At 32.6% G+C, this 1025732-nt stretch overlaps 9 protein-coding genes across 10 annotated transcripts; 8 read left to right on the forward strand and 1 right to left on the reverse strand.

Moving 5' to 3' along the window:
- Positions 1–14464: 14464 nt before the first annotated feature.
- On the reverse strand, positions 14465–896686 carry LOC114348778 (uncharacterized). Of its 2 annotated transcripts, none has more exons than XM_028299269.2 (6): positions 896577–896686; positions 676941–676970; positions 121859–121997; positions 41861–41971; positions 25021–25131; positions 14465–14754 (listed from the first exon to the last, which is right to left on the reverse strand). In XM_028299269.2, the coding sequence occupies exons 4-6, from the start codon at positions 41965–41967 to the stop codon at positions 14610–14612; spliced, it is 363 nt and encodes a 120-aa protein (XP_028155070.2). In that variant the 5' UTR covers positions 41968–41971; positions 121859–121997; positions 676941–676970; positions 896577–896686; the 3' UTR covers positions 14465–14609. The 2 variants fall into 2 exon arrangements, with proteins under 2 accessions (XP_028155070.2, XP_050513150.1); XM_050657193.1 differs by having other exon boundaries at positions 14468–14754; positions 41858–41971.
- On the forward strand, positions 213941–234668 carry LOC114348735 (uncharacterized). The gene is made up of 3 exons (XM_028299239.1): positions 213941–214082; positions 224818–225019; positions 234328–234668. Exons 1-3 carry the CDS (start codon positions 214022–214024, stop codon positions 234599–234601), a joined length of 537 nt encoding a protein of 178 aa, XP_028155040.1. The 5' UTR covers positions 213941–214021; the 3' UTR covers positions 234602–234668.
- Positions 241396–242167, forward strand: LOC126888716 (RNA-binding protein 25-like). Its single transcript, XM_050657099.1, has one exon. The coding sequence runs from the start codon at positions 241396–241398 to the stop codon at positions 242083–242085; it is 690 nt and encodes a 229-aa protein (XP_050513056.1). The 3' UTR covers positions 242086–242167.
- Positions 258744–259387, forward strand: LOC126888717 (uncharacterized). Its single transcript, XM_050657101.1, has 2 exons — positions 258744–259037; positions 259208–259387. The coding sequence occupies exons 1-2, from the start codon at positions 258885–258887 to the stop codon at positions 259385–259387; spliced, it is 333 nt and encodes a 110-aa protein (XP_050513058.1). The 5' UTR covers positions 258744–258884.
- Positions 313657–329393, forward strand: LOC114348703 (uncharacterized). Its single transcript, XM_028299212.2, has 3 exons — positions 313657–313825; positions 325357–325606; positions 329039–329393. The coding sequence occupies exons 1-3, from the start codon at positions 313768–313770 to the stop codon at positions 329310–329312; spliced, it is 582 nt and encodes a 193-aa protein (XP_028155013.1). The 5' UTR covers positions 313657–313767; the 3' UTR covers positions 329313–329393.
- LOC114348746 (uncharacterized) lies at positions 366112–393393 on the forward strand. The gene is made up of 3 exons (XM_028299247.2): positions 366112–366214; positions 376107–376311; positions 393072–393393. Exons 1-3 carry the CDS (start codon positions 366175–366177, stop codon positions 393358–393360), a joined length of 534 nt encoding a protein of 177 aa, XP_028155048.2. The 5' UTR covers positions 366112–366174; the 3' UTR covers positions 393361–393393.
- Positions 406513–452321, forward strand: LOC114348726 (uncharacterized). The gene is made up of 3 exons (XM_028299233.2): positions 406513–406656; positions 420520–420724; positions 451130–452321. The coding sequence occupies exons 1-3, from the start codon at positions 406605–406607 to the stop codon at positions 451416–451418; spliced, it is 546 nt and encodes a 181-aa protein (XP_028155034.2). The 5' UTR covers positions 406513–406604; the 3' UTR covers positions 451419–452321.
- Positions 466675–493599, forward strand: LOC126888806 (uncharacterized). The gene is made up of 3 exons (XM_050657192.1): positions 466675–466760; positions 472112–472322; positions 493311–493599. Exons 1-3 carry the CDS (start codon positions 466709–466711, stop codon positions 493546–493548), a joined length of 501 nt encoding a protein of 166 aa, XP_050513149.1. The 5' UTR covers positions 466675–466708; the 3' UTR covers positions 493549–493599.
- On the forward strand, positions 520993–544359 carry LOC114348756 (uncharacterized). Its single transcript, XM_028299254.2, has 3 exons — positions 520993–521135; positions 528621–528825; positions 544046–544359. The coding sequence occupies exons 1-3, from the start codon at positions 521084–521086 to the stop codon at positions 544290–544292; spliced, it is 504 nt and encodes a 167-aa protein (XP_028155055.2). The 5' UTR covers positions 520993–521083; the 3' UTR covers positions 544293–544359.
- Positions 896687–1025732: the final 129046 nt, after the last annotated feature.

Raw genomic sequence — 1025732 nt, forward strand, 5'->3', positions numbered from 1 at the left:
TTTTTCGAATTATGACATTTTTTCGAATTATGGATAGATGGCGCTATAATCTAAAAAAAACGATTGTTGGAAATGGAAAATTAAATTAAAAATGGAAAGTCCCCACTAAAATGGAAAACTTTACTTAACTTTTTTTGGTTTTAGGACCTACTCTTCACAACCCAATAGGTCCTCAAAGCGCTCGAGTGACTGCACAATTAGCATACTTTGCTCCCCTACGATAACTCAGACGAATCAGCATTTAAATTATTTTTATTAAAAAACAAACGACCCTTATAACCTAAGTTAGCCTTTTTTAATTCACCGGGGCATTGATTATAAACATTAATTCGAACAAAAAATTTTTCAGAACGATTCCTTTGAAAACGAACTGTCTATGATGCGCCAAATATAAAGGGTTTAAAACCGAAGCGATTTTACTATTTCAAAAACAGGATTAATAACTTCAAATTTATAGACATCGCAATATCTCCGGTTTTTAATTTCATTATACGGGAAAATTATGAAAAATACATGATTATTTCAGTTGTTAAATAGAAATAGAAATATGCGGTTTTCGCTGAAATGTTTTATTTTAGTAAAAGTTTTGTCTGAATGGATTTAATTTTTTATATCGCTTTCAAATACGAAAAAATAAATGGCGGATTTTTGAAAAAAACGTTGTTGACTTTTTTTTAAAGGAACACCCAGTATATTTTTTGTAAATTGAAAGAAAGGTCATTAACCTATCCAGAGATATAAATTTTTTCAAAATCGGTTGTCAAATCACTGAGTAATTAATTTTTAAAATGAGAGGTGCAACGTGGATATCACATACCCAAATAACATAACTAAGCACATTGACATTATTATGTTATGTGATTTCCACATTGCATCTCTCATATTAAAAATTAATTGCTCACTCATTTGACAACCGATTTTATAAAAATTTATATCGCTGGATAGGCAAATGACCGGTTTTTCAAGTTACAAAAAATATACTGGTGTTTTAATAAAAAAAGTCAACAAAGCTTTTTGTAAACAAGTCCGCCATTTTTTATTTAAAGGCGATATAAAAATTGGTCATTTACGTAAAAACTTGAAAACACGGCCATTTAACTATCCAGCGATTTAAATTTTTTTAAAATCGGTTGTCGAATGAGTGAGCAATTCATTTTTAAAATGAGAGATGCAATGTGGAAATCACATAACATAATATCAATTTACTTAGTTATGTTATTTAGGTATGTGATATCCACGTTGCACCTCTTATTTTAAAAATTAATTACTCAGTGATTTGACAACAAATTTTGAAAAACTTTATATCGCTGGATAGGTGAATGACCTTTCTTTCAATTTACAAAAAATATACTGGGTGTTCCATTAAAAAAAGTCAACAATGTTTTTTTCAAAAATCCGCCATTATCCGAAAGCGTTATAAAAAATTCAATCCATTTGGACAAAACTTTTACTAAAATAAAACATTTCAGCGAAAACCGCATATTACTATCTTGAGCCGTTTAGAAGTTATAGGCAGTTAAAATGGGGGAAAATGTAAGTGGAGACCTGGTATAACTCTGCGACGATTTTTGATCAAAAATAAACATTAAAAATTAACGTTCCGAGAATTTTACTGTAAATAAGGGACTAAAGGAAGGCTGCAGTCTATCTCCAACATTCTTCAAAATCTACCTGAATGAGGCACTGAAGAAATGCAGGACATCATGCTCTGGAATGGATATTCCATCAAACAAGGAAACAACTTGATATACGATTCATTTTGCGGACGATCGAGTAGTCATCATACAAGACCAGAAAGATCTGGAATTCATGGCAAATGTTATTTAGAGAAAAAAGAAACATATGTCCATAAGAGGAGTTTAGGGCAAAGATGGATCTGAAACAAAAATCGAAAAAACAATTATAAAAGAAACACATAATAGTTGCACTAAAACGCATTATTATAGTCAAAAACTATCTCTAAAGAGAAAAAGGTACGATTATCTAAAGTATTTTGACAATCGTTGTGCTTTATGGATATGAATCCTGGAAACTCACTAAGAGAACGAAAGATAAATCCCTTCTGGAAATAGATTTTGGCACAGATCAGCAGATATATTCAGAATGATTGATGCATGTAACGAATAATAGAACAAGAGAAATCATGGACAAAACAACGAGCATCATATAAGAAATGCAGAAATACTAGCATATTTGGTACATTCGTATGGTAATTCCTGTATTTCAGTAAAACAAAAAATCTTTATAATTCAGTAGACCCACACTAAAATTTAGCAAGCAAAAAAGCAGAATATTTAATTTATTCGTTTATGACATACTCATTACAATATACTATTTTTAGGTTATTTTAAATTAAAATAAAAGCTATTTTTGGTTAGCAGCAAATTAGGAAAAACATTAGAGCCTGCACACGCTATCAAAAAACTTACGTGTCCCGATCATCCGATATAGCTGGGTAGTCATTGCTGGAATAAATGTTTTCTATATTAGACATTTCCTAATTTCAGAAATAAAGGATTAAAGGAATCTAGTCAAAATATTACGGGTGATGCTAAAATATGCATTAAACTTGATTGATAAATATCTACAGTCGGAAAAATGAAAGAATACCCATGAACGGACATATAAAACACGCTGTATTTTCCTGTCACCGTGTCACAAAGAAAATTGCCCAGCGCAAGTACATATAATAATAATTATTACATGTACTTGCGCTGGCCAATTTTCTTTGTGAAAAGGTGACAGGAAAATACAGCGTGTTTTATATGTTCGTTCATGGGTATTCTTTCATTTTTCCTACTGTACATTGTTTTAACCATTAAGCGCAGACGTGCCATCTGACAGACTGTAGCATAAAAATATTAAAGCTAATTGTCAACAACTCCACCCATCGGCATCATGATTCATAATATCTTCCTAATACTATATTGGCTGTTTAGCAGTAGGCTGATATGGAAGAATAAATATTCACTCCATAGTTCAAAAGTTATCATAAAATTAAGTTTTTACTAGTCTGTTAGGCTGTCTCTCTTGGTGTGACGCTCGATTTCACCAACGATACCTAAACAGTTGCCTTATTAAGTAATTCTTATCGATAGGAACTTCCTAAGTCAATACTTAAATACAATAGCGTTTCATAACTAAAAGAACTGCTTATCTAGGAAATTATTTCCTAAGTATTAATTCGGGTACGTTTGAACTATTTTTGATAAATAAAAAGAAGAATAAGATGACATTTTCTTACTTTTTCGATTATTTGTGATTATTGTTTTTTTGACAATTTGGTTTTATTCAGGTTTTTACTGTTATAGTTATTTTATTTAGTAGTTATGTAGTTATTTGTGAATTAAGTTTGTATAATATAATAATAGTCTTGTATTTGTCTAGGTACAGTGAAATGGAGGAAAAGAAAAGAGTTGTAAATTTCACATATTTATGACGAAACATTAAAGTTAGTTGAATTGTCATAAATGAAATAATTGTAAAATAAATAATATGTTGAAAATTGCTTTTTACTACTAATTTTTAATGACACACTTTTAGTGATATTATGAATGGGTTTTTGAAACACAACACTAGTTTGTTAGGTAGTAGGTAGACTACATAATTTTGTCAATAAACCTGTAAAAAACTCCAAATGATTTTCTATATTTTCCAACACATATTACATTATTAATATAAAAAATAATACAAAATTACAACTAATATACCTATTATTACAGAATAACAGAAAAATTAAGGTAAGAAGCAAATTATTGACAAACGTTACAAGTACATTAGTCAAAATTGTAAAAATATAACCTGACTGTCAACGATAAGTAATACCTAAAGTTTAGGGAGATCGAAAACCGTATCCTAACGTAAGGTAATGCTTAAGCGGTTTAGGCAATTCTTATCGTACGGTGAAATCCGTTTTAGAGTTAGGAAGTATCTAAACTCACTTAGGTAATTCTTAAATATTTAGTTATCGTTGGTGAAATCGGGCATAAGTTGATTAAATCAAATGCGTGTACAGTACATTTTTTATAATATTATGAGTTTACGTTATTTTCTTCATTTCTATGTTGTACAATTTCTAGCGTTGTCACCTAAAAAATACATATTTGATTTATTTCTGTAACAATAAATGAAAAGCTACGCATTTCAAGCGCTTATATGAGTTACTGTCAATAATCCTTCCACTGTTACATATATTTTAAATGTATTTACCGTACCTTATAATCAACTTATGTGTACCTCAGAGATAAACTGTATTAACTCCATTTTTTTTAATTGTATTATTTCACTTTCTACGTAACACACTTCATATCTTTCAAATGCGATAAGATATTGTCCTATTTAATGTGGTTCCGAAGATAGGCAAAGTTAAAGTGTATTAAGTCCCTCCGTAGCTCCGACCTAAACAGTCGTTTACACTTAACACCCAGCAAAATAAAACTATTTACTCCATGGAACGATGTAAAACCGCGGCGTGCTACTGGTAGTCAGTATTCTGTGGAAAATAAACGGAAGAAAAACTAAATGACTTCAAGGATTTTAAGACTCTTTAAAACAACACTGTTTTAACTATTCACCTTTTATTATAAGAAAAAAACTCAGCAGAATACATACTTTCGTATGTCAGATGTTGTCCACTTGGAAGTATGTATGTAGCGATAATTTGGGATTACTTTTTCCAAAACTAATTTTAGTTCGGAAACATTCCAATCTGTTGATCTTAACAGAAATCCTAGGCGTGTTGATTTTTCTGCGGCTCAGCCTGTGATTCACGATAAGCCAAAGGAATTTCATAATTTTTATAAAAAATTTATCCCACTGCGATAAAGTAGAAAAGGATTTATAAAATTTTTCCAAAATAATTGTAAGTTAACAACACTCATGATCCTTTGAAATTCGTTTTTTGTTAGTTTTGTTTACTCATTTCTTTTATAGATATTGTTTATTTCATTTAATTTAAAAAAAGAAGTGTTCTTGACTAAATTCTGTTTCATGTATCCTCTTATCTCCAGATTATTAATTTATGTGTGTCAACTTACCATTAATTATCTCCCGAACATGGTAATTGTTTTCATGCCAAACAGTATTAACTCCATGTTTTTTCAAAAAATTAAAGAGGTATAAAATTAACAAATACAGTAATAATGGTATCATTTATACTTATCAAATATTGCTTCTTATATATTTGAAGAAAAGGAAATAAAAATTGTATTTAAAATTTACTCTTTATATTTGTTTTAAACTGCTCTCCTGTAAAATTTTAATTTTGTGAGTTTTTTTTTTAATTTAAAAAATTGATTTCCGCCGTTATTATCTCCTTAAAAAAACGCTAGTCTGTCAGACCGCATGTCTCCGTTCGTGTGCTAAAATGATGCCGCTCCAGATAAGGGTTTTGGCATATCTGGCATAGATAATCATAACCATCATAATCATAACCATTTTTTTATTGTTGAAATTTACGTATCTGATAGGTCACTACCACCCATATAATAATTACAATACACATTACATTACTAGAACGCACAGATTCTGAAACTCCTATTTTAAGACTCTGGAACTCCTATACCGAAAAGTCAAAGTAATAAAAATAAATCCAAAAGCAAAAAAGGAAAAAATCGGAAATGGATAAGAGAAGCTAAGTGCTCAGTATTGGCACAGCTGTAACAACATTTCCTTATTCATTTTGGTTATCAAAGTAAATTAAAGGGATAGATTATTCAATTGGTAGTTAATTGATTTTTCGTCAGTAGCCGCATAACCTTGAATTATATTAGGTGCGTACGCTTATTATAATATACACCGTTATTAGGCGTTACCGCCCTGCCAGTAGAGATCTATGGAGGAGTATCACTGAGCCGCAAGCTCTTATCCCTTGCCGTACTGCTCCTCCATAGGCCGATCAGACACTAGCTTATTCCAGACCAAGCAGTAGATTCCTTACAATTTTAGATTTCTGCGTTAGCCTATTTTCTTATTCACAGGGCCGGGGCTCGAACCTCGATCGCAAATTCACTAGATTTGTAGATCGATTGCCTCAGACCACCTTTACTCTGGGCTAATTAGCAAAATTCATGGAAAAGTTATTTACCAGCAATTTTATTGCTGGAATCGAATCTTAATATTGTATGTATTAATAATATAGGTATGCAAAGTCCGCAGATAGTGTGCTACTTTTTTTTATAAACAAAATGGCGCCGACAAATCGTATTTTTTTCAATTATTGCTCTATAACTCCGAAGATTTTAAATTTACAACAAAAACACTCAAATAAAAATTCACCGCAATTAAATTCTGTATACAGATATGTTTTTCACGATTTGCTCCGACGAAAATTTTTCTCGGAAAATGCGGGTTTTCCTAACAAAAACTATAATTTTCAAATAAAGTTTTAGGTAAGTAATTAATAATCGATAATTAAATAACTTAGTGAAATCAAAGATTTCTTGGTATAGATTGTAATTCCAGAAGCCGGTGAAAATTAAACGAATATTTTAGCAGCAATTCAATTGTTAATTAACAATTTACGATCGCAATAATAACCAAAATAATCATGATACATTGATCAAACTTATAAAGATTATAAAGATGAGATGCTTGTTTAATATTTTATCGACAAAATATAAATTTTTCTTTTTTTTTGCATAATCTTTAAATGTTGAAAAAAAATAATTATAATACGTTGGTCTAATTAGTAAAGTACAAATAAAGGTTATTTACCAGCAATTTTATTGCTTGAATCGAATTATAAGATACTATATATTATTAATATAGGTATGCAAGGTCCACAGATAGTGTGCTACTTTTTTTATAAACAAAATGGCGCCGACAAATCGTATTTTTTTCAATTATTGCTCTATAACTCCGAAGATTTTAACTTTACACCAAAAATACTCAAATAAAAATTCACCCCAATTTAATTCTACATACAGGCATGTTTTTCCCGATTTGCTCCGATGAAAATTTTCCTCGGAAAATGTGGGTTGTCCCAACAAAATCTCGAATTTTCAAATAAATTTTTTGGGCCAGTAATTATTTATCAATAATTATATAGCTTGCTGAAATAAAAACTTTCTTGGTATAGATTATAAATTCAGAAGCCGGTTAAAATGAAACTAATATTTTAGCAACAATTCAATTGTTAATTAACAATTTACAGTCGCAATAACAACCAAAATAATCGTGAGACATTGATCAAACTTAGAATGATTATAAAGGTGTGATGCCTATTTAATATTTTGTCGACAAAATATAAATTTTTCATTTTTTTGCATAATCTTTAAATGTTTAAAAAAAATTGTTATAAACAAATTAACATTTCTTAGAAATTGTTTATTATATTCTAATTTTAAAAAATACTTAAAATGCGTATTTCATAGGTCTTGAAAATGAATGCTTTAAAAAAATTTTCCAACCATTTGCAAAAAAGTTAGGAAACAGCAAAATAAATATACGATATCTCCATTCTTTATAATTTGTTTTAATTGTTTCAAAGCTTAAAAGTGAGTATATGGTACAATCTAATTACTCACAAAGAATGTCAAAATTAGTGCAATGATTATATTTTAATCAAATATTAAAAATAATTTTTTTGTAATTTTTAGCGCGAAAGTAGGCTTGATACAGAGCCGGAGATAAAATGTTCACTCGAAGCGACTGACACGCTTAAACTCGCGCGAGTTGTGTATGTGGGCGGGTAGCTACGGTACTGTATTATTCTACTTTCGCGCGTGTAAATTACAAAATAATATATTTATAATCTTTAATTAAAATATAACCATTAACCTGATAATCGATATTGTTTTATAAATAATTAGCTTGTACTTTAAACTCACTTCTACGCTTTGAAAGAATTAAAAAAAATTATTAACACCGTAGTAATCGTATGTTTATTTTGCTGTTTCATAACTTTTTTGCAAATGGTTGCAAAAAAGTTTTAAAGCATTCATTTTCAAGATATTTGAAATGCGCATTTTAGCTATTTTTTAAAATTATAATATAATAAAAACTTTCTGAGAAACGTTAATTTGTTTATAACTATTTTTTTAAACATTTCAAGATTATGCAAAAAAATAAAAAAATTATATTTTGTAGACAAAATGTTAAATAGGCATCTCATCTTTATAAGATTTCAAAGTTTGATCAGTGTATCTTAATTATTTTGGTTATTATTGCGACCGTAAATTATTAATTAGCAATTGAATTGTTGCTAAAATATTCGTTTAATTTTCACCAGCTTCTGGAACTATAATCTAAACCAAGAAGGCTTTTAAGTCACCAAATTATTTAATTATTGGTAAATAATTACTTATCTAAAACTTTATTTGAAAATTTTTTGCTCAATTAGAAATCCAATGAAATCAATTAATTTGTGGTCATCTGATTGAATACAACCAATAAAACCAACATTATACTGAAAACAGATCCCATGGGCTGTTTTCACTCAATCATGTAGCTATGGATACCTACATTTCGTTTCATTTCGATTTTGACATTTCAAATATTCAATATTTCAAAATGTCACGATTTGGTTGTAATACTGATGAGAATATTAATGAAATTATCGAATCAAATATACCAAAGAATACTGTTTACAGTAAAAAATTTGTATGGAAAGCGTTTATGGACTTTTGCAATGATAGAAAATATGAATTAGATGGAAATCGGACGGTGGAAGAATTGTTAATTGCACATTTAAATAAATTGCTTCTGCTCTGTATTTTTTTTTTCATATCCAGCAAAAAATTTTCTATCCGAATAACCCTCGAACATTGATAAATGCTCAAAAATTTTTTAACAACTTTCTCAAGCTTGTTGCTTACAGGCAACAGACCTCCGCCTACGGCGTCGGTCTGTTTCCAAGCAACAAGCTTTCGAAATCTGTTATAAAATTTTTTCGAACAATTATCAATGTCCTTGGGTTATTACTACTGAAAATTAAAGATTTTGTTGGGAAAACCCGCATTTTCCGAGGAAGATTTTCGTCGGAGCAGATCGGAAAAAACACGTCTCTATGCAGAATTTAATCACGGTGAATTTTTATTTGAGTGTTTTTGTTGTAAAGTTAAAATCTTCGGAGCTCTAGAGCAATAATTGAAAAAAACACGATTTTCGGGCGCCATTTTGTTTATAAAAAAAGTAACACACTATCTGAGGACTTTGCATACCTATATTATTAATACATAGGATCTTATAATTCGATTCCAGCAATAAAGCTGCTGGTAAATAACTTTTCCCAAAAATGGCCTATTCTCCGATAATCAGCCCAGACTACTTGGCCATCTGACCGACACGTACCCTTATTATGACGTTTATTAGATAAGCCTATTTGTAGTAAATCTGTTTGACAACGATACAGCGAGCAACTTACAGAGAAGTTAAGAATTCTTCTTGATTTACTACTAATTTTACCTGGTTGTATTATGTTACTAAACATTTCATTTAAAAAAATATATGTATGATATTATCTTGCCATATTTTGTATTTTCTGCAACATCGTCTATTCGTCGTTCATCATTTTAGTCCTGTCGCCAACAACCTCCTTAATTCAGATGGACTTACCCACGTTTTTTTTTAAGTATTTTGACCCATAGAACACGAATTTTTTGGGTAACAGTTGATCCGGATGTCGATAAGATTGTTAAAAAACAAAGAACTTGAGGAATTACATAACAGCGATGTTTCGCAAAACAAAACATTTTTTGTGTTTCTTGAATGATTCTCAGCAAAAAATGGTCTTACAAGTTTTTTCGTAGGATGCATAGTTTTCGAGATAAACGCGGTTGAACTTTCAAAAAATCGAAAAGTGCAATTTTTGAACCCGAATAACTTTTGATTAAAAAATAAAATAGCAATTCTCCTTACTGCATTTGAAAGTTCAAGTCAAATTCTATCGGTTTTGATTATTTGCATTGCTAAAAATTAAATTTTTATTTGTTAAACAAAGCCATAAACACATAGTGTTTCCCGAGCCCAATGAATGCGTTTTAATGTACGTAAACTACGTTGCAATTGTCTGTATGCGCGCCTACTCGTTGGATTTCAAATAGTGCGGCAGATTCGTGCAAATTTTATAAGAATTGTACATTTAATGATACAAGCGTATAATTTGGTCCACATATACTGCACATGTACAGCTTCAAATTAAGATATGAGGCCATCTCAGATTTTGCCTTTTACAAAAATGGCGGTCATTCAAAATGGGAGACTATACATATATGACTAATAGCACGATATCTTTTGAATGAAAAGTCCGATTTCAACCAAATTTGGTACGTAGGTTCGTTTTGTGATTTACAAGATCGGTGTCGTGAACTGGAAGAATCGGTTTACCAGAAGTTGTGTTTTTTCTGGTTTTTTATGTTAAACTATTTTATATTATGTAAATAATTTATTTTCAATTTTTTCACCCTTTATAAATTAATTTTTCAAAATGGTAATACCGCTATTGAAAAGAGCGTAAGAATATTTTTTAGGAAATATTTTGAACTTTTTAGTTATGTCAAATATAATTACCATTTAATAACTGCATAACGTATCTTCACATGCACTTATGTGTGGCAGATTCGTGCAAATATTATAAGAATTACATATTGTACATTTAATGGTAGAGTCATATAATTTGGACCACATATACTACACATACAAAAGTTCAAATTTAGATATGACGACATCTCAGATTTTGCCTTTTACAAAAATGGCGAGCATTCAAAATGGGCGACTATACATATATGACTAATAGCACGATATCTTTTGAATGAAAAGTCCGATTTCAACCAAATTTGGTACGTAGGTTCGTTTTGTGATTTACAAGATCGGTGTCGTGAACTGGAAGAATCGATTTACCAGAAGTTGTGTTTTTTCTGGTTTTTTATGTTAAACTATTTTATATTATGTAAATAATTTATTTTCAATTTTTTCACCCTCTATAAATTAATTTTTCAAAATGGTAATACCGCTATTGAATAGAGCGTAAGAATATTTTTTAGGAAATATTTTGAACTTTTTAGTCAAATATAATTACCATTTAATAACTGCATGACGTATCTTCACATGCACTTATGTGTGGCAGATTCGTGCAAATATTATAAGAATTACATATTGTACATTTAATGGTAGAGTCATATAATTTGGACCACATATACTACACATACAAAAGTTCAAATTTAGATATGACGACATCTCAGATTTTGCCTTTTACAAAAATGGCGAGCATTCAAAATGGGCGACTATACATATATGACTAATAGCACGATATCTTTTGAATGAAAAGTCCGATTTCAACCAAATTTGGTACGTAGGTTCGTTTTGTGATTTACAAGATCGGTGTCGTGAACTGGAAGAATCGGTTTACCAGAAGTTGTGTTTTTTCTGGTTTTTTATGTTAAACTATTTTATATTATGTAAATAATTTATTTTCAATTTTTTCACCCTTTATAAATTAATTTTTCAAAATGGTAATACCGCTATTGAAAAGAGCGTAAGAATATTTTTTAGGAAATATTTTGAACTTTTTAGTTATGTCAAATATAATTACCATTTAATAACTGCATAACGTATCTTCACATGCACTTATGTGTGGCAGATTCGTGCAAATATTATAAGAATTACATATTGTACATTTAATGGTAGAGTCATATAATTTGGACCACATATACTACACATACAAAAGTTCAAATTTAGATATGACGACATCTCAGATTTTGCCTTTTACAAAAATGGCGAGCATTCAAAATGGCGGCTATACATATGTGACTAATAGGACGATAACTTTTGAACGAAAAGTCTGATTTCAGCCAAATTTGGTATCAAGTTTCTTTTTTTAATGAGTAAGATCTAGGTCTTGAACCGGAAGAATCGGTTTACCAGAAGTTGTGATTTTACTGTTTTATATGTAAAAATATGTTGTTGTTTTTTTCAATTCTTTCACCCTGTATATACTAATTTTTCAAAAAGGTAATACCGCCATTGAAAATAATGTGAAAATATTTTTTTAGGAAAGATTTTGAACTTTTTAGTTATGTTAATTACCATTTAATAAATCCATAACGGATCTTCACATGTACCTATGTGCGGTAGATTCATTTTGAATGCCCGCCATTTTTGTATCAAGACAAAATCTGAGATGGCCTCATATCTAAATTTGAATATTTGTATGTGTAGTATGTGTGGTCGAAATTATATGCTTTTACCATTAAATGGACTATAATTCTTATATTATTTGCACGAATACGCCGCACATAGGTTCATAGGTACATGTTAAGATACGTTATGCATTTATTAATTGGTAATTAAAATAACTAAAGAGTTCAAAATATTTTCCAAAAAATATTTTTACGCACTTTTTGACGCAGGTATTAACTTTTTGAAAAGTTAATATATGCAGGGTGAAAGAATTGGTAAAGAAACAACATGTTTTTACATAAAAATCAGAAAAACAAAACATCTGGTAAATCGATTTTTCCGGTTATAGATTTTGGTCTTACACACCAAAAAAAGAATCTATATACCAAATTTAGTTTAAATCGGACTTTTCCTTCAAAAGTTATCGTGCTATAAGTCACATATGTATAATGGCCAATTTGCATGCCCGCCATTTTCGTAAAAGGTAAAATCTGAGATTTCCTTATACCTAAATTTGAACCTTTATGTGTATAGTATATGTGGTCCAAATTATATGCTTCTACCATTAAATGCACAATAATTCTTATAATGTTTGCACGAATTTGCCACACATAGGTACATGTGAAGATGCGTTATGCATTTATTAAATGGTAATTAACATAACTAAAAAGTTCAAATATTTTCTACAAAATATTTTTACGCTCTTTTCAACTGCGGTATTACCTTTTTGAAAAATTAATATATACAGAGGGAAAAAATTGAAAAAAAAAACATATTTTTATATAAACAACCAGTAAAAACACAACTTCTGGTAAACCGATTCTTCCGGTTCACCACATCTCTCTTGTAAATAAGAAAACCTATATACCAAATTTGGTTGAAATCGGACTTTTCGTTCAAAAGATGTGGTACTATTAAACACTAAGTATAGCCGCCATTTTGAACGCCCGCCATTTTTGTAAAAGGCAAAATCTGAGATGGCCTCATATCTAAATTTGAACCTTTATATGTGTAGTATATGTGGTAGAAATTATATGCTTGTATCATTAAATGTGCAATTGTTTCACATATCGGCCGCACTAAAATGGGAAATGCATTGAAAATATCATTCAATCACTATGTGTTTAAAGCTTTGTTTAACAATAAAAAAATTAATTCTTAGCAATGATAGTAATCAAAACCGATAGAAATTGTCTTGAACTTTCAAATGCGGTAAGCAGAGTTACTATTTTATTTTTCAATTAAAAGTTATTCGGATTCAAAAATTGCAATTTTTCGATTTTTTGAAAGTTCAACCGCGTTTATGTCGAAAACTATCCATCCTACGAAAAAACTTGTAAAAACATTTTTTGCTTAGAATGACCAAAAAAATACAAAAAAATGTTTTGTTTTGCCAAAAATCGATGTTATGTTATTCCTCAAGTTCTTTGTTTATAACAATCTTATCGAGATCCGGATCGACTGTTACCCAAAAAATTCGTGTTCTATGGGTCAAAATACAAAAAAAACTTAAGTAAGTCACGCTGAATTAAGGAGGCCATTGTATTCCCACTGGCGACAGGACTATTTCCAGCTATAATTTTTTCTAGCACTTTTAAGTTAATATAAACGAGAATATCTTGTTATCATTTACCAATTGGTTAATTTTTTATGAGTTTGACTCTGTCTGCCTCTCTTCAGGTGTTGTTATCTTAAAGTTAATTTTTTACTATTTTTTTGTTGATGTCGCAGAACGGATCTGTGCTCCGAAGCCTTCGCTCAAGCCTCGTTTTGCCTACGAATCTGTTAAAAATTAACTTGAACCCCTTTACAACCTGACACCCAAGTTATGTAGACCACTTTATTTCTTTCCGTATTAATATGGTGGTAGGTGCAAACCTCAAAGAAAATCAAATCGTTTAGCCTGTGAGTTATTGAGTATGAATGTGAATAACCTAAACATTATCAGTAGGCTACAAAAGACATATTGGTTTGGTTTATTAAGTTCTATAAATCAATTTTAATATGGATTATTGACACATCTCTAATAATGATCATCATCATAAGTGGCACATATTTTAGGTTTTTTTCCACATCACCAATCCATCTTCTTGGTGGTCGTCCTCTATTTCTTGTGCCATCTGGTTTTGAAAATGTTAATCTCTTTGTATATTCATGATCTGATATACTAGCAATGTGTCCAGCCCACCTAATCCTCTGCAATTTAACGAATTTCACAATATCTTGATCGGTGTATAACTGTAATATATAGTTAAAAGTTGTATCTTGGATGCCATAGTCCATTTTAATTGACGGTCCCAAAAATGGTTCTAAGAATTTTTGATAATAATAATTTTATTTATATAAAAAGATATGTATTTTAAACAATCGCTTTAAATCTTTATAAATAATAATATATACTATAAATACATTTTTGTTAATTACATATATTAAAAATTAATTAAGTGTAAAAAATCTTGTAAAAACCATCTATTATTTCAAAATGGTTTAAATTATCTTCCAATGGTGTTAAAAAGTCTCAATCTATTCTCAATAACTCCAGGCCTTGCCCGACCCGTGCCAAAATCTGCTGCAATTCTCTTTCTGTCATGTTCCAAATCCAGCCTGGCAGGATTATAGGACCGTTTTGAAGATATGCTAAAAATGTATAGACCAAGTTAGGACTACAAAGTATAATAGATGTTTCAATGACTGGACCTTTAAGCACATGAAATACTTACAGCGTTATTTCAAGCAGAGCAATTTTTATTTACAAAGTTTCTACTTACAGACATCTTCTTTCTTCATTATTAATTTTGTATACCTCTGTCGTATTGAATATTAAATATTATGAATCATTAGCAAATTAACAGCAGATAAATATAGAAATAGTTTAATTTGAGGACATAATCCTAAGACAATGCTGGTCGTTGCGTTGTTGCTAGCTGCTGAGTGAACGCGGCTTTAGTCCTATAGCAACACACTTTACAAACAAAAGAGTTGTGACGATAATATAATTTTATCGTGGAGAGTACGCTATGAAATAAGTAAAACACGTTTTTGTACTGTTTCGAACGCTATAAAAATCGGATCGAAAAGCCTATGTCCCTGCTCGGGCGCCAATGTAATGAGGTCGTTGCGTTGTTGTTGCTCCAGGTAACTATCAGTCGAAGAAAAAGAGTTCGCTTTAAAAAAAATATTTGCAATCAAAATAAACAGAAGGTTAGATAATTAGCCTTAATTACTCATTAATTTCGTTAATAAAATATATTTTTGCACGATTGATCATTTTTGACTGTTTACCGTGACAGATTTTACGTCAGTAGGTGACATTTACTAGCAACTCGACGATAAGTAATCCAACTAGACGGTAAGTACTCCAACTCGACGGTAAGTAATCACTTACCGTCGAGTTAAAAAATCTCTTAATTTTAATTTATTTTTTGAAAGAATAAAGAAAACTAACAATTATTTATTAATATTGAAACTTATGGTACAATTTGTTAAATTATTTAATGAAATCCCACTTGTTTGGGCTGTGGTTTCACTTCTAACAGAAACTCTTGCAGAATCGAATACATTAGTAGTATTACTAGTATTGCACAATATTTTTTCGGCAAAATCTATTTTATTTTGAAGAGAATCTTCTACATAGCTTTCTGCCACTGTCGATGAACGAAATATGCCAATAGAGTCTTTTCTTCGATTCTTAAATTCTTGCCTTCGCACCATTTTTTAAAACTTTGGTAGGTATTTTGATAACGGATTTTGGATTTTTCGGGAATAATTGCGGAACACCCTTCTTCCCAAGCCCGTTCAATTTCTTCAAATTCACTTTCGCTCATATTTTAATTTATAATAATCAAAATTGTACTTAAAATTATTGACAACTAAATAAAAACTCAATTCTCCATTGCTGTTATGCACCCTAGTTACTACCTAACAACCAAAGTATATATCTTGATAAAATGAATGAAACTAGTCAATATGACGAAAATGTATAATTTTATAATTTATAATGGTATCAATCGTGCAAAAAATATTATAGGCATGTCGAACGTTAAGGGTAACCGATCTCAGACAATAATTGTCTTCGATCGGTATAAAACCCTTACCGTTCTCCATACTTAATATACTATTATAATTCCTACGCATCGAGCTTACTGTTCGGGCCGATGTGAGGATATTTTTGTACATGAATAAATGATTTTGACGATCGCGCGAAATAGGAATTGCCTTAATTAATACGACATGAATGTATAAGGAAAGGGAGAAAGGAGATCCCGCTCACCTCGCCGGATTGAAAAGACATACAAAGGATATACGATCACCGCTCATATAAGGATAGGTAAAAGGATAGGTAAAAAGAAAACTGTCGGAATCGCTCAGCTCGCCAAAACGACAGCGGAAAATAATCGGGAAATACTACCTACATAAACTCACCTCTTGTACCTCGCTGTTGTCTATTATTCTTCGATCAACGCTCCAAGAATAATCAACTAGGCTTTTCGATCCCTTTTTTTATATCGTTCGAAACAGTACAAAAACGTGTTTTACTTAATTCATTGGCGTACTCTCGACGATAAAATTATATTATCGTTACACAGTATGGCAGACGCTGTAATATTTTTATGCTTGGCTTGTCATTAAACGGCATAATATTTAGCCAGTATTTTTAATCAACCTAAACGAGTAGATACCTACACAAAATAGTATAAATAGGTCTGCTCACTGTGAATGTTTCAACTCTGTAAAAAGTTACAGTACGGTCTTCACAGTGTGGGAAAATATTTCTACATTCTGGGAGTTCTGAATATCTAATGAAATTCTTCAATAGAATAGACTAGAGTCGTTTGCTACGCTGACGATGCTGTCCTTATCGCTTATTCTGAAGACCATATCCAAACGCTACTGCATGCATTTATTACTAAAGCTAAAGAACTAAATATGCTCATTAACAACAAGAAGATTAAGTGCCTAGTAGTTTTCAAAGAATCAATAAGATGCAAATTGGAAATTGACTCCAAAACTGTGAAAAAGTTGAATCACTTCAAATATCTTGGTGAGGAATTAAAAAGCTATGGTAATCTCTCAAAAGAGGTCAGAAAACAAACAATGAAAGCAGCTAGAATCTCGGAAAACAAATATCTAAATACTGAAAGCAAAGTCAAAATATATTATAAAACAACAGTAAGACCTATTACAACATATGCGACAGAAACAAGACCATAGACACAAATAGAACTTTACAAATGATGAGTGAGAACAGTTGAAATGAGAACACTAAGAAGTATGTAAGGCAAACCTCTACGGGACAGAACAAGAAGTGAAGATATCAGACAAAACTGTGGAACACAGGAAATAGGAAGGTGGGTCAGAGAGAGACGAAGATATTGGAACAAACATATAAAAAAATGGAGGACAGCAGACTCGTTAAAGCGCAAAAACTAATAACCCAGTAGGTAAAATGCCACAGGACCGACCACTAAAACTATGCCGATAATGCTGGACCTCATCGTCCGGGGAAAACTTGATGGCAATGAACTTAATGAACAGGCAGTAGCCTACTAACTTGATTGATCATGCTAGAAAGAAGAAGAAGAATAAGATAGCTAAGAACTCCCTTCAAATAGAAATACTTTGCTACTTTCTACTTTAAATAATGTAATAAAATAATGAAAAATAATATTATAAGAACATTGGTTTATGCGCATTTCGCAATTTTTACCTAGACCGATATAACTAACTTGCTAGTTTAGACCAAATGAAATATGGGCCATTCCACGAACATACGCCTGTTTTGGATTATTTCGACAACGAATATTTTACTGTGCAACATAAGAAGTACGAAAGTAAATGGCGCTAATAATTACTTCAATAAACAACAATGTAATTTGCAATTTACTTTCGTTCTTCTTATTTTGCACAGTAAAATATTCGTTGTCGAAGTAATCCAAAACAGGCGTATGTTCGTGGAATAGGGTATACACATATATTCGTATATAGGTAGTTAATAGACAGTCAACGACTATTTTACTATACTAGATTGTTTACAAGCAAATTTGCGAAATCATTTGTGGACATACGTTTAAATAGGGTGTCCCGAAAAGATTGGTCATAAATTATACCACAGATTCTGGAGTCAAACATAGGTTGATTGAACCTCACTTACCTATATACAATAGTGCACACAAAAAAAGTTACAGCCCTTTGAAGTTATATATATATATATATATATATATATATATATATATATATATATATATATATATATATATATATATATATAAGTAGTGGGGTTCCTACGGTCTCCTCCGCATCCCACATTTCGCCCGCCATCGTTTTCTATCCACCCATTCGTTTTCGTCAATAGCTCTATCTGACATAGACTGTTCTATGCCTTTCTTCCATGTTTCTGTAGGCCTTCCTCTTCTTCTTCTATTTATGGGTGTGTAATTTAATGCTCTTTTTGGCCATCTTTCCTCTGACATCCTCATAACATGACCATACCATAGCAATTTCTTTGTTTCTATATGGTCAACCGTGGAATATAAACTATTTGTCCGTCGTCTTATTTCTCATTTAGTACATGTTCTAATCTAGATACTCTGCATGCTCTACGTAAGTAATCCATTTCCGCTACTTCTATATTTTTTCTTTCCTTTCCTGTGAGTTGCCAACACTCTGCTCCATAAGTTATAATAGGTTCTACAATTGTTCTGTAGATTGTTAACTTTGTGTTCAGCTTCACCTTGTTAGACCATAGTAGACCATTTAAAATACGAGTTGCTTTCCTTCCTTGCTGTATCCTATGCTGTATGTCTCTTTTTGTAGTTCCTTCTTCTGATATTATGCTTCCTAAATATCTATATTCCTTACATTTCCTTATATTTCTTAACTCTAATTCCGGATCTTCGGTTTCCTCTCCTATTCTCAAATATTCCGTTTTCTCCATGTTCATACATAGGCCCCATTTTTCATATTCGATCTGTAACTTTCTTAGCATATAATCCATATCATGTTCATCGTTGGCAAGAATTACTTGGTCATCAGCAAAAAACAAAGTTGTTAAGCAGTTTTCTTCAATCATTATTCCCATCCCAGCAACTGTTTTCCTCCATTGCTCCAGAGCTTTCTGGATGTATATTTTAAATAGTGTTGGCGATAAGCAGCACCCTTGCCTTAAACCTTTTGTAACAGGGAATGGTTTCGACATAGATTTTCCCTGCTTAATACAGCTTTTCGGATTTTGATACATATTTTGAATTGCTCGCACATATGCTTCGCTTATGCCTATCGTGGTCAAAATGTCAAAGAGTTTCTTTAAAGGTACCGTGTCGTAGGCTTTTTCCAGATCAATAAATGTTAGGTGAGTAAACAGATTCCTTGCTCTTATTTTCTCTATTATTTGTTGCATCACGAATATGTTATCTGCGCACGATCTACCGGCTTTGAAGTTACAAAATAAAAATCGATTTTTTTCATATATCGAAAACCGTTAGAGATTTTTTATTGAAAATAAACATGGGAAATTTTTATAGCAGCAACATCTTTGTGCACCCCATACAAATTTTATGGGGGTTTTGTTCCCTTAAACCCCCTAAACTTTTGTGTACGTTCCAATTAAATTATTATTGTGGCACCATTAGTTAAACACAAAGCTTTTAAAATTTCTTTGCCTCCTAGTAATTTTTTGATAAGCAAGTGTTTAGCTTGATAACCCACATATAAAATTTGTATATTATGGTTATAGACACCTGTTAGTTAATAATATGAAAATTTATTTTTCTACGAGCGTGCAAAAATGTCTACTTTCGCGCACGCATTTTAGTTTAGAAAGTTTCACTTTTCCGCACACGTGTTACTTTTCCGCACGCGTGTTACTTTTCCGCACGCGTTTTTTACTTTTCCGCACGCGTGTTAATTTAGATATGTTAATATGGCCTTAAAGTAATTATATTACATGCAATAAACTAATATTTAGATATTATTTACTAATTTATTTCAAATATATCTTATTGTGTTCCTGCTTTAATGAAATTAACGCGACAATTCGATGAAATAAAATTATTTTGACATAATATTCCAAAGTCAAATCGGTAGACAATAACAGTCGTTTTGAATCATCGTCATGGAAACCAAGATCGTCGTCATGCTAACTAATTATATTGAAAGTTTGGTTTTGACAACCTTGTCAAAGAATTAATTTGTGTATGTATTTTCATATTAATTAAATTATTTGATTAAGATTTGGTAATTTTTTAAAGACTCTTAGAAAAAATATTGTTCCTAACTCTTGCAGAAAGTCTCCTTTCCGCACTCGACTGCTTGCCGAACTCCCGCTTCGCGGCGTTCGGCAAACTGCAGTCGCGTACGGAAAATAATGACTTTCTGCACTTGTTAGGAAAATAACTATTATAACTTACATTTTTGGGTATATTTTGAAAAAGAAGCCACATCTCATAAAAGGTAACATCAAAAAAAGACTAGGTGGCAAAAAAGTTTTAAAAACAGTGTGTTTAACTAATGGTACCACAATAATAGTTCAATTGGAATGTACACAAACATTTGGGGGGTTTAAAGGAACTAAACCCCTATAAAATTTTTATGTAAATATATTAAACAAGAAGTCGCATCTCGATAAAAACTATCTTATCAAAAAAATACTAAGAGGCAAAAAAGTTTTAAAAACTTTGTGTTTAACTAATGGTACCAAAATGATGAATTAATTAATTGGAAGGCACAAAAAAGTTGGGATGGGGGGTGGTATAAGGGAACAAAACCCCCATAAAATTTTATGGGGTGGACAAATTTGACTATAATTTTGTTTTAAGATGTACCTGCCATAAGAATGATACATGTCCATTTTTAATAAAAAATCTCTAATAGGTTTCGATATATTAAAAAAATCGATTTTCATTTTGTAACTTCAAAGGGCTGTAACTTTTTTTAAGAGGACATTTGTACTAAGCTAAGTTAAGTTCAATCGGACTATTTTTGGCCCCAGAATGTGTGGTATAATTTATGACCAATCTTTTCGGGACACCCTGTATAATGTAGCAAACTGTCATTATTTTTCATTTGTACGTATGTACCTGTGTAAAAGAGACACTCTCCAGTCGAACTTAAGAATTCAAAACTTCTAAACACGTCCAAAATTTTAAGGAAAATGTAAAATGCTTAAGGATATCAGCGACTAAAATATGTACCATAAGGAAAGCTTGTAGGATGCTAAATAAACCTACAAGAATGAGTCTCTGACAAATTCCGCTTAAAGATGTTTGTCCTCAAAATACTTGGATAGAAGATTTCGTAACTTTCGTCTATATGAGACATTTTTCAGTGTTTTTAGAAATTGATATATGTATGCGTCCTTCCGGTGTGAAAACCTAAAGAAAAATACTGAATTGTTTTTAGAAATTACACTATATTCTAAGGATTTCGCATAGAGTTTTAAAAATAATGACTTAAAAACGACTAAACCTAAAATGCATCAAAAAATAAGTCGTAAATCTAGCAAAATTCGTTCGTCTAACTTATTTGTATGACATATTATTATTATAAATTTTATTGTGTAATGTTAGTGTACTTCCTCTGTTTAAAATTTTTGAACATATCTAATATTTAACATAACATAATATCTAACATATCTAATATTTCTTGGCAAATTTATTCCTGTTTCATCGACTTCGAAAAAGCGTTCGACAGGGTCCGACATGAAAACTAATAGAATTATTGAAAAACAGAGATATAGACAGACGAGATTTACGAATTATCATCAATCTGTATTGGAATCAAAAGGCCAATATAAAGATAGAAGAACAAGAGTCCGAGAATATTGATATAAGAGAGGAGTAAGACAGGTTTTTGTTCTGTCACCGCTAGTGTTTTAACGTATAGAGTGATGCCATATTTCTGAAAGCGATAGCGGAACTAAGTGATGGAATCTCTATAAACGGAAATATAGTAAATAACATAAGATTCACTGATGATACCGTTATAATGGCAGACACCCTGGAACAGCTTCAAGAATTGTTAAATAGAATTAACGATTATTGCATTCGATATGGACTAAAAATAAACAAGAAAAAAACAAAATTTATGATTATCTTAAAAACACAACATGGAAATGAAAGGTTAATGATAGAGCAAACACAAATAGAAAAAGTAAAAACATACAAATATTTGGGAACCTGGATTGAAGATAAAAATGATCAAAGCAAAGAAATTTAAGTCCGAATAGAAACTGCAAGGCAAGCATTTATAAAAATGAAGACACTGCTTAAAAACAAAGACCCTCAATTGCCTCTCAGATTAAGGGATCTAAGATGCTACATATTTTCTATATTACTATACGGCATGGAAGTTTGGACATTAAAGAGACAACACATAAGAAAAGAAGAAGCGTTCGAAATGTGGTGTTACAGAAGAATATTAAATATTACCAATGTTGAAACGCTACGACGTTTAAATAAGAAGTTAGAATTTATGAACAGTATAAAAACAAGAAAACGGGAATATTTGGGTCAAATCAACAGAGGAGAAAAATATGAGTTGCTGGGAATTATTATGCAAGCAAGGATCCAAGGAAGAAGAAGCATAGGAAGAAGACGCATCTCCTGGCTCAGGAACCTTAGATAATGGCTTAACTGTAGTTCATTAGAACTGTTCAGAGCAGCAGCCAACAAAGTGACCATAGCCATTATGATATCCAACCACCGATAGGAAATGGAGCTTTAAGAAGAAGAAGAAGAAACGGTTGATACTTTTAAGTTTTTTTCGCGTTGTATTAAACCTAGATACAAAATTGGAATATGTTTGTAAAAGTACTTAACAAAATGTTAAAATGCTTTACTTTCAGCTGATGCATAAATCAATTTCAAGTTAGATGTCCCCTTTGATAGTAAAGTCAAAGTGTTTGGGGATTTTCCAGGACCACCCTTCCATTGAAGGTATTTTAAGTAGAGCGTATATGCACGCTCATGCTCATGAGTATGTACATATATATAAATGGTATAAAAATGTATAGGTCTGGATCCCGCGTATGAAAAAAAAAGTTGATTAATAGCAAGCTGAAAATTTTTTAATAGTTTAACGGTGTCTAGTCGGATAAACTTTGATATATGGGAACACTGGAACAGGGGCAATTTCAATTGTGGAACAGGTTAAAAATTTGGAATGGTCACACCACGAAAAAGGCACATTTATTTTGTCCGACAGAATAGACTTAAACTCTCCGAACAGAGATTAAACTCTCATGCAAAAATCAGACTGCTATTTATCACCTGTCATAATCCCTGTCATTTTACATATTCTACATGTTCCACTCATTAAAACGACCATTTGGTGATAAATAGCAGTTTGATTTTTGCATGAGAGTTTAATCTCCGTTCGGAGAGTTAAAGTCTATTCTGTCGGACAAAATAAATGTGCCGTTTTCGTGGTCTGACCGTTCGAAATTTTTAACCTGTTAAACAATTAAAACTGCCCCTGTTCCAGTGTTCCCATATATCAAAGTTTGTCCGACTAGACTAATTAAGCTATTAATTAAGCTATTAAAAAATTTTCAGCTTGCTATTAATCAACTTTTTTTTCATACGCGGGATCCAGACCTAGTATATTATACAGTGTATAACAAAATAGCAGGTCATAAATTAAATCACATATTTTGGAACCAAAAATAGTTTGATTGAACCTAACCTACTTTAGTAAAAATGTGCACATAAAAAAGTTACCGCCCTTTGAAGTTACAAAATGAATATCGAAAACTATTAAAGATTTTTTATTGAAAATGGACATGTGACATCCTTTAGCAGGAACACTTAAAAAAAAATAACAGTAAAATGTGTGCACCCCATAAAAATTTTATTAGGGGTTTTATTTCCTTAAACACCTCAAAATATTTGTGTAAGTTTTAATTAAATTATTATTGTGGCACCATTAGTTAAACACAATGCTTTTAAAAAATTTTTGTCTCTTAGTAATTTTTCGATAATCCAGTTTATGTCGAGGTATTGTGAATATTTGTAAAATCCACTACATATTTGTAAATGATTAAGATTCTAGAATATTATTTTCATAATATTACCAGGTCCCTATAGTCTTGCTTACTAAACGATTTAAAAATATGTGTTGGATTTAAAAAATGTTCAAAATGTCGCGATAAAAACTGGCTTATCGAAAAAGTACAAACAGGTAAAACAATTTTAAAAACATTGTGTTCAACTAATCTTACCACAATAATAATTTAATTGGAACGTACATAAATATTTGGGGGATTTAACGGAACAAAACTCCTTTAAAATTTTTATGGGGTACACAAATTTCATTGATATTATTTTACAGATGTTTCTCCCATAAAAATGCCACATGTCTATTTTCAATAAAAAATCTCTAACAGTTTTTCATTTTTTAGACGATTCAGTGGATTTTCATTTTGTAACTTCAAAGGGCTGTAACTTTTTTTATGTGCAAATTTTGTACTAAGGTAAGTTAGGTTCAACCGAAGAGTTTTGGTCCCAGAATATGTGATTTAATTTATGACCTGCCTTTTTGTTACACCTTGTATATCTATATAAAATACAAAATAATTTTATTTTGTTTTATTTTTGTTGTAAGTTGTATTTTTTGACTTAGCTTAAAAAATACTACTAAAAAGATTTAGTGCATAGTTTCGTATTATGAGCTTATTGTATAATCATGGGTGTAAAGTCTCTCGTTAGTCACTTGTGGCCGCATTTTTTTTACTTTGATAGAAATTATACATAGATTATTATAAACAGTTTTTAAAGACTATATACAGTGGTTGTTAGATGTATGTGAAAAAAATTTTTTACAATTAAATAACATAAATTAACATTTAATATGTGTAAAAGCGATTGTGTATTTATAGTGTTAATCTATTTAAATAATTATCTGACTTACTTTTCCATTTCCTCGTCATTCAATAGTGCTTGTCTTAATCTGGAAATCGTCTGAATGAGATATTTAGGACTTTGTCGTTCTAGGTAGAGCGGAGAATAGAGACCAGGATAACTGAAAACAAAATGTATTAGACTGCAATTCATTTTTAAATTATTGTGTTAATATTTAGTCCTGTCGCCAGGGGGGGTACAACGGCCTCCTGTATTCAGATGGACTTACCCAAGATTTTATTATGTATTTTGGCCCGTAGAATACGAATTTTTTGGGTAACAGTTGATCCGGATGTCGATAAGATTGTTATAAACAAAGAAGTTGAGGAATTACATAACAGTGATTTGTCGCAAAACAAAACATGTTTTTGTATTTTTTGGGCCATTCTAACCAAAAAATGTTCCTACAAGTTTTTTCGTAGGATGCATAGTTTTCGAGATAAACGCGGTTGAACTTTCAAAAAATCGAAAAATTGCAATTTTTGAACCCGAATAACTTTTGAGTAAAAAATAAAATAGCAATTCGGCTTACCGAATTTGAAAGTTCAAGTCAAATTCTATCGGTTTCGAATATATACATTGCTAAGAATTTATGTGTTTATGGCTAAAAAAAGCTATAAACACATAGTGTTTCCCGTGCCTAATACATACGTTTACATGCATGCTACGTAGAAATAGCCTCGCTTGCACTTGTACCTACTCTACCTACTCGTTCGATTCCAGCACTAGGTGTTTATACTTTTGTTTACCAATAAAATAATAAATTTTTAGCAATGCAAATAACTAAAACCGATATACTTTGACTTGAACTTTCAAATGCGGTAAGCAGAATTGCTATTTTATTTTTTAATCAAAAGTTATTCGGGTACAAAAATTGCAATTTTTCGATTTTTTGAAAGTTCCACCGCGTTTATCTCGAAAACTATGCATCCTACGAAAAAAATTGTAGGAACACTTTTTGGTTAGAATGGCCCAAAAAATACAAAAACATGTTTTGTTTTGCGAGAAATCGCTGTTATGTAATTCCTCAACTTCTTTGTTTATAACAATCTTATCGACATCCGGATCAACTGTTACCCAAAAAATTCGTATTCTACGGGTCAAAATACATAGAAAAAACTTGGGTAAGTCCATCTGAATACAGGAGGCCGTTGTACCCCCTGGCGACAGGACTAATTTACAGAACTACTTAAATATTTAATTTGCTGTTTTATTCGGGAAATAAAGCTAATAACAAATTAATAAATATTAATAATAAATAACAATATTACCACGTATAAAAAGGTCCCGAAAAAAAATTCTAATAAATAATTTCGATACTTCTTTGGTTAGTTACTTTGAAATGAAGTTATTGTAACAGAAAATTATAAATCGGGGGACCAAAGTTAAAATATGAATGAAGTCAATTTTCGTAGCAATTCCAAAAAAAAAACGTCAGTCGCTGCGAATATAATCACTTAATCAGCTTTGAGGCTCGCGTACTCAAAGTGCCTATACTCGTTTGTTTTCAATATGAATTTGTCTTATACTTATTTGTTTGATATTTGTTTTTTACATCAACTACGGAGTGATTCTTCACACTGCTGTAAGATAAAATACTGCCCCAAATAAAATAAACTTTAGTTACTTTTTCAGTTATTTTTGTTATTTAGTTATTTTCCAACAACTCCGTTAGTTGTATTTTTTTGTTACACTTTTTTGAAGATATTCTACTTTAGGCTCGATTCGATTGAGGGTAAAATTGTACATAAATCTGCGCGCCTGCGCACACAGACAGTATGTAGTTTCTTGCTAATCTTTCAAGATATGTATTTATGTAAGTGTATCCGTGCAAATAAGTCATTAAAAGAATATATTAGTGTTTTTAGTAAATGTATTATTTATTATAATTCTTGTATTTTGGATTTGTGTTTCTCTGTAGTAAAATAATAACATATTATGTAGGCATAACATTTTTACACTGTCTCGCCGTGTTGTGTAATTATATCCGAAACTTACATGTCAATTAGAAGGACCTCGCTGGTGTAGTTAGTAGGGCGTTAGCTCCGTGATTGGAATGACGCGGGTTCGAATTCTGGGCGATTCAATTTTTTTTGATTTTTGGTTGTTTTAATAAAAAATTTTTGATGTGGTTGATGAGAAAGTTAGTTTAATTTTTAAATAAAATACAAATAACCTGTTAAGTATATTTACTTCGTTGAAATTACCTATATAATAGAATAATATCTTCTTACGTGCGTACAAAGTACACACACATTCTTTTTTATTTACCTACAACAGGATAATTTATGTACTCAAAGACATATTATATCATGTATTATATTTTTTGTATATTTGTAAAAAACGTGCCCAAAGAACGTGTATTTGGGACTACACATGACAAGCAACGTAAATAAAATATAATTTAATTGTAAGTTCTTTGCCTCTATATACTTGATCCAAATGTTAATAAATTCTCAAAGCAAAGGAAATTAGGCATCCTGTGTTAATCAAGAGTGTAATTTTGTGAATAAGCCGCCTGCTTTGTGAAGTTTAGGCTACGACTAGTTACAATATTATTTGTTAGATTAACAAGAATTATTCAGATTAAGTTGAATTATTAAGCTTTCTTTATTTTTATGCTCTATAAACAAAAATTAGAAATTTAAATGTAAAACTTTGCTGTAATATTCATATATTTATTATAATTTTAGTCTGGGCTGATTATCGGAGAATAGGCCATTTTTGGGAAAAGTTATTTACCAGCAATTTTATTGCTGGAATCGAATCTTATGATTGAATGTATATATTAATAATATAGATATGCAAAGTCCGCAGATAGTGTGCTACTTTTTTTATAAACAAAATGGCGCCCGAAAATCGTGTTTTTTTCAATTTTTGCTCTATAACTCCAAAGATTTTAACTTTAGACCAAAAACAACCCAATAAAAATTTACCGCAATTAAATTATGCATAGAGACGTGTTTTCTCCGATTTACTTCGACGAAAACTTTCCCCGGAAAAAGCGGGTTTTTCCAACAAAATCTTTAATTTTCAACTAAACTTTTAGATAAGTAGTTGTTAATCAATAATTAAATAACTTGGTAACTTAAAAGCCCTTTCCATATATATTATAATTACAGAAGCCAATGGACATTGAATGAACAGTTTACAAACAATTAAAATGTTAATTAAAAATTTAGGGTCGCTATAATAACGACAATAATTATGATGCATAAGAATAACTATGATTTTTTCATAAAAAAACGCTTTCCTTTAGTTACGAGTGACTAAAATTAACAATATAAAAATATCAACTAAAAACAAAAAATAAAAAAATTTAAAAAATCTAACATTCGTCAAAGAAAAACGTGGCGCGTCTTCATCGAATAAACGGTTTTCGCCCCACGCTTTTCTTTAACGAATGTGTTAGATTTTTTCAATTTTTTTATTTTTTGCTTTTTAGTTGATTTTTTTGATATTGTTAATTTTAGTCACTCGTAACTAAAGAAAAGAGTTTCTTAAAAATTTTTTTTCATATTTTTTATTTTTTGCTTTTTAGTCTAACACTTTTCAAACATTAAAATATATCGTCATGTTTCTTAAAATATGTATAAAACATATGATGTACAAATATGAAAAGTAGTCGGAATCGGCAAAAAATTTGAAATTTTATTGTTTATTTATGAAGCATAACGTAAACAATTAACGTAAAAAGTTTACATTGTAAAAAACAAGAGAATTTAAGCATTTTCCATTAAAATCGTTTTTTTTTTATTTAAGCAATTAATAAACATAAAAAAACAATTTATATTGATTATTCGTTTATTGTTCCCGCGAATGCATATGTCTGCAAATATTCATTCATTTGGATTGGAGAAAAGGCACTCAAATTAACGTCTAAAGATTTGACGCAAACTATTGAACTAAATAAAAGCGTTTAAAAAAGTATACAACTGGAAAAAATATGTAATTTTCTGTTCTTATAAATAAATTAATCTATTATAACAAAACAAAAGCAAGTTTGACATTTAATAATGCGTTAGTTCGATGGCTCTACTCGAGTTATTAGGGAACAAAAAAAGAATGAAGGAAATTGCTCCATGGGAAGCCGAGAAAATGCATTTTGTTAACGTATACCGATTTTGAACTTTGAGGGTTACATTTTCTCCAACCTAATAGGCTATTGATTATGTACTATAGAAAGGAACTACAACGTTAACGGGATTTTATTATTTGATATGGTCAATGAATCTCTATATATGAAAAAACCGCTGAGTGCTACCATTTGAAGGGGTGCGTTTTTGAGAAATGGGTGAATTAGTCCCTGGGCACAGGTTACATTAGGGTGAGTTCTATGCACTTTTGGTACAAACATGTCTACATAAAAATTATTCCTAAATCCTACAGTTGTCTACATAAAAATTGTTCCTAAATCTAAATATAACTTTTTAAAGTCAAGGATACTTTTTTTTACAAAAATGTATTCAAAAGAAAAAGCACAAAGAAACCCAAAAGAAAGAAATTTTGTTGTTTGTCCCATAACTTTTGTCCACGGGGATATAGGTATAGCCATTGCTTCACAGAAAAAAAATCTTACATATTTTCTCTTTAAAATGGTGTATAGCAGAGGTCATTAGGATTTACAGTTTTCGAAATATGATTTTTCAAATTTCGCCACTCACAGCAATTTTGGGCAATTTTCCTTGTTATTTCGCAAATGTTGTTCTGTAACTTTTTTCTACGCAACTTTAGGCATGTAACGGTACATGTAAGAGCAGGGGTGGGCAAATACTTTTAAGCACGGGCCAAAATGAAATTTTCAAAATGTCTCCCGGGCCGGAAGACTACACCGCGTACGTACGCTCTGCACACGCGAATATTTCTGGTTTTTAAGTTTTTGAGTTTTTGAATGTTTTTGAGTTTTGTCCCTGCCCAAGAAACTTTTTGACAAAAATACTGTATTATCTTAAATCATTTGGACAAAGATTTTGTTTATAATAAATAATAGTAATAATAAATATCTTACTTATGTGGACATGTGAACAATTTGTGTCCAATTTAAATATGTCTCGTAATTTATGAAGAAACATGGTCCCTTATATTAAGTCATAACAAGGATCCAGAAAAAAAATAAAGACATTGAACAACTGAACAAAATCGTGTCTGGATTACGAAAGATCTAAATCCGAAATCAGAAATTCGATCAAGAATAGAGCAATCAAGATTTGAGCAATCTTGATGAGAAAAGAGCAATCTTTTTGATGATAAGGAAATTTCTGAGTAACCAAAGACTCAATCTGCAAATCCGATATCGAATGGTAAAATGTTATATCCACTCTATTCTTCTGTATGGTGCTGAAGCTTTGCCTGTTAATGTTGACCTAACGAGAAAACTGGAAGCTTTTGAGATGAGGCGTTTTAGGAGAACTTTGAGAATACCATGGACCGATCATATTACGAACGAAATGGTGTTGAACAGAATGGGAAGAGACAGAGAACTTTTGATCACTATTAAAAGGAGAAAGATAGTGTATTTGACACACATACTTACAAATGATAATTACGAATTGTTGCAGTTAATTATGAAGGGTGAACTCGAAGGAAAAAGGAACGGAAGGAAGGAAAAAGGGAACAAATATCCTAACTGAAAAACATTGGTGATTAGACCGAGTTACACACACAAACGCTTTTAAGAAAAGCAAAAGATAGAGACGAATTTGCATTGGTTATAGCCAGCCTTCGTTATTGGAGTCGGCAGCAGAAGAAAAAGAATAATATTAAATTAATGGTCATTAAATAAATCAGTTAATACAATATTTTCTTTTGTTATTTATTTATATCTTAACGACACAAATTAATTTATGTATATTGATATTATGCTGCTGATTTTAACAAAATCCCTTAAAAAAAATTAAAAAATTTGCTTGCGGGATTTTTCAACGGGCCGGATAAAATAAGCGAAAGGGCCGGATGCGGCCCGCGGGCCGGATTTTGCCCATCCCTGTGTAAGAGGAATAGAAATCAATTACCTTTAAAATGTTCCACTGTATAATGTTGTACAACTTCTTTAAAGGGGTTATCCTTTTCAAGATTTCTTTTAACGAGTTTTTATATTTTTTACGATTATTTTTTAAATTCCCCATTATAACTTATTTTCTCCATTTAGGTATATATTATATAATAAAAAAAGAAAGCTTATTCGGTTTACTTTAAAATGGTGTATTATAAAAAATTCTAAGGTTATTTTTTAATAAGATATGCTTTTTCGAAATGTAATAAGTACTTGCAACGATTTTTGATTTTAGGATTATTTTTTAAATTTCTCATTATAATTTTTTTTTGTGATTGTGTGTTATGATTGAATCTTATCACTTGACTTGGCCGGGCAAACTTCAAAATATGGATTAATTCCAATATTTACTGTCAAATCTCCTGCACCATAAGCTTTGCTTGAAAAAATAGCATGTAAATGTACAAAAGGATGTAAAAAACTGCGGTTGTAGGAAGATAGGAATTAGTTGTTCAATATTCTGCAAAGGGTGCATGTGCATGGGTACTAATTGTGGGAACTCTAAGATAACTGAGGTGTCAGAGGAAGATATTGAAGCTAATGCTAACGAAGAGATGGACTTGATTTTGAAAAATTTTTAAATGTCAACGTATAAATAATTTTAACTAAAGTGACTTTTTCTAAGACTAATGTTTATGTATTTTTTGTAAAAGAAATAATTTGAAATATTATAGGTAAAAAAATATCAAACAATCACTCGGTTTCCATTATTTAAATATAAATGATACACCATTTTAAAGAACAGAAAGTAAGTCGCTTTATTGAGCAATATAGTATATTCATGTATAAGAAAAAAAATTATAATGATAAATTTCAAAAATAATCGTAAAAAATGTAAAAAATAATATTTTTTTATATTAGGTATTATATAATAATATTATTTTATTTTTATATTATATTATAAAAAATCGTTAAAAGTATAAAACCTTGAAAAACCATAATCTCTTTAAAACAAAGTGGTACAACGTTATACAGTAGACCATTTTAAGGGTAATTGATTTCTATTTTTATTACGTGTACCATTGCATATTATACCTAAAGTTACGTAGAAAAAAGTTACAGAAGAATATTTGTGATATAACAAGGAAAATTGCCCAAAATTGCTGTGAGTGTCAAACTTTGAAAAATCATATTTCGAAAACTATAAATCGTAATTACCTCTACTAAACAACATTTTAAAGAAGAAATATGTAGGTTTTTTTTCTGTAAAGCAATGTCTATACCTATATCCTCGTGAACAAAAGTTATGGGACAAAAAACAAAATTTCTTTGTTTTGTGTTTCTTTGTGCTTTTTCTTTTGAATATATTTTTGTAAAAAGAAGTATGATTGACTTTAAACAGTGATATTTAGATAGGAAATTTAACCAGAAACAATTTTTATGTAGGTATGTTTGTACCAAAAGTGCATAGAACTCATCCTAATGTAACCTGTGCCCAGGGACTAATTCACCCATTTCTCAAAAACGCACCCCTTTAAATGGTAGCACTCCGCGGTTTTTTCATATATAGATGTCCATTGACCATATGAAATAATAAAACCCCGTTAACGTTGTAGTTCATTTTAGCTATCTTATTTTGAATATAATCAATAGCCTATAATTTTTGATTGGAATTTTGCTATTTTTGGCAGTTTTCACACGTATTATCGATAGTTTTTATTATAATAATATATGTTATGAGGATTTTAAAGATATGAAAATTGGTATGGAGAAAGAGGACAAAAAGAAGAAGGTGATAGTTTGAAAATTATGATCCTATTGTTTATATCTTTGCCGTAAATTCCGGTCAACTTTGACCGGTTGTATCTCAGGAACCACTCGTCATAATTAAACGTTTTTCTTTTAAAAGAAGCGTCCTGTCGCTGTCTTTCGAATACCGTTTTCACAATTTAATTTAGTTTAATATTTCCCGAGATATTAAACCAAAATTTTTTTTATAATTTTAAAATATTCCTGAGGCCGCTTAAATAGTCCAATTTCAATTCTGTAAAGTACATTAGATAGGTATAGTGTCTTTTTATGAAAAAATCGTAGTTATTCTTATACATCTTAATTATTGTCGTTATTATAGTGACCGCAAATTTTTATCTAACATTTTAATTGTTGCTAAACTGTTCATTCAATTTCCATAGACTTCTGGAATTATAATATATACGGAAAGGGCTCTTACGTTACCAAGTTATTTAATTATTGATTAACAACTACTTGTCTAAAAGTTTAGTTGAAAATTAAAGATTTTGTTGGAAAAACCCGCTTTTTCCGGGGAAAGTTTTCGTCGAAGTAAATCGAAAAAAACACGTCTCTATGCAGAATTTAATTGCGGTGAATATTTATTTGGGTGTTTTTGGTGTAAAGTTAAAATCTTTGGAGTTATAGAGCAACAATTGAAAAAAACACGATTTTCGAGTGCCATTTTGTTTATAAAAAAGTAGCACACTATCTGCGGACTTTGGATATCTATATTATTAATATATACAATCATAAGATTCGATTCCAGCAATAAAATTGCTGGTAAATAACTTTTCCTTGTATTTTGCTAATTAGGGCAGAGTATTTATGTAAAACCCCTTTTTCCAAATATTCTGCCTTTTATTGCCCTAGAAACTTTATTCAAACAACCTGTTAGGTATTAAAAACCGTTATATATTTTAAACAACTAAAATTGTTTAAAAACTACTCTACTGAGCGGTCCCATCTTTTGCAGTTGTAGTAACTACATAAGAACACACATTGCAAAATGTGTTTTAAACATTGTTAATGTTTAATTTAGTTATTATAAACAACTGAAAAAATACTTACTTTCTGATTGATTTGAAATACCAAAATCACATCAAAGAGTGTCAATATATATCGGAAAGAATTGTCACAGCAAAAATTAGAATGGAAAAGGAAAAGCTTAACATCATCGGAGTATACGGCCCGGAAAATAACAAGCCTCAAACAACAAGGGAAATCTTTTATGACGAATTCCAACAAGTAGTAGATCAAGTTAGAGGGAAGATGATAATACTGGGGGATTTTAACGATCGGATAGGTAAACAAGTAATACCCAGAATTAAGCAAAAACACAATGAAATTGCTAAAAACGAAAATTATTAATAGATTATGTTGTAACCAACAGAGATATACATCCATCAAAAATAATAATCGACGTAAGGCGCCTCAACTCAGCAGATGTAGGTAGCGACTATAGCCTAGTATTATGTAAAATACGAATCACTATGAAATAGTTCACACCTAAGAGGGCAGCACCAACTCAAACAAAAAACAAAGTCGATGGACTACACATGGAATCCACGGAATACTTATACAGGAAAAGAATATCAGAGAAGATTGCTGATAATGGAATATTAGAAAACGATAACATCGATGAAAGCTGGCAAAAGCTCAAAAATAACATAATCGACGCTGCAACAGAATCACTTGGAGAGAGAAAAGTAAGGAATACTCACATATTAAAGAAGAAAACCCCGCGGTTTAGAGAGGAAGTTAAGATAAAATGCGAAGAAAAGAAGAAAGCCTTTTTACAATACAGAACAAAACAAACACAATAGGCATACAACCACTACAAACGAATCAGAAACGAAACGAATACTTTAGTGAGGCAAATAAAAAGGGAGCACTGGTAGCGTTTCTCAAAACAGACGGAACACGACTTCTACGGAACACAAAAATAAGTATGGAGAATGATCAGAGGGCAAAGAAAGGAGATGAACGAGTTAATAAAAGCGAAACGCATTCAGAAGAAACATGGGCAGACTACTTCCGATCTCTATTTGCTAAAGGCGACGATAATGAACCACCAGCACCTGAAGTTCGACAAACGAAGAAATAAACATCGAGGAGGGAGAGGTAAAGGAAGCATTAAGAAAATTAAAAAATAGAAAATCTCCAGGAGACGATAGAATATCGAACGAACTCCTAAAGTACGGAGGACAAGATCTAACTAAACAACTATTTAAACTAATACAAAAAATAATATAACAAAACAGAATACCACAAGAATGGAGATCAAGCATCCTTATACCTCTCTTCAAAAAAGGAGACAAATCAGGCCCGGAGAATTACAGAGGGATTAACTTGTTAATCACAACATTAAAATTAACAACAAAAGTGATAACAAACAAATTGAATGAAATTATAACATAAGCAGAAGAACAACAAGGTTTTAGGTCGGGAAGGTCATATAATGAGGCAAGTTCAAGAAAAATCGTTGGAATACAACAAACCGGCATATTTATCTTTCGTGGACCTTAAGAAAGCATTTGACAGGGTCACATTAAAGGACGTTATTCACTTGTTATACTCGAGAGAGGTACCTCTGGTAATAATTAAAACGATAGAAAACATCTATTAAAAAAACACAATAAAAGTAAAAGTGGAAGATGAACTAATTAACCCAATTGAAGCCGGCAATGGGATAAGACAGGGGGATTCCTTGAGTCCTTTATTGTTCAACCTTATCATGGACGAAATAATAAAAAAAAGTAAGAAATAAAAAAGGATACCAAATGGGAGAAAAACAACTTAAAATAATCTGCTATGCGGACGATGCAATACATCTCTCAAACTGAAGAGATTAAGTTGAAGTTACAACGTATGCTGCACCAATTCAACATAATCGCCAGAAAATTTAACATGTTAATTTCCTCAAAAAAAGACAAAATGCATGGTTATAACAGCAGATCCAATAAGATGTAAATTGGAGCTGGAAGGTCAGATAATAGAACAAGTGATGGAGTTTAAATGCCTAGGCATCACACTATCTAGCTACGGAAGACTCGAAACAGAAGTGGAAGATCAAGTTAATAGAGCAAACAAAGCCGCAGGTTGCCTGAATGACACAATATGGAGAAATAAAAATATCGGAAAAGAAATGAAAGGCAGAATTTACAAAAGAGTCATCAGACCAATAATGACATACGCGGCAGAAACACGACCCGGCACAGAGAGGACAACAAGATTGCTCGAAACAGCGGAGATCAAAACCCTTCGAAAAATCAATGGTAAGACTCTATGGGACAGAGTTGGAAGTACAGATATACGACGGAGATGCAAGGTGGATAACATTCTGGGTAAGAAACAGAAGAATAGAATGGAATGACTACATAAGCCGAATGACAACAAATAGGGTAGTCAGGACAGCGAGAGACGGTTCCCAATAGGAAGACGATCAGTGGGAAGACCACGAAAAGGATGGAACGACAACTTACTAGAGGCACATTGAAAAACAGACAGAGTCATGTCTACACAAAAAGAAGAAGAAAGAAGAAGAGGATTTGATTTGCAATAACTTTTTTATTTATAAACATTTTTTATTTAGAAAATTTCATTTCAAAATGCCAGTATTTTCAAGAACGTTTCCTGTTGAACATTTTCATCTACAATGCATAGTGTTTTCATAATATTGAAAATAGTGAAAAACTTCGCCCAGTTGAAAGTAGTTCCCAGTAATTTTTTATTCTCCTAATGCTTTTTCGGTTTCATTTCCTGAGATAATTGCAATTAAACTAGAATAATTCTCGTTTCTAGATAGATTTAAGTAATTAATTGCTATGTCAGGTACACGGTTCTACTAATCAATTCTATTGCAAATGGTCGACTACAGTATCCAATTGTACTTAATTTCATTAAATAGGTATTTGTCCTATTTTTTTAATCAATTATGAAATTAAATGTTGATTTTGAATTACAGATGAAATAGATATCTTTCAAAAACATAAATTTGACCAGAATTTAGAAACTATAGAAATGACTTATTTTTGAATAATTTAATAGTAGGTTTACATATTCAAGTAATTTAAATATCTTAAATATTACCTGGTTATTGCCGAGGTAATACCTGGTCCTTACTCAGGTAATAACAAAAAACAGCAATGAAATGGTATCAGAATCATAATAAGCGAAGCTATAGAAAAAGCGTTACAAATGTTATCTATCATTTATTTCATATCGTATGCTACTTCTACGACCTCAAGAAAACTCAATCAACCTCAATAGTTTACATCAAGTCGATGCTCCAAAAACCGATAAATCTTATACTGAGATTGAACAATATAGAATAGTTCTGTTAGATATTAGATATATTATAATAATATTCATCCTTACACCTAAAGGTAGAAAGGCTTAGGACTAAGTAAGTAAGTATAATAATATTATTATTTATATAAAAATATTATGTTAAAATGACAATATGAAAATAATAATGGGAGATATCAGTGGAATAAAGGAAAAAAGCAAAGTTCAAAAAATATAATAATAGTCTCCCGTCTCTCGCTAACGTAGCCTTGGGAGTATAGCAGAGTAGTCTGATATCTCTAGGTCCCACGGTATACAACGAAGGTAACGGGGCCAACCGCCTATTATTACCCCTGGTTTTATACAAGGTACTCATTTTTATTTAGGCTAAATAGACCTGAGGCCTACAGAGATTTTTAAAAATGTCTAGATTGTCTCGCCGGCTCTGGGATTCAATCCTCGGCCAACCTGCGTAGAAGTCAGACATCGTACGACCTGAGCTATCCGGCCCAAAGTTAAAAAAAGGAAAAGTTCAAAAAATCGTTCGTGAAAATCAACTGGGAATAGGGGATGAAATAGACGACAGAATAGAACGAAATCGTAGCCCTGATAGACGACGAACAACCTGGCTGCGTAACATCAAGGAGTGGACAAGACTAAACCTCCAAACTTTAATAAGAAAAACAGAGAATAGAGAAAATTTGTAGAAGTCATCGCCAACCTCCAGTAATAACGAAACACAAAGTCGTACGTGGTTATGTATACTCACATACATATAAGTTTCGATTATAATATGTTGTTTTATATAAATATTTGGAATAATTTTTCATACAACATAATGCATCTGTTTACATAGCTAACCATACGAATTTATCATGGACAGTGTTTGACTTTTTGTTAATTTGGTTTTATTTGTATTAAATAGGCTGGGAGCGGATTTTGTGCGTGATTAGTAATATGGAAAAACTATACGGGGATATGTTGAATTAGTTGTGTACATGACTTTCACCAACAGCCGGAAACCAGAGTTGGGGCCGAGGGTAGTTATAAGGGGTCAAAGTCGCGGATTTTATTATTTTTTTTGTGACGCTCATGATCGAGATAGCGCGCCAAAATTTGGGAATAAGTAGGTCATGACGTAACTAAGTAAAATCTCTAGGAGTAGCACTCTGCGTGGTCGACAAAGGGGTGGGGCAGGGGTGAATATAAAAAAATGTAAGGAGTTTTTTGCGACGTTCGTGATTGAGAGAGTGCACCAAAATTTGGGAATAAGTAGATCATGACATTACTAAGTAAAATCTCCAGGGGCGTAACGCTGCGTGGGGGACAAATGTTGTGCCGGGTCACAAAAAAAATAATACACACTGTGACTTTGACCCCTTAAAACTACCCTCATCCCCAACTCTGGTTTCCAGCTCTGGGGATTTTACTTAGCTAAGTCATAGTCTACTTATTCCCAAATTTTGGTGCACTATATCAATCTAGCACGTCGCAAAAAACCACATATATTTTTTATATTCACACCTACCCCCACCCCTTTATCGGTCACGCAGCGTTCCATCCCTGGAGATTGTACTTAGTTACCTCATAGCCTACTTATTTCCAAATTTTGGTGCACTATCTCAATCATGAGCGTCCCAAAAAAATTAATAAAAACGGCGATTTTGACCCCTTATAACTACCCTCGTGCCCAACTCTGGTTTCCGGCTCAGAGGATTTTACTTAGTTATGTCATGGTCTACTTATTCCCAAATTTTGGTGCACTCTGTCAATCACGAAAGTCGCAAAAAAAACCCTTATATTTTTTGTTTTCACCCCTGCCCCACACCTTTGTCGGCCACGCAGAGTGCCACCCCTGGATATTTTACTTAGTTACGTCGTGACCTACTTATTTCCAAATTTTGGTGCACTCTCTCGATTATGAGCGTCACAAAAAAAATAATAAAAACGGCGACTTTGACCCATTATAACTACCCTCATCCCCAACTCTGGTTTCCGGTTCTGGGGATTTTACTTAGTAGTGTCATGATCTACTTATTCCCAAATTTTGGTCCACTATCTCAATCGCGAACGTCGCAAAAAACCCTTTATATTTTTTATATTCACCCCTACCCCCACCTCTTTGTCGGCCACGCAGCGTTCCGCCCCTAGAGATTTTACTTAGTTACGTCATGACCTACTTATTCCCAAATTTTGGTGCATTATATCGATCATGAGCGTCATAAGCGTCATAAAAAAAATAATAAAATCCGCGACTTTGACCCCCTATAACTACCCTCGGCCACAACTCTGGTTTCCGGCCGTTGGTGAAAGTCATGTACACAACTAATTCAACATATCCTCGTATAGTTTTTCCATATTACTTATCACGCACAAAATCCGCTTCTATCTCTCCGACTAATAGTCTAGGCGCCAAATAGAAGTCACCGTGTCCTTTTCAATTCTGATGGACAAACTCAACGGTTTCTTATGGATTTTTGGCTGCTGATTACGAATTTAGAGGGTGGATTTCGATCCAAGTGGGCGAAAAATTGTTATAAACAATTTAATTGTTTATAAGGCTCTGGCTCTAAAAAATATAAAAAATATGTAAAACTAAAACAGATGCAAAAAAATGTTTCAAATAAAATTTGTCCCCTAATAAAAAGCGAAGAAAAAATCGTTTACTGAACTCAAATCCAATAAAATAAAAATGTATACCATTTTTATTCAGTTGCAATGCGAAGGCAAAACAATCTTACTTTTCAATTAGAATACGGAGTGCAGTCCAGTCCCTTGAATCGCGATTTTCGGCTCTTATTGGAGCCTTCATCGGAAGGAACGTAGGCACTGTTCTCCATATTTTAACTGATTCGTATCGAGAGGTTTTCCCACCCATTGCAACTGAAGTGATGATAGTAGGTGGCTAGCGCCATCTGGCATTGAAAGACGAGGTAGTTTTCAATCCTAATAGTAATTTATTAATATTGAAAATATTAAAAATATTACTAAAATATTTTTAAAGATTTTTAAAAATCGATTAGTAATATTTTTAATACTTTCAATATTAACAATTTACTATTAGGATTGAAAACAACTTCGTCAAATCCAATAATTATTACTCAAGATATTGGAATATTAGTGCACAATGCAAATTGAAAATTGCGAAATAAGTATTTTTCGCATCTTTATCGATCGTACCTCAGCTTCTACGCATGCAAATCAGCCGTGGAAGGAATCATTTTAAAGCCTAATTAACAGGCTTCCAAATAAAGTTTGTTAAATTACTTTGTCTTTATTTGTTTTAAAGGTAGACACGTTTGTAGTTATAATTGTTAAAGTTATAATTTTCTTAATAAAATTGTACATTAATTTGTTTATACGGATTTCAAGCAAATTTGAGCCATAAACATTTATACTTTAATTAACAATAATGATAGAAGAACTCAAAAGGAACAATTTGAGCTTAGAAAATATTCATAAGTTTATTTTTGGCCAAGATATCGATATTTTAATGGCGCGCTATAAGGAGCAAGATCGGCTCATGCTCACACTGTAAAGGTTCACGTGCTAACTTCTCCATGCAAATTATAATTTCTATGTATATATACGCTATCTTCATTTTTCATTTTTGAAGATCCTAATAAAATTTTACATAATTATTATATTAAATCATCATACTGTACCTAGTATAACCTTTCATTCTATTTACTTTGTCTTCTATTTTTTGTACTAAGTGAGAAAAAAAAATATTAAAAACTAATCTTTCAGAAATAAAACTAAAAAATCAGCTGCTACTATTTATTAAGAATAGGCAAGGCCTCCTGAGCAAAATAATGTAACACGAGAGCTGTTGATCAGTGTTATTACCGCGATTTTACTTGACTGTGAGCCGATCTTTCACCTCACAGTGCCATTAAAATATAGATATCTTGTCCAAAAATAAACTAACGAACATTTTCATAAGCTCAAATTGTTCCTTTTGAGTTCTTCTATCATTATTGTTAATTAAAGTATAAATGTTTATGGCTCAAATTTGCTTGAAATCCGTATAAACAAATTAATGTATTAATCAATGTATGTAATTATAATGTAATGTATGTAATTTTTTAAACAAAAATTATAAATTTAAACGGGTATAACTTTAAAAGAAATGAAGACAAAATAATCGAAGAAACTATGTTTGGAAACCTATTAATTAAGCTTTAAAATGAAACCTTCTATTGCTCATTTGCATCCGTAGAAGCCGAGTTACAATCGATAAAGCTTTTGATAAAAATACTTATTTTGCAATTTGAAATTTGCATTGTGCGCTAATTTTACAATATCTTAAGTTCGAATTATTGGATTTACATTTAGTAAACGTTTTTTTCTTCGCTTTTTATTAAGAAACAAATTTTATTTGAAACAGTTTTTTGTATCTCTTTTAGTTTATGAGCCAGAGCCTTATATAGGCTCTGCAATTTTTTTACAATTTTCTACAACAATTTTTTGACCACTTGGATCGAAATCCACCCTCGAAATTCGTAATCAGCAGCCAAAAATCCTTAGGAAACGTTTGTCCATCAGAATTAAAAAGGACACGGTGACCCCTCTGGCGCCTAGACTATAATATGTTTTGCAACTTTCCAATCAATATTTATGATTGTGACACTTCTATAGAGAAATTCTCTATTATTATAAAAAAAACTATCTACTTTTTCTCTTTCGATGAGTTGGTGGTTTTTGCAACCAAAACTACTACTGTAAATTAAACTAGAAAATTATTTTGAATTGTATATAAAAGATATTGTACCACTACCTTGCCTGTTGTTGTGCGCTTATTGTAGCAGATTGTAGAATTATAGAGCTTGTTATGAGGAACAATAATGCAATGGCGCTGTTTCCGCTTACTCCAGATGTCCTCATATTGCTGAAACAAGAATATTTTAATTAGACAAATAATTTAGTACAGCGTGTCTTTGATTAATGGTTTCATTTAAGCTACCAGTACAATTTAGAAGACTACAAATAATCATTTTTTTCAAGAATTTTTTTCAGAACCTTGATTTAAAATTAACATAAAGCTTATTACATATTATTAGTATATAACTCTTAGAGAGTACAAAAAACACAGGGTGTAACAAAAATACAGGTCATAAATTAAATCACATATTCTGGGACCAAAAATAGTTTGATTGAACCTAACTTACCTTAGTTCAAATATGCACGCAAAAAAAGTTACAGCCCTTTGAAGTTACACGATAAAAATTGATTTTTTGCGATATATCGAGAACTACTAGAGATTTTTTAATGAAAATAGACACATGGCATTTTTATGGCAGGAACATTTTAAAAATAAACTATAGTTAAATTTGTGCACCCCATAAAAAATTTATGGGGGTTTTGTTCCCTTAAACCCCCCCAAACTTTTTTGTACGTTCCAATAAAATTATTATTGTGGGACCCTTAGTTAAACACATTGTTTTTAAAACTTTTTTTCCTCTTAATATTTTTTCGATAAACCAGTTTTAATCGAGATGCGGCATTTTTTTTAATATGTTTACATAAAAATTTTATGGGGGTTCTGTGCCTTTAAACCCCCCAAATGTTTGTGTACGTTCCAATTAAACTATTATTGCGGTACTGTTAGTTAAACAGGATGTTTTTAAAACTTTTTTGCCCCCTAGTATTTTTCCGATGAGGCACCTTTTATCGAGATGTGGCTTCTTTTCTAATATAGTTCAAAATATACCTCAAACTGTAATTTATAAAAAAAAATCATATTACCATGTCTTTATAATCGTACGTAACAGTATACAAATATGTGGTGGATTTGACAAATATTCAAAATATCTCGATAAAAACTAGCTTTTCCAAAAAGAACCAGGAGGCAAAAAGTTTTAAAAATATCCTGTTTAACTAATGGCGTAACAACAATAGTTTAATTTGAACGTACAAAAAAGTTTGGGGGGGTTAAAGGAACAAAACCCCATAAAATTTTTATGGGGTGCACAAATTTAACTATAATTTATTCTTAAAATGTTCCTGTCATAAGAATGCTACGTGTCCATTTTTATTAAAAAATCTCTAATAGTTTTCGGATATATTGGAAAAAATCGATTTTTATCTTGTAAATTCAAAGGGCTGTAACTTTTTTTGTATGCTCATTTGGACTAAGGTAAGTTAGGTTCAATCGAACTATTGTTGGTCCCAGAATATTTGATTTAATTTATGACCTGTATTTTTGTTACACCCTGTATATCTTTTTTCATTTATGCACGCACACTAATATTGTAGAGGGCGCAAAACTCGAGGACTCGAAAAATGATGGCGGACAGTTAATCTCAGGATATCTGAAACAAAGAAATCGTACGGCATTTGAAAAAGGAAGGTTTCTTACGTGACAATTTACCACAATTTGACCAAAAAATAAAAAATTAATATTATTTAACCATGAAAAACTAAAGGAAAACACGTCATTGTCTATGGTCATTTTAGAGTTGTTAGGTAATCAAGACATTCCGCAAGCACAAACGCACCAAACTCTTTGAACTTTTATTATAATAAATATCGGCTTATATTCTCACAGTGACCCTGGACAAATCATTGATACGCAAATTCTATTATTAGGTTTTATGGTTAACTATTTGGAACATTTAAAACAGAAATATAGTATTTTGTACTCTACCTTCTCTCTTACTTACTTACTTACTCCGTAGCGTTACAACCCGTCGTGGGTTTTAGCCGACTCGACAACATGCCTACCTTCTCTCTCCTCTTCTTATTTATAAACATAAGGGTAAAATTTTCTGTTCCGAGAAAGTTAATTATTGAATACCAAAAAGTTCACTGAATATCTCCTTCTTAACATCAAAATTGACGTATCCTTCCAATATTTAACAAATCTACAGGAATCAGGAATGAAGACATTACAATAATAGAAAGTCTTCAAATTGTCACCCTGTATGCACTGAATCGAAGGAGAAAGATTACGCTGCATATAAGCATCTAGTTAGAGACAAGAAAAAGCTTAAACAGAAATTTTGGAACAAAAGTATAAATAAATCTAGATATTAGAACATAAAGATGATTCGTTCGACCTCCACAGAAATACCAAAAAAGAAACCGGTTTCTATAAATTCAAAAAAATCCAATAGATGATACTGAAGAAATAAAACAACATGAACGAACTGACAAAATTTGAAGACAATAGGAATGCCACTATGTATCAAAATAAAAAAAGGATGATACCGAACCACCTATTCACAAAGTGGTAGTAGAAGCTGCTATACCCAGCATTAACGACGAAAAAGCCGCAGGTCTAGACGACTCCCACGCAGAACTTTTGAAAATTATGAACAAAGTCACAATAAAAAAGCTTACCAAGATCATTAACTATTAACAATATACACCAGTGGATAAACTGGAAAAATAGTCCTACAGTGGCTTGCTTACATCAACTTTCATTACAACACCTAAAAATCTTAATGTGAAAAAATGTTTATATAACTGACGAGTATTTATGTACAGATATCTAAAAATTAAAACTAATTTGAGATTTAATGTCATTTTTTCTAATTTTTTTTACTTAGCTTAATGCCTCGAAAACTAATGGCCATAAGCATGGTACAGTGGTTTTTTCAATCAGATACTTAGTGTAATTTGTAGTGTGTGTGTGTTGAGTAAATGTCTTGTTACTAAGCAAAGTCGACGTCATTGTCTGCAAAGAGAGGCTAATCGTATCCGAATGTCTGCGGTCCCTCCGGTGAGTACCGATTTCCATATTTAATTTGCGTAGAATTGTGTTATTTGTATGTATACCTATTGAACATGGGACAACAGAATTTTGGCCGCTACTATTGGCATGGACACGATTCGGAGAATCGTATTGTAACGTTACAAACGTCACATCTTTGATATTTTATTTTTAAATAATTACTTTACTTTATTTTCTTTAATATTTCATTAGTAACTATTTTCTTCTATTTGTTTTACCAGTTCTCTTCGTTAAAAATTCGTTGGCGCCCTCTTTGATTATTCTCTTTTATTATTCTCTTTTGTTATCCTCTTTTATTATCCTCTTTTATTACCCTCTTTTATTATCCTCTTTTATTACATACTGAATGAATTACATATAACATACTGAACATACTCCGTACATTGTTACTCTGTAAGTATCTGTTTTTCAATACGGAACATGCCTGTACTGAACTAGTACTTGGTTGTCATTTCAAAAGTCGCACTGTCATGAAAGTGTCACTTCATCCCTATCAGAAGACACAAAATGGAAAGGAAAAATTATTTCTTATAAAAGGCATGTAATTTGAAAATGAAATCATTTCTATTTCAACAATCAACTCTCTTGGGGTAAGAATATTACGTATCATATTTAATTACATTTCTACATGCATACCTAGCTTTTTATAACATTTTTTCTAATGTTTCTGTATATCTAACCTAACCCCAATGCCAAACCATGTTTTCTGATATTGTAGTTTTAAATATTTCTTTCTAATTTAGGTGTATGCACGTTTAGTTATCAAAATTTTAACTATTTTCCTCATCTAAATTCCATTTAATTTACCGTTGCCATCTACTAGTTTCTGAATACTATTTGGCAAAAGTACATTTTGGTTTTTCTTCTTTATCGTTGATATGTGTTTTACTGTTACAGTTTTTGGGATGAAGATGAACCTTTCTCCTTTCGGGAGCTTTAAGCCATCCTCATCACCGGTGATGGAACTACAAAGGCAGGACTTCATGGATAGACTACAGCACCCAACATCTTCAGCTGCAGGTACCCAGGCCGACCATCCGCCCAGGCCTACAAGAAGTCTACAGCAGTACCATTCAACATCAAGAAGTTACCATCAATACCAAAAGCCATACGTATAATCCAGAATTGTTAGTTTTTGGCAAGAATTTGAATAAATTTGTTAATGCAATTTTATAAGTAATATTTTTATTATATCTTTATTGAACAATAAACATAATTAGTTACAAAAACTCTTTTGTTTGTTTCCATTCTAAATTTTCAGAGTTCATTTCTAAGATTAGGACAAGACGACCACACACCTGAGTGACTGAGCTAAGCTAAGGGTGTAACGATGGCTATCTTGGATGATTGAGGTAATATTTTCGAATATTATTTCAATTAGCTGGGGTAGTCCATCGCGTATTTTGTTTCAGTATCACACACATTCACGTAGGTTTATCTTGAAAATTCCACACCTGTAATTTTGAACCAATCAAAATACGTTATTTTGACAGATCACCATGGCAACGGAGGTATTTTATCGGAAATTTTTTGCTCGTGGGGTACCCAACAGCGAATTATAGTGGAAATTTTTTGACGTTTACAATAACAGAACATTTTTGACAGACTGGTTTTTATTTGTTTACATAATTTAGTTTTGATTCATTTTCTATCACTTGTAGTTACTCAAAACTTATGTAAAATTGAAGAATATACTATTTTCTATCTTGAAATGGTATTCCCATGCAACTACAATGAGTAGAAATTACGAATTTGAAAGCCTAAATAATTGCTGACAAAGCTATGGCGCGCTATTAATCTGTTCATGCAGCTTTGGATTTTCAAATGCAAATTTGGTGTGGAATTTTCTTACCGAATACCACGCGAAGTCAAATTAATATCCGGAATTTTTTTTTTTGATCATGAATATTTTTAGAAAATTTCCCTCGTCTGCGACTCGGGAAATTTTCAAAATATTCATGATCTCAAAAAAATTTCCGGAAATAATTTGACCTCTAGTGGTATTACTAGTGAAAATTCCACACCTGTAATTTTGAACCAATCAAAATACGTTATTTTGACAGATCACCATGGCAACGGAGGTATTTTATCGGAAATTTTTTGCTCGTGTGGTACCCAACAGCGAATTATAGTGGAAATTTTTTGACGTTTACAATAATAGAACATTTTTGACAGACTGGTTTTTATTTGTTTACATAATTTAGTTTTGATTCATTTTCTATCACTTGTAGTTACTCAAAACTTATGTAAAATTGAAGAATATACTATTTTCTATCTTGAAATGGTATTCCCATGCAACTACAATGAGTAGAAATTACGAATTTGAAAGCCTAAATAATTGCTGACAAAGCTATGGCGCGCTATTAATCTGTTCATGCAGCTTTGGATTTTCAAATGAAAATTTGGTGTGGAATTTTCTTACCGAATACCACGCGAAGTCAAATTAATATCCGGAAATTTTTTTTTTTTGATCATGAATATTTTTAGAAAATATTTTCAAAATATTCATGATCTCAAAAAAATTTCCGGAAATAATTTGACCTCTAGTGGTATTACTAGTGAAAATTTTAGAAACAAAAAACACAATATTCAGTGACTTCCTACCTAGATCAGTCAATATTCAATGTACACTGAATACACAATATGCCATTCTGATTGTTTCTGCATATTATAGTTGTTTTAACAACTCTCTGCAATTATTCGCAATCATAGTTTGTATAACACAAACACGCATACCCTGGAGCAGGAGGGGTCAAGAGGTCGGCCACAACGATTTTGAAAGTAGCCATGACACTAAACTATTTGTTTTAACGCAAAATGACCCTACCGCTAAGAAGAATGTGGACATAATAATAAAAATGGTTGTAAAACATAATTGTGGAAAATGTTATCTAAGAATAGTAGCCCAGTTAGTACAGTTTACCACCTATTTATAATGGAATTAATGAATAAATAATACGTATTGAAAAAAAAACGAATAAAGGGTTTTTAGTGCTTACTTTTAGTGCTTTAGTGCTTAGTGGGAAATATGCAAAAAAAAAGACCCTTTTAGGGACTGTGAGAAATCCAGGTATCTGAATTTTTTAGTTGTTATACATAACAGGCTATTATACATTTTCTGATTTCGGTTTCTTTTTCAATTATGAATAATTAAGTGTCAAAAATTCCCTGTTTTCGATGTTTTGCTTACCATTACAAAGCTTAATATTTGGGGTGGGTACAATAAAATTACAAAACTTAATATTTCAAAATATAAACAAAAGGTTTCAATTAGCAATTGCTGTTATTGAAATTGTTTAATATGCATAAAAAATCATTTATCTACTCTATCTCATATTAGGTATAAGTTTTTACTTTTTGAAAACTGTCATTGTAAATAGCAGTGAGTGAAGGATTCAAAGTGTGCGTGAAGTAACAATGTATTTTAAATGGGATTTACTTTTTCGCACTGTTTTTTGGCACACTTTCATATAATCAAATATACTTAACTTTCGCGTTGTCATGGTGATGACATATGGTGAGCAATAAATTACAACAAACTTTTGACAGTTTTGTGGTTTGAAAGAAGTTAGAATTTTTAAATGACAAAGTTCTAAAAATTGTAGAATAGAAATGAATTCCAGTGACGAAGAGTTACAGTTTTTTTATTTGTTTATCGTAGATAAAATATAGTATGAAACTGTGCGTGAAGTACTTTTTGCGAACTTACGCGATGTATAGCACTCGCTCCGTTGTCGTTCGTGCTCTAAAAATCGCGTGCGTTCGCAAAAAGCATACTTCACGAACTGTTTCATAAATAACTATTATCTGCTCTATCTCATATGTATAAGTTTTTAGTTTGTGAAAACTCTCATTGTAGACAGTAGTACTTGAAGGGTTTAAAGTGTGCGTGAAGTAACAATGTATTTTAAATGGGTTTTAATTTTTCGCATTGTTTTTTGGCACACTTTCATATAATCAAATATCCTTAACATTCGCGTTGTCATGGTGATGACATGTGAGCAATAAATTACAACAAAATTTTGACAGTTTTTTGGTTTGAGATAAGTTTGAATTTTTAAATGTCAAAGTTCTAAAATTTGTAGAAGAGAAATGTCCCGAAAAGATTTGTCATTAATTATACCACACATTTTGAGGTCAAAAATAGTTCGATTGAACCTAACTTACTTTAGTATAAATGTGCTCACAAAAAAAGTTACAGCCCTTTGAAGAAATTACAAAATGAAAATCAATTTTTTTTTAATATGTCCCCTTAAACCCCCCCCTCCCACCAAACTTTTATGTACGCTCCAATTAATTCATTGTTGTGGTACCATTAGTTAAACGTAACGTTTTTAAAACTTTTTTTCTTCCTAGTATTTTTTCGATAAGTCAGTTTTTATCGAGATGCGGCTTCTTTTTTAATATATTTACATTAAAAATTTATGGGGATTTTGCTCCTTTAAACCCCCCAAATGTTTGTGTACGTTCCAATTAAAGTATTATTGTGGTACCATTAGTTAAAAACAGTGTTTTTAAAACTGTTTGCCTCTTAATCTTTTTTTTTTTTTGATAAGTCACCTTTAATCGAGATGTGGCTTCTTTTTCAGAATATACATAAAAGGGTAAATTATAAATACGTTCAGATTATTAACCTATAATCGTACTTAATTAACCATATACTAATACGTGGTGGATTCGACAAATATTCAAAATATCTCGATAAACACTGGCTTATCGAAAAAGTATTAAGAGGCGAAAAAGTTTTAAAAACATTTTATTTAACTAATGGTGCTACAATAATAATTTAATTGGAACGTACAAAAAAGTTTGGGGGGTTTAAGGGAACAAAACCCCCATAAATTTTCTATGGGGTGCACAAATGTCACTTCAGTTTTTTTTAAGATGTTGCTGCCATAATGATGCCTCATGTCCATTTTCAATAAAAAATATCTAAGAGTTTTCGATATATGAAAAAAAATTGATTTATTTTGTTACTTCAAAGGGCTGTAACTTTTTTTTTGTGCAATATTGTAAATAGGTAAGTGAGGTTCAATCAACCTATTTTTGATCCCAGAATCTGTGGTGTGATTTATGACCATTCTTTTTGGGACACCCCGTATATTCCAGTATCGAAAAGTTACAGTTTTTTTATTTGTTTATCGTAGATAAAATATTGTATGAAACTGTGCATGAAGTACTTTTTGCACACTTATGCAAGGTATAGAACTCGCTCCGCTCGTGTTCTAAATATCGCGTGCGTGCGCAAAAAGTATAGTTATTTATGAAACAGTTCGTGAAGTATGCTTTTTGCGAACGAACGCGATGTTTAGAGCACGAGCGACAGCGGAGCGAGTGCTATACATCGCGTAAGTTCGCAAAAACTACTTCACGCACAGTTTCATACAATATTTGATCTACGATAAACAAAAAAAAAAAACTCTAACTCTTCGTCACTGGAATTCATTTCTATTCTACAATTTTTAGACCTTTGACATTTAAAAATTCTAACTTCTTTCAAACCACAAAACTGTCAAAACTTTTGTTGTAATTTATTGCTCACATGTCATCACCATGACAACGCGAAAGTTAAGGATATTTGATTATATGAAAGTGTGTCAAAAAACAGTGCAAAAAAGACAGATTGTTACTTCATGCACACTTTAAATCCTTCACGCATTGTTATTTATAATGACAGTTTTCACAAATTAAAAACTTATACATAATATAAGATAGAGTAGATAAATAACTGTTTTATAACCAAGATCAACTCAGATTATAAAACTTACTACAGCTTCAATATCGTCATCTAATTTAACTGCGCCTGTTTTGTCTAGTTTATGCCTGCGTTAACTTTTTTGTATTTTAAATACTCAATAGTTCGGTCTGTGTTACGTCTGTTTTTAATTTTTAATATATTTCTGCTGCATCTTCCCTTCTATGAGCATAATGGTGAGGTCATCAGCGTCGGTATTGACTTTGGTGTATTGATTTATTAGTTAGGACATCAGCTCTTCATATTTTAACAGTATTATGACATTTTTGAGAGATAGGTTAAAATAGTGTTGGTGTCTACTCACTTTAATCGTTTGATTATTGAAAAGTTTCCAGTGAGCTTATTTTGTATTCTGACAGTTGCAGGTTACGAATCCATTGGTACTTTTTACTAGTCGTATGTATTTTTGGGGGACGTTAAATCTATACAATATTTGATATAACTGGTGATGTGTTGAAAAACATATAAAGATACCAATAACAATAACTAAAGAAAAGGGTACTCAACATTTGTGTTCTACCAGTTATGACCTATGGAATGGAGACCATACCACATACAGAGTTATCATCCAACAGATTGAGAACGAGGAAGAGAGTCATCGAACGAGTTATGCTAGGAGTATCTCAAAGAGAACATATACGAAAAGAGGACGTGCGAAGCAGGACGAAAGCAGTGGCGGCCCGTGAGGTAGTGCCATAGAGCCATGGCACTACCTTGCTAACTATGCAGAAACATATTTTTTATCTTAAAAACATTTTAATGCCTGTTTATTTTTTTTGTGAATATTTCTCTTTATTTTTATAAATTATATCAAATCTGGCAACTGTGTAGCGCAATGCAAATCTACCGACTCTGGCCACCCACAGCTGACCGGATAAAGGATGAAAATCATAAAAATCCCAGTGCCGAACGGCATAGTGGCTCGTGAGAAAAGAGAAAGATTGTATGAGCATCCTGTGTAAGTGACAGAGAGAGAGAGCGGTATTGCACTTTTAACATACGTTTAAATTGGAGTCTCCGTGCTAGGCTCGAAATCTCGAAAAGGAAGTTAGTGGATCTTAAGATACAATGTTTTAGATCTACATATTTCTAGTTTCTTTACGCGTTCGCTTGACGCTATTGTGTTTATTGTCTACTACTGTATTGTATATTTGTGTTTATACTCTACTATATTTTTTAATTTGTAATTATTAGTTAGTGCGTTGTGATCGTGGGTGTCGTAGGTATAAAAATAATATTTTGATTATTTTCTACGTTTAATTTATTTATTGACAATGAATCAAATTAGTATATTAAAAAACTCTTTTGGTGGTTTTTCGTTAGAAAAAAAAACTACAAATTAAAGAACTCGGTCGGCCTTTACCCGATTTAAAAATTGAAAAACAAAGTGGAAATGGACAAAAACTTCGCTGTCGTAAGTTTAATAAAATTATTTATGATAAAAATAGCTGGTTGTTTGGTTGCGAACAAACTAATAAACTCTTCTGTTTTGTATGCGTTTTGTTTGGAGGTGACGAGACTTGGTCAAACAAAGGCACCGATGATCTTGTACATATATGGGAGAAATTGAAATCCCATGAAAAATCTAAAGTGCACATGAATAACGTTTTTAGCTTTTCAATGCTTGGTAAGTTAAATATAAAATCCCAATTAAATTCAGCTTATCGTGATACTCTAATTAAACATAATGAACAGGTAGATAAGAATCGATATGTCTTGAATCAAATCATAAATTGTATAAGGTTTTGTGGAGCTTTTGAGTTAGCTCTAAGAGGTCACGACGAAACGAAAAATTCAGACAACAGAGGCATATTTAAGTAGCTGGTCAATTTTAGCGCTGAATTAGACAACGACTTAAAGGTTCACATTCAAAGTTCCAAATCTTTTAAAGGTACATCAAAAACAACACAAAATGAACTACTGGAGTGCATGTTAGATGTTTACCACGAGGAAATTAAGAAAGAAATTGAAAATTCTCCATATGTTGCAGTGATTGCCGATGAAACCACAGACGTTGCTGGTGAATTTCAATTAGTTATAGTCTTTCGATATTTGTGTAAAGACGACCAGTTGAGAGATTTTGGAGATTTTACGTGCCGGGCGGACATGATGCTAAGTCAATCGCTGAATGTATTTTAAATGTTTTAAATCCATTGTTAAAACATACTCCAAACAAATTAATCGCTCAAAGTTATGATGGCGCATCTGTTATGAGTGGTGGCTTAAATGGTGTGCAAAAAATTATTAAGGAGACATATCCTCTTGCAAATTACGTTCACTGCTATGCACACCAAATGAATTTAATTATGACAAGTGCATGTTCCATCAATAAGCAGGCTAGGATATTTTTTTCTAATTTATCTGGTTTGTGCTCATTCTTTTCAACGTCCCCTCAAAGAACAAAAATTTTGAATGAGGTTAATCGCAGGTTGCCAAAATCTTCCCAAACACGTTGAAATTTTCAATCACGAAGTGTTCATACTGTTCATGAAAATAGAAAAGACCTCATTGCAGTTATGGACATTATACAAAGTACTTCACGTGATTTGTCTTCCATTAATCAAGCAAATGGTTACAAATTAAAGCTCCAGGATAAAGATTTTGTATTTTGGCTATTTATTTTTAATAAAATTATGCCTCACGTAGAAATTATTTTTCATCAATTGCAAAAAGTATGCACTGATTCTGTCAAAGTGAAAAAAGATTTGGAGAATTTTGCAGCAGCAATTCAAGGTATAAGGGAGCAAATGGACGTCATTATGGATAGTATTCAAGAAGAAATAAACACGTCACAGAGACAAACCGATAATGATGAACCAATAAAAAAAAAGGCGCGAATTGAAGAGGACAGGCCCAGCAGAAAACGGGAAGCCTTAGAGATATGCGATGCAGTTTTGTTGCAAATAAAAACAAGGTTTACCTTCTCCGGACAATTAGTTGCTTCTCATTTATTTATGTCAGAGAAGTTTTCTGCTTATAAGGATAAGTTCCCCGAATCATTTCTTAATGAAACATGCACACAATTTTTATTTTTAAACAAAACTCGACTTAAAACTGAATTACAAGTATTGTATCAGCGAGACGAATTAAGTACTACCTCTGGGGCTGTTCCGTTATCTGTTTTATTAAATGATGAAGGTTTAAAATCTACATTTGAAGAAACCGTTAAACTTTTAAGTATATTAATAACCATTCCCATGTCAACATCTGAAGCAGAACGTTGTTTTTCAATGCTAAAACGAATTAAGACATTCCTCAGAAATACCATGAAGGAAGAACGACTAAGTGCTTTAGGTATGCTGTCTACAGAAAGACATTTTGTAAATGGCATTGACAATTTTAATAATAAAGTCATTGAAAACTTTGCCTCCAAAAAAGAAAGAAGGATGGACTTCACATATCGTAAACTTTAAAAGTGATATTAAATAACTTTGTGCGTGTGTGTAAATAATAGAATAGTGTTATTTTTATAATTTTCTAAATAGGCTCTAGAGACCATATCGTAACAACAAACTTCAAGTACATCAGCAGTGGTAGGAAGAATGAAACATTGACAGCATAGGATTAAAGGACGTGGTGGTCGGATGAGTGTGAGAGACGGAAGCTGATGCGTGATGACGAGCGACTGAGAATCGGGCAAAAGAAGGACATCGGGGAGAAGTCATGCCCTAACGGGCGATTCCACCCTGATGCCCTAGTATGAGAGGGGTGGGGTTTAGCTGGTCCCGGCCACATAGGAGTTACGGAGGGCAGGGAGGTCCGATTTAGGGCCAAACTGGTCGACGTGACACTGATGAGGTTTCAGCTCAGGAACCCAGCACTGTTGGAAATGTTTACCTCCGACGTCTGTTTGCAGATTCCCCACCTAGTGATGAAAAAAACAAAAAAAAAAGTACATCAGCAGTAAATACTGGTGGTAAGTTGAATTTATTTTATTGCTAATTACTTAATTTACGGAAATGTTTTTGAAAAATTTTGGTAAATTTTTTGGCATCCCAAAAATAGTAAATATATAGATATAAGATAAAAATATCTGCGCCAATTTTTTTTTATTTATATTTTATATCCTTTTTGACCATATCGTAAAACCGCCACAAAAAATTTAGGCAGCTGCCCGGATTCTGGCACTACCTTCCTAAAGTTATACGAGCCGCCACTGGACGAAAGAGAAAAATGTAATTGAAAGAATTGCAAAAATGAAATGGAACTAGGTAGGACATGTGGTAGGGACAAAACGAAGGTGCTCGGGAAACATTATACATTGGAGACTACGCAAAGACAGTTGTAGTAGAGGAAGACCACAAAAACGATGGCTAGACGACATCAAAGCAAAACTGTATCGTCAATGTCGCATTCCTAGAATTTGTTTGGAATTTGTTTCACTAATACTAGTTAGTAAGTTGTAAATCTTCCTTCATACGCACGCATATCCATATTTTCCATAGTTTTGATTAGACTATGTAGAATTTATCTATCATAGAGGAATATGATGTCTGCTTAGGATCCGAAAAACCTTATGTAAAATAAATTTAGTACGGTAAAATGCTGGTGCAAAATTTTATTAATCGTTCAGCACAATATTTATATAGTCCGTCCGCTATAACTTTTCCCATGCGGTACGAATCATTTTCAATCAAATTAAGTCAAAACATAAATTGAAACGAACGTCGATGTGTATATACATTTTGTACATTGTATAGTATAATATACTACACACATCGGCGTACGTTTCACTTTCTGTTTTGACTTAATGTGATTGAAAATGAATCGTACCGCATGGGAAAAGTTATAGCGGACGGATATATCTGCTTTTATTACATTATTTCACGGATTTTGCTGTAAATTTTAAAGAACGATTTGGATTGACATGAAATTTGGCACACGGATAGCTAACATGTCAAAGAAAAAAAGTAATATTGTGCCGATTTGTTGTTTTTGCCATGGGAGTGAATTTCACCCCCTATAGGGGGTGAAATAATATATGTCCAAATTAAGTCCGTAAATGGATAAAGTGACTAATTCTAAGCAACTTTTATTCTATAGAGTTTTTTCACCAAGTCACTACTTTTCGGGTTATTTGCGATAGAATATGTTCATTATTCAACAAAATAACCACGTTTTTAGATGGTTTTTCGCAAATAACTCAAAAAGTAAGTATTTTCTAGAAAAAAACATTCTTAGCAAAAATATAGCATATAAAACTGAAAAAATAGTGTATATGTTAGGGCTCTATACCTAGCAGAAGCAGAGTTCGAGCTAATGAAAAATAGGTTCATATTCGTCAAATTCCAAATCGAATATTTTATCGTAAAATATCCAAAAAATTAAGAACTTTTTGGGGAAAACTCATTACAACTTTTTTAAAGAGTTAAAAAAATCTTTAGTTCTATTTTATAAAAAAAATTTCTAGCATCAAAAGTAAATAAGTTACGCCCAAAATAAAGTTGGTCCCTTTTGTTTTGGCAAAAAAAGAATCAGGAAGATCACCCCCTAATTAGCAACTTAAATGAAATTAATCATTACCGCTTTACAACTTACTTTACTTATGTTGTATTTATATGATCTGCAAGTTTCATTAATTTGAAGTGATTATTTTTGAAAAAAATTGCTTTTAAAGTATAATTTAAAAACAATTTAATTTTGAAAAACATTCTTTGTTTCATAATAGGTCTGGATCCGTCGTATGAAAAAAAAGTTGATTAATATCAAGCTGAAAATTTGTTAATAGCTTAAGGGTGTCTAGTCGGATAAACTTTGATGCATGGGAACACTGGAACAGGGGTAGTTTTAATTGTGGAACAGGTTAAAAATTTGGAACGGTCAGACCACGAAAACGGCACATTTATTTTGTCCGACAGAATAGACTTAAACTCTCCGAACAGAGATTACACTCTCATGCAAAAATCAGACTGCTATTTATCATCTGTCATAATTCCTGTCATTTGACATATTGTACATGTTCCACTCATTAAAACGCCCATTTGGTGATAAATAGCAATCTGATTTTTGCATCAGAGTTTAATCTCTGTTCGGAGAGTTTAAGTCTGTTCTCTCGGACAAAATACATGTGCCGTTTTCGTTGTGTGACCGTTGCAAATTTTTAACCCCTTCCACAATAAAAACTTTCCCGGTTTCAGTGTTCCCATATATCAAAGTTTGTCCGACTAGACACCCTTAAGCCATTAACAAATTTTCAGCTTGCTATTAATCAATTTTTTTTTTCATACGCGGGATCCAGACCTATAATAACTTAAAAATTGTCAGAGATACCAAAAAGCTTAAGGAAAAAAAAGTCGGCTTTGCTTTTCTGAATATCTTGTATTTTTTTATTTTTTTGTAAGACAAAAACTGGTTTAGATTTGGTGTTTCTAAATTTGCATACACTCGTGATTAGTGACTCGTTCAAATCCTTTTAACTGCAGCCCTTTCAAAAATAAAAGCTTTGAACCGATGCGACCTACAAATCATATAAACAATACATATACGAGTAAAAAAACTTGTGAAGTGGTAACGATTAATTTCATTATATATGCTAATTAGGGGGTGATTTTCCCGATTTTTTATCAAAACAAAAGGCACCAACTTTATTTTCAGCGTAACTTGTTTAATTTTGATGCTAGAAATTTTTTTAAAAAGCAGAAATAAATCTTTTTTTAAACATTTTAAAAAAGTTAAAATGAGTTCCCCAAAAAGTGCTTCATTCTTTTATTATTTCTTATTGAAATATTCGAGTTCGAATTTGACGAATATGAACCTATTTTTCAGTAACTATAACTTTGCTTTTGCTAGTTATAGAGCCCTACCGTATACATATTTTTTTTCAATGTTTTACAGGCTATATTTTTGCTAGGAATTTTTGAAGTTATACTTCTTTAGGCGCGATTGAGATGGAGGGTGAATTTATATTGATCTGCGCGCATGCGCACACCGACAGTATGGTATTAGTCGTTATACGGGCTCTGATTGGGTGTTGAAATGATCTGTCAATAATAAATAATTGTTCAATATGAAGGTAAACAAATGTATAATATATTAGTTTTATTGTTGTGAGGACAGAAACAAAAAAGTTTATAATTGTAGTGACATTTAAATAGTTTTTAAAAGCAACAGGTACGTAATAATTGTAAATGTATCATAGGTACCTACCTATTTGAACCTACCAAAATACATAGTATGTAATACTTTTATTTACATAATTTGATTACCATCAAAATTTCTACCAATGTTCACCTAATATATTGTTTTCTTACTCTATGTTTTGTTGTATTTTTTCAACTCTAAATCATTTCAATTCAAAATCAAAATAATTTAATTTAATTCAAAAATGTCAAAAGCTTAATCCGTTTAGTTAGTCGATCTTCGCACATAATGACACATTGCCTCCGTGGCGAAGCGTTTAAGGCGAATGAACCCCAATATACCAACCGCGCTGATAGCTGGTTCGAATCCCAATAAAAACTTTTATTTTTTTATTTTTTTTTATACATTTTATGATTGTAAGTATATTTATTATATAATTTTATTTTCAGAAATTACGTATTTAGTTAAAAAATTTTCCGACAATTAATGTTCAGAAATCATTTGTGGCATTTTTAGTGTGTTTGTGTGTGTTTTATTCTTTTATTATTTTAATTTTTTTCACTGTTTTAATAAAAATGTTTGAGAAGTAGTAAGTATAAATTAGTTTAATATTTAAATAAAATATAAATAAAAAGTATATTAATTTCGTTTAAATCATATATAATAGAAGTATAACTTCTTACGTGCGTACAAAGTACACACACATCCTTTTTTTTTTTCTAGGAAATATTTACTTCTTGAGTTATTTGCGATAAACCGTCTAAAAACGTGGTTATTTTGTTGAAAAATGAACTTATTCACTCGCAAATAACTCGAAAAGTATTGACTTGGCGAAAAAACTATATGCAACACAAGTTGCTTAAAATTAGTCATTTTATCCATTTCCGGGCTCATTTTGGAAATTTTTTATTTATTTTTTCACCCCAATGGAGGTGAAACCATTCCCCAGAGTAAAGGCACACATCGTCACAATATCACTTTTTTTCTCTGACGTGTTAGCTATGTGTATGCGAAATTTCATGTCAATCCAAGCGGTTCTTTAAAATTTAGATGTTTTGCAATATTTCACCGTTAAAGAATGTACTATTTATAATATAAACAATTTATATATCTGCAGTGGAGTAAGTATGATAATTTTAAAAGCTTTTTATTCTCTGTCGCTTTACTTCATTGCTATAACGATGAATATTAAATTTATTCTGTAATTAAATGGAACTTAAGAAATTGCAATCACGTAGGGCGTCTCCCTTGGGATGAATTTGGTCTATTTGGATTCTGGACAACAGACAACCGGACGACCAATCCAAATTCGTGTGAATCACATTTCTAGTCGAAATCCAAACAGGAAATGCTTTACAATAATCCTCTGAGGATTCCCTTTGCCTGTAAAGTTTTGAACTGAACTTACCGAATATATCAAAAGGTATTTGATAAGGTGCATCCCACTAGGTAAATGCAATAAAATTGGATTAAACTATCGGCCCTTCATTAAAATGATGTTTTATACATTTATGTGGATTCATTTGAATTTATTTAAATTTCAAAAATATAAACGTTCAAAATTGAATAATGATAATGTAGGCTTTTGGGTATATCATACAAAAACAGAGATGAAAGGAACTTTTAGGAATTTTCTTGTGCTTTATAGTCAATGGATTTAAAATGAGATCCCTGAATATTGTGGAGGCCTTTGAAATGTGGTGATGAATTTGATTGTGGTTAGTTGAGGTTAGTCAGGCAATAGACTCTATGAAAACCAATAAATCTGCTGGTCCAGATGAATTACCTAGCGAGCTGATAAAGTTATTCGACTAGAAAACCCTGGACATAATAGTGGAACTGTTCAACGCTATCTATACTACGGGAATCATCCCTACAGAAATGTTGACATCAGCATTTGTGTGTTTGCCAAAGAAAATGAATGCCAAAGAATGCAGTGGCTACCGACCATAAGCTTAATGTCACATACCTTGAAAATTCTGGTGAAAATTATCCATGCCAGAATACACTCTAAACTGGAGCTGAATATTAGTGACACTCAATATGGGTTCCGCAATGGTATGGGTACCAGAGAGGCATTATTCTCCTTCAACGTGCTGACGCAGAGATGTTTGGATGTTAACCGTCCTCTTTACGTCTGTTTTATAGACTACAATAAAGCGTTTGATAAAGTAAAACATGATCGACTCATGGAAATTCTGAAAACTAAAAACCTAGATGAAAGAGATTTAAGACTAATAACACACCTTTATTACAATCAGCGGTCAATAGTAAGAATTGAAAAAGAAACATCTGAAGAAATGGAAATAAAGAGAGGAGTCAGGCAAGGCTGCATACTATCACCTTTATTATTTAACGCTTATTCTGAAGAGGTAATGCGAGAGACTCTGGAAGACGAAACAGTCGGCATAAGAGTAAATGGAGTCTTAGTTAACAACATCAGGCATGCAGATGATACAGTAATAATAGCCGATAGTTTACAAGAATTGCAAAGACACATGAATAAAATAGTAAGATATAGTAGGGAGTACGGACTCTCTCTTAATATCAAAAAGACGAAGTTTATGAAAATTAGTAAAAACAATCATAATACTAACGAAATCTTAATAGTAGAGGGCCAACAGATCGAAAGAGTAAAAAAGTACACTTACCTGGGAACCCTTATAACAGAAAAAATGACTACACTGCAGAAATCAAAGTCAGAATCTAAAAAGCACGTTCTAATTTTATGAAAATGAAAAAGGTCCTATGTAGCAAAGATCTAACGTTAGCTCTTAAAGTACGCCTAACAAAATATTACGTATACATAGTGTACTATACTATGGAGTGGAATCATGAACGTTAAATGTAGAGACAATGAGACGACTTAACGCCTTTGAAATGTGGACATATAGAAGAATTATAAGGGTTTCCTGGGTAGATAGAGTTATGAACAACGAAGTACTGAGAAGAATAGGTAAAGAGAAGGAAGTTGAACTTACAATTAAAGAAAAAAACTACAGTATCCCGGACATGTGATGCGGGGCGAGAAGTATGGCACCCTGCGACTCAAGCAAGGAAAGATAGATGGCAGAAGAAGCATCGGGAGAAGACGAATTTCATTGCTGAAGAACCTGAGAGAATGGTTTGGATGCAGCTCAAAACAACTATTTAGAGCTACTGCCTCAAAAATTAAAATAGCTATGATGATTGCCAACCTCCGTAGCGGAGATGGCACCTGAAGAAGAAGAACATGAATTTGATGAATGGAGCATGTAAAAATGATGAGGTCCAAAGAAGCGCTAATATTCAAAGGGAATAATTGTTAGATCTCGTTAAGTAGCGAAAGCTTTCATACTTGGGCCATATTCTACGAAATAATAAATTTAATCTCCTAATATCCAGTTGTGCCAACAAATAAACGATTGGTTTTTCGATTTAACTTGCCCGTTAATTTTAAAATATTATAATTATTGTCAAAAAACTGTCAATTAAAAACAAACTCCGTACTAAAAATGAATCAAAATACCGAATTTATTGTTTGATTTATAATATCTGGTATTGACTTTGCAGGGTCAGAAGGAGATATAGATATAATAATGGTAGGTATAGGTATAGACTGCAACAGAGAAAATTGGCAGCTTATTAAACCAAGTATTAAAATTATCCTGTCTGAAGTATATAACCGGAAGAGCTTTACCTTTCCGTTTCATAGAAACATTTATTGGCTTTATCCACGCTTTCAGTGGTTGTGATACTATATCTTTATTTTTTAACATTCGAAAGAAGAAATTTTAGATGTGTGTAAAAATGTGTAAAGTTTTAAGCCATGTAGTTTTCACTTCCTCTAAGGGAAAATTCATTCATCTTAGATAAGTAGAGTATCAGAAGGACTAATCTCTGGTTGATCTCTTTATTGGCAATAAAGAAGATGGTTAGTTTGGAGAAGTCCCAGTTTTTTTTTCAATTGTATTTGTCAGTGTAACCTGTTTTCCTAGTTGCGATATTATACTCTTTCTTTATATTCCTATTAATTCTTAGATACATTGCATGCATTCTTATTATTGATATTAGAAGACAAAAAAAGAATGTGTGTGTACTTTGTACGCACGTAAGAAGTTAGACTTCTATTATTATGATTTCAACGAAATTAATATACTTACCAGGTTATTTGTATTTTATTTAAATATTAAACTAATTTTCTTTACCTACCACTTTTAAAGAAATTTTATTAAAAGATACCAAAAATATAAAAAAAAATATGAATCGTCCGGAATTTGAACCCGGGACCTCTTGATCTCCGGTCACACGCTCTACCACTGAGCTATATACCTTTTGCTTTAACAGGTTACAATATTTCGGTAACCGGTCAATTGCTCGAATGCAATTGCTCGAATGCAATTGCGCGAAAATCAATTGCTCGACATGAAAATTGCTCGAAATACAAATTGCCCGAATAAAAAAGAAAATTATATATCTAAAATATTTATTCAAAATAATACAAAATATAGACATAAAAAAGATTCTTGAATTAGGACAAATTATGTGATATGTCACATATACAGGGAACAACAATACAGGTCATAAATTAAACCACATATTCTGGGACCAAAATAGTTCCAAAGAACCTAACTTACCTTAGTACAAATATGCACACAAAAGAAGTTACAGCCCTTTGAAGTTACAAAATGAAAATCGATTTTTTTGAATATATCAAAAACTATTAGAGATTTTTGGTTGAAAATGCACACGTGGCATTCTTATGGAAAGAACATCTTAAAGAAAAATTATAGTGAAATTTGTGCACCCCATAAAAATTTTATGGGTGTTTTGTTCCCTTAAACCCCCCAAAACTATTGTGTACGTTCCAAATATATTATTATTGTTGTGCCATTAGTTAAATTCAATGTTTTTAAAACTTTTTTGCCTCTCAGTATTTTTTCGATAAGGCAGTTTTTATCGAGTTGCGGCTTCTTTTTTAATATGTTTACATAAAAAATTTATGAGGGTTTTGTTCCTTTAAACCCCCCAAATGTTTGTGGACGTTCCAATTAAACTATTACTGCGGTACCATTAGTTAAACACAGTGTTTTTAAAACTTTTTTGTCTCTTTGTATTTTTTTGATAAAGCATCTTTTATCGAGATGTGGCTTCTTTTTTAATATGGTTCAAAATATACTTAAAAATGTAAATCATAAATAAATTTTCATATTATTACCAAGTCTCCATAATCGTACTTTACCATATACAAATATGTGGTGGATTTGACAAATATTGAACTATCTCGATAAAAACTGACTTTTGGAAAAAGTACTAAGAGACAAAAAAGTTTTAAAAAACGTGTGTTTAACTAATGGCGCTACAGTAATATTTAAATTGGAACGTACACAAAAGTTTGGGGGGGTTTAAAGGAACCAAACCCCCATAAAATTTTTATGGGGTGTTCAAATTTCATTATAATTTTTTCCTAAAATACTACTGCCATAAGAATACCACCAAAATCTCTAATAGTTTTCTATATATTGGAAAAATTCGATTTTCATTTTGTAACTTCAAAGGGCTGTAACTTTTTTTCCGTGCATATTTGTACTAAGGTAAGTTAGGTTCAATCGAACTATTTTTGGTCCCAAAATATGCGATTAAATTTATGACCTGTATTTTTGTTACACCCTGTATAATAGTATATTAATTTTTATGCTGAAAAAGTAGGTATTTATTACAAATCTAAACTATCTTTGAACTTTTAAAATAATAAGAAAAATAACGGTTTTGATTTTCTCTCATTATGATAATTAGGTATTATAATAATTTCCAGGTATTAGGGAAAGATTAAAATCATTATATACCCATTAACATGCTTATCCATTACCATTACCAATGTTTCTTTATTGGGTATGTATTGGATTTTTGTGGATATTTTGTGGATTATTGTGAATAAATATTTTAGATATATACTTCTCTTTTTTATTTTATTTTATTTTATTTTATTTTATTTTATTTTATTTTATTTTATTTTATTTTATTTTATTTTATTTTATTTTATTTTATTTTATTTTATTTTATTTTATTTTATTTTATTTTATTTTATTCGAGCAATTTGTATTTCGAGCAATTTTCATGTCGAGCAATTTATTTTCGAGCAATTGCATTCGAGCAATTGACCTAGAACCCAAGATTTCTCATACATACTGACAAATTTAATAGACCAAGTGAAGTGTACAAAAATACTTATATACTTACTATTATTATAAAATATCTTATTTCCGAGGAAGACAAAAGATTAGCAACGAAATACATACTGTCCGTGTGCGCATGCGCCCGGCATTATAAAATTTCACTCTCGATCGTAAAGAAGTATAACTTCAAAAAAATATGAAAAGACTTATTCTATTTTCCTGTTAGACTTTCATATATTGCTACGGATATTTCTATTACTAATACATATCCATATTATCAAAATTATACTGATTCCTAGAAATAATCTTATTACCTACTACTATTTTCACTAATATCTCAAGCGATTTCATTATTGGTAATAACATTTTTAGCGTTCCTAATATTATTATGTTTAACTTCTTTCAAAATGTGGCTTAGCTGTCGGTTAACCACATGTTATTCATAGAATTTCAGCCCAGTATCGGGCTACGTCGGTTCCTTTTTTGTTGGTGAGCCACAAATCTTCTGTATTTCTTCACAATCACAGTTCACATAATCTTGGTCTATTTTTCCCCATTTTATCATGTTCGACTTTACCATGTTTGCTGTCGGTTATAACAACAAATAAGACAGCGGTATTTATCTTTTTCTTCTGATGTTGTTTCCTCTCCATCCGTCCTTGTTCCTGATGATCCTTCTTCGTTGGTTTAGCCCGTTGATTCTTCAAACTTTTGACCCTCTTTCGGTCTTGTCATCTATTGAAGATCTTTTGCTACAGGTTCTTCTCTTGCCTTTTAGTAGTAATTCGTTATAAATTGTTACTTCCATGTTTTTCTCAATATGAATTGATATATTTATAATGTTCTTAAGATGTACCGTTTATAATGTGTTCCTCTCCATTAGTAAATAATTGCAGTATTTGCAGTATAATGCTTTAAGTATTTATATTTTCCCACCAAAGTTCTGCATTTGCATTATAACTGGTCTTTCTTTCTGAAAATTTGGTGCACCAAATGCATTTATAAGAAATGTTTTGCGAATTAACTATTTTTTTGTTTCATCTTACATAAAACACAATGCAGATATTTTATGTAACACGCTCTTAAACACTTTTCATCTCCCAATTTGATTTCAAGTAAAACACAATACAACCTAATAAAAATCTTTGTAAATTAGGAGAAAACGGATTTAGGAAGGCAATATCATAATATGCCCCAATCTCTTATTAAACGTTTCGTTAAAAATTTTCAGCGAAATATTTTCAGACTATTATTTAATTAATACTTTGATGCCTTTTATGAAACGCTAATTTAAAGATCAAGTCTTCTCTACTCGTATTATAATTTCTAATTTAAACAATATCTGTAAGATATCGATTTGGAGCTAACCTAGTTCTAAACAATAGTATCTAAAAAATACGATTCCTGGCTTCTTACAGACTATCTAAGAGAATTATCGCCTTATTATCAAGTATTTCCCGAAGGTATCTCCTTTGTAAAACAAAGAATAAGAATTCAATATATTTAAGGCTGATAAAGACGATTATAATGGATTTGCAAATTATTCCGGAACGCAGCTCCAGAGATTGTTTGCTCAGAGAATTAAGTAGTTCAGTCTACAGCTTAAGTTTTACGACTTCTTTTTAATAATTACAAAGATTCGAAACTGTGGAAAAATTGGAAACTGGGCTATATATAGCACATAAGAACAAGTAAGTATTTTCCCTTTTATTCGCTGTGTGCAAGTACTTGGAGGGGATACGAGAAACGATCGTGCGCTAATAGCGGAGAAATCTTACAACTTTCTTAAATATTTCATTGTCAATGAAAATTGCCAAATTAACGTATGTTTCATATCTACTGTCAATGAAGAAGAAAAATTATATGTTGCTCCACAATATTGATATGACATGCAATTATTATATAAAAGTAAATATAATTAAAAGTCAAAGTTTCAACCTAATAGAAATATTAAAAATATTGAAAAATATTAAAAATTATCATAAAATACATTTAATTGAAAACTTATTGGACCATTTTTTTGGTAACACCTCAATGGCTTCTAAAAATTGCAAGCCAGATAGATGCTGAAGCGAAGAAGACAAGAGGGAATTCAAAAACTTACAATTCACGACCCCGTCTGTTTAGCTGATAAATTCCAACGGAAAATGGACTAAGTTACTCAAATGAGTAAACTATTAGTAAAACTAATATAAAATTAAATAAAAATGTATATTATTTTTAGTTAGTTGCAACGCGAATGCAAAACTGTCTTATTTTCTCTTAGAAGAGAGAGCACAAACCATAACTCTAAATCGACGATTTTTGACTCTAGTTGGAGTCATCATCAGATAGGCGTAGGTTTCCTGCTCTCTGCCCCAAGTGACTAAACTCAGAGAGCTTATCCCCGCATTGCAACTGTCGTTTATCGAGTAGGTGTGTAGCGACATCTGCCAACTGAAATTCAAAGTTTTCAACTTAAAAAAAATTAAAAATATTGAAAAATATTCCTAAGAGATATTTAATTGAAAACTTATTAGACCATTTTCCTGGTCACACCTCCATGGCTTTTAAAAACAAGAGCGAATTCAAAAACTTACAATTCACGACCCCGTCTGAATTTTTGAATTCCCTCTTGTCTTCTTCGCTTCGGTATCCATCTGGCTTGCAATTTTTAGAAGCCATAGAGGTGTTACCATAAAAATGGCCCAATAAGTTTTCAATTAAATATCTTTTAGAAATATTTTTAATATTTTTCAATATTTTTAATATTTTTCAATATTTTTAATATTTCTATTAGGTTGAAAACTTTGACTTTCAGTTGCCAGATGTCGCTAGACACCTACTCCATAAACGTCAGTTGCAATGCGGGGGATAAGCTCTCGGAGTTTCGTCACTTGGGGCATAGAGCAGCAAACCTACGCCTCTCTGATGATGACTTTAACTAGAGGCGAAAATCGTCGATTTAAAATGCTAGTTTGCGTTCTCTGTTCTAAGTGAAAAATAAGTTTTTGTCTCTTTTGCCTTCGCATTGCAACAGAATAAAAATGGTATACAGTATTATTTCAATTTTATATTAGTTTTGCTCCTTTGAGTAACTAGGTACATTTTCCGTTGGAATTTACAAGCTGAACAGAAGGGGTCGTCAATTGTAAGTTTTTGAGTTCCCTCTTGTCTTCTTCGCTTCAGCATCCATCTGGCTTGCAATTTTTAGAACCGACGGAGGTGTTACCAGGAAAATGGTCCAATAAGTTTTCAATTAAATGTATTTTAGGAATATTTTGATTATTTTTTAATATTTTTAATATTTCTATTAGGTTGAAAACCTTGACTTTCAGCTGCAAGATGTCGCTAGACACCTACTCCATAAACATCAGTTGAAATGCGAGGATAAGCTTTTGGAGTTTCTTCACTTGGGGCAGAGAGCAGCAAACCTACGCCTCTCTGATGATGACTCCAACTAGTGTCGAAAATCGTCTATTTAGAGTGTTGGTTTGCGCTCTCCGTTCTAAGTGAAAAATAAGACAGTTTTGCCTTCGCATTGCAACTGAATAAAAATGGTATACATTTTTATTTCATTCTAAATATAATTAATGTATTTTAACATAACCTTAATAATACTTTTTCTTCTTATACAGTGCTAGTCAAAAGTCCGTACCCCCCTCGTATCTTTTGAGGAAATAAACGGATGTAGGCGTCTTAAATAGTCATAACAGGTGACGTAATAGTGACAGATGACGTTGCAGTGCCACCATGACAGATAATTTTAAATGGGACCTTATGGCAAGTGATATCTCGTTCAAAAGGTATTGAAAATACCTATTCAGTCATACTAATTGTGCTTGAGTTTAAGCTAATTTTGATGAATAAATGAAATAATATAAAATGGTAGTTTCGCATTTAATTAATAAAAATTAAAACCTCCGCCTATGATTACTTGTCAAAAGGGTTGACGTTGACGTAAAAACTATTAGAGAACTGAAAAAAGTGAACTTTTTTGACCAAAAAACCATAGGCGGGCATTTGAATTTTTATTAATTAAATGCGAAAATACAATTTTATATTTATTCCATTTATTCACCAAAATCAAAATCAATTTATATCCAAAAAAATTAGTATGACTGAAGAGGTATTTTGAATATCTTTCAAACGAGGTATTACTTGCCGTAAGGTCCCATTTAAAATTATCTGTCACAGTGGCGCTGTAAAGTCATCTGTCACTATTACGTCCCCTGTCATGACTAGTTAAGAAGCCTACGTCCGTTTATTTCCTCCCTCCAAATTTCACTATTATAAGTATAACCGTTCAAAAGATACGAGGGGGGGTACGGACTTTTGACTAGCACTGTATTTTTGGGCTATGGTCTTGACAATTGTCCAGCAACCAGGACTAATATAATTGGCCAATATAATTAAAAGTGCGAAAAATTTTTCCGAGCTATGAAATCAGGAGTCGCTTTTCCGAACTTGCACGGTCCCAATACAATCTGGCCTTACATGAGGTTGTTTATAACAGTTTTATCTTTAAATATAAAAATATAGACAGTACACAAATAGTTAGATCATCTTTTAGTAAAAAAATGATAATATATATAACACCGGTTTATAGCGTCCTGCGCCTTCCGGTTCCTATTCTCCAGCCGCGTCGATCTGTCCAATCTCCTGGTCGGAGATCTCTCTCAGACATGGCTTTCTGGATTCCACTTATCCAGGTTGTTTTCGGTCTGCCCCTTTTCCTTCTTTCCGGGGGTTGCCATTCCATTATTAGCTTTGGGAGTCAATGTTCCTCCATTCTTTGTACATGGCCATACCAACAAAGTTGTTTTTGTTGGACTTCTTCAATTATGTTTGTTTTTCTATTCATAACATCTCGTACCCGTTCATTCGTTATATGTGAGACTCTGGAGATGCAGGCCGATCTTCGCCAGAAGTCCATTTCCAGTGCAAGCAACTTCTGTTCTGTTCGCTTATTCAGTTGCCAGGTTTCACATCCATACAGTACCACGCTTTTAAAGATGCTATTATAAAGCTGTGTTTTCTTTTCTTTTGATATGGTTTTTGACCAAAGTAGCGAGTTCAAAGCTCCTATTACCTTCTTTCCTTTCATAATTCTTTCCTCTATTTCGAATTCTGTCCTTCCACTTTGTTGGATTCTCGTTCCAAGGTATACATAATCAGAGCTTGGCTCGATAACCATATCATCCTCTAGATGTAACTCACTTTTTTGTCCTCCTATACACATATATTTGGTTTTCTTCATATTAACGTATAGGCCCCATTTTTTGTATTCTCGAAACAGCCGGTTTGTCATAAATATTAGATCATCTTTATCCTGGGCAATCACCACCTGATCGTCAGCAAAATGCAGTGTGTATAATGTTGAGTCGTCGTTTAGCTGTATCCCCATTCCAGAACACGATTTGCGCCACTTATGCAAGACCTCATTTATATAGATTTTAAACAGTGTTGGCGATAAGCTGCATCCCTGTCGTAGTCCCTTATTCACCATGAAGCTATCGGATAATCTGCTGTTGATTTTTATGTTTGCTTGGATATTATTATAGAATTGTTGCACTGCTTTTATTAAAGTTATATTAATAGGGGATTTTTCCAGGACTTGCCATAATTTACAAAGTGGTACGGTATCATATGCCTTAGTTAGATCGACGAATAGTAGATGTATTTCTCTGTCTCTGGCTACTTTTTTTTCATTGAGTTGGTTGAGCGTGAAGATGTGGTCGATACAGGATCTTCCTGCTCGGAATCCTGCTTGTTGTTCGATCTCTATAGGTGCATATTCATTTTCTATTTGAGCTTTTAAAGTTTTCCCATATAATCTGCTAAAGGTGCTGGTTACAGTAATACAGCGATAGTTCTTGCAGTCTTCCTTGTTACACTTTTTGTGTATTGGGGTTATCCATCCTGTTTTCCAATTTTCTGGTATGTTTTCTCCATTTGTGTAGTTGTTGAAAATTAAGGTTATTAGTTTGATCAATTTTGCAGTTCCATTTTTTATAAGTTCCGCTGGTATTCCTTCTGGACCACATGCTTTTTTATTTTTTAGTGATTTAATCATTCTCTCAACGAATTCGTCATTTAATTCTACGACTTGACCATTTAAATTGTAGTGCTTTGGTGATGTATTTATGTATTCCTGTCTATTTTCTTGAAGTTCTTCTTTATAGTGGGTTTTCCATTTTTTTAAATCAATCATTTGAAGGTTTGTATTATTTCTGTTTTCATTTCTTAGATTTCGAATGAACCTCCAAGCTTCTGAGGATCTGCTTCCACCTAGATGGCATTCCACTTCCCTACATATCTGTTCCCAGGTATTGTTCTCATTTTTTGTTAACATTTTTTTATATTTGATTAATTCTTGGCGGTATTGGGTTTTATCATATGCGTTTTGTGATTTTAACCATTTATGATATTTCTGTTGTTTTATTTGTTTCTGTTGTTCAAGTTGATTGCTCCAGACTATGCTGTTATTTTTCCTGGTATTTGTTATCTCCTCCATGCCTAATGCTTCATTGGCTGCTTCCTTAATCGCAAGTGTTATTTTGTCGTAAATTATATTGGTGCTACATGTCAGGTCAATTTGATCAAGTTTTTGATCCAGTCTGTTCTGGTATAGGAACCTGGTGCTGTCGTCATATAGCCCAGTTAGTTTGTATTTGGGTTCTTTGATTATTTCTACTCTTTCTTCTTTCGATGTTTCATTTATTGCATATTTGAAGAGGATTTTGATTCGAGATATTAGTAGGTAATGGTCAGATCCGCATTCTACACCTCTATATAACTCTATATATTATGATCAGTTATATATTTTTTACATCTCCTAAAATGTTCCTAAAGATAATCCACAAGAGAATTTACAAGCTATGTGAAAGATTTCCACAACCAATTCAGATTTTATAAATACTGTTGGTAAGGAGAGTCTTTGTTCTCAATAGAAGTTATATTCCAGAGATGCAGAGACGTCAATTGCGATGTATACGGATGTATGGTTGATTACTGGAAAGCGATGATAGAGTACAGCACACCAAGATGATGCAAATAATACTAAAAGAAGCAGGATTTAATAAAAAAGATCTGAAAATAATTAGAAACCATTCATGGAACCATAGTGATAATCACAGAATGAAAGGTGAGCACTACAGATATGTAAAAATCATATATGGAGTGAGACAATGCTATATTTTGTCTCCTCTGATCTTCATTCTATATTCTGAAAGAATGTTTATCGATGCTTTGGACGAAGCTGAAAAAGATATTCTACTAAACGGGTATTGGCTAAATAACATCAGGCATGCAGATCATATTGTCATAGTATTTGCGGACAAACTAGAAGACCTACAGGTCTTCTAACAATGAACAAAATCACGTATTACAGTCACAAATATGGCCTCAATAAAAACGTAAAGAAGACAAAACCTATGATCATTAGCAAGAAAAAGGTAACAGAGGATCAACTCTACATCATCCAATCCCCTGTAGGAAGAGTGAAAGACTACAACTACCTCGACACCATAATAAACATAGAATAGACCAACAACCTAGAGATAAAAGCACGCATCAGAAAAGCTAGATACACCTTGAATTGGATAGAGACCTTCTTCAAAAGCTACAACCTCTCCCTTGGCATAAAAGTAAGAATGCTACGATGCTATGTCTTCTTTGTCCTTTTTTATGGAGTTGAATCGTTGACCTAGAACGAAGATATGCGCAGAAAATTGGAAGTATTTGAGATGTAGCTATATTGGACAATTCTTAAAATCCTGTGGATTGTCCGAGTCATAAGTGTGGAGGCCCTAGAAGAATGAAAAAAAAACAGAGGGGTACTGACCACCGTCAAATCTCGAAAGTTAGAACACTTACGACACATTATTGGAAATGAATCCAGATATGCCCTCCTACAAGCCATAATGCAAAGAAACATATTTGGAAAGCGAGGTCCAGAAAGAAGAAGAATATCCTGGTTAAAGAACCTCAAAATCTGGTTCAACACAACATCTGTGCAGAAATCAAACAAATGAAATAGAGAATGTGGAAAAATCCCCTTACGAATAATTCACACATCTGTGCAGATTTCTGTAAAGCGGTGGATAAGATAAATATTGCCAAGATAATCGCCAATATTCGTTACAGATAGGCACACAAAAAAGAATAGTTGGTCTTTCAAATTGCCTATAAATATAGGGAGCATAACACATGGTTATATACAGGGTGTAACAAAAATACAGGTCATAAATGACTTCGCATATTCTGGGACCAGAGATGGTTCGATTGAACCTAACTTACCTTAGTACAAATGTGCACACAAAAAAAGTTATAGCCCTTTAAAGTTATAAAATGAAATTCGATTTTTCAATATATCGAAAACTATTATAGATTTTTATTGAAAATAGACATGTGGCATTCTTATGGCAGGAACCATCTTAAAAATAAATTATAGTGAAATTTGTGCACCCCATAAACATTTTATGGGGTTTTGTTCCCTTAAACCCCCCAAACTTTTGTGTACGTTCCAAATAAATTATTATTTTAGTGCCATTAGTTAAACACAATGTTTTTAAAACTTTTTTGCCTCTTTGCACTTTTTCGATAAGATAGTATTTATCGAGATATTTTGAATATTTTTCGGATCCACCACATATTTGTATATTATGGTATAGAGACCTGTTAATAATCTGAAAGTTTATTTTTTATAACTTACATTTTTAGGTATACATACTTTGAACCATACATTAAAAAAGAAGCAACATCTCGATAATAGTGAAATATCGAAAAAATACGAAGAGGCAATAAAGTTTTAAAAACACTGTCTTTAACTAATGGTGCCACAATAACAGTTTAATTGGAACGTACACAAACATTTGGAGAGGAACAAGACACCCATAAAATTTTTATGTAAACATATTAAAAAAATAGCCGCATCTCGATAGAAATGGCTTATCGAAAAAATATGAAGAGCCAAAAAAGTTTTAAAAACATTGTTTAACTAATGGTAAAAAACAATTAATAAAAAATAATATTAAAAAAAATACAAAAAAAAAAATAAATATGTACAAAAAAATATTTATAACCAAAACAGTGTTAGTTTGTTATGTATTTAGAATTAGAAAAAATTCCTCTGATTGAAAAAACAAATTTGTTTGTTCTTAAAATACCAAAATGTCTGGCTAATTGGCTTAGCCAAGGCCATCAAATTCACAAAAAAAAAACTAATTGTACCACAATAATAATTTAATTGGAACGTACACAAATTTTGGGGGGGTTTAAGGGAACAAAACCCCATAAATTTTTTATGGACTGTACAAATTTTACTGTTATTATTTGTTAAGACGCTCCTGCCATAAGAAGGCCGAATGTCTATTTTCAATAAAAAATCTCTAATAGTTTTCGATATAATGAAAAAAGCTGATTTTCTTTTTGTAAATTTAAAGGGTTATAACTTTTTTTGTGTGCACATTTGTACCAAGATAAGTTAGGTTCAATAGAACTCTTCTTGGTCTCAGAATATGTGATTTAATTTATGACCTACATTTTTGTTACATAAATTTTTGTGTATAATAAAATCAGTGAAATATTATTTCCTTATACCAACTGTATACTTTCTCATGGAGAAAAAAATTATGATATCATCTGGTCATTACTGTTCACATAAGACAGATTTTTATTGCATTGGGAAATTTGTTCAGGCTTGTTTTGCTCTTGGCAATACTTATTTAAAACTATTATAATTATGGGATTCTCTTCATCACGATGTACAGATGTTATCAAAATGCACTCTTTTTTCTGATGAAGCAAACTTTTATTTACATGGGACATGAAACTGTAAATCGGCAAAACTGTACGTAGATATTAGATCCTTCCTCCAAGTGTTCCAGATCTTACTCCACTTGATTTTTTTCTATGGAGGTACTTTATTCGGAAGTTCTTTTGATACCCCTTATAAATAATTAAGTCATTGTTTATATTACTGGATAGAGAATCGAATTACATTTCAAATAAACTAACACACGATCAGTATTCTTATTTTAGAAAAATCCTCGATTACGTCATCAGGCCCAGATGGATAACGTCACTAGTATAATATGTATGCCAAAAAATAATAATGTTGTTCTGAAGCTATTTCCTTGTGGCATTTTTATAATTAATTATTTTCTATGGGAAATAAGCCACAATTTTACTAATAAATGAATTTATTAACGTTTCGAAGCCCAAATCGGGTTTCGTTGTCAAAATACAAAATACTATTAAAATAAACAAAAATGTTGTTGCTAAGTAAAAAAATTCTTCTAATAATTTATTTAATCTGACTCATTTATATTGGCAATTCAGACGTATATTATACATTTTAAAGTAGAAGACTTTAAAATGATATCGCCAATATTTGTGAGTTGCGTTCCTGGGACGACTTTACTAAAAGATAGTTCATTCAATTACATGAAATCAATCCCAACTCAAGAATATCCGTCGCAAAAAATCACAGCATGTGATCTGTCTTTAAAAAGACCACCAAATTCAACGATGACAGTAAAACTCTCGCGTTAGAGATTCCATAGTAAATCACGAGGGAAAACCAGGAAAAAACCTCATGATACTATCCCGACATCGTAAGTATTTGGTCTTACATTTAATTTACCTTCAAAAAACTAATACCAAATTCTGACTTTAATATGTTTGAATTATAAATAATATTAATACTACATAGATATATAATAAGAAACACTAAAATATAAAATTTGTACAAACTCGATATGTTATTGACTTACTAATCGTGGTATTTTCTTTCTATTGACTTCCTCTTTCAGTATGGGTAACCACATCCTACTGCATTCTACCGAGGAATTTGCGACACAATTGGTTTCATTTAGCATAATAATTAGAGCCGCTTCTTTGATTTTTCTCTTTTTACTATTAGTCCAGGGCGCATCTGTTTTGGGATGGACGTTGAGAGGTGACTAAAATTTTTTTGCAGAAATTGCTTGAAAATAAATCAAATAATAATATTTGAGTTATCCTCCCTCTCAAAAAGGTCCGGAACATTGTTTAAATAATCAAAATGTCAAAAATTGAAGGAAAAATTCAATTTTTTTCTTCGTTTTTTGATTATAACTTTAAAAGTATTCATTTACGAGAAAAGTTGTACTAACATAAAAGTTGCGTAATTAAATTTACTACAATATAGAATTGGTTAAAAGTTTAAAAAATAGTCACCCTAGTTGCAAAATAGCAATATTTGCGAAAAAAACATACAAAAACAAGTATTCGCATTTTACGTTTTTCAACCATTTTTGCTACACTTAGGACCTTCATATTTCACCCAGAAAAACTTTATGATACAGTAAAACAATAGTGTAAATTTCTTTAAGACCGGTTTAATAGATTTTGCAAAATAAATTTTGCAATCCAGCTTTCGCAAAAAAAATTCATTTTTTCAAAATATTACAGGATCGAAAATAAAGCAGATAGCAAGTTAAATTTTTTTTTGCTTATAGAAGTTTACTGTACCTTTCATTTGCAATTTTCAAAATCAAAAATCGATTAATTATCACGGCGTCAGAAAAATTTTGGAATAAAAAATAATTTTTGGTGCTACGCGCAGGACAGCGGTGTTCGATTCACACAAGTTGATTTCCACCAAAATTTCTTCCAATCTTTATATAATATATTATTTTCTTACTCTATATTTTATTGTATTTTAATATTTTAATTCCACAAAAATCAAACTAATTTTATTATTGTTTGTGAAATATTGTTTAAACAATTGCATATGTTTAAAAATAATAAACTTTTATTATTTAAGTTAAAATATATGAACAAAGAAAGTTTTTGCTAATAAAAGTGTTATTTCAAAGGATAGAATAGGTGTTTTTATTTTGCAATAAACAAATTTATTTATTTATATCGAAATGTAATAAAAATTAAAATGTATCAATCATTATCAAAGGCCATTGGAATGCCCAATCAGAGCAAACTATCCGCTGTCCTGCGCGTAGCACCAATAATTAATGTTTATTTAAAAAAATTTCTGACGCCGTGGTGTTAATCGATTTTAATTTTTCAAAATTGCAAATGAAAGGTACAGTACACTTCTATATGCAAAAAATTTTCAACTTGCTATCTGCTTTATTTTCAGTCCTGTAACATTTTGAAAAAATGATTTTTTTTTACGAAAGCCGGATTGCAAAATAATTTGAGTCACCTCTCAACGTCCAAATGTACTAATATTTTTACAAATGGGCCCTGGTCTACATCTGTTTCTTTCAGGACTATACTTGAATCTCTCCACTGAACTCTTAATAAAAAATAATAACTTAACTAAAAATCAACCTGTTTTGGTATTTATTTCCAAAATCGCAAATTCTCGAGAAAATAATATTTATTCCATATTTGCACCTCTCTGTATGTATGAGTATAATACGTATATATTGTAGAGTTAGGTATCTCCATAAGTAAATATCTTCATGGTATGTATGTTACGAGCCCTACAATTTTTCCATGCGACTTGGCATAATTGGTATGTAGGCCATAAAATAAAAGGGCTTCTAAATTAAATTTGGAACAGGGCTCCATGCTTGGCTTGATAACATTTTGTTACAAGATTTCTGTTTCATACGTTCATAAATAATTTACACTACGTTATCAAGTGTTTTATATAAAACAATGATAAGCCAAGCAGAAAATTAAGTGTCCAATAAAAGGAACGAATAATGAAGCTACTTTTTAAGCGAAATTTATTGCGTATTGGACTCGTTTTGTTGCTTTAATACGATTTTTTTAGTTAGTTGGTTTGGAAATTAGGTTTGGAATAACAAATCAATATCAGGTTAAAAGTTATGTTAATTTAAGCTGTACTAATTCTTCTTCTTCTTTTGTATAGACATGAATCTGTCTTTTTTTTTCAATGTGCCAACTTTTTAGTAAGTTGTGCTGCCATCGTTTTCGTGGTCTTTCCACTGATCGTTTTCCTATTGGGGAACCGTCTCTCGCTGTCCCTGCTACTATATTTGTTGTCATTCGGCTTATGTGGTCATCCCATTCTATTCTTCTGTTTCTTATCCAGTTATTAATGTTGTCCACCTTGCATCTCCGTCGTATATCTGTACTTCTAGCTCTCTCCCATAGAGTCTGACCCTCGATTTTTTTAAGGCTTTTCATCTAAGCTGTTTCCAGCAATCTTCCGCTGGTCGGAAGGGAGCACCAATCTTTCCTCGGGTCGTGTTTCTGACGCGTATGTCTTTATTGTTCTGATGACTGTTTTGTAAATTCTGCCTTTCATTTCTTTTCCGGTATTTTATTTCTCTCAATCTGCAGCTCTGTTTGTTCTATCCATTTGATCTTCCACTTCTGTCTCGAGTATTCCTTAGCTAGACAGTGTGACGCCTAGATATTTAAACTCCATCACTTGTTCTATTATCTGACCTTATAGCTCCAATTTACATCTTATTTGATTTGCTGTCATATTTTTGGGGAAATTAACATGTTAAATTTTCTGGCGGTTATATTCAATTGTTGTAGCATACGTTGTAAATCATCTTCACTTTGAGAGATTAATATTGCAGCGTCTGCATAGCAGATTGTTTTAAGTTGTTTTTCTCCCATGTGGTATCCATTTATAGTTCTTACTTTTTATTATTTTATCCTTAATCAGTTTGAACAATAAACGACTCAAGAAATACCCTTGTCTTATCCCATTGCCAACTTCAATTATGTCAGTTAGTTCATCTTCTACTTTTACTTTTTTTGTGTTTTTCTGGTAGATGTTTTCGATCGTTTTAATTTTTCTTAGAGGTACCTTTCTTGAGTATAACAAATGGATAACATCCTTTAATTTGACCCTTTTTAAATGCTTTCTTAGCCAAGCCGCACACCAAAGAAACATGAAACGAAAAACGTGAAACATGAAACGAAAAACATGTTTCATGAAAATAAAACACTGCTAAAAAAATCTCAAAGTCCGCCTACTAATGAAACGAGTGTGATTCATGCTCATGACACATTTTTATTTTCGGAGAGTCTCATAAATGGCCGGATATATATTTGTTTAGCAGTGGTTTATTTCCATGAAACGTAATTTACGTTTCATGTTTCTTTGATGTGCGGCCGGGCTTAAGGTCCACGAAACATAACTATGCCGGTTTGTTGTATTTTAACGATTTCTCTTGAACTTGCATCATTATAAATACAGCGTCAGTGGATGATCTTCTTGACCTAAAACGATTTTATTCAGTTTTTTTGTTATCCTTTTAGTTGATAATTTTATTGTTGCCTTAAATTATTTCTCTGCAATTCTCCGGATAAAATTTGTCTCCTTTTTTAAGAGAGGTATTAGGATTCATGATCTTCATATACAAATACGATGGAACAAACGTCATGGAACAAAGTTCATGAAAAAAAAAATAAAAAAGAAGAGAAAACTACATAAACAGAGGCAACAAAATTTTGTACCTTTCAAAGTACATATAAGCAATAGCTTTAAGAGAATCAGTATTTCTCATATTTGATTCAAGTACCATATTTTCATACTGGTTCAATATTCTTAGAGGGAAAAGTGGTTTATAATATTATAATCATCATCATTGTCTCTACAACCCATGGTGTGTCTTGGTCTGTTTTAGACTCAGCTTCCATTTCTATCTCTCCTTCGCCTTGATTTTCAAATTTCGTATTCTTAACAATCTTAAGCCGTCTTCCACCTAGTCCTTAAATCGTGCTCTGGATCTCCTTCTTCTCCTCACTCCAACCGGTCTTTGGTGATAAATGTGTATCGACGGCTCCATCTCGTTCATTCTCTCTAAGTGGCCTAGCCACCGCAGCCTGTTTATTTTAATAAACCTACCTATACCAGTCTCATTATAGAGGCAATAAGGCATTGTAGCGTCTACGCTATAGTCCGTTTTTCTGCATGCCTTTAATATATCTGTGGATTCTACGTTCAAAATAGCCTAAATATTCTTTATTACTTTTTATTATCGTCCACGTTTCTGACGCGTAAGTGAGTACGGTGTTGATTAAAGTTTTGTGTATCAATAATTTTGTTCTTTTTGTGACTATGATGTTAAAACATTCTTTAATTTATAGTACGCTTTATTTGCTAGATATACAGGGTGAGGCAGATAAAGGGCCTATTAGAAATATCTCGAGAACTAAAGGTAAGAAAATCATGAAAATTAGAATACAGGGGTTTTGAGGTGTGAACTATTTACTCAAAATATTTTGGTCTCTTTGCTACTTCCGATTATACCGGAAGTTGATTGTAACTTCGTTTTTTTAATAGGACACCCTATATATTTTACATTTTTGGATTCTCCTCGATTTCTTCTTCATTAAAATATAAGGTTTTGTAATATTATACAGGGTAGGTTAAAAGATAATTACGTTTTATTATTAATTTCGTAGCAATATTCGCACCCTGTAGGATTGTAAGTAGTAGTGTGACAGAATAAACTCTATTTAGGTTCAAATGATTTTTAATATATGACTGCTTTAATTTGTGAGTTATTGGTGATTCAAGCCAAACATTAATTGCAACACAAAATATGTGAAATTGTATTAGGTTGGCCATGAAAATATTCAATCACAAATAATTTTTTGAAAAAGAAAACTCAGAAAATACTCATTTCGAATTTCGGCCCACCCTGTATACTAAAATTAAAAATTTAGCTTGACTAATAATTGTTAACGATAGTAGACTATATTTAAAGTCATTTGAACATAAATAGAGTTTATTATGTCAAACTACTACAATCCTACAGGCTGTGAATATTGCTACGAAATTAATAAAAAAATGTAATTATCTTTTAACCTACCCTGTATAATATTACAAAACCTTATATTTTAATGAAGAAGAAATCGACTAGAATCCAAAAATGTAAAAATATACAGGGTGTCCTATTAAAAAAACGAAGTTATAAGCAACTTCCGTTATAGCCGGAAGTACCAAATAGATGAAAATATTTTCATTAAATAGATCAATCTTTAAAACCTGCGTATTACAATTTTCATAATTCAGTTGCCTTTAGTTCTCGAGATATTTCTAATGGCCCTTTATCTGCCTCACCTATACGTCTGTTAATACGTCACTATATACGTCTGTTAATTTCTGCAGGTCAACAGCGTAGCCAGGATGATCCTAAGGGGAGGGGATTACAACTTGATATTACAGTAACACCTTTGAGTGGTGTTGAGTTTATAGAGCTCACCATGACCCCCAAAATACCCCCTGGTTACTCCATGCAGTCAGTGTATTACTTTGGTTACAGGATAGGCTATCTACCTCACGGAGTCCGGTTTGTGTATCGAAAAGTGGTTTATAAACCTAATTTAAAGATAGAGGGCTTTTATATTAATTTGATTTAATTTTCCTATATTATACAAACAGCAAAGATCAGGTATATCAAAATACTGAATTGTGTAGAAGCAATATTCTCAATATGGTTCTAAAACTATTTGGCATGTTAACTTTTATTTGTATTGTAAGAATGATTTCTGATAAAAATAAAATAAAATAATTAACGTTAATAAAATCATTTTTTTGGTAAAATTGTGGCTTATTTCCCATTGAAAATAATTAATGATCTCTGAGATGGATAAATACAATAGTTATTTATAAAACAGTTCGTGAAGTATGATTTTTGCGAACGCACGCGATATTTAGACATCGCGTAAGTTCGCAAAATGTACTTCACGCATAGTTTCATACAATATTTTATCTACTCTACCATAAACAAATAAAAAAACTATAACTCTTCGTCACTAGAATTCATTTTAATTTTACAATTTTTAGAACTTTGACATTTAAAAGTTCTAACTTCTTTCAAACCAAAAAACTGTCAAAACTTTTGTCGTAATTTATTGCTCATTATGTCATCACCATGATAACGCGAAAGTTTACGATATTTGATTATATAAAAGTGTGTTAAAAACAGTGCGAAAAAGTAAATCTCATTTAAAATACATTGTTACTTCACGCACACTTTAAACACTTCACGCACTGCTATCTATAATGACAGTTTTCACATACTAAAAACTTACACATACTATGACATAGAGTAAATAAAATATATTTTCAATTTGTTGTTTATTTTAATAGAATAAAATGGATATTATTTTCAAGATTTGTAGTAAAAAGTTTGAAATTCTGGACTTGTATTTCTCAACACATCTGAAATATCTTTAACAGAACCGCAGGCTAAATGAATTATTAATCGCAACTTTATTTATTCGGGCAAAATAGGAAAACAGTGAAGTTCTTTCCAGACAGGTTCAGATAAAAATTGTAGCCTACGTTTAAGTATAACAATATTTATCAAAAAAACTAAGGGTTTTGCTTGAAAAATATCTATATATGTATTAATGTTACTAATTACTATTCTAGATCTTTGAACGAGGTAATAATTACTAAATAGAGCTTCTTCAGCTGTAGTGACTCTTTTATTTAGATGTATTTTGACCCGTAAAATACAAATTTTTTGGGTAATAGTCGATCCTGATGTAGAGATTGTCCGATTGTTATAAATAAAGAACTTACAGAATTACATACCAGCGATTTTTCGCAAAACAAAACATTTTTTTTGTACTTACTTTTTTGGTCATTCTAGCCAAAAAATGTTCGTACAAGTTTTTCGTAGGATGCATAGTTTTTGAGATATACCCGGTTGAACTTTCAAAAAATCAAAAAATTGCAATTTTTGAACCCGAACCACTTTGTAATTAAAAAATAAAATAGCAATTCTGCTTACCGCATTTGAAAGTTCAAGCCAAATTATATCGGTTTTGATTATTTAGACTGCTAAAAATTAATTTCTTTTATTGTTAAACAAAGCAGTAAATAAATAGTGTTTGAGCGTTTTGGCCCGTGCCCAAGGCATGCGTTTTAATTCATGCATGCTACGTAGAAATTGCCTGTTTGTAGGCGTTTGCACTTGTACCTGCTCGTTTGATTTTAAATAAGAGATGCATTGAAAACATCACTAAGTTTTTATAGTATTTGTTTAACAATAAAAAAAATAATTTTTAGCAATGCAAATAATCAAAATCAGTATAATTTGATTTTGATTTTCAATTGCTGCAAGCTGAATTGCTATTTTATTTTTTAATCAAAAGTTAATAGAGTTCAAAAATTGCAATTTTTCGATTTTTTTAAAGTTCAACCGCGTTTATCTCGAAAACTATGCATCCTGCGAAAAAATTTGTACGAAAATGTTTTAGTTAGAATGACCCAAATAATACAAATAATACAAAAAAATATTTTGTTTTGCGAAAAATCCCTGTTATGTAATTCTGCAAGTTCTTATCTTGTCGACATGCGGATCAACTGATACCCAAAAAATTCGTGTTCTACGCATTCTACGGGTCAAAATACATAAAAAGAACTTAAGTACATCTAAATAAAGGAGGCCGTTGTACCCCCTGGCGACAACACTACTTATTTTATTGTTAATAACTGCAAATAGATATTTAATTTGTTAAATATGGAAATGTAATACAGGGTGTATAAAAATCCTTGAAGAGCGAAAAGCACATAGTTCGATATGGATTATCGATCTGGGAAGAACTGCGCAGCTCGAGTAGTGATCAGAGTTCCCCGTCCTTTCCCGTTCCTGAGATAAAATGGATAAGTCTGTACCGCATTTCACCTTGGCTGAGTATTGATTGGCCGCTTCCTATCCATCCGAATGCCGTCATCACTTCAACAGGTAATTTTCTGTATTCCCGGCACCTCCACCAAAGCCACAGCCATTACTCAATACCCTTGGTTATTATTATTACTAAATTGTATAATTTAATTAATCAGGAGGTAGTTCAGATCATTTTAGTTATACAAATGATTATAATGGAGAAATGTGCATTAGGGGGAGAAAAATATCGAACCCTTACATCCTTATATAATACGGAGCCATCTCTTCAGATTTAGGAACGAATAATTTTGACGGGGCCAAATAATCAGAATAAGCCGAATGATATCAGCGTGAACTGATTGTTTTGGATAAACTTTTTTTCTTTTGCATATGAAGCCGTTTCTCACTTACTTCCTGCTGCAATTGGTCCAATATTGCACGATAATATTAGATATTGATAGTTTTTCCTTTTTCAAGATAGTCCATTGAAATTAGTGTTTGAAATCCCAAAATACACTGGCAATACATTTTTCGACCCATTGAGTCAGATTCTTTATTCATTGATGTTGCCTCTGCTAATTCTTGCTCCTTCATTTTATAATGAACTAAAACCGTTTCACGCATTTTGTTTACCATGTAACTGTATCAGAGGGCCGTTCAGTACCTACGTGGTAGGTATAAGATAGTATATCTCTGGGCCAAAATTAACCGACCACCTTAAAAATGGGGCATGTTTGATGTATTATATCAGTAGCTTGGAGGAGTAAGGGCGTATCTGCTATGATAATAGCATGGTAGGTTCGCCATCTCCTAAACCTGTTGTCCGATTTAAGTGATTGTTTTAATATGTTATAGCCTCATTCCTTGACAATATTGTTATAATAATATTGTTGCTGAACAGGTAAATTTTCATCGTGTATCGGGTGTACGAATCAAACTGTGTTTTTTTCTTGAAGTTTGCATCACCCTGTGGAATATTATTGCATTTATAAAATATTGAAATTAAAACCTAGCTATAGCCTCATGTTTTCTTAACAATTTGTTTTTTTATTCATTTGCTGATGTTGGATAGTAAAAAAGTTAGGTGCTTTAACAACTAGACATGTTTTTTATCAATACAGGGTGTTTTTAAAAAATTTTGGCAAAGTTTAAGGGGTAATTCTGCATGAAAAAATAATGACAGTTTGCTTTATAAACTTATGTCAGCAAATGCTTCGTTTCCGAGATAGGGGGTGTTGAACTTTTTCTGACAAACTAACGATTTATTTATTACTTTAAAACCGGTTGAGATATGCAAATGCAATTTAGAGGGTTTTATGACGTAGTTATTGCATTTTTTTGACATACGAATAAGAATTCAATATTCACCATTGGCTCGTATACGTTTAATTTGAGCAATCATATTACCCGTATGCGCGCCAATGGTGAATATAGAATGCTTAATTGCATGTCAAAAAATGTGCAATAACTTCGTCTTAGAACCCACCAAATTGCATGCCTCAACCGGTTTTAAAATAATAAATAAATTGTCAGTTTGTCAGAAAAATTTCAACACACTCTATCTCGGAAACGAAGCATTTGCGGACATAAGATTATAAAGCAAACTGTCATTATTTTTTCATGCATAATTACCCCTTATACTTAACCAAATTTTTTTAAAAACACCCTGTATTGATAACAAACATGTCTAGTTGTTAAAGCACCTAACTTTTTTATTATCCAACATAAGCGAATGAATAAAAAACAGAATGTTGAGAAAACATGAGGCTATAGTTAGGTTTTAATTTCAATATTTTATAAATGGTAGAATATTCCACAGGGTGAAGCAAATTTTAAGAAAAAAAAACACAGTTTGATTCGTATACCCGGTATAAAATGAAAGTTTACCTGTTTAGCAACAATATTATTACAACGATATTGTCAACGAATAAGGCTATAACATATTTAAAAAATCACTTAAATCGGACAACAGATTTAGGAGATATAAGACATCAAAAATGATCCATTTTTAAGGTGGCCGGTTAATTTTGGCCCAGAGTGTATAAGACCACTACCAAATTCACAAAATCAACATTCTGATAGTGTAGTCCTGTCGCCAGTGGGGGTACAACGGCCTCCTTAATTCAAATGGACTTACCCAAGTTTTTTTATGTATCTTGACCCGTAGAACACGAATTTTTTGGGTAACAGCCGATCCGGATGTCGATAAGATTGTTATAAACAAAGAACTTTAGGAATCACATAACAGCGATTTTTCGCAAACAAAAACATTGTTTTGTATTTTTTGTGTCATTTTAAGTAAAAAATGTCTTTACAAGTTTTTTTCATAGGATACATAGTTTTCGACGTAAACACGGTTGAACTTTCAAAAAATCGAAAAATTACAATTTTTGAACCCGAATAACTTTTGATTGGAAAATAAAATAGCAATTCTGCTTACCGCTTTTGAAAGCTCAAGTCAAATTCTATTGGTTTCGATTACTTTTATTGCTAAAAATTAATTTTATTTATTGATAATCAAAGCTATAAACACATAGTGATTGAATGATGTTTTCAATGCATTTCCCATTTGAAATCGAACGAGTAGGCGCGCAGACTGACAATTTCTACGTAGATTAAGTACATTTAAACGCATGCATTGGGCACGGGAAACACTATGTGTTTATGGCTTTGTTAAACAAATAAAAACTTAATTTTTAGCAATGCAAATAATTAAAACCGATAGAATTTGACTTGAACTTTCAAATGCAGTAAGCAGAATTGCTATTTTATTTTTTAATAAAAAGCTATTCGGGTTCAAAAATTGCACTTTTTCGATTTTTTGAAAGTTCAACCGCGTTTATCTCTAAAATTATGCATCCTACGAAAAAATTTGTAGGACCATTTTTTGCTGAGTATCACCCAAAAAATACAAAAAAATGTTTTGTTTTGCGAAAAATCGCTGTTACGTAATTCCTCAAGTTCTTTGTTTATAACAAACTTATCGACATCCGGATCAACTGTTACCCAAAAAAATCGTGCTCTAGGGGTCAAAATAAGAAGTTATACTTATATTATACAGGGTGTTTCATTGGGAAAGTAACATACGTTAACTGTAAAAAGAGGACACTTGGGCGATATCAAAAATACCATACTTAATGGATCTTACTCCATTAATAACAAAGATACCTATTTTGTCTTTGTAGTTTTAGCTATTTTGCCATTTTCTTAACTGGTTCATAACTTTTTAACCACACTATATATTTATTTTATATTTGACACGCAAATATCATTTAAGGTGTACAATAAATTAATTTATTTACAATTGCAAAAAATCCAAATCCGGATTAAAAAATATTGGAAACATGTTCCGACCCCAAAAACAACATCCTGTACATTAAATTTTTTTAAAATGGATTTTTCAGTTGAAAAGAGGATAAAAAACTAAATTCAGTGGTATACTTTGAATTTTCGGCAAAATGATTTTTCTGGTGAAATTTGGAATTTGAATTCTGAAATTAAGTGAATTGCGAGAGCTCTAAGTAGAAAAAAATTGAAATACAACTTACAACTTGTCAACCACACTGTATATTGATTTTATATTTAACAGGCGAATATTCTTTTATGTGTCCAGTAAAGTAATTTAATTACAATTATAAAAAAATCCAGGTCCGGATTAAAAAATATTGTATAAATGTTCCAACCCAAAAAACACCTTGTATATTAATTTTTTTTTAATGGATTTTGCATTTGAAAAGAGGATGAAAAACAAAATTAGTGGTATACTTTGAATTTTCGGCAAAATGATTTTTCTGGTAAAAATTTGACTTCTGAAATTATGTGAATTGCGAAGCTCAAAGTAAAATAAATTAAAATATGACTTAATTTTAATTAATACCATTATTTAATCTAAATTGGAAAATATTAACATTTGCACACATAAGAATAATTTTTGATGACCCCTCTGTGGCTCAGTGGTAAGAGCGCCTATCTTTGGATCGAAAGGTCCGAATGGTCGTGAGTTCGAATCTTACCAGGGTCAGAAATTTTTCGTTTATTATAAATTAATAAATGAAAAAAATAGTTTCTGTCCTTGTGGGATCGGTACTCACCGGAGGGACCGCAGACGTTCGGATACAATTAGCGTCTCTTTGCAAAGACAATGACGTCGACTTTGCAATGTAACAAGACACTTACTCAACACACACAGTACACAGTACACATGACGCTAGGTACCTAACTACAAAAATTTACCGTACCTACGTATAAAAGAAAATAATTTTTGATGATGGTAATTTTGAATAAGTACTTTAGTTTTGAATAGTGATTATGCTGCAAATTTTCGCCCTTTTGTTATTTTTTAGCTATTTTGTTGATTAAAGTGATGTATTCTTTATTGGCCCTTTTTTATTTATTCATTATTTAAAAATGAATATTCGTCAAAAACTATTTTTCACAAATAATAAAAAAGCACTAAAATATTAACATTTTACCAGTTTAGATTAAATAATGGTATTAATAAAAATTAAGTCGCATTTTAATTTTTTCTACAAGAGCTCTTGCAATTGACATAATTTCAGAATTGAAATTCAAAATTTTACCCGAAAAATCATTTTGTCGAAAATTCAAAGTATCACTAATTTTGTTTTTGATCCTCTTTTCAAATGCGAAATCCGTTTTAAAGAAAATTAATATACAAGGTGTTTTTTTGGGTCGGAATATTTACACAATATTTTTTAAACCGGACCTTGATTTTTTATAATTGTAAATAAATTAATTGATTGGACACCTAAAAGAATATTCGCGTGTTAATTATAAAATCAATATACAGCGAGGTGGACAAGTTGTAAGCTGTATTTCAACTTTTTCTACTTAGAGCTCTCGCAATTCACTTAATTTCCGAATTCAAATTCAAAATTTCACCAGAAAAATCAATTTGCCGAAAATTCAAATTATACCACTGAAGTTAGTTTTTCATCCTCTTTTCAACTGAAAAATCCATTTGAAAAAAATTTAATGTACAGGGTGTTGTTTTGGGGTTGGAACATGTTTCCAATATTTTTTAATCCGGATCTGGGTTTTTTACAATTGTAAATAAATTAATTTATTGTACACCTTAAATGATATCTGCGTGCCAAATATAAAATAAATATACAGTGTGGTTAAAAAGTTATGAACCAGTTAAAAAAATGGCAAAATAGATAAAACACCCAGTATCTTTGTTATTAATGGAGTAAGATCCATTAAGTATGGTATTTTTGATATCGCCCAAGTGTCCTCTTTTTACAGTTAACGTATGTTACTTTCCCAATGAAACACCCTGTATCATTTCAACGAGATAAAATATTTTAAACAGTTTATTTTTATTTTATTAAACTAATTTTAGAACTTACCTACCACTTTCTTAAAATCCAAAAATTAAAAAAAGACAGCAATTGTCCGCATTCGAACCCGAGACCTCTCGATCTCTAGTCGAATGCTATACCAATATTGCTAAGAAGGCATTGTTTTCACGGGTTCTCAGACATTATGACAAATCGCGGTAACAAATAGACGAACGGAAGTATTAAATATAAAAATGTTTTAATAATACGAATTATCTTACACCCGAGGAAGACATATCCAAAGACAAAAAAGTATAATAAATATATTTACTAAAATCACTAATATACTTTTTCCACAACTTTTTTAGACTGATCTGTGCGCATGCGCGCAAAATAATAAAAATTCACTCTCTATCGCGTCTAAAGAAGTATAACTTCAAAAAAAACTTGGGTAAGTCCATCTGAATTAAGGAGGCCGTTGTACCCCCCCTGGCGACCGGACTAGTGCAGGTTGAAGGGAAATATTTCCGTAACCGTTTAAGCATTTTTTTTGTTTCCTTCGCCATTTTATTTCTTAATTGATAATGTTTAATGAGACATCGAAAGTCTTTTTTCTTCATATGCGTAATTTTTCTTAGTCAGCCAAATTTATGCTGATGTCAAAAGTATACTAATGACTGCATCGCGCTAAAGTGTACTAGGTATGCTAAAAAAATGTTAGGGTTTCTAGAACTAAATATTTTTTTACTTTTTTACTATTTTTTACAGTAATTGGCGAAGGATTTTACTTAACTGACCACCCGCCAAAACAGCAGCAAATATTCTTCGGCAAAAATACAGATAATCTGACAGGAAAACAAAACGAGAAAACGTTTTTTGTTACGCCTATGAATCAAGAGCTAATGGTCACTAACGTAAATAATTGGAGAAGATCCTTTCTCCGAATAACATTTTTGGAAGTGAGCATCTTGGTTTAGTTATTTGTTTTTCGTTTAAGGTTTACACCATTTTTCTATCGACGATTTTTCTTGATATCGTAAGGTAAATATCTTTCATCTGGCCTAATATTTTTTTAATAAAGTAGTTTCAGTTATCCCATATGAAATATATTTAACAAAAATATATTTCAATTTTGATTGGTAATAGTTATACAACCAAGTAAAAATTTATGTTTATGATATTAATTCATTCATTCTTTAAGCATTGCACCTTCTTCTCCTTCTTCTCCTTCTTCTTCTTCTTCTTCTTCTTCTTCTTCTTCTTCTTCTTCTTCTTATGGCCATTCACGTCCACATCTGAACATAAGCCCCTTCAAGTCTTCTTTTCCATTATTTTTTATTGTACGCTATTTGTAGCCGATTTTTCCCGGCAGTTTAGGTATAATTTATGTTTAATTTTACTCCTTCAGGGAGTGAACACAATCCTACCCTTGAAAGTGTGTCAATGGAAACATTTTTTTATGTCAGTGTCGGAGACCCGATGTTAGCTTTAATGTTCAGAAAACCTATGTTAGTTGTGGAAAGTTAACCCTGATACGCTATGTTATACTTTTGGATTTTGTTAAGGTTGTCTGAACATTATTTGAGGCTAAGGCTGGATCGGTGTGAGATGGCAAGACCGCCGTGTCATCAGCAAATCTGGCTACAGTGGTGGTCCTTCTTCTTAGCAGGGCATCTTTATAAAGGAGTAACAATATAGGTCGCTTGAGGAACGCCAGAATATATTGGATGTAATTCAGTATGTATATACAACAAGCCAAAACAATAAAGCACCTGGACCAGATCAAATCCCTGTTGAGCTACTTAAAATTTTAGATGAGAAAAACAATATCTACTTGACTATTTTCTTCAACAAAATTTACAACGCAGGAAAAATACCAGATGATTGGTTGTAGTCACTGTTTATAACATTACCAAAGAAAAGCAGGCCCACCAAATATAGCGATTTTAGACTAACCAGTTTGATGAGTCACACACTTAAGATACTTTTACGTATTATACAAAACCGAGTATTCCTTCTGGGGTCTAGGACATTTCGCCGTCGCCGTTTCGCCGTCGCCATTTCGCCGTCGCCGTTTCGCCGTCGAGCCATTTTGCCGTCGCCATTTCGCCGTCGAGCCATTTCGCCGTCGTCATTTCGTTGTTAGCATTCGTACTGATAATTTCGGGATAATTATTACTTGTATATAAGTTTTGAATGGTTTTCGAACGATTATATACTATTACTTTTGCATAATGAAGTTTTTTTATTTTTGATACAGTAAAAACAATTGAAATTGAAATCCCTTTTCTCAATATTGTTCATCACATCAGCATTTTACTTACACTGACATTTAGTATCAAAAAAAGTTAGTATGTTATCACGTTCTTGCGACATTTAGTATAAAAAAAGTTACTATGTTATCACGTTCTTGTAAACTTAACCAATGCCTGGATAGCGACGGCGAAACGGCCGACGGCGAACTGGCTCGACGGTGAAACGGCCGACGGCGAAGTGGCTCGACGGCGAAACGGCGACGGCGAAATGGCGACGGCGAAATGGCGACGGCGAAACGGCGACGGCGAAACGTCCCAGTCCGTTCCTTCTGTGCGAAACTAGAATGGGTAATAAGCAATTTGGATTTAGAAATGGTCTAGAAACTAGAGAAACACTATTTTGTATACGCGTTCTCTTACAAAAAAGTTGTGAATTCCGAAAGAACGCTTATGTGTGTTTCATCGACTTTGAAAAGGCATTCGACAGAGTGCTGCATGATACACTTTTCGATTGCCTGCAGGCAGCAGGACTACGATATAAGACTACTGAAATACTTATATTAAAATCAAGTAGCCTCTATCCAAATTGGACACAGTCGTACTGAAAAACTACCGATAAAACGTGGAGTACAACAAGGTTGTGTTTTATCACCCACCCTTTTCATCTGTACTCTGAAGAAATCTTTAGGGAGGCTTTGGATGACAGACAAGAGGGAGTAAGGCTAGGCAGTGCAGTAATCAACAATATTAGATACGCTGACGATACAGCCATTCTCGCTGAAAATTTACAAGATCTTCAGACACTACTAAATCTAGTCAGTGAAGCAAGTTATCGAAGAGGCCTTAAAATCAACATTTCAAAAACAAAGTGGATGGTAGTTTGAAAGATTAATATAGATCAAGATCAGATTTCTCTTGATGAGAGGAGTTAGAACGGGTGAATCATTTCAAGTACCTTGGCAGCTGGTTAAATGTAAATTGTGACTCTGATGATGAGATAATAACTAGGATCGAAATATCACGGAAGGCTTTTATGACTTGAGAACCAGTTTTATGTAACAGAAACCTGGCGATAAATATTCGAAAGAAGATCCTAAAACGTTATGTGTGGTCTATCCTATTGTGTGGTTGTGAGACGTGGACGTTAAAAATCACAATGCTAAACAAAATAGAAGCATTCGAATTGTGGTGCTATCGACGAATCCTAAAGATATCGTGGGTTTCGGGCACTTCCAATGAAGATGTTCTTCAAATGATGAATTCAGAACGTCTGCTCATATAGTCCTGTCGCCAGGGGGGGTACAACGGCCTCGTTAATTCAGATGGACTTACCCAAATTTTTTTTATGTATTTTGACCCGTAGAACACGAATTTTTTGGGTAACAGTTGATCCGGATGTCGATAAGATTGTTATAGACCAAGAACTTGAGGAATCAAATAACAGCGATTTTTGGCAAAACAAAACAATATTTTGTATTTTTTGGGTCATTTTAAGCAAAAAATATTTCTACAAGTTTTTTAGTAGGATGCACAGTTTTCGAGATAAACGCGGTTGAACTTTCAAAAAATCGAAAAACTGCAATTTTTAAACCCGAATAACTTTTGATTAAAAAATAAAATAGCAATTCTGCTTAGCGCCTTTGAAAGTTCAAGTCAAATTATGTCGGTTTTGATTATTTGCATTGCTAAAAATTTATTGTGTTATTGCTAAACAAAGCTACAAACAACTAGTGCGTGAGTGATGTTTCTATGATTTCTCATTTAAAATCGAACGAGTAGGTAGAATAGGTACTAGTGCAATCAAGACTATTTCTACGTTACATGCGTTAAAACGCATGTAAAAGCACGGGAAACCCTACGTGTTTATAGCTTTGTTAAACAATAAAAAAATAAATTTTTACCAATGCAAATAATCAAAACCGATATAATTTGACTTAAACTTTCAAATGCGGTAAGCAGACTTGCTATTTTATTTTTTAATCAAAAGTTATTCGGGTTCAAAAATTGCAATTTTTCGATTTTTTTAAAGTTCAACCGCGTTTATCTCGAAAACTGTGCATCCTACGAAAAAACTTGTAGAAATATTTTTTACTTAAAATGGCCCAAAAAATACAAAATATTGTTTTGTTTTGCCAAAAATCGCTGTTATTTGATTCCTCAAGTTCTTGGTCTATAACAATCTTATCGACATCCGGATCAACTGTTACCCAAAAAATTCGTGTTCTACGGGTCAAAATACATAAAAAAAACTTGAGTAAGTCCATCTGAATTAACGAGGCCGTTGTACCCCCCTGGCGACAGGACTAATAAGTATCATAAAGAGGAGAACAACAGAATACTTCGGCCATATAATTCAAGGACCTAAATACCATCTGCTTCGCCTTATAATACAAGGAAAAGTGGAAGGAAAGAGATGGATTGGTCGAAAGAAACTTTCATGGCTGCGTAATATTAGATAATGGTGAAAACATATATACAGGGTGTTTCATTAATAATTGTCCATATAGTAACTGGAGAAACCTTAGCACAAAATACGAAGATTTAACCTAAAACACTTAAATAAAATGTTGTTCCTTACTGAGTTACAGGGTGTTTTATCTTAAAATTTAAAAACTATTTTTGCTCAGCATTTTAAAACTATTCGACGTATCCTTTTCATACTTGGCAGAAAGTATAGGTACTATACAAACTACTAAATTATGTTAAACAAACGTTTGTGGCTATTACCAGAGGCGTACGACGGGAGAAAGTGAATGGTTGACCCTTTCCAAATCCTACGCCACTGGCGAAATTGCTATTTTAGTTAAATTTTTGGATTCTCCAATATTTTCTATGAAAATAATATACTCTTCATTCGTAACGATAAAGTCATTAATTTTCGAGATCTTTGAAGTTAAAAATGAAACGACACGGTTATTTTGATTAATGTAATATGTCGCTTTATTTTTAATTTCAAATATCTCTAAAACTAATCATTTTATCGTTATGAATGAAGAGTATATTATTTAGATAAAAAGTATTGCAAAATCAAAAAATTACACTAAAATAGCAATTTCGTCAGTGGTGTAGAATTTGGGAAGAGTCAACCAGCCACTATCCCTTGTCGTACGCCTCTGGTAGCAGCTAGAAACGTTTATTTCTCTTAATTTAATAGGGTGTACAGTACCTACACTTTCTGCCAAGAATGATAAGGATACGCCAAATAGTTTTAAAGTAGTGGGTACAAATAATTTTTAAATTTTAATCATATGAATCATATCATAAATTAATAAAAAAATTACTGTTTCGTTTCATATTTAACTTCAAATATTTCTAAAACTAATGACTTTATCGTTACCAATGAAGAGTATGTTATTTACGTAGAAAGTATTGTAGAATCTAAAAATGGCACTAGAATACTAATTCCTCCAGTGGTGTAGAATTTGAGAAGGGTCAACCATTCACCATCCCCTGTCGTACGCCTCTGGTAGTAGCTAGAAACATTTGCTTTTCATAATTTAGTAGTGTGTCTACTAGTCGCACTTTTTGCCAAGTATGAAAAGGATACGTCGAATAGTTTTAAAATGATGAGCAAAAATAGTTTTTAATATTTTAGATAAAACACCCTGTAGCTCAGTAAGGAACCACATTTTATTTAAGTGTTTTAGGTTAAATCTTCGTATTTTGTGCTAAGGTTTCTCCAGTTACTATATGGACAATTATTAATGAAACACCCTGTAATGATAATGGACAGGTTTCAGAAAATTGTGAAAATGATGACGGCCAACGTCTGAATACAGACACGGCACCTAAAGGAGTAAAAGAATTCAGTATGTCCACTCCCTTGCTTCACGATTTTCTTTTGTCTGTCTAATAGGTATGATTTAAGTATTATGTAGATAGTGAAGTTAGAGTAAGAAGGTTTTCAATTGAAATTGTAGGCCACTATGCCACACTTTGTCAAAAGCCTGTGATATATCTAAGAAGGTTGCTGAGCGATATCTTTTATCGTTCAGCTCCCTTTAATTTTGGCTAACTAATGCTAGTTCTGTTGTTGTTAATGTTGTTCCGCGTTTTTTTCGAAATTGAAATTGGTGATCTGAAATAAGTTTTAATATCTTTATTATTATTTAGAGCCTCTTAGCGTATAACTTTTCAAATATTTTAGATAACGCTGGGAGCAGGCTTATTGGCCTGTATGAGGAGATGATCTCCGATTTTTTTCCGGGCTTGGGGATCATGATCAGTTGTGCAAGTTTCCAGGTGCAGGGAAAGTAACTCATTTGTAGCATTGCTTTGAATATAAAGGTTAAGAGCTTGTAAATTCCTCAGGTAAGTTTAGCAGGATTTTTTCAGAAATTCGATTGAACTAAGGTACCTTTTTACGTTGATTCCATGCTTTAAAATGTGTTTGACTTCTTTTACAGTACATTTATATATGGATAAGTTCAATTGAAATGGGGCATCTAGGTAGTCCATTTTTTTTTCTTCTGCGGTGAATATCTCGCAAGGAAATGGTTTAGATACATTTTTTAAGAACCATATTACTGATAATTATTACGTATAAATAAAGTTTTTAAATTTGAAAAAAAAAATTATTTGGGCCTTAATGGGTTAAGCATTTGCGATTATTATTTTTTTCAGTTTTTTTGAGTAGATATTTTTTACCCATTTCAATTTGTCCTTCGGATATTTTTAAAACATTTTACGGCATTAATTCTTTTATCCCCAAACAGACCAACACTGAGTTACACAAGGGATATTGTGCGATATCTATTTTCCACTGAATTATTAGAGGTGTTACAAAATTTATTTAGCTTCTGCTACTTCAACGGCAATAGCCACGAACGCACGTGAGGTAAATTAATAACTCAAATAATACGTTCCAAGTTTACGTTTATTAACAACCAGTTCTCTGCCGTCTTTTTGTTTATCGAAGTAAGATTGTTCAGAAATACAACGTTCTGGAGCAATTCAAATTAGTACATCTTTGTAGGTTCGGAGTTTACAAGTGTTTTGTTAACTCTGTTAGACCAAGGGCTTTGGAAAGGTTTATTTGATGTAAAAATATTTGTTTTAGGCACGGGAGAAGTAGTAATATGAAAGACAGAGCCTAAAAAGAAAATGTGTAAAACAGTATACTAAAAATTAATTAATTAAATAAAATATATAATTTACTAAATTCTACCAATCAAATAATGATAAATATCATTGCGGCCTTCCTCACGTATACGTTGATATAAAATATTATACAGTGCTAGCTAAAAGTTCCCTCCCCTCCTCGCAATTTTTGAAGGGCTATAATAATAATAGTGAAATTTGGAGAAAGGAAATAAATAAATGTAAGATGACACACAAAGGGTGTCGCGACGACTACCCAAGGCTTTCTCAAAAGTTAATTCGGTATAGACGTTGAACTATAAACCAAAACCTCTATGTAGGCTTCGTAGATTTTGAGAAGGGCTTTAATAAAATCCGACACAAAAACCTGTCTGAAATCCTAAGAAGAAAAAACACCGACAGTCGCGACAATAACATCATATCCATGTTGTGCTGGGGGCAAACTGCAAAAATCCAGCTTGGTAATGAATTAACCGAAGAAATTGAGATTCGTCGTGGTCTGCGTCAGGGTTGTATGCTTTCTCCACTACTATTAAATATATAGAGCGAAACAATATATCAGAAAACGCTCCTAGAGGAAAATATTGGTATAAACATTAACGGAGAGTTAATCAACAATATACGATACGCCGATGACATGCTAATAGTAACAGATAATCTAGCAAATTTACAGTATTTGCTGGAAAACATAAACACTTGTACCAACAAATATGTCCTAAAACTGAACATCAAAAACGTTAAATTTATTATTACAACAAAGAAGCTATACACCAATATGAATTTAACTATAAAAATAATAAGCAAGTTGAAAGAGTTACGTCCTACAAATATTTAGGGGTTTGGTTCACTGATACTAATGACCAGACAAGAGAAATCAAGAGGCGAATAGAGATAGCGAGACAATCATTTATCAAAATTAAAAATTTGATATGCTACCGGGACATAAATCTGAAATTGAGAACGAGAATGTTAAGGTGCTCTGATTTCTCCGTTCTGTTGTACGACATGGAAGCTTGAACACTGAAAAATGAGGCACTTGAGATGTGGTGCCAGAGCCGTGCCGTACATATTTTCAATATGATGCAAGTCTTCGAAATGCCGCCCCCTAAATATTATTAAAACTTAATACTAGTATTTATTTTTATTAAATCAAATTACACAAAATGAACGAAAACTTTTATTTTAAAAGCAAAACATACTTTAAATTAAATGAAATAATATGCATTAACATTAAATAACAAATTTATGAAAATTACAATTTTATCCTTTTGATTTTAATTTTTGCAAACTCGTCAATCAGATTGGTGTAGTATAAGTAGCAGCTAGTCAGGACTCTATTGAAATAAGCGCTAATTTTTTTTAGTTTTATTTATTACGAAGCTTCGTAAATAGTTTTTAATCATTTTTAATCTTAAAATACTTCTTTCGCCAAGCTACCAAGACAGAGAGTGTTAATAAAATTCTTAGGGCCGGTACTTTCTGCACCTCGCATGACAAAATTCCTCTAACCGGGTTTTGATCGGAACAGATAATACCGGTCCTTAGTGATAAAACTGTATTTCGGTATAAATAAATTAGGTTATTTTGGCACAAATAGTTCAAAACCTCTAAACGTTTCATGGAGTATGGTATCATTTGGGTTAAATTATGCAATAAATTTTCTAGAAAATCAGTTGCCTCTATATGCGATTCTTTTTCTATGAAAAGTATTGAATGAATATTTTCTAGTATTTTATCATCTTTCCCTTTTCTTGTATATTTCCCTCAATTTAATAATATCATATAAAAATTTAAAATTTTTATTATGAGCTTCTAACAGCGAAAATCGATCAATCAAAGAATTAAAGGCAATGTTTAAAATATAGATGAAAAAATTTGCTTTAAATTTATATTTCTCTGTTGAGAGCTAATCTACAGATCAAATTGACGCATTTTTTTCTTGCCTCAATAGTCGTTTTCAGCAGAAAATTCGGAACTTATTTACAAGATTTTCTGCAATTTCGTTATCAGTAATTTTCATTTGGTCATAGCCAAATAGTTTCTAACATTTTTACACAATCTGACAAATTTATAGTCACATGCTGCAACATCTTCGAGACTGAATATATATAAAATAAAATATGCCAAAAACTACACCGCATATAAATTTATAATTTTTAATATTTTTTACTAATTCTCGTGCTTTGACTTTAGTTTCTGAATTATTGTTGACGTCTTCTATTATTTCGAATAAAGCATTGTGTATTTCACAAAATTGAAATCTTAGAGGTTTCAATGCATCTATTCGACTTAACCATCTAGTAGTACTCAACGGTTTTAGTGTTAGTTGTGAAACATATTTTTTTCAGAACGCTTTGTAAAACCAGAAAAAAAGTGTAGAGTTTTTATATATGTAATTCAAAAAAAGTTTGCTGTTTCTGTAAAAGAAGACGCTGTGTCATTTATGACTAAGGTGGCATGCGCAGGGCACGTAAAACGCCCTCGGATATTTTTCGAATATTCTGTTTTGCACACCCTTTCTTATTCCTTTCATATTAACCCCGTTATCATAACCTTGTCCGTTTTAGCAGTTTTAAATCAAGAACTATTTTTTCCAAGTGTGTCAAAATAAGTTCTGTTAAACCTTCACCAGTTAAATATTTTCTGCTGACACTTGGTCCTATATATACTTTTAATTATTGAATGGCTCAATTTGTATTTTGATTTTACTGATTATGCCGCCCCCTTGTGATGCCGCCTGATGCGGCTCACTCACCGCATCATAGCACCGCACGGCCCTGTGTGGTGCTACAGGAGAATGTGGAAAATTTCATGGACAGAGAGAGTAACAAATCAGTATGTTTCGCTGAAAATGGGGAAGAAATGCGAAATTATAAAAACCATACAAACGAGAAAATTGGAATATCTAGACCACATAAAGAGAGGGGAAAAATACTCCCTGCTATGGCTCATAGTCCAAGAAAAATCTGGGGAAAGAGAAATGTGGGACTTAGGAGGACTTCCTGGTTGTGAAATTTAAGGGAGTGGTGCAGGTGAGGTGCAACATAATTATTCAGAGCTGCAGACAACAAAGTTAATATTGCTGTAATAGTAGCCAACCTCTGATAGGAGACGGTAGTGTAAGAAGAAGAAGATAAAGAAGGCATTGAATGATGACGGTGACATAACACATCCTTTTCTGACACCACGCTTAATAGAAAATTTAACTGAAACTTCTTGATCCAACTTGATACAAGCGGTATGATTGTAATAAAGATTTTTGAGCAATATAATGTCGTGCAGATCCAGAATAAATAAGTCCAAACATAGAAATAGTAATGTATGTGTTACTCTATCACAGACTTTTTCGAAATCTCAATAGCATAGGTAAATATCTTTCTTAAACTCAATGCTCTTTTGTAAGAGTATTCGCATGCAAGAAGGGCTTCCCGAGTACCTATATCGTTTCCGAAACCAAACTGTTCATCACCAGTTATCCCTTCACAAATATTATATGCGACAATACAATATTTTCCTAAAAATTTTACTCATTAAACAAGTCGAAACCATCACTAATAATTATGATTGATGTGGTATTCCTTACTGATAATAAAAATGAAATTATTTAAAACGTTTATAATAATTGTAAACCTTAAAAGTGGTTTAATTTACAACAAAATACAAAATACAATTTACTAATATCCGTGATATTTTTACTTTGTCTCGAAAGTTTCATTAGATACATTCTAGCAATACGTATCATAAGAAAAACCCTGTCAAGTAAGTTACCTTTATACCTTCCGACCCCTTAAGCCCAATACAAACTATTTAAGGTTTGTAAAAATATCGAAACGCCTGGCATAATCGAATTCGGCAACTTGAAATGTACCTAAATTGAAAATAATTGACAACCAGAACTGAATTGAAAGTTCCAGACCTTGTCTATTGGATTATTTATGTGACTTTCTGATTTCTCTTACGAAATCCGGTATAAGCCCAGTCTCAGGAACAATTTTGAATAACCTCTGAACCATCACTAATAGCCTTTTATGGTTGATTTGGTATTTTGTAAGGTACCAACCACGTGAGTTGAACCATATTGAAATCCACGATTGCCTTAGGATCGTGAGAAGGTAAATCTTAACTAAAGTATCTCCTCTTCAGCATTGAAACGGTAATCATGGGGATCTCACCCTGGCTAGCTCTTCTCGGGGGCAGAAGGCCCAAACAAGATATAAATGAATGAAGTTTTAAGGGTAAAAAGTCGCTAAATATTTTAGTAATAGAGAAAAATGTCAAGCATTGCCAAGTGCAATTAACTTGTTAAGTGATGTTTTCGATGTGGGGCTGCTCGATGAAAATCTGACGATATTGTTTTTTTTTCACTTCGATAGAAGGTCTCCTAATTATCAATCAGATGGTTGAGCCTAATTACTGTAGAAAACAATTGATTTTATAGTCCATTAAATTTGAAATGGAGCCTGGTGGTGAATTACCTATCAGCCCATTGATTTGGAATGGATTGCAGTGGTGGATTACCAGTCAATGGATTTCTCTTACGGGACGAAATTGAATATTTGTAAAACGTAGATCAGAAGACCTTGGTGCTCTAGTAATGGTTAGTGATGGAAAGGATCCTTTCTTTTCAGAACTAATTGATATACGGATATTGAAATATTGAGATACCAGCGTTATCAAAAATTTAGCAGATAAAACAGGAATTTAAAGGTAGAAGTTGAGCGCAAATTTTTTTAGATTTTAAGATAAAAATTAAACAAAAATAATGAATACAAGGAAAAAAGGATAACTTATAGAATATTACGAAAATTTAGCATAAGTAATCTGTTATTAAAAAACCATACTGAAGTAAAAACTTCTTTTGTATATTGGTATAAAAAGTTTTATTAAAAAACATAAAAGTCCTCCAAAAGGATTTGCAAAACGTTTTCAATCTGAATCAGATCATCCTCAGTGCGTTCTGCTTCACAAAAGAAACTAGCAACTTATTTAAAAAGGTTACATCGATATAAATGGTTTACATAACAATTAAGTGATATTTGTAGCGACTCCAAGTCGATGTTACAAGATGAAATGTGCTAGGAGTGCTCAAAGGGCAACATGGTTCCCTGCTCGTTAAGAACTCGTGGTTCTTGCCAGTTCAATGGACACAGACCAACTGTTGGTCTGTGTATCCAAAAAATTAAGCACTTTTTGGGGAAAACCCATTTTAATTTTATAAGTGTTTAAAAAAATATTTATTTCTGTTTTTACAAAAAGTTTCTAGCATTAAATTTAAGCAAGTCACGCTCAAAATAAAGTTGGTCCCTTTTGTTTTTCCAAAAAAAAAATCGGGAAGACCACCCTCTAATTAGCAACTTAAATGAAATTAATCGTTACCGCTCCACAAATTATTTTACTTATGTTGTGTTTATATGATCTGTAAGTTTCATCGGTTCAAAGTGCTTATTTTTTTAAAAATTTGGTTTCAAAGTAAAATTTTTAAAAATTTAAATTTTGAAAAATATGCTTCTTTTCAAAATAACTTAAAAATAGTTAGAGATACCAAAAATCTCGAAAAACAAAAAAGTCAGATTTGCTTTTCTGGATATCATGTATTTTTTTGTTTTTCTGTTAGACAAAAATTGATTAAGATTTGGTGTTTCTAAATTGGCATACATTCGTTATCAGTGACTCGTTCAACCCCTTTTAACTACAATCCTTTCAATAATAAGGACTTTAAACCGATGAAACTTACAGATCATATAAATAATATATATACGAGTCAAGAAACTTGTGAAGTCGTAACGATTAAGTTCATTTAAGATACTAATTAGGGGGTGAATTTCTAGATTTTCTTACCAAAAACAAAAGGGACTAACTTTATTTTGAGCGTAACTTGTTTAATTTTGATGCTAGAAATTTTTTTTATAAAACAAACATAAAGCTTTTTTGCTTTTTTTAAACACTTTAAATAAGTTGTAATGAGTTTTCTCCGAAATGTGCTTCATTTTTGGTTATTTCACGTTAAAGTATTCCATTTGGAATTTGACGAATATGAACCTATTTTTCATTAGCAATAACTCTGCTGCTACTAGGGTGTAGAGACGTGATATATACACCTTTTTTATCCATTTCCTGACTTTCTTTGGACGAATATTTTTTCACCCACAAGAGGGGGTGAAACCCCCCCCCCCCAGGGCAAAAGTACATATCGGCACAATATCACTTTTTTTCTTTGACTTGTTAGCTATGTGTCTGCCAAATTTCACGTCAATCCAAGCGGTTTTTTAAAATTTAGAGGTTTTGCAATATTTTACCGTTAAAGAACGGACTAATTTTATTTCGAAAGTTTTATTAGAAACATTCTAGCAATACGTATTATAAGAAAAGACGTATCAAGTAAGTTACCTTTATATCTTCCGACCCCTTAAGCTCAATACAAACTATTTAAGGTTTGGAAAAACATCGAAACGCCTGGCATAATCGAATTCCGCAGCTTGAAATGTACCTAAATTGAGAATAATTGACAACCAGAACTGAATTGAAAGTTCCGGACCTTGTCTATTGGATTATTTATGTGACTTTCGGGTTTCTCTTACGAAATCCGGGATAAGCCCAGTCTAAGGAACAACTTTGAATAAGCCTGCAACGGTTACCTGGAGCTGCATTAAAATTCATAGCTTCGTTTGACATTAAGCGAAAGTAGTTGTGATTGATGGACTCATAAAGAAAACTGTTCTGCCTAAATTGGAACTAGTTGTAGCTAACTGTGAAGTTTTCCTTGGTCGCTAATATTAAGAGATGTCATTTAGTTAAAACTGGTTGTCTTTTACTTCATACATTCTGAAACTAGGCGTTTTAACTCCGTCGAACTTTTTGAGCATAGAAATAATACTAAAGTAAAAATTAGTAATGTAAGGAAAACGATGTATTGCTACAGCTCACTTTTCTTAAAATATATCAACGGTTTATAAATTTAATATACTGACGTATCTGCAAAAAATCAATTTTTTTAATTTTTGGTATCAAATTTTTTTATAATTTTTTAGTCTATTTTTATATGTATAAAAACGACACTTCTGTTATTTTAAAAATATACCAATAGGAGGCGGTGAAATTTTAGGCTTGTTAAATTTTGGCACGGATCGTAATTTTTTATTGGTTCTTCTTCTCCACTGACCTTCTATTTTCACACCTCCACATATTGCTCTTTTTATGTCTCTCCACCATCTTTTTAAAAGGTCTGTTTCTGACTTTTTAGCACCCTCGTTTCGCATGCGTATGTTACTCACTGTAGGTCTGATAATAGTCCAGGGCCCATCTGTTTTGAGATAGACGTTGAGAGGTAACTCAATTTTTTTTGCAGAAATTGCTTGAAAATAACTCAAATAATAATATTTGAGTTATCCTCCCTCTCAAAAAGGTCCGGAACATTGTTTAAATAATCAAAATGTCAAAAAATGAAGAAAAAATTCGATATTTTTCTTAGTTTTTTGATTAAAACTTTAAAAGTATTTATTTCCGAGAAAAGATGTACTGACATAAAAGTTGCCTAATTAAATTTCTGACAATATAAAATTGGTTAAAAATTGAAAAAATAGTCACCCTTGTTGCAAAATAGCAATAATTGCGAAAAAAAACCATACAAAAACAAGTATTCGCATTTTACGTTTTTCAACCATTTATGCTACACTTTGTAAGTAAGTAATGTAAATTTCATTAAGATGGGTTTAATAGATTTTGCAAAATAAATTTTGCCATCCAGCTTCCGCAAAAACAATTCATTTTTTCAAAATGTTACAAGCTGAAAATAGAGCAGATAGTAAGTTTAAATTTTTTTTTGCGTATAGAAGTGTACTGTTCCTTTCATTTGCAATTTGCAAAATTAAAATCGATTAACTACCACGGCGTCAGGAATTTTTTTAAATAAACATTAATTATTGGTGCTACGCGCAGGACAGCGGTGTTCGATTCACATAAAGTTGATTTCCACCAAAATTTATTCCAATCTTTATCTAATACATTATTTTCTTACTCTATATTTTGTTGTATTTTAATATGTTAATACTACAAAAATCAAACTAAGTTTATTATTGTTTGTGAAATGTTGTTTAAACAATTGCATATGTTTAAAAATAATAAACTTTTATTCTCTAAGTTAAAATATATGAACAAAGAAAGTTTTTGCTAAAAAAAGTGTTATTTCAAAGGATAAAGTATGTGTTTTTATTTTGCAATAAACAAATTTATTTATTTATATCGAAATGTTATAAAAATTAAAATGTATCAATCATTATCAAAGGTCATTGGAATGCTCAATCAGAGCAAACTATCCGGTGTCCTGCGCGCAGCACCAATAATTAATGTTTATTTAAAAAAAATCCTGACGCCGTGGTGGTTAATCGATTTTAATTTTGCAAATTGCAAATGAAAGGTACAGTACACTTCTATAAGCAAAAAAAAATTTCAACTTGCTATCTGCTTTATTTTCAGTCCTGTAACAGTTGGAACAAATGATATTTTCTTTGCGAAAGCTGGATTGCAAAATTTATTTTGCACAATCTGTTGAACCGATCATAATGAAATTTACGGTATTGTTTTATTGTATCATAAACTTTTTGTGGGGGAAATATGAAGGTCGTATACTTAGTATAAATGGTTGAAAAACGTAAAATGCGAATACTTGTTTTTGTATGGTTTTTTCCCAATTATTGCTATTTTGCAACAAGGGTGACTATTTTTTAAATTTTTAACAAGTTATATATTGTAGGAAATTGAATTACACAACTTTTATGTTAATACAACTTTTTTTGGAAATGAATACTTTTAAAGTGACAATCAAAAAACAGAGAAAAAAACCGAATTTTCTTTCATTTTTTGACATTTTGATTATTTAAACAATGTTCCGGACATTTTTGAGAGGGAGAATAACTCAAATATTATTATTTGAGTTAGTTTCAAGCAACTTTTGCAAAAAAATTGAGTCACCTCTCAACGTCCAAATGTACTAATATTTTTACAGATGCGTCCTGGTCTGTAACAGTCTTATAAATTCTAATTTTTGTTTTTCTTGATACGTATTTGGATTTCAGTAATGTTCTTAATGCTCTATACTGTTTATTTCTTTTGGCTATTCATGTATTTATCTCCCCTGCCTCTTGACCATTTTTGTCTATTGTGGCTCCCAGGTAATTGATTTCTTTGGCTTTTTTGAACTAGTACATTTTTTTCTTCTATTTGTAACATGATGTTATCTTCTTTTTCTTTTTGGTTTTCTCCCATTGTCGTATAAGTTTTTTTCTTCATTTATTTTAAGTCCCAATGTTTTAGCTTCTGTTATGTTTTTTTATTAGCTTTTGTATTTATTTCTTGCTTGTTGATAAGAGTGTCAGATCATATGCAAACGCCATGCATTTGCATAGCGAAATATATGCATGAAAATATTTTTTGCATGTTTATTCTGCTTTTCCTGATAATTCTTTCCAATGTCAAATTGAATGCAGTTGTTGATAGTGTGTTTTCTTGACGTAATATTTCATTGGTTTCAAATTTTTTGGATGCCGTATCTATGCTATTTGGTTTGTTGTGATTTCCATCGTCATATTTACCATCCCAACAATTTTACTTGGTATTCCCAACTCTTTCATTAGTTCGTATATCTGCTGCCGGTTTACTGTGTCGCAGGCTTGCTCGAAGTCGACACATAAAGTATATAGGACTTTTTTATGTTCGTAACAGGTAGTCTGTGTTTCTTATAAGCCAAATGTTTGGTCCGGTTGATCAATTCTTTCTAAAACCTGCGTGGTATTATTCTCCCAGTATTTTTTCCGATTATTTATTTAGCCTTTTCTATACTTGTCCATTCTTTCACGGTTTTTGCTCTAAATTTTAAAGAACCGCTTGGATTGACATGAAATTTGGCATACGCATACCTTACATGTCAAAGAAAAAAAGTGATATTGTGCCGACGTGTGCTTTTGCCCTGGGGGTGACTTTCACCCCCACTTGAGGGTGAACAAATATATGTCCAAAACAACTCCGGAAATGGGTAAACTGACTAATTTTAAGTAACTTTTGTTCTATAGAGCTTTTTCGCCAAGTCAACACTTTTCGAGTTATTTGCGAGTGAATATGTTCATTTTTCAACAAAATAACCACATTTTTAGGCGGTTTTTCGCAAATAACTCAAAAAGTAAGTATTTTGTCGAAAAATCGTTCTCAGCAAAAATATAGCCTATAAAAAAGTAAAAAAAATGGTGTACGCGTTAGGTCTCTGGATCTCGTAGAACCAGAGTTATAGCCAATGAAATATAGATTCATATTCACCAAATTTCAAATAGAATATTTCGACGTGAAATATCCAAAAAATTAAGCACTTTTTGGGGAAAACCCATTTTAACTTTTTTAAAGTGTTTAAAAAAAGCTTTATTTTTGTTTTTACGAAAAGTTTCTAGCATTAAATTTAAGCAAGTTACGCTCAAAATAAAGTTGGTCCCTTTTGTTTTTGCAAAAAAAAATCGGGAAGACCGCCCCCTAATTAGCAACTTAAATGAAATTAATCGTTGGCGCTCCACAAATTATTTTACTTATATTGTGTTTATATGATCTGTAAGTTTCATCGATTCAAAGTGTTTATTTTTGAAAAAATTTGGTTTCAAAATAAAAATTTTAAAAATTTAAATTTTGAAAAATATGCTTTTTTTCAAAATAACTTAAAAATTGTTAGAGATACCAAATGTCCCGAAATACAAAAAAAGTCAGGTTTGCTTTTCTGAATATCATGTATTTTTTTGTTTTTCTGTTAGACAAAAATTGATCAAGATTTGGTGTTCCTAAATTTGCATACATTCGTGATCAGTGACTCGTTCAACCCCTTTTAACTACAGCCGTTTCAATAATAAGGACTTTGAACCGATGAAACTTACAGATCATATAAACAATATATACACGAGTCAAGAAACTTGTGAAGTCGTTACGATTAAGTTCATTTAAGATACTAATTAGGGGGTGATTTTCTCGATTTTTTTACCAAAACCAAAAGGGACTAACTTTATTTTGAGCGTAACTTGTTTAATTTTGATGCTAGAAATTTTTTTTACAAAACAAAAATGAAGCTTTTTTTAAACACTTTAAATAAGTTTAAATGAGTTTTCCCCGAAATGTGCTTCATTTTTGGTTATTTCACGTTAAAGTATTCCAGTTGGAATTTGACGAATATGAACCTATATTTCATTAGCTATAACTCTGCTTCTACTAAATAAAAAACGTGATATATTCACTATTTTTTAAAATTTTTTATAGGCTATATTTTTGCTAAGAATGCTTTATCTACAAAATACTTACAATTTGAGTTATTTGCGAAAAACCGTCTAAAAGCGTGGTGATTTTGTTGAAAAAATGAACATATTCACTGCCAAATAACTCGAAAAGTATTGACTAAGTAAAAAAACTCTATAGAACAAAAGTTACTTTAAATTAGCCAGTTTACCCATTTCCTGACTTTGTTTGGACGAATATTTTTTAACCCCCAAGTGGGGGTGAAAACCACCCCCAGGGCAAAAGTACATATCGGCACAATATCACTTTTTTTCTTTGACTTGTTAGCTGTGTGTATGCCAAATTTCATGTCAATCCAAGCGGTTCTTTAAAATTTAAAGGTTTTGCAATATTTTACCGTTAATGAATGGACTAACTTTGTAAATGTAAAGAATGAAATAGTTTTTATACACACTTATGACTACTGAAAGACAGGGAGAAGCGTACTTTTGAAGTGTGTAAAATACATAAATCCTAGCTGAGCGCTTTCGGCTTATAAAGCCATCATCACAGCTATGGTCAATAATTTCAAAATACCACTATGAAGAGACAGGGATAAGATGTAAGATTTAAAAAAAACTTATACTTCTTATGCAGTTTTATATTAGTAGAAAATACTTTGACTTTAAAAAAAATTGTCTAATGGTGTTGTCAGTTGTGGTTGGAACATTGAAAACATTAAATACGGGCACAAAAGCCTTTCACATAAAAAATAAATTACAGAGATCTATCATGGTAAGGTCAAAAAACCTTACCATCTGAAGCTTACGTTGGCAGCATGCAGAATTCTGTTTTCAATGTTTCAACCACAACCGACAACACCATTAGACAATTGTGTTCCAAAAGTCAGACAAAGTTTTTCCTACCAATAATAAACTGGACAAGAAGTAGAAGCTTTTTAAATCTTACATGGCCTATGAATACATGATCCCTCTCTCTTTCTCATCATAGTGGTATTTTGAAATTATTGATCATAGCTCTAAAGATGGCTTTATAAGCCGAAATCGCTCAGCTAGGATTTATATATTTTACACACTTCAAAAGTACGCTTCTCACTGACTTTCAGTACTTATACTTTGTGAAAATATTTTGTAAACTATTTCTACTAGTGCAATGCCTGTATTCTGTTCGCTTAGTATTCTATCATGTTTTTTATGTAGGTAGATGGCATATCCTTGCTTTGGTCCATTCTGATGCCTATTTTACTTCCCATATTTTATTTATTAGGTCATAATCTCTTTTTGTAGTCTCTTTCCTTTTGATTTTATTATTTCGGCCGACATTTCTGTTATTCCTGGGATTTTTGTTATTTTTCAGGCTCTTTATTTCGTTCTTTTGTTAAGTACACCAATACATAACTTTAGGTGAAACACCAAAGTTCTACGTCAGTTTTAATCAAGGTTAATAACAAATAACTAATTTCACTTATTTTTCACACTACAATGCAACAAATTTACTATTTAATTTTCAAAAATCAGCATTTTGAAGTTTTTGAATGTTCTATAAAATCAAATCTTGTAATTTTCTGTCAAATATTTGGTTTTTTAGCGCGCAAAAAATTGAGAAAATTGCGTTTTTTGTACTAAATTTTTAATAATGAAAAACGGCCACGAACTCTAGGCGGGAAACACGTAGGTTTTCTTTATACAGGTTTACAATAACTAAAAAGTTATCAGATATCTAGACATTTCAGTGTCCCGAACATGGTCTATTTGTTGCTTATTTTCCTTAAGTATTATTGTAGTTTTTATTAACAACTATCGATGATTTTGCTAAAATTATCATTCATTCACTTGTTTTAATTAGTTGGAATTAAAGAGACAAACCTGTCAGCGTCAGTTCAAAAAGTAGCGAAATATTTGCAAGTTGTTGTGTTGCACAAAATATTGCAAAAAATTCAATTTTGTTTTACATTTTCCGGAAGCTCTGTCTCTTGCCACTTATTTTTCTAATATCGCTCTCCAAAACGATCGGAGACACGTGTAATTCCTATACGCGCATCCAACAGCTGACAAAAAATTTCATTTTAACCGTGACGCGAACCTGTTGAGCCAATTCCGTTTGGCCAACGGATTTTCATTAACCGACCAGCTTGTTAACAATTAGGTTTTCATTGATAATTTTGGAACCAGTTATTGCCCCTGTTTTTGCCAGAAATTACGTACTTCAGTTTCATATAAAAGGCTTGTTTCGTTTAAACAGCTTAATAAGATGTAAGAAGAGAGTTATGCAAAGATTAGTAAAAAGATTATATTAACACGTGAATTATGATATAACGTATCTTTACCGTGTCAATAAAAAATCAGGTCGTCTGCGTATAAATTGTACTTCTTCTACTTTAAGTGTCATCTCCTCAACGGAGGTCGGTAATCATCATAGCTATTTGGACTTTACAGACGGCTGCTCTGAAAAGTTCATTTGATATACACCCATACCATTCTCTCAGGTTGCGCAGCCATGATATTCTGCGTCTCCATATGCTTCTTTTTCCTTGAATCTTTACGTACATAATGAGTTGGAGCAAGTTCTGTCTCTCTCCGTGTGTAATATGTCCGAGATATTCCAATTGTCTGGTTTTGATTGTCCTTAAGGCCGTCGGTACATAATTCGCAAATATTTTACGGCTATCTCTACTTTTTCTGTCTTTACACGGCAAATTACGTGTAGTAAAATTCACACTGGTATGGATATGTACACATTACTAGAATGTCATTCTCCTTGAAAATGTCATCATTAACTTAAAGAGATGGCTTTTGAATGTTCTTGGATAACTGTTATTTGTATAATTGCAAATTATTAATTCAGTTAATAAATGTGATTATTTCAATCATAGGAGATTCTGACCAATAGAAAGCTACAGAAATAAAAATTAAACTGATAATTTTTGATAATATCCCGTCGTCAAGTATATTACGTCAGATGCCCTTCGTTGCTACGAAAAAATACATTCAGTGACATTAATAACAATAATTATTGTTTTAAAAATTATAAAAGTGATGACTTTCAACCGTTAAATATTTATAACAACTGTGTGTTTAATTGTACTAATTTGTACTTAGATAAATAAATTACAATAAAATTTTGGTTTTAAACAGTTTTATTCATGAAACAATCGCAACAAATTGCACTCGATCTCTAAAATTATTATCGAATTTTTGCCCTCGTGACACTTTGACATAATTTGACTCCCCTTCGGGCCGTGAAATTAAAACTGCCAAAGTGTCACTCGGTAAAAATTCGATAATTTTAGAGCTCTTGTGCAATTACTACTGATAATTTTTTCACTAACTATGTATTCACTGATTGTAATAATTTATATGTACAATAAAAACTAATACTCAATCGAGAAAAGAGGAAAAGTGTTAAAGTGATTTTTTAATAATATATTGTTACTATGGAACGCTTACAATTTTGAACATCTTTAACTACAACATACTTGGATCACAGAATATATTATCCTGATGTATTCTCTGCTTGGATCTTCCACAAATAATCCACAATAAATAACTTTTTATTAAATTCAGGTCTTAAATCAATTATTATCAGTAGTAATTGCAGAAGAGCTCTAAAATTATTGAATTTTCCCGAGTGACACTTTGACAGTTTTAATTTCACGAGCCGAAGGCGAGTGAAATTATGTCAAAGTGTCACGAGTGCAAAAATTCTATATTAATTTTAGAGATCGAGTGCAATTTGTTGCGATTATTTCATGAATAAAACTGTTCAAAACCAAAATTTTATTGTAATTTATTTATGTAAGTACAAATTAGTACAATTAAACACACAGTTGTTATAAATATTTGACGGTTGAACGTCATCACTTTTATAATTTTTAAAACATTAAAATTGTCATTAACATCACTGAATGTATTTTTTCATAGCAACGAAGGGCATGTGACGTAATATACTTGACGACGGGAAATTATCAAAAATTATCGGGTATAATATCACAACAGAGTGAGAATAAATTGAAAATAATGCGAAAGTTTTTCGAAAATTTGTTGTCTGGCAATAGACAAGAGAGCCCGCAGGGTTCGAGTGGCTATTGCCCAATGACAACAAATTTGAGTAAAAATGAAGCATTATTTTCTTATTTATTCTTACTGTCGTGTGATATTCGTAAGAATATTTTTTAATACGTATATTATGGATATTTTCTTAAATGTGACAGTTGTCAAAACTAGGAAACTGGTTGCCATTAAACAGAAACAATCTACTTAAAAAAATTATATCGGTAATTTTCTGCAGTAGACAATTTTCAGTATAATTTCAATCTGATTTGACAGAATTAAACACGTGATCAAATATCTTACTATACGATTGTAAGTTAAAATCATTAAAAAATAATCAGTTTAATTTTTATTTCTGTAGCTTTCTATTGGTCAAAATCTCCTATGAATGAAATAATCTATCAAATACACTATAATATCAATAATATTTAATCAACAACTCAAAGTTATCCCGATGCCATGTCAAATATTTAAAATTGTCACTGATTGTCACTGTCTGACTGACAATATGCTGACAATATTCTATTCGACTGAGTGCGTTGTAAGACAAAGATAGATTTGGAAAATATTACCACGGACATTGTGTTCATTTTTTTCGAATCCTGAAAAAACCAATAAAAATGTTGGAAAAATTTAAACGCAGATTGAAAGACAAAATTATTACCGAGGGCCGATAGTCCCTTAGAATATATAAAAAGTTTATTTTGAATGAGATATTTGAAATTAAAAATCACACTAAATTTTCTCTTATGGTGTATTCCACGAATATACGTCTGTTTTGGATTATCGCGACAACGAATATTTTAGTGTGCAACATAAGAAATACGAAAGTATTTTGCGCTAATAATTACTCCAATAAACAACAATATAATTTGCAATTTACTTTAGTTCTTCATATTTTGCACAGTAAAATATTCGTTGTCGCGATAATCCAAAACAGACGTATATTCATTGAATGGGGTATAGTTTTACACCATATAGTTAGTACACCTGTAACTTATTAAAATAAACATTATAATATTTGTCAGGGATTTTCGGCCCTCGCTAATAACGTAATCATTCATTTTGCGTTTAAATTTTTTAAAAATACTTATTCGTTTTCTCAGGATTCGAAAAAAATAAATCCCCATTTGAATAGCATTGCAGCCGAAAATTCTTTCTGTAATTTCTGTAATTTCTCATAGCCTCTTTTAGGCTTGTCTGATAAACCAAGCAGAAAATGAGAAAATTTATGAAAAACATGGCTAGTTGTTAACGTACCTAACTTTTTTATTATCCAACGTAAGCAAATTAATAAAAACGACAATGTTAATAAAGCCTAGGGCTATAATCGAGTTATAATTTCAATATTTTATACGTGCTAGAATATTCCACAAGGAGTTAAATCTTAAATGGAAAAACACAGTATGATTTGTTACACCCGGTATAAAATTAAATTTATATGTCTAGTAATAATATTACATCGATTTTTTTAACTATTAAGACTATACCGTACTAAAAAAATTACACTTTTATAAAAATGTAATGTAAAATGTAAAATGCTGGTTAGTCTTAGGATTAGGTGCATTGTTAATTTAATAAATAATAAAAAAAACTTAAAAAAAAAGAACTTTTTTATAATAAAACGTTTCTATTATTAGTAGGAGAGAATATAAAATAATTTGACGATATAAAATGCCTCAAATTTCAAAAATTACACTATAATAAAAAAGTACTTTTTATAATAGCACGGTTTTGTTATATACAGGACACAACATGTTTCGAAAGAATAAAATATGCATTATTAGTAGGTGAATTAACTGTTAAAATTATAATTCCAAAAATTACACTAGTATAAAAAAGTACTTTTGGTTATTATACCACTGTTGTTTAAAATGGTATATATAATATTTATTATAATATATACCATATAATATTATATATAATATAATAATTAACTTATAAAATATGAATTTTAATTATATCAACTTTTAACTATGTATTAAAAAAATTAAAGAAAGATACGCAACCGATTTATCCATTCAGGGTGCTTGATTAGTGGGGAAAAGCTCCGTAGATCCATTATAGTAATAGATAGCAATAAAAGTTAATGACAAAAATTGTAGCCAACTTTCATTACATATTGATAATCAGTTATCGTAAATTGTCAGGTATAGACAATTCAGTCATGGCTTACCTAAAATTTGGAATGATTTAGACCCGTAATTAATAATTTGCTCTGAAAAATGAAAATATCTCAAAAACTAATAAATTTAGAGATAGGGAAAGTTATATATAAATTAAAGTAAGGTAGTAGTACTTTTCGATAGTGATATAAATTACAGGGTGTTTCTTTAAAATTACTGAGAAAATAATGTACTTGCTTTTTGACTCACCCTGTATTCAATATAAAGAAAATCAGGAATATCAATCATTTATGAAAATTTTGACAATAAGTAAAAAAATATGGCATCAATAAACTATTGCCGTTGTGCTTGTTTTTATTTATACAGGGAGCTGAACTTGTTACGGTTTTCATATAAAATTTGTTATAACTTTGTAAATACCCTGTATAACCTACCAAACATTTATATTTTTGTAATGGAGAAGTTAAGAAGATTTTGAATATAAAATAAAATACAGGGTGTTCCATTTAAAAAAAAATTAGTTTGATCTGCCACTATGTTATTGAACACCCTGTAAAATTCTAACTAATTTTGTAATGTGAAGCTCAAAGTTGGCTACAATTTTTGTTAGTAACTTTTATCGCTATCCATTACTATAACGGATCTACGGAGCTTTAACCTACTAATCAATCACTCTGTATAACCTCTTCAGTCCCAAGAAAAAAGTTTTTATTATTTTAACAATATTTTCTATTTTCTCTCCTTATTTGTGAAAAAAATAAACGAAAATCTATAAAAACTATAATAAACTTATTTGACAAACATAATATGACATGTCCAGCATAATGTACATTAGGACCTAGCTTTCATATAATTTAAGCATGAAACTGAAAAAACATTCTGGTTCAGGAGAAATACACATATATATTTTGCATTCTGTACCAAAGAATCTCGTCTTATTAGTTCATCCAAGAGGTTTAGGCAACGCGATAAGAATTTCTATTGCTGACACAGCATATTGGCAAATGGTCATGGCATCTATAGGCGGTAACTGAAAAACTGTAGAGCTTTTTACAGGAATTATGGGCACCTCATCTTCAGATGTCTCCGGTTTTCTTAAAATAGACGCACTAGCTTGTCTCCCACTTGCAGGCTTACCACCTAGAGCTAGTAATCTTCCAACATACAACTTAAATTCCTGAAAATCCATTTCTAGTCCATTCTTTCACGGTTTTTGCTCTAAATTTTAAAGAATCGCTTTGATTGACATGAAATTTGGCATATATATAGAATGTAGAATGTAGAATGTAGAAAATGGGGCGGCCAATAGAGCCTGATACACTGCGACCTTAGTAGATCTATTGTGTTTCCCCTTTCTTTTAAAGCACTTCATCTAGCTTGGTCCTCTTAATGAGACTTAACAGCCTTGATAGTGACCTTTTCATGTAGCCTGGTGCTTCCGGTTTTTCCTCACCGAGTTCTAGAAACCGCACTCGTGCGAGACCTTCGCAATGACACAGAACGTGTAGAGCGGTTTCCTCTTCTTCCAGACAGAACCGACAGGTGTCCTCTTCTGTCAGGCCTATGAGACTCAAGTGTCTATTGAGTCTACAGTGTTCAGTCAGCAGACCCACTATCATTCTGACAGTGCTTCGACTGCGCGAAAGTAAGTCTGTTGTAAATTTAGCCGAATGTCCTTTGATGAACTGTTTGGCCTGCCTCTGTCCTGGGGAGTTGTTCCACCATTCAAGAGACCTCTGTTGCGCCCATTTTTGTATAGCTGCTCTTTTTATCGTATTTGCGATTCCAAAGACGGGTTCCGGACCAACCAGTGGCGTAGATGCGCCTTCTCGGGCCAATTCATCGGCCTTCTCGTTGCCACGATAACCCTTATGTCCCGGCACCCAGGCAAGTGTCAATCTGTTTCGACTTCCCACCTGAGAGAGGACACTCAAACAGTTCCATACCAGCCATGAATCGACCTGTACCGAACTGAGAGCCTTCAGAGCCGCTTGACTATCCGAATAGATAACGATGGAGTCGTTATCTAGATTCCGACTGATTAGTTCCATAGCGCACCTTTGTATAGCAGCTACTTCGGCTTGAAATACGGTCGCATATGTCCCTAGACATACCCGGACTTCCGTCCTTGGTTTTAAGCCATATATTCCAGCCCCTGTACCTATATCGGTTTTGGAGCCGTCCGTATACCATATTGAGTTTGCCGTTATCGGCTGGCATATATATATAGCTTACATGTCAAAGAAAAAAGTGATATTTTGCCGATGTGTGCTTTTGCCCTGGGGGTGAAAAGATATATGTCCAAAATAAGTCCGGAAATGGGTAAACTGACTAATTTTAAGTAACTTTTGTTCTATAGAGCTTTTTCGCCAAGTCAACAGTTTTCGAGTTATTTGCAAGTAAATATGTTAATTTTTCAACAAAATAACCACATTTCAGACGGTTTTTCGCAAATACCTCAAAATTAAGTATTTTGTCGAAAAAACGTTCTTAGGAAAAATATAGCCTGTAAAAAAGTAAAAAAAATGGTGTACGCTTTAGGTCTCTGGATCTCGTAGAACCAGAGTTAAAGCCAATGAAAAATAGATTCATATTCACCAAATTTCAAATAGAATATTTCGACGTGAAATATCCAAAAAATTAAGTACTTCTTGGGGAAAACCTATTATAATTTTTTTAAAGTGTTTAAAAAGAGCTTTATTTCTGTTTTTACAAAAATTTCTAGCATTAAATTTAAGCCAGTTACGCTCAAAATAAAGTTGGTCCCTTTTGTTTTTGCAAAAAAAAATCGGGAAGACCACCCCCTAATTAGCAACTTAATTAGCAAATTAATCGTTACCGCTTCACAAATTATTTTATTTATGTTGTGTTTATATGATCTGTAAGTTTCATCGATTCAAAGTGCTTATTTTTTAAAAAATTTGGTTTCAAAGTACCTAAAATTTTTAAAAATTTAAATTTTGAAAAATATGTTTTTTTTTCAAAATAACTTAAAAATTGTTAGAGATACCAAAAATATCGAAAAACAAAAAAAGTTAGATTTGCTTTTCTGAATATCATGTATTTTTTTGTTTTTCTGTTGGACAAAAATTGATTAAGATTTGGTGTTTCTAAATTTGCATACATTCGTGATCAGTGACTGGTTTAAGCCCTTTTAACTACAACCCTTTCAATAATAAGGACTTTGAACCTATGAAACTTACAGATCATATAAACAATATATACAGGAGTCAAGAAACTTATGAAGTCGTAACGAAGTTCATTTAAGATACTAATTAGTGGGTGATTTTCTCGATTTTTTTACCAAAACCAAAAGGGACTAACTTTATTTTGAGCGCAACTTGTATAATTTTGATGCTAGAAATTTTTTTTATAAAACAAAATGAAGCTTTTTTTTAAACACTTTAAATAAGTTGTAATGAGTTTTCCCCGAAATGTGCTTCATTTTTGGTTATTTCACGTTAAAGTATTTCATTTGGAATTTGACGAATATGAACCTATTTTTCATTAGCTATAACTCTGCTTCTACTAGGTGTAGAGACGTGATGTATACACCATTGTTTTAAATTTTTTACAGGCTATATTTTTGCTACGAATTTCTTTTCGACAAAATACTTACTATTTGAGTTATTTGCGAAAAACCGTCTAAAAGCGTGGTTATTTTGTTGAAAAAATGAACATATTCACTGCCAAATAACTAGAAAAGTATTGACTTAATGAAAAAACTCTATAGAACAAAAGTTACTTAAAATTAGCCAGTTTATCCATTTCCTGACTTTCTTTGGACGAAAATTTTTTCACCCCCAAGAGGGGTGAAAACCACCCCCAGGGCAAAAGCACATATCGGCACAATATCACTTTGTTTCTTTGACTTGTTAGCTATGTGTATGCCAAATTTCATGTCAATCCAAGCGGTTCTTTACAATTTAGAGATTTTGCAATATTTTACCGTTAAAGAACGGACTATTCCTTTGATCATTATCGCTATCTTCACTGACGAAAAAATCGTTATCTGTCAAAATAGCCTCCAATGCACTTTCCATCAATATCCTTTTATTATCTGTAAATAAACTTAAAAAATGTGAGTATGGTAACATTTGGCTAACTAAGTCCCAATGTTCAAAATGCTGGACAAAAAGTTTAGAGGACAGCTAACGTGTCCAGTTGTAATTATTTTCAATTATATATTTACCACAAATACGTCCAATCATCAAGTAACATACAGTAAAAACAATCAATACTTTAAAGTACAGAAAAACACTACAACTTACTGTATTTTTGTGGAGCCGCCATCATAACTTAAAAAGTTTCATCACATGTAACAACAAACTACCGAGGTAGGCGCTGTTGTCGAATTTTTCAAATGAGTAAATTTGACTGATAAATAGGAAGTCCAATATGCTGCAATATAGGACGCAGCGATTCCCAACCCGAATAGTCACCGTCTAATAAATTAGTAAACATTGTCCAGCCGGCTGGACCTATGGACTGAGGAGGATAATAGCAGTTAAATATTGCATTGTTAGCTAGTTCAAAGCTATTCTGAAAATTCTTCAGGTACCTACGTAGCAGAACTATTTTTAAAATGGATTACAAAATTTGCGGAGTCCGTGACACCAACCAAGCCAAGTATATAAAACGTTTTAAAATAATTCAAATCGGACAACAGTTTTAGGAAATTCGAGACATCTAATATATCTCGTTTTTAAAGTGTTCCATTAATTTTTCTGCTTAGAGTATTAATACTAAACTGGGTATAATATAGTAAGTTATAGGCATAATCCATATTAAATAAAATTACATCTAATCGAATGGAATCGAATTGAATCGAATTGAATCGAACCAAATATAATCGAATCTATAAGAAGTATTCACATCTGTCGGCATTCTGAAAATGCCACGCTCTATTTAAAACCGGTGTGATATTTATTTAGTTTGGATCGACATTTAATATCGGATAAAAATAAAACAATACAATCATCATAAAGGTAACTTCCGAGGCTAATAATATAATACAAGAAAAGATTCATATTTCTCCACAAGTCTCGCATACACAGAACGTATAAAAATAGAGTGCATAATAAAATTCCAATTTAATTCTGCTTCCATCGCTTTACTCTAATCTCAAGGAATAGCGCCCTTACACGTATTGGTATAGGCGGAAAATTTTGGGCCAACGCTTTTTAAATGAATTAATTTTTTTCGAATCCTGAGAAAACTAATAAGTATATTTTTGAAAAATTTAAAAGCAGAATGAAAGATCATATTATTACCGAGGGCCCAAAAGTCCCTGAAAACTTCTATAATAGTAGGGGAGGAAAGTATGCTAAATTTGCAGTCACTCGAGCGCTTTGACGACCTATTGGGTTGTGATTATTAGGTCCTAAAACCAAAAAAAGTTAAGTAAAATTTTCCATTTTAGTGGGGACTTTCCATTTTTTCATTTAATTTTCCATTTCTAACAATGGTTTTGCTGATAAAAGTTGCTGATTTTTACATAAAGAATCCAAATCTGCACTAAAAATGTGGGGCTCCTGTTTAGTACCGTTCGATAGATTTTTCAAAAATATTGAATAAGTTTATTTTGCGAAATATCGTTTGATTTGTAATTAAAATTTTAAATTTACTCCCACCCCTCTCCCTGGAGGGTCATGTTTGGTGTCATTCGATAGATTTTTGAAAAATATTGAACATGTATTTTTTGTTTTTCAATATAACGTTCATTTCGCGAAATATTCGCTTTTTTTTGTAAAAATTTTTGACCCTCCCATTTCCTTACGCTCCCGCTTAATTAGTCAGATTTTGAAATATACACTCTTTTGCATGTACTTAACTTACCTTATCTTAATCTGATAATTTCGAGTATTTTTAGGGATATATTTTTTTGTTCGTGCTCCTCTTAACGAACGCCCCTGTGTTAAGGGCCAAATGGTAGAGGTATTCTTTTTCTCATGATCATCTTTCAGTGCGTCACAATTTTTCGATTTCATTCTAACGCATTAAATTGTATGTGACAGAAAAAACGGCACGTCCGTGATTACAGACATTTACAACATTTATTCTAGTTATTCTAGTTGTCGATAGATGGCGCCATAATAAAAAAAATATTTTTTTTTAATTAGATTTATTATAAATATAATCTGTATAATTTATAAGACTATACAAATCAAAGAAAATACTATTTTATAAATGCAAGAAACACATTTGATTTGTTTTTATCCCAAATTGAAAATAAAATATGACAACTGTCAGATTTAACTAAAATGTCATGTTAGAATAAATGTCATAAATGTGTATTATCACGGACTTACCCTTTTTCCTATCATTTGTTACGCACTGAAAAATGCTCATGAAAAGGACAATACGACTGCAGGATACCAGGTTTCTGCCCATATGATAATCTGACGCCCTCGAGTAACTGCAAAAATCCCCGCTGAGGCTCCTCTACCATAATGTTTAAATTAATAAGTTAGAGGGTGAAAAATGAGTAAATTTAGTGTGATTTTTAATTTCAAATATCTCATTCAAAAGAAACTTTTTGTTTATTCTAAGGGACTTTCGGCCCTTGATAACATTGTAGTCTTTCATTCTGCGTTTAAATTTTTCAAAAATATTTATCAGTTTTCTCAGGATAAAAAAAAATTAATGCATTTTAAAAGAGCGGGTCCGAAATTTCGCGCCTACGCTCTTAAGTTTCAAGTTTACGTTGAAAAATTTATTTTATATCGACAATTTATTTTTAGGGTAAGTAATATACATTTAATTTTGTTATAGGCCTGTATCCCGCGTACCAAAAAAAGGGTATTTACTCTTAGGGTAAGTAACATACATTTAATTTCGTTATAGGTCTGGATCCCGCGTACCAAAAAAAAGTTGATTAATAGCAAGCTGAAAATTTGTTAATAGCTTAACAGTGTCTAGTCGGACACACTTTGATGTATGGGAACACTGAAACAGGGGAAGTTTTAATTGTGGAATAGGTTAAAAATTTGGAACGTCATACTACGAAAACGTCGCATGTATTTTGTCGGACAGAACTTCTAATTGATTTGTTATACTTTCATTAAACTCTCATGCAAAAATCAGAGTGGTATTTGTCACCAACTGGGTATTTTAATAAGTCCGACAGGTGGAAGATGTCAAATATGACAGGAATTATGTTAGGTCAGGAATTAGGTTTGGGGTTGCCTGTCACCTAGGGTAATATACGATGAGTGACGTCATCAGCTGAGTACTATCGATATTAAACAACTGTATTTACCAACCAATAAAGTACTGATGGATAAATAAGTATATTCCTGCTGACCAACGCCATACCAAGGGCTAATACCACCCTACATCCTTGTAATAGGCGTGATATTTATTTAGTTTGGGTCAACGTTTAATATCAAATAAAAATTAAACAATAAAATTATCGTAAAGGTAATTTCCGAGGCTAATGTAATACAAGAAAAGATTCATTTCTCCACAAGTCTCAAAACATACACAGAACGTATAAAAATAGAGTGCGTAATAAAATTCCAATTTAATTCTGCTTCCAGCGCTTTACTCTAATCTCAAGGAATAGCGCCATTACACATACTGATGATAAAATGCATTTTTACGATATTGCACAAATACTCGCAACATCTTGCAACTGGCTATCAACTTTACTAGATTATTTTTACTTAATCACTTACGACTTTTTTATAAGAATCTTTTGACGTGTTATAAAAATGTGTTAAACGTTTTTAAGTTTATATCTGATCTTATTCAGTTAATAAAATAAATTGAGCCTCAAAATTGACAAATAAAAACATTATATGAAATGGCTCATTAAAAATTGATATTATGCTTAGACATCCATTCTTCTTCTTATAGTAATTAGGCAAGTACATGAAGTACTTAACCTACCGCAGTAAGATGGATGGCTTTGCAACTTTTTGCATTCGATTGGGGAAAGCGTCAGGAAAGTTTGTAAATAAAATTCATGGTGGTAAACTAAAATTGTATTTTGTGGAGAAGGAGAAAGCAGCTCGAAAGTACATAAAAACTGAAAAATTTGCAACTTGGAAAATATCGGCAGAAATTTTGATACTCGGTGTTTCCGAGGACGTTGATCACAATGATAATGAAGATGGTCCTTCAAGGTAGGTAAACACGAATGTGTTAAAGAAGATAGTCCTCGAGCTACCTGGTGTTCAGGTTGGACCTCGTCTCCTAGAGTTTGATGTTATTTTTATTCGAAATCAATTAACAGTCATTACTTGGGGGTTTCATTTAATCAAATATTCAGTTGGCTGAAACGTATCGGTGTAGGATGTATTTTACCTATCTCATGGCTATTTCCAAAAATGAAAATGTGTCGCTGATTTGAAAATTCTACTACCCTAGAGTTTGATGTTATTTTTATCCCTTTTACCCTCGTCTCCTAGAGTTTGATGTTATTTTTATTCGAAATCAATTAACAGTCATTACTTGGGGGGGTTCATTTAATCAAATATTCAGTTGGCTGAAACGTATCGGTGTAGGATGTATTTTACCTATCTCATGGCTATTTCCAAAAATGAAAATGTGTCGCCGATTTGAAAATTCTGCTACCGGTAGATGCGTTATCAGTAAGTGGATTCAAGCCGCACAAGACAGAGTTAGATGGAAAAGCTTAGGGAGACTTATGTTCAGCAGTAGACGGGTACAGATTGATGATGATTATGATGATCATGATGGCTGTGCTCCAAATAGCATAATTACCTACCTAGTTACATAATATTTATTATATAACCTATAAGTTATTGAGGCAGCGACTCTGACTAAAGTGAAGATGAAAAAAGTGCAAGTTTTTGATATGTTTCCAAATCAAAAGATAATGAATTTTGACTTCGAGTTGATGCAAATATTTATAAATTTGATTTGCCTCGCGTAACTAACATTCAAAATCACCGGCCGTTTCAGCGTTGTTTCTGAAAGAACGGTTCATTCTATATAAAAAGTGCTAATAAATATTTTTGTTTGACATTCTTTAGCTACATTTCTTGTTTGAAATATTTTTTTCTACGGCTTTCAGATCATTGGGAATTCGTTTTTATCTGTTTTCCACCTCCGTATAATGCCATCTAAGCACACAATTTTTGTTACAGGAATAAATAACTAACTAAAATCTTGAAAATCGGGGTACAAATAAGAAAGTTGTAGATTGTCAAACTTAATCAAAAATTTTGGGTGGCGTAATTTTGTGCCGGTGAGTGTATATTCCTACATATTATGATTATTTTTTCTTTTTTTTTGTAACTATACATTTAGGAATTTTTTCAAGTAAAATAAAATATAAACCAACTGATCAATCAAGTTAAAAAATAAAACAAGATTCGACTTACTTTTTTTAGAGATTGCTGTTCGTCAGTGTAGAGGTCCCGTTAAATTTGGACGTTGTTCTTCTTGGAAATACAAGGGTAGATTCTTGTTATTTTCTTAATAGAGTTCGTTTAAAGCAACTGGGCACGAAAAACCTATTTCCTGAAAGAAAAATGAGCTTTTTAAACGTGTATATTTCTTTTATTCTTTGATTAACAGCATTTTAAAGTAAAATAAATTGGGTTATTTCAGGAGCAATTGTGTATTACTTAAGAAGTAACTAGATATTTCGTTGTGATACTACTAAGCAGTAATTATGTCTTTAAAAAATTAGTAGTCACTAATCTGTATACTAATCTCTATGATACTATTTCTAACTATTTATTATTTTACTACTGAATTCTGTGAGGAAAAAGGCCTCCAAAATCAGGGAGGCCAAATAAAATGATACAGCTGCAAATAGATGAATTAAAGCAAAATAATGACACTTTAAATATGAACAAAATGTTGCAAAAAATAACTAGATCACATAGTGGTCTACTTGACCACTAGCAGTTGGCTCAAGAACAACAGGATATCATTTTGCCATGAACTTCTCAGTCGTCCTCTCCTTCTTTTTTCCCTTTATTCCTCTCCATTCTGCAACCTTGTTTATTCATGTACGGTATGCGGCAAAATAAACAGTACTGAAATTCGTATGCCTCTTTGTATGTGTCATGCGTCGAAAGGTATTGACTGGTTTTTGAATGTCGTTAAAGCGTATATGAATGTCGTGTTAATGTTAGGTACTTCAGGATGGTTCTGAGTTTTGCAGAAAAAAATTGTATCGTTGAGTACTATTTTCGGTCATACCAAAAAGGTCGCAAGGGTCGCAAGGGACGCAAGGAACAGGGCAACTTTTAACGTGACCGGGAAATCTCTTTGAATATTGTGCGAATATTTTTAGTCCAAGTAATGAAGCTTAAAATAGGACAAAATCTCGCAATTTTTACAGAATGGATCGATTTGCTTTGAAGCACGACAAATTAGATAAACATGTGATGTACATAAAACTTAAAAAAAAAAAAAAAAAAAAAAAAAAAAAAAAAAGACAGGCGAGTTTAGGTTTTGTTTTGATGGCAAGAATCTTAATGAAGTTACTCGTCATGACACATATCCTCTCCCCAATATTGACCGAATTTTGTCATTATTGCGTAACGCTAAATATATAAGTTCGATAGATTTGAAAAAAGCTTTTCGGCAGATCCCTCTTGATCCATCTTCGCGAGAAAAAACTGCTTTTGCTGTTGTTGGCCGTGGATCATTTCAATTTACTGTGATGCCTTTTGGTCTTTGTAATAGTGCTCAAACCCAGCAAAGATTAGTAGATCAAATTTTTGGACCAGAATTCGAACCTTTTATTTTTACTTACTTGGATGATATTATTGTTTGTTCTTCCACTGCTGAGGAACACGTTGCCTTGTTAGGACAAGTTCGAGATAAACTAAAGGATGCTAACCTTACGATAAATGTAGACAAATGTGAATTTTTCAAAACAACTTTGAAGTATTTAGGCTATATCGTTGGTGATAACTCTCTTCGGTCGGACCCCGACAAAATTTCCACTATGGTTAATTATCCCCGTCCAACTAACACAACGGAGATTAAACGTTTTATTGGTCTTTGTTCTTGGTATAGACGCATAGCCTAACGAGCTAAACGGCCTGTGGGATTTTTTAAATTTCTAAGCCATAACAACGAATAATGGTCAGTGATGAGGGTAAATTCAACACCATCTACGTAAGGACGAAATTTTTCAACAGCAAACAAAGCTGCAAGGGCCTCTTTCTCGGTGGTTCCATACGAACGTTCTGCTCTTGTCAAAGACCGACTAGCATAGGAAATCACCTTTTCTCCACCGTCTATTTCTTGAGTCAATACAGCTCCTAGACCGGTGTTACTTGCGTCACACTGAATAGTGAAGGGACGAGAATAATCGGGTTGTACTAGAACTGGGGAAGATACTAAAGCTTCCTTTATGGCGATAAAAGCATTCTCAGCTTCTGATGTCCAAACTATAGGTTCTTTCTTTTTCTTTCCTTTCAAAAGATCATTGATAGGGGAAACAAGGGTAGAAAAATCTTTGACGAAGCGTCTATACCAAGAACAAAGACCAATAAAACGTTTAATCTCCGTTGTGTTAGTTGGACGGGGATAATTAACCATAGTGGAAATTTTGTCGGGGTCCGACCGAAGAGAGTTATCACCAACGATATAGCCTAAATACTTCAAAGTTGTTTTGAAAAATTCACATTTGTCTACATTTATCGTAAGGTCAGCATCCTTTAGTTTATCTCGAACTTGTCCTAACAAGGCAACGTGTTCCTCAGCAGTGGAAGAACAAACAATAATATCATCCAAGTAAGTAAAAATAAAAGGTTCGAATTCTGGTCCAAAAATTTGATCTACTAATCTTTGCTGGGTTTGAGCACTATTACAAAAACCAAAAGGCATCACAGTAAATTGAAATGATCCACGGCCAACAACAGCAAAAGCAGTTTTTTCTCGCGAAGATGGATCAAGAGTGATCTGCCAAAAAGCTTTTGTCAAATCTATCGAACTTATATATTTAGCGTTACGCAATAATGACAAAATTCGGTCAATATTGGGGAGAGGATATGTGTCATGACGAGTAACTTCATTAAGATTCCTGCCATCAAAACAAAACCTAAACTCGCCTGTCTTTTTTTTTACAAGCAAGACTGGTCTACACCAAGGACTGTTACTCGGTTCTATAACTTTAAGTTTGAGCATCTCATCTAATTCGCGATTTAAAATATCTGACATGTATGGCGACATAGGAAAAGGACGTTGTCGAAAAGGCTTTGCGTCACCCGTATCGATAGTCATTTTGATCATATCTGTTCTTCCTATACCATTCTTTTTGTCTACCTCCTGAAAACTATGGATGACAGCACCCGCTAGAGGTCTTAACTCGGCGGCAAGAGAATCAATCGAACACAAAGATTGTGGGAACGAAACATCGCCTTTAGGTTTTGAAATTACTATCTCGCAACAAGGATTTCTGACAATCCATTTATTTTGTTCGAAATTTATCGCTAAAGAAAATTTTGAAATAAAGTTATTCCTAAAATAAAATTTATTGGTAGCGATGGCACTACAAGACAACTAATCACATGACAAATTCCATTCGCCACAAACGGCAAATCTACAATACCAGAAACCTTTTTACTCGATCCGTCGGCTAAAGACACATTCTGACTACACGGTAAATCGATCTCAATGTTGTTTCTCTCAAGAAAATCCAATCCCTTGGATCCGACTACAGTAGTGGAACACCCGGTATCTAATAAAAGCGTAAAGGGTTGCGAAAGAATTTGAACCTCCAAGTAAGGTCTGTTATCGAATGGCTTTGAAGCAATGACCGGAGATAATTTTGACGAATGTTTATAAAAATTTTTTACTGTACCTAGCCATTTGTACCAATCAGAGACATTAAAATTTTCTGGAAACTTATTATCGGCCGCAAAACATGAATGTTCGGGGTTTGAAATTTTATTGTGAACACTCTTACCGAACTTAAGGGTGTTGGTTATTCGTTTTTTGAAGGTTTGACACAGTTTGGGCATGTCCTTACCGTAACATTATCTGCGCCACATCGGAAACAAAAATATCTATCAAAACGCTGTTTACAGTCGTTGAAATTGTGCCCGCGTCTTCGGCAATTAAAACAAACGATCATCTTCGATTTATTCGAAGTACTTTTACTAGGGTTTTTCGCCTCAGAATTTCGCGGAGCCGAGCGATCGTCATTATTTTTAAAATTTGCTTTTCCGTTAGGAACATTGGCTTTTCTGGAGGGACCGGGGAACTCATGATTAACATAAGCGACGGACGTTTCCTTCTTGACACTAGGCACGACCACATTATTCTCTAGTTTACGAATAACAGCAGACAACTCCTCAACAGTATTGGTATCGACTAATGCAATCAACGGAATATATTCAGGGATAATATTTTGCCTCAAGTGTTTCACGATAGTTTTCTCTAAAGGCTGCACCGTCAGCCGTTTTGCCAAAGACATAACCTGTGCCTGAAATAAAGCGAACGACTCATTTCTCTTCTGCTTCCTGGATTTGATCTGGTTCCATAAATCCTCGTCGTAGTCTTGGGGAAGAAACGTAGCCTTCAAAAGACCAATCAATTCGTTCCATGAAGAAACGGTACTACGAACACTCCTGAACCACACAGCAGCGCTACCTGTAAATAACTCGACAGCTGATCTGAAAAGAACCTCTTGTCCTACATTACGGGATTCAGCCAGGTCTCTAACTTTTTCTAGGAAAGGGAAAACTCCTTTAGAATCTCCACTAAACTTAATGTTCCAATCAGCTAAATTAGTTGGATGCGACACCTGATCGACGGGAGCTGGAATATTAACGACCGGCTGTGAAGGAATTATATTCGAAGAAACTGATGGCCCAACAGGAACGACTTTGTCATCTAATTGCCCTTCTAAAAGTAAACAATCTGCAGAAGCCTCTGCCTTATACTCTTCTTCTTCCTCAAATTCTACGGGTAACCTAGCTATTCTAAAAGATAAATGCGTAAGATGAGCCTTTGCCCTACGATAGACCGAATCTCTAACGTCTCCTTCGAAATCTCCAATTAAACTACGGATGTCAACAGCAGTTTCGTCTATCTGCTTCTTCTCATCGTTGAATATTAACTTATTTTCCTCTAAATCAATAACGGCCTTTTTACTAAGTAATTTACGAAGTATTGTTTTTTTGTCACTAAGATTTTTCTTAGTCTTAACCCCTCGTATAAACAATTCATAATCAATTTCGTCATTTTTTAAATATTGAACCACGGAGGATTCCATTTTGAATTATATTCTTTCAAAAATTATGCAAAAAAATTCAACAAAAATATTTAAACTCAAAATTTACTGTAAACTTGGAATTGAAAACTAGCAGTTATTATTTTATTTACCTTTGGAATTTTCTCTTTTCGTATTTACATTACTATCTTATTTCTTATCTGCGCATCCATCGAAATTTTATAAACAGTATAAAATCTCTATTCAGACACCTTTAGACAACAAGGAGCCACATTTTAAATTAGTGCTGGGAAAAATACCATTTACGTGTAAAACAAAAAAAGGAATGCAATGACGTTGTTTTTAAGTACTCGTTAACACGGAGCAAAAAGAAACAAAAAAATGACAGAAACCTCTAGGTGCGGTTGCCGTTTTATGAATAAAACTTAGGTTGCGTTAAAAATAAAAAAGCCTTTTTGTGATATTACTAATTAAGAGTTAGATGAAAAACTTATTTTATGAATCAATAATGAGCAGAACAACGTGGACAAAATAAGAAAACAAACTAATAAGAATTAGACAAGAGATAGCCCCACGTTCTAGGGTGCCATTTTATGAAGCACGACAAATTAGATAAACATGTGATGTACATAAACTTAAAGTTATAGAACCGAGTAACAGTCCTTGGTGTAGTCCAGTCTTGCTTGTAAAAAAAAAGACAGGCGAGTTTAGGTTTTGTTTTGATGGCAGGAATCTTAATGAAGTTACTCGTCATGACACATATCCTCTCCCCAATATTGACCGAATTTTGTCATTATTGCGTAACGCTAAATATATAAGTTCGATAGATTTGAAAAAAGCTTTTTGGCAGATCCCTCTTGATCCATCTTCGCGAGAAAAAACTGCTTTTGCTGTTGTTGGCCGTGGATCATTTCAATTTACTGTGATGCCTTTTGGTCTTTGTAATAGTGCTCAAACCCAGCAAAGATTAGTAGATCAAATTTTTGGACCAGAATTCGAACCTTTTATTTTTACTTACTTGGATGATATTATTGTTTGTTCTTCCACTGCTGAGGAACACGTTGCCTTGTTAGGACAAGTTCGAGATAAACTAAAGGATGCTAACCTTACGATAAATGTAGACAAATGTGAATTTTTCAAAACAACTTTGAAGTATTTAGGCTATATCGTTGGTGATAACTCTCTTCGGTCGGACCCCGACAAAATTTCCACTATGGTTAATTATTATCCCCGTCCAACTAACACAACGGAGATTAAACGTTTTATTGGTCTTTGTTCTTGGTATAGACGCTTCGTCAAAAATTTTTCTACCCTTGTTTCCCCTATCAATGATCTTTTGAAAGGAAAGAAAAAGAAAGAACCTATAGTTTGGACATCAGAAGCTGAGAATGCTTTTATCGCCATAAAGGAAGCTTTAGTATCTTCCCCAGTTCTAGTACAACTCGATTATTCTCGTCCCTTCACTATTCAGTGTGACGCAAGTAACACCGGTCTAGGAGCTGTATTGACTCAAGAAATAGACGGTGGAGAAAAGGTGATTTCCTATGCTAGTCGGTCTTTGACAAGAGCAGAACGTTCGTATGGAACCACCGAGAAAGAGGCCCTTGCAGCTTTGTTTGCTGTTGAAAAATTTCGTCCTTACGTAGATGGTGTTGAATTTACCCTCATCACTGACCATTATTCGTTGTTATGGCTTAGAAATTTAAAAAATCCCACAGGCCGTTTAGCTCGTTGGGCTATGCGTCTCAAACAGTTTGATTTCCGAATCGTCCATCGTAAAGGAGCATGTCATAAGGTGCCTGATGCACTTAGTAGGATTCATGAGAATGATCAAATTGCTTATCTTGAAGTTGATACTGATCGCATCGATCCCTGGTACGATGATTTGCGTACAAAGATTTTGTCTAACCCAGAAAGTTTTCCACAGTGGAAAGTAGAGAACGACCTCATATACAAATTTATTCCGGCTTGTCTTCCTTTTAATTCAAATTTAATCGAGTGGAAAGTCCTTGTTCCCAAATCTCAACGTGAGGATGTTATTAAGTCGTGTCATGATCCTGCAACTTGTGCCCATCCTGGTGTTTATAAAACTCTTGCTCGAATCCAAGAAAATTATTACTGGCCAAAAATGCGAAGAGATGTTGTTAGATATGTCCGTGCCTGCAAAACGTGTGGAGCACAAAAAGCACCAAATATGGCGCAAATGGGTAAAATGGGTAAAGAGAAAAAAGCCGAATACCCATGGCAAATTATCGCCGTTGATTTAATAGGCCCTTTAACCAGAAGTAGAAACGGTTTTACGTGGTTGCTGGTGGTCTCAGATTGGTTTTCTAAGTACACTTTGTTACATCCTCTTCGCAAGGCTACTGCTTCAAATATCTGTAAATTTTTAGAATAACAGGTGTTTCTCATATTTGGAGTTCCACAACATCTTATGTGTGATAATGCCTCTAATTTAAATTGTAAAATAATGAAAGATCTTTGTGAGAGATATGCAGTCCAAAAAATCTGGTTCTCTGCAGTTCATTCTCCCCAAGTAAATTTTGTTGAAAGGAGCAATCGTACTATTGGTACGGCAATCAGAAGTTATATTGACGAACATCGCGATTGGGACAAACACATACATGAAATTCGGCAAGCCATGAACACAGCGAAACATGAAGTAACCAAATATTCACCGGCATTTTTAAATTTCGCTAGACACGTACCGTGGTCTGGAAATTATTACGGTCAAATACCCCATGATTTTGTTGATATAGAAATCCTACCGGGTGATCGCGATAATTACGCGTCCGAAGTAACGGGAATAAAAGAAGTTTTCACGGCCGTGCGTAAAAATTTGTCTCGTGCATATCAGAGAAATGCAAAAACATATAATTTGCGTAAACGCGACGTACAGTTTAACGTTGGCGATCAAGTTTGGAGAAAAAATATGGTTTTATCTAGCGCCCCGAAACATTTCATGGCAAAATTGGCTCCCAAATATATTTTATGTACCATAATTAAAAAACTATCCTCGTTAGTTTACGTTCTTAGGAATCCAGATGGTTCCAATGCTGGAAATTGGCATATTAAAGATTTAAAAGCTTATTCATCCGTCAATGTTTCGTCAGATGCTTCAGATCTGTCCGATAACGAATAGAAATGTATATTCCGTTATTTACAGGGCGATATGAAGCATCTGACGAAACACTGACGGATGAATAAGCTTTTAAATCTTTAATATGCCAATTTACAGCATTGGAACCATCTGGAACTCTGAGATTTCTATCACTCAAACACTTAGCAATCTTTCCTATTCTTCTTTTTATGAGGCATATCCTGTGCAAAGTAAATACTTTTAGGAAAGTTGTCTTCGAGCCCTAAAGTCTCTTTGTCATTTTACTGCCTGCAATAGCTAAATTATCAGCTTAGGCGTCTAGAATTTCTTAAAATATTAATCCTTCCGCTTTCTTGTGGGTGGCCCAAGAGAAACGCGTTGGGAAGTACATTTCGTCTTACTTCTATCTATAACGACAGAGACGGACTTTTGCGATATTTAGATTGTGATTCTTCCAGCCTGTTTCAGCTTAAAAATTTGACGAATAAGTAGTGGATAGTCCAAGGATCAAAATCTATATGATACCGAAAGGCATTTTTACCATGGGGGTGGAAATTTTGTATTATATTTTGACCACAAAAGTTGGTAAAAACATTCATTCTAAACAAAAAACGTTCTATATATTTTTGTGATGAAATTAATAGTTTTCGATTTATTCGCTATCGAAAGTGTTAGTTTTAAATCGAAAAAATCAATGTTTTTAATAAGCTTTCTACTAATAACTCCAAAAGTTTTCGTTTTATCAAAACTACTTTACTTAACAAAAATCTACCATTTGAAAAAATAAACAAAATTGTTTTTTTAAATTTTCTTTAAGACCAATAGTAATCGAGCTATACTTTATTAGGTATATGTTAGTTCTTCTTCGTCAAATGCTAAATATTGTAGTTTCAAAGTCAAAACACGGGAAACTATGCATTCTTCGAGGATAACTTGTTCAAACTAATTTAAAGTATTTAAAAATATCAATTTCCAGAAATAGAAAAAAGTCTTTAGCTCAAAAATTAAGTGACTTATAATATAATGAAAATAATGTCAGTCCCTATTTTTTTTCAGCGAAAAAGTGATCGGTAGCAACCGCTCTAATCACCAACCTAATTCAAATTAGTCATTGACCTTATTTGGTGTTCTTTATTTATGTATTATTAATAGGTTCTAGAAGTTTGACCTGCCTAGAATGATTGGTTTAAAAAAAATGGAGTTAAAAGCGAATAACAAATTTTTGTATTTTGGAAAAAATAAATTTTTCTTCAGAATAGAAAGAGTAGCATCAGAGATACGAAAAAATGTTTAATATTAAAATTATAGCTTATTTAACTCCCAAGAGCATGGTTTGCAAATATTTTTTGTACGGCAAAAATTCAGTGAACTATTGACAACTAAAACTTGTAATAACATGCAAAAACCATCTTTACCAATCCTTTCAAAGTCACCTCGTTTTGCGACAGAGGACTTTTAAAAGATTTCATAGTAATACACTTATAGATCTTGTAAAAACCTATAAAATTATTTTTTAACAAACTTTCTAAGATAAAAAATAAAAAAGTTACTGTTGAAAAATCAATATATTTTTTTGAAAAAAAAAAAAAGGAGAAATCCAATTGGAAGCATAATAATGTAAGTTAGCGGAGTCATTGGTCTTATTCATTCTTCTTTATTTATGTATTATTAATAGATTCTAGAGGTTTAAGTGGCTTAAAATTATTAGTTTTTAAAAAACTAGAGTTAAAACGAATAACGAATTTTTGTAGTTTGGTAAAAAATGCCATTTTCTTCATAATAGAAAGATTAGAATCAGAGATACGAAAAAATGTGTAAATGTGATATTGTATGTTATTTAATTCCCAAGAACATGGTTTGAAAACAGTTTTTCTACGGCAAAAATTGAGTGAATCTTAAATGAGTACAATAATTGGTAAAACATTGATTTTTTCGATATAAGACTAAAACTTTCGATAGCGAATAAATCGAAAACTATTAATTTTATCAAAAAAATATATAGAACACTTTTTGCTTAGAATGATCGTTTTTATCAAGTTTTGGATCCAAAATATAATAAAAAAATTTCCACTCCGAGATGGGGTGGCAACCACCCCATGATAAAAGCGCCTTTCGGCATCACCTTGCCGAAGGTGATGCTCTGCATCACCTTGATCCTTGGACTATCCACTACTAATTCTCAAATTTTTTAGCAAATCGATGCATTCTGTAAAAATTGCGAGGTGAAATGCTTCGGTTCCTGGGCTATTTGGGAGATCACCACTCACGAGATCTAACGCCACCTGATGCGTACTTATGAGGAATGCTGAAGGAGGCAGACCGATCCATCGTCTGATATTCCGGAATTGAGGACTAGAATTAAAGATTTTTTCTTACCAGAGGGCATCTTTAACTTGTGTTTTATCGGGAACGTGGTCATGAGTAATTTTGCAAGGCTATCATGTATGTAGGATTCTTTAAAGACAATCGTATTAAAAGTCCGTGTGATGTTTAACAGTTTCAATTGACAATTATAGATACCTACTATTAATGTTGTTCTGAAGCTATTTTCTTGTGGCATTTTTACAATTTTAACTATTTATAATGGGATATAAGCCACAATATTATTAAAAAGAGTATTTTGTATTTTGACAACGGCACCCGATTTGGGCGTCGAAACGTTAATAAAAATCATTTTTTAATAATATTGTGGCTTATTTCCCATTATAAATAGTTAAAACTTACTATTAAATTGACGAAATGTAAAATTATTGTGTAATCGCGACTAAAATTTTTCGAGTTCTCACAATAGAAAATGTCTTTGAAATAATCGCGTTTATCTACTTAATATATGACCGTCTTGTCAGTATATTAGTAAGTCTTAAACTCCGCGTCCTTTCGATTATCGCCAAATACAGCCTCTTTTATTCGAATCTCAAAATCGACTGACTCTCGCACCCCTACGCTAAATATAAATCTCTTACACCTAATCTCCCTTTTCCGTTTTCTCCTGAGAACCAACCTATTAAAATTGGTTTAAAGTATGTACCGACTTTTTCCAATAAACGAAAACTATTAAAATTAGTCAAAGCGGCTACTTGTTTATCTTGCGTCTTAGATAACTCAGATTCCAAATCCCCAAGCCGATTCGCACATGTGTTCGTATGCGTGAGACTCTTATTTCGTTTTCGTAATAATAATTAAGAAAAATTATATACAGGAGAATTAAAATTTAAGATAAAATATTTACAATTGTACATGTATATTAAATATTTAAATAATCCTAAACACTTCATACTGTATTTTTTGCTCTACGTATGGGGCCGTACCATTTTAGTCTTCTTTCATCCATATACTGCAGGGCATCTTTTTTCCACTTTCATTCTTCTCTCTATCTCTTCATTTGATATTCTGCCACTTCTGGTTAGGCCACAGCATTTTCTCCAGTATTCCATTCCGGTCTTTAGAATTATCCTTTTGCTTTTGTGTTTATGATCTAAATTTCTGCTGCATAAATGTCATGATACTTCATGCTATTGTTGGGTAGGTATATCATTTTTGTTTTTGTTTTTTCTTTGATGTTTTTATTCCAGATTACAATATGTAGTTGTGTTATACAAGATATTGTTTGTCTCAATCTATTTTTTATCTCTTCTTCTGTTGCGTTTTTCAACATTATAAAACACAAATATTTCAAATTTATTAGCAACAAAATATGCCACCGAAAGTGACCCTCTACCTACTTTCGTTCCTGAAACATAAGTGTTGGGTATTGTAGCTTAAGTATTAAACCGCAGTAGCCATTTTTCTCGTTAGGGGATGAAGCAAAAAATTTATTTTTGGCGTAGACCTGTAGCAATTAATTAGCAAAAAAATACCCACTTGGTTTTAGGTTTTTAAACTGGTTATTCTCACTATTTGTGGATTCCGGGGAATGATGATAACGGTAGGGGTTGAAGAGGGTGAGTTTGTAAATTCTTGTTTACGCAATCTTTCAGCAATTAATTAGGAATAAAATATGCCGCCGAAAGCGACCCTCTACCTGCTTTAATTACGGAAATATGAATGTTGGCTATTCTATCTTAATATTAAGCTGGAATAGCCACCTGTTTCTCTGAAGGGGATGAAGCAATACATTTTTAATTTGCGTAATAAATTAACAATAAAATAGCAAAAAAATATATGGTAAGTCTTATAGCTCCCTTATGAAATGGCTATTCTAGCTTAATAGACATGTAATTGGGGGCGGAGAAGCGGCGACAGCCGTAATCAATCCATTATACAGAGAGAGTCTGTAATTTGGAATAAATTCAATATCTTAAATACTAACTGTTTTTTTGAAAAATTCTCAGACCCGTCGATTAGTATTTAAGATTTTCCTTTTTGACATACAATAATAATTAATAATGTATACAGGGTGTCCCAATTTAGAGATATGACGTTATCGTTGATTTTCTTAAATGGCAACACTGTCATTTTGATAGCTATTTTGATAGGGTGTGTAAAGTTTAACACAACTGCAAAATATCAAATTTTTATTCTCTACCATTTACAAGATAATATAAAATAACAAAGTTATATCTGTAATTTGTAATAATTTCAATAATTAAAATACTAATGGTTTTTTTGAAAAATGCTCAGACCCGTCGATTAGTATTTCAAGTTGTCATTTTTGACATATAATTATAATGTATACAGGGTGTCCCAATTTAGAGATATGACATCATCGTTGATTTTCTTAAATGACAACACTGTCATTTTGATCGCTACTTTGATAGCGTGTGTAAAGTTATACACAACTGCAAAGATTCAAATTTTTATTCACTGCCATTTACAAGATAATAAAAAATAACAAAGTTATGAAAAACAAGTAATCAAATAATAATTAAATTTAATTATTTCAATTAAGCAAATGCTCATAACGTTGCCCATTGACAATTTGACAATAATTGAGGGCAACAACATTATGAGTATTTGTTTAAATGAAATAATTAAATTCAATTGTTATTTAATTACTTGTTTTTCATAACTTTGTTATATTTTATTATCTTGTAAATGGCAGGGAATAAAAATTTGAAATTTTGCAGTTGTGTATAACATTACACACGCTATCAAAATAGCTATCAAAATGACAGTGTTGCCTTTTAAGAAAATCAACGATGACGTCCTATCTCTAAATTGGGACACCCTGTATACATTATTATTGTATGTCAAAAATGACAATTTGAAATACTAATCGATGGGTCTGAGCATTTTTCAAAAAAACAATTATTATTTTAATTATTGAATTTATTCCAAATTACAGATATAACTTTGTTATTTTCTATTATCTTGTAAATGGTACAGAATAAAAATTTGATATTTTGCAGTTGTATATATCTTTACACACCCTATCAAAATAGCTATCAAAATGACAGTGTTGCCATTTAAGAAAATCAACGATGACGTCATATCTCTAAGTTGGGACACCCCGTATACATTATTATTGTATGTCAGAAAGGACAATTTGAAATACTAATCGACGGGTCTTAGCATTTTTCAAAAAAACAATTAGTATCTGAGATATTGAATTTATTCCAAATTACAGACTCTCTCTGTATATACCTATATTAAATCACAGATAACTTCACAAAATCCATATGTTATCGCATATTTTTTTTTAATTAGATTTTATTAGTAGAAAAATCAACAACCAAATCCTGCTAATAAATATTAATATAAATTGACAAATTTATTATATCAAAATATTACTTTTCGATTGGTATTTAATTGCTTGTCAACAATAATGAATTGATTATTGATAGCTGTAACACAGAATAATGTAATTTATATCATACGGTAATATAAAATCGTAATATTTATTGGAATCGTAAAGATGAACAATAGATAAGCTGTAAATAGATTAGGATTAGCAATTCGAGTATGTTGATTTTATTTAGTATATTGTAAATTTTGATAATACAGGATATAAAAAGTTTTTGATTAAATTTTCGCATATAATATATTATAAAAATTTTCCGTGCTTGTGTTTGTAGAAACTTCTTAGAGTTATGTTATAACTTTAAGCTTGTCACGCACAGGGAGCTATACATACTATAATATACGAGTATATACTTACGGACAAAAATATTGCATATGCATATGGAATTAAATATTTTGTGCTATTATCCTTAGCCCCCCCATGCATCATAACAATAGGATTTCATTTCCGAATTCGATGTTTTTGAATATAAATGCTATAATCGTATTTAAATCTAATGTGGATTCTATGCTGCCAGTATAATTTTTAAACAGAATCTCATCAAAGTATGTCTTCACTATGCTAGCGACAAGACGACGTGCATTAACACCAGTAAGTGATATGACTTTCAAATGGCAAAACATGATCTTCTTAAAAGTTTTCAATGTACGTATCAGTTGGTTTTCGCCTATAGTCCAGGGCGCATCTGTTTTGAGATGGACGTTGAGAGGTGACTCAAATTTTTTTGCAGAAATTACTTGAAAATAAATCAAATAATAATATTTGAGTTATCTTCCCTCTCAAAAAGGTCCGGAAAATTGTTTAAATAATCAAAATGTCAAAAAAATAAGGAAAAATTCGATTTTCTTCTTGGTTTTTTGATTATAACTTTAAAATTATTCATTTCCGAGAAAAGTTGTACTGACATAAAAGTTGCAAAATTAAATTTCCTACAATGCAGAATTGGTTAAAAATTTAAAAAATAGTCACCCTAGTTGCAAAATAGAAATAATTGTGAACAAACCATACAAAAACAAGTATTCGCATTTTACGTTTTTCAACCATTTATGCTACACTTAGGACCTTCATATTTCACCCAGAAAAACATTATGATACAGTAAAACAATACTGTAAATTTCATTAAGATCGGTTCAATAGATTTTGCAAAATAAATTTTGTAATCCAGCTTTCGCAAAAAAAAATTATTTTTTCAAAATGTTACAGGACTGAAAATAAAGCAGATAGCAAGTTGATTTTTTTTGTTTATAGAAGTGTACTGTACCTTTCATTTGCAATTTGCAAAATTAAAATCGATTAATTACCACGGCGTCAGAAAATTTTTTAAATAAACAATAATTTTTGGTGCTACGCGCAGGACAGCGGTGTTCGATTCACACAAGTTGATTTCCACCAATATTTCTTCCAATCTTTATCTAATATATTATTTTCTTATTCTATATTTTTTTGTATTTTAATATTTTAATTCCACAAAAATCAAACTTATTTTATTATTGTTTGTGAAATATTGTTTAAACAATTGCATATGTTTAAAAATAATAAACGTTTTTTTTTTAAGTTAAAATATATGAACAAGGAAAGTTTTTGCTAATAAAAGTGTTATTTCAAAGGATAGAGTATGTGTTTTTATTTTGCAATAAACAAATTTATTTATTTATATCGAAATTTAATAAAAATTAAAATGTATCAATCATTATCAAAGGTCATTGGAATGCCCAATCAGAGCAAACTATCCGCTGTCCTGCGCGTAGCAACAATAATTAATGTTTATTAAAAAAATTCCTGACGCCGTGGTGTTAATCGATTTTAATTTTACAAAATTGCAAATGAAAGGTACAGTAGAATTCTATACGCAAAAAAAATTTCAACTTGCTACCTGCTTTATTTTCAGTCCTGTAACATTTTGAAAAAATGAATTTTTTTACGAAAGCTGGATTGCAAAATTTATTTTGCACAATCTATTAAACCGATCTTAATTAAATTTACAGTATTATTTTTCTGTATCATAAAGTTTTTCTGGGTGAAATATGAAGGTCCTAAGTCTAGCACAAATGGTTGAAAAACGTAAAATGCAAATACTTGTTTCTGTATAGTTTTTTCGCAATTATTGCTATTTTGCAACAAGGGTGACTATTTTTTAAATTTTTAACCAATTCTATATGGTAGGAAATTTAATTACGCAACTTTTATATCAGTACAACTTTTCTCGGAAATGAATACTTTTAAAGTTATAATCAAAAAACGAAGAAAGAAATCGAATTTTTCCTTAATTTTTTGACATTTTAATTATTTAAACAATGTTCCGGACCTTTTTGAGAGGGGGATAACTCAATTATTATTATTTGATTTATTTTCAAGCAATTTCTGCAAAAAATTTGAGTCACCTCTCAACGTCCAAATGTACTAATATTTTTACAGATGCGCGTTGGTCTACTAATAATCTCCACGTGTTCGGTATGTTCTTTCAAAACAATACCGCTCCATAGCACTATAGTCCAGGGTAATAAGGTTTTTTCCATGATACTTAAACAGCCAGGGTACTGAAGCGTTTTTTCGACAGGTAATACCTATAAGAGCAGATTGTAACTATTTCCTGCGTAGGATCTGGCGGCCATTTTTATTTATAAACAATTAAGTGTCAAAAATTAGAGAGAGTTTGCACCTCTTATTTTGCAATTCCGTTATGGTTATCGTTATACTACGTCTGCGCATTAGCGAATATATGATCCGTTATCGTTATTAAACATAAGGGATTCCGTAATTTACGGAGGTTTAAAGTAGTGCTTATCGTTATCGTTATAGTAATGGTTAAATTGCTTTGTTGCCAGAATGTAAAAAAATCAGTAAAATTACATTTACATAGATTCTAATTTTGATGACCTATAAATTAAAATATCAAAAACTGTTTAGTAGTATGCTTAAGTACTGTTAAGTATATGCTTAAAATTACAATAACGTTGTGAAGTGAGGTTATGTTTAAATAACGATAACGATGACACGAAAAACCTACTTGACAGGCTGCAAAAACTCTGCTTTTTAACGTTGCCGTAATCGTTGTGCTTAATAAAGTTAATCATAGCGGAGCCAAAATCAGCGGTTATTTTAAGAGGTGCAAAATCTCTCTAATGACATTTTTTTTTTTTTTTTTTAATCATTGGAAAACAGGGAAACATGTTTTTTTTAGTACAAATATCTTCGACATTATGGAAAAAGCTTTAAAATGACGTATTACAAAGTTTGATATACTCATTTATTGTTAATATAATTGCGAAAAAATATTGGAATTGCAAAAAAAAATAATTTTCGTAATAACTGTTGTAAAAATTAGTGTACAGCTTTGAAATTTTTGTCACTTTCTTTGGTTCTTTGGTGCTTAATATGTGATAAAAATTTCAAAGCGATTCATTCAATTGTTTAAATTTTGTTCAAATTGTTTATCCCAGAGAGCATTTTTTTTTGCAATAACATAAGTCAGAAAAAAATGACGTTAGGAGCATTCTACAGATGTCAAATGGAAGAGCATAAGCTATGTTTTCAACTTGGTTTAAAAAACGTGAATAAAAATGCATTTATTAGTAATAAATAATTATGCAAAAGTATCGTAAATCTTTCCTTATAAATTTTTATTTTGTTATATAAGAAATTATATATATTTATTACAATTTTTTATCAATTATGGTATAAATAAAATTACTTGGTAGTTGTACACTTAAAACAGGGTAAAAAAGTTAATTTTTTTGAAAAAAGTTATTCAAAAAGTTTATAAAGAAAAATTTACGATACATTTGCGTAATTATTTATTACTAAAAAATGCATTTCTTATTCTCTTTTTTAAACCACTTTGAAAATGTAGCTCATGCTCTTTCATTTGACAACTGTAGAATGGTTCTAACGTCATTTTCTTCTGACTTATGTTATTGCAAAAAAAATGTTCTCTGGGATAAACAATTTGAATAAAATTTAAACAATTGAATGAATCGCTTTGAAATTTTTATCACATATTAAGCACCAAATAACCCTCATTTGACAAAAAGGTTAATGCTGTACACTAATTTTTACAATAGTTACTGCGAAAATACCTAATTTTTTTTGCAATTCTGATCTTTTTTCGCAATTATATTAACAATAAATAAGTATATCAAACTTTGAAATACGTCATTTTAAAGCTTTTCCATAATCTAGAAGATATTTGTACTAAAAAAAATCATAAGTTTCACTTTTTTCCGTTGATTTGAAAAAAGAAGACCAAAATGCCATTTTTTGACAGTTAATTGTTTATAAATAAAAATAGCCGCCAGATCCTACGCAGGAAATAGTTACAATTTGTTCCTATAGGTATTACCTGTCGAAAAAACGCTTCAGTATCCTGGCTGCTGAAGTGTCACGAACAGGGTATATTTTTGTCATATTACCCTGGCCTATTATGCCGCCATCACAAAAACTAACGCTCTGTATGAGATTACAACTGATATACTGTTCGCCAACTGTTCTGTAGACGAACTTTTGTAAATCTTGCATCCATATGATGAACGCTAAGCCAGAAGTAACCTCATACAGAGTGTTATTTTGATGGTGGAGGCATAGTGCTATGGAGTGGTATTTCTTGGAAAGGAGATACCGAACTTGTGGAGGTTATTGGGTGAATGACAGCTGATATGTACATGTACATTAAGAACATTTAAGAAGATTATGTTTTGCCATTTTTCAGCCATATTGGATAACAAATCCTTGTTAATGCACCACGTTGCAGGTCTTCATCTCGGTAGAATAGTGAGTACTTATCTTAATGAGATTCAATCTAAAAATTATATTGGCCACCATATAATAGCCAATATCAAATTTAAATCCGATTATACCTTTTATATAATAAAATCATTTTTTTAGTAAAATCGTGGTTTATTTCCCATTAAAACTAGTTAATTGAAATATACATACATTCAAAACTTTCGGAACAGAAATCCTATTCCTATGACACTGGGGGCAGCCCAAAAAGTTTTATTTCGGACGTTAATTTCAAAATATGCAATATTTTTGCCCGTGAGTGTATTATATCTCATATATTACAACTCATATATTTACATCTCATATCGCTCACGATAGTAATGAATGAGCAATAGATCCACCATTAACCTGATGGGAGCCTTCTTCAAAAGCCGGAACATCTATCTTGGTATAAAAGTATGAATGCTGCGATGGTACGTCTTCTCTCTGTCCTTTTTTATGATGTTAAGTCGTGGACCTTGAACGAAAATTGGTAAGCATTGGAGATGTGGGTATATCGGAGAATACTTATCTAACATTGCGTGGACTGACCGGCTCACAAATGAGAAGGTTCTCAGAAGAATTAAGAAGAACCAAAAGGTACTGACCACCCAAGTAGCACAATAAAAATTTTAGTTTTATTTAAGATTTATAGAGGTTTATTGTGGTAAATAAGAAGATAATGGTCTTAAAATTACTTTGTAGATATACTGCCAGAACTTTAAAACTGTTTGTCACTAGTTTTAAAGTATCTAATAAGAGTATCAAATAAGACTAATTAATCTTAATAGATAATTTCTCTTATTGTAGCTTTAAAATGGTTTATTCTCAGTTCACTTTAAAACTAAGTAGTTTAATGAAGAACTTCCGGACTGTTTGGTTTTATTCGATGCTAGTTTGTTACCTTTTAGTTTTACTGCAGTTTTAAAGATTCTCCTAATATGACTAACAAAACCTACTATTAAAACTACTTGATCTCAAGACTATTACGTCAGTAAAACATATGCCTTAAAACTATTTTTTTAGTTTTCTTTAAAGTTGCTTTCTTAAAAGCATCTAGTAGGCTATATTAAAACCAAACTCTCTTAACTGAATCAATTTGGTTATCATAAAGACTAAACTATGCTTCTTGTTAGAATCAATAAAACTATCACTCATCCTATCTCCTCTTTAATGTTCAAAATGGCCATTTGATTTAGAGCGAAGCAGTATTGTAGTTTGTTGTAAAAAGTAGAAGTACAGTTAGTATGGAAGAAATAAGGCGCAAGTACTTAAAGTATAAACGAACTGGTCATTTTAAAAGAAAAATGCAACACACACAACACTATGACGCCTCAATTTTAGGTTAGATTCACATTAAAACCGAGTGGCATTATTGACAGCAGCATTAAAACTATATTTATTAAGCGCAACAGGCCTTGTAGGCCTAGGGCTAAAATGTTTACATTTCTGATTACATAAATAATATAATAAATAACTTAGTATAACTTACATAAATTATAAAACTTGTAAATTTTATTTAAATACACTTCAGTCTTTTTATACACTCCTTCATCACCTCTCTCCATCTCCTTCTGTCCAATGCTAGTTCTTTCCATCTCTCAATGTTACTTTTCTTCAAGTCTTCATATACACTGTCCTTCCATCTTTTCCTTGGCCTGCCTTTCCTCCTCTTTTGTATTGGTCTTCGTGAGAGTACCATTTTTGGCATTCGCTTACTTCCCATTCTCTCTATGTGCCCCAAGTATCGTATTCTCTGTGCTTTGATCGTCGTCGTAATCGTTGGCTCTTGATATAGTTCTTCCAATTCTTTATTGGTTCTTCTTCTCCACTGACCTTCTATTTTCACACCTCCATATATTGCTCTTTGCATTTTTCTCTCCCATCTTTCTAACAGGTCTGTTTCTGACTTTTTGAGCACCCATGTTTCACTTGCGTATGTTACTGTAGGTCTGATAACAGTCTTATAAATTCTTATTTTTGTTTTTCTTGATACGTATTTGGATTTCAATAATGTGCGTAATGCTCCATATTTTTTATTTTCTTTAGCTATTCTTGCCTTTATCTCCCCTTCTTCATGACCATTTTCATCTATTTTGGCTCCCAGGTAAATAATTTCTTTGGCTCTTTTGAACGAGTATGTTTTTTCTCCATCTATTTGTCCTATGATGTTATTCTCTTTTTCTTTTTGGATCTCTCCCATTATCATATACTTTGTCTTTTCTTCATTTATTTTAAGTCCGAATTTTTTGGCTTCCATTATTATGTTTTTTATTAACTTTTGTAGTTCTTTTTTGCTTGTTGCTAATAGCGTCAGATCATCTGCAAATGCTATGCATTGGTGGCCGTTTTTAAATATCGTTTCTTGCATGTTTATTCTGCTATTCCTTATTATTCCTTCCAATGTTAGATTGAATGCCATTGTTGATAGTGGGTCTCCTTGTCGTAATCCTTCCTTGGTTTCAAACTTTTTGGATGTATACCCTTTCCAAGCTATTTCGTTTGTTGTGTTTTCCATCGTCATCTTTATCATCCTAACAATTTTACTTGGTATCCCCAGTTCTTTCATCAGTTCGTATATCTGCTGTCTATTTACTGTGTCGTAAGCCTGCTTAAAGTCTATGAACAAAACATATAGTACTGTTTTATGTTCGTAACAGGTAGTCTGTATTTCTTTTAAGGCAAATATTTGGTCAGTCGTTGATCTGTTGTTTCTAAAACCTGCCTGGTATTCCCTCAGTATTTTTTCCGAATAATTACTTAGCCTTTTTCTTATACTTTGTGCCAAAATTTTGTAAACTATTTCTAATAGTGCGATGCCTCTGTAGTTTTCGCATAGCATTCTATCACCTTTTTTATGTATAGGGCATATTCTTGCTATGGTCCACTCTTCTGGCATTTTTTCTACTTCCCATATTCTTTTTATCAGGTCATATATCTCTTTCTGTCAAAAAAACAACCCATATATGAGAGATGATAAAGGGATGCTAAATGAGCCGGAAAAAATAATGGAAAACTGGCAAAACTATTTCACACAATTGCTAAATAAGAGCGAAGTACAAAGGGAAACAAGCCATGAAATTGAAGATGATCAGATAGCAATAGAAATACCCACAGAACAAGAAATAAAGAACGAAATAAAGAGCTTGAAAAATAACAAAAGCCCAGGAATAACAGAAATATCGGCCGAAATGATAAAATCAGGAGGGAAAGCATTAAAACTAAACGGTTTTAATTGCAAGGCAACCTTGCTTTTATGTAGGATATATGCTCTTGGAAAGGTAGAAAATAAAACCATTTAATCTTAACAATTCTCTGTCGATAGACCAAATAGTTTTAGTTGGATTTCGGCAATATTGCTTTCTGGAGATACTGAAAGCCATGAAAGATTACAATATAAGGCTTATATAAAAATTATAAATAAGCAACTTAAAGACATAAATTCGATTTATTTTAAAATTAAAACATTAAAATTGTAGATAAAATAATTTTTCTTTATAACTAATATTTTTCGGATTTAAATTTTTTTATTATTTTTATTTTTTAATCTCCAAAAGTCAGAAATTTTAGGGCGCGTGAGTTATTTAGACTTATTTTTGTTAACATTATCAATAAAGTTGGGTGCGTAAGTGTTTTTCTACTTTGACAGTCCGAAATAACCAAGTACTTTTTACTATTTTATGGTTACAAATACGTATCTACCTCTTATAACACATGTAAAAATCTGTTGGCCTATATGAAGTATATGGGTTTAAAGAATCGTTTAATATGGTAAATTGTCTTTAAAAGTCTCCATTTAAGAAACCTTGTTAAGTTAGCTATAAAGCTGCCTGCACTTAAACTGTCTTTTAACATGGTTTTAAAAGCATCTTCACAGCAGCTTTAAAACCAGTTGCTTAAGAAAATAAAACCTTTAACACGGTTTTCATTTTTGGTTTTATTGACATCTTTCAGAGTGGGCCCTTTTATGCTGAAAGCGGTTAAATTGCAACCTTAAGGTTTACTTAAAAACTAAATCGTTTCAATTTTAGTTTTATTCTACAGTTTTAAAGCATACTTAAAAGACTTAATTAACCCGTTCGGCGCTACTTGGACACCGTCAAATCTCGAAAGTTCGAAATACTTGGAAAAAAGAAAAAATACTTGGAAAGCGAGGTCCAGCAAGAAGAAGAACATGAAGGTTAAAGAACCTCAGAACCTAGTTCAACACAACATCTGTGCAGTTTTTCCGCGTTGCTGCAGATAAAGTGAAAATTGCCATGATGATCGCCAACAGTCGACACTAATAGGCACATCAAGAAGAAGAATGGACTTCAAAAACAGTTCCACTCAAGAAACATCCGAAGAAGAAATAAAATTATTATACACAAAACAATGCGGCCAGTCCACACGTATGGGGCAGAAACGTAAACTTTCCGCAGAAATAATGTAAAGGACTTTTCGGAATACTCAAGCATAAAATACTCCACAAAATATTTGGAAATATAAACGACCCAAAGGCAGTGACGCAAAAGATATAACTTCGAAATATTCGAAATAATCTTTAATGAACCAGACGTCGTAAGGTTCATTAAAACACTTAGTAGACCAATCAAGTTAGTAAAAAATAAGCCGTTTTTCGACATAATTGAAAAGACGAGGTTTGACAGTCGAAATGTGTAGTATGAGATATTACAAAAAAGCTACCATCTTGGGATTCATCAATTTTTTAGTGGAACATTTTTTAAATAAACAATCAAAACGTCAAACTTAGTTTTTTGCTCATAACTTAAAAACTTGTTTATTTAGAAATTTGACGTCCACAGGTAACTTTTTCAGAAAAAAAAGATACATAGAATGAGATAAAACAAATTAAAATCGGTTAATAAACAAAAAAGTTATTGCAAAACGGACGACAAAATCACTGTTTTTGAATATTGTTAATAATAATTTTATTGTTTATTAAAATATGTTTAAATATACCTAAACTTGAGGGCATTATGGTGTTTGAATGGTGTGCAAAAAATAATCCAAATCTGTTAAATAGTTTTTGCAAAATTTAATTTGTTTAGATTTGTTTAATTTGTTTAATTAAATTTAATTTCATTTCCTTCGCTAAGATGTATACTAATACCCTATGAAAAAAAGTAAAAAAAAAATTACATGTACGTACACAAAATTATTTGTTAATAAATAGCAGTTTTTAAGCTTATAAACAATTACAATAATTTCGTAGAAATTAGATCAAATTAAATGGCAATAAAAAATACTGAAAGCTGGTTAAAATACACAACTTCTAAAAAAAATTTTTAGATCCTACGACCCTTGGGGTCTGAGATAGCCCCTTTTTTTGAAAAAATCACTGTTACGTTAATTAACAACACTAAGATCTGAAATTAACCAATCTTTTATAAGAAAAGTCAAAGTTTTTAACAAAGTTTTTGCAAGAAAAAATGTTAAAAATTGTTTAAACAGTATTGTTATAAAGAAAGAGTATTTTGCGTTCCGACTACAGTAAAAAAAAAATGATGGGCGCAGCCGAATGAGAATAAATTCGCGGACTAGCATTCGCTAGCGCTAGACCGTTGCAGCCCATTTTTAACATTGACAGTATACCGGATTTGAAGTTTAATATTATATTTATATATTTTGGTAGAAACTTGAATTTTATGAATATTATTATGTTGCACATTTATTTAGTTAAATTATATTTTAAATAAATAAATTAAAAAAATAACAATAAAAAGCCACAAAGTCAAAATATGCAACAGAAAAAAAGTTACGCGACCTTATAGACGAGTGGTACAGCTGGTTCCAAAAAAAACTGATACGACTCTTAGTAAGATTTGATCATTTTGAGCAGTGTATGATTGGTCTGACATTATATTATATTTATTATGACAGACAAATAATAAAATAAACAAACAAACAGCAATTTTTTGAGGTTGAAGTTATTTGACAAATTTTAAGATTTGGCAGTGACAGTTACAGTATTTAAATAATAAGTATTTATCCGTCAAAATATAATAAATTAAATATAATTAAACTCATATTCATTATATTACACCTCACCAAAAGCTTTTTACAAGAACATAGTCAGTGATTTTGATATGGCTTAGAGCCAGACTACATCAAGATAACCTATAAATCGTGCTGGTAATCGCTTTGTAGCGAGACCAAAAAAGAAGAAGAAGAAGAAGAAAATACACTGCTCAATTTTCTACAAAATGCACTTTAAGAGTCGTATCAGTTTTTTTTGGAACCAGCTGTACGTGGTACTCCCCCAAAAAAAAAACGCTCATTTCTCGAGATATCAACCACGGTGTGGTGAATGGCTAATTTTGGTCTTACTTTATACTTTTTATGGTGCTGAAAACGAAAATGAGTTTTATTTTGAATTTTAGATGGGGAAACATTGTCAAAATCGCAATTTTACCCTACAAATAAAAAAAAGATGAAATCACGTTTTTCTTAAAATTAAAAGTTACACCACTTTTTTTCTATAAAACATTTTGTTCTCTGTACTCTAGATTTTAACTTAAAATTAATTAAACAGCTAAATTTCAAATTTTGTTACTCAACTTTTGCGATTAAACTTTGCAATTCAAGAATCTGCACCTTTTACTTCAAACAATAACTTTCTTTATAGTCCAGAGAAATAAGGTTTTTCTCGTGACACATCCCCCTCCAGGCCGAAACCAAATTTTTTGAGTAGTATGAACATCTATATTATTAACTTATATGTTTCCTGCAGCCGATTTTGATGATACACATAGTTATAAACAAATGAAGATCGAAAAACGGTAAATTATCGCTTTTTTCGTGTATTACCAAAAAGTTAAGCACTTTAAACAAATTTGAGAGTAAGAAACTCATAAATCGTATAAAAAACTTCAATATGGCATTCGCTGAATATGTCCAACCTTATTGGTTGCTTAGAAAATTGCAAAATAAATCATAAATATTGAGTTTTTATAAATATTCGTAACTTAGGTAAAAATTAACTTAGAATCTTCTTATTACGCGGAATGCCGAGACTTCTTGTACTTAAATTATATTTTAAATTTCAAAGCAATTGGTCAAATAGTTTAAAAGTTATTTAATTTATTTTTCCCAAATTCATTTTTTTTGCAACACTATAAGTCAGAAAATTATGAGGTTACAATAATACTTCAATACTTCGGACAGTTTATGAAAGAAGAACATTTATACTATCACCTTAATTAAAAATAAATGACAAAAAATAATTTTAAACAGTGTAAAATTATTTTGCAAAAACATGTCCATTTTTTGCTTACTTATAAACAATTAGAATAACTTTTTAACCGTTACCCGTAGAAAAATTATTTTTTCATATTTAGAAAGACTGAATTTTTATACACATTTAGAAAGAAAAAACAACTGTTCTAGGACATTTAGGGACAAAGTTAGCCCCCCCATTTTTTTAATTCACATGTTTTTGCAAAATTATTTTGCAATATCTATAATTATTTTTTGTCATTTTTTTTAAATTAAATTAATACTGTAAATTTTCTTCTTTCATAAACTATCCAAAATATTACTGTAACTTCATCATTTTCTGACTTACAGTGTTGCAAAAAAAATTAATTTTGGATAAACACATTAAATAACTTTTAAACTATTTGACCAATTGCTTTGGAATTTAGGGTGTAATTTAAGCACCATAAGTCTCAGCATTCCATGTAATAAGAAGGTTCTAAGTTAATTTTTACATAAGTTATGAATATTTATAAAAACTCAAAATTTATGATTTATTTGGCAATTTTCTAAGTAACCAATAAGGATAGACATATTCAGCGAACGCCATATTGAATTTTTTTATACGGTTTATGAGTTTATTACTCTCAAATTTGTTTAAAATTCCCAATTTTTTAGTAAGAGACGAAAAAAGCGAAAATTTACCGTTTTTTGATTTTCATTTGTTTATAACTATGTATATCATCAAAATCGGCTGCAGGAAACATATAGGTTATTATTATAGATGACCATATTACTCGAAAAATCTGGTTTCAGCCTGGAGGGGGATGTGTCACCAACACGATATTTTTTTTCCTTATTTCTCTGAACTATTATGGCAAGACAGAAATATTGAACCAGGTCCCATTGTCTTCAGAAAGGTGAGAAATATATACTATAAAAATATCAGAAAATAATATTACAATGGAACAGAGTTGTAGCAAATTAAACTCAAAAAAACGTGATTTTTTTTTTATTTTTAGGGTAAAGTTGCGATTTTGATAATGTTCCCCACGTAAAATTCAAAACAACACTCATTTTAGTTTTGAGCACCATCAAAAATATAAAGTATGATCAAAATTAGTATCAGTATCTCGAGAAATAAGCTTTTTTGGGGTGTGCCGCTCGTTTATAAAGTCACATAACATTTTTCCTATTGCATATTTTAAATTAAATTTTTTTGGAAAACTTGTTCATAAATTATATTTTATTTCTGTGTTAATTAAAATTATAGACTAAAAAGTTTGTCACTCAACTTTTTTAAGTAAACATGAAACTAACGAAATCTGACGACAAAATGTTTAAAAATTAACAACTTCTCTTTTAACGTGTTGAGTCATTTTGGACAAATCTCATTGTTATCTAAATGCTTCAAAGATAACACAGTCAAATTTTCAAAAGGATATATTTACAGCGACCAAAAATACAGTGAGTTAAAATTGAAAAATCATCAAAATTGATTTTTCGCATTTTTGCATAAAATTTGATTTTTGAACATGTTCCACTAATTCTAGAAAAAAATTAACTCCATATTCGGATTCAGAGACCTCGAAAACATAAGGAATGACGAAAATTTGTCATTCACCTTAAAGTGGATTTTTGTGGTCGGGATAACGTAATTTTAATAGCTGCTGCCGCATGCCGGTCGCCAACCGCGCCCACTATTCAGTCAGTCGACTAGGCCCGCTATTTTTTACTTTAGTCGGAACGCAAAATACTCTGTGTTTATAACACTCCTATTTAAACAATTTTTAACATTTTTTCTTACTAAAAACTTTGTTAAAAACTTTGACTTTTCTTATAAAAGACTGGTTAATTTCAGCTCTTAGTGTTGTTAATTAACGTAACAGTGATTTTTTTCAAAAAAGGGGCTATCTCAGACCCCAAGGGTCGTAGGACCTAAAAGTTTTTTTGAAAGTTGTGTATTTTAACCAGTTTTCCGTATTTTTTATTGCCATTTAATTTGATCTAATTTCTACGAAATTATTGTAATTGTTTATAAGCTTAAAAACTGCTATTTATTAACAAATAATTTTGTGTACGTATATGTATTTTTTTTACTTTTTTTTTCATAAGCTGTTAGTATACATCTTGACGAAGGAAATGAGCCCCGGAATATTGAGATACATTCGGCCATATTAACTGGAGCAGCCTCAGAAATTAGCTCGTTTTCCAAAAAATTTTATAAACAAATTCAATTTTACGAAAACCAATTAACAGATCTGGACCATTTTTTGCACACCATTCAAACAGCATAGTGCCCTCAATTTTGGGTATATTAAAACGTATTTTAACAAACAATAAAATTGTTATTAACTATATTCAAAAACAGTGATTTTGTCATCCGTTTTGCAATAACTTTTTTGTTTATTAACCGATTTTTATTTAGCGTATCTCATTCGATGTATCTTTTTTTTTCTGAGAAAGTTATATGTGGACGTCAAATTTCTAAATAAACAAGTTTTTAAGTTATGAGTAAAAAACTAAGTTTGACGTTTTGATTGTTTATTTAAAAAATGTTCCACTAAAAAATTGATGAATCCAAAGATGGTAATCTTTTTGTAATATCTCATACTACACATTTCAACTGTCAAACCTCGTCTTTTCCGTTATGTCTAGTAAAAACCTAGCCTGATTGGCCTATAGATGGACTTACACTTAGATGGCCTATAGATGGAGACACTTACACTTAAATGGACCGGACACATAATAATATGAATACCAGACCACAAAATCGACCTCCTTTGAATATTCTCTCCTTTTTACGTTATAAACACATGATTGTTTGTATCCTCTGGGTACGTTACCTATGATTATAGGTCACCTGGTACAATCCAACGTCGCAGGGGATGATCTTATGTGTATTCTTTAAGTGTGATTTACAAAAACCAGTAGAAGAGATTATTTAAAATTTTACTATTAATGTTGTGCTAATGTATCAACACAGTAATAGAAATTTGCTATAAATACTCTATATGTATATACACACACCCAAACTTATATGAAATCACCATGTATTTCAAAACAATATTTATTTCTTTTGAAAAAACTTGTTATTGTTGCGAAGAATAAAGGTTTTTCTTGAAAATAAACAAATCGATGAGACAATCAGATAGTACAGCTCGGTACGGTATAGGTTATTTGCTTGAGTTGCAAATTGAACGAAAATAAATAAACTAACTTTTGCGTCAGGAAACGAAAATATGACTCATGTTGTGTTATAGTACTTACAACGGGGAAAGATTATTGGTCTTGTGGAGCAAGTAAGGTTCTCAGAGAGACAAAGCTGCAGAGCTTAACGGCGTAACACAAGGGCGTTCTGTGCAAAACCTTTGCTAGGTAACAGGAACTAGGAAAGCTCAAAAATAAAGCAAAATAAAGTCGCCAAAAAGAACAACGACAAACAATCTTATAATTGTCCAATCAGCTGAAAGATACCCAACCATTTCTCACCAGTAGCTTCAAAGGCAGCTTTTGAAAGCTACAGGTGTAATTGTTTCAGTTGAAACGATAAACAGAAGAGTTCGTGTCAAGAAGTATACAGCAGGAGACAGTTATGGGATCCCGAGTTATCCAGGCAGCACAAGATTGATCGCCTAAATTGGTGTCTTCACCACCAAAACTGGAACATTGGGAATTGACAAAATGTGCTATTTCCAGAAAAAGTCAGGATTTGTGTAAAATCAGATGACCCATGAAATCGTGTACTTAGACGTCGATGAAGACAAGCAAGAACGAAAACTGTCAGATCTGTTCACAAATATAAAAGGGGAAGTGTAATGTTCTGGAAAGGAATTGTGATCCGTAATGTAACAAAAAGAAGATGAAAACTTCTGTTGGAGTGAAAGTAAAAAGATAGATATACTCCAACAGAAGTAAGTAAAAAATAAAGAAAAAGACTTGGTAACTAAACAGTTAAATAGTTGGGGCTATTATGAAAATAAAAATGAAAAGAAGAGAGTGGGAGGTGTGTAAAGAAAAGGGTGAAGTGACTTCTACGTTGAGAAGCCGCAATAGGGAAAATAAAAAAAATACTACTAAAGTGCAGTAGTACTGAAGAAAGGGGAATTAGAAGGGATAGAAGTAGAAGTGGGAAGAGACAGAGGCAAACTGAATAGAGTTGGCTAGCAAGAGATGCAAGAAAACCACTTGACACTCAAGGATGGATACGGCTCGTTTGCATGCCTGTCGAAGAACAGGAGCTCTATGTAGATAGTAATGATGACTAAAAGGTGAAATAATAAAATAAGAATAATGTACTGAAAATGAATGAATATGAATAATTGTTAAAGACGAACAAAATAAATAAAACTAACTAATCATGGGCGCCATGAAAATGATCTTCGATCATTTTCCCAGGTATCTTACACTGCTGTCAAATATTAAATATATTAAATCTGTAATAATGAACATAAAGGAGTAATAAAATAATTGATATACAAAATAAATAAATATTTATTAAAAATAACTACTAGATATTGGACAATCTGTGAGTTACACAAAGTGCATATCATGTGACTCTAAAATGACATAAGTTATACAAAAAGTTATATTTGAGATAATAATAATGTTACCTGTTACAAAACTTAAAGGTATAAGTACCTCTTACTAATATATAGGGTACAACTCACATGAGTCTTCTACCAAATGGTTATAGTACGCCTGCTACGTACAACTAAATGAAACTGACAAAGATGAAAATACTACAAATAAATAGGCCCAAGCCTCACTAAGAGAAAATACCATAATGAATAAATAAAGTTAAATATACAAATGAATAAAGTGATAGTAATGAAGTAATTAATACCGAAACGATGACCTAAATTAACCGAGAAAATGCAATGAACTAAAGTAACGACGAATTAACCGAACAATCGAAATAAAGCGAATAACAAGAAAATATTTGGGAAACAAGCAAGTAATATTACAAAATAGATTTACCCGAATTACATAAACCAATATCAAAGCAATAATAAAGTATTAAAAACCTAATTTTCTCTAGGCTTATTCCTGTGCACAAGAAGTTACCGTAGATACAAAGTTTGGGAACCAAATACAATAATATACAAATATGTCATATTAAAGCAAACCAGAGGTAAACTAAATCTGGAAAAAAAATTTAATTAACATGGTGCATTAAATCAAATGTCTAAACTATAAAAACCAAAAGTTACTTAATGCACAACACTAAATGTTCCCAAACGACTCCTAAAGAGGCTGCTGCTGCATCCTCAGAAATGAGCATCAGGATGATGCGCCCCATGCCCTCCGTAGGCCCAGGTGGCAGGACGAAAAGGAGCTGGAATGCTCCCAAAAAGCTTGTCCCCAAAAAGATGTATTCCCTGGCGACTTATGGTTGGAGATTGGCCTCACGGTGTTTCGAGGTGTTAAGGTGTTAAGTTCTTACATGGGTGGCTACAAAAAACATAACTCCCGTTTATTTCAATTTCCCAAGTATACAATAAATCAAAGAAGAGAAAGAAAAACTAGGAAAGTGTTTTTTTTTGAATAGGTAGTAATGAAAAAAAACTCATTAGTTAGGCACAAGAAATTACTGAATACTTAACCTTGACAACTTTATGTGAGAATTTCTAATTATAGCCACGTGGATTTGGAATAAATATGATTTTTTTAAAGTAATTATTATAGGGTGCTTATAAATGATATTGGAAGTTACTTTAGTATAACCAAAAAAAATTAAAACTATTAGAACTTTCTCTGGATGAATATTATCTATAGATATGGGAATAATTAAAAGATATTACTTATAGATAGTAGAATAATTAAAAGAACAATTCACTGATTAAATTTACACATCACACACATCAGAAAGAATATATATTTTGTCACCTGGAACAAGAGTGACAGCAGGTGGTTATAAAAACTATCTATAAAAAACAGATATTGCTATTTACCGTGTGATACGATGATGTTGTGCAGAAATCCCATTGGATTAATTACTTATTCCGTCCCCAAATAAGTTTTTGGTGATCCAAACTCCAAAATTCACATATTGGAGGTCTAACCTCTAAATTTGACCTACTATTTGCACACGCCACCCATCCATGCTCGTTGAGTCCCCAACCACAAGTGCCACGTGCCACGGAATTTCTCTCTCCCCTTCCAAGAGGAGCATCTCAAACGACCACAGAACATGAATTAAATGTCACGGAACGATTCGACAATTGTTCCGTCGGCCCCGACTTGTGACGTCACGTAAGAAGTCCTTTACGAGAAATTGAAGAAATTAAATGAGAGACCGAGGGAAAATAATTATAAAAATAATTAAAGATCTAATCTCGTAACGTGAACCGTTACAGTAAGAAAACTCCTTTAATTTTCATCCAATCAACTTTAACTTCCCACAGGTATGTTGATAACCTGTAGTTAGGTTCTGGAGAGGTGAAACAGGAGAAAATTTAATTTTTATGCATGATAATGGACCTCGACATACCATTAGAGTGACTAGAAACATCATTGCAGCAGAGGGTATCCCTTATTTGGAGTGGACTGCTTGCTCACCCGAGCTTAACGCTATAGAGTATTTGTGGGATATGCTTAAAAGAAAAATTAGAGATCGCCGGGATAATCGACAAAACACCGCACGGCTAGTACAAGCTGCTCTTTTGAAGAATGGAGAAAACCACCACAACAAAATGTAAATAATTTGATAAGGAGCGTGCCCACGCAAACTGAAGCTTGCATAAGGACTAGGCTACCAAAAAAACAAAACAAAAATAAATAAAAACAATTTAAACATTATTGGTTTTACATTAAATTTTTTTATGCTATTGACTTTAAAACAACCAGTTTCAATTTGTGTTTTAAATACTATATTGTTTTATTTAATTTTTATGTATTTGTTATTTTTTTTTTTTTTTTTATTAATGGCTTTGACATAGCCAATTAGCCAGACTATTTGTTTTTTTTTTGTATGGTATTACAATAACAATTTTAAGTTAACATCTAAGCCTACTTATTATCTAAATTTACAGGTTGTTATAATATATTAATGAATACATTTTTCAATTTTGTGTGATATTTTTACAATTTTTAATTTTATTATCTAAGCCTATTTAAAATTTAAATTTACAGGACGTTACATATTCGTAAAGACATTTTAACGTCTGCTTATTTTTTGGAAAAAGAATTTCGTTTAAATTGACAGGTAAAGGACAATTTAGATCAATTAACTTTTCATACATCACTTTAATATTTTGTCTGTACTGTCCACACTCCAATATTAGGTGCTGTAGATCTCCCATTCCACCACAGGCGCAATATGGGTTATCACTGATACCTATGCTGTGTTTGTATGCTGGGGTGAGTGCGTGATTTGACCTCATTCTGTTTATTGTTTTTATAAATAGCCTATTTGATTCTTGTTTAAACCATCTCTCATTGGGAATTAGTGGTTGGCAATTTCTAAAATTTATTCCCGTCGTACTTTGGTTATATACACGTTGCCAATTTTGTTTGCAATGGTTTTTACTGATATTATCTATGTCGGTTACTGGTAGAAGTATGTTGTTTATGTTTCGTTTGGTTAAAGCTGCAGATTTAGCTATTTTGTCGACTTCTTCATTTCCAAATATTCCAGAATGTCCTTTAACCCAACAAATAATAATTGAACTACCCGAGGAAGTAATATCATAATATAGACTCTTAATTTCTATCTCAATGTGGTTTAGACTTTTTGTCGATTGGATAGAAGTGAGTTTGTCCACAATACTTCTACAATCGGTGAAAATGATATAATTGTCCATACCAACAGAGGCTATATATTTTAGCGCAAGTAATAAAGCTGATAATTCGGCAGTATATATTGAAGCTTCATTAGGCAATCGGCATGATTCTTTGTATTCAGAATTCCAGTGATATACTGCACTTCCGGTTCTATTTTGAATTTTGGAGCCGTCAGTAAAAATATATTGAAACATAGGCCACTTGTCTTTAATTATTTTGTTGATAATACTGCCTGGAAGGTTTGAATCCATGTAATTTGTTTGTATTATCTTGGAAAAGAGAGTTTCAGGAGGTTTAGTGTAAATTGGAGGTATTTTATTTTTGTATATTTGGTGTTCATACATTGTCAATTTTCTATAGCTTTCAACGTATATGGGGGTTTTTTTAGTACACCAATATTTGTGGCTTAAATCTAATATATTCAAGTTACGAATAGTCCTTAAGTAGCTGACGTTTTTTGAAATAGCTCTAGCTACAAACTTATCTGTACAAAACTGTCTACGTAGAGTAAGTGGTGGTTCCTTAGCTTCAATCTCAATAATAGAAATAGGAGTAGATTTTAAGTAACCGAGACAGAGTCTCAAACATTTATTCCTTTGGATTTCAACTTTATTAAGATATCCTGTTGACGCAGACCCATATAAATGACAACTATAGTCGAAAATTGGTCGAATCATTGAGCGATAGAATAGCAATGCAATATTCGGGTCAGCTCCCCAACCGGTTCTACAAAAAGCTCTAAGGATATTCATAGAATTTTCTGATTTCTTTATAATATAATGAATTTGATCCTTCCATAACAATTTACGATCCAAATACGTCCCAAGATATTTAACACAATTTTTTATCGGAAATTCTATTCTACCTAATTTGAAGGTGCCTTGAGGAATTTGGCGTTTTTTGGAGAAAAAACAAATTTCAGTCTTTGTCGTTGATATGGATAAACCTAGAGAATGGTAATCATTTTTTACACAATCTAATGTAAATTCAAGTTGACGTCTACAAATGTCTAGAGAAGAATGGGAGGTGTACAACACAACATCATCTGCAAATTGTAAAATATTAGAGTGTGGAGGTACTATGTGTTCTAAATCTATATTGTACAATGAAAAAAGAAGTGGACTTAAAATACTACCCTGTGGTATACCTATACTCGTTAACCTTGGTGGTAAAAGGTTCTCGTTTATTTTTAAATAAGTCCATCTATTCTTGTACAAGGATACAATGAAATTTGAAATTTTAACTGGCATTCCAAGATCTACTAATTTTTTATAAAGAATGTCTAAATTGATGTTATCAAACGCTGAAGTTACATCTATAAATGCTGCAGCTGTCGACGCCTGATTTGTAAAATTGACCTGTAAAGAAGAGACTAGGGAAGTGAGAGCATCTTGTGTAGATCTGGATTTTCGAAAGCCGTACTGAGATTTGGGAAGGATATCTTCGGACTCAAGCCAGTATTCAAGCCGAATTTTGATTAATCTCTCTAGAGTTTTTAGTATACAGGAACTTAAAGATATAGGTCTGTAAGATTCAACTTTGTTATCTGGCTTTCCTGGTTTTTTTATAGGTAATACAATATAGTCCTTCCATGCTTTGGGAATTAAATTTTTGTTTTGCCATATAGTGTTAAAAATTTGTAGTAATGATAGTTTGTATTCTGTAGGTAGAAAATATAGCATAGAATATGATATACAGTCCATCCCTGGAGATGAACTATTATTTTGCTTGAGTCCATGATTTAATTCCCATAATTCAAATGGTTTCTCTAGATTGAAGTTTTCTCTGGGTACGGTAACTGTAGCTTCATTTATTTGACTTGGAACCCAAGGAGGTGAAATCTTGAAATGGAAATCTTCTATCCATGCAGCTTCGGTGTTTATCGGAAGTTGATTGGACTGCTTTCGGTTTTTGTAGCGATTTACTTTCTTCCAGACGTCGCTGATTGGAGTGTTGGAGTTTAAGCTTTCGCAGTAATTTATCCAAGTTTGTTTTTTTCTAATTTTAAAAGTTTTCTTTGCTAAGGCATCTAATTTTTTGTATTCAATTAGATTGTGAAGATTAGGATTTGTTTTATAACGTCTATATGCTGTTTTGCGGTTATTTGCAGCTGATTCGCAGTTATTATCCCACCATGGTTTTGGTAGCTTGTTTGTAGGATATTTGTTATTGTTGTATGATTTTGGAATTGAAATGGTTGCGCATCGGTTTATTTCGGCAACTAATTCTTCATAAGTTTGTGGTTGTTTTCCCGAATAAAAGTTCGATGAATACAAATTCCAATCTGCTTTATGCAAATTCCATCTTTTGTGTGTATTGTCACCAGGTTGTATTGCTTGTTCCGAGTTTTCCAAGGCGATGATCAAGGGTAGATGATCAGAACCATGTGGATCTTGAATAACAGACCAAGTTAATTTAGATACAATGTCCTGGGTACATATTGTTATATCGATTGCTGATGGGCTGGAAGTTAGTGCAAGAGTTGGAGAACCATCATTTAAGTATAATAGATTACACTGTTCTATCGCCTCTAATAGAACTTTACCGTGAGTATCATTATTTTCGCAACCCCATGCCATGTTGTGAGCGTTGAAGTCTCCACCAATGATGAATGGAGAAGGAATGTGTTGAAAAAAATTGACCCATTCTTCAACCGTTACTCTAATACCTGGTTCTTTATATACGGATATTATATGTATAGGTTTCTTGATACACGAAAGTTTAACAGCTATGCAATTATAAGTAAAATTATAATTATCCAATAAATTTATCTCTTCTGTAATTATTTTATTTTTAATTAAAATTGCTGTGCCTCCGTACCCATCAGGGCGATCAGATCTAAAACAATTATATCCTGAGAAGTTATAAAATTTTTCTGGTTTAAACCATGTTTCTGATAACATGGCCACATATACATTTTTTTGAATAAGTAAGGCTTCTAAATTTGGTTTATTAGAAACTGCTGAGCGACAGTTCCATTGTAAAAAGTTTATAGGGTTAGTTGTGTCTGACATGATGTTTGAAATAGTAAGTCTTCTTGTGAGATCGCTGCCGTACTTAAGTATTTATTAATATGTTGTGTAATCTCTGTTTTTGATTTGTCTAAATTTTCAGTGAGTTTTAATGAACTAATTATATTAAGAACCAATTCTAAAATTACATTATTTAATTGTGATGGTACTCCTTGTGTTTGCAAGTTTGTTGTATTTGTATGCTCTGTATATTTAGACGTATTATAAATACCACCTTTTTGTCTAGGAATATTTTCTTGAGAAAGTATTTCTTTTCTAGCTGATTCCAAAGGATTGGGAGAATTTGGCCGGTGTCGCTTAAAATTTATTTTTTCTGGGTTATTACTGCTGAAGAACATTTGTGAGGAGAATTTCTTTGATGATGAAGCTGATTGATTTGGAATTACTTGATAAGATTGCTCATTCTGATTAGAATTGGTTGGTAAGGAAGAACTGCTATTTCTGGCAGCAATATTGGCATATGAAACTTTCGGAATTTGTTTACATGCATCAAAGAAATTTAGATTTAATGATGACATCGTATTCTTAATTTGTTTCTGTCTAGAAAATTCAGGACATGAACTTAGGTGTGTAGTCAAATGATTACCTTGACAGCTGAAACAGGTTGGAGTATATTCATTTACTGTACAATCTTTTGTATTATGGAAATCATGACATTTATTGCACCTGGGACGTGCTTTACAATTAAATCCAAGGTGTCCAAAACGGAGACAAGAGAAACATAATAGAACTTTTTGAACATAGGGTTCAACGTCTTTGATCACTTTATTAATTGTGATATATTTAGGAAGAGTTTGTGCTTTAAAATTAACAATACATGATTTTGTTGGAACTTTGTATATTATTGTTTTATCTTCGATATGTTTCTCTACCTTTCTATTTATTCTTCTAACCGAAACTACTTCGAACTTACAGTGCATATCATATTGTTTAATTTTATTTTTAATATATTCTTCTGAAAATTCTATATCTATGTCCCTAATTATACCCTGTCTATGGAGTATAAACTTCGGAACGTAAACATCTAAATTGTTGTTTGTAAACAATGAGCAAGCTTTTTGATTGATTAAAAAATTGGCTGATTGATAATCTTTAAATTTAATTCTAATTCTATTCTTGCCTATTGAATCAATACTAGTAATTTTGTTATCTAAATTCGAAAAATTAGACAGTATAATGTCGCCAATTTTGATAGCATTAAGCTGACCTTTAAAGTTCGGAGTATTATTTTCTATATATGCATGGAAAGGTCCTACGTCACTGCTTTGATATAAGAAATGTTCTCTTATATTGTCTGTAGAATTATCAGATTTACTACTTACAGTTTCTCCTTTATTTTTTGATTTACCGTCCCATGTGTTATTTATATTGATGTCACTTTTCTCTATATTATCATCTTGATCCATCCTGTTAATATCTGGAGGTTTATCTGGAGGTCTCCCTGCATAGTCCATATTAAATTTAAAAGTTTTTAAAAATTGAACACTTTGTCGCTTCCAATTGACGTCTCCAAACGGAAATCCCAAATGGGGTAAAATAGATTCAAATACAATTAACTTCTAGGTTTTTCTTGGTCACTGGCAATAAAAAACTATTAAGGATGTAATAGATCGAGTTTTACAAGCCCAAAATATGATATTTCGCTATTTAAATAGTAATTTTCAGGAGCTGTTTTTTAGATGACTGTATTTGACGTCTACAAACGTCAGAAGGGTATTTGTTATTAAATTGCTTTAAAATAAATATTGTTTGACTTCTTGTGTTCGTTTTTTAAATTCGCACGAAATAATAAGAAATATCAGATGATCCCATATAAGTTTAGGTGTGTGTAAATATAGTTTAAATATAGAAAAATACGAAAGGCTGACAGCCAAAGTGTGACGTCACGACTGTCATATTGTTATTATCACTTTTGTAAACAAAGGTTGAAAACCTAGGGTTTGTCCAATCTCAAGCCTTTTAAATTCCTATACAGTTCAAATTTTGTTTCTTCTGATGCTTTTCCTGCTTAAGTATAGTGTTTTTGATTATTTCATTCATAGGAGATTCTGACCAATAGAAAGCTACAGACATGCAAATTAAGGTGATAATTTTTGATAATCTCCCGTCGTTAAGCATATTACGTCAGATGCCCTTCGTTGCGACGAAAAAATACATTCAGTGACATTAATGACAAATGTTTTAAAAATTATAAAAGTGATGACTTTCAACCGTCAAATACATATTTATAACAACTGTGTGTGTAATTTCACTAATTGGTACTTACATATATAAATTACAATAAAATTTTGGTTTTGAACAGTTTTATTCATGAAATAATCGCAACAAATTGCACTCGAACTCTAAAATTAATATAGAATTTTAGAGCTCTTGTGCAATTACTACTGATAATACCACCTTAATTTGGTCTTATATTTTTATGAAATATAGTTTGTTAATGATATTCACCAAGCAAAGGTTAGGAACTTTTGTGAACCATTGTATTTTGTATAATAATAATGGTTATGTGCTTTGCCCCGGATTGAAAAAACTATACTGAATGTGGGATATATAGATTCTTTGTGTTTCCATACCACCTGGTTGAAAAAAAAGAGGTGGGTTTAATTACTAAGGTAAAAAAGTATAGTAAATAGAAAGAACTGACTTACCGCTCGTGGGGAACGGTTTACAAATTATGCCATCATGAGAAGCACTATCGACATATTTATGTCATATCCCCTCCATGTTAACCCTTTGAATGCTGCGGACGTCATTTGACGTCTTTGATTTGCCGTGCCTACAGTGCTATGGACGTCATTTAGTTATTTTGATTTGCCGTGAAGTGCTGTGGCCGACAATTGCAGTTTCCTGCGCACGTGTTCATTTGTGGGTAATTCAAGGCGGGGCTAGCGCTTGCTGAGTAGTGGGCGGTCTCTTTACGTCTGCGTTTAGATGTTGTTATTCACTCATTGCCGATGCTTGTCCCAACACGAAAACATTGCGATTTCTATCAGTTTTACTTTAGTATTGCATCATTTTTACATCAGTATCGTCCTATTAGTTTTTATAAATAATGGACGAGCAGCAACCGGGGCCTTCAAAAGCGTTACCAAGACCTAAGAAGGGGCAGTTTTATACTGAAAAAGAGTTACTTGAAATTCTTACTCGAAGCGACAGTGAAGACGAATACATAGAAAATACGCAAAATGCTTTAGATTCCGATGAAGAAATGGACGTTGCTCAAGAGCCCGAAGACCAAACATCGAATAATACCTACGATTTTCTCTGGAAAAAAAAAGACCTTCTACCAAAAACATTTGCATTTGACTCGTCAGAGGTTGGTTGCACAATTGATGGGCTGACTGCTGAAAATAAACCTTTGGATTTTTGTAAAGTATTTTTTACGGACAATATAGTAAATCATATAGTTACGGAAACAAACAAATTTTATATTTACGTTTGTGAACATGTGGAAGTATCCGCTAAGTCACGTTTGAAGAAATGGAAAGATACAGATTTCAATGAGATGTGGTTATTTTTTGGGATTACATATCTGATGCCTCGTGTAAAAAAATTGCGCCTCAGTGAATACTGGTCAACAAACACACTATTATCTACTCCAGCATTTTCTGAGCTTATGTCGCGTGACAGGTTTTTTCTGATTTTGCGAATGTTGCATTTCTCGGACAACAATCTGCCAAAAAACGGCGACAGTTTGGTCAAGATTAGAGCAGTAATAGACCACGTACGTGATGCTTTCCGAAACGCTGTCAAGCCGCATAAAGAATTGTGCATAGATGAAAGCCTTTTGCTTTTCAAAGGCCGACTCTTTTTCAAACAGTACATACCCTCGAAGAGACATCGATTTGGTGTAAAGTTTTTTGTTTTATGCGACGCAGTGACTGGGTACATTCTCGATTTTGTTGTCTATACTGGAGCAACAACTGACTTACAAACGAATAATTGTAATTTGGGTAAATCTGGCGATGTGGTGCTAACGCTTTTGGCACGCTATTTGGATAAAGGTCATACTTTGTATTGTGACAATTGGTATACAAGCCCCAGTCTGTTTGTATGGCTGTATAATAGAGCTACAAATGCGTGTGGAACTGTGCGGAAAAATAGAAAATATATGCCGCAAATGGCAGAAAAGCTTCAGAGAGGAGAATGGAGTTTCCGAAGTGATGACAAATTGTTGTCGCTAAAATATTGTGATAAACGAGAAGTATACATGCTTACGAGCTTACATAACAACACCGGTATGGAAACTGGTAAAAAAGATCGCCTCACTGGGAGGACAATTGTAAAACCCCAGTGTATTGTTGCATACAATAAGTTTATGGGTGCAGTAGACAAGACGGACATGCTACTGAGTTCAGTAGAGTGCGTCCGAAAAACTGCGAAATGGTACAAAAAAGTTTTCCTTCACCTTATGGATATGGTTCTGCTCAATGCAAACGTTTTGAATAATATAGTAGCAAAAACTAAAACTTCGTTGGCAGAATTTCAACTGACACTCATCCAACAGATAGTGGAAGAAAATCACAAGGGGAAAATGCGCACGTCAGCAGGTCGAAGATCAGTCGACGACAATCCATTGCGGCTTACTTGTAGGCATTTTCCGTCGCATGTACCTCCCACAACAAGTAGGAAAGTTGGACTAAGAAAATGTGTTGTGTGTGCCAAAAACAAAAAAAGAAAAGAAACAAGTTTTATGTGCCGTGAGTGCAATGTGCCTTTATGTGTTGTGAATTGTTTTGAAAGATTTCACACCATCAAACATTTTTAGAAAGTAAGTTCTACATAACAAATGACTATTTGGTTTTATTTTTTGTTTTGGATAATTTTGTTTTTCTTTTGTTATGGATAATTTTGTTGTTTTTTTGTTATGGATAATTTTTTTGTTTTTATTTGTTTTGTTAACATTTGTTTACATTGAATTTGAATGCAAAAATATGTGCAATAATTTTTTAATTTGTTTTATCTATCTTTCTATCCTAAGTTTTTCTAAACAATAGCGTTTTTGTATTTTTTTGTAAAATTTATTTTGTTTCAAAAAAAAAATAAAAAAAATTATAAATAATTACCCAATTATTTTGTTTATATAAAACAACGTTATAAAGAATCATTTAGTCGCATTATTTAGCGCGAAAGCGGCCGACCGTTTTGACGTCAGAAATAGCCGCACTGGGGCATGAGTATCGCCGGAGAGAGAGCCGCATCGAAAGGGTTAACCCTTCTAGCAAATAACATAATGTTTTCACGTCTGCATTGTTCATTTTATATCCTTTCCCTTTACGCATGTTCCTTATTCCCTCATCCATAATTATAAAAAATAGTTATCAGTTATCCAATGGGCCGGCGTAGCCGAGTGGTAGTGTGCTAGGCTAGCGTGCCGGTGGTCCGGAGTTCAAATCCTACCGCCGGCAAGAACAACTAGACATTTTTAAAATGTTTATAGGCCCCAGGTCGACTCAGCCTGAATAAAATGAGTACCTTGGGTAAAACCAGGGGTAATAATAGGCGGTTGAAGCGTAGCATTGGCTTGTTACCTTCCTTGTATACCGTAGGCCCTAGATATAGCAGACTACCCTGCTATACTCCCAAAGCCACGTGAGCGGTATAAAACGGGAGACTACTACTACTAATATCAGTTATCCGCTTAGTGAATTATTTTGTCTCATGCCCTCTATACTTTAATGCATTTCACTGTATATTTTAATAAACAGATTTTTATTTCATTACCAATATTTTAATATAATGCACATTACTCCTTACACCATATACATATTATAGCCGTAGCCGTAAAGAACCGTTAACATTTTATACGGATTCAAATTATCAGCTCAAATTCAGCACACGTAGAGATAGAAAATTGTCAAATGACTCTTTTATTGCTTCTATTGGAGTATATAAGTAACTGAAATATAAAATTGGAAACAAATTGAAAGTGCTGGCAGTGCAGAGTGCTATTTCTGTTCAATTACTTTGATTTTCAGGGACGTTCAGCTGATTCTGATTCCGTCCTGAGCCGGGTTGTAAAAGACTAGTTTGTAAATAGGATATTACATTTTTAGAATGAAAAGATTTAAAAAAAAAACAATGATTTTTGGGGGATAAATCAAGTCCGTAATTAATGCCAAATAAATTAACACAATTTATAATTCACACCCTAATTCAAACCCCGTCATCATCATCATTATCAATCAATCAGCCAATCGCGTCCACTGCTGAACATAGGCCTCCCTTAGTTCTTTCTTGCTACTCTTTTTATATCGTCGGTCCATGTAGTCGGTGGCCGTCCTCGGCTTCTTTTATAGTTTCTTTGTCACCATTCCATGATTCGTCTTCTCTAACGTCCATCTTGTTTTCGAGGTAAGTGTCCTATCTAGATCCACTTAAGCATCTTAGATTTTTCGATTACATCTTAAACTCCCGATCTTCTCCCGATTTGTTGGTTTGTTATGTGGTCCTGAAGGCTCACGTTCAGCATTTCACGTTCCATTGCTCGTTGTGTAACTCCAAGTTTATTCGCGGATTTTTGCGACAGTGTTAAAGCCTCTTATGGTGGCAAGTGAGAAAGAACTACCCTGGTAATGGGGTTGATTAACTGGAGGACACTATGTACTTATAACTACTTTATTTTGGTGAACTAATGCCATATAAATGTATTCAGTTGATAGGTGATTACATTATTCTGCTCTAAGGGTAGCAAACACCCAAACATAACTAACTAACTCGACTGATCCACGAATGACTCAAATCTGATCTCAATCTCAACGTTTTCCCAAATTTATTAAGTAATTCGTTACGTAAATATGTTTTTCTACGAGCGTGCAAAAATATCTACTTTCGCGCACGCATTTTAGTTTAGAAAATTTCACTTTTCCGCACGCGTGTTACTTTTCCGCACGCGGTTTTTACTTTTCCGCACGCGGTTTTTAACTTTTCCGCACTCGTGTTAATTTAGATATGTTAATATGGCCTTAAAGTAATTATAATACATGCAATAAACTAATATTTAGATATTATTTACTAATATATTTCAAATATACCTTATTGTGTTCCTGTTTTAATGAAATTAACGCGACAATTCGATGAAATAAAATTATGTTGACATAATATTCGAAAGTCAAATCGGTAGACAAAAACAGTCGTTTTGAATCATTGTCATGGAAACCAAGATCGTCGTCATGCTAACTAATTATATTGAAAGTTTGGTTTTGACAACCTTGTCAAAGAATTAATTTGTGTATGTATTTTCATATTAATTAAATTAATTGATTAAGATTTGGTAATTTTTTAAAGACTCTTAGAAAAAATATTGTTCCTAACTCTTGCAGAAAGTCTCTTTTCCGCACTCGACTGCTTGCCGAACTCCCGCTTCGCGTCGTTTGGCAAACTGGAGTCGCGTGCGGAAAAGAATGACTTTCTGCACTTTTTAGGAAAATAACTATTTTCTGCAGCCGTTCCGAAAATAAAACTTTCGGTAAGATTTATTAAATCGAAAGTACCATTTTACACAACTCGTACCGAAAGTAGCTACTTTCGGGACTAATTTTTTCACTTTCGCGACGCTTTTTTTACTTTTGGGGCAAGTTTGGGTAGCTAGGTAATTTTGACCATAACATTAACTTTGTATTTTATTATGACAACGCTTGTCATTTAAGATTCGTGTGTGTAGATGATGTATGGTTTTACTCGCTGATACTGGTGGTACAGTGGAACCTCGTTAACTCGGATTAATCGGGACTGCGGCCGATCCGGGTTATCGAAAATCCGGGTTAGCCTGATAAAATGGTAAAAATTAATAAAATACAGTATACTTACAAATAAACTCCGTTATAATTGAAATAACATGAAATATACAGGGTGTAACCAAAATACAGGTGATAAATAAAATCACCTATTTTGGGACCAAAAATAGTTCGAATGAACCTAACTTATTTTAGTACAAATATGCACATAAAAAAAGTTACAGCGCTTTGAAGTTACAAAATAAAAATCGATTTTTTCGAATAAATCAAAAACTATTATAGATTTTTTATTGAAAATGGACATGTGGCATTTTTATGGCAGTAATATCTTAAAGAAAAATTATAGTGAAATTTGTGTACCCCATAAAAAGTTTATGGGGGTTTTGTTCCCTTAAAGCCCCCCCCCCCAAACTTTTGTGTACGTTCAAATTAAATTATTATTGTTATACCATGAGGTAAATTCAATATTTCTAAAAATTTTTTGGCTCTTAGTATTTTTTCGACAAGGGAGTTTTTATCGAATTGCGGCTTCTTTTCTAATATGTTTACATAAAGATTTTATGGGGGTTTTGTTCCTTTAAACACCCCAAATGGTTCTGTACGTTCTAATTAAACTATTACTGCAATATCATTAGTTAAACACAGTGTTTTTAAAACTTTTTTGCTTCTTTGTATTTTTTAGATAAGGTACCTTTTATCGAGATGTGGCTTCTTGTTTAATATGGTTCAAAAGTAAAAGTAAAAGTATGGTTAAAATATAAATTATAAAGAAATTTTCCTACTATTATCAAAACGTCTCCATAATAATCATACTTAGCCATATATAAATATGTGGTGGATTTGACAAATATGCAAAATATCTCGATAAACACTGACTTTTCGAAAAAGTACTAAGTGGCAAAAAAAATTTAAAACATTGTTTTCAACTAATGGTACTACAATAATAATTAAATTGGAACGTACACAAAAGTTTGGGGGTGGTTTAAAGGAACAAAACACCATAAAATTTTTATGAGGTGTCTAAATTCACTATATTTTTTTCTTAAGATACTACTACCATAAGAATGCCACATGTTCATCTTGAATAAAAAATCTCCAATAGTTTTCGATAGATTGAAAAAAGTCGATTTTCATTTTGTAAATTCAAAGGGCTGTAACTTTTTTTATGTGCACATTTGTGCTATGGTAAGCTAGGTTCAATCAAACTATTTTTAGTCCCAAAATATGTGATTAAATTTATGACCTGTATTTTTATTACACCCTGTATATGTACAGTACACATCTAAATTACGTATCAATTACGCCATATCAATTCTACCTAATGCTTCTAGTTTCTTTTCCATTGTCACTACAAAATTTTTTCGTTTTGTTGCCATTACGTAGACAAAAAATCACGCAAACACAAAATCTGGATAGATTTATGAATGATTACATAACAAAAGCGAACAATACGACTGTACTATACACAATACGGTCTCAATCGCAACGATGTAATGTTATTTAATAACAGTGAAGACTAAGCCCATTGTTCAAAAAATATTTTTTTAATAGTCTTTTATTTTTTTTTAAACAATGCTAAGACAGTTTGAAATAAATAAAGGATACTACAGGTGCCTATTGTTTCCGATAACACGACAATAAACGTCGTGTGCCATGAGTCATTTTTACTATCGTATATGTAGTTCAAATTACTCAAATACCCATTTTCTCTCAATATTATATTACATACATTTTTATTGTTGAAATGTTTGTCTGATAAAAATCGGTCCGGGTTAGCCGGACCTCCGGGTTATCGGAGGCCCACTTATCGGGGTTCCACTGTACTACAGGGTGTCCAGAAACTCTACCGACAAACGAAGACAGGAGATTCTTCAGATACTTTTAAGATAATTTAACCCAATTCACTTAGTCCGAAAATGCTTCCTAAGGGAGCTAGAGCTCTTTGAAGATGGCGTCTTGTAATTAGTTTTTCTTAAATACCTCCAGAATGCTTCTATTTAGAAAACAGAAATTGGTACGCGTATTTATCTTCAAGATATAAATCTAATCCATCTATTGCAAATTTCTAGTACCGATCATAGGCGTCCGTTTTAGGTAGGGCAACGGTTATTTTATCGCATAACTTTTTTATCTTTAACTTTTATGCATTTCTGATACTGGATTATTAAATATTGAAGTATTCTAGTACTAAAAGGTACTCTTGTTTTAAATCGGTAGGACACACCGTTTTCTAGAAAAATCGATTTGAAAATTTTTCGCTTTATGAATTAAAAAAAAAATTTAAAAAAAAAACTGTTTAGAAAGACGAAAACTGGTACATTTATTTATATTCCAGAGATAAATCGATTTCATTAATTGCGAATTTCTAGTACTGGTCATAGGCGTCCGTTTTGGGTATGTCAACTGTTATTTTATAGCATACCTTTCTTGTCTTGAATTTTTGAGCATTTTTGACACTAGATTATTAAATTATGAGGTATTTGAGTACTAAAAGTTACTCTTACTTTATGTTGGTAAAATACTTCGTTTTTTGTTGAACAGTTCTTTCAATTTTTTTTCAAAATCCAAAAACGAAAAACTTTCAAATCGATTTTTCTAGAAAACGGTGTGTCCTACCGACTTAAAACAAGAGTACCTTTTAGTACTAGAATACCTCACAATTTAATAATCCGGTGTCAAAAATGCATAAAAGTTAAGGACAAAAAAGTTATGCGATAAAATACCCGTTGCTCTACCCAAAACGGACGCCTATGACCGGTACTAGAAATTTGCAATGGATGGAATCGATTCATCTCTGAAAAGTAAATAAGCATACCAATTTTCGTTTTTATAAATAGAAGCGTTCTAGAGGTATTTAAGAAAAACTAATTTCATGACGCCATCTTCAAAGAGCTCTAGCTCCCTTAAGAAGCATTTTCGGACTAGGTGAATTGGGCTGAATTATCTTAAAATTAGCTAGGGAATCTCCTGTCTTCGTTTGTCGGTAGAGTTTCTGGACACCCTGTATAACCACCTTAAAAAGACACGGAGGATGGAAATCAACTAATGTAGCAGAGGAATACGTAGAAAATTCTTGAAGAAATAAAATTCGCATAGCTTCACATATTACTGAAAATGGCCCAACCAAAGATGAGATAAATCTTATCACACTCTGCTTCATGCGTTTGGACAGACAAAAAACATATTGGTTATAAACCTTTCGCTTGAGACACATGGGAATTGAACTTTTAGGATACGGCTTAGTTTGCCAAATGCTGCCCATGTCAGACCTAATCCTTTTTCTACATAAACTAGAATACAGAGGCTTTTTCGCCTCTGTATTTTATGTGTTTGGTTATCTCTGCTTGTTTTGATCTCGTGTCCCAGATATTAATTTGTAAGTGTCTGTCTCAAATCCCAGTAGAAAATTTAAAATGCATGAATGATGAAACCTTATACATAATAGAAGACTTGTTTAACCTTCGGATGACCAAGAGGGTAAATTTGGACCCCAACGTATGTTTTTCTTTAATAAATTCAAAATTATTTTCAATTTTTAACTCACTATTTTTTTATTTCACTTTAATATCATTACAGGTATCCTCATATTTTGAAATAAAAAAAGTCCCTATATTTTACGAATAAAAAATTTATTCTGAAGTTGATGTTAGTAAAATACCGTCTATTATGTGGAATTCCAAGTAGTTTTACACTGCGCGTCATCAAAATCTATTTTTAGACTGTGGTGCCTGTTATGTACGAATCAAGACATTCCTGTCTGCTACAGTTAGTCATTATTATTATTTCCTGGCGCATATTATTATAGTTTCTTAGTATTTTATGTACATATAATATATGGCCCGCAAATATCTTATTGCGGCTAAGTTACAGGAAATTGTTACTGCTAGCGATTTTTATGATGATATAGAAGATGAAATAGTATCAGAAAACGAGGATGTATTGTTAGATGAAGATTTAAATGCTGAAAACATTAATTCCAGGTAATTTTTGACCTGGGGTCATTTTTTACCCCCGTTCGTCATCCGTGTACCAAAAAAAAAGGTTGGTCATCGGAAGGTTAACACAGTGTACAAAACAGGAAATATACCCAAACAGTGGCTGTGGCTACCCTCCACCTTTTGTGCTATCCCTAAAAATAAAAACACTAAAGATTGCTCTGAATACAGAACAATATCACGAATAAGTCATGTTCTCAAATTATTCTTGAAAATAATACGTGGTCGTATAAATAAAAAACTAGAAAAAGGAATAGATGATAGCCAGTTTGGGTTCAGAAACGGACTAGGAACCAGAGAAGCGTTAATTTGCTTTTAGTGTGATAGCTCAGAGATGCATGGACATAAATGTGGATGAGAATTTTTGTTAAGATGATTTTGAAAAAGCATTTGACAAAAACACATGAAAAAACACAAAAAAACACATGAAAAATTAGTCCAAATTCTAAAGACAGAAAACATAGAAAAAAAGGGACTTACGAATAATAACAAACCATTACTATAATCAAAAAGCACTAATTGTAATAGATAATGAACCCAGTCCAGAAATTGAAATTAGGAGAGGTGTTAGGCAGGGATGTATTATGTCTCCATTACTATTTAAGATATATAGTAAAGCTATAAAATACATTAAGTAACGTTTACACGTATCCGGTAACTGGCGCCAGTCTCACTGGAATGCGAGTGCTTGACCAAGACAGCGCTGGATATCTTCATTTACACGTATCCAGTTACTGGCGCCAATCTCACTGGCACTCTTATTAAAAATCCTAATACTGCCACTGAAACCACAGGTACGACAGCCCCAGCGACTGGAACGCTGTGTTTACACGTGTCTACAACCACTGGCACGGGATTAAAGGGGACGCGGACGAGGGCCATTAACATGAAAAATAGACCAGCTTTCTATTCGAGACAGCGCTGGCAGACAGCGCTGGACTGGAGCAAAAAAGCGTTTACATGATGCCACTACCATGCCAGCACTGTCGTTCCAGTGCGACTGGCGCCAGTTACTGGATACATGTAAACCTGCCTTTACTATCTCAAAGTGAAGAAATAATAATTATTGGAAGATCTATTAACAATATAAGAAATGCAGATGACACCGTGACTATGGCAAGCTCTGCTGAAGAACTCCAATTACTACTAAACAAAACAAACAGTTTCTGTGAGGAATATGGACCGAAAATGAATATAAAAAGGCCAAATACATGATAACAGCTAAGAAAACTAATATACAAACAAGCATACATTTGGGAAATGTACCGAGAGAAAAGGTTGATAAATACAAATACCTAGGAACCTGGATTTTAGACAATAATGATTAAACATCAGAAATAAGGGTCACGATAGAAATAGCAAGAAATGCGTTTGTAAAAATGAAAACAATTCTCTGCAACAAATACCTTAGATTAGAATTGAGAGTAAGAACTCTGAGATGCTACGTGTTTTCGTTCCTCCAATATGGACTTGAAAGTTAGATATTGAAGCAAGAACGCATAAAAAATAAGCTACAGTCATTTTAAATGTGGTGTTACAGGAGAATAGCATGGACACAAGAAAAAAACACGGAAGTATTGACACAGTATAAGACAGTTACAATACCTGAGACACATAATCAGGGGACAGCGATATGAAATGCTACGACTGGTAACACAGGGAAAGATGGGAGGCGGGAGTAGTATAGGAGAGTGTCATTGATGAAGAATTTAAGGGATTGATTTAAATGCCGTTCTATCGAACTCTTCAGAGCAGCCGTAGATGGAGTAAAAGTAGTTATGATGATATTCAACCTACGATTTGGAGACGGCACTTAAAGAAGAAGAAGAAGAAGAAGAAGAAGAAGAAGATGAAGAAGAAGAAGAAGAAGAAGAAGGATTGAGTGATAATTTAGGATTTGATACACTGAAAAATATACAAACACAAACTTTATAAAATTGTAAAACTAATTCATATACATTATTTTTGTTTAATATTTTTTGCTTTTTGCAAGGACTTAAAGACAACATTTTAATAAGCTTATTCACTATGGTTAATAGCTTCAGTAATAAATCTACAGAACCCTCAACACATACATCCTAAATAAACTAAATTTTTATGACTAGGCGTTAATTAAATTATTGTATAACCCGAGAAAAAAGATCCAATTTAGTTGGAATGTATATAAACCAGATTGTGTGAACAGAATGTTAAATTTTAGCTTAAGGAAAACTACAGCAATATGATTATTTTTCTCAGAGGGAATAAGAGGGAAGTTTGAACAGAGCAAGTTGTCCTTGGGGGATAAATGGTGAACTTTATTAACTATATTTACATGAAGTCATTTCTTTGTAACAGGAATATGAAATTGTATTTGTTAGTAGTCCAGGAAATGTGTGAATAATTTTGCATGTGTAGAGTGCTTTGCGATTTAGCGAATAACAAAATTGCCAGTTTTCTTACTATGTATTCTAATTTTTGGTTCTATGACCAAATTTAAATAACTGTAGTCTGCTATGAGAAAATAAAAAGAACAAAAAAAGCAGGAATTGGCCGATAACAATCTGATAACATCTTCTTCTTCTCGTACCATGTCCTTTTAGAACGTTGGTTGCTAGCTATCTAGTTTTTTTCACTTCCACTCTAAATAGCGCTTTTTTATCAATATCACACCAATATCGTACGATTGCAACCACGAAGTGCTTCTTCATCCTGGACTCTATTTATCTGCTATTTTTCCTTGCATAACATTTTGTTGTAGTGCGGCAGATTCGTGCAGTGCAAATATTGTAAGAATTGTGCATTTAATGAGAGAAGCATATAATTTGGGCCAAATACACTACACATATAAAGATTCAAAATTAGATATACACCAAATTTGGTATATGGGTTCTTTTTTATGTATAAGACCGAGCTCCTGAACCGGAAAAATCGGTTTACCAGAAATTGAGTTTTTCCTAATTTTTTATGTAAAAATATGTTGTTTATTTTTTTAAAATCTTTTATCCTGTATAAATTAATTTTAATTAATTTTTCAAAAAGGTAACACCAGCATTGAAAAGAGCGTAAATATATTTTTTAGGAAATATTTTGAACTTTTTAGTTATGTTAATTACCATGTAATAAAAGTATAACTTATCTTCACATGTACCTATGTGCGGCAGATTTGTGCAAATATTATAAGAATTATAGTGTATTTAATGGTAGAAGCATATAATTTGGACCACATATACTACACATACAAACGTTCACATTTAGATATGAGGCCATCTCAGATTTTGCCTTTTACAAAAAAGGCGGCCATCCAAAATGGCGACTTGTATAGTCGTGTGACTAATAGCACGATAACTTTTGAACGAAAAGTCCGAATTCAACCAAATTTGGTATATAGTTTCTTTTTTGATGTATAAGATCGAGCTCTTGAACCGGAAGAATCGGTTTACAAAAAGTTTTGTTTTTCCTAAATTTTTTGTAAAAATATGTTGTTTATTTTTTCAATTCTTTCACCCTGTATATGTTAATTTTTTAACAAGGTTATACACCGGCGTTGAAGAAAGCGTAAAAATATTTTTTAGGAAATATTTTGAACCCTTTAATTATATTTAATACCATTTAATAAATGCATAACGTATCTTCACATGTAGGTACACTATGTGCGGCAGATTCGTGCAAATATTAATATAAGAATTATTGTGAATTTAATGGTAGAAGCATACAATCTGGATCACAGATACTACACATACAAAGATTCAAATTTAGATATGAGGCCATCTCAGATTTTGTCTTTTACAAAAATGGCGGGCATTCAAGATGAATCTGCCGCACATAGCTACATGTGAAGATACGTTATGCATACGTTATGCTACGTTTGAAGATACGTTATGCATTTATTAAAAGGTAATTAACATAACTAAAAAGTTCAAAACCTTTCCTAAAAATATTTTTACACTCTTTTCAATGGCGGTATTAACTTTTTGAAAAAGTAATATATACAGGGTGGAAGAATTGAAAAAAAAAACAACATATTTTATATAAAAAACAGTAAAAACACAACTTCTGGTAAACCGATTCTTCCGGTTCAAAACCTAGATCTTACTAATCAAAAAACGAACCTTGCTGCCAAATTTGGCTGGCGTCGGACTTTTCGTTCAAAAGTTATCGTGCTATTAGTCACATATCTACAGCCGCCATTTTGAATGCTCGCCATTTTTGTAAAAGGCAAAATCTGAGATGACCTCATATCTAAATTTAAACTTTTATATGTTTAGTATATGTGGTCCAAATTATATGCTTCTACCATGAAATGCACAATAATTTTTATAATATTTACACGAATCTACCACACATAGGTACATGTGAACATAGGTTATGCATTTATTAAATGGTAATTTACATAACTAAAAAGTTTAAAATATTTCCTAAAAAAATTTTACACTCTTTTCAATGGCGGTATTACCTTTTTGAAAAATTTATATATACAGGGTGAAAGAATTGAAAAAGAAACAACATATTTTTACATAAAAAAAAACAGTAAAAACAAAACTTCTGGTAAACCTCAAGACCTCGAACTTCTTCATCAAAAAAAGAACCTATATAAAAAATTTGGTTGAAATCTGATGTCTGGTTTAAAAGTTATCGTGCTATTAGTCACATATGTATAGTCGCCATTTTGAATGCCAGCCATTTTTGTAAAAGAAACAATAACTGAGATGGCCTCATATCTAAGTTTGAACCTCTATATGTGTAGTATATGTGGTCTAAATTATATGCTTCTATCATTAAATGCACAATAATTCTTATTGCAATATTTGCACGAATCTGCCGCACATAGGTACATGTGAAGATACGTTATCCATTTATTAAATGGTAACTAACATAACTAAAAAGTTCAAAATATTTCCTAAAACAGCTATTTTCCTAACAAGTGCAGAAAGTCATTCTTTCCGCGCGCGACTGCAGTTTGCCGAACGACGTGAAGCGGGAGTTTGGCAAGCAGTCGAGTGCGGAAAAGAGACTTTCTGCAAGAGTTAGGAACAATATTTTTTCTAAGAGTCTTAAAAAAATTACCAAATCTTAATCAATTAATTTAATTAATATGAAAATACATACACAAAAATTAATTCTTTGACAAGGTTGTCAAAACCAAACTTTCAATATAATTAGTTAGCATGACGGCGATCTTGGTTTCCATAACGATGATTCAAAACGACTGTTATTGTCTACCGATTTGACTTTCGAATATTATGTCAAAATAATTTTATTTCATCGAATTGTCGCGTTAATTTCATTAAAACAGGAACACAATAAGATATATTTGAAATAAATTAGTATATAATATCTAAATATTAGTTTATTGGAGAGCATTGGAGAGAAGTATGGAGAGCATTGGGAGAGACAGGAACAAGGTGGCTAGCAGGTCTATTTAATGGAATTATGGTAGTTGGACAAATGCCAGACGAATGGAGAAGCAGTATACTGGTACCTGTTTACAAAAACAAGGGATATATACAACAATGTACAAACTACAGGGCTATAAAACTGCTTAGCCACACCATGAAAATATGGGAAAGAGTAATTGATAGACGGATACGTGAAGAGACCGAAATATACGAGAATCAATTTGGCTTTATACAGGGTATATCAACAACAGATGCAATTTTCATTATAAGGCAGTTGATGGAAAAATACAGGAGTAAAGAAACAAACGCTCATATGGTATTCATTGATCTTGAGAAAGCATATGATAGAGTTCCTCGAGAGATTCTGTGGTGGGCACTCAATAAGAAAGGAGTCCCTGGTGAATATGTAAAGATTGTGAGGGATATGTATGAGGGAGTAACGACTAGTGTTAGGACAGGTGTGGGAGAGACTGATAAATTTCATGTGAAAGTAGGATTGCATCAAGGTTCTGTGCTTAGTCCGTATTTATTCTCATTAGTTTTGGACCAGATATGGTGCTTAATGTATGCTGATGATGTCGTGTTAGTAGGAAATAGAACAAAAACTGGAACAGTGGTAGTCCTGTCGCCAGGGGGGGTACAACGGCCTCGTTAATTCAGATGGACTTACTCAAGTTTTTTTTATGTATTTTGACCCGTAGAACACGAATTTTTTGGGTAACAGTTGATCCGGATGTCGATAAGATTGTTATAGACCAAGAACTTGAGGAATCAAATAACAGCGATTTTTGGCAAAACAAAACAATATTTTGTATTTTTTGGGCCATTTTAAGTAAAAAATATTTCTACAAGTTTTTTCGTAGGATGCACAGTTTTCGAGATAAACGCGGTTGAACTTTAAAAAAATCGAAAAATTGCAATTTTTGAACCCGAATAACTTTTGATTAAAAAATAAAATAGCAAGTCTGCTTACCGCATTTGAAAGTTTAAGTCAAACTATATCGGTTTTGATTATTTGCATTGGTAAAAATTTATTTTTTTATTGTTTAACAAAGCTATAAACACGTAGGGTTTCCCGTGCTTTTACATGCGTTTTAACGCATGTAACGTAGAAATAGTCTTGATTGCACTAGTACCTATTCTACCTACTCGTTCGATTTTAAATGAGAAATCATAGAAACATCACTCACGCACTAGTTGTTTGTAGCTTTGTTTAACAATAACACAATAAATTTTTAGCAATGCAAATAATCAAAACCGACATAATTTGACTTGAACTTTCAAAGGCGCTAAGCAGAATTGCTGTTTTACTTTTTAATCAAAAGTTATTCGGGTTTAAAAATTGCAGTTTTTCGATTTTTTGAAAGTTCAACCGCGTTTATCTCGAAAACTGTGCATCCTACTAAAAAACTTGTAGAAATATTTTTTGCTTAAAATGACCCAAAAAATACAAAATATTGTTTTGTTTTGCCAAAAATCGCTGTTATTTGATTCCTCAAGTTCTTGGTCTATAACAATCTTATCGACATCCGGATCAACTGTTACCCAAAAAATTCGTGTTCTACGGGTCAAAATACATAAAAAAAACTTGGGTAAGTCCATCTGAATTAACGAGGCCGTTGTACCCCCCCTGGCGACAGGACTATGGAGACAAGCTCTGGAGGAAAAAGGTTTAAAACTTAGTAGGACAAAAACAGAGTATTTGGAATGTTCATTTAAAGATAGAGCTACTACAAATAAAATGGTATCTTTGGATGGTGAAATGATTGTAAAAAGCAACAGTTTTAAGTACCTAGGATCGGTATTACAGAGTAATGGAGAAATAGATGGAGATGCATGCAGTAGAATTAGGGCTGGATGGATGTAGTGGAAAGAAGCGAGTGATGTGTTGTGTGACACAAAAATTCCAATGAAGCTGAAGGGAAAATTTTATAAAACAGCCATAAGACCAGCCAGCTATGATGTACGGAACTGAATGTTGGGCAGTGAAAAAGAAAGAGGAACAGCGAATGCATGTGGCGGAAATGAGAATGCTTAGATGGATGAGTGGAGTGACAAAGAAAGATAAAATTAGAAATGAGTATATTAGGGGAAGTCTAGGTGTGGCACCAATTGATGCCAAAATGAGAGAGCATAGGTTAAGATGGTTTGGTCATGTTCAACGTCGAGACGTTAACCACCCAATACGAAGAATAGCTGAAGTGCAGATTCCTGGAAGGAGTAGGAGAGGAAGACCAAAGGAGACCTGGGGGGAGACGATAAGGCAGGACATGTTGGTAAAGGGGATTAGCATTGATATGGCCCAAGATAGAATTGTGTGGAGAAATGCAATTAGGGAAGCCGACCCCACATAGGGATAAGGCAAAGAGAGAATGAAAAAAAAATGAATCTAAATATTAGTTTTTTGCATGTATTATAATTACTTTAAGGACATATTAACATATCTAAATTAACACGCGTGCGGAAAAGTAACACGCGTGCGGAAAATTGAAACTTTCTAAACTAAAATGCGTGCGCGAAAGTAGACATTTTTGCACGCTCGTAGAAAAAATGTTTTTACGCTTTGTTCAATGGCCGTATTAACTTTTTGAAAAATTAATACATACATGGTGAAAGAAATGAAAAAAAATCAACATATTTTTACATAAAAACCGGTTTAAGACCTCGATCTTAAACAAACATCAAAAAAGGAACCTATATACCAAATTTGGTTGAAATCTGACGTCTCGTTCAAAAGTTATCGTGCTATTAGTCACATATGTATAGTCGCCAATTTGAATGACCTCCATTTTTGTAAAAGGCAAAATATGAGATAGCCTCATATCTAAATTTGAACCTTTGCATGTGTAGTATATGTGGTGCCAATTATATACTTCTATCATTAAATGCACAATTGTTTCACATATCGGCTGTACTATAGTAAGCTATATTAATTTAAGAGCTCTTATTCATCATCATCGCCAACGGTGCTACAGCCCTATGAAAGAACCTCAACCTTCCCAAGTCTATTACGCCAGTCAGTCCTATCCACTGCCAACCGTTGCCAGTTTGCCTCTTATTACATGTCCGAAATTCTGACGATTTCTCTTCTTGATACTTTTTATATTCTCAGTAGTGTTGCTGAGACATTCCAGTATTGGTAGTTTCTAATCTTCTCCACCCAAGAAACTTTTAAAATTCTTCTATAGCACCACATTTCGAAAGCCTTAAGGTGATTTAGATCAATTTTACTCACAGTCCAAGACTCGACACTATAAAGTAAAACCGAGAACACGTAGCAGCGAAATAGGAGGTTCCTCGATGTTAATTTTAAGTCTCTGTTGCAAAATTCCTTGGACATCCTTCTAAAAGCGGCTCTCCCTGCTCTATTCTGTATCTAACTTCACTGTGACTCTCTGCGTTACAATTTAATTGATATTCAGGTAAACAATTTTATCAATTCTTTTTAGTTTAACGGCCAATTCGGAAAAAAAAACGACGAACAAAAAGTGGTAATCGGAGATTTTGGATTAGCACTACACAACCTCAGTAGTTCAGTTGGACTGTATCACTCATAGCGATACGGTTGATCAATTTTTCAAGGAGGAACATTTAAGTTCCCTTCGGCCATCGACATAATATAATTTCAATTTTTAATTTTTAATGTTTATTACTATAATGATGTAACACTAAGAATCTAACAACCATTAAGTGAGCTAGTTTCGACTTCGAGTAGAATTTTTCGGTGATGATAGTCTGATATAGTTACTTAATCAAAAAAGTTATGAAGTGTTTGTAGTACATTTGAATGATTTTAAAATCTTTTAAATAAAATATATACCATTTAACTCACGAGGTAAAGATGTAATGTGTTGGTTAACAATTATAGACTAAGAGCCGCTATAGGTGAAAATTCTTAATCATTTTAGGCACGACGGGACCCTATAACTTAAATAGTAGAACCTAAAAGAAAACGTTTGAACACTGTGCCGTCACTTTTCAGTGGCACATGCGTCTACAGTGGCGCATCAAACTTTCCACTTATGGACGGGATACATAAATTAAAAAATACCCTCCCTAATTACCAGAATTTAATTTTTTTCATTTTTTTAAGTTTTATGTGATTAAGACATAAGATTCATTGTAATTTTAACCCACCACCCCCTTCTCCCTGCCCCCACCATCAAAAATTTTATTTTTCGATTTTATTTTTTTTTGGTGGGATGCAATCAATTTTAAAATTTCAAAAATTTACACGCATAGTTAAGGGTTTTATAAAACACGTCTATTTTTTATAGACCTGTAGGTTGAGTGTACATAACCTCAAAAAAAATTTAATTTTTTTTTTTTAAAGTATATAACTTTTTTTTGGGGATAGCTGCAGATCTAATTTTTTCTTAGTCTTGTGTATTTTAACAAACACTATATTTTTAATTTTTTTCAGATTTTTCTGTAACGTTGGTCACCTTCAAAAATCCAAAAAACTGTTTTTTAAGGGGGTTTTGGGGGGTTTGAACGTGTTTTTATGATTTTTAAATATTCTAAAGAACTCAGTTACTTCAAGTTACATATAACCTATAAAAACAAAATTGATTTGATATATTATGAAGTCTAGAAAATAGGGAAAATCCCCCAAAACCCCCCAAAAAACAGTTTTTGGGATTTTTGAAGGTGGGGAGACTTACGGAAAAATCTGAAAAAAATTTAAAATATAGTGTTTGGTAAAACACACAAGATTAAGAAAAAATTAGACCGGCAGCTCTTCCTCAAAAAAAGTTATACGCTTTTTTGAAAAAAAAAATCCCTTTTAATTTTTTGAGGTTATGTACACTCTACCTATGGGTCTATAAAAAATAGGCATATTTTATAAAGGCCTCAACTATGCGTGTGAATTTTTTGAAATTTTAAAATTGATTGCATCCCACCAAAAAAAAAAATAAAAACTAAAAATGAAGTTTTTGATGGTGGGGGCAGGGGGAAGGGGGTGGTGGGGCAAAATCACGATGTATCCTATGTGTTAATCACATAGAACTTAAAAAAATAAAAAAAATTTAATTCTATTAGTAAGTTCTGTTAACTTTTAATTTATTTATCCCGTCCATAAGTGGAAAGTTTGATGCGCCACTGTCGACGCATGTGCCACTGAAAAGTGACGGCACAGTGTTCAAACGTTTTCTTTTAGGTTCTAATATTTAAGTTATAGGGTCCCATCGTGCCTAAAATGATTAAGAAATTTCACCTATAGCGGCTCTTAGTTTATTACTCTTCTATTGAGGTGTTTATACCTATAAGAAGTTTTTTCTACATTTGTATTTTTTATGAATAAGTCTCTTTACTTAGTCTTCTTATAGGAAGCTCTGATGATGGCATTTTGATATGCTGAAAGTACTTAGATGATTTTTGTAATAAATGTTTCACACATTATCAGTTTTTTGAAAACATACATCTGTTGCCGTTTTAACCAAATGTAACTGTCCAAATTACCTTCTTTCATTTTGGAAGTAAATTTCCTATTTCTTTTATCTTATAAGTAAGCTTTAACTTTGGTTTATTTTTGTTTGTTCTTTTAGTTTTAAAATGTTGAATATAAAATATTAAAATTTTAGCAAATTTAATTTATATGCAAAAAGCGTCTTACCAATTTTTTTTACAATCAACTTCCCTTACAAAGCGATTACGTTTATCAGAATTGATCATGAAAAGAAAGGAAAAATCTGTAATATATCATCGTTCCGATAATCTTCTTGCCATCTTGAATTTTAAGTTAAAGCGTATAGGAACTTTATACTGAAACGATTTTTCTAAAGTTTAAGAAAAAATTGTATCATAAAACATTTTTTATAAAATTGGTTCTTATTTTTCCTTGTAGAAGAAGTAACATTTTAGTTGGTTTTCTTTTAGTTGGCCATTTTTCAAAACCTATCTATGTAGTTTGTTTGTATTGAAATAATAGTGAACATATCGTAATGGTAGGGGAGCCCAAGCAGGGATTTTGGCAGTAACTCGAGCGCGTCAGATTATCATATGGGAAGAAACCTGGTACCCTGTAGATGTACCTTGACCATATTTTGGCTCTAAATACAGGCGAGTTCGTTAAGGGGGGCAGAGAAAATATAAAAACTCGAAATCGTCAGATTAAGATAAGGTAAGTTAAGGACATGCAAAACAGTGTATATTTAAAAAATCTGACGATTTGGGCGGGGCGTGTGGAAATGGCTGAGTCAAAAAGTTTGCGGATATTTCGCGCAATGAATGATAGATCTAAAAACTAAAAAATATTTGGTTAATATTTGTCAAAAATCTATCGAATGATACCAAATACGACTCCCCACGAAGAGGGGTTAGGGGTAAATTTAAAATTTTAAATACGAATCCCGCGATATTTCGCGAAATGAACATCCGATCGAAAAACTGAAAAATACACTTAAATTCAATATGTTTAAAAAATCTATCGAATGGCACCAAAATCGACTCCCCACGGAGGTGGGGTGGGGATAAAATTTTAAATAGGAGCCCCCTTTTTTTATTGTAGATTCGGATTCCTTACGTAAAAATAAATAACATTTATTTGTAACATTTTTTCGAATTATGGATAAATGGCGCTATAATCGGAAAAAACGATTGTTGGAAATGGAAAATTAAATTAAGAATGGAAAGTCCCCACTAAAATGGAAAACTCTACTTAACTTTTTTTGGTTTTAGAATCTACTTTTCACAACCCAATAAGTCCCCAAAGCGCTCGATTGACTGCACATTAAGCGTACTTTCCTCCCCTACTAAAATATACACTGCGCGTGAAAGAAAACGGGCCAACCACAAAATGGGTCATTTTTGATGTCTCGAATTTCCTAAACCTGTTGTCCGATTTAAGTGTTTTCTTTTCCTTATTCTTTATGGCCTTATTCTTTAGCTATGTCGCTGTAATAATATTGTTTCTAGGCAAATAAATTATTATTCTATACCGGGCAGTGGCGGCTCGTGGCTTTAGGGACAGGGTCGGCAAGGTTTTGTCTCCTCAGATAGGTGTGACATCTAATTAAAAGGCTTCAATTCTATAAGAGATTCTTGGTTTTTGTTTATTTTTAATTTTTTTTTGTTTTTTTCTATAAATTTAGAAAAACCTGGTTATACATTAACTCTAGTCTCTGTTGTTTCGAAGTAGCAAAATGGGTTATAACGTCATTGTAAAATTTATTATTGTTTTGGAGAGATTTTAAAAGTTTTTTTCTATTGACATTTGAGACAAGCACATTATCTCTTGTTACATGGTGTTTCGACAATACGTTTTGACTCTTTTGAGACAAGAGAAATCCCGTTCATTTGAGGCAAAATTTGCCCACGTTTGACAACAACAATTTATTAATTTCGGGAACAGTTTGTTGTACCTAATGAATTGCAGTACCTATATAAATTTATACATATTTTGTAACTTATCACACCTTCCGAATATATTTGAATCAGCATATAAAATTTCAGTTTCTTATTTTATTTGAATAAAGAATGATGGATAATTTTTAATGAACTTGTCTAATAGATATTTAAAAATTCTTTGGTGTCACTTTTAAATTTTGAATCGCCAAAGAGGTAAATGACTTATGACAGTGAGTAAATAAAGCGGGGGTGTAATCGTTTTAACTTTTGCCTGGAGACCATTCAATTCACCGGACATGAAGGCAGCGCCGTCATAAGTTTGCCTTACCAATTTATTTTTGATATCAAAAAATTTTAATCTGTCCTTTAAATTAAAACACCAAAAATATATTCTGTCGTATGGCTTCTACTCACGTCTGAAAACCTAACAACCTCTCATAAATATTAGACGTAACGCGTATCGTAGAACAATTGATAATTGTGAATGACATGTTACCTCTATCAGTAGTTTCATCTATTTCTACCGAAATGGATCAAAATGTAACTACTAATTGATTCTTTCATTCTGTGCTGTTTTAGGTACGCCGCTAAACCTCTTCGATACAGAAAGTAAATTAGAAAATTCCGGATCGTATTTGTTAAACAATTTTATTAGTTTTCTATAATTAACTTGATTTACCGAATACTCCGATTCATCCTCTCCCCTAAATGGAAATTCCTGACAACTTAAAAAAAACTACAATGTCAATAATTTAACGACGTAAAACTACTTATTTCATAGTTTCATCTCGGGCGCGCTAGCGAGGTACGTGGCTAGGTACGTGCCTTGCCGCCGTTTGCAGATCACCGATCGGCAGCTTGGTATCGAACATCGAACACCGCTGTCCTGCGCGTAGCACCAAAAATTAATGTTTGTTTAAAAAAATCCTGACGCCGTGGTAGATAACCGGTTTTAATTTTGCAAATTGCAAATGAGATGTACAGTATTCTTCTATTCGCAAAAAAAGTTCAACTTGCTATCTGCTTTATTTTTATTTTATTTCCTCTATTAATTTTTAGTCCTGCAACATTTTGAAAAAATTAATTTATTTTGCGAAAGCTGGATTGCAAATTTTATTTTGCAAAATCTATTCAACCGATCTTAATTAAATTTACAGCATTGTTTTATTATACCATAAACTTTTTCTGGTTAAAATATGAAGGTCCTAAGTTTAGCATAAATTGTTGAAAAACGTATAAATGCGAATACTTGTTTTTGTATTGGTTTTTCGCAATTATTGCTATTTTGCAACAAGGGTGACAATTTTTTAAATTATTAACCAATCCTATATTTAATAAATTTAATTATGCAACTTTAATGTTAGTCTAACTTTTCTCGTAAGTGACTTTTTAAAGTTATAATCAAAAAACGAATAAAAAAATCGAATTTTTCCTTCATTTTTTGACATTTTGATTATTTAAACAATGTTCCGGACGTTTTTGAGTGGGAGGATAACTCAATTATTATTATATGAGTTAATTTCAAGCAATTTCTGCAAAAAAATATGTCACCTCGCAACGTCCATCTCAAAACAGATGCGTCCTGGACTAAAATGTTACAGAAATAATTAGTTAGAAACCAATATAACTAGATATAGGGCGATAATATTATACCGTGTTTAATAGAACATATCAGCGGCTTATACTTTGTAATTTATATTGGGATGATACGTCTTACGTGGGATGATTCCCTTTAAACTTCCTTTACCGAAATTCATTTTTAATATATTTTATCATCCCATATCTAAAACCAATATATTGCCACTGCCAAAAGCTGAGTTTCCAATGACGAACTTCCAAATCAATCACCTATAAACCTTTAGCTCGTATTAAGATTCGCCCTTCTGAAAAATTTGCTTCGACCTAACAATGCTTAATAATCTTTTATCAATAATCAGTGTTAACTGAAGTCTGAAAACCCTTTCCTTGGACTGTATTTAATGCTGCGAATCTTCGACCCTCTCAAATATTCTGAATGAAGTGGTTGTAGAACTACAATAACGAAAACGGTATCCCATTAATTTTTGCTTCGGGTTTTCAGTCGTGTGTTAAGTAATTGAACATTTTCGATTTTTCGACTATGTCGATTTAATTGGGCTTTATTTACTTCAATTCTCATTTTTATTTGGAAAAATGAGAAAAGATGGGAAGATTTATGTATATATAGGCCATGGACAAAGCCTTTTAAATTGTATAAAGTGAAAAAAAAATACAAAAAAAACTGGATGGTGAAAAATTTATTAAGAACTCAGGACTTCTTGTAGACCAGGGCGCATCTGTTTTGAGATGGACGTTGAGAGGTGACTCAAATTTTTTTGCAGAGATTGCTTGAAAATAAATCAAATAATAATATTTGAGTTATCCTCCCTCTCAAAAAGGTGCGGAACATTGTTTAAATAATCAAAATGTCAAAAATTAAAGGAAAAATTCGAATTTTTTCTTCGTTTTTTGATTATAACTTTAAAAGTATTTATTTCCGAGAAAAGTTGTACTGACATAAAAGTTGCGTAATTAAATTTCCTACAATATAGAATTGCTTAAAAATTTAAAAAATAGTCACCCTAGTTGCAAAATAGCAATAATTGCGAAAAAACCATACAAAAACAAGTATTCGCATTTTACGTTTTTCAACCATTTATGCTACACGTAGGACCTTCATATTTCACCCATAAAAACTTTATGATACAGTAATATAATACTGTAAATATCATTAAGATCGGTTCAATAAATTTGGCAAAATAAATTTTGCAATCCAGCTTTAGCAAACAAAATTCATTTTTTCAAAATGTTACAGGACTAAAAATAAAGCAGATAGCAAGTTGAAATTTTTTTTAATTATATAAGTATACTGTACCTTTCATTTGCAATTTTCAAAATTAAAATCGATTAATTACCACGGGGCGTCAGAAGATTTTTGAAATAAACAATAATTTTTGGTGCTGCGCGCAGGACAGCGGTGTTCGATTCACACAAGTTAATTTCCACCAAAATTTCTTCCAATCTTTATCTAATATATTATTTTCTTACTCTATATTTTGTTGTATTTTAATATTTTAATTCCACAAAAATCAAACTAATTTTAAATATTGTGAAATATTGTTTAAACAATTGCATATGTTTAAAAATAATAAACTTTTATTATTTAAGTTAAAATATATGAAAAAAGAAAGTTTTTGCTAATAAAAGTGTTATTTCAAAGGATAGAGTATGTGTTTTTATTTGCAATAAACAAATTTATTTATTTATATCGAAATGTGATATAAATTAAAATGTATCAATCATTATCAAAGGTCGTTGGAATGCCCAATCAGAGCAAACTATCCGCTGTCCTGCGCGTAGCACCAATAATTAATGTTTATTTAAAAAAATTCCTGACGCCGTGGTGTTAATTGATTTTAATTTTTCAAAATTGCAAATGAAAGGTACAGTACACTTCTATACGCAAAAAAAATTTTCAACTTGCTATCTGCTTTATTTTCAGTCCTGTAACATTTTGAAAAAATGAATTTTTTTTACGAAAGCTGCATTGCAAAATTTATTTTGCAAAATCTGTTGAACCGATCTTAATGAAATTTACAGTATTGTTTAACTGTATCACAAAGTTTTTCAGAGTGAAATATGAAGGTCCTAAGTGTAGCATAAATGATGGAAAAACGTAAAATGCGAATACTTGTTTTTGTATGATTTTTCACAATTATTGCTATTTTGCAACAAGGGTGACTATTTTTTAAATTTTTAACCAATTCTGTATTATAGGAAATTTAATTATGCAACTTTTATGTCAGCACAATTTTTCTCGGAAATGAATACTTTTAAAGTTATAATCAAAAAACCAAGAAAAAAATCGAATTTTTCCTTAATTTTTTGACATTTTGATTATTTAAACCATATTCCGGACCTTTTTGAGAGGGAGGATAACTCAAATATTATTATTTGATTTATTTTGAAGCAATTTCTACAAAAAAATTTGAGTCACCTCTCAACGTCCAAATGTACTAATATTTTTACAGATGCGCCCTGGTCTATTGGTTATTAGCTACACGTTATATATAAACAAGCTGTTATTTTTTTGTTATTTTTTTCTATGGCTATTTGGAACACAACAACATAAAAAATATTGAAAGTTTCGAGATGTGGTGCGGTGAATGCTGAAGATAATAGTCCAGAAAAATAAGGTTTTTGTCGGGACACTGGCCTAAAGACTTTCATATTGCACGAAAAGTTGAGTCAAACATTCCATATAATGTACAAAAAATTTTAAGGCGATTCGTCTATTAGTTTAAATTTTATTCAATTTGTTAATCGCAAATGTTTTTCGCAATGTTATTGTTCAGAAAATAATAATGACATAGCAGTTCTGTGGAAACCACGTGCAAGAATAATAGTTATATTTTTAAAGTATTAAAAAAAATCATTAAAAAATCGTTTTTATCATTCCGAAAAATGGTTAGTAAAATAGAGTCATTTTTGGCTTCTAAACAATTTGAATAACTTTGTTAATATTGACTATAGGGTAAATCTACTTTAGGATTTCAAAAGCTGGTATTTTTATACGAATTTTCAGAAAAAACTTTTTGCCTAGGTTAATTAGGTTCAAAGTTAGCCACTTTTATTATTTAATTCGTAATTACTTCTATATACATTAAATTCTCCTGAATCAGTGTTAGTAACCATACTACTCCGAAACGGCTTGGCCGATTTTTATAAAATTTTACACCTTTATCCTGTAGGACGTTGAAGAGGTTTTAATATATTTTTTATACCCATAAGTTATAAGGGGGTTGCCCCCCTCACTTTTTTTTATTTTTTTGGACAAAATTATCTACCTTAATTTTATATGATGTAGAATTAAAAAATACATACAGCCCTTAATTTTCACTCTTCTATCACCAACCCCTATTTGTTAATAGCCATCTATATATTTACATCTATAAAATTCTCCTGTCACAGTGTTAGTTTCCATACTCTTCCGAGACTGCTTGACCGATTTTTATGAAATTGTGTATGTATATTCGGTAGGTCTTAGAATCGGTCGTAATCTATTTTTCATATCCCTGAGTGATAAGGGGAGTTCCCCGTAACATTTTGTAATGTTAGGTGGGGTTGTGTGTACATAACGTACTCTATAAGACTACGAGTACATACAAATTAAAAAATTATGATCCAAATCCATCAACAAGTTCCAGCGATATTAATCGCAGCATATATTTGCAGAATTAGTTTCATTTTTTGAGTGTACGTATTTTAGTAATTACCCTCCACCGACCACGAATTAATTCCGTTCGGCTGTTATTTTTAAAGCTTTATTAACCACTCTGTTGAGGTTCAAAGTTTACTCAAACTTTTACACATAACCTATATATCTTCAACTTCAAAATGGCTCTAATTAGGTTGCTTAATTGTTATAAACAAAGTAGCCGTCAATGAAATAAAAATTGGCTAACTTTCACCGTAATTAACCTAGGCAAAAAGTTTTTCTTTAAACATCCGTATAAAAATATAAGTTTTTTAAATTCCATTGCAGTTTTAGCCTACAGTCAATATTAACGAAGTTATTCAAATTGTTTATAAGCCAAAAATGACTCCATTTTAGTAAAATGTTTTCTGAGTGATCAAAATAACTTTTTAATGATTTTTTTTATTGAGTTGAAAATATGGCTATTCTCCTTTCATGTTCTTTTCAAAGAATTGCTGTATCATTAATGTTTTCTGAACAATAACAATGCGAAAAAAACCTCTTTGGGATAAACAAATTGAATAAAATTTAAACTAATTGACGCATCGTCTCAAAATTTTTTGTGCATTGTATGGACTGTTTGACTTAACTTTTCACGCAATATTAAAGACCTAAATTCATTTTTGCGAAAGTTACAGCAAATTTTTAATTTTCGAAATTTTAGTTTTATTTTGCAATATCCGAAGCAACAAATAATCGGACCAAAATTCAACAAACGCTATTTTAAACCTAAATAGGACATTTAATTAACTTATTTTTAGCTGTAGCGATTTAAACGAAAAAACTCTCATTTTTGATCCTTATTTGTTAATAACTAAATTTCTCGTCCAAAATGTGACGGGCATTTTTGTATTTATAATGTATTAGGTATATAGTACCCAAAAAAACCCATTTGCAACCTGGCAGCTTAAGTGTGCCGAACATGGTATATTTTTGCCTTATTTCCCTGGTGTATAAGTTGGGTTGAACGAATCACAAACCTTGAAGTAATACGAAGGATAAAAAGAGACCCAGAAATTTTGTTAACGATAAAACGAAGAAAACTCGAATATTTGGGTCACCTGATGAGGGGTCATAAATACGCACTACTTTAAAATATAATGCAAGAAAAAAATTGAAGGAAAAGGAATCCAGGCCGTAGAAGAATATCATGGTAGCGGAATTTGAGAGTGTGGTTTGGCTGCACCACTAATGAACTTTTTAGGTCAGCTGTAAACAAGGTGAGGGTAGCCTTGATGATTTACAATCTCCGATAGGTGTCGCACAAGAAGACGAAGGGCTATTTTCTGGAGTCTATTCTCATACATTCGTCTTACATGTTTGTGCTGCATCCTGTTGAGATGTCTTCCACATCTTACAATATCTTAAATTTTGCATTGCTCGCTAATGTTTGTATTTCTCACACTGTCTCTTCTTGTTTTCCCCACTATTGTTCTTAGGGTTTTCATTTTGGCAACCTTTAGAATCTGTTTCGTTTTGTTGGTGTCTTCGCGCACTTATGTGCCATATGTCATGATCGGTATGGTCCAAGAGCTGTGAGACATTTTTGAGTAGGTATTTTAGGCAACCTGAAAATTTTTCAGGTGACTCTTCCATGATAGCCTAATACAAAAATGCCGGTCTGGCTGGAGGGTAGCGGTTATTTTCCCCAAAAATCCCCCCAAGATTAAACAAAAGGGTAAAAATTGTTATTACAAAAAATATCGTTGACGTGACTTTAAAGAAAATTTAAATATTCAAATATAAAGAAAATAAACAGGCCATGCGATTTGAGGGCGATTTTAACTCTGCAAGATACTTGCATGGGCGCCCCAGGATTATTTTCAGGGGGTGCATCTGAACTTCAGAATATTTCATCTGAATCTGTACATACTATTAACGAGTATAAAATATACAACTATACATGCATAGCTATGTACATTCCTTCCGGACAGGTAGGTGCAATTGTTATTTTGACAGGGTATTTTTTAATATTAAAAATAAATATTCTAAAAAAGACAGGTTTTTTTGGTGAAATTTTCCAACTGCCAGGTTAGCAAACAAATTACGCGTGCATATAAATGAAAAGCGCTGTAGCTAAGTAGCAGCGTGAGAAAGATCGTATACCGATAGCTGAGCGAGTCCGTTCGCTGGAGAAAAATCACGTGACCTGGCGATATCCATGTTGTTGTTTCTCGAAACGTTAGAGTAATTATTATATATTATAGTTTTTTTAAGTAACTTTTTCTTAATTAAAGAAAAATAATACGTGCATACAAGAGATTTTGCAAATATGATAGAAAAAGACAAATTTATTATTATAAATATATAGGTAGAAAAGTATAAAACTATAAACTAAATTAATTCTGTGTCCGAATCTTGTACTTTTTCTTCAAACTCCTCATCTGAGCTTAAATATTCATTCTCTTCTTCTTCGTCAGACTCCTCTCGAGACTCAGATTCCTCTTCTACATGATCTGTAAATAGTTGTAATATGTATTTAGAATTAATTAAAAATTAATTAGTGATTAATTAGTTAAGTTGCTACGTATTCTCCGTCCTTTTATACGGAGTCGAAGCCTGGACAACAATCACGTGTGCATCTGAAGAAAGACTTGCCGTTTTTGAGATGTGGAGTTATCGAATAATGTTAAATATATCATGGACACACGTAACAAATACCGAAACATTAAGAAATATGAAAAAGGCAAAAGAAATACTCAACACTATGAAGGAAAGAAACATGACCTACTTTGGTCATATACTAAAAAATAAAAAACGTGATGTGATTGGTTATAATATAAGATGTATTTTCCTTATATTATAAGGAAAAGTATTAATCATTGGTTATATAAGTAAGAATACCTAGCAGCTCAATCAATTAATCACTAATTAATTTTTCATTAATTCTAAATACATATTACAACTATTTACAGATCAGGAAGAAGAATCTGAGTCTCGAGGGGAGTCTGACGAAGAAGAAGAGAATGCATATTTATTTTTGCTCATTTTTCTTTCCTTCATAATGTTGAGTATTTCTTTTGCCTTTTTCATCTTTCTTAATGTTTCCCTGTTTGTTAAGTGTTGTGTCCATGATATTTTTCACATTTTTCGATAACACCACATCTCAAAAATGGCAAGTCTTTCTTCAGATGCGCCCGTGATTGTCCAGGCTTCGACTCCGTATAAAAGGACAGAAAATACGTAGCAACTCAATTAATTAATCATTGATTAATTTTTAATTAATTCTAAATACATATTACAACTATTTACAGATCATGAAGAAGAGGAATCTGAGTCTCGAGGGGAGTCTGACGAAGAAGAAGAAGAGAATGAACATTTAAGCTAAGATGAGGAGTTTGAAGAAGAAGTACAAGATTCGGACACAGAATCAATTTAGTTTATAGTTTTATACTTTTCTACCTATATATTTATAATAATAAATTTGTCTTTTTCTATCATATTTGCAAAATCTATTGTATAGTACGTATTATTTTCCTTTAATTAAAAAAAATTACTTAAAAAACTATAATATATATAATAATTACTCTAACGTTTCGAGGCACAACAACATGTATATTGCCAGGTCACGTGATTTTCTCGAGCGAAAGGACTCGCTCAGCTACAACAGAGGACGCAAACAGCTATCGGTATACGCTCTTTCTCACACTGCTGCTTACCTATAGCGGTTTCATTTATATACACGCGTAATTTATTTGATCACATGGCAATTGGATAATTTCACCAAAAAAGACCTGTCTTTTTTAGAATATTTATTTCTAAAATTAAAAAATAGCCTGTCAAAATAACAATTGCACCTCCCTGTCCGGAAGGAATGTTCATAGCTATGCATGTATAGATGTATATTTTATACTCGTTAATAGTATGTACAGATTCAGATGAAATATTCTGAAGTTCAGATGCACCCCCTGAAAATAATCCTGGGGCGCCCATGAAAGTATCTTGCAGAGTTAAAATCGGCCTCAAATCGCCTGGTCTGTTTATTTTCTTTATATTTGAATATTTAAATTTACTTTCAAGTCATATCAATGATATTTTTTGTAATAACAATTTTTACCCTTTTTTTAACTTTGGGGTGGGATTTTTGGGGAAAATAACCGCTACTCTCCAGCCAGACCGGCATTTTTGTATTAGGCTATCATAGAAGAGTCACCTGAAAAATTTTCAGGTTGCCTAAAATACCTACTCAAAAATGTCTCACAGCTCTTATACTAGTAGTATGCACGTCGTGTAGGTTATAATTTAACTATCTGTGCGCATATACGGATTTGACCAGACTATCTCCTGCAGTCTCCTGAGGAGATGGTTCTTCACAACAACGACTAATCTATTTAAAGCATTAGTTAATAAAATAATTATAACCAGAATGATCCTGACAATGCACATGATTTGTTAATCTGACTCCTCAAGGCTTTTACTGCGCCGTGGGTACTTGATATGTCTATGCAAAAATATCTTAATTGCATCACCTGTTCTATTAGTACATTCTTTCACTGTTTTTGCTCTAAATTTTAAAGAACCCCTTGGATTGACATGAAATTTGGCATACGCATAGCTTACATGTCAAAAAAAAGTGATATTGTGAAGATGTGTGCTTTTGTCCTGGGGTGACTTTCACCCCCTCTTGGGGGCGAAAAAATATGTGTCCAAAATAAGTCCGGAAATGGATAAACTGACTAATTTTAAGTAACTTTTGTTCTATAGAGCTTTTTCGCCAAGTCAACACTTTTCCAGTTATTTGCTAGTGAATATGTTCATTTTTCAACAAAATAAGCACATTTTTAGACGGTTTTTTGCATATAACTCAAAAAGTAAGTATTTTGTCGAAAAAACGTTCTTAGCAAAAATATAGCCTGTAAAAAAGTAAAAAAAAGCTTGTAGGCGTTAGATCACTGGACCTTGTAGAACCAGAGTTATAGCCAATGAAAAATACATTCATATTTCCCAAATTTCAAATAGAATATTTCGACGTGAAATATCCAACAAATTAAGCACTTTTTGTAGAAAACCCATTATAACTTTTTTAAAGTGTTTAAAAAAAGCTTTATTTCTATTTTTATAAAAAGTTTCTAGCATTAAATTTAAGCAAGTTACGCTCAAAATAAAGTTGGTCCCTTTTGTGTTGCCAAAAAAAATCGGGAAGACCACCCCATAATTAGCAACTTAAATGAAATTAATCGTTACCGCTCCACAAATTATTTTACTTATGCTGTAAGTTTCGTCGATTCAAAGTGGTTATTAAAAAAAATGGTTTTAAAATAAAGTTTTTAAAAATTTTAATTTTGAAAAATATGCTTTTTTTCAAAATAACTTAAAAATTGTTGAGATACCAAAAATCTCGAAAAACAAAAAAGTCAGCAATGCTTTTCTGAATCTCATGTATTTTTTTGTTTTTCTGTTAGACAAAAATTGATTTGGTGTTTCTAAATTTGCATACATTCGTGATCAGTGACTCGTTCAACCTCTTTTAACTAGAGCCCTTTCAAAAATAATGACTTTGAACCGATGAAACTTACAGATTATATAAACAATACATACACGAGTCAAAAAACTTGTGAAGTCGTAACAATTAAGTTCATTTGAGATACTAATTAGGGGGTGATTTTCCCGATTTTTTTACCAAAAAAAAAGGACTAACTTTATTTTGAGCGCAACTTGTTTACTTTTGATGCTAGAAATTTTTTAAGACAAAAATTAAGCTTTTTTTAAACACTTTAAATAAGTTAAAATAACTCTTCCCCGAAATGGGCTACATTTTTGATTATTTCACGTTAAATATTCCATTTGGAATTTGACGAATATGAACCAATTTTTCATTAGCGATAACTCTGCTTCTACTAGGTATAGAGACGTGATATATACACCATTTTTTTTTAATTTTTACAGACTATATTTTTGCTAAGAATGTTATTTCGACAAAATACTTACTATTTGAGTTATTTGCGAAAAACCTTTTAAAAGCGTGGTTATTTTGTTGAAAAAATGAACATACTTACTGCCAAATAACTCGAAAAGTATTGACTTAATAAAAAAACTCTATAGAACAAAATTTACTTAAAATTAGTCAATTTATCCATTTCCGTACTTACTTTGGACGAATATTTTTTTACCCCCAAAGGGGGTGAAAACCACCCCCCGGGGCAAAAGCACATATCGGCACAATATCACTTTTTTTCTTTGACTTGTTAGCTATGTGTATGCCAAATTTCATACCAATCCAAGCGGTTCTTTAAAATTTAGAGGTTTTGCAATATTTTGCCGTTAAAGAACGGACTATATGGGGTTGTTCTCAGCCACTAACTTACATCCGAACGGATCTTTTGCTATTGTTATACATTTAGTTTTGTTGATGGCTTATTTAAAAGAACTGAAAGAACTGTCTCTGAAAATCATCTTCTGATTCGGCAATGATTGCCGCATCATCTGAGTAACACACCATACCCATTCTTTTGTTGCACATTCTATATCCGAGATTAAGAGATGTTACTTTGTGTATAATTTTGCCCATGAGTAGTTTAAACAAACTGCTGCTCTAACTTTGGTTACGTTGTTGTTATTTAGGTTATGGACTATATTTTTTATGTTGGTCGGTGTTTTATATTCTATTAGTATATTAAGAATGTCTCCCAGGTGCACCCTGTCAAACTCCGTCGTCAGATCAATGAAGCAAATATACGCTGGCATGCCGAACACTATAGCTTTTTCTTTTATTTTATGTTATATTTGTTTTATTATAAACTGTTATAATCTGTTATACACCATCCCTTTGTAAAACCTTATTGTTCTTCATCATTAGTGATTTGCCTTTCCAATTTGTCCTTAACAATACCCGTGAAAAGTTTCGTAGTTTTATTTAAGTGATATTCCTCTGATGTTTCTGTTTCGTTTAATATTTTGTTAAATAGTTGCGACAGTTTACTTGCAAGTTCAGGGGCCCCATATTTTAAAATTTTCTTGGCTATACCATCCGTTCCAGGTATTTTTCTGTTTTTTAGCTTCTTGATCTGTGCTTTTACCTTTTCGTCATTGATTGTGCAAAATTAAATTTAAAAATAGACCTATTGCGTTGTTTTTCTTTGTTTAATAAGTGTGATAAGAAACAACACACATGACAGTAATTAAAGGGTTAAATGGATAATGAACATATTAGTAATTATTTTTGTTTTTATTTTAATACATGTAAAGGTCCCTACCTAATTGCTAGGTATACAAAATATAGGTAAAGGTAAATTTATATAATTACAAACTATGTATGGTTCAAATAAGTAGGTAGCACTATGGCAATTTTCAAAGAGTTTGAAGTAATTAGTATTTTGCATCTGGTATTGGGTATGTAATAATGATTATTATTAATAATTAACAGTTCGAACGGTGTTTGTTCGTGACACAATGTAGAATATTTGTTAACTATACTATACTTACTCTTCTCTTCAGCGCTCATCATCAGTTTGGACTTTTCCTAACTTTTGTTAAAAAAGTCATTTAAAAAAGTTCGCTTTTTTAATTTTTGTTCTATTATTTTTAGCCTTGCGGTATTTTCTTAAGGTATCGACCAAATGAGTTTGCCTATCCAAAAATGTGTTGCAGCCTTTTATTTTTTCCAGATCTTATATGAGAAAACTAAGACGTCTTCAAAAGGACATGAAGGTGTCTTCGACGCACACATTACGTGAAGGGGTTACTGCGTCTTAAAATTTTTGATTTATAGGATTTAGACGGAGTTTTACTTGGTATAATGTGTGGGAAGTATCTGTAGCTTTATTATAAGAGAAACGCCAGTGGTTCAAAAGAAGAACAAATCAATTTGGCATCTGAACCAATCTCATACAAATCTGTATACCCAAAAATACATTCTTCGGCAGTAATATCCTTCCAATGCCGAATCTAAGCTCAAAGTAAATGTCTTCTTTCTTCTTTCTAGTACCCTCATCGTCATCATTAATCAGCCGTGATCCATTGTTAAACATGAACCTCTATATATTTCCATCTACTTCTATTCTGCTCCTCTGCTATCAAATTGGTCTAAATTCTTTTGAGGTCGTCGGTACATCGCGTTGGGGTTCTTCCCCGGCTTCGCTTGTACCGCGTGTCCCAATAAGAATGGCTCTCGGCCATATCTCCTTGCCTACAGGCAACTTGTCTGTCACCTGTTGTAATATAATGACCTAGTGTTATCTATTGACCCACTTACCACGTGTGGGAGTCATATGTTGCCCTAGGGCCGTAGCCATAGGAATTATATCCATCCTTTGGATTTTGCCATGTTGGCATCTATATAAGACTTTTAGTCTGTTTTTGAAAGACTTTGACTTGTATTTTTGGTTGGCTCACCATGTTCTAGTAACACTGATGATGCTCTTGTTACAGAGCGAAAACGTTTTGTTTATATGTTTGTAGCCCTACAGGGGCTTTTTAAACTAATATACCTTTTACCAAGCCAAAAATTTTTTATTAAATTTTACTTCAAATACATCCAGACAGCAACAACCACCATCTGTATCAACACTCAACATCTTTCGCTGCACTGACCTAGGGCCACAACATCTGCCCAGGTCAAGAGAAGTCCACAGCAGTACCATTCGACGTCAAGAAGTTACCATCAGCTACCAAAAGCCATAAGTATAATCCAGAATTGTTAGTAGTCCAGAAAGTCACTGCGCATCCGCTAGGAAAAATATTCTAATTCGGATTTTTTGCACAATCTTACTCAAAAAGGACACCTTTTAACAAATTTGCATGTTGCCAGGACCAAAAGGTGGTCAAAAATTTTTTAAACGTTTTTTTTTTTGTTTTTTTACATGGAAAAAAGTTTTCTTAGGTTTTTTGGATCATTCCAAACAGAAAAGGTCTTTAGTGACTTTTCTCTAAAAATGATAGTTTTTGACATATAAGCGACTAAAAATTGAAAAATTGCGAAATCGGCCATTTTTAACCCTCAAAAACTATGTGAAAAACTGAAAATTTGAATGTTGCCAAGGCAGGTAGATATTCTTTAAACATCGATTGATGAAATCCCGAAGAGTTTTTTGCAATACAATATTCAAAACTCCTTTGTTTTTTAATTGCTAATCAAGCGTGCGCGACACTATTTTCCACCGACAGTATGGTGAAAATGAAAGGAATAAATTCGTGGTTTCATAAACCGGCGACTTTAAGGAAAAATCCCGAAACAGGTCGATTTTTATTTTTAAGTTATGATATTGTCGCATATATGGTATACTAGTGACGTCATCCATCTGGACGTGATGACGTAATCGAGGATTTTTTTAAATGAGAATAGGGGTCGTGTGCTAGCTCATTTGAAAGGTTCTTCAATTCTCTATTCAGTAATATAAACATTTACATAATTATTTATACAGGGTGTCCAAAATTTTTTTATTAATTAAATTATTTGACAAAAAAAGAAGTAGAAGGACACCCTGTATAAATAATTATGTAAATGTTTACATTACTGAATAGAGGATTGAAGAACATTTCAAATTAGCTGCCACACGACCCCTATTCTCATTTAAAAAATCATCGATTAGATGACGTCACTAGTATACCATATATGCCACAATATCATAACTTAAAAATAAAAATCGACCTGTTTCGGGATTTTTCCTTAAAGTCGCCGGTTTACGAAATAACGAATGTATTCCTTTCATTTGCACCATACTGTCGCGTCGCGTGGAAAATAGTGTCGCGCACGCTTGATTAGCAATTAAAAAACAAAGGAGTTTTGAAAATTATATTGCAAAAAACTCTTCGGGATTTCATCAATCGATGTTTAAAGAATATCTACCTACCTTGGCAACATTCAAATTTTCAGTTTTTCACATAGTTTTTGAGGGTTAAAAATGGTCGATTTCGCAATTTTTCAATTTTTAATCGTTTATATGTCAAAAACTATCATTTTTAGAGAAAAGTCACTATAGACCTTTTCTGTTTGGAATGATCCAAAAAACCTAAAAAAACTTTTTTCCATGCAAAAAAAATTATTTTAGGAGAAAAACAAAAAAAAACGTTTAAAAAATTTTTGACTACTTTTTGGTCCTGGCAACATGCAAATTTGTTAAAAGGAGTCCTTTTTAAGTAAGATTGTGCAAAAAATCCGAATTAGAATATTTTTCCTAGCGGATGCGCAGTGGCTTTCTGGACTTTTTGGCAAGAATTTGAATATATTTGTTAATGCAATTTACTAAGTCATATTTTTATTATATCTTTATGAACAATAAACATGATTAGTTAAAAATACTGTTTTGTTTGGTTCCATTCTAAATTTTCAGAGTTCATTTCTAAGATTAAGACAAGACGAACATACACCTGAGTGACTGAGCTAAGCTAAGGGTGTAACGATGGCTATCTTAGATGATTGAGGTAATATTTTCGAATATTATTTCAATTAGCTGGGGTGGTCCATCGCTATTTCGTTTCAGTGTATTAATTAAAACAACAATAGGATAAACTACACTATAAAATATAACACAGAAATAAAAACAAACTACTTAGTGACGACTTAATTTTCAAATTGTGGCCCATAATTTTCGATGCAATTATTTACTCTTTAAGATTATATTGAACAGCACTCTCAATTTCTGCCCTCGCAATGCTTTCCATGGCGTTTTCTACTCTCTGGATCTCGAATAGTGGGCCTAGCGGCAAAAACGAGGTCTCTAATCCGCCCCCATAAATAACAGTCTAAAACAGTTAAATGTGGTGATTGGGCTAGCCAAAAAATAGGCTTCCATGTCCTATCCATTTATCAGCGAATGACTGATCTAAAAAATCTCTACTACTCTGAAAAAATGCGCGGGAGAACCATCGTGCTGAAACAACATGCACCTACGAACTGCTAGCGGTACATCTTCCAGAAAAAAGGCAATTCATTCCTTAAAAAAATTAGATAACGTTCACCAATAATAGCATTATCGAAAAGGAAGGGTCCAATTATCTGACTTTAACACTTTAACCAGATTTAATTGTTTGGTGTGGGGACGGTTTGGTATTTTACTTTTATTTAGGTATGGGGACGGATTAAAGACCATGTTTTTGCAGCTAGGCCTACTCGAGAAAAAATGATCCAGGGAGTACGAAAGCTCATTCAAAGCATTTCGAGAGCAGGAATTAAGACTGCTGTTCAATCTACTCTTGAAAGAGTAAATGCTTGAATCAAAAATAATGTGCATTAATTTTAGCATTTAAGTCGTCACTAAGTAGTTGTTTTTATTTCTTTGATATAATTTATAGTGTTGTTTGTCTTATTTTTGTTGTCTATATATAGTGTTTATTGTCTTATATACATTTAGATAAGAAAATATTTCATTGTTTTTTCCACAGCACACTACCTTTCCCTAAGTTCGTTTACCGGTGACAGTAACGGTTAGGCTTAAAATTTACACGTTTCTTAAGATATCTCGAGACAGAAAAAAAGGTATCGACATGCGGTTTTAGCTATTCTGTTGTTAATTTGATCTTATTTTATAATACAAGATTAAAAATGCATACTTGTATTTAATATTTTCCAATGAAAACTAGATTTTTAAAAATAATTAAATAACGCCTCCTAGCTAGCGTACTACTTAATAGGGTGTTTCAAAATTATAACTCCTACATTGACGAAAAAGAGCTGTTTTCAACAAGACCAAGTTTGCAAAATTTGATTTAGCAGAACCGGACTTACAGTCATTTTTTTCATAACAAGGTTCCCACTCACCACCACCTCTTATTTGCAATGGTAGACTTAAACTTGTGAAATCAAATATGCGCAGAATTTTCTGAAGAATACGATGATCGTATTTCCAGTGCTCTTTCATTAGGCAAATTTTGTAAGATTTTGATTTTTTTAATTTTCGATATTAAATTACGCCCTCTAGCGGTGAACCTACAATTATGAAAATAATTTCCAGGCTTTTCCCGTGGCAACTTTTGTTATAAATATTTTTTTCTCAAAGCTGTACTATAAACGGTTCCTGAGATATGGCCGAGAGCCATTCTTATTGGGACACCCGGCACATAAGATTCGTGATATCGTTCATCAACAAACAGTAAAAAAGGAATGTGTGTATAATTTCAGTGCCGGCGCTAGGGTATAAGGTGCTCGCCTGCAATACTAGCACAGGCGCCCCCCATCCCACACACATACACACAGATACTCGTACAACCCAGCCTCGGGAACATTATGTGTGTTCAAATGGAACAGTGAGACCCACATGTCCGAAGATCAAACCGGTCGCACTGCGTAACCTGACCCCGTATCTATCTGACCACCCAAGCTGTACCACCACCACTCCCCATCGCAGTACATAACGAATAAGGGTAAAAACATGCCGAAGATACATGAATGAGCGCGGTGTAGGTCGCGATCGCGGTCGCTACATCGATATCAAAACAAACCTTCATTTTCTTATGAGATCACACATACCAAGGATGTGTCACCCTCGCCACCTTGCATCACGGTTTACAGCGATGTCGATGCCAAAATAGGATACGGAAAGTGTCTTCGGTATGTTCTGCCAGTCAACGATGTAAACCTTGACCGCGATCGCGACCTACACCGAGCTCATCTATGTATCTTCGGCATGTTTTTACCCTTACCGAAGATACTTTCCGTATCCTGTTTTGGCATCGACATCGCTGTACCCAGAGTGGGCGGCTGAATAAGAACTCACCAACCCGCATGGCAAGCGTGGTGTTTTAACTGCCATTACCCCCCTCTTTTTATCATGGCGAATAATAAAACAAACGGAAATGGTCCCCAGGTGGGTAAGGAAATTTCTGAATCCCACACCTCAAAGGTCTGCCTCACGGATTCTGGGGGAGACAATAATTCGCTCTTGATAGATAAAAACAAAAACCCACTAAGACGAACACAACAGAAACCAAGAAAATCTATCAATCTGTCAATAGGGACATACAATATTAAATCAATGTCCACAGATGAAAAAGTACATGAACTGGAGGAAGAACTAAAAAATATAAAATGGGATATCATAGGCCTATCGGAAACTCGAAGGAAAGAAGAAAACCGAATACAGCTAAACTCCGGGAATCTACTGTATTATAAAGGAAATGAAAAGAATAGTAATTTTGGAGTAGGATTTATAATAAATAAAACCATAAGTAAGCATGTTCAAATAATCAAAGGTATATCAGATCGTGTCGCCTATGTCATACTCAAAATAAGAAGAACAACAATTAAAATTATCCAGGTATATGCCCCCACGACAGCTTATGAGGACGAAGATATCGAACTATTTTATGAAGATATTTCAAAGGCTATGGAAGAACATAAAAATCGTCTCACACTAGTAATAGGAGATTTCAATGCTAAACTGGGTAAGAAACTAAACAAAGAAGAAACTAAAATAGGAAATTTCGGATACGGCCAGAGAAATGATAGAGGTGCTACTTTGATGAACTACCTAGAAGAAAAGCGTCTATACGCAATGAACTCCTTCTACAAAAAAAAGTCCCAAAGAAAATGGACATGGATCAGCCCTAATGGGTCCACAAAAAATGAGATCGACTACATACTGTCCACGGAACGATATATCATTAAAGATGTAACAGTTCTTAACAAATTCACAACAGGTAGCGATCACAGGATGGTCAGAGCAAAAATTAATATCGACGGTAACTATGAGATGAAAAGAAAAATAATAAGAAACTCGGATATAGTAGATAGAAACAAACTAGGGCAATATAAAGAGAAATGCAAAGACCTGTTAAAAGAACAATTCACCGAAAAATTAGACAGTGATGATAAATATATAGACGAAATAAACAACATACTTACAGCAACGATGGTTACATCAGGAAAAGAAATAGCAAAAAAGGATGTTAAAAAGGACAACTATGTATCAGAAGAAACAAAGAAGCTTATGGATAAAAGAAGAAAGCTTGTCGAAGAAGGCAAAAGGAAATCTATAGAATATGTAGAAATCAATAAGACAATAAGCAAAATGATAAAAGAAACTAAGAGAAAAGAACAAGAAATAAAAATAGAAGAAGTAATACAGAACAACAAGAATATGAAATGCTTAAGACCGAAACTCGGCAGATTTGAAATAAACAAAATAAAAGACGTAAACGGAGTAGAAACAAACATTAAAGACGACATCATAAATATAATCCAACATTTCTACTCAGAGTTATATAAAACAAAAAAGGAACCATCAGAAGAAATAAAAACCCAACTTAAGTCGAAAATAAAAAATGTCAATTCAGAATTACAGCCAGAAATAAGCAAATCAGAAATAAAGAAGGCATTGAAAGAAATGAAAAACAACAAATCGCCTGGAAAAGATGGAATAACTACAGAGATGCTGAAATATGGTGGAAAAGTGGTAATTGATACTCTCTATTCCCTTTTTAACAAAATATTAAAAGAAAAAAGAATCCCAAACAACTGGAAGGAATCCGTAACCATTATCTTACACAAGAAAGGGGACAAAGCAGATATAAAAAACTACCGTCCTATAACACTCCTCAATGTAATGTATAAACTCCTAACAAAAATTTTAACCAACAGATTGACGACAAAATTCGACGGATACCAATCGAAAGAACAAGCTGGTTTTAGAAAGGGATTTAGCACAAGTGATAATTTATTAAGTATGAAAATCCTTATAGAACGAGCAAATGAATACAACATCCCTCTATATGTAGCGTTCATAGATTTCGAAAAGGCTTTTGACAGTGTCGAACATTGGGCAGTGAAAAGTTCTTTGATTAACAGCAGAATTGACCACAGATATACAGACCTAATAGCCAATATATATAAAGATGCCACAACAACAATTAAAGTATACGAAGGAACACAATCAATTCAAATAAATAGAGGCGTAAGACAGGGTGACACAATATCACCGAAACTTTTCAATCAGGTTCTGGAAGATATCTTTAAAAGATTAGAATGGGAAGAAAAAGGTATAAAAATTTGTGGACAACGCTTGAACCATCTAAGGTACGCCGATGACATCGTATTGATAACCGATAAAAAAGAAGAATTGTTTGAAATGATGAAAGAACTGGACATAGAAGCCGGAAAGATAGGCCTTAATATGAATTACAGCAAGACCAAAATCATAACAAATACAGATGAGGACATCACAATGAGGATCGGACAAGATGAAATAGAACAAATTTACGATTATATATATCTGGGTCAAATTATAAAACTTAACAAGGAAAACCAAACAGCAGAGATCAAAAGACGAGTTAGACTGGCATGGGCGGCATTTGGAAAACTAAGCTACATCCTTAAAAACAAAAGATATCCACAACATCTTAAGACTAAGGTATACAATCAATGCGTACTCCCTGTTCTCACTTATGGTTCACAGACGTGGACGTTTACAAAAGCAAACATGGACAAGATCATAAAGACGCAAAGAGCAATGGAAAGGCAAATGTTGCACATAAAACTATTGGATAAAAAGAGAAACGAGTGGATAAGAGAGAAAACCAAAGTTAGGGATGTTAGACAAGAAGTTGCAAAGTTGAAATGGAGATTTGCCGGACACACTATAAGACAAAAGGAAGACCGATGGAACAAAATTCTCATAAATTGGAGACCGTGGCAATATAAACGAAGCAGAGGAACACCACAAATGAGATGGGCAGATAATGTCAAGAAGCACGTTGGTTCTAGGTGGATAACTGTAGCGACAGACAGAGAAGAATGGAAAAGGATTGGGGAGGCCTATGTTCAAAGATGGACCGAAGAAGGCTAATTAGATAGATAGATCGATCGCTGTAAACCGCGATAAAAGGTCGCGAGGGTAAACGGGTGACACATCCTTGGTATGTGCGATCTCATAAGAAAATGAAGGTTTGAAGAAATATTTCGAATGAAAGTTGCTTATTTTTACGTAAAGAATCCAAAGCTGCAATAAAGTTGTGCGCTCCTATTCAAGATTTTAATGTAATCCCTTCACCACCTCTGTAGAAGATCATGTTTGGTGCCATTCGATAGATTTTTCAAAAATATCGAATACGTGTATTTTGAGGTTTTCCGATCTGATATTCATTTCGCGAAATATCGCGGTGTTCTTATTTAAAATTTTAAATTTACCCCCATCCCTCTCCTATGGTGGTCGTATTTGGTACCATTCGATAGATTTTTGAAAAATATTGAAGACTTTTTTTTAGTTTTTCGATCTGACGTTCATTTCGCGAAATATTTGCTTTTTTTGTAAAACTTTGTGACTTACTCATCTCCTTAGCTCAAATCGTCAGATTTTTTAAATATACTTTTTTTGCATGTACTTGACTTAACTTATCTTGATCTGACGATTTTGAGTTCTTCTAATGATATATTTTTTTTCGGGCCCCCTTAACGAACTCCCCTGTATTAAGATCCAATATAAGGTAGAGGTACATTTATAGGGTACACGGTTTCTCCTATATGATAATCTGACACGCTCTAGTAACTGCAAAATCCCCGCTTGGGCTCCCCTACCATAAACATGAGACTTAAAATATTATTGCATAATTATTATGCACTGAACGAATATTAGGAAAATACCAGAACGGGTTCAGACCGGCAAGATCAACAATTAGTTCCATACATAGAGCGGAGCAAATAATAATTTAAATATCTAGAGAATACAACAGAGGAATCTACCTAATATTCATATATTTCAAAAGCGCTTTTGACTTTTGACACAATCAATCGGACGAAAATGATGAAGGAGCCAGAGGATCTTGGAATCCCAGGAAAATTAAGACATAATATGGTAACAGACAAGAACAATTTACATGGACATTAACAATATGGTACACCGGTCAAGAACAATTTGGCTCCAGAAAAGGTATGGGGACACGAGAAGCAATACTCTGTCTTCAAACTCTGGCACAAAGATGCAAAGATCAGCAAGCAGAGCTTTTTGTCTGTTTTATAGATTTTGAGAAAGCGTTCGATAGGGTGAAGCACAAGACCTTAATAGAAACATTGAACGATATCGGAGTCGACAAAAGAGATTCTAAAATTATAGAGGCTATTGATTGGAATCAGACAGCAATCATAAAGACCAATGGTAACACGTCGAGGCCAATTGAAATAAAAAGAGATGTTAGACAGGGTTGTGTGTTATCACCCATACTGTTTAACGTCTAATCTGAGGTAATATTTGCGAACGCTTTATCGCACTCTTTAGAAGGAATCAGGATAAACGGTCAAAGAGTAAATAATATCCGCTATGCAGATGACACGGTATTAATGACTGATTCGGACCATAGTCTGCAGATACTGTTGGATAGGGTTTCTGAGAGTTGTAAAAAAATGGGGATGAAGATGAATACTGCGAAAACCAAAGTTATGAAAATATCAAGGAACAAAAATTTACCCCTTCCAATATATGTGAAACACCATCAGCTTGAATACGTAAGCCGATACGGGATCTTGGTTGCTGGTTCAACAATCAACTTGATCATAAAGAAGAAGTAAGGGCGGGTAATATCAGCCTTAGATGTCGTTTTCTGCATTGCTATGTGTGGTCAATACTTTTGTATGGAACGGAGGCCTGGACACTCAACACAACACTGATGAACAAGTTAGAAGCCTTTGTACTCTGGCTTTATAGAAGAATCTTGAAAATACCTTGGACAACCCACACCACCAACGAAGACGTTCTGAGGAGAATAGGGACAGATAGGAAACAGCTGAAAATCATTAAAGTCAGAAAAATTAGCTACTTGGGACAAATAATGAGAAACGAAAAGTACCGCATCGCGCAACTGATCATCCAGTGTAGGATTGAAGGAAAACGGGGTCGCGGTAGGCGCCAGATTTCATGGCAAATATCAGAGACTGGACCGGCCTTGATTCAACATCTTTTTTAGAGCCGCATTGGACAGAGACAGATTTGCCAGTGTAGTCGCTAACCTCCACTAAAGCAAAAAGCACCACAAGAAGAAGATGGGAACAGTAAGGCTAAAAAACACCACAGCAAAGATCAATTTCAACGGAACAGCTTCTAAGGAGATCAATATAAACAAAGGCGTGAAACAAGGTTATGTACTCTAATCCGACACTATTTAACCTGTTGGAAATAATAAAAAAGAGGGAAAACTTTGCATACAAAACATTATTCCAGATCAATTTTAACTAATTAGTAGCATATTTATACAGATAATCTAGTTGTCGTAGCAAAAACCAACATGACACTTATAAAAGCAGTTGAAAAATTAGATAACGAAGCGAAGAGAACAGAGCTAGAGATAAACCAGGACAAAACAAAATACATGACGATAGAGGAGGACGACACCACAACTCAAAAATGTCTAATAATACAAAACCATAAATTTGAAACGGTATCCACATTTAGATACTTGGGAGTAACAATAGGGAAAACCATAAAAGAGAGAACAGAGGGAAGAATTCTGAAAGGCAAAAAATATATGGAATCAATGGAAATTTGGTGAGAAGCCAGACTTAAATAAGAGAATAAAGATCACATTATATGTCGTGAGATTGAAACAACGACGATTAACATTTAAAATCTAACTAAATATCCCGTTTTAAATTGATTTAAACTCCGTTCTTCTAGTTCCGATTTAGCTGACATTCAAATTATTTTCTGGAAGAAAATTTAACAGAAAACAGGATTTTGCCAGTTTGTTCTGCCAGTTCTTTTTAAATGGCACCGAATTGTTATTAATTACTATTAAATTCAAACTGGATTATAGGCCAATAATTCAGTTCTAGGATTATATAAAAAAGTACCATTATGAGATACAGTAAAACCTGTGTTAAGGGCCACCTGTCAAAACCGGCCACCTGAGCTAGCCGGCCAGTTTCAAAGCTTCCCAAACCAAAATTTGTGGACTACAAAACCTGGTATTAGCGGCCACCTTTTTATATCGGCCAATAGTTCTGTCATTTTTAGTGACCGTTATTGACAGGTTTTACTGTAGTTCAGACTTATTTCCAAGACGCCATATCCTTCGCGTCAAATTGCCGTTATTATAGTTGTGATTATCCAAAATAAAAGCAAAATAAAATTTGAAAATCGACCTCTTATGGTATTTTTTGTTTGTTGTTTTCACCTAATTTTGAAAAAATGTGAAAACGTTGAATTATCCACGTACGTCTGTCTTTTTCCACAGAACTCTTTCCTCATGATATATGATATATGATATACCATAAGGATGGTACTAAGGGTGAGAAATTTGGCCTAGGACTTCTGGTTTTAGAAATGCAAGCTGAAGCAGTGCTTTAAAGTCGCCGGAATAGTACAAGCGATATATTATTCAACGCGCCTTCGAAAGGCGAAAACAAATATATACTTCCGGTTTCATGACTTTCTGTCCGTTGGTCCACGAATATATCTCCTCCGTTATTAATACAGATGTAATGACCGGCTCACCACTGCTTTAAAGTCGCCGGAATAGTACAAGCAATATATTATTCGACGCGCCTTAGCAAGACGAAAGCAAATATATACTACGAGTTTCATGACTCTCTGTCCGTCGATCCACGAATATAACTCCTCCGTTATCAATACAGATATAATGACAAATGAGGTGTCGAATGAAAGGATATAACCTAAGGATACTGTAACGGGTACGAAGGTCATTGATATATCACCCTTTCTTTTTTTTTTGTAAAGATCGTAAGTACTCTCCTAGTATTATTTTTGTTCCGCCCTTTATGCGGAATCCGTTTCGTAAACTGTACTGTGAGTGTGTGGAATTGGATCACCTGATTCTCTTTCGTTTCTCACGATGTTAAAAATATTGTGTATTTTGTCGATTTTACGTTCTCAGGATTTTAGCGTGAATATCATATCTGTTTTCGTCTGAGGGGCCTTGTTAGGTTTATTTTATCTAATGCCGTCAAAATGATTTTGGTCATAATTCTTAAATAAGTAGATTATTTGTTTGTCTTCGGCTAAATATCAAAAGAGTTAAATGTTTTTTTTGAGACAGAATTCTGTCCACTTGAGTTGGAATGTTGATAAGTGCCTCTGAGTTGTGAGAATCAGGCTGTCCATGGGAACCTAGAAGAAACTGCTGACAGATAATGAGTATTTTCTTATTGGCTGAGAAATATGCATGGCGTCGAATTAGAGATTTGACGGAGAATGGTTTTGCTTTTCTATTGGCCAAGACTTTGATTGATGGAGTGAATTTAAGTCGGAAATGGATAAACTATCTGATGATTTCTGGAATGGGAGGATTGAATGATCTTTAGAAAGGGCGTTGCATTTTAGAAAGTTGGAGTTTTGGGGAGATCGGGACATTCAGTGAGGTGAGAGCCGTCAAGAGTTGAAGTTCCTAGAGCCTCGGAGGGCCGCTGAAAGCGGTTCCCATTGAGTTTAAGTATAGTGAAGTTCTTGTTCAATTTTGATGAGCAGTCTTTGTGTTAGTAGTCGAGTTAAGTGTTCTTCAACGATCTGAATACTAGACCATCATGGTCTAATCAAGTCGTGGACCATCGCGTTTTCGCCGCTTTTAGGCAAACGCGATATTTCATACCAGTCGGTATTCTTTGGGTCAAGATATAAGAAATCTGGCCTGGCGCTGGTGGGATGTCCCTACTGATTTAGTATCATAATAAATAGTTGACGTTACTAATCCCTCAATTGTCTTCGCGACGGGTGGCAATAGTTTTGGAACAGCTACTAGGGCCGTACTTTATATTATTTACAGAACTGACTCGTTACCTATCAATGCAAATTAATTATTAAAATTAAAATTTCTAGACAATGTATTAAAAATTTTGTTTACTGCAGACGAATTCGTTTAGTCATCTGAAATTAGCTTGCTTGGAATCAATTACAAATTATCACAAACAATTTTTATGTCCAATGCGTTCATTACGTGAATTTTATGGAGTTAGATTATAATGTGTTTTATATCGTTTTCACTTTAAACAAAATGGACTTCCGATAATGCAGCTTTCTATCTTTAAATAAAAAAATTTAAGAATAATTAGAAAGAGCATTAGTTAAAGATAAGATAAACCTTTACTTATTATTCTATAGCTTTACACATAATTCTCGTGCTTATAGGTATTTAGGTAAAATTAAATATCATTTATTTATCCAGAAAACATACATTATGGAACATTATGAAAGGGGGGCAAACATATTTAAGTTTGACATTTGCACATTCAGGCAGTTATTTTCTTGCATTTGGATAGAAGGTTAGGTCGCGAGTATTCAAGTAAAATGTCTGAAGTCGGTGAAGCTAGTGCTAAGTGTAAAACACGTGTACATTTATCTGATGATGCCATAAAATTATTAGGAATGTTTATCAAACTGTGAAAGAAGATAATCCAAATCCAGAAGACGGTAAATTCCTCATCAAGACAACATCTCGACTGACAAGGATGCCATATACAACAGTGTGGAAAATTGTTACGAATAGAATTCAACCTCGTAAAAAGCGGAGTGACTTTTCTACACATAAAGCAGTAAATGAGAAAGACGCTGAGGTAATTAGAAGAGCAATTTACAATTTCTATTCAAAGAACCTAGTTCCAACGCTTAGTATGATCTACGATCAACTTGTTAAAGACTATTCCATTACGTATTAGCCTTCAACTTTATCAAGTTTTTTGAATCACATTGGTTTTCGATACAAGAAAATTAATAAGCGATCATCAATAATGGATTCTCCTCGTCTAATTAAATGGAGAAATGAATACTTGGATGCTATATCTAAATTTAGAGATGAAGGAAGACCGATATTTTATCTAGATGAAACATGGTTCGATACCCACGATACTGCTCAAAAAGGTTGGACAGACGATTCTATTAAATGTGCACCCAATTATCCAATTAATAGAGGTCAGTGAATAATTATTCTGAACATTGGATCCAAAAATGGCTGGCTTGGAGGGGAAAGTTTTTTACTATCGGCAAAAAACATTAAAGATTCAAAGCTGGACTACCATGAAAATATGACGAGTAGCTTGTTTAAGGAATGGTTTGAAAAGAAGGTGTTGCCAAATTTGCCTCCAAAAAGTGTAATTGTAATGGATAACGCAACGTATCACAGCGAACAAATTAGAAAAATCCCCAGTGTAGGTTCGACAAAAAACAGATATCTGATTTTTTGTATGACAATGATTTGTACTTTGAAGAAACATATACAAAAAAAAATATTGGAAGTTCTTCACACAAAAGTGTTTGAGAAACAATTTGTTATAGACGAATTAGCCAAACGTGATGGTCATACTGTATTGCGATTACCTCCTTACTACTGTGTCTTCAACCCCATTGAATTAATCTGGAGCCAACTTAAGGAAAGTTTACGGCGAAACAACTCCTGTCCCAAATTTAGTAGCGAATCGGTGTCACATGTTGTAGAAGAAATAAAAAAGATTTCCCCGACACTGTGGCAAAATTGTGTTTCACATGTTATAAAAACGGAAGATCATTACAGAACATTAAGCTCACATATTAAACCAATAATTATAACATTAGATAACGATTCTAGTGAAGATGACAGCGATAGTGACATATAGTTGTAATTTGTATTTATTTCTTTCCGTCTAAACTTCAAATTTTATGATATTTTATGTTATGTTCTATGTTATTTTTTATTATGTTATCTTTATAATTCTGATTTTTGCTACCACTCTTTTAATCTTTTATTGTTATTATCATTAATTTCCTTAATTTCTTTAATTTGTTCATTTCTCTTATTTCATTGTACATAATAATATACCTATAACTACATAGATATAAATACGTAATAAATATAATGATATGATATTTAAATTTATATTTATTATTCCAACCCCATTAAAATATTATATCTACTTGAAGACTTGAATTTTTTTTTGTTAAGGGGATGGGTACGAACTTTCGGCTTTAAGCCGTTACGTTATTACCGAGGGTCGAAAGTCCCTGAAAACTTCTATAATGTTTATTTTAATTAGTTACAGGGTTGAAAAACTAAGAGAAAATTTAGTGTGATTTTTAATTTCAAATATCTCATTCAAAAGAAACTTTTAATTCATTCCAAGGGACTTTCGGCCCTCGGTAATAAAGTAATTTTTCATTCTGCGTTTAAATTTTTCAAAAATACTTACATATTAGTTTTCTCAGGATTCCAAAAAAATGATTACATTTAAAACACATTGAAAATTTTAGCGAATCCGCTCCTGGAGGGTTAGTTGTTTGTTATTATGATACTAAATCGGTAGGGACATCCCACCAGAGCCAGGCCAGATTTCTTATATCCTGACGCAAAGAATACACCTAATTACTTAGCACCCAGTCAGAAGTTATTTAGAGGTTTTTTTTGTTAGCAGTTTCTAACATTGCCGTAAAAGCCTGAAAAAATTTTGCCTTTTGTTTATCCAGTTTAATATACTGAAGAAATAATAAGTTTTTTCAATATTTTGGTCGAGCAGTGCCAATTTGTTTTAATGAAAATAATTGCTGAAAGTTTCATAAAAAAAACTATGGATAGCAGATGTACTTTCCATATATCAATTCATTTGTATAGTGACTTTTGTGAGTGAATAGTGCCTTGGACTTTGAAAATCAACCATAAGAAGATTCAGGACTATGTACAAGGTATTTTTTTTGTAAAATTTTTATTTTTTTTTTGGTAATCACGTAATCTGGTACATCTCTATTTGTAACAACGTAAGAGATAACAGATTCAATTTTTTGTCTTAAGAAATAATGTTTTATTTGCTAAATACAATCTTATTATTTTTCTTCCCTCTTGTTTCGTATTTCCAACAAAGATTTAGCTGAGTAAAGTACAACAAGGTAAGTCACGCTATATTTGTTTTCACACCATAAGTATTTTATACAGGGTGTTTCATTAATAATTGTCCATATAGTAACTGGAGAAACCTTAGCACAAAATACGAAGATTTAAAACACTTAAATAAAATGTGGTTCCTTACTGAGTTACAGGGTGTTTTATCTAAAAATTTAGAAACTATTTTTGCTCGGCATTTTAAAACTATTCGACGTATCAATTTCATACTTGTCAGGAGGTATAGGTACTGTACAAACTACTAAATTGTGTTAAACAAACGTTTCTGGCTATTACCAGAGGCGTACGACGGGGGAAAATGAATGGTTGACCCTTTCTAAATTCTACGCCACTGGCAAAATTGCTATTTTAGTTCAATTTTTGGATTCTCCAATACTTTCTATGAAAATAATATACTCTTCATTCGTAACGATAAAGTCATTCGTTTTCGAGATCTTTGTAGTTAAAAATGAAACGACACGGTTATTTTGATTAATGTATTGTGCCGTTTCGTTTTTAATTTCAAATATCTCGAAAACTAATCATTTTATCGTTACGAATGAAAGGCATATTATTTACATAAAAATTATTGCAAAATCAAAAAATTACACTAAATTAGCAATTTTGTCAGTGGCGTAGAATTTGGGAAGGGTCAACCAGCCACTATCTCCTGTCATACGCCTCTGGTAGTAGCTAGAAACGTTTATTTATCTTAATTTAGTAGGGTGTACAGTACCTACACTTTCTGCCAAGTATGATAAGGATACGCCAAATAGTTTTAAAGTACTGGGTACAAATAATTTTTAAATTTTAATCATATGAATCATAATCATAAATTAATCAAAATAACTGTACCGTTTCATATTTAACTTCAAGTATCTCGAAAACTAATGACTTTATCGTTACCAATGAAGAGTATACTATTTACGTAGAAAGTAGTGGAGAATCTAAAAATGGCACTAAAATAGTAATTCCTCCAGTGGCGTAGAATTCGAGAAGGGTGAACCATTCACCAACCCCTGTAGTACGCCTCTGGTAGTAGCTAGAAACGTTTGTTTATTATTATTTAGTAGGGTGTCTAGTAGTCGCACTTTCTGCAAAGTATGAAAAGGATACGGCGTATAGTATAAAAATTCTGAGCAAAAATAATTTTTTAATTTTTAGAAAAAACACCCTGTAACTCGGTAAGGAACCACATTTTATTTAAGTGTTTTAGGTTAAATCTTCGTATTTTGTGCTAAGGTTTCTCCAGTTACTATATGGAAAATTATTAATGAAACACCCTGTATATTTTATATTGACTGTTTTTTTTTGTTGTTCATTTTTGATCTAGCTATCTTTCTTTTAATGTTTCTATTTTTTTGTATATTTTTGGTTCCCATAATATAGCCAGTGGCGCCCAATATTTTATTTCTTTTTATTTGACATTCTTACTTTGATTTTCCTATTATTTTTATTTCTAATCTAATAAGAGTATATTAATAACATCTTGTAAAGAACCAACCCATATCTTTTCCGATTATGAGCAACCGAGGACTTGTTCTCCAATTTGTGTAACACGTCACATCTTTATATGACATATCAACATCGTGTCAAATTCTATTTCCCAATCTTGCTTTCATTGACGTTACAACACTACATACTAAAGATCAGAAATTTGACCTCGGACTTCCGGTTTTAGAGTTGCAACAGGAAGTACCGTTTTAATGTCTGAAATAGTACCTATAAGCGACATGTTATTCGACGTGCCCTAGCAAGATCAAAACAAATGTATACTTTTGGTTTTTATATTATTTCCGGTCAACAAGTTCTAACCGGAAGTGCCATATTGTGTGACAGTGTAAGTACATGTGACATATCAATCGAAGCGTATTGAATAATCGATGTTGAATCTTTATCCCGGTTTTAAAGCTATTTCCGTTTAAATAGTTATGACCTGAAATTTAGAAAAAATGAATAAAAATCAGTGAAATCGTATAACAATCAACGCAAGGTTACATGAAGAGTTCAATTATCAACTTCCGGTTCTACCTTCGGTCACTTTGGGTGAAAACCTCGGAGTTACGAAATCTAATTACTTGCTTGTTTGTTTATTTTGTATAATAATTATGATAAGAAACAACGCACATGACAATAATTAAAGGATTAAATGGATAATGAACATATTAATTATTTTTGTTTTCATTTTACTACGTGGAAAGGTACCTAATTGGTAGATATATAAAAGGTAAATCTATATAAATATGTCTGTTACAAACAATATTTTAAATAAGTAGCTAGGCACTATGGCAATTTTCAAAGTGTTTGGACTCATTGCAGTATTTAGCATTTTTGATCTGGTATTGGGTATGTAATAATTATTAACAGTTTGAAAGATATTTATTTGTAATACAAGGTAGATTATTTTTTGTCAACTATACTGTATATTTTCTCTTTAGCGTTCATCATCAATTTATACTTTTGTTAAAAATGTTCGTTAAAAAATTCGCCTTATTTAAATTTTTTTTACTGTTTTTGCCTTGCGATATCTTCTTAAAGTGCCGAGCAGATGATTTTGTTTGGACAGCAATTTGTGAGCAAGTTTATGTCTGGTTTAGGCCTTTGCAAATTTTTGTCAAAGCAAAATGTTTGTTTTGTGAAAACAATCGTTGTTATTATTATAAATACTATTTTTAAACATGCCAAAAATTCTCATAGGTGTCTGATAGAAGAAGCCTTGAACTCGAATTAAGTCACTTCGTATTTCCAAAACCTGTATTTTTTACGGGTTGTTGAGACTTGAAAATCGTCATTTTTCGGTTTTTCAGTTTTAAATTGTTTATAACTCAAAAACGATTAACTGTAAAGGAAACTTACAAAAAATATTTGTTTCCCAATGATCAAAAGAAGCTAAAATAATGTCTGCGCGGGCCGAAAAAATAGGTCTGGATCCCGCGTATGAAAAAAAAGTTGACTAATAGCAAGCTGAAAATTTGTTAATAGCTTAAAGGTGTATAGTCGGACAAAGTTTGATGTCTGGAAAGACTAAAACAGGGGAAGTTTTAATTGTGGAACAATTTAAAAATTTGGAACGTCAGACCACGAAAACGTCCCATATATTTTGTCGGACAGAACTTCCAATTGATTTGTTACCCTTTCATTAAACTCTTATGCAAAAATCAGACTACTATTTGTCACCTGTCATAATTCCTGTCATTTGACATATTCTACGTGTTTCACTCATTACAATGCCCAATTGCAGGACAGTTAAATGAAAGGGTAACAAATTAATTAGAAGTTCTGACCGACAAAATATATGGGACGTTTTCGTAGTCTGACGTTCCAAGTTTTTAACCTGTTCCACAATTAAGACTTCTCCCGTTCCAGTGTTCCCATATATAAAAGTTTGTCCGACATGACACCCTTAAGCTATTAAAAAATGTTCACCTTAGTATTAATCAACTTTTTTTTTCATACGTGGTATCCAGACCTAAAAGAGTTTTTATAATTTGCTTTAAAAATGTTCTAAAACAAAATGAAGGAATAACTCCCAAATTACGGCATTTAGGTATAGGAGATATTACATTAAAAATAATTAGTACTTCCTAAGGACTTCAAAACGCAAAAAATACAGAGGAGGTCCATTTGAAATAAGAAAGTTCATTATATTTCAAGAAGAACGGAAGATCTGACAACAATGTAGATATCACCATAAAATTATGAAAATCGTGTAAGGCGTTTCCGAGATAATTGGGACGTTCATAAAATTCACTCTCTATTTATTTATTTATTTATTTATTTATTTATTTATTTATTTATTTATTTATTTATTTATTTATTTATTTATTTATTTATTTATTTATTTATTTATTTATTTATTTATTTATTTATTTATTTACTTATTAAAACTTACAAACACCACCTAGGTAGTAATTACATGTAAGAGTGTTCATTACTTACTTGGTATAACATATACACACAAGAAATACAACAAAAATACAATATACACACAAGTCCAAAATAAAAACAAAGAACACATTAAAAAAAGACACAAATTAATAAAATTTTAAAATTGAGTCCATAACTTATCTATTCATAACATTTTTTAATATTCCTTACACTACAGTTAAAGAGGTCTATATCACAGGTCTTTATTAACGCATTACACTGATATTGCATGTTATAGTTTATTAATCAACTATTTTTAATGGGTAATAAGCCACAATTTTACCAAAAAATGATTTTGTTAACGTTTCGAAGCCCAAATCGGGTTATGTTGTCAAAATACAAAATACTATTGAAAATTATAAAAATCTATAGAAAACAAAATCTATAGAACTTTATTCAAATTTAAAAATGATCTAACGTACTATCAGAGAAAATTAATGACACCTCATTACAGTAAGACACCACATTTTTATGGACACCGAAAATTCATAAAGCGAATATTCCACTTAGACCCATTTGTAGTACCATCAATTCTCCTTGTAGTGAACTATCAAAATTTTTATTAAATATTATAAAACCGTTTGCAAATAATAATTACATATAAAAAATACACAACATTTTTTAAACAAAGTATCAAATATTGAATTTAATCCAAATAATATTTTAGTAAGTTTTGACATAAACAGTTTATTTACAAATGTACCATTAGATAAAACTTTAAACATAATTAAAACGAAATTAGAAAATGATAATACGTTGACAACTAGAACAAGACTAAATATATCAGCAATAATGGAGTTATTGACATTATGTACTAATAATACCTATTTTCAACTAAATAATGAATTCTATATACAAAATTTTGGTCTAGCAATGGCCTCTTCTTTATCTCCATTATTGGCTAATATATCTATGGAGCATTTCGAAACTAATATCATTTCTAAACAAAATTTAAAACCCACAGTATGGTGGAGATATGTAGATGATGTGGTTTTGAATATGCCCTCATAGATCAGAATTGTTAGCTACATTCTTGAATATTATAAACGATCAAGAAGAGACAATAAAATTTACAATGGAAAAGAAATACAATAACACTTTACCTTTCCTCGATGTTTTAGTCTCAAAGAAGGATACTGGATATGAGACTCAAGTGTATAGAAAACCAACACACATCAACAGATATCTTAATTACAAATAAAATCACATCAACGTTAAAAAGGGAATCATTAAATCATTATATGATAGAGCCAAAATTAATTGTTCTAACGAAAATTCATTTTTAGAAGAAAAACAATTGTTAACATCTGTTTTATTAAAAAATGTTTATCCTTATTCGTTTATAAATAAGGAATTGTCAAGATTGGATCGAATGGAACAGAACAACTTAGAACGGGATCCTACAACATTCACAAGAAATAATACGAGGAAAATATCAATACCATATATAAAAGGACTATCCGAGAAACTTAAAACAATAGGAAATAAATTCAACATTTTAACAACATTCAAAACGACAAACACATTGAGATCTTTCCTATCTAAAACTAAGCCTAACAATGAACAAGAAAGAACAAAGAATTGCATTTATAAAATACCTTGTGAATGCGAAAAATTTTATTTAGCTGAAACATCAAGACCATTAAACGTTAGAATAAGTGAACATCAGTCTTATATTAAAAATAGAGAATTTGATATATCTCAAATATGTCAACACGCATGGGACAATGAACATAGAGTTCAGTGGAGAGATTCAAGTATAATCCTGAAAGAATAAGATATTAAAAAGAGAAAAATCAAAGAAGCGGCTATAATTATGCTAAATGAAACCAATTGTGTCGCAAATTCCTCGATAGAATGCAGTAGGATGTGGTTACCCATACTGAAAGAGGAAGTCAATAGAAAGAAAATACCACGATTAGTAAGTCAATAACATATCGAGTTAGTACAAATTTTATATTTGAGTATTACTTATTGTATAGCTATATATATATTATTAATATTATTTATAATTTAAACATATTAATGTCAGAATTTGGTATTAGTTTTTTGAAAGTAAATTAAATATAAGACCAAATACTTACGATGTCGGGATAGTATCACGAGGTTTTTTCCTGGTTTTCCCTCGTAATTTACTGCGGAATCTCTAATGCGAGAATTTTACTGTCATCGTTGCATTTGGTTGTCTTTTTAAAGACAGATCACATGCTATGATTTTTTTTGTGATGGATATTCTTGAGTTGGGATTGATTTCTTGTAATCGAATGAACTATCTTTTAGTAAAGTCGTCCCATAAACGCAACTCATAAATATTGGCGATATCATTTTAAAGTCTTCTACTTTAAAATGTATAATATACGTCTGAATTGCCAATATAAATGAGTCAGATTAAATAAATTATTAGAAGAATTTTTTTACCTAGCAACAACATTTTTGTTTATTTTAGTAGTATTTTGTATTTAGACCACGAAACCCGATTTGGGCTTCGAAACGTTAATAAAATCATTTTTTTTTGTAAAATTGTGGTTTATTATCCATTAAAAATAGTTGATTATAAAAATGCCACAAGGAAATAGCTTCAGAACAACATTATAGTTTATTATTGCACAAGAATTATATGAACTACAAGAAAATAGGTCATTACTGTGTACCCTTAGGTTGACCTTTGGCATATGAAACCTAATAAAGTTGATCAAACCACATGTCTTATATTTAACATTGTTAATAATATTATAAATAAACACAACACAGTGCATATTTCTTCTTTGCTCTAATGACTGCAAGCCAAATATTTGAACCAACTCTTTTGTAGGCGTAAAATGACGTATACACATTGTATTTCTTAAGGTATAAATACCTTAGAAATCTTTTTTGTACCTTTTCTATATGATTAATATGAACTTTGGCTTCAGGAGCCCATACCACTGATGCATATTCCAAGTTTGGTCTGACTAAAGCGTTATAATATAGTCTAACGGTTGTGTTTTGGAATTTCTTATTACAAATCCCAATATTTTGTAAGCCTTATTAACAACATTTATATATTGTTCATTAAATTTCCTGTTAGCCTGTAGGTATATTCCCAAATCTTTACATTTGGTTTTCCTAGATACTACACAATTGTCAATTCTATAATTATTTTGAATGTAGTCGATTTTGCGAGTAAAAGATATGACTCCACACCTCTTAATATTCAAAATCATATTGTTGTCCCTAAACCATTCTACAACTGAGGTCAGGTCCTCCTGTAGTAACTGACACTCATTTGGGGTATGTATAGTCTTAAAAAGCTTAAAATCATCAGCATAGATCAAACTAGAAGAAAATTTAAGAGATTGTGGTAGTGAGTTGACAAAAATTAAGAAAAACAAAGGCCCTAAGTTGCTCCCTTGGGGGACACCAGAGACAGCCTGAAATTTATCTGAAAAACACCTACCAATTTTGACTCGTTGAAACCTTGATTTCACATACGATTTTATAAATGTACAAGCATCATACGAAAAACCAAACTCATTTAATCTCGATAAAAGAAAACCATGTTCAACCATATCAAATGCCTTTGAGCAGTCAGTCATTATTAAATCTAATTGGAGATTATTATTTATTGCCTCACTAGCAAAATTAGAGAGAATGCACAGATTACTAGTTGTGGATAACCCAGGCAAGAAAACATGTTGTTCTGGAGCAAATTCATTTTCAAAATTTTTCAGTATTTTCATATAGAGAATAGATTCAAATATTTTAGCCAGGGAATTAAGAATACTTATAGGACGATAGTCGTCTATATTGTTTTTATTACCTGATTTAAAAACTGGAGTAATGATAGCCTCTTTGAGTTTGTCTGGAAAGGTGTTAGTTTTAAGAGATAGATTAAATAAATGTAATAATGGTTTTTGAAATACATATATCAGAACGTCCTTTAAAGATATAGGCAGGAATATTATCACTACCCGTGGCCTTTTTTTGGCTTTAATTTTTTAATACTAACCTTCACATCTTCTTCACTAATAACTGAAAAGTTAAGAGATCCCTGTGAACTACCCTGATGTGTGGATGACACCTGATAAATTGAGCTAAAATGATGAGAGAAACCCATGGCAATATCCTGAGGGCCTGTATATGTATGATCATTTAAAGACATCTCGTGAGGAAAACCGCTGGTTTGTCTCCTACTTCTTATGAATGTCCAAAAACTATTTGGTTCATGCAAAATGTTATCTTCAATATTATTTTGATGCTGTATAAATTCATTTTGATTTGCCTTTTAATAGTATTTCTAACACTCTTGAATTTATTGTTATCGACAGCACTAGCTTTCCCTATTTTTATATGTTTGCTTAATTTGTTTTTTGTCTGATTTTTTTAATAAGGTCTATACTAAAATAAGCTGGATATTTCTGTTTTTGTCTATTTTTAATAATTTTCTTTAGGATGGCTTCATCAATGCAGTCATACAATTTATCGTAAAATTGATTAATACAATCTGTAGCAGTTATGCAATTATACATATCTGACCAGTCAGTGTCCGTTATTAATTGATACAAAAGATTAAAGTCCCCCCTGGCATAGTCATACCTATAAGACTGTTGTATATTACTCTCAGTGTATGAAGTATCTTTAAATTCTAGTAACATTTTTAGTGGAGGGTGATAGTAATCTTCAGAAACCAAAGGAGACCCAGACCTAGTTAGATTGGTTATGGATATGTTTGAGAGTATAAGATCACGCAGTTTATTTTTACAATTTGGAATTGTATTATATTGATTTAAATTATTTAGATTTTGAAATTCTTTAAGCAACTCTTTTCACAACTTAAGTTATAGATATAGATATAGATATAGATAGATATAGATAGTATTTATAGACTGTATAGATATAGATAGTATTTTTATCCACAGATGGTTAATATATTCTTCATTTTCTTCCTTAATTTATCTTTTGTTTGCTATCTAGGGAGCTGGAGCTCTTTGTTTTTTTAATATCTTCAGTACGCTTCTATTTAGAAAAACGAAAACTGGTACGCCTATAAGAGATAAATCCTAGTATCAAGTAAATCCTATTACCTTCTAGTATCAATTAATTATACAGGGGAAAATCCAGTGTAACAGAAGTGTAGGAAGGAGAAGAATCTAATGGTTGCGTAACTTGAGGAAATGGTACGGATGCACATCAACCGAACTATTCAAAACAGCAGCATCTAAAATCAGAATAGCGTTGATGATTGCCAACCTCCGTCGCGGAGATGGCACGTAAAGAAGAAGAGTATCGGTCATAGGTATCCGTTTTGAGTAGGGCAACTATTATTTTATCACATCACTTTGTTGCTTTTCATTTAAGCATTGTTGACATTAGATTATTAAATTGGAAAATATCATAGTACTAAAAGGTACTACATAGGTACTGCTTTAAGTCAGCAGGATGTATTGTTTTCTAGAAAAATCGATTTAAAAATTTTCGCTTTTTAAAATTACAATTTTGTTTTTAAATTTCAAAAAAAGGTGTATCTTGCCAACTTTAAACAAGTGTAACTTTTAGTAAAGCCAAAAAAATTGTGCCGTAAAATAACCAAAAAGGAACCGGTTAGAAATTCGTAATTGTGAATTCGATTCGTCTCTGGAAGAGAAATAAACGTACCGGTTTTCGTTTTGCTACATATTTTTTTATGATTTTTTTTCAAATTCAAAAAATTAAAATTTTCAAATTGATTTTTCTAAAAAACGGTATATCCTACCGACTTAGAACAAGAGTCCCTATACTATACTATAATATCTAGCTCCATTAGAAAGCATTTTCGAACTAGGTGATTTGGGTAAAATTATCTGAAGAATATCCGGTCTTCATTTGTAAGGAGAGTTTTTGGACAACCTGTATATTATGTGGTTTTTAATTAGTTTTGTTGTACATCCAACATTCTTCTTAAATGCCATCTCCGTAACGGAGGTCGGCAATCATCATAGCTATTAGGAATTTAGAGACGGTTGCTCTGAAAAGTTCATTTGATGTATATCCGTACCATTTTCTCAGGTTGCGCAGTCACGATATTCTGCGTCATCTTTCTAAAAACCTCTTTGTTTGTGACCTGTTCTGTTTACGATATTTTCAGAATTCTTTTATTCACAAACAGTTCGAATGATTCTAGTTTTTTTTATTGATGTCGCATTTAAGGTACAAGCTTCCGTTCTATAAAACAAAGCCGAGAAACGCAGCACCTAGCCAACCTAAGGCCCGGCGCAAATTGAACCTAAGCCAGACACAACCTGCGCCGGCGTTCATTTATTTTTCTAACGTGCCGCATATTTAACACAACCTAACCCAACGGTTGGCTATCGACGTGGCGAATAGAGACGGGCAAAATCAGTGCGGACATGTAACGATTACTTTTGATACCGGTTTTCAGTCGTACTGAGTACAAATACTGATTACAAAATACTGATGTATCTGATCCTTGTACTGGATTGAGAAGGCAACGTAAAATCGGTATTTCCGTACTTGTAACTAGTAACGTTTTAAAAATATCTTACACGTCCCTAGTAGTCGTAGCGGTATGACTTTGGAAAACATCGAATTTGATCATAAGCGGGTGCATAAAAAGATATTTTACAAAAAATATTACTAAAAGATTTTTAAATTGAAAACTTATTGGTACACTTTCCTGGTGACACCTCCAAGACTTCTACAATTTGCAAGTCAAATGGATGCTGCAGTGAAGACGAGAGGGAAGGAATTCTACACTATGCAATTCACATCTCCCGTCTGCAGCTGGTAAAGTTCCAACGGAAAAATGCACCTAGTTACTCTACGGAGTAATACGACTATAAAATAAAAATGTGTACCATTTTTATTCAGTTGCAATGCGAAGGCAAAACAATCTTACTTTTCAATTAGAATACGGAGTGCAGTCCAGTCCCTTAAATCGCGATTTTCGGCTCTTATTGGAGCCTTCATCGGAAGGAACGTAGGCACTGTTCTCCATATTTTAACTGATTCGCATCGAGAGGTTTTCCCACCCATTGCAACTGAAGTGATGATAGTAGGTGGCTAGCACCATCTGGCATTGAAAGACGAAGTAGTTTTCAATCCTAATAGTAAATTATTAATATTGAAAATATTAAATATATTACTAAAAGATTTTTAAATTGAAAACTTATTGATACACTTTCCTGGTGACACCTCTAAGACTTGTACAATTTGCAAGTCAAATGGATGCTGTAGTGAAGACGAGAGGGAAGGAATTCTACACTATGCAATTCACATCCCCCGTCTGCAGCTGGGTTGCAAAATTTTTATTTTATAGTCGTATTACTCCGTAGAGTAACTAGGTGCATTTTTCCGTTGGAACTTTACCAACTGCAGACGGGGGATGTGAATTGCATAGTGTAGAATTCCTTCCCTCTCGTCTTCACTGCAGCATCCATTTGACTTGCAAATTGTAGAAGTCTTGGAGGTGTCACCAGGAAAGTGTACCAATAAGTTTTCAATTTAAAAATCTTTTAGTAATATTTCTAATATTTTTAATATTAATAATTTACTATTAGGATTTAAAACTACTTCGTCTTTCAATGCCAGATGGCGCTAGCCACCTACTATCATCACTTCAGTTGCAATGGGTGGGAAAACCTCTCGATGCGAATCAGTTAAAATATGGAGAACAGTGCCTACGTTCCTTCCGATGAAGGCTCCAATAAGAGCCGAAAATCGCGATTCAAGGGACTGAACTGCACTCTGTATTCTAATTGAAAAGTAAGATTGTTTTGCCTTCGCATTGCAACTGAATAAAAATGGTATACATTTTTATTTTATAGTCGTGTTACTCCGTAGAGTAACTAGGTGCATTTTTCCGTTGGAACTTTACCAGCTGCAGACGGGGGATGTGAATTGCATAGTGTAGAATTCCTTCCCTCTCGTCTTCACTGCAGCATCCATTTGACTTGCAAATTGTAGAAGTCTTGTAGGTGTCACCAGGAAAGTGTACCAATAAGTTTTCAATTTAAAATTCTTTTAGTAATATTTTTAATATTTTCAATATTAATAATTTACTATTAGGATTGAAAACTACTTCGTCTTTCAATTCCAGATGGCGCTAGCCACCTACTATCATCACTTCAGTTGCAATGGGTGGGAAAACCTCTCGATGCGAATTAGTTAAAATATGGAGAACAGTGCCTACGTTCCTTCCGATGAAGGTTCCAATAAGAGCCGAAAATCGCGATTCAAGGGACTGGACTGCACTCCGTATTCTAATTGAAAAGTAAGATTGTTTTGCCTTCGCATTGCAACCGAATAAAAATGGTATACATTTTTATTTTAAAAATGTAATATGTCGACAAGTTGAATTTAAGGATAATACGATATTTTTATCGATCACGGTTTTAAGTAATATGAATAATTTTTCACCTTATTTTTCTAATAATGTGTTTTTGCAAAGGCAAAACCTTGATTATTAATTTCGTATCGCCGCTTATTTAGTCTACCAAAAGTTATTAGAATTTAATGACAAAGACAACGCAGTTTTTACTCGGGTGTTGACTATGCTAATATTTTTATTTATCATAATAAATTGTACGTTGGTACCATCCGTATTCATTTCATATAAGTCCATCTCGCAAACAAAAACAAGTAAAAATAAACATCTGGCCGTGAGTCACGCGTCCCACGGCCCAAGAAAACTGTACGCCGATGAGAAACGTTCCCAAGCGAGACCTGCGAACGAATACACTGATAGTAAGATGCGCAGAACTGTCTACGCAGTTAGCGGGTGCAGGTTGTGTCTCGCTTAGGTTCAATTTGCGCCGGGCCTAACGCTTAGCTCCAACTTCAAGAGCTTTCCACACCTTTTGTGCAGAGCTCTTTTCTCATTTTGTTAAAATTTGCTCTAGCCTTTTCTATTCTGATTTTGATTGCCTGAAAGTAAACACTTTTGGAGTTGATCATTGTTCCAAGATATGCATATTGGTCGACTCGTTCGATATTTGATCCATTTATGAAGAGTACATCCAATTTATGATGTAAAGCAGATAGAGATTAATATAAAAACCATGCCATTTTGGGTTCTACTTATGTTTATGTATGGTACATCTAGCATTTAGTATAAAGTATTGTGCATTATAAAACAGGTTTTTCTTTTAAACGAGCTACCGATATTTTATATTTTTAGGTGGGTCGCCTTTATCGGGTTATGTTGAAATAATATCTAGAAAAACTGGTAAGAAAGTAGGTGTCGAGAATATTGATGACGAAACGGTCTTCTTATATGCCAAAGACAACTTAACACTTACAACCTGGAAGGTTGTACCGACCTGTTTTTCCGGCGAATCCACTAGGGCTGGTTATTGGATAAGATTAAAGGATCATGAAAAGTGAGTATTCAGCCAACGTTTATTAGACAAGCCCCCAAAATGACCAGGTACTGACCACGGTGAGGTGAATGCCTAATTTTGGTCATACTTTATGTATTTGATGGTACTGAAAACGAAAACGAGGTTTATTTTAAATTTTATGTGGGGCAACATTGTCAAAATAGCAATTTTACCCAAAAAAATAAAAAAATGTAATTATGTTTTTTTTTGCTTTTAACTCGCTACAGCTCTGTTCTCTTTTATTATTTGTTTCTGAAATTTCCATGGAGATGAGGGTACAATCCATAATTATGTTAATGTTTATATTACTGAAAAGAAAATTGAATAATCTTTCAAATGAGCTAGCACACGAGCACTATTCTCATTTAAAAAATCATTGATTACGTCATCACGCCTAGATGGATGACGTCAATAGTATAATATTTACAGTATGTCTGCGCAACTTGGAACCATTTGGGAACCTTTTTTATTATCAATTTTACGAAAACTTGTTATTCTGCATAAACTGCTCTGCATTGTCCAAAAACCTAACATTCAATCATCATATAACAAATTTTATCAACTGTATACGAGGTATGTCAAAAAATATGAATTTCGCTCAAGAGTAAAGTATACCATAATTAGTCCAGGGTGCATCTGTTTTGAGATGGACGTTGAGAGGTGACTCATATTTTTTTGCATAAATTGCTTGGAATTAAATCATATAATAATAATTGAGTTATCCTCCCACTCAAAAAGGTCCGGAACATTGTTTAAATAATCAAATTGTCAAATAATGAAGGAAAAATTCGATTTTTTTATTCGTTTTTCGATTATAACTTTAAAAGTGCTCACTTGCTACAAAAGTTGTACTGACATAAAAGTTGCGTAATTAAATTTTCAACAATATAGGATTGGTTAAAAATTTTAAAAATTGTCACCCTTGTTGCAAAATAGCAATAATTGCGAAAAAAAACATGAAAAAACAATTATTCTCATTTTACGTTTTTCAACCATTTATGCTTAACTTAGGACCTTCATATTTCACCCAGAAAAACTTTATGATATATTAAAACAATACTGTAAATTTCATTAAGATCGATTCAAAGATTTTGCAAAATAAATTTTGCAATCCAGTTTTCGCAAAAATAAAGCAGATAGCAAGTTGATTTTTTTTTACCTATACCAGAATACCGTACCTTTCATCTAAAATTTGCAAAATTAAAATCGGGTAACTGCCACGGCGTCAGGAATTTTTTTAAATAAACATTAATTTTTGGTCCTACGCTCAGGACAGCGGTGTTCGATTCATACAAGTTGATTTCCATTAAAATTTCTTCCAATCTTTATTTAATTTATTATTTTTTTACTCTATACTTTGTTGTATTTTAATATTTTAATTCCACAAAAATCAAACTAATGTGATTATTGTTTGTGAACTATTGTTTAAACAATTGCATATGTTTAAAAATAATAAACTTTCATTCTCTAAGTTAAAATATATGAACAAAGAAAGTTTTTGCTGAAAAAGTGTTATTTCAAAGGACAGAGTATGTGTTTTTATTTTGCAATAAACAAATTTATTTATTTATATCGAAATGTACTAAAAATTAAAATTTATTAATCATTATCAAAGAACATTGAACTGCCCAATCAAAACAAACGTATGCTCTGTCCTGCGCGTAGCACCAAAAATTAATGTTTATTTAAAAAATTCTGACGTCGTGGTAATTAACCGATTTTAATTTTGCAAATTGAAAATAGAAGGTACAGTATTCTTATAAATATATGTAAAATAAATTCAACTTGCTGTCTGCTTTATTTTCAGTCCTGCAACATTTTGAAGAAATTAATTTTTTTTTTGCGAAAGCTCGATTGCAATAGGTAATTTCCTAACAAGTGCAGAAAGTCATTCTTTTCCGCACGCGACTGCAGTTTGCCGAACGACGCGAAGCGGGAGTTCGGCAAGCAGTCGAGTGCGGAAAAGTGACTTTCTGCAAGAGTTAGGAACAATATTTTTTTTAAGAGTCTTTAAAAAATTACCAAATCTTAATCAATTAATTTAATTAATATGAAAATACATACACAAATTAATTCTTTGACAAGGTTGTCAAAACCAAACTTTCAATATAATTAGTTAGCATGACGACGATTTTGGTTTCCATGACGATGATTCAAAACGACTATTATTGTCTACCGATTTGACTTTCGAATATTATGTCAAAATAATTTTTCATCGAATTGTCGCGTTAATTTCATTAAAACAGGAACACGATAAGATATATTTGAAATAAATCAGTAAATAATATCTAAATATTAGTTTATTGCATGTATTATAATTACTTTAAGACAATATTAACATATCTAAATTAACACGCGTGCGGAAAAGTAAAAACCGCGTGCTGAAAAGCAACACACGTGCGGAAAAGTAACACGCGTGCAGAAAAGTGAAACTTTCTAAACTAAAATGCGTGCGCGAAAGTAGACATTTTTGCACGCTCGTAGAAAAAATTTATTTTGCAGAATCTATTAAACCGATCGTAATGAGATTTACAGTATTGTTTTACTATATCATATAGTTTTTCTGGGTGAACTATGAAGGTCCTAAGTTTAGCATAAATGGTTAAAAACGTAAAATGCGAATACTGGTGTTTTATGGTTGTTTCGCAATTATTGCTATTTTGCAATAAGAGTGACAATTTTTAAAATTTTTAATTAGTCCTATATTGTAGGAAATTTAATTACGCAACCTTTATGTCAGTGCAACTTTTCTGGGAAATGAATAATTTTAAAGTTATAATCAAAAAACGAAGAAAAAAATCGGATTTTTCCTTCATTTTTTTGACATTTTGATTATTTAAACAATGTTCGGTTCTTTTTGAGTAGGAGGATAACTCAAATATTATTATATGAGTTACTTATTTTCAAGCAATTTCTACAAAAAAATATGGGTCACCTCTCAACATCCAAATACACTAATATTTTTACAGATGCGCCCTGGTCTAAATAGGTTTTAGACTATACAGAGCAGTTTATTAAGAATAATTTTTTTGTAAAATTAACAACAAAGGTGTTTCCTATATGGTTTCAAGTTACGCAGACACACTGTACCTATATGTCAATGAAAATATAATTTAAAAACAAACATTGACTTGTTGCGGGACTTATTTACAAAATGGGTCCTTCATGAAATAATGAATTTATTCTTTTTGGCTTTTACAAATTGTATATGTTACCGACAATGATATAACAGTGGCGGCTCGTGACCTCAGTATCCGGGTAGGCGACACATATAGTGTATAATAATATGTAAATACCTATATAGGTACAGGGTGTTTGGTAAAGAATGGGCCATAGCTTAACCTTACATTCCTGAGCTTAAAATTGGTCGATTTAAGCTAACTTACCTTAGTACCAAAGTTGATAATAACCGAAATACAGGGTGTCAAAGTTAAACTTTTTTTTTATTTATTATTGAATATTTCCTGACAGGCATGAGATATCAACACGAAATTTGGTAAGCGGGGGTTTTTGGGATGAGAAATCTAAATTTGCCACCAAAAATGATCTATTACCCAGAGGGCGCTACATACGTCTTTCAGCGCTCATTTAATACGTTCAATTTTTTTTATCTCCCACTCCACCTAGTTTTTGAATCAACATTTTTATTCTATTAATATTTTTACGTTAAAAAGGTATACTACATTCATCTCGCTAAGCTCAACTGTTTTCGAGATAAACGCATTTTATGTCTGCGATACAACATAATTTTTGCATATTATTATCATTGTAAATAGACCCGAAAAATAAACTTGAAGCCACAATAATTGTGCCAGTTCTCATATTTATGTCATTGCATCGCAAATTCCATTTGAAGAAATTTGAGATACATTTTTGTAAAATTTTATGATTTTATAGTATATTAAGTATGAAGAACGGTAAGGGTTTTATACCGATCGAAGACAATTGTTTGGAGGAGGAGCGGAGCGACGACTCCAATTATTGTCTGAGATCGGTTACCCTTAACGTTCGACATGCTTATAACGTTTTTTGTACGATTGATACCATTATAAATTATAAAATTAAACATTTTCGTCATATTGACTAGTTTCATTCATTTTATCAAGATAGATACTTTGGTTGTTAGGTAGTAACTAGGGTGCATAACAACAATGGAGAATTGAGTTTTTATTTACTTGTCAATAATTTTAAGTACAATTTCGATTATTATAAATTAAAATATAAGTGAAAGTGAATTTGAAGGAATTGAACGGGCTTGGGAAGAAGGGTGTTCCGCAATTATTCCCGAAAAATCCAAAATCCGTTATCAAAATACCTACCAAAGTTTTAAAAAATGGTGCGAAGGCAAGAATTTAAGAATCGAAGAAAAGACTCTATTGGCATATTTGGTTCAAAGACATATGCAGTTGAAAGCTCCTGGAAGCCTCTGGGCAGAATATTCAATGATTAAATCCACCGTTTTTCTTTATGATGGCATTGATATTTCCAGGTTTTCAACTTTGATCGCGTATTTGAAGAGAAAAAATGTTGGCTATAGGCCTAAGAAGTTTCAATATTAATAAATAATTCGTTAGTTTTCTTTATTCCTTCAAAAAATAAATTAAAATTAAGAGATTTTTTAACTCGACGGTTAGTGAATTACTTACCGTCGAGTTGGAGTACTTACCGTCGAGTTGGATTACTTACCGTCGAGTTGCTAGTAAATGTCACCTACTGACGTAAAATCTGTCACGGTAAACAGTCAAAAATGATCAATCGTGCAAAAAGTTATTTTTCGGGTGTATGGTTACCTAATTGTAACTACAATGATATGCAAAAAATTATGTTGCCTTGCAGATTTAAAATGCGTTTCGTTGAGTTTAGCGATGTGAATGTAGTATACCTTTTTTAAGTGAAAATATTAACAGAATAAAAATTTTTATTTAGAAAGTATGTAGAGTGGGTAATAAAAAAATTGAACCTATTAAATGAGCCCAAAAAGGCGTATGTGGCGCCCTCTGGACAATACATCATTTTTGGTGGCTAATTTAGATTTCTCGTCTCAAAAAATCCCCGCTTACCAAATTTTGTGTTATTATCCCGTGTCTGTTAGGAAATATTCAAGAATAAATAAAATAAAAGTTTTAACTTTGACACCCTGTATTTCGGTTATTATCAACTTTCGTACTAAGGTAAGGTAGCTCAAATCGACATATTTTAACCTCAGGAATCTAGTGTTAAGCTATACCCCATTCTTTACCAAACACACTGTATACAGTGTGTCGCATTTAAGACGAAGACACCCTTATATTTCGGCTATCAAAATAAATACAGATTTGAAATTTTGCAGTCATTCATTTTGATGGTTTACACTTTTTAAGATAGTCAACTAAAATTTAAATTTTAAACGCGGCCTACTGCGAATTCACAAATAGGACGAATTTTCAATATTTTGTTTCGCGTTAGAGATATCGTAAAAAGTTATATCGAAAAATTGTTAGAAATATTATTCTAACGCCACATATCAAATTTCATGACAAAATTCGAACTTTTCGTTTTTTTCAGAATTGGTAGTCAAGATACTAAAACATACAATGGGCAGTTCCGAGATGCAACTCGGCACAACCAATGTCAAAGGCTCAAAAAAATCTAGCCTACCTATAGCCCGAAAATACACGGCCAGGCAAGCGACAATACAGCCGCTGTGCTTAGCGTAAAGAGTGAGACAAATGCGAATTCTATTCGGCTACTTTTTAGAGAGCCTGCCCTAGGGTAAAGCCGTCGTCGTAGTAATGCTATGCTACGGGGAGCGTACAATAATTATTACAACTTCAGAGATGAATTAAAAAGTAGCTTTGTTTTATTTTAGATTTTTAGATACTTAAGTATTGTATCAGAATTTATAAATTACAGTTTTGAAATAAGTAATTTATATTAATAAATAATTTATTATTGTACATTTGAAGAGGTTAGGCGGCGCCTACCTTGCCTACCCTGACGGGCCGCCCCTGTGATATAAATCGGACCTTGAGGTTAAAGACCGGGCATTGTCGTGAATTCGTCGTCGTCGTCCATTTCCACTGGTTATTAGCGACAATGCCTGGCCTTTAACGACCATAACATTAGCTATTGGCCAATGTTCTAAAAAAAATCACTTAAAATTAGAGTTTTCATCAATAACCAGTCAATAACGAGAGTGGCCAATGTTGATAAATAAATAAAATTATGCATGATTTATTATTTTTTATTTAAAATAACTTCTGAAGGCTAATCATTTTTATTTTGACAAGATAGTAAACCACAGCATTTTGTAGCACTTTTTTTTACATAAATTTACTACGAATAATTTCAGCACGAGAACAGAAATGAAGCATACAATGCTTCGGGCAGCCAGCCCGAAGTTGTGAATCGAGGCTGGCCGCTCGAAATTTGGTTGTTCAGAGACAATCAAATATGCGCTCTCTAAGGAAATCCTAACAAAGGAAGGAAACCGGTCAGAGTGCTTTCGGCGCTCTCTGAATTAACCAAAACTAAGACGGCTCTTGTTTTCGTTTTGCAACGAAATAATTACAGTAAACTCTCTCTTAACGGACACCTCTCTTCGCCGGACAACTCCTCTATATGGACGTTTTTTAAAACAAAAATCGTTCGGCGATATATGAACCTGTACCCTTTAACTCCGTTAGACGGACACTCTCAACAACGGACGCGGACAGTAAATGAGGGTAAATGGGACAGTAAATGCGGACAGTAAATGAAGAAAATTAACATTTTTTTTTTCAAATATTTTGCAATATAAATGTGTATAATACATTTTAAAATCAACACAGATGTCTACAACGTGATATTTGATACTGTTCACGTAATAAAAATTTAATGTGTGTGTCCGTCGATGAAAGAAATGCGACATCAGGAACTAATTAAATTATTGTTTTGACTGGAACAAGGATTTAAGAATTTCATCCGAAATGTCTGATTAAGATTATTCAATTATTTTTATGAGTGTTTTTGCAACGTGAATAATATGGGGTCCGCCAAAACTACCAAAAGAAAGTTTTAAGTTTGAAAAAAAAAAGTCTATTAGGGTGCTGCATTAGACCTAGAAATAATTGTTTTCAATTAATTGTGTAAAATGCAGTCTAAAAATATGTAAGCGATACCATATATTTCCTTCAAATCTGTGTGACGAAACAGCTCCTGTAGATTTATTAGTGGTTTCTAACTGGAAGGAAAATCTGCTCACTTTAGTGAAAATATATATTTTTGGAGAAAGTATACTTTCCGCGAGACATTTTTAACGCAGATGAGAGGGGATTATTTTTTTAGAGCTTACAGCATTACCCAAGGAAACTTATACCCTGAAAGGAGAAAGGTGCACTGGAGGTAAGGCTTCTAAAGATAAAATCACAATTATATTTTGCACCAATATAATGGGGGACAAAGAAAGGACACTGGTAACAGGGAATACTAAAAGTCCACGTTGGTTCAAGGTTTCACACGCAGAACAATTACCTATCGAATGGTACAGCAATAAGAAGTCGTGGATAACAAGTGACGAGGGAAATCCTAACAGGCTGGCTAAATAAATTTGATAGAAAAATGCAGAGAGAAAATCGAAAAGTTCTTTTGTTCCTAGAGACAATGCTGCGTCTCATCCACAACTTGTGCTATGTAATGTTAAACTAATATTTCTATTTAGATATACAGCGTGTCTACTTAAGTTGGAAACATATGGGAAACTTTTTTGTTATTCATTTTACGAAAAAAAGTTATTCTTTATAAAAAGTTCTGCATGCTCTAAAACCTAAGATTCAATCATCAGATATCAAATTTTGTTAATATTATACGAGGTATGTCAAAAAATATGAACTTCGTTCAAGAGTAAAGTACCTTTATTTCTCTCAATATCGAAAATTCTTATTAAGAAAAGTTGTTTGGAAATAAAAACTAAGATCAAATATGCAATTACATGCTTCTAATTGGAAAACAATATTTTCCAAATTTTTCTCACATTTATTGATACTAACTTCGTTTTTATTTATTACACATACGATAACTCTTTTATTACTACTTCTACGAAAAAAAGGTATTCTTTATAAAAAGTCTGTATGTCCTAAGAATAAAGATGCAACCATCAGATATCACATTTTATTAATTTTATACGAGGTATGTCAAAAAATATGAATTTCACTTAAGAGGAAAGTACCTTTATTTTTCACAATATTGAAAACGGTTATTAAAAAAGTTGTTTAGAATTAAAAACTATGTTTCAATATCGTTTTTATTTATGGCAAATATGATAACTCTTTTATTATTCATTTTACGAAAAAAAGTTATTCTTCATAAAAAGCTCTGTATGGTCTAAAAACTAAGATACAACCATGATATATCAACTTTTTTAAATTTTATACGAGGTGTGTCAAAAAATATGAATTTCGCTCATGAGTATAGTATATACCTTTATATTTCACAATATTTCAATTAAAAGGATGCAATTATTGCACATTGAAACATTGTTTTTAATTCTAAACAACTTTTTGTAATAACTATTTTCAATATTGTGAAAAATAAACGTACTTTACTCCTGAGTGAAATTCATATTTTTTGACATACCTCGTATAAAATTAATAAAATGTGATATCTGATGGTTGCATCTTAGGGCCTAGGACATACAGAGATTTTTATAAAGTATACCTTTTTTTATTAAAAGTAAAAGTAAAAGAGTTATGCGATGTGTAATAAATAAAAAGTAAGTAAGTATCCATAAATTTGAGAACATTTAAAAAATATTTTCTTTAATTAAAAGCATATAATTGCATATTTCATCTTAGTTTTTAATTCCAAACAACTTTTCATAATAAGAATTTTCGATATTTAGAGAAATAAAGGTACTTTACCCTTGAACGAAATTCGTATTTTTTACATACCTCGTACAATATTGATAAAATTTGATATCTAATGATTGAATCTTAGGTTTTAGAGCATGCAGAACTTTTTATGAAGAATAACTTTTTTTCGTAAAATTAATAATAAAGAAGTTTCCCATATGTTTCCAACTTAAGTAGACACGCTGTATATGTCAAGTAATCATAATTAAAAAATCGAATAACTTTTGTATTTAACATTTTTCCTAATTCTGTAAATGAAGCAGTTTACAGGGGGGTCAAAATATAGTGAATAACCCTGTACATGCACTTATTTTAAAAAAATTTAAGTTAACATATTTTTTTCTTCAACGGACACCTCCTTTAAACGGACACTTTATACGGAACGACTAGTGTCCGTTCAAGGAAGAGTTCACTGTATTTACTAAAAACTTTACATTTTAGATGGCGTTGGAATCACAGGTGGGGATGTCGTTTTACAAATACTTCCATAATAGCTTACAAGGATGGAAAAGACACCAACGAAAATAATTACTTTTATTACGATATCACGACGGGAGAAATTGAAGTTTGTAAGAAGAATTTTCTATATGTGGATCCATCTGACTGTTCCATGAAATCTTTGGATGTCGACAAGGATAAGAAAGATGACAGAAAGTTTTCAGTAAGAGTAGTCAAGTTAATACCAGCTGCAGAGATTCCGGATTGTTGGAAATAATCACATGAATTTATTTCTTGTTACATAATTTTAAAATCAATAAAGCTTAACCGTTTCACCAGAGTAATATTCCGTTTTTTGTCACCTAACAATTCAGTCAATTTGTCCTCTACGAGCTCCCTAGTGGGAAAGTTTTGGGGTAGTTCTGATTTCTTTCATTATATATGGATTTTGGGCTGCTGAATCCGAATATGAGGTTTGCGGATAAAATTTCTTGCCGGAACATTGAAAAAATCGCGAGAAAATCGGAAAATTTCAGTTTTTTTTTGCTTTTTTGCTCAAACCTCCAAAACTATTAACTTTTAGTAAATGGTCTGTTAACAGAAATTAAACTACTTAACATTATCTACAAACGTCATTATTTACTTTTTTTTCAGACGGACCGTTCGGTCTAAAGTGCAAGTTGAAAATTGTCAATTTTTAACAGTCTCGGCAAAACCCACTTTTTACTAGGGATGGGAAAAACCTACCGGTTTAAACCTAAAACCGGTTTTTTTACTTCGCAATAACCGGTTTTACCGGTTGTTTTTTGTCCCGGTTATAACCGGTTTTTTCTTTTTAAAGTAAAAACCGGTTATTAGGTTTTCACGGTGATTAGGTTTAGGTTAGGTATTATTTTGGATCCCAATCCTAATTATTATTCTCAAGTAATTATTCCAAACAAAAGCATAATTCAAGTTTTATTTTATTTTATAAATACAGAAGCAAACTGAAAGTGCAATCTCACATCATCCAGAAACAATTTATAAGTTTTATTATAATATTTCCTTGAAAAGGTATTTGTAATCATATTTACATAAGAAGTGATCTGGTTGAATTAGACGCAAACATCATCTATTTTTCACACTTAACTCTTGACATTGAAAGTGGGTGAATGACTTTTTCTGATTACCAAAAATAATGCTCTGACTATGAATATCCAATTACTGATTACGAATACGAATCTTCAAGAATTTCCTTACGTTTTCAAAACGATACACCCATACACGAAGTATTAAATGAGTTAAAATATACCTATTCTACAAATATACAAACGTGTTAAAAGTAATACATGATAATTTTTTTGATGGTAATAAAAATAAAAGATAAATTGCATTATCCAATTTATTTTTAAGTAAAATATTTGTTGATATTATTTTTTTTTAAATCCCATTTCAAAGAGTCTGGGAAATTTTTTATAAGTTGAACTGGTTGGAGATTTTTTTGGGTTTGGGAGGAGAGGAAAATTGGTGGGTATTTTAAAAGATTATATTTTTAAATGGTAAATTAAATTTGCATCATTAATTGAATACAATAATTGCATATTATATTCTACTCTCATAATATATTCAATGACGATAGAACATGAATTATTTCAGGGCTCTCTGTTGAGCAGTAGTAAAATAATAATTTTGGTTGTTGGTCTGTGTCCATTGAACTGGCAAGAACCACGATTTTTTATCGAGCAGGGAACCATGCTGCCCTTTGAGCACTCCTAACACATAAATTAATCCTTTAACATCGACTTGGAGTCGCTATAAATATTATAGAATTAACATGTAAACCATATTTCTCGATGTTACCATTTTCATAAGGTTGCTAGTTCCATGTACTAGGCAGAACGCACTGAAGATGATCTGATCTAGATCGAAAACGTTTTGCAGATCCTTTTGGATGACTTTTAATAGTTATTAATAAACTTTTTATACCATTGTACAAATGAAGTTTTTTACTTCTGTATGATTTTTTAATTATGGTATACAGCTGGTCTGGGCATTTTCCCATTGATTTTGTTTTAATTTTGGTTTACTGTTCTCTACATCTGACTACTGAAATTCACAAATCTTTGGGATTCACACAAATCAAATTTTATTTCGATCCAATGTATATATTAATCTTACGCTATATTATAATAATATTTAATAATAATCAATAAATATATAATAATAAAAAAACAATAAATAAATATATTAATTAATAGAATAAAATGGTTTTATTAAAAATTGTGTTTTATTTATATTGATATTGATGTTCTTTCGATAGTACTAATTTTGATCATATTGATATCGAGTCGAATGAAGTATCGCAAACTAAAGTGCATTGTAAATGTAACTTTGTAACCTATTGGATTAAAAAAAAACGAAAACCGGTTTTTCCAAAAACCGGTTTTTTTGGCCGGTTATAACCGCCAGACTAAACCGTAAGCAAAAAAACCGGTTTAACCGAAAACCGGTGTTTTGTCAAAAACCGCCATCCCTACTTAAAAAAATTTAGGTTTTATTAGACTGCTGTCATTTCATAACTTTATCCTAGTTTTCTGTACAAATAATAAATGTCAGTTCATAATATGAATATAGTATGTCTCTTCTCACGGCTTCCATGAATCCATTCCATCTTAAAATACCGAGAAAATCTCTTTTTTTCTTTTAGAACCACAGAAGATAAGGCATAGATGGAGTCACAGTTTCAGTTGGTGTGAACATTCCCTTATGATCTTGATTTCCGATAAACCTTGAGGTTTTGTCCTTTCAAAATGTATTAGTTGAACAGCTCTCTGACTTCCCTAAACCTCAGGTGCGGGTTTAGTTATTAGCCGAAGAATGGATTGGTTAGGAGGTATTGCATGTTTTGGTGCAATACAAGAAATGCCACCCATGACGTAAAAAGTGTGGTATCCGTCGATTGTATGTACGTTAACCCTTTCTGTCCCAACGCTACCTATATATTATGTTTTTGAAAAAGTGGGTCTGCATTCCCAGCCGCCATATACAAGGTGTCCCAAAAGTAGTGGAACGGTCGAATATTTCGCGAACTAAACATCAGATCGAAAAACTGAAAAATACATGTTCAATCATTTTCAAAAATCTATCCAATGACACCAAACACCAACCTCCACTACACCCCCTGGAGGTGGGGTGGGGGGTAACTTTAAAATCTCAAATGGAAACCCCTATATTTTTTGCAGATTTGGATTCGTTACGTAAAAGTAAGCAACTTTTATTCAAGATATTTTTTCGAACTGTGGATAGATGGCGCTATAATTGGGAAAAACGATTTATCCTGATACCATGGGTAAGTTATAGAAACGGTCTAATATCTCGAGAAATACAATTCCAAATGAGAAACCAAACAAATTTTTTTAATACTTTTCGAAAACCTATCGAATAACACTTAACATAACCCTCCAACCCCTGGAGGTGGGGTGGGGGGGGTATCTTTAAAATATTAAATAGCAACCCCCACTTTTTATTACAGATTCGGATTTGTCATGAAAAACTAAGCAACATTTATTCGAAACATTTTTTAGAATTGTTGATAGATGGCGCTTTATTTGGAAAAATAGGATTTATCAGCGCCATCTATCAGCATTTTTAAAAAATGTTTCGAATAAATGTTGCTTAATTTTTCATGACCAATTCGAATCTGCAATAAAAAGTGGGGGTTGCTGTTTAAGATTTTAAAGTTACCCCACATCCCACCTCCAGGGGATGGGTTGGAGGGTTATGTTTAGTGTTTGTCGATAGGTTTTCGAAAAATATTAAAAACCTGTTTTTTGGTTTCTTATTTGTAAGTGTATTTCTCGAGATATTAGACCGCTTCTATAATTTACCTATGGTATCAGGATAAATCGTTTTTCCCAATTATAGCGCCATCTATCCACAGTTCGAAAAAATGTCTTGGATAAAAGTTGCTTACTTTTACGTAGCGAATGCAAATCTGCAAGAAAAACTAGGGGTTTCCATTTAAGATTTTAAAGTTACCCCCCACCCCACTTCCAGGGGGTGTAGTGGGAGTTGGTGTTTGGTGTCATTGGATAGATTTTTGAAAATGATTGAACACGTATTTTTCAGTTTTTCCACCCGATGTTTAGTTCGCGAAATATTCGACCGTTCCCCTACTTTTGGGACACCCTATATATACGTTCAAGGTGTTATGGTCTCAATTTACCAAAGCCGAAAATATGCGTTTCTTATAAAATGTTAGACTCATTGGTGTCCCAATGCCGTACAAATATGGCCGAAAATGTTAGATTATTGTTCCCAAAGCCTCAAAATGTTGGCACCTAAGACAGGTCATGCAGACCCATTGCAGTATATATTTGTTCACATATTTTAGATATATGCTATATTGTAGCACTGGTGGGAACGCTTATAGGTAGCTGCTAGAAGGTGAAACGTTTGTAGCCACAGAAAATACCAGAAAAAAAAAGAAGCGAGTCGAGACACATGTGTGCAAGAGTCGCGGAGTCGGCCTTTGCGTAGTGTCATGTTTTAAGGAGTACCTCACAAAAGAAAACTTTTAACGTTAATTTACATTAAGTACATTATTTTTTTAAGTTAGTTACATTTTTTCAAGTTGGTTTTGCTCTCTGACGAGTACTTTTGAAAAGAAAACGTTTAAGTTGGTTAAAAAAAACTCAATTAAAACATGTTTTGGTCATTTATTTGTTTATTTATATGCGACGTATATGAAGCATAAAAAAACCTTTGGGATTGACGGACCAACATGCAGATTAACGCCTGGCATAAAAAGGGTTAAAATCAGCGTTTTTGTACACATGTTGTGTAAAGCACGGCTGGTCAATTTTCTGCGGATCGCCTGCGATTGCTGACACTTCCATATAAGCAACGCGCTTGCTCAAAGTCTTGTAGCGGCAGTAAGGCTCAGATAGTTGGTCTCACCATTCCTTGCAGAGTTGGCCATTTTTTTTACAAAAATTAAGGCTCAAGAAAATAGGTTGATATAGTTTCCTCTTTGGGGTTTTGTTCATCCTATACAGATGTTCGCCTGGAAGTCTCAGCATTCGCAGGCGATCCGCAGAAAATTGACCTGCCGTGCTCTACACAGCAGGTGTACGATAACGCTTTTCACGTCATATGTGGCATTTCTTGTATTGCACCAAAACATGCAGTAGCTCCTAAGGAATCCATTCCTCGGATAAAAAAGAACCCCGCGCCTGAGGTTTATGGAAGTCAGGGAGCTGTTCAACTCATTCATTTTAAAAAGACAAAACCTCAAGGTTTATCAGAAATCAAGATAACAGATCCGAAGGAAATGTTCACACCAACTGAAACTGTGACTCCATATGTGCCTGATATTCTGTGGCTCTAAGGGAAAAGCAGATACTTTCCCGGCCTCTTAGGACGGAATGGACTCATGGAAGCTGTCACAAGAGACATAACATACCTATGAACTAACATTTATTATTTGTACAGAAAACTAGGAGATATTTATCAAATGACAGCATTCTAATAAAAAATAAAATTTTGGAATGCAAAAAGTGAGTTTTGCCGAGACCGTTAAAAATTGGCAATTTTCAACTTGTACTTTAGACCGAACGGTTCGTCTGAAAAAAAAAATTGTAGGATTACATTCGTTTAAGTTATTTTATTTTATCATAAACGCTAGCCGAAAGCCAGAAAAGTGGTATTTGCCTAATAATAAAAAAAAACGCAATAGATCTATAGGTTCAACATATCATGGCCAAGTGACGGTAGTCAAAAAGTCAGAGAAAAGTCGAGTTGACATTAAGACGCTGATGATAGGGGGCAGACGGCCTTTTTCATCAGAATAAAGACGAACGACGAAATAAGATAGCATATTTTTGATATAAAGCCGTTTTAGATGTTCAGTGTTAATTACCGTTCACATTAGTTGTTACATTATCCTTGTAATTTACGAGTAAAGTATTTGCTGTATCCTAAAATCGACCTGTGACCAAAGAATCAACCCTAGACACTAGACAAACAGAAGATAAAAGCCTACATTTTGGGGGCTCGTCCGGGATAGCAGATAGAAGACAGATATAATAAGGATAATCAGAGATATGGATTGAACGTGAGATCGACTGACGCTGACGTTTAGCCGCATATTGCCGTGCCGATATTGTTTTGAATGCTGATATGTTTTGAATGAAAACACAATGATGAACTCAAGCCGATGAAATGGTAATAACGAGTTAAACTATTAGAGACGATTTGCAAGGTAAGAGTTTTTTCTTGCAACATTCTACCAAGAGACTAAGACGATAAGAAGATTGAACGTTATATTTTCAATGACATTTCCCTTTTGTTGATGTGCTGATGTAACAGAAAATTCAGATGAACTTTGAAAACACGTTTTAAGAAAAAGTTTTTTATATGAATGAACGATTAATTGATCTTGATTTAATTTCGTGTCCATTATAAAAACATTCTCGTATATTTTTTGTTGACGATATATTTTCGTTTTAAGATTAGGAAAACGTTAATTTTTGTAGGTTTTATAGCACAAATATGCATTACTAAGGTTATTTCATTTTTGAAAAGATTTAATTTTTGCATGCTTTAGTTTTTTACGTAGTTATAAATATTTCTTTTAATATTGTTGAATATTTTTTGAAAATATTTTATTATGGCAACTTTAGGTTCTATTCGTAATATTGACTATAATATTACTCACGCTAAGTTGAGAGTTGTTAAAATTTTGCATTACATTTGTTTTTCCACTGAAGGTGAACCTCGAAAAACTAGAAAAGCTTTGCGTGCTTTTGCTGGTTTTCGGCTTGACGACACTTCCGAACAATTTTTGAGTAAATGTAACGATGTAAGTGAAAAATTTGATCTTGCTGATTTAATTGCGATATGCCAAATTCTTGATTTGAATTATAAAAATGAGAAGCATGACGTGGTTGTTCGCATTTGTTCCTTTTTGAATACCTTCATTAACGACGACGAAACTGAAGATGACGAAGAGGAGGATGACGTATCAGATATAGACGAAGACGACGAAAGACGAAAGGAAGAAAAAAGACAACTGGAAGACGAAAAAAACGAATGCAAGAAGAAAAACGACGATTGGAAGACGAAAGACGGGAAATTGATGAAATACGAGAAAAAGAAAAACGACGATTGGAAGACGAAAGACGGGAAAATGATGAAAGACGAGAAAAAGAGAAACGACGATTAGAAGAAGAAAGACGAAAAGACGATAAAAGACGCGCAAAAGACGATGAAAGACTTGAAGAAGAAGAAAGAAGAAGACGTGAGAGAAGAAACGACGAGGATCGACGAAGACGCGAAGGGCGAAATTATGACGAAGGACGACAAATATGTGATGAAAGACGTAGATATGAACGAAGTAATGACGAAGAAAGACGAAGATACGAAGACAGACGATATGACGAAGATATTCACGTACAAAAAGAAATTCGAGAAAGATGTAAAGAACAAATATGTAAGGTACAAGCTGAAAACAAAAAGGGGTATAATTCAAGAAGAAAACGAGCAAGAATCTATAAGGAGAAAGATTTAGTTGCAATAAAAAGAACCCAGTTCCGCCCAGGACTTAAACTTAAGATAAAGATCTTAGGTCCTTACGAGATTGTCAAGGTTAAAGATAACGATCGTTATGATGTTATAAAGATTGGTGAGCATGAGGGACCAGTGCGAACATCAACGTGTGCTGAATATCTTAAACCGTGGGTCGACAATGAAAGCGACGAATCCGAGTCGGATTCTGAATAGGATGGCCGAGTGTAGGATTACATTCGTTTAAGTTATTTTATTTTATCATAAACGCTAGCCGAAAGCCAGAAAAGTGGCATTTGCCTAATAATAAAAAAAAACGCAATAGATCTATAGGTTCAACATATCATGGCCAAGTGACGGTAGTCAAAAAGTCAGAGAAAAGTCGAGTTGACATTAAGACGCTGATGATAGGGGACAGACGGCCTTTTTCATCAGAATAAAGACGAACGACGAAATAAGATAGCATATTTTTGATATAAAGCCGTTTTAGATGTTCAGTGTTAATTACCGTTCACATTAGTTGTTACATTATCCTTGTAATTTACGAGTAAAGTATTTTCTGTATCCTAAAATCGACCTGTGACCAAAGAATCAACCCTAGACACTAGACAAACAGAAGATAAAAGCCTACAAAAGTAAATAGTGATATCTGTGGATAATTTTAAGTACTTTAATTTCTGTTAACAGACCATTTACTAAAAGTTATAGTTTTCGAGATTTGAGCAAAAAAGCGGAAAAAAGCTGAAATTTTTCGCTTCTTTCGCGATTTTTTTAATGTTCCGGCAGGAAATTTTGTCCGCAAACCTCATATTCGGATTCAGCAGCCCAAAATCCATATATAATAAAAGAAATCAGAACTACCCCAAAATTTTACTAGTCAAAACACAATTTTATGGAATCATAAATATTCATGGAATATTTAGTAAATAAAGCATCTGACAGAAATTGAAGTATATAAGGACAATTTTCTATAAGTCAATCCATCTTACAGTTCTGTTAAATATTTGAATGTTGACAAGGATCAGAAAGATGACAGAAAGTTTTCAGTAAAGGTCCTGAAGGTAATACCGCTTAAAGAGACTCCGAACTGTCAAGGGCGCCCATATAAAAATTTTTAGGGGGGGGCCAAACGTGAAGATGTTGCACATTACATTTTGTATATTTCGGATGACAATATATACAGTAGACTCTCTCTATAACGAACACGGATATAACGAGGTTTCGCTTATAACGAGGTACATTAGGTGTCCCATGAAATTCCTATTGAACTGTAACGCTCTATAACGAGGCATATTTGGTTATAACGAGGAAAATTTAAATCGAAGAATACTTGTCTTTACTTGTTGTTAGCGTTGTAATGGTCATAAATAAATAAATGCCCCAACTACCTGTACATAGAAGTGCCCAACATCTGTCTTATTATCGAGGCCAGTGCTGTAATAAACTCGGCCACCTGTAATAAACATCTGCCTGTTTATCGACCGATATTGAATACTATAGGAAATTTACAATTTATTTCGGCGAAGTCTCATATTGTTCACTGTTCAGGTTGACCATCGACACCTAATAAACTACGTAAGAGGCATCAAAACATTTCAATATTATTATTGTTTGATATAACGAGATCCGCTTATAACGAGATAATTAATCCACCATTTCAGTTCTCGTTATAGAGGGAGTCTACTGTAGTTTAAACCACCTAAAAAACCTAGTTTGAACTTGTGAGAAATTATTCATACATTTAAACACTAGACCAAGTTTTTAAATGGAAATGTCATGGGTACCATAAAAGTTGCGCCTCTCTTTAAAACCCGTTTGAAAAGAATACAATGCTTGCAAAGCCTTCCCTTCAACTTTGGCGAGCAGACTAACCATGAGTATGTGTCGAACCAAGTTTTTACTTTGAAATCTTAAAAGGGAGCCCCCTTTATTTTTGCAGATTTAGAATCCTTATGAAAAATAAGGCACACATATTCCAAACATTTTTAGAATCGTTGATAGATGGCGCAAATAAATCGCATTTTCCGAATATAGCGCCATCCGTCAACAATTCTAAAAAAGTTCGAATACATGTTACTTATTTTCTGAGGAGGAAACTCAAAAACGGGGGTTCCTATTTAAGATTTTAAAGTTAACTCTCACCCCACCTCCACCAGAGTGTGGAATGAAAAATCCTGTTTGGTGTCATTCTATAGATTTTTGAAAAATATTAAACACGTGTTTTTTAGTTTTTATTTGCAAGTATATTTCTCGAGATATTAGTATTAGACCGTTTCTATAATTTTGCTATGGTATCACGATATACCGTTTTTTTCGATTATAGCGCTATCTATCCACAATTCGCAAAATGGCTCGAATAAAATTTGCTTATTTTTACAAGGAAAATCCAAATTTGCAACAAAAATTAGGGGTTCCATTTCAAATTTTAAAGTTACCTACTCCCCGCTCCACACCCAGGGGTTGAAGTGGTGGACTTGTTTAGTGTCATAGCATAGATTTTTGAAAATTATTGAACACGTATTTTTCAGTTTTTCGATCCGATGTTCATTTCGCGAATTATTCGACCTTTCCGCTACTTTTGGGACACCCTGTATAACACTCATTCATCGTGAAAGATCACCTGTTTTTCATTTAAATAAAATTGTTCTGTTCATCATAATAATGCACACTTTAAAAATAATCTACTTACTAAAAAAATACTTTTGCAAACTAAAATTTGACTATGTTCAATAAATTTTAAAAATTATTTTTCAGTATGAATTTATTTCACAATATAAACTATAATTACTTTATACCAGTTCTCAAAGACAAATGCCTCATTAGTGATTATCGGTCAGAGATCGGATTTCTTGCTGATATGGTTTTTTTTGCAGTATTATAAATGATTCATTTAATTGATAATTTTGGGTGTCGATTACAGTGTATATGTTTCCCACGCCTCTAATCTCTTTCAATGTTTTCGTTAATAGCATACCGTGATTGTGGGAAATGTGTATTATGCACATTCCATATAGACCACTGTCGCAGACACAAAGATTTTCTGTTAAACTATTAATAACTACCCAATATGTGAATTTTTTTTATTAATAAATATGTTGTTTCCAATTTATCTCTCAAAATTATCCAATAATTTTTTGACAAAAATACGTTTATGTAATATAAATTTAATTTTTGTTCTTTCCCGAAAAGCTAGGGGGCCCCCCCCTGCCCGTGTGTATGGGCGCCTATGCGAACTGTTGTAGATAACCAGATAAATTTATTTTTTGTTACGTGTATTGGTTTTAAAATCTTGAAAGCGTATAACAGGTTTACTGCAGTAATATTACGTTTTCTATTGTACAGGGTGAGGCAGATAACTGGCCGATTAGAAATATCTCGAGAACTAAAGGCAACAGAATCATGAAAATTGGAATACAGGGGTTCTGAAGGATGATCTATTAAATGAAAATATTTTTATCTCTTTGCAATTTCCGGTTATACCGGAAGTTGCTTATAACTCCGTTTTTTTAAATGGGACACCCCGTATATTTTTACATTTTTGGATTCTCTTCGATGTCTTCTTTCTTAAAATATGAGGATTTTTAATGTTATACTGGGTATTTTAAAAGATAATTACGTTTTTTTATTAATTTCGTAGCAATATTCACACCCTGTAGAATTGTAGTAGTTTGACACCTAAAACTCTACTTACCTTAAAATGATTTTTAATATAGTGTACTATTGTTAAGAATCATTAGTATAGCTAAATTTTTAATTTTAGTATACAGGGTATGGTGGTAACTGGATATTTACTATACTGGAATGGGGTTGACTATCAGGAATACACTATGTACTCATAACTTCTTTATTTGGTTAAACTAATACCGTATAAATGCATTCAGTTGATAGGTGACATTATTCTGCTCTAACGGCAGCAACCTCTCAAACCTAACTAACTAATTCGACTCACTAATCACTCAAATCTGATCGTGTTCTCATATTTATCAAATACTTCGTTATGTAAATATGTTTGTATATATTCTCGTTAGTGTGTCAAATGAATAGTCACAACCTTGTTGAGTAAGCAAAACGTGCAATTCAGCTAAGGTGTTCTACTTTGCAATTATTATAACAAATATGCGTAATGTTTACTGTTTCATAAATAAATATCTGACGAATACTTTAGTTAATTTAAGGATTTCTAAAATATCTAAATAATGAGATAAATCCCATTATATCATCCCCCTTAGAAAAGAAAATTTTTTGAGCCATGTACCGTGCTTCCTTTTTCCTCCCCGAAGAGAAAAAAAATTTTCTTACTCTCATCATCAACTGTCTACGTTATATGTATAGATTTAAACAAATTTTTACAAAAAAAATATATAAACAAAATTTACAAATATATACAATTTATTTCACTAATTATCAAACATCGTCTATTCTTAGTTAATTCTTTTCTTATGACTCGCGAAAATCTATACTCAGAAATTGTATTTTATGCTTTACTTTGATTTCAGAATTTTAAAAAAATTACAACTCCTACATTTGAACTTGACTTGTTTACTAGACCCTTAAGACAAATCTTTTGATGTTCTCCAATTTTTAATATTCTTCTATTAGAAATTATCTCTTTTTTTTCTTCTTCTTCTTCTTGTCTGGTACTTCACAATAATTACATATTTCTTCATTTTCTTTATACTTAGTACTTTCTTCATCGTGTACTATTAAACAAAAATCTTCTTCTTCTTCATATTTCTTCATTATTTCTTTATCACTTACTTTATAAATTCTTCATTTTCTAGCCCTTACCTACTTTACGAATACTTTAGTTAATTTAAGGATTTCTAAAATATCTAAATAATGAGATAAATCCCATTATAAGGGTTGGTCGAAACTCGGAATGAGTATTTTCTGAGTTGTCTTAAATGGAACACCCTGTATTTTAGTATTGTAATGAAATGATATTTTTTGGTACTTTTTTATTTCTTAAGCATTCCCTATACCTAACTGCTTTAATTTGTGCTTAATTGTTAGTCGCACCAACAATCTTAACTACGTAGGTATTTTGATAGCTAACCCATTATTGGTAATTTTAAGGATCAGTCTGGATTAATATGTATTTATTTCTGAAAAATTATTTGTGATTGAATATTGTCACGGCCAACCTAAAATTTTACGTATTATTTGTTGCAATTAATGTTTAGATTGAATCACCAATAACTCACAAATTAAAGCAGTTAGGTATAGGGAATACTTATAAAATAAAAAAGTACTATGAAATATCATTTCATTACAATACTATGAACAAGAACTCCAAGAAGGTTGCAGTTCCATTAGTAGGGCACATCTTCATATGTATTACCAATTCAGGATTGTATTGAAAGTAAACTTGCTAATTTTGTGCACATAATAAATGTTATGAATGGATAAAAAATTGTATTGAGTTTTGAAACCTTTCTATGAACATTACTTGTAATATTTATGGGTTTTGATCTGTTAATATATGAGTATTTTTCAATAAGAAAGTGGTAGAGTATACAGTATGACAGAGCATCAATCAAATTATGACTCAAGGATCATTAACATACAACTTTACATCTTTCCTAACGTTTTAGTTAACAAAATAAAATGTCGTTGATTTTTCCTTTTCGAGAGGAATTGAAAACTATAATAAAGTTATTTGTAACCTAAGATTTTGATGCTTAAATGAGTCCCAAACGCCTATTTCAAAGTCTAATTTTCAAAAATTTTCCGGGGGTGGACCGCGGACCCCCCTTTTGCCTAGGGGTATTCCATACCCCCAGACCCCCGGTGGCCCCCCCCCAAAGCCAATTCCTGGCTACGCCACTGAATCGACGCCCGGAAATTAATAATAACAGACAAAGACGCAGACTCAGAAACAGGTGCCCCGACAGATACGTCGTGGATAAATCGCCTTTCTAAAGACAAATTACAACACCAGGCTGAAAAATTCGACTTAGCTTTCAAAGGAACCATCGACGAGTTAAGATCAAGACTCAGAACTATTTCTAATAATCGCGGGGAAGCGACATAGGCCTGGATCCAGCGTACCAAAGAAAAGTTTATTAATAGCAAGCTGAAAATTTGTTAATAACTTAACGGTGTTTGGTCGGACAAACTTTGATGTACGGGAACACTGGCACAGGGTAAGCTTTAATTGTGGAAGAGGTTACAGGTTTCGAACATCAGACTACGAAAACGTCCCATGTATTTTGTCGGAGAGAACGTCCAATTGATTTTTTACCCTCTCATTAAACTCTCGTACAAAAATCAGACTGCCGTTTACCACCAATGTAATTCCTGTCATTTGACGTGTTCTACCTGTCGCACCCGTTAAAATGCCCAACATTTTTGTCGGTCAAACGTTTTTTTATATATTATAAATATATCGTAGGCTATTGAATAGACTTAAAAACAACCTGCTAGTTTTCACAATCATAAACTTGTCAGGATGACACGTTGATCACGTTCCATGATTAAAGCCTCCCCTCTTCCAGTGTTCCCATACATCAATGTTTGTCTGATTAGACATCGGTAAGCTATGAACAAATTTTCAACTTGCTATTAATCAATTTTGTTTTGATATGCGGGATCCAGAACTATAAGATGCTACAAGAAAATAGTTTCAGATGTTAAGCAATTATGTGTACGCATGTTTATCCAAAGAAGGTTCTAAATATAAACAAAAATATAGTTTATATGTTTAAATAATAGTAAGATATAAATATCCCATTAATAATTCATTTTTCTTTAAATTGTTGTGATATATCGATCACATAATTTAAAACATATCACTATAAAATTAATAAATTAACTATCTTTGTGTTATTATTGTTTATTTGAATTCGTAAAATTATTATAAACTGTATAAAACTTATAGTTACTAACACATACCACTTAAAGATGGCTTTAAAATGTTATTTAATTTTTGTCGTAATTTTTATTTTAGAAAAAGTGTCAAGTAATATTCTAAGAGCTAGTGAACCCTCCGACTAACGGTCTTCGTGTAAGGCTAAAAATGTGTATAGTGATAATTCATAGCACACCAATGCTAAATCCATGACCTGGCAGGCATCTGACCTGTACGTGTATCTACCAGGTGAATCCAAAAGTGCATAGTTTAGGGGAAAAATAAACTTTCTCCTGTAAAGTTTAAATTTAAGTATGTGTTTGAGTAAATCATTTAGAAGAAATGTGTAAAATGACAGGCGATTCTGAACAGCATAAGACCTTACCAGGCGAGGGGAAGGATTAGGGTTTTTTCCTAAAATATTTTTTTTTGCATCGAACAATTTTATGTTTTTTTATGTTTTTTGAATCATTCCAAACAGAAAAGGTGTTTAGTGACTTTTCTCTTAGGTTAATAGTTTTTGATATACAGGGTGTCCCGAAAAGAATGGTCATAAATTATACCACAGATTCTGGGGTCAAAAATATGTTGATTGAACCTCACTTACCTATATACAATAGTGCACACAAAAAAAGTTACAGCCCTTTGAAGTTACAAAATGAAAATCGATTTTTTTTCATATATCGAAAACCCTTCGAGATTTTTCATTGAAAATGGAGATGTGGCATTATTATGGCAGCAACATCTTAAAAAAAAATTAAAGTGAAATTTGTGCACCCCATAAAAATTTTAAGGGGGTTTTGTTCCTTTAAACCCCCCCAAACTTTTGTGTACGTTCCAATTAGATTAATATTGTGACACAATTAGTTAAACAAAATGTTTTTAAAACTTTTTTGCCTCTTAGTACTTTTTTGATAAGTCAGTGTTTATCGACCTATTTTGAATATTTGTCGAATCCACCACATATTTGTATATGGTTAAATACGATTATAGAGACCTGTTAATAATCTGAAAAAGTATTTATAATTTACATTTTTAGGTATATTTTGAAAAATAAGCCATATCTCGATAAAAGGTGATTTCTAAAAAAAAAGACTAAGAGTCAAAAAAGTTTTAAAAACACTGTGTTTAACTAATGGTACCACAATAATAGTGTAATTGGAACGTACACAAACATTTGGGGGTTTAAAGGAACAAAACCCCCATAAAATTTTTATGTAAATATATTAAAAAAGAAGCCGCATCGCGATAAAAACTGGCTTATTGAAAAAATACTAAGAGTCAAAAAAGTTTTAAAAACGTTGTGTTTAACTAATGATACCACAATAATGAATTAATTGGAACGTATACAAAAGTATGGGGGGGTTTAAGGGAACAAAACCCCCATAAAATTTTTATGGGGTGGACAAACTTCACTATAATTTTGTTTTAAGATGTTACTGCCATAAGAATGATACATGTCAATTTTCAATAAAAAATATCTAATAGTTTTCGATATATTGAAAAAAATCGATTTTCATTTTGTAACTTCAAAGGGCTGTAACTTTTTTATGAGCACATTTGTACTAAGGTAAGTTAGGTTCAATCGAACTATTTTTGACCGCAGAATGTGTGGTATAATTTATGACCAATCTTTTCGGGACACCCTGTATAAGTGATTAAAAATTTAAAAATTGCGAAATCGGCATTTGCGAAAAATGTTTTGTTTTGCGAAAAGTCGCTGTTATGTAATTCCTCAAGTTCTTTGTTTATAACAATCTTATCGACAACCGGATCAACTGTTACCCAAAAAATTCGTGTTCTTCGGGTCAAAATACATAAAAAAAAACTTGGATAAGTCCATCTGAATTAAGGAGGCCGTTGTACCCCCCTGGTGACAGGACTATGAAAGCTTAACATTAGTCTCGAAACCGATTAGAGTGCTTATCTCACTCTCTGATCGAACTGACATATAAGACGGTCTTGTTTTACAACGAAATAATTATTTATTTCTATTTATTTTTACTCCTATCTGAGTATGCGGGACCATGTTTTCATTGAAATTTGGCCACACTGGACAGGCGAGATGTGAGATGCAATTTCTAGAGCTCCCTCGGCCTTCTTTGCTCCGGCATTCGTTTGGTTTCCAAATCTTAGAAGCCACGAAGGTGTTACCAGGAACTCCAATACCAGGTCCCAATAAAGTTTTATTTTAATATTGTTTTTAAAATAATTATAACGTAAAGCTTTCGCTCGTTTTTAGCAACTATCGCCACGATACCCGTATGACGTTGATTTGTTGTAATTTGATACTAGCAGCCCGATTTGCTTCAGTTTGTTCAGAGATAGTCATATTGTCAATTCCGGTTTATTGCGTAATTAACTTCTAAAATACTGTATACAGATGATACAAAAGCGACAGAACTGTAACTATGTGCTGAGCCACCACAGGGTAGTTGCGTCTTTATTGAAATATGCACCATTTATTACCTTGTTTCAGATGAAGAATGACGGAACTATAAATAAGGTTGAAAAGAGGGGGACTAAATTAAGATAATGAAATTCGGACCAATTGGGATGAAAATAAGAGCAATCGCTGTAAGAATAAACTGCATAATAATTATTAAAAAATAGTTTTCTTGTACAGAATGTACTTTTTATTTTGTACTACTCTCTTTGTACTCTTTATGTAATCACTATTTTAAATGTTTAAACATTTTTAGATGAAGAATGACGCAACCGTTAAAAGGGTTGGAATAGGGGGATTAAATTAAGATAACGAAATTCAAACCATTACGACTACTCCTCATTTAATCCGTATTTTAAATATTTAAAAATCGTTTTCTTGCTCTCCTTAGAAATTTGGCTTTTTGCAGTTAGGTCATTGTTATCCCGGACCGACGATATATCCACTCTCCGATGAGAGCTAAACAATGCTCTAAACCGGTTAGAGTACTTAAGGCACTCTCTGAACGAAATGAAATATAAGACGTCTCCTGTTTCATTTTACAACGAAATAATTGTTTATTAAAATTAAATTATTAGAAGAATTCTTTTACCAAGTGACAAAAACAAAAATTTTTAAATTTAGTAATATTTTATATTTTGAGAATGATTTTCGAAGTGTAAATCAAAACGTCGTCAAAATAAGCTTATTTTAAAGTAAACTTGTGGCTTATTCCCAATAAAACTAGTAAATTGCATTTATAGTCCAATCAACAGCCATTTTCTCGTCGAATTTTGAGAACCAAGGTCGATTTCCTTGATTATTTCATTCATAGGAGATTCTGTCCAATAGAAAGCTACAGAAATAAAAATTAAACTGATTATTTTTTAATGATTTTAACTTCCAATCGTATAGTAAGATATTTGATCACGTGTTTAATTCTGCCCAATCAGATTAAAATTATACTGAGAATTATCTACTGTAGAAAATTACCGATAGAATATTTTTAAGTAGATTGTTTCTGTTTAATGGCAACCAGTTTCCTAGTTTTGACAACTGTCACATTTAAGAAAATATCCATAATATACGTATTAAAAAATAATTTTACGAATATCACACGACCGTAAGAATAAATAAGAAAATAATGCTTCATTTTTACTCAAATTTGTTGTCATTGGGCAATAGCCACTCGAGCCCTGCGGGCTCTCTTGTCTATTGCCAGACAACAAATTTTCGAAAAACTTTCGCATTATTTTCAATTTATTCTCACTCTCTTGTGATACTATACCCGATAATTTTTGATTATTTCATTCATAGGAGATTCTGACCAATAGAAAGCTACAGAAATCTAAATTAAACTGATAATTTTTGATAATTTCCCGTCGTCAAGTATATTACGTCAGATGCCCTTCGTTGCTACGAAAAAATACATTCAGTGACGTTAATGACAATTATTAATGTTTTAAAAATTATAAAAGTGATGACTTTCAACCGTCTCAAATATTTATAACAACTGTGTGTTTAATTGTACTAATTTGTACTTACATAAATAAATTACAATAAAATTTTTGTTTTGAATAGTTTTATTCATGAAATAATCGCAACAAATTGCACTCGATCTCTAAAATTAATATAGAATTTTTGCCCTCGTGAAACTTTGACATAATTTCGCTCGCCTTCGGCTCATGAAATTAAAACTGTCAAAGTGTCACTCGGGAAAACTTCAATAATTTTAGAGCTCTTGTGCAATTACCACTGAAATTTTGGATTTAGGTAGTAATTATATTCTTTATCAAAACCTACCCTATGCCGAACTGCGCTTTTGCACTGGGGGTGAAAACGACCCCATCTAGGGGATGACAATTGTTTAATCAAAATAACTACGGAAAACAATAGAGTGACCAATCCTGAGTAAATTTTGTTCTATAATTTTTTTGCAGAATTGACAGTTTCCAAGATATTTGCGATTGAAACTATGTATTTTTCATTGAAAAAAACTCGCGATTTATAACGGTTTTTCACGAATAACTTACAAAAATTTACTTTATAGAAAAAATCGTTAAAAACAAAATTGTACCTAATAAAAAACAAAGAGATTCGCGTCAGAAAGACCTACATAAACTCAATAACGACTGAGTTATTGCTCTTTAAAGGATGGTTATTTTCGAAAAACATCTCAAATAACTCGAATGTGGTGCAATTTTTTGGGAAAACTTAACAGACATATAAGTTCTTTAAAAACCTTTAAAATAAGATCTTACAAAAGATTTTTGTATAAGACCTGACTGACTTATGACGAAAATAAAGTCGCTCTCTGCTTTTTTCTTTTTGAAATGTAAAAATTAAAGCCCCGTCGCTACAATGCTAATAGAAATGAATAGCTTCCCTCTTTAAATTAACTTTACGTAGATATAGTTGATACGATCTAGGTCTGGATCCCGCGTATGAAAAAAAAGTTGATTAATAGCAAGCTGAAAATTTGTTAATAGCTTAAGGGTGTCTAGTAGGATAAACTTTGATATATGGGAACACTGGAACAGGAGCAGTTTTAATTGTGGAACAGGTTGAAAATTTGGAACGGTCAGAACACGAAAACGGCACATTTATTTTGTCCGACAGAATAGACATAAACTCTTCGAACAGAGATTAAACTCTCATGCAAAAATCAGACTGCTATTTATCACCTGTCATAATTCCTGTCATATGATATATTCTACATGTTCCTCTCATTAAAACGCCCATTTGGTGATAAATAGCCGTCTGATTTTTGCACGAGAGTATAATCTCTGTTCGGAGAGTTTAAGTCTGTTCTGTCGGACAAAATACATGTGCCGTTTTCGTGGTCTGGCCGTTCCAAATTTTTAACCTGTTCCACAATTAAAACTTCCCCTGTTCCAGTGTTCCGATATATCAAAGTTTGTCCTACTAGACACCCTTAAGCTATTAACAAATTTTCAGCTTGCTATTAATCAACTTTTTTTTCATACGCGGGATCCAGACCTAATCCATGTGATTTGACCAGTATGGATTGCTTAGTGTAGAAAAAATAGTTGATTCAATCGAAAATGACATCTTTAAAATTAAAAAAAGTGCATTTTTTTAGTAAATCTAAAAGTATTCATAATATAAAAAAATGTTTCAAATATTAATAATAGAATTTCTTTTACTGAAAATACTATTTTTTTTTTGTTTTTGTATCATGACTCCTTTTAGGTTTATTTAAGAAAAATGCACTTTTTTTTAATTATAATAATGTCATTTTCGATTTCATCAACTATTTTTTCTAAACTAAGCATAAGCATTCCAAACCGGTCGAATCACATAGATCCTATCAATTATACCTAAATAAAGTTAATTTCAAGTGGGAAGCTATTCATTTCTAATAGGATTGTAACGACGAGGACTTAATTTTTACATTTCAAAAAGAAAAAAGCAGAGAGCCACTTTATTTTCGTCATAAGTCAGCCAGTTCTTATGCAAACAATTTTTGTTAGAGCTTGTTTGAAATATTTTTTAATGAACTTTAAAAGATGTCTCTTAAGTTTTTCCAAAAAATTGCACCACATTCGAGTTATTTGAGATTGAGTGTCCTCCATTTCGAGGTTCTTCGAAAATAACCATCTTAAAGAGGAACAAGTCCTTATTGGGTTTACCTAGGTTTTTCCGACGCGAATCTCTTTGTTTTTTTTTATTAGCCACAATTTTTTTTGTTATTCATGAAAAACGGTTATAAAACGTTTTTTCAAAAACGGTTAAAATTTCAATCAAAATGCACAATTTTAATCGCAAATAACTTGGAAAGTGTCAATTTTGCAAAAAAAAATTGTAGAACAAAATTTACTCAGAATTGGTCACTCTATCGATTTCCATAGTAATTATGATTAAAAAAATTTCATCCCCTAGATGAGGTTGTTTTCACCCCCAGGGCAAAAGCGCAGTTCGGCATAGGGTACATTTTGAAGAAAAATGTAAACAGAGCTTATACCCAGATTTTCATTAAAATCGGTTTTGATTGTCAAAAATAGCTTCAGATCTTAGCAATTATGTGTAAGCATTTTTGGCCAAAGAATGTTATAAATAAATAAGAAAAATAACCGTTGTTGCTATGCACTGATTCTAAATTTAGGTTAAAATGTATACATTATTAGTCCTGTCGCCAGGGGGGGTACAACGGCCTCGTTAATTCAGATGGACTTACTCAAGTTTTTTTTATGTATTTTGACCCGTAGAACACGAATTTTTTGGGTAACAGTTGATCCGGATGTCGATAAGATTGTTATAGACCAAGAACTTGAGGAATCAAATAACAGCGATTTTTGGCAAAACAAAACAATATTTTGTATTTTTTGGGCCATTTTAAGTAAAAAATATTTCTACAAGTTTTTTCGTAGGATGCACAGTTTTCGAGATAAACGCGGTTGAACTTTAAAAAAATCGAAAAATTGCAATTTTTGAACCCGAATAACTTTTGATTAAAAAATAAAATAGCAAGTCTGCTTACCGCATTTGAAAGTATAAGTCAAATTATATCGGTTTTGATTATTTGCGTTGGTAAAAATTTATTTTTTTATTGTTTAACAAAGCTATAAACACGTAGGGTTTCCCGTGCTTTTACATGCGTTTTAACGCATGTAACGTAGAAATAGTCTTGATTGCACTAGTACCTAATCTACCTACTCGTTCGATTTTAAATGAGAAATCATAGAAACATCACTCACGCACTAGTTGTTTGTAGCTTTGTTTAACAATAACACAATAAATTTTTAGCAATGCAAATAATCAAAACCGACATAATTTGACTTGAACTTTCAAAGGCGCTAAGCAGAATTGCTATTTTATTTTTTAATCAAAAGTTATTCGGGTTTAAAAATTGCAGTTTTTCGATTTTTTGAAAGTTCAACCGCGTTTATCTCGAAAACTGTGCATCCTACTAAAAAACTTGTAGAAATATTTTTTGCTTAAAATGACCCAAAAAATACAAAATATTGTTTTGTTTTGCCAAAAATCGCTGTTATTTGATTCCTCAAGTTCTTGGTCTATAACAATCTTATCGACATCCGGATCAACTGTTACCCAAAAAATTCGGGTTCTACGGGTCAAAATACATAAAAAAAACTTGGGTAAGTCCATCTGAATTAACGAGGCCGTTGTACCCCCCCTGGCGACAGGACTATATACATCAGATATATATCCAAATAAAGTTCAAATATAAACAAAAATATAGGATGATATGTTTAAATAATAGTAAGGTATAAATATCCCATTCCTAATTATTATTTTATTAAATTGTTTTGATATATCCATTACATAATTATTTTAGAACAGTTGTATATTACTATAAAATTAAAAAATAATAATAGTCCAGGAGGAATCTATCTCAAAAGCAGATCATTGGATATTTTCCATAGGAGTCCACTTTTTTGCTAGAATCATTTCTAGCCCTGGATCTCGCATACCAAAAAAAAGTTTATTAATAGCAAGCTGAAAATTCCTTATAAGTCGGTTCGCTAAACTCAGACAAAACTGGCTAATGCTTTTAGTGGGTAATTGTTTTGTTTTTTGCCAATTTTGCCAAAATTGGCAAAATTACTATTTGGTAATTGAATCGCTTCATGCTAAAAGGGCCTCAGTCTCAAAAATGACAATTTGAGTTAAACTCGTTTTTCGTATTTTGAAACATACATCTACAAATTCGTGTTAAAAAGGTCTCAGTTAGATACTCCTAATACATGGAAAAATACACTAAAAAAACTCATTTTATGTTAGAAGGGTCTCAGTCATTGACTGTGGTCCTTTTAGCATAAAAAGTTGGCACACCTGTCCATATACCTGTAGCATGAAGAGGAGCGGAAAAGGGCCCTAATAAGGTTTGTTCCTTCATACTAGACTTTTTACAATCTGTCCCTTCACAATACACTGAATTACATGTATATTCGGATAATTGCGGGAGACAAAACAAAAATCAAGCCATTGTTCGATTTTTAATGTATTTAACCCTTAAACGCCCAACCTTTTTTAGGTTCCATGTACGCTCAAGGGTGGGTAAAAAATGTCCACCTCGAAAATAGCTAATATATTTATTGAGAGTTGTTGGAAATGCATTAAACTTGAGAATCTTATGCTTCATAAACACAGCATCTTCTAAAATATTAATATAAACAATTTACAAACCTTACAATAAAATTACAATGTACATCAAAATTAACATACCAGTAAAATTCATTCATTACAGATTTGTCGATTTTCTACACATTCTTCCTTTCAGCCTCCTCATTGGCGGATAATTATGTCGATAATGTAATTATACATTGATAATTATATGGATTATGTTCCTACCAACGAGAAATTACAGACAAACCTTTAGTAACAAGTTTTACCAAGGGTGTAATTTTTATGCCCACCCATATTTAACTCAAGATATTACTTTTATTTTCAAAAATATCGGTAAAACCAAAATAACATTCGATAAAGGGCTGTATTTGTAACGATAAATAATTTTTGAAAAATTTTTAAACACGTAATAAATATGTTACAAGGGAATACGCATTAGGTGGACATTTTTTATCCACCCTTGGGCGTTTAAGGGTTAACAGAGATAAAACGCTTTCAAAAAATTGAGCAATTCTCTCCTATAAGAGCCCATTCATTTCTGCCTTGCGGCAGATATTTTAGCAGCATAAAACTAGAAATGAGAAAGCATGATAGGCTCCCCTTCTTATCTCCATTAATTTGTGTCTGTTCTGAGATTTCATCCATGTCCTGAAGTTCATCCATCTGGGACCGGCTTGCTTCTTGAAGTCATCAACCCATATCATCTGTGGTCTTCCTGTAGATTAATATATTAATATATGGACCTCATATTATTAAAAAAACTTCCCCATTTTCTCTCTGAATTTATTATTTATTCAAGAGGTAACTTATCCGGTTTTTCTCCGGTTAAAAAAACCGCTTATAACCGGAACAAAAAAAACAACCGAAAAAACCGATTATTGCGGAATTAATAAACCGGTTTTAGGTTTTAACCGGTAGGTTTTTCCAATCCCTAGTCAACATGTAGTACATCATAACATCATCATATGATTATTAGTTCAACCATCAAACGAATCGGTCAGTAAAGCGCCGTCATTAGGTCTAACCCGGAAGTTATTGTAGTTTACAGAAATAAATTATCATTTTTAATTTGGTGTTTCACTAAGGGCTATAGATCCTACAGCTGAGCCGAAGTTTTTATTCATGGTCCGACTAGACACCGTTAAGCTAATAACAAATTTTCAGCTTGCTATTAATCAACTTTTTTTGCCACGCGGCCATGGATCCAGACCTGTTCAAGATGTACCTTGTGTCAATAATCACAATATGCGACTTTCGAAAACCGTGTGCCTAATTTTGTATTTAACAAAATCTGTTAAATAATCGAAAATTTCCTTTTTGCATCCATATATTCGCATGTAACTCGAGAGATACTCTTACAAAAACAAATTATAGAAGGAAAAAGAAAAGTTTTTTAATCTTACAAATTTGACTAGTTAGAATTGAAGAGCTTATTGCAACATAATGGTAAGCCACAATTCTACAGAATTCTCTTTTATTGCATTATGTATTTAAAGAAACCTACGTTAAGCCATATAAAAATTATTTGGTGATTACTGCAATAGATGGCGGAGTTATTGCTGTATCGTGTTTATACAATCGCCCATTTCTGTTCACTTTTTCGCGTAAAACGTGGTAAGCCACATTAAAATGGCGTCGACATCAGGTGCACGTGCTGAATTAAGAGCGGTTTTAAGCGAAAATAGCAGTTTAAATGTCAATTTTATTGATGATAGGGATGACAGTGTAGCAGACAAAGACTATAAGCCCAGTGGCGATGATTTTCCGTCTCAATCTAGTGAGGTAAGCTTTATTTTCTGATTTTTTGGCTTACCATGTTTTTGCACAAAAATATTCATATATATTACATGGAACAATATGGTATGCCATGTGGCTTATCGAGTTATTGATATAAAATTTTTGAAATATTCGCAAATTCTAGAGTGTAATACAGTCTCTTTTTGTTGTTCTAGGATGAATTGCAGGAACCAATACCCAGGCTTTTTAAAGATAAGGAGGTTAATCCAGAGAAGAAAAAACCAACAAGATGGAGACAACTAAATGAGGAACACTATGATCGAAATGAAAGAAAAAGTTACAGTATACCCCAGGCAACCAAACGACGTTTTTATAACGTAGATAAAACGTCATAAACATGACCAATTGACGTGTTTTTATGACGTAGTACCGGCGTTGAAAATCACGTGTATTTGTCTCATCGATTTGACGTCAAAAAGGTGACGACTTTTATACGTCGGTAAAATCACGTCTTCAATACTTTCAAAAAGTGACCTCTTTCAGATGTTTCAAAATATTTAGTACAGTCGAACCCGCTTATTGAAATAGCCTTAGTGCTAAGCAGAAGTATTCCTATAACAGGGATATTCTAATAAACGATCACTGGTGACTAGTAGAAACGTTTCGGGATCCCAAATTTCTATTTCTTACACCGGGATATTCCTTTAGCCGGTATTCTAATAAGCGGGTTCGACTGTATAAAAAATAGGTAACATGAAACCCGTTCTACGTCCAATGTGTCGAAGATATTATACTACCATTTGTTTAAGATCGCTTGTGCATTAGAAGCAATCTAACATTGATTCTGCATGATTGTACCAGCCCTCGCATTATAGAATTTTCACTATTTATATAAGTATACCTACCTACTTACTGTGTCAAAACTGAAACAACATATATAAACTAATAAATAATTTATTAACACATTATCCAGCATACTTAATGCCTTAATTTAACTCTGTCCATTAAATCAAAAAGAATCATGAACAACTCATTTTGGAATACCTGTATACAGTATACTAGTACATGAGCGTCATTTTTCTTTGCCATCTCATAGCTAAATTTTGTAGGCTGCTGAAGCAATCTTAGAAGGCTAAACATTAATTTAATTAAACTCGATAACACATAATTAGTTCATTAACAGAAAATAAACATAACTTCAAACAGTTGTCAAGAAGCATATTGCATTAAACTAACTCACTGAACAAAAACGAATACAAATCTCTTAATTAACACGTTTCTTCAACTAAATATCTAAATGAAAAGTCTTATTTTATTACACAAGACACAAACCACGTAAACAATAAATGAGAAATTTCTTAGAAACATTATTTAACGAAATGTTTGGAGTAATACAAACAAGCTCCTCCCAATTTTGTGACGTCAGACTTAAACTGTCTTAAATGAAAACGTTTTTTAAATGTATTTTAGCGTCATTAATCTTACGTATTTAAAATTACTTACAAAAGACGTCTATATGACGTAATTTTCAAACACGTGTATATATTCGACCAAAACTGACGTTTCCTCGACGTTATGTGACGTCACTTGGTTGCCTGGGACTTCTAAGAAAACCAAGACGATTATTAGTTCACGTGAAATTGGCGAAGAAAATTCCGTTTTACGGAAAGGCAGACCTGCAATAATAGAGTTGTCAAACATTCCCAAGAAATATAACGAACCTCTGAAAATCGCGAAAAATAAACTGGACAATATAAAAAGTTTGTTACCTTATATCCCGCCAGTCTACCACACTTTTTATAATCAGTTAAACGCAGCTTCTGAAGTTAATGAAGAAGTGGAAATTGTAGAAACAGAACTTAGTTGATTTTTTTGTATTGCGATTTTTTAAATGTAAGAACATGTTAAGCCACATTTTTTTTTAATAAACTTATTTTTTTAATATAAATATGTGTTTTTTTTGTGAAATAATAAATGTACATGTATTTTAATAACTAATATAACTAACTAACAAGCGTTCAGGTTTTTACATTTAAACCAATATTTTTTAGATTTTTTTAAAACTTTAAACATTGATATCTCGGTTTTATTATTTTGTGGCTTACCATTATGTTGCAATAAGCTCTTCAATTTAAAAATTTAATGTCAAGGGTTTAAAAACATCAATAATTGGGAACAGTACTGCAAAATATATTTTCTCCAAATATTTTCGACCCCATAAGAATAACATAGAGCCTTCATGTTCCGGTTAGAAAAGCTTTTGGTATAATACGACTGAAACCTGTACTAAATTTTGTTAGGATCCGTTCACTAGTTTTTGCATAATAATGTTGCAATCCAAGAACACAAAAAAATTGCAAATTTGCAAAATTATGCAGGTCCAAAAAAGCACTTTAAAAAGTCTAAATTTTTAAAGGGCCCCTACTTTCAAACGCACTTTCCAAAATTGGAAATCGGTAGGAGAGCCTAGGAATTTTTTTAATAACATGGTGGTGGGGGTGGTTTTAATAATAGTCCCTTAGCGTGCCAAGCAAAAAGTAAATCGTTGAAGTTCAAAATCATGACGCGCTCCAAAAATTGCATGTTTTCGGCTTCCTGTCATGCGATTTTGATCGTTATTTTTTAATTCGATGCCAAAAAATTTTATGCCATTCAATCATCGCATTTTCTTTATATGCAGTTGTCGTTTCAAGTCTTGTAAATTATATAATAAAGTAAATTTTAACTTTAATAAACATATTGCATATCTGACCGTTTGCAAAAGGTCGAAAAAATTTAAAAGAGAAATTAAATTTTTTTGCACCCCGATTAATGATATTTTTTAAATAAGAAATTCTCGAGTTAGAGGCGAATATATAGGGTGTACCAAAAGTAGAGGAACGGTCGAATATTTCGCGAACTGAACATCGATTCGGATCGGAAAACTGAAAAATACGTTTTCAATATTTTTTAAAAATCTATCGAATGACACCAAACATGACCCACCACTCCACCCCCTGCAGGGGGTGGGAGGTAACTTTAAAATCTTAAATGGAAACTCCCAGTTTTTTATTGCAGATTTGGATTCCTCACGTAAAAGTAAATAACTTTTTTTCAAGACATTTTTTCGAATTATGGATAGATGGCGACTTCTAATCGAGCAGCGAAACAAAACGGACGTGTTTACACTCAGTTTTTCAGTTCTGTAATAATTAAAGGCTATTAATAAACAATTAGAAACAATTAAAAAGACATCTTTTCCGAACTGTTGAAGTGAAGGATGTTTTTTATCGTGTAATTAATAATATCGAAAGTGATTAGTGATAAACTGCGTAAGTAGTTAATTTTTATTTAATAAATATTTGTTAAATCATTATTTATTCTACTGAGAATGATAATCAGAATATTCAAATGGATGGGTACATGCAGCAGTCTACCTCGAACGAGGCGCTGCTAGTTCAACAAAACCAAGCTTTGTTCAGCGAGAATCAATCCCGCAGTCAAAATGAGCAGGCGTTGTATAATGCTTGAATGAGTGAAAACAATTAAGAGAAAAATTAGAAGTCACTATTAAACAGCTTCAAATACAAGTTGAGATAATTCAAAATAAAATAGAACCAGTTGAGGAGAACACTACAAAAGACCAAACTGAATATCATACAGATGAAGAAGAACTAAGCAAAGAGACAGAATGGATTAGGGTTAGAAACTCAAAAAAAAAAGAAAAGCTAGCAACTCGCCGCAGATACAATCCCCTGAAACGAATACCAAAAGCAACAAATTGCAACCGGTTAATATGAAACCTCCACCAATTATAATTAATAAAGTACAAAAATATGACGAATTATCAGATTATCTACATAAAAACAAGATACAATTCCAGGCAACCATGTTGGCTGGAGGGAATATGAAAATCAATGTCACTGACTCAGATGCATACAGGAGTCTAACTGAAGTCTTAAACAATACGGAAATGGAATGGTTTTCATTTGAATACAAACAGTCAAGACCTGTCAAGGTAGTTGCAAGAAACTTACACCAGTCATGCAAAGTTGAACAAATTTTAAAAGACCTAAAGAACAAAGGCTTCAATATACTGGAGGTAAATCAAATACTAACCGGGAAAGATAAAACGCCACTTCCGCTTTTTACTTTATCCTTTGATAAAGATGAAGATATAAAAAAAATCTATGCCATTGATGAAATACTAAATATGAGAGTACAAATAGAGGCTTTCAGAAAACCAAAATTGCTGCCCCAATGCAAGCGCTGCCAGGAATATGGGCACATACAGAATTAATGCAAAAGGGAACCAAGATGTGCCAAATGCATTGGAAAACATCTAACCCAAGACTGTAACAAACCCAAAAATATAGCTCCAAAATGTGTTCACTGCGGCAATGACCATCCAGCTAATTATAGAGGATGTAGCACTACAAAAGCTCTGCAAACACTAAGAAATAAAAATATAAATAACAAGGTTCCTGAGAGCAGATTAAATATAGAAAATATGGAAAATAGATACCGAACTTATTGGCTAAATGGGCATAGCTCCCAAGGGCCAAAAAAAAAGATTCCGAACTTTAAGAAGAGCTGGAGTATCTTATGCTCAAGTAACACAACCATAACCAGAAAATAATACAGACACAGTAACTGAAATGCTGCAAAAAATAATGGAGAAAATGAGTAAACAAGAAGAATTTAACAAAAAAGTACTTGAAACGCTGGACAGACTTGAAAATATCAGAAGCCGATCATAATCAGTCTATAATGCCCCTGAACCTTAGGATACTCCAATGGAATACAAATGGACTCTTACAACACCAGCAAGAGTTATTAGTAACCACACAAACAAAAAAAATAGACATATGCCTAATTGCAGAAACACATCTAACTAGACAATCATGTATTAAGCTGCAAGGTTATCAAATCTATCATGCCATACATCCACAAAATTCAGCCAGAGGCGGAGCTGCTGTCGCTGTTAAAAATAGTATTCTCCACTGGGAACGTGAAAAAATTGAAACTGAAGAAATACAATGTGCTCCTATCAGTGTTAAAACTAAGAAATACACACTTAACATTGCAGCCGCATATTTCCCTCCAAGACATAACCTCAAAAGAGAAGACTATGCTAACTTCTTGTCAACCTTGGGTGAAAAATACATAATTGGTGCATACTTTAATGCAAAAAATACCTGTTGGGGCTCCAGACTCTCAACACCTAAAGGTAAAGAATTGCAGCATGTTGTGACCGGACACAATTGTAGATGGCACTTTACTAGCCCAGTAAATGAACGGGAAATTCGGCTATACCGTGTAATTTTCAGGGGCAACTCCGAATTGCATGAAAATTTGGATTTAGGTTCTACTTATCCTCCACTTCAAAGTTGAAATTGTGCCGTTGGTTGCTTTTACTTGGGGGGTGACACTCACCCCTCCTAGGGGGTGAAAAAACATACGTTCAAGATAGGACCGGCAATGGATAAATTTACTGATTTTAAGCAACTTTTGTTTTATAGAGTTTTTTACGTAAGTAAATACTTTTCGAGTTATTTGCCATTGAAAATGTTGATTTTTCGACAAAAAAACTACGTTTTCAGACGGTTCTTCGCAAATAACTCAAAAAGTAAATATTTTATCGAAAAAAATATCCTTAGCAAAAGTGTAGCTTATAAAAAACCCAAAAAAATTTTGTATCAGTAAAGTCTATCAATCAAATAAAAACAAAGTTGAAGCTCATGAAAAATACGTTCTTATTCGTCTAATTCCAAATCGATAATTTCAAGGTTAAATCACCGAAAAATTAAGCACTTTTCGGGAAAAACCCATTTAAACTTTTTTAAAGTGTTTATAAAAAGCTTTGTTTTAATTATTAACAAAAGTTTTAGCATTAAACATAAGCGAGTTACGCTCAAAATAAAGTTGGCCCTCTTTTTTTTGTAAAAAATCATGAAAATCTCGCCGTGTTTAGCTCCCCAAATGAAATTAATCGCCACCGCTTTACAAACAATTTACTTACCTATCTATTTTTTATATGATCTGTCAGTCTCACCGGTTTAAAGTGTTTATTTTTGAAAGGGTTATAATTGAGAAGGCTTGAATGGGTCACTAATCACGAGTGTATGCAAATTTTGAAGAGCCATATCTTAACCAATTTTTGTCTTACGGAGAAACAAAATAAAACTAGCATATTTATAATAGCAAAACCTACATTTTTTTACTCTTTAAGATTTTTCTTATCACTAATAATTTTTAAGTTATTTTGAAAAAATGAAATTTTTCAAAAAAATTTTTTTAAAATAAAATCAAATGTTTTCAAAAATAAGCACTTCAAACCAATCAAACTTACAGATCATATAAACAATACACATACAGTTAAAATAGATGGTAAAGCCAAATGATTAATTTCATTTAGGGTGCTAAATAGAGGGAGGTTTTCACGATTTTTTTTACCAAAAAAAAGGGGCAACTTTTTTTCAGTGTAAATCGTTTAATTTTGATGCTGTAAACTTTTGTAAAAAACAAATATTAAGATTTTTTTCGATACTTTAAAAATGTTAATAAGATTTTCCCGAAAAACGCTTATTTCTTCGGTGATTTCGCGTTGAATTATTCGATTTGGAATTAGACGAATAAGAACGTATGTTTCATGAGCTACAACTTTATTTCTACTCAATTTGTAGACTTTACTGGTACACCATTTTTTTCGTTTTTTTATAGGCTACACTTTTGCTAAAAATATTTTTTTCGATAAAATTTTTCTTTTTGTGTTATTTGGGAAAAACGGTCTGAAAACGTAGTTTTTTTGTCGAAAAATCGACATTTTAAATTGCGAATAACTCGAAAAGTATTGACTTACGTAAAAAACTTTATAGAACAAAAGGTGCTTAAAATAAGTCAATTTATCCATTTTTGGCCTTATTTTAAACACATGTTTTTCACCCCGAGAAGGGGTAAATGTCACCCCCCAAGTAAAAGCAACCAACGGCACAAATTCAACTTTAAATTGGAGAGTAAGTAGAACCTAAATCCAAATTCTCATGCAATTCGGAGTTGACCCTGGAAATTACACTCCAAAACGGTCATTTATTGGGCTATACTGGGAAACCCACTTACTGGCCAAGTGATTCAAACAGAATCCCGGACCTCCTAGATTTTTTCATATGCAGAGGTGTAGCAACAAATTTTAAAAAAGTAGAGGATGTAGAGGAGCTTATATCTGACCACTCTCCAATCGTACTAACAATTAGTGAGCAAATTGTTACCACTGAAATGAAACCCGCGTTGACCAATAAGTTTACGGACTGGGTAAACTTCCAATCAGAAATGAATGAGAAAATTGAGTTCAGTGGATTTATTCAAACGATAGAACAATTGGAACAAGAAACCGAGCTATTTATGATAAACATCCAGCAGGCAGCGTGGAACAACACACCTATGATCCAAAGAGAAACAGTAGGAAACAATTACCCCAAAGAAATTAGAGACTTGATACAGGAAAAAAGAAAGGCTCGGAAGGTTAGAACTCAACAAAGAACTCGAATTAAAGAAAATAAAAATAAGCTAAATAGGCTCACACAACAGCTGCAAAGAGAAATCTCGAAAATTAAAAAAAAAACGAATCAATCAATAAGTACCTGAGAGATCTAACTGATGATGAATGCACCGATTATTCCCTCTGGAAGGCAGCCAAAAAGATAAATAAGCCAGTTCAGCATATACCTCCTTTACGAAAAAAAACAGAACATGTGCAAGAAATCCCAAAGAGAAAGTGGATGCGTTCGCTGATTATTTAGAAAACATATTTCAACCAAACCCTGGGGAAACTCATGTAGACGATGAACGAATAGCTATTGATTCTGTTAACATACAACTGACTACTACAAAAGAAGTTCAAAAATTAATCAAGAACATCAATACAAAAAAAGCGCCTGGGTTTGACCTGATCAATGGGGAGATACTAAAAAAATTACCTAGAAAAGCCATAGTAAAGCTTACTACACTAATAAATGCATCCTTTAAGCTTAGATATGTTCCCATCCTTTGGAAAACTGCAGAGGTTATAATGATACCCAAAGTAGGACAAGATAACCATGAATTAACATCAAACAGGCCAATCTCCTTACTATCCATAATCTCAAAGGTGTTTGAAAAATTACTACTACGAAGAATGAACCATATAATTGAACAAAAAAATATTATTCCAACACACCAATTTGGATTTCGTGATAAACACTCCACAATTGACCAGATCCATCGAATAATAATTCAAATAGAGAAAGCATTAGAAGGGGACAAAATTTGTTCAGCAGTATTCCTGGATATCGCAAAAGCATTTGACAAAGTGTGGCACGACGGTCTGTTAATGAAGCTAAAGAAAATATTTCCTATGCAACTCGTTGAAATATTGCAGTCATACCTACACCAGCGAACATTTAGAGTTAAAATGGAAAACGAGTACTCTGAGTTAAAGCAAATAAATGCAGGGGTTCCGCAAGGTAGCGTTCTTGGACCAATAGTATACCTTTTGTACACATCTGACATTCCGGAGAGGGAAAACATCCAACTGGCCACATTTGCTGATGATACAGCAGTCCTGACAATAGGAGCAACTATAGAGGAATCTACGATTAACTTACAAAATGCAATTAATGGCATAGAAGGCTGGTCCAAAAAATGGCGTATAAAGTTTAATGATCATAAGTCAGTTCATATTAACTTCACTAACAAGAAAATCAATAATCTTCCAATTATCCTAAACAACAACGTTGTTCCTAATAAAAAAAAACAGCGAAATACCTGGGTTTTAATCTCGACGTCAACTAAAGTGGAAGGAGCACGTTAAAAAGAAAACTGAACAGTTGAAGATAAAGTACAAAAATATGTATTGGCTAATAGGTAGGTACTCTGAACTTTCCATCCAGAACAAAGTACTAATTTACCAACAGATATTGAAGCCGGTGTGGACATATGGCCTACAATTATGGAGCTGTACCAAAAAAAGAATGTGTGTGTACTTTGTACGCACGTAAGAAGTTATACTTCTATTATATGATTATATGATTATAAACGAAATTAATATACTTTTTATTTATATTTTATTTAAATATTAAATTAATTTATACTTACTACTTCTCAAACATTTTTATTAAAACAGTGCCAAAAATTAAAATAATAAAAAAATAAAACACACACAAACAAATTAAAAATGCCACAAATGATTTCTGAACATTAATTGTCGGAAAATTTTTTAACTAAATACGTATTTTCTGAAAATAAAATTATATAATAAATATACTTACAATCATAAAATGTATAAAAAAAAATAAAAAAATAAAAGTTTCTATTGGGATTCGAACCAACTTACCACGCGGCTGGTATTTGCGTTTTCACTCGTATTAAAACTTCGCCACAGAGACAGCTTGTCATTACGTGCGAAGATCGTCTAACTAAACAGATTAACCTTTTGACATTTTTAACTTATGTAAATCAAATTATTTTGATTTTGAATTGAAATGATTTAGAATTGAAAAAATACAACAAAACATAGAGTAAGAAGAATCAAATTATGTAAATAAAAGTATTACATACTACTTATGTATTTTGGTAGGTTCAAGGTAGGTATCGGAGCCCGTATAACGACTAATAAATTTCGCAATCACTTGCGTCGTGCAAAGTGGCTATGCTCAAATATCATAACAAAATTTGATCAACTATTTATAAAACACTTACCAGTGAAAGATTCTTTAGCTTTGAATAAGCGAGATCTGCGGCACTCATACTAGGCACAGTTTGATGAGCTTCCACATTGGCATGCAACAATCATCTCTTCTATGTAAATAAGTCCAAAAATATAATATGAAAACTATTTAAAAAGGCAGTATAACCATTAACTAACTTTTTGTTTGTTGTTTCTCTTCCTACAAATTTTAAAACGCAACAAGCATACATTATAACCAAACACAGTCCCACAGCTGTGCCACAGCTGCCATATTGGATAATTTTTGTCATGTCATTTGAACATCCAATCAGAACAAAGTTATAATGCGCATGCGCCCGGTCGCTAGGTTTTCCCATATAAAATTTCACCGTCATTACGCCCGTAAAGAAGTATAACTTCAAAAAGCAATTACCGAAATTTAGAAACGCTCCAGAACCGAATATTAAGGAATATTGTATGTGCTCCTTGGTATGTTCGGAATGACGATTTGCGTAGAGATCTTAAAATCGAATCTATGCGAAAGTCGCCAGGAGACATTAAGAGAGGCTCCATAAGCATCCCAACCATGAAACACTTCAACTTCTTGTCAACGAACCCCAGATGCGAAGGCTCAAGAGGACTAAACCGTTCGAGCTCGTGTAATGTGTGAAGTTGTGCCGGGCTCAGTTAGTGTTGTGCATTGTATTGTAGCCACAACAAAGACGTGAGCAATTAGTGAAAAGCAGAGTCAGTGCTGTGCTGTGTAGCCACAACAAAGAAGTGGGCATTTCATGTAAAAAAAAAGCTAGGATGGACCAGGTGACTCTAGTTTACAAACATTTTTAAGGAAATTAGGTTAAAGAAAAAATACTGATTAATCTTGTAGATTAGGTGTATTTATATTGTTTAAATAAAAAAAAATGGATTGATGGAGCTATAATCGGAAATAACGATATATCGTGACACCATAGGTATATTATAGAAACGGTATAATATCTCTAGAAATACACTTCCAAATGAAAAACCAAAAAATGCGTGTTTATTATTTTTAAAAAGCTATCGAATCACAGCAAAAATGACTTTCCACCCCACCCCCTGAAGGTGGGGTGGGGGTAACCCTAAAATCTTAAATAGAAACCCCCGTTTTATATTGCAGTTTTGGATTATTCATAAACAGTGCTGTTTTTGTAACAATATAGGTTCCGGTACGCAAAGTTCTGGGGGACAAAATCCTAGTTTATATAATATGTTTTATTGCGTAATTTTCCAAATAAACGCATAATTTTGCAAATTTTCCAGATTTAGTATCTTCTCAGTCTTCTGTCAGTAAATAAATAAATGTTGTCCGATTAAATGCATAATTTTGCATATTTTCCAGATTTAGTATCTTCTCTGTCCCTTTCCTTACTGTTTGTGTCTAGTGCTGAATGCCGTCCCAGAAGCAGCCATGAAACCACGTATTTCGAGAGCTCAAAGCGAGTAAGAGGTGGGCAGTTTAAATTCACAAACATTAATGAAGAAACAGTTTTTGTGAGTTGGGAACCTCTGCCGTCAGTGATGATCAGGTTCATTGGGGAAAATCCCCTTTCACACTTACTGGAAAATATTGGAATTATCTTCAAAAGCTATTGTCAAAGGTAGCAATTTTTCTGGGTAGGGACTGTTCTCACAATTTCCCCACAAATCTGGACAATTGTCAAAAACATATTCTCTGAAGGATTTAATTGACTGTCGTTTGTTCACTTGTAGGCGAACTGCGAGCGTTTCAATGTCTTTTCCCCCAAAAGTATTGTCTTTAATGTTTTTGGGTCAAGTGCTTTTATCAACTATGCGGTCGGAATTGGCCAACACTGCATCTTCCCCATTGAGCATCCTCTTTTTGATTGATTGAGCAAAGTGGTCATAAAACACAACATTGATTGAGTTTTCTTTAGATTTCACATACAGTTCGATTCCCATAAAACTATTATTGTTGACAGCTGTCTCAGCTTGCGCATAAAATATTCCAGGACTGACTTTTCGAGAAACAAACGTGTTCATAAAAATATGAAGTGTTTCTTGTTAGCTCGAAATAGGTGAACGTCTTGATGTGAAAGTTCCTCACTAACGTCAGACAGTTTTTGCAGTGCCTCGCACATCAGTCCCAAATCCAAAACGAAACACGTTGATGTCAACTTCCTGCGCAGGCCTTCGTATTTGCATTTTTCCAAAGGATCACGCGTCTGATCTACTTTGGCTGCTAGAAAATGGTTGGCTAAAACCTCATAATTTTCCCAAACGGTCGAAACTGTGCGAAAACTTAATGTGACCCACCGCGTGTCCAACACTCTACCGATTTTTTCCTTGGAAAGTGGCCAATACCATCATGCTTTTGAAAAAAGGCAAACCCCCAACCGACGTGGGATCCTATAGACCAATCTCTTTAATCAACACTCTGGGTAAGGTTCTTGAGCTAATCCTAAAAGAGAGGCTCAATGACTTTCTCGAAAACCACAATATAATACCAAAATTCCAATACGGATTCCAGTCAGGTAGATCTACTAAACATGCATTAATAGATTTCACTACTAAAGTTACTCAAACCATCAACGATGGTTCATTCGCCATAGCCACATTCCTGGATGTGCAGAAGGCTTTCGATCAGGTCTGGCATGACGGACTTGTTCGGAAACTTCTGGACATCGGGCTACCATTACAATTTACCAAAATTGTACACTCATACCTCCACAACCGAACTGTCAGAGTGAAAATAGGCGATCAAAAGTCCACCCCCTTCACTCCACAAGCTGGATTTCCCCAGGGTTCAGTCCTAGCACCGCTGTTAAACATCATCTACAACAGCGACATCACTAACCAAAATATCCCAGGTACTCGGCTGTTTCTCTATGCAGACGACACGACTCTGCTCACAACAACCTCTCGATACAACCCAAGACTCCTCTTCAGAAGAGCCCAGGCTCTGTTGGACGGGGTCGGCGAATGGTGTTGTAAGTGGAGAGTCACGCTGAACGCGAACAAAACAACAACAATTGTGTTTCGCGCCCCTTCTGTGTCATATAGAATCATAATTAATGAAGACGACCAATATCCACTGAGACTGTTGGGAGAAAGGCTTGTTGTTAGACCGACTGCGAACTATTTGGGAGTACTGTTCACCAGGACTCTCAACTGGGACGCAGATCTAAAGGCAACTTTAGATAGGGTAAGGAACTGGGCCAGACTTCTCAACCCTCTCTCGGGAAAAATTGGCAAGACACACAAGAAGACTCTCATTCACACTTATAAGACCTTTATTCGACCCGTCATGGAGTACAAATCATGCATCTACTCTCTTTGTGCTAGATCAAAACAAGAGAGGTTGTTGGGGGCAGAACGTAGAATCTTGCGTAGATGCAACTATGAGCACTGGCGATACCCCTCAAACGAAATCCATAACATCTCAAACATCCCCAAAATCACCGAGAGAATAAACTCTTTGAACAGGAACTTCAAAATCAAAGTAATCAACGGCCCCCCCTCTGACACACAAGAATCTCTCAAATGTTCCTGTTCATCTTCCGGCCACGTACTCTGCCGAACGCCCAAACACAAAAAGATTCATTTACCGTCTGCTCTAATGCAAACATGCATTGACGAACTCCCGGCAGAGTACGAAAACATCCTTGAGGCTACTCCGTTAGCCTTCCGTACCCACCTATAACATATCCTCTTCCCTACCCCGAACAGGGAGAAGTTGGTTTTTTGCGGTTTTCCAACTTCATTGCACAATTATACCTGTTCGTCCCAAGAAATTAGCCGCAACTATTTTCTCCACTCGAACGCTCACTGTCCACGCTACGCTCAAAAGCCACCTCCTGACCGCCCACGAGGGACGCAGGTTCGCCTGTCGTTGTACAATGGTTTCTAGGGAGACTGGTCGAGAGCAAAGCACGGACAGTACACGTAAATGTCTATGGAACCAACAACAATCCAACAAAACTTTCTTCTCTGTTGACTTTTAGCCTTCTGGACACCACCGTCCGGCTTAACCAAGGAAAAACACCAGGATACGACACTTGCCCCAGTGTGTTTTTCGGACTGTTTGCTTTTACTGCCACACAATACATTCACGACAAACCTTGAAGAGGACAAAATCCTAAACGGGGACGCACATTGAACGCATTTCTTCTTAGCAATTATCTAGACAAGCAAATCAAACAATGTGGCTGGCTACCGATTTTTAACAGTTGTACACCAAGCTCATCGGCACACAAGTGCAGCTCCCGGCTGTTCTTGGTCGAGACGTGATACAGTACGTAAAGTTTATCTATGAATCCCTTGAACCGGTTTATATTTGCCATTTTCTTTACCACGTCACTCACACACAACTCAAGCCTATGATTAGAGCAATGCCAAATAACAATTGATGGAAACTTCGCTTTCAACAGTGCACCAACTAAAGACTTTCCTCCAAGCACCATCGCTGCTCCATCACATGCCAAACCAACAAGTCTATTTTTACAAACTTGTATAGTTGCCAAGTAGACACAGTTGCTAGTTCTATACCAAGTATATTGCCAAGTAGACTCACCCAAAAGTTACGAAATATTTTGTTGTTTTTTTTTTTGTCCCAAGAGGTACAGGTACGGCGTACCGGCGCGTACCGTCACAAATACAGCACTGCTCATAAAAGAATAAGTAACATTTATTCAGAACATTTTTAGAATTATTGATAGATGGCGCTAATAAATCGTATTTTTCCGATTATAGAGCCATCTATCAACAATTCTAAAAAATGTTTCGAATAAATTTTACTTATTTTTTCATGAGGAACCTACATTTGCAATATAAAATTAGGGTCCCTATTTAAGATTTTAAAGTTACCCCCCACCCCACCTCCAGGGGGTGGAGTGGGGGTCGTGTTTGACGTCATTCGATAGATTTTTTAAAATTACTTCACACATATTTTTCAGTTTTTCAATCCGATGTTCATTTCGCGAAATATTCGACCGTTCCTCTACTTTTGGGACACCTTGTATGTACGCAAACAGCAAAAAAATATTCGATATTTTTGAGATTTTCTTTAATGAAAAATTAAGCACAAGGTTTGCGTCTATCGAATATTATGATTATTGATATATATAGTACATGTCACTCATCCGGAAGAAAAGTGACACAACTCAAAAAATGCATAATTCTAGTTATATTGTTAAATTGACTCCAAATATCCTATACTTTTACCAGGAAAAATGTCACATAGATATGTACTACCAATTTCGAAAGATGGCGGTAGTGTCATTATTCCTTTGGTGGTAAAATGAATAGTTTTATTCCGGAAGAATAACACTTTTCAGTTGGGCTCTGACGTTCGAAGTGAACGTATCGATTTTTAGCAATAAAACCGTTATATTTTGAGAAGTGTCCTAGTATTTTTCGGCGTTTCGACGGAAAAGTGAGATATTTAGATTTGTGTCGCTTTTCTTGAAAAGGTGAGTAGGTTTCTTATTGCATTTTTAATAAAATATAGTCATATCTTGAGTTACGTAATTATTCATGAAGTATTTGATAAAATAAATTTTACGTTTTTGATTTTCTTTTCCACATGTGACATTGTTCTTAAAAAAATAGATTTACTATTTATCGTCACTGTTGAAATATTTAGAGAAATGACTTTTTTCTCGTATATTTATCTACTTTTTTGTAAATAAATGAACATTTTAGTAATCAGTGATGGACAGAATCAAATACCTACTTATAAGTTGATTTAAAAAATAAAATACTGTTTTAAATTTATCAATTATTCCTGATTTGTTTATTGTTTATATTCGTTAATGACTCCTACATTCACTGAAACATGTTTACAGAATTGGTCGTTTTGATGATATCGATGAGCTGCAGAGCATAACACATAAGTTTTTGATTACAGGACACAGTAAGAATGAGGGAGATAGTGCTCATTCAGTTATTGAACGCCAAATTAAAAGATCAAAAAGGTAAGGACCTGTATGTATCCCTGATCAGTATGTGACGCTTGTACGCAGTGCTAAAAAATCTGGAGAACCATACAAATTGGATGAAATTTGTCATCAAGACATTTATGATCTGAAGCAATTAGCAGCTAATATGAGTTTAAACTGTTTTTCCAAGAATGGCGAACCAGTAAAAATTTCTGATAAAAGTTTTGAAAATCACAAAAGATTTCCCTGGAATATTGTTTTATAAAACATCTTACCAGCAAGAACATTTTGATAGTGTGTTGCCATTGAATCAAAGAAAAAAAAATATCAAACCAAAATTGAAAAAGGTTTACAAAAATAAAGTAGGGATATCAGAAAAAAAAGAAGAAAGGTCTGATGTCATTATTTAAAAAAAATTGTATTCCCAAGTGCTATTTGCCATTTTATGAGTCTTTGTAGCTTACTATTTAGGTACCTGTTATATTCTAGTATTTTCGTTTTATCAAGTGTTAGACATAAAATGGTTTTTTTTTTATATATTATGTTTAATAATATTTTTTATACTAGTAAGATAATTTCCATATTATTATAAATAAAATTTCATTTCTCAAGTTAATACTTTCATTAATTTTCAAAAAAAAATGACCAACATTTTAAAAGAAAAGTGACATAAGTCAAAATTTTCATCTTTTTTTCTTTGTTAAATCAGATATCATATTTTTTTTTGGTTTTGCTTCTTTCACAATTAGAAACATTCACTTATCCACATTCTTTGTTTTTGATTTGAAAATTGTAGCAATTACCGTTTAAAACGGACAGTTAAATTAAGATCTAAAAAACCAATTTTTGTCTCTCCTGAAAAATGATGTTTTTTGACTTGTGACACAGTTCTTCCAGATGAGCGAGTTTGTCCTATAGTGATTCCAACAAAAAAAAACTCATAATATGAAAATTGTACAATTTGAAAGAGCTCCCGCCTGGACTATAAATTATTTTGGTGTTAATAATATTTATTTCGTTGAATATATTATATAACATAATTCGTGGAATTAGTATAAAATCCATAAGAATTCTAGTTGCTGAGACATACCACATAAAGATGGCTTTGAAAGTTTGTTTAATTTTTGTCGCAATTTTTATTGCAGGAAATGTGTCAGGTAAGGAATATTTTTTAATTTATTTCAGCATATATTAAATTAATTTTTTCTTTCACTGTTATGCATTTTCTCTTTTTTTGAGTTCGTATTTATTGCTATTCTCTGTATCACGATTCTCTTTTCCTTTATACCTCCGGCTTAACTAGTTAAGTTCCTCCATCTCGGAGCATACCAATATTATTTCACTTGATTTGGTCTCATTGTATGTTACCACTTTTTTTTATTCGTGTCCTCTACTAACTCCTTTCAGGCGTTTTACTCGTAGCAATTTTTGGGTTTTCTAAAATTTACAAAGAGATTTGAATTTAATAGAAAACATTGTTTTTTTTTGTCTTTAGACTGTAAAGTTTTATAAATTTTATTGGAACATAAAGTACATAGGATAGTGTTATGTATAGAATATCATCATAGAATATCATCCAAATAGCCTCTCATGATATGGTCATTTGTCGAACTTTTCCATACAGTCGAAAAAATGAAAGAATAGGGCTTTTCATTCACAGTCATTTGTTTCGAGCTTCTGTCATATGTTGTATAATCTGTATATAATATTTGTATACACAGATTATACAACATATGACAGAAGCTCGAAACAAATCACAATCGATGAAAAGCCCTATATACCCATGAACGATCACATCAATCACTTATTTTGTATTTGCTGTCTTTTTATATAAATAAACGTTTGCTATAGAAAAAGACAGCAAATACAAAACTGTTTTGCATACATGTAATGTTTTCTGCTTCTTGATCCATTTCACCTTTCGTGTAAAGACTCCGAATAAATATGTATTTATCTAAATACACTAAGCATCAAAATTAACGCACCACCTTAAAAATGGGACATTTTTGATGTCTCGTATTTCCTAAACTTGTTGTCCGATTTTCGAGATTTTTGAAGTTATACTTTTTTACGATCGAGAGTAAAATTTTATATTGCCGGGCGCATGCGCACACAAACAGTATGTATTTCGTTGCTAATCTTTCAAGATATGTATGTATCAGCGCTGTCAGCCCAAATAAGTCATATTATATCATATAAAAGGATATGTTAGTGTTCTTAGTAAATGTATTATTTATTTTAATTTTTGTGTCTTTGGATTTGTCTTCTTCGGGAATAAGATATTTTACAATAATAGTAAGTATGTTTAAAGTATTTTTGTATACTTCGCTTGGTCAAGGTGATGCGTTAATTTTGATACTTAGTGTATGTTCAATACCATTTTAGCACTAACTAAGGAAACACTTCACATGGTGGTGAAACTTAAAAATGTAGAAACTGATCAACTAGTCGGAGTTGATACAACAAATGAGGGAAGTAATGCAGTGTATGCAAAGGAGGGATTGAAATATTATGATTGGATACTGGAACCTGATTGTTTTCCAGGCACTAAAAAACCATCTTACCGTTTAAGTTTAGCAAACGATACAAAGTAAGTAGAACAATTTAATAAGCTAAAAACAATATTTTTATTTATTTACGACAATGCTGAGGCGATAATATATTATATCAGTAGTAATTACACTCTCTGAAATTATCGATTTGTATCAAGAGTGACACATTGACAGAATGTCAAAGTGTCACGTGGGCAGAACAAGTCGGTAATTTTAAGAGCTCTAGAGTAATTCGGTAAGATTAGTTCATGAATAAAACTATCTTTTTTAATCATTAATGTCAATTAATTGCCATTAATGTCACTGATTGTATTTTTGCGTAGCAACAAAGGGCATCTGACGTAAAATAATTGACGACTGGAAATTATCGCTGTAATTTTTAAACGCTTTTATTTAGTTCAATAGATTGCGTCAAATCTTTGGATGTTAATTTGACTACCTTTTCTTCCATGCAAATGAATGAAAATTTGCAGACATATGCATTCGCGGGAACAATACACGAATAGACAACAAAAAATTTTTGTTTATGTTTATTAATTGTTTAAATAAAAAAAACGATTTTAATGGAAAAAGGCCTAAATTCTCTTGTTTTTTACAATGTAGAAACTTGAAACTTTTACGGATTGTAGCTAATGATATAACCTATACATAATTTCACTTTTTACGTTAATTGTTTACGTTATGCGTCATAAATTAACAATAAAGTTTTAAATTTTGAACACCCATATATTTGTTTATACAGTACGATGCAAATGAAAGGAATAAATTCGTTATTTCGTAAAAAGGAGACTATAAGGAAAAATCCCGAAAGAGGTCGATTTTTATTTTTAAATTACGATATTTTGGCATACATGTCATACTAGTGACGTCATCCATCTGGGCGCGATGACGTAATCGATGATATTTTTAAATGAGAATAGGGGACACACGATAGCTCATTTGAAAGGCCATTCAATTCTTTATTCAGTAATATAAAAAGTTATATAATTATTTGTACAGGGTGTTCAAAAATAATTTTTTAATTAAATTATTTGACAAAAAAGAAGAATGTATGTAATTTATTTAACTCAGAATACATTTTACAGTTGCCCGTAAATAGAAAAAAATGTGTATTTTAGAAATAAACATTGCTTTTCGATCAAATTAAATATTCAAGCCAGCTCCCGCCAGCCACCTGCCTCTTGGAAGTTTTAACATTCAATTTAAACGAAAAGCAATGATTATTGGTGATATAAACATTTTTGTCTGGTTTCTGACAGCAGTAAAATGTATTTTAATTTAAATTTAATAAGTTACACACATTCTTCGTTTTTTTGCCAAATAACTTAATTTAAAAGGATGTTTCTGACACCCTGAATAAATAAGTATGTAAATGTTTATATTACTGAATATAGAATTTAATGTCCTTTCAAATGAGCTAGCACACGACACCTATAATAGGTATAGAATATTTCCCATTTAAAAAAATCATCGATTACGTCATCACGCCCAGATGGATGTCACTTATATGAGATATATGTCAAAATATCATAATTTAAAAATAAAAATCGACCTATTTCGGGATTTTTTCTTAAATGTGCCAGTTTAAATGATGAATTTATTCCTTTCATTTGCACCATACTGTATAAACATCGGCGCTTATTCGTCTCAAATTTCAATAGGATACGAAACAAAACTTCGACCAAAACTCGAATTCAAAAGATTCGTGTTTTTATGGTTGTCTTAGAAAAACCACCGGTAAAGACGTTTCGTGCTACAATTAACATTGGAATTCGTTTTGGCGTATAATTTAAAGTTTGTTACGAACTGTTAAACATATTCAACGGTGATTTATAAACAAGTGTGTTTGTGTAACCTATGTGCTGTGAATGTTGTCATGTGATATCGTGCAATTATTAAGGGTCCGGTGTGAAGGCATGTACTATACGCATAAATATTTCCTGCGACAATTTGCATTAACTAAATAACTGCTTTTGAGATTTTTTAACTAATACTTGAAATTTTAGTTTTTTACTAAAATAAAAAGAATACATTTTTTATCGAAATTTTAAATCTTTTCAAACACTTTTTTTTGAAAAGTCAAAGTTAACAAGTTTATGCGAATTACTATAAAGTCACACTTTCCAGATATAATATTTTTGATAACATAAAAATAATTTTATTGGTTTGTAAACAAATAATACTGTGACATTCGCTAACAATCAGACAAGTGCCAAAATTTTTAAAATCAAGTAATCTGACGGTACCTTTGCATTTTTAAACGCTTTTATTTTAGTTCAATAGTTTGCGTCAAATCTTTAGACGTTAATTTGAGTGCCCTTTCTCCAATGCAAATGAATAAAAATTTGCAGACATATGTATTCGCGGGAACAGTACACGAATAAGCAAAAAAAAATGTATGCTTATTAATTATTTTTTAAATAAAAAAACGATTTTAACGGAAATTGCTTAAATTCTCTTGTTTTTACAATGTAAAAACTTGAAACTTTTACGTGTTGTAGCTAATGATATGAACTGTACATAATTTCACTTTTTACGTTAATTGTTTACGTTATGCTTCATAAATAAACAATAAAGTTTCAAATTTTTTGCCGATTCCGACTACTTTTCATGTTAGTACATCATATGTTTTATACATATTTTAAGGAGGGGGTATGGTTTGAAATCAACATATCAAGCACATTTTTGTGAATTTTTTTTCGAAGCTATGGCAGAATTATTTTATTTTTAAATTAAATAAGCATATTAAGTATAATTCAAAGAATATGTTAGAAAATAATTAAATCCAAAATATTGAAAAATAATCCATTGGTGACAAATTTTGACAGGCAGCTCACAAAAAAATGGATTTTGCGGTGGACATCAGAACTCGACACTCGATCATACGAAACAAAAAATTCAAAAAGATTTTATTAGATTATGAGTTTCACGAGGTCACAAAGTCGAGTTTTTTTATTTTTAATGATTTTTGAATTTTTGGTATCACTCAGAAATCAAAAAAATTAAATTTTTGGTAAAAATTTTGTGAAAATCAACAGATTTATTATTGTTGAACAAAAAATAAGCAAAAAAAGAAAAATAACTCGACGTTGTTACCTCATAAAATGTCTAAAGAAAATCTGTGCAAAATATCAGGTAGATCAGCCTAGTAGTTTTTCAGTTACAATGTCCACCGCATTTTAAAAAGCAGTTTTGAGAAAAATGCGTTTAAAGTTTTGACAACTGCATCTTCATCTTCTTATTTGTCTGCCAAATCGTAAAGTGATGCACATTGGAATATGTTTTTTGAATCGAGGAATAATCTACAAAAGAGAAGGCGAACAGTTGTTTAACGTTTCTCACTACGCTCAAGCGTGCTAGCGCGAAGTCGCGGCAAAGCGAGTCGAAGGTAGGGATATTCAACACCCTGTATCACTGGTAATTTTACACCGATTATTTTGAAATTTTCAGAGTGTATTCTTGAAAGTATGCAATTTTATTTGAAATAATAAAAAAATTAAATATTTCAAACCATACCCCCCCCCCCCTTAAGAAACATATAATATATATTTTAAAGTTTGAAAAGTGTAAGACTAAAAAGTAAAAAATAAAAAAATATGAAAAAAAAATTTTAAGAAACGATTTTCTTTAGTTACGAGTGACTAAATTTAAAAATATTATAAAAAAAATCAACTAAAACGCAAAAAATAAAAAAAATTGAAAAAATCTAACACATTCGTTAAAGAAAAGCGTGGGGCGAAAACCGTTTATTTCAATTTTTTTTTATTTTTTGCGTTTTGGTTAATTTTTTTAATAATATTTTTAATTTTAGTTACTCGTAACTAAAGAAAAGCGTTTCTTAAAAAAATTTTTTTCATATTTTTTTATTATTCTTGTAGGTTTCTATTGGTCATAATCTCTGTGAATGAAATAATCCTTATTATCGTTAATCTAGTGGTTTAATTAGGTGAAAATAAATATATGTGGGAATGTTTTAAACCTGTTTATTGTTTATTCAATAGCTTTCCACATTTTAATGTTCAATTTGATGAGATCGCACTGTTACTGTAATGTTCGTCTTTCCAACCAGAGCTCGACAGGTCTTAAATTCCATATCTTCACCAAGAAAATAACATTTCCCATAGAAAATACTTAATTACAAGAAAATACAGTTGAAAGATTCTAAAAAATCCGGTTGGGGATAGCGTATATGCGCAGTAGTATAATCGGTGTGTGAGAGAGAAAGTATTTGAAATAATGAAATAACAAATAATATAAAATTTGTTATTTGTGTTGGTATCCGTCATATAAACTATAATAGCCATCATCAGATGCTTGTTACACAATATCGTTTTAAACAAAATAATTTTATTTTCAGCTTCAGGTGGAACCGTAGAGGTGGGTGCACTTCTAACGATACAGACTTGATTATTTACAATTTGGGAACCGAAACTAACTATAACAACTATAAATATAACTATAACTATAACTACGACTTCGTCTACAATCCCGATATTGATACTATTACAGTATGTGATAACAACTGTATTTATGTAGAGCCTACGACTAAGGAACTTAAATATGCAAACAAATGTGATGATAAAGATAACAGGTTTAATATTTTATTTAAAGAACTGAGAGTACATACATCGACTTCCAAAATAAATTTGGATTGCTTCAACTAGTACATCTAAGTAGATATAGCAACAACTGCTTCTTGATGTGTAATAACAACAAAATACAAAATATTACGAAAAGATAATAAAAATTATAAAATAAAATGAAAAGAAGTTTATTTTGATAATATCTGTTAAGAATTTCATTATCACTTCAGACTAACAGAAGAAATCAATAACAGGAACATACCAACAATATCCGAAAGAAGAACAGACCATTTAAAATCTCATACACAATACGACATATGCAACACAATCATAAACAAAAGTTTAATTTTCAATAACCACATCTACGATACTTATTACACCAACAAATTAATAAAAAATATCCCACAAAAACAGTCAATTTGGCACCCCTAGAGAACTAACATCCTTTTCAAACAATTTTTCAACCACACACATTGCTCTGGTCCAAAATATCTTCTTCTTCTGTCTAGCATGATCGATCATTGCCAATATTGCCATGCAGTAGGCTACTGCCTGTTCATTGCCATCAAGTGTTATCCCGACGATGAGGTCCAGCATGCTCGCCATCGTTATGGTGGTCTCCCTGTGGTCTTTTACCTACTGGGTTATTCGTTTTTGCTCTTTTAACGTGTCTGTTGTCCTTCATTTCCATTCTCTTTATGGGTTTGTTCCAATATCTTCGTCTCCCTCTGACCAATATCTTCCTATGATGTATTCACTTTTTATTCTGTCACGTGGTTTTGCCTTGTATACCTCTTAGTGTTCTCATATCAATAAATTGTTCTCATCATTGGTAACGATCTGTTTGTATCTGGTCTTGTTTCTGCACATGTTATAATAGGTCTTATTGTTGTTTTATATATTTTGACTTTGCTTTCAGTATTTAGATATTTGCTCTTCCATACAATTTGTCTCAGGCATCTCGAGATTCTAGCTGCTTTCATAGTTTCTACTCTGACCTCTTTTGGGAGATTTCCATAGCTTGTTATTTCCGCTCCAAGATATTTGAAGTGATTCACCTGTTCCACAGTTTTGGAGTCAATTTCTAATTTGGATCTTATTATTTTCTTGGAAATTACTAGGCACTTAGTCTTCTCGGTGTTGATGAGCATGTTTAGTCCTTTAGCTTTAGTATTAAATGCATGCAGTAGCGTTTAGAGATTGTCTTCAGAATCACCAATAAGGACAGCATCGTCAGCGTAGCAAACGACTCTAAAGAATATGTTATCCATCTTAAATTCAGCTGTTCTGTTTTCATACGGGAAGAACAACAAAGTTTCCGGTCCAAAACATCCAGACCAAATTTTTTGTTTAAAAAAGAATAGATAACCAAATAAAATCAAGTTATAAAATGTTCCCAAAATTTTTAAAAAATTTCCTTTTTTGAGAACGACTTGCGGAATGGAAATCAAGACGTCAAACAGTAGTTAATTAAGAAATGTAATTTTAATTATATCAATAATTGCGGCTGTCCCATACAAACTAATACTAAATCAAACATGCCACAAGAAAACAGTTTGAGAACCTTACTATAAAGTAATATTTCTTACGAATCTTTCACCAGTGAAGTAGTCTCGAATACCATAAACTCTCGAAAGAGTTTCATAACTGGAAATCTCCTAAACTAGACGGAATTCAATACTTATGGGGATAGGTACGTATTTTCGGCTGCAATGCTATGCAAATGGGGTTTAATTTTTTTTTTGACTCCTGAGAGAACTAATAAGTATTTTTGAAAAATTTAAACGCAGAATGAAAGATTACGTTATTAGCGAGGGCCGAGAAACTCCCTGAGAACTTCTATAATGTTTATTTTAATAAGTTACAGGAGCGAAAAACTAAGAGAAAATTTAGTGTGATTTTTAATTTCAAATATCTCATTCAAACTTTTTATTTTTCTGCGTTTAAATTTTTCAAAAATATTTATTGGTGTTTTCAGGTTCGAAAAAAATGAACACAATGTCCGTGTTAATATTTTCCAAATCTATCTTTGTCTTACAATGCACTCAGTCGAATAGAATATTGTCAGCATATTGTCAGTAAGACAGTGACAATCAGTGACAATTTTAAATATTTGACATGCCATCTGGAATATTTTGAGTTGTTGATTAAATAATATTGATATATAGTGTATTTGATAAATAATTGATTTAAGAAGTGAACTTAATAAAAAGTTATTTATTGTGTATTATTTGTGGAAGATCCAAGCAGAGAATACATCAGGATAATATATTCTGTGATCCACAAAGTATTTTGTTATTAAAGATGTTCAAAATTGTAAGCGTTCCATAGTAACAATATGTTATTAAAAAATCACTTTAACACTTTTCCTCTTTTCTCGATCGAGTATTAATTTTTGTTGTACATATAAATTATTACAATCACTGAGTACATAGTTAGTGAAAAAATTATCACATTGATTAACTGAATTAATATTGCAATTATACAAATAACAGTTAACCCAAGAACATTCAAAAGTCATCTCTTTAAGTTAATGATGACATTTTCAAGTAGAATGACATTCTAGTAATGTTTAGATATCCATACCAATGTGAATTTTACTACACGTAATTTGCCGTGTATAGACAGAAAAAGTAGGAATAGCCGTAAAATATTTGCGAATTATGTAGCGACTAGTTAGGCCGTACTAAATCCATAAAATAGTATAATTTTATAATGTACTATACTCTAATACTAATATACTATACTATAATACGGCACTTATGATTAGAAGTTTTTAACCAGAAATGATTTGCTAAGACACATCGAATAATATATCGCTTATGCTATTTCAGTGAATTCAAAACGGTACTTCCATTTACTACTCAAAAACCTTATTTTGGAGGTCAAAATTCTCACGTTTTCCGTACAAACTCGCACCTCTTAACAAATACGAAGGTACGCCACTGACAAGAGTCGTAATCGGTAAAAACAAATCGCAAAAAATTCAAAAAGCTCAAGTGAGCTCAAGCTCACCACAAACCTTATATTAATCTCCCATGCATATACAAAACTCGCACCCCTTAAAAATACGCAACTACGCCACTGACAGGGTCGAAATCGGCAAAATCGAATCGCAAAAAATCCATAAAGATTAAGTCCAAAATTGCAAACCTCATTTTGCCCTCCCATGCGTATCCAAAACTCGCAGCCCTTAAAAAATACGAAAGTACGCCACTGACAGTCAAAAATCCGCAAAAACAAATCGCAAAAAATTCAAAAAGCTCAAACCTGAAAATACGCCACTGACAGGGTCGAAATCGGCAAAATCAAATCACAAAAAATTCATAAAGATTAAGTCCAAAAGGGCAAACCTCATATTGCCCTCCCACGCGTATCCATAACACGCACCCCTTAAAAAATCCGAAACCACGCCACTGTCAGGATTAAAATCGACACAAAAAATTCACATAAAGTTCAAAAAGCCTAAGGCCAAAAGTACCAACCTCATATTGCCATCCCCACACCTATCCAAAACTCGCACCCCTTAAAAAATACGAAAGTACGCCCATGAAAGGGCTAAAATCGGCATAAAAAATTCTCAAAAAATTTTAAAAGCCTAAGTCGAGAAGCACCGACCTCACATTGCTACTTACACACCTATACAAAACCCGCGCTCCTTAAAAAATTCGAAACGACGTCACTGACAGGGTTAAAACGGTCACGAGAAATTCGCAAAACATTGAAAAAGTTTAAGTCCAAAAGCACAAATCTCATATTACCATCCCCATATATATTCAAAACTACGCACCCCTTAAAAAAACGATAGTACGCCCATAACATGGCTAAAATCGGCACAAAAAATTTTCGAATAATTTTAAAAGCCTAAGTCCAGAAGCACAAACCTCATATTGCTACTTACACATCTATACAAAACTCGCACCCCTTAAAAATCCGAAACGACGCCACTGACAGGGTTAAACCGGGCACGAAAAATTCGCAAAAAATCAAAAATCTTTTCCACAAGCACAAACACCATTTTTTATTTTGTTTTTAATCTCACGTCTATGCAAAACTCGCACCTATAAAAAATCCGTAACTACGCCACTGACAGAGAAAAAATTTTAAAAAAATTCAAAAAGCTTAAGTTTAGAAGCACATACCTCATATTGCCACTTACATACCTATACAAAAGTAGCTCTCCTAAAAAAATCCGAAACGACGCCACTGATAGAGTTTAAACCGGCACGAAAAATTCGCAAAAAATTCAAAAAGCTTGTCCGAAAGCACAAATCTCATTTTGTGTTTTTTTTTCTAAATTTCACGCCTATGTGAAATTCCCACCTCTAAAAAACCACAACCACGCCACTGACCGAGTTAAAATCGACACGAAACATTCGCAAAAAATTCAATCACCTTAAGTCCAAAAGCACCAATCTCATTTTGCGGTTTTTTTGAAAATATCGCCATTTCCCCCCTTTCTTCTCCCCATGGATGCGCCACTGATTGAAACTTGTTTTTTCGAATCCGCTCTGTCAAACCATTTACAATAATAAAAAATTGAGCAAAATTGAAGCCATAGGGGCGGAGCTATGTCATTTTTTTTATTTATATTTTAAATTTTTTTTGATATTTCCCACCAAAAATTGAAGATTTTAAAAAACGTATATTTTTCGTCTCATCGATGCGCAAATTTCAATACCTCGCGCAATTCGATACGTTTCGCCTTAAGGGCGCTACTGGGACGTGAAGTCAAAAAGTTGACACCACTTTGGTAGCCACCCCCACCCTTACTGCAGGGGTTGGAAAAAAATAGAAGTTTTCGTAAGTATGGAACCTGTGAAATCTTTGGGCTTTGGTGGAAATCTTACAAAAGTTTCAAAACTCTGGGCACACGAGGGACGACATCGTCATTTTTGGCCATTTCATCAAAATTTCCCCTTTACGAATTTTTTGTGCCGCCCCTGTTCGATCTAGCGGCACCAGTCGAAAATCACATTTACTCCTAACGCTTAGCGTCAAAGCGCGCTAAAATTATATCAAATACGACCAACCCACCTCCACCGCGTTATTCGCGTTCGACCAACCCGCTCCTCACCCCTATGAAAAACTCGCTCCCCTTAAAAAAAGAAAGTACGCCCCTGGGAGGGATAACCTCTGCACAACAAAATCTAAAAAAATTTAGAAAGCTTAAGTACAAACGCACAAACCTCCCCGGTCAAAAGCACCCGATTCACGTCCATCAATTTTTTTTCAATTTTTTTCTGCAACCCGCAAGTTTGCAAACTTTTTGCGACGCCCCTGGTCGAGCTAGCGCACCCCGGACAAAAGTGACATCCTATTCCTAACCCTCGGCTTTAAAACCCAATGAAATTTTTTCGCCTTCGGCAATCGCTCCCCACACCCCTAATCAAAACTCGTACCCCTTAAAAAATCCGAAAGCACGCCCCTGACCGATTCGAAATCCCCACCAAAAATCATCAAAGAATTCAAAAAGCTTAACTTGAAAAGCACAAATCTCCCCAAATCGTACTTCCAGAGCTACAAAATCGCCCCAATTTGAATTAGTATATACTATACTCCAATATACTATACGATACCATACTACGGCACTTTTGTTTAAAACTTTTTAACCAGAAATGATTTTTTAAGTCACGTCGAATAATATATCGCTTATACTATTTTAGTGAGTTTAAAACAGTACTTCTATTTACTACTCGAAAACCTTATTTTTGAGATCAAAATTCTCACGTTTTCAGTAAAAACTCGTACCTTTAAACAAATACGAAAGTACGCCACTGACACAGTCGAAATCGGCAAAAACAAATCGCAAAAAATTCAAAAAACTTCAACCTCATATTGCCCTCCCACGCCTATACCAAACTCGCTCCCCTTAAAAATACGAAAATACGCCACTGACAGGGTCGAGATCAGCAAAATTAAACCGCAAAAATTCATAAAGATTAAGTCCAAAAGTGCAAACCTCATATTGCCCTCCCAGGCGTATCCATAACTCGCACCCCTTAAAAAATCCGATACCACGCCACTGTCAAGGTTAAAATCGACACAAAAAATTCGCAAAAAATTCAAAAAGCCTAAGCCCACAAGTACAAACCTCATATTACCATCCCACACCTATTCAAAACTCGCACCCCTTGAAAAATACGAAAGTACGCCAATGAAAGGGCTAAAATCGGCATAAAAAATTCTCAAAAATTTTTAAAAGCCTAAGTCCAGAAGCACCGACCTCATATTGCCACTTACACGCCTATACAAAACCCGCGCCCCTTAAAAAATCTGAAACGACGTCACTGGCAGGGTTAAAACGGGCACGAAAAATTCGCAAAAAAATTGAAAAAGTTTAAGTCCAAAAGCACAAACCTCATATTAGCATCCCCATATCTATTCAAAACCCCGCACCCCTTAAAAAAACGAAAGTACGCCCATTACATGGCTAAAATCGGCACAAAAAATTCTCGAAGAATTTTAAAAGCCTAAGTCCAGAAGCACAAACCTCATATTGCTACTTACACACCAATACAAAACTCGCACCCCTTAAAAAATCCGAAACGACGCCACTGACAGGGTTAAACCGGGCACGAAAAATTCGCAAAAAAATCAAAAAGCTTTTCCACAAGCACAAATACCATTTTTTATTTTGTTTTAATCTCAATCCTATGCAAAACTCGCACCCCTAAAAAAATCCGTAACCACGCCACTGACAGAGTTAAAATTGACATGAAAAATTCTCAAAAAATTCAAAAAGCTTAAGTTCAGGAGCACATACCTCATATTGCTACTAACACACCTAAACAAAAGAAGCTCCCCTAAAAAAATCCGAAACGACGCCACTGACAGGGTTTTAACGAGCACGAAAAATTCGCAAAAAATTCAAAAAGCTTGTCCAAAAGCACAAATCTCATTTTGTGATTTTTTTTCTAAATTTCACGCCTATGCAAAATTCGCACCCCTAAAAAATCCGCAACCACGCCACTGACCGAGTTAAAATCGACACGAAAAATTCGCAAAAAATTCAATTTGCTTAAGTCCAAAAGCACCAATCTCATTTTGCATTTTTGTTGAAAATATCGCCATTTCCCCGCCTTCTTTCTCCCCATGGATGCGCCACTGATTGAAACTTGATTTTTCGAATCCACCACATCAAACCATTTACAACAATAAAAGTTTGGCCAAAATCGAAGCCATAGGAGCGGAGCTATGTAATTTTTTCTGTTTTTTTTTATTTTTTTTAATTTCCAATTTTTTTTGACATTTCCTGTCAAAAATCGAAAATTTCTAAGAACACACGTTTTTCGCCTCGTTGATGGGCAAATTTTGATGCCTCGCGCGACTCAATGCGTTTTGCCATAAGGGCGCTACTGGGGCGTGAAGTCAAAAAAATGACCCCCCTTTGGTAGCCACCCCCACCCTTACCGTAGGGGTGGGAAAAAAAATAGAAGTTTTCGTAAGTATGGGAACTGTGAAATATTTGGGCTATGGTGGAAATCTTACAAAAGCTTGAAAACTCTGGGCACACGAGGGACGACATCGTGATTTTTGGCCATTTCATCAAAATTTCCCTTTTACGAATTTTTTGTGCCGCCACTGTTCGATCTAGCGGCACCAGTCGAAAATCACATTTATTCCTAACGCTTAGCGTCAAAGCGCACTAAAATTATATCACATACGACCAACCCACCCCGCACCCCTATAAAAAACTCGCTCCCCTTAGAAAAAAAGAAAGTACGCCTCTGGGAGGGATAAACATTCCACCAAAAAATCGCAAAAAATTTAGAAAGCTTAAGTCCAAACACACAAACCTCCCCGGTCCAAAACACCCGATTTACGTCCATCTGAATTTTTTTTTCAACTTTTTTACCCTTTTTTTCTCCAACCCGCAAGTTTGATAATTTTGTGTGACGCCCCTGTTCGAGCTAGCGTCACCGGGTCAAAAGTGACACTTATTCCCAACCCTTGGCTTTAAGACCCAATGAAATTTTTTCGCCTTAGACAATCTCACCCCCAACCCCTAATCAAAACTCGTACCCCTTAAAAAATCCGAAAGCACGCCCCTGACCGAATCCAAATCCCCACCAAAAATCATCGAAAAATTCAAAAAGCTTAACCCAAAGAGCACAAATCTCCCCACCTCGTACTTCCGGAGCTACAAAAACGCCCACTTGTGAATTATGTATATAGATGGCCTTAAGGCTAAACAAGTTTTGGAGTGTTCATGAGAGATCAATATTAAACAATCATGTTATTTCTATTTCCATAGGAAATACCATCATTTATTACTCAGGAAACTACTAATTTAATAGAGAAGAATCAAATCAACACTCAAGATCCAGTCACGTACCACCTAATTGATTGTCTTCTAACTTTGTACAAATTGGTCACATCCTATGTAACTACCAACACAAATGCAACACACACTGTGCTCTAAACAATATCATAGAGCCTTAACAGAAAGGATGCAATAAGGGTTCCATGGGATGCAAAGAATAATTGAGGCGCTCAGAGCAACAGTGGCCTAAGCCACAAATTAAGCATTTTTAGATTAATATATCTGTTACCGGCCAAACCCGATTTCAGGACAAAGTAGTTTGGCCTAGGCCAAACTAGTTTGTCCTAAGCGCGTTAGGATAAACTAGTATAGCCTAGGCCAAACTAGTTTGTCCTATCGCGCGTAGGCTAAACTAGTTTGTCCTAGGCCAAACTAGTTTATCCTGATATAAATACACACACTTCAGGCAAAACTAGTTTATCCTGATATAAAGGCGCACACCAGGCCAAACTAGTTTATCCTGAATTGTATGTTTTTATGTCTTTTAGCGTAGTCTTAACCAATTTAATCAAGTCGAAAGTACATAATTATTGATTACAGATTGGTTGCTGATCTAAATGTGAGTTTAGAAGACACTATTAAAAAAGACTTTTAAGTATTTAGGGTAAATGATAAACCGAGATGATACTTGTATGAAAGATATAGAAATCCACGAAAGCACTCCATGGAGTGATATGGAAGAACACTCTAACTAAAGAAAACAAAAAAGGATTTTTCAGGGCATAGTGCTAAATATTATCCTACAAGAGCGGAAGAATGGCCACTGAAAACAATAATACGAAATAAAATACGAACAGTTGAATTGGAGTTTATGAGAAGGTGTCAACAAATTACCAGGTAGGATAGAATAAGAACAGAGGAAATATAAAACAGAATAGAAGTAGAATGCTCAATTACAAAAAAGTTGTGGTAGTAAAAGTAGAGCCCTGAAATAGTAAGGGCATGTACAAAGAATGCCGGAGCACAGGTGACCGAAAAGATTACTGGACTAGAGATTACTGGTATAGCAGTTGGATTTCCCGCTATAATGTTTTGTTAATAGCATTCATTAATTTTACATCCTAGTTCCCAAAAAGAACATCTATTTTTCCAATTTATTAATGCTATATCCCGTCCTAAATATTTTAAAGCCGTCCCTGTTTAGAGTGTTACAAAATATTGCGTAACATTGGAAAAGTACCCCAAATCCCCTTCAAAAAATGTTTGGACTCGTCCAAAATACGGTACTCCCCTTGAAAAGAATAATGGTTTTGTCCCAATCTTGCAACGTTGCAGCATTAAGGGCGAAAATCGCTTTTAAATGCGCAACAAGCTCTCGGTGTGAGTACTCCACCGCCGAGAAGAGTTCAGTTCTACAAGTACGTTTGAAATGTAAAGACATTTCCGTGGAACTCCAGGTGCCACACCTGCCGGTTTGAATTTGTCTGTTGTCGCTAAGTATTTAATCAAGAGAATGGTTTGGTCTATTGTTCTGTGACCATAGAAGAACCCCGTGCAAGGTTCCGCTCCATAATATTGGATTTTTACAGTGGAAATCGGGTATATACGCAGTAACATGTTGTGGCGACGTAGTTTTTAGCCGGTGTGGTGGTGGAAGTTTTTCTTCTAAAGCCCTAGTTATTAGCCATGGATGGTTAATATCCCCTATCGAAGTCCCGTAGAGATGATGGTTTAAGTTCCCGTTCCAGTATAAGTATATTTTCCTGTTTCGAAGTTGTGCATGTTGTCTCTCCTGCACCCCGTGTCAAGTACACCGAAGTATCTTTGTCTGATGAAGAACCCCTTTCCCCCGTGTAGTGATTGAAGTGTGACGATGGGATTTTGTTAAAATAAAAAGGTATGAGACGTTTTTCAATTTTGTAAAAATTCCAAATGGATATAAAGTTTGCTGGTAAAGAGTTTAAAAATAATAATAATTTGCTTTTGCTTTCATAATGGTAAATGACAGTGACTTTGACATTTGACAGCTACGTCACATCTTATGTTGACTTACACTGTCCAACAAGTTCTTTTGTAATGTAAAATCATGTGAAATAATAATTCATATTTGAGAGTATTTTAAGTCTAAACCAGGTTAAAACCTTTGTAATATCAAAGTCAAAAGTTTTGTAAATTAGTAATTGTAATAACTTCTTATTGAAGAAAGTATATTTTATAGTAGAAACAAAGTTTGAAGTTTTAAATAAATGTTTTTGAGGATATACCTTTTTCTTTCTGTAACCTTTTTGGAAAAATATTAACCAGATGTCTAATGCAACTGTGTAAGTTTTAGAGTAAAAGGAGAAGGAATTTGGCATAGAAGCCAGTGTTGAGAAAAAGTAGCCCAGTTTAACCCCAAAGAGGAATCAAAGATGAATGTCCCCCATTTGGTAACCGTAATCCAGTAAGTACCCATATGTGAACCAGGGGATTTATTTCGAACGGCGTCCTTTTTGTTAAATAGTAGAAAGATCCTCTAGTTTGAGTAAGTACCATTTTGTCTTCTGTTATGGTAGTTTAGTCTTCTTAACACCCTTCACCCTCCCTAACGAATCTGCGACCTAGCCACCGCACAACCATTGAGCTGCCGTTCGCATGAAGGTTTGCGTGTCTGCTTCTTCTTCTTTAGCCCCATTCTGACCCCCAGTATCTAAGTAGTTAGTTCTTTCCTTGTCCCCATATGAGCAGACATGTAAAACGCTTCACTGGAATGAGACCCGCGGGGAGGAAGACGGAGAGGAAGACCTGCCGTGAGATCGAAAACTCACATCGAAAATGCTATGATAGATAAAGACCTTAGAGATGGCGACTGGGAAAATAAAGTGCTATGGAAGACGAAAACGGCAAACTCATAATGTGAAATAGCCAAGAAGAAGAAAGTAATTCTGCGAACTAGTACGGCTTAATATAAATAATGAATTGAATAAAATACTTTGTTCTTGACAAAATAATAATTTTTATTAAAATTATAATTATTCGTAACAAACAAACAATAATATTGACTTATATTCGCGATCGGACGGACAGACAGCCTAGGTCATATTTATTTCTCACCTTTAGTACCATCCTTGGACTATAAGCTTTCATTTGACATATCATTTGTTCTACCTGGTATAATGACGGAGGAGTTGAGTTCACGGGCAAACAGACGGACGGATGGACGGACAGACGTTGGACGTGGATAATTCAACGTTTTCACATTTTTTCAAAATTGGTAAAAACAATATTAATTTGTACTTGATTTTATTCGTAAGTATATCTTTTCTTTTAATTTTTGGAGAAAACCTCATCCTTTTATTTATTATTTTTTATATTATTTAATTATACAAGAATATATTGATACATGTATATGTATAGCATGTATTAATATCTTAATTCGATGTATCAATATGATACAATATATCGATTTATAATTTTTTTTGCCATCCCTGTTGGGACGTGATTTGGGAATTCCCCGCATGTTTGTAAAAGTCCTTACATGTTCGCTAAATTACTTTCGACTCGGCTAAATTAGTTTAGACTAGGCCGTACTAGTTTATTCTGAAGTGTGAGTCTTTAGTATATCAGGATAAACTAGTTTGACCTAGACCAAACTAGTTTCGCCCGAAGTGTGTGTATTTATATCAGAATAAACTAGTTTGGCCTAGGACAAACTACTACCTGACAAACTAGTTTGGCCTACGCGCGATAGGACAAACTAGTTTGGCCTAGGCCATACTAGTTCATCCTAACGCGCTTAGGACATACCAAAGTAGTTTGGCCTAGGCCAAACTAGTTTGTCCTGAAATCAGGTTTGGCCGGTAACATATCAATAAAACAGAACCATTAAATCTTATGATTAAGAAAGGTCTACACAACCTACCTCTGTATTTTTCTAAATGGCGCTACATATACACTAAAAAAAGGGAACCTTTTTACTGCATTATTGACTACAAAAAGTCCTTTGGTTTGTGCCGCATCATTGGTTATAGATATATTAAAAAAGTAGAATGGCGATGATAATGTAGGGAATTAATTTTAATAAAAATAATTGTATTTTCAGCTTCAGGTGGAACCATAGTGGAGGGTGCACTTTTAATGATACGGACTTGATCATTTACAATTTGGGAGCCGAAACCAACTATAACAACTAATTCGTCTTCAATCCCCAAGGTGAAACTTTTACAGTATGTGATAACAACTGTGTTTATGTAGAACCTTCGAGCCAAGAACTTAAATCTACAAACAACTGTGATGAAAGAAATAACACGTTTGCTATTTTCTTTGAAGAACTGAGGCCATCGACTTCTAAAATAAATTTGGACTGTTTCAAATAGTTCATCTAAGTATAACAACTGCTTTCTAGTTTGCAATATCGACAAAATACAAAATGTTATGAAAAGATAATAAAAACTATAAAATCAAATGAAATGACTTTCATTTAGATAAGTTCTGTTAAAAAATTCATCGCCTTACATATAACAGCCCAGTAAATCAGCGTTTTGGAGTGTAATTTTCACGGTCATCTCCGAATTGCTTGAAAATCTGGATGTAAGTTCTACTTGTTTACGTACATTTATAATGATATCTGACAATACGAACCAGTACGCCAATGCGGCTAATATTAATACATATATGGTTCATTTTTTACTACCCCGCGCTCTCAAGCGGAGGGGACCAGAGGGGCCTGTTTCATAAAAGTGACAATTCCTGTCGGACAAGTGCCAATCAAGACTTTTGACAAGTTTTTGTTTCAAAAATTGACAAGAGTAGATTATCAGTGACAAGTAATAAATCTTATTTTTACAAGTTTGTTTTACAATTGTAGGTAGATTTTTGTTTCATAAAAAATAAATCAATGAAAAGTTGTCATTTTTTCCTAGCATTTATTAGTGTAAAGTGACAGGAACTTAATATCCTGTCACCGTCCTATTTTCCACATAAAAAATGTGGTCCAGCGACAGTGAGGACGAAGTCAACGTGGTAGTACAGCATCGACGACGAAAACGAGTATTTCGTCAAAGAGTAAATTTTACTTTTAATGCATTGATGGAGTTCAATGAAAGATTTCGAACGAATTCTATAAAAATGGAGGAAATAATAACAGCAACTGTGCCTTAGCGGGTTGAAGCTCCATTATTAAAAATTATGTGTAGATTTTCGTTTCGCTCCGGGCTATTGGTGGACACATTATCAAAATATTTTGCAGTTGGTGCCATTTCTGCCGTTGTTTCTTGAATTCCATTCAAAACCGGTGAATCTTTTCCCAAAATCTCGTACACTAACAGTTCTATCTCCGTTTTTTGGCAATCGCGCCTCTTCCTGTGCCTGTTTTTCTGACATTTTCCAGCTTCTCCACTGCACGCTTCCGTAAATTTTGCCAGAGTTCATCATGGCAATAGGAATATTGCTTGGTTTCATTGGAGAGACCCATTGCAAGTGCTATTTTTCTTACTTTACCCAATGTTTACTTTTCAATGTCTTTATTAAAGTTGGACTAAATTTTCCAAATAAAATATCTTTCCTCGCTCTAACCTCACGCAATAACTCTACCTTTCCTAACTCGCGAAACATGAAGTTTTGATATAGTTTTGACGTGAGTTTGATGTTAAATAATTGTTACACTTGTCGAAAACAAATGTCAAAAATATTTTTTGACTAGTGTCAACAATCATTTTATGAAACAAAATTTTTAAATACTTGTCAGACAACACTTGTAACTTGTAAACTTGTAACTTGTAAACTTGTCACTTTTATGAAACAGGCCCCAGGTTGAAGTTCACCAAAGGCAGATTCCAGAACCCCATTCGAGTCAAAACATTCAGAGAAACAACACACATAATAGCCCTTTTATTTCCATTTTCTGTTACATTATCAAGTTATACTCAATATACGTTTAAATTCAAAAATATTTACTTAAGTGCGAAGTTATTTACGACCACCCATCAACCTTTTTCTTCAACTTCGTATAAACAAACACTACTTACACTCCACTTAAAAGTTGAACTTGCGCCGTTGTTGCTTTTACTTGGGGGGTGACGTCTCCCCTTCTAGAGGGTTAAAAAACGCGCGTTCAAAATAAGTCCGGATATGGATAACTTGAAATATCAAGTAACAATACAACAGTTTCTAACGTTAGGGGGCATCCATAAATTACGTCGTAAAAAATTTGAACTTTTTAATACCCTCCCCCCTCCATCGTAATTCGTCGTTTACAGACGAACCCCCCCCCCATGTCGTCATTGCAGTTCACGACCCCCCTTTCAGTGATTTAAAAAAATTCAATGTTATTTCTGTTTTTTTAATCAATGTATCATAACAAGAACAATTAAGGGGGTAGGCACAAAATCTTGGTCCAATGCTATTTAAATGTATTCTTTTTCGAATCCTGAGAAAACTAATAAATATATTTGAAAAATATAAACGCAGAATAAAAGATTACATTATTACCGAGGGCTGAAAGTCCCTTAGAATAAACAAAAGGTTTCTTTTGAATGAAATTTTTGAACTTAAAAATCAGACTAAATATTCTCTTTTTTATCCCTGTAACTTATTAAAATAAACATTATAGATATTTTCAGAAACTTTTAGCCCTCGGTAATAATGTAATCTCTCAATCTGCGTTTAAATTTTTCAAAACTTTTTATTAGTTTTCTGATTATTCGAAAAAAATGAATGCATTTAAATAGCATTGGACCAAGATTTTGCGTATAAATCTTCTCTAAGTATAAATACGACTTACTAACTAAATATAACACAATATTCTATTTCCATTCATTCTTTCAGAACTATTTTTTCACACACAGTATGCAGCACATAAATGAATTAACAATTTAATATTGTTTGCTTCCAGACGTTGTTCTGTATAGAAGCGCTTGTTTAAACCTAAAGAACAATGTCTTATTGTTTGTTGTCCTGTACAAAAGTGCTACCTAATATTATTTTTTAAGGCTGTGACTGATAAAAACGAAATATATGCGATAAAAGTATCTATAAAAGAATTCTTTTTAATTTTAACAAAGGTGTATTTATTCGTAAACGTTTTGTTTTATTTTCAATTTAATTTCAAAAACTATTCGTTTTTATATGAATATCTGATACTTTAATGCTGGTAAAAGCTAGTAAAAAATTATATTTATAGACACTAACAACAAATTTAAATATACCAATATATTAAACGACGTCGAATATGCACTCATACCGCCCCCCCTCCTGTCGTGTTTCGTCGAAATAAGCAAGCCCCCCTCCCTCTTCTCAAGGACGTAGTTTATGGATGTCTCCATTAAATTCACAGTTGGTCTGTGACACAGGTACGGATTTAAAGGGTGGCAGGCTGGGCAGCTGCCCGGGGCCCCCACATTCCGGGGGCCCCACAAGACCACAAACGTAAAAAAATCAATACATTATGCACATAGAATAGAATAATGTTTGTCAATCAATTAACTATGATATTTCGTTACATGAAAGGCGTCACATTCCTTTCGAAAGGTTTCTTATATTTTTGCAGTCCTATTACACCACGAATATACAATGGTGTTCAGGCTAAAATTATAGAACACAATATATCTTGACGTTGTGGATTACGTGTGCGCCCACTCTCTAAATTTAGTTGCAAATCTGCAATTCTTTGATTTCTTGGAAGGACAATATGAACTATATATATTTTTTACTTCCTCTTCATATAGATACTTGTTAATCGAATGTTTAAAATATGCGTCTTTAATCGAGAGCAACGCCGACCATGGCAAAATATTATTGTTCCTAAAAAAATAAATACTACTAGACGGTCATCTAGAAGTGATGCCGCAAAAACACTAGTTAAAGGTGATAATCAGATTAAAGGAGGATTATCCAAAATTTCAAAAGACGATGAGCAATCGAATATATTTACTGGAAACAGGAATATTTGGAATATTTTGGAATGAAATCTCTAAGAGGACATACAGCACAAGCCGTATTCTCGAAGATCCAAATATTGACCTTAATTCAGAAGTTGCGCACTTAGATTACTTAAAGAATATGTATTTACATATATTCTTTTAACTAATATTCAACTGAATACACTGAATTATGGAACATATCTAGAGACTGATATGACAATATCAGAGAAATTTCGGACACAAAATTTTATCGCTCTTGTAGATCACTTAATTTTCTCTTAAATCTCTGCATATGAATCCATTCATTCCAATTTTGGATTTTCACATTATGTATTTGGAAAATTTAACTTCCAATGAAATTGAACTGACGCTTACCGACATTTATAGCAATGATTTGGATAAAAACCTAGGTATCGAACTGGTAAAATTTGTAGTATTTTTCAATTCATAAAGAGGAAATCGGTTCATCAAATATAAGTAAAGAACTTCAAATGTACAGACTGTTAAAATAAAAGAACGTGAATGATGCGTTTCCAAACGTTGAGGTGATACTTTGTTTATATTTAGTTCTGATGTTAACTAACTGTAGTGGAAAAGATCATTCTAAAAACTTAAGTTAATTAAAAATCGACGTCGGTCTATGATGAGCCAAGAGCGTTTGAATCATCTTTCTATAATCTATAATGAGCATTGGATTAAACACAATATCAAAGTAACTAGACAGGCACAATAACATAATCAAGGAATTTTCAATTGAAAAATCTCGAAATTACCCGGACTTATGTCCATCTTACTATAGTTTATTTTAATATTTTACTGTAACAAGATACATCTCTTGTATTTTTAGTATTTAAAAATATATTTATAAAAGTATAATATCAACATTTTTTTTATTTCTAAAAGGGAAAACCCTGTACGTGGCTGTATATCATAGTTATAACAACAATTTTTTTAATGGTAGGAGGTAGGGCCCCACACCAATTCTACCCAGGGGCCTCCACATCCTTAAATCCGGCTCTGTTGTGACATTCTTCTAAGTTTCTTTATACTTAATTGCGTTTAAACTCCAATATATGTGAGGTTTCGATCCTCCTTACATTTCAACCACGCGGGAAGAGTCCTGTGTTTCCCTGGGTAATATCCAGGAATATTTGCAACATCACAAAATATTGTAAACAATATGTAGTAAATTATAATACTATTTAACATTATTTAAATGATTTTTACCCAAAACATTTTGGTGGCTCCTACATACACACTATTGTAAGTATGACCTCTTGTATTTTTAACCTAAGTCAACATTTTAAATCACGGTTTTCTTAATTAATTAGGTCATACTCATTTTAGGGCTTTTTTAACACTGATGATGGATTTTTAATCCGAAAACGTTCTGTGATGTGATGTAACCCTTATGTAGGGACTTTTAAATATACCTTTTACAAAGGATCTAGTATTCTTTTGATTTATGGTATAAACCAGCTACAAGAATTTTATTTTCCTCGTGGATGTTTGAATAAAAAAAGTGTCATGAGGGACTTAATATTTTTGTAATGGTGGGCCCAAGGACTATTACCTTCTAGAATATTTACAAAACAAACCAAAACGACAAATCGTTTAATCTTACTTAAATTGATTAAATTAGATTAATTTAAGTAACCAATGTGAAAAGACATATATTATTCGATAACAATCAGATTTCCTGGACATAGGGACACAAATCTTATCTTGATTATTTGATTATTATCTGACATGTAGGTGGTTTTGTTTATCAAATAATAAGAACTTTTATAAACAAAAAAATGAAAGAATTAATTAATCGCTTTCTGTGTCTATTAAAAATATATTAGTGTGGAATATTTTACCCGTTTTCAACTAGTATTTAAGTTTACTACTGGAATTAAACGACTGAAACTAGTTCATGTCTTCATTTACTTTGCTACTGTGATACAGTAATTTACAAATCTATATATTACTGCTGAATATATTTTTAAGCTATTTTGATAAATTTATCAGAATTTTAAGATGTCTATGAAAACTGTTGTTTTATTTATAATAAGTGTTGGTGTTAGTGTCTCAGGTAAATAGTTTTTATTTTATTTAAAAATATTATTTTAATTTGTTGATTTTTGTTGATTTTTTTCTAAAGTTTGCTTTTGCCTTGTTGGAAATACAGCATGTCCAAAAACTCTACTGACAAACATCATCATCATCATCACCACGTAGCGCTACAACCCTGGATGGGTCCTGGCTGACTGTACAACTTTCTTCCAATTTGTTCGGTCTTCCATCAACCTAGGGTCAAATGGGATGTTCATTTGTCGAAAATCTGCTTGAATGTTATCTCTTTATCGCATTCTATGACGGCCGAGTGGACTTTTTGAGTCTGTGAAGTCTGTGCACGTGGCCTGCCCATCTTAATCTCTGTGATTTAATTTCTTGGACAATATCGGTGTCATTGTAGAGTTCTTTTAATTCGAAGTTGGTTCTGATCCTATACTGGTTTGTGTTAATGTCGTGGTGAGGTCCGAAAATTTTTACAAGTATTTTTCGTTCAAAACGTCTGATCTTTTCTTCGTTTGATTTGGTCATGGTCCACGTTTCGCAGCCATATGTTAGTACAGGTCTGACGATGTATTTATAGATTTTGATTTTGGAACTTCTTGTAAGATTTTTTGATTTTATAAGTTTATCTAGTGCGAATAGACAGCGATTTACTGATTGGATTCTGTCTTTTATTTCTTCAGTAGCATCGTTGTCAGCTGTCATTACGGCCCCCAGATACTTAAAACGTTGTACTCTTTCGAAATTGAAGGTGTTGACCGTCACATTTTGTCCTATCCTGTATATTCGTGTCGTTCTATTTATACACATATATTTCGTCTTCTCTTCATTAATCCTCAGTCCTACTTCGCTTGTTGCTCCTTCCACCTTGTTGAAAATGGCTTTTGTGGAGAGGATGGAGTTTCCAATGAGATCAATGTCATCTGCGTATGCTAGTCATAACTTGGGACCTTGAACCGATAGCAGTCTGTTTTTATTTCGGCCAACCTCATGGCTTTCTGGCTTACTGACAAACCGACACTGTAAATTCTTTAGATACTTTAAAAAAATTTAACCCAATTCACTTAAAAATTTTTTAGTCCGAAAATGCTTCTAAAAAAAGGGAGCTAGAGCTCTTTGAAGATGGCGATGAAGATGGTAAACCAATAACTTAGATCTTTTGATCACTGAGTGTGTTTCAAAGATTTACATCCCTTGTAATTAGTTTTTTTGAAGATATTCTTCTTTAGCGGCGAATCGATTGAGGGTAAAATTTGATTGATCCGCGCGCATGCGCACACCGACAGTATGGTATTAGTTGTTATACGGGCTCTGATTGGGTGTTGAAATTTTGAAATGATCTGTCAATAATTGTTCAATATGGAGGTTATCGGTAAACAAAAATATTGTATAATATTAGTTTTTATTGATGTGTGGACAGAAATAAAATCAAATTTATAATTATAGTGACTTTTTAAATAGTTTTGAAAAGCCGCAGGTATGTCATTCTAAATGTTTCAGTTGGAAATACCTAATAGTGTCAATACCTATCTATTTGAAAAATGTAAACAAAATAATGTAGTTACCTATTAGTAGGCAATGCTTTAATTTACATAATCTGATTACGAACAAACTTTCTACAAATCTTCATCTCATATATCGTTTTCTTACTCTATATTTTGTTGTATTTTATTTCGACAAAAATCAAACTAATAATTTTATTAAATTCATATAAATTTATGGTGTAAACGTTTAGTTTGTGTATAGTCCCACATGACGTATACGAGAGTTTGGTGCGGTTTGAAATGGCGTCAACTTTCGTACGGCGCGGTAGACGTGAAGTGGGTTCAAGCCCCAAGTAAGTTATTATTTTTTTATTTTTTTTTATAGATTTTATGATTGTAAGTATATTATTATATAATTTTTGAAGATATTCTTCTTTTTTGAAAGTGGTAGATAAGAAAGTTAGTTTGATTTTTAAATAAAATAAGTAGGTACAAATAACCCTTTAAGTATATTTACTTCGTTTAAATTACCTATTATATAATAGAAGAATATCTTCTTACGTGCGTACAAAGGACACACACATTCTTTTTTTGAATACATCGAGAACGCTTCTAAATTAGAAAAAAATTTACGCTCATCTATCTTCCAGAGATGAATCGATTCCATCAATTGCAAATTTCTATTTGGATTCTCAATACCGGTCATAGGCATCCGTGTTGGGTTGGTCAACGGTTATTAAATTTTATCTCATAACTTTTCAGTATTTGATTTTTAAATATTTTTGACTAGATTATTAAATTGTAAGGTATTCTAGTACTAAAATATACTCTTGCGTTAGATCATTGCTTTTTTTGAAATTTTTTTCAAATTATAAAGTCAACAAATTTTCAAATCGATTTTTCTAGAAAATCGTGTATACTACCGACTTAAAGCAAGAGTACTTTTTAGTACTAGGATACCTTTATTAATCTAGTTTCAAAAATGCTCAAACGTTAAAGACAAAAAAGTTATCTAATAAGACAACCGTTAACCTACTCAAAACGGACGCCTACAACCGGTACTAGAAATTCACCATCGATGGAATCGATTTATCTCTATAAAATAAACAAGAGTACCAGTTTTCATTTTTCTAAAATAAAAACGTTTTAGAGATATTTAAAAAACTAATTGCAAGACGCCATCCTCAAAGAGCTCTACATAGCTCCCTTAGGAAGCATTTTCGGGATAGATGAATTGGGTTAACTTATCTTAAAATTATCTGAGGATTCTCCGGCCTTCGTTTGTCAGGAGAGTTTCTAGACACCCTGTATTCCTCTTTGTTTTTAATTATTTTGTCATTTATGTGAATCTTTTATTTTGGTATAAAAGTCCTATTTCCTTATTGTCTTCTGTTTGGATTTTCTCTTAATTTTTTAAAACGGGTCGATTTTTATTTTTTAATAATGGGTTGTTTGCTAGCTCATTTAAAAGGTTATTCGATTCTCTATACACTATTATAAACATTAACATACTACTTTATATAGGGTGCCCAAAATATTTTTTTTTAATTAAAATATTTGCCACAAAAAGAAGAATGTATTATAATTTAATTAATTCAAAATATATTTTATCGCCAACCGCCACTTAAGTCATTACTAAAGTAACACTTTATTGTACTGAAAGAACAATTTCACTTTACCTGCCGCGATTAATCAAATTAACCGAGATTGAATGTAAGTGGTCGATGACAGTAATCGAATGGCGAGTATTTGAGTGGACTAAGTGGACTTACAATTAATTTACTTTAATTATTAAAAATATTGTAGGCAATTTGCAATATTATCAATTAAATTCATGTCAAAAAGTGAAATTCTGTATTATTTTGTAATAATATTCATATAAAATAAATTAAAACTTTACCGATTTAGTAATTATTCAATATTGATAACTATCGATTAAAAATCGAAAGCGACCATCTTGCAAGTTATCTGACATCACTGTCATGAAATTATTATGACATCTAAAATATGAAATCTAAAAGTTCTTAAATTGTAAATTCCAAGTAAGTGTTATAACCAATATCAAATTATATTGGCAAATATTATTTTATATCAATAAAACATATCTTAACCGATTTGTCAAATATACCAGCAAAGAGAAGTAAACTCAACCTTCCCAGGGACATATCTGAGCTTCTTAGAGACAATACAAATATCAACAATATACAGATTTTAACGGAAATAGGAATAAAAGACATTTAATTGTATCACAAATTTTTCAGATTTTTGTTAGTACATATCTACCTATTTAGTTAATATTACAATCTCTTTTTATTTTTAATATTATGTATTTTCCATTGTTGTCGTTTATAACACCAGTGGTTCGGACGACATTAAATTTTAAAAAATATATTTTGGCGATAAAATTTTGTATGCACCACGTCAGTAAAGACTCCTTATCGAACTTGTCTGTTACTCGCCTCGCTCGCTACGCTCGCTCTTCTCGTAATATCAGACTCGTTCGATAAAGAGTCACTTTACAGACTTGGTATATAAATAACTATTACTGCTGTCAGAAAACAAAAAAATGTTTATTTCACAAATCAACATAGTGCAGTCACTGAAGGTTTTCACCTCCGATTTCGTTGAACCTCCATTCATTTTCATGAAAATTGGTAAGTAATTAGACGATACCTCAAGGAACAAAGGTGACATGATGCAATCTTGCGCTTTTACCCTGGGCGTAGATGCCACCCCTCCTCGGGAGTGAAAATTATGTTATTAAAAATAATACCACAAATCGATAGACGGACAAATTATAAGCAAAATTTGTTATATAAAGTTATTAATATAAATCAACACTTTTTGAGTTTTTAAAGACCAAAGATTTTATTTTTTCGTAAAAAAAATGCATGTTTTAAAGCGGTTTTTCACGTATAACTCAAAAACTATAAGGTTTTACAAAGAATTTATTATTACTGAAATTGAAGATAATAAAAATCTGAATATATTGCTCACTTAAAGAACTAAACTATGTTAGTTCAAATTGGGTTATTGGCAATTGAATATATATTTTTTTCGACGAGTATTCAAATCTAAGTATTCAAGCTTAAATAACGGGAAAACGATGCAATGTATAAAATATACCTGCTAAACACTTGTCAAAGTACTTAAGAATACCTATCAAATAAGCTTCAGAACAAATTACTAGCATCAAAATTAAGCAAGTTATAATGAAAATAAGACAACCCTTTCGAATTTTTTAGGAAAAAGTATAAAATATACCTGCTAATCACTTGTCAAAGTACTTAAAAATACCCATCAAATAAGCTTCAGAACAAGTTAATAGCATCAAAATTAGGCAAGTTATGATGAAAATAAGACAACCGTTTCGAATTTTTTAGGAAAAATGAAAAATAAAACATACACCATTTCCACCAAAAATTAAAATTTATATTAATCCTTACAAAAGCTTCTTTATATTAGCATAAGTAATGATTTCAATAATTTTGACCCGTATAGAATGCACATTTTTGAAAAAAAAAATATAATTTAAAAAAATCATGATTTTTCAAATTACCCTAATTTTCATATTCTTTTGATAATAACTAAAAAAATACCCAATATACGTAAAACATGATATATAACCAAACTCTAGCTTTTTCTATGTTAAATATTATACCTGTTTACTGATTCCACATATATCGTAAAAAATGACCGAGATAAAAACGTTTAAATCTTAAATTTTGCTGTGAGAACCATGCAACCGGGGCCATTTAAACTTTTATTTTTAAAAAGTAAGGGGTTTAAAAGATTAAATTTAATGTTGTTAAATATCCCTTGGAATTAGCTTTCAAATAGTTTTTAGATAAACCTGATGTCGTAAAAGTGAACGGAGTTATTAAAAAAAATAACATTTTTTGGAAAAATTGTTAAAACATACATTTTGAAAAAAATTTGGATCAAAAATTTTAATGCTATCAACATGTGTGGGGGCTGATTTGATAGATATTTTTAAGTACTTTGACAAATTTTTAATAAGTTTATGTTATAAAATGCATCATTTTCCCGTTATTTAAGCTTGAATACTAAGATATTTTTACTCGCCGAAAAAAATATACATTCAACTACCTATAACTCACTTTAAGTTAGCATTAAAAGATTTTTCTAATAAGAGTTTTATTTGATTTTTTATTAGCTTCAATTTTGGTAATTATAACTTTTTTGTAAAAACTTACAGTTTTTGAGTTATTGATGAAAAATCGGTTAAAAACATGCATTTTTCTCAAGAAAAATTAAAATCTTTGATCTTTAATAACTCAAAAAGTTTTGATTTATTTTAATAACTTTATGTAAAAAGTTTTACTTATAATTTTTTCCTCTATCGGATTATGGGGTTATTTTCAATAAAATAATTTTCACCCCCGAGTAGGGGTGACATCCACCACCCGGTTAAAAGCGCAAGTTGGCACCATGTCACCTTTGTTCCTTGAGATATCCTCTAACCACTAACGAATTTTCTTGCAAATCGATGGAGGTTCAACGCAATCGGTGATAATAGCTCATAGCCACCTTCAGTGACTGCATTAACATTGATTCTCGCTTAAATTAAATATTCTGCCACTTGGCAGTTGGGTGACAGCTTAAACGTTGAATTTAAGCGAAATCAATAGTTATTTGTCAAATAAACATTTCACCTGTTTTACATTCTTCTTTTCGGAGCCCTGGGACCCCTATTCTCTTAAAAAAAACATCGAATATGTCATCACACCCAGATGGATGACGTCACCAGTATGCTATATGTATATATGCCATAAAATCATAATTTAAAAATAAAAATCGGCCTGCTTCGGGATTTATTTTCAAAATCGTCCATTCGTGACACAACGTCCTCACTGTATGTAGGTAGGTATTTATAATTTTATGAATGAATTGTATCCTTTTTTATAATATTTTAGCACAAACTGACGAAACACTGCACATGATGGTAAAAATTAGAAATTTAGAATCGGGACAACTGGTAGGTGTTGATACAACAAATGAGGGTAGTAATACGATATATGCAAGGGAAGATTTGCAGTCTTACGATTGGATACTTGAACCTGCCTGTTCCCCGAATACGAATGCTCCAGCCTATCTTCTTCGTATAGCAGATAATACGAAGTAAGTAATACTTATAACAAAATTAATAACCAATGTTAACCACATTTATACTACAGTAAAACCTGTCAATAATGAATAATGGCTACTAAAAATAAAATAGCTTTTGGCCGTTATAGAAAGGTGTCCTCTTTTGCCAGGTTTTTTGTTCCACAAATAGGTACCGAGTGTTCAGTTCACTTATATTTTTCCCCATTTTAACTGCCTATAACTTCTAAACGGCTTAAGATAGAAATATACGGTTTTCGCTAAAATGTTTTATTTTAGTAAAAGTTTTGTTTGAATGGATTAAATTTTTTATATCGCTTCCAATTACGAAACAAAAATGGCGGATTTTTGAAAAAAACGTTGTTGACTTTTTTTAATGGAACAGCCAGTATATTTTTTTGCAAAATTAAAAGAATGATCATTCATCTATCCAGCGATATAAAGTTTTTAAAATTCGTTGTCAAATGACTGAGTAATTAATTTTTAAAATGAGAGATGCATCTATCTGTTATGTGATTTCCACATTGCATCTCATTTTAAAAATGAACTACTCAGTCATTTGACAACCGATTTTAAAAAACTTTATATCGCTGAATAGGTAAATGAGCGTTCTTTCAATTTACAAAAAATATACTGGGTGTTTCAATAAAAAAACTTTTTTTCGAAAATCGGCCATTTTTTTTAAAGTGGTATCAAAAATTCAATCCATTCACACAAAACTTTTACTCAAATAAAACATTTCAGCGAAAACCGCATATTTCTATCTTGAGCCGTTTAGAAGTTATGGGCAGTTAAAATTTTGGGAAAATATAAGTGGACACCCGGTACATAAAAGATAATTGCAACTTTATTTGTTTTTATATTTTATTAACTAAAGTAAATATAATAAAGGCAGATTACTAAAACAATAATATACTATTAAACAAAACTACATACAATACAAACAAAAAAAAACAGATTTTAAGCATTTTTAAAGAATTTGTAACTGCACATTTTTAATTTTTTTTATGCAAATGTCGTGTTAGGCATGGCTTGGTAAAAAAGCCGTCTTTCGTCAGCATTGTCTACTTCTGGAGAATAATTTCTTGTTATGAATTGTAACTTGGTGTTCCGGTCCTCTATATTGTTCAAATTAACCTCATCACAAACTAATTTAAATTTTATATAATGATGCTTGCAGAAACTTTCCAACCATCGAGTTGATGCTGTAAAATTTTTCATCGTGAAACTACTTAATTCTTTGAGTCTTTCTTATTTAAGTAACGGCCCAGATATTGGACGTATTATTTCTGGCTTTGCAAAACCAATTATTGTCGACGACTTGATACACTGTCAATCCTTGTGACTTCGGAAACTTTCCTTGTATCTCTTAGCGACAAACGTTTCTTCTTTATGACATATTTATTATCATAGCAAATTTAAGAATATATGTCTCGTTTAAGTGTTGTTGACTATACAGTATAGTGCAAATGAAATGAATAAATTCGTTATTTTTAAGTCCCTGACATATTTTTGTGTGTGTAAAGTTTTCAGCATGAGAGTATTACATGTAAGCGTACGATAAAAATATACCCGTATGTATTTTGTTTCTTTGGCAAATAAAATCTCTATTCCTCGCACAACCAGTATTTTAAGGCTTGTAATGCTATCCTCTTTGAGAAATTGATGATTTGTGGTTTTTGAGCATTGATTATCGATCTCAATATTAGTCGATTATTTGAGCATTATAAGTGGTAAATTTTACCTATTATAATATTTATCAATAATATTATTATTTCGTTAAAGTAAAATTGTTAAAATTAAGTGAGATAAAATTTTAAACAATGATTACACAAGAGAATTAAAAATAGCAAATTATAGATAGGAGATTCAGATTAGATCACTTAGAAGCAGTGGCGGTTCCTCCATAAGTGCACATGTGCACGTGAACCCCCAAAATTATTTTCACACCAACATTCATATATGTAATATTTATCATTCTATAAATAACATTTTAATCTAACTATACAGTAATTGAAATTCGAAATAACAGATCCAAGGAGTTTATAAATATCTAATAGGTAACATTTAATTATTTTTATTCTATTTAAAAGGAGAAAGTTCACGGATGCGAGGCCTTAGACAGAACCCCGCGTTCACCGCTCTCACAGTGGTTCCTATACCAATGACTTTTCATACTATTAAATACAACTCACCACCCACCCCGCTACCCGCTATAGCCCAAAGTTTAGATGGCTTCAGGATCACAAGTTGGATGTGATCGTATGGCATATGGCATGATCTTTGGTGTTTTCAACGTGCACGGCACACGTATGTTTAAATTTTGCTTCCATGAAGTTCGAATTTCGGAACTATATTAACCCTGGAAGATCACACCTATTTTTTTTTAAATAAACCCCACACATAGGTGTCAGATACCCAATGATTTTTTGTGAAGAAATAAAAAGAAAAGTAAATATTTTATGATTTCCAAAGACTCTCTGATCACTATTGAATACATAAGAATAATTAAATCAATAATTTTATTTTCTCTCTCTTAATTGTAGTGACACAAAAGAAAAAAATATTAAAAATACCTAAAAATAATTAAAACATTTTCTAAAAAACCGGAAACATAATTCAAAATATTTTAATTTAATTTAACAACAAAATAGTCTTTCTAACTAAAATATAACACCTTTTGATTATATTCACTCATATTCATTCTTAGCCAGGTATTTCAGTTTCACTCATTTTAGTAACTACATTCATAAGGCAGTGTGGCTCTATGCTCCATGCATTATGCTTTATAGCCAGCCGAGCATGCACGCTTTGCTTTTCCATCTTTGCCTTTGCAGAAATAACACCTAGTTTGTTTTACTAAATTTGTGGGATGTTGTGTTGTTAAATCATTAACTTGAACGCACACTTGATCGCAAACCTCACACATGGGTGCTACATACCCTAGCCTGTATTCAATAAATTCTCGTGATTGGAAATATTGCTCAAATGAGACCGCAACTACACACCCGTCCTTGGCAGACTAGAGACCGAATTTACATAAAGCAGCATTACCATTGAAATGCAGCTGCACAAGCTACGTGCAGTTAAGTGTCGCGATGGGTATCTCACACCCAAGTGTGAGCTTCCAGGGTTAAGAATGGAAGGATTTGTGGACGTAAATGTTAGCGTGGAATATTTAAAATCAATTAAATTTTCTTCATTATATTTAGAAGAAAAATTAAAAATGCCGAAACCAAATTTGTTAATTAAGAATGTACCAAAGTGCAAACGTCGGGATTATAAATGATTATTTAAAGTGGAGATTTGTGTAAAAACTTACAAAGTGTGTAGGTGGGAAGCACATATTTGGAGAAGAGGAAGCATAATGAATAAAATAGAAGATACGATTTTAACTATCCAGTTGGAATTCCAGATTGGAATTCTCCAATTATGTACTTGTTACGATGCCAGTGACAACTGCAGAAACAGAACGATGTCTCTCTGCATTGAAACATATCAAAACTTTCCTTGGAATAGCTATGGGCCAGGATCGATTAGCTGCACTCGCAATGTTTTCAATAAAAAAAAAATGATTCAAGAAAGTCCAAATTTTACTGAATTTGTTTGTGAATAATTTATCTAAAAAATAACAGGCGACTGACTTTCGTTACAAAACTTTCTTGTAACATTTCAGTAAATTATAATTTTAATAAAATAAAATATAAATAAAATAAATTAATAATTAAATAAAATAATTATTTATTGTAATTTTTAATAAGGTCGTTTGATTTTTACAATGTGAAGACACTCAAAAACCTTTGCCTACGGAAATAGGGTCTCAATGTCTTTTTATATGTTAATATTATGTGTGCACCCCAATATTTTACACCAGGCGCCGCCACTGCTTAGAAGACAGTTTCCTATGAGGTTTAGTTTCACGCACTTAACCTTTTATTTGTGTGTATTCTTAAAAAACATTGAAATTTAAAAGAATACAAAAGTGCAAGTACAAATTTATTATAAATATACTCATAAGATATTTGGTGCTAAAATATTTAATATTAATATCTAATGATGTAATATATTGATAAGATAACAATATTACACCTATATTTAATTATATAACAGTGTAATACGTAAATACGTTTAAATTATTATTATTATATAAATTACGAATAAGTTATTAAAGATCATATTTTCCATATAAAAATATAAAAACTACAGCTGATATTTTTCAACTGAAATATCTGGGGAAGTTAATAGAAAAGGCGTGGGTATCGAAATTTGTATTGCCTCATGGTTTTTTATTAATATTTTAGAAAAAATGCCTATTTTTTCATTTACTTGAATATTGTCAAAACTGTTGATGAAAACGTTTAACAAATGACTGCTTTGAAAATGCTCTTTAAAATGATATTTTTAAATTAAAAAAATGTTTATAAACAAAAAAGTTATTGCAAACTAAACCCCAAATAAGTATTTTTTCATTTTTTTTATAATTATTAAAATAAGCAGTAAAATATTTAAAACACATACATTTCACAATGTGAGTTTTTTCGTAGTTACTACATGTGGAAAAAATGGGCCCTATCGGACGAGTAGTTGTAAAAAAATTCTATTTGCTTATCCCATTTGAGAAAAAAAAAGTAATTTTCAAATAGCTGTTGAAGTGCTTTTGTGGACATTTTTGGCCTCATGTTCCTCGTAGGGTCTCAAGTTTTCATGTTTTTAACAAAGTATATTCACTTTTATTTTTAATTTAGTACTTACAAGTAATTGATGCAGCATGAAGTACAATTTTTTGCCTCAAATAAATTTAATTATCTGCAACGTTTTAACTATTGCAAAAAAAAACAAAATACGCTACTTGAAACATTATGAAAATAGTTATTTATGAAACAGTAAGTAAAGTATGCTTTTTGCGAACGCCCGCGATGTTTAGAGCACGAGCGACAGCGGCGCGAGTGCTACACATCGCGTAAATTCGCAAAAAGTACTTCACGCACAGTTTGATACAATATTTTATCTACGATAAACAAAGAAAAAAAACTGTAACTCTTCGTCACTGGAATTCATTTATATTCTACAATTTTTAGAACTTTGACATTTAAAAATTCTAACTTCTTTCAAACCACAAAACTGTCAAAACTTTTGTCATAATTTATTGCTGACAATGTCATCAAGTCATCACCATGACAACGCGAAATTTAAGGATATTTGATTATATGAAAGTGTGCCAAAAACAGTGCGAAAAAGTAAATCCCATTTAAAATATATTTTTACTTCACGCACACTTTAAACGCACACTTTTTACTTCACGCACACTTTAAACGCACACTTTTTACTTCACGCACTGTCATCTATAATGACAGTTTTCACAAACTAAAAACTATGACACAGTTAAACATAATATGACATAGAGTAGATAATAGTATATTATGCAACGAGCATTTAATGATGGTCATTATAAAGCGAGTATGAGGGTTAAGAAACGAGCCGTATGCGAGTTTCGTATAGAGTACGAGCTTCATAATGATAATTAAATACAAGTTGTATACACTATTTTTTCTATGATCATTCACAACAAAAAATATATTGAAATTTATTAATTTTGTAACACAAATAAATTCAGTAGTTTGTCAGTTTGATGGTTTGTTTACATATTAAAAACTATCAAAGCGTATGTATTTGACTTGCCATTGGTCACTGCGCGTGTACCACCTTTATCGCGAATGCCATATCGCGATTCTATTGATTAAAAATCTGTATCTTAATGAAAATTTGTGTCATAATGAAGTTCATTATGATACTGGTAGTGACATCATAATTGATATATTATAGTATGAGAATAGAAAAAATACATAGCAACTATTTATTAAGATTGGTTTTTCTTAAATTTTTATGTTTAATAAATTACCGAAAATTTTTTATATTCAAGTATGATTTAATAATAATGTACATTATTTTATAGAAATGACTATTTTGGCTTCAAGATCTTGTAGTTTTTCGTAAATGCTTAATTTAAGCGTAAAATGAAAACAAACAATTAAAATGCCGAAAAAACTAAATTTTAGCTTTTCATTAGGCACTTTCTTAATGAATTCATCGAATTTAAGAAAAAAAAAACAAAAATATGAGATAAAATCTTAAATCAAGTACAGTGGAACCTCGATAAGTCGGATTAATCGGGAACGCTTCCGATCCGGGTTATCGAAAATCCGGGTTAGACGTAGAATATATTAAAAATTAATAAAATACGGTATCCTTAGAGATAAACTCCATTATAATTGCAAAAACATGAAATACATTATGCACAGTACATGTGAATTACGTACAGTTATATACAGTATTGTTCATTCCTTGGTAAAAATTTCAGTCAGTTTCGGTTGTCAATATTACGTTTTTATTGTTGAAATGTTTGTCTGATGAAAATCGGTCCGGGTTGGCCGGACTTCCGTGTTATCGGAGGCAGACTTAACCTGATTCCCCTGTAGTTTTAAAATTCATAACTCTATTTTGATTTTATCTTGCAAAAGCCAGTTTACAATATCCATAAACAAATTGATATATCACTGCGTTTCGGGATAAACAGACTTGACCGACGTCTGAACTATAACGCACGAAACACATTGCTTTCTTTTGTAACATTTTGGAAAAGTGGCCCCGAAATCCCTAAAATTGACATTATTCATTGTTGGTTTGCATATTATGATTAAATTAAGCCGGTTATGAAAAATCACGAGAATAACAGTCGTCTTTAAATGAAGCGGTTTTTAATTTAAAATAAAATACAAGTTTGTTCATTTAAAATAAAAAAAATATTTTTGATTAAATTGATTGTTAATATTGTGTTAATTGATTGTTATGTATATGTAAATAATTTTAAAATGTGAAGGTTACAGCTACCTCCTAATTTTTGGTGACTTTGTCACCAAAGTTAATCACCTTGTATACAAATTACTGTGATGTACATATTTTAGAATATCGCATTAACATTTAATGAACAAAAAGCAAACAAATATATCAGAAAGTGATTAATGTAGTACACATTACTATTTACACATTGCTATCATTAAGTGAGTCAATTTTAAAAAAGCATAATCTTGCTATCGGTAAGATTAAAATAGATACATTTTATTATAGTATAAATAGAGAAATAAATATACAAAAGTTGTAAGAATTATTGTTACAACCACTTGTAAGCATGTCTATTAAAGCATTTATAATTTTTGTTGGCCTTTCCCTAGCTAAAAGTGCATCTGGTAAGCTAAATTATTGTTTTATTAATTATTTTCCATTATACTCTTGTTTTTGGCGTTGTTTTTTATCTAGACTATTCTCAAGAAAAATACTATAGACCAGGCTTTATTGTCGCCCCCGTTAGGTAAATTATTCCGATTCGTTTTTTTGCACAAACTTACTCAAAAAAAGGTCCTTATAACAAATCTATAGGATGCCGGGAGGTGCCGCGGTCGGAAAATTGTTTAAACAATTTTTTTAGGCAAATTTAAAAAATAAATTTTTCACTAAGTACCGGGTGTCCCAATAAGAATGGCTCTCGGCCATATCTCAGGAACCGTTTATAGTAGAGCTTTGAAATAAAAAATTTTATAACAAAAGTTGCCTCAGGAAAAGCCTGGAAATTATTTTCATAATTGTGGGTCCACCGTTAGAGGGCGTAATTGAAAATCAAAAATAGAAAAATCTAAATTTTACAAAATTTTCCTAATGAAGGGGCACTGGAAATCCGATTATTGTATTCTTCATCAAATTCTGCGCATATTTGATTTAACAAGTTTAACTCTACCTTTGCAAATAAGAGGTGGGGTGAGTGGGAACCTTGTTATGAAAAAATGGCTGTAAGTCCGGTTCTGCTAAATCAAATTTTGAAAACTTGGTCTTGTTGAAGACAGATCTTTTTCTTCAATGTAAGCGTGATAATTTTGAACCATCCTAATAAGTAATAAGCCAGCTGGGAGGCGTTATTTAATTTTTTTCAGAAATCTAGTTTTCTTTGGAAAATATTAAATACAAGTATGCATTTTTAATCATACTTTATAAAATTAGATTAAATTAGCAATAGAATAGCGAAAACCGCATGTCGATACCCTTTTTCTATCTCAAGATATCTCGAGAAACGTGTAAATTTTATACATAACTGTTACTATCACCGGTAAACTAAGTTAATGAAAAGTAGTGTGCTGTGGAAAAAAACAAAATAACATTTTCCAGATGTCAACGTATAAAAATATAATTAATTAAAACAACAATGTAAAGAGAAACAACACTATTAAAATTAAATATAACACAGAACAAAAAGACCTACTTAGTGACGACCTAAATATTCAAATTGTTGCCCATCATACACTACTCTAGAATACATTATCCAGAGAATACTAAACGCCATTCAAAGCATATCGAGAGCAGAAATTGAGACTGTTGTTCAATCTACTCTTGAAAGAGTAAATGTTTGCAACGAAAATGATGGGCAAAAATTTGAACGTTTATGTCATCACTAAATAGTTGTTTTTATTTCTTTGTAATAGGGCTTTTCAACGCTTCTCATTTGTTTCGAGCCTCTGTCATATGCCGTATAATCCGTGTATAATATTAATATACGAGATATGAACGAGGCTCGAAACAAATGAGAAGCGTTGAAAAGACGTAATATACGTTGACAGCTGGAAAATGTTTCTTTGTTGTTTCCACAGCACACTACTTTTAATGAATTTCGTTTACCGGTGACAGTAACAGTTATGTTTTTAAATTTACACGTTTTGTAAGATATCTCGAGATAGAAAAAAGGTATTAACATGCGGTTTTCGCTATTCTGTTGCTAATTTTGTCTCATTTTGTAATATGGTATTAAAAATGCATGTTTGTATTTAATATTTTCCAAGGAACACTAGATTTCTGAAAAAAATTAAATAACGCCTTCTAGCTGGCATATTACTCAGTAAGTTGGTTCGAAATCATAACTTTTACATTGACGAAAAAGATCTGTCTTCAACAAGACCAAGTTTTCAAAATTTGATTTAGCAGAACCGGACTTACAGCCATTTTTTCATAACAAGGTTCCCACTCACCCCCACCTCTTATTTGCAAAGGTAGAGTTAAACTTGTTAAATCAAATATGCGCAGAATTTGATGAAGAATACAATAATCGGATTTCCAGTGCCCCTTCATTAGGAAAATTTTGTAAAATTTAGATTTTTTAATTTTTGATGTTCAATTACGCCCTCTAGCGGTGGTCCCACAATTATGAAAATAATTTCCAGGCTTTTCCTGAGGCAACTTTTGTTATAAAATTTTTTATTTCAAAGCTCTACTATAAACGGTTCCTGAGATATGGCCGAGAGCCATTCTTATTGGGACACCCGGTACAATTTTTTTTTAGAATTTTTGGGTCCTTGTGAGCAAAAAAGGTCTCCTGTGATTTTTCTCTAAAATTGGCTGTTGTCGAGTTATAAGCGATTTAAAATTTGAAAAACGCGAAAAAGGCTATTTTCAAGGCTTAATAACTCGATTAAAAATTATTATTATGAAAGTCAGAAATGACTAAATCATAGTTTAAAGCGACCACCCCCCTACATGATCCTGAAGAAATTTGTGTCATTAATTTATTACTAAGTTGTTATTTTTAATTAAGAGATGCACCATTCCGGCAGTCCAATGGTGAATCTTACTCGCACTCACATTGACGGCCGCCTTAATACGCTGTTAGCGCTTATTGTTATTAACATGTAGGGTGGGGGGGGGGGAGTGGGAGCTTTAAACTATGATTTAGTCATTTCTGACTTTCATAATAATAATTTTTAATAGAGTTATTAGGCCTTGAAATTGCCATTTTCGCGGTTATCAAATTTTTTCTACAACCGTGTTAAAAATGCAATTTTTAGCACTCCATACGAGCGTTAAAAATGCTATAGACTAAGAGCCGCTATAGGTGAAATTTCTTAATCATTTTAGGCACGATGGGACCCTACAACTTAAATAGTAGAACCTAAAAGAAAAGGTTTGAACACTGTGCCGTCACTTTTCAGTGGCACATGCGTCGACAGTGGCGCATCAAACTTTCCACTTATGGACGGGATACATAAATTAAAAAATACCTTCCCTCACTACCAGAATTCAATTTTTTTCATTGATTTAAGTTATATGTGATTAAGACATAAGATTCATCGTAATTTTAACCCACCACCCGCTTCCCCCTGCCCCCACCATCAAAAACTATATTTTTCGATTTTATTTTTTTTTTGGTGGGATGCAATCAATTTTAAAATTTCAAAAAATTCACACGCATAGTTAAGGCTTTTATAAAACACGTCTATTTTTTATAGACCTGTAGGTTGAGTTTACATAACCTCAAAAAATTTAAAAAAAATTTTTTTGGAAAAAAGTATATAACATTTTTTTGGGGATAGCTGTAGATCTAATTTTTTCTTAATCTTGTGTATTTTATCAAACACTATATTTTTAATTTTTTTTCACATTTTTCTGTAAATCTGGTCACCTTCAAAAATCCAAAAAACTGTTTTTTAAGGGGGTTTTGGGGGGTTTGAACGTGTTTCTCCCATTTTTAAATATTCTAAAGGACTTAGTTACTTCAAGTTACATATAACCTATAAAATCGAAATTGATTTGATATATTATGAAGTCTATAAAATAGGAAAAATCCCCCAAAACCCCCCAAAAAGCAGTTTTTCGGATTCTTGAAGGTGGCGAGCCTTACGGAAAAATCTGAAAAAAACTAGAAATATAGTGTTTGATAAAACACACAAGATCAAGAAAAAAATTAGATCTGCAGCTATCCCCAAAAAAAGTTAAATACTTTTTTCCAAAAAACAAAATTTAAAATATTTTGAGGTTATGTAAACTCAACCTACAGGTCTATAAAAGATAGACGTGTTTTACAAAAGCCTTAACTATGCGTGTGAATTTTTTGAAATTTTAAAATTGATTGCATCCCACCAAAAAAAAATAATATCGCTAAATAAATTTTTGATGGTGGGGCAGGGGGAAGTGGGTAGTGGGTTAAAATTACGCTGAATCTTATGTGTTGATCACATAGAAGTTAAAAAAATAAAAAAAAAATGAATTCTGTTAGTAAGGGAGGGTAACTTTTAATTTATTTATCCCGTCCATAAGTGGAAAGTTTGATGCGCCACTGTCGACGCATGTGCCACTGAAAAGTGACGGCACAGTGTTCAAACCTTTTCTTTTAGGTTCTACTATTTAAATTATACGGTCCCGTCGTGCCTAAAATGATTAAGAAATTTCCCCTATAGCGGCTCTTAGTCTACTACTTTAAGGCGCTAGTGCTTTAAAATATTTTTAAGGCACTGCAGTTCGTATTAACCGTATAGACAATTTTGATGTAATGTCAAAAAAATATAAAAATGGAATGTCAGTCACGTTCAAGTAAAAAATTTTGTAGATATTTTCCTGTAATTACGTTTGTAGAAAAAATATTGTATGATATGCGTGTTAAAAAGTACATTTTTAAGGCACTCATGTGAATTGCAGAACTCGCTATCGCTCATTCTGCAAACTTTCACATGCGTGCCTTAAACGTGTACTTTTAACACTTATATCATAAATAACTATTAAATTGCGTTTAACTCGACAACAATAAATTTTAGAGAAAAATCACAAGAGACGTGTTTTGCTCCTAATGACGCAAAGAATCCAGAAAAAGTATACTAAGTGAAGAACTTGATTTTTGAATTTGTTTAAAAAAATGGTTTAAACAATTTTCCGACCGCGGAACCTTCCGGCACTCGGTGAATTTGTTATAAGGACCTCTTTTTGAGTAAGTTTGTGCAAAAAACGAATCGGAATAATTTACCTAACGGAGTCGACGATATAGCCTGGTCTATTAATATTTTTGCTACTTCACACTATGAAAGAGGTGCTAAAAAAAGGAAGAAAAAAATGGTGTAGGAGAACGTTTTTGTAAAGAAATTTTATCGTTAACGGTCTGTCAAGAAAAAAGAGCAGCAGAGATAGAGAGAAGTAAAAATAAAAATAAAGCCCGAGGTTATTACTCTAGGCAAGTGGTCGGAAATGTGCAGCTCCGGAGCCGCATGTGACTTTTTGGGTCCTTAGGTGTGGCTCTGGCACAAATATCCACGGAAAGCGCAGTAATATTTTCATTTAAAAAAAACTTACCTACAGGTAGGAAAAACGTACCTACATCTTATTCTGATAAATTGGCTTTTATCAAACTTACAAACTTTAGCATTTATCAAAAATCCTCTTCACGCTACGAAAACCGAGTTGAAATTGTCTCCTTTTGAAATTGACATTAATAGCTTTGAAATACAATTTCTGGATTTAAGAACAAGGAGGTATGGCACTTTAAATTCGAACGTCTTTGTGTTGAATTGGAAATATTGGAGAAGAAAACAATGTTCACAACACAAGTGGTCTGCTTTGAATGACCTGGAGAAGGAAAACATGAGATCATTTTCAACGCTTGGAATAGTATTCCTGATTTTTATGATCAGCTGAAAAAGCTCACATTTGCTGTTTTTTCCCTTTTTGGTTCTACATATCAACAATTAAAAAAATTGATTTTGCGCCAAAAATTTTGTAAAAAATACAGTGTTGTAGGAAATAAAACCTTCCAAACCGAAAGAAAATAAAAGTTTCTACGATGATTAGAAACGAAGATAGCGCCAAAAAACGAAAAAACACGTTTTAATTTTTTGGGGGGTGTGGATGGGGCTAGTGGTTTTAAACATTTTTTGGTCGAATACTTTTTGATGTAGAACATATGTGGTATTTTTATTTTTGGAATATCGCTGGGAGCATTTTTCACTATATTAACCGACTAGACACTTTAGTTTTAATTAGTGTAATAAAAGTTTGTTGAACAAGCAGATCTGGCCCCCAATTTTTTTAAATTGTTGTAATGTTCATATTTTTTGGCTCTTTGGCTAAAAAGTTTGCCGACCACTGCACTAGGCACTAGGACATTTAGCACAAAATAAATCGATTTTTAAATACAGCACCTAGAAACTTGCAACTTTTTGCATTATGTTCAGGGTCATGTCAAGAAAAAAGTCTACTATAGAAAACTGGATGAAAATGAATAATTAAATTTTATGTGCGTAAAAGTGCGTAAAATGTATCCAAAACCACATAAACATGTCCAAAGAGGAGTATTAAGGAACAAATTTTGTATTGCGGGGATTTTTAGGCTCGCTTAAGATAAATACGCCATCAGAACCGACTTCCGGAGCACCTGGTGCATAGGTTCACTGCTAAGGCACCTCATCTGGAGTTTCGAGTGCTTTTAGCACTAAATTCATGCGAACATACCACTTGGGGGCTTTTTAAGGTTGCTGAACAAGAATACGCCATCCGAACCGACCTTTCGGTACACCTGGCGCCCAAAATTCTCCAACCCCCAGAAGGTAAAATGCCTTAGCAGTAAGCTTGGTCACCAGATGGTCCGGGAGGCAGTTCTGATGGCGTATTCGTATTAAACGTCAAAAACCGCATAATAATCTATTTGCAAAATAATAAAACGCAGAACAACAGATGTAAAAATCGATACAAGTAAACTAAGAAACCCACTCATAAAACAACGCCTGACAGATGAAATTAATAACCGTTTAATGAATGTTAAAGAACAAATCCAGCAAAATACTGAAACAGGGACAAAATGGTTATTAATAAAGACAGAAATAGATAAATGTCAAAAAGAAATTCTTACACCAACCAGATACAAAAAGAAACAATGGATGACGGAGGGAATCTTAGATTTAATGGAAGAAAGACGTCAGCATAAAAACAAAGATAATCAGATGTACAAAAATGTGGATAAACAAATAAAATCCAAAATTAAACAGGCTAAAGAACAGTGGTTAAAAGAACAAAACGCAGAAATAGAAGAACACCACAAAAGACATGATAATTTTAACACACATAAAAAAATTAAGGAATTAACGCAGATCAACAGAAAAAGAAAACCGGGAATACTAAAAGATACAGATGGGAAACTTGTGTTGAGTACTAACGAAAAATTAAAGAGATGGACAGAATACATAAATGAATTGTTCAAAGACAATAGAACAGAGCAGATGGAAGTCGAAGTAGAAGATGATACGGTTTTAAAGATATTAAAAGAAGAAATTAAATCGGCATTAAAAAACAGCAAAAATGGTAAAGCAGTAGGTCCAGACCAAATCCCAGTAGAAAGCTTAAAATGTATAAATGATGGAACCTTAGACATTATCGTAGACTTGTTTAACACAGTGTACAAAACAGGAAACATACCGAAACAATGGTTACTCTCAACCTTTTGTGCTATCCCTAAAAATACAAACGCTAAAGATTGCAGTGAATACAGAACAATATCATTAATAAGTCACATTCTCAAATTATTCTTGAAAATAATACATGGTCGTATAAACAAAAAACTAGAAGAAGGAATAGATGATAGTCAGTTTGGGTTCAGAAACGGACTAGGAACCAGAGAGGCGTTATTTGTTTTTAATGTGTTAGCTCAAAGATGCATGGACATGAATGTGGATGTGCATGTTTGTTACGTTGATTTTGAGAAGGCTTTTGACAAAGTAAGACATGAAAAATTAGTCCAAATTCTAAAGACAAAAAACATAGACAAAAGGGACTTACGAATAATAACAAACCTTTACTGGAATCAAAGAGCACAAATTGTAATAGATAATGAACCCAGTCCAGAAATTGAAATCAGGAGAGGAGTTCGGCAGGGATGTATTATGTCTCCATTACTCTTTAATGCATATAGTGGAGCCATTTTTGAAGAAGCATTGCTATCTCAAAGTGAAGGAATAATAATTAACGGAAGATCTATTAACAACATAAGATATGCAGATGACACCGTGATTATAGCAAGCTATGCTGAACAACTCCAACTACTACTGAAAAAAACAAACAATTTCTGTAAAGAATATGAACTAAAAATGAATATAAAAAAGACCAAATACATGATAATAACTAAGAAAACAAACATACAAACAAGCATACATTTGGGAAATGTACCGATAGAAAGGGTTGATAAATACAAATACCTAGGAACCTGGATTTCAGAGAAAAATGATCAAACAACAGAAATAAGGACCAGGATAGAAATAGCAAGAAATGCGTTTGTAAAAATGAAAACAGTTCTCTGCAACAAAGACCTTAGCTTAGAACTGAGAGCAAGAGCTTTGAGATGCTACGTGTTCTCGATACTACAATATGGACTTGAAAGCTGGACATTAAAGCAAGAACACATAAATAAGCTACAGTCATTTGAAATGTGGTGTTACAGAAGAATGCTTAGAATAGCATGGACACAGAGGAAAACGAACACGGAAGTACTGCGAGAAATGGGTAAAGAATGCGAAATAATAAACACAATAAAAATAAGAAAGTTACAATATCTGGGACACGTAATGAGGGGACCGCGATATGAAATGCTAAGACTGATAATACAGGGAAAGATAAGAGGCGGAAGGAGTATAGGAAGAAGGAGAGTGTCATGGTTAAAGAATTTAAGGGACTGGTTTAGATGCAGTTCTATAGAACTCTTTAGAGCAGCGGTGGATAGAGTAAAGATAGTGATGATGATATCCAACCTCCGATTAGGAGACGGCACTTGAAGAAGAAGAAGCATGCATTGAGTGCCGAGAAACTCCTAACCTCCAGAAGATAACGTCCTGATCGGGTTCTTGTTCAGTAACCCCAAAAACCGCCCATGTAATCTGTTTGCATTGATTTAGTGCCTAAATCACTCTAAACTCCAGAAGATGACGTGATCCTAGACACCAAGTGCTCCGGGTGTCGTTCTGATGGCATATTCGTTTTCAGCAACTCCAAAAACCCCTCGAGAAATCTGGTCGAATCAATTTATGGCTGAAGCGCTGGAAATTTTAGAAAATGACGTAGTTAGGAGTGACACTGAGCACCAGGTGCTCCGGGGTAGGTTCCGATGACGTATTCGTGTTCAGCGACTCCAAAAACCTCCAAGTAATATATTTGCATAAATTTAGTGCCCATAACCCTCAAACCTTTATATTACGTGCCTTAGCAGTAAGTCTGGACCACAGGTGCTTCAGGGGTCGGTTTTGATGGCGTAGTCGTGATCAGCGACCCCAAAACCCCCGAATAACAAAAACTGGCCCCCTTAATATGTTTACTGTGACATGTTTATGCATTTTTGGATGCATCTTATGCACTTTAAAATGCAATTATGCATTTCACACCCATTTTTCTATAGTAGACTTTTTTCCTGGCATCATCATGAATAAAAAAGAAAAAAAAGTTGCAAGTCTCTTGGTGCTGTATTTAAATATCGATTTATTTCGGTGTTTTTAGTGCTAAATGCCCAAGCGAATTTGGTGGTATATTCCCAACTAAAATAATAAACTGATATGACCAAGACAAAGTATTAATTTATAAAATTAGAATAATAATTCTTTTGATTTATGCGTTTTATTCACTTTGTAAAGATCTTTATAGTCCAGAAAGCCACTGCGCATCCGCTAAAAAAATATTCTAATTCGGATTTTTTGCACAATCTTACTCAAAAAGGACTCCTTTTAACAAATTTGCATGTTGCCAGGACCAAAAGGTGGTCAAAAATTTTTTAAGCGTTTTTTTTTTTTGTTTTTTTCCTAAAATAATTTTTTTTGCATGGGAAAAAGTTTTTTTTAGGTTTTTTGGATAATTCCAAAAAGAAAAGGTCTTTAGTGACTTTTCTCTAAAAATGATAGTTTTTGACATATAAGCGATTAAAAATTGAAAAATTGCGAAATTGGCCATTTTTAACCCTCAAAAACTATGTGAAAAACTAAAAATTTGAATGTTGCCAAGGTAGGTAGATATTCTGTAAACATCGATTGATGAAATCCCGAAGAGTTTTTTGCAATACAATTTTCAAAACTCCTTTCTTTTTTAATTACTAATCAAGCGTGCGCGACACTATTTTCCACCGACAGTATGGTGCAAATGAAAGGAATAAATTCGTTATTTCGTAAACCGGCAACTTTAAGGAAAAATTCCGAAACAGGTCGATTTTTATTTTTAAGTTATGATATTGTGGCATATATGGTATACTAGTGACGTCATCCGTCTGGGCGTGATGACGTAATAGGTGATTTTCTTAAATGAGAATAGGGGTAGTGTGGTAGCTCATTTAAAATGTTCTTCAATTCTCTATTCAGTAATGTAAACATTTACATAATTATTTATACAGGGTGTCCTTCTACTTCTTTTTTTGTCAAATAATTTAATTTAATAAAAAAATTTTGAACACCCTGTATAAATAATTATGTAAATGTTTATATTACTGAATAGAGAATTGAAGAACCTTTCAAATGAGCTAGCACACAACCCCTATTCTCATTTAAAAAAATTATCGATTACGTCATCACGTCCAGATGCATGACTTCACTAGTATACCATATATGCCACAATATCATAACTTAAAAATAAAAATCGACGTGTTTCGGGATTTTTCCTTAAAGTCGCCGGTTTACGAAATAACGAATTTATTCCTTTCATTTGCACCATACTGTCGGTGGAAAATAGTGTCGCGCACGCTTGATTAGCAATTAAAAAACAAAGGAGTTTTGAATATTGTATTGCAAAAAACTCTTCGGGATTTCATCAATTGATGTTCAAAGAAAATCTACCTGCCTTGGCAACATTCAAATTTTCAGTTTTTCACATAGTTTTTGAGGGTTAAAAATAGCCGATTTCGCAATTTTTCAATTTTTAATCGCTTATATGTCAAAAACTATCATTTTTAGAGAAAAGTCACTAAAGACCTTTTCTGTTTGGAATGATCCAAAAAACCTAAAAAAACTTTTTCCGATGCAAAAAAAATTATTTTAGGAAAAAAACAAAAAAAAAACGTTTAAAAAATTTTTGACCACCTTTTGGTCCTGGCAACATGCAAATTTGTTAAAAGGAGTCCGTTTTGAGTAAGATTGTGCAAAAAATCCGAATTAGAATATTTTTCCTAGCGGATGCGCAGTGGCTTTCTGACTATTATGACTGTGTGCAAACCCTTCTGAGAAAAGGTTCGTGCTGTTTAGCAGCAGAGGTATACATATAATATTGCCGCCAAAAAATCTTTATAAAGTAAATAAAACTGATAAATCAGAAGACTTATTATTATAAAGGACAAGGCACACATCTTATGGAAAATATAATGTCACTCATATTCAATAAAATTTATATGAATAGATTCATTTCAAATTAACGGTCAATTCTTATCGTTGCGCCAACTCTTAATTTTCAATAATAAGAGCGGAAATTGATATAAATCAATCTGAAATCAAATGGGTAAGTACATAATTTAGAGAGAGAAAAAATATTTTAAAATACCCAGATAATCAGTAACTTCATAAATCTTCTCGGGCTATTAAGCATCTTATTAGAATAGTTTCACTAATCCGCTTAGGCCCAGCGGGATTTAAGCTGTTTTGAATAGCACCCAGAGCAATAGTGATTATAACTGACACGTTTATAGACTCCAAAAATTTGATTTCGATAAACTTTAATTGCAATTTGCGCCGTAATTAATCATAATTAAGAGTTGGCACAATGAAAAGAATTGACCGTTAATTTAAAACGAATCTATTCGTATACATTTTATTGAATTTGAGTGATATTATATTTTCCATAAGATGTGTGCGATGTCCTTTACGAATTAATACTTTGTCATATCAAATAAAATGTTCTCAAATGTTCATTAGCTTTAAACAATTATTGCTCAATGCTCATCCATTAAAATTGTTAATTTTCATTTTAGCACAATATTATGATGAGATTGACTTTAGAATGATAGTACAAATTATGAATGTAGAAACAAATATTTTGATTGGAGTAGATACAGCACTTACAAATGGAACATTTGACAGTTTGTCCGCAAATCAACTTAACAATTTATACGCAAAACAAGGATTAAAATACTATGATTGGATACTTGTACCTGATTGTAATTTAACATATTCTGCATCACCAACACCGACTTATCGTATATATCTTGCAGACGAGACAATGTAAGTAACTTTTAAATAATAAATGATATTTTAAATATTACAGGAATTTGTCTAGTTTCAGCTCTTCTATTATTTCTGCATTTCTTATTTTGTCCAATCGTTGGACACATCCTTATGTTAATATTGTTCTGCATAAATATTAATGGCATTTCATTTTTTTTATTATTCTTTTTTATGAAAGCGTTCTGTAGTCATCATAATCATGGTGTTATAATGGCCTCCTAAGGGCCATAATGATGACCCTTAGAACGCCATGATCTTCTCAAGCGTTCTGCGCCATTCTGCAGCCCGTTTGAAGATAAAGTGATTGGGATGAATGAGTAATTAAATACAAGGTGGTTACCAAGAGATTCCTGTACTTTTTCCTTCTTAAATTTACTTAATTAAATCACTATTTATTAAAGATAACACAGACAATACAAAGACACTTAAATTAGGACATAGAGGATCTTCTTCTTCTTCTTGTAGTGCCTATCCGTTTCGGATGTTAGCGACCATCATGGCAATCTGTTCTTTGAAAACTGCTGCTCTGAAAAAAATTGTAGTGGTTATGTTGAACCACGTACATAAATTTTTCAGCCATGAAATCCTTCGCCTTCCTGGTCCTCGCTTTCCTTCTACTTTTTCCTGCAAGATTAGTTGCAGCAGTAGATATATTTCATTGTTCCTTATGATGTGACCAAGGTATTCGATTTTGGCTGTTTTTATTTTGATTAACAGCTCTTTTTCTTTTTGCATTCTCAGCAAAACATCCTCATTAATAATGTGGTCGGGATAAGATATCTTCAGGATTCGACGATAAAGCCACATTTCATAAGCCTCAATTTCCTTGTAGGTGGCGTCTGTGAGAGTCCACGACTCAACTCCGTACAACAGTATAGGAAAGATATAACATCGTAGTAACCTGACTTTTGTGGGTATCGACAAATCATGATATTTGAATAATTTTGTCATTTTTTGAAATGCAGATCTTGCTTTCTCTATCCTACATTTGATTTCTATGGAATGGTCCCAATTTCCATGGACGTTCGTACCAAGGTGAGTGTATGTTTTTACTCTTCCTATTTGTGGACCATTCACACTGATCCGTCCAAATTGCTGTCCATTCTTAGAGATCATCATACATTTTGTTTTCTTAGTGTTTAGTGAAAGTCCGTATCTTTGAAAAAAAAAAGAGGATCACTGTCAAAATATTTTGTTTTGCCCATTTTAAAATAAACTTCATGCAAATTTTCGAATTCTATTAGAATATTCTGGTATTGTTCAAGTTTTCTTCATTCGTCATCGATCTTTTGCAGCTAAGCAGCTAAAGATTCCAGAGCGTGGCGACTAATGAGTCGCCAGAGAAACACGTGTCTGCGGTTGCATTCCATCTTACACAATTTGAAATTTTTTACATCACTGTTGCGAGACATGCCGATATATACTTCCTGTCTTGAACTAAACTATTAACTCGCATTAACCTTTTCTTGTTTGATTGTTTGAAACGTACTAAACGTTTGGCATTCCTTTCTTTAGGTAGGTGTAGCTTCCTCCGTGGTTGTGTCAGTTGTTGCTCTGAAATCCTTATGGTCTTCTAACATTATTTCCACAAATTGGTTGCATTGCTCCTCTAGTGATCCTTTCCCAAGTTAACATAAGTATACCTATTCTAACTTGGCTATACCGTACTGATGACCACTACTGAGTCAGAAACACGTGTCTGCGGTTGCATTTCATCTTATACAAATTTTGTTTTTTTCCATCATTGTTGCGACACATGCCGATATATACTTCCTTCCTGCCTTCCTTGTATATATGTATATGTATATAGGGTGAGGCAGATAACTGGCCTATTAGAAATATCTCGAGAACTAAAGGCAACAGAATCATGAAAATTGGAATAAAGGGGTTTTGACGGATGATCTATTAAATGAAAATATTTTCATCTCTTTGCAACTTCCGGTTATACCGGAAATTGCTTATAACTTGGTTTTTTTAAATGGGACACCCTGTATATTTTTACATTTTTGGATTTTCCTCAATATCTTCTTTCTTAAAATATGAGATTTTGTAATATTATATAGGGTATTTTAAAAGATATTTACGTTTTTTTTATTAATTTCGTAACAATATTCACACCCTGTAGAATTGTAATAGTTTGACATTAAAAACTCTGCTTACGTTCAGGTGATTTTTAATATAGTCTATTATTGTTAAGAATCATTAGTATAGCTAATTTTGAAATATTAGTATACAGGGTTGGTCGAAACACGGAATGAATATTTTCTGAGTTTTCTTAAATAGAACACCCTGTATTTTAGTATTGTAATGAAATGATATTTTATGGTACTTTTTTATTTCTTAAGCATTCCCTATACCTAACTGCTTTAATTTGTGAGTTATTGGTGATTCAAACTAAACATTAATTGCAACAAAACATACGTAAAATTTTATTAGGTTGGCCATGAAAATATTCAATCACAAACAAATTTTCAGAAATAAATACATATTAATCCAGACCGATCCTTAAAATTACCAATAATGGTTTAACTATCAAAATAGCTACGCAGTTAAGATTGTTGGTGCGACTAACAATTAAGCACAAATTAAAGCAGTTAGGTATAGGGAATGCTTAAGAAATAAAAAAGTACCATAAAATATCATTTCATTACAATACTAAAATACAGGGTGTTCCTTTTAAGAAAACTCAGAAAATACTCATTCCGAGTTTCGACCAACCCTGTATACTAAAATTAAAAATTTAGCTATACTAATGATTCTTAACAATAGTAGACTATATTAAAAATCATTTGAACGTAAGTAGAGTTTTAGTTGTCAAACTACTACTATTCTACAGGGTGTGAATATTGCTACGAAATTAATAAACAAACGTAATTATCTTTTAAAATACCCTGTATAACATTACAAATCCTCATATTTTAAGAAAGAAGATATCGAAGAGAATCCAAAAATGTAAAAATATACAGGGTGTCCCATTTAAAAAAACGAAGTTATAAGCAACTTCCGGTATAACCGGAAGTTGCAAAGAGATGAAAATATTTTCATTTAATAGATCATCCTTCAAAACCCCTGTATTCCAATTTTCATGATTCTGTTGCTTTTAGTTCTCGAGATATTTCTAATAGGCCAGTTATCTGCCTCACCCTGTATATAATATTTGCGTTCGCGGGTACCTGAAATTGTCAGAAAATTGGATAGATTGTCAGAAAACACATGCGCACTTTAAAATGATATATGTAAATCGTATCGTTAATAGATAAATATACAAGGTATGTTTACCTAGTATAATTTAATAATTAGTTATTAATATTAATTAAATGTAAATATTCCTTGTATATTTATCTATTAACAGTATTATTTATATTAAGTGAGCCCTAATAGAGAACGCACCTAATATATTCATTGTTATCAAACAATTTTAATTTTTAGCTTAGTATGGGATCACAGTTGGGGCTGTTCAGATACTGATAGCGACATGATAGCTTACCAGTATGGAAAAACAAATAAGGACCAATTCTTACGCTATGATCCACTGCTGCAAACCATAAACGTATGTGATGATAAATGTGTTTTTGTCGACTCTACAACAAACAAACTTATAGCATCACGTGACTGTAATAACAAAAATAAAAGATTTCAAATTTTATTTAAAGAAATCTCTCCACTTTATTTGCCAGAAAGAGATACGCATTGCTTCTTCTAATTCAAATCGAAATAAACATTTATTTTCACTTCATTACCTACTTCATTCTTTTTGTTTGTAATTACATTAGAAATATGGAAACTTTGATTTATTATTTCCATCTCCAAAATACCAGGAACATTTCCTCCAAAGTCTTATAAATTTTCAGCATGGTTTGTTGAGGGGTTGGAAAATATGAAAAGGTCCCAATAATTTAGAAACAATAAAACTGAAATTGCTCAACTCATTACTGTATTGTCCAATACTGATATATGGATGTGAATCTTGGACAAGATGTCAATCAGAAAAGAGAAATATAGGACGCCACTGAATTCTACTGCTGGAAAAGAATTTAGCGATTTCCAGGTAGAACCAATAATTCCAATCTAAAAAAAAACTAAAGATCTGTAAGAGACTTTTAGTAAAAATCCAACCAGAGCAATATATAAATATTTTGGACATATCATGAGGCCAGACAGACAATATAGAGAGACTCATCATTAAACGGACTTAATACCACAAGGAAGACAGGCACGTAGCCAGGAAATGTGCTTGAGAGGGGTCCAAACACAACTCAAATTTTTTGTTAGATTAGACGATAAAATATTGAAAAAAATATTCAGAATAAATTTTAGATCTATCTGCAAAATTTGAAAAAAACTATTTTAAACCTAGGATACTAATACCTACTCGTAAAATATATCGTAAAATATACGACGCCGAATTATTTTCTGCCAAATTTCTCAGCAACGGAAAAGCCCAAGAATTTGGGTTCAACAGTTCTTTATTACTAGAGTAAACGTTGGTGTATAAACGTCATTTAAATTTTGCGCGGAAGTGTGTGAATTAGGTATCCTGTCGTAAATATTACGACGCTTTATATTAGTGTTAACCCGCGACTAGTCGCGCCGTTAGATAGAATCTCACATTTTATCCTTTTTCGCGATAACTTGATGAAAAATTTTGCAATTTTGAAAAAATTTCGTAAGTGCCTCGAGGAAGGGTGTAGTAATGCGTAGCTATTTTTTTTTTCTTCTTCTTCTCCTTTTTGTGGAATTTATGGCTTTTGGGAGAGCCAATTAGCATTAATAATTGTTAGAAATAATATTTCTAACATAGCAAGTAAATCAAAATACTATATAATAAAAATTTGTTGTAAATTCGTATTGTGAGATGAAATCTAACACGCGACTGTTCACGTTACAAAAGTGAGCGCGACTACTCCCGGGTTAACCACAGTAACATAAGCCGTCTATGTACGGGCATAAATATTGCTATGCTTTGCGATTCATTCTCCAAATATATGATTAATACCAGTCCCTATTTTGCAAAAAGTTCGATACCGGAGGATTATAGTCTAACAGCCAGTGAACCCTCCGACTAACGGTCGTCCTGTAAGGCTAGAAATTTTTCTAGTGATAATTCATAGTACACCAAGGCTAAAAACCACGACCTGGCAGGCATCAGCGGTGCACGTGTATCTACCAGGTGAATCGAAAAGTGCAAATTTAGGAGGTAAAATAAACTTTCTCCTGTAAGGTTTAAAATTAAGTATGTGTTTGAATAAGTAATTTAGAAGAAATGTGTACAATGCCAGGCGATTTTGAAGAGCATAAGACCTTGCCAGGCGAGGGGAAAGATTAGGGGTTTTTCCTAATCTATTTAGTTATTATTTCCTAAGTTAATAGTTTTTGTTATATAAGCGATTGAAAATCGGCCATTTTTAACCCTAAATCGGACATTTATCTAAAAATTTCAAAGTTGCCAAGGTAGGTAGATATTCTTTAAAGATTGATTGATGAAATCCCAAAAAGTTTTTTGCAATACGATATCGGAAACCCCTTTGTTTTTTAATTGCTAATCAAGCGGGCGCGACACTGTAGTATAAGTGAGGACGTTTGAGTTGGCATAAATTCATTATCTCGAGAACGGGCAAATTTCAAGAGAAATCCTCAGACAGGTCGATTTTTATTTTTAAATTAGGACTTCTTGGCATATATATAATACTAGTGACGTCATCCATCTGAATGTGATGACGTAATCGATGATTTTTTTAAATGAGAGTAGGGATTGTATGATAGCTCATTTGAAAGGGTATTTAATTCTCTATTCACTTATATAAACATTAACATAATTGTTTACACAGGGTGTAGGTACAAAAAAAATTTTTTATTAAATTAACTTTGATTAAATTTGACAAATAGAAGAAAAAATTTGTTTGTACACCCTGTATAAATAATTATGTTAATGTTTATATTACTGAATAGAGAATTAAATAACCTTTTAAATGAGCTATCACACAACCCCTACTCTTATTTAAAAAAATCATCGATTACGTCATCACGCCCAGATGGGTGACATCACTATTATTATATATATATATGCCAAAAAGTCCTAATTCGAAAATAAAAATCGACCTGTCTGAGGATTTCCCTTGAAATTTGTCCATTCTCGAGATAATGAATTTATGCAAACTCAAACGTCCTCACTTATACTGCAGTGTCGCGCCCACTTGATTAGCAATTAAACAAGAATGTGTGTGTACTTTGTACGCACGTAAGAAGTTATACTTCTACTACATATTATGTCATTTTTAAGACTATACCAAAAATTTAAAAAAATAAAAGAATAAAACGCACACAAACACATTGAAAAATGCCACAAAGAAAAAATGATTTCTGGACGATAATAATTGTTGGCAAAAATTTTAAATACGCATTTGCTGAAAAAAAAATTATATAACAAATATACTTACAATCATAATATGCATAAAAAAATAAAAAAATAAAACTTGCATCGGGAATTGAACCCTTGAATTTCGTGCCGCTTTGACTCGTAATCGAAGCGTAGACTCACTCGTCCAATCGCACATTATTTATCATGTGGAAACATACGGTACCTGAACGTTTTACTGTTTGACAATTGTTTTGAAAATTATGTAGTTTAAATTTTGTGGAAGAAAATATAAAAATATAACAAAACAGTAAGAAAACAATATATTAGATGAAGATTGGTAGAACTTTTGTTGGTAATCAAATTAAGTATATAAATCAAAGCATTACATACCTACTAGATAAATAAATCTACGCCAAAAAATCATAATTTAAAAATAAAAATCGAACCTAATTTGGGATTTCTCTCTAAAATCCGCATTCTTGAGAAAATAAATGTACCTATGTATTTCAACCTAATCCAAATGTATAATTACAATATGATTATAATAAAAACTAGGTACTTACCAAATTAGAATGAGTTTTCCTTGTCCAAAAGTCCAAAAATATAGGTATATGAAAACTATTTAAAAAGGCAGTATAACTATTAACTAACTTTTGTTTGTTGTTTCTTTTCACACAAATTTTAAAACGCAACAACCATAAATAATCTAACTACAGCTGTGCCACAGCCACCATATTGAATAATTTTTGACATGTCATTTGAACATCTAATCAGAACAAAGTTATAATGCGCATGCGCCCGGTCGCTAGGTTTTCCCATATAAAAATTTACCCTCTATCGCCGGTAAAGAAGTATAACTTCAAAAACAATGGACTTTCCGATATCGTATTGCAAAAAACTCTTTGGGATTCCATCAATCATTCTTTAAAGAATATCTACCTACCTTGGCAACTTTGAAATTTTTAGATAATTGTCCGATTTAGGGTTAAAATGGCCTATTTCGCAATTTTCAAAATTTTCAAACGCTTATATAACAAAAACCATTAACTTAAGAGAAAAATCACTAAAGACCTTTTTTGTTTGGAATGATTCAAAAAACCTAAAAAAAAATTTTTTCGATCCAAAAAGAATAATTTTAGGAAAAACCCCTAATCTTTCCCCTCGCCTGGCAAGGTCTTATGCTCTTCAGAATCGCCTGTCATTGTACACATTTCTTCTAAATGACTTACTCAAACACATACTTAAATTTAAACCTTACAGGAGAAAGTTTATTTTACCCCCTAAATTTGCACTTTTCGGTTAACCTGGTAGATACACGTGCACCGCTGAGGCCTTCCAGGTCATGGTTTTTACCCTTGGTGTGCTATGAATTATCACTAGACAAATTTCTAGCCTTACAGGACGACCGTTAGTCGGAGGGTTCACTAGCTCTTAGACTATTACCTCTTACAAATTTTTATGTGAAGGAATTGACAAAATCGGTCCATGGTAGGAACCGTAACATTATCATGGATACTGTGAGTTTTTTAAGAAATGATAAACATAAGTACTATCAATCGTATGTGGTATACTGCCATAATTCGCACAAAACAAATAGGAAGCCAGTTTTCCACTTTCAGTTCATGTTGGATTTGGGCAAAAGTTCTTGCTTAGTCATATATGTGCAAAATATTAAACATATCAAATTAACAGCATAATATTGGACAGGACATAAACGAAATCCTAAATATACAATCAGTTTCTCAACCGAATAATCCTATCGAAAGAAAACGGACAGTATGCTACTTTTGCCCTAGCCGTCTAAGAATGATAACAAACTTTTGAATACAGTGTAAACAAGCAATCTGCGGACAAATATTTTTAAATTTAAAATATTTTAACCATGTAAAACTAACATTTTTAAAATGTTTCATATTATTTTTACTAAGTGCACGAAATAACGGAATCCTAATTTTGTTAGTAGTCACTAACATCATCAGAGACGCTAAAATTATATTGAAATTACAATGGTGGAATTAGATATTAAAAACAATTTACTAGGGTAAGATATAACATCTACATATTATATGACAACAATCTCACCCTAGTAAGTTGTTGTTAATACCTAATTTCACTATCGTATCTTTAATATCATTTTAGCGTCCCATTCCATAGAAAAGAGTACACCTGGTCTTCTATAAAAACAAAAGGTAAAATAATTTGAAATGCTGATAGAATACTTTCGTTTTTGGTAAATCTGATGTTTAAATTGGATATAAGTTTAAATTTGATATAAATAATCTTAGTAAAAAGTACCTAATAATAATTTCATTCACTTTTTCAAAAAAAATAATAATAACTTGAGGATAAACTTGCTGCCTTGGTACCAAAGCCGAGACAGTTTCGGGAGGGGTCCGGACCCCATGGACCCCTCCCTTGGCTACGTGCCTGGAGGAAGATGTCCAACGAGATAGACTGATGGAAAAGACGTAATATGCATCATTGTAATAGAAGTGATCAGAGAGAAATGTATGGAGAACGACCATACACGACAATATCACGACGACGACTAAACTCCTTCCATGGGGTCAAGACTGAAAAAAGAGTATATTAATAGGCCTTGGGCCCAGACTTAACAAAAAAATAATTACATCCCTCATGAAACTTTTTTTATTTAATTATCCATGTCGAGTCGGACAACTTTTCTATTTCGGAAAATTTTCGAAATGGGAGCGTTTCGTATATTTCAATTCCATAAATTCCAATATTAGGTTGGTATCCGGCTGAGCCACCAAAGAAATACTAGAAAGACTAGGGTAAAAACTCTTTAAACATTACATAGTTGCATATAAGGTGCATGCTTAATTAAAACTCCACAGTATGGATATAGATAAAGCAGAATAGTGCCCTTTGGTAAGAGATGGAACTTCCCAACACGTGGGATGTAAATCGAGTTGGTTACATTACAACCAAAAGTTGCCATTAAATTGTTGTAATGTAACCAACTCAATTTACAATTGTTCTAAATATTAGTGCTGTTCATATTCGAAAGTATGGAATATTTTACTTGTTTTTAAACATTACTAATTAGTTTCGATATTGGAATCGTACCAGAAAAACTTATAATATACAACAATTTTCTTAATGACAGATAAAAAAACCTAGGGTTCAGAGCCATAGAACTGTTTTAATAGAATTATAATAACTGTATATTAGACGATAAGAAGCAAAATATTGTGGTCAGAATAATAGTGTATGTTTGTGTAAAAGTTACACTAGATCTGAACTTTTTTTTGTGTTTCAAAAGGGGGTCGAGGCCGATTCAGAACCTGTGTAGTTTGTAACTTTTGACCGCCCATAAGCCAGCTATTGGACTGGCTGGGTAGGTACAAAATGGCATATTTTTGAGGGTATATATCTTCGGTTTAAGGAGAAGCAGGAAAACCGCAAGTACACCAAATTAATATCGTTGAGTTAAGCTTTCAAATGGTGCCTAAGCGGTTAGGATCAGACATACACACGGCTGAGGGTAGCCTAAAAGTTGTAAAACCTGCCTCCTCGAAATCTGAATAGCAATCAGTACACATTGTTTTTTGGAACTCACAAGGAATTAATAGTGTTAATGACTTTTTAAGTGATTTCAATGATATACCCATTCTTTGTTTATCGGAAACATGGGTTATTACCGAAAATATAAAATTTTCAAATTATTTATCTACTTACTCATGTGCCAGTTCAGTTGCCATAAAAGAAAAATCCTTGGGTAGGGCTAGCGGTGGTCTATCAATTTTTTGTAATCCCAACCTTTCTTCTGTTTGTATTGATAAATCACCTTGGTGGATCTTTTGTTTAATATCTAGCAATAATTATAAATTTGTAGTCTGTAACGTTTATTTTAAACCTAGTCTAAGTATTGAATATTTATTGTCACTATTTCAGGAGGTGTTATCTAATATTTTAGAGAAATTTAATGATACACCTATAATTATTGGAGGAGACTTTAACTCCCGTGTTTCAGACAATGACGTATCCCCTCCTGAAATATTTGAAAACACAAATTTTTTTGACGAGAGACAAAGTTTAGATACTGTAATTAATGCAAAAGGTAGATGCCTTCTTGATTTCATGAATTTTAACGGGTTCTGTCTGTTAAATGGTAGGTGTATTTCTGATCGGCCTGCAAAATTTACTTTCGTCGGCCCTATGGGCAAGAGTACAATAGATTTAGTCTGGGTAAATAACTCACATTTGCACTTTGTTAATGATGTTTACGTAAATACAACGTGTACTTTATCAGACCACTTTCCTGTTTCATGCTTTATAACTCAAACGTATCTTTCACCTATGAAAGAAACTATAATAAAAAATAAAACTATTTTTAAGTTAAATGAATCTTTAGTTTTGTCTTATAAACTAAACATGCAAAATTCGGCGGGGGTGCACATAATTCATGATGTCGAAATGGCAAACAAAAACCTGTTGGATAATATTTATAAAACAGCTGATAATCTTGGGCTGTCAAAAAGTATAATCGCTCCTAACAGACCTAATAAACACAAACCGTGGTATGATTGTCAATGTAGAGATCTAAAGAAATCAGTTAAAAGTAAACTCAAAATTTGTCAACAAGACAATTTCTCAAATCAAACTAAAAACGAATACTTAATTATTAAAGCAGAGTATAAAAAATTATTAAAAGTAAAAAAAACTGAATTTCAACAAAATATTATTGGTAATATTTCCAACTCCACTGATTCAAAAACTTTTTGGTTTCATATTAAAAGAGCTCGAAATATTTCAAATAGTTACATATCTTTACCTGCTGCAACATGGGAAACATTCTACTCTGAAATTATGGGAGCCGGGATAGTGGACACAACCCTCTATTTCGATGCGAGGAATCCGTATTTTGATAATCCTATTACCACCAATGAAATTTACTTAGCTTTAAATTCCTGTCAAAACAACAAAGCTCCAGGATCTGATAATATTCCCTATGAGTTTTACAAATAACTAAATCGTTTAACATTTGTGAGGGCGTGTTACAGGGAGAAGTCCTCAGTCCCTTGTTATTTGCGTTATTTCTTGCAGACATCGAAGATTTTTTTAAAAGCCGCGGAGCAGAAGGCATCAATGTTAATAACGTAAATGAAATTCTTATGCTTTTATACGCTGACGATTTGGTAATATTAGGTCACTCGGAGATCGATATATCAAAAAAATTAAAAATGTTGGAGGATTACTGCAAACAAAACAAACTTACTGTCAATACTGCTAAAACTAAAATTATGTGTTTCTCTAGGGGTCCTTATAACTTAAAAAATAATATTAAATTCACTTTCAATCAATATCCCATTCTATTAACTAACACCTATAATTACCTTGGAGTGACTTTTGCCTCTTCGTCTCTATTCCGTGAAATGGCAGATGTGAGTAATGCGAAAGCTAAACAAGCAACTGGAGCACTTATACCTGTTCTAGCTAAACTTAAAATTGACTGCATGCAAACGAGGCTACAACTTTTTGATGCATTAGTAACAAGTACAATCTCCAATTGTATTTCTGTATGGGCACTCCGTTATGTAGATGTTCTCGAACAAGTTCAAGTACAATTCCTAAAACGAATTCTTATGCTTCCCATATCCACACCCGGTTACATAGTCAGAGTAGAATGCGGCAGAGTCAAACTCTTGTATAATATATTCAAGTGGACACTAAACTGGTTAAAGAAAATTTATATGATGGACGATTCCCGTTACCCCAAAATGTGCTTTTTTCGTCAACTACAACTGATGGAGACCGATAGCAGGTATAACTGGGCAGCGCAGGTAAAATCACTTTTTACTTTTATTGATGCTGAACCTATTTGGAATAATCTCTCCCTTCATTCCCTACAACTGAATAGAAAAGCCTTGTTAATCAAATTTAAAAATAAGCTCTCAGAATTAGATATTTCTCTTTGTCAGCAATCCAATTTTCTCCCCTTATATAAACACCTAGCTCTTTCCGAATTAAGTCAAAAATACTTATGCCTAAAAATGCCCATCCAGATTACAAGAACTATTGCACAGCTTCGATTATGTAATTCATTCTGCTTAACGTTCACTTATAAGGATTCTACATATAAAATTAATCCTAATGAAATCTGTACTATTTGTAACAATAAGGAGTTAGAAACAATTGAACATATACTTTTTGATTGTCCAATATATTCTTGTATGAAACAATCATCCATTAATTATATAGCCGATATTGATACTGTAACTCATACCTTAAATAACATTACAGTATATTCAGCTAAAATAATAGCTAGCTATATCTGGAATGTTCTAAAACTTAGGTCTTTCATCATAAATGAATAGTTAAATACGTAAATTATACTTTGTATCTTTAATTAATTCTTATATAACTCGTTGTTTTTTTTTTTTTTTTTTTTATTTATTTCTTTCTTTTGTTTATCCCTAAAATAAACATATTGTGTGTTTCTTGGGATGAAAAAAAGGAACGAAATATTTGTTCTCACCCTTTCCATAAAATTGTAAAATTTTAAAAGGAAATAAATGTATCTATCTATCTATCTATCTATCGGCTGAGGGTAGCCAAAAACTGAAAAATTAAATTTTTAAAATTTTGGTTTTTCGACAATTAATCAAAATTTCAACCTACGAATTTTGCTAATAACCAAGAGTTTGTAGGAGGTCTCTAGACGCGTCTAACGGTGTATACCTTATACATATCTAGAAAAATTCGAATTTTTAATTCATAGGCTTCATAAGTATGATCAAATCTATTTCCTATGGACTAAACGGTTTTTCAAGTTCAATAATTTCTGTAATAGCTTCAGTTATCATACTTGACCTTAGATGCATCAGATACTGCATATCAATACGTTTCAAACTCATGTTTAGTGACCAAAATCGGTTAAGCCGTTTAGAAGTTATTAAGCTACAAAGTATAATCCAATTATCGATTATTCTAGAAATGGTTTATGTAGTTGTAGTGGTTACGACGCTAAATTTGATCTGGCAACGGGCAATCCGAGTTCATTTACCGGCCATCCCAATATTTTTTCTACAATCTATTTCGAATAGAAAAAAAATCTAGTGTACTTACATTCAATGGACACTAGATCATTTCAGAATATATCAGATCAGAAACATTGCACTCAACTTCATACATTTAATTTATAAATAACTTTGAAAAACTCCTGATACAAGAATAAAAAACCGCTAAACGCCGTAAAAATGAATGGCGCATACAATATTCGGGCTACAAAAGATCTGATTTGAATATTACTTAACGCTAATGTATTTTCATCCTGATGCAAAACAAAATTCTACTTTTGTTTTGAAAGATTTTTTCATAATATTTGCTAAATTTGAAGTAAATTCAATATTAAATGCCAATAGTGTCAAAATTTCATAAATGCCGTTAGTGTCAAAATTTGATAACAGTGGATTAAACTTGCCTGAGGTTGGACCAATTACAAACAAGCTTTACACCGTGAGAAATTTGAAAATAACTTTCCTTGGTTTAAAAACAAAACATAGGAAACAGTTTTATCTCAAATAATAAATATAACATGCTATGTACTAGGAGTATTGAACAGTATGAGTCATAAAAAAGACCTTTGGATATTATTATAATATTATTTTGAATTTTATAGTTAATAAGGTATTAACAAAATAGAATAGAATGAAATAGTTAATTACTACAGTTATGTATTTCATCACCATTGTGATATTTAGTTGTAATAGTTATTTCAGCAGTGGTAATAAAACATTTGAAAAGTCGTAGTGAAAACTGTCAATTTTGACTTATACTACATAGCACGATAATAGTATATTATTCAACGAGCATGTAATGATATGGCTATTACTCACGTTGGTGAATGCTTCAATATAATTTTGGTAATTTAAAATTAAACTAACGAATTTACTTTCTTATAGATATTTACAGCGAGATTAACTTTTAATTTTCAATTATTCGATTTATTCGAAAAGTAAATATTTACTTGATAAATAAATAAAATAAGTCTTATTTGACGCTAGTAAAATGGAGAAATGCCAGTTTATTGGTCGAATAACTTTATTCATAGAATAAACTACTATAGTTGTGGTTGGTGAAACCGGCCATTAGTAATATTATTTGCAGTTTATATAAGACTAAAATTAAAACTGGCATTCGCCACTTGAACCTAACTTCAGCCTGTGAGTAATGACCTGTGAATAATGAATTATTACTCACTGATAAAGTAATGGGTGATATTATACACTCATCGGCAGAGAAAACGGGCACCCCAAAAAATGGGTCATTTTAATGTCTTGTATTTCCTAAACCTGATGTCCGATTTAAGTAATTTTTTTAATATGTTATAGCCTTATTCTTTATCAATATCGCTGTAATAATATTGTTGCTAGACAGGTACATTGTCATTGTATACAGGGTGTACGAATCAAACTGTGTTTTTTTCTCAAACTTTGGAACACCCTGTGGAATGGTCTAGCATTTATAAAATATTAAAATAAAACCCAACTATAGCCACAGATTTTCTTAACATTCTGTTTTTTTTTCATTCGCTTATGTTGGATAATAAAAAAGTTAGGCACTTTAACAACTACCCCTGTTTTTCGTCAATACAAGGTGTTTTTCAATAAGTACGGCAAGCTTTAAGGGGTAATTCTGCATGCTAAAATAATGGCAGTTTGCTTTATAAACTTATGCCCGCAAATACTTCGTTTCTGAGATAGGGGGTGTTGAAATTGTTCTTACAAACTGACGATTTATTTATTGCTCTAAAACGGTTTTGTGATATGCAAATGAAATTTGGTAGATTTTAAGGGCTAGTTATTGCGCATTTTTTGGCATACCATTGAGAATTTTATATTCACCATTGGCGTGCATACGGGATATATCTAAAATATTTATACCCGTACGCACGCCAATGGTGAATATAAAATTCTCAATTGTATGCCAAAAAATGCGCAATAACTACCTCTTAAAATCTACCAAATTTCACTTGCATATCACAAACCGTTTTAGAGAAATAAATAAATCGTCAGTTTGTAAGAACAATTTCAACACCCCCTATCTCGGAAACGAAGCATTTGCGGGCATACGTTTATAAAGCAAACTGTCATTATTTTATCATGCAGAATTACGCCTTAAAGTTTGCCGTACTTATTTAAAAACACCCTGTATTAACGAAAAACAGGGGTAGTTGTTAAAGTGCTTAACTTTTTATTATCCAACATAAGCGAATGAATCAAAAAACAGAATGTTAAGAAAACCTGAGGCTATAGTTTGGTTATAATGTAAGTATTTTATAAAAGCTAGAACATTCCACAGGGTGTTCCAAAGTTTGAGAAAAAAACACAGTTTGATTCGTACACCCTGTATACAATGACAATGTACCTGTCTAGCAACAATATTATTACAGCGATATTGATAAAGAATAAGGCTATAAAATATTAAAAAAATTACTTAAATCGGACATCAGGTTTAGGAAATACAAGACATTAAAAATGACCCATTTTTTGGGGTGCCCGTTTTCTCTGCCGGTGAGTGTATATTCAAAAATAATGAATAATGAGCATGTTATTAAACGGCCGTAGAAAAAAATAAATATTGTATTTTACCTACAATACTGTTTGTGGTTGAACTAACCTGAAATAAAAAAAGTAATTAAATAACTGATAGGCTCTACCTTTACTTAATAGAACTTCCAAACAATAAAACACTGAAAACTTTTGTTTTCACTATTTTCATAAAATATATTAAAAATTACTGTCACTTACAGCTGTTTCGACAGAGTGTCTTTTTCAAGTGATGGATCTTTATTATGTGTCTACACTTTAAAGTCTTTATGAATAAGAACAAGACTAAATAAGACAAGAAGAGGGGAGCTGTTTGTCTCAAGTTTGGCATTCAGATTTATGTCTGTGTATTTTAATTTATTAATTTCCATATATTCTAATAAAGATAGCTTAAGGCCTTTATTTTGAATATGGAGTATATTATACTGTCCATTAAAAGAATAATTATGATACGGAAGGTGAAGTGAGTACGTAGAATCAGTTTTTCCATTATTGAAAGCCTTTTTGTGTTCTGCTATGCGTTCCTTAAAAGTTCTGCTAGTTTGACCGATGTAAGTTCTTGAACAGTCACCATATGTCAGTTTGTATACACCACTCTGTAATTGCTTTCTCTTTTGACTCTTATTGTTCTTAATAGATTGGCGTAAGTTGTTCTTAGTTCTGAAAGCTGGTGTTAGTCATTTCTTTTTTATGTATTTGTCTATTTTTTTTATATTTTGCCTATATATGATATACCAGATGGTAATGGATTTTTCCTGTGTTAGTGGGAAAACTAATGTCAGGGCTTTCATAAATGTAGTTTTTGGTTTATTAGTCTGAAATTAGTCTTTCTACTACCACAGAAAAAATCCATTACCTTCTGCTTTATTACATATACAGATAAAGTATCAACCAAAATAGCCACAAAAACACATAAGAAGGAAAGGAATAACACGAGTTTTCAGTACTAATAACCACTTATTGATTTTTTGAAGTTATACTTCTTTAGGCGCGATTGAGATTGAGGGTGAATTTATATTGATCTGCGCGCATGCGCACACCGACAGTTTGGTATTAGTCTTTATACGGGCTCTGATTGGGTGTTGAAATGATCTGTCAATAATTGTTCAATATGGAGGTTATCGGTAAACAAAAATGTTGTATAATATATTAGATTTTATTGTTGTGAGGACAGAAATAAAATCAAATTTATAATTATAGTGACTTTTTAAATAGTTTTGAAAAGCCACAGGTACGTAATTCTAAATGTTTCAGTTGTATTCCAATAAAAAATTATCTTCATACCTATTTGGAAAATGTAAAAAAATAATGTACTTACCTAGTACTTGCTATGCTATACCCCTAGTAGGCAATGCTTTAATTTACATAATCTGATTACGAACAAACTTTCTACAAATTTTCATCTAATGTATCGTTTTCTTACTCTATATATTGTTGTATTTTAATTCGACAAAAATCAAACTAATAACAATTCATATAAACAAAATGTCAAAAAGTTGTTCAGTTTGTGTATATTCCCACATGACGTATACGCAAAGGTGGTGCAGTTTGAAATCGCTTCGACTCTCGTACGGTGGGATAAACGGGAAGTAGGTTCAAGCCCAATGCAAGTTATATCATTTTTTTTTTAGTTTTTTTATAGATTTTATGATTGTAAGTATATTATTGTATAATTTTTTTCAGAAAATACGTATTTAATTAAAATATTTGGCAACAATTATTGTTCAGAAATCATTTGTAGCATTTTTAAATGTGTTTGTGTGTGTTTTATTCTTTTATTTTTTTAATTTTTGGTATTGTTTTAATGGTATCTTAAGAATGATTTAACCCTGTGTTCTCTGGTAAGCAAGGGTTTTTTGGCCGGTTTCCTGTTGCTTAATTCTGCTTCATGTAAACGTCTTCCAACTGTTCGAGACGATATCGCGACATTTCGAACATCTGCTAGTTCATTTTTTAGCAAATTGCTGGTGACTCCTATCTCTAAGAGCACGTTGTCTCAAAAAACGATCATCAATTTGATTAGTGCAACGTTTTCGTCCTTGCCCTGGTCTTCAATGGTACGACCCTGTTTCATTATATCGCCTCACCTTGCGACTGATGCTGGAATGATGTCTTCCTAACAAACCTGCAACGTATCGCATTGAATATCCTTCGTTTAGGAGAGTCGATGCTCGCACTGCCTACTCCATTGACAAATTTCTTTGGCGGTTCATTTTTTTATTTGATTTTTATACAAATGGACTTCCAAACATGCATGTGATGAAAAATATCACAATAAATAGCTTGTTTAAACGAAGTTTAATACAAATTATTGTTAAAACAAGACTATTATTATACAAATTATTGTTAAAACAAGACTATTATTAGCTTACATAGCAACTGTCACTGTCAAACAAGGTCCATAGGCAACTTGTCGTACAGTAAATTATCAATAAATAAAGATTATTGAGAAAAATATGAGTGGTGCGTTAATTTTTTTCCAGGAGTTTATAAGCTTGTTTGAATTTTTCCGAACCAATGCATTTTTTCGCTCTATATTCAGCCGTGTGATGGATGACCGAAATTATCGTTAACGTAAAGTTATCCTGTAGTTATGTTATAATCCTCGAATTGGTGTGATGTACCATACTTAACTTAACTACTTGCGTTATTTCTTGACAGTTCTTGAGTTATCTGGTATATCAACTGTCACTTTTATAACGCGACGTTAAACCTCAAATTATGAGATAACTCTGTAGTTATGTAAGAATAATATTTATTATGTAAAGTTAGTTCATCTTTTAACTTGTTTTTAGATAGAATATTCAACGAAGAATGCTGCTTCATGTTGTCCTAGGATTTTGTGCGGAATGTTACTAATTTATTATCAAATATAAAGCAGTGCAAAATTAAAAATATCAAAAAAAATAGACTTCAAATAATAATTAAAAGCCCGTAGGTAATAAATACGATTAAAAGAATAATTAACAATAAAAAGTAAAGCTAATAATTTAAGAATAGAAAGGTAATACAATTTTAAAAATCATACAAAAATCAACTCGAGATAAAATTGTTGAATATAAGTTGAAATTTATAAACATATGCAGTGTTGCCAGAGAAATTTTTGTAAATGCACTGGAATGACTGAAGTAGTGACACGACACAAAATGTAATAAGCCAACACATTTTGTACAAAAACTTTAAAAAACGTCGTTTAATGTTATTTGAAGCAAATTTCTTATATCACAAAATTGGAGGTTTTTACTTTAAAATACTTCAGTATCAAAAGTTTGGTTGTTAATTGTATCAAATTGGTACAATTGTACCGATTCTGGCAACGCTGCTTTTATGGGTATCGTCCCATCCTCTCAAACCTGGGGCATGTTCCGATCAATCTCTCGCGCTTACTCCAACTTATACTATTTCTACATAAGGTTCTCTTTGTTACTCCACACTTTGTTAGTCAAATGTTATTTCTCTTTTTTAACGTTGAAGAAATAACTATCTCATAACGGCGACAGATACATCACACCGAATTTACGTAAATAGTTATGGGGCAGGTTATCCCTGAAAGTTATCTTAACTTTAACTCAAACGTTAAAGATAACTTCGGTCATCCATCACACGGCTGATTGACTCCTCTACAGTAATGTTTAAACTTTTGTAACACTCAGGTGTCTAAAACAAAAATGAAGGTCGCGATGCGGAATGGGAACAAATATTCTTTTTAATTGCAAAATCTCAGAAATTTTTAATCTCATGCAAAAGTCTCTGGATCAACTATGTCTACTTGTGCTTTATAGACTATGAAAAGGCTTTTGGCAAAGTCAAACAAGCGGCAGAGGCTGTAGGACGAACCTCGCTTACAGATAGATAGATAGATAGACAAAGTCAAACATGATCAGCTAATAGGATGCTTGCAAAAAAAGAACCTGGATCTAAACGACATTAATACAATACGTGAACTCTACTGGAATCAAAACCAACTTGTACTCGGAGGAAATTTTTGCACGAGCTCTAGATGAAGCACAAGAAGGAATAAAATTCAATGGAAAAATCATGAACAACATCAGGTACGCCGATGATACAGTACTGCTTGCTGGCAGTGAAGAAGAACTACAAATTCTGTTAACCAAAGTAGTGCGAGAAGAATAACTATATGACCTTAAGGTGAATGCGCACAAATTTAACTATAATTTTTTATTAAGATGTTCCTGCGATAAGAATGACAAAGGTCCATTCTCAATAAAAAATCGATAATAGTTTTCGATATAGTAGAAAAAATCGATTTTCATTTTGTAACTTCAAGGAGCTATAACTTTTTTTATGTGCACATTTGTACTAAGGTAAGTTAGGTTTAATCGGACTATTTGTGGTCCCAGAATATGTGATTTAATTTATGACCTGCATTTTTGTTACACTCTGTATAAATAGAGCACAAAATAATAGAAATATATATGACAAAAATATATATGTATATTACATTATTTATTATAAATCAATCCCGAAATTACTATGAGAGCTAAGGCGTAGAAAAAATACCATGGAAAGGACATTGTGGAAACTTTTGAGTGTTTTATATTAATGCACCAAACCACTACAGTATTAGTATACAACATTTGTTGACGGTTGAGAGAGCTTTTCATTTTTAATTAGTTTAGTTATCTGGTGAAATAGTAAAAATAGTTCTAATTGTCCATTATCATTAACAATTTGCGACAAAATTGGTTTTGTATCTTGGTGATTAAAAAAGCGCAATGTTGAAGTAAACAATTTACTATTAATTTCTTTATATTTGCCATCTTATTTTTCGTTGTTTACTTCAAAAACCCTTAAGCAACAAAATAAATTATTAAAAACTTTTCTTAATTAACCCGAATGATAGACATTGTATTAACCTGGAAATCTTATTAAAATAATTTAGTTATACTCAATATAAAGCATGCCTACTCAATATACAGTGATGACCGCGCTAATAATCGGCAAAATAAAGCAAACGATGCACAACATTGCGTTGTGAAATTAACAGAGATGAAACTAGTAGAGGTGGCAAATTATCGGTATTAACCTATAAAACATTACCACTTACGACAGTTTCCCACCTTTAGACGTTAGCTAAGTGCTAGTTGACTTTAACTAAATATTTATTGAACTGGCTTATTTACCTTTTTAGCTGGCTTCCAGAGGGAGTAACCGGTGTATTCATTTTTTGTTTAACAATAATATTTACGTTGATTTTCACCCTTTTGCAAAAAGAAATCATTGTTTTGACTTCTGAGTGATATCAAAAATCAAAATTGGATAAAACTAAAAAACTTGACAGCGTTACCTCGAGAAACTCATAAGCTAATAAAATATTTTTGAATTTTTTGTTTACCATGATCCAATAATGAGTTCTGATGTACACCGCAAAATTCATTATATTTTGAGGTGTCTTCAAAAATTTGCCACCGTTGGCTTATTTTTCAATATTTTTGCTTTAATTTTTTCTTAAATAATCTATGCAGTGTACAGAATATGCTTATTTAATTTAAAAATAAAATATTTCTACCATACTTAAAAAAATGTAATTAAAATATTGATTTCAACTCCTACGGCCCCCCTTAAGGATAGCTATGACACGATTTTGATAGGCAACCCATGCTAAAAATATTTGTCTATGTATGAAATTTAATAAAAAAAATGTTTCATCCGGCCAGCAGATGGAACCTCGAAATCTCCCTTCTTAAACTCGAAGCGCGCAAGTTATATATTTATGTATGCTTTAAATATAGTCCAGTGCGCATCTGTTTTGAGATGGACGTTTAGAGGTGACTCAATTTTTTTGCAGAAATTGCTTGAAAATAACTCAAATAATAATATTTAAGTTATTTTTCTACTCAAAATGGTCCGGAACATTGTTTAAATAATCAAAATGTCAAAATATTAAGGAAAAATTCGAATTTTTTATTGGTTTTTTGATTATAACTTTAAAACTGTTCATTTCTGAGAAAAGTTGTACTAACATAAAAGTTGCGTAATTAAATTTACTATAATATAGAATTGGCCAAAAATTTAAAAAATAGTCATCCTTGTTGTAAAATAGCAATAATTGCGAGAAAAACCATACAAAAACAAGTGTTGGCATTTTACGTTTTTCAACCATTTATGCTACACTTAGGACCTTCATATTTTACCCAGAAAAACTTTAGGATATAGTAAAACAACACTATAAATTTCATTAAGATCGTTTTAATGGATTTTGCAAAATAAATTTTGAAATACAGCTTTCGCAAAAAAAATTCATTTTTTTTTTAATGTTGCATGATTGATAATGAAGCAGATAGCAAGTTGAATTTTTTTTGTTATAGAAGTGTAATGTACCTTTCATTTGCAATTTGCAAAATTAAAATCAATTAATTACCACGGCGTCAGGAAGTTTTTAAATAAACATTCATTTTTGGTGGTACGCGCAGGACAGCGGTGTTCGATTCACACAAGTTGATTTCCACCAAAATTTCTTCCAATCTTTATCTAATATATTATTTTCTTACTCTATATTTTGTTGTATTTTAATATTTTAATTCCACAAAAATCAAACTAATTTTATTATTGTTTGTGAAATATTGTTTAAACAATTGCATATGTTTAAAAATAATAAACTTTTATTCTTAAGATATATGAAAAAAGAAAGTTTTTGCTAAAAATAGTGATATTTCAAAGGATAGAGTATGTGTTTTTATTTTGCAATAAACAAATTTATTTATTTATATCGAAATGTAATGAAAATTAAAATTTGTCAATCATTATCAAAGGTCATTGGAATGCAAAATCAGAGCAAACTATCCGCTGTCCTGCGCGTAGCACCAATAATTAATGTTTATTTAAAAAAATTCCTGACGCGGTCGTAGTTAATCGATTTTAATTTTGCAAATTGCAAATGAAAGGTACATTACTAGACTTAGGCAAATATGCAAATTGCATATTTTGCATATAATGCATAAAAAATGCAAAAATGTCAAATTTTGCATATTTTCATAAAAGTGAGCATAAAGTGCATATAATTTGAAAATTTGGTGTTAACTATATATTTTTATATTCTAACTTACAGATAGCATGAAATTGCAAATATTTAATTTTGTTTTATAATCACTTGATATTCAAATTCTTGGTATAGTAACTAATAAAAGACAGCGGCTTATAGTTTTGTCACGTTTTGTCCTGGAATTAAGGGTTTGTGTTTGCCAGTTTATGTCTCTAGGTAAAAATTTTTATTTTGACGGTCAGTTTCACTTGTTTTGTACAATTGGAGATACACTTGGTGTATTTCTAATTGTGAATAATTATTTTGCTTTGAAAATTCCGAAAATAAGCAATGTTTCAACTTGGATAAAACCTTACAAAGATCCTCTATGGATATGGATAAACGTTATTGCTCATGTTGTGGAAAAACCGTAAGTACATACGTATTATTTTTTATTTTATTTTAAAAATTTACACGGTGGTACCAACAAAGGTTTTAAAATTGGAGATTATGTTTAAGGAAAGTACCGACACAAGGCTAGTTCGCAATAAATCGATGTATTTTTGCTTTTTTCAGGCATTTTTTAAACTCCTTGCGATAAAAAATAGAATACTTATTTAAAATTCAAATCATTCAATAGTCTACTGAAAGGTCGCTAACATTTTTTTCTAACAATAGCATAGTTTGCTTTAATTTTGCTAAAAACACAAACATACCATATATCGGACTTAATTAATTAAGCGCTGTTAATTTAAGCTCACAGTATTTTTTCTTTAAATGTAAACAGAAAAGAGCAAGAGCCTCTTGTAAATATTTGGGGGTTCTTCCTTCTTGCACAGTCATTTCTTGACATTATAAGATTACTACACCGATTTTTATTTGATTTAATTTAAATATTTTAATTGGTATGCAAAAACGGTTCATTTTTAGTTTATTTCTACAATATTAGATTTTATAGATGGGAACAACTATAGAATATTTATATTTTTTTTGGATTCCATCTGAAAAAAAATTTCAGCAAATTTAAAATAGATCAGCATATCAGAACCGCCAAACATTTAGCTAAAAAAGTAAAAACCACATCCGGTGAAAAATATCAACTTTCAGTGTCCAAGTGCTTTAAGTCAAGTTCCAAAAAACAAACCGAACAAGAAACTTTTAAGGAAGACTTGTGTCGTGCATTAGTATCTTCCAATACACCGCTTTCAAAATTATCTAATGAAAACATTAGTTCTTTTTTAAAAACATTTTGCAAACAAAACATTTCCAGTGAACGAACTCTAAAGAGAAATAATGTCAATTTGTTATACTCCTCAGTTATCCACAACATAAAAGCCGAAATAGGTAATAATTACTTTTACATATGTGTGAACGAGACCACTGACTCGTCAGGAAGATACATTGTGCACTTATTGATTGATGTACTTAGCGATTAAACCTTTCCAAAATCGTATTTAATTTCCTGTAAGCAAGTGGAAAAAACCAACGCTCTAACAATATCACGGTTTCTACAAGAAGCATTAGCAAACTTTTTTCTTCCTGCTGCTGTGCCTAATGATGAATTATTGCTTATTTTATCTGATGCCGTACCATAATATGGTGAAAGCAGGACAAAATTTAAAAATATTTTATCCAAACTGAATACATGTCACTTGTTTAGCGCATGGAATAAACAGAGTTGCGGAGGAAGAAAGAAAAAAATTTCCACTAGTAAACAGCTTAACAGCGAGCGTCAAAAAGGTATTCCTGAAATCACCTGTAAGAATACAATGTTACAGAGATATGCTTCCTGCTATTCCACTGCCACCGCAACCCATTTTAACTCGTTGGGGAACATGGCTGGAAGCAGCTAATTTCTATTCTGATCATTTTGTTGATTTAAAAAAAATAATTAACCTTTTAACGGATGATAGTTGCCAATCTTTATTGGAAGCTAAGCAAGAGTTCCAAAATAACATCCTCCAACAGCAACTGTCATTCATAAAATTAAATTATAGTTTTGTCCAGAAAACTTTAACTCAATTAGAATCCTCCAAATTATCATTGTTAGAGAGTACAGTTTTAATAAAAAATTTGAGTCATTGTGTCAAAACGTTAAAGGGACTATTGCAAAGGAAATTTTTTAAAAATTTAAGGTAACCATGGAAGAAAATAGTGGTTACAAGGTTCTTTCTGAAGTGGTTCAAGTACTAGCTGGGACATTTTCCGAACCACTTAATTTGGAACCATCTATTATAGTAAATTTGAAAAATGCCCCAATTACATCAGTTGATGTCGAAAGAAGTTTTTCTCTTTACAAATATATATATTCAGATAGAAGCCATAAGTTTTTATTAGAAAATTTTGAACATCATTTGATAATCTATTGTTACCACAATTCAAAATAATATTTATATGGTAAATATTTGTATATGTTTCTTATATATATAAGTATTTATAATATTGTAAGAATTTTTGCAAATAAAAAAATATTGTAAATATTTTTTATTACATGCATATTTTCTAGATAAATAGCATATTTTACATAAAATACTGCATATTTTTGCATAAAATACTGCATATTTATGCGCATATTTCATACTTTTTTATTTGCATATTTGCCTAAGCCTATACATTACACTTCTATACGCAAAAAAAAGCACTCGCCCCGCTATCTCTCGTGCTCTAAACATTGAGTGCGTTCGCAAAAAGCATACTTCCCGGGCTGTTTTATAAATAACTACTTGTTTATACTAGTGCAAGTTTTGGAATTTGAATCATTTTATATTGTCAAATTATTTTATTTTCTCTCCTATAAATAATAAAAACGTGGTATTATAAAAAGTTATTTTTTTATAAATGTAATTATTTATTAATAATTGCTTATTTATTATTTACTATTTTTTCTAATTATGCAAATCAAGCCATAAAATATTTTAATAGGGTTTTTCATTCACAGTCATTTGTTTCGAGCTTCTGTCATAATATCTCGTAGAATACGTGTATATTAATATTATACACAGATTATACAACATATGACAGAGCTCGAAACAAATGACAATCGATGAAAAGCCCCATTTAAACATTTTAATAATTCTATTAGCTATTCCATACTTTTACTAACCTATAATTTTGCGTAAAATATAATACATAATACATAAAACCTTTAATACATAAAAGCTCCTGATACAGAATAAAAAACCTCCAGGCGCCGTAGAAATGGCGCAAACAATATTCTAGCTACAAAAAATCTGATATGACTATGACGTGGCGCGAAAATGTATTTTCATTTTAATGGAAAATAAAATTCTAATTTTTTTTTTCAAAGATTTTTCCATAATAATTGCTATATTTGAAGTAAAATGCGCACCACAAAAGAGGTTAAAAATGCAAACTGTATCAAGGTTACTCTTTTGTGGAGCGTTTTACTTCAAATTTAGCAAATATGGAAAAATCATTTTCAATAAAACTAGAATTTTATTTTCCATCAAAATGAAAATACATTTTTGCGCCACTTAAACATGAGCTCTTTTGTAGCTGAAATATTGTATGCGCCACTCATTTTTACGGCATTTAGCAGGTTTTTATTGTTGTCGTATATATAAATCGACTTATTTTTATGAATCACGGGGTTAAACATCAAACTCAGCACTGTCAACAACTTAATCCAGATCAAATCCATCTTCGGTAAATTATAAGTTTTGGTAAATTACAGACGTTCAAACAAATTTGCGACTGAGAACAAATTTTTATTGAGGTTCATTGGGCCGTATACATTATTAAGTTTATCCCCAAAGTCGGGATTTGATTCAAATTCTGGTTTAGAACGCTCGAATTGATTTGTGGAAAACGACAAATTGATTGCTCAGTTGAGAATTTCAATACTCGCTATTCTTTTATTATACTCACACTCTTTTGCTACGTTAAGTTAGGTTAGGTTCTCTTTTACTACCTTAGGGAAGTACATAACATAATATCTAAACTGAGGAATACGGGAATAGATAAAATATTGTTCAGCAATATTTAATTTTTACCCAACTATTTTTTTCGGTGAAATGTTAATATAAAGAATATATCGCCGGTCCGCAATAAGAATGACGTAACTGCAAATTTTGTCAATTCCTATTTATTGCGTAATTAACTTCTAAAATACTGTGTACAGATCATATAAAAGCAACAGAATTGTAACGATGTGCTGAGCCACTACAGGGTAGTTGCGTCGTTATTGAAATACGCACCATTTTAGACCTTGTTTCAGCAAGTAAGAATAAACAATTTTGTAAGAATAAACAGCATACTAAATATTTAAAAATAGTTTTTTTATACACAAACATTTTAACATCAAGAATAAGGCAACTGTATATAGGGTTGAAAATGGGTTGATTAAATTAAGATAATTAAATTAATTCATACGTCAAATAAACGTTAAACCTACAAGTCAAGTTTTCAGAGTTGTTCCGAATAATTATTAATTTTTATCGAATTTTGATAGAAAATAAAGTATTTCCATTCACATTCTGGTATTCACAGAGTGCAGATCGTTAGTCAATAGCGGAATAGTACGAGTTTTTACCATATTCGAAATGTTATAGTGAAAAGTACCATGATTTTACTGCTGACTGGAAGTTAGCAGATCATTTTGCCAAAGAAGCTACCAATACTCAATACCGGAATAACCACAATTCAACTAGCTAGCGATCTCAAACTCGTCTTCAAAAAGTCAGTAAATGATGCCTGGCAAAACTTATGGAAACAGAGTAAAACAACTCTACATGAACTTCAACCATATATTGGTCTTTTCTCCTTGGATTCTCTAACTAGAAGAGAAACATCGATTATTAGAAGACTCCGAATTAATCACACCAAACTTACTCATGATTTCTTGATGTCCTCAGAAACTCGTCCAACTTTCGACCATTGCAATGTTTTCCTGACTGTGAAACACATCCTCATCGAATGTAATTCATTCACCAACCTGAATACATCACTTGATATGAAACTTACTGTTAAAGAAATGCTCAACAACCCTACAGAGATCATGAAAACTATATCGTTTTTAAAAACCACTTATAGTCTAAGAGCTAGTGAACCCTCCGACTAACGGTCGTCCTGTAAGGCTAAAAATTTTTCTAGTGATAATTCATAGCACACCAAGGCTAAATACCATGACCTGGCAGGCCTCAGCGGTGCACGTGTATCTACCAGGTGAATCGAAAAGTGCAAATTTAGGGGGTAAAATAATTTTTCCCCTGTAAGGTTTAAATTTAAGTATGTGTTTGAGTAGGTCATTTAGAAGAAATGTGTACAATGACAGGCGATTCTGAAGAGCATAAGACCTTGCCAGGCGAGGGGAAAGATTAGGGGTTTTTCCTAAAATTATTCTTTTTGCATCGAACAATTTTTTTTATGTTATTTGAATCATTTCAAACAGAAAACGTCTTTAGTGATTTTTCTCTTAAGTTAATAGTTTTTGTTATATGAGCGATTGAAAATTTTGAAAATTGAGAAATCGACCATTTTTAACCCTAAACCGGACATTTATCTAAAAATTTCAATGTTGCCAAGGTACGCAGATATTCTTTAAACATTGATTGATGAAATCCCGAAGAGTTTTTGCAATAGAATATCGAAAACCCCTTTGTTTTTTTTAATTGCTTATCAAGCGTGTGCGACACTGTAGTATAAGTGAGGACGTTTGAGTTTACATAAATTACTATTTTAAATATTTAAAAATTTTTGGATGAAGAATGATGCAACTGTAAAAAGGGTTGAAAATGGGAGGATTAAATTAAGATAATGAAATTTGAACCAATAGAGATAAAAATAAAAGTCACCATTGTAAGAATAAACGCCATACCGATGCTCCTGGCTGGAAGATTACTCCTCAGTTAATTCCTATTTTAAATATTTAAAAATCGTTTTTTTGCTTTCCTGAGAAATTTGGCTTTTTGCAGTTACGTCATTATTATTCCGGACCGGCGATATGTAAATATCTTTACAAATTTTGAGGCGCTCAGAGCAACAGTGGCTGAACCCCAAAAACGAAGTTTTGAGATAAATGCAATCTTTGCATTCGTATTTCATTATGCTTATGGGATGGCACTACATAATTTATAGCCAAATATAGAGGTAGGTTATGTAGCTATTTGTTAATCTGAATATTTAATACTTCTGCTTTTATTGATATATTAATCTAAAAATGCACAAATTGTGGCTTAAGCCACTGTTGCACATAGATCAGTAAGAAAAGCAAATATAGTTTACTAAAGCTTTTGTAAAAGTTATTTATAAAGTAACTATCATCAGAAAAACATATAATATAAAAATATATATCTAAATATAAATATTGCTCACTTTCAAACAAAAAAGTGATACAGTAGATGGTATTATACAGTGATGAGCGCTAAGGACCAACACAACAACGCAAAGATGGAAAACATAATATTTTGTGAAATAAAAAGGGAAAAAACTAGTAGAGGTTGGAAATTATCAATATAATGTATAAATTTTTATATAGGTAGTTATATAGTTTTCCACCTTTAGACCTTAACTCAATGGCTAGTTGACTTCAGTCATAATTATGCGTATGACGTCGAACTTTAACATTTGTTTTAATTTCACATAAAGTAAAAACTTATTGAAGACAATAAAGCAAATGTGAATAAAAACAGTTTAATTTGTAGTAATTTTTTAATCCAAAATAAAATTATTGATCAAGTATAATCTAGATTTAGAAAATCTAAAAATATGCAAAAAAACGTGAAATTTATCATTGAGGGGGACATTTTGTAGACCACTTTTCAACTATACTACATCAAAGCGGGGTGGACGCATCCCCCAAAATCGTTAATGGAAAGGGGGGTTGACTAATACCTCATTTTAAAGGCCTTTTAACCACCTTTTCAAAAATACCATTTGGAGTATTGAACTCCAAATTGTGAAACTCCAAAGTACTGGAGTATTTGGTATGTGTATTTTGTGAAGTATTAAAAAAAAGAATGTGTGTACTTTGTACGCACGTAAGAAGTTATACTTCTGTTATATGATTTCAACGAAATGAATATACTTTAAACAGTTTCTCTACCACTTTCCAAAAATTTTTATTAAACCCTGCAAGGGTTTAAAGATTGAATTTTGCAAGATTGCATCAAAATTGGACCATCGATGATTGGAAACGAGTTCTTTCCTCCGATGAGACTAGAGTAAGCCTAAAAGCTCCAGATGGCCTTGAGCGTGTCTGGCGAAGGCGAGGAGAAAGGTTTGCCAGCTTTGCCAGAAGAAAGGTTTGCCAGGAAGACCAGGGCAAGGACAAGGACGTACGAGGTCTATGAATGCCCATTATTACTTATACAACATTATTATCGAACATGTAATACCTTTTGCTCCGCTTCTTGGACCTAATTTTTTATTCATACAAGACAACGCTCGTCCCCATGTGGCTCGACAGGTTATTGGCTACCTAAATGATGTTAATATTCAATTATTAGATTGGCCACCTAACACCACCTAAGATTCGAAGTCGTATACCCCCTATTGCCAATCACAACCAACTCATTGAGGCCGTTATTGAATAATGGGAGAATATTCCGCAAGCTTTTGTTGAACATTTGATATCAAGCATGCCTCGACGCATAAATGCAGTCATAAGAAGTACAGAAGGGCCTACACAGTATTAGTGTTGACCCAGATGCATTTTATTGTGTTATTTTACTGATTTTTTGCTTTTTGCAATTTGGAGTTATGCTAGCTTATTTACGCATTTCCGGCAAAAACAAATTTTTAAAGAAACAATAAGGCAAATAATTAAGGTCATGATAAAATCATGCTGGACTTATTTGTAGGTGATTATTATTATTTCAATGTAACGAAGTTTTATTTTGTGTTCATATTGTAAATATTTAGATTAATTTAAGTGGTGCGTTAATTTTGTCCAGGAGCTTATTCCTCTAAAACTTTTTTTATTAGTTTATATACATGTTAAAGTAAAAATTCTGCTCACAGATTTTGCCTCTAATTGTTTATTAATTGTTTAACCAATAGCAATTTTTTTGTGTAAATAATTTTAAAAATGTCGTTGAATTCATCATTTTACTTTGATCAAATATGTTTTTATTTTGTTTTTGATTATGCTGAATCTGAATATGGCTTTACAATTTGAAAATTTTTATACACAAGCTCGTATACAGTATGTCTGCGTAGTTGGGAATCATAATAATATAGGAAACCTTTTTGTTATCAGTTTTACGAAAAAAAGGGATTCTTCATAAAATACTCTGCATATTCTCAAATCTAAAACTCAACCATCAGATATCAAATTTGATCAATTTCATACGACGTATGTCAAAAATATGAAATTCGTTAACGAGTAAAGTAGGTACCTTTATATTCAAGAATATCAAAAATTCTTATTATGGAAAGTTGTTTGGAATTAAAAACTTTGTTTGAATATACAATTACAGCCTTCTTATTGAAAAAGTAAATTTTTAATTTTTTCTCAACTTTCGGATACGGTTACGGTTTTTTTTTAAACCTTCACAATTCATTTATATATGTTAAACTGATGTAATATTTAAATACTTTAAAACCCCCTGGTTACGCCTAGGTAGCTCCTATAAAACAGTTGTTGCGTTCGCAAAAAGGTTCTGGTCTGTTGATTTGTTTAGGAATGGGTTGAGATTCTAGAAATATGTTGTGTTTCTCTCGTTCACAAGTTGTGCATAGGTTCTTGTCATGTAACTGAATCAACCAGTGGCTCCGTGCTTGAATGGTTTGTCCGAGTTGGAATTCAGATCGAATGACATTAAGCAAAGACGGATGACATCCGGTCTGTCTTCGATTTTTCTGGAACGAGGTCGGATTGCAAGGGGTGCAACTTTAATCCCTTTCCATCGGCGAAAATAATACAGCCCAAGTTTATGGAAACTTATCGTCTCGAGGAGCTTGTGCCAGTGACGGATTTGGGGCTGTAAATTTTGTTGTGCCGATGGACATTTGGTTGGTTACGGGACATAACCACTTGTGACTTGTGAGGAAGGACACCGTGACAATTCTCGTGTGGCCAGCTAGCACCAACAGGTAAATATCTTTAAAGATGTTATTAGGCTTATAGCCACTCGTATTTCTACTGTCTCGTATAGTCTCTACTGATAGTTGTCTTTTCTCTCCTTGGTAGACCAATTTCCTGAGGACACAACTTTGGACTCGTGGCTGTCCTAACACCCAACACCACCAGAGTCATAACAGCTGGAAAACCCACCTACGATCCCGTGAGCAAGAAGAGGAAGCCTACTATAACCTCTATTTTTATATATAACATCTATAACTGTGCCTATACCTACTAATTTGTTCAGACCTAAGTCCTTCCTGTTACCCTCGTTGTACACCAGAACATAGTGCTATACGGAGGTATTAATTTTAACCGAGTAATTACAGGGTATGTATTTATTTCTACTTAGTTAATCCCACAGGTAAAATTATAGTCCAGAAAGCCACTGGGCATCCGCTAGGAAAAATATTCTAATTCGGATTTTTTGCACAATCTTACTCAAAAAGGACCCCTTTTAACAAATTTGCATGTTGCCAGGACCAAAAGTTGGTCAAAAATTTTTTAAACGTTTTTTTTTTTGTTTTTTTCCTTAAAATTGGTGTTCCAGGCTGAAGTTTTTGCTTTGGTGGCTTGTATTGATGAAATCATTGATGAAGACCCTAAAGCTACGAGAGTCAACATTTACACAGATAGCCAATCGGTTATTCTGGCTGTAAAGAACCTTCTCACCAAATTAAAACTGGTTGAGAAACTGCAAAGATCTCTTTAATAATCTGGCAACAGACAATAAAGTGTCTTTAATATGGGTGCCGTGACATGAAGGGGAAGTTCAGAAATGGCTGATAAAGAATCATCAAAATAAATGGAGAACCACTCAAGAGCAAATCCAGACTAAAAAATAATCAAGAATATAGATAAAAAACTCTCGAGCAGTTTGATGAACCTCAATAAACGAGAGATCAAAACGGTCACTGAAATAGTGATTGGACATTTCCGTTTAATAAATCACCTATACCTACTAGGTAAGGTAAATAAACCATGGTGCATAAAGTGCGAAATGAAAAAAGAGACTGCCATACACATACTATTCCATTGCAGTGTGCTAGGTGATGTAAGGCAGGACTTCACTGTTCAAATGAGGTTTGAAGCAGAAGAGATCCTAAAACTACAAATAAGAAAACTGTTGGCCTTCGTTGAGACCACAGGACTTAGTCCATTCTTTCACGGTTTTTGCTCTAAATTTTAAAAAACTGCTTGGATTGACCTGAAATTTGGCATATGTATAGCTTATATGTCAAAGAAAAAAAGTGATATTGTGCCGATGTGTGCTTTTGCCCTGGGGGGACTTTCACCCCCTCTTGGGGGTGAAAAAATATATGTCCAAAATAAGTCCGGAAATGGGTAAACTGACTAATTTTAAGTAACTTTTGATCTATAGAGCTTTTTCGCCAAGTCAACACTTTTCGAGTTATTTGCGAGTGAATATGTTCATTTTTCAACAAATTTCAAATTTCAAATTTATTCAAAAATATGTGTGTACAACACTTTACATTCAGATCTTATATTATTATTAGTATCGACTGACTCAGCACCATGCCTAGGCAAGAGTTGCCTGTTTTGCACTGTACTATGTCAATCGAAACTGTATCAATTGTACATAAAAGTAGTATTAAGGTTGGAACTAAGAAGTAACATACCTAACTATCGAAGAGATAATGCAACAGAACAAGACGGACGGTAAACCTCTCTAGCTGCTGAATACTTTGTTAATTATAATACCAATATACACCCAAATTCTACTGTGATTATGCTGTCGTTCATACATTAAGACATTGCGTCCAAAAATAATTGTAAGTGGGTTTTTAGATAGGTTTTTATGTATTTTTTAAATTTAAATAATAATTTAGGTTCTTGTTTGATATGTATAGGAATTATGTTATAAAATTTAGGTCCAAAGAACATTAGGGATCTTTGTGTTACTGATTTTTTGAACTGCTGAATACTAATATCCATATTTGTTACTGATCGAGTTAATCGGTTGCTTTGAAATTTAAATTTTTTTGAGTTTATATAAACATTTAAAACACAGTTGTAGATGTAGAGGGATTTAACACTAAATATCTCGGATTCATCATATAATTTTTTTGTTGGATGCAGTTTTCTTTTTTTAAAAATAATTTTTAATAGAGTATTTTGAACTGTTTCTAAAATGTTAAGAGTTTTGTTAAACGCGCCATCCCATGCTACAATACAATATCTTAAGACTGATTCTGCAAGCGAGTTATAAACCATGATTAATTTTTTCCTGGGTAGAATATCTCTTAAGATATAAAATTTATGCATTAGAGCCCTTATTCGTTTACTGACATGAGTGATATGGTCTGACCAACGTAAATGTTGATCTATGAAGACACCTAAATACTTTATAGAGAAAACTTTTTCTATTGAAGAACAGTCACAATTTTGTCCTTGACATTTTGCGTTATGCAATTTTATATGAAAATTTGTAGGTTGTTCAACAATTGTTGGGCTAAAGGCGATATATTTTGTTTTATTAATATTTAATGTCAGTTTGTTAAATTTTAGCCATAAGTTTAGCTGTTTTAGGTTCATTTCAGAGCTGGTTTTAACCTCCTCCCATGTTTTCCCCATAAATAATATTGCTGTGTCATCGGCATAACAAACAATGTGGCCGTTGAAACTATTAATTCTTGTGATATTGTTCAGATAAATATTAAATAAAAGTGGTCCTAATACTGTTCCTTGTGGTACTCCGAATTTTATTGTAGTTTCAGAACTCAATTCTGGGCCAATTTTTACTCGTTGAGCTCTTTCCGACAAATAATCTGCTCTTAGATTTAGTGCAATTCCCCTAACCCCATAATTACTTAGTTTATCTAAGAGAATTTTATGAGAGACCGTGTCAAACGCCTTAGCTAAATCAAGGAAAACCACTACGCATTTCAATGATTCATCCACAGCTCCTATCACTTTCTCCAGTAGGTCAACTACAGCCCTTTCTGTACTTGATTTTTTTACAAAACCAAATTGCTTATCTGAAATAACCTTATTTATATGAAAAAATTCAAGCAACCTGTCTTTTAGGGCCATTTCAAATATTTTAGCAAAATTATTTATTAAAGAAATGGGCCTATAGTTGTTCAGTTTACTCGAATTTTCGGATTTAAAAATGGGGGTGACTGTAGATTCTTTCCATTGTAGTGGTATTTTACCACTTTGAAAACACAAATTTATAATATGAGTTAAAGGCTGTGAGATTAGATCATGGATATTTTTTATTGTTTTAGCATACAATTTATCTGGTCCAGGAGCACAGTTATTTTTTAACTTTGATATTAGTATTGTTATTTCATTTTTAGTTACTGGTTTTAAGAATAAGCTAGATTCAACCTTATCATTAGCAAAAAATATATCAGGTATACTTGTCACCGGTATTCTATTTGCCATATCAGCACCAATATTAGAAAAGAAATTATTAAACATATCTGCTTTTTCTTTGTTATTACTTACAGTTATATTGTCATTAACAATTGATATGTGTTCAATGTTTTTAGATTTTTGATTCCGACCAGAGATATCATTTATAATATTCCACATTTTTTTTGTGTTTCCACCAGCTTCATGAATTTTATTTTGATAAAAGTCATTCTTGGTTTTTTTTAGTAGACTATTAAGTTTGTTTCTATAATTTTTATATTCAGCATTAAGTGCTGGTGAAAATTTGATTGACGATACCAGCCCCACCGTTATCCAGGGTTTTATTTTTGATATTTTTTTATTCATACATTTTACCTCCGTAGAGGTTTGTATGTAATTATTTAAGTTATTTATGCGCGGTTGCACCAACAGATCTTAAGCTTAAGTCGAGAATATCATAAGAATTAATATAATATAATTATAATATATTACAATAAGAATACCATAATATAATAATAGATATAATTGATAATAAGGTAAGAATCTAAAATTATGGTGCAACGTAAGTGATACTCAAGGAGGCCCTATCTATAAGTAGAGCTTAGCTAAGTGGAGCTTAAGATCTGTTGGTGCAACCAGGCATTATAAATGTATCATATGCAACTTGAGAATCTATTTTGTTTATATAAATATCATTCCAATGTTCATTTTTTAGAAGCTGTTGTAGTTTTCCGATATTAAGGTTTTTAATTATGACTGGAGATTCAGGTGTAGGGTTTTTTTTAGTTTGATTATTTACCAAAACGGCTGGAGTGAAGTGATCAGTCATATCAGTGTGAAAACCAACGGATCAATACTAATTTGCTGTTTTAGATTAGTTTGTGTTTTTATAAATATATGATCAATGATTGATTTTGTATTTATTGTTACTCTCGTTGGCTTGTTTATATAGGAAATAAAACCATTAGAATTTAATATATTCAAATAACTGTTTGTATAAACTTCATCTCTTTTTTTTAAATCAATATTAATATCACCTGCAAATATTTCAATATTTTGTTTTTGTATTGTTCCAAAATATTCACCCAAATCCCCTAAAAATTGTTTAATATCTGTTGATGGAAGCCTATAAAAAGCCGTTATACCTATTTTGCAAATTGTATTAGATAATTTTTTACTAGAGAAGGTAACCCTTAAAAATTTACTTTCATTGATGGGTAATATATTTACGGAGGCACCTAAATTATTCCTAATATAAACAACAACACCATCACATTTATTAGCTAATGATTCATTATAATGAATAGTAAAACCTGGTATTATATAGTTACTAAGATTAGTTATTTCTCTAGTTTCTGACAAAATTATAACATCGAACATGTTTTTGGACATTTCAATGTACACTAGAAGTTCCTGAAAATTTTTTTGTATACTTCTTATATTAAAGTGAACGATGCCCAAAGAGTATCTATCGCCGTCAGTCGTGTTCTGCATGCTATCCTCAAAATTGTTAAACACCATTGTGTTTATCTCATCATTATCTAAATTATCCAAATAATCAATCATCATTCAGATTTCTACGTCTGAACTCCCGAAATAACAAAAAGAGAGTAAAAGAAAAATTATCTTACAAGTGCTAAACTGGTTACTGCAATTATGTAGTACGTGAGAGAAAAGTAGGTATATAAAATAAAATCAACACAAAAGCAGTTAATACTGGACAGATAGAACACTTCATTCTGGTTCATATTTTGTAGAAATAAGTAGATAAGAACAAAAAAATATATATAAAAATATAAAAAGAAATAAAAACAATAAATTACCACAACCTAATTGAATCAAAATAAATACCTGAAAAATATGCAGAGATAACTAACTAACTAATTTTTCAAATTCGTCTTTATTTCTTGCAATCATCACTTTACTGTCCTTAGTAATATGAAGTTTACCATTATCAGGCCAAACATTTGTTAAACCAAATTTTTCTATAGCGTGGTTCAGCATCTTGACTCTTAAGGGGGTTAAATCTTCACGTATAACTATACCAGTGCCTTTCAATAACTTTTTTTTCCATAAATAAGTTTTTTAGTAGTAAAATAGTTTAATTTTAAGAAAATGCGTCTAACTTTATTCTGTTGCATCTTACCAATTCTATAGCACGACATAATGTCGTTATCTGACAGGGTAATAGACATTTTTTTGCTGAGTATATTTATAATTTCTTGGGACGTATTTTCGTGAGGTTTCTCTTTCATACCAAATATTCTCAGGCTAGTTGCTCGCATGGATTGGTCTATCTGGTCCATTTTCATTTCCATTTTGCTTTCTACTAAATCGGCGTTGGTAAATTTATCTTCCAATTTCAGCATTTTGTTTTCAAAGTTTTCAATTTTCAATTCATATATTCGCTTCAACTCCACCACTGATTCCTCAATCGTTTTTAGTTTCTGTTCAATTGTGTTTATAACTGACTGAGAAACTTGCTTTGAAATATCACTGATAAGAGTATCGCTTTTTATACACTTACTAATAGCTGAATTTATAGCTTGTTCTATTTCTTCTCGGATTTCTCTGGTAATCACCATTGTTTTTGTTTAAATCTTTCACTCACTAATAATATACGATGTGTTACTTAGTCTTTCAAATTTTAAATAATTAATTTGCTGCGGTTACCACTTTATTTTTAAATTTATCGAGAGCTCAAACAATTAGCGACTATTCAGAACCAACCATGAATGTACGAATGAATAACCACCATGAATGTACAAAATAACCACATTTTTAGACGGTTTTTCGCAAATAACTCAAAAAGTAAGTATTTTGTCGAAAAAAACGTTCTTAGCAAAAATATAGCCTATAAAAAAGTAAAAAAAAAAAAATGGTGTACGCGTTAGGTCTCTGGATCTCGTAGAACCAGAGTTAGAGCCAATGAAAAATAGAATCATATTCACCAAATTTCAAATAGAACATTTCGCTGTAAAATATCCAAAAAATTAAGCACTTTTTTGGGAAAACCCATTATAACTTTTTTAAAGTGTTTAAAAAAAGCTTTATTTCTGTTTTTACAAAAAGTTTCTAGCTTTAAATTTAAGCAAGTTACGCTCAAAAGAATGTTGGTCCTTTTGTTTTTGCAAAAAAAAAATCGGGAAGACCACCCCCTAATTAGCAACTTAAATGAAATTAATCGTTACCGCTCCACAAATTATTTTACTTATGTTGTGTTTATATGATCTGTAAGTTTCATCGATTTAAAGTGCTTATTTTTGAAAAAATTTGGTTTCAAAGTAAAATTTTTAAAAATTAAAATTTTGAAAAAGATGGTTTTTTCAAAATAACTTAAAAATTGTTAGAGATACCAAAAATCTCAAAAAACAAAAAAAGTCAGATTTGCTTTTCTGAATATCATGTATTTTTTTGTTTTTATGTTAGACAAAAATTGATTGAGATTTGGTGTTTCCAAATTTGCATACATTCGTGATCAGTGACTCGTTCAACCCCTTTTAAATACAGCCCTTTCAATAATAAGGACTTTGAACCGATGAAACTTACAGATCATATAAACAATATATACACGAGTCAATAAATTTGTGAAGTCGTAACGATTAAGTTCATTTAAGACACTAATTAGGGGGTGATTTTCTTGATTTTTTTAACAAAACCAAAAGGGACTAACTTTATTTTGAGCGTAACTTGTTTAATTTTGATGCTAGAATTTTTTTTTATAAAACAAAAATGAAACTTTTTTCAAAACACTTTAAATAAGTTGTAATGAGCTTTCCCCGAAATGTGCTTCATTTTTGCTTATTTCACGTTAAAGTATTCCATTTAGAATTTGACGAATATGAACCTATATTTCATTAGCTATAACTCTGCTTGTACTAGGTGTAAAGAAGTAATATATACACCATTTTTTAAAATTTTTTACAAGCTGTATTTTTGCTGAGAATGTTTTTTCGACAAAATACTTACTATTTGAGTTATTTGCGGAAAACCGTCTAAAAGCGTGGTTATTTTGTTGAAAAAATGAACATATTCACTGCCAAATAACTCGAAAAGTATTGACTTAGTCAAAAAACTCTATAAAACAAAAGTTACTTAAAATTAGCCAGTTTATCGATTTCCTGACTTTCTTTGGACGAATATTTTTTCACCCCCAAGAAGGGGTGAAAACCACCCCCAGGGCAAAAGCACATATCGGCACAATATCACTTTTTTTCTTTGACTTGTTAGCTTGGTGTATGCCAAATTTCATGTAAATCCAAGCGGTTCTTTAAAATTTAGAGGTTTTGCAATATTTGACCGTTAAAGAACGGACTAACTCATTAAAGTTCAAGGAGAAGAACAGGGTTTGGTTCAAAAGTCTTATGACCAAGTATCGGAGACTAACGGGTCTCGCCTGAGTTAAGAAGAAGAAGAAGAAAAGGAAAAGTACTAGCCCCCATCGGTCATCTCGCCAGGCGGAGGATAGTGGAATGTTTCCCAGATATGGATGATACCGGAAAATGAAAAACCCTGGGTGGACCAATACTAGAACACATGCAGCGACTGATTCATAGTGGCTGCTGACTACAAACAGAGAATAACTCGGAATGGGCAGCAGAAAACAAACTCAATAACATGCAAGGCAAGCGAGGTGTTTTAACTGCCATCAGTCCTATAATACAACCTATAAAACAGCCAAAATAGGACTAAAAAGAGGAATAAGAATAGATGTAGAAATGGATGAAAATGTTTGAAAAATATCTAATTTTCGTGGTGGTTATCGAAAATATCCATCCAATTGTACGTTAATTGGATGGATACAATACGCCTTGTTTTTTAATTGCTTATTAAAATTCTAATATAACGACTATTTGGCATAAACAACTTACACGGGATATTTTAACTAACTTATTACTTATTGTTGTTTGTTTATTTAAGTTTAGAAAACCCTTATCTATCAAATTATCGAAAATTATGTAAAGTATCCATCCAATTATACTTTAATTATGGTAAATTAGTTATTCAAAGGGCCTTGTTTTTTATTTGTTTATCAAACATTTTCATATAACGACTATTTGTTACTTATTTTTATTAGTTTATTTAATTTTTAAAAAACAATTAAAATTAATTAACAAAGTAAAAAAAAAATATAAATAGAAACTGTACTTAATATATTTGTATTCATTTCCAACACTGTCGTTACCAATGTATATGGTTTACGCCATTTTGCTGCTTTTCTTTGCAGGTAAAAATCACTTTTGTAATATATTTTTTTCCTTTCTATTCTTGAGGTTAAATCCTCATTAAATAGAGGAGAAGAGCAAAAAATAGTTGTTATCATTATATCTACACTAATACTCCTACTTGTCGGTCTATCTATAACGTTTTTCGCCGTTTTCTGATTTCCAATCGCCACTTCGTCCGGTTGTTCCATAGATCCTCTTCTATATTTCTTTCTCTCAGTTTTTTGTCTATTCCTTCGCTCCAACTTTTTCTCGGTCCATCTCGTTTTCTCTTTCCTTCTAGTTGCCATTTTAGTATTTCCTTTGATATTCGTTGTTCATCCACACTTTTGAATATGTCCGAATCATACAAGTTGTTTTGTTGATAAGTCATCTGTGATTGTTCGTTGGGTTCCCATTATTTCTCTAATGCGTTTGTTGGTAATCCTTTTAGACCAGGGCGCATCTGTAAAAATATTAGTACATTTGGATGTTGAGAGGTGACTCATATTTTTTTGTAGAAATTGCTTGAAAATAAATCATATAATAATATTTGAGTTATCCTCCCACTCAAAAAGGACCGGAACATTGTTTAAATAATCAAAAGGTCAAAAAATGAAGGAAAAATTTGATTTTTTTCTTCGTTTTTTGATTATAACTTTAAAAGTATTCACTTCCTAGAAAAGATCCACTGACATAAAAGTTGCCCAATTAAATTTCCTACAATATAAGATCAATCAAGGATTTTAAAAATTGTCACTCTTGTTGCAAAATAGCAATAATTGCGAAAAAACCATAAAAAAACAGGTATTTGCATTTTACCTTTTCAACCATGTATGCTACACGTGGGACCTTTATATTTCACCCAGAAAAACTATATGATATAATAAAATAATACTGTAAATTTCGTTAAGATCGGTTCAATAGATTTTGCAAAACAAATTTTGCAATCCAGCTTTCGCAAAAAAAATCATTTTTTCAAAATGTTGCAGGACTGAAAATAAAGCAGACAGCAAGTTGAGTTTTCTTTTACTTATATAAGAGCACTGTATCTTTCATTTGCAGTTTGCAAAATTATAATCGGTTAACTACCACGACGCCAGCAATTTTTTTAAATAAACATTAATTTTTGGTGCTACGCACAGGACAGCGGATACGTTTGCTCAGATTGGGCAGTCCAATGGCTTTTGATAATGATTGATAAATTTTAATTTTTAGCACATTTCGATGGAAATAAATAAATTTGTTTATTGCAATATAAAAACACATACTCTGTCTTTTGAAATACCAGTTTTTTTATCAAAAGCTTTCTTTGTTCATATATTTTAACTTAGAGAATGAAACTTTATCATTTTTAAATATATGCAATGGTTTAAACAATATTTCACAAACAATAATCAAATTAGTTTGATTTTTGTGGAACTAAAATATTCAAATACAACAAAGTATAGAGTAAAAAAATAATATATCAAATATAGATTGGAAGAAATTTTGTTGGAAATCAACTTGTGTGAATCGAACACCGCTGTCCTGCGCGTAGCACCAAAAATTATTGTTTATTTTAAGAAATTCCTGACGCCGTGGTAGTTAATCGATTTTAATTTTGCAAATTGTAAATCAAAGGTACGGTATTCTTTCATACGCAAAAAAAATTCAACTTGCTATCTGCTTTATTTTCAGTCCTGCAACATTTTGAAAAAGTGATTTTTTTTGCGAAAGCTGGATTGCAAAATTTATTTTGCAAAATCTATTAAACCGATCTTAATCAAAGTTGTTGTTTTACTATATCATAAAGTTTTTCTCTAAAAAATATAAAGGCCCTAAGTTTAGCATGAATGGTTGAAAAACGTAAAATGCGAATACTTGTTTTTTTATGATTTTTTCGCAATTATTGCTATTTTGCAACAATGTTGACAATTTTTAAAATTTGTAACGAATCCTATATTGTAGGAAATTTAATTACTCAAGTTTCAGGTTAGTGCAACTTTTCTCGAAAGTGAATACTTTTAAAGATATAATCAAAAAACGAAGAAAAATATCGAATTTTTCCTTAATTTTTTGACATTTTTATTATTTAAACAATGTTCCGGACCTTTATAAGTGGGAGGATAACTCAATTATTATTATGTGAGATAATTTCAATCCATTTCTGAAAAAATATATGAGTCACCTCTCAACGTCCATCTCAAATCAGATGCGCCCAGGACTATTTCTCTTCTAGATCTTCCTGTTGATTTTTTCCAAAAATCCATTTTCGTTGCTTCCAGCGTTGCCAGTATTCTTTTTTCAGTGGCCATACCTCACAGCTGTATAGAGTGATACTTTTCACTTTAGTCTCATATATCCTCTTTTTATTTTCTTTGCTGATGGATTGGTTCCATAAAATGTTGTTTAATATTGTGATGGTTTTTCTATCTGCCGTATTTGTCTCTTTTAGGCTTTCTATAATGTTCCATCGTGCAAAATATTGATACCTAGGTATTTTTAGTCATAACAGTGCTTTATCGTGGCATTGTCGTTTAATATGAGATCTTTAGTTCTCCTTCAATGCACAAAATATCCGGTTTTCTTTTATTTATTTCTAGACCCCGTATATCATACTCTTCAATTAATTTTCGCGCCATATAGCTTTAATCGTCGTAATCTTGAGTAATTATAACTTGATGGTCTGCAAAGTTGAGCGTATTTACCATACTATTGGTGAGTGGTATCTTTTTAAAGCATTTTCGATGTATGTTATAAGTAAATAAAGTGAGGGAGAGGCAACATCCGTGCTTTAATCCTTTCGATGTTACAAATCCTGTTGTTACTTGTGTCCATTTTTTTATTTTCTTGTGGGTTGTTTTTATAGCACTTTGACGGCTTTTACTAATTCTATATTAAAATTCGTGCTTTCCATTGATTGACACAGCTTCTTCAGTGGAACGCTATCGTAGGCTTTCCGTAGGTCGACGAACAACATATGAATTTCTTGGCTCCATCCATCTTTTTTCTATCAGCTGGGTTAATGAGACAATGTGGTCAATAGTGGATGGATCTATATGAAATCCTGCTTGTTCTTCTGCTTCATGAATCTAAGTATTCTCTCTTGATTCGATTCTTTAAAACCTTTCCATATATTCGACTCATAGATCCGGTTACAACTATTCATCGGTAATTTTCACAATTATTATTATCACCCTTTTTATGTATAAAAAGGGTGTAGACAAGATACTGAGGTATGATGTCTTTCATTCCATGGGGATTTTGTTTTTGTTTATGCATCCTTGAAATAGTTGCCGAAGATTTTCGTACAATTTGTTCGTTTCGTACTTGCACAATTCTCCGGATATATCCCCTGGTCCAGGTGCTTTGTTCCTCTTTAGCTGCTTACTCAGGCACATTTTTAATTTTTTCTTTCTTTGGCAAGCCGACTATTGCAATTCTATCTTGGTTTTGGTTTCCACGTTCCTGAAATTCGACTCTATTCTCTACCAAAAGTTCTTTGAAATACTCATCCCGGTCTTCACATTGCATGCCCTATGTTATGTTTTTATTCTTTTCTTAATTTTTTTATCAATTTCTAGCTTTCTGTGCTTTATTCTTTCACAAGACTCGTTCTTCTTCATAGAAATTTTCCACCGTACTTCTGCTTATTTTTCTTTATATTTGATTTTATCTTTTACTGATTTAAAGCTTAAATATTGCATCTACACTGGACCGGGCCGATCTTTTTTTAATTTGTCTACACAGCTAGTTTCCAAAGGTTGGAACTAGTATTTATATAATCCTATACCAAATTTGGACCGGTTTAAAAAATAATTGACCTGGCCCTTAAATATTTTTTTCTACAACCGTGTTAAAAATGCAATTTTTAGCACTCCATACTAGCGTTAAAAATGCTACTTTAAGACACTGCAGTTCGTATTGACCGTATATGCAATTTTGATGTAATGTCAAAAAAATATAAAATTGGAATGTCAGTCAAGTTCAAGTAAAAGTTTTTGTAGATATTGTCCTGTAATTACGTTTGTAGAAAAAATATTGTATGATATGCGTGTTAAAAGGTACATTTTTAAGGCACTCATGTGAATTGCAGAACTCGCTTTCGCTCATTCTGCAAACTTTCACATGCGTGCCTTAAACGTGTACTTTTAACACTTATATCGTAAATAACTATTATGAAATAGTTCGTGAAGTATGCTTCTTGCGAACTCACGCGATGTTTAGAGCACGAGCGACAACGGAGCGAGTGCTATACATCGCGAAAATTCGCAAAAAGTACTTCACGCACAGTTACATACAATATTTTATCTATGATGTACAAATAAAAAACTTTAACTCTTCGTGACTGGAATTTATTTCTACTCTAAAATTTTTGGAACTTTGACATTTAAACCACAAAACTGTCAAAACTTTTGTCGTAATTTATTGCTCATTTTGTCATCACCATGACAACGCGAAATTTAATGAAATTTGATTATATGAAAGTGTGTCAAAAACAGTGCGAAAAAGTAAGTCCCATTTAAAATACACTGTTACTTCACGCACACTTTAAACACTTCACGCACTGCTATCTATAATGATAGTTTTCACAAAGTAAAAACTTATACATAATATAAAATAGAGTAGATAAATAACTATTGTTTGGTCGAATTTTTTTTTAATTCTTGTACAAGGCTAGTTGCTAAAAGTTGAAACTAGTATTTATATATTCCTATACCAAATTTGGGCCGGTTTAAAAAATAATTAACCGGGCCCCATGGCCATTAAAGAATTTTTATTTTGTTAAAAAAATGCCTGGAGCTATTAAAAACGCTTTTGTTGTCCTATTCTATTGTTAAACGAAAGAAAGAATAATAATATTGTCGACAAGAAAAAATACTTAACTTTTAAAGGACGATATAGAAAATCTAAACTAAATTTTCAAAGATAATACAGCGCTGGTCATCGACAAAAATAAAATTCGGAGAGGAGTTAAGGAAAACATACGGCAACTCCAGCATGAGAATAAAAATTTAAACAAGTCAATTGAAGGGCTATACTTTGATGAAGGAAACGATCAAACCATGGTCTTCGGAAACACGAGACGAATTATGAAAACTGAAGACCATATAGCTTTAATTGAAGGACCTGGTAGTTTATATTTTGGGTGCTTAGCTCTTAGCCAGTCTCGTGTCATAGATATTGTCGAAGGAATATTAGACTACTTGCACAACCATATTATAGCTCTAAGCAAATTAAGTGTTATGGGATGTGATTGTACAAACCTCAGCAAACCACGTGACTGTAGAAAGAGTTGTAGAATTCGCTGCAGGCATGTTGTAGACAGCTTTTTTATTACAAGTTGGTGAAGAATAAAACCGTTTGTTGGAGAAGCTGTCCTCCAAAGTATGCTGACCATTTTTTTCACCTCATTTCAAAGGCATCGATTTTTTGACATTCTTTTACGCGAAGAGTCTAGGTTTCTACCCCAAATAGAAGTATTGAGAATACAAAAACATTCACCAATATCATCTTGATGTTTTGAGAGATAGATCTGCTCTTCTAAAACTTAAGTTAGGCGGCTCATATCATTTCTACTTCGTTGCTGCCATCGTTGGTCATACTAGACCCAAAATACACACACCCAAACTTATATGGAATCACAGTGTATTTCAAAGGAATATTTATTTCTTTTGAAAAGACTTATTATTGTTGCGAAGAATAAAGGATTTTATTGAAAATAAACAAATATATAAGACAATCGGATATCGGATAGTACAGCTCGGTACGGTATAGGTTTACTTGAATTGCAAATTGAACGAAAATAACTAACTTTTGTGTCCAAAAACGAAAATATGCCTCATATGGGATTATAGAACTTACAACGAGGAAATATTATTGGTATTGTGGAGAAAGTAATGTTCTCAGAGGGACATAGCTGAAGAGCTAGGCGTAATACAGGGCGTTCTGTCCAAAACTTATGCGAGGTAACAGGAACTATGAACGCTCAAAAATAAAGCAAGGGAAAGTCGCCACGAGTAATAACGGCTCTCCACAACCGTTTAGTTGTCCAATCAGCTGGAAGACACCCAACCATTTCTCACCTGCAGCTCCAAAGGCAGCTTTTAGAAGCTACAGGTGTTACTGTTTCAGTTGAAACGATAAGAAGAAGAGTTAGTACTAACAAGTATACAGCAAGAGACCGTTATGGGTTCCTGAGTTATCCAGGCAGCACAAGATTGATCGCCTAAATTGGTGTCTTCACCACCAAAACTGGAACATTTTGAATTGACAATTTATGCTATTTTCAAAAAAAGTCAGGATTTGTGAACAATCAGAGGACCCACGAAATCGTGTACTTAGAGGTCAAGGAAGACAAGCAAGAACGAAAACTGTCAGATCTGTTTACAAATATAAAAGGGAAAGTGTAATGTCCTGGAGAGGAATTGTGGTCCGTAAAAAAACTGATTTAACCCTTAAGTACTAATACCCCGTCTCTCAGACGGCATCGCTTGTCGAAAGTGGGATATTTTCCTTCGTAGAAAATTTTGAAGGTCACCCGTTTATGACTTTTCAAGTTGGGTTGTTCTTTAGTAATATTGAATTCGGCAATTTGCTGCAGGTTGTTATTCGAAAGATATTTACGCTCAAAGTGTGATTTCCGTCTAATAGACGGGGTGTTAGTGTTTGTGCCCAGTTTGTCATTACACATAATGTGTCCCAGTTCGTCAAAAAACATCAAATAAGTGAATAGAGACCCTGAGGAACCTCTTTTGAAATGGTTTGATGAAGTAGAAGACGACATAAGCGAAGTGGAATCAATTTGTGATGAAAATGTTGCCACTGACTACTATTGCTACACTGTACTAACTATAGTACCTGTCAATTTTTTTTTGTTTAAACATTTTTTAAAAACCTTTTTATTTTCATTTTTCTTACGCTTTGTTTAACTCGATTATAAATTTTTATTAAGATTCTTTAATTTGTTTAATTTTTATCACACTTTTTTTCAGGACTAAAAACGTACACGAACAATCCTTCCATTCTTGTTATAAATGTTTTTTATAATAATAAATACAGAAACACTAGATTAATTACTGTGTTTTTTAGATAATCAATACTTTCAGTAAGTCATCGAGATATTTTTTGCATTAAAATATTTAACAAAAACAAAAATTACCACTAAAATGTTCAACCCGTCTGTCAGGCGGTAAGTTAGTGTTTACGTCATTGATTTAAGATGTTAGTACTTAAGGGTTAATTTTCATCAAATCAACTTTAACTGCTCACAAGTATGTTGATTAACTGTAGTCAGGCTCTGGAGAGGTGCAACAGAAGAAAATGTAATTTTATTGCATGATAATGGACCTCTACATACCATTAGAATAACTACAGATATCATTGAAGCAGAAGTTATCCCTTGTTTGGAGTGGCCTGTTTGCTTAATCCTATAGAGTATTTGTGGGATATGCTTAAAAGAAAAATTAGAGCTCGCGGGATAATCCACAAAACACCGCACGGCTAGTACTAGCTGCTTTTAAGCCGATGCCGCACTGCAGGATGCTAGATGGTCACTAGGAGGATGGATTTTAAAGGTGGATGGTGGAGGGGCGCTGCATCCTGGACGCAGTGAAGCAGTGAAATGAAGTCAGAAGTCAGTATCTAACTGACTGCTGAGGAATTGTTTGTTTTTTTTTTGTTACGTTACATTTGGTTAGTTTTTTAGCATATCGTCCTATTAGCGGTAAAACTCACTAACTACACTTTTAAGAAAGTGGAGAAAAATCGACTTAAACGTACAAATTGTTTTTTAAGTTCACCTGAGTTAAATATTTAATTTTTTTAATGCAACTGCAAAGAATAAATTAAACGGATCTTTTAAGCCATCGTTTGTCACATAGTGGGTCTGCTGGGTCCCAAATTGCCCTTCTTTTATACACAGTACTTATTACGCTTTCCTCCATAGCCAGGCTACCCGGATGGAATATCAAACATGACTGATATGGGTGGATAGACGCCTGGCGAACCACCGGATGGTTAGATGGTAGTGGGAGGCCACTGCGGCTACCGTCGTTTTGTTATTCGTGGTATAAGTAGCTGGATGGTCGCCAGGCAGGTATCTACCATCCACCATCCTACCAAACTTCCTGCAGTGCGGCATCGGCCTTAAAGCATGGAGTAACCTACCACAACCAAATGTTGAGAATTTGATTAGGAGCGTGCCTACGCAAACTGGAGCTTGCACAAGGACTAGAGGTGATAACACTAACTACCACAGAATACAAAAAAAAAATAATAAAAACAATTTAAACATTTTTCGTTTTACATTGAAATTTTGTATGCCATTGACTTTACAACAATTACTTTCAATTTGTTTGTTAAATACTTTTTTGCACGATTGATCATTTTTGACTGTTTACCGTGACAGATTTTACGTCAGTAGGTGACATTTACTAGCAACTCGACGGTAAGTAATTCAACTCGACGGTAAGTACTCCTCCAACTCGACGGTAAGTAATTCACTTACCGTCGAGTTAAAAAATCTCTTAATTTTAATTTATTTTTTGAAAGAATAAAGAAAACTAACGAATTATTTATTAATATTGAAACTTATGGTACAATTTGTTAATTTTTCTCTTCAAATACGCGATCAAAGTTGAAAACTTGGAAATATCAATACCATCATAAAGAAAAACGGTGGATTTAATCATTGAATATTCTGCCCAGAGGCTTTCAGGAGCTTTCAACTGCATATGTCTTTGAACGAAATATGCCAATAGAGTCTTTTCTTCGATTCTTAAATTCTTGCCTTCGCACCATTTTTTAAAACTTTGGTAGGTATTTTGATAACGGATTTTGGATTTTTCGGGAATAATTGCGGAACACCCTTCTTCCCAAGCCCGTTCAATTTCTTCAAATTCACTTTCGCTCATATTTTAATTTATAATAATCAAAATTGTACTTAAAATTATTGACAACTAAATAAAAACTCAATTCTCCATTGTTGTTATGCACCCTAGTTACTACCTAACAACCAAAGTATCTATCTTGATAAAATGAATGAAACTAGTCAATATGACGAAAATGTTTAATTTTATAATTTATAATGGTATCAATCGTGCAAAAAACGTTATAAGCATGTCGAACGTTAAGGGTAACCGATCTCAGACAATACTTGGATTCGTCGCTCCGCTCCTCCTTCAAACAATTGTCTTCGATCGGTATAAAACCCTTACCGTTCTCCATACTTAATATACTATATAGTTTTGTTTAATTGTTAGGTATTTTTTATCAAAATGTTGTGATTTACACAATCAAAAGCTTTGGCGTAGTCACAAAAAACGGTGGCAGTGTGAACATTATTGTTGAGATGAGATGAGGGCGTGTGTTCATTATTTCCAGTACTTCTTCATTCGTAGTTTTGCTGGTCCAGCTTATTCCTAGCATTCGGTGGTACAACCTCATTTTGAATGAATTCAGTTTGTTTATACAAACGTCAGTATACATCAATTTATACAAACAGTATGACATTAACGTCATACTGTTAATCTCCGTGAGACCGTGAGCCATATAGTAATAGAGACCACACATAATCTCAAAATCTAATTGTGACTGATAGCTTGAAGTTAGAGAGCTTGCTATTTCAATGCGTCTTCTAATTTCTTTTGAGTGATCTAGCTGATTATTTAGCTCTCTGCCCAGGTATATGAAGCTTTGGAAACTCTGAAGAGTGACACCATTTATTTTTATGTTGGGTGTAATTTGTTTTTTAGGTTCTTGTGGAATACCATGATTTTGGTTTTGGAAAAGTTAATGTCCAAGCCCAGCCTGTGACTTACTTCCGATAATATGCTCATCAATATATTTTTAGTTGGTCTTTTGTTTCCGCTAAATTGTGAAGATCTAAATTTACCTAATTTATTACTAAATTGAAATCTTATACAATTTTAGGGCAAACTCAACAATCACTGAACTTGCTGGCAAAGATTAGAAACATAAGATCTGGAAAATTCTTAGGAGTTAATACAACAAAAAGTGGAAGTAATCTAGTGTATGCGGACGATGGATTACAATATTATGATTGGATACTTGAACCTAATTGTCATTCAGATTCCAAAAAGCCATCCTACCGTGTGCGCCTAGCAGACAAAGTAAAGTAAGTAGAATTACAGGTTGTAACAAAAAGGCAGATCGTAAATTAAATCAAATATTCTGGGACCAAAACTAGTTCGATTGAACCTAACTTACCTTAGTAGTACGAATGTACACATAAAAAAGTTATAGCCCTTTGAAGTTACAAAACGAAAATCGGTTTCTTTCCTATTTATCGGAAACTATTAGAGATTTTTATTGAAAATGAACACATGGTATTCTTATGGCAGGAACATATTAAAACAAGCTGAAAATGCGAGCATTGTCATAACGAAAACTTTGTATATTTATTTCTTATTTATTAGAGATTTTTATTGAAAATGAACACATGGTATCCTTATGGCAGGAACATATTAAAACAAGCTGAAAATGCGAGCATTGTCATAACGAAAACTTTGTATATTTATTTCTATTATGAAAAGTAGTTTAGAATTAATAATTATGTTTTAATGTGCAATTATATCATTCTAATTTAAATGTTTTGAACTATAAAGGTAGTTTACTCTTGATCGAAATTCATATTTTTTATATACCTCGTATAAAATTAACAAAATGTTATACAAGGTATCCCAAAAGTAGTGGAACGGTCGAATATTTCGCGAAGTGAACAGCGGATCGAAAAACTGAAAAATACGTTTTCAATCATTTTCAAAAATCTATCTAATGACACCAAACACCAACCTCCACTACACCCCCTGGTGGTGGGGTGGGGGGTAACTTTAAAATCTCAAATGGAAACCCCTAAATTTTCTTGAAGATTTGGATTCGTTACGTAAAAGTAAGCAACTTTTATTCAAGCCATTTTTTCGAACTGTGGATAGATGGCGCTATAATTGGAAAAAACGATTTATCCTGATACCATGGGTAAATTATAGAAACGGTCTAATATCTCGAGAAATACACTTCCAAATGAGAAACAAAACAAATTATTTTAATACTTTTCGAAAACCTATCGAATAGCACTAAACATGACCCTCCAACCCACACCCATGGAGGTGGGGTGGGGGGTAACTTTAAAATATTAAATAGCAACCCCCACTTTTTATTACAGATTCGGATTTGTCATGAAAAACTAAGCAACATTTATTCGAAACATTTTTTAGAATTGTTGATAGATGGCGCTTTAATTGGAAAAATACGATTTATTAGCGCCATCTATCAGCATTTTTAAAAAATGTTTCGAATAAATGTTACTTAATTTTTCATGACGAATTCGAATCTGCAATAAAAAGTGGGGGTTGCTATTTAAGATTTTAAAGTTACCCCCCACCCCACCTCCAGGGGGTGGGTTGGAGGGTCAGGTTTAGTGTTTATCGATAGGTTTTCGAAAAATATTAAAAACCTGTTTTTTGGTTTCTTATGTGGAAGTGTATTTCTCGAGATATTAGACCGTTTCTATAATTTACCTATGGTATCAGGATAAATCGTTTTTCCCAATTATAGCGCCATCTATCCACAGTTCGAAAAAATGTCTTGCATAAAAGTTGCTTACTTTTACGTAACGAATGCAAATCTGCAAGAAAAACTAGGGGTTTTCATTTAAGATTTTAAAGTTACCCCCCACCCCACCTCCAGGGGGTGTAGTGGAAGTTGGTGTTTGGTGTCATTGGATAGATTTTTGAAAATGATTGAACACGAATTTTTCAGTTTTTCCATCCGATGTTTAGTTCGCGAAATATTCGACCGTTCCCCTACTTTTGGGACACGGTTGCATCATAATTCTTAGAACAAGAAGAGCTTTTTATGAAGAATAACTTTTATTTGTCAAATTAAAAATAAAAGAGTTATAAATGAAAATGTTCTTGGTATCCATAATTTGCGAAAAATCTTCAAATATTTTTTTCCATTAGAAGGATGTACACAGACACAATACTGGCTAGTGATTTTAGTCAATAATTTTGCCAATTCGACAAAAAAATAATTTCTAAATAGTTAATAATTATTACTAAATAATTAGTAATTTTGCCAATTTCGGCAAAATTCTCAAAAAACAAAAAAATTACCTTCTACAATCACTAGCCAGTTGTGTCGAGTTTAGGGAACGACTAGGTATACATAATATTTTAATTTTATAGCAAATGGAACAATCCATTTATCATAAAGGGGAGGCCGTATTTATACTGGTATAAACCTTTTTAAAACTGTTAATAAATTATTGCTTTTAAAATATTTATACTCAAATTGTATTTTTGAACATCTTTTTTATTTTATATAATAATTAAATTCACTATCAAATGTCATTGATGTTTTTTTAATACTTAATTTAAAATTTAGTTTGACATTCACGAGTGTCAAACTCAAATGTAAATAACCTATGCTTGGCAAATCGAGATTTAAAAAAAAAGTAGCCTACTTCCTAATCAACCATTTGAGCTGACGTTTAGTGCGTCTGTAGGAGATAACCGGATTGTGACGTCACATTTTAGATTTTGAGGTCGATTATCTCGAAGACGGTTAGATATATCGAAATGTCGTTTTCAGATTTGGATTCAGAAGACAAAACTACATAAGAATCCATCGATACACCTGCTCTAAGTATTGCAGGAGTGGCAACGCAATAACACACAGACTTTTGCAAATTTATAAACGAAAAGTTTTCGTTGAAAATAACAGTGAAATTTGTACACCCCATAAAAATTTTATCGGTTTTGTTCCCTTAAACCTCCAAACTTTGGTGTACGTTTCAATTAAAGAACGTAGATTACATAAAGTACGTTGTGGTACTATTAGTTAAACACAATGTTTTTAAAACATTTTGCTTCTTAGTACTTTTTCGATAAGCCAGTTTTTATCGAGATGTGGCTTCTTTTCTAATGTTTCTAAATTGCAAAATGTAAATTAGGTCTGTATCTTAATTTAACCATTTACACCTATGTGGCGGATTTGACAAATGTTCAAAATATCTCGATAAAAACTGCCTTTCGAAAAATTACTCAAAGGCAAAAATGTTTGAAAAACCTTATGTTTGAGTAATGGTACCGAAATAATAATTTAATTGGAACGTATACAAAATTTTTGGGGGGTTTAAGTGAACAAAACCCCATAAAATTTTTATGGGGTGCACAAATTTCACTGTTATTTTTGTTTTAAAATGGTCCTACCATAAGAATGCCATATATGTCCATTTTCAATAAATATAATCTCTAATACAGAGAAATTACTTAAATTTCTAATACATAGAAATTACTGAAATCACTCACCGGCAGAGAAAACGGGCACCCCAAAAAATGGGTCATTTTTAATGTCTTGTATTTCCTAAACCTGATGTCCGATTTAAGTAATTTTTTTAATATGTTATAGCATTATTCTTTATCAATATCGGTGTAATAATATTGTTGCTATACAGGTACATTGTCATTGTATACAGGGTGTACGAATCAAACTGTGTTTTTTTCTCAAATTTTGGAACACCCTGTGGAATGTTCTAACTTTTATAAAATACTAAAATTAAAACCCAACTATAGCCACAGATTTTCTTAACATTCTGTTTTTTTTATGCATTCGCTTATGTTGGATAATAAAAAAGTTAGGCACTTTAACAACTACCCCTGTTTTTCGTCAATACAGGGTGTTTTTCAATAAGTACGGTAAGCTTTAAGGGGTAATTCTGCATGATAAAATAATGACAGTTTGCTTTATAAACTTATGCCCGCAAATACTTCGTTTCTGAGATAGGGGGTGTTGAAATTGTTCTTACAAACTGACCATTTATTTATTGCTCTAAAACGGTTTGTGATATGCAAATAACATTTGGTAGATTTTAAGAGCTAGTTATTGCGCATTTTTTGGCATACAATTGAGAATTTTTTTATTCACCATTGGCGTATATACGGGATATATCTAAAATATTTATACCCGTATGCACGCAAATGGTGAATATAAAATTCTTAGTTGTATGCCAAAAAATGCGCGATAACTACCTCTTAAAATCTACCAAATTTCATTTGCATATCACAAACCGTTTTAGAGAAATAAATAAATCGTCAGTTTGTAAGAACAATTTCAACACCCCCGTATCTCCAAAACGAAGCATTTGCGGGCATACGTTTATAAAGCAAACTGTCATTATTTTATCGTGCAGAATTACTCCTTAAAGTTTGCCGTACTTATTTAAAAACACCCTGTATTAACGAAAAACAGGGGTAGTTGTTAAAGTGCTTAACTTTTTTATTATCCAACATAAGCGAATGAATCAAAAAACAGAATGTTAAGAAAACCTGAAGCTATAGTTTGGTTATAATTTCAGTATTTTATAAAAGCTAGAACATTCCACAGGGTGTTCCAAAGTTTGAGAAAAAAACACAGTTTGATTCGTACACCCTGTATACAATGACAATGTACCTGTCTAGCAACAATATTATTACAGCGATATTGATAAAGAATAAGGCTATAACATATTAAAAAAATTACTTCTATCGGACATCAGGTTTAGGAAATACAAGACATTAAAAATGACCCATTTTTTGGGGTGCCCGTTTTCTCTGCCGGTGAGTGTAGTTTCCGATATATTGGAAAAAATCGATTTTAATTTTGTAACTTCAAAGGGCTGTAATTTTTTTATGTGCACATTTGTTCTAAGATAAATTAGGTTTAATCGAACTATTCTTAGTCCCATAATATTTTACCTAATTTATGACATGCCTTTTTGTTACACCCTATTTAAAGTTAAAAGCTACATGGTGTTTTTAAATAATTTGGACAAACCTTAAGGGGTAATTCCACATAAAAAAATAATGACAGTTTGAATGAAGTAAAAGACAGACGTAATCTCAATCATTTATTGTAACTTCCGACGACCAGTTTCGCTCTCTAAAGTATGCAGAGCATCTTCAGGTCAACGGTTACAAGTCACTAAATGAGTCACTAAACGAGTCACTAAATGAGTCACTAAATGATTCACAACTTAAAAAATTGATTCTTGAACTAAAAACCAATACAGTTAAATAAATTAAATGCAGTGCTCCTGACCAATCTTAAATTCCCACATTACTTGTTGTATCGTCTTGTGTCCTGTGTGTTTTGTTTTATTTTAATTTTGATGTGAATTTACTTATTTATTTATTGACGAATTTTAAAACACAATGTAGGTATACCCCCCAAATATAAATTATTACCATTCATTTCTTTTATCTGATTCAATAGTTTATTAATATTTCTTCACTGCTTATATCATTAAAACACAGAGTCAATTTACAATTAATTACTTTCAACTGAATTTTAATTCCTATCTTTTCGTTCTACTCTAATTCTCCACCCATTACTTTATATCTCAGTTTCATGTACCTACATTGTTGTCTATCAATTTACATTTATTACTGTTTTTATTATATGACAGCTAATTTAATATTTTAGCTACAACTTTTAAGCTTTCCGATTGGTCATCCCTTATACGATAACTACTCCTCTCATTAAAACATCAAGAAGTACTGACCTTAACAATTTAGGTTACAGCTGCACATCCATATCTAAAATACATATTAAACATTCGACCCGTTTTGATCCAAACATTGTCAATCTTACACTAACACATACACTAATAAATAGAAGTCTTTTAATAAATATAAATAATAACAAAATTTTCTTATAAATAGAAATAAAAATCTGTAAAACCATCACATTTAAAAAAATTATATATATGACATTCACTGTAGTTAACTTCACAAACATAATAACAGGCACAGATTTGTTGGTTGTCTTTCAACAACTATCTCTTCACCCACAAGAATTCCCAAATCTCATAAACTGGTTTACCTTTGCAACATTCTCCGTCTATTCCACCATATCCCGTTAGCATAACTTAAGCAAAAACATCATGTTAATGAATACTCAGGTAGTAGCTCCTAGTATCCGAATCATTTAGTGACTTGTAACCGTTGACCTGAAGACGCTCTGCATACTTTAGAGAGCGAAACCGGTCGTCGGAAGTTACAATAAATGATTGAGAGTACATCTGTCTTTTACTTCATTTAAAATGAACTCTCACATGCAACCCATTCAAAAATGACAGTTTGCTTGATAAACATACGTCAGCAAATGCTTCGTTTCCCAGATACAGGGTACTGAATTTTTTTTACAAACTGACGACCTATTTATTACTCTAAAACCGGTTGAGATATGCAAGTGAAATTTGGTGGGTTTTAAGAGGAAGTTATTCTGCATTTTTTGACATAAAACTAAGAATTTGATATTCACCATTGGATCGCATATGGAGAATAGTCTAAATTTTTTTAAAGGAAACAGTACGCCACTGAGATATTTCAAATTAAAAATCATTTTTGAATTTTCCGTTCGATTTGTGACAAAAAAATAACCTCTTTTTTGCATACGACACTCCGTTTTCATGAAAAAAATAAAACATTTTAAGTTTATATACTGTTATGATATGCTTCTTATTAATTTTTTATTAATTTTTACTTATTTGATTAATTATGTAATTGTCGCAAATCATACATAAAAATTGAATAAAAATCTCAGGGTGCCTTTTTATAATATTAAAAAAATGTCTAAATTATCTTACGTTATATTTATCTTCTCTCGTGGTTTCAGTATCTCTTAGTTGATCCTAATCGGGATAAAATAGAAAAAAAAATAAAGAAAAAATATAAAATAAACATACAGAATTGTCTTTTATTTATCAAAATCAATACTCTAAAATCTATCAAATCTAAAACCTGTGGACATAGATGTCCGAATTAAATTTTTACCACTTAAATTTATTCTAATAAAAAAAAACAATTTATCGGTTTGTTCCCGATGACTTTGGTACAACAAAATAAACAAAACCAAATTATGTATTCGCAAGATTAGCTATACTTCCTATTTACTTTTTGAAATATCGGAATTTTAATTCCTACGCTTTTTACTCAAAATTTTAGTTTCCGAACATAAAAATATCTTTCACATAAGTTGACTGACCTTTTGCTTTACTCACTCTGATGTCTTCTCGTGACCCAAAACAGCTCTCCCTCGTTGACTATGTTAAAGGCTACTCATCAAAGCCCTCTCCGTTCTCCAGCTTCAAAACTATCAGCATACCAGCAGAAATTCTCCAACAAGCCAGGCCTCTTTTGACCAGTACGCGATTCAAACAGAACTCCAAAAATTCTCTGCTCTCCTTCTCACAATAATACAAAATCAAAGAGGTATTTCGTCTCAATTTGATCTGTCTCGTTCCACTTTTCAGCACTATTCTCCACTATCAAACAGCCACTGGTACTTGCTAACTATCTATCCACGAAAACGTCGAACTGCTCCTCAGCGATGCCAATAACATACTGACATCTTTTTCAAACTCACTCAATCATTCCAACCACTTTTCCCCTTCCAAATTGCCAAGAATCAGAAACATTTCTCTTTTCCACTCGGTAAACAAACAGTCATTCTTTCAAAATTATTCCGACCATCCTAATTACTTTCCGGGAACTCTACAACATTTACTCGGGGTGAAACAAAGATATTAAAATTCCAAACATTCTTTTAAACCATTTTTCTAGAAAATGATAATTACCTTTACCTGTGGATTCTATAGTTCCCGTAATAAACAATCTTTTTCCATTTTAAACCTAAATACATCGTTCTTTTCACTTTAATTATTCAAAAAAGTCTTTAATGGTTCATCGGAAAGCTCATTAAAAAAGAAATCCACTTACATCCAAACTAAATTCTAATAAATATTTACAGATCAATATACAGGGTGTATCAAATTTATGTGCCCGCGTTATTTAAAAAAAAATTTAATGTAATTTTCATTTTGCCTTTGATTGATAAATTGAAAACACAATAACATCCCCGCCTTGTTTTGAGATAAAATCATTATTAATAAGTGCAACAAAAAATTGATTTTCTCTCGACAACAACACTTTTCTATTGTGTCAAAATATTGAGTCCCACCTGAAAAACAATTGCTTTCTTTTTCCCAGTGTCTGTACTTAGATGGGATAGGGTAAGTTTTCGATCGAAAATTTCCTAAGTCTTTAGTCTCAAATGAATTTTCATACTTTTTGGCTACTCTGTTTTCTTCATTTATTAAATTTTCATATTCCCTCAATATTACACGCAGTTTCTTTTCCACATATCAATTTTCTTTCTTTTTCCTCCGGTTCTCTACACATGTTTATTGTGTATTCTGTCTTCTCCATTTTGCATACTTCCTCCTTACATACCGCAGTCTCAATTGCATCTTTTCTGCCTTCTTTTTCTATTCTGATCTCTTCTTCTTCTGGGCTCATCTCATCTTTTGAGGAATCCCAAGCTTCATTTTCTTTTGTCAATCTTCTTTCTTCTTTTTCTTCTTCTGGGCTCATCCCTTTTTTCGAGGAATCCCAGGCTTCATTGTTTTTACTTATCTTCTGCTGCTTTCTCCTCTTTCTTCCCTGTCCTTGCTTCATTGCCACATTCATTTCCACCGTTTGTTTTTTGTCTACATTTTCCTTTTTCCGTTTCTCATGTTCCTTGTCCATTTTCAGAATGTTCGGTTCTTCTTCTTTTCCATCTGTGATTTTCATCGTGTTATTTTTGAAATCTATCACCACATATTTTTCTGACAATTCATCCACTCCTACGATCATATCATGCATCATGTTTGGCATTATAACACATTGTAGTGCATAATATTTCTTCCCCAATCGAACCTTTATTCGTATTCCTTCATTTATTGTTGCCAAAGTCCGTTTATTTGCGCCCACTAAATTTACCCTGGGAATTTTGTAAATCAAATTCGTCAAATCAACCTCTTCTATTAATTTCCTGTTAATCAAAGTATTTTCTGAACCAGTATCAATCATAATTTTAATCGGTTTCTCATTGATAAAACCATCTACAAATTTTAAATTAGATCCCCTTCCTTTATCATTATTTCCTGCTAATTTAATAAATTCCTTCGGGTGACAAAAAATTCCTGTTTGTTCTTTTGTTTTTCGTGAGCGCTTTCGTGAAAAGACGCTTGCTGTTCTTCTTCGCTTCTTCTTCCGTCGCTTTGTCTCTCATCCTCATATTCATATATTTGCGTGTTGTTTACCGCTCTTCTGTTTTCTCTTTGTCTGTCGGACCCATATCGGTTTCCACGATTTTCCTGTTCATTCCTTCTATTATCATTTCTGTCTTCTTGATTTGTGCGGGTGTTATTTCTATTCTGGTTTTCTCGATATCTGTCTTCGTTCCATTGCCGATTTCTTTGTTCATAGTTTCCTCTTCCGTTGTCTCTATTTTCGTTTTCTCTTCTTGTATAATCTCTCCTAAAGTTCTGTCTTCTATCTCGCTAAGGCAAAATTCCTCTAAGTGCTTTATTATGCAGGTAGTGAATGTCGATGATACAAGTTCGCCTTATGCTTCCTTCCAGCAGTAATTTACACAATTATGATCGTTTAAATTATAAATAGAGGGTAGAGGGGGCTCCTTAGCTGTGGTGAAAGCAACCTCTCTAAGAGAAGGAACTCTGAAATCAAACCCTGGTCCTCCAAGGTGGGGGTTAAGGCATCGGGCTAACTCCTCGGTACTTGTAAAAAAAATGACTGAAGTGGGGTAGAGAGGACTCCTTAGCTGTGGAGAAAGCAACCTCTCTAAGAGAAGGAACTCTGAAATCAAACCCTGGTCCTCCAAGTTGGGGGTTAAGGCATCGGGCTAACTCCTCGATACTTGTAAAAACAAGCAAATGTTAAACGACCCAATAATCAGACTCGGATGAATGGACGGATCACTCGGCAACGAAAAAAGCGACGAAAAAGGACTATGAATTTTGGAACATGGAACGTTCAAAGCCTCTCAAATAAAATGGATGAAGTTATATTAGAGCTAAAATACATGAAAATGGACATCGCAGTGGTGACAGAAACTAAGAGGAAAGGCCAAGGATCACAGAAATTGGGCTACTATGATCATTTTTATAGTGGAGTTCCAAAACACATAAGAGCTCAACAAGGAATATCGATCTTCATACGCAGAACATTAAGAAAGCACATAACATCGTGGGAAGGAATAAATGAAAGAATGATAAAAGTCAACATGAACATATATGGCTATAGAATAACTATTTTGGGAGTATATGGTGTAAACGAGGACGCACTGGTAGCTAACAAAGATGAGTTCTATGAACATCTCAACGATGAAATCGTCAAAATAGGAAATGCCAGAGAAATTATATTATTAGGAGACCTAAATGGCAGAACAGGCAATAAAAAACAGGATGACGTAGTAGGCAGATACGGCGAGGAAGTACTCAACAATAATGGAACAAGAATAATTAACATCTGTAAACAGAACAATTTAAGAATTATGAACGGCTTCTTCCAGCATAGATGCATTCATAAATATACTCGGACCCAACCTACTATGAACCAGAAAAGTATAATTGATTATCTTTTGATAAAACAACGGAGTCGAATGAAAATTAACGATGTAAGGGTTTATAGAGGAGCAACATGCGGCAGTGACCATCATCTTCTAAAAGCGGAAGTACTGTTCCCCGGAATGAAATCTCAAAAAAATCTAAATCCACGAGAACAAGGAGGAAACAAATTGGCACCAAAAAAGAAATACAACCTAGAAAGCTTACAACAAACAAGCATAAGAACGTTATACGAAAAGCGACTGGACGAGAAACTGAAAGGACAATATACATTTATAAATACGGAACATCTTCATACACATATAACACAATGTATACACGAAGCTGCATATGAGGCATTGGGGGAGTACAAAGACAACATAAGAAATAAACCATACTGGTGGGACTTAGAAATAGCAACCGAAATAGACGAAAAGAGAGAAAAGTACCGGAAATATATGAGTACACAGAAAGATTCAGATAAGGTTTTATACAAAGAAGCACAAGCAAGAGTGCGGAAAAAAATCACACAGAAGAAAAACGAAACGTGGACAAACAAATGCAATCAACTTAACGCCTATATAGGGGGGACAAGAAACACAGAGAGCTGGAAATTCCTTAAAACGTTGAGAACAGATACCAAAAGGGATATAATAACACCGATTACTCTGGAAAAGTGGGATGGCTATTTCAAGCAGTTACTAGTAGAAAATAGAGAAGATTTTATTAAAAACGAAGATCACGAAAGTTTCAATGTAATTGTCAGTGGCTCACCGATTCGGTTAAGACTGGAAGAAGTACGAAATGCATGCAAATCCCTAAAAAATAGAAAAGCGTCAGGGCCTGGCGACATAGCACCAGAACTGCTCAAATACGGTAGCAACACCCTGTATGAATACCTAAGAGATCTATTTAATAGATGTATGAATGGCGAAGTCATACCAAAAGAATGGCAATTGTCTGTAATTTCTACAATACACAAGAAAGGCAGTAAAAATATATGTGATAATTACCGGGGAATATCTGTCACAAGCACCATCAGCAGAGTTTACGGAAAAATTATCAAAAATAAAATAGAAGAAGAATACAAGGACTTAGAGGCCGAAGAGCAAGCCGGTTTCCGCGCTGGCAGATCCACCACTGACCACCTATATTTTGCAACACAGTTAATAGACAAACAAATAGCCTACAATCAAGAACTGCATTTAGTGTACATAGACTTAAAAAAAGCATACGATACTGTACCACAAAGTAAACTTTGGGAAGCCCTCGAAAAAACTAACATCAGTCTGAACCTTATTCGAGGTGTGCAAGTACTTGGAAGGGGAAACGAGAAACGACCCTGCGCGAGTCGCGGAGAAATATTGCAACTATCTGAAATAATTCATATTGTCAATTGAAATTGTCAAATTGACGTATATTTCATACCTTCTGTCAATGAAGGAGAAAAATTATATATTGCTCCACAATATTGATATGATATGCAATTATTATATAAAGGTAAATTTAATTAATTTTATTTTGCTTGCAGTACTGCATTTTAATAACTAATTTTATTTACTACATACAATTGTTGACGTTTTCATAACATAACCTGAATCTTATTTTTTCTTCTTTTTATTTTTTTGGACTATGGCCTTGACAATTATCCAGTAACCAGGACTAATATAATTGGCCAACATAATTAAAAGTGCGAATTTTAGTATAGAGCGTAGAAATAGGGGTCGCTTTGCCGAACTTGCACGGTCCCAATAGCAAAAGTTAAGCTAGGCAAGGAAATCTCGTCAGGATTTGAAGTGAATAAGGGTCTTAAACAGGGCTGCTGTCTATCGCCGACACTATTTAAAATATATTTAGAGCAAGTTTTGAAATCCTGGAAAAGGAAATGTAAGAATATGGGTATACCGCTAAATGATGATAACATGCTATACACTCTATGTTTTGCGGATGATCAGATTCTTATGGCCCAGGATTATCACGATATTGAATATATGACCCGAAAAATCATAGAAGAGTACCGGAACTGGGGTTTAGAAGTGAATACCAAGAAAACGGAATATATGTGCGTTGGAGGTATACAGCAGGATCTAGCGTTGGAAAATGAAATAACTATTAATCACTGTCAGGAATATAAATACTTGGGTCTTACAATTACACAAGATGGAACGTTGGACAAGAATATCCAAGAAAGGTGCACACAAGGAAGGAAAGCTATCGTATTATTGAACAAAATCCTATGGGACCAAAGTATCTCCAAAGAAAATAAACGTAACATCTATAACAGCATTGTTAAGAGCATTATAACATACAGCAGCGAAGTTTGGCCACTTAAAGTAAAATCCGAAAATATGCTCAGAACAACTGAAATGGACTTCTGGAGAAGATCTGCTGGTATATCAAGAATACAAAAAATCAGAAATACAAGAATATTGGAGATAATGGATGTAAAGCATACAATAATGGACGATATAAAAACAAAGCAACTAAGATGGTTTGGCCACGTACAACGTATGGAAGAAGACAGATTACCCAAGCAAGTGCTACGATGGGCACCAAAAGGACGGCGGAAGAGAGGAAGACCTAGGAAAAGCTGGATAGAAGGAATCCATAGGGAAATCGGAGAAAGAGGCTTGAACGAAGACATGTGCTACGATCGAGAGCAATGGCGATTGGGAATCGGAAGACGTCGTAGAACGTTATGAACCGATTATATGTATGTGTGTGTAAATTATAAATAGAAAAATTGTGAACTTGCAATTTGCTTTTGAAATAAAGTTTGCTGGCATACAACATTGGATACAGCTTAACTGCCTGCACATCCATCGTGAACACATAACATTCTTTTCGTGATGCAGCTTCCTTATCCTTTCCCTTCTCACTCCCGGCAAGTTCTTTTTTTTATGTGATGCCTGTACTCTCCTTCAGATATTTGCTCTACTTTGTAAGAACAACAAATATCGCACTGATCCTTTTTTGGTTGATGAATAGAAAATATTCATTTCAGTCAATGTTGCCATGAAGGCACAGATACACGCTGAACTTAGTTGTTCCTCACAGTGTTTTTTGTATAAATCGTAAACCTCCGTTTTATTTTTGAAAGATTCCTGCAAGTATAATTTTTTTGTATTTGCTCTGCAGTAATGTGATGGTAATTTTGGGATTGAGTTTATAAATTCTATCATCAAGTTTTTTCGTTCGTTGCTCTTTTGCTGTTCATTGGTTTGCTTTTTTTTATTTCTTTACATTTTGGCATCCCATGGATAGTTTCATTCATCACCCAATCTCTAACTGATCTTTCTTTTATTCCTAAAGTACTTAGAAATATTTTCTTGCAGACTTTCAATTTTACATTCTCCACTTGAAGATGATAATAAAATGTTCCTTGTCTTCTAGAATCAGTCTGAACATAGCATCTTTTTTCTCTTCATAATTTACAAGCGACCTTACATAACTTTTTTTTCTCCCAGTTCAATTTCCAAAACTTGTCAAATATTTCCCTCCTTACTTCTTCATCTATTTTATTACAAAACCTCGCGAACGTTTACTCACATACAACTCCTAATTTCCTAGCAGTCCTCTTCACTTCATTTCCTTGCTCATCTTTCATAGTAGATTTAGTAGATTTATATCCTTTCCCCTCCATTCTTACAACTAAAAATATCCTAAATATATCAAAGATATCCTAAAAATATCAAACAACTAATAAAAAATGTTTCCACATTATAACAATATACTAAAACGGTAATTTCACGATTAACGTCGCATTTAGTGCGAAACATAATAATTTAAAATTAGGTACTATTATAAAACTCTAGTCAAAGCATTGAAACACAAATTTCAAATTAATATAAAATAATGAAACAAAAAAATGTTTCAAAACTAGTAAAAAAAATATTACATTCGAAAAAATCAAAATACCTCTAGGTTTTGTGATATAATAATAATTACAAAATGTCGTAAGCCTAAAATATAGGTTATAAACAAGGAAGAGGTAAAATGTCGTATCCCACTAAACATGATTTCTCCACTTATTTTAAGGCCAAGGAAAAAAACCATTAAATATTTTATCAATAACTAGACATGACAAACTATTTTGCACTGTAAAATGCTATAATTAATACAAATTAGTTACCCAATAATGTTAAAAAACACTGCACTATATACCAAGACGCACTTGACTGTTGAAAACGCATTGACAAACTGAGGCTTACGACGTTTAACTAATCAATCAAAGCACTCCGTTGATACGACAATTTGTTTTGGCGCGCAAAATGTATTTTCTAGGCAGCTGTGGCTAACGATGATTTGTGACAATATGCAAGTAGGGCGGATGATTCGAATGGCGCTAAAATCGAATTTTTCAAAGTTTTGTGGGTTACGACGTTTTGCACTTAAGCAATCGATATTCTATAGACGACTTCATTTTGAATGAAGTAAAAGACAGACGTACTTGCAATCATTTATTCTTATAATCCGACGACTGGTTCATGCAAAAAAATATGCGGAGCATCATCAGGTAAACGGTTACAAGTAAACTAAATAAACTAAATAAACGAAATTAAACTATGGGCCATTCCACGAACATACGCCTGTTTTGGATTATTTCGACAACGAATATTTTACTGTACAACATAAGAAGTACGAAAGTAAATGGCGCTAATAATTATTCCAATAAACAACAATGTAATTTGCAATTTACTTTCGTTCTTCTTATTTTGCACAGTAAAATATTCGTTGTCGAAGTAATCCAAAACAGGAGTATGTTCGTGAAACAGGGTATAAACTAAAACTGTTACAACGATTACATCAGGGCAACGGTTACACTAAATGAAGCCACTACAAAGAGTGATTTCTAAAGTCTTCAATAAGATGATTCCTTGCTCAAATTAGGAAGCTAATAGAGAACTGATTGGATAAATTGATTGGATAAAGGGACAATGCTGCATAGGTTAACAAGTATATGGGCAAGTTCTTGAGGGTAGAGAGAAACGTGGCGAAAGACAACCAATAAATCACTGTTTGATATTTTGTTTGTATGATGAAATAAAAAATAAATAAAAAAATGACCGTTGACCTGATGATTCTCTCCATATTTTATATAACGAAACTGATCTTCGGAGTAAAACAATAAATGATTACGAGGACCTCTGATTTTTACTTCATACACTAATGCCTGGTTGTACTAACAGATATTAAGCTTAATACATACTTTAACCTTAACTATAAATGTAAATCCTTATGCTGGTTTATTTATTTAGCGTATGGCTTAAGTATATCACAGAATATATTTAGATTTATGCATTATACAATTCATCACAAACAGATGTCCAATTTTTTTATATATTCGATTGACCCTTCGGTTGCCATTACAAAGTCTATAGGGTCGCCGGTGTATGCTCTGCGTGGGCAGTCCTGAACAAGGTGACTGATCGTCTGTCTTGCAGCGCCGCAGTCACAAGAAGGCGAGGGGAGTTTACCCCATCTATGGGGGGAGTGGGCGCATCTTCCACAGTTTGTTCGAATTCGATTAAGGGCTGTCCAAATCTTACGGGGACGTTCAAATTCGCCAGGTTTCCCTATGATGTCCGGTAGACTATGGTAATGCGGATCTGTCCTACTTTCCCAATCTTCTCTCCATCGGGTATTTAAGTCAAAGTTGGATTGCTGCAGCGCTTGAGCAGATTGTAGAGGGGGTAACCTGGATCGGAGACGGTTTCCAAGAATATCGGGGATGTCGTTGTGGACTAGAAGCTGGCGACTGTCCATTATTTTGTTATATTCTTTAACCAATGCATGTTCGCGGCGTAGGTTGGGTGGTGCTATATTACTAAGGGTAGGTAGCCACATTGTAGGGGTGGGCTTAATTGTGCCTGTTATCATACGCATAGTACGGTTTAGTTGGGTGTCGACCAGGTGGGTATGCCTGCTATTTAGCCACACTGGAGCACAGTATTCTGCCACCGGATATATCAAGCCAAGAGCAGAGGATCTTAATGTAGATGCTGTGGACCTCCATGTAGTGCCGCAGAGTTTCTGTATTATATTGTTGCGTGTTTTCAATTTTGCTGCTGTTTTCGTCAGGTGTTCTCTGAATGTGAGCGTTCTGTCTAGAGTAACCCCAAGGTATTTCGGGTATTTATTGTGTTTTAACAGCTTGTTATTAAAATACACTCGTAATTCTCTGTTTGCCAACTTGTTGTTTAGATGAAAAGCTGATACTTCAGTTTTTATATTCTAATAATTCCCTTAGCTGATAATTCCGTTAATTAATACATTTTCAATGTAGATAATGCAATAATTAACGGTATTAGATGCTAGTGTGGCCCCAGTATTAAAGTATAAGCTGAGCTTAGCAAAGATGGAGCTTAAGATTTGTTGGTACAACCAGACATAAATAAAATTTACAATCAGCAAACTTTATTTAATAAAAAAAATATTTTTAGCTTCAGATGGGATCACAGAAGCGGCTGCAGCCATAAAGATACTGACTTGGTCATTTACAACCAAGGGTCGGGAACAGCCTTTAACAACTACTTTGTCTACGATTCAGAACTTCGCACTATCCAAGTCTGTAAAGACAACTGTATTTTTGTCGAACCCACTACCAAACAAGTTAAATCGTCCCAGGAATGTAGCACAAAAAAGTGCGCCCAAAACAAATTTGACATTTTATTTCAGGATCTTAAAGAACCTACATCGACTTCAAGCTTAAATTTAGATTGTTTCGAATAATATAATTACATAATATACAATGAAATAAGAGAACTATTCTTTTAATTTCCCTTACCAACTACACTACTCCAAGAAATGAACGCACCACCTTAAAAATTGGTCATTTTTGATATGGAATATTCTAGCATTTATCAAATACTGAAATTAACACTACACTATAGCCTTATATTTTCTTAACATTGTGTTCTTTGATTCAATTGCTTATGTTGGATAATAAAAAAGTTAGGTATTTTATAAAATAACCATGTTTTTCATCAATGCGGCAAACTTTAAGGGATAATTATTGTACCTGAAAAGAAAATGACAGCTTACTTTATAAATCTTCTTCTTTAAGTTCCATCTTCTATCTAAGGTTGGAAATCATCATGGCAATGCGGACCCTGTTGACTGCCGCTCTAAATATCTCTGCACTACTGCATTCGAACCATTCCCGTAAGTTCTTAAGCCAGGATGTTCTTCGTCTTCCCACATTTCGCTTTCCTCGGATTTTGCCTTGCATAATAAGTTGTAATAATGAGTATTTTTGCCCTCTCATCACATGTCCCAAGTACTCAAGTTTTCGTCTTTTGATAGTTAGTATTATTTCCGGTTGATTTCCTATCCTTCTAGTTACTTCCACGTTCGACATTCTTTGAATCCATGATATTCGTAGGATTCTTCTGTAACACCAAAATTCAAAGGCGGCCAACTTATTCAAATGGACTTGTTTCAACGTCCACGCTTCCAAGCCATAAAGAAGAGTAGAGAACACGTAACATCGAAGCATCCTTAGGCGTAGTTCTAACCTTATATCCCGACAACAAAGAAACTTTTTAAGTTTAATGAATGATGCACGTGCTATTTCAATACGTGTTTTAATTTCTTTGGTTTGGTCTACATTTGATGTTATCCATGTTCCTAAGTATTTGTAGTTATCCACACTCTCAATCACAGTATCTTCAATAGTTAATTGGAAGTTTACGTGTGCTGATTTAGTTATGATCATGCATTTAGTTTTCTTTAAATTCATCTTCAGTCCGTACTCATGACAGCGTTCATTAAGGCGTTGCATTACGTTCTGTAAATCATTGTTGTTATCTGTTATTATTACTGGATCGTCTGCAAAACGTAAGTTGTTCAAAACTTCTCCATTGATAGATATACCTTCTATTGAATTTGAGAGCGCTTCTTGAAATACCGCTTCACTGTAGACATTGAAAAATAGTGGAGACAGCACGCAACCCTGACGGACTCCTCTCTGTATTTTGATATCTTGGGTGCCCTGGTTGTCAACTCTTATCTTGGCAGTTTGATTCCAATATATATTAGATATAATTTTCATGTCACGACTGTCAATATTTTTGCTTTTTAATATATCTACAAGCTTTTTACGTTGAACTTTATCAAGTGCCTTTTCAAAGTCTACAAAACATAAGTACATATCCTGATTCATGTCCATGCATCTCTGGGCCAGCACATTCAAGCCGAACAAAGCATCTCGTGTGCTCATACCATTTCTAAAGCCAAATTGTGTGTCACTGATTTCATATTGGAGAGTTTTAACAATTCTACTGTGTATTATTTGCAAAAATATTTTAAGTGTGTGATTCATTAAAGATATTGTTCTGTGATCCGAGCAGGTTATTGCACTTGACTTTTTGGGAATTGCTACAAAGGTCGATTGCAGCCATTGTTTGGGAATTGTGGCAGTCTGATATATTAGATTAAAGAGTTCAACCATTACATCAATACAATCGTCATAAATAAGTTTTAATAATTCGATGGGCACATCATCTTTCGTGTTTTTAATGGCATAGATGACTTCGTCTCTTAATATTGGTGGTCCGGTATCCTCTGTGATTTCTAATGACAGTTCTCCTCTTTCATCATTAAAGAGTTGTTGGATGTAATTGGTCCATTGACACAATCTGTCCTTCACGTCAGTAATAATATCCCCTTTATCATTTTTAAGGGTATTCGTTCTTGTGCTTTTTCTAGAACCTGTCATTTCTTTGATTTTTTTGTGTAAATTAAAGCTGTCATACTTTTTATCCAGGTCTTCTATTTCTTTGCATCTGTCGGAGAGCCACTTCTCTTTTGCCTCTCGAATTTTATTTCTGATGTTTCTCTGAATTTCTTTGTATTTATTCGGGTCTTTTGTTTTATGTTTTCTTCGTTCTTCCATAAGTTCAAGAATTTCTACTGTCATCCAAGATTTTGTTTTTTCTCCAAGTGGTTTGAGTGTTTCTTTTCCAACTGATACTAAGGCATGTTGAATTTTTCCCCATTTTTGGTCAACAGTCAGAGCTTTCGCACTATCTTCTTTGACTTTCCTTAAGTTCTCGTTTATTTTAAAATTTTACTTTATAAATATATGGCCGCAAATGATTTATTTTGGAGATACGGGGTGTTGAAATTTGTTTTACAAACTGACGATTTATTTATTTGTCTAAAATCGGTTGAGATATGCAAATGAAATTTGGTGGAATTTAAGAGGTAGTTATTGCCATACATTTTTGACATACAATTAAGAATTTTATATTCACCATTGGCATCCAGCTGCTGGAAAGAATAACGATCAAGAAATCTACAATTTTCTACAGAACCAAACCCCGACAGGAGAAAACACACTACAAGTATCACCCAAAGAAGTTCAAAACATAATCAACAATAATCAAACAAAAAGAAAGCACCTGGCTGCGACATAATCACAGGTGAGTTAATTAAAAATCTACCTCCCAAAGCCATTAAAATGCTAACTCAAGTATGTAATGCGGTATTAAAGCTAAAACACTTCCCAATCAAATGGAAAATTGCGGAAATTATCGTATACAAAAATCAGGAAAACCTCCAAATGCGCCCACTTCATATCGACCAATTAGTTTATTGCCAGTAATGTCTAAAATCATGGAAAAATAATAGAAAAAGGGCCTCTAAAAAAACTAACAGATAGAAATATGATACGCACCCGACCACCAATTTGGCTTTAGGAAAGAGCATGGTACCCTCGAACAAGTTCACAGAGTGGTCAACGTTATAAATAAAACATTTGACGAAAAAAGTTAATGTTCAGCAACATTCCTCGATGTTAACCAGGCTTTTGATAAAGTTTGGCATTAAGGACTGTTGTATAAACTAAAAAAGGACTTACCAGAGGAACTATATATGTTATAGAAGTTCAAGTTGATTCTCAGTTAGAGTTGACTTTTCCTAGTTCGAGTCAACTCCAACTAAAACGAGCAGTAAAAGTTGATTTGAAAAATTTAATTCAACTTTTACTAGTTTGAGTTGACTATTCCTGGATCGATTCAGTAAATGTTGATTATACGAGTATAATCTCACGTGCTTTTTTGTTGACAGCGCGTCTCTTTGTTTCGACCGTTTTAACTACTTATCATGATTTGAACGTATAGGCCAGGAAATGAAGCTGAAAAAATTGCAAAATCTCGCAATTTTTTCGTCCAGCATCGATTTGAACAAAAAATAGATTAGGCTCATTTTACCCTCTAGTTAATTTTCTTTATTGAGCCGTTGTACGCTTTTGGTTTTTTAAGGGTGATAACTACCCCTAATTATTGTAAAAAATTATAACATAACATTTTAGATTTTAATATGGTCAACATTTCGTTTTTATTAGTTAAATAATGGGGCGTTGATTACTTTTAGGGGCGTAAACTAACCCTTATTGTCAAAAATTATATAAAAACATTGTAAACCTTAATATGGGTGGTTTGTTACTAACAGGGATATTTACAATGATCTGGAAACGAAAACCGTCAGTGAAGTGATAGTGGAGTGATAGTACAAAATACATCGTACGTCTTGAAAGCCACGCGAAAGTGCTTGCAGTTAATTTGTTAGATAACAGTCAGGAAACAAAACGGTTAAAGGGACAGACACCATTTGATTTACCGCACATACATTAATATTGTTACAATAGAGTTGTGTGGCGCTGGTCACAATCTCTTCATGTCATTATATCACAGATAAAATCTGCCTATTTTTATATATTATAACAGATTGCCTAATAAACATTGAATAAAAAAAACATTAGCATGCATACGGGTTTTTTTCCTTCCTGGAAGCCGTTTGTGCATGCACCCCGGTCGCACTGCAGCTTTTAAGCTTATTGTGCTTTCTTCCATTTGCTCTCATGACACCCAATCCAATATAGTAGTGCCCTTCACTATCCTGTAAAGGTCCATTGGGTTAGTGCCATATACTGTCGGAATTGGTCTGCAGTCTCCATATACTGGTTGTCTCTTGCGGTACAGAGCCTCGCAATCGCACAATAAATGTCTGACTGTCTCGGTGTCTCTATTGCGTAGCCTGAAACTGAGATCTACGTTATATATGTAGTCCCATCGTGTGTAGGTGCCCTTTTGCTAGAAAGTGTCCAGTTAAGAAACCTGTAGTCATTCTTAGCTGATTCCTGTTCATTTTGAACCGTTCTGCAGCTCTTTTTGCACATATCTGAGGTATAAATCTCTTCGCATGCTTTTGCGTGGGAATTTCTTCCCAGTATTCTTTGTTCTGTCTTCGTATCCAGCCTCTTAATCGGTCTCTGATTGTGCTTTTGGGCACTCCCATTGCCTGTTCTGGACCGAAGTATCTTGTTGCTGATCCTCGTCTAGCAAGTTCATCAGTTTCCTCATTACCAGCGATCCCTTGATATCCGGGCGGCACAAACGAGTTTTACCTCATTATGTTCCACCAGGGTGTCAAGTTCTTCGCGACATTCCCATACAAGCTTTGAGGTTATCCTTGGGTTCTTTAACGCCCTCAAGACCGCTTAGCTGTTTGAACAGATATTGATTTTCGTATTAGTATAAGTCCTCAATCTGTTTATCCGTGCACAGTGCAGGATTGCATAAAACTCTGCCTGAAATACAGAGGTGTATTCTCCTAGTGGGATGGAACCATTATATGTAGTTTCTATCCTCACTCTATACTCCCGATCCCGAACTATCTTCTGTATTGGACCCACCTGTATACCAGGTGTGGTCCTCATACTCCAGATGTCTGAAAGAATCTTCCCATACCTCTCTGGAGTGTATTTCCACCTGGAAAGGTATTTCTATTTCATATTTTCGGATAGAATGATCTGTTATCATCTTCCATATCGGATCCCCGCATAATATATCTTTGATGCTGCAGTGTCCTTTGCCCACTGCAGTTTTGCTTTAATTTCCCTGCAGTCTATGTAACCATATCCTTGCCTCGCCCTTCACTATGATGTGTAAGAGAGAATGGTCTAGTAAGGCTTTTATTGCTGCAGTTGGTGTGCCTCTCATTTCACCTGTTATGCTGAGACAGACAAGCCCTTGTATCTTACTCAACTTCTCTATAGTATTTCTCTGCTGCACCTCTGGCCACCAGACCAACGCTGCATACGTTATTGTGGGCTTTACCATCATGTTGTATATCCAATACATCATGTCCGGTTTAAGTCCCCACGTTCTGCCATGTGTGCGTCTGGTTACCATTAAAGTGGCCATCGTTCATTTGGTTATTTGTTCTAGGTGTTGATTCCACGTAAGCCTTGAGTCTTTATGACTCCGAGATATTTTACCTACTCACAGGCCGATTCCCTCTAACTTTCTTCTTCTCGTGAAGACTACTATTTGGGATTTGTGAGGGCTTACGGACAATCCTACCTCACTTGTCCATTTTGATACTCGTCAGGGTCTGTTGCATATTATCCCTGACCGTTGTATTGAACTTGTCCTGTGCCAGAATGGCAAAATCATCTGCATAGCCCAGGACATTATATGTTTTCCTGTTGAGCGTTCCAATCAGTCCGTTCATAACCAGATTCTACACTAACGGAGATAATACACATCCCTGTGGGCATCCTCCGGCAATCCGTGCTGACATGGTCTCGCCCATTAGTGTTGAATATACCACGCGGCTTTTAAGCATGCATTCTATGCACCTGCAGCTTATTTTTTCCACTCCTTTCAGACGGATGGCCTTTGTGATAGCATCGAATGAGGTGTTTGTTGTTGAAGGCTCCCTCTATGTCGAGAAAGGCTCCCAACATCACCTCTTTGTTTTCCTGAATATACAAATGAGATTTGAACCAGGAGAGATCCTAAAACTACCAATAAGAACACTGTTGGCCTTCGTTGAGGTCACAGGATACATTAAAGTTCAAAGAGAAGAACATGGTTTGGTACAAAGTTCCTATGACCAAGTGCCAGAAACTAACGAGTCTCGCCTGAGTTAAGAAGAAGAAGAAGAAGTCCGTTAGAAAAGGAAGAGTACTAGTCCCCCATCGGGCATCTCGCCAGGCGGAGGATAGGGGAATGATTCCTAGATATGGATGATACCAGGAAATGAAAAACCCTTGGTGGACTAATACTAGAACACATGCAGCGACTGATTCATAGTGGCTGCTGACTAGAAACAGAGAATAGGCAGCAAAAAACAAACTCAACAACATGCAAGGCAAGCGAGATGTTTTAACTGCCATCAACCCTATAATACAACCTATAAAACAGCCAAAATAGGACTAAAAAGAGGAATAACAATAGATATAGACATGGATGAAAATATTCTAAAAATATCTAGTTTTCGTGGTGGTTATCGAAAATATCCATCCACTTATACGTTAATTGGATGGATACAAAACGCCTTGTTTTTTAATTGCTTATTAAAATTCTTATACTTATAACTTAAGTTTATATAAAAAACTTATTACTTATTGTTTTTTGTTTATTTAAGTTTAGAAAACCCTTATCTATCAAATTATCGAATAGGTCTGGATCCCGCGTATGAAAAAAAAGTTGATTAATAGCAAGCTGAAAATTTGTTAATAGCTTAAGGGTGTCTGGTCGGATAAACTTTGATATATGGGAACACTGGAACAGGGGCAGTTTTAATTGTGGAACAGGTTAAAAATTTGGAACGGTCAGACCACGAAAACGGCACATTTATTCTGTCCGACAAAATAAACTTAAACTCTCCGAGCAGAGATTAAACTTTCATGCAAAAATCAGACTGCTATTTATCACCTGTCATAATTCCTGTCATTTGATATATTCTGCATGTTCCTCTCATTAAAACGCGCATTTGGTGATAAATAGCAGTCTGATTTTGGCATGAGAGTTTAATCTCTGTTCGGAGAGTTGGACTTCTGTATGAGCTTTCGTAACGTTCGGTTGTGTGACAGTTCAGTGTGGAAGTGATAATTCAAAAAAACGCAGGCGGCAAAAACAAAATAGGAACTACATAATAGAGGTAACTAACAAATTTCCTATCTGTTGAATTCCTAAATTTCCTGTACTTTCTTTGAATAAAATAAATTATACATTATCTAGTTAGGTAAAAAAGAGACAGCTTTGCATTACACGGTTAATTATGGGGGACTCTACGGGGGGGGCTAACCCCCCCGGTGATGAGGAGATGTTAGATAATATAGAAAACACTGAAAATAATAGTAGTTTAAATAATACACCATTACTTGATAGCAATGCTAATTCAATCACTAATAATAACAATGAAATAAAAAAAGGAAAAAAACATTTCTATTATCAGTACACTGATACTGGTCCCTTTGAGGTATTTATGGAGTCAAAAGGCGATAACGTCGGTAATTATAGTTTTTTGAAATTAGCAAAATACATAAATGACAAAAAAATCGAGAATGTACTTAAACTTAGCAAAAAAGGAAAAAACCGAATTAACGTTGCTTTCAAGAAATGGGAGGATGCTAATAAATTTGTTTTAAATGACGGGGTCAGAAATGATGGATATGAATTGTTTATTCCGGCAAATAACGTAACATGTAGGGGAGTCGTTAATAATGTAGATACTAGTATATCGGATGCAGATCTAATCAAATTTTCGGGATTGGCTTCGGTCAACATTAAAGTACTAGAAATAAGACGATTTAAACGGAAGTCTAAATATGACACGGAGAAATATATTGATACAGAAACGGTCGCATTTACCTTTTCGGGAAAAGTAATCCCGAAGGAAGTGAATATATATGGGATCCCTTTTAGGGTAAAACCATACATGATACCAGTGGTTCAATGTTATCGGTGTTTTCTTTTTGGACACACAAAAAATCTTTGTAGAGGGGGAGAAAAATGCAAAAACTGCGCGGAAAAAATACATGAAGGGGATTGTTCGATGAAATGTTTACATTGTAATAGCAGCTTTCATATAAGTACCTATGAGGAGTGTCCAGAGTATGTGAGACAGCGGAATATTAAGGCTGTCATGTCTCTGGACAATCTTTCATACTACGAGGCATGCGAGAGATTTCCTTATGTTTCTACTAGAAAATCGCAAGAGAATAATATATTCAGAATGAGCCAGGAGGAATTCCCAACATTACATAAAACTCAAACAAATAATTTAGAGACAATTCCCATCAATATGCGATGGATAGAAAATGTAAAGAGTAACCCGGAACACCTGTTTAGTAGAAAAATTGAGAATAACTCAAACAAAAATAAAAGAAAGGCTAATGAAACAAATAAGACATACAATAAAGAAGTACACAATCAATATTTATTATCTCCAAATGGGAGAAGCGAAGAGAGAGCTCGTGCAGTAAACAATGAGACTCCTGGATGTTCCCGTACAGAGCAACTAGAGAGGGACACAGAAAAAACACTGAATGCGATATTAAAAAAACTAGATTGGAAACATAAGGAACATATAATCAATTACTTGAACCAGCTATTTATACATGAAAGCTCATCGAACCAAAAGTTGCTAGATTTAGATGGATATCAAGAATCCACTTATTATCCAATGGAACATAAAAAGTTTAAGCAGTAACTATAACAGTCTGAAATATTTCATAAGCGAACATAGACCCAAATTAATTCTATTAAATGAAACTTGGCTAAAAAATAATCATCACTTCTATCTAAGAGGATATGAAATACATAGGTTGGATCGAGGGGATGGTTATGGTGGCCTAGCTACTGTGGTTCATAATAGTCTGGATCACAAAATAGTATATAGGTATAATAATAATGTTAGTAAAATTCAAATTTTAGCAACAAAAATAATAGATTGGGACATTACAGTTATTAACATTTATATCCATCCTAGGGCAAAAATAAATTTAAATAGTTGGGTTGGACGCATAAATAAAATCAGGGGAAATAAAATTTTAATGGGGGATATGAATGCACATAATGCACTTTGGGGAAGTCAAGTGTCTGTTAATGTTAATGGAAGAATAATTGCTGAATCCTTAGAGGATTTGGATCTAGTTTGCTGCAATGATGGGAGACCCACGCGGATTACCCTACCTGGACAGAATGCCTCAGCGGTAGACCTAACACTAATTTCCTCGGAAATTGCAAATATATGCCAATGGGATGTGTTAGAGGATTCTGGAGGCAGTGATCATTTTCCAACTTCTTGCAAAATCGCAATTGTAAATGAAAATATAGTAACACAAAAAAGTCATAAAAGAAATACAAAGAATGTCAATTGGGAGAATTATGCTTCAAAAATAGAAGACTTGATGAAGAATGGGTGTGAAGACTATAATTCATTTACACAAATTATGGAAATGGTGAGTGATGAGGAAATACCTCTCTCGAAAACAGAAAAATCTATAAGAAAAAAGAAAAGCCCTCCCTGGTGGGATAAGGAATGCTCTAATTTAATAAAAACAAGAAAAGAAAAAATTAAAAAATATAAGGAAGAAGCAAGCAATGAAAATTATATTGAAATCAAAAAAATATTTGCATACAGTAAAAAAATATTTAAAACAAAAAAAAGAAATAGCTTCAAAAGCTTTTGCAATGGATTGACAAGGGACACTCCTCTATCTGAAATATGGCGAACAGTTAAGCTATTCTCCACATCATATCAAAATGCTGTAATCCCTGCTAAACTTCCCAACAAAAACATAGCTCAGAACATATTAAATAATTTGGCAATTGACATAACAGATCCTGAGTTCACGGTTACCCTAACTAACGAGGATGTGGAGGACATTTCAAGGCAAGAAATAATAAGTGTCATAAATAAAAAGGATAAGGCTACTGGCTTAGATCTTGTAACATATAGCATGATAAACAGACTTCCCCTGGTGGCGCTAGATGTATTGTCAAAAATATTTAATCAAATAGTTAAAAGAAACACAGGTTTTCCACAAGAATGGAAAAACACCCTTGTCATTCCCTTTTTAAAACCCAATAGAGACCCTTTATGTGAGGATAATTATAGAAACATAGCTCTAGAGTCATGTGTAGGCAAAATTTTGCAAAATATAATTAAATTAAGAATAGAACAAATAACGGAAAAAAAATCGATACTAAGCCCTAAGCAGTTAGGTTTCAGAAGAAACAAAGGGTGCAACGATAACTTAGCTTTAACAATTAATTATATTAGAACTGGATTTAGTAAAAATTTAAATACAATTGGAATTTTTTTGGATATTAGTAGGGCATATGATAAAGTCAATATATATTTGCTATATAAATACTTATTAAAGTATGACATCCCAATAACTTATGCAAACTTGATCTTGCAATTTTTGCTCAACAGAAATATCTACGTTAAAGACAAATCAAATAATATATTAGGCCCAATGCAAGCATCCACTGGATTGCCTCAAGGGTCTCCACTCAGTCCAATATTATTCAATCTCTATACTAGATCCCTACATGATTTAATAAACCATGAGATGGAGTGTTTTCAATATGCAGATGATTTTGTAATTCTGGTGCAAGGATCTGATATATACAAGCTAATTAATTCCTTAAATACCCATATAATAAATTTACAGGAGTGGTTTGAGAAACACAACTTTAAAATTTCAGCACACAAATCAAAAGCAATAATATTTAGAAAAAGAAGTCAGGCTTATAACTTCCCACATTTGATATATCAAAATATGGAAATTCCATGGAAAAATGAAATAAAGTATCTGGGATTTCATTTACAGTGCAATTTGAATATGACAATTCAAATTAACGACATGATAACTAAAGCAAACAAAGGAATAAATGTCATGAGAGCAATTTGTGGTACAAAATGGGGAGCTGACCCGAACATTCTTTTGAGTTTATACAAAGGAATAGTTAGATCTCATTTAGATTACGCAGCCAATCTTTTAAACCCCTGCAGTAAAAGTTTGATGATGAGGTTGGAACAAGTACAGAATGTTGCCTTGAGAATCGTAACGGGTTGTCTACGTTCTACACCCATCTTAATATTGCAAGCAGAATGTTCAGTAACAACGTTACAAGTTAGAAAGGAGATACTAGCACATAAATATATACTCAAACAAATGCCGGGAAAAAACAATATCATAGTAAAGAGTCTAAATAAGCTAAACGAAGCAATAAATGCAAACAATAGATTCTGGAGGAACAAGGTCATACCAGATTACTCACTAGCATATACAAATATACTCAAAAAAACAAAAAACATAATTAGATATAAAATCAATCCTATATATGAGGTAGAAAGAAAAACTCTTCTATACCCCATTACAATTAAAAGTCTAGAATTTGAAAAATATGAAATTGAATCGAACGAAAGGTTCATAGCTAAATATGGTGGAATATATAATAATCATACCCACGTATATACAGATGGATCAATAGACCCACAAACAAATCAATCGGGATTTGGAATTTACATCCCAAGCATCAATTATAAATATTCGTCACGACTCCATAACTACACACAAATCTGCACAACTGAAATAATAGCGGTATACAAAGCCATGTCGGTATGTATTGAAAAGGAAATCATGAAAGCAGTGATCTTTGTAGATTCAAAAAGTGCCTTATCCAAAATATCTAGTCACAAATGGGACCAAATGGATTATGTAACTATAATGACCAAAAAACTACTGGTAGATGCAAATAATATGGGATTTTCAATAGGATTAGAATGGGTACCGGGACATCAGGGGATTAAAGGCAACGAGGTGGCAGATAGCTTGGCCAATATTGGGAGAGAATTAAGAGTACCATATGATGTAAAAAACATCAGCACAGATATCTTTTGTGTTACAAAAAAGAACATCTTGACTCAATTTTACAATAACTGGTATTCCCAAATTAAAGGTAAATATCCGGACTATTATGGACTGCAGGATAGTTTCCCTATAAAACCTTGGTATAACAAATGTGGATATTTGGGTAGGAACAATATTACTAACCTTAATCGTTTACGAAGTGGACATTGCAAAACTCCTTGTTATCTCCACAAAATAGGCAAAACGGAAACACCGATATGCGAATGCGGTACTATGGGAACATTGGTACACATCATCTTTGAGTGCCCCATAAATAAACATAAAGATATGGATTTGTATCTAGAACTAATAAAAGCTGGAATAGACAGTCCAATATCTTTACAGAGCATTTTATATAAACCCTCGAATAAAGTTATTAAGATAATCAATAAATTTATCAAATTTTTTCAAGTAGATCTATAGAATTTTCAAAAAATAATAATAATAACAATAACAATAAATAAATACTTCAGAAAATACAGGGAATCTCCTAAAATGTCAAAAATTATATTTGTATCCTTAAAATCCTTAATCCTAACCGAAGGTAGCCAGCCCTAAACCTATGTGAAAATGTTTGGAAGCTACCCCCAAACGAGAAAAGTCTTAAGTTAACCTTAAATGTTGTAACACTTTTCCCCCTCTATCTACAGAAAAACAAGAAGAAGGACAAGGAACACATAGGACCAAAAAAAAAATAGATCTGAAGTTGACAGGACACCTGGTTGTGCATTGCCTTGAGCAAGACGCGCATAACCAATAACATGTACTGGGTAAATGATTAAAAAAAAAATCGAAACCCAAAAAAAAAGGAAGAAGAAGAAGAAAGTTCGGAGAGTTTAAGTCTATTCTGTCGGACAAAATAAATGAGCCGTTTTCGTGGTCTGGCCGTTCCAAATTTTTAACCTGTTCCACAATTAAAACTGCCCCTGTTCCAGTGTTCCCATATATCAATGTTTATCCGACTAGACACCCTTAAGCTATTAACAAATTTTCAGCTTGCTATTAATCAACTTTTTTTTCATACACGGGATCCAGACCTAGAAAGTATCCATCCAATTATACGTTAATTATAGTTAATTAGTTATTCAAAGGGCCTTGTTTTTTAATTATTTATCAAACATTTTCATATAACGACTATTTGTTACTTATTTTTATTAGTTTATTTAATTTTTAAAAAACAATTAAAAATAATTAACAAAGTAAAAAATACTATAAATAGAAACTGTACTTAATATATTGGTATTCATTTCCAACAATGTCGTTACCAATGTATATGGTTTACGCCATTTTGCTGCTTTTCATTGCAGGTAAAAATCACTTTTGTAATATATTTTTTTCCTTTCTATTCTTGAGGTTAAATCCTCATTAAATAGAGGAGAAGAGCAAAAAATAGTTGTTATCATTATATCTACACTACTACTTCTACATGTCGGTATACAGGGTGTAACAAAAATACAGGTCATAAATTAAATCACATATTCTAGGACCAAAAATAGTTCGAATGAACCTAACTTACCTTAGTACAAATATGCACATAAAAAAAGTTATAGCCCTTTGAATTTACAAAATGAAAATCGATTTTTTCGAATATATCGAAAACTATTAGAGATTTTTTATTAAAAATGGATATGTTTCATTATTATGGCAGGAGAATCTTAAAGAAAAATTATAGTGAAATTTGTGCTTCCCATAACAATTTTATGGGGGTTTTGTGCCCTTAAACCTCCCCAAACTTTTCTGTACGTTCCAATTAAATTATTATTGTGGTACCATTAGTTAAATTCAATATTTTTAAAACTTTTTTGGCTCTTAGTATTTTTTCGATAATGCATTTTTTATCGAGTTGTGGCTTCTTTTTTAATATGTGTACATAAAAATTTTATGGGGGTTTTGTTCCTTTAAACCCCCCAAATGTTTGTGTACGCTTCAATACCATTAGTTAAACAAAATGTTTTTAAAACTTTTTGCCTCTTTGTATTTTTTCGAGAAGGCAACTTTTATCGAGATATGGCTTCTTTTTTAATATGGTTCAAAATATACCTAAAAATGTAAATCATACATAAGCTTTCATATTATTACCAAGTCTCCATAATCGTACTTAACCATATACAAATATGTGGTGGATTTGAAAAATATTCAAAATATCTCGATAAAAACTGAATTTTCGAAAAAGTACTAAGAGCCAAAAAAGTTTTAAAAATATTGTGTTTAAGTAATGGTACTACAATAATAATTTAATTGGAACGTACACAAAAGTTTGGGGGGGTTTAAAGGAACTAAACCCCCATAAAATTTATATAGGGTGTCCAAATTTGACTATAATTTTTTGTTAAGATGCTACTGTCATAAGAATGCCATATGTCCATTTTCAATAAAAAATCTTTAATAGTTTTCGATATATTGGAAAAAATCGATTTTTATTTTGTAACTTCAAAGGATTGTAACTTTTTTTATATGCACATTTGTACTAAGGCAAGTTAGGTTCAATCAAACTATTTTTGGTCCCAGAATATGCGATTAAATTTATGACCTGTATTTTCGTTACACCCAGTATAACGTTTTCCGCCGTTTTCCGATTTCCAATCGCCACTTCGTCCGGTTGTTCCATAGGTCCTCTTCTATGTCTCTTTCTCTCAGTTTTTTGTCCATTCCTTCGCTCCAACTTTTGCTCGGTCCACCTCGTTTTCTCTTTCCTTCTGGTTGCCATTTTAGTATTTCCTTTGATATTCGTTGTTCATCCACACTTTTGTATATGTCCGAATCATACAAGTTGTTTTGTTGATAAGTCATCTGTGATTGTTCGTTGTGTTCCCATTATTTCTCTAATGCGTTTGTTGGTAATCCTTTCCCTTCTAGATCTTCCTGTTGATTTTCTCCAAAAATCCATTTTCGTTGCTCTGAGCGTTGCCAGTATTCTTTTTTCAGTGGTCATAACTCACAGCTAGGTATTGCAATCCAGCAGCATTTTCAATCCAGCTGGATTTTTGCAAAATTGGTCTAAATCCAGCGTGTGTCCAGCAAAATGTCGAATTAAAATAATAAAAACACGATTTTAATGTTTAGTCCACTGAAATGTTACATTTAGTGTGCATTTCTTAGAGGAGTCAATTTTATTTTTTTAAAGTGTAGGGGGGTTCAATAGAAGCTTAAGTTCAAGTTTTTGGGGTTGGGGCCCTTGTCCCCCGGCCGCCATCTTGGAAAAAGTGGTGAAAAGGGCTTTCGCGCTGTATCTCGTAAACTAGCCACCCTACAGAAAATTTAATTTCACATAAAATGAAGCAAATTAAATTTTATATAATTTTGTGTCTATTACTTTTTATCGTAAAGTAACCAACAAAAAAGTTATAAACAAAAATAAGAGAAAATTTTGTAAGAAATTTATTTTGGAAGTTATAACTTTTTTTACGTTCATTTCACAATAAAATAACATCATAGCGATTTTGTAGAGGATTTTTCAATAAACAATTTTCACTATAAAGTTGTTTAATTTTATTTATTATCTAGGTTTTACAGCGCTTCAAACTTGACGAGATTCTCGAATTCTCGTAGAAAAATAATGCTTTTCTATCTATATATTAGACAAGTATATTCAAATGGGAAATAAGCCACAATTTTACCTAAAAATGATTTTATTAACGTTTCGACGCCCAAGTCGGGTGTCGTTGTCAAAATACAAAAAAATTTTATTATAAAAATATATAAAAAAAATATTTTTTTGTATTTTGACATCGACACCCGACTTGGGCGTCGAAACGTTAATAAAATCATTTTTAGGTAAAATTGTGGCTTATTTCCCATTTGAATATACTTGATTATAAAAATGCCACAAGAAAATAGCTTCAGAACTATATATTAGACGAGCGGCATTAACCGTTATGCCAACCACGAAAATAAAATTTAAGGTGAATGATCAATTTTGATCTATTTTTATGTTTTCGAGGTCGCTGAATCCGAATATGAAGTTTATTTTTATCTAGAGTTGGTGGAACATGTTAAAAAAATAAATTTTATACAAAAATGCCAAAAATCAATTTTGATGATTTTTCAAATTTACCTCGCTGTATCTTTGGTCGCTGTAAATATTTCCTTTTAAAAAATTTACTGTGTCATCTTTGAAGTATGTAGATAACAATGAAATTTGTCCAAAATGTTTGAACATATTAAAAAAGAAGTTGTTAATTTATTAACATTTTGTCATCATATTTAGTTAGTTTCATGTTTACTTAAAAAAGTTGAGTGACAAACTTTTTAGTTTATAATTTTAACCAACACAAGAATAAAATATAGTTCATGAAGAAGTTTTTTGGAAAATTTTAAATCAAAATATATAATAGGAAAAAAGTTATGTTACTTCACATACAAGCGGCACACCCCAAAAAACGCTTATATCTCGGGGTCCTGACCACGGTGTGGTAAATGGCTAATTTTTATCATACTCTATGATTTTGATATCAAAAATTGTTTTTTTGCTCTGCTTAAGAATTTTGCATTTTGCGGTTGCGTCATTCTTCTTCTGAAGCGACGAATTTGTCCTCAAACAACTTCTTGGGCCTTTTCTATATATGCTTAGAGTTATAAGTTTTATAGTGGGAAGAAAGGTCAAAAACAGATTAATAATAGCATAGAAATGTTAAAATCATAATAAATTGTATAAATAAAAAATATATATAGATAGAAAAGTAAGCCTAACTTTTGTTTTTATTGTATCCCTATGAGCATTCGAGAATCTGGTCAAGTTTGGAGCGCTGTAAAACCTATATAAATAAATAGAATTAAACAACTTTATAGTTGAAATTGTTCGCTGAAAAACCCTCTATAAAATTGCTAAAATGTTATTTTATTTTAAAATGAACTGAAAAAAAGTTATAACCTCCAAAACAAACTTGTTAAAAAAAATTTACATATTTTTGGTTATATCTTTTTTTGTTGGTCACTTGACGATAAAAAGTAATAGAAACAAAATTGTGAAAAATTTAATTTGCTACATTTTATATATAATTAGATTTTCCGTAGGGTTGGTAGTTTACGAGATATAGCGCGAAACCCCTTTGCACTCCATTTCCAAGATGGCGACCGGGGGACAAGGATGGCGACCCCAAAAACTTTTTTGTCTGTATTCTAAATTTCTAAATAACAGAAACATGAATTATTTAGTTTTTTGGAAGTGAGACCTTAAAAAACATATTTTATCTATCGTCTAACCTACTTCGCACAGAACTGCACATATAGCCGGTTGCGGACAAAAACCCTTTCAGCATCTATGCTGGTCGGTTTTAAGGTCATCAAATAGTCATAGACCATGGACAAATGATCGTCTTTGACTCTTTGTCTTATAAACGGCCATTTCCTTTTCCAAAATCTTTTCGTCATCTTTTAGAGAACCAGTTTTTTTTTTGATTATAAAATTTTTCTTTTTCTCGTTTTAATTAAATCTCAAGTTATTGTTCCAAATTAAAACTCACGGGCCCCGCATTAGTTAGCCCATCTTCTTTCAGTATGTCCTCTTGCATTGGTTCCACAATCACTTGTTTATTTATACGACAACAAATTTTTCATCTTTTTTCGCATTGCATTCTTTTTCGGCATGGGGAAATAACCAGGATTGTTTAGTCCTTCGTCATACTTTTTTGGATTTTGTAAGTACACTAATTAATGTGCCTATAATTTCAGAGAGGCGCCGTTCCGCAATTCCTCGCTAGAGGAATGCTCGAGTACTGGCTATTTAGTTTGTCTAAGACAAATTTCATGGTTGTGTCGGCCGTTATCAAAGTGGACTCTCTTCTCCAAAGAGCTTCTACAGCCAGTTTCACCTGTTAAAGAGCGGCGATCAAGTCATTGATTATTGTCCACTCGCCAGCAGAGAATATTAGCGCCGAATCAATGTCTATTAACGCTTTATATATGCAAACTTTTAGACTGTAGAAACTTTCCAGCATACTGAACTACATACTGCTAGCGCGATAGAATGGCAACTTACCGACTAACGGCGTGGAATAAAGAGGCTATTGAAGACATTAAGTAACTTTTTTTGAATTTGACACATTTGCGGATTCGCGTTGCTGGATGCAGCACGGTCCGCTGGATCCAGCATTTAAAAAAAGCGCTGGATCCAGCTGGATTGCAGGATGCTGGATCCAGTAATTGCAATCTCTACTCACAGCTGCATAGAGTGATACTTTTCACTATAATCTCATATATCCTCTTTTTATTTTCTTTGCTGATGGATTGGTTCCATAAAATGTTGTTTAATATTCTAAAGGTTTTTCTACCTGCCGTATTTGTCTCTCTTATGGCTTTCTGTAATGATCCATCGTGCGAAATATTGATACCTATTTATTTGTAATCATAGCAGTGCTTTATCGTGGCATTGTCGTTTAATATGAGATCTTTATGTTCTCCTTCAATGCACAAAATATCCGGTTTTCTTTTTATTTACTTCTAGACCACATACATCATAGTCTTCAATTAATTTTCGTGCCATACAGTTTTAATCGTCATAATCTTGAGTCATTATAACTTGATCATCAGCAAATAGGCGAGGCAACGAACACTAAGGAACATTAAGGAATTTTGTGAAGTAATATGAATCGTCATGCAACTTTTTGCATTCGATTCGAGAGAGTGTCAGGCAATTTTGTGAACTAAATTGATCTCCGGCAAAAAAATTTGTGCATGAGAAAATGCATTTTCAAAGTGCATCCCGAAGAGATGGAAAATGAGACATTTAGAACTCAGAAAACATTGACGGAAATGAGTTCAAATTTTATACTTGGAGGTCACTGAACACGAATTTCATGACGGCGGTGGTCTCGGAGGTACGTGGTGCCCAGGGTGGAACTCGTCGCCTGGGACGATTGAATAATTTGCGGGACGATCGAATAATTCGCGAAATTAAGATTGGATCGAAAAACTAAAAAGTACTTGTCCAATATTTTTCAAAAATCTAGAGAATGGCACTAAACACGACCCCCCCCCCACTCCACCCTCTGAAGTTGGGGTAGGGGTAACCTTAACATCTTAAATGGAAACCCCCATTTGTTATTGCAGAATTGGATTGCTTACGTAAAAAGAAGAAACTTTTATTGAAGACATTTTTTAGAATTCTGGGTATATGGCGGTATAATCGGAAAAAACGATTTATCGTGATACCATAGGTAAATTATAGAAAGGGTCTAATATCTCGAGAAATACACTTCCAAAAAAAAAACCAAAAAATACGTGTTTAATATTTTTCAAGAACCTATCGAGTAACGTCCCTCCACTTCACCCCCTGAAGGTGGGGTGGGGGTAGCTTTAAAATCAAATAGGGATCCCCATGTTTTATTGCAGATTTGGATTCCTCATGAAAAAATAGTAACATTTATTCGAAACATTTTTTAGAATTGTTGATAGATGACGCTAATAAATTGTGTTTTTCCGATTATAGCGCCATCTATCCATAATTCTAAAAAATGTCTCGAATAAAAGTTACTTATTTTTACGTAAGGAATCCAAATCTGCAATAAAAGATGGGATCTTCTATTTAAGATTTTAAATTTACCCTCACCCCACCTCCAGGTTGTGGAGTGGAGAGTCGTGTTTGATGTTATTCGATAGGTTCTTGAAACCATATTCTTCTATTTCATTGAATATTGAAGACTTTGCGGCATTGCCCACAGTAGAATAATTATTTCGCGCAACAACCGATAGAGAGAGGTCTCAGGAAATTGTAAACATGATGACGGCAACATCTGAATACAGATACGGCACCTAAAGAAGAAGAAGGCATCGCCTTCTAGTTTTTTTTCTCAACAATGCTCTGTATTTGTATTTGGTTCCAAATCAAGTCGAATTTCTGCGTTGAATCAAGATACAAGTGTCATAACTTATTTATCCCTGGCTTACGGTTTGTGAAAACCGGTATGTCGTATGATCTTCTGCAGTCTCAATTACTTTCTCTCTGAGATAAATCCAAGTTATTTCAAGATCGCCATCTACTTGATCTAAAGGAAGGTTTTCTTCTTGTTAGAATTCATTGATTTTTAAGGATATGATCTTTCTTAAGAGTATCCGTTTAAGGACTTTGCTCTAATTCTGTTCGTGATCAATAATTTTAGTGTCCAAACTTCTGCATCACACAAAAGTACAGACCAAACATAGCAAACATAGCAGCTAACCATTTCTTGTCGTAATTATATATTGAGATGACTGTTGTAAAGAAATTACTCCATTTTTGTAAAAGTAGTGTTAGTCATTCATTGCTAATCTGTGTTTTGTTTCTATGTATGGGTCTAGTTGGCCCATTATGATCGTCCCCAAATATGGAATTTTGTGAACTTTTTCAGGTTGGGCTCCACTTAATTGAAGACCTGCGGGATCTTCACATCTGAATGTGAGTTACGACTAAGAAATAAAAACTGGGTTTTGTTGGAATTCATTTTCATACCTATTTTCTTTATCGTCTGCGTATCCAATAATTACATTAAGTAGTTCCCCGTTGATTAATATTCCATGACTGACTCTCAAGTGCCTTTTTAAATAACTGGTAAATATATCATGTAAACATTGAACAATATTGGCGATAAAATCCAACCTTGTCTAACTCCTCGTTTTAGGAGATTTCGTCGGTGTAGTTATCTCCAATATTTACGACAGCAGTTTGATTCCAGTACAAATTTTTAATAACATAAAAATATCTTTGTCATTTATTCCTATATATTTAGCATCTGCATTATTTTAACATGCTTACTTTATCGTATGCCTTTTTGAAGTCCACGAAGAATGCAAATACATCTATTATTCGATTACTGCGTTTTGTAATAGGAAGTTTAGCGCAAAAAGTACCTCCTTGGACCTTATAACATTTCTAAAACCAAATTTTGTATCTTTGAGATCTTGTTTTTATTTGCGTCTAATTCTGTTGGGAAGTATTCTTAGGAAAATCTTAAAAGTGTAGCTCAGCTGGCCAACGAATAGACATCCTGAGCATTTTCTGGCATCGTAAAGATCTCATTCTCCTCCTAAGTTCCTTCTCTATTGAAGTTGGCGACCAATATGGCAAATTTTTCTCTGTTCTGGTCTTGCTGAATTAAGTAATTCCCTGTTGTGTGGGTCCAACCTCTGATGTTTCGGAGCCAGGATTTTTTCTTTCTTACTATACCCCTTTTACCTTCGATTTTGCCTTCTAATATTACCTGGAGCTGCTCAAATCGTTATGGCGCATTATGTGTCCTAGATATCACGATTTTCTAATTTTCACTGTATTAACCAGATGAGGGAGTGTGTTCATTGTTTCCAGTACTTCTTCATTCGTAGTTTTGCTGGTCGAGCTTATTCTTAGCATTCGGCAGTACAACCACATTTCCAATGAATTCAGTTTGTTGACGTCATACTGTTTTAATGTCCAGGTCTCACAGCCATATAATAATTGAGACCAACCGACTTAATCTCAATCTAATTGTGACTGATAGCTTGGTGTTAGAGAGCTTGCTATTTCAATGCGTCTTCTAATTTCTTTTGAGTGGTCTAGCTGACTATTTAGCTCTCTGTCCAGGTATATGAAGCTTTGGGAACTCCGAACAGTTGGTACCATTTATTTGTACGTTGGGTGTAATATGTGTCTGGGGGTTATTGTGGAATACCATGATTTTGGTTTTGGAGAAGTTAATGTCCAAGCCCAGCCCGTGACTTTCTTCGGATAATATGCTCATCAATATAATTTTAGTTGGTCTTCTAGACGGAGAGGCAGCGCTGAAAAATCTATTTGAATTTACTAAAGCTAGATTTTTCACAGTTGATTACTGTGAGTGTGTAGAGAAACATACTGCAGTCGGTCAAGCGAAACGTAGAACAGGGGTTACTGAGAGGGTATCAAATTTGCTTTCCCACGAATTTAATTATTTCCATTTACTAAGACTGAAAATCAGTACACACATTCTAAATTAAATATAAATAAAAGTTATTATAGTCGGTCAACTGTATGACGGGACAGAGCCGGTCGGTCGGCCCCAATAGTCGATTGAGGAAATAAATCATTTTGGCTCGCAATTTCGTCCAGCATGGATTTACTTGAAATTTTTACAGAATGTAGGGAATAGTCCAAGGATCATTTTCTATACCATGCCGCTATCATACGCTAAAACCTTGGGGGTGGTTGCCAGCCCATCTCGGGGGTGGGAATTTTTTATTACATTTTAATGATGTAGTTCGATGCAAAAAGTGATTCTAAGAAAAAAATGTTTTTTACATTTTATTCGTAAAACTAATATTTTTCGAGTTATTCGCGCTTGAAAATAACAGTTTTTCGACGAAAAAATCGACTTTTTTAGAGGGTTTTTTGAGAATACCTCGAAAAATATGCATTTAATCAAAAAAGCTGTCAATATCAAAATTATATCTTTTAGTAACACAAATCAAATTATTTCCCAATAATATCTTTAAGACCAATACATACCGAGATACAGCATGTTAAAGGTTAGCTTTTTTCGTCAAATGCATAATGAGAAATATTCAAAGCCAAATAATAGGACAAATTTGCATTTTCGAGAAAAACTTAAATAATCTTTTTTCAAGTATACAATTAGAACTTTCAAAAAAATAGTAAAAGTTTCTAGCATGAAAATTAAGCGACTTATAATCAAAAAAATGTCGGTACCTGTTCTCCTCTACGAAAAAATCACTGAAAACAACCCCCTAACTACCTTCCTAATTCAAAATTGGTCTTCACGTTTCTGTAGTTCCTTTTATATTTATATTATCGATACACTTAAGGAGTTTGACCCATTTAAAATGCCTAATTTTGAAAAAATATTATATCTCACTGTGTACTGATTTTCAGCCTTAGTAAATTGATTTAATTACCTTCGTAGGAAATCAACTTTGATTCCCTCTCAGTAATGAGACCCCTCAAAAATAATTTTGTAGGATTTTTAAAGAGCTATTAGACTGTGTAAATTAAATTCCGTAAGATGCCTTAGTTTTTAATTGGGGCGGGTTTAAAAGGCTCGAATAAGGGGGGTGTTTGCTGGTAAATAGAGGTTTGAAACAGCTGTATCTGGCTAACTGTTCACTGTAATGAAAATCTATGCATAGGGTAATTTTAGTCATTAAAAAAGCTACAATTTAGTAGTTAGTAATTTTTTTTATATCTTCAGTATTTTCGTAGGTATTTTGAAGTAAAAGGTGAAAAATACCAAATTGCAAAAAATCAATTTTTCCTTAAACTCCAATTTTTCCAAAATTAGGCATTTTAAATAGGTCAAACTCCTTGAGTGTATTGAAAATATAAATATAAAAGGAACTACAGAAAGGTGAAGACCAATTTTGAATTAGGAAGGTAGTTATGGGGTTGTTTTCACTGATTTTTTCATAGAGAAAAGTAGGTACCGTCATCTTAATCTTCTTAATAATTCTTAATAAGTCGCTTAATTTTCATACTACAAACTTTTTATTATTTTTTTTGGAAGGTCTAGTTATATACTTGAAAAAAGATTATTTAATTTTTCCTCGAAAAATGCAAATCTTTCCCATTATTTGGCTTTGAATATTTCAAATTATGCATTTGACGAAAAAAGCTAACTTTTAACATGCTGTATCTCGGTTTGTATTGGTCTTAAAGATATTATAGGAAAAGAATTTGGTTTTTGTTACTAAAAGATACAATTTGGATATCTACAATTTTTTTGATTAAATGAATATTTTTCGAGGTATTTTCGAAAAACTCTCTAAAAAAGTCGATTTTTTCGTTGAAAAACTCTTATTTTCAAGCGCGAATAACCCAAAAAAAAAATTTTAGTTTTACGAAGAAAATGAAAAAAACATTTTTTTCTTAGAATCACTTTTTCCATTGAATTACATGGTTAAAATGTAATAAAAAATTCCCACCCATGGGGTGGCAACCACCCCCAAGGTTTTAGCGTATGATAGCGGCATGATATAGGACATGATCCTTGGACTATTCCCTACCTTCTGTGAAAATTTCAAGTAAATCCATGCTGGACGAAAAAATTGCGAGCCAAAATGCTTTATTTCCTCAATCGACTATTGGGGCCGACCGACCGGTTCTGTCCCGTCATACAGCTGACCGACTATAATAACTTATTTATATTTAATTTAGAATGTGTGTACTGATTTTCAGCCTTAGTAAATGGAAATAATTACCTTCGTAGTAAAGCAACTTTGATACCCTCTCAGTAACTCCCGTTCTACGTTTCGCTTGACCGACCGCAGTATGTTTCTCTACACACCCACAGTAATCAACTGTGAAAAATCTAGCTTTAGTAAATTCAAATAGATTTTTCAGCGCTGCCTCTTGGTCTATTCTGTTTCCGCTAAGTTGTGAAGATCTAAATTTAATTAATTTATTACTAAAGACTGGATTATATGCAAAATGCATATACATATATATGCTGCATATTTCTCATGTTTTTCATAAATGCATATGCCTTGCATATTTGGAGATTTAAGAGCATATAAATGCATATTTTGATGGGAATTTACTCTACCCCATTTAAAAATAAGGTATATATTAGTAACATCAACATCCATTAAAATAAAATGTGAAAGTAAATATTTTGCTGTTAAGCTCCTTTGTTGTTGTACCCATAAACATAATGGGCGTTATTTATAGCTGCAGGTATCATTATCCGGATATTTAAGATTTATAGACTTCTCAGAATTTACAAATTACCTAAGTAAATACCGATTATATTTTGAATAACATTACAAATATTACCTGTACTTTCTGCTGGTGTCGGCCAACTATGAATTATTCTGGGAAAACCAACCAAAACGAAATTTTAAGCATTTTAAGGGTAGGATAGATTATTTTATTTTATGAATGGTTAGTCTTAAATCAATCGCCGATTATTCAACTTTTGTGATTGCAAGTTATTGACTATACTGTGTAAAAAAATCATTTTATTATTATTGTGAAAATGCCTAAAGTAGCAAGGGAAAAATCAAGTCTTCTCAGAAGTTGGATTGGAAGTAACAATCATCTAAAAGTTATCGACAGTGAAAGTATGTTTTGCACCATTTGTGATAAAAAGGTAAGTTCTCCACTTCAATAGATTTTTAAACTTATCAAACTTCTTTGCACATCTATGTGTCTGTCTATTCTAAAATGACAAACCGTCCCATTTCTTCAAAAACTGTTTTTTAAAGTTCGCAACGATTTGGCTTATACAGAGCGAGGTGTTGAGAGTGGCCCACCCTGTATACTACGGTACACTGACTGTACTTTATTGTTTGACGATTTCAATTTCACTTTGAGAAATAAAAAAAAATTGGGGGAGGTTTAAAAAGTTTGATCATTTTAATGTAGGTATCTATTTACGAAAACATCTAAAACATCATTATCATTATATTCCAGATTCCATGTCAAAAGAAATTCCAAGTAGTTCAACACATAAAAACTTCACTTCACCAAACTAAGCTATCAAAAAATGATAATAAACCTCGCCAGCAGATTCTACAGAACAGTTTGCAGATTCAGAATACGTCAGTTGGGCAAGAAACCTTTGCAAAGGATTTATGCCATTTTTTTTTGAACTGCAATATCCCTCTGCACAAGTTAGAACATAAATCGTGTCAAAACTTTTTAAAAACTTATTGCAAGATTAAAGATAAACCAGCTCAAATACCAAGTTCTTCAACTCTTCGGAAAAAATATGTCAGTGCATGTTACAAAGATGTGATGACGAGTATTAAAAATCAGTTAAAAGCCGAATATCTTTGGATTTCCGTCGACGAAACAACGGATACAAAGGGTCGACAAATTGCGAATCTAATTGTTGGAGTTCTTAACGACTCTGGCGATTTTAAAAACTCATACTTAATTAGTGTAAAATGTTTGGAAAAAACAAACTATGCTACAATAGCTAGATTTGTTAACGAATCCCTAACAAATTTTTTTTTACCTGATCAAGTACCATTTGAAAAAATATTATTAATGCTTAGTGATGCCGCCTCATATATGATGAAAGCTGCATCCAATCTTAAAATCTTTTTCCCTAATTTAATTCACTGTACATGTTTGGCGCACGGCCTAAACAGAGTTGCAGAGAAAGTTAGAATTGAATTTCCCAATGTAAACACCTTAATAAATAATGTAAAAAAAGTATTTCTGAAAGCACCACTACGTGTACAGGTATATAGGGAGATGCTTCCCGATATTCCTTTACCACCAGAACCAGTATTAACCAGATGGGGAACTTGGCTTAAAAGTGCTATATTTTTATCTGAACACTACGACGACATCAAAAGCGTTATTTCAAGTTTTGATCCGACTTGTACCGCTATTGATAACTGTCAAAATATTTTTAAAGAAAAGTCTATTAAAAATCAATTGTTGTATATAAAATCGAATTTCGATATCATTGAAAGTTCAATTACAAAATTAGAGGCTCAAAATTTATGTCTTCACAATAGTATGTCTATTGTTGATTCGGTTAAACAGAAAATAACAAATCTGAATGGGGAAATTGGAGTAAAAATTAAAGATAAACTTGATGACGTTTTAAACAAAAATGAGGGTTTCACTTTATTGCGTTCAATAAATAATATAATCAATTTTGGAAACTTCGATGAAAATATTAATATGGATCCGTCTCTAATAGCAAAGTTTAAATATGCCCCAATTACATCTTGTGACGTTGAGAGATCTTTTTCTGCCTATAAACAAATATTAACAGATAGAAGACATAATATTAGTTTAGAAAATATGAATCAATATATGATTATTTATTGTAACAATAAAAATATGTAAATTTGTTTTATTGTACTCTTTTTATAATATTAGTTTAGAAAATATGAATCAATATTGTAACAATAAAAATATGTACATTTATTTTATTGTACTCTTATTTATCTTGTGGTCAAAATAAAATATTTTGCCGTTTTATTTGTCACAAAACCTGAAGTTAAAAAATATATTAAGAAATAATAATACAATTTGGTTTAAATTCAAACCTATTTATTTATTTTTATTATTTTTTATTTATTTATGTATTTAACGTAAACCATAAAATTATTCATATAAAAATAAGTGCATATATAAATGCATATTTGCATGTTAATTGTGCATATTCAGCTTGTTTTAAAATGCATATTGCATGCATATTTTAGACATTTTTTAGTGCATATTTTCCAGTCTCTATTTATTACTAAATTAAAATCGTATACAATTTTAGGGCAAACTCAACAATCACTGAACATTCGAGTAAAGATTAAAGACATAATATCTGGAAAATCCTTAGGAGTTAATACAACAGAAGATGGAAGGAATGCAGTGTATGCGGACGACGGATTACAATATTATGATTGGATACTTGAACCTAATTGTCATTCAGATTCCGAAACGGCATCGTACCGTGTGCTCCTAGCCGACAATGTAGAGTAAGTAGAATTACAGGGGGTAACAAAAAGGCAGGTCACAAATTAACCCACATATTCTGGGATCAAAAATATTTCGATTGAACCTAACCAACCTTAGTGCGAATGAGCATATAAAAAATGTTACAGTCCTTTGAAGTTACAAAATCAAAATCAACTTTTCCCTGTAGCTATATCGGAAGATATTAGATATTTTTTTATTGAAAATGGACATAAGGCATTCTTATGGCAGGAACATCTTAAAAAAATAACAGTTATTACCTATTTTTCGATATACAACTAAGAATTTGATATTCACAATTGGCGCGCATACGGGTAATAGTCTGAAATTTTTAAAGAAAAAATAATACGCTACTCAGATAGGTACTTCAAATAAAGAATCATTTTTGAATTTCCCGTTCAATTTTTGACAGAAAATCTATATTGCCTTTTGTTTCATACGCCGCCCATTTTCATGCAAAAAATAAAACATTTTAACAGTTACACAGTATTTCGAATAAGTTTATATATTGTACATTTATACAATATGGTGCAAAAAAAGGAATAAATTCGTTATTTTCGTAAACCGGCTACTTTATCGAAAAATCCCAAAACAGATTGATTTTTGTTTATAAATTATTATTTTTTGGCATATATATCATATTAGCGACGTCATCCATTTGGGTGTGATGACGTAATCAATGATTTTAATAATAAGGATAGGGGTTGTGCTACCTCATTTGAAAGGTTTTATCGACTTCGAAATTACCTTTCGTGTAAATAGGGTACAAATATGGTAAATCTTAAGATTCTAATATGGTATACCACTAAAAATTTAAAACTTTATTAAACACTTTTACACAGTATACATACAAAATCAAACTGCATCATCCAGGTGAAGTAACAGAAGGAATGAGAGTAGAAAATTGATTCAAGCAGGATTGTGTACTATCACCTACCCTATTCCTTATTATGATAGATTCGGTAATAATTAAATTAACTGTCGATCAAACAGGCATCAGATGGAACCTATTCAAATAGTTAGAAGGCCTCAAATTCGTGGATGTCATCTGCCTGCTAACTATCCACCGAATATACAAACAAAAATTGACAACTTGTTCCGTTTCACTCCCATTAGAAATCTTCAGAGGGGTACCTATGAGGTAGCCATATATTCCCCGCTGAAAATCTCTAATGAGAGTGAAACATATGAAAGTACGTTTATGTTGCTCTCTGAATAAACTGAAATATAAGACGTCTCTTCCGCTTCCATTGAAATTTGACCACTAGTCCGTTCTTTAACGGTAAAATATTGCAAAATTTCTAAATTTTAAAGAACCGCTTAGATTGACATGAAATTTGGCATACACATAGCTAACAAGTCAAAGAAAAAAGTGATATTGTGCCGATATGTGCTTTTGCCCTGGGGGTGGTTTTCACCCTCTCTTGGGGGTGAAAAAATATTTGTCCAAAAAAGTCAGGAAATGGATAAACTGGCTAATTTTAAGTAACTTTTGTTCTATATAGTTTTTTCACTAAGTCAATACTTTTCGAGTTATTTGGCAGTGAATATGTTCATTTTTTCAACAAAATAACCACGATTTTAGACGGTTTTTCGCAAATAACTCAAATAGTAAGTATTTTGTCGAAAAAAAATTTTTAGCAAAAATATAGCCTGTAAAAATTTAAAAAAATAGTGTATATATGATGTCTCTACACCTAGTAGAAGCAGAGTTATAGCTAATGAAAAATAGGTTCATATTCGTCAAATTCCAAATGGAATACTTTAACGTGAAATAACCAAACATGAAGCACATTTCGGGGAAAACTCATTAAAACTTATTTAAAGTGTTTAAAAAAGCTTCATTTTTGTTTTATAAAAAAATTTCTAGCATCAAAATTAAACAAGTTACGCTCAAAATAAAGTTAGTCCCTTTTGGTTTTGGTAAACAAATCGAGAAAATCACCCCCTAATTATTATCTTGAATGAACGTAATCGTTACGACTTCACAAGTTTCTTGACTCGTGTATATATTGTTTATATGATCTGTAAGCTTCATCGGTTCAAAGTCCTTATTATTGAAAGGGCTGTAGTTAAAAGTATAACACATATAAACATTAACATATAAACACAACATAAGTAAAATAATTTGTGGAGCGGTAACGATTAATTTCATTTAAGTTGCTAATTAGGGGGTGGTCTTCCAGATTTTTTTTTCAAAAACAAAAGGGACCAACTTTATTTTGACCGTAACTTGCTTAAATTTAATGCTATAATCTTTTTGTAAAAACAGAAATAAAGCTTTTTTTAAACACTTTAAAAAAGTTATAATGGGTTTTCCCCAAAAAGTGCTTAATTTTTTGGATATTTCACGTCGAAATGTTCTATTTGAAATTTGGTGAATATGAATATGTTTTTCATTGGCTATAACTCTGGTTCTACGTCATCCAGAGACCTAACGCGTACACCATTTTTTTTTTACTTTTTTATAAGCTATATTTTGCTAAGAACGTTTTTTTCAACAAAATACTTACTTTTTGAGTTGTTTGCGAAAAACCGTCTAAAAATGTGGTTATTTTGTTGAAAAATGAACATATTCACTCGCAAATATCTCGAAAAGTGTTGACTTGGCGAAAAAGCTCTATAGAACAAGTTACTTAAAATTAGTCAGTTTACCCATTTCCGGACTTATTTTGGACATATATTTTTTCACCCCCAAGAGGGGGTAAAAGTCACCCCCACGGCAAAAGCACACATCGGCACAATATCACTTTTTTTCTTTGACATGTAAGCTATACGTATGCCAAATTTCATGTCAATCCAAGCGGTTCTTTAAAATTTAGAGCAAAAACCGTGAAAGAATGGACTACACGAGGAATAACGGGTAGTGAGATGCAACTTTTAGACTTCCCCGTTTCTTTTTTTATTCACCATTCGTTTGGTGTGCAAGTAATAGAAACCACGTATAGGCGTAACCCGAAACTTGGTCCCAATTGAGGTGTTATTTCTCCGGAAATAAAACGAATTATCTTTTTTTTTATTTAGTAAGTACAGCCGCATCCACCTTGATGGTGATTAGCGGCGGCTACAGAATACAATTCTAAATTCTATAAAATATTTCTGTGGATTTTAGAAATTTTATAATATTGTCCGTTGAACAATTAGTGCCCAATAAATTACTTATATAGTTAGGTATGTTGAACAGCGTCCAGAATGGACGGCTACGAACAGCGTCTGACCCAGAGTGGGCGGCTGATATAATACTCACCAACCCGTCTAGCCAGCGTGGTGTTTTAAGGCTACTCATCCTTCCAACTACTTAGAAATGGCGAATACTAAAACGAACGGATATGGTCCCCAGGTGGGTACGGTATGTTATGCCAAGTCCCACACCCAGAAAAAGGTCTGCCTCGTGGAATCTGGGGGAGGCAAAAATTCGCTTAGTACACACAAAATTCACATCGGAACATATAACATCAGAACGATGAGGACAAAAGATAACCTAGAAGAGTTGCAAGAAGAACTTAAGACCATAAAATGGGACGTAGTAGGCTTGTGCGAGACAAGGCTTAAAGGCGAAGAAACGACTCTACTAAAATCAGGGCACACTTTGTACCTATACAATTCAGGAAATAACCAAGGTATAGGAGGCGTAGGCTTTTTGGTACATAAAAGAATTGAAAACTTGGTAACTAAATTCCAAGCGATTTCTAACAGAGTTATCTATCTGGTAATAAAACTAAATTGTAGATACAGCATTCAAATAATCCATTGTTATGCGCCAACTTCTTCTGCAGATGATGAAGAGGTAGAACAACTTTATGAAGACATTACAAGAGCCAGAAACCTAGAGAAAACATATTACGTAATAATTACGGGAGATTTCAACGCAAAAATAGGAAAGAACGAAAATAATGACAACGAATATTATGGAAATTTTGGACTGGGAAGTAGAAATCACAGGGGAGATATGCTCGAAAATTTCCTCAGCAAAGAAAAGCTATTCTGCTTAAACATATTCTACAAGAAAAAGATGCAGAGAAAATGGACGTGGCACAGCCCAGACGGCAAAGTAAAAAATGAAATTGACTTTATACTCTCTAACTTCAAAAACATTGCTAAAAATGTTACTGTACTAAATTCTGTCGACACTGGTAGTGACCATCGATTAGTTAGGGTGCGAATAGAAGTAAATACGAAATTCGATAGAAGAAAATTATTAACACAGGATAAATTACCAAACATAGAAGCACTCGAAATGAATCAAGAGGAATATCAAAGTGAACTTAAAAAGAAACTAGGACCTTTACCAGTATTCAACACGAAAGATATAAATGAAATAACAGAAAAATTAACGAATGACATAACATCAACTACAAAAAATAACTGTGGTAAAAATAAAAATCCGAGAAAAACGAAACTTAAACAAACAACACTGAATTTAATGGAAGAAAGAAGAAGAACATCTAAAGAATTACCAGAATATAAGGCTATCAACAATAAAGTTAAAAAGAGCATAAGGTCAGACTTGCGGGCTTATAAAACAAAACAAATATTGCAAACCACAGAAGACAATAGAAACATGAGAGTATTGAAATCAAATTTAACTAAAGGAAAATCGAAGATAACTAAAATCAAAAACCAACAGGGGAATACGGTGACGGAAAAAACTCAAATAATCAAGGAAATACAAACGTTCTACAAGAATCTTTATACATCCACTATACAGAACCCCGGAACAGACCATAGAACAATTCTTAACGTCGGCTCGGAAACTCTCCCTACAACAACTTCTTCGGAAATTAGACATGCCGTACAGCAAATGAAGAATAAAAAAGCTCCGGTGAGGATCATATATCGTCTGAAATGTTAAAAAGGGTGGCAACACCGTTGTAGAGGTTGTGGAAGTCTTGCTGAATAGGTGTCTAATAGAGAAAAGAATACCCAATCTGTGAGAAAATGCCGAAATAATACTTTTACACAAGAAAGGAGACACTACTAATATTGAAAACTACAGGCTTATAAGTTTGTTGTCACATTTATACAAATTGCTAACAAGAATAATAACCAACCGCATAACACAAAAACTTGATTTATGTCAACCGGTTGAACAGGCGGGATTTCGAAAAGGGTTTGGTACTAACGATCACTTACAAACCATCAGAACACTGGTAGAAAAAACCACAGAATATAATGTACCCTTACATATGGCATTTATTGACTTTCACAAGGCTTTCGATAGTATTGAAACCTGGTCCTTTTTGTCAGCCCTCAGGGATGCTCGAATAGACTCACGGTACATTCCACATCAAAATCAATGATGACCAAAAAACCGAAAAAATACGCCTTGGTAAAGGTATTAGACAAGGTGATACTATTTCACCAAAACTTTTTACCTTAGCATTGGAAAATGTATTCAAACAGCTCGACTGGGAGGAAAAAGGTCTAAACATTGATGGTGTACGTTTGAGTCATTTGAGGTTTGCGGAAGACATAGTATTATTCAGTACAGATATCAAGGAACGGGAGCAAATGATGAAGGAACTAAACCAGCAGTCAAATAAAATAGGTCTCAAAATGAATCTTCAGAAAACAAAAATAATGAGTAATGTACAAACTAATCTTGTTATTGACAACGTCAGTCTTGAAAATGTAGACCACTTTATATATCTTGGACATACCATCAAAATCGGTAAAGAAAACCAAATAGCCGAAATAAAAAGACGCATACAATTGTCTTGGGTAGCTTTCGGCAAGTTAAGCTTTGTCTTGAAGAATAGAGATATACCAATGTGTTTAAAACGTAGAGTTTATGACAAATGTATCTTGCCTGTAACTACATATGGACTGGAGACCATGGCCTTTACAAAGAAAACCTTAGAGCAGCTCAGTACAACTCAAAGAGCGATGAAGAGGGCCATGCTAGGGATTAGTTTGAGAGACAAAATTCGAAATATCGACATTCGTGAAATAACAAAGATTACTGATGTCGCAGAACGCATAGCAAGGCTCAAGTGGCAATGGGTCGGACATGTTGCCCGAGATAATCCCGAAAAATGGACACAGAGACTAACAAACTGGAGACCAAGAGAGAACAGGCGAGGAGTAGGCAGACCGCAGAAGAGGTGGGCAGATGATATCAAACAAGTCGCGGGCAAACAGTGGATGAGAATTGCCAAGAGTAGAAATCGATGGAAGCAAATGGAAGAGGCCTATGTCCAGCAGTGGACGAACACAGGCTGAAGAAGAAGAAGAAGATGTTGAACATGGCGCGATAATTGGCAAAACGGGGTCATACAATTAACAAATGATTAAGAGTCATTTGTATATTACATATTTCACATCGTGACCAGACACCTCGTAACGCAACAGTTCGTAACCGGACAGTTGGTAACGGACAATTCGTAACAGCGACAGTTCGTAACGGCAACACTTGGTAACGGCGACAGTTCGTAACTATACAAATTCGTAACTATACAAATTCGTAACGGATAATTCGTAACGTCCAAATTGAATTATTCTGTTTATTTTTGTTAACGTGGAAACTAACTGTTACTACAGGTATAATTAAAATTATGTTTATCAATTTAACGAATCAGTACGGGGATAAACATGTTTAACACATTTTATATTTAGTGTGTTTCAGTGTATATTAAAAGTCTTTAAACACAAACAAATATTTAAATACATACAAACTTTTAACACTATTCTTAAAAGTTTATTCCTCTTATTGTTCCTTAAATTTGCATATGCCCAGACAAAGGTATAATGAACTACTTAATTCCTGAAATCTTTAATCTGACAACCGTCTTTAGACATTCCAAACTTTTTAAATAAAAATTTTGTAAAGAAAAGATTATAATTACCTGTTATTATAATAAACCTTGTGATTGGTAATAGCATTGTTTATATAGGGATAGTTGGTCAACCCAATAAGAAAATTTGTTTGATTCAAATTGAGACAGTCACCAGATGTCCCCACAATTTCTGTCAGGGTCGCAACGTCAAAATGCATAGACACCAAGTTGGATACGATCCTATTCATAACACCCTAACTCGCATACATATTAAGAAAAATAAATATATATGGAAGAATATATTTAGAAATTGAATTAATGATGTCATGCTATTATAATATATATAATGTATAGTATCATGACATCATTAATTCAATTTCTAAATATACTCTTCTATATATTTATTTTTCTTAACATGTATGCGACTTGGGGTGTTATGAATAGGATCGTATCCAACTTGGTGTCTATGCATTTTGACGTTGCGATCCTGACAGAAATTGTGAGGACATCTGGTGACTGTCTCAATTTGAATCAAACATATTTACCTATTAGGCTGACCAACTATCTCCCTATATAAACAATGGTAATAGCTTTGGGTCATTCAATCAACGGTTATAGTTGATAAGAGGGATGGCTTGTACTAATACTTTAATACTTGGTTTAAATACTTTTATTATATTCTGAAAGACGAAATATGACATGCCTTAAAAATGTTTATCCTGATACTGACTCGTTAAATTGATAAACATAATTCCGTTTATAACTGTAATAACAGTTAGTTTCCACGTTAACAACAATAAACAGAATACATAATTCAATTTGGACGTTACGAATTGTCCGTTACGAATTTGTATAGTTACAAACTGTCGCCGTTACGAAGTGTCGCCGTTACGAACTGTCGCTGTTACGAATTGTCCGTTACCAACAGTCCGGTTACGAACTGTCGCGTTACGAGATGTCATGGAACCATTTCACATACAGGTGGATCGCTTTTAGACAGCAAATATATGAATGAGTAAGTCTCGTGTGTCCAACTCTCAATCGAGTTATCACCAACTGTTCTCTTCTGTTACAAGTTGACGTTTCCTAGGCTATAATGTCATGTTTAATTAGTCTCAGTGACGTTTGAGACAATTGCCATTCATTTTTCCACTTGTACAAAACACGATTCTTGTCCATGTACGAATGTAATAGTCCAGAAAAATAAGGTTTTTCTCGTGACACATCCGACTACACGGCGAAACCAAATTTTTGAAGTAGCATGGACATCTATATTAATAACTAGAGCTCGGGAAATATGCAAAATGCATATTAAGTGGATATTTGCATATTTTGGATAAATTGTATGAGTGCATATGCATTTATTAAAAGTGCATATTTTCAGATATATCACGATATCACAAACATCTGAGGACATAAGTAATGCAATTTAGCGAGGTAGGTAAAAATGTCCTTATTGGTATTAAAATTGTCATAGTTGCCATATTATAGCATAATATGACAATATACCCTAATGGACAGTAATGCGACCTTGAGTATTAGATATTTATATCTTCTCATCACATGTTTCATGTATCTCTAGTTTTCTTCTATTTATTGTTAGAGGTACTCCTCATGTCAATTTTCTTCTGTATCCGCGCTTCCAAATTCTCCAAATTCTCCAAAGTCTCTACAGCAAATTTTCTTAAGGTACTAGTACACTTTAGAAGACCAAAAATAAGCATTTTCTCAAGATTTTTTTTCTCAGAATCTTTATTAAAAATTAACATAAAACTTTTTAATATCTAACTGTTAGAGAATACAAAAAACATATATATATATATATATATATATATGGCTCACAAATGATAGGAAGCCCGCTACAACCTGCCGATGAATGGAAGCCCGCGGTTTACGGGGTAAGGGGATTGTAGCACTGTCTTATTCCTACAGTCTTACGAAGCCCACTCGTATAAACGCGTTCACAGTGTATATGGATTACGCATTATACGAAGCCCGACGATGTTGCCATGTTTTAATTTACGTTTAAATAATACGACTGTTCTACGAGATCCTTATATGTGTATATAAGTCGTCATATTGCCTGTTATAAGAAGCCCAATTCTATTCAGCAATCTATACGAAGCATTTTAGAAGAGTCAAGATAGAACGAAAAGATGCATTGTTTCGGAGCAATTCAAACAAGATTATCTTTTTCTAAAACTTTTTTTGTTAGTTTATATACATGTTAAAGTAAAAAAGTTCTACTCACAGATTTTGCCGCTAATTGATTATTATTTGTTTAAACAATAACAATAATTGTTTTGTACAGTGTGTCCAATTAACACGTTGTCGGACACTGCGTCAAATGTATAAGCAAGTGTTGTGACACTATATGTATTTTGCAAAGTAGAATAGGGAAAAATTCAACGTATATAGACGTTGTGTCACATTACATCAATGGAAATTAGACGACTATAGACGTTCTGTTCGTCAACGTGAAAAGTTGTGCATGGTCTAAATTAAAAATAGAACCATCAGTTCATTTTTTTTAAGCCGTATACGAGATATTATGTCAAAAAATATGAATTTTACTCAAGAGTAAAGTAGCTTTATTATTCAAAATATTAAAAATTGTTGTAATGAAAAGTTGTTTGGAATTAAGAACTATATTCTAATGTTCCACTTCATCTTTCTAATTAAAAAAAAGTTGAATTTTTTTAATTATGGATATACAACATTATTTTCAGTTATTTCAATTATGATAACTATTTTATTATAGACCAGTAAGGATTTGTGAAAAAACGTCTATTTTTGGATGTGAAAGGTGGCATTCGAATTTTTGCAGATAAAGTAAGGTGATAACTTCGTTAATAATAATTTACTTATGCTCCTTCTCAAATATGGCCGGAACATTAATAAAAAAAAATAAAATATTTAAAAATTCGAAAAACGTCGATTTTTTTCTGTTTCTTTGCTTATAACTTTAAAACGATTCGTTTTGGAACAAAGTCGTAGAGAAATAAAATAAAGATAATTGAATTTTGTATGATATCCGACTGGTCAAAAATGTCTTAACTTATTACCTTTTCTGCAATATAGCAATAAATACAAAATAAGGGGGCAAAATATGCCTGTTGTTATTCAATGTTTTTAACCACTTCGGTGGTACTTAGAACCTTAGTAATTCGCTTAGGAAATTCTTTGTAACATACTTAAACTGTGTACCAAATTTCATTAAAATCGACCTAATAGATTTTGCATAATAAATTTGCAATTTAAATGTTTTTAAAAAAGTTCAAAATTTTTAAAATCTTTCTGAACAAAAAGTAGACCATTTAGAAGTTATCTAATTTTTTACATATAAAGAGGTGCTTTACCTATCTAATACACTTTACAGAATTAAAATCGGATTATTTAAGGGGCCTCAGCAATGTTTTAAACTTATAAATAATTTTTTGGCTTATAAACAAATAGCTTTGTTTAATAATAAAAAATTAATTTTTAGCAATGCAAATAATTAAAACCGGTATAATTTGATTTATACTTTCAAATTCTGTCAGCAGAATTGCTATTTTATTTTTTAATCAAAAGTTATTCGCGTTCAAAAATTGCACTTTTTCGATTTTTTGAAAGTTCCACTGCGTTTATCTCGAAAACTATGCATCCTACGAAAAAATTTGTAAGAACAATTTTGCTTGGACTTACCCAAGAAATATAAAAAAGTGTTTTATTTTGCGAAAAATCGATGTTATGTAATTCCTCAAGTTGTTTGTTTATAACAATTTTATTGATATCCGGATCAACTGTTACCCAAAAAAATCGTGTACACGGGTCAAAAAATACATAAAAATCTTGGGTAAGTGCATCTAAATAAAGGAGCCCGCAGCACCCCCTCCTGGCCACAGGACTAATTTGTTTATAAGCCAAAAAATTGTTTATAACTTTAAAACATTGCTGAGGCTGCAATCCGATTTTAATTCTGTAAAGTGCATTAGATAGGTGGAGTGCTTCTTTATATGTAAAAAAATTTACAAATCTTTGTATACACTAGTTTTTGTTGTGCAAGATTTTAAAAAAGTTTAATTTTTTAAAAAAAGTTTAGATTGCAAAATTATTATTCAAAATCTAGTAAGTCAATTTTAATGAAATTTGGTGTACGGTTTTAGCACATTACAAAAATTTTCTAAGCGAATTAGGAAGGTTCCAAGTTTAACCTAAGTGATGGAAAATAATTGAATAATAACAGGCTTGTTTTGCCCTCTTATTTTATATTTATTGCTATTTTGCAGCAAGGGTGATTAATTAAGAGACTTTTAACCAATCGCATCTGATAGAAAATTTAATTACCTTTGTTTTATTCCTATACGACTTTGTTCCAGAATGAATCGTTTTAAAGTTATAAGCAAAAAAATTAGAAAAAAAAAACGAAATTTTTTGAAATTTTTAAATATTTTATTTTTTTTATTAATGTTCCGGGCATATTTGAGACGGAGCATTAATCAATTATTAATAACGAAGTTATCACCTAACTTTATCCGCAAAAATCTGAATGCCACCTCTCACATCCATCTAAAAACAGATCCTTACTTGGTCTATTATTAATTATACGAAAAAAAAGTTATCCTTTGTAAAAAGTTCTGCATGGCCAAAGACCTTAAATACAACCATCTTATATCAATTTTGATTAATTTTATACGAGGTATGTCAAAAAAGATAAATTTCGATCAAGAATAAAGTACCTTTATAGTTCAGAATATTTCAATGAGAAGGATGGAATATTGGAAGATGGTTTTTAGTGTTGTTCTGAAGCTATTTTCTTGTGGCATTTTTATAATTATTTTGATTCGGAAATAAGCCACAATTAAATTGAAAAAATAATTTTATTAACGTTTCGACGCCCAAATCGGATGTCATTGTCAAAATACAAAATATTACCGAGTAAATATTAGTAATATTTTATATTTTGACAACGACATCCGATTTGGGCGTCCAAACGCGAATAAAATTATTTTTTCAATTTAATTGTGGCTTATTTCCCAACCAAAGATAGATTCCCAACCTAGCGACCCGGCATTGGTCGCTAGGTAGATTGTTACGCGAGTGGTCGCGCGTGAGATTTTCTCTCACATATCCAAATTTTACCTTTTTTTACAAAATAAAGTTTTTAAAACAGTTTTTAAACTTTTTTTCTTAACTAATAATAAGGAAAAAAAAATGTAACATAATATAGATAATAATATAATAAAATAAAAAGAAATAATCGGAATTAAACCAATATTAATCAATCTCCGTATCTTGATAATTTACGGCACAGCACACAAATATAACAAGAATGCTCTGGAAAAATTGATTGATGACAATTACAATTTTTTTACATTATTTTAGGTTTTAAGTGCCAAAATAAAATTAATTTTTATGTACAGTTCGTAACGCGGGTGGTCGCTTGATGAGAGAATGTCTCAGTTGAAGCGCGCTGACTCAACAATTGGGTGATATTAGGTCAACTGAGTCACTATCTAAGCGGACGATTCTATTAGATTGTCGAGGGAGGATAGTTAGGAGACTAGAAGGAACTACAGATCTTATAATTTCCCAGAAAAAAATTCTGTGCAATTTCCTGAAACCGTGAGAGAAAATCTCATATAGCGACCACTGGCGGGTTAATTATGGTTTTTAGTTCTAAACAACTTTACATAAGCACAATTTTCAATATTGTGAAAAATAAGGGTATATTATTTAAGTACTCTTGGGAAAATTCATATTTTTTTTATATACCTCGTATAAAATTGACAAAATTTGATATTAGACGGTTGTATTTTAGGTTTTAGACCCTGTAGAACATTTTATAAAGAATAACTGTTTTTTGTAAAATGAATAATAAAAGAGTTTTCCACCTACCTCTACCGAAAGTATACTTTTCCGGACCTGATTGTAGGGAGCAAAGTTGTACTTTTCCTCCCTAGGGAAGAAAAGTAAAAGTGACATCATGGTATTTCATTCATAAAAATATAACTTATTGACGCCCTGTACAATATCTATTTTCTATTACGTAAGTTTGTATACATTTCAACGTTTATTTATAAAACACTCTGTATTTCACAGAATGGTAAAAAACTGTAAATTGTTATTTTGATTTAACAATGTTTACATTTTTATTTTGACTTATATTTGACAGTTGACAGTTATATTGTACGTACTTATTAGTTTTAGTTCTAATAAATTTTGTTGGTTAGTTACACAAATAAATTAAGTAAAAATGAAAAAATGACTTGTTATTTGAGGAAGGTGGAAAAACCATATGTATAACATGGGAGTAAAGTGCCTTTTCCTCCCTTGAATGATTACTGCCCTCCGCTACGCGTCGGGCAGTAAACTTCATTCTCGGGAGGAAAAGAAGCACTTTCCTCCCTTGTTATACAAATATCTATATGTATCATAATTGAAATAAACAACTAAAAATAATGTTGATTAGAAAAATTTTCAAAATTTTTGTTTTCCATTAGAAGGATGAAATTGCATATCAGAATATAGTTCTTAATTCCAAACAATCATGTTAAATTATATAATTTAAAATAATTTTAAAAATATCGTTGAATTTTGTTTCTATTTTGTTTTTGATTATGCTGAATCCGAATATGGCATTACAATTTGAAAATGCTTATAAAGAAGCTCTTCTACACTATGTCTGCGTAGTAAGGAACCATATTTGAAACATTTTTATTACAAATTTTACGAAAAAAAGTTTATTCTTCATAAATTGCTCTGCATAGTCTAAAATCTAAAACCCAATCATCAGATATCAAGTTTTATCAATTTTATACGAGGTATGTCAAAAATACGAATTTTGTTAAAGAGTAAAGTACCTTTATATTCCAGAATATCAAAATATGGGTATTATAAAAAGTTGTTGGGAATTAAAAACTATGTTTTATTATAATTACATCATTATAATTGAAAAAAAAAATTCAATGTTTTCTCAAATTACGGATACCCATCATCATTATTTTATTTCAATTATTTCAACTATTTTATTATTAATTTTACGAAAAAAAGTTATTCTTCATAAAATACTCTATTCTGGTCTAAAGTCCAAAAAACAACCATCAGATATCAAACAAATATGACTTTTGCTTAACAGTTCAGTATGGTTTGTTCAACAGTAAATGGTTGAGTTCAATTAGTGCGGTCGTAAATATTATTAAATTTATCTGACCTGGCCCATTGTTAAGACCCACCCGGAGCGATAAGCAACCGAGGTAGACAGAGTTGGTCTTTTGACAATTAACACTGACTAGACGGTAATCCCATAATAAAGCAAAGAAATTGTACCAGAAAACATATTTAAATTTTACCTGAAACCGGACCTTTTATACTATTATCGGTTATTCCAGGATGTTTATAGTGGTAACTAATTGAACTCGACCATTTACTGTTAAACATACCATACCTTTATAGTTCACAATATCTCATTTAGAAGAATGTAATTAAACAGTGAAACATATTTTGTAATTCCAACCAACTTTTTTTAATAACAATTTTCGATATTGTGAAATCTAAAGGTACTTTACTCTTGAGTGAAATTCATATTTTTTTACATACCTCGTATGTCAAAATGTAAAATCGTATGTAAAACCTCGTATGTAAAATTAATAAAATTTGATATTTGATGGTTGCATCTGAGATCATATACGATGCAGAGTATTTTATAAAGAATAACTTTTTTCGTAAAACTGGTAATAAAAAAGTTATTAATAGGTTCGAAGTTACGCAGACATAATGTTTAAGAGCTAAAAATATTTTTTTGTTGAAAATTTATTATTGTTCAAGCTTATTATTAAATATATTTTAGGTAAGTTTTACAGAAAACATTTTTGATCACTTTTTATAAACAATTTTTTAGTTGGTAATTTTCGGTTTTTGTATTAGGTACATTTTTGTTATCTTTCTTAATTTTTGTCAAAAAGGAATAGTTTCATTCATAGTTTCATAGTTTCATTTCTAAAATAAAATTATTGAGTAAATTTTAAAAATACATCAAATGCTTTAAAAAATCACCTATAAAATTGTAAAAAATCTTTTCAAACTTGAGTAATACCGTTTTAAAGTGCTGGTAATTCTGTAAACTACGTTTTTCCTTAAAACTTACGTAAAAGTTTTCAAAAATTGCATTTTTGCGTCATATCATTTGAATTAAATTTTTGGCATTTTTTTGAATGAAACATTGTTTAGTAAGATGTTTGAAAGGTAAGTTGTGCAAATTTGAGAGCTTTATAAGAAAAATTTTATTAGTTACACATTTTTAAATAATGTTTAAACAAAATTCAGCCCACACCGTACTTATGCCCATACATTTTATTTCTTTTTATTATAACCATAAGATAGCTTAATTGTTCTTCTTTCCAATTAAGCTATTCTTTCTTGTTCCTTCTCTTAATTTCCTTCTTTCTTGTCCAATTTGTAAAATTTTATTTGATCCATTAATTAGAGAAATACACTGAAATAACTCAGCCGTGCACTTCGCTAGTTTACAGTGCGCCAATGTTTGTGAGAAGGGTGACTTTAGCGTTATAAATAAAAAATTATAGAAGCTACAGATTTAATTTTATAAAAATTTTAATCTTATATTTAGGTTTTTTTCAATTGTCTGAATTTTTCAAGTCAAGTCAGTTTTTTTCTAAAATTTATATTTTCGGGGTTACTTAAAGAAACATCTAATTTCGCAGTTCATTTGTTTAATAAAAAATTAAGTGCCCACTTCTAGAGTAGAACTTTTTAATATGTTGTTTATTAAACATTTCTTAGGGCCATCGGTACATAATTCGCAAATATTTTAAGGCTATCCCCACTCTTTCTGTCTTTACACCGCAAATTACGTGTAGTAAAATTGTCACTGGTATGGATATTTAAACTTTACTTGACAACTTCATCATTAACTGTAAAGATGGCTTTTGAATGTTCTTGGATAACTTTTACTAGTATAATTAATTGCCTTAATTGTTAATTCAGTTAATTAATATGATTATTTCATATATCCGACCAATAGAAAGCTACAGAAATACAAATTAAATTGATCATTTTTGATAATATCCCATCGTCAAGTATATTACGTCAGTTGCCCTTCGTTGCTGTGAAAAAATGCATTCAGTGACATTAATGACAATTACTGTTTTAAAACTTACAAAAGTGATGACTTTCAATCGTCAAATATTTATAACAACTGTGTGTTTAATTGTACTAATTTGTACTTACATAAATAAATTACAATAAAATTTTGGTTTTAAACAGTTTTATTCATGAAATAATCGCAGCAAATTGCAGCTCGATCTCTGAAATTATTATCGAATTGTTTCCCTCGTGCCACTTGACGTAATTTAACTCCCCTTCGGGTCGTGAAATTAATACTGTCAAAGTGTCACTCGGGAAAAATTCGATAATTTCAGAGCTCTTGTGCAATTACTACTGATAATTTTTTCACTACCTATGTATTCAGTAATAATTTATCTACTGTACAACAAAAGCTAATAATCAATCGAGAAAAGAGGAAAAGTGATAAAGTGATTTTTTAATAATATATTGTTACTATGAAACGCTTACAATTTTGAACATCTGTAACAACACAATACTTGGATCACTGAATATATCCTGGTGTATTCTCTGCTTTGGATCTTCCATAAATAATAAACAATAAATAACTTTTTATTAAGTTCACGTCTTAAATCAAGCATTTATTAAACACATTATCAATATTATTTAATCAACAACTGAAAATATTCCCAATGCCAGGTCAAATATTTAAAATTGTCACTGTCTGACTGACAATATGCTGGCAATATTCTATTTACTACTGACAAAGATTTGGAAAATATTACCACGGACATTGTGTTCATTTTTTTTCAAATCCTGAAAAAAAAAACAATAAATATTTTTGAAAAATTTAAACGCAAAATGAAAGACTAAATTATTACCGAGGGCCGAAAGTCTCTTACAATAAATAAAAAGTTTATTTTGAATGAGATATTTTGAAATTAAAAGTCACACTAAATTTTCTTTTAGTTTTTAGCCCTGTAACTTATTAAAATAAACATTATAGAAGTTCTCAGGGACTTTCGGCCCTCGCTAATAACGTAATCTCTTATTCTGAGTTTAAAATTTTCAAAAATAATTATTAGTTTTCTCAGAATTCGAAAAAAAAATGAATTCCATTTGAGTAGCATTTCAGCAGAAACTACGTGCCCATTCCCTTAATGAAATTAAAAAACATCTATATTGTTTGATTTTTTCCGAAGGGAAAATCTATATGCATTATTGTATTAAATATTTTGTATTTGTATTAAATGAGGCGCTCAGAGCAACAGTGGCACAGTCCACAAATTGAGCATTTTTAGATTAATACATCAATAAAAGCAGAAAAATTGGATATATGGTTCAACAGTGGTCTACACAATCTAGCTCTATATTTGGCAATATGGCACTACATAATGTATTGTTGCCTTGACAAATACTAAAAATACGAATGAAACAGTGGCCTAACCCTCAATTGTGTGGCTCAGACCCATCAAACAAGTGTTCATCGTATCAGAATCAGAATAATCCGCATAATTCATAAGAATGACTATTTTTAATTTTATAAAGTAATATTTAATAATAATAACTTTAACTCCGTCCTTGACTGAGTGGTAAGAGCGCCTACCTTTGGATCGAAAAATCCGAATGGTTGTGAGTTCGAATCTCACCAGGGTCAGAAATGTTTCATTTATTATAAATTAATAAATGAAAATAGTTTCTGTCCTTGTGGGATCGGTACTCACCGGAGGAACCGCAGACGTTCGGATACAGTTAGCGTCTCTTTGCAAAGACAATGACGTCAACTTTGCAAAGTAACAAGACACTTACTCAACACACACACACACACACACACTACACATTACACTAGGTACCTAACTGTTAAAAATTACCGTACCTACCATGCCAATGGCCATTAGTTGTCGAGGCATTAACCTTTTTTAAATAAAAAAAAACAATAATTTAATTTGTCATATTAATTTCCTATTTGGTAGCAAATTATGTGGCTTATTACAAACTAAAATAGTAAATTAATAATACAAAGTATTAATTTGTATTAATTGTATCAATTAAAATAAATAATTCTTTTGCGATTCAATTTTTAAATCTTTTTTCTGTCGGTATCTTACTGTGTACAGGTAATGCTAAGAATTACCATAATCTGTTCTCGGGAGTCTTAGTACACAAGATTAATGACGATGAACGACCCAAAAATACAAAAAATGTGCATTGCCAGGTAATAATAAAAATGTTTACAAGCTAATAGTACTTTGAGGAATATGCAAAAACGTTGCCAAACTTCAGGGCTTCTTATAATCGGTAGCTCAATGTGGGCTTCCTAACGCTGCTGAACTTCTACAGAGTATATACTTCTTTTCGCAGCGCAAACTGGTGGTAGATACCATGAACTACGAGTGTATGTTTTGATAATAATTCCAGGCATAAGCAGCCCGGGCTTCGTATTGTTAATCATGATTTCAGAGCTACCTATGGTACATTTCTAAAATTTGTCCGAATATATATGAAGCCCAAGCGTATTCACATGTTCTGAGCTTGGTTAAAATATCGAGAGATGGTGTAAAGTACGTTTTTTGGGGAAATAACATTAAAGAATTACGAAGCCCGAATCCGGGCTTCGTAAGGAGGTGTCGGGCTTCGTATGACCGGTGCGATATAGCGTTTTTGGCTTCCTAAAGTCGGAATCCATATATATATATATATATATATATATATTCATTTATGCACGAACACTAATATTGTAGAGGGCGCCAAAATCTAGGCCTGAAAAAAAAGTAGTTCCGATGGCGGACAGTTAATGTCAGGATTGGGATCTCTGAAACAAAAAAAATCATACGGCATTTGAAAAAGGAAGGTTTCTTACGTGACAGTTTACCACCGTTAGTGAAAAATTCCGCAGAAAAAAGTTTTTACGAAAATTTGAAAAATTTTGTGAAAAAATCGCACGTTTTCATTCAGTTTTTCATGGTTCAAAAATATTAATTTTTTATTTTTTGGCCAAATTGTGGTAAATTGTCACGTAAGAAACCTTCCTCTCTCAAATGCAGTACGATTTTTTTAATTCAGATATTCCAATCTTAAGATTAACTGTCCGCCATAATTTTTCGAGGTCTCGACTTTTGCGCCCTCTACAACATTAATGTACGTGCATAAATGAAAAAACATATATTTTTTTGTATTCTCTAAGAGTTAAATATTAATATGTAAAAAGTTTTATATGTTCATTCTTAATAACGATTCTGAGAAAAAACAAAAAAATCAAATAAATAATATTATTAAGATGGGGAATTGTGAAGATAATTTAATTTTACAGGTAGAACCCTCAATTACAGAACATTTTAAGGTTGGCTCCTTTAACTTGATGTGAAGAAAAACGCAGTTTTTCCGCGTAATCTGAAGAAGAAAGAAGTTTTTCCGCGTATAAATATTTATTATCAGATAGACGGCAAAGTATTTTTCTTGAAAATTTAGAAAAACATTAGTAGTATAATAAAAATAATGATGATGATGATGATGATGATGATGAATATAAAGAATAAATGAATATAATGATGTCGGTAATAGAAATTTCAATAAATATTTTTTGTGACGACTTTAGCATAAAATAAATTAAATACCTTCAATATAAGGATTACTGCGTTTTTTATTTATATGCATTAAATGCGTAAATGTATTTGCATGCATATTTTAGGGTTTTTTAAGTGCATATTTCCAGAGGTCCATGTCACCAGCCCCCCCTTTTTCGATTTGAGGGTAAAAAAAAAGCTCATTCGTTTGTATTGCGTTAGTACTGGATTGTATCACCCTTCATTCGTTTGTACTGCCCCCACCCTTTTAAATCTGCCTGGAGGGGCTGGTGACATGCCATCCCCCCCTTTTTCGATCTGGGGGTGCGGGATGGGTATGTTCGTTTGTACTGCGTTAGTATCGGATTGTATCGCCCTTATTTTGTTTGTACTGCCCCCACCCGTCTAGATTGGCCTGGGGGGGCCAGTGACATGCTACCCTCTACTCTGCACTGTTTGCCTTCTGAATGTCGAAAATAGGCTATTTCGTTTGTACTGCGTTAGTACTGGATTGTATCACCCTTCATTCGTTTGTACTGCCTCCACCCTTTTAAATCTGCCTGGAGGGGCTGGTGACATGCCACCCCCCCCCTTTTTCGATATGGGGGTCCGAAATGGGTATGTTCGTTTGTACTACGTTAGTATCGGATTGTATCGCCCTTATTTTGTTTGTACCGCCCCCACCCGTCTAGATTGGCCTGGGGGGCCAGTGACATGCTACCCCTCTACTATGCATTCTTTGCCATCTGAATGTCAAAAATAGGCTATTTCGTTTGTACTGCGTTAGTACTGGATTGTACCGCCCTTATTTTGTTTGTACTACCCCTACCGTTCTACATTTAAAACAGAGAAGGATTAGTGCTAGGAGTAAGGACACAAAATCAGCCAAACCTTGCGCATAGTAACACCGCGGGTGTAAAATTTGGTAAATTCGTCAAAAATGAAACGAATTAAATTTTGAAACTAAAAAACAGGCTTGCAAGCCACTCTCCACTCTCCATGGGGAATGGAAATTTACCCCCTCAGATGGATCTCGGAGTAGTAGCGATTTGAAAAATGGTACATGTATTTGTTGGAGATATTTTGAACACCATTTTCAATCAGAAATCAGAGCAGCGACCTTGCCTTTTCCTACTAGGAAGAAATTTATCCATCCCCTCAATAAATTTTACAGTTTTACACGCTATCGATATGAAAATCAAAGATCTCATGCGGCGCATTCCGAAATGCACTCTTCGATGTACAATTTCAGCCTCTCTGGATAACTGATTAACTGAAACATACATACGGCAGAATTCATTGGAATCGAAAATTATTAAAAGTATTTGGAACATTAAATGAAAAATTCCCACAATCAATATCTTTCCTACCATCTAATGCGAGAGACCAGATAACAATAATTGCCGTTGCTATGTTATGATAATTTGTTTTCTAGAAAGGTTTGTATTGTTCATTTATGACTGCAATGAGATTCAGAATTTCCGTATTCCATTTGCAAAATAAATATAGTGTCAAAAACCTGCTTATACATTTGACGCACTGTCCGTCAACGTGTTAATTGACTCTACAGATTCAGTGCCAAAACGAGACATTTTTATAGAAAAATATTTGCAAGTATATTAAATGCCAAACTGACCTATTAAATAAACAATGACATTGCAATTTTCGATTTCTACTATGGAATTATCGCTGTAAGGACCAGGGCGGATCTGTTTTGAGGTGGATGTGAGAGGTGGCATTCCGATTTTTGCAGATACAATTAGGTGAAAACTTCAGTAAATATAATGGACTTATGCTCCTTCTCAAATATGTTTGGAACATTATTAAAAAAATTTAAGTTTTTAAAAATTTCGAAAAACATCGATTTTTTTTCAAATTTCATTGCTTGTAACTTAAAAACGATTCATTTTGGAACAAAGTCATAGGGAAATAAAATAAAGATAATTGAATTTTGTATGATATACGACACGACTGGTATAAAATATCTTAAATGATTATCCTTTCTGACAAATAGCAATAAATACAAAATAAGAGGGCAAAATAAGCCTCTTTTTATTCAATGTTTTTCAACCACTTTGGTTGCACTTAGAACCTTCGTATTTTACTTAGAAAATTCTTACAACATACTCAATCCGTCCACCAAATTTCATTAAAATCGACATAATAGATTTTTCATAATAATTTTGCAATCTAAATTTTTTTAGAAAAAGTTCAAATTTTTTAAAAATTTCTGAACAAAAAGTAGACCTGTTAGAAGTTTGCTAATTTTTTTACGTATCGAGAGGTACTTTACCAATCCAATACACTTTACAAAATTAAAATCGGATTATTTAAGCGGTTTCAGCACTGTTTTAAGGATATAAACAATTTTTTTGCTTATAAACAAATATAGTGAGGACGTTTGAGTTGGAATAAATTCATTTTCTCGAGAATGGGCAACTCTGGAGATAAATTCCTAAACAGGTCGATTTTTATATTTAAATTATAATTTTTGGGATATCTATCATACTACTAACGTAATCCATCTGGGTGTGATGACGTAATCGATGATTTTTTTAAATGAAAATGTGGGTCGTGTGCTAGCTTATTTGAAAGATTATTCAATTCTCTATTTATTACATAATTATTTATACAGGGTGCCCAAATTTTTTTTAATTAATTGAGACAAACAGAAGAAAGAATTTACTTTAGTTAATTCGAGATACATTTAACTGTTGTCCTAAAACAGAAAAAATGTTTATTTGATAAATAACAGAAAAATGAATTTATTCGTATTTATTACCTCAAACGTCCTCATTGTATTTGTTTATAAGCCAAAAAATTGTGTATAAATTTAAAACATTGCTGAGGCCGATTAAATAAACCAACTTAAGTTCTGTAAACTGTATTAGATAGGTAGGGCGTGTCTTTATATGTAAAAAAATTAGCAAACTTCTAAATAATGGTCTACTTTTTGTTCAGAAAGTATATAAACAATTTTAACTTCTTTAAAAAAATTTAGATTGCAAAATTTTTATGCAAAATCTATTAAGTGTATTTTATAGTCTTATATCATAAAAAATTCAATTATCTTTATTTTATTTCCCTACGATTTTGTTCCAAAATGAATCGTTTTAAAAACGATTGAAAAGTTGAAAAAAATCGATGTTTTTGGAAATTTTTAAATATTTAAATGTTTTTATTAATGTTCCGGACATATTTGAGAAGGAGCATAAGCCAATTATAATTACCGAAGTTGTCACCTAATTTTATCTGCAAAAATCAAAATGCCACCTCTCACATCCACTTCAAAACAGATCCGCCCTGGTCTATACAGCGATAATTCCATAGTAAAAAAATCGAAAATTGCACCGTCATTGTTTCTTTAATAGGTCAGTTTGGCATTTCATATATTTGCAAATATTTTTCTATAAAAATGTCTCGTTTTGGCACTGAATCTGTAGAGTCAATTAACACGTTGACGGACAGTGCGTCAAATGTATAAGCAGGTTTTTGACACTATATTTATTTTGCAAATGGAATACGGAAATTCTGAATCTCATTGCAGTCATAAATGAACAATACAAACCTTTCTAGAAAACAAATTATCATAACATAGCAACGGCAATTATTGTTATCTGGTCTCTCGCATTAGATGGTAGGAAAGATATTGATTGTGGGAATTTTTCATTTAATGTTCCAAATACTTTTAATAATTTTCGATTCCAATGAATTCTGCCGTATGTATGTTTCAGTTAATCAGTTATCCAGAGAGGCTGAAATTGTACATCGAAGAGTGCATTTCGGAATGCGCCGCATGAGATCTTTGATTTTCATATCGATAGCGTGTAAAACTGTAAAATTTATTGAGGGGATGGATAAATTTCTTCCTAGTAGGAAAAGGCAAGGTCGCTGCTCTGATTTCTGATTGAAAATGGTGTTCAAAATATCTCCAACAAATACATGTACCATTTTTCAAATCGCTACTACTCCGAGATCCATCTGAGGGGGTAAATTTCCATTCCCCATGGAGAGTGGAGAGTGGCTTGCAAGCCTGTTTTTTAGTTTCAAAATTTAATTCGTTTCATTTTTGACGAATTTACCAAATTTTACACCCGCGGTGTCACTATGCGCAAGGTTTGGCTGATTTTGTGTCCTTACTCCTAGCACTAATCCTTCTCTGTTTTAAATGTAGAACGGTAGGGGTAGTACAAACAAAATAAGGGCGGTACAATCCAGTACTAACGCAGTACAAACGAAATAGCCTATTTTTGACATTCAGATGGCAAAGAATGCATAGTAGAGGGGTAGCATGTCACTGGCCCCCCAGGCCAATCTAGACGGGTGGGGGCGGTACAAACAAAATAAGGGCGATACAATCCGATACTAACGTAGTACAAACGAACATACCCATTTCGGACCCCCATATCGAAAAAGGGGGGGGGTGGCATGTCACCAGCCCCTCCAGGCAGATTTAAAAGGGTGGAGGCAGTACAAACGAATGAAGGGTGATACAATCCAGTACTAACGCAGTACAAACGAAATAGCCTATTTTCGACATTCAGAAGGCAAACAGTGCAGAGTAGAGGGTAGCATGTCACTGGCCCCCCCAGGCCAATCTAGACGGGTGGGGGCAGTACAAACAAAATAAGGGCGATACAATCCGATACTAACGCAGTACAAACGAACATACCCATCCCGCACCCCCAGATCGAAAAAGGGGGGGATGGCATGTCACCAGCCCCTCCAGGCAGATTTAAAAGGGTTGGGACAGTACAAACGAATGAAGGGTGATACAATCCAGTACTAACGCAATACAAACGAATGAGCTTTTTTTTGACCCTCAAATCGAAAAAGGGGGGGATGGCATGTCACCAGCCCCTCCAGGCAGATTTAAAAGGGTGGGGGCAGTACAAACGAATGAAGGGTGATACAATCCAGTACTAACGCAATACAAACGAATGAGCTTTTTTTTGACCCTCAAATTGAAAAAGGGGGGGCTGGTGACATGGACCTTATTTCCAGAGCTCTATTAATAACCTATATGTTTCCTGCAGCCGATTTTGATGACATACATAGTTATAAACAAATGAAGATCAAATAACGGTAAATTTTTGTTTTTTCGCCTATTACTAAAAAGTGAAGCATTTTTAACAAATTTGAGAATAGGTAACTCATAAACCATATAAAAAACTTCAATATGGCGTTCCCTGCATATGTCTATTCTTATTTGTTGCTTCGAAAATTGCAAAATAGTCATAAATTTTGAGATTTTATAAATGTTCATAACTTATGTAAAAATTAAGTTAAAACCTTCTTGTTACACGGAATGCTAAGACTTCTGGTGCTAAAATTATTTTCTAAATTTCAAAGCAATTGCTCAAATAGTTTAAAAGTTATTTAATTTGTTTATCCCAAATTAATTTTTTTGTAACACTATAAGTCAGAAAATGGTGAGGTTACAGTAATACTTCGGACATTTTATGAAAAAAGAATTATACTATTAACTGAATTTAAAAAAAAATGACCAAAAAATATTTTTAAATATGTAGTGTAAAATTATTTTGCAAAAACATGTCGATTTTTTGCTTATAAACAATTGAACTAACTTTTTAACCGTTACCCGTAGAAAAATTATTTTGTCATATCTAGAAAGACTGAATTTTTATACACATTCAGAAAGAAAAACAATTGTCCTATGTCAATTAGGGACGAAGTTAGCCCCCTTCTTTTTTCAATTCACAGCAGTTTTGTTTAAAACACTTAAGAAATAAAATCAGCCGCATTTGAAAAAAAATCCTTAAAAGTTTTAATGTACCAAATATAAAAAAGATTTCCTTTCTAGGAAATCGTCCACAAAGCTTAAAAATGTGGCCCTTAAAATCGGCCGGCCTTGAAACTTGGGATAGCGATGAGAAGGGTGAACGAGCTGTTAACTCTATATCTGGTTCTCGATTATTTATTTCGACGTTTCTTTTTTTAATTTGTATATACTTTTTACGTACATTACGAATATGCATTATTTATTTTGTCTGCTTTTTGTACCCTACGTTTAGTCCTATATATACATACTTAAAACGTTAGAAGGAGTTTCGATGTTATCCATGAGATATTTCACATCATATCTAGTGTCAACGTCTTTCACCGCACCTTTTATTTCTAATGCAGTCGGAAAAATGAAAGAATACCCATGAACGAACATATAAAACACGCTGTATTTTCCTGTCACCGTGTCACAAAGAAAATTGCCCAGCGCAAGTACATGTAATAATAATTATTACATGTACTTGCGCTGCCCAATTTTTTGTATGACACGGTGACAGGAAGAAACAGCGTGTTTTATATGTTCGTTCATGGGTATTCTTTCATTTTTCCTACTGTAAATGAGTAGGAATATAATATGCTTTCAAATTTTGTTCTTTAAGTGAGCTGTTACTGACGAGGTTATTTGCGTCTAACCGAGAAGTAAGCAAAACTTTTACACGGTTTCTACCTATACTTTTAATTTCTCGAACATTCGTAAATTTTAATTTTTTAAAAATAAGGTGACCAATTGTCATTGAATGTAATTTTCCCAAATTAAGATCATCACCAATCCTTTCAATATAAACCCAAATATTATCAAGATTATACTTATCTGAAAGCAAATTAAATTGTTTAACCTTTAACTTCCCGCGCCTCAAGTTATAACATAACTACACGCGTGGCGTACTTTGTACGCCACAAGAAAATACACTTAAAAACAGCGGATTTGTTTAATTTTTTTTGAAAAAATACACTTAGTTTTTTGTTATAAACCTTATTCGGCATCAGTGAATACTTGGAGTTCCTTTTCAGTAAGCCAATTGGGATTTATAACTGGAATCATGGAATAACTGGATTCCATGATAAATAAAATTACTAGTAAAAAATTTTTTTATATGTGATTTTTTACAGGAGAAAAACTATTGTTTACAAAGAAAAATATATTTTTTGCCATAATGACTAAAAAACAATTAAAATATGTACTTATATTACGACTTATAGTAATATACTCCTGGGGTATATTGTCCACCACCGGAAACAACAAATAGTAAAATGTAAATTACGATCTTTCCAGAACGCCGATTATAACGAAACTAAAACCAAATTGTAAAGCACATTCCAGTGATAGGTTAGAAAAATAAGCAAGGTCAAAAATTTAATTTTTAAATATATTTCCAGTAGAATTCTTATATCTGTCGTACAAAGTACGCCAGCGCGTGTAGTTAAAGGTTAATGTTCGATCTTGCGTTTTGACCATCATCTTTCACATTCAATTCCATTTCACTAATAATATCACCATTATCCGCAGTTACTCGCGTCAAAAGAGACGTCCCTGACTCACTTTTATCCCCCATTTAGGGGAAAATCAGTTTTGTTGTTTGTTTGGGTTTATATGACTGCGGACACTAAATCCATTCGCCAAAAATCAGTTTTAAACCACTACATACGTAAATGTTTTTGGTTTATAAACACTAAATTAATTATTAATCACTACTGTATTCTACAAAAAATTCCAAAACTTTTATCTTTTACCGGAGCAGATCAAAACATCAACATCAACTTTGACAGTTATTTTGACAATGTTCTTTAATTTAAAGCTTTAAAAAATATATAAAAGTTTTACAATAAATATTTTTTCCGCAAATCTCCAGGAAATTTTGACATTCCTGTCAAAATCTCTTGAAGAAAAAGTCAGGACTTCCTTACTGTAAGGAAATGTCATTTCCTTACTGTAAGGAAATGATATTTCCGTACAGTTGTTAGTGTTCTACATAAATGATAGAAAAGTTTGACAATTCAACCTCAATACGTTTCCATAGTAACTCAAGTAATTTTATTAGGAATTTCAAAGCACCATTTATTTGGGAATAAAATTATCGCGTTTTTTTTTAAATCAATCAATACCTGTCGAATTTTAAACGATTTGCGGAAAAATAGTATGTTTACCTCGTAGGAAAAGCCACATTCCTGGACTCTGTGTTGCTAAGTCTCGGCTTGCGCCTCGACTTAGCAATCTTCACAGTCGTCCAGGAATGTTAAGCTTTTCCTACCCGGTAAACAATGTACTATTTCCGCAAATCGCCAGGAAATTTTGACATTCCTGTCAAAATTTCTTGAGTCAGGACTTCCTTACTGTAAGGAAATGTCATTTCCTTACTGTAAGGAAATGATATTTCCGTACAGTTGTTAGTGTTCTACATAAATGATAATTCAACCTCAATACGTTTCCATAGTAACCCAAGTAATTTTATTAGGAATTTCAAAGCACCATTTATTTGGGAATAAAATTATCGCGTTTTTTTTAAATCAATCAATATCTGTCGAATTTTAAACGATTTGCGGAAAAATAGTATGTTTACCTCGTAGGAAAAGCCACATTCCTGGACTCTGTGTTGCTAAGTCTCGGCTTGCGCCTCGACTTAGCAATCTTCACAGTCGTCCAGGAATGTTAAGCTTTTAGGTCTGGATCCCGCGTATGAAAAAAAAGTTGATTAATAGCAAGCTGAAAATTTGTTAATAGCTTAAGGGTGTCTAGTCGAATAAACTTTGATATATGGGAACACTGAAACAGGGGTAGTTTTAATTGTGGAACAGGTTAAAAATTTGGAACGGTCACAGCACGAAAACGGCACATTTATTTTGTCCGACAGAACAGACTTAAACTCTCCGAACAGAGATTAAACTCTCATGAAAAAATCAGACTGCTATTTATTACCTGTCATAATTCCTGTCATTTGACATATTCCACATGTTCCACTCATTAAAACGCCCATTTGGTGATAAATAGCAGTCTGATTTTTGCATGAGAGTTTAATCTCTGTTCGAAGAGTTTAAGTCTGTTCTGTCGGACAAAATAAATGTGCCGTTTTCGTGCTGTGACCGTTCCAAATTTTTAACCTGTTCCACAATTAAAACTACCCCTGTTCCAGTGTTCACACATATCAAAGTTTATTCGACTAGACACCCTTAAGCTATTAACAAATTTTCAGCTTGCTATTAATCAACTTTTTTTTCATACGCGGGATCCAGACCTATTTTCCTACCCGGTAAACAATGTACTATAATTGTAAAAACGGCCATTTTGGATTTATCGCAGGCTGTTTTGCAATAACTTTAACACAATTAACGAAATTCAACTTGCCATAGCTCAGATTGTAGCTTTTTTAATTTACTACAATTTTTTATTTAAAAGTTTTTCTCTAAAATGAATATCCTAAGCTGCAAAATTAAAAATCTTTAAAAATTGCAAATTTAACAAATGAAAAACGTCATTAATAAAAAACCGCACAAAATTTTGTGTTACATTTTAGTAGAAGTTATTACTGTCATCGTCCTTTACAACACCTGGTAGGTTTCAAAAATTCCTGAATTATATCACGTTTTTTCACCCACAGCCTGGGGTATTTTTTTATGTATTAGCAAAATTTAGGTATTTATGTATTAAGAAAACCCAAAAAACGGGCATGAGGGGCCCTCATCCTCGAGCGGCGAGTCACCGAACTGGACATAGCCCAGAGCGGGGACTCGGCGCACGAGCAAGCAAAACAGATCGAAGATAAGTCACTAGAAATAGTTGGAATAGAGCGCCTCACGCTATCCTGCATTGATCGGGGTAGGATTTCATATGGGAGTCCGTGTACCCAAGACTCCCATATGATAAGCACTTTGATGATCGATAGCCCCTATAGCGCATCAGAGTGCTATCGGGGGGCAAGTGGATGGTCTGGAGCATTGAAGCGGGGTGGAGTGATTCCTACTTACGGGAGTTAATCCTTCTCGCCCCAATGAATTGTATCACCCGAATGTCATTCTCTAGGGGTGAGCAAGTCTCTCAGGTTGGGTTAAATCACTATGCATTTATGTATTAGGTTCTAGAAGTTTGACCGGCTTACAATGATTAGATTTTAAAACAATGGAGTTAAACGTGAATAACGAATTTTTGTAATTTGGGAAAAGTGGTCTGTTCCTGATACGAGAAAATGTTTAAATATGGAATTATAGCTTATTTAATTACCAGGAATCTGGTTTGCAAAATTTTTTTCTGCGGCAAAAGTTGAGTGAGCTATTAACAATTAAAACTTGTAATACCATGCAAAAAGCACCTTTACCAACCCTTTCAAAATAACATCTTTTTGCGACTGTGGAATTAAAAAAAAATTAATATTAATAGGCTTATATATCTTGTAAAAACCCACAAGATTCTTTTTTACCAAACTTTATAAAAAATAAAAAGTTACGGTTAAAAAATCGATATATTTTTTTGAAAAAGAAAAGGAGAAATCCAATTGGAAGCATAATAATGTAAGTTAGCGGTATTTGTAGTCATTGGCTTATATAGCCTTCTTTTTTTATGTATTATTAATAGATTCTAGAAGTTTGACTGGCCTAAAATGATTAGTTTTTAAAAAGCTGGAGTTAAAAGCGAATAACGAATTTTAGTTTTTTGGTAAAAATTGCTATTTTCTTCAGAATAGAAGGATTAGCATCAGAGATACGAAAAAATGTTTAAACATGAAATTGTAGGTTAGGTATTTAATTCCCAAGAACTTGGTATGAAAAAACTTTTCCTAAGGCAAAAATTGAGTGAATCGTAAATGAGTACCTATATCGAAAAACATTTTTTTTTTTTCGATATAAAACTAACATTTTCGATAGCGAATAAATCGAAAACTATTAATTTTATCAAAAAAAAAATGTATAAATTATTTTTTGCTTAGAATTAATGTTTTTATAAACTTTTGCGGTCAAAATATAATAAAAAATTTCCACCCCCGAGATGGGGTGGCAACCACCCCCATGGTAAATGAGCCTTTCGGCATCATATAGATTTTGATCCTTGGACTATCCACCACTTATTCTCAAATTTTCAAGCAAATCGATCCATTCTGTAAAAATTGCGAGGTGAAAAGCTTCGGTTCCTGGTCTAGATATGTTTTTACGGAACACTAAATAACATTTATAATCAGAAAATTGTATTTAATAAAATAATTCCTTTTAGCTTTAAATGGGATCACGAATACGGATGCCGCCGTAAAAATACTGACTTAGTCATTTACAACATAGGGTCGCTTACAAGCTTCCACAACTACTTTGTCTACTTTGAAGAACTTCGCACTATCCACGTCTGTGATGACAACTGTATTTTTGTCGACCCCACTACCAAACAAGTTAAATCATCCCAGGAATGTAGTACAAAAAAGTGCGCCCAAAACAAATTTGACATTTTATTTCAGGAACTTAAGGAACCCACATCGACTTCAAGCTTGAATTTAGATTGTTTCGATTAACCTTCGGAGTACGAAGACTGGGTCAAGCGTGACCCGAAATTCAGGTATTTCTTAATATTTTATGAAATAATTTTTTTACAAATCCGATTGATCGTAAGTTCTCCTTATTTGTTTCAATCTATTTTTTCGTATATAATTCGTGAACATGCAAATTGCAGTTTTTCCTCTACGTAACATCTATGATGCCGGGTCAGTCCTGACCCGGTCTTCGGATTTCGAAGAATATTTTCAATGTGTTTGTAGGTACACGTAAATCGCAGCCGTCTCTGTTTACGGGTAGACGTACAGTGGAACCCCGATAAGTCGGCCTCCGATAACCGGAAGTCCGGCTAACCCGAACCGATTTTCATCAGACAAAACAAAAATTTTTTCACTTTGAATAAGTTTTTTACCAAGAAATAAACAATACTGTATACAATTGTACGTAATTTAGATGTATTGTGCATATTTTATGTACTTCATGTTTTTGCAATTATAATGGAGTTTATCTGTAAGTATACCGTGTTTTATTAATTTTTACTATATTCTCCGGTTAACTCGGATTTTCGATAACTCGGAGTCTCGATTAATCCGACTTATCGAGGTTCCACTGTATTCAAATATATGGCCGGAGCAAATTTACCTATGCCCGTTTTCTGTAAGGTATTAAAATCTGGCCGCCGGAGCGAACTAGTATATGCCCATGAGTAAACATCTTAAAAAATTTAAATACAATAATTTAGGATTTTCTTTGTTTTTTGTTGAATTAAAGATACTGTTTAATAATACCGACTATTTAAAACATCCTTATAAATAAAATGAGAATGGGTCACGCTTGACCCATCTTCGTAATCTAAGTAAGTCAAATAATCTCCGTACTCCGAAGGTTAATATAATAACATAATAAAACATGAAATAAGAGAACTATTTTTTTAATTTCCCATACCAACTACACTACTCTAAGAAATTAACGCACCACCTTAAAAATGGGTCATTTTTGATGTCTCGAATTTACTAAACTACCACAGGTTTAGGAAGATTTAAATGATTACTTACTACACTTGTCCGATTTAAGTGATTTTTTTAATATGTTATAGTCTTATTATTTAGCAATGTCGCTGTAATAATATTGTTGCTAAACAGGTAAATTGTTATTGTATACCGGGTGCACCAATCAAATTGTGTTTTTCTCTCAAAGTTCACCACACCCTGTGGAATATTCTAGCATTTATAAAATACTGAAATTAACACCCAACTATATAAATATATAGTAGACCAGTAAGGATCTGCGAAAAAAACGTCTATTTTTGGATGTGAGAGATGGCATTCGGATTTTTGCAGATAAGGTTAGGTGACACCTTCAGTAATAATAATTGACTTATGCTCCTTCTCAAATATGCCCGGAACATTAATAAAAAAATTAAAATATTTAAAAATTTCGAAAAACATCGATTTTTTCTGTTTTCTTTGCTTATAACTTTAAAACGGTTCGTTTTGGAACAAATTCGTAGAGAAATAAAATAGAGATAATTGAATTTTGTATGATATACGACTGGTAAAAAATGTCTTAAGGTATTACCTTTTCTGCAATATAGCAATAAATACAAAATAAGGGGGCAAAATAAGTCTGTTGCTATTCAATATTTTTTAACCACTTTGGTGGCACTTAGAACCTTAGTAATTCACTTAGGAAATTATTTGTAACAAACTTAAACCGTGTACCAAATTTCATTAAAATCGACTTAATAAATTTTGCCTAATTAATTTGCAATCTAAATGTTTTTAAAAAAGTTCAAATTTTTTAAAATCTTTCTGAACAAAAAGTAGACCATTTAGAAGTTGGCTAATTTTTTTACATATTATGAAGAGGTGCTCTACCTATCTAATACACTTTACAGAATTAAAATCGGATTATTTAAGGGGCCCCAGCAATGTTTTAAAGTTATAAACAATTTTTTGGCTTATAAAAAAATCGCTTTGTTTAATAATAAAAAATTAATTTTTAGCAATGCAAATAATTAAAACCGGTATAATTTGACTTAAACTTTCAAATGTTGTCAGAGAATTGCTATTTTATTTTTTAATCAAACGTTATTCGCGTTCCACCTCGTTTATCTCAAAAACTATGCATCCTACGAAAAAACTTGTAAAAACATTTTTTGCTTAGCATTACCCAAGAAATACAAAAAAATGTTTTATTTTGCAAAAAATCGATTTTATGTAATTCCTCAAGTTCTTTGTTTATAACAATCTTATCGACATCCGGATCAACTGTTACCCAAAAAATTCGTGTTCTACGGGTCAAAATACATAAAAAAAACTTGGGTAAGTCCATCTAAATAAAGGAGCCCGTAGCACCCCCTCCTGGCCTCAGCACTAATTTGTTTATAAGCCAAAAAATTGTTTATAACTTTAAAAACATTGCTGAAGCTGCTTAAATAATCCAATTTCAATTCTGTAAAGTGCATTAGATAGGTGGAATACTTCTTTATATGTAAAAAATTGACAAATCTTTGTATGTTCTAGTTTTTGTTGTGCAAGATTTTAAAAAAATTTAATTTTTTAAAAAATGTTTATATTGCAAAATTATTATGCAAAATCTAGTAAGTCAATTTTAATGAACTTTGGTGTACAGTTTTAGTACATTACAAACATTTTCTAAGCGAATTAGGAAGGTTCCAAGTGTAACCTAAGTGATGGAAAATCATTGAATAAAGACAGGCTTGTTTTGCCCCCTTATGTTATATTGATTGCTATTTTGAAGCAAGGGTGATAAATTAAGACATTCTTAACCAATCGCATCTGATAGAAAATTAAATTATCTTTGTTTTATTCCTATACGACTTTGTTCTAAAATGAATAGTTTTTAAGTTATAAGCAAAAAACTAGAAAAAAAAAAACGAAATTTTTTGAAATTTTTAAATATTTCATTTTTTTTATTAATGTTCCGGGCATATTTGAGGAGCATAAATCAATTATTATTAACGATGTTATCACCTAACTTTATCCGCAAAAATCTGAATGCCACCTCTCACATCCACCTAAAAACAGATCCTTAGTGGTCTATAGCCTCAGATTTTATTAACGGTGTGTTCTGTGATTCAATCGTTAATTCTGGATAATAAATAAAAAAATATTAAAAAAAATTTTTTTAAGAAACACTTTTCTTTAGTTATGAATTACTAAAATTTAGAATATTATATAAAAATTAACTAAAAAGCAAAAAATTTAAAATCACACTCGAAACATTATTCGAAAAAAAAACGTTCGTTTTTTCATTCTTTTAATATCCTTATAACATCCTTATATGGTGGAAAGATTTGTGTACATCGCAGCCACTTATGCAAATTGCCTCCCGAATTTTAAATGGATCTCCATCTTCCTTCTCTTCAGAAAGAAACTGGTCTTTACACTGCCTCATACATACAAGCAAAATAAATATAATTATCACAGAATAAAATTCAGAAGTTGTTGCAATTCATGTACATTTGGTTATAAACGAAAAACAGATATTCATTTATGATGCAAGACCGGATCTACTTTTAGAAGAGACTGACAAAAATCATGTTGTTTTATCCGTCCAGGATGATGAGGCGGAGATCGAGTCTGAATCAGATGCTGGGTCTGAAGATTCAGACTCAGATGAAAATATACCACTGAGCGCTTTGGTTCAATAATGTGCTTTCTACGTTTGAAGTTTCGGCTTTCATACTTTGAATTATTAGATAATAATTATAATCTTTGACCCCATATACATGTTTGTACTTATATCTTAGATATCAGTATTACAAAATATATTTAAACGAGTTTAAAATTGATACTTTTTACGTTTCAAGTCTCTATGAAAAAATATTTAAATTTTCCCATTTTTTCCAATTTTTCCAATGGTCGGGAAAAAACGGAAAAAAACCTGTTTTTCCCATTTTTTTCCGTTTTTTTTTCGATATGTTAAATCTCTATTAGTGATGCCACATAAAGTCAACAGAGAATTCGTGAGATTATGAAAAATGAATGATGAGATTGATGAATGGGGATTGTTAAATGATAAATAATTATGCAATACGTAATATAATTACAATATATAATTTTAAATACGATATATTATCAGATAATTTTAATTACGTCTTCTGTTTTCTGATGTGAAAGAACATTAATATCATAGTCGAAATTTTATTGTCAATATATTCAAGTTGAATTAGAACACGTATCAAAGATAATTGAAGAACTGCCTATGTAAAAAGAGGAAAGATGCTATTGAATTGAAACTTCGTAATTGGGTATTCACCTAATTTTTTCCCATTAATCAGATTGTCAGATTTTTATATAAAGTTTTGAGATAAATGGGTTTAAAGATTTTTTTCTCCAATCGTGTTAAAAATGCAATTTTTAGCAATCTATAGGAGCGTTAAAAATGCTACTTTAAAGCACTAGTGCTTTAAAATTTTTAAGGCACTGCAGTTAAAATTGAATTGCCAAATTTTGAAACGTCAAAATATTTATATTACCAGAGAACAGCAGTTCTCGCCAGTGGCGCACACCTACACCCCCTACACGTGACACTATATACAGGGTGAGGCAGATAACTGGCCTATTAGAAATATCTCGAGAACTAAAAACAACAGAATCATGAAAATTGGAATACAGGGGTTTTGAAGGATGATCTATTAAATGAAAATATTTTAATCTCTTTGCAACTTTCGGTTATACCGGAAGTTGCTTATAACTTCGTTTTTTTAAACGGGACACCCTGTATATTTTTACATTTTTGGATTCTCTTCGATGTCTTCTTTCTTAGAATATGAGGATTTGTAATGTTATACAGGGTATTTTAAAAGATAATTACGTTTGTTTATTAATTTCGTAGCAATATTCACACCCTGTAGAATTGTAGTAGTTTGACAACTAAAACTCTACTTACGTTCAAATGATTTTTAATATAGTCTACTATTGTTAAGAATCATTAGTATAGCTAAATTTTTAATTTGAGTATACAGGGTTGGTCGAAACTCGGAATGAGTATTTTCTGAGTTTTCTTAAATGGAACACCCTGTATTTTAGTATTGTAATGAAATGATATTTTATGGTACTTTTTTATTTCTTAAGCATTCCCTATACCTAACTGCTTTAATTTGTGCTTAATTGTTAGTCGCACCAACAATCTTAACTACGTAGCTATTTTGATAGCTAAACCATTATTGATAATTTTAAGGATCGGTCTGGATTAATATGTATTTATTTCTGAAAAATTGTTTGTGATTGAATATTTTCATGGCCAACCTAATAAAATTTTACGTATTTTTTGTTGCAATTAATGTTTAGCTTGAATCACCAATAACTCACAAATTAAAGCAGTTAGGTATAGGGAATACTTATAAAATAAAAAAGTACTATGAAATATCATTTCATTACAATACTAAAATACAGGGTGTTCTATTTAAGAAAACTCAGAAAATATTCATTCCGAGTTTCGACCAACCCTTTATACTAATATTTCAAAATTAGCTATACTAATGATTCTTATCGATAATAGACTATATTAAAAATCACTTGAACGTAAGCAGAGTTTTTAATGTCAAACTATTACAATTCTACAGGGTGTGAATGTTGCTACGAAATTAATAAAAAAAATGTAACTCTTTTAAAATACCCTGTATAATATTACAAAATCTCATATTTTAAGAAAGAAGATATTGAGAAGAATCCAAAAATGTAAAAATATACAGGATGTCCCATTTAAAAAAACCAAGTTATAAGCAACTTCCGGTATAACCGGAAGTTGCAAAGAGATGAAAATATTTTCATTTAATAGATCATCCCTCAGAACTCCTTTATTCCAATTTTCATGATTCTGTTGCCTTTATTTCTCGAGATATTTCTAATAGGCCAGTTATCTGCCTCACCCTATATACACGAAATTTTCGATTTTCTAAATCTGACTGAATTGAAAATTGGGCCAACTCTCATCTTAAAGTTCAGGAAAAGACTCACCCATTCATATATCAAACATCCATTTTGGTCCAAAGGTGTGGATTTTACGGCCCTTCTTATTTAGGGTCTGTTTTTCGTTCTCGTCCCCAAAACTCCCAAAAACTTCGAAAATTTAACTCCGGTCTCTGCGGCTTTTAATAGTACTGATCATTACCTTTCCAACGCATGCCTAATTTTAAAAATCGGTTATACCGTTCAAAAGTTACCGAGCTCAGAAATATGACTCAATCTTTATTTAAAAAAGGGAAAATGTTTGTGGATATAATATATGTATGTATGTATGTGTGTTTAAAAGTTACACCCATCTGAATTATTTTTTCTGTGTTTTAAGAGGGGTGAGGGCCGATTTAGAACCGGTGTAGTTTGTGAGTTTTGACTACCCATAAGTCAGCTATAGGACTTGGTAGGTACAAAACGGCATATTTTTTGGCGATGTATATCTTTGGTTCAAGAAGAGACAGGAAAACAGTAAATACACTAAATCAATAACGTTGGGTCAAGCTTTCAAATGGTGTCTAAGCTGTCAGGATCAGACATACACACGGCCCAGTATAGCCGAAAAACTGAAAAACTAAACTTTGAAAATTTCGGTTTTTCGACAATTACTTAAAATTTCAACCTACGAATTACGCCAATAACTGAGCGTTTGTAGAGGAACTCTAGACGAATCTAACGGGTATACCTTATATCAGGGAAAATTCCAATTTTTAAGGTATAGGCTTCATAAGTATGATCAAATCTATTTCTTATGGAAAAAACGGTTTTTCAAGCTCAATAATTCCTGTAATAGCTTCAGTTATCATACTTGACCTTAGATGCATAAGATAATACTTGTAAATACGTTTCAAACTCATGTTTAGTGAACAAAATCGGTTAAGCCGTTTAGAAGTTATTAAGCTACAAAAGTATAATCCAATTATTCCCTAAATGGTTTATGTAGTTGTAGTGGTTACGACGCTAATTTGGTCCGGCAACGGGCAATCCAATGTATTTATTATTAATATCCAATATTATTTTCAATGTATTTCGAATATAAAAAAAATCTAGTGTACATTCGATGGACACTAGATCATTTGGGAGATAATGTGAAAAAGGCGACCATTTATAAAGCTTAACGTGTAATAGAGAAACATTGCATTCAGCTTTATACATTTAATTTATAAATAACTTTCAAAAACGCCTGATACAAGAATAAAAAAACCGCTAAGCGCCGTAAAACTGAGTGGCGCATACAATAGGGGAAAGGCGGGCAAAACGGGGTAGCTGCCTAAAACGGGGTACCCCCTGTTTTTTCAATATCACTCGCTCCATCTATACGACGTTAATGAAATTATATTATGGACGCCTGTTTACGCCTTCTGTCATAAGTAAGAAATCGCAATTGAATAAAACTAAAAAAGTAGAGTCAGATTCAGAAGACGAAGATAGTGACACTGACTGGTTCTGCGGAAACTTTTATTCAAGTTCCACAGAAGGATGGATAAGCTGATCCAGTTGCCTTAAATGGGCTAAAAATTCATGTGCAGGTGTAGAAGATGAGGATGATGAAATAGTACTTGTATGCAAATTTTGTCAATAGGCTTTTCTTGGTTTCAATTTGGTACATCATTTTAACCTATACGACGGGCATAATGAGGCAATTTACATCAGTTCCTGTTTTTTCATGTAATAAAAAAACTTTTACTTTTTTTAAATTTAAATTATATTAATAAATAGTTACTACTATAACAATGATATTTGTCTTATTTTAAGACCTTAAAAGTTCAGATTTTTTTTTAAATCCCAATTTAAACCTTAAGTACCCCATTTTGCCCGCATTTCCCCTATTCCAGCTACAAAAGATCTGATATGAATATTACGTGGCGCGAAAATGTATTTTCATTTTGATGAAAAACAAAATTCTAGTTTTATTTTAACCTTCGGATGACCAAGCGGGGGAAATTGTGACCCCAGCGTATGTTTTTCTTTCATAAATTGAAAAGTATTTTTAATTTTTAACTCATTATTTTTTTATTTGACTTTAATATCATTCTAGATATCCTCATATTTTGAAATAAAAAAAATTCCCTATATTTTACGAATAAAAAATATATTCTGAAGTTGAAGTTTAGTAAAATAGCGTCTATTATGTGTAATTACAAGTAGTTTTACGCTAATAACGTCGACTTTGCAAAGTAACAAGACACTTACTCAACATACACACTACACATGACACTAATACTCATTTTGTGACTGGCTAAATGACATAAAGTCCATGCCAAAAAAAAATTAAAACTTAAAAAAAAACTTTATTTTTTTGTTATTTGTCATTTTTGACATTTTTGACCTGGGGTCATTTTTCTCCCCCTTGGTCATCCGTGTAACAAAAAAAGGTTGGTCATCGGAAGGTTAAAAGATTTTTTCATAATATTTGCTAAATTTGAAGTAAACGCGCCACAAAAGAGTTTCAAAATTCAAACTGTATCAAAGTTACTCTTTTGTGGCGCGCTTTACTTCAAATTGGGCAAATATTATGAAAAAATCTTTTAAAAGAAAACTAGAATTTTGTTTTGCATCAAAATGAAAATACATTTTCGCGCCACGTAATATTCATATCAGATCTTTTGTAGCTGGAATATTGTATGCGTCACTCAGTTTTACGGCGTTTAGCGGTTTTTTATTCTTGTTTCATTTATTAACATTAATATTAATAGTACAACTTGCACAATTTGAAAAAGGTGGTTTAAGGCTATGGGTACATAATTCGCAAATATTTTACGTGTATCCCTACTTTTTCTGTCTTTACACGGCAAATTACGCGTAGTAAAATTCACACTGGTATGGATATGTAAACATTACTAGAATGTCATTCTACTTGAAAATGTCATTATTAATTTCAAGAGATGGGTTATGAATGTTCTTGGATAACTGTTATTTTTATAATTGGAAATTATTAATTCAGTTAATAAATGTGATAATTTTTTCACTAACTATGTATTCAGTGATTGTAATAATTTATTTGTACAACAAGGACTAATACTCAATCGAGAAAAGAGAAAAAGTGTTAAAGTGATTTTTTAATAATATATTGTTATGGAACGCTTACAATTTTGAACATCTTTAACAACAAAATACTTGGATCACAGAATATATTATCCTGATGTATTCTCTGCTTGGATCTTCCACAAATAATACACAATAAATAACTTTTTATTAAGTTCACGTCTTAAATCAATTATTTATCAAATACACTATATTTCAATAATATTTAATCAATAACTCAACATATTCCCGATGCAATGTCAAATATTTAAAATTGTCACTGATTGTCAGTGTCGGACTGACAATATATGCTGACAATATTATATTCGGCTGAGTGCGTTGTAAGACAAAGATAGATTTGGAAAATATTACCACGGCATTGTGTTTATTTTTTTCGAATCCTGAAAAAACCAATAAATATTTTTGAAAAATTTAAACGCATAATGAAAGACTAAATTATTACCTATGGCCGAAAGTCCCTTTTGAAATTAAAAATCACACTAAATTTTCTCTTAGTTTTTCACCCCTGTAACTTATTAAAATAAACATTATAGAAGTTTTCAGGGACTTTCGGCCCTCGCTAATAACGTGATCTTTCATTCTGCGTTTAAAATTTTCAAAAATACTTATTAGTTTTCTCAGGATTCGAAAAAAATGAATCCCCATTTGAATTGCATTGCAGCCGAAAATACGTACCGATCCTCTTAAAAGGTTTTTTAAAATTTAATTTTAACTGTATTATTGCAATTTTAACACGTTTGTAGAAAAAAACTATTAAAATTTGTTGGAATATACAACAGTAAAAGTAAGATGTTATTCTATAGTTGTTATGATTTACGTATTGACAGTATAGGCAGTTTTGATGTAATGTCAAGGAAAATATAAAAATGGAATGTCAGTCAAGTTCAAGTAAAAGCTTTTGTAGATATTTTCCTGTAATTGAGAATGAATAAATTATAATTGTTGATATGTAAGACGTTTGTAGAAAAAGTATTTTATGATATATGTATTAAAAAGTACATTTTTAAGGCACTCATGTGAATTGCAGAATTCAATTCGTTCATTCTGCAAACTTTCACATGCGCACGCATAAAATTGTCCTTTTAACACTTATATCATAAATTACTATAAATTTGTTTTAGGTGCTATAAAATATAGTACTGATATGTTCCATATTTGATATATTTATATTTTAAAAGTTATTCGATTAAATAATGCCGCTTAATTCGTTAATGATTTTTTAAGATATGCATGCGTTAAGATCAAAATACCGGATTAAAAGACTATTTGGCGCTTGATCTCATGTTTCAAAATAAAAAAATCGTGTTATAATAATGTTTTATTAAATTTTTCGTTTTAACACCTACGCATAAACACTTATATCGTATATATAGAAAATACACCAAAAACAATCCACTAAGATAGGTTTTCAATATCGAAATCCAATGATCTATTAAAGCCGTCAATGTCATCTTGAATGCCTTCATTCCCTACTAGGGCAGTCAATGAGGGTATTTGGCTCCGAATTCCATCCTACTACATCGATTTACTTGATATTTTCACAGTAACTAGGGAGTAGCTCAAGAAACAAAGTCTACCCTATGCCGATGTGTGCTTTTATCTTGGGGTGGTTCCCACCCCTTCTAGGGGGTGAAAAATGTTTTGGTTAAAATAGCCACGACACAGGCTAGAGAACCCAATTTTAAGCAAAAACTGTTCTATAATTTTTTTTGAAAACTCAATACTTTTTTAGTTATTCGTGGTTGAAAATTGGCCATTTTCATTGAAACATAATACCTTTTCGAACGGTTTTTTGCGAATACCTTAAAAACTATGCATCTAACTAAAAAATTATTTAAAACATTTTTATAGGTCATAAAAAACAAAGAGACACTTGCCTTCATAAATCTTCTAGTTATAAAACAAAAAGAGATGTGGTAAATGAAACTAGTTTGTTTTTTGGTACATTCTGAAATTGGTGTATTCAACTTGAAATAACAGAGAAACGGTCGATTTTAGGTGTATAATGCTACCAATGCCTTTTGTAGTTATTGAAAAGGCCTTTAAAATGAGCTATAGTAAAGGTCCATTACATTAAAACTAAGCAAGATAAATATGCTGCAAAATAATTGATAACGTATTTTAAGAAAAAATGAAATGAAATAAAAAGTAATTCTAACTCCCATTCACCAAAATGTAAATGCATCGTTTTCCTTTTGCAATACCTTTTATTATATTGTTATTTCTATGTTTAAAAAGCTGGACCGGTTTAAAATGCCTGGTTTTTGAAAAAAATAAGATAAAATTATAGAGCGCATTTTTAAATTTTCTTAAAAATCTTTTTTTTTTTTTTCATGTAACTCGAAAATGATAAGAGATACGAAAAAAGTATATCAAACAAAAATGTAGGGTTTCTTCAGGTAAAAATTTCCTTATTATTATTCATTACTGTATATTTTATCATTTTCAAGATACATGGAAAAAAGGAAGATTTTTAAGAAAATTTAAAAATGCGCTCTATAATTTGATCTTATTTGTTTTAGAAACCATGCATTTTACACCCGTACAACTTTTTAAACATAAAAAGAACACTATAATAAAAGGTATTGTAAAAGGAAAACGATGCATTTACATTGTGGTGGATGGGGGTTAAAATTAATTCTCATTTTTTCTTAAAAAACATTAGTTATCAATTTTGTTTGCAGCATATCTCACTTAGTTTTACTGTAATGGACCTTTACTACAGCTCATTTTAAAGGTCTTTTCAATCACTGTAAAAGGTATTAGTAGCATTATACACCTAAAATCGACCGTTTCTCTGTTATTTCAAGTTGAATATACCAATTTGAGAATGTACCAAAAACAAACTATTTTCACCTACCACATCTCTTTTTGTATTATAGCTAGAAGATTTATGAAGGCAAGTGTCTCTTTGTTTTTTTTTATAACCTACAAAAATGTTTAATATTTTTTTTAGTAGATGCATAATTTTTAAGTTATTCGCAAAAAACCGTTCGAAAAGGTATTATGTTTCAATGAAAATGGCCAATTTTCAACCTTTTCCTGCTGTGCCTTCAACCCAAACATAGCAATAGCCTCGCCCAGTTTTTCCTGAATGTATATCGCAGTTACAAAGCCACAGCTGCCTTTTGTAAAATACAGTGTTCGTTGGAATGCGTGGTAGAGGTAGGCTTTTTTCCAAATCAAAAGTCAGTACCTCCAGATTTTCTTCATTTTTAGCTTTTTGCAGATCTGAAATCATGAAATTTCTAGCCGCTTTTACTTCATCTGGATGAGTATCTCATCTCTCAGTCTCTCAAATTGTTTTTTTCTCTTGCTCAGATGTAGAACTTTGGATTTATTACATGTATCCTTTTTAAATCGTTTTCTTTGGAAACTAAAATTATCATAAAATATGCGTTTATAGATATTATAGAAAGGAAAAGACACTATCCTAATGTTCTTCTTTATGCAAGTGTAACATTATGTCTAAGGTTACATCACTATTTAAAAAAAGTCGTCCACTTTGATTTTTACAATAATGAGACCTATATTTTGGAAATTTGCTGATGTGATCAATAATTCTTTGTTTTTGATCTTGAAGCATTTTTCTATGGGTAGCTCATTTTTTCCTTTATGATCTTTAATGACTTGTGTTGAACCAAATTTATAATGCACAATTTTCCCACTTCCCACGTTTCTAATCTCTTTCAATGTTTTCGTTAATAGCACACCGTTACTGTGCGAAATGTGTATTATGCACATTCCATATAGACCGCTGTCGCAGACACACTGACACACAGATTTTCTGTTAAACTATTAATTACCCAATACAGTGGAACCTCGATTATCCGTCAAGGGTATGACGGATAATCGAAAAGACGGTTAACAGAACATAACATAAATTAAAAATTGATAATACAACTCTCAAATTTTATTTGTATGTTTTGTTTGATAATATAAGAGGAATTTGTGTTCGTGTTAATATTGTCGAATTTGGTTTAAAATATTCTGAAATCTTTGTTTGTTTTACTGATGCTTCACATTTTACAAGAGCTGAATTTCTTAATCGGCGTAAGATCATGCAATCTACTTTATTGGATTCTTCTTGTCGAGAATACCACTCTTTGAATGGTTACATGTGCGATGCACCTCCTCTAGCTTCTTTAGGCAAATCTTTGTCAGTTGCAAAATCATCATCGACATCGCCACCGTCAAATTCCAAGTTTGTGTCAGCTTCTGAACCTGTTTCGTCAGCCTCTGTTTTGCCATTTCAACGATTTCATCATCTGTCAGCAATCGATAGCCGCTTGCGTCTTAATCACAAATTAACCATTGCTGAAGGTCATCTTTAGGCAACGAAAACAACAGTTGATTCAGCCATAACTTCATTTGTTACCGCATTGTACATTTCAGCGAATTTCGTCTGGCTTATCGCCATGCTAAAAAAAAATGAATTGATGAGTCAAATTTTTTCTTATGTACTCAGTTCAACTTATGTACGGACCCTCACGGTTAACAGAGGTGACGGTTAACAGAGAGACGGATAATCGAGGTTCCACTGTATGTGAATTTTTTTATTAATAAATATGTTGTTTCCACTTTATCTCTTAAAATTATCCAATCATTTTTTTGACAAAAATACGTTTATGTAATTTAAATTTAATTTTTATTCTTTCCCGAAAAGCTAGGGGGGCACGCCCCCTCCCCTGCCCGTGTGTTTGGGCGCCTATGGCTGCAACAACTTACAACAACGTACTTATCATTCCTAAGTATGTGCCCTTTCTCCTTGCTGTCTTTCTTCTTTGAATGATTTCTCACCATTTCGTTCGTAATATGATCGGTCCATGGTATTTTCAAAATTCTCCTAAAAAGCCACACCTCAAAAGCTTCCAGCTTTCTTATTAAGTCAGCATTAACAATCCAATAAACGAGAATGGAGTGAACATACCATTTTTATTATTATCCCGGTTTTTTATAGGGTTCTCTGCCTTCCGGTTACCAGTTTTCAGCTTCGTTCGTCCGTCGTTGCGTTCGCTAGGTTGAACATTTTGACATTACCTTCTGAATGCCACAGAGCTAGGATTGTTTCGGCCCTGCTCTCTTCTTTCCCTTGGCGTCAATTTTAAAATTTGTTTTGGCAGCCTGTCGTCGTCCATTCTTTCTACATGACCATACCAGATCAGTTGTCTCCTTTTAATTTCGTGGATGATGGTTGACTTGACATAACGTTTGACCATTCGATATCAGATTTGCAGATTGAATCTTTGGTTACTCAGAAATTTCCTTATCTTCATAAAGGCTTCTCTTGAATTTCTGAATTTCATTTTTTATCTGGATCCTTGTTATGGCTTAATATAATGGACCACATTAAAAATTTCGTAATTTTACTGGGAACAAATGGTTCGCATATACACCCCCACCCAGCTATGACAATTTATTATTAGTACTATCTATTATTAACAGTCAAATCAATTGTCCAAATTCTTTAAAATGATTCTGATGGCGTATTCATGTTCAGCAACCCAAAAACTCCTAGTGTAATCTACTTGCATCACTTTAGTGTCGGAAAGTCTCAAAATTTAAGAAGATGGCGTGTATATCAGTCACCCCGAGCACTAGGTGCTCCGAAGATCGGTTCTAATGTGACATTCTTGTTCAGAAACCCCAAAAACCACCTGAGTAATCTGTTTGTATCACTTTGCTGCCGAAATTAATATATAAATATGGTATAGAAAATGCTTAACAAATAAAAAGGTACCATAAAATATCATTTTATTATAATACTAAAATACAGGGTGTCCCATTTAAGAAAACTCAGAAAATAGTCATTCCGAGTTTCAACCAACCCCGTATAGTAAAATTAAACATTTTGGTATACACCGTCTGGAATACCTTCCAGTATTGCAAAACGCAGGACTTAGAAAATCGTGGCTGAACTTCTGTATAATATCTCCCGGTTTATCTGTGGAACTCGTGTATCGATATGTTGATGAGGGAATATTTTATAAAAGAACAATGAAGAAGTTATCAGTCACAATGTAAATAGATTACAATATTATGTACGTACTAGAAAATATATTTTTTGTTATATTTATACCAATTATATTTTTTAGTTATCTAATTATTAAAAAGTGTGCCTTTTTAATTTGCCTGTTAGTGGCATAAATAACTCATTAACTCCTTTTAAATTATTTTTTGCTGCATACAGTGTTTTTATAAACACTTAAATAAAACAAACAAAAAAACAAGGAGTAGTATAAATAAAGCTCCGCTTCGGAAAAAAGTTAAATATTTTCAGAATGTGTTTCACCGTGTACATTATCTGTGCCATTGCATTGGCAGGTCTTGTAGGTAAGAATAATTTATTAAGTAGATTCTAATAATTATCTATAAAGTAATATTTTTCCTTACAAGTTTAAAGATCAAAATCTATAAATCCTTCTTCAGACCTGTACTAACAATATGAATGCGAAACGTGGACCATGACGGAAGCAAACGAAGAAAAGCTTAGAAGTTTGGAACGAAAAATACTGAGAAACATTTTCGGACCTCATCACGACATCACCACAAACCATTTAGGTCTGGATCCCGCGTATGAAAAAAAGTTGATTAATAGCAAGCTGAAAATTTGTTAATAGTTTAAGGGTGTGTAGTCGGATAAACTTTGATATATGGGAACACTGGAACAGGGGCAGTTTTAATTGTGGAACAGGTTAAAAATTTGGAACGGTCCGACCACGAAAACGGCACATTTATTTTGTCCGACATAATAGACTTAAACTCTCCTCTCCAGAATATACTAAAAACTACCGTCCCATAAGTCTCTTATCTGTGTTTTCAAAGATAATTGAAACTCTGGTTTATACTAGAATAAACGCATTCCTAAAAAAGCATAGTATCATGCATAATTTTCAACATGGTTTTACATCTTCTAAGTCTACAACTACAGCTCTTGCAAATTTCGTCAGCTTAGTATTGGATGCCTTGGACAGACGAGAGAAGGCATGTGGTTTATTTCTCGATTTGTCCAAGGCTTTTGATACTTTGGATCATAATTTGTTGCTAATAAAACTTGAGGGGATTGGTATTCGTGGTGTAGTTCTAAAATGGTTTACTTCCTACCTAGAAAATAGAAGACAAAAAGTAAAGATAACATCTAATGGACTTAAACGAATCAAACACATTGGATATCCATTATGGTGTCCCTCAGAGTAGTGTATTGGGTTCTCTACTTTTTATAGTATATATTAATGATATAGCTTTGGTAAGTAATTCACTGAGTGGAGTTAACATCATCAGTTATGCGGATGATACCAACATTCTAGTCACAGCAACATCCCATCAAAATTTGCAAAATAAAACTACACAGATACTATCCACCATCAACAGTTATTTCTTATCCAACAAACTAGTTTTGAATGAAGAGGAATCAAAGTATATGATTTTCACGTTAAATAATTTATTAAACCATCAAGCCACTATACAAGCAGCAATAGATAAAACAGACTGCACGAAGTTGCTGGGGGTCCTGTTAGACAGTAATTTTAAATGGTCAAACCATATTTCTAATTTGAAATCCAGATTAAGTAGCGCATGTTATGCATTGAGAATTCTTTCACTTCTCTTTAATACATCAATATTAAAAACAGTATACTTTGCCCATTTTTACTCAATAGCCAAATATGGCATTGAAGTCTGGGGTTGTACCTCTGAATTAGAGCAGATATTTGTACTTCAGAAAAGAGCTCTTAGGATAATGTATAAAATGAAATTTAGAGATTCTTGTAGAGGCATCTTTAGACAAAACAATATTCTTACAATTCCTGGTCTGTATATATTTTCGTGTTTAATGTATTTGCATGGCAAAATTTATGAATTCAATAAATTTCAGTTTAACCATGTTTATTCAACAAGATTCAGAGACCATCACTGTATGCTTCCACAACATCGTTCTGTTTTGTTGGAAGGTAGCACACATTATGCATCCATAAGTTTCTTTAACAAGTTGCCAATATATATACGAATGAATTTATATCAGCCAAACTTTCGGAGGTGTGTACATCAATACATTTGGGAGCTAGAGCCATATTCTAAAAATAACTTTTAAGTATGTTTTGTCTTATTTATTAATTTATATACTTTTGTATATACGTTTTGTATTTACAATTTATATACTTTTTGTATAAACTTTGACTTGTCTCATACATGTACTTTGTACAATGTCGCATGTGATGAATAAATTTGACTTGACTTGACTCTCCGAACAGAGATTAAACTCTCATGCAAAAATAAGACTGCTATTTATCACCAAATGGGCGTTTTAATGAGTGGAACATGTAGAAAATGTCAAATGACAGGAATTATGACAGGTGATAAATAGCAGTCTGATGTTTGCATGAGCGTTTAATCTCTGTTCGTAGAGTTTAAGTCAATTCTGTCGCACAAAATAAATCTGCCGTTTTCGTGGTCTGACTGTTCCAAATTTTTAACCTCATCCACAATTAAAACTGCCCCTGTTCCAGTGTTCCCACATATATAAGTTTGTCCGACTAGACACCCTTAAGCTATTAAGAAATTTTCAGCTTGCTATTAATCAACTTTTTTCTCATACACGAGATCCAGACCTAATTATAGGATCAGAATCAATATCGAATTTAAAGCACTCTACAATAACACCTATAACGTCCAAGAAATTCAATCATAGCCACTAAGATGAACAGGCCACATGCACCGACTTCATAACGAGAGACTTGTAATACTGGTATGGGAGGAGATTCCTACAGGCAAAAGACCACTCGGACGTCCCAGAATGCGATGGAGAGATAAGATCCAAGCAGATCTCCGAAAAATGACTCTCCATTTTATTTGACCCTAGGTTGATGGAAGAGCGAACAAATTGGAAAAAATTTGTAGTCAGCCAAGACCCACCCAGGGTTGTGGAGTAACGTGATAATGATGAATATTTTTCCTACATCCATTGACTTGCTGTACATTTTGCAGCTATCTGCAAAAAGGGGACTTCTACAACATAACATTAAAACGTGAATATTATACAATTATAATTAAAATTATTTACCACTTATTTACAGCATTGTAAATAAAGCTGTATTGAACATGTATACCAAGTTATCCAATCCTAAGTGATTTGGTTACATGATTATTTAGATTTTACCTTTTACCTGTAAAATTTACTTTTATGCAGATCTCCCCTTTTTGCAGTTAGCATAGTGTATTCGTGTATTCTCCCCTAGTTCGTGTATTCCCTGGATAACTGTGTACTTGTTCCTTCCATTCTTTTCTATCTCTTGCCTTATGTTTGACTTTACACCATTTTAGTCCAATATTTTTGTGTTCTTTCGTTGTAGTCCTTTTCCAACTGTAGTCTGGTCTTCCTATCTTTCTTTTCCGCTCTCGTTGGCATTCAATTACTTGTCTCGCTATATACGCCAGTCAATGGAAGCAAGAATAGGATATTACCTCCGAATTCTATCCTACTGCATGGATTTTAATGAAATTTTGGGAATAGCCTCGACTTATCTTCTAATTCAAAGTCTACCATATGCCGATGTGTGCTTTTATCTTGGGGGTGGTTCCCAAAAAAATTTTCGGTTAAATAACCACGGAAGTGGCTATAGAATCTAATTATAAGCAAAAACTATTCTATATATTTTTTTAAAACTCAATACTCCTTGAGTTATTCGTGGTTGAAAATTTGCAATTTTCATTTAAAAATGACACATTTTCGAACGGTTTTTTTGCAAATACCTTAAAAACTATGCATCTCACTAAAAAAACTATATAAAATATTCTTGTAGCTTATAAGAAAACAAAGAGATTCGTTTCATCATAAGTCTTCTAGTTATAATACAAAAAGGGTTATGGTAGGTGAGAAGAGCTTGTTTTTTTGGTTTATGCTCAAATCGGTGTATTCAACTTGAAATAACAGAGAAACGGTCGATTGTAGGTGTATAATGCTAACAATACCTTTTGTAGTGCTTAAAAATATGTACCTTTAAAATGAACAATATTAAATGTCGATTACATTCAAACTAAGCGAGATATGCTGCAAAAAAATTGATAACTAATGTATTTTAAGAAAAAATGAAAAGTATATTTTTAACCCCTCATCCACCAGAATTTAAATGAATCGTTTTCCTTCTACTATACCTTTTATTATAGTGTTATTTTTATGTTCAAAATGTTAAAAGGGTTTAAAATGAATGGTTTTTGAAAAAAAAATAAGATCAAATTATAGAGCGCTTTTTTAAATGTTCTTAAATAGCTTCCTTTTTCTCCCTGTAACTTGAAAACAATAAGAGATACAGTAATGAGAAACAAAAACAAAATTTTTATCTAAAAAAACCCTACATTTTTGTTTGGTATCTTTTTTTCATATATCTTATCATTTTCGAGTTACATGGAGAAAAAAACATTTTTAAGAAAATTTAAAAATGCGCTCTATAATTTGATCTAATTTTTTTCAAAAACCATTCATTTTAAACCCGTCCAATTTTTTGAACATAAAAATAACACTATAGTAAAGAGTATTGTAGAAGGAAAACGATGTATTTAAATACTGATGGATTAGGGGTTAAAATATACTTCCCATTTTTTCTTAAAATGCATTAATCATCAATATTTTGCAGCATATCTCGCTTAGGTTGAATGTAATCGACATTTAGTATTACTCATTTTAAAGTTCTTTTCAAGCACTCTAAAAGGTATTCTTAGTATTATACACCTTAAATCGACCGTTTCTCTGTTATTTCAAGTAGAATACACCGATTTGAGCATGCACCAAAAAACAAACTCTTCTCACCTACCATATCTCTTTTTGTGTTACAACTATAAGATGTGTGAAGGAACTAGTCTTTTGTTTTTTTATAAGCTACAAAAATATTTTTAATAGTTTTTTTGTTAGATGCATAGTTTTTAAGGTATTCGCAGAAAACCGTCCGAAAAGTGTCATTTTTCAATGAAAATGGCCAATTTTCAACCACGAATAACTCAAAAAGTATTATATTAAGTTTTAAAAAAAATTATAGAACAGTTTTTGCTTATAATTAGGTTCTCTAGCCACTTCCGTGGTTATTTTAACCAAAAAATTTTCCACCCCGAGAAGGGGTGGGAACCAGCCCCAAGATAAAAGCGCACATCGGCATGGGGTAGACTTTGTTTCCTGATCTATTCCCTACTTGCTCTGAAAATATCAAGTAAATCGATGTAGTAGGATGGAATTCGGAGTCAAATACCCTCATGGACTGCCCTAATATTGTATCGATCTTTCCTCAAAGTGTGAACAATCCAGTTCCTTTTTTCCTTAAATGTAATAGATATGCTGTTTGTAAAAGAGCTATCATATTTGTAATAAAGGAAAATGATGTTGGGTAACGGTAATTTGAGAAATATTTGCATTTGTTTTTATCAACCAGAAGGATTTATTTGCATATTAAAACATAATTTTTAATTCCAAACAACTTTTCATAATTAAAATTTTGTATATTATAAAATAAAAAAGTACTTTACTCTCGAGTAAATTCATAGTGTTTGACATACCTCGTATAAAAATTAATACGCAGAGCTTTTCATGACGAATATATTTTGTTCGTAAAATTCATAACAAAAAATTCCCCATATGGTTCCAAGTTACGTAGACGTATACACACTGTATATTATATATATGACGGTCAGTCTATTTCCAGATCCCAACTATGCTGCAAACGACGACCAAAAAAACGTTGAAATTAAATCTAAGAAAACAAGCAAATTGGTGGGTGTTGATGATCTTAAACCTGAACAAGTCTTGTCCGGAAAGGAAGGTATAGGTAATACTAAATGGATTCTAGTCAAAGTAGCTACATTTGGTAGTCAAAAACATCCTATATATGTAATCGAAGCGAAAGATAACCCAGAGTAAGTTATATAATTATTATTCATATAAAAGCATTATTTATACACTTAGCATCAAAATTAACGCACCATCTTAGAAGTGGGGCATATTTGATGTCTTTTATTTCCTAAACCTGTTGTCCGATTTTAGTGATTATTTTAATATGTGATAGCTTTATTCTTCCAGAATATCGATGTAATAATATTTTTGCTAAACAGATAAGTGTCATTAGGTTTGTTCCAACATGAACTTTTGGACGGTCCAGAAATCGTCACGAAACTACTTGTACCGTTTGTTGTGCGCATGTTCGTAATTGTATCGCCCAGTTATCGTCCCATGACGGTAATCATATATTTGTCATTTTTATTGGTGACAGCTTGTGTGCTTTTAGTCGATCAAAGGCTCAAAAACTTTAAAGAATTAAGTCCTAGTGCGCAAGTCAGTCCAAATGCATTTGCCCGATTACTGAAATGATCATCACGAAACCGTCACCGAAAGATCACAATTCTTGTTGGAACAGTGGGAAAGACGATCCGATGACGATCATATTTTTGTTGGAACGGATTTTGTTTACTGCGCAGGAGCATTACCGTTTCGTGACGGTTCTCGGTCGTGTTGGAACAAACCTATTGTATACCGGGCATTGGTGTCATGGTGCGGGAACGCGTGGGAACGCCGTTCCCGCACTGGTTAAGAAAAGAAAAAAAAATAATAGAGAATTTAGGTTTTGTAAACAAAAATTAGCAGTACGTTCCGGCACTGCTAATTTTGCCATGACACCACTGATACCGGGTGTAAAAATGGTAGTTTGTTTTTTTTCTCAAAGTTTGGAACACCCTGTTGAATATTCTAACGTATATAAAATATTGAAATTAAAACTCAACTGTAGCCTTAGGCTTTCTTAACATCATGCTTTTTGATTCTTTCACTTATGTTGGATAATAAAAAAGTTAGCTACTTTAACAACTAGCAACGTTCTTCATCAATACAGGGTGTTTCTAAATAAGTGCGACAAACTTTAAGGAGTAATTCTGCATGAAAAAATAATGACCGTTTGCTTTGTAAACATATGTCCGCAAATGCTTTGTTTCCGAGATACGGGATGTTAAATTTTTTCTTACAAACTGACGATTTATTTATTGCTCTAAGACCGGTTGAGATATGTAAATAAAATTTGGTAAGTTTTAAGAGGTAATTACGTATTTTTTATGGGAAATAAGCCACAATTTTACTAAAAAATGAATTTATTAACGTTTCGAAACCCAAATCGGGTTTCGTTGTCAAAATACAAAATACTATTAAAATAAAACAAACATGTTGTTGCTAAGTAAAAAAATTCTTCTAATAATTTATTTAATCTGACTCATTTATATTGGCAATTCAGACGTATATTATACATTTTAAAGTAGAAGACTTTAAAATGATATCGCCAATATTTATGAGTTGCGTTCCTGGGACGACTTTACCAAAAGATAGTTCATTCGATTACATGAAATCAATCCCAACTCAAGAATATCCGTCGCAAAAAAATCATAGCATGTGATCTGTCTTTAAAAAGACAACCAAATGCAACGATGACAGTAAAATTCTCGCGTTAGAGATTCCATAGTAAATCACGAGGGAAAACCAGGAAAAAACCTCGTGATACTATCCCGACATCGTAAGTATTTGGTCTTACATTTAATCTACCTTCAAAAAACTAATACCAAATTCTGACTTTAATATGTTTAAATTATAAATAATATTAATATTACATAGATATACAATAAGTAATACTAAAATATAAAATTTGTACTAACTCGATATGTTATTGACTTACTAATCGTGGTATTTTCTTTCTATTGACTTCCTCTTTCAGTATGGGTAACCACATCCTACTGCATTCTACCGAGGAATTTGCGACACAATTGGTTTCATTTAGCATAATTAGAGCCGCTTCTTTGATTTTTCTCTTTTTACTATCTGATTCTTTCAGGACTATACTTGAATCTCTCCACTGAACTCTATGTTCATTATCCCATGCGTGTTGACATATCTGAGATCTATCAAATTCTCTGTTTTTAATATAAGACTGATGTTCACTTATTCTAACGTTTAATGGTCTTGATGTTTCACCTAAATAAAATTGTTCGCATTCACAAGGTATTCTATAAATGCAATTCTTTGTTCTTTCTTGTTCATTGTTAGGTTTAGTTTTAGATAGAATAGATCTCAATGTGTTTGTTGTTTTGATTGTTGTTGAAATGTTGAATTTATTTCCTATCGTTTTAAGTTTCTCGGATAGTCCTTTTATATATGGTATTGTTATTTTCCTCGTATTATTTCTTGTGAATGTTGTATATTTATTTCCCATAAAAAATACGTAATTATAAAAATGCCACAAGGAAATAGCTTCAGAACAACATTTTAAGAGGTAGTTATTGCGCATTTTTTGGCATACAATTAAAAATTTTATATTCACCATTGGCGTGCATACGGGTAATATGATCGGGTGATATGGCCCGTATGCACGCCAATGGTAAATATAAAATTATTAATTCTATGTCAAAAAATGCGCAATAACTACCTCTTAAAACTTACCAAATTTGATTTGCATATTGCAACCGGTTTTAGAGCAATAAATAAATCGTCAATTTGTAAGAAAAAATTCAACATCCCGTATTTCGGAAACGAAGCATTTGCTGACATATGTTTATAAAGCAAATGGTCATTATTTTTTCATGCAGAATAACCAACTAAAGTTTGTCGCACTTATTTAGAAATACCCTGTATTGATGAATAACATGGCTAGTTGTTAAAGTACATAACTTTTTTATTATCACACATATAGTGGAGTCAATGAAGGTTTTCACCTCCGATTTCGTTGAACCTCCATCGATTTTCATGAAAATTGGTACGTATGTAGAGGATACCTCAAGAAACAAAGGTGACATGGTGCCAACTTGCGCTTTTACCCTGGGGGTGGATGCCACCCCTTCTCGGGGGTGGAAATTATTTTTAACAGAAAAAAAAATTAGTTTTAACTTTATTTAAGCTTTTTTTTTTTTTAATATTTTTTTACGACAAAAAATAACCGAGATAGAAACATTTAAAACGTAAATTTTACTGCGAAAACCATGTAACCGGGGCCATTTCACCTTGTATTAAAAAAAAATAAAGGATTTACAAAATTATGTTTTATACAGTGCTATAGACCTTTTACTTATCTTTGTAATGGTTTTTGGATAATTCTGATGTTTCAAAAATTAACGGAGTTATTTAAAAAAAACCAATAACATTTTCTTTGAAAAAAATTTATAGCGGAGATTTTGTATGTATACAGGTTGTGGGAAGTCCAATTAGTCGTTTGTTGTAGGAGATATGAAAAAAGTTTATTTAGGAGAGATTGGGGCATAGATAATATCAGAATTTAAATACATTTCCAAATATACAGGGCCACCCATATTGACAGGGTGAAACAAAATTATCTTTTGTTTAATGGAACAGCCTGTATATTTTTACATTTTTGGATTCTCCTCTATGTTTTATTTCTTAAAATATCAGGTTTTGTGATGTTATACGAAGTAGTTTAAAAGATAATTATGTTTTTTTTCAAATTTCATAGCAATATTCACCCCTTGTATAATTGTAGTGATTTGACATCAGAAAATCAATTTATGTTCAAGTGATTTTTAATATAGTCTATTATTGTTAAAAATTATTAATCTAGCAAAACGTTTAATTTTAGGTAATACAGGGTTGGTCGAAACTGAATGAGTGTTTTCTCAAAGTTTGAGAGTATGAGTTTTCTCAAACGGAGCAGCCTGTAATGCCTGTAATGAGCATTGTAATGAAATGCTATTGTATGGCACTTTATTATTTCCCACCCTGCCAGTGAGAACTGAATTTATTTTTGAAATTCCTAACTTTATATCATTAATTATTTTAAATATTGTAAACGATTAAAAAACAATCAAATTAAATTGAAATGAATAACCAGTGTATATCTTCCACATTTACTTCATATTTAACGTAGCCTGTACCATAACATTGCACAGATTATTATCCCTGTATAGCAACGATATACCATGAATGTGAATTCATACTTGAGAAATGTCCTATATCCAGTCTCACAAAAAAAGGGATTCCTCAAACATAATATATATGCAGACAAAATCAGCCAAAGTGATTTGCGATATCTAATGAAAGGTATGTTCCCTTTGTTTGTAGAAATATATTTAATTAGATTGGCTTTAATTACTAAAATAAATAAATTTTCAATTATATTTTATGTATTTGTGGAAAAGGAAACCACATTTCTATAACGGCCAATTTTTTCTATTCTTAGTGGCCGTTATTGACAGGTTTAACTGTACCAATAATATTTTATTAAATTATGAAACATTATTTAAATAAAAAATTTATAAACTTGATAAAAAGTTTGCTTAGAATTTACTCCTCTATCTAATTATGGGGTTATTTTTAATAAAATAGTGTTCACCCATGAGAAGGGGTAACATCAACCCCCAGGATAAAAGCGCAAGTTGGTACCACATCACTTTTGTTTCTTGAGGTATGCTCTAACTACTTACCAATTTTCATGAAAATTGATGGAGGTTCAACGAAATCAGGGGTGAAAACCTTCAGTGACTGTTTTTTTGGAAATATAAAAGAATAATTTTTTTCGTGATTGTCAATTTGCTAATTTTCTGATTTTTGGTTGCTAGAAGGTTTGAAAAATTAATAAAAATTATAAATCATGCACATAAGTGTAAAAAAATATTTATTTTACTTAATTAAACGAGATTGCTTGAGCCAGAATGCCGAAATCTGCATTTTTATCATTAAAAAAAGGTGGATTTTACCCCTAAAATGCAGAAAGCGCAGCTTGGTGCCATATCACTTTTATTTTTTGAGGTATCGGTTGAACTACTCAACAATTTTCATGAAAATCGATGAAGGTTCAAAGAAATCGTGGGTGAAAACATTCAGTGACTACACTTTCAGAAATATAGAAGAATAAGGTTTTCGTGATTTGCGACTAGTTAATTTTCGGATTTTTGGTTGCTATAAGGTTTGAAAAATAAAAAAAAATGTTATTCATGCACATAAATATAAAAAAAAATATTTATTTTTCTTAATTAAACGAGATTACTTGCGCCATATTGCGGAAATCTGCATTTTTTACAAGTTAAAAAGTAGGGGTGTATTGCACCCCTAAAAGGCAAAAGCGCAAGTTGATGCTATATAACTTTTATTTGTTGAGGTATCCTCTAACTACTTACCGATTTTCATGAAAATCGATGAAGGTTCAACGAAATAGGAAAAACTTACAGTGCAGTCACTTACAGTGACTGCACTTTCAGAAATCTAAAAAATAATTTTTAAAAAAGGGGTGTATTTCACCCCTAAAATGCAAAAAGCGCAAGTTGGCACTATGTCACCTTTGTTCCTTGAGGTATCCTTTAACCACTCACCAATTTTTATGAAAATCGATGGAGGTTCAACGAAATCTGTGGTAATAACTCATATCCACCTTCATTGACTCCACTAATAAGCGAATGAATTGAAAAGCAAAGTGTTAAGAAAGCCTAAGGGCCGGTTGTTCGAACGCTAATCAAAACTGATCATTATCAAATATTTAATTACAATTATATTTGATTAAGCGTACTTCTGACAGATGTCGCATTTTGAGGTTATGTTGACTGATTTATTTTATTATTTTGGTTTTAATTTAAAATAAAACATAACTAAACTCTTTCTGATGTTAATTTCTTGTTTTTGCTTACAAATCAATAATAATAATAAGCAATTTTTAATAATTTAAGAGCTGCGGCTATATTTTAATTACTGTTTTACCTACAATCAATAACTGATTAGTGTTTTACATGTATTTTTCATGTCGCGATTTGATTCCCATCAAGAAAATTGATTACAATAAATGATTGATTATAATCAACTTCTTGATTAGCGTTCGAACAACCGGCCCTAAGTCGAGTTTTAATTTCAATATTTTATATACGTTAGAATATTCCACAGGGTGTTCCAAACTTTGCGGAAAAAACACACTATTATTTTTAGGCCCGGTATAGAATGAAACTTACCTATTTAGCAACAATATTGTTATATCGATATTCTTAAAGAATAAAGCTATAATATACTAAAAAAGTCACTCTAATTGGACTACAGGTTTAGGAAATACGAGACATCAAAAATTTCCCATTTTTAAGGTGGTGCGTTAATTTTGATGCTTAGTGTAGTAATAAATAACCATTTCGTTGTGAACCGAAACAAGAGCCGTCTTACTTTAATTAGTTCAGAGAGTACCAAAAGCCATCTAACTAGTTTCTACCCTTATTGGGGTTTCCTCAGAGAGCGCATATTTGATTCTCTATGAAAAACTAAAATTTATGCCGGCAGCCTCGGTTCTCAAACGAAAGATCATGATAACATGGATGCCGTGGCGGCATCTGCTAAATACGAACAAAAGTTTTACTTTCAATATTAACAATATTGAAAATTAAACTATATTAGAACTAATCTTCTGGTAACACCATTCGTGGCTTCTAAAATTTGCAAGCCAACGAATTTTAAGAGCTAAGAATGACAAGGGAAATTTATCAGGTTACATCCCGCCTATCCAACACGGTAAAATTTCAACAAAAATTAGTTCAGAAAGTGGTAGTCTCGCTCAAACGAAGCAGTTAAAACCATTTTTAAGAGTGCTCCAGATATCCTACTTATTCTGGCTTTTTTAGTCCATTAAAAGGTTACATTTAGGTTGCATTTATTAGAGGAGTCAATTTTATTTTTTTAATGTGTAGGGGGTTCAGTAGAAGCTTAAGTTCAAGTTTTTGGGGTTTTGTCCCCCGGCCGCCATATTGGAAAAAGGGGTGCAAAGGGTTTTCGCGCTGTATCTTCTAAACTAGCAATCATACAAAAAATTGATTTACACATAAAATGTAGCAAATTAAATTTTCTACAATTTTCTATGTATTACTTTTTATCGTCAAGTGACCAACAAAAAAGTTAGACACAAAAATATGAGAAAATTTTGTAAGAAGTTTCTTTTTGGAGGTTATAACTTTTTTTCAGTTCATTTTAAAATACAATAGCAGTATATCAATTTTGTAGAGGATATTTCAATGAACAATTTTCGCTATAAAGTTGTTTAATTTTATTTATTATCTAGGTTTTACAACGCTCCAATCTTGACCAGATTCTCGAATTCTCATAGGAATACAATAAAAAAAATGCTTTTCTATCTTTACAGGGTGTCCCAGTCCAACATTGTTTGATTTGCTTGTCTAGATAATTGCTAAGAACAAATGCGTTCAATGTGCGTCCCCGTTTAGGATTTTGTCCTCTTCAGGGTTTGTCGTGAATGTATTGTGTGGCAGTAAAAGCAAACAGTCCGAAAAACACACTGGGGCAAGTGTCGTATCCTGGTGTTTTTCCTTGATTATGCCGGACGGTGGTGTCCAGAAGGCTAAAAGTCAACAGAGAAGAAAGTTTTGATGGATTGTTGTTGGTTCCATAGACATTTACGTGTACTGTCCGTGCTTTGCTCTCGACCAGTCTCCCTAGAAACCATTGTACAACGACAGGCGAACCTGCGTCCCTCGTGGGCGGTCAGGAGGTGGCTTTTGAGCGAAGCGTGGACAGTGAGCGTTCGAGTGGAGAAAATAGTTGCGGCTATTTTCTTGGGACGAACAGGTATAATTGTGCAATAAAGTTGGAAAACCGCAAAAAACCAACTTCTCCCTGTTCGGGGTAGGGAAGAGGATATGTTGTAGGTGGGTACGGAAGGCTAACGGAGTAGCCTTAAGGATGTTTTCGTACTCTGCCGGGAGTTCGTCAATGCATGTTTGCATTAGAACAGACGGTAAATGAATCTTTTTGTGTTTGGGCGTTCGGCAGAGTACGTGGCCGGAAGATGAACAGGAACATTTGAGAGATTCTTGTGTGTCGGAGGGGGGGCCGTTGATTACTTTGATTGTGAAGTTCCTGTTCAGAGAGTTTATTCTCTCGGTGATTTTGGGGATGTTTGAGATGTTATGGATTTCGTTTGAGGGGTATCGCCAGTGCTCATAGTTGCATCTACGCAAGATTCTACGTTCTGCCCCCAACAACCTCTCTTGTTTTGATCTAGCACAAAGAGAGTAGATGCATAATTTGTACTCCATAACGGGTCGAATAAAGGTCTTTTAAGTGTGAATGAGAGTCTTCTTGTGTGTCACAGGGTGTCCAGAAACTCTACCGACAAACGAAGACAGGAGATTCCTCAAATAATTTTATGACAATTTAACCCAATTCACCTAGTCCGAAAATGCTTCCTAAGGGAGCTAGAGCTCTTTGAAGATGGCGCCATGTAATTAGTTTTTCTTACATACCTCCAGAACGCTTCTAGTTAGAAAAACGAAAATTGGTATATTTATTTACTTTCCTGAAATGAATCGATTCTATCCATTGCGAATTTCTAGTACCGGTCATAGGCGTACGTTTTGGGTAGGGCAACGGTTATTTTATTGCATAACTTTTTTGTCTTCAACTTTTAAGCATTTTTGATACTGGATTATTAAATTGTGAGGTATTCTAGTACTAAAAGGTACTCTTACTTTAAGTCGATAGGATACACCGTTTTCTAGAAAAATCTATTTGAAAGTTTTTAGTTTTGGGAATTTGAAAAAAAAAGTTAAAAAAAATTAAAAAAAAAACGATGTATTTTACCAACTTAAAGCAAGAGTAACTTTTAGTACTCGAATATCTCATAATTGAATAATCTCGTGTCAAAAATACTTAAAAATTAAAGACAATAAAGGTATGCTATAAAATAACTGTTGACCTACCCAAAACGGACGCCTATGACCGGTACTAGAAATTCGCCATTAATGAAATCGATTAATCTCTGGAATATAAATAAATGTACCAGTTTTCATCTTTCTAAATAGTTTTTTTTTAATCTTTTTTTTTTTAAATTCAAGGAACGAAAAATTTTCAAATCGATTTTTCTAGAAAACGGTGTGTCCTATCGACTTAAACTAAAGAGTACCTTTTAGTACTAGAATAACTCACAATTAAATAATTCAGAGTCAAAAATGCTTAAAAATTAAAGACAAAAAAGTTAAGCGATAAAATAACCGTTGCCCTACCCAAAACGGACGCCTATGACCTGTACTAGAAATTAGCAATGGATGGAATCGATTCATTTCTGGAAAGTAAATATGTATACCAATTTTCGTTTTTCTTAATAGAAGCCTTCTGGAGGTATTTAAGAAAAACTAATTACATGACGCCATCTTCAAAGAGCTCTAGCTCCCTTAAGGTAGACTTCCGCACCAAGCGACCGAGACAGGAGACCGCGACAGGCGACAGATAGGTCGCGAATAGACGATAGTTTGTCGCTGGTCTCGGTCGCGGGCTGCAGAACTACCCTGATATAATTGCATTGAGAGCAGTCGTGGGGAGACCTCGCCTATCTGTCGCCTGTCGCGGTCTCCTGTCTCGGTCTCTTGGTGCGGAAGTCTACCTTTAGGAAGCATTTTCGGACTAGGTGAATTGGGTTAAATTATCTTAAAATTATCTGAGGAATCTCCTGTCTTCGTTTGTCGGTAGAGTTCCTGGACACCCTGTATATTAGTCGAGCGTCGGCAATCTTTATGCCGACCACGAAAATCAAATTTAAGGTGAAGGACTAATTTTGGTCTATTTTTATGTTTTCGAGGTCGCTGAATCCGAATATGAAGTTTATTTTTATCTAGATTTGGTGGAACATGTTCAAAAATCAAATTTTATACAAAAATGCCGAAAATCAATTTTGATGATTTTTCAAATTTACCTCGCTGTATCTTCGGTCGTTGTAAATATTTCCTTTTGAAAATTTTACTGTTTAATCTCTGAAGTATGTAGATAACAATGTGATTTGTTCTAAATATTTAAACACATTAAAAAAGGAGTTGTTAGTTTTTAAACATTTTGTCATCATATTTCGTTAGTTTCATGTTTACTTAAAAAAGTTGAGTGACAAACTTTTTAGTTTATAATTTTAATCAACACAACAATAAAATATAATTTATGAAGAAGTTTTTTGGAAAATTTTAAGTCTAAATATACAATAGGAAAAAAGTTATGTTACTTCATATACAAGCGGCACACCCCAAAAAACGCTTATATCTCGAGATCCTGACCACGGTGTGGTGAATGGCTAATTTTGATCATACTTTATGATTTTGATAACAAAAATTCGTTTTTTGCTCTTCTTAAGAATTTTGCAATATGCGGTTGCGTCATTCTTCTTCTAAACCGGCGAATTTGTCCTCAAACAACTTCTTGGGCCGTTTCTATATATGCTTCGGGTTATAAGTTTTATAGTGGGGAGAAAGGTCAAAAACAGATTAATAGTAGCATAGGAATGTTAAAATCATAATAAATTGTATAAATAAAAAATATATATAGATAGAAAAGTAAGCCTAACTTTTTTTTATTATATCCCTATGAGCATTCGAGAATCTGGTCAAGTTTGGAGCGCTGTAACACCTATATAAATAAATATAATTAAACAAATTTATAGTGTAAATTGTTCGCTGAAAAACCCTCTACAAAATTGCTATAATGTTATTTTATTTTAAAATGAACTGAAAAAAAGTTATAACCTCCAAAAGGAATCTTATTAAAATTTTTTTACATATTTTTGTTCATATCTTTTTTGTTGGTCACTTGACGATAAAAAATGATAGAAATAAAATTGTAGAAAATTTAATTTGCTACATTTTACATTTAATCAGATTTTCCGTAGGGTTGGTAGTTTACGAGATATAGCGCGAAACCCCTTCGCACACCATTTCCAAGATGGCGGCCGGGGGACAAGGGTGGCGGCCCCAAAAACTTGAACTTAAGCTCCTACTGATCCCCCCTACACAATTACACATTAAAGAAATAAAATTGACTCCTCTAACAAATGCAAGGTACGGCTTAAAACATGTAACATTTTAATGGAGTATTTGTAATTGTATCAGTTAAGTTTACTACACCAACGAGACCTGGGCCTAGATTCCGTGCACTATAGATATCTACACATAGGCGCCCATACACACGGGTAGGGGGGCCGTGGCCCCCCCCTAGCTTTTCGGGAAAGAAAAAAATTAAATTTATATTACATAAACGTATTTTTGTCAAAACAATATTGGATAATTTTGAGAGATAAATTGGAAACAACATATTTATTAATAAAAAAATTCACATATTGGGTAGTTATTAATAGTTTAACAGAAAATCTTTGTGTCTGCGACAGTGGTCTGTATGGAATGTGCATAATACACATTTCCCACAATCACGGTATGCTACTAACGAAAACATTGAAAGAGATTAGAGGCGTGGGAAACATATACACTGTAATTGACACCCAAAATTACAAATTAAATGAATCATTTATAATACTGCAAAAAAACCATATCAGCAAGAAATCCGATCTCTGATCGATAATCACTAATGAGCCATTTGTCTTTAACAACTGGTATAAAATAGTAATTATATTTTATATTTTGAAAAAATTCATACTGAAAAATAATTTTTAAAATTTATTGAGCGTAGGTAGTCAAAATTTAGTTTGCAAAAGTATTTTTTTAATAAGTAGATTATTTTTAAAGTGTTCATTATGATGAACAGAACAATTTTATTTAAATGAAAAACAGGCGATCTTTCATGATGAATGAGTGTTATATACAGGGTGTCCCAAAAGTAGCGGAAAGGCCGAATAATTCGCGAAATGAACATCGGATCGAAAAACTGAAAAATACATGTTCAATAATTTTCAAAAATCTATGCGATGACACTAAACAAGTCCACCACTTCAACCCCTGGGTGTGGAACGGGGGGTAACTTTAAAATCTTAAATGGAACCCCTAATTTTTGTTGCAGATTTGGATTTTCCTTGTAAAAATAAGCAAATTTTATTCGAGCCATTTTGCGAATTGTGGATAGATAGCGCTATAATCGGAAAAAAACGGTATATCGTGATACCACAGCAAAATTATAGAAACGGTCTAATATCTCGAGAAATATACTTCCAAATAAAAACTAAAAAACACGTGTTTTAATATTTTTCAAAAATCTATAGAATGACACCAAACAGGATTTTTCATTCCACACTCCGGAGGTGCGGTGAAAGTTAACTTTAAAATCTTAAATAGGAACCCCCGTTTTTTCTTGCAGATTGAGTTTCCTCCTCAAAAAATAAGTAACATTTATTCGAACTTTTTTAGAATTGTTGACTTGACGGATGGCGCTATATTCGGAAAATGCGATTTATTTGCGCCATCTATCAACAATTCTAAAAATGTTTGGAATATGTGTGCCTTATTTTTCATAAGGATTCTATATCGGCAAAAATAAAGGGGGCTCCTTTTTAAGATTTTAAAGTAAAAACTTGGTTCGACACATACTCATGGTTAGTCTGCTCGCCAAAGTTGAAGGGAAGGCTTTGCAAGCATTGTGTTCTTTTCAAACGGGTTTTAAAGAGAGGCCCAACTTTTGTGGTACCCATGACATTTCCATTTAAAAACTTGGTCTAGTGTTTAAATGTATGAATAATTCCTCACAACAGGGTTCAAACTAGGTTTTTTATGTGGTTTAAACTACAGTAGACTCCCTCTATAACGAGAACTGAAATGGTGAATTAATGATCTCGTTATAAGCGGATCTCGTTATATCAAACAATAATAATAATGAAATTTTTTGATGCCTCTTACGTAGTTTATTATGTGTCGATGGTCAACCTGAACAGTGAACAATGAGACTTCGCCGCCATAGATTGTAAATTTCCTATAGTATTCAATATCGGTCGATAAACAGGCAGATGTTTATTACAGGTGGCCGAGTTTATTATAGCACTGGCCTCGATAATAAGATAGACGTTGGGCATTTCTATGTACAGGTAGTTAAGGCATTTATTTATTTATGACCATTACAACGCTAAAAACAGGTAAAGACAAGTATTCTTCAATTTAAATTTTCCTCGTTATAACCAAATATGCCTCGTTATAGAGCGTTATAGTTCAATAGGGATTTCATGGGATACCTAATGTAGCTCGTTATAAGCGAAACCTCGTTATATCCGTGTTCGTTATAGAGAGAGTCTACTGTATATATTGTCATCCGAAATATACAAAATGTAATGTGCAACATCTTCACGTTTGGCCCCCCCTAAAAATTTTTATATGGGCGCCCTTGTATCTACATGTCGCTTTCTATCGATATTTGAATATCAAAATAAATGAATTTTTAGCTTTAATTGAATTATTTTCTAGTTTTGCTCTAGTTTATCAATTAGAGTATAACCTAGCAAAACTAGAAAATAATTCAATTAAAGCTAAAAATTCAAATATTTTGATATTCAAATATCGATAGAAAGCGACATGTAGATATCTACAGTGCACGGAATCTAGGCCCTGATAATACTTTGCATATTGTAAATGCGAACCGGTCATCTGGGGCACATAAAAGTGATTGTGAGTAAGTCTATTTGTTTGTTTCACTTACTATGGCCTCGATAGGCAACCTCTTCAAAAGTTGAATTATATTTTTGTCTATAGATTTTACGGGTCGACCCCAAAACCTCGGGAGCCGAAATCCCGACAGCCAAAATCCATACAAATCAAAAAGTCCGCCATATTTTCAAAACAGAAATATTCAATAAAATATCTAACGGAAGATCCATGAATTAAATTATTTTTAGTGTAGAATTCCTTCCCTCTCGTCTTCACTGCAGCATCCATTTGACTTGCAAATTGTAGAAGTCTTGGAGGTGTCACCAGGAAAGTGTACCAATAAGTTTTCAATTTAAAAGTCTTTTAGTAATATTTTTAATATTTTCAATATTAATCATTTACTATTAGGATTGAAAACTACTTCGTCTTTCAATGCCAGATATCGCTAGCCACCTACTATCATCACTTCAGTTGCAATGGGTGGGAAAACCTCTCGATACGAATCAGTTAAAATATGGAGAACAGTGCCTACGTTCCTTCCGATGAAGGCTCCAATAAGAGCCGAAAATCGCGATTCAAGGGACTGGACTGCACTCCGTATTCTAATTGAAAAGTAAGATTGTTTTGCCTCCGCATTGCAACTGAATAAAAATGGTATACATTTTTATTTTAAATTATTTTTCTTTTCTTGCCAATATATGTATAGTTCAGTATAATATATAGGGGAGTGCATATAGATTTTCACTTCGGAAAAAATCAAACAATATAGAACTTTTTAGAATTCTATTAAGCAATGTTTAATAAACAACATATCAAAAAGTTCTACTCGAGAAGTGGGTGCTTCATTTTTTATTAAACAAATGAACTGCGAAATTAGATGTTTTTTAAATGACTCCGAAAATATAAATTGTAGAAAAGAACTGACTTGACTGTTGAAAAATTCAGAAAATTTTACAAAAAAACCTTCTATAAAAATTTTTCTAAAATTAAATCTGTAGCTGCTATAATTTTTTAGTTATAACTCTAAAGTTACCCTTCTCACAAACATTGGCGCACTGTAAACTAGCGTACGGCAAAGTGCACGGTTGAGTTATTTTAATGTAATTCTTTAACTAATGGATCAAATGAAATTTTATAAATTGATCCTAAAAGAAGAATAATTTAGCTATCTTATGGTTATAATAAGAAGAAAATAAATGTATGGGCATAAGTATGCTGTGGGCGGAAATGAGACTTACATGAATTTGATTTAAAAATGATTTAAAAATGTGTTAAAAACAAATACAATTTTTCTTATAAAACTCTTAATTTTGCACAGCTGACCTTTAACAAACCTCAAAAATTTAATTCAAATAATACGACGTCTCAAAAAATGTAATTTTTGAAACTTCGTTATTTTACAGAATTGCCACCACTTTAAGACGGTATTACTCAAGTTTGAACATATTTATTACAGTTTTATAGGTACTGTTTTAAAGCCTAGGATGTCATCTTTAAAATGCACTAGATTATTTTACTTCAGAGATGAAATAAATTTTAAACGACTAGGAACCACATGGAAAACTTTTTTATTATCAATTTTACGAAAAAAACTTATTCTTCATAAAATACCTACTCTGGATAGTCAAAAATCTAAAACTCAACCATCAGATATTAAATTTTATCAATTTTATACGAGTTATGTCAAAAATATGAATTTCTTTAAAGAGTAAAGTAGGTGCATTTATATTCCAGAATATCAAAAAATGCTATTACGAAAAGTTGTTTGAAATTAAAAACTATATTTTAATATATAATTACATCATTCTAATCGAACAAAAAATCAATTTTTTCTCAAATTACGGATAGCCTTCATCATTTTATTTCAATTATTGTAACTATTTTATTATCAATTTTACGAAAAAAGTTATTCTTCATAAAATGCTCTACCTGGTCTAAAATCTAAGATATAACCATCAGATATCAAACTTTTTCAGTTTTATACGAGGTATGTAAAAAATATGAATTTTTCTTAAGAGTTAAGTGCGTTTATTATTCACAATATTTTAATTAGAAGGATGTAATTGAACACTGAAACATATTTTTTATTTCCAAACAACTTTTCTTAATATAAATTTTCAATATTGTAAATTATAGAGGTACTTTACTCTTGAGTGAAATTCATATTTTTTGACAAACCACGTATAAAATTAATAAAATTTTATATTTGATAGTTGCATCTTAGATCATATATGATGCAGAGTATTTTATAAAGAAAAACTTCTTTTCGTAAGACTGATAATAAAAAAAGTATGTGTGTGTACTTTGTACGCACGTAAGAAGATATTCTTCTATTATATAATAGGTAATTTAAACGAAGTAAATATACTTAAAAGGTTATTTGTATTTTATTTAAAAATCAAACTAACTTTCTTATCTACCACTTTCAAAAATTTTTTATTAAAACAACCAAAAATAAAAAAAAAATATGAATTGCCCAGGAATTGAACCCGCAACCTTCCAATCTCATTGCTAACGCATTTCTCACTACTCCACCGAGGCTCTAGAAATAGACATGTAAGTTTCGGATATAATTACACAACACGGCGACATATAGTGTAAAAATGTTATGCTTATATAATATTTTATTATTTTACTACAGGGAAACACAAATCCAAAAACACAAGAATTATAATAAATAATACATTTCCTAAAACCATTAATATATTCTTATAATGACTTATTTGCACGGTTACAGATACATACATACCTATCTTGAAAGATTAGCAATGAACTACATACTGTCAGAACTACATATTGTCAGTGTTCGCAGGCGTGCGGCTGATGTACAATTTTACCCTCAATCGATTCGCCGCTAAAGAAGAATATCTTCAAAAAATTATCAATAGGTTCAAAGTTACGCAGACATACTGTATAAGAGCTAAAAAAAATTTTTTTGTTGAACATTTATTATTGTTGAAGCTTATTATTAATTGTATTTTAGGTAATTTTTACAGAAAAAGTTTTGATCACTTTGTATAAACATTTTTTTAGCTGGTAATTTTCGGTTTTTGTATTACATTTTTGTTATCTTTCTTAATTTTCTCAAAAAGAAATAGTGTATTTCATTTCTAAAGTAAAATAATTTAGGGCATTTTAAATACTACATCCTAAGCTTTAAAAAACACCTATAAAGCTGTAATAGACCTGTTCAAACTTGAGTAATATCTCTCTCAACAACAACAACGGAGGAGGAGGAAAAGAGAGAGATTCTCTCTCTCAACAACAACAACGGAGGAGGAGGAAAAGAGAGAGAATCTCTCTCAACAACAACAACGGAGGAGGAGGAAAAGAGAGAGATTTAAGTTGTGCAAAATTGAGAGTTATATAAGAAAAATTGTATTAGTTACACATTTTTAAATAACTTTTAAACAGAATTCATGTAAGTCTCATTTTCAGCCCACACCGTACTTATGCCCATACATTTTATTTCTTTTTATTATAACCATAAGATAGCTTAATTATTCTTCTTTCATGTCCAATGTCTAAAATTTCATTTGATCGATCAGTTAAAGAATTACATTAAAATAACTCAACCTTGCACTTCGCCGTACGCTAGTTTAACAGTGCGCCAATGTTTGTGAGAGGGGTGACTTTAGCGTTATAAATAAAGAAAATATAGAAGCTACAGATTTAATTTTAGAAAAATCTTTATACAGGGTGTTTCATTGGGAAAGTAACATACGTTAACTGTAGAAAGAGGACACTTGGGCGGTGTCAAAAATACCATACTTAATGGGTCTTACCCCATTAATAACAAAGATACTGGGTGTTTTATCTATTTTGCCATTTTCTTAATTGGTTCATAACTTTTTAACCACACTGTATATTTATTTTATATTTGGCACGCAAATATCATTTAAGGTGTACAATAAACTAATTTATTTACAATTGTAAAAAATCCAGGTTAGGATTAAAAAATATTGGAAAAATTTTCCGACCCCAAAACAACACCCTGTACATTAAATTTTTTTAAAATGGATTTTTCAGTTGAAAACGGATAAAAAACTGAGTTCAGTGGTATACTTTGAATTTTCGGCAAAATGATTTTTCTGGTTAAATTTTGAATTTGAATTCTAAAATTAAGTGAAATGCGAGAGCTCTAAGTAGAAAAAATTGAAATACAGCATACAACTTGTCAACCACACTGTATATTGATTTTATTTTTAACACGCGAATATTTTTTTAGGTGACCAGTCAATTAATTTATTTACAATTATAAAAAATCCAGGTCAGGATTAAAAAATATTGTGTAAATATTCCGACCCAAAAAAACACCTTGTATATTAAATTTTTTTAAACTTGATTTTGCATTTGAAAAGAGGATGAAAAACAAAATTAATGGTATGCTTTGAATTTTCGGCAAAATGATTTTTCTGATAAAATTTTTAATTTGAATTCTGAAATTCTGTGAATTGCGAAGCTCAAAGTAAAATAAATTAAAATATGACTTAATTTTAATTAATACCATTATTTAATCTAAATTGGTAAAATATTAACATTTGCACACATAACAATAATTTTTGATGACCCCCTCTGTGGCTCAGTGGTAAGAGCGCCTACCTTTGGATCGAAAGATCCGAATGGTCGTGAGTTCGAATCTCACCAGGGTCAGAAATTTTTCGTTTATTATAAATTAATAAATGAAAATAGTTTATGTCCTTATGAGATCGGTACTCACCGGAGGGACCGCAAACGTTCGGATACAATTAGCGTCTCTTTGCAAAGACAATGACGTTGCCTTTGCAAAGTAACAAGACACTTACTCAACACACACAGTAAACATGACACTAGGTATCTAACTACCTACAAAAATTTACCGTACCTACGTATAAAAAAAAATAATTTTTGTTGGTGGTAATTTTGAATAAGTAGTTTAGTTTTGAATAGTTATTATGCTGCAAATTGTCGCTGTTTTGTTATAATTTTTAGCTATTTTGTTGATTAAAGTGATGTATTCTTCATTGACCCTTTATTATTTATTCATTATTGAAAGATGCATATTCGCCAAAACTATTTTTCACACATAATAAAAAACACTAAAATATTAACATTTTACCAATTTAGATTAAATAATGGTATTAATTAAAATTAAGTAACATTTTAATTTTTTCTACTTAGAGCTCTCGCAATTGCTTTAATCTCGCAATTTAGATTAAATAATGGTATTAATTAAAATTAAGTCACATTTTAATTTTTTCTACTTAGAGCTCTCGCAATTGACATAATTTCAGAATTCAAATTAAAAATTTTACCAGAAAAATCATTTTACCGAAAATTCAAAGTATACCACTAATTTTGTTTTTGATAATTTTTCAAATGCAAAATCCATTTTAAGAAAATTTAATATACAAGGTGTTTTTTGGGTCGTAATATTTACACAATATTTTTTAATCCGGACCTGGATTTTTTATAATTGTAAACAAATTAATTGATTGGACACGTAAAAGAATATTCGGCTGTTAAATATAAAATCAATATACAGTGTGTATGACAAGTTGTAAGTTGTATTTCAATTTTTTTCTACTTAGAGCTCTCGCAATTCACTTAATTTCAGAATTCAAATTCAAAATTTTTCTAGAAAAATCATTTTGCCGAAAATTCAAAGTACACTACTGAATTTAGTTTTTTATCCTCTTTTCAACTGAAAAATCCATTTTAAAAAAATTTAATGTACAGGGTTATTTTGGGGTCGGAAAATTTTTCCAATATTTTTTAATCCGGACCTGGATTTTTTACAATTGTAAATAAATTAATTTATTGTACACCTTAAATGATATTTGCTTGCCAAATATAAAATACACATACAGTGTGGTTAAAAAGTTATGAACCAATTAAGAAAATGGCAAAATAGATAAAACACCCAGTATCTTTGTTATTAATGGAGTAAGACCCATTAAGTATGGTATTTTTGAGACCGCCTAAGTGTTCTCTTTCTACAGTTAGCGTATGTTACTTTCCCAATGAAACACCCTGTATAATGTTTTCTTGTAAAATTTTCTGAATATTTCAATGGTCAAGTCAGTTTTGTTCTAAAATTTATATTTTCGGAGTTATTTAGAAAAAAACATCTAATTTCGCATTTCATTTATTTAATAAAAAATGAAGCACCCACTTCTCGAGTAGAACTTTTTGATATGTTGTTTATTAAACATTTCTTAATGAAATTACAAAAAGTTCTATCTTGTTTGATTTTTTCAGAAGTGAAAATCTATATGCACTCCCCTAACATATAAGCTTGTTTGAATTTTTCCGAAACAATGCATGTTTTCGTTCTAATTGCACTCCCCTAATAATCAAATCTTCAATTATTCAAGTTTACTTTCATATAATAGATATTATCAAGTCATAACCGTCCATTTTAGTAAGTACAGCTGTTACATTATAAAATGAAGTGTTTAATAGTTTTCTCTTTAAAAATACATAATAATTAGTACCCGTACTTATTAGTAAGTAAGTAATTAATTTTTTTGCACGATTGATCATTTTTGACTGTTTACCGTGACAGATTTTACGTCAGTAGGTGACATTTACTAGCAACTCGACGGTAAGTAATCCAACTCGACGGTAAATACTCCAACTCGACGGTAAATAATTCACTTACCGTCGAGTTAAAAAATCTCTTAATTTTAATTTATTTTTTGAAAGAATAAAGAAAACTAACGAATTATTTATTAATATTGAAACTTATGGTACAATTTGTTAATTTTTCTCTTCAAATACGCGATCAAAGTTGAAAACTTGGAAATATCAATGCCATTATAAAGAAAAACGGTGGATTTAATCATTGAATATTCTGCCCAGAGGCTTCCAGGAGCTTTCAACTGCATATGTCTTTGAACGAAATATGCCAATAGAGTCTTTTCTTCGATTCTTAAATTCTTGCCTTCGCACCATTTTTTAAAACTTTGGTAGGTATTTTGATAACGGATTTTGGAATTTTCGGGAATAATTGCGGAACACCCTTCTTCCCAAGCCCGTTCAATTTCTTCAAATTCACTTTCGCTCATATTTTAATTTATAATAATCAAAATTGTACTTAAAATTATTGACAACTAAATAAAAACTCAATTCTCCATTGTTGTTATGCACCCTAGTTACTACCCAACAACCAAAGTATCTATCTTGATAAAATGAATGAAACTAGTCAATATGACGAAAATGTTTAATTTTATAATTTATAATGGTATCAATCGTGCAAAAAACGTTATAGGCATGTCGAAGGTTAAGGGTAACCGATCTCAGACAATAATTGTCTAATAAACAATTGTCTTCGATCGGTATAAAACCATTACCGTTCTCCATACTTAATATACTATTACGGCATGTGAAAAAGAAAAAATAAATATTCAAAATGTAGTGGTCGGGATTTTTGCTTATGCGAGGATTGTGGCATTTCGGGATTTTGGCATGTCGAAATTTTGGTATATCGGGATTTTAGTTTATCGGGTTTCTGGCGTGTCGAGATTTTGGGTGCCACCGAGATTTTACATTTATACACTTTTTTAGATTAATTTGGGCCACCAAGTCAGAATCATGTGAAGACCCAGAAATAATGTTAGTTAATAAACCACAAGTAATACAAAAAAGTCAACGTTTTCCCATGATTACAAAGAATCAGACAAGCAAAATTTACTCCGAACAGTGTGGAAAAGATAACTGTGTTAGCATTGACGAAACATCGATGGAAATAAATTTGAACAGTGGTTGTTATGGAGATATAGAATTTAATGTAATTGAAAATTAAGTTTTTATTTTTGGAATGTGCTAATTATTAAAAATCATACAATATACAGAATGTGTTATTATATTATTAGACAACTTTTGTTGTAATTACCGTTGAACCTTACCTTTGAAATCGGCATTTGCTCTTTTTAACCTAGCTTCGTTGGTCTGAATCGCTGTCCAGTGTCCATAATATTCAAGGCATTCTTTTATATTCTATACGATTAAATTTCAAACGCCTCTAGGTAATTGATCGTATCAAATTTCACAGCCCAAGTCTGGGTAACAACATGTAATATCACTGACCAAATTACCATAGTAATATCCTAGTACAGTCCGTCCAATATTCTTACCGTTGCACGTCATTATCTACGTCAGAGTAAGTTGACATTGTTGCCCAATTACAAAAAATTCTTGAATTCATTTTAAATCAAATATATCACATAATTTTTGTGGAAGTGGATTATACAACAAAACAAATTAATATTTAATATAAATAAATATAAACTTTAGAAATAGAAAACAATAATTAACTTATTACCGCAACTGTCAAATAAATGTTACCAATTTATGCCAAAATGTCACCTTTTTTCGACCTCAGTTAGAGTGTAATCCGAACAAGTGTGCTTTATAAAAACGCTTTATATTCCACTTATACAAATTTAAAGAAACAGGTTAGGGTATGTTTCATTAAATGTACATTAATAGAAATCTTCCAATATTAGTTCTACGCGTATATAATAAAATATGTCTAGCGGCTGTAATTACCGTGTACTCAGCTAAATGATTCTAAAAAGGAACAGACCTACCGCCTAAATATTTCGTGTTGGTATCATGTGACGTCACGGGTTATGGCGCGGATGACGTGCAACGGTAAGTGTAATGGACGGACTGTAAGTAATTATCAGTGTGATTTCCCGTTGCCTTCACTCTATTGATAGGCGAGTGGCGCACCCCCAAAACGATGCAGAAAGAAACCAAATAACCCCCAAAATAAAAAACTACTGATCTATGTCGATCGATTGTACATTATACAGGCTGTCCCAAAAGTAGTGGAACGGTCGAATATTTCGCGAACTAAACATCGGATCGAAAAACATATCCAATAACACCAAACACCAACCCCCAGTACACCCCCTGGAAGTGGGGTGGAGGGTAACTTTAAAATATCAAATAGAAACCCCTAGTTTTTCTTGCAGATTTGGATTCGTTGCGTAAAAGTAAGCAACTTTTATTCAAGACATTTTTTCGAACTGTGGATAGATGGCGCTATAATTGAGAAAAACGATTTATCCTGATACCATAGGTAAATTATAGAAACGGTCTAATATCTCGAGAAATACACTTCCAAATGAGAAACCAAAAAAAAGGTTTTTAATATTTTTCGAAAACCTATCGAATAACACTAAACATGACCCTCCAACCCACCCCCTGGAGGTGGGATGGGGGGTAACTTTAAAATCTTAAATAGCAACCCCCACTTTTTATTACAGATTCGGATTCGTCATGAAAAATTAAGCAGCATTTATTCGAAACATTTTTTAGAATTGTTGATAGATGGCGCTTTAATTGGAAAAATACGATTTACTAGCGCCATCTATCAGCAATTTTAAAAAATGTTTCGAATAAATGTTGCTTATTTTCTCATGACGAATTCGAATCTGCAATAAAAAGTGGGGGTTGCTATTTAAGATTTTAAATTTACCCCCCTCCCCCCCCCCCCCGTCTCCAGGGGGTGGGTTGGAAGGTCATTTTTGGTGTTTATCGATAGGTTTTCGAAAATATTAAAAACCTGTTTTTTGGTTTCTCATTTGGAAGTGTATTTCTCGAGATATTAGACCGTTTCTATAATTTACCTATGGTATCAGGATAAATGGTTCTTCTCAATTATAGCGCCATCTATCCACAGTTCGAAAAAATGTCTTGAATAAAAGTTGCTTACTTTTACGTAACGAATCCAAATCTTCAAGAAAAACTAGGGGTTTCTATTTGAGATTTTAAAGTTACCCCCCACCCCACCTCCAGGGGGTGTACTGGGGGTTGGTGTTTGGTGTCATTGGATAGATTTTTGAAAATGATTGAAAATGTGTTTTACAGTTTTTCGATCAGATGTTTAGTTCGCGAAATATTCGACCGTTCCTCTACTTTTGGGACACCCTATATAATTAAATGTTTATATCATTTGGAACAAAAAACATTTTTTTTTTGTACGGGTGGCAGATAATTTGTTTTTACCAATTTACTTCAAAATAAAAAAAAGTTAAAAATAGTTAATACAAAAACTTTGCTTATGTAAATTTGGCAAAAATATACATTTTTTGCATACTGACAATTTTTTTTAAAAATCACCCTCTCTAAGTTCTTAGGTTCTACCAAAGAAATTGACATAGATGATGACATAGGTGAGAATAAAGTGTTGAACAAATTTTCTGCCATTAGTACAAAAATAATTATTTAGGTTTTGTAGCAGTAATGGCCATATAGACCACGGTAATAAGAAAAAAATATACCCTGTTCGTGACACTTCAACATCCAGAGTACTGAAGCGGTTTTTCGACAGGTCATACCTATAAGAACAAATTGTAACTATTTCCTGCGTAGGATCTGGCGGCCATTTTTATTTATAAACAATTTAGTGTCGCAAAACGGCCTTTTTTCTTTTTGTCCCAATTAATGGAAAACAGTAAGATTTATGGTTTTCTTAGTACAAACATATTCGAGAAAATGGAAAAAGCTTTAAAATGGCGTATTACAACGTTTGATATACTCATTTTTGTTAATATAATTGTATATCTATTGTAAAAATAAGTGTACAGCTTTGAAATGTTTGTCAAATGAGGGTTCTTTGGTGCTTAATAGGTGATAAAAATTTCAAAGTGATTCATTCAATTGTTAAAATTTTATTCAAGTTGTTTTTCTCAGAGAGCTTTCCTTTGCAATAACATGTCAGAAAAAAATGATTTTAGAACCATTCTACAGGTGTTAAATGAAAGAGCATGAGCTAAACTTTCAAATTGGTTAAAAACAAGTGAATAAAAAATGTATTTATAGTAATAAATAATTACGAAAAGTATCGTTAATTTTTCCTTATAAACATTTTCAATAACTTTTTTCAAAAAAATCATATTTTTATCGTGTTTTAGGTGCACAACTACCTACAATGTAGTAATGTTATGTATATGATAATTGATAAAAAATTATAATAAATATATATAATTTAATATATAAAAAAATAAAAAGTTTATAAGGAAAAACTGACCATACTTTTGCATAATTATTGAAGATATTCTTCTTTAGCGGCGAATCGATTGAGGGTAAAATTTGATTGATCCGCGCGCATGCGCACACCGACAGTATGGTATTAGTCGTTATACGGGCTCTGATTGGGTGTCGAAATTTTGAAATGATCTGTCAATAATTGTTCAATATGGAGGTTATCGGTAAACAAAAATATTGTATAATATTAGTTTTTATTGATGTGTGGACAGAAATAAAATCAAATTTATAATTACAGTGACTTTTTAAATAGTTTTGAAAAGCCGCAGGTACGTAATTCTAAATGTTTCAGTTGGAAATATCTAATACACATACCGGCAAAATTAGCCGAACACGTTAAAAATGGGACATGTTTGATGTCTCGTATTTCATAAACCAGTGGTCCGATTTGAGTAATTCTTTTAGTATGTTATAGCCTTATTATTTAAGAATATCGGTGTAATAATATTATTGCTAGACAGGTAAATACCATTTTATACTGGGTGTACCAATCATACTGTGTTTTATTCTTAAAGTTTGGAACACCCTGTGGAATATTCTAGCATATGTAAAATATTAGAATTAATACTTGATTGTAGACTTAGGCTTGCTTAACATTTTTCTTTTCGATTCATTTACTTATGTGAGATAATAAAAAAGTTATGTGCGTTAAGAACTATCCATGTTTTTCATCAATAAATCCTCATAGTAGGGGAGCAAAGTATACTAAATTTGTAGTTACTCGAGCGTTATGGGGACCTATTGGATTGTGAAGAGCATGTGCCAAAATCAGAAAAAGGTTAAGTTAAGTTTTCCATAAAGTGGGGGACTTTTCATTTTTTAATTTAATTTTCCATTTGAAACAATCATTTTTCTCCGATCTATCCATAATTCGAAAAAATATGTCGAATAAAAGTTGCTTATTTTTACGTAAAGAATCCAAATCTGCAATAAAAATTGGGGGCTCCTATTTAAGATTTTAAATTAAATCCCCCACCCCACCTCTGTGGGGGGCTCGTGACACCCCACGGAGAGGGGTGGGGGGTAAATTAAAAATTATAAATACGAACCCTGCGATATTTTGCGAAATGAACATCAGATCGTAAAACTGCAAAATATACCTATTCAATATTCCCCCACGGAGGTGGAGTGGGGGGTTACATTCAAATATTAAATAGGAGCCCCCAATTTTTATTGCAGATTTGGATCCTTGACGTAAAAATAAGCAACTTTTATTTCCAACATTTTTTCTTATTATGGATAAATAGCGCTATAATCGGAAAAAACGATTGGTGGAAATGGAAAATTAAATTGCAAAATGGAGAGTCCCACACTTTATGGAAAACTAACTTAACTTTTTTTGGTCGTAGCACCCACTCTTCACAATCCACTCCAGGTCACAAGAACGCTCGAGTAATTGCAAATTTAGCATACTTTTCTCCCCTACTATGAGGAGTTATTGATAAAAAACATGGCTAGTTGTTAAAGCACATAACTTTTTTATTTTTCAACATAAGAAAATGAATCAAAAAAGAAAATGTTAAGAAAGCATAATTCTGCAATCGAGTTTTAATTTTAATATTTTATATATGCTGGAATATTCCACAGGGTGTTCCGAACTTTAAGAAAAAAACACAGTATGCTTGTTAAACCCGGTATAAAATGACATTTACCTGTCTAGCAACAATATTATTACACCGATATTTTTAAATAATAAGGCTATAACATACTAATAGAACCACTCAAATCGGACCACTGGTTTATGAAATACGAGACATCAAACATGTCCCATTTTTAACGTGTTCGGCTAATTTTGCCGGTGTGTGTAGTTTCAATACCTATCTATTTGGAACATGTAAACAAAATAATGTAGTTACCTATTAGTAGACAATGCTTTAATTTACATAATCTGATTACGAACAAACTTTCTACAAATGTTCATCTTATATATCGTTTTCTTACTCTATATTTTGTTGTATTTTATTTCGACAAAAATCAAACTAATAATTTTATTAAATTTATATAAATTTATGGTGTACACGTTTAGTTTGTGTATATTCCCACATGACGTATACGCGAATGTGGTGCAGTTTGAAATGCCGTCAACTTTCGTACGGCGCGGTAGACGTGAATTGGGTTCAAGCCCCAAGCAAGTTATTATTTTTTTATTTTTTTTTATAGATTTTATGATTGTAAGTATATTATTATATAATTTTTGAAGATATTTTTCTTTTTTGAAAGTGGTAGATAAGAAAGTTAGTTTGATTTTTAAATAAAATAAGTACAAATAACCTTTTAAGTATATTAACTTCGTTTAAATTACCTATTATATAATAGAAGAATATCTTCTTACGTGCGTACAAAGTACACACACATTCTTTTTTTATTACTAATAATTGCATTTTTTATTAATTTTTTTTAAACCAATTTGAAAATCTGGCTCATGTTCTTTGATTTGACATCAGTAGAATATGGTTCTAACCAGTGGCGGCTTTTGGGGGTAGGCAGGATAGGCCGGGCCTACCCAATAATTTTAAGAGCTTTGAAATAGAAAAAGACATATTCAAAAATTATGTTAAAGCATGTAAATAACTTTTAAATGTACTAAATCACTCAATGCATTAGCGTCCGTTAAGACAACTTTGTAATTACCACATTCACAGAAAGCATCGAATCGTATTTTAAATATCATAGGCCCGCTCGGAGCTGGCCGACTCCGCTCACATAATAAGATCTCCGTACAAAAAGCGTTCGAAGTGAAGTAGCTTGCCGGACAACGATTTTTATATTGTCGTGTTATGCCTGGTGTATAGGCCCGATTCAAACTGGCCTTCGCTCACTTCACACTTCGCCGGGCCTCGTTGCCGATAACAGAATTATCGAATTGTTACTGACAAATTTGCACAAAGCAAAGAGAGAAGAATAAACCTGCTCTATAAATAAAAAAATATGTAAACTATTTGTATATTTTAGTTCATAATTTGATTTAGTTTTTAAAATATAATTAAATGTAAATCTATTACAGTTACCTTCTAAGTATTTTTATAGTGTGGGAAATAGAGGTTGAACCTCGCAAAATGGACACAAGTCCGGTTTTATTTTATTTCTGCTATATCAAGGGGAGCTTATTGTGAGGCTAACTTTTTCTTAAAAAATTTCGCCGCGGAACCCCCATTTCATCCCTATAAAGTTGGGGTATTTGCGAAACGTAGCCCTTCCTGTACGTTTTGCAAAAAATTTATTTTATAGTAAAATTGCCTGACTAAGAGATAATACAATAATGAGTTAAGCAAAGCTAAATATACAAATGAATGAAATAGACTGAAGTTACGATAAATACCTAAACAAACGACTTGAATTGCCCGAACAAATGAAGTAAAGCGAATAGGCAACAAAATATCTGGGAACAAGCAATTAATATTACAAAATAAATATCAAACCAATAATAAATTTCCTACCATTTATTTCCCGACAGCATATGTCTATAACCCACCGTTTAGCGGGGGTGGCGCCCCAAAGTTGACAAATTTTTAAAAAAGATATTTAAAAAAATTATGTTTCCCTAACTGTAATGAAAATTAAGAAGAAACCCTAGGGAAATTAATCACAAGTAAGTGGCTGATTTTTTGGTATAGGTTTCATTTAAGGGGAATTGCCCATTTTTTAATTACGGGGTGTTACATTTTAAAAAACCCCTTTTTCTCATTACCTATGCATTTTTTTAAAACAAGCTTATACAGAATTAAAGACCACTATTTTCTCAACAAATAAGGTCCTATGCATTTTTTTCGTATCAGCAACCGTTACGGCACAGCAAACGGCGCCGCAAACCTCAGAAATGCTTTGGCGTGCTCCAGTTTTTGTTTTTTTTTTTTGTCACCTATTCATTTTATGGATAAAGTACTTATGGAAAATAAAAGAACACACTGTCTGATACACATTATGACTTATGCATATTTTATTTTCTTTGCACCCTAAAACCACAGTGGTGGCCCAAAATCAATTTTTTATTATTTTCTTAATTAATTCTCCTTTTTTTTGGGTGGTTCCGGGGAAAATATGGGGGTGCATTATACACATTTTTAAATAACACTAGTACGTGGATAATCGCTGAAAGTTTTTTTTACTCTAGCATAGGCAGTTCAAATGGTATAAAAAGTGGTTTTTTAAAATTTAACACCCTGTAATTAAAAAATTTGCAATTGCCCTTAAATGAAACCTATATTAAAAAATCAGCCACTTATTTGTGACTAATTGCCGCAGGGTTTCTTCTTAATTTTCATTACAGTTAGGGAAAAATATTTTTTTAAAACATCTTTTTTAAAAATTTGTCAACGTTGGGGTGCCACCCCCGCTAAACGGTGGGTGATAGACATATGCTGTCGGAAAATAAATAGTAGGAAATATAGTCCTCTTTATTTTAATATTAAGTAATTTTTTTGCAAAACGTACAGGAAGGGCTACGTTTCGCAAAAACCACAAATTACCCCCTTTAAAGGGATGAAAAGGGAGGTTCCGGGGCGAAATTGTTTAAGAAAAAATTAGTTGCATAACGACACCCCTTGATATACCAGAAAAAAAACCGGACTTGTGTCCATTTTGCGAGGTTCAACCGCTGTTTCCTACACCTACACTATTATACATAAAAATAAATTTATATTTGCATATTATGTATTATTATTCATAGCTATATGTAATTTGCTGGCTTGGCCTACCCAAAATTTTACCCCACCAGCCGCCACTGGTTCTAACATTATTTTTTCTGACATGTTATTGCAAAAAAAAAGCTGTCTGGGATAAACCATTTGAATAAAATTTAAACAATTGAATGAATCGCTTTGAAATTTTTGTCACATATACCAAAGAACCCTCATTTGACAAAAATTTCAAAGCTGTACACTTATTTTTACAATAAGTGTACATGTATTTAAAAGTTATTGCAAAATATTTTTTTTTTGAAATTTTGAACTTTTTTCGCAACTATATTAACAACAAATGAGTAATACGCCATTTTAATGCTTTTTTCATTTTCTCGAATATGTTTGTACTAAGAAAACCATAAGTCTTACTGTGTTCCATTAATTTGAAAAAAAAAAGGGAAAAAGGCCGTTTTTTGAAGCTAAATTGTTTATAAATAAAAACGACCGCCTAATCCTACGCAGGAAATAGTTACAATTTGTTCTTTTAGTATAGATCAGGGGTCACCAATTAGCGGACCGCGGTCCGCATCCGGACCGTGAGCTAATTTTGTGCAAACCGCGATTAAATTCAGAATATAGTGTTTTGTAATTGAAAATGTTTGGCCATGAAATTGTGTACTATATTTGTCAACTTATATGTGCGTAGCCGCTTTTTCAAGAATGAACTTTATTAAAAATCGGTACGGATCTGAGCTAACAGATGAATCTCAACCCCTTACCTAATGAAAATTAGTTGAACTAAACTCATTCCAGACTTCAGACAGGTGTAACATTTTTTTACATAGAAAACAATTTTTTTAAATAAATTCAAAATTATCTTTTTGCCCGAAAATGTATTTTTGGGTTTTTTGGGCGATTTTAAACACAAAAGGTTTCTTGTCATTTTTCTTAAAAGTTGATAGTTTTCGAGTTATAAGCGATTTAAAATGTGAAAAATGCGAAAATACGCACACACATTTTCGAGGCTTGAAAACTCGATGTGTAAATTATTAGTTTTCCGGTTGACTAGTGCTTAAATTGAAGATTATACATTCAAATAAAATAAAAATTTTATTTTTAATTCAGTTGCAATGCGAAGGCAAAACAATCTTACTTTTCAATTAGAATACGGAGCGCAGTCCAGTCCCTTGAATCGCGATTTTCGGCTCTTATTGGAGCCTCATCGGAAAGAACGTAGGCTTGTTCTCCATACCCCAATTGATCAGCACTTAGAGGCTTTCCCACCCATTGCAACTGAAGTGAAAATATTAGGTGACTAGCGTCATCTGGCAATTAAAAGATGAAGTTTTCGATCCTAATAGCATTATTAATAATATTTAGAAAATATTAAAATATTACTAAAAGATTTTTAAATCGAAAACTTATTGGTCCATTTCCTTGGTAACACCTCCAAGGCTTCTAAAATTTGCAAGCCAAATGGATGCTGAAGCGAAGAAGACAAGAGGGAATTCAAAAACTTATAATTCACGACCCCGTCTGTTCAGCTGGTAAATTCCAACAGAAAATGGACCTGGTTACTCGAAGGAGTAAAGACCAATATAAAATAAAATAAAAATTTTATTTTTATTTTATTATATATTGGTTATAAAATTTTTATTTTATTTTATATTGTTCTTTACTCCTTCGAATAACTAGGTCCATTTTTTGTTGGAATTTACCAGCTGAACATACGGGGTCGTGAATTGTAAGTTTTTTGAATTCCCTCTTGTCTTCTTCGCTTCAGCATCCATTTGACTTGCAAATTTTAGAAGCCTTGGAGATGTTACCAAGGAAATGGACCAATAAGTTTTCGATTTAAAAATCTTTTAGTAATATTTTAATATTTTCTAAATATTATTAATATTGCTATTAGGATCGAAAACTTCATCTTATGCATTCAATTTCAAGATTCTAACGAGTAATCGGGGCTTATTTCAATATAGATCGTTGTTTTTTAATTGCTAATCGCCGGTCGCCGCACTTTATGATGCGTCTCTGTCGCATGTATACATATTATACGTACTTACGCCAAAAATTCCCAACAAATACTGGACATTTATTAAAATTTTATAATATATTATTAACATAGTTTTTTTAGATAATTTATTTATTTATTCAATTAATTATTGCCAATGTGCTAATTAAATACGCCAATCATATAGTGCGATACGCACCACATAGTGCGACTTGCCGCCGCGGCGGATTAAGTGTCGAGAGGACGCGTATAATTAACAATTAAAAATAACGGTTTAAATTAAATTATGTCCGATTACTTATAAGAAACTTGAAATTGAATGTTTAAGCTTCAATTTAGCAACTTGACAACCTCAAAAATAATTATTGACACATGAGTTTTAAAGCGTATTTTCGCATTTTTTAGATTTTGAATCGCTTAAAACTCGTAATCCATCAACTTTTGCGAAAAAATATCTTTTTTGTTTAAAATGACCCAAAAATGAAAAAACATTTTCGTGGGAAAAAACGTGATGTTTTGAATTTGTTAAAAAAAAGTGTTTCAACAATTTCTGCCTAAAAATTTCGCCCGGTACCCTTCTGATTTGTTGTTATGATGGATATATTTTTTACCAAGTATCAACAAAGAAACCGAATCAGAAAAAACCGGATATATAGGTAGCATTAGGTCCGGACCCCGGAAGTGTCACAGGTTTTCGAAACGGACCGTCAGGGAAACTAATTGGTGACCCCTGGTATAGATTATATTATTACCTGTCGAAAAAACGCATCAGTACCCTGGCTGTTCAATCGTAGTTGTGGGCAGTTACCATCCAAAAATACATACCCCTTATTTGATAGTACCTATCTAAAAAAAAAAAAGAATTATTGTTAAACTGGTTATTAAACAGATAAATAAATGTAGCTGAATACATTATTCTAAAGGTACGTTTTTACTGGCGCGGCTGGCTCCGTAATCGCTGAAAGATCGTCGCTGAACAGGGTTGCCCGAATGGGATATTTTCCACAATTTTTTTGGAATTTAAAAGCGTCTAGGGGAATTTTTCTAAGAAGAAATGGTTAGGAGATTTTTGGGGGAGGGGGAGTAATGGAGAATTTTAAGGTTTCATGGTAAATTAAATTTGCGAATGTACATAGAACTGTATGTTATACTCTCATATATAATCGAAGACGACAATATGACCTATAAATTATTTCCAGGGCCCTCTGTTGATAAGTAGTATAATTTTGGTTTACTGTTCTTTACATATGACTACTAATTTATTAAAATGCGGAAAAAATTTAAATTTCGGGGATTTGAGCTTCAATTTGAGGGAATTTCAGTTTTGAACCGGGGGAAGTATACATTTGCTCTCGTCTTGCTAAGGCGCGTCGAATAATATATCGCTTGTACTATTCCGGCGACTTTAAAACCGTACTTCCGGTTGCATTTCTAAAACCGGAAGTCCTATGTCAAATTTCTCACCTTAGTACCATCCTTGAATTATAAGCTTTCATTCGACATCTCATTTGCCATTATATCTAGTGCCATGACGAAGGAGCTATTTCCACGGACGACGAGCAGACGGACAGACAGTCATAAAACCGGAAGTATACATTTGCGCTCGTCTTGCTAAACGTCGAATAATATATTGCTTGTACTATTCCGGCGACTTTCAAACAGTAATTCCGGTTGTGTTTCTAAAACTGGAGGTCCTAGGTTAAATTTCTTAACTTTAATACCATCCTTCTATTATAAACTTTTATTCTACACCTCATTTGCCATTATACATAGTGCCATGACGGAGGAGATATTTTCACGGACGACGAACAAACGGACAGACAGTCATAAAATCGGAACATTTGCGCTCGTCTTGCTAAGGCGCGTCGAATAATATATTGCTTGTACTATTCCGTTGGCTTTCAAACAGTAATTCCGGTTGTGTTTCTAAAACCGGAGGTCATATAACAAATTTCTCACCTTTAGTACTATTATTAGATCATAAGCTTTCATTCGACACCTCATTTGTCATTCTACTTGGTATAATGACGGAGGAGTTGTGTTTAGGGACGGACGGATGGACAGACGGACAATATTAATATTGTTATTAAAAGAAAACAATTATTGTTAAAATACCTAAAATAAAAGAGGACGCAGAAATGTTAGAAACGTCAAGTGCTCTAAGATTAGAAAACCATGCAATATTTAAAAGAAGACAAGAAGAAGGATACTTCAAAATTGTGATAAACAACCATTTATTAGAAAATGATTAAATGAGACATACTTATAAAAACAAGCTTCACTTCACAAACTGCTAAAAAATCTCTCAAATAAAAAACCCCGAAACACAATACCGCCAACAAACTACACAAGCAGTACACCGCTTAGCTACAGAGTTGCCAGATGTGATTTTACAAATCTTCTACTTAGAAACTGAAATTCTCTCAAATTGAAGCTCAAATCTCCCAATTTTAAATGTTTGCATTTTAATAATGTAGTAGTCATATGCATGATACTATAAATAACGAGATAGTATCTTCCCATAGTGCAAATACGTCCGAGTTCGCGCATGATGACGTAACTAGAGACCGGAAGTTGAATTTGAATCCTTGTTAAAGTTAAATGGGATTTGTATGCATTATGTATGCATTTGTATGCATTATGTAAAGGTAAATGGGATTTGTATGGATTCAAAAACAAAAACATCGGAGAGGACCACAAAAAATCAAGTGGTGGATGCTAAAATATCAGAAAGAAGGTCTATTCAGGAAAAGAATAGCAGAAAAAATATGTTGGAACATGAAAGGAAGCCCTAACAAAATTTGGAGAAAAATGGCCAATATTATTAGAGAGACGGCTATTGAAATACTTGGGAAAAGCTCAGGAAAGAAGTTTAAGGATAAAGAAGCTTGGTGGTGGTCAAATGAAGTACAAGGAAAAATAAAAGAGAAGGAAAATTATATAAAAAGTGACAAGAAACCATATCGGACATAGATTTTCAAACCTATATGGACGCCAAAAAGGAAGCGAAAGTAGCAGTAGCAAAAGCTAAAGCAGAAGCGTATTCAAACCTATACGATCAACTTGATACCAGAGAAGGCGAAGCAAAGATATATAAAATAGCCAAACAGAGAGCAAAGAAAGCAAGAGATTTTAATCAGATTAGATGTATCCGAGATGAAAATAATAAAATACTTATTCACGAAAAGGATGTCAAAAAGAGATGGAGAAAGTATTTTGACAGTTTATTAAATGAAGAATTTGACAGACAGCCTGTGGAGTTAACGGAGACAGTAACAGCAATGGTTACCAGAATAACAAACGAAGAAGTGGCTCAAGCGCTTAAAAAAATAAAGAAAGGAAAAGCAGTCGGACCAGATGATATTCCTGGAGAAGTATGGAGAGCATTGGGAGAGACAGGAATAAGTTGGCTAGCAGGTCTATTTAATAGAATTATGGAAGTTGGACAAATGCCAGACGAATGGAGAAGCAGTATATTAGTACCTGTCTACAAAAACAAGGGAGACATACAACAATGTACAAACTACAGGGCTATAAAACTACTTAGCCACACCATGGAAATATGAGAGAGAGTAATTGATAGACGGATACGTGAAGAAACCGAAATATCCGATAATCAATTTGGCTTTATGTAGGGCAGATCAACAACAGATGCAATTTTCATTGTAAGGCAACTGATGGAAAAATACAGGAATAAAGAGACCAACGCTCATATGGTATTCATTGATCTTGAGAAAGCATATGATAGAGTTCCTCGAGAGATTCTCTGGTGGGCACTCAATAAGAAAGGAGTCCCTGGCGAATATGTAAAGATTGTGAGAGATATGTATGCGGCAGTAACGACTAGTATTAGGACAGGTGTGGGAGAGACTGATAAATTTCAGGTGAAAGTAGGATTGCACCAAGGCTCGGTGCTTAGTCCTTATTTATTCTCATTAGTTTTGGACCAGATAACAGCGAAACTACAGGGTAGCATTCCATGGTGTCTAATGTATGCTGATGATGTAGTGTTAATAGGAAATAGTGAAAGAGACTTAGAACAAAAACTGGAACAGTGGGGACAAGCTCTGGAGGAAAAAGGTTTAAAACTTAGTAGGACAAAAACAGAGTATTTGGAATGTTCATTTAAAGATGGAGTTACTACAAATAAAATGGTATCTTTGGATGTTGAAATGATTGTGAAAAGCAATAGTTTTATGTACCTAGGATCGGTATTACAGAGTAATGGATGAATAGATGGAGATGCATGCAGTACAATTAGGGCTGGATGGATGAAGTGGAAAGAAGCGAGTGGTGTGTTGTGTGACAGAAAAATTCCAATGAAGCTGAAGGGAAAATTCTATAAAACAGCCATAAGACCGGCTATGATGTACGAAACTGAATGCTGGGCAGTGAAAAAGAAAGAGGAACAACGAATGCATGTGGCGGAAATGAGAATGCTTAGATGGATTAGTGGAGTTGCAAAAAAGGATACAATTAAAAATGAGTATATTAGGGGAAGTCTAGGTGTGGCACCAATTGATGCCAAAATGAGAGAGCATAGGTTGAGATGGTTTGGTCATGTTCAACGTCGAGAGACGTTAATCACCCAATACGAAGAATAGCTGAAGTGCAGATTCCTGGAAGGAGTAGGAGAGGAAGACCAAAGAAGTCCTGGGGGAGACGATAAGGCAGGACATGTTGGTAAAGGGGATTAACATTGATATGACTCAAGATAGAATTGTGTGGAGAAATGCAATTAGGGAAGCCGACCCCGCATAGGCATAAGGCAAAGAGAATGATGATGGGATTTGTATGCATTCTGTGATGAAATTATTCAATTAGCAAATAAACTTTAAACTTCAATGTATTCGAAAAAAATTTAGTGTCGAGGTTCTCTGTAAAAATAACTGTCAAAAATAAAATAAACCGCCAACAATTCAAACTAATCAGACTTTACGAATGATTACGAACGATTACTAACTTGCAGGTCTCCACTTACGTCACGACATCAGGATGTGGAAATATATATTATCTTGTTATTTATAGTGTCATGGTCATACTTATCAACAGTAGGCCCTGGAAATAATTCATAAGCCCTATTATATGAAAGTATAATATACAGTTTCGCAAAGTATAATATACTATGTACATTCGCAATTGAAATTCTCCATGATTCCCACCCCCCTCAAAAAATCCCCTAACCATTCCTGCTTAGAAAAATTGCCCTAGACGCTTTCAAATTACCCCAAAATTGTGGAAAATATCCCATTCGGGCAACCCTGTTCAACGACGATCTTTCAGCGATTACGGAGCCAGCCGCGCCAGTAAAAACGTACCTTAAGACGTTCTTTTAAAAGTATGTAAATCACATACATACACACATCGGAAACGTCTAGGGGTATTTTTAAAAATAGACGTAATTTCTTCTCTAATAAGGCTTTTCATCGATTGTCATTTGTTTCGAGCTTCTGTCATATGTTGTATAATCTGTGTATAATATTAATAATATACACGGATTATACGACAATATGACAGAAGCTCGAAACGAATGACAATAGATGAAAAGTCCTATTGTTTTGAATAAATAATAATCGATTTGCAGTGATCAGTGATCGGTAGTATTTATCTAATATAAAACAAAATTTGTTGAAATGTCAAAAATAACGAGAATACCTTTAGAAAATGTCAAAAAATCGAGAAGTACAATTTAGAAAAACATTATAGGGGAGTGCATATAGATTTTCACTTCGGAAAAAATCAAACAAGATAGAACTTTTTGTAATTTGATTAATAGTACATTCTTCCACGGTTTTTGCTCTAAATTTTAAAGAACCGTCTGGATTGACATGAAATTTGGCATACGTATAGCTTACATGTCAAAGAAAAAAAGTGATATTGTGCGGATGTGTGCTTTTGCCCTAGGGGGTGACTTTCACCTCCTCCTGGGGGTGAAAAAATATATGTCCAAAATAAGTCCGGAAATGGGTAAACTGACTAATTTTAAGTAACTTTTGTTCTATAGAGCTTTTTCGCCAAGTCAACACTTTTCGAGTTATTTGCGAGTGAATATGTTCATTTTTCAACAGAATAACAACAATTTTAGACGGTTTTTCGCAAATAACTCAAAAAGTAAGTATTTTGTCGAAAATAACGTTCTTAGCAAAAATATAGCCTATAAAAAAGTAAAAAAAAAAGGTGTTTGCGTTAGGTCTCTGGATCTCGTACAACCAGAGTTATAGTCAATGAAAAATAGATTCATATTCACCAAATTTCAAATAGAATATTTCGACGTGAAATATCCAAAAAATTAAGCACTTTTTGGGGAAAACTCAGTGTAACTTTTTTAAAGTGTTTAAAAAAAGCTTTATTTCTGTTCTTACAAAAAGTTTCTAGCATTAAATTTAAGCAAGTTACGCTCAAAATAAGGTTGGTGCTTTTTATTTTACCAAAAAAAAAATCGGGAAGACCACCCCCTAATTAGCAACTTAAATAAAATTAATTGATTTGTAAGTTTCATTGATTCAAAGTGCTTATTTTTGAAAAAAATTTTAAACATTTTAATTTTGAAAAATATGCTTATTTTCACAATAACTTAAAAATTGTTAGAGATAGCAAAAATCTCGAAAAACAAAAAAAGTCAGCATTGCTTTTCTGAATATCATGTATTTTTCTGTTTTTCTGTTAGACAAAAATTGATTAAGATTTGGTGTTTCTAAATTTGCACACATTCGTGATCAGTGACTCGTTCAACCCCTTTTAACTACAGCCCTTTCAATAATAAGGACTTTGAACCGATGAAACTTACAGATCATATAAACAATATATACACGAGTCAAGAAACTTGTGAAGTCGTAACGATTAAGTTCATTTAAGATACTAATTAGGGGTGATTTTCTCGATTTTTTTATTAAAACACAAAGTGACCAACTTTATTTTTAGTGTAACTTGTTTACTTTTGACGCTAGAAATTTTTTTTATAAAACAAAAATGAAGCTTTTTTAAACAATTTAAATAAGTTGTAATGAGTTTTCCCCGAAATGTGCTAGATTTTTGGTTATTTCACGTTAAAATATTCCATTTGGAATTTGACGAATATGAACCTATTTTTCATTAGCTATAACTCTGCTTCTACTAGCTATAGAGACGTGGTATATACACCATTTTTTTTTAATTTTTTACAGGATATATTTTTGCTAAGAATGTTTTTTCGACAAAATACTTACTATTTGAGTTATTTGCGAAAAACCGTCTAAAAGCGTGGTTATTTTGTTGAAAAAATTAACATATTCACTGGCAAATAACTCGAAAAATATTGACTTTTGAAAATTTTGAAAAAACCCTATAGAACGAAAGTTCCTTAAAATTAGTCAGTTTATACATTTCCTGACTTACTTTGGACGAATATTTTTTCACCCCCAAAAGGGGGTGAAAACCACCCCCAGGGCAAAAGCACATATCGGCATAATATCACTTTTTTTTTCTTTGACTTCTTAGCTATGTGTATGCCAAATTTCATGTCAATCCAAGCGGTTCTTTAAAATTTAGAGGTTTTGCAATATTTTACCGTTAAAGAACGGACTATAAGAAATGTTTAATAAACAACATATCAAAAAGTTCTACTCGAGAAGTGGGTGCTTCATTTTTTATTAAACAAATGAACTACGAAATTAGATGTTTTTTTAAACAACTTCGAAAATGTACATTTTAGAAAAAAACTGACTTGGCCATTGAAAAATTCAGGAAATTTTACAAAAAAAAACCTTATATAAAGAATTTTCTAAAATTAAATCTGTATCTTCCATAATTTTTTATTTATAACGCTAAAGTCACCTTTCTCACAAACATTGGCACACTGTAAACTAGCGTACGGCGAAGTGCACGGTTGAGTTATTTTAATGTAATTCTTTAACTAATGGATCAAATGAAATTTTAGAAATTGACCATGAAAGAAGAATAATTAAGCTACCGTATGGTTATAATAAATAGGAATAAAATGTATGGGCATAAGTACGGTGGGGGTGGAAAATGAGCCTTACATGAATTTTTTTAAAAATGATTTAAAAATGTGTAACTAATACAATGTTTCTTATAGAACCCTCAATTTTGCAAAACTTACCTTTCAAGCATCTTGCTAAATGATGTTTCATTCAAAAAATACTTCAAAAATTTAATTCAAATGATATGACGTCTCAAAAAAATGTAATTTTTGAAATCTTCGTAGTTTTACAGAATTACCACCATTTTAAGACGGTATTACTTAAGTTTGAATAGATCTATTACAGTGTTATAAGTGCTTTTTTAAAGCTTAGGATGTAAACTTTAAAATACACTAAATTATTTTACTTTAGAAATGAAGTAGACTATTTCTTTTTGAGAAAATAAAGAAAGATAACAAAAATGTAATACAAAAACCAAAAATTACCATCTAAAAAATATTTATACAAAGTGATCAAAACTTTTTTCTGTAAAACTTACCTAAAATACATTTAATAATAAGCTTCAATAATAATAAATGTTCAGCAAAAAAAATCTTTTTTAGCTCTTACAGTATGTCTGCGTAACTTGGAACCTATTGATAACTTTTTTATTATCAGTTTTACGAAAAAAAGTTATTCGTTATAAAATACTTTTCATCGTATATACTCTAAGATGCAATCATCAAGATTCAAATTTAATTAATTTTATACGAGGTATGTCAAAAAATATGAATTTCACTCAAGAGTAAAGTACCGTTACATTTCACAATATCGAAAATTGTTATTAATAAAAGTTGTTTGGAATTAAGAAATTTGTATTAATGTTCAATTACATCCTTCTAATTAAAATATTGTGAATAATAAAGGCACTTAACTCTCAAAAAAATTCATATTTTTTACATACCTCGTATAAAATTAAAAAAGTTTGATATCTGATGGTTGTATCCTAGATTTTAGACCAGGGAGAGCATTTTATGAAGAATAACTTTTTTTTGTAAAAGTGATAATAAAATAGGTATCATAATTTTGTAATAAAATGATGATGAGTATCCGTAATTTGAGGAAAAATTGAAAAAAAAATGTTTCGATTAGAATGATATAATTGTATATAACTTATTCCATTGGATGCTAAACAATTATATGAAAATATCGTAGGGAATGAAGGCATTCAAGATGACATTGACGGCTTTAATAGATCTTTGAATTTCGATATTGAAAACCTATCTTATTGGATTGTTTTTGGTGTATTTTTAATATATTATACGATATAAGTTTTTATGCGTAGGTGTTAAAACGAAAAATTTAATAAAACGTTATTATAACACGAATTTTTTATTTTGAAACATGAGATTAAGCCCCAAATATGTCTTTTAATCCTGTATTTGGATCTTAACTTATGCATATCTTAAGAAATCATTAACGAATTAAGCGACATTATTTAATCGAATAACTTTTAAAATATAAATATATATCAAATATTATGGAACATATTAGTACTATATTTTATAGCACCTAAAACAAATTTAAAATCTTTAAACTCATTTATCTCAAAACTACATTTTGGCACTTAATCCGATATTGCATAACGCGGTCCAATTTTGTTGTAACTACCGCTGAATCAGCGGTATTAATTTGCTATTTTTAACACAGATTCCTTGGTCTGCACCGCTGTCCATAATATTCGGAGCATCCTTTTATATGATTCAATCTCAAACTCCTCTATGTAATTGATCTTATCAACTTTCACCATCCATGTCTCGGAAGTAACAAGTAATAACAATGATAAAATCAAGCATTTAATCATTCTTTAACATCATTTTCCATTCTTCCGAATAGAGACTCTCAACTCGTTATTGTGTTTGCGCCCTCATTCGTTTGTCACGCTGTCTCTGCAAGGGACATATACCATTCGAAGGATTTTACGTTTCCACACCAGGAATTTGTTTACTTCTTTTTTTTGTTAGTGTCCATGTTTCGCTTACATACGCGACTACTGGTCGTATTATGGTCTTATGTATCTGGATTTTTGCACCTCGTGCAAGAAGTTTTGACTTTATTTGATGTTGCATTGCAAAGAAAGATCTGTTTCCTGTCATTATACGCGTTTCAACTAACAATTCTAGATATTTAAATTCTTTAACCACTTCGAAGGTATGCTCGTTCATAGTAATGTTTTGCCTTATTCGCCGTCGTTCTTGTTTTGAGGCAACCATATATTTTGTTTTGTCATTTATTTATAGACCGATGTTTATTGCAGCTTCTTCAAAGCTCGAGAAAATATCCTTAACTTCTAATGTTAATTGTGCCACTGCATCTACGTCATCGGCAAAGGCGAGTATCATTTTTGCTCCCCGCGCAGTTATGTCTGGTATAATTTTTAGGTAAATTTTTCGCATGACATATGCTAAGGGCCAGGTTAAACAACAATGGGAACAACGGATTTAGTTTCTTGGGTACGCCAAGCTCGATCATTGTCTTCCATAGTGTTGCATGATTAATTGAATCATAAGTCTCTACAGAAGACTGCCATAAACAAATTACTTCTGATATTTTAGAAAAATATTCTTATCAAATGATATTATGCTTCTTACCGGTTAATGCAGTCGTAGTTGTGGGCAGTTGCCATTCAATAGTACATACCCACTTACCTGATAGTATCTGAAAAAAGAAAGGATTGTTAAACTGGTTAGTAACACAGAAATAAATAGAGATGGATGTGTTTTTAAAAATTTCTTTTACAACGATGTAAAACACATACAAATGTATGAGTCAAGGAGTTGAAGGTTTTCATATTGCAGTTTTTACAGAATAGGTCGATTTGCTTGAAAATTTGAGACTAAGTAGTGGAAAGTCCAAGGATCAAAATCTATATGATGCCGAAAGGCGCTTTTACCATGGATGTAGTTGCCACCCCATCTTGGGGCTGGAAATTTTTTATCCTATTTTGACCGCAAAGTTTATACAAAATTATTTCTAAGTAAAAAATGTTCTACACATTTTTTTAATAAAATTTACAGTTTTAGATTTCTTTGCTATCGAAAGTGTTTTATATCGAAAAAAACCAATGTTTTTTATCAGTTTTCTGCTAATAATTCAAAAATTATTCGTTTTATCACAACTCTAATGGACAAAAATTTACCTTTTGAATAAATAAACAAAATAGCTTTTTTATTTTATTTAATACTAATAGTAACCGAGTTGTAGTTTATTATAAGTTAGCTCTACTTCGTCAAATGCAAAATTTTGGAGTTTCAAAGTCAAAATACGGGAAAATTATCCATTTTAGAGGATAACTTATAGAAAATGATTTAAGGTATGTTAAAAGATCTGTCTTTAAAAATAAAAAAGTCTCCAGCTCAAAAATTGAGTGACTTGCGATGAAAAGAGAGTAAGTCCCTATTTTATCCAGCGAGAAAGCGAGCGAAAGCAACCCCCTAGTTATCAGCCTAATTAAACTTAGTCGTTGGCCTTGTTTAATCTTCTTTATTTATATATTATTAATATATTGTAGAAGTTTGCCTGGCTTATAATGATTAGTTAAAAAAAATGGAGTTAAGAGCGAATAACAAATATTTGTAGTTTGGTAAAAATTCCATTTTTCTTCAAAATAGAAAGATTAACATCAAAGGTCCGAAAAAAAATATTTACATAAAATTGTAGCTTTTTTGATTCCCAAGGAAAAGTATAATTCACGGACTCTGGATTAGCTGGCCCATCTTCTACTTCCATTATGTCCTCTTGCACTGGTTCCACAAGCAATTGTTTATTTATACGACCCAACAAATTTTTCATCTCGTCGCATTTTATTCTTTTTCGGCATGAGAAAATAACCAAGATTATTCAGTCCTTCGTCATATTTTTTGGATTTAGTAAGTACACTAATGTACCTATAATTTGAGAGAGACGCCGTTTCGTGATTCTGTTAGGTAGTGCTTCCGATAGCTCGGCACAAAGCTAGAGTCCTAGCTATTTAGTTTGTCTAAAACAAATTTTATGGTTGTGTCGGCCGTTATCAAACTAGGCTCTCTTCTGCAAAGAGCTTTTACAGCCAGTTTCACTGGTTGAAGCTGGCGACCAAGTCATTGATTATTGTCTACTCGCCAGCAGAGAATTTTATCGCATAATCAATGTCTATCAACGTTTTATCGATAAAAACTTTTAGGATGTAGAAACGTTCTAGCATACTGAGCAAACTGTTCCAACTGGTGCGGCAGTCAAGAATCAAGCTTAATTCTTGCCTTTTTCTTCCTTGACATATTTTTGCAAGAATATGGTGTCTTGAGTAGGTGATTTTTTGAACGTTTTAACAACTTTTCGTATTTTCATGAGCAGATCGCTGTAACGAGGAATCAATTCAACAGGTCTCGTCGATGTTGGTTCGATTGTTACTGCCCATCCATCATTAACATGTCTCCATATCTTTATTTTCGTCTTCATACTCATCATTCCATTGCTTCTTGTTCCACCTCTCTTTGACGTTTCTTTTTATACAGCACCTCTACTACAGCCAACTGAATTCCGTGTAAATCATACTAGAGCGGCCCGGTAAGTACTTAGCCTTAAAAGGAAAAACGAAAATTTATGAAAAGTGGCGATTTATTTCTGAACGTAGTCTCCTTTTAGCTCGATACACTTGACCCAGCGGTGCTCCACCTTCTTTCACCCGTCTGAAAATTATCTTTTCTCGAGGTCTGCAAGGTAGGCTTCCGTGGCGGTGATGAACTAGTTATTCGACTTAAATTTCTACCCGGTGAGTGACTTTTTCAAGTTTGGAAACAAAAAAAAAGTCGTACAGTCCCAAATCTGGAGAATACGTTGGATGGAACAGCAGTTTGTAGCCAAATTCGACCAATTTGACCATGGCTTTGCCGGAGGTGTGAGCCGGAGCATTGTCATGGTGAAAGAGTATTTTTTCTTCTCCAATTGGGGCTGTTTTTTTCTGAAATTCGGCGTCGAATTGGGCCAAGAATGCGGCATAGTATAGCCCTGTGATCGTTTTGCCCTTTTCCGGAAAGTGGATATAGAGCACACCTTGTGAATCCCAGAAAATGGTGGCCACTCAGGTGGACAGTCTTCGCCCTCCTCGGAGCACGTTCGCGGGGTTATGTCTCCTGTATCGACTGTTTCTTGGTCTGTGGTGTATACCAGTGGAACCATGGTTCGTCGATGGTTATCAAACAATGTAGAAACTCATTTGAGTTACGGTTAAAAAGCATCAAACACTGTTCTGAAATGGGCTCATGGTTGCGTTTGTTGCTCGGAGTTAAAAAAATGCGGCAGCCATCGCGCCGACAGATATTCTATGCCCAAAATTCAATGCAGAATATGACCTTCAGTCGATGGTCTACAACTACGAGATCGTGGATTTCTTTCACGTTTCCTCAGTGGTAGCCGTTTTCGGGAATTTTTCAAAAACCGACGTGCCACTACGTTGAAACTCGTTAAATTAATTTTGGATGGTTTCCATCGAAGGAGAAGTGTCACCGTTTACAGCATTTAGGCGCTTTTTGATTTCGTTGCGGGATTTCCCTTCTAAAAACAAGAGTTGAATTACCGACTGATATTGCTCTTTCTTCAGTTTTATAAAATTCCCAAACACGCCCGTGGTCAAAACAAAAATACGAGTTCGATTTGGCTAATATTTTGACATAGACCGTCTGAAAGAATGTATTATACGATGGTAGATTTCCCTTGCGACAGTGGCGCCTCCGGGCGGAGAGGCTAAGTACTTATCGGACCATCCCCCACGTACAGTTGTTGATAGCAAGGCATGAGCCTGCCAACTTTCACTGTAAAGGTTGCGTCTCGGTTGTGATACCAATGGTATCGGATTCAATCATTAAACAAAAAATTTCAACCGTTCTGCCACTAATTCAATGCAGTGTTCCGCGCCGCGCTAGCACGTGTTTGCAAAACATTTAATTGCGTATGCAAAACATTTAATGGCGCCCAAAAATACGCTTTTCTTGGACACACCGAATACGTGAACATCATGCGTGGAGTGAGGCAAGGCTGTATAGTGTACACTCTAATTTTCAACCTCTACTCTGAAAGAATATTTATCGAAGCTTTGAACGAAACTAAATAAATAATTCTACGAAACTGGTTCTTGCTAAATAACATCAGGTATGCAGATGACACCATAATATTTGCGGACAACCTAGAAGACCTACAAGTCCTTATGAACAAAATCACATATTACAGCCGATAATATGGACTCAATATAAACGTAATGAAGACAAATGTTATGATCATTAGCAAGAAAAAGATAACAGAAGGACAACTCTAAATCAACCAAACCACTGTAGAAAGAGTGACGCACACAACTACCTCGACACCATAATAAATGAAGAATGTACTAACAACCAAGAAATAAGAGCGCGCATTGGAAAAGCTAAATCCACCTTCAACCGTATGGGGGCTTTCTTCAAGGGTCACAACCTCTCTCTTGGTACTTTTAAAAGTAAGAAAGCTGCGATACTACGTCTTTTTTCTCCATTTTTATGGTGTTGAATCGTGGATTTTGAACGAAGATATGTTCAGAAAATTGAAAGCTTTGAGATGTGGCTTTACCGTAGAATTCTTAAAATCCCGTGGACTGAGCGGGTCACAAATTGAGAAGGTCCTCAGAAAAATGAAGAAGAACCGAAAGGTACTGACCACCATCAAACCTCGAAGTTAGGATACTTTGTACACATTATGCGAAATGAATCCAGACATGCCCCACTACAAGTCATCGTGCAAGGAAAAATATTTGGAAAGCGAGGTCCAGCAAGAAAAAACATCGTGGTTAAAATACTTCAGAACCTGGTTCAACACAACATCTATGCAGATTTTACGTTCTGCATATCGCAGATACAGCTAAGATAAAGATTGCCATGATAATCGAAAACATGGATAGCCACATCACGAAGAAAGAAACAGTTAATTACTTTAATAAGATATATTTTAAAATTTTGCAAATATCAATATTTAATTATTTAAAAAAAGGCTGAAGCTATATAATTCATACAGGGTGAGTCATGAGGAACTGTACATACTCCTACCTCGTATGGAGGCCCCTATGGGGAATAACAAATGTCCATTAAAAGTGCCTGCTCCCATTTTTTAATAATATACAGGGCGAGTTGTTAATTTTTGCAGAAATTTTATCCGTCATAATTTTTGAACGGTAAGATCGATGTATCTCTTATTTTGGTTAATTATTACACTATTACCACCCAATCAACTGATTTACTCAAACTAGAAAAAATCAGGTCCGGCTTTAAAAATTTAGTTCGTTTTGGTCTTAGAAAAAATTTCACCCTGTATATGGTTTTTGAAAACTCTAATAATAATTTTACAAATTAGACAAAGAGACAATTAAAATGGCATATTTATTTTTTCCCCACACGATTACTTAATTTTTTATAAAAAAATCAAATTTGACTATAAATTAAATGTTTGGTGAAGTGAACCATAGATTTAAAAAAAATAAGTTTTTTGGCAAAATCTATTTTTTTAACAAATATTTAATTTATACATATGTATTATTACTTCCGCAGCTTGTGTTATACGTTGTAAATAATAAAACCCTTTTAGCTAATTTCCAGAATTTCAAAAGGAAGAGGTTGTTTTGAATAATGTGTACTACAACATCGCCCTGTTTAGTATTTGTTTAGTGTTTCATAGGTAGTGTCGTTTTATTGAATTCTCAGAGTTTCAGAACATATTATGTAGAACATTGAACATAAACGGATTTATTTTCATGTTTAAGTAAATTTAACAATATGTATGTGTGAACAACAATTGTATACATAGATACATAAAAGAACTTTAAAAACAAATAATACAATAAAACAATTTTTTTTTGAGATTTATAGCAGATTTTTGAAAGTAAATCCATCTTTGTCGGACCATCAACTGTCTAATAGACCTTCTGAGAGTTAAGGGATCATTTTTCTAATAATGTTACAAGAATCAATAATTTTATCAATTACTTAGTTCTTGTCGCATATTAATATTTTCTCGATAAACAATTTTTTTAATCGACCCCATAGGGAATAGTTGACTGGGTTAAAATCAGGTGATCAAGGTGGTCATGCATGAGGCCCTCCGCGTCCTATCCACCTATTTCCATAAGTTACATGAAGATGTTGACGAACAGCAACTGGGAAATGTGGTAATGCCCCATCGTGCATAAAGTACATACCTCGGGCGGCTACATTGTCAAGTAGATTTGGCAAACTATTTTGTAAAATATGATAATGCAAAAAAGTACAAACAGTCTAAGAAATACAAATAAATAATAACGATGGCGAACAAAAAATCGAAAAATTACAATTTTTGAATCCGAATGACTTTTGATTAAAAATCAAATCGCGTTTGAATCTCAAGTCAAATTATATCGGTTGTGATTATTTGCATTGCTAAAAATTAATTTTTTTATTGTTAAACAAAGCTATAAACAAATAGTGTTTGAGCGTTTTGACGCGTGCCCAATGCATGCGTTTAATCATGCGACATAGAAATTGCCTGTTTGCTGGCGCTTGCACTTGTACCTACTCGTTCGATTTTAAATGAGAAATGCATTGAAAACATTACTTAAGCACTATGTGTTTATAGCTTTGTTTAAAAATTAAAAAAAAATTAGCAATGCAAATAATCAAAACCGATATTAGTCGGAGAGATAGAAGCGGATTTTGCTCGTGGTAAGTAATATGGGAAAACTATACGGGGATATGTTGAATTAGTTGTGTACATGACTTTCCTAAACAGGCGAAAACCAAAGTGGGGTACGAGGGTAGTTATAAGTAGTCAAAGTCGCGGTTTTTATTTTTTTGTGACGCTCATGATGGACACAGTGCACCAAAATTTGGGAATAAGTAGTTCATGACGTAACTAAGTAAAATCTTCAGGGGCGGAACGCTGCGTGGCCGACAAAGAGGTGGGGGCAGGGGAGAATATGAAAATTATAAGGGATTTTTTGTGACGTTCGTGATCGAAATAGTGAACCAAAATTTGGGAGTAAGTAGATGATAACCTAACTAAGCAGAATCTCCAGGGGCGGAAACCAGAGTTTGGGAAGAGGGTAGTTATAAGGGCCAAAGTCGCAGTTTTTATTATTTTTTTTTGTGACGCAGCATAAGATTTGTCCCCACGCAGCTTTCCGCCCCTGGAGATTTTACATTTGAGAGTTTCTCTAAACAGAAGGGTGAAAGAAATATTGGAAGGCCTAGGAAGAGATGAAGTAAAAAACGAAGCAGACCAAAGAGCCTAATCCGTTAAGACTAATGATGATGGGGGAGTATTTAAAACAACAATGAAATTGTTACTAGTCCTAATAGAATACAAATACGTTCTGGAAAGTATTAAGACCAATTACATATTTTAATTATCTAATCATTAAAAACTATCCCTTTTTAGTTTGCCTGTTATTGGTATAAAAAACTCATTAACTCAAATAAAAACAAAATAAACTCAAATAAACTAAAGACTAAAAACAAGTTACATTTTAAATTATCTAATTATTAAAAAGTATCCCTTTTTAATTTGCCTGTTAGTGGCACAAATAACTCATTAACTCTTTGTTAAACAATGTTTGCTTTATTAGGTGTTTTTTATAAACTTCTGTTTTTATAAATACTTAACTAAAAAAAATAGGAACTAGTATAAATATAAGCTCCACTTCGTAAAAGTACTATTTTCAAAATGGTTTTCACAATGTACACCATCTGTGTCATTGCATTGGCAAGTCTTGTAGGTAAGGATAATAATTTAGAATCTAGTAGTAATTATCAACATTCATATCACAATAAATTGACAATAATGCGGCAATTTTTCGTAATCTTGTTGCATGGCAATAGGCACCAGAGCCCGGAGGGCTCGAGAATTGCCGAATGGAAATATGTAAACCTAAAAACAAAATTGGAGCATTATTTGCTTATTTATTCTTACTATCGTGTGATATTCGATAGATGATTTGTTAATACTTCATGTATAAAATTATAAAAGTCAGGTATTTGTATAAAAACATTCAGTAACGTTTATCCAAATTATAGTCCAAGTAATGAAGCTTAAAATAGGAAAAAACCTCGCAATTTTTACAGAATGGATCTTCTTGAAAATTTGAGAATAAGTAGTGAATAGTCCAAGGATCCAAATCTGTATGAGGCCGAAAGGAGATTTTACCATGGGGGTAGTTGCCACCCCATGACGAGGGTGGAAAATTTGTATTTTACTTACTTACTTACTTAGTCCTAAGCCTTTCTACCTTTAGGTGTAGATGTAAGAGGTTGTGGGGTCGGTGTGTTTGGCGATAAGGTAAATTCGGAATCGAAACCTATCACAATAAAAACACCGGTTTTTAAAAGACCTATCGTTATCGATAATCGTTAAAGATAAAAAGTGTACTTGTGAGAAATAAAAAATAGACTTTAAAGTGTATATAATAATATTTATATTAGTGCTGACGATAACATCTACTAATTTTATTTTATATTGACCGCAAAAGTTGGTAAAAACATTCATTCTAAGCAAAAAACGTTCTATATATTTTTTTGATAAAATTAATAATTTTCGAAATATTCGCTATCGAAAGTCTTAGTTTTATATCGAAAAAATCAATATTTTTTATCAATTTTCTGCTAATAACTCAAAAAGTTTTCGTTTTATCAAAAGAACTTTACTTAACAAAAATGTAGATTTTGAAAGAATAAACAAAACCGTTTTTTTTATTTTCTTGAAGGCCAATAGTAATCGAGCTATACTTTATTATATGCTAGCTCTTCTTCGTCAAATGCTAAATATTGTAGTTTCAAAGTCAAAAGACGGGAAAACTAGGAATTTTTCGAGGATAACTTGTTCAAACCAATTTAAAGTATTTAAAATATCTATCTACTGAATTAAAAAAGTAGTCTCTAGCTCAAAAATTAAGTAACTTATAATAAAAAGAATCTCAGTCCCTATTTTTTTAGGCGAAAAAGTGATCGGAAACTTCCCTCTACTCACCTTATTTGGTCTTCTTTATTTTTGCATTATTAATAGGTTCTAGAGGTGTGACTGGCTTATAATGATTAATTTAAAAAAAATGGAGTTAAAAGCGAATAAGGAATTTTTTTAGTTTGGTAAAAAAATGCCCTTTTTTCAGTGTTGCCAATCGGCGGATAATTATCCGATTTGCGTATCTTTTTGAGAGTTGTCGTATCTTCTTCGTATATTTAAATAAATCGGATATTTGCGTATATTTTTCAGTGTATCGACCAATCTACTACAACAGACTAATAACAAAAATAAACTTACAAAAAATCCGCTTCTCATTCATATATTCCCAACAACACATTAATTTTCTTTGGTTCCACCCAAACTTCTATAAATAGCCTATATTATTGGATGAATGTTAGCGACGTCCGATACTTTTCATGGAAATTATCTAAGTAGGGATAGATAAGAAGGGACAAAAGGGACTTGTGCGAATTGTGTTGTTTAGAATTTGAATGCACAAATGTTTCCACTTAAGGCATACTGATCCAATTCAATTTTTAAAAACAGGGATTCTGCCGTCCGATTTTATTTATGGGTTTTTAGTCTTTAAACTGATGATAGCTACTGCACGATTTAGTTTTATTTTTATTTTATATAGTGCATTGCTTAAGTAAACGTCTGTTGAAATATGTTTTGGTTTGTGAAAATATTTTTTTATAATGGATAAACAGTAAAAAATAAATTTAATATAATATATTTGTACCCAATTTAAAAAAAAAAGTATTTTCATTGCTGTTCTTTCTACCATTTTCAAACGCTAATGTCAACAGTGTAACCAGGAAAATCCTAAGGGGTGGTTAAAACTACATACTGGACGGTCTCTAGGGGATATGGAATAGTAATAGTGTTATGCGTATAGAGCTCAAAGTACATCCCAATGGGGGGTTACAACCCCCAAAACCCTCCTGGTTACGCCACTGGCTAGTGTAGAAAATGTTTTCAGTAATGTATTCAATATAAAATCAGATAAAAGAAACCTCTTAAATACATTTACAATTATTAGGGCTTTATTGGCGACAAAAGATGGTGTCGGTAATACTGCTGTGTAAAATTTACACCTCCGTATGGCAAAATAAAAAATAAGAATTTTGTACTTTATTATATTATGTTTTTTTGTGTGTTTTGCATTACATACCTACATGTTAAGGTTTTTAATGTTTTAAGACTGTCAGTTATGTTTCTACTGTTTTAGTTGTAATAAATCTTTAGTTGCTGCTAAAAGAGCGTAAGAGCAAAATTTCGGACCAATAATTTTTAAACGCATTTATTTTTTTCGAATACTGAGAAAACTAACAAATATTTTTAAAAAATTTAAACGCAGAATGAAATATTACATTTTTAGGGCCAAAAGTCCCTTAGAAAAAACAAAATGGTTTTTTTGAATGAGATATTTGAAATTAAAAATCACACTCAATTTTATCTTTTTTTTTCACCGCTGTAACTTATTACAATAAAAATTATAGAAGTCTTCAGAGACTTTCGTCCCTCGGTAATAATGTAATCTGTCATTCTGCGTTTAAATTTTTCAAAAATACTTATTAGTTTTCTCAGGACTCGAAAAACCATTGACCAGAAATTTTGCTCCTACGCTCTTAATGTAGTTGTAGTTTTTTTGTATTGATTTATTTATTATTTATTTTTCTATTAGAACCTAGTTTTAGATAGTTATTACGTTTTAATAGAATAATATTTAAAAGTGGTTTGTTTACTTAAAAATAAATAAAAAGATCCAAATAATGAAATATTTAGATAATTTAACACTTCCAATAATACAAAATACGTACAATATAATAAGAGCAGGTAATTACATGAATTAATAAGGTAGGATTCGAGATTTCAATTCATACACGAAAATTTTTAAAATAAACGGTAAAACAGAAAATAATAAGTAGTCAGGTGAAAGAATAACATTGTCAAGATTGATTTTAATTACAGAATAATTTTTAACGTAGCGTATCCAACGTTGTAACCAGGATGATCCTAAGGGGGTGAGGGCTTACAAGTACTGGATGGTCTCTGGGAGGTATGGAATAGTAATTGTGTTAAGCGTAGAGAGCTCAAAGTACATCCAAATGGGGGGGTTATAACCCCCAACCTCCCCGGTTACGCCTATGAGCGTATCTTTTTGCGTGACAAATCGGATCTTTTTCGAGCGATCATCGGATAATCTAGAGAAATGTCATTGGCAACACTGCTTTTTTTCATAATAGAAAGATTAGCATCAGAGATAGGAAAAAAAATATTGAAATAAAAAATTGTAGGTTATTTAATTCCCAAGAACATGGTTTGAAAAACATTTTTTTACGGCAAGAATTGAGTGAGCTATTGACAATTAAAACTTGTAATAACATGCAAAAACCACCTTTACTAACCCTTTCAAAGTCACTTCTTTTTGCGACTGAGGATTTTAAAAGGATTTAGTATTAATAGCGTGATATATCTTATAAAAACTTACAAAATTTTTGTTTAACAAACTTTCTAGAATAAAAAATAAAAAAGTTACGGTTAAAAATCAATATATTTTTTTGAAAAAAAAAGGAAAAATCCAATTGAAAGCATAATAATTTAAGTTAGCGGTGTTTTTAGTCATTGGCCTTATTTTTTATTTATTCTTCTGTATTTATGCATTATTAATAGATTTCAGAAGTTTGGCTGGCTTACAATAATTAGTTTTAAAAAACTGGAGTTAACAACGAACAACGAATTTTTGTAGTTTAGTAAAAAATGCCATTGTCTTCAGAATAGAAAGATTAGCATCAGAGATACGAAAAAATGTTTAAATATGAAATTGTAGGTTATTTCATTCCCAAGAACTTGGTTTGAAAAAATTTTTTCTACGGCAAAAATTGAGTGAATCGTAAATGAGTATAATATCGAAAAACATTGATTTTTTCGATATAAAACTAACACTTTCGATAGCGAATAAATCGAAAACCAATAATTTTATCAAAAAAAATGTATAGATAATTTTTTTTCTTAAAATGAATGTGTGTATAAACTTTTGCGGTCAAAATATAATCAAAAATTTCAACCCTCGTGATGGGGTGGCAACCACCCCCATGGTAAAAGAGCCTTTCGGCATCATATATATTTTAATCCTTGGACTATCCACTACTTATTCTCAAATTTTCAAGCAAATCGATCCATTCTATAAAAATTTCGAGGTGAAAAGCTTCGGTTCCTGGACTATTAATGTGACAAACATATTTCAACTTGTCACAGTGAACAGCACAGTTTAGCAAATATTCATATGAAGATATCAATAAAATATTAGTTAAAATTATTTATAAATACAGTTTTATTTATAAAATAATTTTACACAAGTACATTCGAGCGCATAAAATTGCCGATTTTTATTACTCTCGTGATAATTTGACATTAGATGCAGAACTAAAAGTTTATTATGGTTTTAATTTTAATTTATGTTAAAACTAGGAAATTCGTTGTAAATAAACAGAAAAAATCTACCTAAAAATATTCTCAGTGTAATAATGTAGGTAGAAAATTCCCATCTGATAGCTCCCGCGAAAACCGCTCATCGATGAGCGCGTTAATAACCGGCAAAATAACGCAAAAGATGAAAAACATAGTACATTGTGAAGTAAAAAGAGATGAACCTAGTAGGGGTGGAAATTATCGATATAAACGTATCTTCTTCTTCTTTAAGTACCGTGCCCAAATTTTTAGGCGTGGGTAGCTTCCATAACAATTTGCCGATATCGTTCTCGATCTTGTGCGGCATGTAACAATTGATCTGCTGATAAGCCAGTCCATTGACGAAGGTTTCGGAGCCATGAATATTTCTTTCGACCAATTCCCCTTTTTCCGCCGATCTTTCCATTGAGTATTAACTGCAGCATCCTGTATCTGCTACCTCTCATTATATGCCCCAGATATTCAAGTTTTCTCTTTTTTATCATCTTCATTAAGTCGCCTTCGCCTTGACCTACTCTGTTTAAGACTTCTCTGTTTGAAATGCGTTGAACCCAAGATATTCTGAGCATTCTACGATACGACCACATCTCAAAGGCTTCTAATTTGTTCATCATGTTAACCTTCATGATCCAGGTTTCACATCCATATAGTAATACAGGATACACATAACATTTTAGGAACTTGATTCTTAGTTGTAAGTTCAGCTGAGAGTTGCTCAGAATAGATCTAAGTTTCATAAATGCTCCTCTTGCAATTTCTATACGAGTTTTAATTTCTTCATCCGGATTTAGTGTCTCGTTTATCCAACATCCTAGGTATTTAAAATGGTTAACTTTTGTTATTGATTCATCATTGACAATTAGTTGCATAGGGCCGACGTCTTGTTTACTAACCACAAGTAACTTTGTCTTTGTTGCATTTATGTTAAGTCCGTTATTGGAGCATTCTCTAGTGACTCGATCTATAAGGAATTGAAGATCTTCGATATTTTCAGCCATGATCGCGGTGTCGTCTGCATATCTGATGTTGTTAATAGTTTCTCCCCCGATTCGAACTCCACATTGTCCTTCCAAGGCTTCATTAAAAATTATTTCTGAGTATACGTTAAACAAAGTTGGGGATAACACACAACCTTGTCTGACACCTCTTTGAATGCAAAAAAATAAACCTATAAATTAACATTATATATTATATATCTATATAACGGATTGATTACGGCTGTCGCCGCGTCTCCGCCCCCAATTTCCATCTTTTTATGTCATATGCAGTTGCCTCTTCTAAGTCTCTAGCCGTCATTGCTTCATCAATATCGTTGCGCCAAATTCTCCGTGGTCGTCCTCTCTTTCTTCTTTCAGTAGGGATCCATTCCAGTATTCTTCTAGGCCATCTGTACTCTGGCATTCTTTTAACATGTCCGAACCAGATTAATTATTTTCTTTCTATGTCATCATTGATAGTTTGTTTCATTTTCATTTCGTTTCTTATTTGTTAGTTTCTAACTCTCTCCAGTTTGGATCTACCGCAGCTTCGTCTCAGATAATCCATTTCTGTCGTCATAAGTTTGTTTCTATTAGCTTTGGTGACGTCCCATACTTCCGAACCGTAAAGTGTAATACTTTGGACTATACTTCCGTAAATGTGTTTTTTGGTTTCTTGTAGAAATGTTTTTTGCCAGAGAAGAGAGTTTAAGGCACGGGTCGCTGCTCTACATTAACAGTACATTACATATTTTCCCACCTTTAGACGTATCGGAGTAGTATGACAACTGTCACTGTGACAGGAGAATTTTATAAAATTCTCCTGTCACAGACGCCTAAAGTCTAAAGGTGGGAAGCTAGGTAATGTAATGTTAATTTATATGTTTGTATCGATAATTTCCACCTCTACTAGCTTCATCTCTTTTTATTTCACAATGTATTATGTTTTCCATCTTTTGTAATCATCAGTAAAGGTCAGTCTATTTTGTAATGACATGAATGTATGGTTTGTGTATTAAATAACACATTGAAAATTGAGCTACACAATCACTATAAAAATTTCGTCAAACCTCAATCAATTTGTTACTGATAAATCATAATAGTTCATAAATAAATAAAATAAATTTGGAGACAAAAAGAAATAAGATTCCCATTTTTGTAACTGTTGTATTAAATAAAGATAGGAAGATAAGATATAAGAAATATTAAGCAGTTATTGCCATTTAGATACAATAAACGATTTTTATAATTCCTAATTGAAATCCGTATGTGTGTATTATTTTACTCTCTTTTATCTATCCCGATTAGGAATCCACTGAGAAATACTTTGAAGCCACGAAAGTAAGTAATTGATATTATAATTTAGCCCTGAGATTGACACTATATTGGTATTTGATCTGTTTGATTAATGAGATAATTATTGATTAATTAATTAAGATAAATTACATCTGAGAACATCATTAGATTTCAAAAGTAAGATCACAACAATATATATATTTGGGGTTTGCCTCAGCGTTGAATAATTTTGGTTTTTAGAAAAACCATTATTTTGACGACGTTCCGGCAAAATCACACTTGCCATTGTCAAGTCAGGTAGTTCCGCTTCTCTCTGCTGCAGTCTACTTCAAGCAACAGCAAGAAGCAGAACTACCAGACTTGACAATGGCAAGTGTGATCTTACCGAAATGCCGTCAAAATAATGGTTTTTCTAAAAACCAAAATTATTCAACGCTGAGGCAAACCAGGAAAACCACAGAAAGCATAATATATTAGGACGGTCAATCTATTTCCAGATCCCAGCTATGCTGAACATCAAGAATTTGAAGTGCAATTTCAAATTAGGGACACAGAAAAGAGAGTGGGTGTTAGTGACCTTCAACCTAATCAAGTCTTGTCTGCAAAGGAAGATGTAGGTAATACGAAATGGATTTTGGTCAAAGTAAGTGAAACTGATGAGGGACGAGAAGTATATATAATCCAACCGAAAGATAACCCAAAGTAAGTAATACAATTATTGTACAGTAAGTAAATCGTTCAGCTGGACATAGGGAACATACATTGTATATATTTAGATACATAAACACATACGTTATATTACATCGAGATAATTGTGGCAACTGAGCTCTCTCGACGACAATGACAATTAGGAGACATTAACCTCAAAATTGACAACTCATTTCTTCTTCTTCCTTAGTTTATTGGCATCCACCTACAAGATAGAAAAATTTCACTTAGGGAAAATGAGTGAAATTCAATGACACAAATAAACGTCAAAATATGACAATGTATAGGCTAAATATTTTTGGCCTAAGGTAACGGGAAAACTTTTTAGTTTTGAAATTAGTTTTTACATAACATAAAAGATATTTTAAAAGTTAAAGTAAAATTATTAACTTATTAATCATAAATTGTTTTTGATTTATTCATAGATAGCCTGGCTTCAAAACTCACTCATTCTATTCGATCTAACAGCTCTATTGCACCACACACTTGTACTCCAACAGAAGCTAAAACTAACATAGGTTAGCGCAGTTGCCACATTTCTCTCAATATATATTCCCTATGTCCAGCTGAACGATTTACGTACTGTATAAAAGCATTAGTTGTGTTTAACCTAATGTGTACCAGATTATTAACGAATTACTCTATCTCGTGTAATTCTTACAAAGTCACTTATGTTCCTTTCGAAAGCAGGGAACTATTATTATAGAAGCAACAAAAGCCTAATCAGTAGGAAAACCACAACACAGATTTATCTATCGACTGAAAAGTACTGTCACTTCTTGCGGCTAGAAGAGGTTTCTTCCAACAAGAAAGATTTTCTATATAATTTGAGAGCAACAAAATCGACTCAAAAGTAAAATAACTTTATATTTTTTGCAAACGCTGTTTTAGTCGAGGAAATTAAACTAAAAAAATTGCCAAACCTCGCAATTTTCTCGTCCAGCATCGACTTGTACAAAAATTTGGGATTAGGCTCATTTCAACTTCTAGTTCATTTTCTATATTGAGCCGTTGCACGCTTTTGGTTTTTTAAAACTACCCCCAATTTTTAAAATTATAAAATAACATTTTAAACTTTAATATTGTCAACATTTGGTTCTTATTAGTTACATAATGATTGTTTTATGCTTTAAGATACACTATTATAATATTTCAACCCTTAAAACCACCCTTGTTGGAGCTATATATAAAAAATTACTTATCCTAAAAGAATAATTTCGGCTTGCATCGATTTATATAAAAATTTGGGATTAGGATCATCTCACCCTGTACTTCATATTCTATAACATGCTAAAGGACGTCGATTATTTTTAGGGGTGTACACTACCCCTTATTGTCAAAAATTATATAAAAACATTTTAAACTTTAATATGGGTAAAATTTGGTTTTGATTGGCTAAAAATAATGATTGTTTTATGCTTTAGGACAGGGGCACCAATTAGCGGACCGCGGTCCGCATCCGGACCGTGAGCTAGTTTTGTGCGGACCGTCAATAAATTCAGAATATACCTAGTGTTTGGCAATTTTGAAAATGTTTGGCCATGACAGTGTGTACTATGTTTGGCTCAACTTATGTGTGCGAAGCCGCTTTATCAAGAATGAACTTTATTAAAAATCGGTAGAAATCTCACTTAACAGATGAATATCTCAACTCCCTAATGAGACTCAGTTGCACTAAACTCACTCCAAATTTCAGACAGGTTGTACATACAAAAATGTCATTTTTCTCTCTGATAATTTAATTTTGTAAAGAGTTTTCCCCCTTATTGTTATACTTATTAATCAATAATTTTGAAATTAAGTAAGCTGTAATATAAAATTGTCATGTGCATTTTTTCATATTCATTTCCTCTCTACTATATGTTAAGTAGGAGTACTTTTCAGATGTGCATTTAATTAAAATAATTTTCAGACTTACTAAGTTTGCAACAAACACCTTGCATTGAAACAAATGTAAAAAAGATAATATGTTAATTAGCATTTTGTACTATGATTATTTATTTTAAATTCCTCAGTTTCCTTTCCACAAAATTGAAGATTTCTAAAAACTTCATTAGCATTCAAAATATAAATTCCTAATTTTTAAAATATTCTCAGTAACAGTTTACAATAGGGCTTTTCATCGATTGTCATTTGTTTCGAGCTTCTGTCATGTGTCCCATAATATTAATATATCTACGCCATACGTCTTTGGTTTCTATCATTGTTATTACCAATAACGTATGACGTAGATATATTAATATTATGTGACACATGACAGAAGCTCGAAACAAATGACTGTGAATGAAAAGCCCTATACTGCTGTTTTCAAAATATACTGATAACATCAAACCAATACACAATGAATTTATATTTTATTTATTGTACCAGGAAAACTTACAGAAAAGTATACAGTAACCAAAAAACAATCAGACATTATTAGTTTTCCTTTCCATATTAGTCCATGTATGAGGCCACTTTCGTATGAAAAATGTTTCTGACTCGATTTCTTTGCGGATTCCTGTTCAAAAATGTCCCCTTTAAACAAATCAAAAGGGTGCCGGGTGAAACAATATTTTAAGCTAATTCAAAATTACTTTTTTGCCTCGAAAAATGTATGTTTAGGTTTCTTGGGTAATTATAAACAATAAAGGTTTCTTGTGGAGGCCGATCCTGACTGTATGTCGGAACGGTGTGTTTATTTTGGCTCTACAAAATAGTTCAAATTAAGTGAGAATAAGTTTTCAAAATTTAACCAAACTTGGTGAAGTTATTAGTGATCAATTGAATCTCAACTTTCCAAATTTGTAAGTACAGTTTTACTGTAATCTCCACAGAAAACATCTAATTAGCATTTAACATTATTGTAAATTTTTATATCGAAATCTGCTTGACGTTAAACAAAAACATTTAATTACCATCGACCTGTGTGTCTACTCGGCTTTTCTCCCAGCCGGGGACAGGTCCGTACTTAGAAATGTTTAAAAATCGATCAAGATGTCACAAAGCGGTGAAATAAATTTACCAGGAAATTCTCAAATGGATAATTCTACACCAAGAAGTTACTCTACCGCCCTTATTCAACAAAAACATCCCTCTAAGCGCCAGGCAATCATTTTTAATTCCATTGAAGATGCGAAAATACAAGATTACCTCCTCCCGCTGGGAAAAATCATCCATCCAAAAAATATACTATTCTGCTCTAGATTATCAAACAATAGAATATGTTTGTATTTATCATCTGAAAATATCGTAGAAAAATTCATGACTGAAAATAACGGCAACATTGTAGTTAACAATCAGATTATACAAGCTCTAAGGTATATAACTCCTTCCGAAAGAATTATTCTCTCTAATGTTTGTCCATCAATTCCTCATGATGTATTAATTAAAGAACTCGAATCCATGGGACTTGTTGTTCAATCTACAATGTCCTTTTTAAAAATTGGTGCACCGTTACCTGAATTTAGTCATATAATGAGCTTCAGAAGGCAAATCTTTATCAGCCCAACAGACCTCACAATTCCAGAATCGTTTTTAATAAACTACGATAATACTTCATACAGAATATTCTTATCGAGTGGCAACTTGACATGTTACAACTGTAAACAAAATGGTCATACGGCAACTAACTGCAAAAACCCTATCAATCCAAACTCAAATCCTATCGCTTCGACCTCAGTAGAAAACATCCCAACATTCACTCCTCCAGAAATATCAACCAGCATACCAGAACCTATCAATCCAAAACCAAATCCTATTGCTCCAACCACAGTAGAAAAAAACCCAATATTAAATCCTCCAGAAATATCAACCATCACACCAGCATCTGTTTCAATTCAATCAGCTACCCCAACTACAAACAATCAACTGAACCCCAAAGAAACTAAGAGCGAATTAACTACCTTACATATGAATATTGAGTCTTCACAAAATAGTTCAAAAAGAACGATTGACGATACCTTAAGTCCTCCCCCGCCCCCTTATGATACCACTGATAAACCGATGTTTACCAATCCAGCAGAAATAGCACTTAATCCCAAGAAAAAGAAAAAACAAAATAAAGGAAAATCTCTAGAAGCATTCATAAACCAGCAGTCGCCACCATTTGTTCTAAGCTATGTTCAGATAACAGACCTATTCGAAAACATAAAGAGTTCACCCGATCTACTTATTACCGTTGAAAATTATACAGATAACTTTACAGCTCTCATCGATATGTTAAACAAAATATATCCCTATACTCAAGACAGATCTACAAAGACCCGAAATACCAAATTAAGGAAAATTCTTCTAAAACACTTACAGATGCAAATCCCACAGGACCTAGTATCCGATACAGAAAGTGACTCCTCACAAACAAATCAATAAATAAATTTAATAAATTAAAATGGAGTTTAATAAATTAATACAGTGGAATATAAATGGCTATTTCAATAATTTACCTATGCTACAGATCATTCTTTCAGAATAAAATCCAGATTTTGTATGTTTACAAGAGACCAATTTTAAACCAAATCAAAATATAACCTTAAGAAACTATGTTTGTCATAATCAAATAAGACTTAACCAAAACATTGCTAGTGGCGGTGTATCAATTTTAATTAATAACTCATATGACTCGATAAGAATACCTCTAAATACTAACTTAGAGGCCATTGCTGTCACCGTTATTGGGAAAACAAATATAAACATTTGCAACATATATCTACCTCCTGGAGCAGTAATTTCCAGAAACGAACTAGAGGATCTTTTTAAACAAATTCCTACTCCTCGAATCATTTTGGGTGACCTAAACGCATATAATCACATCTGGGGATCAACATATAAAGATCAACGGGGTACCGCCATTGAAGAAATTATAGATCATCTTAATTTGTCTCTCTTAAATGACGGAAGCCCGACTAGATTTAATATAAGAACTGGAGAAGCTACACCACTTGATCTAACAATATGTGACAGTGATCTTTACCCACATTTGTCTTGGTATCCAATGCAGTATACATACAACAGTGACCATTATCCATTAATTATAGAAAACAATCAACATAAACGCACAACCCATTTCTCTCCCAAATGGAAAATAGATAAAGCCGATTGGAAGCATTTCGCCCAACAGATAGAATCATATATAAACAAGTGCTCGACAACAATAATTAATGTCGAAGAATGTCTAGACAATTTGACCCAAATAATTATTAAGGCAGCTGAAAACTCAATCGGTAAAACAGCTCCAACGAAACATTCAACACCAGTTCCATGGTGGAACGAGTCTTGTAAAAAGGTCATTAGAGAAAGTAAAACTGCCTTTAATAAATATAAAAGAAATAAATCACTTGAAAACCAACTAGAATATAAGAGAACTCGAGCCATAACTAGATTGACAATAAAGACAGCTAAACGTCAATCCTGGATTGATTATGTTTCTAAAATAAACAGCTCTACTCCTATGAGTGACATATGGAAGAAGATAAAACGAATATCGGGAAAAAGTTTAAATTTAAAAATCAACTCACTAAATATTCAAGATAAGGTTATTACCTCCGACAACGAAATCGCAGAAGAAATGGCTAACACTTATAAACACAGATCTAGTAATACCCAGTATAACCAGAGCTTTATTACACTTAAGCAACATGAAGAACGTAATCTAATTAACTTCGATGAGATAGATAAAAGTCCTATAAACTCTCCTTTTTTAATGGAAGAATACAACGAAGCCCTTATCTCATTTAAAGATTCGGCAGCGGGACCTGATGATATTCCGGTAAAATTTATAAAAAATTTACCTTCAAACGCTCACCAGTACTTACTAAGGTTATTTAATTTAATCTGGACTCAACATAAATTTCCACCAAAATGGTCAGAATCTATTATTATACCAATTTTAAAACCAAACAATCCAAAAAGTAATCCAAATTCATATAGACCAATATCTTTGACATGTGCTATGGGTAAATTAATTGAAAAAATTGTAAATAAAAGGCTTTTATGGACTCTTGAGAATCGAAACCTAATCATTCCAAATCAAAGTGGTTTTCGTAGAAATCGATCAACAATAGACAATATTTTAGCATTAGAAAATGACATACTTGAAGCTTTTGCTGTCAATCAAAAATGCGTCGCTATATTTTTTGACACCAGGGGAGCCTATGATGTCACTTGGAAACACCTAATAGTCAAGAAACTACATAATTTAAATATCAGGGGACACTGCCTAGCGTTCATTAACAATTTCCTTACCAATAGATCATTCCAACTTAAAACTAATGGTATGCTATCACCAAAAACAAAACTAGAGAATGGTATTTCACAAGGATCAGTGTTAAGCCCTACACTTTTTTTAGTAGCAATAAATGATGTCCTAACCAATATGAACTTACCACTGAAAGGTCTCTTATACGCAGACGACCTTGTTATCTATGCGAGAAGTCAAAATATGGAAAACATCACGAATATGCTACAAACGTTCTTACATCAACTAGAGAAATGGTCGCAAAGTTGTGGGTTTCAATTTTCTACAGAAAAAACACAATTTATATTATTCTCAAAGAAAAGCTGCCCTAATCACCCTTCACTCTCACTATATAACAATTCGTTAGTTCGGAAAAATACTGTAAAATTTTTAGGAATGACATTCGACCAACATCTAAATTGGAAAGAACATATTAAGAAACTGGCAATCGAATGCCAAGGAAGACTTAATATCATTAAATCATTGTCAAAAAAAGACTGGGGAGCAGATAGACAAACTATGCTCTCTCTCTACAGAACTCTAATCAGATCTAAATTAGACTATGGCGCGATAGCATATTCATCGGCTACTGAGTCTTCTCTTAAAATTTTAGATTCAATCCACAATACTGCACTCCGCATTGTCTTGGGAGCTTTCAGAACCACACCAATAGAAAGCCTGTATTCTGAAGCAGCTGAACCATCACTGTATTACAGAAGAATGTACTTAAAGTTAACCTATGCAATTAAATCAAATGCAAATCCTAATAACCACACCTTCAAATATGATCACCTTAACCGATTATCAACATTTTTCTCCAATAAACCACGCCTACACAAACCTTTCTACCACCGAATCAAAATGGATCTCTCATCTCTTAACACCACCTTACCTCCTTGCTATCCTGTTAGTTTTGAACCTGCTACGCCATGGAATTTGGGAGTACCAAAAATAATTACCACTTTAACTTCATTGGACAAACATACTACTAACCATAGTATAATACATCAAAATCTGCAAAACTTATTATCAAAGTATACAAACTTCTCTCAAATATATACAGATGCTTCAAGATCAACAGATGGCGTGGGAGCAGCAGTTATATCCTCGAATATGTGCCAAAAATATAAGTTGCCAATACACTGCAGTACTTTTAATGCAGAATTATATGCCATATACGGGGCACTGACATATATTATATCCTCACCAAATCAGAAATACATCATTTTGACTGATTCACTAAGCTCACTACAATCCATAGGAAAAATATACCCAGAGAATTACATTCTGGGAAAAATAAAACAAAATCTGATCGAGATACAAAATCGTAATAAGGAGGTAATCTTCATCTGGATCCCGTCACATATTGGTATAAGAGGCAATGAAGAAGCAGATAAGTGTGCGCGTGAAGCCGTCAACTCAGCTGACTCTACTATCGTGCAATATGTGACAACTAGTGATGTTTCGAGTGTTATCAAATCGCGTATCCTAAGTGAGTGGCAAAACCGGTGGCAATTTTCAGTGTCCAATCTTTGGAATATTAAACCGAACATTAAACCATGGACATGTTTCCCCACCAAAAGAAGGGATCAAGTGACAATAACCCGCCTTAGGTTAGGTCATACCAGTGCCACACACAAGTTCTTAATAACAAAAGAACCTGAACCGAAATGTGATCAGTGTAACGTTAAACTCTCGGTAAAACATATAATTGTAGACTGTCCAGTTTTCTCCACAGCAAGAAGAATTTACGGTATTCCAACAAACTTAGAGAAAGCACTTGGTGCAAATTGTTCGTTCACAAATATGTTAAACTATTTAAAAGCTATTAATTTTGTAAATATATAATATTTAATATTGTAAATCTGCTCCTCGCTAATAACCTTCGGGTTGATGCGAATTTCTCAATAAAAAAAAAAAGGTTTCTTGTCATATTTCCGAAAAGTTGATAGTTTTCGAGTTATAAGCGATTTAAAATCTGAAAAATGCGAAAATATGCATCTGCGATGCTTGAAAACTCTTAAGTTTTAATAAAATGAGAGATCTTTTTTATTTAAGATGACCCAAAAATGCTAAAAACATATTTCCGCGGGCAAAAAAAGGTGATGTTTTGAATTTGTTAAAAAAAATATTAAATAATTTCTGCCCAAAAATTTCGCCCGGCACCGTTCTGATTTGTTTATAGGGGATATTTTTTAACAAGAATCCACAAAGAAACCGAATCAGAACAGTCAGACACAGGCAGCATAAATCCGGACCCCGGAAGTGTCATAGGTTTTCGAAACGGACCCTCAGGGAAACTAATTGGTGACCCCTGCTTTAGGATATAATATTTCAACCCTTAAAAACCACCCTTAAAAACATTATAATTTTTATAAGTAGATAATTTAATAGATCTATACAGAGAAAAAGTAGAATTAAAAAATTACAAAAACATTGATTTACACAAAAATACGAATTTACAAATAGGTAGAAGTACAAATACAAATAGTTTTTAAGTCATCTTCCAGTATACGAACCAGTTCTCTGGTATTATACATGCATTAATAAATGCTCCATAAGCGGACTATTCGAATATTTCGAAAAAAAATCGATTTATAAACATATCTATTTCATTTTTGGCGATGAAAAGCTTTTTCAAACATGATCTGGTAGGATTTGTGAAGATCTATAAGACTGTGTAAATTAAATTCCGTTAGATCCCTTAGTTTTTAATTGGCGTGGGTTTAAAGGGCTCGAATAAGGGAGTGTTTGCTCGTAAATAGAGGTTTTAAACAGCTATATCTCGCTAACTTTTCACTGTAATGAAAAACTGTGTAAAATATAATTTTAGTTATTAAAGAAGATACAATTTAGTAGTTTATTATTTTTTTCTTATCTTCAGTATTTTCGGAGATATTTTGAAGTAAAAGGTAAAAAATACGAAATTGCAAAAAATCTTTTTTTGCTTTAAACTCCAATTTATCCGAAATTAGGCCTTTTAAATAGGTCAGTCTTCTTGGGTGTATTGACAATACAAATATACAAATAATTACAAAAAGGTGAAGACCAAGTTTTAATTAGGAGGGTAGTTAGGGGGTTATTTTCACTGATTTTTTTCGTAGAGAAAAGCAGGTACCGACGTTTTTTTGATCATAAGTCGCTCTATTTTTATGTTAGAAATTCTTTATTATTATTCTTTGAAAGGTTTAATTGTATAATTGAAAAAAGATAATTTAAGTTTTCCTCGAAAAATGCAAAGTTTCCCGTTATTTGGCTTTGAACATTTCAAATTATGCATTTGACAAGAAAAGCTAACTTTGTCTTACCGTATCTCGGTTTATATTAGTACTAAAGGTATTATAGAAAAAGATTTAATTTGTGTTACTAAAAGATACAATTTTTTTATCTACAGGTTTTTCGATTAAATGCATATTTTCGAGGTGCATATTTTCATTACAGTGAATAGTTAGCCAGATATAGCTGTTTAAAACCTCTATTTACCAGCAAACACCCCCTTATTCGAGCCCTTTAAACCCGCCCCAATTAAAAACTAAGGCATCTTACGGAATTTAATTTACACAGTCTTATAGCTCTTTAAAAATTATACAAAATCATTTTTGATGGGTCTCATTACTGAGAGGGTATCAAAGTTGCTTTCCTACGAAGGTAATTAAATCCATTTACTAAGGCTGAAAATCAGTACGCAGTGACATACTTATAATATTTTTCCAAAATTAGGCATTTCAAATAGTGATAGGAATACACTCCTTGAGTGTATTGATAATATAAATATAGAAGGAACTACAGAAAGGTGAAGACCAATTTTGAATAAGGAAGGTAGTTAGGGGGTTGGTTTCACTGATTTTTTCGTAGAGAAAAGCAGGTATCGACATTTTTTTTATTATAAGTCGCTTAAATTTCATGCTAGAAACTTTTTATTATTTTTTTTGAAAGGTCTAATTGTATACTTGAAAAAAGATATTGTAAGTTTTCGAAAAGTACTCGAAAAATGCAAATTTTTCCCATTATTTGGCTTTTAATAATGCAAATTATGCATTTGACGAAAAAAGCTAACTTTTAACATGCCGTATCTCGGTTTGTATTGGTCTTAAAGATATTATTGGAATAGACTTTGGTTTATGTTGCTAAAAGATACAATTTTAATATTCAAAGTTTTTTTGATTAAATGCATATTTTTCGAGATATTCTCAAAAAACCCGATTTTTTCGACGAAAAACTGTTACTTTCAAACACGAATAACTCGAAAAATATTAGTTTTACGAAGAAAATGTAAAAAACATTTTTTTCTTAGAATTAGTTTTTACATCGATTTACATGGTTAAAATGTAATCAAAAATTCCCACCCCCGAAAAATTAAAAATAATATATTCTGAACAGAACCTTGTACCCTGTAAATGTACCTCTACCATCTATTGGCTCTTAATACAGGGGAGTACATTAAGGGGGGTCCGAAAAAAATCTATCTTTATAAAAACTCAAAATCTTCAGATTAAGATAAGGTAAGTTAAGTACAGGCAAAACAGTGTATATTACAAAAATCTGACGTTTTGAGCGGGCTCAAATCGTCAGGAGGAAATGGGCGAGTCACAAAGTTTCACAAAAAAAAACAAATATTTCGCGAAATGAACGTCAGATCGAAAAACTGAAAAGTACACGTATTTAATATTTTTGAAAAATCAATCGAATGGCACCAAACACGACCCCCACGGAGGTGGGTGGGTGGTTACTTTACAATCTTAAGTAAGAGTCCCCACTTTTTATTGCAGATTTGGATTCCTTACGTAAAAATAAGTAACTTTTATTCGAGACATTTTTTCGAATTGCCAAATGTGTCACTCTTATACCGTTGTTGCTGGTAATATTTCATGTAAACTAGGCTTACCAAAGGATTCTGCATATATTGGCTCTTTCCCCAGCTTGGCGTTCGTATCACCCAGGATTATAACTGCACCTTTTGTACGTTTTCACATTCTACTTGTTGTTCGTCATAGAATTGATCGGTTACTAGTTCATTTGCTGCTTATTCTATGGTCAAATTTGCTGCTTATGCTATTCTATAATCACATTATATGCTTTCATTTACTAGAGTGAAACCCAATACCGACCTGCCGAATTTATGGTTTACCATAAAACCCACTTTAAAGTGTTTCTGCTCCGCAGTAGTTCATACTACTTCCTTTTTATTTATTTAACCATGCCCTTTAAATCTGATTTCTTGGAGAGCTGCTAGGTATGCCTACTTCGTACTTCCGTAGTTCCTGTGCAATACTTTGCATTTTGCCTGCCTGCAGCATGGTTTGGACATTCCAGGTTCCCAATCGTAAATCCATCATTAAGTCCTTATTCCGTAGCTTTGGTTGTTGTCCGTTGGTCCGTCCGGTTTGCTTATTGTATTGTATTTATACAGGGTGTCCAGAAAATCTCCAGACAAACGAAGACTGGAGATTCTTCAGATAATTTTAAGACAATTTAACCCAATTCATCTAGTACGAAAATGCTTCCTAACGGCCGGTTTCACAAAGTAAAGTTAACTTGTGGTTAAGAGATAACCAGAAGTTACGTCAAAATATGCGTTTTAGTTTCAGGTCAACGGCGAAGTATGGTTAACTCACAGAATTTTTAACCAGAGGTTGGAGTGGAACCCTTATCTGAATACCCAGAAGGGTAACAATTATGAAACTGAAACGCATATTTGGGGTAATTTTGAGGTTATCTCTTAACCACAAGTTAACTTTACTTTGTGAAACCGGCCGTAAGGGAGATAGAGCTCTTTGAAGATGGCGTCTTGGAATTAGTTTTTCTTAAATATCTCCAGAACGCGTCTATTTAGAAAAACGAAAACTGGTACACTTATTTACCTTCCAGAGATAAATCAATTACATCAATTACGAATTTCTAGTACCGGTTATAGGCGCCCGTTCTGGGTAGGGCAACGGTTATTTTATCGTATAATTTTTTTTATCTTTAACTTCTAAGCATTTTTTATACTGGATTATTAAATAGTAAGGCATTCTAGTACTAAAAGATACTCTTGCTTTAAGTCGGTAGGATACACTGTTTTATATAAAAATTGATTTGAAAATTTTTTGTTTGTTGAATTTGAAAAAAAAAGACCCCACACAAACCTTATGGAAAATAGGTCCCAGTGGATTTCGTTCATACTTTGGGAAAATACTCTTTGAAGCATCCTGATAAAAAGTTCTCATGGGCACAACTCCATCGTATGAAGGATTTTCAAGATATAGAGGTCTAAACTCGGAAAATTATAAGATTTACGGGGTATTCCAATCCCGTGAGTTACTGGTTATTTGGCAACATGTAGAAGTTTGGATCAAGGAAAAGTACTAGTAGTCTAGGATTTTTTCCTGGCTATCCAATGGCGACCTTTACTTTGACCTTGACCTTCAACGGACGTCATCTTCTAGAGTTTCGAGGGTTTTAGGCATTAAATTGATATAAACAGATTACTCATGGGTTTTTGGGATAGAAAAACACGAATATGCCATCAGAATTGCCCTCCGCATGACGTGGTGGCCAGGGCCACTGCAAGAGACGTCATCTTCTAGAGTTTCGATGGTTTTCGACATTTAATTGATGCAAATGAATTACTGGAGGGTTTTTGAGGTCGCTAAACACGAATATGCCTCTAGAACCGCCTCCTGGAGCACCTGGTTTCCAAGGTCAATGAAAGGGGCTCCTGGAGTTTCAAGGGTCTTTGGTAATACATTGATGCAAACGGATTAATTATAGGTTTTTGGGGTTGCTGAACACGAATACGTGATCACATTGTGCCTACGGCACGGATGTGATAGTGTATGCATGTTCAGCAACCCCAAAAACCCAAGAGTAATCCATTTGATTCCTCCGAAACTCCTGTGTCTGAAGATAACCTGTCTTAGGCACCAGGTGCTCCTGTGTCTGTGCTGATCACGTATTCGTGTTCAGCAACCCCAAAAACCTACAACTAATCCGTTTGCATTAATGTAGTACCAAAGACCCTCGAAACTCCAGGAGACCCTTTCATTGACCTTGGAAATCAGGTGCTCCGGGAGTCGGTTCTGCTGGCATATTCGTGTATAGCGGCCTCGAAAAACCCTGCAGTAATTCATTTGCATCAATTAAATGCCGAAGACCATCGAAACTCTAGAAGATAACGTCCCTTGCAGAGGCCCTGGCCACCACGTCATCCGGAGGGCAATTCTGATGGCATATTCGTGTTTAGCGATCCCAAAAACCCACGAGTAATCTGTTTATATCAATTGAATGCCGAAAACCCTCGAAACTCTAGAAGATGACGTCCGTTGAAGGTCAAGGTCAAAGTAAAGGTCGCCATTGGATAGTCAGGAAAAAAATCCTAGAATACTAGTATTTTTCTTTGATCCAAACTTCTACAGGTTTCCAAATAACCAGTAACTCACGGAATTGGAATACACGGTAAATCTTATAATTTTCCGAGTTTGGGCCTCTATATCTTGAAAATCCTTCATACGATTGACTTGTGCCCATGAGAACCTTTTATCAGGATGCTTCAAATAGTATTTTCCCAAAGTATGAACTAAATCCGCTGAGACCTATTTTCCATAAGGTTTGTGCGGGGTCCTTTCAAAAAAATCTATTTAGAAAAACGAAAACTGGTACGTTTATTTATCTTTCAGAGACAAATCGATTTCCTTAGTTGCAAAATTCTAGTACCGGTCATGTGCGTCAGTTTTGGGTATGTCAACGGTTATTTAATTGCATGACTTTTTGTCTTTAATTTTTAAGCATTTTTGACACTTAATGATTAAATTATGAGGTATTATAAATTATAATATTAACCCTCCGTTAGTCGCTAGGATAAACGGAGCATCAAGAGTGGCTACGGTGTCAGAGACCGACAATTTTAAAAAAATAGTTATTGCTATAAAATTCATACAAATATTTTATATTGTGTATAGGAATGACTGAAAAATATTTTTGAAAATGTTTTATTGAAAAACAAAAAATATAAAATGAAAAACCCTAGTATAACAATATACATATTGTTATTTGTGATATAAAAATATTCGCTAGGAACCATTTCCCATAATTCCAACAAACTTTTTTGTTCGGCTTCAAAGGACATCTATAAATAAGATTTGACCAAAACTTACCGATAAAATGCAATAATAAGATGCTAAATCTTTACCTGAACTGCAAGTTATGCCAATAAAGTAATAACCACACAATTAGTCGCTACGGAGTCTTGCACCGAAAATAGCTATAAAACTCGTACAACTGTGCCCAAGTGTGTAAGAATGTATACTAACACGAGGTTAGTTGATAGGAAGAGGTACAGAAAGTGGCGATAGAAAAAACCAGTTATTTTGTATATCCCGAATAAATAATTCTGTCGTCGGTGTGTGACACCGATAGCGACTAACGGGGGTTAAAAGTTACTATTGCTTTAAGTCGGTAAAATACACCCTCTTATATAAAAAAAATTCATTTAAAAAAAAAATTCAAATTCAATAAACGAAAAATTTTAAAATCGTTTTTTTCTAGAAAACGGTGCATCCTACCGCTTTGAAGCTGGAGTACCTTTTAGTACTCGAAAACCTCACAATCTAATAATCCAGTGTTAGATAAAAAAGTGAAGATAAAAAAGTTATGCGATAATATATCAGTTGCCCTACCCAAAACGGGCGCCTATGACCGGTACAAGAAATTTGTAATTGATGGATTCGGTTTATCTCTGGAATATAAATAAGCGTACCAGTTTTCGTTTTTCTATCTAACAGTCTTCTAAAGATATTTAAGAAAAACTAATTCCAAGACGCTATCTTCAAAGAGCTCTAGCTCCCTCAGGAAGCATTTTCTGACTAGGTGAATTTGGTTAAATTGTCTTAAAATTATCTGAATAATCTCCGGTCTTCGTTTGTCGGGAAAGTTTCTGGACACCCTGTACATATCTTTATTTATATTTTAAAAATGTATAATATGGTTGTCGATAGATTATACATTTATACACTTTTTTAGATTAATTTGGGACACCAAGACAAAATCATGTGATGATGAAACTGAAGTAGTATTAGTTGAAAAACCAGAATCAACAGAAAAATGTCAACATTTTTACTACGCAGGATTGGGTAAAATCGTAATTTATAACGAACAGTGTGGTAAGGCAAACTGTCTCTACGTTGACGAAACATCAATGGAAATAAAATTCAGCAAGGATTGTAAAGACCACAAAGAAAGAGAATTTGATTTAAATTGGACTTATTAAAATTTTTAATTTTTGGAATGTGCTAATAATTATTAAAAATCATACAATAAAGAGAGTATTATTATTAGTTAACTTTTGTTGTACCCGCTGAATCTTACCGTTGAAAATAGTGCCGGTTCATCCACTGGGCGCTGGGGTGGGCGCCCAGGAGCCATATTTTATTTAAGCGGTTTTCTTTAGTTAAATCATAATATTTTCATGTCTTCTATCACACATTAGCTAATGTCCAATTAATTTTGGGACATCCTGTAGACATAGGCAGCGGAATAAGACAGGGAGACTCATTGAGTCCTATGCTCTTTAATTTAATCATGGATGAAATCATCAAAATCGTCAACAAAAGAAGAGGATATAGAATGGGAAACAAAGAATTAAAAATATTCTGCTACGCAGACGACGCAATACTAATAGCCCAAGATGAAGATAGTCTGCAAAGATTAGTCCAGAGATTTAACATAAGAGCAAAAGAATTCAATATTTCAATTTCATCTCAGAAAACTAAACCAGAAGTGAGAAATCATGTACAAAAAGCAAATAGATGGGCAGGATGTCTTATTAACACTGTATGGTGAAACCGACATACAATAAGACAAAGTCAAGAATTTATAAAGCCAGTGTAAGTCCAACAATGACAAATGCATCAGAAACGTGACCCGATATTGATCGTCCGCTATAACTTTTCCCATGCGTCACGATTCATTTTCAAACAAATTAAGTCAAAACATAAAGTGGAACGAACGTGATGTGTATATTATTATGTTTCACTTTTTCAATCAAAGATAAAATAAAAATTTATTTTTTTTTAATTTAACGCGGGCACATAAATTTGATACACCCTGTATATTGATTTGTAACTAGTTATTAGAAGGTAGCTTTTACGCAGTGGGTTTCTCCTTAATGAGTTTTTCCCTGAAGAATTAAAGACATTTGTAAATAAGTGAAGTGAAAGACAATTTATTTCGAATTATAATTTTAAGAAGATTGTTTGTTACGGGAAAGGTAAAATCCACAGGTAAATTTAATTATTAGTTTTTAGAAAAATAAAGGTAGAGAGATTTGGAATTTTAAGGCTGTTTGTTTAAACACAAAAATTTTGTACAATTTCCGAAAAGTGATTAGTTGAGTAGAAGTATTTTTGAAAGAATAGCTGGGTTTTTCGAATGGAAAAGAGAAATATTTCTGATTGGCTTGGCAATTTGGAAGGGGAAAGACAGGTTTTGAATGTTCGGACAGTTTGGAAAGAAAAGATTATTGTGTGATCGGTATCCGAGAAAGGCAGTCGAAAGTTTTCGCATATAGTTCAGAAGCAAGTACTAGTGGTTTTGTTTGTTAGTGGAGAGTAGCTGAAAAGTGGAACGAGAGACAAATCAAATCGAGAGGAAATACCTCTTTGATTCTGTAAAGTCCAAGAGAGTAAGTTACAAGATTTATCGTTATTAAAATTATTTGTGACACCAAGTAAAAAAGATACTTGGGTCTCAAGAGATTATTATTGAGAGAAAGAGAGGAGAGAGTTTTGGAGTTTATTGAACGAGCACTGGTCAAAAGCGGCCTGGCTTGTGTTTTGGAGAAATAGTTGCTGGTATGCTGCTGGATTGATGCTGAGAACGGAGAGGGCTTTGATTGGTAGCCTAACATAATCAACAAGGAAGAGCTGTTTGGGTCAAGAGGAGACATCATTTTGTGTGAATCAAAAAGGTCAGTCAATAACTTATGTGATAGATGTTTTTTATAATCAGAAGTTAAAGTATTGGCGTAACAGCATATGAATTAAGGTTCCAACATTTCAATAATTTAATAGGAAGTATAAGTAGTTTTGCAAATACCTAAATTTGTTTTGTTTAGCTTATTTTATAAATGTTATCAGGAACAAAGCCATACATATTTGTTTAAATTAGATTAATTATATGGTAAAAGTTTCATTTGGACAATTATACCCACAGGATTTAATTGATAGATTTTCAGAGCATTGCTTTTGATAATAAATGTATTTGTATGTGCTTATGTATGATTTTTCTATTTATTTCCTTTCCTATTTTATCCTGATAAGGATCAACTAAGAGATACTGAAGCCACGAGAAAGGATAAGTGTAACCTAAGATAATTTTAGTTAATTTTTATGACAAAAAGGCACCCTGAGATTTTTTATTAATTGTTTATATATGATTTGCGTCAATTCAATAGTTAATTAAATAAATACTCAATTAAAATAAAAGTAATAGAAAGCATATCACAACAATATATATTTTGTATCTGTATACTACATACATATTTACTACACACATCGGCGTACGTTTCACTTTATGTTTTGGCTTAATTTTTTTGAAAATGAATCGTGACGCATGGGAAAATTATAACGGACGAACAATACAAGACAAAGTCTATTAGAATCAGCAAGAGATGAGAGTACTGAAAATAATTACAGGAAAGACGCTAAGATATCGAAAAAGGAGTGAAGACATTAGAAGACAATGTAACGAACGTTGTATAAACAAATGGACATGAAATAGAGAAAAGAATACCATATAAGCAGAGCGGGGGAGACACGTGTGGTCAAAATAGCAAGAAATAAATCACCAATCGCCAGAAGAACTATGGGTCGGCCGCGTAAGAGATAGAGTGACAACCTTTTATAGAGGTATCTATCCGCCAATTAATAAGCAGAATTGCTAATAAAAAGAAAGAAGAAGAAGAAAAACGAGACGTTAAAATTGGGAGTACACATTGATCAAAAACCTTCCTTTTCAAGCACATTGGAATATCTGATTTACAGAGTTCCCTCAGTTTTCTGTAAGCTGCCCATGTTAGTCCTATTCTCCTGTTTAATTTGTGTTTTCGAATAGTTACTTTTAAGAGCTCTGATTGTAGGTATTAAATTTAAAGAAGTTGGCAAGCATGATCTACTGGGGCTCAAATAAGGAATATGAAGTCTTCAAACATTGAAGGAAGAGCACATAAATAAGCTACAGTCATTTGAAATGTAGTGTTACAGAAGGATCATTAGAACAGCATGGACACAGAAGAAAATGGGCAAAAAAATAAGATAGTTACCATATCTGGGACACGTAATGAGGGGACAGCGATATGAAATGCTAAGACTGATAATACAGGAAAATATAAGAGGCGGAAGGAGTATAGGAAGGAGGAGAGTATCATGGTTGAAGAATTTAAGGGAGTTGTTTAAATACAGTTCTATATAACACTTCAGAGCAGCCGTAGATAGAGTAAAGATAGTGATGATGATATCCAACCTCCAATTAGGAGACGGCACTTAAAGAAGAAGAAGAAGTCTTCAAATCTTAAGTTGTTCAGACACTCCCCATTTATGTTGACTCCAATATTTTCTCAAATATTGTATCTCATAGCACTCTGTAACAAAATGGTGAATAGTTTAGGAAAGATTGTGTCTCCTTACCTAATACCCCTCTCCAAGGAAAATGTTTTTGTGTCACCGTAGTTCATTATCACTGCAGCTATTGGGGTATTATATTATACAGGTTGTTTCATTAATAATTGTCCATATAGTAACTGGAGAAACCTTAGCACAAAATACGAAGATTTAACCTAATACACTTAAATAAAATGTGGTTCCTTACTGAGTTACAGGGTGTTTTATCTAAAAATTTAAAAACTATTTTTGCTTAGCACTTTAAAACTGTTCGACGTATCCTTTTCATACTTGGCAGAAAGTGCGAATACTATACACCCTACTAAATTATGATAAACAAATGTTTCTAGCTACTACCAGAGGCGTACGACAGGGGATAGTGAAAGGTTGACCCTTCTCAAATTCTACGCCACTGGAGGAATTACTATTTTAGTGCTATTTTTAGATTCTCCAATACTTTCTACGTAAATAATATACTGTTCATTGGTAACGATAAAGTTATTATTTTTCGAGATATTTGAAGTTAAATATGAAACGGCACAGATATTTATGATATGATTCATATGATTAAAATTTAAAAATTATTTGTACCCAGTACTTTAAAACTATTTGGCGTATCCTTATCATACTTGGCAGAAAGTGTAGACACTGTACACCCTACTAAATTCAGATAAATAATCGTTTCTATCTACTACCAGAGGCGTACGACAGGGGAGAGTGGCTGGTTGACCCTTCCCAAATTCTACGCAACTGACGAAATTGCTATTTTAGTGTAATTTTTTGGTTTTCCAATACTTTTTATGTAAATAATATACTCTTCATTCGTAACGATAAAATGATTAGTTTTCGAGATATTTGAAATTAAAAATGAAGCGACACAATACATTAATCAAAATAACCGTGTAGTTTCAATTTTAACTTCAAAGATCTCGAAAACTAATGACTTTATCGTTACGAATGAAGAGTATATTATTTTCATAGAAAGTATTGGAGAATCCAAAAATTGAACTAAGATAGCAATTCCGCCAGTGGCGTAGAATTTGGAAAGGGTCAACCATACACTTTCCCCCGTCTTACGCCTCTGGTAATAGCCAGAAATATTTGTTTAACGTAATTTAGTACTTTGTAAAGGACCTATACTTTCTGCCAAGTATGAAAAAGATACGTCGAATAGTTTTAAAATTCTGAGCAAAAATTTTTTAAATTTTTAGATAAAACACCCTGTAACTCAGTAAGGAACCACATTTTATTTAAGTGTTTTAGGTTAAATCTTCGTATTTTGTGCTAAGGTTTCTCCAGTTACTATATGGACAATTATTAATGAAACACCCTGTATAGTGCTAGTCGAAAGTCCTTCCTCCCTCGTATTTTTTGAACAGTTTTACTTATAACAGTGAAATTTGGAGGGAGAAAATAAATCGAAGTAGACTTCTCATGTGATAAGAATGGGAGAGGATAGGCTACCAAAAAGAACACTGAATGCTAGAATTCAGGGGAAAAGACCGATTGGAGACAAGAAAGCGCTGGGAAGACACAGTAAACAGCGACGCACAAGCCCTTTTAGGAGTCCGTGTATGGAGAAGAGCAGCCACAGACAAACAAGGGTGGAGGCAAAAAATAAAGGAGGCCAAGGCTCAATTTGGACTGTAGTGTCGTAGAAGAAGAAGAATAAGAAGACTTCTCATCTAGTCGTATCAAGTGACGTAATAGTGACAGATGACGTTACAGCGCCACTGGGACCGATAATTTTAAATGGGACTATATGGCAAGTGATACCTCGCTTGAAAGCTATTGAAAATACCTATTCAATCATACTACTTTTACTTGAGTTTAAGCTCATTTTAATGAAATAATTAAAGAAATACTAAAATTGTAGTTTCGCTTTTTTGAAAAGTAGGGGAGAATGGGGGAATGGGAGCCATCGGGTAATGAGAGCCACCCAGTTTTATTTAAATTACGCGCTTTTAAATACTTGCTGACACTGGCGACACGTTACCGACAATGCAGAGATGCAGCGACATCGTTGCAGATGTTTATTCAGTGTTGTTTGAATGTTGTGTGAGCATAGTAGACTTTTTGCAGTAATCGTTATAATACACGTGGTTTACAAAATTCACGGTAAGTTAGTCCCAACATGTTTTTCTTAAAAACTATTTTATGCAAACTAAACTTAACTACCTAAAGAATAATTGCATGTGATTTGTTTTTTTAATCACCTGGTTTTGGTAATTTTTTTCATAGGTTAAAATTTTCTAAACAAAACGGGTAATGGGAACCATTATGAAGACTCATCAGATGGGACTCATCGGATGAAGAAAATGTCAGTGATAAAGACCTTTGTGATGATAACTCGGATAATGAAGATAAAACAGATTTATGTTTGATCTGCTATGACTCTGGGAAAAGTGGCAGAACTGTGGTATCGCTGTACAGCTTGTGGTCGATTGGTACATGCAGATTGTTCGGGGGTTGACACAGCTAAAGATAATCTCTGTGACTTTTGTTTAAACAAAATGAGTTAAAAACAATGTATTACTATTTTTGTTATGAAAATTAAAAATTTAATACAGATAAAACTTAAAATAAATTGTGGTTCTTATTACCCGACCTATTGGGGCAATTGGAGCCATTCACTATATTTAGTAATTTCATAATAACTTTAACATAACTAAATAAATTTACGCAATAATAATAGCGAAGGATAATTAACATTTTATAGTAGCTCTTAGCCTGGACCGATTTTTTATATACCCTAAAATTTATTTTTTATTAAAGAATATAGTTAAGTGGTTTCCATTCCCCCATTCTCCCCTAACCATAGGCGGACGTTTGAATATTTAAAGGGCGAAATTACGATTTTATTATTTATTTAACTTATTCATCAAAAGAAGCTTAAACTTAAACAAAATTAGTATGACTGAATAGGTATTTTCAATACCTTTCAAACGAGGTATCACTTGCCATATGGTCCCATTTAAAATTATCGGTTTTAGTGGCACTGTAAGGTCATAATATGTTACTATTACGTCACTTGTTATGACTAGATGAGAAGCCTACTTCAACTTCTTTTCTCCCTCCAAATTTCACTATTATAAAAGTATAACCGTTCAAAAGATACGAGGGGGTAAACGGACTTTTGACTAGCACTGTATATTACGACGAAGAGTGGTGTACCTATAATCAATAATGCACTCGTAAAGAGCTCTTAACAAGGAGATATAATGTTCTGAGTCAAACGCTTTCTCAAAGTTTACAAATATTAACAACAATGGCTTATAATCATCATCATACCAAGACTCCGCTGGTTGGGACATGTGGAAAGGATGTCAGTGGACCGATGGGCCAAGAGGTGAGTGCATAAGAAGGAGGGGTCGACCGCGGAGAAACTGGCTGGCAGCAGCCCAAGAAGATCTACAAAAGCAGGTGTTGTAAATTGGAAGGGAGTCCCTCGTATATGAAAATGAGTACGTATGATATTTTATAAAAAATTGACTGAAGTTGTTATCAGGTACAATATAAATACAATACAAATACGTTCTAAAACTTATTAAGACTAATTATAGATTTTAGTTATCTAATTATTATTAAGTATCCCCTTTTAATTTGCCTGTTAGTGGCATAAGTAACTCATTAACTCTTTTTTAGTAAATTTTTGCTTCATTAGGTATTTTTATAAACACTTACATAAAACAAAAAACAAACAAAGGGTAGTATAAATATAAGCCCCACTTAGGAATAAAAGTAAAATATTTTCACAATGTCTTTAACCGTTTACATTAGGTATCTATGGCAGCGGTTCTCAATCTTTTTTGGTGACGGAACCCTTTTGGAAAGCCAAATACTTAACGGAACCCTACAATTAAACATTACTTTTTAAAAGTGTATTTTTTATTAATAAGCATAATCAAATTCCAATGTAACAGTTACTTATTACTTACATAACAATAAAAAAATCTAACTAATGGGAGGTATGAAACTGTTTTTTATTTTTCATCAATTGGTTGATATCAGGTTTGATAGATGACATTAATTTGAAGTCTCATATCAGGTTCGGCGTCCAGTCTATTGCGGTATTTTGTTTTCGTGGCTGCATAATATGTTGAGAATCCTGTTTCGCATAACATATAATGTTGATATAATGTTGTTGGGAAGGGGAGAAGAATATTCAGAGCCATTTTGGCAATCATTGGATATTCGTCACGGATTCTGCACCAAAAATCTTTGAGAGGCGTCGTTTTAAAGAATGACTCCATAAATGTGCCTGATGATATTTCTAAAAGAGATTCGTATATTTCGTTTGACATATTTTCGGGCTTTGTAAGTTGAGTTTATGAATCCATGAATTCAGTTTCATTTTTGTGTTCTCTTCTTCGGGAAAATACATCAAAAGATGCACGCATGGAAGTGAGATATTTGACCAATTCTTCAAATACATCATCTTGGAACATTTCCGTATCGCTAACAAACTGAGTGATGTAAAGCTTTTTTAACAGTTATTTTGTTACAGGCCTGGAACACTGTTGTCTGTTTACCTTGCAATGATAAATTTAAATCGTTCAGTTTTTGAAAGATATCCGCCATAAAAGACAGTCGGAACAACCAAGTTTTATCATACAAACGGTCTTTCAAATTGAAATAAGTATATGAAAGAAACATTTGTAACTCGGCTTTAAGTTCAAATAGCCTTGTTAAAGTTTTACCCCGAGACAGCATCGCACTTCTCTATGGAACAGCAGTGTTTAGTATTTGCTGTCATAATCTTCACACAATAATGAGAACAATCGGGGATATGGTAGCGATTTGATAAAATTAATTTTTTTTACTGCTTCATCCATAACTAATTTTAGATTTGACGGCATTTGCTTTATCACAAGTGCTTGTCTATGCAGGATATAATGGCTGGAGCTATAATTAGGAGCTTTATTTTTTATTCGTAACACTAATCCTGCTGTTGTACCTGTCTGTCATCGCCTTGGCCCCATCTGTACAAATGTCAATGCAATCGTTCCAACTGAGATTATTTTCCTCAAAAAACATAACTATTTTATTAAAAATTTCCTTTCCGATTGTGTTTGTGGGCAGCGGTGAACACATAAGCATGTCTTCATCAAAAGAACTTTCATATGAGTATCTCACGATAACCAGCAAGATAGCCAGACCAGCGACATCAGTAGACTCATCTATTTGCAAGGCGAATCGTGTTTTTTGTAGACGTGTAACTAGGTAGTTCTTGTTTGACGTAGCTGGCCAGATCATGAATACTTTGATGCTTTGCAGATTTTTCATCGAGCATACATTTTGTTATGTCTAACATACATGGTTTTATTAAATTCTCAGCGATATTGTGCGCTTAACCTGCTTGTGCAATGCGATATTTAACTAAATATGATGCCTCTGTGGCCTTTTCATTGAAAGTTTTGGTTACATGCATTATAGTTTTTTGACTTTCCAATAATTGTTTTTTCCTTACGTATAAAAAATTCTTTAGTCTTGTTTTTAAACTCGGGGTGTACAGTTTCTAACTGTCGGTGCAACTTAGCAGGTGCCATTGGAACTATTAGGAAACAGTTTACTACATAAAATACAGATAGGTGAGCCGTTGGAATCAACAAATCCGAAACTGTGTCATCATACTTCCTATTTTTCGCTTTTGAAACCGTGGAACTTGACGTCGTTGCATAATCGTCTTGACCGGTAATTGCTGTATACCCCTCGCGTACTGCTTTCAAACATTCGGCTTCAGTAGATGTTGTTGCATCACGTTTAACGCCTTTAAGCCAAAGTTCCATTCTTCTTTATTAAAAACCACAAAATAACGTACGCACACAAACAACAAAAGTACTAAACTGATACGATCAGAATACAGCAGTCGGAAAATAAAGACTTTTTTCTAACAGGTAGGTACTCATCGCTCCGAACCCTAATTGTCGACTGACTACTGACAGTAATGACTAAGGACTAAGTCACCAAAGAATACCCCAACCAACCAAGTTGGTTGGGGTATTCTTTGGTCACACTAAGTCGTGTATCGGCGGTGACACGCTAGTAAAATTGTATGAGGCAACAGGAGGCAACTAAGTTCGACCTGTGGTTCGACCACGCCTCGTGAATAGTGCTATACTGCGTCAGAAAAGTCGAACAGAGAGAGGTGTTTTGAATTTTTTTTCTAAATTCTCGCGGAACCCCTACAGCGGTATCGCGGAACCCTGGGGTTCCGCGGAACACACTTTGAGTATCGCTGATCTATGCCATTGCATTGGCAGGTCTTGTAGGTAAGAATAATTTAATAGAATCTAATAGTTACGTATGCTAAAATAATATTGACCTACGTCCATTTTAGGCTATTGATTATGTTCAAAATAAGAGAGCTAAAAGGAACTACAACGTTAATGGGATTTTATTGTCTCGTATGATCAGTGGACCTCTAAATTAGAAAAAACCGCGGAGTGTTACCATTTAAATGGGTGCGTTTTTGAGAAAGGGGTTAATTAGTCCTAGGCACAGGGTGAATTCGGGTGAGTTCTATGCACTTTCAGTACAAATATGTCTACAGTAAAATTGTTCCAGGTTAAATTTACAATCGATATATCACATTTTAACGTCAAAAATATTTTTTTTACAAAAATATATTTAAAAGAAAAGCAAGAAAAAAACACGAAAGAAAGCAGTTTTGTTTTTTGTCCCATAACTTTTTTCCACAGGGATATAGGTATAGGCATTGCTTTAGCGAAAAATAACTTCCATCATTCCTTTTTAAAATGAAGTTTGGTAAAATTCTCTAAGATTTATAGTTTCCGAAATAGGATTTTTCAAAGTTCGCCGCTCATAGCATTTTTGGGCAATTTTCCCCATTATTTCGCAAACATTGTTCTGTAACGTTTTTCTACGCATTTCTAGGTATATGCAATGGTACATTTAGTGGAAAGAGAAGTTAATTACATACCTTTAAAATGATTTACAGTATAAGGTTATCTGGCTCTTTTTAAGCAAGTTATGCTTTTTGAAGTATTCATATTTTTAATGATTTTTAATATTTTTAATGATTATTTTCTAAATTTCTCATTATGACTTTTTTTCTTGTACATTTAAAAGTACAAGATTTCTTGTACAAAAAAAGCTTATTTTTTTACTTTAAAATGGTGTATTGCAAAAAATTCTAGGAATATTTTTAAACAAGATATCCGTAGGATATCCAAAAGTATCCGTAAATTTGAGAAAAATTTAATTTTTTTTATTTCTTTCAGTTTGAAAAATGTAATTACATATTATAACATAATTAATTCCAAATAACTTTTCTTAATAACACTTTTAGATATTGTGAAATATAAAGGTACTTTACTCTTGAGCGAAATTCATATTTTTTAACATACCTCGTACACTATTAATAAAATTTTATATCTGATGATTTCATCTTAGGTATTAGACTATGCAGAGCATTTTATAAAGAATAATTTTTTTCATAACGTTAATAATAAAAAAGTTTTCCATATGGTTCCAACTTAGTGGGACCTGTTGCATGTGTATGTCAAATTTTGAAAAAGCATATCTTGTTTAAAAATAGTCCCAGATTTCTTACGATGCGCCATTTTAAATGAAAGAAAATAATCGTTCTTTTTTATTAGACAATGTATATACCTACATATTATACAATAAAAAAAGTTATAATGAGAAATTTAAAAATAATCGTAAAATATATCAAAAATCATTAAAAGTATAACATTTTGAACAACCATATCTTGCTTAAAAATAGTCATACAGCCTTTTACAGTAGACCGTTTTAAAGGTAATTTACTTTTATCCCTACTAAATGTAACATTGCATATACCTAAAGCTACTTAGAAAAAAGTTACAGAACAATGTTTGGGAAGTAACAAGGAAAATGGGCCAAAATCGCTGTTGCGAACTTTGAAAAATCATATTTTGGAAACTATAAATTATAGAGACTTCTACTAAACGCCATTTTAAAGACTAAGATGGATTTTTTTTTTCTGTGAATCAATGCCATACCTATATCCCCGTGGAAAAAAGTTATGGGCCAAAAAGCAAAATTGCTTTTTTTTGTGTTTTTTTTTTCTTGCTTTTCTTTTGAAGATATTTTTGTTAAAAAAAATATTTTTTACTTTAAGATGTGATGTTTCAATGGTAAATTTAACCTGGAACAATTTTCCTGTAGATGTGTTTGTACCAAAAGTGCATAGAACTCACTCTAATTCGCCCTGTGCCTAGGGACTAATTCACCCCTTTCTCAAAAACGCACCCCCTTTAAATGGTAGCACTCCGCGGTTTTTTCATATTTAGATGTCCATTGACTATACGAAACAATAAAACCCCGTTAACGTTGTAGTTAAGTGCATAAAATGCATCCAAAATTGCATAAATATAAAAATAAAGTCAAAATCAGTATACTAAGGAACAAAATTTATAACTTGGGGGGGTTGTGGGGTCACTGAATACGATTACGCAATCAGAACAGACCTTCGGATCACCTGGTGCCCAAGGTCAGTGAAAGAGACGTCATCTTCTGGAGTTTCGATGGTTTTCGGCATTAAATCGATGCAAACGGATTACTCACGAATTTTAGGGGTCACTAAGTACTAATATGCGCAGAATTGACCTCCGGAGTACCTGGTGGCCAGGGTCGCTACTAAGACACGTCATCTTCGGGAGTTTCGAGTGTTTTCGGCATTAAATTGATGTAAAAATCTTCTGGGGTTTCGAGGGTTTTCGGCATTTAATTGATGCAAATGGATCACTGGAGGGTTTTTGGGTTCGCTAGACACGAATATGCTGTCAGAATTGACCTCCCGAGTACCTGGTGCCCAGAGACGCTACTAAGGCACGTCATCTTCTGGGGTTTCGAGGGTTTTCAATATTTAATTGATGAAAATGGATTACTGGAGGGTTTTTGAGGTTGCTTAACACGAATATGCCATCAGAACCGACCCCCTGTGCACCTGGAGCCCAAGGTCACTGCAAGGGACGTCCTCATATGGAGTTTTAAGGGATTTTGGCATTAAATTGATAAAAATGGATTATTCGGGGGTCTTTGAGGTGTTTGAGACACGAATATGCCATAAGAACAGACCTCCCGATCACCTGGTACCCAAGGTCACTTCAAGGGACGTCATCATCCGGAGTTTCGATGGATTTGGGTATTAAATTGATGCAAACGGATTACTTACGGGTTTTTGGGGTCGCTAAACACGAATATGCAATCATAATTAAACTTCTGAATACCTGGTGCCCAGGGTCGCTACTAGGGCACGTTATCTTCTGGGGTTTCGAGGGCTTTCGGCATTTAATTGATGCAAATGAATTACTGGCGGGTTTTTGAGGTCGCTAAACACAAATATGCCATAACAACCGACCTCCTGTACACCTGGTACCCAAGGTCACTATAAGAAACGTCATCTTTTGAAGTTTTAAGGAATATTGGCATTAAATTGATGAAAATAAACCCTAGAAACCCATGAGTAATTAGTTTTCATCAATTTAGTACCGAAAACACTCAAAACTCCAGAAGATGACCTGCGTTAAGAGGAAAACTGACAGAGCGTGTTGCGACATTATTAGTGAAATAAAAAAATGTAACAGAAAAAGATAAAAACTGAAGACGGAATTCAACCCAACGTGAAAAAGATTAAACGTAAGAAGAGATAGAGAAATTCCTGTCAAAATTTGGTATTTATGACCCTTAAAATAACACCAAATGCTAAAATTTATTAGCCTGTGGATAGTGTGGATGTCTCGTCAGCCGAGGGTATGATCAGTGGCGTGGTAATTTTATGGTCAAACTACGTTTTGTTCTAATTTTTATCATTGTGAGAATTAAAAAAAACCAACTAATATTTTTATCTCCACCACTGAGAGCGGTCAACTTTTTGGTTGCCTGTATTCTTCGGGACATATTCGGGACATTTTATCACAAAGTGTAAATATTACTAATTTTACCGTCTTGTAGGGTATCTGCGTTCTCTTTCTTTTCCACTATTATATACATTATATCTCTCTTTGCCGACGTTTAAATTAGGACCCACTTGAATCTCGCTTCAACACGCGCCTCGACCTCGTCGTGAGAATTCTCCATTAGGTACCAGATGCTGCGAGGGTTGGGTCTGATGGCATATTCATGTTCAGCAAGCCCAAAAACTCAAGAGTAATCCGTTTGCACTAATTTAGTACCGAAAACTATCGAAACTACAGAAGATAACGTGCCTTAGGCGCAAAGAGTAAATTACCTTTATATTTCAGAAAATCAAAAAATCCTATTATGAAAAGTTGTTTGAAATTAAAAACTATGTTTAAATATAGAATTACATTATTCTAATCGAAATTTTTGTTTTTATTTTCTCTCAAATTACGGATACTCAACATCATTTTATTACAATTATGATAACTATTTTATTATCACTTTTACGAAAAAAAGTTATTCTTCATAAAATGCTCCCCATAATGAGACCTCTCAATGTCAATCTCAAAACAGATGCGCCCTGGACTAATATTAGAACTAATCTTCAGGTAACACTATTCGTGGCTTCTAAAATTTGCAATCCAACGAATTTCCGGAGCTAAGAAGGCCGAGGGAGATTTATCAGGTTATATCTCACTACCCGCCTGTCCAGCACGGTTAAATTTCAACAGTTAGTTCAAAAAGTGGTAATCTAGCTCAAACGAAGCAGTTAAAACCATTTTTAAGACTGTTCCAGATATCCTAGTAATTCTGGTTTTTTGTAATTGTATCATTTAAGTTTACTATACCGACGAGACCTATAATGCTTTGCATATTGTAAAAAGCGAAACCGATCATCTGGGGTAAATAAAAGTGATTGTAAGTCTATTTGTGTATTTCACTTACTATGGACTCGATAGGCAACTTCTTCAAAAGTTGAATTATATTTCTGTCAAAAAAAGTCAGCCATATTTTCAAAACTAATAAAATTTCTAAGATAAATACATGAATTAAATTATTTTTATTTTTCTTTTGCCAATATTTATAGTCGAGGAAATGAAACTGAAAAAATGGCAAAACCTTGCAATTTTCTTGTCCAGCATCGATTTGTACAAAAATTTGGGATCAGGCTCACTACACCCTCTAGTTCATTTTCTATATTGAGCCGTTTTACGCTTTTGGTTTTTTAAGGGTGAAAACTACCCCTTATTGTAAGAAATTATAAAATAACATTTTAAACTTTAATATTGTCAACATTTGGTTCTTATTAGGTACATAATGTTGTTCTGAAGCTACTTATAGGTTATACATTATAGGTACATAATGATTGTTTTATGCTTTAAGATATACTATCATATTATTTTAACCCTTAAAACCACCCTTGTTGGAGCTATATATAAAAAATTTACTTATCCTAAAAGAATAATTTCGGCTTGCATCGATTTACATAAAAATTTGGGATCAGGATCATTTCACCCTGTACTTTATATTCTATATCATGCATAAGGGCGTTGATTATTTTTAGGGGTGTAACCTACCCCTTATGGTCAAAAATGATATAAAAACATTGTAAATTTTAATATGGGTAAAATTTGGTTTTGATTGGTTAAATAATGATTGTTTTATACTTTGGGATATAATATCACAATATTTCAACCCTTAAAAACCACCCTTAATAACATTACAATTTTTATAAGTAGATAATTTAATAGATCTATAGAGAAAAAAAGTAGAATTAAAGAATTACAAAAACATTTATTTACACAAAAATACGAGTTTACAAATATGTACAAATACAAATACAAATAGTTTTTTAGTCATCTTCCAGTATACGAATCGTTTCTGTGGTATTATACATACATTGAAAATAATCCATAAGCGGACTATTCGAATTTTTTGAAAAAAAAAAATTTGTTTTATAAACATAACTCCTTCATTTTTGGCGATAAAAAGTTGTTTCAGAAATGATTTTGTAGTATTTTTGAAGATTTATAAGACTATGGAAACTAAATTCCGTACGATCCCTTAGTTTTTATTTGGGGTGGGTTTAAAAGGCTCGAATAAGGTGGTGTTTGCTCGGAAATAGAGGTTTTAAACAGCTATATCTCGCTAACTGTTTATTTTAATGAAAATATATGCCAAAGAAAATTTTACTTATTAAAAAACTACAATTTAGTGGTGTATGGTTTTTTTCGTATCTCCAGTATTTTCGGAGATATTTTGAAGTAAAAGGTAAAAAATGGGAAATTGCAAAAAATAAGTTTTTCTTTAAACTTCAATTTTTAGAAAATTAGGCCTTTTAAATAGGTCAAACTTCTTGGGTATATTGACAATACAAATATAAAAGGAATTACAGAAAGGCAAAGAGCAATTTTTAATTAGGAGGGTAGTTACGGGGTTGTTTTCACTGATTTTTTTCATAGAGAAAAGCAAGTACCGACCTTTTTTTGATTATAAGTCGCTTAATTTTTATGCAAAAAGCTTTACATTGTTATTTTTTAAAAGGTCTAACTGTATAATTAAAAAAAGAGTATATAAGTTTGTATTGGTCCTAAAGATATTACAGAAAAATAATTTGGTTTGTGTTTCTAAAAGATACAATTTTGATATCTACAGTTTTTTTTGATTAAATGCATATTTTTCGAGGTATTCTCAAAAAAACCTCTAAAAAAGTCGATCTTTTCGTCGAAAACCTTACTTTCAAGCGCGAATAACTCGAAAAATATTAGTTTTACGAAGAAAATGTAAAAAACATTTTTTTCTTAGAATAATAAAAAATTCCCACACCCGAGACGGGATGGCAACCACCCCCAAGGTTTTAGCGTACAGCGGCATGATATAGAAAATGATCCTTGAACTATTCCCTACCTTTTGTGAAAATTCCAAGTAAATCCATGCTGGACGAAAAAATTGCGAGCCAAAATGCTTCATTTCCTCGACTATTATAAAATATGTATACGCTCTGAGCTTCGCTGGTGTCGCTCCTAGCGGTTACTAATTCAACTTTCACCGGTAATTTTTAAATTTATTATTTAATTGTTATCGCTTAATATTTACAACGCTAAAAAGTAATTAAAGTGTAATAGATTTTTTTAAGGTTTTGCTAATCATTTTGACGTTCTATTGATGAAATATTAATTTCTTACTTCGGATACTTTCACAATTATCATGTAGATGGCGCCAAGATTAATTTATAATTACTAGAGAGCGGAATATATGCAACACAACATTACCAAAATATGCGCATATATATGCATTACTTTTACTACAAATATGCAGGTATTTTTTCTAAATCTGTCTAAATATGCAAATGCATATTAAAAATACTCAAAAATAAAACAGTATATTAAATATAAACATTTATGTTTAAAAAATTCAACCTACATTTATGTTTAATACCTACATATTTATTTTTCACATAAAAACAAATGAAATGACACACAAAAACTGATATTATAATTAAATTAAGAATCTAAATTATAGTATGAATTTATAATCAAATATTTTTCAAAATTTTCAACTAGCAACTTTTGCCTTCTATCACTAAAAACGTGTTTGGACACAGAAATTCGTTCTACATCTACTGATGTTATAGGACAATATTTTAATTTAGGCAGTAAACTAATTTGCCAAGTCGTAAGATCTTCAGAAAAGTTGCCTTCAACAAAAGCGGAATTGTCTACAATTTGATGGATTTTTGTATTTTGATGCTTCTCTCTATGTCCGTCTCGTCTTTATAGAAGTAAAAGCGAATTTGTCGAATAAAAACACTCTTTCCAGAAAAATTTACGTAAAAATGAATGTAACTTACGATTTTGGAACAGGCCTTGCAAAATACTTTGTCTCCACTTAGCTTTAACTCGGGAAAACACTTTATCTAAGCACTTTTTTGAATGGTAGACATATTTAAATTTAATATATACCAATCATTTCAAAAACACTAAATACGATACAACGTTTACTTTAAACAAATGTTGGCCGGAAACTGACAAAATAAATATTAGACCCTTAAAAGCAGGTAGGTACCTACGACTTGCTACGCTAATAAAATAATATTTTTCTGGGAACACCCATAATTGTTAAATTCAGGTAGTAATGGGAAAGTGCAGATAGATAATAATGAGCGATAGATAGATAAATAACGAGCTCGTTCATATCGAAGTTATAAAATTCCAACTAAGAGAGGAAAATTTTAAACTTTTATATAATTTATTTTTAAAATATGCAAAATAAATCGTGTTTAGCTTAAATATGCAATGTTGTGTTTGTTGTCTGAAAATATGCAATATATGCATCTATATGCACTTTGCATATATTCCGCTCTCTAATAATTACATATTACAGAACATTAAAAAACGCAACTTCAGTGTTTAAAACGTAAGTATATTTAAGGTAAAAATATAAACCACAGCTTTGATCAACTAATATTTTTTATAATTAATGTTTTTAATTTTAATTTAAAATTAATCACTTTGACATTTATGTCAAATTTCCGGTAAACGTTTACAGACTTGTCACTACTGGCGCTCACGAATTTATAAATATCCCCTCTACGTACGAGCTCACAGCGTATATAATATAATCAAATCCTCAATAATTATTCAAGTTTACTTTCATATAATAGGTATTATCAAGTCACAACGGTCCATTTCAGTAAGTATACCTGTTACATTTCAATATATGGACCAGACATATTGCACGAAATAATGACGGAACTCTTCAACAAATGCATGTTGCAGGGAGAAAAAATACCAGAAGATTGGAATTGTGCATACATTAGCTCGATTTGCAAAAAAGTAGACAAAACGTTGTGCAAAAACTACAGAGGTATAAGTATGACCAGTGCAATGGGGAGGTTGTATGACCGAGTACTAAAGAAAAGGGTTGAATTATAAATTCAGGACATGAAAGAACAAAGTGGTTCTTGCGCCGGTAGATCATGCGCAGATAATATATTTGTGATGCAACAGGTAATAGAGAAAAGAAGAGCAAGGAATCTGTCCTAACTCACCTAACCTTTATTGATCTGGAAAAAGCCTACCACACGGTACCTTTAAAGAAACTCTTTGAAATTTTGACCACGATAGGCATAAGTAAAGCATATTTGTGAGCAATTCAAAATATGTATCAAAACCCGAAAAGCTACATATACTGGACAGGAAAAATATATGTCGAAATCATTCCCTGTTAAAAAAGGTTTAACGCAAGGGTGCTGCTTATCGCCAACACTCTTTAAAATATACATCCAGCCAACCAATATATAATGCTCCAACCAAAGCTCTGGAGCAATGGAGGAAAGCAGTTGCTGGGATGGGAATAATGATTGAAGAAAACTGCTTAACAACATTGTTTTTTGCTGATGACCAAGCAATTCTTACCAACGATGAACATGATATGGATTATATGCTAAGAAAGTTACAGATCGAATATGAAAAATGAGGCCTATGTATGAACAAGGAAAAATCGGAATATTTGAGAATGGGAGAGGAAACCGAAGATCCGGAAATAGAGTTAAGAAGTATAAGAAAATGTAAGGAATAAAGATATTTAGGAAGCATAATATCAGAATAAGGAATTACAAAAAGAGACATACAGCACAGGATACAGCAAGGAAGGAAAGCAACTCGTATTTTAAATGGTTTACTATGATCTAGCAAGGTGAAGATGAACACAAAATTAACAATCTACAGAACAATTGTGGAACCTATTACGAGTATAACTTATGGAGCAGAATGTTGGCAGCTCACAGGAAAGGAAAGAAAAAATATAGAACTAGCGGAAATGTATTACGTACGTAGAGCATGCAGGATATCTAGATTAGAACACGTACCAAATGATAAGTGTATATTCCACGATTGACCATATAGAAACAAAGAAATTGCTATGGTATGGTCATGTTATGAGGATGTCAGAGGAAAAATGGCCAAAAAGAGCATTAAATTACACACCTATGAATAGAAGAAGAGGAAGGAATTATTAAGTAAGTAATAAATTTTTCAATTTCAATACTTCAATATAATATGATTTGGTATTGCATGTGAAAAGGACACAAGAAATATTCAAAATGTAGTGGTCGGGATTTTTACTTATGCGAGGATTGTGTGTCGGGATTCTGGCGTACCGGAATTTTGGTTGTCGGGATTTTAGCTGTCTGGATTTTGGCTGCCACCGAGATTTTACATTTATACACTTTTTTAGATTAATTTGGACCATCAAGTCAAAATCATGTAAGGACCAGGAAATACGCTTAGTTAATAAACCACAAGAAACACAAAAAACAGTTTTGCATCCTTACAAAGAATCGTATGAGCAAATTTTTCTCCGAACAGTGTCGTAACACATGTGTTAGTATTGACGAAAAATCAATGGAATTAAAATTGATCGATTGTTATGGAAGTTATGGATATAAAGAATTTTGGTATAATCGACTTTAAGTCTTTAATTTTTGGAATGTGCTAATAATTAAAAATTATGCAATATACAGAGTGTGCTATTATTAGACAACTTTTTTGTAACTACCGTTAAATCTTACCGTTGAAATCGCTATTTGTTCTTTTTAACATAGCTTCGTTGGTCTGAATCGCTGTCTATAGTATTCGGAGCATCCTTCTATACGATTACATCTTAAACGCTACATTTTTTATAGTTTTGGGAGTGATATTCTATCGTCTATTCAAGAGATTTTTTAAAAATAAAATCAGTTCTCTTTAAATTCATCAATATTTCTCGATTTGTTTGTTTATATTCGTTAATGACTGTCACGCTCACTGAAATATGTTTAAGAAATGTGGTAAGCTAAACTTGCTATTTCAATGAACTTGAGAATAAGCACGTCATGTTTGCTCAATTGGGGATTCTATTAAAAACAGATATTAGGGGAGTGCAATTAGAACGAAGACATGCATTGTCTCGAAAAAATTCAAACAAGCTTACATTTTTCTAAAACTTTTTTTGTTAGTTTATATACATGTTAAAGTAAAAAGTTCTACTCGCAGATTTGGCCGCTAATTGTTTATTAATTGTTTTGTATAAATAATTTAAAAATATCGTTAAATCCATGGTTTTACTTTGATCAAATATGTTTCTATTTTGTTTTTGATTATGCTGAATCCAAATATGGCATTGCAATTTGAAAATTCTTATACAGAAGCTCTTATACAGTATGTCTGCGTAGCTAGGAGCCACATCGAAAACTTTTTTATTATCAATTTTACGAAAAAAGTTATTCTTCATAAAATGCTCTGGATAGTCAAAAATCTAAAACTCAACCATCAGATATCAAATTTTATCAATTTTATACGAGTTATGTCAAAAATATTAATTTCGTTAAAGAGTAAAGTACTTTTATATTCCAGAATATCAAAAAATTCTATTATGAAAAGTTGTTTGAAATTAAAAACTGTGTTTAAATATACAATTACATCATTCTAATCGAAAAAAATTTTTTCAATTTTTTTTCAAATTAGGGATACTCATCATCATTTTATTACGATTATGATAACTATTTTATTATCACTTTTACGAAAAAAACTTATTCTTCATAAAATGCTCTCCCTGGTCTAAAATCTAAGATACAGCCATCAGATATCAAATTTTTTGTAATTATATACAAGGTATGTAAAAAATATGAATTTTTCTTAAGAGTTAAGTGCCTTTATTATTCACAATATTTTAATTAGAAGGATGTAATTGAACACTAAAACAAATTTTTTTAATTCCAAACAACTTTTCTTAATAATAATTTTGGATATTGTGAAATATAACGGTATTTTACTCTTGAGTAAAATTCATATTTTTTGACATACCTCGTATAAAATTAATTAAATTTGATATTAGTGTAGGAAACAAAGGTTGAACCTTGCAAAATGGACACAAGTCCGGTTTTATTTTTTTTCTGGTATATCAAGGGGTGCTTATTATAAGACTAACTTTTTCTGAAAAAATTTCGCCCCGGAACCTCCCTTTTCACCCCTTTAAAGGGGGTAATTTGTGGTTTTTGCGGAACGTAGCCCTTCCTGTAACTTTTACAAAAAATTTCTTTTATAGAAATATGAAGAGGACTATATTTTCTACGATTTATTTCCAACACCATCTCTCTATCATCCACCGTTTAGCAGGGGTGGCGCCCTAAAATTGACAAGTTTTTAAAAAAGATGTTTTTAAAAAAATATATTTTTCCCTAACTGTAACGGAAATTAAGAAGAAATCTTGCGGCAATTATTCACCAATAATTGACTGATTTTTTGGTATAGGTTTTACTTAAGGCTAATTGCCCTTTTTTTAATTACAGTGTGTTACATTTTAAAAAATCTTTTTTTATACCATCTGAACCGTTTATGCTAGAGTAAAAAGACTTTCAGCGATTACCCATGTACTGGTGCTATTTACAAATTTGTATAATGCACCCCCATTTTTTCCCTGGAACCACCCAAAAAAAAAAGAATTAATAAATAAATTGATTTTCTTGGAATCCTTCACACACAATGCCCTTTATTAATATGCTTCATATATCATTTTGTGGACGTTATTATTACCCATGCATGGACACCAAAAGCAATTTCCTAGTGCAACCCCTGTAGCAAAAAAAAATAAATAAAATGGGGGGTTGAAATTTTTTTTTTGTTTTTTGCTTTTTGATCCATATGGGCACATGCTTCATCAATAGTGCTTTTCAAAAATATATATGGTTATTGCAACATCTCTGCGAAAACCACCCCTATCCTTGAAAATATACTGCAGAAACTACCCCTATCCCTTGGCGAGCATGTTTTTAGAAATTCCAAGTAGTTCAACACATAAAAACTTCACTTCACCAAACTAAGCTATCAAAAAATGATAATAAACCTCGCCAGCAGATTCTACAGAACAGTTTGCAGATTCAGAATACGTCAGTTGGGCAAGAAACCTTTGCAAAGGATTTATGCCATTTTTTTTTGAACTGCAATATCCCTCTGCACAAGTTAGAACATAAATCGTGTCAAAACTTTTTAAAAACTTATTGCAAGATTAAAGATAAACCAGCTCAAATACCAAGTTCTTCAACTCTTCGGAAAAAATATGTCAGTGCATGTTACAAAGATGTGATGACGAGTATTAAAAATCAGTTAAAAGCCGAATATCTTTGGATTTCCGTCGACGAAACAACGGATACAAAGGGTCGACAAATTGCGAATCTAATTGTTGGAGTTCTTAACGACTCTGGCGATTTTAAAAACTCATACTTAATTAGTGTAAAATGTTTGGAAAAAACAAACTATGCTACAATAGCTAGATTTGTTAACGAATCCCTAACAAATTTTTTTTTACCTGATCAAGTACCATTTGAAAAAATATTATTAATGCTTAGTGATGCCGCCTCATATATGATGAAAGCTGCATCCAATCTTAAAATCTTTTTCCCTAATTTAATTCACTGTACATGTTTGGCGCACGGCCTAAACAGAGTTGCAGAGAAAGTTAGAATTGAATTTCCCAATGTAAACACCTTAATAAATAATGTAAAAAAAGTATTTCTGAAAGCACCACTACGTGTACAGGTATATAGGGAGATGCTTCCCGATATTCCTTTACCACCAGAACCAGTATTAACCAGATGGGGAACTTGGCTTAAAAGTGCTATATTTTTATCTGAACACTACGACGACATCAAAAGCGTTATTTCAAGTTTTGATCCGACTTGTACCGCTATTGATAACTGTCAAAATATTTTTAAAGAAAAGTCTATTAAAAATCAATTGTTGTATATAAAATCGAATTTCGATATCATTGAAAGTTCAATTACAAAATTAGAGGCTCAAAATTTATGTCTTCACAATAGTATGTCTATTGTTGATTCGGTTAAACAGAAAATAACAAATCTGAATGGGGAAATTGGAGTAAAAATTAAAGATAAACTTGATGACGTTTTAAACAAAAATGAGGGTTTCACTTTATTGCGTTCAATAAATAATATAATCAATTTTGGAAACTTCGATGAAAATATTAATATGGATCCGTCTCTAATAGCAAAGTTTAAATATGCCCCAATTACATCTTGTGACGTTGAGAGATCTTTTTCTGCCTATAAACAAATATTAACAGATAGAAGACATAATATTAGTTTAGAAAATATGAATCAATATATGATTATTTATTGTAACAATAAAAATATGTAAATTTGTTTTATTGTACTCTTTTTATAATATTAGTTTAGAAAATATGAATCAATATTGTAACAATAAAAATATGTACATTTATTTTATTGTACTCTTATTTATCTTGTGGTCAAAATAAAATATTTTGCCGTTTTATTTGTCACAAAACCTGAAGTTAAAAAAATATATTAAGAAATAATAATACAATTTGGTTTAAATTCAAACCTATTTATTTATTTTTATTATTTTTTATTTATTTATGTATTTAACGTAAACCATAAAATTATTCATATAAAAATAAGTGCATATATAAATGCATATTTGCATGTTAATTGTGCATATTCAGCTTGTTTTAAAATGCATATTGCATGCATATTTTAGACATTTTTTAGTGCATATTTTCCAGTCTCTAATTATCAGTAACAATATGAAATATAATACAAAGGCCTACTTACTAGAACTTGTTAAGACCAGTTTAATTTTTAATTATCCGATTATTAAAAAGTTTCCGTTTTTTAATTGCCTATTAGTTTCATAAACAAGTTTATAATTTCATAATTAGTTAATATTTAAATGCTTTATTTAGTTATTTATAAGCAATTAACTAAAACAAATAAACAAACAGGGCTAGTATAAATACAAGCTCCATTTCGTAAAAAGTCATTCTTTTCACAATGTCTTTCACCGTTTACACCATATGTGTCATTGCCTTGGCAAGTCTTGTAGGTAAGGATATTTTTTTTTTGATAACCATACTGAACAATGTATCAATTGTAATTTATTATATTTTAAAGTTATAGTTTAAAAATTTGGAACGTTAGATCACGAAAATGACCCATGTATTTTGTCGGACAGAACTTCCAATTGATTTGTTACAGTTTCATTAAACTCTCATGCAAAAATCTGACTGCTATTTATCACCAATATAATTCCTGGCATTTAAGATGTTCTTCGTATTCCACTCATTAAAATGCTCAGTTGGTGATAAACACCAGTCTGATATTTGCATGCATAGTCTGGGCTGATTATCGGAGAATAGGCCATTTTTGGGAAAAGTTATTTACCAGCAATTTTATTGCTGGAATCGAATTATAAGATTCTATATATTAATAATATAGGTATGCAAAGTCCTCAGATAGTGTGCTACTTTTTTTAAAACAAAATGGCGCACGAATATCGTGTTTATGTCAATTATTGCTCTATAACTCCGAAGATTTTAACTTTACAAAAAAAAACACTCAAATAAAAATTCACCGTGATTAAATTATGCATAGGGACGTAATTTTCTTCGGAAAATGCGGGTTTTCCCAACAAAATCTTTAATTTTTAAATAAAATTTTAGATAAGTAATTATCTACCAATAATTAAATAATTTGGTGACTTAAAAGCCTTCTTGGTTTAGATTATAGTTCCAGAAGCTGGTGAAAAGTAAACGAATATTTTAGCCACAATTCAATTGTTAATTAATAATTTATAGTCGCAATAATAACCAAAATAATTATGATACACTGATTAAACTTTGAAATCTTATAAAGATGAGATGCCTATTTAACATTTTGTCGACAAAATAAAAATTTTTTGTTTTTTTGCATAATCTTTAAATGTTTAAAAAAAAATAGTTATAAACAAATTAACGTTTCTCAGAAAGTTTTTATTATATTATAATTTGAAAAAATAGCTAAAATGCACATTTCAAATATCTTGAAAATGAATGCTTTAAAACTTTTTTGCAACCATTTGCAAAAAAGTTATGAAACAGCAAAGTAACCATACGATTACTACGGTGTTTATAATTTTTTTAAATTCTTTCAAAGCGTAGAAGTGAGTTTAAAGTACAAGCTAATTATTTGCAAAAAAATATCCATTATAAGTTTAATGGTTATATTTTAATTAAAGATTATAAATATATTTTTTTGTAATTTACAAGCGCGAAAGTAGAATAATACAGTACTGTAGCTAAAATTTTCACTCGGAGCGACGACCGGCGGCCGCGCGACGTACACTTTTAATAAATAATGTATGCTGCGTGTCAGTCGCTTCGAGTGAACATTTTAGCTCCGACTCTGTATCAGGCCTACTTTTGCGCTGAAAATTACAAAAGAAAAGTATTTTTAATCTTTGATTAAAATATAACCATTGCACTAATTTTTGACATTTTTTGTGAGTAATTAGATTCTACCATAGACTCACTTTTAAGCTTTGAAGCAATTAAAACAAATTATAAACAACGGAGAAATCGTATATTTACTTTGATGTTTCATAACTTTTTTGCAAATGGTTGGAAAAATTTTTTAAAGCATTCATTTTCAAGACCTATGAAATACGCATTTTAATTATTTTTAAAATTAGAATATAATAAACAATTTCTGAGAAATGTTAATTTGTTTATAACAATTTTTTTAACATTTAAAGATTATGCAAAAAAATGAAAAATTTATATTTTGTCGACAAAATATTAAATAGGCTTCACACCTTTATAATCTTTCTAAGTTTGATCAATGTCTCATGATTATTTTGGTTGTTATTGCGACTGTAAATTGTTAATTAACAATTGAATTGTTGCTAAAGTATTCGTTTCATTTTCACCGGCTTCTGAGTTGATAATCTATACCAAGAAAGCTTTTATTTCACCAAGCTATATAATTATTGATAAATAATTACTGTCTCAAAAAAATTATTAGAAAATTCGAGATTTTGTTCGGAACACCCACATTTTCCGAGGAAAACTTTCGTCGGAGCAAATCGGGAAAAACATGCCTCTATGTAGAATTAAATTAGAGTGAATTTTTATTTGAGTGTTTTTGGTGTAAAGTTAAAATCTTCGGAGTTATAGAGCAATAATTGAAAAAAATACGATTTGTCGGCGCATTGTGTTTATAAAAAAAGTAGCACACTATCTGCGGACTTTGCATACCTATATTAATAATATATAGGATCTAATAATTCGATTTCAGCAATAAAATTGCTGGTAAATAACCTTTCTTTGTACTTTACTAATTAGACCAGCGTATTATAACTATTTTTTTTTTTCAAAATTTAAAGATTATGCAAAAAAAAGAAAAATTTATATTTTGTCGATAAAATATTAAACAAGCATCTCATCTTTATAAGTTTGATCAATGTATCATGATTATTTTGGTTATTATTGCGATCGTAAATTGTTAATTAACAATTGAATTGTTGCTAAAATATTCGTTTAATTTTCACCGGCTTCTGGAATTACAATCTATACCAAGAAAGCTTTGATGTCACTAAGTTATTCAATTATTCATTAATAATTAATTACCTAAAACTTTATTTAAAAATTAGAGTTTTTGTTAGGAAAACCCGCATTTTCCGAAGAAAATTTTCGTCGGAGTAAATCGTGAAAAACATATGTCTTTGCGGAATTTAATTGCGGTGAATTTTTATTTGACTGTTTTTTTTTTGTATAGTTAAAATCTTCGGAGTTATAGAGCAATAATTGAAAAAAATACGATTTGTCGGCGCCATTTTGTTTATACAAAAAGTAGCACACTATCTGCGGACTTTGCATACCTATATTATTAACATATAGGATCTTATAATTCGATTCTAGCAGCTGGTAAATAACTTTTCCATGAATTTTGCTAATTAGCACAGAGTAGTAGTGGAGTCACTGAAGGTGGATATGAGCTATTACCTCCGATTTTGTTGAACCTCCATCGATTTCCATGAAAATTGGTAAGTGGTTAGAGGATATCTCAAGGAACAAAGGTGACATGGTGCCAACTTGCGCTTTTACCCTGGGGTGGATGCCACCCCTTCTCGGTGGTGAAAATTATTTTATTAAAAATAACCCCATAATTCGATAGAGGGACAAATTTCAAGCAAAATTTGTTATATAAAGTTATTAAAATAAATCAAAACTTTTTGAGTTATTAAAGATCAAAAATTTTAATTTTTCTTGAGAAAAATGCATGTTTTTAACTAATTTTTCATCAATAACTCAAAAAGTGTAAGTTTTTACAAAAAAGATATTATAATCACAATTGAAGCTAATAAAAAATGAAATAAACCCCTTACTACAAAAACCTTTTAATGTTAACTAAAAGTGAGTTATAAGTAATTGAATGTATATTTTTTTCGGCGAGTAAAAAAATCTAAGTATTCAAGCTGAAATAACGGGAAATTGATGCATTTTATAATATAAACTTATTAAACATTTGTCAAATTACTTAAAAATATCTATTAAATGAGCCCCCGAACATGTTGATAGCGTTAAAATTTATGCTCCAAAATTTTTTCAAAATTTATCTTTTAAAAGTTTTTCCAAAAAATGGTACTGTTTTTTTTTAATAACTCCGTTCTTGTTTACTATATCAGGTGTATCTAAAAACTGTTTGAAAGTTAATTCCAAATGCTATTTAATCGCGTTGAACCTAATCTTTTAAACCCCTTTTTTAAAATAAAAGGTTAGATGGACCCGGTTGCATGGTTCCCACAGCAAAATTTAAGATTTAAACGTTTCTATCTCGGTTATTTTTTACCCTATAGATATAGTAAATCAAGTAAAATATTTGGCACAGAAAAAACTAAAATTTGGTTATATATAAGTTTTTACGTATATTAAGTATTTAAAAAAAAAAAAAAAAAAAATAAAACGTTTTTACGTATATTAAGTATTTCTGGAAAAAAAAGAGACAGTGAGGTTGATTTAAATCCGCTCCGCAAAAAAACTTCAAATACTGAAACTTTGCGAGCAGAAAAATCACCAAATTATTTGCAAAGTGTAAATAAGTGAGTTAAGAAATTTACAGTGTAAATTTAAAAAGAATATTGAAAGTAAGATCCATACATTATTAATCTAACCTAGTTTTAATAAAATTATATTTAACTACTAACAGTAAAATAATTACAGTCATAGTCAAGTTTTTTGGCACTGATAAGAAGTCAAGGTCCTATGGGTGGACTAGCCGAAGCTGCTTTCAGCAGTGGTAATTACTAATAAATTGATTTAATTATAATTAAGGTACTTCGGTATCTATCTATCGAAAAATACAGAGTCGGCTTTCTGAACGAAAACAAGAAGATATTGAAGAATAAGAAGATATTGAAGAATAAGAAGATATCGAAGAATAAGAAGATATTGAAGATAAGAAGAAGACATTGTTGATAAATCTAATTTATTCAAGTGAACATTAATTGTTGATATAAATAAATAAATAAGATATTAAATGGTATTTAAATAGTTTTATAATTAAAGTAAAAAAATTGAATAATATATAAATATTTTGTAATTAAAGTAAAAAATTTAATTAATTTGATTTAATCAAGTAGGTTTTAATTTGATTTAATATTTGTATTTATAAATACATACCTACTTTAATAATTTGAAAAGGAAGAAAGATGGCGGATGGTAATGATAGCATTAATGAGGACGGTAAAAGAAAAAGCAAAGAGGAGCCAGATATATTTAGCAGGAGTAGAAAAGTGAACCGAACACCAGACAGGTCGAAACCATCAACGAATGAAACCAGCAGCCAGAACGAAATGATGGAACTAATGAGACAATTAGCAAGCGATAACAAAAAGAAAAACAAGGACCTGGAAGATATAAAAAATACAATGGGTAATATGATTGAGGAACTAAAAGAAATTAGGAAGGAAAATAATGAATACAAATTGCAAATGAAAGAAATAATAAGAGAAAATGAAAATCTAAAGAAAGAAATGGCTACGATGAAACAAAAAATAGATAAAATAGAAATAACCTTGGAAGCATGTCAGAAAGAAAAGAAGAAAAATAACCTAATAATGAGAGGCTTACCACTAGACACAATAGGAACAGAGCAAATAGAGAACTTCATAGAAGCAAAAATGGGAGTAAAATCAGAAATAAATAGGGTACAAAAGATAAATGAAACAATGTGTGTTATAGAATGTAAAAAATTCGAAGATAAAATGAAAATACTGAAAGCCAAGGGTAAACTAATGAGCTATAAACAACATAGAGTATATATAGAATGTGACCTAACATTAAAAGAGATAGAAATACAAAGAAACCTTAGGAAGATAGCAGCAGAGGAAAAGACTAATGGGAAAAGGACAAAAATTGGATATGGATTCATAATTATTGAAGATATTAAGTGGAAATGGAACCAAAAAACAAGCCGGATAGAAAAAGTAACATACAATACAGAACCAACTTGTTCAAAAAACTAGCTGTAGAAAACACAATGATGGACCGAGAAACAAAACAGGCAAAGAACAGGGACATGACCAGATTTAAAGATAATAACACAAACGTAAGGAAAAACAAATTGAAGTACAACCTAAACATAGAAAAGAACAGAACAATTTTGAAAATGGCATCATGGAATGTAAGAGGTATAAATGGGAAAGAAATAGAACTGGGGGAAGAAATTAGAGATAAGAACATTGAAATAGTAGCTATAACAGAGACAAAGAAAAAAGGAAGAGGATCAATAATATTAGAAAACGGAATGTTACTAATATACAGTGGAGTGGAAGAAACGAAGAGAGCTCAGGCAGGAGTAGCGTGCCTGATTAAGAAGGATAGTATCAACAAAGTAAAAAATTGGATATATTACAACGAACGTATACTAAGAGTAGACATATATACGGATACAGAGGAAACCAATACAAACCTAATCATATGCTATGGACCAGATGAAGACGCAACAAAAAATGAAAAGAATGAGTTCTGGGACAAATTACAAGAAGTGATAAATGATTGTACAGAGAAAATGGTGATCACAGGAGACATGAACAGTAGAGTGGGGAAAGAAGCAGAAAAATGGAACAATGTCATCGGACCGTATGGGGAGGAAAAAATAAACAAAAATGGAAAATTACTACTTGAATTCTGTCTAGACAATAACCTGGTGATTATGAACACACACTTCCAACATAAAAGGATACACAAGATCACAAGAGAAGTCAAATCAAGAGACGAACAATCAATTATAGATTATACTATAGTGCAAAAAACAGAGAAGAACTGGATAAGAGACGTAAGGGTGAAAAGGAGTTATGAAATTGGTAGTGACCACTATCTACTAGAAACCACATTCAAAAGCAAAAGAAAAGAAATAAAAAGAAATGAGAACATAAACAGAGAACACAAAGAAATAATAAAAATTTATAAACTAAGGGAAGAAACAACGAAAATAAGATACACAGAAGGGCTAGAGAAAGAAATAGACAATGAACATATAATAACAGAAACAATAGAAGAAGAATGGGGAAAATTTAAAAATGCGATGATAAAAACAGCTAAATCAATATGTGGAACCACAAGAAATAACAACAGAGGGAAACGAACGTCTTGGTGGAACGATGAAGTGAAAAGAGAAATAAAAGAAAAGAAGAAATTATGGAAAGAATACATACAAGACAAAACACAACAAAAATATGAAAATTATAAGAGAAAAAGAACAAAAGTTAAAGAGATAGTTAGGAAAGAGAAAAAGAAAAGTTGGGAAAAATTTGGAGAAAAAATGGAAGGAAACAGCACAGAAAACGTAAAATTATTTTATAGAACACTGAAAAACCTAAGAAGCAACAAAGAAACGAAACTGAAACAAATAATGAACAAGGAAGGAATAATAATAAATGACGATAAAACAATAATGGAAAGATGGAGGGAACATTTCCAGCTGTTACTGAATGGAAATCAAGTGAACACAATGGAGAAGGAAAGCCACATAAAGAGAGTATCCATAAGAAACACGGAAAATCCAGAAACTATAGAAAAAGAAGAACTAGAAGAAGCAATAAGAAAGATAAAGATTGGAAAAGCACCAGGAAGCGATGAAGTAGCACCAGAAATGATGAAATATATAGGAATAAAAGCAAAAGAAAAATTGTTATACATATATAACCTAATATGGAAGAGAAAAGTAATACCCAGAGAATGGACAAATGCAGTAATTATACCTATATACAAAAAAGGAAACACAAGAGACTTTAAGAACTATAGAGGTATATCACTACTATGTGTAGCAGCAAAAGTATACGAAACCATAATAGAAAGGAAAATCAGAAAAGAAATAGAACATAAATTAGAGGACGTACAAAGTGGATTCAGGAAAGGACACAACACACAAGACCATATATTTACCATGCAACAAGTAATAGAAAAAGCATTAAAGAAAAATAGAGAAATATACCTGAGCTTTATAGACATGGAAAAAGCCTTCGACTCAGTCAAAAGAAAAGATATATGGGAAAGCCTAAAAAAGAAGGAAGTAAGCGAAGAACTGATAGAAGCAACAAAGAGTATATACATGAAAACAACAAATACAGTAAGAATGTTAAATATACAGTCAGAACCATTTGAAACAACTCAAGGAGTTAGACAAGGGGAAGTCTCAGCCCAGTGCCATTCATAAATGTAATAGATGAGATAGTGAAAGAATGTAAGAAAACTTTCAAGAAATACTGCATCGGTTGGAACAGAATGCAAATGATAAACGCTGAGATGTGTATATTTGCAGACGACATAGTACTAATTGCGGAAACAGCAGAAAAACTGAAATACAACTTAGAGAAATGGAACCTAGAAGCAAGCAAATACAACTTAAACGTAAACAAAGAGAAGACTCAGATAATGAAAATATCAAGGAAACAAGGGACGGAAGATCAAATAGAAATAATGATAGACCAACATCAATTAATACAGACAAATTCATACAAATACTTAGGAACAGTAATCAACAACAAAGGAGACATAGAGGACGATCTTAACAACAGAATGGAAAACACAGGAAAACTATTCCAAGCACTAAATAGAGGATTCCTTAATAACAAAGAAATATCAACAAAGACCAAGATGACAATATACAAAACAATATATAGACCTACGGTGACATATGGAGCAGAAAATTGGATATTAAACAAAAGACACCAGAGCAGAATACAGGCAGCAGAGATGAAATACCTCAGAAGAACGATAGGAGTAAAAAGAACAGATAGAATCAGAAATGAAGAAATAAGAGAAAGACTCAAAATCAAGCCGATACTCGACTCAATCAAGAAGAAAAAATTGGCATGGTTCGGACATCTAACCCGGATGGACAATGATAGACAAGTGAAAAGAGTGTGGGAAGCCAAACCAATAGGTAAGAATAGAAGAGGAAGGCCCATCAAAGAATGGAACAGTGACATTTCGCAGATACTGCAGAGTAAGGGTAAGACTTGGCAGGAAGCAACACAGATGGCATCCAATAGGAAGGAATGGAGAAAGTTCGTTAAGAGCTAGGACAATTCAGAAGATTGTAAAATATTGTAATTTATTGAATTGTAATTTAATGAATTGTATTATAAATGGCCCTACACCGAAAGGTACTAATGGGTCTACTGATTAAGTAAAGTAAAGTAAAGTATTTCTGAAGTTATTATTAAATGAATATGAGAATTACAATAATTTTAAAAATTACGATATTTTTAAATTATATCTTTTTTTAAATATGCATTCTAAACTGGTCAAAATTATCGAACACATTACTTATGCTAATATAAAGAAGTTCTTGTAAGGATTACTATAAATTTTAATTTTTGTGGAAATGCCGTATATGTTTTATTTTTCACTTTTTCCTAAAAAATTCGAAACGGTTCTTTTATTTTCATTATAACTTGCTTAATTTTGACGCTATTACCTTGTTCTGAAGCTCATTTGATAGGTATTCCGAACTACTTTGGCAAATGTTTAGCAGGAATATTTTATACATTGCATCGTTTTCCCGTTATTTAAGCTTGAATATTTAGATTTGAGTACTCGTCGAAAAAAATACACATTCAATTGCCAATAACTCACTTTGAAATAACATCAGTTTAGTTCTTTATGTGAGGAATGTATTCAATTTTGTATTGTCTTTAATTTCAGTAATAATAACTAAAGCTCGGATTATAAACAAAATGCTATTTTTTGCCTATTTTGCCTATTATAATTGTTTTTTGCACTTTTTGCCTTTTTTCGTAAATTCCGCTTATTTGTGCCTTTTTAAAATTTCATGGTACTACCCATGATATTATTCTATTATTAAACCATTCTATAATAAAATTTTGGGTCAATATACCTGATCGAGACTTGAGGGTTAACTATTTGGAAATCCCTAAGCTTTATTAGTTTATTATCAGTTGTACAGTCGGTTACTGTATCAGAGTTTAGTCACAAATTGCTATATCCTAGTTTAGTTTTGTTGCGTATACCGAAAAGCAAAGAACACGTTTTAAAACGTTTTAGACATTTGTGTGAAAAGATGACATCTAAATTAAGGCTATGGATCGCACCTTATTCGGAACTTTCTCTAGAAGGAGATGGAGCATTTTGTAAACCATGCGGAAAATCGGTAAGTTTTATTTTTTTTTGTCGTCCCACATTACTAAATTCTAAAGCGGTTTTAGAATTCTAATTATTTTTTTTAATTCTCAGATTTCAAGTAGAAAAAAGTACTTTATTGACCAGCATTGTGGAACCCCACTTCATAAACGTAATTTGGAAAAATTAAATTCCTCTAAGTTAGCCCAAATATCTCTGCGGGATAGTTTAAGCAGTTCAAAAAAAAAGGAGGAAGACGCATTTAAATTTGATTTATGCCAGATGATGATTGCATCCAACATTCCTCTCTATAAAGTTAATAACCCTAGTTTTAAATGCTTTTTCGAAAAATATCTTAATAAATCCTTACCGGACGAGAGTACATTGAGAAAACATACTGTGGAAAAATGTTATGTGGAATGTATTTCAAAAATTAAGCAGGAGTTAGAGGGCAATTTTTTGTATATTATCGTGGATGAAACGACAGATGTATGCGGCAGCTAATGTATATAGCTAATTTAATGATTGGAATTTTGAACGAAAACTTTGCGAGAAAACCTTATTTAGTTGCCGTTAAAGAATTGGAAAAAACAAACAATTTAACAATATGTCGATTTATACAAGATAGTTTAACAAACCTCTTTTTACCCAACCCTATACCAGTGAATAAAATAGTTTTTAATGCTTTCAGATGCTGCGGCATATATGTTAAAAGCTGCTGTTAATTTAAAGATTTTTTATCCTAATTTAATTCATTGCACCTGTGTAGCCCACGGGGTAAATAGAATTGCTGAAGAAATAAGAAATCTGTTTCCGTTGGTAAATAATTTTATAAATTTTATGGAAAAAAGTTTTTGTAAAGGCTCCGTTGAGGGTGCAAATATATAAAGACAGACTTCCCGGTGTCCCTTTGCCACCTAAACCAGTAATTACAAGGTGGGGAACCTGGCTCGAAGCAGTTTTTTTTTACTTTGAACACTGCAATGAAATAGAATTAGTTATGTCAGAATTTGATGATGATATTTCCGAAGCCATTCGAGAAGCAAAAAAAAATATAAAAAAATCCCAAATTGAAACATGAACTCGCTTATATCAATGACAATTATAAATTAATAGTTACCACAATTACCTTATTAGAAAAACAAGAGATAAATTTATGTGAGTCAGTAAAATTAATAGATAATTTAAAGACGAAAATTAAATCGGCACCTGGAAGTAACGGTCAATTAATTTTTAAAAAAAATGAAATATGTTTTCGACAAGAATGAAGGTTTTTCGTTTTTATCTAATGTTGCTAAAGTTTTGAATGGGACATTTTCCGAGGAATTACAAATTATGCCAGATTTATTATCCGCTCTGAAATATGCTCCAATTACATATGTCGATGTCGAACGTTCGTTTTCAATGTACAAATTAATTTTAAGTGATCGAAGACATAGTTTTAAGACCGAAAATATTGAAAAACATTTAGTTGTTTCTATTAATGATAAAATTTTAAGTGGTTACAATGTTTAATTATTAATTAACAGTTATTTAGTTACTAGTTTATTTATAACGTGTGATCAAAAATTATTGTCACTATAGGTGGCTCTGAACGACAGAGATAGCTATAGGGTGCATGTCTATTCTTAATTCAGATATACTTTCCAGTTTACGTCAACTTTGCAGTGTACGTCAACTTAAAAAGGGAAGTTAGGTTATGTAGAGATGTCGGTTGTGGACATATACAGGCATCTTGTTTGATTTTATTTATTATTATTAATTATAATTTTGTTAATTCTTTTTATTTTTGATTAAAGTTCTGTGTTAAAGGTTTTGACTGATTTTGTTAATCAAAATTAATTGATAAACCAATGATATAAATTCAGATTAAAACAAGACATACGTAATTTTTTGCACAGCTAGCTTTGATCCCAATAATTGTGGATCGCTCGTTACTAATGTTATGAGTATGATGTGTAAATATACCTGCCTTAAGTTAATATTACGTTAATTCACTTTGTACAATAAATAATAAGTTATATTCCTTTACTGCTTATATTTTGCCTAAATGTTAATATTCCTGTCTTTTTTAACACGGCACCTGCCACGTGGGGTGCTACATTACATTATTTTGTTTTTTAAAAAAGTAGATCACAGAAAATTTTTATGGGGTGCTGTGGGCACCCCACGTGGCAGTTGACGCCTTGCAAAGCCACGTGGCAGGTGCCGGGTTAATAAAAATCTTTGCCTATATAGGCGCCTTTTTCTTCAATTTTTGTTGCCTATAAATCCGAGCTTTAATAATAACTTTTGTGTAAAACTTTTAGTTTTTGATTTATACGTGAAAAACCGATTTAAAATATGCATTTTTTACGAAAAAATAAAATGTTTGGTCTTTAATAACTCAAAAAGGTGTTGATTTATTTTAAAAACTTTATATAACAAATTTTTCTTATAATTTGTCCCTCTATCGACTTATGGTATTATTTTTAATAAAATAATTTTCACCCCCAAGAAGGAGTGGCATCCACCCCCAGGGTAAAAGCGCAAGTTGGCATCATGTCACCTTTGTTCCTTGAGATATCCTCTAATTACTCACCAATTTTCATGAAAATCTATAGAGGTTCAACGAAATCGGAGGTGAAAACCTTCAGTGACTGCACTTCTTTTGCCCTTTAATTCGTCCAATTCTGAACATAGGCTTCCCCCAGTTTCCTCCATTCGCTTCTGTTTAGTGCTTCCTGTTTCCAGTGCGTTCCTCCTATCTTTTTAATGTCGTCTCCCCATCTCATCTGGGGTCGTCCTCTTGCTCTCTTTCCTGTCCATGGTCTCCATTGTTGTATCGTGCTATTCCACCTATTGTCCGTTTGTCTAGCGTTATGACCTGCGAAGCTCCATTTTAGCCTGGTTATTTGTTGACCTGCGTCTTTGACTTTTGTTCTATTTCTGACCCAGTTGTTTTGCTTTTTGTCTGTCAATTTTACTCCTAACATTGCTCTCTCCATGGCTCTTTGTGTCTTTATTATTTTATCCATGTTTGCCTTGGTCAAGGTCCATGTTTGGCATGCGTATGTGAGAATTGGGAGTATGCACTGGTCAAACACTCTTGTTTTTAAGTATTGTTGTATTTTTTTATTCTTTAGGACCCATTTTAATTTTCCAAATCCTGCCCAGGCTAATCTGACCCTTCTTTTTACCTCCGCTGTTTGGTTTTCCTTATTTATTTTTATAATCTGTCCCAAATATATATAATCATTAACCGCTTCTATTGTGGTGTCGTTTAGTATTACGTTTCTATTGTCTTGTGTGTTTGTCATTGTTTTTGTTTTGGCAAAATTCATTTTTAGACCTATTTGTTCGGATTCATTTGCTAGTTCGGTTAGCATGGTTTGTAGTTCTTCAAAACTTGATGCTATGACTACTACATCGTCTGCATATCTTAGGTGGTTTAGTTTCTTTCCATTTATGTTTATTCCCATGTTTGTCCATTCCATTGTTTTGAAAACATCTTCCAGTGCTAATGTAAATAGTTTAGGAGAAATAACATCTCCCTGTCGCACTCCTCTGTTAATTGGTATGGGTTTTGTGGTTTATTCCAATTGTACTGTCATTGTTGCTTTCTTATATATTATGTATTGGCATTCTGTATCTGGAATCTAAAACTGATAATACAGGGAAAGATAAGAGGCGGAAGGAGTATAGAAAGAAGGAGAGTGTCATGGTTAAAGAATTTAAGGGACTGGTTTGGATGCAGTTCTATAGAACTCTTTAGAGCAGCGGTGGATAGAGTAAGGATAGTGATGATGATATCCAACCTCCGATTAGGAGACGGCACTTGAAGAAAAAGAATCTGGAATCTATTCGACAGTTGTTTATAGCTTTTTCTATTGCCCACATTTCCACGCTGTCAAATGCTTTTTCGTAGTCAACGAACGCTAAGTGCAGATCTATATGGTATTCGTTAGCTTTTTCTATTAGTGTCCTAATTGTTAGAAGATGGTCAGTGGTGCTATATCCCTTTCGGAATCCTGCCTGCTCTACGGGTTGATACGAGTCCAATTTGTGTGTTAGTCTGTTGTTGATAATCCTCATGAATAGTTTATATGTTTGCGACAGCAGTGAGATGGATCTGTAATTTTTTATGTCCTTTCTGTCGCCTTTCTTAAATAGCAGGATTGTAAGACTTTCGTTCCATTCGTCGGGTATTTCTCCTTTATGTAGACACTGATTAAACAGATTTCTTAATGTTTGTAAGATTTCTTCTTTCCCTTCTTTCAACATTTCAGCAAGGATTTCATCTGGTCCTGGTGCTTTGTTGTTCTTTAATTGTGATAGTGCTGCTTCTATTTCATAATTTTCTATTTTTGGTAGTGTTTCTGAGTTTACATGTGTGAGTGTTTACAGTGACTGCACTAATGGGAGTTAAATACATGGGACAGCTTGTAAGATTTTTATATTTTACTGGGTATGTCTTTTGATGCGGCCGATATTATAGTGGTATTTACATTGTTGTCAGATATTCCGTTTTTCTGGAAATCTAATGAACTCTCTTATTTCAAATGGAACAACATGTCTGTATACTTTTTGCGTTTTGAAGTCCTTAAGAAATACTGATTATTTTTCATGTAATATTCCCCATACTGATATGCCGTAATTTTGTTTTGCTACGGGCAGACATTATGGCATTATTTTAGGTTCTTTGGATAATTTTGAAAAAAAAAAAATTTTTTCTCGAAAGTGTTAGAGTTATAAACAATTTAAAAGTGAAAAAAAAATGAAAAATTACGATTTTTTCCAGGCTCAAAACAGAAGCAAATAATAAAAAATTTTGGAATTACGAAGTGCCTAAATTCAAGTTCAAACCTTCTTCTATCAGCTCCCCATAAGAATTTTTGGCATGTTTTATTTTAAAACATTTTTTAATTGTTAATGAAGCACCTACGAGAGCACGGGCAACCGAGCTGCATTAGCAACTAAAAAACAATGTTTTAAAATGATATAAGCCACTGATATAAATTACTGATCGGCTACTACTAATCTACTATCTACTACTAATGTACTACTAATCTAATCTATCTACTACAATATTATACTAATCGGGAACTAATAAGATAAGATTTGAACTTGAATTTAGGCGTTTAGTAATTTCAAAAATAATATTTTTTAATTGTGTTTTTGAGCCTTGAAACGGCAATTTTTCTTTGTTTAGGTTTAAATTGTTTATAACTCCAAAAAGATCAACTTAAGAGAAAAATTACAAAAGATTTTTTTTGTTCCCAATAATCCAAAGAACTTAAAATAATGTCTGCCTGGGGCTAAAAAATTGATTTTTATAATTTGTTTTAAAATTATTTTTAAAATAAATATAGCAATTACTCCGAAATTATGGCCATTTAGGTATAGGGCATATTACATGGAAAATAATCAATATTTTTTAAGAACTTCAAAATGCAAAAAATATACAGGGTGTTCCCTTTGAAACAAGAAAGTTCACTAGGTTTCCAGAAAACGGAAGATCAGAAAAAATGTAAATACCACTATAATATGCTATAATATCGGCCGTATTAGAATCAAAGATCTTATACACATAGATTTGGCCAACTCCGAAAAATAGCGTAACGCGGAGCAATTCGGGTCTGTGGTCTATCTATCTCTCTCTACTGGCGCTTAGCTTTCTCTCTCTAGCATATGATAGCTGCCGCAGTGCCGCCTCTGTGTCAGTGTGCCTGTGTAACTGTCGTTCCATTACTCCCACCTCTTGGTAGATACGCTCACACTCACACGACAGACAAAGATAGCTAGACCACCGTACTTGATATCGACGTTACACCCCGATGCATTGTTTAGCATATCCCTAGCCAGATCTATTCTTGACATATCTCTGATTAGAATACCCTTACCCACTAAAATCTATAAAAATCGTGTAAGCCGTTTTCAAGATAATTTAGGCGTTCCATAAATGAAACTCACTCTGTATTTTACAAAAAAGTTCGTTTTATTAAGAAAAAATTACTTTGGCCCTATAGACTACCGCAGTTCGTTATGGAAATTTTTTCATATACCATAAACATGGGTAATAATCCTAATACGGAATAAACTAAACAATGAATACAATTCTAATAAAAAATTAGGAGTAGACCTACCCAAGTAGCGCAATAAAAACATTTTGTAATGTTTTACAGGTAAATCAGAAGATAATGGTTTTAGAGTTACCTTGTAGATATACTGCCAGAACTTTAAAATTGTTTAGAATTTTTTACTAGTTTTTAAGTATCTAATAAGATTATCAAATAAGACTAATTAGTCTTAATATGTAATTTGACTTATCATAGTTTTAAATTGGTTTCTTCTCAGTTCACCTTAAAGCTACTCAGTTTTATGAAGAACTTTCAGACTGTTTGGTTTTATTAGATTCTAGTTTGTGACGTTGTGGTTCTTTGCAGTTTTAAAGATTCTCCTAATATGATTAATAAAACCTATTATTAAATCTACTTGATCTCAGGACTATTATTTCACTAAATCATATGCCTTAAAACTATTTCTTTAGTTTTCTTTAAAGTTACTTTGCAATTAGTAGGATATATCGCCAAATATATCGTATAAAACCAAACGCTCTTAACTGAATCAATTTGGTTATCGTAAAGACTAAACCATAGATAAATAATATATAGTATTACCAGATAGATAGGCAACTCACTGTAAAAATTTGGTTCCTTACGCCATTTGCGAGCGATGTGTTAACTAATCACCATTTGGCGGGAAATTCAAATGGACAAGCATTAATTTTATCCGTTTAGCGCCTCTTGCGGGCAATTTCGTTACTAATTAAAATATCTTGTTATTTTACAAGAAATAATCTCACCTATATTATTAAAATAAAATACCAAAACTTACTAAGCTTGTTAAAATATTTTATTTAAATAATATCTAAGTAATACTCATAAATTATTCGGAATTCTCAAGTTGCAAAATATATGTTATTTTTGCTGTCAAATTTAGTAAGGAAAAGGGATATAAAAAAAGGGATATACAATTTTTTTGTAAATATATGTACGTGTATTTATTCGTTGTTTCAGATAAAACAGTTATAAACTAATTACTATTTACCTATGCATTTTCTAACTTTTCTATGATTTGTACACAACAATAATAAACCATGTTTATTTTTTTTATTAACACAACACCAAAGTTCTTTCGCAACTAAAACAAAACTACACACTACACTTTATAAACGAAGGATAAAACTGAAATTGAAATTACTAAGAATAAATCGTTACAGATAATACAATAAAATTTGTAAACTAATAGAAAATTATTTGTATTTGCACTAAATCTAACTGTCATTGACAATAATTGACATCGTCGAGTTAAGCCTCGTTTGATTATTTTATTTCTGACAGGTATGGTGTTTTAACATAAATGATTGGTTAAAGTCTTCGTGAGCGAGAAAGGCTGTCGTTTCTCTTTATTTAGCTGAGCGGTGTGGAAGTGGTGGGGGAAATTCCCCAATTTTTCCATATGAGATTCCGGGGCATGGACTAAACTATGCTTCTCGTTAGAAGTGATAAAACTGAACTCATCCCCTCTTCTTTCATGTCCAAAATGGTCGGTCATTTGTTTTAGAGCGAAACAGCGGTGTAGTGTGTAGTAAAAAGCAGTGGCGGCTCGTGGCCTTAGAGACAGGGTCGGTAAGGTTTTTTGTCTCATGTAGGTATACCATCAGAGCCGGATTTAAGTCAGTGGAGGCCCCTGGGCAGAATTGTTGAGGGGGCCCTACGTCCTACCATTAAAATAATGTTGATCTATTTTTATAAATATCTATATTTTTAAATACAGTAAAATTTAAAATTAAAATTTTTTACAGTAAAATATTAAAAATAAACAGTAGGATGTAGGGTTGAAGTCTGGATACTTTTCAAGATTGTTTACTTGAACATTCCTTGACTATGTCGGACTTGTCTTATTGCTTTAAGACATCGTGTTCAATGCTCATTATAGAGAGATGATTCAAACGCTCTTGGTCCATCATAGACCGAAGTCAATTTTTAATTAACTTAAGTTTTGAGAATTACCTCTCCCCACTACAGTTAGTTGGTGTCAGAAATATAAACGAAGTATCACCTCAACATTTGGAAACGCATCATTCACATTCTTTTCTTTTAGCAATCGGTACATTTAAAGTTCTTTGTTTATATTTAATGAGCAAATATCCTCTTTGAAAAATTCTACAAATTGTATTAGGTAGTTCGACACTTAGGATTTCATCTAAATCATTGCTACAGATATCAGCACCTAAGCTTTAATAGCTCTGAAGCTAAATGATGTCTTCTTCTTCATGCGCCGTGCTTGATTATCGAGCATTGGCTATCAAATTGGCTATAGTAATTTTGTTCACGGCAGCTCGGAAAAGGGATGTAGAGGATTTGTTAAACCATTCTCTCAGGTATTTAAGCCATGACGTTCTTCTTCGACCTGCCCCTCTTCTTCCGTCTACCTTGCCTTGTATTATTAAATGAAGTATATTATATCTCTCTGGGTGTCGCATAACATGGCCAAAATATTGTACATATTACATGCATGACTTAAAGAGGTAATGAGGTGATCTATAATAGCGATAACATTTTGAGTCCTAAATTTCTCTGATGTTGTCATTTCAGTATCTTGAGATGTTCCATAATCCAGTGGAGTCAGTCAAATATTCCGTAGTCATTTTCTATGTGTCGAATAGTCTTGACTTCCGCTTACCATCGCGCCTCGCGTCTCATATGTTTTGAAATTGTCACGTCTTGACTTTATAATTTCTTTAAGTGATCTAAGTGCTGCCACTCCTGAATTAAGGCTAATATTTGGATCTTGGAGAATACGACTTGGACTGTTTGTTTTCTCTAAGATTTCATTCCAAAATATTGCTAATATTCCTTTTTACAGTAAGCACATTCGATTATACAAACAATTTGTATCCCTACGAGTATTAAATTATTTCTTCTGAAGTTTTGGATTAGTCTACTTTAGTCTGATTATAATCTTTAACTAGTGCTTTTGCGGTATTACTTCTGGCTAACCATCTAGTAGTACATATTTAGTCTTTTAAGAACAATAATATTTCTGCCACGGTCTGCGTTGCTGTCGCTTAAAGATGCAGCTTTTAAACATTTGATTAACAAGTTGTATCTGCCCAGCCTGCCACCCCTTAAATCCGGCCTTGTTTACCATCAAACTAAAAGGCTTAAATCATCATAGGAGATTTTGTTGTTTTTTGTCTTTTTTTATTTGATGTACTTGACGTTCTCTCTTGTTTCATGGTGTTTCGACAATGCGTGTTGATTCTCTTGAGACAAGATAAATCCCGTTTATTTGAGGCAGAAATTGGTGGTAATAAGAAAATTTATGGACGGTTTGTTGTAATGAATTGCAGTACTTACTACATAGAATTATACACACACATATTTTGTAACTTATCCCACTTTCTGAAAATATTTGGATCGGCATAATTTTTAAGTACCTAACTTGTAATAATAAATATCTTGGAAACTCTTTGGCGAAGGTAACTTTTAAATTTTGAACCGTCAAAGAGGTCAAGAATTTGCAAATCTTCAAAATTCGAAAAACGAGTATCTATTTGCATATAATAGTAGGTATCCAAAATTTGAAGATATACCTACTCGTTTTTCGAGATATGTAGGTATCATGTCGTTGTCTTTTTTGGGATGGTTCGGAAATATCAAGCGAATCCAAAACGTCACTGTGTATATATTGGAAACTACTATCATTACGAAAATCTCTGAGATTTTGCACTAGCTTTCTTATTCTATTTTTGGAATAATTAATGTCAGTTGACTGATTTTGAACAACAGTGCACATCTTGGGCAAATTATGTCTTAAAAATATTTAAAAGAATATTAAAAGAGTAATTATTTAATAAAGTTCTCAAACCGATTGCTTCACGGATCGAGGTATCGTCACTTTCAAAATCGTTGCCTTCGATAATAAAATCAAAAACTTCCAAAAGCTGTTCACGATAATCTGCTACAGATATACTAAAACTACCAGAGATAATCTGCTTAGATAAAACTAATCGAGATTTAAAATTTCATCGCGTCTGACAAACTGTTTGCTTTTTTTTTCGAAACAAATGTGTTCTAAAGCAGTAGTCCGTTTAGGTGAGCTAAACTGGCAAGAAAGACGATATTCTTTATTTTTTTACACGTATCATGCAAAACTAAATTCATTATATGCGCATAATAGTGAGTAAATAAATGCTTGTGATGCAACAGTTTTAACTTTTGCCTGAAGACCATTCAATACCACACATCACAGCAACGCCGTCATAAGACTGTCCTACCAATTTATTTTTGATATCAAAAAATTTTAATCTATTCTTTAAAACACCAAAAATATATTCTGCCTTATTGCTTTTACTCACGTCTCTGAAACCTAAAATCCGCTCATAAATATTACCACGTAACGGGTCTCGAACAACAATAATTATTGATAATTGTGAATGACATGATAATCAGAAGTTTCATCTACTTCCAACGAAAAGCAAATAGTTTTCTAAATCTCAGATTCAATAACGTTATTCAAAATGTAGCTATTTGATTATATGCATTAGCTCATTCTGTATAACGAATACACTTCGAATCAGAAAGTAAATATTTCTAAAACAATTTTATTAATTCTCTATAATTACTTTGATTTTTAACAAATGCTTCGATCCATCGTGTCCACTAAATGATAATTCCTGACAACTTAAAAAAATTACAATATCAATTAAACGAAATAAAACGACATGATTATTTTTGACAATTTCTGCCGATGGTTCCAAATGAAACACCGACCGCCATGCGGCATATTGAAATGTGCCGTACCTGGCGCTTTAAGGGGGTATGTAAACGCCACAGTCAAAATTGTTGGTGATTATAGGAACTAAACGTTTAACAATTCTTTCAGTAGATGGCAGCACGTATATATATTCGAACATTTTAATAACGACGAATTTTAATTCTATTAACGACGGCGTTGTTGCCACGTACGAAATAGAACTTATGATCGTTACCGATCGATCGGTACTGTTCGGCTTCAATCGTACTTGTATTGTATTTACAGTGATGAGGGTGTTTAATTATTTACCTGGAAATGGTAAATTCTTACTATTAATAGATAGCATTGTATAACTAGACAAATTTTTATCTTTTTTTAAACAATGCTAATAGATACAAAACGTTTCATTTGGAAATATTTTATCACTTATTTGTAATTTTGTGACAATTATTAATTCTTTACCTGGTCAAAAATTTTTATTTTAAACTGATAAAGAAATTTGCAATTGTTTGAAATACAAGTATGTAGTAAATATATACATTGAATCACACTTTTTGCTCTAAATTTTAAATAATCGCTTGGATTAACATGAAATTTGGCATACAGATAGGTAACATGTCAACCAAGAAAAGTGATATTTAGTGTGCCGATGTAAGATTTTGCCCTGAGGGTGAGTTTTATTCCATCTCGGGGGTGAAAAAATATACCTACGTTCAAAATAAGTCTGAAAATGGATAAACTGACTAATTCCAAGCAACTTTTGTTCTATAGGATTTTTTCACTAAATTAATATTCGAGTTATTTGCGAGTAAAAAACACGTTTTTAGGCGGCTTTTACAAATAACTCAAAAAATAAGTATTTTATCCGAAAAAAACATTCTTAGCAAAAATTTAGCTTCTAAAAAAGTATAAAAAAATGGTGTATTAGACCTGGATCCCGCGTACCAAAAAAACTTGATTAATAGCAAGCTAAAAATTTGTTCATAGCTTAACGGTGTCTAGTCGGACAAACTTTGATGTACGGGAGGGAACACTGGAACAGGGGAACTTCGTAACAGGGGGTTACGAAAACGTCCCAGGTATTTTGTCAGACAGAACATCCAATTGATTTGTTACCCTTTCATTAAACTCTCATGCTAACATTAGACTGCTAAACAACCGACTTGATTACTGTCATTTGACATGTTCTTCGTGTTCCACTCATTAAAATACACAGTTGGTGATAAACACCAGTCTGATTTTTACATGAAAGTTTAATGAAATGCTAACAAATCAATTGGAAGTTCTGTCCGACAAAATACATGGAACGTTTTCGTAGTCTGACGTTCCAAATTTTTAAGCTGTTCCACAAATACAACTTCCCCTGTTCCAGTGTTACCATACATCAAAGTTTGTCCGACTAGACACCGTTAAGCTATTAACAAATTTTCAGCTTGCTATTAATCAACTTTTTTTAGGTACGCGGGATCCAGGTTTAGCTATATATTATGAACTCTATGGACACAGTTGAAACAAAGTTGTAGCTAATAAAAAATAGTTTCATATCCGCCAAATTTCAAAGTGAATATTTCAACGTGAAATAACCAAAAAATTATGCACTTTTTTGGGGAAAACTCATTACAACTTTTTTAAAGTGTTTAAAAAATACTTTTTTTTAGTTTGTAGCATCAAAACTAAGCAAATGCTCAAAATATAGTTGGTCCCTTTTTTTTTGGTCAAAAACCTCGGGAAAATTACCCCCAATTATCATCTTAAATCAAATCAATCGTAACCACTTCACAAGTTACTTTCTATCTATGTTTGAGCCTTAGGACCAGTATTTTATGTCCTGGTTAGCTAATCGGGGTTTAATCGGGACAGAAAACTACCTCTTAGGGTCTCTTGCGTTGTCCTCCTCCTCCTAAGTGCCTTCTCTATTGAGGTTGGCGATCAATATGGCAAATTTCTCTCTGTTCTGGGCTTGATGAATTAAGTCATTCTCTGTGTTGTGGGTCCAATCTCTGATGTTTCGGAGCCAAGATTTTTTCTTTCTTCCCCTTTTACCTTCGATTTTGCCTTCTAATATTACCTGAAGCTACTCAAATTCCCTATGGCGCATTATGTGTCCTACATATTACGTCTTTCTAATTTTGATTGTATTGACCAGATGAGGACGTTTGTTCATTATTTCCAGTACTTCTTCATTTGTAGTTTTGGTGGTCCATATTATTCTTAGCATTCGGCGGTACATCCACATTTCGAATGAATTCAGTTTGTTGACATCATACTGTTTTAAATGTCCAAGTCTCACAGCCATATAGTAATAGAGACCACACATATAACACTTTAGTGTTCTCAATCTTATTGTGACTGATAGCTTGGGGTTACAGAGCATTTTAAGCATGTTCATGAAGCCAGATCTTGCTATTTCAATGCGTCTTCTAATTTTTTTGAGTGGTCTAGCTGACTGTTTAGCTCTGTGCCCAGGTATATGAAGCTTTGGGAGCTCTGAAGGGTGATACCATTGATTTGTATGTTGGAATGTCAACACGGGAAGTTTTTTTCCTCGGAAAATTTTACATTTTCATCTCATTTCTAATTTTTGTTCTTCATGTGCCTTGACCGTTGTGGAAGTTGGCTATCATCATAGCAATTTTAATTTTGTTTACAGCGTGTCTATAACTCGATCGATGTTAGTCCAAACCATTGGCGTAAGTTTTGAAGCCATGAGTGTCTTCTTCTTCCGAGTCCACGTTTACTCTCTATTTTACCCTATATTATCAGCTGCAGTATACGATATTTATCATGTCTCATAATATATGACCGAGGTGTTCACGTTTTCGTTTTTTAATTGTGAAAGATATTTCTTTTTGTTTTCCCATTCGGCGCAATACCTATTCGTTGGTGGTGTGAGTCGTCCAGAATATTTTGAGGATACGTCGGTACACCCACATTTCGAATACATCTAGCCTTTTCGATATATATATATATAGTGGCTAAACACCCCTTTAGGGGTTACGCCGCTTACGCTCTCTAGATCTATGTTTTGAGGTAGATCAGTCCTCATGTTCGTTATTTAATTTTCTCTGTTATTTTTCTCCACTCTTTCCTGTCTCTGGTTTTCCCTTTCCAATGTCGTATGCCCGCATTGTTGAGATCACTTACTACTTCTTGTAACCATGTAGATCTTGGTCTTCCACGTCTTCTTTTGCCAGCTGGTGTCCATTCCAATATTGAGTATATCGTCGTAGTTGATCCGGATCTCCATATGTGTCCTAGCCATTTTGCTCTTTGCTGTTTTATTTTACATACTATATCCTCCTCAATTTCTTCCAGTAACTCAAGGTTCGTTCTTTGTCTAAATTCATTGTCATTTATTTTTATTGGTCCTAATATTGCTCTTAGTATTTTTCTTTCTTGTATTCTAAGGTTTTCCTCTTGTTTTTTTGTCATGCTAAGAGTTTCGGCTGCATACATCATCGTCGGTCGAATTATTGTTTTGTATACTTTCATTTTTGATTTCTTACTCAATAACTTATTTTTAAGTAATTTTTTATTTGCATGGAAGCTCTTATTTGCTGTAATAATCCTTTCTTTGATTTCGGTTTCTCTTTCTCCATTGTTTGTTATTAATATTCCTAAATATTTAAATTTTTCGACTTCTTCAAAAGTGTATTCTCCTACTCTAACCTTTCTGTTTTCAAAGTTTTTGTCAAATCTCATTATTTTGGTTTTCTCTTGGTTTATTTTTAATCCCATTACTTTTCCTTCTGTTACCATTTCGTTTAACATTCGTTCCATTGTTTTTCTATTTTTTGTTATTAGCACAATATCATCAGCGTATGCTATTATTTGTCCTTCTCTCGTTCGGAGGGTGCCTTTGTTGATCTTCCTGACGACGTATTCTAGGGCAAGATTAAACAGAGTTGCTGATAATGAATCTCCTTGTCTCACCCCTTTATTGATGACAAATTCTTCTGTGTCGCCTACTTGAGTTTTTATACTAACTACAGTTCTACTCATTGTCATTTGTATTAATCTTCTTAATTTATGTTGTATTCCCATTTCTTTCAGAGCTACCATTAGTTTTGATCTATTTATTGTATCAAATGCTTGTCGAAAATCTATAAAAAGCAGTTCAATTTCTATTTTATATCCATGAGCTTTTTCCATAATTTGTTTAACTGTATGTATGGCATCTGTTGTAGACTTTCCCTTAACAAATCCGCATTGATAGTGTCCTATGATATTCGTGGTAGCTTCGGTCAGTCTTCGTTGTATTAAGGCGGACATGATTTTATATGCTGTGTTTAATAGCGTCAGTCCTCTGTAGTTTTTACACATCTGTTGATCTCCTTTTTTATGAATCGTGATAATTTGTCCTTTGTACCATTCTTCCGGCATTTTTTCTTCGTCCCATATGTCTTTTATTAAATTGTATAATCTATCTTTTAATTCTTCACCACCATATTTTATAAGCTCCATATTGATACAGTCCGATCCTGAGGCTTTACCATTACGGCTGCTATTAATAATTTCCTCAACTTCCTCTTTTGTTGGTATTTGTAGCTGGTTTCCTAACATCATTGTCTCTTCTCCTCTGTTTTCATTTAGGTCTTGATCTTGTTGTTCTGTTAATAATTCTTTAAAATAGTTAGTCCAAATTTCTTTATACTCTTCATCGTTTTCTGATACTTTTCCATTTTTATCTTTTATGCTTTTTATCTTTCCTTTAAACGTTTTGTTCTGCTCACTAATTTTCTTATAGAATTCTTTTGTGTTTCTGTTCTTACTCTCTTTTTCTATTTCTTTTATCTTATCATCCAACCACTCACGTCTAATTTTCCTTATTTTTTTCTTACATGCATGCCTTATTATATTGTATTCTTCCCTATAATCCTGTCTATTTGTTCTTATCCACATTTGTCTCATTTCTACCTTCTTTTTTAACATTTTATGGCATTCTTCATTATACCATTCTTGTCTTTTTTTGTTTCTTTTTATCCCTACGTGTACTTCCGCTGTTTCATTTATACATTTTTTTATATTTCTCCATTCTGTTTCTATATCCTTTGTAGGTTTAGATTGTTCCTTCAGTTTTTTGTTCATGTCATCAGCATATTTAATCCTTATGTCTGGAGTATTCAGTTTTTCTACGTGCCATTTATTTTTTGTTGTCGTGTTTTTTAGTGTTCTTTTGACTTTTTGTCTTACTTTTGCAGTCACCATAAAATGGTCTGTGTCTGCATGTGCACCTCTGTAGGACCTCACGTCTGTTACCGATGTTTGCTTCCTTCTTGTAATCAGAATATGGTCTATTTGTGACCATGTTTTTTGGTCTGGGGAAATCCACGTCACTTTATGGTATTTGGGATGTTCGAATTTTGTACTAACGATAATCATATTGGTACTAGATGCTAGATTACATAATCGTTGGCCATTGTCGTTAGTTTTTTCGTGTATTGTGTGCTTACCTGCTACTTGGTTAATTTTCCTTTTCGATAATGTTTCCGTTATTGTCCAGCTCTGCTCCATACAACAAGACTGGAAATACATAGCATTTTAGCAGCCATATTTTTAGTGGGACAGATATGTCGCAATGATTGAATATATTTCTCATGTTAAATGTAGCTCTGGTTATACTCTGAATATATTTCGGTTTTTTGATCCCATTTCGAGTTGACGACTGTTCCAAGGTATACATATAATTCTACGTGTTGAATTGGTTTTTTATTTTCAATTGTCTGGCAGGTTTTTGAGTTTTGCTCACCAGTGTCTATTTTTGTTTTATTTATGTTGAAGGTTAAATTCTCTTTTTTCACTCGCTCTTTGTAGGTACCCTGTCCATAAGATGCTGAAGTTCATCAATACTGCTAGCAACCACAACTGTATCGTCTGCATATCGGTTTATCTAAGTATTACTCCAGTAAATTTCTTCACTTATGGAAATTTTTGACATAAATTAATCAATGATTATACAATATTGTTTTGTCTACAATTTTTTTATTAGGATAATGCCTCAACAAATACTAATGGCCATTGGCATGTGTAATGTGTGTAAAAATGTCGATGTCATCGTCTTTACAAAAAGCTAATTGTATCCGAACAATGCATTATTTGCGTTATTATAAAAATTAAATTTGCCAGAAAGTGAATAAAACTTAAATTGTTTTTAGATACGCCCCACATAACATACTAGAGCAGCGATTCTCAATCTGTGGTACATGTACCAATGGTGGTACAATTCATTACTTGCGGTGGTACACAAAACACAAAAAATTAAAATAGTAGTACTTAGTAAGTCTTGATAATACACTCTAAAAATACAGGGTGTAACAAAAATACAGGTCATAAATTAAATCACATATTCTGGAACCAAAAATAGTTCGATTGAACCTAACTTACCCTAGTACAAATATGCACACAAAAAAAAGTTACAGCCCTTTGAAGTTACAAAATAAAAATCGATTTTTTCCAATATATCGAAAACTATTTGAGTTTTCTTATTGAAAACGGACATGTGGCATTATTATGACAGGAAAATCTTAAAAAAAAATACAGCACCTCATAAAAATTTTATGCGGGTTTTGTTCCTTTAAACCCCCCAAACTTTTGTGTACGTTCCAATTAAGTTATCATTGTGGCACCATTAGTTAAACACAATGTTTTTAAAACTTTTTTGCCTCTTAGTAATTTTTCTAACTAGTTTTTATCGAGATATTTTGAATATTTGTCAAATCCACCACATATTTGTATACTGTTAAGTACGATTATAGAGACCCTATAATAATATGAAAATTTATTTATAAATTACAGATTTTATAAGTATATTTTGAACCATATTAAAAAAGAAGCCACATCTCGATAAAAGTTGCCTCATCGGAAAAATACTAAGAGGCAAAAAAGTTTTAAAGACACTGTGTTCAACTAATGGTACCGCAATAATAGTTTAATTGGAACGTACACAAACATTTGGGGGGTGTAAAGGCACAAAATCTTCCTAAAATTGTTATGTTAACATATTAAAAAAGAAGCCGCATCTCGATAAAAACTGGTTTATCTAAAAAATACTAAGAGGCAAAAAAGTTTTAAAAACATTGTGTTTAACTAACGGTACCACAATAATAATTTAATTGGAACGTACATAAAAGTTTGGGGGGGTTTAAGGGAACAAAACCCCCATAAAATTTTTAGGTGGTGCACAAATTTCACTATAATTTCTTTTTAAAATGTTCCTGCCATAGTTATGCCACATGTCCATTTTCATTAAAAAATCTCCAATAGTTCGATATATCGGAAAAAATAGATTTTCATTTTGTAACTTCAAAGGGCTGTAACTTTTTTTTTGTGTGCATATTTTGTACTAGGGTAAGTTAGGTTCCATCGAACTATTTTTGGTTCCAGAATATGTGATTTAATTTATGACCTGTATTTTTGTTACGCCCTGTATATGTGGTACCAAAAATAATAAAAAGAACTGTAGGTGGTACATGACTCAAAAAGTTTGAGAACCGCTGTACTAGAGCTTAGGTTATCTATGTATTATGTCAAAACTAGTATAATCCCCCAGTAAACACTTTAACGACATTTTGAGCCTCGTTTAACTTTCAACCATTTGTATAACGTCACGGTTTCAAGCATAAAATATGTATATTTGTATTGTTAAGGCACTGAGACGTTATACAATCATGATTGAAAGTCAAACAAGGCCCAAAATGTGTACTGAGAGGGGGTGGGGCCACTTTTCTAAACAAAATCGCGTGATTCATCGTATTTCCGTGGTTACAAAACTCGTTTTCAATTGTTTGCAGATTTTCTTAAAATCCGGCAAACGCGCATCTGTCGCCATTTAATACATCACTGCTGCCATCTACTAAATGACACGTGAACTCATCTTCTCATCTATTAAGTGACAGCGGAACTAATTTATCACTAGAAAAATGCCAACTTAATGCTGTAATATGAACAAAATCCCCAGATTGCAGCTTTTAACAATAATTTTTACCTTTAGGTACAGTTAATTTAAAAATTATGGCAGTACGGACAATGAAATTTTGTTTAAAATAAAGCTTTTTGCGTAGTTAATCGTTTCTGATAGTTATTTTCTACCGAAGTTCAAAAATTATTATGCAAAACGAATTTTTACAACAAGTTACTAAGTAAGTTATGACATGGACTCCTTTAAGTACAGTTATAAAAAATATACTACTTTCTTTGGAAATTTTAACTAGATACTATTAAAATAGAAAGTCTACAGTTCACGTACATACCCCTAAGTTGAAGATTGGTTTTGAAATAGTGACGGTAACTGTACCTAAAAACTATATAAATTTTAACATTGTGTCATACCACCTTAATGCCTCTACAGAGACAATGAAAAATGAATGTTCGCTTGCTCATCGACTTGTTATTTCGTTGAGTTTTACGTGTAAATCGTCAAGCTAGGGATAGGTTGGGGTCGGCTAGCCGAACAGTCAGATGAATGTCTCGGATCATTCATTTTTTGAGAAGTCTATTATGCGCAGGGATCACTTAACGCTCGAATTGATCAAATCCTTTTAAAAACATGAATTAAATTTAGTCTGTATTATCTGACAGATTTTTTTACTTCACAGGTACAAATTTAAAAAAAATCTATATCTATATAAATGAGTGGGTCGGTACTGCCGACCCTGACCGGCCGCCACTGCTAAAAATTAGAAGTACACTTAGTATGGAAGAAATAAGTCGCAAATCCTTAAAATATAAACGAGCTGGTCCTTTTCAAACATTATGCTCTTGGAAAGGTATAAAATAAAACCCTTTGATCTTAACAATTCTCTGTCGATGGACTAAATAGTTTTATTTTGTTTTTCCCATATTGCTTTCTTGAGATGCTGAAAGCCATGATAGACTACTATATAAGGCTTAAATAAAAATTATATATAAGTGACTTAAAGACATAAATTCGATTTATTTTAACATTAAAACGTTAAAATTGTAGATAAAATTATTTTTCTTACAAATTCATATTTTTCAGATTAATTTTTTTGTATTATTATTATTTTTAATCGTCAAAAGTCAGAAATTCTAGGGCGCCTGGGTTTTTAAAGCCTATTTTTGTTAACATTATCAATAAAGTGAGGAGCAGACTTTCAAATCGCACTTTGTCCATTTTTTACATTTTTCAGGAAATGAGAAAAACTGCCACTCCGTTATTAATAAAGTTAAAAGAATCAAACAAAATATGGAAAAATGTACTTTTTTATTACCAATTTGGCCTGTTTATAAGTAGCAACAAACTTTATTAGTTTTCTCAAAAAAAAAAATTTTTTGATGGAGAAAACGCTATATGGTTGTCTTTAAAGGACAAAATGTAGTTTGGTTGTCCCTAAATGATAAAAAAAAATAGAAATATGAACAAAAGATGCATTTCTGCGTGTTTGGAAAGCAATATAGAAAATTTTAAAAAATTATATGGCATGGATGTCATCCTCCAGAAGGCAGCAACATTCTTATTTATCTTCACATTGATCGCAGGTCTGATCTTTTTCAATTATATTTTCACGGTACTATCTTCCAAAATTGGATCTAACCACGTTAACTCTGGATCTAACGCCCATTCTTTACCAGATGGACTAACTAAAAATTGTAATAAGCTATCCAGTGTTTTTTTTTCTTAACAGCATGCTTCATTGGCATTTCCGGCAGTATGTACTAGGTTACTTTGACTGAAGTAAAGCTAAAAACATTTTAGAAGAAAAGTCAATATTTCTGTACAAAACTCTGAAAGTAAAATCAGAGTCTATGTAGCTTGCGAACTTGTCCTTTCTTAAATCAGTCTTTTTTTAAAAAGTCAGTCAACGCCGAACTTATTTCTACCACACCTTTTCCTGCTTTATGCTCAAGCCATTTATAAAAAACAAATGGTTTTTGTTAAAATATCTGCCACACAAAATGCAAAATAAAGTCGTTACGTGGTAAAAAAGCATTGCAAGACAATCGAATCGCATTTTGTCCAAAATAGTGCTATTTGTTTGTCTCTCGGTAGTGGACAAAATGCGTTTTGTTTGTCCACTTGATTTTTGAAGCCAAAAATATGCGTGAAATAGTACGCTTAGAATAGGGAGTTTTTGTGCACACAAATACGTAAACGTAACGCATCTTTTTGACATATACGCTTGCGCATTAATGGTTGAACTCCCGTATCGCGATACGTATTACCTAAGGCAACGCTCTGATACGTACGTGAAAACGCATCCCTATCGAGACGAAAGTCACCGAATGCACACGAGGATCTTGCCCGATTACCTACCAAATGAACATTTCATCAGCGTACTACCCGTTTATAAACATTTTAAGGTTGATATGAACCCTTAATTAATTTGTTTCTGATCCTAGAGATGGCTCTACTGTAGCATGCCATTGTGGTAACATTCTCAACTTAATTGCAGATTTCTACATGATGACTCAGTAATATGTAGAAACCTGAACACTTTTTAATCGTTACACCCATCGGCTCAATTGGCTATGTTGCCAAATTGTTTAAACACTAATTTTATCAACGCCTAATAACAATGTTAATAGCAAGAAACATTTAGTCCATGTTGTGAGGCCGCTCCCGTCTGAAAGAAAATTATGTTTCGGTTTCTTTGCGGATTCCTATTCAAAAATGTCCCCTTAGTTATATTGGTTATATTGGTTATTGGTTTAGTCTATTTGAGTAAAATTATTTTGTGTTTGTAATTGGAAATTGGAACTTCATAATAGATTTAAAATTTTATTGTTTTTAAGTTGTCTATTAATAAAGCAAAACAAAAAAATCTTGTATTAATTTAAGAAATACAGTGATCACCACAATTAATAACTAGATAAACAAATGACCTAGTTTCAGTAAAATTTTCACTAGTAATACCACTAGAGGTCAAATTATTTCCGGAAATTTTTTTGAGATCATGAATATTTTGAAAATTTCCCGAGTCGCAGACGAGGGAAATTTTCTAAAAATATTCATGATCAAAAAAAAAAATTCCGGATATTAATTTGACTTCGCGTGGTATTCGGTAAGAAAATTCCACACCAAATTTGAATTTGAAAATCCAAAGCTGCATGAACAGATTAATAGCGCGCCATAGCTTTGTCAGCAATTATTTAGGCTTTCAAATTCGTAATTTCTACTCATTGTAGTTGCATGGAAATACCATTTCAAGATAGAAAATAGCATATTCTTCAATTTTACGTAAGTTTTGAGTAACTACAAGTGATAGAAAATGAATCAAAACTAAATTATGTAAACAAATAAAAACCAGTCTGTCAAAAATGTTCTGTTATTGTAAACGTCAAAAAATTTCCACTATAATTCGCTGTTGGGTACCCCACGAGCAAAAAATTTCCGATAAAATACCTCCGTTGCCTTGGTGATCTGTCAAAATAACGTATTTTGATTGGTTCAAAATTACAGGTGTGGAATTTTCAAATAAATATTACCAAACTATTTACATTATTCTGGAATTCTGATGTAGGTACAATAATTTACAAATAAAAAGTAGGTATAAACAAAAATAAAAAAATTTTAACCTAAGGAAAAATAATATTTTTACATTTAAATAGCAGCAATTAAAACCATACAATTTTATCATTCATTTATCTTTTTTTACATTTGTATATTAATTGTATATTGTGTGAACATTGTTTTATTCTTTTAATGTCAACGGAATTTAAAAATGACTTTACGATTTGCTTTACGTTACGTTAAGGCAGTTACAAAAACTACCTATTTTAACGTTCATCCTCTACGACACGTTAGTTGCTTTACGTATACGGAGATGCGTTACGTTACGTAGCAACAAAAACTCCCTTAACGTAACGTAAAGCAAATCGTAAAGTCATTTGTAAATTCCGTTGACATTAAAAAAATAAAACAATGTTCACACAATATACAATTAATATACAAATGTAAAAAAAGATAAATGAATGATGAAATTTTATGGTTTTAATTGCTTCTATTTAAATATAAAAATATTACTTTTCCTTAGGTTAAATTTTTTTTATTTTTGTTTATACCTACTTTTTATTTGTAAATTATTGTACCTACATCAGAATTCCAGTATAATGTAAATAGTTTGGTAATATTTATTCAAAATTTTTACTGAAACTAGGTCATTTGTTTATCTAATCAATGTCTAAGAGTATGTAACCTAATAAAGGATGTTTTGACCAATACAACGCCACCTCTAAGTCATAATGTGAAAATATGGACAAAGTGCGATTTGAAAGTCTGCTCCTCAAGTTCAGTGCGCAGGTAGTTTTCTACCTTGACAGTCCGAAATAACTAAGTACTAACTACACTAAGTACAGTAATGAGGTACATTGTCTTTGAAAGTCTCCATCTAAGAAACCTTTTTAAGTATGCTATAAAACTGCTTGAACTTAAAGTGTCTTTTAACATGGTTTTAAAAGTACCTTCAGCTTTAAAAACAGTTGCTTAAGAAAACGTTATAAGAAAGTTATAAGAAAGTTTTTATTTTTTTAATTTAATTTTACCTTCTTCAGTGTGGGCACTTTTATGCTGAAAGCGGGTTTATTGCATCCTTAAGGTTTACTTAAAAACCAAATGGTTTTAATTTTAGTTTTATTATACAGTTTAAAGTATCTTTAAAATACTTAATAAACCCGTTCAGTGCTACTTGAGAAATAAAAAGTTCGGATACAACGTCATAATTACATTCGCATATTCAACAAGCTGTTATGAAATACTCTGGAATACCGACACAAAACCGACCTAATCCACCACCAGGTAAAAGAGGTCATTGAAAATGCAATAAGAAAAAAGAAAATATCTACGATATTTTTGCACATTTTGCAAATGTTGGTTATACCTACATGGATCATATTGTAGCCTGCTGTGAGGAATGTATTCAGCAAAAAAACCTAAGAAAGTGCCCCTTGATTAATTGGTCTGTATTCTGTATTTCCTGTGAAATAGAATTTTGCTAAGCTCAGTAATTTAAGCCCATTTAAATATTTCCTTCGGGGGGAGAAAGTACCCTATAAATAAAATATTGTTTTTCAAAAATACTAATTAAAAGAAAATAAAAATATAGTGTTATTTTTGGTCCCAATGGGGATTATTTGTTATTATTGTTATTTTATTATTTAGACGTCGTCTATCGGAGTGTTCATTATTAAATCTTAATATATTTAATATTTTCTTAAGAGGCTATATCAACGCGTCATCAAAACGGAAAACGCGTTCCAAGATTGCAGCTGTAATTTTGAATATTTTGTTGAGATATTTGGCACACATATTGGTAATATAGTAAAGAATGGCAATACAGATCCCAATTTAAGAAATATGTTAGTATGTGGAAATTACTCTATAATTAAATAAAATATTTAAAAACCGAGTATGTACCACCCTTGAAAAGAACAAAAAAATACACTTTCTTTAAATTAAGTTTTTTATCCTATGCCTAGATTTTGTGTCAGATTGGAACTAGTAAAATTGATTATTTATAACAAGAAATCGAAAATAATATAACTAATAACTGATTAGTCAACATACAGAAATAATCACTATCATTTTGACAAACCTGCATCGATGTTATAAGTGTAATAGGACGATCCTCTGATCTGTTCTGCAATCTAAATATATATCTGTTTAGTGCAGTAGTGTACTATTTTCCAACATATTGGAATTCGTTAGTGTTGATCCATAGGGAAGTAGTGTTTTTTATAATTAATTTATTATATTTTTGTGTAATAGAACTAAGTTGTCGGACTATCTGAAAAAATAGAGTATTATTAATTGTGCGTTTGTGGGTAAGTATATTTTACGTAAAAATATTTCGAATTCTACTGCGACTGCGACTATATACAGTTTTAGGAGGATTTTTTATTCCAGAAAATGGTTTAAAATTTAAATTTTAAAATTAAATTAAAAAACAAAATACACGCTTTTAATAAAATTTTCACCTATTTTGGTTTATTTTTATATTATTGACTTATAATAAAATTGTTTTCTACTACTTCCATTTAGCGCGCCTATGCGTAAATTGTCAACATTGATCCTTCATCTTAGTTATTGTCAAATATATTGCCAACGCACTGTGCCAAAGCTTCGCAGAACTTTCGAAAAATGGTGTGCTACTATCTCCCGGAGTAATATTGATGACGCGCTGATGTTGGCTCTTAATGTTTAATGTGGCTTATATTATTGAATGTATAACTGAATATACTTCAGTATATAACGGTTATTCTGTTTATTATCCAGAGGCCGATTTTCCAAGATATGGTCAACTTAGATCTAATAAAACAGGAAACATCTTGGGCATTGATGAGCTTAACTCGGTGGTGCATCCAATATCCTCGCTGGAAAGTCCAAAATACAAGTCATGGATATTTGAACGACGCCGACGTGGGTCTATTCGTAATGAACCACAATTTTTCATCAAATTAAAAGGCAATGAAATGTAAGTAATATGTTTATATATAATTATATTGTATATTTATTATATATGTATTTATATATATATATATATATATATATATTGATGTGATCTTGATTATTGATATGAGATAATATTTTTATATGTCATTTAATTTAATCAATGCATTAATAATAATCTAATTAATTTACCAGATCACATATCAATATATTTTCAATCTCAGGGCTTTTTATAAAATTAATTACTTACATACGTGGCTTCTAAGTATTTCTCAATGGTTCCTAATCGGGATAGGAAAGAAAAGAGTAAAATAATAACACATATGGGTTACAATTGTAATCAAAATATTGTTTATTTTATTTAAATGGCAATCACTGCTTAATATTTGCTATATCTTATTATTCTTAAACATAACATTTACACATGGGAGTCTTATTTCCTTTTGGTTTCCAATTGAAAGTTTTTATTAACATTTAACTATTATGATTTATTAGCAACAATTCTATTTAAGTTTGATGAAGCTTTTCTGATATTATTGATTATGTTTCTTCAATTTTAAATGTGGTATTTAATACGAAAAACCCATACATTCATGTCCAAACAAATGAGACTGACCTTTTTCTGGTGAACTGAGAATGTCTTCACACAAGACCCGTTTCCTGCTATCCTTGGCTGCAATCAAAACCTCGTCCTGGCTTCCAGTAATGTTCTCCTCTGAAACTAGCTCGTATAGCTCTCGTTTCCTGCTTCTGTCGTGATGCTGTGTTCAACCTTTTTCGAAACTGCAATCAGCTACCGGGAACTCTTGGCTCAAGGAGGTTCTTTTACTCTCAACCTGGCCTACCTCTCGTTCCACGATAGATACTCCACACTCACGGAACTACACCGGCTTTCTCACTCTCCGTACACTACCGTCTACTACTGGACTTCACTTCTCGACAGCTCAAAACATTCTGATCTCTATTTGTCATTCATTCCCCTACTTTCTAAATATCCCTTCCAGATTCACAAATCAAACTTCAACCACCAACTCTCATTCGCAGTATTCCTCAAAACCAATTTTTAATCTTTCTAAATATGCTTAATGGATTTCAAAAGAAAAATAGTTAATTCCCATTCTAAAATTACTTTCTACTAATTACAAAATTTAATGATCTATTATCTACTTCCACTAAGTCTTATTTAGCATCGGCTAATGATCGAACCTTCCGCGAACAAACGATAATGACCTATTATCGATTTCACTTGAGTTTTATTTTAAGCGCATTGTCCCGAGTTTAGTTTAATCACTTCTTAAAATTAAATATAACAATTTGTTGTATACAGGTTGTTCGAAATTTATATGCCCGTGGTTGAGAAAATTGAAAATATTTTATATTAAATTGAATTTTGTCTATAATTATCAAAATTTAATTTTCATATCAAATAGAAATATAACAAATCCCCGCCTTGTATTCGATAAAATTTATCTGCATTTTTAAATAAATTTTCTCGAGGCAAAACCAACTCCCTGTATATTTCCTTACTTTAATCTACGTCTTATACCCCTTCTTCTTGTATTACTCTAATTAGTCCCACCTGTAGAGTAATTGTTTCCTTATTTTCAGTGTCCTCATCCTGTGTTAGAGTGTCGGCTATTATGTTGTCTTTCCCTTTTTCCCATATCAATCTTCTGTCTTTTTCCTCAGATTTTTCACATACTTTTACCGTGTATTCTGCATCCTCGTTTTCATATGCCTCCTCTTCAAATACCACTGTTTCGATCATATCTTTTTCGCTTTCATTTGTTAGCTTTATTTCTTCTTCTCCTGAGCTCATCTCTTCTTTTGAGGAATCCCAGTTTTCTTTTGCTTTTGATACTCTCAATTTTTCTTTTTCTGGGCTCAACTCTTCTTTTGAGGAGCCACAGGTTTCATTTTCTTTTGTCTTTTTCTGACTTTTTCTCCCTTTTCTTCTTTGTCCTTGCTTCGTTGCCAAATTCATTTCCACTGTTTGTTCTTTACCTGATTCGTCCGTATTTTGTTTCTCCTGTTCCTTGTCCTGTTCTTCTTCTTTTTCTTCTGCTAGATTCATCGTATTATTTTTAAAATCTATCACTACATGTTTTTCTGCCAATTCGTCAACTCCTACTATCATGTCATGTGACATGTTTGGCATTATTACACATTGTAGTGCATACATCTTCTTACCCAGTCGTACCATTACTCGTATGCCTTCATTTATAGTTGCCAATGTCCGTTTGTTTGCGCCCACTAAATTTACCCTAGGTATTTTGTAAATTAAATTTGTTAAGTTAACTTCTTCTATTAGTTTTCTGTTGACCAATGTTATTTCAGATCCAGTGTCTATCATAATTTTAATTGGTTTCTCGTTGATAAATCCATCCACAAATTTTAAATTAACTCCATTTTTCTTTTCGTTGTTTCTTGCCAATTTAATAAACTCCTTGGGGTTACAAAAGATTCCTGTTTGATTTTTGGTTTTTAGTGAGCGCCGTCGTGAAAAGACGCCGGTTGCTCATCGTTGTTTATATTTCCGTCATAATGTCTCTCTCCGTCATATTCATCTGTCTGGGTATTATTTACTTCTCTTCTATTTTCTCTTGGTCTGTCGGATCTGTTTCGGTTTTCTCGATATCCCTGTTCATTTTGTCTACCATTATTTCTGTTTTCTTGATTTGCGAGTGTGGTGTTTCTATTCTGGTATTCTCGATTTCTGTCCTCATTCCATTGCCTATTTCTTTGTTCATAATTTCCTCTTCCGTTGTCTCTATTTTCGTTTTCCCTTCTGGGATTAATATCTCGTCTTGTATAGTCCCTCCTATTTTGATTTCTATCTCTGTAATCCTGTGTTTCTCGGGGCCTGTAATCTTCTCGCGACCTTCTTGATTTTCTTTCTCTTAAACGTGATTCTCTTATTTGTAGGAATTGGCATAAACTATCTATGTCTTTGTAGTTTTGCAATGTGATATGGTCTTCCAGCGTTTCTTCGAAATGTCTTGCAATCAGTTCGACTAATTGTTCCGATGAGTAATTATATTGTAAATGTTTTGCGTTATAGTAAATTTGTAATGCATATGTCCTTTCTGATATACCCATCCTATCATTGTATTTCCCATTTTGCAATTCCTTGTTAATTTCCAATTGTTGGACTTTTCCCCAGAAATAATTCAAAAATTTTTGTTCAAATTGTTGCCAACTGTCAAATTCTTCTTCTTTGCAATCGAACCATAGGCTTGCTTCATATTTTAGATGATTTCTGATAGTTTCTTTTGCTGTTTCGAAATTTCCGATGTGCTGTATTTTCTTTTTCAGGCTATTTATGAGCGGCACTGGGTGTAATCTTCTTACATCCCCGCCAAACCTTATCTTCACGTCATCTGTGCTGTGTATAACCATTTCTCTTCTTTCTCCGACATTCTGTTGCGTCCTGTTTTCGGTGACTTGTTTTTCTATTTCTGTGATTCTTTTTTCCACTTCTTCTCTGTCTACTTGAATAGCATTTTCCAACTTATTTTCCAAATTTTCTAGTTCCTTTTTCTGGCCATTCGTTAACTCCTCCATTTTGTTTTGAATTTTCATTTCTTGTTCTTTCATGTGGTCCTTCATTCTAATTTCTTGTTCTTGAATGTGATCTTTAATTTTCATTTCTTGCTGTTCTATCTCGTTTTTCATTGTTGTCAAACATCCTTTTATTTCCTTTTCATACTTTTCTATGCGTTCCTCTATTTTCTTATTGTTCTCTTCTATTGCTTGTTTTGTTTCCTGTTGATTGTCATCCATTTTTTTCTCCACTTTATCCATTTTCTTTGATGTTTCTTCCTGATTTTTCTCCATTGCTTGTTTTGTTTCCTCCTGATTTTTATCCATTGTTTGTTTTGTTTCTCTTTGATTGTCATCCAGTTTTTGTTATGTTTCATCCATTTTCTGTTCCATTCTTTGTGACTGGAGTTGCATCATTTGTAATATTTTATCTATTCCTGATAATTCTTGCTGTTCTGATGCCATGATTGTCTTGTCTAAAATATCTTCTTGGTCTGAATTATTCTCTTGATTTGAATGTTCTTTTTGTTTTTTGTTGTCTTTGCTTTGGCTTCTTGTCACAGACATTTGTTTTCAAGAAGTACTGTCCCCGCCAAATATGAAATTTTACTAGTATGTTACCAAGACGACTTTTTCTCACCCAAATATTATAAATTGTCAATAAATATATCAAATGTAAATATCGTAAAAATAAAATATTAAATCAGTTATGTAAAATTTGTACCTAAAGAGATCTAAAATTTTATGTTATCAAATGTAAGTATCTCACTTTTTACCACAGGCATATAAATTTTCAAATACCGGCTTTACTCTTTCTATCCTTCAAATTTGCCACTAGAAATACTTTACAATGCCCCACGTTGGGCGCCAGTTGATGTGATCTTGATTATTGATATGAGATAATATTTTTATATGTCATTTAATTTAATCAATGCATTAATAATAATCTAATTAATTTACCAGATCACATATCAATATGTTTTCAATCTCAGGGCATTTTATAAAATTAATTACTTACATACGTGGCTTCTAAGTATTTCTCAATGGTTCCTAATCGGGATAGGAAAGAAAAGAGTAAAATAATAACACATATGGGTTACAATTGTAATCAAAATATTGTTTATTTTATTTAAATGGCAATCACTGCTTAATATTTGCTATATCTTATTATTCTTAAACATAACATTTACACATGGGAGTCTTATTTCCTTTTGGTTTCCAATTGAAAGTTTTTATTAACATTTAACTATTATGATTTATTAGCAACAATTCTATTTAAGTTTGATGAAGCTTTTCTGATATTATTGATTATGTTTCTTCAATTTTAAATGTGGTATTTAATACGAAAAACCCATACATTCATGTCCAAACAAATGAGACTGACCTTTTTCTGGTGAACTGAGAATGTCTTCACACAAGACCCGTTTCCTGCTATCCTTGGCTGCAATCAAAACCTCGTCCTGGCTTCCAGTAATGTTCTCCTCTGAAACTAGCTCGTATAGCTCTCGTTTCCTGCTTCTGTCGTGATGCTGTGTTCTACCTTTTTCGAAACTGCAATCAGCTACCGGGAACTCTTGGCTCAAGGAGGTTCTTTTACTCTCAACCTGGCCTACCTCTCGTTCCACGATAGATACTCCACACTCACGGAACTACACCGGCTTTCTCACTCTCCGTACACTACCGTCTACTACTGGACTTCACTTCTCGACAGCTCAAAACATTCTGATCTCTATTTGTCATTAATTCCCCTACTTTCTAAATATCCCTTCCAGATTCACAAATCAAACTTCCACCACCAACTCTCATTCGCAGTATTCCTCAAAACCAATTTTTAATCTTTCTAAATATGCTTAATGGATTTCAAAAGAAAAATAGTTAATTCCCATTCTAAAATTACTTTCTACTAATTACAAAATTTAATGATCTATTATCTACTTCCACTAAGTCTTATTTAGCATCGGCTAATGATCGAACCTTCCGCGAACAAACGATAATGACCTATTATCGATTTCACTTGAGTTTTATTTTAAGCGCATTGTCCCGAGTTTAGTTTAATCACTTCTTAAAATTAAATATAACAATTTGTTGTATACAGGTTGTTCGAAATTTATATGCCCGTGGTTGAGAAAATTGAAAATATTTTATATTAAATTGAATTTTGTCTATAATTATCAAAATTTAATTTTCATATCAAATAGAAATATAACAAAATATATATATATATATATATATATATATATATATATATATATATATATATACATCCTACTATCAATTTGGCATCGATACATTATGCATTTACCATCGATTTGGCATCGTCTTGCAAAGTGGCATCTGTATATCGATGCCACTTTACACTACCTTAATAACTTTATTCCTGTACTTGCTACCAGAAGTCTAATCAGCTCGGTAGTTAGAGATTTGATTCCTTGATGTTACTTTAATATATCAGCTTTCCTTGTTTACCTCTTACTAAGTTATATAAGTTTATTCCATAAAATGTTTGAGTCCAAAATGATCGTACAGTGAAAATATTATATACATTTAGTTCAGTGTTTTACCGTTTTGTCGCTGCCGTTATATACATGAAAACGTATATCCCACTTTCATTATCAATCATTTTGGCATCAGAAATTTGGCATCACTGTTGAATACAATATTATTCACAACGAAAAATAGACAATTTGAGAATGTATATATTATTTTCATAAAGAAATCAGTCTGGCATCATGTTTTATTGTTTTCACCCAATTTTGAAAAAATGTGAAAACTTTGTATTATCCACGTCCGTCTGTCCGTCTGTCTGTAACCACAACTCCTCCGTCAATATACCAGCTAGAATGACAAATGAGGTATCAAATGAAAGCTGATAATCCAAGGATGGTACTAAAGGTGAGATATTTGACCTTGGCGGTCTGTCCGTCGGTCTTTACGACCGCGAATATAACTCCTCCATCATTATACCAGGTAGAATGACAAATGAGGTGTCAAATGAAAGCATATAATCCAAGGATGGTACTAACGGTGAGATATTTGACCTAGGCTGTCTTTCCGTCGGTCCCTCCGACCGCAAATATAACTCCTCCGTCATTATACCAGGTAGAATGACAAATGAGGTGTCAAAAGAAAGCTTATAATACAAGGATGGTACTAAAGGTGAGATATTTGACTTAGGCGGTCTGTGACTCGGTCCCTCCGACCGCGAATATAACTTATCCGTCATTATACCAGGTAGAATGACAAATGAGGTGTCAAATGAAAGCTGATAATCCTAGGATGGTACTAAAGGTGAGATATTTGACCTAGGCTGTCTTTCCGTCGGTCTCTCCGACCGCGAATATAACTCCTCCGTCATTATACCAGGTAGAATGACAAATGAGGTGTCAAAAGAAAGCTTATAATACAAGGATGGTACTAAAGGTGAGATATTTAACTTAGGCGATCTGTGCGCCGGTCCCTCCGACCGCCAATATAACTCCTCCATCATTATACCAGGTAGAATGACAAATGAGGTGTCAAATGAAAGCTTATATTCCAAGGATGGTAATAAAGGTGAGATATTTGACCTAGGCTGTATTTCCGACGGTCCGTACGACCGGGAATATAACTCCTCCGTCATTATACCATGTAGAATGAGAAATGAGGTGTCAAATGAAGGCTGATATTCCAAGGATGGTACTAAAGGTGAGATATTTGACCTACATGGTCTGTCCGTCGGTCCGTCCGACCGCGAGTATAACTCCTCAATCATTATACCAGGTAGAATGATAAATGAGGTGTCAAATGAAAGCTTATAATCCAAGGATTGTACTAAAGGTGAGATATTTGGCCTAGGCAATCTTTCTGTTGGTCCGTACGACCGCGAATATAACTTCTCCGTCATTATACCAGGTAGAATGACAAATGAGGTGTCAAATGAAAGCTTATATTCCAAGGATGGTACTAAAGGTGAGATATTTGACCCAGGCTGTCTTTCCGTCGGTCCGTACGACCGCGCATATAACCCCTCCGTCGTTATACCAGGTAGAATGACAAATGAGGTGTCAAATGAAAGCTGATAATCCAATGATAGTACTACAGGTGAGCGATTTGACCTAGGCTGTCTTTCCGCCGGTCCGTACGACCGCGACTATAACTTCTGCGTCTTTATACCAAGTAGAATGACAAATGAGGTGTCAAATGAAAGCTGATAATCCAATGATGGTACTACAGGTGAGCGATTTGACCTAAACTGTCTTTCCGCCGGTCCGTACGACCGCGACTATAACTTCTGCGTCTTTATACCAAGTAGAATGATAAATAAGGTGTCAAATGAAAGCTTATAATCCAAGGATGGTACTAAAAGTGAGATATTTGGCCTAGACAATCTTTCTGTCGGTCCGTACGACCGCGAATATAACTTCTCCGTCATTATACCAGGTAGAACGACAAATAAGGTGTCAAATGTAAGCTGGTAATACAAGGATGGTACTAAAGGTGAGATATTTGACCTAGGCGGTCTGTCGGTGGGTCCGTCCGACCGCGAATGTAACTCCTCTATCATTATACCAGCTATAATAATAAATGAGGTGTCAAATGAAAGCTTATAATCCAAGGATGGTATTAAAGGTGAGATATTTGAGCTGGGTACTCTTTCTGTCGGTCCGTACGACCGCCAATATAACTCCTCCGCCATTATACCGGGTAGAATGACAAATGAGGTGTCAAATAAAAGCTTGTGGGTGAAAACCTAGGACTTACGAAGTCCAATTTAAAAATAGGGCATATCAGAGATATGCCTTAGACATCATAGAAGACAATGACACAGAAAAATCAAACAAGCAATATGTCAAAAGGGCCTTAGTTATGTATCTTCGGTCCTGTTGGTCCAATCGTGATGTATAGCACCTCAAATGATAGGATTTGACAAACAGAATACAATGAGAGAAAAATCAAATACAACCTCATGTCAAAAGGGCCTTAGTCGCGTATCTTCGGTCCTATAAGACCAATCGTGACGTACGGCATCTCAAATAATAGGACTTGACAAATAAAATACAATGACACAGAAAAATCAAATACAGCAACAAGTCAAAAGGGCCCTAGTTATGTATATCTAGTCCTATTGGTCCAATTGTGACGTACAGCAGCTCAAATGGTAGGGTTTAATGAACAGAATACAATGACACAGAAAAATCAAATACAGCAATATGTCAAAAGGGCCTTATTTACGTATCTTCGCTCCTATTGGTCCAATCGTGGCGTACAGCACCTAAAATAACTGGATTTGACTAATATAATACAATGACGTATGAAAATCAATTACAGCATCATGTCAAAAGGGCCTTAGTCTTGTATCTACGGTTCTATTGGTTCAATCGTGACGTACAGCGTCTGAAATGATGGGACTTAACTGGCAGAATAAGATGGTGTAGACAAATGAAAATGACGGCATGTAATAACACTTTAAAATTGTAGAAATAAAATGGATTAACACACATGGTATGACATATTAGGTGAGAGTATTTAACAAATAGAATACGATTACATACGTCCAGTTTTTGACAAGCGACTTCTCTACATATGATAAACGCGAAAGGGCCCCAACGTTCACTGCTCGACATAGGCCTCCCGTTCACTGCATATACCCACTGCTTTCTGACGCTGTGACTTGAGAGGATAGGATTTAACGAATAGAACGACAAAGAAGACTAAACAAGGCAGCTCACGGGAAAAACACAACTGTCCGTTTTATACTCTACAGGGAAGCATCAAATATTCAACGTAAGAATATATAAGAGTATAACGGTATGATAAATCTTTTTCTTCTTTTTTTCATTTAGTGCATTCCGTACGTTTTTTAAACATAATCAGGAGAAGTTGTTGAATTTCTGAAGTCTATAAAAGAATTTCTTAACAAACCTTTTTTTAATTGTGTTATGGATTATTTTTAAGAATGTGTTTAAAAGGCAGTTCGCAGGCTTATTGTTCAATGGTCTTATCACTTTCAAGCGCCTGTCTTTTTTGTAGGACTATTAATTGTTACTTGTGATTTCAACCATTCTAGCGGGGCAATGCCTTTTCTATAACTGAAATGAATATTGTTATCCATTTAATTTTTTTCCTCAATTAATTGAATGCCTCCTACTGGTGTTTGGTCTAAGCTTACCGCTTTTCCCCATTTAAGCTAAACTGCTCGTCAAAAGTTAGGGATATAGAAAATTATGCTCATTTTCATAGCTAATTTTTTCGAGAACAGATTAACGGATTCCACTATTTTTTTTAATATTTTAGATTTTTCTTTAGTATTTACACAGTTGTGCAAAGGTTTACACAAACTTCTTTTTTGTACTTATACCGAGTGGTAGGTATAAGTACAGAAAAGAAGTTTGAGTAAACCTCTTGATAGGTATTAGTTACGTATCTTCACTCCCATTGGTCCCAACGTGTCGTACGGCGGCTCAAATCATTGGAATCAGCCAACAGAATACAATGACTAGGGAGCGGATTTATATGCGATCAATTTTGATGAAATATTCGCATATATATGCGGTAAAAAATTACGAAATATGCGCAAGATATGCACAAAAATTCAAAAAATGCGCATTTCGGGAAACCACAAATTTTCTGTCTTATTTAGTAATCTTATTTATTATTTTTCAAATAAAATCATTTTTTATATATGCAATTTATTCACAGTTTTTACAAAAACTGCTACCAATAGTTACCTATTTAAAATAAAACAACAATATCACTATAAATATATCTTCGATTATAATTCACTACAATGTGTTTTTCCAAATTCTTTACGAGGAAACATATTCTTTGATCAGACAAAATATTTTTATAACTTGAAAAACTCCTTTCAACATCGATAATTGGTGCGTATTTAAAATAACTTGTTAATTTCCGTTAGAAAATCGTAAAACTTTGGCTAAAGGTGTAAATTCTCTTAACAATAGAGGATTTAAAAAATCACCAGAATTATAGGTAGGTACCTACCCTAATAGCACAAGGACGTCCAATGGACGTCCTTCACGGACTTTAGGGACGTCCATTGGACGTCCGTTTTCGTCCGAGGAACGTCCTTTATACGTCCTATTTTGGTCCAAATGTCGCGCTACCGAACGTCCATTGGACGTCCATCTAATGTCCGAGGGGACATATATTGGATCTTAATCGGACGTAAATTGGACCTTAATCGGACGTCCTAGGGGACGTAAATTGGACCCTAATCGGACGTAAATTGGACCTTAATCGGACGTAAATTGAACCTTAATCGGACGTAAATTGGACCTTAATCGGACGTAAATTGAACCTTAATCGGACGTAAATTGGACTTTAATCGGACGTAAATTGGACCTTAATCGGACGTAAATGGGACCTTAATTGGACGTAAATTGGACCTTAATCGGAGTAAATTGGATCTTAATCGGACGTCTTAGGGGACGTGAATTGGACCTTAACAGGATGTCCAATTTTGGTCCAAATTCCACGTTGCCAAACGCCCAATGGAGGTCCACCTAACGTCCGAAGGGACGTTCGGTGGACGTCAATTGGGCCTTCATAGGACGTCCCAGTTTGGTCCAATGTATTGCTGCCGATCATCCATCTAACGTCCTGGGAGGACGTTCGGTGGACGTCTAGAGACGATATTTATACCTGTGGAGAATGTATTGTGGGAAATAAAAAATATATTTTTTAAGGAACTTATATTACATCTTATATTAATTTACAATTATTGGATATTAGATTATTTACATTAAATTATAATTACATTTCTCCAAGAAATTAACGCACCACCTTAAAAATGGGCCATTTTTGATGTCTCGAATTTCCTAAAGCCATTGTCCCATCTAAGTGATTTTTTTAATAATATTATAGCCTAGGCTATATGGGCTACCTCCATAAGCTTGTCATGCACGGGGAGCTATACTGTAATAATATTTTATCACATCGCTGAGGGAACTCTACATTACATATACTTTTCGAATCAAAACTTTTATTCTCTTAATATTATTACTTAAAAAATATATACTACATTCGTCTCGCTAAACTCGAAAAATAACTTATAAACCATAAAAATCTCCAAAAATATAAATGACATAAATGAGAATTGGCACAATTATTATTATGGTTTTAAGTTGATTTTTTCACTTTGACTTTTATAGACGTCAATTACAGTCATATAAAAAACAGCTCCTGAAAATTACTTTTTAAATAGTGAAATAATATATTTTGGGCTTGTAAAACTCGATCTATTACATCCTTAATAGTTTTTTATTCCCCGTGACCAAGAAAAACCTAGAAGTTAATTGTATTTGAATTTATTTTACCCCATTTGGGGTTTCCGTTTGGAGACGTCAATAATTGGAAGTGACAAAGTGTTCAGTTATTAAAAACTTTAAAATTTAATATGGACTATGCAGGGAGACCTCCAGATAAACCTCCAGATATTAACAGGATGGATCAAGATGATAATATAGAGAAAAGTAACATCAATATAAATAACACATGGGACGGTAAATCAAAAAATAAAGGAGAAACTGTAAGTAATAAATCTGATATTTCTACAGACAATATAAGAGAACATTTCCTATATCAGAGTAGTGACGTAGGACCTTTCCATATATATATATAGAAAATAATACTCCGAACTTTAAAGGTCAGATTAATGCTATCAAAATTGGCGACATTATACTCTCTAATTTTTCGAATTTAGATAACAAAATTACTAGTATTGATTCAATAGGCAAGAATAGAATTAGAATTAAATTTAAAGATTATCAATCAGCCAATTTTTTAATCAATCAAAAAACTTGCTCATTGTTTACAAACAACAATTTAGATGTTTACGTTCCGAAGTTTATACTCCATATACAGGGTATAATTAGGGACATAGATATAGAATTTTCAGAAGAATATATCAAAAATAAAATTAAACAATACGATATGCACTGTAAGTTCGAAGTAGTTTCGGTTAGAAGAATAAATAGAAAGGTAGAAAAACATATCGAAGATAAAACAATAATAGACAAAGTTCCAACAAAATCATGTATTGTTAATTTTAAAGCACAAACTCTTCCTAAATATATCACAATTAATAAAGTGATCAAAGACGTTGAACCCTATGTTCAAAAAGTTCTATTATGTTTCTCTTGTCTTCGTTTTGGACACCTTGGATTTAATTGTAAAGCACGTCCCAGGTGCAACAAATGTCATGATTTCCATAATACAAAAGATTGTACAGTAAATGAATATACTCCAACTTGTTTCAGCTGTCAAGGTAATCATTTCACTACACACCTAAGTTCATGTCCTGAATTTTCTAGACAGAAACAAATTAAGAATACGATGTCATCATTAAATCTAAATTTCGTTGATGCATGTAAACAAATTCCGAAAGTTTCATATGCCAATATTGCTGCCAGAAATAGTAGTTCTTCCTTGCCAACCAATTCTAATCAGAATGAGCAATCTTATCAAGTAATTCCAAATCAATCAGCTTCATCCGCAAAGAAATTCTCCTCACAAATGTTCTTCAGCAGTAATAACCCAGAAAAAATAAATTTTAAGCGACACCGGCCAAGTTCTCCCAATACTTTGGAATCAGCTAGAAAAGAAATACTTTCTCAAGAAAATATTCCTAGACAAAAAGGTGGTATTTATAATACGTCTAAATATACAGAGCATACAAATACAACAAACTTGAAAACACAAGGAGTACCATCACAATTAAATAATGTAATTTTAGAATTGGTTCTTAATATAATTAGTTCATTAAAACTCACTGAAAATTTAGACAAATCAAAAACAGAGATTATACAACAAATTAATAGATACTTAAGTACGGCAGCGATATCACAAGAAGACTTACTATCTCAAACATCATGTCAGACACAACTAACCCTTTAAACTTTTTACAATGGAACTGTCGCTCAGCAGTTTCTAATAAACCAAATTTAGAAGCCTTACTTATTCAAAAAAATGTATATGTGGCCATGTTATCAGAAACATGGTTTAAACCAGAAAAATTTTATAACTTCTCAGGATATAATTGCTTTAGGTCTGATCGCCCTGATGGGTACGGAGGCACAGCAATTTTAATTAAAAATAAAATAATTACAGAAGAGATAAATTTATTGGATAATTATAATTTTACTTATACTTGCATGGCTGTTAAAATTTCGTGTATCAAGAAACCAATACATATAATATCCGTATATAAAGAACCAGGTATTAGAGTAACGGTTGAAGAATGGGTCAATTTTTTTCAAAACATTCCTTCTCCATTCATCATTGGAGGGGACTTCAACGCTCACAACATGGCATGGGGTTGCGAAAATAATGATACTCACGGTAAAGTTTTATTAGAGGCGATAGAACAATGTAATCTATTATACTTAAATGATGGTTCTCCAACTCTTGCACTAACTTCCAGCCCATCAGCAATCGATATAACAATATGTACCCAGGACATTATATCTAAATTAACTTGGTCTGTTATTCAAGATCCACATGGTTCTGATCATCTACCCTTGATCATAGCCTTGGAAAACTCGGAACAAGCAATACAACCTGGTGACAATATACACAAAAGATGGAATTTACATAAAGCAGATTGGAATTTGTATTCATCGAACTTTTATTCGGGAAAACAACCACAAACTTATGAAGAATTAGTTACCGAAATAAACCGATGCGCAACCATTTCAATTCCAAAATCATACAACAATAACAAATATCCTACAAACAAGATACCAAAACCATGGTGGGATAATAACTGCGAATCAGCTGCAAATAACCGCAAAACAGCATATAGACATTATAAAGCAAATCCTAATCTTCACAATCTAATTGAATACAAAAAATTAGATGCCTTAGCAAAGAAAACTTTTAAAATTAGAAAAAAACAAACTTGGATAAATTACTGCGAAAGCTTAAACTCCAACACTCCAATCAGCGACGTCTGGAAGAAAGTAAATCGCTACAAAAACCGAAAGCAGTCCAATCAACTTCCGATAAACACCGAAGCTGCATGGATAGAAGAGTTCCATTTCAAGATTTCACCTCCTTGGGTTCCAAGTCAGATAAATGAAGCTACAGTTACCGTACCCAGAGAAAACTTCAATCTAGAGAAACCATTTGAATTATGGGAATTAAATCATGGACTCAAGCAAAATAATAGTTCATCTCCAGGGATGGACTGTATATCATATTCTATGCTATATTTTCTACCTACAGAATATAAAATATTATTACTACAAATTTTTAACACTATATGGCAAAACAAAAATTTAATTCCCAAAGCATGGAAGGACTATATTGTATTACCTATAAAAAAGCCAGGAAAGCCAGATAACAAAGTTGAATCGTACAGACCTATATCTTTAAGTTCCTGTATACTGAAAACTCTAGAGAGATTAATCAAAAATCGGCTTGAATACTGGCTTGAGTCCGAAGATATCCTTCCCAAATCTCAGTACGGCTTCCGAAAATCCAGGTCTACACAAGATGCTCTCACTTCCCTAGTCTCTTCTTTACAGGTCAATTTTACAAATCAGGCGTCGACAGCTGCAGCATTTATAGATGTAACTTCAGCGTTTGATAACATAAATTTAGATATTCTTTATAGAAAATTAGTAGATCTTGGAATGCCACTTAAAATTTCAAATTTCATTGTATCCTTGTACAAGAATAGATGGACTTACTTAAAAATAAACGAGAACCTTTTACCACCAAGGTTAACGAATATAGGTATACCAGAGGGTAGTATTTTAAGTCCACTTCTCTTTTCATTGTACAATATAGATTTAGAACATATAGTACCTCCACACTCTAATATTTTACAATTTGCAGATGATGTTGTGTTGTACACCTCCCATTCGTCCCTAGACATTTGTAGACGTCAACTTGAATTTACATTAGATTGTGTAAAAAATGATTACCATTCTCTAGGCTTATCCATATCAAACACAAAGACTGAAATTTGTTTTTTCTCCAAAAAACGCCAAATTCCTCAAGGCACCTTCAAATTAGGTAGAATAGAATTTCCGATAAAAAATTGTGTTAAATATCTTGGGACGTATTTGGATCGTAAATTGTTATGGAAGGATCAAATTCATTCTATTATAAAGAAATCAGAAAATTCTATGAATATCCTTAGAGCTTTTTGTAGAACCGGTTGGGGAGCTGACCCGAATATTGCATTGCTATTCTATCGCTCAATGATTCGACCAATTTTCGACTATAGTTGTCATTTATACGGGTCTGCGTCAACAGGATATCTTAATAAAGTTGAAATCCAAAGGAATAAATGTTTGAGACTCTGTCTCGGTTACTTAAAATCTACTCCTATTACTATTATTGAGATTGAAGCTAAGGAACCACCACTTACTCTACGTAGACAGCTTTGTACAGATAAATTTGTAGCTAGAGCTATCTCAAAAAACGTCAGCTACTTAAGGACTATTCGTAACTTGAATATATTAGATTTAAGCCATAAATATTGGTGTACTAAAAAAACCCCCATATACGTTGAAAGCTACAGGAAGTTGACAATGACTGAAAACCAAATGTACAAAAATAAAATACCTTTAATTTACACTAAACCTCCTGAAACTCTCTTTTCCAAGGTAATACAAACAAACTACATGGATTCAAACCTTCCAGGCAATATTATCAACAAAATAATTAAAGACAGGTGGCCTATGTTTCAATATATTTTTACTGACGGCTCCAAAATTCAAAATAAAACCGGATGTGCAATATATCACTGGAATTCTGAATACAAAGAATCATGCCGATTGCCTAATGAAGCTTCAGTATATACTGCCGAATTATCAGCTTTATTACTTGCGTTAAAATATATAGCCTCTGTTGGTATGGACAATTATATCATTTTCACCGATTGTAGAAGTATTGTGGACAAACTCACTTCTATCCAATCGACAAAAAATCTAAACCACATTGAGATAGAAATTAAGAGTCTATATTATGATTTTACTTCCTCGGGCAGTTCAATTATTATTTGTTGGGTGAAAGGACATTCTGGAATATTAGGAAATGAAGAAGTCGACAAATTAGCTAAATCTGCAGCTTTAACCAAACAAAACATAAGCAACATACTTCTACCAGTAACCGATATAGATAATATCAGTAAAAACCATTGCAAACAAAATTGGCAACGTGTATATAACCAAAGTACAACGGGAATAAATTTTAGAAATTGCCAGCCACTAATTCCCAATGAGAGATGGTTTAAACAAGAATCAAATAGGCTATTTATAAAAACAATAAACAGAATGAGGTCAAATCACGCACTAACCCCAGCATACAAACACAGCATAGGTACCAGTGATAACCCATATTGCGCCTGTGGTGGAATGGGAGATCTACAGCACCTCATATTGGAGTGTGGACTGTACAGACAAAATATTAAAGTAATGTATGAAAAGTTAATTGATCTAAACTGTCCTTTACCTGTCAATTTAAACGAAATTCTTTTTCCAAAAAATAAGCAGACGTTACAATGTCTTTACGAATATGTAACGTCCTGTAAATTTAAATTTTAAATAGGCTTAGATAATAAAATTATAAAATTGTAAAAATATCACACAAAATTGAAAAATGTATCCATTAAGATAGTATAACACTCTGTAAATTTAGATAATAAGTAGGCTTAGATATTAACTTAAAATTGTTATTGTAATACCATACAAAAAAACACAAATAGTCTGGCTAATTGGCTCTGTCAAAGCCATTAATAAAAAAAAAAAAAAAAAAGTTGATTTTTCGGATTTAACTACAATATTATGCAAAAAATTATGTTATATCGCAGATTTAAAATGGGTTTATCTCGAAAACAGTTATATTAAGTTTAGCGAGATGATTGTAGTACACTTTTTTTAAGTAAAAATATTAAGAGAATAAAAGTAGACTGGTACGCAGTCTGATTTTTGCATAAGAGTTTAATGAAATGGTAACAAATCAATTGGAAGTTCTGTCCGACAAAATACATGGAACGTTTTCGGTAGTCTGATGTTCCAAGTTTTTAACCTGTTCCACAATTAAAACTTCCCCGGTTCCAGTATTCCCGTACATCAAAGTTTGTCCGACTAGACACCGTGAAGCTATTAACAAATTTTCAGCTTGCTGTTAATCAACTTTTTTTATTACGCGGGATCCAGGTCTATAAATGAATACAATAAATAAGTAGGTAGGTACATATTATACACTTATTTATACGAGTACAATTAATAGTAGAGCTGGTTTTTGGGATGTTACAAGCAGCATTTGCATTTCCACAGAGATACTTATGACAGAAATAATAAAATACCGAGACGGACTATTATTATAATAATTTACAATAGGACCCGACGGCCGACGCTATAGGGACAGGTAAAATTTATGACTGAACAATGCACCGAGCATCGATACAAGCAATATGTACCGGTCGAAGGTTATTTTTTATTGTGCCAAATGGACGTATATAGTACCTACCTTTAAAAATCGAATACACAAATTAAAAGATATTTAACAACCATAAAGATTTGTCAAACTCTATCACCGACTTCATGAAAACAAGTATTACTACATTCTTTGATGGTTTTTGCTGTAAATTTTAAAGGCTTGACATGAAATTTGGCATACGCATAGCTAACATGCCAAAGAAAAAAAGTGATATTGTGCCAATGTGTGCTATTGCCCTGGGGTGAGTTTCACTCTTTCTCTGGGGTGAAAAACGTTCAAAATAAGTCCGGACTTCGATAAACTGATTAATATTAAGCAACCTTTATTCCATACTTACAAAGTATGTGTACTTACAAATTAGTATGTGAATTTGGGGGGTGAGTTTCACCCCGAGGAGGGGTGATATACAAAATATAGATAGATACACAAAAGATATACAAAAATGTTTCAAAACATCGAAAAAATGTGGTAAAATGCAAATATACATATCATATTATGATAAAATTGCGATTTTGGCGATTTGCCTTTTTGGATAGAATGATGATGATGTTGATTAGGATAAAACTGCGAAGAATTTTTTTATCGAAATATAGTAAAAAATATGAAAAATATACCAAAAGGCTTGAAAAAATATGTAAGTATGTAAGGAAAAACATAAATAATTAAATAAACTTTTGACAACACAACACAAAAGTTTGAAACACTCACTATTTGGATTGGTTGTCCTGGCTTGTGATTTTCTTCTTTGCAGATGACGCTCACGGATCGATGTCAATGTCCAACGGACGTCCGAGCACGGACGTCCAATGGACGTCCAAAGGACGTTCATATTTATTCAACACGTAAGTACGTCCAACGTCGGACGTCCGAAGGACGTTCATTTATAGTCCATCCGCATTAGGACTAAAACTGGACCTATTTTGGGCACACGTACGCTCAACTTCAAAAAGATGCTCCCAATATTCATCTGTAGTAAGGATACATTGATAAAAATTATATTTTTGCTTATTAGAATTAACCACCAAACTTCTATCATCTTGGTAACGGGAATAATAAAACATTATAAAGTCCACTTTACATCAACAATAATTGAACAAGAAATTGACGACAAGTTATTCAAGGTCAAATTTGGCTTATACAAAACACAATTCTACTTCCAATTTTGCCGTGAATAAACAGAAAATAAAGAAATTTGACAAAATAAAACATATCCAATTGTTCTATTTCATCAAATTCCTTCATTTTCTTTTACAAATCATACATTTTGTACTCGTCAAATTTGGCCTTGAATAACTTAGTCAATTTCTTGTTCAATTTATTGTTGATGTAGAGTGGACATAACGAATAATTTACCGATCAGATTTTCACACTTTACATAAAAACAAAAACATGTATTAGATATTAAACTACATATACAGTTTTGAATTAAATATGATTTATAATCTTTTCCATTTAAACTATTTTATTAACATAATTAAGTTAATATTTTATTAAATAATTTTGCTGTTTAATCCCCTTATTGGTAGAATATGTCCAATATGGACGATTGGAAAAGGTCCGTATTTCGTCCGAGTACGGACGTCCAAAGGACGTTCATATTTATTCCACCCGAAGGACGTCCAACACCGGACGTCCGAAGGACGTACATATTTAGTCCACCCGAAGGACGTCCAACGCCGGACGTCCAAAGGACGTACATATTTAGTCCACCTGAAGGACGTCCAACGCCGGACGTCCAACGCCGGACGTCCAAAGGACGTACATATTTAGTACACCCGAAGTACGTCCAGCGTCGGACGTCCAAAGGACGTCCGTTTATGGTCCATGGACGTTAGGACCAAAAATTGACCTATTTTGGACGTCCAAAGGACGTCGTGTGCTATTAGGGTATTAAATATAACAAAAGTATATAAAATTCGGATTTCCGGGTAAAACATCCTTCGTCATTTTAACATCCTACAATCATTTCATAACGGCGGCGTATTATCCTATAAGTACTTTGTGTAGAGATCGTTTATTTTCTAAGAAAAAATGAAAGGCGGTTAATGAGCTGTCTCTCTTGGTTCTCGAATTAATACAGACCACAGCCTGTGCGTGGAAATATTTTGTCGAATTAAAAAATTTAAATTTTGTTTTGGACTAATGAAATAAAACATTTTAGTAGTTCCAAAATGACACAAAATCTAGGCATCGGATAAAAAAGTTTATTTGAAGAAAGTGTATTTTTTTGTTCTTCTTAATGGCGGTACAGGCTCGTTTTTTTAATATTGTATTTAATTACAGAATAATTTTCAAATATTACCTAATATATTTTTCAAATTGGGCTCTGTACCGCCATTCTTTATTATATTACGGATACGTGTGCCAAATATCTTGAAAAAATATTCAAAATTACAGCCGCAATCTTGGAACGCGTTTTGGCTACCTGTTGATCGCTACTGTATCACCTTAAACAATTTTTTAAACAAATTCACAAAAATAATTTTTTCATTACGAACGATTTTTTAGATAAGTTGGGTTATTCTGAGCAAAAAAGGTATCTTGAGATTTTTCTCTAAAATTGATTTTTGTCGAGTTATATGGCCATTTTCGCATTTTTCAGGTTTTAAATCGCGTATAACTCGACAACAATCAATTTTAGAGAAAATTGACAAGAGACCTTTTTTGTTCAGAATGTCCAAAATTATCTAAAAAAAAATTGTTCAAAGTGAAAAAATTATTTTTGTGGATTTGTTTAAAAAATTGTTTAAACAATTTTTCGACCACGGCACCTTGTGAATATGTTATAAGGACCTCTTTTTGAGTAAGTTTGTGCAAAAAAATCGAATCGGAATAATTTCACTAACAGGGGCGACGATAAATCCGGGACTATAGCGCTAATTATTAATAATTAAAAATAACAGCTTTGTAATAAAATAATGACAAAAATCTCTTAAGGACCTTGAAGCAAGGGTTTGAAACTTGATCTGCTCACTTTTTAATTTCATAATAATAACTTTTAATCGAGTTATTAAGACTTAAAAATGGCCATTTTCGCATTTTTCAAATTTTTAATCGCATATAACTCGACAACAATCAATTTTAAACAAAAATGGCAAGACACCTTTTTTGCCCAGAATGACACAAGTTATCTAAAAAAAATTGTTCGAAATGAAAAAATTGTTTTTGTGAATTTGTTTCAAAAAAATTTTTTAAACAATTTTTCGACCAAGGCACCGCCCGGCACCCTTTGGATATGTTATAAGGACCTCTTTTTGAGTAAGTTTGTGCAAAAAAATCGAATCGGAATAATTTCGCTAGCGGGGGCGACGATACTGCCCGGTCTACTTTTGATGCTGATGGTGATAGAATAGATACTTTTTATATAACAAAAATAAAACTTTTTTTAAACTCTTTAAAAAATTTGTGGCGGGTTTTCCCCGAAAAGTGCGTTATTTTTTGGACATTTTACGTTGAACTAGTCGATTTGGAATTTGACGAATAAGAACCAACTTTTGATTAGCTCCAACTCTGTTTTTATTGTGTGTCCAGACTTCATACATACATCATTTTTTTTACTGTTTTATAAGCTTTATATTTGCTAGGAATAGTTTTTCGATCAAATACTTACTTTTTGATTTATTTGCGAAAAACCATCTAAAAACAAAAGTTACAAGGAATTTAATTAGTTTATCCACTTACGGACTTATTTGGACCTATATTTTTTCACACTCGAGAAGGGGGTGGTACTCATCCCCAGAAAAAAAGCACACACTGGCACTCTGATGTTCATTTCGCGAAATATCGCAGGGTTCGTATTTAAAATTTTTAATTTACTCCTCACCCCTTTCCAGGGGGTTCGTTTTTGGTATCATTCGATAGACTTTTGAAAAATATTGAACACGCATTTTTTAGTTTTTCGATCTGACGTTCATTTCGCGAAATATTCGCTTTTTTGTGAAACTTTGTGACTCGCCCATCATTTCTTCAGATTTGGGAACACTTAATAATCGGAAGGGGCCAAGTCAGGAGAGTAAGCCGCATGAGAAAGTAATTAGAACCCCAACTCGAATTTTTGCTACTGTCACAACGCTCTTGTGAGTCGATGTATTGTCTTAGGTCTTGAGAACACTTTTTTCTTCTGCTTATGGAGTCGTTTTTCATTCATCACATACCGGAACTCACCACATAAATTTTGAAGACCCTGACATCAAAACTGTATTAAATTATATGTGATCTAAGTAAGTTAATGAAAAGTCAGAATAGATAGAGTAGAACACTTATAAAAAAAATTGTAACAAGCAATTGGACATCGTAAGTTCTAATTTTTAACAAAAAGTGACCGGAAGTTGAACCGGCAGTCGATATTTGAACCCTTCGTGTAACTTTTTGTCAGCTGATATGACGGATGAATTTTGTTCACCTACAGATATGGACGAACAGACAGGCATGAAACCGGAAGTATGTATTTGTTCTGGTCTTTCTTAGTCGTGTTGACCAATAGTTTGTACTATTTCGACGAATTTAAAACAGTACTTTCGGTTGCAACTCTGGAACAGGCAGTCCGAGGTCAAACTTCTCACATGTAATATCATATTTTGGTTATAGGCTTTCATTTGACACCTTATTTGTCATTCTTTCTGTCCTACTAATAGACGAGTTGTGTTTATTGACGGACAGACATGGATAATTCTAGGTTTTCACATTTAATGATAAAAACAATAATTATACAATTCAGTTAACCTGACTATATCATTGTGATAATGACTTCTTATCTAAAAGTGACAACGGCAATAATTGCCGTTGTAATAATTATTATTCCATTCACTCACGATAAAATATCGCAAAACCTCCAGATTTTAAAGAACCGCTTGGATTGACATAAAATTTGGCACACACGTAGCTAAAATGCCAAAGAAAAAAGTGAGATTATGCCGATATGTTCTCTTGTCCTGGATGTGACTTTCACCCCTTCTTGGAGGTGAAAAAACATACGTGCAAAATAAGTCCGGAAGTGGATAAACTGACTAATTCTAATTCTAAGCAAATTTTGTTCTATAAAAGTTTTAGGTCAATACTTTTCGATGTATGTGCGAGTGAATATGTTTATTTTTCATAGAAAAACACGTTTTGGACGGATTTTCGCAAATAACTCAAAAAGTAAGTATGTACATATTTTATCGAAGAAAATATTCCTAGCAATAATATAGCTTATGAAAAAGAGGTGTCAGTATAAGGTCTGTAGACCCAGTAGAAGCAGGGTTGCAGCTAATGAAAAATAGGTTCTTATTCGTCAAATACCAAATCGAGTATTTCAACTTAAAATAACCAAAAAAATAAAGCACTTTTCGGGAAACACTCATCATAACTCTTTTAAAGTGTTTAAAAAAAATTTTTTTTGGTGTTTTTAAAACAGTTTCTAGCGTGAAAAGTAAGCAAGTTACGCTGAAAATAAAATCGTTCCCTTTTTTTTGGCAAAAGAAAGTCATGAAAATTAATTGTTACCGCTTCACACGTTACTTTAGATAAATGTATTGTTTATACAGGGTGTCTCCGAAAATAGTGCGTTCCTTTAAGGTGTGGATATAATACACAATTTAGAACAAAAAGGTGTTGTAACATTTTTTCCTAAAGTTAACCGTTTCAACAAAAATTACGTTGTTCTCCATAAGAGTAAATTTTTATTTTCATAAATTTATATGACCTGGCAACATGGCGTAGAAGAACCTGTGACTGTGAAATTTAATCTAATGGGACCCCTTGTTTATTTACTAATTGAGTATCAATTTGCATATCAAAATGTATTTTCGTTTTTTGGTCAAACGGCTGAATTTAGAATAAAATGTTATAAGACTTTTTTGCTCTACATTGTGCTTTCTATCTATACCTTTAAGGAACGCACTATTTTCGGGGAAACCCTGTATATGATCTGTAAGTTGCATTGGTTCAAAATGCTTATTTTTGAAAGGGGTTTTGTTGAAAGGCCTCTAACGAATCACTAGTCACGAGTATGTATATGCAAATTTTGAACAGCCATATCTTAACAAATTTTTGTCTTCCAGAAAATCAAAAAATTCCAAATATTTAAAAAAGCAACACCTACATTTTTTACTCTTTAAGATATTTGGTATCACTAATAATTTTTAAGTTATTTTGACAAAAGTCTTTTTTTCAAAATTAAAGATTTAAAAAAATTTACTTTAAAACCAAATTTTTCCACAAATAAGCACTTTGAACTGATGAAACTTACAAACACAAACAATACATAAAGTTACTTGTGAAGTGGTAACGATTAATTCCATTTGGGCTGTTAATTAGAGGGAGTTTTTAGAATATTTTTAACCAAAAAAAAAGGAACAACTGTATTTTGAGCGTAACCTGCTTACTCTTGCTGCTGGAAACTTAAAAAAAAAAATAAAAATAAACGTTTTCTTAAACACTTTAAGAAAGTTGTAATAAGTTTTCCCAGAAAAGTGTTTCATTTTTTTTATTTCACGTTAAAATATTCGATTTGGAATTTGAGATATAAGAGCTTATTTTTCACTATAGTCTGTTTTTAAACAAGAGGAGTCATTCAAATTTCCCGCGCCGTACACCTTGTTTGTAATTGGTACAACCTCAGGCAATTTTACTCATATCAAATTTTGACACTATTGGCATTTCATAGGTCAGTTTATTTATTTTATCAGCAATTTTTGTATTTTCTGCGTTCTTCCTTTTATTTTTAGATTTTTAGTCAAGATTACCTTCAAAGGCCGATATGATCAACCAAAAAAGAAGATTTATCTGATGATATTTCTAGTGACTTTCTTGGGTGTGAATCTGCCATTTAGTTTACCTACTCCTCTTGGTTTTAAAACAAAGCTTAGCAATAACTCTGCTTCTACTGGGTCTACAGACCTGACACATATACCATTTTTTCACTTTTTTATAAGCTATATTTACTATTTGCTAATTTTTTTTCAATAAAGTACCTACTTTTTGAGTTATTTGCGAAAAACCGTATAAAAACGTTTTTTTTTTTGTTGAAAAATGAACATATTCACTCGCAAATATCTCTAAAAGTATTGACTTAGTGAAAAACGCTATAAAATAGAAGTTGCTTAGAATTAGTCAGTTTATCCAATTCCGGACTTATTTGAACGTATTTGTTTTCATACCCTATAACCGACGAAACTCACCTCCAGATCAAAAGCACATATCGGCACAATATCACTTTTTTTCTTTAACATATTAGCTATAGGTACGTGTCCCAAATTTTATGTCAAACCAAGCGTTTCTTCAAAATTCTGACCAAAAACCCTAAGTAAATTAAACGAAAATATAAAATGAATTTTTCAAACAAATATTTTAAGTCGGTATGAGAAATTTTAATTTAACAGATGAAATCAAATAAACACAATTCAACTCGTAAAATATTTAGACCCTTGCTTGGTAATCCAGCTGAACAGGTAAAGAACCTACCTTTTATGTAGTTTATAATCTGAGAGGATGGAATATTTTACCAAAATATTCCATCCTCTAAGTTTACAATAGACCTTTTCTACCTGTCCTCAAAAGATCGGTATTTTTAACTCGTGGCAACGTCGAAAAGCGGCAAAATGATGGGAAATACACATTTTTATGTGGTGGAAGTCAAAATGGTTATGAAGTGTAAAAATTTTTGTATATAATTTAAATTTTTAAAATTAAAATTTTAGAAAACTGAGAACGATACAGGGCGTTAAAAAATGCGCTCAACAAACATACACGAATTAAAATTCGAAAATGATAGTATTTCTTGGTGATGCCAAATGACTGCAACATGAAAAGATGACATAATGATAGCGGGATGTATATATATATATATATATATATATATATATATATATATATATATATATATATATATATATATATATATATATATATATATATATATATATATATATAAATATATATTATATATTTCACTCCCCTTCGGGTCCGGGTCGTAAAATTAAAACTGTCAAAGTGTCACTCGGGAAAAATTCGATAATTTTAGAGCTCTTGTGCAATTACTACTGAAAATGTGTGTTAAGGTAGTAATTATTATAAACTTTGTCAAAATCTACCCTATACCTTACTGCGCTTTTCCCCTTTGTGTGAAAACAACCCCATCTAGGAGATGAAAGTTTTTCAATCAAAATAACTATGGAAATCGAAATAGTGACCAATTCTGAGTAAATTTTGCTCCATAAAATTTTTTTGTAAAGTTGACACTTTCCAAGTTATTTGCGATTGAAACTATACATTTTTCATTGAAAAAATTCACGTTTTATAACCGTTTTTCATGGATAACTTAAAAAAATTTAATTTTATAGAAAAAATTATTAAGAATAAAATCGTAGCTAATAAAAACCAAAGAGATTCGCGTCGGAAAGACCTATGTAAACCCAACAGAGACTGAGTTATTGTACTTTAAAGGATGGTTATTTTCGAAGAATATCGAAATGGAAAACCTTTAATCTCAAATAACTCTAAAGTGGTGCAATTTTTTGGGAAAACTTAACAGATATCTTTTAAAGTTCATTAACTTTTCGTGACTCACATTGGGTCAGTGAGATCGACCAGTTAGAGTTTTTACGATTATATCCAAATCGTTCGTTATGAATCTTCGCCTCCATCAGTAGCTGCCTGATTTAGTTGCCTGTTTTTAGTGTTGAAGTTTGAGTCTCAAACTCTTTGAGATCAACTTCTCTTTGGATGGGGAAAAAGCATTGAGTTCGCGAGCATTGAGCTCGCGATTGTCATCGGCACGGCGAGATATTAGTAATTTATATAGTGTAGGTTGAATGGAATGACCACATAAACCGAATGACAATAAATAGAGTAGGAAGGACGGTAAAAGATGGTCCCCAAATAAGAAGACGATCAGTGGTAAGACCACGAAACAGGTGGAATAACAACATACTGGAGGCACATTGAAAAACAGACAGTCATGTCTACACAAAAAGAAGAATAGGTTGAGTTTCGTATAAGTTCGACCGATGTCATAACGGTTGCAGGAGGGATACAGTGTGTAACCGAAGGGGCCTGCTTCGTAAGAAGTTTTCACTTCTGTCGGCACTCCCACGAGTGCCCTAATTTTTTTTTTTTATTTTTAGGGTAAAATTGCAATTTTGACAATGTTCTCTCACATGAAATTCAAAATAAATCAGTTTAAATTTGTTTTCAGCACCGTCAAAAACGTACAGTATGTCTAAAATTGGCCATTCACCTCTCCGTGGTCAGTACCTAGTCATTTTGAGGGTGCCTGCCTACATAAGGAGTGTTGCGGGGTCCTTTTAACAATAGTAAACTATATTAAAAATTATTTAAACATAAATAGAGTTTCTGATGTGAAGTCACTACAATTCTACAGGGTGTGAATGTTGCTACGAAATTAATAAAAAAAACGTACTGTAAAACAGGGCTTCTTGCAAATAGTGGGGTAACTTGAAAATAAACGCAATCATCTTTTTAAGTAAGTGATAACACTGAACGAATTGCCCGATTTATTCGTATTCAGTGCCACTTGAAATGGCATTCCTGCCCACGACTTATCATTGTTGTTTATGATTGCTCTGTGTTTACCGGTGTTGCGTATATGAAAAGAAAAATATCACAAACATGAGCATTTTTTGTGACCTGAATACTTACATTTGAAGAATTGCTATTTCTATCGGTAAGTTGTTAAGATTTCGTTTGCCTAACTTGCATTAATCCCGAATCTAACCTTTCTTTATGTGTGTGTGTGTGTGTGTGTGTGTTTTTTTTATAGAGGTAGGAAATACATTTACGTATCATCAGGACTAGATGTCCAGTCTGGTATGTCGGACTCGTGTGTTACAATACCGCCTACAACCCGTCCCATTTCTTCTGCCTCTGTTTCCCCCTCGGACTTACCGTGAGGTATTATTGCACGGGGGAGGATCTAGATTTTTTGCTCTTCCTTCATGCTGTCAAAGTTTTCTTCTAATCGTCTCTATTTTCTGCTCGTGTCCTTTTAATTCGACGAAGTTCCTGGAGGACTTGCATCGCAAAGGTGCTGATTGCATCCCAAGCTGCTGTCGATGAGAGCATTGTTCATACTAAGGTCGTCTCTGATCGGATTTGTTGGTTGACAATCGTTTCTAGATAATTGCGCAGCAATTTAAAACGAGGACACACGAAGAACACGTGATCCACGTCTTCACTTATTCCGAGACAGGATGGGCACTCTGGAGACTCGTCATGTTTAAAGCGGTATAAGTATGATCGAAAGCAGCCATGCCCTGAGAGCATCTGCGTCAAATAGTAATTGACCTCACCATGTTTGCGATTCAGCCAAACATTTAGCTGTGGTATAAGACGATGTGTTTATCTGTCTTTTGTTGTGGAATCTCACTGTATTTGCCATCGTCTAATGCTGTTTTGGCGTTCTTTTCTTCTATGTTCATCTCTCTCATCTCTTTGCCGATAAAGGGTCTTCCTTTCTTCAGCTAACACTCCAATAGGTATCATTCCGGCTGTGACGTGTATTGCATCATCAGATACTGTGCAGAATGTGCTGGCACCTCTCAATGTGCTCAAGCGATACACTGATGCAACCTTCCTCCGTGATTTTTGAGTTCCGATGGCGTCAGCCCAAATGGATATTCCATAGGTTTATACTGATGTTATTACTGACGATAGTAACATTCTCCTGCTTTGTTTTGGGCCACCTATATTCGGCATTAGCCGTGACAAAGCTGCTCTGACTACTGACGCTTTAGCACTCACATGCTCCACCTGCTCCTTGAAACTTAGTTTGGCATCAATTAAATGGTTATGCTGTAATTTCATGTTCTCCCATACTCAGCGTGACAGTTTCCATCTGCTTCCTACTAGTAATAAGTACTGCCTCAGTTTTGGGCTTAGCTAGTTTTAAATTAACTGTATTCATCCATTGGCAGATTATCTCAAAGATGATGTCAAACGTGAGATTTATTTCTTCAAGGTACTTTGCGACAATAACCACAGCCACGTCATCGGCATATGCCACGAGCCTAGCACCCCTTGGTAATTCTACCTTTAATAGTCCATCATACATAATATTCTACAAGAGAGGTCCTAGTACAGAACCTTGTGGTACTCCTCCAGTAATTCTGTATTCCTTCGGACCAGACTTTGTGTCATACTTTAAAAGTCGATCAGTGAAGTTGCTCGTCACTATCCTCGGTAAATATGCCGGTACATTCATTTTGATAAGACCTCGCATAATGCAATCCCAGTTGGCGGAGTTGAAGGCATTTTTGATATCCAATGTGGCTACTAAACTTCTTCGTACCCCTCTTCCATCTGGTACCTGCAATCGCCTCCTGAGCTGTGTTAATGACAAGATTAATTGCATCCAGTGTTGAGCTACCTTTTCGAAAACCATACTGATTGTTGTTGAGTAGTAATTCAACTACCGCTTCGATTCTTTGATAGATTGTTAATTCTAGAATCTTGCCAGCTGTATCTAGCATACAGAGAGAACAATAAGATGAAGGTCGCTTCCATATGTGCGGGAAAGTGCCCTATTTGATGCATGTATTGTAAACCTCCAGGAAAATTTCCGGTGATTTGTTGATAGCTGTTTTTAAAGTGATGTTTGGGACTCCATCTAAGCCTGGAGCTTTACTGTTTCCTACTCTATTACATGCTTCCATCAGTTGATCTTCCGTGATCAACGGAATTTCTTCAGCCTCATACTCCTCGATTTGATGAAAGAAATTCTGTTGGGGGAAAAGTGTAGTAACAATCTTCTCTAAAAGTTGAGGACATGTAGAAGTCGGCATTGATTGGCTTTTCAGGTGAGTCATAACTAGCTTATATGGTCTGCCCCACGCATCATTCTCCACCTCATTGAGAAGCTCCATCCAGCATTGTTTTTTGCTATCTTTAATTGCTTTATTCAATCTTTGGCGTGCATTTTTTACTCTGTCACTAGATCTGCATGGTTTTGCCGTCTCCATCTACGCTGAGAGCCTCTTCTCGTTTTGAGGCACTCTTTACGTAGAGAGCTTATGTGATCATTCCACCAGTGTACCGGTAAACGTTTGTTTGTGCCGCGTTTTCGGGGCATACTTGCATCACATGCCTCCACAAATTTTTCATTAATTGTTAGGTTTTATTTTCAGCGTTTCCTATAGTAATTGGGTCACCATTTAAAGCTACTGTGAAGGCAATTGAATAAAATGATTTCACCTTCCAACCAACTGCATTAGTCCGCGTATGTGTCCTTCCGGGATTATGTTCAATGGATATTTCCCATAGTAACGCGTTATGGTCACTAGCTGTGTAAACATTCAATATTTTCCAAGAACAGTTCCCCCTAACGAGGCAGGTGCTGATTAAAGTAAGATCCACGAAGAATACAATATACCATATGTAACTTTATATAGAAAAATTAACAATTTGCATCCCCGAAATCCTGGTCATCCTACGGCGTTATCAGATGCAGATGAAAAAGCATTTGTTAAAGCTATTGGTAAGGCTTCAAAATGGGGTTTCCCCTTTGAGCCCTCCGACATACAGGTTAAAAACTATTTAAATAGAAAAGGTGCGCAAGTAAGAACTTTTAAAGATAATCGATCTGGTGCAGATTGGACGGAGAAGTTCCTAAATCGAATGGAGAAGAACAGCTGTCGAAGAGAATGTCGCAGTCGATTAAACAAAGTCGAGCTAAGTTCAACTATAAAACGATTAATACGTATTTTGACAATTTGTCAAGAGTATTAGAAGATGTGATTCCCGAAGCTGTCGCCAATTACGACGATTCCTAAAAACCGTGTTTTTTTTATCGATTTTATTGAAGCTCAGATACAATAGGATTTTATTATATTTTGCTATTTCAAATAGCCCCTTTGTAGGAGCTACTACGTTTTGAAAGGCTTACTTTCAAGTAACCCCATAGAGCGACTACTTTACATGATTCAGTTACTTTTAGTTCTCGAAATATTTCTAATTAGCCATTTATCTGCCGCACCCTGTATTCACATCAACCATAAAAGGTTATTAGCGGTGGTACAATGATACATATTAATGATGAGGACCTGATCCGCATGGGTCAGTTGGAATTCAAGTACGACGGTCGTAAGATCCGACTATACTTGAGGGAGCAATTCCCCCAGTTTACGTTGGATCAGATTCGACGTGCTCGGGCTAAGCCCGAATATCAGGAATTCCTCGAAAGTCTCAGGAGGGAAAGTGAGCGGACCCCGCCAGGGAGTCCAGTTCCTGGACCTTCGAACAACGAGACTTTCGCAAACTACTCATCGGAGACGGATTCCTCGTCTGAGAGTACGGCAGTTGAAGGTGAATCGGAGCACCTCTCGCAGACCTCGGAGCTTTCAGCCAGTCAGCACGGTGATGCGTCATCTTCGCATTCGTTGGAAGTGCTAGACCTCGATGCCGAGGAGCTCGTTCCGGTGGGAGACCGTGAGGCGATAGCCTCGTATGTAGGTCAATACTTTCGCTCTAAAGGCAATTGGAGTAATATAGCCAGAGAAATCTTTAGATTATCGCAGCTAACACATGCTGAGAGGCAACGTGAGAGTGTCAGGGAACTCCTATCAGAATATATATCATCTGAAATAATATCGGTAAAAGCAGGGAAGCGTCGTCCGACTAGATCTAACCAGTCAAATGCTGTTAACGCCCCGGCTATAGAAATAGAGAACAGACGTCATAAACGTGCTCTTGAATACCGTCTGACACAAAGACGATATCATACTGATAGATCAGCTCTGGCTCATGCTGTCCTTGACGACAAGCCGCTCTGGGAGAAAGATGTTCACCCTAAGATCAAGACGATAGAGAAAGAATACCGCAAAATCTTCTCCGCTAGGTCGCCAGAAGATGATGAACCGATTTCTGATCAAAAGGATCCCACGACCGTGAGTTACGCGGTCACGGAAGCGGAAATCCTTGGAGCCTTACGAACCACGAAATCTCAAGCAGCCGGTCCTGACCTTTTTAAGATCAAACAGCTGCGTAGGGTTCCAGTGCAGAAATTGGTTCTCATCTATAATACCATGCTCCAGTTTGGTACTACCCCAGAGGTGTTGAAGGAGTGCAGGACCACTTTGATACCAAAGGGTGGTGATCCGCTGGAGGTAGGTAATTGGAGACCTATCACAATATCATCGATCTTGATCCGGGTGTTTCATCGGATCCTAGGTAAGCGCCTTGCCGTGTTGGGCTACCATGATAACCAGAGAGGATTTAGGCAGTTAGATGGCGTTCTGTTGAACAACCTGACACTTCAGACGGTTATCAAAGAAAGACGTAAAGCCCTTCGTCCATACAACATATTAGCGATAGATCTACGTAAAGCATTTGACACGGTCTCTCAACGATCCATTGAACGAGCAATGACACGGTTCGGGCTCGATGCTACTTTCAAACGTTATGTGATGGACTCGTACACGAACTGTCGTACGTATATCACCGCCGGCAGCGAGTCGACGAACAACATGACGATGAGTAGAGGTGTTAAGCAGGGCGACCCGCTGTCACCCTACTTATTTAATATGGTGGTCGATGAGCTGATATGCAGGCTCGAGGAAGGTGTGCTTGGTTTGTCGATTGCGGATGACAGAACAAATGTCTCAGTGTTGGGTTACGCTGATGACTTGGTTCTGTTATCGGAATCAGCCCGTGACGGGAACAAACAACTCCGGACAGCTGTCGATTTCTTCGAGAAGAGAGGAATGTCGCTGAACGCTGGTAAGAGTGCCGCTATTACGGTTAGCGTAAACCGTGGTAATAAGCACTCTTATTGCGTAACGCGTTCGCTCTTCTCTGTCGGCAACGACAGAATTAGGCAGTTGAAACCGAGCGAGTTGTTTGGGTACCTAGGTAGGAAATATAACGCACTCGGTCAGACCAAGGTGGCCTTCCAAGATCTGCAGACCCAGCTCGATCGAATTCAACGATCCGGTTTAAAACCCGCTCAGAAATTGAACGTGGTTAAAACATACTTGCTGCCGCGATACATCGATATGCTTCAATCACCGACGATCACAATGAAAGCTCTGAAGGGTTTTGACAGGACTGTGCGTATAGCCGTGCGTAAGATCTGTCGTCTCAATCGAACGTGCGCCGACGCTTATATTCACACGCCGATCAAAGAAGGTGGTCTGGGCGTGCTGGCTATGGCCTTACACGTCCCAGCCATCATGAGAAGGAGGATGACTAAACTGATCATCTCAGCACAAGGCATGAATGCCGCGATCATGTCCACAAACTATGTTAGTCACCTCTGGGAAAAAGTTTTGAAGTGGACACAGAACAACGGAGGCAGTTCGGCGTTGATCGCACGTGAGTTGAGCGAGAGACTAGGCACTGGCTATTGCGGTAACGGTCTTGCTCAAGGGTCCAGCCACAGTGAGAGCTCAGCCTGGATACATAATCCACCCCCCTACTGGTCGGGGCGTGATTATGTTAAAGCAATACAGCTGCGAGGAAACCTTCTACCAACGAAGGGCATCCCATCAAATCCACCACACCTACGGCGATGTAGAATGGGATGTGACAGAAACGAGTCTCTTAGTCACGTCTTGCAAAAGTGCTCTCGGGCACATTGGCAAAGATGTAAGAGACATGACCAGCTCGTTTCTTATCTGCGAAAGACAACCGAAAAGAAAGGGTGGATATGTGAGGTTGAGCCTCGGATTACAATGCCGAGTGGCGAGTTAAAAATACCTGACTTTGTCGCTGTAATGGGTGACAGAGTACTGGTTGCAGACGTTGGCGTTCACTGGGAAGGCCCAGATCCGTTAAGTGTCGCCGCCGCACATAAGACGGCGAAATATACGGAGCCTTTATTCCTTCAGACCATGCAAGCCCGGTATCCTGGGAAAATCATCTGCATGGCACCTCTCATAATAGGGGCAAGAGGTACTTGGTGTCAATCGAATTCGAAGATTCAGCGAATTCTTAGTCTATCACGGCTAGACATTAGGAATCTCATTCTTAAGACCATTCAAGGCAGCCTGTTCATTCATAGTCACTTCATGAAATCCTAATGAGTGCACTTATGAAACTTTCTTCGAGTAATCCCCCCGGCTTTTCCTAAGAGGGGATATACGTTTCGTCAGGGTTTTATTTTAAACTTTACCCACTAAGACCACTTAATGTTAGTGAATGTCTTTATGTTAATGTGCATGTCGGCGCTTCACGCCATTTTTTTTTGACTGGTACCGTAAGGGGGCCATTAATTATTTTTATATATTTACTTCGTTAATTTTTACAATGTCAGAGATTTCTCTTGGGAGTGGCGCAGCTACGCAGCGGGTGCGAGCGATTATACTAACACGCCGATAATGTCTGCTGAAACATCACAGCAAAAAGAGCCGAACGTCACTGGTTGATCGGGTCTGCGTGTCGGAGCGCGGGCGCGACCAACCAGTGAAAGAGTGCTAGATCGATGACGAGGGGGGCTGATGATGAATTTGCCCCTCGACCGGCATGCCTAGGCACGCCTACTGAGGTTTGGCTCCACTCTGATACAAAATATAAACTATTTAAAAAAGTTTTTTTTACAGAGTTTTTACAAAGTTGATCTTAATTTATGATTGTTCTGAAACGTAGTACTCATATTTGGTTATATAATTTAGTTTCCTTTAAAAACCTAATGATTTTGTCACAATCCGCACTGTTTAACGCACACTTTATATATCACATGGTAGTCCAGTAGCTTGTTTTTGCAGATGATATAATGGACAGTCTCTAACAATGTGACCTACAGTTATATTGGCGTCACAGGCGTAGCACATTTATTGATATTTTTAATTGAGGTTTTCTTGGGAAACATCTGTATTTTCGGAGTTATCACCTTCAGTTTTATCTAGATTTAGTTGACGACGTATTTTCTTCCTTATTCGTGTAATTCTAGATTTAATGCGTCTGTCTTCGAGTTTGGGGTATATTTCTGTTAGCGTTGCCAATAGTGCTGTTATGTTTTTCGTGTATTCTTGTGCGATACTTATCGGATTGGGGGAACCGTGTGTGCATCATCCAGAAAGCTGACTATCTCTGTATAGTCTGATTCAGTAGAAACTGTTTCCCCAGTTTTTGTATCAGATTTAGTGACTCTTGGCTTTTTTGTTGATCTTGCTTTAGGTTTTGTAAAATCTATTTCTGTGTTTTCTACCGGTGGTGAATCAAGTGGAGACGATATTTCAGAATGAGAACGTTTCGGTATAGTAATTTCTGTAGGGAGTTCTTGGGAGTCCATTACTTCACCAGTGTTTTCTGTTTGATTCTGGACAGAGTGATTTTTGTCTTCAGATGTTGAATTACAGGAAGAAATAGAGTCTTGGTCAGTTTGGGATGTAGGTATGGACGGGTTTGACTAGATGGCCGTATAGGTACATGTTGAGGCGATATGACCAGATTGATGAGAGAGATAGCAAGTGAGTCCATCAGAAAGAAAGATTCGGTAAGATGTATTATCGAAGTCAATGAGAATTGGTTCAGGAATAACAAGATTGTCGTCAGGTGTATAGTACACCTGCCTACGAAAGCTTAATACGTGACTATATTGAGGATCTTGAATTGCCGCTCTTAAGAAAGACATCGGTGAAACAAGATGAAAGCCCTTCTCGGCAAGATATTTTTCGAGGATGTGATGAAGAATAGACGGACAGACACTAGACAGTAGTAACCTATTAGCAGGAGTGACTAGTCTTCTTGCTCTGATAACATTATCCCCTATTTTTATACCTCCGTAGTCTGTTAAAAAAGTGTCAACAACTTCTTTGCTGGAAAGGTAGGTGCAGATTCTGCCGTGAGAAACTCGTGATGAAAAAAGTACATTTTTAGGTTGTACTAGTGATCCTATTGCTGTAACGTAGTCTTCTAATTTTAGTGTGTCTACTGCTGGGATAATAACGGCTTGTAGTTTCGAAGGGAATGTAACTGCTTTCTGTTGGGTAATTGTAGAGTAAGATGGTGTTTGTTGATCGGGTAATATAGGAGGACCCCTGTAGTCAGAAGTACCAGCCATCGGATAAAATTGTTAAATACTTTTTATTTTAATTTTCTTATTTCGTTTCATTATATTGTAATTGGGTCAGTACGACTCTGGCAATTACAAAGTATTTAACTTATCGAAGATAAGCCAAAAAACAAGTTTTTGTTAAACACCTTTGAATTTACAAAACTGTATGACTGGATTGAAATTCTATAAGATTTTGATGAAACCGTAGATATATTGATAAAAGTGCTTACGGCAATCAAATAACAACTAATAACTAAACTACTGCTTATGTTTCTTATAATTAATTTAAAGATTCACTATGGTAAAGCGATGAAAAACTTCGAGACTAAATTTAGGTGTACTTAATCAACTAGGTTCAGGACCGTACTCATGTACTTATTTATATCTATCAATTTCACATTTATACTTTTTTTTAGATATTCTTTACAACTACCAAGATGTTATGGCTCAGGTGAGTTGGATTTAAATATAGCTAAGCCATTTAACCGCGTTAAGGAAGGGGCTAAATTTTTTGAAGTAGATTCAAAAAAATCGGGCAAAATTTATGGTTGTAATGGAATGTGTCTTTACGTTGAAGAAGCGACAAAGAGAGTAAAAGCCAAAAAGAATTGCGATGATGAACCCGATCATACATTTTTTATAGTCGAAGACTAATATGTCGAAGAATAAATACACGATATTTTAGACCTTTTAATTTTTGAAATGTATGGATTAAAAAAAACATAAAAATTACAATATGTACCTGCTACAGTAGAATATGTTGTTGTTATTTACCTTCTACCTTAAATCTTCCTGAATGTATAAATGGAAAAGATAAAAGATATACAAAACGGAATGAAAAAGATGAGATATTAATATACCAGTGCATTTGACACAAAATAAATGGATTTTTAAATACAGCGCCCAGAGACTTGCAATTTTTGTATTGAATTTAGGACGATGTCAGAAAAAAAGTCATCATCATTCTCTTTGCCTCATCCTTATGCGGAGTTCCTTATGCGGAGTCGTCTTCGCTAATTGCATTTCTCCACACAAATCTTGGGTCATATCAATATTAATTCCCTTTAGCAACATGTCCTGCCTAATCGTCTACCCCCAGGTCTTCTTTGGTCTTCCTCTCCTACTATACCTGCACTTCAGCAATTCTTCGTATTGGGTAATTAGCGTCACGACGTTGAACATGATCAAATCATCTTAACCTATGCTCTCTCATTTTGGCCTCAATTGGTGCCACACCTTGACTTCCCCTAATATAATCATTTTTAATTTTATCCTTTTTTGTCAGTCCACTTATCCATCTAAGCTTTCTCATTTCCACCACATGCATTCGTTGTTTCCCTTTCTTTTTCACTGCCCAACATTCAGTCCCGTACATCATAGCCGGTCTTATGGCTGTTTTATAGAATTTTCCTTTCAACTTCACTGAAATTTTTCTGTCCTACTACACACCACTCGCTTCCTTTCACTTCATCCATCCGGCCCTAATTCTACTGCATGCATCTCCATCTATTTCTCCATTACTCTATAATACCGATCCTAGGTACTTAAAACCATTGCTTTTCACAATCATTTCACCATCCAAAAATACCATTTTATTTGTAGTAACTCCATCTTTAAATGAATATTTCAAATACTCTGTTTTTGTTCCACTAAATTATAAACCTTTTTCCTCCAGAGCTTGTCTCCACTGTTCCAGTTTATGTTCGAAGTCTTTTTCACTAATCCCTATTAACACTACATCATTAGCATACATTAAGGACCATGAAATGTTACACTGTAGTTTAGCTGTTATCTGGTCCAAAACTAATGGGACTAAATACGGACAAAGCACCGAGCCTTGGTGCAATCCTACTTTCACATGAAATCTATCAGTCTCTCCCACACCTGTCCAAATAATAGTCGTTACTCCCTCATACATATTTGTGACAGTCTTTACATATTCACCAGGGACTCCTTTCTTATTGAATGAGCACCAAAGAATCTCTCGAGGAACTCTATCATATGGTTTCTCAAGATCAATGAATACCATATAAGTGTTTGTTTCTTTATTCCTATATTTTTCCATCAATTGCCTTATTTTGTGATACTAATGATTAGTGTATCCTAATGAAAATTGCATCTGTTGTTGATCAGCCCTACATGAAGCCAAATTGATTATCGGATATTTCGGTTTCTTTGCGTATCCGTCTATCAACCACTCTCTCCCATATTTTCATGGTGTGACTAAGTGGATGTCAGGAAAAAAGTCTACGATAGAAAAATGGGTGTAAATGCATATTTGCATTTAAAGTGCATAAAATGCATCTAAAAGTACATAAACATGTCAACATAAGTTTACTTAGGGCCAGATTTTATTAATCGGGGATTCTTTGGGTCCCTAAAGACGAATACGGCATCAGAATCGACCACCGGCGCACCTGGTGCCCAGATTCGCTGCTAAGGCAGGTCATCTGATGTTTCGGGGATTTTCAGCACTAAATTAATACAAACATATCTCTCGGGGGATTTTTGAGGATTTTGGGCGCTGTACAAGAATAATAAAATAAAATCCACAAGGAAAAGAAAAAGTTTTCCTGTAATTGGCTGTATACCATCAATCACAAAATTGGAAAGAAATCCTTTGTAAAAGGTATAAAATATTTTTATTAAAAATGCCTTAAAAGGGCTACATCACAACAAAACGTTTTCGATTTTTATAAAAAATCATCATCAGTGTTCGATAAACTGGATGCTAGCTGAGCCACAAAAGAAAAATATCTGGGTAAAAACCCTTTACATAAAATATAGATGCCTTAAAAGTGCATACTTCAATAAAAAGGCCTGTGATGGTCACATGGCAAACAGTATAATGCCCTAAGGTAAAGTATACAGGTTTCCCAACACGTGGGATCCAAATTGAGTTGATCACATTTCAATGACTTAATGGCAACTGAGTTGATCACATTTCAATGACTTAATGGCAACTCAGTTGCCATTAAGTCATTGAAATGTGATCAACTCAATTTGGATCCCACGTGTTGGGAAACCTGTATACTTTACCTTAGGGCATTATCCTGTTTGCCATGTGACCATCACAGGCCTTTTTATTGAAGTATGCACTTTTAAGGCATCTATATTTTATGTAAAGGGTTTTTACCCAGATATTTTTCTTTTGTGGCTCAGCTAGCATCCAGTTTATCGAACACTGATAATGATTTTTTATAAAAATCGAAAACGTTTTGTTGTGATGTAGCCCTTTTAAGGGATTTTTAATAAAAAAAAAATTTATACCTTTTACAAAGGATTTCTTTCCAATTTTTTAATAATAAAATACATAATCTTATTGAATCCTTTATCATTAAACGCAAATAACTTGAAAACTACTCACTCTATCGCATGCTGAAATGATTATTACGACAGTGGCGTAGATCGTGAGGGGAAAGGGGGGAAATTAAGTATATATCCCTACAGCACGCCTCTGGTAGCAGCGGAAAACTATCTTTTAACACTAGTTAAAGTATTCTAATATGTGTAAATACGGTTTGTCAGGTTTGAACAAAAAATATTGGAAGGTGTTAAAACAGTGGGCTAAAATCATTTTAGGATATTTGTAATAAAACACTCTGTATCTCGGTCAGGAGGAATATTTTATATAAGTGTTTTAGGTTAAATCTTCATATTTTGTGCAAAGTTTTCTGCAGTTACTATATGGACAATTACTAACGAAACACCCTGTATACATGTTGAGGCAGATAAAGGGCCTATTAAAAATATCTCGATAACTGATGGTAAGAGAATCATGAAAATTGGGATACAGGGGTTTTGATGTATGAACTATTTAATGAAAATATGTTGGTCTCTTTGCTACTTCCGGTTATACCGGGAGTTGATTGTAGCTTCGTTTTTTAAATGGGACACCCTGTATATTTTTACATCTTTGGATTCTGCTCGATGTCTTCTTTTCTAAAATATGAGGTTTTGGAATATTATACAGGGTAGTTTAAAAGATAATTACGGTTTTTCATTAACTTTGTAACAAATTTCACACCCTGTAGAATTGTAGTGATTTGATATCAAAAACTCAATTTATATTCAAGTAATTTTTAATATAGTCTATTAATATGAAATATTAATGAATAATATAACGAAATGTTTAATTTTAGTATACAGGGTTGGTCGAAACTCGGAATGGGTATTTTCTGAGTTTTCTTAAATGGAACACCCTATATTTTTGTATTGAAATTAAATTATATTTTAGTACTTTTTTATTTCTTAAGCATTCCCTATACCTAACTGCTTTAATTTGTAAGTTATTCGTAGTTCCTTAAGCCAAACATTAATTGCAACGCAAATTACGTGAAATTTTATTAGTTTTGCCGTGAAAATATTCAATCATAAATAATTTTTCGAAAATAAACACATATTAATCTCGACTGACCCTTAATTTATTAAGACTGGTTGGTGTGTTTAATATTAATAAAGACATATATACAATATTCTATCTAGTTGGCTATGACTTTGACACTAATTATGCTGAAATATTTACTTTGCTTAAACATTCTACTATTTTTGAAGTTCCAGTTGCTTTGCTACCATTACTAATATAAATTGTTCTAATGAGGAACTAATTCAGATGTTTTTTTTGTTCTACGAGAGTATAACAAATAGAAATGTGCTACTAGCAATAAGTATTTATCATCAGCAATTGCATGATGGATGACAACCAACGAGAAACTTTTCAAAATTTACTAGAGCTGTTTCAACGACCTGGACATTTAGATTATGAGAAACCTCATCGAACAAAAACTATTGTAAATGATTAAAATAAATTAAGTGTTAGTGTCACTGAGAATCTGCATATTAGTATGAACGGTCTCGTAATCTAAGTGTCTAGTACGTCGAAACTGTTCTAGTAAATTTTGAAAAGTTTCTCTTCTTGAGTGTCATCTATCAGGGAGTTGCACTGTTACAGATGATAAATTCTTATTGCTAGTAGTACATTTTTGTGATAGTCTTCTAGAGCAAAAACTTTACTAGTCAATCCCCCATTACAAAAATGTATATTAGTAATGGGCGTAATGGCAACAAAGCAGCTGGAACTATAAAAATATTACAATGTCTAATAGGTCTGGATCTCGCGTATGAAAAAAAAGTTGATTAATAGCAAGCTGAAAATTTGTTAATAGCTTAAGGGTGTCTAGTCGGATAAACTTTGATATAAGGGAACACTGGAACAGGGGCAGTTTTAATTGTGGAACAGGTTAAAAATTTGGAACGGTCAGACCACGAAAACGGCACATTTATTTTGTCCGACAGAACAGACTAAAACTCTCCAAACAGAGATTAAACTCTCATGCAAAAATCATATTGCTATTTATCACCTGTCATAATTCCTGTCATTTGACATATTCTACATGTTCCACTCATTAAAACGTCCATTGGGTGATAAATAGCAGTCTGATTTTTGCATGAGAGTTTAATCTCTGTTCGGAGAGTTTAAGTCTGTTCTTTCGGACAAAATACATGTGCCGTTTTCGTGGTGTGACCGTTCCAAATTTTTAACCTGTTCCACAATTAAAACTTCCCCTGTTCCAGTGTTCCATATATCAAAGTTTGTTCGACTAGACACCCTTAAGCTATTAACAAATTTTCAGCTTGCTATTAATCAACTTTTTTTTTCATACGTGGGATCCAGACCTATAATGGTTAATCAAGTTTAGTGTCAAAGCCATAGCCAACTAGGTAGCATATGGTTTGTTTTTATTAATATGTTATGCACCAACAATTTTAACAACGTAGGCATTTTGGTATCTCATCCAATATTAATAAATTAAGGATCATTCTAGATTAACCTGTATTTATTTCCAAAAAATTATTTATGGTTGAAAATTTTCACGGCAAACCTGTTGCATTAATGTTTGGCTTAAAGAATTACGAATAACTTACAAATTAAAGCAGTTAGTTATAGGGAATGCTTAGGCAATAAAAAAGTACTATAAAATATCATATTAATACAATACTAAAATACAGGGTATTTCATTTAAGAATACTCAGAAAATACTCATTCCGATTTTCGACCAACCCTGTATACTAAAATTAAACATTTCGCTATATTAATAATTTTTAATAAAAATAGACTATATTAAAAATCATTTGAACATAAATGGAGTTTTTGATATCAAATCAGTACAATTCTACAGGGTGTGAAGTTTGCTACAAAATTTATAAAAAACCATAATTATCTTTTGAACTACCCTGTACAATATAAGAAAATCTGATATTTTAAGAAAGAAAACATCGAGGAGAATCCAAAAATGTATAATTATACAGGGTGTCCTATTAAAAAAACGAAGTTACAATCAACTTCCAGTATAACCGGAAATAGCAAAGAGACCAAAATATTTTCATTATATATTTCATACCTCAAAACCCCTTATTCCAATTTTCATGATTCCCTTACCTTTAGTTCTCGAGATATTTCTAATAGGCCCTTTATCTGCCTCACCCTATATATCTGGGTCAAATTATAAAACTTAACAAGGAAAACCAAGCAGCAGAGATCAAAAGACGAGTTAGAATGGTAGGTATGGTAGGTGTGGTTTGTCAAACTAAGCTACATCCTTAAAACAAAATATATCCACAACATCTTAAGACCAAGGTATACAATCAATGCGTACTCCCTGTTCTCACTTACGGTTCCTAAACGTGGACGTTCACAAAAGCAAAATGGACAAGATCATAAAAATGCAAAGAGCAATGGAAAGGCAAATGTTGCACATAAGACTAATGGATAGAAAGAGAAATGAGTGAATAAGAGAGAAAACCAAAGGTAGGGATGGTAGACAAGAAGTTGCAAAATTGAAATGGAGATTTGCCGGACACACGGGCTTCGTAATTTTTTAATGTTATTTCCCAAAAAACGTACTTTGCACCATCTCTCGATATTTTAACCAAGCGCAGAACATGTAAATACGCTCGAGATTCGTATACAGAGTGTTTCATTAATAATTGGCCATATAGTAACTGGAGAAACCTTAGCACAAAATACGAAGATTTAACCTAAAACACTTAAATAAAATGTGGTCCCCTACTGAGTTCCAGGGTGTTTTATCTAAAAATTTAAAAAATATTTTTACTCAGCATTTTAAAACTATTCAACGTATCCTCTTCATACTTGTCAGAAAGTGCGACTACTATACACCCTACTAAATTATGATAAACAAACATTTCTAGCTACTACCAGAGGCGTACGACAGGGGATAGTGAATGGTTGACCCTTCTCAAATTCTACGCAACTGAAGGAATTACTATTTTAGTGCCGTTTTTAGATTCTCCAATACTTTCTACGTAAATAATATACCCTTCATTAATAACGATATAGTCATTAGTCATTAGTTTTCGAGATATTTGAAGTTAAATATGAAACGGCACAGTTATTTTGATTAATTGATGATAAGATTAAAATTTAAAAATTATTTGTACCCAGTACTTTAAAACTATTTGGCGTATCCTTATCATACTTGGCAGAAAGTGTAGGTACTGTACACCTTACTAAATTAAGATAAATAAACGTTTCTAGCTACCACTAGAGGCGTACGACAGGTGATAGTGGCTGGTTGACCCTTCCCAAATTCTACGTCACTGACGAAATTGCTATTTTAATGTAATTTTTGATTTTCTAGTACATTTTATATAAATAATATACTCTTCATTCGAAACGATAAAATGATTAGTTTTCGAGATATTTGAAATTAAAAATGAAGCGACACAATACATTAATCAAAATAACCGTGTCGTTACATTTTTAATTTCAAAGATCTCGAAAACTAATTACTTTATCGTTACGAATGAAGAGTATATATTTTCATAGAAAGTATTGGAGAATTTAATAATTGGGCTAAAATGGCAATTTCGCCAGTGGAGTATAATTTGGAAAGGGTCAACCATTCACTTTCCACTGTCGTACGCCTCTGGTAATAGCCAGAAACGTTTGTTTAACATAATTTAGTAGCTTGTACAGTACCTACACTTCCTGCCAAGTATGAAAAGGATATGTCGAAGAGTTTTAAAATGCTGATCAAAAATAATTTTTAAATTTTTAGATAAAACACCCTGTAACTCAGTAAGGAACCACATTTTATTTAAGAGTTTTAGGTTAAATCTTTATATTTTGTGCTAAGATTTCTCCAGTTACTATATGGACAATTATTAATGAAACACCCTGTATATTCGGACAAATTTTAGAAATGTACCATAGGTAGCTCTGAAATCATGATTAACAACACGAAGCCCGAGCTTCTTATGCCTGGAATTATTATCAAAATATATACACTCGTAGTTCATGGTATCTACCACCAGTTTGCGCTGCGAAAAAAAGTATATACTTTGTAGATGTTCAGCAGCATTAGGAAGCCCACATTGAGCTACCGATTATAAGAAGCCCTGAAATTTGGCAACGTTTTAATATTTGATATTTTAAGCTCTATACCAGACATTATAATATTTTTTTCACTAATTGTGAAAAAATGTGAAAACTTTATCCACGTCCGTCTGTCCGTCCGTCTGCCTGTCCATAAACACAACTTCTCCGTCATTATATTAGGTAGAATGACAATCGAGGTGTCAGATGAAAGCTTATAAGCCAAGGATGGTAATAAAGATGAGAAATTTGACCTAGGAGACTGTCTATCCGTATGTCCTTCCGACCGTAAATATAACTCCTCCGTCATTATACCAGGTAGAATGCCAAATGAAGTGTCACTTGAACAAATATATTTGTTGTTATAACCATGCATTTACTTTTTTTTGGCGAAATTAACATGTTAAATTTTCTAGCGGTTATATCAAATTGGTGCACCATACCTTGTAAATCATCTTCACTTTGAGAGATTAGTATTGCGTCGTCTGAATAGCAGATTATTTTAAGTCGTTTTTCTCCCATTTGGTATCCTTTTTTTGTTCTTACTTTTTTTATTATTCCGTCCATGAACAGGTTGAACAGTAGAGTACTGAGGGAGTCTCCCTGTCTTATTCCATTGCCAGCTTCAATTGGGTCAGTTAGTTCTTCATCTACTTTTACTCTTATTGTTTTGTTCTGGTAGATATTTTCTATCGTTTTAATTATTCCTAGAGGTACCTCTCTTACGTAAAATAAATGGATAACGTCTTTTAATTTGACCCTGTCAAATGCCTTTTTAAGGTCGACGAAACATAAGTATGCCGGTTTGTTGTATTCTAACGATTTTTCTTGAACCTCTTCTTCTTCTTCTTCAGGTGCCATCTCCGCTACGGAGGTTGGCAATCATCATAGCTATTTTAATTTTTGAGGCAGTAGCTCTAAATAGTTGTTTCGAGCTGCATCCAAACCACTCTCTCAGGTTCTTCAACCATGAAATTCGTCTTCTTCCGATGCTTCTTCTGCCATCTATCTTTCCCTGCATTATGAGTCGTAGGATGCCATACTTCTCGCCCCGCATCACATGTCCGAGATACTGTAGCTTCTTTTCTTTAATTGTAAGTTCAACTTCCTTTTCTTTACCTATTCTTCTCAGTACTTCATTGTTTGTAACTCTATCTACCCAGGAAACCCTCATAATTTTTCTATAGGTCCACATTTCAAAGGCGTTAAGTCGTCTCATTGTCTCTACATTTAACGTCCACGATTCCACTCCATAGTATAGAACACTGTAGACGTAACATTTTGTTAGGCGTACTTTAAGAGCTAATGTTAAATCTTTGCTACATAGGACCTTTTTCATTTTTATAAAATTAGAACGTGCTTTTTCGATTCTGACTTTTATTTCTGCAGTGTAGTCATTATTTTCTGTTATAAGTGTTCCTAGGTAAGTGTACTTTTTTACTCTTTCGATCTGCTGGCCCTCTACTATCAAGATTTCGTTAGTATTATGGTTGTTTTTACTAATTTTCATAAACTTCGTCTTTTTGATATTGAGAGAGAGTCCGTACTCCCTACTACACTTTACTATTTTACTCATGAGTCTTTGCAGGTCTTGTAAACTATCGGCTATTATTACTGTATCATCTGCATATCTGATGTTGTTAACTAAGACTCCATTTACTCTTATGCCGACTGTTTCATCTTCCAGAGTTTCTCGCATTACCTCTTCAGAATAAGCGTTAAATAATAGAGGTGATAGTATGCAGCCTTGCCTGACTCCTCTCTTTATTTCCATTTCTTCAGATGTTTCTTTTTCAATTCTTACTATTGCTCGCTGATTGTAATAGAGGTGTGTTATTAGTCTTAAATCTCTTTCATCTAGGTTTTTATTTTTTAAGATTTCCATGAGTCGATCATGTTTTACTTTATCAAACGCCTTATTGTAGTCTATAAAACAGACGTAAAGAGGATGGTTAACATCCAAACATCTCTGTGTCAGCACGTTGAAGGAGAATAATGAATAATGAATAATTCTTGAACCTGCCTCATGATAAATATAGCGTTGGTGCACATGATCTTCGTGACCTAAAACCTTGTTCTTCTGCTAATCTTATAAATTGTATTCAGTTTGTTTGTGATCACTTTGGTCGATAATTTTAGTGTTGTAATAAATGAATTCCTCTGTATTCTCCGGATCCGATTTTTCTTCCTTTTTGAAGAGATGTATTAGGATGCTTGATCGGTGTCCACTTATATTTTCCCCCATTTTTACTGCCTATAACTTTTAAACGGCTTAAGATAGAAATATGCGGTTTTCACTAGTAATACCACTAGAGGTCAAATTATTTCCGGAAATTTTTTTGAGATCATGAATATTTTGAAAATTTCCCGAGTCGCAGACGAGGGAAATTTTCTAAAAATATTCATGATCAAAAAAAAATTTCCGGATATTAATTTGACTTCGCGTGGTATTCGGTAAGAGAATTCCACACCAAATTGTGGTGGGAAATCAAATATTTTTAAAATTTATTTCAACAATGCAAATTATTTTCTTTTACGGTTACATACCTACAGGAACAGATTACATAATAATATTCAGTTTGTTTTCACACCAATGGACTCTTAGCCTATTAAACTATTGATTACCACTGATTGTAGTAGCTCAAAAGTGCCATTTAGGGACAAAAAATATAATATTATTTTATTTTATAGTTATTTGAGCTTAGGACAAGTGGTAGAAAATTATAATTTTAGAGGTTTTTCGGGAAGCTGCATGAACAGATTAATAGCGCGCCATAGCTTTGTCAGCAATTATTTAGGCTTTCAAATTCGTAATTTCTACTCATTGTAGTTGCATGGGAATACCATTTCAAGATAGAAAATAGTATATTCTTCAATTTTTACATAAGTTTTGAGTAACTACAAGTGATAGAAAATTATTTTTTTGGCGTTTTTCTTAACGTGCGTTATGCGCGTTTTAATGGTATGGAATTCATAACCAGCGTCAGCAAGCATCAATCATAGGAGGCTGTGATCATTATATTTTGACACTTCAAAACATCAAAAAAAAAACTCGCGTTTTGTTACAATAAATAATATTGCACAGTCAGTAAAACCAATAAAATTCTATGTTTAAAAAATGAATCGATTTGAAAATCATACAATATGCAAAATATGCGTGAAATTATCTGATGTAAAGATCAATCATCGTACCATGGCTTATTTTTTTGAATTAATAGAGGATTGTGGCTTCAACTTGAAGAAAGAAAATCTGTTCCAAATTGTCCACGAATATTTGCGACTAAACTACGCAAAACTGAAAGTACTGAATGGGAAAAAGATAAATAAATTAGTGTCTAAATATTATATATATTTTATTAGACATAGAAACTTAATTGAAAACATTCAAAGTCCTGCATTTTCGCCATTAAGAAGAGAGGAGGTGTCCGAAGAATATAGAAAACATCTTAGCTTTGTAACTAAAATGAATCAAAACTAAATTATGTAAACAAATAAAAACCAGTCTGTCAAAAATGTTCTGTTATTGTAAACGTTAAAAAATTTCCACTATAATTCGCTGTTGGGTACCCCACGAGCAAAAAATTTCCGATAAAATACCTCCGTTGCCATGGTGATCTGTCAAAATAACGTATTTTGATTGGTTCAAAACTACAGGTGTGGAATTTTCGCTGAAATTTTTTGTTTTAGTAAAAGTTTTTTTGAATTTTTCCTTGCAATATCATAATGAATATTGAAATCTACCTATAGGTAATATAATACTGTAAATGATGTCCTTCCAGAGACTGACGAAGAAGATTGAGTTCAACTTTACCTTAACTTACCTGACTTGTTTTTTTTTTTTCGTAGAAATAAAGTATTTTCTAATAACTTGAACAATTTCTTTTTGTTTTTTAATGTAAAATGTCGAGAATATCTAATAATTATGCAATAAATATAATAAAATTAATAATATTATAATTTAAACCGAGAATGACTTATATTCTTGTAATTTTCCCAAAAGACACTTCTAATAGCACTCATAAGATAAATATATTATAAAACCTTTCACCTCATAAAATTACTCATATTAAATATGGTCAATTATGGTCAATATTGGTCAATTAGCCGTTTTCAGTTGCCTGGTTATATAACGCATTATGCTTATAATACATTTCTCCTGATTGCATTCAAGAATCACTTTGTATGATGCGCCATTAATTTTAAAACTAGATAATATTTCTTTTAGAAATTTATACCATCAAAGCATTCCACTATAGAACATTTATATTCCTAAGATTTGTCAAGATAGTAAGCTTACAACAAAAATTATAATTTTTTTATAAAATTTCAAACTTTAAACGGTTCTCAGTTTCAAGCGTCCATATTGGTTCTACATCATCTGGACCATCTCAGAGTGGTTGGGGGGTGGTTACCCCTTATGCTAGGGGTTGATGAAGTAAACACTACTCACAGTATATTCATTTATTCAACTCGGGGTACGACTGTAAAGAGTTGGTGTGCGTTCAACGGTTCACCCTCTGGTGTATCTCAATTATCAATGATGATTGATCACGCAATGAAATTAGAATGCCTGCCTATGTTTACTGTGTATATAATTAAAAGAGAAAGTTTTGATATTATTTATGCTGAGTCGGCTTTGGCCATGAATTTGGAATATGTAATATTGGATTACTGACACAACAAGATTGACAACTGGTACACTTGCGCGGAGTAATCTGGGTCACGTAATGTTTATAATAAACAAACGTGTGTTTGTTTACCAAGGACATTTAAATTTTAAAAGAGTGTGTCTTAATTTCTTAATAATGGATGTTGTAAATCCCAATACATCTTTCCCCTCCTGGCAAAATTTTCTGACTTCGAAAAAGGAAGAAAATTTTCAGATAGCACCACCAACTGATTACTGCGTTTTAATCAATACAAATTAAATATTTATTTCCTATAATAATTAAATACAAAGAAAAAAAAATGTTCGTTATCAACATTGTTCCCGTTTCACTTGTCACTCACTGTGTTCTCGGATTGTAAGCATATAATCTATAATTTTCCTATCCTTTATTCTTGTACTTAGTAACGAAAACATAAATTCGATAGTCTTACGAGGTACAATAAAATTGTCATCTAAATAATATGTCAAAAATAGTAAATGTTATATAGTGATTATATAGTGAATAGTGATTTCTATTGCAATCATTATATCAATCATTATGAATCATCATAAAATCAGTTTGATAGAAATCGGTAAAAAATATTTGGATAAAATAGTAAATATATAAAAATCATGAAAAAATGTAAAGTGTATCAATACGTCCTATAAATAGCCATAATATTTGTAAAAAAAAATTCCCGATAATAGCAATAAAGGTAATTAAAAATAGGTTACGTCGATAAAAATAGGTAAAAATTAGATTATCTATACCTTAAATTAATGTTATATCATCATTATTATTTATATTATAAGAATTACTACTGTATCATGGAAATACCATAAGAATAAATAATATGGACTTACCACTTTTAAACGTCTGTGTTCGTATTATCAAAAGTCCTCGATGCACGTCCCTTTTCCGTACCATGTTCCATCTCCATACCATATTCTATTTTCCATACCATACTCAGCTCCGTCTCGAGCCTGATGTCTCCATCCTTTTCTATATACCACACTGTTCTAGGGTGGTCGAGGTGCAAGAAACCTCATCCATTGACGTTTTTTTTTTTCATTTCTTGTTCCATATGTTCTCGCCTGGTTTAGATCGCCATATATTGGTTCTACATCATCTGGGCCATCTCAGAGTGGTTGGGGGTAGCTACCCCCTACACTAGGGGTTGATGAAGTAAACACTAGTCAGAGTATATTCATTTATTCAACTCGGAGTACAACTGTAAAGAGTTGGTGTGCTAATGTACGTTCACCCTCTAGTTTATCTCGATTATCAATGATGATTGATCACGCAATGAAATTAGAATGCGTGCCAATGTTTACTGTGTATATAAATAAAAGAGAAAGTGTTTATATTATTTATGCTGAGTCGGCTTTGGCCATGAATTAGGAATATGTAATATTGGATTGCTGACACAACAAGATTGACAACTGGTACACGTGTGCGGAGTAATCTGGGTCACGTAATGTGTATAATAAATAAAGGTGTGTTTGTTTACCAAGGACATTTAAATTTTAAAAGAGTGTGCCTTGTTCTTAATTGGATGCTTAATAATGGATGCTGTGAATCCCAATACACGTCGAATACATTTGCCAGATTATTATTAGTCCAATCATTAGATATTTGACCTCCAGAAATTATACGAACAAGCTGAATTTTGCTGATAATGTTAATTTTGGGACCCCAAAAAGATGCAAAAAATTTTGCCATTTGTACCCCGGCTTCCCCCTAAAACGATCTCGAATAGGGAGTGGGGGAGCAAAAAACATTGATTTAGCAATAACCTGCATGCCGTAGAAAAAAATGTTTTAAACAAGAAATGTAGCTAAAATAATTTTGACTAAAGATGTTTTTGAACACATTTTAAGATTGTTTAAAAAAATAAAGCAAAATCGGCTATACGTCTTCACGATCACGAATAGTTGAAACATCAATTACCCCTCAATATAACTTTTAGGATCTTTTACGTGAAATCAACGATTTTTTTTTTCAGAAATAGACTGGTCTATTAGTATAGATTGGCCTAAAATATGTATAATTTGAGTGTAAATTTCCTTACATGCCTTTAAATACATAAACTACGTTTGTGGGCTACATTACTCTCACAATACTACTCAAACAATAATATATTCGTGGTTATTGTGTCTTTGAAAATGAAGGCTCTCATGTTACAATATAATTTCAGAATAATATTTCTATCATCGGAATATCTTGTGATCCACGTTAAGTCAGTATCCAGGGTCTTAGACCCATCTCTTATGTTCTGTTTGTTAATATTATAGAAAGTGGCTGAGGTCATAATGATCCTTGAGCTTGGAAAACAATTAAATACATCTGCTCACCATAGAGGCCGATCTCATTACTACCTGTGTAATTTAGAAGCTGACGAGAAGCTATTGCTGAAAATGCTGAAACCTCTTATAGGCGCTAAGGCTCTAATTCCATCACACCAGTTTGGGTCTCGAGAAAGTCATTCAACTATCGACAAAGTCCATAGAAAAACGGATGCAATAGAGGTCGCTGGAAAAAGAAGATTTGCTACGCTGTCTTCCTCGACGTGACGCACGTAGTTTCCATGAAGATTTTGATAAAGTATGGCACGAATGACTTAAATACAAATGAAGAGGAAAATTAGCACTTTGCTCCCTTATTATACAAATAACTATTTCACTTTTTAATCGTTTAAAAAAATAAAACACACCAAATACGTGTTTATGGATTTGTCGTCAACTACCCCTCGTATACCCACCTTCTAGAATCTTCGAATATTTGTATCAGATTTTTACGTGAAATCAATTATTTTCCACAAATATACCATTCTTCTATTATATTGGCCTATACTGTATAATTTGACTGTAAAATACCATACATGCCTTTAAATATATCAACTACGTTTGTGGGATACATTATTCTCACATTACTATTCAAGTAATAATATATTCGTGGTTATTGTAACGTTGATAATGAAGGCTCTCATGTTACGATATAATTTGAGAATAATATCTCTAACATCGGAATATATTATTATTGTGATCTACGATAGCACTTTAAGTCGTTATCCAGTGTCTTAGACCCATCTCTTATGTTCTGTTTGTTAATATTGTATAGAGAATTTCGTGAACTCTATATCTGAGTTGTAAATCGAATATATTCGATCGGAGTGAAATCAAAGTCAGAGACTTAATTAGAGACACCTTTATTAGCTCCATGTCACTTATCTTATAAATGTTTTATTTATTCGGCTTTAGACACTACGGTTACGTTGATTAATATAACGGGGTATTGGGAATGTGATCAGTCTTGCGAGGATTGTATGACATTTATTAGATTAATGTACTTATTAGTCGAGATTGTTTCATCCGCAAGCCACGTATCGTTGCGAACATTTCAAAAGAATCTAAATAGAGGCCTCAGAATCACGTCAGTTTCCGTAGGTATTAGACCTGTCTGTATTGAGATTAAGTATTAATTAAAAATTTTACAGTGCAATATAAATAATCTATAATATAATATGACTGACTCAAATATCAATAATAGGGCAGTCAATGAGGGTATGTGGCTCCGAATGACATCCTACTATATCGATTTACGTGATATTTTCACAGTAAGTACGGAATAGCCCAAGAAACAAAGTCTACCCTATGCCGATGTGTTCTTTTGTCTTTGGGGGCGGTTCCCACCCCTTCTCGGGGGTGGAAAATTTTTTGCTTAAATAACTACGAAAGTTTCTATAGAACCTAATACTAAGCAAAAACTGTTCTATAATTTTTTTCGAAATCTCAATCCTTTTTGAGTTATTCCTGGTTGAAAATTGGCCATTTTCATTGAAACATAATTTCAATTTCACACACATTTCATTCAAACGGTTTTTTGCGAATACCTTAAAAACTATGCATCTAACTCAAAAAACCGTAGGTATAAAACATTTATTTGTAGCTTATAAAATTACAAAGAGATTCTTTCCTTTATGAATCTTCTAGTTATAACACAAAAAGAGAAATGGTAAGTGAAAAAAACTTGTTTTCTTGGTGCATGCTCAAATCAGTGTATTTAACTTGAAATAACAGAGAAACGGTCGATTTTAGGTGTATAATGCTACCAATAACTTTTGTTGTGCTTGGAAAGACCTTTAAAATAAGCAATATTAAATGTCCATTACATTCAAACTATGCGAGATAAACTGTAAAAAATTTTATGACTAACGTATTTTAAGAAAAAAATTAGAAGTATATTTAACCCCTCATCCACAAGAATTTAAATGCATCGTTTTTCTTCTACAATACATTTTACTATAGTGTTCTTTTTATGTTCAAAAAGTTGTTTTTGGTTGGTTTAAAATGAATGGTTTTTGAAAAAAATAAGATCAAATTATTGAGCGCATTTTTAAATTTTCTTAAAAATCTTCCTATTTCTCCATGTAACTCGAAAATCATAACGAGATGCCAAAAAAAGATTCCATAGAAAAATGTAGATTTCTTCTAGATAAACATTTTGATTTTATTTTTTATAACAATATCTCTTATCATTTTCAAGTTACATGGAGAAAAGGAAGATTTTTAAGAAAATTTAAATATGCGCTCTATAATTTGATCTTATTTTTTTCACAAACCGTTTATTTTAAACCCGCTCAACTTTTTGAACATAAAAATAACACTGTAGTAAAATGTATTGTAGAAGGAAAACGATGCATTTAAATTTTTGTGGATGGGGAGTTAAATATACTTCTCAATTTTTTTCTTAAAATTCGTTAGTCATCAATTTTGCAGCATATCTCGCTTAGTTTGAATGTAATCGACATTTAATATTGCTTATTTGAAAGGACTTTTCAAGCACAATAAAAGGTTGGTAAGGATAATAATTTGTGGCATTATACACCTAATATCGACAGTTTCTCTGTTATTTCAAGTTGAATACACTGATTTGGGCATGCACCAAAAAAAAAACAAACTCTTTTTACCTACCATATCTCTTTTTGTGTTATAACTAGAAGATTGAGGAAGGAACTAATCTCTTTGTTTTTTTTATGAGCTACAAAATGTTTAATATAATTTTTTTAGTTAGATGCACTGTTTTTAAGGTATTCGCAAAAATCCGTTTGAAAAGGTGTTATATTTCAATGAAAATGGCCAATTTTCAACCACAAATAACTCAAAAAGTATTGAGTTTTCGAAAAAAATTATAGAACAGTTTTTGCTTAGAATTAGGTTCTCTAGCAACTTCCGTAGTTGTTTAACCAACAAATTTTCCACCCCAAGAAGGGGTGGGAACCGCCATCAAGACAAAAGCACACATCGGCATAGGGTAGACTTTGAATAAGGAGATATTTTCAGGCTATTCCTAAAATTTCATTAAAATTTATGCAGTAGGATAGAATTCGGAGGTTATAACCTCTTCTTGCTCTCATTGACTGCCCTATAAGCTGAGTTGAACTTGAACTGTCGCATGTAAATACTGACATTGTTAAAGCACGGCTGTCTACTATCATTTAACATATAAATACAATGTTTGTATTGATTGTAACAAACAATATATTGGTCAAACTAATAGACCAGTTAATTACTAATAGACGATCGTATTACCTCTCATAAAAGTGATTTTGCAATTGTGCAAAACACAATATTCTCGAGAAATGAGCAAAACGTTCTGTAGCAAACGCGTTATGCCCTGTAAATAATTTATTTTGAGAATGACTGGCTTCAAAGTTACAATTTAGGTAGCAAATTATACAGTTATTCGCTGGATCTTATTACAATTTATTAAAATTGTGAAGAAAGTCATTTATAAAACGATACCTAGGAGATACAGTGGCAATAAAATGAAAAAATCAATTGATTTTTGCAGTTGTGGCCGTATTGAACGTATTGAATAATTACATCGGTTGAATTGTGGCAATGTATATTATTGCCACATCTCCCAGTTATGGCCATATTGCATTTTCAAAACCTCCAAAAATCCTACAGTGAAATACCGAAATAACTTACTTTATACTTATCCAAAACAATATTTTAGTTCAGGCTGTATTGCATAAGATGGGGCATTATATAGGCAATATTTTACAGCCTTAACACAAAATTGGAATTTTTTGCAGTTGTGTCACAATTGAACTAGGTGTGCGACATGTTGTACATTAAAGCCATACTAGTGAGTTTCTGTCTGTAAAAATTTTAGCAAAGGAAAAGAATTATCACAAAAGAACCTTTCTTGAAATGGGATTAATTTATCAGAATGAACAGACAATTAATAAAAGAACGGATATTATACAACGAACAGAAATCTATTTATTCCTTCTAGGCCTGGATACCGCGCACCAAAAAAAGTTGATTAATAGCAAGCTGAAAATTTGTTAATAGCTTAACGGTGTCTAGTCGGACAAACTTTGATGTATGGGAACACTGGAACAGGAGAAGTTTTAATTTTGGAACGTGATTTTAATTGTGGAACGTGTCATCGTGACAAGTTTATGATTGTGAAAATTAGCAGGTTGTTTTTAAGTTTATTCCATAGCAAACTTGATATAATATATGAAAAACTATGTTGGTGGTAAGTAGCAGTCTGATTTTTGCATGAGCGTTTAATGAAAGGGTAGCAAATGCATTTAAAGTTCTGGCCGACAAAATACATGGGACGTTTTCGTAGTCTGACGTTCGTAATCGGTAACCTCTTCCACAATTAAAACTTCCCCTGTTCCGGTGTTCCCATACTTCAAAGTTTGTCCGACTGGACACGGTTAAGCTATTAACAGATTTTCAGCTTGCTATTAATCAAATTTTTGGTACGCGGGCTCCAGACCTATTCTTGAAACTGACAAAAACTTTAATATCAATAATGATTTTAGTCTAGACACTAGCTTACAATAATCTACATATCTATTTTCTGACAAGTTGCTAGTAAAACAAAAAAAAAGTTTAAACAAGAAATGTAGCTAAAATAATTTTGACTAAAGACGTTTATGAACACATTTTAAGATTATTTAAAAAAACAAAGCAAAATTGGCTATACATCTTCACGATCACAAATAGTTGAAGCATCAATTAACCCTCAATATAACTCTTAGGACCTTTTACGTGAAATAAACGATTTTTTTAGAAATAGACTGCTCTATTAGTATAGATTGGCCTAAAATATGTATAATTTGACTGTAAATTTCCTTACATGCCTTTAAATACATAAACTACGTTTGAGGGCTACATTACTCTCACAGTACTACTCAAACAATAATATATTCGTGGTTATTGTGTCTTTGAAAATGAAGGCTCTCATGTTACAATAAAATTTCAGAATAATATCTCTAACATCGGAATATCTTGTAATCCACGATAGCACTTTAAGTCGTTATCCAGGGCCTTAGACCCATCTCTTACGTTCTGTTGGTTAATATTACAGAAAGTGGCTGAGGTCATAATTATCCTTATACCTGGAAAACAACCAAATACATCTGCTCACTGTAGATGCCGATTTCATTACTACCTGTGTAATTTAGAAGCTGACGAGAAGCTATTGCTGAAAATGCTGAAACCTCTTATAGGCGCTAAGGCTCTAATTCCATCACACCAGTTTGGGTCTCGAGAAAGTCATTTAACTATCGCTTAAGTCCATAGAACAACGGATGCAATAGAGGTCGCTGGAAAAAAGAAGATTTGCTACGCTGTCTTCCTCGACGTGGCGCACGTAGTTTCCGTGAAGATTTTGATAAAGTATGACACGAATGACTTAAATACAAATGAAGAGGAAAATTAACACTTTGCTCCCTTGTTATACAAATAACTATTTCACTTTTTAATTGTTTAAAAAAAACAAAACAAACCAAATACGTATTTATGGATTTGTCGTCAACTACCCCTCGTATACCCACCTTCTAGAACCTTCGAATATTTCTATCATATTTTTACGTGAAATCGATACTTTTCCACAGATATACCATTCTTCTATTATATATTGGCTTATATTGTATAATTTGACTGTAAAATACCATACATGCCTTTAAATACATCAACTACGTTTGTGGGATACATTATTCTCACATTACTATTCAAGCAATAATATATTCGTGGTTATTGTAACTTTGATAATGAAAGCTCTCATTTTACAACATAATTTGAGAATAATATCTGTAACATCGGAATATATTATTATTGTGATCTACGATAGCACTTTAAGTCGTTATCCAGTGTCTTAAGCCCATCTCTTATGTTCTGTTTATTAATATTGTATAGAGAGTTTCGAGAACTCTATGTCTAAGTTGTAAATCGAATATATCCGATCGGAGTGAACTCAAAGTCAGTGACTTAATTAGAGACACCTTTATTAGCTCCTTGTCGCTTATCTTATAAATGATTTATTTATTCGGCATTAGACGATACGGTTACGTTGGTTAATATAACGGGGTATTGGGAATGTGATCAGTCTTGCGAGGATTGTATGACATTTATTAGATTAATGTAGTTGTAGTTATTAGTCGAGATTGTTTCATCTGCAAGCCACGTATCGTCGCGAACATTTACAAAGAATGTAAATAAAGGCCATAGGATCACGTCAGTTTCAGTAGATATTAGACCAGTCTGTATTGAGATTAAGTAATAATTAAAAATCTTACAATGCAATATAAATAATCTATAATATAATACAAACCCTTATGAGTGACTCAAATATCGATAAGCTGAGTTAAACTTGAACTACCGCATTTAAATAATGACGTTGTTAAAGCACGGCTGTTTACTATCATTAAAAACATATAAATACAATGTTTGTATTGACTGTGACAAACAATACATTGGTCAAACCAATAGACCAGTTAATTACCAATAGACCATCGTATTACCGCTCATAAAAGTGATTGTAGACTATATCCAGATAGGTGCTCTTGAGCTACACATGTTGTAAATTAAAGCCTTACTAGTGACTTTGAGTCTGTAATGATTTTAGCAAATAAAAAGAATTATCACAAAAGAACTTTTCTTGAAATGGGATTAATTTATCAGAATTAACAGACAATTAATAAAAGAACGGATATTAAACAACTAACAGAGATCTATTTATTCCTTCTAGGCCTGGATCCCGCGTACCAAAAAAAACTTGATTAATAGCAAGCTGAAAATTTGTTAATAGCTTAACGGTGTCTAGCCGGGCAAACTTTAATGCATGGTCACACTGAAACAGGCAAAGTTTTAATTGTGGAACGTGATTTTAATTGTGAAACGTGTCATCCTGACAAGTTTATGATTGTGAAAACTGGAAGGTTGTTTTTAAGTTTATTCAATAGCAAACTTAATATAATATACGAAAAAGTGTTTGTCCGGCAAATATTATTAGTAAGTCCGACACGTAGAACATAAAATGACAGGAACTATATTGGTGGTAAATAGCAGTCTGTTTTTGGCATAAGAGTATAATAAAAGGGTAACAAATCAATTGGAAGTTCTGGCCGATAAAATACATTGGACTTTTTCGTAGCCTGACGCTCGAAATCTGTAACCTCTTCCACAATTAAAACTTCCCCTGTTCCAGTGTTCCCATACATCAAAGTCTGTCCGACTAGACACCGTTAAGCTATTAACCAATTTTTTGGTACGCGGGATCCAGACCTATTCTTGAAACTTGAAACAAAATCTTTAATATCAATAATGATTTTAGTCTAGATACTACCTCACAATAATCTAAATATCTATTTTCTGCCAAGTTGACAATATATTGACATAATTGTCTGTAAAACTTAACATTTCTCTGTTCTTACGTTTGAAATATTTTAATATTTAGTCGTTTTTAGCATACATTTTTATAGTTTTTATACGAGCGCGCTAATAACCTATAAATCTACATTCTACTTATCGTTTCCCACCTTTAGACGTATCGGACGAGTTTGGCATCTGCCACTGTGACACTGACAGCTTTGATTAACATACTCCTCTGATACGTCTAAAGGTTGGAAACAGTAAATATAATGTAAGTTTATACGCTTTTATCGCTAAGTCTCCCATCTCCACTAATCTCACAACATAATAAATATGTTTTCCATCTTTTGCGTTATTTTGCCGGTTATTAACGCGCTCATCACTGTATATTATTTAATTTAACAATATTCATTGTGCAATGCTTGTGATCTATGTACGCTACTTATGCACTGTATATTTGACATCTATATGACGACAATCTCAACCTAGTGAGTTGTTTTCAATTCCTACTTTCACCATTTTATCTTTAATATTTTTTAGCGTCCCTGATGGTGTTAGCGACTGCTGACGAAAAATAGGATATTCCGTAGAAAGAGTACACCTTGTCTTTATTGAGCAGTCTACCCAATAATTTTAGAAATTTGTTAATTATCTAAGTCAGCCGTTCACAATCTGTGGAAAATGTACCACTGGTGGTACATATTATTATTTGTGGTGGTACGCAAAACGCTAAAACACAGCCAAAATCAGCACCACTATTATTAGACTAGTAAGGATCTGTTTTTAGGTGGATGTGAGAGGTGGCATTCAGATTTTTGCGGATAAAGTTGGGTGATAACTTCGTTAATAATAATTGATTTATGCTCCTTCTCAAATATGCCTGGAACATTAATAAAAAAAATAAAATATTTAAAAATTACAAAAAATTTGGTTTTTTGTTCTACTTTTTTTGCTTATAACTTAAAAATTATTCATTTTAGAACAAAGTCCTGTGAGAATAAAACAAAGATAATTAAATTTTCTATCAGATGCGATTAGTTAAAAATGTCTTAATTTATCACCCTTGCTTAAAAATAGCAATAAATATAAAATAAGTGGGCAAAACAAGCCTGTTTTTATTCAATGATTTTCCATCACTTAGGTTACACTTGGAACCTTCCTAATTTCCTTAGAAAATTTTTGTAATATGCTAAAATCGTACACAAAATTTCATTAAAATTGACTTACTAGATTTTGCATAATAATTTTGCAATCTAGACTTTTTTTAAAAAATTAAAATTTTTTAAAATCTTGCACAACAAAAACTAGCACATACAAAAATTTGTCAATTTTTTTACATATAAGGAAGTACTCCATCTATCTTATGCACTTTACAGAATTAAAATCGGATTATTTAAGCAGCCTCAGCAATGTTTAAAGTTATAAACAATTTTTTGGCTTATAAACAAATTAGTGCTGTGGCCAGGAAGGGGTGCTGCGGGCTTCTTTATTTAGATGGACTTACCCAAGCTTTTTATGAAATTTGACCCGTAGAACACGAATTTTTTGGGTAACAGTTTATCCGGATATCGATAAGATTGTTATAAACAAAGAACTTGAGGAATTACATAAAATCGATTTTTCGCAAAATAAAACATTTTTTTTATTTCTTGGGTAATTCTAAGCAAAAAATGTACTTACAAGTTTTTTCGTATGATGCATAGTTTTCGAGATAAACGCGGTGGAACTTTCAAAAAATCGAGAAATTGCAATTTTTGAACGCGAATAACGTTTGATTAAAAAATAAAATACCAATTCTGCTGACAGCATTTGAAAGTTTGAGTCAAATTATACCGGTTTTAATTATTTGCATTGCTAGAAATTAATTTTTTTTATTATTAAACAAAGCTATTTGTTTATAAGCCAAAAAATTGTTTATAAATTTAAAACATTGCTGGGGCCCCTAAAATAATCCGATTTTAATTCTGTAAAGTGTATTAGGTAGGTAGAGCACCTCTTTATATGTAAAAAATTAGCCAACTTCTAAATGGTCTACTTTTTGTTCAGAAAGATTTATAAAAATTTGAACTTTTTTAAAAACATTTAGATTGCAAATTTATTATGCAAAATTTATTAGGTCCATTTTAATGAAATTTGGTACACGATTTAAGTATGTTACAAAGAATTTCCTAAGCGAATTACTAAGGTTTTAAGTGCCACCAATGTGGTTAAAATATATTGAATAGCAACAGACTTATTTTGCCCCCTTATTTTGTATTTATTGCTATATTGCAGAAAAGGTAATACCTTAAGACATTTTTTACCAGTCGTATATCATACAAAATTCAATTATCTTTATTTTATTTCTCTACAACTTTGTTCCAAAACGAATCGTTTTAAAGTTATAAGCCAGGGGTGGCCAAGCTCCTTGATAGTCAGAGCTATTTTCCAAAATTTGAAATTTTTCGCGAGCCGCAATTAAACAATTATTTAAAAAAGAATGTGTGTGTACTTTGTACGCACGTAAGAAGTTATACTTCTATTATATGATTTAAACGAAATTAATATACTTTTTATTTATATTTTGTTTAAACATTAAACTAATTTATACTTACTACTTCTCAAAAATTTTTATTAGAACAGTGCCAAAAATTAAAATAATAAAAGAATAAAACACACACAAACACATTAAACAAGCCACAAATGATGTCTGAACATTAATTGTCGAAAAATTTTTTAACTAAATGCGTATTTTCTGAAAATACAATTATATAATAAATATACTTACAATCATAAAATGTATTAAAAAAAACAAAAAAGAAAGTTTCTATTGGGACTCGAACCAGTGCTGATAAGAGCGGTTTGTATTGGAATTCATTCGCCTTCTCCGCTTAGCCACGGACACTATGTGTCATTATTTACGAAGATCGACTAACTAAACGGATTAAACTTGTGATATTTTGATATTTTGAAAATTGATCAAATTATTTTAATTTTGAATTGAAATGATTTAGAATTGAAAAAATACAACAAAACATAGAGTAAAAAAACAATATATTAGGTGAATATTGATAGAAATTTTGATGGTAATCAAATTATATAAATAAAAGTATTACATACTATGTATTTTGGCAGATCAAATAGGTAGGTTTATACCCATGATACATTAACAATTATTACGTACCTGTTGCTTTTAAAAACTATTTAAAAGTCACTACAATATTATAAACTTTTTTGTTTCTGTCCTCACAACAATAAAACTAATATATTATACATTTGTTTACCTTTACCTTTACCTCCAAACCACAGCTGCCATATCGGATAATTTTTGACATGTCATTTGAGCATCCAATCAGAACAAAGTTATAATGCGCATGCTCCGGGCTGATAGGTTTTAACATATAAAAAAATCACTCTCTATCGCCGGTAAAGAAGTATAACTTCAAAAAGTTTAAAAAAGGCATGTAATTTTTCCTGTCACCGTTTGAATTTCTCGAATTTAAAGCGAAATAAAATGGCTTAGATCGTTGTTTCAATTATGCGAATAATTCTACAAGCAGCTTTTACAAATTCAGGATACTTCAATTCTTCATTATCCTTCCAACTTTTTCCGGGACGGCCTACTACTTACTGATCTTCTACCGTCTCTCAAAAAACACTGTCTTTAATACTCTGTCTTCGTCTGATCTTACCACATGACTTGCTCATCTTATCTTAGCTTTTATATGTCTGACAATGTTTTCAGTACCATACACAGTCACCAATTTAGCTTTGCGGCGCATTCTCCACTCTCCTGTCAATCCATCTCTTTGACTGTCAAATATTATTCTGAAAACTTTCCTTTCAAATACCAGCATCTTATTTATTTCCCGCTGATGTAGAATCCATGTTTCACTTCCATATGTAACAATTGGGTGAATAATTGGCATGTACAGTCTTAATTTAGATTGTCTTTTTAGAAGCTTAGATCTTAATAATGATGATAAGGAGTATAATGCTCTATTCCGCACAGATAGCCCTGCTGAGACCTCTTTTTATATGTGGTTGTCATCTGCGATTACCGCCCCTATATATTTAAACTCTTTTACTACTTCGAAGTTATAGTCATTAATAGTTATGTTCTGCCTAACTCTCGGTCTTTGAATTTTGGTTACTAGCACGATCTGCCTAACTCTTGGTCTTGGATTTTTGGTTACTATTTTTTATAGCATATATTTCGTCTTCTCTTTATTTATTCGAAGGCCCAGACTACCTGTTTCTTCCTCGTGCTGTGAAAACACGTCTCCCACGTCTCTTGTAAAATGAGCGACTGCACCTAGATCATCAGCAAAGGCCAACAATAGTTTTGAACCCTCGATTCGCAAATCCCCCTGTCAGCACAGATGATATTTTACTTATTACATATTCTAAGGCCAAATTGAATAGCAGCAGTAATAAGGGGCATCCTTGTGTGATGTTCAGATAAGTCCTGATGTTACATTTAGTCTTTTATATTTGTTGTCAGTAATTTAAGACATTTTGAAACACAAAAATTAAAAGTACATAATTCAGGTACATTTATTGAGAGCCACAAATAATTCTTCAAAGAGCCACATGCGGCTCGCGAGCCACAGTTTGGCCGCCCCTGTTATAAGCAAAGAAAGCAGAAACCAAATTTTTAAATATTTTAATTTTTTATTAATGTTCCGGGCATATTTGAGAAGAAGCATAAGTCAATTATTATTACTGAAGGTGTCACCTAACTTTATCTGCAAAAATTCGAATGCCACCTTTCACATCCAAAAATAGACGTTTTTTTCGCAAATCCATACTGGTCTATATAGTTAACTAGATTATCTAGCTAGATGTATTTCAGTTAGGTTGTAAAAAAAGTATTATGTGGTACTATGTAAATAGTGCAACATGTGAAGGATCCAGGAGTGTATTACCTCAATGTACCCGTGTGTCCAGTAGCGTGGCGTTTACTGTATAAAATAGTAATAAAAAGTATATAATTACGAATAAATCAGTAATAAGAATTATTCTTATCAATAAGATGTCTATGTATATCCCAAAATTTCTGATTCACACATTATTTCATCTTCCCGTACTTTTAATAGTGATGGTATGTAATAATGGCATGGTCATTTGCAGAGAAATTATTCTATATAGTATATTACAAAGATGTTAAATAGCGTTTGAGTATAGAGAATATGCAAGCGCATTATTGGCCTATATTTCGCCTCAAATAGTTAGTTACATTCCAGTGAAGTAAATATTAACTCCAATATTTATGTCAAAAGATGCCATACTATATGGTGGCCTAACATTCAATGTTAAAATTACTCTGCATAGTTAGAAATCGAATTCATGATATTATTTATTATTTATATAGTATGATGCAAAAGCATGGAACAAATTCATTATTTCAGAAACAGACAACTTTTTAAAAAATTTTAACGCAATTTTAATTTTTGAATGGCCATTCATTCCTTATAAACTCTACCTATCATTGGATATCCGATACCACTTTGTAAAAACATTCATTTATTCCATATTTATATCATCATTCCCTTTGCCTTATCCCTATACGGGGTCCGCTTCCCTGATTGCATTTCTCCATACAATTATATCTTGGGTAATATCAATATTAATCCCCTTTACCAACATGTCCTGCCGAATCGTCTCCCCGCACGTCATCTTTGGTCTTCCTCTCCTACTCCTTCCAGAAATATGCACTTCAGCAATTCTTCTTATTGGCTGATTAGCGTCTCGACGTTGAACATGACCAAACCATTTCAACCAACGCTCTCCCATTTTGGCATCAATTGGTGCCACACCTAGACTTCCCCTAATATACTCATTTCTAATTTTATCCTTCTTTGTCACTCCACTCATCCATCTAAGCATTCTCATTTCCGCCACTTGCATTCGTTGTTTCTCTTCCTTTTTCACTGCCCAGCATTCAGTTCCGTACATCATAGCCGGTCTTATGGCTGTTTTATAGAATTTTCCCTTCAACTTCATTGTAATTTTCCTGTCGCACAGCACACCACTCGCTTCCTTGCACTTTATCCATCCAGTCCTAATTCTACTGCATGCATCTCCATCTATTTCTCCATTACTCTCTAATACCGATCCCAGGTACTTAAAACTATTGCTTTTTACAATCAGTTCACCATCCAAAGATACCATTTTATTTGTAGTAACTCCATCTTTAAATGAACACTGCAAATACTCTGTCTTTGTCCTACTAAGTTTTAAACGTTTTTACTCCAGAGTTTCCCTCCACTCTTTCAGTTTTTGTTCTTAGTCTCTTTCACTATTTCCTACTAACACGACATCATCAGCATACATTAAGCACCATGGAATGGTATCCTGTAGTTTCGCTGTTAGCTGGTCCAAAACTAATGAGAATAAATAAGGACCAAGCACCGAACATTGGTGCAATCCTACTTTCACATGAAATTTATTAGTCTCTCCCACCCTTGTCCTAACACTAGTCGTTACTCCCTCATATATATCCCTTACAATCTTTACATATTCACCAGGGGCTCCTTTCTTATTGAATGCCAACCACAGAATCTCTCGAGGAACTGTATCATATTTATGCTTTCTCAAGATCAATGAATATCATATGAGCGTTTGTTTCTTTACTCCTGTATTTTTCCATCAACTGCCTTATAATGAAAATTGCATCGGTTGTTGATCTGCCCTGCATAAAGCCAAACTGATTCTCGGATATTTCGGTATCTCTTCATGTATCCGTCTATGAATTGCTCTTTCCCGTATTTTCATGGTGTGGCTAAGCAGTTTTAGAGCCCTGCAGTTTGTACATTGTTGTATATCTCCCTTGATTTTGTAGACAGGTACTAATATACTGCTTCTCCATTCGTCTGGCATTTGTCCAACTTCCATAATGCTATTAAATAGACCTGCTAGCCACCTTGTTCCTGTCTCTCCCAATGCTCTCCATACTTCCCCAGGAATATCATCTGGTCCTACCGCTTTTCCGTTCTTTATTTTTTGAAGCGCTTGAGCCACTTCTTCGTTTGTTATTTTGGTGACCATTGCTGCTACTGTCTCCGTTGACTCTACAGGCTGTCTGTCAAATTCTTCATTTAATAAGCTGTCAAAGTACTTTCTCCATCTCTTTTTTTCTCCATTTATTATATACTTCTATAAGGAGTGCAAACATGGACTCTCGGAATTGAGGGCTTCTCGGATAGAAGCCTTTGAGATGTGGGTTTTTTGAAGGATGCTGAAGACCTCTTGGACAGAGCACGTGCCCACCAACGAGGTGCTGAGAATAATGTGGACTGAGCGAGAACTCAGTGAACTAAATAGTGTAAAAAACAGAAAAACGAGTTAGCTAGGACATATTTACAGAGGAGAAAGATACAACTTTCTACGACTCATAATGGAAGGGAAAGTGGAAGAAAGAAGAGATCCAGGAAGAATAAAATGCTCCTGCCTGAAGAACGTAAGAGACTGACTAAACAGGCCTGGATACACATTTTATACTAAGAACCGCTCAAGATAGAAAGCAATTTGCTATAGTTATAGCCAACCTTTATTAATGCAGAAGGCGCCTTAAGAAGAAAAATGGTCATCAAGAGCTATATGTTGGACATTACGTCATCGCTGATTTTTTTTAAATAAAGACCGAAGTTACGGGACACCTCATTTGAGATCTCTCTTAATCGCGTTTGCAACGATGCAATATTATTTGAATATTTATTTCTACAACGTTAACCAAAACTGTTGGTTTACTATTGCAATTAACTTATAATACTGGCTAATTGGCTCTGTCAAAGCCATTAATAAAAAAAAAACTTATAATAAATGTTTAGTAATATACAATAAAATTATAAGAAATATTGAAATTGAGCACTTTCAGCAATGAAGTAATGAGGAGGACGAGCAGTAAATTATTTCGTAACGTTATGTGCTTTTGTGAATCATTATTTTTTTTGTGAATAAGTACATAATTAGGGAACGTAAGGGCAATAATAGGACAAGGAGTATTGGAGAGGACCGTCGTCATCGGTTGACCACTGAAGGCACATCAGGGGATTTTCCCAGCTCTAGTCAGATTAACGCAAAAAATCAAAATACAACAAGTAATGCTGAAATAAAAAGTGGCCACGATGGCGACATAGAGATTGAATGTACGGAAGAAACTAGAAAACAGGATAAAACAAACAAAAAGGTGAATAAGTACAACACGAAAAAGAAAAATAAGAAAAGTGTCAAAATTTTAATTGGAACTTGGGATATAAGAACATTAGGAGAAATAGGAGAACTACAAAACCTTATTAAACAAATAAAAATCTACAAAATAGATATTTTAGCGATGCAGGAAATGAGATGGAAGAACGAAGATATCTGGGAATATGGAAAATATCTAATATGTCATGGTAATTCAAGAGGTGGACAAGGTAGGATGGGCTTCATAATAAGTGAAAGATACAAGCATGCGGTAAAAAGCTTTACTAATAGCTATTCTGAAAATGAAAGGCAAGTTTTTTGATATTAATTTCATTAATGTGCACGCACCTACAGAGGACAAAGAAGCAGAAGAAAAAGAAAATTTTTATGCCAGATTAGACCAAGAGGTGTCAAATATATACAATTATAGCGTTAAAATATTTTTAGGAGATTTAAACGCAAAAATAGTAAGAGAGGAATTATACCAGGTACCAATAGGTGCGTATAGCCTGCACGAAATAAGTAATGGCAACGGGCAAAGAATCATAGATTTTGCAACAGACAAAAAAATGGTGATAAACAGTAAAAAATTTCCACATAAAAATATCCACAAAAAAACATGGGTTTCTCCCGATATGAAAACAAGAAACCAGATCGGCCACGTCTTAATAGAAGCAAGACATGCTTCAGACATTTCAGATGTGAGAAGTCATAGAGGAGCAAACAGCAGCTCCGATCACCACCTTGTGCTAATTAAATATAAACAAAAAATTACCGCCAAAGAAACAGAGAAAGGTGAAAAGAAGATCAAATACGCTTCAGACATATTGTCCTCTAATGAGGAAAAGAGAGCAAGATATGAAACGAAAATAGAAAACATAATTGAACAATATAAGCAAGTAAATGAAAATCAGGTCAGAAATATCGAAGATAAATGGAGGGTCTTAAAAGAAGCAGTGATAACAGCTGTAAAAGAAGTAGTGGGGGAAAGCAAAGAACCTAGCCAAAAAAGATGGTATGACAAAGACTGTCAGAGACTAATGGAACAAAAAAACCAAGCTAGGCTTAAAATGCTGAATAACAGTACGAAAAAACCATAGAGGAATATACTAGAAGAAGGCGACAATTAAAAAAACATTTAACATTTAAAAAGAGGAAACACAATAAAGATAAGATTGAAAGGCTAGAAGAACATGAACAAAAACATGAAATAAAACTATTTTATACGGAAACAAATCTTGAAAAAAAAGGTTTCCAGCCTAGAAAAAAATTATGCAAAGACAGAAATGGGGACTTAATAGCAGACGAAAAAGGAGTGTTAAAACGGTGGAGAGAACATTTTAATGAACTGTTGAATAAACAAAATCAACGTTACGAAATAGAAGAGCTAAGATTAGTAGGAGAGGCTGAAGTAGACCAATATGCTCCAACAGAAGCAGAAATAAAAGAGGTAATAAAAAAAATGAAAAATAACAAGGCCACAGGATGCGATACAATAACTGTAGAAATGTTAAAATATGGAGGACATAGAATACAGAGTGAAATATCAAAGTTAATACTAGAAATATGGACCACAGAAATAATACCGGAACAATGGAAAATTGCAGTGATATGCCCTGTACATAAGAAGGGAGATAAGTTAAATTGTAATAATCAACGGGGAATATCACTACTAAACGTTGGATACAAAATATTTAGCAAAATATTGGAAGGAAGACAAAATAATATAATGGAACAAACAACAGGGGATTACCAAGGAGGTTTCAGGAAAGGCAGGTCAACTATAGACCAAATATTTACAGTAAGGCAAACGCTGGAAAAATTCAGTATCTATTAATCCAAATCCAGTATCCAAAATCAGTATCTATTAATTCAAAAGTAAAAATATACACAACAGTAATGAGACCTGTAGTAATGTATGCATCAGAAACATGGACCTTGACTAGTGAACAAGAGGAACAACTTCTTAGATGGGAAAGAAAAATCTTAAGGAAAATATATGGACCTATACAGGAGAATGGAGAATGGCGTATAAGAATGAAACACGAAATAAATAGAGTGTTTAACAGACCGACTATAATAAAAGAAATACGAAGTAAACGACTGAGTTGGTTAGGACACGTAGAAAGGATGGATGATAAGAGAAATACAAAAAAAGTACTTAAAAAAGAATTAAATGGGAAGAGACCGAGAGGTAGGCCTAGGAAAAGATGTATTGATGGTATTAACCAGGATCTGAAAGACCTAGGAATACGAGAATGGGAAAAACAAGCAAAGGAAAGAAGTACATGGGCAGCTATAGTCAAACAAGCAAAACACACATAACGCCGAAAAGACCTTTTAAAAAAAAAGAAACAAGAAAGTAATATTTTAGATAAATATCGTTTAGAACTTTTGAGGAGTTATGCGTGTGGCTGGCCTCCACACCATGTAAAACTTTAGAGCCTAGAAACCCCAACGGGCGACCATGGCCCTCCATGGGCTGTCAGCGGTCACCGATGATGATGAAGTACATAATTTTGGTAAACCCTGTAAAAATAAATATTCGAATAATACATCGTTGAAAAAGTGATTAGGAGATCTTCCTTACGAGATATCACTTGCCATAAAGTCCCTTTTAAAATTTTTGTTTACAGTGGCTCTATAAGGTTATCTATGACTATTACGTCACCTGTTATGACTGGTTGAGGAGCCTACGTCTCAAAATTTCACTTCTTCTTTTGGTGCCTATTTGTTTCGAATATTGGCTATAATTATTTTATTAACCGATGCTTTAAATAGATTAGTTGTTGTTGTGGAGAACCATTTCCTCAGGTTCTTTAACCATGATAAACTTCTTCTGACAATTCCTCGCTTTCCGAATACTTTGCCTTGAAGTATTATCTTGAATAATCTGTATTTAGTGCCGTTTCTCATTATGTGTCCGAGACACTGTAACTTTCTCCTTGCAATCCTATACACCACTTCTCTTTCTTTCCCCATTTTTCGTAGTACGGTCTCGTTAGTTACCTTGTCCGTCCACGATATCCTTAGAATTCGCCTGTATAGTCACATCTCGAAGGGTTCAAGGTTTTTCTCCATCGCTTCAGTGAGTGTCCAGGATTCAACTCCGTAGTATAATATTGAGAAGACATAACATCGTAGTAGCCTTACTTTTATCTCCAGATTAAAGTTGTGGCTTTTAAAGAGTTTGGCCATGTTGTTAAATGCAATCCTAGCCTTCTCTATTCTACATTTTACTGTTGTTACATTGTTACATTGTTTATTTACTGTTGTTCCAAAATAATTATACTGTTTGACTCGGTCCACCTGTGGTCTTGATAAGCAGTTGGACATCTTTAATTGTATTGTTGCTGATGACCAAAATTTCACTAGTATTAGTATAACCGTTCAAAAGATACGAGGGCGGAGCGGACTTTTGGCTAGCACTGTATTAAGGAAAATATATACAAATAATAGTTATTTATGTACCAAGTCAGTAAAGTGACCGTGGTTATGAGCCGAGTGAGCCTAGCGAGCGAGGCGAATAACAGACGAGTTCGATAAAGAGTCTTTACTGACGTGGTGCATACAAAATTTTATCGCCAATCATAAAAAACATTAACACTTACTTAATTACATCCTAATGAAAAAAGAGTGTGTGTACTTGGTACGCACGTAAGACGTTATACTTCTATTATTATGATTTGAACGAAATAAAATTTTAAACAGTTAATCGTATTTTTATTTAAATATTAAACCAATTTTAACACTTAAAATAAAATACCAAAAATTAAAAATACCGTTAATAGTTACGTTATGTTTATGAAGTGTAGCCTCCCGCAGAGCAGTTGCTTTTCCCTTGATGAATAGTAGAAAATCTAAATAAATATATTTGATAATAAATTATCATTAATATCTGTCACCGTCCTATATACATATAATCGAATTAACAAAAACACCATTTCATAATATACAGTTTGTATTTGCATTAATACAAATCTTAAAATATTTAAGAATCTTATTAATTTTAGACGAAATAAAAATTCCGTATGACAGTAACGACGATGACAGTGACAGAAAGCTTTTGCATGATGGCCGATTTCGATGTTTAATCGATAGTTGTTATCAATATTGAATAAGTACCTAATTACTAAATCTGTAAAGTGTTGATTTATGTTTTATGAATATAATTGCAAAATACTACAGAAGTTCACTTTCTGACATAAATTTAATTAATAATAAACGTAAATTTTGTACAAAATTTTTAATAATTAAAGTAAATAAATTTTAAGTTCACTCAAATAAATATTCGATCACTGCCATCGACCACTTACATTCAATCTCAGTTTATTTTGATTAATCGCGGCAGGTAAAGTAAAATTATTTTTTCGGTACAATAAAGTGTTACTTTACTGCCGCAAATGGCGTCAAATGAGTACAATAATGAATGACTTTAGTGACGGTTGGCGATAAAATATATTTTAAATATATTATACAACTTTTCTTCGGCTTCAGTTTAGAAGTTATTTAAATATATCTGATCAAACAAGTTTTAAAAAAATGTTTCGGATCCACATGTTTCGGACATTTTGGAAAGATAAGTGTCCGCCCAAAACTTAGTTTTATATAAAACAATAAGATACTTCTGTTTCAGTAAATTTTGATCTCAATTTCGGTAGATAATCGAAATATCATTGTCCCTTAGGCCGTTTTGTGCGAAAAGAAAATTGAACTTTTATTTTCCCCCTGGAGAGCTAAACTTTTGTGGGGTCTTTCCGTGTGGTTTCTCAAACAATATCAGCTCAATTTTGCAGAAGACGTCGATACTATTTACGTTAATAAATACATATGCGGAGTAGGTATTTGAAATATTATTCTGAAGCTATTTTCTTGTGTCGTCTGAAAAAAATTTATTTTTTTCAATAAAATATAAAGGAAAAGATTCCTCTCACTGGCTGTATACCATAATATAAAACTTCACTTGTAGGTAGATGGCATATAAATTTATTAAAATTTTTTTCTAAAAAGATCCAAGTTGGATTAAAGTGGGTACATCACTAGTACAAAAAACACAAACGTTTTCGAACTAATCAGTCCATCATCAGGTTGAAACCTAAAATAAGCAAACCACTGTATAAAAAGGCAAAGTTGAAATTTTGACTGTTAGAAAGTTAGGAAAAATTAAAACATGTGGTTACTTACCTCAGATCCAAAGTAGTTGGAACTATGTAGGTAGTTCATTCTGGTACATTCTCAAGCTGGTACATTCTCAAATTGGTGTATTCAACTTGAAATAACAGAGAAACGGTAGATTTTAGGTGTGTAATGCTACTAATACCTTTTGTAGTGCTTGAAAAGACCTTTAAAATGAGCTATATTAAAGGTCCATTTCATTAAAACTAAGCGAGATATGCTTTAAACAAAATTGATACCTAATGTATTTTAAGAAAAAATGAGGACTAATTTTAATCCCCATCCACCAAAATGTAAATGCATCGTTTTCCTTCCACAATACCTTTTATTATAGTGTTTTTTCTATGTTCAAAAAGTTAGACGCGTTTAAAATGAATGGTTTTTGAAAAAAAAAATTAAATTATAGAGAGCATTTCTAATTTTCTTAAAATCTTTCTCTTTCTCCATGAAACTTGAAAATGATAAGAGATACAGTAATGAAAAATAAAAACAAAATTTTTATCTGAAAAAGCCCTACATTTTTGCGTGGTATCGTTTTTTCGTATCTCTCATTTTTTCGAGTTACATGGAGAAATAGTAAGATTTTTAAGAAAATTTAAAAATGCGCTCTATAATTTGATTTTGTTTTTTTTTTTTTTTCAAAAACCATTCATTTTAATCCAGTCCAACTTTTTGAACATAGAAATAACACTATAATAAAAAGTATTGTAAAAGGAAAACAATGTATTTAAATTCTGATGGATTAGGGGTTAAATATACTTCTCATTTTTTCCTAAAATACATCAGTCATCAACTTTTTTGCAAAATATCTCGCTTAGTTTGATTGTAATGGACATTTAGTATTGCTCATTTTTAAAGGTCTTTTCAAGCACTACAAAAGATATTAGTATCATTATACACCTAAAATCGACAGTTTCTCTGCTATTTCAAGTTGAATACACCGATTTGAGCATGCAGCAAACAAACTCTTCTTACCTACCATATCCCTCTTTGTATTTTAACTAGAAGATTTATGAAGGAACGAATCTCTTTGTTTTTTTTTTATAACCTACAGAAATATTTTATATATTTTTTTTTCTTAGATGTATAGTTTTTATGGTATTCCCAAAAATCCGTCCGAAAAGGTGTCATTTTTCAATGAAAATTGCCAATTTTCAACCACGAATAACTCAAAAAGTATTGAGTTTTCAAAAAATAATTATAGAACAGTTTTTGCTTAAAATTAGGTTCTATAGCTTTTCGTGGCTATTTTAACCAAAACATTTTTCACCCCCGAGAAAGATTGGGAACCACCCCCAAGATAAAAGCGCACCTCGGCATAGGGTACACTTTGTTTCTTGAGCTATTTCCTACTTTCTCTGAAAATATCAAGTAAGTCGATGTAGTAGGATGGAATTCGGAGCCAAATACCCTCATTGACTGCCCTAATTCAATATTCTATTGATATAATTCGAATTGAAACATTACGTTACCAATACACGGCCAACTAGTTATCCAAATAAAATTGTTGTCAGTATATTTTGGTTTCTTCCAAATTAGTGATATAATTAATAATTAGTCCTTAAGTGATATTTTATTTAAAAATATATAAAGTACATAAAAATAACGACTTACCAGTTGTAAAATCAGCACTCGTTCTTGAAGCTAAAAAAGATTAAAATTATTAAAATAGTTTGTTTAATGATAATATTAAAAATATATAATAAGTAGATTATACACTTAATAGATAGTAGGTACACTTCGCGTCAAAAAAACTGGTACAAGTCTTATGTATAACCGAAAATCGTGTTTTTCTAGTTGTGTAAATTGGTCTTGTCACATAAGTCATTCTTATTTCTAGGCAACGTTGCCACTTCAGATTACAGTACAGTGGAACCCCGATAAGTCGGCCCCCGATAACCCGGAACTCCGGCTAACCCGGACTGATTTTTATCAGACAAACATTTCAACAATAAAAATGTATTGCTGTTACAGAATCTCGTGAACCTAATTCATTCATTTGGTGACGTCAATATACGAACGAAACGATTGAATCCGACATTACTGAAAATATCAGGGTGCAGATGGGACACTGTCGCGCAATTCGCAGCAAATAAAATATAGTCGTATGTTTTTTGCTTCATTTTATTTCGGTTATACATACGCATTTTCAAGGTTCACGAGGTTTTGTAGCAACTCTATGTAATATAATATTTGAGAGATAATGGAACCGGATTGAACTACATATACCATAGTAAAAATGACTCATCATGGCACACCACATTCATTGTGGTGTTATCGAAAACAGGCACCTGTATTATCCTTTATTTATTTGAAACCTTCTTAGCATTGTTTAGAAAAGACTATTAAAATTCTTTTTTTAACAATGGTCTTAGTTATCATTGTTATTAAATAACATAACATCAGAGACGGTATTGTGTGTAGTAAAATCGTATTGTTCGCTTCGGTTTTGTAATCGTTCGTAAATTTATTCAGATTTTGTGTTTGCGTGTCTTTTGTCTATAAGGGCAACAAAACGTAAAAATGTTGTAGTGACAATGGAAAAGAAACTAGAAGCATTAAGTAGAATTGATAAAGGTGAATCTTGAAGCATTAAATTATGGTGTCGGTACATCTACAGTATCGGATTGGAAGAAAAATAGAACTAAAATTGAAGAATTTTTTTTCAAATTGATAACAAAAGACAGTTTGGACAATCGGTGCAAAGCTAATAAAGCTAAGAATGAGACATTTGACGACGCTTTGTATGTGTGGTTTTGTGTGGAATGCGAACGTGGTTTACCAGTGTCTGTGTGACAATTATAACGGAGTTTATCTGTAAGCATACCATATTTTATTAATTTTTACCATTTTCTCCGGCTAACCCGGATTTTCGATAACCCGGATCGGCCGCGGTCCCAATTAATCCGAGTTAACGGGGTTCCACTGTACATGTAACTTAGTTTGTTTTAGCAAGAAATTTCATTTTTTTTTTTTTAACTAAATATATTAAAAAAACCAATTAGTATTTGCCGGTCGGGGTATCCTCAAAAAGAAAACTTTTTTCAATTGACATCGCAACACACAAACCACAAGCCAGTTAAATATTTAATGAGATCCTCGCGCCGCTTCTCAGGCTGGCTAAATTGTGTATTTATGTAGGCATTCCAATTTAATGAGTCACCTTCTCACCACCGTGTGTTCCCCGGGAATTAATCACGGCAAATACAAGTCTAAACAAGTGTAATAATTAATAAAAATATTAGCCTAATAAAATAAAAAAAAAGGCAAAATGTAAATTCGTACAGGTTGAAACAAATTTTATATCAAAGTTTAGGTGTATACAAAAGATATTTTCAAAAAAGTATCCAAATCATACAAGGGGATCATTGTTTAAATAATTAAAAAGGGGTCATTTTTGCAAAAAAATTACTTTTTTAACTGCTGAGGTCATTCAATTACTAATCAAAGTCAATAGGATTATTTTCTGTAAAGTTGAAGGGCAAATCTTTCACATAAGACTTACTTAATTAAATTTGACCACCTCTTTATTTAAATAATTGTATATAAAACTTTAAAAACACATTTGCCAAAAATTATTTTTAGCGTTTTAAATAAACACTATAAAATATCTTTTTTTATAGAAAAAGTTGTACTATGTTACCAGTATTGAGGAAAAAAAATTGGTCAAAAAATATTTAATATTTTTTGAGATATTGAATTTGTTTATTAAATGTTACTATATTTTCAATTGCAAAAACGCGGTTGTTGCCAAAGAAATATTCACCTGAATAAGATCTCGTTATTTTGATTTATATCGATAATTTCGATAAATGCATTTATAAATTCAAATTTCAACGAAACTCCCCCCTAAAATGGCATTTGAAAATTATTCAAATTTGTTTATATTTTGTTTCTTTTAATAACGTCGCGGGGATTAAGTATTTTGAAATACCGTTTTGATAACTGGGTTCCTGGGAATTTTTTACTAATTAACAAAATTTTTTTGTCGTTTTTTCTTCATCTTTTTTTTCTTGGAGTTATATTACTACGGGCCCTTTTAGGGTTAAATTTCATTAAGAATATTGAATCTGTGAGTTGTAGATTCTAGACCTAAAAATATTAAGATTTAACTAAAATCTCTTAAATAAAATGTGGCTACTTACTGAGTTACTGAGATTTATTTAAAAATTTAAAAATTATTGTTACCAAGTACTTTAAAACTATTTGACGTATCCTTATCATACTTGGCAGAAAGTGTGGCTATAATACACCCTACTAAATTGTGATTAATAATCGTTTCTAGCTAGTGCCAGAGGCGTACGACAGGGGATAGTGAATGATTAACCGTTCCCAAATTCTACGCCACTGAGTGAATTACTATTTTAGCGAAATTTTTAGATTCCCCAATACTTTGTATGTAAATAACTTTATTGGTATCGATAGAGTCATTAGTTTGCGAGATATTGGAAGTTTAAAATGAATGAATTATTAATGAATCAAAATAACTATGTTTCATTTTAAACGTCCAATATCTCGAAAACTAATGACTTAATCGTTACCAGTAAAGAGTATATTATTTACACAAAAAGTATTGGAGAATCACAAAATTTCGCTAAAATAGTATTTCCCTCAGTGGCGTAGAATTTGGGAAGGGTTAACCATTAACTATTCCCTGTCGTACGCCTCTGGTAGTAGATTGAAACTTTTATTTATCACAATTTAGTAGACTGTAGAGTACTCACACTTTCTGCCAAGTATGATAAGGATATGTCAAATAGTTTGAAAGTACTTGGTAAAAATAATATTTAAATTTTTAAATAAAACACCCTGTAACTCAGTAAGTAGCCACATTTTATTAAAGTGATTTTAGACCAATCTTAATATTTTTAGGTCTAGAATCTATAACTTGAGATTCAACATTCTTAATGAAGCTTAACCCTAAAAGGGCCCGTAGTAGTATAACTTCAAGAAAAAAAAAGAAGAGGAAAAAAAGACAAAAAAATTTGTTAATTAGTGAAAAATTCCTAGGAACCCAATTATGGAAACGGCAGTTCAAAATATTTAATCCCTGCGACGTTATTAAAAAAAACAAGTTATAAACAAATTTGAATAATTTTCAAATGTCATTTTAGCGGGAATTTTAATTGAAATTTGAATGTATCTATACATTTGTCGAAAATATACATAAAAATAAAAATAACAAGGTTTAATACAGGTGAATATTTCTTTGGCAACAACCGCGCTTTTGCAATTGAAAATAGAGTAACATTTAATAAACAAATTCAATATCTCAAAAAATATTAAATATTTTTGGACCATTTTTTTTTCAATTTATACTGATAACATAGCGCAACTTCTCCAGTAAAATAATATATTTTATAGTGCTTATTTAAAACGCAAAAAAATATTTGTTTGCAAATTTGTTTTTAAAGTTTTATGTATAATTATTTAAATAAATGGGGGGTCAAATTTAATTTAGTAAGCCTTATGTGAAATATTTACCCTTCAACTTTGCAGAAAATAATTCTGTAGACCTTCATTAGTAATTGAATGACTTCAGCAGTTAAAAAAGTATTTTTTTGCAAAAGTGACCCTTTTTTAAATTATTTAAACAATGATCCCCTTTTATGATTTGGATACTTTTTTGAAAATATCTTTTGTACCCACCTACACTTTGATATAAAATTTGTTTCAACCTGTACGAATTTACATTTTGATTTACATGTAGTGTAATTTTATTTTACTAGACTATATTGGATTCTCCACAGGTGCAGAGACTTTTACATTTGATATACACTTGTCCAAGAAATTGACGCACCACCCCCAATTTTTAAAAAAATCGGTAATTTTTTATGTTAACCTGTTGTAAGACTTAAGTGATTTTTTAATATGTTATAGCCTTACTCTTTAGCAGTATCGCTGTAATAATATTGTTCCTAGATAGGTAAATTGTCATTGTATCCCGGATGTACCAACTACCAATAAAGCTGTGTTTTTTCTCAAAGTTCACATTACACTGTGGAATATTGTAGCATTTATAAAATACTGAAATTAAAACCCAACTACAGCCCCATGTTTCCTTAATATTCTGCTTTTTTAATTTATTCGCTTATGTTGGGTAATAAAAAGTTATAAAAAAAACAACTAGCCAGGTTTTTCATCAATACCATGGTTTTTTTAAATAAATATGGAAAACATTAAGGGGTAATTCTGCATAAAAAAATAATGACAGTTTGCTTCATAAACGTGTGTCCGCAAATACTTCGTTTCCGAGATAAGGGGTGTTAAAATTTTTCTTATAAACTGACGATTTATTTGTTGCTCTTATAGCCTTATTATAAAACAATATCGCTGTAATAATATTGTTGCTAGGCAGATAAATTGCCATGAGTGTACCAATCAAACTGTGTTTTTTTTTCAAAGTTCACCACATCCTGTGGAATATTCTAGCATTTATAAAATACTCAAATTAAAACCCAACTATATTCTCAGGTTTTCTTAACATTCCGTTTTATTTATTCATTCATTTATGTTGGATAATGAAAAATTTAGGTACTTTAACAACCAGCCATGTTCTTCATCAATCCAGGGTGTTTTCAAATAAGTGCGACAAACTTTAAGGGATAATTATGCATGAAAAAATAATCCCTTTGCATTATAAACATAATATGTCCGCAAATGCTTCGTTTCCGATATACGAGATGTTGAATTTTTTCTTACAAAGTGACGATTTTATTTATTGCTCTAAAACCTGTTAAAATATCCAAATGAAATTTGGTAGGTTTTAAGAGATAGTTAGTGCGCATGAAGTAGTTTTCAATCCTAATAGCAATATTAATTATATTTAAAAATATTAAAATATTACTAAAAGATTTTTAAATTGAAAACTTATTGGCCCATTTCCTTGGTAACACCTTTATGTCCATGGCTTCTAAAATTTGCAAGCCATATGGATGCTGAAGCGAAGAAGACAAGAGGGAATTCAAAAACTTACAATTCACGACCCCGTCTGTTCAGCTGGTAAATTCAAACAGAAAATGGAACTGGTTACCCAAAGAAGTAACGACCAATATAAAAATAAAATAAAAATTCCATTTTTATTCAGTTGCAATGCGAAGGCAAAACAATCTTATTTTTCAATTAGAATACGGAGCGCAGTCCAGCCCTCTGCTACTCCATACTCCAATTGACCAACACCGAGAGTTTATCCCCCACACCGCAACTGACGTGAATGGACTAGGTGACTAGCGTCATCTGGCAATTGAAAGATGAAGTAGTTTTCAATCCTAATAGCAATATTAATAATATTTAAAAATATTAAAATATTACTAAAAGATTTTTAGATTAAAAACTTATTGGTCCATTTCCTTGGTAACACCTCAATGGCTTCTAAAATTTGCAAACAAGATGGATGTTGAAGCGAAGAAGACAAGAGGGAATTCAAAAACTTACAATTCACGACACCGTCTGTTCAGCTGGTAAATTCCAACAGAAAATGGACCTAGTTATTCAAAGAAGTTTATTTATTATTTATACATATGACCTGGCCTCTAGTGACTAATCCAGGTCGTTTTTTCCTGATGGGATTACAGATATTTTTTTTTATATTTTTACATTTTTTACTCAACTATTAAATCTATTTTTACAATTAACAATTTGCCATAATCTATTAATTACGTTTAACAAACAAATTTAAATAAACAATTTAAAATATTTTTGGTATTATCCTTCTTGGATAAACTTGGTAAGTTATAAAGACAGTCCCTCTATTTTCAGAAGAGAGTTGGTAGTTTTTTTTTTAATTTCATGAATTATGTATTGAATTATTATTTTTATTTATTTATTTTATATTGAATTATTATTATTATAATTGTAAATATCTATTTTTGAATTTATATTTTATTTTATTTATTTTAACTTTATCTTACTCAACTTCATCAGGGTTGGATTATTGGTTGTCTTCTTCTGTTATTATAGATTTCTTGTTGTTTTTTAGATATTATTTGTGTGAGATTGTTTAATATTTCAAAATATTTTTCATTTTGTAATATATCTCTTATTTCAATTCTTTCTAATCTTCTTCTCATTTCTCTATGTTCTTCATTTTCTGTAGTATTTTCACAATGTAACACTATATGTTCTAGTGTACCTAGTTCTCCACATTCACAGAAGTAACGACCAATATAAAAATAAAATAAGAATTCCATTTTTATTCAGTTGCAATGCGAAGCATCCATCTGGCTTGCAAATTTTAGAAGCCATGGAGGTGTTACCAAGGAAATGGACCAATAAGTTTTCAATTTAAAAATCTTTTAGTAATATTTTATTATTTTTAAATATTATTAGTATTGCTATTAGGATTGAAAACTACTTCATCTTTCAATTGCCAGATTGCGGTGTGTAACTAGGTCCATTTTCTGTTGGATTTTACCAGGTGAACAGACGGGGTCGTGAATTGTAAGTTTTTGAATTCCCTCTTGTCTTCTTCGCTTCAGCATCCATCTTCCTTGCAAATTTTAGAAGCCATTGAGGTGTTACCAAGGAAATCGTCCAATAAGTTTTTAATTTAAAAATCTTTTAGTAATATTTTAATATTTTTAAATATTATTAATGTTGCTATTAGGATTGAAAACTACTTCATCTTTCAATTGCCAGATGACGCTAGTCACCTAGTTAATTCACGTCAGTTGCGGTGTGGGGGATAAACTCTCGGTGTTCGTCAATTGGAGTACGGAGTAGCAGGCCTACGTCACAGAATAACTAACCATACAGAAGCGAAACTCATGCCCAAAACGGTAACATAATTTTTATGCTCATGCGTCACGTAACTGGTGCAACCTCACTTTTGCGACTGACAGTGACAGTTGTTTTTAGTTAAATATTATATTTATATATGTTTTATTTTATGTTTTATTTATATTTTATAGTTAACTTTTATATTGCATATTTAATTAAAAACTACTTGTCAAAAATATCACATCATTTGGAATGGTCTGTTCCTTAGAACAGGGGTCTCCAAACTACGGCCCGCAGACAGATTTTGTCCGGCCCGCGGAGACATACTTGAAAACTCCTTAATATTTTTTATAGCAAATAAAATGTTTGTGATAAGTTGGATAAAGAAACACAGAATGGTAATGAGTAAAGACATGTATAATTTATGCAGTAAATTTAACTTCAGCATATAATAACTAACAAATTATTGAAATGAATCCAACTAACATTTTATACATTGTAAGTAATGAACAACACATACCTTATAACAAACATGACATATGAAATGCTAATGAGATGTATGTAATTGAGATTTTCCACCGACAATAGTTTGTAGTTGTGGACTAATTTTACTTGTACCAATTATTAAAAGAGATTTAAGATGCTCGTCAGTTAATTTAGATCTGTATACATTTTTTGTGTACTTCATTTTGGACACAACCAGTAGTTGTGCCATGAATACTATACATATCAAGATGTTCTTCGTGCACTTCATAGCTTTTATCTACTCCTCTAATATAAATCAACACCTGAGCAGTATCTGACACATCCGTTGACTCATCCAAGGCCAAAGAAAACCACTCAACATGTCCATTTTTGTCGAACAGTTGAGAGGATATATTTTCAGCGATGTTTTGTACCCTTCGAGCCACAGTGTTTGCTGACATACTGACAGTTTTTAATAAATTTACCTTTTCAGGGCACATTTCTTCGACTACTGCAATTATGCATTCCTTGATCATTTCTCCATCGGTGAATGGTTTTCCACGTTTTGCAATTTCAAGAGCCACACGAAAGCTGGCACGAGTTGCCGCCTCTTGTTCAGTTTTGACTTTTGTAAATAAAGATTGCTGCGATTTCAATCCGCACTTCAAAGCTTAGAATTTTTCTGTCCGCACAATTCCTGTATATTTTGAGTAATTTTGAGAATGTTTTGTTTCATAATGACGTTTCATGTTGTATTCTTTGAGAACGGCTATGCTTTCATTGCAAATCAAACATAGCGCCTTGTTACTGGACTCAATTACGAAATACTGAATGTTCCACTGATCTTTGAATTTTCTGCATTCACTATCAATTTTTCGCTTCTTTTCCATTCTACTAAATCACACACAAAAGCAACAATTCAAATCAAATCAAAATACTGTTACACGCACAAACTTGTTTTAAGGAGGTACGCCCTATTTTATTTCACAACAGTTTCATAGGAACTGACTTGTAGTTACGCCACTATTGTCATCGCCAGCTAACTTGGCGAAGCGCACAAACCCAAAATTGCTTACTGGCTTAGGTGGGGTCTTTAGTCTCCTCCCAGTTATCAGGGGCGTAACACTTAAGTGATTTGCGGCTATTATTTTTCAGACTTCTTATTATTTCGGATAGTTAAGTGTGTTTGTGACAATTTCTAACGATGGCGTTGAAAAATAGTAGAAAGAATAATTATGTTATTAGTGGACAATCTCGGGAGAGATTGGAGATTTCCACTGGTGGAAATATTTTGTTTGTTTATGTCTACCTTGTATTAAATTAAAATATATCAAAAATAGGTGAATATTTGACATACTTAATAATGTTGACAGCTTACCACACTTACAAAAAATTAAATTATTCGTTATTTTACGGGAAAAAATTAAATACAGGAAAATTAATAATATGCAGTGTTGCCATCTTGGCCCTCGGAACTTACAGGAGTAATCAGTATGGCCCTAAGGCTGGAAAGTTTGGAGACCCCTGCCTTAGAACATGAAGTTCTATTCTGTAAATGGTGCAAAAGGTCAAATATTTCGGTCCCAACAAAATCAATGGAAACGACAGTCAGATTCGCTTCTGTGTGGTTAGTTATTCTGTGCCTACGTTCTCTGCGATGAGACTCCAACAAGAGTCGAAAATCATCGATTCAGAGGACTGGACTGCACTCCGTATTCTAATTGAAAAATAAAATTGTTTTGCCTTCGCATTGCAACTGAATAAAAATGGAATTTTTATTTTATTTTTAAGAATTTTATATTCACCATTGGCGTGCATACGGCTAATATGACCCCATACGGACAATATGACCCTTGACCCAAAATATGCGCTAATACTCCGGTCAACTTACGCATCCGAGGCTACAAAAATTACCATCAAGCTGAAAATTGGCAGGATTGTTCAAAATACCCTCATAAATGAAATCTAAAAAGTCCTCATAAATCCGACCCCTGCTAAAAATTTTACGCGGGATCAAAGGTCATCAAATGTGGTTTTTAGCGATTTTCAGCGAAACGGTAAGCGTTATCGTAAAATTAGTCCTAACAAAAAATGTAGATTAGATAATTATCCATAAAAAATGCCTTATTACTTTTTTTCCTGAGAGGCACCGTTTTTGAGATATAACGATTCAAAAAGTGGTAATCGTCATAATATGCGCACACGTTTCCACACCGCCTTTGAGGTAGTGTACTTAGCGCGTTTTTTTTTAACGTGGTTTCCACAGTAGGCTTATTCCACGGATCTGTTATGATTCGTTTAATTTAAGGCTATTTAATAATTGATATTGGCAAGGGTTAAAAATGATAAAAGTTATATAAAGCGGTATAAATTAAAAAAAAGGAAAATTTATCAAACTGGTTCATAATTTTCTAATACTTCTTCCCTTGTTCTTCTTCTCATTGTTCTTCTTCCTCTTCTTCATCTTCTAGTTCTTCTTGTTCTTCTTCTTCTTCTTCTTGTTCATCCTGGGTGCAAGTAAATTGTCATAATAATGACACATCGTATGGCTCCTCGATAGAATCAAATGAATCCTCAATTGTTGGTGATTCAACATTGGAGCACGACCGGTTTTGACAATTAGTGCATGCTACCGAACAAAATAGTCCAACTTTTTTGCAACCACATTTAGCGCTACATCCCTTTTTACAGTTGCAAAAAATTGTGTTCAGGAGTTTTTCCGGCGCAGGGGGGATTAAAGTTTGAATTGGTTCTAATGAACTGTCGACTAATTTCCATCTCCAGTCTTTTGGATCTAGCTGACAACCAAGCCACACTTGAACTTGGTAATATACTCGAAAAAGATGTTGATGAGCAGCCGCTGAGGTTGGAGGAACACAAGATAACTGCACTTGTTTTTTGTTTCGAGTACTTTGTAAAAAACATGCATATCGAAAATTATCTAAACACGTAGTTTTCTTAGGCGCTCCATACATAGAGAGAAGAAAGCTAATTCCATTGGAAATAACTTCTTGTGGAGTTCACACTCCTTCAATTCAACTCTTCAGCACATTCAAGTTAATCTTGTTTTTCAAACATTTTAAAAACAGTCGTTTTACCCCTCCTGAAAAATGCAGATGTCGTATCATAACCAGTTATTGCGTGTAAAAATAATATATGATTTTGACATTTTGCAAAAGTAGATAAACTTTTCGATGAATATATTTCCGATTGGTGTTGAGCTTCACCAGCTTTAAAAAAAAAAGATTGTTTTTTCGATTGGAGTTCTACCAGTGAGTAATACGAGCAAGTTTACATCTTCACCTACAACAATAGTTGTATTTGTTAAATGGAATTGCTCTATTGCTGTTTCAATTATCATTACGTCAGCATCATTATTAGCTTGTTTTACCGATATTATTTTCAGAAATAAACTTATCTTTCAGCATTGAAATGAACCGAGATTTGTTGTGAGTATTTGCAAGAAATTTCTGTTGAGTGGTAGATACTGTCATAGATTGATCAAATAAAATATTAGAAGATGAAGATTTTGCTGAAGTTCAAACCCTTCTGAAAAAAGAATAGGTAGGGTGATTAGATTAGCCGACGAACGTGTTTATTCCGACAAAACACATCTTTACAAATTGAACTAAGGCGCATAAATAAAAAGAATTATTATAAGTTAATGCTTTGTCATATCAATTTACTATTTTTGTTGGGATTAAGCCGTAAAATTCAAATAATTCTTATTATTTTCGCGTTACATTCACTTTGTAAAGATTTTTTTGTTGGTACTGTAATATAATACAGCTTATACATTGCATCCCTTGCTAGACCTCAAGCAGTATAGTAGAAACATTATCATATTTATAATCTTATATTATTATGTGTAATATAAGTTAAGTTGACCGATAGAATATTATGTTTACTTGTATTACAGCTTCAGTGATGTATATACCTGGTGTACTAATACATATATTATGACGATTAGAAGTCTTTCAACTCTTTGAATCGTTGTATCTCAAAAACAATGGCTCTTAGGAAAAAAACTATTAAGACCTTTTTTATAGATAATTATCTACCCTACATTTTTTGTTAGAACTAATTTTACGATAAAACTTACCGTTTCGTTGAAAATCGCTAAAAACCATATTTGGTGACCTTTGACACCGCGTAAATTTTTTAGCACGGGTCGGATTTATGAGGACTTTTTAGATTTCATTTATGATGGTATTTTGAACAATCCTGCCAATTTTCAGCTTGATGGTAATTATTCTAGCCTCACTCCTATTTTTGAGTCTAACTAGACCGGTCTATAAGCCGCCTAAATAAAGTTTGGAAAGACAGATATATCCTCAAAAATAAAGAGACAGTAGACCTAATATACCAATCAATTTTAAAATTACTACAAAGTTGTAAAAAATATAATCAATCGCACGGTTAGAAAATTCCAAACATTAGAATATTTTTCTTAGCAATACTATTTGAAATTCAGATTTTATGAAATAGTTGTTTCTCTAAAGCTCTCAAAATTTCTCATTTACACTAAAAAGAGAGTATTCTACTCACTTCCATACATACCTTTCACAGAAAATCAAATATTCGACAAATATATTCTAAGAACTAAAGCAAAGCGAGAAAAGTACAGAGAAATGACTTTTTTATTTTCAGCTTTTACTTGTAATTTGCACTGACTTTTATGTACATATGTGAGTCAACGTATACACAGCAAAATATACATATATGTAGAAAACGAAAAAATCTAAATATTGTTAGTTGTAGCATAACAGTTTAAATAACCATAATAACCGTACGGAGAATGTTAATTAAAATATGTAGTAGAGACTGCAGATTTTCAAATTAAATGGAATTTTAAGCAAGCATAATTGTCCTGTACCTGGTTTTATAATCCAGAAAAATAAGATTTTCCTGTGACACTGACCCGGTCAGGCAAAAGACAGTTTTTTGGGCAATATGGACCTCTATAACAATATATTAGAATAGAAATATGCTTTATTAATGTAGGAAACAGTGGTTGAACTTCGCAAACTTGACATAAGTCCGGTTTTATTTTTTTGTATATCAAGGGGTGCTTATTATGAGACCAACTTTTTTTCTTAAAAGATTTCTCCCCGGAATACACATTTTCATCCCTTTAAAGGGAGGAGTTTGTGGTTTTTGCGAAACGTAGCCCTTCTTGTAGGTTTTTGCAAAAAATTCCTTAATAGAAATATGAAGAGGACTATATTTCCTACCATTTTTTCCGCGACAGCATGATGTCTATCACCCACCGTTTGCAGGGGTGGCACCCCAAAGTTGACAAGTTTTTAAAAAAGATGTTTAAAAAAATATTTTTTCCTAACTGTAACGGAAATCAAGAAGAAACCCTGCGGCAATTAATAGCAAATAAGTGGCTGATTTTTTTGTTGTAGGTTTCATGTAGGGGTAATTGCCCATTTTTAATTACAGGGTGTTACATTTTAAAAAAAACCCTTTTTATACCATATAAACCTTCAGAGGTTATCCATATACTGGTGTTATTTACAAATTTGTATAATGCACCCCCATTTTCCCCGGAACCACCCCAAAAAAAATTAACATTAATAAAGTGGTTTTCTTCCAATCATTCACACACTACGCCCCTTTATAAATGCTTCATATCATGCTGTGCACGTTCTTATTACCCATGAATGGGCACCAAAGGCGATTTCCTGGTGCAGCCGCTGTAGCCAAAAAAAAAATGAAATGGGGGTTGAACAAGAAAAAAACTTTTTCGCTTTTTGACCCATATGGGCCTATACTCCAGCAATAGGGTTTTTTTAGAAATATACATGATTATTTCAACATCCGTGCGGAAACTACCCCTATCAATGAAAATACGTTTGGCGAGCATGTTTTCAAGAGTTTCTCATTATCTATGCATTTTTTTTAAACATAACTTATACAGAATTAAAGACCACTATTAGTATGATACAATTGCTCCAAAAGATGGCATAACCCAGACATCCGAAATGAAAGTTATCCTCCAACACCAAATTGTTCTATATTGTTCACATCATTTTGAGCGTCGGGTTTGGGGGGAAGAGGGGGACGACATCGGCAAATTCGTAGTTTTTTACGTTTTTCGTCAATATTTCTAAAACTATGCTTTCACGTAAATAATGTTTTATACAAAAATATTTTACATAAAATTTAAAACAAAAAAGCTCCTATACATAATTATTATAAAATCAACGGTTCCAGAGTTACGGAGGGTGAAAAGTGGAGGTTTTCGATACTTTTTATACTATTTGGGCAATTGATGGTGCTTTTGTGTGGTGAGGTTGACGTTTTTTCAAGTACTTATAACTCATACAATCGGCCACTGAAATAGCAAATCCATGTATTAGTACCTAATAATATTATAAATTGCTCAACAAATATAAAAAGTATTGAAAACCTCCATTTTTCACCCTACGTAACTCTAAAACCGTTGATAACAATTATGTATAGGAAATTTTTTGTTTTAAATTGTGTGTTTTTTTGGATAGAATATTGTTTACGCTAATGCATAGTTTTGGAAATATTGACGAAAAACGTAAAAAAACTACTAATTTACCGACTTCTCCCCTAGGTCTGGATCCCGCGTATTAAAAAAAAGTTGATTAATAGCAAGCTGAAAATTTGTTAAGAGCTTAAGGGTGTCTAGTCGGATAAACTTTGATATATGGAACACTGGAACAGAGGCAGTTTTAATTGTGGAACCAGGTTAAAAATTTGGAACGGTCACACCACGAAAACGGCACATTTATTTTGTCCGACAGACCAGACTTAAACTCTCCGAACACAAATTAAACTCTCATCAGACTGGTATTTATCACCTGTCATAATTACTGTCATTTGACATATTCTACATATTCCACTCATTAGAACGCCCATTTGGTGGTAAATAGCAGTCTGATTTTTGCATGAGAGTTTAATCTCTGTTCGAAGAGTTTAAGTCTGTTCTGTCGGACAAAATACATGTGCCGTTTTCGTGGTCTGACCGTTCCAAATTTTTAACCTGTTCCACAGTTAAAACTTCCCCTGTTTCAGTGTTCCCATAAATCAAAGTTTGTCCGACTAGACACCCTTAAGCTAATAACAAATTCTCAGCTTGCTATTGATTAACTTTTATTTCATACGCGGGATCCAGACCTACCCCGTCTACCCCCCAAACCCGACGCTCAAAATGGTGTAACTTTTTACTGAACAATATATTGACCATATAGAACAATTTAGTGTTGAAGGAAAGCTTTTACTTTGGATGGTTGAGTTAGGCTTTTTTCCGGAACAATTATAATATACTACCTCCGTAACTTTGGAACCGTTCATTTTAGAAGGATTATGCGTAGGACCTTTTTTATTTCAAATTTAATGTAGAACATTTTTGTATAGAAGGTTGTTTATGATAAACCGCATAGTTTTAGAAATATTGACGAAAAACGTAAAAAATACGAATTTACCGATTTCTCCCCCCTCTCCCCCCAAACCCGACACTCAAAATGGTGTGACTTTTGTCTGAACATTATGTGGACCATATAGAACAATTTGGTGTTGGAAGATAACTTTCACTTTGGATGTCTGGGTTTGGGTCTAGTTACACCATACAATTTGCTCTACAAATAAAGTCGTATGCATTTTGTTCATATAAGTAACCCTTACGGCACAGTGGCGCCGTAAATCTCAGAAATGCTTTGGTTGGCTCCAGTTTTTGCATATTTTACTTTAATTGCGCCCTAAAGCCACAATTGTGGCCCAAAATCAATTTTTACATATTTTTTTTATTCATTCTCCTTTTTAGGGTGGTTCCGGGAAAAATTGGGTGGTGCATTATACAAATTTGTAAATAACACTTTTACATGGGTAATCAATATCTAAAAGTTTTTTACGCTTGTGTTGTAATATAAATATTAATATAATTGTTTATACAGGGCGCCCAAAAAAAATTTTAAATTAAATTAATTGACAAAAAAGAAGAATGTTTATAAGTTATTTAATTCAAAGTGCATTTTACTGTTGTCCGAAAACAGAAACATATGATTTTTCTGGTCGCCGGTTTACGAAATATCGAATTTATTCCAAACATTTGCACCATACTGTATGTACCTACTTATGTATGAATGTATCCCCATTAAAATAAAAATCGCATTCATTTTCAGATTATCTTTCCAAATAACCCAATAATACAAACAAAAAGCCATGTTTGCAGCTAAAAATTGACTTTTTAAGATTAGCATAAAAGGCATCTTAAAATGAGCTAGCACGTATTTTACTCTCTTGGGACTATCATATTAATCATGTATATGTAAGTTATGACAAAAAAGAACATTTTATTTATGTCTATACTCAGGCATTTCATATTTTTTACATGCTTTGAAGGTTTTTTTACTGTGTAGTGAGTTTTACAGGGAAGTTTTCAAAAAACGATAAAAAAATAAATATAAATTTTATTTTACTAGGTATGTAAGCTAGTTTCAATTTAAAATTTACAAAGAGTGATTTTTTGTTAATTGTAAGTGTTTATTTTATATGTATTTTATATTTTATTATTGCATTTAATGTGCCTCCTATTATCTCTTATTGCATTTTATTTGCAATAGGAGACTTACAGACGCAGACGTAGGTACATATTATATGCATTTTATAATGCAAACGACATTGACGTCCTTAACGACATTGCAAAAGCATTTTCCAGTTATACCTACTTTTATTAGGAAATATTTTTAGGAATGTGTCTAAATAAAATAATCACTTTTTCAACCATATCAATAAAGTGATTTTTGTGAAGTGTTCTATTTTTCTTTCAAATAAAAAACAGAAACATACAAACAGCTGCTTTCATATTCATTATCACTAAAGTCACAGGACGAGCTATTTTCAACAGCTTATAATTCAGTCAATTTGGACTCTACGAGGCCCCTAGTGGGAAAGTTTTGTATTATGTAGTTTCTCCTAGTTTCCTTCACAAATAATTAAAATGAAAAAAGGGTCGAAATTGTACCAATTCAGTATGTAGATTCGGTAGGGAGTAATGAGGCAATGTTGGTCTTATCCATGTGTGGTAAATATACATAATATTGTCTGTATCTCAAATCGTTCAAACTGTTCTCTTTTTTTCTTCCATATAGAGCCATGAGAAACATGTTTCCTGCTGTGGCAACTTCATCCTGATATGCATTAGGGTCTTTAAAAGCATCAATCATTGGTTGCAAGTTGCAAGTCCGTGTTCTTTTGCAGGACTTTAAGGAATTTCAGTTTCCCCTGATTAAACAATGCAGGAGTAGTATCACAACCACTCATCGCATGTAGCAATAAGATATGATCCATTAGTATTTTTTCAGCAGCCAGATGAGGGTTGTAGAAGCTTTGCGAAACATTTCGTTTTCCTGGTTTGAGAAAATAGTTATTTATATACCAAGTCAGTAAAGTTACTCTTTATCGAACGAGTCTGATATTATGAGCGGAGCGAACGTTGGCGAGCGAGGCGAATAACAGACGAGTTCGATAAAGAGTCTTTACTGACGTGGTGCATACAAAATTTTATCGCATTTGATATTAGTTTTAACACTTACAATTTACAATTTAAGAACTTTTTAAATTTTAAACGTCATAATAATTTCATGACAGTGATGACAGATAACTTTTGCAAGATGGCTGCTTTCGATTTTTAATCGATATTTATCAATATTGAATAATTACTAAATCGGTGAAGTTTAAATTTATTTTATATGAATATAATTGCAAAATACTACTTAATTTCACTTTTTGACATAAAGTTAATTGATAATATCGCAAATTGTGTACAATATTTTTAAATAACTAAAGTAAATAAATTGTAAGTTACTCAAATAAAAAATCCATTACTGCCATCGGCCACTTAGGTACATTCAATCTCGATTAATCGCGGCAGGTAAAGTAAAATTCTTCTTTCGGTACAATAAAGTGTTACTTTACTGCCGCAAATGAGGGCAAATGAGTACAATAATGAATGACTTTAGTGACGGTTGGCGGTAAAATATATTTTTTGTGTTAGGACTACACATGCCAATCCAAATGACCAGAAGGTCGATATCTTCCCCATCACTGTCACATATTTATTTGACGGTGCCATCTCAAGAGCTGTTGTGATAATTAGAATATCAGCATCCTCCACAGAATGGAGGATGTAAATTTATCAAATGACAGCATTCTAATAAAAAATAATGTTTTGGAATGTACAAAGGGGGTTTTGCAGAGACCGTTAAAAATTGGCAATTTTCAACTTGCAGTTTAGATCGAACGGTTCGTCTAAAAAAAAGTAGATAGTGATATTTGTAGAGAATTTTAAGTACTTTAATTTCTGTTAACAGGCCATTTCCTAGAAATTAATAGTTTTCGAGATTTGAGCAAAAAAGCTGAAAAAATCAGTAATTTATCGCTTTTTTCGCGATTTACTCAATGTTATGTCACGAAATTTTGTCCGCAAACCTCATATTTGGATTCAGCATCCTAAAATACATACATAATAAAAGAAATCAGAACTACCTCAAAACTTTCCTAGTCAAAGCACAATTTGATTGAATTATTAGTGAGTTTTATAACGGATAAATATCTAGTTGGCTTGCGTGAGGCCGTGTTGCCTTTTAAGCCGGGTACACATATGCGAGCCAAATTTTTTGCGAACTGCTCGCATACCGTTCGTTGAAAATACATTTACAGCGAATTTATCGTAAACTCATCACGATCCATGGACAGCGATGCACCGACAACGAACCAACTGGTGCGAAGTTTAAAGTAAACGATTCATTTAATTTGTAATTTTATTTCAAGTCACATTCTAAAATGTAAATAAAGGCAGCAATTATTTGCTTATCAACTATAAAATAAAAATTAATTACATTACGTTTCTAACGTTCATTATTTTTAGGAACACGTCATTCACACAATCTCGATTCGACGAGACAATATCGCTATATAAGGCGTCCAAATTGAACTGCGAATAATCCTTTGTATTCGTCGCAAAAACCGACAGGCCGTGGTCCGGGACAAGTGACGAATGAACAATTCGTAAGCGGTTCGTCCTGCTGTACAAATTATAAAAATATTGCGTTCGCATACAGTTCGGCTCGCATATGTGTACCCGGCTTTAGAGCAGCAGCTAGGTTAAGTTTAGTAGAGGGGGAACCACCTTTCACTCGAGCTAATAGTCCAAGAGGCAGCGCTGAAAAATCTCTTTGAATTTACTAAAGCTGGATTTTTCACAGTTGATTACTGTGATTGTGTAGAGAAACATACTGCGGTCGGTCAAGCGAAACCTAGAACAGGGGTTACTGAGGGGGAATCAACGTTGCTTTCCTACAAAGGTAATTAAATCCATTTACTAAGTCTAAAAATAAAACACTGAAAACGTTTGTTTTCTATACTTCCACAAAATTTATTTCAACTATGTGACTACAGCTGTTTCGGCAGAGCGCCTTTCTCAAGTGATATAGTTTACTATGTGTTTGCCTTTTTAAGTCTTTAACTGAAGAGGTTGAGGAGTGGGGAGCTGTTTGTCTCGAGTTGGTCATTCAGAATTATATCTGTATTTTTCAGTTTATTAATTTCCATAGATTCTAAAAAAGATAGCTTAAAGCCTTTATTTTGGATATGCATAATTTGACACTTTTCATTGAAAGAATGATTATGATCTAGAAGGTGAAGTGCGCATGTAGTAGTGTCTGTTTTTCTATTGTTGAAAGGCCTTTTGTGTTTTGCTATCCGTTTGTCAAAAGTTCTGCCAGTTTGACCGATGTACGTTTTCGGACAGTCACCATTTACTAAGGCTGAAAATCAGTACAGACCTTCTAAATTAAATATAAATAAAAGTTATTATAGTTGGTCAGCTGTATGACGGGACAGAGCCGGTCGGTCGGCCCCGTGAATGTACAGGGTTATTCACTATATTTTGACCCCCTTGTAAACTGCTTTATTTACAGAACTAGAAAAAAATGTAAAATACAAGAGTTATTCGATTTTTATATTATGATTTTTTGACATATATGTTGTACTAGTGACGGGATTCATTTGGTCGTGATGACGTAATCTCCTATTTTTTAAATGGGAATAGGGGGTCGAGTGCTAGCTCATTTGAGAGGTTATTCAATTCCCTATTCAGTAATATAAACATTAACATGATTAAGTATACAGGGTGTCCATAAAAAAATTTTAATTAAATTAATTAATTAATTAATATTTCAAAAAATTTTTGGACACCCTGTATAAATAATGATCTTTATGTTTATAGTACTGTATAGAGAATTGAATAATCTTTCAAATGAGCTAGCACACGACTCCTATTCTTATTTAAAAAATAGTCGATTACGTCATCATGCCCAGATGGATGACGTCACTAATACGATATATATGTAAAAAAAAAAAAAATATATATATATATATATACATATAACCGGTTCTATAGCGTTCTACGCCTTCCGGTACCCAATCGCCAAGCCTGTCGATCTAGCCAGTCATTTTCTTGAAGATTTCTTTCTGACATGGCTTTTGTAATTCCTTGTTTCCAGGAGGTCGGTGGCCTTCCTCTTTTCCGTTTTTCTGGCGGTATCCATCTCATTGTAATTTTTGGTAATTTTTCATCTCCCATTCGTTGGACGTGTCCATACCAAGTAAGTTGGTTTCGTTGTACCTCGTCCACTATTGTTTTCTGCTTACCTACTTTTTCTCTGATCTGTTCATTTCGAACATGGTCCCATCTCGATATTCTGGCAGATCTTCTAAAAAAATCCATTTCAGTAGTAAGCAGCTTATTTTCGGATTTTTTTGTCATTTGCCACACTTCGGAGCCATACGTTAAAATTGGTTTCAGAATAGCGTCGTACATCCTCATTTTTGTATTTAAATTTATGTTATGTTGCCATAAGACAGGGTTTAGGACTCTAGTAACCTTTCTAGCCTTCGTCACTCTATCATCTATACTGGGTTCCGTTCTTCCACTATTTGTTAATTTAATCCCTAGATATATATACTCTGTACAACCCCTGATGTAGTCACTTCCGTCAAGATCTAGGTCCTCCTGTTGTATTTGGTTACCGATGTGTAGATATTGTGTTTTCCTTATGTTTACCTCTAAACCCCATTTCCTGTATTCTTCCATCAATTTTCTGGTCATATATTCTAAGTCTTCCTTATCTTGGGCAACTACCACCTGGTCGTCTGCGTAATTCAAAGTGTATAATGTTATGTCTGCGATTGGTATACCCATACCACTGCATTTCTGCTTCCAAAGTCTGAGAACACCGTCGGTATATATATTGAAAAGAATGGGAGATAAGCAGCACCCTTGTTTAAGGCCTTTTGTTACTTGGAAGCTAGATGACAGATGGTAAAAAATCGAATACCTTTTGTATTTTACATTTTTTTCTAATTCTGTAAATAAAGCAGTTTACAAGGGGGTCAAAATATTGTGAATAACCCTGTACCTTCATTGGGGCCGACCGACCGGCTCTGTCCGTCATACAGCTGACCGACTATAATAAATTTTATTTATATTCAATTTAGAATGTGTGTACTGATTTTCAGCCTTAGTAAATGGATTTAATTACCTTCATAGGAAAGCAACTTTGATACCCTCTCAGTAACCCCTGTTCTACGTTTTGCTTGACCGACTGCAGTATGTTTCTCTACACAATCACAGTAATCAACTGTGAAAAATTTAGCTTTAGTAAATTCAAAGAGATTTTTCAGCGCTTCCTCTCCGTCTATAAAACGTCTATTGTCCCTGCAGTTCCTTTTTAATGAATCCTGTAGTCACAACTCCATAGCATAAATTTCTGCTGGGGAAACTGAGACGCGTTGCTTGGTGGAATATATTCCTAAACGTCGCCCGTTGGCATGTTTATAACTAGGTAAATAGTATACCTACTTGAATTGAAGTAAATTTTGACTCGATTCAAGTTCTCTGTTTAACCCAGGTATGACAATACCAAAAGGCACCGTGAGGAAAATATTCCAATTTACGGTTCAGAGAACCTGTATGAAACGAGTCTGTGTACTCTAATGCAGAGTATAGCATTAGTAAAATAAGAAAATCTACGGTTTCGTTTTTATTTAAATCTGTCTCCCTCCATCCTCACTTATTCCCTGTTAGAGGGCGTTCTAACCATACTGCGATATAAATAGTTTTAATTTACATATATCGAAAAACTACGGTCGTGTTGGTGTAAATTTGTCTTCCTCAGAGCCTCCTTGACAACAGGTAGACCTAGAAATAGTACTATCGGAGGATGGAGTGAGACAGATTTAAATCAAAACGAAACCGTAGATTTTCTTATTTATACTTGAATTGTTATCGATACCTAGTTCAGCTTTCCCCGTTAGAGGTCGTTCTAACCGTACTCTGGTATCATATTTAAATATATTTACCGACCAGTCGGTGCATTTTGGTTCAAATCAGTCTTCTTGCAAAGCCTCTTTGATAAAGGGTAAACCTAGCAACACGTGTCAGGGGATGGCAAGAGACTCAAATTGAATCAAAACCAAACCGTCTATTTTTATTTTGTTTTACACTATACTCGGTATTAGAGTACACAATAATAGCAGTTCAGACGGGTAAACTGAGATGCGCTGGTGAAATATTTTCCTAAGCATCGCCCGTTGGTATGTTTATACCTGGTACTCCATTAAAATGTTACATTTTTTAAGTCGTACCTTGCATTTGTTAGAGGAGTCAATTTTATTTCTTTAATGTGTAGGGGGATCAGTAGAAGCTTAAGTTCAAGTTTTTGGGGTCGCCCCCTTGTCCCCCGGCCGCCATCTTGGCAATGGTGTGCAAAGGAGTTTCGCGCTATATCTCGTAAACTACCAACCCTACGGAAAATCTAATTAAACGTAAAATGTAGCAAATTAAATTTTCTACAATTTTATTTCTGTTAATGTTATTTTTAAATTTCTGCTTAAATAGGCAGTTTGGTTTAGTTTCGATTAAGAGGTGTACATGTAGCCTCATTGAAGACGTCTAGAGACAGAAACAGATGTCTGGAGATGGTGGACCACCTCTGAATCGAGAGAAAACATTAACTGTTCTTCACTTTTATTTTTACTAAGATTTTGAGTACCCGTAACTATCTTTTGGACCTTTTCCTAGACGAATAAGGCGGAATGTGACGGCATATTGTGGAGTCCTTTTCGCATTCTTTTTTCGTCGTCTCTTATCTTGTAAATTCTAAAAGTCAGAGATTAAGGATGTTACCCGAAAGTAGTTCCACGAAAAGTTTTCAGATTTAAATTATTATTTATTATTTTTAATAATTTTGAATCTGGACTTTTCATCTTTTCTTTTTTTTTTTATTACTTACAAGTTGTATAGCATATAGACCTGTATTAAAAAAAGTTAATTAATAGCAAACTAAAAATTTGTTCATAGCTTAACGGTGTCTACTCGGACAAACTTTGATGTATGGGAACACTGGAACAGGGAAAGGTTTAATTGTGGAACAGGTTACAGGTTTCGAACGTTAGACTACGAAAACGGCCCATGTATTTCGTCGGATAGAATCTCAAGTTGATTTGTTACCCTTTCATTAAACTCTCATGCAAAAATCAGATTTTTATTTAGCACCAATATAATTCCTATCATTTCACATAAAAAAAATTTTCATATATTATATAAAGTTTGCTATTGAATAAACTTAAAAACTTCCTGCTAGTTTTCACAATCATTAAATGGTCAGGATGACACGTTCCACAATTAAAATCACGTGCCACAATAATTAAAACTTCCCCTATTCCAGTGTTCCCATACATCAAAGTTTGTCCGACTAGACACCGTTAAGCCATTAACAAAGTTTCAGCTTGATATTAATAACCTTTTTTTAGTACGCGGGATCCAGGCCTAATATTTTTAACATATTAAAAATACAATCAGTTTTATAAAATAAGAAATTTATTTAAATATTTCGAAGACATTAGATTTTTCTGGTTTTTAATTAACTTTTTCCCTCTTGTGCGTCCAACGTATAAATTAATATGTATTATTATGCAAATATATCACAATTTATATTTTAATTTTACTTTCATAAGCAGTTTTTAATCACCTTTAAGCAGAAATGTCAATTAATTTCCTGTTCGAATATATATCAGCTTTATTCACGTATACATATCCTTAAGTAAGCCTCAAAATAATTAGAATTCGTTCGATTTCTCGGATTGGCGCAGCGAGTAGGATAATTTGATAATTTGAGAGCTAATAATACCCTTTGTTAATTACTAAACTGTACAAAAAGGTAATGTCTAATTAAATAAACTAAAACAGAGTTTGTGTGAAGGAATTTAACGACTTGAGGAAGGTATTTTCTGGGATTATTAAATTAAATGCCAAGCGGAAATATTGTGTGTTTTTACAAGTGGTTGTAGTGGTTCTTACATAATTAAAACAACGCTAACAAACATCAATATAATGCTTTTATTTTATACTACATAAAATAAAACAAAAAATTTAATGATCAATGCTTGTAGGCTTAACAGGTTTCCAGATTTTGTGTCCTTAGCTATAATACGAGAAAATTGATTCTGAATGTGAATTTGATTTGAGCCCATCACAAGATTTTTCACAAAATTAAAAAACCTTGTAAGATGTTATGTATATTTCATTTTAGTGGCAATACTGCTGATGTCGTCAACTTTTTAAACAGTTAGTAACATTTGTCTAATTTGAAAAAATGTCACGAATAAAAGTTACTTATTTTTACGTACGGAATCCAAATCTGTAATAAAAAAATGGGGGCTCCTATTTAAGATTTTGAAGAAACCTCACCTCTGCTGCTAGTCGTATTTGATGTCATTCGATAGATTTTTAAAAAATACTGAAGGCGTATTTTTCAGTTTTTCGATCTGATATTCATTTCGTGAAATATCGCCGGGTTCCTATTTAAAATTTTAGAGTTACCCCCTACCCTCTCCGTGGGGGGGTCGTGTTTGGTATCATTCGATAGATTTTTGAAAAATATTGAACACGTCATTGACTACCGATTCACAAGATTAATTTACATTACATACAAGAACGCAACTATGTCGGTGAAACTACATAAAAACACGGCCCATGGCCCAGAGCACGCCAAATAGAATTCTATTTTGCTAACGTCACAAAATAGAATTTCATAATGGGAGAATCGACGATTGCTAGGTAACGTGACGTCACTAAAATATAATTCTATTTGGCGTACTCCCGCATCATATAAAAATCGGCGGAGGAGTCAGACAGGGCGATACCTTATCGCCTAAACTGTTTACTGCAGTACTAGAATATGCTTGTAAAAAACTTAACTGGGAAGAGCGAGACCTGAATATTGACGGTAGAAGATTAACAAATTTGAAATTCGCAGACGACATAGTTTTATTATCTGACAAACTCAAGGAGATATGTACAATGCTACATGAACTTCAGTTAATGTGTGTCAGTACAGATCTTAAAATAAACATCTCAAAAACAAAATTCATGACAAACCTAGAACCTAGCGGAAATATCAATATTGAAAACAACGAAGTAGAGCTAGTGGAAAAATACATATACCTTGGACACGAAATAAAGATCACAAGAGACAACCAAGCATGCGAACTACGAAGAAGAATAAACCTAGCATGGGCAGCCTATTGAAAACTCAAAGACATCTTTAAAAGCGATATACCAATTTCTTTAAAAACGTAAAACATTTGACCAATGTGTGTTGCCTGTAATGACTTAATGGTGCCGAAACTTTGACATTGATAGCTACAACTTCTAAAATGCTGCAAATAGCTCAGAGGAAAATGGAAAGGTCAATGCTGAGTATATCGCTTCGTAACCGAGTTAGAAATGAAGACTTAAACGAAGAACAGGAGTTACCGATGTAATTTCCCGAATTGCCACCCTGAAATGGAACTGGGCCGGACACGTCGGTCGCCCGAATCAGTGATGGGAGGTGGACGAAGAGATTACTTGAGTGGAGGCCGAGATTAGACAAAAGAAGTAGAGGAAGACCACCTACTCGTTGGACTGACGATCTCAAGAAAATATCTAGAAATTGGGTGCAAAGTGCTCAAAATAGAGCACAATGGACAAAAATGAGGGAGGCCTATGTCCGGCAGTGGACGCAAAGGGCTGGATGATAATGATGATTGAACACGTATTTTTCAGTTTTGACGATCATTTCGCGAAATATTCGCTTTTTGTGTAACTTTGTAAATCGCTCATTTCCTTACGTCCCGCTTAAATCGTCAAATTTTGGAAATATACTCTGTTCTGCATGTACTTAACTTTCTTCTTCTTAAGGTGCCGAGACCGCTTGTCGATCGTTGATTCCCATGTTGCCCAGCATATTAACAATTATTGTCTTATTTACAACCGCACGAAATAGTTCAGTGCTAGTTTTCCCAATCTATTGGCGTAGGTTTTTAAGCCAAGAAGTTGTACGGCGGCGGTCCACACTTCGTTTTCCCATTATTTTACCTTGCATGACAAGGTGAAGTATGTCATATTTTTCTGGTTGACGCATTATATGACTTAAATTACCTTACCTTAATCTGACGATTTCGAGTTTTTCTAAGGATAGATTTTTTCGGACCCCCTTAACGAACTCCCCTATATTAAGAGTCCGTATATAGTAGGAGTACCTTTACAGGGTACAAGGTTTCTTCCCATGTGATTTTCTGACGCGCTCGAGTAACTGCAAATATCCCCGCTTGAGCTCCCCTACCACAAGTTATATAGTATTATAATGCAGAAAAATGTTTTGTAAAAAATGGAAACCGATACATTGCCCCCAGGAATTAAGGCTTTCACAGAAGACAAAAATTCTGTGAAACAACTACGAATTTGTTTTGGAATAATGGTGGCTTGGAGACGGTCATCTTTAGTGATGAAGCTTATTTTCATTTAGATGGTTAGATGCAAAAAGCTTCATAGCAAAAAAGTGACAGTGTGGTGAGCGATCTCAGTAAATGGGATAAATGTTCCCAATGTTTTGGAAGATGCATGTGGTCGTTCTAAAAGTAACCAGTACACGTTACTCTGAATTAGTTCGTAATTTTTTGCAGCATCACTTTAAAAATTTCCATACTTATAATGATGATACGACTTGGTTCCAGCAAGATGGTGCAAGAGCACATACAGTATACCTGTCCGTAAATGCTGTAAATGAATTATTCTCATGGCATCTCATTTCCTGATATGGTAAAACTGACTGGCCTCCACGATCGCCTGACCTCACGGCTCTAGATTTATATTTTTATGGGTGCTTGAAAAGCTGCGTCTGCTGTGATGATTCACGATGAAATCAACATATCCCAATTGCTTTATGCCAATGTGTGTACCAACACTTCTTCAGTAATAAATCGTTTCTGTCCTTACAATTTTGTCTTTTATAACTTTTTGAAAAGGAAAATTTACTCTGGGTCACCTTGAATACCGCTTGAGAAAAAATATTGAATGATACTTAATTAAATAATGTATTAAAAAAAGTATAAGTTAACAATTATTACTACATTACTACTTCAATGAACAACTCACTCTAACAAGAAAAAAATAACTTTGCTGCTACTTACAGTAACAATGTAACTTTGTACATTGACATAATAGACTAGGAGCCGGTATAGGTGAAATTTTCTAATCATTTTAGGTAGGATAAAACCCTATAACTTAAATAGTAGAACCTAACAGAAAACGTATCAACACTGTGCCGTCACTTTTAGGGTCGATTTCTCATACCTGCCTTAATCTATGGTTCAGTTGACCGCAGTTCACCGGTGAACTTCGGTTTTGTTTGGAATGCATTTCTCATTGCACGTTTATGTCAGTGCACGTTCTACAGCTTTCGAGAAGTGCCAATAGATGGCAAAAGTTAAAAAACTATCGCCATTTTGTACGACCATTTTTATGCTGTTTTTGAATAAAGTTCAATTTAAGTATTTATAGTCAAATAGTCATTTTAATAATTATAAATTAATGTTATAAAAACAAAAATATTGTTATAGTTTATCGTTAGGCTTAATATAATAAAATAGGATATAAAAAACTAATGCCGGGGTTTGTTCTAGTTGGGTCAGAGAGAGCAGAATATGTGCCTCCTGATGAGAGACTAATAAGTTTCGAAATCGGTAGAGGTGCTTGCTGCACTCTCTGATTGAACTGGAATAATGATGAACTGGAATAATGATGCGGCTGTAGTTTCGTGTTGCAACGAAATTGAAAATGGTTATTCACTTTGATTTACATTACTCTGATTGGAGTACAAAGGGAACCATTCTCGTTGAAACTTTTCACGCTGAGCAGATTGAACGTGAATTATAAATTGTAAAACTCCCTTATCTTCCTTAGTCTCAGCATCCGTTATGGCTTGCAAATTGTAGAAGCCTTGGAGGTGTTACCAGAGAAGGTTCCCATTGTTTTCAATCTGGTAGGATGTAGAGTAAAATTTTTTTGATGTTGTTTTATGTGCTATTAGATTGAAAACTTAGTTTTTTGCTAGCAGTTGCCGCTAGGGTATCCCTGCCATTCGTTCGTTGCAATCCGTGACTGCACGCCGGGGTTTGTCCTAGTTGGGTCAGAGAAAGCAACATACGTGCCTCCTGATGATTTTACGGACAGTAAAACCTCTTCCATGTCGGCACTTGATCTCAAGAAGTAATACCGGCAGTACGCAATTTTGATAATTCACCAGTGGTGGATGCGGGTTTTTCCTGTTAAAACCCGCACGCTTCTATGCGACTAGCAATGCGAGAGTGGGGCAAAAGCGACTAAGAACATTGCGCGGTCGCCATGCGCGACTACAGATTTTACTTCCAATTTTTCGGAGAGTGGTTCTACTGTCCCTCTTTATACTGTGGTTTCGTGTTAATACAACGCATGCGCCATGAAATCATCTGAACTGGGTTCTGAAATCTTTGAACGGCCGAATTCCAGCGTTCAAGCATCGTTCAAGTTTAAACTGCTATCGGTTGAACGTGAATTGAGAAAGACAATTTTGACTTTAAACTAACGTTCACTAAAAGTTCAGGTTAAACTGGAGTTGAACCCGATATCACAAATTGGCCCTAAGTGGCACATTCGTCGACAGTGGTGCATCAAACTTTCCACTTATGGAGGGGATAAATAAATTAAAAAGTACCATCCTTTACTCCCACAATTGATTTTTTTTTTCATTTTTTTAAGTTCTGTGTGATTAAATAATAAGAAAGAGTTTAATTTTAACCCACCACACCTGCCCCCTTCCCCCGGCATGAAAAACTTAATTTTCGGTTTTTATTTTTTTTTAGGTGGGATGAAATCAATTTTAAAATGTCAAAAAATTCATAGGCATATTTGAGGCCTTTACAAAACACGTTTATTTTTTATAGATCCGTAGGTTGAGTGTACATAACCTCAAAAAAATTTTAATTTTTTTTTTTTTTTTGGAAGAAAGCGTGTAACCTTTTTTTAGGGTGACTAGAGGTCTAATTTTTTTCTACTTTGTGTACTTCATCAAACACTATGTTTTTAATTTTTTTCAGATTTTTCCATAATGTTCGCTACCTTGAAAATCCAAAAAAACTGTTTTTTCTGAGTTTTTGGGGATTTTCCCTATTTTATAGACTTCAAAATAGAGCAAATCAACATTATTTATAGGTTATATGTACATTAAAGTAACTGAGTCCTTTAGAACGTTTAAAAATGGGAGAAACACGTTCAACCCTCCAAAAACCTCACAAAAAAAAGTTTTTTGGATTCTAAAGGTGGCGAACCTTACGGAAAAATCTGAAAAAAATTTAAAACATAGTGCTTGATAAAATACACAAAATAGAAAGAAAAAATTAGACCTCCAGTCACTTTCAAAAAAAAGTTATACATTTTTTAGGCTATGTGCACTCAACCAACGGATCTATAAAAAATAGACATGTTTTATAAAAGCCTCAACTAGACCTATGAATTTTTTGAAATGTTAAAATTGATTGCAATGCATCCCACCTAAAAAAAAAATAAAAACGAGAGATGAATTTTTTTATGGTGGGAGAAGGGGAAAGGGGTGGCGGGTTAAAATTACGCTGAGTTACATAGAACTTAAAAAAAATAAAAAAAAATAATTCTGGGAGTGAGGGAGGGTACTATTTAATTTATTTTTCCCTTCCATAAGTGGAAAGTTTGATGCGCCACTGTCGACGCATGTGCCACTAAAAAGTGACGGCACAGTGTTCATTCGTTTTCTTTTAGGTTCTACTATTTAAGTTATAGGGTCTTATCGTGCCTAAAATGATTAGCAAATTTCACCTATAGCGGCTCTTAGTCCATAACCTTGTAAAATGAATACACATTGTTTTTACAAAAAAAAAAGTTTATATTTCATTGCAATGTGTTATATATTTACATTTGAGACAAGAATTCCATCAAAAGCACTTCAGATGTAAAAATTTTTTTTAATTTAATTGAGTTATTGAAATGTCATGTAATAGCTACCTACTTTAAAAATTGATTCTAGTGCTCGTTAAAAATGTATACTTGACTGGGTGTCAGCTTTTGTTAACAAAGAGCTATAGTTGCTATTTAATTTATTAAAAAACAGTACCAGTAGCTTTTAATATAAATAAAAAAAATATTTGAAAGACAATATCAAATGGGTTTTTTAAGAATTCGCAAGTTTTATTTAAGTTATTTCATTCGCGACTAATATAAAGACGGCGCGGCATCGCTAGTGGTTATCCAATTTTAACATTAATATCTTTTAAAAATTTTGGTCCGTTAGGAGGTTTAACTACAACTCCACTTTTTGAAATATAATAGAAACCGAAAAAGAATGAGCTCAAACTGTAAAAAAACAACATTTTATGGTGTTTTTAACCATTATTGTGTAACTGGGTCAAAAGTGGTGGCCGTGCCCCCCCCTCTTGCTGTTAAAGTGCTTTAAACTATATGTTGTTATCCAAACTATACAAAATATAATGTGCATCATCTTCACGTCTGATTTCCCCCACCCCCACTCTAAATACTTTTATATGGGCGTCCGTGATCAAAACCGATGATTTTCAAGACCAAAGAAAATAGTAACAGATTGTAAAAAGTAACTATGTTAAAAGTAACCCTTTATAAAAAGTAAAAAGTAAAGATTGTAAAAATAGTAACTTTGATACAATTTGCATTTTGAGGCTCTTTTGTGACGCGATTTACTTAAAATTTATCAAATATGGAAAAAATATTTCAAAATTAAACTAGAATTATTATATTTTTCATCAGAATGAATATACATTTTCGCGCCACGTAACATCCATATCAGCTCTTTTGTAGCTGGAATATTGTTTGCACCACTCATTTTTACGGCGTTTAGAGGTTTTTTATTCTTGTATCAGGAGTTTTTCAAAGTTTTTTATAAAATAAATGTATGAAGTTGAATTAAATGTTTCTGGATTACACGTTAAGTGTTATAAATAGTCGTCTTTGTTGCACTATCTTCCAAATGATCTAGTGGTTACGACACTAGACTTGTAATAAGACAATCCAAGTTCATATTCCAGCCATCCTAATACGTTTGGTCGGCAAATGAACTCGAATTTTCCCAGATATAAGTTAAAAAAAATTTGAATTTTCCCAGATATAAGTTATACACCGTTAGACGCGTCTAGGGTCCTCCTACAAACGCTCAGTTATTCGTAGCTCAATAGCGGAATTCGTAGGTTGAAATTTTTTATGGGAAAACCAAAATTATCAAAATTTAGTTTTTTAGTTTTTCGGATATATAGAAGTGTGTATGTCTGATCTTGACCGGTTAGGCACCATTTGAAAACTAAACGCTGTTGATTTGGTATATTTGCGGTTTTCCCGTCTCTCCTTCAACCTAAGATATATACGCCCAAAGAATATGCCGTTTTGTCTCTACCTAGCCCTATAGCTGGCTTATAGGTGGTCAAAAATCACAAACTACACCGGTTCTGAATCGGCCCTAACACCCTCTTAAAAAAATTCAGATCGGTGTAACTTTTCCACACACATACATACATACATACCCACAAACATTTTCTCTTTTTTAAATAGAGATTGAGTCATATATCTGAGCTCGGTAACTTTTCAATGGTACAACCGATTTTCAAAATTAGACATGCGTTGGAAACGTAATGATCATTAATATAATAAGTCGTAAAGGCCGTACTTGAATTTTTACAATTTTTGGGAGTTTTGGGGACGAGAACTAAAAACAAACTCTAAATGGGAAGGGCCGTAAAATCCACACCCTTGGACCAAAATGACATATGGATGAGCGAGTCTTTTCCTAAACTTTAAGCTATGATTTGGCCCAATTTTCAATTCAGTCAGATTTAGAAAATCGAAAATTTCGTGTACCTATATAATATAGTGTCGCATTGTAGGTTTATTGTGCGCCACTGACGAGAACTGCCTTTCTTTGGGATACTATTAATCACTACAAATACTCCAGTAATAATTTAATTTAAAAATATAAAATTCAAGTGTTATCACGTCCACTAAATTAATATACAAATGTAATTCTACGGATATGTAGGTATAAACCCTTACAAACTGGCTTTTGTATTACTTAAATAAATTAATTTCGAAACGAGTTACATTAGTTGTATGATAAACTATGCAAAAACAGTAGGTACTCGAGGGTGTTTTTACGTATGAATAATGACACCAGCTCAGCAATAAATTGCAACGAAATGGAAAAACTCGATACTTGTTACAAACAACATTCATTATCACTACGTGTGGCACAAAGAGAGCAGATGCAGACATTCTAACTAGATTTTATGTGTCGTTTGTTATTAGGATATCGTAAATCAGTCAATAATTGTTGATTAATGGATTGTGTAAAGCTAATACAAAATATAGAAATTAAATATTAAGAGTAAAGGCGCAAATATATGACGGCTATCCCTACTTTTTCTGTCTTTACACGGCAAATTACGTGTAGTAAAATTCTCACTGGTATGGATATGTAAACATTACTTGACAAATGTCAGGATTAACTGTAAAGGGATGGCCTTTGAATGTTCTTGGATAACTGTTACTTGCATAAAACTCAGTTAATTAATATGATAATTTTTCCCTAATTATGTATTCAGTGATTGTAATAATTTATATACTGTACAAGAAAACTAATACTCAATCTAGAAAAGAAGAAAAGTGATAAAATGATTTTTTAATAATATAGTGTTACTATGGAACGCTTACAATTTTGAACATCTTTAACAACAAAATACTTGGATCACAGAATATATCCTGGTGTATTCTCTGCTTGGATCTTCCATAAATAATAAACAATAAATAACTTTTTATTAAGTTCACGTCTTAAATCAATTATTTATTAAATACACTATCAATATTTAATCCTCAACTCAAAATATTCCCGATGCCAAGTCAAATATTTAAAATTGTCACTGTCTTGTCGTCATATTCTATTTGACTCAATGCGTTGTGTATGGACTTAGTCCAGTCCTGACACATTTCTTTTGCATCTTACACTTCTAGTATTAACGAAAGAAGTTGGTTTCATAAATTCTCTCCTTACGCTTATTTGATTTTTCATAATTTACTACTATTTCTTCAATTCATTCTGTTGTGGGATTTGGTACTTTTTCTACTATTAATTGGGGTTCAGGAACATTATAATTTTCTTCAGTAGTCACTACGCCATTTAGCAACTCTTTGAAATATTCTGTCCATTTTTCACATATTTAGTCTTCGTGCAGGATCAGGTTTCTTTGGTCATCTTTTACACTCATTGTTGTTCTCTGGTACCCAGTTTTAACTGACTTATTGATTGAATGAAATCTTTTCTTATATAATCAGTGGTTTTTTGCGCTATGGGTTGGTGTTTTTTAGATTGTCCTCAGTTTGCTTATTTTTTTGTTTTTAACTCTGATCACAACTTGTCAGGATCTTCTCTATCTCTCCACTATCTCCTATTTTAATTAAACTTTTGATTAATTTTAATTAAATATATTAGACAATATTATAAATAAGTAATCGAAGAAAGAGCTTAATTTCAAATAAACTGGCGACTCTAGAATTAACTAGAATAAAGTTTTTTGTGTAGTGTATAGCTAAAAACTAAGTTATACATTTTGGTATTTTGATTTTCTTTTTATTCGCTTCTATTGGGTATAGATTGGTTTTTTTAATAATCTCTCCCAGTTGAACACTTTCCCTTTTGCATTACCCACTAAAACACATTTTAAGAATGTCCCTTTGTTAACACGATTAAAACAAAACATCAAAGAAATGAGGGTGTTATAAAGGTAAAAATGGCCGTTTAAAATTAATTTTTATATTATCTTCCGCACTTATCTCCCACAGCCGTTTTTTCGCTACAGAGTTGCAAGGAGTTTATTTTTAAATTTTCAATTAAAATTTATCTGTTTACTTAGGTAAATCCTAAAGTAAAAAAACAAGGTTACTTCTTAAATGTTAAAGAAAGATCGAGTAGCTTAAAGAAATGTCTTTCGGTCGTACATATTATAAAAGAAATATTGATTTTTTATTTATTTTTTCGTGATTATAAACAAAAAACAATTATTATACTAAATATTAAAATACTATGCTCTGTTTTTAAACCAGGAGAAGTAATTCAAATTTACCGCGCCGTAATGCTTGTTTGTAACTGGTCCAACCGCAGGCAAGTTAACTCGACTGTTATGAAATTTTGTTACTAATGACATTTATATAATTTTGAGACTATTGGCATTTCACAGGTTTTTTTCTTCTTCTTCAGCTTTAAGTAATCCAACTTTGGACATAGGCCTCCCCCAATTCACTCCAGTGTTGTCTATTTTGCGTCACCTGCTTCCAGTTGTGTCCTCCAAACTTCTTTCTGTCACCGGCCCATCTCATTTGTGGCCTTCTTCTACTTCTTCTTCCTAACCACGGTCTCCATTGTTGTATTTCGTGATTCCATCTTTTATTCTTCAGTCGGGCATTGTGTCCTGCTAAGCTCCATTTTAATTTGGCAGCATATTCTCCTGCGTCTTTTACTTTGGGTTTGCTTTTAATCCATGTATTTGTTTTTTTGTCTATGAGCCTCACCCCGAGCATGATCTTTCCATCGCTCTCTGTGCCTTTACTATTTTATCCATATTGGCCTTGGTGAGTGTCCACGTCTGTGAACCATACGTAATTATAGGGAGGATACACTGATCGTAAACTCTGGTTCTCAAATATTGTTCTATTTTAGTGTTTTTCAAGATCCAACTCAGTTTTCCAAATCCTGCCCACGTTAACCTTATTGTTCTAGTAATTTCGGCAGTTTGATTTTCTGTGGTAAATTTCATTATCTGTCCCAGGTAGATGTATTCGCTTACTGTTTCTAAATATATGTCATTCAACGTTATTTTTGTAATGTGCGGTGTATTCGTCATTACTTTTTTTTCAAGTTCATCTTAAGACCTACGTTTTCCGAAGCTTGAAATAGTTGCGTCATCATGGTCTGTAATTCTTCGAAACTTGTAGCGAATATTACCATGTCGTCAGCATATCTCAAATGACTGTTTGTTTCTTCATGTCCCAGTGTGAACAGCTTTGGTGAAATAACGTCTCCCTGGCGAACTCCTCTGTTGATTGGTATAGCTTTGGTTTTCTCATCTATTTGTATTTCCATTATAGCTTTCTTAAAAACATTATGTATGAGCATTCTGTATCGAGAATATATCCTGCAGTTGTTCATAGCTCTCTCTCGATTGTCCAAAGTTCTATGGAGTAGAATGGCTTTTCATAATCAACGAAGCCAATGTATAAGTTCAAGTAATATTCATTGGCTTTCTCTATTAGCGTTCTGACTGTAAGAAGATGATCCTCTGTACTGTAACCCTTTCGGAATCCTGCCTGCTCTACCGGTTGATAGATATCAAGCTTCGACGATAGCCTATTAGTTATTACTCTCATAAACAGTTTGTACATTTGGGACAACAGGGAAATTGGCCTATAGTTCTTTAGATCTCCCCTGTCTCCTTTTTTGAAGATAATTATTGTCAAGCTTTCTTTCCAATCATCTGGAACTTCTCCTTTGTGAAGGCATTCGTTAAAAAGATTTTTCAATTCTTCGAGAATAATTTTACTCCCCTCCTTTAACATTTCGACAAGTATTCCATCTGGGCCCGGAGCCTTATTGTTCTTTAGTTGTGCCATAGCTTGTTTTATTTCGAACGATTCTATATTAGGGAGTACTTCTGAGTTGACATTTATTATCTTTTTTTTAAGATTTTCCTTTGCAGTGCTATCTGAGTCTTTGTTTGAGGAATATAAATCACGGTAAAATGTTTGTGTAACTTTTAGGATTTTGTTCTTTTCTCTTGTTTCTTTTCCATCTTTATCTTTTAATGAGATTATTAGAGGCTTTCCTATATTTGGTCTTAAGCATTTTAGGCCTCGGTTCTTTTCTATATTTTTTTTACCTTGTTTTCATTGTAGACCCTTAAGTCTTCCTTTACTTCCTTCTTTATTTGTTTATTCAATTCTTTGAAACCGTCGGTGTTTCGCTTTCCTTCGCTTAGAAATAGGCATCTCTTTTCCATCAACCGTTTTGTTCCAACGCTTATTTTGTCTTCGTTACTTTTCGTTTTCTGTGCCATAGTCAGGCCTGCTTTCAAGAGCTTTCGTTGCATTTCTCTATTAATTGTGTTCATGTCGGTATTTTCTTGTTGATCATATCCTACAAATTCTTCTCTTAAGACTTCTCTGTACTCATCTCCCTTATGTCGGATTTTAATTTGATCTATCTGATTATAATTATGTGGCCTGTTTCTACGAGTTTTGGTGTGTTTAAAAACAATCCTTGCTCTTAAAAGACGATGATCGCTGTCAGTTGTGAATTTATTGAGAGCAATTATGTCTTTCATAACTGCTTTCATAAGACATAACTGCTCTCATTTCACAGGTTAATTCCTTTATATCAGTGAGTTTTTGTGTTTCCTGTATTATTTCTTTAATTTTTAGATTCTTGGTCTGCTTTTATGTAAAAAACAGTTATTTTTAGAACTCTTTAGCTACGTATTAATATATTATAATATTTAGGGATTACCGTCGAAGGCCCATATGATCAAACATAAAAGAAGATGTATTTGTTAATTTTTTTGGTGACTTTCTTGGGTGTGAATCTGTCTTTTTGTTTACTCCTCCTGATTTAAAAACAAACCATAGTAATTTTCCCGTCACTATGCGACGGGGGTCCAATCCATAGATATATTAACAATAGATCAGGCGAGTTATAGGCCGCTCAATGCATCGAGGTGTAACGCCAATATCAAGTACAGTGGTCTAGCTATCTTTGTCTGTCGTACGAGTGTGAGCGTATCTACCAAGAGGTAGGAGTAATGGAACGACACAGACATAGCGGCAGCGGCCATCATATGCTAGAGAGAGAAAGCTAAGCGCCGATAGAGAGAGATAGATAGACCACCGACCCGAACTGCTCCGCGTTACGCTATTTTTCGTACCTTGTCTAATCTACGTATTATTATATCTATGGTCCAATCACTTGCCCTCTACACTGACACAACCCAATTTTTTTAAAATTCTATAATCAACAATTAAAAACTTTCAAAAAATTAAAAATTACATTTTTAAAATATTATAATATAAGTCTTGCATGTAAACCAAATAAATATAAAGTAACATAATGCTTTAAATTATTTTTCTATAAAAGTAACCACCAATATGTTTGTAAATTTTGCGAAATATTTAATTAGATAGCAATATACAGTGCTCTGGAATAAGGGTTACCCCCCCCCTTATTAAGTTATTTATTTTTAGCACATAAGCAAAACCCTCAGACAGGTCGATTTTTAAAATAATTATAGTATGTTATAGAATCAATGTTTCGAACTTTACGCGATCCCTCTTCAGATGACAGGCACGACTTTGATTTTTTTAAATGGGAAAATACATCGTTTGACACCTCATTTAAAAGCTTTTGAAATACTGATTACAAAAATGTATAATCCTTTAATCCTTTTTAAGAGCGTAGGCACAAAATTTCGTTCGAATTATTTTTAAACGCGTTTATTTTTTTCGAATCCTGAGAAAACTGGTAAGTATTTTTGAAAAATTTAAACGCAGAATGAAATAATACAGTATTATCGAGGGTCGAAATTCCCTAAAAACTTCTATAATGATTATTTTAATATGTCACAGGGGTGAAAAAAAGAGAAAATTTAGTCTGATTTTTAATTTAAAATATATCATTTAAAAGAAACTTTTTGTTTATTCTCAGGGACTTTTTGCTCTCGGTAATAATGTAATCTTTCATTCTGCGTTTAAATTTTTCAAAAATATTTATTAGTTTTCTCAGGATTTTGCGCCTACGAACGAAAATTCGAACGAAATTTTGCACCTACGCCCTTAAAACGGATTAAAGTTTTATACATTTTTGTAATCAGTATTTTAAAAGCTTTTAAATGAGGTGTCACATAATGTACTTTCCCATTTAAAAAAAATCAAAGTTTTGCCTGTCACCTGAAGAGGGATCGCGTAAGTTCGAAACGTTGCTGCTATAATATACTATGATTATTTTAAAAATTGACCTCTCCGAGCGTTTTGCTTATGTGCTAAAAATAAATAAGTTAATAAGGGGGGTAACACTTATTCCAGCGCACTGTATAACCTTTTTTACGTTAGTTGTTAATAATTTCTTTCAAACGATACTCAAATAATTATATTTTTAAACATTTTATTTATTTTATATAATAAGTAAACTAATATCAAATAATATACAGAGAGAGTCTGTAAAGTGGAATAAATTCAATATCTCAAATACTAATTGTTTTTTTGGAAAATGCTCAGACCCGTCGATTAGTATTTCAAATTGTCCTTTTTGACATTCAATAATAATGTATACAGGGTGTCCCAATTTAGAGATATGACGTCATCGTCGATTTCTTAAATGGCAACACTGTCATTTTGATAGCTAATTTGATAGGGTTTGTAAAGTTATACATAACTGCAAAATATCAAATTTTGTTCTCTACCATTTACAAGATAATAGAAAATAACAAAATTATATCTGTAATTTGGAATATATTCAATAATTAAAATACTAACTGTTTTTTTGAAAAATTCTCAGACCCGTCGATTAGTATATCAAATTGTCCTTTTTGACATATAATAATAATGTATACAGGGTGTCCCAATTTAGAGATATGACGTCATCGTTGATTTTCTTAAATGGCAACACTGTCATTTTGATAGCTATTTTGATAGGGTGTGTAAAGTTATACACAACTGCAAAATTTCAAATTTGTATTCTCTACCATTTAGATGATAATAAAAAATAACAAAGTTATGAAAAAGAAGTAATCAACTAATAATTGAATTTAATTATTTCAATAAATTAAGCAAAAACTCATAATGTTGCCCTCAATTATTGTCAAATTGTCAATGGGCAACGTTATGAGCATTTTCTTAATTGAAATAAATAAATTCAATTATTATTTGATTACTTTTTGTTCTTCATAACTTTGTTATTTTTTATTATCTTGTAAATGGTAGGGAATAAAAATTTGAAATTTTTCAGATGTGTATAACTTTACACACGCTATCAAAATAGCTATCAAAATGATAGTGTTGCCATTTAAGAAAATCAACGATGACGTCATATCTCTAAATTGGGACACCCTGTATACATTATTATTATATGTCAAAAATGACAATTTGATATAATAATCGACGGGTCTGAGCATTTTTCAAAAAAACAGTTAGTATTTTAATTATTGAATATATTCCAAATTACAGATATAACTTTGTTATTTTCTCTTATCTTGTAAATGGTAGAGAATAAAAATTTGATATTTTGCAGTTATGTATAACTTTACAAACCCTATCAAATTAGCTATTAAAATGACAGTGTTGCCATTTAAGAAAATCGACGATGACGTCATATCTCTAAATTGGGACACCCTGTATACATTTTTATTGAATGTCAAAAAGGACAATTTGAAATACTAATCGACGGGTCTGAGCATTTTCCAAAAAAACAATTAGTATTTGAGATATTGAATTTATTCCACTTTACAGACTCTCTCTGTATGTTCCATTAATAATTTAAAATAATTCAATATACTCCTAACGCCATCTGCTAACGTATGAATAAATCATACTTTGTTTATTTTGACAGAACCATGAAAGTCAAACTAAATATTAATGTAAGATAATTTATGTAAAATCTAACTTATAAGTAAATAAATAATAAAGTTATTATCCGGGATACAAAAATATAAAACGACGTTTATTAAAAGTCATTTAATGTTTACATACCGACAAATGCACCGGACAAACTGCGTGACTTGTCACATTATGCTTTTATAGATTAGATTACATTAGTTACGTTTAGTCCAGAGAAATAAAGTAAAAAGTACCCTGTTAATTACTTTGACCCATCTGACAAGTTTTTTGAGTTTTATGAACCTCAATAACCAAAACCTCTGTTTTCTGCAGTGAGTTCGGGGAGTAAGGCCAAAACTGCACTTTTTAAGAGTTTATCCTTCCCTTAAAAAGTAAAGAATTTTGAATAAATTTTGAGATCAAAATTATTTGATAAAACACGTTTAAATCTTTAAAATGGCGATTTAAGGATACCTAAGAATTCTTATTTTTCAATAAATGTTAATAACTATTTTAAAAATGAATCTACAACTTGATATTTCTTTAAAAGTTGGTTATAGTGTTAATAATGAGGTAAAAAGTTAATAGTGATTCATCAATTAGTTTAAAATCAGAAAAAAATAACTTAGAGTGATTCTACGACAGCATAAGCAAGAAAGAGAGAAGGAGAGAGTTTACTCTATCAAAAGAATTTAAAAAAAAAAGCTTAAAGTGGAAAAGTTCCCGGGGTTGGTTAGTTGGATTGTAGACCAATAAAAACACGAATAAGGTAATAAAGGCGTCAAGTAGAAAATTTTAAATAACTGAAAGTACGTTCAAGACAAAAGTCGAGGGCATAAAAGTTGCCAAACTTCTTCTTCTTCTTCTTCTTCTTCTTATTCTTCTTCTTCTTCTTCTTCTTCTTCTTCTTCTTCTTCTTCTTCTTCTTCTTCTTCTTCTTCTTCTTCTTCTTCTTCTTAACTTAGGCGAGACTCGTTAGTCTCTGGCACTTGATCATAAGACCTTTGTACCAAACCCTGTTCTTCTCCTGGAGTGGTTCTCCATTTATTTTGATGATTCTTTATCAGCCTTTTTTGAACCACCTCGTTTTTCATAGCATCTTTAGTGATGCCACAGAAAGGTTCTGGGCCTTCAAAATATTGTCTCGAGCCTTGTTTAGGTAACATATCTTCTCGTTCATTCCCATACACCCCTTCATGACCCGGCACCCACATTAAAGACACTTTATTGTCTTTTGCCAGGTTATTGAGGAGATCTTTGCAGTTTCTCATCAGTTTTGATTTGGTGAGAGTGTCCTTTACAGCCAGAATAGCCGACTGGCTATATGTGTAAATGTTGATTCTCTTAGCTTTAGGGTCTTCATCGATGATTTCATCAGTGCAAGCCCCCAAAGCAAAAACTTCAGCCTGGAACACCGTTGTGTGTTGACCTAGGCTGTAGGATATATTACAGTTGCATGTTTGCCTAAAGACTCCTGATCTAGTACCATGGGTAGTTTTAGATCCATCAGTGAACCATATTAAGTCCCCACTAATATTTGGGACTTTTGTTCTCTAGATGGTATAATTGTGTTAATCTTCTCAGCGAAGATTAATTCTGGTGTCATCATATCTGAGTTCATCATAAAGATGGATTCCTCAAGTATAGTCCCAGTAATGTTTGTTTAGTTGCCAAACTTAAATAGGGCTTCGCAGACCATACTGCTAGACAAAAAAGACCAACGTTGAAATGCAGCAATACAACACTGGAGACCTTACGAGATTAAACGACCCAGAGGAAGACCACAGATAAGATGTGGTTGATGATATTAAAAGAGTAGCCCGAACAACTTGAAAATAAATATGTTGCTCAGGATAGAGACCGATGAAAAGAGTTGGGAGAGGCCTATGTCCAAACGTGGACGATAGAAGGCTAAGAAGAAGAAAAAGACATTCAAGATATTTTAAATTTATTTTAAGAGTGCAGGCGCAAAATTTCGGGACAACGCTTTTGAAAGCATTCATTTTTTTCAAATCCTGAAAAAACTAATAAATATTTTTGAAAAATTAAAACGCAGAATGAAATATTACATTATTACCCAGGGCCGAAAGTCTTTTAGTAGGCTATTGATTATGTACTATAGAAAGGAACTACAACGTTAACGGGGTTTTATTATTTCATATGGTCAATGAATCTCTATATATGAAAAAACCGCGGAGTGCTACAATTTAAAGGGGTGCGTTTTTGAGAAATGGGTGAATTAGTCCCTGGGCACAGGTTACATTAGAGTGAGTTCTATGCACTTTTGGTACAAACAAGTATACATAAAATTTGTTCCTGGTTAAATTTCCTATCTAAATATAACTTTTTAAAGTCAAAGATACTTTTTTTTACAAAAATATATTCAAAAGAAAAAGCACAAAGAAACCCAAAAGAAAGAAATTTTGTTTTTTGTCCCATAACTTTTGTCCACGGGTATATAGGTATAAACATTGCTTCACAGAAAAAAACTTACATATTTTCTCTTTAAAATGATGTTTGGTAGAGGTCATTAGGATATACAGTTTTCGAAATATGATTTTTCAAAGTTCGCCACTCACAGAAATTTTGGGCAATTTTCCTTGTTATTTCGCAAATATTGTTCTGTAACTTTTTTCTACGGAACTGTAGGCATATGCAATGGTACATGTAAGAGGAATAGAAATTAATTACCTTTAAAATGTTCTACTGCATAATGTTGTACGAATTCTTTTAAAGAGGTTATCTTTTTCAAGACTTTATACTTTTAACGAGTTTTTATATTTTGTACGATTATTTTTTTAATTTCCTATTATAACCTTTTTTTCTACATTTAGGTATATATTAAATAATAAAAAAAAAAGCTTATTCTGTTTACTTTAAAATGGTGTATTATAAACAATTCTAGGACTATTTTTGAATAAGATATGCTTTTTCAAAATGTAATAGGACTTGCAACGATTTTTGATTTTAGGATTATTTTTTAAATTCCTCATTATAACTTTTTTATGTGATTGTGTGTTGTGATTGAATCTTATTTTTTTTTTTAGGTAATACTTTGGATCCACTTGACTCGGCCGGGCAATCTTCAAAATATGGATTAATTCCAATATTTACTGTCAAAGCTCCTGCACCACAAACTTTCCTTGAAAAAATAGCATGTAAATGTACCAAAGGATGTACAAAAAACTGCGGTTGTAGGAAGATGGGAATTAGTTGTTCAATATTCTGCAAAGGGTGCATGTGCAAATGTGCATGGGTATTAATTGTGGGAACTCTAAGATAACTGAGGTGTCAGAGGAAGATATTGAAGCTAAAAAGAGATGGACTTTGGTTTTGAAAAATTTTTAAATGTCAACGTTTAAATAATTTTAACTAAAGTGATGTTTTATAAGACTAATGTTTATGTAATTTTTGTAAAAGAAATAATATTAAATAATACAGGTAAAAAAATATCAAAGAATCACTAGGTTTCCATTATGTATTTAAATATAGATGATACACCATTTTAAAGAACAGTCAGTAAGCCCTCTTTATTGAGCAATATTTAGTGTATTCATGTACAAGAAAAAAGTTATAATGAGAATTTAAAAAATAATCGTAAAAAATGTAAAAAAAATATTTTTTATATTAGGTATTATATAATATATAATATATAATATATAATATATAATATATAATATATAATATATAATATATAATATATAATATATAATATATAATATATAATATATAATATATAATATTTTATATAATAATATTATTATATAATATATAATATGTAATATATAATATATAATATTTTATATAATAATATTATTTTATTTTTATATTATAAAAAATCGTTAAAATTATAAAACCTATAATCTCTTTAAAAAATGTCGTACAACGTTATACAGTGGACCATTTTAAAGGTAATTGATTTCTATTCCTATTACGTGTACCAGTGTATATACATAAAGTTACGTAGAAAAAAGTTACAGAACAATATTTGCAAAATAACAAGGAAAATTGCTCAAAATTGCTGTGAATGGCGAACTTTGAAAAATCATATTTCGAAAACTGTAAATGCTAATTACCTCTATTAAACAACATTTTAAAGAAGAAATATGTAGATTTTTTTTTCTGTAAACCAATGTCTATACCTATATCCCCGTGGGAAAAAGTAATGGGGCAAAAAACAAAATTTACTTCTTTTGGGTTTCTTTGTGCTTTTTCTTTTGAATATATTTTTGTAAAAAAAAGTATCATTGAGTTTAAAAAGTGATATTTAGATAGGAAATTTAACCAGGAACAATTTTTATATAGATATGTTTGTACCAAAAGTGCATAGAACTCACCCTAATGTAACCTGTGCCCAGGGACTAATTCACCCATTTCTCAAAAACGCACCCATTTAAATGGTAGCACTCAGCGGTTTTTTCATATGTAGATGTCCATTGACCATATGAAATAATAAAACTCCGTTAACGTTGTAGTTCCTTTTAGCTATATTATTTTGAATATAATCAATAGCCTATAGAATAAACAAAAAGTTTCATTTGAGTGAGATATTTGAAATTAAAAATCACAATAAATTTTCTCTATTTTAAACTTCTATATAATGTTTATTTTATTAAAATAAACATTATAGAATTTTTCAAGGAGTTTCGGCCCTCGGTAATTATGTAATATTTCATTATGAGTATAAATTTGTCAAAAATACTCATTAGATTTTTCAGTATTCGAAAGAAATTAATGCATTTAAAAAGCATTGGCCCGGAATTTTGTGCCTACGCTCTTAAATGTTGAGGTATAGAATATAGTAGGGAAGGAAAGTATGCTAAATATGCAGTCACTCGAGCGCTTTGGGAACCTATTGAGTTGTGAAGAGTAGGTTCTAAAACCAAAAAAAGTGAAGTAAAGTTTTTCATTTTAGTGGGGACTTTCCATTTTTAATTTAATTTTCCATTTCCGACAATCGTTTTTCCGATTATAGCGCCATCTATCCATAATTCAAAAAAATGTTTCAAATAAAAGTTACTTATTTTTAAGTACCTAAGGAATCCGAATCTGCAATAAAAAATGGGGGCTCCTACTTAAAATTTTAAAGTAACCCCTCACCCACATCCGTGAGGGGTCGTGTTTGGTGCCATTCGATAGATTCTTCCATATTGAATAAGTATATTTTTCAGTTTTTCTGAATGTTCATTTCGCGAAATATTGTGGGATTCGTATTTAAAATTTTAAATTTACCCCCCACCCCTCTCCGTGGGCAGTCGTGTTTGGTATCATTCGATAGATTTTTGACCAATATTGAAAACGTATTTTTTTATTTTTTAGATCTCTTGTTTATTTCGCAAAATATTCGTTTTTTTTTTGTGAAACTTTGTGACTCACCCATTTCCTTACACCCCAAATCGTCAGATTTTTGAAATATACACTATTTTTCATGTACTTAACTTACCTTATCTTAATCTGACGATTTCGAGTTTTTCTAAGGATAGATTTTTTTTTCAGCCCCTCTTAAAACACCCCTGTGTTTAGAGCCAATATATAGTAGAGGTACATCTACCTACAGGGTACCAGGGTTATCCCCATATAATAATCTGACGCGCTCGAGTTACTGCAAAAATCCCCGCTTGGGCTCCCCTACCAATATTAATTTATTTATTAAGTCTACAAAACGTGTTCAACACACGACAACATTTTTAACCTTTGAACTTTTTTAAATTCAGAAACTCTTAAGAAGCTTAATTAGGACGCGCGTTACTTATTTCTTTATTTTCTTAAATCCTGAAATGACGTCTACATTGTTTTTGAGTTTGCAAGTTTTATAAATTACATTGGTTTTTTACGAAAGTTTGAGTTTATTGTCGATAAATATTTAGTACAATCTAAGTACACTATATTAAATTTACAATCAAGATGCAGTAGAAATAAACAAACCAAGACACGTTAAAAGCTACTAGGAGCACTCCCGTATCATAATTTACAATGTATATACTTTGGAAATCTTGATTTGAGATATTGTAAATCATGATTCGAGAGTGCTCCTAGTAGCATTTAACGTTTCTTGGTTTGTTTATTTCTACTGCATATTGATGTAAAGGGTACCCCACGTTAAAATAGGCAAAATGCCCTCACTCTCAGAATTAAATTTTTTAAATTTTTTTACGTTCTCTGCAATTAAAAAATGATATAACGCGGATTTTTAGCTCGCCACCCCCCTACCCCACCCCCCACAGCCAAAAACGTAGATTTTTAGATTTAATTTTTTTTAGTTGGGTTGCAATTGATTTAAAAATTTCAAAAAATTCATACGTGTAGCTGAGGCTTTTACAAAACATGTCCTTTTTTATGGACCCTTAGGTCGAGTGTACATAACCTCAAATTTTTTTTTAACTTTTTTAAAACCTATAACTTTTTTTTTGAAGGGGGCTGCAGGTCCAATTTTTTTTGCGTTTTATGTATTTTATCAAAAGCTATCTCTCTGATTTTTTTCAGATTTTTCCGTCAGGTGCGCCATCTTGAAAAATCCGGAAAACTGTTTTTTAGGGGGGTTTTGGGGATTTTCTCCATTTTATAGACTGCAACATAGATCAACTCAAGGTTTTGTTAATAGATTATGTATAATTTGAAATATTTGAGTATATTAGGATATTCAAAAATTGGGCGAAACACTTTTAAACCCCCCAAAAACCATGTTTGTTTAAAGTTTTGTAACGATTTTTGCGGGTCTAATTATATTTTTGAGGTCGATACAGCCTGAATATTTTTTTAATTTTTTTACGTTCTATATGATTTAAAAAAATTAGTACTCACCGCAATTTTAGCCCACTTCCCCTATTCCCCCTCCCCCACAGCCAAAAATGTCAATTTTTCGATTTTATTTTTTTTAAGTTGGTTTGCAATTAAATTATAAATGTTGTTCTGAAGCTATTTTTCTTTGTGGCATTTTTGTAATTAACTATTTTAAATGGGAAATAAGCCACAATTTAACTAAAAAAGATTTTATTTTCCATCTGTAATGCGATAGAGAGAATTCGATAATCTGTGACGCACTGAAAAAATGGTTTGAGACGATCGATATAAATAAGTCAGATTAAATTAAATTATTAGAAGTTTCAAGCAACATTTTTGTTTAATTTATTAATATTTTGTATTTTGACAACGACGTCGGTGGTGGACGTCGAAACGTTAATAAAATCATTCTTTAGTTAAATTGTGGCTTATTTCTCATTTAGAATAGTTAGTAACTATGAAATTATAAATTACAAAAAATTCACACGCACGGCTGAGGCTTTTACAGAACATCTATTTTTATGGACCCGAAGGTCGAGTGTACGTATTATAACCTCATTTTTTTTGTTTTTTAATAGGTACATAAAACTTTTTTTGGCGATGGCTGCTAATTTTTTTTGTGTTTTGTGTATTTTACAAACCATCTACGTTTGGCTCATAATGCAAATAGTCCACGCTGTATACTTGTCCCGTTAGGTAAATTATTCCGATTAATTTTTTTGCACAAACTTACTCAAAAACAGGTCCTTATAACAAATGCACAAGGTGCCAGGCAGTACTGCGGTCGGAAAATTGTTTATACATTTTTTTAAACGAATTCAAAAAATCAATTTTTTCACTTCGGACAAATTTGTTTTAGATTCTCTGGATCAAGCTGAGCAAAAAAGGTACCTTGTGATTTTTCTATAAAATGGACTGTTGTCGAGTTACATGCAATTTAAAATTTGAAAAAGGCGAAGATGGCCATTTTCAAGGCTTAATAACTCGATTAATAGTTATTTATGATATAAGTGTTAGAAGTACACGTTTAAGGCACGCATGTGAAAGTTTGCAGAATGAGCGAAAGAGAATTCTGAAGTTCAGATAAGTGCATTAAAAATGTACTTTTTAACACGCATATCATACAATATTTTTTCTATAAACGTAATTACAGGACAATATCTACAAAAACTTTTACTTGAACTTGACTGACATTTAATTTTTATAATTTTTTGACATTACATCAAAATTTTCTATACGGTCGATACGAATTGCAGTGCCTTAAAAATATTTTAAAGCACTAGTGCCTTAAAGTAGCATTTTTAACGCACGCATGGAGTGCTAAAAATTGCATTTTTAACACGGTTGTAGAAAAAAATTATTATTATGAAAGTCATAAAGTGACCAACTCACAGTTTAAAGCCCCTCATGCAATAGCCTGAAGAAATTTTTGTCATTATTTTATTACTAACTATTATTTTTAATAATTAAAAATGAGCGCTAAGCATGTATTGAAGCGGACGTCCGCGAGAGAGAGATGTACAATATTTATTGGACGTTTTAAAAAAATATCGATTGTAAGTCAAAAATACGTTTTAAAAAAATAAAAAAGGAATTTTGGGGTTATATGTATTGTACACTCGACATACACGGGTCTATAAAAATAGATATGTTTTGTAGAAGCCTCATAAAAATTTTAAATTAATTGCAACTTTAAACAAAAAAAAAATAGAAAAATTGACGTTTTTGTGGGGGCAGGGAGAGGGGGTGGTGGGCTAAAAATGCGATTAGTCTTACTTTTTAATGACATATAACGTAAAAAAATGAAAAAAAAATATTCAGGCTGTATCGATCTCAAAAAATATCATTAAGCCCGCAAAAACCCTTACATAACTTAAAAAAACATGGTTTTTGGGGGTTTTCGGGGGTTTTTAAGGTGACTTGCCCAATTTTTGATAATCCTTAAATACTTACTTATTTCAAATTATACATAATCTATTAACAAAACCTTGAGTTGATCTATGTTGCAGTATATAAAATGGAGAAAATCTCTAAAAACCCCCTAAAAAATAGTTTTCCGGATTTTTCAAGATGGCGCACCTGACGGAAAAATCTGAAAAAAATCAGAGAGATAGCTTTTGATAAAGTACATAAAATGCAAAAAAATTGGACCTGCAGCCCCCTCCAAAAAAAAGTTATAGGTTTTAAAAAGTTAAAAAAAAAATTGAGGTTATGTACACTCGACCTAAGGGTCCATAAAAAATGGACATGTTTTGTAAAAGCCTCAGCTACAAGTGTGAATTTTTTGAAATTTTTAAATCAATTTCAACCCAACTAAAAAAAAATAAATATAAAAATCTACGTTTTTGGCTGTGGGGGGAGGGGTAAGGGGGGTGGCGAGCTAAAAATCCGCGTTATCTCATTTTTTAATTGCACAGAACGTAAAAAAATTTAAAAAATTGAATTCTGAGAGTGAGGGCATTTTGCCTATCTTAACGGGGGGTACCCTTTAGTATAGGTATCGTGGTTGATGGATCTGTACGCGAATAGTCCTGGGTTCATCTGTTTTGAGATGGATGTTTAGAGGTGCCCCTGTTTTTTTTTTGCAGAAATTACTTGGAAATAACTCATATAGTAATAAGTAAGTTATCCGCCCACTCATTGTTTAAATAATGAAAATGTCAAAAAATTAAGAAAAATTCGATTTTTTTTTGTTTCTTGATTATAACTTTAGAAGTATTCATTTCCGAGAAAAGTTGCACAAACATAAAAGTAGCGTAATTAAATTTCCTACAACATGGAATTGGTCAAAAATTTTTAAAATTGTCACCCTTGTTGCAAACTAGCAATAATTGCGAAAAAAAACATCAAAAAACAAGTATTTGCCTTTTACTTTTTTCAAACTATTTATGCTACACTAAGGTCCTTCATATTTCACCCAGAAAAACAATATGATTTAGTTAAAGAATTCTGTAAATTTCATTACAATCGGTTTGATAGATTTTGCAAAAAAAAAATTTGCAAATCAGCTTTCGTAAAAAAAATGCAATTTTTCAAAATTTTACGGGACTGAAAATAAAGCAGACAGCAAGTTAAATTTTTTTACATAAAGAACATTATACCTTTGCTCTGAAGTTTGCTCTGATTGAGCATTCCAATGACCTGCCAAAAATTATCGAATATTGCGGCTGTGGCCAAACAAATGTGTTGTTGTTAATACTTTTTCTAACTAAGTTTTTTAGTTTTTATTGTTGTGAGAACAGAGACAAAAGTAAGTTTATACTTTTTATTTTTATTTTTTATTTTTTTATACATTTTATAACCTTTATACATTTTATAACCTAACTTTTTCTGTATTTTTTGCATAAGAAATATGCATTTTCAAAGTCCATACCGAAGAGATGTAAATGAAAAATTTAGAACTCGGGAAATATTGACGGAAATGAGTTCAATTTTTATACTCGAATACTCTAGTATCACGCTGGGCATCAGGTAGCTCGAAGACCCTCGCCGTCATGAAATCCGTGCTCAGCGATCCCCCAAAACCTCCCGAGTAATGGTTATTGACTGATTTTGAATGATAATAACATAAAACTCCAGGCGACGAATTCCACCCTGGGCACCAGGTACCTTAGAGACAATAGGAGAAAAAAATAAATTTTTGATTTTTTTTCATAAATTGTTTAATAAAAAAATTAGCTCCACCTTTTGAAGTTATCCGCATGTAATTATAACTTCTAATTACACAAGAGCAATAAAATTACCGATATGTATCGCGAGTGACATCATTCAATCATAATTTCTATCAAATTGTCACGAAAGCAATACAAATCGGTTATTTTTAAGAGCTCGAATGTAATTTGGTAAGATGATTTCATGAATAAAACTGTATTTTTAAACCATTTTAACTAATATTTTATTGATATCTTCGCCTGAATATTTGCGAAACCTGCTCATGATGTTCTCTTTGGCAATTTCACTGAATGTTTATTATTTATTTATTTAGCCTATGGCACCTGACACATTTACATTTACATATATTTTGTATAAGACAATACATAGGTTCACAAACGCACATCTAACTTATTTACATAGTCTATCGACTCTGGAGTCGCCATCAGGAAATCCTCTCACCTGCCATGATATAATCTTGTGAGACACTGTCCTGTGATGTGATAGATGGTTTGTGGTTGTCCACAGTCACAGAGTGGGGATGGTCGTTTACCCCATTTGTGCATCATGTAACCACATCTGTCGTGTTGGGTTCTGATTCGGTTCAGTATAGACCATGTGTTGCGTGGTAAGTCAAAGCCTGGTGGTTTTTGTGTGATGCAGGGTAAGTTGCTATTTTGTTGTTCCATCCATTCTCGAGTCCATGTTGTCGTTAAATTGAACTCACCCTCCACAGCAACCTTTGCTGTTTTTTCACTGAATGTTTATTTTTGCGTAGCAACGAAGGACATCTATCGCGATACTTGACGACGGGAAATTATCAGCAGTAATTACACGAGAGCTCTAAAATTATCGATTTGTATCCCGAGTGCCACTTTCACAGTTCTACGAATTCATTTCATGTCAAAGTATCACGAGGGCAAAACAAATCGATAATGCTAATATATGCTGAATATTTGCTAAACCTGTTTCTGGTGTTCTCTTTGACAAGTTGAAAAACATTAATTGTCATTAATGTCACTGAATGTTTATTTTTTCGTAGCAAGGAAGGGCATCTGACTTGACATACCTGACGACGGGAAATTAACAAAAATTATCGGGTATAATATCACAAGAAGTGGGAATAAATTGAAAATAATGCGACAGTTTTTCGAAAATTTGTTGTCTGGCAATAGACACGAGAGCCCGCAGGGCTCGAGTGGCTATTGCCCAATGACAATAAATTTGAGTAAAAATGAAGCATTATTTTCTTATTTATTCTTACTGTCGTGTGATATTCGTAAGATTATTTTTTAATACGTATATTATGGATATTTTCTTAAATGTGACAGTTGTTAAAACTAGGAAACTGGTTGCCATTAAACAGAAACAATCTACTTAAAAAAATTCTATCGGTAATTTTCTACAGTAGATAATTCTCAGTATAATTTTAATCTGATTGGACAGAATTAAACACGTGATCAAATATCTTACTATACGATTGGAAGTTAAAATCATTAAAAAATAATCGCTGTAATTTTATTTCTGTTGCTTTCTATTGGTCAGAATGACTGACTTTATGAATGAAATAATCAAAGAAAATAATCGATAAACTTTTTGTAGGTTTCTATTGGTCAAAAGCTCTATGTATGAAATAATCGTCTTACATATAAAAATCAAATGCTGTCCATTAGTGTCGCTAAAACTCAGGAATGGCTGGACCGATTTGGCTAATTTTGATGTTAAATTATTTGTGAAAGTTTAGGGAAGGTTAATACGGTTTTATATACCTAGTCATTTTAGTAGCTACCAAAATATTTACATCACTATGTATAAAATTATCCACAGTGTTAGTTGCCATATTCCTCCAAAACGGTTTCGCCGATTTTTATCAAATTTTACAGATGTATTCAGCAGGACTGAGAATAGGTTGTTATATGTTTTTCATACCCATAGGTTATAAGGGGGATTACCCATGACACCGTAATTCTCAGAATAATGACGTGAAAAATACGAAATTTAGCAGGTATACTCCCAGCTGAATTCTGAACAGTACCGTACTAAAATTTTTTCTCTAACGCAATTGGTTTCCGAAATAACGAACCGTAGGCCGTAGAAAAATCCAGAGCACACGAAAAGAACGAGCAGCTTCATAGAATACAAGTGTAACAGTTTAACTTTGGGACTCCAAATTGTCAAAATATGAATTTTATAATTTTGCGAAATTTCCAAAAAATTGAAATCTATAAACAGAATTTTTTCTCACGAATCATAAGCCTTATAAATATTATGAGCACACCTGTAGAACTAGCGGTAAATTGCATGGAAGAAAAGGGCAACATTTTAACTTTTATTCTCAAATTGGACAAAATATGAATTTTTAAAATTTTTCGAAATTTTCCAAAAATATCTCTAAACGGAACTTTAATGACGAACCGCAAGCAGGAGAAAAATTCTAAGCACACGAAAAGAACAAGCAGCAAATTATAAAATTTTGTTTAATTTTAATTAATTTTATTTAATTAGATTAAAGAAAAAATATATTTATTAGTTTTAAATATATTAAAAGCTAATTTAAGATTGTAACTGTTACACTACAAACGTTATTTGGTTACTTCTAACTAAACTTTATTACTTCAAACATCATGTGTAATTAATTGAAAATAATAATAAAACCTCATTCATATCGAGTATTTTTTGTTTATTAATTATGAATTCCTTTTGTTTATTTTAAGTTTATTGTATACAAAAGTTTAGCTTTTTTTATCTATTGAGGCAGTACGAAGTCTACCCGGTCAGCTAGTTATTAATAAAATTTCGAAGCGATTAAAGCAAAAAAGAGGATCATATAATACCTTTACACAAATGAGGATGTTTTAGAACAAATACCGCCTGGACTACACTGAATATCGTAGATCTCTACACGAATGTCATTAGACTGCCTAAATTAATGAAAATAATTAAGTAACAGGTGTTCTAATCAAACAGAATAAGTCTCTACTACGGTTTTATGACAGAAGATAACAGCGGTCTTTATAAAGACCTGTTCAAAGCAGGAAACTTATTAATGCCATACCTTCTTGTCTCAGTTTTATATAAAATTTATAAAATTATTATGACATCCCCGACAAACCTTGAATAAAATACAACATAAAATGTAAATTAGCAACCTTTTTAAGGGCGTAGGAGCCATAAGATATTTTTCGAATCCTAAGAAAACTAAGAAGTATTTTTGAAAAAGTTAAACGAAGAGTGAAATATTACATTATTACCGACGGCCAAAAGTCCTTTAGAATAACCAAGAAGTTTTCTTTAAATGTGACATTTATAATTACAAATCACACTAAATTTTCGCTTATTTTTTCACCTATGTAACTTATTATTATAAACATTATAGAAGTTTTCAGGTACGTAGACTTTCGGCCCTCGGAAAGAATGTAATCTTTCAATACTGCGTTAAAATTTTCAAAAATACTTATTAGTTTTCTAAGGATTCGAAAAAAATTAATGCATTTAAAACACATTGGAGCACAATTTTGCGTCTACGCCTTTAAGCCAGAAATCCATATCCCAGTAGTGGAAAACATGAGTTTATTTTCCGATAATGAAAGAGAAAAATATCAGTAAGTGCAATGGAACCACGATTATCCGTGCTTCACCGGATTATCAGTGGACCGGATAATCCAAACATTTATTTTGTTTTCACCAATTTTGAAAAAATGTGAAAACTTTGAATTATTCACGTCCGTCTGTCAGTCAGTCCGTCCGTCCGTCCGTCTGTACGTAAACATAACTCATCCGTCATAATATCAGGTAGAATAACAAATGAGGTGTCAAATGAAAGCTTATAATCTAAGGATGGTACTAAAGGTGAGAAATTTGACCTAGAACTTCCGATTTCAGAAATGCGACCAGAAGTACTGTTTTAAGGTCACCGGAATAGTACAAGTGATATATTATTCGACGCGCCTTCGCAAGACAAGAACAAAAATATATACTTCCGGTTTCATGACTGTCTGTCCGTCTGTCCGTCCGTCCGCGAATACAAGTTCTCTGTTATTAATACAGATAGAATGATAAATGAGGTGTCTAATGAAAGCTTATAAACCAAGGATTGTATTAAAGATGAGAAATTTGACATCGGACTTCCGGGTTTAGAGTTGCAACCGTAAGTACTGTTTTAAAGTCACCGAAATAGTATAAGCGATATATCATTCGACGTGGCTTAGCAAGATGAGAACAAATGTAAATTTTGGATTTTATATCATTTCCGATTAAGAATTCTAAGATTCGAAACAAAAGTGCCATGATAGTAGCAGAAATAGTACATGTAACACATCAATCGAAGCGTATTGAAAAGTTGAGTTTGAATCTTGAGTTCCGGTTTTGAAGTAATTTCTGTTAAAAAAATGATGACCCAAAGTTTAGTAAAAATGACTCAAAATTGGTAAGATCGAATATCAATCGACGTAGATTTACATGAAGAATTCAAATATAGATTTACTGTTCTACTTTCGATTATTTTGGGTGAAAACCTATGACTTACGAAATACAATTACTTGTTTTATTGTACATGTATATATGTACATACACACATTATGTAGGTACCTACAAACCATAAAAATATAACAGAAAAAATAAATCTCGCAAGAAAAACAGATTTATACTTAAATAAACTTTTACACTAAATAAGAAAGTCAGAAAATAAATAAGAAAAACTAAATAGGTACATTAACCTTAATTTATATAAAGCGGTTATACAAGATAAATTTCTTTCTTCTTTTGAACTAGGGCAATTGAAATATTATGATGTTCAATAAGTTACAAATTTGATTTGAAGAAGGAACACTAACATTCAAAAGTCATCTTGTAAACGAAGCCGGTAAACTAAGAACAAGGAATAATATAATATTAAAACTTGCTGGAACAACTTGGAAGCTTCTGCGCATACACTTCGGACCTCTGCTTTAGCTTTGGTTTTTTCAGTGGCAAAATATTGTGACCAAGTGTGGCTAAATATAGCACATACCAACAAAGTCGATATCCAACTAAATCAACCATGAGAATAATCACTGAAACTACGCCGTATAGCAGTATTAGTGACAGTGTACCAGCAAAGTGTATCCAACGTACGATTACCAACCCATCAAGATATACCACAAATTACAAAAGAGCACCAGCGAGTAAGATGTAGAAATCTCCAAAACAAGACTTGCCCGAAAAATTGATGACACTTATGATATACCTATAAATACGACAATTAAGAACTATTTCTCTTATATCACATGCCAGTAAAATAATGCTACATATAATCAATGAGAGACTAAAAACATTAAGACAGATAATCGGAAAATCTAGGGAATTCAATATTCCACTGTACATAATATGCTTTATAGAATATCGTAAGGCGTTCGACAAGGTCAAGTGGAGACACTTATGGCGAATACTAAAAGAAGTAGGCGTACCCCAACACCTTATTTCGCTTATAACTGAACTATACGAACACACTACTGGATCAGTTAAAGTGCTTGACACACTTTCAAACGAATTTCATCCAGAACGGGGTGTCAGACAGGGATGTATACTATCTCCACAATTATTCAATATATATGGAGAGCATATTATGAGAAGAGCACTTGAAGGATGGGAAAAAGGCATCTCAATAAATGGTCATAAAATAAACAACCTATGTTTCGCAGATGACACAGCCCTTCTTGCAAATATTCAAGCAGAGCTGATTGATCTGATACGACTGGTTGAAAACGAAAGTTAAATATTTGGTCTGCAATTAAACATATCAAAGGCAAAGATCATGATAGTGGATAGACTACATAACAATCATCCACACATAACTACAATTGATCGGTTTGAGGTTGTGAGCTCATACTTATATCTGGGATTAATCACAAACACAGGGTCACTACAGGAAGAAATAAAACGTAGATGTGATCTAGCAAAAGTCGCCACAGCAAAATGATCACAATATGGAGAGACTGTCAAATTTCAAGAGCATTAAAGATGAGGTTGATCAACTGCTTAATATTCCCAATACTGACCTACGGATGTGAATCTTGGACCCTGAGAAATTCGGAAAGAAGAAAGATATACGCCACTGAAATGTTCTGTTGGAGACGAATGCTACGAATTCCTTAGACCGACCATAGAACAAGTAATTCAATCTTAAGAGAGCTAAAAGTTAGCCAACGACTCTCCAGTAAAGTCCATCTCCAACAATTAAAATACTTTGGACATGTTATGAGAGCAAACACAGCAAACATGGAAAGACTCATTATACAAGGAAAGGTGGAAGGCCGAAGATCACGAGGAAGATCCCCAACAACGTGGATCGATCAGATTACAGGAATATGCAAAAGACCTATGCATGAGTTAAAAGAAATGACCAGAGACAGAGATCTTTGGAGACGGACAATACACGACATAACGTCGACCACTACACTCCCTCCGGGGGTCAGGATTGAAGAGAGAGATGATCTATCTTGGCAATGCTCAACAAGATGGATGCCAGCAATAGAATCAGACTATATCCAGATATCCCCTCCAACTTAAGGCTTCATCTTAAGGCTTAAACGCATACATATGAGACATGGTAAATGTGCTAATTAGCTGTTCAAATGAGACCGTACGAAAGGTCAGCAGTGCGATTGCACTTAGACAGACCATAAACCATTGTGTTTCAGACTGCACAAATCGTGCTTGCCGTGGAAACCTTGAGGACTTTGTAGAATGTTCCCTAGAAGCTATCGAATGGCTCTATAAATTACAAATTAATACTTAGTTTTATTTTATTTTAGTATTTGTATAACATTTGTATTTATCGTACTGTGAAAGTCCATGCTATCCATTGAAAGAGTGAGCAAATTTAAATACCTGGGAACGTGGCTTTTTGAAGACTGGGCATCGGACAGGGAAGTAAAATGTTCTATTGAGCAAGCTCGACAATCTTTCGTAAAATTCAGGAATGTACTGAACTGTTCAAAGTTCGATCTTAAACTGAGACTAAGGTTGACTAAGTGCTAGGTATGGTAGGTGCTGCTATAGAGAATCAACCAAGAACGCCAACTTTTCAAAACCATCAAGAACAGAAAAACGGCGTGTCTGGATCACCTCATGCAAAACGGAAAGTACTAGTTCCTTCAACTTATAATCGAGGGTAAAATTGAAGGCAAGAGCGGAATAGGAGCAAGAAAATGTCCTGACTCCGAGACATGAACAACGCATTGGACAGGAATTAACGACATACAATCTCTGATACACATTGAAAGACAGAGAGTTAATGGAAAATGTGATCGCTAACATCCATTAATGGATTTGCATCTGAAAAAGAAGAGAAATGTACATGCGCAAGATAAATAATACATTCAACCGAAATGCATTAATACTCTATATTCAATATATAAAAATATTGAGTTATCTTTCCGTTTAAAAAAAATGTGTGTGTACTTTGTACGCACGTAAGAAGTTATACTTCTATTATATGATTTCAACGAAATCAGTGTACTTTAAACAGTTTATTTATATTTTATTTAAATATTAAACTAATTTTAGTACTTACTACTTTCCAAAAATTTTTAATAAAACAATACCAAAATTTAAAAAAATAAAAGAATAAAACACACGCAAACACATTAAAGAATAAAACGAAGAAATGATTTCTGAACAATTTTTGGCAAAAATTTTGACTATATACGTATTTTCTGAAAAAAATATAATAAATATATTTATAATCATAAAATGTATAAAAAAAATAAAAAAAAATAAAAAAAAATAAAGACTTGCATCGGGGATTGAACCTGCGTCTATCAGGTTGTTAGATTTTGAAATCCCCGCACGCAGAATTAAGCTACCGAGACATATGAATAATGTGGGAAGATACACCCAAGTGAAAGTTTTAAACTTTTTTTGACAGTTGTTTCTCTTAGTTTCATCAAATTAGTTTGACTTTTGTGGAATTAAAATATTAAAATACAACAAAACATAGACTAAAAACAATATATTAGATGAAGATTGGTAGAAATTTTGTTGGTAATCAAATTATTTAAATCAAAGTATTAGGAATTTACTAGCTAGGAACGTTTTCCAAATAGGTATGTAATTTTTTATTACAATACTGAAATATTTACAATTACGTACCTGTTGGTTTTAAAAACTATTTAAGAAGTCACTACAATTATAAACTTGCTTTTGTCTGTGTCCTCACAACAATAAAAACTTGTATATTGAACATATACATGATGTATATTGACCTTGTACATATTGAACAATTGTTGACAGGTCATTGTAATTACGCAATCAGAGCACGTTTAACGTTTGAGCTGCGCTCAGGACCAAGACTTTTGATGAATTCGCGCACATATAAATTTACTCCCAGCGCGCCTAAAGAAGTATAACTTCAAAAAATCATTGTTTGGATACACGTTTGCAAGATAACTAAATATCCTTAGGAGAACCTATCAATTAAGTTGAAACGGCACAGTAAATTGAATAAAAAAAGTTTAAACGAGATATTAAAAACATAATGAAATCCCAAACTACATAAACCGACATAATATATAACCAAATTCGATGTAGTACATTGAATATTATTGTAAAAGCCCATGTTATCACAAGGGCCAAAGAGAAGGGTAAACAATGTGAACAGCTGCATCGGTTTGGAACATGGCGAAGAACGTATTTCTGAACGATAAAAGTTCAATTGGCGTTAACGGTTTCCCTGTCCTTTTTCTCCATCAAGAGCTTACTCATGCGTCAGATACACCTCCTGGAGAAAAAAGGATAAGTGGGGTTTAATCCAACGAGAAAAGGTGTATTTGTCTAAAGTGATACTATCTTTTTACCAATACGGTTTACACTGTTAAAAGCTTTTGATTCAAAGTTGTAGAGACTCGTGTTTTAATAATATATTTCTTTTTGTTATCTCTTGTTTTATTTATTATTTGTCTAAGAAATGTTTTGAGGAAATATATATTTTATTTATACAGTCAAACCCGCTTATTAGAATACCTCTTAAAGGAATATCCCGGTTTAAGGAATAGAAATTTGAGGTTTCGAAACGTTTCTACTAGCGACCAATGATTGGTTATTAGAATATCCCGGTTATAGGAATACTTTGGATTGGCACGAAGGCTATTCCAATAAGCGGGTTCTACTAATAGTTTCTGAATTTGTATTCCAAATGATTTTAGGTTAGCTTTTTTTTGTTTTTATTTTATTTGGAGCTAGTGAATATAGCGGAAAGCTGTTTCGAGCGGGTGAACGCCTGGATGAATGAGACTGATCTTGAACTTGCAAGCGCAAAAACAGAGGTGGTGGTCCTTAAGGCACCCAGAGGCGGACCAGACCTGTTATTCCGTTTTGGAAATAACATAGTCAAATCTTCCTCTCGCGCCAAATATCTGGGTGTAGACCTCCAGCGAGGACTGAGGTTCACCAAGCACCTTACGAGGGTGGTAGGGAAAGCGGAGGCACAAACCGGGGCCCTCCGAAGAATAACACCAAATATCGGAGGGCCAGGTAGTGCTAAAAGGAGACTATACCTCCACACTATACAGTCCACCCTTCTCTACGGAGCTCCAGTCTGGGTCGAGGTTCTAAGCTATAAGAAATATAGAGACGTGCTAAACAAGGCTCAGAGGAAACCTCTGTTGAACGTAGTCAGCGCATACAAGACTACGTCTACCACGGCCTTACAGGTGATATCAGGCGCCCCTCCTATCTACCTGCTAGCCAGGGAAAGAAAAACATTATACGCACAACAAAACGGTCACCTTCCGGAGGTAAGAGCGGCTGCCAGAGAGAAGCTTCTCACGGACTGGCAGGCAGAATGGGAGGCGGAACATAAAGGCGGACACAGATATCCGCGCCGCGAACTCCGCGCCGTGTGTGCGCCGCGCGTTCGTGGCGCGGTTATTGTTCGTTAAAATTTTTCATTTTGACGATCCAGAGGAAACTTACGAACGTTTAGTAATTGTAGATAATCATGTCTCTGTCCTGTACTTCTACTACATCTTATTTTGGTATTGTTCTGAAACTATTTTCTTGTGTCATCTTATGCAATTTACTATTTTATGTGGAATAAGCCACAGTTTGGGAACATTTCGGGAACTACCTTTTTCGCTTCCTGGCAACACAAATATAATGGTAGGGGAGCCCAAGCGGGGATTTTTGCAGTTACTCGAGCGCGTCAGATTATCATATGGGGAGAAACGTGGTACCCTGCAGATGTACCTCCACCATATATTGGCTCTTAACACAGGGGAGTTCGTTCAGGGGGGCCCGAAAAAAAATCTATCCTTAAAATATTCGAAATTGTCAGATTAAGATAAGGTAAGTTAAGTACATGCAAAAGAGTCTATATTTCAAAAATATGACGATTTGAGCGGGGCGTACGGAAATGGGTGAGTCAAAAAGTTTCACAAAAAAAGCGAATATTTGGCGAAATGAACGTCAGATTGAAAAACTAAAAACTACGTGTTCAATATTTTTCAAAAATCTATCGAAAAATACCAAACTTTACCCCCACGGAGAGGGGTGGGGGGTAAATTAAAAATTTTAAATACAAATCCCGCGATCTTTCGCAAAATAAACATCATATCGAAAAACTGCAAATACACTTTTATCAATGTTTTTGAAAAATCTATCGAATGGTTCCAAGCACGACCCCCCACGAAGGTGTGGTGGGGGGTTACTTTAAAATCTTAAATGGTAGACCCCGTTTCTTATTGCAGATTTGGATTGATTGTATAAAAATAAACAACTTTTATTCGAAACATTTTTTTGAATTATGGATAGATGGCGCTATAATCGGAAAAAAGATTGTTGGAAATGGAAAATTAAATTAAAAAATGGGAAGTCCCCACTAAAATGGAAAATTTTACTTAACTTTTTTGGTTTTAGGACCTAATAATCACAACCCAATAGGTCCCCAAAGCGCTCGAGTGACTGCACATTTAGCATACTTTGCTCCCCTACCATAATATATCTGCTTGTTTAGGTACTTCCAAGTCATGCGATACCTTTTTCGTTTTCCGGTGACACAATTGTAATGTATCTGCTTGTTTCAACTGCGTAGCTTCACTAGAAACGAAATTAGAGAACTATAGGTTCTTCCAAGCCCTGTGTTAACTTTTTCGCTTTCCGGTGACCCAATTATAATATATCTGCTTGTTCCAACCCCGTTGCTTCACCAGAAGCGAAGTTAGAAAACTATTGGGTCTTCCAAGTTGTGCGTTACCTTTTTGGCTTTCCGGTGACCCAATTATAATATATTTGCTTGTTCCAACTCCGTTGCTTCACCAGAAGCGAAGTTAGGAAACTATATGCTCTTCCAAGATGTGCGTTACCTTTTTCGCTTTCCGACGACACAATTATAACATATCTACTTGTTCCAACTTCGTTGCTTCACCAGAAGCGAAGTTAGGAAACTATAGGCTCTTCCAAGTTGTGCGTTACCTTTTTCGTTTTCCGGTGACCCAATTATAATATATATGCTTGTTCCAACTCAGTTGCTTCACCAGAAGCGAAGTTAGAAAACTACTGGGTCTTCCAAGTTGTGCGTTACCTTTTTGGCTTTCCGGTGACCCAATTATAATATATCTGCTTGTTCCAACTCCGTTGCTTCACCAGAAGCGAAGTTAGAAAACTATTGGGTCTTCCAAGTTGTGCGTTAGCTTTTTGGCTTTCCGGTGACCCAATTATAATATATCTGCTTGTTCCAACTCCGTTGCTTCACCAGAAGCGAAGTTAGGAAACTATATGCTCCTCCAAGATGTGCGTTACCTTTTTCGCTTTCCGACGACACAATTATAACATATCTACTTGTTCCAACTCCGTTGCTTCACCAGAAGCGAAGTTAGGAAACTATAGGCTCTTCCAAGTTGTGCGTTACCTTTTTCGTTTTCCGGTGACCCAATTATAATATATATGCTTGTTCCAACTCAGTTGCTTCACCAGAAGCGAAGTTAGAAAACTACTGGGTCTTCCAAGTTGTGCGTTACCTTTTTGGCTTTCCGGTGACCCAATTATAATATATCTGCTTGTTCCAACTCCGTTGCTTCACCAGAAGCGAAGTTAGAAAACTATTGGGTCTTCCAAGTTGTGCGTCAGCTTTTTGGCTTTCCGGTGACCCAATTATAATATATCTGCTTGTTCCAACTCCGTTGCTTCACCAGAAGCGAAGTTAGAAAACTACTGGGTCTTCCAAGTTGTGCGTTACCTTTTTGGCTTTCCGGTGACCCAATTATAATATATCTGCTTGTTCCAACTCCGTTGCTTCACCAGAAGCGAAGTTAGAAAACTATTGGGTCTTCCAAGTTGTGCGTTACCTTTTTGGCTTTCCGGTGAGCCAATTATAATATATCTGCTTGTTCCAACTCTGTTGCTTCACCAGAAGCGAAGTTAGAAAACTATTGGGTCTTCCAAGTTGTGCCTTACCTTTTTCGCTTTCCGGTGACACAATTATAATATATCCGCTTGTTTCAACTGCGTTGCTTCACCAGACACGAAGTTAGAAAACTATAGGTTCTCCAAGTCGTGCGTTACCTATTTCGCTTTCCGGTGACACATAATATATATCTGCTTATGAATGTTTTTTGATATTGATAACTATTTCCGAAGTGAAAGTCGAAAGGTCAAGTAAACTTGATTTCAAACTCGAATTGTGGCTTATGCCCAAATAAAATAATAAATCTTATTTTTAATACATGTTATTTTTAGTACAACAATGAACTAACATTTTTTAAAAAGGTCCGCATGTACATTTTTTTATTTCAGCTTCTATTTCCGTTCAGATCGGATTTAAGTTGTTTCTTTAAATTAAATGATTCTTTATTGAGGTTCCCACAATAATGATTTTCCACGGTAAACATCAATTTCCTTCCGACAGTTCCGACCATTCCATTACTAACAAATATTCAACTCATGCGCGCCAAAACCAACAAACCACTCGCAAACCCGTCCAAATACGTATTGCGAACCATCAAAGCGTTTGTTGAAAAACCGACAGAATTTAGATCGTGGTGCGCCGTGTGCGTGCCGTTTGTGCGTCACTTGAAAACACGTACTAATCTGACGAATACGCTGCGCGCGAGCGGCTCGCACACCGAGCAGAGCGCATATGTATCTCCGCCTTAACAAAGCCCAATGGACCAAAAAACTCATACCGAATGTAGGGACGTGGTACGCTTGCAAGTTTAAGAGGGTTAATTTTTATTTTACTCAATTTTTAACTGGACACGGGTCCTTCGGGGCGTTCACTCACAGAATCGACAAGACTGATGACGACGTGTGCCGGACCTGTCACATGAGGGAAGACGCAGAAAACTGTGTCTTCCGGTATAGCGTCTTCGCTCACGAACAGGCCAAGCTCAGGAACAGATTCGGTGAGGTAGGCCCAGATAATATAATTAACGTCGCGATCAAGAACAAATTAAATTTTGAATTTATAATTGATATCGTTACGGCCATCGTAAAACGTAAAGCGGTTCTAGAACGGGTAGAACAACAAAACAAGTGATATGAAGTAGGCCCTCAAAGTCAGCAGAATAAGAATTTTAAAAAAATTAAAAAAACAATAAAAAATAAATAAATAAAGAACTAAAATAAATAAAAAAAATACAAACAGAACAATACTTTACGCAGTAAGATTTACAAACATCGTATACAGAGATATACCCCTATTCCCCTATCTTACGTTAAGAATAAGATTTAGTAATATTATACACAGATACACATGACCTCAACCCCTACTTTATCTTTATTTTCAATTCAACACGTCACTAAAAGACCTCCCCTATCCTCCTATCCGCTCTTAGGAAGGTGAGGATAGCATAGCAGGGCTTATGCAAATCTTCTTGGGACCTACTTACAGACCGCGCGGAAAATCCCTATGTATCGTTCACTAATGAACACGTCCAGGGATGTTCCGGGTCGGAAGATGGGGTGGTTTTAGTTGGTAGGCGGCTAATTATGGGAGGCACGCGAGACGCATGAACCATACTCTGGTCTGTGGGCCCCAACGTGTTCTCCTCTCCTGTCCGAGTCCAACAGTACTAGGGACACCTTCCCTAGTCTGCTAAGAGCGTTCCACCTCAATCCAAAAAGAAGGTCAGCTTTTTTTAATATCTAAATATGTTTGAATAGTTTTGATTTAGATGTATTATTATAATGCTATGCACGTCACATGTTTGTTATTTTAATTTAAATAATTATTTTAATCCAACTTCTTTTTACATTATTCATTTGTTAACTTTCTGTTTTGTTTTACTATTTTTTTTTCCTAAAAACAGTTATTGCTCAGCCTTCTATATAATCTGTTTGATTTTTGTTCTTCAATTTCAGTTTTCATGTATTTCAGTTCTACTCTCATTTATACTTTGTACCTATATCCCGTGTATTCAAACCTAATATCTAGATTAACCATAGATATTAAGGATGTCCCAAAAGTAGCAAGACGGTCGAATATCTCGCGAAATATACATCGGATCAAAAAACTGAAAAATACGTTGTTAATATTTTTCAAAAATCTTGGATCTGGAAATCTTGGAAAATCTGTTTTGGAACCCCCCCCCCCCCCACCACATCTTGGAAGTGGGGTGGTGGGTAACTTTAAAATCTTAAATAGAAACCCACATTTTTTATTGTAGATTCGGATTTCTTACGCAAAAATAACTAAGAGTTTATTCGAGACATTTTTTCAAATTGTGGATAGATGGCTTTATAATGGGAAACAACTATTTATCCTGATACCCTAGGTAAATTATAGAAACGGTCAAATATCTCGAGAAATATACTTTTAAATGAAAAACCAAAAAACTGGTGTTCAATATTTTTCAAAAACTTATCGAATAATACTAAACACGATCCGCCACTCCATCACATGCAGGTGGGGTGCAAGAAACTGGTGTTTAATATTTTTCTAAAACCTATCGAATAACACTAAACACGACCCCCACTCCATCCCATGCAGTTGGGTTGGGGTGTCAACTTTAAAATCTTAAATAGTAACCCTCATTTTTTATTGCAGATTTACCTAATTTTATATGCATTTATATGCATTATATGCATTTACCTAATAAAAAAGTAAGTAACGTTTATTCGAGACATTTTTTAAATTCGTGGTTAGATGGCGCTAATAAATCGTATTTTTCCAATTACCAAATACATCAAATTGAAACGAATAATGGAATGATATCCACAGAGAACGGCAGTTCTCACCAGTGGCGCACAACACCCCTACATGCGACACTATATATACACGAAATTTTCGATTTTCTAAACCTGACTGAATTGAAAATTGGGCCAAATTCCATCTTAAAGTTTAGGAAAATACTCGTCCATCCATATGTTACTTCTCCATTTTGGTCCAAGGGTGTGGATTTTACGGCCCTTCCCATTTAAAGCCTGTTTTTCGTTCTCGTACCCAAAACTCCCAAAAATTTCAAAAATTTAAGCCCGACCTTTACGGCTTCTGATAGCACAGATCATTACCTTTCCAACGCATGTTTAATTTTGAAAATCAGTTATACCATTTAAAAGTTATCGAGTTCAGAAATATGACTCAATTTTTATTTAAAAAATGGAAAATGTTTGTGGATATGTATGTATGTATGTATGTATGTGTGTGGAAAAGTTAAACCGATCTAAATTTTTTTTTCTGTGTTTCAAGAGGGTGTGAGGGCCGATCCAGAACCGGTCTAATTTTTGACTTCTGACTACCCGTAAGTCAGCTAGAGGGCTAGGTAGATACAAAATAGCATATTTTTTGGGCGTATATATCTTAGGTTTAAGAAAAGACAGGAAAACCACAAATACACCAAATCAATAGGGTTGAGTTAAGCTTTCAAATGGCGCCTAATCGATCAAGCTGAGATATACACACTGCTCACCATAACCAAAAAACTGAAAAATTAAACTTTGAAAATTTTGGTTTTTCGACAATTACTCAAAATTTCAACCTACGAATTGCGCCAATAACTGAGTGTTTGTAGAATGACTCAGGACGCGTCTAACGGTGTATGCCTTATATCTGGGAAAATTCGTATTTTTAAGTTATACGCTTCATAAGTATGATCAAATCTATTTCTTATGGGAAAAACGGTTTTTCAAGCTCAATAATTCCTGTAATACGTTCAGTTATCATACTCGATTTGGATGCATCAGATACTACTTCTCAATACGTTTCAAATTCATGTTGAGTGATCAACATCAGGTAAGCCGTTCAGAAGTTATAGAGCTCCAAATTATAATTAGTCCAGGAACTGAAATTTTTCACTTCGCAATTTTTACAGAATGGATAGATTTGCTTGAAAATTTGACAATAAGTAGTGGATAGTCCAAGGATAAAAATCTATATGATACCGAAAGACGCTTTGACTATGGGGTGGTTGCCACCTCATCTCGAAGGTGGAATTTTTTTTTATATTTTGACCGCAAATGCTGGTAAAAATATTAATTATAAGCAAAAAATGTTCATCATACATTTTTTTGATAAAATTAATAGTTTTCGATTTATTAATTAGCGAAGCTGTTAGTTTTATATCGAAAAGATTACCAGATAACGGCAGTTCTCGCCAGTGGCGCAGAAATACAACCCCCTACACGCGACACTATTACATATATACACGAAATTTTCAATTTTCTAAATCTGACTGAATTGAAAATTGTGCCAACTCCCATCTTCAAGTTCAGAAAAAGACTCACCCATTCATATGTCAACCATCCATTTTGGTCCAAGGGTGTCGATTTTACGGCCCTTCCTATTTAGAGTCCGTTTTTCGTTCTGGTCCCCAAAACTCCCAAAAACTTCGAAAATTTAAGTCCGACTTTTGCGGCTTCTAACAGTACTGATCATTACCTTTACAACGCATGTCTAATTTTGAACATTACCAGAGAACGGCAGTTCTCGCCAGTGGCGCACACCCACACCCCCTACACGCGACACTATATATTTACAAAATTTTCGATTTTCTAAATCTGACTGAATTGAAAATTGGGCCAACTCCCATCTTAAAGTTCAGAAAAAGACTCACCCATTTATATATCAACCATCGATTTTGGTCCAAGGGTGTAGATATTACGGCCCTTCCTATTTAGGGTCTGTTTTTCGTTCTCGTCACCTAAACTCCCAAAAAGTTTAAAAATTTAAGTCAAACCTTTGCGGCTTCTAATAAAACTGATCATTACCTTTCCAACGCATGTCTAATTTTGAAAATCGGTTATACCATTCAAAAGTTATAGAGCTTAGAAATGTGAATTTTTATTTAAAAAAGGGACAATGTGGATATGTATGTATGTGTGTTTGAAAGTTAAACCGATTTGATATTTTTTCTCTGTGTTTAAAGAGGGGGTCAGGGCCGATTTAGAACCGGTGTAGTTTGTGACTTTTGACCACCCAAAAGCCAGCTATAGGACCTGGTAGGTACAAAACGACATATTTTTTGGGGGAATATATTCGGATCAAGAAGAGGCAGGAGAACCGCAAATACATCAAATCAATAGTGTTGACTTAAGCTTTCAAATGGTGTTTAAGCCGTCAGGATCAGATATACACACGGCTCAGTATGAGCCGTGTATGAAAAACACGGCTCAGTATGAAAAACTGAAAAACTAAACTTTGAAAATTTTGGTTTTTCGACAATTACTCAACATTTCAACCTACGAATTGCGCCACTAACTGAGCGTTTGTAGAGGGACTCAAGACGAATCTAACGGTGTATACCTCATATCCGGGAAAATTGGAATTTTTAGGTTATAGGCTTCATAAATATAATAAAATCTATTGTTTCTCAAGCTCAATAATTCCTGTAATAGCTTCAGTTATCATACTTGACCTTAGATCCATCAGATACTACTGGTCAATACGTTTCAAACTCATGTTTACTGATCAAAATCGGTTAAGCCGTTTAGAAGTTATTAAGCTACAAAAGTGTAATCCAATGAACGATTATTCCCAAAATGGTTTATGTAGTTGTAGTGGTTGCGACGCTAAATTTGATCTGGCAACGGGCAATCTGACTTCATTTACCGGCCCTATCAATATCTTTTTTCAATCTATTTCGAATAGAAAAAAATTTAGTGTACATTCGATGGACACTAGATCATTTGGGAGATAATGCAACAAAGGTGACCATTTATAAAGCTTGACCTGTAATAGATGAACATTGCATGCAACTTCATACATTTAATTTATAAATAACTTTGAAAAACTCCTGATACAAGAATAAAAAACCGCTAAACGCCATAAAAATGAGTGGCGCATAAAATATTCCAGCTACAAAAGATCTGATATGAATGTTACGTGGCGCGAAAATGGATTTTCATTTGATGCAAAACAAAATTCTAGTTTTATTTTAAAATATTTTTCCATAATATTTGCTAAATTTGAAGTAAACGCGCCACAAAAGAGTTTCAAAATTCAAACTGTATCAAAGTTACTCTTTTGTGGCGCGTTTACTTCAAATTTAGCAAATATTATGGAAACATCTTTTAAAATAAAACTAAAATTTTGTTTTGCATCAAATGAAAATACATTTTCGCGCCACGTAACATTCATATCAGATCTTTTGTAGCTGGAATATTTTATGCGCCACTCATTTTTACGGCGTTTAGCGGTTTTTTATTCTTGTCAATTAGGCATACTATTTTTTTTTATCTTTTTAAACGGAAATGATACAAAACATCATATATCCTATATATGTGCTCTTTCGGCGAGTTTAAAACAGTGAAACTCAATGTCTCATCTTTAATACCATCTTTTGGTTATAAGAAGAAGTTAAAAAGACAAGAAAAAGAAGTAATTTTCAATGACAGTGACAGTTTATTGATTTATTTCTATTTATTGTTTATTTGGTTTTATAAATCAATAAAATTTTATTTATTTGTCAATAAAGTTTATTTGGTTATATATTATAAAAAATAAATTACAGACAAAAACGGCTATTAGTAATATCGTAGTGTTGATAACTCAATTTGTAAAAAATTTGCATTTATATCCCTGTTTCCCCAAAAGTTTGATATTCTTTTTCTCATGATCATCTTTCAGTGCGTCATAGTTTTTCGATTTCTTTCTAACGCATTAAATTCTATGTGACAGAAAAAAAGGCACGTCCGTGATTACAGACATTTACAACATTTATTCTAGTTATTCTAGTTGTCGATAGATGGCGCCATAATAAAAAAAATATTTTTTTTAATTAGATAATAATATTACAAACATAATCTGTATAATTTATAAGATTATACAAATCAAAGGAAATACCATTTTATAAATGCAAGAAACACATTTGATTTGTTTTTATTCCAAATTGAAAATAAAATGTGGCAACTGTCAGATTTAACTAAAATGTCATGTTAGAATAAATGTCATAAATGTGTATTATCACGGACTTACCCTTTTTCCTATCATTTGTTACGCACTGAAAAATGCTCATGAAAAGGACAATATATTAAAAATATTAATTGTTTTTTATGTAATACACTCGATAGTTTTGTATTTCTCAAACTTAGGTAATATTAAATTTTCTTAACAATAGTAACTTTGATAATAGTTGACAATAGTTCTTAACAATAGTAACAAATAATGAAAAAATATTTAACACTTCAATAAATTAACTTTATAAAATTACTCTGGGCTAATTAGCAAAATACAAGGAAAAGTTATTTACCAGCAATTTTATTGCTGGAATCGAATTTTATTATTGTATGTATTAATAATATAGATATGCAAAGTCCGCAGATAGTGTGCTACTTTTTTATAAACAAAATGGCGCCCGAAAATCGTGTTTTTTTCAATTTTTGCTCTATAACTCCAAAGATTTTAACTTTAGACCAAAAACACTCAAATAAAAATTCACCGCAATTAAATTCTACATAGAGACGTGTTTTTTCCGATTTACTTCGACGAAAACTTTCCTCGGAAAAAGCGGGTTTTTCCAACAAATTCTTTAATTTTAAACTAAACTTTTAGATAAGTAGTTGTTAATCAATAATTAAATAACTTGGTAACGTAAAAGCCCTTTCCGTATATATTGTAACTCCAGAAGTCTATGGAAATTGAATGAACAGTTTAGCAACAATTAAAATGTTAATAAAAAATTTGCGGTCGCTATAATAACGACAATAATTATGATGCATAAGAATAACTATGATTTTTTCATAAAAAGACCCAATACCTATCCAACGTACTTTACAGAATTAAAATTGGACTATTTAAGCGGCCTCAGGAATATTTTAAAATTATAAACAATTTTTTGGTTTATAAACAAATAGAATATCTCGGGAAATATTAAACTAAATTAAATTGTAAAGACGTTATTCGAAAGACAGCGGCATGTCGCTTCTTTTAAAAGAAAAAACGTTTAATTATGACGAGTGGTTCCTGAGATACAACCGGTCAAAATTGACCGGAATTTACGGCAAAGATGTAAACAATAGGATCATAATTTTTAAACTGTCACCTTTTTATTTTTGTCCTCTTTCTCCACACCAATTTTCATATCTTTAAAATCCTCATAACATATATTATTATAATAAAAACTATCGATAATACGTCTGAAAATTGCCAAAAATAGCAAAATTCCAATCAAAAATTGGCTTGGAGAAAATGTAACCCTCAAAGTTCAAAATCGGTATACGTTAACAAAATGCATTTTCTCGGCTTCCCATGGAGCAATTTCCTTCATTCTTTTTTTGTACCCTAATAACTCGAGTAGGGCCATCGAACTAACACATTATTAAATGTCAAACTTGCTTTTGTTTTGTTATAATAGATTAATTTATTTATAAGAACAGAAAATTACATATTTTTTCCAGTTGAAGGCTTTTTTTAGATAAACTTACTACAAGTGTACCTTTTAAAGTTAAAAACATAAATATTCTCATTTGAAAGCTGTATAATTATTGAAACAATTTTTATTTAAACAAATTAAAATATTGTGTTATAATAAATAAATTATTTTATTATAACAAAACAAAACCAAGTTTGACATTTGACATGCGTTAGTTCGATGGCCCTACTCGAATTACTTGGGAACAAAAAAAGAATGAAGGAAATTGCTCCATGGGAAGCCGAGAAAATTTTTTTAACGCATTTTTTTAACGTATACCTATTTTGAACTTTGAGGGTTACATTTCCTCCAACCTAATTTTTGATTGGAATTTTGCTATTTTTGGCAATTTTCACACGTATTATCGATAGTTTTTATTATAATAATATATGTTATGAGGATTTTAAAGATATGAAAATTGGTGTGGAGAAAGAGGACAAAAATAAAAAGGTGACGGTTTGAAAATTATGATCCTATTGTTTATATCTTTGCCGTAAATTTCGGTCAAATTTGACCGGTTGTATGTCAGGAACCACTCGTCATAATTAAACGTTTTTTCTTTTTGAAGAAGCGTCCTACCACTGTCTTCCGAATACCCTTTTCACTATTTAATTTAGTTTAATATTTCCCGAGATATTCTATTTGTTTATAAGCCAAAAAATTGTTTATAATTTTAAAATATTCCTGAGGCCGCTTAAATAGTCCAATTCCAATTCTGTAAAGTACATTAGATAGGTATAGTGTCTTTTTATGAAAAAATCATAGTTATTCTTATGCATCATAATTATTGTCGTTATTATAGCGACCGTAAATTTTTAATTAACATTTCAATTGTTGCTAAACTGTTCATTCAATTTTCATCTGCTTCTGTAATTATAATATAATATATTATACGGAAAGGTCTTTTATGTTACCAAGTTATTTAATTATTGATTAACAACTACTTATCTAAAAGTTTAGTTGAAAATTAAAGATTTTGTTGGAAAAACCCGCTTTTCCGGGGAAAGTTTTTGTCGAAGTAAATCGGAAAGATCACGTCTCTATGCAGAATTTAATTGCGGTGAATTTTTATTTGAGTGTTTTTGGTCTAAAGTTAAAATTTTTGGAGTTATCAAGCATAAATTGAAAAAAACACGATTTTCGGGTGCCATTTTGTTTATAAAAAAAGTAGCACACTATCTGCGGACTTTACATATCTATATTATTAATATATACAATCATAAGATTCGATTCCAGCAATAAAATTGCTGATAAAGAACTTTTCCCAAAAATGGCCTATTCTCCGATAATCAGCCCAGACTAAATATGTTCACGGGATAATAGCCATTGCCTAATTATTACCACTTACACTCTGACAGTACGTATCAATATTACACATCGATGTACGTTTCATTTTATTTTTTAATTCAACTTCACTTGAATCAAATTTTGAAAATTTCAGTACTGTTTATTTTGCCGCATACCGTATATCAACATTTTAACCTTTTTGTCATCTTGTGGTAAAGTATATTGTAAATTATAATTTTCAAGAAATTTTGATCCAATTTTTAAATCGTTGTGACAACATTAGTAAACAGATTTAATAGTCCTGTCGCCAGGGGGGGTACAACGGCCTCCTGCATTCAGATGGACTTACCCAAGTTTTTTTTATGTATTTTGACCTGTAGAACACGAATTTTTTGGGTAACAATTGATCCGGATGTCGATTAGATTGTTATAAACCAAGAAGTTGAGGAATCACATAACAGCGATTTCTCGCAAAACAAAACATTTTTTTGTATTTTTTGGGCCATTCTAACCAAAAAATGTTCCTACAAATTTTTTCGTAGGATGCATAGTTTTCGAGATAAACGCGGTTGAACTTTCAAAAAATCGAAAAATTGGAATTTTTGAACCCGAAAAACTTTTGATTAAAAAATAAAATAGCAATTCTCTTTACCGCATTTGAAGGTTCAAGTCAAATTTATTGTTAAAACAAAACTATAAACACTTAGTGCTTGAGTGATGTTTCAATGATTTCTCATTTAAAATCGAACGAGTACGTAGAGGAGGTAAAAGTGCAAGCGGGACTATTTCTAAGTAGCATGCATTAAAACGCATGTATTAGGCACGGGAAACACTATGTGTTTATAGCTTTTTTTAACAATCAAAAAATAAATTTTTAGCAATGCAAATATTCAAAACAGATACAATTTGACTTAAACTTTTAAAGGCGGTAAGCAGAATTGCTATTTTATTTTTTATTCAAACGTTATTCGGGTTCAAAAATTGCAATTTTTCGATTTTTTGAAAATTCAACCGCGTTTATCTCGAAAACTATGCATCCTACGAAAAAACTTGTAGGAACATTTTTTGGTTAGAATGACCCAAAAAATACAAAAAAATGTTTTGTTTTGCGAGAAATCGCTGTTATGTAATTCCTCAACTTCTTTGTTTATAACAATCTTATCGACATCCGGATCAACTGTTACCCAAAAAATTCGTGTTCTACGGGTCAAAATACATGAAAAAAAACTTGGGTAAGTCCGTCTGAATTAAGAAGGCCGTTGTACCCCCCCTGGCGACAGGACTATAACTAATTTAACAAAAAACCCAAAACATAGTTTGCATTTATCATTTTATATAAACTTTAGGACTTTACATCGAATTATCATGTATATTTTTTATACAAAAAGAAAACGTGCTACATGCAAATAACCATTATGTGCTTTACACCCATATAATACTAAATCTACATAAAAAGGTCGAAATGAATTTTCGACTTTTACAGTCCTACATGATTAAAAATACATACAAAATAATCACGATTTCTGTGAAAAGGGAGCCAAAATTAGCGCCTAGCGACCAACCTTATAATTAAATTCTGTCAAAAAAATTGTCAGACCAGTGATAAATATGATAAGCAGAAACGAAAACACCAATTATTCATTTACTTGACATTTATTTAGCTGTATGTAACGGTATGTTATCTCTTGAATAATTAAGATTTAAATCTGGTTTAAACCCTCTTTTTTATATCACATTGAATTAGAAATTGGGTATGTTAATGCAGCATTCTTGTCAATAAGCAATAATGGCCATGCGTACATAATTCGCAAATATTTTACGGCTATCCCTACCTTTTCTGTCTTTACATAACCAATTATGTGTAGTAAAATTCACACTGGTATGGATATGTAAATATTACTAGAATGTCATTCTAGTTGACAATGTCATAACTAACAAAGAGATGGCTTTTGAATGTTCTTGGATAACTATTATTTTTTGTATAATTGCAAATTGTTAATTCAGTTAATAAATGTGATCATTTTTTCACTAACTATGTATTCAGTGACTGTAATAATTTATATGTACCTACAACAAAAACTAATACTCGATCGAGAAAAGAGGAAAAGTGTTGAAAGTGATTTTTTAATAATATATTGTTACTATGGAACGCTTACAATTTTGAACATCTTTAACAACAAAATACTTGAATCACAGAATATTTATATCTAGATGTATTCTCTGCTTCTATCTTCCATAAATAATACATAATAAATAACTTTTTATAAAGTTCACGTCTTAAATCAATTATTTATCAAATACACCATATATCAATTATATTTAATTGACAACTCAAAATATTCCCGATTCATGTCAAGTATTTAAAATTGTCACTGATTGTCAGTGTCTGACTGACAATATGCTGACAATATTCTATTCGACTGAGTACGTTGTATGACAAAGATAGATTTGGAAAATATTACCACGGACATTGTGTTCATTTTTTTTTCGGATCCTGAAAAAACCAATAAATATTTTTGAAAAATCTAAACGCAGAATGAAAGACTAAATTATTACCGAGTGCCCGAAAGTCCCTTAGATTAAATAAAAAGTTTATTTTGAATGGGATATATGAAATTAAAAATAATACTAAATTTTCTCTTAGTTTTTCACCCCTGTAACCTATTAAAATAAACATATCGAAGTTCTCAGGGACTTTTGGCCCTCGCTAATAACGTAATCTTTCATTCTGCGTTTAAGTTTTTCAAAAATACTTATTAGTTTTCTCAGGATTCGAAAAAAATGAATCCCCATTTGAATAGCATTGCAGCCGAAAATACGTACCCATCCTCTTAATAACAGAAGGCGCATTCTCACGGTTCGATTTTAGTTGATCAACTTTAGTGGATCAACTTTATGTTAAGGTTGATCAACTTTAAATTTTTATGTTAAGGATGTAGACGCAAAATTTTGGCTTCAATGCTTTTTAAATGCATTCATTTTTTTTTCGAATCCTGAAAAAACTAATAAGTAACAATTTAAACGCATAATGAAAGATTACGTTATTTCCCAGAACAGAAAGTCCCTGAAAACTTGTATTGTTCATTTTTTATGTGTATTTTAATAAGTTACAGATGAAAAAAAAAAGAAAAAATTTAGTGTAATTATTAATTTCAAATATCTCATTCGAAAGAAACTATTTGTTTATTCTAAGGGACTTTCGGCCGGTTTATTTGGTTTTTCATATTATTAAACTACTTGTAGTCTTTTTATAATATGTCCTTGTAATTTATTTTCAAACATAATAGAACGACTAACTGTTGCTCTCTTAATTTGATTAAACTGATTGACAGTACATGTCAATGATATTACACATCGACGTACGTTGCACTTAATGTTTTGATTTAACTTGTTTGCAAATGAATCATGACCTTTGTGCAAAAATATAATGGAACAACTATATGTTAAAACTTACTCTTAATTAAACGATTTGTATGCTAAATAAAATTTCAGAAAATATAAGAAATTTGTTTCCGTAACAAACTAGTTAGAGCAAATGATACTGACTCTAGTCTTAAAAACATTGTATGTGGAGTACCACAAGTTTCAGTATTGGGTCCTCTACTGTTCCTTATATTTTTAAATGACATCATTAATTTAAGAATCAATGGGAAAATTTTTCTTTTTGCTGATGATACCAGTATCACTTGGAGCAACTCAACTATTGCATCTCTTCATGCAACTATAACTTCTGATTTGCTTACGATAAAAACCTGGTCTGATTCTAATATAATAAATTACAACAAAGAACAATAAAGTACCTGTTTGGCCTCAGAAGAGCAACACATTGCAGAAGTTACTTCAAAGATCACGGAATTTTAACCCTTCCATCTTTAAATATTTTAGAAACTGTTTGCTTAATTCGTAAACACATGCATGTCTTTCCAGCAAGGCCTCATCATGACTACTCCACCAGAAACTTAAGTGTTGATGTCTATTTACCGATCCCGTCCTCTGAGTTAGTAAAGAAATCTATATTATATTCCGCAAAAAAACTATACAACCGTCTCCCTTTACAACTCAAATCTGCAACATCTTTCCCCAAGTTCCGTAAAATGACAAAAGCTCATCTATCTAAAAGACCATATTATTCAGTAGAAGAGTTTCTTAATGACTAACTAAGAAATTACAGTAACCCAACTTATCTATATTTGGGTGTCACATGCAGCAGCTTAAATCTATTAGTTCCTATGTCTGTATTTTACTTTATTGTATGTTCACTTTGAAATTTCTATTAATTTTTGCAGTATATCAGTTTTGTTTTTTTTTTCTATACTTTATTAACTTGTATTTTTTTTATATTGACGATTTATCAAATTTTATTTTATTTTTTTTTCTGACTTTATGTTAAGCTTTGTCCATAAAATTTGTATAATTTGCAGTGACAATTAAGCATATTTTTATTCTAAACAACTGTAAGTAGTGACATTAACTTTTAATAAATCTTGTGGAAATATCGAAAACAAAAGTTTTCAGTGTTTTGTTGTTAGATAAAATGAATTTCATCAAAACGGTCGAATCCATCAATATATCTAAAAGTTTATCCAATAAAATCGAATATTCTCACTGATGATTTATAATATGCCAAAAATGCAGATGCCTTATCAGCAGCTATTGCAATATCTACCAGAATGTGTCACAACTGACAAGCATCTTTGGTATAAATTCAATTTCATCCGAAAGGAGTTTTAAATATTCGACATGAGGGTGATTTTAGTGCTCCCATATACTCGTATACGCACAACTTTAACCTACTCTCAGAGGATATATATTTTGCAGTAATATACATAACATTGCTCTGCGTTGGTTATAATGGGATGCCCTATACATTCGTATCGTCTTCAATTTCAACCCTTGAGGATATATAATTCCTCTACACCCTAAATTTAATCTTTCGATACTTGACGATATGCGACAAATACCTAAGGAATTCTTCTTGTATATAGTTGGAGGAGCTTCTGTTTTAGCTTAAAGATAAAGGGCCAAATACACGCATGTGCGCACACACAGATAAAATTGGGTAATTACAAAAATAAAAAGCAGCTTTTTGGATATTCAGGATTTCCGTCAGAATTAAACGAATTTTATTTCTTGGAGTTCAGTACTTCGACAATTATATAATATTCGTTTCATTATGAATCATTGCGTTTAAAGTGATAGGCGCAAACTTTCGGCTCAAATCCTATTTAATGTATTAATTTTTTTCGAATCCTGAAAAAACTAATAAATATTTTTGAAAAGTTTAAACGCAGTATGAAAGACTAAATTATTACCGAGGGCCGAAAGTCCCTTAGAATAAATAAAACGCTTATTTTAAATGAGATATACGGGTGTTTCTTTAATAATTGTCCATATAGTAAATGGAGAAACCTTAGCACAAAATACGAAGATTTAACATAAAACACTTAAATAAAATGTGGTTCCTTACTGAGTTACAGGGTGTTTTATCTAAAAATTTAAAACTATTTTTGCTCAGCATTTTAAAACTATTCGACGTATCCTTTTCATACCTGTCAGAAGGTGCGCCTACTAGATACCCTACTAAATTATGATAAACAAACGTTTCTAGCTACTACCAGAGGCGTACGACAGGGGATGGTGAATGGTTGACACTTGTCAAATTCTACGCCACTGGAGGAATTACTATTTATGTGCCATTTTTAGATTCTCCAATACTTTCTACTTAAATAACATATTCTTCATTGGTAACGATAAAGTCATTAGTTTTCGAGATATTTGAAGTTAAATAATATAAAACGGCACAGTTATTTTGATTAATTTATTATATGATTCATATGATTAAAATTTAAAAATTATTTGTACCCAGTATTTTAAAACTATTTGGCGTATCCTTATCATACTTGGCAAAAAGTGTAGGTACTGTACACCCTACTAAATTAAGGTAAATTAAAGTTTATAGCTATTACCAGAGGCGTACGACAGGGGATAGTGGCTGGTTGACCCTTCCCAAATTCTACGCCACTGACGAAATTGCTATTTTAGTGTAATTTTTTGATTTTGCAATACTTTTTATGTAAATATTATACTCTTCATTCGTAACGATAAAATTATTAGTTTTCGAGATATTTGAAATTAAAAATGAAGCGACACAATACATTAATCAAAATAACCGTGTCGTTTCATTTTTAACTTCAAAGATCTCGAAAACTAATGACTTTATCGTTACGAATGAAGAGTACATTATTTTTATAGAAAGTATTGGAGAATCCAAAAATTGAACTAAAATAGCAATTTCGCCAGTGGCGTAGAATTTGGAAAGGGTCAACCATTCACTTTCCCCCGTCGTACGCCTCTAGTAATAGCCAGAAACCTTTGTTTAACATAATTTAGTAGTTTGTACAGTACCTATACTACCTGCCAAGTATGAAAAGGATACATTAAATAGTTTTAAAATGCTGAACAAAAATTGTTTTTAAATTTTTAGATAAAACACCCTGTAACTCAGTAAGGAACCACATTTTATTTAAGTGTTTTAGGTTAAATCTTCTTATTTTGTGCTAAGGTTTCTCCAGTTAATATATGGACAATTATTAATGAAACACCCTGTATATGAAATTAAAAGTCACACTAAATTTTCTCTTTTTTGAAGTTATACTTCTTTAGGCGTGATTGAGAGTAAAATTTCATAATACTGCGCGCATGCGCACACAGACAGTATGGCGTTTAGTTGCTAAATCTTTCTAGTTATGTATAAATATATCATTGCAAGAAAAGGTGTGAAAAGAATATATTAGTGTTTTTGGTACGTCTTCCTCAGGAGTAAGATGAGTATTATTAAAACATTTTATTGTATATTTATTATTCTTCATCTTGTCTGTTAGTTACCGTGAATTGTCATTAGGTACGTCCGAGCCGATACAGACACAGTCCTCGTAGCGTATTTGGTATAGCATTCGGCCAGAGATCGGGAGGTCTTGAGTTCGAATCCAGTGCAATCCTATACTTTTTTATTTTTTTGAAAGCAGTAAGCACAAAATTAGTTTGGTGTTTAAAAAAAATTAAAACAAACTGTTTAAAGTATATTTATTTTTAAGAAATCATATTAGAAGTATACCTTCTTACGTGCGTACAAAGTACACACACATTCTTTTTTTTTTTTCACCCCTCTAACTTATTAAAATAAACGTTATAAAAGTTTTAGGGAACTTTCGGCCCTCGGTAATAATGTAGTCTTTCATTCTGCGTTTAAAATTTTCAATAATTTTTATTGGTTTTTTTAGGATTCGAAAAAAATGATTACATTTAAATATCATTGGAACCGAAAGTTTGCGCCTATCACCTTAATAAAAATGTCATAAAAATAATACAAGCACATTCTTGATTGATTTTAGATTATAATGGAAATGTTAAAATATACTGTAAATTTTTTAGCCTTAATACTTTAGCTCCCAGGCGCACCATAATATGGTTCGTCATAACAAAACAAGCACTGTCCATATATTATATGGACAGTGCGTGTTTTGTTCAACATATGTAGCCAATGGTGGTTACAAAACTTATCCTTATGGTAGGGGAGCCCAAGCGGGAATTTTTGCAGTAACTCGAGCGCGTCAGATTATCATATGGGGAAAAACCTGGTATTTTTTGCAACTTTTATTCGAAACATTTTTTCGAATTGTGAATAGATGGCGCTATAATCGGCAAAAACGATTGTTGGAAATGGAAAATTAAATTAAAAAATGGAAAGTCCCCACTAAAATGGAAAATTTTACTTAACTTTTTTTGATTTTAGGACCTAATAATCACAACCCAATAGGTCCCCAAAGCGCTTGTGTGACTGCAAATTTAGCATACTTTCCTCACCTACTATTAATCATCTAAGTGTGTACCTGTCATAATCGCAAATTTATATCTGCGATTCTTGAACTCCTAATTGAAGCATACAGCTTTACACCATCGAGTTTATTGTGCGCTAAGGTCTTCACGCCATTCCAAGACATTCTTTAATCTCTTATCTTGTCCATGATTGATCTTATCCAAGTTTGTGCTGGGCGACTTTTTTTCCTTACGGTTCAGTCTAGGATAGTCTTGTAGCAATATTGGAGCTATTTTTTCGAAGTTTGTGACCGATCCTGTCCAACTTTCTGGATTTTATTTCATTTTCTACCCTATTTTGTTCCGTCAGGTGTAGTAAATCTTCGTTTCTGATGATGTTAGGCTAGAAAATACGAATAATTATTCATAGAGATTTCTTGACAAAGACCTGCATTTTGACTGTAAGAGTTTTTGTCACTTTCTAGGTTTCAAATTCGTATAGTGGAGCAGACATGACTAATAGGTCTGGATCCCGCGTATGAAAAAAAAGTTGATTAATAGCAAGCTGAAAATTTGTTAATAGCTTAATGGTGTCTAGTCGGACAAACTTTGATATATGGGAACACTGGAACAGGGGAGGTTTTAACTGTGGAACAGGTTAAAAATTTGGAATGGTCAGAACACGAAAATGTATTTTGTCCGACAGAACAGACTTAAACTCTCCGAACATAGATTAAACCCTCATGCAAAAATCAGACTGCTATTTATCACCAAATGGGCGTTTTAATGAGTGGAACATGTAGAATATGTCAAGTGACAGGAATTATGACAGGTGATAAATAGCAGTCTGGTTTTGCATGAGAGTTTAATCTCTGTTCGGAGAGTTTAAGTCTGTTCTGTCGGACAAAATAAATGTGCCGTTTTCGTGGTCTGACCGTTCCAAATTTTTAACCTGTTCCACAATGAAAACTGCCCCTGTTACAGTGTTCCCATATATCGAAGTTTATCCGACTAGACACCCTTAATCTATTAACAAATTTTCAGCTTGCTATTAATCAACTTTTTTTTCATACGCGGGATCCAGACCTATAAAATACACACACCGGCAAAATTAAAAAATGGAACATGTTTGAGGTCTCGAATCTCCTAAACCAGTTGTCCGATTTGAATCATTTTTTTAGTATGTTGTAGCCTTATTATTTAAGAATATCGGTGTGACAATATTGTTGCTAGGCAGGTAAATGTTATTTTTTAGCGGGTGCAACAATCATACTGTGTTTTTTCCTTAAAGTTTGGAACACCTTGTGGAAAATTCTAGCCTATATAAAATATTTAAATTAAAACTCGATTGTAGTCTTAGGCTTTTAACATTTTCTTTTTTTATTCATTTGCTTATGTTGGATAATAAAAAGTTAGGAACTTTAACAACTAACCATGTTCTTCATCAATACAGGGCGTTTCTAAATAAGTGCGACAAACTTTAAGGGGTAATTCTGCATGAAAAAATTATGACAGTTAACTTTATAAACACATTTCGCAATTACTTCTTCTTCGAAATACGGGATGTTGATTTTTTTTCTTACAAACTGACGATTTAGTTATTGCTCTAAAACCATTGGCGTGCATACGGGATATATCTAAAATGTTTATACCCGTATGCACGCCAATGGTGAATACAAAATTCTTAATTGTATGTCAGAAAATGCGCAATAACTACCTCTTAAAACCTACCAAAGTTCATTTGCATATCTCAACCGGTTAAAATAGAAATATCTCAACCAACAATAAATAAATAGTTAGTTTGCAAGAAAAAATTCAACATCCCGTACCTAGGAAAAGAAGCATTTGCAGACATATATTTATAAAGTAAACTGTCATAATTTTTTTATGCAGAATTACCCCTTAAAGTTTGTCGCACTTATTTAGAAACACCCTGTATTGATGAAGAACATGGCTAGTTGTTAAAAATACCTAACTTTTTTATTGTCCAACATAAGCAAATAAATCAAAAAAAAATGTTAAGAAAGCCTGAGGCTACAATCTAGTTTTAATTTAAATATTTTATATAGTCTAGAATATTCCACAGGGTGTTCCGAACATTAAGGAAAAAACACAGTATGATTGTTACATCCGGTATAAAATGACAATTACCTGTTTAGCAACAATAATATTACACCGATATTATTAAATAATGAGGCAACATACTAAAAAAATCACTCAGATCGGACAACTGGTTTAGGAGATTCGATACATCAAATATGTCCCATTTTTAAGGTGTTCCTTTAATTTTGCCGGTGTGTGTATTTGGATCTTTGTCTTTGTAGTATACTCTCCAGACCTTCAAGCAGGGTTGAGCATGCTGAATGCTTGTCGAAATTTTCGTATCCTCATACAAATATCGTTTTTTGTACCTCTGCTTTCTATTATGACACTTCCAAGATACGTAAAATGTTCCACACTTTCAATATGGATATTATTAATAGTAAATTGTATGTTGTTTCTTGCATTTTTGTCATGCATTTGATTTTATTAATATTGATTTTCAAACCTATTTTATTGTCTTCGGTGGAAAGTGTTTCCAAATGGTCAGCCACATCCTGGAACCTTTGTCGTAAGTGGCAGTACCATCGGCATATTATAGATCTCTGAGGAATGTGGTTAACGTCCATCGTATACCTCTTGTGTCGGAATCTAGTTTGGAGAGAGCATAGTTAACAGCTATATGTTAAAAGAAAGGGAAAAAGTGTACAGTGATTTATAGTGGAAATTATTTTTGCGGGATGCTTTAAGCTTTAAAATTTTCCATAAAGCATCATGATATAAGCTGTCAAAGGCACGCCCAAAATTGACAAAAACTATGTATAAGGGTATGCTCCATTCAATAAATTGTTCCATTATTACCGTTGCGGTATTAATGTGGTCTCTGCATGAGGATTCTGGTTTACAGTGCTCCTGGGAATAATTCAAGCTGTATATTAATGGAACGTCGAAAGAAAAAAAAATAATTCGTCAGGTGTAGTGTTTTCTAACTGCAATGCAATATAAGGAACAATGCCATATAAAGGAAATCAACAAGAAAAGGAATGATAGGTCTCTGGTCGATATCGTTTTAGGTGTTCTTAAGAGGTTTTTTCTTTTCTTTTGACTCAAATGACCTGTTTGCAATATCAATTTATAGTAGGTATAGATAGACACTTTTTTATTTAGTATTAAGTAAATTAGAATAATATGCATTTTATTAATTTGTATTAGCTTTAATAGTCTTTTTTGTATTAGTATTAATTATTATTATTATCAACATGTGTCTGGCTACATAGCTAAGTGCTAAAGCCACAAATAAAAAAAAACATGAAAAGGGAAACGAAAAAAAGAAACAGAAAAGGAGCCGAGGAAGATTTAGGGAAAAGACAAATTACAAATGTGAAACTGACAAAGAAAATTGTTACCTTTCTTATGGAGAAAACTATGAAGAAGATTGAATTAGGTGTAAAACATGTTATGTAATGGATGGATACATAAAGCGTCTGCCAATATAACTGATGTATACTCTTTAACTGCAATAACTGTCAAAGGGGTTCGTTCAAATTACAGAATACAAAGTTTTCTCCTATATTAGAAATAATTCATAATCAAATAATAAACCCATTGATGACACTCCAGTCATTTCGTTCGTTGTAATCCGGGACGGCACGCGTCGAAGTATCCTATAGGTCAGTCAGAGAGAAGAGGATATGTGTCTACTGATGAAGGGCAAAAAGCCCCGAAACCGGTGTAGTCTCTTCCTGCACTCTCTGATTGAACTAGAATATAATGCTCCTGCATTTTCGGGTTGCAACGAAATTGAAAATGTTTATACATTTTTAATAAATAAAATATTTAAACTGCAATAAGTGCATTGAACAGAAAAAAACTCCACCACGGCACTGGTAAAATCATATATAGTTTACCAAATAATTTGCCCAGTCGCCCAGGGAAACAGATCATCCGTTTAATATTTTAATGTTTTAGCTGTTATCTAATAGTCGTATTTTAGGCATTGTTATGGTAGTTATAACACCGTATCCCTTAATGCCGTTGTATCCCAGCGGTATCGCCGTGACACCAACTTTTCAACCATTTTTACTGAGTGTCCCAACGGTTTTATTGTAAAATCCCGTTAGTCGGTTCGCTAAACTCAGACGCAACTGACTAGATATTTTAGTCAATAATTTTTTTGTTTTTTGCCAATTTTGCAAAAACTGGCAAAATTACTAACTATTTAGTGATTATTAACTATTTAGTAATTATTTTTTGCCAATTTTACTAAAATTGGCAAAATTACCGACTAAAATATCTAGAAATTTGCGTCTGAGTTTAGCGAACAGACTTAATCTGTACTGCATAAGGTGTCAGGTGAATGTATCGACATCAAAGCATTTGAATATTAATATGATTATTTTTTAATGATTTTAATTGCCAATTGTGTAGTTAGAATTATTCATCACGTGTTTAATTCTGTCCAATCAGATTATTATTATATTGGGAATATTCGACTGTAAATTATTATACTGAGAATAAATTTGAAGTATTTTGTTTCTGTTTAATTACAACGAGTTTCCTAGTTTTGACAACTGTCTCATTCAAGAAAATGAAACATAGACCGGGCAGTATCGTCGCCCCCGCTAGCGTAATTATTCCGATTAGATTTTTTTGCACAAACTTATTCAAAAAGAGGTCCTTATAACATATCCATAGGGTGACGGGCGGTGCCGTGGTCTAAAAATTTTTTAAACAATTTTTTTAAACAAATTCACAAAAATATTTTTTTCATTTCCAACAATTTTTTTAGATAGCGTGGGTCATTCTGAGCAAAAAAGATCTCTTGTAATTTTTCTCTAAAATTGATTGTTGTCGAGTTATATGCGATTAAAAATTTGAAAAATGCGAAAATGGCCATTTGAAGGCTTCATAACTCGATTAAAAATGATTATTATGGAATTCAAAAAGTGACAAAATCAAGATTGAAATACCTTCTTCAGCGTCCTGAAGAGATTTTTGTCATTATTTTATTACAAAGCTGTTATTTTTAGTTATTAACAATTAGCGGTATAGTCCAACTGTATCGTCGCCCCCGTTAGCGGAACTATTTCGATTAGATTTTTTTGCACAAATTTACTCAAAAATAGGTCCTTATAACATATCCACAGAGTGCCGGCCGGTGGTCGAAAAATTGTTTAAACAATTTTTAGACCACGGCACCGGCCGGCACATTGTGGATATGTTATAATGACCTCTTTTTGAGTAAGTTTGTGCAAAAAAATCTAATCGAAATAGTTCCGCTAACGGGGGTGACGATAAAGTTAGACTATAGCGCTAATTGTTAATAACTAAAAGTAACAGCTTCGTAATAAAATAATGCCAAAAATCTCTTCAAGACACTGAAGAAGATACTTGAATCTTGATTTCGTCACTTTTTGAATTTCATAATAATAATTTTTAATCGAGTTATGAAGCCTTGAAAATGGCCATTTTCGCATTTTTCAAATTTTTAATCGCGTATAACTCGACAACAGTCAAGTTTAGAGAAAAATGAACCGAAACCTTTTTTACTCACAATGACCCAAAATATCTAAAAAAAAAATTGTCGGAAATGAAAAAATTATTTTTGTGAATTTGTTTAAAAAAATTGTTTAAAACATTTTTCGACCACGGCACCGTCTGGCACCCTGTGGATATGTTATAAAGACCTCTTTTTGAGTAAATTTGTGCAAAAAAATCTCATCGAAATAGTTTCGCTAACGGGGGCGACGATACAGTTGGACTATACCGCTAATTGTTAATAAATAAAAATAACAGCTTTGTAATAAAATAATCACAAAAATCTCTTCAGGACGCTGAAGAAGGTATTTGAATCTTGATCTTGTCACTTTTTTAATTTCATAGTAATAATTTTTAATCGAGTTATGAAGCCTTGAAAATGGCCATTTTCGCATTTTTCAAATTTTTAATCGCGTATAACTCGACAACAGTCAAGTTTAGAGAAAAATGACCAAAGACCTTTTTTACTCACAATGATCCAAATTATCTAAAAAAAAAATTGTGGGAAACGAAAAAATTATTTTTGTAAATTTGTTTAAAAAAGTTTTCGACCACGGCACCGCCCGGCACCCTGTGGATATGTTATAAAGACCTCTTTTTGAGTAAGTTTGTGCAAAAAAATCGAACCGAAATAGTTCCGCTAACGGGGGCGACGATACAGTTGGACTATACCGCTAATTGTTAATAACTAAAAATAACAGCTTTGTAATAAAATAGTGACAAAAGTCTCTTCAGAACGTTGAAGAAGGCATTTGATTCTTGATTTTGTCGCTTTTTGAATTTCATAATAATCATTTTTAATCGAGTTATGAAGCCTTGAAAATGGCCATTTTCGCATTTTTCAAATTTTTAATCGCGTATAACTCGACAACAGTCAATTTTAGAGAAAAATGACAAGAGACCTTTTTTGCTCACAATGACCCAAAGTATCTAAAAAAAATTGTTGGAAATAAAAAAATTATTTTTGTGAATTTGTTTAAAAAAATTGTTTAAAAAATGTTTCGACCACGGCACCGCCCGGCACCCTGTGGATATGTTATAAGGACCTCTTTTTGAGTAAGTTTGTGCAAAAAAATCGAATCGGAATAATTTCGCTAGCGGGGGCGACGATACTGTCCGGTCTAACACAAACTTTTAGTTTTGCACCTAATGTCAAATTGTCACGTGCACAATACGAATCGGCAATTTTAAGCGCTCGCATGTAATTCGGTAAGATTATTTCATGAATAAGACTGTATTTTTATAATTAATTTTAACTAATATTTTATTGGTATATTCGCCTGAATATTTGCTAAACTGTGCTGTTCACTTTGACAAGGTGAAAAACATTAATAATTGTGATAAATGTCACTAAATGTTTATTATTTATGCTTGAATTTTGTAAGTAAGTATTAAATAATAATCTTACGAATGTCACGCGGTAGCCAGAAGAAACAAGAAAAGAATGCTCCAATTTCCTTCTCAAACTTGTTTCCATTCGGCAATAGTCACTCGAGCCGTCCGGGCTCTCGTATATATTGCTTTGCAACAAGTTTTCGAAAAATTGTCGCATTATTTTCAATTTATTCTCACTCTCTTGTGATATCAATCTTTAGAAATTCAGTGTTATACGGAACATTCCTGAGAAATTATTAGAATCGACCTAATTTCAGTTATGATTGTCTAATCCATAAATTAACACAAATAAACATATACAAATTGTTTTGAAAACTATCGTTATTTAGAAAAATCTTGAGTGTAGAATGATTCAGCTGGATTATTTTAAGGCTATGGGTACATAATTCGCAAATATTTTACGTGTATCCCTACTTTTCTATCTTTACGCGGCAAATTACGTGTAGTAAAATTCACTTTTATGGATATGTAAACATTACTAGAATGTCATTCTACTTGAAAATATCATCATTAATTTAAAGAGATGGGTTTTGAATGTTCTTGGATAACTGTTATTTTTGTAATTGCAAATTATTAAGGCTATGGGTACATAATTCGCAAATATTTTACGTGTATCCCTACTTTTTCTGTCTTTACACGGCAAATTACGTGTAGTAAAATTCACACTAGTATGGATAAGTAAACATTACTAGAATGTCATTCTACTTGAAAATGTCATCATTAATTTAGAGAGATGGGTTTTGAATCTTCTTGGATAACTGTTATTTTTATAATTGCAAATTATTAATTCAGTTAATAAATGTGATAATTTTTTCACTAACTATGTATTCAGTGAATGTAATAATAACGAAGACTAATAGTCAATCGAGAAAAGAGTAAAAGTGTTAAAGTGATTTTTTAATAATATATTGTTATGGAACGCTTACAATTTTGAACATCTTTAACAACAAAATACTTGGATCACAGAATATATTATCCTGATGTATTCTCTGCTTGGATCTTCCACAAATAATACACAATAAATAACATTTTATTAAGTTCACGTCTTAAATCAATTATTTATCAAATACACTATAATATCAATAATATTTAATCAATAACTCAACATATTCCCGATGCAATGTCAAATATTTAAAATTGTCACTGATTGTCAGTGTCTGACTGACAATATATCGACGCTGCCAAGCCAAAACGGCATAAACGCCAAAATGACCACTTTTTAGTTAGCTGCACCAAAAAATAGGATTTTAATTTTCGCACCAGACAGTCAACGCGGTATAACCCCAGACAAAATGAAATAGGGGTAATATTGGTTTAAAATTCTTATAAACGCCAGTCCTATCACGCACGTGAACACCGACGTGAACACCGATTGACATAATCGCCAGTGCCCGTAAGATTATCATTGTGTACAGTTCGGTCCAGTAATAATAGTAAAGGTATGTATTTTTACAATTTTTATGGATAAGTAACATGATATTACTTACCTCTGCAATATTTTCAATTTTTATTGATTTTTGAAGCGTAAATATACTGAAATTATTTAAAAACTATGAGGCGTTTATGCCAAAATCAAATATTTACATGGTGGTTGACACAGGTGTCATTCCTCAATGGTATTCTTGTGGAGGTTTCTTATTTAAAAATTGCGCAAATAAAAAGTTTATTTTAAAATGTTCTATTGTAACTTTGTACTAGTGTGATGAACAATTCATTTTGTGTTACAGCATATAGTTCAAATCAATTCTATATAGCTAAAAATGGCGATCGATTTTTGGCGTTTATGCCATTTTTTTGTTGCAGATTAATAGCAGAAGTAGAAAAATAATGGCCTTACTAAATGACAATAAAACATACCGAAGCAGTAAAAATGATATAGAGACTGACAATAATTCCCCCATATTCCCCTTAGAGGTTTATGATATTTATAATGCCAACATTGCAGAAGCTTTTAGCAATGACATTATCATCTTTGAGAGACCACCAGACGTTGCAGTAGAAGAAGAAATATTTAGTCACGATCTCACATCATGTTTCAACTTAGCAGCAGATAATGGTTTGGGTGCCGGTATAAGTAGGGATCAAAATAAGGAAAATACAAGCAATCAAATCAATAATGATGTTGAACCAAATATTGACAGTGATTATGAATTAGAATCCGCTATTATTAGATATCCGCTTCTATTTGCGAATTATTTACTTTTAAGTATTTCATCCTAGCATCAAAAACATGTTTAAAGAATTTAGGGTATTGTTTTTACCTTAGAATGTATTTTTGATTAAAAAAAATAAAGCCTATCAAAAATCTTCGTAATTTCATAATTTTTCTTGTTGGCATAAACGACAATTTTTATTCATTAATGGCATATATCCCTTTTAAGCGCCATATTGGCTAACCTTACAACGATGCGATAGACACAAACGCCAGAGGTAAGTTTGGCATATTCTCCAATCTTGATTGGACATAAGCGCCATTTTCTAGTTTTTAATTTGTTTCAGACAGTATTTTCAGCTACATTCATGTTCACAAAATATTAAAATTTGAAAAAAAAATCATAAATTTTTTTGAGTCACTATGCAGATAAGCAGAATTGGTAAAAATAAAAATAATCAGTTTTTTGTGTTTCCTGAAAAATCAAGTTAATGTCGTTTATGCCGTTTTGGCTTGACAGCGTCGATATGCTGACAATGTTATATTCGGCTGAGTGCGTTGTAAGACAAAGATAGATTTGGAAAATATTACCACGGCATTGTGTTCATTTTTTTCGAATCCTGAAAAAACCAATAAATATTTTTGAAAAATTTAAACGCAGAATGAAAGACTAAATTATTACCGAGGGCCGAAAGTCCCTTAGAATAAATAAAAAGTTTATTTTGAATGATATATTTGAAATTAAAAATCACACTAAATTTTCTCTTAGTTTTTCACCCCTGTAACTTATTATAATAAACATTATAGAAGTTCTCAGGGACTTTCGGCCCTCGCTAATAACGTAATCTTTCATTCTGCGTTTAAATTTTTAAAACATACTTATTAGTTTTCTCAGGATTCGAAAAAAATGAATCCCCATTTGAATAGCATTGCAGCCAAAAATACGTATCGATCCTCTTAATTGTACCTATATACCTACTCAAATTGTCGATATGACTTTAATTCAGGTGGTAATAGTTATTTATGTACCAAGTCAGTAAAGAGTCTTTACTGACGTGGTGCACACAAAAATTTTTTCGCCAATAATAAAAAACATTAACACTTACTTAATTACATCCTAATGAAAAAAGAGGGTGTGTACTTGGTACGCACGTAAGACGTTGTACTTCTATTATTATTATTTCAACGAAATAAATATATTTTAAACAGTTAATTAAGTATTTTTATTTAAATATTAAACCAATTTTAGCACTTAAAATAAAATACCAAAAATTAAAAATACCGTTAATAGTTACGTTATGTTTATGAAGTGTAGCCTCCCGCAGCGCAGTTGCTTTTCCCTTGATGAATAGTAGAAAATCTAAATAAATATATTTGCTAACAAATTATCATTAATATTTGTCACCATCCTATATACATATAATCGAATTAACAAAAACATAATTTCATAATATACAATTTGTATTTGCATTAATACAAAACTTAAAAGATTTCAGAATTTTATTAATTTTAGACGAAATAAAAATTTCTTATGACAGTAATGATGATGACAGTGACAGAAAGCTTTTGCATGATGGCCGATTTCGATGTTTAATCGATAGTTGTTATCAATATTGAATAAGTACCTAATTACTAAATCTGTAAAGTTTTGATTTATGTTTAATGAATATAATTGCAAAATACTACAGAAGTTCACTTTCTGACATAAATTTAATTAATAATAACGTAAATTTTCTAAAATATTTTTAATAATTAAAGTAAATAAATTTTAAGTTCACTCAAATAAATAATCGATTACTGCCATCGACCACTTACATTCGATCTCAGTTTATTTTGATTAATCGCGGCAGGTAAAGTAAAATTCGTCTTTCAGTACAATAAAGTGTTACTTTACTGCCGCAAATGAGGGCAAATGAGTACAATAATGAATGATTTTAGTGACGGTTGGCGATAAATGCAATTTATCTGAATATTTTTTTATTATAATGGTGAATTCTGCATCTGAGATTTTCAGTTTGTTTAAAAGACGTCGCTGGATTGCGTCCCAATGGGGATTTCAATGATCTTTGAAATTTCCCTTAAATAGTTGGGCTAGCTGGTTTTCGATTTAGAGGTGTGCACGCTAGCCCTGTTGAGGAAGCCTGAAATGGCAGAAACAGCTGTCCAGCGATTGTTCATCCCTCTGAATCGAAAGCAAGCAAAACCATCTTTTACTTTTCGCAATTAATCTGATTTAGAGCGACTGACAGATGAAGAAATGAATGCGTTAGGTGAAAATAATTACTTCTGATGGGATATCGACTGCAGGTATGTCACAATTATTTCAAACCACAACTACAAAAGAACAATAAGTTTACCGTCTATAAATACTACTCTTCCTTAAATTTGGAGATAAGAGATACTCTTATGATTTTAAAAACATATCTAAAAATAGATATTTGGAAATGTCGAGCTCATTAAAGGTGCCAAAAAAATTAATGGAAAGAAAAGAGGTAGCTCTGAGAGGTAGCCATGTACATATACCCCTCTGAAGATTTCTAATGAGAGTTAAACGTACGTAAGGGCGTTTACGGTCCTCTCTGAACAAACTGAAATATGAGATGTCTCTCAATTTCGTTTTACAGTGAATTATTTTATATCAATAGACAGGGCCGGATTTACCACTAGGCCGACTAGGCACTGGTCTAGAGCGCCAAATTTGTTTGGGCGTGGAACAGGCAGATTTTCTTCGGTACATCACAAAACCGGAAACCAACATCATCAAAGCAGCAGTATCCATCAGATAAAAAAGACAGTTATTTAACTGATAAGCTATTTTCTCGTAAACTTAAAAATGGAGAAATAATAAATAGAAATTGGATGTCATTTTCTCAGAGAAAAATGTCTGTATTTTGTGTACCATGCATATTGTTCAGTTGTTCTGCTAACGCAAATACATGTACAACCGGTTTTAATGATTGGAAAAATGATTCACAAAGAGTGGTAGACCACGAAAATTCTCCTTGTTATAAGACATACTAGAAAACATTAAAATTGAGAAAACAAATAAAAGAACATGTTAGTTCAAGTCTTGCTGATCAGTTAAATAAGAAAACTAAAAATTGGAGGAATGTTCTTAAGCGTGTTGTTGCCACTGTAAAATTTCTATCCACAAAAGGATTAGCTTTTCGTGGTAGCCATGAATATTTAGGACTGTTTGATCAAGGCATCTTTTTAGGATTAATACAATTTTTATTCGAATTTGACTCCTTTCTTGCAGAGCAATTGAAAGTATATGGCGATGGAGGTTCAGGTACAACTTCATACATTTCCTAGTTAACATATGAAGAAGTTATTCTCCTTATGGCTGAAAATGTTCGAAGACAAATATTAAATGAAGCTAAGGAAGCAACATATTTTGGGATTATGGTAGACTCTACTCCAGACATATCTCACATTGACGAATTAACGTTGGTATTAAGCAATATAACTAGAGATGGCATATCCGTGGAACGCTTTTTGTGTTTTTTGCCTAACGTCGGACACAAAGCTGAATAAATGCTATTATCGATGCTTGTGATAAATTCGATTTGGGTATCACAAAATGCCGTGGTTAGTCATATGAAAATGCTAGTAATATGGCAGGGACTCAGGTGTTCAAACCAGAATAAAAAGACTATGTCCTCAGGCTCAGTATGTCCCACGTGCCGCTCATTCCTTAAATCTGGTAGGATCTGTGGCCGTTAGTTCATGTTCATGTGTGGTTGCTATTTCTTTTTCTGGTCTACTTCAAGAACTGTACAATTTTTTTACAAGTTCAACACATCGATGGAAGCTTTATTTGAACCAAAATGCTCTGTGGTACTTCAAAGCCTACCTAAGTAAAACACCTTGGTTAGCGAAAATCGATGCTTGTCGAGCTCTGAAAGAAAAATGGCCGGCAATTACAGAATTTTTGAAACTAATTGAGAATGACAGGAACGAAAAACCTTCATGCCGTAGTGATGCATCTGCTCTAAGATTAAACGTTGAATCACTAGAGACAGTATTTTTGTCCATATTTTGGAGTACCGTTTTAGAACGATTACAAAAATTCAGTACTGATGCCGTAGTGATGCATCTGCTCTAAGATTAAACCTTGAATCACTAGAGGCAGTATTTTTGTCCATATTTTGGAGTACCGTTTTAGAACGATTACAAAAATTCAGTACTAAGCTTCAGTACTAACTACAACTTTAAGTAAAGTGAAAGGATATTACCAGTCGTTGGCTGGTTTTTTGGTAGAGCTGGGTCAAGCTAAAAGTTGGTTGGTTATAAAGGGGTTATAATGCCAGGTAGGGTTCAACATGTAAATCCGGCCCTGTCAATAAACTAAGTTTTCAATCTAATAATACATAAAACGACATTAAAATATCACCCTACAACCCATCAGATTGAAAACAGTGTAAACTTTCTCTGGTAACAACTTCCGAGGATTTTAAAAATTATAAGCCATACGGGTGCCAAGACTATAGGAAGATGAGGGAATTTTACAATTTGTAATTCACGTCCCATCTGCTCAGCGCGGTAAAGTTCCAACGAGAAGGTTTCCTACGTACTCCAAATAGAATAAATAAATTAAACATTAAAAATGAAACATTTTCAATTTCGTTGCAACTCGAAAACGCAGCAGCATTATATTCTAAAATAAATAAAACGGGATAATTCCCGAAGGTTGGCTGTATATCATCTAGTTAAATAAAATTTAACGTGAAGTAAAACACTCCCTGGTGTAGTTGGTATATTTTAATAAGAATTTAAAGAATTTTAAAAATCCAAAAGGATTACGTTCAAAACGTTTTCGGACTTATTAGTCCATCATCAGTGAACTCCCTGTCCTTGCAAAATAGCCACAATGCCAAACACTGGTTAAGATATATGTTCCAACTACATAGTAAAAAGTATAAAATAGTTTGTCTTAAAGTGGATGCCAATGGATTACTTCCAGCAACACGATGTTCTATGATGTTGAACAGACTAAACGTAGCTCAATGAAGACCTAATAACAAAAAAAATATTTTAACGTAAAGCAGTAGAGCATCATGTTGCTGAAAGTAATCCATTGGCATCCACTTTAAGCCAAACTTTTTTTATACTTTTTATTATGTAGTTGGAACATATAACTTAACCAGTGTTTAGCACTGTGGCTATTTTGCAAGGACAGGGAGTTCATTGATGATGGACTGATAAGTCCGAAAACGTTTTGAACGTGATCCTTTTGGATTTTTAAAACATTTTAAATTTTGTATTAAAATATATCAAATACACCAGGGAGTGTTTTACTTCACGTTAAATTTCATTATATTCTAGTTCAATCAGAGAGTGCAGCAAGCGTCTATATCTGTTTCGGGACTTTTTTGCCCCTCGTCAGTAGACACATATGCTCTTCTCTCTGACTTAACCAGGATACTCCGACGAACGAAATGGCTGGGATGCCGTAGCGACATCTGCTAAGAAACAGACTAAGTTTTCAATCTAATAAAAAAATGAAAATTTGAAAATGTTGATACAATTTTAATGTTTATTTTATTGTTAATGTTGTTATTAGCTTTACTGCTTACTGAGTACCGGAACAAGTTCTCGTTGGCATTTGGCCATGATAAATAGATAGGTAGTGAAGTGCAACTTTTAGACTTCCCGTGTCTGTTTTTATTCATCATTCGTTTGGTTTGCAAATAATAGAAACCACGAATAGACGTAACCAGAAACTTGGTCTCATTAGAAGTTTTATTTCTCCGGAAATAAAACTTCGAATTCTTTTTTGTTTAGTTTGTAGACAATCTGTATACAGGGTGTCCAGAAACTCTACCGACAAACGAAGACAGGAGATTCTTCCGATAATTTTAAAACAATTTAGCTCAATTCACCTAGTCCGAAAATGCTTCCTAAGGGAGCTAGAGCTCTTTAAAAATGGCGTCTTGTAATTAGTTTTTCTTAAATACCTCCAGAACGCTTTCATTTAGACAAACCAAAATCGGTACGTATATTTATCTTCCAGAGATAAATCGATTCCATTGATTGTGAATTTCTAGTACCAAAGGCGTCCGTTTTGGGTAAAGTAACGGCTATTTTATCACATAACTTTTTGTCTTTAACTTTTAAGCATTTTTGACACTGCATTATTAAATAGTGAGGTATTCTAGTACTAAAAGGTACTCTTGCTTTAAGTTGGTACGACACACAGTTTCCTAGAAAAATCAATTTGAAAATTTTTCGTTTTTTGAATTTGAAAAAAAAAATAGAAAAATTTTCAAAAAAAAACGTGTATTTTATCAACTTAAATCAAGAGTATCTTTTAGTACTAGAATACCTCTTAACTAGAGTCAAAAATGCTTAAAAATTAAAGACAAAAATGTTACGCGATAAAATAACCGTTGACCTACCCAAAATGGACTTATATGACCCGTAATAGAAATTCGCAATTAATGAAACCGATTTATCTCTGAAATATAAATAAACGTACCAGTTTTCGGATTTCTAAATAGTGTTTTTTTATTTTTTTTGGAAATTCAGAAAAAGAAAAATTTTCAAATCGATTTTTCTAGAAAACGGTGTATCCTATCCAGTTAAAACAAAAGTGCCTTTTAGTTGTACAATACCTCACAATTTAATAATACAGAGTCAAAAATGCTTAAAAATTAAAGATAAAAAAGTTATGCGATAAAATAACTGTTCCCCTACCCAAAACGGACGCCTATGACCGGTACTACAAACTCGCAATCAACGGAATCGATTTATCTCTGGAAGATAAATATGCGTACCAATTTTTGTTTTTCTCAATAGAAGCGTTCTGGAGTTATTTAAGAAAAACTAATTACAAGACGCCATCTTCAAAGAGCTCTAGCTCCCTTAGGAAGCATTTTCGGACTAGGTGAATTGGGTTAAAATGTCTTAAAATTATCTGAGGAATCTCCTGTCTTCGTTTGTCGGTTGAGATTCTGGACACCCTGTATTCATTTAAGCACATCCGCTATTATTAAATCCACTTTTATTACATCATAAAATTTGATTATACGTTTAATATTTTCTGAGATATGATTGAATCTAAAAGAAATGTCAATATAATTATTATTTAAAGGAAATAAAAATATCTTTAATCAATAATACTAAATCATGTCATATGGTTTTATTTATTTTAGTATTCTGTTTTATTTTAAAATTATGTTAGAGGAGCAAAGTATGCTAAATATGCAGTCACTCGAGAGTTATGGGGACATATTGGGTTGTGAATAGTAGGTCCCAAAAACCAAAAAAAGTTAAGTAAAGTTTTCCATTTTAGTGGGGACTTTACATTTTTAATTTAATTTTGCATTTTCAACAATCGTTTTTTTAAATTATAACGCCATCTATCCATAAACCAAAAAAAATGTCTCGAATACAAGTTACTTATTTTTAGGTAAGGAATCCAAATCCTTCCATTTACGATTTTAAAGTAACCCCCCACCACACCTCCGTAGGGGGTCGTGTTTGGTGCCATTCGATAGATTTTCCAAAAATATTGAATAAGTGTATTTTTCAGCTTTTCGATCTGATGTTCATTTCGCGAAATATCGCGGGATTCGTATTTAAAACATTAAATTTATCCCCTACCCCTCTCCGTGGGAAGTCGTGTTTGATATCGTTCGATAGATTTTTGAAAAATATTGAGCACGTATTTTTTAGTTTTTCGATCTGTCATTTATTTCGCAAATTATTCGCTTTTTCCTTGTGAAACTTTGGGACTTACCCATTTCCTTTCTGTCCTCAAATCGTCAGATTTTTGAAATATACTCTGTTTTGCATGATTGCATGTACTTAAGTTACCTTATCTTAATCTGACGATTTCGAGTTTTTCCAAGGATAGATTTTTTTTTTCGGCTCCCCTCAACGAACTCCCCTGCATTAAGAGCCAATATATGGTAGAGGTACATTTTCAGGGTACAAGGTTTCTCCCTATGTAATAATCTGACGCGCTCGAGTAAGTGCAAAAATCCCCGCTTGGGCTCCCCTACCATTACGTAAATTTATATTGGCAACCCGATATATTTGACAAGCAATTTTCATATTCCAGCTTTATGTTCATGTTTAGTTTTATCATTCACACAATTCTCCTTCATAAAAAGGAGATAGATTAAATCTTGAAAACAATAGATCAATTAGCTTGCTAAACCACTTATACAAGCTCTTTACTCGAATATTGACAAACAGATTGTAAGCAAAACTCGATTTTCATCAGTCAGAAGAACAGGTAGAATTTCGATCGCGACACTGAACAAACGACCATTTGCAATGCCTTAAAACTCTAGTCGAGAAGTACATTGAATATAATAGACCCTTGCTCTTATCTTTGTCGACTTCCACAAAGCTTTTGACACAGTGAAAGCAGTTGCAAGCTTAAAAGTACTACCAAAATACAGACCACAGGTATGCTATAATATTCGAAATGTATACTAGAATGCGACATCAACTGTTAACCTCCATTGCATCACTGAAAAGATAAAAATTGGTAAAGGAGAACTTGTCACCAAAACTACACTTGCAAGCAAAAAAATCGACTCATTCTATGAATTACACACGTTAGATCTCTCGAATTTCCTAAACCTGTTGTCCGATTTGAGTGATTCGTTTAGTATGTTATAGCCTTATTATTTAAGAGAATCGATATAATAATATTGTGGCTAGATACGTAACTGTCATTTTATACCGTGTGTAAAAATCATACTGTGTTTATTCCTTTCAGAACACCCCGTGAAATAGTCTAGCATATATAAAATATTTTATCGTAAAAACATCACTAAAGTCATTCATTATTGTACTCATTTGACGCCATTTGCGGCAGTAAAGTAACACTTTATTGTACTGGAAGAATAATTTTAGTTTACCTGCCGCGATTAATTAACTTAAATGAGATTGAATGTAAGCGGTCGATGGCAGTAATCGATTATTTATTTGAATGAACTTAAAATTTATTTACTTTAATTATTAAAAATATTGTACAAAATTTACGTTATTATTAATTAAGTTTATGTCAGAAAATGAAATTCTGTAGTATTTTGCAATTTTATTCATAAAACATAAACGAAACTTTACTGATTTAGCAATTAGGTACTTATTCAATATTGATTACTTGAACAACTATCGATTAAACATCGAAATCGGCCATCATGCAAAAGCATCCTATCATCGTCCAAAAGCATCCTATCATCGTCCAAAAGCATCCAAAATACGATTAAACTGTTTAAAATATATTTCGTTGAAATTATAATAATAGAAGTATAGCGTAAGGCGTTACGTGCGTACCAAGTACACACACTCTTTTTTTATTAGGATGTAATTAAGTAAGTGTTAATGTTTTTTATGATTGGTGATAAAATTTTGTATGCACCACGTCAGTAAAGACTCTTTATCGAACTCGTCTGTTATTCGCCTCGCTCGCTAACCCCCACCCCCCACTGCTCATAATATCAGACTCGTTCGATAAAAAGTAACTTTACTGACTTGGTACATAAATACCTATTAATTAAAACTCAATTGTGGCTTTAGGGCTTCTTAACATTTTGTTTTTTGATTCATTCGCTTATATTGGACAATAAAAAAGTTAGGTACATTAACGTCTAGCCATGTTTTTCATCAACAAATAATTTTCTGCTTAATTTATTAGACAAGCCTAAAGTAGGCCATGAGAACTTAACACTTTAATGGATGTCAAATTGTTAACAGTCAAAAAGTGTCTGGTTTGTTGTGAAAATTAGTAGGTTAAGGAAAAAACACAGTATGATGGTTACACCCGGTATAACATGCCACTTACCTGTCTAGCAATAATATCATTACATCGATGTATAATAAGGCTATAACATACTAAAAAATCACTCAAATCGGACAACAGGTTTAAGAAATTCGAGACGTCTAACATGTCCCATTTTTAAGGTGTTAATTTTGTTTCTGTGCTGTGTGTAAGTGTGTATATCAAATATGTGTGCCGGAGGCAGGGCCGCATTTAAGGGAGGGCAGGCTGGGCAGCTGCCCGGGGCCCCCACATTTCGGGGGCCCCCACAAAGTCCCAAGCATAAGAGATTCATTTAAACAGATATTGGCAGGAGATACAGGAACAATGTATGACAAGTATAAAATGAAGTAGCGAAGGAGTGATAATATTGCATTGTTCATGGTTATGTTTTTGACCTTCCACCGTGTGGGTGTATTGCTTCGTTTGTAAATCCTTATGAAGTGATGAGAAGAGAATTTTGTGATAGGAAACATGTAGATGCAGATAGTAGGCTTATCGATCACGAAATGTCTAAAGCACACGAAAGAATTGGGCGTATTGATACTGAAGTAGCAAAACAGACCGAATAAATAAAGAATTATTGGAAAATGGTAACTCAAAGACTAATTTTAGAGTTATAAAGTTTATTTGTGAACGAGATTTAGCATTTCGCAGCGAAAAGGAGTTGTCGAGTTCATCACAAAATGAAAATTATTAGAAAATACTCCAGTTATTAGCTGAATATGATCAATTTTTGAAGCACCATATTTTAATAAATATTCAAATCCTGGAAGCGGACATGTCAACTATCTTTCATCAACCATATGTGAGGAAATTGTACATCTGATGGGTCAAAACGTATTAAATGAAGTAGTTTCAAGGATTAAGAAGTCAAAATATTATTCAGTTCATACAAATCAATTAACTGTGACATTTCGTTACATAGAAGGTTTCACTCCTGTTGAAAAATTTACCATATTTTTGCCAAATCGCCGTCATAAAGCAGAAGATATATTTAATTATCTAATGACATTTTTGCAAGAACATGACATCGATCTGAAAAACTGCAGGAGACCGTTCTACGTTAATGCGTCGGATATCAATGGAAAATACAATGGTGTTCAGGCTGAAATTATAGAACAAAAAGGTACATATCCATACGTGGGTGCTCCGTGCTCGGTGTAGCTGCTTAAATGGATACGGCATGCGCTCCCCTACATATAAACAGCAAACCGGTTAAATCACTGGTTGGCGATCACCAACGTATCTACTATGTGGAGCTGCTACACCGAGCACGGAGCACCCACGTATGGATACGTACCTTAACATCTTGGAGTTGTGGATTCCTTGTGTCGCCCACTCTCTAAATTTAGTTTCAAAAGCTGCAACTGAGTATTATCATGCATTAGCATAGCACCGCATTCTTTAATTTCTTAGAAGAACTATAGCTTTTCACTTCCTCTACATATAGATACAACTTAACAGAATGTTTTAAAGCTGCGTCTTAAAGCGACAGCAATACAGACCGTGCCAAAAATATTATTGTTCCTAAAAGAGCAAATACTACTAGATGGTCATCGAGGTAATGCCGCAAAAGAACTAGTTAAAGGTTATATTCAGATTAAAGGAGCAATATCCAAAATTTCGGAAGACTATGAGCAACAATCTAAAACTCATTGCAAATGGTTTGTTGTACCTATAATCGAATGGGTTTACTGGAAACAGAGAGGATATCAGGGAGGACAAACAGCACAAGTCGTATTCTTCAAGATCCAAATATTGACCTTAATTCAGGAGTGGCAGCACTTAGATCACTTATACAAATTTTACAGTCAAGACGTGACAATTTCGAAAGATATGAGAACATCGGGGAAGTTTAGAACTCAGAATTTTATCGGTATTATAGATTACGTCTAAGTCAGAAGCTTTCTGCATAGGATTCCATCCATTCCAATTTTGGATTTTTACATCATTTTGGAAAATTTGAAAATTTAACTCTGAATGAAATTGAAGCTCACTCACTAAAGCTTACCGACATTTATAGCAATGATTTAGATGAAAACTTATGTGTCCATCTGGTACAGTTTGTAAGATTCTTTAATTCATTTAAAGAGGAAATCAGCTCATCAAATATAAGCAAAGAATTTCAAATGTACCAACTGCTAAAAAAAAAGAATATGAATGATGCTTTTCCAAATGTTGAGGTGACACTTTGTTAATATTTAGGTCTGATGCTAACTAACTGCAGTGGTAAGAGATCATTCTTAAAATTTAAGTTAATTAAAAATCGACTTCGGTTTATGATGGGCCAAGAGTGTTAGACTCATCTCTCTACAATGAGCATTGACCACGATGTCTAAATGCAACTTATGTCCCACATAATCAACAAAATTTTTAATACAAATATCTCGAAAAGTTCCCGGACTTTAACCATACATCTTACTATTATTTTTAATATTTTACTGTAACAAGTTACAGCTCTTGTACTTTTTATTATTTAAAATTATATTTATAAAAGTAGATCAATATTTTTTAATGGTAGGAGGTAGGGCCCCCACACCAATTCTGCCCAGGGGCCCCCACAGGCTTAAATCCGGCTCTGGCCGGAAGTAAAGGGCACAATGTCACAAATTTGTAATTTTACAGGAGAAACGTTTTAAGTTTATTTTTGTGTTTCTTTATTCACGGGATATATGTTAATACACATTATGTCACAATCCCTTGTCTAATTTATTCTTCAGATTAAACCTGATTTACTAAATTGATTTTACTTGATTCACTAAACTTGATTTATTTTTAATAAAAAAAATTAAAACACAATTAAATGTAGTGGACATAGTGCTGTTTACCTCTTCAAGATCTTTTGGGTCATGGTACTAGATGTTTACTAAAAATGCATTACACAATGTTAAACTTTAGTTTGTCTTCCTGACAAACATAACAGGGTAAAGTGTAATACTTTACCCTGCTTGTTTAATACTGGATTGATTTTGTAACTTCCTTCAACCACAGCGGTATAGAGTTTCATGTCGACATGATGCCCTCTGCCTCTAAACAAAATATGACATGATACTTTTAATAAAGTGCTTATCTTTGTTATTTTATAAAGTAGGGCATAGTTCTTTATACCTCTGCATGGAGAATTAAAAGTTCATTATATCTGCAGTATAATCCCAATATTGATAAAAATGGACATAGTGCTCTTTACCTTTGCCATACAGAAATATTTTCAACGTCAAAACGTAAAACTAAACCTCCTTTGTAATTTAAATATTTTTTAAATATTAATATTAAGTCGAGCCACTATATTTTTTAAATATTAAATAATATTTTTCTATTATTCCACATTCAAATGTAACTTTTGATCTGCATTTTCTTTTATAACTTTGTAAACGTTTACAATAAAGAGCATGGTGCCAGAGGCAACACTAAGTTTATTCATATCTAAAACTTTAGCAGTCGGTTTAGCCTTAGCCCTTGCTTTTTTTTCTTTTTATGATGAACATACAAGTTAGTTTTTTAATAGTTTCAAACTTTTATTAGTATTGCGTTTTAAAGAAAAGCAATTTTGTAAAATGAAGTGAAGCAAATTTATGTAGTTGCATCTTTTTATTAAAGCTAAAATTCAGTTGTTGAGGTTTTTATAGGTAAGCGTATGTTTCACAACTAAGTATTATTTACCACAAGTAAGAAGGGAACTTACATTAAAATTTCACAAGGAAGAATTTTCTGTAGCTGGCTGTATATAGTTGTTCCATTTTAACTTTGCCCATGCGTCATGATTCATTTTCAAACAAATTAAATCAAGACATAAAGTGAAACGTTCATCGGTGTGTATATACATTGCGTATACTATATACTATACATATCGACGTACATTTCATTTTATGTTTTGATTTAATTTGTTTGAAAATGAATCATGACGCATGGGAAAAGAGAAAATGAAACAACTATTCCATTAATTACAAATAAATTTAATGAAACATCTTTCTTTATAAAAGGTAAATTTATTTAAAAACCCTTAAATAGTCCTGTCGCCAGGGGGGTACAACGGCCTCCTGCATTCAGATGGACTTACCCAAGTTTTTATTATGTATTTTGGCCCGTAGAACACGAATTTTTTGGGTAACAGTTGATCCGGATGTCGATAAGGTTGTTATAAACAAAGAAGTTGAGGAATTACATAACAGCGATTTCTCGCAAAACAAAACATGTTTTTGTATTTTTTGAGCCATTCTAACCAAAAAATGGTCCTACAAGTTTTTTCGTAGGATGCATAGTTTTCGAGATAAACGCGGTTGAACTTTAAAAAAATCGAAAAATTGCAATTTTTGAACCCGAATATCGTTTGATTAAAAAATAAAATAGCAATTCTGCTTACCGCATTTGAAAGTTCATGTCAAATTCTATCGGTTTCAAATATACACATTGCTAAAAATTGATGTGTTTATTGCTAAAAAAAGCTATAAACACATAGTGTTTCCCCTTGCCTAATACATGCGTTTACATGCATGCTACGTAGAAATAGCCTCGCTTGCACTTGTACCTACTCTACCTACTCGTTCGATTTTAAATGAGAAATCATTGAAAACATCACTCCAGCACTAGGTATTTATACTTTTGTTTAACAATAAAATAATAAATTTTTAGCAATGCAAATAACTAAAACCGATATACTTTGACTTGAACTTTCAAATGCAGTAAGCAGAATTGCTATTTTATTTTTTAATCAAAAGTTACTCGAGTACAAAAATTTCAATTTTTCGATATTTTGAAGGTTCCACCGCGTTTATCTCGAAAACTATGCATCCTACGAAAAAATTTGTAGGAACACTTTTTGGTTAGAATGGCCCAAAAAATACAAAAACATGTTTTGTTTTGCGAGAAATCGCTGTTATGTAATTCCTCAACTTCTTTGTTTATAACAATCTTATCGACATCCGGATCAACTGTTACCCAAAAAATTCGTGTTCTACGGGTCAAAATACATAAAAAAAAACTTGGGTAAGTCCATCTGAATACAGGAGGCCGTTGTACCCCCCCTGGCGACAGGACTATAAAAGGGCTACAAATATCACAGAACGTTTTCGTTCTCTAAAAGATCATCATCATTATTACAGGCTTGACATTATGAGCCACATAAAAATACATAGGTTAAAACCTTTTAAATTTTGACTAAATATCTTACCTTGTAAAATTAATTATGAAACCCAAAGGATGGATATAATCCCTAAGGATAAAACTCAGACAAGGCACGTGGGTTGCTACGTGAAAAAAATTATGTCCCTACATTGAGAACGGTAAGTGGCAACAGTTGTGACTCACCGTTCTCAATGTGAAGAAATAATTGTGTTAGTGGCAACTGTTGCCACTCACCTTTCTCAATGTAAAAACATTATTTTTTTCACATAGGAACCCACGTGCCTCGTGGGAGTCATATAGTGCCCCAGGGCCGTATTTTTAGGGATTGTATCCATCCTTTGGATTTCGTAATTAATTTTACAATGTAAGATATTTAGTCAACATTTAAAAGGTTTTAACCTATGTATTTTTAAGTGGCAAGCATGTCAAGCCTGTAACACTGATGATGTTCTTTTTAGAAATCAAAAATGTTCTGTGATACTTGTAGCTAATGCTCTATGGCAAATGCCAATATTACAATCCGGTACCGTCCATGGTTTGAGTCCGAAAGCAATAAAGTTGGTCTGAAAATCAATAAAGCTAATAGACCAGGGCGGATCTGTAAAAATATTAGTACATTTGGACGTTGAGAGGTGACTCAAATTTTTTTACAGAAATTGCTTGAAAATAAATCAAATAATAATATTTGAGTTATCCTCCCTCTCAAAAAGGTCCGGAACATTGTTTAAATAAACAAAATGTCAAAAAATTAAGGAAAAATTCGATTTTTTTCTTGGTTTTTTGATTATAACTTTAAAAGTATTCATTTCCGAGAAAAGTTGTACTGACATAAAAGTTGCGTAATTAAATTTCCTATAATATAGAATTAACTATAAATTTAAGAAATACTCACAATTGTTGCAAAATAGCAATAATTTTGAAAAAAACATACAAAAACAAGTATTCGCATTTTACGTTTTTTAACCATTTATGCTACACTTAGGACCTTCATATTTCACCTTGAAAAATTTTATGATACAGTAAAACAATACTGTAAATGTCATTAAGATCGGTTCAATAGATTTTGCAAAATAAATTTTGCAATCCAGCTTTCGTAAAAAAAAATCCATTTTTTCAAAATGTTACAGGACTGAAAATAAAGCAGATAGCAAGTTGAAAATTTTTTTGCACATAGAAGTGTACTGTACCATTCATTTGCAATTTTGCAAAATTAAAATCGCTTAACACCACGGCGTCAGGAATTTTTTTAAATAAGCATTAATTATTGGTGCTACGCGCAGGACAGCGGATAGGTTGCTCTGATTGGGCATTTCAATGACCTTTTATAATGATTGATACATTTTAATTTTTATGACATTTTGATATAAATAAATAAATTTGTTTATTGCAAAATAAAAACACATACTCTATCCTTTGAAATAACACTTTTATTAGCAAAAACTTTCTTTGTTCATATATTTTAACTTAAATAATAAAAGTTTATTATTTTTAAACATATTCAATTGTTTAAACAATATTTCACAAACAATAATAAAATTAGTTTGATTTTTGTGGAATTAAAATATTAAAATACAACAAAATATAGAGTAAGAAAGTAATATATTAGATAAAGATTAGAAAAAATTTTGGTGGAAATCAACCAAAAATTATTGTTTATTTCAAAAATTTTCTGACGCCGTGGTAATTAATCGATTTTAATTTTGAAAATTGCAAATGAAAGGTAGAGTACATTTCTATAAGAAAAAAAAATTCACCTTACTATCTGCTTTACTTTCAGTCCTGTAACATTTTGAAAAAATGAATTTTTTTTGCGAAAGCTGTATTGCAAAATTTATTTTGCAAAATCTATTAAACCGATCTTAATGAAATTTACAGTATTGTTTTACTGTATCATAAAGTTTTTCAGGGAGAAATATGCAGCTGTTAAGTGTAGCATAAATGGTTGAAAAACGTAAAATGCGAATACTTGTTTTTGTATGGTTTTTTCGCAATTATTGCTATTTTGCAACTAGGGTTACTATTTTTTAAATTTTTAACCAATTCTATATTGTAGTAAATTGAATTACGCAACTTTTATGTTAGTACAACTTTTCTCGGAAATGAATACTTTTAAAGTTATAATCAAAAAACAAAGAAAAAAATCGAATTTTTCCTTCAATTTTTGACATTTTGATTATTTAAACAATGTTCCGGACCTTTTTGAGAGGGAGGATAACTCAAATATTATTATTTGATTTATTTTCAAGCAATTTCTGCATAAAAATTTGAGTCACCTCTAAACGTCCATCTCAAAACAGATCCGCCCTGGACTATAAGACAAAAATTATGGTGGTCGACAGATTCGACACTATTCAACTGACTAATATGTTACAGGAATACCAGATAGTAAACACCTTTGTCTATCTCGGGTCTAGTATAACTAACGATGGTAACTGTGAAGCAAAAGTCCGGAGACGTATTGGTATGGCAAAAAATGCGATGAGTCGCCTAACTAAAGTTTGGAAAGACAGATCTATCTCTCAAAATATCAAGATGAGACTGGTGAATACCTTGTGTTCTCAATATTTCTATATAGAGCAGAGACTTGGACTCTTCGCCCATGCGAGCGCCATAAAATTGATGCCTTTGAGATGTGGTGCTGGAGAAGAATGCTACGCATACCTTGGATAGCTCATAGGACAAACGTTTCCATTCTAAACCAACTCAATATTAAAAAAAGGCTGTCCTCAATATGTCTGCAACGAATTCTGCAATTCTCTGGTCACGTGGTTCGCAGAGGTGACGACAGTTTAGAGAGATTAATTGTTTCCGGAAACGTTCTGGGGAGAAGATCAAGAGGACGATCACCAACTAGATGGTCTGACCAAATAAAGCATTCAGCTGGAAACTCATTCTGCGAAGCTCTTAGAGCAGCTGAAGATAGAGACTAATGGAGCAACATTGTTAGGAATATTGGAAGAAATCACGATCTTCAGTAATGGGGAAACGATAAGAGAGAGAGAGAGAGAGAGAGAGAGAGAGAGAGAGAGAGAGAGAGAGAGACCGCCCTTGCAACTTTTGACCTTAGGTGTACAAGCCTTTAATTCAGCCCTTATTCTGAATCCATTTATTTGGATGGACACGTATGTGAACGTTGAGAATATTGAGAAGATGTCTAGGATGTTTATTTTTCTATTTATTAGAAAAATTATTAAAATTTGTCAATCAATTAACAAATTAATTAATATCACGACTTGTTAACGTTTTAAATCGGTCGTTTTTGAGTGTTTAATATATTCGGCAGTCTTTCTAAAATCTGACGGCAAATATCTGGTCTACAGGGTATTTTATCAATAATTGGAAATATCTTTTTAAATGTAAATTTCTGGGCTCAAAATATTAAGGTTTAACCTAAATCATAAAGTCCGAAAATACTTCCTAAGAGAGCTAGAGCTATTTTAAAGATGGCGTCTTGTAATTAGTTTATAATAAGCTTTAACGGTACTAGAAATTCGCAATTGAAGAAATCGAAATATCTCTGAAAGATAAATTAACCTATCACTTTTCTTTTTTTTTTAGTTGTTTCTTTTTAAACATTTTTTTCGCATTTAAAAAACGAAAAATTTTAAAATCGATTTTTCTAGAAAACGATATATACTACCGACTTAAAGCAAGAGTAGCTTTTAATACTAGAATACCTCACAATTTAATAATCCAGTAGCGAAAATGAATTAAAGTTAAAGGAAAAAGCTATGCGATAAATTAACCAATTATGCCCTACACAAAACGGACGCATATGACCGGTACTAGAAATTCGCAATTTATAAAATCGATTTATCTCTGGAAGATAAATGGGCGTATAGTAAAAGAGCTGGAATCGGAATTTGCTCGTGATAAGTAATATGGACAAACTATACGGGGATATGTTGAATTAGTCGTGTACATGACTTTCCCAAGCGGGCGGAAACCAGAGCGGTGGACGGGGTAGTTATAGAGGGTCAAAGTCGCGGTTTGTTTTTATTATTTTTTTGTGATGCTCATGATGGAGATAGTGCACCAACATTTGGGAATAAGTAAACCATGACATAACTAAGTAAAATCTTCGAAGGCGTAAACCAGAGTCGCGGTATTTATTATTTTGTTTGTGACGCTCATGATCGAGATAATGCACCAAAATTTGGAAATAAGTAGGTCATGACTAGGGAGCGGATTTATATGCGAGCAATTTTGATGAAATATGCGCATACATATGCAGTAAAAAATTACGAAATATGCGCAAGATATGCACAATAATTTCAAAAAATGTGCCTTTTGAGAAACCGCATATTTATCTACAATAAAATAAATGTATCGATTTTACACTATCTTCTTCGTTTTTTTATTGTATCGTTGTCAATATGGGGTACCTACGGAATTTTTTCTCAATCTACTTTCATCAGGAACACTTTTCTTGGAATATATTTCCAAAAAACTTTTAAACATAGGATTTTCCAGCTTTTTTAAAGGTAAGTTTGCACAAATCATCGCCTCGCACAAATTCGAATTAAATTTATACTGATCTTTGGATGAAGTCATCAACTATTGTCTACTGTCAATATGTAACTGATCAACTTTAGATTCGCTAATATTCTTGCATTTTGGCTCATGTAGTTCTATCTCGACGTGTTGTGTAGTCGAAAATTTTCGCTGAGATGGTATCTACGACAATAGCACATACTTTTTCAAACTGTTTAAACATAAAATGTTAAGAAAGCAGCCAAATATTATTTATTACAGAAAAAAGAGGAAGAAACAATCTTAAACTTACCATTTTATTACATGTTTCGCAGAATAATTTTTCATTGGTGTAAGGAAGCTGGGGATAGGTTCCGACCCGGGAATAAACCAGACTATAATCATTCGGCATATTGCACTATTCACAAACAGAAGTACTTTTACACAAAAACTAAACATTCGCATTGGCCGACTAAAGGATACTGATTTTTAAATCATATTTAAATTTCTGTTAGAGAACCGTAAAACGATGTTTAGAGGTGTAAATATTTTCTAAACAATAGGATAGTAACACCCTACAATCATTTTATGACGGCGCACTATATACGCGTGGGTAAAGATCGGGTGTTTTTTAAGAAAACCCGAAAAGATGGTGAACGAACCGACTTCAGGTAGTACTCGAAAATATATGACAGCCAGTACGAGGGAATGTTTTGTGTCAAATTAAAAAATTTTAGAATTTTTTCGTTTGGACCAAAATGTTTTTAAATAGTCACAAAATATGCACGTTTCTTTAAAAATATGCAAAATTTGATAAAGTTTTCAAATATGCGATATATGCAAGCAATGTGCATTTAGCATAAAATCCGCTCCCTAGTCATGACGTAATTAAGGAAAATCTCAAAGGGCGGAACGCTGCGTGGGGGACAAAGTAATGGGGGAAGGGGAGAATATAAAAATTATAAGGAGTTTTTGTGACGTTCGTGATTGACATAGTGCACCAAAATTTGGGAATAAATAGATCATGACATAACTAAGTAAATTCATCAGGGGCGAAACGCTGTGTAGGGGACGAGGGTAGTTATAAGGGGTCAAAATCGCGGTTTTTATTATTTTTTTGTGGCGTTTTGTGACGAAAAACTAGAATCATTCGAGATATGGGTGTACAGAAGAATTCTAAAAATATCGTGGACAGAACGCGTCACAAACAAAGAGGTTCTGAGAAAGATGAATAAAGAAATGGAAATCTGAAATACCATCAAAACAAGAAAATTGGAATATCTCGGACATATTACACGGGGAGAGAAATACAATTTGCTCCAATTGATTATGCAGGGAAATATTTACAGAAAAAGAAGCATAAGAAGACGCAGAATATCGTGTCTGCGCAACCTGAGAGAATGGTACGGATGTACATCAAATGAATTTTCAGACCAGCCGTCTCTAAAATCCAAATAGCTATGATGATTGCCGACCTCCGTCGTGGAGATGGCACTTAAAGAAGAAGATGTCGATCACAAACCTCACAAAAAAATTTTTATATTCAACCCTACCCCTTATAATTTTTATATTCAACCCTACCCCCGCCCTTTTAACCCCCACGCAGCATTTTGCCTCTGGTGATTTTAATTAGTTACGTCATGACCTATTTATTGCCCAATTTTGGTGCACTATGTCCATCATAGGCGTCACAAAATTTTATTCCCGTCCCCCGCTCTGGTTTTTGACCCGTAACCCCATAACCCCATATCCCCGTATAGTTTGTCCATATTACTTATCACGAGCAAAATCCGCTTCTATCTCTCTGACTAGAGAGATAGACTAGTACCAGTTTTAGTTTTTCTAAATAGAAACGCTCTGGAGATATTTAGAAAAATCTAATTACAAGGCGTCACCTTCAAAGAGCTCTTGATCTCTTAGGAAGCATTTTCGGACTAGGGGATTTATATTATACCTTAATATTTTGAGCTTAAAAATCTAGAGTTAAAATATTTCCAATTATTAATGAAACACCCATAGTAAAGTATAATATGTACAGTCGGAGAAATGAAATATTACCAATGAACGATCATATCAATCACTTATTTTGTATTTGCTGTCTTTTTTTATAATTAACAAACGTTTGTTGTAGAAAAAGACAGCAAATAGGGATTTTCATTCACAGTCATTTGTTTCGAGCTTCTGTCATGTGTCACATAATATTAATATATGTACGTCATACGTTATTGGTATATAACAATGATACAAACCAAAGACGTATGGCGTAGATATATTAATATTATGTGACACATGAGAGAAGCTCGAAACAAATGACAATCGATGAAAAGCCCTATACAAAATAAGTGATTGATATAATCGTTCATGGGTAATCTTTCATTTTTCCGACTGTATATGCAGCCGAAAATATTGAGTGGAGTGAATGTACATGGAAATTAGACAGCCATTGCTTTAATAAAATATGTGACAATTCCAATCGTTTTACAAAGATTAGTGATAAATAGTAGTGAATAATAATAGTATTTAAGACATTTCATTTTAATTGAGAATTCAGTCGTAAACAAACTTTTACTATTACAAAAGTGTAGCAAGCTTACTGAAAAGTGCAAACTTGGCTTTATAAAATATTTGCATTACTATTGGAACTATTTTTAACGAAAGAAAGTATAGGAAATTGTCGGCTTTTATTGATATTGTACGGAAATGATTTTCGTTCACACAAGAACTTTATTGTTAGCCTGAAAATTGTTGTGTACGTAAGAGCTAGATTTAAAAGCTTTTTCCTACTAAGTTCTCGTAAAATGCGCAATGTAAAATGTGCCAATATTCTTGAAGGTTCTTAGACTCATATTCTGAAAACAATTATTGTATATTTAGTCGAGGAAATGAAACTGAAAAAATGGCAAAACTTTTCAATTTTTTCGTCCAGCATCTATTTGTACAAAAATTTGGAATTGGGCTCATTTTACCCTCTAGTTCATTTTCTATATTGAGCAGTTGTACGCTTTTGATTTTTTTAAGGGTGAAAACTAACCGTAATTGTGAAAAATTATAAAATAACATTTTAAACCTTAATATTGTCAACATTTGGTTCTTATTAGTTACATAATGATTGTTTTATGCTTTAAGATATACTATCATAATATTTCAACCCTTAAACCCACCCTTGTTGGAGCTATATATAAAAAATTTACTTATAATAAAAGAATACTTTCGGCTTGCATCGATTTACATAAAAATTTGGGATTAGGATCATATAACCCTGTACTTTATATTCTATATCATGCTCAAGGGCGTTGATTATTTTTAGGGGTGTAAACTACCCCTTATTGTTGAAAATGATATAAAAACATTGTAAACTTTATTATGGGTAAAATTTGGTTTTGATTGGTTAAATAACGATTGTTTTATGCTTTAAGATATAATATCATAATATTTCAACCCTTAAAAACCCCTCTTAATAACATTACAATTTTTATAAGTACATAATTTAATAGATCTATAAATAAAAAAAATAGAATTAAAGAATTAAAAAAACATTTATTTACACAAAATTACGAATTTACAAATATGTACAAATAGAAACAGTTTTTTAGTCATCTTCCAGTATACGAACCGGTTCTGTGCTATTATACATACATTGAAAATGATCCATAAGTGGACTATTCGAATTTGTCGAAAAAAAAATTGTTTTATAAACATGCCACCTTTATTTTTGGCGATAAAAAGTTTTTTCAAACATGATTTTGTTGGATTTTTAAGGATCTATAAGACTGTGTAAACTAAATTCCGTAAGATCCCTTAGTTTTTAATTGGGGTGAGTTTAAACAAAAATTAATAATTACAGTTTTATTGATGAAATAGTCCTACCATATTATACTTGAGCTCGAGCTATTTTGTAAGTTTTCACCTATAGTGCAGTCACTGAAGGTTTTCACCTCCGATTTCGTTGAACCTCCATCGATTTTCATGAAAATTGGTGAGTAATTAGAGGATACCTCAAGGAACAAAGGTGACATGATGCCAACTTGCGCCTTTACCCTGGGGGTGGATAACACCCCTTCTCGGGGGTGAAAATTATTTTATTACAAATAATACCATAAGTCGATAGAGGAACAAATTATAAGCAAAATTTGTTATATAAAGTTATTAAAATAAATCAACACTTTTTGAGTTATTAAAGACCAAAGATTTTATTTTTCGTAAAAAATGCATGTTTTAAATCGATTTTTCACGTATAAATCAAAAACTATAAGCTTTTACAAAAAAGTTATAATTACTGAAATTTAAGATAATAAAAAACTGAGTACATTCCTCATATAAAGAACTAAACTAATGTTAGTTCAAAGTGAGTTATTGGCAACTGAATGTGTATTTTTTTCGACGGGTACTCAAATCTAAATATTCAAGCTTAAATAACGGGAAAACGATGCAATATATAAAATATTCCTGCTAAACATGTGTCAAAGTAATTCGGAATGCCTATCAAATGAGCTTCAGAACAAGGGGATAGCGTCAAAATTAAGCAAGTTATAATGAAAATAAAATAACCGCTTCGAATTTTTTAGAAAAAAGTGACAAATAAAACATATGCCATTTCCAAAAAAAAATAAAATTTATAATAATCCTTACAAGAACTTCTTTATATTAGCCTAAGTAATGTTTTTGATAATTTTGACCGGTTTAGAATGCATATTTTTGAAAAAAAGTTATAATTTAAAGAATCATAATTTTTAGAATTATTGTAATTCTCATATTCTTTTGATAATAACTCGAAAATTACTCAATATACGTAAAAAATTATATATAACCAAATTTTAGTTTTTTCTGTGCCAAATATTTTACCTGTTTTACTATTTCTATAAGGTAAAAAATAACCGAAATACAAACATTTAAATCTTAAATTTTGCTGTGGGAACCATGCAAACCGGGGTCATTCAACCTTTTATTTTTAAAAAAGTAAGGTGTTTAAAAGATTAGGTTTAACGTGCTTAAATAGCACTTTAGCTAGACCTGATATCGTAAACACGAACGGAGTTATTAAAAAAAACAGTAACATTTTTGGAAAAAATTTTAAAAGATAAATTTTGAAAAAATTTTGGAGCATAAATTTTAACGCTATCAACACGTTCGGGGCTCATTTAATAGATATTTTTGAGTACTTTGACAAATGTTTAATAAGTTTATGTTATAAAATGCATCAATTTCCCGGTATTTCAGCTTGAATACTTGGAGTCTTTTACTCGGCGAAAAAAATAAACATTCAATTACCTATAACTCACTTTCAGTTAACATTAAAAGGTTTTTCTAGTAAACGGATTATTTCATTTTTTATTAGCAGTAATTTTGATAATAATAACTTTTTTGTAAAAACTTGCACTTATTGATAAAAAATTGGTTAAAAACATGCATTTTTCTCAAGAAAAATTAAAACCTTTAATCTTTAATAACTCAAGAAGTTTTGATTTATTTTAATAACTTTATATAACAAATTTTGCTTGAAATTTGTCCCCCTATCGAATTATGGGGTTATTTTTAGTAATATAATTTCCACCCACGAGAAGGGGTGGCATCCACTCCCAGGGTAAAAGCGCATGTTGGCACCATGTTACCTTTGTTCCTTGAGATATCCTCTAACCACCCACCAATTTTGATGCAAATCGATGGAGGTTCAACGAAATCGGAGGTAATAGCTCATATCCACCTTCAGTGACTCCACTACTAGGGCTCGACAACACGGAAAGAGTCCCACCAGAGCTCAATCCTTTTGATACCGTAGGTATCTGGGATGAGTTAATGTTCCCCTCAGAATGAGTGAAAGCCAAATGGCAAAATGTGTAAATTACTATTATGTGTAAATTACTACTTTGCGGAATGTAAGTATTCTCCACATATTTTTCTCATTAACAGTCACAATTTTAACCTCTTTGCCTTAATCTAACGTGGAAATACTGGAAATACATTCCAGGCACTGAAGATGTTCTGTTCAGAACGAAAACGTTTTGCAATCCATGTGGATGACTTTTAGAAGTTTTAAATAAACTATTTTATACCAAAATACAATTTGAAGTTTTTACTTCTGTATAGGTTATTTTTTTTTAATAACAGCAACCTACTGTTAGTTGTTTTAATTGTAACTCTAACTAATGTGTTGCATTTCGTTTAGAAATAAAATGTTTAAAAACAAGCACTATTAATTGAACTTAAAATTTAAAAGACAGTTTTAACAGTGCAAAAAAACATTTTTAATTTAATGTTGTAATGTTGATAGAATTTAATTTTACGGATTATGATCCTAATAAAATTAATAAGGTTTTAGTATAAACATATAGCCCGATCAAAGAACAATCTGACCCCAAAAAAATAAAGGAAGATGAAAATTTGGGAATAGGCAGTTGAATTTGTCTATTATTATATAAGACAAGGTTTACAATTCTACATCCCTTCCATTTTACAAAAATGGACTGAAATACCCCCTACTCGGGGGTGAAAATATATACATTCAAAATGAGTCCGGAATTGGATAAAAAGACTAATTCTAAACAAGTTTTGTTCTATAGAATTTTTTCAAGTCAATACTTTTCGAGTGATTTGCGAGTAAATATGTTCATTTTTAACAAAGAAAACATGGTTTTGGACGATTTTTCGCAAATAACTCAAAAAGTTAGTATTTTATTGAAGAAAATATTCTTAGCGAAAATATAACTTATAAAAAAGTGAAAAAATGCCATACGCATGAAGTCTGTAGACCCAGGTAGAAGCAGAGTTGTAGCTAATGAAACGTAGGTTCATATTCGTCAAATTCCAAATCCAATATTTCAACGTGAAATAACCAAAAAACGGAGCACCTTTCGGGAAAAACTGAGTTACAAGGATTTTAAAGTATTTAAAAAGTATTTATTTTTTTATTTTAAAAAACCTTTTAACATTAAACGTAAGTGAGTTACGCTCAAAATATTGTTGGTTCCTTTAATATTTTGGTAAAAAGTGTCGCGAAACTCACCCCCTAATAAGCATCCCAAATAAAATTAATCGCTCCTGCTTCATAAGTTACTTTACTTATGTATTCATTGGTTTCAAGTGCTCATTTTTGAAAAAATTTGGTTTTAAAATTAAAAAAAAAAATTAAAATCCATTTTTTTTCAATCAACTTAAAAATTATTAGTAATACCAAAAATCTCAAAGAGTAATAAAATCTAGGTTTTGCTATTCTGAATGTTATGAATTTTTGTTTTCCTGTTAGACAAAAATTTTGTATGCTATGATTGTTAAAAATTTTTATACACTCGTGATATTAGTGACTCTTTTAAGCCATTTTAACTACAGATTTTTCAAAAATAGGCACTTTGAACCGATGAAACTTAAAGATCATATAAAGAATACATAAACAAAGTAGCTTGTGAAGCGATAACGATTAATTTTATTTGGGATGCTAATTAGGGGTGATTTTCGCGATTCCCTTTAGCAAAAAAATAAAAAGGACCAACAATATTTTGAGTGTCACTCACTTAATTTAAATGTTAGAAGTTTTTTTTAAAAGTAAAAGTAAACACTTAAAAAAGTTAAGTGAAATATTTGATTTGTAATTTGACGAAGAAGAACCTCCTTTTTATTAGCTACAACTCTGCTCCTAGTGGGTCTACAGATTTCATGCGTACACCATTTTTTCACTTTTTTATAGGTTATATTTTTGCTAAGAATATTTTTTTCGATAGAATACCTATTTTTTGAGTTATTTGCGAAAAATCGTCCAAAAACATGGTTTTTTTTTTGTTAAAAATGAACATATTCACTCGAAAATAACTCGAAAATTTACTTGTTTTAGTGAAAAAACTCTACAGAACCAAAGTTGCTTAGAATTAGTCATTTTATCCAATTCCGAACTTATTTTGAATGTATATTTTTCACCCCAGAGAAGGGGGTATCCCCTCCACTTTGTAAAATGGAGGGATTGGATGTAGAATTTTATATAATAATAGACAATTTCAACTACCTATTCCCAAATTTTCATCTTTCCTTTATTTTTTTTTAAGTTTTCGTAAAGTTTTGTGTGCTTTGATCAGGCTAATACACTGAAACAGTTTTATACCCTATTTCACGAATATACGACTGTTTTGGATTATCGCGACAACGAATATTTTACTGTGCAAAATATGAAGAACGAAAGTAAATTGTAAAATATTGTTGTTTATTGGAATACTTATTAGAGCAATTTACTTTCATACTTCTTAGGTTGGATACTACAATATTCGTTGTCGCGATAATCCAAAACAGTCGTATATTTGTGGAATACACTGTACAAGGAAACCTTAACAAAGATAGATATCTTACCAATATTGATGTTGCACTCACCTGAAATAGACAAAATGCATTAAAATTATTTAAACAACTTTAAAATTTAGTCAATTATCGTAAAAAGAAATAGAGTAAATGTATATTTTCCGTGTTATTGACTCTCTATTATATTTCATCTACTCTATCTCATATTATGTATAAGTTTTTAGTTTGTGAAAACTGTTATTACAGATAGCAGTGCGTGAAGGGTTTAAAGTGTGCGTAAAGTAACAATGTATTTTAAATGGGATTCTTTTCGCACTGTTTTTTGGTATCATAATATAATCAAACATCCTTAACTTTTGCGTTGTCGTGGTGATAGCATGTGAGCAATAAATTACAAAAAAAGTTTTGACAATTTTGCGTTTGAAAGAAGTTTGAATTTTTAAATATCAAAATTCTAAGAATTGTAGAATAGAAATGTATTCCAGTGACGAAGAGTTGCAGTTTTTTTATTTGTTTATCGTAGATAAAATATTGTATGAAACTGAGCGTGAAGTATTTTTAGCATACTTACGCGATGTATAGCACTCGCATCCGCTCGTGCTCTAAACATCGCGTGCGTGCGCAAAAAGCATACGTCACGAACTTCATAAATAACTACTATTATATCCATAAAGGGTGTCCCAAAATTCACGTAAGATTTGAATTTGTCGCATTTTGTGCAGGCAATAAAAAACAACGTCATATAAGACGACAACGAATTTTGATGTCTTAAAAATATTTTAAAAATAATGAAAGATTGTTCCGAAGCAAAACAACCCACACAGGAGAGAGAGAATTTATCAGAAATAGTCAAACAAATTTCATGACGCTACTACATCCTTACTAAATAGAAAATATAGAGAAGGAATACCCTGAAATCGAAAAAGATAGACTATAATTACCTCAGAATCATATCGAATTTATACTATAAACAACCAGCAAAAATACGCGCTAATGAGCAGCTATCAGGGGAAAGGCTTGATATTAAATGAAGGGTGCGACTTCAATGCGTATTATCGTCAATCCTTTTGAAAGCCCACTTGGAACAGGTCCTAAAAACATATCTCGGGGGTGAAACAGCTCGAATAAAGGTCAATAAAATTTCGCGTTAACAATATTAGATATGCGGTTGACAATATCACCATTACCTCCAGAAAATTAACACCAGGACATAAAAGGCTTAAATTAAAATAAATTTTAATTAAAAGTCTAATAAGTCAGGAAATAAAATTCAAAATTATTTATCCTCTGAGCTTTTTAAGTTGGAAAAATAAAGCATAACAGAGTGGCGAAATACTCGACGAGAGAAATCTAAATTGCATTTCAGGTCCTGTCATTCACCGTGATAATAATTTTAGCGAACTGTTTCCTTTAATATCCACAAAGGTGAATAAAGTATAAACTAAAAGAAAAGAAAAGTTGGTTCAGATTCGATTGCAGTACAGAGCCTCTACTATATGCTTGTACGTATTTCGGAATAACCGTTTACTCATCGGAGCACCTGGGTAGAGGCACTGAACTGAAATCAAATCCTTTCATCCTTTCCGGGTAATTATCAAAATAATTACCAAAGATACCAGCATCTTGTACTGTAATCGAATCTGAACCATCTTTTCTTTTCTTTTAAATTTGAATTATTATCAAAAATGAATAACCATTTTCAATTTCGTTGCAAAACGAAAATACAGCCGCCCCATATCCTAGTCCAATCAGAGAGTGCAGCAAGCACCTCTACCGGTTTCGAAACTTATTAGTCTCTCATCAGGAGGCACATATGCTGCTCTCCCTGATCCAACCAAGACAAACCCCGGCGTGCAGTCACGGATTGCAGCGAACGAAATGGCATAAATGCCCTAGCGGCAACTGCTAGCAAAAGGCTAAGTTTTCAATCTAATGGCATATAAAACAACATAATGTTACTTACTTCTCTGGTTACACCTCCGACGCTTCTACAATTTGAAAGCCATAACGGATGCTGAGACTAAGGAAGATGAGGGAATTTTACAATTTATAATTCACGTCCCATCTGCTCAGCGCGGTAAAGTTCCAACATAAGTTTTCAATCTAGTCTTTTGCTAGCAGTTGCCGATAGGACATCTATGTCACTTCGTTCGTTGCAATCCGTGACTGCACGCAGGGGTTTGTTTTGGTTAGATCAGGAAGAGCAACATATGTGCCTCCTGATGAAAGACTAATAAGTTTCGAAACCGGTAGAGGTGCTTGCTGCACTCTCTGATTGGGCTAGAATATGGTGCGGATGTATCTTTAGTTTTGCAACGAAATTGAAAATGGTTATTCATTTTTATTTACATGTTTACTCTGATTGGAGTACGAATGGAACCATTCTCGTTGGAACTTTACCGCGCTGCGCAGATGGGACGTGAATTATAAATTGTAAAATTCCCTCGTCTTCCTTAGTCTCAGCATCCGTTATGGCTTGCAAATTGTAGAAGTCTCGGAGGTGTAACCAGAGAAGGTTCGCATTGTTTTCAGTCTGGTGGGATGTAGAGTAATATTATGTTGTTTTATATGCTATTAGATTGAAAACTTAGTTTTCTTTAATTATTTTTTTTTTAACAAAGTAAGTATTTTCACTTAGATGTGGATATCATACAATTGTTTCTCCGCTTAATTTTACTATGGTAATTTAAATTATATCTTGTAAGACTTGTACAATAAATATATTATACACGGCTCACTAAAATAATTAGTTACGCCCCTGTACTACTGATTACTTAAAATTCAAGTAGTATTTATGTAACCTTTCTGGAAACTCCAGGTTATTGTTGAGACTCGCATTTGAACCCCTCGCCGGGGCAGATCGTCAAAAGCTTCCTAACGAGAATCATCTCTAATCTATCGACGCTCCCGCTATTCGTAAAAAGGCCGCATTTTACCGGCTTTTTTTGCTATCGTTTTATACCGCTCAGATAATTCAATCTGCTCAGTATTATCGACGATGATTTATTTAGCGTATTAGTGAGTGCCTTACAAATGAACCAAATGGATTATGGAATTCAATCAGAGCTCTGATGTGACACGTCATCAAGGAATAAAACTGTAAGTACTCTACATGTATGTGAACATAACTTATTAGTCGTGATACTGTATGCATTTTGAACCATATACCTCTCGTAGCAAATATTCTTTGTGCCATTTATGCAGATAATACTTTAAATTACATATGAAAAATCGTTATCTACTCTTAACCAGCTTACCTATGGGAATATACTCTATAACCGTACAATAAGTATAGGTTACTATTGTTAAGGATACTTTACGTATTGCCTAAACCATTCTGTTCCATCGAGCCGTATCATATTAATTATTTATTAATTAAATCCTCAAGGTCCTTCGTATTTGCATATTTTGATAATCTCTATTCTGAGAATAACGGTTTTTCATTTATAGTGTCTTTCTGTTGCATTTGGAAATTTCCAAGCCACGCCGCCCCGGCACAAAAATAAAATATTCCTCTCTTTCTGCACTCAAATTCTCAGTATTTAACCCAGCACGTCTCTACAATAGCTGGTAGGTTGTTAAGCCCGGTCTACACGTGCAATTTCAGAAACTACTTGCTTTGTTCAAATAAAGGAGTCGTTTTGTTTGTATGAAAAAATATTTGCATATATTACATTATTTTATTTTCGTAAATATATTTTTCTGTTTATAGTATACAAAAAGTGTACTCATTTCTTGGCTGATAGTACGGGTGTTATAATTTTAACATTGTTTGTTCAACCTTTTGATTTAAATTAAATTTATAATTTTGAATCCGATTAAGCCTGGTTCACAGGTTACAAAAATTATTAAAAATAATTTTGTTTTCTTGCATAAATTGTAAGTTTTTGCTACATTTAGCTTCGCTTAAGCTCATTTTACACTTCTAGAAAACTATAGAAAATAAATAATTGTTTTTTCCTTCAATTTAATTAATTTAAATACTTGTTAAGGGTGTCTCACACTTGCTGAAAAATACCCATTTTGGAAAATTGCATATATTTTGAAATTTTATAGTTTTGCATTTCATATACTAATCTGCGCTCATACAGGGTGATACTATTAAGCCAATCTCACACTATTAAACGTGTAATATATAATATATTGTACATATTCTCTCATTTTCGCATCGATTTATAGGTTTAGACATTTGCAAATAATCTATCTAATCTCACATTCTCGCAACATGGCTGACCGATCAAAATATAACCGACAGAGGCTCACCGCAAAACTTGATATAACCAAGTTGGCTGATTCGGTTCCCACAACTCTTAATTCTCTAAACAAATATAAAATTCGTGAAATAATTTCACAACTCAAACATTCTTACGGACTTTTCCGCGATGCTCAAAATGTGCTGGAGACGATCCCCGAGGAACCTACCCCCTCTACTGATTCCTCTGTGGTTTTTGATAAATATTTGGATACAATTTCTCTATTGGAGGAAAGGTTAGAGGTCATTGAAAGTTCTAATGTGACTGCTACCCCCTCCCTCCAATTTGACCCTAATTCTTCTCTAACCTCACAGTCTATGGCTAGGCAACGAACAGTAAACCTCCCTCGTATTCAGTTAAAACCATTTAGTGGCTTAGTTACTGAATACAATTCATTCATTGAGACCTTTGATACAATAATAGGATCTGATACTACATTAAGTGATCTGGAAAAACTCATTTACCTCAAAAGTTTTCTAACTTCCGAGCCTTTGACGCTTCTCGAGCATATCCCACTCACAGGTGACAATTACAAAATAGCCCGGGATAACCTGACACAAAGGTACGCCAACTCTAAATCGCTTATCAAAACTCTCATCTCTCAAATTCTTGATGCGCCTCCTATTTCTGGAAACGCAAATCACTCACAATTAAGAAATTTTCATACGGTCATGTCAAATAATTTCAAGGCCCTATTGAACTTGAATAGGCCCCCTTCAGATCTCTTGCATTTACTTCTCATACATATCGCTACTCAGAAACTCGACGCACCTACCATTAGGGCTCTTGAGTTCCAATCCGGTGGTAGCCAAGCTACCCCTGATTTTGTCCATTTTCTAGGGGAAATCGAGACACGCGTTGTTCATCTTGAGAATATTCAATCTCAATCAAAACCAAAATCGACTACTACTTCCAGACACTCTTTACACCTAGCCTCAGACACTTCTACCAGTAACCTTTCGCCTCGCTTAGGTCCTAAGAAATGTTCCTATTGCAACGACTCTCACTCGATCTACTCTTGTCCTCAGTTCAAGCAGTTGAATTCTAAAGAACGTTTTAGTTTTGTCAAACAAAATAAATTTTGTATTAATTGTCTTGGGTCTCACATGCTCGATCAGTGTAAATCCAAATTCTCTTGCATAGTTTGTAAATCTCGTCATCACACGTTGCTCCATTTCAACAAAACGGGTCATAGTAACCCTTCCGCGGCTGTTGGCCAACACAACTCAAATAATCATAATAAAACCGCTATCTCAAATAACTCCCATACACAGGGTAATTCACAACAGGGGCCCTCACATGTTAGAGCTCCTGAAACGGAAGTTAATCTTCAAAATTCGACTCCACATTCAATGGCTCTATCTGCAGCCTCGCTTGATAATCATTTGGTGTTATTAAGCACACTCCAGGTCTATCTTGTCGCTCCTAGCGGCAAGAGGGTCTTCGCAAAGGCACTTTTAGACTCGGCCTCACAGGTTTCATTTATTAGTGCTGACCTCGTAAAGGAACTGTCACTCACCACTAGAGATGGAAAATTACGGATCAATGGAATTAACTCCACCTCATCCTCGTCTCAATCTATTGTAGATACAACAATTTTCGCTGTCGCTAACGACGTTCCTTTTGACATCTCGTGCTCTGTACTCCCAAAGATAACAAATCCGCTTCCTCAAATTTCTATTTCGGCGAGCAAACTAAACATACCCTCAGAGATACCATTAGGTGATCCGATGTTCCATGTAACATCCCCAATTGGTATCCTGCTCGGTGCAGACCTGTATAACGATATCATTCAACCTGAAATAATTCGTTTGGGAAAAGGTCTTCCCGTTCTTCAACGCACTCTACTCGGGTACACGATATCAGGGTCAGTTCCAGACTTTGCTCTTAAGTCGAAAAATACTAAAAAGGCTTTGGAATTTTATTCAAACTCTCTCGTTACTTGTTGTTCTCATAACACTCCTTCCGCCGTAAATGAGCCGGTAGTGTCCAACGAGGAACTATCCGATCATTTACAAAAATTCTGGGAGCTGGAAGAAGCCGCTCCTCAGAACACCGATCTCATTAATGATCACCCCGCTGAAATTAATTTTGTAAAACATGTTAATGTTCTCCCCAATGGACGATATGAGTCCACACTCAATCTCAAACGCCCTATCGAAGATATAGACATGGGAAATTCGTTTCTCTCGGCAAAAAGACGTTTTCTCAGTCTCGAGAAACGTTTTCAACTCAACCCTGATTTATTGGAAAAATATCAGGACATTATATCGGAATATCTCAATAACGGACAAATAATTCAAGTGCCGTTAAAAATGCTAAATGACTCAGGTAAACCTAATTACTTTCTCCCTCACTTTCCCGTTTTCAAATCCAACTCTACTACTTCCACTCGTATAGTTTTCGATCCAAACAATAAATCGTCTACGGGAATCTCCCTCAGTGACGTCATAGACAAAGGTTATGTCGTCCAACATGAACTTTTTGACATTCTCGCTAAGTTTCGTCAGTTTAAATTCGCACTAGTAGGCGACATCAAGGCTATGTTCCTACAAATCGCCATTTGTCCCACTGAAACATTTCTGTTAAATTTTCTCTTTAGGGACAATATTCAGCAGCCTTTACGGTGCTATCAATTTCAAAGATTACCCTTCGGGCTCCCAAGTAGCCCATTTATCGCTCAAAGAGTTATCAAGCACATCGCTGACAACAACAAACATACCCACGAACTTGCTACTAGTGTTCTGCAAGAATCTATCTATATGGATGACCTGATCAGCGGTGCTGACAGTCTTCATGAATTAAGTTGTCTTTTCGAACAATTAACTTCTTTGCTAGAAACCCATGGTTTCCTCCTCCACAAGTGGAACTGCAGTTCTTCAGAATTTCTGTCTCAACACAATTTAAATCCCGTCTCTGAAGTCAGTCTTAACTTCACGGGATCTGATAAAGTCTTAGGCATATTCTGGGATTCAGAACGCGACCACTTTTCGTTTAAAACTCCTATCTTCAAATTGGCTAATGTTGTTACTAAACGTACTATTCTCTCCTACATTGCTACTTTGTATGACCCGCTAGGATGGTTATCCCCTGTCCTTGTGAACGCTAAGCTCTTGATACAGGAAATATGGTCCCAGAAACTGGACTGGGATCAACCCATTGACTCACCCATCATTATGAAAAATTGGCAAAACCTCTTATCGACATTCAAAACTATAGAAGAGGTCAAGGTACCTCGATGCTTACTTTTACAAAAGAAAGTTGTTGATGTTCAATTAATTATTTTCACCGACGCATCGGAAAAAATATACAGCACTTGTGTGTATCTCAAAGCGACATACTCAGACTTTTCTGTATCGTCGCGGCTTATCGCTTCTAAAAACAAAATTTCTCCGCTAAAAAATAAACTCACCATCCCCAAATTGGAACTTTGTGGAATAGTGTTGGGAGTCACTCTGGCTCATAGACTTTTTCACATCTTCAAGAAAAATTTGAGTATATCTTCATCTCATCTCTTTGCTGACTCTACAATTGCCTTGTCTTGGATACTTTCTAAAAAACACATTTGGAACATTTTTGTACAAAACAGAATTCAAAAGGTCAATTCCTTGTTGGAAACTTTTCCTTGTGATTTCCATTTCGTCAGAAGTCACGAAAACATCGCTGACCCCGCTTCCAGAGGGATAAATGTCTTTGATAATCCCCAGACCACCGAAGACTGGTTATGCGGACCTAGCTTTATTAGAGACAATCCCATCGATTTTTCTCTTCATCAAATTCCTCATTTTCAGGATGATCTTCCTGAATTAAGGAAGTTAGTTGTCTCAAACATAGCAACAAATCACGAACTCAACGACACCTTTGAAAATCTATTCGCTAAATCTTCTTCTTTTCGTAAAATTCAAAGAATTGTCGCTTATCTTTTTAGATTCATCAGTAATATTAAAAAGAAAATAAATAACTCTCCACGAGATACGGATATATTGACGCCACCCGAAATGGAGATCGCTGATCACGCGATCATCAGGTATATCCAAAGTATCTACTTTAAAAAAGAGATTCTTGAATTGAAAAATGCTAAACTCGTGACCAATAAAGCCATTCGTAAACTCAACCCCTTCCTACAACATAATGATGGGCTGATTCGTGTGGGAGGACGTCTCCGACACGCCCCCATATCGCATAATCAAAAACACCCCATTCTACTTCCTTCTAAATGTCGAGTTGTAGAACTAATCTTGACTCAAGCTCATCATAAGTTATTACATTCAGGCGCGCAAACAGTACTTTCGTATGTCAAAATGAAGTACTGGCCAATTGACGGATTAAGACAGATTAAACGCTTAATTCGTAAGTGTGTAAACTGTTTCCGATTCATGACACCCAATTCTGTTCAACAGATGGCAGATATGCATCCCGATCGTGTACTCCCCACTAGACCCTTCCAAGTCGTCTCAGTGGACTATGGGGGGTTCTTCTTAATTAAGTCCTCACATTTGAGGAAGGCACCGCTTTACAAAGCATACGTAGCCTATTTCATTTGCATGAGCACTAAATGTGTTCATATCGAACTCGTCACAGGATTAAGCGCAGAAGCCTATATTCTTACTCTGAAAAGGTTTATTGCCAGAAGATCCACGCCCAGTATTATTTGGAGCGACAATGCCACAAATTTCCATGGGGCAAAAAATGAAATGCGCGAATTCTATGATTTTTTCTTAAATCAAAATAATTCGGAACAGATTAAGGAATTCTGTACTCAAAACTCCATAACTTTCAAGATGGGTGTTCCCCGCAACCCCCATCAATTCGGCCTCCATGAGGTAGGAATAAAGAGTGTGAAGTATCACCTCTATCGAATTATAGGAAATTCCCACTTCACCTTTGAAGTGTTTAACACAGTATTATGCCAAATCGAGGCTATTCTAAATTCGAGACCCATCACTAGGATGTCGTCTGACGCCAATGACTTCGCTTTCCTATCTCCAGCTCACTTCTTAGTTCAAAGAAGTTTAACCGCGCCCCCTGAACCAAGTGTTTCAGAGATACCTGAAAATAGGTTGAATCTTTTTCAGCGTATTAGTAAAATTCAACAGCAATTTTGGAAATTGTGGAAAAAAGACTATCTTTGCCTCCTGCAGCAAAGAAATAAATGGACCGACCCTACTGACCCTGTCAAGATCGGGGATTTGGTTCTGTTGAAGGAGGATGGTACTCCTCCACTCTTATGGCCAACTGCCAGGGTAATAGATGTATTGCCTGGTAAGGATGGTCTAGTTCGTACTGTCAAGATTCACACTACTCACGGTGATTTTCTTCGTGGTATTACGAAAATCGCTGTGATTCCCCTGGAAGATTAAAATCTATCCCTAGGGGGAAAACTTATCGTTTTCCTCCATTTTATCGTTGTTACCCCTTGTGTATATAAACTCTAATTTCTTCAAACATTTCTTATCGTTGTGCACATCTTTGCCAATCCCCTCTCTTCGAGGTGATATAGGCCATCTCTCTCGCCTGTCGCCCCCGGCAATATGTACAATAAATATATTATACACGGCTCACTAAAATAATTAGTTACGCCCCTGTACTACTGATTACTTAAAATTCAAGTAGTATTTATGTAACCTTTCTGGAAACTCCAGGTTATTGTTGAGACTCGCATTTGAACCCCTCGCCGGGGCAGATCGTCAAAAGCTTCCTAACGAGAATCATCTCTAATCTATCGACGCTCCCGCTATTCGTAAAAAGGCCGCATTTTACCGGCTTTTTTTGCTATCGTTTTATACCGCTCAGATAATTCAATCTGCTCAGTATTATCGACGATGATTTATTTAGCGTATTAGTGAGTGCCTTACAAATGAACCAAATGGATTATGGAATTCAATCAGAGCTCTGATGTGACACGTCATCAAGGAATAAAACTGTAAGTACTCTACATGTATGTGAACATAACTTATTAGTCGTGATACTGTATGCATTTTGAACCATATACCTCTCGTAGCAAATATTCTTTGTGCCATTTATGCAGATAATACTTTAAATTACATATGAAAAATCGTTATCTACTCTTAACCAGCTTACCTATGGGAATATACTCTATAACCGTACAATAAGTATAGGTTACTATTGTTAAGGATACTTTACGTATTGCCTAAACAAGACTAAAGTAAAAACATAAAATAAACATTAATGATATTAAAAATATTTTCTTATTTAACTTAATGTGAAGTAAAAACTTCCTGGTGTAGTTAGTATAAAATTGAATGAAGAATAAAAATTCTAAAAATCCCAAAGGATTACATTCATTGTTCAAAAAAGAACGTTTTCAGACTTATTAATCCATCATCAGTAAACTCCGTGTGCTTGCAGAATAGCCTCAATGCCAAACACTGGTTGGATTAAATGTTCAATCTACATTATAAATAACAGAAAACATGTGATTACTCTACTTTTACAGCAGATGTTAAAACATACTTTTAACGTCTGCTTTAGACCACGCTAGTCTGTCAAACTAGGGCAGACTAGCGTGGTCCAAAGCAGATTTTAAAACTATGTAAAAGTAGAGTACTCACATGTTTCTGGAGGCAATCAGAAGTTCACTGGTGATCGACTGATAAGTCCGAAAACGTTCTTTTTGAACAATGAATGTAATCCTTTTGACTTTTAGAATTTTAATTCCTAAATAAATTTTATACCAACTACACCGGGGAGTTTTTACTTCATATTAAGTTAATTAATTGATCAGGGGTTCTCAATCTGTGGTAAGTACATGTACCACTGCTGGTATATCATTATGTGCGGTGGCACACAAAACGCAAAAACACAGCCAAAATTCAGCATATTTGTAGTTAATTAGATTACCTACATTCATGAGTATTTCAGTTAGGTGGTACCAAAAACAATTTTAAGAATTTTGTGGTACATGACTCAGAAACATTGAAAACCACTGATCTAGATGGTATACAGCCAACTTTTGCGAACTATCCCGTTTTTGTTATTTTCGTATTTATTTGGCTTTAAATTATACCATGTTCTTAAGAAATTTACCTTTAATTAGCTTTATCTCAGTTCATTATATGACAAAGGCTGTTTTCCTCCTGACCCCTTCATACGTTATCCCTCTTTGTGTTACACATTTACCACCTGAACGAATATCTTCGTTAATTCCCCAATTAGAGGGATGAATAACTTATTATTTATAGCAACATTAAATGAAATCGCTTCCAATTGCTGTATCCATTTCTATTCCCTTCAAACGATTATCAAATGTTAGACATAGAGACAACAGTTTTTTTGTAACATGTGAATCGCAATACTGTATTACAAAAACGTTATAACGTAAGTTTTCAGTTTTAATCGTTGCTAATCATCTAATTTTAGCATGGTGGAAAGTATCTTTTGGGTCCAGTTATTGCTTGTTATACAGGTAGGTATATGAGTTAGTAGATAGTTAGTTATGTAGGTTTACCATAAAAATGCCTTTACTGCCTATTGCTTTAAAATTTCCGCACCATAAAAATGCCTTTACTGCCTATTGACAGTAAAGTCATTATTATGGTAAACCGGGTAAAGTAAGTTCTCTTCGTATTTTATACACTTCCCGTCATATAAAACTGGTACACTTTTTTTTCGGATGTTAACCTGTGTTCAGGCTGGACATACTGGTTCGTGAATCACTTCGGTGTTGCCATCACACATAACATAAATGCACTAAAACTAAATAAAAAAAATAACGTTCAAAGATGTATAAAGTTTTTAGTCGAGGAAATGAAGCTGGAAAATGGCAAAGCCTCGCAATTTTTTCGTCCAGCATCGATTTGTACAAAAATTTGGGATTAGGCTCATTTCACCTTCTAGTTCATTTTATACAGGGTGTCCCGAAAAGAATGGTCATAAATTATACCACACATTCTGGGGTCAAAAATAGTTCGGTTGAACCTAACTTACCTTAGTACAAATGTGCTCATAAAAAAAGTTAAAGCCCTTTGAAGTTACAAAACGAAAATCGATTTTTTTCAATATATCGAAAACTCTCAAATATTTTTTATTGAAAACGGGCATGTTTCATTCTTATGACAGGCCCACCTTAAAACCAAATTATAGTGAAATTCGTCCACCCCATAAAAAATTTATGGGGATTTAGTTCCCTTGATCCCCCCCAAACTTTTGTGTACGTTACAATTAATTCATTATTGTGGCACCATTAGTTGAACACAACGTTTTTAAAACTTTTTTGCCTCTTAGTATTTTTTCGATAAGCCAGTTTTTATCGAGATGCAGCTACTTTTTTACTATATTAACATAAAAAATTTATGGGGGTTTTGTTCCTTTAAACCCCCCAAATATTTGTGTACGTTCCAATTAAACTATTATTGTGATACCATTAGTTAAACACAGTGTTTTTAAAACTTTTTTGTCTCTTAGTCTTTTTTTGATAAGTCAACTTTTATCGAGATGTGGCTTCTTTTTCAAAATATACCAAAAAATTTAAGTTATAAATAAATTTTCAGATTATTAACAGATGTCTATAATCATACTTAACCATATACAAATAGGTGGTGGATTCGACAAATATTCAAAATATCTCGATAAACACTGGCTTATCAAAAAAGTACTAAGAGGCAAAAAAGTTTTAAAAATATTGTGTTTAACTAATGGTGCCACAATAATAATTAAACTGGAACGTATATAAAAGTTTGGGGGGGTTTAAGGGAACAAAACTCCCATAAAATTTTTATGGGGTACACAAATTTCACTATAATTTTTTTTAAGATGTTACTACAATAAAGATTCCTCATGTCCATTTTCAATAAAAAACCTTTAGGAGTTTTCGATATTAAAAAAAATCGATTTTCATTTTGTAACTTCAAAGGGCTGTAACTTTTTTTGTGTGCACTATTGTATATAGGTAAGTGAGGTTTAATCAACCTATTTTTGACCCCAGAATCTGTGGTATAATTTATGACCAATCTTTTCGGGACACCCTGTATATTGAGCCGTTGTACACTTTTGGTTTTTTAAGGGTGAAAACCACCCCTAACTGTAAAAAATTATAAAATAACATTTTAAACTTTAATATTGTCAACATTTGCTTCTTATTAGTTACATAATGATTGTTTTGCGCTATAAGATATAATATCACAATATTTCAACCCTTAAAACGACCCTTGCAGGAGCTATATATAAAAAGTTTACTTATTCTAAAAGAATAATTTCGGCTTGCATCAATTTACATAAAAATTTGGGGTTAGGATCATCTTACCCTGTACTTCATATTCTATATCATGCTCAAGGGCGTTGATTATTTTTAGGGGTGTAAACTATCCTTATTGTCAAAAATTATATAAAAACATTGCAAACTTTAATATAGGTCAAATTTGGTTTTGACTGGTTAAATAATGATTGTTTTATGCTTTAGGATATAATATCATAATATTTCAACCCCCGAAAACCACCCTTAATAACATTTCAATTTTTATAAGTAGACAATTTAATAGATCTATACAGAAAAAAAAAGTAGAATTAAAGAATTACAAATACATTTATTTACACCAAAAACCGAATTTACAAATATATAAAAATACACATATAAATAGTTTTTTAGTCATCCAGTACACGAACCGGCTCTGTGATATTATATAGGTACATTGAAAATAAGGCGACTATTCGAATTTTTCGAAAAAAAAATAGTTTTATAAATATAGCTCCTTTATTTTTGGCGATAAAAAGTTTTTTCAATAATAGTTTTGAAGGATTTTGTGAAGAGTAATAAGAATCTGTAAACTAAATTCCGTAAGATCCCTTAATTTTTAATTAAGGTGTGTTTAAAGGGCTCGAATAAAGGGATGTTTGCTCGTAAATAGATGTTCTAAACAGCTATATCTCGCTAACTGTTCACTATAATGAAAATCTATGCATAAGGAAATTTTAGCTATTAAAAAAGCTACAATTTAGTAATCTATCATTTTTTTCGTATCTCCAGTATTTTCGGAGATATTTTGAAGAAAATGATAAAAAAATGCAAAATTGCAAAAAATCAATTTTTCTTTAAACTACAATTTTTCTAAAATTAGGCGTTTTAAATAAGTCAAACTTCTTGGGTGTATTATTAATATAAATATTAAGGAATTACAGAATGACAAAGACCAATTTTTAGTTACAAGGGTAGTAGGCTATTGATTACGTATTTTAGAAAGGAACTACAACGTTAACGGGGTTTTATTGTTTCATATAGTCAATGGACCTCTAAATATAAAAAAACTGCGGAGTGCTACCATTTAAAGGGGTGCGTTTTTGAGAAAGGGGTGAATTGGTCCTTAGGCACAGGGCGAATTAGGGCGAGTTCTTTGCATTTTTGGTACAAACAGGTCTGCAGAAAATTTATTTCAGGTTAAATTTACTATCGAAATATCATATCTGAAGGTCAAAAATATTTTTTTTACAAAAATATATTCAAAAGAAAAGCAAGAAAAAACACGATAGGTAGCAATTTTGTTTTTTATCCCATAACTTTTTTCCACGCAGATAAAGGTATAGGCATTACTCTACAGAAAAAATACTTCCACCCTTCCTCTTTAAAATGACGTTTATTAGAAATCTCTAGGATTTATAGTTTTCAAAATATTATTTTTCAAATTTCGCCACTCACAGCGGTTTTGGACAATTTTCCTTGTTATTTTGTACATTGTTCTGTAACTTTTTCCTACGCAGATTTAGGTATATGCAATGTTATATTAGATAGGAAGAAGTGTCAATAGTCTTTAAAATGGTTTGTTGTAGAAGATTGTAGGACTATTTTTGAGTAAAATATGGTTTTTCAAAATTTTATACTTTTAATGATTTTTGATATATTTTACGATTATTTTTAAATTTCTCATTGTAACTTTTTTTAATTGTATATTCAGGTATATACATTTTGTAATAAAGAAGAAAGCTTATTTTATTTAATTTAAAATGGTGTATTGCAGAAAACTGTAGGACCATTTTTAAGCAAGTTATGCTTTTTCAAAATGTGACATATACACATGCAATAGATCCCACTAAGTTGGAACCATATGGAAAACTTTTTTTATTATTAACTTTATGAAAAAAAGTTATTCTTTATAAAATGCTCTGCATAGTCTAAAACCTAAGATGCAATCATCACATATCAAATTTTATCAATACTGTACGAGTTATGTTAAAAAATATGCATTTCGCTCAGGAGTAAAGTACCTTTATATTTCACAATATCGAAAAGTGTTATTAAGGAAAGTTATTTGGAATTAACAATTATGTTACAGTATGCAACTATATTTTTCAAATTGAAACATAAAAATTTCTAAAATTTTTCTCAAATTATGGATACCCTTGTATATCCTACGTATATCTTGTTTAAAAATAGTCCCAGAATTTTGTGCAATACACCATTTTAAAGTTAAGAAAATAAGCTTTTTTTGTTATTTGACAATGTATTTACCTAAATGTACAAGAAAAAAGTCATAATGAGAAATTAAAAAAATAATCATAAAAAATATCAAAAATCATTAAAACAATAGTCGTACAACCTTATACAATAGACCGTTTTAAAGGTAATTAACTTCTTTTTCTACTAAATGTGTGATTGCATATACCTAGAAATGGGTAGAAAAAAGTTACAGAACAATGTTTGCGAAATAATGGGGAAAATGACCCAAAAATGCTGTGAGCGGCGAATTTTAAAAAATCCTATTTCGGAAACTTTAGATCCCAGAGACTTCTACCAAACGTCATTTTAAAGAGAAGGGATGGAGGTTATTTTGTGCTACCGCAATACCTATACCTATACCTATACCTCTGTGGAAATATGTTATGGGGCAAAAAACAAAATTGCTCTCTTTCGTGTTTTTTTCTTGTGTTTCTTTTGACTATATTTTTGTAAAAAAAATATTTTTGACTTTAAGATGTGATATTTCGATAGTACATTTAATCTGAAACAATTTTCCTGTAGACGTGTTTGTACCAAAAGTGCGTAGAACTCACCCTAATTCACCCTGTGCCTAGGGACTAATTCACCTCTTTCTTAAAAACGCACCCATTTAAATGGTAGCACTCCACGGGTTTTTCAAACTTAAAGGTTCATTGACCATATGCGATAATAAAATCCCGTTAACGTTGTAGTTCCTTTTAGCTCTCTTATTTTGAACATAATCAATAGCCTATGGTTAGGGGGTGGTTTTCACTGTTTTTTTCGTAGAGAAAAACAGGTACCGACTTTTTTATCATAAGCTGCTCAGTTTTTATGCTAGAAATTTTTTATTATTTTTTGTCTGAAAGATCTTATTGTATGCTTGAAAAAACATCATGTAAGTTTTTCTAAAAAAATGCAAAGTTTTCCCGTTATTTGGCTTTTATTATTTCAAATTATGCATTTGACGAAGAAAGCTAACAAAATTAACGAAATTTAACATGCCGTGTCTCGGTTTGTATTGGTCGTAAAAATATTATAGAAAAACAGTTTCGTTTGTGTTACCAAAAGATACAATTTTTATATCTACAGTTTTTTTGACTAAATGCATATTTTTTGAGTTATTCTCAAAAAACCCTCTAAAAAAGTCGCTTTTTCCGTCGAAAAACTGTTACTTTCAACCACGAATAACTCGAAAAATATTAGTTTTACGAAGAAAATGTAAAAAACATTGTTTTCTTAAAATCACTTTTTACATCGATTTACATGGTTAAAATGAAATAAAAAATTTTCACGCGTGAGATGGGGTGGCAACTACCCCCAAGGTTTTAACGTACAGCAGCACGATATAGAAAATGATCCTTGGACTATTTCCTACCTTCTGTGAAAATTTCAAGTAAATCCATGCTGGACGAAAAAATCGCGAGCCAAAATGCTTCATTTCCTCGACTATTTAGATAGATATTATTTTTATCATTAACAACAAAAAACCGTATCTAATTTTAATAACCAGAGAGAGGGTTGAGTATTTTTCCAAAATGTTGGAAGGATCTTTAAACAACTCAATATCGTTTTGTGCTACACTTTACAAGAAACCAATCACACCTCTCGATTCGAAATTAAACATGATAATTTAAAGTCATGTCTAGATTTATTATCTATCATTATATTATTAAATTGAAATATTTTCATAAATTATAATAAAAAACACGAATCAATACAATAGGTACGCAATACAATCAATACAAAACACCAATACTTAATTGAGATGACGGAAAATTACAAAATTAATAGGAGAATTTTAAAGGCTGAATGTTTAAATAAATGTGTCTGACTGATCTAGAATGTTCGATATTGTTTTAGTTTTTAGTACACTAAAAACTTGACACATGACACATGTGACAAGATCAACTTACACAACTTAAAAAATACGATTTTCGGTTATAAGAGTTGTACCAGTTTTTTATGACGCGAAGTGTACTATTCTCTTCATAATGGTGTAACGATATATGATGCCTGCAGCGAGGTGTTCAGCAGGTCAACAGCTCGTCAGAATACAACCGTAACAATACGGTAACGGTTTCAATAAACGTAAGCGAAAACTGAATAATTCAGAAAAAAACATGAATCAAAAATCAACGCAATAGATGAAAACATTTGAGAAAAATGTGCGGAAAAATAAAATGGGGCAGGATAAGAAATGTCGACTCGATTCAAGTTCTCTGTTTAACCCAGGTGTGACAATACCAATAGGCACCGTTAGGAAAATATTCCAATTTACAGTTCAGAGAACCTGTATGAAACGAATCTGTGTACTCTAATACAGAGTATGGCATTGGTAAAATAAGAAAATCTAAGGTTTCGTTTTGATTTAATACCATACTCTGTATTAGAGTACACAAACTTGTATCATACAGGTTCTCTGAACTGTGAATTGGAATATTTTCTTCACGGTGCCTTTTGGTATTGTCATACATGGGTTAAACAGAGAACTTGAATCGAGTCCAAATTCATTTTACTTATTTCCCGTTAAGGAGCGTTCTAACCATACTGCGATATAAATAGTGTTAATTTATATCGAGAAACTACGGTCGTGTTGGTGTAAATTTGTATTCCTCAGAGCCTCCTTGACAACAGGTAGACCTAGAAATAGTACTATCGGAGGATGGAGGGAGACAGATTTAAATCAAAACGAAACCGTAGCTTTTCTTAGGATAAGAAATGAAGATATGAGACAAATGGCAAAGCATAAACCTACTGCTAAGTACATTATGCAGAAAAAAATATTGTAATGCAGACATATTAGAATAAAACCAGAAAAAATTATCAGAAAGTATTAAAATTGGGAAGAAGAAGAAAACCAAGAAGAGGGGAAGACCCATAAGGAAATGTATTGGTCAGATTAAAGGAATAAGGAGGAATAGATGGAAAACTATTAAACTAAAATAATTAAAAATGAACGCCGAAAATATAATTACATGGAAAAAATTTGTAAAGGACGGAGCCGAATTTTAATCCGACGCCTGTGAGGGCACAAGGATATGAGAAGAAGAACGGGGAGAATGAAATATTGGTTTAGAATCGACTTCCTATACCTGCTACGAGTACTAAATTAATGATACTAGTTGAGGAACAATTAATATTCTTATTACCTATTTTGTTTTTTCTTTAATTTGTCCTCTCACAAAATATAACTAATATTTTTTAATCAAGATTTGTAGATAAACATAGTAAACAATTTGTTTATTCAATTTTTGACTGAAAAATTAAATTAAAAATTTATTTAAATAAATAATTGGATGATATTTTTTTAGAATTAAATGTGTATTCATTTGATTAACTTTAACAAAATCTTTCAGTGAATGAACTGCTGAATTTATTCAGTTTAAAATTTCGTTATATTTAAATTGGTTTTTCAAATGTACACTTTTTAGGTTAATCTCAACTGGAACGCTTTTTTACGTATTGACATTAAATGCTGAATTTTAGCCCATACATACAATAGTTTAGCTTAATTTTAATAACGATAAATATTAATTTTATTCCTAAACAATACATAGGCAATTTTTTATTTCACTTATTAACACAGAACACTTAACAACAATAATTATCAAAATCTTACAACACAATAAAATACCGGAAGAATGGAGAACCATCGAACTAATTCTGCTATTCAAAAAAGGAGATAAAAAGCAGCCAGAAAACTATAGAGGTATCAACTTGTTAAATACTACCCTAAAACTTACAACTAAAATTTTACAAGGCCTGATGAATCAGAGGATAAGTTTAGCAGATAAACAACAGGGTTTCTATGTCTGATTGACTTGAAGAAAGCATTTAACAGAGTCATGTAGACTCTGTCAAATGATCTGCATTTGGCAGAGTCAAAGACTCAAAGATGTAATCCATCTTCTGTATAATAGATAAATCCCTCTAGATATCATAAAAACTATTGAAAACATCTACCAAAACAACAAAATAGGAAGTTATAATAGATGGACAACTTACAGAACCTGTAGATATAGGCAGCGGAATAAGACAGGGAGACTCATTGAGTCCCATGCTTTTCAATTTAATCATGGATGAAATCATCAAAAACGTCAACAAATGAAGAGGATATAGAATGCGAAACAGAGAAGTAAAAATACTCTGCTACACAGGCGACGCAATATTGATAGCCCAAGATAAAGATAGTCTGCAAAGATTAGGCCACAGATTTAACATATCAACAAAAGGATTCAAGATGACAATTTCATCTCAGAACACCAACACCATAGTAATCAGTAAAGAACCAATCAGATGTAAAATATAAATTGATGGTATCAGTATTGAACAAGTAGTGGAAGTAAAATACCTTGGAATTACATTGTCAAGTTACGGAGACTTGGATAAAGAAGTAAGAAATCAAGTACAAGAAGCAAATAGACTGGCAGGATGCCTTAATAACACTATACTGCGACACCGACATATTAACACCAAGATGAAGTCAAGAATTTATAAAGCTAGTGTAAGACCCATAATGACATATGCATCAGAAATAAGACCCGATACAGCCATAACACAAAGACTACTGGAAACGGCAGAGATGAGAGTACTGAGAAGAATTACAGGAAATACACTAAGAGATCGAAAGAGGAGTGAAGATATCAGAAGACAATGTAACGTACAGTGTATAAACGAATTGAGACTAAATAGAAAAAAAGAATGAAACAAATACATAACTAGAATGGGATAAATCACCAATCGGTGCGCAAAAGATGGAGTGAGAACCTTCCATAGAGGTATCAATCCGCCAATGAACAAGCAGAATTGCTTATAAAGAGGAAGAAGAAGAAGAAAACCTATTTCCACCGTTACCAAACTTAGATTCAAAAATCTCCCTCTCTCTCTCTCTCTCTCTCTCTCTCTCTCTCTCTCTCTCTCTCTCTCTCTCTCTCTCTCTCTCTCTCTCTCTCTCTCTCTCTCTCTCTCTCTCTCTCTCTCTCTCTCTCTCTCTCTCTCTCTCTCTCTCTCTCTCTCTCTCTCTCTCTCTCTCTCTCTCTCTCTCTCTCTCTCTCTCTCTATCTCTCTCTCTGTATCTCTCTCTGTCTCTCTCTGTCTCTCTCTCTGTCTCTCTCTCTGTCTCTCTCTCTGTCTCTCTCTCATACACTTTCTCTCTCACACACTCTCTCTCTAACACACTCTCTCTCTCACACACTCTCTCTCACACACACTCTCTCTCTCACACACTCTCTCTTTCACACGCTCTCTTTCGCACTCTCTCTCACACTCTCTCACACTCTCTCTCTTTCTCTCTCACTCTCTCTCTCTCACTCTCTCTCTCTCACTCTCTCTCTCTCACTCTCTCTCTCTCACTCTCTCTCTCTCACACACACTCTCTCTCTCTCTCACACTCTCTTAGTACATTATTTGACGGTTTTTGCTGTAAATTTTAAAGGACCGTTTGGATTGACATAAAATTTGGCATACGCATAGCCAACATGTCAAAGAAAAAAATTGATATTGTGCCGGTGTGTGCTTTTGCCCTGGGGGTGAGTTTCACCCCTCCTCGGGGGGGGTGAAAACATACGTTCAAAATAAGTCCGAAATTCGATAAAATATCTAATTCTAAGCAACTTTTATTCTATACAGTTTTTTCACCAAGTTAATGCTTTTCGAGTTATTTGCGACTGACTATGTTCATTTTTCAACAAAACAAACACGTTTTTAGACAATTTTTCGCAAATAATTCAAAAAGTAAGTATGTTATGGAAAAAACCGTTGTTAGCAAAAGTATAGTTTGTAAAAAAGTAAAAAAAATGGTGTATACATGAAGTCTCTAGACCTAGTAGAAGCAGAGTTATAGCTAAAGAAAAATAGGTTCATATTCTCCAAACTTCAAATAAATATATTTCAACATGAAATAACCAAAAAATGAAGCACTTTTTGGAAAAAACTCATTATAACTTTTTTAAAGAGTTTAAAAATCTGTATGTCCATTTTTATAAAAAAAATATTCTGTGAGCAAGTTACGCTCAAAATACAGTTGGTCCGTTTTGATTTGACATAAAAAAAATCGGGAAAATCACCCCCTAATTAACAACTTAAATAGAATTAATCGTTACCGCTTCACACGTTGCTTTATTTATGTTGTGTCTATACGATCTGTAAATTTCATCGAGACAACGTGCTTATTTTTGAAAAAAAAATGGTTTTAAAATAAAATTTTTAAAATTTTAAATTTTGAAAAAAAACTTAAAAATTATTAGTAATACCAAAAATCTCAAGAAATAATAAAACGTAGGTTTTGCTTTTCTAAATATTTTGGACTTTTTGTTTTCTTGTTAGACAAAAATCGGTTATGCTAAGGCTGTTCAAAGTTTGCATACACTCGGGAATAGTGACTCGTTCAAGCCATTTTAACTACAGCCTTTTCAAGAATAAACACTTTGAACCGCTGAGACTTACAGATCGTATAAATAATAAATAAGTAAAGTAACTTGTGAAGCGGTAACGATTAATTTTATTTGATATATTAATTAGGGGGTGCTTTTCGCGATTCTTTTTACCAAAAAATAAGAGGTACCAACAATATTTTGCATAACACAGTTACTTTTAAGGTTAGAAGTTTTTTTAAAAACAAAAATAAACCTTTTTTAAATACTTTAAAAAAGTTAAAATGAGTGTTCCCCGAAAAGAGTTCCGTTTTTTGGTTATTTCTGAATGAAATATTCGATTTGGAATTTGACGAATAAGAACCTACTTTCGTTAGCTACCACTTTGGTTGTACTGGGTATACAGACTTAATATATGAATCATTTTTTTCATTTTTTTTTATAAACTATATTTTTATTAAGAATATTTTTTTCGACAAAATAGTTACTTTTTGAGTTATTTGCGAAAAAACCACCAACCCACTAAAAACGTGGTTATTTTGTTTAATAATGAACAAATTCACTCGCAAATAACTCGAAAAGTATTGACTTGGTGAAAAAACTCTATAGAACAAAAGTTGCTTAGAATTAGTCAGTTTATCGAATTCCGAACTTATTTTGGACACATACTTTTTCACCCCCGAGAAGGGGTGAAGCTCACTCCCAGGGCAAAAGCATACATCGGCACAATATCACTTTTTTTCTTTGACTTATGAGCTATGTGTATGCCAAATTGTATGTCAATTCAAGCGGTTCTTTAAAATTTAGAGGTTTTGCAATATTTTACCGTTAAAGAACATACTATCTCTCACACTCTCTCTCTTTGTTGTCGGTACCTTATTACTGAAGATCGTGATTTCCTCCAATACTATTAACAAAATTTTAATCTTATCTCACAATGTAAGAATTTACAATAAAAGAAGTATCATGAGCTTTTCGCAAACTAAAAACCATATCCGAAGGCACAGCAAGGTAGTTACAAAACGTTTAAAAAGATGGAGGATAAATGTTGGTAGTTTTGGTACATGCTTTTTATCAAGTCCTCCGCCAAAATATAGAAATAGAAGCAAACTCCAACCCGAATACATAAATGTCTTAACACGTTGAAGGACAGAACGACTACAGACGTCTAATTTTCATTTATATGATGTGACACAACGTCTGTAGACGATATTTTTAAAACAACGAGTTGTGACAAAACATCGGAGCAATCCCTACACAAGTTTTTGTAGTCAAATCTCTGCAAAACACCACTTATAGTTTATAGTTAACTTATTAGTTTATAGTTAACATTATGTTATTATATTATTTTATAAAACGTGTTATACTACAAATTACAAAATGGGTTACTAAATTTCGTATGTTATAGTATAATTAATTACAGTGATAATGTTCAGTTAATTACAAATAAACTAATATATATGTTGTTTTGGGAAGAAAATACATTTTATAATTGGAAAATATACACCCACATTATACAGTATCAGCGTTATACAAATACTAAAAGGGAATCCGTTTTATAATAAGCTGTAAATTTGGTTGATGTAATTAAAGTAGGACAAAATCTATATTATTATAACATCAATGTGTGCAAAAAGTTTTGAAATTTATACGTGGCTTCCCAATTTTGAATGTGTTATCATTAGTTGGTCAGCCCAATAGGTAAATATGTTTGATTCAAATTGAGACAGTCACCAGATGTCCTCACAATTTCTGTCAGGGTCGCAACGTCAAAATGCATAGACAACAAATTGGATACGATCCTATTCATAACACCCCAACTCGCATAAATATTAAGAAAAATAAATATATAGAAGAGTATATTTAGAAATTAATGATGTCATGCTACTATACATTATATTATACATATAATAGCATGACATCATTAATTCAATTTCTAAATATATTCTTCCATATATATTAATTTTTCTTAATATGTATGCGAGTTGGGGTGTTATGAATAGAATCGTATCCAACTGGGTGTCTATGTTTTGACGTTGCGACCCTGACAGAAATTGTGGGGACATCTGGTGACTGTCTCAATTTGAATCAAACAAATTTTCCTATTGCGCTGACCAACTATCACCCTATATAAACAATGATATTATTATCATATATTCACACCTCTTCTAACCTGCCATTCTGTGACACGTGTTTCGCTATTATTGGCTCTTCAGATAGAATTTGCTTGAAAGACGAGGTAAAGAGAACATCCTTTCGTTTTTCCGTGTGTCATAGTTTGTCAAAGTCTCTATATCGTGATCATTATACATAGAACTTAGAAAATTATGTATTCGTTGACGGATAATTGCATACGTTCACAATATCAAGAGGTAAAATTACAATTGTTATTCTATCAAAGAAATAGCAAAAGGTCCTAATAAAAGATCAGTCTGACTGCACAGGGCCGGATTTAAGGGGTGGCAGGCTGGGCAGCTGCCCGGGCCCCCACCTTCCGGGGCCCCCACAAAGCCTCAAACGCAAAAAATATCAGCAAATTATTCATATAGAATTATTTTTGTTTTATACAAACACTTGTGAAGTCCACTCTCTAAATTTAGTTGCAAAAGCTGCAGCTGAGTGTTGTTCTGCTGCTACAGCATTATCTGATTTCTTAAAAGAACTATATGTATTTTCACTTCCTCTACATATAGATGCAACTTGTTAATCAAATGTTTAAAAGCTGCATCTTTAAGCGACAGCAACGCAGACCGTGGCAGAAATATTATTGTTCCTAAAAGAGTAAATATTACTAGATGGTTATCCAGAAGTGATACGCAAAGGCACTAGTTAAGGATTATAATCAGACTAAAGTAGACTTATTCAAAATTTCAGAAGCAACAATTTAAAACTCGTAGCGATACAAATTGTTTGTATAATCGAATGTGCTTACTGCAAACAGGAATATTTGCAATATTTTGGAATGAAATCTTAGAGAAAACAAACAGTAAAAGTCGTATTCTCCAAGATCCAAATATTGCCCTTAATTCAGGAGTGGCAGCACTTAGATCACTTAAAGAATTTATACAGTCAAGACGTGACAATTTCAAAACATATGAGACGCGAGGCGCGATTGTAAGTGGAAGTCAAGACTATCCGACACATAGAAAATGAATACGGAATATTCGACTGACTCAACTGGAGTGTCGAACATCTCAAGAGACTGAAATGACAACCTCAGAGAAATTTAGTACTCAAAATTGTATCGCTATTATAGATCACCTCATTACCTCTTTAAGTCAGAGGCTTTCTGCATATAAATTCATTCATTCCAATTTTGGATTTTTACATCGTTTAGATACATTTTGGTAATGCATATATGTACAATATTTTGGCCATGTTACGCGGCACCCAGAGAGATATAATATACTTCATTTAATAATACAAGGCAAGGTAGACGGAAGAAGAGGGGCAGATCGAAGAAGAACATCATGGCTTAAAAACCTGAGAGAATGGTTTAACAGATCCTCTACATCCCTTTTCCGAGCTGCCGTGAACAAAATTACTATAGCCAATTTGATAGACAATTCTCGATAATTAAGCAAGGCACATGAAGAAGAAGACATCATGTAGCTTCAGAGCTATCAAAGCTTAGGTACTGACATCTGTAGCAATGATTTAGATCCTAGGTGTCAAACTAATACAATTTGTAGAATTTTTCAAAGATAATATCTGCTCATTAAATATAAGCAAAGAACTTTAAATGTACCGATTAAACTGGAGAACACACATTTTTATGAAGCGTAAACAACTTGGTCTCAAATTACACAATCTTTACTGGCTGATTGGTCACAAATCATCCCATTCGATGAAAAATAAAGTACTTGTCTACAAAGCAATTTTGAAGCCAATATGGAGTTACGGGATCCAACTTTGGGGTACTGCATCAAACTCCAATATCGAAATCTTGGAGAGGTTCCAGTCGAAGGTTCTTCGAATAATCACAAATGCCCCATGGTATGTTGCAAATAATATTATTAGACGCGATCTAGAAATTGCAACAGTAAAAGAAGAAATTACTAACTTCGCACAGAAACACGAAGACAGACTGACACAACATCCAAATGTACTAGCCAGAAACCTGATGAGACAACCAGTCAGACGAAGACTTAGACGAAATACACCTAGTAATTTACCATCGCGATTTTAGTTATATGTGCCGTAATTCTCAGAGACAAACAATTTTATATCTATGTAAAATATTTGTAAAGAAAATGATTAATGAATCATTTTCTCCAAGTCACCTACACTAGTGGTCACAACATTTACTCATTGTAACTTGTTTTACAGATTGTAAATAAATTGGGAGGTTAAATAAAAAAATGTACAGATTGCTAGAAGAAAAGAATGTGAATGATGCGTTTCCAAATGTTGAGGTGATACTTCGTTTATATTTCTGATACCAACGAACTGTAGTGGGGAGAGTTAATAGGGCTTTTCATCGATTGTCATTTGTTTCGAGCTTATGTCATATGTCGTATAATCCGTGTATATTAATATTATACACAGATTATACAACATACATGGCAGAAGCTCGAAACAAATGACTGTGAATGAAAAGCCCTACTCTCAAAATTTAAGTTAATTAAAAATTGACTTCAGTCTATGATGGGCCAAGAGCGTTTGAATCATCTCTCTATAATGATAATGAGCATTGAACACGATGTCTTAAAGCACATGTCCAACATAGTCAAGGAATATTCAAGTAAAAAAATCTCGAAAAGTATCCGGAATTTAACCCTACATCCTACATATTTATTTTTAATATTTTACTGTAACAAATTTTAATTTTAAATTTTACTGAATTTAAAAATATAGTAGGACAGGGCCCCCACAACAATTCTGCCCAGGGGCATCCACTGCCTTAAATCTGGCTCTGTGACTGCAAGAAGACAGATATTTTAGTCTACTTTACTATCGCAATTTATAGTATTTATTCTCATGCAAGTAATGAAAGACCATACTTCATCCTAATAGACTTTTTTTCTATTATAAACCCTTTTTTTGGTTTAGCCTTCTATTTGTATCAGACCAAAAATAATTATACTTTTAATAATTTAATTAGCCGATAAAAAAAGCTATTTTACATGTTCTTCTTAAATCATCAAGGCATCAAAGTTAGAAAAAAATAATTCTATTAAACAAATAAATACAAAATAGTATACTCCTATATGCTATTTTTTATAAAATTTATCGCTGTAGTATACACTCTCGCCTTTCATGTTTATATTACGAAAATAGTTAATCATAGCCCTAAGCAAAATTGTGGTAAAAAAATCATCAAGATATATTGATGTAACCCGAACATCTCTTTAATCTTACAATATTTCAATGTCACTTTGTACAACGATTTATTTCAATAAAGACAACATTATAAATATTAATATTGGCTGCAAATATTAGAATAATAAAAAAACCCGTTATTAAAATAGTTAGAAAATGACAATATCTTCGATTTATTTTTCATCTCCTAATAATTTTATTCACTACCATATTTTATGCCAAATTGATTTAATTTATACCTTCATGCCCAAGTGCAAAATAATTGTTTTTCCTAAAATTTTCATTGCATTTTAATTAAAAAATGGGTTACCTAAAGTTTTTTTGCAGAATGGTAGATTGGGAAATAATAAACAAAATAAAAATAAACACCTGAAAACTTCCGTGAGTGAGTTGGGGGATGTTAAAAGAGGTTGAAAAAGTTTTTTTTTTTAATTTTCGGCGAAATTCGACATCTTATCAAAATCGAAAAATTTCAAATACTTTCGAAACTTGTAAATAATGTATAGAACTCTATAAAAACGTATAAACCGCCTCAGGTTAACTATATAGTGTGAGAGCTGTGAGACATTTTTAAGTAGGTATTTTAGGCAACCTGAAAATTTTTCAGATGACTCTTCCATGATAGCCTAATTCAAAAATGCCGGTCTGGCTGGAGGGTAGCGGTTATTTTCTAAAAAAACTCCCCCAAATTTAAAAAAAGGGTAAAAATTGTTATTACAAAAAATATCATTGACGTGACTTTAAAGTAAATTTAAATATTCAAACATAAAGAAAATAAACAGGCCAGGCGATTTGAGGGCGATTTTAACTCCGCAAGATAGTTGCATGGGCGCCCCAGGATTATTTTCAGGGGGTGCATCTGAACTTCAGAAGATTTCATCTGAATCTGTACATACTATTAACGAGTATATAATATACAACTATACATGCATAGCTATGTACATTCCTTCTGGACAGAGAGTTGCAATTGTTATTTTGACAGGGTATTTTTTAATATTAAAAATAAATATTCTAAAAAAGACAGGTTTTTTTGTGAAATTTTCCAACTGGTATGTGATCAAACAAATTACGCGTGCATATAAATGAAAAGCGCTATAGTTAAGCAGCAGTGTGAGAAAGAGCGTATACCGATAGCTGTTTGCATCCTCTGTTGTAGCTGAGCGAGTCCGTTCGCTCGAGAAAAATCACTTGACCTGGCGATACCCATGTTGTTGTGGCTCGAAACGCTAGAGTAATTATTATTATATTTTATAGTTTTTTAAGTAACTTTTTCTTAATCAAAGGAAAATAATACGTACTATACAATAGATTTTGCAAATATGATAGAAAAGACAAATTAATTATTATAAATATATAGGTAGAAAAGTATAAAACTACAAACTAAATGAATTCTGTGTCCGAATCTTGTACTTCTTCTTCAAACTCCTCATCTGACTTTAAATATTCATTCTCTTCTTCTTCGTCAGACTCCCCTCGAGACTCAGATTCCTCTTCTACATGATTTGTAAATAGTTGTAATATGTATTTAGAATTAATTAAAAATTAATTAGTGATTAATTAATTGAGTTGCTACGTCCTACGTTGCTACGTTCTCTGTCCTTTTATACGAAGTCCAAGCCTGGACAATCACAGGCGGATCTAAAGAAAGTCTTGCCATTGTTGAGATGTGGTGTTATCGAATAATGTAAAAAAATATCATGGATACAACACGTAACAAACACGAAAACATTAAGAAAGATGAAAAAGACAAAAGAAATACTCAACACTTTGAAGGAAAGAAAAATGAGCTAAAATAAATATTCATTCTCTTCTTCTTCGTCAGACTCCCCTCGAGACTCAGATTCCTCTTCTACCTGATCTGTAATTAGTTGTAATATGTATTTAGAATTAATTAAAAATAAATTAGTGATTAATTAAGGGGATCCATGTAGAAAAGGAATCTGAGTCTCGAGGGGAGTCTGACGAAGAAGACAAGAATGAATATTTAAGCTCAGATGAGGAGTTTGAAGAAGAAGTACAAGATTCGGACACGGAATTAATTTAAGTTATAGTTTTCTTCTTTTATACCTATATATTTATAATAATACATTTGTCTTTTTCTATCATATTTACAAAATCTATTATATAGTACGTATTATTTTCCTTTAATTAAGAAAAACTTACTTAAAGCACTATAATACATATATAATAATTACTCTAACGTTTCGAGGCACAACAACATGAGTATCGCCAAATCACGTGATTTTTCTCGAGCGAACGAACTCGCTCAGCTATAACAGAGGACGCCAACATCTATCGGTATACGGTCTTTCTCACACTGCTGCTTACCTATAGCGCTTTTCATTTATATGCACGCGTAATTTGTTTGATCACATGGCAGTTGAAAAATTTCACCAAAAAAAAACCTGTCTTTTTTTAGAATATTTATTTTTAATATTAAAAAATGGCCTGTCAAAATAACAATTGCACCTCCCTGTCCGGAAGGAATGTACATAGCTATGCATAGTATACCTGTATAGTTGTACATACATATATTTTATACTCGTTAATAGTATGTACATATTCAGATGGAATCTTCTGAAGTTCGGATGCATCCCCTCAAAATAATCCTGGGGCGCCCATGCAAGTATCTTTCAGAGTTAAAATCGCCCTAAAATCGCCTGGGCCTCGATTTTTGACCCTTCGCTTCGTTATCGAACGAATGCGCTACGTATACTAAACAGATACGAAGCAAATACGTTCGATAACGAAGCGAAGTGTCAAAAATCGAGGCCCTGGCCTGTTTATTTTCTTTATATTTGAGTATTTAAATGTACTTTAAAGTAACGTCAATGGTATTTTTTATAATAACAATTTTTGCCCTTTTTTTAACTTTGGGGGGATTTTTGGGGAAAATAACTGCTACCCTCCAGCCAGACCGGCATTTTTGTATTAGGCTATCTAGCCCAGTCGGGATAGCATTTGACCTTGACGTACGAGCTGCCCCAAATTTTATTTTTCTAATCTTTAGGGAGGGTCAATATTAGTATAAGTTTAAAATCTCGACTGAATTCCACTGTTGCGTTAGCCGCCATCTTGATTTTAAACGAGAACTGTTTTTCCTTAATATCTCCGCCATTTTCAATTTTTCGACAAAATATGTGGAAACTGAAATTGTTGAAAATGCTATTTTCTATAATTTCATTTATTATAATTTTTTTCGTGCGGTCGATATTTTCCGAGTTATGAGGGGAAAATAATGACAGTTAAAGCATAATTATTGAATTATTGAATTATCTCGTTTATTGTTAGTTTTACAACAAATATGTATCTATACAAAAATGAAGAGAATTAAATTTTGTACAATTTTGATGTCGTTCATTTTTTTTATCAAATCAATATTTAAGGTAGTACGTTTGCGGTAAAGGTGCGACCGTAAGACGTGATTGATTTTATACCAATTGTTTTTGTTCAATATCTCTGCCATTTTCAACTTTTCGGCAAAAAGTGTAAGAACTGAAATTGTTGCAATTACGGTTTACTACAATTTTTCGAGAGAGCCAGTGGCGGGTCTACAAGGGGGGAATGGGGAAATTCCCCCCAACAAGGTCCAAAATTCCAAAATTTAAATAAAATTGTTGAAATATTAAAATATATTAGCTAACATGTAACTTAAAATATCGACAGAAAAATTCAACCAATAAAACCCGCTAGTTAATAAAATTAAGTGAATTTAAAGTTTCAAGAATTGTATAAAATATAATTCTCTTTATTTTTGTTTATGTATAATTATTTCGTAAAGTTAATAATAAATGAGACATTGAATAATTATGCTTCCCCTCCGCTTCCACTATTTTCCCCCTTAACTCGGAGAATATTGATCGCATGAAAAAATTGTGAAAAAGAAATTGTAGGAAATTGCATTTCCAACAATTTTCTTTCCTATCATTTTTGTCGAAAAGTTGAAAATGGCGGAGATATTAAGCAACTACAGTTCTCATTTAAAATCAATATGGCGGCTAATGCAACCGCGGAATTCAGTCGAGATTTTAAATTTACACTACTATTGATCTCTCCTAAAGGATAGAATTATAAAATTTGGGACAGCTCGGAAACAAGATTCAATTCAATAATTACGCTCCCCCCACCACTTTTTACTATTTTCCCATGTAATTCGGAAAATATCAACCGCATGAAGAAAATTGCTAAAAAGAAATTATACGAAATTATATTTTGAACAATTTTAGTTGAAAATGGCGTAGATATTGAACAAAAACAATTGCTATAAAATCAATCAGGTCTTACGCTCGCGCCATTACCGCATACGTTCTACCTTAAATATTAATTTTAGCAAAAAAATGAAAGAGATCAAAATTGTGTAGAATTTAATTCTCTCTATTTTTGTATAGAAACATTTTTGTCGAAAAACTAATAATAAATAATTCAATAACTATGCTCTAACTGTCAATATTTTCCGCCATAACTCGGAAAATATCGACCGCACGAAAAAATTGTAATAACAGAAATTATAGAAAATCACATTTTTGTTAATTTTGGTTCGTATACTATTTGTCGAAAAGTGGAAAATGGCGTAGATATTGAGCAACTGTTCTAATTTAAAATCAAGATGGCGGCTAACGCAACGGCGCAATTTAGTCGAGATTTTAAATTTACACTACTATTGACCCTCCCTAAAGATTAGAAAAATAAAATTTGGGCCAGCTCCTAATGCAAGGTTAGGCCTGTTATTCGTCTAACCCGACTGGAGTAATCATGGAACAGTCACCTGAAAAATTTTCAGGTTGCCTAAAATACCTACTCAAAAATGTCTCACAGCTCTTGGACCAATAGTACTGATGTATTTCAGTTGTAGCATAAACACAGTCGTTAGGAATAAACCAGTAGTTAATAAAAAATAAAATAAGAATTCTCAAACAATAAAAAAAGTGAAATTGTATTTGAGAGCAAACTAAATTATTTCTTGTTTTATGGTTAAATGTAAAGTTTGAGTGTTTATAAAATCAATTATTAATAAATGACATTGAAATTTTTAATTCTATCAATGTTCTTTTATGTCTGTAATATGGAACTTTGCAGCGTCCCATATCCCTGCTGTCATGAGTCAACTGTAAGCAATGGGATTGTGTTATGTTAGCTTATCTTAGTTTTAAATGCAGTACAAATAGAATAAAATCTCATTTTTCTTTCTTGTTTAAAATGAGTTAGAAAAATCTATAGCAATGCAATCAGAAAGAAGAAAACAGCTGGATGTTATTATCTTTAAAATGTGAACAAGGACGAGTTGCAGATGGCTGTAAATTAGTTTAAGCTGTTTTGTCTCGGATACACTGGAAAATGAAAATAGAATTACCGATTACAAAAAGTAGACATTTGAATAATGTTTCAAAGAAAAAGACGACCAATAGAGGTAACTACAATAACAGTGAAGAACTACATACACGGTGTCCCAAAAATAGCGGAACGGTCGAATAAACTGCTCGTCAAAAGTTAGAGATATAGAAAATTCTTCTGAATTTTCATAGTAGATTTTTTCGTGAACAGACGTGAATAGACGGTTTTGTAATTTAACATGTATTTTAACCTAAAGAAAAGTTTGAGGCGCCTTGTAGGGAGAAAAAGGCACAAAGGTGAGTATACCTCGATATTATGTTGTAGTCTCATATTTTGTGAATATTTTGTTTTTTTAATTTCTCTAATATCTTTAATAACAAAGAAACTAGAAGGTATTACTCTTTAATATGTGTTTTAACTGACGACATGCACCACATCACACATGTGAAAATAGAAGCACGTATTAAAGACTAATACCGTCTAGTTTGTTATTAAAAATATCAGAGAAATTAAAAAAATGAAATATTCACAAAATACGAGACCACCACATAATATCGAGTTATACTCACCTTTGTGCCTTTTTCTTACTACAAGGTGTCTCAAACTTTTGTTTCGGTTAAAACACATCTCTCTCTCCTGTCGTTTCCCCATTACTGAGGATCTTGTTTTCTTCCAATATTCCTAACAATGTTTCTCCATTGGTCTCTATCTTCAGCTGCTCTAAGAGCTTCGCAGAATGAGTTTCCAGCTGAATGCTTTATTTGGTCAGACCATCTAGTTGGTGATCATCCTCTTGATCTTCTCCCCGGAACGTTTTCAGAAACAATTAATCTCTCCAAACTGTCGTCACCTCTGCGAACCACGTGACCAAAGAATTGCAGAATTCGTTGCAGACATATTGTGGACAGCCTTTTTTTAATATTGAGTTGGTTTAGAATGGAAACGTTTGTCCTATGAGCTGTCCAAGGTATGCGCAGCATTCTTCTCCAGCACCACATCTCAAAGGCATCAATTTTTTTGCGCTCGCATGCGCGAAGAATCCAAGTCTCTGCTCCGTATAGAAATATTGAGAATACAAGGGCATTCACCAGTCTCATCTTGATATTTTGAGAGAGAGATCTGTCTTTCCAAAGTTTAGTTAGGCGACTCATCGCATTTTTTGCCATACCAATACGTCTCCGAACTTCTGCTTCACAGTTACCATCGTTAGTTATACTAGACCCGAGATAGACAAAGGTGTTTACTATCTGGTATTCCTGTAATATGTTAGTCAGTTGAATAGTGTCAAATCTGTCGACCACCATTATTTTTGTCTTAGCTTTATTGATTTTCAGACCAACTTTATTGCTTTCGTACTCAACTTTCCGCAGAAGATCAAACATTTCTTGCTCATTTGGTGCTATAAGTGTAGTGTCATCAGCAAATCTTAAATTGGAGATTTTTCTACCAGCTACTGTTACTCCACCGGCCCATCCTTCTAAAACCATCCTCATGACCTGTTCACCATAAATGTTAAATAAGTCAGGTGACAACACGCATCCTTATCTAACACCTCTCTCGGTCTTGAATTGGTTTGAGAACTTCTGATCTAGTCGTACTGTCGCTATATTAGACTGGTACAGATTTTTAATAAGTGTCACCAGGTGCATTGGTGCGCCCATTTCTATTAAAATTGACCACAGTTTTATCCAGCTTACACAATCAAATGCCTTTTGGTAGTCAACGAAGCATATAATCATAGGTACTTGAAATTCTCTAGACTTTTCAATGAGTTGTCTCAGGTTCAGGATTTGTTTGCTTGTACCTTTACCCTTTACAAACCCCGCTTGTTCCTGAGGTATTTGGTAATGTAGATAGGTTTTTAATCTGTTTTTGATGATATGCAACAAGATTTTGTTAAATTACAAAACCGTCTATTTTTTTTGTTTCTAAAGATATCAGGGACATTTAAATAAATACATGTTCACAAAACATAAGACTACAATACGATTCTAATGTATACTCACATTTGTACCTCGTTCTCCCTACAGGGTGTCTCAAACTTAACATAAGAAAAACATTTCGTCTCTTCCACCCGGTATAAGTACAAAAAATTAGTTTGAATAAACCTTTTCACAATTGTGTAAATACTAAAGAAAAATCTAAAATAAAGAAAATAGCAGAATCCGTCTATTCGCGAAAAAATCAACTATGAAAATCAGCATAATTTTCTATATCCCTAACTTTTGACGAGCAGTTTATTTCGGGAAATATTGAAACGAAAAAATTAAAAATACATGTTTAATAATTTTCAAAAATCTATCGAATGACACCAAATACGACCCACCGCTCCATCACCTGCAGGTGGGGTGGAGGGTAACTTTAATATCTTAAATGGAAATCCCCAGTTTTTATTGCAGATTTGGCTTCCTAGCAACTTTTAATCGAGAGATTTTTTCGAATTGTAGATAGATGGCGCTTTAATCGGAAAAAACAATTTATCGTGACACAATAGGTAAATTATAGAAACGGTCATATTACCCATATGCAGGGCAATGGAGAATATAAAATTCATAATTGTATGTCAAAAAATACGCAATAACTATCTCTGAAAGCCTACCAAATCTCATTTGCATATTTCAACCTGTTTTACAGCAATAAATACATTGTCAGTTTGTAAGAAAAAACTCATCACCGCGTATCTCGGAAACAAAACATTTGCGGACATAATATGTTTATCAAGCAAACGGTCATTATTTTTCATGCAAAATTACCCCCTAAAATTTGTCGCACTTATATAGAAGAACCCTCTATTAATGGAGAAGTAATATTAAGCGAAGTAACGCTATTACATATGAAATATGTATGAAATATGTATATGAAATGGTATACAATGAAAATTTACCTGTTCAGCAACAATATTATTACAGCGATATTTCTAAAAAATAAGGCTATAACATATTAGAAGAATCACTTAAATCGGATAACTGGTTTAGGAAATTCGAGACATTAAAAATCACCTATTTTTAAGGAGGGCGGTTAATTTTGGCCCCGATTGTAGAAAAAATCAATATGGATTAAAGAGAAAATGGAAGTAACAAAAGCAAATAATAAAAACAACAAAAAAATATAGGAATATGTTAAAAACAATGTAACAACAATAAAACAACAGTAAGATCTAAAATCAGTAGGTATAGAAAATTAGGAAAAGTATTTCTCTAACTGATACAAAATCAAACAAAGCAGAAATATTGGGGAGTTCGATATAAGGGATAGAAGGGAAGGGAATATTAACAAGGCTTCTGAAAAGGAACATCGACTATAGATGTCATTCACCTACTGACACAACTGATTGAAAAGTACTACGTGACAAATTTAGACCCACTATTTATCGACATCCACCAAGCCTTTGACTCTGTGAATAGACAGCAACTTTTACTCGAAATTCAAAATACATTTATACCAGCAAGACTGATTAGATTAACGAAAATGACAATGATAAACTCTGTAGTGGAAGCTTTTATCATCATCCTTCTCTTTGCCTAATCCCTATGCGGGGTCAGCTTCCCCCACGTCTTCTTTGATCTTCCTCTCCTACTTCTTCCAGGAATCTGCACTTCAGCTACTCTTCGTATTGGATGATTAACGTCTCGACGTTGAACATGACCAAACCATCTCTATGCTCTCTCATTTTGGCATCAATTGGTGCCACACCTAGACTTCCCCCAATATACTCATTTTTAATTTTATCTTTTCCTGTCACTCCACTCATCCATCTAAGCATTCTCATCTCCTCCACATGCATTCGTTGTTCCTTTTTCTTTCTCACTGCCCAACATTCAACTCCGTAAATCATAGCCGGTCTTATGGTTGTTTAATAGAATTTTCCTTTCAGCTTCATTGGAACTTTTCTGTCACACAACACACCACTCGCTTCCTTCCACTTCATCCATCCAGCCATAATTCTACTGCATGTATCTCCATATATTTCTCCATTACTCTGTAATACCGATCCCAGGTACTTAAAACTATTGCTTTTTACAATCAGTTTTGTAAACTCCAGTATTTGTAGTAACTCCATCTTTAAATGAACATTCCAAATACTCTGTCGTTGTCCTACTAAGTTTTAAACCTTTTTCCTCCAGAGCTCGTGTCCACTGTTCCAGTTTTTGTTCTAAGTCTCTTTCACTATTTCCTACTAACACGACATCATAGGCATACATTAAGCACAATGGAATGTTACCCTGTAGTTTCGCTGTTATCTGATCCAAAACTAATGAGAATAAATACGGACTAAGCACCGAGCCTTGGTGCAATCCTACTTTCACATGAAATTTATCAGTCTCCCCCACACCTGTTCTAATACTAGTCGTTACTCCCTCATACATATCCTTCACAATCTCACAATCTTTACATATGCACCAGGGACTCCTTTCTTATTGAGTGCCCACCACAGAATCTCTCGAGGAACTCTGTCATATGCTTTCTCAAGATCAATGAATACCATATGCGGGTTTGTTTCTTTACTCCTGTATTTTTCCATCAACTGTCTTATAATGAAAATTGCGTCTGTTGTTGATCTGCCCTGCATAAAACCAAATTGATTCTCGGATATGTCGGTCTCTTCACGTATCCGTCTATCAATTACTCTCTCCCATATTTTCATGGTGTGGCTAAGCAGTTTTATAGCCCTGTAGTTTGTACACTGCTGTATATCTCCCTTGTTTTTGTAGACAGGTACTAGTATACTGCTTCTCCATTCGTCTGGCATTTGTCCAACTTCCATATTTCTATTAAATAAACCTGCTAGCCACCTTGTTCCTGTCTCTTTCAATGCTTTCCATACTTCGCCAGGAATATCATTTGGTCCTACCGCTTTTCCTTTCTTTATTTTTTGAAGCACTTGAGCTACTTCCTCCTTTGTTATTTTGGTGACCATTGCTGCTACTGTCTCCGTTGACTCCACAGGCTGTCTGTCAAATTCTTCATTTAATAAGCTGTCAAAGTACTTTCTCCATCTCTTTTTGGTACCCTTTTCGTGAACTAGTATTTTATTATTTTCATCTCGGATACATCTAATCTGATTAAAATCTTTTGCTTTCTTTGCTCTGTGGAAGCTTTTATAGATGTTTGCTAATAATGGTGAATGCTACAATCAAAATTTACCTCCGTTAAACAATTTCACAAAAAATCGATCGCAACTATTTCTGTAAGTTATTACATTTATTAGCGCCGTTATTCCAATTTAGCCAATTGGTTAGTGTATGCCATGTACATTTAATTTTAATAAATTTATTAGTCAAATAAGGGAATAATTAATAGCGCTATATAGAGTAATATACTCTAACAGTCTCGGTAGGACATATTTACGTAAATTAGAATTAAATTAAAATTTCACCGATGATTTACCTCTTTAATAAAAACCAGTAAATCGTGTGAACTATATTTACTATTTAACTAACTGACCCATTAAGCGTTTTCGCCAATTACGGTGATTATTTTATCATAGAAATTCTGACCAATAGAAACCTACAAGAATAAAAATTACAGAGATTATGTTTTAAGGAAAGACATTATTATGACTTCGGAACTATGGAAAGACTTCGATTATTTTGTAGTGATTTTAACTTTCCATCGTGTAGTAAGATTTTTCATCACGTGTTTAATTCTGTCCAATAGTCAAATCAGATTCTTATTACAGCGGTAATTTTCTACTGTACATTATTACAGTGGGAATAATTTTAAGTAGATTTTGTTTAATTGCCACCAGTTTCCTAGTTTTGACAACAATCACATTTAAGAAAATATCCATAGTAAACTTCTGTATCTAATGTCGAATTGTCACGAGAATAACATAAATCGGCAATTTTAAGCGCTCGAGTTTCCTTCAATAAGATTATTTCATGAATTTATAAATGATTTTAACTAATATTTTATTGATTATCTTCGTCTAAATATTTGCTAAACTATGCTGTTCACTTTGACAAGTTGAAAAATGTGTGTCACATTAATTGCGATCAATATCACTGAATGTTTTTATACAAAGACTTTAATTTTGTATAAAAAAATAACCTGTCGAATATCACACGATAGTAAGAATAAATAAGAAAATAATGCTCCATTTTTTTAATGTGCGAAAAGTGTTGCCGAGCTATGAAACCAGGTGTCGCTTTTTCGAACTTGCACGGTCCCAATTGCCAAGCAACAAGATTTCGAAAAATTGTCGCATTATTGTCAATTTATTCTCACTCGTTTGTGATATTATTATTGGTTATTTTTTAATGATTTTAACTTCCAATCGTATAGTAAGATTTTTCATCACGTGTTTAATTCTGTCCAATCAGATTATTATTACAGCGAGAATATTCTACTATACATTACTACAGTGGGAATAATTTTTAGGCAGACTGTTTCTGTTTAATTGCAACCAGTTTTCTAATTTTGACAACTGTCACATTTAAGAAATAACCATAATAAACTTTTAGTTCTGCGTCTAATGTCAAATTATAACGAGGACAACACAAATCGTCAATTTTAAGCGCTCGAGTTTACTTCCGTAAGATTATTTCATGAATAAAAACTGTATTTATAAATAATTTTAACTAATACTTTATTGATATGTTCGTCTTAATATTTGCTAAACTGTGCTGTTCACTTTGACAAGTTGAAAAGTCTAGTCTCGACAACTTGAGAGGGTGAGAGTGAAGGATAAGTGAAATAACACAATTTTGTCCCGTTAGATATTAAAAGAAGTTTAAAAATCTATGTTTCCGAACGACTTTGTTTTATCATTAAAATTAACAAATTGACAGAGTGGGGTAAGACTTTATGCTCTCACTGTATACAGAGTGAGTTTTATGTATGGAAACCCTCAATTATCTCGGAAGCGGCTTGCACGATTTTTATAGATTTTAGTGGGTAGGCATTTTCTAATGCGGCCGATATTTAGTGATAATTGCATTGTTGTCAGATCTTCCGTTTTTCTGTAAATCTAATGAATTTTCTTATGTCAAATAGGATACCCTATATATTTTTTGCGTTTTGAAGTCCTTAAGAAATACTGATTATTTTTTGTTTAATATTTCCTATACCTAAATGCCATAAATTCGGAGTTATTGCTACATTTATTAAAAAAAAATAAACAAATTTTAAAAATCAATTTTTTTTGGCCCGGGTAGACATTATTTTACGTTCTTTGGATCACTGGGAACAAAAAAGATCTTTTGTAATTTTTCTCAAGTTAATCGTTGCGAGTTATAAACAATTTAAAATTGAAGAAATCGAATAACGACGATTTTCAAGGATCAAAACACAAGTAAAAAATATAAATTTTAAAATTACGAAGAACCTAAACTCAAGCTCAACCCTTCTTCTAGGAGCTCGCCATAAGATTTTTTGGTACGTTTTATTCTAAAACGTATTGCTTTTTAATTGCTAGTGAAGGGCATATGAGAGGACGGGCGATTGGGCTGCATTAACAACTAAAAATACAATGTTTTAAAATGATACAAGCTCAAATTACTTATCGGTATCTGATAAAATAAGGCTTGAACTTGAATTTGGGTGCTTCGCAGTTTTCAAAATAATATATTTTATTTGTGTTTTTGAAACTTGAAAATCGTCATTATTCGATTTTTTTCAATTATAAATTGTTTATAACTCGGAAACGATTAATTTTAGAGCAAAATTACAAAAAATATATTTTTTCTACCAACGTTCAAAAATGTCTACTTTCGCGCACGCATTTTAGTTTAGAAAGTTTCACTTTTCCGCACGCGTGTTACTTTTCCGCACGCGTGTTACTTTTCCGCAAGCGGTTTTTACTTTTCCGCACGCGTGTTAATTTAGATATGTTAATATGGCCTTAAAGCAATTATAATACATGCAATAAACTAATATTTAGATATTATTTACTAATTTATTTCAAAGTTTTCCTGTTTTAAAGAAATTAACGCGACAATTCGATGAAATAAAATTATTTTGACATAATATTCGAAAGTCAAATCGGTAGACAATAATAGTCGCTTTGAATCATCGTCATGGAAACCAAGATCGTCGTCATGCTAACTAATTATATTGAAAGTTTGGTTTTGACAACTTTGCCAAAGAATTAATTTCTGTATGTATTTTCATATTAATTAAATTAATTGATTAAGATTTGGTAATTTGTTAAAGACTCTTAGAAAAAATATTGTTCCTAACTCTTGCAGAAAGTCTCTTTTCCGCACTCGACTGCTTGCCGAACTCCCGCTTCGCGTCGTTCGGCAAACTGCAGTCGCGTGCGGAAAAGAATGAATTTCTGCACTTGTTAGGAAAATAACTATTGTTCCCAATGATCCAAGGAACCTAAAATAATGCATACTTGGGTCGAAAAAATGTATCTTTATAATTTGTTTAAAATTCCTTTTTTTACTAAATGTAGTAATAACTCCGAAATTATGGCATTTCGGTATAGAGAATATAACATGAGAAATAATCAGCATTTCTTAAGGATTTCAAAACATAAAAAATATACTGGGTGTTCTATTTGAAATAAGAAATAAGTTCATTAGATTTTCAGAAAAACCAAAAATCTGACAACAATGTAATTACCACCATATCACCCGAATTAGAAAACCCTTACCCACCAAAATCTATAAAAATCGTGCAAGCCCTTCTGAAAACCCACCAGACTGAAAACAATCGGAACCTTCTCTGGTTACACCTCCGAGGCTTCTACAATTTGCAAGCCATAACAGATGCTGAGACTAAGGGTGGGATGTAGAATAACATTTTGTTGTTTTATATGCGATTGGATTGAAAACTTAGTCTTTTGCTAGAATTTGCCGCTAGGGCATCTGCGCCATTTCGTTCGTTGCAATCCGTGACTGCACGCCGGGGTTTGTTTTGGTTGGATCAGAGAGAGCAGCATATGTGCCTCCTGATGAGAGACTAATAAGTTTCGAAACCGGTAGAGGTGCTTGCTGCACTCTCTGGTTGGACTAGAATATGATGCGGTGGTATTTTCGTTTTGAAACGAAATTGAAAACGGTTATTCATTTTTGAAATGCTACAAACTTCAGGGGGTGATATTGTATGAACAAATAATGACAGTTTACTATGTAAACGTATGTCCGCAAAAGCTTCTTGTCCGAGATACGGGGCGTTAAAATATTCTTACAAATTGACGATTTATTTATTGTTCTGAAACTGTTTGAATGAAATTTGCTTGGTTTTAAGTAGTAGTTATTTTACATATTTAACATATAATTAAAAGTTATATGTGGTCTAAAGTTTAAAAAAAAATAAATAAAATGGTCTGAAGTTTAAAAAAAGTACTGTTGGGTAAAAACAACCTCTATAGTTGTCTTTAATGAACCTCTTTCAATCTCTAAATTTAAATAAAACAAAGTATGTGAGACATCGTCGAATTTTTTTACTTATTTGAAAGACTATAGTCTATGTAGTCACAACATAGGGGGTCCCGTGGACACTTTTAGTTCGGCGCGATTTGATGGTGGTATTATAGGTTTTTTGGGGTGGCTGAATCCAATGGAAGTGGTCTGAAAGCTTAAATGTGCTGCGTTTAATTGTTATTAACAAATAAATTCTGGTAAAATTAGGTGTTTTTCAGGAATTATTAGAAGCCCTGTGAATAAATTGATAGTGTTAAGGTCTTCTCTGGTGTATTTTTGGTCGCTGAATCGAATGCGACTAGTCGCGATTGCTCAAAATGTGTTCTTATTTTGTTAATAACAAAATAATTGTTTATTCGCCTAAAAGCTCGAAAGGCGTTATCTACAGCAAGTTTGTAGTTTTTTCATAGTATTTTTATACGCTAAACCGATTTTCACTGGTCGTGATAGCTTAAACCACTTTGTTATTAATAAATTATGCAAAAATAACGGTTTATAGTACGTTCACTCACGGTTTTTGCTCTAAATTTTAAAAAACCACTTGGAATGACATGAAATTTGGCATTCACGTAGCTAACATGTCAAACAAAACAAGTGACATTGTGCCGATGTGTGCATTTATCCTGGGGGTGAGTTTCACCCCGTTTCGGCGGTGAAAGAAGAAACTTAAAAATAAGTCCGGAATTGGATAAAGTGATTAATTCTAAGCAACGTTTGTTTTATACAGATTTTTCACTAAGTCAATACTTTTTGAGTTATTTGCGAGTGAATAATGTTCATTTGTCAACAAAAAAAAACCAAATAACTCGAAAAGTATTGACTTAATGAAAAAACTGCATAGAAAAAAAGTTGCTTAGAATTAATCAGTTTATCCACTTCCGGACTTATTTTAAAGGTTTCTTTTTCGCCCCCGAAAAGGGATGAAACTCACCCCCACGGTAAAAGCAGATATCGGCACAATATCACTTGTTTTGTTTGACATGTTAGCTACGTGTATGCCAAATTTCATGTCAATCCAAGTGGTTTTTTAAAATTTAGAGCAAAAACCGTGAGTGAACGTACTATAAACCGTTATTATTGCAATAATTTATTAATAACAAAGTCGGAACGTGGTTTAAGCTATCACGACTAGCGACAATCTATTTAGCGTATAAAAATACTATGAAAAAGACTACAAACTTGTTGTAGATAGCGCATTTCGAGCTTTTCCGCGAATAAATTATTATTTTGTTATTAACAAAATAAGAACATATTTTGAGTAATCGCGACTGGTCGCATTCTATTCAGCGACCAAGAATACACCAGAGAAGACCTTAACACTATCAATTTATTTACAGGGCTTCTAATAATTCCTGAAAAACCCCTAATTTTACCATAATTTGTTAATAACAATTAAACGCACAACATTTGGTCTTCCAGACCACTTCCATTGGATTCAGCGACCCAAAAAACCTATAATACCACCATCAAATCGCGGCGAACTAAAAGTGTCCACGGGACCCCCTATGTTGCGACTACTATGAGTAAAATTAAGATCGTTCAAATTTCCTTTCGGTAGGAAGATTATGGCGACCGTAAAACCATCCACGTAAATTTGGCAAAGCAGACAGAATACACGACAGCCAATTTGACATATGTAGCCTTAAAAATATCTTCCTTAGGTGCAGTGTCCGTATTAAGACATTGGCTGTCATCATGTTTACAAGTTTCTGAAACCTTTCTCTATTGGCTGATGCGCGAAATAATTCTTTTACCGTGGAACCACATCATTGTCTAATATTACGCAACCATGAAAGCTTCTTCGACCAATCCATCTCTTTCCCTCCAGTTTTGCTTGTATTATAAGACGAAGTGGATGGTATTTAGGTCCTCTAATAATTATAAGGCCGAAGTATTCTGTTTTTCTCCTCTTTATGATGTTTATGAGCAGACGTTCTGAATTTATCATTTGGAGAACGTCTTCATTGAAAGTGTGCGAAACCCACGATATCTAAATATCCTATGATAGATACTCTACATGAATTGTAATTCTACAAAAAGCTTTATATTATTTAAACCTTCAAGTTTAAGTAGGAATATTTCGACAAAAATAATCTTTAGCTTAAAAATATGGACTCACATAATATTTCGACTCTGCCTTACGAGCAGTCTACGGTTGACATTATATCTAAAGTGTGTACAGTGGTCGCGACTAAAGAGGCACACGAAGCGTAAATCTTTGTTTAAATTTAAAACTATGTTTTTAGTTTTAAAGTTAGTTTATCTTTTATTACAAACCTACAAAAAAATTTACGTGAAGAATTAGATGTGTTGATTATTAACATTTTTCTCATAAATCGAATTACATATTATTTTTTTTTTGTTTAGGTATGCTTTTTAATTTTTTGTGAATTTTTATTTGATTTTTTCAAGAACCGTTTTTAATGTCTTATTTGATCTATTTTTATGAGATTCTAATCTTTTTTTATACATATAAAAATTTTGTTATATACTTTTTTTCTTTTTTAATATTTTTTATTTCTGATTTTTTATTCCTTTTTTATTATTTGTTATTGTATGACATATTTACCAAACCATATAATTATCACCTGAATTTGTCATTAGTTCGTATATTCAATGAAAAGTACCTACACAATATTTATGCATTACGTAAATTTGCGACCCGATTGTTTAAACACCCTGTCCCACTAATCCGCTTATTATGGCGATTAATAAATATTCCATAATTCGGATATCAATTTAAGGTGATTGATTAATCAACGGTTAATGCGATTTACCCGCTGATTACGCGACTAGATATTATGGCGCCAGAATTTCAATTTCCAATGTTAAGCGAATAGCGCGATTGGTAACTCTTTCTCTCGCTTCCACCTTTGATCATATTTTGGTTTCCATTTGATAACAACTTGACGATATTAGCAAATCACTAGCGGCGCATGTAATTCACAATATTACTTAAACGGTAAATTATAATATAGATTCTTTACAGCTGAATAAATTAATTCCAATCATGTTTGTAACCATAAAATACTAAGTCTCAAATGAAACGATTTTTAATGCTGATGGTAAGCATTAATCAATGTTGTCTATTAAGAGCCTTCCAACACGGACTTACGGCAAAATCACAACAAATGTAATGGTATTATAGTGCCCTCACTCGGCTAGCCCAACCAATTATCCATGTTTCAATTTGGAAAAATTGTATTTTGTCTTTCGATATTAACAAACAAAAGAAGACGTCTAAATTCTGCTCCAATTTCAAAATACTAATTCCAAAAGTTGCTTTTACATACGAAATCAGCGACACATAATTTCTGCTGATTCTACAGAGTCATGCAAGAGATTTGCTGAATGTTTACTCACGTTTTGTTTATTTGAAATTTAATTGAATTAAGCGGCGTTCTGACTAATACGATACATTCCCAAGCTTATAAAAAAAAAACACATTGTCCAGGAAGAGGAAAGGATGTAAGGAAATGCTAATAAACTTAAGTTTTTTTAAAAAGGGTTCAAGGCAGTTTTTGTTTATATTCGATTCACAGTTGGACTACCATCTCCATATAGCAACTATTTCAGCATCCTTATGCATCATCAGTGAAGTTTATGCAGTCACAACTCTGAAGGGAATACAAACATTCTGCCTATTTTAAGGCAAAGCATCGCGATGCAATGAACCCACCTTTTGAGACGCAATACAGCGACATCTCTCGTATTACGAGGAAAACAACGAAAAGCCCCAGATACAAAGTTTACTACTTTTTAAACAATTAGAATAATTGAAATAAAAATATAATAAACAATATTTTAAATCTAAGACTTTTCGTTAATAAACTGCTTTCTGGCTGCATCCCATATCTCCGGATTTTACAATATATAATCACGTAGAGACGACAGAAATAGGAGAAAGCAAATAGAGGACACTTAGGCCACGCATTTACCTTCTCTTCGTCTAGGAAAAGGACCGAAAGACAGTTTCTAAATACTCAAAAACTGAGTAAAATGAAAAAGATTAAAAAGGGTTCAAGGCAGGTTTTGTTTATATTCGATTCAGAGTTGGACTACCATCTCCATATAGCAACTATTTCAGCATCCTTATGCATCATCAGTGAAGTTTATGCAGTCACAACTCTGAAGGGAATACAAATATTCTGCCTCTTTTAAGGCAAACCATCGCGATGCAATGAACCCATCTTTTGAGACGCAATACAGCGACATCTCTCGTATTACGAGGAAAACAACGAAAAGCCCCAGATACAAAGTTTACTACTTTTTAGACAATTAGAATAATCATCAGTGAAGTTTATGCAAGTTTTTTTGTTACTCGCCTTATCTATTCGGCTACATGCATACGTTGTTTTTTCTTACTTTTTAACTGCCAAAATTTAGGTTTTTAAATCATAGCAGTTTTATAAAAAAAGTTCTTTCAGTATCATTATATGAAACTGAAAGAAATATAATATATAATGGAAGAAAAAAAGCAGGAAATAAGAATGGAGAAGAATTTTGGAACAGGCCTAGACCCAAAAAGAGTTATCGAACTATTGATGATGATATGTGTGTGTAAAACAGAAGGATTGGAGAAGAAGATTTTTTTTACAATAAGCAATAGGTTTATCACATTAACATAGTGGAGATCCATCCAGTGATGAAAATCCTTTGCGATACATTTCTGATAAAAATATCTGAGATCTAAATAACAATTTACAAAGACATATTTTACGAACATACATATAAAAAACATCAATAGTTAAAATACACACACATTAAATTATATAGTCTACGTTTCAGTAATTACAGGTACAGAAAGGTTAATGGGTCACGGCGTTTTAGTCTTCCTCTCCTCGGTCGCTTAAGTAGGTCTTGCGCAAGCGTATTTGGATGCTTCAATAGTCTATTTTTGTAGGTTCCACTGAGTGAGACAACGGTGTCTTTAATGTTTTGGATCTGAAGGTCTCGATGTATAACATAATTAGGTACATACCACGGTGCGTTGGTAATATGTCTCAAGACTTTTGATTGAAAACGCTGAAGTTTCAGTAAATGGGAATTAGATGCTGTACCCCATATCTGAATACCGTCCAAACTGGCTGTATAGACCAGGGTGATAAGCTAGAAATAAACCATGTTCGGGACACCCAAAGATCCAGGTAGCTGACTACTTTTTTAGTTATTGTATACCTATAGGATGGAAACTTACCTGTTTCCTGCCTAGAGTTCGCGTCCGTTTTTTAATTATTAACAATTTAGTGCAAAAATCGCGATTTTCTCGATTTTTTGCAGCCCTTTCAAAAGCTAAAGAGTTGACATAAAATTTCAAAATTAAATTTTTTAGAACATTAAAAAACCTTCAAAATGCCGATTTTTGAAAGTTAAAAAGTTAATTTGTTTCTACAAAAACTGCAAAATAAGTGAAAATCGTTATTTGTTAATAACTTTTACAAAAACTACCTTAGAACTTTAGTGTTTCACTCAAAGTTGGGTATGATTTGAAAGGGAGGGGTGTTTATTTGTATTGCATACATGTTCCATCACATCAATAAATCGTCGGTCGAGTGTTATAATGTAATCAGCACTTTTGGTGAAAATCGGGATATGTACAGAATTTGCTTAAGGGATGTCATATTGTTCTATTAAAATCGACTCCTGCATAAATATTTTATCGTATCTTTAGATTTAGACAATATTAAATTGTTCTAAATGACAAATTTAAAAATAGCTTAATATTATAATGTTCTATCAGATGCGACCAATAGCAATCCGGTATTTCTGTAGTTAGAACATTATAATTTTGAGATTCGAATAAGGAATATTTTGAAATTTCGTTGAATGTGCAAAAGTCCTATGATTTGTATCCAGAATTGTGTACTGAAAGAAATCTAGTAAAGCAGTTGAGATATTCTTCTCCCAGAATACATTATATTGAGCTGAAATACCAGCAAGATGGACATGGACCCTTCACTGAAGTTTCAATTCTATTCAAGCCTCCAGTACGAAAAACAAACAGATTTTGTCTAACCACCACTTCAATATCTTTACCATCGATAAAATCTTGTGATCAACCCAGGGAAATGCTTACTACCTTTAGATAAACTACTGCATTTAAAAAAAAAACTTTTTAAGTTTTTGTCACCTGTGGACTCCCAGTTCATATAACCTTTTTTTAAGCAATATCAATGATGCAAAAGTTTTTGCAGCGCAATTCCAAACAAAAGAAAGGTCGTTTAACTAATGACAATTTAGACAATGAAATGCTCTCAACAACAAAATGCAACTCTTCCGATATTTCAAAGCAATAGTAGATTTAGCCAAATTCTCGTAAAAAATTATTAAGAAACTTGTGTCTTTTGATTACTTTGAATTTTTTCCTTAATTTATAAGTTTATTAGAATATTAAGTACACGACACGATGTTGTTAGAACAATTTCGTTACATTTTTGTAAAAATTGATGTTTCCATAAAATCATAATGTTCTATCAACATTTTATAGTTTTTTCAAAACACTTTTTGTTTGTTAAATAAATACTAAATAAATAAAATATTATAAATAACTCTTTATTATTTCATTATACATATAAAAATTAAAAATTTCTATAACCAAAGCGCCTCAAAGTGAAAATACAGTGAACATTTTTTTAAACTGCTTTTCCTGCCAAACTGTAATATATGCTAATACAACATTATAACACTCGACCGACGAAATATGGAAGAATGGTCCGAGGAAAGGTCAAAGGATGGTTTAGTATTTAAAAAGTCACTACTAATTCCTGTTACGATACAAAGTCGATGAGATCAGGAACTTTATTTCTATTCGTAGGCCAGTAGGTTGGTTGTCCAGTAGAAATTGGAGTCAAGTTATTGTCGTTTAAGCTTTTAATAAGTTCTCTTCCGCGTGTTGTTATCAATCTTGAACCCCAACTTGTATGTGTTGCATTAAAATCACCGGCAACAATGAAATGATGGCCAAGCCCATTGAAATAACTAGAGAAATGTTCCTCTAATTATTTTACCTGGGGGACAATACGCAACTGATATCGTTATATATGTCCCTTGCTAAGTTCCACGGCTATCGAGGTTGCTTGAATGTTTATTTCACATACTTTATTTATTTCGTGATGTTTTATATTACTTCTAATGATTAACGCAGTTTCACCCTGACCTTTTCCCATTGGATGTGGTGTGATATAGACGCAGAAGTCTGGCATACTAAAATAGCTCCTGTTTGTCATATAAGCTTCAGAGACCATCATGATATCAAGATTATTTAATTTTATAAATGCCTTAATCTCCTTACTATGGTTTGTGAGACCGTTTGCATTCCAGTATGTAATTTTAATTTTAGGGTTAAACATTAAGTTTTGAGAGCATAGTTATGAGAAAGTCGAACATTTTATCCATTCTCTCCATAACTTTTTGGACCATTAGTTCTAAATTGTTACTTGTTTCTGTTGTGTTCAGTTTTTCCTGTGTAGTGCTCGTGTTTGGGACAAATGCGGTGGTGGTTTGATTTCGTCCTTCCACAGCGTTTGCATATGTAACAGATGGGCGACGAGTATTTGAGAAACTAGACGAAGTTGGATGATTAGGTTGTGTTTTCTCCCTCAGGTGAGAAGAAGATTGAAGAAGAACTAACAAAGTCATCGAAGACAAAAATACGTTTTCCAGGACCTATTCAAAGATGAATACAGATAAGAATTGCAAAAACAGTTCTATTCCAGACACCAATACAAAAGAGAAGAAAATCGACAATGCAAAAGATGAAAAGGTAGCGTTAAGAGAATTCAAAATTACTGATTGATGTATGATACTGGGAAGAAAAAGTAAAAGAGTTGACAGTAGCAAAGAGAAGAAGGTAGGGAAGGAATTTATGTAAGCACTGTAGAATGAAATAATACATAATCTATTATTATGACAACGCAATTCAATTTATCGTTTTATTTCATGTTTTAATGTCGTCCCTAAAACTAAAAGGCATGTTAATCTCTGCAAATATATATTCAATAAATATTTGAACAGGGACTATTCAGAAAACTTCAAGAAATATATTTTCAATCTATAAATCAGTACAATTTTACGTTCAATGTCGTATATTTTCTTCCTATCTCTCATCTAATTCTTATAGAAAAGCATCTTTTGATTTTGATTTTATCCCAAGGTTGATTACACAAAATGCTTCCACTCTCTATCTAACGGGTATGTACTCTTGATCAAGCTTCATTATTATGCATTGGTTTACATAACACAAACTATGCTGTTTAATTTGCTTTGATATATAAAAATCAATGTCGTGCTTCTCCATATCAATGACAGACACGAGCGATATCTGAACAATCCAATATGTTTCGACGATATTATTAATTTATTCATATAAATTCATAAAATGATTCTTCGTAGAAGATAACAATGTATATACAGGGTGTCCCGAAAATATTGGTCATAAATTATACCACAGATTCTGGGGTCAAAAATAGGTTGATTGAACCTCACTTACCTATATACAATAGTGCACACAAAAAAAGTTACAGCCCTTTGAAGTTACAAAATGAAAATCGATTTTTTTTCATATATCGAAAACTCTCAGAGATTTTTTATTGAAAATTGACATGTGGCATTTTTACGACAGCAATATCTTAAAAAAAAATTAAGTAAAATTTGTGCACCCCATACAAATTTTATGGGGGTTTTGTTCCCTTAAACGCCCCAAACTTTTGTGTACGTTCCAATTAAATTATTATTGTGGCACTGTTAGTTAAACACATTATTTTTAAAACTTTTTTGACTCTTAGTACTTTTTCGATAAGCCAGTGTTTATCGAGATATTTTGAATATTTTTCGAATCCACCACATATTTGTATATGGTTAAGTACGGTTATAGAGACCTGTTAATAATCTGAAAATTTATTTATAATTTACATTTTTAGGTATATTTTGAAAAAGAAGCTACATCTCGATAAAAGGTACCTTATGAACAAAAGACTAAGAGACAAAAGTTTTAAAAACACTGTGTTTAACTAATGGTACCACAACAATAGTTTAATTGGAACGTACACAAACATTAGGGGGGTTTAAAGGAACAAAACCCCCATAAAATTTTTACGTAAATATATTGAAAAAGAAGCCGCATCTCAATAAAAACTGGCTTATCGAAAAAATACTAAGAGGCAAAAAAGTTTTAAAAACGTTGTGTTTAACTAATGGTACCACAATAATGAATTAATTGGAATGTACACAAAAGTTGGGGGGGTTTAAGGGAACAAAATCCCCATAAATTTTTTATGGGGTGGACAAATTTCACTATAATTTTGTTTTAAGATGTTCCTGACATAAGAATTATACATGTCCATTTTCAATAAAAAATCTCTAATAGTTTTCGATATATTGAAAAAAATCGATTTTCATTTTGTAACGTCAAAGGGCTGTAACTTTTTTTGTGAGCACATTTGTACTAAGGTAAGTTAGGTTCAATCGAACTATTTTTGACCCTAGAATGTGTGGTATAATTTATGACCATTCTTTTCGGGACACCCTGTATAATATGCCTGTAAAGCTATAGCGGTATATATACATACATATGTATGAAACTTAAAGCTAAAATCAATATCAATAAAAGAATAATATTAAAATTAAACTCACCAGGCTTCCGGGTTGAAGGGTTGGTTCCGGGTTGGTTCAGAAACCAATGACGCGGTTCAACCCGGAAGCCTGGTAAGTTTAATTTTAATATTAATTCTTTTATTGATATTGATTTTAGCTTTAAGTTTCATTGTATTTACCGATAAGAAGAAGATATATAAACTATGTATATATATATATATATATATATATATATATATATATATATATATATATTGTTTATATATCTTCTTCTTCAACCTTCAGTAATCCAACTTTGGACATAGGCCTCCCCCAATTCAATCCAGTGTTGTCTATTTTGTGCCACCTGTTTCCAGTTGTGTCCTCCAAACTTCTTTATGTTATCGGCCCATCTCATTTGTGGCCTTCCCCTACTTCTTCTTCCTAACCACGGTCTCCATTGTTGTATTTCGTGATTCCATCTTTTATCCTTCAGTCGGACATTGTGTGCTGCGAAGCTCCATTTTAATTTGGCAGCATGTTCTCCTGAGTCTTTTACTTTGGTTTTTTTTCGAATCCATGTATTTGTTTTTTTGTCTATGAGCCTCACCCCGAGCATTGATCTTTCCATCGCTCTCTGTGCCTTTACTATTTTATCCATATTGGCCTTGGTGAGTGTCCACGTCTGTGAACCATACGTAAGTATAGGAAGAATACACTGATCGTAAACTCTGGTTCTCAAATATTGTTCTATTTTAGTGTTTTTCAAGATCCAACTCAGTTTTCCAAATCCTGCCCACGCTAACCTTATTCTTCTAGTAATTTCGGCAGTTTGATTCTCTTTGTTAACTTTCATTATCTGTCCCAGGTAGATGTATTCGCTTACTGTTTCTAATTCTATGTCATTAAACGATATTTTTGTAATGTTCGGTGTATGCGTCATTACTTTTGTTTTTTCCAAGTTCATCTTAAGACCTACTTTTTCCGAAGCTTGAAATAGTTGCGTCATCATAGTCTGTAATTCTTCGAAACTTGTAGCGAATATTACAATGTCGTCAGCATATCTCAAATGACTCAGTTTTCTTCCATTAACATTTATTCCTTTATCTACCCAGTTAATGTCTTTGAACACGTCTTCCAGTCCCAGTGTGAACAGCTTTGGTGAAATAACGTCTCACTGGCGAACTTCTCTGTTGATTGGTATAGCTTTGATTTTCTCATCTATTTGTATTTTCATTGTAGCTTTCCTATAAATATTATGTATGAGCATTCTGTATCGAGAATCAATCCTGCAGTTGTTCATAGCTCTCTCTATTGCCCAAACTTCTATGGAGTCGAATGCCTTTTCATAATCAACGAAGCCAATGTATAAGTTCAAGTGATATTCATTGGCTTTCTCTATGTTTACATATACCAGGTGGTAAATCGTCAAACTTCTTTTTCTTCTTCTTCTTCAACCACTTTCCATCCATTATATTGGATGTAGGCCTCTCCTAAGCGCTTTCATCTTTCAATATTTTTCAAAAATCTATCGAATTTTACCAAACCGGTCCCCCACGGAGAAAGTGGTAAGTTAAAATAGGTAAGTAAAAAAGGAAAATCCCCACTAAATTGGAAAACTTCACTTTTTGGATTTATGACCTAATCTTCACAGCCCAATAGGTACCCATGACGGTTTAGTAACTGCAAATTCAGGATCCAAGGCTCCCCTACTAAAATACTTTTTTCACAATATGTATTTATTTTAAATTTAAACTTAAAACTATGGATCCCTCATTATTCAAAAATTATCATTAGTACATTATTTGACGGTTTTTGCTGTAAATTTTAAAGAACCGTTTGGATTGACATAAAATTTGGCATACGCATAGCCAACATGTCAAAGAAAAAAAGTGATATTGTGCCGATGTGTGCTTTTTCCCTGGGGGTGACTTTCACCCCTTCTCGGGGGTGAAAAACATACGTTCAAAATAGGTCCGAAATTCGATAAAATGCCTAATCCTAAGCAACTTTTATTCTATACAGGTTTTTCACCAAGTCAATACTTTTCGAGTTATTTGTGAGTGAATATGTTCATTTTTCAGCAAAACAAACACGTTTTTAGACAATTTTTCGCAAGTAATTCAAAAAGTAAGTATTTTATCGAAAAAACCATTGTTATCAAAAGTAAAGCTTGTAAAAAAGTGAACAAAATGGTGTATACATGAAGTCTCCAGACCTAGTAGAAGCAGAGTTATAGCTAAAGAAAAATAGGTTCATATTCGCCAAACTTCAACTAAATATATTTCAACGTGAAATAACCAAAAAATGAAGCACTTTTTGGAAAAAACGTATTACAACTTTTTTAAAGAGTATAAAAAGCTTTATGTCTATTTTTATAAAAAAAATATTCTAGCATCAAATGTGAGCAAGATACGCTCAAAATACAATTGGTCCGTTTTGATTTGGCATAAAAAAATCGGGAAAATCACCCCCTAATTAAAAACATAAATATAATTAGTCCTTACCGCTTCACAGGTTGCTTTATGTATGTTGTGTATATATGGTCTGTAAGTTTCATCGATTCAACGTGCTTATTTTTGAAAAAAAAATGGTTTTAAAATAAAATTTTAAAAATGTGTAATTTTGAAAAAAATGCTCTTTTTCAAAATAACTTAAAAATTATTAGTAATACGAAAAATCCCAAAAAGTAATAAAATGTACGTTTTGATTTTGTGAGTATTTTGGATTTTTTGTTTTCCTGTTAGACAAAAATCGGTTACGCTGTGGCTGTCCAAAATTTGCACACACTCAGGATTAGTGACTCGTTCAAGCCATTTTAACTACAGCCTTTTCAAAAATAAGAACTTTTAACTGCTGAGACTTACAGATCGTATAAAGAATAAATAAGCAAAGCAACCTGTGAAGCGGTAACGATTAATTTTATTTGATATGCTAATTAGGGGGTGCTTTTCAGGATTTTTTTACCAAAAAATAAAAGGTACCAACAATATTTTGAGTATAACTCACTTACTTTTAAGGTTAGAAGTTTTTTAAAAAACAAAGTAAACCTTTTTAAACACTTTAAAAAAGTTGAAATGATTGTTCCCCGAAAAGTGTTCCGTTTTTTCGTTATTTCTCGATGAACTATTCGATTTGGAATTTGATGAATAAGAACCTGCCTTTCATTAGCTACAACTTTGCTTGTACTGGGTCTACAGACTCCGAATATGCAACATTTTTCTTATTTTTTTATAAACTATGTTTTATTAAGAACATTTTTTTCGACAAAATACTTAATTTTGAGTTATTTGCGAAAAATCGTCTAAAAACGTGGTTATTTTGTTTAAAAATGAACAAATTCACTCGCAAATAACTCTAAAAGTATTGACTTGGTGAAAAAACTCTATAAAACAAAAGTTGCTTAGAATTAGTCAGTTTATCGAATACCGAACTTATTTTGGACAAAGGGGTGACCGAGAAGGGGTGAAACTCACCCCCAGGGCAAAAGCACACACCGGCACAATATCTTTTTTTTTCTTTGACTTGTTAGCTATGTGTATGCCACATTTCATGTCAATCCAAGCGGTTCTTTAAAATTTAGAGGTTTTGCAATATTTTACCGTTAAAGAACGTACTACATTTAAACGCCATGTAGAAAAGATTGGAAACGAAGTAATTAAATTTTTAAATTGAAAAGTAAAACAAGAAAGGGACTTTGAAACAGTGTCGAAAGTAAGTCACGGTTCAGACATTCATCGATCAGAAGCAAGTTTAAAATTATTAAAGTTACAAGAGCAACCAGATTGAAATCGACAAGAATGACCCCTTTTCGTGTCTTTAATATTGTTTAAATATTCAGTACTATGGACTACTGAATTTGTCGCTTTTGTCCCTTAAAATTAATTACATGGTTTTTATTCGTTATTTGAGTTCTGGTATTTCACCATTTTCTAAAATAAATGATCAACTATGTTTGCTCTTTTTGTCGGCATTTCACTGTTTTATTTGTCTTACTCAATTTCCTTGTGTTTGAAGTGAATACTTTTACAGGGTGTTTCATTGGGAAACGGAAATATTTTAACTGTGAATAGAGGTAACCGAGGTGGTTCTAGGTATACTAAATTTTTTGCCCTACCGACTTTTATAACCAACCTACAGGGTGTTTTCTCAATTTTGCCAATTTTTTTCCTAAGTCATAACTTTAGAAACACCCTGTATATTTTTTGATATTTGGTACACCTATGTCTCATTCAAAACCCAAACGGCCGACATGCTGATCACAAGAAAAAACCAGGTCCGGATTAACAAAAAATTATAAAGTAATTGTGACCTTAAAACAGCACCCTGTATATTGAAATTCGGAAAATCTGTTTGCATATTTGAAAAGAGCACAAAAAACTAAGTCTAATGGTTCGCTTCGATTTTTCGGCCAGACAATTTTATGACTTTAATTTTGAAATTATATTGAATTTGAACTCTGACATTAAAAAGCAGGTATTATTAACGTTTTAATTATAAATTATTAAAGCTATTGAATAAATACTCATTTTAAAATTAATCAATACTTATTTACCACATTGAAACGACCCAATTATTAATCACAAGAAAAATCCAGGTCCGGATTAACAAAAAAACATAAAGTAATTGTGACCTTGAAAAAAACACCCTGTATATTGAAATTTTAAAAATTTGTTTGCACATTTGAAAATACCACAAAAATCTGAGTTTATCAGTTTGCTTTAAGTTTTAGTGAAGGAAATTTAATTACTTTAATTTTGAAATGAAATATATTGATGCATTTGATACTATTGATACAGTCCTTCTAATGCAGTAAATAATAACTGGTTATTTTTATAGTTAGTATTTATTCATTAACTTGAGTAATTTATTATTAAAAGTGCTTTAAAATCCTGCTTATTAATTTCAGGGTTCTTAAAATTTGAATATATTTAATTTCAAAATTAAAGTTAATACATTTTTGCACAAAAATCAAAGTGAACCGATAAACTCGGATTTTTGTGGTCTTTTTAAATGTGCAAACAAACTTTGAAAATGTCAATATACAGGGTGTTGTTTCAAGGTCACAATTACTTTATGTTTTTTTGTTAATCCGGGCCTGGATTTTTCTTGTGATTAATAACTGGGTCTTTCCAATGTGGTAAATAAGTCTTGATTCGTTTTAAAATGAGTATTTATTCAATAACTTTAATAGTTTATAATTAAAAGTTAATAATACCTGCTTTTTAATGTTGAGTTCTTCAAAAATTCAATATAATTTCAAAATTAAAGTCAAAAAATTGTCTGGCCGAAAAATCGAAGCGAACCATTAGACTAGTTTTTTGGGCTCTTTTCAAATATGCAAACAGATTTTCAAAATTGCAATATACAAGGTGTTGTTGTAAGGTCACAATTACTTTATAATTTTTTGTTATTCCAGACCTGGATTTTTCTTGTGATTAGTATGTCGGTCGTTTGGGTTTTGAATGAGACATATGTGTACCAAATATTAAAAAAATATACAGGATGGTTATAACGTTATGGCTTAGGAAAGAAATGAGAAAAATCGATAAAACACCCTGTAACTCGGATATAAAAGTCGGTAGGGCAAAAAATTTAGTGTACCTAGAACGGCCTCAGTGAGCTCTATTCACCATTAAAGTATTTCCGTTTCCCAATGAAACACCCTGTATATACCTTATCGCTCAGTATGGAATTTTGACGGGAATAAAATCGTATTTAGTGTCATTTGAAAATCGTGACGCGAGTGGTAACCTTGCTGTATACCGCACTATACATACCTATACACTTATTATTTATTGAAGTTATACTTCTTTAGGCACGTTTGGGAGTAAATGTATATGTGCGCGAATTCATCAAAAATTTTTAGTGCTACGCGCAGATGAAACGTTATACGTTTGCTCTGATTGAGCATTAAATTACATATCAAGAATTATTCAATATGGCAGCTATGGGTAAACAACTGTTGTGTTTTGATTTTTATTGTTGTGAGGACAGAACAAAAGTAAGTTTATAATTGTAGTGACTTTTTAAATAGTGTTTAAAAGCAACAGGTATGTACTTAATTGTAAATGTTTTAGTATTGTAATAAAAAAAATACATACTTCTTTGGAAACTGTAAAATGTAGTATGTAATGCTTCGATTTACACAATTTGATTTCCAATAAAATTTCTACCAATCTTCATTTAATATTTTGTTTTGTTAATCTAAATTTTGTTGTATTTTAATATTTAACTTCCACAAAAATCAAACTAATTTGATTAATTCAGACAATAATCAAATATGACCAATTGTCAAAAAGTTTAAAAGTTCAGTTGGTATGTCTAATAGGGCTTTTCATCGATTGTCATTTGTTTCGAGCTTCTGTCAAATGAAGAAGCTCGAAACAAATGACTGTAAATGAAAACCCTATTGAGGTTCGATCCCCAATGCAAATTTTGTTTTGATTGTATGTTTATTATATAATTTTTTTTTCAGAAAATACTTATTTAGTTAAAATTTTTGCCAACAATTGTTCAGAAATCATTTCTTTGTGGCATTTTTCAATGTGTTTGTGTGTGTTTTATTCTTTTATTTTTTGAATTTTTGATATTGTTTTAATAAACACTCTTGGAAAGTAGTAAGTATTAAAATTAGTTTATTATTTAAATAAAATATAAATAAACTGTTTAATGTATATTAATTTCGTTGAAATCATATATGATAGAAGTATAACTTCTTACGTGCGTACAAAGTACACACACATTCTTTTTTATTATTTATATTTGCAACAATTATATAGGCTTTTTATATTACAATAATATTTTTATAATTGAATTATATTATTTAAACAAATTAACGTTATAAATATTGTAAATTATGTTATTTTCAAATAAAAATAATAGTCCAAGTAATGAAGCTTAAAATAGAACAGAACCTCGCAATTTTTACAGAATGGATCGATTTGCTTGAAAATTTGAGAATAAGTAGTGGATAGTCCAAGGATCAAAATCTATATCATGCCAAAAGGCGCTTTTACCATGGGGGTGGTTGCCAGCCCATCTCGGTGGGTAGAAATTTTTATTACATTTTGACCGCAAGAGTTGATAAAAACATTCATTATAAACAAAAAAACGTTATATACATTTTTTTGATAAAATTGATAGTTTTCGATTTATTCGCTATCGAAAGTGTTAGTTTTACATCGAAAAAATCAATGTTTTTAATCAGTTTTCTGCTAATAACTCAAAAAGTTTTCGTTTTATCAAAACAACTTTACCTAACAAAAATGTACCTTTTGAAAAAATAAACAAAACCGTTTTTTTTTATTTTCTTCAAGACCAATAACATTCGAGATATACTTTATTATATGTTGGCTCTTCTTCGTCAAATGCTAAATATTGTAGTTTCAAAGTCAAACGACGGGAAAACTATGCATTTTTCGGGGATAACTTGTTGAAACTAATTTATAGTATTTAAAAATATGTATCTCCAGAAATAAAAAAACAATCTTTAGCTAAAAAAATTAAGTGACATAATGAAAAGAATGTCAATCCCTATTTTTTTTTTCAACAAAAAAGTGATCGTAAACAACCCCCTAATCACCACCCTAATTAAAATTTGTCATTGACCTGATTTGGTTTTCTTGATTTATGTATTTTTAATAGGTTCTAGAAGTTTGATCGGCTTAGAATGATTAGTTTTTAAAAAAATGGAGTTAAAAACGAATAACGAGTTTTTCTAGTTTGGTAAAAAATTCGCTTTTCTTCAGAATAGAAATATTAGCATCAGAGACACGAAAAAATATTTTTCTACAAACGTAATTACAGTTTTCTATTCAGAAAGACATTCTATTTTGATATTTTTTTGACATTACATCAAAATTGTCTATACGTTCAATACGAACTGCAGTGCCTTAAAAATATTTTAAAGCACTAGTGCCTTAAAGTAGCATTTTTAACGCACGCATGGAGTGCTAAAAATTGCATTTTTAACACGGTTGTAGAAAAAATATTTTATGATATGCGTGTTAAAAAGTACATTTTTAAGGCACTCATGTGAATTGCAGAACTCGCTATCGCTCATTCTGCAAACTTTCACATGCGTGCCTTAAACGTGTACTTTTAACACATATCATAAATAACTATTAAATATGAAATTTTAGCCTATTTAATTCCCAAGAAATTGATTTGCAAAATTTTTTACGGCAAAAATTGTGTGAGCTATTGACAATTAAAACTTGTAATATCATGCAAAAACCATCTTTACCAACCCTTTCAATGCCACCTCTTTTTTAATTAATAGGCTTATAGATCTTATAAAGACCTACAAAATTATTTTTTAACAAACTTTCTAAGATAAAAAGTAACAAAGTTACGGTTAAAAAATCAATATATTTAAAAAAAAAGAGAAATCCAATTGGAAGCATAATAATGTAAGTTAGCGGTGTTTTTAGTCATTGGTCGTATGTATTCTTCTTTATTTAGGTATTATTAATAGATTCTAGAAGTTTTATTGGCTTAGAATGATTGATTTTAAAAAAAAACAGAAGTTTAAAGCGAATAACAAATATTTGCAATTTGGTAAAAATGCCATTTTCTTCAGAATAGAAAGATTAGCATCAGAGATACGAAAAAATGTTTAAATATGAAATTGTAGGTAATTTAATTACCAAGAACTTGGTTTGATAAAATTTGATCCACGGCAAAAATTGAGTGAATCGTAAATGAGTATACCATCGAAAAACATTGATTTTTTAGATATAAAATTAACACTTTCGATGGCGAAAAAATCAAAAACTATTAATTTTATCAAAAAATGTATAGAACATTTTGTGCTTAGAATGAATGTTTTTATTAACTTTTGTGGAGAAAAAATAAAACAAAAATTTCACCCTCGGGATGGGGTGGCAACCACCCCCATGGTAAAAGCGCCTTTCGGCATCTTATAGATTTTGATCCATGGACTATCCACTACTTATTCTCAAATTTTCAAGCAAATTCATCCATTTTGTAAAAATTGCGAGGTGAAAAGCTTTGGTCCCTGGACTATAAATTATGTTTTGGTACGGAAGATTCGTGCAAATACTATAAGAAATGTTGCATTTAACGATAGAAGCATACAATTTTAATCAGATGTACCACACATACAAAGGTTCACATTTAGATAAAACAGCATCTCAGATTTTGCCTTTTAAAAATATGCCGGCATTAAATTCCATTGTTTAAGAAAGGTATCGTTGAACAAGTTGGCTACTTCACATGTTATAGTGAAGTAGCCAAATTGTTTTATAGTTGTAGCCGCTCATCATTAAAACATATTGTTCATTAAAAACCATTTTTATTGTAGATAATTTAAAAACACATAAAACAACTGTCAGCAATAGCATGCAATAGTTTTGAATACAATTTATTTTACAAAAATTTTCAATAAACGGCAGGGAAATGTAATTAAAGACGACTAATACTTATTCGCTGTGTGCAAGTAAGTACTTGGAGGGGATACGAGAAACGATCGTGCGCGAGTAAAGAAGAAATCTTGCAACTTTCTTAACATATTATTTCTTAAATAATGCATATTGTCAAATTGACGTATATTTCTATTATTGAAATAAATGGGAGTTCGCAAATGCTGTGTTATAAATTGTAAAAATTATATTATGTTGCTCCACAATATTGATATGATATGCAATTACTAAAGTGAATTTAATTAATTGTATTTTGCTTGTAGTACTGCATTTTAATGTTTAATTTTATTTACTACATACCTGCAATGTTTACCTTTTAATAACATAACCCTAATATAACTTTTTCTTCTTATTATTTTTTGGGCTATGTCCTTGACATTTATCCAGTAACCAGGACTAATATAATTGGCCAATATAATTAAAAGTGCTAAAAATATTGCTGAGCTATGAAACCAGAGGTTGGATTACGAACACTCGATACGAATCGTATCCGCCATGTTTAACCATAGAACCTTATGGTAAAACATGGCGAATACGATTCGTATCGAGTGTTCGTCAATTTTACTTTTTAATTATTGAATTTCATCCATGTTTATTGGGACCGTGTAAGTTCGGAAAAGCGACACCCACATAGGGATTACGGTTTATATGTATGCATACCCTAATAGCCACAAACTGTTATTATATTATGTTCGTTGAGTAATTCAATATTTCTTTTGATTACATGTTAAGAAAGCTTATTACAAAGAAATGAACTTGACGGAACACGTTTATTTCCGTTCCATCTTCGTTAAATCTCAAATTAAAAAGCATCCAATTACAGAATAACCATCGTTGTAGGGTTGCACTCGTTATTAACTAAAAATGTACTGTCAAACGTACGTTGAATACATGGTTACGAGTTAATCACGCTCCGGCTCAAATCTCAACATTCAACATTATTCCACTTCCACAGCAGCTGTATTTGAGCGGATCTATCACCTAAAATACATATCCGAAATAAATTATGTCAGCCTGCGATTTGGGAAATATGAGATTACCGATTAAAGGTTGATGTATCGGTTGAAAATTTACTTTTTCTACAACCACTATTGAAAATGCCCTTTTCTGACCAGTTTTATGTTATAGTCTGTTCGCTAAACTCAAACACAACTTACTACTGATTTTAGTAGGTAATTTATTTGTTTTTGACCAATTTTCTTAAAATTGGCAAAATTACTAACTATTTAGTAATTATTAACTATTTAGTAATTATTTTTTTTGCCAATTTTACCAAATTAGCAAAATTGCTTACTAAAATCACTAGCCAGTTTTGTCTGAGTTTAGCGAACCGACTATAACAAACTTGATATTTTCTCACAGTATACGATATTTGAGATTAGTGAGCAGAAAAGTGACGTTTCTGTGCCGGAAAGTTCTTTTCTGCACAGTTGACTACCTCATTATGAATAACGTTATATTCTGTTTACATCCGTGGTTAAAGTTACGACAAATATATAACCTATAAGACAACTATTATATTTGACTACAGAATAGAAATTAAATTATGGATGTTACAACTGTTTTATTTTACAATTTTATTCTTAATGTTGTTCTGAAGCTATTTTCTTGTGGCATTTTTACAATTTTAACTATTTATAATGGGAAATAAGCCACAATATTATTAAAAAATGATTTTTATTAACGTTTCGACGCCCAAATCGGGTGCCGTTGTCAAAATGCAAAATAATATTAACATAAACAAAAATGTTGTTGCTTAGTAAAAAAAAATCTTCTAATAATTTATTTAATTTGACTCATTTATATCGGCAATTCAGATACATATGATACATTTTAAAGTAGAAGACTTTAAAATGATATTGCCAATATTTATGAGTTGCGTTCCTGGGACGACTTTACTGAAAGATAGTTCATTCGATTACATGAAATCAACCCCAACTCAAGAATATCCGTCACAAAAAAATCATAGCATGTGATCTGTCTTTAAAAAGACAACCACATGCAACGGTGACATTAAAATTCTCGCGTTAGAGATCTCATAGTTAATAAAAATCATTTTTTAATAATATTGTGGCTTATTTCCCATTATAAATAGTTAAAATTTTATTCTTAAGGTGATACAGTAGCGATCAACAGGTAGCCAAAACGCGTTCCAAGATTGCGGCTGTAATTTTGAATATTTTTTCGAGATATTTGGCACACGTACTCGTAATATAATAAAGAATGGCGGTACAGAGCCCAATTTGAAAAATATATTAATATGTGGAAATTACTCTGTAATTAAATACAATATTAAAAAAACGAGCCTGTACCGCCATTAAGAAGAACAAAAAAATACACTTTCTTCAAATAAAATATTTTATCCGATGCCTAGATTTTGTGTCATTTTGGAACTACTAATGAAATAAAAAATTTTAGTAGTTCCAAAATGACACAAAATCTAGGCATCGGATAAAAAAGTTTATTTGAAGAAAGTGTATTTTTTGTTCTACTTAATGGCGGTACAGGCTCGTTTTTTTAATATTATATTTAATTACAGAGTAATTTCCACATATTAATATATTTTTCAAATTGGGCTCTGTACCGCCATTCTTTATTATATTACGAGTACGTGTGCCAAATATCTCGAAAAAATATTCAAAATTACAGCCGCAATCTTGGAACGCGTTTTCGCTACCTGTTGATCGCTACTGTTTCCTCTTAATAAACATTTTATAATTATCAAATAACCAATAAGGATTTAACAACCTAAGCAAGATACATCGAATGAAGTAGGTTTGGTGAAAATCCGTGACTGCATAAATATAACGTCAGATGTGACATTATTGTGTAATAATTTTGTAAAATAGCTTAAATTTAAACAAATTAAGGCAGTTCATTAATTTTTTAACTGATTTCTGTGCAATTTGTTTAGGTATAAGGAATTTAAATTGATTAGTATTAATTAAATACCGTTTAAAATTTATCACATATTATTATCTATAATTAACCAGCGTTTGGAAATTGTATTTTTATTTTTAGGAAAAACTGTGCTTGTAGAAAAAGTATAGTGTGTAACACGTATAGAAAGGTAATTTCTCACTCGTTTGAATTGCGGCACTCGCTGGCGCTCGTACCGCAACTTTTCAAAGTCGTTAGAAATTAGTACCTTTCTGCACTTGTGGCACAATATACTATTTTCTACAACCGTTTAATAATATACGTATTATTCACTATTTGTGATTAGATAATAACACCTACTACTTTACCCGTGAGTAATAGTTCATTACTCACGGGCTGAAGTTACTCACTGGTCATTACTTACGGGTGTTAGATTGAAGTGGTATAATAATTATAATAATTAATATACTTATTATTAGCCAAGAAAGTTACTTAAACTTATTTATTTAATAAAATAATCATTGTAATTTATATCAACATTTTACTTCGCAAAATCTTTAAAGGATTTTTAACTATAACAATGGGTTAGTATATTTTTTACGTTTAAATTTCAACATTTGATATTTTGAGATTGACGTTATTAAAAGGTAAATATAAACATTTGGGTACTAATTCCGTAAAAAGGTTTACGGATGTGAAATTTATATCAATGAATTCTGTTTCACTTATGTTGATTGTAAAATAGATTTTTATTGGAAGCAAACGTTATTTTTCATGTACTTAATTGCCTTAAAATATATCTTATTTTTAAAAGCCACCACCATTATATACCATGACACTAATGACAACTGCTGTTTTATAAACTCAAGGAAGGTAATTCTAACAGTGTTGCCATAGTTAAACATATAAAATATGTTTTCCTATGAAAAATAAAATCTTTCTATTTTAAATAATTTTAGTAGTTGAAAATTATATTTGTCTACTAATCCAAATAAAACAAGGTCGTAGCAAAGTATAGTATTCTACTCGCAAATGATAGCTATTACATGCTCGTTGAATAATATACTAATTATTTTATCGGAATTAACATCATAAAGAGGATAATAACAGAATACTTCAACCATAGAATTAGATGACATAAATACCATCTGCATCGCCTTTTAATACAACGAAAAGTGGAGAGAAAGAGATGGATTAGTAGAAAGAAACTTTCATGGCTCCGTAATATTAGACAATGATGTGATTCTACAGTAGAAGAATTATTTCGCGTAGCAGCAGATAGAGATACGTCGGAATACTGACACGGCGCACTTAAAGAAGAACAGAGAAGGAATATTCTCTTTGTTCTTCCTATGACCTGCTTCATGATTTGGCGGCAGTAGTGATCTACTTTCATTTTATTCCTTTACGTATAAATCGATCTTCCCAATCTATAACATTCTAACATTCATGGCTCTCATTCGCGTAATCTAACCATCCTTTTCTAAGTCTTCCTCTTCCTCTAGCATAGTGTTGTCCAACTAGTTGTTTTTCGAAGCCTGTCTTGATTTGATCTTCTCAGCAGTCCCGGATTAAGGATCTTGAGGCCCCTAGGCAACCCAAGCTGGGAGGCCCTTTAAGAATTTTTTTATTTTTCCCTCAAAAACCTCGGATAACTCCTCCATCTCTGGGCAGTAGGTATTCTTCTTCTTCTTGGCTGGCTTTACAACTCGGGGTGAGTCTTCGCCGCATCCACTATGGCCCTCCATCGTCTGCGATCTTGCGCTTCGATTTGCCATTGTTGTACCCCAATCCTAGATAGATCGGTTTCAACATCATCCTTCCATCTTTTTCTGGGACGGCCCACTGATCTTCTACCGTCTGGTCTCTCGAAGAACACTGTCTTTAGCACTCTGTCTTCCTCTGATCTTACTACATGACCTGCCCATCTTATCCGATTAGCTTTTATATGTCTGACGATGTTTTCAGTACCATATAGAGTCACCAATTCAGCATTGCGGCGCCTTCTCCACTCTCCTGTCAATTCATCTCTTTGAGGACCAAATATCATTCTGAGGACTTTCCTTTCAAATATCAGCAATTTATTTATTTCTCGCTGATGTAGAGTCCATGTTTCACTCCCATATGTAACAACTGGGCGAATAATTGACATGTACAGTCTTAATTTAGATTGTCTTTTCAGCAGCTTAGATCTTAATAATGATGATAGGGAGTATAATGCTCTATTTCCCGCAGCTATTCTTGCTGAGACTTCTTTTTCTATGTGATTGTCCTCTGTGATTACTGCTCCCAGATATTTAAACTCTTTTACTACTTCAAAGTTGTGGTCATTAATAGTTACGTTCTGCCTAACTCTTGGTCTTGGATTTTTGGTCACCAGCATATATTTCGTCTTCTCTTAATTTATTCGAAGGCCCAGGTTACCTGTTTCCTCCTTGAGCTGTGAAAACACCTCTCTTACGTCTTTTGTAGAATGAGCGACTGCATCTAGATCATCGGCAAAGGCCAACAATAGTTTTGATCCTCGATTTGCGAATCCCCCTCTTAGTTCAGACGATATTTTACTTATTGCGTATTCTAAAGTCAAATTGAATAGCAATGGTGATAAAGGGTCTCCTTGTCTAAGCCCTGATGTTATACTAAATGGCATCGATGTTCTGTTTCCTATCTTTACCTGTGCATATGAGTCTGCCACGCACATTTGAGTGAGCTACACTAATTTTCTTGGTATTCCCATTTCTAGCATTGCTAGCCATAGTCTGCTTCTTTTTATCGAGTCATATGCTTGCTGGAAATCTACGAAGATTTGGTGTACATCTCGGTTGAATTCCCAGTTTTTCTCTAATATTTGTCGGATGGGAAATATTTGATCTATTGTTGACCTTCCACTTCGAAAGCCGCATTGGTAGTCGCCTAGAATATCTTCCGAATACGGAGTTAGTCTCTTTAGTAAGATAATTGATAGAATCTTATACGCTGTACTAATAAGCGATATGCCTCTGTAGTTTCGGAATTGCTCTTTATTTCCCTTCTTATGTATGGGTATTATAACGCTTCCATTCCATTCTCTAGGCATTTTCTGCTGTTGTCATACTCTGAGAATAATGTCATACAATTTTTGATGTAAAACGTTTCATCCTTTTTTTATCAATTCTCCATTTATACCATTATTTCCTGGTGCTTTGTGATCTTTAAGAGATGCTATTGCATTCTTTACTTCTTGGAGTGTTGGTGGTGGTATTTCCACATCTGCAGAATGAAATGTAGTCTCCGATTCCTCCATCTCACTTTCAATATTTAGTAAATTCCGAAAGTATTCCTTCCATCGCTCTACGATTTCTGTTTCCATCATTATCAGTTCACCTGCTTCATTTCTCATAGCTTGTGTTACCCCAACATTTCCACCTTGTCTGACTGTCTTCACTTCCCTAAAGAATTTTCTTATTTGATTCCTCTCGCCACTTATTTCCATTACTCGTATTTGCTGTTCTATGTAGCTTCTCTTTTTAGTTCTGAGTAATTTCCTTGTCTGTGCCCTCGTTCTGCGAAAATCTGTTTTGTTCTCATCTGTAGGGTTTTGTAGCATTTTCATTCTTTTGTGAGTTTTTGTTTCCAGCATTTCTTCGCATTGTTTGTCAAACCATTTCTGTTTTGGGCGAGTCCTCTTTTTCCCAATGGTTTCTTTCGCTGCTTGTTCTATCACTGATGCCACTCGCTGCCATGCATCTCCTAGGTCTACATTTTGGTCTTCCTCTCCTAGCAATTGAAATCTGTTGCTTATGGCTACTTGGTACTCCAGTTCTTTATTTGGTGTTTGAAGAGCTTCTATGTCCCATCTTTCTCTTTGTTCTTGTTGCTCCATCTTGTGTACTGATATTCGTGTTCTCAACTTTGATTTTACACTATCGCTGTCAGATCCTCTCATACTTCCTGTATTAATAATGCTACTAGAGTGTCTTGCATCAATGAGGACATGATCTATTTGGTTACGTGTTCTTCCATCATTTGAAACCCATGTGACCTTGTAAATGTCCTTTCTTTCAAATTGGGTGGATTTAATAATCATGTTATTAGATATTGCGAATTGTGTTAGCCGGTGTCCATTATCATTTGTTGTATCGTGTAGGCTATGTTTACCAATTACTTCTCTTAAATAATCTTCCTTACCTAGTTTAGCATTAGTAGTAGGTATTCCTTTGATATATTAGTGGACATTTTGTAGACATAAATTTAAATGTTTGTTTCATTTTGTAAAACGTGTTGCTTAAAGAAATAAATCAAAGAAATAGTAAGAAACTGTTTATTTATATAATTATTTTTGCTTGAATTTTGCAACAAAAAATTATTTTAGTATTTTTCATTATACATAATTAATAATTAACGAACGATTCATTTTAAAGTACACTAATTTTTCTAATAATGAAAAATAAAAAAAAGTCGTAGCAAATGTATAGTTTTCTACTCTCATGTAATGGTTATTAATCAATCTGATGAGAAACGACACTCGCCTTTGGCTCGTGTGGCAAACTTCATCATCGTGAGTAATATCCATCATTACATGCTCGTTGAATAATATACTACTACTTCTTATTACACAATTATGTAATAATAAATAATTATGTATTATATTGAGTTTGAGTTTTCAAAGCCATTTAATAAAGCAAGTTTTCTGAGTTTCATAGAAACAAAACTACTTATACAGGGTGTCCAGAAACTCTACCGACAAACGAAGACAGAAGATTCTTCAGATAATTTTAAGACAATTTAGCTCAATTCGCCTAGTCCGAAAATGCTTCCTAAAGGAGCTAGAGCTCTTTGAAGATGGCTTCTTGTAATTAGTTTTTCTTAAATAACTCCAAAACGCTTCAATTTAGAAAAACGAAAATCGGTACGTATTCGTTATCTTCTAGAGATAAATCGAATCCATCCATTGCCAATTTCTAGTACCGATCATAGGCGTCCGTTTTGGGTAGGGCAACGGTTATTTTATCACATAACTTTTTTGTCTTTAACTTTTAAGCATTTTTGACACTGGATTATTAAATTGTGAGGTATTCTAGTACTAAAAGGTACTCTTGGTTTAAGTCCGTAGGACACACGGTTTTCTAGAAAAATCGAATTGAAAATTTTTCGTTTTTTGAATTTGAGTAAAAATTGAAAAAAAAATTCAAAAAAAACGGTGTATTTTATCAACTTAAAGCAAGAGTAACTTTTAGTACTAGAATACCTCATAACTTAATAATATAGAGTCAAAAATGCTTAAAAATGAAAGACAAAAATGTTATGCGATAAAATAACCGTTGACCTACCCAAAACGGACGCATATGACCCGTACTAGAAATTCGCAGTTAATGAAATCGATTCATCTCTGAAATATAAATAAACGTACCAGTTTTCAGTTTTCTAAATAGTTTTTTTTGAATTTTTTTTTTTTGGAAATTCAAAAAAAGAAAAATTTTTAAATCGATTTTTCTAGAAAACAGTGTATCCTATCGACCTAAAACAAGAGTACCTTTTAGTTGTAGAATATCTCACAATTTAATAATCCAGAGTCAAAAATGTTTAAAAATTAAAGATAAAAAAGTTATGCGATAAAATAATTGTTGCCCTACCCAAAACGGACGCCTATGACCGGTACTAGAAATTCGCAATGCATGGAGTCGATTTATCTGTGGAAGATAAATGTGTGTACCAATTTTCGTTTTTCTCAATAGAAGCGTTCTGGAGTTATTTAAAAAAAAACTACTTACAAGACGCCATCTTCAAAGAGCTCTAGCTCCTTTAGGAAGCATTTTCGGACTAGGTGAATTGGGTTAAAATATCTTAAAATTATCTGAGGAATCTCCTGTCTTCGTTTGTCGGTAGAGTTTCTGGACACCCTGTATAAAATATCTTTAAATACCAAATTTTCGAGCACATCGGTTTTAATAGGCACAATTGAGGGAAATGATACTCTGTTTTGTGCAATTGTTGAACACCGACAGTTTTTAGTAATTTTCATTTTTAAAATGACCGATTCTCCGACGCCCCTGAGGTGCATAAGTAGTTTCGAGAAAGAAGAAGAAGAAGAAAATGGCCGATTACTGACAAATTTCGAAACATCGATTAGAATTTGTTCTCATAAATACTTAAAAAGACTATGAAGCAGGAATAAATTGTTAGCCTCTACAAGTCCTGGGGATGGACTATAAAATATTTGGACTGTAGTAGTTCATCTTAAATTTAATGTTCAATATCATCAGTATAGTTTTCGTGTAGTTTTGAAGCACACTCCTTTATTTGAGTATCACTAAGTTTTGGAAAATCACCAATACAAATATGTATGTACTGAGTTCACTGACTCGTACGCTGTCAACTGACGACTTAGCTTAATTATTGGCTTATCCAAAATTGGTAGATTCGTTTCAACCTTTAACTTTTCTCCACCCTGTAGAAAAACTTCACTGGAATTAGTATCATCAAAATGTAGTTTTCTTGTTAGTAGATCGCAGGCCTTCTGCTCGTAGTAAGCAAAATTATCTCTTTGTGATAACTCCAAAAGTTAATTTAGAAGCTAAACTGTAGATTCAAGTTCAATATCTTCTCAGTAATGATTTACTGACAGCGTTGATGAGTTAATTGTTGCTCAAAACTCATTCATTATGAATGTTTCTGTTTTAGCATTTTTTTCAACCTCAGCCTCATGAACTGTTTCAGCTTTCTAATGAGGGTGTTCAGCGAGAGTATGAAGAGCATATTTGAAGGCGTTGTAACCTTTAAGATAAAGGTCTTGTGTCATCAGCCCTTGCAGTCTATCTAGTGCTGCTTGTTCTTTTAAGGACAAGGTTTAGATCGAGCTAAGTGGACTGCTTAGTTGAGTTTCATTCAAGCTTTTGATCGTAGGTTCCCAACGGTGGGTCGATGCTGAAAACAAGTTGTACACAGACTAAACAAATTCAGACCGGCAGAAATTACAAAAGATTCGCTGGAGCCGTAATAATCACGCCCAAAAAGCATATACCAAGAGGCTATCGAAAAGAATACATTCCCGGTTGGTCCCATAATAGTGAAGAACTGTACCAAAATTTCCTTGAAAGTGGCGATCAAGGAATAGCGGATGAACTGCTCCATAGCCTAGATGCGGCGAGACAACAAAAATGGACCGAAACTGTAGAAAGTCTTAATTTTCAAACATCAAGCAGGCAAGCGTGGACACTATTAAGAAAATTAGGAAGCGGAACTCCTATAACAAGGAACAAAAGAACAATTAACCCCAACATTATTGCCTCACATCTGGTATCGACATCTAGAGCACCGAAAGACAAGCCACATACAACCAAGGTAAAACGAGAGCTCAAAACTTTAAAATTCCAATCTACAGACACCGAATACTCCCGCCCTTTCACTTCCGAAGAAGTCACTATTGCTCTCAAGGATGTAAAGCCAGGTAAAGCCCCAGGTTTTGACAATATTTATCCCGAATTCTTAATTAACTGCGGCAAATATGCGACAGAATGGATAGCCCAATTTTTCACGGACATTATGAAGACCGGTATCATACCACAGGAACTCAAACGCTCGAAGATCATTGCCATATTAAAACCAGGGAAACCAAATGATAACAACCCTAAGAATTACAGACCAATAGCCCTACTACCGGTTACGTTTAAGCTTCTAGAGCGCCTTATCTACAATAGAATTAGCACAAAGCTGCTTGAAACAATACCGGTTGATCAGGTACCCCTGTAAATCCACCGCTCGAATAAACAACAGCATGCTAGCCGACAGAACGATTCAAGTGGTCATGGGAGCTGACATCAGCACCCCAAGTAAACTGAAGAATGGACTGCCTCAGAGATCTGTCCTGGCTCCTCTTCTCTTTAGCCTATACATCTCTGATATACCAGAAACCAGATCAAGAAAGTTTGGTTACGCCGATGACTGGGTCCTTGCAACAAGGTGTAAGTCATTTGAAGAAACAGAAGAAATCCTCACGGCGGACTTACACATAGAGGGAAAATATTTCCGTAATTGGAGGCTCCAACCAAACGCTACGAAAACAGAGGTTTCCAGTTTCCACCTAAATAACAAGCTTGCAGGAAGAATACTCAATATTCAGTTCGAAAACACCACACTCGCCTACAATAAAACACCAAAGTACCTTGGGGTGACTCTTGACAGAACCCTATCATTCAAGGAACATCTGACAAAAACAGCGGAAAAACTTAAATCCAGAAACAACATCATCCAGAAGCTGTGCGGCACAACATGGGGAGCATCGGCTTCCACCTTGCGATCATCTGCCTTGGGCCTAGTCTTCTCAACTGGGGAATACTGCTCTTCAGCATGGCGTAACAGCCCACATATACAAAAAGTAGATGTCCAATTGAACAATACAATGAGAATGATTGCTGGAGTTATCAAATCCACCCCTACACAATGGCTCCCAGTACTGAGCCACATTCCACCACCCAAACTACGACGCATACATGCACTCACTAGTGAGTACAGAAAGATAGTAGATAACGAGAACCTGCCAATCCATCAAGATAGAGATGCCGTTAACGGTAACCGTCTACGCTCCAGACGACCACCAATAAAAACAGCAAAGGTTGCTGTGGAGGGCGAGTTCAATTTAACGACAACATGGACTCGAGAATGGATGAACAACAAAATAGCAACTTACCCTGCATCACACAAAAACCACCAGGCTTTGACTTACCACGCAACACATGGTCTATGCTGAACCGAATCAGAACCCAACACGGCAGATGTGGTTACATGATGCTCAAATGGGGTAAACGACCTTCCCCACTCTGTGACTGTGGACAACCACAAACCATCTATCACATCACAGAACAGTGTCCCACAAGATTATATCATGGCAGGTCAGAGGATTTCCTGATGGCGACTCCAGAGTCGATAGACTATGTAAATAAGTTAGATGTGCGGTTGTGAACCTATGTATTGTCTTATACAAAATATATGTAAATGTAAATGTGTCAGGTGCCATACGCTAAATAAATAAACAAATTCAAAATACGATATTGCTCCAACGGGTCCAACGCAACTTTTAGCAGTATTTACTCCAACTAAAGCGTGCGGCACAAAAAATGTAAATTGCAAGTTTGTTAATCTTAGATAAACGAGCCTGGATACTATTAATTGTATTTGCCTGACAGGTAGCGAAAGGCACGGGTAATGAAAAAGAGGGTAGAGAGGGGGCGCTGACAAATTTGTTGCTCTTGCTCTTACTACTTTTCTAAGAAACCTTGTAGACTGATAGGCAGTACTGTTCCTTCTACCAAACGGCATTCATTAGCGACTTATTCTCAAAACATAGGCTTTCTATGTGAACCAAAGTATCCATTGTAATGTAGTTTTATATATCCACCATAACTTTTATGGCATTGCGCAATTTTTAAATTTTTCAACATGATATAATTTATAATTGTTATTTAAATCTAATTATTATTTTTCATTTTGAGTCCTGCGAGGCCGCTTTGAGGCGGAGGCCCCTAGGCAACTGCCTACTTTGCCTATTGGTTAATCCGGCACTGCTTCTCAGTACGTGACCGATCCATTCTAAGTGGAGTAATTTGATATATCTGACATATGCTTTTGTCTTTCGTATAAATATATATTCTTCCTTTAGTTTGTTTTCTATTTTCATGTTTGTTTTATCTTCTTTTCTTACCTTGTCTTGTTATATTGAGGCCGAATATTACTCTCATTATTTGTGTTTCAAAGTTTTGGAGAACGACGAAAACGTTCTAAACCGCTATATTCTTGTGTTTGCAATTGATTTACTTCAACAGCATGTAAAAATATAAATTTAAAAAAAACTGTTACTGATATCTAAACACAGCGAATAATCAATAGATGATAAGTCGTTTCGCATCCTGTTCCTTCGCTTTTATATCGCAATATTCTATTCACTTAAAACAAATAAGAAAAATAAAAGACTTATCTAAAATGTGTCGTGTCGGGCTGAGTTCTTTGTAAAAAAGCAGATTATGAATCCGCTATCGTTTTAAGATTTACTTCTTGCAAACTTACAATGAAGTAAAAAATTCTTGATGTACAGGGTGTCTGCCTAACTTTGCACCATATGGGAAACTTTTTTAATATCAATTTTACGAAAAAAGTCATTCTTTATAAAGTGCTCTGCATAGTCTAAAACCTAAGATCATCATCAAATATCAAATTTTGTCAACAGTATACGAGGTATGTCAAAAAATATTAATTTCGCTCAAGAGCAAACTACCTTTATACTTCAAAATATCAAAAAATTTTATTATGAAAAGTTATTTGTAATTAAAAACCATATTCAAATATGCAATAACAGCCTTCTACGTGAAAAAAAAATTATGAGATTTTCCTAAATTACCGATTCCGAACATCATTTTTATTTATTAGACATGTAATAACTCTTTTATTAATAATTTTAGGAAAAAAACTTATTCTTCATAAAAATCTGTGCATGGTCTAAACCTCAAGATAAAACCATCAGTTTTCCAAGTTTGTTAATTTTATACGAGGTGTGTCAAATAATATGAATTTAGAAAGAATATAGAAAGAATTCTTTCTAAATTCATATTATTTGATACAACTCGTATAAAGTTTGTTAATTTTATACGAGGTGTGTCAAATAATATGAATTTAGAAAGAATATAGAAAGAATTATTTCTAAATTCATATTATTTGATACACCTCGTATAAAATTAACAAACTTGGATAACTGATGGTTGCATCTTGAGGTTTAGACCATGCACAGATTTTTATGAAGAATACCTTTTTTCCTAAAATTATTAATAAAAGAGTTATTACAGGTCTAATAAATAAAAATGATGTTCGGAATCAGTAATTTAGGAAAATCTCAGAAATTTTTTTTCTCGTAGATGGCTGTTATTGCATATTTGAATATGGTTTTTAATTACAAATAACTTTTCATAATAAATTTTTTTGATATTTTGAAATATAAAGGTAGTTTGCTCTTGAGCGAAATTAATATTTTTTGACATACCTCGTATACTGTTGACAAAATTTGATATCTGATGATTGCACCTTAGTTTTAGACTATGCAGAGCACTTTAAAAAGAATGACTTTTTTTCGTAAAATTGACATTAAAAAAGTTTCCCATATGGTGCACAGTTACGCAGACACCCTGTATAATAAGAAACAGCTAAACGCCGTAAAAATGAGTGGCGCGTATAATATTCCAACTACAAAAGAGCTGTTGAATATTACGTGGCTCAAAAATGTATTTTCATTTTGATGGAAAATAAAATTCTAGTTTTATTTTGAAAGATTGTTTCCATAATATTTGCTAAGTTTTAAGTAAAACGCCCCACAAAAGAGCCTCAAAATGTAAACTGTATCAAAGTTACTCTTTTGTGGCGCGTTTTACTTCAAATTTAGCAAATATTATGGAAACAATCTTTCAAAAGAAAACTAGAATTTTATTTTCCATCAAAATAAAAATATATTTTTGCGCCACGTAGTATTCGTATCAGCTCTTTTGTAGCTGGAATATTGTATGCGTCACTCATTTTTACGGCGTTTAGCGGTTTTTATTCTTGTATCACGAGTTTTTCAAAGTTCTTTTATAAATTAAATGTATGAAGTTAAATGTAATATTTCTCGATTACACGTTAAGCGTTATAAATGGTCGCCTTTGTCGCATTCTCTCCCAAATGATCTAGTAGTTACGATACGAGATTTGTGATAAGACAATCAGAGTTCATATCCCAGCCATCCTAATAATTATTTGGCCGGCAAATGAACTCGGATTGCCCGGTCAAATTTAGCGTCGTAACAACTACAACTACAAAAACCCTTTCGGCGATAATGGTTAAATGGATTATACTTTTGGAGCTCGATAACTTCTGAACAGCTTAATCAATTTTGAATATTAAACATGAGTTTAGAATGTATTGACAAGTAGTATTTGATGCATCCAAGGTCAGGTATAATAACTGAAGGTATTACAGGAATTATTGAGCTTGAAAACCCGTTTTTGCCATAAGAAATAGATTTGGTCATACATATGAAGCATATAACTTAAAAATTCGAATTTTCCCAGATATGCGGTATACACCGTTATATGCGTCTAGAGTCCTCCTACAAACGCTCAGTTATGGGCGCAATTCGTAGGTTGAAATTTTGAGTAATTGTCGAAATACCAAAATTTTCAAAGTTGAATTTTTCAGGTTTTCGGCTATACTGACCCGTGTGTAGGTATAATATTAACCGCTTAGGCACCATTTGAAAGCTTAACTCAATGCCATTGATTTCGTGTATTTGCGATTTTCCTGGTTCTCCTTGAACCTAGTGTTGCCCAGAATCGGTCTTGGTCTTGCAGTCTTGGTCTTGTTCTTGCGTTTTAGCAAGACCGAGACCAAGATCAAGACTGACCGTGCAAGACTTGAGCAAGAACAAGACCAAGCCTGCGAGACTCTTGCGTCTTGCAGTTTGAATGTCGTTTTATGGAATAATACAGGGTGTAACAAAAATACAGGTCATAAATTTAATCACATATTTTGGGATCAAAAATAGTTCGATTGAACCTAACTTACCTTAGTACAAATGTGCACATAAAAAAAGTTACAGCCCTTTGAAGCTACAAAATTAAAATCGATTTTTTCCAATATATCGAACACTATTGGAGATTTTTTATTGAAAATGAACATGTGGCATTCTTAAGAAAAAATTATAGTGAAATTTAGACACCCGATAAAAATTTTATGGGGGTTTGGTTCCTTTAAACCCTTCCCAAACTTTTGTGTACGTTTCAATTTGATTATATTATTGTAGTACCATTAGTTAAACACAATGCTTTAAAAACTTCTTTGCCTCTTGGTACTTTTTCGAAAAGTCAGTATTTGTCGAAATATTTTGCATATTATTTGTCAAATCCACCACACATTTGTATATGGCCACATATATGTTATGTTCATCTGTGATATGGCTAAGTACGATTATGGAGACTTGATAATAATAGGAAAATTTATTTATGATTTACATATTTAGGTATATTTTAAACCATATTAAAAAAGAAGTCACAATGTGCCTTATCGAAAAAATACACAGAAGCAAAAACGTTTTAAAAACACTGTGTTTAACTAATGGTGTCGCAGTAATAGTTTAATTGGAACGTACACAACCATTTGGGAGGTTTAAAGGAACAAAACCCCCATAAAATCTCTACGTAAACATATTAGAAAAGAAGCCGCAACTCGATAAAAACTGCCTTGTCGAAAAAATACTAAGAACCAAAAAAGTTTTAAAAATATTGAATTTAACTAATAGTATCACAATAATAATTTAATTGGAACGTACACAAAAGTTTGGGTGGGTTTAAGGGAATAAAACCCCCATAACATTTTTATAGGGTGCACAAATTTCACTATAATTTTTCTTTAAGATATTCCTGCCATAAAAATGCCACATGTCCATTTTCAATAAAAAATCTCTAATAGTTTTCGATATATTGGAAAAAATCGATTTTCATTTTGTAACTTCAAAGGGCTGTAGGGCTTCAAAGGTAAGTTAGGTTCATTAGAACTATTTTTGGTCCTAGAATAGGTGATTTAATTTATGACCTGTATTTTTGTTACACCCTGTATATTAGTTCGGGTATATGCTTAGAGACTATGAGATACAAAAAAATATGTAACAAAAATTTGGAAAAATGCATTTATCCGCATTATGAACAATACGATGAACATACATACCGAATTAAAAATATGAACACTTATTTATTGGATACGTACTCAAAGGTCATAATAAATTATTATACAATGTAAAAATAAAATATTTCATTCTTTTCTAATATCAGACGACGCCTTCGCTCCGAAATTAATTACAATTGAGCAATTGTCTAGATTTTGAGAATAGCAACCTTTCATAAAATAATCTTCTTGTGTTGTGTGTATAACACTATCGCATTGAAACTTATAAAGAAGTATGTCGCCTATAAGGTGATAAAAATATAATACGAATACCTTATTCACTGTTACGGACAACCACTCAATTGTTTTTCCTTATCCATATCGTAAAGACTAAACATCCTACTTTTTGCAGGGTGTGCAATTAGATATTAGACCAATCGGCCCAACAAATTTTTTTGCTGAAAAAGCACTAGATAAGATAATGCCTGGCTACCATGTATAGTCCATTCGCGCACGGTAAAATGATAAAAAACCTTCAAATTTCAAAAAAAGAGATATTTATTATTATATAAAAAGAGATATTGGCCGATGTGTGATTTTGCCATTGTTTTTTTATTGTTAATGAAGAACTTTTGAGAGGATGGGTGATCGGGCTGCATTAAAAACTAAAAAACAATGTTTTTTAAAATGAAATAAACAAATTACTTATCGACAACTGATAAATAAAGTTTAAACTTCAGTTTAGGCACTTCGAGATTTCGAAAATAATATTTTTTTCCACCTACCTCTACCGAAAGTATACTTTTTCGGACCTGATTGTAGGGAGCAAAGTTGTACTTTTCCTCCCTAGGGTAGAAAAGTAAAAGTAACGTCATATGTCATTCATGAAATATAACTTATTGACGCCCTGTATAATATCTATTTTCTATTACGTAAGTATCTATATATTTTAACATTTATTTATAAAACACTCTGTATTTTGCAGAATGGTAAAAAACAGTAAATTGTTATTTTGATTTAACAATGTTTACATTAATAATTTGACTTATATTTGACAGTTGACAGTTATATTGTACCTACTTGTTCGATTTAGTTCTAATAAATTTTGTTGGTTAGTTACATAAAATAAATTAAGTAAAAATGAAAAAATTACTTGTTATTTGAGGAGATGGAAAAACCATATGTATAACATGGGAGTAAAGTGCCTTTTCCACCCTTGGATGATTACTGCCCTCCGCTACGCATCGGGCAGTAAACTTCATTCTCGGGAACAAAAGTAGCACTTTCCTCCCTTGTTATACAAATAGCTATTACTTGTGATTTTGAGCCTTGAACATAGTCATTTTTCGATTTTTTTCAGTTTTAAATTGTTTATAACTCGGAAACGAATAACTTTAGACAAAAACTACAAAAGACCTTTTTTTGTTCCATATAATTCAAAGAACCTAAAATAAGTCTGCCAGGGCTGAAACAATTGATTTTTATAATTTGTTAATATATAAATTACGGCATTTCGGTATATAGGAAATATTACATGAAAATTAATTAGTAGTTATTATGGTTCAAAATGCAAAAATATACAGGGTGTTCTATTCTAAATACTAAAGTTCATTATATTTTCAAAAAAAACGCAAGATCTGGTAACAATCTGTAATTACCACTATAATATCGGCCGCATTAGAAGACCTTTATTTTATTCACCAAATTCTATAAAAATCGTTCAAGTCGTTTCCGAGATATTTGAGGCGTTCCATATATAAATCTCACTCTGTACAAATGTTATATAATTAAACTGCGTGTATTACTTTGTATTAATTCTTGTTAAAAAAAAGTCAATCTTAAAATTTTCAACTAATAGCAAACAAAAATTTTCAACTAATAATAGTGTCAAAGCTATTGCGTACTGTGCTGTAATTTAATTTGTATTTTTTTATTTTTTATTTGAATAAATGGCAAATTGTAGAACTCTTTTATTCCATTTCATTTCATATACCTAATTTGAGAGTCCATCAATCCCTTTCTAGACAGATAATGTTCTTTAAAATACAGTCTAGATAAGTTTATGTCATTTGTTTGATTTTTTGTGTTTTCACCATGTTTTAGCACATGTCAGGTTATTAAATGCAAACGTTTATTAAGAAAGAGACTGACTCCCGTGGGACATGGTAGATAGCCCAGTTAGTTAGAGTATAGGCAGGGATACTTTAGATCGTGGGTTCAAACCCACCTAATGTGAGTTGTTTATTAATAAATAGCAATATGCTAGTGGGTAACTGCGAGACTTGCAAGACTCTTGCTGCAAGACCAAGACCAAGACTGGGAGTGCAATACCAAGACCAAGACCAGGTGTACTGGTGCAAGACCAAGACCAAGACTGTCCAAGTCTCGTCTTGGTCTTGCATTTGGGCAACACTACTTGAACCTAAGATATATACGCCCAAAAAATATGCAATTTTGTATCTACTTAACCCTATAGCTGGCTTATGGGTAGTCAAAAGTCGCAAACTACACCGGGTATAAATCGGCCCCTCTTGAAACACAGAAAAAAAATCAGATCGGTGTAACTTTTCCACATACATACATGCATACATATCCACAAACATTTTCCCCTTTTTAAATAAAAATTGAGTCATATTTCTGAGCTCGATAACTTTTGAATTGCATAACCAATTTTCAAAATTAGACATGCGTTGGAAAGATAATGATTAGTGATATCAGAAACCGCAAAGATCGGACATAAATATTTTAAAATTTTGGGAGTTTTAGTTTTAGGGACGAGAACGAAAAACAGACTAAATTGGAAGGGCCGTAAAATCCACACCCTTGGACCAAAATGGAGAGTTGATATATGGATGGGCGAGTCTTTTCCTAAACTTTAAGATGGGATTTGGCCAAATTTTCAATTCAGTCAGATTTAGAAAATCGAAAATTGCGTGTATAGTGTCGCTTGTAGGGGTATTGTGCGCCACTGACGAAAACTGCCGTTCTCTGGTAATATTTTTATTAAAAAAATTTTCAGAAATTATCTAAATGGACTATAAATCTTCAAAATGTTTTCAATCCAGTCGACCCGTCATCAGAATGGTAAAATTTTAACTGTTAAGCTAAGCATGTGGTAAATACTTACGTCTTGATAGTATTTAAAAAGGCTATTAGTTGGTCTATTTGAACCTTTACTGTCTATTAGACAGTTGATCTATTTAGATAGATTTTACCTTTTAAGAGATTTCTAGTATTTCGGACATGCTCCAGAGGATTAAAATCTGCGTTTGTATAGTTTTGTGCAGTTGAATTTCTATTATTTTTTTTTAAACAAGAAAATTGTCAAAGAACGTAACATGGTGTCATTTTTTACACCCTTTAACTCTTTGAAGTAATTAATCGGTAAAAGGATATAAAAACTTTGACACAGAATTTAAATATGCCATTACCATATTTATATTATTTTTACCTCACCTGAAAAGCTGACCTCTTTTAATTTTTCGGGGCATTTTTTTAACAAAAACAGTTCTTTTTTGTTACAACTTTTCTGGAATACGACGAGTTTATTGCATTTCAACAGTTTAATTTATTCCAAATCATTTTGAATGGAAAAAATTACTCAACATTAAATTATATGTTTAAAAGTTTAATTCCGTTCAGTTAACGGGAAATCTGAACTTCATTAAAATTTTACCTGATTTTTTGCGTTCATATTTTTGATAAAGTGATATAATTATTGTTTGTTTTCGTTATTTAACATATAGGGTGTGCCAAAAGAAGCAGGGCCGTCGAATATTTCCGCGAAATGAACATCGGATCAAAGAAGTCAAAAACACCTGTTCAATATTTTTCAAAAATCTATCGAATGACACCAACAACGATTTCCTATACACTCCCTGGAGGTGCGACTTTATGCAAAAATAAGTACATATTTTATTCCAGACATTTTCTCGAATTTCTGATAGATGGCGCTATAATCGGAAAAACACACTTATAAATGAAAACATAAAAAGCGTGTTCAATATTTTTCAAAAACATATCGAATGGCACCAAACCTGACCCCCTCCCACCCCCTGGGGTGGGGTTTAATTTTTTATTGTAGGTTCTGAACATACATATAAAACATTCTTAAAAAACTGTATTCAGTACCCTAAAAATTGATTTGCAGACTTTGGATCTGTTTCTATTTTTCTATAAAATTATAGTCCTATCTATCAGCATTCGAAGAAAAGTTCAGATAAAACTTATTTAAAAATTAATAACCATTTTCATTTCGTTGCAAATCGAAATCAAAGCCGTATTATAGTCCTTGTGCCCATATATAAAATTAATATTTATGACCACACCGTCGAAACTTTTTGTACTTGTTCTTTGGGTGGAGTCGGACAAATTTGGAGCTTGAAGCATTATGGTAGTGGGGCGTTTGTCTGTCAAGCTGTCACAAAGTTGTCAATTTTATGCAAGAAAAAAATTTATAACTACATTGGTCATTTTATTTTAATCAACGGTTTTTATCATATTAACAGCGAAAACAATTTTGTCGGACAAAAATATTAAGCTATATGACGCGTCGGACACGCTAAATTTGTCAAATTTATGAAAATAATAAATTTATCACCACATGGCTAATTTTAACAGAATCTACCATAAAAGATTTTTACAATAATGTGGTAACTTTGTCGGACAATTTTCACAGGGCATATGCGGAGTCGGAATCGCCGAAGGTGTCAATTTTCTGGAATTGTTTTATTTACAACCATTTTTCCGACAAAAATAGGAGATTATAAGTAATTATATTCTAAATCAAAAAATCTAAGTGTCCGACAAAAATATTGGGGCAAATCGACACTTGGACAAAAAATTTAATTTATTAGTAAACTATACTTTTAAATTATGCTGGGTTCGTGCATCCCTTATCTTCACAACCATTTTTACGACAAAAGTAGTAGGTTATAAGTACTTATATTCTTAAACAAAAAATTTAATTGTCTGACAAAAATGTTGGGGCAAACGAACAGAAAACTTAATTCTTTTAGGTTATCGACGCCTTTAAGAGGCATTGTCAAAAAAAATTTTAAAACAGATTTTCTCGGTTACTTTTGAATCAATTTAGCTGAAAATTGGTACACACACTAAGTACAACATTTAAAAGTGCGTGACGTAGAGTTGTACGCAAAATTTTCCAAAAAATTTTCCGACAAGCGGGAAAATTTTGGAAAAATTTTAATTTGAAAATTTGTGTACATTTTCCTTGAACAATGACAAACATCGTTATGTAGTTTCTTCTGTCGAATTTTCAAAACAAAAATCCCGACAAGAGGGAAAATTTAGGAAAATTTTTTGAAAATTTTGGACCCAATATTTTTTTCCAAGTGATCCAATATGCATTACACATGTAAACATTACAAAATAAAAATGACATCTGTGGTACTAAATAAAAAAAAATCCAGGAGATTGACATCTTCGGCGCATCCGACTGCGCATATACTCCGTGAAAATTGTCCGACCACATTAGGTTAACAATAATGTGATAACAAAGGTTACCACATTATTGTAAAAATGTTGTATGGTGGATTCTGTTAAAATTAGCCATGTGGTAATAAATTTATTATTTTTATAAATTTGACATATTTAGCGTGTCCGACGCGTCATATGGCCCAATATTTTTGTCCGACAAAATTGTTTTCGCTGTTTATATGATAAAAACCATTAATTAAAATAAAATTACCAATGTGGCTATAATTTTTTTTCTTGCATAAAATTGACAACTTCCTGACAGCTTGACAGACAAACGCCCCACTACCATAGTGCACCAAGCTCCAAATTTGTCCGACTCCACCCAAATAACAAGTACAAAAAGTTTCGACGCTGTGGTCATAAATAATAATTTTATATGTGGGCCCAATGACAATTATATTTCAGTTCGCTTAGAGAGCGCTACAAGTACTCTGACCGGTTTCAAAACTCGTTAGTTCATCATCAGAGAGTGCATATGTAGCTATCTCTAAACCAACTGAAATAACTAACGAAATGGCATGGGTGTCTTAGCGACATAAAAAATATAAAATAACATTAAACTAAAAACCTTATTACAACCATTTTTCTGGTTACACTTCCGTGGCTTATCATGCAGTTTTAGAAATATTTTGAAGTAAATTTACTTTTGCAAGTAAATTTACCTCAGCAAAAAGCTATAACGTCTTCTAACTACATCTTTACTAAAGGCGCTAAAATCAATATTGGAAAAAGAATATGAGCAACCAGAAATAAATTATGAACTTGATTTGAGAACTTGTGATGATAAAACGTAAGTCCCTAGGAAAACAAAGAAAATAAGAAGTAAGAATGGATAACGACAAAGAAATCAACAAGTTAAACCCGCTTAATTGAAACGAAGCGGGCATATCTCAGGTATTTGCAAAAAAAGTAAGTAAGCAATGAAAGGATGACACTCAATCTTTTGCACGGTCAGCCGAGACTTCTAACGATTGGTGATGTATCTCTTGCTATTTTGACTACACGTGTCTCTGCCATTCTGCTCTATGTACGTTCAATGTACGTTACATTTTCTTGTAATGTCTTCACTCCTCTTTCGATCTCTTAGCGTATTTCCTGTAATTCTTCTTAGTACTCTCATCTCTGCCGTTTCCAGTAGTGTTAGTATTGTAGCTGTATCGGGTCTTATTTCTGATACATATGTCATTATTGCATACATCGTCTGCATATCTTAGGTGGTTTATGCAGACGATGTAGTAGTCATAGCATCAAGTTTTGAAGAACTACAAACCATGCTAACCGAACTAGCAAATGAATCCGAACAAATAGGTCTAAAAATGAATTTTTCCAAAACAAAAACAATGACAAACACACAAGACAATAGAAACGTAATACTAAACGACACCACAATAGAAGCGGTTAATGATTATATATATTTGGGACAGATTATAAAAATAAATAAGGAAAACCAAACAGCGGAGGTAAAAAGAAGGGTCAGATTAGCCTGGGCAGGATTTGGAAAATTAAAATGGGTCCTAAAGAATAAAAAAATACAACAATACTTAAAAACAAGAGTGTTTGACCAGTGCATACTCCCAATTCTCACATACGCATGCCAAACATGGACCTTGACCAAGGCAAACATGGATAAAATAATAAAGACACAAAGAGCCATGGAGAGAGCAATGTTAGGAGTAAAATTGACAGACAAAAAGCAAAACAACTGGGTCAGAAATAGAACAAAAGTCAAAGACGCAGGTCAACATATAACCGGGCTAAAATGGAGCTTCGCAGGTCATAACGCTAGACAAACGGACAATAGGTGGAATAGCACGATACAACAATGGAGACCATGGACAGGAAAGAGAGCAAGAGGACGACCCCAGATGAGATGGGAAGACGACATTAAAAAGATAGGAGGAACTCACTGGAAACAGAAAGCACTAAACAGAAGCGAATGGAGGAAACTGGGGGAAGCCTATGTTCAGAATTGGACGAATTAAAGGGCAAAAGAAGAAGAAGAAGATGTCATTATTGATCTTACACTAACTTTAAAAATTCTTGATTTCATCCTAGTGTGTATTTGCCTTTTGTACGGGATGTCTGTCTACTTTGTCCAGGTCTCCCTAGCTTTACAATGTACTTCAAAGGTATTTTATTTCCTTTACTTGTTCAATACTGATGACATCAATTTCTATTTTACATCTGATTGGTTCTTTAAAAACACCTACAATGTTAGCAAAAAACGACTGGATGAACCAAGAAATTCTAGACCTGATGGAAGTTCGACGAAAATACAAAAATAAAAATATTATCAAATACCGTGAAATTAACAAACTCATAAAAAGAAAAATTAAACAGGTCAAGGAATCCTGGCTCGGAGACTCATGTAAAGAAATAGAAGACCTCCAAAAAAAGCATGACAGTTTCAACCTCCACAAGAAACTTAAATATACCTCCGGAATTAGAAAACAGAAAAATGCTCACGTACTTAAAACCGCAGACGGAAAAATTTGTGATCACGAACAATAGTGCAAAGAATGGGAGAGACACATCAGTAACCTTTTTGACGATGCTTCTCTAGAAAATGCTCCAAATACTACCTGTACAACCAATTTAAGTTAAGATATCTAACTTGCGTTTCGCAGACGACACTACACTTCTAGCCTCTACTCCAGAAGAAATTATTGAATTATTAAAAAAACTCGAGGTAGAAAGTCCTAAATTTGGACTCATGGTTAACTACAACAAAACCAAAATCATGGTTATTGATTGCCAACAACAGTTTCCTGAAACCCAAACTATTGCGGGATGCGAGGTAGTCTCATCTATTATATATCTTGGAGCTCTAGTTAACAACACAGGCAGTTGTGAACCCGAAATTAGAAGACGCATTCAACTAGCAAGAGCAGCAATGAGTGAACTAAACGGGGTCTGGCGTGATCGTCACATTACCATGACAAACAAAAAGAGACTTGTTTCAACTCTGGTCTTTTCCATATTTTACTATGCATGCGAGACATGGACAGTCAAAGAATCAGATAGACGACGTATAGACGCCTTTGAAATGTGGACATGGAGACGCCTGCTTCGAATTCCATGGACGGTTCGCCGTACAAATATCTCGGTTCTGGATGAAATTAAACCGGATCAGCGTCTCTCCAGTACCGTTTACTCTAGAATTTTAAAGTTCTTTGGTCATATCCATCGAAGTGATCACAAAATGGAGCGGTTGGTGGTCCAAGGAAGGCCTCAGACTCAACGCCAACGCGGAAGATCTCCACAGCGATGGGCGGACATTACTAAAAAGCTTCTCAACAAACAGAATACTGAGGCAATACATGTAACTGATGACCGCGACCAGTGGAGAAATATTATCAATCAAACTGTCCGAGCTGCTGAAGCCCAATTATGAACCACAACACATCTACTAAGATGTTAATGACTATGATGATGACAACCAATTAGACAGAGGTCCCAGTATACTGAAGTCAGAAGTTATAAAAGTAATACAACAAGCCAAAACAATAAAGCACCGGACCAGATCAAATCCCTGTTGAGCTACTTAAACTTTTAGATGAGGAAAACATTACCTACTTGACTACTTTCTTTAACAAAATTTACAACGAAGGAAAAATACCAGATGATTGGTTGAAGTCACTGTTTATAACATTACCCAAAGAAAAGCAGGCCCACCAAATGCAGCGATTTTAGACTAATCAGGTTGATGAGTCACACACTTAAGATACTTTTACGTATTATACAAAACCGAGTATTCCTTCTGTGAGAAACTAGAATGGTTAATAAGCAATTTGGATTTAGAAATGGTCTAGGAACTAGAGAAGCACTATTTTGTATGCGCGTTCTATTACAAAAAAGTTGTGAATTCCGAAAGAACGTTTATGTTTGTTTCATCAACTTCGAGAAGGCATTCGACCGAGTACAACATGATACACTTTTCGATTGCCTGCAGGTAGCAGAACTTGACCACTACGATATAAGACCTGCTGAAATACTTATATTATTACAATCAAGTAGCCTCTATCCAAATTGGAGACAGTCGTACTGAAAAAGTGCCGATAAAACGTGGAGTACGACAAGGTTGTGTTTTATCACCCACCCTTTTTAATCTGTACTCTGAAGAAATCTTTAGGGAGGCTTTGGATGACAGACAAGAGGGAGTAAGGTTAGGCGGAGAAGTAATCAACAATATTAGATACGCTTACGATACAGTCATTCTTGCTGAAAATTTATAAGATCTTCAGACACTACTAAATCTAGTCAGTGAAGCAAGTTATCGGAGAGGCCTTAAAATCAACATTTCAAAAACAAAGTGGATGGCAGTTGGAAAGATTAATATAGATCAAGGTCAGCTTTCTCTTGATGGAGAGGAGTTAGAACGGGTAAATCATTTCAAGTACCTTAGCAGCTGGTTAAATGTAAATTGTGACTCTGATTAAGAGATAATAACTAGGATCGAAATATCACGGAAGGCTTTTATGACCTGGAAACCAGTTTAATGTAACAGAAACTTGTCGATGAATATTCGAGAAGGTGCTGAAATGATGACGGCCAACGTCTGAATACAGACACGGCACCTAAAGAAGAAGAAGGTTCTTTATTTATTACTATTGTTTTAGTTTTCTGAGAGGAAATTTAAGTAAATCATGACATGTAATCTTCATAAACTAATTTTCATAAATATTATGTAAGCAGATTCCGATACATAGATAATGTAAGCTCATCGTGAAACACCCTGTGTATATGCATATCCATTTTTTATTTATCATTGTATTGTCAATCTATTATTCAAATTAAGCTTAGACTAAAATGTTCTCTACATAAAATGAGTGGTAGTTAGGGACGTAGTGTTTAATAAAAATGCAAATGGTTTTTGTTTATTGTTAGTGCTTTTAAAAAGTAAATGTTGTCATACCCTAGATAAATATGAGTATAATGGTGCAGATAGTTTCAATTTGTTGATGCACAATGAAATTTAACTAAAAATATAATTTGGTTTGTTATTAGTAAATGCCCCATTGTTTGTGTGTTTGTTTATAAACGTAACAAATGCCCGTAAATTAGATTATTCTGTCTTTATAAACAAGAAATGAAAACTGTGGCATGTAATGTTTTTCTGATATAAATCGTTACCAATTACGTTAAAAGTATTGGGAAATAAGGGCAAAAAAACCACAAAATCATAGTAAAAAACAACGAAAATATACTTAAAGAGTAAGTAGACTAATATAGTAAGTTTATCTCATTCTTTTTACTTTATATATTTAATTTTGACTGTACTTTGGCGCCTTGTTAACTCTATGGAAGCTTGTCCATACCTGTTCTAACCATTATTAATAAGAATGTACAAATACGAGCGTATGCAGACGACGCTGTCATATAGCACGAAAAAAGTCGGACCTGATCCAATCGTTAACGGTACTGGAAGTAGCAACAAGAAGAATCGGGCTACACGTCAATACTAATAAAACTAAGTATATAAAGTTCACAAATAATAATCAAGTAGCAAACCCCAAATATCTAACGGTTGGAAGATACCTATACTTTCGAAGGAGTAAGAGAATTCATATATCTAGACTCACAAATCAACCAAAGTAACACAGTAACTACAGAAACTAACAAACGTGTATATTCAGCAATTAGAGCGTACTATATATCATAGATTAAAGAAATTTTATCATCAAACGTAGTCACAAAAAGTACGAAAATATCAAGAAGAAAGAAAGAAGAAAAAGATAACATCAACAGAACACTAATCAAGCCCGTCGTCACTTACGCGTCAGAAACGTAAGTGAGAACGATAACACAAAGTGATTAAGAACATTTAGGTTGTTTTAAACGTAAAATCCTCAGACATATCTATAAAGACGTGTAGGAAAAGGGATTATGGTGTAGACGCTATAATTTTGAGCTTTGCCGCCTTAATAGTGAGTCTAGTATTAGTAAATATATCAAAATAAACAGGCTGCGATGGCTAGACCACTTAGAGATAATTAATGAGATGCAGCCGTCAAAATATACTTCTTATAACCAAAGACGTGAGAAGTCTTCTCACATGGAGTGAGAAGAAGTATGCCCAGAGCACGATTTAAGGACCAAGTGGAAGACGACTTACGGGTACTAAGAGTACAAAATTGGAAAACCAAAGCGAATGATAGGAAGGGATGGAAGTTTATTCTAGAAGAGGCTGATTCAATATTGAAAGTGATCATTTATTTTTCATATCTAACCCACCATACCAGATAGTAGAATCCGGACAACCTTAAACATGAAGGAAGTGTAAGCATTTTATCATCTCAAGCAATCAGTCAGTATATGAAACAAATCAAAGAAAATTATGCTTAGTTTGCACTTTGATCATTATTATTATTCATCGCTGAAATTATAGAACATAAAAATAAGAAAACCTATACAGAAGTAAAAACTTGGGATTTTCCCATTGATTTTATAAAAATAAGAATAAAACATGTTCAACATATTCAAACAACTGATTGTTTTACAGTCTATTTAACAACTGTGTATTTGGCAGAATATTAATATACATTGAATTAAAAACTTCACACTCAAACAACTGTGAACAGCTTTGTATGTGCTCGTAAACAAATATTTAACATACTTGAAACGAAAAACGTAATTGCCAGTGGCACATTAATAATATTATTAAAAATAAAGAACAACAAATTTAACGTATATTCCAAAGGGCTAAAACACATATGGAGATTTCCTGAAATAGAAGAATTATTCAAATAGTATGAAATAATTGGAACTCTCAAAAAATCAACGATTTATTAGAAGGAACACTTCACACAAACGAAGGGATAAATGACTTGTATTTATTTTTGTCTTCAAATTTAAGAGGTAGGTATCTGAATTCGTTTCTTCTTACATGCACTTTTCAGCTAGTCTATTACTTTCACAAGTCTTTTTCGTGGATAACCCGCCTTAACATTTTCATGAGAAATATCACGAGTAAACCATATAGTTTTTTGTTTACCAAATATAGCACAAGAAGAGATATAGAAGATACAGATACAATTTAAAAACTCTATGCAATCTTAAGAAAATTAGAAGATTCATATTATAATAAAAAAAACAAGAAGGTTTTTTGATTCAGCAGGTTAGAAACACCTACATCTACACCTACAAAAACTAATAAGAAATAGTAAACTCAAATTAACGAAACTTATCGAAAACCATATCATATTTCTGCTACCTGACTGAGTACTCTGCTAATCATACTGTTCTTGAAATATTAGATATTGATGTGGATCAAAATAATTTAAACTGTCCATCGTGTAGGTGATCTACCACGATGGATAGACGATGTGTGGTATTTTACATATAAAGCTAGCCAGAACGAACATTTCGAAAACTAGCATTTCGGGCCAATTGTTGTCCCTAAGGCGGGTGACGTCTTCTGACACTATTCCCTCCTCAAATAACCTCCCCAAACAAATTTGATAGCTGTCACTTCGTAATAAGTTATGACTGCGTTTAGATTTGAGATTTTACTACACTTTTTTGTACGAGATGCGATTGCTGAATTTTTATTATTCAAGTAATTTTTGTGAAAGGGGCAGTAATGAATATACCAGGTGAAGTTAAGTACACAATATTAAACCATTTTTTTTATCCTAAATTTATAGAACTTCAATCAAAATTATTCGAATTTTATGTATAATCTTCAATATAAATGAATGTTTGTAGTTACTCTCTACTCATCGATACTGCATATGAGTTATTTCATTATAAAGATTAAACTATCTATTTTCATAAAACGTTTTCAAAGTTTCCACATGTTTCCACCAAATTAAATAAAAAGGAAAATACTGTGAAGAGTAATGATACAAGCTAATTAATGAATTTGTTATTAAACACCATGCATTCAAATGTACAAAAGTATTTTAAAAAATAATAGCATTTATGTTTTTTGACCTGTACTTGAATCTAAAAGACCTAACCTAGTCGAACGTTCTAACACTTCCGTTTATACCATAGACATAAAGTACCTAGACTGCGGGCTGCAATGAAAAACTTGCTAAAACTGTGCGACAGAGAAAAATGTCTGTATTTAAGGTAGGCTCTCTTTCTAATCAGCGGGGTTTGTCCAATGAGGTTGTGTTTAACGACCACGTAACTTTCCCACTTCTGCCGATTTGATAAATACCGCCAATTAGACAGATACGTCTACCCTAAATACAAAAATGTTTCTCTGTCGCACAGTTTTGGCAAGTTTTTCATTGCAGCGCGCAGTCTAGGTACTTTATGTCTATGGTATGAACGGAAGTGTTAGAACGTAAGGCTAGGTTAGGTCTTTTAGATTCAAGTACAGGTCAAAAAACATGAACGCTATTATTTTTTCAAATATTTTTGTACATTTGAATGCATGGTATTTAATAACAAATTCATAAATTAGCTTGTACTACTATTCACAGTATTTTCCTTTTTATTTAATTTGGTGGAAACTTTGAAACCGGTTTATGAAAATAGATAGTCTAATCTTTATAATAAAATAACTCATATGCAGTATCGATGAGTAGAGAGTAACTACAAACATTCGTTTATATTGAAGATTATACAGAAAATTCGATTAATTTTGACTGAAGTTCTAAAAAGTTAAGATTTTAAAAAATGGTTTAATATTGTGTAATTACCTTCACCTGGTAGGTATATTCATAACTGCCCCTTTCACAAAAATTACTTGAATTATAAAAATTCAGCAATTGCATCTCGTACAAGAAAGTGTAGTAAAGTCTCAAACCTAAACGCAGTAAAAACGTATTGCGAAGTCACAGCTGTCCAATTTGTTTGCAGAGGTTATTTGGGGAGGGGGCAGTGTCAGATGACGTCACATATAACTAAGTGCTTTAGGGACAACAATTGGCCCGAAATGTTAGTTTTCGAAATTTTCGTTTTGGCCGAAATTTTTCGAAATTTTCGTGCGACGTCAAAATGATTGCTGGGAATTGGTTGTAGGAATCCCAAGACTGACAAAACTGGAAAAAATTAGGGGGGGCCTATGTTCAACTTTGGATGCAGAAGGCTAGGTGATGATGAATTTAAATTAATTGGCCGATCGAAAGAATATTCGCTGGGAAGATTAAATATGTCTGTTAATGATGTTAAAATAAATGCCCTTTATGATAATGGTTCAAATATAACTCTATTAACCAAATAATTGTTAATTTGTTGAAATTGAGGTTATTAGAATACAAGGGTGTATTAAAACATATTACTGCATTTGATTTCACAACAGCCGGGTCTTAATTAGTTTACATATTGGTAATATTACTGATTATTATAACGGCATATGCAACACATTTTGTATTATTCATATTTAGAATATTAAAGATTGTGTGTGTGAGTTTTGTTTTATGGCGCTGGAACTAAGCCAATTAGTCAGAACTAAAGATGAAATGCAATTCAATTTGGAGGACAATTTATAGACAACGAAAGCTAGAACTGACAAAATCCTTGCAGATTTGATGACAATCATGACAATAAAGACAACAGACTTAACCAAAAATATTGTATCTTAAAAATTTATAACGTTTGTAGAAAAAATATTGTATGATATACGTGTTAAAAATTACATTTTTAAGGCACTCATGTGAACCTTTCACATGCGTGCCTTAAAATTGTACTTTTAACACTTATATCATAAATAACTATTATTAACGTTTTGACGTCCGAATCGATGTCCAAATTTTGGACGTCGAAACGTTAGTAATAGTAGATTATACCACGAGTCAATAATGATGGCTATTATTCCCGAGGAATATTTACGAACAGAGCCGCGTTAGCGGCGAGGGAGTAACATTCCGAGGGAATGAGAGCCATTATTGCGAGTAGTATACTCTACTTTATCTACGACAAATTAATTAATTTAAGATTTTTAATGAACAACTTTATTTGTTAAAAACATTAAAATTAGTAATAGTACAATTAATAAACTGAATTGGTTGAGAATCATCATTAACTTTAGTAGAGTTTTTAATACAAATATTTGGGATCTCGATTGCTGTAGAACAAGAAGATGGTACATTACTGTTTATCTCTTTAGCGATAGTATCTGCTGTAGTTGCCTTGTTTCTCATAGACTGATCAATGTATCCTTCAGCTACCTGTGTTCACTTCCAGCCCCCATGACGCTTTAATCCAGTTAAATCGCCTCCTCCATCAATATACAGAGTGGCAGATGATCTGCGATAACAATGGCCGGTATAACTTTGAGGATTTGGCAAGTTTAAATATTTGGCAATCTGCCTACCAATATCTGCAAATTTGTTCTTTCCTATACGTTGTATTGTACATTTAGATTTTTGATAATTTAGAAAGAATGAATTTATTTTCACATGTGACGGACGGAGATCGATGTATTTCTTCACAATATTGTAAAACGTACTGTTTATGGTAAATTTTCGTACAATTTTGGTTTTATACTTGGGGATTGTTATTAATAAATCTGTTTGGAGATCCTTCACGTCTTGTATATTCATTTGATAAAGTTCGTTTGAGCGGCATGCACCCATAATTCCAATGATCAATATTACCTGAAGCAAATAAGCATATGAGTTTTTGAATAAATCAAATTAAATATGTATATTTACCTTATGTAAAAGATAAATTTCATCAGGAGCTTTGTCAATAAATTTCCTAATTTGCTCTGGGGTTAGAGTGGAAGACTTTTTTGCTTGAAATCCTTCCGATTTTCTCTTTAGAAACGCTCTTAGTTTGCCGTATTTTTCCAGATCAACGTCATGGTTTATTCTCAACATAGATTTAATCATTGAATAGAATGACCATAATGAAGACAGTTTATATTTTGCACTTAATTCAGCGAAATAGGCCAGCAGAACATTTTCGGAAAATGATTTCGCGTTGTTTCGAACACGCCATTCGTTGAAGGTTGCGTACGTTTTATTATAAATGGATTTCGATGTTTCAGGTATTAAGGTTGATGCTGTTGCTGTAGCTAGTTCTACAATTTCTGGTGGTGTACAATTAAAAGATTCTTCATTTTCGTCCATCTCAACACAAACTGTCAAATATACTATTCGTTTGACAGTGACACTTTTTGAGGTTGATTATTTTGTTTCCGTGGTGAATCTTGTGATTGTTGTGCCAGAGGGATTAATAGCTATTAATCCCGCATTATTAATCCCTAAGGGATTATTATATGGCATTATATTGCAAACACCACAAGTATAATACATATATTATGTATCAGTCGTAGATAAAATCATTTTTTTGTGAAATTGTGGCTTATTTCCCATTTAAAATAGTTGATTACAAAATTGCCACAAGGAAATATGTAGCTTCAGAACAACATTAAGATGTCCTGATCTTAAGTATTTTAAAAATAATGATTTAATTTAAACAGTTAAAATTAGCAAAACTGAAATATGCAAGATCAATTTAAGCATCTTTCTGAAATGAAATATTCAAAGCAAATAGAATGTTTAGAGTTTTAGTATCATCCGAAATGGGAAATCATATTATTGGATTACTACAGCAGCATTATGAGCATAGTGGAACAGCACAAATGATCACTACAATAAGACTTAAATATACTTGATAAAGCTATATGTAATTTCTGAAAGAACTGTAAAAGCATAGAAAATAAAAGTCGTCGTAATCGTGCAACAGGTTTTTATTATGATTTGGTCCATCGGAAAGACCATATCAAATAATGTCTTTCAATAGCCTCGATAGTTTTAAAGGAAATGGTTCAACAAAAGATAATATGTGCATATTTTAGTGAATCATTTCAATATATGTTTGGACATCGATTACAACAGAACAATAGAACAAAAAAGTTTTATAAATCTGATAAAACCATTTATTGTGAACGAAAATATTTATATATTATTCTCTGATCAATATACAGGCATAAATTCGACTCAATTTAAGAAGTATTTAAAAGAAAAATTGGAAACAAAAATCGTTTGTATATCTATTAGTCATCCTGAATCGAATTGAATGGAACATTAAGTCAAACCTTTGTAAACTGTCTTATGGCGCGTCCGCATTGGTAAATTTTTCGTGCGTACCAGCTGTTCGTCGCAAATATTTGCGTGTTGGAAGTAAATTGAGCCAGTATGGAAATGTTTGTCGCATAAATCGGACGCAAGAATTTTCGACGCACACAACGCACATGCTCCATCGGTTAGCGTTTTCGAGCGAATATCAAATGATCTGAGCACCGGGTCTTTACTGGTAAAAATTTTCGACGAACCATTAGTTCATTACTCACGAAAAATTTACCAATGCGGACGCGCCATTAGATGTAAAATAAATGATAACAACTACAAAGCATGGCCAAGCCAAACTTGCACAATTATTATGTATCGGGTGTCCCAATTAGAATGGCTCTCGGCTATATCTCAAGAACCGTTTATAGTACAGTTTTGAGAAAAAAATATTTTTAACAAAAGTTGCCTCGGGAAAAGCCTGGAAAGTATTTTCATAATTGTAGGTCCACTGCTAGAGGGCGTAATTGAAGATCAAAAATTAAAAAATCAAAATTTTACAAAATTTACCCAATGAAAGGACACTGGAAATCCAATAATCGTATTCTTCGTCAAATTCTGCGCATATTTTATTTCACAAGTTTAAGTCTACCTTTGCAAATAAGAGGTGGGGGTGATTGGGAACCTTCTTATGAAAAATGACTGTAAGTCCGGTTCTGCTAAATCCAATTTTGCTCTTTTTCGTCAATGTAAGAGTCTTATTTTCGAAATACCCTATTAAGTAATATGCCAGCTGGTAGGCGTTATTTAATTATTTTCGGAAATCTAGTTTTCTTTGGAGAATATTAAATACAAGTAAGCATTTTTAATTCTGTATTACAAAATTAGACCAAATTAGCAACGTAATACCGAAAACCCTATGTCGATACCTCTTTTCTATCTCGAGATATCTTAAGAAACGTGTAAATTTTAAACAACTGTTAATGTCACCGGTAAACGAAGTTAAGGAAAAGTAGTTTGCTATGGAAAAAACAAAGAAACCTTTTCCAGATGTAAACGTATATAATTAATTAAAACAATAATAAGACAACCAACACTATAAAATATAAAAAAGAAATAAAAGCAACTACTTACTTAGTGACGACCTAAATGTTCAAATTGTTGCTCATTATTTTCGTTGCAAGCATTTACTCTTTCAAGAGTAGATTGAACAGCAGTCTCAATTTCTGCTTTTGCAATGCTGTGAATGGCGTTTCGTATTCTCTAGATTCTAGATCATGTTTTCTCGCTTAGTGGGCCTAGCGGTAAAAAAAGGTCTTTAATCCGTCCCCATAAATAAAAGTCTAAAACAGGTAAATATGTTGCTATTCAATCTACTCTTGAAAGAGTAAATGAATCGAAGATGATTAGCAACATTTTGAACATTCAGGCAGTCACTAAGACTAAGTAAGTAGTTGCTTTTATTTCTTTGTTATATTTTATAGTGTTGTTTGTCTTATTGTTGTTTTAATTAATTATACACGTTTACATCTGGAAAATATTTATTTGTTTTTTCCATAGCAAACTACTTTTCCTTAATCTCGTTTACCGGTGACTAACAGTTATGTTTAAAATTTACACGTTTCTTAAGATATTTCGAGATAGAGAAAAGTTATCGACATGTGGTTTTTGGTATTATGTTGGTAATTTGATCTAATTTTGTAATACAAGATTTAAAATGCATACTTGTATTTAATATTTTCCAAATAAAACTAGATTTTTGAAAATAATTAAATAACGCCTCCTAGCTTGCATAAGACTCTTACATTGAACATTGACATTTTGAAAATAAGACTCTTACATTGACGAAAAAGAGCTGTTTTCAACAAGACCAAGTATGCAAAATTCGATTTAGCAGAACCGGACTTACAGCTATTTTTTCATAAGAAGATTCCCACTCACCCCCACCTCTTACTTGCAAAGGTAGACTTAAACTTGTGAAATCAAATGTGCGCAGAATTTTATGGAGAATACGATGATTGGATTTCCAGTGTCCTTTCATTGGGTAACGTTTGTAAAATTTTGATTTTTTAATGTTCGATATTCAATTACGCCCTCTAGCGGTGGACCTACAATTATGAAAATAATTTCCAGCCTTTTCCCGAGGCAACTTTTGTTATAAACATATTTTTTCTCAAAGCTGTACTATAAACGGTTCCTGAGATATGGCTGAGAGCCATTTTTATTGGGACACCCGGTACAAATGAATAATAATAATATTGTTCATAGTTCGATTAAAGCACCCTCTTAATTTTTATATGGAATTAAACAAATAATGCTCCCCCCTTTGAGTGAATAGTCAACCTCTTGATGAAGATAGTCAACCTTTTGAAATTCTACTAAACATAATTTTCGAGGTACCTACCAAAAGGCAGATTAATAAAAATAGAATGGAACATACTTTCTTAAAAGTGGATTTAGTTTACACCGAAAATCGTTCAAAATTAAATCTAAATAAATTAGATCCAGTTCGAGTTGGAGCCTATACGGTAATTCGTTTTATATCTTTCTCTTTTTATGAAGTGGAGTGTGGAAAAAAGAAATAAGTTTTTCATTCCAGCAACACGATTCCTGTTCTATTATTATTCCAAAGAGGGAGGTTGTTTAAATTGATTACACACAGATTAAAAAGAGTCATAACGAAATTAATATTTCGAAAACTATATGTATTTAAGTCTATACACCTACACTCACCGGCACAAAAAACGGGCACCCCAAAAAATGGGTCATTTTTAATGTCTTGTATTTCCTAAACCTGATGTCCGATTTAAGTAATTTTTTTAATTTGTTAATTCGTTATTCTTTAGCAATATCGTTTTAATAATATTGTTGCTAGACAGGTACATTGTCATTGTATACAGGGTGTACGAATCAAAATGTGTTTTTTTTTTCAAACTTTGGAACACCCTGTGGAATGTTCTAGCTTTTATAGAATACTGAAATTCAAATCCAACTATAGCCTCAGGTTTTTTTAACATTCTGTTTTTTGATTCATTTGCTTGTTGGATAATAAAAAAGTTAGGCACTTTAACAACTACCCCTGTTTTTCGTCAATACAGGGTGTTTTTACATAAGTACGGCAACTTTTAAGGGGTAATTCTGCATGATAAAAAATGACAGTTTGCTTTATAAACGTATGCCCGCAAATGCTTCGTTTCCGAGATAGGGGTGTTGAAATTGTTCTTACAAACTGACGATTTATTTATTGCTCTATTACGGTTTGTGATATGCAAATGAAATTTGGTAGATTGTAGTTATTGCGCATTTTTTGGCAAACAATTAAGAATTTTATATTCGCCATTGGCGTGCATACGGGTATAAACATTTTAGATATATCCCGTATGCACGCCAATGGTGAATATAAAATTCTTAATTGTATGCTTAAAAATGCGCAATAACTACCTCTTAATATCTACCAAATTTCATTTGCATATCACAAACCGTTTTAGAGCAATAAATAAAGAGTGTGTAAGAAAAATTTCAACATCCCCTATCTCGGAAACGAAGCATTTGCGGGCATACGTTTATAAAGCAAACTGTCATTATTTTATCATGCAGAATTACCCCTTAAAGTTTGCCGTACTTATGTAAAAATACCCTGTATTGACGAAAAACAGGGGTAGTTGTTAAAGTGCCTAACTTCTTCATTATCCAACATAAGTGAATGAATCAAAAAATAGAATGTTAAGAATGTTAAGAAAACCTAAGACTATAGTTGGGTTTTAATTTCAGTATTTTATAAAAGCTAAAACATTCCACAGGGTGTTACAAAATTTGAGAAAAAACACATTTTGATTCGTACACCCTGTATACAATGACAATGTAACTGTCTAGCAACAATATTATCACAGCGATATTGTTAAAGAATAAGGCTATAACATATTAAAAAAATTACTTAAATCGGACATCAGGTTTACGAAATACAAGACATTAAAAATGACCCATTTTTTGGGGTGCCCGTTTTTATGCCGGTGAGTGTATTATATAAGTCTAATGATACTGATCTCAATACTGCAACTTCTGTTAATATCACTAATAATATTAATAAGTAATTGTTGTAATTGTGTAATTAATATTCATAATTAATATATTCATGAGAGTAATTGTTATGTTATATGTAATTTAGAACAAAAGTTCATAAGTAATGTATATCCATTCAGAATTTTTTTTAACATAATAAACGCCTACGAAAAACTTCTGTTCGTAATACGATCCAAAAGTGATTTTTCGGGATTCGCGGGATTCCAGGACTCGCCTTCGGCTCGTGGGTAACTTCCTACTCACCCCGTAAAATAACATTTTCAAAACTTGTTACGTAAATTACTATTTTTTTCAAAAATATGGTAAATATTTGCAAAACGAAACAATTTGGTAAATTTTTTATCAATAGCGGATAGCACACATTTGCACTTTGACCACGATTATTCATCACGCAAAAATGGGTTATAAAAACGGGAATAAAATAAGTTTAACGTACACAAACGAGCGTTTGTTGGTTTGTTTAAAGCTTTGTATTTGGGCGGAAACAAATAAATAATATGCATTGATTTAAGAATTTTAAAATATAATTGTAAATTTAACATTACTGATAATATGAAAAATATGAAATATTCAAATTAATCGGTATCTCAATGGATCAGGAAAAAACATATCTGTATACCTGAATTTTCTGAAATAAAACAATTATTTAAGAATATAAGTAGTATAAAAGTGCAACTCACTTAGAAATATAAAACACATTGAAAAGAAAACTTCACAGAACAGAAATATTTAAGATAGAAATAAAGAACTATTTTGTTTTAGTCCACGAAAAACTTTAACGAGAAAGATATAAACAACTGAAAATTTATCCAATTTAGGAAATAACCAAAACGATATATTGACATAATGGTAGGAATATTGAGCAAAACATTTTTTTGTCCAATGGAAAAACAATTTTAAAAACAGGAGAGTCCGAAAAAGATTTAAAACACAGCTAATAACAGACTGTCGAATGAAATATGAATAATTAAAAAATATAAAATATAATAAAAACTTAGGATCATTTTCAATAAAATGGATCTGGTAGATAATATATAGCAGGAACAGGCTTTGTGGATAAGTGTTCATTGTTGGCTAGATTGAAAGAAATAATTAAAGTAGAAATAAAAAAGAGGACATTATCATTGAATATTGAAATAGGTACTAATAAATTTTTACTATTTTTAAAATATGTTTGAAAATTATATTTTTATATCGCAATTTATATTAGTAGGTACCTACATCGTATAAATTAAGCGAGAAATCTGATATTTTTTGTTACTAATATTTTTTATATTAAAAATTATATTATAGAATTAAAAAAATGTAAAATATCAATAAAAACTAGATTTTTACAAAACTATATTAATTTGATTGATTTACAAAAAGAAATTGTTTGTGAAATTATAGATGTGAAATAGTTTATTAATAGTGAAAAAATGTAGAAACTGCATACTTATTCAATTAAATCATTTAGAATTGAGTGTGGGAGAATACCAGTAATTTTTAAATGTATATTTTAAGGTTAATTAGAAACTTTATAATTAGTGCTGAACGGTTTAATATTTATTTTAACACAAAAATGTTTAGCTTCTATGTTTGTATACGACAAGCAAAATTTTATTTTAGTGTGGAACGTAAAATATTACTGAGTATTCTCTAAAACATAATATTTTTTCTTATAAAGATTTTAAAAAATGTATCCGATAATATTTTTAAGTTTCGTTACAGTTCGTTTGCTTCAAGAAAATATATTGAAATACTGATTATTTCTATCATGCAAAAAAGTTTAGTACAGGTTGTGAATTTCCCATTCACCCTGTACATTAAATTTGTACTATCTTCAAAATATATTCGGAAGTTATATTTTTAAACCGAATCTTATACCACATAGTGTCTCAGAAAAATCAGTTATTTTTGTGAATACTACTTCCTACAATAAGAATAATTTAATAAAATGAAAAAAAATTGTTTATTAATAGTAAACGAAATTGCAGAAAAAGCGCATTTTTTTAAATTAAATCGTTTAAAACTTAAAACTGAATGTGGGAGTTTAAATTTTATTGGATGAAAATCCAGAAAAAGGGCAATGTTTAAATGAAATCATTCCTTATATTTCCAAATTATTAGCTTCATTATTAGTTCCCAATGGTGTGATATTATTTATTCTTTGGTAACACCAAAATGTTTAGCTTCTATATAATATGGTGTACAGTAAGCAAAATTTTATTTGAGTATGTTGAAATGTGCAAGAAGTTGAAATGTTACTGAATATTCACTAAAAACTATTATTTCTTAAAGATCTTAAAAATTATCAAAAAATATTTAGTTTTGTTAAATTTGTTGCATATTATTCCAAGAAAAATATTATTCTTCGAAAAAAAAAATATCGAAACACTGATAATTTTCACCATACAAAAAAAGTTTGTAAAAGTTTTTGAATGTCTCACTCACCCTGTACATTAAATTTTTATTATCTTTAAAACTTGAAAATTATATTAAATATAGATTTTGTATGCCTCACTTTATACTAGTATATCATATAATTTATTTGAGGAATCACTCATTTTGTGTTAATACCACTTTACTATATCTAATAAAAATAATATCATAGAATAAAAAACACGTACAATATCAAATACAAATAGATTCTTACAAAAATATGCTGTCATTAATATATTTACAAAGGGAAATAGTTTGTAAAATTGTTTTTCCATGGATGCTATAGAATGTGCAACTTCTCTCACTACTTACATACATTCAAAACGAACAATTTCTCAGGCAGTGAGAAAAGTCGGCCATTGCAGTGAGAAATATTTTTTCTCACGGGTTCACCGCCGGTTTACATACATAGGATCGCCATTTCCATGGTAACATGCACAATACAAACACAATTATTCTTGTCAAATAAAATGTGTTCAAACTTGTCAAAACTTATCAAAAATTACCTTTTAAGACTATTCAACTGTGAATTATAATTTTAAATAAATAAAGTATATAAATATTAAGAATATTAAATACCTATGTGTATATATGTATTTTATTTCAATTTAGGCATATAATATACCTAAAAGCACCTACATTATTTAATTTTGAAATTTGAATTCTTGACAAAAACGCATCCATAGAAAAAGTACAGTGTACAACACGAGAGAAAATGACATATTTCTCTCTCGCTTGATTTGCGGCACTCGCCTTGTGCCTCGGCTCGTGCCAACAAACTTCTGCGCTCGTGAGAAATATGTCTTTTTCTCTCTTGTTGTACAATATACTATTATAAACAGTGAACGAAATTGTAGAAAAGGCGCACTTTTTAAATCAAATAATTCAAAACTTTGTAAGTTTAAATTTTATTGAATGAAACTTCAGAAAAATAACAAATTTTTGACTTTTAAAACAATTTAACTTTTAAACAAATTAAAAACTTTATTATTAATGTCAAACGGTATAATCTTTATTGTAACAGAAATATGTTTAAGTTCTGTAGTATCCTGGATACAAGAAGTAAAATTTTAGTTTAGTGTATAAGTTTAAGATGGTATTGAATCTTCACTAAAATCTATTTTTTTTTTGTTTAAATTTAAAATAAGATATTAAAAAAATTAAAATTATTAAGTTTCGTTAAATTTGTTGCATATTCCAAGAAAAACATTAATCTTTTCCACCATGCATAAAAGTTTGTTGAATGTCCCACTCACCCTGTACAGCTCGCAGTAACCCCCTGTTGCTCTTCGGCACACGGCGGCTTTTATGAGAGATGGTCGTTGGTGATGCTGATGCTATGTTAACTGAGAGCAGCGAAATGAGCCTGTAGATCTTTATAGAATGCGTCTCGGCGCTCGGACCGCCTTCCGGCCAATCGTCGCGACGCGCACACACATATACAACTAATAAATTTCCAACTATCATAATCAGATTTGCACCTGCCGAAAAGGGCGAAAGATGTATAATATAAATAAAATAAATATATATATTAAGCAAAAATATTTATTCTGTATATTATTTAGTAAAAAACTTGTTATTTAAACTTGCTCTTAAATATCTTTGAAAATAATGTATGTATACCCAAAACACAACCTTAGGAAATTGATATTTAACTCCAACATTTTTGACGGTCCCACTGATATCGGAGCGTTACGATCAATTAAATATAAAAAAACTACCATTTTTATTTAAGTATTTAATCCCATCTGTGACTATATTATTTAAACAATTTGCCAATTATCAATATTGTTAAATTATAAAAGGGACAACTGTTTTCAAAAGTAAAAAAACAAGACTCCAATTCTTTATAAAGGATGGCATCTATAAATTGAATTGTTTAGATTGTCAGAGTTGTTATGTTGGTCAAACTTCAACATGGGTCAAACAAAGGATAACGCAGCACAAAAGTGGCTGATCATTTGAAAACTAGGTACCATTTGGACTATTTAAAAGTTAAGAATTTACAGTAACAAAATATTTATAAAAAAAAGATTGTTTTTGGAAATGAGTCGCAATAATAAAAATAAAGATGTAATAAATTACAAAGCAGATACGAGACAATTGAGCAATATCTACTGTAATATTCCAAATATTTTAAATTAATTTTTCTTTTTAAACAATCACATTTTGATCATCCTGTATTTTTTTACCGTACCTAAATAAAAATAATTAATTTTATTGTGTGTTAAACGTTTCTGGTTGTTTTTATGTTTGATTTTTGTGTTTTTAATTTCTAAGTCTGTATATACTTTTAACTGATATTGTTATTACCAAAGTCAGGCAAATAGGCAGGCTGAAAAGTAAGATATATGCTCATATATATGCATAATATTTCTATCAATTACGCATGCATATGCATTTATTTATGTCAAATATGCATGTATATGCATATATTATTTGTGTCAAATATGCATATAGATGCATTTATTTAAACAAAATGTGCACTTCATAATCCGTTTAAATACAAATCTTTTTTATATAACTGAGTTCTTGTTCTTATAGGTGCCAAGAAATAGTTTTTTCATATTTGAGATTAAATTATTAACAAGAGGAAATTTATTTCTAATTTCTTCGTGGAAACGTGGATAAAAAATTGTCAAATTGTTTCCTACTTTAACCATATAAGGTGCAGCATCTGAAAGAACAAGCAAAAATTTGTCGTTGGGAACAGTTGTTAAAGGAAAAAAAAATTTTGCTAAACTGTCTTGCAAAAACCTTGAAACTGTTAGTGCATTGGTTTTTAAATGTTATTTACAAGCTTGCGCATTTTTAAGAGATCTGGTTAATAAATGTGCGATGTAACGTCTAGAAGAATCTATTGTTTCATCCACACATACATAAAAATAATACTCCTATATCTAATTTTATTTTACTCAGTACCGCAGAATATAGAGAATCGACCTAGTTTCTTCGCTTGGAATATTCTATTTGCAGTATTTTCCAAGAAACATACGTAAATCTTTATTTGATAATTTGGACAAAGGTCTTCTCTTCATTAATCCTCGGCCTTACTTCGCTTGTTGCTCCTTCCACCTTGTTGAAAATGGCTTTTGTGGATAGAATGGAGTCTCCAACGAGATCAACGTCATCAATGAGCTTAACAATCATCATCATCACGTAGCGCTACAACCCTGGATAGGTCCTGGCTGACTGTACAACTTTCTTCCAATTTGTTCGGTCTTCCATCAAGCTAGGGTCAAATAAAATGATCATTTTTCGGAGATCTGCTTGGATGTTATCTCTCCATCGCATTCTGGGACGTCCGAGTGGTCATCATCGTCGTCACGATGGCATCCTCTGGCACACACACGTTGTCAGAGCTCTCGCAAAATTTAAATCAAAAATGTGGTAAATGCAATAGAAAATTTGTAAAAGGTGTGAAGTGTTGTTTGTGTCAATCTACCCTACACCCTACAAATGTGCAAATGTTGAGGAAAATGTTGACGTTATTGACTTTAAGTGCGAAAGCTGTGACATACCGGATAACGACTTTTATGATGCCATTGAGGATTTATCAAATACCGGCAAGTTAAATTCCAAATTATTTATCTATATGTTTAAACAAAAAGATGATTTAATTAACGAACTTAAAGATAAAATAAAAGTTCTAAATTCTCAAATAGAATTATTAAATAAATTAAACACAATTTACCATTTGCCAGTTAATTCAAATACAGATAAGGCAGCTAATATAAAACCGGCCTTGTCAAAACAAAACCAGATTGATAAAATTGCCACAAAAACTACATTAACAAATGTAGTACCCACTACTAGCAATAAATCTACCAATAACAGAGGCTAAAGAAAAATGGACTGAAGTGAAAAGAAATAAACAAAGAAGAAAAAAGATAAATAGACCCCAAATTGTTGGTACTAGCACCGAGGGAGCTGCTGCCGGAATAAAGGGTGTCCCTAAATTCCCCGACTTGCATGTATACAGAGTTGACCCAGCTACCGATGTGGCTAGATAGAAAAATTACTAAAATCGCACTTCCCAGAGGTTTTATGTGAATCTATAACATCCAAACATCCAACCGTTTATGCATCCTTCAAAGTAAGAATATATCAAGAGAATTTTAAGAAAGCCATGGACCCATCGATCTGGCCTAAAAATGCATGTGTTAATAGTTTTTTATACCTTCGGAACAATTACAAACTCCAATCCCAGAGGTAATGTTTAACCCTGAGTTGATGCTACTTAATATCCAAATTATTAGTGTTGAAAAAGCTTGTGAAATTTCTTTAGATTTTAATAACTTTAAGGATATAAACGTAATTTGTTTAACAGAATTATGGGAGACAATTGACTCTGTAGACTACGTTTACCTTGAAGGTTATAATCTAGTAAGTAACTACACCCGTGACAACTTCTGCAGAGGTGGAGGCATAGGAATATGGGTTAGAAATGGTTTAAAATCAAACAAAATCGATGTTCACGAGTTTTGTGTTAATAAACATTCAGAATTTTGTTGCATTTCATATAAAGACAGATTAAATAACATAGTTATAATATTAAACTGTTATAGGTCCCCCTCTGGCAATATTAATACTTTTTTAGAAAATCTTGAGTCGGTTTTAAATTTCGTTTTTAAATCTAATACTTATATTATTGTATGCGGTGATTTTAATATTGATACAAGATATTTAAATTATGATGTTATCAAACTACAAAATGTCCTTTCTTCTTTTAATGTAAATTTTAATCTCGTAAAATGGCCCACTAGGGTCACGGATACCAGCATTACGACGATCGATAACGTCTTTGTTCATTTTTCAAACTCTTCTGTTACTTGTGTAAACGACAATACTGTGTCCGACCATCGAACTGTACTGATTGAGTTTGATTTTGGGGCGAGTGAGTCGAGTGTTTTCTATCAAAAAAGAAATTTTAATGACATTACTATAAATAAATTTATAAATGACATCTCAAGTGAGGACTGGAATCAAATATATGGTATCCTAGATACAAATATTGCTTTTAATACCTTTTTTAATATTTTTATGTATCATTTTAACATTAATTTTCCTATTATAAATAAAAAGTCCAAATTAAATAGTAATAAATGGGTTAATAATGAGGTGAGACAATAAGTTGCCAATTAAAAAATTTGCATGCATTATCTAGGGCATTTCCAGAGTTGCGTGATTATTATAGACATAAAAAAAGAGCATCAAAAGCTTCTAAATTTAACCAAAAAATGCCATTACCAAAATATAATAAGCACCTCAGATAATCCTTCTAAAAGTGCTTGGAAAATTATATCTGATTTTTCAAAAGGTAAAAAAAATGAGAGTAACATAACATTTTCAAACGGGGATAACTTAATTACAGATTCATTAGAAATAGCCAATAAATTTAACCTATTTTTTAAAAATTCTCCATTGGATGCAATTGCGACAATTCCAAACAAACCTGATAATACATATCCTTGTACCAACACTGTTTTGGATGTCCACTTTCTTCTACATCCGTACACTACAATAGAATTAAACAAATTATTAAACCAAAAACTAAAAAACAAAAAATCTCAGGGCTTTGATGAAATCCCTGGGTTTTTAATAAAAAAGGCTGTTTCGTTTATAATATCGCCATTAACATATTTAGTTAATTTATCATTTTCAAATGGCAATTTTCCAGATTGTATAAAAACGGGAAAGGTGTTACCAATTCATAAAAAGGGTGACCCAAAACAAGTAAATAATTACCGCCCAATAACAATTTCTTCGGTATTTTCAAAAATTTTTGAGTACAGTTATTTACAAAGACTTAACTCATTTTTACAGACGAATAAAGTGATTGTTAGTAACCAACATGGTTTCCAGTCCAAAAAATCTACCCATACAGCAATGCATTCCTTTTATGATACTCTCGCATCTTTAATAGATACTGGAGAGAGTCCTGTTGGGATATTTTGTGATCTTAGCAGGGCTTTCGACTGTGTCAATCACGAAATTTTATTTTATAAATTAAAAAATATCGGCATTCAAGGACGTGCGTTAAATTGGTTAACATCATATTTAACTGCACGTCGTCAATAAGTCAGCTTAACAGAAAAAGAAAAATTATCAAATGCGACGCATAAATCCAACTATCTCGATATTGACATAGGTGTACCGCAAGGCTCAATTTTAGGACCTGTTCTCTTTCTTATTTATGTAAACGATGTTGTCTCGGTTAACTCGGATGGATATTTCACGATATTTGCAGACGACATAAATGTAATAGTCAATGGACCTGATACTTCTTTGAAGTCCAAATGTAACAGCTTACTGTCAGATCTTTACAACTGGTTCTGTGATAATTATTTATTGTTGAACACCCAAAAAACTCTTTTCATGCAGTTTCATAATAGGCAACGATGTATTAATCCAATTAACTTAAATATAAATAATAATGATATTGAACTTGTTTCATCATTAAAGTTCTTAGGACTTCATTTAGATGAATGTCTTAATTGGAGGAAACATTGTGATACGCTGGCCGCAAAGTTAAACTCAGTAACGTTTTTGTTTCGAAATTTAAAACAAGTATTAACGGAGAAACAATTAATAATGCTTTATTGTGCCCAAGCCGAATCTCGTTTGAGATACGGGATTTGTTTTTGGGGATCAAGTTGCCATATCAATGAAGTCTCTTTTGCACAAAAAAGAGTAATACGGACTATTGCTGTTATCGCTCATAAAACAAGTTGTAGGCAGTACTTTCAAAATTTCAAAATATTGCCATTGGCCTGTATTTATATTCTGGAGACTTGTATATATATATTTAATAACCTCGAAAATTTTAAAACCAATGGGCAAATACATAACATGAATACTAGATATAAAGATACCTTGCGTGCCCCAATGTGTAGGGGAAATATATATTGCAGGTCCCCGGGTATAATGGGACAAAGACTCTATAATAGATTACCAGCGCATATAAAATTGTGTAGGAGCCCGACAAGCTTTAAACTAAATTTAAAGGAATTTCTGATGACACACACTTTTTATTCGGTTGAAGAATTTCTTCAATTTTAAATGTATTTCCATTGTTTGTTTGTGTAGTGAAATTGTTTATTTGTTTGTTATATTTACTTAATGTATTACTTTTGACTAATTCTATACAGACTCTGTCTGTCTAAAATAAAATAAAGTATTTATTTATTTATTTATTTATTTATTTATTTGGCTGTAGGAATCTCCTCCTATACCAGTCTTACAAGTCTTTCTTTATGAAGTCTGTGAACGTGGCCTGCCCATCTTAGTCGCTCTGATTTAATTTCTTGGACAATATCGGTGGCATTTTAGAGTTTTTTAATTCGAAGTTGGTTCTGATCCTATACTCGTTTGTGTTAATGTCGTGGTGAGGTCCGAAAATTTTTCTTCGTTTGATTTGGTTATGGTTCACGTTTCGCAATCATATGTTAGTACAGGTCTGACGATGGATTTATAGATTTTGATCTTGGAACTGCTTGTAAGATTTTTTGATTTTATAAGCTTCTCCAGTGCGAATAGACAGCGATTTTCTGATTGAATTCTGTCTTTTATTTCTTCAGTAACATCATTGTCAGCTGTAATTGCGGCCCCCAGATACTTAAAACGTTGTACTCTTTTGAAATTGAAGGTGTTGACCGTCACATTTTGTCCTATCCTGTCTCTTCGTGTCGTTCTATTTATACCCATATATTTCGTCTTCTCTTCATTAATCCTCAACCCTACTTCGCTTGTTACTCCTTCCACCTTGTTGAAAATGGCTCTTGTGGATAGAATTTAGTCTTCAACGAGATCAATGTCATCAATGAGCTTAACAATGCTTCGCATAAATCATGGTTAAATATCTCTTGCTCACTTGATTTCCGATTAGTTGATCGTAAGCACCTAGATATCGAATCTTGCTTTTTCTCACACGATTCTAATTTCTCTTTTGGTGGTGTGTAAAATAGTTTCGCAGTACTGAACTATTTGGAATTTTTTTCGCATGGTATTGGCAAAAAAATTCCTAAAGTAAACTAAATAATTTTTAGCCAGGATTATTTAAAGCATTTAAATGTGTAACAAAATAAGTTAACAACCAAAAATGTATATTTTTTGGTTTTCTGATTATTTTAATGCAATTTAAACTACTTAGGTTTACTTGTTAGTTGTAATTGTATTTACTTACAATTTTACTGCATGCTGAGCAAAATACTTTTCTCATATCAATGACTTATTCTGGATATGTCTTGATCTATGCAGACACATTCGCTTCTTTATACATTTTAACTACACTGGATAAAACTTTCTATCATTCTGTACACTCCAAAAGTAACTGCTTAAGTTCAATATATAAACTACATTGACATTTGCCTTGCCTAAGTTAAAAAAAAGGCCAATAAGAAGCCCCAATAGGCTAATTCCTGGGAATTTTTACTTTCGATTTTTAGGTACCTATTTAGAAATTGTTAAAGGATTAAGATAAGAATAATATTACATATTTTGGAAATATCAGGTGCTAAGGTATTTGAACCACAAATCAACAAATAAATTTGTTTTGAAAACCTATTATATGCACTTTATTTTTAAATATACCAGTATAATATGCAAAATTCAAAATAAAATACAAAAATATGCAAATGCATATGCATATGTACTCTTGCATATTTGTCTAACTCTGGTTAGTACTGTTTTGAACAAATATGCAAATTTTTGCAAAGTCATAGCCATTGTCTAGTCTTTCTACAGAGGGAGTTTTATATATGGTACGCCTCAATTATTTTGGAAACGGCTTTTATGAGAGATGGTCGTTGGTGATGCTGATGCTATGTTAACTGAGAGCAGCGAAATGAGCTAAATTACTTTCGACTCAGCTAAATTGGTTTAGACTAGGCCGTACTAGTTTATCCTAACGTGCTCAGGTGAAACTAGTTTGGCCTAGGCCAAACTAGTTTGTCCTGAAATCGAGTTTGGCCGGTAACATATACAATGAATATGTATAAAACGACGCGCACACACATATATAACTAATAAATTTCCAACTATCATAATCCGATTTTCACCTGCTGAAAAGGCTCGAAGAGAGTTTTTTTGTGAGAAATGTTTTCAGGGAAGAAATAGGGTGCGATACATTTGCAATAAGTTCGAAAGACGTTGCGGTGTATTTGTCACTGTTCGTTTTTGAAAGTTTCTGTGGTCGGAGAAATATGTTCGTTTTACGCACACCTTCGAGGGTTCTACGATGTATATAATTTAAATATATTGGAACAAATGAAAGTTATGGAGCATGGGCCTATACAAAATATTAATATATATTATATCTGTATACACACAAACAAATTTCTATAGAATCATCTGACATTTCATATTATTTCAAGCGAATTTAAAAAAAAACAGCATATGATGTCAAACAATATTTATTTTAAAGCAAATTAATCATCAATAAATACCAATTAAAGAAAACAATAAAATCTGGCAATAACAAATTAAAAACTATTTTGTTTTAAAATCAATGGCATAAAAAATTTCAATGTAAATTAAATAATTTTTAAATTGTTTTTATTTACTTTTTTTAGTAGTCCGTTTTATAGACAAGGCGAAAACGGCGGCGGCGGGTTCTTTGGAGAAAATATTCCCATGATATTTTTTTGCATAATCACATTCGTGAGACATTCCAGAATAAGATTCAAGAAGTCGCCCACGCGAAAAGTGTTTTTCCCAAGCCCAAATTTTTTTTAACAATTCTTTTAATCAAATTGCAAAAATCAATATTTTTGGCCGAAACAATTTTTTTTTTAATTTTTTGGACCATTCTGGATAAAAAAAGTCTTTTATAATTTCTCTCTAAAGTTAATCGTTTTCGAGGTGAAAGCATTTTAAAATTGAAAAAAAAACGAAAATTGGCGATTTTTAAGGCTTAATAACTCGGTTAAAAGTTATTACTATGAAAGTCAGAAAGTAACTAAATCAAAGTTTAAAGCCTATCAAGATTCTGAAGAAATTTTTGTCATTGTTTGATTACTAAGCTGTTATTTTTAAATAAAATTAATGAGCGCCACGCACGCATTAGGCGGCCGTCCATGATGAGTGCGAAAGAGACGCCATTCAGGCAGTCCAATGGCGCATCTCACTCGCACTCATATTTACAGCCGCGTCACTACGATCTTACCACTCATTATTAATAATTAAAAATAACAGCTTAGTAATAAATTAATGACACATTTTTCTTCAGGATCATGAAGGGGGGGGGGGGCTTTAAATTTGATTTTAGTCACTTTCTGACTTTCATAATAATCATTTTTAACCGAGTTATTAAGTCTTAAAAATGGCCATTTTCGCGTTTAAAAATTCTTCGGGCCGAAAATATTGATTTTTGCAATTTGATTAAAAAAATCGTTAAAAAAAATTGGACCACTTTTCGCGTGGGCGACTTCTTGAACTTTATTCTGGGGTGTTTCACGAATGTGATTATGCAAAAAAATCTCATGGGAATATTTTTCCAACGAACCCGCCGTTTTCGCCTTGTTTATTACCCCTTGACCCTTATGCAAGCTTCAATTTGCGTTTCGTTCTTCAAGAGCATCTTGTAATGGCCATGCGGTGTTTTTTGTTCTGGTGAGGTCTAATTTTTCTTTTAAGCATATCCCACAAATTCTCTATAGGATTAAGGTCGGGTGAGTAAGATGGCCACTCCAGATCCGTGATATCTTCTGCTTCAAGAAAGTCTATAATTACTCTGCTGGTATGTGGATGTGCATTCCATGCATGAAAATTTAATTTTCTACCATTGCTCCTCTCTAGAACCTAACTAATATAAGTTCTAGATCCAAATCAACAGCGAGCTCTTGAAGTTAGTTGGATGAAAATTAAATGAGTGTTTTTACCGATCATAATTCCTCCCCAGAACATAACACTTCCTCCTTTATATATGTGAATAGAGCTGGTACTTTCCGTTCTTTCTGATCTTCCTCGCCCTTCACGTACACGAATTCGTTGGTCATCTGATTTTACAAAAATCCTGGGTTCGTCTGAAAATAGCAAAGTTTGCCAATTTCCAATGTTCCAGTTTTAGTGTTGAAGACATTAATTTAGACGATCAATCTTATGTTGCCTAGTTTTATCACATTTACTGAAACACTTACTTACACCTGTAGCTTCCAAAATCTGTCTTTGGAGCTGCAGATGAGAAATTTTTGGGACTCTTCTAGCTGCGTGGATAATGAAACGATCGTGGTGAGCCGTTGTTGCTTTTTGGTTTTGTTTTGGTCTATTTGTTACTTTTTGGTGACTTTGTCTTGGTCTAAAAGCTTACAATAAGCTTTCCTAATTCCTGATTAAAGATTGCAATTGCTGGATCCAGCATCCAGCAATTAATGTCTTCATTTGCCTCTTTATTCAAAGCCGTGAGTCAGCAACTTGCTATTCTATGACGCTAGCAGTAGCTCAGTATGCTGAAAAGCTTTTACAGCCTAAAAGTTTGCATCTTTAAAGCGTTGATAGACATTGCTTCTAAGATAAATTCTCTACTGGCGAATGGTCAATAGTCAATGAGTTGATCGCCACTTTTTAACCGGTGAAACTGGCTGTAAAAGTTCCTTGCAGATGAGAGTTGACTTTGATAACGGCCGACGCAACCATGAAATTTGCCTTAAACAAACTAAATAGCCAGGACTCTAGCCTTAGTGCCGATATATATAAAGCACTACGCAACAGAATCGCGGAAAGGTGCCTCTCTGAAATTACAGGTACATTAGTGGACTTACAAAATCCAAACAAGTATGGCGAAGGACTAAACAATCCTGGTTATTTCCTCATGCCGAAAAAGAATGCAATGTGACAAGAGATGAAAAATTTGTTGAGTCGTATAAATAAACAAGTGATTGTGGAACAAGTGCAAGAGGGTATAATGAAATAAGATGGCCAACTAATCTGGAGCCCGTGAATTTTACTGGAACAAGAACTGAATTGAATTGAAACGAGAAAGAGAAAACTTTTATAACCAAAAAAAACTGATTTTCAAAAAGATTACGAAAAGATTTTTAAAAAGGAAATGGCCATTTATGAGACCGAAGGAGTGAAAAGCGATCATTTGTCCATGGTCTATCACTATTTAATGATCTTAAAACCGACCAGTATAGAGGCCGAAAGGGCTTTCTCCGCAACGAGCTATATGTATGTGTAGTTCTGTGCGCAGTAGGTTAGGCCTATGTTTTTTAAGATCTCACTTCCAAAAAAACTAAATAGTTCATGTTTCTGTTGTTTGGAAAGTTAGAATACAGACAAAAAAACATAGAAATCTTGTTTTTATTTTGATTCCACATTTTGCTGGATCCGCGCTGGATTCAGCTGGATTCAGGCCAATCTTGCAAAAATCCAGCTAGATTGGAAATGCTGCTGGATTGCATTCCCTATTCCTGATACCTAGTATAGGTTTTTGATTCAACGTCCTATGTTATGCCTACCGCTGCAGCCATGGTCCTCTGAGACAGTTTTTGCTGCATAAGTCCAATAATGTTTCTCCTTTACTTCCCAATAACCCCACACAAGGTATATTTTCGTTTTTCAACGGAAAAGTCAGTTTATTTATTTTGGATCAATTTACAAATAGAGCAAATAATCTCTAACGTACTGAGCTGTGTTGTTAGAGTATTTTACCAGTTTGTTTATTTTTAATAAAAACCTTTATTCTTCGCAACAATAACAACTTTTTTAAAAGAAATAAATATTAGTTTGATTTACATGATATTATATACAGTGAGCACGTAAAGGTTGGAATAAATTCATTTTCTCGAGAATGGACGACTTTGGAAAAAATACCAAAACAAGGCAACTTTTATTTTTAAATTACGACTTTTTGGCATATATATCATACTAGTGACGTCACCCGTCTAGGCGTGATGACATCATCGATGATTTTTTTAAATAAGAATAGGGGTCGAGTGATAGGTCATTTGAAAGGTAATTCAATTCTCTATTCAGTAATATAAACAATAACATAATTATTTATACAGGGTGTCCAAAAAAAAATTTTTTGAATTTAATTTATTGACATAAAAAGAAGAATGTGTGTAATTTATTTAATTCAAAATACATTTTACTCTTATTAAAAAACAGGAAAAATGTTTATTTGATAAATAAATATTGTTTTTTGCTTAAATTCAATATTAAAGCAGCCATCCACTTGCCTCTTGACAGTTTGAAATTTAATTTAAGCGAAAAGCAATGATTATTTTTCAAATAAACATTTTTTTTCTGTTTTCTGAGAGCAGTAAAATATATTTTGAAGTAAATAAATAAAATACATTCTTCTTTTTATATCAATAAATTTAATTAAAAAAAAATTTTTTTAGACGTTCTGTATAAATAATTATGTTAATGTTTATACTACTGAATAGAGAATTAAATTACCTTTAAAATGAGCTATCGCACGACCCCTATTCTTATTTAAAAAAATCATTGATGACGTCATCACGCCAAGATGGGTGATGTCACTAGTATGATATATATGCCAAAAAGTGGTAATTTAAAAACAAAATTTGACCTGTTTCGGGATTTTTTTCCAAAGTCGTCCATTCTCGAGAAAATGAATTTATTCCAACTTTTACGTGCTCACTGTATATTATTACATGTGAAAGGTATATTTTTTCTAAAGCAATACGTAATTAATACGAATTATTAATTAAATAAATCACCTAAAATTAAAATCCTCATTTTCAATAGTTTACATAGACATCAAAATTGTGGCATTAAAATTTCCTTGGCTTTATAACGAATTTCACATGAGAACCGTTGTAAACGAGATGCGAACGGACAAAGAAAAATAAGCTCATTTATTAAATATTCAAAATTATAGTTTCTTCAAGAAAATCAAAGCAAAGAAAATATCTTTTATTACTGTGCTGTAGGCGCTGAAATAAAAATTTTGCTTTGAGGGCTTGAAAAAACAAAGTATTTGCTACTAGTAAAACATGGGTGATGACACAAAAATCTGCCAATGCATTAGATGTGGTTGAAAGAAAAGTATTACGTAGGATACTGGGCCCAATAAGTGAAAATAACAACTGGCGAATTAGGTATAATAGAGAAATATACGAGCAATATAGCGAACCAACTCTAGCACAACACACTAAACTGCAGAAATTACGGTGGGCAGGGCACGTGGTCCGCATGCATGAGAGTAGAATCCCCAGAAAATTGCTGAATGCAAGAATGCAGGGAAGAAGACCTGTTGGAAGACCTAAAAAGAGATGGAAAGACGAAGTCGATGAGGATGCCAGGAACTTTCTGGGAACGCGTTCATGGAAAAGAACAGCGGTAAATCGAAATGATTGGAGAAGCTTATTGAAGGAGGCCAAGGCTCGATTTGGGCTGTAGTGCCATTGGATGGATGGAAATTTTAATTTAAGATATAAATATACCTATATAAAAGACACATAACGCATCTGTCCCAAAATTTTTGTTGTTGCTCTGCTACGCTTCGTCTCATACATTGTTGTAACTCATTCATACCAATATTAGTAGAAGAAAATTGGTAAAATGAGAAATAAACGGCAATAAAACATAACTTGTGTCTTATGCTTTTTTCTATCTATCAGCGAGGTTCCTACAGCCTCTGCCGCTTCTCGCATTTCGACCGCCATCGTTTTCTGTCCATCCATTCGTCTTCTTTGATGACTCTATCTTTCATGATGTGCCGTACATTTTCTTCCCAGGCAACTGAAGGTCTTCCCCTTCTTCTTCTTTGGTGTGGTGTGTAATTTAAAGCTTTCTTTGGCCATCTATCTTCATTCATTCGTTTCACGTGACCATACCACATTAGTTGTCTAGTTTCAATTTTATCTACACTGGAATATACAGTACGTGTCCTCCTTCTAATATCTTCATTCCTGATGTGATCTTTTTTAGATATACCACATGCTCTCCTTAGATAATCCATTTCTACTACTTCTATTCTTTTCCTATCTTTTTTTGTCATCTGCCAAACTTCTGCCCCATAAGTCATAATAGGCTCTACCAAGGTACGATAGATTGTCAATTTCGTTTCTTGCCTTATATCTTTAGACCACAGTAGAGAGTTCAGAATGTTTACCGCTTTTTTGCCCTGCTGCGTTCTCTTTTCGATGTCTCTTTTGGTAGTGCCTTCTTTAGATATTATAGATCCGAGATATTTATATTCATTACATCTTTTCGTGGTTCTAATTTATAACTCTGGATCTTCTTCATCATCCCCTATTTTAAGATACTCTGTCTTTGACATATTCATATTGAGGCCCCATTTTTCATATTCTTTCTTTAGTTTTCTAAACATGTAGTCCATGTCTTCCTCATCATTCGCTACGACTACCTGATCATCTGCAAAAAACAAAGTTGTTAGACATTTACCACTGCCTATGTCTATTCCCATTCCGGATACTTGTTTCCTCCACTGCTCTAGCGATGATTGAATATATATTTTAAATAAGTTCGGAGACAGACAACATCCTTGTTTAAGCCCCTTTGATATAGGGAATGATTCAGATATAAAGTTTCCTTCTTTAACGACACTTCTTGCATTTTTTTATATATTTGCGATAGCATCCACATACTCTCTACTGAGACCTACCTTCGTCAATGCTTGAAACAGTTTTTTCAAAGGTACCGTATCGTATGCCTTCTCCAAATCTACAAACAATAGGTGAGTAGATAGACTCCTTGCCTTCCGTTTTTCTATTACCTGCTGCAGAACGAATACATTATCAGTGCACGATCTTCCTGCATGAAATCCACTTTGTTCTTCCATGTCTTCGTATTCTGATTCTATTCTTTTCTTTATTATTCGACCGTACAACCTCCCTACTGAGCTGGTAACAGTTATTCCTCTATAATTAGAGCATATGCGTTTATCCCTTTTCTTGAATACTGAGCTGATGTATCCAACATTCCAATCATCAGGGATATTTTGTCCTTTTAAGCATTTATTAAATAGTTGAACCAACATCTCATGTAATATGTTTGGTCCGTACTTTACCAACTCAATTGGGATGTCTCCAGGTCCTGCTGCTTTACCGTTTTTAGATCTTTTGAGGGCTTCGCTTAACTCTCCGGTTGTTATCTCAACTATTTGTGTATGTTCGGCTAATTCTTCCATTTCGATCTCTTGGAATTTACATCTATCTTCTGTCAGTAAAATCTCATAATGGTGTTTCCACTGTTTAAGATCTATTAACTTTATGTTAGATTTTTCCTTTCCTTCCCTCTGGAGAGACTTTATTACCTTCCACGCTTGCCCAACTCTTGTTCCACCCATATACCTATCCACTTCTGCGCATTTTCGGTCCCACATCTCATTTTTACTTTTCACTACTTCTCTTTTTACATCTCGATTTAATGCTGCACATCTCTTGTGATCTTCCTCCTTTCTTGTTGACATTCATTTCTGATAAGCAGTTTTCTTCTTGTTTACTAACGTTTGCATATTCTCCGACCACCACTCTGTATTTTTTATTTCATGTTTGTATTTATACCCCAAAGCTTCACTTGCAGCCTCATGAATGTATTTTTTTAATTTGCTGGTATAAAATATGATTTAATTTGCTGGTATGCTTTTTTCTGTACTAAAATCTCTCATCAAAGTCATTTACTCAGCACACCACTGTTTATGTCTTTTTCTTCTTCTTCTTCTTCTAATAGAACTATGTCTTGTTTCTTCTGCTACAGCTTCTGCTGCAATCCGGAACTCCAGCTCTCGTACCATCATTTGTTGTGTCTTCCTATGAGTCGCTTGATGTTGGACTTCTGTGTCTTAACCCATCTCGCCATACGTTCGGGGTCCATCCGATCTACGTGGTCTCTCCACATGCGTCATCGTGCTCTTACCCGTCTAACTATCTCTGAGTGCGATACCTCTTATTCTCACGGCCCTTGTGTTAGCTGCGTATGTCCGTACGGGTCTAACACATGGCTTATAAATGCGGAATTTGCTTTCAGTGCTCTCAATATATTACCCCAGGGTATAATAAGCTAGAAATAGACCATGTTCGGGACACTCAAAGATCCAGGTAGCTGACTACTTTTTTAGTTATTGTATACCTATAGGATGAAAACCTACCTGTTTCCTGCCTAGAGTTCGCGTCCGTTTTTTAATTATTAACAATTTAGTGCAAAAATCGCGATTTTTTCGATTTTTTGCACCCTATTCAAAAGCTAAATAGTTGACATAAAATTACAAAATTTAATTTTTTAGAACATTAAGAAGCCTTCAAAATGCCGATTTTTGAAAGTTAAAAAGTTAATTTGTTCCTACGCAAACTGCAAAATAAGTGAAAATCGTGATTTGTTAATAACTTTTACTAAAACTACCTTAGAACTTCAGTGTTTCAGTCAAAGTTGGGTATTGGGGTACTTAACAAACCCTTAAAATTTGAGACCGATCCATTAACTAATTTAAGAGTTATTCTAATTGTTTTTCCTTTATTTTGCAATAACATAAGACAGAAAATAAAGAAGATAGGGCAATTCTGCGTATGGAAAGTAGAAAACTGATACTATCAAAACGTACTAAAAACCGATAAAAAAATTATCTAATATAGTCAAAAATCCTAATGCCAAATTTGTGAAATTTTGTAGTTTGTAAACATTTAGAATAACTTTAAAAATATTGTCCGTAGAAAAAGTCATTTTACATATTAGAAAAGCAGGTATTTAACACGAATTTTTTAAAATGTAGTTCAATTGGTGACTAGTCGAGGTAACTGAAGGGGGAGCTGGGAGCCGACAAATGTACGAGTTCAAAAACTAAAAAAGGCAACTTAAAACTATAATCATTTTCTATATCTCGGGATCTACTGAATATATTTTGATCGTTCTTTGTTTAATTTTTATGTAATTTTTCTGTACATTACAAATATGTAATTTGTCTAGACATTTATTAATTAATAAACAGTCTAATTTGTTTAAACAATTTTTGAAGAAATCCATGATTTTAATCAGACTATCCCTATTAATCATAGAAAAAGTTAAAGTATACTTTAATAAATAAATTATCTTCAATAAATAATTATCTAATAAAAATAATTTATTTATCAAATTGTACTTTAACTTTTTCTATGATCAATAATGATACAATGAACAAAAAAATAGATTTTGGTAAAAAAAAATTTTTTTCAAAAATTGTTTATTAAACAAATTAGACTGTTTAATAATTAATAAATTTATAAACAAACTGAATATTTGCAATGTACGTAGAAATTACATACAAATTAAAAAAGAAAGATCAAAATCCATTGAGTTGATCCGGAGATACAGAAAATTGTATTCGTTTGAAATTGATTTTTCGGTATTTTAACTCACTGGATTTGTAGGTTCGCCCTAGTAATCGTTTGCCCTACATTTTTGAAAAATCGCAGAGGGTGCTGTGAAGGTATAATGTTTGTGCATTTTTTTAAAGAAAAAATACAAATCTCATTCTTTAAAATGGTATTAATGAGATTCCTTAATTATTATAAACAAATTAGCTGTGAATTAAAAAAAACATATGGCTAAATTTGTCCCAAATAAGCACAGGCTAAATTTTTTTATTTGAAAATTCGTGTTAAAATACTATATTTTCGAATATATAAAAAGATTGTTTCTACGGACAACATTTTTAAAGTTATTCTAAATGTTTATAAACTACAAAATTTTAAAAATTTGGCCTTAGGATTTTTGACTATGGTAATTATTTTTTTATCTTTTTTTAATACATTTTGATAGTATCACTCTGTTACTACTTTCATTTGCCATACTCAGATTTGCTCTATCTTCATTATTTTTCTTCTTATCTTATTGCAAAATAAAGGTATCTGGGATAAACAAATAGAATAACTCTTAAACTAATTAATGGATCGGTCTCAAATTTTGTGGGTTTGTTAAGTACCCCAATACCCAACTTTGAGTGAAACACTAAAGTTCTAAGGTAGTTTTAGTAAAAGTTATTAACAAATAACCATTTTCACTTATTTTGCAGTTTGCGTAGCAACAAATTAACTTTTTAACTTTCAAAAATCGGCTATTTGAAGGTTTTTAAATGTTCTAAAAAACTGAATTTTGTAATTTTATGTCAACTATTTAGCTTTTGAATGGAGTGCAAAAAATCGAAAAAATCGCGATTTTTGCACTAAATTGTTAATAATTAAAAAACGGACGCGAACTCTAAGCAGGAAACAGGTAGTTTTTCTCTCTATAGGTCTACAATAATTAAAAAAGTAGTCAGCTACCTGGATCTTTGAGTGCCCGGAGAAAATCCTTATTACCCTGGACTATATCTATTCCGCCAGATGATATCCCTCAGGAAACCAGGCCATCAACCAGGCTTTTCATTTAGTCATTTATTTTGAGCTTCTGTCATGTGTCGTCTAATATTAATATATATACGTCATACGTCTTTGGTTTGTATCATTGGTATAAACCAATAACGTATGTCGTAGATATATTAATATTAGACGACACATGAGAGAAGCTCGAAACAAATGACAATCGATGAAAAACCCTATTCTCGCTGTTTTCGTTGCCTGCTGTTTTGTTTCACAGATCCCTGTCGTTAGATCTTCCCACACCCAGGTATCTACAATCCATTACCTGTTTGATTATAAATATAATGGTTCACTACTAATTTACATGCAATTGGGTTCTTGGATAGTACCATCGATTGAGATTTCTCTGTTGATAGTCTCAGGTTATACTTTTCGGCGGTTATTGTAAATTTTTGTAGTAGGCGTTTTAACTCGTCTTCGTTTTCAAATGAAAAGACTGAAATAGTTTTGTACACACTTATGACTACAGGTAAATAGGGAGAAGTGTACTTTAACCATCAAAAAGAATACATCTTCTGCTTCTTCACCTTGTACTACTCTAGAAAACTCAGTATTTAAAAAACCTACTCAAACTGACCATATGATACCCATATCATCTAACCATCCTTTTCAACATAAGATGGCAACTATTAAATGTTATGATCACTGATTTCTAAACATCCCCATGTCCCCAGAGAATTACAACAACGAAATTTCAATTGTTAAACAAATAGCAAACAACAATAGCTTCTTAGCTTCCCCTCTTCTACTGTAGATAAGTTCATTAGAAAATTAATACTCAAAAAGAGACTAAACCAAGCTTTTAACATAGAAAACGAACCCAACACTACATATATTTATAGATCCTTATCCTACTTAGGGCTAGTTTCAGAAAAAGTGTCAAGATTACTTTGTAATAAAGTCAGTAACCTAAACATCTCCTTCAAAGCCAAAAATAACATCAAAACTATATTCAGCCACACCAAAGATAAAATCGACAAACTAAATAAAAGTGGTATTTACAAGCTGTCTTGTGGGGATTGTAACATGACTTATGTGGGCAGAACTATGAGGACCCTTGCTCAGAGGATCAAGGAACATCTCAACAATCCAACTTTGGTTATTACGTTAAATTTAACAACCATTCGTTCTCCCCTTCCAAAAACAGTACAATTTTACATAACATACCAACCAAAAACTACAGACAAATAAACCTTTTAGAAGATCTAGAGATGGGCGGGCATGTTTTCGACGCTAAAGTACCTGAGGGTCTTAAAAGTACCCGTGTTTTGGACGCTGCCAGAAAGTAAAGTTAGGACCGAAGGGTTGGGTCTTCCTCCTTTGGGTCTTTTAAATTTAGCGTCCAAATCATGCACATCCAACGGGTTGTATAAATTCCACTGATGTAGAGTAAGAGGTAGAATAGGTACTACAGAAACTAATTACTTTCGTTTCCCGCAAAAAACAAACTGGTAATTTGTTTGTAATCCATAAACCTGTGTCTATTTACAATAAATCATGTACTAGACAGGAATATAAACTAATAGTGAATATGGAAATTTCAACGTTAGTAAGTAATCGTGGTAAAATTTTGCTCAAAGTGAACAGTTTTACTTTTTCTCAAGATAAAGTACTAAAATCGGGAGAAACGTATTGGAGGTGCGTAAAACGATCGTGTAAAGCGAAGATATTCACGAAAGGGCCAGAAAAGTTAGTGATCCGAAGTAATCCAGAACATAATCACGAGTGTGATATCAAGACGCTTAATAGACAGATTGTGCGTAGCAGTGCCAAAAGGAAGGCTAAGGATAATTTGACCGAAAGGCCGTCCATAATTTTTACCATGCTCATCCAAATATTTTCCATTTTATTGATGTTTTAAAAAATTTTCAAACTGAAACTTACATTAAAATTAATAGTGTCCATGAAAGTAATAGACTTAAAGATCCAAAGAGTAGAAAAAAAAATATGTTCGTTAGAGATAGGGTACATGAGTATCAAACTAACTGTATCGATTGATACCATTTCGTAAAATGTATGTCGTATTTATTTCAAAGTGACAAATAAACCTTATCAAGACTAATCTCTAGAATTTTATTACCTGACTTTCCATTTACATTTCAATTAGACCCAGCGTCCAAATCATGTATTCAGAAACAGGTAATTTTATTTTTCAGCGTCGAATTTTAAATTTAGCGTCCAAATCATGCACGCCCCTAGAGATAACTAAAGAAATGAAACTTATTCCTGATTTTAGCTTAAATGCACAAATCAATCTTAATTACAAAAAACTTTTTAATTCTTTACTAAATTATCATTAAAAATCAATATTTGTAATTAATCATTTGGCAGCTTATTCTTTAAAAATCATATTCTCAAAAATTCATTCTTAATTTATTTTCCATCTTCGAGACACCCATAGTGCACCTAATAAAATTTGCGACTTATCCAATAATAGAAATACTTCACCATCAAGCTTCTTTACATCCTGTACTATTTTAAAAAAGATTTGATTTCAGTTTTTGAAGGATAACTTGTCAACTGATTTATCTTGGACCTTAAGTCTTTTCTCATTATGTATTTCATTATATTTTTTAAAAATTAGATTATGTAACTACAGACTTTGCTGAAAAGTTGTTCAATTCGATTGCTAAAATGCCATATGTCAACTGTCACTTGATATGAGAAAAAGTGAAAGAACCTTAACGAGCACCATTGACATATTAAGCCTAGACTTGGCATAATCACCAAAAAAGCGTAACGCGGGAACAGCATGTAAACAGTCCATCGGTGGTCTACCTATCTCTTTTAACCAAGCGACCCCGCGCATGTACCGACAAAGGTGGCTAGACCACTTAGTCCTATGTCGGCGTTACACCTCTATGCATTGACATATCCCTAGCCAAGTCTATCCTCTTTACATGTCTCTGACGAACACACCCTTGTCTGTGTCGGCTGTCATTAAAAGCCTCCATACCACATGCCGCCATTCTGCATGCTGACACTGTAGGCTTCAGATGGTAAGGCTTCTTGACCTTACCATGATCAAATATTCGTTATATATAATGTAATTTTTCGTGTGAGAGTCCTTTGTGCTTGTAATAGATGTTTTTAACTTTTCCGACCTCAAAAACAACAGCAAAGTTGAGCATTTTTCAACAATCAGACAAGGTTTTTTTTCGTCAATTAAAAAAACTGCATAATAAATAGAAGTATGTTTATTTCGGGGATATACATGGGATCCATCTCTCTTCACAGTGGTATTTTGAAACTTTTGACGTAAGTTAAACTTTTGAATTCTAAAATCAATTATTCATTAGAGACCTTTTTATTGTAGCATAGCTCTGAAGATGGCTTTATAAGCCGAAAGCGCTCAGCTAGGAATTATTTAATTTACACACTTCAAAATTACACTTTTCCCTATTTATCTTCGTTTTCAGCTATTAAGATAGCATCATCTGCGTAGCAAAGTATTCTCACGGTTCGGTTACCCATTCTGTATACCTGATTATGTATCCCTGGTTACTGTTTATGTTTGTTTTTTAGAAAGTTGTATGAATTGCTCTGCCAGAGAGGTCAAAGACGTTTTTAAACAATTGTTTGCAGGCACAAAGTTTTCCCTTCTTTCAGGTTTTGTCGTTTGCTGTTTTCTCTATATTGATACAGAGTGCTATTGAATGTTTACAAACATCTTTTTTTTTCAAAGGCTTCGATCTTATCTCTATCGACTATTTTGGAAGATCATGATTCATTTCAAGATCAAAAAATAAGGGCATTGGCCAATATGAGTTTAGTATAACTCATTATTGGTTGGTTTTTCTATATTTTAATTAATTTAACTGTTGTAGTTCACAAGTATACAAAATCTGCTAAAAAAATTATACAAAACTTCCAACAAATCTAACACACATTACCTATTTAGTATAATAAATAATTAAGAGGAAACAGTAGCCATTAACAGGTAGCAAAAACGCGATCCAAGATTGCGGCTGTAATTTTGAATATTTTTTCGAGATATTTGGCACACGTATTCGTAATATAATAAAGAATGGCGGTACAGAGCCCAATTTTAAAAATATATTAATATGTAGAAATTACTCTGTAATTAAATACAATATTAAAAAAACGAGCCTCTACCGCCATTAAGAAGAACAGAAAAATACATTTTCTTCAAATAAACTTTTTTTAAGGATGCCTAGATTTTGTGTCATTTTGGAACTACTAAAATGTTTTATTTCATTAGTAGTTCCAAAATGACACACAAAATCTAGGCATTGGATAAAAAAGTTGATTTGAAGAAAGTGTATTTTTTTGTTCTTCTTAATGGCGGTACAGGCTCGTTTTTTTAATATTGTATTTAATTACAGAGTAATTTCCACATATTAATATATTTTTCAAATTGGGCTCTGTACTGCCATTCTTTATTATATTACAAATACGTGTGCCAAATATCTCCAAAAAATATTCAAAATTACAGCCACAATCTTGGAACGCGTTTTCGCTACCTGTTGATCGCTACTGTTTCACCTTAAGAGTAATTACCTATTTACTATGATTTAATAAGTTACACCATTTACCTATTTAACAAATATCCGTTTATTATTTCTAGTCGTAATTTATTTATCAATCAACAATAAATCTTGTGTATCCTGCAATGAAAGTGCGATTATATGACATATGTTATTGTAATTAGTTTATTGCCTCGATAACCCAACTGATACATCCTTATCTCGACGTTTAAGCTACCCTATTAGAGGGCGGTGTGTAGATTAGTAGTAATTATATAACAATTTTTGGCGAAGGCGCCCTTATTCGCCAAAACTGATAATGTAATGACTAGGAAACTTAATTTAGAATTTAGAGTATTATTTATTATTTTGAAAAAGTTTTTTTGAGGAAATTTTTAATTTTTAATTTTTGATTTAACCGATTTTTTCTTGTACAGATCTTTTTTGCTTCCCGTCTTTTTTCAGCATAAGCTTGTTTACTTTCTTCATTATTTCTCATTATGCTGTTTATTCTGGCTTTATTTCGGTCCCTAATTACTTTCTTACAATCCTCATCATACCAGTCTGTTTGTTTACTTTGTCTTTTTCTTAATAATACTGAGTGGGCTGTCTCTTGAATGTTTCCCCTTAGCTGTACCCATGTGCTTTCTATATACAGGGTGGACAGTTATTTCTGTCCTTGTATCACAAAATTATAGAAAACGGTGAGACCCGTCGATTTTTAAATAAAAACGTACACTTTTAAACATAAATTTAAATATACAGGGTGATCCTTGCAAGTCTAGCAGGGTCCATATGCTTTATATTTAATAGAACACCCTGTATATTCTTATATTTTTAAAAGCTGCTTAACAACTTGATTTCAACGAACTATATTATAAATATAGGGTGTATTATGAATAATATAGGGTGAAATTTTGAAATTAACAAGTATGGAAACCACTGATGGAATAAAATTGTTTGTGTCCTTATTTTAAAAAATTATAAAACACACTGGGACACGTCAACTTTTAAATTCAAATGGGCGCTATACAACCATACATTTAAATATACAGGGTGATTCACGCAAGTACAGCATAGTCCATGATCTTTAGGTTTAATGGATCGCCCTGTACATTTTTATATTTTTAGAATCTGCTAAACAACCTCGTATCAAAAAAGTGTATTATATTATAGGGTCCATTATGAATAATACAAGGTGAAATTTTGAAATTTTTTATAAATTTTGTCAAGACATTAAATACAAAACCCAATAGATTTAATACTTAGTTTAGAAAATTGATGCCTTGATTTAGCTAATTTAAAATATATACCATTATTTAAAGCATTATAAATTATTAATTTTAAAATTTTATGTAGGTATTTAATATATTGCCGAAGATTACACATAATTATAAAATTTCATCTTGTATTATTCATAATAGGCCCTAAATAATAGGTATACACTTTTTTGCTATCAGGTTTTTTAGCAGATTCTAAAAATATAAAAATATATAGGGTGATCCATTAAAACTAAAGATCATGGACTATGCTGTACTTGCGTGAATCATTCTGTATATTTTAATTTATGTTTGTAAAGCGCCCATTAGAATTTAAAAGTTGACATGTCCCAGTATTTTATTATTTTTTAAAATAAAGACACAAACAATTATATTCCATCAGTGGTTTCCATACTCTTTAATTTCAAAATTTCACCCTGTATTATTCATAATACACCCTCCATGATATAGTTTGTTGAAATCAGGTTGTTAAGCAGCTTTTAAAAATATAAGAATATATAGGGCGTTCCATTAAAAATAAAGCTTATGGACTCTGTTAAACTTGCAAGGATCACCCTTTACATTTAAATTTATGTTTAAAAAGTGCACATTTTTATTTAAAAATCGACGGGTTTCAACATTTTTTATAATTTATTGAAACAAGAACAGAAATAATTTTATTCCATAAGTGCCTTCCACCCTATATATTATCTACTGTTGTCTGGCTTTCCAGTTTCTCTGCAATTGAATTCAATGCTGCTTGAATTTTTTCTTAACCTCCTCATTCTGAAGTAGTGCATCGTTATATCTTTTCATTTTTTTACAACTAGTCTTTTGAATTGTGGGAGTTATTTGCTCCATTTTGACTTTGACCAAAAAGTGATCAGAATGTGCATCTGCACTTCTATAGCTTCGGCTATCTTTTATGGCTCTCGTATGTTTGGCTTCGATTAGCAAATAATCTGTTTGATTTACTGTTTGTTCATCTGATGATACCCAGGTACTTTTATGAATTTCTTTGTGGTCAAAATAAGTGCTCATAATTAGCATATTGTGTTCGAAAGCAAATTCTATTAGTCGTTTTCCATTCAGGTTACTGTCCCTATGTTTACTTTTCCGCCTGTTATTTGTTTGTATAGGTCCTCTCTGCCAATCTTAGCCTTGAAATCTCCTACAATTATTTTTGTGTCATATGATGGTATTTGGTAGAACAAATGCTCTAATTGGTCATAAAAGCTATCTTTAACATCTTCTTCTGTATTGTCCGTTGGTGCGTATACATTTATAAGGGCTATTTTCATTCTTATTTTGCATAATCTGCTTGTGACTACCTCAAAGTCTATAACCAGACTGCCAAATTTTTTCTTTATAAGGAATCCATCTCCAAATATACGTTCATTGTCTCCACTGTTGAAGAATACGTAGAAATTTCACCACATCTATGTAGAAATTTCCTTTTTGTTTAGTTTCTTGTATAGCTGCAATATCTGCCTCATATTTCTCTAATGTATCTGATAAATTTTTTAGTGCCCCTCACTCAATGAAAATAAAACGAGATATATGTATACGAGCCGCAATAACCAAAGCAGAGACAGAATCGGTCAAAACATCACCATCGATGACTTTAACTTTGAGCGCGTTAGAGAATTCAAGTATCTTGGAACAACAATAACTGAAGACAATAACGGATCACAAGAAATAAACAATAGGATAGAAGCCGGTAACCGATGTCTTTATGCCCTTCAAAACCTTATAAAATCGAAACAACTAACAAGACATACAAAGATACAACTGTATAAAACAATCACACGACCCGTAGTTATGTATGGTAGCGAAACGTGGACGATAACAAAAGCAAACGAAGAGAAACTACGTGTTTGGGAAAGAAAAATCCCAAGGAAGATCTTCAGGCCTGCGCTTGATGAAACAGCAGTACAATATAGGATAAGAACTAATAAAAAGCTCGAAGAATTTTATCCAGACGCCAACATCATAAAAGAAATAAAGTCCAGAAGACTTCAATGTGCAGGACACCTCAGAAGACATTCTGACCAAAGAACACTAAGGAGGGTGTGGGAGGAAGTCTCAACTGGAAGAAGACCACGCGGACGCCTTGACTCCTGCTATATTATCTCGCCATATCCTCTTCTGGTGAGATAATATAGCATGGCAAGATAATATAGCAGGAGACCTGAAAGCTATGGGCATGGAGAATTGGATAGAGGTTGCTCAAGACAGAAAAAAGTGGAGGCATGTTGTCGAGTCGGCTAAAACCCACAACGGGTTGTAACGCCACGGAGTAAGTAAGCTTACAAAAATGGTAAAAACTTCTTTCGAATGTCTGGTATATTGTGCAATTTTGTGGACATCGTCAGCAAAACTACCACTACCTTTACTCCGTGGGAATTGTTAATTCTGGTTGTGCTACCGAATACCCCTCCATCTTAATACATCAACTATTGAACATACCAACCAACCTTGAGGCACTCACCTCTCTGAGCAGGAGTTATACATGCGAATATGAGGTTTGCGGACAAAACTTCGTGATGGAACATTGAGTAAATTGCGAAAAAGGCGAAACATTTCTGCTTTTTCTTGCTTTTTGCTTAAATCTCAAAAACTATTAACCTTTAGTAAATGGTCTGTCAACAGAAATTAAAGTACTTAAAATTCTCAACAAATATCAGACATCACTATTTACTTTTTTTTCAGACCTTTCGGTCTAAAGTGCAAGTTGAACATTTTTAATGATATCTGCAAAACCCACTTTTTACGTTTCAAAACTTTATTTTTTATTAGAACGCTGTCATTTGATAAATTTATATTCTCCATCCTGTGGAGGATGCTGATATCCTAATTATCACAACAGCTGTTGAGATGGCACCGTCAAATTAACATGTGACAGTGATGGGGGAAGATATCGACCTTCTAGTCATTTTGATTGGCCTGTGTAGTCCTAACACAAGAAACGTATTTTTTCTGAAACCAGGAAAAGGATAGGTTTTGTAAAGTTTCTACAATCCTCATCTGGCTACTTAAAAAATCCTAATGGACCATATCTTATTCCTACATGCAATGAGTGGTTGTGATACTATTTTTGCATTGTTTAATCAGGGAAAACTGAAATTTCTTAAATTCCTGCAGAAGAATACGGATTTGCAACCAACCATTGGGGCTTTTAAAGACCCTAAAGCACTTCAGGATGAGATTGCCGCAGCAGGAAACATTTTTCTCGTGGCTCTATATGGAAGAAAAGAAGAAACCAGTCTGAACGATTTGAAATACAGACAATACGCATCTTCATCATACAAAAATAAGACCAACATTGCCTCATTGCCCCCTACCGAATCTGCTACACGAGAACATTCACTTCGGTTTACTATCAGGTGCATCAATGTTTTCTTTATATCAAGCCAAACCTGACAAGCAACAAAAAATCTAAGTGAGTGAGGTTGTAAAAAACTACTAATGGTCTCGTGCCAGTGCCAACCACTTTGGACCCTACACCAAACTCACTACTACGGTATATTTCTTGTAAATTTAAAAAGGGCTGCCAACGCAATTGTGGATGCAGGAAGGCGGGCTTCCATTGTTCCCCAATTTGCACATCATGCGAAGAACTGCATTCTAATAAAAAATAAATTTTGAAGTGTAAAAAGTGGGTTTTGCAGACACTTAAAAATTGGCAATGTTTAACTTAAACTTTAGACTGAAAGGTTCATCTAAAAAAAGAAGTAAATAGTGATGTTTGTAGAGAATTTTAAGTACTTTAATTTTTGTTAACAGACCATTTACTAAAAGTTAAGATATTTCGAGAGTTAAGCAAAAAAGCGGGAAAAGCAGAAACTTTTCGGTTTTTTCGTCATTTACTCAATGTTCCGTCACGAAATTTTATCCGCAAACCTCATATTCGCATTCAGCAGCCCAAAATGCATATATAATGAAAGAAATCAGAACTACCCCAAACCTTTCCCACTAGAGGGCTCGTAGAGTACAAATTGTCTGAATTATTATCAATAATTTAAAATACATTCTATTATTCAAGTCATTCAAGACAGGATAATTTTAGATCTAAAATACTCAAAGGTTAAAAGGTGCTAGCCTAAAACCAAGATGCCCCTGAAAGGTTTCACGGCTTACTCAAAACGACAATATCATCATTCTCTTTGCCTTATCCCTATGCGGGGTCGGCTTCCCTAATTGCATTTTTCCACACAGTTCTATCTTGGGTCCTATCAATGTTAATCCCCTTTACCAACATGTCCCGCCTTATCGTCTCCCCCCAGGTCTTCTTTGGTCTTCCTCTCCTACTCCTTCCAGGAATCTGCACTTCAGCATTGGGTGATTAACGTCTCGCCGTATAACATGACCAAACCATCTCAACCTATGCTCTCTCATTTTGGCATCAATTGGTGCCACACCTAGACTTCCCCTAATATAACCATTTCTAATTTTATCCTTCTTTGTCACTCCGCTCATCCATCTAAGCATTTTCATTTCCGCCACATGCATTCGTTGTTCCTCTTTCTTTTTCACTGCCCAACATTCATTTCCGTACATCATAGCCGGTCTTATGGCTGCTTTATAGAATTTTCCCTTCAGCTTCATTGGAATTTTTCTGTCACACAACACACCACTCGCTTCTTTCCACTTCATCCATCCAGCCCTAATTCTACTGCAAGCATCTCCATCTACTTCTCCATTACTCTGTAATACCGATCCTAGATACTTAAAACTATTGCTTTTCACAATCATTTCACCATCCAAAGATACCATTTTATTTGTAGTAGCTCCATCTTTAAATGAACATTCCACATACTCTGTTTTTGTCCTACTAAGTTTTAAACCTTTTTCCTCCAGAGCTTGTCTCCACTGTTCCAGTTTTTGTTCTAAGTCTCTTTCACTATTTCCTACTAACACGACATCATCAGCATACATTAAGCACCATGGAATGTTACCCTGTAGATTCGCTGTTATCTGGTCCGAAACTAATGAGAATAAATACGGACTAAGCACAGAGCCTTGGTGCACTCCTACTTTCACATGAAATTTATCAGTCTCTCCCACACCTGTTCTAACACTAGTCGTTACTCCCTCATACATATCCCTCACAATCTTTACATATTCACCAGGGACTCCTTTCTTATTGAGTGCCCACCACAGAATCTCTCGAGGAACTCTATCATAGGCTTTCTCAAGATCAATGAATACCATATGAGCGTTTGTTTCTTTACTCCTGTATTTTTCCATCAACTGCCTTATAATGAAAATTGCATCTGTTGTTGATCTACCCTGCATAAAGCCAAATTGATTCTCGGATATTTCGGTCTCTTCAGGTATCCGTCTATCAATTACTCTTTCCCATATTTTCATGGTGTGGCTAAGCAGTTTTATAGCCCTGTAGTTTGTACATTGTTGTATATTTCCCTTGTTTTTGTAAACAGGTACCAGTATACTGCTTCTCCATTCGTCTGGCATTTGTCCAACTTCCATAATTCTATTAAATAGACCTGCTAACCACCTTGTTCCTGTCTCTCCCAATGCTCTCCATACTTCCCCAGGAATGTCATCTGGTCCTACCGCTTTTCCTTTCTTTATTTTTTGAAGCGCTTGATCCACTTCCTCGTTGGTTATTTTGGTGACCATTGCTGCTACTGTCTCCGTTGACTCTACACTCTACAGGCTGTCTGTCAAATTCTTCATTTAATAAAATGTCAAAGTACTTTCTCCATCTCTTTTTGACATCCCTTTTGTGAACTAGTATTTTATTATTTTCATCTCGGATACATCTAATCTGATTAAAATCTTTTGCTTTCTTTGCTCTCTGTTTGGCTATTTTATATATCTTCGTTTCGCCTTCCCTGGTATCAAGTTGATCGTATAGGTTATGATCAAGGTTACTCAAAACGACAATATGTGCAATTATAGTTTGCCAGAGTAGGTGTTAATTGGACTATCGAATAGTGAAAAAATATTTTGTTCACAGAGCACACCAGAACTCATTTATGGTAGCCAGATAGATGAAACTTCCTTTACAGGAGAGTTGCTGAATGGTATGTCAGTGGTAACATAATACAAAGAGTTTAGACGGGACACAAATGCCTGTTAATTAAGAAAGAAGCTGGCATGCCAGTTGCTGGCTTATGCATTAAACACATTTGCGAGTAATTGGCATGCCTAACTGGCAAGGCAAAAAAGCAGGGTCGATTTTTACACATGCCTGTACCAGTTAAAAAATCGAGTGATTTTCATATGAAAAATACTACTTTTTTTGTAATTTAAAGTTTTAAGTTTCCGACAAAAAAAGGCGACTCGTTGAAGACATTAGGAATGAATTTAAAAAGCAAATATTGCTTATGTCCACGGATATTGTTAGAAATTTAATAATGAGTCTGAAGCGGAACTCAAAAAAAATTGTTTTTAATAATAAAAAATATCATAATAATAATAAATAATAAAAAAACAAATGATCTGGTTTACACTCTACACCAGAATTCTCTGCTATATTCGGTTCGCTAAACTCAGACAAGCTAGTGATTTTAGTAAATATTTTTTTTTTTGTTTTATGCCAATTTTGCCAAAATTGGCAAAATTACTGACTATTTAGTAATTTTTTTTTTGCCAATTTTACCAAATTGGCAATATTACTTACTAAAATCACTAGAAAGTTGTGTCTGAGTTTAGCGAACGGACTATAGCTACTGGCGTGCTTGTAGCGCACGTTCACACATGTCTGTGCCACTCCCCACGCATGCGCATTGCATCTCACGGCACACTACTAGCACGAAAATGCGATGTTCGCGATTAGCTAACATGCCAGGAACTAACATTGCAATTTATAATATAATGCTATATAATATATAATATATAATGCTATGGGACGGTATTGTTTGGGAGGAGCATACTGAACATGTGGAGTTGATTGAGGAATGTCAACTGGCATGTGCAATGAAAGCATTTTAGAAGATCACGTTTTGCCACATTTGCCAGTCTTATTGGATATGACGGATTCGTGCTGTTGCACGATAACGCACGTCCTCATGTCGCAAGAAGATTGAATGCTTACCTTGATGAGATTCAATTTCAAAGATTACATTGGCCACCATACAGCCCGGTATTAAATCGAACATTTTTATGGGACCTTTTAACACATCGCATTCGAAAAAGAATCCTGCTTCTATGATACTCGAAGAGCTGAGGATAGCACCCCAGGAAGAATGTAATGTAATTCCTCAAGCATTATATTCAAGATTTAATTTAGAGCATGCCAAAATGGTTACAAGCAGTAGTCAACGATGGAGAAGAGTATATTCGCTATTAATTTTACTGTTTATTTTTACAAAATATTAAAATATGAAGTCTTAAAGTAATACTAAGTTTCGAGGTACTTTTTATGTCCATTCCAAAAATTTTAATGTTTTCTTTTTAATTATGTACTTAAAATTCGATTCATTTTTTTAATTCACTTAAAACGTATTAAAGAAAGTTTTCTTTTCAGGAAAAAGTGTTTTGTTAACACGAGCCCATCTTATTGAACCTTATATACGATACCTTCTTCTTCTTTTAGTGCCTATTAGTTTCGAATATTGGCGATCATTCTGGCTATAATTATTTTATTAACTGATGCTTTAAATGGATTAGTTGTTGTTGTTGTGAAGAACCATTTCCTCAGGTTCTTTAACCATGATATTCCGAATACTTTACCTTGAAGGATTACCTTCAGTAATCTGTATTTAGTGCCGTTTCTCATTATGTGTCCGAGATATTCTAACTTTCTCATTTTAATGGTATACATCACCTCTCTTTGTTTCCCCATTCTTCGTAATACGGTCTCGTTGATTATCTTGTCCGTCCATGATATCCTTAGGATTCGCCTGTACGATAGAGGAAAAGGTGGGAATATGGCCCCTGCTGGTAAATTGGCCCCCGAGTGAATTTGTCACTTCCGCCAATGCCATTGTTGATTTACGCTTGATACTACATCTATCTTTATCTATCGAAACATGTCAGGACCCGAGAACTACCGCGCTTAGCCTTTAGTCGACTTACAAAGCTCGCTTCATTCACGTGCTTAACAAAACTTTTTGCCGTTCTTGTGTTTATGTTGTTTTTTTTTAAGAAACCAGTTATAAACATTATCTCTCTCTGATTAGTGTGTAGAAAAACCATTGCATATCGACTTTTAAAGGTACCTATGAACATTTTGCAATAGATACAATTGTTTTTGATATTTTGTTTATAATGTAACTATTTATTTAATATGGCCCCCTGAATGTGTATGTATTATGGACCCGGGTCCATATTACATACACATTGAGGGGGTCATATTAAATAAATAGTTACATTATAAACAAAATATCAAAAACAATTGTATCTATTGCAAAACCTCGAAGATTCTGACACCGAAGAAAGTGATCTTTCCAATATTGAAGAGGATACAGATTCCGAACTAAGTTCACAGGGTTCAATTCCTGATAACGACGACGCCGTGTGCATCTTTTGCGAGGAGTCTTATTCAAGTAATAGCAGAGGGGAGACTTGGATACAGTGTCAGAGCTGTCTTTTGTGGACACACAATGAATGTGCCGGTGCAGAAACTGAACATTATATCTGCGATTTCTGCCGATAGATTTTTGTATTCCTTTAATATGGCCTCCTGGGGGCCATATTAGAGTGACGTTTTTGTTTTTCACAGTATCGTAGATACTGATAAGAATATTTTTTTATATGTTAGATCTTGATTTTTTTTATTTTTTTTAATAATACTGTATTAGTATTAAACTAATAGTTATGTGAACGAAAATTTAAATTTAAAAATGTTGATTGTTTATAATCTCTAGTCGAAAAACAAATTAGGGAGCCGTATTCCCACCTTCTCCTCTACCTAATTTCAAAATATTCCATATTTTTGTACATGAGTGTCTATTATATTAGAGATTTTTAATAATACTGAAATAAAAAATGTTTATATATCTATAGTCCTGATACAAATAAGATTTTGTACCTTTACAATGTAGCAAAATTGGAAAACCGAGTGTAACGGAGTCTAAAGAGAGATGTAAACTTGAGTCGACATGTGGAATTTATTATTCAATAAGTTAATTAATGAACTCGACGTGAAATGAATTAGCTTTCATTATTAAATAATATACCTACTCCTTTCTCATAATGTATCTACAGAATTATAGTCCAGGGCAATAAGGTTTTTTCCATGACACTTCAACAGCCAGGGTACTGAAGCGTTTTTTCGACAGGTAGTACCTATAAGAACAAATCGTAACTATTTCCTGCGTCGGATATGGCGCATATTTTTATTTATAAACAATTTAGTGTCAACATTCCGCCTTTTTTCTTTTTTATCAAATCAAGGAGAAACGGTGAAATTTATGGTTTCTTTAGTATAAACATCTTCGAGAGCATGGAGACAGATTTAAAATGACGTTTCATAAAGATTGATATACTCATTTATTAATATAATTGCGAAAAAGGTCAAAATTGCAAAAAAAATAATTTCGCAATAACTATTGTGAAAATTAGTGTACAGCTTTGAAATTTTTGTCAAGTGAGGGTTTTTTGGTGCTTAATATGTGACAAAAATTTCAAAGCGATTTATTCAATTGTTTAAATTTTATTCAAATTGTTTATCCGAGAGAGATTTTTTGTGCAATAACATAAGTCAGAAAAAAATAATGTTCTACAGATGTCAAATGAAAGAGCATAAGCTAAGCTTTCAGATTGGTTTAAAAAAAGTGAATGAAAAGTACATTTATTAGTAATAAATAATTATGCAAAAGTATCGTCAATTTTTCCTTATAAACTTTTTATTTTTTTATATAAAAAATTGTATATATTTATTACAATTTTTTATCAATTTATTATATACATGAAAATACTTGGTAGTTGTGCACCTAAAACACGGCAAAAAAATATTTTTTTTTATTTATTCAAAAAGTTTTAAGGAAAAATTGACGATAATTTTGCATAATTATTTATTACTAATAAGTGCATTTTTATTCACTTTTTTAAACCCATTTGAAAGCTTAGCTCATGCTCTTTCATTTGACACCTGTAGAATGGTTCTAACGTTATTTTTTCTGACTTATGTTATTGCAAAAAAAAGCAATCTGCGATAAACTATTTGAATAAATAAAAAATGAATAACCATTTTCAATCTCGTTGCAAAACGAAAACACAGCCGCACCATATGCCAGTCCAATCAGAGAGTGCAGCAAGCACCTCTACCGGTTTCGAAACTTATTAGTCTCTTATCAGGAGGCACATAATATGTTGCTCTCTCTGATCCAACCAAAACAAACCCCGGCGTGCAGTCCCGGATTGCAACGAACGAAATGGCATAGATGCCCTAGCGGCAACTGCTAGAAAAAGACTAAGTTTTCACTCTAATGGCATATAAAACAACATAATGCTACTTTACATTCCACCAGACTGAAACAATGGGAACCTTCTCTGGTTACACCTCTGAGGCTTCTACAATTTGCAAGCCATACGGATGCTGAGACTAAGGAAGATGAGGGAATTTGACAATTTATAATTCAAGGTTCATCTGCTCAGCGTGGTAAAGTTCCAACGAGAATGGTTCCCTTCGTAGTCCAATCCGACTAAACATGTAAATAAAAAATGAATAACCATTTTAAATCTCGTTGCAAAACGAAGACACAGCCGCACCATATTCCAGTCCAATCAGAGAGTGCAGCAAGTACCTCTACCGGTTTCGAAACTTATTAGTCTCTCATCAGGAGGCACATATGTTGCTCTCTCTGATCCAACCAAAACAAAGCCCGGCGTGCAGTCCGGGATTGCAACGAACGAAATGGCATAGATGCCCTAGAGGCAACTGCTAGCAAAAGACTAAGTTTTCACTATAATGTTTTATATGCCATTAGAGTGAAAACTTAGTCTTTTGCTAGCAGTTGCCGCTAGGGCATCTATGCCATTTCGTTCGTTGCAATCCGGGACTGCACGCCGGGGTTTGTTTTGGTTGGATCAGAGAGAGCAACATATGTGCCTCCTGATGAGAGACTAATAAGTTTCGAAACCGGTAGAGGTGCTTGCTGCACTCTCTGATTGGACTGGAATATTTATTTTTGATTTACATGTTTACTCTGATTGGAGTACATTCTCGTTGGAATTTTACCACGCTGAGCAGATGGGACGTGAATTATAAATTGTAAAATTCCCTCATCTTCCTTAGTCTCAGCATCCGTATGGCTTGCAAATTGTAGAAGCCTGGCAGGTGTAACCAGAGAAGGTTCCCATTGTTTTCAGTCTGGTGGGATGTAGAGTAGCATTATGTTGTTTTATATGCCATTAGAGTGAAAACTTAGTCTAATTTGAATAAAATTTAAACAATTGAATAAATCGCTTTGAAATTTTTGGCACCAAAGAACCCTCACTTGACAAAAATTTCAAAGCTATACACTAATTTTCGCAATAGTTATTGCGAAATTAATTTTTTTTGCAATTTTGATCTTTTTCGCAATTATATTAGCAATAAATGAGTATATCAACCTGTATGATACGTCATTTTAAAGCTTTTTCCATGCTCTCGAAGATGTTTCTACTAAAGAAACCATAAATTTCACTGTTTTTCCTTGATTTGATAAAAAAGAAAAAAGGTCGTTTTTTGACACTAAATTATTTATAAATAAAAATGGCCGCCAGATCATACGCAGAAAATGGTTACAATTTGTTCTTATAGGTATTACCTTTCGAAAAAACGCTTCAGTAACCTGGCTGCTGAAGTGTCACGAACAGAGTATATTTTTGCCTTATTACCCTGGCCTATTAAAACTACGTCGTATTTAAAGTCTTTCAAAGCGTAAGGAATATTCTGCTTTTGCATTATTAGCAATGTTTTTCTACCCTTTTTCACCCTACCGGAATGTTTTGCTTCCTTATTTAATAAATAGCCTTTGGCGTAAATGTATTTGATACAAGTACTCTAAAAATTTGAACGGATTTAACCGAAAAAAAAAAGAATAATAGCTGAAAAATATACATAATGAAAAGTAAACATTAAAAACTAAACCGAGCATTTTAGAAATATATAAATATTGTTTGTTTAATTTTCACAAAGTATATTTCTTCCCGAACGTTGTTTTGACGTCGGAGTATTATCAAGTGAAGTATTTAAATAGATGTATAAGTATAAAACAATTGAAAAAATCATAATGGGAATTGGCTGTGAAATTGAGAGCCAACGAAAACAAAAGCCAAAAGATAATGCACTTACACAATAGTGTATACAAACTTATATGCAGTGACTGCCCACAAACGTATATCGGTCAAACTGATAGAACATTTCACAAACGTATAGCATAGGGGTCGCCAAGTTCTTGAAAACTTCAAGATCTTGTCTTGATATTGTCTTGATTTCAAGACAAGATCAAGACAAGAAATAATTTTAGATTTCAAGACAAGATAATAAATTTTATGTCAATACCAATATTTCTTTCTTATTGAATAAATCAGGAAATCTTGAAATATCTGAACTACCTAATAATAAAAACTAGATTTTATTTTAAATAACAAATTTAGCACATTTTTAAATCGGAATTGATAAGCGATGAATTAAAGTAGATAACTTCTTTCTTATGGAGTCAACGCCTAGCTCATTTATTGGCTTTGTTATTGTTAAAGTTGCTGTTGAAAATAGCCTTTCCGCAGGTACGGATGTTGCTGGCGTTCCGAGAAAATCCTTGGCCATTTTCGATTATGACGGGTACATATTTTCGTGTCTTCTCCACCAATCAAGTATGTATATTCTCAGAATCTTCTGACCTAGGCTCATTTAAGTATTTTTCAATTTCAATACTTCCAATATTGTAAGTTATCTTTATCAGCTTTCTTAAATAGGTAAGTAATATCTAAATCAAATTCGTTCAGATTAAGTACTGACGCTGGTATTGAATTATATAGATCATTCTGGGATTTATTAAAGTAGTTAGCTTTAAATATTTGTTCAAATGTTTGTACTGCCTCTGATTATAGAAGCTTTTCCCAAGATGAAGAGGAAAATTTCTCTACTTCATGGCGAGGATTCAAAATAACAATAATACACTATATCCAATTAGTTTTGTTATAGTGTTTCAGTATTTTATCTCTCGCAGCTTGAATGCAGTAAATTAATTGCTCATCGGTAGCGTCTTTATCAATTTTATTATTAAGTTCAGGAACCCATATTTCCAGTTTGTCTAAAAGTAAATTTACTCCAATTACCACCAATGGGAGTGTGCAATATTTTTCCCCTTCGAGAATTGAAGAAAGTGTTTTAAAGCTTCTCAGATACATAACATTTTCCAATTATTTAGATTTTGGTTGTTGTCACAAAATATAGTTTTAAGCACTTTTACACTTAAGCCCCATGTTAGCATCTCGAAAGTTGAATGCCATCGTGTAGGCACATCTAGTTCTGGCAAAGTCATCTTACAATGTATGGCCTCGCAAGCACTGTTAAGTTTAAGTTGCATTTGCCCTGAGTTTTTGATTTTTTTACAAGGTATTTAATTTTACTTACAGAAAAGTTAAAATCTAAAGTAGTAGCATTAATAGCATTTTCTACTTTGATTTTATCCTCCAAATAATCAAAATCCTTTTCGATGTCTAAACTGTTTAGATTTGGCTCAACAATTTTTATGAAATCCTGGACAGCTAAGCTTAGAATATGTGCGAAACATACAAAATGCTTATTGTAAGCATGCAACTACACATCAATTTTGGGTTCGTCAGGAAACAAATGCAGATCAGGAACTCTACCCAGTCACAGGGGAGGCCGTTTTAGCAAGCAACGCAATAAAAAGGTCGCCGTGGAATCACCCGACCGGGGAATCAAGAAATTTCAAGATCTTGAAATTTCTTGAGCCAAGACAAGATATGAGATCCCAAGAAAACGTCAAGACAAGATTTTTTTAATTTCTTAATTTTTTCTTAAGACAAGACAACAACTTGTCCAGACAACAAAAGGGTTTTCACCTTCTAGAATATGATCATTATTTTAATCACCAACTTCAAATTCTCCATATAGATATAATACTTCAGATATAATTCTGAATGGCCAACTCGAAACATACAGCTCTCCCCTCCTCAACTTATTCAGTTAAAGACCATAAAGTGTAGACGCATAGTAAAAACACATCACTTGAGAAAGGCACTCTGTCGAAACAGCTGTAGTGACATTAGTGTATAATACATTTTAAGGAAGTATTGAAAACAAAAGTTTTCAGTGGATTATTGTTAGATAAGATGAACTTCCAAGAAGTAACGGTCGAATCAATAGCTTATTCAACATTCAACTTTTTCTCTATTAAGAGGATCGGTACGTATTTTCGGCTGCAATGCTATTCAAATGGGGATTCATTTTTTTCGAATCCTGAGAAAACTAATAAGTATTTTTGAAAAATTTAAACGCAGAATGAAAGATTAAGTTATTAGCGAGGGCCGAAAGTCCCTGAGAACTTCTATAATGTTTATTTTAATAAGTTACAGGGGTGAAAAACTAAGAGAAAATTTAGTGTGATTTTTAATTTCAAATATTTCATTCAAAATAAACTTTTTATTTATTCTAAGGGACTTTCGGCCCTCGGTAATAATTTAGTCTTTCATTCTGCGTTTCAATTTTTCAAAAATATTTATTGGTTTTTTCAGGATTCGAAAAAAATAAACATAATGCCGTGGTAATATTTTTCAAATCTATCTTTGTCTTACAACGCACTCAGCCGAATATAATATTGTCAGCATATATTGTCAGTCAGACACTGACAATCAGTGACAATTTTAAATATTTGACATTGCATCGGGAATATTTTGAGTTATTGATGAAATATTATTTATATATAGTGTATTTGATAAATAATTGATTTAAGACGTGAACTTAATAAAAAGTTATTTATTGTGTATTATTTGTGGAAGATCCAAGCAGAGAATACATCAGGATAATATATTCTGTGATCCAAGTATTTTGTTGTTAAAGATGTTCAAAATTGTAAGCGTTCCATAACAATATATTATTAAAAGATCACTTTAACACTTTTCCTCTTTTCTCGATTGAGTATTAGGTTTTGTTGTACAAATAAATTATTACAATCACTGAATACATAGTTAGTGAAAAAATTATCACATTTATTAACTGAATTAATAATTTGCAATTATAAAAATAACAGTTATCCAAGAACATTCAAAAGCCATCTCTTTAAATTAATGATGACATTTTCAAGTAGAATGACATTCTATTTAGTAATGTTTACATATCCATACCAGTGTGAATTTTACTACACGTAATTTGCCGTGTAAAGACAGAAAAAGTAGGGATTCACGTAAAATATTTGTGAATTATGTACCCATAGCCTTAATAGAAGCGTATTTCTGAGTATTTTTCAACGCTGTTTTCTGATTTTAATTTAAGCTAATACATACACAGAAATTATATCTTTATAAGCCAAAAAATTGTTTGTAATTTTAAAAAATTCCCGAGGACGTCCACATAATTGGATTTTAATTCTATAAAGTACTTTAGATAGGAGACGTACACTTTTATATTTAAAGAAAAATGGTAAATTCTTTGGTTGTTTTTATTGTGCAAGATTTTATGTTCAAGGTCCCAAACTATTACTAGCATACGTATATGACATTAATCTCGTTGGAAACTCCATCCTATCCATAAAAGACATTTTCAACAAGGTGGAAGGAGCAACAAGTGAAGTATGGCTGACGAATAATGAAGAGAAGACGAAATATATGTGTATAAATAGAACGACACGAAGAGACAAGATAGGACAAAATGTGATGGTCAACACCTTTAATTTCGAAAGAGTACAACGTTTTAAGTATCTGGGAGCTGTAATCACAGCTGACAACGATCTTACTGAAGAAATAAAAGACAGAATCCAATCGGCAAATCGCTGTCTGTTCGCATTGGATAAGCTTATAAAGTCAAAAAATTTTACGAGAAGTTCCAAGATCAAAATCTATAAATCTATCGTCAGACCTGTACTAACATATGGATGCGAAACGTGGACCATGACCAAAGCAAACGAAGAAAAGCTCAGACGTTTTGAACGAAAAAAACTGTGGGACCTCACCACGACATTAACACAGACCACTATAGGATCAGAACCAATATCGAATTAAAAGCACTCTACGATGACACCGATATTGTCCAAGAAATTAAATCACAGCGACTAAGATGGGCAGGCCACGTGCACAGACTTTATAACGAGAGACTTGTAAAACTAGTATGGGAGGAGATTCCTACAGGCAAAAGACCACTCGGACGCCCCAGAATACGATGGAGAGATAACATCCAAGCAGATCTCCCAAAAATGAACATCCCATTTGACCCTAGGTTGATGGAAGACCGAAGAAATTGGAAGAAAGTTGTACAGTCAGCCAGGACCCACCCAGGGTTGTAGGCTACGTGATGATGATAATGAAGATTTTAAAGAATTCAATTTTTTTTAATTTAGGTAGGCTTTCTAGACTAAGGAATAAGGAATTTCTAGACTAATTATGAACGTCCTAAGTGCAATATAAGTGGTTAAAAAAACAATGAATAAGAAAAATCATATTTTTCACCCCCCCCCCTCATTTTTTTCGTATTTATTGCTAATTTGCAGCAAGGGCAAGTTAAAATATAGATGTAACAAAAATTATTAATAAAAGGAGCTTATGATTCAGTAGATCTTAACATACTAAAATATAAAATGTGTTCACTTGGTTTCAATAATGAAATCTGTAATAATATATTAAATCTATATACTAATAGAACAGTATGGTTAAAAGATCATAGAAATATACTACACGGACCAAGAGTTGTAAATCAAGGTCTACCACAGGGTTCAGTATTAAGTCCAACATTATTCAACTTATATTCTGCTAGTATTCATAGTTTGTTTGACGAAAATATTAAATGTTTACAATATGCAGATGATATCTGTATATACTCCACCCAAAAAACCTACGACGACTGTCTACGATCATTGAGGCATATAGTTGAAATTATTATACAATGGACAAATGAAAATAATATGACAATGTCCACAGAAAAATCCAATATTATGTTTTTCACCAGGCATAGGTTGCGCGCACCGGGAAACGTAACCTCGAGTGGGCGTACTATACCAGTGGTGAATCAGTATAAGTATCTAGGGATAGTACTAGATAATAAACTTCTGTGGACTAAACATATTCAATACATCAAAGGTAAGTGTGAAAAAAAAATAAATATACTAAGGTGTATTACCAACAGAAAATGGGGTGCAGATCCCAAAACAGCTTTATTGTTCTACAATGCTTGTATTCGGTCAGTCGTGGACTACGGGTGTTGGATATATGGATCAGCAAGCAATACGAACTTAAAAATTTTAGATCGGATACAATACAGATGCTTGAGAATATGTTTAAGTGCAATGGTATCCACTCCAATAAACGTTATGCTAGCAGAGTGTAATGAAATCCTATTAAATTTACGTAGACAATTTTTAGCTCAAAAATACTGCATAAAGCTAAGAAACACTGAGTCAGACCTTTTAACAAATCTGGCTTTATTAAACATGGAAAACTTAACTATGTAGTAAATATTGGAGAATAAAAAATTCACCACCACTAACAGATGCATTCATTGAAACCAGGAATTATACAGATTTACACAAGAGTAAATTATTACCAATTTATAAATTTCCGTATAAAACTTTGATAAAAAAACCCAGAATCATAATTCCTAAATATACAGAATCAAATCATTTAAATAATATTTTAGTAAAATCTATACTGAGCGACTTTGTGGATTACACAGTAATTTATACAGACGGTTCTAAAAATCAAACAGGAGTAGGATTTGCTATGTATGTGCAAAATACCCATCAACATAATAATTACAAATTATCTAGTATTAGCAGTATTTTTACAGCTGAGATTATAGCCATCGAAAAAGCTCTAGAATGGATCAAAGAGAATAATATTGAAAAAGCTGTGATAATAACAGACTCCAGATCTACAATATATGCAATTGAAAATACTGATTTTAGTTCATACAAATCAAAAATTTTATGTAATATAAAAAATAATTTGTCTAAAGTGGAAGTAGTATTTATATGGGCAAAAGGGCATGCCGGTATACTGGGTAATGAGAAAGTGGATGAGTTGGCCAAAGATGCAATAAAAAAAGGTGAGATACTAACTCACATCTTATCGACAGATGCAATAAATGACGTCAAAGTTAGAATAAATAAAATATGGAAAAAAGAATGGAAAAAATAAATAAAATATGGAAAAAAGAATGGAAAAATATTACAAGCATGTCAAAAAATTTATATTTTTCTTTACATCAAGAACTTCCTCCGCCACCTGAATACATATTTAAATATAACCTGCCAAAGCAAGATATTTCTACTATCGTCAGATTAAAAACTGGACACGCAAATATGAGGCACATCTGCACAAATTAGGAATAATTAATTCATCAGTGTGTTTTTGTGATAATGTTTCGATTAGAGATTTAAACCATATTTTCTTGGAATGCAAAATTAACGAGAGATATATAAATCAATTATATTACAATTTACGACAAACACAAGTTTATTTTCCAATTAGTATAGAATATCTACTAAGTTGTCATAAAATGGAAATATTTAAATTACTCATAAACTACTTGAAAGAAACAAATATAATCATTTAAGTGAAATAAGTATAAATATAACATAACTAATAAATTGAGGTAAAACTAAAATAAAAATCTGTGGCTAACGGACTCGCATCCAAGCCACACACACATACACACACACACACACACACACACACACACACACACACACACACACACACACACACACACACACACACACACACACACACACACACACACACACACACACACACACACACACACACACACACACACACACACACACACACACACACACACACACACACACACACACACACACACACACACACACACACACACACACACACACACACACACACACACACACACACACACACACACACACACACACACACACACACACACACACACACACACACACACACACACACACACACACACACACACACACACACACACACACACACACACACACACACACACACACACACACACACACACACACACACACACACACACACACACACACACACACACACACACACACACACACACACACACACACACACACACACACACACACACACACACACACACACACACACACACACACACACACACACACACACACACACACACACACACACACACACACACACACACACACACACACACACACACACACACACACACACACACACACACACACACACACACACACACACACACACACACACACACACACACACACACACACACACACACACACACACACACACACACACACACACACACGCACACACGCACACACGCACACACGCACACACGCACACACGCACACACGCACACACGCACACACGCACACACGCACACACGCACACACGCACACACGCACACACGCACACACGCACACACGCACACACGCACACACGCACACACGCACACACGCACACACGCACACACGCACACACGCACACACGCACACACGCACACACGCACACACGCACACACGCACACACGCACACACGCACACACGCACACACGCACACACGCACACACGCACACACGCACACACGCACACACTCACACACACACACACACACACAAAAATTATTACATTATCTATAACAAAAATAAACATTGCTTTACATTTAAATTAAGGGGGTAGGCGCAAAATCTTGTTCCAATTCTATTTAAATCCGCATATAAGAATCCGCGTATAAAATTTAACCGCCGATTTAATTATTACCGAGAGCCGGTAACAGTTTCTAAAAACAGTTGTTTCTAGAAGTCTTTAGCGACGTATTTGTATAATGTAATATTTATGGATTACCGTCGAAAGGCCGACATGATCAACCAAAAAGAGGATGTATTTGGTGATTTTTCTAGTGACGTTCTTAGGTGTAAATCTGTCTTTTTATTTTACTCCTCCTAGTTTAAAAACAAAGCGTAACTCCATTAGGTTAAATTGTTTTAAAATTATCACTAGTAATACCACTAGAGGTCAAATTATTTCCGGAAATTTTTTTGAGATCATGAATATTTTGAAAATTTCCCGAGTCGCAGACGAGGGAAATTTTCTAAAAATATTCATGATCAAAAAAAATTTCCGGATATTAATTTGACTTCGCGTGGTATTCGGTAAGAAAATTCCACACCAAATTTGCATTTGAAAATCCAAAGCTGCATGAACAGATTAATAGCGCGCCATAGCTTTGTCAGCAATTATTTAGGCTTTCAAATTCGTAATTTCTACTCATTGTAGTTGCATGGGAATACCATTTCAAGATAGAAAATAGTATATTCTTCAATTTTACATAAGTTTTGAGTAACTACAAGTGATAGAAAATGAATCAAAACTAAATTATGTAAACAAATAAAAACCAGTCTGTCAAAAATGTTCTGTTATTGTAAACATCAAAGAATTTCCACTATAATTCGCTGTTGGGTACCCCACGAGCAAAAAATTTCCGATAAAATACCTCCGTTGCCATGGTGATCTGTCAAAATAACGTATTTTGATTGGTTCAAAATTACAGGTGTGGAATTTTCTTAGGAATCTCCTGTCTTTGTTTGTCAGGAGAGCTTCTGGACACCCTGTATACTCTATACGCTGTTGAATACCTTTAAGTAGTATTTTTAAAGTGTGGCTCATAAGGCTAATTAATCGGTACTCATCGCAAGATTTAGTATTTTTCTTGGGTAAGGCTAAAAAGATAGATTCTTTAGGGATTTGACCGTCGTGATATATTTATTGTGAAAACTATTTACTATAATAAAATAGTGAGTCATAAAAACGGATATTTTAAAGTAACATTTTTGGTACACGCATGCTTACTGTGCATTTAATTATGGGAGCTTTCTATTTAACAACTGTATTTTTATAGATGCTATAAAGCCTGTCTTACAAGCGCTTTACGTGAACATACTCCTGCAATAGAACGTACTTGATTGGCTGTAAAACTAACATGTCGTAAGTTTTGTAATATCTAATGCTTGGAATAAATATTCAATAAAAATATGTTATCACAATTAAGTTATTACTATCTTACCTACTTATATAATATGAAGTAGACTCATTTTTAATAATAATAATATGAATATTATGATCTTCTTTCTTAAGGGCGTAGTCGCAAAATTTCGCGCCAGTTAGAAGTGGCGAATTCACGGAGGTGAGTGAGGTGAGGTAACTCAAGTTGAGTTACCTCACCTCACAAAATTTAGTTAGAGGTGAAAAAAGAGAAAATTTAGTGTGATTTTTAATTTCAATTATCTTTGAAATTTTTGGTCATTCTAAGGGACTTTCGGCCCTCGGTAATAATTTAATCTTTCATTTTGCGTTTAAATGTTTCAAAAATACTTATTAGTTTTCTTAGGATTCGAGAAAAATGAAAGCATTTAAAACACTTTGCCGCGAAATCTTGCGCCTAAGCCCTTAGTAATTATGGTAATATCTAGTATTTGAAGTAAACATTAAAAATGTCACAATTAAGTTCTTACTATCCTACCTACTTATATATTATAAAGCAGGTTCATTTTTTAAGATTAATACCAATGTGTTTATTACTTCTTTCTTAAATACTATGGTTAATATTAATAAATATATAGTAGAAAAATAATTATTATTTATATACTATATATTTATTATAGGATCTTCTACTCTTTAAATTATTAAGTGTACAAGTTTTTTTCTTAATAGAAACCAGGAGATTTGAATACTTGGAACACATAAGAGGTTGAAAATACGAACTGTTAAGGAATATAATGCAGGGAAAATCAAAGGCAGAAAACCCTAAGAAGACGTAAAATTTCGTGACTACATAATCCCATGAATGGTTTGACTGTATTTTGATTGACTTTTCAGACAGAAACAGACAAAACTATAATTGCCAGAATTATTTCCAACCTCCGATATGAGCGGAACTTGAAGAAGAAGAATTGTATCATAATAAGTCTAAACAATCTCATTGTGCTCTTATATCTTATTCACTGCCTGAAATACTGCCAGTGTTTTATTCTTTTTTTTTTCTTGGGTTTGTATAACTGCGGGCCTTGGGGTCCATTCGTCCATTTAACCAATTTTACTTATTTTTACATAAATTTCAACTGCTCTGTTTAATACATATTATTATTTTCCTTCCCTATTAATACATTACAATATCTTTATTTATTATTTAGTATTATTAGACCCTATATGTTTTATTCAGTGTTTGAAATACCACAAAACAAGCAGAAACTACACAAATACTTCGAAAAACTAAACATAGAGACTCTAGCTAGATTCTAGAAGACCAGGCCATAAAATGGCTGTGTAAATGACGTCTAGTAACAAAATTTCTTTTACTTCTTCTTCTTCGTGCGAGTAAGATCACTCCTGTTTGTCTGCCTCTTTTTCTGTTTCAGTTGTTATTGAATGTACCGGGTGTCCCAATAAGAATGGCTCTCGGCCATATCTCAGGAACCGTTTATAGTAGAGCTTTGAAATAAAAAAATTTATAACAAAAGTTGCCTCAGGAAAAGCCTGGAAATTATTTTCATAATTGTGGGACCACCGCTAGAGGGCGTAATTGAATATCAAAAATTAAAAAATCTAAATTTTACAAAATTTTCCTAATGAAGGGGCACTGGAAATCCGATCGTCGTATTCCTCATAAAATTCTACGCATATTTGATTTGACAAGTTTAGGTCTACCTTTGGAAATAAGAGGTGGGGTGAGTGGGAACCTTGTTATGAAAAACTGGCTGTGAGTCCGGTTCTGCTTAATCAAATTTTGCAAACTTGGTCTTGTTGAAGACAGATCTTTTTCGTCAATGTAAAAGTTATGATTTCGAACCAACTTACTGAGTAATATGCCAGCTAGAAGGCGTTATTTGAATTTTTTTCAGAAATCTAGTGTTCCTTGGAAAATATTAAATACAAACATGCATTTTTAATACCATATTACAAAATTAGACAAAATTAGCAACAGAATAGCGAAAACCGCATGTTAATACCTTTTTTCTATCTCGAGATATCTTACAAAACGTGTAAATTTAAAAACATAACTGTCACTGTCACCGGTAAACGAAATAATTCATTAAAAGTAGTGTGCTATGGAAACAACAAAGAAACATTTTCCAGCTGTCAACGTATATTAGGTCTTTTCAACGCTTCTCATTTGTTTCGAGCCTCGTTCATATCTCGTATATTAATATTATACACGGATTATACGGCATATGACAGAGGCTCGAAACAAATGAGAAGTGTTGAAAAGCCCTATTACAAAGAAATAAAAACAACTATTTAGTGATGACATAAACGTTCAAATTTTTGATCATCATTTTCGTTGCAAACATTTACTCTTTCAAGAGTAGATTGAACAGCAGTCTTAATTTCTGCTCTCGATATGCTTTGAATGGCGTTTAGTATTCTCTGGCTAATGTATTCTAGAGTAGTGTATGATGGGCAACAATTTGAATATTTAGGTCGTCACTAAGTAGTTCTTTTTGTTCTGTGTTATATTTTATTTTAATAGTATTGTTTCTCTTTATATTGTTGTTTTAATTAATTATATTTTTATACGTTGACATCTGGAAAATGTTATTTTGTTTTTTTCCACAGCACACTACTTTTCATTAACTTAGTTTACCGGTGATAGTAACAGTTATGTATAAAATTTACACGTTTCTCGAGATCTCTTGAGATAGACAAAAGGTATCGACATGCGGTTTTCGCTATTCTATTGCTAATTTAATCTAATTTTATAAAGTATGATTAAAAATGCATACTTGTATTTAATATTTTCCAAAGAAAACTAGATTTCTGAAAAAAATTAAATAACGCCTCCCAGCTGGCTTATTACTTATTAGGATGGTTCAAAATTATCACGCTTACATTGAAGAAAAAGATCTGTCTTCAACAAGACCCAGTTTTCAAAATTTGATTTAGCAGAACCGGACTTACAGCCATTTTTTCATAACAAGGTTCCCACTCACCCCCACCTCTTATTTGCAAAGGTAGAGTTAAACTTGTTAAATCAAATATGCGCAGAATTTAATGAAAAATACAATAATCGGATTTTCAGTGTCCCTTCATTAGGAAAATTTTGTAAAATTTAGATTTTTTTATTTTTGATATTCAATTACGCCCTCTAGCGGTGGACCCACAATTATGAAAATAATTTTAAGGCTCTTCCTGAGGCAACTTTTGTTATAAAATTTTTTATTTCAAAGCTCTACTATAAACCGTTCCTGAGATATGGCCGAGAGCCATTCTTATTGGGACACCCGGTACATTGTGTTTCTACCTTTTTTATGAGTCAGGAAAATTAACTTGAATGCAACAAAAATATCAAAGTCCTGGTTTAACATGGAAATAAGAATTCTAGTATACGAAAAGTAAATCGTACCAATAATGCTGAAGTAATAAAATACGAAGCAGGCTTCCACAAAGAGAGAGATACAAGATATTAAATTATTTAATTAAAGATGTCATCAATTAATTAAAGAAATCAGAAAATTAGAAATCAGAATCATCAATTAATTAAAGTAAAAAAATACAAAAAAAAAGAACATTGAAGATGCTTTACAAAAGAAATAAATCACGACTTATATGGGACACAAAAAGAAGTTTATATACAATTACCGTACTATTACCTTGAAGCGTAGAACTTTTAAACTTTTAACAGGAACACTTACTTGCCAATGGAATAAATAAAGAATACACAATTAGTGAAGATCAATCAGGCTTTCTCTTAAATAGGTTACAATAGACGCCATATTCATAGCCAGGTAAATAACCAGAAAGCATTGAACTATAATAAACCTGCATATGTATATGTGCTTCATTGATTTGACTGAAGGTTTTGATTGTGGCAAATTACAAGATGTGTTAAGATTACAAAAGAAGAAAAATTAACTCAACAGGATTATAAAGATAATTAACAGCAATAATATAAAGAACAAAACCAGAACCGCCAAAGTTGAAAATTAACTAAACATTGGAAGTGAAAATCAAGTCGGGAATCCATTAAGATAATGGCTTAAGCCCATTACATTTTAATTTAATAATGGACAAAATCATATGAGATTAGAAGTACAGGACAAGGATGTAAGATGGAGAAGAATAAATAAAGATCCTTTAAAATTTGGCGAAGAAGCTGGCAGTCAATATAACAATAATAATAATCAATATAATAAGTCAATATAAGAAGAAGAAAAAGAAGAAATATCAATATCATCATTATAGTTATTTTAACATCTATAGTATCATTATTATTCACTTAAATCATCATCTTCTTTGCCTTATCCCTATGTGGGGACAGCTTCCCTAATTGCATTTCGCCATAAATTTCTTTCTTTGGTCATATCAATATTAATCCCCTTTACCAATATGTCCTGTCTAATCGTCTCCCCCAGGTCTTCTTTGGTCTTCCTCTCCTACTCTTTCCAGGAATCTGCACCTCAGCAATTCTTCGTATTGGATAATTAACGTCTCGACATTAATCATCTCGACCATCTTAACCTATGCTCTCTCATTTTGGCATCAATTGGTGCTACACCTAGACTTCCTCTGATATATTCATTTTTAATTTTATCCTTTTTTGTCACTCCACGCATCCATCGAAGCATTCTCATTTCCACCACATGCATTCGTTGTTCCTCTTTCTTTTTAACTGCCAACATTCAGTTGTCAACATTCTTTTGACTTATTAATTTTTAAACCTTTTTCCTCCAGAGCTTGTCTCCACTGTTCCAGTTTTTGTTTTAAGTCGCTTTAGTCCTGTCGTCAGTGAGAGTACAACGGCCTCCTTAATTCAGATGGACTTAACCAAGTTTTTTTATGTATTTTGACCCGTAGAACACGAATTTTTTGGGGAACAGTCAATCCGGAAGATTGTTATAAACAAAGAACTTGAGGAATCACATAACAGCGATTTTTCGCAAAACAAAACATTTTTTTGTATTTTTGGGTAATTCTAAGCAAAAAATTTTTCTACAAGTTTTTTCGTAGGATGCATAGTTTTCGACATAAACGCGGTTGAACTTTCAAAAAATAGAAAAATTGCAATTTTTGAACCCGAATAACTTTTGATTGAAAAATAAAATAGCAATTCTTCTTACCGCATTTGAAAGTTCAAATCAAATTCTATCGGTTTTGATTACTTTCATTGCTAAAAATTAATTTTTTTATTGTTAAACAAAGCTATAAACACATAGTGATTGAATGATGTTTTCAATGCATTTCTCATTTGAAATCGAACGAGTAGGTGCGCATACAGACAATTTCTACGTAGATTACGTACATTAAACCGCATGCATTGGGCACGGGAAGCACTATGTGTTTATGGCTTTGTTTAACAAATAAAAACTTAATTTTTAGCAATGCAAATCATCAAAACCAATAGAATTTGACTTGAACTTTCAAATGCAGTAAGCAGAATTGCTATTTTATTTTTTAATCAAAAGTTAATCTGGTTCAAAAATTGCACTTTTTCGATTTTTTGAAAGTTTAACCGCGTTTATCTCAAAAACCATGCATCCTACGAAAAAACTTTTAAGACCATTTTTTGCTGAGAATCACCCAACAAATACAAAAAAATGGTTTGTTTTGCGAAAAATCGCTATTATGTAATTCCTCAAGTTCTTTGTTTATAACAATCTTATCGACATACGGATCAACTGTTACCCAAAAAATTCGTGTTCTACGGGTCAAAATACATAAAAAAACTTGGGTAAGTCCATCTGAATTAAAGAGGCCGTTGTACCCCCCCTGGCGACAGGACTACTTTCACTATTTCCTACTAACACTACTTCATCAGCATACATTAAATATCGTGCAATGTTACCCTGTAGTTTCGCTGTTATCTGGTCCAAAACTAATGATAATAAATAAGGACTAAGCACCGAGCCTCTGGGCAATCCTACTTTCACATGAAATTTCTCAGTCTCTCCCATTCGTGTCTTAACACTGGTCGTTGCTCCCTTATACATATATCTCACAATCTTTACATATTCACCAGAGACTCCCTGCTTATCTAGTACCCACCACAGAATCTCATGAGCAACTCTATCATATGCTTTCTCAAGATCAATGAATACCTGAATTTGAGGGTTTGTTTCTTGATTCCTGTATTTTCCGTCAATTGTCTTAAAATGAATTACTATTGCCTTAATGCCTTATTATTCACTTAAATGTACTACTCATTTTTATTATCTACCAAAAGTTAATAAAATCGAAATACTGTATTTCTTAGGAGTAGATTTTCTCATAATAAGTAAACATACTGCTGAATTTACTGTTTCTACGATGGTGGATAATTCCGAAATAAATTGATGTTGGTAAACATTACACTGCCTCATTCGGTTATCACGTCTTTGCCGCTAAAACAACATACAATATTGATTTCCACTTTATCAATCTAAAATTATTTTCCTTATATATAACATACCACTCCGAGAAATTTAGTAACACACTGAAAATTATTCAAAAATATTTGAAGATCCACTCATTTTTTTGTATTTTCTCCTATGTTTTTAGCACATAAACTCTCAACTGCATGTGAATAAATAGGAATTTTTGAGAATCTTATTTGTTATTTCTAATTGGTTAACTAGACCCAAACCCAGACATCCAAAGTGAAAGTTATCCTTCAACACCAAATTGTTCTATATGGTCCACATAATGTTCAGAAAAAAGTCACACCATTTTGAGCGTCGATTTTGGGAGGGAGAGAGGGGAGAAATCGGCAAATTCGTAGTTTTTTACGTTTCACGTAAATATTTCTAAAACTATGCGGTCTAGCATGAACAACCTTCTATACAAAAATGTTCTACATTAAATTTGAAATAAAAAAGGCTCTATGCATAATCCTTCCAAAATGAACGGTTCCAAAGTTACGGAGGTAGTATAGTATAATTGGTCCCAAAAAGGCCTAACCCAGACATCCAAAGTAAAAGTTTTCCTCCAACACCAAATTGTTCTATATGGTTCACATATGGTTCAGTAAAAAGTCAAACCATTTTGAGCGTCCGGTTTGGGAGGAGATGGGGAAAAGTCGGTAAATTAGTAGTTTTTTTACGTTTTTCGTCAATATTTCTAAAACTATGCTTTAGCGTAAACAATGTTCTATAAAAAAATGTTCTACATTAAATTTAAAACAAAAAAGGTCCTATACATAATTGTTATAAAATCAACGGTTCCAGAGTTCGGGAGGGTGAAAAGTGGAGGTTTTCGATACTTTTTATATTTTTTGGGCAATTTATAATATTATTACTGATGAAAGAAATTTTCTTTAACAGGGTTGTGTTTTGTAAATAAAATTTGCTATTTCAGTGGCCGATGGTATGTTAGTGATAAGCCCTTGAAAAAACGTCAACCTCACCACCCAAAATCATCATCAATTGCCCAAATAATATAAAAAGCATCGATAACCTCCACTTTTCACCCTCCGTGACTCTGGAACCGTTGATTTTATAACAATTATGTATAGGACCCTTTTTGTTTTTAAATTTTATGTAGAACATTCTTACGCTAAAGGTTGTTCATGCATAGTTTTAGAAATATTGACGACGAACTTAAAAAACTACGAATTTACCGATTTCTCCCCGTTCTCCCCTCCCCCCCCCCCTCACAAAAACTCGAAGCTCAAAATGGTGTGACTTTTTCTGAACATTATGTGGACCATATAGAACAATTTGGTGTTGGAGGATAACTTTCACTTTGGATGTCTGGGTTATGCCATTATTTGGATCAATTGTATCATACTAAAGTACGACCAATACTATTTTTGGATGTTTTTAGCACATAATCTACTGCATAGAAGTAAAGAACGATTTTAATCTATTTTTCCGTTTTATCTGATATCAGAGACATGTTAGCCAGTTTCAGACAGAACCATACTCTAAAAGGGGACTTGCAGAAAATTTTAAATTAGAAAAAAATGCCATAAACCAGAACAGAACACAATTGAAAATATATATCAAAGAAAAAAAATTGTTTTTGTGTTTCGTTTGGCTCCTAAAGACAGAAAATTCAAATTATAGCAGCCAGCCAAAAACGCGCCCTCATTGGTCGTGACGTCATATCATTATAATTTGTAATTCATAACGTTTGAATTTCGTTTTTACAAAAGGATTGCGATATGATAAAGAACATTAAAACAAGAAAGCTGGAATATTTAGGCCACATTACTAGAGGTGCGAAATATGAGATATTAAGGCGCATCAGGCAGGGCAAAATTAAGGGGAAAATATCCATATGTAGAAGAAGAATTTTCTGGCTAAGAAACTTAAGAGAATAGTATAGTTGCCGCTCAGTAGATCTTTTTAGAACAGCCGAGAATAAGGTACGGATAGCTGTGATGATAGCCAACCAATAGGAAAACGAACTACAAGAAGAAGAAGAAGATATTCGTTTACTTGTTGTAAAATAATTATTTTATGGTATTATCTCAGTTTTGTAGATCTTTAGATAGTTACTCTAAACTATGTATTTCAAAATATTTTTTAGTGTTTTTGTTAAGACAACTTTTTTAAAATGACCGAAGAGGGTTTTTCTAAAGGGCAGTATAATAACTTTCCTATTATGAACATAAATCTTTATTATTGTGATTGGTTTTTTACAGTTACTGTAATTTACGTTTACCAAAATATACCAAAAGTAATATTTTCTTTTTGTTCAAAATATACTTAATTTTCGTTTGCTCTATCGAGGTACAAACTCAATACGGACCTCTATTTAACGGACTTAATGGATCATCATCATTCTCTTTGCCTTATCCCTATGCGGGGTCGGCTTCCCTAATTGCATTTCTCCACACATTTCTATCTTGGGTCATATCAATGTTAATCCCCTTTACCAACATATCCTGCCTTATCGTCTCCCCCAGGTCTTCTTTGGTCTTCCTCTCCTACTCCTTCCAGGAATCTGCACTTTAGCTATTGTTCGTATTGGGTGATTAACGTCTCGACGTTGAACATGACCAAACCATCTTAACCTACGCTCTCTCATTTTGGCGTCAATTGGTGCCACACCTAGACTTCCCCTAATATATTCATTTCTAATTTTATCCTTCTTTGTCACTTCACTCATCCATCTAAGCATTCTCATTTCCGCCACATGCATTCGTTGTTCATCTTTCTTTTTCCCTGCCCAACATTCAGTTCCGTACACATCATAGCCGGTCTTATGGCTGTTTTATAGAATTTTCCCTTCAGCTTTATTGGAATTTTTCTATCACACAACACACCACTTGCTTCTATCCACTTCATCCATCCAGCCCTAGTTATACTGCATGCATCTCCATCTATTTCTCCATTACTCTGTAATACCGATCCTAGGTACTTAAAACTATTGCTTTTCACAATCATTTCACCATCCAAAGATACCATTTTATTTGTAGTAACTCCATCTTTAAATGAACATTCCAAATACTCTGTTTTTGTCCTACTAAGTTTTAAACCTTTTTCCTCCAGAGCTTATCTCCACTGTTCCAGTTTTTGTTCTGTCTCTTTCACTATTTCCTATTAACACTACATCATCAGCATACATTAGGCACCGTGGAATGCTACCCTGTAGTTTCGCTGTTATCTGGTCCAAAACTAATGAGAATAAGGACTATATGGATAATATGGATAATTTAACGGACTTAATGGATATAACGAAAAAAAAATCAAATCGAATGAAAAAAAATTTTGAATGGAAAAATATGAAAAATCGAAATCTGGAAGAAAAATCAGCAAGAACAAGATCTCGGAACTGAGTTTGTGCTAACGCCGATGGATCGTATGGATTGGCTCCTATAAATCACGTAAATCTAGAGTTGTCAAAGATATAATGCATCATCTGCCCGTTTCATATTATCGCTCTAATAATACACAGAAATTTTCAGACATTGGTTTTTTAAATAATTTGTACCTGTAGTGAGAAAATTTCAAGAGAAGAAACTAGAAATACCTGCTTATCCCCTTGAAAATATTCGACATTCAGAAGATGGCAACTTTAGTTGTATGTTTTTGCCAAAAAACACATAGCTTATTCAATCCATGGATCAGTGAAGAATTTTGGCAACCAAACGAGTATACTGCAGAAGTACCTATAATATTTTAGATGAAGTAGAAAAGTAAAAAGTAGCAAACAAAACTTGATTCCTTTGATTGATTGATTGATTTTAAACCTATTTTTATATAACGGACTTTCGGCTTTAACGGACATCCCGTCCCCCCAATTAGTCCGTGATGTCGATGTTTTACTTTACACAGAAAATTTTAAATTTGAACTACTAAGTTATTATGAGGTTTCGAGGCGTGAGATTTTGGAAATCTTATTTTTAAAGGAAAGTGAACAATATTGTGTAATAAAACAAAAATGTGCAAGTTCCCAATTTTAAATTTTTTCATGATTTATTTCCAAAATATTCCATAATTTTGCCCATCACTATATTATAGCCTATAACATAAAAATGTGCCAATATCATAATTTTTTGTTTCTCCAAGGCGGATATCTTACTGTTTGAGTTTTTCCTATTTTGTGTAAACAAGTTTTATGATTTCTTTCACCTACACCTACAGTTCTCGGCCTATCACGGAAAACCTGTAACATCACGTTCGAATTTCATAGAAGTAAATATTGTACAAGGAATAAATTGAATGGCAAAAAGTGGAGTATTGAAGTATTGATAACATACTATTAACGCACGAAGCAGAGTTGGCGAGCGGAGTTTTCCCGTGGGATGGACAAGTTTTAAGGTTGGTATACCGCATAAGGCAACAAAAAATATACAAAACAAACTTATGAAACTATATTTGAAAAAATATATTTCCTCAAGAAAATTAATAAATAAAATTCTCTACACTATTTTTTTTTTAAATTGTAACAAATTGTAACAAATTGTAAGAAATCAGTAAGCTATACTTTTTTCGATCGCAGTATTTAATTTTAACATGTTGCTGAATATTTTATCTTGAAATGTTGAATGGGTTGCATATGTGAGTTCATTTTAAATGAAGTAAAGAAAGACAGACGTACTCACAATCTTTTATTTTCACTACGACCACCGGTTTCGATCTCTACAATATACAGATCATCTGCAGGTCAGCGTTACAAGTGATTAAATGATGCCGTTGCAAGGGATGATTTGTAAGGTCATCAGTAACATGATTTCAAGTCCAGATTATGCTAGCAGGATAACTAGGTAAAGGACTGGGTATGGGGACATGCTTCGTAGGTTAACACACAGTGTATCGGGATAGTTCTTAAAGGTAGAGATGTAATGTTAGACAAAAGAAGGACAGGAGAAAAAAGAAAAGCAATTTTAAAAAACGCTTTTCTTTAGTTACGAGTGACTAAAATTAAAAATATTATAAAAAAATCAACTAAAAAGCAAAAAATAAAAAAATTAAAAAAATCTAACACATTCGTTAAAGAAAAGCGTGGGGCGAAAACCGTGTATTCAATGAAGACTCGCCACGCTTTTCTTTGACGAATGTGTTAGATTTTTTCAATTTTTTTTACTTTTTGCTTTTTAGTTGATTTTTTTATAATAATTTTAATTTTAGTCACTCGTAATTAAAGAAAAGGGTTTCTTAAAAATTTTTTTTTCATATTTTTTTATTTTTATTTACTTGAATTGAAACACGAATTAGTTATTTATGAAATAGTTCGTGAAGTATGCTTTTTGCGAACGCACGCTATGTTTAGAGCACGAGCGACAACGGAGCGAGTGCTATACATCGCGTAAGTTCGCAAAAAGTACTTCACGCACAGTTTCATACAATATTTTATCTACGATAAACAAATAAAAAAACTGTAACTCTTCGTCACTGGAATTCATTTCTATTCTACAATTTTTAGAACTTTGACATTTAAAAATTCTAATTTCTTTCAAACCACAACACCGTCAAAATTTTTGTTGTAATTTATTGCTTATTATGTCATCAACATGACAACGCGAAAGTTAAGGATATTTGATTACCTATATGAAAGTGTGTCAAAAACAGTGCGAAAAAGTAAATCCCATTTAAAATACATTGTTACTTCACGCACACTTTAAACCCTTCACGCACTGCTATCCATAATGACAGTTTTCACAAACTAAAAACTTATACATAATATGACATAAAGTAGATAAAATTAATTATGGAAATCAGGTGCAAAAAGGACTGTGTTCCAAATGACGTATAAGCGGTTGAAAGGCGCTCGAGATAAGAAGTATAAAGAAATAGAGAATTGCTTGAAACTAGGTCAAAGCGATACAAGACAGAAAGTAGTGGCAAAAATTTCAGTATTGAACAATTTATTCTTTTAAATAGATAGAAGCCTCTATAGAGAATATAGGACGACGACTTTCACTAACTATCTTGCAAATTTTGATCACAAAACTACTAATCGTAAAATATGCTTGATTACAGCAAATGGTGAAATAGTGAAATAGTGAAATGAACTGCATTAAATGCTTTGTTTACGGGACAACGATATTTTATCTCAAATATGAGATTAGTTCTTAATTACATTATGATATTCGGCAACAGTATAAATATGATATAATAATTTATAATTCGTTTATTACACTTTTCCAGGAATCCCATTAATAAATAATATATAAAAGTCAAATTTTTTGATATTCTAGAAACGCCTCTGTTGATTATTAATGTGCACAGACCGAGACTATAATCGATAAATACTCTGCCAATATTTATTGATAATTGGTTTTCATTTTGGTTATGTTTACACTTATATCTCCGTCTCACATGTGCAGAGATTAACAAATGAAATACTGCCAATAATATATCGTAAATATATCAAAGACGATTAATTTTTTGACATTATTTGTGCAGAGGTGGATTTAGATAATATTTGTGGGGGCAATACTATATTTCAATATAATCAACGAATTGCATTGTTTTCCAAGTAAAACATACTGCTCATGTAGTAGACCTTGGGTGTCTTTCTCAGTAAGCTATAATAACTAATAATAATTAATATCAGAATAAAGCAATGACTACATTTTTATACTTTCTTTTTTATATCTTTTTGTATCTTTAAGTCAGATCGACTGCGCTATTTTGATAGAAAAAGTGACACTAGGAGTGAGGTTGGTATAATTGTTGATTGATAGATAAATAAAAGCTAATGAATTAGAAGTTGTAAGAACCAGTGGATCCGTCTGTAGCATTATATATTCCTAAAGCTTAAGATCTTTAATAGTGCTGTACAAAATCTCTCAAAAAATTTTTTGAGTTTCCATATCAATAACCTTGCGTGTGTTTAGTTTAGTTATAGTCCAGAAAGCCACTGCGCATCCGCTAGGAAAAACATTCCGATTCGGATTTTTTGCACAATCTTACTCAAAAAGAAATCCAAATTTGCATGTTGCCAGGACCAAAAGTTGGTCAAAAATTTTTTAAACGTCTTTTTTGTTTTTTTTTTTTCCTAAAACTATTTTTTTTGCATGGAACAAAATTTTTTTTGGTTTTTGGATCATTCCAAACTGAAAAGGTCTATAGTGACATTTCTCTAAAGTTGATAGTTTTTGACATAATATAAGCGATTAAAAATTGAAAAATTGCGAAATTGGCCATTTTTAACCCTCAAAAACTATGTGAAAAACTGAAAATTTGAACGTTGCCAAGGAAGGTAGTTATTCTTTAAACATCGATTGATGGAATTCCGAAGAGTTTTTTGCAATACAATATTCAAAACTCCTTTGTTTTTTAATTACTAATCAAGCGTGCGCGACACTATTTTCCACCGACAGTATGGTGCAAATGAAAGAAATAAATTCGTTATTTCGTAAACCGGCAACTTTAAGGAAAAATCCCGAACCAGGTCGATTTTTATTTTTAAGTCATAATATTGTGGAATATATGGTATACTAGTGACGTCATTCATCTGGGCGTGATGACGTAATCGATGATTTTTTTAAATGAGGATAGGGGTCGTATGCTAGCTCATTTGAAAGGTTCTTCAATTCTCTACTCAGTAATATAAACATTTATATAATTATTTATACAGGGTGTCCTTCTACTTCTTTTTTTTGTCAAATAATTTAATTTAATAAAAAATTTTTGGACACCCTGTATAAATAAATGTAAATGTTTACACTACTGAATAGAGAATTGAAGAACCTTTCAAATGAGCTACACACGACCCCTATTCTCAGTTAAAAAAATCATCGATTACGTCATCACGCCCAGACGGATGACGTCACTAGTATACCATATATGCCACAATATCATAACTTAAAGATAAAAATCGACCTGTTTCGGTTTTTTTCCTTAAAGTCGCCTGTTTACGAAATAACGAATTTATTCCTTTCATTTGCACCATACTCTATACACATGCAACACGGTGGAAAATAGTGTCGCGCACGCGTGATTAGAAATTAAAAAACAAAGGAGTTTTGAATGCTGTATTGCAAAAGACTCTTGGGGATTTCATCAATCGATGTTTAAAGAATATCTAGCTACCATGTCAACATTCAAATTTTAAGTTTTTCACATAGTTTTTGAAGGTTATAAATGGCCGATTTCGCAATTTTTCAATTTTTAATCGCTTATATGTCAAAAACTATCAACTTTAGAGAGCAGTCACTAAAGACCTTTTCTGTTTGGAATGATCCAAAAAACCTATAAAAACTTTGTTCCATGCAAAAAAATTATTTTAGGAAAAAAACAAAAAAAAAACGTTTAAAAAATTTTTGACCCACTTTTGGTCCTGGCAACATGCAAATTTGTTAAAAGGGGTCCTTTTTGAGTAAGAGTGTGCAAAAAAATCAAATCGGAATATTTTTCCTAGCGGATGCGCAGTGGCTTTCTGGACTATTAGAAAAATACGTAATAAGTATTTCTGCCGATAGCCACTTTCTTTCTAGTATATATACAGTTTTAATTACCGATGACTACGCCTTATTTTCAAGTTTCTCCCTAGAGCCAATTGACTTTTATCATCAACCTCATCATGCAAACTCTTCCGTCCACAGCTGGACATAGGTCTCTCCCATTTTTCGCCACTCTCAACGGTTCTGTGCGTCGTGTTGCCATTTCCTGGACATTCTTTTAATGTCGTCCACCCAGCGTGTTGGTGGTCGCCCTCTGCTGCGTTTGTCTTCTCTTGAGCGCCAGTCAATTAGTTTTCTGGTCCATCGTAAGTCTTTTAGTCTCGCTAAATGACCTGCCTAATTTCATTTCAGCTTGGCTATACCTTCGACGACATCAGTGATACCTGTTCTTTTCCTTAGGTCTTGGTTCCTTATTTTGTTATTTTTTTGTCACGCCGAGAATCGATCTTTCCATGCGCCTTTGTGCCACTCGCATTTTTAGTGCTGTTGTTTTTGTGAGCGTTACAGTTTCTGCTCCGTATGTCATAATAGAAAGAAGTCATTGGTCAAATATCTTCCGTTTAGTGGCTATCGGGATGTTGCTTTAAATATGTAAAAAAACGCATACAGACGTAAAAACTTCAAGTTGTATATTGGTATAAAATCATTTATTAAAAAACTTCATAAAAGTCATCCAAATGGATTGCAAAACGTTTTTGTTCTAAATTAGAACATTTTCAGTGCATTCTGCTGAGTAATTGGAACTAGCACACAATTTAAAGTGGTAACCTCATAATATATGGTTTACATCGTATTGTTTAATAAAATATGGTGACTGCAAGTCGATGTTAACAGATAAAATTATATACATGCTCAAAGGGCAACATGTTTCCCTGCTCGAAAATGCTAGATACTTGCCAGTTCAATGGGCACAGACCAACAAATTATTTGCCCATTGAACTGGCAAGTACCTAGCATTTTTTTTTTTCGAGCAGGGAAACATGTTGCCCTTTGAGCATGTATATAATTTAATCTATTAACATCAACTTGCAGTCACCATATTTTATTAAACAATACGATGTAAACCATATATTATGAGGTTACAACTTTAAATAGTGTGCTAGTTCCAGTTACTCAGCAGAATGCACTGAAGATGTTCTAATTTAGAACCGAAAACGTTTTGCAATCCATTTGGATGACATTTTATGAAGTTTTTTAATAAACGATTTTATACCAATATACAACTTGAAGTTTTTACTTTTGTATAAGTTTTTAAACTATGGTATACAGCCAGCTACTGGGATTTTCCCATTGATTTTATTTTAAATATGTCTCTTAGTGAACCATACGCCGCCCAAGCACTACAAGAAGAAGAAGGTCTCCCCTACCAAAGCGATTTATGCAAAAAATTACGTTTATATACTTCCCACCCAAATGTGATCATTTTAAAATAGATACAGGCTGGTATATAATAGACGAAGCAACGAAGCATTAAACCTAGGAATTTTGTGCAGTAAGATGAATCGTCATGCAACTTTTTGCATTCGATTAGAGAGAGTGTCAGGCAACTTTGTGAACTAAATTCATCTAGGGCAAACATTTTTGTGCATAAGAAAACGCATTTTAAAAGTGCATCTCGAAGAGATGAAAATGAAAAATTTAGAATGTGGGCAATATTGATGGAAATGAGTTGAATTTTTATCATCGGGGGTTTTGGGGATCGCTGAGTACGAATTTCATATCGGCGATGGTCTCCAAGGTACCTGGTGCCCACGGTGGAACTCGTCGCCTAGAGTTTTACGTTATAATCATTAAAAATCAGTCAATATTCATTACTCGGGGGTTTTGGGGTCGCCGGCCACGAATTTAGTGTTGGTGATGGTCTCCAAGATACCTGGTGCCCAGGGTGGAACACGTCGCCTGGAGTTTTATGTTCTAATCATTCAAAATCAGTCAATAACCATTACTCTGAGGGTTTTGGGGGTCGCTGAACAAGAGTTTCATGTGATACCTGGTGCCCAGAGTGGAGCTCGTCGTCTGGAGTATTATGTTATAATTATTCCAAATCATTTAAAATAATTAAGCGGGGGGTTTTGGGGGTCGCTGAGCACGAACTTCATGACGGCGATGGTCTCCTGTGTACCTGGTGCCCAGGGTGGAGCTCGTCACCTGGAGTTTTATGTTATAATCATTCAAAATCAGTCAATAACCATTACTCTGAGGATTTTGAGGGTCGCTGAACAATAATTTCATGTGTTCGGTGGTCTCCAATGAACCTGGTGCCCAAAGTGGAACTCGTCGTCTAGAGTTTTATGTTATAATTATTACAAATCATTTAAAACCATTACTCAGGGAGTTTTGCGGGTCGCTGAACATGAATTTCATGACGGTGATGGTGTCCAAGGTACCTGGTGCCCAGGGTGGAACTCGTCGCCTGGAGTTTTATGATATAATCATACAAAATCAGTCAATAACCATTACTATGAAGGTTTTAGGGGTCATTGGGCATCAATTTCATGTCGGCGATGGTCTTCAAGGTAGGTATACAATAATCTAAAAAATACGTGTTAAATTAATAAAAAGTAAAATAAAATAAAAAAATATATTTACTTACGTTACTTACTTGAAGTTACACAAATTTCTCTCTTCCGCAATTTCGAAAACCAAAATTATAAAACAGCGCAGCTATAGACTGTAGATAATGAAAATTCCTTTAATACCAATCTTAAACAGCTTGATATTATAATATTATTTATTATTCTGTATTATAAATTACCTATTTTTAAATAGGTAAATTTTTAGGATATAATATAAAAGTGTTTTAAGAAAAATTATTAATGAAAATTATATTTAGCGACCCCCAAAACACCGAAGTAATGGATATTGACTGATTTTGAATGAATATAACATAAAACTGCAGGCGACGTGTTCCACCCTAGGCACCAGGTACTTTGGAGACCATCGCCGACATGAAATTCGTACTCAGAGACCCCAAAAACCCCCGAGTAATGGTAATTGACTGGTTTTGAATGGTTACAACATAAAACTCCAGGCGACGAGTTTCACCCTGGGCACCAGGTAACTTAGAGACCATCGCCGACATGAAATTAGTACTAAGCGGCCCCCAAAACCCCCAGATTTATGGTTTTTCACTGATTTTGAATAATTATGACATAAAACTCCAGGCGACGAGTTGCACCCTGGGAACCAGGTACCTTGGAGACCACCGCCAACATTAAATTGTGTTTAGCGACTCAAAAAAACCCCTCGAGTAATGGTTATTGACTGATTTTGAATGGTTATAACATAAAACGCTAGGCAACGAGTTCAAACCCTTGGCACCAGGTACCTTGGGCACCATCGCCGACATGAAATTCGTACTCAGGGACCCTCAAAACCACCAGGGTAATAGTTTTTGACTAATTTTGAATAATTAAAACTCCTGGCGACGAGTTCCACTTTAGGCACCAGGTATCTTGGAGGCCACGCCGACATTAAATTCGTGGTCAGCGACCCCAAAAATCGCCGTGTAATGGATATTGACTGATTTTTAATTATTATAACATAAAACTCCAGGCGACGAGTTCCACACTGGGCACCAGGTACCTTGGAGACCATCGCCGACATGAAAATCGTGCTCAGCGTACCCCAAAACTCCCGAGTATAAAAATTCAACTCATTTCCGTCAATATTTCCCAAGTTCTAATTTTTTCATTTTCACCTCTTCGAGATGCACTTTTAAAATGCATTTTCTTATGCACAAAAATTTTTGCCCTAGATGAATTTAGTTCACAAAGTTGCCTGACACTCTCTCTAATCGAAGGCAAAAAGTTTCATGACGATTCATCTTACTGCACAAAATTCCTAGGTTTTGGGCTTTTTAGTGCTTCGTCTATAAGTAATCCACGGTGAGGTAAACCAGTGAGACAATTGACTTAAAATAAAATGCCACCGTTTCATAGCCATCGGAGATGATATTAATTCAAAGGAAGTTTGTAAAAAGCCTTCTTGTAATGGAGGATAAAATTTCGTTCTTAGCTTATCAAATTGTAAAAGCGACGTAATTTAATCAATCCATAAATACTTAACAATTTCAAGGACTCTAGGGTGGCAGTGTCTTTTGGTAAGAGTCTATCTCATGGGAACCGCAATGTAAGATATTTTTTCTACGACCGTTTAATAATATATTCATTATTCATTATTTTTGAATAGATAATAAAATAGGTCCATCGATAATAGCCATTTCCTATTTATTACAATGACAGTAGGTAAAAATTTGTACTTATGATTTTTCGGAAATGAATATAACTTGAATTGCAACCAATAAAGCAACAAATTATTCAGCCGTATACTATTGGTAAAAAAAATTTATTTTCATAAATTATAATTTTAATCTCGAGTACCTAGTTGATAATTATATGTCTTTAATAATAATAATAGTCTCTCGTTTTATACCGCTGCCTGACGGGGCTTTGGGATTATAGCAGGGTAGTCCGCTGTATCTATGGCCTACGGTATACAAACAAGGAAGGTAACAGAGCCAGTGCTACGCTTCAACCGCCTATTATTACCCCTGGTTTTACCCAAGGTACTCATTTTTTTCAGTCTGAGTCAACCTGGGACCTATAGACATTTTAAAATTGTCTAGTTGTTCCTGCCGGCGTTGAAATTTGAACCCTGGCCTACCAGCACGCGAGTCAAGCATACTACCGCCTGAGCTACGCCGACCCTATATGTTTTTACTAATTAAAATAAAAAAAGGTCGTAGAAAAAGTATAGTATTCTACTTGCATATAATGACGGCTATTGTCGCAAACTTCATCATCGTGAGTAATAGCCTTCATTACATGCTCGTTGAATAATGTACTTACTATTTAACAATATTTTTAAAGATCATAATTGGTTTAAAGTTATCAAACATTGTAAGAACCATTTATTCTTAATCAACGTAATGTGGGCACAGAGGGTTGCAGAGGAATTGGAAGAAAGCAGCTATCATAGCCCAAGAAATTTCGCAATACCGAACAACAGCTATTCCGATAAGCTGAAGACCGTGAACAACTCGTCAATGGAATTGCCACGCATTGCAAGAAGAAATAGTTACGCTTTTGGAAAAAGACCAACACTGAGTGAATGAGTGAAAACCCTTGTTTCTAATATTCGGGTGTTTAAGTTAAGAAAATGAGCATGTGTCCTGTATGTTGATACCAGATATACTTTATAATTTGTTCATCTTGTATTATCAGTTTTAACAGTTTTTGACGTTTTTAGAATAATTCTAATTAGACCAGGTCGGATCTGTTTTGGAGATGGATGTGAGAGGTGGCATTCGGATTTTTGCAGATAAAGTTAGGTGACAACTTCAGTAATTATAATTGACTTATGCTCCTTCTCAAATATGCCCGATATATTAATAAAAAAATTAAAAGATTTAAAAATTTCGAAAATCATCGGTTTTTTCTATTTTCGTTGCTTATAACTTTAAAACGATTCATTTTGGAACAAAGTTGTAACGAAATAAAATAAAGCTAATTGAATTTTGTATAATATACGAGCTGTTAAAAATGTCTTGAATTATTACCCTTTTTGCAAAATAGCAATAAATACAAAATAAGGGGGCAAAATAAGCCTGTTTTTATTCAATGTTTTTCAACCACTTTCGTTGCATTTAGAACATTCTTAATTCGAATAAAAAATTCTTATAGCATACTTAAACCGTCCACCAAATTTCATTAAAATCTACCTAATAGATTTTGCATAATAAATTTTCAATCTAATTTTTTTTTAAGTTCAAATTTTTTAAAAACTTTCTGAACAAAAAGTAGACCATTTAGAAGTTAGTTAATTTTTTACAAATAAACAGGCACTCTACCAGTGGCGGCTGGTCCTATGAGGCAGGTGAGGCAGTGCCTCACCAGTATACCAATCGACTATTTACGTTATTTCGATATTTCATCATCAATTCTTTAAATACAATTTAACTGTTTGAAATTTGCTAAATAACTTTATTTTCGTTATATCATCATCAATAATTCTTTAAATACAATTTAACTTTTTGAAAATTGCTAAATAATTTAATTTTTATTATAAAACTTTTTTGTTAACTTTATTTTTATGATAAACAAAATTAGTACGGCCCTGACCCGTACTTCATAACACACCGATATACCTACTCTACAAGGTACCATTGAGGCACTGCCTCTGATGGTACCTCGTCTAGCATATTACGAAGCCGACGGAGATCGGCCGGCAGCATGACTGAGAATAATTTTTGGAAGCGGGATTTATCCTTTCAGAGGCTGGCAAAAATATGTCTCTAGCGTGGTTTTGCAGTTTTAGGTAGTTTGTTAGAGCAGTTTGTTCTAGTTACGTGTACTTACTATTAGTATAAGAGATACAATAGATGTTTAGAATATGTTATTATGCTCTGACTGGCTGAAAGTCATTTGCCAATGTCAATTAAATAAATAAATTAATAAAAAAATTAGAAATTATGATTTTTTTCATAATAATTCATTTACTTTTAAGTGCGCTGTTTATGAAATAAATAAAAAACCAAAAAAATAAAATTTAACCCTTAGTTTATTTAACATAAAAAAAACAATCTTATAATATAACCGTAATTTGCTTACTTGCTTGTTTCTATTTGCATATATGCAATACATTTACAATATAATAAAATTGGTTCTAAAATGAAATTATCACGTGTTTGCAGGTATATTGTTTGCGTACCATAATTTCATTTTGGCAAGTGATTAATAATAACAGAATCAGTCAACGGCCAAACCAGAATGATCCTAAGGGGGGCTACAACTGGTGGGTCTCTGGGCGTATGGATTTAAGGCTTTAAGGATTTAAGGCATTTAAGGCTTATAACCCCCAACCCCCCAGTTACGCCACTGGAATCAGTTGTCCGTTGTTTTCATGTAGTATATAATGTAAATTTTGCTTAATATGGCTGTTCAAGTGTTCAACGCTGATGAGCCAACGACGAAACATCTGATTCATGCTGTTTTGATATGTGGTATCATATTAATTATTATTTTTAGCTAAAAAAACAGCTACTATGAGTATGAACCTGTTAGAGACTTAGAACTTTCGTAACTATTCTTTTGCGAATAAAATTGTTATTTAATATCGTTTGCAAGCCTTAAAATAAATACGGTGCCGTTCTGTGACGTTATGACGTCACAAAATCGACCTTCCGGCTATTAAAGAAAATCTAACCATAATAATAATAATCCTCAAGTGTAGTGTGCCTCACCATCTTGTACTATCACGAGCCGCCCCTGCACTCTACCTATCTAATAAACTTTACAGAATTAAAATCGGATTATCTAAGCAGCCTCAGCAATGTTTTAAATTTTAACAATTTTTTGGCTTATAAACAAATAGGATATCTCCGTTACTATTATATTAAATTAAATTTACAATACGGAACTATAGTACTTATTTTTTATGGGAAATAAGCCACAATTTTACTAAAAAATGAATTTATTAACAATAGTATTTTGTATTTTGACAACGAAACCCGATTTGGGCTTCGAAACGTTAATAAATTCATTTTTTAGTAAAATTGTGGCTTATTTCCCATAAAAAATACGTAAAATTATAAAAATGCTACAAGGAAATAGCTTCAGAACAACATTAAGGAACTATAGTACGTTCTTTAAAGGTAAAATAATGCAAAACCAGCAACTTATTGTTGTTCTGAAGCTATTTCCTTGTGGCATTTTTATAATTAAGTATTTTCTATGGGAAATAAGCCACAATTGTACTAAAAAATGAATTTATTAACGTTTCGAAGCCTAAATCAATAGTATTTTGTATTTTGACAACGAAACCCGATTTGGACTTTAATTAACCCGAAACGTTAATAAATTCATTTTTAGTAAAATTGTGGCTTATTTCCCACAGCAACTTATAATACATTGAATCACGGTTTTTGCTTTAAATTTTAGAGCACTGCTTGGATTGACATGAAATTTGGCATACACATAGCTAACAAGTCAAAGAAAAAAAGTGATATTGTGCCGATGTGTGCTTTTGCCCTAGGGGTCAGTTTCACCCCCTTTTGGGAGTGAAAAATATATATTCGAAATAAGTGCGGGAAGTGGATATAATGACTAATTCTAAGCAACTTTTGTTCTATAAAGTTTGTTCACCAAGTTAATACTTTTCGAGTTATTTGCGAGTGAATATGTTAATTATTCTACAAAATAACCATGTTTTCAGACGGTTTTTCGCATATTACTTAAAAGTAAGTATTTGGTCAAAAAAAAGTTCTAATCAAAAATATAACACGTAAAAAAGTGAAAAACATGGTGTATATATTAGGTCACTATATGAACAATAAGTTCATATTCGTAAAATTCCAAATCGAATATTTTAACGTGCGATAACCAAAAAACGAAGCACTTTTTTTGGGAAAACTCATTTTATCTTTAAAGTGTTAAAAAAATCTTATTTTTGTTTAAAAAAAAAATTAGCATCAAAAGGAAACAAGTTACGCTCAAAATCAAGTTGGTCCCTTTTTTTTGGTAAGAAATCTGGAAAAGCACCCCCTAATTAGCATTTCAAATGAACTTAATTGTTACCATTTCACAAGTTTTTTACTCACGTATGTATTAATCATATGATCTGTAAGTTTCATTGGTTCAAAGTCCTTATTTTTAAAAGAGCTGTAGTTAAAAGGGCTTGAACGAGTCACTTATCACGAGTGTATGCAAATTTAGAAACACCGAATCTTAACCAATTTTTGTCTTACAGAAAAACAAAAAAATATAGAATATTCAGAAAAGTAAAGCCGACTTTTTTACTGTTTAAGATTTTTGGTATCTCTAACAATTTTTAAGTTATTTTGAAAAAAATAATTTTTTCAAAATTAAATTTTTTTTAAATTTTACTTTAAAACCAAATTTTTTCAAAAATAAGCACTTTGAATCGATGAAACTTACAGATCATATAAACACAACATAAGTAAAGTAACTTGTGAAGCGGTAACGATTAATTTCATTTAAGTTGCTAATTGGGGGGTGATCTTCCTGATTTTTTTGCCAAAACAAAAAGGACCAACTTTATTTTGAGCGTAACTTGCTTACATTTGATGCTAGAAATTTTTTTAAAAAACAGAAATAAAGCTTTTCTTAAATACTTTAAAAAGTTAGTAAAAGTAATGTGTTTTCCCCAAGAATGCTTCCTTATTTGGATATTTCCCATTGAACTATTCTATTTGGAATTTTTCGAATATGAACCTATTTTTCATTAGCTATAACTCTGCTTTTGCTAAATATAGAGACCTATCAGACCTAGAAAACCGTCTAAAAACGTGGTTATTTCGTTGAAAGATGGACATATTTACTTGCAAATAACTCGAAAAGTCTTGATTTGATGAATAAACTCTTTGAACAAAAGTTGCTTAAAATTAGTCAGTTTATCCATTTCGGGACTTATCTTGGACATATATCTTTTTACCCACGAGATGGGGTGAGACTCACCCCCAGGGCAAAAGCACACATCGGCACCATATCACTTTTTTTCTTTGATATGTTAGCGGTTCTTAAAATTTACAGCAAAAACCGTGAAAGAATGTACTACTAGAAAATACTCGGTACGACGCTTATTTTAACCGGCTGTATCTCAGGAACTAGTCCTTACAATTCAACTTTTTTACTTTTAAAATAAGCTTCGTACCGAGTAGTTTCTAGTTTCGTTTTGTGATTTTTAATTTAATATAATAGTAACGGAGATATTCGGTTTGTTTATAAGCCAAAAAATTGTTTACAATTTTAAAACATTGCTGAGGCTGCTTAACTCATCCGATTTTAATTCTGCAAAGTTTATTAGATAGGTAGAGCGTGTGTTTATATGTAAAATAAATTAGGAAACTTCTAAATGGTCTACTTTTTTTAGAAGGTTTTTAAAAAAATTGAACTTTTGAAAAAAATTTGATTGAAAATTTATTATGCAAAATCTATTGGGTCGATTTTATTGAAATTTGGTGGAAGGTTTAAGTATATTATAAGCATTCTCTAAGCGAATTACGAAGGTTCTAAGTACAACCAAAGCGGTTAAAAAAATTGAATACAAACCTATATTTTGCCCCCTATTTTGTATTTATTGCTATTTTTCAGAAAGGGTAATAATTTAAGACTTTTTAACCAGCGGTATATTATACAAAATTTAATTATCTTTATTTTGTTTTTCTACAACTTTGTTCCAAAATGTAAAGTTATAAGCAAAGAAAATAGAAAAAAATCGATGGTTTTTGAAATTTTTAAATATTTTAATTTTTTTATTAATGGGCGTATTTGAGAAGGAGCATAAGTCAATTATAATTATTGAAGTTGTCACCTAACTTTATCCGCAAAAATCCGAATGCCATCTCTTACATCCAAAGATAGAGGTTTTTTCACAGATCCGCCCTGGTCTAAATAGATATTTATATCCCTATTATATCTCGTAAAACATTAATCTAACAAACATAGAACTTGGGTTGTATTTATAACAAAAAGCTCACGCTGACCCAAATATCCAAGCACTACAATTTCCTAAATAACTCATTTATTAAATTCATATTCATTATGTGTGATGCATTAATTCATATTACACATAAGCAGGCCACAAGCGACCTTATTTTAATTTTAATTTAAAAGCATTGATGTGGACGTTCATTAAGTTTAAAACAGAATGTTTGGTAACAATCGTTATGATGGCCTTTTGTTCCACAAAGTTTAGATCATCTAAACGGTTTCAGTAACAATAAACTCTATTTTTATTATTTCGCGTAATAACTGAGAAGTTTATATTTATAATAAACGACTATATATTATATCCGAACTAAAACTCAATGGTATTTTAAGGGGTAATACCGCAAGAAGTTTTCTTTTATTATGAAAATTTTGTTTCGAAATTTGATGAGAACAGGCGGACTGCCAAAAATCCAATAGTAAAGCTTAATGTTTTCCCCTAAATTCACGAAAATGATGTCAAAAAGAGATGGAAAAAGTACATTGCCAGCTTATTAAATGAAGAGTTTGACAAAAAGCTAGGTGAGTAAACGGAAACAGTAACAGCAATGGTCATCAAAATAATAAACCAGGAAGTGGTTCAAGAACTTCAAAAAATAGATAAAGGAAAAGCAGTTGGACTAGATAATATTCCTGGGTAAGTGTGGAAAGTATTAGGGGTGACAAGAACAAGTTAGCTAACAGGTTTATTTAATATAATTATGGAAGTTGGACAAATGCCACACGAATGAAGAAGCAGTAAATTAGTACCTACCTGTTTACAAAAACACGGGAGATATATACAAACTACAAGGCCATAAAACTACTTAGTCATACCATGAAAATATAGGAGGGAGTACATGATAGAAGGGTACGTGAAGGAACCGAAATATCCGATTATCAATTTGGCGTTATGCTAGCAGATCAACAACAGATGCAATAATTTTCATTATGAGGCAGTCAATGGAAAAGTACAGTAATAAAGAAACAAACGCTCATATATAATTTTCATTGATCTTGAGAAAGCATATGACGGAGTTCCTCGAGAGATTCTGTGGTTGCATTCTCAAGAAGAAAGCAGTCCCCGGTGAGTATGTACAGATTGTGAGAGATTTGTATGAGGGAATAACGACTAGTGTTATAGATACGTGTGGGAGAGACTGATAAATTTCATGTGAAAGTAAGATTGCACCAAGGCTCAGTGGTTAGTCCTTATTTATTCTCATTAATTTTGGATCACATAACAGGGAATTTACAGAGTAACATTCCCTGGTCTTTCATGTATGCTGATGATGGAAAAATACAGAAAATGTTTTAAAAAGGGTTAAAACTTAGTAAGACAAAAACAGAGTATTTGGAAGGTGAAATGGCTGTGAAAAGTAATAGTTTTAAGTACGTAGGATCGGTATTACAGGGTAATATAGACATAGATAGAGATGCATGCACTGGAATTAGAGTTGGATGGATGAAGTGGAAGGAATCGAGTGATGTGTTTTGTGACAGAAAAAGTCCAATAAAGCTGGAGGGAAAATTCTATAAAACAGCCATAAGACCAGCTATGATGAACGGAACTGAATGCTGGGCAGTTAAAAAGAAAGAGGAACAACGAATGCATGTGGCGGAAATAAGAATACTTAGGTAAATGAGTGGAGCGACAGAAAATGATAAAACTAAAAATGAGTATATTATCTAGGAGACGTCTAAGGGTGGCACCAATTGATGCCAAAATAGGTTAAGATGGTTTGGTCATGTTCAACTTCGAGACGTTAATCGCCCAATACGAAGAATTGTTTGTCTGCGGTTCCTGGAAGGAGTAGGAGAGGAAGACCAAAGAAGGCCTGGGGGAGAGGCTTAGGGAGGACATGTAGGTAAATGAGATTGATGTAACTATGACCCAAGAAAGAAACTTAAGGATAAATGCAATTAGGGAAGTCGATTCAGCATAGGTACAATATAAGGGTAAAGTCAATGATGAGTGAAGCTGCATATTTTTACGTAGTTTAGTTTGTTTTATTCTAAATTTCTCAAAAAGAAACTAAATTCGTAAGTTTAGTCTAAGAAAATAAACCTTGTTTGGCATTTAAGAAGACCACTTGACGATCTTAAGACATAAAAATATTTTCCCCAGATGCAGTCTAGGACACCCAAAAGAAAGAGAATCTTCTTCTTCAGGTGCCGTCCTCGTTCCGAAGTTTGGCTATCATCAAGGCTATGCGTATTTTTGATACCGTAGATCTAAATAATTGGCAGCTGCTGTACTTGTACCAATCTCTTAAATTCTTCAACCATGAATGTTTTCTTCTGCCAATGGATCTGTTACCTATTATTTTTCCCTGAATAATTAATTGTAGTAGCTGGTACTTTTGTCCCCTCATTATATGTCCCAAGTATTGCAGTTTGCTCTTTTTAATAGTAAGCGCAAGTTCTTTTTCTTTCTGCATCCTTCGCAACACTTCCATGTTTGTCACTCTCTCTGTCCACGATATTCTCAGTATCCTGCGGTACATCCACATCTCGAATGCTTCTATTTTCCTTGTATCGATCTTTTTCAGTGTCCAAGCTTCCATTCCATAGAAGAGAACTGAGAGCACGTAACATCTCATGAGGCGAATTTTAAGATTTAAACTTAGCTCTCTTCCGCATAAAACTGTTTTCATTTTGGTAAAAGTAGCTCTAGCTTTTTCTATTCTGATCTTGATTTCTTCAGAGTTGTCGTTGTTTTCATTAATAACAGTTCCCAGGTAATTATATTTTCAACACGCTCAATTCTTTGATCATGTACGGTTATGTCAGAAAAATTTTGTGGAGATTTCGACACCATCATTATTTTTGTTTTTTTGATGATAAACCGAACTTTTCGCTGCACTCTACTATTCTGTTTATCAGTGTTTGGAGATCTTCCTATTAATACTGTGTCATCAGCGTATCTCAAATTGTTTATTAAAGTGCCATTTATTTTAACTCCTATATCTTGGTCAGCAAGGGCTCTATTTATAATATCTTCTGAATATAAGTTAAACAAAGTTGGTTAAACATAAAGAGAAAAACGGCTGGTAAAAATTATCCCATAGACATCAGAGAAATAGTTGCAGAGAAAAGAAGATTGTGGAAAAAGTGGTAAACTACAAGCTATAGGCAAAACTCATCAATCACCCCAATGGCTGTGTCATCTATTAATAAATATTTGCTTAATGATCAATTTGCTTTGTATGGGTAAACAAATAGAATAATAAAAATAAAACCAAAGACAATTTTTTTATTGTCTTAATAATATCGGCATTCTTAGACACCTCCTGTACTAATGACATGTCCTTTTTATTACAGCTTTTTGCAATTAAATTATTATGAAATTTAGTTTCATTATCAAACCTCTGAAAACAAACACTCATCTATATTATATTTAAAAATATAAAAAGAAAATTGAATGTCACCTTTTCACAAACTTTCCGGTTTTGGCTGACATCCAAGACGGAAACAAAAAAACAAAATTTGAATAATTTTGGACGAAAACAATTTCTCGTAAAAAATGTAAGTCTAACTGTCTCTGACAAACTTTTTCAGGGATATACAACAATTTAAATATTTCGAAAGGAAGAGATTACTTAAAGTAGGATTTGGTGTGTAGCTGAAATGAAGATTTATCTCGATATTTTATAAGATTTTATAGAAAGAAAATATTTTTAATATATTTTATTAAATAGGAAGTTTTTTAATTCCTGGGTTTTTTGGTCTGTTTATTAAAACACTTTATTTTGCTTAAACCTTTCGGCTATTTGCCATTTTTAATAAGCATTTTAATTATAAAACATTACACTTTTAACATTACTTTCACATATACGTTATATTTTAAAACTCACAAAATGCATGTTTCTTCTCGAGGTGTTGCAGGAGACTGATAAAGTCTACTCTGCCACCATAATATATGGCTTAGACCAGCGGTTCTTAATCTGTGGTGCATGTACCACTGGTGGTGCATATTATTATTTGGGGTGGTACGCAAAATACAAAAACACAGCCAAAATTAGCACCACTATTAAAATTAATAGACAGGCATTTCAGTTAGGTGGTACCAAAAAATAATAAAAAATATTTTGTGATACATAACTTAAAAAGGTTGAGAACCACTGGCTTAGACACTTCAAAGGGTTATTAGACCCGTGTTGAGCTGCCCCCCCCCCACTTGCAAAAATCAAAAAACAAATAGCCCTGATTTATGAGCTATTTATGAGCTTTCATATTCCGCAAACTAAAACTTTTGAGCTCGTTCCACTGAGCAGGAATTTAATACTTTAGTATTAATTACTTTAATTACTTTAGTATTAATTACTTTAATTACTTAATTACTTTAATTTATTTAATTTATTTAATTACTTTAGTATTATGGGGGGCTGACTCAGCCCCCCACTACTTAAAAATAGGAATATTGAATCGGTTTTTGCTGCAGAATTACGAGCTATTTAAGAGCTCTTGAAATTATATAGTTTCGATTTTTGAGCTCATCCCCTTCACCCCCAAACAACCCTTTAATTGATTTAAACTTAAAACCGTATTGAAAACTTAAAATATATCGTATTGTGGATATAATTCCTATAGCTTATATACTCTTAGTATAAACTATTAAATCACGTGCATTTCGATTATTGAGCTACAACCCCTTCGCAAGAAAACCACCCTATCTTCCCGGCTAAAGAGAAAGTTGTACATAAATGCATTTAATTAATTATTTGGCGACTACATATCATTTAATAATTTATAAGCTTCCAAATTACGCGCATTTAGATCAGTAAATTGCAATTTATTTTGTATAGTGCAGTCACTGAAGGTAAAATCAACCTCAAGAAACAAAGGTGACATGGTACCACCTTGCGCCTTTACCCTGAGGGTGGATACCGCCCCTTCTCGGGGATGAAAATTATTTTATAAAAAATAACTGCACAAATCTATAAAAGAACAAATTATAAGCAAAATTTATTATATAAAGTTATTAAAATAAGTCAATACTTTTTAAGTTATTAAATATCAAAAATTTTAATTATTCGTGATAAAAATGCATGTTTTGAAGCGGTTTTTCGTAAATCACTGAAAAACTGTAAGTTTTTCCAAAAAGTTAATAGTAGTTTAATTCGTATAGCTTATATTCTAAGAATAAACTCTTAAATCACGCGCCTTTCGATTATTGAGCTACAACCCCTTCGCAAGAAAACCATCCCATATTCCCGGCTTAAGAGAGAGTTGTACTTAAAATAATTTAAATTAATTATTTGGCGACTAGATATCGTTTAATAATTTATGAGCTCGCAAAATATATGCATCTCAATTATTGAATTGCCAGTGTCTTTTTATAGTGCAGTCACTGAAGGTAAAAATCAACTATGACCTTCAATTTCGGTAAATCTCCATTCATTTTCACGAAAATTGGTGAGCGGGTTTTGATGCTATCAACTTTTTCTGGAGCTCATTTTTGATAGGTATTTCTAAGTACTTTGACAGTATTTAGTACCTAAGTGTTATAAAATGCATCTCTTTCCCGTTATTTAAGCTTGAATCCTTAGATTTGAACAGTCGCAGAGAAAAATATGCATTTAATTACCAATAACTTACTTTAAATTAACATTAAAGGGATTTTCAAGTAAGCAATTTATTATATTTTTTATTAGCTTCAATTTTAGTGATGAAAACTATTTTGTAAAAACTTACAGTTTTTGAGTTATTTATGAAAAATCGCTTTAAAGCATGCATTTTCTTTCACAAAAATTAAAATATTTTATTGAATTATTGAATTGCCATTTTCTTTCTATAGTGCAGTCACTGAAGGTAAAAATCAACTATGACCTTCGATTTCGGTAAATCTCCATTCATTTTCACGAATTGACAATAACAACTTGCGATTTTAGCCTGGGGTGTATGTCACCCCTTCTCGGGGGTGAAAATTACTTTATTAACAATAACCCCACAAATCGAGAGAGAGACAAATTGTAAGCAAAATTTGTTATACATATAATGTTATTAATAAATCAATAATTTTGAGTTATTAAAGATCAAATATTTTAATTTTTGTGAAAGAAAATGCATGCTTTAAAGCGATTTTTCATAAATAACTCAAAAACTGTAAGTTTTTACAAAATAGTTTTCATCACTAAAATTGAAGCTAATAAAAAATATAATAAATTGCTTACTTGAAAATCCCTTTAATGTTAATTTAAAGTAAGTTATTGGTAATTAAATGCATATTTTTCTCTGCGACTGTTCAAATCTAAGGATTCAAGCTTAAATAACGGGAAAGAGATGCATTTTATAACACTTAGGTACTAAATACTGTCAAAGTACTTAGAAATACCTATCAAAAATGAGCTTCAGAAAAAGTTGATAGCATCAAAACCCGCTCACCAATTTTCGTGAAAATGAATGGAGATTTACCGAAATTGAAGGTCATAGTTGATTTTTACCTTCAGTGACTGCACTATAAAAAGACACTGGCAATTCAATAATTGAGATGCATATATTTTGCGAGCTCATAAATTATTAAACGATATCTAGTCGCCAAATAATTAATTTAAATTATTTTAAGTACAACTCTCTCTTAAGCCGGGAATATGGGATGGTTTTCTTGCGAAGGGGTTGTAGCTCAATAATCGAAAGGCGCGTGATTTAAGAGTTTATTCTTAGAATATAAGCTATACGAATTAAACTACTATTAACTTTTTGGAAAAACTTACAGTTTTTCAGTGATTTACGAAAAACCCCTTCAAAACATGCATTTTTATCACGAATAATTAAAATTTTTGATATTTAATAACTTAAAAAGTATTGACTTATTTTAATAACTTTACATAATAAATTTTGCTTATAATTTGTTCTTTTATAGATTTGTGCAGTTATTTTTTATAAAATAATTTTCATCCCCGAGAAGGGGCGGTATCCACCTTCAGGGTAAAGGCGCAAGGTGGTACCATGTCACCTTTGTTTCTTGAGGTTGATTTTACCTTCAGTGACTGCACTATACAAAATAAATTGCAATTTACTGATCTAAATGCGCGTAATTTGGAAGCTTATAAATTATTAAATGATATGTAGTCGCCAAATAATTAATTAAATGCATTTATGTACAACTTTCTCTTTAGCCGGGAAGATAGGGTGGTTTTCTTGCGAAGGGGTTGTAGCTCAATAATCGAAATGCACGTGATTTAATAGTTTATACTAAGAGTATATAAGCTATAGGAATTATATCCACAATACGATATATTTTAAGTTTTCAATACGGTTTTAAGTTTAAATCAATTAAAGGGTTGTTTGGGGGTGAAGGGGATGAGCTCAAAAATCGAAACTATATAATTTCAAGAGCTCTAAATAGCTCGTAATTCTGCCGCAAAAACCGATTCAATATTCCTATTTTTAAGTAGTGGGGGGGCTGACGCAGCCCCCCCCCCCACTAAAGTATTAAATTCCTGCTCAGTGGAACGAGCTCAAAATTTTTAGTTTGCGGAATATGAAAGCTCATAGATAGCTCATAAATCAGGGCTATTTGTTTTTTAATTTTTGCAAGTGGGGGGCAGCTCAACACGGGTGGTTATTAGGCGGTAAACCAAATATTATATACAAGAGATCAATTACATATACGAAAAAATCCGATTACCATTCACTAATAAGAGAAAGGAAAAAAATATTTTTAGACGGAGAGCTAGAGCCGAAAAATCATCGTCATAAGTAATATGGAGTTTTTCCTGTAAAATGTGTCCATTGTATATTGACAACTATGACCCCTTTCAGGCTGACACCTCAGTGTATACACGAAGTAGCAATAGGGGATGAAAGGGGAAAGTTGGTGTAGTCATTAAAGGTTTTCACCTCCTATTTTGTTAAACCTCCATCGATTTGCATTAAAATTGGTGACTAGTTAGAGCATGCCTTAAAAAACAAAACTGAATTGATGCCAACTTTCACTTTTACCCTGAGGGTGGATACCACCCCTTCTCGGTGGTGAAAACTATTTTATTAAAAATAACCCCACAAATCGATAGAGGGACAAATTGTAAGCAAAATTTGTTATATCAAGTTATTAAATTAAATCAATACTTTTTGAGTTATTAAAGATCAAAGATTTTAATTTTTCGTGAAACAAATGCATGGTGCAAAGCGGGTTTTCATAAATAATTCAAAAACTGTAAGTTTTAACAAAATAGTTATGATTACCAAAATTGAAGATAATAAAAAATCGAATAGATTCTTTACGTGAAAGACTATTTAGAATTAATTAAAAGTGAGTTATAGTTCATTGAATATATATTTTTTTTCGGCTAGTACTCAAATCTAAGTACGAGTATTCAAGCTTAAATAACGAGAAAACGATGCATTTTATAAAATATACATACTTACTAAACACTTGTCAAAGTACTCAAGAATACCTATCAAGTGAGCTCCACATGAAGTTGATAACATCAAAGCTAAGCAAGTGATGAAGAATATAAGAGAACCCTTTCGAATTTTTTAGGAAAAAGTGAAAATTAAAACATACGGTATTTATATATTTATTTTGAAATTAGTTAACAGAATAATTTGCAAAGGAATTTCGGGAATAAAGTTAGGATTATAATTTAAATATTAAATTTTAATTTTAATTTTTAATAATATTTCATTTTTCTTTTACAGTTTTCAACGTTTTTTCACTAATTAATTTCACAGCAGTATCTGTATCAATTGTAAAATTTATTTTAAGCACGTAAGTGTATTCTGTTGCAATGTTGAAAACAGTTATATTTTTTGGAGTATATAAATTAATATTCAATACAAACGGCGGCTCCGAAATGACAGTAGCAAGTAAATATACAATAGCGTCTATTTAAGAGCACATGCGTAAAGTTGTGGATGATAAAAAGAACATATTAATTAATTTTGTGTTAGTAAAATATTATTTTTGTATTATTTCGATATTTAAATGAATTTTTTCTATCAATATAAACTGAATATGTCCAGAAACTGGGGGTGTCCAATAATGGGTACATTTGACATATTCGAATACATTTTTGCTAAATTTTACAAAAATGTCTTAAAACAATTTAAAAAACATATATAAATAATATAATAATTAAGCTCCAAATCTTTGGAGGCTAAACTTTGAACAATGTTTGTAGCATAATGTTTAATGGTACCAACTTCTCCGGGAGCTCATTTGATACATATTTCTGAGTACTTTGACAAGGGTTTAGTAAATATATTTTATAAAATGTATCGTTTTCCCGTTATTTAAACTTGAATACTTAGATTTGAGTACTAGTCGAAAAAAATATACATTCAATGACCTATAACTCACTTTTAATATTTAGAAAGAAATCTATTTTACTTTTTATTATCTTCAATTTTGATAATTATAACTTTTTTTAAAAACTTATAGTTTTTGAGTTATTTATGAAAAACCGCTTTACACCCTACCATGCATCTTCTTCACGAAAAATTCAAATCTTTGATCTTTAATAACTCAAAAAGTATTGATTTCTTTTAATAACATGATATAACAAATTTTACTTAAAATTTGTCCCTCTACCGATTTGTGGGGTTATTTGTAATAAAATAGTTTTCGCCCCAGCGAAGGGTTGGTATCCACTCCAAGGGCAAAAGTGCAAGTTGGCACCAAATCAGTTTTGTTTCTTAAGGTATGCTCTAACTAGTCACCAATTTTCATACAAGTCGATGGAGGTTTAACAAAATAGGAGGTGAAAACCTTTAATGACTGCAGTAACTTTCCCCTTTCATCCCTTATTGCTACTTCCTGTATCCACTGAGGTGTCAGCCTGAAAGGGGTCATAATTATCAATATACAATAGACACATTTCACATGCCAAACTCCATATTACTTATGACGATGATTTTTCGGCTCTAGCTCTTAGACTATTTGCAAGCATGATCTGAGTTTATGAACTCAAAATATGAACCCCGAAATAATATGCATTTTCTGTGTTATTATATGGAATAGAAAATCTTTGACCAGTGTGTGTTGCCCGTGCTCACTCATGGAGCAGAAACATTACAACTCACAAAAAAGGTACCTAGTAAACAAGATTCGCGTAACTCAGAGGGCTATGGAGCGCCAGGTGTTGGGTGTCTCCATGGATGCATGCCGCACAAAACAGAGACAGATGGAATGAGCTGAGGGAGACATATGTCCAGCAGTGGAAGCGTACTGGTTTAAGTTAATGATATGGATTAAAAATTTCATCCAAGAAGCACTTTCCAGGAGGCTTCCCAGGATATCATCGGTCATATTCCTTAAACTATCAAGTTAATTGACTTTCCTAACTCATGTGCCAGTTCTAACTGCAATTTACTGGCGCAACCAAATTTCCTATCCAACGGTAACATACCTCCACATATTAAAAGTCTGAGAAGATGATCAAAACATGGAAAGATCTCAATGCTTTAAAAACCCTAAAAATGAGATTGGTTTATTCCTTAATATCTCCTGTACTGACATGTGAATGCGAATATGGAATCTGGAACACTAAGGCAATCAGAAAGGAGAAATATACATATTCCTAAAATGTTCCGAAGAAGAATGTGAGGACTAAAGCAGGCCGCGCACTGAATCGGCATAGAGCGATCGGCTCGGCTAAGAGCAATCGGCAGATTTTGCTGTACATGAAAATAAATGAGCCACCGCGCACCGCCTAAGAACGTTCATTTAGCGCGGCGCTGCGCGGTGGCTTATTTATTTCCATGTATAGCAAAATCTGCCGATTGCTCTTAGTCGAGCCGATCGCTCTATGCCGATTCAGTGCGTAACCTGCTTAACAATCATTAGGAGACTCTCTGGCAAGATGTAACTGCAACAATTAAAATATTTTGGTCATATCATCAGGTCAGACATAGACAATATAGGGAGACTCATCATTCAAGGAAAGGTAAAAGACCGAAGACCACGAGAACGATCTCCAACAGGTTAGACTGACCAGATGATCATAGGAAGTCGTAAAATACCTATACAGCGATGTAATAGAAATGATCGAATAAAGGTCTAAGGGTAAAAACATGCCGAAGATACATGGATGAGCGCGGTGTAGGTCGCGATCGCGGTCGCTACATCGGCATCAAAACAAACCTTCATTTTCTTATGAGATCGCACATACCAAGGATGTTTCACCCGTTCACCCTCGCGACCTATCATCGCGGTTTACAGCGATGTCGATTCCAAAACAGGATACGGAGAGTATCTTCGGTATGCTCTGCCCGTGATCGATGTAAACCTCGACCGCGATCGCGACCTACACCGGGCTCATCCATGTATCTTCGGCATGTTTTTACCCTAAGACTACTAAACTCCTTTCAGGTGGTCAAGATTTTCAAGAGATTATTTAACTATAACCTAACTCAATATTAGAAGGATTCACACACATTATATCTTCCACAAAGTTCATCATCCTCATCATCACTCAATTCGGATCTATCGACTGCTGGATGTAGGTCTCCCTCAGTATTTTCCATGTATTTCTGTTTTGTGCTGTTTGCATCTAGTTTTTGTCGATCCGTTTTATGTCACCAGACCATCTGGTTGGCGGACGACCTCTACTTCGATATGCTTCTTGTCTTGGTCTCCAGTGTATTAATATTGCCTATTGTTATATTTTTCAAAGATTACGATAAATAAAGGATGACAGAAAATAAGATCAGTGATTTGGGAAGGAGATATATTTAAAAATAAAATATTTAAAAGCTCAATTAAGTGAATAAAAACACTAAGTATACCAGGATATAGGCTTCTTGGACTGTTAAATCTAGTCCTCTATTGTCGTGAGTGGTTCTTTTTATAAATAAAATAGAATATTTCGGGTAAGTATGAATTTTTGTAAAAATCCACAAGGAAAAAGTTTTCCTGCAGTTGGCTGTATACCATGTAATACAAAAACAGCAAATCCTATATAAAAGGTATATTTAAAAGCCCTAAAAAGGGCTACATCACAAATACATAACTAGTTTTCGACTGGTTTACCAGTCATCATCAGTGCTTACGTAAAGTTGATACATCCTAACCACCAAAATATAGTTTTATAAAAATATGAGGGTCAGAGCCCTATAAACATGGTCCGTTAAGTGTGCACTTGCTGCCTGTCTTCCACCATGTAATCAAGTCACACTACAGCTCAGATGTTACCTGGGGCATTTTGAGAATATTTAAAACATCCATGCTTTATTTGGCATTTTAAACTGATGTTTCCTTAACGGACCATGTTTATCGGGCTCTGACCCTCATATTTTTGTAAAACTATATTTTGGTGGTTAGGATGTATCAACTTTACGTAAGCACTGATGATGACTGGTAAACCAGTCGAAAATTAGTTATGTATTTGTGATGTAGCCCTTTTTAGGGATTTTAAATATACCTTTTATACAGGATTTGCAAATATTTCATTATTGTGTTTAAATCAAAATACGAAAACGTAGTGGTAACGCCACTGACTGTTTCTTTGTTGTAACCCAACCACAAGAACCCTTTTTAAGTGGCCCTTTAATACAATTAACCAACAATGTTCATTTTCAGCAAAGAAATACATAATTACGTTTAGCTCTTAAAAACCGCACCGTTTAAATATTTCTTTAAATAAGCGTATAGCTACTTCAATATTTTTACCCTTTTTTTACCCTTTTACGAGGGTTGTTTTAGAAGCTTTAAAATAAAATAAAAATAAATAGTAGGCTTTTAAAAAATATAGAAAAAAAATATAAATCTTTTAGTCCAACTATTTAACACAATCTATTCCACAGGATTAATTCCACGTGAAATACTGACATCAACATTTATTTGTTTACCAAAGAAAGTAAATGGTAACGAATGTAGTGATTATCGAACGATCAGTGATCAGTCTAATGTCACACCTTAAAAACTCTGCTTAAAATCATCCATAATAGAATACACGCTAAGCTGGAGATGGATATTAGTGATTCCCAGTTTGGATTTCGGAATGGAGTATGGAGTACAAGAGTGGCACTACCCAAAGATGCTTGGGTGTTAACCGAGATCTTTATGTATGCTTTATAGACTACAACAAAGCATTCGATAAGGTTAAACAAGACAGAACTCAGAAGTACTTAGACATAACTTAGAAGTACTCAAAAACAATAATCTGGATATTAAGGGATGTAACAATGATATCAAATTTATACTACAGCCAACGATCAAATGTGAAAATGGGAAGAGAACTGTCAGAAGAAATAGGGACAAGGAGAGAGAAATGTATGAAAATTGGCAAGAACAACAATACAAAGGAAATATTAACGGTAGGCGGCCAGCAGATTGAGAGAGTAAAAAAATATACTTACTTGGGAACGGTAATCACAGAAAATAACGATTATACTGCAGAAATAAGAGTGAGGATTGAAAAAGCACGTACCAATTTCGTGAAAATTAAAAGGATTTTATGCAGCAAAGATTTGATATTGGCCCTCAGAATAAGACTAATTAAATGTTATGTGCAAAGTGTGTTGTTCTGAAGCTTTTTCCTTGTGGCATTTTTATGATTAACTATTTATATGGGAAATAGCCAAAATTAAATTGAAAAAAAATAATTTTATTAACGTTTCCATGCCCAAATCGGGTATCGTTGTCAAAATACAAAATACTACTAAATTAAACAAAAATGTTGTTGCTAAGTAGAATATTCTTCTAATAATTTATTTAATTTGACTCATTTATATTGGCAATTCAGACATATTGTCCTTGTCATGATCATTTTTCAGTGCGTAACAAATGATAGAAAAAAGGGTAAGTCCGTGATAATACACATTTATGACATTTATTCTAACATGACATTTTAATTAAATCTGACAGTTGTCACATTTTATTTTCAATTTGGAATAAAAACCAATCAAATGTGTTTCTTGCATTTATAAAATGGTATTTTCTTTTATGTGTATAGTGTTATAAATTATACAGATTATATTTGTAATATTATTATCTAATTAAAAAAAATTATTTTTTTATTATGGCGCCATCTATCGACAACTAGAATAACTAGAATAAATGTTATAAAAATGTCACCGACGAAATGTAATCACCGACGTGCCTTTTTTTCTGTCACATACAATTTAATGCGTTAGAAAGAAATCGAAAAACTGTGACGCACTGAAAGATGATCATGAGAAATACTGTATATTATACATTTTAAAGTAGAAGACTTTAAAATAATATTGTCAATATTTATGAGTTGCGTTCCTCGGACGACTTTACTGAAAGATAGTTCATTCGATTACATGAAATTTACCCCATCTCAGAATATCCGTCACAAAAAAATCATAGCATATGATCTGTCTTTAACCCACATAACAATGATGTTCGTATCATGTTCTAAGCATATACTACCAACATTCGTCGGAGTATATTCTTTTTAGTATATGCGTAGTACAAGCATAGCATGTACCTTAAAAAACATTCTAAATTTCATGTTCTTTGCATATACTTTAAAGTATATTCTCGTACCGAATATACTGAGTACATTCGTGTACGTAGTAACTCGGAATATTCGTAAAAGTTTATTCTTAGAATATAACTTTATCAAATATTCTTATCACATACTTATAAGTACATTCTTAACACATACTTATAAGTAGATACTATTCTTGAATATACCTTAATCGAATATTCTTAGCACATACTTATAAGTACATGCTCAACACATACTTATAAGTGGATACTTTTAAAATATCTTAAAAATAATATGTATGTATAGGAAGTATGGATAATATTAGCCTTATAGATTATCAACTTCGTTATATTTTAGAATAATTAATAAAATTTATGTATGTAGGTAGTATTGGACGAATTTCATTTCAAAATTGTTGTATGGTAAAAAAGTTTAAACATTAATTGTATTAACGTTTATTATTAAAAATTCGTTTTCATAATTGAAATAACTTTACCATTTCGAGTTTATTTACATCGTTGGAATTTGAATTTAGGTACATTCAATTCAATACGGGCAATTCCAGAACCAAAGCATGCCAAACCACTCTCTTATCTATGGCCAAAACCCACGGCTTTGGTGTTGCCAACCGTCGAGTAATCTTTTTCCGTCAACCTTAAAAATTCCCACTTTTATAAATAAAATCCCTCATGTTTACAAAATCTGAGAAGATATGTTTAATTATTTTCAAATATTTTGATTTTTTTAATATTTTACAATTTGGATTAGAACAAAAATTCCCTTTTGAGTTAACTTTCCCTTTATCACCTTTTATGTTGAAAATTCCCGCAAAAAGCGAAATTTCTCTCCGTTTGGCCACACTATAACCACCGGTGCACCGATATGTTGTTATTCCACAATACATATCCCCCAATCCCCTACACCGTCTTGTCTTATTCTGACCATTTCTTACCTGAACAACTGTAAAATATGAAATCTAAAATAGACATTATTTGTATGTATCTATGCAGTGTTAAGGATGAAGACTAATGATAAAGTACTGGGACTAAAGAACATACATAATCTCCTTTATTTTGTTTGCGGTGCTTCAAAATAGGTATAATCTATTTTGGTAAGTCAATATTATTTAATAAATACGTATAAGTAAGTACATATTACAATTTTAGTTACTCATACATAGTTTAGTTTAGCTAAATATTATAATAGTTTATATAGATAACTAAAATTTATAAATATGTACTTACTTTTTAAGTAATATTGCAGAATGTAGGTACTAACTACATTCTCATTTGCCATTAAAATATGTAAATATAATAGGTATTTGGTAGAACCAGTAGAACCTAAGATGAGATTAGATGATGCTGAAAACATACTTCTGAGTAATATAGCACTTTCTTAGAATATCCTTAAAAATATATTCTTCTAATACAAATATGTGCAGTAGTACGTTCTAAGTATATACACCGAGAGAACAATTTCTTTTCTCCTAAAACACCGATTTCTTTGAGCAATATTTCTTAAAAGTTAACATATCCTATTAACTTAAACATACCGGTTTACATATAAAGAAACGAGTTTTTTAAACACAACTCAATAATTTCTTACAGATAATTTCTTCAATACTAAGAAATGCATTAATGGTTACATTTAATTTTCTTATCCTAAAGTTTTTATTTCTTAAATTGAAAACTACAAATATTTTGTAGTATAAGAAATATAATGTTAAGTTAATCCATATTTATATTTGTGAACAAGAAATTTTCTTGCAATCAAATAAATATTTTAAACCACAAGAAATAATTCTTCAGAAATACCCTCTGTAGTAACTGTGGTTATAAAATAAAAACTTTGTCATTAATGCCGAAATGTTACTTTCAAAGAGATTTTCTTCCACAAAAGAATTGCGCAGATTAACTATTTATGATTTAGTCGTCAGTGTTTGTCAAGATGGCGTAATATGTTCATGTTCATATAGATGGATTTTGGAGTTATTGGTGTTCTTTAAAAATTAACGGATATTTTGAAGGTACGTACATATATAGGCATTAAATAAAAGTAAATTGAGTAATTTAAGATGTAATAATAATATTGTTGCGTATCCGAATGGTTAAAAAAGAAACATAATAGTATCTTTATGTGCTTTTTAGGTATAATGATGGACGACTCTGAAATAAAGAAGCTTATTATTCTTACTGGGAAATATGCCACAATTTAAAGCTGGGACAGAATGTTATAATATATAGCTTCAGAACAATATTAAGAAAGGAGTTATTAACCAACTGCGGGGCATTCCAGAAATGGTAGAACTTCATACATGTAAGTACCTTTTTAAAAATGTGTATACTTATGTATCAACTATAATAGGTTTCTTGAATGTATCGTCTTCTATAAAAAATATACAATACAACGCTATATCAAACATGGCGGGTGCAATGCTGAGATGTTTTCTCTTAATTTATTTGAGATAAAGAAATCAGTTAGTCTAAAAGAAATATATGTTTATGGTTAAGAAATGTTATTGCCGGACACCGTGAATTAGTTAATATGTATTAAATGACATCGTGAATAACTAATAATACTTTCCCGTAATAAAATTTCTTAATGAATAGGTATGCTGTCTCTTTTAGATTATAAAAATTAAGAAAATTACATATTATTATGTCTGCTTCAATGTTTTACATTGGTTGTATTTTCTCTCTTGTTTTATCCAAACAATGTTTATTGTGTGACTTAATATTATTCAGATAAATAATTAATATTTCATTAACAAAAAGACAAAAATAAACAAAGATGTGTAGGTTAAATAATGCCATGTTTGAACTAAATATGATTGATTATTATTAGTATTAATAGTTCTTATGTGGGACCGTGTATTTGTTTTTTTTTTGTATTTCCTAAATTTGTCAAAATAAATATCTATATCTTTATAAAAAAATTTTTATTAAAGTAACTTTACTCTTTCTACATAACGATTTTGTTTTAGTGAATTGCTGATATACCAAGTGCTATTAACAAAAGAAGGAAAATTTGAGGAAGTTGGATTTGCCTCTCCATCCTTTTATTGTTGTGTAGAAGCCAGTGGTTTAAGAGTGGAGAAAATATTTGTATGTAGTAATAACGTTTTATATCTTGTTTTATTAATAAATAATGATTTTACCTTAACACAATGATTTATTTCGCCGTATGTAATATCACTTTATTTTCAAGAAATTTTAACTTAACTCTAAATATACGTTTATCTCTGCGAAATATATTTCTTAACATTAAATACATTAATTATTAATAGTAAAATAATAATATTCCTTACTAAGAAATATTATTGCTCGGAAATAATAGTTTTGTAATGTGTAGAAAATATATTTTTATGACTAATAAAATTAATTAACATCAAGTGTAATTTCTTTCTGATAAATGGGTTTGAAGTTTGCCAGAAAGTGATAGTTCAATCATGTTTAAGATATATTTCTTTGGCTATAGTAGAATTTATTTGAAATATTTTAGAAAATTATATCTTACATACAAATATATATTTCTTAGGCAATATGCCAAGTCGATCTTTCTTAAATATTAATAAAGTTTCTTTATGTCAAGAATTTTTTTCTCTCGGTGTAGTTAGAAGGTTTATAGCACTTCCTTGGTATATTCTAAAAAGTACGTTCTTAGTATAAACTAAAAAGATGTGCGGTAGTACGTTCTAAGTATATAAATAGAAGGTTTATAGCACGTCCTTGGAATGTTCTAAAAAGTATATTCTTAGTATATACTGAAAAGAAGTGCGGTAGTACATTCTAAGTATATACATAGAACGTTTAAGTACTGTAATGTAGTATATACTCAGTATGTGCTTTGCACATTTGCAATGGTAATTACGCATATTCTTAGTATATACTTTTTCTGAAAAGTATGTTCTATGAATCTACTAAGAACATGAAATTGTTATGTGGGAAAAAGACAACCAAATGCAACGATGACAGTAAAATTCTCGCGTTAGAGATTCCATAGTAAATCACGAGGGAAAACCAGGAAAAAAACTTGTAATACTATCCAGTCATCGTAAGTATTTGGTCTTACATTTAATTTACTCTCAAGAAACTAATACCAAATTCTGACTTTAATATGTTTAAATTATAAATAATATTAATAATATGTAGATATACAATAAGTAATACTAAAATTTAAAATATGTACTAACTCGATATGTTATTGACTTACTAATCGTGGTATTTTCTTTCTATTGACTTCCTCTTTAGGTGAATTTAGGTGAAACATCAAGACCATTAAACGCTAGAATAAGTGAACATCAGTCTTATATTAAAAATAGAGAATTTGATAGATCTCAAATATGTCAACAGGCATGGGATAATGAGCATAGAGTTCAGTGGAGAGATTCAAGTATAGTCCTGATCGAATCAGATAGTAAAAAGAGAAAAATCAAAGAAGCGGCTCTAATTATGCTAAATGAAACCAATTGTGTTGCAAATTCCTCGGTAGAATGCAGTAGGATGTAGTTACCCATACTGAAAGAGGAAGTCAATAGAAAGAAATAGTCAATAACATATCGAGTACATATTTTATATTTTAGTATTACTTATTGTATATCTATATATTATTAATATTATTTATAATTTAAACATATTAAAGTCAGAATTTGTTATTAGTTTCTTGAGAGTAAATTAAATGTAAGACCAAATACTGACGATGTCGGGATAGTATCACGATACATGATCACATGCTATGATAGTATCACGATAGTATCAGATCACATGCTATGATTTTTTTGTGACGGATATTCTTGAGTTGGGGTTGATTTCATGTAATCGAATGAACTATCTTTCAGTAAAGTCGTCCCAGGAACGCAACTCATAAGTATTGACAATATCATTTTAAAGCCTTCTACTTTAAAATGTATAATAAACTGCACGTCATAGAAAACGGGCACCCTAAAAAATGGGTCATTTTTGATGTCGCGTATCTCCTAAACCTGTTGTCCGATTTAAATGATTTTTTGAATATGTTATAGCCCTGTTCTTTGTCAATATCTCTGTAATAATATTTTTGCAAAACAGGTAAATTTTCATTGTATACCGGGTGTACGAATCAAACTGTGTTTTTTTCTCAAAGTTCGCAACACCCTGTGGATTATTCTAGCATTTATAAAATACTGAAATTAAAATTCAACTATAGCCTCAGGTTTTCTTAACATTGTGTTTTTTGATTCATTCGCTTATGTTGGATAATACAAAAGTTATGTACTTTAACAACTAGCCATGTTCTTCATCAGTATAGAGTGTTATAAGTCTAAAGTGTTTCAGGGACTAAATAAGTTCGACAAACTTTAAGGGGTAATTCTGCATTAAAAATAATGACAGTTTGCTTTATAATCATATATCCGCAAAAGCTTCGTTTCCGAGATACGGGATGTTAATTTTTTTCTTACAAACTGATGATTAATTTATTGCTTTAAAACCGGTTGAGATATGCAAATGAAATTTGGTAGGTTTTAAGAGATGGTTATTGGGCATTTTTTGACATTCAACTAAAAATTTTATATTCACTCTTGGAGCGCATACGGGTAATATGACCGATCATATTATTCGTATGTACGCCAATGGTGAATAAAAAATTCTTAATTGTATTTAAAAAAATGTTCAAAAATTACGTCTTAAAACCCACCAAATTTCATTTGCATATCTCAACCGGTTTTAGGGCAATAAATAAATCGTCAGTTTTTAAGAAAAAATTCAACATCCTGTATGTCGGAAACGAAGCATTTGTAGACATATGTTTATAAAGCAACCGGTCATTATGTTTTCAAGCAGAATTACCCCTTAAAGTTTATCGTACTTCTTTAGAAACACCCTGTACTGATAAAGAGCATGCCTAGTTGTTAAAGTACATAACTTTTGTATTATCTATCATAAATGAATGAATCAAAAAACAGAATGTTAAGAAGACCTGAGGCTATAGCTGGGTTTTAATTTCAGTATTTTATACATGCTAGAATATGTCACAGGGTGTTGCGAACTTTGAGCAAAAAACACAGTTTGATTCGTACACCCGGTATATAATGAAAATTTACCTGTTTTGCAAAAATATTAATACAGGGAGATTGACAAAGAACAGGTCTATAACATATTCAAAAAATCACTTAAATCGGACAACAGGTTTAGGAGATACGCGACATCAAAAATGACCCATTTTTTAGGGTGCCCGTTTTCTATGACGCGCAGTTTATATGTCTGAATTGCCAATATAAGTGAGTCAAATTGAATAAATTATTAGAAGATTATTTTACTTAGGAACAAAATTTTTGTTTAATTTAGTAGTATTTTGTATTTTGACAACGACACCCGATTTGGGCGTCGAAACGTTAATAAAATTATTTTTTTCAATTTAATTGTGGCTTCTTTACAATATAAATAGTTAGTACATAGTTTGCTTTACTATAGAGCTAAATCATGGACATTAAATCGAAATACAATAAACCGACTTAATGCGTTTGAAATGTGGACATTTAGAAGAGTGTTAACGATTTAATGGGTAGATAGAGTCACGAATATAGAAGTGTTACGGAGAATATGTAGAGAGAGGGAAATTGAAAACACAATAAAAGAAAGACAATTACAATACCTCGGACATGTGTTGAGAGGCGAAAGATATAACATCTTGAGACTCATAAATTCAAGGAAAAATAGAGGATAGGAGAAGAGTAGGAAGGGAACGCGTTTCCTGGTTGAAGAACCTGAGAGAATGGTTTGGTTGCAGCTCAAGGCAACTGTTCAGAGCAGCTGCCTCAAAGATCAAAATAGCCATGATAATTGCCAACCTTCGTTGCAGAGATGGCACTTAAAGAAGAAGAAGGTTTTAAAATATTTTTAAATAGTCCAGTCGGATTAGACGAATAACAGGCCTAACCTTGCATTAGGAGCTGCCCCAAATTTTATTTTTCTAATCTTTAGGGAGGGTCAAGATTAGTCCAAATTTAAAATCTCGACTGAATTCCACCGTTGCGTTAGCCGCCATCTTGATTTTAAACGAGAACCGTTTTTGCTCAATATCTCCGCCATTTTCAATTTTTTGACAAAAAGTGTAGAAACTAAAATTGTTGGAAATGCGATTTTCTATAATTTCATTTATTATAATTTTTTTCGTGCGGTCGTTATTTTCCGAGTTATGAGGGGAAATAGTGACAGTTGGAATATAATTATTGTATTATTGAATTATCTCGTTTATTGTTAGTTTTACAACAAATATGTACCTATACAAAAATGAAGAGAATTAAATTCTACACAATTTTAATTTCTTTCATTTTTTTGCTAAAATTATTATTTAAGTTAGTACGTATGCGTTAATGGCCCGAGCGTAAGACCGGATTGATTTTATAGCAAATGTTTTTGTTCAATATCTACGCCATTTCCAATTAAAATTGTTCAAAATATAATTTCCTACAATTTCTTTTTAACAATTTTTTTCATGCGGTTGATATTTTCCGAGTTACATGGGAAAATAGTAAAAAGTTGTGGGGGGAGCATAATTATTGAATTGAATTTTATTTGCGAGCTGCCCCAAATTTTATAATTCTATCCTTTAGGAGAGATCAATAGTAGTGTAAATTTAAAATCTCGACTGAATTCCTCGGTTGCATTAGCCGCCATATTGATTTTAAATGAGAACTGTTGTTGCTTAATATCTCCACCATTTTCAACTTTTCGACATAAATAGTGGGGGAGAAAATTGTTGGAAATGCAATTTCCTACAATTTCTTTGGCACAATTTTTTATACGATCAATATTCTCCGAGTTAAGGGGGACAATAATGGAAGCGGAGGGGAAGCATAATTATTGAATTGTCTCATTTATTATTAACATTACGACATAATTGTACATAAACAAAAATAAAGAGAATTATATTTTATACAATTTTTGAAACTTCCAATGAAACATCAACCAAACTAAGTATACAGGGTGTCCAGAAACTCTACCGACAAACGGAGACAGGAAATTCCTCAGGTAATTTTAAGACAATTTACCCCAATTCACCTAGTCCGAAAATGCTTCCTAAGGGAGCTAGAGCTCTTTGAAGATGGCGTCATGTAATTAGTTTTTCTTAAATACCTCCAGAACGCTTCTATTTAGAAAAACGAAAATTGGTATACTTATTTACTTTCCAGAAATGAATCGATTCCATCCATTGTGAATTTCTAGTACCGGCCATAGGCGTCCGTTTTGGGTAGGGTAACGGTTATTTTATCTCATAACTTTTTTGTCTTTAACTGTTAAGCATTTGTGACACTGGATTATTAAATTATGAGGTATTCTAGTACTAAAAGGTACTCTTGCTTTAAGTCTGTAGGACACACCGTTTTCTAGAAAAATCAATTTGAAAGTTTTTTGCTTTGTGGAATTTGAAAAAAATTGAAAAAAATTTTCAAAAAAAACGATGTATTTTACTAACTTAAAGCAAGAGTAACTTTTAGTACTTGAATAGCTCATAATCTAATAATCTAGTGTCAAAGATGTTTAAAAATTCAAGACAAAAAAGTTATGATATAAAATAACTGTTGACCTACCCAAAACGGGTGCCTATGACCGGTATTAGAAATTCGCAATTAATGAAATGGATTCATCTCTGGAGTATAAATAAATGTACTAGATTTCGTCTTTCTAAATAGATTTTTTTGAAAATTTTTTTTTGAAATTCCAAGAACGAAAAATTTTCAAATCAATTTTTCTCGAAAACGGTGTATCCTATCGACTTAAAGAAAGAGTACCTTTTAGTACTAGAATACCTCACAATTTATTATTCCAGAGTCAAAAATCCTTAAAAATTAAAGACAAAGAAGTTATGCGATAAAATAACCGTTGCCCTACCCAAAACGGACGCCTATGATCGGTACTAAAAATTCGCAATGGATGGAATAGATTTATCTCTGGAAGGTAAATACGCGTACCAATTTCTGTTTTTCTAAATAGAAGCGTTCTGGAGGTATTTAAGAAAAACTCATTACAAGACTCAAAGAGCTCTAGCTCCCTTAGGAAGCATTTTCGGACTAAGTGAATTGGATTAAATTGTCTTAAAATTATCTGAAGAATCTTCTGTCTTCGTTTGTCGGTAGAGTTTCTGGACACCCTGTATAAAAGACATAAAAAGACATTATATGCATTAAGTTCTCTTAGTTTTATTAACTAGCGGGTTTTATTGGTTGAATTTGTTTGTCGATATTATAAGTTTTATGTCAGCTAAAATATCGTGATGTTTCAACATTTTTTTTTAATTTTGGACCCTGTTGGGGGGGATTTTCCCATTTCCCCCCTTGTAGACCCGCCACTGGTTCTCTCGAAAAATTGTAGTAAATCGTAATTGCAACAATTTCAGTTCTTACACTTTTTGTCGAAAAGTTGAAAATGGCGGAGATATTGAACAAAAACAATTGCTACAAAATCAATCAGGTCTTACGCTCGCACATTTACCACATACGTACTACCTTAAATATTGATTTTATCAAAAAAATGAACGGCATCAAAATTGTACAAAATTTAATTCTCTTCATTTTTGTATAGGTATATATTTGTTGTAAAACTAATAATAAACGAGATAATTTAATAAATTCAATAATTATGCTACAACTGTCACTATTTTCCCCTCATAACTCGGCAAATGTCGACCGCACCAAAAAAAAATATAATAAATTAAATTATAGAAAATCGCATTTTCAACAATTTCAGTTTCTACACTTTTTGTCAAAGAATTGAAAATGGCGGAGATATTGAGCAAAAACGGTTCTCGTTTAAAATCAAGATGGCGGCTCACCCAACGGTGGAATTCAGTCGAGATTTTAAATTTATACTAATATTGACCCTCCCTAAAGATTAGAAAAATAAAATTTGGAGCAGCTCCAAATGCAAGGTCAAATGCTATCCCGATTGGGATAGCATTTCTAGAAAAAGACTTCACATTTTTATATAGTTACGTTTTTCTGTGGGTTCAGAGTGAAGCAGACGTGATTTAACTAACTTTATTTTAACTACAAAAAACTCAATAAATTACAAATAACTCAAATTATAATTTTCATCGCTTACAATTCATATTTACGTTTAGTGGACTTTAAAAGGCATTTGACAGGGTCATATTAAAGGACGTTATCAATTTATATTCAAGAGAGGTACCTCTAGGAACAATTAATACCATCGAAAATATCTACCAGAACTATCTATCGAACACAATAAAAGTAAAAGTAGAAGAAAAATAAACTGACCAAACTGAAGCTGGCAATGGGATGATTCCCTGATTCCTTTGGTATCCAACCTTATCATGGATGAAATATTAAAAAAAGTAAGAACTAAACAAGGATACGAAATGGGAGAAAAACAACTCAAAATAATGTGCTATGCTTTTTCTCATGAGGATCTTTCAGTGCGTCACAGTTTTTCGATTTCTTTCTAACGCATTAAATTGCATGTGACAGAAAAAACGCACGTCGGTGATTACATTTCGTCGGTGATATTTATAACATTTATTCTATTTGTCAATAGATGTCGCTATAATCGAAAATAAAATAATTTGCGAATTATATAATATATCTACGAACATAATCTGAATAATTTAAAAGACTATACAAATCAAAGAAAATACCATTTTATAAATGCAATAAACAAAATTGATTTGTTTTTATGCAAAATTGCAAATAAAATGTGACAACTGTCAGATTTAACTAAAATGTCATGTCACTAAAATGTATATTATCCATAGATATAACAGAATAGATTAGACCAGTTCGAAAAATAGCGTAACGCGGAACAGTTCGGGTCGGTGGTCTATCTATCTCTCTCTACCGGCGCTTAGCTTTCTCTCTCTAGCATATGATGGCCGCCGCCTGTGTGTCACTGTCGTTCCGTTATTCCCACCTCTTGGTAGATACGCTCACACTCGCACGACAGACAAAGATAGCTAGACCACCGTACTTGATATCGGCGTTACACCCCGATGCATTGAGTGTCATTGAGTATCGTCCTACGAAAAAACTTGTAAAAACATTTTTTGCTTAGAATGGCATAAAAAATACAAAAAAAAATGTTTTGTTTTGCGAAAAATCGCTTTTATGTGATTCCTCAAGTCCTTTGTTTATAACAATCTTATCGACATCCGGATCGACTGTTACCCAAAACATTCGTGTTCTACGGGTCAAAATACATAAAAAAAACTTGGGTAAGTCCATCTGAATTAAGGAGGCCGTTGTACCCCCACTGGCGACAGGACTAAATTTAATATAACCGCCAAAAATTTTATATGTTAATTTCCCCAAAAAAGACAAAATGCAGGTTATAACAGCAAATCTACTAAGATATAAATTAGAGCTAGTCAGGTCAGGTAATAGAATAAGTGATGGAATTTGAATATCTAGGTATCACACTATCTAACTACGGAAAGCTCGAAACAGAAGTGAAAGATCAAGTAAATAGAGCAAACAGAGCCGCATGTTGACTGAATGAAACAATATAGAGAAATAAAAATATCGGAAAAGAAATGAAAGGCAGAATTTACAAAACAGTCATCAGACCAATAATGACATACACGGCAGAAAGACAACCTGACACAAAGAGGACAAAAAGAATGCTAGAATCAGCAGAGAAAACCCTCCTAAAAATTGATGGTAAGACACTTACTATGGAACGGAGCTTGAAGTACAGATCAGGCCCCGGGCTATAAATGGGCATTTGCCCAGGGCGCCAAATTTTTGGAGACGCAAAATAAAAGAGATAATAAAAATAAAATCAATGGGAAAATCCCAGTAGCCGGCTGTATACCATAATTAACAGAACCATACAGAAGTAAAAACTTCCTTTGTATAATGGTATAAAAAAGTTTTATTAAAAAACATTAAAAGTCATCCAAAAGGATTTGCAAAACGTTTTCAATCTGGATCAGATCATCCTCATTGCGTTCTGCTTAGTACAAGAAACTAGCAACTTTTTGAAATAGGTTACATCGAGTATTATGGTTTACATAATAATTACAGGGTGTCCAGAAACTGTACCGACAACCGAAGACAGGAGATTGCTCAGATAATTTTAAGATAATTTAACCCGATAAACTTAGTCCGAAAATGCTTCCTAATGGAGCTAGAGCTCTTTGAAGATGGCGTCATGTAATCAGTTTTTCTTAAATACCTCCAGAACGCTTCTATTTAGAAAAACGAAAATTGGTATGCATATTTACTTTCCCGAAATGAATCGATTCTATCCATTGCGAATTTCTAGTACCGGTCATAGGCGTCCGTTTTGAGTAGAGCAACGGTTATTTTATCGCCTAACTTTTTTGTCTTTAGTTTTTAAGCATTTTTGACTCTGAATTATTAAATTGTGAGGTATTATAGTACTAAAAGGTACTCTTGCTTTAAGTCGATAGGGTACACCGTTTTCTAGAAAAATCGATTTGAAAATTTTTCGTTCTTTGAATTTAAAAAAAAAAGATTAAAAAAAACTATTTAGAAAGATGAAAATTGGTACATTTATTTATATTCCAGAGATTAATCGATTTCAGTAATGGCGAATTTCTAGTACCGGTCATACGCGTCCGTTTTGGTCTGTGTCCATTGAACTGGCAAGAACCACAAGTTCTTATCGAGCAGGGAACCATGTTGCCCTTTGAGCACTCCTAGCACATGTAATCTTGTAACATCGACTTGGAGTCGCTATAAGTACCATATAATTATTATGTAAACCATTATACTCGATGTAACCTATTTCAAAAAGTTGCTAGTTTCTTGTACTAAGCAGAGCGCACTGAGGATGATCTGATCCAGATTGAAAACGTTTTGCAAATCCTTTTGGATGACTTTTAATGTCTTTTAATAAAACTTTTTTATACCATTATACAAAGGAAGTTTTTACTTCTGTATGGTTTTTTTATAATAAAAATAAATTAGAGAAACAAATTACCCACTAAAAAATATCTGACACAAAATTTTCAAAAATATATAGAACAGAACAAGTAAATATAATACAGGCTACCGGAAATGTAAAATAAAAATAGTAAGAAACATAATAATGATAAGTTAATATCAAGCATTATTATTCATATATTAAATAATAATAATATTAGAGCGTTTTCTTGTTATTTACTTTACTTCATAAAATATAAGTAACATAGATTATTTGATTTTACACTATAGTAATAAAGGGGGCGCCAGTAGACCATTTGCCCAGGGCGCCAGTCACCTAAGCCCGGGGCCTGATACAGATATACGACAGAGATGCAAGGTGGAGAACATTAATTACTGGGTAAGAAACAGACAGAGGCGGCTTTACCTATTGTGCAGGGTGTGCGGTGCACACGGGCGCCGGGATGTTGGGGGCGCCGAGCGCCAGAGAGCGGGTCCTTTACTTTGTTTCAACATAAAAGATGCTTTAAAACGATTAATGAAAAATTACACTATCACTTAAGAGCACACAGTAGCGATCAACAGGTAGCAACAAACGCGGTCCCAGATTGTAGATTTGTCCCAGCAAAAGTGAGACAACAGTGCGTCGGTAATTCGACACTGACAGTGACGTTTATACGATCAAAAACAATAATTTTTATACACATAGGCGCGAAATGTTGCCAAGTCAGTGACGTTAGATTTCTTATTATAAAAAAATCGATTTTTAATAGTTCCAATGTGACACAAAATCTAGGCACGGGATAAAAAAATTTATTTGAAGAGAGTGTATTTTTTGTCTTTCTTAATGGCGGTACAGGCTCCTTTTTTCAATATTTTATTTAGTTATAGAGTAATTTCCACATACTAACATCTCTCTGAAATTGGGCTCTGTACCGCCATTCTTTATTATATTACGAATATGTGTGCCAAATATCTCGACAAAATATTCAAAATTAGAGCCGTAATCTTGGAACGCGTTTGTTGCTACCTGTTGATCGCTACTATTTGCTCTTAAGCGTGATTTACAGATCGCCGCCCGCCCGGCTGTCCGTCCAATGGACGGGCGGCAATATTTTGATTCGTTTGAAGACATACCGACAATGATTACAAAATCGGTTGTGGAACCTAAAAGGTCAAATTGCTTGGGACTTGCCGGGCATTTGCAAAGGCGTTTGTACACGTATCGTGGGGTAATTTTGCGAAATAAGCTTTGAAGGAATGGATTAAGTATTATATTTAAGTTAACATGTATTACTACTATTTACTCGTGTACTCAAACCTGTCAAATTTCCTCAACCAATTTTTAACCTTACCTCATAGATAAAAAAGTTCATTTTTAATTAAATATTTTTAACAGATTTGGGTAGGTTGTTTTGACGCCGTGAAAAGCTCTATTCGCGGTGTGCAAGTACTTGGAAGGGAAACTAGAAACGACCGTGCGCGAGTCGCGGAGAAATATTGCAACTATCTTAAATAATTCATATTGTCAATTGAAATTGTCAAATTGACGTATATTTCATACCTTCTGCCATTGAAGCAGAAAAATTATATATTGCTCCACAATATTGATACAGTCTGTTCGCTAAACTCAGACGCAACTTTCTAGATATTTTAGTCGGTAATTTTGCCAATTTTAGTAAAATTGGCAAAAAATAATTACTAAATAGTTAACAATTACTAAATAGTTAGTAATTTTGCCAATTTTTGCAAAATTGGCAAAAAACAAAAAAATTATCGACTAAAATATCTAGCCAGTTGCGTCTGAGTTTAGCGAACCGACATATGATATGCAATTATTATATAAAGGTAAATTTAATTAATTGTATTTTGCTTGCAGTACTGTATTTTAATAACTAATTTTATTTACTACATACAATTGTTTACGTTTGTATAACATAACCTGCATCTTATTTTTTCTTCTTATTATTTTTTTGGGCTATGGCCTTGACAATTATCCAGTAACCAGGACTAATATAATTGGCCAATATACTTAAAAGTGCGAATAAAAGTACAGAGCGTAGAAATAGAGGTCGCTTTGCCGAACTTGCACGGTCCCAATACCCTCTATATGTTTTACGGTTCGATTTTAAACCAGTAGGAATAAACTAAAAAGATAGATTCACACCCATGAAAGTCACTAGAAAAATCACCAAATACATCTTCTTTTTTGGTTGATCATATCGGCCTTCGACGGTACCTAATCCATACGTATTATCTTATACTAATACTTCGCTAAAGAGTTCTAAAAAGAATTGTTGTTTTATATAAAAGTAGACTAAAAATGTATAAATTAAAGGAATAACACAGAAAACTCAAAAATTCGTCGATATAACTTAATTAACTTATGAAATGCCAGTAGTGTCAAAATTGCATAAATGTCATTAGTGTAAAAATTTGATAACAGTGGTTTAAAAACAGACCATAGATAGTACTAGGTAGGTACCTATTCGACTATTTCGTTTTGTCTAGCAATAAAACATTGAAAACTCTTGTTTTCGATACTTTCACAAAAGTTATTATAATACTATGTGACTACAGCTGTTTCGGCAGAGTGCCTTTCTCAAGTGATTTGCTTTACTATGGTGTTTGCATTTTAAAGTCTTTAATTAAATAGGTTGAGGAGTGGATACTGTTTGTCTCAAGTTGGTCATTCTGAATTATATCTGTATTTTTCAATTTATTAATTTCCATAGATTCTGTTAAAGATAGCTTAAGGCCTTTATTTTGAATATGGGGAATTGAAACTGTTCGGCCTCTGTGTTTAGCAACTGTGTAAAGGCCTTAAGCTATCTTATTAGAATCTATTGAAATTATTAAATTAAAAAATACAGATATAATCATTCTGAATGACCAACTTGAGACAAACAGCTCACCAGGGCCTAGATTCCGTGCACTGTAGATATCTACATGTCGCTTTCTATCAATATTTGAATATCAAAATATTTGAATTTTTAGCTTTAATTGAATTATTTTCTAGTTTTGCTAGGTTATACTCTAATTGATAAACTAGAGCAAAACCAGAAAATAATTCAATTAAAGCTAAAAATTCATATATTTTGATATTCAAATATCGATAGAAAGCGACATGTAGATAGGTATCTACAGTGCACGGAATCTAGGACCAGTCCTCAACCTACTCAGATAAAGACTTTAAAATGCAAACACATAGTAAAATAAATTTTAGTTTTATTGCTAGACAAAATGAACTTCCATCAAGTAACGATCGAATCCATCAATTATTCAATTTTGACTGCGCGTCTACCAAAGGGCGCCAGGGCGTCGCCTGCACACGGGCGCTACATGGGCTAGAGTCGCCTCTGGAAACAGAAGAGTAGAATGGAATAAGCACTTAAGCCGAATGACAACAAATATAAGTAGGAGAAAGAATAAGAACTTACACTGATACCGCTTACAAAATAGTTCGCGAATGTTTATGTTTTTGAGCCTTGAAAATAGTTACTCTCGTTCTTTTTTCAGTTTTAAATTGTTTATAACTCGAAAACGATCAACTTGAAAGAAAAATTAGAAAATACTGGTAAAAGACCGATCATATTAACCGTATGCACGCCAATGATGAATATAAAATTCTTAGTTGTATATCAAAAAATGCGCAATAACTACCTCTTAAAACCCACCAAATTTCATTTGCATATCTCAACCGGTTTTAGAGCAATAAATAAATCGTCAGTTTGTAAAAAAAAATTCAACACCCGCTATCTCGGAAACGAAGCATTTGCGGACATACGTTTATAAAACAAACTGTCATTATTATTTCATGCAGAATTACCCCTTAAAGTTCGTCGCACTTATTTAGAAACACCCTGTATTGATGAAGAAGATGTCTACGAGTAGTTGTAAAAGTACCTAACTTTTTTATTATCCAACATAATCGAATGAATCAAAAAACATAATGTTAAGAAAACCTAAGGCTATAGTTGACCCGTACTCAAAATTCGCAATTAATGAAATCGATTTATCTCTGGAATATAAATAAATGTACCAGTTTTCGTCTTTCTAAACAGTTTTTTTTTAAATTATTTTTTTAATTCAAAGAGCGAAAAATTTTCAAATCGATTTTTCTAGAAAACGGTGTATCCTACCGATTTAAAACAAGAGTACCTTTTAGTACTATAATACTTTACAATTTCATAATCCAGTGTCAGAAATGCATAAAAGTTAAAGCTAAAAAAGTTATGCGATAAAATAACTGTTGCCCTACCCAAAACGGACGCCTATGACTGGTACTAGAAATTGACACTGGATGAAATCGATTTATCTCTGGAAGGTAAATACGTGTACCAATTTTTGTTTTTCTAACTAGAAGCGTTCTGGAGGTATTTAAGAAAAACTTATTACAAGACGCCATCTTCAAAGAGCTCTAGCTCCCTTAGGAAGCATTTTCGGACTAAGTGAATTAGGTTAAATTATCTTAAAATTATCTGAAGAATCTCCTGTCTTCGTTTGTCGGTAGAGTTTCTGGACACCCTGTATAAAAATCTCCGGGTCTCAGCGTTATTTATAAATTTTTGAAACGAGGATAAAAATAACGTTATTCCATAAGTTCCTTTCACACTGTATGTATGTAGGTATCAAGCCACGGGCCTACTGGGGCTCAATATTATTAATACTATATTTAAGTTACCTACATTCTTCCAAAGCCTGTTAAACTGAATAAATAAATAAATATGTCACAATAATGGTTATAAAACATTATATTTTTGAAATGGTCAAATTTTTGTCTTTAATAACAAATTGTTTTTGTCTTTGATAACATTTAATGTTAGATATTGTACTTACATTATCCACAATGCATCATGATGTAGGTAATTATTCTCTTCAAACTGGTATAAGCACTTTCTGAATTGAAATACACACTTCACAGTTTACTAAACGTCAGATTTATTATAAAAATTTGTTCATACATATGTATTTATACTACAAAATTAAGAATTTTTTTGTACCTACTACAAAATGAACTGTTAATCAAATTAATCAATTAATTACGAACAATTACAAAAAACATTTACAGTAAATCACGAACAATGGCTTACCTATGAACGCTAAATTGACATGCGTAGTCAATCACAGCCACCTTAGACCAATGACCAATAGTAGGTCCACAAAAAGTACTCTAGTGAGTCACTACTAGTGTGACTGCGTGATTGCGAAATAGACAAGAACTCTCAGTGCATTTACGCACAGTTTTTGCTCCTAATTTTAAAGAACCGCTTCGATTAACATGGAATTTAAAATACGCATGGAAAATATTGGAAGAAATAAAGTAGTGATATTGTGCCGATTAATGGTTTTGCCCTGGGAGCGAGTTTCACCCCTTCTCGGGGGGTGAAAATATACGTCCAAATTAAGTCCGAAAGTGGATAAACTGACTAATGTTAAGCAATTTTTGTTCTATAGCGTTTTTTTCACTAAATCAATTCTTTTAGAGATACCTATTTACTAATGAATATGTTCATTTTTCAAAAAGAAAAACACGTTTTTACACGGTTTTTCGCAGATAACTCAAAAAGTAAGTATTTCATCGAAAAAAATATACCTAGCAAAAATATAGCTTATAAAAAAGTGACAAAATGGTGCATGTATGAGGTCTCCAGACCTAGTAGAAACAGAGTTGTAACTATACTGCGCGTCAGGGAAAACGGGCACCCCAAAAATGGTTAATTTTTTATGTCTCGAATTTACTAAAAATATTGCCCGATTTAAGTGATTTTTAATATGTTATAGTCTTATTCTTTAACAGTATCACTGTAATAATATTGTTTCTAACCAGGTAAATTTTCATTGTATACCGGGTGTACAAATCAAACTGCGTTCTTTTCTCAATGTTCACAACACCCTGTGGAATATTCACGCCTTTATAAAATACTCGGATTAAAATACAACTATAGCCTCAGGTTTTATTAACATTATTTTTTCGATTCATTCACTTATGTTGCATAATAAAAAAGTTAGGGACTTTAACAACTAGCCATGTTCTTCATCAATACAGGGTGTTTGTAAATAAGTCCAACAAACTTTAAGGGGTAATTTTGCATGAAAAAATAATGACCGTTTGCTTTATAAACATATGTCCGCAAATGCTTCGTTTCCGAGATACGGGATGTTGAATTTTTTCTTACAAACTAACGATTTATTTATTGCTCTAAAACCGGTTGAGATATACAAATGAAATTTGGTAGATTTTAAGAGGTAGGTATTGCGCATGTTTTGACATACAATTAAGAATTTTATATTCACCATTGGCGTGCATACGGGTCATATTACTCGGTTACATTACACGTATGCACGCCAATCCTGAATGTGAAATATTTAATTGTATGTCAAAAAATGCGCAATAAGTACCTCTTAAAACCTACCAAAGTTCATTTGCATTACTCAACCGATTTTAGAGCAATAAATAAATCGTCAGTTTGTAAGAAAAAATTCAACATCCCGTATTTCGGAAACGAAGCATTTGCGGACATAATATGTTTATAAAGCAAACAGTCATTATTTTTTTATGCAAAATTACCCCTTAAAGTTTGTCGCACTTATTTATAAACACCCTATATTGATGAAGAACATGGCTAGTTGGTAAAGTCCTTAACTTTTTTATTATCCAACATAAGCGAATGAATCGAAAAACAGAATGTTAATAAAACCTGAGGCTATTGGATTTTAATCCCAACTATAAAGGCAAGAATATTCCATAGGGTGTTGTGAACATTGAGAAAAGAACACAGTTTAATTTGTACACTCGGTATACAACAAAAATTTGCCTGTTTAGAAACAATATTATTACAGTGATATTGTTAAAGAATAAGGCCATAATATATTAAAAAATCACTTAAATCGGACAACAGGTTTAGGAAATTCGAGACATTAAAAATGACCTATTTTTTGGGGTGTCCGTTTTTTCAGACGCGCAGTGTAATTAAAAATAGGTTCATATTCGTCAAATGCAAAATCCAATAATTCAACGTAAAATAACCAAAAAAATAAAGCTTTTTTTTGGGGAAAACTCATTATATGCATGCTGTGTGACTCCAATAAATGGCTTCTATACGATTCCGATGTCGTTCAATCTTTCTATCAAGGTCCTGCATTGTATCCCGTCGAACGCCTTTTCAAAATGTATCTCTTATTCTTAAAGTGCTCATCCGTTCCGGATGTTGGCGATCATCGTGGCTATCTTGACTTTGCTTACCGCAGCGCAGAACAGTTCAGTGGTAGTTGTGTTAATCCACTTTCGTAAATTTTGACGCCAGGAAATGAGTCTTTTTCCCGGTCCTCTTTTATCATTTACCTTCCCTTGGAGAATCAGTTGGAGAAGGCCATAACGTTCTTGATTTCTCATTACATGTCCTAGATATATTCTAATTTTTTAGTTTTGATGGTCATGAAAATTTCATACTCTTTCCCCATTCTAGGCAGGACATCCACATTACTTTCACAGTAGAAGACCGACAAAAATATTTGCTTGTTGATCTTTGCCCATTTGTGCCAGAGTTTGAATACTGAATATTACTTCTCGTTTCCCCATGTTTTTCCTGGCATGATTTGGCGTTCTTCTTTTTTGGCAGTGGCATGAAAACGGATTCCAGCCTTCTTTTAGGGATCTCTCCTCTACTGGAAATATGATTAAATAGGTCAAGAAGTTCTAAATTTTCCTTATTCGTTAACTTCAGTAGCTCATCTGGTATTTCGTCTTTTCCTGCAGATTTGTTATTTTTTTAGTTGACGTAGAGCATATTCCAATTCGGACTTCAGTATTGGAGGACCTTCCCAGGCAACCAAATAACGTTTACAAAACGTTGAAAAGACGTCATAATTATCACCAAACCACGTCAGTTAGTCACGTTTTTTCGACGTCGAAAGTCACGTGAATATGTCCCATCATAAATGACGTCATTTTTATCACGTTTTAAATAGGTGATATAAAAAACGTAGTTTTTATGTCGTTTTTTTAGATTATTTTTCATTTTATGGTTTTAAAAATACACAATAATAATTATTCGTATGGGTATTGTTGGTATTATATTGCAATTTTTCATTTAACTGTTTTAAATTTAGCTTATAGGCTAAGCGCTAAGGTATACTTACTGTGTCAAAACTGAAACAACGTATGAACTAATAAATAATTTATTAACAAATTAATTTAATTAAACTCGATAACACATAATTAGTTCATTAACAGAAAATATTCACCAAAACAAAACACATAACCTCAAACCGTTTTCAAGAAGAACTATTGCATTAAACTAACTCACTACTCACTTGAGGAAAACGAATAAAAATCTCTTAATTAACACGTTTCTTCAACTAAATATCTAAATGAAAAGTCCTTTTTTACCACACAAAGCACGTAAACAGTAAATGAAAAATTTCTTATGACAATTTAAGCTTATAAACGTCAATATACAACATAACATTTGTAAGCATTAACCCGTTAAGCTCCTCCCATTTTGTGACGTCAGACTTGGGCTGTCAGAAATGAAAACGTATTTTTAAACGTATTTTAACGTCATTAATCTTACGTATTTAATATCACCTACAAAAGACGTTTATAAACGACGTAATGTTCAAACACGTGTATATATTCAACCAAATGCTGACGTTTCCTCGACGTTATTGACGTCACTTGGTTGCCTGGGTTCGTGGTTGTCTCAAATTTGCCAAGTAACGATAAGTATACGATAAGGATTTGTTTAATATGTACGATGAAGGAATCATTATTCTTCTTCTTTTATATAGGCAGTACTGCCTGTTTTTCTTCAACGGTGCCGTTCATTCTGCCCCTAAGTTGTCATTCCATCTTTTCCTTGGGCTCTTATACTTCTCCTGCTTAACGGTGACTTGTCCCTGGCTATTCTTACTATCCTTTATTCAGACATCCTGCTTATGTGCTCATTCCACTCTTCTTTTCTGTTCTTTGCCCAGGTATTTATATTGTTTACCCCACATATGCGTCTGATTTCCTCACTTCTTACCCTATCCTGTAGTCCTCTTCCAGCAATCCTTCTTAAGATCTTCATTTCGTTGGTTTCCAGATGTCTTCGTGTTTTGCTTTATCTGGTCTTGTTTCGGCCATGTAAGTCATAACTGGTCTAATAACTGACTTATATATTCGGGCCTTTGTTTCCAATCTTAGGTGTTTGTTTTTCCAAATCGTGTCGTTTAGACATCCGGCCGTTCTACTGTCTTTAATTATTTGGTCTTTTACCTCTTACCTCTGTCTTATTTTAGGAATAATTATGATGGATCTAATTGGTTTGGGTGTGGAAATAAAACTACTCATACTATAATGAATTTAATGGAGAACATTTAAGAAGTTTATGAAAACAAAAGTAGGTACATGGTACATGTATTAGAATATTCACAAACTGAACTGAACTTCAGTTGCAAAAATGATACAATATTAACAGATAAACTTTACAAGTATAGCACAGGGAGGTTTGCAAATTAAATTATAAGTTTCTTATTCAACTAACCGTACACAGTACGCTTTTGTGTTAATGATACATTAACCAAGAGAATTACGCTAATCCTTTCATTATTACATTAAAAAACGTCACTGCGTTTCATCTACTTTAAACGGATTATAGTGCTTTCAAATAATTATAGCTTCCTTTTGTATTTTTATTAGAAGATAAATGCTTATTTTAGAAAATAAAAGAATTGTCTGCCAAAATAGATACCTACGTATTTATAATATATAGGGTGAGTAAAAAGAAGTGGGAAAGAGGAGCGAACATCTGATCGAAAAACTGAAAAACACGTGTTCAATCCCCTTCAAAAATCTATCGAATGACATCAAACACGACTCCTCACTCTACCCCTGAAGTTGTGGTGGGGGAATTCGCAGATGGCGCTATAACCAAAAAAAGTATTTATCCTTATAGGTACCCTTTGAAAATTATAGAGTTTATGTTATTTATGTGTTTTTATATGTGATATAAAATATCCTTTGATGTATGATTTTTAGAAACAACTTTAAAATATGGCTCATTAAGCTGATGGTTCGGAAATCACTGCAGGATACGGATTTTGTTTTCTTTGGTAAAACAATAAACGTCGACTTCAAACATGTTCTTGGCATTACTCCGATTAAAAAAAACTCATATTTAACGCACCTTAGATGGTTAGGACAATGTAATCAGGGGAGAGGAAGGTGCAACAGTCAGGAAAGTTTTTGGCCAATGAGAGCCGCTTGGACAACGAACCAGACTAAGGCCAAAACTTATATTAAATTTACAATCAAGAGGCAGTAGAAATAAACAAACCAAGACACGTTATATGCTACTAGGACCACTCTTGAATCAAAATTTACAATGTATATACAATGTAAATCTCAAATCATGATTTCCAAAGTTTATACATTATAAATTATGATTCGGGAGTGCTCCTAGTAGCATTTAACGTGTCTTGGTTTGTTTATTTCTGCTGCATCTCGATTGTAAATTTAGTATAGGTATTAAAACAACTTAGAGCACGATTTAAAATCTATTGGAGAAGAGCATGGAGAAGAGTTGCTTTGTCTCATAAAGAGTTGTGGTGCCCCTGATGATGATGATGATAATGATGATGATGTTCAAAGTTAGGACCATTGTTAAGGCCTTTTATTTTCTTAAATAATATAAGAATAATGTAAAAAAAGCTGCGTAAGACTTTAGCGCAATTCTATGGCAATAAAAATGAGTGACAGATTAAGTTACTAGGACCTCTCATTTTTAATTTATACATGGTAGACCAACATTCTGATATTTTAGAATTACAAGTACCTATATATGATTCATTCTGTCGAGATATTAATCATCCCTACACAACTGCCTTGTTTTGATATTCAGACGATTGACCCACCTTTATAACAATTTGTTTTAGGGCCGGTTGTTCGAACGCTAATCAAAAATGATCATTATCAAATATTTAATTACTGTCACAACTGTCAATGTCAACTTTGATTGGGTTGCTGAAAACATAATTATTGATTACAATTATGAAATTACTTAATCAATTATGTTAATAATTGTTATGTTAATTGATTAACTAATCTCATAATTATAATAAATTATGTTTTCAGCAACCCAACCAAAGTTGACATTGACAGTTGTGACAGTAATTAAATATTTGATAGTGATCATTGTTGATTAGCGTTCGAACAACCGGCCCTAAGTCACATAGGTCGAACAAATTAAAAATATTAACACTACTATGTATGCTGATGATACTAATCTCATTTGTTTTATGTACATTTTTTCTAATTTTAACCTACGAACAAATAATTTTTCGAGAAACAAATGCTCAAATTCAATTTATTCACAATAAAGTTCTAAATACAGTGGGTGGGCAGTCAGATCTGCAAACGACGGCAAATTTTTATTCTAGTGGGGGGGGTTCAAAAATGAAATTTGTACAGCTAAAAAATAAATAATATTAAACTCAAAGTAGATGAAAAATGACGATGGTGATAAAGACGATAATTATCATCCAGCCTTAAAAGTCTACGCTTAACATAGACATCTTCATAGTGTTTCCAAACCCATCTATCAGTCAGATCTGCAAACGACGGCAAATTTTTATTCTAGTGGGGGGGGGGTTCAAAAATGAAATTTGTACAGCTAAAAAATAAATAATATTAAACTCAAAGTAGATGAAAAATGACGATGGTGATAAAGACGATAATTATCATCCAGCCTTAAAAGTCTACGCTTAACATAGACATCTTCATAGTGTTTCCAAACCCATCTATCATCCGCCATTCACGGCCATTTTGTATTTAGCCTTCTTAAATTGTCAGTCCATCGTGTAGGTGGTGGACCGACCGACGCTCACCTTGTCTTCCCTTGGTCTCCATTACTTGGTCTCCATTAAAATAATCTCTTTGTCCATCGCCCATCTGTCATTTTAGTTATGTGTCCTACTCATCTCCATTTTACTTTAGCGATCATCTCACCTTTCGATGACTTCAGTCACCTTGGTTCTTTTCCAGATCCCCTCGTATTATATTTTGTTTCGCAGAGTTATTCCTAATATGACAGGTACATTCATTTCTGTGTGACTCTTAGGGCCGGTTGTTCGAACGCTAATCAACATTGATCACTATCAAATACTTAATTACTGTCACAACTGTCAATGTCAACTTTGGTTGGGTTGCCGAAAACATAATTATTGATGACAATTATTATGAAATTAGTTAATCAATTATGTTAATAATTGTTATTTTAATTGACTAACTAATCTCATAATTATAATTAACTATGTTTTCAGCAACCTAACCAAAGTTGACATTGACAGTTGTGACAGTAATTAAATATTTGATAGTAATCAATGTTGATTAGCGTTCGAACAACCGGCCCTTAGGGCCGGTTGTTCGAACGCTAATCAAAAATGATCATTATCAAATATTTAATTACTGTCACAACTGTCAATGTCAACTTTGATTGGGTTGCTGAAAACATAATTATTGATTACAATTATGAAATTACTTAATCAATTATGTTAATAATTGTTATGTTAATTGATTAACTAATCTCATAATTATAATAAATTATGTTTTCAGCAACCCAACCAAAGTTGACATTGACAGTTGTGACAGTAATTAAATATTTGATAGTGATCATTGTTGATTAGCGTTCGAACAACCGGCCCTTAGTTTAGTAACCGAGGTTTTCGTTAAGGTAAGTGTTTCTGCTCCGTATGTCAAGACTGGAAAGACTCACTGATCAAATACCTTTGTCTTTACATAGGTATGTGGAGAGCTCACTTTACATAAAGACAATAGAAACAGAAACTGTGGTTCGTTAGAAAAACTAAAAGACTAAGCAGCGTCTTGAGTTCTCTGTTGTTGGTAATATTAACGGACAAGTTACGAGCTGAAGAGAAAACAAGTGGTGTTCACTGAGAACACAGAAAAACAATAATAACAAATCACATAATCTACCCAAAAGAAAATATTAGAAACTAATAATAATTAACTATAGTAATTCTTCCCATCCTTTTATACTTACTGCATTGATGGGTGATTTTAAACAGATTCGCCGATTCGGTAAAGTTTAAAGAATCAAATTAAAGCTTCTTCCTCTCGATGTGTCTACCTAGGACGAATATTGGTGATCATCGTGACCATATTTGTCTTCTCTGCAGCAGCGTGGAAAAACTGCACAGATGATGTGTTGAACCAGGTTCTGAGGTTATTTAACGAGGATCTTCTTTTTCTTCCTGGACCTCGCTTTCCAACTATTTTTCCTTGCAGGATGGCTTGTAAGAGGGCATCTCTGATTGTATTTCGCATAATGTCTCCGAAGAATTTTAACTTTCGAGTTTCGATGGTGATCAGTATCTCTCAGTTCTTCTTCATTTTTCTGAGGACCTCCTATTTGTGTCTCGGTCAGTTCACAGGATCTTAAGAATTTTCCGATATAGTCACATCTCAAATGCTTAGAAAATTTCCGCACATTTAATCGTTCAAGGTCTTTAATTCAACACTATAAAAGAGTACAAAGAAGACGTAGCATTGCAGAATTCTTTCTTTTATACTAAGAGAGAGGTTGTAGCTCTTGAAAAAGGTCCCCATTTGGCTGAAGGTGGATCTATTTTCTCCGATGCGTGATCTTATCTCCTGGTTGTTGGTCCATTCTTTATTTATTAGAATGCCGAGGTAGTTGTAGTACGTCATTCTTTCTACTGAAGTTTGGTTGATATAGAGTTTACATTCGGTTATCTAACAATAAAATACCGAAAACTTTTGTTTTCAATACCTCCACTAATTCCTTGCTACAAATTAATGTGACTACAGCTGTTTCAGCAGAGTACCTTTCTCAAGTGATGAATTTTTATACATTTTATAGTCTATACCAGGGGTCACCAATTAGCATCCGGCCGTAGGCTAGTTTTGTGCGGACCGCAATTAAATTCAGAATATAGTGTTTTACAATTTTAAAAATATTTGGTCATGAAATTATGTACTATGTTTGGCTCAACTTATGTGCGCGAAGCCGCTTTTTCGAGAGTGAACTTTATTAAAAACTATTACAGTTCTCAGCTAACATATGAATATCTAACTCCCTAGTGAGAAACAGTTGCACTAAACTCATTCCAAACTTCAGATAGGTAACTTTGGGTGATTTTAAACAAAAAACGTCTCTTGTATTTTTCTTAAAAGTAGATAGTTTTCGAGTTATAAGGGATTTAAAATCTGAAAAATGCGAAAATACGCATACTTATTTTTGACGCTTGAAAACTCATGTGTAAATTATTTAGTGCTCAGGTTGACAAGTGCCTAAATTGAAGCTTATACATTCAATTTCAAGATCATAACGAGTAATCAGGGCATATTTTAATAACGACAGTTGTTTTTTAATTGTTAATCGTCGCGCGACGCGCTTGGTGTGTCTCTGTCGCACGTATACATATTATATTATTATGAAGGTATGTAAGTACTTATGCGAAAAATTCCCAACAAATACTTGACATTTATTAAAATTTTATTATATAATATTAACATAGTTTTTTTAAATAATTTATTTATTTATTCAATTAATTATTGCTAATGTGCTAATTAAATACGTCAATCATATAGTGCGATACGCACCACATAATGCGACGCGCCGCTGTGGCGGTTTAAGGGTCGAGTGGACGCACATAATTAACAATTAAAAACAACTTGAATGTTTAAACTTCAATTTAGGCACCTCAAACCAAATTTAGGCATTTGACAACCTCAAAAATAATTTACACATCAGTTTTGAAGCTTAGAAAATGCATATTATCGCATTTTTCAGATTTTAAGTCGCTTAAAACTCGAAATCTATCAATTTTTGAGAAAAATCTTTTTTGTTTAAGATGACTCAAAAATGCTAAAAACATATTTTCGGGGGCAAAACAGGTGTGTTTTTAAATTTGTTAAAAAATTGTTAAACAATTTCTGCCCAAAAATTTCGCCCGGCACCCTTCTGAGTTGTTTAAAGAATATATTTTTTTAACAATAATACACAAAGAAACCGAATTGAAACAACCAGACACAGGTAGCATTAAATCCGGATCCCGGAAGTGTCGTAGGTTTTCGAAACGGACCCTCGGAGAACATAATAATTGGTGACCCCTGGTCTATACAACTGAATAGGTTGAGAAGGGGAAAGCTGTTTGTCTTAAGTTGGTAATTCTGAATTATATCTGTATATCATAGATTCTCATAAAGATAGAATTCTAATAAAGAAGTGAGTACGTAGAATCTGCTTTTCTATTATTGAAAGTACTTTTGTGTTCTGCTATACGTCTTTTAAAAGACCTACCAGTTTGACCGATATAAGTTTTTCGGCAGTCACCATATATAAGTTGGTACACTGTGTAAGTGCTTTTTCTTTTGGGTCTTTTTCTCGTCTGACAGACTTTGATTATCCAGCTCAGTCACCTGATCTGACATCAACAGATGCATAATGCATACGATGATTTGATGACGATACGAAACGAAATATTCATGCAGTCATTAATATACATTTAAATTATTAATAAAAAAGATGTTTGGTACTTAGGTTCAAAATCGTATTACAGATCATCGTCCCACATATTTGTAACATTATTATACGTTATTTTTATTTCTTAAATCGTTGTCAAGATTTCCAAAAATTAAAAAAAATATATCAAAAAATTATTATACCAATAGAAAATTTATTTTTGTAGCATTATTTAAAGCATTTGACTGTCATTAATGCTCAAAATTGTTCTTAAACAATCTATAATTTAAATGAAACACCATTTTTGGGCGGTATGAGTTATTGGATGGTCTTGTATATTTTAATGATTGTTTTGTGTTTTTAAATTCGTTTACTAAATTTTTCCCCTGTCTGTCCGATGTTATCATTTACTTAGTCAATACTACTTGGAAATTAGTGAAGAAATTTCGGAATTTGGATCAAGAAATATGACTAGATCTGAAGAGTTTTACTTTCTGGAGGTTTAGGCAAACTGCATGAGTTTTATTTACAAAAAGTGTATCAATTTGTCTATTATTATTTAATATAGAACATTTAAGAATAATGAGAAACGAAACCTACAATCTTAGGCTGGCTGAAACAGAAGTTAGAGAAATTTGGTATTGAGAGACAGAGAAAATTCTCTATAAGTCGGAGTGCAGAATCCTTGGTAACTATCTGTTGCCAGAGCTTTTTAAAAATTTATAAAGACACATGCCCATAAATAGCGAACATAGGAGGATCTACAATATACATCCATCACCTGCCCGCTTATCAAGATAAAATTCCAATAGAATTCTGCATCCTTAGTACTCAAATATGAGTAAAATGAAATGACAGCTTTAGATTAAATTCTATTCGGGTCCACCACCATCGGCTGACCAATGTTTCTGCTTTTCAGCGTCTTCAGAGCCGCTTGTGGTGTATTACGAAGCGAACTTAATCCAAGATATCGAAGTATGCATATTATATCCAATCCTGTTACTCCGTGAAGGAGCATAGGGCATCCACGAAGCTTCTCCATTCTCTATTTCTGGCCATGGTTGCTATTTCTCTCCAGGTTTTCTTCATACTTTTGTGGTCTTCTTCAATGGTACTCCTCCATGGTTTGGTCGGGAGTCCTCTGCTTCTTCGTCCTACTCCATTCCATTTGAGTGCCTGTTTTGTTATGTCTACATTTTCTTTCCTCAGGGTGTGTCCCAGCCAGTTCCATGTTTTCCTCTTTATTGTTGTTCTGATGGGTTCTTGTTTGGTTTTTTCCATAGTGCTACATTTGTATTGGTATTGGGCCAATATACCTTTAGAATTTTACGTAGACATCAGTGGTGTCATGGCAAAATTAGCAGTGCGGGAACGCAGTGCCGGAACGCATTGCTAATTTTTGTTTACAAAACCTAAATTCTCTATTATTTTTTTTTCTTTTCTTAACCAGTGTGGGAACGGCGTTCCCACGCGTTCCCACACCATGACACCACTGGTAGACATCTATTTACAAAAACTTGGATTTTATTTACATTTCCGTCAGTTATTGCCCATGTTTCACTCCCATAAAGTAGCACAGTTTTCACGTTACTATTAAATAGTCTTATTTTAGTATTTTGGCTGATCTGTGTTGATCTTCATATATTTGCGAGGATTCCAAAGGCTTGTTGTGCTTTTCGTATTCTGTTTAATATCTGGTTGAGCTCCACCTTTTGCCCTGATCTGCCTAGGTAGCAAAATTATTGAACCTGTTTTATTTCTTGTTGGTTAATGTATAGTTTGTCACAGTTAGTTACTCCTATTCTCATCTCTACTGTCTTGTTCGTGTTGATTTTAAGACCCACTTCTGCCGATTTTACCTCTTAGCTTCCTTAACATGCTCTTCATATCATCTATTGTGTTCGCTACGAAACAGATATCATCTGCGTATTCCATATCTGCTAGTTTCTTGTTCTGAAGGTAGTTCCAAGGGATCCCATTTTCTCTTTCAATTGTTTTTTCCAGTATATAATTAAGACATATATTGAAGAGCAAAGGTGACAGTATGCAACCTTGTTTTAAATCTACTTCAATTGGTATTTTATCTGTCATTTGCCTTTTATACAATACCTGACATGTTGTTTGCTAATACATCATTTTGATTATTCCAATGATCTTAGCAGGTAATTTATTTAGCATTAAGATTTTCCACAGGGCTGTATGTTTTATGCTGTCGAAGGCTTTAGGAATGTCTATACAGACCATTATCAAGGCTGCGTTCTTATCAAGCCATTATATGCCATATAAGCCTTATATGCCATTATCAAGTATGCATATTAATGAAATATTAAATGCGTATGGATGCGTTAGCGACATCTATCTAGAGACAGAGAAACTTATCTATAGTCGGAGTGCAAAATCCTTGGTAACTATCTGTTGTCAGAGCTTTTTACAAATTTATAAAGACACATTCCGATAAATAGCGCACATGGGAGGATCTACAATACACATCCATCACCTTCCTGCTTATCTAGATAAAATTCCAACAGAATTCTGCATCCTTAGTACTCAAATATGAGTAAAATGAAATAACAAAGACAGCTTTAGATTTGGTAGATTTGGCAAATTTCACGAACTCTAAAAATGAGGTTGATGAACTGCTTAATATTCCCAATACTTATATACGGATGCGAACATTGAACCTAAGACAAACGGGAAGAAGGAAAATAGACGCCACTGAAATGTTCTGTTGGAGAAGAATGTTACGAATTCCGTGGACAGATCACAGGACAAATAATTCAATTTTAAATGAACTAAATGTCAACAAACGGCTGTCTAGCATAGTCCATCTCCAACAATTAAAATAGTGTGGTCATGTTACGAGAGCGAGAGCAGATGCAGAAAACATGGAGATTACAAACAGATTATCCAAGGAACGAGGATTATCCCCAACAAGATGTCTCGACCAAATTACAGGTATGTGCCACAGACCTGTGCATGAGTTTAAATAAAAGACCAGAGACAAAGATATTTGGAGACGGGCGATATACGACATCACAATGACGCCTACACTCCCTCCGGGGGATCAGGATTGAAGAGAGACAGAGTCTTTTTCGCTTAAAACTAACCTAACTTAATACTTCGACTTATGGTCCCAGTACACGTTTGGACAACTAATTGGTCCAATGAGTTGGATCAACGTGTACAGAACCACTTAGCGTAACCTCGAGATTGGTGGCCAACGTTGGTCTACAAACCGAATGTTGTCAGTTTCTCGTGTACATATCAAAGACCACTACGAAAGGCCAATGCAAACTGAGCAGCTCCACCAACGTGTAAACACTAATCTTACTTGACCCAACTTATTGGTTCAACTCATTGGTTCAACTAGTTGGACAAACGTGTGATGGGGCCTTTGGAGGTTTCCAACCCAAACTCATACTGTAAATACGCGATACAGTATTTGTTGGTGATACATATTGCCAAAATTGAGTGAAATAAGTTTAAAGTAATTTTAAAAATAACGTACATGTCACAGTTTCTAATTACAATAAAAATAAACAATTGTTTTTTTAGAATTAGGTAGGTAGGTATAGTTAATTCCTTATATTGGATAACTCGTTTATTTACAAGACTATCTAGAATATTTTTGCCATATGAAAATTGGTAAAACTGTTATCTGCTAATTGCATCCTAATGCAATGTATCTTTGGAAAATTGTTATTTCAAACATGTTTCAGCCATTGTATATGAAAAATTAGTATACATTTAAAGGCTAAAATATATAAAAATATGTTAATTTTAAAAAGCACGTTCAATCACGGTACTGTGGAAATACATGTTTTAATTACTACGTGATTCAAATTTGTATTTTGATTTTACTGGTGTAATATCTACAGTGGATTTCTTTGTTCGTTTGAATCATTTAAGTTTTATCTTTTAAAAATTGATGATAACCAACAAGATCAAACTATAATTTTTATCTATGCTGATGATTTATTTGAGATTTGTGCACAGATCAAATAAATTAAATTAGAAAAAATTAAAGCAAGTTTCTCTACAATAAAAGAACCACATTCATACTTATACTTCACTCGACGTTTGTGACGATAATAATTTTATATTATCGGTTTTTTATACAGTCTCGGACAGTAAAAAAGACGAAACGGAAAACCATTTGATTATTCTCGGTGTGTTGAACGGAGAATAATCAACCAGGTATAATAGGCGTGAGTTAAGTATACCTGACCATATTCCGAAACCGTCCGAACCCCGTCGTCTTGGTGAGCTGAGCATTTTCGACGGTTCACGACACCATCCACTACGTGAGTTGAACGTAATTCCTTTATGTCCTAATTCCTAATGTCTTACCCCTCTCGAGTTAAGCGAGATTTCCTCTCCTTATATATCCATTTCGCGTTAATATATTAAAATATGTAGTTTTTTTTTGGCTTGGACTATAGTCAAATATGTACAGTTTATTCGTATGAGACATGCAGTGGATGTAAACATTAGTTGATAGCAATGTCGTCACCGGCAACATAAGAGATGGCGATATCCGTTCAGGATTTAATATTTTGGATAACAGTAACTTGTATAATCGCGTAAGTTATTGAATGATTTTTTTTCTTGTATATCAAGAGGTGCTTATTATGAGACTAACTTGTTTTTAAGATTTCGCCCCGGAACACTCATTTTCATCCCTTTAAAGGGGGTAATTTGTGGTTTTTGCTAAACGTAGCCCTTCTTGAACGTTTTTACAAAAAATTCCTTAATAGAAATATGAAGAGGACTATATTTCCTACAATTTGTTCCGCGATAGCATATGTCTATCACCCACCATTTAGTGGGGGTAGCGCCCCAAAGTTGACAAGTTTTTAATAAAGATGTTTTTAAAAAATATATATTTTTCCCTAACTGTAACGGGAATCAAGAAGAAACCCTGCATCAATTAATCACAAATAAGTGGCTAATTTTTTGGTATAGGTTTCATTTCAGGGAAATTCCCCATTTTTTAATTACAGGGTGGTACATTAAAAAAAACCCTTTTTATACCATTTGAACAGCTTATGCTAGCGTAAAAAAACCTTTAGCGATTACTCATGTACAAGTGTTATTTAGAAATTTGTATAATGCGCCCCCATTTTTCTAGAAACTACCCCAAAAAAGGAGAATTAATAAAAATGTGGTTTTCTTGGAATCCTTCACATACACCCCTTTATTAAAATGCCGCATAATATTATTTGGTGCACGTTCTTATTACCTATGCATGGACACCAAAAGTGATTTTCTGGTGCAAACGCTTAGCCAAAAAAACTGGGATTGAAAAAAAATTTTTGACCTATATGAGCCTAGACTCCATCATCAATAGGGTTTTTCATAAATGTACATATATGGTTATTGCACATCCCTGCGGAAACTACCCCTATCCATGAAAATAAGTTTGGCGAGCATGTTTTTTTACGATTTTCTCATTACTTATGCATTTTTTTGAAACAAACTTACACAGAATTAAAGACCAATATTTTATCTAAAAATAAAATGCTATGCATTTTTTTCGTATAAGCAACCGTTACGGCACAGTGGCGACGTAAACCTCAAAAATTCTTTGGCGGGCTCCACCTTTGTTTTTTTTTGCCACCTATTGACCTATTCATTTTATTGAAAACGTACTTATCGCAAATAAAAGAACATACTGTTTACTACACATTATGACCTATGCATATTTTACTTGCTTTGCACCCTAAAGCCACAGTGGTGGCCCAAAATTAATTTTTGCATATTCTCTTTATTAATTCTCCTTTTTTTGGGTGGTTTCGGGGAAAATATGGAGGTGCATTATAAAAATTTGTAAGTAACACTTGTACATGGGTAACCGCTGAAAGATTTTTACGCTAGCATAAGCGGTTCAGATGGTATAAAAAGGGGTTTTTTTAAATTTAACACCCCGTAATTAAAAAATGGGCAATTACCCTTGAATGAAACCTATACCAAAAAAATCTTCTGCGTTTCTTAAAAGTGCCTGTGTGTTTAGCCCGGTACAGTCGCGAATTTTTTTAGAGTACCTATCTGAAATAGTCAACCCGTTTCCTTAGTATTGCATCACTTATGCTAACTATGTTAGTGTCCCTATAAAAATTTACTAAAAATATTTAAAAAAAATCAAAATTAGAACAAGGTATGTCTTTCTTTTCTTTGTAGTGTCATGAATTCATCTTTTTAATTCGTCATTTTGCGTACTTACCTTACTAATGTAATAATGATTGATTCCATAAAAAACTTCACTTTCTTAAAAGAAATTATTTAGACTTGAAAGCAAACTAAATTTAGCATTGCATACCCTACTGTATAATCCTGTTTGTGTTTGAGTTTGAATGAGTTGCTTAAGTCTTGTACTTATTCATGATCAATGCGATTCTTCTTCTCTTTATGTGCCTTGTCCGTTCCGAACGTTGGCAATCAACATAGCTATTCAGACATTGTTTACGGCAGATCTGAATAATTCGACAGATAACAATCCAAAACATTGCCGCAAATTTTGGAGCTATGAGTGTCTCCTCCTCCCTGGACCCCTTGTATGATCAGCTGTAGTACCTACTCTATATTTGAGGCGCTCAGAGCAACAGTGGCCTAACCCACAAATTGAGCATTTTTAGATTCACATATCAATAAAAGCAGCAACATTGAATCTTCTGATTAACAAGGGTCTACACAACCTACCTTTATATTTGGCTAAATAATCATAATGCAAATACGAATGCAAAGATTGCGACAACTGATATGAAAAACATTGTAACTCCACTTAAAATGTTTTTCAACTATGGCTTAAATGACATCTATAAAGGATAACCTTCATTTTGGTCTAAAAACTTGTATCCTATCTTATGTAAATATAAAGTTATTTAACAAAATAACCTTCGAATTAACTTCAACTGATAAAAATAAGGTACCTGATGTTCACGGTGGATTGCACGCTCAAGAAACCTCGACAGCGGAAATTTCTACATGACTTAAAGGTAAAAATTCATCATTAGACACGTCTGCTAAGAAAAAAACAGTTCCCAAAAAAATTTATAAGGAAGAGATCAAGGGATTTAAGTACATATTGTATTGCAAAATGAATATCTTGAAGAAACTGAGGAACTCTGCCCAATAATATAATAGAAAAACGGCAAAATTAACGAAAATGAAATAATTGGGACCTGGATGTAACTATAAATGTAACAGAAAAGTAGATCGGAAATATCTGAAAATGTATAACTCGATTTATATAATTTTTTTGGCAATAGCTGATCACGGCAAAAAAAGCGAACATTTATGTAGATGTGTTCTCAGACAAGAGAGAAAGCTCGCAAAGTTAAGAGTACAGAAGACATTGGACACATGAATATAATTTGCAGTTAGCAGAAAGCAGAACATCGACAGCGACTCCAAGTTTGTTAGAAAACATTTTTGTACACTTAACGACATAACAGATATGTAGTTAACTAGGTCATTAAAAAAAATCATAGTCAGGATGGTGGAAGGCGTATACCTGGAGATATGCGTGGTCGCCATCAGAACAGAGCAAATGCTGTAGACTAGACAGGAAAATGCACAGCAAAACCATACGATTTAAAAGATCTAAGTCAAAATGATATCTAGTATTTTAAATCAATGTTAAACAAAATACCGAATTGGGATTTAGACATAGATAAATTCCAAGTTTTCAATATACAAAAATATGTAAAGAACAACCACATATTACCATAGAAACCTAGAATACAAACCAAAATTGAACAAAAAGGCTACCAAATCCAGGAATAAAAATATACAAGATTTATGGGAACTTCAAATTCCTTTAGCATAGAATGGATTACATTCCATAACAACTTCAAAATATAAAGATCTTGTTGCTTTGTGCTCTAGTAAACCTATACCAGAGTAAAACTGCAAGTTTTTATTTGAATCTTCCCCACTCTCAAAAAACACAATATTCGGATGATGACTCTGAATAAAAGTTTGCTAGGGATTAATTTTGTTTTTTAAATAAAATAATATAAACTGTTTTATAATCTGTAAATGTTTATTTTGTAGTAAATAAATCTAACAGATATTAATATATTTACTTTTGGTTAATATGTATGATATTAATTTTTAGATATTGTTTGTCTAAAAAAATCATGTTTGTAAAATTCATAAAAATACTAATAATAATCTCTTTATTTTGATATTTACTGATTAGTTACCATTTATATGCACCTAATCAATGACACATACTTTGTTGAAATATCATTGTATATACCACTTACAATTATCTTCACCTAAAATTCTTAAAAAAAGTGGTATTGTAACTCGACCTAAATCAGGACCAGTAATGTTAACAACAATGTTGGCTGTAAAAGTGAAAAGCTGAGAAAAAGTTATAAAATGTGGATTAAGAACATTTCAAAAAATATAAAAGCTGACGCAGTAAAAAAATAGAATGTTGCGGAAATTTCTTTAAATCGTTCTCCTGTAAACTAGGCAAAAGTGAGTTACAATGTTTTTCATATCAGGTGTCGATTGCATTTATCTCAAAACTTCGTTTTTGGGGTTAGGCCACTGCTACTCTAAGCGCCTCATAACGTGACCGAAATATTCTAACTTTCTCCTATCTCTCCCTCTCTTTATCTAACCGGCGTAGTACCACCTCGTTTGTCACGTGCTCGGTCCAGCAATCAATGCGATGTTTCAAAAATCAAGTCTGTTTGCAAATAAATTCGATCTCTTTTCGAGAAAAGCAAAACATGCAGTTAACCAGTGAAATTATATTGCAATTTCAATATTAACAAAATGTGGTTAAATGTAACCCACTCTCCCCAATATGTAACAACTGTTTAAGAACTTAGAATTGTCGGCCAAAAGTTATTTTATATGAAGCCATATTGTTAGATAACTTCAGTAACACCCTCAGAAACTATCCATATCCTTTCTTTTTCAATTTTTCACCATTTTCCGAGTGTAAAATACATAAGCATAAACTTATAAAAACCATTTTGCTCTTATTTGCGCAGTCCATGGCATAAGTCCATAATCTTAATTAAACTATACGCAATAAATTAATATTAAAAAAATAAGGTCCTGGTAGGTATAATTTAAATTGTTGCTGCAGTTCTTAATCAGATAAGATCTTTTGTCCCACCATGCACCTCACATCACTAGAATGAAACGCAACGCCGACTTTCAATGGAGAATTTGAAACTCTGTATCTGAGCACCAATAGGTTAAATTACAGACAAGAATAAAACAGTAAATAATAAATTTATTACGATTACTTCAAAACTACAACATATACAAGACAATAAGCAGTTGTGCATAACTCATTATTAAAGAAAAACACATACAAAATTATATAATTATTTCGTTAGCATGCAACACAAATCAAACAAAAAGTATGTATACATGTAAAACAAAGGTGATATGAATACATGCTAAGTGAACATACACAACATTTCAGTTAATATCACAGTCAAGGTAAAATGTACAATGTTTTCCAAAAAGTTTGTTTTACTAGAATATATCAAATAAGATTCAAAATCATTTTTCTTGATATATATGAACTTTTCCTTGGTGCCAATTAATTACAGAACCGATACTTATGCTGTAGAGGAAATACCTGTATAGCATAGGTCGAGTGAATGAACCATTCACGAAATAATAAAAACATTTTCACTTTTGAAATGTAAGATGAAAGAAGAAACTACCGCACATATTTCTTGCGAATGTGAAAGAAAGTTGCTATTGTCTATCAAATCAAATGCACAGAATCATCTTGGAAGTTTAAAAAAAGCAGGATGTAGAACAAAGATCTCAAAGAAATGGACAAGTAGTCTATGGGCTGAATCAATAAGAAGAGAAGAGGAGATAAACATAAAATAATAAGGAAGCTAAGAAAAGAAGAGAATAGGGGATAAACATAATCCGGGTAAAATAAGTCGGGTAATAAAAACTCAGTTGTCATTTTTTGTAGTTGAGGTTTTACCGCTAATTTATTATTTTTATATAGATTTGGTTTTATTTTCACTCTTTATATTTGCAAAAAATCAGTTCTGATCAAAATTAAATTACATTATTATTTAATTATATTTTATTTGAAATATAAATACGAACAGAAATTATTGTTAGGTTATGTTAACTTCCATTTAGTTTTGAAACAAAACATAGTGTAAATTTTTTAGGGCAGTGTAGTTAGACATTTGACAATTCAACATAAAAAAATATTAAAATTTCTTATGATATAAACTGTAAATAAAAATGACACAAAAGAATGTGTTACTGTTAAGTAATAAAATATGTACAATGTAGAAAAATATTTTTTGTGTTAAAATGAGTGGGCTAAATAAAAGCATGTTGATATTGTTATGATTTATTTTTAAAAAATATAATGATAAATCTAATATGCATGTAAAAACTTTTTGGCGAGCATTGTATTTGGTTAAAGTTAGAACACATTAATCATTTCAGTAACTTATAATTACATTAGTACGTTCTTTTTTAATAATATCAATTTGATAATTTACTTTTAGTCAAATTTATAGTAGGTCTAATTTTATTATTATATACATGTCTCCCAAACTAGATGCCCAGAATATGGTATTAAAATATTAGGTTTGTTCCTAGTACGATCAGCAACCGTTGCCAACCATCGGACGCATGCGCAGTTAACAGTTAGCGATGCGCAGGTAACAGTTAGCGTTAGTAGACTACGAACGCGCATGCGTCTGATTGTTGGCAACGGTTGCTGATCGTACTACGAACAAACCTAGTACTTTAAAAAGTGTAATCATTAGAAGTAATCTAGAAAAATTCGTGAGAAAGTGCTTTATACTGATTTAGTGCTGAATATACTAATACATCTACTCTGAGAGAGCTGTACCAAAAATAAACATACCAAATTGAAATATTTCGTGAAATTTAATGGCACAATAAATGGTATTACAACATAAAATGGAGTGCAACAAAAGTGCAAAATATATAATTGCAGCAAACAGCTACTCATAAAAAACAGGCGGTGTGTGCATAGACATAATAAGAATAGACAAGGCATATATCTCTCTTTACCGCGCTATCACGCGCTTATGACAAAGATAGCTACACCACTCAGTGAACGTTGACGTTTCACCTCTATTCATAGAGCGGTCTATACCTTACCTAGTCTATTCTTATTGTCTATGGGTGTGTGACGTCTATAGTCCTTTAGATAGAAACTGTCTTACCGATACACTTCACGATTATGAACACATAATGATTAGATTTGTTTACTGTTGTTGGTGTTCTGTGGAATCATCGATGTAAAATAGTGCGAACCGTAATCGGTTGGAGTCGATTTATCGATTCGATCGAGAGAATTTCTACCTAAACGATAACTTATATACCTACGATTTATAAGCATGTTCTTTTGCTCCACAAAACTAGACGAATAGGCGATAATTGATAATCTAAGCAATAGTAACTGGCGGCTCATATATTCAAAGGACTAAAAATTAATATACCTTATTCAACTTAACAAAAGTAAAACAAGTCTGAACTAACAAGCTGGAGTGTAGATTGAAAGATATAAAAGATATAAAATATTGAAAGACTAAAAAACGAATATACAATAGATACATCTTTCAACGTAGCAAAAGTCCGCACACTTTAACATCTATCATAGTTTATAGACTTAGATGATTGTGATTTCACTCCCAGTGATTTATACACCGTGATTTATAAATCACTGATAACTGTCGTTCCTGGCGAACTTAGATAACGGTGATCAGTGACCAGATATCAGATACCAATTTCACGGTCGCTGTCCCAGCAAACGTGATTATATAATACATATTACGATATTCTCAGTGATCACGATTTGAGGAACAGCGATTATTAACATCTGGGGATTTACCAACAGTGAATTTTTGGAACTGTAAAATACGAGATATTTATTTTGTTTATGTATTACGTAATATGTAACGTATTGAATATTTTTTCTTTCATAAAACATTCTTAAAAGTTTATACAAAAAAATTTGCTTTAAATCTTAGTTATTTTTAGTTTTACTCCTATTCCGTTTTAGAGGAAGCGTTGTCAAGAAAGTTTTATAGAGCTTTTTAAATGGATTACTTTATTATTAGTATATTATAAATAAGTCAACCATTTAATTGCGTTAAACATATTCAAAATCAATGTTTTTATAGTACGACCATTGTTTAAAAAAGAATAGTTGGTCAAAGCAATTAATAAATTTGTTTAGATTCTAATTGATACAGTCACCATGTTATGTCACCCCATTTCGGTCAGGGTCGCAACGTCACGCGTAACTAGGATAAATGCAAAATGCATATACACCAAGTTGGATACGATCCTATTCATAACACACCAACTCACATACATATTAAGAAAAATAAATATATGAAAGAATATATTTAGGCATCGAATTAATAATGCCATGTTATATGTATAATGTATAGTAGCATGACATCATTAATTCATGCCATGTTATATGTATAATGTATAGTAGCATGACATCATTAATTCAATTTCTAAATATATTCTTCTTAAGCATCTGTTTTGAGATGGACGTTGAGAGGTGACTCAAATTGTTTTGCAGAAATTGCTTGAAAATAACTCAAATATTAATATTTGAGTTATCCTCCCACTCAAAATAGTCCGGAACATTGTTTAAATAATCAAAATGTCAAAATATGAAGGAAAAATTCGATTTTTTTATTGGTTTTTTGATTATACCTTTAAAAGTATTCATTTCTGAGAAAAGTTGTACTGACATAAAAGTTGCGTAATTAAATTTCCTACAATATAGAATTGGTTAAAAATTTAAAAAATAGTCACCCTTGTTGCAAAATAGCAATAATTGCGAAAAAAAACCATACAAAAACAAGTATTCGCATTTTACGTTTTTCAACGAATTATGCTACACTTAGGACCTTCATATTTCATCCAGAAAATCTTTATGATATAGTGAAACAATACTGTAAATTTCATTAAGATCGGTTTAATAGATTTTTCAATCCAGCTTTCGCAAAAAAAATTCATTTTTTAAATGTTGCAGCAGGACTGAAAATAAAGCAGATAGCAAGTTGAATTTTTTTATTGCTTATAGAAGTGTACTGTACCTTTCATTTGCAATTTTCAAAATTAAATTCGATTAACTACCACGGCGTCAGGAAATTTTTTAAATAAACATTAATTTTTGGTGCTACGCGCAGGACAGCGGTGTTCGATTCACACAAGTTGATTTCCACCAAAATTTCTTCCAATCTTTACCTAATATATTATTTTCTTACTCTATATTTTGTTGAATTTTAATATTTTAATTCCACAAAAATCAAACTAATTTTATTACTGTTTGTGAAATATTGTTTAAACAATTGCATATGTTTAAAAATAATAAACTTTTATTCTCTAAGTTAAAATATATGAACAAAGAAAGTTTTTGCTGAAAAAAGTGTTATTTCAAAGAATAGAGTATGTGTTTTTATTTTGCAATAAACAAATTTATTTATTTATATCGAAATGTAATAAAAATTAAAATGTATCAATCATTTTATCAAAGGTCATTGGAATGCCCAATCAGAGCAAACTATCCGGTGTCCTGCGCGTAGCACCAATAATTAATATTTATTTAAAATAATTCCTGACGCCGTGATAGTTAATCGACTTTAATTTTGAAAATTGCAAATGAAAGCTACAGTACACTTCTATAGGCAAAAAAAATTTCAATTTGCTATCTGCTTTATTTTCAGTCCTGTAACATTTTGAAAAAATTAATTTTGCAAAATCTATTAAACCGATCTTAATGAAATTTACAGTATTGTTTTACTGGATCATAAAGTTTGTCTAGGTGAAACATGAAGGTCCTAAGTGTAGCATAAAATGGTTGAAAAACGTAAAATGCGAATACTTGTTTTTGTATGGTTTTTTCGCAATTATTGCTATTTTGCAACAATGGTGACTATTTTTTAAATTATTAACCAATTCTACATTGTAGGAAATTTAATTACGCCACTTTTATGTTAGTACAACTTTTCTCGGAAATGAATACTTTTAAAGTTATAATCAAAAAACCAAGAAAAAAATCGATTTTTCCTTCATTTTTTGACATTTTGATTATTTAAACAATGTTCCGGACCTTTTTGAGAGGGAGGATAACTCAAATATTATTATTTGAGTTATTTTCAAGCAATTTCTGCAAAAAAATTTGAGTCACCTCTCAACGTCCAAATGTACTAATATTTTTACAGATGCGCCCTGGTCTATATATATTTATTTTTCTTAATATGTATTCGAGTTGGTGTGTTATGAATAGGGTAGTATCCAACTTGGTGTCTATGCATTTTGGATTTATCATAGTTACGCGTGACATTGCAACCTTGGCAGAAATGGTGGTAACATCTGGTGACTGTCTCAATTAGAATCAAACAAATTTATTTCATTGCATTGACCAACTATTCTTTTTTTAAAAATGCTACGACCTAATAAATAGTAATCACAATCGTGTTGTTGAGTTTACATATTGGTTTACCTGTTACTGTACATAAAAGAACGGTGATCGCGGTTACTATTTAAAATCACCGTTATCTAAAAATCACGATCACTGATCACGGCGTGATTTATAAATCACCACGTTCACCATCACTCGGGATCATGCAGTGCATTAACAGCTATTTGCAGGAAATTCCAAGACAGAACATGTATTTCGGTGAGTACCATAGCCTATTAACTTAAACTGCCTATCAACTTCAATATTATGAATTGAAATGACATCCTATCACCCTCTAAAAGTGGCGACTGTAGCGCAATGTATATGCCACTGTCTCAACAAGCTAGAGAGTGAAGAAGGAAAAGCATATTCTTTGAAGCCCCAAACACATATTTTTGTGTTTTATATAGGTTTTAAATTTTGTGTTCAGATATTGCTAAAAATTTCTTTAGTTCTCGTAACATGTATTTTATAAAGCAGCGTTGTTGGCCCTAAGCACAATCTACAGCACAATCCTGGAGCTTTTCCTCAAAAATTCCACAAAAAAACATCAGAATGGAAGAATGTATTGAGGCAGGATAAGGGCTATAGCACCTGGCTAAAAATTATTTACATGAAGCAATTTTCGTGCAAATTTAAAATTGTCTATCACCTCTCCCTCTTTCGACGGAACAACTTATGTTATTGCACGAGCTCCTTTGTGAATCACAGTAAGTGACTTTGACATGATTACCTATAAAAAAATATTTCCTGTCTCTCCCATTTGAAAACATTCAATCCAGTTCTAAATATTATAATAGGTGCTATTGAACATGATACACGAACATGTGAAGAGGAAGATATCACAGGCAGTTGCAAACTTCATAAAAAGAATGATCTAATAACGACTGCCAAGGTTGCCAGGTCTGGTGAAAATTCACCAGATTTGGTGATTTTTTAACCCATTTGGTGATATGGTGAAAACTTTTTTAAAAAGCTTAATATCTGGTGGTTTTTTTACCTTATCTATATTATAATTTTTTTTTATTTAAAAAGTACGATTATATGTTTGTTATTCGTTATTAAGAATTGCCTAATATTCATATCATACAAAAAGTCTAATTTGTAATATAAAATGATCCGCCTCTGCATGTGGTGTTCAACCCGAACCGGGGATTTCCCGAAGTTTACACTACTCTTGCAGGTGTTTATGCACTTCCAATAATTTATGTCTTGGTTTTATAAACAAACCAGTTCAGTTGTTAATATTAACAATCGTGATATGAACATATCAATTTTAAATTTATCAGTTTTATCTTTCTTGTGTCAGCTAGTCAGCTGTAGAGTTTTAAGTGATTACTGTTCTTTGTATTTTGTGTTTTGTCACGTTTTGTGTTGGTTTGATCATCTATCAAAGGTTATTATGAACTATTTTTTCAATTTTAATTTGTATTAAAAATTTTGTAGCATGAGCAAAATTACTAGGTTTTCAACAAAAGAATTTTGTATAACACCCCGCTCGACGAGGGTGATCTGTCAGGCCAAGTTTAAGACATAAAACGTTAAGTTTTAAATAATCTACATTGTTGTCGGGATTTTCAGTACCTCTCATAAAAATGAACACCTACATTTTACATTATATTTTACAAAAAAAATCGTTTT

The sequence above is a fragment of the Diabrotica virgifera genome, chromosome 7 (assembly GCF_917563875.1).
Source record: "Diabrotica virgifera virgifera chromosome 7, PGI_DIABVI_V3a".
Classification (NCBI taxonomy): domain Eukaryota; kingdom Metazoa; phylum Arthropoda; class Insecta; order Coleoptera; family Chrysomelidae; genus Diabrotica; species Diabrotica virgifera.

Coding starts and splice junctions, on each gene's coding strand:
- LOC114348778 (XM_050657193.1), bottom strand. CDS start 41,967: ATGAGGACATCTGGAGTAAGCGGAAACAGCGCCATTGCATTATTGTTC. Junction 25,132..41,857: donor GCACAACAACAGGCAAGGTA/GTGGTACAATAT, acceptor TTTTGTTTTCAG/TTATCCTGGTCTCTATTCTC. Junction 14,755..25,020: donor AATGACGAGGAAATGGAAAA/GTAAGTCAGATA, acceptor ATACATTTTTAG/CATATCTTCAAAACGGTCCT.
- LOC114348735 (XM_028299239.1), top strand. CDS start 214,022: ATGGCAATTTTCAAAGTGTTTGGACTCATTGCAGTATTTAGCATTTTT. Junction 214,083..224,817: donor CATTTTTGATCTGGTATTGG/GTATGTAATAAT, acceptor TTATATTTTTAG/GTGGGTCGCCTTTATCGGGT. Junction 225,020..234,327: donor AGATTAAAGGATCATGAAAA/GTGAGTATTCAG, acceptor TTTACATTTTAG/ATGGCGTTGGAATCACAGGT.
- LOC126888716 (XM_050657099.1), top strand. CDS start 241,396: ATGCAAGAAGAAAAACGACGATTGGAAGACGAAAGACGGGAAATTGAT.
- LOC126888717 (XM_050657101.1), top strand. CDS start 258,885: ATGGCGTCGACATCAGGTGCACGTGCTGAATTAAGAGCGGTTTTAAGC. Junction 259,038..259,207: donor TTCCGTCTCAATCTAGTGAG/GTAAGCTTTATT, acceptor TTGTTGTTCTAG/GATGAATTGCAGGAACCAAT.
- LOC114348703 (XM_028299212.2), top strand. CDS start 313,768: ATGTCTATTAAAGCATTTATAATTTTTGTTGGCCTTTCCCTAGCTAAA. Junction 313,826..325,356: donor CCTAGCTAAAAGTGCATCTG/GTAAGCTAAATT, acceptor TTTTCATTTTAG/CACAATATTATGATGAGATT. Junction 325,607..329,038: donor TATCTTGCAGACGAGACAAT/GTAAGTAACTTT, acceptor TTTAATTTTTAG/CTTAGTATGGGATCACAGTT.
- LOC114348746 (XM_028299247.2), top strand. CDS start 366,175: ATGTATATGGTTTACGCCATTTTGCTGCTTTTCTTTGCAG. Junction 366,215..376,106: donor TTTGCTGCTTTTCTTTGCAG/GTAAAAATCACT, acceptor ATACAATTTTAG/GGCAAACTCAACAATCACTG. Junction 376,312..393,071: donor CGCCTAGCAGACAAAGTAAA/GTAAGTAGAATT, acceptor AAATATTTTTAG/CTTCAGATGGGATCACAGAA.
- LOC114348726 (XM_028299233.2), top strand. CDS start 406,605: ATGTCGTTACCAATGTATATGGTTTACGCCATTTTGCTGCTTTTCATT. Junction 406,657..420,519: donor TTTGCTGCTTTTCATTGCAG/GTAAAAATCACT, acceptor ATACAATTTTAG/GGCAAACTCAACAATCACTG. Junction 420,725..451,129: donor CTCCTAGCCGACAATGTAGA/GTAAGTAGAATT, acceptor AATTCCTTTTAG/CTTTAAATGGGATCACGAAT.
- LOC126888806 (XM_050657192.1), top strand. CDS start 466,709: ATGTGTTTCACCGTGTACATTATCTGTGCCATTGCATTGGCAGGTCTT. Junction 466,761..472,111: donor TGCATTGGCAGGTCTTGTAG/GTAAGAATAATT, acceptor GTCTATTTCCAG/ATCCCAACTATGCTGCAAAC. Junction 472,323..493,310: donor GAAGCGAAAGATAACCCAGA/GTAAGTTATATA, acceptor ACACTTTTTTAG/ATTAATTTGGGCCACCAAGT.
- LOC114348756 (XM_028299254.2), top strand. CDS start 521,084: ATGGTTTTCACAATGTACACCATCTGTGTCATTGCATTGGCAAGTCTT. Junction 521,136..528,620: donor TGCATTGGCAAGTCTTGTAG/GTAAGGATAATA, acceptor ATCTATTTCCAG/ATCCCAGCTATGCTGAACAT. Junction 528,826..544,045: donor CAACCGAAAGATAACCCAAA/GTAAGTAATACA, acceptor ACACTTTTTTAG/ATTAATTTGGGACACCAAGA.